This window comes from Pelobates fuscus, chromosome 9 (assembly GCF_036172605.1).
Source record: "Pelobates fuscus isolate aPelFus1 chromosome 9, aPelFus1.pri, whole genome shotgun sequence".
NCBI lineage: Eukaryota > Metazoa > Chordata > Amphibia > Anura > Pelobatidae > Pelobates > Pelobates fuscus.
The window spans coordinates 124,934,453-125,811,952 of record NC_086325.1 but is presented as its reverse complement, the minus strand read 5'-3'; the positions used below and the strand labels follow the sequence as shown (position 1 = coordinate 125,811,952).

General features: G+C 43.9%; 1 protein-coding gene across 2 annotated transcripts; it reads left to right on the top strand.

The window, feature by feature from the left end:
* The first annotated feature begins 37,755 nt into the window (after nucleotides 1-37,755).
* BRINP1 (BMP/retinoic acid inducible neural specific 1) lies at nucleotides 37,756-792,294 on the top strand. 2 transcript variants are annotated; one of them, XM_063432378.1, is made up of 9 exons: nucleotides 37,756-38,233; nucleotides 71,632-71,789; nucleotides 79,932-80,187; nucleotides 190,764-190,954; nucleotides 273,609-273,778; nucleotides 349,414-349,519; nucleotides 585,595-585,831; nucleotides 636,462-636,684; nucleotides 789,870-792,294. In XM_063432378.1, exons 3-9 carry the CDS (start codon nucleotides 79,982-79,984, stop codon nucleotides 791,008-791,010), a joined length of 2,274 nt encoding a protein of 757 aa, XP_063288448.1. In that variant the 5' UTR covers nucleotides 37,756-38,233; nucleotides 71,632-71,789; nucleotides 79,932-79,981; the 3' UTR covers nucleotides 791,011-792,294. The 2 variants fall into 2 exon arrangements, with proteins under 2 accessions (XP_063288448.1, XP_063288447.1); XM_063432377.1 differs by lacking the exon at nucleotides 71,632-71,789 and having other exon boundaries at nucleotides 37,757-38,233.
* The last annotated feature ends 85,206 nt before the right edge of the window (nucleotides 792,295-877,500 follow it).

Here is an 877,500-nt window from a genome sequence, read left to right as displayed (position 1 = left end):
AGATGACTGCCTGATTTCCCATCACAGATGCTGGCTAGGAATAACACTGTGCAAGAAAAAGAGTGGGTCTGAGTGCCCATAGTGCAGTAAAGTGTCCCTAGTGAAGTGAAAAAGAGAATAACGAACGGGCGCCCAAGAGAATAACGAGCTGGCGCCCTATCAGGGAACGTGTATATGGCATAGATTTTTAGGAACCAGGAGATGGAAAAAGATGCTTGGTCGGTCCTCCTACTTCAAATTTGGGGCACTGCGCGTGCAATCTAATGTGCCACCAGATAGGAGTGGTGTGTTAAGTAGTACTATTCCTATCCGTTTAATCCCTGTTATGTGCCTTTTTTGGGGTTTGGTTTTTGAAGCCACAGTGCAGCACCAGAGGGCCGAAAAATTAGGCATGTACACATGCCTGAAAAATTAGGTATTGTTGCAGCCGCTGCTGTAGCAGCGGCCATAAAAATTGATGTTTGTTTCCCAGGCAGAAAGTGCCCTAAAACATTGCGGCTTGAACCCTAGTTGGTGGCGGATAAGTCACGCAAGTCAACAGGCATTCAGAGCTAAAATACAGCAGCGTGTGGACCATTTTCAGCCCAAGGCAGCTCATCTCATCAGGCCTCTTTTAGTCTAATGTATCGCCCACTGTCAGTCCATTCGGGATCCATCCCTCATTCATCTTAAGAAAGGTGAGGTGGCGGGGCCTGGCAGCCAAAATGGACGGAGGTATTTTCTGTGAGCTCCTGCACTGGCAGATATAAAAACGACCCTCACAACTGCCAAAACCGTGCCAGCTATGCAGGAAGTCCATAAACAGAACCAGGACCGAACGGGGAACAGAACAATACCCGTCCAACATTTAAAAACAAAGCGAACACCTGAATCGACCATGCGGCCTACATTGGAGCAGAGCCTGAGGCCTGGGGGAAGCTACAGATACCCCGGCACAGAACCTCCTCACAAGCGGCAATCAACCACTGCCCTGCTGCCCCCCCCCTCTGGACCGGCGGGGGTTATCCCGGTCCTTGCGGGGGCCGACCACCCCCACAAAACGACTCACAAAAGCGGACACACTTGCAGCCGAGCGGGACTATGGGGGCCCGAGCAAGATGGCGGCGCAGACGCGACCGGCAACAAACAGAATCCTCACCGCACCGCCTGCTCGCACTCTGGAGTTCTTTGACCGACTCTATGCTAACCTGCGGATGAAACTCTATAACATTTCACGCTGAGAAGGACACACTCCACGGGACTCTCACATTAAGTATTGCTCAAATGTTTTGCTTGACGCAACTATTCTTAATTTCTGCTTGCTTCCAATATGCCATCTCATACTGAAGCAATTATTCATAATCTTTACATAATATCATTATGTCTCCTCACACTCACTGGTTGTGTCCCTAGACAGCCGGCTACTGGCCATCCCCATGTTAATTAGCCTGCATGTCTGGCAACCTATTATTATGTGTTCCTCTACGAATATAACGTGCAACAATTTTATAATATGTTTGATTAGTCTGGCATGCTCACTATTAACCATAAGCATACCAATGCCACGTTTAATTACCTACTAAAATCTACTGTAACTGTGATGGCAAAACTGTCTTAAACATATTTGCTGATTTATACCCAGCAGTGGAAAGTTAGACTACTATATATAGTTCTGCCTGCAACAATAACCCTAGACAAACATAACATGTAAACTTCAGATATGCCTAACCTCACACTTTTTAAGTGTTACACTCTCCTAGTCCTCGCTATGGTTATTCCTGTGTCAATAGTTAAATCGGAAATATATAATTACACTAAGCCACCCCTGTTAACCTTTAACCGCAACAGAGCTGCAGCAGACAGTGCAGGGGAAGCCCATACAGGGAATCGGATCAAGGGGGTTCATCGCTCCTCAGAGTGTCAATATCTGCAGTTAAGGCGAGGTAGTCTGCTACCTGTCGGTCGAGTCGTTCTCTGAGGGTGGATCCCGAAGGGCTGTGGCGATGCGTAGGACTTAAAAAGGTCCACATGTCCTCCATCAACAACACGTCTTTAAAGTGTCCTGTCCTTGCCGGCGTGGTCGTGGGAGGATGACTTTCACCTCTTGCCCTGTTAGATTCCTGTTGTGCTGTGACATCACCCTTATACAATGTGTAAAGCATACTTTTTAATTTATTTTGCAAATGCTGCATCCATTCTGACTTGTTGTAATTCGGTAACATTTCCGCCACTTTCTGCTTATACCAGGGGTCTAGTAGCGTGGACACCCAGTACAAGTCGTTCTCCTTCAGCCCTTTTTTACGAGGGTCCCTCAACAGGCATGACAGCATGAAAGACCCCATTTGCACAAGGTTGGATGCCGAGCTACTCATTTCCCGTCCCTCCTCCTCGGTGATCTCAATGAAGGTATGTTCTTCCCCCCCCAGCCACGTACAACACCATGGGTACCAGATAGGTGACAACGAGCACCCTGGGATGCCTGTTGTGGTTGGTCTTCCTCCTCCTCCTCAAAGCCACATTCCTCCTCTGACTCCTCTTCCTCACAATCCTCTTCCAGCGTTGCCACAGGTCCAGCAAGCGATGCTGATAAGGCTGTTTCTGGTGGTGATGGTGACCACAACTCTTCCTCTTCCTCTTCACGCTCATCTACGGCCTGATCCAGCACTCTTCGCAGGGCACGCTCCAGGAAGAAAACAAATGGTATGATGTCGCTGATGGTGCCTTCGGTGTGACTGACTAGGTTTGTCACCTCCTCAAAAGGACGCATGAGCCTACAGGCATTGCGCATGAGCGTCCAGTAACGTGGCAAAAAAATTCCCAGCTCCCCAGAGGCTGTCCTAGCACCCCGGTCATACAAATATTCATTAACGGCTTTTTGTTGGAGCAGGTGATCAAACATTAGCAGTGTTGAATTCCAACGTGTCGGGCTGTCGCAAATCAAGCGCCTCACTGGCATGTTGTTTCACCGCTGGATATCTGCAAAGTGCGCCATGGCCGTGTAGGAACACCTGAAATGGCCACACACCTTCCTGGCCTGCTTCAGGATGTCCTGTAAGCCTGTGTACTTATGCACAAAGCGTTGTACGATCAGATTACACACATGTGCCATGCACGGCACATGTGTCAACTTGCCCAACTTCAATGCCGCCAACAAATTTGTTCCGTTGTCACAAACCACTTTGCCGATATCCAGTTGCTGCGGAGTCAGCCACTTTTCCACCTGTGCGTTCAGGGCGGACAGGAGTGCTTGTCCGGTGTGACTCTCTGCTTTCAAGCAAGTCAAACCCAAGATGGCGTGACACTGACGTATCCGGGATGTGGAATAGTACCTGGGGAGCTGGGGGGGTGCCGTTGATGTGGAGCAAGACGCAGCAGCAGAAGAGGACTCAGCCAAGGAGGTTATGGAAGAGGATGAGTAGGAGGAGTAGAGGAGGTGGCAGCAGGCCTGCCTGCAAGTCGTGGCGGTGTCACCAACTCCTCTGCAGAGCCACGCATTCCATGCTTGGCAGCCGTCAGCAGGTTTACCCAATGCGAAGTGTAGGTGATATACCTGCCCTGACCATGCTTTGCAGACCAGGTATTAGTGGTCAGATGGACCCTTGCCCCAACACTGTGTGCCAGACATGCCATTACTTACTTTTGCACAATCGAGTACAGGTTGGGGGATTGCCTTTTGTGCAAAGAAATTTCGTCTGGGTACCTTCCACTGCGGTATCCCAATAGCCGAAAAAAATTTTAACGCCTCAGACTCCACCAGCTTGTATGGTAAAATCTGGCGGGCTAATAGTTCAGAGAAGCCAGCTGTCAGACGCTGGGCAAGGGGGTGACTTTCTGACATTGGCTTCTTACGCTCAAACATGTCCTTGACAGACACCTGACTGTGGGCAGATGAGCGGGAACTGCACAAGGCGAGAGACGGAGTGGCGGATGGTTGAGAGGGGGCAAGGAGGACAGCAGTGGTTGACGTGGTTGACGTGGCTGAAGATGCTGGACCAGGAGGAGGATGGCGGCTTTAAGTTTGTGTGCTGCTTGTACTCATGTGTTGATCCCATAGGCGTTTGTGATGTGCGATCATGTGCCTACGCAAAACAGTTGTACCTAGGTGGGTGTTCCCACGACTCAGTACCGGCCGGGTAAGCAGAATGGAAATGCTGACGGGTTGTCAAGACAAACTGACTTAGAGAAATGATCCGTGAGCCCCCGGACATCCCCAAGCCGATCCGTGTTGGATCAGACTGTGTATGCCGGCTTGTGGGCAAGGGGGAGCAGTGTAGCGGATTGGTACCGGGCTGTCCCACGACATGTATGAGAATAAGTGTATTTGGTCATATGGCTGGTTTAATGTGTATGTACATGTATAGAAAGCATGGTATCCGGGTATAATGACAGTTAAATGTATGTAAAGAATTGTATTCCTCTAGTTGTTCGGTAGAATCATTCAAATAAAACAAGGGAATGAAACTACCGAACAACCAGACCACCCAGGAATGAGTGTGCCTCCAATTACCGTTTGCAACAATGTTGCAAACAGGTAATTGGCAATCAGTGCAGTGTGGTCTTTGTCCTCTGGGTGGCCGCCATTCGGGAAACAAACACGTGGCGGCGGCCATCTTAAACTACCGAACAGCGGTGTTTTGCCGTCGAGTGTCTGGAACTAAAATCGGACACTTGACTAGGCAAACACCGCTGAGACCTCCATACTTCCAGAAATTCGTATGGAAACTACCGAATGACCCGCCGTTCGGTAGAAAGAGCCCCATAAACAAGGGAATTCATTCAAACCCTCTCCAGGCTCTATAACACAGGCAATTCGCCTGTTTTCATTCCCTTGTTTGTGACCGACCGCAGGGCCAAAATGCATGGAACTGTTTTCGGATACTTTACCCATGCGGTCGGTCAAATCTTTGGAACCCCATATCTCACGAACCATTCATCCGAATGGGCTAATTTTTAAGTATGTTGGTCCCCCAGAATAGAGCTATCTGGGGATGTTGGATTTGTGGATGTACCCCAAGTATTTAGGGTACATCCAAAACTCGGGGAAAACTGTGTACACAATAAGGGGATTATGATGCTAGAGGAGGGGAGGAGATCTGTGGGAGGTTACTACTTAGAGATTGGATAATGTCTTAAGTGATAGAACCTCCTCCCTTGCATGGGAGAGGGCTTTATAAGGAACTGTGGAATAAAGCTTGTCAGTCTACTCCTGAAACTGTGTGTCGTCCAGTTATTGGGATTGCGATGGGGATACTGCTGTATTACTTTACCTGCTGGAAACCTTGCCTATGGACTTAACATCACCTTGTTCCTGAGCCTCACTGGAATCTCTAGTGGAGAATAGCTGTGCAAGATCGGCTCTCCGCTACATATATGCATATTTATATATTTGAAGTCTACATGCATATTTATATAATTATTTATGTAATTTTGTATATGGACATATGTATATTTCGTATTATTTTTATTTATATATACATAGATAGATATACAATTTCATTCTAAGTGTATTTTGATATAAATATATATTTTAATATCAAAATACAGTTAGAATAAAATTTCATATAGATATGTAATTTTTTTAAAATTTTTTATTATTTTTTATTTTTTTTAATTTAATTGAATTTACTTATTATTTGTATTTTATAATATATATATACACACACAATATATATAGTTTTTATATATATTATATATAAACGTGTGTAATTTAATTATAAGTGTGTTTTTATATTAATATATGTACATATTAATATAAAATACACTTAGTATGACATATATATGATATATAGACATATATTATATAATATATGTCTATATTTACACACATATATAATTATTATTTTTTTTATTAACATTAACTTACATTTTTTTTATGATTTTACACTAGCAGGGAGACTGCCTGTCAGCACAGACAGTCCCCCTGCAGGCAGACACATGGACACCTATTGTGACCATGTGGTCGCCCCGTTGAGCGATCACATGGTCACAGGGGTCCTAATCTGCCATGGGGAGACTGTCTGGGCTGCAGGCAGTCTCCCCACAACGGGAGCACCGCCGATCGCCGCCGGGGAAACAACGGCGATCGGGTAGGTACATTGCACCGTTAGGACGGTTCAGGACCGTCATCGGTCGGCAATGCAAAAATGCCGATGACGGTCCTGAACCGTCCTTGGTCGCTAAGGGGTTAAATGTGCTATATAAATAATAACAGTTACTCCGCCCACTCCAGTTGTAGACTACTGGTGGAGGCAAGAACACTGCACACAATTTCCCCAGAAATTGTATCTTTTCTAGTTAAGTGTTCTTGCATAGCAAGACCACTTACTGTTATCTCACATATATATTATTAAGTGTTCTTGCATAGCAAGACCACTTAATGTTATCTCACATATATATTATTATTATTATTCTTATTATAGCCAAATTTGCCACCCTAACCCCTCCCACAGTTTTTACACTACATAGACAGTAATATACCGAAACGTGTGGATTGTTCCCACGTTTCGCCGAATGGTTCACGGAATATCGTTGTTCTTGTGGCGAAATTGGTCCCATAGGAATGAATGGCAAAATGTTCAAAACTAGAGTGGGAGCTGGCAAAAGCTGAAAAATCAGGACATGATTTCTAAACTGACACCACTCCCTCATTTTCAAGTCCACCTACACAAATCTTATATCAAAACGTTCAGCTATCCCTGCTGCCACTAAAAATGTCCACAGCTAAGCCATAGTCCTGATAGTTCTCACAATATGAACATTTGTTTGCAACTCATGCCGTCCGTTGACATTCATTGAAACTTCACTCTAGCCAGCTCAAATTTGAAGGGCAATTTCTAAACTGCGACTGTGCCTTTATTTTTAATACTTCAGAGACATACTGCTAGATATAGCAAAAGAAACCTGGGAACAGGAGTACAATCCGTACCGTAGTGTAATTGAGCACATAGCTCAAATGCAAGATAGGATGGTGGCTGTTATGCCAATAGTTAAAGAACATATGCAATTTCGATCAGCAAAATGGCGAACATGAAGGAAAGGGTCAGTATTGTGGGAAAATTCCTTTGACCTTCTTGGGTCAAAGCTGGTCAAGAGTAGGAAAAATACATAAAACAAAGTAGTTCCTACTTTGTATTATGTTTTAAAAAAAAAAAACACCCAAGAGGCCCAGAAAAACAGTTATAATAAAAATGCCAGACTGAGTTTTTCACCCAGGAGACAGGGTACTTGTTTTGGTCCCTACAGTAGAAAATCCATTTCTAGCATCTTGGCATGGCCCATATGAGGTTATTGAACAGGTTGGGGAAGTTAATTATAAAGTGTGACAACCCTATAGGAGAAAGCCTGAGCAAATCTATCATATACATTTACTAAAACCCTGGAAGGATAGAGAGGTCTTAAACACTTCAATTGTCACTTATAGGACTGGTAGTGAACTTGAAGTAAACATACCAGACACACTATCCCCCCACCAGAAACAGGAAGTAAGGGACTTTATTGGTAGAAACAAGGATGTATTTTCTGTAGATCCAGGCAGGACTAACGTTATCAAGCATGATATTGTTACAGAACCAGGGGTGAAGATAATTGTCATGATCGCCACCATGACATCCCGACTGCCAGACGTGGTCACCCCAGAAGCGGCCAACAGGGGATTTGAACCATGGTTCTTTTGGACTGTATCCTGCTATGTTACCTCTGAGCCATTTCAGGACTTTGGATAACTCCTGTTTATTCTTGAAGTGCCTGCAGCACTAGAGGGCTAGACTTCACAAGGCTCAGACCTGTCAGTAACTCTCCAGCTGAATCTGATACCTAATTAACAAGGTATAAGACACTGCCCCTCCCTAAGGGCAGTGTCAGATTATTGACTCTGGTTCGAGTATTGCTGTTCCGTGTTCCAGTGTTCTCCTGACCTTGGATTGTTATTTCGTTGTACCCTGACTTCTGGCATCCTCTGACCTCGGCTCTCTATTCGTTTATCCTGAATTCTGGCATCCTCTGACCACTGGCTTACCCACGACGATTCTCCTGCTCTAGTCCTTGTCTGTACTTCGACCTGGTTATCCTGAACAGCCCCCGTGCACAGACTCACAGGCCAGGTGAGTTCTTCCCTGACCACCTTGGCCTGTGTTTAATTGCAAGGGTGAGCATATCTCTGCACACTGGACTCCCACCAAGGTAAGCCGTGACAGAATGAACTGACCATAATGGAGTCTGCAGAGATGTCTCAATTGCTTACCCAGCAAGTATCCAGCCTGGCCCAGACTGTCTTGGAGCTGCAGCGAGAAGTTCGTTTTCTTAAAGGCACGGTAGGCCCAGCCCTGGAACCTGTTTATCCTGAACCGTTTACAGTTATGCCGGAGAGATTTGATGGTAACCATGCTTCCTTCCTATGCTTTAAAGTGGATTGTGAATTGGTGTTTTCCCTGAAGTCTCGGACTTATGCCAATGACTTCATAAAGGTCCGAGCAGCTATTAACCTGCTGTCTGGAAAAATTAAACAATGGGCACATGAAATGTTGCAGTCTCAGAGTCCTGTCCTTGCTGGATGGGATGCTTTCATGACTGCCATGGAAGCACAGTGCAAGACTCCTAGCAAGACCGATGTGCCTAAACCAGCACCACGTCCCAGAGGTTCCCAGAAACAAAGGGAACCTGTACCAATACCACAACCCCGTGCTGCCTCATTATGCTCCTGTTCCTAGGAAGGCCCCAGAGCAATCCTACCTTCCTCTTGACTCAGATGAACCTATGGAAATAGGATTGGTCCAGCTCAAGGTGACTAGTGAAGAAAGAGACCGGCGGAGAAATCATGGCCTTTGTTTTTATTGTGGTGAAAGAGGGCACTTTATCTCACTCTGCCCAATTCGCCCACATCGGGCAGAAACCGTTCAAGTTGGGGTTATGCATACCCATCCGGCCAAGTCTGCACCTCTGCCTGAGAAACGCTAAAGTCACTGTCAGTCTGGTCCACGATCCGTGACACATAAGAGTACTCAGACCACGGTAGTTAATACAATCTGTGTTTCTCTAGAATCAGCTACCAGTACCCCTGAAGAATCTCTACCTCCTGCTCCAGAAACATCTGTACCTCTTCTTGAAGAAACTACTGTTCAAGCAAGCACCATCACCACTTCATGCCTGGCCAAAAAAGTTCTACCACCTGACCGCACGTATGCCTCTAATGTCACAGTTGAATGCAAACAGGATCTAGATGTGTTTGAGGAAGCTGCGAACGCCTCTCCTGTGAGAACGACTAGAGCAAATGCTACAGTAGGTGCTGTGTTTCCCAATGATCTGGAAGAAGGACGAACTTATGGCATGGATGATTATGGGCATATGTACCTCCTGCCAGAGGATATCTTTGATCTCTTGGAGGAGGAAGGTATTTCCAATCTAAAAAACAATGAAGAACATCCTAGTAACGCCCAGAGTGCGTTCTTAAGGGGGAGGTATTGTCATGATCGCCACCATGACATCCCGACTGCCAGACGTGGTCACCCCAGAAGCGGCCAACAGGGGATTTGAACCGTGGTTCTTCTGGACTGTATCCTGCTATGTTACCTCTGAGCCATTTCAGGACTTTGGATAACTCCTGTTTATTCTTGAAGTGCCTGCAGCACTAGAGGGCTAGACTTCACAAGGCTCAGACCTGTCAGTAACTCTCCAGCTGAATCTGATAGCTAATTAACAAGGTATAAGACACTGCCCCTCCCCAAGGGCAGTGTCAGTTCATTGACTCTGGTTCGAGTATTGCTGTTCCGTGTTCCAGTGTTCTCCTGACCTTGGATTGTTATTTCGTTGTACCCTGACTTCTGGCATCCTCTGACCTCGGCTCTCTACTCGTTTATCCTGAATTCTGGCATCCTCTGACCACTGGCTTACCCATGACGATTCTCCTGCTCTAGTCCTTGTCTGTACTTCGACCTGGTTATCCTGAACAGCCCCCGTGCACAGACTCACAGGCCAGGTGAGTTCTTCCCTGACCACCTTGGCCTGTGTTTAATTGCAAGGGTGAGCATATCTCTGCACACTGTACTCCCACCAAGGTAAGCCGTGACAATAAGTCTTAAACCATACAGAATTCCAGAAGCACAGAAAGAGGCTCTATCTGCTTAAATTAAGAAAATGTTAGATCTTGATATTATTGAGGAATCACAAAGCGAGTGGAATAGCCTTATAGTATTGGTGCCAAAACCTGACGGCTCGTTAAGATTTTGTAATGATTTTCGTAAATTAAATAGTGTGTCCAAGTTTGATGCTTATCCAATGCCTAGGGTTGATGAACTAATAGAGAGACTGGGTAAGGCTCAGTACCTGACTACTTTAGACCTGACGAAGGGTTATTGGCAAGTACCTCTTACAGACAGAGCAAAAGAAAAGACAGCTTTTTCGACATCAGGGGGATTATTCCAATACAAGGTGCTACCATTTTGGTTACATGGGGCCCCTGCCACTTTTCAAAGACTGATTGATAGGATTTTGAAGCCTCACAGCTGTTATGCGGCCGCATACTTAGATGACACGAGTGTTGGGGATGGTGGTCAGTGGTGTATATCTGGCACACAGACTTTTGCACAGCCACTATCCTGACATGTGGGTAAGCACATGCAGCCCCAGGGAAAGTTAAGTTTAAATCTAGTTTTTTTTTCCTCTGTTGTTATTTGGGGCCCTGGGGTAGAGTATTCGGAAGAGCAGGGTGGGCCGATTCTACACGCACTGTCAGAGTGGTTGTGCAAGAGTCCAGCCCAGGTTTTCTAAGGAGTTCTGGCCCACTGCCTAACAAGGTCATTAGCCTCACCTGTAGGGGCTGTGAGCAGCTATATAACTGCAGTTAAAGCAGGGTGGAGTGAGGGAAGTGTTTTGAGGAGAAAGAAGGTTTGCTGTTTATTGTATCCTGTTACTTCTTAACAACAGAAAATAAACAAGCCAGAGGCCTTTTTGAAACTGGACCTTGTCTTGACATGGTTTTCTTACCCTAGAGGGCTGTGCAGTTGCCAAAAGATCCTGACACAAACACACAGGAAAGTAAGTTTGTCACAATATATATATATATATATATATATATATATATATATATATATATATATATATATATATATATATATGTAGATAATGATCAGCACTCTCGGACTTTGAAGATTAAAACATGAAGTTTATTGATAATCCATTAAAAATAAGATCGACTTTCCAGTCCCAGCAGGGATCCTGATGAAAGTCCCTGCTGGGACTGAAACGTCGATCTTATTTTTAATGGATTATCAATAAACTTCATGTTTTAATCTTCAAAGTCCGAGAGTGCTGATCATTATCTACACATATTTCAATTTTCCTGGATTTCAAGCACCCGGCAAACATTCAACTAAGCGTGAGTGCAAGGACATTCTATACTTTTATACACACACACACATATATATATATATATATATATATATATATATATATATATATATATGTGTGTGTATATGTATGTAAGTAAGAAAAATCTATAAACAATCCTGCATTAGTGATGTCGCGAACACCACATTTTTCGGTTGGCGAACGGGAACTTCCGCAAACGTTCGCGAACCGCCATTGACTTCAATGGGCAGGCAAATTTTAAAACCCACAGGGACTCTTTCTGGCCACAAAAGTGATGGAAAACTTGTTTCAAGGGGACTAACACCTGGACTGTGGCATGCCGGAGGGGGATCCATGGCAAAACTCCCATGGAAAATTACACAGTTGATGCAGAGTCTGGTTTTAATCCATAAAGTGCAGAAATCGCCTAACATTCCTAAGTCACAATGGATATGGATTGACACCTGACATATGACATATTGACACCTTGACATATGGATTGACACCTGTTCTCAGAGACCATGATACACACTGACACAGAGCAGAATAGAGACTGTTCCCCCTACATAGGGTCACTTGGCAGATATGGATTGACACCTGTCCTCAGAGGCCCTGATACACACTGACACAGAGCAGAATAGGGACCATTCCCCCTACATAGGGTCACTTGGCAGATATGGATTGACACCTGTCCTAAGAATCCCTGATACACACTGACACAGAGCAGAATAGGGACTGTTCCACCTACATAGGGTCACTTGGCAGATATGGATTGACACCTGTCCTCAGAGACCTAATTGTGTAATAATGGTAATACTATTACCTATATAATATTGGCATGGGCAAGGAAATTCCCTCTAAATAGATGGGTATAGGCAGGCAGAGAGTATGGAGACCGGAGTGATAACGTGTCAATAAGGTGATATAAAGTTAAATGTATCACAGACACACAGCCACCCTTTCTCTTAGCTAGTTTCCAGAAATGCTGGATAGGTAGAAGGGCTATAAAGACTCAGAGAGGTCTAAGAAGAATCCTCTAAACTAGCCCTAATCTCCTTAAACACCTTCAAGGGTGTTCTAAGCTAAAGCTCAATCTAAACGTTTAGATGACTGCCTGATTTCCCATCACAGATGCTGGCTAGGAATAACACTGTGCAAGAAAAAGAGTGGGTCTGAGTGCCCATAGTGCAGTAAAGTGTCCCTAGTGAAGTGAAAAAGAGAATAACGAACGGGCGCCCAAGAGAATAACGAGCTGGCGCCCTATCAGGGAACGTGTATATGGCATAGATTTTTAGGAACCAGGAGATGGAAAAAGATGCTTGGTCGGTCCTCCTACTTCAAATTTGGGGCACTGCGCGTGCAATCTAATGTGCCACCAGATAGGAGTGGTGTGTTAAGTAGTACTATTCCTATCCGTTTAATCCCTGTTATGTGCCTTTTTTGGGGTTTGGTTTTTGAAGCCACAGTGCAGCACCAGAGGGCCGAAAAATTAGGCATGTACACATGCCTGAAAAATTAGGTATTGTTGCAGCCGCTGCTGTAGCAGCGGCCATAAAAATTGATGTTTGTTTCCCAGGCAGAAAGTGCCCTAAAACATTGCGGCTTGAACCCTAGTTGGTGGCGGATAAGTCACGCAAGTCAACAGGCATTCAGAGCTAAAATACAGCAGCGTGTGGACCATTTTCAGCCCAAGGCAGCTCATCTCATCAGGCCTCTTTTAGTCTAATGTATCGCCCACTGTCAGTCCATTCGGGATCCATCCCTCATTCATCTTAAGAAAGGTGAGGTGGCGGGGCCTGGCAGCCAAAATGGACTGAGGTATTTTCTGTGAGCTCCTGCACTGGCAGATATAAAAACGACCCTCACAACTGCCAAAACCGTGCCAGCTATGCAGGAAGTCCATAAACAGAACCAGGACCGAACGGGGAACAGAACAATACCCGTCCAACATTTAAAAACAAAGCGAACACCTGAATCGACCATGCGGCCTACATTGGAGCAGAGCCTGAGGCCTGGGGGAAGCTACAGATACCCCGGCACAGAACCTCCTCACAAGCGGCAATCAACCACTGCCCTGCTGCCCCCCCCCTCTGGACCGGCGGGGGTTATCCCGGTCCTTGCGGGGGCCGACCACCCCCACAAAACGACTCACAAAAGCGGACACACTTGCAGCCGAGCGGGACTATGGGGGCCCGAGCAAGATGGCGGCGCAGACGCGACCGGCAACAAACAGAATCCTCACCGCACCGCCTGCTCGCACTCTGGAGTTCTTTGACCGACTCTATGCTAACCTGCGGATGAAACTCTATAACATTTCACGCTGAGAAGGACACACTCCACGGGACTCTCACATTAAGTATTGCTCAAATGTTTTGCTTGACGCAACTATTCTTAATTTCTGCTTGCTTCCAATATGCCATCTCATACTGAAGCAATTATTCATAATCTTTACATAATATCATTATGTCTCCTCACACTCACTGGTTGTGTCCCTAGACAGCCGGCTACTGGCCATCCCCATGTTAATTAGCCTGCATGTCTGGCAACCTATTATTATGTGTTCCTCTACGAATATAACGTGCAACAATTTTATAATATGTTTGATTAGTCTGGCATGCTCACTATTAACCATAAGCATACCAATGCCACGTTTAATTACCTACTAAAATCTACTGTAACTGTGATGGCAAAACTGTCTTAAACATATTTGCTGATTTATACCCAGCAGTGGAAAGTTAGACTACTATATATAGTTCTGCCTGCAACAATAACCCTAGACAAACATAACATGTAAACTTCAGATATGCCTAACCTCACACTTTTTAAGTGTTACACTCTCCTAGTCCTCGCTATGGTTATTCCTGTGTCAATAGTTAAATCGGAAATATATAATTACACTAAGCCACCCCTGTTAACCTTTAACCGCAACAGAGCTGCAGCAGACAGTGCAGGGGAAGCCCATACAGGGAATCGGATCAAGGGGGTTCATCGCTCCTCAGAGTGTCAATATCTGCAGTTAAGGCGAGGTAGTCTGCTACCTGTCGGTCGAGTCGTTCTCTGAGGGTGGATCCCGAAGGGCTGTGGCGATGCGTAGGACTTAAAAAGGTCCACATGTCCTCCATCAACAACACGTCTTTAAAGTGTCCTGTCCTTGCCGGCGTGGTCGTGGGAGGATGACTTTCACCTCTTGCCCTGTTAGATTCCTGTTGTGCTGTGACATCACCCTTATACAATGTGTAAAGCATACTTTTTAATTTATTTTGCAAATGCTGCATCCATTCTGACTTGTTGTAATTCGGTAACATTTCCGCCACTTTCTGCTTATACCAGGGGTCTAGTAGCGTGGACACCCAGTACAAGTCGTTCTCCTTCAGCCCTTTTTTACGAGGGTCCCTCAACAGGCATGACAGCATGAAAGACCCCATTTGCACAAGGTTGGATGCCGAGCTACTCATTTCCCGTCCCTCCTCCTCGGTGATCTCAATGAAGGTATGTTCTTCCCCCCCCAGCCACGTACAACACCATGGGTACCAGATAGGTGACAACGAGCACCCTGGGATGCCTGTTGTGGTTGGTCTTCCTCCTCCTCCTCAAAGCCACATTCCTCCTCTGACTCCTCTTCCTCACAATCCTCTTCCAGCGTTGCCACAGGTCCAGCAAGCGATGCTGATAAGGCTGTTTCTGGTGGTGATGGTGACCACAACTCTTCCTCTTCCTCTTCACGCTCATCTACGGCCTGATCCAGCACTCTTCGCAGGGCACGCTCCAGGAAGAAAACAAATGGTATGATGTCGCTGATGGTGCCTTCGGTGTGACTGACTAGGTTTGTCACCTCCTCAAAAGGACGCATGAGCCTACAGGCATTGCGCATGAGCGTCCAGTAACGTGGCAAAAAAATTCCCAGCTCCCCAGAGGCTGTCCTAGCACCCCGGTCATACAAATATTCATTAACGGCTTTTTGTTGGAGCAGGTGATCAAACATTAGCAGTGTTGAATTCCAACGTGTCGGGCTGTCGCAAATCAAGCGCCTCACTGGCATGTTGTTTCACCGCTGGATATCTGCAAAGTGCGCCATGGCCGTGTAGGAACACCTGAAATGGCCACACACCTTCCTGGCCTGCTTCAGGATGTCCTGTAAGCCTGTGTACTTATGCACAAAGCGTTGTACGATCAGATTACACACATGTGCCATGCACGGCACATGTGTCAACTTGCCCAACTTCAATGCCGCCAACAAATTTGTTCCGTTGTCACAAACCACTTTGCCGATATCCAGTTGCTGCGGAGTCAGCCACTTTTCCACCTGTGCGTTCAGGGCGGACAGGAGTGCTTGTCCGGTGTGACTCTCTGCTTTCAAGCAAGTCAAACCCAAGATGGCGTGACACTGACGTATCCGGGATGTGGAATAGTACCTGGGGAGCTGGGGGGGTGCCGTTGATGTGGAGCAAGACGCAGCAGCAGAAGAGGACTCAGCCAAGGAGGTTATGGAAGAGGATGAGTAGGAGGAGTAGAGGAGGTGGCAGCAGGCCTGCCTGCAAGTCGTGGCGGTGTCACCAACTCCTCTGCAGAGCCACGCATTCCATGCTTGGCAGCCGTCAGCAGGTTTACCCAATGCGAAGTGTAGGTGATATACCTGCCCTGACCATGCTTTGCAGACCAGGTATTAGTGGTCAGATGGACCCTTGCCCCAACACTGTGTGCCAGACATGCCATTACTTACTTTTGCACAATCGAGTACAGGTTGGGGGATTGCCTTTTGTGCAAAGAAATTTCGTCTGGGTACCTTCCACTGCGGTATCCCAATAGCCGAAAAAAATTTTAACGCCTCAGACTCCACCAGCTTGTATGGTAAAATCTGGCGGGCTAATAGTTCAGAGAAGCCAGCTGTCAGACGCTGGGCAAGGGGGTGACTTTCTGACATTGGCTTCTTACGCTCAAACATGTCCTTGACAGACACCTGACTGTGGGCAGATGAGCGGGAACTGCACAAGGCGAGAGACGGAGTGGCGGATGGTTGAGAGGGGGCAAGGAGGACAGCAGTGGTTGACGTGGTTGACGTGGCTGAAGATGCTGGACCAGGAGGAGGATGGCGGCTTTAAGTTTGTGTGCTGCTTGTACTCATGTGTTGATCCCATAGGCGTTTGTGATGTGCGATCATGTGCCTACGCAAAACAGTTGTACCTAGGTGGGTGTTCCCACGACTCAGTACCGGCCGGGTAAGCAGAATGGAAATGCTGACGGGTTGTCAAGACAAACTGACTTAGAGAAATGATCCGTGAGCCCCCGGACATCCCCAAGCCGATCCGTGTTGGATCAGACTGTGTATGCCGGCTTGTGGGCAAGGGGGAGCAGTGTAGCGGATTGGTACCGGGCTGTCCCACGACATGTATGAGAATAAGTGTATTTGGTCATATGGCTGGTTTAATGTGTATGTACATGTATAGAAAGCATGGTATCCGGGTATAATGACAGTTAAATGTATGTAAAGAATTGTATTCCTCTAGTTGTTCGGTAGAATCATTCAAATAAAACAAGGGAATGAAACTACCGAACAACCAGACCACCCAGGAATGAGTGTGCCTCCAATTACCGTTTGCAACAATGTTGCAAACAGGTAATTGGCAATCAGTGCAGTGTGGTCTTTGTCCTCTGGGTGGCCGCCATTCGGGAAACAAACACGTGGCGGCGGCCATCTTAAACTACCGAACAGCGGTGTTTTGCCGTCGAGTGTCTGGAACTAAAATCGGACACTTGACTAGGCAAACACCGCTGAGACCTCCATACTTCCAGAAATTCGTATGGAAACTACCGAATGACCCGCCGTTCGGTAGAAAGAGCCCCATAAACAAGGGAATTCATTCAAACCCTCTCCAGGCTCTATAACACAGGCAATTCGCCTGTTTTCATTCCCTTGTTTGTGACCGACCGCAGGGCCAAAATGCATGGAACTGTTTTCGGATACTTTACCCATGCGGTCGGTCAAATCTTTGGAACCCCATATCTCACGAACCATTCATCCGAATGGGCTAATTTTTAAGTATGTTGGTCCCCCAGAATAGAGCTATCTGGGGATGTTGGATTTGTGGATGTACCCCAAGTATTTAGGGTACATCCAAAACTCGGGGAAAACTGTGTACACAATAAGGGGATTATGATGCTAGAGGAGGGGAGGAGATCTGTGGGAGGTTACTACTTAGAGATTGGATAATGTCTTAAGTGATAGAACCTCCTCCCTTGCATGGGAGAGGGCTTTATAAGGAACTGTGGAATAAAGCTTGTCAGTCTACTCCTGAAACTGTGTGTCGTCCAGTTATTGGGATTGCGATGGGGATACTGCTGTATTACTTTACCTGCTGGAAACCTTGCCTATGGACTTAACATCACCTTGTTCCTGAGCCTCACTGGAATCTCTAGTGGAGAATAGCTGTGCAAGATCGGCTCTCCGCTACATATATGCATATTTATATATTTGAAGTCTACATGCATATTTATATAATTATTTATGTAATTTTGTATATGGACATATGTATATTTCATATTATTTTTATTTATATATACATAGATAGATATACAATTTCATTCTAAGTGTATTTTGATATAAATATATATTTTAATATCAAAATACAGTTAGAATAAAATTTCATATAGATATGTAATTTTTTTAAAATTTTTTATTATTTTTTATTTTTTTTAATTTAATTGAATTTACTTATTATTTGTATTTTATAATATATATATACACACACAATATATATAGTTTTTATATATATTATATATAAACGTGTGTAATTTAATTATAAGTGTGTTTTTATATTAATATATGTACATATTAATATAAAATACACTTAGTATGACATATATATGATATATAGACATATATTATATAATATATGTCTATATTTACACACATATATAATTATTATTTTTTTTATTAACATTAACTTACATTTTTTTTATGATTTTACACTAGCAGGGAGACTGCCTGTCAGCACAGACAGTCCCCCTGCAGGCAGACACATGGACACCTATTGTGACCATGTGGTCGCCCCGTTGAGCGATCACATGGTCACAGGGGTCCTAATCTGCCATGGGGAGACTGTCTGGGCTGCAGGCAGTCTCCCCACAACGGGAGCACCGCCGATCGCCGCCGGGGAAACAACGGCGATCGGGTAGGTACATTGCACCGTTAGGACGGTTCAGGACCGTCATCGGTCGGCAATGCAAAAATGCCGATGACGGTCCTGAACCGTCCTTGGTCGCTAAGGGGTTAAATGTGCTATATAAATAATAACAGTTACTCCGCCCACTCCAGTTGTAGACTACTGGTGGAGGCAAGAACACTGCACACAATTTCCCCAGAAATTGTATCTTTTCTAGTTAAGTGTTCTTGCATAGCAAGACCACTTACTGTTATCTCACATATATATTATTAAGTGTTCTTGCATAGCAAGACCACTTAATGTTATCTCACATATATATTATTATTATTATTCTTATTATAGCCAAATTTGCCACCCTAACCCCTCCCACAGTTTTTACACTACATAGACAGTAATATACCGAAACGTGTGGATTGTTCCCACGTTTCGCCGAATGGTTCACGGAATATCGTTGTTCTTGTGGCGAAATTGGTCCCATAGGAATGAATGGCAAAATGTTCAAAACTAGAGTGGGAGCTGGCAAAAGCTGAAAAATCAGGACATGATTTCTAAACTGACACCACTCCCTCATTTTCAAGTCCACCTACACAAATCTTATATCAAAACGTTCAGCTATCCCTGCTGCCACTAAAAATGTCCACAGCTAAGCCATAGTCCTGATAGTTCTCACAATATGAACATTTGTTTGCAACTCATGCCGTCCGTTGACATTCATTGAAACTTCACTCTAGCCAGCTCAAATTTGAAGGGCAATTTCTAAACTGCGACTGTGCCTTTATTTTTAATACTTCAGAGACATACTATGTATCATAATGTAGGTCTGAGTCTTGTGATCCTCACAATATAAAGCTCTTCACTGTAGGATTAATAGTTTTTAAAATACGACCGTTTTAAAATGGCAACCACCAAAATACTCTGACCTGTGCCAGGCTGGAGCAGCAAGTGATGTAATAGACAGGGCCTTTTGTAAACCTGCTAATGTTTTTATAAATGTATGGTTTAATGTAACTGTGAAGCACTTTGGGCAACAACGTGGCAATTAAATGCTATATAAATAAATAAATAAATAAAAACAGTTACTCCGCCCACTCCAGTTGTAGACTACTGGTGGAGGCAAGAACACTTCACACAATTTCCCCAGAAAGTGTAGCTTTTCTAGTTATTAAGTGTTCTTGCATAGCAAGACCACTTACTGTTATCTCACATATATATTATTATTATTATTATTGCCAAATTTGCCACCCTAACTCCTCCCACAGTTTTTACACTACATAGACAAAAATATACCAAAACGTGCAGATTGTTCCCGATCGGATTGCTATTACTTTGTGGAACGTTTCGGCTAATGGTTCTCGGAATATCGTCGTTCTTGTGGCGAAATTTGTCCCATAGGAATGAATGGCAAAGCTAGAGTGGGAGCTGGCAAAAGCTGAAAAATCAGGACATGATTTCTAAACTGCCACCACTCCCTCATTTTCAAGCCCACCTACACAAATCTTATATCAAAACGTTCAGCTATCCCTGCTGCCACTAAAAATGTCCACAGCTAAGCCATAGTCCTGATAGTTTTCACAATATGACCATTTGTTTGCAACTCACGGCGTCCATTGACATTCATTGAAACTCCACTCTGCAAAGTTCACATTTGAAGGGCAATTTCTAAACTGCGACTGTGCCTTCATTGTTAATATCTCAGAGACATACTATACATCAAAATGTAGGTCTGGGTCTTGTGATTCTCATAATATAAAGCTCTTCACTGTAGGATTTAAAGTTTTTAAAATACGACCGTTTGAAGATGGCAACCGCAAAAACTACTCTGACCTGTGCCAGGCTGCAGCAGCAAGTGATGTCATAGACAGGGCCTTTTGTACACCTGCTAATGTTTTTATAAATGTATGGTTTAATGTAACTGTGCAACAACGTTGCAATTAAATGTGCTATATAAATGATAACAGTTACTCCGCCCACTCCAGTTGTAGACTACTGGTGGAGGCAAGAACACTTCACACAATTTCCCCAGAAATTGTACCTTTCCTAGTTAAGTGTTCTTGCATAGCAAGACCACTTTATGTTATCTCACATATATATTATTCTTATTCTTATTATAGCCAAATTTGCCACCCTAACTCCTCCCACAGTTTTTACACTACAGAGACAAAAATTTACCAAAACGTGCAGATTGTTCCCGATCGGATTGCTATTTCTTTTTGGAATGTTTCGCCGAATGGTTCACGGAATATCGTCGTTCTTGTGGTGAAATTTGTCCCATAGGAATGAATGGCAAAGCTAGAGTGGGAGCTGGCAAAAGCTGAAAAATCAGGACATGATTTCTAAACTGCCACCACTCCCTCATTTTCAGGTCCACCTACACAAATCTTATATCAAAACATTCAGCTACCCCTGCTGCCACTAAAAATGTCCACAACTAAGTCATAGTCCTTATAGATTTCACAATATGACCATTTGTTTGCAACTCACGCAGTCCATTGACTGAAACTCCACTCTGCAAAGCTCACATTTAGAGGGCAATTTCTAAACAACGACTGTGCCTTCATTGTTAATATCTCAGAGACATACTATACATCAAAATGTAGGTCTGGGTCTTGTGATTCTCATAATATAAAGCTCTTCACTGTGGGATTTATAGTTTTTAAAATACAACCGTTTGAAGATGGCAACCGCAAAAATACTCTGACCTGTGCAAGGCTGCAGCAGCAAGTGATGTCATAGACAAAGCCTTTTACACCTGCTAATGTTTTTATAACTGTATGTTTTAATGTAACTGTGAAGCACTTTGGGCAACAACGTTGCAATTAAATGTGCTATATAAATAAATAATAACAGTTACTCCGCCCACTCCAGTTGTAGACTACTGGTGGAGGCAAGAACACTTCACACAATTTCCCCAGAAATTGTAGCTTTTCTAGTTAAGTGTTCTTGCATAGCAAGACCACTTACTGTTATCTCACATATATATTATTATTATTATAGCCAAATTTGCCACCCTAACTCCTCCCACAGTTTTTACACTACATAGACAAAAATATACCAAAACCTGCAGATTGTTCCCGATCGGATTGCTATTACTTTGTGGAACGTTTCGGCGAATGGTTCTCGGAATATCGTTGTTCTTGTGGCGAAATTTGTCCCATAGGAATGAATGGCAAAGCTAGAGTGGGAGCTGGCAAAAGCTGAAAAATCAGGACATGATTTCTAAACTGCACTAACCACTCCCTCATTTTCAGGCCCACCTACACAAATCTTATATCAAAACGTTCAGCTATCCCTGCTGCCACTAAAAATGTCCACAGATAAGCCATAGTTTTAATGTAACTGTGAAGCACTTTGGGCATTACCTCTGATCTGTACGTAAAATTTCTGGTCCAAGAAGTGTCTGGCATGTTGGAATCCATGTTCATGTGTTATCAAACTGTACAAGGTTTCAACATCAAACGTTGCAATTAAATGTGCTATATAAATAAATAATAACAGTTACTCCGCCCACTCCAGTTGTAGACTACTGGTGGAGGCAAGAACACTTCACACAATTTCCCCAGAAATTGTAGCTTTTCTAGTTTTATATTGTATTCTCAATTATTTATATATGTTAAATAGAGGATCTCTTACTATGTAAAATTATGGCTAAGATATCGGTATGGTTAGTCCTGCTAAGTTCTATGCTTTAAGACGTTATAGTGGTAAATAAGGGAACCAGCCGCAGTTACAATTGGCGCCCAACGTGGGGCTCGTACTTGGAAGCTTTAACTATAAAACTACAAATTTGTATAAAACTCAAAAAAAGGAAAGATTCAGGTAGAATAGTCACTTTCATAACCCAGGGATTCATTATACACTCAAAATAAAACAAAACAACTTTGTTGGAAACATACCTAAAAACTTGCAAAATAAACTCAACAACTAAACTCCTGCTTAAGTCTAGACTATCAGAAAACAAGTGGCTGGCTGTACTCACCTAAACATGCATAAATATGGTGCTGCTGGGAGCCAATAAGTACAATAACAATGAAAATCCAGCGCACTCCCTTATCTACTAAACAGCAACTTTAAAGCTGACAGAGTTTGCTATTTTTTTTTTTTACACACCTAATCTAGGCAAAAAATAACGAGGGTTTAGTTACATTATATGATCATACATTGCATAAGCCTGTAGTCTAGACTACACTGAAAGTAGCAAACAGAGAGTCATAAATGAGTGATCCTTATATGTCTCCATTAAGGCTTTATTAAACATTGCAAATAGAAAGTACGAGGAAAATAAAATAAAAAAATGTAATAATGAGAGATTGTCATACACCCTCCCATAAACCATTCACAACTGTCAGTCAGATTATACAGAACCTGTTACTCTTCAAGGGTATCAGGTAGGTATAATTGTAGTGGTAACTAACTGCAGTTATGGGATACCCCTATGTCTCGCAGAAACAACAATTAGCCTACCTGATAATCAATTGTACAAAATTATTCAAATGTATAGTATCGGTATCTAGATGACAAGATTACCACGCTCACCAGGAGTTTATATTATTTTAAGAATTACATTTAATTTCAAATCCAAATTTCGGGTAATCAATCAGTCGTCCGAATTCCATACTTCCAAAGCGTAATATGACAAAATTATGCAACAAACAAACGGAGAAATTAATGAACTGTTTAATGTGTTCTGTCCGTGGCACCCCCAAAATAAATTGAGTGAGAAGTGACCAACAGAAATAGAAAAGGTATAGCATAAAAAAATCTCTATTTCTATTTTATTTTTTAAATATATTTAATATAGAACTATACTATTTTTATTGAGAAATTTAAATACAATTGAAAAAAAACAAAACAGTGACACAAACAACTCTATACTATAGAATCTCAGTTAGAGTGCTCTGACAAGCAAATCTCACTTCTCTCATTAATAGGCTCTACCCACCGCCAATTGGTGGAAGCTGGGAGGTGGGGGGGGTCATTGGGTCCCCCTGGTTGCTAATATTATAACCCTCACCCACCAACCCATGGATGGGGGCTAGGAGACTACAGAAGACATTAGGTATCCCACTGGTTATTAGAATTAATAGCTCCTACCCACTGCATATTAGGTTGCCCCCCGATTATACAGGTGATACTCTAAAAATTAGAATATCGCGGAAAAGTTAATTTATTTCAGTAATGCAACGTAAAAGGGGAAACTAATATATGAGATAGACACATTACATGCAAATCAAGATGGTTCAAGCTGTGATTTGTCATAAGTGCGATGATTATGGCTTACAGCTCATGAAAACCCCAAATCCACAATCTCAGTAAATTAGAATATTGTTAAAAGGTGCAATATTCTAGGCTCACAGTGTCCCACTCTAATCAGCTAAGTAAGCCATAACACCTGCAAAGGGTTTCTGAGCCTTTATTTATTTTATTTTTTTATTTCTTTATTTATTCCAAAACAAACAGTAATGTCACATGTATTTCCAATCATTTGGTTCAGTACAAAAGCAGAGGTTAACAATTGTTTAATCCCTTATTACATTTAGATCTGACTATCCAGTTCTCAGCTCATGGTACTGCAACCTTCCTCTTGTTGGCTTCCAAATATCTCGTTGTGTTTATGCATTTGATCCGTCTGTGCGCCTTGTAGAACTGTTCGTCTTGTTTATTTATTTATTTTTTAAGATAATAACCATAACTTTATGAATACCTGTCTCATAGTATAGTTAGCATACTGAGTATAACATACAAAACTCTTATAACCTTTGTGCATTTACAATCCTTGTGTGTTTTTCACACTTTGGTTAGACCCAACTGCCTGGGGCCCCTTGCTGGTTAGGCTTGTCTCTATGGTTTGCTTCTAAACAATCTATATGGCTTCCCTGTCTATATTCCTAAGCTCCTGTCTTTGTTAGCAAGCGTTTACTTACTGTATAGTCCTAGTATATTTATGTCAGATCGGGTCCCCCATCCTGGTCCCTTTTGTGTTGTGACTCTGGGCCCGCCAGGGTCCGTCTAGGTTGCTAGAGTGTATGGGTAGAAACCTTGTTCCACCTTGCACTTGTGTTCAAGGGAGAGAGGGAAGAAGAGAAGAAAGATAAGTATAGGAAGAGAAAGAGGGAAAAGATGGGGAAGAGAAGAGGGGAGCGCGGTCTGCTATATATATATTTTTTTGTGTGATTGTATCAATCTCAGGGGGGACCGGATAGGGTGTAGCTATGACAGGGCTCCCACAGTTCGTCAAATTTGGAAGTGGTCCCTCTCAATCTTGCCGTCAGGCTGTCCATTAAGTATACCTCCTTTATGTTGCCTATCATTCTCTGTATGAGGGGCATGTCCGCCTGTAACCATGTTTGTGCCACCGTTCTCTTTGTGGCTAGTGTAATCTTATGAATCAGTTTTTGTTCCCCCCTGATCCAGTAGTCTATGGATCTATTTAAAAGGTATGTCCATGGGTTTAGGACGGGTGCTCTGTGGAAGATTTTCTTTTTAATCAGTTTGTGTATTTTTTTCCAGAAAGCTTGAACTTTGGGACACTCCCACCACATGTGTAAATATGTGCCTCTGTGTCCGCAACCCCTCCAACAGTCATCCGTAGGTGTTTGTCGCATCCGATATAGCTTGGCCGGTGTGGTGTACCACCTAAACATCGTTTTGTAGGATTGCTCCTGTAGAGCAGAGTGGTTTGCCTTCCATATGTCCCTCCATTCCTCTCCCTCAAGTACCTCACCTAAGTCTCTCCCCCATGCTTCCGTGTATGTCAGTGACCCCCACTCCTTCGTTTCTAAACACAGATGTGTGTATAGCGTGGTTATTAAATCCTTTCGAGTGTTTTCGTCAAGGCACATTTTTTCGAAAAAGGTCAAAGGACCTTTTGCCGCCTTTTGTACGAGTGTCTGCTGGACAAAGTCCCGTATCTGTACGTACATGAAAAAGTCTGTGAGAGTGAGATGTGTTGCCTGTTGGAGTTGGTCGAAGGGGACTAGTTTCTTATGTTCGTATATGTGACAAATCCTCTGTAACCCCGCTTTTTCCAAGTTTGCAAATTCCCTGGCTGCCATACCTGGTGGAAATGCCTTATTTCTCAGTATGGGAGTTAAGGGGGACAGAGTTGATGTCAATTTGTACTTCTGTGCATAAGCGTCCCAAATTCTCAGGGAATTTAATATAGTCAGGCAATTCGTCCTTAAGATTGGCCTGTCTTCCCTGCGTACCCACATATGATACTGTGGCAGGTCAGCCCCCATCATAAGGGACTCTAGGTCCACCCATCTCCTCACCTCTAGAGGTGCGTGCCACATCGCGACCTGTGCCAGCTGCGCCGCTAGGTAAGAGAAGTAGAGGTGTGGCAGGCCCAACCCTCTACTTTGTTTTTGTCTATACAATATGTTCCTGGAGATTCTATGGCGACGATTTTGCCCTATAAAATCACTTATTGCTTTTTGTAGGTGGGCCAAGTCAGATTTCATCAGTTTCGCGGGTAGTGCTTGGAAGAGGAACAGAATTCTGGGTAAAATGTTCATTTTTATAGCGTGAATACGCCCAATCCATGATAATGGTTTGTCATGCCATATTTCCATGTCTTGCATTAATGTCCGAATTAGTGGGGCATAGTTCAGTTGGTGTATTTTGGTTGGGTCGCTTGGTAGTCGTATCCCTATGTACTTAAGGTGGTCCCTTACTATAGGGATTTTGTGGTTTTCCTGTAGCGTTGCTATGTCGTTCGCATTCATGCCAATCGGGAGGGCACTAGATTTTTCTAGGTTCGCCTTATAGCCGGAGAAGGTTCCGAACTGTGTTAATAAGCCATGGATTCTGTAGGCCTCGTTAGGGTCAGCAATACGCCGTCTGCGTATGCGAGGAACTCCTGCCCCGCCACCTTTATCCCCGTGATGCGCGGGTGTTGACGCATCGCCTGCATTAGCGGCTCGAGTGATAGCAGAAAGAGGAGAGGGGGCAGCCTTGTCTTGTCCCATTCCCCGGCCATTCGATCCTGTTGAAGGCCTTTTCGGCGTCTATTGATACTAGTAACGTTGGTGTGTCGGTGGTCTTTTGGCGCCAGATGAGATCAATATTTTCAAAGAGCTGTCTGTCAGGCACAAATCACACCTGGTCTCGATGGATCAGTGTTTTTAATACAGGATTCGGTCCGCTAAGATTTTCGCCAGTATCTTGATGTCATGATTGATCAGCGAGGTGGGTCTGTAGTTATCGGCATGTAGAGGGTCCCTGGTTTTTGGAGAAGTATATGTTAGCTAGGGACATGCTGCTTTCTGTGCTTCCGCCATCCATGAGGTCGTTGAATAACCGTTCCAGACGTGGTGAAAGTTCCTCATGGAAGGCCTTGTAATATGCTCCATCAAAACCATCTGGTCCTGGTGCCTTGTTGCCCTTTAGGCCCGCTATTGCTCTATCCACTTCCTCTCTTGTTATCGCCTCGTTGAGGAGCTGTATCGCTGTGGTCGGGAGTTTTGGTAGGTCTAGGTCCTTTAGAAAGTTGTGCATATGTTCCAGTGCTTCGGTCTGCGAGGTTTGATTTCTCGGAGTGTGGTTTTAGAGCTTCGTATAATAGTCGGTGAAGACTTGGGCTATATCTGACGGGAAGTTTTTAATCATGCCATCGCTATGTTTGATCGTAGTGATGTGTGAACGCTTTTGTCGTGGTCGTAGGGTCCTGGCCAGCAGAGGGTCCATCTTATTCGACTGTTTGTAATATGTCCTCTTCGTCCAATTGAGTGCCTTTACAGTGTCCTCCATCAGTAGTTCGGAGATGGATCTTCGGGTCTCCGTCAGCTGCTCCAAATGTTGTGGGGTTGGTGATGTTTTGTGTGTTTGTTCCGTTTGCCTCAGTACTTCCAGGAGACGCGCCACCTCTTTAGTTTTATGTGCTTTCTAACGTGTTGCCAATTTGATGCCCAGATTGTGTTTGGGGCTACGTCCTCCATTTAGTTTTCGGTAAAATATTTCTGGATATCCTCGCAAATTTCTGCTTGCGTTTCCTGGTCCCGCAGCAAATGGTGGCTCAATCTCCAGTTCCATGGCGATGCAGTGCAGAGGCGGTCCAATGTTAGGGAAATGTCAGCGTGGTCTGATCACGTAATGGAGCTGATTTTTGACTCGGTCACCCTAGCCATGCTTGTGTGGGTCACAAGGAAATAGTCGATCCTTGAGTAGGTTCCGTGTGGTGTGGAATAGAATGTATAGTTCAACTCCCCGGGGTGCTGGGCCCGCCACACGTCCAACAAGCCGGTGCTCTGGATGAAGTCGCTAAGCTGGCCTACTCTAGAGTTCCTATCAACGGCCGGGCTTGGTACGGCATTGAAGTCCACCCCCATAATTAGCATGCCGTTAGGAAGGGCCTGTATTTGTTCAGTCATTTTTCCCTAGAAGTCGGGGTCTGGTGTATTGGGGGTGTATACATTGATCAAATGAACAGGATGGGAGTATAACGTCCCCGTCAGGATAATGTTTGTCCCTTCTGTGTCTAAATCTGATGACAGGATCTGGGCATCTATTGTGAATGAGTATGGCTACGCCATTGCATTTCCGGTGTGATCTGGCTTCATATGATGTGGAGTATATGTGGTCTCGTATGTGGAATGTTGTGCGTTTGGAGATATGCATGTCTTGTATAAAAGCTATGTCGGAATCTAGTCTCTTTATTTCTCTGAGCATTAGGCACCTCTTTCTAGAGGCGTTCAGTCCCTTAGTGTTTATGGACGTTAGTTTTACGGCCATTCCTGTTGCAGAGTATGTCGCGTATTGCCGTCTGACGACACCCTTCCCCGTCTCCCCCGTGCACTGTCATGACTGCTTGTTTCCATTTTTTGGGGTGGATAACCGCTGCTAATCCTTTCGTATATGTGGGGGGCAGAGGGAGAGAAGGGTAGAGATAGAATAGCATAAGGGGGAAGGGGGGATAGGATTAGGAGAGTAGAAAGAAAAAAGGAGTAGAGAGATAAACAAGTATAATGACTGGGCTTACCAGTCGCCAGTCCGGTGTGGGGTGCAGTTCCGGATCTCATCACCTGCAGTACGCAGGGGCTATGAGGGATTTGGGTTCCTGTACCATGGAACCACAATTGCGTCTAAATGCTGTGTTAAACGTTTGTCATGTGTTCTGAGATATAGCTTGAGACTGTGATCCCTATAATTCGAGGGCTATCTTATGCTGGCGTTGGTTTGTTACGACGGCCTCGGGCAGGGAGGGGTTGGGGAGGGGCATCCCTGTGTTGGTGTGGGGGGGGAGTACAACTGGTTCTCGACCTCTGAACCTATGGTCACTGTGGCGAAACCGACCTCGCCACGTGTCCTTGGAGGGGGCTGCTTGAGGGGAGGGGATGTGTGGGTTTTACTATTACTTGATTGGTTGTTTTATGCCTCCCCCTGGGTGTGTCCTGTATGTGCACAACTGTAATAAAAAGCAGGCTGCGTGTTCCAAACCTGAGATTCTGCTTGACCCTCAAACTGATGTGTCGTCTCGTTTTTGGGGGAATTGGATTGTATGCTGACTGCCAGGAGTGTAAGCGGATTATATGCTTTTCCTGTTCAGCTATTCCAGGGTTCGTGTGTTTCCAGTTCGGGAGTTGGAAGATTTGTACAGTTTGCAGTCCGGGAGATTGGTGCTTGCAGTAGCTGCTGGTCTATGGAAAAGGGGATTATCGCCTAAGCTGGGTTTTATCCTCTTGTAAGTGAAACAGTCCGTTACAGTCACACAATAAGTGGTGGTGGGGGGGGGGGGCGTGTATCCGTTTGCTAGCTGCGAGGCTCTATGGATCTCGTGCCTAAGGCCACCATGTCTGGGAAGGGAGGGTGTCCTCTACCGTCTGGGGCTTATACGTTATAACCTCTGAATGTGGGCATGGTATGCGGAGCTCCCGCGGGTTAGTCCATGTTTGATTTCAGCACATCTCACTAGCCACATGTAGCATGGGTGGTGTCTGGGCTGCGCCAACACTGTTTGTATATATCCAATTACAGATCACATCTTAAGGAACAGTAACATTGCCAAGTTTCCCCTTATTTACACTTTTACTGCTAGGAGATTAACAGTTGAATATAGAAACCCACACACAAAAGAAAAAAAGAATATAAAAAATACACAAATAGTATCATTTACAACCTGCATTCCTTATTTCCCCATGTCAATTTCACGTAAGGGGACGTCTTGTATGCCCGTAATTAGACCTTATGCATGCTGCTAATAAAGCCGTATGGGTATAGTATTTCTTGTTGAGCTGGATATACGGGGAACCCAGCAGAGGATATGGGATGGAACGTAGCATATATGTGGGATTCGGGCAACAGGGTAGTAAGGTTTGTCATTGCTGTGTAGAAATGGGGTACAGTTTTGGTCGTGTGACATACAATCTGACACATCTTAAAGTCATGCCATGGATTCCTAGTTGTGTCCTACGGTCCGTTAGCCCTTGTGTGTACAGTGTGCAAGAGATGGGACTGCTCGTCTTCTGTCCTGTACTGATACTTGTCAGTCGTGTCCCACAGGGAGTTGGGTCCCAACCGGGTTATCACTGGGGTATTTAGTGGCGGAGATTATTGTCTACTGCTGGTGAGTCTGTTATTGTGTTGTGGTGGGGGCTTCCTAACCTAGTGGGTATTATCTACAGTGGGATAGGTCAATGTGGGTTTCAAGGTGCAATGAGTGATTGTTGGTGTTGTTGTGACGGTGATGTGAGGGGCCTCCTCTGGCCTTTCATAGCTTCTCCCCAGTACCTTGTAATATGCCAGGCTATAGTTCAGTCTATGCTGTTTGTGAATGGTCTGGAGTGTTGGGCTGCTGAGACGCTCCCTGTGTCCTGTCGCCCACTATGTCTCATTCCCCTCTAGGCTCCCCACCCAGTCCACCTAAACAGTTTAATACATAGGCTATTGATACTTATACTAGTCAGGGCGGATAAATGTTCAAGGGGACCCGCTCCACGGCCCACCGACAACACCCCTCCACCCCGAGCCAAATGGAGGCTGTATCTTCAATAACGTTCGAGCGGGAGTGCATTCCCAGAGTCCCCTCACGCCAGGCCCCCATCCTCCCCAGGAACCTCCTCAACCCGTCCCCCCCCCACCCAAATCCCTGTTCTGCATCTGCTGTTGTCCGGTGCTGGGAGGATTTTCATTCCTCCACAAAGACCTTAGGAGCTTGTTCCGCAACCAGTAATTAGTCTCCTTGCGACTCCCAATGGGAGCTTGTCCCCTCGTGCCCCCTCCCAAATGCCAAGCAGCTCACCCTCCCAGTTCAGCTGTCTTGTTTACATTAAGGCAGGTCTCTGCAGACCTTTAGCGGCATACCCCCAGTACCTTACTCCCCGGCGGTCTGCCATTCTCGCAGCAAAGGTAGGAGATCTTCTGTTCCCGCCACCGTGACAGGCACTTGCACAGGAGCTTGATCTGTTCGCCAGGTCTTCTATGGCAAGCTCTGCTGCCGCCATTCTAGAAGTCAGCTGGTTCATTTGCAGTATTGCCGTGTTGTGGGCCTTGGTTGTTGTCTCCAGTCGAGCTTCCAGCTTCATGGTGGGGTCGCCGATTGCCTGAATTTCCCTGCGTAGGACCCTGGTAGAATGCTCAATTTCCCCTGCAAGATATGTTTTTACTTCTGCATGGGTGTTGAGAATTTGCGCCATGTCCGCTGTGTTCGGGACTCCCCCTGCTGTGGCTGTAGATCTTGTTGGTGATGTCCTTTCCTCCACACCCGCCATCTTGTGGGCCCGCGAGCCCTGCACGTGGAGCCGCAAAAATTTCCGCCACAGAGGCACCAGAGTCTGGACCCTTCTTTGGGTTCTTCTTAGCAGGTCTCTTATACATCCCTTTGGGGTCACTTTGGGTTCGCCAATTTAGTTTAACACGCTATAGTTTGCTATTTTGCGGTGCGGTCGGAGCTCTAAGCAGACACGTCCAGCTTGCTCCGTGTCCAGGCCACGCCCCCGGGTTTCTGAGCCTTTAAATGGTATCTCAGTCTGGTTCAGTTGAAATCACAATCATGGGGAAGACTGCTTACCTGACAGTTGTGCAGAAAACCTTCACTGACACCCTCCATAAGGAGGGAAAGCATCAAAAAGGTAATTGCGAAGGAAGTTGGATGTTCCCAAAGTGCTGTATCAAAGCACATTAATAGAAATTTATGTGGAAGGGAAAAGTGTGGAAGAAAAAGGTGCGCAAGCAGCAGGGATGACCACAGCCTGGAGAGGATTGTCAGGAAAAGGCCATTCAAAAGTGTTGGGGACTTTCACAAGGCTGGAGTCAGTGCATCAAGAGCCACCTCACATAGACGGATCCTGGACATGGGCTTCAGATGTCATATTGCTCGTCAAGCCACTCCTTAACAACAAACAACGTCAGAAGCGTCTTACCTGGGCTAAAGAAAAATAGACTTGGTCTGTTGTTCAGTGGTCCAAAGTCCTCTTTTCTGATGAGAGCAACTTTTGCATCTCATTTGGAAACCAAGGACCCAGAGTCTGGAGGAAGAATGGAGAGGCACACACTGCAAGATGCTTGAAGTCCAGTGTGAAGTTTCCACAGTCTGTGTTGATTTGGGGAGCCATGTCATCTGCTGGTGTTGGTCCACTGTGCTTCATTAAGTCCAGGGTCAACGCAGCCATCTACCAGGAGATTTTGGAGCACTTCATGCTTCCTTCCACAGACAAGCTTTATGGGGATGCTGACCTCATTTTTCAGCAGGACTTGGCACCTGCCCACACTGCCAAAAGCACCAAAGCCTGGTTCAATGACCTGGGATTACTGTGCTTGAGAATCTATGGGGCGTTGCCAAGAGAAAGATGAGAGACATGAGACCGAACAATGCAGAAGAGCTGAAGGCCGCTATTGAAGCATCCTGGTCTTCCATAACACCTCAGCAGTGCCACAGGCTGATAGCTTCCATGCCACGCCGCATTGAGGCAGTAATTGCTGCAAAAGGGGCCCAAACCAAGTACTGAGTCCATATGCATACTTATACTTTTCAGAGGTTTGATATTGTTCTATGTGCACTCCTTGTTTTATTGATTGCATGTAATATTCTAATTTACTGAGATTGTGGATTTGGGGTTTTCATGAGCTGTAAGCCATAATCATCACACTTATGACAAATCACGGCTTGAACTATCTTGCTTTGCATGTAATGCATCTATCTCATATATTAGTTTCCCGTTGCATTATTGAAATAAATTTTATATACGTTGCATTACTGAAATAAATTAACTTTTGCGCTATATTCTAATTTTTCGAGTATCACCTGTATATCTACTTGCATCCCTTTTTTTTCTATTTCTTTTTACCCAGTAGGATGTTGGGGTATATAATTGTTTAGAATATACAATCTATTACCAGCAATGAGATGTTATTGTATACTCATTATACTCATCACTATGGTTTATTACTCTTATTTCACTATGGTCTATGGATTTAAAGGTACACTATGATATGTTTTTATAATGTTTAATTTTATGCCAAAACTGACCAACTCCCTCCTATTTTTAGTTAAAATTATTTTTTACAGACTGTTTTTATAAATTCCCTCTATTACATTTATAATCACTTTTTTAACCATGATTCATACTGTGAGTATGACAGCTGATTATTACCTTTATGAAAGAATACTATAGTTTACCATACATGGAATGTATACTATTTACCTTCAGCAAAGTACCCTTATCATCTGTATTATACTAGCCTGGTGTAGTCCAATTAACTTCCCCAATAACATTATTTTGTTTATATTAAAACTGTATACTTATATTATAAGTATAGATATAACATACTGCTCAATGTTTACTTACATCTATCATATTAATGTTTATTTAGGCATATCAATAGATCAAGATTGCAAACAGCGATCCTAGAGTTAATAGAGAATTCCCCGAGTGGAACGCCCGTGTCATGCGACATACGTTCCAGTGACGTGCATCTGAATTGGCACGAGTGACGCGACCCGGAAATAGAACGCATGGCGTCTGAATTGGAACGCATGATGCGTTCCAATGTGCGACAGCCGAACCCGGAAGTACCTGCATACCAGCTGAAAAGGATGCCAAGGAGCCCCTAAACACAACAAACCGACTGAGGAAGCCCCTGTTACGGGGCGAAATGCGTTTCGGACATACTAGCCATCAGGCAAGACTTTACATTGGACTAATTTGGTCTTTATGTTATTTTTATTTCATAATTCCATCTGTATTGGATTTTATTGCATATAGTGCAATTTGTTTTTACTTTTACTTGGATCAATAAAGCTCCTTTATGGAAATCTGCTTGTGCAGGTCAGCTTTACTCCATAAACCCTGAAAGATTACAACAGGAACATCTGAAAGAAGGACGGGGACATCCTACTAAAAGTCCCACTGCACTACCCACGAGAGCCAAATGTTATTATTTGGCTCCAGGCTTGTGAGTACTTAAAGGAACACTATAGTCACCTAAATTACTTTAGCTAAATAAAGCAGTTTTAGTGTATAGATCATTCCCCTGCAATTTCACTGCTCAATTCACTGTCATTTAGGAGTTAAATCACTTTGTTTCTGTTTATGCAGCCCTAGCCACACCTCCCCTGGCTATGATTGACAGAGCTTGCATGAAAAAAAAAAACTGGTTTCACTTTCAAACAGATGTAATTTACCTTAAATAATTGTATCTCAATCTCTAAATTGAACTTTAATCACATACAGGAGGCTCTTGCAGGGTCTAGCAAGCTATTAACATAGCAGGGGATAAGAAAATCCTAATTAACCCCTTAACGCCGTTACGGCGTTCTATGCCGTCGCGGCTTTAATGGGCTTTAAAGCCGTTGCGGCGGCATAGAACGCCGTAACGGCTTAAGCCCCCAGAAGATCGCATCTACTTACCTCCGCCGCGATCCTCTTCTGGGGGGCTGCCTGACAGCCCAGGCAGCCCCCCTCCGGCAAATGAGGCCCCCGGGGGCCATGTGATCGCTCTCAAAGAGCGATCACATGGCCCCCTATAGCTGGCTATGGATCTGCCAGCAGGGGGACTGTCTAAAATATTAGACAGTCCCCCTGCTGGTAGGAAGAGTAAAAAAAAAATTATTAAACATGTGTAAAATGAAATTAAAAGTATTTATATATATATATAATATGTATATATATTATATATATAATATATATACATATTATATATATGTAACGTCATACAAAGTGTATTTTAATACTAATATAAGTATATATATTAATATTAAAATACACTTAAAATGACGTTACATATATATAATATGTATATATATTATATATATATAATAGATATATACACATATATTATATATAAATACGTCTAATTACAATAATAAATAAATAAAATAATAAAATAAATAAAATATTGAAACAAAATTTAAAATAAATTATATATGCATATGTAATTTCATTCTAACTGTATTTTGCTATTAATATATATATATTGGTAACATAATACACTTAGAATGACATTCTATATATATCTATCTATATATAAAATGCAAATAACCGCAAATATATATAGATATAAATACATATAATTACATAAAAGATTACATTAGTATGCACGTAGAATTTAAATACCTATAAATGCATATATTTTAAAATTCTACGTATATATTTAAGTCATTTTTTAACATAATTATGTCATTTGATTAATTAAAATTTGATTGACATGCCTGACAACACAGGGAGAAAGTGCAGCGAATTTAATTCGCAAGCACTATATTTGACCCTGTAACTCTCCAAGACACCATAAAACCTGTACATAGGGGGTACTGTTTTACTCGGGAGACTTCGCTGAACTCAAATATTAGTGTTTAAAACTGGTAAATTTTATTAAAACAATGATATTTTAAGTTAAAGTGAAGTTTTTTGCATTGTTTTCAAACAAATGGCACTTTTATGGACTATATTATTGTTGTAATATGTTTTACTGTTTTAAAACACTAATATTTGTGTTTAGTGAAGTCTCCCGAGAATAACAGTACCCCCCATGTACAGGTTTTATGGTGTTTTGGAAAGTTAGAGAGTCACATATAAGGCTTGCATTTCATTTTTTTGACATTGAAATTTGCCAGATTAGTTATGTTGCCTTTGAGATCGTATGGTAGCCCAGGAATAAGAATTACCCCCATGATGGCATACCATTTGCAAAAGTAGACATCCCAAGGTATTGCAAATGGGGTATGCCCAGTCATTTTTAGTAGCCACTTAGTCACAAACACTGGCCAAATATTAGTTTTTTGCTTTTTTCACACAAAAACAAATATGAACGCTAACTTTGGCCAGTGTTTGTGACTAAGTGGCTACTAAAAAAAGACTAAACATACCCCACTTGCAATACCTTGGGTTGTCTACTTTTTCAAATGGTATGCCATTATGGGGGTAATTCTCATTCCTGGGCTACCACACTGTCTCAAAGGTAACATTACTAATCTGGCAAATTTCAATTTGAAAATGGAACGTTCTATATTTGACCCTGTAACTTTCCAAAACACCATAAAACCTGTTAATAGGGGGTACTGTTGTACTCGTGAGACATCGCTGATTACAAATATGTGCTTTTTGTTGCAGTAAAACAGTATTATGACATGTACAGCTAAAATGTGAGGCGGAACTACAAATTAAAAAAAAAAAAAAAAATTCTCACAGTTTTTTACATTTTATTCATAATAAATTATGTTTCATATATAAATATTTGATATAAAATGAAAGCCCTGTTTCTCCTGAACAAAATGATATATAATAAGTGTGGGTGCATATAATATGAAAGAGGGGAACTACGGGTGAACAGACATATAGCGCAAATTCCAGTTTTTGTTTACGTTTTGTTTTGATCAGAACGTGTACTATTGACTCCGTCCTGAAGGGGTTAAACAGAACTTCTTTACAGGAAGTGTTTATGGAAGGCTGTGCAAGTCACATGCAGGGAGGTGTGACTAGGGTTCATAAACAAAGGTATTTAACTCCTAAATGGCAGAGGATTGAGGAGTGAGGCTACAGGGGCATGTTCTATACACCAAAACTGCTTCATTAAGCTAAAGTTGTTCAGGTGACTATAGTGTCCCTTTAACTTCCACTGCATTTTTATACTGTAAGTACTGGCTATATTGCACTATATTATGTTGTCTCTTTTAGATGCAACAGAACGTGTGATCCACCTATTGTATGTATTATATAAAAATATACATATAAATAATAAATTACAAAAATGAATAAAAAGTACAATTAAATTACTAATATATTTTGAATAAAAATAATTATAAATAAAGTAAATATGAAATTAATAAGAACAAACAAATACAAAGACACTGAATAGTGAAAAATATAAAAATAATAAAAGGGTACTTACTGTGACCGTGCAGTAATCAAACACACACATGAGCTTCAGGCTTCAGCCACTGGAGGTTGGAATAGCCCTGAAACAAACATTGCAGTTTTTCTGAATCTTTAGGGTGTTTTTTTTTTTTAAAACAGATTTTCGCAGTACCAGTGTCATGGAATTCTGACAATATGATTGGCTTGTGTTCGTTTTAGGCCATGTGACTTGCTAGTGTCTTATATAGGGCAGCATTTTCACACATAAGACCTTGTACCTCACCTTATACAAACAAGCATCCAACCTTCCCAATTATCTTTCGTAAGCTTTAAGTCAATCGTTAAGGCTGCATCAAATTTAGGTGGTGAAAGGAGATGCAATGGTAACAGTCTGGCTCTCAGGGTGGACTGTACGAAGTTCAACTTGGTTTTAAAGTTATTGTAAGGTTTATTTATTCAATTTGGTTCTGAATTTATTGGTGAAGGCTTGTCTGTAATGAGTCTCACACCCTTTAAATAAAAGCTATCGCCAATATATCCAGTTAGACTGTGTATTGTGTGATTTTTTTTTTTTTTGGTATTCTAAATTCTAATACGTTTGTTATATATTGTCCATGCAATGGACATAGCCACTGACCATTTTTAACTGTTACATGATCGAACATACCAATGCAGCAAAAGCTCTTTTAAGATTGAAGTAAGGAAAGCAGAACGTTAATTCAGAAGTGTAATTTGTGCTTAGTGTGAGCATTTAACGTGGAAACTATGAATGTCTCTGTCACATTTTTTTTTCAGTACACTTGAACGTAAACGTTCAGGTGCATTTACTATACGTGCGTCTGCTGTGCATGTCTCCACTATGCATCCTTTTTCCATGCAATCACCACCCCTTTCCACGGCTTGATGTGATTGCACGATTATTGTTTTCAGCCTCTGTTTTTTGAGACTGCATAAATTCTGAAATGTAACTGCATCTTTCCTAGATTATTTATCTAGAGTGATCCAGTCTTTCATCCGTTCTTTCGCTGACACGCAGATAATGTAGAAATTAGTCCAGCCTGTTAGTCTCATGACTGTTGTCCCACCTATCCTCTGGTTTCGTATTCCGAATTTCTCAGCATTTATGTACGGGCCCCAACCTTACTCATTCATCCCATCCCAATTCTCCTCCTTCTTCTCCTTCCAACCTACCTCTCTCTTTTTTCTCTATCATCACTCCCTTTTTCTGTCATCATCTCCTTGTGAAGCAGAACGAATACAATTTGATAGGATAAACTGCAAGTCTTCGATGCTTTAAATCTGGGGGAAAAAAGGAAGGTTATTTTATGTCCGATTATGTCAAGGACTGCTAATAAGCCAAGATTTGTCAGCCAGCAATTCCAGTATGCCATCTGCACACATTTTCTTCCACCTCGGGAAATGAGATCTAACGGTTATCTATGTTCCACCAGAGAAGCTCACTGATAGAAGGTATGAATCGTATGCCTACCATGAAACAATCGAACACACTACCTATATTATGTAATTCAGTAAATGCATCCATTTGCACGACATTACAGACGCCAGCAATAAATACACACAAACACCTTGAAAATATATTTCTATCTATCTATCTATCTTAGGTCAACAGTAAGGTATACTTACATACCTTAACCCAACACGTATGAAGGTGAATGTGCTTATTTTATATTTGCCTGACACCACGCAAACAAAAAGCACACGAGAAACCTACAGGGGCGGACATTTATGGAATAGGAAATAAGGCAGGCAAGAAAACCACGGACATTAACTGCATACCAATGCTACAATCACACATGCATTCATTGTATCATGCATATACAAAAAAATACCAGATTATTATGAGTACAGTTTTGTTCTAGTTAGACTACAAATGTACAGTCAAAAAATGTAATTGCAACTCATATAGACAACCTCCTCTATGCATAATAATGAGAGAAAAGTATTATGTGAAATAAACGTTGTAGTCATGTACATGTATTTTATGTATATATTAAAATAAGTTGTGCTCATTGTATAAGAATTCTGGTAATTTATAGGGGGATTTGAAAAACTAATATGTTGGGGATTATTCATTTATAAGAATTTCAACATCCCCATCCTAGTTACTAGGTTTAGAGCTTTGATATTTGTTCGAACCAGGCAGACTCCTTCTAGGAATAGATGCAAATGGATCTGACAAGGCCAACAAAGTACTAAAAGGGTTACTCCAAACGCCATTGACCACTTCAGTGATTTGAAATGGTCATGGTGGTAAGAGTCTTTCTGTTCCAGGGGCTAGTTACACCCCCAGCATATGTGACTAACTACCAAATGTCAATTCTCTGCAAATATTACGTCTGTCGCCAGCATGCACTGCGTGCTGGCGATACATGTAACCATCTTCTTCCTTGAACATAGCGGGCTCTCCATCAAATCACTTTTTTATTTGTATTTTTTTGGGTTGTTAAATTTACTTCCCTCAGAGCTTTGCCTGGTGTGGGATTACAGGAGAGTTTGAAAACTTTTTACATGTTTTAAGGGGGGCTATCAAGACTGCCAAATAGGGCAGTATATAGCAAAATTAGTTTAGTTACATATGACAACGTTTATATAGGCTGAAAAGAGACTTGCGTCTATCAAGTTCAGCCTTTATCACTTATGTTTTTGCTGTGATCCAAAAGAAGGCGAAAAACCGTTAAATCATTTTCCAATTTTGCAACAAACCAGGAAAAAAATCATTCTCAATCTTAGAATGGCCGTTAAATCTCTCCTTGGATCCAGAAGCTGTTACCTACATATTAAAAATGATCCCTGAATATTAGGTTATGTTTCTTTTACCAGTATTCATCCAGTTGCGGTTTAAACATCTGTACAGACTCTGATAAAAACACCTCTTCAGGCAGAGAATTCCACATACTTATTGTTAAGAATGTTTTCCTTTGCTGTAGACCAAATATCCTTTCTTCCAGTCTCAATGTGTGACCTCATGTTTAATGTATAGTCCTGTTTTTTAACAATTTTCCAGGCAATGGTTTATATTGGCCCCATATATACTTGTATACTGATATCATATCGCATCTGAAGCACCATTTTTCTTTTTGTAAATTCTTAATTTTTTTTTATTTTTTTTCAATTGTACTTTCAGGTAATTTGGGGTACAGAATAAAGAATGTGGGGAGGGTAGTCAACATGAGGATGGGGGGGGGTTACACATAGTTATTTATTTTGCAGTACAGTAGGGTTGAGGTATAGAGTTTGTGTATTCATTACATTTGACGATTACCCCTCTGGGTTGTGATTTTGGTGGGTCGTCTGTTTGTTTTGTCATTTGGGGCATTTGTGATGCCTTTCCTTTGGTATTATTTTGTCCTCATCCAACGGTTATGAGCTTGTGGTCTGTGTTCCCCCCTTGGGGTCTGTAGGTGTTGTATAGGGTGTTGGAGTGTGTGGGTGTCTGGTGGTGTTTAGGTCGTTTGGTGTCTTTAGGTGTGCTTTGTTGTTTGGCTTTAGGTGGCTGAAGCACCGTTTTTCTAAACTAAGCAGATTTAAATCTGTTACCTTTTCTTCACAACTAAAACGCTCCATTCCTTTTCATTAAAGGACCACTATAGTGCCAGGAAAACAAACTTGTTTTCCTGGTACAATAGTGTTAATAGGTCCCCCCCCCACCCCCACCCTCATGGCCCCCTCCCGCTGGGCTCTAGGGGGAGGAAGGGGTTAAACGCTTACCTTTCTCTAACGCCAGGCTCCCTCGGCGCTGGGGACTCTCCTCATTTCTCAATGCTTTCCTACGGATGCAAGCGTCTTCTCACTGTGAAAATCACAGTGAGAAGCGCAGAAGCGCCTCTAGCGGCTAGCAATGAGACAGCCACTAGAGGCTGGATTAACCCTGACGTAAACATAGCAGTTTCTCTAATACTGCTATGTTTACAGCTGCAGGGTTAACCCCAGATGGGCCTGGCACCCAGACCACTTCATTGAGCTGAAGTGGGCTTGGTGCCTATAGTGGTTCTTTAAGTTTGTAGCCCGCCTCAGCACTTTTTCTAGTGCCATAATTTCTTTGTTTGAATATGCTGTGTCCAAAATTACACCCATATTCAAGGTGTGGTCTTACCAGTGATTCATAAAAAGGCATGTAGCGGAGTGAAGTATTATAATCCACGATCTCCGCTGGTATTACAGGTAAATCCACAGTCAGCACTGAAAAGTAAGGCAGTATCCCAATCCTCCCAATAACCGGATGAAACACAGTCTGGGAGTCAACTGAGATCTTTATTCACAACTTCCAGTATTTATGCAAGTCCCCATGCAAGGGGTTTCCTTACTGACAAAGCAGGGGTAATACAGTAAGGGACTACATGGGGGACTTAACATTTGGAGCATTTCTCACATCAGGCACCGCTGCACGAGAGGGATACTCCCACTGAAATATACTGTTAATTGGATTATCCCCTCGTGCAGCAGAAACGGCATTTCACTTTAAAATCCATAACTCCAACAATATTCACATTAATTGCACTAACAGACGTTCGGTAGATAGCTGGGGTTGGAGTGCACATTTCGTGTGAATACCGCTCAGATCCCAGCTAAACTAACCGAACGCCGCACAAAATACATTCACTAAGTTAATTTGTTTAAAAGTACCGAACACCGATGGGGAACCACAATAGGAGAAGACCGGAGCTCCCGAACGGCCTGGAAGTACAGCGGTGTTCGTGTCGTCGAGTAGCCGTTTTTAGTTCCACGCGCTTGACGACCAAACACCGCTGGGGGGGACAAAGGATCCAAGATGGCCGACCGCTGCGTGGTCGGTAGTCGAACGACGGCCACCTAAGAACACACTTAATTACCGATTGCAACAATGTTGCAATCGGGGTAATTTGTGCCACACGACTCTCAGTGTGTAGGCTTGGGTTCGGTACCTAATTCGTTTCACGAACAGCCGGTAAAGTTGCTGTTCGTGAAACGACCATGTAAATGCCAGCGGCTTTCGGCTGCTTGCATATGAATCCTATAGGAATACAGGCAAACATACATTTCAAGGCAGAATACACATTACAGTCAAACACAATATGTCAGCAGTGTGTAGGACAACCTTTAGAGACCCAGTTCCATAGTCTGAAGTGGCTAGGTTTGCCACAAGGCAAAACTATATTTTCATCCCTAGAATTAGTACCCCTTTTTATGCATGACAATACTTAAAGGGACACTATAGTCACCAGAACAACTACAGCTTATTGGATTTGTTCTGGTGAATAGAATCATTACCTTCAGGTTTTTTGCTGTAAACACTGTATTTTTAGATTACAGTCTAGTGATAACTTCACTGGCCACTCCTCAGGTAGCTAGAGATCCTTCCTGGGTCATGGATACCTAAAATGCTTCCAAACATTCAGTATCTCCTCCCTCTGCATGCAGACACTGAACTTTCCTCATAGAGATACATTGATTCAATGAATCTCTATGAGAAGATGCTGATTGACCAGGACTGTGTTTGAATAATGCTGGCTCTGCCCCTGATCTGCCTCTTTGTCAGTCTCAGCCAATCCTATGGGGAAGCACTGTGATTGGATCAGGCCACCACATGCCAGCAGACTGCTTGTTTTTCTGAGTCTAACAGCATGCAGAGTTACAGCTTCTGGTTTGAATACAGTAAGATTCTTACTATATTTATGGAGGCATGAGCGTCTCAGGGGGGGCTAGAGGGTGGTGTTAACACTATAGGGCCAGGAATACATGTTTGTGTTCCTGACCCTATAGTGATCCTTTAACTGGCCTTAGCAACTGCTGACTGACATTACACATTGTTGCCTAGTTTGTTCTCTAGAACAATGATCAAATCCTTCTCATGTGTTATCCTTAAAGGACCACTCTAGGCACCCAGACCACTTCAGCTTAATGAAGTGGTCTGGGTGCCAGGTCCCTCTAGGATTAACCCTTTTTTTTTTATAAACATAGCAGTTTCAGAGAATGTACATTAAATGGGGTATGGTCAGTCTTTTTTGTATTGTTGCCTTCCCTGGTGCTTGTTCCTTTGTGGGTGCTGGATCCCGCCGCTGCCAACCAATGTAGCGGAGCATTAGATTCCCATAGACTTCTCCGCTGGTGTTAAACAGGAATGCAGGAACAAGAAGGTAACCCAGGATAAACAGCATCAATAATAAATAAAATAATCCAGGAATATCCCATCACGATTCCCAATAACTGGACGACACACAGTATCAGGAGCAGTTTTATTTCACACACCCTGCTTTTATGCAAGGGAGACTCCCACAGTAATTTGTACAGTAGCCAATCCTACACAAGTTACAACCCACACATCCCCTCCCCTCAGAATGACACATGATTCACTTACTCAGTATATACTTTTCTCCAGTTTCTGGATGTACCCCAAATACATAGGGTACACCTCTAAATATGGTATCCCCTGATAGCTCCGATCTGGGTAACCAACATACTCTAAAATAACCCAGATCGGACCAGGGGTTCGGGAGTTAGGTGGAGTAGTTCGTTTGACTGACCGCACACGAGGCAGTAGCCGAAAGGAGTTCCATACATTTTGGCCTTGCGGTTGGTCTCTGTTCGTGAGTTAAAATAGGTGTAAATACAGGGAGTGCAGAATTATTAGGCAAGTTGTATTTTTGAGGATTAATTTTATTATTGAACAACAACCATGTTCTCAATGAACCCAAAAAACTCATTAATATCAAAGCTGAATATTTTTGGAAGTAGTTTTTAGTTTGTTTTTAGTTATAGCTATTTTAGGGGGATATCTGTGTGTGCAGGTGACTATTACTGTGCATAATTATTAGGCAACTTAACAAAAAACAAATATATACCCATTTCAATTATTTATTTTTACCAGTGAAACCAATATAACATCTCAACATTCACAAATATACATTTCTGACATTCAAAAACATAACAAAAACGAATCAGTGACCAATATAGCCACCTTTCTTTGCAAGGACACTCAAAAGCCTGCCATCCATGGATTCTGTCAGTGTTTTGATCTGTTCACCATCAACATTGCGTGCAGCAGCAACCACAGCCTCCCAGACACTGTTCAGAGAGGTGTACTGTTTTCCCTCCTTGTAAATCTCACATTTGATGATGGACCACAGGTTCTCAATGGGGTTCAGATCAGGTGAACAAGGAGGCCATGTCATTAGATTTTCTTCTTTTATACCCTTTCTTGCCAGCTACGCTGTGGAGTACTTGGACGCGTGTGATGGAGCATTGTCCTGCATGAAAATCATGTTTTTCTTGAAGGATGCAGACTTCTTCCTGTACCACTGCTTGAAGAAGGTGTCTTCCAGAAACTGGGAGTTGAGCTTGACTCCATCCTCAACCCGAAAAGGCCCCACAAGCTCATCTTTGATGATACCAGCCCAAACCAGTACTCCACCTCCACCTTGCTGGCGTCTGAGTCGGACTGGAGCTCTCTGCCCTTTACCAATCCATCCATCTGGCCCATCAAGACTCACTCTCATTTCATCAGTCCATAAAACCTTAGAAAAATCAGTCTTGAGATATTTCTTGGCCCAGTCTTGACGTTTCAGCTTGTGTGTCTTGTTCAGTGGTGGTCGTCTTTCAGCCTTTCTTACCTTGGCCATGTCTCTGAGTATTGCACACCTTGTGCTTTCGGGCACTCCAGTGATGTTGCAGCTCTGAAATATGGGCAAACTGGTGGCAAGTGGCATCTTGGCAGCTGCACGCTTGACTTTTCTCAGTTCATGGGCAGTTATTTTGTGCCTTGGTTTCTCCACACGCTTCTTGCGACCCTGTTGACTATTTTGAATGAAACACTTGATTGTTCGATGATCACGCTTCAGAAGCTTTGCAATTTTAAGAGTGCTGCATCCCTCTGCAAGACATCTCACTATTTTTGACTTTTCTGAGCCTGTCAAGTCCTTCTTTTGACACATTTTGCCAAAGGAAAGGAAGTTGCCTAATAATTATGCACACCTGATATAGGGTGTTGATGTCATTAGACCACACCCCTTCTCATTACAGAGATGCACATCACCTAATATGCTTAATTGGTAGTAGGCTTTCGAGCCTATACAGCTTGGAGTAAGACAACATGCATAAAGAGGATGATGTGGTCAAAATACTCATTTGCCTAATAATTCTGCACACAGTGTACTGGGCTGAATGGCTTGTGTTTGCATTCGTGTGAATCCCCTTGTTCGTATGATTCTTTCTACCAAAATGCGACCCGTTCGGTTGTTTCGGCACGAATGTAAGGAAGTCTGGAGGTCTCAGCGGTGTTCGCGTGGTCGAGTGTCTGATTTGGGTTCCAGACACTCGACGACCAAACACTGCTGTGCATTTATATGGCAAGATGGCCGCCGCCACGTGTTCGTATACCGAACAGCGCCCATCCAGGGAACACACACAGAGCATTCATCTAATTGCCGATTTGACTGTTTTTTTTGTTTTTGTTTTATTCTTTATTTTTGTTTTGTGAAGAGGAGAACAATATGCTTGCAGCACCACGACAGCGCTAACAAGCAGTGCATTATCGTTCAAAAATATACAGCGACATGGTATGAGATAGTCACACACATTTTTTTTTTGAACAAGAGAGAACATGCTGATATATGGTTCGCTTGTAACTTATAGAGAGGGCTCATTAGGTAATTACTGCATACATTTTTAGGTTAGCTTGTGTAGTCACAGGCTTATTCAACGTGTTTTACGTAATAATACAACAGGCTTATCGGAACATGTCAGGAGTATATGAGGCGGTATCCTATACGATAAACTGTGACATGTGGATGGTTATAACAAAATAAATAGAAGAAATAAACATGAGAATTGCCAGGCAGGCAGGTATGTCATAGTTATGTTAATAGGTGACAAGCTTTTGTCGGGTCGCCCACCACCTCCTCCCCCCCATTCATGCCGCGCCATCACTCCGTTCTGGAGCTGTGGGTTGTTGCGCAACATCATCTGGGAGCATTGGTGTAGCCTCCTCGTAAGTGCCCCTTTGGTGATAAATTTTTGCCCAGAAGACAGCGAATAGGCGGTCAAGCCGTATCTCGAGTGAGGGTAGCAGGGGGGCTGTTTAGTTACTTACACGTGGCATCCGCCATGTTTTTCAGTGCTGGTCTGGTAGTGCAGGTCAGGCACTGTTTCTTTTGCTGTTCGGTCACAGGCTGTGGTTGCCGGGATATCCCTCACCGGCAGGGGGGGGGGGAGAGTGTACCGGGGAGACCTCCAGGTGGGTGGGCTGCAGTCAGTGCAGGGAGCGGCAGCCTCCCTTTCACCATCCGAGTAGGCCTCAGGTCTGTCCCCGGGTAGAAGCCGCTGGTTGTGGTCGAGAGACTTGTCGCTTGTTGCCGCCGTATCAAACTCTCTTTTCTAGGTCACAGAACTGTCGAGGCTTAAGGCTTTTGCCCCAATATTGACTTGTTTTGGGCGAATTACTACGGAGCTTGTACGGAGCGACCGTCCAGCATGGCTGCTCGATTAGACTGTTTTTAAACACTGATCAGGGGGGTAAACTAGAGGCACACTTCTCTCTGGGGTGGTCTGATTGTTCGGTAGTTTGTTCGTATGACGAATGGAGTGTTTTTTTTTTCAATTTGACAATTTTTATTTTTATTTGTCATGAGTAAAACCAGTGGGGGTACAGAAAGGAAGAAAGGGGGGGTTAATGGTGAGGTGAATTCTCAGCCCATACAGTAATTCACATCAACTCTATAGCGCCTATACAGTTAACACTCGAGATCATTTTACACATTCAGATTCGCATATTTCCTCGTGTATACCCTCGTGAACCTCCAGTCGTAATGTTTGCCTTTAGTACCTGCAGTCTATATTGACCCTAAATGCCTCTGCAGCCTGTGTGTAGATGCTATATGTTGTTTCTCAAGGGTGCGACTCATGTCGGGTGTTTTCGTGCCCAGTTCTCCCACACCTCATGCCTCCAGCTCGCTTGGGGCGAGATCTGCGTTATGTTGGATTCGTATTTCCCAACTTGGGAAAGGTTTCGTATTATTTCTTGCATGGACGCATTATTGGGTGATAACCAGTTTTTGGCTATGAGCTGTTGGGCTGCAACCAGTATGTGGAATATTAAGTATTTGGTTGGTTTGGGGTAGTAGGCATTATGCATGAATAAGAGTAAAGAGGCTGGGGAGTTTGGTATTGTGACTGATGTGTGGTGGTATATTAATGATATGACTGCGCTCCAGTATGGTTGGAGTTTCGAGCATTTCCACCAGATATGGAGGAATGAGCCCGTATCTTGTTTGCATCTCCAGCAAACGTTAGACAAAGATGGGTTCATAGTGGCGAGTCTTGTGGGGACCATGTACCAGCGATAGAGGAGCTTGCGGGTGGTCTCTAGGTGAGTAGCACAGGACGAAATACCCTTGGCCGCATTCACAGAGGCTAACCATTCCTGTTCTGACTTTACTTGATCCAGATCTTTCTCCCAGGACTGTACCCAGGTCATGGATTTGATAGCCTTTTTGGGCATTAGCAATATATATATGGTAGATATGGGTTTTTTTGCCGGCTTACCTGCCATGATAAGTTTTTCAAAGTGTGTTAGGTCCAATTCAGTGTGAAGGGTAGACCGCGGTATGTGGGCTTTCCACCAGGAGGCTACTTGTAAATAGGAGTGATGCATTGTGTTTGGGAGTATGTGGTCTCGTTTTAGAGTCTCAAATGTGGCCAGCTTGCCTTTATCTAAGAGAGTGTGTACATAAAGTATTCCATGCTCTATAATTAAAGTCTGGTATCATGTGTGTTAATGCTTTAATGGGCATCGAGAGAGGGGTTTGGGTGGCGTCCACACAGGAGCCCCTGGGAGACGTCCCATATCTTTAGCAATGTTAGGGTAGCTGGAAGTATTTGAGAGGTATCACCTCTTTTTTGAGGAGGCAACCACAGTGTCGTGTGCATATCTTTTGTAGGCAGCCAGTGTTGTTCTATGTGGACCCATTGGGGATGATACATTTTTTGGGTAATAGAGAATAGGCTGGCTAGTACTGCCGCTCTGTAATATAATTGCACATTGGGAAGGCCCATTCCCCCCGCTTGTTTAGGTTGGTATAGTGTGGATAAGGCTATTCTAGGCCTTTTTCCTTGCCAAATGAACGAGTTGATTTGTTTTTGGAGTGTTTTGAAGTAAGTGGGTGGTATCTGTAAAGTATGTGTCCGAAATAGATATTGTAATTTGGGTAGAATCACCATCTTAACTGCTGCGATGCGGCCTGACCAAGAGATAAATTTGTGTCTCCAGTTTAGGAGAGTGGTGGTGATCTCTCTGCTTAGTTTGACATAGTTTAGATGGTATAAGTTATTTAGAGTATATGGGAGTTTGATTCCCAAGAATGTTAGGTAGTCAGTTCGCCAATCGTATAGGAATCGGCTCCTCAAGTTAGACAAGTAGCTCTCCTCCATCCCTACCCCCATAGCCTGTGTCTTAGAGAGGTTCAGCTTGTAATATGAACAACGGCTGTATCTCTGCAGAACAGAGTGGAACGCTGGCAGGGACTCTAGTGGATCAGTGATTGTGAGTAAGATATCATCTGCGAAGAGGTTCAGTTTATGTTCCACTTCGCCTACTCGGATACCTTTGATCTGTGCTGTCGATCAGATGTATTCAGCTAGGGGTTCTAGAGCCATGATGTAGAGAAGTGGTGACAAGGGGCACCCCTGCCTAGTACCGTTAGTGATAGGGAAAGGTGTAGATTGAAACCCCGACGTGAACACTCGGGCTTCGGGGTTACTGTATAGAGATTTGACCACTGAGATAAAATGTGTGGGGATACCAAATTTAGTCATGACCGCCTGCAGGAATGGCCAATGCAGGCGGTCAAAGGCTTTCTCAGCGTCCAAGGATAATAGAAGGTGGTTGGGGGGCTGTTTGTGCATGGTATGCAATAGTGCAAGGGCCTTTCTCGTACCATCCGATCCCTGTCTTCCACGTACAAAGCCAACTTGATCGGGGTGGATAATGGTAGGTAATATATCAGTCAGTCTATTGGCGTATACTTTGGCAAGGATCTTTACGTCTGAGTTTAATAGGGAGATGGGCCTAAAGTTGGCACATTGGGTCGGCGTCTTCCCGGGTTTAGGCAGGGTGGCCACATTAGCTGCAAGCATGTCAGATGGCATAGATTCTAAGGCAGTAGTTGAGGTGAAGAGTGAGACTAGCCTGGGGGCAAGGATAGAAGAGAACCTCCTATAATACACATTGGGAAAGCCGTCTGGGCCTGGTGCTTTGTTTAGAGGTAGGTTACTTATGACATCCTCCACTTCTTTTTGTGAGATGGGGTCTGCTAGAGTGGTTTGTTGTGCGGCTGATAAGGAGGGCAATTGAACGCCAGCTAGGAAGTTAGATATTTCCTCTGTGGTGGGTTGGTGGGTTGCAGGGTCATCTTTTAAATTATAAAGTTTACCATAGAATTCTGCAAATAGGTTGCTAATTTCTTGGGGCTTAATCACTTTCCTCCCATCTCGTGTTAGGATATGTGAGATTTTAGTGTGGGCTTGTACTTCTCTGAGTCGGCTAGCTAGAAGCGAACCCGCTTTGTTACCCATATGATATTCTTTAGTTTTAAGTCTGTGAAGTGTGCGTGTCGTCTTGGTTATATTGAGATCATTGAGTTCCGATTGGAGTTGTGTGATGAGCATCTCGCCTGCAGGAGTCGGGTTGAGCATATGGGAAGCCGAGGCGTCTCTCAGCTGTCTCAGCAGGTTTAGGGATTTGGTTTGTGAGATTCGCTTGAGGAAAGAGGTACGTCTTATGAACAGACCTCTCATCACTGTTTTGTGTGCACTCCATATCGTGGCCTGTGACACATCTGGTGTTTCGTTAGTTATGAAATAGTGTCTAAGTTCAGACTCTACTTCCGAACCAAATGTCTCATCCTGCAGAATCGAATCATTCAACCTCCACGGGTTACAGCCTCTGTATGTGAAGCCGTCTTTAAGAGTTGCTAACACAGGTGCATGGTCTGACCAATTAATTTCACCCATGATGCATGACTGCAGCAAGTTAAGGGAGGGCCCAGGCATGAGTATCATGTCGATTCTAGAATAGGACTTATGCGGTCTAGAGTAATATGAGTAATTTCTGTCTGATGGATGGAGAGTTCTCCAACCATCGTATAAATTGAACTTCGTCAGAAGTTGTGTCAACGCTTTGCATGTTGGCAGAAGGGATTTTTGTCGTTTTACCTGTGGTGGCAGTGAGGTATCAAGAGTCGGATCTAGGATGTGATTCATATCGCCACATATCACAGTGGTACCCCTCTGTCTAGCTTCCACTTTTGTGAGTATACTAAGCAAAAAGTTTTTCTGATTTTCGTTTGGTGCATATAGGTTCACAAGGGTATACTGAACATTATTCAATAAACATATCACAATCAAATATCTACCCTGCGTGTCTGATACTTTCTGTAACAATTCAAAGGCAACTGATCTGTGGATATATATAGATACTCCCCTAGATTTGGAGACGTGAGCAGAGTGGAACTGGTGGGGGAAGTGTTGCACGCCAAATTGAGGGATCTTTGCTTTGGGGAAGTGGGTTTCTTGAAGGCATAATATATCCGCTCGTAGTTTGCGGGCATCGTGAAGCAACATATGCCTCTTATGGGGCATGTTTAGTCCCCTGACATTATGCGAGTAAATTATCAGTGTGAGGTACTTGTGACTCTGCTTGTAACCGCTGTAATCTCTTAAACATGGTGATGTGCCATTTTCCGTGTGTACTCAGTGATATGCAGGCTAGAGGTTGTGGATGCCATTCCCAGAGCGGAGCATCCGGAGGATCAGTGGAGGAGGGGGGGATGGGGACAAAACTAGGAGGGGTGAACATGGGGTCAGAGGGGGGACAAAAACTATAAACCAAAGTATATACAAATAGAGCCCGATCTCGGTACAAGGCACTAAAGTGTAGCGCCGTGGGGGGCATGGGATCGGAGGTGATAGATAGGAGATGACCTGAGCAGGCAATCGGTTTTGGGTGCTATATGCAGATTTCTAGAGCTATGTAATTCAAAAACAAGCTCCTAAAGGTTAATTCTGGGTTTCTTAGAGAGGTTAAAGCACCTATGATTACGTATTGTGAGATGGGATATCCCTATAGGATCGCATCTTGTGGGAGGGAGAACTAATATCTTGTAAATCAGCATGGTATCAGGTTTTTTCAGTCTAAGGGCTCCAAGTGGGCGTCTGTTAGCCTATGTTTTCAGTATATACAGTTAACTTGTGGTATCATTATTCATCCTGCTTAGTTTCTCCCCTATCAACCTTCAGTATCTGTGTGGCATAGGCCGCATCGCGGGCAATGCATCCCCCAAACCCGGCCTCCCATGATATCCAGATATTCCTGCGGAACGAACACGTTGGGGAGACGGGGCCCGGAAGGGAGGCACCCCCGCGACATCCCCCAATTTACACACTGATATATAACCTTTGTACTTAGGGAATCAGCACCCTGTGGTTGTGACTAAGGTCTAACAAGTCAGAAGCTGTGGTGCAATGTGGCGGTGCGACCGCAGCGCGGGCCCAACATCCCCCGAGCCCGGCCTCCCATTACATCCAAATGACCATGCGGAGTTGGTAAAATTGGGGAGGCGGGACTCGGATGGGAACGTCCACACAGCACCTCCGACAAACAGAAAATGTAAAACGATACCTGTTGCACTTACTGAGGTTTAGTACTCTATGAAGGCCTCACAATATTAACTCAGGGGGGACTAGAAGGACTAGAGCCGTTGGAGGTCGCAGTCCTCAGATAGTTATGTACTCGTTGTGTACAGTGTGGCCTTTACTAGGTGTATGCGCCCACCCGGACCCCCGATGTCGGTGTATATGCTAAACCCATAGCCTAGCTTAAAACTTAATAGCTGTGCACAACCCTTAAACTAAAGAGAACCACATTAGGTCAATGTGACCTATTCTAAACAAATTACATTTTGTAGTGCAGCATAACAGTAAGTTCCTGGAGGGCTATATGGGTATAGGATTTAGCAAAAGTCATTAGCCCGAAGCTGCGACTGAGTTCCCTCAACCATGCTCCGCCTGAGCGGGAATACTTGGGTTTCGAGACGTTAGCGGGCTGTGTGCCAGTCTTTGTCCACTCTGCGCGGTGGTTTAGGAGCTTGTACTAAGTTAGAGATGGGTAGATTCCATTGATTCAGAAGCGTCATCCCGTCTTCGGCTGTAGATTTAATTTGTTCAGCCGATTCGTTGTGGGCCTCGACCAGATCCTCCATTTTGGCTTCGACTTGCGTTGTGCGAGATCCGTTATCTTGTAGGTCCCGTTTGATTTCAGCTACTCTCAGCCTGCTAGTTCGCAATTAGTCGTTGGGATTGGTCATCAGCCGAGTGCTTAATACAATACAGAAATACAGATAGTACATGAAACAAAAATAACATTATAACCATAGGATTTAGAGACAGCCCAACACAACCCGCTACATGCTTCTCTGACAATAAAGCAGCTTGCAACATTATCAATAAGGGCAGATCCTCATCCCTTACCATTATGAGCCTAAGTGGACAACTGACATGGTTAGCAGCTACATTACAATTTCACATCACTTGCATTCACATTCCAGGACGCATCAATACAGCCGCTGATGCATTATCTTGTTCTAATTTTCAGGATTTATTAAAAGCCCACCCAACTGATGTTCCAAATATAATAAAAATGAGGCTTAATTATTAAGCTGTGGGTAAGTATTAATGTTTCTCTTGGATATGCTACTGGAACATAAGGGTCTACATGAAACTCATATCATTACCAAGGTACATGCCAAATGGATGAAGAGACATTCAGACTTTTTCCAAGTGTAGAACCTCACACATTGCAGAGTTTTGATTACTTCACATCCATATGGTAAAATCCTCATACCACCCCTTCTGTCATTTGACCTCTGTGGGGGTCCCAGCTTCAAAAGATGTAAACCCTGTTGACCTTAACAATACAATCTCTGCCATGTACTACACAAATTACATTAAAGGACAATATTCCATAGTGTAATAAAAAATTATGCACCCTTGCCGTGACAGTATGGGTTAGCACTTCGAATTGACTTCTATCGGATACAGGGAGCCAATGTAAGAACTGGCAGAGGGGTGAGGTGTGAGAGGACCGACTAAAGAGGAAAATCAGTCTGGCGGCAGCATTCATTACAGACTGTAGCGGGGCTACAGACTGTAGCGGGGCAATATGGAAAACCAATCAGGAGAGAGTTACAATAATCCATGCGGGAAATTACTAGAGCATATTAGGGTAATAGGCTGGTAAAAAAGGACAGGTATACTCAAACATTAAAAGAATCATAGAAAATATAATAAAGCTTTATTGAAGAGTGTATAAAAATAATATAATAACTAATCTCTGATGAGGTAAAATATTTTTTTTTTTTTTTAATTCTTTATTTTTGTCGTGCAATTGATTACAACAGGGCTTGGAGTGCCACAGCAGCAGTCTCAAGCGCGAATACAGAGACATAATATAACATGAGTATGGCATGAAGAAGAATTGCACATTTTTAAGTAACTAGTGGTTCAACGTTAAGACTCAGCTTAAGTAATTGACTTTGAAGAGTAAGTTTAAACTATGATTAGGCTTAGTCAGCATATTAGTTAGTCTGTTGATGTCACAGGTCATATAAACATTTAGCGTGAGTAATACTGGCTAGTTCTTAGCTGTTATCTCTGACATTAGAGTGAGTTGCGCTTGCTTAGTTTAGGCTGTTAACAGGAAACATATACTATGGCACAAGTTATAAGCCGTGTGTGTCAAAGTAGCAGTAAATGAAATAAATTGATTGGTGCTTGACAAGTCAGCTATGTTAACTTAATTATAATGTATGCACAGTAACTTAGCTTTAAATGCTCTAAATGATGCTAGTACAATATATACATCACATAAGTAAACTAAAGCTTTGTGAAGAGATCGCTTTGTCAGACATGGAGGTGTTTCAACAGTTGTGTTCCTAATATTCCTAGCAAGCTAGGTAACCGTGTAGTGTGTCATAAGTCACTTAGCCTACGCCAGTAGCTGGTACGATATTGTCCCCCAAAATGGTGTTGCACTGCACGGGGTCCAGAGGGTGATGCAGAAGTCCGTGTGCATCTCGTCTCACAGCATCTCGGTCTGGGAGCTCGGTCCCCACCCCAGCATGCGACAGGGTAGGCCCCTGTTCAGCCTTTCCAAAGCCGTGCCGTCGCAGTTTGTTCCACTGGGAGCGTGTCCTCCTTGTGGCTGAATTTTTAGGTCGGGCCTGGAGACGTCTGTGATACTGTGCAGGTGCTTGTCGTTCCTGGTTCTTCTGTCTGTTATGGCGTCGCGTGGTAGTGGCGGTGGCTGCCAGCAGCGGGGGATTGTGGCTCGGTATCAGGCCCCGATTTCCCGTGGAGCGTGTCTTCTCACTGGACTCTGGATGCCGGTAAGGCTGGAGGGGTGAGTCGTCGGATGGCTGTAGTGGGCTGTGGTGGGTGAGTGTTTGTGGGCGATCCGGTGCCTTGCCTAAGGGTGTTCCCCTTTTCAGCGGCTGCACGTGGCCCCTCTCACCTGCTTCCTTGGGGGGTTGCTGTCTTGCCTTTGCGGTCTGAGCTCGGAGCTGCAGTTTCTCCCAGAATTTGGCAAACAGCTCGTCAATGCGCCTTGTGAGGTTGGTGCCGCTGTCTGTGCTTTGCTTTTGGGGATGGAACCGCTGGTGTGGCGAGTACTCAGCCGCCATTGTGTGCATGCCTCGTGCGTCGCCGGCCCTGGAGCACGTCTGTTTCGTGGTAGTCAATAGAAATGTGTCTCTCCTGGCACACAGCGAGGACCGCGATATCCCCCGTCGGTCCAGGGGGGGGGGTAGGAGATCCGAGGGTTGAGATGGTTTTGTGGCAGGCAGGGGGAGAGGAGAGCGGCCGTCTCTCCCCTTCACTCTGTCCTGTAGGCCCCGGTTTTCGTAGATAGGGTTCCCGGGCAGGCAGCCTATTGATTTGGGTATCCGAAGATGTGCCCGGGTGTCCCCCACACGGCTATGCCCCTCTCGGGTGGATTTGTGCCAGGTGTTGGGGTATTTACCCCCGAAATCTAGTGTTTCATGCAGGAGCTTAGACCTGGCACGTCCGCTCAGCCTGGATGCTAGGCTCCGCCCCCCGAGGTAAAATATCTTAATAAAGTTTACAAAAATGCTCAGAAGGAAAAACTTTCATTGAGACCTTGCGGTGTAAGCATATTCAACCTGTATATCCAGAATGATTCCCTTTGTCTTAACTTTCTATCCCAATCACCCCTGCGTTGAGTTTGAGGGATGTGTTCGATGCCCATAAATCTAATTTTAGTAGATGAATTGGCATGTTGGATCTTGGGATGTCTTGATATGGGAGTCTCCAACTTCCTTCTTGAGTTGACATGCTCCCGAATAGAGAACTTAAAGGGCTGAAACGTTTTCCGATGTATTTCATCCCGCAGGAGCATGTCAGTAAATATATGACCCCCTCAGTGCAGCAATTGAAAAAGGAGTGTGTTAAGAAACATTCTTGATTTTTGCTATCTTTTGCTGTGTATGGACATGCACTACAGTGGCCACATTTATACGTTGCCTTTGGTAGGTAGCTCTGTTGAGGTCTACTGGGGGGACTGAAGTGGCTAGGTACCAGCATGTCCCTAAGGTTCCTGCCTCTCCGTGCTGTAACTGATGGAAATGAGGGGACCGCTTTTTTAATGTGTGGATCAGAAGTCAATAGGGGCTAATAGGTTTCAGGATATTAAGCATATTCTTCCACCCTGCATCATAGGTCCCTATACAGCGGATAAGATGATCAGAGGTTGGAGTGCGATCTGAGAGTAGAGATTCTCGATCAGAATTAATGGCTCTGGAGTACGCTATTTTAAGGACCCTTTTGGGGTAACCTTTTTCTTTGAATGATTTTCGAAGATCCCAAGCTTTAGTTTTGAAATCAACTAGGGTAGAACAATTTCTACGGAGCCAAAGATACTGGCCAATGGGGATACCAGCTTTGGAAGGGTATGGGTGATAGCTGGACCAATTTAGGAGAAGATAATGTTGCACATTAAATGGGTATTTAAGACTGGGACGAGTCAAGTCTCATTTCACTTGCTCATGACGATGGCGTGTAGACATGCCGAAACGCGCGTCGAGCTTTCTTTCGTTATTTTTTTCACTTTGGTAGCACATTATGCTTTTTTTGTTTGTCTAGTGATTATAGTTTTATAAGTTTTCTTTTTGGCAGGCAGGGATAGCGGTTACTAGGTAGGTATCAGTGGCATCTCCCATGAAACCAAGGTATTTTTAGGGTTTAGTTTTCTTTTTGTTTACCTACCCTTCAATAGGACTTTATTTAACTTGGGGGATTACCTATAGAGTTTCTTTGGGTACCTACCTTAAGCCTATGGGAGTTTGTGAGTTGGGTATAGGAGCTTTATTTATAGGTCTTTATGTGGTGTACACTGCTGCTGTTAGTTTGATTTTAGCTGTCAGTATCCTCTTTACCTTTTCATTGCTCCTACCAACCTGTCCCTTTATGCTTTTCCTGACTGCTGCTACTGTACAGATCCCTTTTTCCATTTTCAACTAGAGTTCATCTAGCTAGGGGTCTATCTCTGTACATTCAGAATCCCATTTAGGGACCTCCTGCTCTGGGGGTTCCCATTATTTTGTGTTCTACTGTCTAGAGCTCCTCCAATATCGATCCCCACATTGGGTAAAAACCTTGGAAAACTAGCTGGAAATCACTACACAGTGTGCTGAACAACCAGGGTGCAAGCTGACAACTCGGGGACACTCAACATTTTTACCGACGGGAGCCGGCGCAGCAGCTTTCGGCCTACGGCGTGGGAGCTGGGGAGAGGCGGACGCTCTCTCCACTCTATAATCACCGGAGTGGATTTGTTACCCTCCTTGCACCGACGGGGGTCATCCCGGTCCTCTCTGGCCTACGGAACCACTTATAAGAGCTGGAAAGGGGGGTTCCTGTGGAGCTGCCTCCCTGCGTTCAGGAAATAAAAATGGCGGCCGTGAGAGAGCCAAATGATCTTTGCGGTACTATTCTGTGGGCCTTGCGGGAAGACCAACTCTCCTGGGCCTTTGAGAAGCTATGTGAGTTTTTCTGGCAAAGGATTCAGCAACGAACTGCGAGAGCAGCACAAACACCTCAGCCCACTAGCAATACCACTCGTCTACCACCAGCTGGGCACGACACTGCCGCAAAATCGATAGCTAAGAAGCAGAGGCAGACACCTTGGAAGGCACTAAGGAGCCTAACGCGCAGACCTACTACGATCCGGTACCTCCCTTGACAACGGTCCAAACTGGAACAATACCCAAAGCACAACTCACCTCCTCAGGAGGCCAAGTCACACCACTCCAGAATGAATCAGGACAAAAAGCATTGAGATCAAGCCCTGCATGGAACCGGCAACGGGACCTGTGGGAATAGTGCTCTGGACTGTATTACGAACCGGGGCTGGTGGGGGAATAACCAATAGCACTTGTGTCGCTTTTCTTACCAGGGCAGCACCCACTTCATGAGAGTGATAGGCTGAATTACCACACTCCACTGCTGACCTCTTTAGCCTGGCTCACCACATACCTTTGGACAGATACAATCACTCACGCTCCGTCCTTTGTCTCTGTTAGACCCATAAAGGGCATTGTCAACTATATCTCTGCAATCCTGCCCTCCTAACTTAAGATAGTAGGTGTTCAATCTTAAGTGGTTCTGTTTACACGTCTTGTTTTTTTTCGGTGGGGGACACCTGTGGCATTATCCTCATGTTGTTGTTATTCTAGCAGTAATACTCGTGGACAATATAAGCATGTTTTATAATACTGTAGTTGTGGCAAACCTAGCCACTTCAGACTATGGAACTAGTTCCCTAAAGGTTGTCCTACACACTGCTAATATGTTGTACTTGAATGTCCTTTGTATTCCGCCTGTAAATGTATGGTTGCATGTTTCCCTATGGTGTTCGTATGCTGGCAGCCGAAAGCCGCTAGCATTTACATGGTCGTTTCACGAACAGCAACTTTACCGGCTGTTCGTGAAACGAATTAGGTACCGAACCCAAGCCCACACACTTAGAGGAGTGTGACACCAATTACCCGATTGCAACATTGTTGCAATCGGTAATTAAGTGGATTCTTAGGTGGCCGTCGTTCGGCTACCGACCACGCGGCGGTTGGCCATCTTGGATCCTTTCTCTCCCCTAGCGGTGTTTGGTCATCGAGCGCATGGAACTAAAAACGGCTACTCGACGGCACGAACACCGCTGTACTTCCAGGCTGTTCGGGAGCTCCGGTCTTCTCTTATTGGGAGACCCATTGGTGCTCGGTACCTTTTAAACAAATTCAATAGATGAATGTATTTTGTGCGGCGTTCGGTTAGTTTAGCTGGGATCTGAGCGGTATTCCCACAAAATGTACCCGCAGACCCCAGCTATCTCCCGAACGCCTGTTTGTGCAAATAAGACGGATATTGTCAAAGTTATAGATTTTAATGTGAAATGCCGGTTCTGCTGCATGAGGGGATAATCCACTTAACAGTATATTTCAGTGGGAGTATCCCTCTCGTGCAGCGGTGCCTGATGGGAAAAATGTACCAGATGTTAAGTCCCCCTTGTAGTCCCTTACTGTATCACCCCTGCTTTGTCAGTAAGGAAACCCCTTGCATGGGGACTTGCATAAATATTGGAAGTGCTGAATAAAGCGGCTAGTTGACTCCCAGACTGTGTTTCGTCCGGTTATTGGGAGGATTGGGGATATTGTCTTACTTTTCAGCGCTGACTGTGGATTTACCTGTAATACCAGCGGAGATCGTGGATTCTAATATTGCACTCCGCTACAGTAGTAATGTCATTTAGAGTAGCCAGACTGGTATTAAGTGACTCCATACTGAATGTCAACATTCAGTTTCTTGATTACCTTGATTGTACTTCTAAAAACTGTGCAGTTACTTCATATACGATGTCAAAGTTGAATTGCTTAATAATACTGTCGTTGTATGGCAAGTCTGTATGTAAACACATGCACAGCAAAAATAAAGAATTGAAAAAAATAAAATCAGAAAATTTAGAGTAATAGTAGGTGGAAAACCGCCCAATCCTGGCGTTTTATGGTTTGTGCTGGGTCTGAGTTCAGATTGTAATTAGTTTCATAAAAATTTCCACTTGTTGGAGTTGTTGAGTTTCAACTTCTAATCTAAGCTTTTGGAGTAGGTCCCTGTAAATAGTATTTGGTTGTAATTTATGTTGATCCTCTAATTTTTTTTTTTAATTTAGTCATCAGATTATTTATTTTATCTGTAATTTTACGCTTTAAGTTTTATTAAAGGAGCACTATAGGGTCAGGAACACAAACATGTATTCCTTACCCTATAGGGTTAAAACCACTATCTAGCCCCCTTGGCCCCCTTTGCCTCCATAAAGATAGTAAAATCTTACTTGTATTCAAGTCTAAAGCTGCTGCCTCTGCCTGTGAACTTCCTCTGATATTATCAGAAGTGGTGGCCTGATCAAATCACAATGCTTCCCCATAGGATTGACGGAGACTGACAAGGATGCAGATCAGGGGCAGAAACAGCACAATTAAAACACAGCCCTGGCCAGTCAGCATCTCGTCATAGAGATGAATTGAATCAATGGATCTCTGAGGAAAGTTCAGTGTCTGCATGCAGAGGGAGGAGATACTGAATGTTTGGATGCATTTTAGGCAGCCATGACCCAGGAAGGATCCCTAACAGACATCTAAGGAGTGGCCAGTAAAGTTATCACTAGGCTGTAATGTAAACACTGCATTTTCTCTGAAAAGACAGTGTTTACAGCAAAAATCCTGAGGTAATGATTCTACTCACCAGAACAAATTCAATAAGCTGTAGTTGTTCTGGTGACTATAGTGTCCCACATTATAACATCTGTAGGCAGATTTCAAAATGGAGTAGAGGACTGGGCAATAGGAGCATGCATGGAGCTCTTTAGCTGTGTTATATGCCTGGTTCGTTGGAGTAGGCAGGCTGTCAGTCAGCCTGGCCACACTCTTTAAGAGCAGACTAGCCCTTTTGGCAGGCAGACCAGGCAGCTTTTGTCCTAGAGCAATCTCTCTGCCTACCTGCATCCTAGGAAACGTTGGTAAGTACAGTATAGTGACATTATATCATTATATGGGCAGTGTGTGTATAGTGACATTATATCATTATGGTCAGTGTGTATTATATTGGCAGTGTGGGTATAGTGACAACATTTTTTCATTTTTTAATGTGGTGTATATAATAATTTATGACTGGCAACCTTAGCAGTATAATATGTAATATGAAAAGATCCCTAATTATTTTTATTTTTTTTATTGGCTTGAAGTTTTTCATCTTAGATTTATTAAACTCATTTAAAAAAAGTCCAATATTAATACAATTATAGAAAAAGCTATTTTAAAATAGTTAGCAGAAAAAAAAATAGTTTTCTGCTAAGGGCATCCTAAATTTTCGGTTTCAGACCAGAATTTTCATGTTGGTGCATCCCTAGTTCTAATACCAATATCTTGTACATCTTTATGAATATCTGCTACTGCGGACTTGAAATCAGCCTGCATAGAAAAATCATAGCTCTTGCAGTTTAGCCGTTAGCCTTTTCTCTGAAATAGAGACGTTCTCCACAACTAGTTGCGTGGAATGAGAATCAAAGCCTGCATTGGACATATGTGTAGGTGAAAGTACCACAGAGAAAAGTGTCAAAGCGCACACAGTGAGAATTATTCTTTACCTTTAAAATAAAAATGAAATGTAGTGGGTCTTTCTCTTGATATAACCCTAAGTCCTATAAATAAAAAGCAGAGGAAGCATTACACTATGTATACATAAATATAACCGTGTTGCAATAAAAATGGAACAGTCACACTTTACAGAGCCCTTAGAGAATGGCATGAATTGTAAAGGCATGTCATCCACAATAGGGATAGTTGTAGTGGTTTATCGCTGGAACCTTGGAGTTTCAGTGTAAAAGCTGGAACCAGGAACCAAATAAACAATATAAAAATGTATTTATTCCAAGTAGTAGTTAAAACCTAAAATACAATAGCACAATGCATTTCGACCTTAAGAGAGGTCTTTTTCAGGTGCAGTCTACCTAGCAACTGACATAATAGACTTTATATACCCTAAAACTAACTATATATAAGAAACAGGTGTAATAATGAACACGTGAAAAAAAAAACTTCCATCTATGGTCCGGACCGGATGTAATCCGCCTCCCCAACATGGCGGCTCATCCGGTTTCGGCCACATATGGAGGTTTCCAGTGTCTGTCTTGGCAGTCTTTGTTTCGTCTCCTGCGGCACTTGCTTGAATCAGATTGTCCAGATGTGTAGGTAAGCATAAGCTGCCACCATCTAGATCTGGTCTGTTTTTTTCCTTTTTCTCTTGTTTTTTGCCTTGCTTGAAAAAATCTTGAGATTTTGGCGGTGCCATCCCTTAATAGGGCAAGAGGCAAGTTAAGCAAGTCTATAACTGGATAGATCAGTCTGGAAAGGATAGAATTAGCTGGTACGAAGCTGAGGTTAGTCTTTTTTATTTTTTTCTTATAACTATGTTTTTTTTTTTTTTTTTTTATAATTTTGTTTTTATAGTCCAGCTCAAACACAGAAAAAGGAACAGAAATAGAGAGAGCAACTTCTATCTTTCAGTTATATTTCATATATATTTCAGTTCGCTATATACAGGCAGGGCCAGCGCCACCATTAGGCAAACTAGGCATTCTCCTAGGGCACCGGCCTGCTGGGGGTGCCCACGGGATGTTTCCTGGTGGGCTCCCCCCTCTGGGGCCGCAGCACTGGGAGAGTGGATATTGAGCCGCCCCCCAGCGCCAGGCCGATGCTCAAGGCCCCCGATGCAGAGCAGGCACCCACTTACCTTGATGACAGGTGCCTGCTCTGCCACTAAATGCCGGTGAGCGGGGTGAGGAGAGGACGAGAGTGGATGGAGCTGGCAGGCAGCAAGGGAGGCTGTCCTTGCAGCCTCTCACTGCTCCCTTGCGCACCCTCCGTAATGCCTGGAGCCGAAATATGATGCCATTCCAGTCCCAGCATGTGTGAGTGTGTGTGTCTGTCAGTGTGTGTGTCTGTCAGTGTGTGTGTCTGTCAGTGTGTGTTTGTCTCTCAGCAAGTGTGTTTGTCTCTCAGCAAGTGTGTGTTAGTGAGTGTGTCTGTCAGTGAGTGTCTCTCTGTCAGTGAGTGTGTGTGTATGTCTGTTAGTGAGTGGGTGCGTTTGTTAGTGAATGTGTCTGTGTGTCTGTTGGTGAGTGGATGTCTGTCAGTAAGTGTGTGTGTCAGTGAGTGTGTGTCTTTCAATGAGTGTGTGTGTTTGTGTCTGTCAGTGTGTGAGTGACATGATGGGGGCGGCAAAATGGATCTTTGCCTAGGGCGGCAGAAATCCTAGGCACTTAAGCTTTACTTTAGTGGGCACTTTTGCAGGCACTAAAAATCACAGAACAGACCAAATATTTGTTGCATCCTATATCAACTCATCAATCACTGGAACACCTGTTTTTTTTTTTTTTTCAGCAAGCTTTCAGCAGCATTCTGCCAGATATAAAGTTGGCTTGAAGCCTTTTTTTTTTTTTTACTTTCTTTACTTTATGTATTGCCTTCCACCTGTATTGTGTTTTTTTTTTCCTGCCTTTCGTATATTGTACCCCACTCCCCTACTTCTACTTGAACGATCTAACTAGCATTCTCAATGGGATATCGGGATGGTCCCCGTTTGGGAGTCGATGGAGTTCCTTCCACATGAGCGCTCCCAAACAGGGACCACCACGATATCCCATTTAGAATGCTAGTAAGATTGTTCTAGTAGAATGTTCTCACCTCTAACATAGTTGCAAAACCGCAAGAAAAGCAATTAATGAGTGCTCCCCTGGGTGTATAGACAAATGCCAGCCAGGAGGAGAAATTCGTGGATTGTTTCCCGACTCGTTCATCTCCTGAACAAGGACCAGCCCCATTAGAACACGCACACCAATTAATTAAAACATTCACACTCGCAACATAAGCGTGAAACCGCAAGGGAAGTAATTAATGAGTGCTCCCCTAGGTGGCCGCCATTTTGTATAGACGAATGCCAACTGGGGGTGCATTCAAACCCCAAAAGGAGACGCTTCCCTTGCATGTTTCAGCACAGAAAAGCCCGCCAACTTAGTCAGTGAACAGAGATTGATTGAATAATGTGCCATTGTGAGGTCACCTGAGGTTGGTGGGGACACTTTTGGGGCACTGACTAAGTTGGCGGGCTTTTCTGTGCCTGGAAGACAAAGGGGCCATCACTCTTCCCGCTCCTTTGCTTCCAAGCACAGAGGCTCATGAGCATTTTTGGGAGACAGGGACGGCGACCCCCCGTTCCCGCGCTTGGGCTCTCTGGTATAGAGGATCACGGGATACGACCCCTGTTTGTGTGAGTTGAAGACCCCTTGCATGGGGCAATGCATAAAAGCTGTGTGTGTGGCTCAATAAAATTGTGTTTGTAACGGATCGCCTGGCATCCCGACAGGGTACCTCCGTTGAAGGATGCTCCTAGCGCTTCCTGAGGACTCCAAGCACTCTGGCAGACACCACAATCACCGTATCAGAGAAGCATATGAATCCTCTCAAGCCTCTGAATGCTGTAGACAGTTGAATAGGAACCATACGAATAGGTTTGCACTCCTAGCAGTCAAACTGGAACAGCATGCAATAAATCCTCCCCCAATAATGAGACAACACTTCACTTTGAGGGTTAAACAGGAACTCCCTGTACTGGCACATACAGCCTCTTTTATTCACAATCCACAAAACCTAGTACTGCCCACAGGGTTTTGCAGAACAACCAATAAACACATTACAACACATACAATGCAAGTACAGCAGCCAATCAGACACAATGGGACAATAGAAACACACCCAGCATATTCCTCCCCTCTGCTTAGAAGATAATTGAGTCAATTACTGTATCTACTCAATTATCTCCAAGCTGAAAAGCTACACTTTTTATACATTTTTATAACATTCTGAGTTAACATCGTACATACATAAAACTTATATTATTTTAACCAGTATAACTTGGGGACAAACATATCCAAAATTCACTTGAATAGGTTCAGGGGTTTAACAGTTAGGTCGAAGTCCTTTGTTTTCACTTGCAAGCATGGCTTTTCCTGCTCAGACCAGTTCCCACTGGTCTGGCAGTGTCCCTGGGACAACACCCTGCTGGAGAACAATGGATCCGGGGGAGGGGAAGAGGAAGTGTCCAAAAAGTTTCAGTAAGTCCATTCACTGTGCTTAAAGTGCCTGTAGCCGCACAATAAAATACAATATGCCCAAATACTGTATTTAAAGGGCCAAATCTCCCAGGGGCCATAGTCAGCAGGCAGGAGGCGGGCAAGCAGCCCCCTCCAAGGACACGTGGCGAGGTCGGTTTCGCCACACTTCTCCCCTTTACCCCCCAGACTAACAGGGTATCTGACCTTCTGTCGGTCAGTGCCCTGGTTAGTCTAGCAACCCACCCACGAAGCACAAACAGTAGTACAGCCCACCCGCAATAAATGGTTACCACACCTGAGTAAGAGATAAACTTGTCCCGGTCCAGGTGCCTCACCACGGCTGTGCGGGAAACTGGTAGGCTGCCTTGGTGGGTTGCTGAGTGGGCAGAGGCCAGCTGTACTCTGCCCTGGTGCCAGCGCTACCACGGAAGTAGCCTGGTTTGAGCCTGGTTGTGGAAGGGGGAGACTGATTGTCTCCCCTCTGGATACACCGCTCTGTGGCTGGGGGACAGGACCGACCGCCCCCACCCCTTGCGCTGCAAGTGCAGAGACCACGGTCCCATCTGCACAGTTGTGGGGCCTAACATCTCCCCTTGGTGGGTTAGGCTGCCGCTGGGGAGAGGGGGTAACAAGCTCCTCTCCCTTACACACTTCCAGCCGCTGGGGAGCAGGGCTGACCATCTGTACTCCCTGTAGCTTGGGCGCAGAGACCACGGTCCCATCTGTGCTGGTGTGGGGCTTACTGTCTCCCCTTGGTGGGCTACGCTGCCGCTAGGAAGGGGGAACGCGACTCTCCCCTCCCGGTAAAATATTCTGCCGCTGGGGAGCAGGGCTGACCCTCCGTACTCCCTGTAGCTTGGGCGCAGAGACCACGGTCCCATCTGCGCAGGTGAGGGGCTTAGTGTCTCCCCTTGGTGGGCTAGGCTGCCGCTGGGGAGGGGGAACGAGACTCTCCCCTCCCGGTAAAATATTCTGCCGCTGGGGAGCAGGGCTGACCCTCCGTACTCCCTGTAGCTTGGGCGCAGAGACCACGGTCCCATCTGCGCGGGTGAGGAGCTTAGTGTCTCCCCTTGGTGGGTTATGCTTCTGAACTGTAGACTGCCGCTGGGGAGAGGGGGTAACAAGTTCCTCTCCCTGAACTGTAGACTGCCGCTGGGGAGAGGGGGTAACAAGCTCCTCTCCCTGACGCTTTCCCTCTTTCGCCCGCTGGAATTCTCGGCCAAGCCTTGTGTTTCGCTCGGCCATGACCTGGTTCCAGATCACCCGGCGTGTCTCCATGGGTACATCATCCCCATACTGGGCCACTCGCTGCCTTACTTCGGCCAGCCAATTACCTCCAAAACCTTCCATACTTGTCTGCTGGTGAAGAGGGGGACCAACTGTCTCCCCTTTCCATATATTGTCCTGCCGCTGGGGAGCACGGATGGCACCTTCAGCTCCCTGTAACATACACTGCCGCTGGGGAGGAAGGATGGCACCTTCAGCTCCCTGTAACACACACTGCCGCTTGGGCAGAAGGACGGCACCTTCAGCTCCCTGTAACACATACTGCCGCTAGGGAGCAAGGACGGCACCTTCAGCTCCCTGTAACACACACTGCCACTGGGGAGGAAGGACGGCACCTTCCGCTCCCTGGGGTACACACTGCCGCTGGGGAGGAAGGACGACACCTTCAGCTCCCTGGGATACACACTGCCGCTGGGGAGGAAGGACGACCCCTTCATCTCCCTGGGGTACACACTGCCGCTGGGGAGGAAGGATGGCACCTTCAGCTCCCTGGGGTACACACCGCTGCTGGGGAGGAAGGACGACCCCTTCAACTCCCTGTAACACACACTGCCGCTGGGGAGCAAGGACGGCACCTTCAGCTCCCTGTAACACACACTGCCGCTGGGGAGGAAGGACGACCCCTTCAGCTCCCTGGGGTATACACTGCCGCTGGGGAGGAAGGACGGCACCTTCAGCTCCCTGGGGTACACACCGCCGCTGGGGAGGAAGGACGACCCTTTCAACTCCCTGTAACATACACTGCCGCTGGGGAGCAAGGACGGCACCTTCAGCTCCCTGTAACACACACTGCCGCTGGGTAGAGAGACCAATTGGCCACAGCCCCAATCTCCGCAATCGGCACTCGCATTCCCATGCTGCTCGATTCTCCGCATCCAACTTGCGCACGGTTGCCATAAGCGCCTCTGTTGAAGGATTCTGGCCATATCTGGTTAACCGTCTCATGACCTCATCCCTGTACGCGTCGCCATCAAAGCGATAGGTCATGTTTGCTGTACGAACCAGGGGCGCTGTACGAATACTAGCGTTGCCCTCAAATTGTAACTCCAAACGAACTGTGTCTCTGAGCTGCTTTACCTCGCACTAGGACACCATCCCACCGCTTGCCACCAATGTAACGGATCGCCTGGCACCCAGACTGGGTACCTCCGTTGAAGGATGCTCCTAGCGCTTCCTGAGGACTCCAAGCACTGCAGCAGACACCACAATCACCGTATCAGAGAAGCATATGAATCCTCTCAAGCCTCTGAATGCTGTAAACAGTTGAATAGGAACCATACGAATAGGTTTGCACTCCTAGCAGTCAAACTGGAACAGCATGCAATAAATCCTCCCTCAATAATGAGACGACACTTCACTTTGAGGGTTAAACAGGAACTCCCTGTACTGGCACATACAGACTCTTTTATTCACAATCCACAAAACCTAGTACTGCCCACAGGGTTTTGCAGAACAACCAATAAACACATTACAACACATACAATGCAAGTACAGCAGCCAATCAGACACAATGGGACAATAGAAACACACCCAGCATATTCCTCCCCTCTGCTTAGAAGATAATTGAGTCAATTACTGTATCTACTCAATTATCTCCAAGCTGAAAAGTTACACTTTTTATACATTTTTATAACTTTCTGAGTTAACATCGTACATACATAAAACTTATATTATTTTAACCAGTATAACTTGGGGACAAACATATCCAAAATTCACTTGAATAGGTTCAGGGGTTTAATAGTTACAATATGCCCAAATACTGTATTTAAAGGGCCAAATCTCCCAGGGGCCATAGTCAGCAGGCAGGAGGCGGGCAAGCAGCCCCCTCCAAGGACACGTGGCGAGGTCGGTTTCGCCACAGTGTTGTACCTCTAAAACTGTATCACGTCAAGTTACTGGGGGGGAAATGGATCTCCTGATTAACTTGTGCCAATTACATGTGCAAAATTAAGTAATCTCTGATCGACGTTTCGACCCATGTAGGGTCTTTTTCAAGATCAATAATACAGTGTAAGTGATGAGTATATATAAGAAAATAACGATGATAACTTACCAAATCAGTGCGTGAGAGATCTGCTAGCCATCCGAAACCCGGAAGTGCACCGGCGGGACCAGGTGACAAACGTGATGACGTGTGAGTTGAGCGTCATTGCTAAGCAACGTGTATACAATCAACGTGCGTTCTTCCAAGGGTTGTGTGCTATCCGAAAATACTGAAATAGTGCTAGATTAAACACCATGTGAAATAGTGTGTTGTGTGGTAAAACAGAGTGAAAGTACTGTATATGGAGGATAGTATTCTTAGTACAAAGATGATGTTATACGCAACCATATCGGAGTTTACAATATTTAGATGTGGTGAAAACGAGAGTGAACATAAGTGAGTGGGTGAACATAAATGCAAGTGAGAACAAACACAGAGTGAAAAAAGTTACATCTAAATATGAACTCCTGCAAAATGGTGTGCTGTGACCTATCTATAGAGCCACATACATATAATAATAATAATAATAAAGAGTCACCACTGTGCTCATGCAATATAGGATACAAACAACCTAATTCAATGCATGTACCACAAGGGAACTAAGTAAACTATATCTTGTATGAACAAACCATGAAAATATATATTAAACAGCAATATGACCGAAAGGTGAACAAAATATATGTCAGAATCTGTTGTTGAAGAATCTGGCGCCTGGCTAGACCTAATAGCTGAATAATAAATGCAGGTCTAAATCAAAATGAACTAAAGTGGTCTAAGACCAAAGTAATATGTCGTTATTTAAGGCATCTAGCCTCAGGTTGTATGGGATTGCTAAGTTATAGATAAATGAACTAAAGTGTTTTATACAACCCAATAATAAATAAATCAGAATGATCTATGCAAACCCAAAATATGCTTACTGTATATACGTAGAGACAATAATTATATTAAACCAACATATATCCGATGTCAAATGACCATTATTTGGATATGACATGTGCTAACTAGTACAAAGGTAACAGGAGCTACAATATTTAGTGTTGGTGCTTACAGTTAAACGGATATATCCAAGAGAGCAACAAAAGACATACTAAAGAAACCTAGAATTATAGTCAATCGGACCCTTGGGTGCTACCGTGTCCAATTTGAAAATCCAATATGCTTCCCTTTGAAGCAATAGTCTAGATCTGTCACCCCCAAGGGTTAAAGGAGGGACACGATCTATCGCTATAAACCATAGTGTGGGAAGTCTATGCGAAGCTGCCAGATAGTGTTTGGCCACTGGCTTGTCAGTTTCCTGGTCCCTAAAGGCCGTCATAATACCAGACCTGTGACCTCGAATGCGATCCCATAGGGTTAGATCTGTTTTTCCTACATACGCAAGTTATAAGATATATTACATGGTCTGTCGTACATGTAATATAATGAGAAATGGGCATTCTTTTCCCACTATGGGGGTGTGCAAAGGTGTTCCCAGGATTCATGTGGCTGCAGGTGACGCATCTGCTGCATTTATAACATCCATTTCTCTTGTACTGTATACCTTTCTTGTAACTCTGTGTGGGATCGCTTCAAACCAAAATGTCTCTAAAATTTCTGTTCCTTTTTAACTGATAATTGGTCTTTTGTGGACTATAGGGTATACATTTTTGTCTGAGCATAATATGTCCCAATGCTTGTCAATAGATTTGCGGATTTGTGTGGATCCGGTATGATATGTTAATGGAACATATATGTTAGATGTGTCTGTGCCTGAATTGTGCTGTACTCCATTGTTCTCTTGTGTCCATTTCTCAATCGCCTGGGTTTTAGCTTCTTCAAGAATCTCCACGTTGTATCCCCTTTCCTGAAATCTGTTGGTCATCTCATTTAATTGGATGTCTCTATTTTTAGAATCACTGTTATAACGTAACACACGTATAACGTATATTGGGATATAGGCAACAAGTCTTTTAGTCGTTGGGGATGGCTAGTAGCTGAAAGTAAGGTATTTCTATCCATTTTCTTTTGATGAAAAGTGTATCCCAGTTGGTTGCCGTCTCTGTAGAAAGTTGCATCTAGGAATGGTATCTCCTTATCGCTGTACGTCAATGTGAGTTTGGCCGGTAGTGGAAGTTTATTAATATTGTCTCCCATTTCTTCCAATTCACTGGATGAACCATGCCATATTATAAACACGTCGTCGACAAATCAATAATATGCAACAATGTTTTTGGATGTTTGATTTAAGATGTGTTGGTTCTCGAACTGAAACATGTAGGCATTCGCGTATGAGGGTGCCATGGCCGCCCCCATCGCCCTCCCAGATAATTGTAAATAAAATAATTCCTCAAGCTTAAAATAGTTGCATGTGAGTGCAATGCGGAGAAACTCCAAAAGGTATTCAATTGGAGGTCCATGATATTTGTCAGAGGACTGGAGTATATCCCTGAGGGCTTCTATACCCTCCGTATGGGGTATGATGGTATATAAACTTTGTACGTCCAAAGTGGCCAATATTATGTTCTTGTCTTTCAAGGATATGGAATTAATTTTATTCAGTATGTCTTTGGTGTCGCGAATACATGTAGGCAATTCCATTACAGTTTCTTTGATATGAAAGACCACATAACTCGCGATGGGTTCCAATAGACTCTCTCTGGAGAGATTGGCCTCCCCGGAGGGTTATTGATATCCTTATGAATCTTAGGGATGGTAGATAATACCGGGTGTTTTGGATATTCCACAAATAGGAATTTGGAAATTTTGGTGTCAAGATACCCCATTACACCAAACGTAATGTGATTCATTATAATCTTTTGGAACTTGCTGACCGGATCGTATGTCAGTCGCTGGTATGTGGTAGTGTCCGATAATTGTCGCATAATTTCCGATTTGTATTGTTGATACGCCACGATGACAATGCCACCCCCTTTTAATGGAGTTATTGGATGTTTTAATCTCGGTTTTATGCTTCAATGTGAATGTTTTTTTTTTTTTGTGTAGTCACTTTGTCCTCTTTTCGATATTCATTGTTGTTGAGGATATGTTGTAACTTGTACAACTCATTGTCCATCTTGAAAGGGTCAGGCTTGGTCACTGGTACAAAAGTTAGTCCTTTGGACAATACAGAGTAATGATCTTTGTTAGTACTTTGTGGGAGAGGTTAAAAACATTAGTTACCTCTTCCATAGTGGTGGTTTGCCCTTGTAGTTTGTATTTCTTCCTTCCCTTTTACCCTCTGCGGGGGCTTGCATTCTTCTTGCGCCTCTGGTGTCCATTTGAGACGTACCTGGAGATTCTTATGGATATGTGTCCACCTCTAAAAAAGGTGCCGATCCGGTGCGTGATTTGTCCTCTCTGGTTTCAGCATCTGAAGCCTATTCGCCAGAACAAATGTCGACAGTTTGGAAAGATGATTCTCGATTCGAAGGCTGTGCACCACTGAGCGGAGGTTCTCGATTCGAAGGCTGTGTACCACTGAGCCATCTATACACCTGGTGATACTGGTAGTCGTGGTTGACTTTGGCTAGTTTTTGCTTTTTGAAGCAAATTAATTCGTTCTTATATTTATTAATATCATCCTGTAGCTTTAACATTTGGGTCGTTGCTGCAGCTGATTGTAGAGATAATGTGTTAGTAATTTCAAACTCTTGAATGGAGTGTTTCACTATAAACAATTCCTTACCAACTTCCTCAACCACTATTACCGTCCAGTCTAAGGAACATTTGTTTCCTATGTTCATCCACTTCTTGCAGAACTCTGGGTTCTGTCTTCCTATAGTTGGTGCATTCCTACTCTGAACACCCTGTGCATCCTTTTGGCTCTATAATAGTCAGAGATAAAAAATGCCATGGATGTCCAAATCCACCTCATGTCTTCTAAGTTTCATCAAGTCGTTGCATAGGTCTTTGGCAGTATTAGTGTGGGATAACTCATTTGTCGTGCGGGGCCAGAGTACCGCTTGTGCTTGATCGTCTGATATGCTCAATGTTTCTGCTGTATCTGCCAGGGCACCTGCTCTGGAGAAAAAAAACCTCCATACTGGACGGTCTTGAAAAAAATATACTACTAAACACACTGTTTTTGCAGGAGTTCATATTTAGATGTAACTTTTTTTCACTCTGTGTTTGTTCTCACTTGCATATATGTTCACCCACTCACTTATGTTCACTTTCGTTTTCACCACATCTAAATATTGTGAACTCTGATATGGTTGTGTATAACATCATCTTTGTACTATGAATACTATGCTCCATATACAGTACTTTCACTCTATTTTACCACACAACACACTATTTCACATGGTGTTTAATCTATAACACGCTCTATTTCAGTATTTTCGTATAGCACACAACACTGGGAAGAACGCACGTTGATTGTATACACATTGCTTAGCAACGCAGCTCAATTCACACGTCATCACATTTGTCACGTGGTCCTGCCAGTGCACTTCTGGGTTTCGGACGGCTAGCAGATCTCACACACTGATTTGGTAAGTTATCACCGTTATTTTCTTATATATACTCATCACTTACACTGTATTATTGATCTTGAAAAAAAAAACCCTATAGGGGTCGAAACGTCGATCAGAGATTACTTAATTTTGCACATGTAATTGGCACAAGTTAATAAAAGAAGCTTTGGAACAAGACCTGTGAGTGCACCTATCATCTATTTTTACTTTATATACAAACGCTGAGTTTTGCACCCAGGCAAAAAAAATGTTTTGTCATTTGAATTGGGTGAGTGCCAAGGTTACTTCCTTTATATCTATCTATCTATCTATCTATCTATCTATATATATATATATATATATATATATATATATATATATATATATATATATATATATATACAAAACAAATGAACATATAGGCTGCACTCACGGTCTTCCGTATAAAGTTTCCTTTATTCCATAGAACAAATCAACAGATCAATGTTTTGGTGCAAAGAAAATCATTTTGCTTTGTGTATATATATATATATATATATATATATATATATATATATATATATATATATATACCGTATATACTCGAGCATAAGCCGAGTTTTTCAGCACATTTTTTGTGCTGAAAAACCCCAACTCGGCTTATACTCGAGTCAATAGTCTGTATTATGGCAATTTGCATTGCCATAATACAGACTGGGGCTGTGGGGGCTGCAGAGAGCGTTACTTACCTTTCCTGCAGCTCCTGTCAGCTCCCTCCTCCTCCGCGCCATCCGTTCAGCACCTCGGTCAGCTCCCAGTGTAAGTCTCACGAGAGCCGCGGCTCTCGCGAGACTTACAGTGGGAGCTGACAGAAGAGTTGACCGGACGGCGCGGAGGAGGAGAGAGCTGACAGGAGCTGCAGGAAAGGTAAGTAACGCTCTCTGCAGCCCCCCTCTCCCCCCACTGAACTACCAATGACACTGGACCACCAGGGAGTAAGAGCCCCCCTCCCTGGCCAGCTAGCAAGCAGGGAGGGGGGGGGGGCGAAAAAATAAATGAAATAATAATAATTAAATAAAAAATAAGAAGAATAAATAATAATGAAAAAAAAATATTAAAATAATAAAAAAAAAATAATAAATAAAATAATAAAATTGCCCACCCCTACCACTGCAACACACACACACACACACACACACACTGCATACATACACACACACACTGCACTCATACACATACACACACACACTGCACACATACACACACACTGCACTCATACACACACTGCACTCATACACACACTGCACTCACACACACTGCATTCATACACACACACTGCATTCATACACACACACACTGCATTCATACACACACACACACTGCATTCATACACACACACTGCATTCATACACACGCACTGCATTCATACACACACACACTGCATTCATACACACACACACTGCATTCATACACACACACTGCATTCATACACATGCACTGCATTCATACACACGCACTGCATTCATACACACACACTGCATTCATACACACACACACACTGCATTCATACACAAACACACTGCACTCATACACACACACTGCATTCATACACACACACTGCATTCATACACACACACACTGCACTCATACACACACACTGCACTCATACACACACACACACACACACACACACACACTGCACACATACACATACACACACACTGCACTCATACACACACACTGCATTCATACACACACTGACTGCACTCATACACACACTGCATTCATATACACACGCTGCACTCATACACACACTGCATTCATACACACACTGCATTCATTATACACACACTGTAAATAAATATTCAATTAATATATTTTTTTTAGGATCTAATTTTATTTAGAAATTTACCAGTAGCTGCTGCATTTCCCACCCTAGTCTTATACTCGAGTCAATAAGTTTTCCCATTGTTGGGGGGTAAAATTAGGGGCCTCGGCTTATATTCGGGTTGGCTTATACTCGAGTATATACGGTATATATATATATATATATATATATATATATATATATATATATATATATATATATATCCATATCTCTCAAAAACCCAATAGGTTATGGCAGGGAAACATTGTGATTGAAAACCCCTTCCACCTGAAGTCTGTGGATAGTTAATACAATGTTAAACAAAAATCTGCACACCAGCCAAGCCATAAGACTTGCTTTTCCCACATATATCACAAATCTGCAGTGATGTTACTACTACAAAGGGTACTGGGTGGGCATATGCAAATTTGTTTAACAAAGAATCACGTTTTTGCCTCATTTCATTTTACATAGTTACATAGTTACATAGCTGAAAAGAGACTTGCGTCCATCAAGTTCAGCCTTCCTCACATTTGTTTTTTGCTGTTGATCCAAAAGAAGGCAAAAAAACCCAGTTTGAAGCACTTCCAATTTTGCAACAAGCTAGGAAAAAAAATCCTTCTTGACCCCAGAATGGCAGTCAGATTTCTCCTTGGATCAAGCAGTTATTACCCTACATTGAAAGATTATACCTTGAATATTCTGTTTTTAAACATGGATTACTTTGAGTCTGTTTGCTGTATACAACAGCTTTGAAACACAACTCAGGAAAAGATGCAAAGCCAGATTTCTGTGGGAAAAGCAAGTCTTATGGCTTGACTGATGTTCAGATTTTTGTTTAACATTGTATTAACATTGCAGGGAGAGGGTCTGTAAAGGGATGGAGGTGGTCTATGAGGATGCCGGGAGGGAGGGGGACTGTGGAGGGAGAGAGCAGATCTGTGAAGGGAGGGGGCTGTGCATGGAGGAAGAGAATCTATGAAGGGACAGAGGGGATTTGTGCACGGTAGTAGGGGATCTGTAAAGGTGCAGAGGCGGGAGTGGGACTGTCAGGGTGCAAAGAGGGGCGCTGTGTAGGGAGAGAGCAAACCTGGTGTATCTGCCAGGCTGCTTTTCATCTTCACTCTGCCAGCACTCAACAGGACAGCACAGAAAGTGTTTTCACTTCCCATTTCTCTGGCCCTGCCTCTTCCCCTCACTCACTTCACTGCATGGAAGAGACCTGGCAAGCAGAGCAGGATTGATGCCAGGTCTCACACAGAAGAGAGGAAAACATTTTCTGGCTGGAGCTTACCGTCCCCAAATAAGAACCGCCCGGGGCGGACACCCGTCAACCCCCCTCCACCGGCTATGCAGCTGACTTATGCCACATTATGAATGCCTTTAATATAACTTACTACTACATCACTTCTCACTTTTTCACATTAATTTTTCACCCATTCTCCCACCTCAGGAGTGCTTGGTCTTTTCCGTCTTCCAGTCAGTCACTGGAAAACCTTCCTTCTGAATCTTCTTGCATGAAACAGTTTATTAATTTTAACATCAAGATGTTGCAATTGACTTGGTAAGACTCCCAGTATAACAGCTAACTGAGTCTTCATCTTGATAACTTTATTCTTTATGGTCTCTGTCTTGTGAGCTCTGAAGGAATTGCAAACAAGCAAAGAAGGTTTTACCATTCAAAAACATTGTCACATTCTACTTAAAGATAACGTCTTGAAGGATATCATCCCCGCAAAACCAAATATTATCTTTAGCGGTGCCCCTAATTTTAAAAGCCTTCTCACTAAAAAGGACATCTAGACCAAACTTTTTCAAGCCAGGTTTGCATTCTATCCATCCATTCTTTTGCATTCACATAAACCACTCTTAGCAAAGTTTATTTCGGGATTGATTTCCTTTTCAATATTAGCATTGGTGGTAACTTTGATCCATCAGTGCAGCATGTTAATAAAACCATGAAATGTGCTTTCCCCGTTAGTCTTAAAAAGGGAATTTCTGAAGAATATACCTGTGAATTAGAGACTTTAATTTTTCCTGTTTCCCTGGTATTTTTTCTCCTATTATACATTTTATTTATTTACTTTGTTCTTGGCGCACCCTGTAATTGTTGTTTCCTGTTTTTCAGTCCTTTGAAGGGTTTTGAGGGTTACCCTTCCTTTCAGGTGTGCAGCCCCCCCCCTCCCCGTTGTGATCAGTTTGGATAGCACTGTTCCATCCCTCTTTTTTCTTTATTATTAACATTTATTTCCCTCTGGTTTTAGCAGCTTTCCGATCACAGCAGTTATGTCTATTTTTGATTATAGAAACAACTACACTATCAATATAAATTATGTTTTTGACAAAAGTGAGCACAGTCCAATCTGTCCTAGACCACCCATTTTTAGTCAACAGGAGCTTTTTATAAAATTAGAAAAAGCCTTATCACACAGAATTAAATTAAAATCACAACTTTTAAAAAATATATTGATGAAGGAATTACCCCCAGAGGTTTAAGATTGTTTAAACTTCCTTCTTCAGATCAAGAAGATGATGAATTTATGAATGAGTGGTTCAGCAAACTAGAAACTTGTACTTTTGGCCTGATGGATACATTAATTTAAAAAAAAAAAAAAGCAAAAAATTATCCATCTTAGACAAAGAAATTAATGACCTTAAAGAACAACTTGCACCATTCATAACCTCGCCAGTGTTTAAACAAAATTGATCCTTATCCAAAATAAAAAATTGAAATGGACACAAAACATATAAAGGTAAAAAAAACATGTTCGAGACAAACATGGTTACGCAAATAATCAAATCAGGACATACCACCAAAATAAGAAATACAATTCAACTCTACCAGATCACAACAATAAAAGTCCCCCACCATACTATCAATCTAAACACTTCACTCACTCTCAAAGATTCGATCCCTCACTTAAACACCACACAAAAGAATCAAAATATATATCAAATTATCCCCAGAAGTTTCACACTCACAATAACTTTGACTACGGTCAAACAGAGAAAATACATAAACCACTTCCATCAAGTAGATATCTCAGACCTTCTCACTATGCCCACACCAGAAAATTCACTAACTCACCTAATTATCATCACCACAATAAACGTTATGATCACAATTACCCCACATACTTACAAAAATGACACACACACTAACTATAAAACATATAAAGATTTTTCCCCAAGACCACAAAGGTCAAGATATTCACACAAATAGTATGACCGCACAGATCAACCACGATCTCCTATTTCTTATACTCATCCAAATAGGTACCAACTTCTATCTATGGACTCAGAGGGAGACATAGAAGAATTTTTTTTAGAAATCAGAACAAACACCAACCCTCAAATCCCCAAATCCTTCCACCAACCAAGAGCAAGAAAAAGGAGCCTAACATTAAAGGAGGGAGAGGTGGAAGAAGACCGCAAAAGAGAAAGGCTAGCAGATTAAAAAACACTAAAACTGAAAAAGAACTTGGTATTTTTAATTTTTCTTAAGACACTCACATCTACCCAAATAGCTGTGTTAAGTAAGGGATTAAAATTTGCACCAACTAACTCGTTCAAACCATTCCAAGCATTTCTGGACATTAACAGATTTGTAAGAAAAGCCACTTTAAAGAGATTTTTTAATGAAAAAGAAACCACACCCTCCCATAAGACCCAATAAACTACACCCACACACTCTAATTTAACCACAAACCCAAAAATTATTAACACAAATCTTAAAGCACAATCAACATTTTATCCTTCTAATTTTAAATCCGGTCCACTAGCAGTATTTGAAAAGCTTGTTTTAAAAGATTTTAACAATATTAAGAAAAATAAATAGAAAACTTAATCTTAACCATCAAGAAAGAATTGCCCTAAAAGAACTACAAGCAGACTAGGACATTGTCATAAAACCAGCAGATAAGGGAGGTGGTTTGGTGATACTTTCTAAACAAATGTATTTGGATGAAGTTCTGAGACAATTAAATGACACTAACATACATGAAAAATTGTCTTCAGATCCTAGTAATGACTTACTAAAAGGAAGTAATCTCAATATCCTTAATAAACAAGAGTACAACTATTTAAATAAATTATATCCAAAAATTCCAGTAATTATTTTTTTTACCTAAAATACACAAAAATTAATCCTGCCCTCCTGGTCGCCCAATCCTCTCAGGTATAAACTCTATTTTATCAAATTTGGCAGAGTATATTGATATTTTACTTCAACCATCTGTAAAATAAATTAAATCTTACCTAAAGGATTCCATGTCCCTTCTCCTATTCTTAAATGATTTTATCTGGCATCCAAATTATATTCTTGTGACTTGTGATGTACAGTCGCTCTATACTATTATACCACATCAAAAGGGATGTGAAGCAGTCAACAGAATATTAAGAGAAGAGAATAATATTTCAGAATCCCAAATTAATTTTATTATAGAGGGCATTATGATTATTTAACTAATAATTTCTTCTGGTTTTTAGATTCTTCTTATCTTCATAAAAGAGGTACGCCCCCAGCTATGCTAACTTATTTATGGCTGACTGGGAGGCAGACGCTGTATGGGGCGATCATAGCTGGCGGACAAACCCGGTCTGCTATTTTCGCTATATTGATGATTTATTTTTTATCTGGAATGGGCCAGAAAGTTATCTTATCTTGTTTTTAGAACATTTAAATCATAATGATAGTGGCGTACACACAACCAGTGGCGTACACACAACCAGTGGCGTACACACAACCAGTGGCGTACACACAACCCATGGGGCCCCGGTGCAAAAACTGATCCGTGGGCCCCCCCCACGCACGCTGAGGCCGCAACACATGTACACATGTACGCCAGTGCATGCATAAACACATACACTTAAAGGACCACTACAGACACCCAGATCACATCAGCTCAATGAACTGGTCTGGGTGCCAGGTCTCTCTAGTTTTAACCCTGCAGCTGAAAACATAGCAGTTTCAGAGAAACTGCTATGTTTCACTGAGGGTTAATCCAGCCTCTAGTGGCTGTCTCATTGACAGCCGCTAGAGGATTTTCTGTGATTCTCACTGTGAAAATCACAGTGAGAAGATGCTGAACATCCATAGGAAAGCTCATACACACTCACACACACACACACACTTACACACACTCTAACACTAACACACACACACGCTCACACACTCACACACTCACACACACACTAACACACACATGCACTTTTTTTTTTTATTTAATCCCCCCAGCCTCCTTACCCGTGGGAGAGCTGAGTTGAGTCCCTGGGGTCCAGTGGTGCTGCTGGCCCTGCTGTCACCCGGCTGGCTGGTCCTGCGGTATGTATGTCACTGGGCCAGCCTCTTCTCCTGGGGGGCCCAGGAGCCAGCCAGCCACCTCAGGGCCCCCCGAGGCTGGCCCTGCTGTCACCCGGCTGGCGGGCGCACGAGGGAGCACTCTCCCTGGCTGAGTGCTTCCTCTTCAGCTCCCTCGCGCGCCGCGTACTGATGCCAGAGCCAGTAATCACGTCAGCCGGTGGGTGAGACTGATCCCGCCCGCCGGCTGAGGAAACCTAATGCACATGCGCGGCAAAGCTGCGACCGCGCATTAGGTCTTCCCATAGGAAAGCATTGAAAAAGATTGGAAAAGATGGGGAATTGAGCGACGCTGGATGTCCTCACACAGCGTGAGAACGTCCAGCGACACTCTAGCAAAGAAAATCTTTGCTATGAATCAGGAAGTGCCCTCTAGTGGCTGTCTAGTAGACCACCACTAGAGGTGGAGTTAACCCTGCAATGTAATTATTGCAGTTTAGAAAAAAACGTCAATAATTACAGTTGCAGGGTTAAGCGTAGTGGGAGTTGGCACCCAGACCACTCCAATGGGCAGAAGTGGTCTGGGTGCCTGGAGTGTCCCTTTAACAATATATAAGTAGCCGTAGTTCCCTAGTGTTGCTTGGGGACCATATATCTGTGATTAACCTTTATATATGATGTGACTCTTGTAACTGTGAAGATCACTAATCTAGCGAGATAGTTGAAATTTTAAGTCCCCCATTTATATTAGAGACTTAAAGGTGTTGTAAAGTGAGCACTTATTGATTTGTCATAAGAAACATATTTGTAATTGTGTGTGTGTGTGTGTGTGTGTATATTTATATATATAAAGTTCTGATATAGCTGTTAAAATAATCTGAAAAGTTATTATTGTAAATATGAAATCTTTATCTGGTTGCAGATATTAAAAGTCTACCAACGAGCAAGACTGAGTCTTTACATTTAACAAATCATGATTTAAATTTACTTGATTTAAGTCAAATCCACTCTGTAACTGTATTTTTCTGTTAAATAGGACTCCAGAAAATGGAGCAAGAATGAGAGGGCAGAGGCAGAGGGAGAAGCATGAACTGGTGTCTATTCGAGTTACTTTCCTTCCTATTTATTTGGGAGCAGGTCACACTCCAGGAATCAATTCAACTTCAGCAACATGCCTCTAAAGAGTTTGACTGGCTCATTTCGGATCGAGGTCCATTCCATCACTCACGGAATTACCTGTCCTTTGTGGAGCGGCATCGGCAGGGTTATTCTACCAGATACAAGATCTACAGGTAAAGTTTTCCTCTTGTGATTGAACCTATGATAGGTAATAAGACAGTCAGTTATTTGGGATAGAATGGAGATAACACTTAAATTGATACTCCTAAAGCACTTTAGCTTTCTGAAAAGTTTTGCATGCATTGTGTGCACGCTTTATTTATATTTAACAAAACGTGCGAATTTCAATAGAGATTGTCCCATTTATAAAATAACTTGGTTACACCCCCCCCCCTGGCTTTCAAGCAGATAACTGATCCTGTACTTGCCTGGTTTGTTTAGCTCAGTGGAGCTAACCTCAAGATACATGCAATTACTCAGAGCACATGCCTTGCAAAGAGTTTTCATTGAGCTGCAATGGGAGGTCTGTGATGGACAGCCACAGAAAGTGTGTGATGAACAGCCACAGAAAGCCTGTGCTGAGATAGACGTGGAGGATGTACAAAGGCTGCAGACAAGATAACTGCACCTTTTGCAAGCTGTTTTTAATTAAACCCCTTCCCGATGAAAAACATGCATAATTAAATGTATGTATATTTTCATTGGGGGTAATAAACAGTGATGTTTATTTATTTTGTATATGGGCAGTGGCGTGTCCATTTAATGGACTTTATTAGATAGACCTTTCTAATACTGCCTGTCTCACCCCTGCACCCCATTTCCTAGGTAATCTCTAGCTCTGATTCCAGATTACCCCTGCGACACTGTCTGTCTCGCCCCTGCACCCCATTTACTAGGTACACTTACAATGCATCATCATTCCATGTATTTTACCTTTAATCTGACAAACTTGATTCATCAGACAGTCTGCTAGTTGTGCAATCCCTCTTATCTCATGTGTCAAACTTTATTGGAGGCAATTAACCCAATTTTCTATCTCATGGCAGAGTGGAATCCCTATTTATTTAAGTCACCAAGGAGCATACAACGGAAGGGATGCATGCTGCACTTAGGTTTGTTTTCTATACCTAGCCGTGTGTAGTGTAAGTACTACTCCCTTGTCACATGTTCGACCTCACCGTGTGGTGTCTGTGAGGATATTGGTGAGGTGGCATTGGTGGAGATGCTGGTCAGCGGCTCTGTGCCGTTGTATCTGGCTCCTGCGACATGCTGAAAGATGCCGGCCACTGCGGATCCATACCAATTTGTAGCCCCACGCCGCCTACACACATGCGTGTGCCGTCACGCAAAGGACACGCACGCACGTTCTGAGGTCATAGGCCGGGTACGGCCAATCGGATTTAGAGGAGACTTATTTAACCCCATAAGGACCAAACTTCTGGAATAAAAGGGAATCATGACATGTCATACATGTCATGTGTCCTTAAAGAGTTAAACTCCTTCTTGCCTTTCTTCATTGCCCTGTCGTGGTTTCCCTTAGGGGTTGTCCGAGAGTGTGTTCCTGAGCGTTTATTTCTGGTTATTGACTTTGGCTTCGTTTCACTTCCCTGTATTCTGGTATCTTTGACTTTTGGCTTTCCCTCATCGTTGTGTCTAGTTTGTGACCTGGCAAGTATTCTGACTATTCTCTGGTACGTTACGTCCGGCCATTCTAAGGTCCGGTAAGACGTTACCTTTAGTGCTAGGTGTGATACAGTTCTGCATGCTTTATCAACTAGTAATCCTGACATCCCTCACCATATATGCACTATTTTTAATTAATCATTGTTTTTGTTTGTTTTCATCTCCACCTCTTCTGTACTTACCCCTAACATGACTCCACATTTGACCATATTCATATTCTTTGTAACCCTTTTCATGCTCCAGTCTTGTTCCTACCACTGCCCCCTTAAGCACCACTCACCACAAACAGAAAACCAAGTTCTTATACATCCTGGCCTGCTCTGTTGCTCTAATTTATGGGCTGAGTGCTGGTGAAGAGTGTTAAAATCAAGCCATCCTACCTCCATCCCTCAAAATTATAAAACTTCACAATTGCAATACTACTGTAACATATTCCTCCTCACCTTGCGGTGTTTGCACCCAGCGTCCGTACGTCTGTATAACTGCCTCCTGCAACATGTTGATGGACGCCGGCCATGGTGGATCCACGCCAAATTATAGCCCCACGTCCGCTCATGTTGATGACGACGTCGGGTGCATCTGGGGTCAAAGGCCGATTTCGGGCAGTTAAAACCGTAAAAGGCTTTTTAAAATTCAATCTTACTTTCTCTCATTGCTCTGTCGTGGTTTCCCTAAGGGGTTGTCCGAGAGTGTGTTCCTAAGCGTTTATTTATGGTTATTGACTTTGGCTTCGTTTGACTTCCCTGTATTCTGGTATCACTGACTTCTGGTTTTCCCTTATCGTTGTGTCTGATTCTGTGTTCCTGACCTCCGCAAGATCCTGACTATTCTTTGATACGTTAAGGCCAGCCATTCTAAGGCCCGGTAAGACACATTTCTACGTGATGGATCAATGAGTAATCCTGACAACTACCAAATGAAGATTATGTCAAAATTCCTATTACTTATGTTGTTTGACTTTGAAAACGATGTGGAGTCTAACTTTGGTCCCGAAACAGATTTCATTCCTAGCCTCCCTGCTAAAAAAAAAAGACCTCTACTTCGTGCACTGTAACATCTGCAGCTTGCTACCCAAAATTGATGCACTGCAAGCCTAAAATCATTCTACTCTCTGAAACGTGGCTAAAAATACCCTACCTCTACCATTGCATTGCAAAGAAATTACAGAGCAAAAATAGTCAGATTGTAATTTATGTTGGCAAGTCCTTAACCCCTTAAGGACCAAACTTCTGGAATAAAAGGGAATCATGACATGTCACACATGTCATGTGTCCTTAAGGGGTTAAAGTTCACCTCTTTACAAAACTATAGCTCTCATGCCACCTTTGATTTCCCTTCTGGCACAATTGTGATCCTGTGCAGTAAACCAATCATTGTTGCTGGAATCTACCACCCACCTAGCTCTAGGTGCATTCCTTTTCTGACATTGTCTAACCATAGCTCAAAACCCAAAAAGTCAACTGTTGGAGATTTTAATATTGATTGACTGAATCCCAAAAATATTATTTAAGACTGTTTAAGACTTTGCAGCTAACACAATTCATTTTCTCCCTGACTTGCATAAGCATGAAAAGCCATAACCATAACTTTCTGGATTGGATGCTCTCCACTTCTCCTGATAGAATCCAGGAAGCAGGTGTTCTTCCGAACCGTTTCAGTGACCACTGCTTAGTGACTGCATGTGCAAAATCCTACTAAAACTCTTCCAAGGTTATAGTCACTAGGTCCTTCAAGACATTTCGTCTTGAATCCTTTTTAGGCCATGACATTTGACTGCAAAAACTCAGGCATTGGTGATCATCCGCAAACCTGGTTTTGATCATATGTATTGGATTGACCGAAACACCTGTCACAATGTTCTTTGGAACAGTACCTGAATTACACACATTAGAAAATTCCCATCTATGCACCAAAACAACATCATATAACACACTGACCACAGTCTAATCCTTTAAATACTTGGGTATGTTAAACCTCAATCTATCTTTTGACCTCCACATAGGAAAACTAAACTAAACTTCATACAAAACTAGGTGGTGCCTTGTACAGAAACACATCCTGCCCAAAGCCCACAGTAAAGGAAAAGATTGTACAGCAAATGCTAATGTCAATCATTGATTATGGGGATGTAGTATGTGCACCGGCACCACAAACCCACCTTAATAAACTTACTACATAGTATAACTCGTTCTGTCGCTTTGTGCTACGGTGTAATTACATGATCCACCATTGTGACATGTTAAAGAGCTAAACTGACTATCACTGGAATCTAGACACACCATCCTCTTTCCATCCCTGTGTTTAATAGCTTTTCTGGGGATCTCCCATTCTACCTGAGCAGAATGCTCTCCCCCAGCTGTTTCCACCTCCTATACCATCTGATCCAGTACCAGCACTTTATTTAGTCTATCTCAATACAAAATTAAAGTGGCTTGATCCTTGTTTTCCTACAGAGCACTGCAATTTTCGAACAACCTCCTGCACAGGTTATAGCAGAGTTTATAAGATAAAATTAAATGCTTGCAAATATCATTAATAGGTTAACATACCCTTTCTGAACATGTCATCATGTCAGCCTCTCAGTCATTTTAAGATGGAGCAGCGTCTGTCTCCAAGTCTCTCCTCTGTGTCTTAACATTTAAAAAGTACACCTATTTATACCTTAGGTGTCGTCATTTTAGGATCACCATAGTTCATAAATGAAAAAGTTACTTGTCTACTTTAATTCAATGTAGGACCTCCCTTAAATTGGCAAAGATACAAGGCCATAACTAAAAGCAAGTGCACACGTCATGGGGAAACTCCCGGACGTGGGGAACTTCCATCAACTTGGGACAAGATGGCTTCCCAAAGTCTGAATAGCTTATCTGTTGTTTATACTAAGACGTAAGTGCACAGTCGTGGGAGATTCCCGGATTTGGGGAAGTTCCATTAACTTGGGGTTACCACAGTATATTGTGTACTGAAAGAGTCGTAGTATAGCCTTGAAGTTTGTTTATGCATTATTGTTATTGTAATTAGTCTGGGACAAATTGGCGCAAACATATTATGCACTGAGGTTATTGCTTTAAGAAACATCTATGAGAAACAATATGTTCCATTTCTAACACCTTGTCAATTTGCAATATCTCTTAAAGACAAAGTACACAGTTTAAGAAATACAACATTTCATTCTAAAACTTGTAATATTTGCATTTGCCCATAACACCCTCTCCATTAAACTGTGGGCATTGTAGACAATTTCTTCCTTAGTGAACCAAAGTTCTCCTACAGTCTTCCGGTGTTTGTGCTCCCAGCATCTTTGATCATTGTTGTAACAGTAAAATATCCGTAGTGTGATCTTTTCCTGTAAAGGTGGTTGATTACCAGTAAGCCTTACTTCAGTAGTGGGGAAAGTGATGGAAACCATGTTAAAGGATAGGATTGTTGAACATCTAAAAACACATGGATTTCAAGATCAGAGACAACATGGGTTTACTTCAGGGAGATCATGCCAAACTAATCTTATTGATTTTTTTTGATTGGGTAACTAAAATTATAGATCAGGGTGGTGCAGTAGACATTGCTTACCTAGATTTCAGTAAGGCTGTTGACACTGTTGCACATAGAAGGCTTATCAATAAACTGTAATCTTTAAATTTGGATTCCAATATTGTTGAATGGGTAAGGCAGTGGCTGGGTGACAGGCAACAGAGGGTTGTAGTCAATGGAGTATATTCGAAGCTTGGGCTTGTCACCAGTGGGGTACCTCAGGGATCTGTACTTGGACCCATTCTCTTTAATATTTTTATTAGTGATATTGCAGAAGGTCTTGATGGTAAGGTGTGTCTTTTTGCGGATGATACTAAGATATGTAACAGGGTTGATGTTCCAGGAGGGATAAGCCAAATGGCAAATGATTTAGGTAAACTAGAAAAATGGTCAGAGTTGTGGCAACTGACATTTAATGTGGATAAGTGCAAGATAATGCATCTTGGACGTAAAAACCCAAGGGCAGAGTACAGAATATTTGATAGAGTCCTAACCTCAACATCTGAGGAAAGGGATTTAGGGGTGATTATTTCTGAGGACTTAAAGGTAGGCAGACAATGTAATAGAGCAGCAGGAAATGCTAGCAGAATGCTTGGTTGTATAGGGAGAGGTATTAGCAGTAGAAAGAGGGAAGTGCTCATGCCATTGTACAGAACACTGGTGAGACCTCACTTGGAGTATTGTACGCAGTACTGGAGACCGTATCTCCAGAAGGATATTGATACCTTAGAGAGAGTTCAAAGAAGGGCTACTAAACTGGTTCATGGATTGCAGGATAAAACTTACCAGGAAAGGTTAAAGGATCTTAACATGTATAGCTTGGAGGAAAGACGAGACAGGGGGGATATGATAGAAACATTTAAATACATAAAGGGAATCAACACAGTAAAAGAGGAGACTATATTTAAAAGAAGAAAAACTACCACAACCAGAGGGCATAGTCTTAAATTAGAGGGACAAAGGTTTAAAAATAATATCAGTTAGTATTACTTTACTGAGAGGGTAGTGGATGCATGGAATAGCCTTCCAGCTGAAGTGGTAGAGGTTAACACAGTAAAGGAGTTTAAGCATGAGCAAAGCTTTTAAAATGAGCAAAGCTTTTGTCTGGGAAAGAATTGAAAAGTACACCAGGTTCCAGAGTAAGATATCCTTGGATGGATCCGGATACGAATTGTAATTCAAAGTTAAAAGTAGTAATTGTATTTGTAATCCAAAGTCTTTAAAGTGCTGGTGGTTGTATTTTTAGAATACCTGGGTATTTGTTGTAGAGTATAGATTGTAGAGTCCAGCTTTCCAAATATTTTGCTAGAATTGGTTGCAGATATTGATTCAGCATCATCTGTTATCACCGTGGTGATGGTGTTGGTATTTGTCTTTGTCTTTTGTTTTTACACCATTTATGATGTGTATAGATTGGATACTCTCCAATATTATTTTACGGAATAACTTAATTGACAGCATTTCCAAGACATTGTCTTAAGTGACATGGATTCCATTATAGTAAATGTTATGTTGATACAGCAATCGAAGTGGATTCTCAAGAACGCCTCTTTTTGCTGTATTGGAATCTTTGTAACATCTCAGTGACAGACATCTCAATGACATCAGGTGCTGTTGTGCTAAACCTGTTAACAGATAAAATCTGTGGAAAAATCTTTACATTTGTTATACTTTGTATAATAATGATAGATGAAATAGTAACATAGTTAATCTTTCTAGTGTTTTGTTTTAGAGATAAAACCATTGTATATGATTTAGAGATATAAGGATAATTTGAAACAGTATTTACCACCTTTGTTCACAATGGTATGTAAAATTATATTCTCATTAAATGTTAAAAAATACTCTTTTATTCATAATCTCTCAATATATTTAGAATCGTTGCTAATTGAAAATATGACGTTATTCATCTTTATTTGTCCTGTTAGGGAGAAGACAACGTATTCCCTAAGTTACAATGAGTAACTATAATAACTGCAGTTATTAGTGGCTTAAGATACCAGAAACACCCACAAATTGTCTAAAAACTTTTTTTTTTTTACCAAGATCTGACATTAATTGTTTAAATATATTTTTCAGTGGCTGTTGGGTGTAGTTTAAGATGATTTGGATTTTTAATTATTTCTAAAAGTGAGTTAAGAAAGCACTCAAATACAATATTGAAGGTATTTATATTTTAACTCTACCTTTGTATAGGTGGCTTTATGTACCTTTAACCATCACAAAGCAAATAACATTTTCTTGGTATTTGAAAAAAACGATAAAATATTCGATTACGTGTATTTTAATATATGTACATAGAGTGGTATGGATGTTGAATTTATATCTTTGACATCTTTTCACCAGTTTGCAATAGGTGACCTAAATCAGTGTTCCCCAACCCCCGGGCCGCGGACCGGTACCGGTCCGTGGATCAAACGGTACCGGGCCGCCCAGGGGTGTGCGAGCCTGCCGGCTAATGCAGGGCTGGCATTGCCCAAGTGCCAGCCCTGCAATGTGCCTGCGGACCGGAGGGGAGATCAGAGATCTCCCTCCCCGGTCCGCAGGCACTGTGCGGACAGCCGGCAGGGGAGGGAGTGAGAGAAGACCCGGGAGCTCTTACCTGCAGCTCCTCCGGGTCCTCCTCTCGCGAGATTTGGAGCGTTGCCGCAGTAACCACGGCAACGCTCCAAATCTCGCGAGAGTGAACTCTAGCCCTGTAACTGGGCTAGAGTTCATCTCACCACCACCGGACCACCAGGGAATCCCCACCGGACCACCAGGGGGGACTAAGAAATGTCCCCCCTCCTCCCAGTAAAGGTAAGAGGGGGAGAGGAGGGAGGGGGGGACATGAATATATTACGTTTAATTAAATAAATAAATAAAAAAGCCTCCCTACCCTCCTTACCCCCCATACACACACTGCCCCATACACACACTACACACACTGCCCCACAAACACTGCCCCATACACACACTACACACACTGCCCCACAAACACTGCCCCACAAACACTGCCCCACAAACACTGCCCCATACACACACTACACACACTGCCCCATACACACACTACACACACTGCCCCACAAACACTGCCCCATACACACGCTGCCCCATACACACGCTGCCCCATACACACACTACACACACTGCCCCATACACACACTGCCCCATACACGCACTACAAACACTGCCCCACACACACACTGCCCCACAAACACTGCCCCATACACACACTACACACACTGCCCCACAAACACTGCCCCATACACACACTACACACACTGCCCCACAAACACTGCCCCATACACACACTACACACACTGCCCCATACACACACTGCACACACTGCCCCACAAACACTGCCCCATACACACACTACACACACTGCCCCATACACACACTGCACACACTGCCCCACAAACACTGCCCACATACACACACTACACACAATGCCCCACAAACACTGCCCACATACACACACTACACACACTGCCCCATACACACACTACACACACTGCCCCACAAACACTGCCCCATACACACACTACACACACTGCCCCACAAACACTGCCCCATACACACACTACACACACTGCCCCGCAAACACTGCCCCATACACACACTACACACACTGCCCCGCAAACACTGCCCCATACACACACTGCCCCGCAAACACTGCCCCATACACACACTACACACACTGCCCCGCAAACACTGCCCCATACACACTACACACACTGCCCCACAAACACTGCCCCATAAACACACACTACAAACACTGCCCCATACACACACACACACTACACACATTGCCCCATACACACACTACACACACTGCACACACTGCCCCACAAACACTGCCCCATAGACACACTGCCCCACAAACACTGCCCCATAGACACACTGCCCCACAAACACTGCTCCCATACACACACTACACACACTGCCCCCCATACACACACTGCAACTCTCACACACACTGCCACCCTCACATACACACTGCACCGCTCACACACACATACACACAATTTTGAGTCTATGTCTTTATGTGACTGTGTTTGTGATTTTCTGACTATGTATGTGCCTGCGTGTTTTTTTAATATATGTGACTGTGTTTTTTTTTTTTTGTCTTATTAAATCAAAACAAGCGGGCCACGGAAAAATTATCAAACGTTTACCAGTCCGCGGCGATAAAAAGGTTGGGGAGCACTGACCTAAATGATCAATTTCCAAAATCATCATGTATATCACCTGGACGGGTTAATCCATAATACTCTTTGACTTTCCATTGACTGGCCTTAGCTATGGCAGACTGAATATTTTTATCATTATAAATAAACTTTATGATAGTTGAAGTAAAGTTTCTGCCTGTCTTTCAGTTAAATTTTAACTGTTGAAGTACTTCACTTATATTAATTATACCACTCTGCAAACTTAAACGAATATCGAGTAGTTTTTGATTTAATAAGAACAGTTCACATTTTCTTCTAACGTTTAAACGTTATTGCAGTTGTTATTGTAATCATATGATCTTTAACTATCATGATTCCATTATTCATCTGGGTAATCAGCTGATATACTTTTTTTTTTTTTTTTTTTAATCATTCTTTATTTATCAGATTTTTGTGTATGTAAATAAACATATCAAAATTCGTTGGGGGACGAGGTCCTCCGGGCACCGGGTTTCCCGTCAGATTTGGGTGTGGGCCTCTGGCTGCTGGCCTTCCAATGGGTCACCTGTCTGTCGATTCCGCAGAGAAGTCGATGGCGGGTAGGCCCAGACGTTCTACGAATTCAGCGGCCTCCGAAATATTGTGCAAGGTGTGGGTTCTGTCATTCCGCCTGACCTGCAGCTTGAAGGGGTGTCCCCAGGTATACCTAATATGTCTTCTGGCCAGTTCCAGGGTGAGGGGCCTTAGTTCCCGCCTTTTGCGTAGAGTGCTCGGGGCTAGATCTTGGTAGAAGGATACCTGATGCCCTTCTATCTGCAGTGGGGTGTCTCTGGCCGCTCTCATGAGTGCTTCCTTGATGTGGAAGTAATGCATGCGGATAATAATGTCCCTGGGCTGGGTTGCATTGGGGAGGGGAGCTTTGAGGGCCCTGTGTGCCCTGTCTAGCAGGAGTTCGGCTGGTGAGGCTTCGGGTAGTAGGCCGCAGAATAGTTCTCGCAGCGTGGATGCTAGCGTATCAATTCCCACTGATTCTGGCACCCCTCTAATCCGTATGTTATTACTTCGGGAGCGGTTATTAAGGTCTTCTTGGGCCTCTTCTAATTGGTGTACCTGCTCTTGTAGTGCAGCAATGGCGGTCTCGTTCGCCTGGGTCCGCGAGGATGTGCAGTCTATTTGATCTTCAATGGCGGTGGTTCTGTGCGTCAAATCATTGAGGCTTGCAGTGATAGGTGCTAGGTGCCTGGTGAACTCAGCAGCCATATTGGTCTTGATCTCCTGTAGCAGGTGCCGGAGGTCGTCCCTTGTGAGGGGTTTTGTGGCTGCCGTGCGGCTTGTGTCACTTGCCGCGGAGTCAGAGTCCTCATCGCGGCCATCTTCCCCGCGTGGGGAGCTCTCTGCCCTGCGGGCGCGGAATATCGGCGCCACCTCCGTGCCGTGTTTCGATTTTCTTCCTCCTCCCATGTCAGGTCGGTCAGGGGCGTTGTGGGGATGTTGTGGACCGAGTGTGGAGAAATTTCGCCGGGTATACTCGCTATTAGCAGTGCTTGATAAGCCTGCCGGTACGGAGCTCTAGAAGAAAGCAGCCATCTGCACCGGAAGTCAGGCGCCGCCCCAGCTGTTATACTCTTACATGTATGTCTAATATATTTGTTTGTAGGCCATACTGCAGCTGCATATGGCATTTTAGCAATAATCTTCAATTGCGTTTCAGATATTCACAAAGTCTATCCACCTTTGTAAGTAACACATTATGTGTTTATTTGATACCATTAATTATAGTATCTGTATTATATTACACGTTGTCACTGACACATTTCTGATACAGGGAAAAAAATAGCATGATTGCTTTAGTAATTGTAGATTATGCTAGCTTTAGTGTACCTATAATCTTAATTTTATTAATGACAGGAGGCGAATATTTGCTTAAGTCTCTCTTTACTAGAACTCCACAGCAGTAAAAAACACAGAGAGTTAAACAACCAATCAGAAAATAGTAAGGAGACCATATAACTCCCTTCCCAGCAATCCATTTCCTCTTTCTAACTGTGACAACAAATAAAGTAAGGAAAAGCATAACACAATATAACAGAAGGTCCATCTTGACATAGATAACGATCCATGCAGAAACTGTTCAACTGAAACGAAGACTTGAACTTGACCTCATCTTGATAACTTTACACTGAAACGAGAGAAAGACAGTCGAAAGGGGTGATTAGCCAATGAAGTGTACGTCTAAAATCATGTAGCCACCCAACACAATATGTAAGAGCCAACCACCAAGTCTATCGGGCCCGCCCCCGGATTAGAAAATACCGAAATAACCACTATAGAAACTGATCGGTAGAGTAATTCTTTATTCAACAAACATACAATAACCAAGACAAAACCAAGGGTCGGGAAAAGGAAAAGGGTGGGAAATATTCGCCTCCTGTCATTAATAAAATTAAGATTATAGGTACACTAAAGCTAGCATAATCTACAATTTTATAACATGACAGGAGGCTTCATATTTGCTGTTTTAACGCTCCTTCAGAAGAACCAACGATGCATGTTCCGCCGGTCTGAAGTAGAATCTCCGGAAGGTGTCCTCTCGAGACCAGTCTGCTGAACGTAGAATCTCGGAAAGAGAAGCACCTGCCATCAGTGCTCCAGATGCTGCCGCACCTCTGACTGAGTGAGCACCGAACGACGAATCCACACCGGCCAAGGACAGGAGCCATCTGATCCAGCGAGCCAGGGTAACAGTCGAAACCGGTTTATGAGGGCGAACGTAGGAGATCAACAGCTGTCCTGATTGAGAGGGTCGAAGCGGCTTGGTAACAGCCAAATAACGAGACAGTATATACAAACAAAATATGTGATCACAACCCCAGTGAGAAACAGTGATAATATACAAAAAAACGGAACTTCCCTGTATAAGGTGAAGTTTCCTGGAAAAGATCCCCAAAGACTTCCTCTTGTCTTCAGCATACATACAAAATAGAGTAGGGGATTATCTGCTAAACACAGATAAAATGGAAAAACATAGCGTTTAACTGTGTGGGAAAAATAAGGATGTGTAATAAGCAATTGGCCACTCACAAATTTTCAGATGTAAAAAAGCCTTGAGTGTAATCTTTTTCCTCCAGATTTTCTATGTTCATCCTCACACTCCCATCAGTAGTTTAGAGATATTTGCTCCAAAAGAGAAAATATATACAGAAAAATAAGGTGCAAATCCAGAGTGTAGTAAAAAAGATTTAATAACTTACATGTATATTTAAAACAATCAGCATATCACCACTGGGCGTCCTACGCGTTTCGTCCTAAAATAGGACTTCCTCAGGGACTTGGTGCATCAAATGACAGCAGAAAGACAAATATAAAACATTCCCCCCCCCCCGAGTTCCTATATATCCCCTCCGGATATTCATTATTCCATCATTCTCGGCCGGTGTTCTTTCGCCGTTCAGGCGGCACTTCCGGTTTTGACGGGATGTTGTCATCACGCACGTCATCTGCGTTCCAGGCGTGCGTTCCACATACCCGGAAGTGGGTGGCGATCGGCAATTATGCAATGTTTTCTCGGAGGCATGGAAACAAATAAGAGCACATGAGGGGGAAAAAGCATTAAAAAAACTCTGGATCGCTCTACAATGTATTACTCTTATTTCTCTTGCTCTAAACCACACAAAAGTGGATGTATCTATTATACTTAAGTATATATATATACTATATGAACCCTGAAACATACATAAATCATATATATAAGTCCCATATGTACATATATGATCCCAAAATAAAATTATATACAATTTTTACAACAGGTATGTACAATAAGACAGATACATTCCAGATGGGGAAGGAGATTTATATTAAAGAACATGATACTTCATGTAAATCAATTGTTTCGTTTCCCATCCTAAGAATGTGTACAGAACATATAAATCCGACTAGCAATTTTAGTGCCTTACTTTATATAAGTGATTTAGGTGAGGTGGAAACCCTTATGTACCAAGTACTTCTCCTCTTTCATCTCACCCTCCACAATAATTCGGTTTCTTCCATCAATTGAATTCTCTTTTCGAAAATTCCTTTTAATTTATTTTAGGCTTTTTGGTACGTAAGCCCCCCAGTTTTTGATGGTAATATCAGTATTTATTTCTGTTTTAGTGGAAGGGGTTATATTAGCTTGGCTCTGTAAGAATTTTCTTATGGCCTTTCCCAATTAATACCCCCATACAAAATATGAAAAAAATGCATATAAAATGTATATACCTGAAAAATGATAATATACATAAACAAAAATGATAAAGTGGAAGGATGAAATAGAAAAGGAGAAGTGCAACTTTTATGAAAATATTGCTTATGTAATCTCAATTAATCCTCAAAAAAACTCCACAGATCAATATCTATATTCAGACCCCAAGGTTGGAGTGTTTTTAGTTTATTTATCCAGAATGTTTCTCTTTGCGAGAGTTTTTTGGTCAGGTCTCCTCCCCTCCAATAGGGATCTACACGCTCAATGCCCATAAAGGAAAAATTTTGCTCACCAAATTGGTTACAAGAGTTACAATGCAGTGGTACTACATGTTTAGTTGATTTTTTTCTTACATTGTTTTGATGTTCTAATATTCTTTCTTTAAGTTTTCTGCAAGTTCTTCCCACGTATTGTTTCCCGCATGGGCATTGAAGCATGTACACTACATTTTTAGTATTGCAGTTTATGTTAGATTTTACTTTAAATTTTTCTCCTGTTGTGAAGCTAACGAATTCTCTCTTTTGTATAAATTTTTGATTTTTGCATGCTTTGCAGGTATTGCACGGGTTAAAACCACTGATATTCAATGGTCTACCTTTTCGTTCCATTTTTAATGCATAGCTGGGTGCCAATATGTTTTTTAGATTTCTTGTTCGCCTAAAGATCATTGGTGTTTTCTTTGGTAGTATTTTGCCTAATATGGGATCCCTACATAGAATGTTCCAATGTTTATTGAATATCTTTTTTATTTTCCAATGTTGCGTGTTATATTGTGTGATGAAGGAGAAATTATAATCTTTTTTGGGAGTTCTTTTTGGTTTAGGTATCATTAGATCTTTCCTATTCTTTTTTTCTATTTCCTCAATTTCTTTATCTAACAGGGTGGATTCATATTTCTTAGCTATAAATTTGTTTTTTAGGTGCCCGGCTTGCTCCCTATAATCTGATTTCCTTGTACAATTCCTCCTCACCCGTATTAATTGGCTCTTTGGGATTGTTTCTAACCATCTCTCCTGGTGACAACTCTTTCTATGTATATAGCTGTTGCCCTCAGTTTTTTTAAAAAAGCATTTTGATTAAATTTTGTTGTTCTCCACGAAAAAGGATATGTCCAAAAAGTTAATAGTGGTCACATCCATCTCGTGTGTAAATTTTAGACCATATTCATTGTGGTGAATATAGTCCAAAAAGGATAACAGCTCCTCTCGTGAGCCTCGCCAGATCATTATGATATCATCAATAAAACGTTTCCAGAGGACCAGGTTCGCTGCCCAGCCATGCCCACTCCATATGTGGTTGGATTCCCAATCCCGCATATATATGTTTGCATAGCTGGGGGCGAACCTGGTCCCCATGGCCGTACCTGTTGTCTGTAAGTAAAATGAGTCATTGAAAAAGAAAAAATTATGTTTGAGAATGTAATGAATGCTCTTCAGGATGAAGTTTCGAAAATCTGGTGCTACATTTTCGTCTCCCTTCATAACTTGTTCTACTGCAATCAGGCCTTTATTGTGCCTGATAACAGTATACAATGAGGCAACATCAATAGTTACCCAGATGTAATCTGGTTCCCAAGTTATGTGTTCCATGATTCTTAAAATATGTGCTGTGTCTTTCAAATAGGAAGGTGCTTCCTGTGCATATTTTTGGAGGTGATGATCCACAAATTCCGACAAGTGGGCGGATATAGAATTTATGCCACTAATAATTGGCCTGCCTGGGGGTGTGACGAGACAGGGTAGAAACTACACAGAGCCTAGGGGCTTCTCGAAAAAATGGGTAGAAGACTGTAGAAGAGTCAGATTTGGTACGCCTTGTAATAGAAAAGGTCACCCCGTCTGGGGAAAAGGAGAAGGCGTTAACATCGAAAGCCCTAACGTCGGAGACCCGACGAAAAGACACCAAACATAACAGAAGCGCAAATTTGGCCGACAGTTGTCGTAGAGGAAGATCCTGATTTTCCGGCCAAGACTGAATGAAATCCAAGACCCGATGAACGTCCCAGAGCGATGTATATTTAGGAGCCGGAGGACGCGACAGTCTGATCCCTCTCAACAGCCGACAAACCAAAGGATCCTGTCCAATCGGCGTCCCTAGGAGAGGGACATGAGCCGCCGAGATGGCCGACCTGGCCACGTTCACTGAGCGATAAGATTTACCCTGGACAAACAGGTGTGAAAGGAAATTCAGAACGCTGGGGACAGGTGCTGTAAAGGGATCGACACCCCGTTCCACGCACCAGCGACACCAAACGTTCCAGGCGGACAAATAACATCTTCTCGTGCCTGGGGCCCACGAGTCCCATAGGAGGTCCCTAGCCGATTCCGATAGGTCCTCGACCCTCCAGGAGCCCCGGAAAGAGTCCAAGCCACCAAACGGAGATGGCCCTCCAGAACGAGGGGGTGATGGTTGCCTCGAGTGTCCGACAGGAGTGTCGGTAGTGCCGGGAGAAGGAGTGGATGTTGACAAGACAGCTCCAACAGTTCTGGGAACCAGGCCTGGCCCTGCCACAGAGGTGCCAGCAATACTAACGACACTCGTTGACGTCGTAGCTGAAGTAGTACCCTGGGTATCATAGTGAAGGGCGGAAAAGCATAGGCTCCCTGAGACGGCCAATCTTGAAGGAAGGCGTCCACCGCCGTGCACGTCGGGTCCGGGAGCCAGCTGAAGTACCTCGGAACCTGGAAGTTCATTCTGGATGCGAACAGGTCCACCGTGAAAGGGCCCCTCCGTCGCGCCACCTCGAGGAAGACTTGCCGATGCAGACGCCAGTCGCTGGCATCTCTCCAGTGTCTGGAGAACCAGTCTGCCGTCAGGTTCGATACTCCTGGAAGATACTCCGCCTGGAGGGTGATATTGTGCTGAAGGCAAAAGTTGTAGATCTCCTTTGTGACTTCCGTCAGAGCTTGAGAACGTGCCCCCCCCCAGGCGGTTGATATACTGCACCGCCGAGATATTGTCCATCCTCAGGAGGATGCAGCAATCCGACAGGTGGCCCGCAAGGCTGCGTATAGCAAACGACCCCGCGATCATCTCCAGGCAGTTGATGTGGTATCCTGCCTCCGTGTTCGACCAGGGGCCCCCTGTGGAGGCAGTCGCACAGGTCGCACCCCAGCCCCACAAGCTCGCGTCCGACTCTAGGACAAAGTCTGGGGTCGGCCCGAAAATCGCTTTGCCGTTCCAGGCCGACATGTGTAACAGCCACCACCGGAGCTCGGTCTTGACTTCCTGAGTGAGGGATATACGTTGGTCGTAAGAGGGCGTCCGGCGTAGGAAGCGCGCCTTCAGGCGCTGCATGGCCCTGTAGTGAAGGGGGCCCGGGTAGATGGCCTGGATAGAGGCGGACAGGAGACCCACAATTCGTGCCAGAACCCTGAGAGGAATCGTGACCTGGCGTAGAATCCTTCGAATCTCTTTCCGAATGGCCGTGATCTTCGTCTGGGGAAGTCGTAGGATGCACTGAACCGCATCGATCTCGAAACCCAGAAACTGAACCACCTGCGCTGGGGACAGGGCTGACTTCTCCCGGTTGACCACAAATCCCAGGGATTCGAACAAGGAGACCGTGAAGGCCGTCTGAGATTTCAGCCTGGAGGCGTCCTCGCAGAAGAGAAGCAAGTCGTCCAGGTATATCAGGCAACGAATGCCCCTGGAACGTAGGCATGCGGTCACCGGTTTCAGCAGCTTGGTGAAACACCACGGAGCCGAGCTGAGGCCGAAGGGAAGGCAGGTGAACTGGCAAGGCCTTCCTTCCCAAACGAAACGTAGAAAACGACGATGCTCCGTCGCCACCGGAACAGTCCTTCAGATCCAGGCGAGTGAACCAATCTCCTTGATGCAAGAGGTCCCGTAGTAGATGGATGCCTTCCATCTTGAAGTGGTGGTAAGAAACGAAGGCGTTGAGACTCCTCAGGTTTATAACCGGTCGGAATTCTCCAGACTTCTTCTTGACCAGAAAAATCGAGCTGAAGAAACCGCCGTCGTCCGGAGCCCACTGAACCGCCCCTTTGACGAAGAGAGATCGTATCTCGGCGTCCACCAAGGCCTTTGATTCCCTCGACGAAACCGGCGTCCGGGGGCGGGGTTCCTGAACAGGAGGGGAATGGAAGTCTATGACGTAACCCCGGACCGTTTGGAGGATCCATGCGTCCGAGGAGATGTCTTTCCACCTGTCGAGATAAAAACGTAAACGGCCGGCATGCAAATACCTGTGGTAAACATGTGGTGTCATGTGTCTCACCTGATGGCATCCTGCCCCGACCACGGGCGCGGTTACCTCTGCCGCGGTCCGACCTCCAGGAGGCGAAGGACCCCGGGCGGTAGCTGGGGAAGAAGGATGGAGAGCGGGATCCTCGTTGGCCCGAAGCGGCTGGAGGCACGACCCCACTGCCTACCAGCCCTGCCAAAAACACGTGTAGAGTGGGAACGAAACACCCTCTTTATCGAAGTCTGCGCCTTATTCAGGGTGGTGTAGAGGTTAACATGCCTCTGGAGCTCCTTGATGAAGGGTTCGCCAAATAAAAGGCCCTTGGCTAACGGGCCCAACTCCTTGGAACCCAGCTCCGACAACTTGCCGTCCATGCACATGAGGACTGCTCTTCTCCGTTCCGTGCACAGGGCCGAGTTGGAGTTGCCCAGCAGGCAAACAGAACACAATGCCCAATCCCTGATGGCAGTAGCGTCCAGGGGTGAGCCCTGAGTGACGGCCTCGTCCGCCATGGCCAGGATCCGTGACAGCGGTCCGAGCACGTCCAGCACTTTATCCTGTGCGAGGCGGAGGTTGCGCTCGACCCCTTTCTTGGGGTCGCAACCAGTTCGGGTCAAGTAGGTGGAGACCAGCGGATCAAATTCCGGTGTAACAGCGACCTTGTCTGGCAAGGTAGGTCTCGGGCATTCAGCCCTCAGCCTCTTTCGAACTGCCCAGTTGAGGGGTCTGCGGACCCAATAGTGAACAAACTGGGCCAGGTGATCAGGCAGAGACCACTCGGGAGACCGGGGGTGCCGGATGTTGCGCGGATCAAAGAGGGGCACGCCTGTGGCATCCAGGAACACGTCCTCCCCCAGAGGGGCGCGTAGGTTCTCCGAGGTGGTCTCGTCGGCATCCTGATGGTATGCCTCCTCTTCCGAATCTTCCCCACCCCACCCGCCCTCGTCCTCCGAGGGGGACTGGTCCGCCCGCCATTCATCCAGGACAGACAGAGGCGCGGGAAGGGCGAAATCTTCCTCCTCTTCGGGGAAGTATCTCGGGCGTGCTGGAGAGGAAGCGGACGCCCGCTTAGGTCGCTTAGCAGGAGCCTTGCCCTTCCGGGCAGTATGCTCAGGGCCTGCACCCTTCCAGTAGCAGTTAGGTGCGCGTGCCTGGCTCCTGTCTGGAGAGTCGGGCTCGGACTCGACCAGCATGCGCTGGGCCTCCGGTGCCTCCCTCTCTTGGGGTGGCTGGGGCATAGCGCGTAAGAGCGCTTTTTCTACTGACGCGGCGACGGCCGCATTGATCATAGCCTGCAAGTTTTCTTGGGTCGAAGAGTCCATCTCAGAGCAGCAGCGTGAGCCTGGAGTAAAAATGACAGGTGAGACCCGGTTAATATGAGAGCAATGTATGAGTGACAACAGTATGGCCCCAGAGGAGCGTAAATATAGTCAGGGCTGGCCGGCAAAGGCGCAGGCCCAGCAGGCAGTCTTATGGCACAGACAAGGCAGGCCAATCTTATGGGCACAGATAAAAACAGGCCAATCTTATGGGCACAGACAACGCAGGCCAATCTTATGGGCACAGACAACGCAGGCCAATCTTATGGGCACAGACAAAGCAGGCCAATCTTATGGGCACAGACAAGGCAGGCCAATCTTATGGGCACAGACAAGGCAGGCCAATCTTATGGGCACAGACTCCGCAGGCCAGTATAATGGGCACAGACACAGCAGGCCAGTATAATGGGCACAGACACAGCAGGCCAGAATATGCACGGTGTCAGCAGGCCAATATGTAAGTACAGTCACATGTGTACGTGCTCTCAAATAGTAGTGTAGGATGAAATATACCATGTAAATAAAAATTGTGCATACACCTTTAAGGGACACTGAACGCCCTTTATCTGGAGGAGTAAACGGTGCCTCAAAATAAAAGCCACCTGAGCAGGGCCAGAGAAAGGGAGCCTGCCTACACCAATGGACTAGAAATGACCAAGGGGGGGAAGAGAGGGGGTTTCCAGACCCCACACAGGCCTGCAGCCGCGGCCTGTGTGAGTGGGAGTCCCCCGCGCCGGCAGAGAAGCAGGGAGCCTGGCGCCGAGAATCAAACGGGCGGGGGAGGGGGCGAGAGCAAGAGCTCCCTTCTCCGCCCGGCAGACACACGCGGTCCGCGGATCGGGGCGGCCGCGAGGTGCGGCCACGTGGTGAAAGTTCCGGTCGGCGGGAGAGCGCTCAGAAACGAGCGCCCCGCGACCGGAGCTGAGGGGAAAAAACTCACGGACCGCTGGAGACGTACTCCGCGGTCCCGGCGCTCGGGGGGATCTGAGGAGGCAGAACGGGCCAGCCTCCAGAAACCCCCGAGCAGGGAAAAAGTGTGACAGCCAAAGGGAGGAAAAACAAGGGGGACAGAGAGAAAAATGGGGATAGAGATCCCCAGAGGGATATGACACCGTGAATGAGGGGGAGTCCCCAGATCTAGTGTACAGAAGAGTAAAACACATAAATAACATAAAATACCTCCAATACATAAACCACAATGAGAGTAAAAGAAGTATGTATAACAATAAAGCCAAAGCCACCAACTAAAAGCAGGAGGCAGTGGTACTCTGACCTGTTACTGATGCGGAGCAGTAAAGAAAGAGGAAATGGAATGCTGGGAAGGGAGTTATATGGTCTCCTTACTATTTTCTGATTGGTTGTTTAACTCTGTGTTTTTTACTGCTGTGGAGTTCTAGTAAAGAGAGACTTAAGCAAATATGAAGCCTCCTGTCATGTTATAAAATTATAATTTTTGTGTCCATGCACCACATTCCTGGAAGTCCAGAATATAGCAAAAATCCATTGTCGTTTGATTCTATGGAGCCATTTGACGTTTTGATTGGTATAGTTATACCAAAAGAGCAAGGAGTACATCGGTAGATCACATCTACAACAGAACCATTACAGGTTCCTTGTTGTATCAATGTCTCTGTGTTTATGTTTACAGGAGTTCCTTGCTTTGCAGGTATGTACATAATATGTAGAGTTTAAGAAAACTGCAAATCGTGCTTTAGTACAAGTGTCCCATGATGTCAGGTTTCTGAAAGATTTTGCTGGCCTTTTATATTCCATTCTCTTTGCAGGGCATCTGCTCTTAGTAGGCCTGTGTTGTTATTATTTATTAATTGCATCAAGGTTTCTTTCGTTAATTGATGTGTTTCTTCCGAATTCAAATTCATATGCCACCAAATGTCATTGTAAAGTTCATTGTTACAGAATATTGTTCCAGGATGGTTTTCATATTCCTCTTCTTCTGCTCCTTCCTATTAACCACTTTTTCTGAGTTGAAGTTAACAATCTGTGTCTTGTACTGTGAGGTGCTTTGATAGTCAGTCAGGTTTTCTCAGTACCATGTTCCATCTTGAGAAATAGCCGGGTGTTGACAGTTATCAGCCTTTATTTCTTTTTCCGGTCATCTTCTGTCTGGAAACATAATAGCAATGTCCAGAATTAGAATAGCACTTCTTTTCAGCATAAGAAGGCTGTTTGCGGTAGTCATTCAATGACAAACTATATGGCAAAGTCTTTTCTTAATCACCTTCATAGGTGCATCCAAAGTCTTTCACAAGCCTCTGTCCCGTCTTTTTCTGATTTCAGCATGCTTTGCCATTATTGTTGAGTAAATTATTAGGATTTGTAATAGTCCAATCACATCTTTCTCATGTATAAATCGGTTTTCGGAATGATCTCAATAGGTTCCTTGTGAAATACCAGTGTAGGTCACACTAGCAATCATTTCACTGTGAGCTGTGTCTCTCCTTTTGAGATAGTTCTTGGAGGTAGTCCTCACGATCAAAGATCTTGTGTAGTGTGCAGTCCAATTCAGCTCAGGTGCTTCCTGCTTGTTAACATAATATAAATGCAGTTTTAAAACGACAGCTAGGGTTGATGTTATGATAATGCTGCAGATTGTAAGAAGGAGAAACCATAACCAATTTTCTAGCATCCTTTTGTTTGCATCTTTGCATTTCTTTCTTACTGTATAAGATAATTCAGGTTCAGTCTGTTTTCTCCAGTCTTTCTGATAATGATGTTGATGATTCATTTTTCATACATTCCATGTTAACTGTGAATGTATCATGTCTGTCTGTTCATCCTTCTCCTTCACATTTGCAGGTTCAGATGCCAGATCATGATTCAGTCTGTTACGTGGCTATGATTCTGGTGGCTGTGTTCTAGTGGCATTTCTGTCGTCCTCTGTTTGTTTTATCTTGTCATCTTTAACAGCATCCATTGTATCAGTCAGTGGTTCTGTGAACGTTCTGGAAGTATTTAGCAGGTTGTAAAATATCAAAACTTACTGTTCTCTGTTGGCTCTGATTGTTCTCTGTAGTAAAAGTTATCGCAGTCACCCTCTCCAGGACAAGCTGGCCAACAGTAGGAAATAGGTGGTGGTGCATGGTGAGGTGGGCTGGAAAAAAAAAATCCCTAAATGTCTCTAATAGAACCAATTGTTCTAAGCTCTCCCTGGTGCAGAAATATGATTGCAGTGAAAAACGTGTAACATTTCATATGGTGTCTCACCATTTGTATCATCAGGTATGTTGTGAATGCTCATCTGTACCATAGGAATAAATAGATACCACTGTGTGGGGCAAGCAACTAGTAACTTGGTTAATAATCATTTAACCTCAGCATTTTCCCAGACCACAACCCCACTACTTTGGGGGTGGCTGGGGCACTGAAATCCCAAAGTAACCCAAATGTGGTTGCCCAGTTTTAGGTTTCCTTTGCAGTAACTGCAGGACCAAATAGATGGTCCTGGGATTATCAAATGCATACTAAGGAAGTGAGACTAGAAAACGTGGCATCAGAGGTTGCACTTCGCACAGGATTATCCAAGTAAACCTGGTACATGCATCAACACATACAAAAACATATTTATAACCATGAGATGTTGGCAAACTTCCAATATATAGTAATTCAAAAAGTACGTTGGATATTAATATTTCAATAAACCGTACATCTGTAATGTGACAATAAGCAAATGCTTATGATTACTAAACACATGAATTACAGTATTTCCCATATTGGACCACCAATATTCCTTTTCAGGAGTCAGAAGTACATTACCTCTCTCTATAAGAGCTTGTCCTAGCCGTGAAAAAGCTTTTGGGGCAAGTCTATCTTTTTTTGACAATCTTTATTTTGCGTTTTCAAAAAAAAAACAGGAAATTACAGAAAGAAGAGCACAATATCTTTGAGTTAGTGTCACGATTCCAGGGTACAGTCAAGAACCACAGAAAAATCACATCGATAATACAGTGCTATTTATAAAAGAACTGTGAAATACAGCCCATCAGACTTCTGTGTCTCCTACTATTCTCATTGTTTGTTTTTGACATTCTTCTGTTATCTGTTATTGACTAGGTTAGATGGGGATATAGGGGGGAGTAGGAGAAGGGGGAAAGTCAGGGGTATGAGAGTCACCTTGGCTATAGCGAACATCGGGGGGCACAGGGTCAGTACGTTAATTTCTGTCCCTCTTTTATCTCCCAGCGATAATCTAAATTATAACTGCATGAATTAAGTCCGCTTGCTTATCGCCCCTTTTCACGGTAGTGTTGGACGTACTTGTCGTACTTTGTGGTTCTCGTCAACGTTAGAGACGGTCGACCGCTATTGTTTGGTAACTACGCCTCTCAGGGGTGTTCTACCTGGTGAAGGGTTGTCAGTGTGTGGGTTAGACAGTTAGGAGTGCCTGTGCGGCTGGTCCTACTGCAATGTCCCGAATATGTGTAGGTATAAGTCTGTGGGCATCTAAGGTGACTTAGGCGCATGCTGTATTTTAGTCTGATTATGTAGGTCTTAGTCTGTCGGCCTCTCCATAGGCTCCGTGGGTTGTAGCGTCTGTGCGTTGATCCGTCATGGCATGCATGTCTTGGTTCATATCGAAGAGTGTGATAGTCTGGTCCAGCAATGGTTCGGGTGGGTGGGGAGCGGGGGAGGGGGAGAGGGAAAGGGTGTAGGGAGGGCGAGAGAGAGGGAGGGGATGTGTGTATCCTAATAGGAAGAGGTGTGTGTGTGGAGGAGACGGAGGGGGGGGGAGGGAAAAGGAGGGGTAAGTTAAGGATGCCCTTGTTTTAGGGTACAGTTCTGTCCGCAGCAATGTACAAGAGCCAGGGGGTCCATGTCAGATTACATTTTTCTGTGTGGCCCTGGAGGGATGCCGTCATGCTTTCCATGGTATGAATTTCTCCTACTCTATCCACCCACTGCTGGAAGGTGGGGGCCGCCGTCTGTTTCCACAGTGTGGGTATCAGGGATTTTGCAGCCATCAACAGGTGTTTCGTCAATGATTTCTTATAGGTCTTTAGCGTCATGCTCGTGTGGTGTAGTAACATGGGGAGGGGCTGGAGCGGGAGTTCCGGGTCCGATATCTCTCGAATTTTGGCGTGTACCATTTCCCAGAAGGGGGCGATGGATGAGCATGTCCACCAGACATGGAGCATAGTGCCTCTCTCTTCCCCGCACCGCCAACATGTATCCTCTACATCTGGGTTCATGCGGTGTAGTACGTCAGGTGTTCTATACCAGGTAGTTAACAGCTTGTAGCTCATTTCATGAAATTTTGAGCTAATAGAGCTTTTGTGTGTGAGTACAAATATATTTTCCCAATCCTGGGTTGTCAGGGATTCCCCGGTTTCTCTTTCCCATCTGGCGATAAACTTCGGAGGTGGTTCATTTCCCCCACCTATAAGCATAGTGTACAGGGTCGAAATCTCCCGTTCCATGTGCCTCCTACTTGCGCAGAGTGCTTCAAAGTGCGTGAGATCGCGGTGGAATTGTTGCTTGGCTACCGTGGCTGAGTAGAACGACCCGACCTGCATGTATCGGAACCGGTCGAGGACCGTGGGGATTGTGTCAGGGAGCAGTTCTGTCAGGGTCTTGAGGGTGCCATTTTTGCACCATTGGCGCATGCATATCCAGTCTGATCGTGTGAAATTTTTTAGGTCGCCTGGCATCAGTCCTCCCCCAACATCTGGGTTACAGGAGATGGGCGTTAGTGGGCTGGTGTGGGTAGTCAACTGCTGCGGATAGCGAAGAGCGCTCCATAGCTTCACGGTTGCATCAATCAGGGGGTTCCCTGTATGGAGGGCGGTGTGTGAGATTCCCGATCTCCATAGTTGCGCTGGGATTTTCCCCTCTGCCTGTGCAATCTCGGCTCGTACCCATAGTTTGTCGGTCGATTGGGTGTGCCAGTCCACAACCCGCAGCAGGTGCGTTGCTCTGTAATATCCTGTGATCGATGGGAGTCCGGCTCCTCCTCTGTGTTTGGGTTGCTCCAGTCGGTATTTACTGATTCGTGGTGTTCCCCCCTTCCACACCAATCTCCGAATCGCCGTGGCTATAGCGTGGAAGAAGTCTCGTGGTAGGGATATCGGGAGCGTCTGAAAGAGATATAGAAGACGCGGTAGGATGTTCATCTTTATCGTGTTTATGCGTCCAAACCACGAGATGTAGAGGTCTGTCCACCGATGCATATCGGCCTGGATGGTGGTCAGGATAGGCACAAAGTTTGCCTGGTAGAGGTGTGCGAGCTTTTTAGTCAACCAGATACCGAGGTATTTCAGTTTAGCCTCGCACCATTTGAACTTGAATTGGGATCGAAGGTGCCTCGCAGATTCGGCAGGGACCGAGATGTTAATGGCCTCTGACTTCTCTGTGTTGAGTTTCAAGTTCGAGACCCTCCCAAACTCTCGGAGGAGCCCCAACAGGTTTGGCACGGAGATCAGCGGCCGTTCAAGGAAGAAGAGCATATCGTCGGCATATGCCGCAACCCTGTGCTCCGTTCTTCCGATTATATGTCCCACGATTCCCCCGTTAGCTCTGACCACCTCCAAGAGTGGCTCCAAAGAGAGGGCGAACAGAAGGGGGGACAAGGGGCATCCCTGCCTCGTGCCATTCCGTATGGGAAACGGGTCTGAGAGGGCGCCATTGACACGGATTTGCGCCGTCGGATTGGTGTACAATGCTGCTATCCAGGTCCTTATATTGGGACCGAAGCCCATGTGTTGTAGTGTGGCTGCGAGGTACGCCCAATCCACTCGGTCAAAGGCCTTTTCCGCATCTGTGGAGAGGAGGATTAGTCCCTCTCCTCGCTTTCCGGCCGAGTGGATGATGTTAAGCGCCCGGATAGTATTGTCCCGGGCTTCCCTGCCCGGGACAAAACCCACCTGGTCTGGGTGCACCAGGTCAGGGAGCACCCCGGCCAGTCGGAGTGCCATGGCTTTCGCAAATAGTTTCAAGTCAGCATTTAGGAGGGAGATGGGGCGGTAACTTGCACAGCATGCTGGGTCTTTCCCTTCTTTCGGCAAGACCGTTACCACGGCACGGAGCGAGTCGGTCGGAAAATTCCGGCCCTCAAGGATCGAATTTAGGCCCGTCAGTAGGTGTGGCAGTAGTACGTCTTTAGCGGGGAGGCCGTCCGGTCCCGGCACTCTGTTGTATTTGGTCAGCTTGAGCGCCGCGTATAGTTCCTCGGGTGACAGAGGCTGTTTCATGGCTGCGGCTTGCTCTGGGGTAATTTTCCGGGAGACATGTCTGGAGAGATATTCTGTCAGGTCGCGGCCGTGTCTTGCTGGGTCATGGGTGCTAGACGAATCAGCCAGGTTATAGAGGTCCGTGTAATAGTTCCTGAACGCCTGCATAATCTCCGCCGGGAGTCGCGTTTCTTTCCGGTCTTGTGTATTGATTTTATGTATGTGGTTTTGCCTCTGCCTCTGTTGCAGGTTTCTGGCTAACATTCTACCGCATTTGTTGGAGTACTTGTAAAAATAGCGGTTAGACCTGCGGATCACGTTGAGCAGTTTCTGGGAGAGTACTGCCTTGAGTTGTCTTCTGGCATCTGTCAGTTGCAGGTATATGTCTTCTGTCAGTTCCTGTTTATGTAAGTCTTCCAGGTCTACTATCCGCTGGACTAGGTCCAGGACTAGTCTGGAGCTCTCTCTTTTACGTTGTGTGCAAAGGCTGATGTAGTGCCCTCTAATTATGCATTGATGCGCCTCCCAGGTGATCAGCGGTGGGACCTCGGGGGAGGAATTATCCTCAAAGTAGTGAGTGAGCGCTTGTGAGGTCAGAGTCGTGCATTCCGCGTCTGTTAGTACGTTATCGTTAAGTCTCCATTGGCGTTCTTTCGGCTTGAAGAGGGGCGATTTGAGTTGTATGGACACGGGGGCATGGTTGGAGTCTCCGTGGATCCCTATATCCGCGGACATGAGCAGATGGAGGTATTCCTGCGCCACGAAGATGTAGTCTATCCTGCTATACTGGTTATGGGGGGCTGAATAGCAGGTGTAATCCCTCCCGTCAGGGTGGGCCGCTCGCCAGCAGTCGACCAGGCCAAGTCTATTCAGGGTGTGTTTGGTCCTGCGCACACAGTGGTCTGGTATGGCGCTGGACCCCCGAGACGTATCCACCCGAGGGTCTAGGGGGAGATTTATGTCCCCCGCCAATATCAGGAGCCCCTCTCTAAATTTCTCCAGGCGCGATAGCGTTCGGGCCAAGAATGTGTGTTGGCCGCGGTTGGGGCAATATACATTGGCCAGGGTGTACTGGCAATCCGCTATAGTTCCCTTCACGAAAAGGTACCTCCCTTGCGGGTCTACCTCGGTATCGGTGCACCGGAATGGTACAGTTCCCGCCAAGAGGATGGCCACACCTGAACGTTTGGCATCTCGGTGGTTTGCAAAGAATCCCTGGGGAAATCGTCCGTCTCGTAGCACGGGGGCATTCCCCTCCCTGAAGTGTGTCTCCTGCAGGAATGCCATGGATACCCTGAGGGACCACAGCTTCCTTAGGAGGTGTTTGCGTTTTTCAGGAATGTTGAGGCCTCTGGCGTTGTTAGACCAGAACCTGAGTGGAGCCGGCAGGAATCCCCGTGACATTGCTGCAGATTGTGTGTGTGTAGTGGGGAGGGTGGAGGGGACAAAGACAATCAGAAAGGATAATAGGGAGGGAAGGGAGGGGAGCTGTGAGGGTGGGGATGGGTAGTGATGTGCGTCAATCAGTGAGGGTCAGTCAGTTACGTCTGTATGGGTGGGGGGGGGGTTGGAGGGTGTCTAGTACGGGTAGACAACTATGACCCTAGATCGGTCAGGTGCACCAGGGTATGCGCGCCCCTTCCGGAAATGGAGGGGTCCCTGGGCTCGATCAAATTTACAGGTGGGGTCCGTTACGTAGGGCCGTAGCGGCCGGTATGAAGTAAAAGGTGTCGGGAGTCGTGAGGCTACTGCTCACGTCCGGCTCAGTGTAAATGCTCATTGTTCCTGAGCCTAGGGGGGGGAAGTATTTACGTGTCTGAGTATCTCTTCTGTGGGCTGCACATTCATAAGACAGAGCAGATAAATAGGTGAACAATTTATAACAGTGGTGTTTTTGCATGAGACGGCTTAACTGAAGGTACATTCTAACAAATCAACAGTTTAGTTACATTAAACAGATCAGCTATACCCTGAGGGCGTTTAGTTACATTGAACTGATCAGCAATACCCTGAGGGCCAGCCAGAGGCCTCCTTGTGCCCTGTATCCCCCCTTGGGCACTCACTCATTCCCGGGCTTCCGTCTGACCCCCCCTGGATTTAAACTAAAGCAATTTCGCAGGAGGGGGTTCTACTGTAGTGACATTTAAACAGTTTGGCAGCATAGTGACAGTAAGCTGAGCAGTGTGTCCCTGTGGGCCTGTCAGAAGCCTCTCAGTGCTCTGTGTCCTCCCGTGGGCGTCCACCTACTCCCGGTCACCTGTCTCCCACCCAGGTTCCCCGTGGCAATTAGTATTATAGGAGGTAGTCTGTGGCATGGACCCGTGGGCCGCCTGGGCCATCAATGATAGGGAGCACCCGGGGCAACCGTGCGCTTACCCCGGATCCCCTTCAGGTGTCCCCCCATTGGGCCCCGCTCACCTCCCGGCCACCTCCCCCTTCCGTCACTGCAGTGTGTCCCCATTTGGGTCTGCCAGAGGCTCGTCCGTCTCCTCATGTCTTCATGTCTAGGTCTCGTGTCTGTCCTCATTCCCCCGTGTGGGCCTAGATAATGGGAACTATGGGTCTGGGGGGGGTCACAGGGTCTGTCAGAGCACATCCCATTAGTCAGGGCTTGTGGACACATTCTCTATGCCAGGAAGGCCCCCCCTCCCCGCTCCCCCCCCCCGGATCCCCCCCACTACACAATGAACATTATGTCTCAGGGGAATCAGCCAGGAGCAACCAATTTTGTGAGTCTGAGGGCGTAGCAAGATGGGCGCTACACATGAGCCCCTGCATCAAAGTTATGAACAGACTCGAGGGCCGCTTGTGTGCCCCGGGAGACGTCTGCAGCCAGATGGGTTGTGACCCAAGGTAGGAGTGTGTAGGGTTCAAAACCTAGTCCCCCTCCCAAACAAGTCCTTCCCCCCCCCTCTCCGTCATCACCACCTACCCGTGCAGCTTGGCCTTGTTAGTCCTGGGCTAGGGATCTTCAGCAGCAAAAACTTAGGGCGGGCCAAGTCCGTAACCGGGAGTGGGAAACTTGGTGCTGCAAGGTAACAGGGTCCTCAGGGTGGGAAACCCGTTGGGGGTGGGAAACTTGGTACTCAGTGCAGTGGCATGGGGTACATACCGCTATTGGCATCTGCATTGTCAAGTCCTGTGTGTTGGTGTCCGGGTGAGTGGTAGGCCAAGTCCCGTGGTTCTGCCTCCGGCTGGTTGGGTGGTCATAGTCCTCAGGGTTAGCATGATCTGGGTGCTTTAAAGCTCTATTCCTCCGGGCCATCTGGACCTCCTCTTCTCGGGGGTCGGCCCCTCCCATTGCCCGCTGGCGGCTGTCTGACGGGATCTGCGACTTGTTGCGGCGGGCCCATGAGGATCCAATTGGGAATCGCTACCGCTGGTAGATCTAGAGCCCGGAGGAAACCAGGTACGTCATTTGGCCATCGCATTGTACGCCAGGTGTTGTCTTTCCGGGCCTGCAAGCTGAATGGGTGGCCCCATTTGTAAGGGATCCGCCTGTCTTGCAGTAGACGGGTAAGTGGCCTCAAAGCCCTCCGAGCTTCCAGCGTCAGGGGGGACAAATCGTGAAATAGTGAGATCTGCGCATCCATGAAGGTGACATCTTGCATCCTAGCAGCTCGCATGATGGCTTCTTTCAGTTGAAAGGATAAGAGGCAACATATGATAACCCTGGGTAGGCCGTCGGTTCTCGGAGGGCTCTATGGGCCCTTTCAATGTGGTAGGCGTCTGGGGCTTCCTCCCCTAGTATTTGCGTGAAGAGTCGTGTTAATATTGTTACAAGATCGTCACCAGCTTGTTCAGCTAGGCCCCTCACGCGGATATTATTACGGCGTCCGCGGTTGTCAAGATCTTCAACCTGTCTCCTCAGGTCCAGAAGCACCGTTCCTTGCCTTGAGGTGGCGTTATCCGCTGCCTGGGAGTGTTGGGCTGCCTGCAAGCAGTCTGCTTCTAATTCAGTAACTCGTTGCTCCAGGGCGGTAAGATCACTCCTCACTTCCTGGATCTCTTCACGTATTGCTGACCGCATTTCTTGCACCAAAGCTGCCTTATCAGCCTTAGTCATCATGTTTGAGGCAATAGTAGCTAGCTCTGCCGAAATTTGTGACAGCGTGTCTGTGTGCAGCGTACCTGTCTGAGAGTCAGCAGTGCTGCCAGCGCCTGGTGAGTCCGGCGCCATATTGTCCGTCGGGTGCATGGGTCTTAGGCTGCCCGGGGTTGACAGGTACCCGTCCATGGGACCCGCCGGTCGCCTCGGTGATGCCGACCCTGAGGGTCCAGGGGTCGCCAGGCGCTTGGATTTCCCCATAGTGGCTGCAGGAGGGCAATTGATAAGGGGCTTTAGGAGCCGGGTTTGCAGAGCCTCGTGGATGTGCGACCTACTCCATGTCCGGTCGGCCACGCCCCCGGCAAGTCTATCTTTCCTCTATAGGAAGAACAACCAACATATTACCTTCAATGGTTATGTAATTAACCCCTCTAAACGATAGGAGTATTTATGTGGATACCAGGTGGATAAGGTCTGGATATCCTTGCAAGCATAAACTCTGCATCATGACTGAGAGATAGGGTATGCTTTTGTGATCCAGTGACCACAGACACAGTGCATCAAAGTGCCTGTTAACGGCCAACTATATGAGGAGAGGGCCATGCTTTGTTATAAGCATGTTCATACACGTATTACAATGCCAGGCTTTCAATTTGTTACCACAATGCAAAATGCAGATGCGGTTATAAACACACGACGTATCGTAAGAAAAACTGTTTGAACACCAGACTGAGACTAGAGATCAGTTTACAGTGGACCAAAATAGATAAATTAAATCCAATCAATTGATATACTTTCAATATACTTTCTTTAAATGACTTTATCCTCTGTATTAACAATAACATTTAAAAGCCAACTTTTAGTGTGCATAGGAATTACAAGGCCGTTCATAATGTGAGATAAAGAACAGCTTTTTTTTTTTTAATCCAAATAGTCTGTGAACACAGAATGACCTTGCACCAGTGGCGTACGTACCGCGGTCGCAGGGGTCGCAGCTGCGACCGGGCCCGGCACTCCAGGGGGCCCGGCCGCACTGCGGCCCCCCCGCGACCGGGTAGCTGCTGCCACGCTTTGCGGCCCCGGCCCGTGCGGCAAACCGCTGGGGCCGCATGTTAAGGGGTCCATCGGGTGGCCCATGCTGTTGAGGGGGCGAGTTAGGTGCATGCACGGTTGGGAGTGCCTCTGGTCGTGGGTATTAGCGTACCCCGGGTGTGTGGGAGTTAAGCTGCGGGGACCTGTACGGACTGTTTAGTGTCTAATAAAAACAACAACTTAGGTTAGCCAAAAATAATTGGGAGGAACTCGGAGGTCAAAATTATAAAGTTCGTGTCGGAACAGAGCGGGATCATCTTAGGTTGGAGATCAATCACTGAGGAGTGCGGTGTTAGCAGTCCCTGGGGTTGTAACTGGAACCCTCCCCGCTTTTCTGGTCCTCAGGCTATCTTTCGGTGGTGCGACGGTCGGGCGGGCGCCCCTGGGATGAAGTCAGCGACAGCGGTTGGGTCCAACCGGGCTAGATCTGAGCTCTCTCTTCCAGTGGGTAACTTGAGGTCTGCTGCGTGCAGGTGTGCGTCCAGATCTGAGTAGCTCCGGGCTCGGTATGTACTACCCTGGTGCGTGAAGGTGAGCATGTTCGGCGTCCCCCATTTGTACTGGACGTTTTGATTCCTGAGATGATGCAGAAGGGGTTGTAGGGTCTTGCGCCACTCCAAGGTGCTTTTAGTCAGAGGGATATCCCTGGAAGAGGGATATCGTGGCCCCTTCGAATGTCAGGGGAGTTTTCCCTCTTGTCGCTGCCAGCAGGAGGGCCTTATCTTGCAGGGTTTGAAAGCGGAGTATAAGGTCTGTATGTGCTGTGGTTGGTGCTGTTGCGGGCTTCGGAAGACGGAACATCCCGTCAAGGCGCACAGTTTTCGCCTGTTTGGGGGTTAATAGGTCGGCCAGCAGGCGCCTAATGAAGTGCGGCAGATCTGTCTGGCCTATAGAGTCTGGGATGCCTCTAAGCTTTATGTTATAGCGCCGTCTTTGGTCTTCTAGCATATTAATCCGATCGTTTGAAACTCTCTGCTGCTTTTGCATTGCCTCCAGCGCTTGTTCTAGGGTTGTTATCCTTGTATCATGAGTGCAAGCTGAGGCCTCCAGCTTCGTGACCCTGGTGGTAACCCCCTGCACTGCTTCTTTTATGCAGGCCATGTCGGCCGCAATGTTTGTTCTGAGCTCCGCCAGCATGCTCTTAAGTAAGGAGGCGGTGACTGGCTGCTCTGCAAGAGTGTGTGAGGGCTTCAGTTTGGGTGTTAGAGCAGGTGCCATACCTTCTGCGCAGTCTATGGAGAGATCTTCCGACGAGTATGAATACCCGTCCTCTCCCGCCGCCATCTTGTCCCATGCGGGCTTCTGCGATCGTCGGAGAAGTTCCCCGATGTCGTGGGTGTCGGGGTCCCGATCCGCCCTGGATTTTTTATTTTTCTGGCCCATTGTGGATCCCCGTGTCGGGCAAGGGTGATTGAGCCCGGGTGGCTGTGCAAAATTTCCCTTTTGGTCGGGTTTCTCCTTTTCTGGCCGGGAGCTCCTGGTGAGTGCGACCGCTCCGCTCTGTAGTTAGCTCCGCCCCCCGGTAGGAAACATTTTGTGTATTTGTGTCTCTGTATGTGTGTATGTATGTCTGTGTCAGTATCTGTGTATGTGTATATCTGTATGTATGTCTCTGTATGTATGTCCGTGTCTCTGTATGTATGTCTGTGTCTCTGTATGTGTGTATGTATGTCTGTGTCTCTGTATGTGTGTATGTATGTGTGTATGTCTGTGTATGTGTATCTGTATGTATGTCTGTGTCTCTGTGTGTGTGTGTGTATGTCTGTGTGTGTATGTGTCTTTGTCTCTGTATGTGTGTGTGTGTATTTGTATGTATGTCTGTGTATGTATGTTTGTGTCTGTGTCTCTGTATGTAAGCATGATTGTGTGTCTGTGTCTCTGTATTTGTGTATGATTGTGTGTCTGTGTCTCTGTGTGTGTGTCTGTTTCTGTATGTGTGTATCTGTATGTCTGTGTATGTATGTGTGTCTGTGTCTCTGTATGTATGTGTGTCTGCGTGTGTGTCTCTGTATGTATGTATGTGTCTGTCGGGGTTGTGTGTATGTGTTTGTGTCTCTGTATGTATGTGTCGGGGGGGAAGGGCTCACAGTCAGGGGGGAGAGGTTCACGGTAGGGGGGGCCCACGGATCAGTTTCGCACCGGGGCCCCATGGAGTGTGTGTACGCCACTGCCTTGCACTGAAAACTCACTTGCAGGGGAAAAAAACAAAACCTTTTTTTCTTTAGTAAATTAATTAATTAATTAAACGTAGTTAGAACCTCCCTCAAAGTCCCGATGACTTTGCAAGAAACATGTCGTCCTTAAATACTGGGTAAGTCTATTAAAAAGTGAAATAGTATTTTTACCCTGTATATCATGTCACAGCTATAATGTGCAGTATAACAAACTATGTTATAAGTGTTGTGCCAACTGTTCAATAAAAGCCAGTGGTCTAGCGAGCTATAGAATATTTATTTATTCTTTAAAGCTCTGACCTCAATCGGCAAAGCAATATTGTAATGGTGTCCATTGCAATCTGCTGTCTTACTTGCCGCTCTCAAAAATTCTGAATATGTTCAGAGATTTCTTGGGCAATAATAAATCCCAAAAAAACAACAACTTTGCATTTATGCTAAACCTGCCTGTTGTAAACGTATTCTGTATATTTCTTGACATAAGTACTTGTACTTAAATCTGTTTAACAAAGCTGTTTATATTGTGGTATAAATATATATATATTTTTTATTATTATTTATTTTATTTTTTAACATTGCTTAATTTTTTAAAGATACCTGCATATTTAATTAAATATCCCTTATATGTCTTTAAGGCATAAAATATCTGCAAATTTAGATTATATACAAAAATGCATGTTCTGGATGTTCCTGTGATTCCTTTTCTATTATTATAATTTTTTTTTTTTTTTAAGTGTGAAATCTGATTCCTCTTAGGATGAGCACCCCTCCTCAGCCCCTCAGTTTCAGAGGCCCCTTTGGAGGTGACCACAGAAAAGTATAGATTCTATAAAATAGATGTGAGGGGGATTTGGACAGTAAAGTCACTTTAATTATACTTTTCATATAGCAGATATGTGATATGCAATGGGATTTACTATATCCGAGCATTATCACTTTAATTGACACTGCATTTTTTATGCATTATTCTTTATGCATTATTATTTTTCTTTTTTTCTTAATTGTTAATGTCTGTTTAGAATATTGCAGGCTTTGCAATATCACATTAATTTTGCAGTATATATATATTCACAATGGTCTTACAACATATTATTATTAAAATCAGCCTCTTTCAGCATTAGCACTATCTACCACTAGAAATAGTGTAGGATACACCAATATTTGGGGTACTGTAGAATATGTGGTGGAACTGAATCCCCATATATGAGATTGGAAACTGTATTTTTATTTCTACTCTGTGCCCTAATCTGTATTTATATACATAACTGCGGCAGCATATAGCTTTTAAAGAAGCAATTATTTCACCCTTCATGTGTGGTTGACTGTGGACATTTTAAAACCTATTTTCTATTTTAATTTTTTTTTTTTAGAAATCCGTTTCTGGCTCTGAGAGAACAGGCTGCTGAATGCTCTTATTGCCTGGTCTATATACATTTATTTATAAACAACATGGATATTTAATTTTATTGTATGTTTTATGAAAACCTAGTTTATGAAATTTACTGAGATTACATGTGTCTGATCTGATTACAGTCAGTAGTACAATATCATTGTTCCTTACTGCTAGCACTACAGGTACAGTGGGATAGTACCACTGATTTAGGTGCTTTCCCTTTTAAAATTGGTGGATTTTAATCCTGCCATTGCAATAGACTAAAGACTGTACCCGAGCAAGCAAAGTCATTATGTGCAGGAATTGTGAACTTTAAATAGTAGAATACTTATGCTATTCTAGTGAATTGGGCTGGCTGCTTAACACATCATTTAGTATCTTTTGGTTACATTTAAAGCTGTAAATGTGTTTAACATTTTATTTAAATAAGCCTTTAATAATTTCAGTTTAAAAGTTATCAAAGATCCTGTATAGTTACAATTTTATTTTGCCCTGATTTCTTTTACATATATATTATTTAAAATCATTTCATAACTATTTATTTTTGCAGAGCATTTAGAGAAGCAAAGGGTGTATAACCACCTGTTGCCTTTTTTCTAGGAGGGTAGTATAATAATTCCAACTCTGTTTAGGAAAAAATATGAGCTAGTTAGCATATATTATATAACATATATGCTGCAGTGTACTGCATTGTACTGCACTGAATGTATTTAAAAGCCATGTCACCATGTCTTTCTCTTTATGGCTGTATGTAATAATGTTGTTCATAATTTGGAATATAAACCAACAACTTCTCAATTCCTTGGAATGTTTACATGTCTCCTATCTCCGCAACCTTGGCTGGAAACTCCAGACTTCAAAAATAGTTATACTGTTATAATTCCTGATTTTTTAATGAACAGCTAGCGTAACTGACAGTATGGAAATTATCACTGTTTTATAAAACTTTTCATATATAGTGGACATTAGAATCCAGAATGCAGTAATGCAATAATTAAAAAAATCCTGTCTGTCTGTTGCATGAATGTTTTCATTAAGCCATAATGCAATTTTCTATGCATTCTTGGAACTAGACTTCAAATTCATCGCTCTTATCACTTTTCTTTTGACAACATTTTGCATTAATCTTTTTCCTGCGCATGCATACTACGCAACTACAAAGAGGACATATCCCTCTGCCTGCAATCCACTGTCCTGGAACTAATGGGCCATGCTGTGTTGGAGTATTAGGCATATCAGGGAGTTTACCAAATATGTATATTTGCTCTCTTATGATATTAATTAAGATCCACAAAATGTCAGCATTGTATGCTAATTACGATGTACCTGTCACCTGAACTTAAAGTGCATTGTACAAGTTCACATTAAAATCATCTCTCCATGATGAAGATCTCTCTCTGAGTCTGGGCTACAAATAGCTCAATAGATTCTTGATTTTTCAAGATTTGTGCCATGACAAAGTATTGTGTCTTCTCTTACGTATAAGAGGTTACCTAGGTATTTATTATTTTTTTATTTAACGCTTCCAAGTACAAGTCCCTTCATGGTCGCCAATTGTAACCGCTGGCGGTTCCCTTATTTACCACTATAATGTCTTAAAGCATAGAACTTAGTAGGGCTAACCATACAGATATCTTAGCCATAATTTTATATAGTTAGTAAGAGATCCTCTATTTAACATATGTAAATAATTGAGAATACAATATAAAATAAGGATTGTCTTGGAAGCCATAGATTTTGTCTTTTAGATATTTATTATATAAAAATATAAATATAGACATATCAAATCCATTATAGCAGAGTTTATAAGATAAAATTAAATGCTTGCAAATATCACTAATAGGTTAACATACCCTTTCTGAACATGTCATCATGTCAGCCTCTCAGTCATTTTAAGATGGAGCAGCGTCTGTCTCCAAGTCTCTCCTCTGTGTCTTAACATTTAAAAAGTACACCTATTTATACCTTAGGTGTCGTCATTTTAGGATCACCATAGTTCATAAATGAAAAAGTTACTTGTCTACTTTAATTCAATGTAGGACCTCCCTTAAATTGGCAAAGATACAAGGCCATAACTAAAAGCAAGTGCACACGTCATGGGGAAACTTCCGGACCTGGGGAACTTCCATCAACTTGGGACAAGATGGCTTCCCAAAGTCTGAATAGCTTATCTGTTGTTTATACTAAGACGTAAGTGCACAGTCGTGGGAGATTCCCGGATTTGGGGAAGTTCCATTAACTTGGGGTTACCACAGTATATTGTGTACTGAAAAAGTCGTAGTATAGCCTTGAAGTTTGTTTATGCATTATTGTTATTGTAATTAGTCTGGGACAAATTGGCGCAAACATATTATGCACTGAGGTTATTGCTTAAAGAAACATCTATGAAAAACAATATGTTCCATTTCTAACACCTTGTCAATTTGCAATATCTCTTAAAGACAAAGTACACAGTTTAAGAAATACAACATTTCATTCTAAAACTTGTAATATTTGCATTTGCCCATAACAGTAGTAAGTTTATTAAGGTGGGTTTGTGGTGCCGGTGCACATACTACATCCCCATAATCTTCCCCAGGCCTTTAATCCTTTAAGAGATCCCTCTCTACATGCAAAATAGAATGCACCTGTCATGGTTGATTATATATTTCTTACCTGTTCTATGTTATGTTTTGTATATATGTTATATATTATTATAGTTTTTGTATTTTATTGTACTATATTGTAACTGTGCAATGTTTTGTGGACCCAGGGCATACTTGAAACGTGATACATTTCAATGTATCCTTCCTGGCAAAATATTTTATAAATAAATAGTGAGTATAACTCACCTTTGCCCTCAAAAACTTGAATTGTTTCTGGCATGGATTTACCTATTTGCTGGAGACAAATAAAGATTTGGTTTCATATTCACATGATACCATGTTGCATTTCTTGGAGATTTTTCAGTTGCAAATTCATGGAGGGAATCTCTGTTTCACTACAAGGTGCTCAATGTCATTAATATCTGGTGACTGTGGGGAACAATGGTGTTCACTAATGCACATGGATCCAGCTTTTGATGACATGTGCTTTTGACATGTCTCATTGTCCCGCCAGTCCAGGGCCGGCCTTAGGCAAATAGGCGCCCTGTGCGGAAAGTCTTCATGGCGCCCCCCCACCACCCACCAAGTTGCCTGAATACAGTAACACACACAGGCACCAGGGACGTGTATATCGTGAGGCAAACAAGGCATCTGCCTTAGGTGGCACTTTGCAGGGGGTGGCAAAAAAAGCCGCCCAAACCCCCAGGCAGATCCCTTGCTTGCCTCACGTCCTGGGGGGCTCAAGAGCTGGCCGGCTGGCCATGTTTGAGCCCCCCCCCACCCCCCGAGGCTGGCAGCGGGCAAGCGAAGGAGCATACTCACCTGAGCTCTTCCTGCTCAGCTCCCTCTGCGCCGTTTAATGAAGCCGGGAGCCGGAATATGACGTCAGTCCGGCTCCTGGCATCACTAAGAGCCGCCTACTCAGTCTGTGCGCCCCCTGCCTGCCCGCCCAGCAGCCACACTGGACTGCAGGCAAGAAATCCACTCCAGCTCTCCCATGGAGGCTGGGTGGATTTAAAATAAAATTAAAAAAATATTAGTTTGTGAGTGTTAGTGGAAATGTCTGTGTGTGTGTGTATGTCTAAGTGAATGTGTGTGTGTGTCTGTGAGTGAATGTGTGTGTGTGTGTCTGTAGGTGTCTGTAAGTGTGTGTGTGTGTGTGTGTGTCTGTGAGTGAATGCGTGTGTCAGTCAGTGAGTGTGTATGTGTCAGTGAGTGAGTGTGTATGTGTCGGTCAGTGGGGGCGTGCGTCTTTCAGTGAGTGCATGCGTCTGTCAGTGAGAGTGTGCATCTGTCAGTGTGTGTCCAAGTAATAGTGTGTGTGTGTGTGTGTATGGCATTGTTTGTCAGTGTATATGAGAGTGTGTGTCTGTCAGTGAGTGTGCGTCTGTCAGTGAGTGAGCGTCTGTCAGTCAAAGTGCGGCCTTGACAGGAAGGGGTGGGGGAAATTTAAACTTGGTTACAGGCATGTACACACACACACTCAGTTAAAGGCAGTCACACATACAGGCACAGGCACAGGCACACACAATGGCACAGCTACAGCGACACACACAATTAGAGTCACACACAGACAGTCACACACACACACAGACAGTCACACACACAGACAGACAGTTATACACACAGACAGACAGTTATACACACACACAGGCAGTCACACACACACACACACAGGCAGCCAATCACACACAGGCAGCCAATCACACACAGACAGTTACAGACAGACAGACACACACAGGCAGGCAGGCAGTCACACACAGGCAGTCTCACACACACACACAGACAGGTAGTCACACACAGACAGGTAGTCACACACAGGCAGGTAGTCACACACAGGCAGGTAGTCACACACAGACAGTCACACACACACACACAGGCAGTCACACACACAGACAGGCAGTAACACACACACACACACAGACAGGCAGTCACACACACACACACAGCCACATGGGACATGTGGGGGGGCTATAGGGACACATGGGGGCTATAATGAGACACATGGGGCTATAAGGACATATGAAGGGCTGGGAGGGGGTACAGGGACACATGGAGGGCTGGGGGGGCTATAGGGACACATGAAGGGCTGGAGGGGGGGTATAGGAGCATATGAAGGGCTGGGAGGGGGGAATAGTGGGACACATAGAGGGCTGGAAAAGAGGGCTAACAGGCAAACAGTCACACTTACCTCTATCCAGTGGATGCAGCTGGCTGATGGGGAAGCAGGGACTCCTTCCCTCTTCCTGTGCAGCAGGGGCTTCGGGAGGTATTAGCCCCGCCTCTGCCTCACGATAAGCCCCGCCCCCGCAGCTCGGTAAGCCCCGCCCCCTCTGCCGCGATTTTTTTTTTTTTTTTTTTTAAATAGACCCTGACACCGGCCATGTGCGGGCTGTGTCGGCTGTCAGGGCGCCCCCTGCTCCATGGCGCCCTGTGCGGCCGCACAGCTCGCACACCCCTAAGGCCGGCCCTGCGCCAGTCGCTCTGACTGTTCACACCATTGTGTGTAAACTCTAGAGCAGGGATAGGCAACCTTTGTAGACTACATCCCCCATAATGCTCTTACATCCATAATGCTGGCAAAGCATTATGGAAGGTGTAGTCTAAAACATCTGGAGTGCGGGAGGTTGCCTATGCCTGCTCTAGAGACTTTTGTGCCCCAGTAGATACACAGTTTCTGAGATAAACAGACCACACTGTCTGGCAATTATTTTGGCGTTTGATTTTAACAAGAACAGCAAACTCTTTTAAGCATAACAGAGTGTTCTTAGGCATCATGTTGCTTTCATGTGACTAGCAGATATATCACACTCGCATTGCAAACTGTTATACAGGTATAGCGTGAGAAAGGTGGAATAATATTTTTTTTTTTTTTTTTTTAAAACAGTAAAAGGAGGTTAAAGTAAGGGGTTAGAATAACATTCCTCAAGTCCTTTATAGTAATACCTTTAACCTATAGATAAGAACTACAGTAAATATACAACAGCATGTGGACTGCTCTCACTACTGTGAATACTGTAGTTTTAATAACCAACAATGAACAGCACATTCATAACACCATATATTACCGAATCGCTACTTTAACCACAAAAAAATGAAAATTATAATGTGCTAAAGGGTTATAAAAAGGAGACCAATCATAATGAATTATATAAAAGTGTATAATAGTTGTTTTATACATTAAAATGATTATTAATCAGATTGATAATAAAAACAGTTATAAAGAGAATAGCAGAATTTTTTTTTAAAAAAATAAACACAAAGAAAAGAAATACATATATAATTATAAAAAAGGAGGTTGCCACTTCCCTGTCAAAAATATGCAATATCCTCTGTACTGTATCCTGACAGTTTCTAAAATGATGATTTCAGTATGGCATTTTCATGTGCCTTTTGTTTCCAGAGAGCAGGATACTGGAGAAGTCCTATAAAAGCAACTTTGTTTAACCCCTTAAGGCTATGCCAGCTTTGGGGACCCGGCTCTAAAAGCCGGCAGGCGGCATAGTACATCCACGCCGTCCTCCTGAGCCATGTAATCACGAGGTCCTTGCAAGTAAAAATATTTGCCTTATTAGGTTAGTGATGTGGGTAAATTACTATTTAAGGTTTTACTACTATAACTTAGTATTCAGTGGGCATTGACATTTCGCTTAAGGTGCCCTGATCATACAGACGGTTGCTCTTCAAGCACAAAAAAAACGTCATCTGCCTCTGTCATATTCTCACTGCTCACCAATAGTATCTGGTAAGTTCCTTTATTTTAATTCGGGCCCACGATCTGGCCCACTAACATGTATCTATACGCACAAATACTCATTCACATCCTATCCATAGGTCGCAGCATGTCATCTACTGCCACCATCTCGTTCATATTTTCCCGCTTAGCATCAGCCTGACTCAAACTTTATCAGGAACGATGTCATAACCCTGTACCTTTTCTATTTTAGAGTGGTACTGTTTTTCTGAGATTTAGGTTGTCCAACTGGCAATACACAATGCCATTTGGGCCATTTTGGCTGCTGGTACAGGTGCATGGCTCAATTAAACGGATATTGTAAATGCTTTTAAATTACTTCCCATTCACCCTTCACTATGGCATCTGCACGGCATTAAGTGGTGAGTGTCACGAACGCACCCTACTCCAAGAGTGTGCGTGACGTAGTTGTGGTGGTGAAAGGGTTAAAGTACACTATTTGTCTTCACTAGACCGGAAATAATGACAACATCCCCCTTTTTAACACCACCCACACTTAAACATAATAATATAACTATTACTATTTTAACGCTGCCACCACCAAGACAATTTATAAATGGGGTTCCTTGGTCCCCCAGGTAAATCAACAATAAAACCCACCAAATATTACTTAGTACAATATTTAAGGAATTGCAAAAATACTAACTAGTCTCTTCAGGTAACGTGATTCTTAACCAGACAAAGGCAGAACTTAATAAATTAATGTTTATTATGAACAAAGAATAGTCACAGTGCATATAACAATATATGATAAACAAGTTATTTACACCAACAACAGATAAAAACAAAAAGGATAAAATACCGAAGTCCTATTACTCACTGTAGCGGAGTAGCAGTATAATCACAGTATCTCCGCTGGTAGTCAGGATAAAGCAGGTAAAACACAGGCAGCATAATAATAATCCCTCTTCCCCAAGGACTAGACGACACACAGTCTGGGAGCCAACTGTCAACTGTGGGGGTCCCAGCTAAAAAAAAAAAAAAAAAAAAAAAGGATCCCCTGTTGACCTCAGCAATAACATCTCTGTGATGTGTGCCATTTACTACACAAATTACGTTAAAGGATAATATTCCAAGGGTGTAATAATACATTATACACCCTTGCCGTGACACCTCCCCATAATAAGAGAAGCAATGGGAGGAGGCTCCTATGCCTCGACCTTGCACAATAGGTGGAGTCTTCCCCTGGCGGGACAAACCATCAGCATTGCCATGTGTACTTCCCTTTTTGTGCTGTATGGTAAACTCATATTGCTGGAGAACCAGAATCCACCTGAGGAGTTTCCCATTTGTCCCAGTCACCCTATGTAACCAATGTAGAAGGTTGTGATCGGTAATCACAGTAAACTGGCGCCCGTACAGGTACGGTTGCAGTTTTTGCAAGGCCCAAACTATGGCCAAACACTCTTTTTCTACAGTGGCAAAGGCCACTTCCCTAGGTAGCAGCTTCCGGCTGAGATACACAATAGGATGCTCATCCCCCTTCTCATCCACCTGACTCAGCACCGCTCCCAGGCCATAATTAGAGGCATCGGTCTGCATTGTTTTGCAGACATATCTGGTTCTGGCACAGACTGGCACACATGCTCGCTCTGCCCTCCCTCCCAGCACAATTATCTACATACCTTGTTACACGATTCCACAGACACCCTGGGGTCTGGCACTGACTCACATATATTCTCACCTCCTTCCATGCACAGTAATTTACATAAACATTTGCACCCTGTCCTTTCCACAGCAGGGCCCCTACAGGGCTTTGGTTGGTAACACATATCACTCTCAGGCACTGTGGCGGAACCCACCTCGCCACTGGACATTGGAGGGGCCTGGCTGCCTGCCTCTTACCTGCTGACTATGGCCCCTGGAAAATTGGTACACTTAAAGATTTATATTTGGGCATATTGTACTGTATATTGCTGCTACTGGCCCTTTAAAATCAGCATCTATGGACATATTGGGACTTTTGGGACTACTGTCCCTTTAAGATTGTGAAGCATATTCAAGTGTACTGCCTGTAATATTATATATGTATTTATAGATGTGTTAAGTTTATCCTGGGTGATTTGTATGCAGCATTCTGATTGTTCGGTAGAATCACTCCATTCAGTATATTGAGTGAAACTACCGAACAACCAGACCACCCAGGAATGAGTGTGCCTCCAATTACCGTTTGCAACAATGTTGCAAACAGGTAATTGGCAATCAGTGCAGTGTGGTCTTTGTCCTCTGGGTGGCCGCCATTCGGGAAACAAACACGTGGCGGCGGCCATCTTAAACTACCGAACAGCGGTGTTTTGCCGTCGAGTGTCTGGAACTAAAATCGGACACTTGACTAGGCAAACACCGCTGAGACCTCCATACTTCCAGAAATTCGTATGGAAACTACCGAATGACCCGCCGTTCGGTAGAAAGAGCCCCATAAACAAGGGAATTCATTCAAACCCTCTCCAGGCTCTATAACACAGGCAATTCGCCTGTTTTCATTCCCTTGTTTGTGACCGACCGCAGGGCCAAAATGCATGGAACTGTTTTCGGATACTTTACCCATGCGGTCGGTCAAATCTTTGGAACCCCATATCTCACGAACCATTCATCCGAATTACTTGAATTTTGAATATGTTGTCCCCCTGAATAAGGGCTATCCAGCGATGCTGGATTTAAAGGTGTACCCCCGGGTTTTGGGGTACATCCAGAACTTGGCTGAAAAAGTGTACCGGATAATTGAGTTTAATGTTATCTGAGGGGAGGGGATGTTATTTTATGCCTCCCCCTGGGTGTGGCCTGTATGTGGATTAGTGTAATAAAAGCCAGGCTGGATGAGCCAGTCCAGAGTTCCTGTTTTAACCTCAAAGTGATGTGTCGTCTCATTATTGGGGGAAGGATTTATTGTATGCTGTTCCAGTTGACTGCTAGGGGTACAAGCCTATTCGTATGGTTCCTATTCAATGGTCTACAGCATTCATACGCTTGGGAGAATTTAAAGGTTTCTTGGATTCGGTGATTATGGTGTCTGCCAGAGTGCTTGGAGCCCTCAGGAAGCACTAGGAGCATCCATTAACGGAGGTACTCAGTCGGGGTGCCAGGCGATCCGTTACATTGGTGGCAGCGGTGGGATGGCGTCCTAGTGTGAGGTAAAGCAGCTCAGAGACACTGTTTGGATTTACAAATTGAGGGCAACGCTAGCAGTCGTGCAGCGCCCCTGGGAGCAGACAAGTATGGAAGGTTCTGGCTCTGGAGATGATTGGCTGGCCGAGGTGAGGCAGCGAGTGGCCGAGTATGGGGATGATATACCCATGGAGACACGCCGGGTGATCTGGAACCAGGTCATGGCTGAGCGAAACACAAGGCTGGACCGAGAATTCCGGTTGGCGAAAGAGAGGAAGTATGCTCAGCAGCAGGAGCGTTACAGCAGCCGAGTAGAGGCTGCATCCGAGGAGGTTAGCCGTCTTTCCCTGAGGCGGCGGGAGGAACCCGAAGTGGGGGTCCTCATAGACTGGTCCTGTGAGGAACCACAACAGGCAGGTAGAGATGGGACCAAGGTCTCTCCACCGGGATGCTGGGCAACCGGCCCAGATCCCCAGCAGCAGCCAGAGTTGCCAGGTGGGGAAGCAGGTGGCCCTTACTCACAAATGTTGAGGGGCCTCACGGGTTGGTCCTGGGAAGACCCACAGATGGCAGGTGGAGATGGGACTGCGGTCTCTCTACCGGCCCTACAGGGATGCTGGGCAGTCGGCCCAGATCCCCAGCGGCAGTGTGAAGTGCAGGGAGAGGAGAGCAGCGTCCTCCCTCCCCAGCGGCAGGCTGAGTTACAGGGGGCAGAGGTAGTTGGTCCTACCCCCCAGCAGCAGCGTGATTTTTTGGGAATAGAGAGCCCAGTCTCCGTTCCCCAGCAGCAGGACACTGAATTGGGAGGAGAGACAGTCGGTCTCCCTCCACAAAGACTGAAAGTAGGCATGGGAGAGGAGATTGTTACCTCCTCTCCCCAGCGGCAGATCATCAATGGGCAGAGTGTTCTAATGGGAGAGGAGATTGTTACCACCTCTCCCCAGCGGCGGATCATCAATGGGCAGAGTGTTCTAATGGGAGAGGAGCTGGTTACCACCTCTCCCCAGCGGCAGCTTAATGTACCAGGGGGAGACTGTAAGCCCCACACCAGCACAGATGGGACCGTGGTCTCTGTGCCCAAGTTACAGGGAGCTGAAGGGGCCGTCCTCCCTCCCCAGTGGCAGTGTGATTTGTTGGGAATTGGGAGCCCAGTCTCCATTCCCCGGCAGCAGAGTGTCCAGCAGGGAAGAGAGAGCCCAGTCTCCTTTCCCCAGCAGCAGGACACTGTATTGGGAGTAGAGACAGTCAGTCTCCCTCCACAGAGTATAGAAGTATGTAGGGGAGAGGAGCTTGCTACCACCTCTCCCCAGCGGCGGATCAGTAAAGTGCAGGGAGAGGAGAGCAGCGTCCTCCCTCCCCAGCGGCAGCCTAACACACCAAGGGGAGACAGTAAGCCCCACACCAGCACAGAGGGGACCGTGGTCTCTGTGCCCAAGCTACAGGGAGCTGAAGGAGATGTCCTTGCTCCCCAGCGGCAGTCTACGGTTCAGGGAGAGGAGGTTGTTATTCCCTCTCCCCAGCGGCAGCTTAGCACACCAAGGGGAGACAGTAAACCCCACAACCGTGCAGATGGGACCGTAGTCTCTGCACCTACACCACTGGGGATAGGGACAGTCGGTCCTAGTCCACAACAGCCAGACAAAATATCGGAAGGGGAGACAGTCGTTTTTCCCCAACAACAGCTGTGTTCAACCAGGGGAGAGGACACCCTGGTTACTTTTTCCCCAAGCCTTGGACTTACAACTGGACACGAGTGGCAGGGGGCCATCTGGACAACTACCCCCTGTAAGGACAGCCAGCCGACTATCAGAGCCCCAGACCGACTGGAGGTCTGGAGTCTGGATAGTCTAAATGGGAAAGGGGAGAAATGTGGCGGAACCCACCTCGCCACTGGACATTGGAGGGGCCTGGCTGCCTGCCTCTTACCTGCTGACTATGGCCCCTGGAAAATTGGTACACTTAAAGATTTATATTTGGGCATATTGTACTGTATATTGCTGCTACTGGCCCTTTAAAATCAGCATCTATGGACATATTGGGACTTTTGGGACTACTGTCCCTTTAAGATTGTGAAGCATATTCAAGTGTACTGCCTGTAATATTATATATGTATTTATAGATGTGTTAAGTTTATCCTGGGTGATTTGTATGCAGCATTCTGATTGTTCGGTAGAATCACTCCATTCAGTATATTGAGTGAAACTACCGAACAACCAGACCACCCAGGAATGAGTGTGCCTCCAATTACCGTTTGCAACAATGTTGCAAACAGGTAATTGGCAATCAGTGCAGTGTGGTCTTTGTCCTCTGGGTGGCCGCCATTCGGGAAACAAACACGTGGCGGCGGCCATCTTAAACTACCGAACAGCGGTGTTTTGCCGTCGAGTGTCTGGAACTAAAATCGGACACTTGACTAGGCAAACACCGCTGAGACCTCCATACTTCCAGAAATTCGTATGGAAACTACCGAATGACCCGCCGTTCGGTAGAAAGAGCCCCATAAACAAGGGAATTCATTCAAACCCTCTCCAGGCTCTATAACACAGGCAATTCGCCTGTTTTCATTCCCTTGTTTGTGACCGACCGCAGGGCCAAAATGCATGGAACTGTTTTCGGATACTTTACCCATGCGGTCGGTCAAATCTTTGGAACCCCATATCTCACGAACCATTCATCCGAATTACTTGAATTTTGAATATGTTGTCCCCCTGAATAAGGGCTATCCAGCGATGCTGGATTTAAAGGTGTACCCCCGGGTTTTGGGGTACATCCAGAACTTGGCTGAAAAAGTGTACCGGATAATTGAGTTTAATGTTATCTGAGGGGAGGGGATGTTATTTTATGCCTCCCCCTGGGTGTGGCCTGTATGTGGATTAGTGTAATAAAAGCCAGGCTGGATGAGCCAGTCCAGAGTTCCTGTTTTAACCTCAAAGTGATGTGTCGTCTCATTATTGGGGGAAGGATTTATTGTATGCTGTTCCAGTTGACTGCTAGGGGTACAAGCCTATTCGTATGGTTCCTATTCAATGGTCTACAGCATTCATACGCTTGGGAGAATTTAAAGGTTTCTTGGATTCGGTGATTATGGTGTCTGCCAGAGTGCTTGGAGCCCTCAGGAAGCACTAGGAGCATCCATTAACGGAGGTACTCAGTCGGGGTGCCAGGCGATCCGTTACAGGCACATACTGGGATAACAACCTACCTAAGTCGGTACCAAGCAATACATTTGTAGGAATATTATCCGATACCCCCACATCCCTCAGAACCCTGCCCGCTCCCCAATCCAAATATACACGTGCCATTGGCACTGCAGGACATATTCCCCCAATCCCTTTTACAGCTAAAGTCCTGCCTAGAATGAAGTCCTCAGAGCGCACAATAAAAATACAGAAAATATGGGATATTCTTTATATCGTACAGAGACCGACAGGAATACCATCTTATTTTCTACGAGTTTCCATCCACAGCACTTGAAGTATTCCCTTCCGATTTCTCAATTTTTGAGGGTCCTACAATATAACAGCGATGTGAAACGAATGACACAACAATTACAGGAGATGAAGGAACGGTTCCTCCATAGAGGTTATACTCCACATGTTCTTGGCATTGCCGAACAGAGAGCCAAGGGATGTTTCAATACACAACCATTGATGAGTACTGTTAAAAACATAGAAACCAAGCTTTTTCTCCCTATGACCTTTTATAATGGAACATTGAAAATAAAGAATACCATTCATAAACATTGGGATATACTACAGGCCGATAATAGCCTTCCTTCCATTTTCCAGCATCATCCGATCATCAGCTACAAAAGAAATAGTAACTTACGAGACCTACTGGTTCGCAATGATCCTAAGCATTGCTATATGAAAAAGTCACCAACAACGAAGAAGGGATGTTTTAAATGCATTGGTTGTGTAACTTGCAGCCATATGCAATCTAGTAGCACATTTGTCCATCCTCATACTGGCAAACACATATCTATTACACATTACATCACGTGTACCACGGATCATGTAATTTATATGGTTACTTGTTCATGTGGGCTGTCATATGTCGGAAAGACAGATCTTACACTACGGGACAGAATTAGAGGTCACCGCTCCGGCATAATGACAGCTTTTCGTGATCAAGCTACTGATAAACCAGTGGCTAAACATTTTTTAGCCATGCAACACCGTTTGCCTACATTGAAATTCATTGGGATAGATCATGTCCCACCTTTAGACCGTGGAGGTGACAGATCTAAAGCCCTTTTACAGAGGGAAGCTTACTGGATCCATTTTTTGGACACAGTGGCCTCCAAAGGACTAAATGAGAATATAGTACACTCAATGTTTTTGTAAATATATGTCATCATTTGATTTACTTTTTGTGAGTTAGACGTGGGTACGGTTCTCTGAATATACTTATTTGTGAATTCATAATCCTTATAAGCGCTGGCCATATGTTATTCTTTTTGTTGTTCCTGAGGCTTTTTTCTATGTCCTAAATATTTAATGATTTATGATTTTACCATTAATAATCATCAGACTTATCATTTGTGGTCAGGTTGTTGCTATATTAATTATTACCCTATAGGTCCTTTTGCAAATAGTCAGGTTTAATTATGACATACGTCCTACCATGTATAGGCACTGGCACACTACGTTATACATATACAAGTAAATCATTTTTTCTATAGATGCAAGTCTTAATACCTGGCGATACCATTCTATATTTTTATTTAACCCCTTAACGCCGTTATGACGTGCTATGCCGTCACGGTTTAAGTGGGCTTTAAAGCCGTTGTGACGGCATAGCACGCCGTAACGGCTGAAGCCCCTGGAGCGCCCGGTATACTCACCTTCCCGGCGCTCCGCTTTGGGAAGACTGCCTCACAGCCCAGGCAGCCCTCCCACGGCAAATCAGGCCCCCAGGGGCCATGTGATCGCTCTCAAAGAGCGATCACATGGCCCCCTATAGCTGGCTGTGGATTTGCCAGCAGGGGGGCTGTCTGAAATGTTTGGAAAGTTAGAGAGTCACATATAAGGCTTGCATTTCATTTTTTTGACATTGAAATTTGCCAGATTGGTTATGTTGTCTTTGAGAGCGTATGGTAGCCCAGGAATGAGAATTACCCCATGATGGCATACCATTTGCAAAAGTAGACAACCCAAGGTATTGCAAGTGGGGTATGTCCAGTCTTTCTTAGTAGCCACTTAGTCACAAACACTGGCCAAATATTTGTTTTTTGCTTTTTTAACACAAAAACAAATATGAACGCTAACTTTGGCCAGTGTTTGTGACTAAGTGGCTACTAAAAAAGCCTAAACATACCCCACTTTCAATACCTTTGGTTGTCTACTTTTTCAAATGGTATGCCATTATGGGGGTAATTCTCATTGCTGGGCTACCACACTGTCTCAAAGGTAACATTACCAATCTGGCAAATTTCTATTTGAAAATGGAACGTTCTATATTTGACCCTGTAACTTTCCAAAACACCATAAAACCTGTTAATGGGGGATACTGTTGTACTCGTGAGACATCGCTGATTACAAATATGTATTGTAACAGTATATGTAACAGTATTATGACATTCACAGCTAAAATGTCAGACGGAAATACAAATTTAAAAAAAAAATCTTATTTTCTCACATTTTTTTTAAATTTTATTCATAATGAATTATGTTCCATATATGAATAGTTAATGATAAATTAAAGCCCTGTTTCTCCTGAACAAAATGATATATAATAAGTGTGGGTGCATATAATATGAAAGAGGGGAACTACGGGTGAACAGACATATAGCGCAAATTCTAGTTTTTGTTTACGTTTTGTTTTGATCAGAACGTGCACTATTGACTCCGCCCTGAAGGGGTTAATCTTTTTATTTAATTTTTTATCATTGTGCCAATGTGTCACTGCTCTACTTTTCAAGTATTAACACTTTCGTTTTGTACTGGTGCCGTGTCTGGTGCTATTATACCATTGTCACTTTAAGCACCATTTAATCTTATGGACAGTATACTTTGTAATATGTATATCTATGTGGACATTTTGTCTTCCACATTTTGTGCTTTCTGAGTTACGTATAATGCTTATGTACAATGAGATGATGTAAATACCTATTTTGTTTATATTCATTTATGCTATTATATTATTTAACAATTATGTGACACCCCTGGTCGAGTAATTCACGCTGTTTTGCACTTTTGTTTAGCACTAACTTAATATTAATTTATCACACATTTTTATTTCACTTTAGCACTTTTTCTTGTTAGGGGTGGCCCCACAATTATGGATTATTTATTTATAACTGGTGCCTTTAGATCGGTTCTAGTTTTACAACTCCTCCTATGCTGTGTCACAGCACCCAACATTTAACTATCACATAGCATTTTGGTTACTATGGTAACCATGCATCTTCCGCAGTGCGTCTAGACGTCTGATGTTACTTGCAGCTTCCTTTCACTTCCGGGTGGTAACGGACAGAGGCACTACACTTCACCGATTGGTAAGTTAATTATTTTACACTCTGTATATAAGCTTGATTGTTTTGCACATATAGTGATCTTAAAAAAGACCCGGTAGGGTCGAAACGTCGATTAATTCCTATATGGATTGAATTATTCAATTAAAGACTACAGGAGACCTGTGAGTGCATCCTGTTTTTTCTTCAATACACATATATATATATATATATATATATATATATATATATATATATATATATATATATATATTCTACGTATATATTTACGTCATATTTTAACATAATTAAGTCATTTTATTAATTACAATTTGCGGGACCTGTCTGATAACCCAGGCAGAAAGTCTAGAGAATTTAATTTGCTAACACTATATTTAACCCTGCAACCCTGCAAAGACACCCTAAAACCTGTACATGTGGGGTACTGTTTTACTCGGGAAACTTCGCAGAACACAAATATTAGTGTTTCAAAACAGTAAAAATTATTACAACAATGATATCAGTGAAAATGCATTTTTGTGCATTTTTTACACACAAATGGCACTTACACTGATGATGTAATTGTTGTGATACATTTTGAAACACTAAAATTTGTGTTCAGTGGAGTTTCTCTAGTATAACAGTACCCATCATATACAAGTTTTATAGTGTTTTGAAAAGTTACAGAGTCAAATATAAATATACACAATACAACAGAATGCCAGCGCTAATCTACAGACAATATATGGGCGGGCAGCAACCCTAGCGAAGGAGATTCCTCTACACCCTTCAACAAATCTTAAAGAAACAAAGAAAGGGATAGGGATGCGCCTATGTTACTGAGTACAAGTCCCAAAAAATGTTACTGGAGCAACAAAAGCAGGTCAAAGGCCCTTGGGTGGACTGTTCTTCAGGAGGGGATACGTCAGAGTGTTCATGTATATATATGGACACAAGAAGGAGAGCTAATTATGTAATAAGTAAAATCCAAAAGGTGATATATTAAAATATGCTAATTCAATATATAAGCAAAAAGAGAAGGGGATCCCAGACTCGGCAAGACTGACGGATTCCAAACGGGTAGATAATTGGGCAATACTTAATAAACAGAGCTAACCAATATATCTACAATAACTTGGTAGGATAAGCCACCATAAATCCTCCAAGGAACTCATTAAGCACAATGTATGCAAATTTATTGCTGTGCATAAAAATGAAAAAAATGATGAAAAAAATTGTCACAGGGGGAGTATTCGCTAAACAGTACACTGGGTAGTATCCACTGAGAGAGAAAAAAAAAAAAAAACTGCACAAATTGGAGTTGAAGGACGGTTAGATTAAGAGGTGGAATAAGTCTGGAGATGATGTAAAGTGAAATCTCCAAAGGGAGCAGATTGTTGGCGTCCACAACTACTGTGCCAATAGATATACATCTCTTAGTTGCTTGTAGGTAAGTCAGAGCAGGGTATAGGGTATAGCTACCTGGGTGTGGAAGCTAAAATGGTATAATTACAACAGTTTTACAATCAGTACAATAGTCTGTAGCTCCTAGGAAAACACCGATGGGTATTCAATGCTTACGTTTGTGTAGACGTCCTGCTACCTAACCACCTTGCAATTCCAAATAGGGCTACAGCTCCTAAACAACACCTTCAGGGGTGTTCTAAGTTAGAAAGCAGATCCACATTAACGCCGTTACGGCGTTCTATGCCGTCCCGCATTAAATGTGCTTTAAAGCCGTTGCGGCGGCATAGAACGCCATAACGGCTTTCAGCCCCAGGAGGTACTCACCTCTGCCGCGATCCTCTTCTGGAGGGCTGCCTGACAGCCCAGGCAGCCCTCCCCGGCAAATCATGCCCCCGGGGGCCATGTGATCGCTCTCAAATTGCGATCACATGGCCTCCTATAGCTGGCTGTGGATCTGCCAGCAGAGGGGACTGTCTGAAATGTCAGACAGTCCCCCTGCTGGTGGGAAAGTAAAAAAAAAAAAAAAGTAATTAACCCCTTAACCCCTTAAAGACCAAACTTCTGGAATAAAAGGGAATCATGACATGTTACACACGTCATGTGTCCTTAAGGGGTTAAGGACACAGCTTCAGAAGCTTGTCTTACGCGTAATGACACAAGCAATTTTTGCATTTTCTTGCTGTTTGCTTCAACTGCCGTTTGCATCTCTCTCGTTTATTGCACCAACGCATATTATATACTGTTTTTTAAAGGACAGAAAGGGCTTTAATTTGATGTAACAATATATATATATATATATATATATATATATATTTTTTTTTTTTTGCAATAATAATGTGTGCATATTTAGTGCAGGTTAACCCCTTAAGGACAGAGCTTCAGAAGCTTGTCCTTCACTTTATGACAATGGCATTTTTTGCATTTTTTGCTGTTTGCGTTCAACTGCAATTTGCATTTGACTAATTTATTGCACCAACGCATATTATATACCGTTTTTTAAAGGACAGAAAGGGCTTTAATTTGATGTAACGCATATATATATACATGCTTATTTATTATAAAAAAATACAGAAAATATGCAAAAAAAAATGAAAAATTTACAGTTTTTGCAATAATAATGTGTGCACAATTAGTGCAGGTTAAGGAAAGTAATTAAAAATACATTCATTTAATTGTTCTGATTTACAGAATATATAATGTGTCTGGGATTTTGAGTTTTTTTTTGGTAGTTACAGGTCACAAAGCACAAGGAGTAAAATAAACTTTTAATGTGGAGCGATTTTAGAATTTGGTATGTTTGTCTTGTAAGCTTAATAGCCTTAAAAGAAAACAAAATTGCCACACAAAAGTATATATTTATATAAAGTAGACACCACAGGCTATTTACCTAAGGTTGTTTTGACACTTTCTACGTAGCCATTTTACCGCCAACCTCTGCTAAATATTGGAGTAAAATTGTGTTTTTTGGGGGTTTTCGCACACAAACGTATAACAAAGAACTTCTCATGTGTATTTTGTAAAGTTGGTGTGTGCTATTCCTGTACAAAGTTTTATTATGTGTTCAGTTACTTCTGCTGAGTACAACGGTACCCCAATTGTATGTCTTTGGCACTATTTTGTGAAGCTACAGTGCCATATAGGAGACCTGTCCTTTTCAGTATTCACAGTAGAATTTTGAGAGACGGATTTAATGAGCCTATGCTTCCATTTGGGGTATTATAACAGTTTGACTGTTCAGAAAACCCCCACAAAGGCCTACCGTTTGTAAAAGTAGACACTCCAGGGTATCTCATAAGGTGCATATTGTGCCTTAACATGCCCCAATTTTTTTACCATTACATGCCAAAGTATGTGGTAAAAAATTATTTTGTGCATTTTTTACATACGGATTGCATTTTTGCTGGGCATTTTGTATATTTCATATGTGCCACTAAGTTCAAAACCCCCAAATTATGCTCAGCTAAGTCTTTTGTGTTAAAGGACACCCCCATTGTATGTCTAAGGCACTATTTCGTGAAGCTACAGTGCCATATAGGAGACCAAGCCATATCAGTTTTTACCGAACTTTGAATTTTGACGCTGGGCCTATGTGCAATTTCCAAGCATCTTCGCAGGTTTTAAATTCAAACTACCCCACAAAGGCCTACCATTTCTTAAAGTAGACACCCCAGGGTATTTCAAAAGGCATATTTTGAACCTTAGCGTGGGATCATTTTTCTGCTAGCGTGTACCAAGTGTAGTGGTAATAAGCGTTTTTTCTGCCTTTTTGACACACAAAGTGAGTTTGCACAGTATATTTTGCAAACCATATGTGTTTTTCTTTCTTATTGTTCACATTTAAATACAACACTAGTTTTAATTATAGTGCCCTTTATTGCTTGTTTTTTTATGTGATAAATTCTCATGTGTGCTATGACTGTATAATACTTAATGTGTTGCTCAGCTATGTCATCTGAGTACAGCAATACCCCCGTATGTACCTTTGCCAGGTATATGTGGATGTTGAAGGTGCACATTTGAGACGCAGCCATTCAGTTTTTTTTCTAACTTTGAAGTTTTACGCTGTGTCCATGTTCCATTTTGGAGTAGTTTAGATGGTTGGTTATTGAAACTTCTCCACAAACACATACTATTTATTAAAGAATACACCCTGGGGTAATTCAAAAGGCATATTTTGAACCTTAGCGTGGGATAACTTTTTCTCTAGTTTGTTCCAGGTGTAGTAGTAATAACCGCTAATGTGTGCTTATCATTACATTACGTGAGGCCATATACTGCTCAACTTGGCGCTCACGGTTCTTAGTGTCCAGTCCGGGTCATTCACCCTACTCCAGATGCTTTGAGGGTGTAGCTGGCGTGATGGCTCGCTTGTGGATCCCCCCTCTCGGGGCCCCTCCATCTTCCCGCCGGTATGCAGTCCGAGTGCACAGCAGTACAGGTCTCCTGTCTTGTGGTGAGTGTAACGGAATGCAGTATAATAATACACGATATCCGTCGGTATCCTCAGGAAATCCACAGTCAGAGTAGAAAGCAAGGCAATATCCCCAATCCTCCCAATAACCGGACGAAACACAGTTTGGGAGTCAACTAACTCGGTTTATTCACAAGCAGCATATTTATACAGTTCCCCATGCAAGGGGTTTCCACACAGATAATCCAGGGGATTTCTCCCAACATGCATTGTGACTTTCCCAACAGGCATTGCTGCACGAGAAGGATACTCCCACTAAAATGGACGATTAAGTGGATTATCCCCTCGTGCAGCAAAACCGACAATTGACTTTAAAATACATAATTCACACAATATTCGGTACTTTGGAATAACCGAACGTTCGGTAGATAGCTGGGGTCGGAGCGCACACTTTGTGAGAATACCGCTCTGATCCCAGCTGAATTGACCGAACGCCGCACATAATACATTTAAACATGGAAGTTGGTCTAAAAGTACCGAATAAGTACGGGACACATAATGTACCGAACGCGAAACTCCCGAACGCTCTGGAAGTCCAGCGGTGTTCGGATCATTGAGTAGCCGTTTTCAGTTCCAGGCTCTCGACGACCGAACACCGCTGCAGAGACAAAGGATCCAAGATGGCCGACCGCCGCATGGTCGGTAGTCGAACGACGGCCACCTAGGAGAGCCCTTAATTACCGATTGCAACAATGTTGCAATCGGTTAATTGGTACCACACAACTTGTGAATGTGTGGTCGACCTGGGGAGCCCGTATTCGTACGGCGAACGGCCAGGATAGCCGTGTTTCGTCGTACGAATGCTTGTATGCTGGCAACGGAACACATTATACATTCAGCCTACGGACAACCTATACTGCATATAGCTCAGAAGTGGCTAGGTTTGCCACAATGCTCCCCCAGAACCAAGCCGGCATACACAGTCTGATCCCAACGGATCGGCTTGGGGATGTCCGGGAGAGTACTCACAGATCACTTCTCGAGTTCAGTCTGTCTGGATAACCCGTCAGCGTTACCGTTTTGTTTTCCGGGCCGATAATGAATGGTAAAGTCAAAGGGCTGCAGCGCCAAACTCCAGCGCAGCAGCCGGGCATTGTCTCCAGATACACGGTTTAGCCACACTAACGGGTTGTGATCTGTGAGTAAGGAAAAAGGTTGTCCGTACAAATATGGCTGTAACTTTTTGAGGGCCCACACCACGGCCAGGCACTCTTTCTCAATGGCAGCGTAGCTCACTTCACGCGGCAGCAACTTGCGGCTTAAGTAGGCTACGGGGTGTTCTCCGCCATCGGCTCCCACTTGGCTCAGTACTGCCCCCAATCCAAACATTGAAGCGTCTGTGTGAACAAGAAATCTTTTAGTTGGATCAGGAGCAGTTAACACAGGAGCATTAGTTAGAGCCGTTTTGAGTTGCTGGAATGCCTGCTCACACTCTGGGGCCCAGACAACCTGTCGGGGTAGGTTCTTTTTAGTCAAGTCCGTTAGGGGTTTGGCCAGGGTGCTATAGTCTGGAACAAACTTCCGGTAGTAGCCGGCCGTCCCTAAAAACGCCAGCACCTGAGTCTTAGTCCTGGGGGTAGGCCACTTTGCTACGGCCTCAATTTTGGCTGGCTCGGGTCTCTGCTGCCCACACCCTACTCGGTGTCCCAGATACTGCACCTCAGCCATACCTATGTGGCACTTGCTAGGCTTTAACGTTAACCCAGCCTCCCCAATACGATCTAGGATCGCCCCTATATGGTGTAGGTGGTCTTCCCAGGTCTGGCTAAAGATAGCTATGTCATCTAGATAGGCACAGGCATACTCCTGGAACCCGTCCAGTAGCCGATCTACCATCCGCTGAAAGGTAGCCGGAGCGTTTTTCATTCCGAAAGGCATGACCTTGAACTGGTACAGGCCAAACGGAGTGACAAACGCCGACTTGGGGATGGCGTCATCGGCTAGCGGAATTTGCCAGTACCCCTTACACAAGTCAATGGTAGTGAGATACTGGCCCCGTGCCATCTTGTCTAACAGCTCGTCTATCCGGGGCATCGGGTAGGCATCAGACACCGTTTTGTCATTTAGCCTCCGGTAGTCGACACAGAACCTCGTGGTGCCATCCTTTTTAGGTACCAGGACTACCGGTGATGCCCAGGGGCTATCGGAGGGTTCGATAACCCCTAGCTGTAACATTTCATCGAGCTCGGCTTTCATATGGGTACGGACTGATTCCGGAACCCTATATGGAGCCTGCCTCATCGGTAGCTGTCCCAGGGTGTCTACTCGGTGGGTGGCTAGCGGAGTGTAACCAGGTAAATTGGAGAAGGTAGCTCCTTTGGATTCAATCAGCGCTTGTACCTGGGCACGCTCCTGGGGGCTGAGCCGCTCCCCCAGCTGAACTCCCTGGGAGGGCTCTATCGGTGCCTCGGGTTCTAGTAGGTCAGGTAAGGGTAAGTTCTCCTGATCCTCTAAGGAGGAGGCACATATTGCCGTCACATCCTCGATCCTCTCATGGTAGGGTTTGAGCATGTTCACGTGGAGCATGCGTCTCTTCCCTACCCCTGAGCAGGGGCCGATCACATAGGTAGTGTCGCATCGCTGCTCCACTACCTGGTATGGGCCTTGCCAGATGGCCTGCAGCTTGTCTGTGCGGACGGGTTTTAAAATTAAAACCTTCTGTCCCACCTGAAAGCTGCGGTCTCGGGCTCCTCTATCGTACCAGCGTCGCTGTCGTTGCTGGGCCGCCTGGAGGTTGGTGTGTACAGCCTGAGTGAGCGCCTCCAGACGGTCCCTGAACTCCAGTACGTAGGATATGATAGGGGTTTCTTTGGTAGTACTCTCTCCCTCCCAATGTTCCCTAATCAAGTTCAAGGGTCCCCGCACCCTTCTCCCAAATAGTAACTCAAACGGGGAGAATCCTGTCGACTCCTGGGGAACCTCTCTATAAGCAAAGAGTAGGTGAGGCAGAAACCTCTCCCAGTCTTTGTGGGTCTCCCCGAACGTCCGAAGCATCTGCTTCAGCGTCCCGTTGAACCTCTCACATAGCCCATTGGACTGGGGGTGGTAGGCGGAATTAACTATTGGCTTAATGCCACATACCTTCCACATATGTTGGGTAACTTCGGCCGTAAATTGGGTACCTCGGTCCGAGATTATCTCTTGGGGAAACCCTACCCGGGAAAACACTTTCATTAACGCTTCCGCTACGGTCTCAGCATGGATATTAGTGAGGGCCACAGCTTCGGGGTACCTGGTGGCATAATCCACTACAGTTAAAATGTATCTTTTGCCAGAGGGACTGGGTTTTGGCAGGGGCCCTACGATATCCACCGCTACTCTGCTGAAGGGTTCTGCGATAATGGGTAGGGGACATAGCTTGGCCTTGTGGCGATCCCCTCGTTTACCTACTCGCTGGCAGACGTCGCAAGAGGTGCAATACTGGCGCACATCCTGAGAGATCCCGGGCCAGAAGAAGGCATGCGTTAAGCGGTATCGGGTACGGGTCATCCCTAGGTGTCCTGACAAGGGGATATCATGAGCAATTCTAAGCAGCTCCTGCCTATACTTTTGCGGTACCACTAGCTGTTTGTTAGTCAGGGTGACAGACCCCCCCACATCTTTTGTCGTGACACGGTATAACAACTCTTTCTCCCAGATGTACCGCTCCCCCTCTAGCCCTGCTTGGTCTGTTTGTGCCCGGTCCCTATATTCTTGGAGGGTGGGATCGGTCTGGACTTCGGTCGCAAAGGTAGTCGGGGTATCCCAGGGCATGGGGGTCGGTTGGGGGACATGGTCTCTTACCTGAGCCTCAGAGTGTATCGGTGTAGCCGTGGTGCGAGCCTGTTGCCGGGTGGTTACGGGGTGTGCCTCCTGGTAGGGAGCCTGGGGAATAAAAGCGGAAGTCATTTGGCCTAAGTCATTCCCCAGTACAACATCTGCAGGTAAATTCTGCATAAGCCCCACTTCCACAGTCCCCTCTCCCACACCCCAATCCAAGTGTACTTTGGCAGTAGGTAGCCGGTATACTGCTCCCCCGGCCACCCGTACTGCCACTGAACCGCCAGTGTGGGTTGCGCCTGGTACCAAATGTAGTGCAACCAAAGTTAAAGTGGCTCCCGAATCCCGGAGCCCTTGTACCTCCTTCCCCTCTAGGGTTACTAGCTGCCGATGATGTTGTCGGTTGTCGGTGGCTCGGACCGACATTACTTCGTGGAGCACCCCTAGAGGCTCCTCAATTTGAGCGCTCAGCAATTCTTGGGTGGCGGGTGCTACCTGGTAATGGTGCGCAGCAGCCCTTGGTGCCAAATTTTGTCGCACCTGATTCCAAGCTTGCCGGCTCCGGTTTTGGGTGCACTCCCGAGAAATGTGTCCCCACTGCTTGCAGGTGTGACACTGAATGTTAGCCCGGCCGTTGTATCGGGAGGGGGGTGGTGGAGTATTCAGTGCTGGCCTGTGCAGGGGTACGGTGGGGCCGGTAGGAGTAAAATTATTGGGTGGCCCTGTAATCCGAGGGAGAGTCTTATTCTGTGATCCGTGATGCCTCCTGGCATCAAAATGCTGATCCGCCAACCTAGCGGCTTCGGGTAGGGTGAGTGGTTTACGGTCTCTCACCCATTCTTGTGCTTCTGGGGACAAACCATTAAAAAACTGTTCCAGTAGCATAAGCTGTCGCAACTCCTCCATATTAGTAGCGTTGCTGGCCTGTATCCAGCCTAGTGATGCTTGATCCAGCTTGTGCGCCCACTCTGCGTGAGAATCTTTCTCAGGTTTGCGCAAGCCCCTGAACTTGCGCCGGTATGCCTCTGGGGTAATAGCATACCTCTCCAAGATCGCCCTCTTTACTTTAGGGTAATCTTTGCTGTCCTCTCGAGGTACAGCACGGTAGGCTTCAGCTGCCCTACCCAATAATTTGCCTGCCAGCAGCGGCACCCATACTGCGGGTTCCAAATCGTGCAAATCGCACAGCCGCTCAAAATCCTGTAAGTACCCATCAATTTCGTCCTTTTCTTCACAAAATGCTTTAAATGCGTGATGTGGGACTTTGGGCTTTACCTGTCCGTAGGTGGAGGCAGTAACAGACTCTGCCCTAGGCGGTGTTGCTGGTGGGTTGGTTGCCATCAGATAATCCTGTACATCCGATACCATCACGGTCAATATTTCCAACGGTACTGGTTGCGGCAGAAACGCCAACCTGGTTCGTAGCTCTTTCTGGAATGGGGTCTCTTCCATGGCTGGTGGAGGTGTAGCGCTGCGGGCTCTGTCTCCCTCCATCAGTTCAGCGATCAGCACAGCCTTAGATTTGTTGCTGGCTATCTTGCCCCTGGCTTCCAGTAGCTCTTTTAAAGTCTGTCGTTTCAGTATGGTATAGTCAATCTCCATATGAATTGCCCTTGCTTTCCCTGTTCGGTAGTTCCAGTTTACACGAACGCTGCTTTTCGGCTGTAAGGTTCGGATCCCGTCGCTTGCCACCAATTGTAACGGAATGCAGTATAATAATACATGATATCCGTCGGTATCCTCAGGAAATCCACAGTCAGAGTAGAAAGCAAGGCAATATCCCCAATCCTCCCAATAACCGGACGAAACACAGTTTGGGAGTCAACTAACTCGGTTTATTCACAAGCAGCATATTTATACAGTTCCCCATGCAAGGGGTTTCCACACAGATAATCCAGGGGATTTCTCCCAACATGCATTGTGACTTTCCCAACAGGCATTGCTGCACGAGAAGGATACTCCCACTAAAATGGACGATTAAGTGGATTATCCCCTCGTGCAGCAAAACCGACAATTGACTTTAAAATACATAATTCACACAATATTCGGTACTTTGGAATAACCGAACGTTCGGTAGATAGCTGGGGTCGGAGCGCACACTTTGTGAGAATACCGCTCTGATCCCAGCTGAATTGACCGAACGCCGCACATAATACATTTAAACATGGAAGTTGGTCTAAAAGTACCGAATAAGTACGGGACACATAATGTACCGAACGCGGAACTCCCGAACGCTCTGGAAGTCCAGCGGTGTTCGGATCATTGAGTAGCCGTTTTCAGTTCCAGGCTCTCGGCGACCGAACACCGCTGCAGAGACAAAGGATCCAAGATGGCCGACCGCCGCATGGTCGGTAGTCGAACGACGGCCACCTAGGAGAGCCCTTAATTACCGATTGCAACAATGTTGCAATCGGTTAATTGGTACCACACGACTTGTGAATGTGTGGTCGACCTGGGGAGCCCGTATTCGTACGGCGAACGGCCAGGATAGCCGTGTTTCGTCGTACGAATGCTTGTATGCTGGCAGCGTACGGCTGTCAGCATGCGAACGGCCATAGCACAACACATATACATTTAACGGAACACATTATACATTCAGCCTACGGACAACCTATACTGCATATAGCTCAGAAGTGGCTAGGTTTGCCACAGTGAGCACGTCGTGTACCCATTTACAGTGGTAGGGACTGTGGTGCTTGCGTTGGTTGGAAGCCTCTGCCTTTTTTTGGGTATTGGGATGTTCCCCCTCGCACTCCTGCACCCGTGAGTAGATGTATCGGGCTGGGTTGTGCCTGGGAATCGGAAAGCCTCTGTCAAGGTGCTTTCTCCCAGGAAAGATAGTGGTCTCCGTGTGGGAAGAGGGGGTCTGGGTAGGTAGTCCCGGGGTTTGTCGCTGTTCAGTCGGTTGACTCACCGCCAGTGGTCTGTTGCCGACCCGCTGAGGCTTGTGTTGAGTCTCCCTCCTTCTCCTCCCAGCCTTCCAAATTGTAGTTTGGCTCCTTCCTGGTGCCTTGTGTTGCAGCATGGCAACCTGTGGGTTCGTTGCCGCTGGTGCCTCCGCTGGAGTGCTCCTGTGGGCTGAGAGCTGGTCACAGAAGTTGGCTAGCAGGCGGTCCAGCCATTCTGAGAGTGGCGGCAGTGGGGGACCGTGTCCTGTCTGGCATGTGGCATCCGCCATGTTGCGTATTGCCGGACCGACGGTGCAGGTATGCTTGGGCTTGTGCCGTGCACCTGAGTTGTGAGCTGTGTGCCGGGATATCCCCCTCCGGCGGGGGGGGGGGAGGGAGAGAGTGTGTTGGGGAGACCTCCAACTAGGTTGGCTGCAGTCCGCAGAGGGGTCGGCCGCTTCCCCTGTGCCGGCTGAGTAGTCCGCTTGTAGGCCTCAGATCGATCCCCGGGTTCTCGTCGCTGGTTTCAGCCGCGGTCTCGTTTAAATGTTGCTTCCGTGCTGGGCCCTTGTCTCTGGTGTGGAAAGGCAGGCTGTTTTAGGGCTCAGTGCCGGTTTTTGGCTTAATTTAGGCATTTTTTGAGAGGAGCACTCCTGATGTGCGACCGTCCGGCTTAGCTGCTAGGCTCCGCCCCAGGTGTAGTGGTAATGAGCATTTTTTTTATGTATTTTTTAACTTTTTAAAACTTTTTAACTTTTTAAAACTAGTTTTTAAACTTTTGTTTTGCTTATTATTTTTTTTAAACTTTCCTAAACTTTCTTAAAACTTTTTTTTACAGATTTAACATTTTTCTAAGCTTTTGTTTACCGTTAACCCCTAACTAGCAGTAAGCAGCACTAATCGTAAATTCCCCATTTTCCCATAACTCCCACCCACCCCAGCTAGCAAAATATATAATTATAAAATATTTAAATTAATTAATTAAATAAATTGAACCTTTGAGGGTTAATACATAAATAAAAGTGAATCCTCAGGGGTTAAAACAAATTAGATCACAGTATAATACTGTGATCTGTATTTTGATCACTGTAGGCAGTGATCGACTGGCAGGGAAGGGGTTAATTTTTTATTTGGACTGCGTAAAGGGGGGTGTTTTTTTGTTTTTTTTACTTAAACGTTATTAAAACTTTTATTTTAAACGTAATTTTTAACTTTTTAAAGCTTATTTTAAAACTTTTTTTAACGTTAACCCCTAGTTAGCCTAACTCCAAATCCCCAAACTCCCCACTAACTTCCACCCACCCCAGTTAGCTAAATACATAATTTTTAAATATTTAAATTTATTAATTCAAATAAATTTAACCCCTGAGGGTTAAAAAAATAAAAATAATTAACCCTCTGGGGTTAAAAAAAAAATAAAAAATTCAGATGACCGTAAAATGTAATCCCTGCCAATTGATCACTGTAGTCAGTGATCAATTGGCAGGGAAGGGGTTAATTTTTTATTAAAAGGGGTAAAGGGGGGTGGGGTTTTAAACTAACTTTATTTATTTTTTCTAACAGGGACAAGATCAGTGAAGATCCGTCTCCCTGCACTTCACAGTGATCCCGGAAGTGCAGGGAGGCGGAAGGTGAGTATACACAGCACATGTGCTTGCTCTGACATGCTGTCAGAGCGAGCACATGTGCTGGGACAGCCCAATCCGATGCTCCCGGTCTGCCTCTAATACAGAGGCAGTCCGGAGCACCATTAACCCCGCGATCGCCGCGATTGCGGTGATCTGGGGTTAATCTTACCACGTGAAGGACGAGGTCCGTCACCCGTCGTTAAGGGTATCCCCAGGATGACGGACCTCGTCCGTCACCCGTCCTGAAGGGGTTAAACATGTTTTAAAATAAAATGTGTGTGTGTGTGTATATATATATATATATATATATATATATATATATATAAAATACAGAATCCAGCGCACTCGCTTATTCACAAAACAACGATTTCAATTCTTAGAGATTGTAATAGTTTTATTTAAAAACACCTTACCTAGGCAAAAAATGATGGGGGGCATTAGGCTGCTACTAGGATAGGACCTGCCGAATATGGAGTACTTTGACGTAGTTGGCAGGCTTATGCAATGTATGATCATATAATGTAATTAAACCCCATCATTTTTTGCCTAGGTGAGGTGTTTTTAAATAAAACTATTAGAATTGAAATCATTGTTTAGTGAATAAGCGAGCGCGCACTTTTACTGACAATATTATTGTTGTAATATGTTTTACTGTTTTGAAACACTTATGTTTGTGTTAAGTGAAGTCTCCCAAGTATAACAGTACAGCTGAATCCCAAAAAAGTGTTTTTTTTTTGCAGTTAAAGCTAACGGTATTATGACATTTACAGCTAAAATGTCTAAAAATCTTTAAAAAAAATCTTAATTTCTCACAGTTTAAAAAAAAAAAAATTCATAATAAATTATGTTTAAAATATGAATAGTTCATGAGAAATTAAAGCCCAGTTTTTCCTGAACAAAATGATATATAATAAGTGTGGGTGCACTTAATATGAAAGAGGTGAATTACGGTTGGACATATAGCGCAAATACCTGTTTTTGTTTACATTTTGTTTTGATCAGAATGTGTACTATTGACTCCGTCCTGAAGGGGTTAACAACCCGTCCTTCCTTCCAAATCCTACCAAGACTGAAACTTAAAACTAGAATATTAAAGTGATATAGAGTGCATCGTGCTAAAAATGTGAGAAGACAAAATGCCAGTGTTTGTTACTAAGTGGCTACTAAAAAAGACTGGACATACCCCACTTGCAATACTTTGGGTTGTCTACTTTTGCAAGTGGTATGCCATCATTGGGGTAACTCTCATTCCTGGGCTACCATACGGTCTCAAGAGTAACGGCACTAATCTGGCAAATTTCAATGTGAAAAAAATGAAACACAAGCCTTATAATTGACTCTACAAGAAAGGGATAGGGCGGCGCCTATATTACTGAGTACAAGTCCCAAAAAAAATTCACTGGAGCAGCAAAAGAAGGTCAAAGGCCCTTGGGTGGACTCTTCTTCAGCAATGGATACGTCAGAGTGTTCGTGTGTGTATAATAAGTGTGTAATAAGTAAAATCCAAAAGGTGATGTATTAAAAATATGGTAACTCACTCACATTTAAAAGACCTATGACCAGCTCTAGTGTAGATGGCATACAGCGGTATAATCCCCACTTATGGGATATGCAGGAAAAATGCCCTGTCTGTAGAGTCTAGTTCTTCAATGCTTCAATGCTTCCAAAAGATAGAATTAAAGGGCACCAATAGTGCTCTCAATATAAAATAAATAAGATTATACTCAAGTCTAGAGCAGGAAACACTGTTCTATTTATAAATCGTTGGTGGTATGAACCCCACCTCGGATTGCTTGCTTGAGTACAGGAACAGTAAAATGCCAGAGAAGGTTAACAAAATAAAAAAGGTGTATATAAAATACAATAAAAAGAAGATTGGCACAACTGAGTGACCCAAAAACTTTTATTGATAAAATACACTATTTAAAATAACCATAACGCGTTTCACCATATGTGGTTTCTTCAAATAGAATAAAAGTGACAACCTTGCAGACTGTGTTTAAATAGGGATACAGGGTAATTAAAATTTGCGCCAAATAAATGAGTTGGCCAATAAGAAAATAAATAGGAAAGTGCTTATTAAACATGAATGGAAATAAAAGGTACAGATATATAAAAGTACACCATGTTATATATAGAGGCATATATTGAAAACAAGCATTATATATACAATTGTTTGAAATTGAAATAGTTCATGTGACACACAAACTTAGTGTCATGGGAAATGTAGTAAATCGACTATTAGGGACTGACCTAGGTAAGGGGCGTGTATGGAGAGCAGGCACGCATGTCTGCCCAGCAGGCGCTGTAAGAACCATGCGCGATCGTCGTAGTGGGAGGGACAGATACATCTAACTACTTCCGCATATGACGCATATACCGCATATGACGCAGGTATCAGCCGGCCGCCTACAGGGCATGCACAGTTGGCTGGTTGGCAAATACATGTAGCCATCTTATGGCTGGTGGAAATTACTTAAACACAACAGCTCAAGCAAAAAAGTGAGCCTGCAAAGTGGAAAAGCAAGGGGAGAGGGCATATAATATACATGAGAAAAGGGGAAAGGGAACATAAAATACAATAATAATAACCGTGATAATGCTGGTAAAAGGTATAAAACATGCTCAATAGAGTTGCTAATTGATGATATACAAGTAAAAAGTACAAGTAATAAAAAATTACATATTAAGAAATGTGTCATTTAAATAAAATTAAACAAATCAAATTCTGCATTGAGACCTTGCTGAATAAGGGTTTTTAGACTAAATACCCATTCCATCTCTATTTTACCAAGTATCTTTTTAATATTACGACCTCTCCAAGGGGTAGCACATTCTTTAATGCCTATACATTTAAGTTGTTTTGTATCATTATCATATATACATAAATGTTTAGAGACTGAGTGGTTTAGAAATCCCTTTAAATATGTAAACCAAGTCTGATTTTTAGGCTTTTAGTGGTCATACCTACATACTGCAGACCGCAAGGACACTCCAGCAAGTAGATAACATTTTTGGTGTCACAGCTTATGAAGTCTTTGATTGGGTAAATTTTGTTACTTACATTAGATTTAAATGAGGTAGTTTTGGATGGAGTCGAGGAAGCAGTATTTCTACAGACAATAATTTTTTTACATTTATAAAAACCAACGGCATTGTGGAAAAACAAAGTACTTTTGGGTTTGCCCTCTTTAGTAAAATTTTTAGTTAAAATGTTCTTAAAATGGGGTGGTTCCTCTAAAAACGATGTTTGGTTTGTCTGGTATAATGTTGCTCAATATTTCATCCTGTTTTAGCAGATGCCAGTGTTTTTTAATAACTTTTTTGATGTAGCCACTTTTATTGTTAAAATTAATAACGACCGGAAGAGGCATGGTGTTCATAGTCTTTTTCTGCATGTATGTTAGTTAATTTCTCTCTTTATTTTTAACGGTCTCTATGTAGTGTTGAGATTAGTAGGTGAATAGTTTTTTCTTTGAATTTATCTTTTAAAAATTCTGCTTGTGTATTAAAATCTTCTAATTGAGCAGGAACTGGCTTTAAGGAGCACTTTCCAAGCAGGGTTTATAGTGGCAACTAGATTGTTCGATTGCTGTGTTGACGCATACTTTTAAAAAAAAAAAGGTTTTAGTGTGAATTTTATTATCTTTGATAAAAATATTAAGTTATAAAATATTAAGAAATTTTACTAAATTTGTAAGATAAAATGATGCCTCTCTTGGTATTTAAATGGTTAATAAAAGATACAAGTGGTAGCTGCTCTGTGTCCACCCTTGTTTAGCCGTCGGGGGAGAAGGGGATCACTGTTTCCAGGTTCCACTGGTGTGGAGTGCGGGCTGCCTCTCCTGCCTCGGCCGGTGTCAGGGCGGCAGGGGGCAAGTTAAGGGTGGGTAGCATGGTCTTTGCTTCCTCGGGATCCTTTATCTGGAACTTGATTCCCCCATGCTGGAACATTAAGGTGCGGAATTGCCGCCACTGGTATGGAATCTGTTTCTACTGGAGGAGTGATGTAAAGCAGTGCTCCCCAACCTTTTTATCGCCGCGGACCGGTAAACGTTTGATAATTTTTCCGTGGCCCGCTTGTTTTTATTTAATAAGACAAAAAAAAAACCAGTAACATATATTAAAAAAAACACGCAGGCACATACATAGTCAGAAAATCACAAACACAGTCACATAAAGACATAGACTCAAAATTGTGTGTATGTGTGTGTGAGCGGTGCAGTGTGTATGTGAGGGTGGCAGTGTGTATGTGAGGGTGGCAGTGTGTGTGAGAGTTGCAGTGTGTGTGTGTTTGGGGCAGTGTGTGTATGGGGGGCAGTGTGTGTAGTGTGTGTATGGGAGCAGTGTTTGTGGGGCAGTGTGTCTATGGGGCAGTGTTTGTGGGGCAGTGTGTCTATGGGGCAGTGTTTGTGGGGCAGTGTGTGCAGTGTGTGTAGTGTGTGTATGGGGCAATGTGTGTAGTGTGTGTATGGGGCAGTGTTTGTAGTGTGTGTTTATGGGGCAGTGTTTGTGGGGCAGTGTGTGTAGTGTGTATGGGGCAGTGTTTGCGGGGCAGTGTGTGTAGTGTGTGTATGGGGCAGTGTTTGCGGGGCAGTGTGTGTAGTGTGTGTATGGGGCAGTGTTTGCGGGGCAGTGTGTGTAGTGTGTGTATGGGGCAGTGTTTGCGGGGCAGTGTGTGTAGTGTGTATATGGGGCAGTGTTTGCGGGGCAGTGTGTGTAGTGTGTGTATGGGGCAGTGTTTGCGGGGCAGTGTGTGTAGTGTGTGTATGGGGCAGTGTTTGTGGGGCAGTGTGTGTAGTGTGTGTATGGGGCAGTGTGTGTAGTGTGTGTGTATGGGGCAGTGTGTGTAGTGTGTGTATGGGGCAGTGTTTGTGGGGCAGTGTGTGTAGTGTGTGTATGGGGCAGTGTGTGTAGTGTGTGTGTATGGGGCAGTGTGTGTAGTGTGTGTATGGGGCAGTGTTTGTGGGGCAGTGTGTGTAGTGTGTGTATGGGGCAGTGTTTGTGGGGCAGTGTGTGTAGTGTGTGTATGGGGCAGTGTTTGTGGGGCAGTGTGTGTGTGGGGCAGTGTTTGTAGTGCGTGTATGGGGCAGTGTGTGTAGTGTGTATGGGGCAGTGTGTGTAGTGTGTGTATGGGGCAGCGTGTGCATGGGGCAGTGTTTGTGGGGCAGTGTGTGTATGGGGCAGTGTTTGTGGGGCAGTGTGTGTAGTGTGTGTATGGGGCCGTGTTTGTGGGGCAGTGTGTGTAGTGTGTGTATGGGGCAGTGTTTGTGGGGCAGTGTGTGTAGTGTGTGTATGGGGCAGTGTGTGTAGTGTGTGTATGGGGCAGTGTGTGTATGGGGGGTAAGGAGGGTAGGGAGGCTTTTTTATTTATTTATTTAATTAAACTTAATATATTCATGTCCCCCCCTCCCTCCTCTCCCCCCTCTTACCTTTACTGGGAGGAGGGGGGACATTTCTTAGTCCCCCCTGGTGGTCCGGTGGGGATTCCCTGGTGGTCCGGTGGTGGTGGTGAGATGAACTCTAGCCCAGTTACAGGGCTAGAGTTCACTCTCGCGAGATTTGGAGCGTTGCCGTGGTTACCGCGGCAACGCTCCAAATCTCGCGAGAGGAGGACCCGGAGGAGCTGCAGGTAAGAGCTCCCGGGTCTTCTCTCACTCCCTCCCCTGCCGGCTGTCCGCACAGTGCCTGCGGACCGGGGAGGGAGATCTCTGATCTCCCCTCCGGTCCGCAGGCACATTGCAGGGCTGGCACTTGGGCAATGCCAGCCCTGCATTAGCCGGCAGGCTCGCACACCCCTGGGCGGCCCGGTACCGTTTGATCCACGGACCGGTACCGGTCCGCGGCCCGGGGGTTGGGGAACACTGATGTAAAGGGTCGGAGCGATCTTCTCCAAGCCAGCGTGCTCCCTGACAGGTCCGGGAAGAAGGTAAGAGACATATCTTCAAATTTGTATGGTGCGTGGTTTCTGACCGCCGCCACCACCGCTGCTTTGTCTTTCCCGCTCATCAGCTGGAGGACCAGGTCCCTTGGTACCTTTTCCGGTGCTCGTGGGGATTTTGGCACCCGGAAGAATCCATCTATCCCCACTAGTTTGCCTTGCCGTGGGGTGAGGATAGTGCCCAATAGGCGCCTTAGGAAGTGTGGTAATTCCGCTGTCGGCACTTTGTCCAAGATGCCCCTAATTTTAATATTATTTTTCCGTCTCCAGTCTTCCAAGGCGGTGAAGCGGCATTCAGTCCGCTCGCTGTGTCGCTGGAGCCTCTTGTAGTGTGGCAATTTGTTGGGCTTGGCTATCGGACTCGGCCTCTACTACCGCTAGTCTGCCCGTAAGGCCTTGCAAGTCTGTGCAGAGTAATGCGACGTCCGTATGGATGCTCTTCTGGAGGTCCGCCAGGAGTGCCTTCAGCACTGCCGCCGTTACTGGTGCACCGTCTTGTTCGTTGTGCTTGTGTATTACCCTTGGGTTCGTAGGGGAATTCTCGTTTTCCTCATCAGGGGACATATCGTCTGAGAGGTCAGAGTACGTTACTGGGTAGTCTGCCATCTTTGGCCTTGTCGTTCCACTTGCCTGCCGCAGCATGTCTCCAATATCAAAGCCCATCCGAGGCTTATCGGGCTTCATCTTTTTAGATTTGCGACCCATTGTGTGTCCACTGTCTCGTGGGGGGTTCCCCAGTTGTGGATAGCTCGATTTTAGGGTCTTGTGTGGTATATTTGTGGATTCCTTGGCAGGAGCTCAGAGAATGTGTGGCCATTCAGCTCGGCTGCTTGGCCCTGCCCCCTTTATCGGCAGGTTTTATCACTATAGCTTTGTCTTCTTGAAGCTGTTTAAAGGGACACTCCAGGCACCCAGACCACTTCTGCCCATTGGAGTGGTCTGGGTGCCAACTCCCACTACCCTTAACTCTGCAACTCTAAATATTGCAGTTTTCATAAACTACAATATTTACCTTGCAGGGTTAACTCCTCCTCTAGTGGCTGTCTGCTAGACAGTCACTAAAGGGCACTTCCAGGTTTATAGCACATATATTCTTTTGCTATAGAAAAAAAACAGTTTGTTTTCCTGGCACTGGAGAGTCCCTTTAAGTGCATTATGTTCAGCATGAGTTAGGTTGTGTGAATCAAATTTGTTATTTATATTTTCAAAATCTTTTAAAACAAGTTTCTCGAACATAATTAAAGGAGCAGATTTAAAATGAAAGGGATAACATTTGGACTTTTTCTTCAAATTGGTATTGGTGACCAGATGATGTGCTGGTGTGATGGGGGAAGGTAAAATCACTGGTTCGTTTAGTTTATCATTAAAACAATCTCTTTAAGGTGACTTTTGCAGACAAACTTATTTACATCTAAAAATGCTTCAAAAGGTTTAAAAGAAATGGTTGGGGCAAATTTTAGGCCTTTGTTAAGAACAAAATATCTGGGTGGCGGATAAAACTTTGTCGGACAAGTTAAACATGCCACAATTTGCTTTATTAGGAGCGTTTATTGTCTTTCTAGTCTCTCTCTCTTGTGTTTGTCTGCCACTACGTTTTCCTCTGGACTTAAAGTCCTTTTTCTTGACCTTAACGAGTAGGGTGTTGGAACCAATGGGTTGGGGTTTGTGCAAATTTCTAAAAAAATGATCCTCATTTTCAATCTTAGAGTCTAATGATAACTGGTATCTGTTGGGATCATTTGGAATAGTGGGTGACTTGAGGAAGTGGTAGTATTTGTTGTGGTGATTAATATAGTGAGGTCTTTGACATTTAGGTGAATTGTATCTTTTACCATGGCTTTGTGCATTGTAGTAATTGGGTGACCTTGTGGTAGGGGCTTGGTAGGATGGTTTGCGATATCTGTGTAGTGGTGGGTGATACTGAGGTTGTTGGTAATTTGAAGATTTGTGTGTAGGGGCATGCTAGTAGTTATAATTGGTCTTGTGTGTACGTGCTTTGTACGGAGATGTATGGGATTGATATTGTGTGATATTAGGCTGGTTACATAGTTACATAGTTACATAGCTGAAAAGAGACTTGCGTCCATCAAGTTCAGCCTTCCTCACATATGCTTTTGCTGTTGATCCAAAAGAAGGTAAAAAACCCAGTCTGAAGCGCTTCCAATTTTGCAACAAACTAGGAAAAAATTCCTTCTTGACCCCAAAATAGCAGTCAGATGTCTCCTTGGATCAAGCAGCTATTAGCCCACTAATTAGAAATTGTATCCCTGTATGTTATGTTTTTGCAAGTATTTATCCAATTGCAATTTAAACATCAGTATAGACTCTGACAAAACCACCTCTTCCGGCAATGAATTCCATATCCTTTGCTCTTACTGTAAAAAAAAACTTTTCTTTGCCTTAGATGAAATCTTCTTTCTTCAAGCCTAAATGTGTGACCTTGTGTCCTATGTATAGCCCTGTTTATGAATAGATTTCCAGATAATGGTTTGTACTGGCCCCGAATATATTTGTATAATGTTATCATATCCCCTCTAAGGCGCCGTTTTTCCAAACTGAAGAGATTTAAATTTTTTTACTTTTCTTCATAACTAAAATGCTCCATTCCTTTTATCAATTTTGTAGCTTGTCTCTGCACTTTTTCTAGTGCCATGATATCCTTCTTTAGAACAGGTGCCCAAAATTGCACAGCATATTCAAGGTGTGGTCTTACCAGCGATTTATAAATCAATATTTTCATCTCGAGAATTTATGCCCCTATTTATACAAGACAAAACCTTACTGGCCTTAGCAACGGCAGATTGACATTGCATATTGCTACCTAATTTGTTGTCTATAACAATTCCCAAATCCTTCTCGTGTGTGGTTATCCCTAGTTCACTACCATTTAGGGTGTAAATTGCTTGTGCATTCTTAACCCCGAAGTGCATTACTTTGCATTTTTCTACGTTAAATTGCATCTGCCATTTTAGTGCCCAGTCCCCCAATCTATCCAAATCCCTTTGCATCAAGGCAATATCCTGCTCACATTTTATTACTTTACAAAGTTTTGTGTCATCTGCAAACACTGATACATGGCTTTCAATGCCCATTTCAAGATCATTTATAAATATGTTAAATAGAAGCGGTCCCAAAACAGAACCCTGAGGGACACCACTTACCACTTTTGTCCAGCTTGAAAATTTACCATTTATGACAACTCGCTGTACTCTATCCTTAAGTCAATGTTCTACCCAAGAACAAGAATATTCATCTAGACCAATTTCTTTTAGTTTGAAGACTAACCTATTGTGAGGAACCGTATCAAATGCCTTGGCAAAATCCAAGTAGATCACATCCACTGCAACACCCTGATCTATATTTCTACTTACTTCTTCGTAGAATGCAATTAGGTTAGTTTGACATGACCTATGTTTCATAAAACCATGCTGATTATTGCTAATAACACAGTTCTTCCCAATGAATTCCTGAATATTATCCCTTAATAGCCGTTCAAATAATTCCCCAGTCACAGAAGTTAAGCTCACAGGTCTATAATTTCCAAGCAAGGATTTTGAACCCTTTTTAAATATAGGAACAACATCTGCCTTCCTCCAATCCTCCGGTACAATACCTGAAACAAAAGAATCTTGAAAAATGAAATACAGAGGTTCACTTATTTCCCCACTTAGCTCCTTAAGTACTCGTGGGTGGATACCGTCAGGCCCCGGAGCTTTATTTACATTAATTTTCTTTAATAGCTGTAGCACCTTGTCTCGAGTTATCCAATCACAAGTTATCTGCAAGTTTGTTGCAGCAATCATATGCATATCTCTTGCCATAGGATCCTCATTAATATATACCGAAGAAAAATAGTTATTTAAAATTTCTGCCTTTTCCTGGTCTTCATTGACTAACAGACCCATCTCTGTTTTCAGTGTACCTACACTTTCATTTTATGTTTTTTTAGAATTAATGTACTTGAAAAAATGTTTGGGGTTGGTTTTGCATTCTTTGGCTATCAATTTCTCATTTTCTAGTTTAGCCACTTTAATTGCCTTTTTGCAAGTATTATTGGCTTCCTTATATCTTATATAGGATGCATCTGATTGGTCCGATTTAAATGCTTTAAAAGCCCTTTTCTTATTTTTAATCTCTTGTTTTACTTCTCTACTAAGCCACATTGGTTTTAATTTGTTTCTTTTATATTTATTACCCAATGGTACATACTGTGAAATGTACCTTTCTAATATTTGTTTGAATAGTTTCCATTTTTCCTCAGTGTTTTTTTTTTTTTTATTTTTTTTATTTTTTTTTAATTCTTTATTTTTATTGTGCAAAGATTAACAGCGAGCGTGCAAAGCCACGACAGCATCCGCATGCATTTTTCACAACATTTCAAAGTGTGGCATTTTTGACAGCACATTTTTTTATATAACATAACATAAGGATAGCAGGCAATTAGGCTTCAGTGTTTTACATTTTTCAGCATGCTAGGCTAAACAGGTGCATAACAAGGCTAGTTGCGCTGAGGCTTAAAGGTATATAGAGGTGCATCGTTATATGAGGAAGCTTTTATGTTTAAGGTGTGGTATGCTCATTGTTAACAACAGAGATATGCCAGGAGCTTTACCGCTAATTTTTAAACATACTTAAGTTGTCCCATTAGATAGGACCACTTAATACAATAATGCTTGAGCAGTTAAAGTAAACACACATAAGGAACTACAGCAAAAAGAAAAAAAAAAAAAAAAACTCTGCAAGAGGTGAAATAATGGCGTATTAAAGACTGTTACTATACGATAAACTAACGTGCAGAGAGCAGTGATATTCGAAAGTTCATACATGTGTGGGTTTTTCCTCCCCAGGTGAACCCCCCAGCAGCCAGATGAGAGTCCGCGGTTCAGTGACTTGGAATCTGCCTTTAAAGTATGGCGGCAGCACACGAGAGCCAGGGTACCGCCATGTTAGGCTCAGACCAGGTCTGTGGCAGGGTGAAAGTCCCCATGCTGTGTACTTGCGGTTTAGCCCTGTGTTTGCTTCTGGTGGACGCCAGGTCCCTGCAGCCATGTTGGTTGTCGACTTGGACTTCGCAGTTGCAGGCTGTCGGTCTGTGCAGATCGGCGTCCGTGTGGTGCTTTAAGGGGATCTGCTTGCAGGGCTTCTTCTCTTGCCGAGGGGACTTATTCTGCGAGAATGCATAAGTGGGCCCAGATGGTAGATCACTGGCTCCAGTACCCCTGCCAGTGTTGTGTTGCTGCCAGCAGTGGGTCAGCGTGGTTCCGGCTGTTCTTCCACAGTGTAGTCTCAGCAGGTATTTCTGCCAGTGTGAGGCGGTTGTGTTCTGCTTCTCTTTGACTTGGGTGGCTCGGCACGCGGCCTCCGCCATTTTAGTGCGGCCTCCGGGTGTTGGGTCTGCTCTGGCGTGCTGGTGTCTCTGTACGCTGGTGGGCCCTGGGTGGGGACCGGGATCACCCCCGCCGGCCCAGAGGGGGGGGGAACAGGGCCAGACCCCCTTAGCCCTGTGCTGTGCTCGGACCACTGGTGGGCAGGATAGCAGGGTGGCGGCCGTCCACTCTACTCACCGCCCGAGTGCCCTCCATCACGGGAGACGGAGAGCGCCCCGCCGAGGGACTAGAACCTCGCAGCAAGCCTCACCTCGGAACCAGGGTGGCTTCTGTCCCAGGGCCGCCGTTGCCAGTCGTTTGGTGGGTAAATGCTTGTTTTTTCTCATGAAAAACTGGAAAGAATTGCAGGAGCTGTTCTGTTGTGCGACCTGCCAGCATGGCGGTCCGGCCCCGCCCCCTTTCCTCAGTGTTTTTATCACTAAGGCGTTTATGCCAGTCGATATGTTGTAGAGCTGCCCTAATCTTATTAAAATTGGCTTTTTTAAAATTATAAGTTTTAATATGCCCCACATGCTTTTGCTTTTTTGAGTTTATTTCAAAAGTTACCATATTGTGATCACTATTTCCCAAATGCTCCCCTACTTGAATGTTGGTTAAAAGATTAACATTGTTTGTTATAACGAGATCCAGACAAGCATCCTTTCTAGTTGGTCCTTGTACCAGTTGTGACATAAAGGTGTCATTTAACACATTCAAAAAACGGATTCCCCTAGCTGAAGTACTAGTCCCTCTATCCCAATTTATGTCCGGGTAATTAAAATCTCCAATCATTAATGTGTTCCCCCGATTTACAGCTTCACCAATTTTCTCTAACAGCAGTTTTTCCTCATTAATATTTACATTTGGTGGTTTATAACATATCCCGACCAATAACATATTTTCATTTGTTTGCCCCAAGCAGATATCTACCCATAAAGCTTCCACATTTTCCTCGTCACACTCCACATGCCTAAGATTTGACTTGAACTCATGGCTGACATACAAACATACCCCACCACTCTTCTTGTTTTTCCTATCCCTCCTAAATAATGTGTACCCATTTAAGTTAACTGCCCAGTCATGTGTCTCATCCCACCATGTTTCTGTTATGCCTATTATATCGTATTGTTTAGTGTATGCTATTGCCTCTAGTTCCTCCATTTTGTTATATAGGCTCCTTGCATTAGTAAGCATACATTTAATATTACCATGAGTCATTTGTACTTTTTGTGAATCAATATTACATACCTCCCCTGTTCTGAGCTTCCCCTTCCCCCATCTCCACCCCCACTGTTCTGAGCTAAGGCCCATCTCATTTCTATCGTATCTCCATTTTCTAGATTGCTTTGAGCCTCCCCCCCTACTACTAGTTTAAAATCTCCTCCAACCTTCTAGCCATCCTATCCCTCAGCACAGCAGACCCTCTTCCGTTTAGGTGCAATCCATCACGACTATACAGGTTGTTCCCAAGCGCAAAATCGTCCCAGTGCTCTAAAAACCCAAAACCCTCTTTCCTGCACCAAGACTTCAGCCACGCATTGACCTCTCTAATCTCCCGCTGCCTTTCTGCTGTAGCGCGCGGCACAGGTAATATTTCTGAAAATATTACCTTGGAGGTCCTTTTCTTTAGCTTACTTCCTAGATCCCTGAACTCACTCTTTAGGACCTTCCATTTTCCTCTGACTTTGTCATTGGTACCAATATGGACCATGACAGCTGGGTCATCCCAAGCCCCTCCCAATAATCCCTCCACTCTGTCGGCAACATGCCGGACCCGAGCACCCGGGAGACAGCAAACTGTCCGGTTGAGTCGATCAGAGTGGCAGATTACCCTATCTACTCTATTAATAATAGAGTCCCCTACCACCACAACCTAGACTTCCTTACCCTCTCAACCCCACCCGTACTAGAGGGGCTGTTCCCACGGCTGTTAGAAGGAACAGCTTCCTGCAGTACAGCTACTCCTGAGCTGATGCACCCAACATCTTCACTCAAACGGGCTAATCTGTTAGGCTGCACTAGATCAGGACTAGCTAAACCTTTCCTCTTCCCTCCCCCTCTGCTTCCTCGCCCCACTGTTACCCAGCTATGTGCCTGTTCTCCATCTGTCTCATCTCCTCCCAATCCACTACCTGCACCCACTAAACTCTGCTCAGTGAGCAGCAGACTCCTCTCAAGATTATCAATCTCCCTCAGTGTTGCAATTTGCCTCTCCAGATCTCCAATCCGAGCTTCCAGAAAAGCCACTCGCTCACACCCACCACAGAGGAATGGGCCCTGGACAGATTTATCCAGGCATGCATACATGCAGCAGGATGTACACTGAGTAAAACTTGGAATCTTGCTAGCACTCATCCCCAGTTACCAAATAACACAAGTGAGCAAAAACAATATTTATCCTCTTGATTTCAAACTCCTGTTGTTTTAACTCCTACTTAAAAGAGACTACTTGAAATAGCCTACTTTCAAGCAACTCCAGTGAGCAAGCTCTGTGAGTCAGTAGTGGGTTTATATTGGCAATACAAATCCCACACAGGTGGAAATTAAGGGTCACTCCCCCCAATTAGCTCAGCAGCAGCAGCACCCACAAGGAGGGGAATAGAAACAACAAGAGAGGAAAAAAAAAAAAGGAGGGAAAACGTTTTAACCCCTTAAGTCCGGAGGACGTATATTTACGTCCTTTTAAAAGCGTCTCTAAACGCCGCAGGATGTAAATATACGCCCTCCGTTTTTTTTTTACTCCCAGGGAGCCCCCCGCGGCAGATCTTCCTCCTCCGGTCCCTCCCGGTCATGTGAGAGTGAGGTCCTTGCGAGGACCTCACAATCACATGGCCGGTATAGCTGGCTCAGGCATTGCCAGCAGGGGGACTAACTGTAATGACAGTTAGTCCCCCTGCTGGCTGAAATCAAATCAAATAAAATAAAATAAGTGTAAAAAAAAAAATATATATATATATATATATATATATATATATATATATATATATATATATATATACTTAGATCATATATATATGTTATATATATATGATCTAAGTATATATATACACATATACACACACACACATACACTATCTAGGTGTATTTTAATATTAATATATATATAATTATATATATATATATATATATATATATATATATTAATATCAAATTACACGTAGACTGATACTGATTAAATATATATATATATAATTATTGTTATATATATATTTATAAATAATATAAAAAAATATGTAAATACGTAAAAAAATAAAATAAAAAAAATAATTAAAAATAAAATATTAAATATATAGATGTGTTTTATTTCGTTCTAACTGTATTGTGATATTAATATATATATATATTTATATCAAAATACACGTAGAACGAAATAATATATATATCTATATACATAAATATATACGTATATATCACTATATGTATACCTATATATAAATGTGGCGAAACCAACCTCGCCACTGGGCATTGGAGAGGCCTGGCTGCCCGCCTCCTACCTGCTGACTATGGCCCCTGGTAAAGTTGTACTTTTGAATGCAATATTTGGGCATATTGTATTTTATTGTGCGGCTACTGGCCCTTTAAGCACAGTGAATGGACTTTTATTGTACTGTGCTGGCCTTTTAAAAACAGTGTATGGACATACTGAAACTTTTTGGACACTTCCTCTTCCCCTCCCCCGGATCCATTGTTCTCCAGCAGGGTGTTGTCCCAGGGACAAGGAAAAGCCATGCTTGCAAGTGAAAACAAAGGACTTCGACCTAACCGTTAAACCCCTGAACCTATTCAAGTGAATTTTGGATATGTTTGTCCCCAAGTTATACTGGTTAAAATAATATAAGTTTTATGTATGTACGATGTTAACTCACCAAGTTATAAAAATGTATAAAAAGTGTAACTTTTCAGCTTGGAGATAATTGAGTAGATACAGTAATTGACTCAATTATCTCCTAAGCAGAGGGGAGGAATATGCTGGGTGTGTTTCTATTGTCCCATTGTGTCTGATTGGCTGCTGTACTTGCATTGTATGTGTTGTAATGTGTTTATTGGTTGTTCTGCAAAACCCTCTGAGCAGCACTATGTTTTGTGGATTGTGAATAAAAGCCAGGCTGGATGTCCCAGTCCAGAGTTCCTGTTTTAACCTCAAAGTGATGTGTCGTCTCATTATTGGGGGAAGGATTTATTGTATGCTGTTCCAGTTGACTGCTAGGGGTACAAGCCTATTCGTATGGTTCCTATTCAATGGTCTACAGCATTCATACGCTTGGGAGAATTTAAAGGTTTTCTTGGATTCGGTGATTATGGTGTCTGCCAGAGTGCTTGGAGCCCTCAGGAAGCACTAGGAGCATCCATTAACGGAGGTACCAAGTCGGGGTGCCAGGCGATCCGTTACATTGGTGGCAAGCGGTGGGATGGCGTCCTAGTGTGAGGTAAAGCAGCTCAGAGACACTGTTTGGATTTACAAATTGAGGGCAACGCTAGCAGTCGTGCAGCGCCCCTGGGAGCAGACAAGTATGGAAGGTTCTGGCTCTGGAGATGATTGGTTGGCCGAGGTGAGGCAGCGAGTGGCCGAGTATGGGGATGATATACCCATGGAGACACGCCGGGTGATCTGGAACCAGGTCATGGCTGAGCGAAACACAAGGCTGGACCGAGAATTCCGGTTGGCAAAAGAGAGGAAGTATGTACAGCAGCCGAGTAGAGGCTGCATCCGAGGAGGTTAGCCGTCTTTCCCTGAGGCGGCGGGAGGAACCCGAAGTGGGGGTCCTCATAGACTGGTCCTGTGAGGAACCACAACAGGCAGGTAGAGATGGGACCAAGGTCTCTCCACCGGGCCCTTACTCACAAATGTTGCGGGGCCTCACGGATTGGTCCTGGGAAGACCCACAGATTGCAGGTGGAGATGGGACTGCGGTCTCTCTACCGGCCCTACAGGGATGCTGGGCAGTCGGCCCAGATCCCCAGCGGCAGTGTGCGTTACAGGGAGCTGAAGGTGCCGTTCTTGCTCCCCAGCGGCATTCTACGGTGCAGGGAGAGGAGCCTGTTATCCCCTCTCCCCAGCGGCTGAAGGTGTGTAAGGGAGAGGAGTTTGTTATTCCCTCTCCCCAGCGGCAGCGCAGCTCACCAAGGGGAGACAGTAAACCCCTCACCAGCGCAGATGGGACCGTGGTCTCTGCGCCCTGCCTACAGGGAGTACAGAGGGTCAGCCCTGCTCCCCAGCGGCTGAAAGTGTGTAAGGGAGAGGAGTTTGTTACCCCCTCTCCCCAGCGGCAGCTTAGCACACCAAGGGGAGACAGTAAGCCCCACACCAGCGCAGATGGGACCGTGGTCTCTGCGCCCAAGTTACAGGGAGCTGAAGGGGCCGTCCTCCCTCCCCAGCGGCAGTGTGATTTGTTGGGGATTGGGAGCCCAGTCTCCATTCCCCAGCGGCAGAGTATCCAGCAGGGAATGGAGAGCCCAGCCCCCTTTTCCCCACAGCAGGACTCTGTGCTGGGAGGAGAGACAGTCGGTCTCCCTCCGCAGAGACGGGAAGTATGCATGGGAGAGGAGATTGTTACCACCTCTCCCCAGCGGCGGATCATTAATGTACAGGGAATAGAGAGCCCAGTCTCCATTCCCCAGCGGCAGAGTGTTCTAATGGGAGAGGAGATTGTTACCACCTCTCCCCAGCGGCGGATCATCAATGGGCAGAGTGTTCTAATGGGAGAGGAGCTGGTTACCACCTCTCCCCAGCGGCAGCTTAATGTACCAGGGGGAGACTGTAAGCCCCACACCTGTGCAGATGGGACCGTGGTCTCTGCACTTCCAGCACAGGGGGTAGGGACAGTCGGTCCTGCCCCCCCACAACAGGGCTGTTTAGCCAAAGGGGAGACAGTCTGTCTCCAGCAGCAGAGCTGTGTAACTAAAGGGGAGACAGTCGGTCTCCAGCAGCAGAGTTGTGTAACTCAAGGGGAGACAGTCGGTCTCCAGCAGCAGAGCTGCGCAGCTAAAGGGGAGACAGTCGGTCTCCAGCAACCAGGCTCCAACCAGACTACTCCTGTAGTAGTGCTGGCACCAGGGCAGAGTACCGCTGGTCTCTGCCCACTCAGCAACCCACCAAAACAGCCTACCAGTCCCCCACACAGCCGGGGTGAGGCACCTGGACCTGGACAAGTTTTTCCATTACTCAGGTGTAGTAACCATTCATTGTGGGTGGACTGTACTGCTGTTTCTGTTTTGTGGGTGGGCTGCTGGACTAACAAGGGCACTGACCGGCAAGAGGTCAGGTACCCTGTTAGTATGTTTGGAAAAGGGGAGAAATGTGGCGAAACCAACCTCGCCACTGGGCATTGGAGAGGCCTGGCTGCCCGCCTCCTACCTGCTGACTATGGCCCCTGGTAAAGTTGTACTTTTGAATGCAATATTTGGGCATATTGTATTTTATTGTGCGGCTACTGGCCCTTTAAGCACAGTGAATGGACTTTTATTGTACTGTGCTGGCCTTTTAAAAACAGTGTATGGACATACTGAAACTTTTTGGACACTTCCTCTTCCCCTCCCCCGGATCCATTGTTCTCCAGCAGGGTGTTGTCCCAGGGACAAGGAAAAGCCATGCTTGCAAGTGAAAACAAAGGACTTCGACCTAACCGTTAAACCCCTGAACCTATTCAAGTGAATTTTGGATATGTTTGTCCCCAAGTTATACTGGTTAAAATAATATAAGTTTTATGTATGTACGATGTTAACTCACCAAGTTATAAAAATGTATAAAAAGTGTAACTTTTCAGCTTGGAGATAATTGAGTAGATACAGTAATTGACTCAATTATCTCCTAAGCAGAGGGGAGGAATATGCTGGGTGTGTTTCTATTGTCCCATTGTGTCTGATTGGCTGCTGTACTTGCATTGTATGTGTTGTAATGTGTTTATTGGTTGTTCTGCAAAACCCTCTGAGCAGCACTATGTTTTGTGGATTGTGAATAAAAGCCAGGCTGGATGTCCCAGTCCAGAGTTCCTGTTTTAACCTCAAAGTGATGTGTCGTCTCATTATTGGGGGAAGGATTTATTGTATGCTGTTCCAGTTGACTGCTAGGGGTACAAGCCTATTCGTATGGTTCCTATTCAATGGTCTACAACATTCATACGCTTGGGAGAATTTAAAGGTTTTCTTGGATTCGGTGATTATGGTGTCTGTCTGCCAGAGTGCTTGGAGCCCTCAGGAAGCACTAGGAGCATCCATTAACGGAGGTACCAAGTCGGGGTGCCAGGCGATCCGTTACAATAAATAAAACTATTTAAAAAAAAAAAAAAAAAAAAATATATATATATATATACACGTTTATATACACATATGTATATATATATATATACATATATTAATTCTACACATATATTTATGTAATAATTTTACATAATTAGGTATCCTGATTAATTACAATTAGCGGGACCTGCCTGACAACCCATGCCGAAAGTATAGGGAATTTAATTTGCTAGCACTATATTTAACCCTATAACTTTCCAAGACACCATAAAACCTGTACATGGGGGGTACTGTTTTACTCGGGAGACTTCGCTGAACACAAATATTAGTGTTTCAAAACAGTAAAATGTATTACAACGATGATATCGCCAGTAAAAGTGACGTTTTTTGCATTTTTCACGCACAAACAGCACTTACACGGACGATATTATTGCTGCAATACTTTTTACTGTTTTGAAACACAAATATTTGTGTTCAGCGAAGTCTCCCGAGTACAACAGTACCCCTCATGTACAGGTTTTATGGTGTTTTCAAAAATTACAGCGTCAGATTGCTTACGTTGCCTTTATGACCCTATGGTAGCCCAAGAATGAAAATTACCCCTATGATGGCATACTATTGCAATAGTAGACAACCCAAGGTATTGCAAATGGGGTATGTCCAGTCTTTTTTAGTAGCCACTTAGTCACAAACCACTGTTTTCCTACAGAATTAATAAAAGCCTGAGGGACCTTCTAGTTCAGACCGATCCTATCCAAAGTTACCTGCCGGCGAAGAAGAATTCGAGTAATAATGGATGTATAAAATGTTTAGGTTGCGTCACTTGTGGCCACCTTATCCCCTGCAAGAGTTTCAACCATCCACACACGGGACAAATTTTTAAGATCCAACATAGGATCAGCTGTCGGACCGACTTTGTAATTTACAAACTGTCCTGTCCCTGTGGGCTTAACTATGTCGGGAAGACAGAGACTGCCCTCTGCGAGAATATAAGAGGACATAGGTCGAGCATTAGACTGGCCTACAAGGATAATAAGACCGACAAGCCAGTCGCACGACATTTTTTGGAAAAGAGCCATCCTCTCACATCACTGAAATGCGTGGCCCTTGACCATGTTCCGATCTCAAGAAGAGGTGGTAACAGACAAGAACGTCTGTTACAAAGAGAAACGTGGTGGATCAAAAAATTGGGAACATTAGCCCCAAATGGACTAAATGAAAAATTGTCATTTGTTGCCTTCTTGTGATTGAGGCAAGGGGGCGACATGCTGTACCAGGATAGAATATGGAGCATATTGTGTGGCCTCCTATGTTGTAGTGCTAGTCCCCCTTTGCTTACTATAATTCAATTTTCTCTATATATTTTTAAGTTTTTATTAGTTGGCATATTGAGTGTTTGTTTCTGAATAGGACTTTTCAATCAGGCTATTTTGTTGTTATAGTAGAAATAGATGCGATCCTCTCCGATTGGGGATTAGTACTAGTATTTTTTACAGGTTGTCCAGCTTTCTCCTTATTCAAGCACTATAGGGTGCTTTGCACTATATGATAATAGTAACGCAAGGGTACCAGTTCACTTTGGATTTTGGCACTCATCACTTTAAATTTGATAGGAATCTATGGGCACTATTTTCCCACTAGTAATTTCTAATTACACTTCATCACTTATTTTTGGCACCTGTGTTTGGACAGGTTCACGGGTGGATTATTAGCCATTTGCACGGCTATACTATTTGGGATATACCCTGTAGGATGCCTTATTATGTACAGTTTTATAGAATTATAGATATATTGTAAATAGAGTGGGTGTTTACCTGCTGGTCACTTTATTATAGTGATGTCTGTTGTATTTTTTGTACAGACTTCTTTGTACAGCACTCAATAAGTAAGTCACTGTGACGGAACCAATCTCGCCACATTGTTTTGGAGGAGCCTGGTTGCCCGCCTGCTGCCTTTGGACTATGGCCCTGGGAGATTGGGCCCTTTAAAAACAGTATTCGGCCATACCAGAGTGTATGTCACTCATACTGGCCCTTTAAATACAGTGGGGTCATTTGGTACTTGCCCTGTGTGAGCTGTGGTAACCCAGATAGCTATGCCATGGAGCCTATTCGTGTGATTAAAGACTTTGGCTCTATGGCGATTAAACTGTATTCGGTTGGTCTGAGTGCCATTCACCTAATAATGTGCACTCAGACCTGAGGTATCTGGGGATATGTGAAATGTCTGTGTGTTATGTGTAAAATGTGACTTTATGTATTTTAAAGTGTTTTATGTCGTTTTGCAACCATGTGGTTAATGGAGTCTGCCTCTAGTCCTGGATAATTGGATTACTTCTCCAATTATCTCCAGGGCAGAAGGGAGGAAATCGGGATGCATTGTGGGGATGTTTTTTCTGCCAGCCAGGGGGAACAAAAGATACTTTTACTAACTTTTGAACCCCTGGTCTGATTCATGCCATTTTTTAATATGTTGTTCCCCCGAATGGATTGATTGAGGATATGTATTTTTATGTGAATGTGATGTATGGTTTTAAAGTTATGAAAGTTGTGTAAAAGTATATTTTGAACTGTATGCATAATGGGATTATGTGTCACACTAAGGGGAGGGGATGTGTGGGATGTAACATCTATGTCATTGGTTATTTTATGCCTCCCCCTGGGTGTGGCCTGTATGTGTACTCATGTAATAAAAACCAGGCTGGGTGCCCCAGCACCTGAGACCACTGCTTGACCTGCAACACAGAGCCTTGTCTCGTTCTTGGGGGGATTCACTGTATGCTGTTGGAGATTGATTGCTAGGAGTGTAAGCTGATGTCTGCTTTTCCTATTCATCTGCTAGCAGCTATTCGTGAGGTTCCAGCTTGGAGTGCTATCTTATTCCCTGGTATGCAGTTCGGGAGTTTGATGCATTCGCCTATAGCCAATTCGTGAGTTTTGATGTTCTGCAGTAGCTGTGCCTTTCTGAGAAAAGGGGATTATCGCCTAAACGGATTTTAACCCCTCATATGCTGAAACGGTCCGTTACAGTCACTTCATCACACTATTTCCTGATGGTTAAATTGGGATCTTACATTACACTTTATTTGTATTTAGATTTTTTGCTGGACTGTCCTGAATTAATAATCCCTGGAGTGATAATGTTCTTCCCTTCTTGCATCAAGTTTTGTCTATACATGATATATGGAAGGGCAGAGGAGTTGGATCTATCTAGATGTAATTATATGGCTATGGATCTCCCTTTAAGCAAAGCCTGCCGGTGGATTTTCCTCACGAGTAGAGGATAGATTCAAAGTTCGGGCTATTAATCATATGCGCATGCGCTTGGCGTTCCCATAGTTACGGGAAACGCGGTCAGTCAGGAAGTAACTGAGGGGGAGATCGTTAGACGCAGGCGGCGTCTCGATCCCCATAGCGACGGAAAACGTGATGATGTCATTCACATCACGTGATAGCGCGAGCGCAAGCCGGAAGGAGTAATTTCCCCGGGCTTTTTGATTAGACGCTTGAAAGAAGGGGAGATCATCTATTAACACACCTGATATGTAAGTTCAAATTGGATTGATGTCCTTATTTAAGCAATGTCAGTTTCATTTATGTTTTCTATGCTGTCCTGATGAAAGCTCCCTGTGAGGAGCTGAAACGTTGACTATGGAGTAAAGTATTTTTTTGTTTATTTACAAGTCCTGGGAGTGCTGATTACTTATTGGATTTATATTTATTGTGCAATCTAGCACTGGGTCCTAATCCTATTTTGGTCGGAGTGCAAGGCTTTTTTGGCTTATTGTGTGTATATATATATATATATATTAATATCAAATTACACGTAGACTGATACTGATTAAATATATATATATATATATATATAATTATTGTATAATATAAAACATAAATATGTAAATACGTTAAATAATACAATTAAAAATAATTAAAAATAAATAATTAAAAAAATATATAGTTGTGTTATTGCGTTCTAACTGTATTGTGATATTAATATATATATATATATATCAAAATACACGTAGAGCGAAATAATATATACGTATATATATATATATATATATCTATATACCTATATATAAATAAAAAATATTTAAAACAAATTAAATTCTACACATTTATATTTATGTAATATTTTTAATCTTAATTACAATTAGCGGGACCTGCTTGACAACCGATGCCGAAAGTAAAGGGAATTTAATTTGCTAGCACTATATTTAACCCTATAACTTTCCAAGACACCATAAAACCTGTACATGGGGTTACTGTTCTACTCGGGAGACTTCACTGAACACAAATATTAGTGTTTCAAAACAGTAAAATGTTTTACAACGATGATATAGCCAGTACAAGTGACATTTTTTGCATTTTTCAAGCACAAACAGCACTTACACGGATGATATTATTGCTGTGATACTTTTTACTGTTTTGAAACACAAATATTTGTTTTCAGCGAAGTCTCCCGAGTACAACAGTACCCCTCATGTACAGGTTTTATGGTGTTTTCAAAAGTTACAGTGTCAAATATAAATATATATTTTTTTTTTATATATTTTATTTTTCTTAGTTTTTTGGTCTTGGAGAAATTTCTCCATAGTTCAATAATCATAGTAAAACAATATCCTGTAAGTATCTTGTAACATATGCATAATGAATACATATATCAAATATAAGAGAATAGAAGAAAGGAAAAGAAAAGAATAGAAAGAGAATAGAAAAAAAAAAAAAAACAATCAAGAACTAATTGTCGCATCATCATATACAGCTAATACATTTTCAGTAACAATCGTGTTTGGCCTAGGTCACATATAACCTTCATATAAATCAAAAAGGAATAATGAGTATCCTCCTTTGGTGTCTATGTTAGTGCACTTAATCCATATCACAGGAATGACGTTCTCTTCTTTCTGAATCTCATTTAGTTTTCTCAGTCTGACTTATCTATGTTAATTACCTGCTACAGAGGGGAAAGAGAGAGCAACCCTGGTCCTCCCGTACTTATCCTTCGTTATTCCTCGGCCCCCTCCTAACTTGCCTCCCCCTTTCCGGTCGCTCCAAATAGCACTAGTTTAAGTCTGACTTCTTCCCAGGAAATCTTTCCACGGTTGCCAAATTTCTTTATACCTATAATATTTGTCTAGTGATCCCCATCTTAGTTCCTCCATCACGTGAAATTGTTCTATTCTAACATACCAATCTTTGGTATTGGGCTGAGTCGTTGACTTCCAGCGATTTACCAGTGAGCTCTTAGCTGCTGTCAGCATGAAGTACACTAGAGAGTGTTTAAGTTTACGTTGTGGTATATTAAAATGGTAGAGGAGAAGAGCCTCTGGGCCGAAGGGTAAGGATGTGTCTGTTACCAGATTGACAGTGTTCCAGACCTCTCTCCAGAACCTAGACACTGCCTTGCATGACCACCATATGTGTTGGAAAGTGCCTTTTTCTGCATTGCACCTCCAACACATAGGGGAGGAATTAGAGTCAAAGCGGTGGATTTCTACTGGGGTGGTGTACCACTTGGAGATGAATTTATAATTAATTTCCTGTAGTGGTATGCTAGAATGTGCGTGAAAGATTGTTCGGAAAATATTTTTCCAATCTCCTTCTTCTAGGTCTATGTCTATGTGTTCCCTCCACAGTCTGGTAAAATATGGTAATTGTGTACAAGTTTGGGTTTGCAGCAGCTTGTAGCAAAGGGATGTTGGCTTAGAGGGCATTTTGTCCCCCAAGCATAACAGTTCAAACTTGGTCTTTTCTCTCGGGGTCCAGGTTAGTAGACCCTGCGCGGATAGGAAATTTCGTATTTGTTCATATTGAAACCTCTGCATGAGTGTGGGATCTTTCCCATTCGTCAAGGATGTAATTGGCCTCAGTCCCCCTTCCTTCATCATGTCAGTCAGAGTTATGTGCATCTTCTTGTGTTCCCCTCCCTGTGGTGATAATATTAGTCCATGTTTCCCTGCTATGAAAGTGGGGTTATTTGTGATAGGGTAGTTCGGGGATGGTGTCGGAGCTATGTCTGGGAGATTGTTTACCTTCTTCCAGATTCGTGTGGTTGGAGTCACTGTCGGATGTGGTGGTGTCGTCCAGTCAGTGACCGATGTCATCAGCCAAGGTATTGCCTTCAAAGATTCCCCAACCTGAGTTTGTTCTAATGTGACCCATAATTTGGAGGCAGGCTGGTAGGACCAGTCTATGATTCGTCCAATGTGTATTGCCTGATAGTATAGCCACATGTCCGGCAATCCTACTCCCCCCTTCTCTTTGGGTCTAGTGAGTATGTTATATCTTATTCTAGGGCGTCTTTTGGCCCATATGAAACGTGTAAATAAGGTCTGGATTTTTTTAAAGAAGGTTCGCGGAATAGCAATGGGGAGGGCGTTCAATAAATATAGCAGTCTAGGAAGGACATTCATTTTGAGAATGTTAACTCTTCCGAACCACCGGAAATGAGGTTTATTCCAGGATTCCAGGTCGTGTCAAATATAAATAAGTGTTTTATTTTTTTCACATTAAAATTCGCCAGATTGGTTAGGTTGCCTTTGAGACCCTATGGTAGCCCAAAAATGAAAATTACCTCTATGATGGCATACCATTTGCAATAGTAGACAACCCGAGGTATTGCAAACGGGGTATGTCCAGTCTTTTTTAGTAGCCACTTAGTCACAAACACTGGCCAAATTTGGCGTTTTTTTGCATTTTTCACACACAAACAAATACTAACGCTAACTTTGGCCAGTGTTTGTGACCAAATGGCTACTAAAAAAGACCGAACATACCCCATTTGCAATACCTTGGGTTGTCTACTATTGAAAATGGTATGCCATTATGGGTGTAAATTTTATTCCTGGGCTACTATACAGTCCCAAAGGCATCGTAACCAATCTGGCGAATTTCAATTTCAAATGTAACGTGCTATATTTGACCCTGTAACTTCCCAAAACACCATAAAACCTGTACATAGGGGGTACTGTTTTACACGTGAGACTTTGCTGAATACAAATATGTGTATTTTATTGCAGTAAAAGCAAACAGTATTATGACATTGACAGTTAAAATGTCATGTAGAACTAAAAAAATAACAACATTTCTTATTTTCTCCCATTTTTTTCATATTAAATTGTGTTTCATAGCTAAATATTTGATATTAAATGAAAGCCCTGTTTCCCTGAATAAAATGATATATAATAAGAGGGGGGGGGGGTGCATTTAATATGAAAGAGGTGAATTACGGTTGGACAGCACAAATGCCAGGTTTTGTTTTGTTCACAACGTGTACATTTGGCTCAGTCCTTAAGGGGTTAAAAAATAATAATAAAAATGCCCACCCCCCACCAAGGCTCTGCATCACACACACACACACACACACACTGCACATACACACACTGCATTCATACACACACACAGACACTGCATTCATACACACACATACACACTGCATTCATACACACACTGCATTCATACACACACTGCATTTGCACATACACACACTGCATTCATACACACACTGCATTCATACACACACTGCATTCATACACACACTGCATTCATTCATACACACACTGCATTCATACACACACTGCACTCATACACACACTCACACACACATACTGCACTCATACACACACTGCATTCATACATACACACACTGCACTCATACACACACTGCACATACACACACTGCATTCATACACACACACACACACACACACACACACACTGCATTCATACACACACTGCATTCATACGCACGCGCGCACACACACTGCATTCATATACACACTGCATTCATACATACACACACTGCATTCATACATACACACACTGCATTCATACATACACACACTGCATTCATACATACACACACTGCACTCATACATACACACACTGCACTCATACATACGCACACTGCACTCATACATACACACACTGCACTCATACACACACACACTGCATTCATTATATACACACACTGTAAATAAATATTCAATTAATATAATTTTTTTGATGAGTAGTGGACGAAACGCGCGCGTCAGGGGCCAACGGTGATTCCCAGCGATATCTTGCTGTGTGGATTATTGACCATATTCGCCCACACTTTCCTCTGAATCCCGTAAGAATTGACTGTTAGTAACTGGGCAGATTCATTATAACGATTTTTTCGTCACCCCCATGCATTTAATTGTCACCCTTTGTCTATTGGGGTCGAACATGTAGCCATTTGGCAATCCGTTCCCAGCACTCCTCACAGTCTTTTCTCAGATTAGCCTCGGTATTGCATCGACGATACTTAGAGGCTTTTAATTGGTGAACGTCTATTACTTAGCAAACTCGTTTTTCTGTGACCTTGTAATCATTATATTTTATTTTATTTCATCTTTTTCAAAGCTATTCAGCACTTCTCGTTATATCACTCTGCTTAGATAGAACTAAGCACTATTGCTCTTGTCATAAGTTAAATCATAAACTGCAACATTGTATTGTTGCAGACTGAACCTACCAGAGGTACTCTGAAAACTTTTGAACAGGTCCTCTGTGTTTGCTACATGTTTCGACATTTATATCTATTCTTCATATTTAGATCAAAGTTCGTAACCATTGTGTAAAAATCTATTTTCAATTATTAATAGGTATTATCACCTAAACGTTGCAACTCTTTTATCATATTACATTGCAACTGTTCATTTCTTATTTTGATTTATTAATTTGTCTATCACCAATGTTCATCTTTTTTATATATAACGGACCATTTCTCTCACAAGAGGATAAAAAACATTTAGGCGATAATCCCCTTTCCCATAGACCAGCAGCTACTACAATCACCAACCTCCCGAACTCCAAACTGCACGTATTCACCAATTCTCGAACAGCAGACACACGAACCCTGGAAGCAGCCGAACAGGAAAAGCAATACGAACAGCTTACACTCCTGGCAATCGGCATACAGTCAAATTCCCCCCCAAGAAAGAGACAACACTTCAGCTTCAGGGTTAAACAGCAACAACACTGATTTATTCACACAACAGGCTTATATGGGATTCTCTCATGCAAGGGAGGGATTTACAGTAATTACACAATACACCAATCACACATGAGTTACCTCCCACAATGCCTCACAATCCCTCCTCTCTGCCCTGGAGATAATTGGGGAAGGAATCTAATCATCTCCAAGGACAGAGGCAAAACTCCATTACCCACATGGCAGACAAAAAGACAGATTGATGCATTTAGTACACAAAACATATACATGCAATATATCCCCAGATAGCTTAGATCTGAGTGCACATTATTACCGAATGGCGCTCAGATCACATACATATAGTTCAATCGCCATGGAGCCAAAGTCTTTCACATAGTCTTTCGTTACACGAATAGGCTCCATGGCATGGCTATCTGGGGTGAGGCTGTTCATACGGTCAAACTACTGAATGAACAGCCAGTCGGTTCCACTACCGAATGCCGAGGTAAGGAGGCTGGCGGCTCAGCGGTGTTCGCGCAATAAAGTGTCTGTTTTCAGTTCCATAGTTTGCGCGCTGAACACCGCCGGCCGTTCGGGAGTTAAAATGGCCGCTGCCACGTGTTCGGCAAACGAACAAAGGCCACCCAGCGTTCATCAATTAAGCTGCGGTTAACCGCAGCTTCTGGGCGGTCAATTGACGGCACACTCTAGCTCCCAGGTGGTCGCGCATTCGTTAGTTTGTTCGGTAGATAAAATCTACCGAACACCCTGGCAGAAAAGGCACAAATAAGCCTTTCTGTAGGGAAAATAAGCCTTTTAAAGTCTGGTCCATAGTCCAAAGGAAGCAGGCGAGCAACCAGGCTTCTCCAGTTCATAGTTGCGAGGTTGGTTTCACCACAAAATATATATATATATATATATATATATATATATATATATATATATATATATATATATATAATATAATATACACACAAAAGTACAGCAAGAAAAAAAAAAACTGATCCCATTTGCCCACTGATAAAGAAATGATCAGTCTAAAATGTTAATGGTAGGTGTATTTTAACAGTGAGACAGAATAACAAAAAAAAATCCAGAAAACCGCATGTCAAAAAAGTTCTAAATTGATTTGCATGTCAATGAGGGAAATAAGTATTTGATCCACAATCAATCACAATCAATCAGTAAGATTTCTGGCTCCCAAGTGTCTTTTATACAGGTAACGAGCTGAGATTGGAGCACTCTCTTAAAGGGAGTGCTCCTAATATCAGCTTGTTAGCTGTATAAAAGACACTGTGACAAACTGCCATTTGCCACTGGGCATTGGAGAGGACTGATCGTTAGCCTCCTGCCCTGCGACTATGGCCCTGGAATGTATTGCCCTTTAAGAACTGCATTTGGGCATAATGGATTTTTGTATACTGTTTCTGGCCCTTTAACTGTGTTGTACAAAGAAAGGGTTTGTACTTTTAAACTGGCACTTCGGATGCAGTTGAAGTGCCGAAGTAGTCGAAGTGGCCGCCATTAGACAGTCGAACACGTGGCAGCAGCCATTTTAATGCAGTCGAACGCGGTCAGCGGTGTGTGCCGTCAAATGCCTGGAACGGAAATCGGCCACACATTTGAACGAATACCGCTGACCTGTACCTTCCCCTGCCCTTCGACACGGCGGCTGTAAACTAAGTCCCGTTCGAAGATTCGAACACACGTTCCATTACACTATTGAACACTGCTAAAAAGCGCCCCCGGTTCTTCTTCGACACTTCGACAAAAGTCGAAGTGAGTTCGACGATTCAAACGCCGCCTTCGGATGGGACTTTGTTATTTTCAAGGCAGAAATAGACCGACCTCACAGCCTGAATCTGTGGAACTGTTTTGGGCATGCAAACAGGCGTGCAGTCAGTCCAAAGAGACTTTTTATTATTTCTAGAACCACTGGGCGGATTCTCACAAATTTTTAATATGTTGTTCCACAAGTTATGTTGTTCGTAAAAATGTACAAATGTAATTGTATTCATGTACTATGTAAAATGAGAAAGTTATTAAAATGCATAAAAAGTAGGATTTTTCAGCTTGGAGATAATTGAGTGGATACAGTAAGAAACTCAATTATCTCCCAAGCAGATGGGGAGGGAATTTGTGGGATTTAACCGATATCTGATTTGTTAATGCCTAATTGCCTGTGGGCGTCTCCCTTGCAGGGGAGCACTGCATAAAAGCTGAGTCCCTGTCACTAAACACCAGAGTTCTTCTTGACCCTGAATACATAGCCTTGTCTCGTTATTGGAGGGAGCTACTATATCACACTGGGGATTGCTATGCTCTGCATACTCCCTTGAGCTTTAATCACTTAGCTCTTCTGAGAGCTTGATCCGGTTACGCTCTCCTTGGAGGAGAGGTCTTTCCCACACGGTCCTGAATGCTGGAGGTTCATACAGGGTGGAAGGAAGACGGCGTGGCTCCAGTTAAAGCTACGGTGGTTGTGGTGTCGTCTGCAGTGCTGGGAGTCCTCAGGAAGCGCTGGGGGCATCCGTCAACGGAAGGTGTCCGTTACAGACACCTGTCCACATAAGCAATTAATCAGATTCCAAACTCTCCACAATGGCCAAGACCAAAGAGATGTTCAAGAATGTGAGGGAAAAGATTGTAGACCTACACAAGGCTGGAATGGGCTACAAGACCATTGCCAAGCAGCTTGGTGAGAAGGCAACAACAGTTGGTGCGATTATTCGCAAATGGAAGAAACACAAAATAACGGTCAGTCTCCCTCGTTCTGGTGCACCATGCAAGATCTTATCTCGTGGAGTTTCAATGATCATGAGAACAGTGAGGAATCACCCCAGAACTACACAAGAGGATCTTGTTAATGATCTCAAGGCAGCTGGGACCATAGTCACCAAGAAAACAATTGGTAACACACTACGCCGTGAAGGACTGAAATCCTGCAGCACCCGCAAGATCCCCCTGCTCAAGAAAGCACATGTACAGGTCTGTCTGAAGTTTTCCAATAAACATCTAAATGATTCAATGGAGAAGTAGGTGAAAGTGTTGTGGTCAGATGAGACGGAAATAGAGCTCTTTGGCATCAACTCAACTCGCCATGTTTGTAGGAGGAAGAATGCTGCCTATGACCCCAAGAACACCATCCTCTCCGTCAAACATGGAGGTGGAAACATTATGCTCTGGGGTGTTTTTATGCTAACGGGACAGGACAACTGCACTGCATCAAAGGGATGATGGATGGGAACCTCCTTCCCTCAGCCAGGGCATTGAAAATGGGTCATGGTTGTATATTCCAGCATGGCAATGACCCAAAACACACAGCCAAGGCAACAAAAGAGTGGCTCAAGAAGAAGCACATTAAGGTCCTGGAGTGGCCTAGCCAGTCCCCAGACCTTAATCCCTTAGAGAATCTGTGGAGGGAGCTGAAGGTTTGAGTTGCCAAATGTCAGCCTTGAAACCTTTATGACTTAGAGACTATCTGCAAAGAGTAGTGGGACAAAATCCCTCCTGAGATGTGTGCAAACCTGGTGGCCAACTACAATAAACACCTGGCCTCTGTGATTGCAAACAAGGGTTTTGCCACCAAGTACAAAGTCAAAGGGGTCGAATACGTATTTCACTCATTGACATGTAAATCTATTTATAACATTTTGACATGCTTTTTACTCTCTCTGTTAAAATACACCTACCATTAAAATAATATACTTTTGTTTCTTTGTCAGTGGGCAATCGTTCAACATCTCCAGGGGATCAAATACTTTTTTCCTCACTGTATGTGTACGTATATGTCCTATCTCCCAGTTTGACAGGTGCCGACCTGGGGAGTTGCGTCTCCTGGACCAGTGTAATAACTGCCCCTTTGCCTTAATATCCCTTAACATGAGTCTATGTTTATTGGGAGTGTTGAGGCCCTTAACATTGAGGGAAACTATCTTAATAGCCATTGAGATGGGAGGTTCGACCGCAGAGTATCAACTTTTCTACTGATTTGTGCTTCCTCCCGTCTAGTGAAAATGTAAATGGAGAGAATTGTATAGATTGTATATGTTTCACTTCCCATGATATTGCCAAGGTAAGCCAAAAAATAAAATGGAACAGTAAACTTCAGAAACAAAATAAAGTAAGACAAACAAACAAACACTCCAAAACTCACCTCGTATACACTACTTGTTGTCTTTACTGCCTCACCAGAGGCTGGGTAGCTGGCTAGGGGGATATGTTTTTCCTCTATTGATGCTAGACATAGCTCGTCAGTGCCCGTATTCTTTATCGGATAGGTGGAGTGGGTTGGGAAATCCTGCAGAGCACTATCAGTGAGCTTTAGTCAGGGGTATAAGCTCTCTGCCGGCTCTTGTACACCCGGGATGACCCATGTACCAGGCAAGGTTGTTTGGAAGCCCTCTTGCTTTGGGCTGGGTTTTAGTACATCAAGATGTGTAGTTAAATCAAGAATATAACAAGTTAACTACGGTATATACAAAGATAATTTATATAGAATATTACTCATGTGAATGATAGTATATAAATTTGGAGTAAGCTGGCTGTAGATGGGGACGGTTAGAGGCTTGGTGTACAAGAGGGATAAAACTCTTTGGGTCTTCCTTGTCTCCCTCTAAATGCCCCCAGTGGGGCCCCGGTATACTCTCGGCAATGGATAGCTCGGTTGGAGTATATGTACATTAAATTGGGGTATCAGAGGGCATGGGCAGTTGTCCCTAGAACTCTGTGGTGCATCCCTCATTCTAAATGCTATATACCTGTAATTATTACGTGGTGTTAGGTAGGGTGCTTCATGTCCCCTAGCATTAGGTTGCTTAAGTTTAGTGGTCATTTACAAGTATCACTCAAATAGGGAAGGGAATTCCGTTTTGGTTAGGGGTACATCTGTAGTATGTATCCTTGTAGGCTGCTCTGAGGTCCTAACCACAAGGGTACCATAAAAATGAAACCTTTGCTGCTGAATTATAAATTTCTATAGCACTTAGCTATAGTTTCTTTAGGTGTCTGACAGTCCTTTGTATTTGTTCTTCTAGCTGCGAGTAAACACAGGTCTTGTTTGGTTCTTTCAGGTGTGACGGCTTGGTGTTATATTCAAGCTGTACCAATCTCTCAGAAGTGTATTGAGTGTGGGTCGAAGTGGCTTGGGAAGTGCAAAGTCAGGTGTGGGAGTGATTCCCAGATTGGTGAAGAAATGGGTCAGATCTGCTCCCTATAGCAGTGTGGATATTTTTCCCTCCTTGAAGGCTACCAGTTTAAATGGGTGGCCCCAGGTGTACCGAATGTCTTTCTGTTGTAGCTTCTCCATTATAGGCCTCAAATTCTGGTGTCTGTGCAGGGTCGATGGGGACAAATCCTGATAAGAAGAGATGGTGGCATGTTGATAAGTCAGTTTGTGCTCTCTGCTGTATTTTAGAATTGCTTCGAAAAGAAGTGAAAGCGTATTATAATATCTCGTGGCATGGACCCCTCCACTCTCCTGGTGCGTAAAGCACTGTGTGAGCGGTCAATCACCCAATATACCCGCTAGTGTTTGAGTGTTTCGGGAAGACCTCGGATTCTGAGATTATTGCGTCAGGACCTGTTTGCTAGGTCCTCCACAAGCATTTTAAAGTCTCCAAGCTGTCTATCCATGAATTGTGAGTGGTTCCCTATTGTGTTGTGGGTCTGTACTATAGTTTCGACCCTATTCACCAGGTCTGCCGTGCGGATCCCCAAGGCCTGGATTTCAGCTCTTACTTCCTGTGAACTTCGAGTGATCTTGCTTGCCAGATAGTTTCTTACCTGCAGTAGCTTTGTAAGTATTTGGGAGGTCTCCCCTAGTTGTGTTTCTGTTGACTCGCTGTCTGCAGTGGAGGCCAAAGAGAGGGAGCCACGCGGACTTGTTCAGCAGCCATCTTGTGCGGCCTGGGCTGCAAAATGGGCAGCAACAGTTAAGTTGGTGTCTCTACCTTCACCCCTCTTTTTGCGAGGCAGCTTCGCATGGTGGACATGTTTAGTTGTGAAAAGTGAGTTTGTGTGGACCAATGCTCGGGAAGGCCTGTAAAAGAGGGCTAAAAGTTAAGTTTAATCCTTAATATGTGTTTACATTGATAAAAGGAATGGAACATTTTAGTTATGAAGAAAGGTTAAAAAATGTAAATCTCTTCAGTTTGGAAAAAACGGCGCCTTAGAGGGGATATGATAACATTATACAAATATATTCGGAGCCAGTACAAACCATTATCTGTAAATCTATTCATAAACAGGGCTATACATAGGACACGAGGTCACACATTTAGTCTTCAAGAAAGGAGATTTTATCTAAGGCAACATTTTTTTTTTTACAGTAAGAGCAATAAGGATATGGAATTCATTGCCTGAAGAGGTGGTTTTGTCAGAGTCTATACTGATGTTTAAACTGCAATGGGATAAATACTTGCAAAAACATAACATACAGGGATATAATTTCTAATTAGTGGGGTAATAGCTGCTTGATCCAAGGAGACATCTGACTGCTATTTTGGGGTCAAGAAGGAATTTTTTCCTAGTTTGTTGCAAAATTGGAAGCGCTTCAGACTGTTTGGTTTTTTTTGCCTTCTTTTGGATCAACAGCAAAAGCATATGTGAGGAAGGCTGAACTTGATGGACGCAAGTCTCTTTTCAGCTATGTAACTATGTGTGACAGATCCATCTGTATAAACTAGTATTGCTGGTTCGTCTGTTTGCCTTTATTTTCGCTGGATTTCCAGTCCGTATGCCCCTGTTCGTGTGATTCTGGAATACCGATTGAAACTACCGAACAGACGGCCACCCAGGAGAGGAGTGTGCTGCTGGCTAACCTCCTGGCCCCAATTAGAACGTTGTGGTTAACCGCAGACACCTATCCATTCCATTCGTACGGGTGGTCGTCGTCCGTATGCCGACCACGAGGCGGCGGCCATTTTGGGACACGAGGAAGATCAGCGATGTTCAGTGTCAATCCTATGGAACTAAAAACGGACACTTTATCAACCGAACACCGCTGGAAGCTGCCGCCCGCCTTCTATTTCGTCGAGGTGTACGAACACCGGTCAGTTCAGGAGTTTTATAACATTCGTATGGACTTTACCCAGATAGCCGTCCCATGGAGTCATTCCTATACCGAAGGACTTGTGAAAGACTTTGACTCCATGGCGATTGAACTAGGTACATCAGATCTGATTCGGTAGAAATATGCACTCAGATCCAGGCTATCTGTGGATACATTACACGAACCATATGTATTCGGTATTTCTTCATTTATGTATTTTACTGTATTTTTCTTACTGTATTTTAAAATGGCGATTGTCTTTGTCCTTGGAGATAATTAGGTTTCTTCCCAATTATCTCCGGGATAGAGAAGGATTTATGGGTAAGATGGGAAGGGCTTATGTTGAAGCCACTGTGATTGGCTACTGTCCAATATGTTTTACAGTCTCCCACAAGGTCCCCTAGGGGAGTGTCCACCTTGTGGAAACCCGCATAAATACCGGGCAGGGAGCCCCTATTAAACACATTCCTGTTTGACCCTCAAGACTGAGCTTGGTCTTGTTTGTGGGGGAGAATTATTATTGGGACAGCGCTTTCGTTATTTCTAGCTGTGGAAGGAGTTCGACTGATTTGCTGATCGGGAGTTGCCGCGTTCATATTCTCCGTTCGGGAGTTTGACGATCGGCTGGATGAAATCTGCATTTCTGGAAAAGGGGATTATTTACTAAACGGCGGCTTCATCTATCTGGCGGTGAGTGTCGTAACACTATGTATAACCAATACTTGAAATTCCTACCTCTGTTCCCTCTCCATTTGAGCATTTCTAGTGTATGCTGATGATTTCAGTGTCCCAGTTTAATGTGTGCTGTGATGTTACTAAAGTCTGCCGAGGCAGAGCATATTCTAAAAGAATAACCTGAAATGTTGAAGGGTCATATCAGAGTTTATGAATTGGGCAATGACATACGGGATTAATTTGATGCATTGAGTGGTTACCATGTAACTTTAAGAGCATGTGTATACCTGTGTGGTCCTGTGTGTGTCGAACAATTGGTCTAGTATGTTGACCAGGCACTATTGTAGGTAGTGTGTAGGTATATGTCTGCAGGTCGGTATGAGATAAGTTTAAGTGTTTTGTAAGCTATTTTAGTCTTGAAGTGGCAAAATGTTTTAATATCTCCATGGTATTGATGAAGTATGGATTGATGATTTGGTATTCCGAAGAGAACCTAGAAGAGAACCTAGTAGAGTTCTGGCATATAAATGGTTGATATAATCAGAGAATGCCACTTGTACCAGTAATCTACCATGGTCATGAGATATGCTAATTCGGAATGAGATCCTGGAATGTAGGAATGTTATCACGTGGTTAAGCAGACATGTGGTGTATAGAGGAATACCTGAAATGGAAATGAGACAAGGCTTCAGATGCTATGTTGTGACAGGCTGGTATGTGTATGCAGAAAAGATAAAATTGCTAGGCTGATAAAGACTCCCTTGTCAATAGCTTATGACTGGAGAAAACAAACTTAATGTGCACAGTTTTAATATGGACCGTGTAGAGTTGAGAATAGCAAATAAATTAACTGGAAACAAACCAAAATGGCAAACATTACTAAAATATATTATACTTTTTCAGTACAAATTGTGTAATATTGATGTTGGCTATGCACATACTTGAAAACTAGCCAAGACAATAATTAAAAATAAATCTGAATTATGTAATTAGGTGTACTTATGTGATGCTGGTACTAAAAAAGGACAACAACCCCTCTTTGGTTCTTGCTTGAATGGCCTACCGTGTTCAACCAAATCCTTTGATTTAATATTGTACTGTTATGGGCAAATGCAAATATTACAAGTTTTAGAATGAAATGTTGTATTTCTTAAACTGTGTACTTTGTCTTTAAGAGATATTGCAAATTGACAAGGTGTTAGAAATGGAACATATTGTTTTTCATAACTGTTTCTTTAAGCAATAACCTCAGTGCATATTATGTTTGCGCCATTTTGTCCCAGACGAATTACAATAACAATAATGCATAAACAAACTTCAAGGCTATACTACGACTCTTTCAGTACACAATATACTGTGGTAACCCCAAGTTAATGGAACGTCCCCAAATCCGGGAATCTCCCACGACTGTGCACTTACGTCTTAGTATAAACAACAGATAAGCTATTCAGACTTTAAGATGCCATCTTGAACTAAGTCAGGAAAATTTCCATGACGTATACACCCTTTAGTTATGGCCTTGTATCTTTGCCAAATTAAGGGAGGTCCTAAATTGATTTAAAGTAGACAAGTTACTTTTTCATATATGAACTATGGTGACTCTAAAATGACGACACTTAAGGTATAAATAGGTGTACTTTTAAAATGTTAAGAAACGGAGGAGAGACTTGGAGACAGACGCTGCTCCATCTTAAAATGACTGAGAGGCTGACATGATGACATGTTCAGGAGGGTATGTTAACCTATTAATGATATTTGCAAGCATTTAATTTCATCGTATAAACTCTGCTATAATGGATTTTATATGTCTATATTTATATTTTTATATAATAAATATCTAAAAGACAAAACTATTGCTTCCAAGACAATCCTTATTTTATATTGTATTCTCAATTATTTACATATGTTAAATAGAGGATCTCTTACTAACTATATAACATTATGGCTAAGATATCTGTATGGTTAGCCCTGCTAAGTTCTATGCTTTAAGACATTATAGAGGTAAATAAGGGAACCGCCAGCGGTTACAATTGGCGACCACGAAGGGACTTGTACTTGGAAGCGTTAAATAAAAAATAATAAATACCTAGGTAACCTCTTATACGTAAGAGAAGACACAATACTTTGTCATGGCACAAGTCTTGAAATATCAAGAATCTATTGAGCTATTTGTAGCCCAGACTCAGAGAGATCTTCATCATTAGAGATGATTTTAATGTGAACTTGTACAATGTGCTTTAAGTTCTGGTGACAGGTACATTGTAATTAGCATACAATGCTAAAATTGTGGATCTTAATATCATAAGAGAGCAAATATACATATTTGGTAAACTCCCTGATATGCCTAATACACCAGCACAGCATTGCCCATTAGTTCCAGGACAGTGGATTGCAGGCAGAGGGGTATGTTCTCTTTGTAGCTGCTTGGTATGCATGCGCAGGAAAAAGATTAATGCAAAATGTTGTCAAAAGAAAAGTGATAAGACAGAGAGCGATGAAATTTGAAGTCTAATTCCAAGAATGCAAAGAAAATTGCATTATGGCTTAATGAAAATATTCATGCCACATAAGCGACAGACAGACAGGATTTTTAATTATTGCATTACTGCATTCTGGATTCTAATGTCCACTATATAAGAAACGTTTTATAAAACAGTGATAATTTCCATATTGTCAGCTACGCTAGCTGTTGATTGAAAATCAGGAATTATAACCGCATAACTGTTTTTGGAGTCTGGAATTTCCAGCCAAGGTTGCGGAGATAGGAGACATGTAAACATTCCAAGGAATTGAGAGGTCGTTATTTTATATTCCAAATTAGGAACAACATTATTACATACAGCCATAAAGAGCGAGACATGGCTTTTAAATACATTCAGTGCAGTACAATGCAGTACACTGCAGCATATATTTTGATATAATATATGATAACTAGCTCATATTTGTTCCTAAACAGAGTTGAAATTATACTACCCTCCTAGAAAAAATGCAACCGGTGGTTATACATCCTTTGCTTCCCTAAATGCTCTGCAAAAATAAATATTTATAAAATGATTAAAAATAATATATATGTAAGATAAATCAGGGCAAAATAAAATTGTAACTATACAGGATCTCTGATAACTTTTAAACTGAAATTATTAAAGGCTTATTTAAATAAAATGTTATATACATTTACAGCTTTAAATGTGACCAAAAGATACTAAATGATGTGTTAAGCAGCCAGCCCAATTCACTAGAATAGCATAAGTATTCTACTATTTAAAGTGCACAATTCCTGCACATAATGACTTTGCTTGCTCGGGTACAGTCTTTAGTCTATTGCAATGGCAGGATTAAAATCCACCAATTTTAAAAGGGAAAGCTTACTTAAATAAGTGGTACTATCCCACTGTACCTGTATTGCTAGCAGTAAGGAAATTAGAACAATGATATTGTACTACTGACTGTAATCAGATCAGACACACGTAATCTCAGTGAATTTCATAAACTAGGTTTTCATAACACATAAAATAAAATAAATACACCAATGTTGTTTATAAATAAATGTATATAGACTAGGTAATAAGAGCATTTACATGCATTCAGCAGCCTGCTCTCTCAGAGCCAGAAACGGATTTTAAAAAAAATAAAAATAAAAAATAGGTTTTAAAAAAGTCCACAGTCAACCACACCTGATGGGTGAAATAATTGCTTCTTTAAAAGCTATATGCTGCCGCAATTATGTATATAAATACAGATTAGGGCACAGAGTAGAAATAAAAATACAGTTTCAAATCTCATATATGGGGATTCAGTTCCACCACATATTGGTGTATCTTACACTAATTCCAGTGGTAGATAGTGCTAATGCTGAAGGAGGCTAATTTTTATAATAATAATAATAATATTAATAATAATAATAAGTTGTAAGAGCATTGTGAATATACATAATTCAAAATTAATTTGATATTGCAAAGCCTGCCATATTTTAAACAGACATTACATTTTTTTAAAAAAATAATGATGCATAAAGAATAATGCATAAAAAATGCAGTGTCAATTAAAGTGATAATGCTCTGATATAGTAAATCACATTGCATATCACATATCTGCTATATGAAAAGTATAATTAAGTTAACTTTACTGTCCAAAGCCCCCTCACATATATTTTATAAAATCTATACTTTTCTGTGGTCACCTCCAAAGAAGCCTCTGAAACTGGGGTGCTCATCCTAAAAGGAATCAGATTTCACACTTAAAAAAAATAAATTAAATAAAATAAAAAATATAATAATAGAAGAGGTATTGTGGGAACATCCAGAACATGCATTTTTGTATATAATCTTAATTTGCAGATATTTTATGCCTTAAAGACATATAAAGGATATTTAATGAAATATGCAGGTATCTTTTTAAAAAAATTAAGCAATGTTAAAAAATAAAATAAATAATAATAATAAAAAATATATATATTTTTACCACAATATAAACAGCTTTGTTAAACAGATTTAAGTACAAGTACTTATGTCAAGAAATATACCGAATCCATTTACAACAGGCAGGTTTAGCATAAATGAGAAGTGGGGGATTTATTATTGCCCGAGAAATTTCTGAACATATTCAGAATTTTTGAGAGCAACAAGTATAGATAGCAGATTGCAATGGACACCATTACAATACTGCTTTGCCGATTGAGGTCAGAGCTTTAAAGAATAAATAAATAAATGTTCTATAGCTCGCTAGACCACTGGCTTTTATTGAACAGTTTGCACAACACTTATGAATAGTTTGTAATACTGCACATTATAGCTAAAAGGGTACAGGGTACAAATGCTATTTCACTGTTTCATAGACTTACCCAGTATTTAAGGATGACATGTTTCTTGCAAAGTCAACGGGACTTTGAGGGAGTTTCTAACTACGTTTAATTAATTAATTAATTTACTAAAGAGAAAAAGGTTTTTTTTTTTTTTCCCCCTGCAAGTGAAATTTCAGCGCAAGGTCATTTTGTGTTCACAGACTATTCGGATTTTAAAAAAGCTGTTCTTTATCTCACGCTACGAACGGCCTTGTAATTCCTATGCACACTAAAAGTTGGCTTTTAAATGTTATTGTTTTAACTTTAATATTTCATAGTTAATACAGAGGATAAAGTAATTTAGAGAAAGTATATTGAAAGTATATTAATTGATAGGATTTAATTTATCTATTTTGGTCCACTGATCTCGAGTCTCAGTCTGGTGTTCAAATAGTTTTTCTTACGCTACGTCGTGTGTTTATATCCACAACTGCATTTTGCTTTGTGGAAACAAATTGAAAGCCTGGCATTGTAATACGTGTATGGACATGCTTATAACAAAGCATGGGCCCTCTCCTCATATAGTTGGTCATTACCAGGCACTTTGATGCAATGTGTCTACCAACACTTTTCTGTGGTCACTGGATCACATCGCATACCCTATCTCTCAGTCATGATGCAGAGTTTATGCTTGCAAGGATATCCAGACCTTATCCACCTGGTATCCACGTAAATACTCCTATCGTTTATAGGGGTTAATCACATAATAATCATTGAAGGTAATATGTTGGTTGTTCTTCCTATAGAGGAAAGATAGACTTGCCCAAAAGCTTATTCATGGCTAGGACAAGCTCTTATAGAGAGAGGTAATCTACTACTAACTCCTGAAAAGGAATATTGATGGTCCAATATGGGATATACTGTAATTCATGTGTTTAGTAATCATAAGCATTTGCTTATTGCCACATTACTGATGTACTGTTTATTGAAATATTAATATCTAACGTACTTTTTGAATTACTATACATTGGAAGTTATCAACATCTCATGGTTATGAATATGCTTTTGTATGTGTTGATGCATGTACCAGGTTTACTTGGATATATCCTGTGCGAAGTGCAACCTCTGATACCACGTTTTCTAGTCTCACTTCCTTAGTATGCATTTGATAATCCCAGGACCATCCATTTGGATGGTGGTCCTGCAGTTACTGCAAAGGAAACCTAAAACTGGGCAATCACATTTGGGTTACTTTGGGATTTCAGTGCCCCAACCACCCCCAAAGTAGTGGGGTTGTGGTCTGGGAAAATGCTGAGGTTAAATGATTATTAACCAAGTTACTAGTTGCTTGCCCCACACAGTGGTATCTATTTATTCCTATGGTACATGTGAGCATTCACAACATACCTGATGATACAAATGGTGAGACACCATATGAAATGTTACATGTTTTTCACTGACAAACATATTTCTGCACCAGGGAGAGCTTAGAACCATTGGTTCTATTAGAGAAATTTAGGGATTTTTTTTTTTTTCAGCCCATCTCACCATGCACCACCAACTTTTTCTTACTGTTGGCCAGTTTGTCCTGGAGAGGGTGACTCCGAGAACTTTTACTACAGAGAACAATCAGAGCCAACAGAGAACAGGAAGTTTTGATATTTTACTAACAGGACGTTCACAGAACCACTGACTGACACAGTGAATGCTGTTAAAGATGACAAGATAAAACAAACAGAGGATGACAGAAATGCCACCAGAACACAGCCACCAGAATCATAGCCACATAACAGACTGAATCATGGTCTGACATCTGAACCTGCAAATGTGAAGGAGAAAGGATGAACAGACATGCGTGATACATTCACAGTTAACATGGAATGAATGAAAAATGAATCATCAGCATCATTATAAGAAGGACTCTGGAGAAAACAGAGACTGAACCTGAATTATCTTATACAGTAAGAAAGAAATGCAAAGATGGAAGCAAAAGGATGCTAGACAATTGGTTATGGTGTCTCCTTCTTACAATCTGCAGCATTATCATAACATCAACCCTAGCTGTCGTTTTAAAACTGCATTGGGATTATGTTAACAAGCAGGAAGCACCTGAACTGAATTGGACTGCACACTATACAAGTTCTGTGATCGTGAGGACTACCTCCAAGAACTATCTCAAAAGGAGAGACACAGCTCACCTACACTGGTATTTCACAAGGAACCTATTGAAGATCATTCCAAAAGATCATTCCAAAAAAAACGATTATACATGAGAAAGATGTGATTGGACTATTACAAATACTAATAATAATAATCCTAACGATGATTATTCAAAGCATGCTGCAATCCGAAAAAGACGAGACAGATGCTTGTGAAAGACTTTGAATGCACCTATGGAGGTGATGTAAGAAAAGACTTTGCCATATAGTTTATCATTGAGTGACTACCGCAAACAGCCTTCTTTTGCTGAAAAAAAGTGCTATGCTAACTCTGAACAGAAGATGTTTCCAAGCAGAAGATGACCGGAAAAAGAAATAAAGGCTGATAATTGTCAACACCCAGCTGTTTCTAAAGATGGAACATGGTACTGAGGAAACCTGATTGACTATCAAAACACCTCACAGTACAAGACACAGATTGTTGCCTACAACTCAGAAAAAAAGTGGTTAATAGGAAGGAGCAGAAGAAGAGGAATATAGATTTCCTACTGGAGTGAAAAACCATCCTGGAACAATATTCTGCAACAATGAACTTTACAATGACATTTGGTGGCATATGAATTTGAATTCGGAAGAAACATATCAATTAACGAAAGAAACCTTGATGCAATTAATACATAATAACAACACAGGCCTACTAAGAGCAGATGCCCTGCCAACAGAATGGAATATAAAAGGCCAGCAAAATCTTTCAGAAACCTTACATCATGGGACACTTGTACTAAAGCACGATTTGCAGCTTTTCTTAAACTCTACATATTATTTACATACTTGCAAAGCAAAGAACTCCTTGCTCCTTGCTCTTTTGGTATAACTATACCAATCAAAACGTTAAATGGCTCCATAGAATCAAACGACAAAGGATTTTTGCTATATTCTGGACTTCCAGGAATGTGGTGCATGGACAGAAAAATTATAATTACTAAAGCAATCATGCTATTTGTTTCCCTGTATCAGAAATGTGTCAGTGACAACGTGTAATATAATACAGATACTATAATTAATGGTATAAAATAAACACATGATGTGTTAATTACAAAGGTGGATAGACTTTGTGAATATCTGAAACGCAATTGAAGATTATTGCTAAAATGCCATATGCAGCTGCAGTCTGGCCTACAAACAAATATATTACACATAAAGTAACAGCTAATAATTCAGATGAATAATTGAATCATGATAGTTAAAGATCATATGATTACAATAACAACTGCAATAATGTTTAACCCCTTAAGGACCAAGCTTCTGGAATAAAAGGGAATCATGACATGTCACACATGTCATGTGTCCTTAAGGGGTTAAACTTCAGAAGAAAATGTGAACTGTTCTTATTAAATCAGAAACTACTCGATATTCGTTTAAGTTTGCAGAGTGGTATAATTAATATAAGTGAAGTACTTCAACAGTTAAAATTTAACTGAAAGAGAGGCAGAAACTTTACTTCAATTATCATAAAGTTTATTTACAATGATAAACATATTCAGTCTGCCATAGCTAAGGCCAGTCAATGGAAAGTCAAAGAGTATTATGGATTAACCCGTCCAGGTGATATACACGATGATTTTGGAAATTGATCATTTAGGTCACCTATTGCAAACAGGTGAAAAGATGTCAAAGATATAAATTCAACATCCATACCACTCTATGTATATATATATTAAAATACACGTAGAAATATTTTATCGGTTTTTCAAATACCAAGGAATTGTTATTTGGTTTGTGATGGTTAAAGGTAAATATAAATACCTTCAATATTGTATCTGAGTGCTTTCTTAACTCACTTTTAGAAATAATAAATATCCACATCATCTTAAGTTACACCCAACAGCCGCTGGTAAATATATTTAAACAATTAAGATTCTCATTGTTAAGCATCCAATCTTACGAACGTGACTTTCCACAATGGCTGTCAGATCTTGGTAAAAATAAAAATAAAATTCAATATTTGGGTGTTTTAAGCCACTAATAACTGTAGTTATTATATTATCTAACCATAACTTATGGAATAAGTTGTCTTCTCCCTAACAGGACAAAGAAAGATGAATAATGTCATATTTCCAATTATCAACTATTCTAAATATATTGAGACATTTTGAATAAAAGAGTATTTTTATCATTTAAAGAGAATGTAATTTTACATACCATTGTGAACAAAGGCGGTAAATACTGTTTCATATTATCCTTATATCTCTAAATCATATGCAATGGTTTTATCTCTAAAACAAAACACTAGAAAGATTAACTATGTTACTATTTCATCTATCATTATTATACGAAGTATAACAAATGTAAAGATTTTTCCACAGATTTTATCTGTTAACATTTTTAGCACAACAGCACCTGATGTCATTGAGATGTCTATCACTGAGATGTTACAAAGATTCCAGTACAGCAAAAAGAGGCGTTCTTGAGAATCCACTTCGATTGCTGTATCAACATAACATTTACTATAATGGGATCCATGTCACTTAAGACAATGTCTTGGAAATGCTGTCAATTAATTTATTCCGTAAAAGAATATCGGAGAGTATCCAATCTATACACATCATAATCGGTGTAAAGATATTTCATGAAAAAACAAAACAAAAAAGCAAAGACAAAGACAAATACCAACACCATCACCACGGTGATAACAGATGATGCCGATTCAATATCTGCAACCAATTCTAGCCAAATATTTGGAAAGCTGGACTCTACAACCTATACTCTACAACAAATACCCGGGTATTCTACAAACACAACCTCCAGCAATGTATCTAAGGAATGTAAAATTCTACAGGCCTTTACAGACTTTGGATTACAAATACAATTACTACTTTTAACTTTGGATTAAAATTTGTATCAGGATCCATCCGAGAATATCTTACTCTGGAACTTGGTGTTCTTTTCAATTCTTTCCTAGACAAAAGCTTTGCTCATTTTAATCAACCACCTTTACAGGCAAAGATCACACTACGGATATTTTACTGTTACAACAATGATCAAAGATGCTGGGAGCACAAAAAACCTAAAGACTGTTGGAGAACTTTGGTTCACTAATTTAAGGAAGAAATGCTCTACAATGCCCACAGTTTAATGGAGAGGGTGTTATGGGCAAATGCAAATATTACAAGTTTTAGAATGAAATGTTGTATTTCTTAAACTGTGTACTTTGTCTTTAAGAGATATTGCAAATTGACAAGGTGTTAGAAATGGAACATATTGTTTTTCATAACTGTTTCTTTAAGCAATAACCTCAGTGCATATTATGTTTGCGCCATTTTGTCCCAGACGAATTACAATAACAATAATGCATAAACAAACTTCAAGGCTATACTACGACTCTTTCAGTACACAATATACTGTGGTAACCCCAAGTTAATGGAACGTCCCCAAATCCGGGAATCTCCCACGACTGTGCACTTACGTCTTAGTATAAACAACAGATAAGCTATTCAGACTTTAAGATGCCATCTTGAACTAAGTCAGGAAAATTTCCATGACGTATACACCCTTTAGTTATGGCCTTGTATCTTTGCCAAATTAAGGGAGGTCCTAAATTGATTTAAAGTAGACAAGTTACTTTTTCATATATGAACTATGGTGACTCTAAAATGACGACACTTAAGGTATAAATAGGTGTACTTTTAAAATGTTAAGAAACGGAGGAGAGACTTGGAGACAGACGCTGCTCCATCTTAAAATGACTGAGAGGCTGACATGATGACATGTTCAGGAGGGTATGTTAACCTATTAATGATATTTGCAAGCATTTAATTTCATCGTATAAACTCTGCTATAATGGATTTTATATGTCTATATTTATATTTTTATATAATAAATATCTAAAAGACAAAACTATTGCTTCCAAGACAATCCTTATTTTATATTGTATTCTCAATTATTTACATATGTTAAATAGAGGATCTCTTACTAACTATATAACATTATGGCTAAGATATCTGTATGGTTAGCCCTGCTAAGTTCTATGCTTTAAGACATTATAGAGGTAAATAAGGGAACCGCCAGCGGTTACAGTACAAAATATTATCTCTCAAAGTAGCTATACAGAAGAGGGGGAAAGGTCACCCAAGATGGACCTAAAGGTTCTACATACCAGAGTATATCCATTAGCTCTTAGCTCAGTTTGGGAACCAGCAGTTCCCAAACTGTGTGCCACAGCACCCTTGGAGCACCACAATATGCACACAGGGGTGCCGCAGAATATTTCCCCGGTGCTATGATTATAACACTGGGGGAAACATTATTGCTCAACAGAGAACCGGTCGAGTGGCAGCATCCCAGCATCCTTCCTCTCTCCTGTTGGAGGGAGAGGAGGCAGCCGCAGCATGAGAGGAGAGGAGCATAAAGAGTTCCTGCCCACTCACTCCCACAGCAGCTGGACTCCAAGCCACCCTCTTCGCACATAACAGGAGGGTGGCTGGAGATATATATAAAAAAAAATGTTTTTTTTTGCAATTTGACACAGCTGAATTGGTGTGAGCTGCCAAAGTGGAAAGGACACAAGCTGCATACAAGTTTGTGGAATCCTGATGGCATCTTCCAGACAATAACATTTTGTATTAAACAGATATGTAAGAAACGTTTTTTTTTTATATTTTTTTTAATTCTCTGTTTGCATGTTGAGTGTTTCCTTATGCAACGATTTACAAAAAAAATATATAAATCACTCAATGATGTAGTGTTCTTCTAAATTTTTTTACATGTACATTCCAAAATCTTCAACTGTAAGAATTGTTTATCAAAGTACCATATGAAACCTGTAAAATCGTTGCAGGCTATATTTTCATTTTAGGTACAATATATTTAAGGAATATGTATAATTCTGTGATTTGAAAAGTACTGTTTTGTATTATGTATTCTAAAGAAAATATATTTATATCAAAGGGAGTTTGCTCGTTGGAAAGTGAGGAATGTGGCAGTAGATCGGAAGGAGCCTCTTCAAAGTCCCTTACCACTCATGCCTGAGTTCCAGCGCAGTTTGAGACTTCTTGGGCGGAGGCCAACCTCTCAACAGATCATAGACACTATAATTAAGAAGTATGGTACCCACCTTCTGGTCTCTGCTACACTTGGCGGTGAGAAAACACGTTTATATTTCCTTCGAGTTAAAATGTGTGTATATATATATATATATTTTTTTTTTTTTTGCATTTTAACAACCAAATACATTTGTTTGAGAATATTCCTTCACTGTTTTGGAAAGAGACTTTGTCTAGTAAGGACATTTGGTTATTGGGAGTGGGGGTAGCCTTGAATTTGAAATGTGTATGGAATCACAGACACACACAAATAAAGTACATTTTATTCCTACTTACTGTAATTTTATTTTTCTGGTCATAGGCCAGACAATGGGTAGCTCCTCCCTATCCCTAATTAGACAGGAACCTAATTAAAACAGGTATAAGTAACACCCCCTACCCCTCCCATCCTCTGTCTTGTTTCCAGCAATTTCCCAGGGCAGGATCTTTGGCCTATGACCAGGAAAAGAAAATGACAGTAAGTAGGAATACATTTTCCTTTTTCCTGGCAATTTCATGGCAGCACAATGAGTAATATCCAAGCAATAACTAATGGAGAGAAAGAAATACACAAGACTGCCAAATTATGAATGCAAAGTGAAAACATACACCACATAAGGAGATTGGAAATTAAAAACGGATTGCCCACTGTTGCCACATTACCAAATTGACCTATTCAAATGTACCAAAGAAAAATGTCTGAAAAAAAGTATTGGTTGCCGATCAAGCAGCAATTTAACCTATATGCTCCACGGAAACTTGGTCACTGATGCTCAAGAGTGAGAAATGGCTCTAGTGGAGAGGTAACAGACTTTCAGGTACTGTAACCCCTAAGGCTTAGTAGCCTAAAAATAGCCCATACTATCCATCTGCTAATGTCTTAAATAGAGGCAAATATCAGAAGAAAGCCATATAGCAAATTTGTAGTAATAGATCTTAAGGCATCTATCTAGGACAAGAGGAGAGAGTTTCATTACTGAGTCTCCCTTCCAATCAATAGACTTTTAGAACTGGAAAAAAATGTCTGCATTAATACGGAGAGAAGCAGTCACTTTATGACTAAATTCAGTAACACATTGAGGATTATTCTATATTGTGAAAGACAGTAAAGGGTTTTAGGCAAAATAGTGCGTGAAGATCTAATATCCTTCTGCCCAGTGCTAATGTCACCGATAGAGCAAACTTAATATTAAAGGACCACTATAGGCACCCAGACCACTTCAGCTTAATGAAGTGGTCTGGGTGCAAAGTCCAGCTAGGATTAACCCTTTTTTTTTATAAACATAGCAGTTTCAGAGAAACTGCTATGTTTATAAATGGGTTAATCTAGCCTCTAGTGGCTGTCTCATTGACAGCCACTAGAGGCGCTTCCGTGCTTCTCACTGTGATTTTCACAGTGAGAAGACGCCAGTGTCCATAGGAAAGCATTGTAAATGCTTTCCTATGAGACTGGCTGAATGCGCGCGCGGCTCTTGCCGCGCATGCGCATTCAGCTGAAGAGGAGGAGGAGAGCTCCTCGCCCGGCGCTTGAATAAGAGGTATGTTTAACCCCTTCCTCTCCATCCAGCCTGGCGGGAGAGGGACCCTGAGGTTGGGGGACCCCTCAGGGCACTATAGTGCCAGGAAAACAAGTTTGTTTTCCTGGCACTATAGTGGTCCTTTAAGCATTTGTGGAGGCATAGAGTCTCATGTATAAAAGGGGTGAGATGTTCACAGGAGCAATGGTTAACTGAGGGATCATATAAATACAGCCAACCAAAATTTAGATTCCTCCATATCAAAGCCCTTTCACTTAAAGAGAGATCAGAGAGTGCTGAGACATGTATCTCTGAGGTGATGTTGCCAAGTCCTAAGTGAGTCCTGGATTAAAGAACTTAGAACCTCCTTGGTAGAAGGAATTTGAATGATGACCTAATTAGAAATATACCAGAAGAAGGCGTGGCTTGGCCTTGGAAATAGATGGCAGCAAATCCTGAAAGCTCCTGACCATCCGCACTGAATCGAGCACTTGCCTGCAGCATCCAGAACCACACACACACCTTAAAACACACCTACCATGTCCAGCGCAGGTTACGGAGGAAGAAGCGTGCAGAGCGGGATGAAAACCCGTTGTCTGTAACTGACACAGTTGCAGCCGCCACGTGAGTCCACAAGGCTCGCTTTAACCCGCCTCTACCTCGGGCGACTTCACTGATACCCACATGGGAGAAACCTCTCAAATCTTGCTTAAACTGACAGATGTAAAAGCCTACCTCGCTGGGGACGCGCCTTGGGGGCGTGCACATCCGAACTTGAGCAGCGGGTGGAGTCCGTTGTGCAAGCCCACAACACGGTAGTGTCCAACACTGACTCCATGGCGCAGCAGCTAGACAACCTGGAAATGTTGGTGGAAGACCTATCTAACAGCTCCAGGTGGAATAACTTACACATTAGAGGCCTCTCTGAATCACCAAATGAAGGCCCACTTCAACAGAAAATTGAGGATTTCTTCAGACACCTGATACCTGACATCATCGTGTACTGTAAGTCAGAAGAGCAGATGGGTCTGTACCCAGAGACAGGGATTAGGAGGAGGGGGGATACCCACTTGAATGTTTAAAGGGGGTAAAAACAAAAATGAGTAACAAATAGTCTAAAAAATAATAATAATAATAATAACAAAAAGAGAAAATCACCAATGAAGTATCTTAATCCTAGTTTCCTGGTAACTTCCCCACCCTATGATATAGACTGCATTACACATAGTGGCAGATAGTCCGCCTACCTATGACACGCAGTCATGGCTCTAAAGATACTCTCATTTAACATTAAAGGCCTGAATTTGCGTACCAAACGTAAACTTCTCCTAAAGGAGTTGAAGGCGAAGAAGGCCGACATTGCCCTGATACAAGAAACTTATCTCCCCAGGTCAGCCACCTTCTGACTGCTAGATAGAATATATACCAAGACCTATGTGGCCAGAGCAATGCACAAGCGCGCAGGAGTTACTATCCTTGTACATAACCAAAGCCCGTTCCAGGTGACTGGATCCCAAGTAGACCTGGAGGGCTGATATGTAACCATCACGGCACATTGCACACCACCAGATTCCACATACTCAACATTTACGCACCAAACAAACCAGTTCTGAGACTCCTTCACTACTCTGATGGGCACAGTGGGGGGGGGGGGGAGTGGTCATGGTGGAGGAGACTTCATTGCAGTACCGTGTCCGGCAGTTAACAGGAGCTGTAGGCGGGGAGTGCTGCGGTCGCACAGTAGAGGGTCATGAGACAAACTTATGCTCACATTCTTAGGACACACCTTGACGCATGGTGTCTCGAACATCCCGACACACGTGACTTTCACATTCTACTCTGTACCCCATGACACCTATTCCAATATAGATGATATTTTATTTAATGGACCCGGAATGGCCAATGTCCTCCACTATGACATTAACAGTATTACATGGTTGGACCATGCTGACATTAGTCACCCTTGACATACTCCTCTAATTGGATTGGAAATTCAACACGAAAATATTTTGAACACAATGTTACACAAGACGTTAACCCCACAATGGTATGGGCAGCCCGCAAGATGGTTACCAGGTTATTTTATCAAAGCAACCACACACAAAATAAGACAAACAATTAAACGGTTACTAGAATTACAGACAGCCCTGAGGAAAATGGAGCTCCAACACAAGACAAATCCCACAGCAGCCAAACTGACCAAACTTAATGCCTCAGACATTCGATTAAAGAACTATCATTTCAGGGAGTGGCCCATTCCATCCTCTGGTCCAGACACACATTTTACGAGAAATCCAATAAAATAGTTACATAGCTGAAAAGAGTTCAGCCTTCCTCACATTTGTTTTTGTTGTTGATCCAAAAGAAGGCAAAACACCTAGTCTGTAGCGCTTCCAGATTTGCAACAAACTAGGGAAAATGTCCTTCTTGACCCCAAAATAGCAGTCAGATGTCTCCTTGGATCAAGCAGCTATTACCCCATTAATTAGAAATTATGTTATGTTTTTGGAAGTATTTATCCAATTGCTGTTTAAACATATGTATGGACTCTGATGAAACCTCCTCTTCAGGCAGAGAATTCCATATATAGTGATAGACTGAGTGGTGGATAAACCAACACCAGTCAATAGGTGGAGCGCTCAAAGTGAGATAACTCACCCCACTCTTGGGCTGTTTGAATAACCTAGAGATGGGGATGAAATAAATAGCGATATCGTGTAATACGTTTAAATTTATAATAGAGTGGTGATATAAAATATAGACCCACTCAAATGGTTCTGAGCCTTAGCAAGATAGGCTCAGATCGCTTGGGCTGGCGTGTTTGGGATAACATGAAACCTTACAATGGAAGAGTGTCACGCTGTTCCTTAAAGAAAAAACCCAAATATGGTGCAGTATGTAAAGATAATGCAATGGGGGGTGACAGTGTGCAAAACAACTGCTCACCTGGTTCAGAGCCTAGACCCTGGCTCTGAGTATATTGGTGTATGTGTCAGTCAGGGGACACAAAACCCTGTAAATGGATAGCAGGAACACAGGATATTTCATCAACAGGAAGAGGTTAAATAAAAATAATTTATTATAAATATATAAAAAAAACTTCAGTAAATAAAATCACTGATAAAAAACAGTAAGCTAAATATGCTGAATAAGTCCTCAATCCTGTGTGATGTCCAGACTAGTAAACTAAATATGCTAAATAAGTCCTCAATCCTGTGTGATGTCCAGACATCACACAAGATTGAGGACTTATTCAGCATATTTAGCTTACTGTTTTTTATCAGTGATTTTATTTACTGAAGTTTTTTTTTATATATTTATAATAAATTCTTTTTATTTAACCTCTTCCTGTTGATGAAATATCCTGTGTTCCTTCTGTTCCAGTATTGCGTTAATTTCCTTGTTACGTTAGTTCGAATCAGAATCTGGAGGTGTTGGGTTGGTAAGAGGGTTTCTTTCATGGGGCGGGGAGGATGGGTTTGTAAATTGCCCTTCCCAATACACTACCCATGGGGCCCAGGTGGACAAGAGTCGTGTCTTGTGTGCTGCCGTTTGAGTGGACAAGCACTCATGGGTATAGTATCGATGTATTTTGGCCAGTAGGAGTTTAAGAGGGGCATTGTGGTAGCTTCCAGTGGTTCGCAATTAGATTTCTCACTGCTAGCGCTATTAGTGCCATGATAATTTTTGCCTGCTTTGTTATATGTTTGGGGTATGTTAAAAATATACCTGTGTGTATGCCTAGGAGTGGCGTGGTAATGCCTATGGTTTGCAGTATAGTTTGCGCCTCATGCCATAGCGGACGGATACGTGGACATGACCACCAGATATGAGTCATCGTTCCACTTTCCGTTCCACATCTCCAGCAGTGTGGGGAGACCGTTGTGGCGAAACCGACCTCGCCACGTGTCCTTGGAGGGGGCTGATTGCCCGCCTCTTGCCTTTGGACTATGGACCAGACTTTATGGGAATGTGATACCCCAGATAGCCATACCATGGAGCCTATTCATATAATGAAAGACTATGGGAAAGACTTTAGCTCCATGGCAATTGTACTGTGTGAGTAGGATCTGCGCGCTATTCGATAGTTTTGTGCGTGCAGATCCCAGCTATCTGGGGATAGGTGAAATGTCTGTGTGTTATGTGTAAATGTGACTTTATGCATTTTAAAGTGTTTTATGTCGTTTTGCAACCATGTGGTTAATGGAGTCTGCCTTTAGTCCTGGGTAATTGGATTACTTCTCCAATTAACTCCAGGGCAGAAGGGAGGAAACCAGGGTGCATTGTGGGGATGTTTTTCTGCCAGCCAGAAAGGAACAAAAGATACTTTTAGTAACTTTTGAACCCCTGGTCGGATTCATGCCATTTTTTAATATGTTGTTCCCCTGAATGGATTGATTGTGGATATGTATTTTTATGTGAATGTGATGTATGGTTTTAAAGTTATGAAAGTTGTGTAAAAGTATATTTTACACTGTATGCATAATGGGATTATGTGTCACACTAAGGGGAGGGGATGTGTGGGAGGTAACATCTATGTCATTGGTTCTTTTATGCCTCCCCCTGGGTGTGGCCTGTATGTGTGAGTTGGAAATAAAAGCCAGGCTGGATGAGCCAGTCGAGAGTTCCTGTTTTACCCTCAAAGTGATGTGTCGTCTCATTATTGGGGGAAGGATTTATTGCATGCTGTTCCAGTTGACTGCTAGGAGTACAAGCCTATTCGTATGGTTCCTATTCAATGGTCTACATCATTCATATGCTTGGGAGAATTTAAAGGTTTCTCGGATTCGGTGATTGTGGTGTCTGCCAGAGTGCTTGGAGTCCTCAGGAAGCACTAGGAGCATCCATTAACGGAGGTACCAAGTCGGGGTGCCAGGCGATCCGTTACAACCGTTTTATACATTTTATGAAGCCTTTGGGGTGTTAGGTACCACCTATACACACATTTTTTTATGTGCTTCGAAGTGGAAATAACACTGTGTTATCCCTCTAAGTGCATTTAGAGACGTTTTTATTTCCATGTTGGATGTCGTTTTGCATTCTGCTAGCCACTGTGTCACAAATGTGGGGGGTGGAGGCGGTGAAGCTCGTAGAAGGGTTTTATAACAAGAGGCAAGGGATTTGGATTTGGATGGGCCCCGCCAGCATATAGAGCCTCTAGGTCCAGTAGGTCTGGATTGCGTACTGTAGTATCGTGTGAGACGTGGGTGGGTATAATGCTTTTGAGTTGCATATACAGAAACACTGAGGAATTAGGTAGGTGAAATTCCCATTGCAATTCTGAAAAGGGTTTGATGCCGTTCAAATGGAGGACTTGTTCAAGTGTAGTTATGCCTAGTTTGACCCAGGAATTCAGCGAGAGCCAGGGTGAAACCGCTTTTAGGGCTGTCAGCGGGGAAAGTGGATGATATTTGTGGGGTGCAGTTTGTTTTTGGTGTATCACATCCCAGTGATGCAGGGTTAGTGTAGTATAGTTGGGAAGATTGTTATGTTCTTGGGGCGTAGTGTCTTGGGTGTCCAGAGTGTGTCTACTATTGATGTGCCAGTGATTTGAGCAACTTCCATGTTGACCCCTTTGAAGGTGTGTAGTTTCACTACCGCTTCTAATACGGCCGCTTAATAGTATGTATGCATATCTGATAGTCCCACTCCACCATCCATCAGGTGGTTCTGGAGAAAGCGTTGGGAGATTCTGGGTTTGTGAGCGTCCCATATATAGGAGGATAGCACCTTTTGAAGTGTTTTAAAAAACATTGGTGGAGCCCGTAGGTGTAGGAGGTGGAAAACGTACAGCAGTTTGGGAAGGAGGACCATTTTTACCGTGTTGATTCTGCCCAGCCACGACAGTTTAACTGGCTTCCACCGTAGGCACTCAAATTTGCATAGGTTTAGGAGTGGTTTATAGTTATATTGGAATAGTTGTTCAGTTGTGGGCGCGATTTTGACCCCAAGATAGGTGATGTAGTCAGACCTCAAGTCAGTCATATGTATTGGTGAGTTCCCGAGCGAGATCTTTATGAAGGCCTATGGGTAGTGCTTGAGTTTTCGTTCGATTTAGTTTGTAGTATGTCAGGTTGCCGTAATGTTTTAGAAGCAACATCAAAGTGGGGAGGGACGAGGACACGCCGCTTAATGTTAAAAGAATGTCGTCTGCAAACATGGACAGTTTATATTCAGACTTGCCCACCGTCATGCCTTTAATGTCGGGTTGGCGTCTAATTATATGTGCCAGTGGTTCTAAAGATAGAACAAATAATAGTGGGGACAGAGGGCACCCTTGGCGTGTGCCATTGGTTATTTGGAATGGGGTGGAGAGGAAGCCCGCATTGGAATCCTGAGCCGTCGGGGCATTGTATAACGCCATAATGCCTAAGATTATGGGCGTAGTGAAGCCAAACACCCTTAAGACATGTTGCATGTAGTCCCAATTGAGCCTGTCAAAGGCCTTCTCTGCATCTAGTGCTTAGAGAAGGCCTTGTCCCTTGTTGTTGTGTGTGTGTAGGATAGGATGTTCAAAATCTTTCTGGTATTGTCCGAACCTTGTCTCGTTTTGACAAAGCCTGACTGATCGTTATGTATTAATGTGGGGAGAATGGTAGACAACCGGTTGGCTATGAGTTTAGCGTAAAGTTTAACGTCTACGTTCAGTAGGGATATGGGTCTAAAATTGTGGCACTGTGTTTGGGATTTGCCTGGTTTTGGGAGAGTGGATATTTGGGCTTTTAACATTTCCGAGGGCAGAGTTCCTTGTGAGTAGCAGTGGTTGAAGAGTGTGGATAAGTGTGGTTTTAGGACGGAGGCAAAGGTCTGATAATAAAAGTTGGTGTAGCCGTCTTGGCCCGATGCCTTGTGTTTAGGAAGCTGCTTGATTGTTTTGTCTAATTCTTGGGCAGTAAATGGTGTGGTGAGAGAGGATATGTCCCCTGGTGAGGGTTTGGGTAAATCGGTTTGTGCTTGAAAAGTAAGAATGTCTTGCGTAGATGGCGGTATGATCGCGGGGTCTTCCCTAAGGTTATAGAGTTTGATGTAGTAATCTGCAAATGCATCAACTATATTTTGAGGGTTCGTGAGTTTCTGTTTTGTTGCCGTGATGATATATGCTATCCTAAAGTAGGCCATACATGCTTTAAGTCTTGCGGCTAATAATGCACCCCCTTGCATCCCTTGCGAGAAAAAAATTGTATTTATAGCATTGAAGTATGTGAGTGGTTTTGGCTTGCTCCAGGCTTCTGAGTTTGGTGTGTAATATGGAGAGTTCGTGTCACAGATTTTGCGTGGGGTTTGATTTATTTTTATGTGTAAGGTCAGTTATCTAGGCCTGGTGCAAGATCAAAGACCACAATAAATGTCATCCCAAGGTTTACAAAAAAACAACTCTTAACATATCTCAAGACACATCAAACACCAACTCATGCTTTTTGGCATGACACCTCCCCCTTAAGATGGTGGACAGAAATATTCAGCCATAGGCTGATTTATCTGTTTACCATTAACCCTCTACTTCCCCCTGCAGAGACAGACCATCTGCATTCCCATGCAAGCTGCCCTTTTTGTGCTGGACAGTGAAATTATACTGTTGGAGGATAAGGCTCTGTAACGGATCAACTGGCACCCCGACTTGGTACCTCCGTTGAAGGATGCTCCTAGCGCTCCTGAGGACTTCAAGCACTGCAGCAGACACCACAACCACCGACTCTGAGAAGCATAGAAATCCTCTCTAGCATTTGAATGCTGTATACAGCCGAATAGGAAAAACCATACGATAGGTTTACACTCCTAGCAGTCAAACTGGAACAGCATCCAACTAATCCTTCCCCCCAATAACGAGACAACACATCACTTTGAGGGTAAAACAGGAACTCTGGACTGGCTCATCCAGCCTGGCTTTTATTGAGGTTACATGCAAATAGGACACTCCCAGGGGGAGGTATAAAATCACCAATCACACATCTGGTGCAGCCCACACATTTCCTCCCCTCAGATAAACAGTTAAACCAATTATTACATACAATAAAAATACAGTTTTTACACACACACTGTAACTTTAAAACCATACATTCAATTTCAATAAAAGTTGCATATTCAGACTCAGCATACATCAAGCATAAACCCTTCCAAAAATCAGCCAAATCCCCCCAGTGGATCAAAAGTTAGCTGGAAGTCCTTTATGACCGACCGCAAGCACAATTTCCTGCCCAAAACAGTTCCATAGATTTGGGCTGTGCGGTCGGTCAATTTCATGCCGAAAAAACGACTAAGTCCCATTTCGAACGGGACTTAGTCTCTGGAGCTGCAAGTTCCGTATGGGAGAAGGTAAGGGTCAGCGGTGTTCGGCAAAATGTGTAGCCGATTTCAGTTCCACAGAATCTTTAGCATACACCGCTGACCGCGTTCGACTGAACAAAGATGGCCGCCGCCACGTGCAATTAACCGGCAGTAACCTCACAGCCTGGGAGGTAAATTGCCTGCACACTTTAGCTTCTGGGTGGTCCGCCTGTGTGGTACTTGGTTCAGTAAGCCCTATTTACTGAACCAAGTGGGGGGAAAGCCAGGAACAAGTTATTTTACAGGTCTGGGGACATAGTCTTAAAGGGGCATTGTTCAGCAAAGTCACAATATGTCCCCAGACAGTTCTTAAAGGGCCATACACACCAATAAAAGTCCATACGTTTTCAGGGGCCATAGTCTTAAAGGGTATTGTTACCCAAAGTCTCAATATGTCCCCAGACAGTTCTTAAAGGGCCAGCAGCAGTACAATAAAATACCATTCACTGTACTTAAAGGGCCAGCAGTCGCACAATAAAATACAATATGCCCCAAATAATCCAGGGGCCATAGTCAGCAGGTAGGAGGCGGGCAAACAAGCTTCTCCAGGGCCCAGTGGCGAGGTTGGTTTCGTCACATTTCTCCCCTTTTCCAAACAGACTAACAGGGTACCTGACCTCTTGCCGGTCAGTGCCCTTGTTAGTCCAGCAGCCCACCCACAAAACAGGAACAGCAGTACAGCCCACCCACAATAAATGGTTATTACACCTGAGTAAGGGAAAAACTTGTCCAGGTCCAGGTGCCTCACCACGGCTGTGTGGGGGACTGGTAGGCTGTTTTGGTGGGTTGCTGAGTGGGCAGAGGCCAGCGGTACTCTGCCCTGGTGCCAGCACTACCACGGGAGTAGTCGGGTTGGAGCCTGGTTGCTGGAGACCGACTGTCTCCCCTTTAGCTGCGCAGCTCTGTTGTTGGAGACCGATTGTCTCCCCTTTGGATACATAGTTCCGCTGTTGGAGGGGGAGACCGACTGTCTCCCCTTTGGCTAAGCAGCCTTGTTGCTGGGGGACAGGACTGACTGTCCTTACACCCTGTGCTGTAGGTGCAGAGACCGTAGTCCCATCTGCACAGTTGTGGGGCTTACAGTCTCCCCCTGGTACATTAAGCTGCCGCTGGGGAGAGGTGGTAACCAGCTCCTCTCCCATTAGAACACCCTGCCGCTGGGGAGAGGAGGTAACAATCTCCTCTCCCATGCATACTTTCATACTCTGGGGAGGGAGACCGACTGTCTCTACTCCCAATACATGGTCCTGCTGCTGGGGAAAGGAGACTGGGCTCTCTCTTCCCTGCGGGACACTCTGCTGCTGGGGAATGGAGACTAGGCTCCCAATTCCCGGCACCTCCCTCGGCCGCTGGGGAATGGAGACGGAGCTCTCTATTTCCGGCACATCCCTCGGCCGCTGGGGAATGGAGACTGGGCCCCCAATTCCCAACAAATCACACTGCCGCTGGGGAGGGAGGACGGCCCCTTCCGCTCCCTGTAACTTGGGCGCAGAGACCACGGTCCCATCTGTGCTGGTGTGGGGCTTACTGTCTCCCCTTGGTGTGCTAAGCTGCCGCTGGGGAGAGGGGGTAACCAACTCCTCTCCCTTACACACTTTCAGCCGCTGGGGAGCAGGGCTGACCCTATGTACTCCCTGTAGGCAGGGCGCAGAGACCACGGTCCCATCTGCGCTGGTGAGGGGCTTACTGTCTCCCCTTGGTGAGCTGCGCTGCCGCTGGGGAGAGGGAATAACAAACTCCTCTCCCTTACACACCTTCAGCCGCTGGGGAGAGGGGATAACAGGCTCCTCTCCCTGCACCGTAGACTGCCGCTGGGGAGCAAGAACGGCACCTTCAGCTCCCTGTAACGCACACTGCCGCTGGAGAGGGAGACCGCCTGTCTCCACTCCCGTAACATTGTCCTGTTGCTGAAGAGAGGGACCAACTGTCTCTGCTCTCTGTAGGACACACTGCTGCTGGGGGGGAAGGTCGACACCTTCCGCCCCCTGACACTCACTCTGGGGTTGGGGATCTTCCCAGTAAACCTCTACGATATCCTTCCAGCTGAAGGGCTCTAGACCTGGTTCTGCTTGCAGTGTAGACTGTGGCTGAATGGCGCAGAGCAGGTGTTGGTAGGCCTGCTCCAGTTCCCACTCCCTTGTTACCAGGTGGGTCATGTCTTTGCTCACCTTGTGTTCATACCTGTCCATCCGGTAGTCGTAGATGTCCCAAAACCTAGACCCCTCCGTGCTGCCAAGATCAATATCGTCCTCCAAGGCATCCCATAATAAACCCGGGCCATCATAATCATTCCCCTCCGGTAAGTCGTGCTCGGCCGTCCAGGGGAAACGTTGAATGGTATGCCACCAGAGGGCCTGGTATGCATTGCCTAGCCAGATCTCTCGCCATACCAGGGTCTCTAGTCTTGTCACCCACTCCTCCGGGGGCTGCTCTCCCAATAGATACATCCGCATCGCCACACGCTTCTGTAGCCGCTGCTCATCACTGGGGAGACTCTCACCTCGCCGCCACTGGGCGTCTTCCAGGGCATCATACCAGAGTTCCATTCTGTCTGCCTCCCTGTAGTCCGCGGCTGCCTCCTCCTCCTCATCATGGAACGCTGTCCGAAAACTAGCTGATTCCATCCTGCTGTAGCCAGGGGCGCTGTACGGATACTAGCGTTGCCCTCAATTTGTAATTCCAAACGTTACCAGTGTCTCCGAGCTGCTTCTCCTCGCACTAGGACGCCATCCCACCGCTGCCACCACTGTAACGGATCAACTGGCACCCCGACTGGGTACCTCCGTTGAAGGATGCTCCTAGCGCTCCTGAGGACTTCAAGCACTGCAGCAGACACCACAACCACCGACTCTGAGAAGCATAGAAATCCTCTCTAGCATATGAATGCTGTATACAGCCGAATAGGAAAAACCATACGATAGGTTTACACTCCTAGCAGTCAAACTGGAACAGCATCCAACGAATCCTTCCCCCCAATAATGAGACGACACATCACTTTGAGGGTAAAACAGGAACTCTGGACTGGCTCATCCAGCCTGGCTTTTATTGAGGTTACATGCAAATAGGACACTCCCAGGGGGAGGTATAAAATCACCAATCACACATCTGGTGCAGCCCACACATTTCCTCCCCTCAGATAAACAGTTAAACCAATTATTACATACAATAAAAATACAGTTTTTACACACACACTGTAACTTTAAAACCATACATTCAATTTCAATAAAAGTTGCATATTCAGACTCAGCATACATCAAGCATAAACCCTTCCAAAAATCAGCCAAATCCCCCCAGTGGATCAAAAGTTAGCTGGAAGTCCTTTATGACCGACCGCAAGCACAATTTCCTGCCCAAAACAGTTCCATAGATTTGGGCTGTGCGGTCGGTCAATTTCATGCCGAAAAAACGACTAAGTCCCATTTCGAACGGGACTTAGTCTCTGGAGCTGCAAGTTCCGTATGGGAGAAGGTAAGGGTCAGCGGTGTTCGGCAAAATGTGTAGCCGATTTCAGTTCCACAGAATCTTTAGCATACACCGCTGACCGCGTTCGACTGAACAAAGATGGCCGCCGCCACGTGCAATTAACCGGCAGTAACCTCACAGCCTGGGAGGTAAATTGCCTGCACACTTTAGCTTCTGGGTGGTCCGCCTGTGTGGTACTTGGTTCAGTAAGCCCTATTTACTGAACCAAGTGGGGGGAAAGCCAGGAACAAGTTATTTTACAGGTCTGGGGACATAGTCTTAAAGGGGCATTGTTCAGCAAAGTCACAATATGTCCCCAGACGGTTCTTAAAGGGCCATACACACCAATAAAAGTCCATACGTTTTCAGGGGCCATAGTCTTAAAGGGTATTGTTACCCAAAGTCTCAATATGTCCCCAGACAGTTCTTAAAGGGCCAGCAGCAGTACAATAAAATACCATTCACTGTACTTAAAGGGCCAGCAGTCGCACAATAAAATACAATATGCCCCAAATAATCCAGGGGCCATAGTCAGCAGGTAGGAGGCGGGCAAACAAGCTTCTCCAGGGCCCAGTGGCGAGGTTGGTTTCGTCACAGGCTCCACCGGAGCAGTTTATTATGGTTACCTGACACCTGCAGCAGGTTCTGATCAGTCCATACCCCAGCTACATCCTCAACAAACATGCCTGAGTTGCCTGTTTCATTTTCCCATCGATCTCTGGTAACATCCCTTAAACCACACCCACTGCACTAATATAGTAGTTGTAAGGGGAAGAAACCAATGGATTTCTGCAGCACTCCGCGGTAAGCACACAAAAAAGCAGACATAGCCTCGGGGGCGGAGCTTGACCAGCGAGCAGGGCAGACGTGCTCTGCAACAGCTCCTGGAAAACCAGCTCGAAAAGCACGAAAAAAACGAGATAAAGTGCGCTCACCCTCCTGTAAGTGGGCTCACTGGACCGGGAAGGCTGACCCGAACCCTGTGGTGCTGAATACGTGGTCAGGGACAACCGGGTACCGCACCAACGGATTGAGGCGTACCGAAGGAGGAGGCGGAGAAAGGCGGCCGCTTTCCCGCCAGGCGCACATATACACAAGCAAGCTGGGAACGACACCTTCCCCCTCCCCCTTTGGACGGTTGGGGGACATCCCGGTCCCCGCCAGTCAGAGATCCCAGCACCCGGCACTCTCCGAACAAGCCTGCGGCCCTCACCAGCAACACGGGGGCAGGGGCCTCCAAAATGGCGGACGAGCACACCTCAGCCCTGCAACTCAGACAAGGGGGAGAGACACGGCCTGTGGTGAACCGCACGCTCCACCTACCGCCCGAGAACACGGAGGAGCTCTATGACAAGCTGTATGCCAACCTGTGGACACAACTTCATGCCCGAAGACAGGCCTTCAAGGTGGCGATCGAAGAAGCGGCGGCATGGATACGCCCGGCAACCCGGCGCCAAATAGGCAGGACTCTCCCTCGCGCCCCCAAAGCAACTGCAAGCAACAGAAAGCTGAGACCTACATGGAGGGTGCTATTGCCACAGTCAATAGGTGCCAATACACGCATCCGACTGACACAGACAGGGACTTACCGACCAGCACGCACAGCTTCTCCCTCAGCGGCTCCAAACACCCCTGCCAAGCAAGGCGCTACCACACGCGGGAGGAGCGGACGGAGGTCCCCCTCTCGGCTCAGGAGGAAGAGAGCATGTCCCGATGGACGAGCGGTCCTACCACTGAGACCCGCACAACTGGACTTATTGCTCTTACAGAACAACTGGTCACGACACACTGCAGAGCGATCTCCTGCTACTGGACAGCGGGCCTCGAGAACGGCGTGGGCTGAGGGCCTAAGGCGGACTGAATACGTGCCCCATGCCTATCATACACCATGACCCACACGGCACTGGGACTTAATGTACAGAAAATAACTCATCTGGTTTTCTTTTGTTTTTGGTTTTTGATTTTCAAGTGGTTGAAAAGGCAGTAACACGCCTTGTACATTTCTGATTTTTATAACACATGCCTTGACTGCTTTGATCCAGCTGTTACCTATATGTCGGTTCCACTACCATAAAATGGCAGAATGTGACACGACATACGGCCATATCTTGTTCTTAGGGTATAGTTTGTGAAGACCTGGTACCTGCTTTAGCATAGCTTAATCCTGACACACTTGGTTACCTATACGTTAACTATTATACTAGGCAGTACCTCAGCAAATGCTGACTCATATAGATATGTGTGCTTAACCTGAATGTACTGTACTTCATCACTATACCATGCCCTGTTTTGAATGCGTTACTATCTCAATACCACACACAATAGAAATAGTGCAGCATATCTTGACTACCCATGCCAAATGTCTATGACGACCTAACCTGCTGATCGAGTCTTTGTTTACGCCTATTACCTCCCTGCACTTTCCTTCTTTGTCACTCCTCTGAATATTACTACCTGAAGTGTACATCTTGTTATTATTGCACCTCATAAATATTGTGTTTGAATTCAACTTGATACACAGATGCGCTAACTGTTTTAGCATAATGTTTTAGCACAATTTTTACTACTTGTCAAAATTGTTACTAGATTGTTACCACGTACAAAAAAAAAGTGCAGTTTCTTTAGAGTACCACATTGTCAATATTGGTGCTTAATCCATGTGTGCTGTTGTGGAACTTGATATATGCTTGTAACTCCTCATGCACAAACAAAATAAAGAATTAAAAAAAAAAAAAAAAAAAAAAGCAGACATAGAACACTCCCAGGATAGATGTGCTGTATCAACACCCATCATCTCTTTCATTTTGGGGTCTGTCTGCTGGGCTTGTTGCACTATCAGACTCTGAACCTTTGGTTCACAATCAGAAAGTTGCTTAGGTTTATGTGTGAGTTGTGATAAACTGACAAGGTTCCTGGTTCCTCCAACAGTCTGTCCGTGCCCCTCACTTTCACTCCAGGTCATCACATATACAGAACTTTGGAATCTGGCTAAGTCTGGCACAGAGTAAAGCTCACACACCCTCTGCCTTCCATCATAGCCTTGCTGTCCCTTCACATTTTCACCCAGCGCATCACATGCATCTGCTTCAGGCACATATATTCATTCAGCCCCCTCTCGCTGGGAGGGTTTTCCAATACATTTTCACAGGACACATTTGACCCCCCTTTATCAGATACAGAATTTTGCACACACTCACATATTTTCTTTTCCAAGGCAGGCCATCCTCTCACAATCTCACATAGCCCCTCAGACTCTCCTGCTGCAGCCCTGACCCACTGCTGACATGTTACCACTGTGACTAGTGGTACACATCCCTGGCTCTCTCCTTCCTCCTCCCCCTTACTCGCTGACATCCTAGCCTCACAGTATTTTGATACAGGCACATCACTACTCACCCCTATCTCACATTTGGTAGACATCACTGGTTCAGTTACAGGTAGATATTTATCCACACCCAGCAATCACAGTTCACAAGGTCTCCCAAAGTTTCACACAATACCTTAGGTGGAGCAGTCAGCCCTTCTGGCTCACAAACAGTGTCCTGTGGAGCATAGTGACAGAGCATCCTGCCCAAATCATTCCTCAACAGAACATTAACAGGGATATCCTCCAAAATCCCCACTTCCCGCAAACCTTTGCCCGCACCCCAATCAAGGTACACACATGCCAGGGGTACAGCGGGGCGCACACCCTCAATTCCTTTGATGGACATGGTTCTTCCAGGGACTATGTTCTCCGTATTCACCAATTCAGGGCGCACCAGGGTGAATGCAGCTCCAGAATCTCTCAGTCCCATGGTCACTCGGTCACGCACAATTACAATCTGCAGGTTATCCTCTCATTTCCCCACGGACCCACCCACAAGCAAAACTGATGGTGCCCCTCCATGGGCTGGTGAGGGTATATTCCTAGTGGGGCAAGTCCTGCTCAGATGACCAATCTGGTTGCATCAAAAACAACTGCGGGCATCTGACTCACTTGACATAGCCCCAGCTATGCTGGCAGTCTGCGGTGAAGTTCTCACTGCAGATCTTACAGGTGGTGATAGAACTGTATCTTGTCTCCAGGTCGAAGTAGCAGCTGACACAAGTCCATGCCTGGATGTGGGTGCGTGATGTCGGCATAGTTATCTGCCAGTTCTGCAGCAGCCCTAGCATTTTTTGGCTTTCTTTCCAAAATCCACTCTCGTACAGTAGGGCTCCGGGTCTGCAAGAACTGCTCCAGGACCATTAAGTCATTAAGGGCTTCATAGGTAGTAGCTTGTACTCCTGTTACCCATTGCTGGAACGTGGTTTCTAATTGTGCAACATATAGAATGCAGGTGGATGATGGGTATTGCTGCATACTCCTAAACTTTTTCCTGTAAGACTCAGGAGTAAGGTTAAAAGTTTTTTGCAATGCAGATTTGATTGCCTCATAGTTATTATTATTATGATATTTATATAGTGCCGTCAAATTCTGCAGCACTTTACAATGGGTGGACGAACAGACATGTAGTTGTAACCAGACAAGTTGGACACACCGGAACAGAGGGGTTGAAGGCCCTGCTCAATGAGTTAACATGCTAGAGGGAGTGGGGTAAAATGACACAAAAAGGTAAGGATAGTATTAAACTAGTGACAGTTGCAGAAGAGGAATCAGTTGGGAGCTATTAACAGTTTAATTGATACGCTTTTATGGAGATTTTAACAATTTTTTGAAGGAGTGGAGACTGGGTGAGCATCTAACGGAGGAGGGAAGCGAGTTCCACAGGAACGGTGCAGCCCTCGAGAAATCTTGAAGGCGAGCATCAGAGGTGGGAGTACAAGAAGATAGATGTAAGTCTTCAGCAGATCGTAAGGGTCTAGACGGGACATACTTGTGTATAAGGGAGGATAGATAGGTGGGAGCAGCATGAAAGCAAGAACCAGAATTTTAAATTGAGCACTATATTTTATAGGAAGCCAATGTAGGGACTGACAGAAGAATGAGGCATGGGAGGTGCGGGCGGACAGGAAGATGAGTCTCACCGCCGCATTCATTATGGACTGTAATGGCGCAAGTTGGGAGCACGTAAGACCACTAAGAAGCGGATTACAGTAGTCAAGGCGAGAACGGACAGTGAAATGGACCAACACCTTAGTCGCATCTGGCGTTAAGTAGGGGCGGATGCGCGCAATGTTTTTGAGATGGAAATGACAGGATTTGGCGATAGGTTGAACATGAGGCTTGAAGGAGAGGTCGGAGTCAAAGAGAACCCCTAGGCAGCGTGCATGCGTGGTGGAGCTGATGGTAGCACCGTTGACTTGGAGGGAGACAGACACAGGAGTAACAACACTTGATGGAGGAAAGACCAGAATTTCAGTTTTGGTCAAGTTTAGTTTAAGGAAGTGGGCAGCCATCCAGTTAGAAACAGCAGAGAGGCAGTCAGAGACACTAGTCAAGAGGGACGGGAAGAGATCAGGAGAGGACAGGTAGATTTGTGTGTCATCTGCATAGAAATTATATTGGAAGCCAAATGAGCTAATGAGTTTACCAAAGGAGGCAGTATAGATGGAGAACAGTAGGTGACAAAGGACTAAACCTTGGGGAACACCAACAGAGAGGAGTTGGGGAGAAGAAGCAGAGCCAGATAAAGAAACACTGAAAGAGCGCTGGGGGAGGTAGTAGGAGCACCAGGAGAGAGCAATATCTCGTAGACCGATATTTCGGAGGAGGAGAAGAAGCTGTTGATGATCAACAGTGTCAAAAGCTGCAGACAGGTCTAGGGGTATTAGGATAGAGTAGTGAACACAAAATTTTGCATCGAGTAGATCATTGGATACTTTGGTCAGTGCTGTTTCCACAACGTTCTTAGCTCGGAAACGAGACTGAAGCGGGTCTAGCAGAGAGTTGGACTCGAGGAAGTCTGTCAATCTCACATACACAATTATTTTAAGCATCTTGGATGCAATATGAAAATGCACGTAGGACGTGCAAATTGTCCTGATCGACGTTTAGTCGATCAGGACAATTTGCACGTTGTTGTAAATTTTGCCACAATAAATACACGTTATTGAAGACCTTTTGAGTGCTCCATTCATCAATTTTTACATATTGGACGCCGGTAGCACCAAAGGCAGTTGCATTTTGAATATTGAAGGGGTGAGTGCCAAAGCACGTATAGGTACGTATATATCACTATATATGTACCTATATATAAATATAAATAATAATAAAAAAAAGAAATATATAGAAAAACAGAGAATGACCGCACTCAGGGACTTGTAAATATCACTAAAACGTAACTTTTAATGTTCAAAATAAATCAAATCAACGTTTCAGCCCCATATTTGGGCTTTCATCAGGATGGTAATTTTTATGGATCAGTGGCCCCAGAATTCCTTTTCAGTTCATTGGATAAACTTTTTAACTTTTCTATTGTCAACGTTATCTTACCATTAGGGCCTGTATTATCTGGGATATAGGTACAGCATGTCATGGTGTCTGGGAGTATTTTTACATACTCTCCCTTTTTCCTGCCAAAATCATCTATAAGGCCATTCTATTATGGAAGGTCATCTGAGAAGTAGCTTGTAACCGCCCTATCCCACCATATATCCCATAACAAGTATAGTTCCCTAGATATATAGTAATGCCGTAGTCTAGGTTTATATTTTTAGTAATGATTGGGTATTCATTTTCCATGACTCGCATGCTGACCGTTTAGGTTTAAATATAGTGTAGAGACTTAAAAAAAACATGGCATTAATATATGTGTGGGTAACACCGCCCTTTATAGGGGTGTTCCTTTTTGTCCTGGAGCATGAATGTGATGTGTCAAGAGTACCTTGGTGATTGTCATGTATTATGTGTATGGACATAATAATTTTGGCTATGGCACATTTACTTATTCTTAATCTTATAAATCTTATCCCATGCTACCCTAATACTAGCAGACTCAGGTCATTTAAAAATTCAATATTAATATCACCACAAACTCAATATAAGCAGATCATTCTGAAGAAGCTTCGACTGTGCGTAGGCACCTCAGACGTGAGGGCTGCAGAGTAAGGAGTACGTCTGTTTCTCTTTAGTTTCACAAGGTCCCCTTTTGGGGTATTCGGCTTTCCATCGATGGCAGGTGGTCAGGCATTATTATGGCCATCAAAACACCCACTTGTTGATATTTTCTTCAGCAAGTATCTTTGCTCTCTAAGAATGGAGTTTCAAAAAGGGTTGCCCTACTCAGCATGTGGTCTTGGTTATCACTTTGGTGGCTGGGTAGGCCTCTGGCCATCCTGAAAACATGTCTACTATAACTAGTGCATATTTGAACCAGCCACTCTTTGGCATTCTGGGTGTAGTCAACTTGATTCTTCAGGAAGAGATAGTGAGGTTTGGCTAGATGCTTGGGGCTTTCCTCCATTCTTCCTGAGTTGCCCTTGGCACAAATGGCACAAGATCTACAGTAACTGTTGGTCAGAGAGGCAGTTCCTGATACTTCAGAGTATTTATTGATCAAAAGAGTTCATGAGGGTTCTGGACAGATATGATGCTCCGTAGGCCCACTTGACCACTGCTGAGTATATGTTCTTGGGTAAGCAGAACTTTAAATTGTTGGGGTACAGCCCGTCTGCAAGGGTTGCTCTTTTCTGTTTCCAGCTTGTCTTTCTTCAGGGTCAGTAGCTGCTTGTGTTTCCTTCAGGAGCTTGAGGTCTGTGGGTAGGATCTTACATGGTGAATATGGGAGTTTATTCAGAAGACACTCTTCTGTCCACTTCCCTTAGTGCACTTACAACTTATTGGACAACTTGGTCAGCCAAATAGTTGCCACATGCTTCCTCTGAGTTCAGTCTTCCGTGAGCCTTTATCTTCAGTACGGCCACTTTCTCAGGAAGGTGTAGGGCATCCATCAGCTCTTTTTAGCCATGCTGTACTTAACTGGTGTGCCAGGTGCTGTAAGAAATCTTCTTAGTTCCAGATTAATTCCGGAGTCATGTGCCACACCTAGTGCATACCTTGTTGCAGAGTAGATATTGGCGTGTCTTCCTTCAGAGGTCTTGCATGCTGTGGTGAGAGCCTATAGCTCAGCTTCTTGTGCAGACATTGTTGAGGTGAGATACTTGGTCCACTGTAGTGACAGCAAATCTGGAACAGATCTGTTATGGTGAGTTGCATCTCCACCAACAGGAACAGGTCTTCTGAACCACAAGATGTAATGAGGAAAAGGCTGAAAATAATAGTCAGTGTCATCTCATTCCCCCCCCCCCCCCACCCCCTGGGAAGTGGCAGAAGAGTGGCCAGGTAATAGAATGTCATCTCTGCAGGGTGACAGTGTCCAGCACAGGAGTAGTCTTTTACAGGGAGAAGTGGGATATTGCAGGGAGAGTCTCAGGGAACCAAGGCACCATTTGACACCAGAGCCTTAACCTGTTCGGGAATAGCAAGAGCTTGGACAGGCTTCGGGGCAGAGGATAGAGAGGGGGTAGTATGGCTTAAGGGACAGGCTGGCCCCTGGGAGCAACTTCACAGGAACTTGGAGTAGGGAAAACATTGAGGTGTGCAAAATCTTCAGGGCCTGTATAATTCAGGTAAGGGTATTGGGGAAGCTAGCTAGGACCCTTGCCTCCTGGTCAGGTTTCACTATGTGGAGCAGAAGAAATAATAAGCAGAGGGCTGTTTTGTCAGCAGTAGAGATTGGTTCAGACATATGAATTTGGCCATCAGGCAGAAAGGTGTTAGAGGCCTGCAAATGGGGGAAGGATATCTGCACCTAGCAGATGGATTGGACAGGTAGAGGCAACTATAAAGCAAGACTTAGTTAACAGGCTACTCCAAGGAGAGCCATCTACATGTATGCAGGAGAGAACAATATTAGACAGGAATGAGGAGTCAGGCAAGCCTTTCTTGCTACAAATAGATTCCATGTGGCCTGCTATACAAGGCCGCATATAGCCGATGGGTATGGGCCTTATTATGTACTGAAATCTAAGTCAGAGGAAAATTTGGGACAACCTGAAGTGATACTTTCCACAGATGCTAACTCATCGTGGAGGACATTGGTAATACAGGTAGCCTAATCAGCCAATTTATCTTGGGCTTAAACAAGTCACTCCATGAAGTGGAATGGGTCATTAGGATTTGGGCAATTCTACAGTAAAAGGACATAGTAAGAGTGGAAGTGATGTTACGTTAGGAGTAGGCGTGGCTGTGGATAGTAGTAAATCTGCCTCATCCATTCTCATATACTATTCCTTTGTCTTCTGTATATCCAAAACACGTGTATGTCCAGGCGTTGCAATATACAGTAATCCATTTTGGTCATGATATTAAAATCTCATTCTCATGAATTAAATCAAAGATTTTAATTCAACCCCAGAAGTAACAAGGTTTTCCTTCCGTAAAAAGGAATGGAGTTTACTGTATAATTGCATACACACAAAATAACATACATAAAAACAATGAAAAAAAACAGTACAGACTAACAACGTAGTCAAACAAACAAACACACATAGATCACTATTCTTGTGCTGTTTTTTAACTCTGGAGTCAAATATCTGCAAGATCTTAAATAATGTTGGTTATTGCACCAAACACAAATAACTGTAGTAGTTATAGTCTGCAGTTTATAGTTGAGGCAGTTGGGAGTGGCTCAGGTTTCTGTATCGCTCTTTCACACTGAGTCCTAAAGGAAAAAAAAAAAGGAGGGGGTCGAATCTGCACTCCTCTCTCTGCCTCTTCACAAGTTAGTGTAACCCCTTCATTTCTGGATATCTAAGAATAAAACCAACTTCATCAAAGTACTTTTTTTCTCTAGCAATTACAATTCATTACTTAACTGAGCTTCAGGGAAATTAGAATCAGTCCCTGTGATTACATAAAGTTCTTAACTAGAATATTTGTCCAGCACACACATTCCTCACTGAGGCTCACAAGCATATCACCCATTCAACCCCCCTTATTAACGAAAACACAAGGGTGGGGGCCTAGATAGAGAGAGTGAGAGAGGACAAAAGCAACTCTGTCAGCATTTACAGCCAGCCAGAGAGGTTAACTATGTGAGTGCCGTACAGAAACATAAAGAATACAAAAGAACAGGAAATAACTCTACATTCATTGCAAACAAAACGCAAGGAGTTACATAACATTTACCCTTCTTCTCATTAGAATAGAGGAGTGAAGTAACAAAACAGACATAGACTTATAGTTCACAATTAACATATATGGTACCCAAAAAGACATATACGGATGTAATTAAATCACACAAATAGCTTAAAATAAATGGCGGAAAATAATAAACTCACATACATAGAAACACGCAAACACACATACAACAACTTAACTCTGTGTTCGTTGTTTTTAGAATTTCAACAAACTAAAACTAATTACGCCAGTTTTGTATTTCCCAAAACCGAAATTAAAATAAAAACCAACAAAAGAAACGCCAGGATTTAATATTAAAATATTAATATAATCCGGCCAAAAACGGCAGGTTTTTGCACCCTGAACTTAAAATAAAAACAACGCCAGGATTTAAAATTAATATAATCCGGCCACAAATGCCAGGTTTTTGCACCCTGAACTTAAAATAAAAACAACGCCAGGATTTAAAAGTAATATAATCCGGCCACAAATGCCAGGTTTTTGCACCCTGAACTTAAAATAAAAACAATGCCAGGATTTAAAATTAATATAATCCGGCCAAAAACGCCAGGGTTGTCTATGAACCCGACCTCAAATAATCAAAAGAAGTAAAACAGATTCTCAAACAGACACTTTCACACATAAAACTCACATTCAGGATTTAGGTTGTAGATAGACAATTATGACAGATTGTTCTATATAAAAAGGGGACATATGGGTATATATATATATATATATATATATACCTGTCTGATGTTATCCACAGGAAGCCGGCCGCAGACACGGAGTGAAGTCCAAAGACAGGAAAATATAGGTAATTTATTCATTTACCATATACAGAGGTGATCAGACTCTTTGTTTCTTTTCCAGTCTCTGGATATTCCCCTCCGTTCTTCACTGCAGCTTCCATAGAATCACAACCCATTAGTCCCTGTTCGGAAAGCGCCAAATTGTTTTGGATCAAAGAAAACTTTGATTATTTGTCTATCTACACCTTCCAAATTGATTAATGCATGCACATGTCTTCTGGAAGTAAAATCACACCGGACACATTGCAGGTTTGAAAGAACTCCAGAGTGGCCTTTATTGCAGGGGGTGCAATTCCCTTTTAAAGCAGAAAAACGTCATGTACAGAATCACAATTAACATACAGTATTCATTCATCAATTGGTTAACAGTCTATGGGGGGGTCTTGTCTAAACCCACCCTACTGGGCGTGACCCCAGCATCATCACATGACATTTCTTTGTATCCCAGCTCCATTTTACTACACGTGGCATGTTTCTTTAGAGCTTTTAGTTGCACAAAGGAAGTGGGGGAGGAGTTAATAAAATAAGCTGTTACACGAGGCTTGCTCAGATGGGAAGGGGGGGGGGAGGTAGCAGGGAAGGAGACAGCTGCTGCCCCGGCTAAAGAGGAATTTGCAGAGGAAACAGTTACTGAGCGCACAGAGGGGGGATGGGAAGCTTTTACTCTAGAAGCCAGTTTTTTACACAGAATAAATAGACATTAATAAATAGCCATTTTGGTTTAATTCTTCTGTCCATAACACTAGGGCATCATGTCTCACTCCATCCACTAACGTCACATTGCACCACTGTCATGGAGTAACACTTCCGGGTTCGGCACTCAGCTGTGAGGAGCCGGACCCCGCCCCCCTCTGACACAGCTCTGACGGTATTTAGGGAGACTGGGACAGAGGGAGGGTGCTTGGTGATTGATTGTGTGAGCTAACGTGTGAGCTACCTCCGCGAGACAGCGGGCTCCACAGGCTCAGCTACTGGGATCTACTTCCACCGGACTTGCCTCTCCACAAACTCAGACAAGCCGTTCCAGCCTTTGAGCAAATGCAAGGATTGCTGCATGCCATAAAGGATTACTGGAGAACGGATACTTTGCTACTTTACAAGTGGACCATATCTCTGAACTATTGGAGGACTACCCATATTAACCTTAAAGTATATCTTTCAGCTACTTGTCTACAAAATCATTTATTAATGAACTAATACTTGCTTACTCAAACCTTCATTGATACAAGTTACTAATCTCATGAAGGACAACTCCCATCATGCTTATTCACTATGAACTGTTCTTACTTTGCAAATATTCTTAGCTACTTGATTATTGTTCCTATTGAAGATTATTCTCATGAACTTAAAGAATGTTACTTAATGGATCTCTGAAGAAATACTTAATAATGAACTTTTTATTTTTGTGTTTCCTTTATTTTTTGAGCAGTGTATATAATTATGCAAAATTATTACATAAATATATACTTAGAATTATATCTATCTATATTATATATATATAGAGAGAGAGAGAGTGAGAGAGAGAATTCTAAGTATATGTTTATGTAAACATTTTGCATAATTAGGTCATTTATTAACCCCTTAACGACGAGTGACGGACAAGGTCGTTAAGGGGCACTCAGGGGAATGCGTTAATGACGAGTGACGGACCTCGTCCGTCACCCGTTAAAATTAACCCCAGATCGCCGCAATCGCGGCGATCGTGACGTTAATGGTGCTCCGGTCTGCCTCTGCATTAGAGGCAGACCGGGAGCACCGGATCCGGCTGCCCCAGTACATGTGCCCGCTCTGACAGCATGTCAGAGCGGGCACATGTGCTCTGTATACTCACCTCCGCCTCCCTGCACTTCCGGGTTCAGTGTGAAGTGCAGGGAGACGGATCAGTGTTGATCCTGCCCCCTGGTGACAAAAAAATAAAGTTTATTTAAAATCCCACCCCCCTTTAACCCCCCTTTACCCATTTTAATTAAAAATTAACCCCTTCCCTGCCAATTGATCACTGACTACAGTGATCAATTGGCAGGGATTACATTTTACTATGATCTGATTTTTTTTTTTTTTTTTAACCCCTGAGGGTTAATTATTTTTATTTTTTTATTTTTTTAATTCTTTATTTTTGGTGCGCAGAGATTACACATAATGAGCTTGCATCGCCACAATAGCGGGGCAAACCATGCATTTTCAGACAAGTTATAACAGTGGAATTGCGGTTATATGACATGCACACATTTTAGTTTTAGTTGAGTATATCTTGCTAGTCAGGTACGTCTAGAAAACTCAAGTTGTGTTTAGTCACGCTGCAGTCTTAACGATTCAAAGGTATAGAACAGAAAGGGTAACTTTAACATTTGTCGCTTTAATATGTGTCGCTTTAATATGTGTCGCTTTAACAAGTGTCGTTTTAACAAGTGTCGCTTTAACATTTGTCAAATGGAGGAGATAGGTAGGCAAAGGATGGTCAGTTAGTTAAGTAGAGTAGTAATTTTTAGCGTTTTGTGTGGAGTGAGTTGAGCTGGCGTTTAGTGTTAGGTAGGCAGGTCATGTATAGTCAGATATGTGTTGTGTAGCATTCATATTTTACAAGAAATATCGTACAAGATATAAACACTTTTACTAGTTAAGCAGCGTTTGGCTAGCCACTGATACTTATACTGCCCTGCCAAGGCTGAGGTAAGTAAAGCTAGCATGCCTAAGTGAGAGAAAAATCAAAAGCATAGACAATGAGAGAAAACCTGAGTCGGTTCGCATAACCAGGTGAGTATTGAGGTGATATGCACATCATATATTATGCTTTGGTAGGTAAGCTGTTTCACCGATTTATTTAAGTCCCACATGTGTTGCAGGCAGTTTGCAGAGTACGGCCATAGGTGTAGCAGCCAAGCCGCAGGCATTAGGTGTGGGCCTATCAGCCTATTTGAGTCGGGGAGGTCCCGTTTCTGCCCTCCTCGGCATTTCCGCCAGGTTCCCACTCCCCGGACCAGTTATTCATCTAACATCAGTACCGCATCGGGTGTTCCGTTCCGCTGTGCTTTGGTGGTGTCAGACCGTGCCACCATTTCGGGTTCGCCCGCCAAGTCCGCCATTCTGGTAGCTGGGGCTCCCCCAGACCCGGGCGCTGTAAGTCGCAAGGAGTAGCAGGCATCACAGTACCCGACCCACTTGCGAGAGTTCCATTTCCAAGCCCAGTTATATATGTGGGTAGGGGCATGCTGTCGGCCTGAGCTCGGCAGGTTGTGTGCTTCAGGCACTTTGCTTGCAGGGTAGGGTGTCAGGTCCCGTGAGTGTGCTACTGATCGGCTTCCTCGCCTTGGCGCTTGGTCGCCTCCTTGGGTCTGCAAGCGCTGCTAGTTCATTTCTCCCTGGCCCTCAGGTACTCACACGTGGCCTCCACCATTTTAGCCTTAGGGCTCCGGCCCTCGTTGCGGCCTGGTATATCGCGGCCTCCGAGTGCGGCTGTGGGGTGAGGACCGGGATCACCCCCCCGGTCCAGAGGGGGGGGAATCGGGACCGGACCCGCCTGTATTGTGCTTGTATCGGGCTCCTTCGGGCAGGATAGCGTCGCGGCGGCCGTCCGCTTCACTCACCGCCAGGCGAGGTCCCACCTGATGCAGCGGGCCCTCTCCTCCGAGGGACTAGAGCTAGCCTCTCCTCAGCTCAGGCAGCCCGGTTACTTCGAGGGTCGCAGGTATTCCTAGGTATTTTTTTCAGAATCCCGATTTACAGGTTTTATGTGTGTTTTTTTGCAGGAGCTGAGCTGTCCTGCGACCGCTCAGCTCGGCGGTCCGGCCCGCCCCCCAATTCTTTTTTTTTTTTTTTTTTTAACCATCAGGGGTTAAATTTATTTTATTAATTAATTTAAATATTTTAAAATTATAAATTTAGCTAGCTGGGGAGGGTGGAAGTTAGTGGGGAATTGGGGGATTTAGTATTAGGCTAACTAGGGGTTAACGTTAAAAAAAGTTTCAAAATAAGCTTTAAAAAGTTAAAAAATTAAGTTAAAAAAAGTTTTAATAACGTTTAAGTAAAAAATAAAAAAAAATAAACCCTTTACCCAGTCCAAATAAAAATTAACCCCTTTCCTGCCAGTCGATCACTGCCTACAGTGATCAAAATACAGATCACAGTATTATACTGTGATCTAAATTTTTTTTAACCCCTGACAATTAACTTTTATTTATTTGTTAACCCTCAGGGGTTAAATTTATTTAATTAACTAATTTAAATATTGTATAATTAAATATTTTGCTAGCTGGGGTGGGTGGGAGTTATGGGAAAATGGGGAATTTACTGTTTGTGCTGCTTACTGCTAGTTAGGGGTTAACATAAAAGAAAGCTTAGAAAAATGTTAAATCTGTAAAAAAAAGTTTTACGAAAGTTTAGGAAACTTTAAAAAAATTAATAAGCAAAACAAAAGTTTAAAAAATAGTTTTAAAAAGTAAAAAAAGTTTTAAAAAGTAAAAAAATACATTTAATAACGCTCATTACCACTACACCTGGTACAAGCTAGCGGAAAAATTATCACACGCTAAGGTTCAAAATATGCCTTTTGAAATACCCTGGGATGTCTTCTTTAAGAAATGGTATGGCTTTATTGGGTATTTGGTTTATATAGCCTGGTAAAATACTCTAAAATGGGACATGGGCACAGCGTAAAAATGTAAAGTTTGAAAAAAAATGGAATGGCTGTGTCCCAAATGTGCCCCTCCGATGTCCACATATACCTGGCAAAGGTACATACGGGGGTATTTTTGTACTCAGCAGACATAGCTGAGCAGCATATGAAGTATTATACAGTGGTAGTACACATAAGGTTTGCAAAATATACTGTGCAAACTCACTTTGTGTGTCAAAAAGGCAGAAAAAAACGCGTATTACCACTACACCTGGTACAAGCTAGCGGAAAAATGATCCCACGCTAAGGTTCAAAATATGCCTTTTGAAATACCCTGGGATGTCTTCTTTAAGAAATGGTATGGCTTTATGGGGTATTTGGATTACATAGCCTGGTAAAATACTCTAAAATGGGACATGGGCACAGTGTAAAAATTTAAAGTTTGAAAAAAAAAAATGGAATGGCTGTGTCCCAAATGTGCCCCTCCGATGTCCACATATACCTGGCAAAGGTACATACGGGGGTATTTTTGTACTCAGCAGACATAGCTGAGCAACATATGAAGTATTATACAGTGGTAGTACACATATGGTTTGCAAAATATACTGTGCAAACTCACTTTGTGTGTCAAAAAGGCAGAAAAAAACGCTTATTACCACTACACCTGGTACACGCTAGCGGGAAAATGATCCCACGCTAAGGTTCAAAATATGCCTTTTGAAATACCCTGGGGTGTCTACTTTAAGAAATGGTAGGCCTTTGTGGGGTAGTTTGAATTTAAAACCTGCGAAGATGCTTGGAAATTGCACATAGGCCCGGCGTCAAAATTCAAAGTTCGGTAAAAACTGATATGGCTTGGTCTCCTATATGGCACTGTAGCTTCACAAAATAGTGCCATAGACATACAATGGGGGTGTCCTTTTACTCAGAAGACTTAGCTGAGCATAATTTGGGGGGTTTGAACTTTGCGGCACACATGAAATATACAAAATGCCCAGCAAAAATGCAATCCGTATGTAAAAAATGCACAAAATAATTTTTTACCACATACTTTGGCATGTAATGGTAAAAAAATGGGGGCATGTTAAGGAACAATATGCACCTTATGAGATACCCTGGAGTGTCTACTTTTACAAATGGTAGGCCTTTGTGGGGTGTTTTTGAACAGTCAAACTGTTATAATACCCCAAATGGAAGCATAGGCTCATTAAATCCGTCTCTCAAAATTCTACTGTGAATACTGAAAAGGACAGGTCTCCTATATGGCACTGTAGCTTCACGAAATAGTGCCAAAGACATACAATGGGGGTACCGTTGTACTCAGCAGAAGTAACTGAACACATAATAAAACTTTGTACAGGAATAGCACACACCAACTTTACAAAATACACATGAGAAGTTCTTTGTTATAAGTTTGTGTGCGAAAACCCCCAAAAAACACAATTTTACTCCAATATTTAGCAGAGGTTGGCGGTAAAATGGTAAAATGGCTATGTAGAAAGTGTCAAAACAACCTTAGCCTGTGGTGTTTACTTTATATAAATATATACTTTTGTGTGGCAATTTTGTTTTCTTTTATGGCTATTAAGCTTACAAGACAAACATACCAAATTCTAAAATCGCTCCACATTAAAAGTTTATTTTACTCCTTGTGCTTTGTGACCTGTAACTACCAAAAAAACCTCAAAATCCCAGACACATTATATATTCTGTAAATCAGAACAACTAAATGAATTTATTTTTAATTACTTTCCTTAACCTGCACTAATTGTGCACACATTATTATTGCAAAAACTGTAAAAAAAAGCACAAACTTTTTCATTTTTTTTTGCATTTTTCTGTATTTTTTTATAATAAATAAGCATGTATATATATATATATATATATATATGTATGTTACATCAAATGAAAGCCCTTTCTGTCTTTTAAAAAACGGTATATAATATGCATCGGTGCAATAAATTAGTCAAATGCAAATTGCAGTTGAGCGCAAACATCAAAAAATGCAAAAAATGCCGTTGTCATAAAGTGAAAGACAAGCTTCCGAAGCTCTGTCCTTAAGGGGTTAATTACAATTTGCAAGACCTGCTTGACAACACAGCTCGAAAGTCTAGGGAATTTAATTTGCTAGCACTGTATTTAAACCTGTAACTTTCCAAGAAACCATGAAACCTGAACATGGGGGGTATCGTTTTACTCAGAAGACTTTGCTGAACACAAATATTAGTGTTTCAAAACAGTAAAATGTATTACAACGATGATATCGTCAGTGAAAGTGAATTTTTTTTTGCATTTTTCACACACAAATGGCACTTACACTGATATATAATTGTTGTGATATGTTTTACTGTTTTTAAGCACTAATATTTGTGTTCAGTGAAGTCTCCCGAGTATAACAGTGCCCCTCATGTACAGGTTTTATGGTGTTTTCAAAAGTTAGAGTCAAATATAAGGCTTGTGTTTCAGTTTTTTCACATTGTAATTCGCCAGATTGGTTACGTTGCATTTGAGACCATATTGTAGCTCAGAAATGAAAATTACCCCCATGATGGCATACCATTTGTAATAGTATGATACCGGAGAAACTGACGGAAGCCAAGCACAGAGAGATGGACACAGGTTTCTTCAGGAAGGAAGAGATTATTTATTGGATCACCGATCGGGACTCAGAGGGACTAATGTCACCAAAATACAGCAAGTTCTGAGCCCCGGACAATAGTGCAGGCTCCTTATATAGGCACATAACTCCTCCCATATTAAGCTCCACCCGCACATTATCTTGACCAATCAAATACAAATAAGAATTAACTTCCTGCTTGACCGCATGGCTTGTCCAGCACAATGGAGGAGGGGAATACTATATCCTGTATTCTTGCACATGCTCTGTACACTTCTGATCGTATCTTGCCTCGTGCAACCAACTGATCGATATGTCAGCATATGCACGTACACATGCCATGTGGTAATCTCGGCCTACTAAATTTATTTTTACAGAGATTCCACCACATTCCCCCCTTTGATGCCTCTTAATATTTCACAATTACTTGAGGCATCACTTAACCTTAGTTTTCATACACCGCAAGTTACCTTGAACCAGACCAGACTTATCTATGATGTGAATCTTCAACACTCATCTTCCTGCATTGGTTCTCCCTGATCTAGAGCCTTATATTTATAAATTGCCATTATCTGTGCAGCAGCCTTCCTCTCTGCTATATTTTCTATCAGGCTTTGCACAGACCTAACTACTAAGGGTATAAGACACGGCAGGAGTAGACACAACATTAAAATCAGTAGGACTCCACCTACCACTGCCTTCAGCCCTCCAAACCACTCATACCAGCTACCAAACCAACTACTTGGATTGTACCCTTTCCATACCTGAGTAGGCACATGCGCTAGTTTAACCATATGGCTAGTAAGCTCAGCTATTGCTTGCCCTTCGTCATCTATTTGAAGACAGCAATTGCTCAGGTTAAACTTCCCACATACACCTCCCTCTACTGCCAAAAGGTAATCCAAGGCTAATCTATTTTGGTATACTGCTGTCCTCATCCTGGTATTGTGCTTCGCTAGAAGATTGAGCGCTTGTGATGTCTCGTTAGTAATGATCTCAACCACTGCCTGTAATCTTATAATACGGTTGAGCATATAAATTGGGGTTCTCTAACCAAAGGTACCATCCTCTGCCCACGTGGCTGGCCCATAGTAATCTATAATACGCTGGGGAGGCCATTCATTATCTTCTCAGGCGCCTATCTCTATGGGTCCCCTTTTCTTCCTATGATTCACATCATACACTTTAACACCTAAAGTCTCACCTGTTTCGATAGGTAACAAGAAGAAGGATGGTTTGAGCATACCCAACACACATGCCCCTTCCCAGTCCTGTGGCAACTCCGAATAGGCTTTCTTACCACAGATCCAGTACAAATTTGCTGGGGCTCTCCAGTTAGATGTGATGGATAAATCAAACCACACATCCTTTAATTTGGCGTATCTAGCAAACGGGTTAGATGGTTCTGAGACATTTGAAGCCGACCACCAAGTTGTATTCTTTGTATCATCATCATAAGCTTTTTGCCCTAGACAAGTTAATTCTCCTACAGAAGTATTATACATCATTCCTTTCCTTGCTATGCAAACATAACCTATGATGGAGGTCTTTAATCTCCACTCAGATTTACCTCTAACACTCATATGATAATCGGCTTGTGTAGATATTAATTGGTCAACTGCCTCAGAACCGGACATTACCTCCTTTGCTTCCCAAGGCCATTGGTCTCCCATGTTAGTACCTCCACACACATAGCAGTTGGTAACATTAAGACTACCGGCAATACTTTCGGCTAAATCAATGAACAGGTTTTTAGCATTATGGGGGATCTTATTATCTATGCTCATCTCTTCATAAAAGGAATGGTATACTTGATGAGTCTGGGAGGATACCGTATCAGTCTCTATCCCTATAAACAATACTGTCCCAGGATCTAAACCCGTCCCATATATTTGGAACCCAAATAAATTACCATATTTATCTAAGAACTTGTCGGGGTTATTTATAAGTATATGGACTGGATTGCATTCCATAGACTTACAATATAGACTGGTAGGCAACTTAGTCACAATCATGTCCTTGTCTACTGTCTGTCCCCAAGTTGCCCACCCCACACAAGACCAATATGGGCAAAAGTTATAATCTCTATTTGGGCATCTAGGACTCACATACTTATTTTTAGTACTGGGACAAATATATTTATCGTTAGACCCATACGTCCTCTCCCATCTAAGATCCCCACATACATTCCACGGCTTTCTACCACTTGATATCGCCTTACACGCATCAAATAGCAGAACACCCGAAGAATGTACGGATTCTAATACCGTCTTATTAATTAGGGTCCCCTGAGGATCTCCATTCCTGAGAGTCAACCAAATTGTACGAGGTTGATACTCTGGACTGAAGCACCTAGGTTCTCCTACTCCTAAATGGCACACACTATATTCTATATTTAAGTATCTACATCTTGATACATCTCCTTTACACTCGTATTGTGAATGCCAAATTAGGGTTTGGGAAATATGGTTACCTGTTCTTGTAGTCTTAATGCATACCTCACAGCTAGGAGTGTCGGTACCTCTACCTTCCTGAATATAAAAATACACATATAAAAACATTATCAGAAACACATCTTTCGTCGTCATCCTCAGTCTTCGTCCGTGCGAAGGCACCTCAGCTTCCAGGATGTAAGGGCTGCAGGGAATGAAGTTGTGCTCGTCTTCACAGGGGTCCCTTCGAGACTTTTCCTGACTTATACACTCGTTGGTGAGCGGACAGGCTTTATTATGGCCTTCTCACTCACTTACCAAATCTCTGAAACAATAAAATTTGTAATCCACAAGGTTCCTCGTCACTCCGACTGAGTCGTGCGCTTTAACCGGATCTTGCAGGGATTCTCTGGATCTGCTGTAGCTTGCCAAGAATCGACTGCTGCTGGTTTAACCCTGGAGTGATGTATCCACGGAGTCACTTCGGCTACTTTTATCGCTGTAGGGGTAGACAAAAGAACAACATAAGGACCTCTCCACTTGGGCCCTAACGGTACATTATTCCACTCTTTAATCCACACTTGGTCTCCTGGGTGGTAACTATGAGCTGGGGGATAAATATTCACAGGTAATCTATCTTGTACCCATTTCTGTACCTCCTCCATAGTCTTACCCAACTCTACAACCTGCTGCCGGGTAATTCCTTCTCCCAACTGACTCAAATCCCCCCTTAATTTACCAAGTACTGGAGGTGGTCGCCCTTACATGATTTCAAAAGGAGAGAGGCCCATCCTTCTGGTAGGTGTACTGCGGATTCGCAATAGAGCTATGGGCAAGAGAACGTTCCACTTAAGTTGGGTTTCCTGACACATTTTTTTTTTTTTTTAATTCTTTATTTTTGTTGTGCAAAGGTGGTTACAGGTATAAAGAAAGTGCCACAACAGCACGCAAAAATTGGGTAACAAGATTATCACAGTGACATTGCATAAAAAGGTGCACTTTTTTTGTTTATGTGTTGAGACAAGCTAGAGATGGCAGTAATTTCAACCAAGTTAGAGATCGTGTGGCATATGCTAGGAAAAACATTATGATAATAACATGTTCTGGGAATATAACTATAACGTAGTGAGAGTTAAGCTGGCATAGCTGATATGGGGGTACCAGTTGTCTGTATGGTCTTAGGTGATCAGGGCTGGGGGTTTAAAGCCGGGTGGTTGTAGTGTATCTTCTTACGCTGGGGCCGAGCTACGTTGGGGTAGTATTTCCCATCCTCCCTGTGTGTAGCGCTAGTGAGTGGTCTGGTGTCCCCATCTACCGTCGTCGAAATGGCCCCTATTACCCTGGGGAGAGGGGGGGGGGGGTCTCAAGGGAGCTATATGTGGGTGGCCATATGGATAGTGTGTCTATGGCTATGTGTACACGTGTTCAATAGCTAAAAGCTGCAAAGAAATATGCTTAGAACAAAACAAACAATTAACGATTAAAGGTTCAACAGGTGTTCAAGTTCAGCAGATATAGCAATTAGTGTTGCTGAGGTATGTTGGCTGGTAGGCCAGATAATTTTTGGGGTCCCTCAGGTTTTGGCTGCTGCTTTGGTTGCTATCGCGGCTCTTCTGGGTACAAACGGTACCACTGTTGCGGGGTTCCAGGTGGTGCCTTGTGTCTGCGCGGAGCTGGACTCCATGGGGAGATGAGGGATCGGTGGGATTCCCAGTGTCGGCAGCAGTTCATTGGCCTCATGTACGCCTCTGATGGTGTGGGCCTTATTCCCGTGATTGATTAGTAGCGTGCGCGAACCTCTCCAGTGATAGCTGATCTGATGCTGGCGTAGGAGGGTTGTAAAGGGTTGGAGCGTGCGCCGCCATGCCAGAGTGGATCCCGATAGATCCGCGTAGAAAGATAACTGCATGCTTTCAAATGGGTATGTTGAGTGGTTACGTGTGGCCTGCATTATTGCCCTCTTGTCTCCGTGGGTTTGAAAACGCACCAGGAGATCCCGTGGAGCTGTTTGCGGGGCCTTGGCAGCTCGTGGCAGGCGGAACATGTGGTCTATAGGCACCATCTTGGCCTGCTTGGGCGGCAGAAGCGTCTGGATCAGTCTCCGCAGTGTGTGTGGGAGCTCAGACTCTGGTATCTCCTCACTGATACCTCGGATTTTAATGTTTTTACCACGGCTCTGGTCTTCTAGCGTTGCTATGCGTTGTTCAAAGGTAAGGTGCTGGTGTTTGAGGTCCTGGACCGTTTGCTGTAGGCGTTGTGTGTGATGCTTGGTGTTCTGGGAGTCTGCCTCCAGTGTGCCCAAGCGGCCCGTCAGGCCCTGCAGGTCCGTTCGCAATTGGGCCATGTCTGCCTGTATAGATAACCGGAGCTCTGCCAGGAGGTCTTTAATGACCGTTACGGTCACTGGTGAGGAGTCTGGTTTCGGGGGGGACTGGTGGGGCGGCTTCCCCGCTAGTGGATGTTCCATCTCCCCCTCTGTAGTGAAGTCATCGGACACTTCAGAGCTGTAGCCGTCGTAGGTGGCCATGTTTGGGCCTTGGGCGCTGAGCGCTCGCTTCCACATGTCCCCAATGCTTTGGTGTTGCCGTGGGTTGTCCGGCTTTGGCTTTTTGGATTTGCGGCCCATGTCGTTTGCGGGCGTCCGCGGGTCGGTTTGATGCCGGTTTTGTTGGGTTAAGGTTCCGTTAGTGGGCCCAAAAAGTTTGTTCGCTGCGGAGCTCGCTTAACGTGCGGCCATTCAGGTCGGCTGCTTGGCTCCGCCTTCTTCCTGACACATTTTAGCCACCTGATTCTTAATAGTTCTATTCATTCTCTCTACCTTACCAGAACTCTGGGGTCTATATGCCGTATGAAGCCTCCACTTTATACCAAGCATATGAGTCAGTTGTTGTAGGCACTGATGAACAAAAGCTGGACCATTGTCCAATCCTATAGAGCAGGGTAGTCCATATCGGGGTATTATTTCTCGTAGCAGGAATCTCACAACTTCCCCTGCTTTCTCTGTACGAGTAGGACATGCTTCTACCCAGCCTGAATAGGTACACACAACTACCAGTAGGTAGCGATGTCCACCAGATTTAGGCATCACTGTATAGTCAATTTGTAAATCGGACATGGGGAGTCCCCCCATAAACTGGACTCCTGGTGGCTTTACTGGTCCTTGCCTTGCATTATTTTTAGCACACGTTACACATCTTCGTACAATGGCCTGAGTCAAGTTGGACAATCATGGTATGTAGAAATGTTTTCTGAGAGATTCTTCTGTACTGTCTCTCCCAGAATGTGTCCCGTTGTGATAGTTTTGGACAATTTCTACCGCTAGTGATGCTGGAATGACTATTCTTCCATCTTCTAACTGATACCATTTATTCTCCAAATACTTTCCAGGTTCAGTTTTCAACCACTCCTCTTCTTGAGCTGTATAAACTGGAGTCCATTGAGACAGTGGAGTTGGTATAAGAGCAGCTATATGCTCCACATATTCCTGTCTTCCTGATTCAGCGGCACGCTTAGCTGCACTATCTGCCATCCGATTTCCTTTGGTTACATCACCATCTCCTCTCAGATGCGCTCGACAATGTATAATACCGACTTCTTTCGGCTCCCACACTGCTTCCAATAGTTGTAGGATTTCAGCTGCGTACTTGATTTCTTTGCCTTCTGAATTCAATAATCCTCTTTCTTTATACAAAGCTCTGTGGGCATGAGTGGTTAAAAACGCATACTTGGAGTCCGTGTAGATGTTCACTCTTAAACCTTCAGCCAATTGTAACGCTCGTGTCAGTGCTATCAATTCTGCCTTTTGTGCTGATGTTCCTTTTGCCAGTGGTCGAGCTTCTATCACCTTGTCTATCGTTGTTACTGCATATCCTGCATAGCGGATCCCTTCTTTCACATAGCTACTGCCGTCGGTGTAATATTGAACATCAGGGTTCTGGATGGGAAAATCACGAAGATCTGGTCTACTTGAAAATACTTCATCCATTACTTCCAAACAATCATGTTGACTTTCAGTAGGTTGTGGCAAAAGGGTAGCTGGATTTAAGGTATTAACAGTCTCTAAATGCACTCTTGGGTTTTCACACAACATTGCTTGATTCTTGGTCATACGGCTGTTACTAAACCAATAATTTCCTTTGTAATCCAGCAACGTCTGTACTGCATGTGGGACTCGTACATAAAGTTCTTGACCCAGAGTGAGTTTATCGGCTTCAGCTACTAGCAGGGCGGCTGCAGCTACGGCTCTTAGACAAGGTGGAAGTCCGCTGGCCACTGCATCCAGTTGCTTAGACATGTAGGCAACAGGTCTTTGCCATGATCCCAAGTACTGTGTCAATACTCCCACAGCCATTCTTCTTTGCTCATGTACATACAGGTAGAATGGTCGTGTGTGATCAGGTAGACCTAATGCTGGGGCACTCATCAAAGCCTTCTTCACATCTTCAAATGCCGTTTGCTGTTCTTGAGTCCATAAGAAGGGGTCGTGCTCTGTACCTTTGATAGCTGCATACAGAGGTTTTGCCAGTATCGCGTAGCTGGGAATCCATATCCTACAGAAGCCTGCTGCCCCCAAGAATTCTCGCACTTGTCTTCTATTCTTGGGTATCGGTATTTGACATACAGCTTCTTTTCTCTCAGGCCCCATAATTCTTTGACCTTCAGAGATATGGAATCCCAGATATTTGACAGTTGGCAAACACAACTGAGCCTTCCTTCTAGACACCTTGTATCCTGCCTTCCAGAGAATGTGTAGTAGATCGTGCGTTGCTTGCTGACATATTTCCTTTGTAACTGCTGCTATCAACAAGTCATCTACATATTGTAACAATACACACTCTCCTGGGATGGACTCGAAATCCAGTAGATCTTGACTTAGAGCTGAACCAAATAGGGTAGGTGAATTTTTAAACCCTTGGGGCAGTCTTGTCCAAGTAATTTGGCATTTTGAGACCGTTACAGCGTTTTCCCATTGGAAAGCGAAGATACATTGGCTTTCTGCGGCAATTCGGAGGCAAAATAAGGCATCTTTGAGGTCTAGGACTGTAAAGTAAGTAGCCCCGCCCGGAATTAAAGCAAGCAGGTTATATGGATTGGGCACAACTGGATGTATACTAACAACCGCATCATTGACTGCTCTCAAGTCCTGTACAGGTCGATACTCATCTGTACCGGGCTTTTGAACAGGCAGCAATGGGGTGTTCCAGGGGGAAGTACAGAATTTTAGGATACCATACCGTATGAACTTATCCAGATAAGATTGGATGTTCTTCTTAGCCTTCTGCGGGATGTGATATTGTCTTAGGCTCACTGTATAGACCCCAAGTTTTAGTTCGATTTTAATAGGTGGAATATTGCGGGCCAGTCCTGGTGGGTTGTTCTCTGCCCAAACTCCTGGTATATTGAATAAGGATTCATCACTCCTAGGGTTTTGGCTAGTCAACGCTGTATAAAGTCGCCACTCTTCTTTCTTTGGTACGGATAATGTCATAATACCTGAAGGTCCATTAAACTTTAAGGATGTTGTTCCATTTTGTAGGAACGTAATCTGCGCTTGTAACTTAGATAGCATATCACGTCCCAGCAATTGGACTGGACATTCAGGCATATAAAGGAATTGATGTTTTACTACGTGGCCTCCCAATGTACAGAGTCGACTTTTAAGAACCGGTTTTGCAGCACTTCTTCCAGTTGCTCCTATTACAGTAATAGTTCTTCCAGATGGAGGAGCAACTAGGTCAGTCACCACCGAATGTTCAGCACCAGTGTCGATCATGAATGCACTCCTTTTTCCCCCTATTGATACATCGACCATAGGCTCCGCTCGACCAAGGGGGATGGAGCCCGGTCGGTATCAATAGTCCTCCATGACCGTGTCAGCCAATCCTACAAAGTCCCTACCTTCTCTATCGCGGGACCTTTGCGCTGCTGGATAGTACCTGTCTTCCCTTACACTTCCTCTATTCCCATTACTCCCTCCGGGGCCTCCTCTACCTCTCGCTCTGCCTCTTAAGTTTCCGTAACCTGCCCTGGGTAGGTCTCTCTCGTACTGCTCTCTTTGCGGACACTCGTTTCTTCAATGCCCTTCTTCCTTGCAATACGCGCACTGATTCCTACTCAAAGGCTCCCTATTCCATCTACTATCGCCTCTATCTGGGCCCCGTCTATCTACGCCTGCGATCGCTACCGCTAGCATATCAGCCTTTTTACGCATCTTGCGCTCTTCCTCTTTCTTTGTCTCTGTTTCCCTGTTCATGTATACTTTATTTGCTACCTCCATTAGTTGGGTGATAGACATTCCTGCAAACCCTTCTAACTTTTGTAGCTTGCGCTTAATATCTCCGTAAGCTTGGCTGACAAAGGCGGAGTTTACCATTCGGGAATTATCAGCGTCTTCCGGATTAAAGGGGGTATACAAGCGGTATGCCTCCAATAATCGGTCATAAAAGACACTGGGCGCTTCATCACTTTTCTGAATCACCTCAACTGTCTTCGACATATTAATAGCTTTCTTCCCTCCGGCTTTCATGCCAGCAATTATAGCGTCTCTATAGGCTTTGAGTTGAACCATATCTGCGCCATTAACATTCCAATCGGGATCGGTATTAGGGTAATGTGTTGCGGCCCATGCTGCCGGATTGGCTTGATTTAAAGCACGGGCTCTATCCTCTAGCGCTTTAATGGCCGCTTGGTTAATCCTTGTCCTTTCCTCATTATTAAACAATGTCATTAATAACTGCTGGCAATCAGCCCATGTCGGATTATGTGTCTGAACTATCGAGGTGAACAGATCGGTCATAGCTTGTGGTTTCTCAGTGGACGAGGAATTGTGGGTCTTCCAATTCAAGAGATCGGTAGTCGTGAACGGGACATATACGAAGACTGGGTCAGCATGTGCCATTTGACCTGCGGCATCGAGATAGGCTGACCCAGGATTCAGACGAAGAGGCATCTGATAATGTTTGAGTTGTTGGGTACCGGCCAGTTGTCTGGTTAGTATAGGGCTACGTGAAGGGGCGTCAGTTATGGGTTCCAGTCGGGGGGAAATAAGGCATGAGGATGTGGGAGCTTGATTTTGGGAAAAGCTAGTAAATAGAATACTCCCAGCCGAGCTAGAAGAAGCTTGACCGGAAGTTTGAAGTGGCGCCAAATCAGGATATTCAGATCTAACGGGGGTTGGTTCTGGTTCCGGAATGGGAGGTTTAATACGAGGGGGGGTGGATTCTGTACTGGAGGAAGAAGCGGAAGTGGACGAGGGCAATGAGGGGAGGGGTATAGAACTTCCTGCACTCGTGTCACCTCTTCCTATAGGGAAGTAAGGGGGCGGCAAAGGGATCTCGGACTCAGGGGGCGTGTCCAAAATGGGCCTAACCACAGTCCTAGTGGACAAACAAGTCCTGGCCACCATAAGGCGACATTGCTCCTCGTGGCATATCTGAATCCATTTTGGCGAGTCGTTTACGGCCTGTCTCCAACAATCAATATATGGAAACTGTCCGTAAAGTTCAGGCCTACCTGACACAGCCACGTGTACACGCTGTATCAGGGTTGGATCCAAACTACCACGTGGCGGCCATGCCGCAACCAAAATAGGCCACTCCCTAGTGCACAAAGTGACCAAATGTACAGGAGACATTTTAACCCCAAAATCACATGTTTTAAATCCCTTTTTAAAATGCTTTACCATACAACCTAAGGGATCCAAAATCGTTGACTCCGACGCGCCCATACTTATCAATGGAACGTCGTTGACAACGAATACTATGCACTCGTTCTATTCAACAGTCACACCCGTTTCCTCTGGCAACAGCACCACGTGGTACGGTTACCAAGTGAAACGTACACAATAACACAATAAACACTCAGGGAATTCCCGTACACACACAGCTGTTACACCAGTCACTAAATAATCAATATTATGCCCTTTGGCGAAACTATACAGTCACCCACGCTATAATTCTCTATATACGAATTACCCGTCTATAACACACCCCAGTAACATCGTCTTTTACAAATAGCGGTTACAGTACGGTTAGCATAGGTCAAAGCACAATTTAAGGTCACAATACAATTATTAGTGGTTATGGTGTTAAACATGCAATAGACGACAATGATTAGTACTTATATACAGTGTCAGTAAATATACAGGGTTATGGTACCGTGCACTATGATACAGCAACACACTATTAACACTCTCGCTAGACGGCTGAGCTCGCGCTATCTAACAAGATATACACTTTACTAACAATCTTTAACACATATACAATCCCAACTAAACTATTGGCCAGTACCTTGAATGGACTACCTAAAACTATGTACACCCGTTTTGGTTAGCCACACTGCCCAAGCACCACATATAGCGAACTAGAGGGCGGAATTTACAACAGAACCCTCTTAGTCTATTTACTCTATCAAAAATCTAGTGGGTTCCAAATTTACACGCCTTCCCACTTAGCCAAGATAGGTTGAGATCTAGCGAACCGAATTTACACAGACGCCGCTTAGTCTCCTGGTCCCTCCGACCTAGCGAACAAAATATACACCCTAGAACGCTAGTCTAGACAAGACACCGGTGTCCGGCTAGGGCTATTTACACAGGACCCCGTCTGACTCCAAACCAAATCAAACGGTCTTACTAAAGAGCGTTCGATTGAGCGGTGCGCCTTCGCTCCTTCCCTCCGACAGAGGGGGCAGATTCCATACACAGATTTAAACCCCTTTTGGGCCTACCGCACAATCGGTATACCCCTAGTGGGTCCGCCGTCTAAAACAGCGGTCGTCTTACCTCCTCGTTCCTGAACCTGAGTTCACACTCATCGACGGGGACACCCCAGCACTTCTTACGTAGAGGCCGATGATCTCCTGGACAACAGACCAGTGGCGCCGAGACGAAGGGAGGTCCACGCAGAAGTTCAGGGGTGCAGCCGTAGAGAACGTGGACAAAGATAGACCGTCTCACGCCTCTGCCTCTCAGCTACCGTTGAACGATGAGCTTCCCGGCCAATGCACCAAATGATACCGGAGAAACTGACGGAAGCCAAGCACAGAGAGATGGATACAGGTTTCTTCAGGAAGGAAGAGATTCTTTATTGGATCACCGATCGGGACTCAGAGGGACTAATGTCACCAAAATACAGCAAGTTCTGAGCCCCGGACAATAGTTCAGGCTCCTTATATAGGCACATAACTCCTCCCATATTAAGCTCCACCCGCACATTCTCTTGACCAATCAAATACAAATAAGAATTAACTTCCTGCTTGACCGCATGGCTTGTCCAGCACAATGGAGGAGGGGAATACTATATCCTGTATTCTTGCACATGCTCCGTACACTACTGATCGTATCTTGCCTCGTGCAACCAACTGATCGATACGTCAGCATATGCACGTACACATGCCACGTGGTAATCTCGGCCAACTAAATTTATTTTTACCGAGATTCCACCACAAGTAGACAACCCAATGTATTGCAAATGGGGTATGTCCAGTCTTTTTTAGTAGCCTTTTGGTAGATAGCTCCCTGATACCGTGGGAATTAGGGAGTTATTTACTAAGTGGCTGCAAGATGCAGCCATAGCACGAATCAGATCGGAGTTTCATTCATTCAAATGAAATTTACGATCCGAACAAAGTCCCAAATTCCGTTCTAATAAGAATGGAGAAACTGTTCTCATTCTGTTAGGACGCAATTCGGTAGTTTTACCGGCAACCTCCATAAGACAAAGGGAGAGAAGAGGAATCAATTAAAGAAAGGCAAGTTCGGCATGACAGTGCCGCTTTAACTTATTGTATATAACTTTAATATATAGATATATATATATGTTTTTACACTTTATTGGTCATCCAAAATAGTACATAACAATACAAAAGCATAATATTAGGTACATTCGTCATACACGTTTTGTCAGAGGTTTTTAAAAACACTATACATACATTAGTAGACATACGTGTAAGTATACGGAAACATATGTTAAATGTCTTTGCGGGTGGTATAGAAGAACTTTTTTTTTTTTAATGACAAAATATAAAACAGTTGAAGCAAATATAATGTGTCTGTTTTGCAGATGTCATACATTGTAATATAAAAAATAATAACAAATAAAAAACAAATAACCATTATATTGCATTTGACGCTGTTAGAGATCCACCAAGTATATAATGAGAATTAGTACTGGGTTTAAGAGGAGAAAAGAAAGAATAGAAATGAAAAAAAACAGGAAGCTAACAAATTGTGATATACCATGACAAGATTTAGTTTTAGCACATTTTCTGAGCTTGAGGCCAGATGCCTCAGTTTGTCAACTTATTCGCAGTCAGGGGAGGGTATAGTGGCAGACTTGGCTGAGTCCAACATAGCGGGTTCAACTGTGTCCCCAACTCTGCATCACTAACCCCACCATATTCTTTGCCAGGGGCAGGACCGAAAAGAGCTGTGAGGGCAGAAGACAGGAAGGTCCCCCCCTTATTAGTATTTAGGGCCCCCACCAACCGCTCAGGGTCAAACCCAAGACGGCGTGACACTGCCGAATCCGGGATGTGGAATAGTACCTGGGGAGCTGGGGGGTTGCCGTTGATGTGGAGCAAGACGCAGCAGCAGAAGAGGACTCAGCCGAGGAGGTTATGGAAGAGGATGGAGTAGGAGGAGTAGAGGAGGTGGCAGCAGGCCTGCCTGCAAGTCGTGGCGGCGTCACCAACTCCTCTGCAGAGCCATGCAGCGGCAGCCGTCAACAGGTTTACCCAATGTGAAGTGTAGGTGACATACCTGCCCTGACCATGCTTTGCAGACCAGGTATCAGTGGTGAGATGGACCCTTGCCCTAACACTGTGTGCCAGACATGCCATTACTTCCTTTTGCACAATTGAGTACAGGTTGGGGATTGCCTTTTGTGAAAATAAATTTCGGCCGGGTACCTTCCACTGCGGTGTCCCAATAGCTACACATTTTTTGAACGCCTCAGACTCCACCAGCTTGTATGGTAAAAGCTGCGGGCAATTAGTTTGGACAAGCCAGCTGTCAGACGCTGGGCAAGGGGGTGACTTTCTGACATTGGCTTCTTACGCTCAAACATGTCCTTGACAGACACATGACTGTGGGCAGATGAGCGGGAACTGCTCAAGGCGAGAGACGGAGTGGCGGATGGTTGAGAAGGGGCAAGGAGGACAGCAGTGGTTGACGTGGCTGAAGATGCTGGACCAGGAGGAGGGTGGTGGCTTAGAGTTTGCGTGCTGCTTGTACTCATGTGTTGATCCCACAGGCGTTTGTGATGTGCGATCATGTGCCTATGCAAAACAGTTGTACCTAGGTGGGTGTTGGACTTCCCACGACTCAGTTTCTTTTGGCACAGGTTGCAAATGGCATCGCTGTTGTCAGAGGCAGACACACAAAAAAAATGCCACACTGCTGAGCTCTGCAATGACGGCATTCTGGTGGTGGACACAGCATGCGTTGATTGGCGTGCTGTCGGGCTGACCCCGGGTGCCGATGCATGCTGTCTGACTGTGCCACTAGCTCCTTGCGACGACCTCCCCCTGCTTCCAACTCGTCTCCTCCTCCTCCTCTCTGTCTCCCCATCTGAACTTTCACCCTGTTCTTCTTCTTGCCGAGCGGGCACCCACGTGACATCCATGGACGCATCGTCATCATCAACCGCTTCACTTGTATCTGACAACTCGGCAAAGGAAGCAGCAGCGGGTACAACATCATCATCATCATCACACCGTACGTCCATGTGTGTAATGCTGCCTGCCTGTGACATATCCCTGTTATCTACATCCTCTAGCAATAATGGTTGCGCATCACTCATTTCTTCAAACGGATGTGTGAATAACTCCTCTGACATACCAAGTAAAGCGGCTGTGGTGCTAGTTTTGGTGGTGGCGGCAGGCGGGTGAGTGGTATCTTGAAAGGTGCCCGAAGCTAAGCTGGAGGAGGATGGTGCGTCAAGGTTCCGAGCGGAAGCTGTAGAAGATTGGGTGTCCTGTGTTAGCCAGTCAACTATGTCCTCAGAACTTTTCAAGTTCAGGGTACGTGGCCTCTGAAAACTGGGCATTATTCTAGGGCCAAAGGGAATCACAGCACCACGACCACGATGGCCCCTGCGGGGTGGCCTGCCTCTGCCTGTCATTTTTTTTTTTGGATTAGGGGTACTATGCGTGCAAGCTACTGTGAGACCAGATATGAGTGGCAATGTGCACTGGCAGAGGTTGGCAGAGTACACGCTGTAGGCCTGATACACCCGCTTGAAGACAAGTAACTGCTATTCAATCTATAACAGTGAAAAAAGTTTTTTGTTTTTAAATGTCAAGATTAAGTTATTGTGACACCAGATATGAGTGGTGGCACTGGGCAAGTGGGCACAATATCCACTGTGAGCCTGACACAGAAGCTGGCAGACAACTAACTGCTATTCAATCTATTACAGTGAAACATTTTTTTAAAAAAATTTTTAAATGTCAAGCTTAACCCCTTAAGGACACATGACATGTGTGACATGTCATGATTCCCTTTTATTCCAGAAGCTTGGTCCTTAAGGGGTTAAGCTATTGTGACACCAGATATGAGTGGTGGCACTGGCCAAATGGGCACAGTATCCACTGTGAGCCTGACACAGAAGCTGGCAGGCAACTAACTGCTCTTCAATCTATTACAGTGAAAAACTTTTTTTCTTTGTAAAGGCACGCTATAGAGACACCAGATATGAGTGGCAATGTGCACTTGCAGAGGTTGGCAGAGTACATGCTGTAGGCCTGACACACCCGCTTGAAGAGAAGTAACTGCTATTCAATCTGTAACAGTGAAAAAAGTTTTTTTGGTTTTAAATGCACGCTATTGTGACACCAGATAGGAGTGGCAATGTGCACTTGCAGAGGTTGGCAGAGTACACGCTGTAGACCTGACACAACCGCTTGAAGACAAGTAACTGCTATTCAATCTATAACAGTGAAAAAAAGTTTTTGTTTTTAAATGTCAAGATTACGCTGTTGTGACACCAGATATGAGTGGTGGCACTGGGCAAGTGGGCACAGTATCCACTGTGAGCCTGACACAGAAGCTGGCAGGCAACTAACTGCTATTAGCTTACAGTGAAAAACATTTTTGTTTTTAAGGGCACGCTATAGTCACACCAGATATGAGTGGCAAAGTGAACTTGCAGAGGTTGGCAGAGTACACGCTGAAGGCCTGACACCCAGACGCTTGCAGACAACTAACTGCTATTCAATCTATTACAGTGAATTTTTTTTTTTTTCTTTTTAAATTTTAAGCTTAAGCTATTGTGACACCAGATATGAGTGGTGGCACTGGGCAAATGGGCACAGTATCCACTGTGAGCCTGACACAGAAGCTGGCAGACAACTAACTGCTATTAGCTTACAGTGAAAAACTTTTTTTGTTTTTGAAGGCACGCTATAGTCACACCAGATATGAGTGGCAAAGTGCACTTGCTGAGGTTGGCAGAGTACACGCTGAAGGCCTGACACCCAGACGCTTGCAGACAACTAACTGCTATTAGCTTACATTGAAAAACGTTTAGTTTTTAAGGGCACGCTATAGTCACACCAGATATGAGTGGCAAAGTGCACTTGCTGAGGTTGGCAGAGTACACACTGAAGGCCTGACACCCAGACGCTTGCAGACAACTAACTGCTATTCAATCTATTACAGTGAAACAATTTTTTTTCTTTTTAAATGTCAAGCTTAAGCTATTGTGACACCAGATATGAGTGGTGGCACTGGGCAAATGGGCACAGTATCCACTGTGAGCCTGACACAGAAGCTGGCAGGCAACTAACTGCTCTTCAATCTATTACAGTGAAAAAAATATTTTTAAATGTCAAGCTTAAGCTATTGTGACACCAGATATCAGTGGTGGCACTGGACAAATGGGCACAGTATCCACTGAGCCTGACACAGAAGCTGGCAGACAACTGCTATTAGCTTACAGTGAAAAACTTTTTTTGTTTTTAAGGGCATGCTATAGTCACACCAGATATGAGTGGCAAAGTGCACTTGCTGAGGTTGGCAGAGTACATGCTGAAGGCCTGACACCCAGACGCTTGCAGAAAGCTAACTGCTATTAGCTTACAGTGAATTTTTTTATTTGTAAAGGCACGCTATATAGGCACCAGATATGAGTGGCAAAGTACACTGGCAGAGATTGGCAGAGTACACGCTGAAGGCCTGACACCCAGACGCTTGCAGACAACTAACTGCTATTCAATCTATTACAGTGAAAACATTTTTTTTTTTTTTTAAATGTCAAGCTTAAGCTATTGTGACACCAGATATGAGTGGTGGCACTGGGCAAATGGGCACAGTATCCACTGTGAGCCTGACACAGAAGCTGGCAGGCAACTAACTGCTCTTCAATCTATTACAGTGAAAAAAATATTTTTAAATGTCAAGCTTAAGCTATTGTGACACCAGATATCAGTGGTGGCACTGGACAAATGGGCACAGTATCCACTGAGCCTGACACAGAAGCTGGCAGACAACTGCTATTAGCTTACAGTGAAAAACTTTTTTTGTTTTTAAGGGCATGCTATAGTCACACCAGATATGAGTGGCAAAGTGCACTTGCTGAGGTTGGCAGAGTACATGCTGAAGGCCTGACACCCAGACGCTTGCAGAAAGCTAACTGCTATTAGCTTACAGTGAATTTTTTTATTTGTAAAGGCACGCTATATAGGCACCAGATATGAGTGGCAAAGTACACTGGCAGAGATTGGCAGAGTACACGCTGAAGGCCTGACACCCAGACGCTTGCAGACAACTAACTGCTATTCAATCTATTACAGTGAAAACATTTTTTTTTTTTTTTAAATGTCAAGCTTAAGCTATTGTGACACCAGATATGAGTGGTGGCACTGGGCAAATGGGCACAGTATCCACTGTGAGCCTGACACAGAAGCTGGCAGACAACTAACTGCTATTAGCTTACAGTGAAAAACTTTTTTTGTTTTTAAAGGCACGCTATAGTAACACCAGATATGAGTGTCAAAGTGCACTTGCTGAGGTTGGCAGAGTACACAATGAAGGCCTGACACCCAGACGCTTGCAGACAACTAACTGCTATTCAATCTATTACAGTGAAAACATTTTTTTCTTTTTAAATGTCAAGCTTAAGCTATTGTGACACCAGATATGAGTGGTGGCACTGGGCAAATTGGCACAGTATCCACTGTGAGCCTGACACAGAAGCTGGCAGGCAACTAACTGCTCTTCAATCTATTACAGTGAAAAAAAAAATATTTTTAAATGTCAAGCTTAAGCAATTGTGACACCATATATGAGTGGTGGCACTGGACAAATGGGCACATTATCCACTGAGCCTGACACAGAAGCTGGCAGACAACTGCTATTAGCTTACAGTGAACAACTTTTTTTCTTTGTAAAGGCACGCTATAGAGACACCAGATATGAGTGGCAAAGTACACTGGCAGAGATTGGCAGAGTACACGATGAAGGCCTGACACCCAGACACTTGCAGACAACTAACTGCTATTCAATCTATTACAGTGAAAACATTTTTTTTTTTTTTTTTTAAATTCTTTATTTTTGCTGTGCAGAAATAACATGAGCGTGCTAGTAATGCCACATCAGCATAATCAGACAGTGGAACACACAGATTTGTTAACAGCAGCATTTAGATGAAACGCACAGATTTTTTAGTAATAAAACATGCTAGGTACAAGCTGGCTAGGTACGTTTGTCATTCTGAGTTACTTATCGCTAGGTAACGGTAGCTTAGGGTTAAGAGTTATAGTGAATGTCATCGCTTTAGTAGTTAAACAGTGGTTCGATTAGCTAGGTGATTAACTAAAAATATCTACGAACAAAGTTGGCATTAGAGGCGTATTAAACATAGTACTCTGTTAACCTGCAGGCATGGGAGACATATCATATACAGATTTGTAATGCACCTAAGGGTAAACTGCTCAGTTAAGGCAATAGTAGGTATTGAATCAGCGGAAGGTGAGCAGTGAAATTAACCAGTATGGACTATGCTAAACAATAGATAAACATGCATAAACAAGGTTTGTAAGATTTTCCCTGTGGTCTGGGGTCTTGGGTGGCATGCCGTCCTTTAAGCTGAGTAGTCCCAGTTGTGTGGCATGATTGGTGCAAAGTTCTTTCATCCTATGCCTTCCTTCAGGAGGCGGCGGTCACCCCGTTGTGGGTCTTTCAGAGATCTCTCCTCTGTGGGCCGCGGAGGGGCTTTCCACCCGTTTCGTGCACCGGCTTCCAGCCTCCCTGCCTCCCGGTTAATGTCGCGGTTGGCATCGTGCGCAGGTAAGGATGTAGTGGCGCCCTGTTTGAGGAGGGTAATTGAGGCCGCCGAGGTGTGGGCAGGTGGGACGTGTTGGTGGGACCTCCCCTGTAGTATTGGGGCACAAGAGCTGGTGCCCAAGATACCTGTTGCTGTTGCTCCCCGTGCCGGTCCCCGGCGAAGAGGCTCACTGGAGGTACGGAGGGGATATCCGCCCAGACGGCGCCTAAGTGCCGGACGAATCCAGGCCGTTACCGCTTTGATTGCCATCTGATAGGATCGCCTTTGGGAGTGAAGCGTTGTCCAGAGTTGGAAGCAGATCCGCTCGTGAAACTCCTGTGTTCGCCTAGGAGGTTGGATTGCTGTGCGGCTTGTGGTTTGCCGTGTTCGTGTCGCCATTTTTTTCGTGCCTGAACAGTCCCATGTTGCCTTGGGTGCTGGTGTTGCAGGCTTACTGTGCAGATTCGTCGCTTGTGACCTGGGCAACCAGGCTTGGGTCGGGATAACCCCCACCGATCCGGGGGGGGGGGGAGCATCATGCCCCTGGTGCTGCTATCGAGAGGATGGGGAGATAGGCCGCCTCACCCCTGTTCCCGCGCTTGTAGGCCGCGTTCATGCAGCCGTGGATTTCCTGCACCGATCCCCACAAGACGGGTATCCTCGTGTTCAGTGGGGCTCACTGAGCTCAGGCAGGGTGATCTTGTGCAGGTGAGAGCTGATTTTGCCTAATTTTTTGCCGTTTTCCGAATGTAACTGCAGGAGCTCTGCAGTTATGTGTGTGATCAGGATGCTGGTCAGGCTCCGCCCCCCCTTTTTTTCTTTTTAAATGTCAAGCTTAAGCTATTGTGACACCTGATATGAGTGGTGGCACTGGGCAAATGGGCACAGTATCCACTGAGCCTGACACAGAAGCTGGCAGCCAACTAACTGCTATTAGCTTACAGTGAAAAACTTTTTTTTGTTTTTAAGGGCACGCTATAGTCACACCAGATATGAGTGGCAAAGTGCACTTGCTGAGGTTGGCAGAGTACACGCTGAAGGCCTGACACCCAGACGCTTGCAGACAACTAACTGCTATTCAATCTATTACAGTGGGAAAAAAAATGTTTTCTTTTTATATGTCAAGCTTAAAAAAAATAAAAAAAAATAAAAGTCCTGTCATTGTAAGGTTCGGTTAGACGTTATCCTTATTCCTAAGTGTGATACTAATACTGTGTGTTGGATAAATTGTAATCCTGACACTTCCCCTGACTTCAGAACGGATTTTAACCAATCAGAGAACAGCAGAGGCCAAGTTAAGACACTTAAAAGCCGGAGGAGGGAGAGATGGGCGTTGTCTGATGAAGCCCAAAGAAAAGAGGCGGGCAAAACGTGCCACTGAAACGTCATCGTGAGGCAGAGCCTAGACCCGGCACTTGACGAAACCCAAAAGTAAACTCTAAAAGTCGGTGTTCCACTTGTATGTGGGATCACTGCTTGTGTATGCCCACCAATGCTGGATATAAGCAGTTTTTATTGTTTCACTTAAAAACAGCAACTAGATGCATAGTTGCAAAAACATACTATTCAAGGATATAGTTTTTCAATTGTAGGGTTATGGCTTCTGACTGACATTCTGGGGTCAAGAATGATTTTGTTTTCCTAGTTTGTTGCAAAATTAGAAGTGCTTCAAACTGGGCTATTTTGCCTTCTTTTGAATCAACAGCAAAACAGCAAAAATACAGATGCGAGGAAGGTTGAACTTGATGGACATATAGTAAGGGAACAATAATTTGTAGGAGATTCAGCCTACATCATTGTGCACAGGGCCGGCCTTAGGCATTTTGACGCCCTGTGCGAAAAATCTTCACAGCGCCCCCCCCTCCCCTCCGTCATCCATGTATGCTGTAATGTTTGTGTTGTCTGTGTATGTGATAGTAGGTGTGATGACTGTGTGTGATATGTATGCTATGTGTGATATTTGTAATGGGTGTATTAACAGTGTGTGATATGCGTGTATTGGTTGTATGTGACACACACACACACACACACACACACACACACAGAGTCAGACGGCCATACACACACACAGGAAGACATCCACACAGACACACAGGCAGACAGTCATACACACACACAGACACACAAAGGCAGACAGTCTCACACACACAGACACACACAGGCAGACAGTCAGTCATACACACAGACACAGACAGTAATACACACAGACACACACAGAGGCAGACAGTCATACACACAGACACACACAGTCATACACACAGACACACACAGTCATACACACACACACACACACGCAGACAGTCATACACACAGACAAACACGCAGACAGTCATACACACAGACACACACAGTCATACACACACACACACACGCAGACAGTCATACACACAGACAAACACACAGACAGTCATACACACAGACACACACACAGAGGTAGACAGTCATACACACAGAGGCAGACAGTCATACACACAGAGGCAGACAGTCATACACACAGACACACACACAGAGGCAGACAGTAATACACACAGACACACAGTGGCAGACAGTCATATACACACACAGGCAGACAGTCTCACACACACAGACACACACAGGCAGACAGTCAGTCATACACACAGACACAGACAGTAATACACACAGACACACACAGAGGCAGACAGTAATACACACAGACACACACAGAGGCAGACAGTCATACACACAGACACACACAGAGGCAGACAGTCATACACACACACACAGACACACACAGGCAGACAGTCATACACAGACACACACACACAGGCAGACAGTCATACACACAGACACACACAGGCAGACAGTCATACACACACAGACAGTAATAAACACAGGCAGAGAGTCACACTCACCTGACAATCCCACAGTTACCTGTGGAGTTCATTGTGGAGGCAGTGCAGCTCCTGGTGACTGTTTGGTGGGGAAGCAGGGACTCCTTCCTGCTTCCCCTGCAGCAGTTTTCCGGCGCTTTTAGCTCCGCCCCGCCGCACGGTAAGCTCCGCCCCCGCTGCAAATTTAAAAAAAAAAAATATATATATATATTTTTTTTTTTTAAATCCACGGCGCCCCCTGCTCCATGGCGCCCTGTGCGGCCGCACAGCTCGCACACCCCTAAGGCCGGCCCTGATTGTGCAGATCTCTTGTCCATCATGACAAACAATGCCTCTTATTTTTCCTTCCTTAAAAAAACAAAACAAAAAAAAAAATGGGGTTAGGAGCTAGCAACGGACCTGAGCAGACACACAATCCTCGAGCTTTGCGATCTCTTACTTAAAAAAATGTTTTATGCCAACGTACTCACCTGGACGAGGGAGATACATACACCCTGAGAAAAAAAGGTAAAAAACTCCAGAGTGGAAAAAGCGCCTGTGAGCCGGGATATCTGTGACCTTCTTAGGTGATCGCAGCAGGTTGCATGAGTAATATGGCACCACAGCATGATGAGCTTTCATACTCATCTGAGGATTTTACCTTGGATGCGGGGGCCAGCACCTCCAGAGACTTAATGCATGAGGCGAAGTCTGCACTTATTAATGATCACCGAGAGCCTGCAGCCCTCCTGAAGTCCATGCCAGGTGAGCTGCGTGCAAATATAGCAGCCAATATCTCCCATTACAAGGCCTCTATTGAAAGCGCTACTACACGCATTACTTTACTAGAAGCCTCAACTAGTGTCCAGGACTCTAGACTGGCCTCCATGGAGAAAGTGGAAGAAATCCAGAAGACACAGAGGCTCTGGTGGAGACGTTGAAGGAATTAATTTAAAACTCAGAGGCATCCCAGACGCCATTACTAGGGACGAACTGCCTCACTAACTTAGAAGGCTTTTCACAGTCCTAATGCCGCCCAAGCAAGCAAAACATTATGAAAACAAAGGGCATATTTTGCCTGCCGAAACCACCGGATGCCACAGCTTCCTCCACAGCTGATCTCATAGTTCGCTTCCAGTCCACTCAGGACAAAGCCTTGTTTTCTTGCTGTGGAAAATCCTGATCCAATTTGAAGGTGCATCCCTACTTATCTTCCCTGACCTAACATGGAAAACCCTAGCATGACTGTGGTCACTGAACCAAATGTTACAACTACTCAGAGCTAACAAAATCCCTTATTGCTGGGGAATCGCCAAGACACTGTTACTCCCCTACCAGGTAAGGACTCATCAGGTGCGGGCCTCCAAGATCTGGAAACCCTTCTGCGCAACTTGGGTCTCGCTGCTGGTGAAGCAACAAGGGAAAAAGTTTGTCCACCATAGACCCCTGAAGATCCCCATATTCAAACCCAGGCCTTTACTGGGTCAACCATCTACTGTGGAAGTCACTTGCGCCTGATACCCCTACAAATAGGGTATAAGCCTCACAATATCTGACTGGCTGTGTGAGGCATAAGTTAAGTGTGCTTTTCATTTACTCATTGGTTCCGTTGCTATTTAATTTTCCTATTTTTTTTTTTTTTTATATATTTTTTTACCTTCTGGACTTTCATGTATGGTTCAGATATGGATGCTCTCCAGATACCACTCTACCCACTTCTTTTCCTTGACCACTTTGCTGCCTGTCTTCCTTACTTCCTCTCCTCTAACATTGCATCTGTAATTCTCAGAGACTTCAACATTCCCATTAACCCTTGACCCTAGCAGCCTCAAAACTACTTTCTATTACTTCCTCCCTTGGGCTATCACAGTGGGCTAATTTCCTCACGCATACAGGCAATACTCTAAACCTTATTTTCACTCATGAATGTACAATCTATAACATCTGCAACACTCCATTTCCTCTCTCAGATCATCATTTCCTATTGTTTGCTCTCAATAACCCCCTCTCCCAACAACCTCAGTCTAATCCCCCTCAACTCAGAAGGAATCTGAGTTCTAAAAACCTAGAGCAGCTGTCAGCTGATATTGATTCCCAACTATTATCCATTACTGCTTACTCATGTCCTTCACTGGCTATCTCCTCATATAATTCTACCCTCACCTCTGCCTTGAACGCTGCAGCCCCGCTCCAAACAGGCACCTCGAGGAGAATATGCCCCCAACTGTGGCACACAATATCAACACGCTACCTGCAAAGATGCTCCCGTTCTGCTGAATGCTGCTGGAGGAAATCTCACACTGAGTCAGACTTTCTACACTAAAAATTCATATTGCATTCATACAGCCCTTGCCCTTGCCAAACATTCATACTTTTCTTCTCTTATTCGATCATGCTCTCACAATCCCAGGCGTCTCTTTGATACCTTTAACTCTCTTTTTTGCCCTGCTGCGGCCACCCCCCAAACTAACCTTACAGCCAAGCCAATAGTTTTACATGCTACTTTACTGACAAGATTAAACAGCTAAGGAAATAATTCTCACCACCTTGCCCCTCACTTTCTCAACCTCACCTGGATCATGCCTCTCCAACCCTTTCAACCTTCTCCCAGTCTACTGAACAAGAGGTGGCTGCGCTTATCCTTTCCTCTCACCCCACCACTTGTTCACTTGATCCTGTCCCGTTTCACCTTATCAGATCTCTCTCCTCTTATGCCCTCCTTAACACACATCTTCAACTGCTTTCTTTCTTCTGGCACTGTTCCTGCTGTTCTAAAACATGCTACTGTAGTTTCTTAAAGAAACCATGTCTCGACTCATCCTCCCTTTTTAACTATCATCCTATATCCCTGCTCTCTTTTTCCTCAAAGCTTCTTGAAAGACTAATCTTCACCCGCCTGGCCTGCTTCCTCAACTCCAACTCTCTCCTTGACCCTCTTCAGTCCGGCTTCTGCCCTCTCCTCTCTACTGAGACGGCCCTTATCAAAGTCACTAACAGCATTATCACAGCTAAATCCAATGGTCACTACTCCATACTAATTCTTCTTGACCTCTCTGCTGCCTTTGACACCATTGATCATGCTCTCCTTCTTCAAACTCTTCAATCACTCTATCTCTGTGACTCTGTCCTCTCGTGGTTTTCCTCTTATCTCTTCCAATGCTCATTCAATGTCTTATTTTCTAATTATAGCTCCACCATTCGTCCTGTCTCAGATAGAGTCTCCCAAAGCTCTGTCCTTGGTTTCTCTTTTATTTTATTTTTACACTGCCTCTCTAGGCAAACTTATTACCTCTTTTGGATTCCAATACCACCTGTATGCTGAGGACACCCAGATATATCTCTCCTCTCCGGACCTCTCCCCTGATTTCCTGCAACGTGTCACCTCTTGCCTTTCTTCTATCTCTGATTGGATGTCCTCCCACTTTCTGAAATTAAATCTTTCCAAAACAGAACTTCTTGTCTTTCCTCCTCCTAAAATGAATCCTCCTCTCTCGCTCTCCCTTCAGATTGGTGGTACCCACATCAGCCCATCCTTACAAGCATGTTGTCTTGGTGTTACTTTTGATTCTGGCCTCACCTTTGAGCCTCACATCCGGTCTGTTGTCAAATCATGCCAATTCCACCTCAAAAACATTGCCCGCATCCACCCCTTTCTTACACAAGATGCTACTAAAGAGCATGTCCATGCTCTATCTCCTGATTGGTCTTCCCAATAGACATATTACCCTGGCTACAGTCTGTAATGAATGCTGCCTCCAGACTGATTTTCCTCCTCTGTAGCCGGCCCTCTCACACCTCACCCTTCTGTCAGTCCTTACATTGGCTTCCTGTATACTATAGGAGTCAATTCAAAGTGCTAACCCAAATCTATAAAGCACTGAATGATCTTAGCCCCTCTTATATCTCCTCACAGATCCATAAGTATGCCCATTCCCGGTCTCTCCGCTCTGCCCATGACCTCCTTCTGTCCGCTGCTTGCAACCGTTTGGCCAACTCGCGCTTGCAGGACTTCTCGCCAGTTGCTCCCTGTTACGGTTACCCTCAGTCTTGCTGAAAGCTGGACCACTTAGTTAGTCTGGATTCCTGTTGCTGAGAAGAGGAGAGGCTGCTTTCCTTAGTAGTCCATAAGAATCCTGAAAATGTAGAACAATCCCACTAGCTATAGTACAGCTAGGATACCCTTCTGCCCACAAAATGAGTCAAGGCTGTGATTTGAAGGTCAAACAAGAACTGGCTTTTACTGACATGCATTCTCCTTTTATGCGGTGAGGCTCATGCAAGAGCGACACCTACATAATTAACAAAACAACCAATTACATACATGGTACAGCCCACACATCTCCTTCCCTCAGATAACATTTAACAAAATTACAGATACAAGTTTTGGATGTACCCCAAATATCTGGGGTACATTCATAAGTCCAGTGTCCTCAGATAGCCCTGATGTAGAGGAGTAAAACCTGAAAAAAATATCCGAATCGGTTGCTGGGTTCGGGAGATATGGAGTGTTAAAGTTTTAACCAAGATAGATATAGGATCAGCGCTGAGTGATCTAATAAGGATGAAAACAAATAGAAAGCTGCAACCTATGGGTATGAGGTTCCCTCTAATATCCTCAAAGGAAAAATGGCAAAAACACAGTAATAGGTCGCGCTAAAAACAGATAAATGTATAATAACAAAATAAAATAAATAAATAAAAAGATAGAATTAAATAGGATCAAAAAGACAAAAAAGAAGAAGAATAAAAATATAATCCACGGGGGGCGGAGTCTGACCGCCATGCCGAACAGACGCACGGGGCAAGAGCTCCTGGCGGGCGAGAGAAACAGAGGGCACTAGCGGCGATTATACAACCCTACGACACCCCGAGGTGTGCTACCCACGTTGGGGGCGCAGTGAGGTCTCCGGGGATACCCTTTGGGAGCCTGGCGGGGCATATTAAGCTACCAGCAAACTGAGGCCTGCAGGGGCGGGAGCCGGAGAGAGGCGGCCGCTCTCTCCGAAACCGCATACGCCAGCAACCACAGCTAATCTCCTAACCCCCCCCCCCCTGGACCGGTGGGGGTCATCCCGGTCCCCGCGAGACAAGCGGACGAACATAGCAGGCAAGCAAGCTAAACCAACCACACAAACGGGAGAAGCAGGGGGCAGTCGGAGCAAGCCCAAGATGGCCGCCCAACAGCAGCCACGGAGGGAGACTGCGAGCAGCAATCAGAAGCCTAACTCACTGGAGGCCCTCGACCGACTCTGCTCGGCTTTCTACAACCTGATGAGAGGTCGGGGTATGCCCCACCATCAAGCGGCTCGGACTGTGGCCTCATGGATCCGCCCGACGACCCGACGAAGCTACTACAATGCCCCACAGCAAATATTTAAGGCGGGCGTCCGACGGAGCAAACACGGCCAAACGTGCGGCGGGAAGCAGACAGCGCCAACCCAGGCACCTATGCCTATACAAGCAGTGACAAAAAAACAAACAACCAGTCCACCCCAAGGCCACAGCAGCATGTCCAGATGCAACACCTCAGTACAGCCAGCCACTATGCTGCAACCCAAGAACGCCACCTTCCCAAGTTCGACGATGCACACGGAAAGAGCATGGAGGGGAGGCAGAACCCGATGCCATGCTGCCTCATCAGACCTGGACTCTAAGGGGCATTGGCTAAATGTATTGTGCGGACTCCTACTGGAACTACGCTACTGGCACCGGGGACCCGGCAGAAACGGCATAGGGTGAAGAATAGCCTACAGAGGGACCTGTCCACTCGTAATGGGAGCTGCCCACTACAAGCTAAACTGTCCACCTCAAGTTATGAACAATTTACAAAGCTAAGCTTAATCGAAATACCACAGCTTTACACCATGTCTAGTTTGACAGTCCCACCACCATCACTCTCAGCCATTGGCTGTAGTGACCTAACCTGAATGACCCACATGGACTCTCCCTGCTGGACTCCCACTTGTAACCATGCTTACTATGTTGTCTACTCGTATAACTTTATGTTATTATTTTATATTATTTTTTATTTTAAATTCTTTTTAAATTTTGTATGGAAAACTACGCTACAACCCCCTAGCTTACTCTTACCACAGAGAGAATATATACATATACTTAAACATATGCATACGCCTGTCGTGTGCCCAGTGAAGTGTAAATGTAAGCTCTTAGTTAACTCACACAGTTATGTTTAGCCTTGAGCACAGCCACCACTGTATGTACGTTTAGCGTAATTACCTCCTTACAAATAGATTTGCCTACAGATGAGTATTCAGATAGTTACCTAGCTTGCAATATTCTTGAATGTTTAACCTGACGACTAATCATCTAAAGCGTGTCTACGATGTTATATAGCCTACTGACTCTCTATTTTCATAGTGTACCTAGATAGGCACTGTTTATAGTTATATTATGTTTATGCAACACCACAAGCCAACAGAAAACTGTTTTAACCAAAAAAAAAATGAGGCATCGCTACTCAGGAAATGTGGTTTCTTCAAATTAATGATGTACGAACCCTCCACTGTCAACCGTTATTGCATTTCCCTCTCTTTATTTTGTACCCCACTATAAATGCCTCAATAAAAGAAAGATTGACAAAAAAAAAAAATATAATCCACTTACACACACTAACAGTGTAAAATGGAACAATATAAAAAAATGAATATATAAAAAAAAAAGTAGTCCCAATACTTAATAGTCTGCTTTTAGATTCCAATAGATTAGTAGAGGGCTTGATGTGTAGGAATTTCCAATGAAGAAAGTAGATCTTCTAATGCTTGGGCTGTCTTGACTCCGTGGTAGACATAAAAAGACAAAGCAAAGAGACTCCAATAGTGAAAACTGAGGACCAATAAGAGCAGGATAAATATGAGGGAGGTATTGCACTCACCTATTTTTGAGCATAAACTAGCTCAAGTATAATTGGCATTCAGTGGCGTCTGCCCCCCACTGGTGGGATAAGGTGAAGATAATTCCTCGGTATAGAATAGGGAGAGAAAAAAAACAACCAAATATAGTGCTCACTGTAGATATAATAAAATAAGTATAAACAGTAGAAATGCAGGTACTCACATATGAATGAGCAGGATATACTGCTCAATCTATTCGCGTGGGTGGTATAGTCCCCACCTAGGATTCTTTAGCAGGTATCAACTTCACAATGATATATGACCAGGTAAAATAAAGGATATATGGCAAATAAATAGTGAAAAAGCCAATATTCCTTTAATTAAAATAATCAATATATAAAAACAGCCAAAACGCGTTTCGCCACACAGGGCTTTATCAACTGGCAATAGTAAAAATCAGCCTGGTACATAGATGCTTATATAAACTAAGAAAATACATGATTATTCAAATTTTGGCGCCAAAATGACGTCATCGATACACAATGTAAAATACAAAAACATTTTAAAACAGAAAAGATACAAGTCCATAATAATGATGATATAAAAATAAATAAAACCTTTAATTTTAACTTTAAAATGAGTGTTATTGAATAAGAAAGATAAAAATAAAAGAAGAGTACTCGGTCACGTGATCGCGGATAGCCGCGATCACATGGGGTTCCCTAAAGCCTCTTGGGAGATGTAGTGTATGGTACAGAGTATGAGAGGACCGGATGGGTGGGAGAAACAGATAAACACGTGATCGCGATCGTCCGCGATCACGTGATATACTGCAATGAGCATTGGGTAATGTAGTCTGGACGGAGGTCGGCACAGCAAAGCACGCATCCGTCTGGTAAACGAGCAAGCTGCATAAAGTGTCTACACTCTTGGTGGCAGTGCACAGCAAAATAAAAATGAGCATAGTGTATTAAAAAAGGAAGGGAGAAGAAAACTCTTGGACAATAAAAAAGTGGCAAAAAAAAAAAAGGAAGAAAGAGAAATGTATATATGTATAATGAGTATGGATATGTGTATATGTATAATGAAAATGTGTGTGTGTGTAATGGATATAAGGGGATGGGAAGAATATATACAGAATGGATAGGCACAGTAAGAAAGAATAGAGATAACCTCTGAATAAATGATAAAAAATAAATATGAAATAAATGAATATGAATGAAAAACTGAATAGACATAAAGGAAAAAGTGAGAATAAGAAGAAATCTACTTTCACTATAACATAAGAATATATGAAAATGATATGTGAGAAAGTATGTAATAAAAATGAAAATAAATATAAAAATGTAAAATATAAATAAGTAAAAATAAAAATAAATATAACTAAATATAAAAATAATAAAAATATATATATATAAATAAAAATAAAATTAAATTAAAATTAATTTAAATTTAAAAAAAAATGAAAAATGTAATTAAATTAAAATAAAAATAAATGTGGAAAGATATGTATGGATATGAATGAAAGGATATGAATATAGAAAGCGGGGGAAAGAAAAGTAATAATATAGTATATTATAATAAATTAAAAAGATCAAATTCTGCATTGAGTCCTTCTGGGGCAAGGGTTCTGAGTTGAAAAACCCAATACATTTCTCTTTTTTTTTTTTTTTTTTAAATTCTTTATTTTTGTTGTGCATAAGTTTATCACAGGCAGGTAAGAGGTGCCCCAAAAGCAGTCCTCAAACTTTTCCCTCGCTCAACAAGCGGGGCACAGATTAAACAGGCACATTTTTTAATGATAAGAACAAGAAGAAACAAGCGTTATGATTAAGCATGCAGAAAATATACAAGTTATACGAATTAACCTAGAAGTACAGAGCTTAGAGGTGTATGTGTTGCACATTCTTATATTGTAGCATGTTGCAGATAAGTAAGCCTAAAATACAGTAAGAGTCCTGAGGTCACTCGCTTATGTTATTAAAGCACCCTGATACCCCAGTGGCAGGCCGTCAGGCACCTGTGGTCCAAGGAGGGATGTCATGCTGGTTCTGTGCCCAATGAGTCCAGAGCTGTTTCGCTGCGTTGTTGCTGCCTTGGGTCGTAACTTGGGTGGTGATGGCTTGTGAGACCCCCTGTGGTGTGGAGCACTCTTCCGCCGCTCTCTTCTGGCTGTTTGGTGCCTCTTCTCTGTGGTCCGGTCGGTAAGTGTCGATGTGCCGTTGTGGAGACGGTGTAGGCCAGATCCTCGGTATGGAGTTTGGGTGTGCGCTGTGCTGAGTCTAGCCTCGCTGGTCAGCAGGCAACCACTCCCGCCTTTTTGTCGAGGGTGTGCTCCGGGCCTTACTAGCGCTTGTCTGGCGGTTGGTGAGGCTGTAGAGTAGCGGTTACTGGATGTTTCATGCAGGCGTTCAGTGCCTGTGTGGAATTCAGGAGGAGAACATCCCCCTGGAGGCCAGAAGTGCTCGTGAGAGCCAGTAGATTCCCGGTGCCGCCATCGTAGATGTGGTCTGGGTTGCGTTTTGGGGACCTGACTGGGCCTTGAAAGCTTCGGTCTTAGTCGGGGCCACAGGGCATATAGGGTGCAGGCCGGGATCACCCCCACCGGCCCAGAGGGGGGGGAACAGGGCCCGGTCCGCCCTGCCGAGGGAGTCTGGCTGGATCGCATCAGGCAGGATAGTGGGCGGCGGCCGTCCGCCTCACTCACCGCCCGAGTAGGCCTCATCCAGAGGGAGCAATGCGTGCCCTCCCGGGGGACTAAAACAGCAGCTGCAAGCCTCTCCCCGGGTCCAGTGTCTCCATAGGTGCCGGTCCACCGCGGTAGGTCGACAAGTGGTTCCAGTAGGTCCATATTTGGAGATTATTAAGCCAGGTTTGCTGGAGCTGTTGTGCCGTGCGACCGGCCAGCTCGGCGGCCAGGCCCCGCCCCCCAATACATTTCTCTTTTACCCAAGATATTGGTGATGTTACCACCTCTCCATGGGAGGATAACATGTTCTATCCCAATAACTTTCAGGAGTGTCGGGTCTTTATTATGTGTTATGAAGTGCTTGGAAACTGAGTGGTTGTCGTAGCCTCTTTTAATGTTACGGCAGTGTTCTGCCAATCTTACTTTAAGACATCTTTTAGTCATGCCCACGTACTGAAGTCCACATGGGCATTCCAATAGGTATATAACACCTTTAGTGTTACAACCAATGAAGTCTTTAATAGGATAAGAGGTTTTTGTAATAGTAGAAGAAAAATTAGTAATTTTGGAGTTTGTGGTACCTTTTGTGGTTCTGCATACAATACAATTATTACACTTAAAACAACCTTTAGGTCTAGATAAAAAAATATTTTTTTGTTGTACACTTTTTTTTGTATAGTTTTTAGTAAGGATTGTTCTGAAGTTCGGCGCTCCTCTAAATATAACATTGGGTCTATCTGGGATGTGGTCTTTTAAAAGGTCGTCTTGTTTCAGAATATGCCAGTGTTTGTTTATGATTTTCTTTAAAGTTTTATTCTTGTTGTTGAAATCTAAGATAATAGGCAATTGTGGGGGGTCTGCTTTTTTCACTTTATATGTTAAGAGCTCTTTTCTTTCTTTCTCTTTTACCAACTCTAGTTTTTTTCTAAAAACGTATTTTTCAATGAGGTAGATTGGGCAATAAAATCAGCTGTAGATGAACAATTTCGGTGGAGGCGAAGAAATTGACTTTTTGGGATGCCATCCAACCAAGGTTTATGATGGCAACTAGTCTGGTCTATTATTGTATTTGTACAGACTTCTTTAAAAAAATTTTTTGTTTGAATGCATCCATCTTGAATAAAAATATTTAGATCTAAAAAATTCACTGACATATTGCTGAATTCTGAAGTTAAAACAATACCCCTATCATTCACATTTAAATGGTCTAAAAACAGTTTAAGAGACATTTCTGAACCTTGCCAAATAAAAAATAGGTCATCAATATAGCGGAAATAGGAAACCAGGTTTGCGCGCCAGCAATGGTCACCCCAAATGGCTTCAGATTCCCAATCCGCCATGAAGAGGTTAGCATAGCTGGGGGCAAACCTGGTTCCCATAGCTGTACCCTTCTTTTGAATATAAAATGAATCTAAAAACCAAAAGTAATTATTGGTAAGAATTATATTAATACCTTGTATAATAAAATTGATTTGAGAATCTGGGATGGAGCTGTATTGTTTTGAAATCCTTTCTACTGCCTGGCATCCGATATTATGTGGGATTATAGTGTACAATGATTGCACATCACAAGTTACCAGTATATAATTATGACACCATTTAAAATCACTTAAAAAAGATAAAAGAGTCAGAGAATCTTTCAGATATGACCTAGTTTGTTTAACCAAGGGTTGCAATAAAATGTCTATATATTCTGAAAGATTGGATAAAACTGATCCAATACCCGACACTATAGGTCTTCCAGGGGGTTCTTTAGCATTTTTGTGTATTTTTGGAAGAAAATAAATAACTGGAATTTTAGGGTAAAGAATATTAAGATAATCTAATTCATGTTTATTTAAAATTCCCATCTCTACTCCATCTTTTAAAAACTCACTTAAAATATCTTTGATATTGGAGGTAGAGTCATAGGGTAATTTGTTATATACCTCAACTTCATTAAGCTGACGATTAGCTTCTTTTATGTACATGGACTTTGATAAAATAACTAAACCCCCACCTTTATCAGCGGGTTTTATGACGATTTCGTCATCTTTTTGAAGTTCTTTTAACGCTTTCCATTCTTTCTGAGTGAGGTTTTGATAATCATACTTATTGTGTTTAATTTTATCGAAATCCTTGAGGACCAGTTTTTCGAAAACTTCAATAGGACCTGATTTAAAATTAGCAGGATAAAATTTATAAGGATTTTTTAAAACGGTATGTGTAGTAGAGCATTCCTTAGATGTGTCAGAATTAGGATGTTGTGAGGCTGAATTTGATTCTGTGGAGATATGACTGTTATGGTTAAAAAATATTTTTATGGTAGCTTTCCTTACAAATTTATTAATGTCTAGAAAGGCTTGGGAAGGTTTAAAAGTGTTAGTAGGAGCGTATTTAAGACCTTTACTTAAAACCAAAATTTGAGTGGATGTTAAAACTTTTTGGGAGAGATTGAAAATTCCAAGTTTTTTCTCATCTATATTATTTATTATTGTCTCTCTTTCCTTTCTCTTTTGTAGTCTTCTGCCACCTCTCCCTCCTCTATACTTAAGCTTCTTTTCCTTGCTCTGGGTAGGTATGGGGTCTGTGTGTGAGGTAGATTGTGTGTGCGAATGTCTAAAAATTTTTCCTCAATCTCTGAGTCAATCGACAATAATTGGTATCTATTGTTGTGGGTGTAATTAGGTGGTGACTTGGGAACATCTGAATATTTATGGCCAAATCTAGGTCTTTGAGGTCTTGGTGTAGGTGTTGAGGGTTGAGTGTAGCTGGATTTGTTTGTGGTAGTGTGGTGAGGGAAATTTTGATAATCTGGTGATTTGTGGTATTTGTTGATGTGATGGTTGGATGTCTTGTAATTGTGTGATACTCTGTGTCTATTCGGTGAAGAGTGTTTTCTATCATAATCTTTTTGGAAATGAGTGGGAGGTCTTTGTCTATTTTGAGGGTAGTAATTGTTTTGACGGTGACAGTATGGTGGCGGTGGGGAAGAGTGATGTGAAGATTTATTATAGCGATAAGAGTTAGCGTCGTGGGTGTGCTCATAATTTTGATTTCTATTCTTAGTTGTGAATGTATCGGTGGTGTATTTTTTGTGTAGATTATATGTCCTCACTTGATTATTGCCATAGTCTTGTTTGTCTCTTACATATTTTTTTATTTTAATATGTTTTGTGTCCGTCTCTACTTTTTCAATTTTACTTTGTATTAAGACTGAATTTTGTTTGTAAGAGTGAGTTTCTGTAAAGGGTAGTAGCTTATCTTTTAGATTATTTATCTCAATATCTAGAATGGAGAGTTTATTACTTTTCTTTATGATTAAGGTTTCCATAAGGCCGAAGGTACATACCTCCAGTTTATTAAACCAATCATTCATAAACTCTTCATCGTCTTGATCTGTAGTAGGTAATTTATACAGTCTTAGACCTCTTGGGGTAATTTTCTCATCAATATACTTTTTTAGAGTTGCTATTTCCCATTTTAATTTTATCTCTGAGGTTAAGGATTTCTCTAGTTGTCTGAATAGATCTTGTTGATTATAAGTTGGATGTTCATTAAAGATTAAATCACTATTGTTTGTGTCAAAAGCATGATTGATGTCTATGGTGTAATTACGTCTATAGTCAAAAATAGACATAGTTCCTATAGGGCACTCAGCTGCTATCACCAGAGGGAAATGGATAGACAAAGATAGATATAGGATCAGCGCTGAGTGATCTAATAGGGATGAAAACAAATAGAAAGCTGCAACCTATGGGTATGAGGTTCCCTCTAATATCCTCAAAGGAAAAATGGCAAAAACACCGTAATCTATTGGAATCTAAAAGCAGACTATTAAGTATTGGGACTACTTTTTCTTTTATATATTCATTTTTTTATATTGTTCCATTTTACACTGTTAGTGTGTGTAAGTGGATTATATTTTTATTCTTCTTCTTTTTGTCTTTTTGATCCTATTTAATTCTATCTTTTTATTTATTTATTTATTTTGTTATTATACATTTATCTGTTTTTAGCGCGACCTATTACTGTGTTTTTAAAGTTTTGACCGCCCGCACAGGCAAACTAGCTGAAAATTGTTCCATGAGTTTTGGCCTTGCGGTCGGTCCTCTTTCGTGCGTAAAATTTATACGAAAAGCTTGCCATCCACGGTTATCTGTATATTCATTCTAATCCCTGTCTGTTGCATAGTCTTTCTACCGAACGGCAGATCGTTCGGTAGTTTTGGCATGAATCCTCGGGGTTATGGAGGTCTCAGCGGTGTTCGCCTACTCGAGTGTCCGATTTTGGTTCCAGACACTCGACGGCAAAACACCGCTGTTCAGTAGTTAAAATGGCCGCGGCCACGTGGAAATGTCCCGAAATGGTGGCCACCCCGGTATACGAACAAAGGATTTGTGCGTTTCCATTCATGCTGAATATGCTGATCAGTGAGAGGGATTAATACAGAATTTGTGTGTTTCAGCTCCTATTGAATATGCCGAACAGCGATATAGATTATTATAGCAATCAAACAAATGATCCACAGGTAATCCATTCGGTTTGAGTTTTGGACACAAAATCATATGCTTGAAACAAAGTCTTGGGTTGTGACAAAGGGAAAAGCAGAGGGAAAAGCAATGGGGAAATTGTCTGTAGTAAGGTCTGTAACACTCCCTTCCTATGGAATAGCCTGCCTACCGCCATCAGACTCTCCCCTAGTTTTCAATCGTTTAAGAAGTGCCTTAAAACCCATTTCTTTAGGAAAGCTTATGGCCTCCCAGACTAACCTCTACTTCACATACCTGTCTCTTGCTCTCTCCTAAAAGGCAGCACTCTTCTCTCTCCTCCAGCTCTTCTTTACTCCCACCTAATTTGACTGCAATTTCCTATAGACTGTAAGCTCGTTTGAGCAGGGCCCTCTTCAACCTATCGTTTCTGTAAGTTTTCTTGCAATTGTCCTTACTAATGCAAGGGGACTATATAACAAAATGGGGGAACTAGAGGCAATAGCATACACTAAACAATATTATATAATAGGCATAACAGAAACATGGTGGGATAAGACACATGACTGGGCGGTTAATTTAAATGGGTACACGCTATTTAGGAAGGATAGGAAAAACAATAAGGGTGGTGGGGTATGTTTATATGTCAACCATGAGTTAAAGTTAAATCTTAGGCATGTGGAGTTGACGAGGAAAATATGGAGGCTTTATGGGTAGATATCTGCTTGGGGCAAACAAAAGGAAATCAATTATTGGTTGGGAAATGTTAGAAACCACATAATGTACATATTATTGATGAAGAACAGATGTTAGAGCAAATTGAGAAAGCTGCAAATCGAGGTAACACGTTAATTATTGGAGATTTTAATTACCCAGACATAAATTGGGATAGAGGGACTAGTACTTCAGCAAGGGGAAACAGGTTTTTGAATGTGTTAAATGACACCTTTATGTCACAACTGGTACAAGCACCAACTATAAAGGATGCTTGTCTGGATCTCGTCATAACAAACAATGTTGATCTTTTAACCAATATTCAAGTAGGGGAGCATTTGGGAAATAGTGATCACAATATGGGAAATTTTGAAATAAACTCAAAAAAGCAAAAGCAAGTGGGGTATACTAAAACATATAATTTTAAAAAAGCCAATTTCAATAAGATTAGGGCAGCTATACAACATATCGACTGGCATAAACTCCTTAGTGATAAAAACACTGAGGATAAATGGAAACTATTCAAACAAATATTAGAAAGATACATTTCTCAGTATTTACCATTGGGTAATAAATATAAAAGAAACACATTAAAACCAATATGGCTTTGTAGAAAAGTAAAACAAGAGATTAAACATAAGAAAAGTGCATTTAACCCTTTAAGGACCAAACTTTTGGAATAAAATGGAATCATGACATGTCACACATGTCATGTGTCCTTAAGGGGTTAAAACATTTAAATAAGACAAAATCAGAGGCATCCTATTTAAGATATAAGGAAGCCAATAAGTACATCAATTCTAAAAACAAAACAAAAAATGAAAGTGTAGGTACACTGGAAACAGAGTTGGGTTTATTAGCTAATGAAGACCAGGAAAAAGCAGACATTTTAAATAACTATTTTTCTTCAGTGTATATTGGCAAGAGATATGCAAATGATTGCTGCAAAAAAACTTGCAAATAACTTGTGATTGGATAACTCGAGACAAGGTGCTACAGCTATTAAAGAAAATTAATGTAAATAAAGCTCCGGGGCCTGGCGGTATTCACCCACGAGTACTTAAGGAGCTAAGTGGGGAAATAAGCGAACCTCTGTATTTAATTTTTCAAGATTCTTTTGTTACAGGTGTTGTACCGGAGGATTGGAGGAAGGCAGATGTTGTTCCTATATAGTGATGTACCGAACTGTCCGCCGGCGAACAGTTCCCGGCGAACTTAGCATGTTCGCGTTCGCCACGGCGGGCGGACACATGCGCAGTTCGATCCGCCCCCTATTCGTCATCATTGGGCAAACTTTGACCCTGTTCCTCTCGGTCAGCAGACACATTCCAGCCAATCAGCAGAACTCCCTCCCTTCCTCCCAGCATCCATTTTCGATTCATTCTGAAGCTGCATGCTTAGTGAGAGGAGGGAAAGTTTAGCTGCTGCTGATTAGATAGGGAAATTGATAGCTAGGCTAGGGTATTCAGTGTCCACTACAATCCTGAAGGACTCATCTGATCTCTGCTGTAAGGACAGCACCCCAAAAAGCCCTTTTTAGGGCTAGAACATCAGGCTGCTTTTTTTTTTTTTTCCTGTGTAATGTAATTGCAGGTGCCTGCCTGACAGCTTCTGTGTGAGGTTCACATTGGATACTGTGCCCACTTGCCCAGTGCCACCACTCATATCTGTTTTTACAATAGGTTAAGCTTTAGATTTAAAATAAATAAATTTTTTTAACTGTAATAGAAGAGCAGTTGCCTGCCTGCCTGCCAGCTTCTGTGTCAGGTTGGATGCCTTGCCCATTTGCACAGTCAGTGCCACCACTCATATCTGTTTTTACAATAGGTTAAGCTTTAGATTTAAAATAAATAATTTTTTTTCACTGTAATAGAAGAGCAGTTGCCTGCCTGCCAGCTTCTGTGTCAGGTTGGATGCCTTGCCCATTTGCACAGTCAGTGCCACCACTCATATCTGTTTTTACAATAGGTTAAGCTTTAGATTTAAAAGAAATAATTTGTTTTCACTGTAATAGAAGAGCAGTTAGTTGTCTGCAAGCGTCTGGGTGTCAGGCCTCCTTCAGCGTGTGCTCTGCAGACCTGTGCCAGCGTGCTTTGACAGTTACCAATCATATCTGGTGTCTCTTTAGCGTGCTTTTACAAAGAAAAAAGGTTTCCAGTGTAAGCTAATAGCAGCCAGTCAGTGTCCTTCAAGCGGCTCTGTCAGGCCTTCCTTCAGCGTGTGCCCTGCACAACACTGCCAGCGTGCTTTGACAGTTGCCAATCATATCTGGTGTCTCTTTAGCGTGCTTTTACAAAGAAAAAAGGTTTCCAGTGTAAGCTAATAGCAGCCAGTCAGTGTCCTTCAAGCGGCTCTGTCAGGCCTTCCTTCAGCGTGTGCCCTGCACAACCCTGCCAGCGTACTTTGACAGTTGCCACTCATATCTGGTGTCTCTATAGCGTGCTTTTAAAACCAAAATTTTGTTTCCACTGTAATAGAAGAGCAGTTGCCTGCCTGCCAGCTTCTGTGTGAGGTTCATAGTGGATACTGTGCCCTCTTGCCCAGTGCCACCACTCATATCTGTTTTTACAATAGCTAAAGCTTTAGATTTAAAATAAATATTTTTTTTTTCACTGGAATAGAAGAGCAGTTAGTTGTCTGCAAGCGTCTGGGTGTCAGGCCTACTTCAGCGTGTGCTCTGCAGACCTGTGCCAGCGTGCTTTGACAGTTGCCAATCATATCTGGTGTCTCTTTAGCGTGCTTTTACAAAGAAAAAAGGTTTCCAGTGTAAGCTAATAGCAGCCAGTCAGTGTCCTTCAAGCGGCTCTGTCAGGCCTTCCTTCAGCGTGTGCCCTGTACAACCCTGCCAGCGTACTTTGACAGTTGCCACTCATATCTGGTGTCTCTATAGCGTGCTTTTAAAACCAAAATTTTGTTTCCACTGTAATAGAAGAGCAGTTGCCTGCCTGCCAGCTTCTGTGTGAGGTTCACAGTGGATACTGTGCCCTCTTGCCCAGTGCCACCACTCATATCTGTTTTTACAATAGCTAAAGCTTTAGATTTAAAATAAATAATTTTTTTTCACTGGAATAGAAGAGCAGTTAGTTGTCTGCAAGCGTCTGGGTGACAGGCCTACTTCAGCGTGTGCTCTGCAGACCTGTGCCAGCGTGCTTTGACAGTTGCCAATCATATCTGGTGTCTCTTTAGCGTGCTTTTACAAAGAAAAAAGGTTTCCAGTGTAAGCTAATAGCAGCCAGTCAGTGTCCTTCAAGCGGCTCTGTCAGGCCTTCCTTCAGTGTGTGCCCTGCACAACACTGCCAGCGTGCTTTGACAGTTGCCAATCATATCTGGTGTCTCTTTAGCGTGCTTTTAAAACCAAAATTTATTTTTCACTGTTATAGATTGAATAGCAGTTACTTGTCTTCAAGCGGGTGTGTCAGGCCTACAGTGTGTGCTCTGCAGAACTGTTCAAGTGCACATTGCCAATCATATCTGGTGTCTCTATAGCGTGCTTTTACAAAGAAAAAAGGTTTCTAGTGTAAGCTAATAGCAGCCAGTCAGTGTCCTTCAAGCGGCTCTGTCAGTCCTTCCTTCAGCGTGTGCTCTCCAGAACTGTTCCAGTGCACATTGCCAATCATATCTGGTGTCTCTATAGCGTGCTTTTAAAACCAAAATTTGTTTTTCACTGTTATAGATTGAATAGCAGTTACTTGTCTTCAAGCGGGTGTGTCAGGCCTACAGTGTGTGCTCTGCAGAACTGTTACAGTTCACATTGCCAATCATATCTGGTCTCAAAGTAGCTTGCACGCATAGTACCACTAATCCCCCCAAAAAATGACAGGCAGAGGCAGGCCACCCCGCAGGGGCCGTCGTGGTCGTGGTGCTGTGATTCCCTTTTGCCCTAGAATAATGCCCAGTTTTCAGAAGCCACGTACCCTGAACTTGAAAAGTTCTGAGGACATAGTTGACTGGCTAACACAGGACACCCAATCTTGTACAGCCTCCGCTCGGAACCTTGACGCACCATCCTCCTCCAGCTTAGCTTCAGGCACCTCTCAAGATACCACTCACCCGCCTGCCGCCACCACCAAAACTAGCACCACAGTCGCTTTACTTGGTATGTCAGAGGAGTTATTCACACACCCGTTTGAAGAAATGAGTGATGCACAACCATTATTGCTAGAGGATGTAGATAACAGGGATATGTCTCAGGCAGGCAGCATTAAACACATGGAGGTACGGTGTGATGATGATGATGATGTTGTACCCGCTGCTGCTTCCTTTTCTGAGTTGTCAGATACAAGCGAAGCGGTTGATGATGACGATGCGTCCATGGATGTCACGTGGGTGCCCGCTCGGCAAGAAGAAGAACAGGGCGAAAGTTCAGATGGGGAGACAGAGAGGAGGAGGAGACGAGTTGGAAGCATGGGGGGGTCGTCGCAAGGAGCTAGTGACACAGTCAGACAGCATGCATCGGCACCCGGAGTCAGCCCGACAGCACGCCAATCAACGCATGCTGTGTCCACCACCAGAATGCCGTCATTGCAGAGCTCAGCAGTGTGGCATTTTTTTTGTGTGTCTGCCTCTGACAACAGCGATGCCATTTGCAACCTGTGCCAAAGGAAACTGAGTAGTGGGAGGTCCAACACCCACCTAGGTACAACTGCTTTGCGTAGGCACATGATCTCACATCACAAACGCCTATGGGATCAACACATGAGTACAAGCAGCACGCCTACTCTAAGCCGCCATCCTCCTCCTGGTCCAGCATCTTCAGCCACGTCAACCATTGCTGTCCTTCTTGCCCCCTCTCAACCATCCGCCACTCCGTCTCCCGCCTTGAGCAGTTCCCGCTCATCTGCCCACAGTCATGTGTCTGTCAAGGACATGTTTGAGCGTAAGAAGCCAATGTCACCAAGTCACCCCCTTGCCCAGCGTCTGACAGCTGGCTTGTCCGAACTATTAGCCCGCCAGCTTTTACCATACAATCTGGTTGTGTCTGAGGCGTTCAAAATTTTTTTAGCTATTGGGACACCGCAGTGGAAGGTACCCGGACGGAATTTCTTTTCACAAAAGGCAATCCCCAACTTGTACTCGATTGTGCAAAAGGAAGTCATGGCATGTCTGGCACACAGTGTTGGGGCAAGGGTCCATCTGACCACTGATACCTGATCTGCAAAGCATGATCAGGGCAGGTATATCACCTACACTGCGCATTGGGTAAACCTGCTGACGGCTGACAAGCAAGGAATGCGTGGCATTGCAGAGGAGTTGGTGACACCGCCACAAATTGCAGGCAGTCCTGCTGCCACCTCCTCTACTCCTCCTACTCCATCCTCTTCCATAACCTCCTCGGCTGAGTCCTCTTGTGCTGCTGCGTCTTGCTCCACATCAACTGCACCCCCCCAGCTCCCCAGGTACTATTCCACATCCCGAATACGGCAGTGTCACGCCGTCTTGGGTTTGACTTGCTTGAAAGCAGAGAGTCACACCGGACAAGCACTCCTGTCCGCCCTGAACGCACAGGTGGAAAAGTGGCTGACTCCTCAGCAACTGGATATCGGCAAAGTGGTGTGTGACAACTGAAAAAATTTGATAGCGGCATTGAAGTTGGGCAAGTTGACACATGTGCCGTGCATGGCACATGTGTGTAATCTGAAAGTACAACGCTTTGTGCATAAGTACACAGGCTTACAGGACGTCCTGAAGCAGGCCAGGAAGGTGTGTGGCCATTTCAGGCGTTCCTACACGGCCATGGCTCACTTTGCCGATATCCAGCGGCGAAACAACATGCCAGTGAGGCGCTTGATTTGCGACAGCCCTACACGTTGGAATTCAACACTCCTAATGTTCGCCTGCTCCAACAAGAAAAAGCTGTTAATGAATATTTGTATGACCGGGGTGCTAGGACAGCCTCTGGGGAGCTGGGAATTTTTTTGTCACGTTACTGGACGCTCATGCGCAATGCCTGTAGGCTCATGCGTCCTTTTGAGGAGGTGACAAACCTAGTCAGTCGCAACGAAGGCACCATCAGCGACATCATACCATTTGTTTTCTTCCTGGAGCGTGCCCTGCGAAGAGTGCTGGATCAGGCTGTAGATGAGCGTTAAGAGGAAGAGGAAGAGTTGTGGTCACCATCACCACCAGAAACAGCCTTATCAGCATCGCTTGCTGGACCTGCGGCAACGCTGGAAGAGGATTGTGAGGAAGAGGAGTCAGAGGAGGATTGTAGCTTTGAGGAGGAGGAGGAGGAGCAAGACCAAACACAACAGGCATCCCAGGGTGCTCGTTGTCACCTATCTGGTACCCGTGGTGTTGTACGTGGCTGGGGGGAAGAACATACCTTCAATGACATCAGTGAGGAGGAGGAAATGAGTAGCTCGGCATCCAACCTTGTGCAAATGGGGTATTTCATGCTGTCCTGCCTGTTGAGGGACCCTCGTATAAAAAGGCTGAAGTAGAACGACCTGTACTGGGTGTCCACGCTACTAGACCCCCGGTATAAGCAGAAAGTGGCGGAAATGTTACCAAATTACAACAAGTCGGAAAGGATGCAGCATTTGCAAAATAAATTAAAAAGTATGCTTTACACAGCATATAAGGGTGATGTCACAGCACAACGGGAATCTAACAGGGGGAGAGGTGGAAGTCATCCTCCTCCTCCTCCCACGACCACGCCGGCAAGGACAGGATGCTTTAAAGACGTGTTGTTGATGGAGGACATGCGGACCTTTTTAAGTCCTATGCATCGCCACAGCCCTTCGGGATCCACCCTCAGAGAGCGACTCGACCGACAGGTAGCAGACTACCTCGCCTTAACTGCAGATATCGACACTCTGAGGAGCGATGAACCCCTTGACTACTGGGTGTGCAGGCTTGACCTGTGGCCTGAGCTATCCCAATTTGCGATAGAACTTCTGGCCTGCCCCGCTTCAAGTGTCCTGTCAGAAAGGACCTTCAGTGCAGCAGGAGGTATTGTCACTGAGAAGAGAAGTCGCCTAGGTCAAAAAAGTCTAGATTACCTCACCTTTATTAAGATGAATGAGGGATGGATCCCGAAGGGACTGACACTGGGCGATACATTCGATTAAAAAAAGGCCTGATGAGATGAGCTGCCTTGGGCTAAAAATGGTCCTCACGCTGCTGTATTTTAGCTCTGAATGACGGTTGACTTGCGTGACTTATCCGCCACCAACTAAGGTTCAAGCCGCCATGTTTTAGGGCACTTTCTGCCTGTGAAACAAACATCAATACCAAATTTTTCAGGCATGTGTACATGCCTAATTTTTAGGCCCACTGGTGCAGCACTGTGGCTTCAAAAACCAAACCAAAAAAAATCCTCCAAGATGGCACCAATATACCAGTGGTCTAAGCATCTTCCCACCTTGGCCTAAAAAGGGGAGGTGATTCAACAATTAAAAATCTCTGCCATTTACACGTCCACTGATAGGAGACGCGGAAGGTATTAAACTGATATGAACAATACTAAACTCACCACTCCTATCTGGTGGCACATTAGCTTGCCCGCGCAGTGCCCCAAATTTCAAGTAAGAGGACCGACCAAGCATTTTCTTCCATCTCCCTGTTACATAAATCAATGCCATATCCATAGAAATTGTAGAGAATATCCAGGATAGTTTTACAGGGCCAAATCATGTCGCCTGTTGAAAGAGGTGACCTTGCTCGGGTCCCAGGTGTGCGGTTCCTAAAATGGCTGCCATATACATGTCCTCTGATAGGAGACGCGGAAGGTATTAAACTGATATGAACAATACTAAACTCACCACTCCTATCTGGTGGCATATTAGCTTGCCCGCGCAGTGCCCCAAATTTCAAGTAAGAGGACCGACCAAGCATCTTCTTCCATCTCCCTGTTACATAAATCAATGCCATATCCATAGAAATTGTAGAGAATATCCATAATAGTTTTACAGGGCCAAATCATGTCGCCTGTTGAAAGAGGTGACCTTGCTCGGGTCCCAGGTGTGCGGTTCCTAAAATGGCTGCCATATACATGTCCACTGATAGGAGACGCGGAAGTTATTAAACTGATATGAACATTTACTAAACTCACCACTCCGAGTGCTGTTATTTATTTAATTTTTTTGTGGTGAGGCTTTACAGGACAGAGTGCTTCTCCACGGGACATGTTAACTCACAGGCAGCTGGCTCATCAAGGAACCAGAGCAGCTTGAACGAGGTGACCTTGCTCGGGTCCCAGGTGTGCGGTTCCTAAAATGGCTGCCATATACACGTCCACTGATAGGAGACGCGGAAGGTATTAAACTGATATGAACAATACTCCACTCCTATCAGTAGGTCCGTCCCATTGTGATTTATGCCCCCCACCCACTGCGCAGGGATGGGGGCCGGGGGGAGGAAAGTAGGCCCCCCCCATTGTGATTTATGGCCACCACCCACCGCGCAGGGGTGGGGGCCGAGGGGGGGAGGACAGTAGGTCCCCCCATTGTGATTTATGGCCCCCACCCACCGCGCAGGGGTTGGGGAGGACAGTAGCTCCCCCCAGTGTGTATCATGGGCTTTGAGGACAGGTGTCAATCCATACCTGCCAAGTCACCCTATGTAGGGGTAACAGTCCCTATTCTGCTCTGTGTCAGTGTGTATCATGGTCTCTGTGGACGGGGAACAGTCTCTATTCTGCTCTGTGTCAGTGTGTATCATATTCTCTGTGGACGGGGAACAGTCTCTATTCTGCTCTGTGTCAGTGTGTATCATGGACTCTGTGGACAGGGAACAGTCTCTATTCTGCTCTGTGTCAGTGTGTATCATGGTCTCTGTGGACGGGGAACAGTCTCTATTCTGCTCTGTGTCAGTGTGTATCATGGACTCTGTGGACAGGGAACAGTCTCTATTCTGCTCTGTGTCAGTGTGTATCAGGGGCTTTGAGGACAGGTGTCAATCCATACCTGCCAAGTGACCCTATGTAGGGGGAACAGTCCCTATTCTGCTCTGTGTCAGTGTGTATCATGGTCTCTGTGGACGGGGAACAGTCTCTATTTTGCTCTGTGTCAGTGTGTATCATGGTCTCTGTGGACGGGGAACAGTCTCTATTCTGCTCTGTGTCAGTGTGCATCATGGTCTCTGTGGACAGGGAACAGTCTCTATTCTGCTCTGTGTCAGTGTGTATCAGGGGCTTTGAGGACAGGTGTCAATCCATACCTGCCATGTGACCCTATGTAGGGGGAACAGTCTCTATTCAACTCTGTGTCAGTGTGTATCATGGTCTCTGTGGACGGGGAACAGTCTCTATTCTGCTCTGTGTCAGTGTGTATCATGGTCTCTGTGGACAGGGAACAGTCTCTATTCTGCTCTGTGTCAGTGTGTATCAGGGGTTTTGAGACAGGTGTCAATCCATATCTGCCAAGTGACCCTGTGTAGGAGGAACATTCCCTATTCTGCTCTGTGTCAGTGTGTATCAGGGGTTTTGAGGACAGGTGTCAATCCATATCTGCCAAGTGACCCTATGTAGGGGGAACAGTCCCTATTCTGCTCTGTGTCAGTGTGTATCAGGGGTTTTGAGGACAGGTGTCAATCCATATCTGCCAAGTGATCCTATGTAGGGGGAACAGTCTCTATTCTGCTCTGTGTCAGTGTGTATCAGGGATCATTAGGATAGGTGTCAATCCATATCTGCCAAGTGACCCTATGTAGGGGGAACAGTCCCTATTCTCCTCTGTGTCAGTGTGTATCAGGGATTTTACTATCTTTATTCAGATTCAAAAATTACAATTCCAGGAAAAATTTAACAAACATTTACAAGAACATGTTATGCACATCATAGAAACAACGTGAACCTCTTTAAAGCCACAAACTTAAGACAAAAAATACGTACACACAATGTGTAAGGGTTTGAAAGAATATTCTGAATCCTTACATGTTTACTTTATCGTTTGTTTGATTTTTGTGAACCATATATAAACTACAAGCAGCGTGAAAACTATAAAAACTCAAGTGGCCATGCTGATCAAATTAAATAGTATGCTTTACACAGCGTATAAGGGTGATGTCACAGCACAACGGGAATCTAACAGGGGAAGAGGTGAAAGTCATCCTCCCCCTCCCACGTCCCCGCCATATCTGCCAAGTGACCCTATGTAGGGGTAACAGTCTCTATTCTGCTCTGTGTCAGTGTGTATCATGGTCTCTGAGGACAGGGAACAGTCTCTATTCTGCTCTGTGTCAGTGTGTATCAGGGGCTTTGAGGACAGGTGTCAATGTTAGGTGATTTCTGCCCTTTATGGATTAAAACCAGACTGTGCATCAACTGTGTAATTTTCCATGGGAGTTTTGCCATGGATCCCCCTCCGGCATGCCACAGTCCAGGTGTTAGTCCCCTTGAAACAACTTTTCCATCACTTCTGTGGCCAGAAAGAGTCCCTGTTGTTTTTAAAATTCGCCTGCCCATTGAAGTCAATGGCGGTTTGCGCGGTTCGCGAACATTTGCGGAAGTTTGCGTTCGCCGTTCGTGAACCGAAAATTTCGGGTTCGCGACAACACTATTCCTATATTTAAAAAGGGTTCAAAGTCCTTGCCTGGAAATTATAGACCTGTGAGCTTAACTTCTGTAACTGGGAAAATATTTGAAGGGCTATTAAGGGATAATATTCAGGAATTAATTGGGGAAAAAACTTTGTTATTAGCAATAATCAGCATGGTTTTATGAAACATAGGTCATGTCAAACTAACCTAATTGCATTCTACGAAGAAGTAAGTAGAAGTATAGATCAGGGTGTTGCAGTGGATGTGATCTACTTGGATTTTGCCAAGGCATTTGATATGGTTCCTCACAATAGGTTAGTCTTCAAACTAAAATAAATTGGTCTAGATGAATATTCTTGTTCTTGGGTAAAACATTGGCTTAAGGATAGAGTACAACGAGTTGTAATTAATGGTAAATTTTCAGGCTGTACAAAAGTGATAAGTGTTGTCCCTCAGGGTTCTGTTTTGGGACCACTTCTATTTAACATACCGTATATACTCGAGTATAAGCCGAGTTTTTCAGCACATTTTTTGTGCTGAAAAAACCCAACTCGGCTTATACTCGAGTCAGTGTCTGTATTATGGCAATTTACATTGCCATAATACAGACTGGGGGCTGGCAGCGAGCGCTTACCTCTCCTGCAGCTCCTGTCGGTCAGCTCCCAGTGTAAGTCTCGCGAGAGCCGCGGGGTCATAGTGTGGCTCTCGCGAGACTTACAGTGTGAGCTGACAGAAGAGCTACACGGACCGGCGCGGAGGAGAAGGGAGTTGACAGGAGCTGCAGGAGAGGTAAGTGCTCCCTGACAGCCCCCCTCCCCCACTGAACTGCCAATGCCACTGGACCACCAGGGAAGGAGAGCCCCCCTCCCTGCCATGTATCAAGCAGGGAGGGGGGACAAAAAATATTAATAAAATAAAATAATATTTATAAAATAAAAATAATAATTAAAAAATATTAAAATAATAATTTAAAAATAATAATAGAACAAAAATGATTGAAATAATAATTAATAAAAACAATAATCAAAATGCCCACCCCCACCAACACATACACAAACACACACTGCATCACACACACTCACACTTCATTCATATACACACACTGCATTCATATACACACACTGCACTCACACACACACGCACACTGCATTCATACACACACACACACTGCACTCATACACACACACTGCATTCATACACACACACTGCACTCATACACACACACTGCATTCATACACACACACTGCACTCATACACACACTGCATTCATATACACACACTGCACTCACACACAGAGCATAACAGAGCAGTAGGGGTAAGTCTACTGTCTGTTGTGTCCCTGTCCCTCTACCAGCAATCTTTCTGCTGCCCAAACACAGCAATGTATGCATAGGCGTGCGCACGGGGTGTGCCGGGTGTGCCTGGGCACACCCTAATCCCCGCGGCACGCCTATGGATTGAGTCCTGCAGGAACAGAGTTCCTGCACTTTTTTTGTGCAGGAACGCTGTTCCTGCAGGCACTCCGCGCCCCCTTCCTCCCCCCATGTCCCCCCCGGGCGGCTCTCTCAATATCAGCCGCGGCGAGGGAGCTGTGAGCTCTCTGCTCCCTCTCGCCGCGCGCTGCTTGCTGATGCTGGGAGCCGGAATATGACGTCATATTCCGGCTCCCAGCTACAGCAGACAGCCTGCGCGGCGAGAGCAAGCAGAGAGCTCACAGCTCCCTCGCCGCGGCTGATATTGAGAGAGCCGCCCGACCCACTGGACCCCAGGGACAAGTCCACTACAGCACTCCAGGTAGGGAGGCTGGGTGGACATTTTTTTTAATTAAAAAAATAATAATGTCTGTGTGTGTGTCTGTGACTGTGTTTGTGTGTGTGTGTGTCTTTGACTGTGTATGTGTGTGTGTCTGTGTGTGTGTGTATGTGTATTTGAATGTGTGTGTGTGTGTGTGTGTGTGAATGCGTGTGTGTGTGTGTGTGTGTGTGTGTGTGAATGCATGTGTGTGTGTGTCTGTGAATGTGTGTGTGTGTGAATGTGTATGTGAATATGTGTGTGTCTGTGAATGTGTGTGTGTGTGTGTGTGTCTGTGAATGTGTGTCTGTGAATGTGTATGTGTGTCAGTGTATGTGAATATGTGTGTCTGTGAATGTATGAGTGTGTCTGTGAATGTGTGTGTCTATGAATGCATGAGTGTGTGTGTGTCTGTGAGTGTATGTGTGTGTGTTTGAGTATGCGTGTCAGTGTGTATATATATATATATATATATATATATATATATATATATATATATATATATATACACACACACACACATATATACATACACACACTGGAGTGTATATTATTTTTTTGGGGGGGTGGGAATCTTGGCTCCCACACTTTTTTCCCCAGGACTTTATTCTCCCCTGTCAGCTCACACAGAACCGGCGCTGAGTGTCGGCTCTGCTCTAAGCCTCCATGGGCCGGCGGGGAGATCAAAGATCTACCTCACCGACCCACAGCAGCATGAAGGGAGGCAGGAGAGGACCCGGGGAGCTCTAGACAGCAGCTCTGCCAGGTTCCTCTGGCGAGATCTGAGTGTTGCCGCGGCAACGCTCAGATCTCACGAGAGTTAACTCTAGCCCCGCAGGCTAGAGTTCACTCTCCACTGGACCACCAGGGATGGCACATGGCAGCAAGGATCCCCCCTCCCTACATAAGGTAAGAAGGGAGGGGGGATATTTACTAATCTGCCCCCACCTCCACAATCTGTCCAAACATACAGCACACACACACACATACAGCACCCACACACAAAAAGCACCTACAGACATACAGCACTCTCACACAAACAGCACCCTCACACACACACAGCACCCAAACAGCACCCACACACATACAGTACACATACAGCACCCTCACACACACAGTACACTAACCGCACCCTCACAAACACACACAGCACCTTTACAAACACACAACACCCTCACACACAGCACACTAACAACACCCTCGCAAACACACACACACAAACAGCACCCTCAGAAATACATGACATCCACACACATCACACAAACAGCACCCTCACACAGCACACTAACAGGACCCTAACACACACACACAAACACCCTCACACACAAACAGCACCCTCACACACACACACACAGCAGCACCCTTACACACACCACCCTCACACAGCACACTAACAGCACACACACACACACACACACAGCAGTGTATGTATATATGTGTGTGTGTGTGTGTATATATATATATATATATATATATATATATATATATATATATACATATACATGCGGCGTGTGTTTGTGCTTTAGGGTGCACACCCTAATGCAATAGGCTGCGCACGCCTATGAATGTATGCAATGTCATAAAAAACATGCAAGTGTGTATACAACATGAATAATATGTTGGAGGTTATAGGGAGAAACAAGGATAGGAGTAGATGGGGTATCAGTGGTTAAGTATTTATGGGGGAAACAGGAGACCCTGTTAGTGAATGTAGACTTCTTATTTTTTATTTATTTTTGATGCAACTGCCCTAGGGTTTTTATTTAAATGGACACTATAGTCACCCAGACCACTTCAGCTCAATGAAGTGGTCTGGCTGCCAGGTCCCTGCGGTTTTAAACTGCTATGTTTGCATCTGAAGGGTTAAAACCTCAGGGACCTGGCAGCCAGACCACTTCATTGAGCTGAAGTGGTCTGGGTGACTATAGTGTCCCTTTACATTGCAGGGTGAAGACAGCCTATAGTGTCTGTCTTCCGGACAGCCACTAGAGGCGCATCTGCGATGCTGGAGGCATATTATGCCTCCATCACGCAGAGCGTCCATAGGAAAACATTGAGAAATGCTTTCCTATTGACACTTTGAATGCCGGACGGCACAGCCACGCATGCACTTTCGGCCCTGCTGACGTCAGATAGGGGAGCTGATGTCGATGGGGGAGGAGAGATAAGCAGTGCTGGATTATGATAAACTGCTGAAGGGGTTTAAACCCCTTCAGCGCCCCAGGAGGGGGACCCTGAGGGTGGGGGCACCCTCAGGGCACTTTAGTGTCAGGAAAACCACTTTTTTTTGTTTTGCTGACACTATCGTGATCCTTTAATAATTTTATTATTACCACTATTTGTGATTAGGTGTACACTTGTGAATTCAGGAATTTGAATTATATTTATTTTAGGATTTAGATTTGTAACCTGTTTTTGGTGCCCTTACTTGTCTTAAATATGTCAAATTAATGTTTTTGCGCTCTGATTTACAGCTATATTTTATTTCATATTTTTTACTCATAGCTATAATTTTAAAATAACACCTTCCTTTGTTCATATGGTTTGTAATGTGTATAGTGAGGAACATTGACAGTGGGAATGTTCCATTACCCTGAAGAAAACAATCTATATGACACAAAATGTTTTTTTTTGCTCATCTAATTGTTTACACTTCAGTGACATGGAATTTCATATCCACCTTTTTCCTCAAATTATTTAAAATCTTCTTGGGTTTGATACCCTTGCTTTTGACTCCATATAGGTGAGGAAGCACTGACTATGTACATGGACAAAAGTCGCCTAGACAGACATTCAGGCAGTGAAAATCAAAGTATGGAGTCTCTGTATCATCTGGCATCATCTTATTTTGTGGACAGAGATGGAACAATGAGGAAACTTCATGAAATTCAGATATCAACTGGCGCCATTAAGGTAGATGGAAAAAGTGAGAAATTTATATAAATCTATATTTAAAATTGTTTTGTTTTAAAGTGTAACTGGAGTTGAGCTAGTCAGTGTTAATTAACCTTTACCTCTTTGCCATCAGCAATTGCAGACACTGACACTTTTTCATGTGCCCATCATGAAAGAGTATGAAGCTTTACTGAGATAAGTATTAGAATGTGCTTATATATATATAAAAAAAAAAAAAAAATACATTCATTTTCTTATTTTTTTTTAGTTAGGAAAATGTTGAAATTCTGTAAAAAAAATGTCATTAATTTTCAAAATTGTGGTCAACCGTTATTGTCTATGGCCCTCTGGCTGCTACCGGCAAATATTTAACAACTTTTGGCGACACGAGAGTTAACAATTTGATAGCTGTCTAGCACTTGCTTGCCAGCCAGCGCAAAAAGTATAAAAAAAAAGTCTGCTTAAAAGGTAGCAGTATAACTAAACTTATAAAAGTTACACCCCACCTCAAGTGATAAAAACAACAATGTGCTGGGGTGAAACACACACACAATGTACAGGGAGTGCAGAATTATTAGGCAAGTTGTATTTTTGAGGATTAATTTTATTATTGAACAACAACCATGTTCTCAATGAACCCCAAAAACTCATTAATATCAAAGCTGAATATTTTTGGAAGTAGTTTTTAGTTTGTTTTTAGTTTGAGCTATTTTAGGGGGATATCTGTGTGTGCAGGTGACTATTACTGTGCATAATTATTAGGCAACTTAACAAAAAACAAATATATACCCATTTCAATTATTTATTTTTACCAGTGAAACCAATATAACATCTCAACATTCACAAATATACATTTCTGACATTCAAAAACAAAACAAAAACAAATCAGTGACCACTATAGCCACCTTTCTTTGCAAGGACACTCAAAAGCCTGCCATCCATGGATTCTGTCAGTGTTTTGATCTGTTCACCATCAACATTGCGTGCAGAAGCAACCACAGCCTCCCAGACACTGTTCAGAGAGGTGTACTGTTTTCCCTCCTTGTAAATCTCACATTTGATGATGGACCACAGGTTCTCAATGGGGTTCAGATCAGGTGAACAAGGAGGCCATGTCATTAGATTTTCTTCTTTTATACCCTTTCTTGCCAGCCACGCTGTGGAGTACTTGGACGCTTGTGATGGAGCATTGTCCTGCATGAAAATCATGTTTTTCTTGAAGGATGCAGACTTCTTCCTGTACCACTGCTTGAAGAAGGTGTCTTCCAGAAACTGGCAGTAGGACTGGGAGTTGAGCTTGACTCCATCCTCAACCCGAAAAGGCCTCACAAGCTCATCTTTGATGATACCAGCCCAAACCAGTACTCCACCTCCACCTTGCTGGCGTCTGAGTCGGACTGGAGCTTTCTGCCCTTTACCAATCCAGCCACGGGCCCATCCATCTGGCCCATCAAGACTCACTCTCATTTCATCAGTCCATAAAACCTTAGAAAAATCAGTCTTGAGATATTTCTTGGCCCAGTCTTGACGTTTCAGCTTGTGTGTCTTGTTCAGTGGTGGTAGTCTTTCAGCCTTTCTTACCTTGGCCATGTCTCTGAGTATTGCACACCTTGTGCTTTTGGGCACTCCAGTGATGTTGCAGCTCTGAAATATGGCCAAACTGGTGGCAAGTGGCATCTTGGCAGCTGCACGCTTGACTTTTCTCAGTTCATGGGCAGTTATTTTGCGCCTTGGTTTTTCCACACGCTTCTTGCGACCCTGTTGACTATTTTGAATGAAACGCTTGATTGTTCGATGATCACGCTTCAGAAGCTTTGCAATTTTAAGAGTACTGCATCCCTCTGCAAGATATCTCACTATTTTTTACTTTTCTGAGCCTGTCAAGTCCTTCTTTTGACCCATTTTGCCAAAGGAAAGGAAGTTGCCTAATAATTATGCACACCTGATATAGGGTGTTGATGTCATTAGACCACACCCCTTCTCATTACAGAGATGCACATCACCTAATATGCTTAATTGGTAGTAGGCTTTCGAGCCTATACAGCTTGGAGTAAGACTACATGCATAAAGAGGATGATGTGGTCAAAATACTCATTTGCCTAATAATTCTGCACTCCCTGTATTAAAGATTTCTCCCAAATCTTCAATAAAGTATGACAATTGAAGATTATGCTAGCTTTAGTGTACAGATAATCTTAATTTTAATAATGACAGGAGGTGAGTATTTTGCATAATCTTTCTTTACTAACTCCATAGCAGCAAAGAAAAGAGTGACATAACTGAGAACCAATCACAATGCAGTATAGAGTATAAGAGGTGTAATGTATGACATTATTTCCTCTTTAAAACATGCAACACAAGGGGCGTGGCCGACAGCCAAACTTAATGGACGCACATTAAACTCGCTGCCTCAGACTCGCATACAATCCACAGCAATCGGAGACTTTAACAAACAATGGGTAACCCCAATAAACACTTGAATCCCCAAGGACAACCGGGGAAGACACCAACAGCAAAATCAAGATCCTTAACCCGATACTTTAAGGAAAATCCTGATCGATCACCCGAGGCCGCGGCTGCGGCCTCGAGTATCCTAGATATGGATTCCACCTCAGATTCACAGCCACACAGCCCTTGCTATTCAGAAAACTCACAGCATATGGATAAACGAGACGAAACAGACATACGACAAATGATTAAAAACTTACTATCCAAGACGGACATCCAACTCATGCTGAATAAAATGGAAACCTCCTTCCAATCTAAAATGGAGGAAATGGGCACAGATGTCCAGCAACTGAATTTAAGGGTCCCAGACCGAGAAGAAGAAAAATACATATTACAGGCACAAATCAGGAACATAGCGACAACATTAGATGCCCAAATCTTAAACTGGACATCATCACAGCGCCATATCGACGACCTCGACAATAGAGGCCGCAGGAATAATCTGCGGATCAGAGGCATACCGGAATCCCAAGGAGAAAATATAACTATGCTTCTTACAGAACTCTTCAACTTAATACTAGGTAACTCTACGGATAATGTTATTTTATTAGACAGAGCTCACAGATCGCTTCGACCGAGAGGCACATCGCAAGAAGCCTCAAGGGATATCATATGCAGGTTACACTATTTCAGTGTAAAAGAAAATATAGTGAAAGCCCTGAGAGAGACAAATCAGCCGCTACTCTTCCATAACAATCCAATCCAAATATTTCCAGATTTATCTTGGTACACTCTTCAAGCGAGAAGAGCTCTTAAACCCATTACAGAGTTACTAAGACAACGCAACATAAGGTACCGATGGGGTTTCCCTTTCGCCCTGATCGTTTCAATGAAAGGCACTATACATTCTATCACGACATTCTTAGATATACCTCCTTTTCTCCGGGCACTAGACCTCCCGAACCTGTCAGTTGTGGACTGGAATAATCCACCGCCTAATCAAGACTCATTACCTCAATCCCAGCGACAGAGATGGCTCACGCCTGCCAGGAAGAGACGCACTGACCAGAGATTTCAGTCTCCTGGACAGAGGCTGAGTAAACTTCCAACGGAAGGCACTCCACAACGGCAAGGCTCGCGAGACATTCGTCCGAACTAACCAACAAGCATTTTACCCGACATATTTGCTAATCCTCTGAACCAGTGGGACTTCTTCAAAATTTTACTCCAAGAATTTACTCATCACTTTTATTGAATCTTCCTAGAAGCCAGCTTCCCGCATCTAGACGTATAAACGCACCAGGATAAATATTAGGCTGTCATTGACACTATCTAGTAACTACCGTTCTTATTTACAAGTGACTTCCACGCATTGGAATTGTATTTGTATTCCTTTCAGATGACAACATGCAACGATCCGGTAAAATCTATCAGCTCAGGTCGTATATCCACATTATACAGTCGGTCATATTCTTACATTTTACTCTAAGTTAATTACTCATAAGATAGACATAGTCAACGTCACCATACTCAGTCTTCAATAACTATAATCTTGATGGGCGCTTGTTTGCCCTTCAACAATAGCTGTTTATAAGGGATATATACTTATTTCATGTTTATGCTGTAATACTCATAGGATTTTTGTTCATAAGGAAATTGAGGCACTACAACATTCTCACACATCAGACAGACGCTTATTATACTGTCACACAACACTTGTTAAGCGATAAGAGTGTAACGATATATGGTGACTATAGTACATAGATTCTTACAAAGTACTCAATTACTATGGACACTAAGATTTTGAAATAATTTCTTTCTTTTTATAACAACGCGAGTAAAGTAGAGACACTTACCTTTACACAGTTCCATGCTACTCCCTCCTGAACGGAGAATATTCCCTTAAAGGGACTCTATAGTCAACATATAAAAGCAAGAAAGACAGGTCCCCCAGCCTTCCTTCTTGCTTTTATATGTACTTTCATTTATGAAAAAAAAATTCCGGAGCGTTTTTATATTAAAAACTTACCTCCGTTCCAGCGCTGAGCTCCCAGCCATGCCGCGCCCCCTTTTTCGTCAAAATGACGAAATTGCGGGGCCGAATAGGACGCTTCTCACAGAGAAGCGTCATCGCGATGTGGTGCGCATGCGCGGCTTCGCGCTGCACCAATCGCGTTCTTCATAGAGCGCCATTGACAGCCGCCCTATGAAGACACTCAGCGCTTTACCGCACATGTGCGCGGAATGCGCGTTCGCGAGCTGAGCTGTCTGACTGACAGCTCAGCTCGCTTTCTAAAACTAACAATAAGGGGGGGGGGACCTACTGTCCCCCCCGGCCCCCACCCACCCTAAAACTAAAAATAAGGGGGGGACCTACTGTCCCCCCTGGCCCCCACCCCTGAGTGGTGGGTGGGGGCCCTAAAACTAAACATAAGGGGGGACCTACTGTCCCCCCCGGCCCCCACCCATGAGCGGTGGGTGGGGGCCCTAAAACTAAAAATAAGGGGGGGACCTACTGTCCCCCCCGGTCCCCACCCTGAGCGGTGGGTGGGGTCCCTAAAACTAACAATATGGGGGGGGACCTATTGTCCCCCCCGGCCCCCACCCCTGAGCGGTGGGTGGGAGCCCTAAATACAAAGTTAACCCTCCCCCCCCCAAAAAAAAACCTTTAACTAAAAACCTGTAAAAAAAAAAAAAAATGAGATAAAAACAACTTACCATTCGATGTTTTCTTTCTTCTAAAATCTTCTTTCTTCAGCCCCAAAAAAGGCCAAATAAAAAGCCATAATAACCGACGCAATAACAAAAAAAAAAAAAAAAACGAGCGCAAAAAACCAATCCATTTTCACCCATGGAGGGCTCCGCGCAGACTGAGCTTTGCAGGGCGGGGGAAGGCTTATAAAGCCTTGCCATGCCCTGCAATTAGGCTAAGAACACTCTGATTGGCTGGTTTTGAGTGCTCTCTGTCATTTTACACAGCGTGGGAAAGTTCTTTGGAATTGTCCCACGCTTGTAAAATGACACAGAGCACTGTGATTGGATGGCTTGAAATCCATCCAATCACAGTGCTCTGTGTCATTTTACAAGCGTGGGAAAGTTCTTTGGAATTTTCCCACGCTTGTAAAATGACACAGAGCACTGTGATTGGATGGCTTGAAATCCATCCAATCACAGTGCTCTGTGTCATTTTACAAGCGTGGGAAAGTTCTTTGGAATTTTCCCACGCTTGTAAAATGACACAGAGCACTGTGATTGGATGGCTTGAAATCCATCCAATCACAGTGCTCTGTGTCATTTTACAAGCGTGGGAAAGTTCTTTGGAATTTTCCCACGCTTGTAAAATGACACAGAACGCTGTGATTGGATGGCTTGAAATCCATCCAATCACAGTGCTCTGTGTCATTTTAAACCGTGTGGGAAAATTGAACTTTCCCACGCTGTGTAAAATGACAAAGAGCACTCTGATTGGCTTAAACCAGCCAATCAGAGTGTTCTTAGCCTAATTGCAGGGCGTGGCAAGGCTTTATAAGCCTTCCCCCGCCCTGCAAAGCTCAGTCTGCGCGGAGCCCTCTATGGGTGAACATGGATTGTTTTTTTTTTGTTGTTTTTTTTTTAATTGCGTCGGTTATTATGGCTTTTTATTTGGCATTTTTTGGGGCTGAAGAAAGAAGATTTGGGGCTGAAGAAAGAAAGGAAACATCGAATGGTAAGTTGTTTTTATCTCATTTTTTTTTTACAGGTTTTTAGTTAAAGGTCCCCCCCTCATTATTTTTAGGGTGAGGGGGGTAGGTAGGGAGATAATTTTTTTTTTGGGGGGAAGGGTTAACTAGGGTCCCCCCCTTTGTATTTAGGGCCCCCACCCACCGCTCAGGTGTGGGGGCCGGGGGGACAGTAGGTCCCCCCCTTATTTTTAATTTTAGGGCCCCCATCCGCCGCACAAGGGTGGGGGCCGGGGGGGGGACAGTAGGTCCCCCCCTTATTTTTAATTTTAGGGCCCCCACCCGCCGCACAGGGGTGGGGGCCGGGGGGGACAGTAGGTCCCCCCCTTATTTTAAATTTTAGGGCCCCCACCCGCCGCACAGGGGTGGGGGCCGGGGGGGACAGTAGGTCCCCCCCTTATTTTTAATTTTAGGGCCCCCATCCGCCGCACAGGGGTGGGGGCCGTGGGGGACAGTAGGTCCCCCCCTTATTTTTAATTTTAGGGCCCCCACCCACCGCCCAGGGTTGGGGGCCGGGGGGAAGGAGAGCAGGTCTCCCCCCCTTCAACCACTATTGTGGCCAGAAAGAGTCCCTGTGGGTTCGGGCTTCAGCTGTCAGCTGAAGCCACTCACACAGCAGTGCTGACAGCCTCAGCACACAAAGCGCGTTCACAGTGCTTTGTGTGCTGATAGCCCGTCTGAAGTATTCACCCATGCGTGTATATGTCAGACGTGAATGGGGCCTTTTTAGGGCCTCTGAACTCGGAAGTCCCTCTGGTGGCCGTCTGATTGACTGCAACAAGAGGTGTTCCAAACTTCCAATGTAAACACTGCATTTTCTCTGAAAGTACAGTGCTTACAAGAAAAAGGCTGCAGGGAGCTGTAGCACTCACCTGAACAACCTCATTAAGCTGAAGTTGTTCAGGTGACTATAGTGTCCCTTTAACACTCCACATTTCATATAGTTCCAAATTTCTCACCACATAAACGATAACGCCCGACAAATCAATAGTAATGGTGACACTGTCTCTTTGTTGTCGCTTTTTCCAAAAAAAAAAATATAATAAAATAATAAACAATTATATTCCCACGGTAGCTATGAGTAATCAATATAAAATTATATCCTACTCAACATTCTCTCATAAGACTCTAGACACACTCTACTATTCACGTCACTCTACTAAGACTACTCCCTAACTCTCACGACTAGGAAAGACATACAGAATATTAATACACCCCACCGGACGAAGAGAGAAATATTACAACTCTCGTTCTCCGCTACAACATAATAAACGTTTGGATTGTGATTTGGGTCTTCAGCCTCAGCGCCAGTTCACGATCCCCAATACTTCTAGGTTCTATCTCTTGCGTCAAGATAGAACCAAATTTCCTTAAGGGAAAATTCCGCTATATACCTAAAATACCACCCTTTCCTCCTTCCTCTTATCCCTCCTCCTCACCTACCCTTTAAACTTCCCCTGGTTACTAGGTTTCTTAGAAACCTTACTTAGCGAGACCTCTAGACTCCCCTAGACTTCAACACCAAAGCCATAGCTGCTATTCTCCAAAGGGGCGTACACACAAAGACACAAAATTATATCACCGTATCAGAAACTGTTAACTAGTTTTACCTGATTTTAATCTATATAAGTGCTATTTTGTTGTATTGTTAATTTACTAACTAATTGTGTTTTAATCTTGTATTATTTCTATCCTGGTTGATCGAGCTATATCCTGGGTATTGGAAAACCAAGACCTCACTTATTAATAGATAATTCTTATTAAAGAACCTTACAGTGCTAACTCCTCCAATCTCTCACATAGGAGCTTTCATAGCACGAATAACTTTAAATTATACTCCAAAAAGAGAGACACAATTCCAAAAGCTGATTCTCGAAAATAAGACATGCCTAACTCCATACCAGAAACTCACAAACTTTCTTATCTTAAAACTTTTATTACAATTTATAACTTTACCTAATAGGGAACTTAAACTCAATTGCATAAATTCCTCATAGGGAACCTCCTCCTCATTTCCCGATTCCCTACAAAACCCAATCACGCCACAACTATACTCACAACAGTGAATATGACTACTATACTTGTTCACACACAAAACACAAAGGGTTTGAATTCTCCCGAAAAAAGAACAATTGCTCTTAATGATTTCAAAAGATACAAAGCACACATAGTGTTTATTCAGGAAACCCACTTTAGGAAAAACTCCCCTCCCAAACTATGTAATAAAGACTACCCTCTAGGATACTTTAGCCATTTCTCGGAAGCGAAATCCAGAGGAGTGGCAATCCTCATAGGGCAACACCTACAATTCACCTTCCAGGAACAATTGGTAGATGATTCTGGGAGATTTGTATTTGTGAAAGGCAAGATAGGCAACTCCCCAGTCACCTTGGCAAACATTTACCTGCCAAATAAAAAACAATACTCTACCCTCCAAAAAATCCTACGCAAACTTTCTATATTTCAAGAGGGGATCCTAATTGTAGGAGGTGATTTCAATATAGCTTTAGATGGTATTCTAGACACTACCTCCAAGTCTAGAGACTACCAGTCTCAATCGCGATCTCTCATTAAAAATTCCTTATATGGGGGGCGGAGCCTGGGACTGATCCCGACTGGACGCACATTCTTCCAGCTCCCGCTGAAAATTAACTTTAACCGACAAAAAGGCGAAATTGCACAGAAAATACAAACTCACCGAACACACCGATCGAACCAGGGTGCCGGGAGGAACAAGCTGATGCCCTTCTTCCAGCCCCCGAGGACCAGTAAGGCCAAACGCAAAATTCAGGCCTACCGCCAGCCTACACTCCACACCCTGGAGACTTACCTTCACGGCTTCTGGGGACATAACGAGCCAAGAGCGGAAGGGGAGAACCCCGCGACATCCGCGGACACCCCAACAACAATGTCACGCCGCTCCCAGAAAGGTCGGCAGAGCTCCCAGCAGAACAACCCGGCATCGGGGAACTGCTGCAACGCAAGGCACCACCTAAGATGGCGGCGGAGGAGACTTCACTGCACTAAAGCGGCCCATGCTATCGGCCTCACCACAGGCAACCCCTGTACCCACATCGCAGCCTCAACCCACTGACCAGCCACAGAAGGAACGGAAGGGACACGACGGGTTAAACTCCCAACCCTTCAAGAATCCGCTACGGAAACTGGGGAACACACCCTGGCTACGAAACAGGATCTCCAACTATGGATGCAAGCACTCCAGGACTTCATTGCCGCGGACATAAGCACCATAAAGGCAGAGGTACGGCAAAACACAGCCAGGGTGAATACATTGGAGGAGAACATAGCACAAGTTACAGGTGACATGTCCCACCTCCAAAAAACCTTGCATGATCTACAAACGACCCAACAGGCGCTAGCAGTACAGATATCCGCCCAGGGGGACCACCTGCGCCGCACCCACATCAAACTCCGGGGGGTACCCGCTACAATCTCCCAAGCCGAAATACCTCACTACATCAGGAGGCTCCTGAACACGATCCTATCACCCCAGGCTGCCCAAAAAAGCACCCTACAGGGCACATACCGCCTGCCAACTGGGCCCAACTCACCTTCCGCAGGAGCAAGAGACGTCATCATCTGCTGCACCACGACACAAGATAAAATCACCATACTGACGGCAGTAAAAGGCAAGACACCCCTGAGTTTCGAAAATACCCAATTGCTTTTTTTCCAGGACCTGACAAGGGCAACCCTGCAATGGAGGAAAACAATGCACAACTTAACCAGCCGCCTGAGGGCAGCAGGAGTGCAGTATCAATGGGGGGCACCCAGGGTCCTGACAATCACGCACAACGACAACACCTACAAGGCCACGTCGGAGGCGGACATACCTGCTATACTAGCAACGCTAGGACTCACAGAGACACACAGGAATACGGGAGCAGGTAGCTCATCTCAGATGGGGGACCCTGCCACGGCGTCCTCTTTTGTACCTCAACCCTCGGGGAGTTCACACACAACTCCCTGACGCAAACCTGTACCCCATAGCCAGTTCAAAGAGGACTCAGCCACCTACACCAGGGACATGGTTCAATAGGTCCTAACGGACTCTCGGTTTGCAACTGTTTTATGTGCAATTTTTCCTTTGTATTTACTTTGTTTTCCCGTACACTCACTTGTTCATGTCGGTTTATACCTTTTAGAGTTTAGCCAGGCCCACCAGCCCACATATAGCCTCAGAGGGGACACGCAGAGTACAACACAACTCACCCTCCCCCCCCCCGCCACCCCCTTGGATAGGGGTACCCACCAACGCGCAACAAAACACCATAACGCACATCACATAGCAACCCATGGTAACCAGACACACTGAACTATAGCGCCTACCCCGCTCGTCACAAACTTGTAACATGCCAGACTAACCAAGCGCTGAGCTAGGGCACATAGCACAATCGAACTAAAACACAGCTAGGCAAACAACATGGGTGCACAGTCCTACACTACGGACCACATCAGTAACGTAACCTGTTTGAAAAAGTTTAAACTGCGTGCAGACTCATGTGACAAGCCACTAACCCGTCTTTCTTTCTGTATGTAACACCACCTTTGTCACTGTAATGCAAGTAATATTAACATGCACCTTTAAAATAAAGAATTAAAAAAAAAAAAAAAGTCCTTATATGAAGCCCAGCTCTATGATAGTTGGAGAGCTATTCACCCCACGAAAAATGACTTCTCCTTTTACTCACCGTCCGCAGGTACCTACTCTCGAATTGATACCATCCTTCTTCAGCACAGATATCTTCCCCTTATACAAGCTGCCAACTATGGTCCGATCACATGGTCGGACCATGCCCCTTTGTCTTTGACTCTATCCTTATCATCCGCCTCCGCCCCTTTCTCTCAATGGAAACTTAATGATCTAATCCTAAAGGATAAAGCTACTTTAACTAAGATAAAATAAGTGGCATCAAATTACTTTTCTGAAAACTCATGCCCAGAAACAACTCCTATCATGACATGGGAAGCCCATAAAGCAGTGTTACGAGGGGAATTAATAAAAGCAGCAGCTACTTTGAAAAAGGTTAGGGAACAAAAAATAGAACAACTCACCAGAGACATAACTAACCTAGAAAACAAGCATAAATCCACTCTTTCCCTAGATGAATATAAATTACTCTCCAGTAAACGAACTGAACTGACCGCTATATTACATCTTCACGCAAAAAGAAAACTATCCTTAACAAAAAACACATATTACAATCAAGGAAGCAAAGCAGGTAAACTCCTAGCAAAATCTATACAACTAGAAAGACAATCCTCTTTCATCTCTGAAATCAAGAAAAGTGATGGCTCTTCGACGTGCCATATGTCGGAAATATTGACTTCTTTCCACAAATTTTACTCTCAGCTCTATAATCTCACTAATACCTGCTAAGACACCCTCCGTGTCTGTAAGTAAAAGCGCCGTTTAGTTCACCTTCCCCTCTCACCGTATCAATTCTCCGTTCGTATAAATTGTAATCCACGAACCATAACCAGGGGAAGCGGTAATCTCCCGAACGGGATCCGTGAAGGGACTCCGGTTCCCGAACAGAACCTCACGAACTGCCCCTACTAGCCGAACCACGACATCCACCAAGCGGCATACGTTACCAATAAGCAGTCTCTAAGCGTGAATAATAAATCCCCCCAATAACGAGACAGAAGCTCCGTATTGAGGGTCAAACAGGATCTGGCTTTACTGTGGGCTACCCGCCCGTATTTATGCGGGTCTCCCACTTGGTGACACTCCCCTAGGGGACCAAATGGAAGACTGAAATTACAGAAGTACAGGAGGACATTCCAGACATACAGTCACAGACTTTTCCCACAATGCAATATTTTTTCCCTCCTTCCTGCCCTGGAGATAATTGGGAAGAAATACAATTATCTCCAGGACAAAGACCCATCACCATTTTAAATATAAAACCAGAAAATACATAAAAATACATAACTTTATAATAACTGTACATTTCACATTCACATCACATATCCCCAGATAGCCGGGATCTGAGGGCACATTATTGACGAATAGCGCTCAGATCCCATACGTATAGTTCAATCGCCATGGAGTCAAAGTTCTTACAGTCTTTCGGCAGGCGATTGACTCCATGGGAAGGCTATCTGGGTTAAGTACTTTTCGTTGACGGTAAAACAGCCGGTGTTCGTACGGGTTTGTTGAGACAGCCAGGCGACCCATGGTTTCAGCAGTGTTCGGCAGAAAGAGTGTACGCTTTTAGTTCCATGGAATCAGAGCCGAACACCGCTGGGCTTTCGTACGGTTTAAAATGGTCGCTGCCTCGTGGTCGACATACGAACGACAGCCACCCTGAAGTCGGTTTAATTGAGAAGTGTCTGCGGTTAACCACAACGTTCTAATTGGGATCAAAAGGTTAACCAGCAGCACACTTCTCTTCTGGGTGACCATCCGTTCGGTAGCTTTATTCATTGCATTCATTTGTATGGCTATGATATTGGAAACAGTCATTTACACGGACGGGAATAAAATAGACAAATCCACCAAAAATAGACAGACGGATGGTTCTGTCACAATACCAAACCCACAACTGAAGATATTCTAGAATTTCTCAGGCCAAGAATAAAACGCACTATTCCCATCAACGAAATGACATTCCATAGCCCAATTACAATAGAAGAATTTTGTTCTACAGTCAAATCTTTACCTCTAGGTAAAAGCCCAGGTCCTGATGGTTTCACAGGAAAATATTACAAAGCTGTATCCTACACTCTAGCTTAACCTTTTATCAATGCGTACAATTTTCCTTTCCTCCAAGGCATCCGTGACAACGATTTGATAAAGGGAATCCAGATCAATAACCAAAAATACAAAATTACAGCATTTGCAGACAATCTTCTTTTCACTATATCGGACCCTCTCTCGACCATCCCTATCATTATTTCTGAAAATGCAATCATATGGTAAAATCTCTTTTTTTCAGGCCAATCTTACGAAATGCGACTTGATGCCAATTTTCATGACAGAAGCTATGAGCAATGTGATCAAATCAAAATTTTCCTTTAACTGGACAACCAATTCTATTAAATATCTGGGTATACACATCCCGAAAAAACTAGACTCTATTTACTCAATTAACTTTCCTCCCTTGCTTGATTCCATTACAAAAGACCAAATTAGATGGCGCAAACCATGTTTTGGGCTGTTGTGCCGAATCAATATCATTAAAATGAACATTCTCCCACGTATTCTCTACCGTATACAGACGATACCACTAACAATCCCAACTAAATTTTTCGTTACTATCAAGTCACTATTTTTGAAATTTATATGGGCTCACAACCCTCCACGCCTAGCTTACCAAACACTAACTATGAAACGAGAACTAGGGGGATTAAATCTTCCAGATCTAGAGAACTACTACAAAGCGACCCACCTACAAAGGCTCTATGAATGGACAGCTACACCTATCACTCTCCAATGGGTTGAGATTGAAAATAGCTTCACAGATACTTCGCTTCATACAGCCCCATGGATACATATTGATACTCACCTACTGAGACAGTGGAACAAGCACCCGACGATTTCAGCTACATTACATATATGGCTCAAGATGAGAACGCAAACGACGATCTCACCATACCCATCCCCTATTTACCCTTTAACTCTTAATCCACATTTCCACAAGGGAATTACTGGGAAACAATTTGGTTTTCAATATGATGGCCTATACCTGAAATTGTGTGATGCAACGAGTGGGGATAAACTAAAATCTCTGAGTGACCTTACTTCTTCCGACTCTCATTCCGGGAATACAAACATTTTTCTATGGTCAATTGAAACACTTTATCAACACTCAATCACTTCTACCAAAGGGAAATAGACCTATCACTAAATTTGAATTTCTTTCTCCCACCCACCTACGATAAAAACTCTCTCAACCATGTATTCCATACTCAGACAAGCATACTCACATAACCTTCCAAAATTTACTCTGAAATGGACAGATGAACTACAAATCACATTAACCAACGATCAATGGAAAACCGCTTTTATCTCCATTCATAAATCTTCTATCTCATCCCATGCGCAAGAATGCAACTACAAAAGACTAACCCGCTGGCACAATACACCAGCTAAATTACACAAATTCTACCACTCGTCTCCTGATTTGTGTTGGAGATGTGGCGATCCAAATGCCCACCACGCTCACATCTGGTGGCAATGCCCAATGATACGCAAATTCTGGGAGAGGGTTCACAAGATCATACAACTAATATTTCACAAACCCTTCTCATGCATACCGGAACACTATATCTTCCTACTGCCACCTCAAGAATTCTTGACACAGGAATCGGCCCTGTTTCGTCACCTTGCCATGGCGGCTTCCCAGCTGGTCCCAAAATATTGGAAACAATCCAAACCACCTTCGGTTCGAGAGTGGGTACTGAGGATTGAGGAGATTAAATTAATGGAAGAAATCACATCAGCCAAACTAGGGAGACTAGCTAAATTCCAGTCAATATGGGGCCTATGGAACACACATACAAATTGCAAGTTCCCCTTTCCAAATTAGAAATACACCACGGTAACTTGTATTTCCAACAACACAACAACAACACAAACTCCAGTTATTATTATTATTATTATTATTATTATTATTATTGCCATTTATATAGCGCCAACAGATTCCGTAGCGCTTTACAATATTTTGAGAGGGGGGATGTAACAATAAATAAGACAATTACAAGAAAACTTACAGGAACAATAGGTTGAAGAGGACCCTGCTCAAATGAGCTTACAGTCTATAGGAGGTGGGGTATTAGAAACATTAGGATAGGAAATATCAGGTAGGAGTGAAGCAGAGCTGGAGAAGAGAGCAAAGCACTATCCCATAGGAGAGAGCAAGAGACAGGTATGTAAGGGAGAGATTACTCTGGGAGGCCATACGCTTTCCTGAAGAGATGGGTTTTAAGGCCCTTCTTAAATGATTGAAGACTAGGGGAGAGTCTGATGGCAGTAGGCAAGTTATTCCAAAGGAGAGGAGCCGCCCGTGAGAGGTCCTGCAAGCGCGAGTTGGCCGTACGGGTGCGAGCAGCGGTCAGGAGGTGGTCGCGGGCAGAGCGGAGGGTATGAGGAGGGGCATACCTCTGGATCAGTGAAGAGATATAAGAGGGGCTGGAATTGTTCAGTGCTTTAAATGTATGGGTTAGCACTTTGAATTGACTCCTATAGGATACAGGGAGCCAATGTAAGGACTGGCAGAGGGGCGAGGTGTGAGAGGACCGACTGGATAGGAAAATCAGTCTAGCTGCAGCATTCATTACAGACTGTAGCGGGGCAGTACGGCTTTTGGGGAGACCAATCAGGAGAGGGTTACAGTAATTCATGCAGGAAATTACCAGAGCATGGACAAGCTCCTTGGTAGCATCTTGCGTAAGAAAGGGGCGGATGCGGGCTATGTTTTTGAGTTGGAACCTACAGGACTTGGCAACAAACTGGATGTGAGACTCAAAGGTGAGACCAGAGTCAAGTATGACGCCAAGACAGCGCGCTTGTAGGGATGGACTTATGTGGATATCACTGACTTGAAGGGAGAGTGAGAGAGGAGGATCAGTATTAGGAGGAGGAAAGACAAGGAGTTCAGTTTTAGAGAGGTTAAGTTTGAGAAAGCGTGACGACATCCAGTCAGAGATGGAAGAGTGGCAAGCAGTGACACGTTGCAGGACGGCCGGGGAGAGGTCCGGTGAGGAGAGGTATATCTGAGTGTCATCAGCGTACAGGTGGTAGTTGAATCCAAAAGAGGCAATAAGTTTTCCAAGAGAGGCAGTATAAAGAGAAAATAGAAGGGGACCAAGGACAGAGCCTTGGGGAACTCCAACCGAGACAGGGCGAGGGGAGGAGGTATCCTTGGAAAAGGAGACACTAAATGAGCGTTGGGAGACATAGGAGGAAAACCAAGAGGGGACAGAGTCACAGAGACCGAGTGATTGAAGAGTTTGAAGGAGGAGAGCATGATCAACTGTGTCAAAGGCAGCAGAGAGGTCAAGGAGAATTAATATGGAGTAGTGACCTTTGGATTTAGCGGAGATTAGGTCATTAGTCACTTTCATAAGAGCGGTCTCAGTAGAGTGGAGAGGGCGGAAGCCAGACTGAAGAGGGTCAAGGAGAGAGTTGGAATTAAGGAAGTGAGACACACGGGTAAAGACAAGTCTTTCCAAAAGCTTTGATGAATAAGGGAGCAGGGATATGGGACGATAGTTAGAGGGGGAGGACGGGTCAAGAGATGGTTATATACCTTTGTCATTACAGCCACAACCATCTAGGCCTCTTTCCTCCTTCATCTCACTCTCCTCATCTTCTTCTCCTGAAGAGAAAATACATGCATAATAAACAGATATTAATTGAATGTCTATAGAAACAAATGAATAAACACACACATTACTGTATCAAGAAATTAATAATTTCACAACGTAAATAGATAAATAAATACTTAAGTAATTACACAAATAAAATGATAAATTTGGAAGGCAAAAGCTCGACATAACAAACTTCAGAATCATCTCTAACCGCCTTCCCATACATCTTTAAAAACATTACAACATACCCCCCCCCCGAATTACATATTACATACTCCACTTCCTTTCCCCTCAGCGAACACCCTCAGCCAAATCTTGTTTTTTCCAATCCTTAGAGTAGATTTTCTCCTCCACAAGCTTATACGTATAGGATGTACCAAATTCAACCAGGAAACAGAGTATTTGATATAAATAAATAATATTGTTATATTTCAACTATATATAGATTTAGTAATGTTATAAACAATGCTACCGCCTTTCCGAAGTTTAGCGAAGACAACACCAAATGAAAATCAAGAATACTAAAACTTCTGACGACCACAATCTACACCACAAAATTTGTGACTTTTGCTATTCTTCACTGACGATATATTCTTTCCTAGTATGTTTGAAAGAGTGAAATACCAAACCTGTTAACTCGCTATTCTAAATCTATGCTTTATTATGTATAATTTACAAAACAATAAAAAGATAAAAATAAAAAATAAAATAAAACATGCAACATCACAAGGTTACAATGCAGAATAACATTAATGATAACTCAAAAACATGAACAATCGAACATAAGCAGATAGACTCCAAAGGAAGATTGATTGCAGTAGAGAAACGATCTTCCTTGGCAAAACGATGATGACACCTTGAATGAAGTCTGTAATGTCCTGTTTCATCTGTTTAACCCCTTAAGGACACATGACATGCAGGACTCGAGTCCTGCAGGAACACATGGGAACGGCGTTCCTGCACTTTTTCCAAAGCAGGAGCGCCGTTCCCGCTAGTGATCCTGCAGGACCTGCACACAGGGACCATCACACGCTGTGTTCCCTCTCCGGCTCTAACTCTCGCGAGACCTGCGGCTGTTAGAGCGTTGCCACGGGTTACCATGGCAACGCTCCGCACAGACGAGTCTCGCGAGAGTTAGAGACGGAGAGGGAACATAGCATGTGATGGCCCCTGTGTGCAGTGACTGCCTCCCTCCACCAGGCGATCTCCCCCCTCCCTGACAAGGTAAGAAGCAGGGAGGGGGGAATAAAACAAAAATATATGTTACGACACTCACCGCCAGGGGAGTGAAGCCGCCGCTTAGTAGATAATCCCCTTTCCAGAAATGCAGATTTCATCCAGCCGATCGTCAAACTCCCGAACGGAGCATACGAACACGGCAACTCCCGATCAGCAATCCATCCGAAATCCTTTCACAGCTAGAAATAAACAAAAACGCTGTCCCAATAGTAAATCCCTCCACAAACGAGACCAAGCTCCGTCTTGAAGGTCAAACAGGAATGTGTTTAATGGGGGCTACCTGCCCGGTATTTATGCGGGTCTCCACAAGGTGGACACTCCCCTAGGGGACCTTGTGGAAGACTGTACAATATATTAGACAGTAGCCAATCTCAGTGGCCTCAATATAAGCCCTTCCCATTTTACCCATAAATCCTTCTTCTCTATCCCGGAGATAATTAGGAAGAAACCTAATTATCTCCCAGGTAAGAGACAAACGCCATTTTAAAACATAATAAGAAAAATACATTAAAATACATAAATTCAGAAATACCGATTGCATATGGTTCGTGTAACGTATCCCCAGATAGCCTGGATCTGAGGGCATATTCCTACCGAATAGCGCTCATATCCGATGTACATAGTTCAATCACCATGGAGTCAAAGTCTTTCACCAGTCCTTCGGTATACGAATGACTCCATGGGACGGCTACCTGGGTAAAGTCCATACGAATGATAGAAACTCCCAAACTGACCGGTTTTCGTACGCCTCGACGAAATAGAAGGCGGGCGGCAGCTTCCAGCGGTGTTCGTCAGATAAAGTATCCGTTTTTAGTTCCATAGGATTTGCACCGAACCCCGCTGATTCTCCTCGTGTCCCAAAATGGCCGCCGCCTCGTGGTCGGCATACGAACGACGACCACCCGTACGAATGGAATGGAGAGGTGTCTGCGGTTAACCACAACGTTCTAATTGTGGTCAATGAGTTAACAAGCAGCACACTCCTCTCCTGGGTGTTTGTTCGGTAGTTTCAATCGGTATTAGGGGAAACATACGAACAGGGGCATACGGACAGGAAATCCACAAAATCAAGGCAAACAGACGAACCAGCAATATAAGTCTATACAGATGGATTTGTCACAATATATAAACACATAAAGTTAAAAAAATGCTTCTCCCACCCATCATCCAACACACACATGCACACACACATCATCCAGCACACACACACACACTCACACACATCATCCAGCACACACATCATCCAACACACACACACACACACACATCATCCAACACACACATCATCCAACACACACACACACATCATCGAACACACACATCATCCAACACACACACACATCATCCAACACACACACACATCATCCAGCACACACACTTCATCCAACACACGCACACACACACACATCATCCAAAACACACATATTACAACACACACACACACACATCATCCAGCACACACACTAACACATAATCCAACACAAACATACATAATCCAACACACACACACACACACACCATCCAGCACACACACACCATCCAGCACACACACACACACACACATCATCCAGCATAAACACACACACACACTTCATCCAGCACACACTGCATTCATTATACACAATCTGCACTTAATACAAACACACTACATTCATTATACACACTATGCACTCATTACAAACACTACATTCACTATACACACTCTGCATTCATTATACACACTCTGCATTCATTATACACACTCTGCACTCACTACAAACACACTACATTCACTATACACACTCTGCATTCATTATACACACACTGCATTCACTATACGCACTCTGCATTCATTATACACACTCTGCACTGTGACAGACCCCTTTCTGGTGTAACAGATACCATCTCAGAGAATTGCCGTTGCATATGGATTATTGTGGATTTCGGGTACTTGTGGATCCGTACGGTATACGTCGCCACGTGGAGAGAACAATGGGTCGCGGCCATTTTGACCGCGTGGACTAATGACCGAACTTTCCACACGACGAATTCCGACTTTACCAACAACGTACGCCCATGCTAGTCGACGGATCCAAAGTACCGAACTAAAGACACCCGGTCCAACAGAGAGTTTCCGTTTATCTTGTATAGTTTTTGAGTAATTGGTGCAAACGTGTATCTGGCGAACGGCCCAACCGATCTAGGGGATTTTCACGTATATTGTTCCCCTAGATCTCCGTTCCCTAATACACGTAGCACAATGTATTTTCGTTACATATTGTGTGTGTTATATAAACTTGTAATAATGGTATAATATTCTGCTCGGTACAGTGGGAGTGACTCCCACTGTAAATGTATTATCTCCTCCGGATACGGGGAGGAGTTGTTGTACGGCATAAAAGCCCGAGTTACCGAATAAACATTATTCCTACTTTGACCCTCAACACAGAGTCTCGTCTCGTGCTTGGAGGGGATGACTATTACTTGGATATCGTAATTATGGGGAACCTGTTATGCTGTAGCTAACTTCGTGCTTGGGGGAAAGGACACCTTCTCAGCGGCGTAAACCCCTACTACACCGGGGTGCCGCTACAATTGGTGGCAGCGGTGGGATCGTTCTTTCACCCCAGAAGGACAGCTACCGAGAGCAATCAGGATGGAGGCCTACTACGGAAGGTTGAAACGATCTACCCTAAAAGACTTGTTGGAGAGCCGTGGTCGTTCGGCTAGCAACAAAAAGAAAAGAGACATTTTGGCAGAGTTGGTCGCATTGGACTTAGCTGAACAGAATGACGGACTGGATGTCGAACCAAACCCAGCACCGGAGATCGCTTTGGTCCGAACGCCAGCAGATGAACAATTCGACCACGAGGTGAGGGTAAGGCTGGCTCACTACGGACCAAACCCCTCACCTAGGATTGTAACCCAAGTCATTGCGGCAGTCGATGCCAACCGGCGCCAGACTTCCACAGGCACCAGTCCAATTGCGGGGACTTTCCAAACTCCCGAAGAAAAGAGGAAAGTACACTTTGCCGCTTTTAAAAATTTTGTGGAAACAGAGGGGGAGATTGACCAATACCTAGCGGACTTTGAACGTCAGTGTGCCCTGCATAAAGTACCCTCCGAGGAGTGGGTCAAAATTTTGTCTGGCAAATTATCCGGACGAGCCAGCGATGCTTTCCGGGCGATCCCGGACCATGAGGTGGGAAGCTACCGACTGGTAAAAGAAGCTCTATTGTCCCGATATGCGGTAACCCCCGAAGCATATCGGAGACGCTTCCGGGAATCCCGAAAGCAAACCGGTGACTCCTACACCGAATGGGCCTGCCGATTACAACGCACGGCTGGCCACTGGATGGATGGGTGCCAAGCTACCACCGCGGAGGAGGTTTTACAGTTGTTTTTGTTGGAACATTTTTTTGAAAAGGTGGACAAGGAGCTCAGAGAGTGGATTCGGGATAGGAGACCACTTACCCTACCCGAAGCCGCCCGGTTGGCCGACGAGTATGCAGACGCCCGCAAACCCGATCTCTCGGTCCAAAAGACAGCTGCCCGAGTAGAAAGCCGCCCTGTCGGCCCTACTCCAACCACCCCCACTATCCAACCTAGCTACAACACCCCCTCCCGCTTCACCCAGTCAAGTGTCCCGGACCGCCGACGATGCCATAGGTGTCAGCAAGTGGGTCACCTGAGGGACAAATGCCCACTTGATCCCGCTCGACAAACGTCCTGGAGGAAGCCTGCTGAAGGGAACCCCCGACCTTTTACCTCAGGGGCCCATTGCATTGAAGCCCAACCCCTGGGGGAAGAGCAATGGGAGATTTTACACGAGGCCAATCCCCTATATGCGGCTGCTGTAGACAACCGGCAGCATCACCGACAAACAGTCCGAGTGAATGGACAAGTTGTCAGTGGGTTACGAGACACTGGGGCCACCTTAACCTTGATTCAACACGACCTGGTCCCAGAAAAAGAACATACTGGCCAAACGGTGGCCGTTAGAGTGGCCGGGGGTGCAGTACATCGCCTCCCCACGGCCCGAGTGCATTTGGATTGGGGGGTGGGAGCTGGCCAAGTGAATGTGGGCCTGATGAAAGGGCTACCCGCGGAAGTACTTTTGGGAAATGACTTAGCCCCGCTGTTGTCCGCTTTTGCTCCTCAAGGCCCTGCTGGAGCCTGCCCTGTCACCACCCGGGCTCAGGCTCGTGCTATTGGAATCGGCCCGCCAGTCGCGGAGACCCAGGTAAGATCTGACCCTCCGACTGTGACCTTAGGACAGACCCCCTTAGACTGGGATACCCCTGAGACTTTTGGGAGGGAGACGCGGGAAGACGTCACTCTCCGGAAATATAGGGATAAGGCAGAGAAAGGGGAACCGGGGACAGATGGGGAAAGCTACGAGTGGGTGGGGGATAGACTGTATAGGATCCCCCAGGAGCCCGCAGCAGGTAAAAACCCCGTCCCACAGAAGCAACTAGTGCTACCGAAAAAATACAGGCGAGAGATCATGAGGATCGCTCACGATATACCCTTAGCTGGCCATTCAGGAGTACGTCGCACGGCCCATAGGATTACCCAGAATTTCTTCTGGCCAGGGTTTAACCGGGACGTGCGACAATATTGCAGAACCTGTGACACTTGCCAACGGGTGGGTAAGAGGGGGGATCGCCCGAAGGCCAAATTAATGTCGATGCCGATCATTGGGGAACCCTTCTATAGGGTCGCCGTCGACATTGTAGGCCCCCTAGCGCGACATAGCCCGTCCGGTAAGAAGTACATTCTTACCGTGGTGGACTATGGGACCCGGTACCCCGAGGCGGTACCCCTGCCGAATATTGAAGCGGAGACGGTAGCCGATGCCTTGGTTAAGATATTCACTCGGGTGGGGTTCCCTAAAGAAATCCTATCCGACCAGGGAACCCAGTTCACTGCCGTACTCACACAGCAATTATGGAAAGTGTGCCACATTAAACCCCTGCTCAGTTCCCCGTACCACCCCCAAACTAACGGTCTCTGTGAGCGCTTTAATGGGACTCTCAAACAAATGTTGAGGACCTTTACGGACGGTTGCAGAGACTGGGAGAGATTCTTACCCCACCTGTTATTTGCCTATAGGGAGGTCCCCCAAGAATCTACGGGTTTTTCTCCCTTTGAGTTATTGTATGGGAGGAGGGTGCGAGGACCCCTCGATCTCATTCGGGACCACTGGGAAGGGGAAACCGAACAGGCAGGGACGCCTATTGTGCCATATGTCCTGGAGCTCCGGGACCGCATGGAGCAACTCTCCCTATTGGTAAGGGAGAATCTCCAGGCGGCCCAGGGGCGACAGAAACGATGGTACGATAGGGGTGCCCGGCAACGACTGTTCCATATAGGGCAGAAGGTGTTGGTGCTAAAACCGGTGAAGGACAACAAACTGCAGGCTGCGTGGCAGGGTCCTTACAAGGTTTTAGCCCAACTCTGTGATACCACCTACCTTATTGCCAGCTGTGCAGATGAAAGGATCCAACGCTCCTTTCATGTGAACATGTTGAAAGAGTACCAAGAGCGACAGGAAGATGTTAACGCTGTTTGTGCCCCAGCTACTGATGACCCCGAAAATTTACCCCTACCTGACCTGCTGGAAAAGGAGACTCACCCCGACCCAGTTAGCCTAGTGAAGCTGGGAGAACGACTGAACCCTACGGAGCTAGAGCAGGCTAGACAGCTCCTATGGGAGAAGCAGAGTACCTTCTCCCAGGAGCCAGGATACACAACCCTGGCCATACACAAAGTAGAGACCCCAGGGCAGGCCCCCCTCCGACAACCCCCGTACCGTATTCCGGAAGCCGTCCGGGACGGAATGCTGAAGGAAATACGGGAAATGACACAGCTGGGGGTCATTGAGCCATCCGACAGCCCCTGGGCCTCTCCCGTAGTCTTAGTCCCCAAGAAAGACGGAACCACTCGGTTCTGCGTCGACTACAGGCGGCTAAATGAAAAGACTACCACTGACGCTTACCCAATGCCTCGGGTAGACGAATTATTAGATCGCATAGCCAGGGGTAACTACCTCTCTACCATAGACCTCTGCAAGGGTTATTGGCAGATCCCCCTGGCCGAGGATGCCGTCCCCAAGTCGGCCTTTGTCACCCCGTTTGGCTTATACCAATTTAAGGTCATGCCATTCGGGATGAAAAATGCCCCGGCTACGTTCCAGCGAATGGTGGATCGGCTCCTCGATGGCTTCCAGGAGTTTGCGTGTGCATACCTGGATGACATTGCGATCTACAGTGAGTCTTGGGAAGAACATTTAGTCCACGTAGGGGTAGTCCTAGATAAGATTCGGGCCGCGGGCCTGACACTAAAACCCGAGAAATGCCATCTAGGAATGGCCGAGGTCCAATACCTGGGACATCGGGTGGGGTGTGGAAACCAGAGACCGGAGCCTGCCAAGGTTGAGGCAGTAGCAAACTGGCCCACACCGAATACCAAGACCCAGGTATTGGCCTTCTTAGGGACCGCCGGGTACTATAGACGCTTTGTCCCGGATTATAGCACGGTAGCCAAACCTTTGACTGACTTGACCAAAAAGAATTTACCCAGACAGGTCCTGTGGTCTCCCGCTTGCGAAGCCGCATTTCAATCTCTCAAACATGCTCTTGTTAATGCTCCTGTCTTGGCTGCCCCAGTACCTAACAAACGTTTCCTTGTACATACAGACGCTTCCATGTATGGACTGGGGGCTGTGCTGAGCCAAATCGGGGAAGATGGAAAAGAGCATCCGGTCGCATACCTCAGCCGAAAGCTGTTACCAAGGGAAGTGAGTTATGCGGCCGTAGAGAAAGAGTGCCTGGCCCTGGTATGGGCATTGAAAAAACTAACACCTTATTTGTATGGACAGGAATTCTCTTTGGTAACAGATCACAATCCATTGGTATGGCTTAACCGGGTCGCAGGAGACAATGGCAGATTGCTAAGATGGAGCTTGGCCCTGCAAACGTACAATTTCACCATCAGCTATCGACCCGGTAAGCTAAATGGCAACGCCGATGGGTTGTCTCGACAACTGGACAATTCTCCGGACAAATGAATTCCGGTCATCCCTAAGTTAATCCGAAAGGATCAATCCAGGTCTGCCGGAGTGTACCACTAGGAGGGAGCCGTGTGACAGACCCCTTTCTGGTGTAACAGATACCATCTCAGAGAATTGCCGTTGCATATGGATTATTGTGGATTTCGGGTACTTGTGGATCCGTACGGTATACGTCGCCACGTGGAGAGAACAATGGGTCGCGGCCATTTTGACCGCGTGGACTAATGACCGAACTTTCCACACGACGAATTCCGACTTTACCAACAACGTACGCCCATGCTAGTCGACGGATCCAAAGTACCGAACTAAAGACACCCGGTCCAACAGAGAGTTTCCGTTTATCTTGTATAGTTTTTGAGTAATTGGTGCAAACGTGTATCTGGCGAACGGCCCAACCGATCTAGGGGATTTTCACGTATATTGTTCCCCTAGATCTCCGTTCCCTAATACACGTAGCACAATGTATTTTCGTTACATATTGTGTGTGTTATATAAACTTGTAATAATGGTATAATATTCTGCTCGGTACAGTGGGAGTGACTCCCACTGTAAATGTATTATCTCCTCCGGATACGGGGAGGAGTTGTTGTACGGCATAAAAGCCCGAGTTACCGAATAAACATTATTCCTACTTTGACCCTCAACACAGAGTCTCGTCTCGTGCTTGGAGGGGATGACTATTACTTGGATATCGTAATTATGGGGAACCTGTTATGCTGTAGCTAACTTCGTGCTTGGGGGAAAGGACACCTTCTCAGCGGCGTAAACCCCTACTACACCGGGGTGCCGCTACATGCACTCACTACAAACACACTACATTCATTATACACACCCTGCACTCACTACAAACACATTACATTCACTATACACACCCTGCACTCACTACACACACACTGAATTCATTATACACACTCTGCACTTACCACAAACACACTACATTCATTATACACACTCTGCACTCACGACAAACACTACATTCACTATACACACTCTGCACTCACTGCAGTCACACTACATTCACTATACACACTCTGCACTCACTACAAACATACTACATTCATTATACACACTAGACTCACTACACACTCTGCACTCACTACAAACACACTACATTCATTATACACACTCTGCACTTACTACAAACACACTACATTCATTATACACACTCTGCACATACTACAAACACACTACATTCATTATACACACACTGCACTCACTACATTCATTATACACACTGCACTCACTACAAACGCACTGCATTCATTATACACACTCTGCACTCACTACAAACACACTACATTCATTATACACACTGCACTCACTACAAACACACTACATTCATTATACACACTCTGCACTCGCTACAAACACATTACATTCACTATACACACTCTGCACTCACTACAAACACACTACATTCACTATACACACTTTGCACTCACTAAAAACACACTACATTTATTATACACACTGCACTAACTACAAATAGACTACATTCATTATACACACTCTGCACTCACTACAAACACACTACATTCATTATACACAATCTGCACTCACTACAAACACACTACATTCATTATACACACTCTGCACTCACTTCACACACTACATTCATTATACACACTGCACTCACTAAACACACTGCATTCACTATACACACTCTGCATTCATTATACACACTCTGCACTCACTATACACACCCTGCACTCACTACAAACACACTCACACTACATACACTGCATTCATTATACACACTCTGCACTCATTACAAATACACTACATTCATTATACACACTCTGCACTCACTACAAACTACATTCACTATACACACTCTGCACTCACTACAAACACACTACATTCATTATACACACCCTGCACTCACTACAAACACATTACATTCACTATACACACCCTGCATTCATTATACACACTCTGCACTCACTACAAACACACTACACTCATTATACACACACAGCACTCACTACAAACACACTGCATTCATTATACACACTCTGCACTCACTACAAACACACTGCATTCATTGTACACACTGCACTCCCTACAAACACACTACATTCATTATACACACTCTGCACTCACTAAAAACACATTACATTCACTATACACACTCTGCACTCACTAAAAACACACTACATTCACTATACACACTCTGCACTCACTACATACACACTACATTCATTGTACACACTGCACTCCCTACAAACACACTACATTCATTATACACACTCTGCACTCACTACAAATACATTACATTCACTATACACACTCTGCACTCACTAAAACACACTACATTCACTATACACACTATGCACTCACTACAAACACACTACATTCATTATACACACACTGCACTCACTACAAACACACTACATTCATTATACACACTGCACTTACTACAAACACACTGCATTCATTATACACACTCTGCACTCACTACAAACACACTACATACATTATACACACTATGCACTCATTACAAACACACTACATTCACTATACACACTCTGCATTCATTATACACACTCTGCATTCATTATACACACTCTGCACTCACTACAAACACACTACATTCACTATACACACTCTGCACTTACGACAAACACACTACATTCATTATACACACTCTGCACTCACTACAAACACACTACATTCACTATACACACTCTACACTCACTACACACACTGCATTCACTATACACACTCTGCATTCATTATACACACTCTGCCCTCACTATACACACTCTGCACTCACTACAAACACACTCACACTACATACACTGCATTCATTATACACACTCTGCACTCACTACAAATACACTGCATTCATTATACACACTCTGCACTCACTACAAACTACATTCATTATACATACTCTGCACTCACCGCAAACACACTACATTCATTATACACACCCTGCACTCACTACACACACACACTGCATTCATTATACACACTCTGCACTTACTACAAACACACTACACTCATTATACACACAGCACTCACTACAAACACACCCCACTCATTATACACACACTGCACTCACTACAAACACACCACATTCATTATACACACTGCACTCACTACAAACACACTGCATTCATTATACACACTCTGCACTCACTACAAACACACTACACTCATTATACACACACAGCACTCACTACAAACACACCACACTCATTATACACACACTGCACTCACTACAAACACACCACATTCATTATACACACTGCACTCACTACAAACACACTGCATTCATTATACACACTCTGCACTCACTACAGACACACTACATTCATTGTACACACTGCACTCCCTACAAACACACTACACTCATTATACACACACAGCACTCACTACAAACACACCACACTCATTATACACACACTGCACTCACTACAAACACACCACATTCATTATACACACTGCACTCACTACAAACACACTGCATTCATTATACACACTCTGCACTCACTACAAACACACTACACTCATTATACACACACAGCACTCACTACAAACACACCACACTCATTATACACACACTGCACTCACTACAAACACACCACATTCATTATACACACACTGCACTCACTACAAACACACCACATTCATTATACACACTGCACACACTGCATTCATTATACACACTCTGCACTCACTACAGACACACTACATTCATTGTACACACTGCACTCCCTACAAACACACTACACTCATTATACACACACAGCACTCACTACAAACACACCACACTCATTATACACACACTGCACTCACTACAAACACACCACATTCATTATACACACTGCACTCACTACAAACACACTGCATTCATTATACACACTCTGCACTCACTACAAACACACTACACTCATTATACACACACAGCACTCACTACAAACACACCACACTCATTATACACACACTGCACTCACTACAAACACACCACATTCATTATACACACTGCACTCACTACAAACACACTGCATTCATTATACACACTCTGCACTCACTACAGACACACTACATTCATTGTACACACTGCACTCCCTACAAACACACTACATTCATTATACACACTCTGCACTCACTACAAACACACTACATTCACTATACACACTGTGCACTCACTACAAACACACTACATTCATTAAACACACACTGCACTCACTACAAACACACTACATTAATTATACACACTGCACCTACTACAAACACACTGCATTCATTATACACACTCTGCACTCACTACAAACACACTACATACATTATACACACTATGCACTCATTACAAACACACTACATTCATTATACACACTCTGCACTCACTACAAACACACTACATTCACTATACACACTGTGCACTCACTACAAACACACTACATTCATTAAACACACACTGCACTCACTACAAACACACTACATTAATTATACACACTGCACCTACTACAAACACACTGCATTCATTATACACACTCTGCACTCACTACAAACACACTACATACATTATACACACTATGCACTCATTACAAACACACTACATTCACTATACACACTCTGCATTCATTATACACACTCTGCATTCATTATACACACTCTGCACTCACTACAAACACACTACATTCACTATACACACTCTGCACTTACGACAAACACACTACATTCATTATACACACTCTGCACTCACTACAAACACACTACATTCATTATACACACTTTGCACTCACCACAAACACACTACATTCATTATACACACTGCACTCACTACAAATAGACTACATTCATTATACACAATCTGCACTCACTACAAACACACTACATTCATTATACACACTGCACTCACTTCACACACTACATTTATTATACATACTGCACTCACTACACACACTGCATTCACTATACACACTCTGCATTCATTATACACACTCTGCACTCACTATACACACTGTTCACTCACTACAAACACACTCACACTACATACACTGCATTCATTATACACACTCTGCACTCACTACAAATACACTGCATTCATTATACACACTCCACACTCACTACAAATACCCTGCATTCATTATACGCACTCTGCACTCACAACAAACTACATTCATTATACACACTCTGCACTCACTACAAACACACTACATTCATTATACACACCCTGCACTCACTACAAACACACTACATTCATTATACACACCCTGCACTCACTACAAACACATTACATTCACTATACACACCCTGCACTCACTACACACACACTGCATTCATTATACACACTCTGCACTCACTAAAAACACACTACATTCACTATACACACTCTGCACTTACGACAAACACACTACATTCATTATACACACTCTGCACTCACTACAAACACTACATTCACTATACACACTCTGCACTCACTACAGTCACACTACATTCACTATACACACTCTGTACTCACTACAAACATACTACATTCATTATACACACTCTGCACTTACTACAAACACACTACATTCATTATACACACTGCACTTACTACAAACACACTGCATTCATTATACACACTCTGCACTTACTACAAACACACTACATTCATTATACACACTGCACTTACTACAAACACACTGCATTCATTATACACACTCTGCACTCACTACAGTCACACTACATTCACTATACACACTCTGCACTCACTACAAACATACTACATTCATTATACACACTACACTCACTACACACTCTGCACTCACTACAAACACACTACATTCATTATACACACTCTGCACTTACTACAAACACACTACATTCATTATACACACTGCACTTACTACAAACACACTGAATTCATTATACGCACTCTGCACTCACTACAAACACACTACATACATTATACACACTATGCACTCATTACAAACACACTACATTCACTATACACACTCTGCATTCATTATACACACTCTGCATTCATTATACACACTCTGCACTCACTACAAACACACTACATTCACTATACACACTCTACACACACTGCATTCACTATACACACTCTGCCCTCACTATACACACTCTGCACTCACTACAAACACACTCACACTACATACACTGCATTCATTATACACACTCTGCACTCACTACAGACACACTACATTCATTGTACACACTGCACTCCCTACAAACACACTACATTCATTATACACACTCTGCACTCACTACAAACACACTACATTCACTATACACACTGTGCACTCACTACAAACACACTACATTCATTAAACACACACTGCACTCACTACAAACACACTACATTAATTATACACACTGCACCTACTACAAACACACTGCATTCATTATACACACTCTGCACTCACTACAAACACACTACATACATTATACACACTATGCACTCATTACAAACACACTACATTCACTATACACACTCTGCATTCATTATACACACTCTGCATTCATTATACACACTCTGCACTCACTACAAACACACTACATTCACTATACACACTCTGCACTTACGACAAACACACTACATTCATTATACACACTCTGCACTCACTACAAACACACTACATTCATTATACACACTTTGCACTCACCACAAACACACTACATTCATTATACACACTGCACTCACTACAAATAGACTACATTCATTATACACAATCTGCACTCACTACAAACACACTACATTCATTATACACACTGCACTCACTTCACACACTACATTTATTATACATACTGCACTCACTACACACACTGCATTCACTATACACACTCTGCATTCATTATACACACTCTGCACTCACTATACACACTGTTCACTCACTACAAACACACTCACACTACATACACTGCATTCATTATACACACTCTGCACTCACTACAAATACACTGCATTCATTATACACACTCCACACTCACTACAAATACCCTGCATTCATTATACGCACTCTGCACTCACAACAAACTACATTCATTATACACACTCTGCACTCACTACAAACACACTACATTCATTATACACACCCTGCACTCACTTCACACACTACATTTATTATACATACTGCACTCACTACACACACTGCATTCACTATACACACTCTGCATTCATTATACACACTCTGCACTCACTATACACACTGTTCACTCACTACAAACACACTCACACTACATACACTGCATTCATTATACACACTCTGCACTCACTACAAATACACTGCATTCATTATACACACTCCACACTCACTACAAATACCCTGCATTCATTATACGCACTCTGCACTCACAACAAACTACATTCATTATACACACTCTGCACTCACTACAAACACACTACATTCATTATACACACCCTGCACTCACTACAAACACACTACATTCATTATACACACCCTGCACTCACTACAAACACATTACATTCACTATACACACCCTGCACTCACTACACACACACTGCATTCATTATACACACTCTGCACTCACTAAAAACACACTACATTCACTATACACACTCTGCACTTACGACAAACACACTACATTCATTATACACACTCTGCACTCACTACAAACACTACATTCACTATACACACTCTGCACTCACTACAGTCACACTACATTCACTATACACACTCTGTACTCACTACAGACATACTACATTCATTATACACACTCTGCACTTACTACAAACACACTACATTCATTATACACACTGCACTTACTACAAACACACTGCATTCATTATACACACTCTGCACTTACTACAAACACACTACATTCATTATACACACTGCACTTACTACAAACACACTGCATTCATTATACACACTCTGCACTCACTACAGTCACACTACATTCACTATACACACTCTGCACTCACTACAAACATACTACATTCATTATACACACTACACTCACTACACACTCTGCACTCACTACAAACACACTGCATTCATTATACACACTCTGCACTTACTACAAACACACTACATTCATTATACACACTGCACTTACTACAAACACACTGAATTCATTATACGCACTCTGCACTCACTACAAACACACTACATACATTATACACACTATGCACTCATTACAAACACACTACATTCACTATACACACTCTGCATTCATTATACACACTCTGCATTCATTATACACACTCTGCACTCACTACAAACACACTACATTCACTATACACACTCTACACACACTGCATTCACTATACACACTCTGCCCTCACTATACACACTCTGCACTCACTACAAACACACTCACACTACATACACTGCATTCATTATACACACTCTGCACTCACTACAAATACACTGCATTCATTATACACACTCTGCACTCACTACAAACTACATTCATTATACACACTCTGCACTCACTGAAAACACACTACATTCATTATACACACCCTGCACTCACTACACACACACACTGCATTCATTATACACACTCTGCACTCACTAAAAACACATTGCATTCACTATACACACTCTGCACTTATGACAAACACACTACATTCATTATACACACTCTGCACTCACTACAAACACTACATTCACTATACACACTCTGCACTCACTACAAACACTGCATTCACTATACACACTCTGCACTCACTACAAACATACTACATTCATTATACACACTACACTCACTACACACTCTGCACTCACTACAAACACACTACATTCATTATACACACTCTGCACTTACTACAAACACACTACATTCATTATACACACACTGCACTCACTACAAACACACTACATTCATTATACACACTACACTCACTACACACTCTGCACTCACTACAAACACACTACATTCATTATACACACCCTGCACTCACTACAAACACACTACATTCATTATACACACCCTGCACTCACTACAAACACATTACATTCACTATACACACCCTGCACTCACTACACACACACTGCATTCATTATACACACTCTGCACTCACTAAAACACACACTACATTCACTATACACACTCTGCACTTACGACAAACACACTACATTCATTATACACACTCTGCACTCACTACAAACACTACATTCACTATACACACTCTGCACTCACTACACTCACACTACATTCACTATACACACTCTGCACTCACTACAAACATACTACATTCATTATACACACTACACTCACTACACACTCTGCACTCACTACAAACACACTACATTCATTATACACACTCTGCACTTACTACAAACACACTACATTCATTATACACACTCTGCACATACTACAAACACACTACATTCATTATACACACACTGCACTCACTACAAACACACTACATTCATTATACACACTGCACTCACTACAAACACACTACATCATTATACACACTGCACTCACTGCAAACACACTGCATTCATTATACACACTCTGCACTCACTACAAACACACTACATTCATTATACACACTCTGCACTCACTACAAACACACTACATTCATTATACACACTGCACTCACTACACACACTGCATTCATTGTACACATTCTGCACTCACTACAAACACACTCCATTTATTATACACACTGCATTCACTACAAATAGACTACATTCATTATACACACTCTGTACTCACTACAAACACACTGCATTCATTATACACAATCTGCACTCACTACAAACACACTGCATCCATTATACACACTATGCACTCACTACAAACACACTACATTCATTATACACTCTGCACTCACTTCACACACTACATTCATTATACACATTCTGCACTCACTACAGACACACTACATTTATTATACACACTGCACTCACTTCAAATAGACTACATTCATTATACACACTGTGCACTCACTACAACCACACTACATTCATTATACACAATCTACACTCACTGCAAACACACTGAATTCATCATACACAGTCTGCACTCACTACAAACACACTACATTTATTATACACACTGCACTCACTACAACACACACTACATTTATTATTCATACTCTGCTTTCACTACAAACACACTACATTTATTATACACCCCCCTATTTATTTATTTTTTCTTAAGGGGGGGGAGGTTGGGGGACGGGACTTGACTTGACCCCTGATGACACATGTTACATGTCATGATTCCCTTTTATTCCAGAAGTTTGGTCCTTAAGGGGTTAAACTGAAATGAGAATGCAAATAGGTATTAGCTTCCAATATTGGTTGGGTAAAAACAATGAACTGTTTACCCCTTAAGATAAGATAAACTAGTATTAAATATAGTGAATGCATTCCTCCCATCTATCAATGCTAACTAACATCCCACCCACATGGCATATATTAAATGTGCCAAACTCATCATAGATAACATAACAATCATAAAATAAAGAAAGAGAATATGCATTAAACAGAGGGAGGGAAGAGCGAGAGAGAGCAGGGAGGGAAAATACTCGCCTCCTGTCATTATTAAAATTAAGATTATCTGTACACTAAAGCTAGCGTAATCTTCAATTTTATCACATGACAGGAGGCTTCGTATTTAGCAATTTTAACGCTGAGAAAGTAGAGCAAAAGCCAGATTAGATGCAGGACGGAAAAAGAACGTCCGAAAGGTGGATTCCCTAGTCCAGTCCACCGTTTGCAAGATATCTGAAAGGGAGGCCCCCGCCGCATAGGCGGAAGAGGCTGCGGCTCCTCGAACCGAGTGTGCTCCAAAATCCTGGTCTATCCCGGCAAGGGCCAATAGCCATCTAACCCATCTGGCCAACGTAGTGACTGAGACTGGAGCGTAGGGGCGGACGTAGGAGATAAGAAGTTGACGATTGGAAGTATTCCGCAACGTCGCGGTAGCTTCCACGTATTGACGGAGAGTAGAGACCACACAGAGTTGGGGTTCTGAGGGGAAAAAAAGAATAGAAAACGGAGGAAGAGTCCGCCTTTGTGCGCCGAGGAACCTGGAAGGTTACTCCCGCTGGACAAAAGGTAAATGCGTCGGCGTCGAAAGCGCGTACATCAGAGACCCGACGAAAGGAGACTAGACAGAGAAGAAAAGTGAATTTCGACATAAGTTGGCGAAGTGATAAATTTTCATTAGGAGGCCAGTCCCTTAAAAACTGCAGAACTATGCCAACGTCCCAGAGTCTAGAGTATTTGGGTTGTGGGAGGCGCATACCGCGGAGGAGTCTACAGATGAGCAGGTTCTGGCCTACTGGTGTTCCTTGAGTCGGCGTATGGGCCACGAGATAGTCGAACGTACCACGTTGATGGATCGGTACGATTTCCCCATTGTGAATAGGGATGTGAGGAAATTCATGATGCAGGGAATAGGTGCCATAAAGGGATTGAGATTCCGTCCCAGACACCAAGTTGTCCAACAGCGCCATGCCGATAAATAGCACCTCCTTGTTCCTGGTGCCCATGAATCCCATAGGAGATCCCTAGTTTGCTGCGATAAATCTTCGGTTCGCCAGGAACCCTTGAAAGAGTCCAGGCCACTAAAGGAAGCCAATCTTACATGACCAGTGGATGGGGATGTCCCATCGGTTTCCTGAGAATGGTCGGAGTATCTGGCAGGAGGAGGGGATCATTCTTCGACAGTTCCAGGAGCTCCAGGAACCACAGCTGGCTCTGCCACAGTGGTGTGATGGGGGTCAATGTCACCATCTTTGTCCGGATTCAGTGTAGGACCCTTGTTATCATCGAGAATGGCGGGAATGTGTGGGTCTGGGAGAAGTCTTTCGTTTGACGGTTGCTGCGGGAGGCGAATAAATCCAGGGAGAAAGGACCCCTTTGTGCGTCCAGTATCTTGAAAACCTGAGGGTCTAATTGCCAATCGCTGGCGTCCCGCCAGTGGCGTGAGTACAAGTCTGCTGTCATGTTGGATTCCCCTGGAAGATGTTCCGCCAACAATGTGATGTTGCGGGGAAGGCAGTAATCAAAGATTTCCTTCGTGAGTTAAACTAGTGCCTGAGAGCAGGTGCCTCCGAGTCGGTTGATGTATCTTACCGCTTAGACATTGTCCATCCGGAGCAGGATGCAACAGTTGGATTGTTCCTTCGCTAGGCTGTGAATGGCGAACAATCCTGCCAAGAGCTCCAGACAGTTGATGTGCATGGAGAGTTCTTGGGGATTCCACACTCCTCCCGTGGAGGAGGTGCCGTCCGTTGCTCCCCCGCCTGAATTGCTGGCGTCTGACTCCAGTATGAAGTCTGGTTGGTTGCCGAATATGGCCCGGCCGTTCCAAGCCTGCATGCAGTTCAGCCACCATTGCAATTCTTCCCGGACCTCGTCCGACATAGGGACCGGTTGGTCGTAAGTCAGATTTCTGCGAAGGAACTTCGTCTTATGGCGTTGCATGGCTCTGTAATGTAGGGGTCCGGGAAATATGGCTTGGATGGAGGAGGAGAGAAGGCCCACGATCCGTGCCAATAGTCATAAAGGTATGGACGTCAGTCAAATACTTTCCGAATTTCTCTGCGGATGGTGGCAATCTTTGCAGCCGGAAGGCGTAGAGTACACAATGTTGAGTCTATCTCAAACCCTAGGAATTTGATCACCTGAGCGGAAATCAGAGATGATTTGGGGCCGTTGATAATGAAGCCCAAAGATTCGAGTAGTTGTATAGTGTAGGTTGTGTGATTCGTTAGGATCCTAGCATCCTCGTCGAATATCAAGATGTCGTCGAGGTAGACGATGCATCTTATGCCTTGGGCTCTCAGCTTTGCCATTACCGGTTTCATAATTTTGGTAAACCCCATGGGGTCAAACTGAGACCAAACGGGAGACAAGTGAATTGCCAAGGCGTCCCGTACCAATAGAAACGGAGATATGATCGGCTCCTTTCGTGCTCGGGGATGGTAGGTATGCATCCTTGAGGTCTAGATGCGTGAACCAGTTCTTGTCTCGAAGTAGGTCTCGTAGGAGATGGATACCTTCCATCTTGAAGTGGCGATATACCACGTAGGAATTTAGCTCCCTGAGGTTGATGACGGGTCGGAATTCTCCTGTCTTTTTCCTGACCAGGAAAATATTGCTGTAAAATCCGGAGGGATCGGGAGCCGGTTGGATGGCACCCTTGGAATGTAAGTCCTGAAGTTCCGCATCTATCACGCCAGCATCTGCCTGAGATAGTTGAATCGGGCGAGGTGGAGTCTGTTGGAGCGGTGTCGTCTCGAATTCTATTTGATAGCCTCGTACCGTCCGCAGTATCCATGTGTCTGAGGATAGGTCTGCCCAATTCTGGAAAACAAGAGAAACACTTCCTGCGATACGGCAGGGGGTTAGAGATAGGATAGAATGGTGACTTACAGTTGGAGAATCTCGCTCTGGAGCGTCCTCGACCGCCACGGCCACGGTCCGATCCCCCAAACCTGTTGGAATCGATGGCGGACAGATGAGTCTATGTAGAATGGCTGTGTCCTGGTAGTGCGGGGCCCGGATGGCCAAAAACGGCTGGCGGCACGGCCCCTCTGCCGACCAGCCCTCCCAAAAACACCTCGAGTGTTGGATCCACGGAATACTTTCCGCATGGACGTTTGTGCCTTATTGAGGGATGTAAAGATATTCACCCTCTTATTGACCTCAATAAGGAAGGCCTCTCCAAACAGTTTGCCCTGTGCCAAAGGGCCTAATTCCCTATCCCCCAGTTCGACAAGCTTGTCATCACGCACCATATCTGGGGTGAAATCATCAGCCCTTTCATAGGCATCATCTGCCATATCCATTATTCTTGCCAATGGACCGATAGTATGCAATAGTTAATCTTGGGTTCCCTTGAAGCCACGTTCCACTCCCTTGCGTGGGTCCCGACCCCCGCAGGACATAAACGTGGTCATAAGCGGATCAAACTCAGGAGTATGTGCTACCTTGTCCGGTAGGCTTGGGCAAGGACATTCTGATCTCATGCGTTTTCTCACTTCCTTATCGAGAGACTTCCGGAGCCAGAAGTGCATGAATCTGGTCAAGTGTTCGGGTGGTGCCCATTCTTCCGAACGGGGATGGCAAATGTTCCTTGGGTCGAACATTCGGTGGCCAGCGTTGTTCAGAAATATTTCTGAACCCTCTTGTGGAGCATCTACAGATGTGGCCACAGAATCCTGGGGTTCACCCAGGGTCTGTTACCTTACCAGATAAGGGTCAGAATTGGCAGCGGAGTCCCAGTCGGATTCCTCCTGGTCGGAGGCAGCTGCCTGCCATTCGTCCACCACCGCTAGTGTGTGTGACGGTCCTGCATACTCTTCTTCCGAGGAGGCCTCAACAGGTTTTTGAGATGACCTGCTCGTGTCTCTACTGCGTTTAGCAGGGGCTTTTCCTTTGGACTTACAAGGTCCCATGGCTTTGCCTTTTCAATGGCGCTTAGGGGGGCGGGAGCGCTCCCTGGAGGAATTGGAGTCCTCAGAATCTGCCCCATAGTGTGGAGTGGGCTTAGGAGTGGTCTTGGAGTGCTTAGCTGTCTCTTGTTCCATTTGGAACGACTTGGCAAAGGCCTTTTCCATGGACGCAGCTACTGCTGCTGCAATCATGGCCTGGAGGTCTGAGGGATTTTGTGATTCTTCCATGATCACTTACACTCGGGGCTCACCCGGTAATTATGCGTGAGGGCACTTGTGGCATAAAAAACTTGGAGAGGCATGGGGACCAGGGGTGGTATAAATTTAGGTATGGTTAACCTGAGAGGATTAAGTGACTGGTAGGTCAAATGAGATGAAGAGGGCTGTCACTGGGGCTCACCCAGGAATTCGGAATCCTGCATAAACAGGTCCGTTCAGCAGCACATAAATGGGGGCTAACCCCGGCCAGAATAAGGATACACCAACTGGCTTAAACCGACCCCAAGTGCAAAGCACTAACCTTATACAGGTCCCACAATGAGCGGAGAGAGAAAACCTGGCTTCAGGATAATATTCCAGAGCAGAATGAGCAGGAGTCTGCAACAGAGCAGTATCAGCCATTTTAAAATGGCCGCCGGACTAAGGGCAGTTGAAATGGGAGGTTTTAGTACCTCCCCCAGGTGAAAGGCGGCAAAAAAGGATTTACACGAATTCTGTGCGTTCGTGCGCACGAATTAGTCGAACGCGCATCAATAGATGGTGTGGGCGTTCGGCTCTTGAAACAAACGCGAGCGCCTAATACAAGGCGTCCGCGGGAAATTTGCCGAACGCTAGGCATTCGGAAAAAGAAACAAATTGAAACTGAACTCGCGTCAATAGATGGCGCGAGCGTTCAGTTCTTGAAACTAACGCGAGCGCCCAATACAAGGCATTCGCGGGAAATATGCCGAACGCTAGGCGTTCGGCAAAAGAAACTAATTAAACTAATGAACAGTCAAAATGCAGTTCGAAAAACGAAAACAACAAACAAATGCAAATAAAGAGCGGGAAATACCGCAAGGACTAACTGACACTGGGAATTAGAGGTGAAGATGGTGAAAAAGCTGGTAAGACCTCTAATAAAGGGAAAGGGATATGATAGAAGTTCCCAGAGTCAGGGGAAGAACCCCAGAATAGAGGGGGAAGTCCCCAAAGGAATATAGGAGATAATCAGCAATATAGTAATAGTAACAGTAGTTTATAAAATGAAAATGAAATACAGTAATAATAAAAGGACAGAGAGGATGAACCAAATCTGTACTTATGTTGTTATGGAGCAGGAAAGAAAGAGATAATGATGTCATACGTCACACCTCTTATACTCTATACTGCATTGTGATTGGTTCTCAGTTATGTCACTTTGCTGCTATGGAGTTAGTAAAGAAAGATTGTGCAAAATACGAAGCCTCCTGTCATGTGATTAGATTTCTACAGACAAAGTCATGAAAACATACAGATAGTAACAGCATTAAACAATGTGTGAAAATCTATGGTGTTGAATGCACTCTCAAGAGCAACATGGAAAAAAAAAACAGCATTTCACCCACTCCAAGGTTAAATCCTCAGGGAACTCCACACTAATCATTCAGAATACTCTAAATCAGGGGTAGGCAACCTACGGCACTAGTGCCATGCACGGCACTCGAGGTGTCTTTGCACGGCACTCAAGGCTGCTAGAGCCAAACAGGCTCTGGCCTATCAGGAGTCCCAGTAAAACTTCAGATATCTGCTAATACGAAAAGGTGGTGAAGGACAATCCTCAATTTATGCAATGCAGCACATAGAGGTAGTGATCTCAGATCACTTCCTCCCAGCACCTGTGAATAGGAAGCCACACTGTAATAGAGCAGCTCGCAGTTGCTGTTGCAGCTCCTGTCCTTGACATGTACCTGGCCGGACTAGTCCCCACTGGAAGCCACCCACACTGCTAGATATACACAGAAATGCAGAATAACCCTTCCCACCATACAAATAATACGGACAGCCCACACACAAACATACACACAATCCCCACAAATTAAACACCACTAACAATCCACATACATGCACACAACCCCACATGCAATACCTCAAACAGCCCCCACACACTACCAAACACACACTGTGACATATCCATCCACACACACACACACACACACACAATTCCACAAGCAGCCCCCATACACAGCCCACATTCATATGTATCATACACAATACCATAAACTACTCATGAACATATACAATATAATAGCTCATATACGCAGGGCCGTCTTTAATGCTGGGCAAACTGGCCAGCTGCACCGTGAGCCCTGCTGGCCTCAACAATTTCTAACCCTCTGGCCGGTAATCCGCACACTAAGGAGGCCCACCGGGTGGCCCATGCACAAAGGACCACCTGTTGGGCTTCTGTCAGCAGGGCCCGGTCGCACGCTGAGGCGCTTTAACAGCGGGAGCGGGCCCCTTGCTTTTCGGCAGCGGCTGGGAGGAAGTGACAGCCGCGCACCACTTCTTCCCACAAAGAGAGGAGCGCGCGGGAAAGAAGAGTAGGCAGATTGGAGGGGGGCTGGCCGAGAGCGCTAGACCCCAACTCCCAACACCTATCAGCCACCAGCAGGAAAGGTAGGAAACTGGAGGGTTGGTTTTAAAGTGTATGTCTGTGTCAGTACATCTGTCAGTGTGTGTGCGTGTCATGTTTGTGTGTCAGCATGTCTGTGTGTCAGTATGTGTCAATATGTCTTTGTGTGTGTCAGTATGTGTATCAGTATGTCTGTGTGTGTATCAGTATATCTGTGTGTGTGTCAGTATATCTGTGTGTGTGTGTCAGTATATCTGTGTGTGTGTGTCAGTATATCTGTGTGTGTGTCAGTATGTTTGTATGTCAGCATGTCTGTGTGTGTGCGTGTCAGTATGTCTGTGTGTGTATCTGTGTGTGCACGCATTTCAGTGTGTATATATCTGTGTGTGTGTGTGTATATGTGCATACATCTCAGCATTCACACACTACACACAAATACACCCCTGCATTCAAATTTCAACACTACGTACAAACACATTCCTGTGTTACACACCAAAATTAAATGTAAATACACCCCTGCATTAAAAAACCAACACTATACAAATACATGCTTGCAATCACGCCAACACCACAAACAAACATATTCCATACAAAAGCCTGTTTACATTCAAACACACAAAAACTGCTTAGTGCTAAATACAGACCTGCAAACATGGGTAAATGCCAATGCATTCTGGAGTTGCACGACAGATGGGGATCTACCTTTTAATCACCCGTGCAACAGGGAGACCCCCAAAAACTCTTGCACCTCTCTACTTTAGGTCTGCCACTGCGTTGAGGTGGAGGACGTGATTGCATGCCTGGGGAGGGGGGACAGGGTCCAGGGGGCCCCTAGCAAATGCTTTTCCCAGGGTCCAGTCACTATTAAAGACGGCCCTGCATATATGCACAAATACAACAACACAAAGCAATTACAGAAAAAATAACACAAGCAGAATACGGCAGCATACACACCTCGATTAAAAAAAAAAAAAAATAGGACCGGCACGCTACGGGACATCACAATCCTATATTGGCACAGTGCTGCTAAAAGGTTGCCTACCCCTGCTCTAAATCATTATGCTTGCCAAGTTTAGTCTATGCAAGTGACAATGGAGCAACTGGGCAGAGGGCAGGGTGCTCACCCATTGCTAACAGGTGCATGAAATTAGCACAGAGCCATGAAATCTCCAAATCAGGTGAACAGTGTAGGAATTACAACACTTTTCATATGTGCCTCCCACTTTTTAAGTGACCAAAAGTAATGGGACAGATTAACAGTCATAAATCAAACTTTCACTTTTTAATACATGGTTGCAAATCCTTTGCAGTCAATTACAGCCTGAAGTCTGGAACGCATAGACATCACCAGACGCTGGGTTTCATCCCTGTTGATGCTCTGCCAGGCCTCTACTGCAACTGTCTTCAGTTCCTGCTTGTTCTTGGGGCATTTTCCCTTCAGTTTTGTCTTCATCGAGTGAAATCCATGCTCAATCTGATTCAGGTCAGGTGATTGGTTGCTTTTGCAGTATGCTTTGGGTCATTGTCCATCTGCACTGTGAAGCGCCATCCAATGAGTTCTGAAGCATTTGGCTGAATATGAGCAGATAATATTGCGCAAAACACTTTAGAATTCATCCTGCTGCTTTTGTCAGCAGTCACATCATCAATAAATACAAAAGAACCATTGGCAGCCATACATGCCCACGCCATGACACTACCACCACCATGCTTCACTGATGAAGTGGTATGCTTTGGATCATAAGCAGTTCTCTTCCCATCACTCTGGTACAAGTTGATCTTGGTCTCATCTGTCCATAGGATGTTGTTCCAGAACTGTGAAGCCTTTTTTAGATGTTGTTTGGCAAACTCTAATCTGGCCTTCCTCTTTTTGAGGCTCACCAATGGTTTACATCTTGTGGTGAACCCTCCATATTCACTCTGGTGAAGTCTTCTCTTGATTGTTGACTTTGACACACATACACCTACCTCCTGGAGAGTGTTCTTGATCTGGCCAACTATTGTGAAGGGTGTTTTCTTCACCAAGGAAATAATTATTCGGTCATCCACCAGTCCTTGACATGTACCTGGCCGGACTAGTCCCCACTGGAAGCCACCCACACTGCTAGATATACACAGAAATGCAGAATAACCCTTCCCACCATACAAATAATACGGACAGCCCACACACAAACATACACACAATCCCCACAAATTAAACACCACTAACAATCCACATACATGCACACAACCCCACATGCAATACCTCAAACAGCCCCCACACACTACCAAACACACACTGTGACATATCCATCCACACACACACACACACACACACACAATTCCACAAGCAGCCCCCATACACAGCCCACATTCATATGTATCATACACAATACCATAAACTACTCATGAACATATACAATATAATAGCTCATATACGCAGGGCCGTCTTTAATGCTGGGCAAACTGGCCAGCTGCACCGTGAGCCCTGCTGGCCTCAACAATTTCTAACCCTCTGGCCGGTAATCCGCACACTAAGGAGGCCCACCGGGTGGCCCATGCACAAAGGACCACCTGTTGGGCTTCTGTCAGCAGGGCCCGGTCGCACGCTGAGGCGCTTTAACAGCGGGAGCGGGCCCCTTGCTTTTCGGCAGCGGCTGGGAGGAAGTGACAGCCGCGCACCACTTCTTCCCACAAAGAGAGGAGCGCGCGGGAAAGAAGAGTAGGCAGATTGGAGGGGGGCTGGCCGAGAGCGCTAGACCCCAACTCCCAACACCTATCAGCCACCAGCAGGAAAGGTAGGAAACTGGAGGGTTGGTTTTAAAGTGTATGTCTGTGTCAGTACATCTGTCAGTGTGTGTGCGTGTCATGTTTGTGTGTCAGCATGTCTGTGTGTCAGTATGTGTCAATATGTCTTTGTGTGTGTCAGTATGTGTATCAGTATGTCTGTGTGTGTATCAGTATATCTGTGTGTGTGTCAGTATATCTGTGTGTGTGTGTCAGTATATCTGTGTGTGTGTGTCAGTATATCTGTGTGTGTGTCAGTATGTTTGTATGTCAGCATGTCTGTGTGTGTGCGTGTCAGTATGTCTGTGTGTGTATCTGTGTGTGCGCGCATTTCAGTGTGTATATATCTGTGTGTGTGTGTGTATATGTGCATACATCTCAGCATTCACACACTACACACAAATACACCCCTGCATTCAAATTTCAACACTACGTACAAACACATTCCTGTGTTACACACCAAAATTAAATGTAAATACACCCCTGCATTAAAAAACCAACACTATACAAATACATGCTTGCAATCACGCCAACACCACAAACAAACATATTCCATACAAAAGCCTGTTTACATTCAAACACACAAAAACTGCTTAGTGCTAAATACAGACCTGCAAACATGGGTAAATGCCAATGCATTCTGGAGTTGCACGACAGATGGGGATCTACCTTTTAATCACCCGTGCAACAGGGAGACCCCCAAAAACTCTTGCACCTCTCTACTTTAGGTCTGCCACTGCGTTGAGGTGGAGGACGTGATTGCATGCCTGGGGAGGGGGGACAGGGTCCAGGGGGCCCCTAGCAAATGCTTTTCCCAGGGTCCAGTCACTATTAAAGACGGCCCTGCATATATGCACAAATACAACAACACAAAGCAATTACAGAAAAAATAACACAAGCAGAATACGGCAGCATACACACCTCGATTAAAAAAAAAAAAAAAAATAGGACCGGCACGCTACGGGACATCACAATCCTATATTGGCACAGTGCTGCTAAAAGGTTGCCTACCCCTGCTCTAAATCATTATGCTTGCCAAGTTTAGTCTATGCAAGTGACAATGGAGCAACTGGGCAGAGGGCAGGGTGCTCACCCATTGCTAACAGGTGCATGAAATTAGCACAGAGCCATGAAATCTCCAAATCAGGTGAACAGTGTAGGAATTACAACACTTTTCATATGTGCCTCCCACTTTTTAAGTGACCAAAAGTAATGGGACAGATTAACAGTCATAAATCAAACTTTCACTTTTTAATACATGGTTGCAAATCCTTTGCAGTCAATTACAGCCTGAAGTCTGGAACGCATAGACATCACCAGACGCTGGGTTTCATCCCTGTTGATGCTCTGCCAGGCCTCTACTGCAACTGTCTTCAGTTCCTGCTTGTTCTTGGGGCATTTTCCCTTCAGTTTTGTCTTCATCGAGTGAAATCTATGCTCAATCTGATTCAGGTCAGGTGATTGGTTGCTTTTGCAGTATGCTTTGGGTCATTGTCCATCTGCACTGTGAAGCGCCATCCAATGAGTTCTGAAGCATTTGGCTGAATATGAGCAGATAATATTGCGCAAAACACTTTAGAATTCATCCTGCTGCTTTTGTCAGCAGTCACATCATCAATAAATACAAAAGAACCATTGGCAGCCATACATGCCCACGCCATGACACTACCACCACCATGCTTCACTGATGAAGTGGTATGCTTTGGATCATAAGCAGTTCTCTTCCCATCACTCGATACAAGTTGATCTTGGTCTCATCTGTCCATAGGATGTTGTTCCAGAACTGTGAAGCCTTTTTTAGATGTTGTTTGGCAAACTCTAATCTGGCCTTCCTCTTTTTGAGGCTCACCAATGGTTTACATCTTGTGGTGAACCCTCCATATTCACTCTGGTGAAGTCTTCTCTTGATTGTTGACTTTGACACACATACACCTACCTCCTGGAGAGTGTTCTTGATCTGGCCAACTATTGTGAAGGGTGTTTTCTTCACCAAGGAAATAATTATTCGGTCATCCACCAGTGGAAAACAGTTGTTTTCTGTGGTCTTCCGGGTCTTTTGGTGTTGCTGAGCTCACTGGTGCATTCTTTCTTGTTAAGGATTTTCCAAACAGTTGATTTGGCCACACCTAATGTTTTTGCTATCTCTCCGATGGGTTTGTTTTGTTTTTTCAGCCTAATAATTTCTTGCTTCACTGATAGTGACAGCTCTTTGGATCTCATATTGAGAGTTGACAGCAACATATTCCAAATGCAAATAGCACAATTGAAATGAACTCTGGACATGTTATCTGCTCCTTGTAAATGGGATAATGAGGGAAAAACACACCTGGCCATGGAACAGCTGAGCAGCCAATTGTCCCATTACTTTTGGCCCCTTGAAAAGTGGGAGGCACATATACAAACTGTTGTAATTCCTACACTGATCACCTGATTTGGATGTAAATACCCACAAATTAAAGCTGGAAGTCTGCAGTTAAAGCACATCTTCATTTCATTTCAAATCCATTGTGTTGGTGTATAGAGCCAAAAAGATTAGAATTGTGTCGATGTCCCAATATTTATGGACCTGACTGTATGTATATATATATATATATATATATATATATATGTATATGTATATATATATATATATATATATATATATATATATATATATATATATATATATATATATATATATATATATATATATATATATATATATATATGTATAAAAATAGTTTCTCTCACCCCTTCTGGGTGGTATGTTTATTCCTCATTCTCACCAGAGGCCTGGGAGTTTGAGGGTTCTGTGCAGTATCTTAGCTGTTCCTAGAACTGCACTCTTCTGGACAGCGATTTCAGATGTCCCACCTGGAATCTGTTGAAGCCACTCCCCCAACTTGGGAGTCACAACCCTGAGTACTCCTGTTACAACTGGGACTACTACTGCCTTCACTTTCCACATCTTTTCTAGTTCTTCAACCCTGAGTACTGCTATTACAACTGGGACTACTACTGCCTTAACCTTCTAATGTTCCTTCTTCCTGATGTTATAGTCACTGGGTATTGCCACATCCACCACGACTGCAGTCTTTCATTCCTTGTCTACCACCACAATGTCTGGTTGGTTGGCCAGCACTTGCTTGTCTGTCTGGATCTTGAAGTCCCACAGGATCTTAGCACTGTCATTCTCAACTACCCTTTGTGGTATCTCCCATCTGGACTTAGGCAGGTCCAATCCATATTCTGTGCAGATGTTTCGGTACACAACCCCAGCTTATTTTTCTCTGGTGATGAGTGCCTGCTCCTGTGCTGCTAGGATTAGTGCCTCAGTGCTGTCTTTCAGTCCTGCCTTTTCCAACCACTGACGGTGGTACAGCCCATTGGGAGGTTTGTCCTGCCAAGGGACCTTGTCTTTTTCTGCATCCTCGATCTGTGGTTAACTTAGGCATTCCCTTAGCAGTTCATCTTTGGGAGCCATATTTGTGATGTACTTGTGGATGCTCTGTGGTTCATCCAGAACTGTGGCTTTGACACTCAATAAGCCCTGACCTCCTTCTGCCGGTGGTAAATTCTGATGTCCCATTACAAATATAGCCACAGGTAGAACACCTATTATTCCCTTACATATAAGTTATAGTATGTGAAGTATTTCTATGTTGTGCTTTGAAAAAGCTCAATTTTGAGGGGGGCTAATTCAGTCCTGCTCCAGTTCCCACTCCAAGGTTGCTAGGTGAGCCAGGTCTCCCAGTCATGCCTAGCCTCCCTCTCGTAGAAAATGTCCTTAAGTCTGGTCTGCGCAGGGCTCCCGAAGTCAGGCTCTGCAAAGGACTCCCATAACAAGCCAGGACCATCAAACTCCCCTCCCTCTGGCTTGTCATGCTCGGCTGTCCAGGGTATATACTGTGCCATATACCACCAGAGCGCCTGGTAGGCATCCTCCAGCCATAGCTCCTGCCATACCCGGTGCTCTAGTTCCTTCACCCATTCCTCCAGGGGCTGCTCTCCCAGAAAGGGCATCCGCAGGCCACTTGCTTCTGCAACTGCTGCTCTTCACTGGGGAGACTCTCACCCCACTGGTATTGTACATTATCCAGGGCCTGGTACCAGATGCCTTTCCTTAATGCATCCCGGCCATCCAGGTCCTCCTCCTCGTATAACACTGCTTTTTCCATTCTGTTGCTTTTAGGGTCGATGTACTGGGACATGCGTTGCCCACCACTTGTAAATCCACGGAATGGTGTCTCCTGTAGCTGTCCTTCTGGCTGTGGGAGCGATCCTGCCGCTTGCCACCAATTGTAACGGCACCCCCAGGCATAAAGGGGTTAAACCGCCATTTAGTAGATCTTCCCCTTCCAGAGACACAGGCACAGCTACTGCAGAACACCAAACTCCCGAACTGGATACAATGGAATGCTCCAAACTCCCGAATTGCATACAAAATAGCACTCCAAACTCCCGAACCGGAACCTCACGAATAGCTGCTAGAAGACGAACAGGAAAAGCACCCAAGTGGCTTACACTCCTGGCAATCAGTCTCTAACAGCATACAGTAAATCCCCCCAAAGACGAGACAGAGCTCCGTGTTGAGGGTCAAGCAGTGGTCAGACAGAGCTGTGGGTTTATTGTTCTTATATACACATTAGTACCACCCACAGGGTTTTGGAAAACAACCAATAAACATGTACAATACACTCAGACACTCCCACACAAAATCCTCCCCTCTGCCTGTGATACAATTACCTTACACAATGGGTAATGTAATTATCACAAGCAGAGAAATACAGTTTTTCCACATTATTCATAACATTAAAAGTATGCATCACATTCACATAAACATTCACACTTACATTTTCAGAATCAGCATACTCCAAATACAAACATACGTCAAAATCATACAAATTGGTCCAGTGGTTCAAAAGATAGATCGTAGTCCTTTGTGACCAAATTAAGCATGGCTTTTCTGCCCAAAACCAGTTCCACAGAGTCAATTTAACACATGGCAGAAAAAGACAATAAAATACATAAAAATATATAACTGTGCAGCCATTGCATAAAACAGGTACATTCATCATATCCCCAGATAGCTCAGATCTGAGCGCACATTATTACTGAATGGCGCTCAGATCACACACATACAGTTCAATTGCCATGGAGCCAAAGTCTTTCCCATAGTCTTTCATTATACGAATGGGCCCTGTTACAAAACTGTTACCAACCAGGATTATATTGACTATTTTTTATCTTATGACTTCGGTACTTGATTGTTGCACCCTCTCCCGAACGGACTATATATACCCCAGTTCGTCAAACGAACAATCGACCACCCGGCTGAGAGCGTGTGCCACCAATTGATCACCCAGGGGGTTGCGGTTTGCGGTTAACCGCAGGCTAATTGACGGCCCCAGTATATATCAGTTCGTGCCTTATCTACCGATGGTCAAACTACCGAAAGAGGCAAAGAGGCATCTGGCGTGTTGTCTCAATTAGAATGTGGAATGTTGCGTTTAACCGCAGGTTAAGTGCCCCTTCACGGCGGGCTAAAGTCGTATATCAAACATCGACGACATCCAGCCAGAGAGCGGGGATTCGGGCACAACTCTGGCCGTTATTAGTTCCACGAGTTGACGCCGAGGTCCTGCAGCCTACTGTTGCAACTAAAAACACAAGCATTTTCAGCTTGCGACCCAAATACACGAACAGACTTTCCCTCGACGAAATACAGCAGCAGGTTTGTGAGTTGGAGTCGCTATTCGGTGAACTAGTGCACATGGACTGGAGCTATAAAATGAGTGGTGAAAGTACCGAAATAGTTATTAAACTGTTGGAGTTATGTATTTTTAATCTGTTTTCTGTATGTGAAATAAACGTGGGTTTTGTACGCTTGGAGATAATTGTATTACTGTAACCGTTGGACTCATTATCTCCAAGCTGGGCGGTAGCAAGTTCAAATGATACAATGTCTTCTGATTGGTTAACTTGTTGTACTGTACCTGTATCCCACCAGGTCCACAGGGGGCTGTCCTAGGACCTGGGGACTTGCATAAATTGCCATGCTAATGTGCCAGTAAAGTCAGTTCGTTTTACCCTCAACTTGTAACCTCGACTCGTGTTGTATTCCTTCACATCCATTAACTGGCTTAATAACTTACATTTTATTTGAATGTGCTTGTAACGGAATGCAGTATATTAGTCCACGATATCCGTTGGTATCTTCAGGTAATCCACAGTCAGAGCAGAAAGCACGGCAATATTCCCCAATCCTCCCAATAACCGGACGAAACACAGTTTGGGAGTCAACTAACTTGCTTTATTCACAGACCTCTATATTTATGCAGTTCCCCATGCAAGGGGTTTCCTTACAGATGTTACAGGGGATTTCTCCCATCAGGCATTGTAATTATCCCAACAGGCATTGCTGCACGAGAGGGATACTCCCACTAAAATGGACGATTAAGTGGATTATCCCCTCGTGTAGCAAAACCGACAATTTATATAGAAATCCATATTTTATACAATTTTACTCGCTTTTAGACGAATGACCGTTCGGTAGATAGCTGGGGTCGGCGGGCACATTTAGTGAGAATACCGCTCCGATCCCAGCTAAACTAACCGAACGCCGCACAAAATACATTAAAACATTGAGTTCGGTTTAAAAGTACCGAACATCAATGGGGAACAGGATGTGCCGAACGCGGAACTCCCGAACGCTCTGGAAGTCCAGCGGTGTTCGGATCATTGAGTAGCCGTTTTCAGTTCCAGGCTCTCGAGGACCGAACACCGCTGCAGAGACAAAGGATCCAAGATGGCCGACCGCCGCATGGTCGGTAGCCGAACGACGGCCACCTAGGAGAGCCCTTAATTACCGATTGCAACATTGTTGCAATCGGTTAATTGGTGCCACACGACTGGTGAGTGGGTGGTCTACCTGGGGAGCCCGCATTCGTATGGCGAACGGCCTGGATAGCCGTGTTTCGTCAAACGAAAGGGATTTGTATGCTGGCAGCGTACGGCTGCCAGCATGTGAACGGCCATAATACGGTACATATACAGTTTAAAATACACAGCATATATTCAGCCTACGGACAACCTTTAATACTACAGTCCAGAAGTGGCTAGGTTTGCCACAATGCTCCCCCAGAACCAAGCCGGCATACAAAGTCTGATCCCAACGGATTGGCTTGGGGATGTCCGGGGGAGTACTCACAGATCACTTCTCGAGTTCAGTCTGTCTGGATAACCCGTCGGCGTTACCGTTTTGTTTTCCTGGGCGGTAATGGATGGTGAAGTCAAAGGGCTGCAGCGCCAAACTCCAGCGCAGCAGCCTGGCATTGTCCCCAGACACACGGTTCAGCCACACCAACGGGTTGTGATCTGTGAGTAAGGAAAAAGGTTGTCCATACAAATACGGCTGTAACTTTTTAAGGGCCCACACCACGGCCAGGCATTCTTTCTCAATGGCGGCGTAGCTCACTTCACGGGGCAACAACTTTCGGCTTAAGTAGGCTACGGGATGCTCTCCGCCATCGGCTCCCACTTGGCTCAGCACTGCCCCCAATCCAAACATTGAAGCGTCTGTGTGGACAAGAAATCTTTTAGTTGGATCAGGAGCAGTTAACACAGGAGCATTAGTCAGAGCTGTCTTGAGTTGTTGGAATGCCTGCTCACACTCTGGGGCCCAGACAACCAGTCGGGGAAGGTTCTTTTTGGTCAGGTCCTTCAGGGGCTTGGCCAGGGTGCTGTAGTCGGGAACAAATTTTCTATAATACCCGGCCGTCCCTAGGAACGCTAGCACTTGAGTCTTAGTCCTTGGGGTAGGCCACTTAGCTACGGCCTCAATCTTGGCTGGCTCGGGCCTCTGCTGCCCACACCCTACTCGGTGGCCCAGATACTGCACCTCGGCCATACCTATGTGGCACTTACTGGGCTTTAACGTTAACCCCGTTTCCCCAATACGGTCTAAGATCGCCCCTATATGGCGTAGGTGGTCTACCCAGGTCTGGCTAAAGATGGCTATGTCATCTAAATAGGCACAGGCATACTCCTGGAAGCCGTCCAGTAGCCGATCTACCATCCGCTGAAAGGTAGCCGGAGCGTTTTTCATTCCGAATGGCATGACCTTGAACTGGTACAGGTACAGGCCGACGTGGGGATGGCGTCATCGGCTAGAGGAATCTGCCAGTATCCCTTACACAAGTCAATGGTAGTGAGATACTGACCCCGTGCCATCTTATCTAGCAGCTCATCTATCCGAGGCATCGGGTAGGCATCAGACACTGTTTTGTCGTTCAGCCTCCGGTAGTCAACGCAGAATCGGGTGGTGCCGTCCTTTTTAGGCACCAGAACTACCGGCGATGCCCAGGGGCTATCTGAGGGTTCGATAACCCCTAGCTGCAACATTTCATCTAACTCGGCTTTCATATGGGTCCGGACTGATTCCGGAACCCTATATGGAGCCTGTCGCATAGGTAGCTGTCCCGGGGTTTCGACTCGGTGGGTGGCTAGCGGAGTGTACCCAGGTAAATTGGAGAAGGTAGCCCCTTTAGCTACAATCAGCGCCTGTACCTGGGCATGCTCGTGAGGGCTTAGCCGCTCCCCCAGCTGAACTCCCCGGGAGGGCTCTATCGGTTCTTCCGGTTCTAGTAGGTCCGGTAGGGGCAGGTTCTCCTGATCTTCTAAGGCGGAGGCACAGATTGCCGTCACATCCTCTATCCTCTCATGGTAGGGTTTGAGCATGTTCACGTGGAGCATGCGTCTCTTCCCTACCCCTGAGCAGGGGCCAATCACATAGGTAGTGTCGCATCGCTGCTCTACTACCTGGTATGGGCCTTGCCAGATGGCCTGCAGCTTGTCTGTGCGGACGGGTTTTAAAATTAAAACCTTCTGTCCCACCTGAAAGCTGCGGTCTCTAGCTCCTCTATCGTACCAGCGTCGCTGGCGTTGCTGAGCCGCCTGGAGGTTGGTGTGTACAGCCTTAGTTAGCGCCTCCAGACGGTCTCTGAACTCTAGTACATATGATACGATAGGGGTTTCGTTAGTCGTACTCTCTCCCTCCCAGTGTTCCCTAATCAAGTTCAAGGGTCCTCGCACCCTTCTTCCAAACAATAGTTCAAATGGGAAGAATCCGGTCGACTCTTGGGGAACCTCTCTATACGCAAAGAGTAGGTGAGGCAGGAACCTCTCCCAGTCTTTGTGGGTTTCCCCAAACGTCCGAAGCATCTGCTTCAGCGTCCCGTTGAATCTCTCACATAGTCCATTGGACTGGGGGTGGTAGGCGGAATTGACTATTGGCTTAATGCCACATACCTTCCACATATGTTGGGTGACCTCGGCCGTAAATTGGGTGCCCCGGTCCGATATTATTTCTTGGGGGAACCCTACCCTGGAAAACACTTTCATTAAGGCTTCAGCTACGGTCTCAGCATGAATGTTAGTGAGGGCCACAGCCTTGGGGTACCTGGTGGTGTAGTCCACTACGGTTAAAATGTACTTTTTGCCAGAGGGACTGGGTTTTGGCAGGGGCCCTACTATGTCTACCGCTACCCTGCTGAAGGGCTCTGCAATAATGGGTAGGGGACATAACTTGGCCTTGTGGCGATCCCCTCGTTTACCTACTCGCTGGCAAACGTCGCAGGAGGTGCAATACTGTCGCACATCCTGAGAGATTCCGGGCCAGAAAAACGCATGCGTTAAGCGGTATCGGGTGCGGGTCATCCCTAAGTGTCCTGACAAGGGAATATCATGCGCAATTCTTTTTTTTTTTTTAATTCTTTATTTTTGCTGTGCACATGATAACACGAAGGCTTGCAATGCCATAACAACATAAACAAGCAATGATGTCAACGCAGGACATATACATGGCATGAAAAAAAAGTGGCACATTTTTTTTAAGTATAATAGCAAGTGACGGTAAGAACATCGCTTAATATGCGTTAGCGTAGAAACATGGTTAATAAGCTAGACTACTGAGGCATGTACAAAGCTAGGGTAAAAGATTTATGGGAGACCATAGCATTGTTGTCTACCGCACAGCGAGTAACCCAGATAGGTGTGGGCCATCAGGGGGTTCTGCGGCATAGAGGTTGCAGCCTCAGTAGGCAGATTGTGCTTAGACACATAGCGTGTAGACAAATAGTGTATGGGTAAATAGCGTAAGGGCAAATAGTGCATAGGCGACTAGTGCACATCTTAATGCCGCGTCAGAGTAAATAAGCAATGATGTCAACGTAGTATATATTCTTGGCATGAATAAGTGGAACAGTTGTAAAAAACAAAATTATAATAGCAAGTAACGTTAAGGGTGTCGCTTAATATGCATTAGCGTTAGCGTAGATACACGGTTATTAAACAAGAGTATTGAGGCATGTACAGAGCTAGGGTGCAAGATTTATGGGAGACCATAGCATTTTCGACTACTACACAGCAAGTAACTCATATAGGTGTGGGCCTAAAGGTGGTTCTGCAGCGTGGAGGCTGCAGCCTTAGTAGGTAGATTGTGCTTAGGCACATAGCATATAGACATACAGCGCATGGGCAAATAGAGTTATGGATAATGCAAATAATAGTATAAACAATAGTAATTAGGCAGCGAAATAATGCAGCACAGTGTCAGTCCTGAGAGGGCTGGTGAAAAAAAAAAGTAGAAAAACATAATAAAAAACGAGTAAGGCCCATACTCTGTGCGCCCAGTAAGTATCAGTCATCCTATGCCTCTCGGCGGCTTTGAGCTGGAGACCGGCCATTCTGCTTCCCCAGTAGTCTTGTGTGCCATCCGGTAGGTTCGCTGTGAGTGCTGGTACGTGGTGTGCGGGTGCCGCTGTTGTTGCCCCATGGCTTGCTTGCGTTGTTTCGGGAGCCGGCTCTGGCGGTACCCCGTGGGATATGTCGCCGTGCCGTTGCTTGTGTAGCATTGTTTCCTATGTAGTGTCGGACCTTGCTGCCTTGGGAGTCGGAGCGTTGGGTGGGTGAGGCTCTGGTTTGCTTTATTTGCTTCGTATCTCTCTGGCATTTGTGAGGGTGGATGTCGGTGTCTGGTAGGCTTGTTGCCGTTTCCCGCCGTTTTGAGCCCTGAGGGTGGCTCTGTCTGGAGGCCGCTCTGGGAGCTCGAGGTGGGCCTCTACTCAGGCGGCGTCGGGTAGCCGGGCGGATCCACGCCGCCACACTTTGCATCACCAGCTTGAAGTGTCGACCTCTTGCGTGGAGCGATGTCCAGAGTCTGGTTCGAAGCTGGTCAAAGAATGCTTGGGTGTGCCTGGGTGGTTCGGCGAGGGCGTTTTGTGCCGCCATCTTGCGTGGGCCCCTTGGGGCTTGTACTTTCGTGTGCCTAGTCGCTTGTTTGAGCCGCTGTGTGGGGGTAGTCGTCCCCAGCGAGGACCGGGATAACCCCCGCCGGTCCAGAGGGGGGGGAACAGGTAACAGGGCAGCATTCGAGCGAGTCTGGTGAGCAGATCCCGTGCCGGGAGATCGGCCGCTTCCCCCAGGCCTCAGAGTCCGCTCCAGTGGAGGCCGCAAAGCCGGTGTAGTTGCTCCGTCTGTTTGTCGGTACGGGACAGATATCAATCTGCTCCTTATGTGGTCCTGTTTCAGCTTTTGGGCACTTTGTGCTGCTGGCATGGGTAGATTAACCGGGATATTCGTTTTTTGTGATCGCTGGCTTGAGAGCTCTCATGGAGCACGTCTGGCCATCTTGGCTGTCAGGCCCCGCCCCCATCATGCACAATTCTAAGCAGCTCCTGCCTATATTTCTGCGGTACCACTAACTGTTTGTTGGTCAAGGTGACAGACCCCCCCACGTCCTTTGCCGTGACACGGTATAATAACCCTTTCTCCCACGTGTATCGCTCCCCCTCTAGCCCTGTCTGGTCAGCTTGTGCCCGGTCCCTATATATTTGTAAGGTGGGGTCGGTCTGTACTTCGGTCGCAAAGGTGGTCGGGGTATCCCAGGACATGGGAGTCGGATGGGGGTCATGGTCTCTTACCTGAGCCTCAGAGTGTATCGGTGTAGCCGTGGTGCGAGCCTGTTGCCGTGTAGTTACGGGATGGGCCTCCTGATAGGGAGCCTGGGGTATAAAAGCGGAAGTCATCTGGCCCAAGTCATTCCCCAGTACAACATCTGCGGGTAAATTTTGCATAAGCCCCACTTCCACAGTCCCCTCTCCCACACCCCAATCCAAATGTACCTTGGCAGTGGGTAGCCGGTATATTGCTCCCCCTGCCACCCGTACTGCCACTGATCCGCCAGTGTGGGTTGCGCCTGGTACCAAATGCGGTGCAACCAAAGTTAGAGTGGCTCCCGAATCTCGGAGCCCTTGTACCTCCTTCCCCTCCAGGGTCACTAGCTGCCGATGATGTTGTCGGTTGTCGGTGGCTCGGACCGACATCACTTCGTGGAGCACCCTTAGAGGTTCCTCGATTTGAGCGCTCAGCATTTCCTGGGCAGCTGGTGCTACCTGATAGTGATGCGCAGCAGCCCTTGGTGTTAAATTTTGTCGCACCTGGTTCCAAGCTTGTCGGCTCCGGTTCTGCGTACACTCACGAGAAATATGTCCCCACTGCTTGCAGGTGTGACACTGAATGTTAGCCCGGCCATTGTATCGGGAAGGGGGTGGTGGATTATTCAGTGCTGGCCTGGTCAGGGGTACTGTGGGGCCGGTAGGAGAAAAAGTATTGGGTGGCCCGGTAATCCGAGGGAGAGTCTTACTTTGGAGTCCGTGATGCCTCCTGGCATCAAAATGCTGATCCGCCAATCTAGCGGCTTCGGGTAGGGTGAGTGGTTTCCGATCCCTCACCCATTCTTGTGCTTCCGGGGACAAACCATTAAAAAATTGCTCCAGCAGCATTAATTGCCTCAATTCTTCCATGTTGGTCACGTTGCTGGCTTGTATCCAGCCTTGTGATGCTTGATCCAGCTTATGCGCCCACTCCGCATGAGAATCTTTCTCAGGTTTGCGCAAGCCCCTGAACTTGCGCCGGTACGCCTCTGGGGTAATGGCATACCTCTCCAAGATCGCCCTCTTTACTTTAGGGTAATCTTTGCTGTCCTCTCGGGGCACAGCGCGGTAGGCTTCAGCTGCCCTACCCGATAATTTGCCTGCCAGTAGGGGTACCCATACTGCGGGTTCCAAGTCGTGCAAATCACACAGCCTCTCGAAATCCTGTAAATACCCGTCAATGTCGTCCTTTTCTTCACAAAATGCTTTAAATGCGTGATGTGGGACTTTGGGTTTTACCTGTCCGTATATGGAGGCAGTAACAGACTCTGCCCTAGGCGGTGTCTCTGGTGTGCGGGTTGCCATCAGATAATCATGCACATCTGATATCAGCACGGTCAATATTTCCAAGGGTACTGGCTGTGGCAGAAATGCCAACCTGGTTCTTAGCTCTTTCTGGTATGGGGTCTCTTCCACGGCTGGTGGAGGTGTAGCGCTGCGGGCTCCGTCTCCCTCCATCAGTTCAGCGATCAGCACAGCTTTAGATTTGTTGCTGGCTATCTTACCCCTGGCTTCCAGTAGCTCTTTTAAAGTCTGTAGTTTCAGTATGGTATAATCAATCTCCATACGAATTGCCCTTGCTTTCCTTGTTCGGTAGTTCCAGTTTACACGAACATTGCTTTTCGGCTGTAAGGTTCGGATCCCGTCGCTTGCCACCAATTGTAACGGAATGCAGTATATTAGTCCACGATATCCGTTGGTATCTTCAGGTAATCCACAGTCAGAGCAGAAAGCACGGCAATATTCCCCAATCCTCCCAATAACCGGACGAAACACAGTTTGGGAGTCAACTAACTTGCTTTATTCACAGACCTCTATATTTATGCAGTTCCCCATGCAAGGGGTTTCCTTACAGATGTTACAGGGGATTTCTCCCATCAGGCATTGTAATTATCCCAACATGCATTTCTGCACGAGAGGGATACTCCCACTAAAATGGACGATTAAGTGGATTATCCCCTCGTGTAGCAAAACCGACAATTTATATAGAAATCCATATTTTATACAATTTTACTCGCTTTTAGACGAATGACCGTTCGGTAGATAGCTGGGGTCGGCGGGCACATTTAGTGAGAATACCGCTCCGATCCCAGCTAAACTAACCGAACGCCGCACAAAATACATTAAAACATTGAGTTCGGTTTAAAAGTACCGAACATCAATGGGGAACAGGATGTGCCGAACGCGGAACTCCCGAACGCTCTGGAAGTCCAGCGGTGTTCGGATCATTGAGTAGCCGTTTTCAGTTCCAGGCTCTCGAGGACCGAACACCGCTGCAGAGACAAAGGATCCAAGATGGCCGACCGCTGCATGGTCGGTAGCCGAACGACGGCCACCTAGGAGAGCCCTTAATTACCGATTGCAACATTGTTGCAATCGGTTAATTGGTGCCACACGACTGGTGAGTGGGTGGTCTACCTGGGGAGCCCGCATTCGTATGGCGAACGGCCTGGATAGCCGTGTTTCGTCAAACGAAAGGGATTTGTATGTGAACGGCCATAATACGGTACATATACAGTTTAAAATACACAGCATATATTCAGCCTACGGACAACCTTTAATACTACAGTCCAGAAGTGGCTAGGTTTGCCACAGTGCTACTTAATTGTTGTCACCTGGCACCTATATATTCCTGAGCCGGCTAAGGGGGGGAAAGCAAAGAGCATTCTGTAGAAGAAGGATCTGGACATTCTTGAATGGTCCAAAGACGCATTCTGTCAGAGTCATATGAGGGTATGACTCCAGGCTTGTTTTTTACTATATATTTTTTTTTTAACAATACTGTATTGCCCTATTATTGTATAATTTTATTTTCCAGAATATCTATTGAACAGCTATTCAGAAGCTCCATCGTGTACATGTATGTAGATTATCCATTTTAAAGTGGTGTAGGGGATACCACTTTTAGGTGTTAGAGCTTCTCATTCACTCTCCTCCATATTGTGCACTTATTTGTTGTATGATTGTTGTAAGTGTTGCAAATGCTTACAGCTGAATCCTGGCTATGTTTGTAAACTTTTTATTTAAACTGGTATACAGTGTAATATTCTTCATTCTTTCACTGGGTATTCGGCAATTCTGTGCTTTGACACTTCGGAACTTCTGCAATTCGGCCCAAAATTCATCCGAATTAGCATTCGGACCGAAACAAATTGCACATGTCTAACACAGATACAAGCACTAGCTCCTTCCTGGAACCGAATGGGGAATTAGCTCCCCCTTGAATCTCCTGCAAGCTGGAACAGCAGACACAGGAGCAAATCTTCTTTACCTCCAATAACTGGACGGCACACAGTTTTGGAGTGTAAGCAGGAAAGAAGATTTGCTCCTGTGTCTGCTGTACCAGCTTGCAGGAGATTCAACGGGGAAAGTCCTTGTAAGGACTAGAGCTAATTCTCCATTTGGTTCTAGAGCTCCCAGGACTGAGTGTCGTACAGTGCCTGGGGGTGTTAGAGCTAATTTCCCCTTTCGGCTCCAGGAAGGAGGTGGCGCATCAGGGCCCCAGTCAAACTGTGGTGACTGAGGGCAAGAAGTGCTGCGGTTTGTCATCTGTTCCAGCTAGGAAGTGGTGCTTTGGTGTAGGTACTCAGTCGGGGTGCCAGGCGATCTGTTACATTGGTGGCAGCGACGGGATGGCTTCCTAAAAGCACAGAAGCATCCTGGACACACCGGTATTGTATGAATTTTAATTGAGGGCAACGCTAGTATCCGTACAGCGCCCCTGACTACAGCAATATGGAATCTGCTAGTTTCCGGACAGCGTTCCATGACGAAGAGGAGGAGGCTGCAGACTACCGGGATGCAAACCGTAAGGAAGTCTGGTATGAGGCCCTGGAGGTTGCCCAGCGGCGGCGGGGTGAGAGACTTCCCAGTGATGTGCAGCGGCTACAGAAGAGTGTGGCGATGCAAATGTATCTCTTGGGAGAGTGGCCACTGGAGGAGTGGGTGACAAGACTAGAGACCCTGGTATGGCGGGAGATTTGGCTAGACAATGCATGCCAGGCCCTTTGGTTCAACATACTGCCTTAACAGCCGAGCACAACTTGCCAGAAGGTGATGATTATGATGGCCCTGGTTTCCTATGGGAAATGTAGCTGGAGCAGGACTACGAACACCTGCTCAACTCAATGCAGCCCCAATATACCCAACAGGCAGAACACGATCTGCCACCTTACAGCTGGGAAGACCTGGCTGAGGAACCCCCTGCTTCCCTACCAGCTACCGCAGGGGGGGACCGCATAGACTGGTTCTGGGGTGACCTCCAGATGACAAGTGGAGATGGGACCCTGGTTTACTATGGGACAGCACAGAGGATACATCTATGACTACAGTGTGGGTATGCATGTTTGGGCTGACAACCGCAAGGTGGGACAAGACATGACCCACCTGGTGACAAGGGAGTGGGAACTGGAGCAGGACTTCCAACACCTGCTCAACTCAATTCAGCCCCAATCTACCCGACCGGCAAAACCAGATCTGCCACCCTACAGCTGGGAAGACCTGGCTGAGGTACCCCCTGCTTCCCTACCAGCTACCACAGTGGGGGACCTCATAGACTGGTTCTGGGATGACCTCCAGATGGAAGGTGGAGATGGGACCGAGATCTCTCCACCGACCCTACAAGGGTGCTAGGCAGCTGGCCTAGATCCCCAGCAACACCCTGAGTTACCGGGAGTAGGCACAGTCGGTTCCACGCCACAGCGGCAGTGTACCATACAGGGAGAGGAGACAACCGGTGAGTTCCAGAGAGAGGAGATTGTAGGTCCCTCATCCCAGCAGCAGCAGGCGGTTCAGCACCAGGAGTCAAGACAGTCGCTCTGACTCCCCAGCGGCAGAGGGTGTTACAGGGAGAGGAGACAACCGGTCTCTCTCCCCTGAGGCAGGACAAATTCTTGGGAGTGGAGATGGTTGGTCTCCCTCTCCAGAGGCAGTGTGTATTACAGGGAGAGAAGCATCTGGTCCTATCTCCCCAGCAGCAGCAAGCAGTTCAGAACCAGTCAGCGTTACCAGGAGTCGAGACAGTCGGTCTGACTCCCCAGCGGCAGAGGGTGTTACAGGGAGAGGAGACATTCAGTCTCTCTCCCCAGCGGCAGACAGTATTACCGGGAGAGGAGATTGTCGGATCCTCATCCCAGCAGCAGCAAGCAGTTCGCTACCGGGAATCGAGACAGTTGTTCTGACTCCTCAGCAGCAGTGTGTTGTAAAGGGAGAAGAGACAACTTGTATCTCTCCCCAGCGGCAGCCAGCATCACAGGGAGAGGAGATTGTCGGTCCCTCGTTCCTGCAGCAACCAGCATCCCTAGGAGTGGAGATTGTCGCCCCCACTATGCAACACCAGGCAGCATTCCTGGGAGTCGAGATAGCCAGTCTCTCTCCCCAGCGGCAGCCAGCATCACAGGGAGAGGAGATTGTTGGTCCCTCGTCCTTGCAGCAGCAAGCATCCCTGGGAGTGCATATGGTTGGTACCCAGCACCCAGCAGTGTTACAGGGAAAGAAGACAATCGTTCTCTCTCCCCAGCGGCAGTGTACCCTCCAGGGAGTTGAGACAACCGGTCTTACTCCCCAGCAGCCGTGTACCTTACCGAGAGAGGGGACAACCGGTCCCCCTCTCCGGCAGCAGCTGCCCAACTGGGTTCTGGGGGTAGTGGAAGAGAAGGCAATACCCACTACCCCCATTCCAGCAGAAGAGCTTGCTACTGGGCAGAGCGCCGCTGGCCTCTGCCCACCAAGTTCCCACAGCTACCTACCTGGGAGCACCCGAAAGATCGGGGGTGACGGACACCCAATCAGCAACCCTGAGACATCCGGGACAGAGACTGACTACAAGAGTCCTCAGGTCCAGTAATTGTGTGTTGTGGGTGGGCTATTTGACTAACTCAGGCACCGACCGTCAGGTACCTGGTTAGTACCCCCTTGGGAGGGGAGATTTGTGACAAACTTTTTTATGTGAGTTTTACACAAGTTTTTGGAGAGGCCTGTTTGCTTGTTTCCTACCCTGTGACTATGGGCCCTCTAATATACCTTGCCCAATACACTTCAAAAGGCTTCATTCATGTAATGTAAGTACTTTTGTACTCCACAAAGAGAGACCGACCGCTGGCACTAATTCCCTGGAACTGTTTTGAGCATGAAGCCATGCTTGCATGAAGCCGGTCAAAAAGAGACTTCCATAAAACTTTTAAACCCCCGCTCCGATCCGGGTGATTTTTGGATATGTTGTTCACCCAGATCAGGGCTATCCAGATGTAACATTGTTGGGGGTATGTTATGTTTTGGGGTACTTTCTGAAATTTGGGGAAATTTGTTTTTTCTGCCTGGAGATAAGAGTTACTTACAGGATTTTCCTCAATTATCTCCCAAGCAAAGGGGAGGGATTGTGTGCTGTACATGGGCGTTTCACAGACTGTAAGTTTGTTCTGATTGGTTTGTGTCATTTGTGTTCCTGTGCCCCATCAGGTCCAGGGGGTATTCCTCTGGCCTGGAGAATTGTATAAAAGCCAACCTGAACCATTAAAGATCAGATCATTGTGCACCTTCATGAAGTCTTGGCTCATGTTTGGGGTATTGGAGACCTACACTCTAGGGATTGCTATAATCACTATACTCCCCAGAGTATAATCACTATGCTCTTGTAAGAGCTGTTCCTGTTCCTGCTCTCTGGTCTACCTACTAGAAGCTGAATCTTGGTCTTGGGTCAAGAGTGGGTGGAGGATGGCGAAACCCCAACCAAGCTGTGGCGGTTCCTGTGGTCTGCGGTGGTTATGGTGCTCCAATGCAGTGCTTATGGTACTCGTCAGTACTAGGAAGCAGCGATTGATGGAAGTATTCGGTCGGAGTGCCAGGTGGTCCGTCAAAATTGCACACTAAATTAAACGTCACAGCATGTATGCTTCTGCAGTGGTAATAAAATATTACCCAAGTACAATATGCATCACCAACAATAACAAACCACAGAGGAGTATGTTAAGATGTCATGTGAGATGTATGCAATTAGTCTGGAGAAGTACTGGTGTGTGTGCTGGGGATGTACTGTGTCTGTGTGCGTGCTGGATATGAGATGTAATGTGTCTCTGTGTGTGTGTGTGTGTGTGTGCTGGGGATGTGTAATGTGTCTCTGTGTGTGTGATGGGAGATGTAGTGTGTGTCCTAGGGATGTAGTGTATGTCTGTGCTTGAGATGTAGCATATCTGTGTGTATATGCTGGGGATGTAGTGTGTACGTGCTAGGGATGTAGTGTGTGCGCTAGGGATGCAGTGTGTCTGCATGTGCACTAGGGATGCAGTGTGTCTCTGTGTGCGCAGGAAATGTAGTGTGTCTGTGTGGATGCTCACACTCACTGGATGCTCACACTCTGTGTGGACACTCACGATACAGACATACAGATACCCACTGACACACACACAAAGATACAGACATACAGATACAAACTAACATACACACAACCTACAGATACAGACTGACATATGCACACACTGACATACAGACATACAGATACACATATTGACAGATACAGATATACAGACTGACAGATACACAGACATACAGATACACACGGACACATACACGCATACATACATATATGCACACTGACACACATGTCACACACATGCACAGACATACATATACACACATTGACACAAACACAGATACACTGACCCACACACAGATATACATACATACAAATATGCACACTGACACACACATGTGCACACTGACACACATATATACAGACATACAGACACACACGGACACACAAACATACTAATTTGCACACTGACAAACTCTCAGATTCACAGACTTACAGATATGTGGGTTTTCATGAGCTATAAGCCATAATCATTGCACTTATGACAAATCACGGCTTTAACTATCTTGCTTTGCATGTAATGTGTCTATCTCATATATTAGTTTACCCTTTTACGTTGCATTACTGAAATAAATGAACTTTTGCACAATATTCTAATTTTTCAAGTATCACCTTTATATATATATATATATATAATTTTTTTTTTTTTTGTAATTTATTTATTTTTTTCCCTCTGTTATTACATTTTATTACACATACCCCCATTTTTCTTTTAGGCTCACATAAAATACTCTTATCCCGTAAGAGTTTTTCTCTCTCTGACTCAATTTAGGGTATGTTTATACATACATATATACACTAGAATATAACCCAGTACTTCACTTATCACAAGTTAATAATTGTTCTTTTTCAGATAGGCATCTTTAAACCTACATCATCCCTCACGCTGTAAATGCTGTTCCAGCTTTCATTAGGAAAGTCATTCTTGATGGCAAGAATGTCAGTCTAGTCTCTCTGCTTATAGCTTTGCTGGATATTTTAGAGAATAGAGCTTTTAGTTTTGGAGACATGTCAGTGATCCTCAAAACAAGAGACCCACGTCTTAATAAAAAGCTCTAATAAAAATGTGTTCTCGGCTTCGGAGATGTCATCTTCTCTGTATACCCTCAGAGGCGGAAGGAATTCAACCTCTATTTATACAAGGTGGTGTACCTGGGACACAAGTACGGGGATTTTGCCTTTTATGATTATCACAGGTTGGTTTCATCTCAGGCAGCAGCAGCTCTGACCCAGTCTAACACTGGCATCGATTGAAGTCAGTTGGACACAGAGTTGGACACAGACCCCCATCTTGTGCGTTTGCTCCTCTACCTCACACTCCTCCAACGTGTGCCCCTGCAAAACAGAACACTCTACTTCTCACTCCTCCACTTCTGACCATCCTCCAACCCCTCCGTCAAGTCAGTATAGGGGACAGAGAGATAAGCTAGGCAGACCAGTAGTATCCCTGGGCAAGGCGCAGATATGCAACAACTTTAATGCTGGAACATGCAACTACAATGCCTGCAGGTTGTTGCATATTTGCTCCATCTGCTTCAGGGCACAAATAAAAGTCATGTGCCCTTCTAAGCTTTTCTCTAGGAAATGGCTGACGGAAGTCAACATCGACACGTTAGCTTACCATTTACGCACCCACCCCTTCCCTCAACTGGTGCAATATTTGATTTCTGCTTTTTCTGAGAGTTTCCATACAGGGTTAGTAGCACTCCCAACAGGCACACTGGAATGCCACAATTTACTCTCGGCTACAAACAACCCATCTGCTGTTGACGAGTTGATACGGAGAGAGATCACATCAGGCTTATGATTGGTCCTTTTCCGCACCCTCCTTTTTCTACATGGCGCACAAACCATATTGGAGTGGTTACCAAAATCAAATCTAATAAAAAATGTTTGATTATTGATTTGTCCACCCCTCATTCTTCAAAAAACCCTAGTTTACATTCACTAATGCCAAGGCATTTGATACGGTTCCTCACAATAGGTTAGTCTTCAAACTAAAATAAATTGGTCTAGATGAATATTTGTGTTCTTGGGTAGAACATTGTGGTAAGTGGTGTCCCTCAGGGTTCTGTTTTGGGACCGCTTCTATTTAACATATTTATAAATGATCTTGAAATGGGCATTGAAAGCCATGTATCAGTGTTTGCAGACGACACAAAACTTTGTAAAGTAATAAAATGTGAGCAGGATATTGCCTTGATGCAAAGGGATTTGGATAGATTGGGGGACTGGGCACTAAAATGGCAGATGAAATTTAACGTAGAGAAATGCAAAGTTATGCACTTCAGGGTTAAGAATGCACAAGCTATTTACACACTAAATGGTAGTGAACTAGGGATAACCACACACAAGAAGGATTTGGGAATTGTTATAGACAACAAATTAGGTAGCAATATGCAAAGTCAATCTGCCGTTGCTAAGGCCAGTAAGGTTTTGTCATGTATAAATAGGGGCATAAATTCTCGAGATGAAAATATAATTGTGCCTCTTTATAAATCGCTGGTAAGACCACACCTTGAATATGCTGTGCAATTTTGGGCACCTGTTCTAAAGAAAGATATCATGGCACTAGAAAAAGTCCAGAGACGAGCTACAAAATTGATAAAAGGAATCAAAACTCTTTAGTTTGGAAAAACAGTGCCTGGGAGGGGATATGATAACATTATACAAATATATTTGGGGCCAGTACAAACCATTATCTGGAAATATATCCATAAACAGGGCTATACATAGGACACAAGGTCACACATTTAGGCTTGAAGAAAGGAGATTTCATCTAAGGCAAAAAAAAGGTTTCTTTACAGTAAGAGCAATAAGGATATGTAATTCTTTGCCTAACGAGGTGGTTTTGTCAGAGTCTATACAGATGTTTAAACTGCAATTGGATAAATACTTTCAAAAATATAACATACAGTGATATAATTTCTAATTAGTGGGGTAATAGCTGCTTGATCCAAGGAGACATCTGACTGCTATTTTGGGGTCAAGAAGGAATTTTTTTCCTAGTTTGTTGCAAAATTGGAAGTGCTTCAGACTGGGTTTTTTGCCTTCTTTTGGATCAACAGCAAAAACATATGTGAGGAAGGCTGAACTTGATGGACACAAGTCTCTTTTCAGCTATGTAACTATGTATATATGTAATACCGGCTGAAGAATTATCTCTCCATTATGCCTCCGTGGATCAAGCCATACAAGCTATTCTACTCAGGGCCGGATTAACATAGGGGCTGATGGAGCTGCAGCTCCAGGCCCAGGCCCATGGAATAGGCCCATTTAAAAAAAAAATAATGTTTTTTTTTTTTACTTTTTTTTTTTTTTTTTACACACTACTCTTCGGTTTGCCTCCTGGCTGGTATTTTAATGGCACAGCCGGTATTTGAGGCTGCCTGGCACAGCCGGTATTGCAGTAATAACGGCAATACAAATGCAGGTCATTTTCTTAGTATAAACAGACATTAATCTGCAATACCAGCACCGGCCAGTAGGGGTCACTGGGGTCACTGTGTGTGGAGAGAGGCAGGGATAGGAAGTTTCAGCATATAACTACTCACTACTCACTGCTCTACTACTCACTACTCACTGCTCCGTGGGGGAGCAGCTACACAGCACAGAGAGTCCAGACAGCAGTTCTACAGCTCAGGTAAGTGAGGGATAGGGTGAAAGGCTGCAGGAAGACATGGGGACACTGAGACACTAGAGGACACATGGGGAAACACACTAGGGGACACTGGGAGACCTGGGGACACTGAGATACTTGGGGACACTGGAAAACATGGTGACACTGAGACACTAGGGGGCACTGTGAGACATGGGGACGCTGAGACACATGGGGACAGTGTGAGACATAGGGACATTGGGAGAAGCTGAGACATTGGGACACGGAGATTCTAGGGACACAGTGTCCCCATGTCCCCCAGCCAGTGTCCCCACGGCTCTCAGTTTCCCCTAGTCTCCCAGTGTCTGTGTCCCCATATCTCTGTGTCCCTATTGACTCAGAGTCCCTATGTCTCCCATTGTCCCCATGTCTCCCAGCCAGTGTCCTCAGTGTCCCCATGTCTCCCAGTGTCCACAAGTCTCCCAGTGTCTGTGTCCCCATGTCTCTCAGTGTCCACATGTCTTCCAGTGTCCCCATGTCTCCCATGTCTATGTCCACAAGTGTCCGCATGTCTCCTAGTGTCCCCAAGTGTCTGTCTCCCAGCCAGTGTCCATAGTGTCTCAGTATACCCTAGTCTCCAAGTGTCCCCTAGTCTCCCACTGTCTGTGTTCCCATGTCTCTCAGTGTCCCTAGTGTCTTAATTCCCCCAAATGTTTGTGTCCCCATGTCTCTGTGTCCCCATGTCTCTGTCCCCATGTCTGTATTCACATGTGCCCCATGTGTCCCCAGGTCTCTGTGTCCCCAGGTGACTGTGTCCCCATGTCTCACTGTGTTCCCTAGTATCCTAGTGACACACTGAGACATGGGGACAACGGGAGAAATGGGGACACAGACACTGGTGTCACAAGTGTCCGCATGTCTCCTAGTGTCCCCAAGTGTCTGTCTCCCAGCCAGTGTCCATAGTGTCTCAGTATACCCTAGTCTCCAAGTGTCCCCTAGTCTCCCACTGTCTGTGTTCCCATGTCTCTCAGTGTCCCTAGTGTCTTAATTCCCCCAAATGTTTGTGTCCCCATGTCTCTGTGTCCCCATGTCTCTGTCCCCATGTCTGTATTCACATGTGCCCCATGTGTCCCCAGGTCTCTGTGTCCCCAGGTGACTGTGTCCCCATGTCTCACTGTGTTCCCTAGTATCCTAGTGACACACTGAGACATGGGGACAACGGGAGAAATGGGGACACAGACACTGGGAGACTAGGGGACTGGGCTACATGGGGACACTGACACTGTGATACATAGGGACACTGAGACACTGGGTGACTTACGAGACTGGGAGACAGGGAGACACTGGGAGCAATTCCTCTATACAGCAGAATCAAACTGTGAGTAGTTTGTTGGTGATTTTACAGAATTTTCTCTTATTTCACTCCTTGTGATTTACATCATGTGATGTCACGCATAACTAATTAATTATACAAATTATTAAGGCTTGTATTTTTTTTCCAAGAAAGGTGGAAACCCTAACTACTCTTCACATACTCTTGCTTAAAGGAACACTATAGGGTCAGGAACACAATCATGTATTTCTGACCCTATAATGTAAAAAACACCATCTAACCCCCCTGGCCCCTTCTTGCCTCCTTAAATATAGTAAAATCTTACTTGTATTCTGTAGTCTGCAGCTGCTGGCTCTGCCTCTGAACTGACTCTGTCTGCTGACATCATCAGAAGTGGTGGTCTGAGCAAATTGCAATGCTTCCCTGTAGGATTGGCTGAGACTGTCAACTAGGCAGATCAGGGGCAGAGCCAGCACAAGTCAAACATAGCCCTGGCCAATCAGCATCTCCTCATAAAGATAAATTGAATCAATGCATCTCTATGAGGAAAGTTCAGTGTCTGCATGCAGAGGGTGGAGACACTGAATGGCAGTGCTGCACATTAGGCAGTACTGCCCCAGGAAGCACCTCTAGCCGCCATCTAAGGAGTGGCCAGTGGAGTTATTTTCTCTGAAAAGACATTGTTTACTGCAAAAAGCCTAAAGGGAATGATTCTACTTACCAGAATAAATACAATAATCTGTAGTTGTTCTGGTGAATATAGTGTCCCTTTAAGTTTGTTAAAGAGGGATATATGGCAACAAAACTTGTGTGGACTGACTGACAATAAAATTAGGTAATTACCGTATTTTTCGCTCCATAAGACGCACCTCACCATAAGACGCACCTAGTTTTTAGAGGAAGAAACCCAGAAAAAAAATATTCTGAACAAACTGTCCCATAGTGTTTCTTACTATGGGACAGTTTGTACAGAATATTTTTTTTCTTCCCTGTCCCATAGTGTCCCCCCCTCCCATAGTCTTCTCCTCTCTCCCATAGTCTTCACTCACCCCCTCCCCATAGTCTTCACCCACCCCCTCCCCATAGACTTCATCCACCCCCTCCCCATAGACTTCATCCACCCCCTCCCCATAGACTTCATCCACCCCCTCCCCATAGACTTCATCCACCCCCTCCCCATAGACTTCATCCACCCCCTCCCCATAGACTTCATCCACCCCCTCCCCATAGACTTCATCTCCCCCTCCTCCCCATAGACTTCATCTCCCCCCTCCCCATAGACTTCATCTCCCCCCTCCCCATAGACTTCATCTCCCCCCTCCCCATAGACTTCATCTCCCCCCCCTCTCCCCATAGACTTCATCTCCCCCCTCTCACCATAGACTTCCCCCCCTCTCCCCATAGACTTCATCTCCCCCCTCTCCCCATAGACTTCATCTCCCCCCCTCCCCATAGACTTCATCTCCCCCCCTCCCCATAGACTTCATCTCCCCCCCAGGGCCGGTGCAAGGATTTTTGGGTACATAGGCGAAGATGAATTTTTCCGCCCCCCCCTCTAAAATTAACATCTTCACCTATGTGCCTCCTAACCAGCCCCTCCCTCTTCCCCGTCCCTTAGTGTTCCTCTCCCCTCCCCCCTCTTTTCCCTGTCCCTTGGTTTTTCTCTCCCCTCCCCTCTCTGTCCCTTGGTGCACCCCCCACTCTCTTAGCAGTCACACTCCCCTTCCTGGTGTGCCTCCTACCTGTCTTGTAGCGTTGCGGAGCAGACCCTCTACAGGAGCTTCAGTTTTCTGTACCTGGCTGGACTGACAGGAAGTGCTCTCTCAGTGAGCACCTCCTCTCAGTCTGGCCGGGTACAGGAAACAGAAGCTCCTGTACTGCGCTCCGCTCCGCCACGCTACACTCAGTGGTGTATACACACTAACAGCCACACACACTCAATGACAAACACACAGACGTCACTGACAGACACAGACTCACTGATCTGACACACACTCATTCATTCATTGACAGACACACACTCAATCACAAACATACTCTCACTGATTTGACAGACACTTACAAACACACACACACACACACACACACAGACACACACATTCATACAATCATTCACAGACACACACAGACACATACACACACTCACATACACAGACACACACAATCACAGACAAACACAGACACACACTCACAAACACATACACAGACACACACTCACAAACACATACACAGACACACACTCACAAACACATACACACACTCACACATACATACACTCGCAGACAAACACATACAGACACACACTCACAGAAAAACATACACACACAAAGACAAACACATACACACACTGACAGCCACATACACACACACTCACAGACACATACACACACACTCACAGACACATACACACACGCACTCACAGACAAACACACACTTACACATACACTTTCAGACACACACTCACAGACAAACACATACACAGACACACACATTTAGACAAACACACACTCACACATACACTTTCAGACACATACACACACACAATCACAGACACACACACTCAGACACACACACAAACTCACACATACACTTTCAGACACACACACTTTCAGACACACACTCACAGACAAACACATACACAGACACACACACATTTAGACAAACACACACTCACACATACACTTTCAGACACAGACACACACACTCACACACACACTTTCAGAAACACACACTTTCAGACACACACACTCACAGACACACACACACACTCACACATACACTTTCAGACACAGACACTCACACATACACTTTCAGACACACACAATTAAATATTAATATCCACCCAGCCTCCCTACCTGGAGAGCTGGTGTGGATGTGTCCCTGGGGTTCAATGGGGCTTCCGTGCGGCTGGCGGCAGCGTTCTAATGAGAGGCTGCGAGGGAGCTCTAACCTGTCTGCTCTGCTCCCTCGCGGGCTGTCTGCTGATGCCGGGAGCCGGAATATGACGTCATATTCCGGCTCCCGCAGCATCAGCACACGACGCGCGAGGGAGCAGAGCAGACAGGTTAGAGCTCCCTCGCATCCTCTCATTAGAACGCTGCCGCCCGCCGGGGGTCCAGAAGGTGACCTGGCAGGAGGGAGCGCTTCCCTCCTGCCGGTCACTGAAATCTGGCGCCCCCAGAGCCGGTGCGCCCTAAGGCGGCCGCCTGTGCCGCCTTATGGACGCGCCGGCCCTGCTCCCCCCCCTCACCATAGACTTCATCTCCCCCCCCTCCCCATAGACTTCATCCCCCCATAGACTTCATCTCCCCCCCTCCCCATAGACTTCATCCCCCCCCTCCCCATAGACTTCATCTCCCCCCCTCCCCATAGACTTCATCTCCCCCCCCCCCCCCCATAGACTTCATCCCCCTCCCCATATTCTTCTCTCCCATACTGTCCCCTTGTCCCATAATTACTTACCTGTCTTGCAGCGTTGGCCGGCAGCACAGGGCGCACCGCGGTAGTGGAACTTGAATTTCATGTTCCGGTTTCCGGCGGGACTGAAAGGAAGTGCGCACTCAGCTTGTGCACACTTCCTTTCAGTCCCGCCGGAAACCGGAACATGAAATTCAAGTTCCGCTACCGCGGTGCGCCCTGTGCTGCCGGCCAACGCTGCAAGACAGGTAAGTAAAGCTTCATATTCGCTCCATAAGACGCACAGACATTTCCCCTCACTTTTGAGGGGAAAAAAAGTGCGTCTTATGGAGCGAAAAATACGGTAGGTAATGCAGACTTTGGTTTCTCTAACACTGTGACATGTCCTCTTTCTTCTACACTCACTATATACACCTTTACTCTGTCCCAGACTATATACCAGGAACGTCTGCCTGCTAGTAAGATGATAAGGAGACAAGTGGACATGTGAGTGCTAGGGGACAGTCCTTAGAAAGCGTGGGGTAGGCGCATCATTTGATGCATTTATGTCAAGCTCTGGGTGCTGCCTGCATAGTATGCCCTTAGTTGGACAGCATTCATGCCAGGCTGGCCCTCCAATTCTTTGGACAGACATGCCCCCTTTTTGGGCATGTTCACCCCGTTTGGCAGGTCTGGTCACGTGATTTGCGTCAGTGGCACACCCTTTTACCCTTCCCTTTGACTTCCTGCTTCACTGGACACTGCTGTTAGGGGTTCTGCATTTACTTGAAAATGAAAGCATAAATTAGAGAAAAATTAGCATAGAGTATGTGTTTTCATATAGCTGCATCTTTTGAGTTTCCCTCCAACGCCATCTCCATCAGATACATGACGCTTGTGAGGTATGTTTTAGTGTTTTTGGTCGATAAGATTCTGCAATTAGGCCCATCATAATTGTCAGCTCCAGGCCCTCTGGGCTCTTAATCTGGCCCTGATTCTACTGGCTGGTGAACAAGCCTGGCTCAGCAACACAGATATAACTAACGCCTTCAAATTACTACCGATCCATCCGTATCTCTGGCATATCCACGACATCAAATGGAGAGATTGTTATTACTTCACCACCAGACTCACTTTCGGCTCCAGGAGCAGCCCGAAGCTGTTCGACATATTTGCAGACACTCTTTGCTGGCTGCTCCTGAATCGTGTCAGATGCCCTACACTAGGCAGGTTCCCTCACTCCAAGTTGTATCATTAGCACCACTGCACTGTTTTTGGCACTATATGTCCCATTGTCCTCTGACAAAACAATATAGGCCCCACAACACAGTTGGTATTCCTGGGTATCTCACTAAACTCTATGCAGGCACACCTCCCCGATGTGAAATTGGTACGCATCAGACAAGAACTCTACCAGTTCCTTCAAAAAGGTACTGTGCTCAAGGGGATCTCCAGTCTTTACTGGGATACCTCAATTTTGCGATGCGTATCATTCCACAGGAGAGATCCTTCATCTCCAGGTTACTCTGCCTCCTACCCGGTGTGCCTAATGATGGCACCATAGTCCTCAACCCCCCAGCCATAGCCAATTTACTCATGTGGAAGCACTTCCTAGCAGAGTGGAACGGCATCTGCATGTTCATTCCCCCACTGACCGACCACTCCCCTTTAATTTGGACTGACGCAGCAGGGTTTTTAATTTGGACTGACACTCAGGGTTTGCTGCAATTTTTGGTAAACACTGGTTCAGGGATGTTTGGCTTCAAGAAACACTTACCTTACCGGTCTTCAGGGAAACTTCAGCCCTTTTCGAGATCTATACCATTGTAGCAGCAGCTCATACTTGGGGTCATCTGTGGGCCGGTAATGCAGTCAAGAGTTTCTCAGACAATTTGGCGGCTTGCGAGATCGTTAATAAACTACGCTCTTCCTCCTTAACTATAATGCAGTTAATACAGAGATTGATGTGGCTGGCCGCCAATTTTTTTTCTAGTGTGCGAACACATCGTCGGCATTCATAATATGGCAGCTGACACTTTGTCCCGTTATGTCGTTACACTCATCTAAAACCAATCACACAAACTACCCAACTACAATCACGGTGTTTCCTACAGAGAACCTCCGGTGTCACATTAAAATACTTGACTTATTTCTATCCATGTGCATCAGGCTCCCACGTTACTCGCCCCTGCTACTTCTTCACGGACACCCACTTACCACGTTTAAATTCATATTCCACGTTGGAACACTACTGGTAAGATTGGTACATAACCCCGCCTCATTTTCCGGCCATTCATTCAGAATTGGGGCAGCAACCTCAGCCTCCAGTACGGGTACACCAGTCCATATCATCAAAAGAATGGGCAGATGGAAATCCTCTGTCTAAAGCACCTATATTCCACATCCTGAGAAAGAACTCAGGAAAGCTTTTTCATGTCTAGCATTGTAAATTATGCAATAAAGTGTGTTTTCTGCAATAGCTGTTACCCTCTTTATTACAGGCCTACCTGTACATTGGTTTCAGCACACCACTACCAACCTTTCCATATACAAATTAAGTTCTGACCACAAGTAAAAGGCCATAGACCTGAATTTGTGGGAGGAGTTTTCCCTATATGCTGGTTCCTGTTAGAGCGACCCCTCCCACCATTTCATCTAATAACTTACTATCATCACTACATTACCACTACTTGGCCTACTCGTACGTTGGTTTTGGCACACCACTACCAACTTTCCCCCTCTTTTCTATTTTCATATACAAATTAAGTTCCGACCACAAATAAATAAATAAATAAATAAATAAATATATATATATATATATATATATATATATATATATATATATATACACACACACACATCTACATCTACCCCAGGCTGGTAACACTGTTTGCCACAGGGCTTTCATATCATTCACCTGCGTTGTGCAACATACTTTGTGCAATATATTGTTGCAATACATGCTGTGTTGTATTGGATTATAGATATTTATCCCAGACTGGCTACATTTTATCTACAGTTTTTTCAAGTTACTTGTGATCTATTCACCTACATTGTACAATATTGCATCTCTCAGTGGTTCATGGTTTGTTTACTTACATGTTGTCTATTGCACTGAGCTATCTTTATGTGTTGTTTACCTTGCTCATGCTATATTTGCACGATTTATGTGCTTTTATTTGATATATTAAACATGATAATTGCTCTAATTGCTTACTTTTTTATATGGATGTTTTGTTTCTCTTATAAACAAAAATAAAGAGTACACTGTATATCTTTTTAATATATAGTTTGTATTTTTTTTTGGTACACCTTAATTTTATTTATACAGTATAGTATTCTATTTTTTATTTACTCTTATCAGGGTGGCAGCCTTCCCTATTTAATCAATAGTTTAATTAAAAAATGTATATATTTCCTTTTTTTAAGAAATGAACTTGAATACCTCTTCAATAATATCCTTACATGTCTGTGATTATAGGCCACAGAGACACGTACAGGACCATTAGGGTGTAGCAGCTATGAAAATCTGGATTCAGTTAGTGCAGTGCTTCTTCAGAGCACAGAGAGCAAGCTGCATCTTATGGGTGAGTGAAGTGCCTAGTGCAAGTTTTATGGTACATTTGAAATACAGCATCAAAGATCTGTTTTGGTTCTTGATAATATGCATTAATTGAAAATTTGTATTTATGACTTTTAGTTCTCAGACTGGTAATTGCATGCACGCATTGAAACTTGTCTGTGCATAGTAAATATAATGTTGTCAATATAATGTCAATGATGTGGTATTTAATGCAGCCAATATTTTTATTGGTGTGATCTATACTGTTTGTGCATAATAAATATAATATAAACTCAATACAATGTCAGTTAGTGGTAAAATATCCATTACGTATAAACCGATCATGGGGCAGGCTTCTCTTATTGGTATAAAGTAGTCCTGATATATTTATATTTTCTGTTATATATTTTAGTAGGACTTATCAGTCATATAATTTGTAAAATTCCCAGAATAATGTTTTTTTAATGTATGCTAAAAAAAAATGTGGCATGTTCATGTAATTTTTAATATCTAAATTGTGTACAATTGTATATTAAGATGTTCAGCTGGTTTTACTGCAGACTGCTTTCATATTGTTCTTTTGCTACCCTTAAAGATTAAGTCCTCTTCAAAGTTCAGAAGGAAATCTGTTCAATTTACATTGCATTTCTTTTTATTTTATGTGTGTTCTGTATGTGCTCAAGCATTTTACCTTGATATTCCCTGAATAATCTTCTTTGTTTTTATAAATGCCCCCTTCCTCATTTTGGGTTTTACAGCTCCATGCAGTAAAATTTGGAACACAAATTAAAAAATGTAAGCATTCTTTTCTAAATTTAAAAGTGTAAAATACGAAGGTGCTTTAAATGTTAGCCAATGTTAGGTACAACTAGGTAAATAACTAGATAAGTGTTGGAATAGAAAAATCATGCTGCCACATGACTCTGTCATCATCTCTGCTGTTGCAGGACCAGAATTTTGCTGATTACTGTATGGCCAAACAAATGTGTTTTGGCCTTACCATTACTAACAGGTGCATGAAATCAGCACAGAGCAATGAAATCTCCATATATAGATATTAGCACTACAATCTGTTGCACTCTGTGATTGTAAACGAGGCACATAAGAGGCTACCTTTGTCAAAAGTCAGTTTAGAAATTTCCACCCTACTATATCTGTCCCAATTAACTGTACTATAAGCTATTATTGTGAAGCAGAAATCTTAGAACAACAATAACCCACACATGGGGTAATTTGTCTTTATTCTGTTGTATCACTCACAACATAATTATAAATGTTCTCCTTGAACAACATCAGCACAAGAACTGTCTGCCAGGAACTCTGTTACTCACGATACCAAGAACCAGCAGGGTGATATAAAGTACTTGCCACTATCGGGAGCCTTTAAAAATATTATTTTCTATTTAAAATATAGACATTTACTTTTGTTGAAGTTTGTTGTGTAAGGACCATGGGCAATTAGTTCACTATACTTACTTTAAATGTTAAAGGTCTAAACAGCCCTCATAAACGTAGAATGTTAGAGCATGAAATGTTGAAATCAAAAGCAGCAGTGGTTTGTGGTGATTTTAACCGTGTTCCAGACCCTTCTTTTGATATTAAAAGAGTAGAGGATAAACCACCGAAACAGCTATCTGTCCACCTTGGTCAATATTTGAAGACTTTACTGTATGATTTTGACTATTATGATATATGGCACAATCTCTACACTAGTGAGAGAGACTTTACTTATTACTCAACTGTACATAAGACTTTTACTAGAAGAGATCTATGTCTGCTGGACATTAAAATCCTGCCCTCCGCAATTAGTGCACAAATAGGCCCAAAAACGTGGTCAGACCATGTGCCTTTAACCCCTTAAGGACCAAACTTCTGGAATAAAAGGTAATCATGACATGTCACACATGTCATGTGTCCTTAAGGGGTTAAGTATTAAGATAAAGGTGTCATTTTCAGTAAGGGGGGAAAGTGCATGGTGTTTAAATGATGGCTTATTAGATGCTAATGAATACCTCTGAAAGTTGCAATCTCAGGTGGAGATGTTTTTTTTTAGAAATCATGCTAACTGCCAGCCTAATGTTATTACCCAATGGCTAGCCCATAAGGCAGTTATAAGAGGTATGTTAATACAGCTAGGAGCACGGGTAAAGAGATCACGTTTACAGGAAATGAGTAAATTAGAACAGGAGTTGACTATGGTGGAGGCAACACATAAAGCTCATCCTACCTAACGTTCACATTCACAATTGATGATGATTAGGTCAGCTTTACATGATTTACAACTTTTGGAAACAGGGAAACATATGAGACTATTAAACCAATCACATTATGTCACGGGAAATAAAGCTGGTAGACTTTTAGCTGGTAAAGTTAAACAAAAAAAATTACGAGCTGAAATCCCTTATATAGTCTCTAAAAGGAGTGATAAATTATATAATCCTCAGGATATAGCAAATTAATTGTCAACTTACTATTCAATGCTTTATCAATTAGAGAAAGATACTAATACACATCAAGAGTGATAAAGGATAATCAAACCTTGTAAACTTAAAAGATCAAAGGTAAAAGCAACTAAGATCCAAAATATAAGTAGAAAAATATAGACAAAAGTGAATAAAAAAAATCCATATATAGACAAAAACAAATGTAAAAAAAGTCCAAAGTCAGCAAAAACTCAGTAAAAGTTCTGCACAATAACAGTCCAATGATGTAGTGGATGGTGGGGGTCCAAATCTATGTGGAGATACCTTAGATAAAGGGAGACAAAACTGGATATGGTGTAACTCTGTGACACAATTTATTTCTCCAAATACAAATATAAACTCCCCCCCTACATAAATACTCTTACATAAAAAAAAAGTCTTTAATACTCATCGTGAAGCAGGGAAAAAGAAGAAGGACTCCGTGCTCGCTTGTGTAAAGTCCAGGTGGAGCTCCGGTTTTCCTCAAAAGACAGCAACTGCCCGGTGCACTCGGGAGGGCTGTCTGTGTTGGCACTCGCGGGGAAAAAACAACTTGCAATATAAACGGCTCCTATCCGGAACTTGTAGAGCAGGGTATGCTATGAATGAAACCTTCTGCTGGCACCTTATCAACGCGTTTCGCCCTTACTCCGAGGGCTTTTTCAAGATAGGTGCTTACTGCCTGGCTTGGCAGTTAAATACTTTGCCGGGCAAAATTGATTCGAATTGTTAAAGGTGTATACCTTCACATAAAATTTTAAGTAACTCTAACAAACATAAAAATACTAAAACCAAACAGTACCTTCCCAGGTCTGTTTCAGAGAACAAATAACATAAAAATGTATCCATAAAAATGCTTGTGAAACACACAAAATCCAAATCATACAATTGCAACAATACTAGGAGTTATAGTTGATACATTGATTTAACTTCCTTTAACATTGTTAAAGTGTGTATTCACTTTATAAATATGCAATAAAGACTCAAGGGTTCCACTATTTGTGGTTTGGAGCGTTTCCTTAATGTGTACACATAAAAACAATGTGAATAAAGTAAATAAAAAAATAAAATAATGAATAAATAAGCAATCTATATCTTAAGGTTGCATTAATAATAATAATAAAATGTAAAATTGGGTTATCTAATAATCTCGCATTATTTTGTAGAGACAAAAATTGGTTAATTTCTTAAAGGACTAAGTACTTCATATGAACCAAAAAACTCCCAACATAGCAAAAATATAAGGGACGTAGTAGTATTCTATATTAGGGTAAAGCCTAAAACGCCATCTTTCAGATATAGAGATTTTTAAATGCTATACTGTTTTTAATAGCTTCAATTGTTACTCTAAAGGTACATATCCCACATGGATTATAGCTACTTTCTTTTTGTCCTCCTAACTGAAAAAGAGGTATATACACTAATACTTATGTGAAAGGATAATATGTAGAAATACAAATCCAATAAAATTATAATATATTCACTAGTTCTAGTTATGCATTTAAGCCTAGGGGGGCAAGGGTCTTCAGATTATAAATCCAGAACATTTCCCGGTATGTTAAAATTTTACTCAATTCACCTCCCCTCCAGGGTACTTCTATCTTTTCAATACCACAGAATGACAGGAGAGTGGGGTCACAGTTGTGATGTGTTCTAAAATGGTTAGAGAGTGTGTGTTTATCAAATCCTCTTTTTATATTGTAGACATGTTCTCTAAGTCTAACTTTGAGCGTTTTTTGGTCTGACCCACGTACTGAAGGCCACATGGGCATTCTAGCTTATATATGACCTGTTTGCTATTACATGTGATGCAGTCCTTAATGTTAAATATTTGTTTAGTTATTGAAGATTGGAAGGTTGTACAATTTTTCCCTTCATTACTTAATTTACATATGTGGCACTTGCCACATTTGTGGTATCCCTTTAAGCCACTCAAGAAATGATTAGATTTTATAGGCTTGTTGAAACTATGTACCAATCTATTTCTTAGTGTAGGAGCCCCCCTAAAGATTATTCTGGGCTTTGTAGGTAAAAGCATGGCCAGAGCTGTGTCTTGTCGTAACAAATGCCAATGCTTCTGAATACTTTTTTTTTATGTTGTATGCTTGAGCACTGTAATTAAACACTAGAGGGCATAGGTCTTCGGTGTTTGAGTTCGACTTAACTCCTTTTTCTTTGTGCAGGATATTCTCACGTTCTATACTTGTAACTTTAGAGAGGGCTGCATCCAATGTATCTACGTCATATCTTTTTTCCATAAATTGTTGCCTTACTTTCTGGAGTTGTTGATCGCATATATCAGGGTCAGTGCAATTTTTCTTGACCCTTTGAAATTGACCAAAAGGCACCCCTGATAACCAAGAGGGATAGTGACAGCTTGAAGTTAGAATATAGCTGTTCACATCTACACTCTTAAAATAAGTCTTGGACTTGAGACTGTTGTGTTGATCTGTGTATAGGACCAAATCCAAAAAATCTATACTGGTAGGACTGTACTTGTAAGTGAAGGATAAATTATAGTCATTTTTGTTGATCTACGTAAGGAACTCCAAGAGCTCTGACTCCTTCCCCTTCCATACAAAGAAACAATCATCAATGTACCGTCTATAGATGACCAGGTTCGCCCCCCACTGGTGGCCTAGCCAGATGAAAAGATTTTCCCAGTGGGCCATAAAGATATTGGCGTAGCTTGGGGCGAACCTGGTCCCCATAGTGGTACCATTGATTTGTAGATAGACATCGTTACCGTACCAAAAGAAATTATTATTTAGTATAAAGTCTATCCATTCAATCACAAATTCCACTTGTTCCACTAGCATGGTGGGATCCTCATATAGAATTTTCCTTACTGCTTTTAGTCCCAAATCATGTTTAATAACAGTATACAGTGACGTAACGTCACATGTTACCATTAGATAATCTTGTTTCCATTGTAGACCCTCTATATTTCTCAATATGTCCCCACTATCCTTTAAATATGACCTCGCCTTTTTAACATAAGGTTGTAATATGGCATCTATATACTGGGATAGGTTGCATGTTAAGGGACCCTATCCCAGAAATAATGGGTCTGCCCGGGGGATTGGAAAGGCTTTTATGTATTTTCGGTAGTTGGTAAAATACCGTTTTTTTGGGGGTAAACAACCATGACAAAATCTAACTCTTTTTTACTCAGTATATTCAGATAACTACCTATCTCTAATATATTAAACAAGCGTTTTTTAGTATCAGGCGTGGGGTCCCCTTTAATTTGCTTATACGTTAGGGGATCATTGAGGATTCTTTTGCATTCTGTGTTATAATCCTCAGTGTTCAAGACCACAATCCCCCCTCCCTTGTCCGCTGGTTTTATGGTGATGTCTTTGTTGTCACTAAGCTCCTTAAGGGCTTTACTTTCCCATATATTTAAATTTTGTTTGTGTTTAGCTACTTTTTGGGTAATTTCTCTATATCAGCTGCTACTGCCAAATTAAAAGCTGACATAGGTCCACTTATTTGATTAGTCGGACAGAAGGATGACTTATTCCTTAGGGTTGTATGATGAAAGATGGTATGCTCTGATTTTTGTGTTACCGAAATGGGGTTATTTAGAAAATACATTTTTAGGGTTAATTTTCTAATGTACTTTTGTACATCTAAGTATGCTATGAATGGATCCGATGTGATCGTAGGGGCATACTTCAAGCCTCTATTGAGAACTTTCACTTGATGTTTAGATAAAGTGACATTAGATAAATTAAAAATTCCTGTTTGTTCTACCTTCTCATTTTCTTTTCTCCTGCGGTATCTTCCCCCCCCCCCCCCCACATCCTCTAGTAGAGGTCTTTTTCTGACATTGGATTGTGGGGGCTCTGGTTGATGCTGACTGAGATATTGGCCTCTTGGTCCTAAATAATCATTATCAATAGAGTGTGTGCGATTCTTAAGTTCAACTGCATGATTAGTTTCCTCTAAGCGGAGTGTCTCAAACCTATTGTGAGAACGCCGATTATGGGTTTGTTTGTTAACCCTTGGTGATTCTGGATATTGGTTCCTCTGCGGTCTATAGGAGTTCCTTCTTTTACTATGAGTGACCCTAGTCCACTCGTCGTTGTGTGTCCTCTGAGGTATAAAGCGTCTCTGTTTGGAATCCTCTCTTTCCATATGGTTATTACCTGGTGAGCGGTTAGGAACAATAGTTGCTTTATAATGTTTGGAATTATTTGGAGCAATGTATTTATTGCCCCTAGATATATGTTTGTGGGGTCTCTCGTTAGGAATTCTCTTATAGTTCCTCACTTTATTTTCTCTAAAGTCCTCTTGATCCCTCTCAAATTTTCGTTTCTTTAAAGATATTGTATCCTCGAACGCAGAACTTAATTTCCCTTTGATTTCATCCATTAGTTGTATGCACTCCGGCAGTACTAGATGGGGGGAGAGCATATTTTTCAAATTGTTTATCTCCTCATCCAGGACTGCCAGCATACGCTTTCTTTTGCATATAATGTGACTCATAAGTTCATATGAGCAGTGGTCTAAGATTCTGTCCTAAACAATATTGAAATCATCATCCTCTTTATCTGTAGCTGATTTAAGCATAATGTGCAAACCTCTCGGGGTGATGCGCTTCTCCCAATATTGTTCTAGGGAGGCTATTTCTAATTTTAGCTTCATTTCTTTAATAACTCATTTCTCAAGTTGGAACACTTGCTTTCTCCAGTGTGTATCTTTCATTTTAACACATTCATTGTTATCATATTTTAAGGCAAGATCAATTTTGCATTGATCCCTAAATGTAAAAAGAGGCATACCGTATATACTCGAGTATAAGCCGACCCGAATATAAGCCGAGGCCCCTAATTTTTCCCCAAAAAACTGGGAAAACTTATTGACTCGAGTATAAGACTAGGGTGGGAAATGCAGCAGCTACTGGTAAATTTCTAAATAAAATTAGATCCTAAAAAAAATATATTAATTGAATATTTATTTGCAGTGTGTGCGTATGAGTGCAGCGTGTGTGTATGAGTGCAGTGTGTGTATGAGTGCAGCGTGTGTATGAGTGCAGTGTGTGTGTACAAATGCAGTGTGTGTGTGTATGAATGCAGTGTGTGTGTGTATGAGTGCAGTGTGTGTGTGTATGAGTGCAGTGTGTGTGTGTATGAGTGCAGTGTGTGTATGAATGCAGTGTATGAATGCAGTGTGTGCAGGGCCGGTGCAAGGATATTTGCCCCCCCCATATGTCCTGACCTCCCCTCCTCCTCCCTCAGTGGTCCTTACCTCCCCACCCCTGTGTTCCTTCACCCCCCTCCCCCAGTGGTCCTGACTCACCCCTCCCCTAGTGGTCCTTACCCTCCCCTCCCCTAGTGGTCCTTACTTCCCCCTCCCCTCCCCTAGTGGTCCTTACTTCCCCCTCCCCTAGTGGTCCTTATCCCCCCTCCCTCCCATAGTGGTCCTTATCCCCTCCCTCCCATAGTGGTCCTTAACCCCCTCCCTCCCTCCCATAGTGGTCCTTATCCCCCCCTCCCTCCCATAGTGTTCCTTTTCTCCCCCCCCTCCCTCCCATAGTGGTCCTTATCCCCCTCCCTCCCATAGTGGTCCTTATCCCCCCCCCTCCCTCCCATAGTGGTCCTTATTCCCCCCTCCCTCCCATAGTGTTCCTTTTCTCCCCCCCTCCCTCCCATAGTGGTCCTTATCCCACCCCCTCCCTCCGATAGTGGTCCTTATCCCCCCTCCCTTCCATAGTGGTCCTTATCCCCCTCCTCCCATAGTGGTCCTTATCCCCCCCTCCCTCCCATAGTGGTCCTTATCCCCCCCTCCCTCCCATAGTGGTCCTTATCCCCCCCTCCCATAGCGGTCCTTATACCCCCCTCCCTCCCATAGTGGTCCTTATCCCACCCCCTCCCTCCCATAGTGGTCCTTATCCCACCCCCTCCCTCCCATAGTGGTCCTTATCCCCCCCTCCCTCCCATAGCGGTCCTTATACCCCCCTCCCATAGTGGTCCTTATCCCACCCCCTCCCTCCCATAGTGGTCCTTATCCCCCCCTCCCTCCCATAGCGGTCCTTATACCCCCCTCCCTCCCATAGTGGTCCTTATCCCACCCCCTCCCTCCCATAGTGGTCCTTATCCCACCCTCTCCCTCCCATAGTGGTCCTTATACCCCCCCCCTCCCACAGTGGTCCTTATACCCCCTTTTTTATTATTATTTTTTTTTATTATTATTATTATTATTTTTTATTATTTATTATTTTATTTATATTTTTATTTATTTTTCGTCCCCCCTCCCTGCTTGATACATGGCAGGGAGGGGGGCTCTCCTTCCCTGGTGGTCCAGTGGCAGTTCAGTGGGGGGGAGAGGGGGGCTGGCAGAGCTGTAACTTACCTGTTCTGCAGCTCCTGTCAGCTCTCTCCTCCTCTGCGCCGTCCGTGCAGCTCCTTCTATCAGCTCACACTGTAAGTCTCGCGAGAGCCGCGGCTCTCGCGAGATTTACACTGGGAGCTGACCGAGGTGCTGAACGGACGGCGCGGAGGAGGAGAGAGCTGACAGGAGCTGCAGAACAGGTAAGTTACAGCTCTGCCAGCCCCCCTCTCCCCCAGTCTGTATTATGGCAATGTAAATTGCCATAATACAGACCTTGACTAGAGTATAAGCCGAGTTGGGGTTTTTCAGCCCAAAAAATGGGCTGAAAAACTCGGCTTATACTCGAGTATATACGGTATTTTAATTTATACTTTGCTGCTACTCTTATATAGGAAAAAATACAATGCACAATATACAAAAAAGAGAGCGCTAGTATTAGATGAATTCTTAACTGTCGTGGTGACTAAAGAACAGTCTAGATAAAGTAGGTGGAAGATAGAACAAACAGGAATTTTTAATTTATCTAATGTCACTTTATCTAAACATCAAGTGAAAGTTCTCAATAGAGGCTTGAAGTATGCCCCTACGATCACATCGGATCCATTCATAGCATACTTAGATGTACAAAAGTACATTAGAAAATTAACCCTAAAAATTTATTTTCTAAATAACCCCATTTCGGTAACACAAAAATCAGAGCATACCATCTTTCATCATACAACCTTAAGGAATAAATCATCCTTCTGTCCGACTAATCAAATAAGTGGACCTATGTCAGCTTTTAATTTGGCAGTAGCAGCTGATATAGAGAAATTACCCAAAAAAGTAGCTAAACACAAACAAAATTTAAATATATGGGAAAGTAAAGCCCTTAAGGAGCTTAGTGACAACAAAGACATCACCATAAAACCAGCGGACAAGGGAGGGGGGATTGTGGTCTTGAACACTGAGGATTATAACACAGAATGCAAAAGAATCCTCAATGATCCCCTAACGTATAAGCAAATTAAAGGGGACCCCATGCCTGATACTAAAAAAATGCTTGTTTAATATATTAGAGAGAGGTAGTTATCTGAATATACTGAGTAAAAAAAGAGTTAGATTTTGTCATGGTTGTTTACCCCAAAAAAACGGCATTTTACCAACTACCGAAAATACATAAAAGCCTTTCCAATCCCCTGGGAAGACCCATTATTTCTGGGATAGGGTCCTTAACATGCAACCTATCCCAGTATATAGATGCCATATTACAACCTTATGTTAAAAAGGCGAGGTCATATTTAAAGGATAGTGGGGACTTATTGAGAAATATAGAGGGTCTACAATGGAAACAAGATTATCTAATGGTAACATGTGACGTTACGTCACTGTATACTGTTATTAAACATGATTTGGGACTAAAAGCAGTAAGGAAAATTCTATATGAGAATCCCACCATGCTAGTGGAACAAGTGGAATTTGTGATTGAATGGATAGACTTTATACTAAATAATAATTTCTTTTGGTACGGTAACGATGTCTATCTACAAATCAATGGTACCACTATGGGGACCAGGTTCGCCCCAAGCTACGCCAATATCTTCATAGCCCACTGGGAAAATCTTTTCATCTGGCTAGGCCACCAGTGGGGGGCGAACCTGGTCATCTATAGACGGTGCATTGATGATTGTTTCTTTGTATGGAAGGGGAAGGAGTCAGAGCTCTTGGAGTTCCTTACGTAGATCAACAAAAATGACTATAATGTATCCTTCACTTACAAGTACAGTCCTACCAGTATAGATTTTCTGGATTTGGTCCTATACTGTAATGATATTGATGTTACAAAGTTTTGGAGTCCAGTAGCCAGATCAGCAAAGTTTTCTGCCAGAGGTAGCCACTCGTTACCCAGGTGGTTGAGCCCCTGAGCCTTGAGTGGCCTTCTGGTCTTAAGCAGAGTTGGTAGACTGGAACAGAGAGATGATAATCGTAGTGAGGTAAGCCGAGGTCAGTAGGAAGGAGAAGCAGCAAAGTCAAAACGTTCCAAAATCAGCAACAGGTAGGAGAAACAGGAACAAGCTTGATTAGAGAGTACAGGAACCACAATAATCTGGCAAAGGTACAGAGACAGGAAGTGGCTTTTATAGGCCAAGAACCAGACACATGACCAGACACAGCTGAAGAGACTTGTCACTGATACCAATGCTTATAGAGTCAAGGTTACCAGATCTCAGGTACATTTGCAAAAGGCAGGCTGGTGTACTGGTAAGGAAGAGGTTTAGCAGCATGTAAACCAGGGTTTGAAACCCAGCAGAGTCAGTTCCTCACATATACACAGATCAACACAACAGTCTCAAGTCCAAGACTTATTTTAAGAGTGTAGATGTGAACAGCTATATTCTAACTTCAAGCTGTCACTATCCCTCTTGGTTATCAGGGGTGCCTTTTGGCCAATTTCTAAGGGTCAAGAAAAATTGCACTGACCCTGATATATGCGATCAACAACTCCAGAAAGTAAGGCAACAATTTATGGAAAAAAGATATGACGTAGATACATTGGATGCAGCCCTCTCTAAAGTTACAAGTATAGAACGTGAGAATATCCTGCACAAAGAAAAAGGAGTTAAGTCGAACTCAAACACCGAAGACCTATGACCTACTTCTTGAGTGGCTTAAAGGGATACCACAAATGTGGCAAGTGCCACATATGTAAATTAAGTAATAATTTAACATTAAGGACTGCATCACATGTAATAGCAAACAGGTCATATATAAGCTAGAATGCCCACGTGGCCTTCAGTACGTGGGTCAAACCAAAAGAGCGCTCAAAGTTAGACTTAGAGAACATGTCTACAATATAAAAAGAGGATTTGATAAACACACACTCTCTAACCATTTTAGAACACATCACAACTGTGACCCCACTCTCCTGTCATTCTGTGGTATTGAAAAGATAGAAGTACCCTGGAGGGGAGGCGAATTGAGTAAAATTTTAACATACCGGGAAATGTTCTGGATTTATAATCTGAAGACCCTTGCCCCCCTAGGCTTAAATGCATAACTAGAACTAGTGAATATATTATAATTTTATTGGATTTGTATTTCTACATATTATCCTTTCACATAAGTATTAGTGTATATACCTCTTTTTCAGTTAGGAGGACAAAAAGAAAGTAGCTATAATCCATGTGGGATATGTACCTTTAGAGTAACAATTGAAGCTATTAAAAACAGTATAGCATTTAAAAATCTCTATATCTGAAAGATGGCGTTTTAGGCTTTACCCTAATATAGAATACTACTACGTCCCTTATATTTTTGCTATGTTGGGAGTTTTTTGGTTCATATGAAGTACTTAGTCCTTTAAGAAATTAACCAATTTTTGTCTCTACAAAATAATGCGAGATTATTAGATAACCCAATTTTACATTTTATTATTATTATTAATGCAACCTTAAGATATAGATTGCTTATTTATTCATTATTTTTTTTTTTATTTACTTTATTCACATTGTTTTTATGTGTACACATTAAGGAAACGCTCCAAACCACAAATAGTGGAATCCTTGAGTCTTTATTGCATATTTATAAAGTGAATACACACTTTAACAATGTTAAAGGAAGTTAAATCAATGTATCAACTATAACTCCTAGTATTGTTGCAATTGTATGATTTGGATTTTGTGTGTTTCACAAGCATTTTTATGGATACATTTTTATGTTATTTGTTCTCTGAAACAGACCTGGGAAGGTACTGTTTGGTTTTAGTATTTTTATGTTTGTTAGAGTTACTTAAAATTTTATGTGAAGGTATACACCTTTAACAATTCGAATCAATTTTGCCCGGCAAAGTATTTAACTGCCAAGCCAGGCAGTAAGCACCTATCTTGAAAAAGCCCTTGGAGTAAGGGCGAAACGCGTTGATAAGGTGCCAGCAGGTGGTTTCATTCATAGCATACCCTGCTCTACAAGTTCCGGATAGGAGCCGTTTATATTGCAAGTTGTTTTTTCCCCGCGAGTGCCAACACAGACAGCCCTCCCGAGTGCACCGGGCAGTTGCTGTCTTTTGAGGAAAACCGGAGCTCCACCTGGACTTTACACAAGCGAGCACAGAGCCCTTCTTCTTTTTCCATGCTTCACGATGAGTATTAAAGACTATTTTTATGTAAGAGTATTTATGTAGGGGGGGAGTTTATATTTGTATTTGGAGAAATAAATTGTGTCACAGAGTTACACCATATCCAGTTTTGTCTCCCTTTATCTAAGGTATCTCCACATAGATTTGGACCCCCACCATCCACTACATCATTGGACTATTATTGTGCAGAACTTTTACTGAGTTTTTGCTGACTTTGGACTTTTTTTACATTTGTTTTTGTCTATATATGGATTTTTTTTATTCACTTTTGTCTATATTTTTCTACTTATATTTTGGATCTTAGTTGCTTTTATCTTTGATCTTTTAAGTTTACAAGGTTTGATCATCCTTTATCACTCTTTATATTTTAAGATCCCCATTACAAATAAGGGGAACATCTACTAAGCGCTGAAACCCATATATGCATACTTTTGTAGAAACTAGGAAATTTCTTTTGTTTTAGCAGCTGATCTATATCGGTATAGTTATATCTTCCACCTACTTTATCTAGACTGTTCCTTAGTCACCACGACAGTTAAGAATTCATCTAATACTAGCGCTCTCTTTTTTGTATATTGTACTAATACACATCAACCAACGGAGGAGGAGATAGAGAATTTTCTAGAGAGGGTCCCTCTACCTAGGTTAACACCATTCCAATGTACCTTCCTCGAAAAATCATTTGAGGAAGAAGAGGTAGTAATAGCAAACTCCCTTTCTAAGCATAAGGCTCCCGGGCCTGATGGGTTCTCAAATTATTATTATATAAAATTAGAAAAACAATTGACCCCAATCCTTACAAAACTTTTTAACTATAAAAAAGATACTGGTGCCATTCCCCAAGAAATGTTGGAAGCACATATTGTGGCTTTACTTAAACCTAATAAATCACCCACAGATAGTTAAAGTCTGAGACCAATATCCCTACTTAATACGGATATTAAGCTTTATGCTAAATTAATAGCTTCACGGCTTAAATACCTCCTTCCAGATATTATCAAGCAGGGTTTATACCTGGGAGACGGGATAATACCAGACATTTTGTGAATTTGGTGGAATGGGTAAACACTTCATCACAACAAGGATTAATTGTAGCATTAGATGCTGAAAAAGTGTTTGATCGCCTGCATTGGGGGTATATGTCACTTACGCTTACTAAAATGGGTTTTCCATTAGCTTTTCAAGACAGCATATCAGCCTTATATCAAAATCTGTCCACAAGAGTGCTTAACACTGGCTTTTTTTCTGATAAAATAAGAATAGGTAATGGTTCTCGACAATTTTTATTATATGTATGGAACCTGTAGTAAGAATTATTAAACATGACACTAGTATAAAAGGTTTGAGTACACCAGGGGGCATTAAAAAAATAGCGCTGTTTGCGGACGATATTCTGCTCTTTATTAAAGATCCGGAGTCTTCCCTACCATCATTGATCAAATTGCTAATAGAGTATGGGCAGGTATCGTATTATAAAAATAATGTAACTAAAACACAGGTTACCTATTAAATTACAACAAACCCTGATAGATAAATTGAAGTCACAATATAATTTTAGTGAAACTCACTAAAGCAGCTAAAACATTAACTAAAGTAAATCATTATACAATGCTTCAACAAATTAAAAATACAATAGCAAAATGGGAGGGTTTGGAGATTTCGTGACTGGGACGCATTAATCTCATTAAAATGATGATATTACCTCAGATAGTATATATTTTTAGAACACTACCTATAGCACTCTCCAACAAATTCAGAGTACCATCAATGCTCATATTTGGAAGAGGAAACCCCCTAGAGTGGCACAAGGGAGCTCAAGTCTTTCATACGTAAAAGGAGGTCTGGGGTTGCCAGACATTAAAACATATTATAGGGCATCTTTCCTAGCAGAAGGGATTAGATTACTGAGATTGAGGAAAACCTCTCAATACCCAATTTGGTTAACATTTGAAAATGCATGTTTAGATGCAAATAACATAACATATTATCTATGGACATGTTCGGTTACCCAGTCCCCTTTAAAATCTATGTTACAAAGTAGAAAACTCTTGCTAAGTTTATGGAAAAAATGCTGTCCATATGCAATAAATTTAAATCTGATGTTTAGAGCTGCACCAATAACAGCATTAGCAGCCCTCTCTTTGGACCTTCAGATGAGAAGGTGGCAAGAGAAAGGGGTAATTTAATGAATGGGCCACAAGTAAAGTGGAAAATGTATTCATACTTACCGTAATTTTCTTTTCCTGGCTATTATTCATGGCAGCATATACACATGGGTTAGCTCCTCCCATACAGCCGATAGGACAGGAAAACCACCAAGGTTTTAAAAGGAGGCTCCATCCCTAAGGTCCTCAGTCAGTTTACAAGCTCTAAAGTACATAAATAGAGACATTAATGAATGGGAAGTATATGCTGCCATGAATAATAGCCAGGAAAAGAAAATTACGGTAAGTATGAATACATTTTCCACTTTCCTGGCTAATCATGGCAGCATATACACATGGGGAATACCCAAGCTTACAAAGGGAGGGACAGAATAGCCAATCAAATAATCAAAATAATTCAACATAGATAGAAGAATGAACTGAGTTAAGTACTTGAGTACCAAATTGTGCATCATAGACTGTTTTAACGAACAGTATGAAATGCCAGACAAACGTGTCTAAAGAGGTTCAAATGCTAGCTTACAAAAAGTGTCAGCAGAAACCATTGCCATGGCAACCCATGATGCTGCAACAGCATGAGAGGAGAGTGCCCTGATACCCTCCAGCACAGGTAGAGAACGGACGTGACGTCCAAATTGTGCCTCATTAATTGCTTCAATGTCCAATATGTAATGCAGGACAAACTAGCTCAAAGAGGTCCAAATGCCAACTTTACAAAGTTTCAGCAGAGACCATTGCCATGGAAGCCCACAAGATGTAACAGTACTAGTGGAGAATGCCCCAAATCCTCTGGTACAGGTAGAGAATGGCATTGAAAGGCTCTCACTTTAGGCAGGATCTCTGGTGCTACATGCAAGACAACCATATCCTGTTGAAATTCAGTGAATGGGGGTACACAGGATCAAGCCTGGAGTTCACCCATTTTCCTTGCTGGGGTACTAGCCACCAGCACTTTCTGTGCTACCACCATGGAAGCACCTTCTAGAGGTTCGAATAATGGTTCAGTCAGGGCCCGTGAGACCAGTGGTACGTCACATATTGGCTTCACCACACTCAGTGCAGGCATGATTTCATTCAATGCCTATATGAAGCAAAGTGCAGCTAAGTGCACACATTCACCTTGCTGAGGTACCAGTCACCAGCAACAGCAACGTCTGGGCTAACATCATGGAAGCTCCTGCTAGAAGTTCAGTCAGAGTCTGTGAGACCAGTGGTACGTCACATATTGGTTTCAACAACCTCAGCGGAGGCTTGAGTTCAATTGTTGCTTACATGACCACCAGGTCATATCAACGCTCAATCGGTACCCTTCAGTACAGGTAGAGAATGACAGATAAGCATTCACCATAGGCAGGATCTTCAGGTGCCAAATGCAAGACGACCATATCTGTTGAAAAGTAGTGAAAGGGGGTTCACAGGATCAAGCCTGGAGTTCACCCATTTTCTTTGCTGGGGTACCAGCCACCAGCACTTTCTGTGCTACCACCATGGAAGCTCCTTCTAGAGGTTCGAATAATGGTTCAGTCAGGGCAAGGCCGCCATCAGGGGGTGACAACCGTGACGGTTGTCACGGGCCCGGCGGTCCTGGGGGGCCCAGACTGCTTTGGCAGTCCAGGGCCCCACAATTACTTTCTGCACATATATAGAGCGATCATCACTATATATATATGTGCAGCCGCGCCCCCCCCCCAGCTCCCTATACTTGCAGAGGGGGCCAGCGGACTGTAGCTGTACTTTACAGCATTTCCCTCGCTCTAACTCCCGCGAGACGTGCGGCCGTTAGAGCGTTGCCTTGGCAACGCTCCGCACGTCGCGAACACCACATCTCGCGGGAGTGAGAGCAGGAAATGCTGTAAAGTGCTCCTGCAGTCCGCTGGGCCCCCTCTGCAAGTATAGGGAGCCGGGGGGCCCTACAATGGCACCGGACCACCAGGGATCAAAGGATCTTCCCCCCTCCCTGAACCAGGTAAGAAACAGGGAGGGGGGGGAATAACAAAAATACATTTACATTACTAGTACTACATTTACATGCATACACTACTAAACACATACACACACTGCATTCATTACACACACACTGCATTCATTACACTCACACACACTGCATCCACTGCACTAACACACACACACTGCATTCACTACACTGACACACACTGCACTAACACACACACACACTGCATCCACTGCACTAACACACACACTGCATTAATTGCACTGACACACACACTGCATTCACTACACTGACACACACACTGCATTCACTACACTGACACACACTGCATTCACTACACTGACACACACACTGCATTCATTACACTGACACACTGAATCCACTGCACTAACACACACACTGCATTCACTACACTGGCACACACGGGGCCGGATTAAGAGCCCAGTGGGCCTGGTGCTGATAATTATGATGGGCCTAATTACAAAATCTCTTTGACCAAAAACACTAAAACAGTCCTACCTCCTAAGCGTCATGTATCTGATGGAGATGATGCTGTAGGGAAACTCATAGGATGCAACTATGATAAAACACATACCCTTTGCTAATCTCATGCTTTCATCTTTCAAGTAAACCCATACCCCCTAACAGCAGTGTCCAGTAAAGCAGGAAGTCTATGGATGCGGTAGAAGGGTGGGCTACTGACACAAATCACATAACCAGAACGGCCGAAAGGGCGAACATACACAAGAAGGGGGAATGTCTGTGTCCCTATGTCTCCCAGTCCCTAAGTGTTTGTGTCCTCATGTTTCCCAGTGTCCCCATGTCACTAGGGGACATTGAGAGACATTGGGACACTGGGAGACATGGGGACACAGATACTAGGGAGCACTAGGAGACCTGGGAAATCTGAGACTCTTGGGGACACTGGGTGACAGACACGAGGGGACACGGGGAGACATGGGGCACTGAGACACTGTGAGGCTTGATAAAAACCTGGGTACAGGTCAAAATGTTGCGGTGTCCAATAAACCTGCTTAAAGCTATCACAGTGAGTGCCTGAGATTTTTTTCTTTTATACTAGGGGACACTGAGACACTACGGGCACAGAGACACTATGGGCACTGAGAGACATGGGCACTGAAACACTGATACATAGGGGACACTGATACATAGGGGACACTGATACATAGGGGACATTGGAGACTTGATAAAGACCTGGGTACAGGTTGAAACGTTGCGGTGTCCAATAAACCTGCCTAAATCTATCACAGTGAGTGCCTGAGATTTTTTCTTTTATACTAGGGGACACTGAGACACTAGGAGACATGGGGACACAGAGACATTGGGAGACTAGGGGACTTTGGGAGTCTAGGGAACACTGAGACACTAGGGACACTGGCACACTACAGACACTGAGAGACACCAGGGACACATGGGGATACTGAGATACTAGGGACACTGGGTGGGAGACATGGGGACACTGCCATGTCTCCTATGTCTCAGTCGCCCAGTCTCCCCATGTCTTCCTGTGTCTCCATGCCTCTCAGTGTCCCCATGTCGCCCAGTGTCCCCTAGTGTTTGTATCCCCATGTCTCCCAGTGTCCCTTAGAGTCTGTGTCCTCATGTCTCCCAGTGTCCTGATGTCACTAGGACACTAGGGGATACTTAGAGACATGGAGACACTGGGAGACATGGGGCCACTGAGACACTAGGGACAGTGGCTGGGAGACATGGGGACACAGACTAGGGGCCACTGGGAGACATGGGACCACTGTGTCCCTAGTGTCTCAGGGTCATGGGCGTCCAAATGGGGGGGTAAAGGGGGATACTTGGCCTCCCCCCTCCCCCCCGGATATTTCAGCCTGTGCTGCTATTTTTCGTTTTAGTGTGAGAATACAGTGCAATACCAGCACTGGCCAGTAGGTGGCGCTGTGAATTGAGAAAGGCAGGAAGCTACAGCTTATCCCTGCCTCTCTCTCATGACTGAAACCGCAGGGGAGCAGCACAGAGGCAGCCTACAGAGCAGGTAAGTGAGGGATGGGGGGTGGGGGAGACCGCATAGAGGAAGGTAAAGTAGGAGCAGAAAGGTTCTGCAAGGGGCAGGAGGGGTCAGCAAGGAATAGAAAGGGGCAGCAAGAAGCAGGAGGGTAAAGTAGAAGGAGCAGCAAGGAGCAGGAGGGGTCAGCAAGGAGTAGAAAGGGTCTGCAAGAGGCAGGAGGGGTCAGCAAGGGGCAGCATGGAGTAGGAAGGGGCAGCATGGAGTAGGAAGAGGCAGCAAGGAGCAGGAGGGGTCAGCAAGGAGTAGAAAGGGTCTGCAAGGGGCAGGAGGGGTCTGCTAGGAGTAGTAAGGGTCTGCTAGGAGTAGGAAGGGGCAGCAAGGAGAAAGAAGGGGTAGGAAGGGTCTGCAAAAAGCAGGAAGGGTCTGCAAAAAGCAGGAAGGGTCTGCAAGGAGCAGGAAGGGTCTGCAAGGAGCAGGAAGGGGCAGCAAGGAGCAGGAAGGGACAGGAAGAATCAGAAGGAACAGAAAGAATCAGAAGGAACAGAAAGGATCAGCAAGGGGCTGCAAGAAGCTGGAAGGGGCAGAAAGAAGCAGGAAGGGCAGTAAGAAGCAGGAAGGGTCTGCAAGAAGCAGGAAGGGCCATCAAGGAGCAGGAAGATCCATCAAGGAGCAGAAAGGGATCAGAAAGAGAAAGGAGCAGAAGGGCGCAAAATAAGCAGAAAGTAGCAGAAAGGTAAAGGAGCAGAAGGAGTCTCAGAAGACAAAGAAGACTGTGTCAAATAAAGGAGAAGAAAATTAGATTGGAGCACTTCATTCTGGACACCACATCATAAGGCGTTGGTACCTGGGCCTGGCAGGGAAACTTTGGACCTTCTCATCTCCCCAGGTAAAAACAAAGAATATCAGTGTTAATGTGTTCACTTTTATTTACTGAGTGTCAGGAAACACAGAGGGCCGCTGGGTAGGGGTGCCGCTGATTGGCTAGATGGGTCAGCTAGCACTCTAAGCCAATCAGTAGCTCCCCATTCATAAAAACGTAAAACATTTTTATGAATTGGGAACTAGCGATTTGCTTAGAGTGTCAGCTGACCACTCTAGCCAATCAGAGGCACCCATGCGCAACGTCAATCTGCACTTTCTGACACTCTGTTTCAGAAGTCGAATACCACTGAGGGACCTGGAGATCTGCAGCTAAAGGAAGCCTTTGGGGGTAAACCATTTGAGAGCGGTTTCACCCCTTCAAAAGAAAGAGCACCCAGGGGCCTCCTTGCATCACAGCATTTTCATTTAGATAAAGTTGTTATGGTGACCAGAATGTTCCTGTAATTTGATGAAAGGAACACTATAGTGTCAGGAATACAAACATATATTCCTGACACCATAGTTGTGAAAACGCTATTCATCCTTGCTTTATGTGAAAATGACTATGCTCCTTCCCTTTCATGACACTGTCAAAAAGGGGCCAAGCATGGATGTCATTACAATTATGCCCCCCCGGAAAAATTCCTGCGGACGTCCATGCTCAGGGTCCCCATGTTGCCCAGTGTCCCAATGTCTCAGCGTCCCCATGTCTCGGAGCTGCTGTCTGGACTCTCTGTGCAGAGCTGCTCCCCCGTGGATCAGTGAGTAGACAGGCAGGGAGGGAGATGCCGTAACTTCTTATCACTGCCTCTCTCCACACAAACAGCGACCCCTACTGGCCGGCGCTGGTATTGCAGAATAATCTATGTTTATATTGAGACAGACATTTGTATTGCCGGTATTACTGCAATACCGGCACCGGCTAGGCAGCCTCAAATACCTGAGAAATACTTCTAAGAAATACCTGGCAACCCTAAGAAATACATGAGAAATACCTGGCAACCCTAGGAGTAGTGTGTGAAAAAAAACCAATGGGCCTATTCCATGGGCCTGGGCCTGGAGCTGCAGCTCCATCAGCCCCTATGTTAATCCGGCCCTGGGCACACACTGCACTAACACACACACACTCCATTCACTGCACTAACACACACACTGCATTCATTACACACACACTGCATTCATTACACACACACTGCATTCATTACACATACACTGCATCCACTGCACTAACACACACTGCATTCACTGCACTCACACACACACTGCATCCGCACTAACACACACACTGCATTCACTACACTGACACACACTGCACTAACACACACACTCTCCATTCACTGCACTAACACACACACTGCATTCACTGCATTCATTACACACACACTGCATTAATTACACACACACTGCATCCACTGCACTAACACACACTGCATTCACTGCACTCACACACACTGCATCCGCACTAACACACACACTGCATTCACTACACTGACACACACTGCACTAACACACACACACACTGCATCCACTGCACTAACACACACACTGCATTCACTACACTGACACACACTCTGCATTCACTGCACTGACACATACTCTGCATTCACTGCACTGACACACACACAGCATCCACTGCACTAACACACACACACTGCATCCACTGCACTAACATACACACTGCATTCACTACACTGACACACACTCTGCATTCACTACACTGACACACACTGCATTTACTACACTGATACACACACTGCATTCACTACACTGACACACACACTGCATTCACTACACTGACACACACTGCATTCACTACACTGACACACACTCAGCATTCACTGCACTAACACACACTGCATTCATTACACTGACACCCTCTGCATTCACTACACTGACACACACACTGCATTCACTGCACTGACACTCACTGCACTAACACACTGCATTCATTGCACTAACACACACTGCATTCACTACACTGACACACACACACTGCATTCACTGCACTAACACTCACTGCACTGACACACACACTGCATTCACTGCACTAACACTCACTGCACTGACACACACACACTGCATTCACTGCACTAACACACACACTGCATCCACTGCACTAACACACACTCTTCATACACTACACTAACACACACTCTTCATCCACTACACTAACACACACTCTTCATCCACTACACTAACACACATACTGCATTCATTGGGGGGGGGAGGCAGGCCGGGCAGGGTGGGGGGGGGGGCAGACCTTGTGCTTTGTCAGGGGCCCCAAAATTTCAGGTGGCGGCCCTGAGTCAGGGCCCGTGAGACCAGTGGTACGTCACATATTGGCTTCACCACAATCAGTGGAGGCATGATTTCAATCAATGCCTATATGAAGCAAAGTGCAGCTAAGTGCTCCTCTAGAGTGTTATAACACAGAACCTTTCAAGGCCTGAATGAGGAGTAATTCCAACAGACAAAAGCATGTCAAGCTTAGTAAAGCCTGTATAGGATTGTAAGAGGATCTCAATGACCGTCTCAGGGATGCCTATACTAATATGGACTCCCGCATCAACACCAGAACTTGAGGATCCTGGTGTGTCATGGGGCCTTGTAATAGGTCTGGACGTACAGGAATTTCCCTTGGAGGTTCCAGAATCATCTTATTCATATAGGAATTAGAGTCGACACGGTCTTCCACTGTCACCTTTTGCATTGCCTTTTTAGGAAAGTCGAAAACAGGAAAATATGTACATCAGACTAAAATTCTAAATTTGCGTCAGTGTATCCTGAACCTGAGCATTCTGGTCCTAGCATGTAAAAAATACTTCTGGACCTGGTAGGTCCAAGAAATGGCCATCAGATTTATGTAGGGCATCAGACAATCTGCGTCAACCCTGAGGATACGTCAGGACATGGTTGCCAATCCACCTTGTCCACAGTTATTCGGCTCCAGCAAACAGCCATTGTATTCTGAGCCACTGGTTGTTCTTCTGTGCCCTGATCATTATGGGCTGGAATTCCATCAATACGTATCTGTGAGACCCATCTTGGTAAATATAGGATACAGTTGCATTGATATTTGAGCAAATTTGGACCCACTCATTCTTCAGCAAGCCTCTGAAGTGAAGAAGAACCTTGAAAATGACTCTTAGTTCCACACAAATGAATGGAAATATTGTGCAACATGGTCCAAACACTGTGCAACCAATCTTATAAAAACTGGAATTCAAGCTAATAATAGACCAATGAGGTTCTGTTCACTGGAAACTCAGAGATCTAATCCCGCTTTCAGCTGCCAGGGTAAGGTGTAACTCCACTGATGGGGACATAGTAAGTGGCTGACTCCAATAATCTTTCTCTTGTTAGATCAAGATAGGAAGGATCTGTAAGGAATCCAGAGATGCCATTGAGCCCATCTGACAAGTCTGCTGGTGGAAGCCAGGATTCCTAGTAGTTGCATCTATTTTCTTGCTGTTACCAAGCAGAAATTAAGAAACTGGGAGAGAAAACCTTTACAATCTGTGGAACTGTTCCCGAGATAGGGAAAAGCAGAGCATAGAATTTTCCACTCGGGAATGTCAACCACTGAGCTGGTCTGTAACTGCTTTTCTTGATATTCATCAAGCAGACAAACTTTAGGAGTTATAAAAGAACTATATACTTCTGTGTGCCTGCCTTCTGAGGGTCTAAGGCTATCAGAAGTAGATCCTCCAGATAATGGAACCAGGTGGAGTTCTGGACTCTCAATAACACTATAAGCACATATAAAGATTCTTGGGGCCACATTGAGGCCAAATGGTAGGTTCTCTTCTGAGCTAATGCCGAAGATCTCTGCAGATTGGACTGAAAGTAAGCATCCTTGAGATATATAGAGGTAAGGAAATTATCCTTCCAGATTGCTTGAGATATGGATCTGATTGACTCCATCCCGAAGACTCTGACATTCAGACTCTTGTTGGCCCCTCTTATGTCCAGTATAGGCTTTCATGTGCATTTCCTCTTAGCACCAGATGAGAGGCGAAACTTGTCCCTGGAACTGCTCTTGTTCTGGGACCTAAAAAAAAAAAAAAATCACCTCTTCGTCCAGAAGGCTTCTTCCTTCAGTGCTTTACCTTTTGATTCATTGGTCTTAATACTCCAGTTGGTATAGAGACTCCTGTGCCCGTTAATAAAAAAACTCCAGTCTATATCAATCTGGACCGTGGATAACACTCAAGCCTCCAGAGTATGATGAGCCCAGGTATGTGTGATCAGAAAAATGATGCTCCTAGTACTGGAGGAGATATGTTCATTGCTGAAGAGCAAAACGACTGCGTTATAGCTCCATTAGAACCTTGAAAGGCAGGTTTACCAACTGCCATGAGTCACCTCTGGAGTATACCCTGCAGGGCCAGTAGCTCCATTTATCTCAGAAATACTGGTCACTGGAGGTTCTCCGGTCAGACTATGAGGAGCTGGGATCCTTGGAACTTCCATCCTAAGGTACCAATATCTTGCAGCCCTCATTCGCCTTTTCAATGGAATTATCCAAAGTTTCCCCAAACAGCATCACCCCTTCAAATAGAATGGTGTAGAGGTCAGACTTGGAGGATGAGTCATCATCCCAGAAATAGAATCATAGTGCTTTCTTAGCTGCTATAGATAAAGCCATTTGATCCAGAGAATATCCTAGTTACATCTAGGGAAGTTTCTGTGAAGAAGTCAGTTGTAACCTGAAGGCTTCAGACTGCCTCTTCAATCTTGACTTTTAATATCTCTCTCCATAGTAGCCTTTAGATCTTTAATCACATATTTCATGTTTGTAGAAACAGCAGCGGAAGTCACAGCTGGCTGGCCTCCAGCAATGGTAGGCGTAAAATTTTGGACAGGTCTGCGTCCACCTATGATCCATAAGTGTGCAACTTAGGTGGTGTAGTTCTGGGGTTGGAAATAACTTACTCCACAGGGTAAAGCCTGGCCTCTATTCTTACCCCTAAGGCCTCTGGAACTTACTTTGTAAGCCCTGCCCGCATGTCATGTGGCTGCACAGTGATAGGTCATGCTGAAGCGACAACCTTCTGGAGGAAGTCAGTGCATAACCGATTCCTTCCACTGTTTTCACCTCATAACCAGATCCTGGTGAAGAATCAGACACCTGACAAATAATAATAACTAAATATTACCTGCGGTAAAGTATTAAGACAAAATGTGCACTGTTAATTCTATAAGAAACCAGCGAAACAGCTTTAAAACAGGCTGAAGACAGCACTTATCCATGTCTGGAGACCCTGAAAATACTTACCAAATAAGTGTGGTATGTTTACTGTAATTTTACCTTTATTTTAGGCACTTTCTGGCAATTGCCCTTATCCAAGATGGCTGCCACAACTTGTATTCCCACAATGAAAGTCATCTGTATTAGGCCCAATAAGGCACAAACTGCACACATGTGGACCTATTCCGAGTGTGTTTGCTGTTTAGAGACCAGGGAGAGGACTCTGTTTGAAGCCTACATGGCCCCTAAACACCCAGGGTACCGGGAATAAATCACTGGGACCGAGGGGAAGCAAAACAGATAACAAAAGTGCCTGCAAGGGAGTTGAAAAGGCAACCACGTGCAAAAAGTCAAAGTTTAAAGGCACCACAGTCTAAAGGCCTCAAGATATAAAAGGTAACACAGTTTTCAAAATGTATCACAGTTTTAAAATATATCAGTCTTCAAATGCACTGCAGTTTTCCAAATGTACTGCAGTTTCATATGACTTGCGGTATTACATGCAACAGTATTAAATGCAAATTTAAATGAAACAGTTTTAAATGCCACACAGCTTAAATGCAACACAGCTTAAATGCTTCCTAGCAAAAGCACAACCGCATAATGTACCACAATCTTAAAAATAAGATACAGCTTTATAATGCACTAGTTTAAAGATATCAAAGCTTAAATTCATCACAGCATAAAAGCACAACTGCATAATGTACTACAGTAAAACAGGCAAATAAAGTAATGAAGATAAAAAAAAATACATGTCCGTAAGTAAAGGGAGCAAATTGCTCACGTCCTAAGGGCTGTAGGACAGGAAAAAGACTGAGGACCTTAGGGATGGAGCCTCCTTTTAAAACCTTGGTGGTTTTCCTGTCCTATCGGCTGTAGGGGAGGAGCTAACCCATGTGTATATGCTGCCATGATTAGCCAGGAAAGCTATTTCCTGATCTTCAAAAAGAATTACATTTGGAAGCTAAAGACTTGTTTGTGTATTTAAGGATCAAGAATATAATAAAGGCACATACTTTGGATAATCCATATATTGCATTGCTATAATGCACTGACGGAAAGTGCTGCACCCGATAAATTAAAATATATGACACAATGGAAAAATGAAATTGGGCATCGATTTTCTAGGAAAGACTGGCACTTAGCTATGCTCAGTACCAAGCAAGCCTCATGTCGTTTATCGCTATGGGAGGCATATTGTAAGGTGACAATGAGGTGGTATTTGGTACCGCAAAGATTAGCACGTATGTATGCTGATTCATTAGGGTTATGCTGGAGGTGCGAAAAAGAAGCAAGAAGGATCTATGCTGCATATTTTTTGGGAGTGTCCATATTTAAGAGAGTTTTGGAAACAAATTCAGAATTTGATTTATGACAAGACAAAGCTTTTGATTCCATTGCATGTGGATACATTTGTACTTCACATTATTCCAGGGATTAATATTCATGACCATAGAAAATTTATTTTAAATATTCTTACAGTAGCAAAAATAGCTTTAGCAAGTAATTGGAAGAAGACAGTCATCCCTTCAGATGAAGTAGTATACTCCAACGCTGGACAAGATTAGCACATATGAAAAGATGGCCAGTAAAGTTAATGTATGCCTTTACAAATATAAAAAAGAATGGCACAGCTGGATGTAATTAGGTGCTTTAGCTTTAAAAAAAAAAAAAGAGAAAGAAAAGGGGAAGGAAAAAGGAGGGAAGGGAGAAATAGAAAAGGGGAAGGAAAAAGGAGGAAAGGGAGAAATGGAAAAGGGGGAAAAAGAGAAAAAAATAGATAATATGAGGACCGACTGAGGATGTAGCTGGGGTTAAAAATATGACATATAAGGGTGGACTAGAAGCTTGGTAGGATTTAAAAGAGGAAGAGTCCCCTGGGAATATAGCTAAATAGACCCAGGTAAAGTAAGATTTCTGACTGGAGCATGCTCTACATAAGGTGGTTAGAGCCAATAAAGAGAAGTATGTAAATAGGTAATGTGGAGAACAACCAGGGTTCTGTTTTTTTTTTGGTTTTTTTTTTTTTTTTGGGGGGGGGGGGGGGGGTTGTCTGTGCTTGTTTTGGTTTTGGTTAAGGAAACTATAAATTAACCCCTTCAGGACGGAGTCAATAGTACACGTTCTGATCAAAACAAAACGTAAACAAAAACTGGAATTTGCACTATATGTCTGTTCAACCGTAATTCACCTCTTTCATATTAAATGCACCCACACTTATTATATATAATTTTGTTCAGGAGAAACAGGGCTTTCATTTCATATAAAATATTTATATATGAAACAATTTATTATGAATAAAATAAAAAAAAAAACTGTGAGGATTTTTTTTTTTTTTTTAAATTTGTAGTTCCGCCTCACATTTTAGCTGTAAATGTCATAATACTGTTAGGTTTTACTGTTAGGTTTTACGAGTACAACAGTACCCCCCATTAACAGGTTTTATGGTGTTTTGGAAAGTTACAGGGTCAAATATAGACCGTTCCATTTTCAAATTGAAATTTGCTAGATTAGTAATGTTACCTTTGAGACGTGTAGTAGCCCAGGAATGAGAATTACCCCCATAATGGCATACCATTTGAAAAAGTAGACAAGCCAAGGTATTGAAAGTGGGGTATGTTTAGTCTTTTTTAGTAGCCACTTAGTCACAAACACTGGCCAAAGTTAGCGTTCATATTTGTTTTTGTGTGAAAAAAGCAAAAAACTAATATTTGGCCAGTGTTTGTGACTAAGTGGCTACTAAAAATGACTGGACATACCCCATTTGCAATACCTTGGGTTGTCTACTTTTGCAAATGGTATGCCATCATGGGGGTAATTCTTATTCCTGGGCTACCATACGGTCTCAAAGGCAACATAACTAATCTGGCAAATTTCAATGTCAAAAAAATGAAATGCAAGCCTTATATGTGACTCTCTAACTTTCCAAAACACCATAAAACCTGTACATGGTGGGTACTGTTATTCTCAGGAGATTTCACTAAACACAAATATTAGTGTTTTAAAACCGTAAAACATATTACAACAATAATATAGTCCATAAAAGTGCAGTTTGTTTGTAAATAATGCAAAAAACTTCACTTTTACCTAAAATATCATCGTTGTAATACAATTTACCAGTTTTAAACACTAATATTTGAGTTCAGTGAAGTCTCCCGAGTAAAACAGTACCCCCTATATACAGGTTTTATGGTGTCTTAGAGAGTTACAGGGTCAAATATAGTGCTTGCAAATTACATTCTCTGCACTTTCTCCCTGTGTTGTCAGGCATGTCAATCAAATTACATATGACATAATTATGTTAAAAAATTACTTAAATATACACGTAGAATTTTAATATATATGCATTTATAGGTATTTAAATTCTACGTGTATACTAATGTAATCTTTTATGTAATTATATGTATTTATCTCTCTATATATATATATTTGCGGTTATTTGTATTTTATATATAGATAGATATATATAGAATGTCATTCTAAGTGTATTCTGTTTCCAATATATATATATATTAATAACAAAATACAGTTAGAATGAAATTACATATGAATATATAATTTATTTTAAATTTTGTTTCAATATTTTATTTGTTTAATTATTTTATTTATTTATTGTAATTATACGTATATATATACTATATAATATATATATACTAATATTAATATTAAAATACATTACGTATGACGTTACATATATATAATATGTATATATATTATATATATAATATATATGCATATATTATATATATATATATATATAAAGGCATTTAATTTATTTTATAACATGTTAATATTTTTTTTTTTTTTACTTTCCCACCAGCAGGGGGACTGTCTGATATTTCAAACAGTCCCCCTGCTGGCAGATCCATAGCCAGCTATAGGGGGCCTCATTTGCCGGAGGGGGGCTGCCTGGGCTCTCAGGCAGCCCCCCAGAAGAGGATCGCGGCGGAGGTGAGTACGCCAGACCTCCAGGGGCTGCAATCCGTTACGGCGTTCTATGCCGCCGCAACGGCTTTAAAGCCCTTTAAAGCCGCGACAGCATAGAACGCCGTAACGGCGTTAAGGGGTTAATAACGCAACGGATTAATAAAGTAGTATTCCACAATTGTAAGCTAGTTCAGTATAAGCTAAACTAGAAGTTGAATGGAATGTATTTACTAAACTGATGTATTATTAAGGCAACATGGAAATGTTTTAATATGAATGCTTATAATGATAATGAATATTATAAAGGCTGCTTTTGTAAGTGGGTTGAAGGAAAGGGAATTTTTTTTTTCTTTTCTTTTGATGAATAATGTGTAAATCAAAATGTGATGTACTGCCTGCTTTAATTCTTTGGCATTAATAAAAAAAATTTAAATAAAAAAAAAAGAAGTTTGGTGTGTAATACGCTATGATAAGCTATCTGGTTTCACAGTTGAATGTAATTTACATATCAAAGGAGGTTGTTATCAAGGTTTACAGCCATGGCTGTTCTGAAGAGAGAAATCTTTGGACGGAATTAGTGCATTTAACCCCTTAAGGACACATGACATGTGTGACATGTCATGATTCCCTTTTATTCCAGAAGTTTGGTCCTTAAGGGGTTAAGCTAGGTGTAGTGGAAGAGTGTGGACCAGAAAAATCAATTATGAGTCTCTTTTTATTATTACATTTCCCTGTAGCTATGCCTAAAGGGTTTGTTCTCCAGGAGGTGAAAGGTGGTGTTGTGAAAGGCCCTATCATGAAACCATTGTCAATTTCTTTATGTTCTTGTAGACTACTAGGGTCTGTGAGTGCTGACTGTAGGTTGGGACATTCCAAAATTCCTGTGGGGAGTGTAACAAAACCTGTGTGAAACCCATTAGAAAAACCAGATGTGAGAAATTCTACCAGCTGTAAAGAAGGATAATTAGACAGGTAACGTTGCAAATTAGGAAAGTTTATTGGTGTGGATGATCTTTTAGGGTACAATCTGTTTGGGCACATAGTTTTAGCATGTGCTCTGTGACAAATTCAGCACACGTGAAGTAGTCTGCAAGCACTGTAATTACAACCTCCAGCATTGAAATTATTATAGACTTGAGCTTTACCCAGAAAAATGATTGGCCTGCCTAATTTGTCTCTTAATTCTCTCTGTGTCATGTTGGGTTGATATTCAGGGTTTGCATTGCTGGTTAAGAGAATTGCAATGTTGTTGGGACAAAAATGAACTGGATGAGCTGCTGGAGAGCATATAGCGCAAGAAGGTGTATTGAAACCCGCAAAATGCCTTAAAAATTTTCTGGTGTCTAACTGTCCCCAGTTGGTGTTTGTATTATATTGGGCCAGTGATGTGAAAAATATGTGATAGTCATAAATGGCATAGCCTCCGAATTTATATGCCAAGTCAATAATTTTATGTAGGTATAAATCGAGTTCCTCTCTACGCAGGGGAAAAGCTGTACATATTACATCTCTATATAGACTGAAGGCCAGGACAAATTCAGGGATGTTAAGTTTCTTGTTCAGTCTTGGGTCTCTAGACTTCATAACTACTGACAAGTCATCAAACGTATATGACTTGCTCTCGATTACGCCTTGAGAAGCTATGAGTAGTGAAGCCAGATTAATGTATTTCCCCTCTATGTCACGCTTAAGATTTTGTGGTATTACGTGAATAGGGTTTATGATATTGGTATTTTTAGCGGATAAAGGGTTATTGTTACCTCCTGGGTTAGGCTCTGGCTGGGCTATAGGTACTGGAACCTCCGGAATGGTTGGTGTATTATTTGACTCCAGATTATCCAACCTATTATTTATTGTGGCTACGGAAGACACTAGGGAGGCCATCATAATGTGCAGTTCTGACAGGCTGTTTTGAGCATTAAATTCAGAACTAGGGCCAGGTCTTTCATTGTCCTCCTAAGTATCTAATAAGCAAAAAAGTTCAGCTTTCCTGGCTGTGGCCGGGAAGGGGATATTTCTCGTTTTAAGTTCTGTGGTTATTTTTGGAATTGTCCAGGATTTAAAGCTGGACGCTGGGCTGGCCAGTGCAGTTTGCCTTCTCTGCGAGCCTGATCTGGTCGGGGTGCTGGTAAGCGACAGGTCGTCTCCTTGTATGGAAGCGTTAGACATGCTATGGGTGCGAGGCAGATAGCTTGGTTAGTACGGTACTCGTGTAGATCTGCAGTAAACCAGTTTACTAGATTAGTGCCCTAAGGCGAAATTGTTTTAACGTACTATCTTAGTTGACAGGTGACGCCCTAACTACTTGCCATGTGGCTTTGAGAGGCTCTACCTATGATTTGGCCTTTGTGCAACTGAGGTGGGTGGCGGGGTGTTGGCCTCTCGGTGACATGTATAAGATTGTATTATCGATTGGCCGTGACGAGTGAGTCCCTAACTATGACTTGATGCAAGGCTATAACTATGTGTTGGGCCGATTGACCTCGTACCTCTTATGGAAGCAATGATTGTTGGCCTTGCGGGACCACTTAACTATAGGCAAAGAGGCCTATGGTTTTATACCTAATTGGCGAGGGTTATCTGGGTTTTATTTATTTTTTAAAGCATACCTGCTGTTGTCCTGTATGACATATTCAGTAGCGATAAGAATGACCCCTACTTGATCCTACAATATGTCATAATAATTGAGTTACAACATAACCCCTGGGTGTATGAACATTGAAATGACACAGCTAGGCATAAGAGTAGATACTAACCGTATGTAAATTGAAATATATTAGGAAGATTTGGGCTTGTTCTGGAAGGGCAATAACTTGAACTAATGTTGGGAAAAAGAAATATAACTTATTTAATCCCTTGATAAGCCGCAAGTCGGCGAAACGCGCGTCGGGAAGAACTGAGGGGAGGGTGGCCTTGACAGCCGGGGAGGACGCTCCTACCTTTGATTTAAAAGTTTATTTATTCTCACCCTCCTAGAGACTACTGACCGTTTTGATTTTAGACAGGATAGAATCTCTCGGTAACAGGGTATGATTTCTACGCTAAGGATAGATTGCTGCAGCATAGTTTCCAGCTTATTATTCCGACAGTGCTAAGATTTATTAACTTTGGGAAAATTGAGGAAACGTTGGGGGTCTCTTGGGATTATAGATTATTCCTTATTAACCCCTTCCCTTTTGTGCTCTATTACTATGCCACTATTTCAGTGTGATAAGCTATACTATCCTAGTTAATCTATTACCTGGTTACATATGTATGAGAGTTCTGTCCTTATTTGAGTGTCAATTATTTTTTCTTTTTTGATACATTATTATACTATTTTTTTTTTTTACTATTTATCATTAAAAGTTACATTTTAACTTAGGGACTGCTGCTATTGATACCAGGAATCTGCAGTTGTACTGTTACTATTGTGAGTGCACTTTTTCAGTTCCACTGGTATTCTCTCTCTCTTTTGAAACTTTATTTAATTTATAGTTCTGGTTACCAGAAAGGATTACATGGAAAATACTAGGAGGCAGGTAATTTAGAGGCCTACCTCTTTAAACAATGCAGTTGTATTTAACCAAGAAGGAACCGCTGCAACCAATGTCAGTAATTGTATAATCTTAACCCCTTAAGGACCGATGACGGTTTAGGACCGTCATCGGAAAAATCCCCTTGGGGACCGATGACGGTCCTGAACCGTCATAACGGTCTGGGGCTACTTACCTGATTGCCGTCGGTCCCCCGGCGGCGATCAGCGCTCCTCCCGGTCCAGGGGGACCGGGCAGTCTCCCCTCGGCAGATCAAGACCCCACGGCCACGTGATCACTCGATCACATGACCACAATAGGTGTCTGTGTATCTGCCTGTAGGGGGACTGTCTGTGCTGACAGGCAGTCTCCCTGCAAGTGGAAAATAAAAAATAAAGTTACAAAATAAAGCAATCAGTGTAAAAAATAACAATATGTATATATATATATATATATATATATATATATATATATATATATATATATATATATATATATATGCATGTATTATATCTATATATAATATATATATATATATATATATATATATATGCATGTATTATATCTATATATAATATATGTATATGTATCATATATATAATGCCATACTAAGTGTATTTTTATATTTATATATACGTATATTAATATAAAAATACACTTATATTTAAATTACACACAAATATATACAATATATATAATTACTATATATATATATATATATATATATATATATATATATATATATATATATATATATATATATATTATAAAATACAAATAATATGTTAATAAAAATAAATAACAATACAAAACAATATAATAAAATACAAATAATATGTTAATAAAAATAAATAACAAAAAGTAAAAATAATTTTTAAAAATTAAAAAATATATATATATATATATATGCAATTTTATTCTAACAGTATTTTGATATTGATATATATATATATATATGTATATATTTATATCAAAATACACTTAGAATGTAATGATATATATATATATATATATATCTATGTATAAATAAATAAATAAAAATAATACAAAATATACATATGTCCATATACATAATTACATAAATAATTTTATAAATATACACATAGATGTCAAATATATAAATATGTATACATATTAAAATTCTACGTGCGTATTTATGTAATATTTTTACCTAATTAAGTAATTTTAATGATTGCAATTTGAGGGACCTGCCTGCCAACCCAGGCCGAAAGTCCAGATGATTTAATTTGCTAGCACTGTGTTTAACCCCTTTAACTTTCTATGACACCCTAAAACCTGTACATGGGGGTACTGTTTTACTCGGGAGACTTCGCTGAACACAAATATTAGTGTTTCAAAACAGTAAAACATATCACAGCGATGATATTGTCAGTGAAAGTGAAGGTTTTTTTTGCATTTTTCACACACAAACAGCACTTTCACTGAGGATATTATTGCTGTTATACATTTTACTGTTCTGATACACTAATATTTGTGTTCAGCAAAGTCTCTTGAGTATAACGGTACCCCACATGTAGAGGTTTTATAGTGTTTGTGAAAGTTACAGGGTCAAATATAAGGCTTGATTTTACTTTTTTTTTTTTTTTTTTATTGAAATTTGTCAGATTGGTTAGGTTGCCTTTGAGAGCGTATGGTAGCCAAGGAATGAGAATTAGCCCCATGATGGCATACCATTTGCAAAAGAAGACAACCCAAGGTATTGCAAATGGGGTGTATGTTCAGCCTTTTTTAATAGCCACTTACTCACAAACACCGGCCAAAGTTAGCGTTTTTTTGCATTTTTAACACACAAACAAATATAAATGCTAACTTTGGCCAGTGTTTGTGACTAGGTGGCTACTAAAAAAGACTGGACATACCCCGCTTTAAATACCCTGGGTTGTCTACTTTAAAAAAAAATATGTACATGTTAGGTGTGTTTCGGGGATTTATGACAGATAACAGTGTTACAATGTCACTATTGACACATTTAAAATATATATATATATATTGAAACAGCAATTTCCTACTTGTATTTATAGGCCTATAACTTGCAAAAAAAGCAATAAAGCATGTAAACACTGGGAGTTTTTAAACTTGGGACAACATTTTTAATCTATTTAGCAGTTTTTTTCATTAGCTTTTGTAGATAAGTAAAATATTTTTCAAGTAAAAGTCCAAAAACATGTTTTTTTTTCAATTTTTCACCATATTTTATTATTTTTTTTAAATACGATATATGACATAATACAAATAATGATATGTAAAGAAATCCCTTCTTGTCCTGAAAAAAACAATATATAACTTGTATGGGAACCGTAAATGAGAGAGCGGAAAATTACAGCTAAACACAAACACCACAAAAGTGTTAAAACTGCTCTGGTCCTTAACGTACAACATCGCAAAAACAGGCCGGTCCTTAAGGGGTTAAACAGGAGGGAAAAATAAAATGTCATTAATTGTTATATTATTTATATACTGCATAGCATTGTAAGGATCAAAATGAAAATCATATTACATGAAATGCATTAGGGGAACATGACCATAAAATTGTAGAGACAAATAAGACAGAACTGGAGCGGAAAAAAAAGTCTCACAATTATCCTATTTAACATACTTAAATTACTATGTAAAATACATTAGCTATTGCTTTAAGGGAAATGACCTTGCAGGGTTTAGCCGAACGGGCGTATAATAAAAGTACTTAAGTGATTGTATGAACGTAACAGCCATTAACATATATACAGTATGTTAGGGATATTTGTGCCGTTCGTTTAGTTCAACGTGAATTATAATGTGAAAATGGAAGTTAAAGGACCACTCTAGTGCCAGGAAAACATACTCGTTTTCCTGTCACTAGAGTGCCCTGAGGGTGCCCCCACCCTCAGGGACCCACTCCCGCCGGGCTCTGGGGGGAGGAAGGGGTTAAACTTACCTCTTTCTCCAGCGCCAGGCGGGGAGCTTTCCTCCTCCTCCTCTTCTTCCTCGCGACGTCATCGGCTGAATGCGCATGCACGGCAGAAGCCGCGCTCGCATTCAGCCGGTCGCATAGGAAAGCATTCATAATGCTTTCCTATGGACGCTTGCGTGCTCTCACTGTGATTTTCACAGTGAGAATCACGCAAGCGCCTCTAGCGGCTGTCAATGAGACAGCCACTAGAGGCTCTGGAGGCTGGCTTAACCCTCTGTATAAACATAACAGTTTCTCTGAAACTGCTATGTTTATAAAAAAAAGGGTAAAAGCTAGCTGGACCTGGCACCCAGACCACTTCATTAAGCTGAAGTGGTCTGGGTGCCTAGAGTGGTCCTTTAAACGAAAGGCTTAGGGAACCAGACACATTTTTACATGAAATGCAGTAACAATGAATGAAATGCTTGAAGCTGTTTAAACAAATGGGACTTCAACTGATTTGTATGAGTGAAATTGTAAGCGTGGCAAACAAACAAAAGTTTACACGAAATGCAGGTTTTACATGAATGCAGCAACATACGAATGAACGGTCAAACATGACAGCTTTTTAGTCGAACAGACTTTAAATGATATTGTACGAATGGAACTGTGTGGGGAAATAGACAAAAGTTTAAATGAATGCCAGATTACATGAAGTGCAGCGGTATATGAACGAACGCTTTTTATGAGAGTTACAGCCGAATGGAATTGTTTAAATGAACGTGTGATTAACGATTAGTATAGAGGTGCGTTCAAATGATTGAGTATAACTTACAGTTAGCCGTTCATATGCTGGCTTCCTTTGTTATACTAAAGAACTCAGTAAGAAAAGAAAGTTTGAAACGGACTGCCGGCGGGTGGGAAAATGACGTCAGGGTCCTGTGAACCGGAAGTAAACAGAAGAACTTCAGAGATCGTTGACGACAGGTAAGCAGGGGCTCACTGGGTTTAAATAGGATTGATAGTCCCTCCCACAATTACAGGCCAAGCCTTCTATATATCTCAAAATACAGTTAAAATTAAATCACATTTCTATATATGATGTATATATATAGGAAACATGGGGGGATGGTTGCACTCACCAATAAGAGTAAGGGGCTCTCAAAAGGTCTCCAAATTCTTCAAAGTTTTTTTTTATTTGTGTGTGAGATCAAAATTTATCCTATCAACGTTTCGACCCAACAAAAGGGTCTTTTTCAAGACCCTTTTGTTGGGTCGAAACGTTGATAGGATAAATTTTGATCTGACACACAAATAAAAAAACTTTGAAGAATTTGGAGACCTTTTGAGTGCCCCTTACTCATATTGGTATACATTTATACGCCAAGGAAGCACCGAGGCAAGATTTGATTGTTGGATGTACCTTAGAGGGTGAGTGCCAAGATTAATTTTTGTTATTACACATATATATATATATATATATATATATATATATATATATATATATATATATAACAGTGGATATTTCAGATAGCACTCCCAGGACTTAGAAAAAGTATAAAACTTAACTTTTAATAAACTTTACAGGTGAATCAATGTTTCAGTCTGTTACTCACAGATTTTCATTATTAAAAAAAAAAAAAAAAAAAAAAATATATATATATATATATATATATATATATATATATATATATAATATATACATATACCAAACAGTTCCTTGCACTCACGCTTTGAGGGTTTCCAAAATGCCGGGTGCACTCTTCCTGGGCTCGCAATAATATAATCCAGATATAAAGTTGGCAGCACTCCGGTCTTTCTTCAGGTCAAAATATACACTATACATACATACAAAACTGCTGAAATATATACCCCTGTATTAATGAATTAATTGACTTACCCCAGCTGTCCTACATTGCTCACAGTGTCTCCCCCAATGCACTGCGCATGTGTGGACGTGTTAAACCATGTGACCGTCATAATGATGTCCGCCTGTATACTTTGTTGCCATGCCATGGTAACGTGGTATGCTGCTCAGGAACCAAGGCAACATATAAACTATGTTCAGCGTTCACTAGTCACTCCCCCTCATCGCCATAATGGCGAATCACAATGGGGTCTTATTAGTACCAAGGGTTTTCAATATTTACAGCTACACGAATTATTCTAAAAAAGTGGTAAACAAAGAATCTTATAAATGACTTGAATCCTTTGTTAGTATCAGTCATTATATATATATATATATATATATATATATATATATATATATATATACACACCCTGTTCCGAATTACTATGCAAATTATATTTTTTCTCATTTACCTAAATAATTGATGTAAATAACAGTCAGCATAATTTTCATGTTATCAACTATTAAGAGTACAATTACGGTACATGATTTTGCTATTTCATGACAAGAAGTCATGATTTTATGAAAGACACGGAGGCAAGTATTGCTTAACCCTCTTTTTACTGTCCACCAATAGCAGCAAAGAATACAACAGTAAGTATAAAAAATGCTAACCATAGTGATAGGCCACTCTCATACCAAGTCCCAGTATAATAATCGGCACCTCCCCACACATTTCCTCTTTCAGCACACACATACAGTTCAATTGCCATGGAGCCAAAGTCTTTCCCATAGTCTTTCATTATACGAATGGGCTGCATGGCATAGCTATCTGGGGTATCAACGCTCAAACAGGGCAAGCACTGAATGACCCGGCTTTTGTGTCTTTGTAGGGGAAAATCAAGCGTCTCAACATGGGGCCATAGTCTAAAGGCAGCAGGCGGGCAACCAGGCTCCTCCAATGCACAGTGGCAAGATTGGTCTCGTCACAGGCTTCAGATGTCGTATTCCTCTTGTCAAGCCACTCCTGAACAACAAACAACGTCTTACCTGGGCTAAAGAAAAACAGACCTGGCCTGTTGCTCAGTGGTCCAAATTCCTCTTTTCTGATGAGAGCAACTTTTGCATCTCATTTGGAAGCCAAAGACCCAGAGTCTGGAGGAAGAATGGAGAGGTACAAACTGCAAGATGCTTGAAGGTGCAATCCTTCCTCCCCAGCGGCCGTGTGTACCCCAGGGAGCTGAAGGTGCAATCCTTCCTCCCCAGCGGCAGTGTGTATCCCAGGGAGCTGAAGGTGCCGTCCTTCCTCCCCAGCGGCAGTGTGTATCCCAGGGAGCTGAAGGTGTCGTCCTTCCTCCCCAGCGGCAGTGTGTACCCCAGGGAGCTGAAGGTGCCGTCCTTCCTCCCCAGCGGCAGGGTGTACCCCAGGGAACTGATGGTGTCATCCGTCCTCCCCAGCGACAGTGTGTAACCCAGGGAGCCGAAGGTGTCGTCCTTCCTCCCCAGCGGCAGTGTGTACCCCAGGGAGCTGAGGGTGCAATCCTTTCTCCCCGGCAGCAGTATGTACCCCAGGGAGCTGAGGGTGCAATCCTTCCTCCCCAGCGACAGTGTGTACCCCAGGGAGCTGAAAGTGTCGTCCGTCCTCCCCAGTGGCAGTGTGTCCTGCAGGGAGCAGAGACCATCAGTCTCACACCCCAGCAGCAGGACAAAATAATGAAAGGGGGGGGGGGCGTGGCCTGACCGATGGTGTGAACGGACGCTTCCCTGTATAGCTCCCGATCAACCTTACCTTAAGAAGCCGCTAAATAGTTTTTCACCACATCATGGGTAACAAAAAAAAGCAAGCTGTCCCTCAGGAGACCCCAGGGCAACCCTCTGGCAAAAAATCGGGCGATCTGGACCGCTACTTCAGAGAGAAAGTGCGGGTCTTGACGGAAGAAGAAATGGCGGAGGCGCCATCTTCCCCACGTGCGTCGGATCCTCCTAGCCCGGCGAGCACTAGTTCGGCGCCCGAGAACGGCAGCCACTTGCTGCAAGAAATCCTGCAGAAGATCCCCTCAAAGGAAGAAATAGCTATCATGCTGGCGAAACTAGAGGCATCCGTGCAGGACAAACTCTCTGCTCTAAATACAGAGGTCCGTCAGGTAGGCCTGAGAGTGGGAGACTTGGAAGGGGACAGAGACAATATGCAAGTTAAGTTACTTGAAATAGAACAGAGACAGGACGCACAGGACATTAAAATTACACAATTACTTCGCAATAATGAGGACCTCGATAACAGGGGTAGGCGAAATAACTTGCGTATAAGAGGTATCCCAGAACCCCAGGGGGACACAGAAAATGTAAAGGTCGTTCTACAAACTCTATTTAACAAGATTCTGGACCGCCCTGCAGACACCCACATAGAACTGGACAGGGCCCACAGAGCATTGAGACCCAAGGGTCTGCCACAGGACATGCCGCGAGACATCATATGCAGGGTGCATTACTATACCCTGAAGGAAGACATTCTGCAACTGGCCCGAAACTCACCAGCTTTAGCAACCTCCTCTCCACATATACAGATCTTACCGGATTTATCCTGGCAAACACTCCAAGGCAGGAGAGCCCTCCGCCCGATCACTCAGGCCTTACAAGCTAAGGAGATTAGATACAGGTGGGGATATCCCTTCTCCCTAATGGCGTCACATCAGGGAATACACGGTATCATCTCCACTATACAAGATGTCCCTGAATTCCTTAAATTGTTCGACCTGCCCCAGGTGGACATTACGGACTGGTACAATCCCGGACCCCAGGAAGCCGCGCAGGCTCTACCACAAAGACCCCGATGGAGAGGAATAGCCGAGAAAAGGAGAACACCAGGAAAACGTCTCCCATTTACACCAACTACAAGACCTCGTTGAACAACTTAGGACGCTTGATCATCTCACCAAAACTGTAAAATTTTAAAATACCTAGATGACTCTTTCGGAGATACCCCAGCCTTGAAGATCAAGGCCCTGACTGGTCTACTAAATATTGCTTCTGTACTGAAAGAATCACCTCAACCGGTGTAAACGGACTGAACCACACAACGAGGACGAATAGACATAGAAGAAGCATGTAATGTATATAGAATACCTAATGTGCAGTGGGTTTGACCAATGTTATATGCCTTTAATTGGGGAACTTACTCGTCTTTGTCTGCTGGTTTAGTTTAGTTTAACTTCTACAAGAACAAACTCACAAAAAAAACCAAACAAAAACAAACAAAAAAAAAAAAACAGGAAAAAAAAAAAAAAGAGAATTTATGTACAGGAGCAGGGTAAAGGGAACTGAGCAGCATAGGGCCTTATTCTCTAAGAGACGAGATTGATAGTTTTGAAGTACCCTTAAACTCACCCCTGAGGGATATATATTCACACCCAGGTTCTAAGTCATGTTTAAAGTATTATTTTTGGCTAAATTCAGGATGTTCATGCATATATGTATGTCATGCTATCTGTATGTTATGCTATCTGAAACGAGGTTAAACATGGCGCCACTAGACAAGATAGAATTCGAAAACGCCTTTAATTCCTAATTAGATATCAGATATTATGCTAGACTAATCTATACCCTCATTAGCGCTTGGCGGCGCGACATTGTTAAATTTTTTCACAAGGTTGTAGGGAGCTACAACAACTTTATAAACACTGTAAGAAACTTCCACGAATAGCTACGATACTAATTATTGGTTTATTAATTGATACCATCACATACCCCCGACGTAACCGACGGCGGTTACGAGCAGTGCACTAACAAACCATATACACCATTTAATAGTATTCCCGTTTCAGCAAGTGAAGCTGACGGAGTAAGTCATAGAGCACTGACTCCTGATATACTGGTACTAGTACCAGCTCACGCTTGTGGATCCTAGACCTAGGATTTACAAAGGAGTGTAAATAAGTTCTGGTTCTTAGTTTATTTGATTATTTCTTTATTATTTTAAAAAAATTTAATTTTCTATTTGTTCCATAATTTTTCATTCTCCCACTATACCTGGTCAAGACGTTCTAATAGTGATACACTTATATAGTACCTAAAATTAGACTTTAGGATACATATAAGGTTATACCGCTTGAATCTCATTGAATGAGAAATGGAGAAACCCTCCAAGAATACGGTAGAAATAATTGATACACTGAATATACTTTCTTATAATGTCAAAGGCCTAAACTCACCAATTAAGAGACATATGGCACTTAGGGACTTTCATAGACTTCAGGCAGACATGGTGTTTGTACAGGAAACACATTTCAGGGACCCCGGAGCCCCGAAATTAAACAATAGGCACTTTCCCAAAGCATACTATAATAACTTCAGTAATAGCAAATCGCGAGGAGTGGCAATCCTAGTTGGAGCCCAAACTCCATTCATATACCAATCACATGATATTGATAGATCAGGCCGCTACATCAGTGGCGTACACACAACCCATGGGGCCCCGGTGTGAAAACTGATCCAGGGCCCCCTCCTCCCCCCCGCGCGAGCGCTTACTCTGTGCAGGCTGGGGCCGCAACACATGGCGGCGGGCACCTGGTCGCAGGGCTGCGACCCGTGCGACCGCGGTATGTATGCCAGTGCATGCATAAACACATACACTTAAAGGACCACTACAGACACCCAGATCACATCAGCTCAATGAAGTGGTCTGGGTGCCAGGTCTCTCTGCCACGCATGTGCATTCGGCGCTGAGAGGCGGATGGGGACGGAGAGATCCCCAGCGTTAAGGGAGTCCGGCGCTGGAGAAAGGTAAGTGCTTAAGACACACACTCTCATGAACAGACGCACACATTTACTGACAGACACATACTCAGTAACAGACACACACACTAACACACACACACACACTCACTAACACTAACACACACTCACTAACACTAACACACACACTCTAACACTAACACACACACACACACACACTAACACTAACACACTCACTAACACTAACACACTCACTAACACTAACACACTCACTAACACACACTCACTAACACTAACACACACACTCTAACACTAACACACACACTCACTAACACACTCAGTAACACTAACACACACACACTCACTAACACACACACTCACTAACACACACACTCACTAACACTAACACACACTCACTAACACTAACACACACACTCACTAACACACACACTCACTAACACACACTCACTAACACACACACACTCACTAACACTAACACACACACTCACTAACACTAACACACACTCACTGACACTACCACACTCACTAACACACACACTCACTAACACTAACACACTCACTAACACACACACTCACTAACACACACACTCACTAACACTAAAACATTCACTAACACTAACACACTCAAACTTTTTTTTTTTAAATCCCCCCAGCCTCCTTACCTGTGGGAGAGCTGGGGGGATTCCCTGGGGTCCAGTGGTGTTGCTGGCCCTGCTGTCACCCGGCTGGCTGGCGGGCGCGCGAGGGAGCACTGTCCCCTGGGTGCTCCCTCTTCAGCTCCCTTGCGCGCCGCATGCTGATGCCGGAGCCGGAAGATGACATCATCTTCCGGCTCCGGTTTCAGTGCGGTGCGCGAGGGAGCTGAAGAGGGAGCACCCAGGGGACAGTGACAGACGCACACAAACATACTCAGTAACAGACACACACTCACTAACACTAACACACACTCACTAACACTAACACACACACTCTAACACTAACACACACTCTAACACTAACACACACTCTAACACTAACACTAACACACTCACTAACACTAACACACTCACTAACACACTCACTAACACACACTCACTAACACTAACACACACTCTAACACTAACACACACACACTCACTAACACACTCACTAACACTAACACACTCACTAACACTAACACACACACTCACTAACACACACACTCACTAACGCACACACTCACTAACACTAACACACACTCACTAACACTCACACTCACTAACACACACACTCACTAACACACACACTCACTAACACTCACTAACACTAACACACACACTCACTAACACTAACACACACACTCACTGACACTAACACACTCACTAACACACACACTCACTAACACTAACACACTCACTAACACACACACTCAATAACACTAACACACTCACTAACACTAACACACTCAAACTTTTTTTTTAATCCCCCCAGCCTCCTTACCTGTGGGAGAGCTGGGGGGATTCCCTGGGGTCCAGTGGTGTTGCTGGCCCTGCTGTCACCCGGCTGGCTGGCGGGCACGCGAGGGAGCACTGTCCCCTGGGTGCTCCCTCTTCAGCTCCCTTGCGTGCCGCGTGCTGATGCCGGAGCCGGAAGATGACATCATCTTCCGGCTCCGGTTTCAGTGCGGTGCGCGAGGGAGCTGAAGAGGGAGCACCCAGGGGACAGTGACAGACGCACACAAACATACTCAGTAACAGACACACACACTAACACACACACTCACACTCACTAACACTAACACACACACTCTAACACTAACACACACACTCTAACACTAACACACACACTAACACTAACACACACACTAACACACACTCACTAACACTAACACACTCACTAACACACACTCACTAACACTAACACACACACTCTAACACTAACACACACACACTCCCTAACACACTCACTAACACACTCACTAACACTAACACACTCACTAACACTAACACACACACACACTCACTAACACACACACTCACTAACACACACACTCACTAACACACACACTCACTAACACTAACATACACTCACTAACACTAACACACACTCACTAACACTAACACACACACTCACTAACACACACACTCACTAACACACACTCACTAACACTAACACTCACTGTGGCAAAACTAGCCACTTCTGAACTACATGCAGTACAGGTTGTCCGTAGGCTGAAAATATAATGTATAACGTTAACTGTATGTGTATTGCTCTATGGCCGTTCGCATGCTGGCAGCCGTATGCTGCCAGCATACAAAGCATTCGTACGACGAAACACGGCTATCCTGGCCGTTCGCCGTACGAATGTGGACTCCCCAGGTAGACCACACATTCACAGGTCGTGTGGCACCAATTAACCGATTGCAACATTGTTGCAATCGGTAATTAAGGGCTCTCCTAGGTGGCCGTCGTTCGACTACCGACCATGCGGCGGTCGGCCATCTTGGATCCCTTGTCTCTGCAGCGGTGTTCGGTCGTCGAGAGCCTGGAACGGAAAACGGCTACTCGATGATTTGAACACCGCTGGACTTCCAGAGCGTTCGGGAGTCCCGCGTTCGGTACATTATATGTCCCGTACTTATTCGGTACTTTTAAACCCTCTTTAATGTTTTATTGTATTATGTGCGGCGTTCGGTCAATTCAGCTGGGATCAGAGCGGTATTCTCACAAAGTGTGCGCTCCGACCCCAGCTATCTACCGAACGTTCAATTATTATAAAATACCGAATATTGTGTGAATTGTGTATTTTAATGTCAATTGTCGGTTTTGCTGCACGAGGAGATAATCCACTTAAGCGTCCATTTTAGTGGGAGTATCTTTCTCGTGCAGCAAGGCCTGTTGGGAAAGTCACAGTGCATGTTGGGAGAAATCCCCTGGAATTACTGTCTGGAAACCCCTTGCATGGGGAACTGTATAAATATGCTGCCTGTGAATAAACCGAGTTAGTTGACTCCCAAACTGTGTTTCGTCCGGTTATTGGGAGGATTGGGAATATTGCCTTGCTTTCTACTCTGACTGTGGATTTCCTAGATGTACCAACGGATATCGTATGCTGTTACACTGCATTCCGTTACAATTGGTGGCAAGCGACGGGATCCGAATCTTACAGCCGAAAAAGCAGCGTTCGTGTAAACTGGAACTACCGAACAAGGAAAGCAAGGGCAATTCGTATGGAGATTGATTATACCATACTAAAACGACAGACCTTAAAAGAGCTACTGGAAGCCAGGGGTAAGATAGCCAGCAACAAATCTAAAGCTGTGCTGATCGCTGAACTGATGGAGGGAGACAGAGCCCGCAGCGCTACACCCCACCAGCCAAGGAAGAGACCCCATTCCAAAAAGAGCTACGAACCAGGTTGGAGTTCTTACCGCAACCAGTACCGCTGGAAATACTGACCGTGATGGTATCGGATGTACAGGATTATCTGATGGCAACCAGCACACCAGCGACCCCGCCTAGGGCAGAGTCTGTTACTGCCTCCACCTACGGACAGGTAAAGCCCAAAGTCCCACATCACGCATTTAAAGCGTTTTGTGAAGAAAAGGACGAAATCGATGGGTATTTGCAGGACTTTGAGCGGCTGTGCTATTTGCACGATTTGGAACCCGCAACATGGGTGCCGCTGCTGGCAGGCAAATTATCGGGTAGGGCGGCTGAAGCCTACCGTGCTGTACCCCGAGAGGACAGTAAGGATTACCCTAAAGTAAAGAGGGCGATCTTAGAGAGGTATGCTATTACCCCAGAGGCATACCGGCGGAAATTCCGGGGCTTGCGCAAGCCTGAGAAAGATTCTCATGCAGAATGGGCGCACAAGCTGGATCAAGCATCACTAGGCTGGATACAGGCCAGCAACGCGACTAACATGGAGGAGTTGAGGCAGTTAATGCTGCTGGAACAGTTTTTTAATGGTTTATCCCCAGAAGCACAAGAATGGGTGAGAGACCGGAAACCACTCACCCTACCTGAAGCCGCTAAATTGGCGGATCAGCATTTTGATGCCCGGAGGCATCACGGTGCCCAAAATAAGACTCTCCCTCGGATTACCGGGCCACCCAATAATTTTATCCCTACCGGCCCCACCGCACCCCCGCACAGGCCGACACTGAATACTCCACCAACCCCTTCCCGATACAACGGCCGGGCTAACATTCAGTGTCACACCTGCAAGCAGTGGGGGCACATTTCTCGAGAGTGCACCCAAAACCGGAGCCGACAAGCTTGGAACCAGGTGCGACAAAATTTGGCACCCAGGGCTGCTGCGCACCATTAACAGGTAGCACCCGCCACCCAAGAATTGCTGAGCGCTCAAATTGAGGAGCCTCTTGGGGTGCTGCACGAAGTAATGTCAGTCCGAGCCACCGACAACCGACAACATCATCGGCAGCTAGTGACCCTAGAGGGGAAGGAGGTGCAAGGGCTCCGGGATTCGGGAGCCACTTTAACTTTGGTTGCGCCCCATTTGGTACCAGGCACAACCCACACTGGCGGCTCCGTGGCAGTACGGGTGGCCGGGGGAGCAGTATACCGGCTACCTACTGCCAAAGTTCATTTGGATTGGGGTGTGGGAGAGGGGACCGTAGAAGTGGGGCTGATGCAGAATTTGCCTGCCGATGTTGTACTGGGGAATGACTTGGGCCAAATGACTTCCGCTTTTATTCCCCAGGCTCCGTACCAGGAAGCCCTTCCCGTAACCACCCGGCAACAGGCTCGCACCACGGCTACACCAATGCACTCTGAGGCTCAGGTAAGAGACCATGTTCTCCAACTGACCCCCATGTCCTGGGATACCCCGACTACCTTTGCGACTGAAGTCCAGACCGATCCCACTCTCCAAGTATATAGGGACCGGGCACAAACCGACCAAGCAGGGTTAGAGGGGGAGCGGTTCATCTGGGAAAGAGAGTTGCTATACCGTGTCACGGCAAAAGATGTGGGGGGGTCTGTCACCTTAACTAATAAACAGCTAGTGGTACCCCAGAAGTATAGACAGGAGCTGCTGCAAATTTCTCATGACATTCCCTTGTCAGGACACCTAGGGATGACCCGTACCCGATACCGTTTGACCCATGCCTTCTTCTGGCCCGGGATCTCTCAGGATGTGCGCCAATATTGCACCTCCTGCGACGTCTGCCAACGTGTAGGTAAACGAGGAGATCGTCACAAAGCCAGGCTATGCCCCCTGCCCATCATAGCAGAACCCTTCAGCCGAGTAGCAGTGGATATCGTAGGTCCCCTGCCAAAACCCAGTCCCTCTGGCAAAAGATATATCCTAACTATAGTGGACTACGCCACCCGATACCCCGAAGCCGTGGCCCTCTCTAATATCCACGCTGAGACCGTAGCAGAAGCATTAATGAAGGTATTTTCCCGAGTAGGTTTTCCCCAAGAGATAATCTCGGACCGAGGTACCCAATTTACGGCCGAAGTTACCCAACATATGTGGAAGGTGTGTGGCATTAAGCCAATAGTTAATTCCGCCTACCACCCCCAGTCCAACGGGCTATGTGAGAGGTTCAACGGGACGCTGAAGCAGATGCTTCGGACGTTCGGGGAGACCCACAAAGACTGGGAGAAGTTTCTACCTCACCTACTCTTTGCCTATAGAGAGGTCCCCCAGGAGTCGACAGGATTCTCCCCGTTTGAACTACTATTTGGGAGAAGGGTGCGAGGACCCTTGAACTTAATTAGGGAACACTGGGAGGGAGAGAGTACCACTAACAAAACCCCTATCGTGTCATACGTCCTGGAGTTCAGGGACCGTCTGGAGGCGCTGACTCAGGCTGTACACACCAACCTCCAGGCGGCCCAGCAACGCCAGCGCCGCTGGTACGATAGAGGAGCCAGGGACCGCAGCTTTCAGGTGGGACAGAAGGTTTTGATCTTAAAGCCAGTCCGCACAGATAAGCTGCAGGCCATCTGGCAAGGCCCATACCAGGTAGTGGAGCAGCGATGCGACACTACCTATGTGATCGGCCCCTGCTCAGGGGTAGGGAAGAGACGCATGCTCCACGTGAACATGCTCAAGCCCTACCATGAGAGGATAGAGGATGTGACGGCAATATGTGCCTCCTCCGTAGAGGATCAGGAAAATCTACCCTTACCCGACCTACTAGAACCCGAGGAACAGATAGAGCCCTCCCGGGGAGTTCAGCTGGGGGAGCGGCTAAACCCCCAGGAGCGTGCCCAGGTACAGGCGCTGATTGCAGCAAAGGGGACTACCTTCTCCAATTTACCTGGGTACACTCCGCTAGCCACCCACCGAGTGGAGACCCCGGGACAGCTACCTATGCGCCAGGCTCCATATAGGGTTCCGGAATCCGTCCGTACCCATATGAAAGCCGAACTAGACGAAATGTTGCAGCTAGGGGTTATCAAACCCTCCGATAGCCCCTGGGCATCGCCGGTAGTCCTGGTACCTAAAAAGGATGGCACCACCCGATTCTGTGTTGACTACCGGAGGCTAAATGACAAAACGGTGTCTGATGCCTACCCGATGCCCCGGATAGACGAGCTGTTGGATAAGATGGCACGGGGCCAGTATCTCACTACCATTGATTTGTGTAAGGGGTACTGGCAGATCCCTCTAGCCGATGACGCCATCCCCAAGTCGGCGTTTGTCACCCCGTTTGGCCTGTACCAGTTCAAGGTCATGCCTTTCGGGATGAAAAACGCCCCGGCTACCTTTCAGCGGATGGTAGATCGACTACTGGACGGTTTTCAGGAGTATGCCTGTGCCTATCTAGACGATATAGCCGTTTTTAGCCAGACCTGGGAAGACCACCTACACCACATAGGGGCGATACTAGATCGCATTGGGGAGGCCGGGTTAACGCTAAAACCTAGCAAGTGCCACATAGGTATGGCCGAGGTGCAGTATCTGGGCCACCGTGTAGGGTGTGGGCAGCAGAGGCCCGAGCCAGCCAAGATTGAGGCCGTCGCCAAGTGGCCTACCCCCAGGACTAAGACCCAGGTATTGGCGTTCTTAGGGACAGCCGGCTATTACAGAAAGTTTGTCCCTGACTATAGCACCCTGGCCAAACCCCTAACCGACCTGACGAAGAAGAACCTTCCCCGACTGGTTGTCTGGGCCCCAGAGTGTGAGCAGGCATCCCAACAACTCAAGACTGCTCTCACTAATGCTCCTGTGTTAACTGCTCCTGATCCAACTAAAAGATTTCTTGTTCACACAGACGCTTCAATGTTTGGATTGGGGGCAGTACTGAGCCAAGTGGGAGCCGATGGCGGAGAACACCCCGTAGCCTATTTAAGCCGCAAGTTGCTGCCTCGTGAAGTAAGCTACGCCGCCATCGAGAAAGAATGCCTGGCCGTGGTGTGGGCCCTTAAAAAGTTACAGCCATATTTGTACGGACAACCTTTTTCCTTACTCACAGATCACAACCCGTTAGTGTGGCTAAACCGTGTGTCTGGAGACAATGCCAGGCTGCTGCGCTGGAGCTTGGCGCTGCAGCCCTTTGACTTTACTATCCATTACCGGCCAGGAAAACAAAACGGTAACGCTGACGGGTTATCCAGACAGACTGAACTCGAGAAGTGATCTGTGAGTACTCTCCCGGACATCCCCAAGCCGATCCGTTGGGATCAGACTGTGTATGCCGGCTTGGTTCTGGGGGAGCATTGTGGCAAAACTAGCCACTTCTGAACTACATGCAGTACAGGTTGTCCGTAGGCTGAAAATATAATGTATAACGTTAACTGTATGTGTATTGCTCTATGGCCGTTCGCATGCTGGCAGCCGTATGCTGCCAGCATACAAAGCATTCGTACGATGAAACACGGCTATCCTGCCCGTTCGCCGTACGAATGTGGACTCCCCAGGTAGACCACACATTCACAGGTCGTGTGGCACCAATTAACCGATTGCAACATTGTTGCAATCGGTAATTAAGGGCTCTCCTAGGTGGCCGTCGTTCGACTACCGACCATGCGGCGGTCGGCCATCTTGGATCCCTTGTCTCTGCAGCGGTGTTCGGTCGTCGAGAGCCTGGAACGGAAAACGGCTACTCGATGATTTGAACACCGCTGGACTTCCAGAGCGTTCGGGAGTCCCGCGTTCGGTACATTATATGTCCCGTACTTATTCGGTACTTTTAAACCCTCTTTAATGTTTTATTGTATTATGTGCGGCGTTCGGTCAATTCAGCTGGGATCAGAGCGGTATTCTCACAAAGTGTGCGCTCCGACCCCAGCTATCTACCGAACGTTCAATTATTATAAAATACCGAATATTGTGTGAATTGTGTATTTTAATGTCAATTGTCGGTTTTGCTGCACGAGGAGATAATCCACTTAAGCGTCCATTTTAGTGGGAGTATCTTTCTCGTGCAGCAAGGCCTGTTGGGAAAGTCACAGTGCATGTTGGGAGAAATCCCCTGGAATTACTGTCTGGAAACCCCTTGCATGGGGAACTGTATAAATATGCTGCCTGTGAATAAACCGAGTTAGTTGACTCCCAAACTGTGTTTCGTCCGGTTATTGGGAGGATTGGGAATATTGCCTTGCTTTCTACTCTGACTGTGGATTTCCTAGATGTACCAACGGATATCGTATGCTGTTACACTGCATTCCGTTACACTCACTAACACTAACACACACACTCACTAACACTAACACACACACTCACTGACACTAACACACTCACTAACACACAAACTCACTAACACTAACACACTCACTAACACACACACACACACACACACTCACTAACACTAACACACTCACTAACACTAACACACTCGAATTTTTTTTTTAATCCCCCCAGCCTCCTTACCTGTGGGAGAGCTGGGGGGATTCCCTGGGGTCCAGTGGTGTTGCTGGCCCTGCTGTCACCCGGCTGGCTGGCGGGCGCGCGAGGGAGCACTGTCCCCTGGGTGCTCCCTCTTCAGCTCCCTCGCGCGCCGCGTGCTGGAAGATGACGTCTCAGACTCCTGGTTATGGTGGGTTTTAAAGTGCTTTGATAGACTGTGTGTCTCTAGACCCTTTTTTATGTTGCGCACATGTTCCGAAATTCTTATGTGCAGGCATCTTATGGTTCTGCCTATGTATAATAGGCCACAGGGGCATTTTATCACTTAAATGACTCCTTTTGAAAAGCATGTAAGTTGTTCCTTGATGGTAAATTGCATGATTTTGCTATTACATGACGAAAAGTCATGATTTTATTAAAGACACGGAGGCGAGTATTGCATATCCCTTTCTTTACTGTTCACAAATAGCAGCAAAGGAAACAAACAGAATGAAAAAGAATGAACATGTGATAACATAGGCCCCTCCCCACTCAGGTCCCAGTATAACAGGCAGCACTTCCCTTCCATTTCCCTCTTTCTGCAGATGCGACCAAAGAACAATGTCCATAACTAGAGTAGTGTGAGAATAAAGTCCCAAGGTAATAGCATAAAACCGAAGAAGGTAGAACATCAAAAACTGGGAAGTGTGACCGTAGAATCCATAGGACCGATGGAGAACAGCGGGAGGAGACCAATAAACCGGACCATTGCTAGATGTCTTGCCGGATTAAGCTGTGAAGATATAAAGGACAGGAGCCAACAGGTTAAAGTCGATACTTGCAACTAGTTACAAGGTTACACCAGTGAGAACAAAGACCCCCGTATGTACAGTCCCACAAAACAATTAATATTAATATATCCAGTATTATTGAAAACAACAAAGTCTAAGGACGGCCCCACTTACCGTATCAAACCATACTATGCGGCGTGTCGTGGTATGAGTAATTTGGGTGGGGAGATATATACTTACCAGCGTGTAAGAACAACAAAAAAGGGTGGGACAATACTCGCCTCCGTGTCTTTAATAAAATCATGACTTTTCGTCATGTAATAGCAAAATCATGCAATTTTATAACAAGACACGGAGGCTCATATTGCAAGTTTAAAGCTGATCCATTACCACAGCGAATGTGTGTGGGGCCGGCCGAAAGTAGAATTCTCGGAAGGTAGACTCCCTAGACCAATCAGCTGTTCTCATAATGTCTTCTAGGCGGGCGCCCGCCGACATCATAGAAGAGGCTGATGCCCCCCGTACTGAATGGGCGCCAAATACTGTAGTATCAATGCCCGCTTGGGCCAGCAGCCATTTCACCCAGCGTGACAAGGTAGTGCTGGAAACTGGATGAAAAGGAGGACAGAAAGATAAGAACAACTGATGAGAGACAGTAGAGCGGTGTGGTTCGGTGCGAGATTCATATTCGCGAAGGCAGGTCACTGGGCATAGTGAAGGAGAGGCAGGGAAACTAGGGTATGATACCGCTTTGATGGAAGTCTTAGTGCGCCTGCTGATGATAAAAGTTACCCCGTCCGGGGTGTATGACTTGGCATCGACGTCCAGTGCACTGACATCCGAGACTCTCTTGCATGAGATGAGACAGAGCAGGCAAACCAATTTGGCGGACAGCTGTTTGAGGGAGAGTCCTGCGTTAGCGGGCCAGGATGAGAGGAAAGCCAATACAACGGAAACATCCCAGGTCGTGGAGTAGCGGGGCCTGGGTGGCCTTGAAAATCTAGAACCCTTGACGAGTCGGCACACTAGTGGGTGTTGTCCCGCGGGGCGGCCCTCGAAACCTTGGTGAATCGCTGAGATAGCGGAACGGTAAAGGTTAATAGTCCTGTAAGCCTTACCGGCTTCGAAGAGAGACGTCAGGAACTGCAGGATCGTTGTTACAGGGGCCGAAACGGGATCCTCGTTCCGAGCCATGCACCAGCCAGCCCAAGCTCGCCAAACTGACCCATATGCCCGTCTAGTGCCGGGAGCCCATGCTTCTGCCAATATGTGTCTAGTTGCGTCCGAAACTCCTTGGATTTCCCAGGGTCCCCGGAGATTCGCCATGCCAGAAGTGGGAGAGAGACCTCTATCCGGAGGGGATGATAGCGTCCCGTTGGGTCTTGCAGCAGGTCGTGGTGTCCCGGCAGGAGTCGAGGGTAGTCCAACGCCATCTCGAGCATTTGGGGAAACCAAGACTGCGTTTCCCAGAATGGGGTGACCATGACTAGTTCCGCCCGGTGTTTGCGGGCCTGCAGGAGTGAGCGAGGGATCATGGAAAACGGGGGGAAGGCATAGAGGAGGCCTCCCTTCCAATCTTGTAGGAAGGCATCCATTGCCTCCGCCATTGGGTCCGGCCTCCAGCTGAAGAAGCGTGGGAGTTGGGCATTGAGCCGGGAGGCGAAAAGGTCTATGGTAAATGGTCCCCAGAGATATGATATATTGGAGAACACCTTCCTGGCTAATCTCCAGTCGCTGGTGTCTGAGAGATAACGTGAACCCCAGTCCGCCTGGACGTTGTGCAGACCAGGTAGGTACTCCGCGTAGACCATCAGGTTCCGTTCCAGGCAGAATTCCCAAAAGTCTTTCGCCAATCTGGCCAGGACCGCCGACTGTGTACCACCCAGGTGGTTGACATATCTCACCGCCGAAACATTGTCCATGCGGAGCCGAATACATGATAGGGCACGGTCCTTGGCGAAGCTGCGGATGGCGAAGGAGCCTGCCAGAAGTTCCAGGGCATTGATGTGTAGTCGGGATTCGGACTCCGACCACCGGCCCCCAGTTGAGATTCCCTCGCAATGGTCTCCCCAACCGTGTAGACTCGCATCCGAGTCGATCGTGAATTCTGGCATTGAGCCGAAGATGGCTTTGCCATTCCATGCAGACAGGTTGAGAATCCACCATCGCAACTCGTCTTTCGTCTCGTTGTCCAGAGATACCAGATCCGCGTAGGATGCCCCGGCTCTTAGGTTAGCGATCTTTAGGCGCTGTAGCGCTCGGTAATGGAGTGGGCCTGGGAAGACGGCCTGGATTGAGAAGGCCAGCAGGCCCATGAGGCGTGCCAGTTGGCGTAAGGTGAGCTGGGGCCGGATAAGGGCCCTGCGTAACTCTTTGCGGATGGATCGAATTTTGGATACCGGGAGGCTCAGCGTTGCTGCCCCCGAATCCACTTGGAATCCTAGGAATTCCAAGCGGGTGGCGGGGGTCAGGCATGACTTCTCCCAGTTGATTATGAAACCTAAACGTGACAGGAGGTTTATAGCTAGCCGTAGATGTGTGAGGAGGGTGGAACGCTCCTGAGCCATGAGGAGAATATCGTCTAGGTAGACGATTAGCCGAACTCCTCGACTGCGTAGCCAGGCCATAACAGGCCGTAGAAGCTTTGTGAAACACCACGGGGCTGAGGATAGGCCAAAGGGCAGGCAGGTGAACCGCCATGTTTCGTGCCGCCAGTAAAAGCGTAGGAGGTCCCGAGAGGCCTCCGCTATTGGCACTGTCAGGTACGCGTCTTTTAGGTCTAGTTTTGCTAGCCAGTCTCCGTGGAGGAGGAGATCCCTTAGCAGGTGAATACCCTCCATCTTGAAATGGCGGTACCTGACTACGGCATTGAGGGGGCGCAAATTTATGACTGGCCTCAATTGGCCGCCTTTCTTTTCCACTAGGAAGATATTGCTTATTACGCCCGCAGGGTTGGGGGGTGCTAGTTCGATAGCCCCTTTGAGCCGGAGGGTTGAAAGTTCTTTGTCGATCCGACCGCGATCCTGGAGGGAAAAGCGGATCGGTCGAGGAGGGGGAATGTGTATGGGGTGGCAGGTGAGTTCTATATAGAAACCCCGAATAGTGGTCAGTACCCAGGGATCTGAAGTGATTTGTGACCAGGCTGGGAAAAAAATGTTGGAGTCTGCCCCCTATGTAACCCGGAGAAGAAATGTGTGGTATGAGGCAACTCACCGTATGGTCGTCTTGAGCTTGGGTTACACCGAAGGCCTCTGGATCGCCATTGACGTCCGCGGGATGGAAAAAACATGGGGCGGGAGGTCTCTTGGTATTGGTTATGGTGTTGAAAGGAGCCTCTTCCCGTGCCACGGGATTGGGGGTAGCTGCGCCCGGACAGACGGCTCCTGAGTCTGCCGGCCCTGGTAGAGACCCGCCCCTGGAATACTCGCCTCATGGAGGCTTGGGCCTTGTCTAGAGCCGTGAATGCTCCCACAAAGCGCCCTAAATCTTTAATGAAGGAATCTCCGAAGAGGAGTCCTTGGGCGTCTTTGCCCGCTTCCGTAAGGGCGAGGTTGGCCAGTTTGGGCTCAATTTTGAATAATATGGCTTTACGCCTTTCTATAGATAGGGAGGTATTTACGCTCCCAGCAATACAAATTGCTCTCTGGACCCAACCTCTAAGGTCTTCAGGGTCGACCATGCGGTTCTCCGCTCTGGCGTCTTCCGCCAAGTCAAATAATTTGGCCAAAGGTCCGAATATGTCCAGGTGCTTGTCCTGGCAGGACTTCAAAGCGGACTCCAGTCCTTTACGGGGATTCCAGCCCATTTTAGTGAGGAACTGAGTCATTTTGGGGTCAACCTCTGGGGTGTCACACACCTTGTTGGGCACCAGAGGCCTAGGACACTCCGCCCTCAATTTGTTGCGGGCCGCCTTGCTTAAGGGTTTTCTGACCCAATTTTCTAGGTATGTGGCAACGTGGTCGGCCGGGAGCCACTCCGCCGACCTCGGATGGTGAAGGTCATCCGGGTCGAAGAGTGGGACCCCCGAAGGATCCACGAGGGAGGGCCCCGCAGCCGCGGGGTTCCTGGTCCCTGTCTCGCCTCCGGGCATCTCTGCCTGAGCAGAGGAAAGGAGGTCAAGAGCGCCATCGGCGGAATCCGCATCAGAGTCGGTATCCGACTCGTTCATAGCCTCCTCATTTGACCCGATTTCTGAGTCGGTGTCGCTCTCAATCTGTGCTCTGGCACATTTCCATAGCCGCGCCCGTTCTGCCTGGCGCGGAAAGGCTCTTTTGCGTGGATGGGACACGCTTTCTGGGGCGACCGAAGGTACGCCAGTCATGGTGTTTCTGGAGGCAGAGGAATGTTTGGACTTACGGGCAGCCTTTTTGAAACCCTCTTTAGACACCTCTCCCTGGGGTGTCAAGGGGCCCGAGAGTTGCTCGTCTGAAGGACGGGGCAAGAGGGCCTGTGAAATGGTGTGGGAGAGGGTGGAGGACATAGACCCCATAGCTGCCATAATGGCGTCTGTTACTGAGCGCTGTAGCGCTAGAAACTGTGGCCCACCGGGGTGGGTATTTCCATCCGCCATAGAAGGTGAGATATCTGAGGTGACAGGGGCCTCAGTTCTGATTAGTGGGGTATCCGACTCCCCAGAGTGAGCGGACCCAGCAGATAGTCTGGGTTTAGGCATGATGGGAAACTAGCAGGAGTAATAGGAAAATTAAAGGACGTATGGGTTAGTCACCCAAACAGCTAAGCAAGTAGCAAGGAAAAAACGCTCTCACCAGGGCCCAGACCAGTGACACACTAAGAGGTAGGGACAGGATGTCAGAAAATGGCCGCCGGGAATCTCGCGGGATTCGCGGCACCCGCGAGATACGCGGTAAAACTACCAAACAAGAAGGAGAGAGTGCGCAGAAAGGCGCCAGAGCAGAAGAAACAGACAGGAGACAAGACTACATAAGCAGGGGAGGTCTGGGCCCTGAGGCTAGTGTACAATGAGACAAATACTAACTTTAGAAATAAAAGACTAAATAAATAACCGAATAAATAAGTGGATAAATAAATACAAGTAAATAAGAGAAAAATATATCAATGAACAAATCAGTATATTAAGAGAATATGAGGAGAAAATATGGCATGTACTTATCTTTGTGTCAGAGCAGCAAAGAAAGAGGGAAATGGAAGGGAAGTGCTGCCTGTTATACTGGGACCTGAGTGGGGAGGGGCCTATGTTATCACATGTTCATTCTTTTTCATTCTGTTTGTTTCCTTTGCTGCTATTTGTGAACAGTAAAGAAAGGGATATGCAATATGAGCCTCCGTGTCTTGTTATAAAATTCCTTATTGATGAAATCTTTAATATTGGCACAATACTAGCACTTTAATATAATATGTCAGCATATGATGGTTTTTTCAGTGTGATCAATACTATCTAAGTTAAAGGCTATTATCACCTTTTGCACAATATCAGCACTTTAATGTTATGCTACTAATGCTATTTAAATTCCCATTAATTGAGCACTTTAATGTTATGCTACTAATGCTATTTAAATTCCCATTAATTCCGAAATGGAACGCACGATATGCTCGACATGCGTTCCAGTGACGTCAGTTGATAGAGACGGCGCCATCTGAAAGTGGAACGCATGCCGTCAGCGTTGGAACGCACGTTGCGTTCCATACGTGCGATAGCCGGAACCCGGAAGTGAAAGACACAAGGGGATTAAGAAGACGCCAAACAGAGAAGGAAGCCCATACACCGATTGAAAAAGCCCCTGGTACGGGGCGAAACGCGTTTCGGACATTTGGACATTTGCCAATCGGCAGGACTATATATAGTCATACTATCTTTTATTTATTTTATCTATATTTTACTTTTATCCATGTTTTACTCCACATTGGGGAGCAATAAAGTTTTCTCCTGAAAGATTCAAGTCAAGTTGTGGAACCTGGATTATTACTCAACCGGAGCATCCTATAAGTGATCTGGGAATAGGAGAGGGACATCCTAAAAAGTCCCACAGCGCTATCCATGAGAGCCATATGCAGGAATTTGGCTCTAGGCTTGTGAGTACCTGACGCTCATTTCGATTGATACAATTGTATTAGCATATTACACTATATTGCTTTTTTATATTACAGAACCATTCTAGAAGTGTGAATCATCTCCTACATTGTATGTATTTTATGTTTGTATTTTATAGAGTGGTGTAAGGGGTTTCCACTCAGGTGATCTGTGGCATTTATTGCCACCACACTTAATCCCACTTTGTTTGTATATATATACTTGTGTTTCACTGACTATTTCCCAATACTTTGAAGACAACGATACCCCGGACACTACTCCTTTCACACAATGGGAGGCACATAAATATGTAGTAAGAGGAGAATTAATTAAATGGGGCTCTTTCCTTAAAAGAGAACGTAATAAGGCACAAACAGACCTTTTAAAAGATATTGCGCAACTAGAGGAGACTCACAAAAATAATATGACAGAAGCGACTCACCGCAAACTAATATCCTTGCGGTCTGACTTAACAATATTGTTGCAACACAAATCTAAGAAATCTCTGCTATGGAACAAACAACTTTTTTACGCACAGGGTAACAGATGCGGGAAACTGCTAGCTAATGTGATTAAACGGAAAAGAGAGAAAACTTGTATCCCACAAATTAAAACAACTGCCAATAAAATAGTACAAACGAATGAAGGGATAGCAAAGGCCTTTACGGACTTTTATGACTCCCTGTATAATATCACAAAAAACTCCTTAGATAAGGAACAGATAATGACATATCTGGCAGACAAGTTTGACAGAGTACTCCCGAAAGAAGTAGCAAACTCCTTGGATGAACCTTTTTCATTCATGGAACTCGCAAATGCAATTAAATCCACGCCATCTGGCAAGAGCCCAGGCCCAGACGGTTACTCAGCATCCTATTATAAAACATACATGACAGAATTGGGTCATCACTTGCTGAAAGCCATAAACTCCATCAATACAGCCAACCCAATTCCTAAATCGAGCTTAGAGGCCAATATTACTCTACTCCACAAACCCGGGAAAAATCCAGATAACTGTGGCAGCTATAGGCCAATTTCATTGATAAATGTGGACTTTAAGATTTTCACTAAAATGCTAGCATTAAGATTAAAATCCCTTCTTCCCTCCTTGATCCACCCGGACCAAGCTGGATTTGTGCCCTCGCGTGAAGCGAAGGACAATACCACGAAAATAATAAACCTAATCCATTGCGCACAAGAGATAACCCGCCCTACACTATTGTTAGCTATAGACGCGGAGAAGGCGTTCGACAGGGTGGATTGGACTTTCCTCCTGTCGACGCTGGAGACGTTAGGATTTGGCAACAGATGGATGCAATGGATCCAAGCGATCTATTCAAATCCTTCAGCTAGGCTTAAAATCAATGGTACATTATCGGACCCATTTCAAATAACAAACGGGACGAGGCAGGGATGTCCCCTCTCACCACTACTATTTATTATAGGGCTCGAACCGCTTTTACAGGCAACCAGAGCTCAATCACAAATTGAGGGGATTAGGGTAGGGGACTCCCAATACAAAGTTTCAGCATTCGCTGATGACTTACTTTTCACATTAACTAATCCCATGTCGTCTCTCCCAGCTTTGATGGACACCCTGTCTGAATATAGCACCTTATCAAATTTTAAAATAAATGCAGATAAATGTGAAATTTTAAACCTTACAGTACCTGAGAAGGACAGGTCACACCTACAGAGGACATACCCCTTTCAATGGGCGGTAAAATCTATTAAATACCTAGGACTAAACATAACCCCGCACACTAAATCCCTGTACGGGGCCAACTTCCCGCACTTATTAGACTCAATTAGCTCAGACCTAGACAGCTGGAACAAACCCCACTTCAGGTGGTTCGGCAGGGTCAACATATTAAAAATGAACTTACTACCAAGACTACTCTATCTTTTGAACACTCTCCCAATTTATATTCCGCGCATATTTTTCAAGAAAATACAAACAATATTCACCAAATTCATATGGGCCAATAAACGACCTAGACTAAGTTATGCCATTCTCACTAGGCCTAAAGACAAGGGAGGGATAGGCCTGCCAGACATATGGTTATATTATCAGGCCATTCACATGGGGCGAATAATCGATTGGGTACGCCAATCACCATCTAAACTATGGATACCTATAGAAAGAGACCAATTAGGGATATCACTCCGGATGCTGCCCTGGCTCCTCACTGCTCCCAGTCACTGGAAAATTCCAAACATCCAACAATATCCCCCACCATTAAAATATGGGAGAAAAATCTCTCCAGCAAAGACATAGCTCCAACTCCCTCACCACATTACCCAATCACTGGGAATCCGAACTTCCCGGCTGGGATAAACGGTTTACTATTAAAACCTAGAGATAACATAGACTCAGCGGGTCATATAACACTAGCAGAGGTCATAGCTGATGGCCAACTAACTCAACTGTCCCATCTGACGGCCAGCACTCCTTCTACTCTAATGCACAACTTCCAATACGAACAACTAAGACATTTCCTAAGAGCACAGGCCCTACTGAACTGGACACCTAGGGAGAGGACGAAGTTTGAACAACTTTGCCTACAGGACAAAACTCCGCCCAAGCAAACCTCTGCGTGTTACAAATTACTACAAGATCAAACACATACCCGACTACCATACTTCACAAGAACTTGGGAAACATACTTACAAACTGAACTGGGGGAGGTAGAATGGAACACTATATTTAAGAACATTTTCCATGCACATTCTAGTGTCCCTCTACAGGAGATAAATTACAAATTTATATCAAATTGGTATACTACGCCAGTAGACGTACATAGATATGACTCGACTCAATCCCCAGAATGCTGGAGGTGTAAGCTTGAGAGGGGTACATTTCAACATTTATGGTGGTCATGCAATCTAATTACAGGATTCTTGAAGGAGGTTTGGAACGCAATTCGACTAATAACTAGCTTAAACATCCCATTTAGCATAGAAGCACTCCTATTGCTACATCTACATACACCACCAGAAAGGTTCAGGTACTCCCTTGCATATTTCATGCTGACAGCAGCCAAACACACCTTAGTAAATAACTGGAGAACCTCTATGACCCCAACTAAAAAAGAATGGTACAATAAAGTAGAACATCTCCACACAATGGAAGAACTAAGGTGGGGAGTGCTAGACAAATACCATAAATACCAAGACATCTGGCAACCTTGGAAACAGTTTTTAAAAGGTGCACTGACGTCCTAGAGAGACTTTCACGCACGACTTAAAGTGAGTTATTAGGGCTCTTATTTCTACCTATCATGGATATTAGATCTCATGAATCATATTATACTCAGGAGAATATTTTGTTATATTATGTTATTACGTGTTAATATATGCTTAAAAATTCTAAATATACTGTTTAATGTGTTAAACTCTTCTCAACATCACCATGTTATGTACTTATACTTAATGTATTGCATGTTAAATAGTGAATCACACATTTTACTCCAATGCTATACCTTGTATATGTATTATGTATGAAAGAGAGAAAGACAAAAAATAAAAAATATATAAAAAAATAAAATAATGAAAGGGGAGACAGCTGGTCCCCCTCTCCACCAGCAGAGAGAGTGTCATGGAGAGGAGCCTTTTAACCCCTCTCCCCAGCGGCAGTTGACAGTCCAGAGAGAGGAGCTTGTTACACCCTCTCTCCAGCGGCAGCCTAACCCACCAAGGGGAGATGTTGAGCCCCGCAACTGTGCAGATGGGACCGTAGTCTCTGCACTTACAGCCCAAGGGGTAGGGACGGTCAGTCCTGTCCCCCAGCCCCAGAGCTGTGTACCCAGAGGGGAGACGGTCGGTCTCCCCCTCCCACAACCAGGCTCCAATCAGGCTACATCAGTGGTAGCGCTGGCACCAGGTCAGAGTACCGCTGGTCTCTGCCCACTCAGCAACCCACCAAGGCAGTCTACCAGCTCCCCGCACAGCCGTGGTGAGGAACCTGAACCTGGACAAGCTGCTACTTTATCCAGGTGGAGTAAACATTTATTGTGGGTTGGAGGTACTGCTGTTTGTGCTTCGTGGGTGGGTTGCTGGACTAACCAGGGCACTGACCGGCAGGAGGTCAGATACCCTGTTAGTCTGGGGGGTAAAGGGGAGAAGTGTGGTGAAACCAACCTCGCCACGTGTCCTTGGAGGGGCCTGCTTGCCCGCCTCTTGCCTTTGGACTATGGCCCTGGGAGATTGGGCCCTTTTACAAAAAGTATTCGGCCCTAACAGAGTGCATGTCACTCATTCTGGCCCTTTAAACACAGTGGGGCCATTCGGTACTTGCCCTGTGTGAGCACCCCCAGATAGCTATGCCATGGAGCCTATTCATATAATGAAAGACTATGGGAAAGATGTTGGCTCCATGGCAATTAAACTGTATTTGTGTGGTCTGCGTGCCATTCACCTAATAATGTGCACGCAGACCTGAGCTATCCGGGGATATGTTACATGTCTGTGTTTAATGTATAAAAAGTAACTTTATATATTTTAAAACATAATCCTGTATTTAGGTCCCCACATGTGTAATGGAGTTTTGTCTTTGACCTATGAGATAATTGGGTTACTTCTCCAATTATCTCCAGGGCAGAAGGGAGGAAGCCAGGATGCATTGTGGGGATGTTTTACTTTTACTGTTTGAGCCAGATTAAAATACTGCCAGCCAGGGGGAACAAAAGGTACTTTTACTAACTTTTGAACCCCTGGTCTGATTCATGCCATTTTTTAATATGTTGTTCCCCTGAATGGATTGATTGTGGATATGTATTTTATGTGAATGTGATGTATGGTTTTAAAGTTACAGAGTATGTGTGGAAACTGTATTTTTACTGTATGTAATAATTATGTTAATTGCTTATCTGAGGGGAGGGGATGTGTGGGTTGTACTGTTACTTGATTGGTTGTTTTATGCCTCCCCCTGGGTGTGTCCTGTATGTGCACAACTGTAATAAAAAGCAGGCTGGGTGTTCCAGACCAGAGATTCTGCTTGACCCTCAAACTGATGTGTCGTCTCGTTTTTGGGGGAATTGGATTGTATGCTGACTGCCAGGAGTGTAAGCGGATTGTATGCTTTTCCTGTTCGGCTGATTCCAGGGTTTGTGTGTTTCCAGTTCGGGAGTTTCCAGAATTCGTACAGTTTGCAGTTAGGGAGATTGGTGATTGCTGTAGCTGCTGGTCTAAGGAAAAGGGGGATATCACCTAAACTGGGTTTTATCCTCTTGTAAGTGAAACGGTCCATAACAGGGATGCTGGGCAGTCGGCTCAGATCCCCAGCGGCAGTGTGATTTGCAGGGAATAGAGAGCAGTGTCTCCTTTCCCCAGCGGCAGTGTGGAATGCAGGGAGTGGAGAGCAGTGTCTCCCCTCCCCAGTGGCTGAAAGTCTCCCTCTCCCCAGCGTCAGCTCAGCACACCAAGGGGAGACACTAAGTTCCCCACCGGCGCAGATGGGACCATGGTCTCTGTGCCCAAGCTACAGGGAGTACGGGCAGTCGGTCCTGCTCCCAGCGGCAGAGTCTTCTACTGGGAGGGGAGAACCTTGTCCCCCCTCCCCAGCGGCAGCCTAGCCCACCAAGGTGAGATGATAAGCCCCACACCGGTGCAGATGGGACCGTAGTCTCTGTGCCCAAACCAAAGGGGGTAGGGACGGTCGGTCCTGTCCCCCAGCAACAGGGCTGTTTAGCCAAAGGGGAGACAGTTTGTCTCCCCCCACAGCAGCATGGTGCTTTGTCCAAAGGGGAGACAGTCGGTCTCCCCTTCCAGCAACCAGGCTCCCACCAGGCTTCTTCCATGGTAGTGCTGGCATCAGGGCAGAGTACAGCTGGTCTCTGCCCACCTCGCAACCCACCAATTCAGCATACCAGTCCCCCACACAGCTGTGGTGAGGCACCTGGACATGGACAACTTTTCCCCGTACTCAGGTGTAGTAACCATATATTGTGGGTGGGCTGTACAACTAATTGTGTTTTATGGGTGGGTTGCTGGACTAACCAGGGCACTGACCGGCAGGAGAGATGTGACAAGACCAATCTTGCCACTGTGCATTGGAGAAGCCTTGTTGCCCGCCTGCTGCCTTTAGACTATGGCCCCATGTTGAAACGCTTGATTTTTCCCTGCAAAGACATGAAAGCCGGGTCATTCGGTGCTTGCCCTGTTTGAGCGGTGATACCCCAGATAGCTATGCCATGGAGCCCATTCGTATAATGAAAGACTCGGAAAGACTTTGGCTCCATGGAAATTGAACTGTATGTGTGTGATCTCAGCGCCATTCAGTAATAATGTGCGCTCAGATCTGAGCTATCTGGGGATATGTTGAATGTACCTGTTTTATGCAATGGCTGCACAGTTATATATTTTTTATGTATTTTATTGTCTTTTGCTGCCATGTGTTCAATGGAGTTTTGCCTCTGTCCTTGGAGATAATTGGATTACTTCCCAATTATCTCCAGGATAGAAGACTCTGTGGAACTGGTTTTGGGCAGAAAAGCCATGCTTCCTTTGGTCACAAAGGACTACAATCTATCTTTTGAACAACTGGACCAATTTGTATGATTTTGACATATGTTTGTATTTGGAGTATGCTGATTCAGAACATTTTATGTGAATGTGATGCATACAACGTTATGAATAATGTGGAAAAACCGAATCTCTCTGCCTGTGATAATTACATTACCCACTGTGTAAGGTAATTGTATCACAGGCAGAGGGGAGGATTTTTTGTGGGAGTGTCTAAGTGTATTGTACATGTTTATTGGTTGTTTTCCAAAACCCTGTGGGTGGTACTAATGTGTATATAAGAACAATAAACCCACAGCTCTGCCTGTTTCTGCTTGACCCTCAACACGGAGCCTTGTCTCGTTCTTGGGGGGGGATTTATTGTATGCTGTTCCAGTTCGACTGCTAGGAGTGTAAACCTATTCGTATGGTTATTCCTATTCGGCTGTTTACAGCATTCGTATGTTTGAGAGCATTCATATGCTTCTCCGGTTCAGTGGATTGGTGTCTACAGTAGCTGTGTCTGTGTCTCTGGAAGGGGAAGATCTAAACGGCTGTTAACCCCATTTATGCCTGGGGGTGCCGTTACAAAGCCCATGTCCAGGATTGTCTGTGTGTGGTGGCTCTTGATGCACTGACTCCAGCCTCAGTCCACTCCTTGTGAAAGTCCCCAACACTTTTGAATGGCCTTTTCCTGACAATCCTCTCCAGGCTGTGGTCATCCCTGCTGCTTGTGCACCTTTTTCTTCCACACTTTTCCCTTCCACATAACTTTCTATTAATGTGCTTTGATACAGCACTTTGGGAACATTCAACTTCCTTCGCAATTACCTTTTGAGGCTTTCCCTCCTTATGGAGGGTGCCATTGATGGTTTTCTGCACCACTGTCAGGTCAGCAGTCTTCCTCATGATTGTGATTCCTACTGAACCAGACTGAGAGACCATTTAAAGGCTCAGAAACCCTTTGCAGGTGTTATGGCTTACTTAGCTGATTAGAGTGGGGCACTGTGACTCTAAAATATTGCACCTTTTCACAATATTCTAATTTACTGAGATTGTGGATTTGGGGTTTTCATGAGCTGTAAGCCATAATCTCGCACTTATGACAAATCACGGCTTGAACTATCTTGCTTTGCATGTAATGTGTCTATCTCATATATTGGTTTCCCCTTTTACGTTGCATTACTGAAATAAATTACATTTTGCACGGTATTCAAATTTTTCGCGTAGCACCTGTATATATGTGTATATATATATATATATATGTATATATATATATATATATATACACGCGGCGTGTGTTTGTGCTTTAGGGTGCACACCCTAATGCAATAGGCTGCGCACGCCTATGTACTTAATTTTGTTTGGAGCAGCAAAGAAAGAGGAAATGTGCTGACTATTATACTGAAACTTGATATGCGAGTGGCCTATCACTATGGTTACCATTTTTTTCTTACTGTTGTATTCTGTGTTGCTATTGGTGGGCAGTAAAGAAAGGGTTAAGCAATATGAGTCTTCATGTCTTGACATAACATTTTAATTTTATTGAACAAACCTCCTAATGATAACAGTATTTTTTTTAAACATAAAAAACGTACAATGTACTGTTCCAAATTATTACGCACAGTAAGTTTCAAAACACTTTATAGCTTGTAAAGAACTGAAAATTGTCATTTGTTGTGTTTGCAGCAAATATACTGAAATCAAAAGCTATTTCAATCAAACTTATAACACCATTTTAACTTTTTAAACATTTTAACAGGTCATGTTACATTTTAACAGAGGATCCCTTATTTGATAGCAGCTTCACAAGTCTTGCATCCAATTGAACTTGTGAGTTTTTGTACAGTTTCTGCTTGAATTTGTTTGCAAGATGTCACAATAGCCTCCCAGAGTTGCTGTTTGGATGTAAACTGCCTCCCACCCTCATAGATCATTTGCTTGAAGATGCTACAAAGTTTCTATATAGGATTGAGGTCAGGGGAGGATGGAGGCCACACCATGACTTTCTCTCCTGCTATCCCCATAGCAGCCATTGATGCAGAGGTATTATTTGCAGCATGAGATGGTGCATTGTATTTATTATGGAAAGCATAGTTCTTCCTTCTGTACCAGGGAAGAAAGTGGTCAGTCAGAAACTTCACATACTTTGCATAGGTTATCTTTACACCTTCGGGGATCCTAAAGGGGCCGACCAGCTCTCTTCCCATAATTCCGGCCCAAAACATGACTCCACCACCGCCTTGCTGACGTTGCAGCCTTGTTGGAACAAGGTGGCCGTCCACCAACCATCCACTACTCTATCCATCTGGAACATCCAGGGTTGCACGACTCTCATCAGTGAACAGGACTGTTTGAAAATTAGTCTTCATGTATTTTTCTACCCAATGCAGACGTTTCTGCTTGTGAGCATTTGTTAGTGGTGGCCGAATAGAAGGTTTATGCACAGTTGCAAGACTCTGGAGGACTCTACACCTTGATGTCCGTGGGACTCCAGAGGCACCAGCAGCTTCAAATATCTGTTTGCTGCTATGTAATGGTATTTTAGCAGCTGCTCTCTTGATCCGATGCATGGATCTGGCAGAAATCTTCTTCAATGTGCCTTTATCTGCACGAATCCGTCTGTGCTCTGAATCAGCCACAAATCTCTTAATAGTGCGATGATCATGCTTCAGTTGTCGTGAAATATCTAATGTTTTCATACCTCGTCCAAGGCATTGAACTATTTCACTCTTTTCAGCAGCAGAGAGATCCTTTTTCTTCCCCCATATTGCATGAAAATGGTGCTCTGCTTATTAATGTGGAACACCCTCCTTTAGTAGTTTTTCCTTAAATTGGGCTCACCTGGCAATCTAATTATCACAGGTGTCCGAGATTGTTTTCAGTGATCAAAAAAGCCCTGAGACACAATCCCATCCATGAGTTAAACTGAACAACTAAATATTTAATCTTTGTGACACTTAAATAGAATTTGCATAATAATTAATTATATATACATGGACTACCTATATAAAGTGAATAAGTGATTTTTGTTTGTATAGTTGCCCAAATTTTTTATAAAGTGCTTTCTAACAATCATTATATTTTTAATGAATTATATCCCCAAATTAATTACAATAATCTTAAAAAAAAAGAAAAAAAAATAGTAATTGATTGAAGAGGATTGACTGTCCACCGTCCTTAATTTTGGCTATCCATAACTTTCATTGTTCACTACCACATTATGTTCAATTTCCTATGGTTTGTTACTTTTAAGACAAGAAGTAACCAGGGAGCTGCTGAAGCATTCTTATTGTTGTACGGTAGGAACCCAATTGCCCACATGTTACATATCCCTGTCCGACAAAATAACAAACTACCGAACAACCAGACCACCACATAGGAACGTGGCTCTAATTGACCTCCCCATCGTTATTCACACTATCCTGATTGAGAATCTTACTAACGCACGGTGTATTCCCTAGGTGGGCGCCGCTCAACACGCAAACACGTGGTGGCGGCCATCTTACCATATGAACGCACCAGCGGTGTTTGGTCGTTGAGTGTCTGGAACCCAAATCGGACACTCGACCACGCGAACACCGCAGAGACCTCCATACATCCACCCATCATGGTAAAACACGAACGGCACAGCGTTTGGTAAAAAGATACCCACGAACGAGGGGGGATTCATACAAATCCAGGCAAAGCCCATTGTATTGACTATTTTTGTGTTTTTCACCTCACGAACGAAGACTGACCGCAAGGCCAAAACACATGGAACTTTCAGCTACTGCCTTGTGTGTGGTCGGTAAAACAAAGACGTCCAAGAAATTCCCGAACCCCTGATCCGATCTGGGTGATTTTTGAGTATGTTGCTCACCTAGATCAGGGCTATCAGGGGATATGTAATTTAGGGATATATGTCATGGTCTTGCGGTACATCCAGAAAACAGGGAATAATGTGTGTTTCGAATGTACAGTTGATTGTGTTATCTCTCAGGCTAAGGGGAGGAGATGTGTTGGCTGTAACCAGTTTGTGATTGGAGAATGTATAATTTTATTTGGATGTCTCCCTTGCATAGGAGAATTGCATAAAAGCAGGGTGTGTGGCATTAAACATCCGTTCTACTCCTGACACTGTGTGTCGTCCAGTTATTGGGAAAGGTGATGGGTTATTTGTGTATTATTTTATTTACTGCTATGCTGTTCTTCCTGTGATGATTTACTTGATCCTGAGCAACTCTTGGAATACCAGCGGAGAAAGTCTATGTTAAACTAGCGCTCTGCTACATTGGTTGGCAGCGGTGGGATCCAGAACTCACAAGGGAACAAGTACCAGGGAAGGCAGCAGTACCAATGGATTGTGGATGGAGATCGATTATTCTACACTTAAGCGTTAAAGGATCTCCTGGAAGCAAGGGGTAATCCGGCCAGCAACAAGAACAAGGCTATTCGTGTTACAGAAGTGATAGCGGAATACCGAACCAATGGCAGTTCGGTTCCCGAACGGATGGCAGTTCGGTTCCTGAACAGATGACAGTTCGGTTCCCGAATGGAGCGGTTCGACTAATGAACGGGAACAAGCCGAGTTCCAAAGGGAGCTACAATTTATCTTTTTATGGCGAAAGCCCACAAACGGATATCATCTCCCGAACAATGACGGAAGTTCAGGAGTTTATATTGAGACAGAGAGACCAGCAAACCCCAGAAAGAAGCCAGGCAGTGACAATGATACAAGAGGGTAAGCCAGGCAGAGGAGGATATAGATGCATTCCTCCAGGGTTTTGAGAGACTATGTACCCTACATAAAGTAGATGCTGAAGATTGGGTCACCATTCTAGCAGGTGGGCTGACAGGTAGAGCAACGGAGCCGTACTGCACCGTACCTGACGAGGAGATTCGAAACTACAGCCGTGTAAATGAAGTGATAGTCACACGGTATGCCATAACACCAGAGGCATACCGGAGACGGTTCAGGGCCCTTAAAAAGACGGAGAAGGACTCTCATGCGGAATGTGCCTGCAGGTTACGTCGAGCGGCCCTGGGAAGGGTACAAGCTCACAAAGCTTGTTCCATGGAAGACCTACTCCAGATGCTGTTGCTGGAGCAATTCTATGACTGGTTAGCAACAGATGTCCAAGAGTGGGTAAGGGACCGCAAACCCACGTTCCTCCCAGAAGCGGCCAGGAAAGCGGACGAGTACATGGATGCCCGCAGGCAACAAAAACCTGTACAAGCCAGAACACTGGTAAGACCCCTAGTGGGACCTACCTACCCCACCGGCTCAGCAGCACCACCTCGGCCGCTTCCACCACCAGCTTCCCCACAACAGCAGTTCCGGCAACCCAACACTGGACAGTGTCACCAGTGCCAAAAATGGGGGCACTACAAGAGAGATTGTCCACAGCTCCGAGACCGAACAACATGAATCCGTCCGGGTCCACCACCACCACCCCGAGCAGCTGCCCATTACTACAAGGCAGAAAACCCAGCACCATATGTCGCAGCGGTACCAGCCCCAACAGTTGAACAGTGGGAAGTACTACATGAAGCTGGAGAGCAAAAAACAAGTCGCAAGAGTACACTGAGGATGGACAGCAGCTGAAATAGCCTGCCCTTCGGTGGGTCCCCGCTGAGGACTCAAGCTGGTTTTAGCTCATCTTGTGCCATTACATAGAGAACATCTCTGAAGCATATCAGACTGATCCCACCCATACGGGCAGTCCAGATCTGAAATGCCAGCAAGTTCTCTCTGCACGAGAGACACAGCAACCCCAGACAATCGTTTCAACCTTGTTAGGCATCATCAGTGAGGCATAGCTGATATCTCTCTAGGCACTGTGAGCAAAGGGTCCACGTCTGGATTACCCTTTAAAATTGTGGAGAGCAAAAAACAAGTCACAAGAGTACACTGAGGACGGACAGCAGCTGGCATTTCGGATCTGGACTGCCCGTATGGGTGGGACCAGTCTGATATGTTTCAGAGAAGTTCTCTCTGTAATGGCACAAGATGAGCAAAAAACAGCCTGGCATTTCGGATCTGGACTGCGCGTATGGGTGGGACCAGTCTGATATGTTTCAGAGAAGTTCTCTCTGTAATGGCACAAGATGAGCAAAAAACATCTTGAGAACTGAGCGGGGACCGACCGAAGGGCAGGCTATTTCAGCTGCTGCCCGTTCTCCGTATTCTCTTGTGACCCATTTTTTACTACATGAAGCTGACCCACTCCAGGCAGATGCAGATAATCGCCAACACCATCGGTAGACAGTCTATCTGGAGGGAAAGCCAGTACAAGGGCTCCATGACTCTGGAGCCACCATAACACTGATAAAGAGCCACCTAGTAGCCAGCAATGCCAGAACCAACAACAACGTGGCCGTACGTGTAGCCGGGGGAGCAGTGTACCGGCTACCCACAACAAGGGTACATTTACATTGGGGAGCAGGGTCTGGAAAAGTGGAGGTGGGGTTAATGCCGCAGTTACAGGCAGATGTTTTGTTGGGGAATGATCTGGGGAAGCTCACATCTGCCTTTGAGCCCTAGACCACCGCCACTGGAGAAGCACACCTGGTTGTCACACGTCAACAGGCCCGCACCCAGGACAACAACTCACACCCAGAGGTTCAGGTAAGAGACCTTTTACAGTTACCCCCAGGCTGGCTGGAAGCTGGACCGCTTGGATAGAGAGAGAGAGGAGCCGCTTCGGTTAGTAGTCCATATGAATCCTGTAAATGTAGAACAATCCCACTAGCTATAGGATACCCTGTTCCCCACAAAATGAGTCGAGGCTGCAATTTGAAGGTCAAGCTGTTACAAACTGCTATTTGTAGCTGGCCCTTTAAATGGAAAATTGCCCTGCTTCCCTGGATTGTGGAGAAGCCTATTTGCCAGCCTCCTTCATTATGACTATGGCCCTGTGTGAGCGGTGATACCCCAGATAGCTATGCCATGGAGCCTATTCATATAATGTAAGACTATGGGAAAGACTTTAGCTCCATGGCAATTGAACTGTGTGAATAGGATCTGCGCGCTATTCGGTAGTTTTGTGCGCTCAGATCCCAGCTATCTGGGGATATGTGAAATGTCTGTGTGTTATGTGTAAAAGGTGACTTTATGTATTTTAAAGTGTTTTATGTCTTTTTGCAACCATGTGCTCAATGGAGTCTGCCTCCAGCCCTGGATAATTGGATTACTTTCCCCTTTGTCTCCAGGATAGAGGCCCCTGTAAAACCTGTTTGAGCCAGATTGCTATGCTGCCAGCCAGGGGAACAAAAGATACTTTTACTAACTTTTGAACCCCTGGTCTGATTCATGCCATTTTTTTAATATGTTGTTCCCCTGAATGGATTGATTGTGGATATGTATTTTTATGTGAATGTGATGTATGGTTTTAAAGTTATAAAAATGTGTACGTTTTAGCTTGGAGATAATTGAGTAGATATAGTAGGGAACTCAATTATCTCCCAAGCAGAGGGGAGGGAAACTGTGGACTGTACTATTATGTTATTGGTTGTTTTATACCTCCCCCTGGGTGTGTTCTGTTTGTACCTGACTGTAATAAAAACCAGGCTCTTCTGACCCTCTAACTTGCAGCCTTGACTCATGTTTGTAGGGGACAGCTATAATCACTACAGGGATTGCTATGCTCTTCATACTCCCTTAGCTACTGAGCTCTTGTAAGAGCTCTTGTTCCTGATCCTGCTTCGCTCTACAGAAGGAAGAGGTTCATCTACTGGAACCTGGAGCCTGGTCGTAGGTCCAGGGCGCAGAGCAGACGGCGAGATACCAGCCCAGCAGCGGTGGTTCGTAGATTCTGCAGTACTTATGGTGGCTATGCAGTAGTTATGGTGTCTACGGTGCTGATGGTCCTTTGGTGAGCGCTAGGAGCATCCTTTTCTACGGTCCAACTTCCAGCCAGCCTGGAGGCAACCGTAACACAAGCAAGAACTGGTTTTAATGGCACACAGGTATCTGCATTTATGCAAAATCTGGACCTGATGGGATACAGGGATAATACAAGTGGTTGACCAATAAGAATACATTGTATCTTTTGAATTTGTCACCGCCCAGCTTGGAGATAATGAATACAATGGTTGGGACAATGCAATTATCTCCATGCGCCCAAAATACCAAGTTTTCTTTCCACATAATAAACAGGTTAAAAATACATAACTTCAACAGTTTTATACATAATTTGTGCATTCCACCATTCATTATATGGCCCCGGTCTGGGTAAAATAGTTCACCGAAGAGCGCCCAGAACCCACAAATTGTACGCTCAGTTTCCTTGTTATAAAGTCTGTTTGTGTCTTTGGTCCCGAGCTTGAGATGGCGGCCATGTTTTTAAGTGAGTCAATGGGCAGCGGGACCTCGACCGCAAACTTGTGGAATGAGTAACGGCTAGAGGTTTGCACGAATCCCCTCTCTGTTACTGGATGTCTCAGTGGTTCGGGAGACGAACGTAGACCGCCGGGAAGGGGTACTTAACCTGTGGTTAACCGCAAAACCCAACGTTCTAATGGAGGCCACACGCCAGGCTGTAGGTGGTCCCGGTTCGTGAACCTTTCGGTAGTTCCCGTATTGGGAGATGGGGCACGAACGTAAATGCCCTGGGGCCGTCAATTAGGTTGCGGTGAACCGCAGACCGCAACTCTCTGGGCGATCAATTGGAGACACACTCCACTCGTAGGGTGGTCGCCCGTTCGGCTGTTAGAAAGGTGTTAAGAAAGGTTTCTAACAGCCGTTCGGCTGTTAGAAAGCTGTTAGAAAGGGTTAAGTGCCGGCACACACCATGGACCGGGTTGTCCGGTGTTTGTTTAATGAATGGGTTCATGTACTTAGTTTGTGAGTTGGGTACAAAATTATAGTACCGAAGCAAAACAGAGAAAAAGGAACAACATATAACTTGTATGTAGTGATTTTGTAACAGGGCTCCCTTTTTGTGGAACACTCTGGCAGACACCGTCTGACCCCTTTTCAGGGCAGACTAAGGCTGACCAGACTGGTGGTTATGCTGGGCTGAGGTCTGTTTGTCTGGACAACCCGTCGGCGTTGCCATTTTGTTTTCCAGGTCTGTAGGTAATGGTGAAGTTGAAAGGTTGCAGTGATAAGCTCCACCGTAAAAGTCTGCCATTATCCCCAGAGACCCGGTTTAGCCACACCAACGGGTTATGGTCTGTAACCAGAGTGAACTCTTGTCCATACAAATAGTGAATCTGTTTCTTTAGTGCCCACACCAGGGCCAAATACTCCTTTTCTACTGCGGCATAGCTGACTTTGCGTGGTAGGAGCTTACGGCTGATGTAGGCAATCGGGTGCTCCCCTCCGTCTTCGCCTACTTGGCTGAGTACAGCCCCCAGCCCGAACATGGAAGCATCTGTACGATATGAACGATAAAACGTTTGTTAAGGGCTGGGGCCGCCAAGACAGGAGCGTTAACAAGTGAAGTTTTAAGAGCCTGAAAAGTCGTTTCACAGTGGGCAGACCACAGGACCTGTCTGGGTAAGTTTTTCTTAGTCAGATCCGTCAATGGTTTGGTAATCGTGCTGTAGTCCGGTACGAACCGTCTGTAGTACCCTGCAGTGCCCAGGAAGACTAGGACCTTGGTCTTAGTGGTGGGGGTGGGCAAATGGGCGACAGCTTCTAGCCGGCTCCGGTCGCTGTTTCCCACACCCCACGCTGTGACCCAGGTACTGCACCTCGGCCATCCCAAAGTGGCATTTTTCTGGCTTCAGGGTCAGGCCGGCGACCCGAATCTGATCCAGGACCATTCCCACATGAGCTAAGTGTTCCTCCCAGGACTCACTGTGAATCACTATGTCGTCCAGATATGCACAAGCAAAACTCTGGAAGCCTATCCACCAAGCGCTGGAATGTGGTGGGGACATTCTTCATCCCGAACAGCATCACCTTAAAGTGGTATAAGCCGAACGGGGTGACGAATGCTGACTTGGGAATAGCCTCCTGGGCCAGGGGAATTTGCCAATAACCTTTGGTTAGATAATTTCCCCTGGCTAGTCTATTCTGGGCATAGGGTAAGCGTCCGTCACGGTTTTCTCATTGAGCTTCCGATAGTCCACACAAAACCGGGTAGTCCCATCTTTCTTGAGTACTAGGACCACTGGGAAAGCCCATGGGCTCTCGGAAGACTCAATAACCCTTAGCTGGAGCATCTCATTGATCTCCTTCTTCATTTCAGTCCGAACTGCCTCTGAACTGTCTTAGGGGGACTTGCCCGGGGTATCCACCTGGTGGGTTGTCAGGGTAGTGTATCCCAGTTTCTGAGAAAAAGTGAAGCTTTTGGCTTGGAGTAGTTGGTTAAGATGCTCCCTTTCAGTGGGGCTAAGTCGGTCCCCTATCTTGACCTGAGTTACTATTTCTGAGTGGGGGCTTTTCTCTAATAAATCTGGTAGGCTGTTTGGGTCTTTGTGGGGGGACAGCATACAGCTGTCATGTTCTCGGGTTGCTCGAAGTACTCTTTGAGCATATTCACGTTAAAGGTTTTTCTAAGATTGCTGTTGTGGCAGCTAGCTATAACGTAAGTGGTGTCTCCCCTCTTTTCTACTACTTGGTATGGGCCTGCCAGGAGGCTTGGAGTTTATCGGTCTGAACCGGTTTAAGTACTAATACCTTTTGACCTATGGTAAAAATCCTCTTCCGTGCCCCCCCGATCATACCACACTTTCTTTCTCCTCTGGGCCGACTGGAGGTTAGGAACTGCAGGTGGACCCAAGCTACTTTCATTTCGAAATTAAGGGTTATCCCCTGTCTAAGATTCTATGGACACACTATAAGACCCTGTCTTATCAGGAGTCTTATTTCCTTATAACTATAATTATTCGACTGGAGGTTAGCCAGAACGGATTTGGCTAATCGCTTCATTCAGTCCCGGAGTTCCAGCACGTATGGTACAACGGGGACAACGTCAGTCTTCATCTCTCCCTCCCAGTGCTCTCGGATAAGATTTGGTGGTCCCCGTACCTTGCGTATCCAGCTCGAAGGGAGAGAACCTGGTCGTTTCCTGGGGCACCTCCCGATAAGCAAATAGGAGGTGCGGCAGAAAGCGTTCCCAGTCCCTGTACTCCTGGGTAAACGTCTTGAGCATTTGTTTGAGGGTCCCGTTGAACCTTTCACAAAGCCCATTTGTCTGGGGGTGATAGGGAGAGCTCAGGAGGGACTTAATCTTGCAGACCTGCCATAGCTGCTGTGTTAATTTGGCTGTAAACTGTGTGCCTCAGTCAGACAGGATTTATTTTGGAAATCCTACCCGAGAGAACACCTGAACCAAGCGCATTAGCTACCGTATCCGCTTGGATGTTAGATAGGGCCACAGCTTCTGGGTACCTGGTAGCGTAGTCCACAACAGTAAGAATGTAGCGCTTACCATAGGGACTAGGGGTAGCCAGTGGCCCTACTAAGTCTATGGCAACCGTGCTGAACGGCTCCTCTACAATGGGCATATTCACCAGGTGTGCCTTAGGATGATCGCCTCTCCTCCCCACTCGCTGACACACATCGCAGGTGTTGCAATGTGTTCTAACATCAGCGTGTACCCTGGCCAGAACAAGGTGTGGTTGATGCGGTGTAGGGTGCGGGTCACAGCTAGGTGACCTGCTAACGGAATGTCGTGTCCTACTTTTAGTATCTCTTGGCGGTATTTGTGGGGCACTACCAGCTGTCGTCTACGCTGTCCCCTTTTCTCAGTCAGGCGATACAGCTTGCCTTTTTCCCATAAAAATGTTTTGTTATCCAGCCCGCCCCCTCCAGTCTTTGCCCTTTCCCGGTATTTTCGTAAGGTCGGGTCGGTCTTGGACTCTGTCTCAAAAGTAGCTGGGGTGTCCCAGGGAATGGGACCTAAAGGGTCAATCCAGGTCGGGGTAAGTCTTACCTGTGTCTCCAGCAGTCACCGGATTCGCCTCATTGTTATATGCTGGAGCATAGGCAGAAGTCATGGGGCCCAAATTGTTGCCCAGTAGTACTTCTGCAGGCAAATTATCCATTCCATTATGCCCATGTTCACGGCCCCTTTCCCTGCTCCCCAATCAAGATGCACTTTAGCAGTAGGAATTTTATATACATCACCCCCCGCCACTCTAACAGCCACAGTCTGTCCTGATCAGTTGTACTCCAGCACCAAATGGCTCTGGACCAGCGTAATAGTAGCACCATCTGCCGATGGTGTTGGCGGTTATCCGAAGCGGCATAGACAGGATTTGCATTGTGTACCCATAGGGGTATCTTGGTTGACACAGAGTGCCCTGGCAGGACGTGGTGGACCTGAAGAGGAGTTATAATTCCGGTGGGTCTGGTGGATGTTGAGAGGGCAGCTTGCCATGAGATGCCCAGGCTGTTTGCATCTAAAGCATGTTGGTCGGGGACGGTCAGAGGAGTTGTTACTGGGTGGTCTTGAGTACCATATGGGTCCAGCGGGTACCGGAGCTCGGAAGTCGGTGCGGGGAGACGTCCGGTAATCATCCTTCTGTTCGACTCGTGCTGCTGTTCGGTAGTTCGTGGGTTCGTGTAAACAGGAATCATAATGTTCGTCGGCCAACTTGGCCACTTCTTCTAGGGTAGCAGGTCGTCTGTCTCGCAGCCATTTATTTCCCTGTTGCTCTATGCCATTATAAAAGTGCTCCAACAGGAACAATTGTAAAATTTCCTCAGCGGTCACGGCTTTACTTCCGTTCATCCAGTGGTTTGCCGCCCTTCGCATTCGGTGCGCCCATTCCATATGAGTATCATTGGGTTTCTTTTTCGTGCCTCGAAATTGTGGGCGATACGTGTCAGGAGTTACAGCGTATCGCCGCAGGAGTGTGTCCTTGACCAGCGTATACTGGGTAACCTCCTCCGCACTCAAGGTTCGAAAAGCTTCTAGTGCTCGCCCTGATAGTTTTCCAGACAATATTGTGGGCCACTCTTGGTTGGGAATCTGGTGCAGTGCACATTGTCGCTCAAAGTCCGCCAAGTATCCTTCGATCCCTGTCTCGTTCTCCAGGAAAGGTCTAAAAGCTGCATAGGGTATCTTTGGCCTCCCAGTGCTCTCTGCAGGAATTACGATCGGGGATGTGTCGGTGTTGTGGTGTGTGGTCACCAGGCTGAGCTTGTGGGCTATATAACAATAAAGTGATTTGCAAACAATGCAAAAAACCCCTTGTGGCTATCAAACGGGGAAAAAATATATAACATATAAATACCCCAATTCAGGAGGTGCAAGAGACTCCTCAATGTCTCTGATATCGAAAATATAAAACACTAAAAAGCACAACCTAAAAAAGTACAAAAAGGGAGACCAATAGTGCAGACTGAAAATAAAAAAATCCGTGTATAAAAAGCTAAAAAACACACTCACAAACAAACGTAAAAAGTAGGCAGGGTATACTTGGTCCTCTTCAAATACTTCTTCGCTTCTCAGTGTAGAAACGGGTACTAGAATGGAGCACAAAGACGGACCATAGTGCAAAATGTATAATATAAAGAATACAGCTTTATTGGACACACTTACAAAATTATGGTAGTAAAAAGGCACTTCAAATCAAACATCGATGTCTTCCATCAAAGGAACAATTTTATCATCAGACAGTCCCAAAGACACCCGAGATGAAGAAATTGCACAGTAAAAACAATAAATAGTGAAATAAAGCTTGCCACCCTACGCGTTTCGTCTATTAAGACTTTGTCAGGGGCTTGTGGCATCAAAATATACATGATACATACATTACAATACTTAAATACCCTGCCTTAAAAACAAAAACAGCCAATCCTGGAGGTTTCTTCAATCGGAGCCAGCTGTAGAAAATTTCTTCCACCCGATTTCCTCATTTTCGCGCTCGAAAAGGGCGCGTGCGTTCCAAGCCTCTTTTTCGTACACCGGGAAATCTCAGTTCGTCTCTGCGTGGAACGCAAATGCGTTCCACTCTGTCGAAAAACAGGAAGTAAGATTCTTAGTTCATGCGCAGATGTCTCTACCTGGAACGCAAATGCGTTCCACTCCACTGGTGATTAACAATTTCTTCCTTCAAGCGCAAATATAACTCAGTCTCTCTACATCCAGGAAACATAAAATAAAGAATGGAACGCATATGTGTTCCAAATACCGTGATGCTCAATTCTATAACTGTAAGGTGCAAATGTGCTCCAGACAAAAAATATAATCATAAAATCCATAAGAAAAAACACATAAAGAACTAAAAACACATCAGACATATCCAATTCTCAGAAAATAATATCAAAGGAAAAAATAAAAAATAATAAATAAAAAATAAAAAAATATAGGTATAAAATTTGGAAAAAGATATTCTTTTACAGAAAACATGCCATGTCGAAATCTACATTCATACCTTCTGGTTGCATAGTTTTTAAGGTATGGATCCAAAAGCCTTCTCTTTGTCTTAATTTTAAGATTAAATCCCCACCTCTCCCATCTAGAGACACCTTTTCAATCCCAATACATGAAAAATTATTTAAATTAAAATTCTGACATCTGTTGCAGTGAACGGGGACTGAATGAGTAATCAATTTCACTGATCTGCCTGTTCGTCCAACATACTGGATACCGCAACCACATGTTAGTAGATAAACCACATGTGTGGAATTACATGTGATATAGTCTTTGATTTTAAAATTCTTTTTCGTCTGTGTACTAGAAAAATATTGGGTTTTAAAAATTCTGTGATTACAGCTCTTACATGAACCACACGTGAAAAAGCCTGCAGGTTTTTTAGCTTCTTGCTTATCTCCTTTTCTAAAAGTGCTTGGTGCCAACACGTTTTTAAAACGTTTCCCTTTTCTGAAAATAATTTGTGGGACAGGAGGGAGTTCTGTTCTCAAAAAATCATCCTCTAATAAAAGTGGCCAATGTTTTGTTAAAATTTTCTTAATTTTTTTAGCATGTGTGTTGTATTGGGTATTAAAAGAGAAGGCAAATTTGTTATTAATCGATGAGATTTGTTTCTCCTTATTTCTTAATAGATCTCCTCTTTTTTTATTATAGGAGTGCAAAATCTCCTTGTTGATAAAATTATTTGCATATCCTTTTTCTAAGAACTTGTTTTTTAAAACCGAGGCCTGATCTAAAAAAGTTTTTTCATCCGTACAATTTCTCCTAATCCTTGTAAATTGACTCCGTGGAACACCCCGGAGCCAATTTGGGTGATGATTGCTCTCTGTATTAATATAACTATTAGCATCAGTGGGCTTACAAAAAGTTTTCGTCTTTATCTTTCCTTCTTCGATAAAAATAGTCAAATCTAAAAAATGAATCTCATTTTGACTAAAAATAGGAGAAAAAATTAAATTAACTTGATTGGAATTAATGTATTCAATAAAATCCAGGAGAGTACTCTCGGAGCCATTCCATATAAAAAGAATATCATCTATGTACCTTCTCCAAAATACCAAGTTCGCGCCGAATGGGTTGTTTGTCCAAATGAAATTCCTTTCCCAATAATCTAAAAAAAATATTTGCATAACTCGGCGCGAACTTGGTACCCATGGCTGTCCCCTGTAATTGTAAATAAAACTCTTCATTAAAAGAAAAAAAGTTGTGTGTAAGAATAAAATGAATACTATCTAATAAAAATTGATTAAAATCTAGGGATATCTCTACATCTGAATACAGTGCTGCCTTAATAGCTGTAAGCCCTAAATCGTGTCTAATGATTGTATATAATGAGGTAACATCAACTGTTACCCAGAGAAAATCTTTTTCCCATTCAAGACATTCTAATTCTTGCAAGAGACTTTTTGTGTCTCTTTACGGTAGGATCTAGCCCCCTGAGCATATTTTTGAAGGTAGAAATCTATAAATTCCGATAATTTTGATGTTAAAGAATCTATTCCGCTAATAATAGGTCTACCTGGGGGGCTAGTTACTGATTTATGCACCTTAGGCAAAAAATAAAAAGTTGGAATTCTGGGGGTGTCTGAATAAAGAAATGAGAAGTTTTTTCCATCAATAATGCCTTCTTCTTTATACTTAGTAAGTAACAGCTTAAGCTCTCCATTAAAGGTTGCGTTAGGGTTAGAGGATAATTTTTTATAAGTGGCGCTGTCATCCAAAAGTCTATTCGATTCTTTTAGATAGTAATCCGTGGACATAACCACAGTACCTCCTCCCTTATCCGCACTCTTAATAGTGATATCTCTTCGATCTTTAAGGCATTTGAGGGTTCTATTCTCTTCCCTAGTTAAATTAAAATTTCTCATTTTGAAGTCCAATTTGTTCATATCTTTATTAACCATTTAAAAAAAAGCATCTATCTGGTGTCCTCTTTCATTAGGGAAAAAAATTGATTTTGGTTTAAAATTAGATTTAGGGGAACTATTTTGTTTATCATTCCTATTATAAAAGCCTTCTTGTTCTTTCTTTTTAAAAAAAACGTTTAATCGACATCTTCCGTATAAATTTATTGAGATCAATAAATAAATCAAAGGGTTTAGCAGCACTGTTAGAAGAGAATTTTAAACCTTTTTCTAAAATTACAATTTCTTTTTTTGTCAAAATGACATCTCCAATGATAAAAATCCCTTTTGATAAAGCTAATGTCTTTATTTCGAGCGGGTCGTCCCTTCGCTTATTCGCCTCCTTTTCCCTGGGGCATTCCATTCCCCCAGGGGGGCGAATCTGTTTGTAAGATCTATTTCGGGTAGTTTGGGGGAGAAAAACTGATTTATTTGTCCCTTTTTCTTTAGGTTTCGCCCCTTGTCTAAAAAATGATCAATCTCCTCAAAAATCTTTTGTGAATCAGAATGGATCCTGGAGAGATCCTTCTTTTGTTCAGGATTTTTTATTGGAAATTTCTTCTGTTTATTCATAGTACCTTGAGGTTTCACTACTTTCCAATGGCTCTCAACAGGTTTATCTTTATTTATTTTCATTGGGGATTTTTTCCTAAATGGAACTTTGGGCCCACCTGTTCTCTTGTAACTTGGACTATAATTTCCTTTTTCTCCTTTTCTATCCACCCTAAAATTGTTCCTAAAATTATTATTATTGTAGCCACCATTGCGATTAAGCCTATTCGGCTTGTTAGTAATAGAATGGAAATTTGATTCTTTATCGTTCTTATCCCTGACATATTTCCTATTTTTTGTCTCAGCTATTTTTTCATCTATTTTGTTTACTTTTTCAAGTAAAACATTTTCCTTTTTCTTAAAAGCTTCATTATCTTTATCTAGACAAAAATCTTGTTCTAATTTTTCCATGTCAGAGGATAATTTACTTAGATTATCTTTTTCGAAATCTATAATAATTTCCATTAATATTAAAGAGCATTTTTCAAGAGCTACGTCCCATCTTAGAGCGTGTGATGAAAATTCTAAACCGTTGGCGGGATCTTTTCTCAACCTTAAGCCCCTTGGGATTAGGTTTTCTTTAATATAGGCTTCTAAAAAAGAGATTTCCCACCATTTTTTAGTCTCTTTTATTGCAATGTTTTCCAATTTAAAGAAATATTCATCAGAATTTGTATTTTGAGTAATGGGAATGCCCTCTGTCTGGCTGGAAAACATAGAGTTAAACCTAGCTTCCCTGCTGGACTTAAGCTCCGAAAACATGCTCTTTTTTTGTGCCATGGTCACCAAACGGGGTTATTGTGAGGAATATACAGTATATAACAATAAAGTGATTTGCAAACAATGCAAAAAACCCCTTGTGGCTATCAAACAGGGAAAAAATATATAAAATATAAATACCCCAATTCAGCTTGTGGGCTCTAGCTTTCTGTATGTCCTCGTCCGCTTCTACCATCAGCTGCTGTACCAGTTCCATAGAGGGGTTCGGCCCATACAGTAAGAGCCTCTCCCGAACAATCCTGGTCTTTTCGTCACCAATCGTTGTCGGGGTTTCTGCCATAGTGAAGCTCTGATCCAGTTCGGTCAGTTCTGCGATCAGCTCCCTCCTCGGATGGTTGCTTGCGTTCCCACCTCGGCTTTCGAGCAAGTCCTTTAAGGTAGTGCGTTTCAATTTGTCATAAGCGCTCTCCATCCGTTCGGTATCTCTCCTAGGAAGTCCAGGACAATCCTGCCGCTGACACCAAATGTTATGGTTACCCCCAGGCTGGCTGGAAGCTGGACCGCTTGGATAGCCTGGATACCAAATGTAGAGAGAGAGAGGAGCCGCTTTGGTTAGTAGTCCATATGAATCCTGTAAATGTAGAGCAATCCCACTAGCTATAGTACAGCTATACAGCTGTTTAGCTATACAGCTGTTCCCCACAAAACGAGTCGATGCTGCAATTTGAAGGTCAAGCAAGAACTGGTTTTAATGGCACACAGGCATCGGTATTTATGCAAAATCTCAGATCCAGGGACAGCCCCCCTGGACCTGATGGGATACAGGGATAATACAAGTGGTTGACCAATAAGAATAAATTGTATCTTTTGAATTTGTCACCACCCAGCTTGGAGATAATTAATACAACGGTTGGGACAATGTAATTATCGCCAAGCGCTCAAAATACCACGTTTTCTTGCCACATAAAAAAACAGGTAAAAAATACATAACTTCAGCAGTTTTATACATAATTTGTGCATTCCACCATTCATTATATGGCCCCGGTATTGGCGAAATAGTTCACCGAAGAGCGCCCAGAACCCACGAATTGTACGCTCAGTTTCCTTGTTATAAAGTCTTTTCGTGTCTTTGGTCCCAAGCTTGAGATGGCGGCCATGTTTTTAAGTGAGTCAATGGGCAGCGGGACCTCGACCGCAAACTTGTGGAATGAGTAACGGCTAGAGGTTTGCACGAATCCCCTCTCTGTTACTGGATGTCTCAGTGGTTCGGGAGACGAACGTAGACCGCCGGGAAGGGGTACTTAACCTGCGGTTAACCGCAAAACCCAACGTTCTAATTGAGGCCACACGCCAGGCTGTAGGTGGTCCCGGTTCATGAACCTTTCGGTAGTTCCCGTATTGGGAGATGGGGCACGAACGTAAATGCCCTGGGGCCGTCAATTAGGTTGCGGTTAACCGCAGACCGCAACTCTCTGGGCGATCAATTGGAGACACACTCTACTCGTAGGGTGGTCGGCCGTTCGGCTGTTAGAAAGGTGACCGGGGAGTGTCGGCACACGCCAGGGACCGGGTGGTCTGGTGTTCGTTTAACAAATGGGTTCATGTACTTAGTTCGTGAGTTGGGTACAAAATTATAGTACCGAAGCAAAACAGAGAAAAAGGAACAACATATAACTTGTCTGTAGTGATTTTGTAACATGACCCTTCCTTAGAATGTGTTTTCTTCCAAGGTTACCTCTGACCAACCCGGGGTGGAGGGGGAGAAATTTGTATGGGACAAGAAATTGCTATACAGTGAGTCTGAGAAAAGAGTAGACCGGTCCGACCCGATTCTCATTATCCAGCTGGTGGTACCTCAGCGGTACTGACCAGAGTTACTCAGGATAGCACATGACATTCTGCTATCTGGACATTTAGGGGTCAGTCGCAGCCGGTATCAATTGACCCAGAGCTTCTTTTGGCCAGGAATCCGTCAGGAAATCAGGAGGTACTGCAATACCTGTGACACGTGCCAGAGAGTGGGAAAGAGGGGGGACCGCCGGAATGCCAAATTACACCCCTTACCCATAGTCGAAGAACTGTTCAGCTGAATAGCGGTGAATATAGTGGGTCCCTTAGCCAAGCCTAGCCCCTCTGGCAAGGGATTTATCCTGACAGTGGTGGACTACGCTACCAGATATCCAGGGGCAGTGGCTTTAACGAACATCCACGCTGAAACTATAGCAGAGGCGGATCATGCGGATTTCCTCCCGGATGGGGTTACTCAAGAAGATAATTTTGGATAGGGGTACACAGTTCACCGCGGAAGTTACCCAGCACTTCTGTAAATTTTTTGGCATTAATCCAATAGTCAGTGCCCCCTATCATCACCAGACCAATGGGCTCTGTGAACGGTTCAACGTAACGCTGAAACAGATGCTCCGAACTTACGCTGGGACCCACTGGGACTGGGAGCGATTCCTGACCCATCTCCTCTTTGCTTACCGGGAGGTGCCACAGGAATCCACAGGATTCTCCCCGCCAAGTAACCTGGACGGTAACCCCATCATACCATATGTGCTTGACTTCCGGGACCGACTAGCAAGTTAACTAGGTCGGTACGGGAAAAACTTCAGGCGGCCCAGACTCGTCAGCGCACATGGTATGATCGGGGAGCCAGGGACCGTAGCTTTCAAGTTGGGCAGAAAGTTTTAGTTTTAAAACCTGTTCGACATGATAAGCTACAGGCCACCTGGCAAAGTCAATATAAGAAAAAGAACGACTACAGAGTTAGAAAAAACTAACCCTGGAGTCAAACGGACTAAATGGGCAACAGACATGGGCATAACCCAGAGCGATATAAACTGAGAGAAAAAGAATCCCAAATATTAGGGTAATATGTGTAAAGTATATTATAGGGGGACCATGCAATAGCCTAGAGGCTAAATATAGCAAAATGGAAGTTAGCGGGGGCTAGCAATTGTATGAACAGGAAAGGATACCCATATGCGTAAATAGAGCTCCACCTAATTAGCACAGCCCAGAAGCGTGCCACAGTCACCTCTATAGATCATGGGAGGAGCAGACCCGTGGGATGAGCTGCCCTCCTAGTAGGGATAACAGTAATGGTGGAGATGTCACCTATATAGTTGTCTGGGGAAAAAAAACAGCCAGTAGGTGACCCCTACTGTAAGGTATACAAGTACAGGTGAAACTGAAAATAAATAAAATAAAAAGTACAAATATAGAGGTGCCTCTGAATGTCCCCCAAGTTTAAGTACAGGTAGAAAGGCAGGCTCCACTTGTGCAAAGGTTAGAGCCCCTCTTTTTATGTTAGAGTGTAGGGGGTAGATTACCTAAACTCCTGACTGTATCGTATTCTCAGAGTGCTTAATAGCCATATCTAGAGAGAAAGATATTAAATCCCAGGCTAGTCCAATAGGAGGTTTAGGCAGAGGAGTCCCTGAGAGACAAAATCCTAGGAGGCTAGTAAGTTAGTCAAAGCCTTACTAATGCTGTTCGGCATGCACGCCGGGCAGAGTCCAGCCCTAAATCTAGTATCCGCTGTTAGTCATTTCGATGGCTAAAGGAGAGACCCAAAGTGGTGAGTGAAAACCCCAGCGTCTAGCTAAACGCGCGTTTCGGCGCTATGTGGCGCCTTTATCAAGAGCTCTTGATAAAGGCGCCACATAGCGCCGAAACGCGCGTCGAGCTAGACGCTGGGGTTTTGGGGTTTTCACTCACCACTTTGGGTTTTATATTATTTTTTTTTTATTATTTATTATTTAATTATTATTATTATTATTTTTTATTATATTTAAAAAAAAAATCGTCCCCCCTCCCTGCTTGATACATGGCAGGGAGGGGGGCTCCTTCCCTGGTGGTCCAGTGTCATTGGTAGTTCAGTGGGGGGGAGAGGGGGGCTGGCAGAGCTGTACTTACCTTTCCTGCAGCTCCTGTCAGCTCCCTCCTCCTCCGCGCGGTCTGTGCAGCTCCCTCTGTCAGCTCCCAGTGTAAGTCTTGCGAGAGCCGCGGCTCTCGCGAGATTTACACTGGGATCTGACCGAGGTGCTGAACGGACGGCGCGGAGGAGGAGAGAGCTGACAGGAGCTGCAGGACAGGTAAGTACAGCTCTGCCAGCCCCCCTCTCCCCCCTGTCTGTATTATGGCAATATAAATTGCCATAATACAGACTATGACTCGAGTATAAGCCGAGTTGGGGTTTTTCAGCACAAAAAATGTGCTGAAAAACTCGGCTTATACTCGAGTATATACGGTAGTTATTTTTTTATATATATTTTTCCTTCCTACTGCTTATGTGGGTAATATGTATTGTACTTAGATAGATTGATTATGATTGGAATTCCTGCCTTTTGAATTTTTTGCTTCCCCTGTCTTCTTGGGGATTCCTTTCCTTTTCTGTGGTGGTTTTAGGGGAGTTTCTTGGGGATTCCTGTATGCTTTCCACCCCCTCCCCTCGCTACCCCACTCTCCTTGTCCCACCATTTCTTTCCGTGCTGTATCGGGGTTTCAGGAGACTAGCCTCGGGCTGTCTCCTGATTTCCCTGAATCCCTTTGGACTTTACCGGCAACATGGCCGCCCGCCGCGCTCAGCTTCTTTTCAGAGCCGCGGGCAGCCGACCGGGTGGACGAGAGTGCGTCTACTCGTGGCCCCTCCTCCGTCCACGGTTCGGAGCTCGGCTTTTGTCACCCTGCTGGGATTCCCCGGCGGATTGCCTAAATTTTGCCAGGTTTTCCTTCAGATATGACTATTAGTTTTCTTGCAGTGTATATCTCAGGCTCACTGTGTGTCTTCTGTTTTTTTACCTGTCAGATTTCTGGGTTTCTATGACAGGAGTTTTATTGGCATAATATACCTAAGATTGCTGTGATTTTTGCTGACGAGTATATGTGACAGATCCATCTGTATAGACTTATATTGCTGGTTCGTCTGTTTGCCTTCATTTCGCTGGATTTCCTGTCCGTATGCCCCTGTTCGTGTGTTTCCCCAAATACCGATTGAAACTACCGAACGGACGGCCACCCAGGAGAGGAGTGTGCTGCTAGTTAACCTATTGGCCTCAATTAGAACGTTGTGGTTAACCGCAGACACCTCTCCATTCCATTCGTACGGGTGGTCGTCGTTCGTATGCGAACCACGAGACGGCGGCCATTTTGGGACACGAGGAGAGTCAGCGGTGATCGGTGCAAATCCTATGGAACTAAAAACGGATACTTTATCTGACGAACACCGCTGGAAGTCGCCGCCCACCTTCTATTTCGTCGATGCGTACGAACACCGGTCAGTTCGGGAGTTTCTAACATCCGTATGGACTTTACCCAGATAGCGGTCCCATGGAGTCATTCGTACACAGAAGAACTTGTGAAAGACTTTGACTCCTTGGCGATTGAACTAGGTACATCGGATCTGAGCGCTATTCAGTAGAAATATGCACTCAGATCCAGGCTATCTGGGGATACGTTACACGAACCATATGCATTCGGTATTTCTGAAATTATGTATTTTATTGTATTTTTCTTATTGTGTTTTAAAATGGCGATTGTCTCTATCCTGGGAGATAATTAGGTTTCTTCCTAATTATCTCCGGGATAGAGAAGACGGATTTATGGGTAAGATGGGAAGGGCTTATATTGAAGCCACTGTGATTGACTACTGTCCAATATGTTTTACAGTCTTCCACAAGGTCCCCTAGGGGTGTGTCCACCTTGTGGAGACCCGCATAAATACCGGGCAGGTAGCCCCCATTAAACACATTCCTGTTTGACCTTCAAGATGGAGCTTGGTCTCGTTTGTGGAGGGATTTATTATTGGGACAGTACTTTCATTATTTCTAGCTGTGGAAGGAGTTTGACTGAATTGCTGATCGGGATTTGCCGCGTTCGTATGCTCCGTTCGGGAGTTTGGCGATCGGCTGAATTAAAACTGCATTTCTGGAGAAAGGGGATTATCTACTAAACGGCGGCTTTATCTACCTGGCGGTGAGTGTCGTAACAGTATATATCACAGATTACTGTGGGTTTTGCTAACAGTGTATTTCACGGATTGCTGTGTGTTTTTCTGACTGTGTATAGCTCAGGTTTAGTTTTACTGACTGTGTATTGCTAAGATTTAGTTTTACTGACAGTATATATCACAGATTGCTGTGAGTTTTACTGACAGTGTATATCTCAGATTTCTGTGAGTTTTACTGACAGTGTCTATCACAGTTTGCTGTGAGTTTTGCTGGCGGTGTATATCACAAATTACTGTGTGTTTTACTGATAGTGTATATCACAGTTTGCTGTGAGTTTGCTGACGGTGTATATCACAGTTTGCTGTGTGTTTTACTGACAGAGTATATCGCTGTTTGCTGTGAGTTTTACTGACAGTGTATATCACAGATTGCTGTGAGTTTTGCTGACAGTGTATATCTCAGGATACTGTGAGTTTTACTGACAGTGTATTTCACGGACTCCTGTGAGTTACAGGTATCATGAACTAGGATTCATGTGCTTCACAGTATATATTTTTTCTGATCCAGCTATGGGGTCTCAGAGGAGACTACTCTGGTATGAATTTGCTGTCCATGGTATATATATATAAAGTTAACAGACCTGGATCTGGCTCAAACTGGTATGGGAGACCAGTCTACACTGATACTATACAATATTTTCAGATATGATGATGGTATCTATATTAATGATTGAAACACCAAACAGATCTGTGTTAGCATGTGCATACCAATTCACAGTTTAAGGAGAGTATTGCTCAATGTATCTTACTTTCATGGACATGGTAATCACTGAAACAACTTCCGCTTATACCCAATACAGCTGGGATACCGCTATTTGCCTGCTGGGCATTCAGGGACTGCCAATCCCGGTTCAAGATATTCACACAGCATTATGCTGTCTAAAAGGGTTGATGTCTGGGGGCCCTCTGTCAGGGTGCTCTGAGGATCTACAATTTTTTGGGGGAACTCTACCCAAGCTCAGAGGTCCCCATTACTCATTCAAGGCCCATGGTAAAGCGCTGCGGAATTGGATGACGCTATATAAATAACATATAATCATATGATATAATATACAACCCAGGATTGGCCTGCTATGTCTGTGCCCATTGATTGGCCTGCTATGTCTGTGCCCCATTGATTGGCCTGCTATGTCTGTGCCCATTAGAACGGCCTGCTATGTCTGTGCCCATTAAAGCGGCCTGCTATGTCTGTGCCTATTAAGATGGCCTGCTAGGTCTGTGCCCATTTTAACGGCCTGCTTTGTCTGTGCCCCATTGATTTGCCTGCTATGTTGGTGCCCCATTTATTGGCCTACTATGTCGGTGCCTATTTGAATGGCCTGCTATGTCCGTGCCTATTTGCTTGGCCAACTATTCTGTGTCCATTCGTTTGGCCTGCTGGGCCTGTGCCCTTCTGACGGGCCTGCTCTATTGGTGCCGAACCCCTTTTAGGCCGCAGGCCTGGGGGAATATCACTGAGGAAAAGCCAGTGCCCACCAGTAACATGGAGATAGGCAAGTGTCCAGACAAGCACCATTGCCATACTATCCAAGGGGACACCAGTGTACGGCCATCTGAATATGGTGGGAAGGGTGAAGGCCCTAAACCTCATGCCTGAAGGGCAGGGTTTCTTATGAAGATCCCGGACACACGTCTTCAAGGAGAACTTCGCACAGGCAAGGACCGGTGCTCAGACACCTACAGGAGAATGCAGTGTTTTACTTGTCTTTAACAACTAACTCCGTATCTGCCTCCCGGTATCCATATAGGTATCGGTAGTTATTTCCTGCGTTGGGTTAGCTCCTGGCCCTGTTCAGTGGGGCTTACTTGTCTTACCTTTCCGGCCTGCTATTTGCCTTCTAGCTGAGATAGAATTTGCGTTTTTACTCTTATCTACGTTATTGTTGTTTTTTTGTTTCCGTGACTTCCTTTTCCTTTCGCTCGGGTCGTCGAGAGGCCTGACTTGACCTCCTCTGACCTCCCGGGCGCGCACGGGATCCGGACGGTCAGTTTTTCCATCGTTATTCTGAAGATTGCCCTCAGCCTTATGCTGATACTAGTATTTGGTGTACCCTGCAGTTGGTCACCCTGAGTCTGTAGGGACCCTAGTTTGGATCACAGGAGGGTGCGGCCCTCCATCACTTCGATCCGAGAATATTTTATCTTCAGGAACAGAGAGCAAACCCCTCTCAGATACGGAACCGGACCCTGATTTGTTATTAGAGGGCGCAGCCCTCCCTCAACCTCAGCCAGGGACTGAGCTGGATAGAAGGGACATGTTTGGAGGACACATTCTCATAGAGAGGACCGGTCACGGATGTAGACTCTACTGTTATTTACGGGTGCGGCCCGCTCAGGCTATCGGCCGGACGCTATCACGATATTCGATCACATTAGTAGAGAGCACGGCTCTCTCATACACTCAACGCTCTACAGTGCCGACCATTTGTTCATCACACAGGCTTGTACCTGTGCAAGACATTGATGGCTACATGGAGGGGCGTCCCTCCTGCATTCAATTAGATCTGCGTCCGTGCTACTGATTTCGTCCCTCCTGCATTCAATTAGATCTGCATCCGTGCTACTGATTTCGTTATAGAGGACTGCCTGGTCTTGCAAGATATACATATTTAGACTGGATCCCTCTATTCTATCTCCTGTAATGGATCTACTGGATCCGGACCGCTCTAACACACGCGAGACATTCTCACAGAGGTGTAACGGGGGGAAACTCCCACTTATTTACACACACTCCTGGAGATGGTACGGCTAACGGATGGACCTCAGGTATTACGTGAGTGCAGGTTTTGGTATATTCTGCACCATATAAAACAGAGGATTGCTTTCTGTTTTTGGATATCCAGACCATTGCGAACAACTGCGCAGACAGTTTCTCCCATATTTAGGTGACAGGAGATACGGAGACCTTCATGGAGCAAACGGGCACTGCCTTGCTCGAGTAACAAGATTAAGGAAGGCCTATTACCCGGTCTGAAGGTAAACCGTTCACATGGATCACATGGTAAGACAGGTAACCCCGGTCGTCCTGAGTTCCCCGGTCATTACGATCTTGGAATAAGATGGCAGGACTGTCCCATCTCCTCGGAACGCATACCTGGTGAACAGGGTTCGGGTATGGGGGTCCTCCGTCTATGCTCTATTTATCCCTCACGGGAACCGTTTTGTTCTGGATTCGCGCTAACCTACTTTTCAACTACCGTCATGGAGACCTACAAGACCTTATGGGGGTACCTGGTGTGCTCCGATTCCTACGCAGACATCTTTCACTCTTAGACGAGGACATATTTGGATGGAAATCTGCACTCCGGTTGGCACTTCCCATCCCTTTGAATATTCCTGGGATTCGCTACTCCCAGAATAGTCGACCACCGTTCCTCCACACAAGTTCAGTTCGGAACCCTGAATGGACGTCCTTTTGAAGTCTTTCCTCTACCGCGTCCGAGGATTACAGAGTTCACTTGGAATATTGGAATCACTTAGGATACGGCTAGTTTGACCGCACTCTTGCCTGCATTATAAATTTATTCTCGGAGGAGACATCTCACCGGGTAGGCCAGGAGGGAACGAAAGATCCTACTCGCTTCTATTGCGATTTGGTGGTGCACTCAGACGCATTCCTAGAGATTGAAGATCTGCTGCAAGGCCACATTGCCGGGTGACCCTGGCACGATCGGTGGAGCAAACTTATACATCAAGAGTTGAGACATGGTGGCAGTGTCTTATCGCGGCCCTAAGTCCGCAAATGACCTTCGACATTTCATAACTGCAGGGAAATGGCTAATAGCTCAGATTGCCAGCTCATGGCCCAGCTGGTAGGTAACAGGTCGCAACCCCACGTACATTGGATCTATCAGCGGAGGATGTTCTTTCCGTTTTTGGAGTACTTCATCAACTGGCATCTCCATCGGTCGGTGTATTATCATCTATTGCAGTTGGAAAGTCCATTTAGGATTGCTCGGGTAGCTCCGAGAATAGGTACCAGCGAAACAAACAGCGTTGGATTTGTTGACTGAGCGTTAAAACAGCAAATATGAATCCTCCTGTCATGTTATAACATTGTAGATTATGCTAGCTTTAGTGTACCTATAATCTTAATTTTATTAATGACAGGAGGCGAGTATTTCCCACCCATTCTTATCCCTCCCTTGTTTAATTTTATAGTTTAGATTAATCAGGTACGTATGCAACTCTGCTTGTTGTCTATGCTACCTGTCGCTTATTTCTTATGTCTGTTTTTCATAGTAGGGTTGGGATATCTACATGTTAAGATAAATTTGGTTGCTACGTTGGGTACCTACATGTTTATTCAGAGTACATTTCATTGGATAATCAACCTGTTCAATTCTGTTTTTTCTCTTGTTTCAGTTTACAGTCCATCAACGCTATCTGGTTTGACAGCTCTTTTCGGAGGGTGGACATTGTTGTATTCATCGTATCTAGGACTTCGTTTCTTCCCCATTATATTTTCTGCCTCTTGTTCTGTTTGTCGCAGCTTGAAAGAGGAGGGGAGTTTTATAGTACCTGACTTTTTTCTGATTGGTTGTTTTTCTATGCTGCTGTGGAGTTTTAGTAAAGAAAGACTTAAGCAAATACTCGCCTCCTGTCATTAATAAAATTAAGATTATAGGTACACTAAAGCTAGCATAATCTACAATTGTTCTTTACAATTGTTGCAAAACCAGGTACACAGTGTTCGCCATTATGGCGTTAATGGTGAGCAGCATACCAACTAGTGAACGCTGAACATATGTTTGTATGTTGCCTTGGTTCCCGAGTGGCATACCACGTTACCATGGCAATGAAGTATACAGACAGACGTCATTACGATGGTCACATGGTTTAACATGCCCACACATGCGTAGTACACTGGGGGAGACTCTAGGAGCAATGCAGGACAGCTGGGGTAAGTCAATCATTTAATTAATACATGGGTATATATTTAAGCAGTTTTGTATGTATGTATATTCTATGTTTTGATCATGAAGAATGTCCCAGGAGGGACTGAAACGTTGATCATTTTAAATTTTTGTTTATGGAATAAATATTGAAGTTTTAAGACCGGAGTGCTGCCAACTTTATATCTGGATTATATTATTGCGAGCCCAGGTAGAGTGCACCTGGCATTTTGGAAACCCTCAAACAGTTTTTTTAATTAAGAGATATGTGCTTTTTCCTCCTACCTATGCCCCAGCAATACGTGCACTATAGTGATTTACAGCAATTTACTTGTTATTTCGGAATATGTACGTTTACTTAGATTCCATACACCAAAACAACATGGACGGATTTTTCATGCAGGCTGGATCTTATTTGGAGCAAGCAGAAATATTTCAATTTACACCAGAGGAGGCAGACAATATTCTATGGACACAGACTAATTCTGAATTACCATATCATCTAACCCCTAAATATGTTTATTTCAAACTATTGCAATTACATAAAAAACACATTAATCTGGATTTACATGGACTGTTTTTGTCAGATTATTTTAAAGCCAAGCAAATTCCATGTGGATTCAGGATACTTAACATCCCAACTATAGGAAGAGGAAAAGCAACAGTCTGTAAGGACTGGACTGCGGTCCTTAACAGAGCATCAATGGATTTAATGTTGATTATTATCAACCAGGGGCGGACTGACAACTCACAGGGCCCTCGGGCAATAGGAGACCAAGGGCCCCCTTCTGGTGCAAAGTTTTGTTCCCCTCTGTTTGCTGGTGACATCACAAACAGCATCCCCCACATTTGTTTTCAGTCATACAAGTAGCCTGCAAACGTTTGTAGGCGACTTGTGGGGTTCAGTGTGTGGGATGCTGCTTGTGATGTGTTCCTGTATGTCAAGGTGTTGTGTAATTGTTTTTGCCTTTTACCTATTGTACTGCACTGCAGAATATGTTTGTGCTATATAGATGGTTGTAATTATGGTGTGTGTGTGTGTGTGTGAGTGTGTAAGGAGGCTGTATGCAGTATTGCAATAGTAGGAATGCTGCTTGTGATAACTGTAGGGAGGCTTTGTGTAGGGAGGCTGCATGTTGTTTTCCATGTGGGATTGTGTGCATACAGTGAGGCTTCTGGTGATTTTAAGTGTGTGAATGAGTCTGTTTGCAGTGCAGTATGTGAGTTGAGACAGCTGGTTGTGTTGCAGTGTGTGTGGTAGGGGCTGTAGTAGGCGTCTGGGGTTTACTAGGGCTGTAATGTGTGTTTGTATGGATAATAGATATTAAAGGAGCTCTCCAGTGCCAAGAAAACAAACCGATTTCCTGGCACTGCAGGTCCCCTCTCCCTCCCACCCCCCATCCCATGTTGTTGAAACCCCTTCAGTGACTTACCTGTATCCAGCGCCGATGTCCCTCGGCTCCTGGTCAGGATCTGCCCACGCTCCTATTGAGCATGCGCGGCCGGGGAGACCTAATGTGCCTGCGCGGCAATGCCACGCACGCACATTAGACCTCCCCATAGGAAAGCATTGAATGCTTTCAAATGGGGATTTCAGCAACGCTGGAGGTCCTCACATAGCGTGAGGACGTCCAGCTATGTTATAGCATACTTTTCGTGTTCTATGAACACGGAAGTGTCCTCTAGTGGCTGAGGACTTAACCCTTCAAGGTAAATATTGCAGATTATGAAAACTGCAATAATTACACTTGCAGGGTTAAGGGTAGTGGGAGTTGGCAACCAGACCACTCCAATGGGCAGAAGTGGTCTGGGTGCCTGGAGTGTCCCTTCAAGGCTGTGTGTGTGGATAGTAGCTGCAGTGTGTGCATGTGGGGATATGGGCTCTAGTAGGTGCAATGGGGCATAGGGACCGTATTAGGTGCATGGGGAGATAGTGACTGTAGAGAATGGAAGAGTGACAGGTGGTATACTGGGTGCAGGAAGGTATAGGGGCTGTAGTGGGTGCAGTGAGGGCTGTGATGGGTGTAGGGATGGATAGGGGTTGAGATGGGTGAACGGGGCATTAGGGCTGAGGTGGGTGATGGGGGAGATGGGTGCTGAGGTGGGCATGGGGCCCAGGTGGGACCTAAGGGAGATGGGTGCTGAGGTGGAGCGGGAGATGGGGCTGAGGTGGGTGCTGAGGTGGAGGGGGGCATTGGAGATGAAGTGGGTGCTGGGGTAGATGGGGCAGAGGTGAGTGAAGGTGGAGGGGGATGGGTGCTGAGGTAGAGGAGGGCATGGGAGATGAGATGAGGTGAGTGAAGCAGGAGATGGGTGCTGAAGTGGGTGGAGGGGGCATGGGGCTAAGGGAGGTGGGTGCTGAGTTGGAGAGGGGCATAGGGCTGAAGTGGGTGCTGAGGTGGAGGGGGCATGGGAGATGAAGTGGTTGCTGAGGTGGGTGGAGGGGGGCATGGGAGATGAAGTGGGCACTGATGTGAGTTAAGAGGGAGATGGGTGCTGAGGTGGAGGCGGCATGGGAGATGAGGTGGGTACTTAGGTGGGTGGAGGGGGCATGGGGGCTGAGGTGGAGGGGGCATGGGAGATGAAGTGGGTGCTGAGGTGGGTGGAGGGGGCATGGTAGATGAAGTGGCTGCTGAGGTGGGTGGAGGGGGCATGGGAGATGAAGTGGGTGCTAAGGTGGGTGGAGGGGGCATTGGGCTGATGTGGAGTGGCATGAGATATGAAGTGGGTGCTGAGGTGGGTGGAGGGGGCATGGAAGATGAAGTGGGTGCTGAGGTGGGTGGAGGGGGCATGGGGCTGAGGTGGAGGGGCATGGGAGATGAAGTGGGTGCTGAGGTGGGTGGAGGGGGAATGGGGCTGAGGTGGAGGGGGCATGGGAGATGAAGTGGGTGCTGAGGTGGGTGGACGGGGCATGGGGCTGAGGTGGAGGGGGCATGGGAGATGAAGTGGGTGCTGAGGTGGGTGGAGGGGGCATGGAAGATGAAGTGGGGGCTGAGGTGGGTGGAGGGGGCATGGAAGATGAAGTGGGTGCTGAGGTGGGTGGAGGGGGAATGGAAGATGGAGTGGGTGCTGAGGTGGGTGGAGGGGGCATGGGGCTGAGGGAGATGGGTGCTGAGGTGGAGGGGGAGATGGTTGATTTACATACCTGCTGACTCTGCCAGGCTGCTCACTCAGTATATTCTGCAGGAGGAGAGGAGAGGAGGAGGCAGGAAGTGATGTCACTTCCCCACTCCTGGGCTCCGCCTTCTCCCCTCACACGGAGCTCCGCACAGAGAGGATGGAGGAGAACTGGCAAGAGCAGGATTGCTGCCAGGTCTCAGTAGGTGACGGGACACATATCATGTTAAATTGTGCCTCTCTGGCTGGGGAGATCTCTGAACTCCCCAGCCAGAGAGAGTATGACTGTTAAGGCAGCCGGGCCCCTGACTGCCTCGGTCCATGACCGATCTGCCCGAGTGGTCAGTCCGCCCCTGGTATCAAGGATGTCAAAACAGACCTGGGAGAAGTTAACAAGAATATTATTGACTTAGAAACTGAACATGCACTCATGCTATCAACAGCAGAGGGTTTAAAATGCAATTACAGCTGAAGGAGGAGTTATTCAAGTATAACAATGAGTTGATAAAATTCAAGAAAGATAAGTATAAAAAGGTACCTCTAACTAACAAAGCCTCCATAAAGACATTTTTAACAACCACCAATAAGAATACACATACATATATGACACACCGCCAAGAAAGGTATAACAACATTACCAAAAACCAATGGAAATTACTCAGAGACGGGGGCGGAGCCTGGCAGCGTAACGGGCCGGACGCCATTGCCGCGAGCTCTGATACTCACGGGCTCAATCCAGCGAATATCTGCCAACAACCTCACCATCCACCAACGCAAATACCAGCATAGCACGGAGGGGAACCCCCGGAATCGACCGATGCCCTTCCGGTACACCCCGAAGAAGGCAAAGCCAAAATACAGAGCCCGGGTCTACCTCCCATCAGCCCACCACGGCCTGGATTACCTGTTTGATGGGGACTTCCTGGAGGACGCGTAGGACACATCCCAGCACAACTCCGATCACGGAACCTTCGGAATGGGGTGCAGATCGCAGAAACCCCAACCAGGTACAGCACAGCCTGATATAGGCATACTGTTACAGAAACAAACACCCACCAAAATGGCGGCTGTACAAGGCCCTGATCTCCCAGAAGAGTCTAACCCAGTGGAGCATAGCCCTCAAGGGGTTACACAGTCGAAACTCACACCCCAGCAAGATACCACTGAACTGGCCCTCAAACAAGACCTACAGCATATGCAAAACATGCTGCAAGAAATACAAAGCCTACTGGCTGCAGATCTACCCACCCTCAAAACCAGCATGCAACGAATCACTGAAAAAGTAGTACACACTGAGGGAGAAGTGAAAGGGATCCAAAAATAAATCACCTCGCTGCAAGAATCCCTTTCCCAAATGCAACACACTCAAAAAAACTTGGTGGTACAAATAGCAGCCCAAGAAGACAAACACAGAAGCAACAACATCAAAATACGTGGTTGTGGCGAAACCAACCTCGCCACTGGGCCCTGGAGAAGCCTGTTTGCTAGCCTGCTACCTGCTGACTATGGCCCCTGGGTTATTTGGGGCATATTGTACTTTATATTGCTGCTGCTGGCCCTTTTAAAAGCATCAGTGGACATATTGGGACTTTTGGGACTACTGTCCCTTTAAGACTGTGGAGCATATTACAATATGCTGCCTTTAATATTACATATGTTATAATGTGTTCAGTTAACCTGGGTTATATGTATGCAACATTCATCTGATTGTTCGGTAGAATCACTCCATTCATTATACTGAGTGAAACTACCGAACAACCAGACCACCCAGGAATAAGTATGCCTCCACAATGTTGCAAACGGGTAATTGGCAATCAGTGTAATGTATTCTTTGTCCTCTGGGTGGCCGCCATTCGGGAAACGAACACGTGGCGGCGGCCATCTTAAACTACCAAACAGCGGTGTTTTGCCGTCGAGTGTCTGGAACTAAAATCGGACACTCGACTAGGCAAACACCGCTGAGACCTCCATACTTCCAGAAATTCGTATAGAAACTACCGAATGACCCGCCGTTCGGTAGAAAGAACCCCTCAAACAAGGGAATTCATTCAAACCCTCTGCAGGCTCTATAACACAGGCAATTCGTCTGTTTTCATTCCCTTGTCTGTGACCGACCGCAGGGCCAAAATGCATGGAACTGTTTTCGGATACTTTACCCATGCGGTCGGTCAAATCTTTGGAACCCCATATCTCCCGAACCGTTTATCCGAATGAACTGATTTTTGGATATGTTGTCCCCCTGAATAAGGGCTATCCAGCGATGCTGGATTTAAAGGTGTACCCCCTGTTTTTGGGGTACATCCAGAACCTGGCTAAAAATGTGTGCTGTATAATTGGGTTTACTGTTATCTGAGGGGAGGGGAGGGGATGTGTGGGTGGAACCATGTATGTGATTGGTTATGTATGCCTCCCCCTGGGTGTGGCCTGTAAGTGTACAAGTGTAATAAAAGCCAGGCTGGATGAGCCAGTCCAGAGTTCCTGTTTTACCCTCAAAGTGATGTGTCGTCTCATTATTGGGGGAAGGATTTATTGCATGCTGTTCCAGTTGACTGCTAGGAGTACAAGCCTATTCGTATGGTTCCTATTCAATGGTCTACAGCATTCATATGCTTGGGAGAATTTAAAAGGTTTCTCGGATTCGGTGATTGTGGTGTCTGCCAGAGTGCTTGGAGTCCTCAGGAAGCACTAGGAGCATCCATTAACGGAGGTACCAAGTTGGGGTGCCAGGCGATCCGTTACATTGGTGGCAAGCGGTGGGATGGCATCCTAGTGTGAGCTAAAGCAGCTCGGAGACACAGTTCGTTTGGATTACAAAGTGAGGGCAACGCTAGTACCCGTACAGCGCCCCTATCCACAAAAGAAGCAACTTCAGCAGAGCAAGCATGGCGCCTGGCTACACTCAGGAGCGTTTGGAAAGACAGGTTGCCATACGGCTGGCTTTCTTTGGACCCAATCCCTCTGAGAAAATTGTGCAGTTCATAAGGGAATCAACGGCAGATTTCCTGCAGCGCCTAGCAGATTTGGACAAAAAGGGAGCTGAAGGTGTCGTCCTTCCTCCCCAGCGGCAGTCTACGGTTCAGGGAGAGGAACCTGTTATCCCCTCTCCCCAGTGGCTGAAAGTGTTTAAGGGAGAGGAGTTTGTTACCCCCTCTCCCCAGCGGCAGCTTAGCACACCAAGGGGAGACAGTAAGCCCCACACCAGCGCAGATGGGACCGTGGTCTCTGCGCCCGAGTTACAGGGGGCAGAGGTAGTGGGTCCTACCCCCCAGCAGCAGCGTGATTTATTGGGAATTGGGAGCCCAGTCTCCATTCCCCAGCGGCAGGCTGAGTTACAGGGGGCAGAGGTCGTTGGTCCCACCCCCCAGCAGCAGAGTGATATGCCGGGAAGGCAGTGTGAAGTGCAGGGAGAGGAGAGCAGCGTCCTCCCTCCCCAGCGGCGGGCTGAGTTACAGGGGGCAGAGGTAGTTGGTCCTACCCCCCAGCAGCCGCGTGATTTTTTGGGAATAGAGAGCCCAGTCTCCTTTCCCCAGCAGCAGGACACTGCATTGGGAGGAGAGACAGTCGGTCTCCCTCCACAAAGACTGAAAGTATGCATGGGAGAGGAGATTGTTACCTCCTCTCCCCAGCGGCAGAGGGTTCTAATGGGAGAGGAGCTGGTTACCACCTCTCCCCAGCAGCAGCTTAATGTACCAGGGGGAGACTGTAAGCCCCACAACTGTGCAGATGGGACTGTGGTCTCTGCACCTACAGCACAGGGTGTAAGGACAGCCAGTCCTGTCCCCCAGCAACAAGGCTGCTTAGCCAAAGGGGAGACAGTCGGTCTCCCCCTCCAACAGCGGAGCTATGTAGCCAAAGGGGAGACAGTCGGTCTCCCCCTCCAACAGCGGAGCTATGTATCCAAGAGGGAGACAGTCGGTCTCCAGCAGCAGAGCTGCGCAGCTAAAGGGGAGACAGTCAGTCCCCAGCAACCAGGCTCCAACCAGACTACTCCTGTGGTAGTGCTGGCACCAGGGCAGAGTACCGCTGGTCTCTGCCCACTCAGCAACCCACCAAAACAGCCTACCAGCCCCCCACACAGCCGTGGTGAGGCACCTGGACCTGGACAAGTTTTTCCCTTACTCAGGTGTAGTAACCATTTATTGTGGGTGGGCTGTACTGCTGTTTCTGTTCTGTGGGTGGGCTGCTGGACTAACAAGGGCACTGACCGGCAGGGGGTCAGATACCCTGTTAGTCTGTTTGGAAAAGGGAAGAAATGTGGCGAAACCAACCTCGCCACTGGGCCCTGGAGAAGCCTGTTTGCTAGCCTCCTACCTGCTGACTATGGCCCCTGGGTTATTTGGGGCATATTGTACTTTATATTGCTGCTGCTGGCCTTTTAAAAGCATCAGTGGACATATTGGGACTTTTGGGACTACTGTCCCTTTAAGACTTTGGAGCATATTACAATATACTGCCTTTAATATTACATATGTTATAATGTGTTCAGTTAACCTGGGTTATATGTATGCAACATTCATCTGATTGTTCGGTAGAATCACTCCATTCATTATACTGAGTGAAACTACCGAACAACCAGACCACCCAGGAATAAGTATGCCTCCAATTACCGTTTGCAACAATGTTGCAAACGGGTAATTGGCAATCAGTGTAATGTATTCTTTGTCCTCTGGGTGGCCGCCATTCGGGAAACGAACACGTGGCGGCGGCCATCTTAAACTACCAAACAGCGGTGTTTTGCCGTCGAGTGTCTGGAACTAAAATCGGACACTCAACTAGGCAAACACCGCTGAGACCTCCATACTTCCAGAAATTCGTATAGAAACTACCAAATGACCCGCCGTTCGGTAGAAAGAACCCCACAAACAAGGGAATTCATTCAAACCCTCTCCAGGCTCTATAACACAGGCAATTCGTCTGTTTTCATTCCCTTGTCTGTGACCGACCGCAGGGCCAAAATGCATGGAACTGTTTTCGGATACTTTACCCATGCGGTCGGTCAAATCTTTGGAACCCCATATCTCCCGAACCGTTTATCCGAATGAACTGATTTTTGGAAATGTTGTCCCCCTGAATAAGGGCTATCCAGCGATGCTGGATTTAAAGGTGTACCCCCTGTTTTTGGGGTACATCCAGAACCTGGCTAAAAATGTGTGCCGTATAATTGGGTTTACTGTTATCTGAGGGGAGGGGATGTGTGGGTGGAACCATGTATGTGATTGGTTATTTATGCCTCCCCCTGGGTGTGGCCTGTAAGTGTACAAGTGTAATAAAAGCCAGGCTGGATGAGCCAGTCCAGAGTTCCTGTTTTACCCTCAAAGTGATGTGTCGTCTCATTATTGGGGGAAGGATTCATTGCATGCTGTTCCAGTTGACTGCTAGGAGTACAAGCCTATTCGTATGGTTCCTATTCAATGGTCTACAGCATTCATATGCTTGGGAGAATTTAAAAGGTTTCTCGGATTCGGTGATTGTGGTGTCTGCCAGAGTGCTTGGAGTCCTCAGGAAGCACTAGGAGCATCCATTAACGGAGGTACCAAGTCGGGGTGCCAGGCGATCCGTTACAGTGGTATCCCTGCCTCAGTCTCTAAGGAGGATCTACCACACTACGTGCGACGTCTCATGCAGTCCATACTTCCCCCCGCGGTGGCAAGGAAACTCACCTTTGCCGGAATATACCGACTGCCCACTCCAACACGGGCATCCACACTCCTCGCTGGAGACGTAATAGTCCGCTGCGTCCTTCCCCAAGATAGGGGACACATAATGTCGGCACTCAAGGGCAAGACGCCACTCGACTTTGAAGAGTCCCAATTGACTTTTTATCAGGACTTAACTAGAGCCACTCTCCAATGGAGAAAAACCATCAACGACTTCACCAGCCAGCTACGCTCAGTGGAAATACCATATCGGTGGGGAAACCCACGCCACCTCCTGGTTACACACCAAGGAAACACGTACAAAATCACTACAGGAGCCGATGCTGCCGAGCTACTATCAAAACTGGGTCTAGCAACCAAGAACACCCAGAACGCTTCTCCCGCTTGGGACCCAGAGAAGATTGAACCATTCATCCCGAGGACACAGAGAATGGACACTCAGGCCACTTGACGGGAATGGGGGGAGAAGTCTCCTACCCCAACCTGCTCACAGACTAAATATTGCATATTGTCGTTTACCTATGGTTTTTCTCCTTTTTCTCCTATTACTTTGTACCTTCTAATACTAAAGTTTTGTTGTTATCTCCACGACTTAAGAATTGTGACTCTAATGACATCCTAAGAGCATGCCAGGGATGGCGCTGGCACGCTAGTGCACCAGAGGAATGTGTACTGCAACACAGCGCACACCTTTCCCCCCCCCCCCCCCGACAGCCCCTAGGTTAGGGCTACTATACCTCAAGAGTAGTTTAAACGGACCAAAGTATAAGCCTCCCGACAAACAACTCCCAAGACAAACTGACCGTCACCACAGACCACTTGTCAGAACCACAGATCCATATAGGGGACATTCCCTCCTTACAAAACCTCAACCCCCAGCTTAAAGCTGACTTTGCACAATCCACCCAATATGGACCATCCCTTCTTTACCAATCCAGGACCTGGGAAATGACGCTCACGAACCAAATAGAGTAACCATACCCAGTATTATACCAACCTACTTCCTAGGCCTTACAACGTTTTCTAATATATAAAAATTGTGCCAAATTACAACATATGCGTTGAAACTCAGAAGCTGATATATATATGTTAATGTTCACTATTGCATGTGGTAACTTTACCCTTTGTTAAACAGCACGCAAAAATAAAGAATTTTAAAAAAATTACTCAGAGACCTGGCTGATGATCCATCTACAGCAGGGCTTCCCAAACTTTTATGGGCCGAGACCCACTTTTCAAAACGGTAATTTTTCGAGAACCACTTGCTTTTAATGCGTATTTTTAAAAAGTGAACACCATGGCAATCCGCTTCAGAGGCATACAATTGGCACACCATGGCAAACCGCTTTAGATGCATACAATTGGCACACCGTGGAAATCCGCTTTAGATGCATACAATTAGCACACCATGGCAATCTGCTTTAGATGCATACAATTGGCATACCATGGCAATCAGCTTTAGATGCATACAATTGGTACATCATGGCAATCAGTTTTAGAGGCATACAATTGGAACATCATGGCGGCTTTAAATACATAAACTTGGCACACCATGGCAATCAGCTTTAGATGAATAAACGTGGCATATCATGGCAATCACTTTTAGATGCATAAACTTGGCACATCATGGCAATCAACTTCAGAAGCATACAATTGGCACACCATGGCCAACAGTCAGATGCATACAATTAGCACACCATGGCAATATGCTTAAGATGCACAAAATTGGCATAACATGGCTGTAACCTTCCGTTGACGGATGGTCCTAGCGCTTCCTGAGGACTCCCAGCACTGCAGGCGACACCACAATCACCGCAGACTCCACAACCGCCGTAGCTTAACTGGAGTCTTCCTTCCACCCTGAATGAACCTCCAGCATTCAGGACCGTGTGGGAAAGACCTCTCCTCCAGGAGAGGGTATCAGGAACAAGAACTAAGTGATTAAAGCTCAAGGGAGTATGCAGAGCATAGCAATCCCCAGTGTGATATAGCAGTTCCCTCCAATAATGAGACAAGGCTACGTATTGAGGGTCAAGAAGAACTCTGATGTTTAATGACAGGGACTCTGCTTTTATGCAGTGCTCCCCTGCAAGGGAGACACCCACAGGCAATTAAGCATTAACCAATCAAACAGTGGTTACAACCCACATATTCCCTCCCCTCTGCTTGGGAGATAATTGAGTTTCTTACTGTATCTACTCAATTATCTCCAAGCTAAAACTTATATTTTTTTTATGCATTTTTACAACTTCCCCATTTTACATGGTACATTTTACATTTGTATGAACAACATAAATTGTGGAACAACATATTCAAAATTCATGAGAATCCGTCCAGTGGTTCCGGAGATATTAAAAAGTCTCTTTGGACCGACTGCACGCCTGTTTGCATGCCCAAAAACAGTTCCACAGATTCAGGCTGTGCGGTCGGTCTATTTCTGCCCTGAAAGTAACAAAGTCCCATCCGAAGATGGCGTTCGAATCGTCGAACTCACTTCGACTTTCGTCGAAGTGAAACCAGGGTTGTTTCTGTGGTGTTATAGTGTCTACCAGAGGTCTGTTTTACACCCAGAAATGACAAAGTCCCGTTCGAACGTGTGTTCGAATCTTCGAACGGGACTTAGTCTCCAGCCGCAGTGTCAAAGGGTAGGGGAAGGTACAGCTCACCGCGTTCGACTGGATTAAAATGGCCGCCGCCACGTGTTTCGACTGTAATGGCGGCCACTTCGACGGCTTCTGCACTTTGACGGCTTCGGCATTTTGACTGCATTCGAAGTGCTAGTTTAAAAGTTGTAATACTGCTCCCAAGTATTTAAAGGGCCAGGAACAGAAATATACTTCTTGAAGGGTTAATACACCCCAGGGCCATAGTCACAGGGCAGGAGGCTAGTAACCAGGCTTCTCCAGTTCACAGTGGCGAGGTTGGTTCCGCCACAATGGCAATTTGATATATCATGGCAGTTTTAGAGGCAGAAACTTTACACTTCATGGCAATCAGTTTTAGAGACATACAATTGCTTGCTCACAGACTCAGAATCAGAAATGCTGTTGTCCTGCTCTTTCATCCAGGCACCTCATGTTGATTATCCTAGTGGTGGAACTAATGTAGAGAGGACCCTGGTGCAAGTATGTTTTCTGGGCCCCCGTCTAGTGAAAGTGTGACCAAAAGGTAGATCTCCATCTGTCGGAGAACTTCAACAATAATATGCCAGATGGAGATCTACCATTTGCACATCATTGAAGGGTTATATTTGTGAGCAGTGTTTAAATGTAAGCATTTTTTTGTATTAAGTATATGTGTGCATGTATGGGTGTATTTGTATGTACTGTTGCTATTGGAATTTAGTGGTGTACTTGTTTGTAATGTTTGCGTCTGAATGCAGGGGTGTTTGTATATGTAGTGTAGGACTTTAAATGCAGGTGTGCTTTTTGTGATTAGTGTTGGTGTTTGAATGAAGGGGTGTTTGTAGATAATTTTAGTGTTTTAATGCAGGGGTGTGTTTGTATGTAATGTTTGCGTTTGATTGCAGTGTGTGTGTGTGTGTGGTGGATGCAGTGTGTGTATATTGTGTTTATAAAATATACATATACACAATGTGCGTTTCAATGTAAGCATTTTTTTTTTTTATGGAGTATGTGTGCAGTGTATACACACACACACACAGACACACAAATACACACATTGACACAGCGATAAACTCAATGACACTTAGTTTCCCACACACAGATACACAGCTACTCATGTACACAGATACACACAGACACACACTGACACAAAAGGACACACAGAGACAGGAGGGGAGGATGACGGTGTGGGAGGGAGTGTGTGTACTGGTAACAGTGTGGGGGCAGTGTGAGAAAGGGTTACAGTGGGTGGGCAGGGGGAGAAAGGGTAACAGTGGGCAGGCAGGGGGAGAAAGGGTTACAGTAGGCAGGCAGGGGGAGAATGGGTTACAGTAGGCAGGCAGGCGGAGAAAGAGTTACAGTGTGCGGGGGGCAGGTGGAGAAAAGGCGACAGGGGGCAGGGGGAGAAAAGGTTACAGTGTGGGGAGAGGGGCAGGGAGAAAAGGGGTTACAGTGGGAGGTAGGCAGAGAAGGGGTTACAGTGGGGGGAGGGGGGCAGGCAGAGAAGGGGTTACAGTGGGGGTTGGCAGAGAAGGGGTTACCGTGGAGGGGAGGGTGACAGGGAGAGAAGGGGTTACAATAGGGGGGTAGCCAGAGAAGGGGTTACATTGGGGGGCAGGGAGAGAAGGGGTTACAGTGGGGGTAGGCAGAGAAGGGTAACAGTGGGGAGGGTAGGCAGAGAAGGGGTTACAGTGGGGGTGGGGGCAGGGAGAGAAGGGGTTACAGTGGGGAGGGTAGGCAGATAAGGAGTTACAGTGGGGAGGGTAGGCAGAGAAGGGGTTACAGTGGAGGGGTAGGCAGAGAAGGGGTTACAGTGGGGAGGGTATGCAGAGAAGGGGTTACAGTGGGGAGGGTAGGCAGAGAAGGGGTTAAAGTGGGGGGTATGCAGAGAAGGGGTTACAGTGGGGAGGGTAGGCAGAGAAGGGGTTACAGTGGGGAGAGTAGGCAGAGAAGGGGTTACAGTGGGGGGAGGGGGCAGGCAGAGAAGGGGTTACAGTGGGGGTAGGGGGCAGGCAGAGAAGGGGATACATTGGGGAGGGTATGCAGAGAAGGGGTTACAGTGGGGAGGGCAGGCAGAGAAGGGGTTAAAGTGGGGACGGTAGGCAGAGAAGGGGTTACAGTGGGGGGTATGCAGAGAAGGGGTTACAGTGGGGGGGAGGAGGGCAGGCAGAGAAGGGGTTACAGTAGGGGGCAGGGGGGCAGGCAGAGAAGGGGTTACATTGAGGGGGTTGGCAGAGAAGGGGTTAAATTGGGGAGGGCAGGCATAGAGGGGGTTACGGTGGGGGGAGGGGGGGCAGGCAGAGAAGGGGTTACATTGGGGTGGGGGGGCAGGCAGAGAAGGGGTTACATTGGGGTGGGGGGGCATTGTTTGGGCTCTGTGCCCTACCTTCATTAGACATCCCTGGTGGTCCAGTGTCTCCCTGGTGGTCATTTGGGATAACTCTTCGGTCTGAGCTCCGCCGGGTGCAGAGCTGCAGACCATGTAATAAAAGTCTTGCGAACACCCAGAGTGTTGCCATAGTAACACTCTGGGAGCTCACGAGACTTCTATCACACGGTCTGCAGCTCTGCACCCGGCGGAGCTGCAGACCGGAGGTGCTGGGCAGACTGAGTGGAGGGAGCCCGGCGGCATACAGGGCAAGCCTCCTGGTGTCAGTCTGCTTGCCTGACTGCCCGGCGGCTCTGGATGTGTGGGTCAGCGCGACCCACTGGGGGTCGCGACCCACACTTTGGGAACCGCTGATCTACAGCCATACACCCAGCAGACAATGGTGGAGGCATAGTTATTATGAACTATCGAAATTAGGCAGCTGACCTAAGAGAACAACTTTGAGATGCCAATACCTATCGATCCCTCCAAGAAGATCCAACAAAATGGATACAGGCTAAGATAAAAGACACGTTGGAAATGGGCCTGTTGGCAGGTTATGTTGACCCTGGCCTTAATGAATAGATGTACAAATAAATTATCTATAGCATCCCAAAAATACACAAGGACGCTGATATACCACCTGGGCGTCCAATTGTGTCAGCAATCGAAGGAGTATTGGAGCCGACTCACTGATCTGTCACACATCCATTCATTGACAGACAGACAGACAGACACACACACACTGACAGACACACACTGATTGACACTCATTGACAGACACTGATAGTCACACACAGACTCAATGACAAACATAATCTCCCTGATTTGACAGACACTCACAAACACCTGCGCTCTCTCCTTAATCCCTATGTATATTTAGACAAATGGAGGTCATTTAGTTGCTCCAATGGCCATTGGAGGGAATGCCCGCCTTCCAACGTCAAGGCAGACCCCCCTAAGCGGGTCCTAACTAGTGATGTACCGAACTGTTCGCTGGCGAATAGTTCCCGGCGAACATAGTGTGTTCGCGTTCGCCACGGCGGGCGAACACATGCGCGGTTCGATCCGCCCCCTATTCGGCATCATTGAGGAAACTTTGACCCTGTGCCTCATGGTCAGCAGACACATTCCAGCAAATTAGCAGCATACCCTCCCTTTCAGACCCTCCCACCTCCTGTACAGCATCCATTTTAGATTCATTCTGAAGCTGCATTCTTAGATAGAGGAGGGAAAGTGTAGCACTCATTTGATAGGGAAATTGATAGCTAGGCTAGGGTATTCAGTGTCCACTACAGTCCTGAAGGACTCATCTGATCTCTGCTGTAAGGACAGCACCCCAAAAAGCCCTTTTTAGGGCTAGAACATCAGTCTGCGTTTTTTTTTTGTGTGTGTAATGTAATTGCAGTTGCCTGCCTGCCAGCTTCTGTGTCAGGCTCACAGTGGATACTGTGCCCACTTGCCCAGTGCCACCACTCCTATCTGGTGTCACAATAGCTTAAGCTTGCATTTAAAAAAAAATAATAATTTTTCACTGTAATAGATTGAATAGCAGTTAGTTGTCTGCCAGCTTCAGTGTCAGGCTCACAGTGGATACTGTGCCCACTTGCCCAGTGCCACCACTCATGTCTGGTGTCACAATAGCTTAAGCTTGCATTTAAAAACAACAAAAAAAAAGTTTTTTACTCTAATAGATTGAATAGCAGTTAGTTGTCTGTAAGCATCTGGGTGTCAGGCTTTCACCGTGTACTCTGCCAACCTCTGCCAGTGTACTTTGCCACTCATATCTGGTGTCTCTATAGCGTGCCTTTAAAAAGAAAAAAAGTTTTTCACTGTAAGCTAATAGCAGTCAGTGTCCTTAAAGTGGGTGTCAGGCCTTCAGCGTGTGCTCTGCCAACCTCTGCAAGTGCACTTTGCCACTCATATCTGGTGTCTCTATAGCGTGCCTTTAAAAAGAAAAAAAAAAGTTTTTCACTGTAAGCTAATAGCAGTCAGTGTCCTCAAAGCGGGTGTTAGGCCTTCAGCGTGTGCTCTGCCAACCTCTGCAAGTGCACTTTGCCACTCATATCTGGTGTCACTATAGCGTACCTTTAAAAAGAAAAAAAAAGTTTTTCACTGTAAGCTAATAGCAGTTAGTTGTCTGCAAGCGTCTGGGTGTCAGGCCTTCAGCGTGTGCTCTGCCAACCTCTGCAAGTGTACTTTGCCACTCATATCTGGTATCTCTATAGCGTGCCTTCACAAAGAAAAAAAGTGTTTTCACTGTAAGCTAATAGCAGTCAGTGTCCTTAAAGTGGGTGTCAGGCCTTCAGCGTGTGCTCTGCCAACCTCTGCAAGTGTACTTTGCCACTCATATCTGGTGTCTCTATAGCGTGCCTTTAAAAAGAAAAATAGTTTTTTCACTGTAAGCTAATAGCAGTCAGTGTCCTTAAAGCGGGTGTCAGGCTTTCAGCGTGTGCTCTGCCAACCTCTGCAAGTGTACTTTGCCACTCATATCTGGTGTCTCTATAGCGTGCCTTTAAAAAGAAAAAAAGTTTTTCACTCTAAGCTAATAGCAGTTAGTTGTCTGCAAGCATCTGGGTGTCAGGCCTTCAGCATGTACTCTGCCAACCTCTGCCAGTGTACTTTGCCACTCATATCTGGTGTATCTTTAGTGTGCCTTTACAAAGAAAAAAAGTTTTTCACTGTAAGCTAATAGCAGTCAGTGTCCTTAAAGCGGGTGTCAGGCCTTCAGCGTGTTCTCTGCCAACCTCTGCAAGTGTACTTTGCCACTCATATCTGGTGTCTCTATAGCGTGCCTTTAAAAAGAAAAAAAGTTTTTCACTGTAAGCTAATAGCAGTTAGTTGTCTGCAAGCATCTGGGTGTCAGGCCTTCAGCATGTACTCTGCCAACCTCTGCCAGTGTACTTTGCCACTCATAGCTGGTGTATCTTTAGTGTGCCTTTACAAAGAAAAAAAGTTTTTCACTGTAAGCTTATAGCAGTTAGTTGTCTGCAAGTGTCTGGTTGTCAGGCCTTCAGCGTGTGCTCTGCCAACCTCTACAAGTGTACTTTGCCACTCATATCTGGTGTCTCTATAGCGTGCCTTTACAAAGAAAAAAGTTTTTTCACTGTAAGCTAATAGCAGTCAGTGTCCTTAAAGTGGGTGTCAGGCCTTCAGCGTGTGCTCTGCCAACCTCTGCAAGTGCACTTTGCCACTCATATCTGGTGTCTCTATAGCGTGCCTTTAAAAAGAAAAATAGTTTTTTCACTGTTAGCTAATAGCAGTCAGTGTCCTTAAAGCGGGTGTCAGGCTTTCAGCGTGTGCTCTGCCAACCTCTGCAAGTGTACTTTGCCACTCATATCTGGTGTCTCTATAGCGTGCCTTTAAAAAGAAAAATAGTTTTTTCACTGTAAGCTAATAGCAGTAAGTGTCCTTAAAGCGGGTGTCAGGCCTTCAGCGTGTTCTCTGCCAACCTCTGCAAGTGTACTTTGCCACTCATATCTGGTGTCTCTATAGCGTGCCTTTAAAAAGAAAAAAAGTTTTTCACTGTAAGCTAATAGCCGTTAGTTGTCTGCAAGCATCTGGGTGTCAGGCCTTCAGCGTGTACTCTGCCAGTGTACTTTGCCACTCACAGCTGGTGTATCTTTAGTGTGCCTTTACAAAGAAAAAACGTTTTTCACTGTAAGCTAATAGCAGTTAGTTGTCTGCAAGCGTCTGGCTGTCAGGCCTTCAGCGTGTACTCTGCCAACCTCTGCAAGTGTACTTTGCCACTCATATCTGGTGTCACTATAGCGTGCCTTTAAAAAGAAAAAAAAGTTTTTCACTGTAAGCTAATAGCAGTTAGTTGTCTGCAAGCGTCTGGTTGTCAGGCCTTCTGCGTGTGCTCTGCCAACCTCTGCAAGTGTACTTTGCCACTCATATCTGGTGTCTCTATAGTGTGCCTTTACAAAGCAAAAAAGGTTTTCACTGTAAGCTAATAGCAGTTAGTTGTCTGCAAGTGTCTGGGTGTCAGGCCTTCAGCGTGTACTCTGCCAACCTTTGCCAGTGTAATTTGCCACTCATATCTGGTGTCTCTATAGTGTGCCTTTACAAAGAAAAAAAGTTTTTCACTGTAAGCTAATAGCAGTTAGTTGTCTGCAAGCGTCTGGGTGTCAGGCCTTCAGCGTGTGCTCTGCCAACCTCTGCAAGTGCACTTTGCCACTCATATCTGGTTTCTCTATAGCGTGCCTTTAAAAAGAAAAAAAAGTTTTTCACTGTAAGCTAATAGCAGGCAGTGTCCTTAAAGCTGGTGTCAGGCCTTCATCGTGTGCTCTGCCAACCTCTGCAAGTGTACTTTGCCACTCATATCTGGTGTCTCTATAGCGTGCCTTTAAAAAGAAAAAAGTTTTTCACTGTAAGCTAATAGCAGTCAGTGTCCTTAAAGCTGGTGTCAGGCTTTCAGCGTGTGCTCTGCCAACCTCTGCAAGTGTACTTTGCCACTCATATCTGGTGTCTCTATAGCGTGCCTTTAAAAAGAAAAAAGTTTTTCACTGTAAGCTAATAGCAGTTAGTTGTCTGCAAGCGTCTGGGTGTCAGGCCTTCAGCGTGTACTCTGCCAACCTCTGCCAGTGTACTTTGCCACTCATATCTGGTGTCTCTATAGTGTGCCTTTACAAAGAAAAAGGTTTTTCACTGTAAGCTAATAGCAGTTAGTTGTCTGCAAGCGTCTGGGTGTCAGGCCTTCAGCGTGTGCTCTGCCAACCTCTGCAAGTGTACTTTGCCACTCATATCTGGTGTCTCTATGATGTGCCTTTAAAAAGAAAAAAAAAGTTTTTCACTGTAAGGTAATAGCAGTCAGTGTCCTTAAAGCGGGTGTCAGGCCTTCAGCGTGTGCTCTGCCAACCTCTGCATGTGCACTTTGCCACTCATATCTGGTGTCTCTATAGCGTGCCTTCACAAAGAAAAAAAGTTTTTCACTGTAAGCTAATAGCAGTTAGTTGTCTGCAAGCGTCTGGGTGTCAGGCCTTCAGCGTGTACTCTGCCAACCTCTGCCAGTGTACTTTGCCACTCATATCTGGTGTATCTTTAGTGTGCCTTTACAAAGGAAAAAAGTTTTTCACTGTAAGCTAATAGCAGTTAGTTGTCTGCAAGCGTCTGGTTTTCAGGCCTTCAGCGTGTGCTCTGCCAACCTCTGCAAGTGTACTTTGCCACTCATATCTGGTGTCTCTATAGCTTGCCTTTAAAAAGAAAAAAGTTTTTCACTGCAAGGTAATAGCAGTTAGTTGTCTGCAAGCGTCTGGGTGTCAGGCCTTCAGCGTGTACTCTGCCAACCTCTGCCAGTGTACTTTGCCACTCATATCTGGTGTATCTTTAGTGTGCCTTTACAAAGGAAAAAAGTTTTTCCCTGTAAGCTAATATCAGTTAGTTGTCTGCAAGCGTCTGGTTGTCAGGCCTTCAGTGTGTGCTCTGCCAACCTCTGCAAGTGTACTTTGCCACTCATATCTGGTGTCTCTATAGTGTGCCTTTACAAGCCAAAAAAGGTTTTCACTGTAAGCTAATAGCAGTTAGTTGTCTGCAAGCATCTGGGTGTCAGGCCTTCAGCGTGTGCTCTGCCAACCTCTGCAAGTGCACTTTGCCACTCATATCTGGTGTCTCTATGGCGTGCCTTTAAAAAGAAAAAAGTTTTTTCACTGTAAGCTAATAGCAGTCAGTGTCCTTAAAGCGGGTGTCAGGCCTTCAGCGTGTGCTCTGCCAACCTCTGCAAGTGTAATTTGCCACTCATATCTGGTGTCTCTATAGCGTGCCTTTAAAAAGAAAAAAACGTTTTTCACTGTAAGCTAATAGCAGTTAGTTGTCTGCAAGCATCTGGGTGTCAGGCCTTCAGCGTGTGCTTTGCCAACCTCTGCAAGTGTACTTTGCCACTCATATCTGGTGTCTCTATAGTGTGCCTTTAAAAAGAAAAAAAAGTTTTTCACTGTAAGCTAATAGCAGTTAGTTGTCTGCAAGCGTCTGGGTGTCAGGCCTTCAGCGTGTACTCTGCCAATCTCTGCCAGTGTACTTTGCCACTCATATCTGGTGTCTCTATAGTGTGCCTTTAAAAAGAAAAAAGTTTTTCACTGTAAGCTAATAGCAGTTAGTTGTCTGCAAGTGTCTGGGTGTCAGGCCTTCAGCGTTTGCTCTGCCAACCTCTGCAAGCGTACTTTGCCACACATATCTGGTGTCTCTATGGTGTGCCTTTAAAAAGAAAAAAGTTTTTTTCACTGTAAGCTAATAGCAGTCAGTGTCCTCAAAGCGGGTGTCAGGCCTTCAGCGTGTGCTCTGCCAACCTCTGCAAGTGCACTTTGCCACTCATATCTGGTATCACTATAGCGTACCTTTAAAAAGAAAAAAAAGTTTTTCACTGTAAGCTAATAGCAGTTAGTTGTCTGCAAGTGTCTGGGTGTCAGGCCTTCAGCGTGTGCTCTTCCAACCTCTGCAAGTGCACTTTGCCACTCATATCTGGTGTCACTATAGCGTACCTTTGAAAAGAAAAAAAAAAAGTTTTTCACTGTAAGCTAATAGCAGTCAGTGTCCTCAAAGCGGGTGTCAGGCCTTCAGCGTGTGCTCTGCCAACCTCTGCAAGTGCACTTTGCCACTCATATCTGGTATCAATATAGCGTACCTTTAAAAAGAAAAAAAAGTTTTTCACTGTAAGCTAATAGCAGTTAGTTGTCTGCAAGTGTCTGGGTGTCAGGCCTTCAGCGTGTGCTCTTCCAACCTCTGCAAGTGCACTTTGACACTCATATCTGGTGTATCTTTAGTGTGCCTTTACAAAGAAAAAAAAGTTTTTCACTGTAAGCTAATAGCAGTCAGTGTCCTTAAAGCGGGTGTCAGGCCTTCAGCGTGTTGTCTGCCAACCTATGCAAGTGCACTTTGCCACTCATATCTAGTGTCTCTATAGCGTGCCTTTAAAAAGAAAAAAGGTTTTTCACTGAAAGCTAATAGCAGTTAGTTGTCTGCAAGCGTCTGGGTGTCAGGCTTTCAGCGTGTACTCTGCCAACCTCTGCCAGTGTACTTTGCCACTCATATCTGGTGTATCTTTAGTGTTCCTTTACAAAGAAAAAAAGTTTTTCACTGTAAGCTAATAGCAGTCAGTGTCCTTAAAGCTGGTGTCAGGCCTTCATCGTGTGCTCTGCCAACCTCTGCAAGTGTACTTTGCCACTCATATCTGGTGTCTCTATAGCGTGCCTTTAAAAATAAAAAAAGTTTTTTCACTGTAAGCTAATAGCAGTCAGTGTCCTTAAAGCGGGTGTCAGGCTTTCAGCGTGTGCTCTGCCAACCTCTGCAAGTGTACTTTGCCACTCATATCTGGTGTCTCTATAGTGTGCCTTTAAAAAGAAAAAAAGTTTTTCACTGTAAGCTAATAGCAGTTAGTTGTCTGCAAGCGTCTGGTTGTCAGGCCTTCAGCGTGTGCTCTGCCAACCTCTGCAAGTGTACTTTGCCACTCATATCTGGTGTCTCTATAGTGTGCCTTTACAAAGCAAAAAAGGTCTTCACTGTAAGCTAATAGCAGTTAGTTGTCTGCAAGTGTCTGGGTGTCAGGCCTTCAGCGTGTACTCTGCCAACCTCTGCCAGTGTACTTTGCCACTCATATCTGGTGTCTCTATAGTGTGCCTTTACAAAGAAAAAAAGTTTTTCACTGTAAGCTAATAGCAGTTAGTTGTCTGCAAGCGTCTGGGTGTCAGGCCTTCAGCGTGTGCTCTGCCAACCTCTGCAAGTGTACTTTGCCACTCATATCTGGTGTCTCTATAGTGTGCCTTTACAAAGCAAAAAAGGTCTTCACTGTAAGCTAATAGCAGTTAGTTGTCTGCAAGTGTCTGGGTGTCAGGCCTTCAGCGTGTACTCTGCCAACCTCTGCCAGTGTACTTTGCCACTCATATCTGGTGTCTCTATAGTGTGCCTTTACAAAGAAAAAAAGTTTTTCACTGTAAGCTAATAGCAGTTAGTTCTCTGCAAGCGTCTGGGTGTCAGGCCTTCAGCGTGTGCTCTGCCAACCTCTGCAAGTGCACTTTGCCACTCATATCTGGTTTCTCTATAGCGTGCCTTTAAAAAGAAAAAAAAAAGTTTTTCACTGTAAGCTAATAGCAGTCAGTGTCCTTAAAGCGGGTGTCAGGCCTTCATCGTGTTCTCTGCCAACCTCTGCAAGTGTACTTTGCCACTCATACCAGGTGTCTCTATAGCGTGCCTTTACAAAGAAAAAAAGTTTTTCACTGTAAGCTAATAGCAGTTAGTTGTCTGCAAGCGTCTGGGTGTCAGGCCTTCAGCGTGTGCTCTGCCAACCTCTGCAAGTGTACTTTGCCACTCATATCTGGTGTCTCTATAGCGTGCCTTTAAAAAGAAAAAAAGTTTTTTCACTGTAAGCTAATAGCAGTCAGTGTCCTTAAAGCGGGTGTCAGGCTTTCAGCGTGTGCTCTGCCAACCTCTGCAAGTGTACTTTGCCACTCATATCTGGTGTCTCTATAGCGTGCCTTTAAAAAGAAAAAAAGGTTTTTCACTGTAAGCTAATAGCAGTTAGTTGTCTGCAAGCGTCTGGGTGTCAGGCCTTCAGCGTGTACTCTGCCAACCTCTGCCAGTGTACTTTGCCACTCATATCTGGTGTATCTTTAGTGTGCCTTTACAAAGGAAAAAAGTTTTTCACTGTAAGCTAATAGCAGTTAGTTGTCTGCAAGCGTCTGGGTGTCAGGCCTTCAGCGTGTACTCTGCCAACCTCTGCCAGAGTACTTTGCCACTCATATCTGGTGTCTCTATAGTGTGCCTTTACAAAGAAAAAAAGTTTTTCACTGTAAGCTTATAGCAGTTAGTTGTCTGCAAGCGTCTGGGTGTCAGGCCTTCAGCGTGTACTCTGCCAACCTCTGCCAGTGTACTTTGCCACTCATATCTGGTGTCTCTATAGTGTGCCTTTACAAAGAAAAAAAGTGTTTCACTGTAAGCTAATAGCAGTTAGTTGTCTGCAAGCGTCTGGGTGTCAGGCCTTCAGCGTGTGCTCTGCCAACCTCTGCAAGTGTACTTTGCCACTCATATCTGGTGTCTCTATAGCGTGCCTTTAAAAAGAAAAAAGTTTTTCACTGTAAGCTAATAGCAGTTAGTTGTCTGCAAGTGTCAGGGTGTCAGGCCTTCAGCGTGTACTCTGCCAACCTCTGCCAGTGTACTTTGCCACTCATATCTGGTGTCTCTATAGTGTGCCTTTACAAAGAAAAAAAGTTTTTCACTGTAAGCTAATAGCAGTTAGTTGTCTGCAAGCGTCTGGGTGTCAGGCCTTCAGCGTGTACTCTGCCAACCTCTGCCAGTGTACTTTGCCACTCATATCTGGTGTCTCTATAGTGTGCCTTTACAAAGAAAAAAAGTTTTTCACTGTAAGCTAATAGCAGTTAGTTGTCTGCAAGCGTCTGGGTGTCAGGCCTTCAGCGTGTACTCTGCCAACCTCTGCAAGTGCACTTTGCCACTCATATCTGGTGTCTCTATAGTGTGCCTTTACAAAGAAAAAAAGTTTTTCACTGTAAGCTAATAGCAGTTAGTTGTCTGCAAGCGTCTGGGTGTCAGGCCTTCAGCGTGTGCTCTGCCAACCTCTGCAAGTGTACTTTGCCACTCATATCTGGTGTCTCTATAGCGTGCCTTTAAAAAGAAAAAAAAGTTTTTTCACTGTAAGCTAATAGCAGTCAGTGTCCTTAAAGCGGGTGTCAGGCTTTCAGCGTGTGCTCTGCCAACCTCTGCAAGTGTACTTTGCCACTCATATCTGGTGTCTCTATAGCGTGCCTTTAAAAAGAAAAAAGTTTTTCACTGTAAGCTAATAGCAGTTAGTTGTCTGCAAGTGTCAGGGTGTCAGGCCTTCAGCGTGTACTCTGCCAACCTCTGCCAGTGTACTTTGCCACTCATATCTGGTGTCTCTATAGTGTGCCTTTACAAAGAAAAAAAGTTTTTCACTGTAAGCTAATAGCAGTTAGTTGTCTGCAAGCGTCTGGGTGTCAGGCCTTCAGCGTGTACTCTGCCAACCTCTGCCAGTGTACTTTGCCACTCATATCTGGTGTCTCTATAGTGTGCCTTTACAAAGAAAAAAAGTTTTTCACTGTAAGCTAATAGCAGTTAGTTGTCTGCAAGCGTCTGGGTGTCAGGCCTTCAGCGTGTGCTCTGCCAACCTCTGCAAGTGTACTTTGCCACTCATATCTGGTGTCTCTATAGCGTGCCTTTAAAAAGAAAAAAAAGTTTTTTCACTGTAAGCTAATAGCAGTCAGTGTCCTTAAAGCGGGTGTCAGGCTTTCAGCGTGTGCTCTGCCAACCTCTGCAAGTGTACTTTGCCACTCATATCTGGTGTCTCTATAGCGTGCCTTTAAAAAGAAAAAAGTTTTTCACTGTAAGCTAATAGCAGTTAGTTGTCTGCAAGCGTCTGGGTGTCAGGCCTTCAGCGTGTACTCTGCCAATCTCTGCGAGTGTACTTCGCCACTCATATCTGGTGTCTCTATAGTGTGCCTTTACAAAGAAAAAGGTTTTTCACTGTAAGCTAATAGCAGTTAGTTGTCTGCAAGCGTCTGGGTGTCAGGCCTTCAGCGTGTGCTCTGCCAACCTCTGCAAGTGTACTTTGCCACTCATATCTGGTGTCTCTATGGTGTGCCTTTAAAAAGAAAAAAAAGTTTTTCACTGTAAGGTAATAGCAGTCAGTGTCCTTAAAGCGGGTGTCAGGCCTTCAGCGTGTGCTCTGCCGACCTCTGCAAGTGCACTTTGCCACTCATATCTGGTGTCTCTATAGCATGCCTTTCCAAAGAAAAAAAGTTTTTCACTGTAAGCTAATAGCAGTTAGTTTTCTGCAAGCGTCTGGGTGTCAGGCCTTCAGCGTGTACTCTGCCAATCTCTGCCAGTGTGCTTTGTCACTCATATCTGGTGTCTCTATAGTGTGCCTTTAAAAAGAAAAAAAGTTTTTCACTGTAAGCTAATAGCAGTTAGTTGTCTGCAAGTGTCTGGGTGTCAGGCCTTCAGCGTGTACTCTGCCAACCTCTGCAAGTGCACTTTGCCACTCATATCTGGTGTCTCTATAGTGTGCCTTTACAAAGAAAAAAAGTTTTTCACTGTAAGCTAATAGCAGTTAGTTGTCTGCAAGCGTCTGGGTGTCAGGCCTTCAGCGTGTGCTCTGCCAACCTCTGCAAGTGTACTTTGCCACTCATATCTGGTGTCTCTATAGCGTGCCTTTACAAAGAAAAAAAGGTTTTCACTGTAAGCTAATAGCAGTCAGTGTCCTTAAAGCGGGTGTCAGGCCTTCAGCGTGTGCTCTGCCAACCTCTGCAAGTGTACTTTGCCACTCATATCTGGTGTCTCTATAGCGTGCCTTTACAAAGAAAAAAAGTTTTTCACTGTAAGCTAATAGCAGTCAGTGTCCTTAAAGCGGGTGTCAGGCCTTCAGCGTGTACTCTGCCAACCTCTGCAAGTGCACATTGGCACTCATATCTGGTGTCACAATAGCGTTTATTTAAAAACATTTTTTTTTTCACTGTTATAGATTGAATAGCAGGTAGTTGTCTTCAAGCGGGTGTGTCAGGCGTACAGCGTGTACTCTGCCAACCTCTGCCACTGCACAGTGCCACTCTTATCTGGTCGCACAGTAGCTTGCACGCATAGTACCACTAATCCCCCCAAAAAATGAAAGGCAGAGGCAGGCCACCCCGCAGGGGCCATCATGGTCATGGTGCTGTGATTCCCTTTGGCCCTAGAATAATGCCCAGTTTTCAGAGGCCACGTACCCTGAACTTGAAAAGTTCTGAGGACATAGTTGACTGGCTAACACAGGACACCCAATCTTCGACAGCTTCCGCTCGGAACCTTGACGCACCATCCTCCTCCAGCTTAGCTTCAAGCACCTCTCAAGATACCACTCACCCGCCTGCCGCCACCACCAACACTAGCACCACAGCCGCTTCACTTGGTATGTCAGAGGAGTTATTTACACATGCGTTTGAAGAAATGAGTGATGTGCAACCATTATTGCCAGAGGATGTAGATAACAGGGATATATCTCAGGCAGGCAGCATTACACACATGGACGTAGGGTGTGATGATGATGATGTTGTACCCGCTGCTGCTTCCTTTGCTGAGTTTTCAGATACAAGTGAAGCGGTTGATGATGATGACGATGCGTCCATGGATGTCACGTGGGTGCCCGCTCGGCAAGAAGAAGAACAGGGCGAAAGTTCAGATGGGGAGACAGAGAGGAGGAGGAGGAGACGAGTTGGAAGCAGGGGGAGGTCGCCACAAGGAGCTAGTGGCACAGTCAGGCAGCATGCATCGGCACCCGGGGTCAGCCCGACAGCACGCTAATCAACGCATGCTGTGTCCACCACCAGAATGCCGTCATTGCAGAGCTCAGCAGTGTGGAATTTTTTTTGTGTGTCTGCCTCTGACAACAGCGATGCCATTTGCAACCTGTGCCAAAAGAAACTGAGTCGTGGGAAGTCCAACACCCACCTAGGTACAACTGCTTTGCGTAGGCACATGATCGCATCACAAACGCCTATGGGATCAACACATGAGTACAAGCAGCACACAAACTCAAAGCCGCCATCCTCCTCCTGGTCCAGCATCTTCAGCCACGTCAACCACTGCTGTCCTCCTTGCCCCCTCTCAACCATCCGCCACTCCGTCTCTCGCCTTGAGCAGTTCCCGCCATCTGCCCACAGTCAGGTGTCTGTCAAGGACATGTTTGAGCATAAGAAGCAAATGTCAGAAAGTCACCCCCTTGCCCAGCGTCTGACAGCTGGCTTGTCTGAACTATTAGCCCGCCAGCTTTTACCATAGAAGCTGGTGGAATCTGAGGCGTTCAAAAAATCTGTAGCTATTGGGACACCGCAGTGGAAGGTACCCGGCCGAAATTTCTTTTCACAAAAGGCAATCCCCAACCTGTACTCGATTGTGCAAAAGGAAGTAATGGCATGTCTGGCACACAGTGTTGGGGCAAGGGTCCATCTGACCACTGATACCTGGTCTGCAAAGCATGGTCAGGGCAGGTATATCACCTACACTGCGCATTGGGTAAACCTGCTGATGGCTGCCAAGCATGGAATGTGTGGCTCTGCAGAGGAGTCGGTGACACCGCCACGACTTGCAGGCAGGCCTGCTGCCACCTCCTCTAATCCTCCTACTCCATCCTCTGCCATAACCTCCTCGGCTGAGTCCTCTTCTGCTGCTGCGTCTTGCTCCACATCAACGGCACACACCCAGCTCCCCAGGTACTATTCCACATCCCGGATACGGCAGTGTCACGCCGTCTTGGGTTTGACTTGCTTGAAAGCAGAGAGTCACACCGGACAAGCACTCCTGTCCGCCCTGAACGCACAGGTAGAAAAGTGGCTGACTCCACAGCAACTGGATATCGGCAAAGTGGTTTGTGACAACGGAACAAATTTGTTGGCGGCATTGAAGTTGGGCAAGTTGACACATGTGCCGTTCATTGCATATGTGTGTAATCTGATCGTACAACGCTTTTTGCATAAGTACACAGGCTTACAGGACGTCCTGAAGCAGGCCAGGAAGGTGTGTGGCCATTTCAGGTGTTCCTACACGGCCATGGCGCAATTTGCAGATATCCAGCAGCGAAACAACATGCCAGTGAGGCGCTTGATTTGCGACAGCCCGACACGTTGGAATTCAACACTGCTAATGTTTGACCGCCTGCTCCAACAAGAAAAAGCCGTTAATGAATATTTGTATGACCGGGGTGCTAGGACAGCCTCTGGGGAGCTGGGAATTTTTTTGCCACGTTACTGGACGCTCATGCGCAATGCCTGTAGGCTCATGCGTCCTTTTGAGGAGGTGACAAACCTAGTCAGTCGCACCGAAGGCACCATTAGCGACATCATACCATTTGTTTTCTTCCTGGAGCGTGCCCTGTGAAAAGTGCTGAATCAGGCCGTAGATGAGCGTGAAGAGGAAGAGGAAGAGTTGTGGTTACCATCACCACCAGAAACAGCCTTATTAGCATCGCTGGCTGGACCTGCGGCAACGCTGGAAGAGGATTGTGAGGAAGAGGAGTCAGAGGAGGAATGTGGCTTTGAGGAGGAGGAGGAAGACCAACCACAACAGGCATCCCAGGGTGCTTGTTGTCACCTATCTAGTACCCGTGGTGATGTACGTGGCTGGGGGGAAGAACATACCTTCATTGAGATCACTGAGGAGGAGGAACGGGAAATGAGTAGCTCGGCATCCAACCTTGTGCAAATGGGGTCTTTCATGCTGTTGTGCCTGTTGAGGGACCCTCGTATAAAAAGGCTGAAGGAGAACGACCTGTACTGGGTGTCCACGCTACTAGACCCCCGGTATAAGCAGAAAGTGGCAGAAATGTTACCAAATTACAACAAGTCGGAAAGGATGCAGCATTTGCAAAATAAATAAAAAAAGTATGCTTTACACAGTGTATAAGGGTGATGTCACAGCACAACGGGAATCTAACAGGGGAAGAGGTGAAATTCATCCTCCTCCTCCCATGACCACGCCGGCAAGAACAGGACGCTTTAAAGACGTGTTGTTGATGGAGGACATGCAGAGCTTTTTAAGTCCTACGCATCGCCACAGTCCTTCGGGTTCCACCCTCAGAGAATGACTCAACCGACAGGTAGCAGACTACCTCGCCTTAACTGACACTCTGAGGAGCGATGAACCCCTTGACTACTGGGTGTGCAGGCTTGACCTGTGGCCTGAGCTATCCCAATTTGCGATAGAACTTCTGGCCTGCCCCGCTTCAAGTGTCCTGTCAGAAAGGACCTTCAGTGCAGCAGGAGGTATTGTCACTGAGAAGAGAAGTCGCCTAGGTCAAAAAAGTCTAGATTACCTCACCTTTATTAAGATGAATAAGGGATGGATCCCAAAGGGACTGACAGTGCGACTAAAAAAGGCCTGATGAGATGAGCTCATAAAGGTAGGCAGACAATGTAATAGAGAAGCAGACCTGGTGGGTCAGAAAAAATTGGGCGCCCCCTTGTGGGGATCTATGCATATGTACAGAGGGTAAAGCGTAACCTTTAATGAATTCTGTATAAAAAGGTATAGTAACCTATGATAAAATCGCAAATGAGCGATAAACAAAAAGAAAAAAAACAAAAACAAAACAAATATCTGGGAGGTTATACTAGAGAAAAATAGCACACACACGTTAGATGGGGTGGAGTGTACCCAAATTGAGTTCCCTGGAGGACACTTCAATGATCCCCCCAACGTGAAAAAATAGTTCTCAAGTGCACTAGTAATTCAGATTCAGTAATATTATGTAGCACCCTCCAGTCAGTACCCAAAAATCGAACCCACCTGACCGAGGTCAATGTGGGTATATGGAGTAGCAAATGGCCTGCGTACTCAGGAGAGGGCTGTAGCAATAGGAGTAGCAAAACGAGATATGTATACTAAGTGATAACACACTGTCCAAAGTAGATGCAGTGTAGCTGAGACAGTGATCTGGTTGTTGGAGCCTAACCTCCAGTGGCCAGGGGAACGGGACTGTGGGAGAGAGAGAATCAAACTGTGCTGAACAGAATTCCCCACCTCAACCCCCTGCGTCCCTTCAACCTTGCTGCCTTGGGGGTGACTGTCTCACAATCCAGACTGCTAGTATATCTCGTGAAGACAAACCTTCATTGCTAACTAAAACTTTGCCTCAAGCAAAGCAATAGAGAATAACAGAATTGGGTGTTTAAATAATGTGATAACTCACTGTCCAGGATATATACAATGTTGCTGTGACAGTGATCTGGTAATCAGAGCCTATCCTCCAGTGGCTTAGGGAACAGAACTGTGGGAGAGAGAGAATCAACTGTGCTGTGCAGAGTTCCCCACCCCAACCCCATACGTCCTTTCCCTCTTGCTGCCTCTGAGGTGACTATCTCATAATCCAGCTTTCCAGTATCACTCGTGAAAAACACCCTTGATTTCTAACTGAATCTTTGCCGAGAGAAACGGCACCGGATAACGTCCCTGCCTGCCTGACACGTGTTTCGGCGCCTCTATCTGCGCCTTCTTCGGAGGCTTAACCAAAGTGGTATGCGAGCTCGGGGGGCTCCTTAAATAGCCCATAACCTGTGGGCGTGTACTATAGTGTCCGCGCCAAAATGGCCGGGCTCAGACAAGCCTCTCCCCCTCATGACGTGCTGTGATGTGATTGGGTTATGCTAATAAGGCCTGATTAACCCCTCAAGTGCCCACCCCATGTCGTGGAGAAAATGGGATCGGGATGGGGGAAACCGTAGGACCAATAGTAGTAATTCCTATGCTGGGATAAACCCAAGGTTCAGCACGGCAGTGGGTTAAGTGGCTGCTGTGACTGCTATAAGTCACAGTATTGCATCGTGAAGGGAGGGAAAGGTGGACATAACACTACCGTCTGGCCCAGTCACTTATTGGCTAGCAAGGTTGAAGGGACGCAGGGGGTTGAGGTGGGGAATTCTGTTCAGCACAGTTTGATTCTCTCTCTCCCACAGTCCCGTTCCCCTGGCCACTGGAGGTTAGGCTCCAACAACCAGATCACTGTCTCAGCTACACTGCATCTACTTTGGACAGTGTGTTATCACTTAGTATACATATCTCGTTTTGCTACTCCTATTGCTACAGCCCTCTCCTGAGTACGCAGGCCATTTGCTACTCCATATACCCACATTGACCTCAGTCAGGTGGGTTCGATTTTTGGGTACTGACTGGAGGGTGCTACATAATATTACTGAATCTGAATTACTAGTGCACTTGAGAACTATTTTTTCACGTTGGGGGGATCATTGAAGTGTCCTCCAGGGAACTCAATTTGGGTACACTCCACCCCATCTAACGTGTGTGTGCTATTTTTCTCTAGTATAACCTCCCAGATATTTGTTATTTTTTTTTTTTTTCTTTTTGTTTATCGCTCATTTGCGATTTTATCATAGGTTACTATACCTTTTTATACAGAATTCATTAAAGGTTACGCTTTACCCTCTGTACATATGCATAGATCCCCACAAGGGGGCGCCCAATTTTTTCTGACCCACCAGGTCTGCTTCTCTAATTTTTCATACAATTGTGTAAGGGTTACCCCCTATTCTGGCCGCCCCCGGACACACATGAGGTCTTTTCCCCTTGCTGGGAATCGAACTCATTCCTTTCTTACCAATGTAATAGAGCAGCAGGAAATGCTAGCAGAATGCTTGGTTGTATAGGGAGAGGTATTAGCAGTAGAAAGAGGGAAGTGCTCATGCCATTGTACAGAACACTGGTGAGACCTCACTTGGAGTACTGTACTGGAGACCATATCTTCAGAAGGATATTGATACCTTAGAGAGAGTTCAAAGAAGGGCTACTAAACTGGTTCATGGATTGCAGGATAAAACTTACCAGGAAAGGTTAAAGGATCTTAACATGTATAGCTTGGAGGAAAGACGAGACAGGGGGGATATGATAGAAACATTTAAATACATAAAGGGAATCAACACAGTAAAGGAGAAGACTATATTTAAAATAAGAAAAACTACCACAACAAGAGGACATAGTCTTAAATTAGAGGGGCAAAGGCTTAAAAATAATACCAGGAAGTATTACCTTACTGAGAGGGTAGTGGATGCATGGAATAGCCTTCCATCTGAAGTGGTAGAGGTTAACACAGTAAAGGAGTTTAAGCATGCGTGGGATAAGCATAAGGCTATCCTAACTATAAGATAAGGCCAGGCAGGGCTGCCATCAGAAATTGTGGGGCCCCTGATAAAGCACAAGGTCTGCCCCCCCCCCCCCCTCTGCCCCCTCCCGGGCCCGCCCACGCCCTACCTAGTCCGCTGACAATGATGCGGGACTGAATGTGGTGTGTATAGTGGAAGTGAATTAGAATGTGTGTAATGGATGTAGTGTTTGTGTGTATTAGATACTGTTTGTGCAGTGAATGCAGAGTGTGTGTTTGTGTAGCGGATGCAGTGTGTATAGTGAACGCAAAGTGTGTTTGAGTAGTGCATGTAGTGTGTGTACAGTGATGTAGTGTGTGTTTGTGTAGTGGATGTGATGTTTGTATGTACTAGATGAAATGTAGAAAGAAAAGTCCTGCGCTCAACTCCCATCACTACTGGGCGGCTGCAATGACTACAGTACACATCAGCCCCAATACATAGTAAAAACCAAAGAAAAACATGTTACTTGCGCTCTATCCTTTATCCCTATGTATTTTTAAAACAAATGGAGGTCTTTTAGTTACCTCCAATGGCCATGAGAGGATTGAGCCCACCTGCCACATCAGGGGGGGGTCTGCCTTGATGTGGCAGGTGGGCTCAATCCTCTCATGGCCATTGGAGGTAACTAAAAGACCTCCATTTGTTTTAAAAATACATAGGGATAAAGGATAGAGCGCAAGTAACATGTTTTTCTTTGGTTTTTACTATGTATTGGGGCTGATGTGTACTGTAGTCATTGCAGCCGCCCAGTAGTGATGGGAGTTGAGTGCAGGACTTTTCTTTCTGCATTTGTATCCAATTTTTGTATTACTCAGCCTTGTTACAATGCAGCCGCCCATCCCATGTGTTCCCTATTAAGGGTTAATAATGTATAGGGGTGTATATAAAAAAATACCCCTTTCTGTCTCATTAGAGATTTTTGCCAGAGGCTCAAGGAAGCAAGGTGAATGGTTAGAGTAAGGACCCACCTAGGGGGGGTCTGCCTTGATGTGGCAGGTGGGCTCAATCCTCTCATGGCCATTGGAGGTAACTAAAAGACCTCCATTTGTTTTAAAAATACATAGGGATAAAGGATAGAGCGCAAGTAACATGTTTTTCTTTGGTTTTTACTAGATGAAATGTGTTTAGTGGATGCAGTGTCTGTAGTGGATGCAGTGTGTGTATTAGACGCAGTGTCTGTGTATAGTGAATGCAGAGTGTTTCAATTTGTGGTGGATGTAGTGTGTGTACTGTGAATACAGGATGTTTGTGTAGTGGATGCTGTGTGTACAGTTAATGCAGAGTGTGTGTCAGTATAGTGAATCCAGAGTGTGTGTTAGTGTGTAATGAATGCAGTGTGTGTGTTAGTGTGTAGTGAATGCAGAGTGTGTCAATGTAATGAATGCAGTGTGTGTGTGTTAGTGCAGTGAATGCAGAGTGTGTGAAAATGTGTAGTGAATGCAGAGTGTGTGTTAATGTGTAGTGAATGCAGAGAGTGTGTTAGTGTGTAGCGGATGCAGAGTGTGTGTTAGTGTGTAGCGGATGCAGTGTGTTAATGTGTAGTGAATGCAGAGGGTGTGTTAGTGTGTAGCGGATGCAGAGTGTGTGTTAGTGTAGTGAATGCAGTGTGTTAATGTGTAGTGAATGCAGAGGGTGTGTTAGTGTGTAGCGGATGCAGAGTGTGTGTTAGTGTAGTGAATGCAGAGTGTTAATGTGTAGTGAATACAGAGAGTGTTTGAGTAGTGGATGTAGTGTGTGTACAGTGATGTAGTGTGTGTTTGTGTAGTGGATGTAGTGTTTGTATGTACTAGATGAAATGTGTTTAGTGGATGCAGTGTCTGTAGTGGATGTAGTGTGTATATTAGACACAGTGTCTGTGTATAGTGAATGCAGAGTGTTTTAATTTGTGGTGGATGTAGTGTGTGTACTGTGAATACAAGATGTTTGTGTAGTGGATGCTGTGTGTACAGTTGATGCAGAGTGTATGTTAGTATAGTGAATGCAGAGTGTGTGCATAGTTTAGTGAATGCAGAGTGTGTGTTAGTGTGTAATAAATGCAGAGTGTGTATTAGGGTGTAGTGAATGCAGAGTGTGTCAGTGTAATGAATGTAGTGTGTGTGTACATTTGTAGTGAATGCAGAGTGTGTTAATGTGTAGTGAATGCAGAGAGTGTGTTAGTGTAGTGAATGCAGAGAGTGTGTTAGTGTAGTGAATGCAGAAAGTGTGTTAGTGTAGTGAATGCAGAAAGTGTGTTAATGTAGTGAATGCAGAAAGTGTGTTAGTGTAGTGAATGCAGAAAGTGTGTTAGTGTAGTGAACGCAGAGAGTGTGTTAATGTGTAGTGAATGCAGAGAGTGTGTTAGTGTGTAGCGGATGCAGAGTGTGTGCTAGTGTAGTGAATGCAGAGTGTTAATGTGTAGTGAATGCAGAGAGTGTGTTAGTGTGTAGCGGATGCAGAGTGTGTGCTAGTGTAGTGAATGCAGAGTGTGCATATGTAGCGAATGCAGAGTGTGTGTCAGTATAGTGGATGCAGTGAGTGGGTTAGTGTGTAGTGTATGCAGAGTGCATGTTGTATTAGTGTATGCAGTGTGTGTGTTGTATTAGTGTATGCAGTGTGTGTGTGTGTGTGTGTGTGTGTGTTGTGTTAGTGTATGCAGTGTGTGTGTTAGTGTATGCAGTGTGTGTGTTGTATTAGTGTATGCAGTGTGTGTTGTGTCAGTATATGCAGAGTGTGTGTTGTGTTAGTATATGCAGTGTGTGTTGTGTCAGTGTATGCAGTGTGTGTGTGTTGTGTCAGTGTATGCAGAGTGTGTGTTGTGTCAATGTATGCAGAGTGTGTGTTGTGTCAGTGTATGCAAAATGTGTGTTGTGTTAGTGTATGCAGTGTGTGTGTGGTGTTAGTGTATGCAGTGTGTGTTGTGTTAGTGTATGCAGTGTGTGTGTTGTGTCAGTGTATGTAATATGTGTGTTGTGTCAGTGTATGTAGTGTGTGTGTTGTGTTAGTATATGCAGTGTGTGTTGTGTTGTGTCAGTGTATGCAGAGTGTGTGTTGTGTCAATGTATGCAGAGTGTGTGTGTTGTGTCAGTGTATGCAGAGTGTGTGTTGTGTTAGTGTATGCAGTGTGTGTGTGTGTGGTGTTAGTGTATGCAGTGTGTGTTGTGTTGGTGTATGCAGAGTGTGTGTTGTGTTAGTGTATGCCATGTGTGTGTTGTGTCAGTGTATGTAATATGTGTGTTGTGTTAGTGTATGTAGTGTGTGTGTGTGTTGTGTTAGTGTATATAGTGTGTGTGTGTTGTGTCAGTGTATGTAGTGTGTGTGTTGTGTCAGTGTATGTAGTGTGTGTGTTGTATTAGTGTATGCAGTGTGTGTTGTGTCAGTGTATGCAGAGTGTGTGTTGTGTCAGTGTATGCAGAGTGTGTGTTGTGTTAGTATATGCAGTGTGTGTTGTGTCAGTGTATGCAGTGTGTGTGTGTTGTGTCAGTGTATGCAGAGTGTGTGTTGTGTCAATGTATGCAGAGTGTGTGTTGTGTCAGTGTATGCAGAATGTGTGTTGTGTTAGTGTATGCAGTGTGTGTGTGGTGTTAGTGTATGCAGTGTGTGTTGTGTTAGTGTATGCAGTGTGTGTGTTGTGTCAGTGTATGTAATATGTGTGTTGTGTCAGTGTATGTAGTGTGTGTGTTGTGTCAGTGTATGTAGTGTGTGTGTTGTTAGTGTATGTAGTGTGTGTGTGTTGTGTTAGTGTATGCAGTGTGTGTGTTGTGTCAGTGTATGTAGTGTGTGTGTTGTGTCAGTGTATGTAGTGTGTGTGTTGTGTTAGTGTATATAGTGTGTGTGTGTGTTGTGTCAGTGTATGCAGTGTGTGTGTTGTGTCAGTGTATGTAGTGTGTGTGTTGTGTCAGTGTATGTAGTGTGTGTGTGTGTGTTGTGTTAGTGTATGTAGTGTGTGTGTTGTGTCAGTGTGTCAGTGTATGTAGTGTGTGTGTTGTGTTAGTGTATATAGTGTGTGTTGTGTTAGTGTATATAGTGTGTGTGTGTGTGTGTGTGTGTTGTGTCAGTGTATGCAGTGTGTGTGTTGTGTCAGTGTATGCAGAGTGTGTGTTGTGTCAGTGTATGCAGTGTGTGTGTTGTGTCAGTGTATGCAGTGTGTGTGTTGTGTCAGTGTATGTGTGTAAATGTGCAATCTGGGGTGAGGGTGAGGGGGTTCATTTTAACATAATAAAAAAAAAATACATTTAATTAAATTGTTTCTCCCCCCTCCCTGCTTACCTGTGTCTAGGGAGGGGAGAGATTCCATCCCTGGTGGTCCGGTGGCATGGTGGGACCCCCCGGGTTCCCGGTTACCGCAGAGGGGGCCCAGGCAGCACACTGCCTCTTCTCTTCGCTCTCCTCTAATAACTCTCGCGAGACCCGCGGAGCGTTGCCATGGCAACCCGGTCTCGCGAGAGTTATTAGAGGAGAGCGAAGAGAAGAGGCAGTGTGCTGCCTGGGCCCCCTCTGCGGTAACCGGGAAGCCGGGGGGCCCGCGGCTGCACACATAGATAGCGATATTCGCTATCTATGTGTGCAGGGAGGGAAAGTGGGGCCCAGGACTGCCAGAGCAGTCCGGGCCCCCCAGGGCCGCCGGGCCCGTGACAACCGTCATGGTTGTCACCCCCTGATGGCGGCCCTGAGGCCAGGGACTAATGAAAGTATTTAGAAAACTGGGCAGACTAGATGGGCCGAATGGTTCTTATCTGCCGTCACATTCTATGTTTCTATATTTCTATGAGCTGCCTTGGGCTAAAAATGGTACACACGCTGCTGTATTTTAGCTCTGAATGCCAGTTGACTTGCGTGACTTATCCGCCACCAACTAGGGTTCAAGCCGCAATGTTTTTGGGCACTTTCTGCCTGGGAAACAAACATCAATTTGTATGGCCGCTGCTACAGCAGCGGCTGCAACAATACCTAATTTTTCAGGCATGTGTAGATGCCTAATTTTTCGGCCCTCTGGTGCTGCACTGTGGCTTCAAAAACCAAACCAAAAAAAAAGGCACATAACAGGGATTAAACGGATAGGAATAGTACTACTTAACACACCACTCCTATCTGGTGGCACATTAGATTGCACGCGCAGTGCCCCAAATTTGAAGTAGGAGGACCGACCAAGCATCTTTTTCCATCTCCCAGTTCCTAAAATCGATGCCACATACAGGTGTCAACAGGTGCCAAAATGTCAATCCATATCTGCCAAGTGACCCTATGTAGGAGGAACAGTCTCTATTCTGCTCTGTGTCAGTGTGTATCATGGTCTCTGAGGACAGGTGTCAATCTATATCTGCCAAGTGACCCTATGTAGGGGGAACAGTCCCTATTCTGCTCTGTGTCAGTGTGTATCAGGAATCCTTAGGATAGGTGTCAATCCATATCTGCCGAGTGACCCTATGTAGGGGGAACAGTCTCTATTCTGCTCTGTGTCAGTGTGTATCATGATCTCTGAGGACATGTGTCAATCCATATCTGCCAAGTGACCCTATGTAGGAAGAACAGTCTCTATTCTGTTCTGTGTCAGTGTGTATCATGGTCTCTGAGGACAGGTGTCAATCCATATCTGCCAAGTGACCCTATGTAGGGGGAACAGTCCCTATTCTGCTCTGTGTCAGTGTGTATCAGGGGCTCTGAGGACAGGTGTCAATCCATATGTCAAGGTGTCAATATGTCATATGTCAGGTGTCAATCCATATCCATTGTGATTTAGGAATGGTAGGTGATTTCTGCCCTTTATGGATTAAAACCAGACTCTGCATCAACTGTGTAATTTTCCATGGGAGTTTTGCCATGGATCCCCCTCTGGCATGCCACAGTCCAGGTGTTAGTCCCCTTGAAACAACTTTGCCATCACTTTTGTGGCCAGAAAGAGTCCCTGTGAGTTTTAAAATTTGCCTGCCCATTGAAGTCAATGGCGGTTCGCCCGGTTCGCCGGTTTGCGAACGTTTGCGGAAGTTCCCGTTCACCGTTCGCAAACCGAAAATTTTGTGTTTGCGACATCACTAGTCCTAACACTGACCCTTCAGCCTGTTTCATTGAGCTTCTGGCAAAGATATCTCTGAGACAGAAAGGGGTATTTTTTTTTTATATACACTCCTATATACTTATTAACCCTTAATAGGGAACACATGGGATGGGCGGCAGCATTGTAACCAGGCTGTGTGATACAAAGTAAAAACAAATACAAAAAGAGAAGTCCTGCGCTCACTCTCATTACCACTGGGCCGCCAGCAAGAACTACAATACACATCAGCCCCAAAATATAGTAAAGACCAAAGAAAAGAAAAAGTTAACTGCGCTCTCTCCTTAATCCCTATGTATATTTAGATAAATGGAGGTCATTTAGTTGCTCCAATGGCCATTTGTCTAAATATACATAGGGATTAAGGAGAGAGCACAGGTAACTTTTCTTTGGTTTTTACTATATATTGGGGCTGATGTGTATTGTAGTCCTTGCTGCCGGCCCAGTGGTAATGGGAGTGAGCGCAGGACTTCTCTTTTTGTATTTGTATTTACTTTGTATCACACAGCCTGGTTACAATGCCGCCGCCCATCCCATGAGTTCCCTATTAAGGGTTAATAAGTATATAGGGGTGTATATAAAAAAATACCCCTTTCTGTCTCATTAGAGATATCTTTGCCAGAAGCTCAAGGAAGCAGGCTGAAGGGTCAGTGTTAGGACCCACTTAGGGGGGTCTGCCTTGACGTTGGCAGGCGGGCATTCCCTCCAATGGCCATTGGAGCAACTAAATTACCTCCATTTGTCTAAATATGCATAGGGATTAAGGAGAGAGCACAGGTAACTTTTTCTTTTCTTTGGTCTTTACTATATATTGGGGCTGATGTGTATTGTAGTCCTTGCTGCCGGCCCAGTGGTAATGGGAGTGAGCGCAGGACTTCTCTTTTTGTATTTGTATTTACTTTGTATCACACAGCCTGGTTACAATGCCGCCGCCCATCCCATGAGTTCCCTATTAAGGGTTAATAAGTATATAGGGGTGTATATAAAAAAATACCCCTTTCTGTCTCATTAGAGATATCTTTGCCAGAAGCTCAAGGAAGCAGGCTGAAGGGTCAGTGTTAGGACCCGCTTAGGGGGGTCTGCCTTGACGTTGGCAGGCGGGCATTCCCTCCAATGGCCATTGGAGCAACTAAATTACCTCCATTTGTCTAAATATGCATAGGGATTAAGGAGAGAGCACAGGTAACTTTTTCTTTTCTTTGGTCTTTACTATATATTGGGGCTGATGTGTATTGTAGTCCTTGCTGCCGGCCCAGTGGTAATGGGAGTGAGCGCAGGACTTCTCTTTTTGTATTTGTCTCTACCTGGTGAGCTAGCGTGCATGATGGATTTGTGATCTGTCCCTGGGGTCCAATGTGGCTGGTGGGAGGCGTGCGGCTGTTGTATAATCAGAGGCGGCAAGGGAGCTCTAATCTCTCTGCTCTGCTCCCTCGCGGGCAGTCTACTGATGCCGGGAGCTGGAATATGACATCATATTCCGGCTCCTGCGGCATCAGCAAACGTCCCGCGAGGGAGCAGAGAGATTAGAGCTCCCTCGCCACCTCTGATTATACCACAGCCACGCTGGGGGTCCAGAAGGTGGCCTGGCAGTAGGGAGCGCTTCCCTCCTGCCGGTCATTGAAATATTGTGCCCCCAGAGCCGGTGCGCCCTATGGCGGCCACCTGTGCCGCCTTATGGAGGCTTTGGCCCTGCATACAATACAATTTATGTTGAAGAGACAACATGTAATAGAAGTAGAAATTAATGGATTACAGTCTGCATAGTTTCAGATTTAGTACAGTATAAACTCTTGTCAAATCTCTCCCCCCTTGTTAAATTATTAGGGTAAATAATAAAACTTATTCTATGCTTCCTTAGACAATTTTTTTTTGTTTTGTTTTTGACAAACTTTATTTTGTTTTGTGACACCTGTAACATATGTTTAAGTAGGGAGAAAAGAAAAACAAGGACAAAATCGAGCAGTCCGTTTGGACAATTTTACAAATGGTCTCAAATGTATCATGTACAACTGGTAATTTGTGAGCATATTAACCCATTCTCGCTGTTATGGCGTTCCTCTGTAAATGGGCTTTCAGTGCCAGGATCTGCTTCAGGGGACTGCCTGACAACCCAGACAGTCCCTCTCTGCAGAGTATACCCCTTTATACCCCCATCCCGCCTGACCGCCCCCAGGAACGGTTCCAGGGAGAGGGCAAACAGGAGGGGGGGAGAGCGAGCAGCCCTGCCTCGTCCCATTTCGAATCGACACCGATTCGGAGAGAGCTCCGTTAACCCGTATTCTTGCGGTCGGGGTTGTGTAGAGGGAGAGGATCCAGGTCATCAGGTACGGTCCGAAGCCCATAGCCCGAAGTGTGGCCTCCATATACCTCCAGTCCACTCGATCAAAAGCCTTCTCCGCGTCGGTGGAGAGGAGCACGAGCTTTTGCGTGGAGCTACGGGCCGCATGAATGACGTTTAGTGCCCTTATGGTGTTGTCCCTAGCCTCACGGCCGGGTATAAAGCCAACTTGGTCAGGACCCACCAGGTCTGGGAGTGTGGTGCGGATGCGGGAGGCCAGTATCTTTGTGAAGAGCTTCAGATCTGCGTTCAGAAGTGAGATTGGTCTATAACTGGAACAACTCGCTGGATCCTTGCCCTCTTTTGGGATCACGGTGATTGTCGCTGTTAAGGAGTCCCGCGGGAGCGTTCCTCCCTCTAGCAAGGAGTTGATGCCCGTCAGGAATCTGGGCAGCAGCACATCCCCAAACTCCTTGAGGTACCTGACCGGTAGACCGTCCGGGCCTGGGGCTTTATTGAGCTTCGATCCTTTCAGCGCCGCCTGCATCTCCTCTAGCGAGATGGGCGCCTCCAATGCGTCCACCTCATCTCGGTTCAGCGTCTTAGTGACATTTTCCCGCAAAAACTCTGACATCCGCTGTTCCCGCCGTTGAATCGTGTCTGGCGTAGTCGCGGTGGGAAGGTTGTACAGGGTCTCATAAAACACCCGAAAGGACTCCACTATTTTATCCGGCATCTGGGTCGTCGTCTGGTCTTTAGTTCTAATTTTGGTGATGTGATACAAGCGTCTCTTCTTCTGGAGCATTCTAGCCAGGAGGCAGCCGCATTTATCCGAATATTCATAGAAGAAGCGGTGGGACCGGCGTATAGTATATTGCAGTTTCTGTTGTAGGATATCGCGAAGCGTCGTTCTGGCGTCCAGGAGGGCCCTATAGTCCCGGTCGGACTGCCTGGCCTTATGCGCCTCTTCCAATTCAGAGATCTGTTTACAGAGCTCCGCAATGTGCCTCCGTTGTTCTCTTTTTCTTCGGGTGCATATGTTTATTAACGTTCCCCGAATCACGCATTTATGTGCCTCCCATATGGTGAGGGCCGGTATGTCAGGGGCGTCATTTTCATCAAAGAAAGTGATACCGGAGAAACTGACGGAAGCCAAGCACAGAGAGATGGACACAGGTTTCTTCAGGAAGGAAGAGATTCTTTATTGGATCACCGATCGGGACTCAGAGGGACTAGCGTCACCAAAATACAGCAAAGTCTGAGTACTGAATACATAGAGTACATTCCTTATATAGCACTGTAGCTCCTCCCACAATTAACTACACCCACACATACCCTTAACCTATTTAATGAATAGAGTCTAAACTCATCCATCCGGTCTAACCACGTGGCTCATCTGATACAAAGGAGAGGGACGCGTAATTCCAGTTCTTACATTCCTGCACCTGGTCAGTACAGTGATGACAGTATCTTAGCTACGTGTAATTAACTAACTGATACTACAAACACATATACATACATATGCCTTGTGGCAATCTTAGCCTGCTAAACTTGTATTTTACTGGAATTACATCACATTCCCCCCTTTGATGCCTCTGATATTTCACAATTACTTGAGGCATCACTTAACCTTGGTTTGCATATACCTCAGGTTACCATGAACCAGACCAGACTTTTCTTATGATGTGAATCTTTTCAACACTCATCTTCCTGCATAGTTTCTCCCTGATCTAAAGCCTTATACTTATATATGGCCATTATCTGTGCAGCAGCCTTCCTCTCTGCTATAGTTCCTATCAGGCTTTGCACAGACCTAACTACTAAGGGTATAAGACACGGCAGGAGTAGACACAACATTAAAATTAGTAGGACTCCACCTACCACTGCCTTAAGCCCTCCAAACCACTCATACCAGCTACCAAACCAACTACTTGGATTATACCCTTTCCATACCTGAGTAGGCACATGCGCTAGTTTAACCATATGGCTAGTAAGCTCAGCTATTGCTTGCCCTTCGTCATCTATTTGAAGACAGCAATTGCTTAGGTTAAACTTCCCACATACACCTCCCTCTACTGCCAAAAGGTAATCCAAGGCTAATCTATTTTGGTATACTGCTGTCCTCATCCTGGTGTTATGCTTCGCTAGAAGATTGAGCGCTTGTGATGTTTCATTAGTGATAATCTCAACCACCGCCTGTAACCTTATAATACGGTTGAGCATATAAATAGGGGTTCTATAACCAAAGGTACCATCCTCAGCCCACGTGGCTGGCCCATAATAATCTATGATACGCTGGGGAGGCCATTCATTATCTTCCCAGGTGCCTATCTCTATGGGTCCCCTTTTCTTCCTATGATTCACATCATACACTTTAACACCTAAAGTCTCACCTGTTTCAATCGGTAACAAGAAGAAGGATGGTTTGAGCATACCTAACACACATGCCCCTTCCCAGTCCTGTGGCAACTCCGAATAGGCTTTCTTACCACAGATCCAGTACAAATTTGCTGGGGCTCTCCAGGTAGATGTGATGGATAGATCAAACCACACGTCCTTTAAATTGGCATATCTAGCAAACGGGTTAGATGGTTCTGAGACATTTGAAGCCGACCACCAAGTTGTATTCTTTGTATCATCATCATAAGCTTTTTGCCCTAGACAAGTTAATTCTCCTACAGAAGTATTATACATCATTCCTTTCCTTGCTATGCAAACATAACCTATGATGGAGGTCTTTAATCTCCACTCAGATTTACCTCTAACACTCATCTGATAATCGGCTTGTGAAGATATTAATTGTTGAACTGCCTCAGAACCGGACATTACCTCCTTTGCTTCCTAAGGCCATTGGTCTCCCATGTTAGTACCTCCACACACATAGCAGTTGGTAACATTAAGACTACCGGCAATACTTTCAGCTAGATCAATGAACAGGTTTTTAGCATTATGGGGGATCTTATTATCTATACTCATCTCTTCGTAAAAGGAATGGTATACTTGATGAGTCTGGGAGGATACCGTATCAGTCTCTATCCCTATAAATAATATTGTCCCAGGGTCTAAACCCGTCCCGTATATTTGAAACCCAAATAAATTACCATATTTATCTAAGAACTTGTCGGGGTTATTTATAAGAATATGGACTGGATTGCATTCCATAGACTTACAGTATGGATTGGTAGGCAACTTAGTAACAATCATGTCTTTGTCTACTGTCTGTCCCCAAGTCGCCCACCCCACACAAGACCAATATGGACAAAAGTTATAGTCTTTATTTGGGCATCTAGGACTCACATATTTATTTTTGCTACTGGGACAAATATATTTATCGTTAGACCCATATGTCCTCTCCCATCTAAGATCCCCACATACATTCCACGGCTTTCTACCACTCGATATCGCTTTACACGCATCAAATAGCAGAACACCCGAAGAATGTACGGATTCTAACACCGTTTTATTAATTAGGGTCCCCTGAGGATCTCCATTCCTGAGAGTCAACCAAATTGTACGAGGTTGATACTCCGGACTGAAGCACTTAGGTTCTCCTACTCCTAAATGGCACACACTATAATCTATATTTAAGTATCTACATCTCGATACATCTCCTTTACACTCGTATTGTGAATGCCAAATTAGGGTTTGGGAAATATGGTTACCTGTTCTCGTAGTCTTAATGCATACCTCACAGCTAGGAGTGTCGGTACCTCTACCTTCCTGAATATAAAAACACATGTAAATAAACACAATCAAAAGCACATCTTTCGCCGTCATCCTCAGTCTTCGTCCGTGCGATGGAACCTCAGCTTCCAGGATGTGAGGGCTGCAGGGAATGGAGTTCTGCTCGTCTTCACAGGTGTCCCTTCGAGACTTTCCTGGCTTATACACTATGTGATGGTAAGCGGACAGGCTTTATTATGGCCTTCTCACTCACACCTGTAACAATAAAATTTGTAATCCACAATAATTTCTCGTTACTCCGACTGAGTAGTACGTTTTAACCGGATCTTGCAGGGATTCTCTGGATCTGCTGTAACTTGCCAAGAATCGACTGCTGCTGGTTTAACCCTGGAGTGATGTATCCACGGAGTCACTTCTGCTACTTTTATTGCTGTAGGGGTAGACAAAAGAACAACATAAGGACCTCTCCACTTGGGCCCTAACGGTACAGTATTCCACTCTTTAATCCACACTTGGTCTCCTGGATGGTAACTATGAACAGGGGGATAAATATTCACAGGTAATCTATCTTGTACCCATTTCTGTACCTCCTCCATAGTTTTACCCAACTCTACAACCTGCTGCCGAGTAATTCCTTCTCCCAACTGACTCAAGTCCCCCCTTAAGTTACCAAGTACGGGAGGTGGTCGCCCATACATGATTTCAAAAGGAGAGAGGCCCATCCTTCTGGTAGGGGTACTGCGGATTCGCAATAAAGCTATGGGTAAGAGAACGTTCCACTTAAGTTGGGTTTCCTGACACATTTTAGCCAACTGGTTCTTTATAGTTCTATTCATTCTCTCTACCTTACCAGAACTCTGGGGTCTATATGCAGTATGAAGCCTCCACTTTATACCAAGCATATGAGTCAGTTGTTGTAGGCACTGATGAACAAAAGCTGGACCATTGTCCGATCCTATAGAACAGGGTAGTCCATATCGGGGTATTATTTCTCGTAGCAGGAATCTCACAACTTCTCCTGCTTTCTCTGTACGAGTAGGACATGCTTCTACCCAGCCTGAATAGGTGCACACAATTACCAGCAGGTAACGATGTCCACCCGACTTAGGCATCACTGTAAAGTCTATTTGTAGATCGGACATGGGGAGTCCCCCCATAAACTGGACTCCTGGTGGCTTTACTGGTCCTTGTCTTGCATTATTTTTAGCACACGTTACACATCTACGTACAATGGCCTGAGTCAAGTTGGACAATCTTGGTATGTAGAAATGTTTTCTAAGAGATTCTTCAGTACTGTCTCTCCCAGAATGTGTCCCGTTATGATAGTTTTGGACAATTTCTACTGCTAGTGATGCTGGTATAACTATTCTTCCATCTTCTAGCTGATACCACTTGTTCTCCAAATACTTTCCCGGTTCAGTCTTTAACCACTCCTCTTCTTGAGCTGTATAAACTGGAGTCCATTGGGACAGTGGAGTTGGTATAAGAGCAGCTATATGCCCCACATACTCCTGTCTTCCTGATTCAGCAGCACGCTTAGCTGCACTATCTGCCATCCGATTTCCCTTGGTTACATCACCATCACCTCTCAGATGTGCTCGACAATGAATAATACCGACTTCTTTCGGCTCCCACACTGCTTCCAATAGTTGTAGGATTTCAGCTGCGTACTTGATTTCTTTGCCCTCTGAATTCAGTAGTCCTCTTTCTTTATACAAAGCTCCGTGGGCATGAGTGGTTAAAAACGCATACTTAGAGTCCGTATAGATATTCACTCTTAAACCTTCAGCCAATTGTAACGCTCGTGTCAGTGCTATCAATTCTGCCTTTTGTGCTGATGTTCCTTTCGCCAGTGGCCGAGCTTCTATCACCTTGTCTATGGTTGTTACTGCATATCCTGCATAGCGGATCCCTTCTTTCACATAACTACTGCCGTCTGTATAATATTGAACATCGGGGTTCTGGATGGAAAAATCACGAAGATCTGGTCTACTTGAGAATACTTCATCCATTACTTCCAGACAATCATGTTGACTTTCAGTAGGTTGTGGCAAAAGGGTAGCTGGATTTAAGGTGTTTACAGTCTCTAAATGCACTCTTGGGTTTTCACACAACATTGCTTGATACTTGGTCATACGGCTGTTACTAAACCAATGATTTCCTTTGTAATCCAACAACGTCTGTACTGCATGTGGGACTCGTACATAAAGTTCTTGACCCAGAGTGAGTTTATCGGCTTCAGCTACTAGCAGGGCGGCTGCAGCTACGGCTCTTAGACAAGGTGGAAGTCCGCTGGCCACTGCATCCAATTGTTTAGACATGTAGGCAACAGGTCTTTGCCATGATCCCAAGTACTGTGTCAATACTCCCACAGCCATTCTTCTTTGCTCGTGTACATACAGGTAGAATGGTCGTGTGTGATCAGGTAGACCTAATGCTGGGGCACTCATCAAAGCCTTCTTCACATCTTCAAATGCCGTTTGCTGTTCTTGGGTCCATAGGAAGGGGTCGTGCTCTGTACCTTTGATAGCTGCGTACAGAGGTTTTGCCAGTATCGCATAGCTGGGAATCCATATCCTACAGAAGCCTGCTGCCCCCAAGAATTCTCGCACTTGTCTTCTATTCTTGGGTATTGGTATTTGGCAGACAGCCTCTTTTCTCTCTGGCCCCATAATTCTTTGACCTTCAGAGATATGGAACCCCAGATACTTGACAGTTGGCAAACACAACTGAGCCTTCTTTCTAGACACCTTGTATCCTGCCTTCCAGAGAATGTGTAGTAGATCGTGCGTTGCTTGCTGACAGATTTCTTTTGTAACTGCTGCTATCAACAAGTCATCTACATATTGTAACAATACACACTCTCCTGGGATGGACTCGAAATCCAATAGATCTTGACTTAGGGCTGAACCAAATAGGGTAGGTGAATTTTTAAACCCTTGGGGCAGTCTTGTCCAAGTCATTTGGCGTTTTGAGCCCGTTACAGCGTTCTCCCATTGGAAAGCAAAAATACATTGACTTTCTGCGGCAATTCGGAGGCAAAAGAAGGCATCTTTGAGGTCTAAAACTGTGAAGTAAGTAGCCCCGCCCGGAATTAAAGCAAGCAGGTTATATGGATTGGGTACAACTGGATGTATACTAACAACCGCATCATTGACTGCTCTTAAGTCCTGCACAGGTCGATACTCATCTGTGCCGGGCTTTTGAACAGGCAGCAATGGGGTGTTCCAGGGGGAAGTACAGAATTTTAGGATACCATACCGTATGAACTTATCCAGGTAGGATTGTATGTTCTTCTTAGCCTTCTGCGGGATGTGATATTGTCTCAGGCTCACTGGATAAACCCCATGTTTAAGTTCAATTTTTATAGGTGGAATATTGCGGGCCAGTCCTGGTGGGTTGTTCTCTGCCCAAACTCCTGGTATGTTAAATAATGTCTCATCACTCCTAGGGTTTTGGCTAGTCAACACTGTATAAAGTCGCCACTCTTCTTCCTTTGGTACGGATAAAGTCATAATACCTGAAGGTCCATTAAACTTTAAAGATGTTGTTCCATCTGGTAGGAACGTAATCTGCGCTTGTAATTTGGATAGCATATCACGTCCCAGCAATTGGACTGGACATTCAGGCATATAAAGGAATTGGTGTTTTACTACGTGGCCTCCCAATGTACAGAGTCGACTTTTAAGAACCGGTTTTTCAGCACTTCTTCCAGTTGCTCCTATCACAGTAATAGTCCTTCCAGATGGAGGAGCAACTAGATTAGTCACCACTGAATGTTCAGCACCAGTGTCGATCATGAACGCACTCCTTTTCCCCCCTATTGATACATCGACCATAGGCTCCGCTCGACCAAGGGGGATGGAGCCCGGTCGGTATCAATAGTCCTCCATGACCGTGTCAGCCAATCCTACGAAGTCCCTACCTTCTCTATCGCGGGACCTTTGCGCTGCTGGAATATATCTGTCTTCCCTAACACTTCCTCTGTTCCCATTACTCCCTCTATAACCATTACTCCCTCCGGGGCCTCCTCTACCTCTCACTCTGCCTCTAAAGTTTCCGTAGCCTGCCCTGGGTAGGACCCTCTTGTACTGCTCTCTTTGCGGACATTCGTTCCTCCAATGCCCTTCTTCCTTGCAATACGCGCACTGATCCCTACTCAAAGGCTCCCTACTCCATCTATTATTGCCTCTATCTGGGCCCCGTTTATCTACGCCTGCGATCGCTACCGCTAGCATATCAGCCTTTTTACGCATCTTGCGCTCCTCCTCTTTCTTGCTTTCTGTTTCCCTATTCATATACACCTTATTAGCTACCTCCATTAGTTGGGTGATTGACATACCTGCAAACCCTTCTAGCTTTTGTAGCTTGCGCTTAATATCTCCGTAAGCTTGGCTGACAAAGGCGGAGTTCACCATTCGGGAATTGTCTGCGTCTTCCGGATTAAAGGGGGTGTACAAGCGGTACGCCTCCAATAATCGGTCATAAAAGACACTGGGCGCTTCATCGCTTTTCTGAATCACCTCAACTGTCTTTGACATATTAATAGCCTTCTTTCCTCCGGCTTTCATGCCAGCAATTATAGCGTCTCTATAGGCTCTGAGTTGAACCATATCAGCACCATTTACGTTCCAATCGGGATCAGTGTTGGGATAATGTGTTGCGGCCCATGCTGCTGGATTAGCTTGGTTCAAAGCACGGGCTCTATCTTCTAATGCTTTAATGGCTGCTTGATTTATTCTTGTCCTTTCCTCATTGTTAAATAAAGTCATTAGTAACTGCTGGCAATCAGCCCATGTCGGATTATGCGTCTGTACTATTGAGGTGAACAGATCAGTCATGGCTTGTGGTTTCTCAGTATACGAGGAATTATGGGTCTTCCAGTTTAAAAGGTCGGTAGTGGTGAAAGGGACATATACGAAGACAGGGTCAGCGTGTGCCATTTGACCTGCGGCATCGATATAAGCTGACCCGGGATTTAAGCGAAGAGGCATCTGATAGTGCTTTAATTGTTGGGCACCAGTCAACTGTCGGGTTTGGATGGGGCTACGTAGGGAAGCGTCAGTCATGGGTTCCGGTCGGGGAGAGATAGGGTATGGGGATGTGGGAGGTTGGTTTTGGGAAAAGGTAGTGAATAGAACACTTCGGGCCGAGCTAGATGAAGCTTGACCGGAAGTCTGAAGTGGCGCCAAATCAGGATATTCATTTTTAATGGAGGTTGGTCTATCTGGTTCCGGAAGGGGGGATTTAGTACGAGGGGGGGTGGATCCTGCACTGGAGGAGGAAGCGGAAGTGGATGGGGGTAGTGAGGGAAGGGTTACAGGACTTCCTGCGTTTGCGTCACTTCTTCTTAACGGAAAGTAAGGGGGCGGCAAAGGGATCTCGGACTCAGGGGGCGTGTCCAAAATGGGCCTAACACCAGTCCTAGTGGACGAACAAGTCCTAGCTACCATGAGGCGACACTGCTCCTCGTGGCATGTCCGGAGCCATTTTGGCGAGTCATTTACGGCCTGTCTCCAACAATCAATATAAGGAAACTGGCCGTAAAGTTCAGGCCTACCTGATACAGCCACGTGTAAGCGCTGTACCAGAGTTGGATCCAAACTGCCACGTGGCGGCCATGCCGCAACCAAAGTAGGCCACTCCCTAGTGCACAAAGTGACCAAACGTACAGGAGACATCTTTACCCCAAAATCACAAACTTTGAATCCCTTTTTAAAATTCTTAACCATACATCCTAAGGGATCCGGAATCGTTGACTGCGACGCACCCATATTTAACAGTGGAACGTTGTCGACAACGATTACTATACACGCGTACTATTCAACAGTCACACCCGTTTCCTCTGGCAACAGCACCACGTGGTACGGTTATCAAGTGAAACGTACACCATAACAATAAACACTCAGGGAATTCCCGTACACACACAGCTGCTACACCAGTCACTATATAATCAATATTATGCCCTTTGGCGTAACTACACAGTCACCCACGCTATAATTCTCTATATACGAATTACCCGTCTATAACACACCCAGTAACATCGTCTTTTACAAATAGCGGTTACAGTACGGTTAGCATAGGTCAAAGCACAAGTTAAGGTCACAATACAATTATTAGTGGTTATGGTGTTAAAACATGCAATGGACGACAATGATTAGTACTTATTATACAATGTCAGTAAATATACAGGGTTATGGTACCGTGCACTATAATACAGCAACACACTATTAACACTCTCGCTAGACGGCTGAGCTCGCGCTATCTAACAAGATATACACTTTACTAAACAATCGTTAACACATTTACAATTCCCAACTAAACTATTGGCCAGTACCTTGAATGGACTACCTAAAACTATATACACCCGTTTTGGTTAGCCACACTGCCCAATCACCACATATACATAGCGAGCTAGAGATCCGAATTTACACAGGCGCCTCTTAGTCGCACTATACAACGAGCTAGAGATCCGAATTTACACAGGCGCCTCTTAGTCGTACTATCAAAAGTCTAGTGGGTTCCAAATTTACACGCCTTCCCACTTAGCCCAGATAGGATGAGAACTAGCGAACCGAATTTACACAGGCGCCGCTTAGTCTCCCGGTCCCTCCGACCTAGCGAACGTAATATACACCCTAGAACGCTAGTCTAGACAAGACACCGGTGTCCGGCTAGGGCTATCTTACACCAGGACCCCGCCTGACTAACCAAATCAAACGGTCTGACTAAAGAGCGTTCGATCGAGCGGTGCGCCTTCGCTCCTTCCCTCCGACAGAGGGTGCAGATACAGATTCAAAAACCCCTTTGGGCCTACCGCACAATCGGTATACCCCTAGCGGGTCCTGCCGTCTAAAACAGCAGTTATCTTACCTCCTCGTTCCTGAACCTGAGTTCACACTCATCGACGGGGACACCCCAGCACTTCTTACGTAGAGGCCGATGATCTCCTGGACAACAGACCAGTGGCGCCGAGACGAAGGGAGGTCCACGCAGAAGTTCAGGGGTGCAGCCGTAGAGAACGTGGGCAAAGATAGACCGTCTCACGCCTCTGCCTCTCAGCTACCGTTGAACGATGAGCTTCCCGGCCAATGCACCAAATGATACCGGAGAAACTGACGGAAGCCAAGCACAGAGAGATGGACACAGGTTTCTTCAGGAAGGAAGAGATTCTTTATTGGATCACCGATCGGGACTCAGAGGGACTAGCGTCACCAAAATACAGCAAAGTCTGAGTACTGAATACATAGAGTACATTCCTTATATAGCACTGTAGCTCCTCCCACAATTAACTACACCCACACATACCCTTAACCTATTTAATGAATAGAGTCTAAACTCATCCATCCGGTCTAACCACGTGGCTCATCTGATACAAAGGAGAGGGACGCGTAATTCCAGTTCTTACATTCCTGCACCTGGTCAGTACAGTGATGACAGTATCTTAGCTACGTGTAATTAACTAACTGATACTACAAACACATATACATACATATGCCTTGTGGCAATCTTAGCCTGCTAAACTTGTATTTTACTGGAATTACATCACAAAAGTAGTTAGCGTCGTGCGGAGTTCTGAGACGACGGCAACATCCGACAGAAGTGAGTCATTCATCCTCCATTGCCTGTTCCTGGGTCTGAACAAGGGGGGCTGGATGCACGTCAGGACCGGGTGGTGGTCGGACCAGCTCATCGAGCGTATCTCGGTCGAGACGAGTAAGTGGAGGAGCTCTTGAGCCATGAGGATATAATCTAGTCTACTGTACCGTCGGTGAACCGGGGAGTAGTAGGTGTAGTCTCTGGCACTCGGGTGAAGGGCTCTCCAGCAGTCCACGAGGCCTGCCCTGCGTAACCTGTCTCTGATGTCTCTCAGGCCGTGCGGCGGGTAGGAGCTAACGCCTCTGGAGGTGTCGAGGTTGGGTTTGAGCACAACGTTCAGATCGCCTGCTGCCACTAGTAGGCCCTCGCGGAACTGGTCAAGTTTGGACATCGTGGTTCTGAGGAATCTATGTTGCCGGGCATTAGGAGCGTAAATGCTCGCGAAGGTGTATGTGTTTTCGGCGATAGTGCCTTTGATAAAGATGAAGCGACCCATGGGGTCTGCTTGCATCTTTGTGCACTTGAACGGTATATTGCTTGCTATCAGTATTGCGACTCCAGCTTTTTTGGCTGTCAGGTGGTTCGCGAAGAAGCCTTGTGTGTACCTGGCGTCTCGCAAGGTTGGACCCCGGTCTCCCCGGAAGTGGGTTTCTTGGAGGAACGCGACAGATATCCTTTCTGTCCATAGGGTGCGTAGCAGGTGTGACCTCCTTTCGGGGGCGTTTAAACCTCTGACGTTGTTGGACCACAACCGCAGAGGCGCTGGGGCGAACTCTGAACCCATGTTGTTTCAGAGGAATACCACACAAAAAAACCTGTGGAAAGTGCTACTCTGGGTTTCTTATTTGCACATATGAATCGTGTGATTGTTTTTTGTAGGGTTATCATATATTGTCTAGGGATGGGGATCTGCAGCAATTGAAGGAGGTATTGTAGTTTTGGAAGCAATGACATTTTAAGTGCCGCTATGCGCCTGTGCCATGAATGAAAGTCACTGTCCCATTGGTGGAGAGTCTGTGTTATTTCTTGTGATAGCTTCTCATAGTTGTGTTTGAACATTTGGTGAGTCGTCTTAGCTAATTTAATCCCTAAGAAGGTTATGTAGGTCTTCTCTCCAGTCAAAGTTAAAGGATTCCGTCAGTGTTTGTAGGATTTGTCCCAGGAGGTTAAGTCCCAATGCCTGCGTTTTTTGTTAGGTTGAGTTTGTAGTAGGATACTTTATTATAGTCTTGTTTGCACTGTAGTAGATTAGGTAAAGACATTTGTGGTTGTGTCAAGGTAAGGAGTATGTCGTCCGCAAAGAGGTTGAGAGTGTAAACCCCGTCGCCCACCTGTATTCCGTGAATGGCTGGGTGTGCCCTGATCGCCGCCGCCAGCGGCTCCAGCGCCAAAACATACAGCAGCAGGGACAGAGGGCACCCCTATCTCGTCCCATTGGATATTTTGAGTTTGTCAGATATGAATCCTGAATTCAGAACCTGAGCCGTTGGCGATGAGTAGAGGGCACCGACCGCTGAGATTAGGGCCCCCAGGTGCCCATAGCGTTGTAGGGCCGCCTTCAGGAACCCCACCCCAGCCGGTCAAAGGCTTTTTCTGTGTCTAGTGACAGCAGCATACCCCCCTCCCGATTGTGATGTCCCGTGGCTATGCACGATGTTAAGGACTTTTCTAGTATTATCTGCCCCCTGTCGCCCCATCACAAACCCCACCTGGTTGTCATGTATTTTTTACTTATGAGGGTGGATACTCCTTTTGATTTAGTGTTAGACGTGGAATGAAATTGATGGGGATATGAGTTGGTCATAATGTTGGGATGGTTCGTTCCTCTAAAGTGTGTCTCCTGTAAACACACAATGTCGGCATCGTTAGTACATATGTCTCTCCCCAGGAGATATCTTTGTACTGGGAGGTTGCGTCCCCTTACATTATGGCTATAGAACCTTATGGTGTCATGTATGGGAAGTGCCTGTGTGTTCCCAGTTGGTATTGTTCTACATGAAGGTTCTGCCTTCCCCAGCTATTTCGAGCCAGGCAGACCCCTCTTGCTAAGACTCTCAATTCATATTTTGTGCGTCCCTTCCCGAAGACCGGCTTCGGTAATGGGAGCACGTTTGGTGCGGTACCGTAGATGATTGACAATGTTGATGGGCCACCCACTAGGCCCTGATGTAGGGGGTAAAGGGGTAGGCAGGGTTTCATAACAATGAAAAAACAGGTTACAGAAAAATGTACATTGCAACATTTAAACTTATATGTAAATGTGAACAAAAGTGCCGGAAATATGGCTAGGCTCCCATAAGGGGAACCATGGGGGTCGGAGCTAAAAGCTTCGATCCTGGTTGAGGGTGCTACCGTGAGGGGGGCCCTCGTTGAATTTGTTAACTGGTATGTTGCCCCATTTGGTTATGTCTTTCAGATACCTCATGTGAAGGACTTTTATGCAATTTGTCATGCCTTAATTATGGTATCCTCTTACTTCCTGGTTCCACGGAGCTTAGCCACACCTCTTTATGACATGGTCTCCCTATTTAATCTGACCGCACCAGCTGATCGACGCTGGATTAATGAACTACGTTCCGTACTCACGAACCGGCTGCAACATTGTTGTGAAAGCCTCTGTTACCGGACCGGACTGGAAGACTTCAAGTTCCCTTCACCTTTCCTCATCCTCGTCTAAAGCTGAACTCTCATCATTCAGGATAAACCGCCTCTGAGGAGATCTCGGGAACCAGTGTTCTATGTGCCGGAAGCTAAGTAAAACCTCTGTGATAAGCGTTGCATCTCAAAGCTGTTATTTCCTGTCTCCAAAGTCCTTCGTTAAAACAAACCCGTTACAGCTAACTTCAACTCATACATTGTCTCAGTTAGCTGCATCTGTCTTACTTCAGTTAAAGTCGGTACAGAGAAAAACCCATTACTTACATCTAGTACTGAGTATACCTTAGCCGTTGACATCAATCGTGACATTATATCTGGGGTTTCTGCTACCACATGTGCTGAAGGTGGTGTGTATTTATTTAATGTTCCTAAATCAATTGTTAATCTCCAGGAATTTGATTATTTTTTCAATACTGGCCAAATGTTATGATTGCATGGACTATTTGCTTTCCTAATTACTCCTCTCTGTTCCAAATCATCAATGACACTTGCAATAGAATCAATTGAATCTAGGGGTAATCAATACTGCCTCTGTGGGAGTGGATCAGGACCTTGAATGTCAATCAGCACATTTTTAAAGCCTCCACATTCATTTTTACTCTGTGCCCATAAATCTGGATAACTCTGTACAATCTCTTCAAGTTCAAGGTTATCCCTAGTATTAGGCCATTGCCTTTCTGTAGACACTACATCTACTGGACAAAAATTCCTAGCTCCCCATATTCAGCAGGATCCAATAGCACTGGTTTCCTACCCTTAGCATCTTTACAAATAGCTTTGTTTCCCAAATCAACAATCCAACCTCTTCTTTGCATAACATCTGTGCCTATGATACTATCAACATTTTTGCAGTACCAGACATCAATTTTTGTTTTTAAACACTGAGGTATTTCTAAAGTAACTTTATTTACTAATGTTGCTATAGATCCTCCACCTCTGTTAATTCCTACAATTGTACATATAGGTGCACTTGGTGATAAAGGTAGTTGTAAACTTGTTATACTTAACATGTATCAATGAGAAATTCCTTGTCATAACCTTTTTTTTTCTTTATAATCAGATATTTGGACTGCTTTACGCCATAACCAAATAGCATTATCAAGGTCCCACATCATCATATGCATCTCAACAGAACAAAAAAGAAAAAAAAAAAAAGAGAAGAGAAGAGAGAAAAAAAAAGATGATGAATATAGCTCTGCCTCTATTTCTAACATTAATGTTCTATTTTACATTAGTGTTTTATTTGCTCATCGTCAGTTTATCATTAAATAGTCTTATTATGATAGTCCTGCCCAGGAATTTATCCAAGGGTCCCGTTTCTTAACATAGTGATCTTTTTTTTCCCCTGGTTAGTCCAATGAATCTCTTCTAGTTCCCTTAATGATTCCACTCTAATAATCCATTGTTTTACAGTCGGGATGCTAGGTTTAAGCCAATACAGCGGGATCAAAGCATTTGTCTCATTCAATAAGAAACTTAACAATATCTGTTTATTGTTCTCCTTGAAAGAAGCTGGCCAGCCCAGTAAAATCTTGGATGGAGATAATTGATCTGACATTGGTAAAATCTTATAGATGACACTCAATACTTGGATCCAGTAGTTCCCAATAAGTTTACACTCCCACCAGATGTTTTCTATGTTTGTTCCCTTCTCGACACATCTCCAGCAATTATCCAATGCAGATACACCATATTTCTTAAGTCGATCTGGGGTACTATACCATCTAGTAATTTTTTTTAAAGAAAATTATTTTCCTAGCAGTGCTTACCTGGGCTTTCATCCCCATTTTGAACACAAATGACCAATCAGTGCCAGTCAATTAGATGTTCAATCCTAGCATCCATTTCAACTGAAATAAAGGTACTATCTTATCCATGGAACTGTCAGGATCGGGACAGGGATCCAACACGCAGAGTACAAACAGGTACAAGGTACGTATACCGGACCTTAGAATGGCCGGACTAACGTAAGTAGTAAGTAAAGAATGGTCTAGAGACAAGTCGAGGTCGAGGGAACGAGAGAGCAGGTAAGCGAGAGACAAGCCGAGTCAAAGGGTAATAGAGGTAAACAAGGTAGAACAGACAAGCCGGGTCAAAACCAAAGAAACTAACAGAATACAAGAGCACTGAGAGACTAGACAAGCTAGAACCACGACAGGGCAATGAACAAATGTAGAAAGCCCTATTTTATACCCTGGTTCCAAACAGGTAATCACGCCCCCGGCGAATCCTCATTCGTGCTTGGGGCTTGATTGACAGATCGGGTTGGGTTGTCGTCATGACGTCAGCTACTGAACGCCGCGTCATAAAAGGAAGTGGATCCCTCGCGGCCGGCGTGTAAACGACCGAGGGAACCGCGAGGAACGAGTGATTCAACCCTTTTGCGAGGAAGAACGTCCAAGTGTCTCACCTCCACAGAGGTAGAGACAACAGGTACCCTGACAGGAACCCCTCTGAATTATGTTATAGATACTAGACAGATGTTGTTTTTTATTTATCCCGGTACCACAGAGTAACTCAAACTCAGTTTTATCTTTTGTCTGCCAGTATGGTAACAATGTTTGGTTTAAAAAAAAAACTTTAAATAAACCATACCCATTTTATCTAGAAGTGTTGTCGTATTGTCACAGCTAGGAAACTCTCTTAATCTAGTGGGTGTATCATCTATTCTTAAACTTGTTACTGGCGGGTCTGCTTCTCCCATTAACGTTACCAGTATTTTGTGGCTCACCCCCTGGTGGAACTCAAAGTTCCTCCTTTCTCAACTGGTAAAGTCAATGTATTGTACGTGATATGTGGATGGTTATTATTCCATATAAATGAAAGCAATATAGATCGTACTTTCACAAAAAAGGCTTTCGGCAGCGAGATAGGCAATGTCCGGAATAAGTATAATACCTTAGGGAGTATTATCATTTTATGATGTTAACTCTCCCTATTAATGAGTAGAAGGGTTTCAAATCTTCTTCATTTTTTCTTAATAATTCTCCATAGTTTAGTTTAAATAAATCTTTTAAATGAGCCGTCAGATGTACTCCTAAGTTGGGGCGTGTCTGGCTTCCGGTGCGTTCAGTCGCATGGATTAGGAGCTCCGGCGTTATACCGAAGGATGTCTCCTTCCAAGCAGCCTAAGGCTCAAGAATCGACTAAATTAAAGAAAAAAGAACGCCATATACTAATCCAAGATGGCGGCGATGAGCTAGAAAATATGTCGGACGGCATTTCTGACCAAGACTCAACTTCTTCTAAGTACTCAGACTCCCCAATTACGGAGAAGAGTCTCCATAAAATGTTACAGGAGCTGAGAGCGACAATAAAAGCTGATTTCCACCGCATAGATGGCGACCTCAGAAAGGAAATAGCAAGTCTGGGGGAACGGACTAGCCATCTTGAAAACAAAACAGGTGACCTATGCAATGCACACAATGAAGTGGTGGATAAACTGCAATCCCTAACGTAAGAAAATGAGGTATTAAAACTAAAATTGGCAGACCTGGAGGACAGAACAAGGAGACAAAATATCCGATTCAGAGGTATTCCTGACGATGTCTCCCAAGACGCTCTCCCTACATATGTACTTTCAATATGCAAGGCCTTAGTCCCAGAACTACCTGATTCCGCATGGGCCTACGACCAAATGCACAGACTTCCACGTCCGTCTCGGCTGTCTATTGAAGTACCCAGAGACGTGATCGTTAAATTTCATTACTATGCACATAAAGGGGCCTCACTGTCAGCAGCAAGAAAAATGCCAACACTTCCTGACCCGCATGCCAAAATTGCTTTATTTGCAGACTCATCAGCTGCCAACATGGCAAAACTTAGAGAATTCATCACTATCACTAAAACGCTGCGGAACAATAATGTGAATTATAAGTGGGGATATCCGACGAAACAGATCATTTGGCGGCAAGGATCAACCCGAATAATAAGCGACCCTAATAAAGGTATGAAGGCACTCTCAGAATGGGGATTATGGCGTAATGCAGAAGAACGACAAGTTGAATCTGTTGAGGTCTCCCGAAGAAAATCCAAGTTGACTGGCACATGGCAGGAGCACAGTCTATAAAGAAATGAACTTTCGCAGTCACTCATGCCGTAACCTATTGGGTAGTATGGGTATGATAATTAACTGTGTACTTAAGTTGTATAGCTTGGTGTTTTAGCTACATCGTGTGCCCCCACCTGATATGTTAGTGTTGACCGGTGTTTGTTGGACTACCCTTCGGCTACATAATAGCACGAATAGGGTCAATTGTCCACGATCATACCCCTTCCATTTGGCCATAGTATTATTTTTAGTTTGTTTCACGCTCACGTGACCGTATGATTATCGTTCTCCTTTACTTAACTTGATTAATAGGCTAATCTCTTCACTAGGTTTGGTGTCCGCATGACTATGCCTTTATAAATCCTGTCTAAAGTTACCGGATCATATTTGGACATAGGTGATACTGCTTTCTCGTATATAATGATGTGGGTTGCTTGGAGACCGCAACCTTAAAAAAGCTCTCCCACGAGATGAATGCTATCCCACGAAAAACAGTCTCAGTGACTTGTTACTCTCCCCCAGATTTCCCATTTAGGGATATCGCAAGCTAACAACTTAGATAGTGGGTAACCAGTGTGGCCGAGTTTCTCTTTACCTACTTCTTGGGTGGTCATAGACATGGCTAATACGGGGTAACTCTAATTTAACTTCGCCAATAACGAGGTAACAAGCTATCAATATGTGGATTTGTTCCTAGAATGCAGATTAGTCGTTTGGGCACCAAGAGTCAAATTTAATTTTATTTATTATATGTATAAGTGTTGTCTTCCGAATATGTGCTGCTGAATTGTATATCTTGTTATGATACCTCATTTCACACGAGCTCATATTCTTTCATCTAATGCATTTGAGTTACACCCTATCAGGACGATAGGAACTCCACGTTTCCCCCTCATCCCAGGTCACCTCTTGAGTTCACCACCCGGTGTTCTCTAAATGACCTATTTCATCTCCTTCAAAGTGGAGATAACTGTACATACTTTAGTTTGTTGTCCCCCCTTAAATCTTCTCCCTTCTCCCCATTTCCCCTCAAACTCTCGATCCCTATACTAGACATCAGAGAATGTATCAGGTATTTACAGTGGATTAAATTTGTTAGGAATGCACATTGCAGTCAATATGTAAGGCAGCCTCTTTCCACATTAGTTATGGTCATACCATTAGCATTACTATAAACCCATCATTATGACTCACAACACAATGAAAATTCTGTCTCTAAATGTTAAAGGCCTGAACAGCCCCAACAAAAGACGTCAAGTGTTGAAAGATATGTATGCTTCTAACGCAGCAATAGTTTGCTTGCAAGAAACTCATTTTCATAAAGCGGATTCACCTAGGTTACATTTGCCGCGTTATCCCATAGGATTTCATGCATGTGCACCCAAAATAACTAAGGGAGTAGCCATACTTTTCCACTCAGATTGGGTTTTCACGCTACACAAACAACACGCAGACCCAGCGGGGAGGTTGCTGATTCTAGTAGGCAACCTGAATGGAATTCAACTGACACTAGTCTCCATTTATGCACCAAATGAAGCCCAATACTCATTTATAAAAAAAAGCCATCAATACAATTTCACGTCTCAAACAGGGCCATCTAATAATTTGTGGTGATTACAATTGTACGCTGGACCCACAGCTGGACACACAACGCATCCACAATAAACCTCCTAACAAGGCGTCCGAACACACAGGCAAATTGTTCTCCCACTTGCTTCACTCATATGACTTGTATGATTCTTGGAGAAATCTGTACCCCTCGGCTAGAGATTATACCTATTTCTCGCAAGTCCATACTACGTACACACGAATAGACCTTTGTATAATAGACAAATCTACACTACCACATTTAATTAGCCAAACGATAGGACAACGTACATGGTCCGACCATGCCCCGATTGAAACTATTATTGCAGTCCCTTACCCTGCCAAAGGTCGGGGTAAATGGAGACTGAACGAATCTATCTTAGATTGCCCTCTAAACCATAAAACTATAGCTACAGCATTAGACAATTACTTCAAAGCTAACTCAGATGATCATACCTCTATTGAAACACAGTGGCTCGCCCATAAGGCAGTCATCAGGGGTGAATTCATAAAAATAGTCTCCTCAAACAAAAAACGTATCCAGAATTCACTTACTGCACTAACTCAAAAATTGGCGTTATTGGAACAATCCAATAAATCCTTCCCCTCTAAATCCATATCTAAGCAAATAGCCAAAACGCAAGAGGCCCTCCACCAACTAAGCGCAAATGACTATATTAAAAATGCACGAAAGCTACAACAACAATACTACCACATGGGCAATAAAGCAGGTAAATTATTGGCGAACAAATTAAAAGCTAAATACCTCCAAACAAAAATTCCCTATATAATTTCCAAATTAAACACAAACATTTACAACCCCAATAAAATTGTAGACAAATTGTCCTATTACTATGAAGACCTATATAATCTAAAAACACACACTGATACACATACACCCAATCTAGAAGAAATTCAGAACTATTTAACACTAATAGACCTAACTCAGGTCACGCCACAGCAGAATGTAATGCTGAGCGCACCTTTTACGGAAGTTGAAGTTGAAACTACTATACGTTCCCTCCCCAAGCACAAAGCTCCAGGTCCTGACGGGCTTTCCAATTACTATTATATTAAAATGGCACCACAATTGACCCCACACATCACGAAAATATTTAACACAGTCCAAAGGTCTGGGTCATTTCCGCGAGAAATGTTGGAGGCTTTCATTATAACGCTGCCCAAACCAAACAAATCTCCAGCGATATGTAGCAATATTAGACCAATATCACTTTTAAATGCAGATGTAAAATTGTATGCAAAATTAATCGCTAACAGATTAAAACCCCTACTGACCAATTTGGTCTCCACATAACAAGCAGGCTTTGTTCCTGGTAAACAGGTGGGGGACAACACCAGATACTGTATGGATTTATTGGATTTATTGGAACAAAAAGAAAGGTATGTTAATGGCATTGGACGCTGAAAAAGCTTTTGATCGCCTAAATTGGTCTTATATGGAAAAAACTTTATCAGCGTTCCAATTTTCCAGCCCCTTCATTACAAGTATCAAAGCTCTTTACTCATCGCCCTCTGCTAAGGTCTTTAATGCAGGCTTTACTTCTCGTAGTTTCTCTATAAATAACGGGACCAGGCAAGGATGCCCCCTATCACCCCATATTTTTATTTTATGCCTGGAACCACTAATTAGATGAATCAAAAAAGACCCCTCAATCCCAGGCCTACTCACACCCGCAGGGGAAAAAAGGTTGCGCTTTTTGCGGATGATATAATGCTATTTCTCACTAACCCATCACATTCGATTCCTCATGTTTTAAACACTTTGACGTCATACGGTAAAATATCATACTACAAAAATAACATTACTAAGACACAAATTCTTCCCTTCAACCTAGACTCAAAGACGGTAAACAATCTAAAGGCCCAGTATCCATTTAAATGGCGTAAAACCTCAATCTCCTACCTGGGCATCAAAATAGCTCACTCCCTGAAACAAACTATCCTGGAAAACCATGAAGCGGTTCTATCAAAAATTTCAAAACAAATTGAGTCCTGGGATGGGGCAAATATTTCTTGGTTAGGTAGGATCAGCTCCCTTAAAATGATGGATATGCCTAATATATTATATCTGTTTAGGACATTACCTATCGCTCTACCTAATGCACTTCTAAAACGTTTCCAAATAATTTTGAACGCTCATGTATGGAAGAACCCCCCCCCCGAGGATTTATTTTCGTTCCCTGTGGTACCCCATAAAAAAGGGTGGCCTTCACATTCCTAACATTAAAAATTACTATATAGCAACAGTACTGGCTCAGGGTATTGACATTATAACGCACAAAGCTACTCCAGTGTGGCTTCAGTTAGAAGAAAAGTGTGGTAATTTGCAGCCCGTACTTTATAGTTTATGGTCTGCATCAATTCCTACATAGTCAACTATGTTATCCGCCACAACATTTTTATTTAAATCATGGTTGTCCTGGAGCTCATCGCTGAGTTCCCGTTCGGAACTGCTTTTCACAGCTCCACTACAGGCACTTACGGCCATATCTCCGGACCTGCCATTACAACGATGGATCTCCAGGGGTATATCCCATGTGTACTCACTGTATTCAAATACGGGTTTATTACCTTTCCCTATTCTCCAAGCACTCTTCAAGCTGCCCCTAAAATATATTTTCCTGTACTTAAGGGTTAAACACATTCTACAATCTAGGTCAATAGAATATGTCAACCCCTTATTGAGGAGCAAACTGGGACACATATGTTTCACAGTTCACAAAAAATCGTCCTCCATAAAATCCTTTTGCTACTCGACCCTGTCATTGAACAATGACAATGTCAAGTTGCCCTATATGCTCCGCTGGGAACATGATCTAGACTAAATATTTCCCTTACCTAACTGGGAAAGTGCTATTACGTATACTAAACAATCCTCAAAGTGTGTTACTCATTGGGAAGCATACTTCAAAATATTAATGAGGTGGTACATGACCCCGTCTAGACTAGGTAAAATATATCCTGGTTTGAATACAAATTGCTGGAGATGTGTCAATCCAAATGGTACATTGAAACACATATTCTGGGACTGCAAAGTCCTGCATACTTTTTGGTTTCAAATACAAAATTTAATCAAATCAATCAGCGACCACAATCTCCCGCTTTTACCAGCTACCTATCTCCTTCACTTAATACTGGACCTGGACTCCCTTCAAGGGCGGAGGTATTGAATATCCTTGTGGCAGCGAAAACTAGTATTGCCGCCCACTGGAAAAGCGTAACTTGTCCCACCGTTCAGGAGGTAATAAATAGAGTTACTACCACCTACACCTATGAAAAAGAATGGTTGGTTGCAAAGGGGGAACAAAACATCTTTCGTAAATCTTTGGCATAAATGGGAATCTGTTGTGGAATCCAACCAATGATTTATCTTGCTCTCTGATATATTTGCACCTCTACCTCCCTCCCCCCCCCCCTGTTAATTAAAAATCTTAAGTTTTTCTTTACGTATTCGTAATATTATTCTGGAAGACTATTTTTATTCATACTGACACGGTGTGACGAAGTGCCCTTCGCCACTTTGTCCTGGAGAGGCCTGCTTGCCTGCCTCCTCCCCTGTGACTATGGCCCTGGAAGATTTGGCCCTTTAAAAACAGTATTCGGCCCTAACAGAGTGCATGTCACTCATTCTGGCCCTTTAAATACAGTGGGGCCATTCGGTACTTGCCCTGTGTGAGCGGTGATACCCCAGATAGCTATGCCATGGAGCCTATTCATATAATGAAAGACTATGGGAAAGACTTAAGCTCCATGGCAATTGAACTGTGTGAATAGGATCTGCACGTTATTAGGTAGTTTTGTGCGCTCAGATCCAAGCTATCTGGGGATATGTGAAATGTCTGTGTGTTATGTGTAAAAGGGGACTTTATGTATTTTAAAGTGTTTTACTGTCTTTGTTTCCCCATGTGCTCAATGGAGTCTGTCTCTGTACTGGGAGGTAATTGGATTACTTCTCCATTGTGTCTCCAGGAGAGAAGACTCTGTAAAACCGGTCTCAACTGGAAAGCCATGCTGACAGGGGTTTTAAAAGATACTTTACTAACTTTTGAACCCCTGGTCTGATTCATGCCATTTTTTAATATGTTGTTCCCCTGAATGGATTGATTGTGGATATGTATTTTTATGTGAATGTGATGTATGGTTTTAAAGTTACAGAGTATGTGTCTAAACTGTATTTTTACTGTATGTAATAAATATGTTAATTGCTTATCTGAGGGGAGGGGATGTGTGGGTTATACTGTTACTTGATTGGTTGTTTTATGCCTCCCCCTGGGTGTGTCCTGTATGTGCACAACTGTAATAAAAAGCAGGCTGGGTGTTCCAGACCTCAGACCTCTTCTGACCCTCAATACGTAGCCTCGTCTCGTTATTGGAGGGAACTGCTATATCACACTGGGGATTGCTATGCTCTGCATATTCCCCTGAGCTTAATCACTTAGCTCTTTTAAGAGCCTGTTCCGGATACGCTCTCCTGGAGGAGAGGTCTTCTCCACACGGTCCTGGAGGACAGAATCCGATCCAGGGTGGAAGGAAGACGGCGAGGCTCCAGTTAAGCTACGGCAGTTGTGGAGCCTGTGGTGGTTGTGGTGTCGTCTGCAGTGCTTGGGGTCCTCTGTAAGCGCTAGGAGCATCCATCAACGGAGGGTACTCGGTCGGAGTACACGGAGCTCCGTTACACACGGTATAAGATGTTATTCACTAGCAAGACATTAGGATATATGGAAATTTCACTTTGCTACTACTCAGGAACGTACAGCTTATGAGTTGGTCATTTGTGTTAGTCAGTCTTTATTGATGATCACTTCCTTTTGCAGCCTACATATATTGGCATACAATTCACTGGTATTGCTTAGTTGATATTCCATGGTGTGCATTATCGCGCAACAAATACATATGTTACATCTTACGTTTTACAAATGGTTTAAAGTTGAGCCTGCTTACTGCTTATCAACCATGAAAGATCATGATGTATCAGACTTCCACGCATCTTGTATCATATTGACTCGCCACCCCAAAGGATGTACATGTGTAACATTTCTTGTCGTATGCTCCACGAGTTATACTATTTTTAATGTATACTATTAAAGGGAAATATGATCATTGACAGTATTATTGACTTTATCACTGTAATTACCACTGACATCAATGTAATTTGATTTCTATCATCGGGTTGTAAAGTAAAAGAAAACTGTTTACTTTCATGCACTTTGCTGTACTTATTATGTTATGTTCTATCTTATTTTATACTGTAATGATTACATCTCTCAGTGCACTACCAAATGTGAATGTTCTTCCTTTGCATACTTAAAATAAATAAAATATATATTGAAAAAAAAGATGTACTCCTAAGTATATTATGCTAGAGTCTGTCCACTCATACCTATAAAGCTTCTGTATTTTCTCCTTAATTCCTATGCTTATCCCAACTCCCAATATTTCAGATTTATCTGTATTTACCTTAAAATTAGATAGAGTACTGAATTTCTCCAATTCTTCCTGAACAGAAGGAAGTGTATATTGAGGTTCTGTAAGCGTGAATAAGACATCATCGCGAAAGCTGTTACTTTAACTTATATCCTTTAATATCGGTATTTCTATGTATAACTTCTAAAAAAAGGTTCAAATGCTAAGGCAAAAAGAAGAGGGGACAACATTAATAATGAAGGGGTTCGAAAGTAGACCATTAATCTGAACCATGGCTGAAGGGCCTTTATACAATATCTGTATACAATTATGAAATCTCGGACCAAGCACCCATGCCTCCAACATTGCAAACAGATAGGACTGATCCACCGGTCAAAGGCCTTCTCAGCATCAATTGTTAACAAAACTGTAGGCTTTTATTTATTATAGCTCCATGTAATACATTCAATATTTTGGTGGTATTGTCTCTGGCTTCATGGCCAGAGACAAAGCCAGCTTGATCAGGGTGGATCAGTCCAGGCATAAGGGGCTTGAGTCTATTTGCTAGAAGTTTTGCAAATATTTTTAAATCAAGATTAATAAGAGAAATCGGTCTATAACTGCTGCATAATTTCGGATCCTTTCCATCTTTATATATGACAGCAATTACAGCTCTCAACAATGATGGTGGGATGTCAGTAGTTGAAGACAATCCATTGAAGGCCCTGAGAAAGTGTGGGGCAAAAATGTTTTGGAATTGTTTAAAGTAGCGTGCTGATAATCCATCTGACCCAAGACTTTTATTAAGGGGTATTACCTCAATCGCCGCTGAGAGTTCCTCCGGGGAGAACAATTCCTCCATTTGCACTGCTGTTTCTTTTGAAATTTTGATTAGTATATTTTTGGATAGATATTGCACTCTATCGTAAGGGGTCTTTTCTGGGGGGTTTAAATTGTAGAGGTCTTTATAATAATTACTAAAAGTATTTGCTATTTCCTCAGTGGTATTACCAATTTCCCCCTGTTTATCTTTGATTTTAGATACATAAGTTTTTTTGCAATTTATAGAAAACAGAATTTACTAGCGCTACTATGAGAGGGTGGGTGGTTGTTATATAACACCACAAAAAACAGCCGCTGTAACACCAAAATCTTATCTTAAAACATTGAGTAGAAAGGTGAAGGTGAAGCGCTGATAATATGTATCTTGTGATATAAAGTGCGGAATATAAAGCAGTACCTCTACCTTTTGAAATCTCTTAATATAGGAATCACAATATAGGTATGTAGTACCTTAAATACATAAAACAAAATTGCCACACATAGTGTATACTGTGATATAAAGGGACAGTGTACAACAAATTTTAGCTCCTCACACTTTCAGGAGCTAAAATTATATAGCTCACTGTAGTCGCTTGTAGGGTCCGTAGAGGCGACCCTTTCCCTTCTTGGATGGTTATTCTTTTTGTTCTCTAGATTAAACACAAACATATATGGTGCAATATTGTGGGTTCCAGTAGTGATATCCAAACAGTAAAATATGTACTTACAAACCCAGAGCCCTCCACATCGGCTCTGGTCTAAAGGTGTATGTAGTTAAGGACTACAAGCCTACTTTGTAAAAATAGCAGGAAATGCCAAAGGTGGTATATAAGTAGTAAACAATTTATTAATATATAAAATAATAAAATAATATAAAATACCACTATAATGGCAAAAAAGTACAATATATCAATGTCTCGTTTCCTCACAAGGTCCCCAGGACGCGTTTCGCCGCTCTGGCTTCTTCAACTGGTGGTTTGGGAAAAATCTTTGTTTCTTCTTTGGACCGACTCCTGCTATAAATACCCCTCCATGGGTACTGTAATTGATTTCCGGCTTGTTGAATCGCGGGCGTTCACCATGGAAACGGTGACGCCCCGCGTTACACGCCTCGCTTTCAGTGCGTCTACTTATCTGTTCGTCACTTCCGGTTGCGTATATGCATATCTTCATGCGCTCGTCACTTGCGTTCTCTATGTTGCCGGTTGGCATGGCAACAGAAAATAGTGGTATATATAATACAACACAATTACATTCTCATAAATAGATACTTTTACACCATTCTTTCTCATAAAACCCAAATATAATACCTATCTTCTAAAACTCAACTCATAAACATATATATTAAGTGTACCGATATTCCAAGGGTAAAAGTTAAAACAGAGGGTAGTACCACCCATAAAATGAAGAATGATAGATAAACAAAGGAATAATATATATATTCTACTACAGAATATACTCTTATTACTTTTATATAAGAATAAGTTATTAAAAAAGATCTTCATTGTTTAAGGACTATCTAAAATAAGGCCCTAAAGATAAGAGAGGAAAAAAAAGAAAAACTGAACCCACATTTCTATTTGAAAACCTAATAATGATTTAAAATTATTACTTTAAAACTAGTTACTTTGGAAAATGGCACATTTCAAAGTCCGCATTGAGACCATAAGGGATTAAGGTGTTTAATTTAAAAATCCATTCCATTTAGTTTTTACTCATCTTGGTATCAAAGTCACTTCCTCTCCAATCTCTTTCTAATTTTTTTATACCTATAAATTTAGAGTTTTTTGTTTCGCAGTTGTGATATCTTTTATAGTGGGCCGAAACGCTTTGGTTCTCAAAACCTTTAGTGATGTTTCTGCCATGCTCCTCTATGCGGATATGCAATGCCCTTGTGGGTTTTCCAATATAGTATAATCCACAGGGGCATATCATTAAATAGATTAAAGCTTTTGATATGTCTTTTTTTATTCGATGTCCTCCTGCATGCCAAACAACTTCCACACCCGTAAAAAACGTTCTCTGTATTTAAAAGTGTTTTGTTTATCTTTTTTTCTTTTATAAAGCTAGATGTCAGGGAAGTACGGAGATTGTTGACTCCTCTATGAATGAAGCGTGGTTTTTCTGGGAGAAATTCTTTTAGTGTCGGGTCTTGTAGAAGGATAGGCCAAAACTTTTAAACTATCCCTCTAACTTTATGATTATCTGTACTATAGTTGCATATAAAAGGGATTTCTTTTAACTCGTTTTCTTCTCTCTTTTTATAGTTTAAAAGGCCCTCTCTTTCTATCCCCTCCACTTCTTTTCTTGTTCTCTCCAATTTGTATTCTTCGTATCCCTTGTCTACAAAGTCCTGTTTGATTCTATCAGATTGTGTTTCGAAGGTCGAAATGTCTGTACAATTTCGACGTATACGAAGAAATTGGCCTCTAGGGGCATTCTCCAGCCATGGGGAGAAATGGCAGCTTTCTCTCCCTATGTAACTGCTCGCCTCCACTACTTTAAAGTAGTTTCTAGTTTTAATCTCATTGCCTTCCGTATATATTTCCAAATCCAAAAATATAACATTAGACTTGCTCCAGTTACTCGTGAGCTTAATACCCCATGTATTGGTGTTGAGATGTTCCAAAAATTGAATAAGATCCTTCTCCTCTCCCTCCCAAATGAAAAAAATATCATCAATGTAACGACCATAGGTGACCAAGTTCTGCCTCCAGCTATGTGGGCCATATACGAAAACATTTTCCCAATGGGCCATAAATAGGTTAGCATAGCTGGGGGCGAACTTGGTCCCCATGGTCGTCCCATTTATCTGCAAAAACAATTCCTCACCGTACCAGAAAAAAATATTTTTAAGAATAATCTCTATACCCTCCATAATATAGTCTATTTTAGTCTCAGTAATATCAGAAAAATTCTCCAGAAAGTACTTTACTGTGTTGCATCCATACTTATGGGGAATATTACTATAGAGCGCAGAGACATCGCTCGTGACTAGAAAACACTTTTAATTCCAGATACAATTTTTTAAAATATTTAAAATAGCTATAGTATCCTTTATGTCTTTTTCACCAAAGGTTGTAAATGTATGTCTACATAGTGCGACAATCTGCTAGATATCGAGTCTATCCCTGCGACTATGGGTCTCCCGGGAGGGTTGAGAATGTCTTTATGAACTTTGGGGAGGAAATAAAAAACAGGGGGTTTGGGATATTTAATGTTAAGAAAGTTAAATTCCTTTTCATTCAGTATTTTCTGTTCTAGACCTTTATTCAAAAAGTTAAAAAAAACTTGATTCATTTCCTTGCTGGGATTCGAATCAAGTTTCTTGTACGTATGTTCGTCCCCTAAAATCCTCTCCGCTTCTTTACAGTAGAAATCTTTAGACATTAAAACTATCCCCCCCCTTTATCGGCTGGTTTTATAATCAGGTTCGTATCCGCTTTTTGATCCCTCAGTGCTTTTCTCTCTTCCATAGTTAAGTTATGATTACAATTCTTACTCTTTTCAAGTTTTTTTATTTCCGTCATAACCATAGTTTCAAAAGTTGTCATTTTCTCCGAAACCATATGTTTCGGATAAAATGAGGATTTTTCTTTTAATTTTGTATATTTCAATTCTTCCTCTTGGTTATATTGAAGTTCTATGGGGTTCTTGGCAAAAAAATCTTTAAACATATATTTCTCTTGAATTTGTTCAAGTCTACATAAAAATCAAACTGATTCAAAGGTTTGTTGGGGGCAAATTTTTATCCCTTCATCAGCACTTTTTTATGATGTTCTGTTAGTATTTTTTGTCTTAGATTGAAAATGCCTTTGAGGGGAGTCAGATCCTCTGCATTCTTTCTTGTCTTTCTTTTTTTGGCGTATTTTCCTCCTCTTGTACCTCTAGGCTTGAATTCCTTCTTCTTTTGTAGGGCGTTTCTTGGATTTCTTCTCTCTTGTACCTCTCCTTTCCCTTGTTCCTCCAAAAATCCTGTTCTTCAAAATCGTCTAGAACTTGGAATCTATTACTAGTTTGCACTGGTTCTTCCTTCTTGTGGGTAGTAGGCCTTAAACTCGAAATGTCTTTCATTTCTCTTTTAATTCTTATCCCTTCTTTGGGTCTCGCTCCTTCATAACCATTGCTACAACTACGGCGTGAACTGACCGGCCTCCTCCACAGGAAACACCACAGAGATGTGGTCAGACATAAAACCTTTTTCCTACCGGTTGACTTGCGTGACTTATCCGCCACCAACTAGGGTTCAAGCCGCCATGTTTTAGGGCACTTTCTGCCTGTGAAACAAACATCAATTTTTCTGGCCGCTGCTACAGCAGCGGCTGCAACAATACCAAATTTTTCAGGCATGTTTACATGCCTAATTTTTGTATCAGTGTGTATCAGGGGCTTTGAGGACGGGGAACAGTCTCTATTCTGCTCTTTGTCAGTGTGTATCAGGGGCTTTGAGGACAGGTGTCAATCCATATCTGCCAAGTGACCCTATGTAGGGTGAACAGTCCCTATTCTGCTCTGTGTCAGTGTGTATCAGGGTCCCTGAGGACAGGTGTCAATCCATACCTGCCAAGTGACCCTATGTAGGAGGAACAGTCCCTATTCTGCTCTGTGTCAGTGTGTATCAGGGATTTGACTATCTTTATTCAGATTCCAAAATTACAATACCAGGAAAAATTTAACAAACATTTACAAGAACATGTTATGCACATCATAGAAACAACGTGAATTCTGCTCTTTGTCGGTGTGTATCAGGGGCTTTGAGGACGGGGAACAGTCTCTATTCTGCTCTTTGTCAGTGTGTATCAGGGGCTTTGAGGACAGGTGTCAATCCATATCTGCCAAGTGACCCTATGTAGGGTGAACAGTCCCTATTCTGCTCTGTGTCAGTGTGTATCAGGGGCTTTGAGGACGGGGAACAGTCTGTATTCTGCTCTGTGTCAGTGTGTTTCAGGGATCCTTAGGATTGGTGTCAATCCATATCTGCCAAGTTACCCTATGTAGGGGGAACAGTCTCTATTCTGCTCTGTGTCAGTGTGCATCATGGTCTCTGAGGACGGGGAACAGTCTCTATTCTGCTCTTGCATTTCTATTTCTTCTTAGATAACAAAAAATTTATGAGACCACGTTGGCAGGGCTATTCACTTGTGTGATCTGTCATGAATTGACATTTGAATGTTAATTTGAACTGTGGGGCACAAGAACTTGAATCTGACAATTTTTATTTTATCAGAGAACTTGTTCGGGATACAGAAAGGAAAAAAGGAGGGTAAGCGGTTAAGGTACATCGATCTTATTCTCCTCTTATACATTCAAGAGCAAACTGGTTATTCATTCTCGTGGGAGTTTTTCCGCTGCCCTTGTGCCTTCGGTCTAGTACCATGTCATGGTTGTCTTTCTCTACTAAACCTGGGTTTGGTCCTGGGTATGGGAAGGGGGAAACCTGGGGACAGGCTACGGTAGGGGAAGAAGAACAGGGGAAATAGACGTCGGAAGCCCCTCATCTCCCTTTGTCTCCTTCTTAGTTAGCACGCTGTGTGCGGTCACCGGGTCTATTCCCTTATCTAACTACTTAACTATGTACCATGTGGGTGTTTGTTCCGTTATGCCCTGTAGATTGTTTAACCTCAGCTTGGTATACCTCAATGTTGGCTGTTGTACCATGGTGTTTGTAGTCGTTGTCTCTCTGCGTCAGAGCAGTTAGGTCTTAGGAGTGGTACTATTCATCCTTCGTGTGTATATATATATATATATATATATATATATATATATATATATATATATGTGATATGTTATTGTTCTAACACGACCCCCTCCTCCTCCTTCCTCAGATACGCCTCCCATATGTTCCTGGCTTCCGCTATGTGGTGTGGGGGGTGTAGCCGCTGGCAGGTTTTTGTTTCATATGCTAGGTTTAGGGAGATCTGTTGGAGAAGGCTAGATCTCTCCGGTGGCTGTTGTTGTTTCCACCCTCTGGCTATTAATGAGTTGGCAGCAATCAAAATATGATATGTTAGGTCGGCATGTGCTTTTGGGAATGGGTCAATCGAGATGAAGAGTAGGGCATTTTCTGGTCTCAGGTTGGTTCTCGTGACCAGTGCCCCTTGTATCAACCCCTCAACTGCCTTCCAGTATCCTCTGATGGCCGAGCAGGCCCACCAGATGTGGAGCATTGTGCCCTACTCTATTAAACATCTCCAGCAAAGTCTCGAGGTGTTGGTATATATGGTCGCTAGTCTAGTCGGTACCAAGTACCACCTATATTGTATCTTGCGCATTAGCTCTAGGTGGGATGTGCATCTGGATCTACCTGTATGGGCTATGAAGGCTTGGTTCCATTGTTCTTCTGAGAAGACTGTACTCAAATCCTTATGCCATGCCTCTCTGAATTTGTCTAGCTGCGGTGGTGGCTGTTGGGTAGGATTATTTAGAATTGCATACATGAGTGAAAGCGGTTTCTTGGGCATTGTTCTAGATTCGCATGCTTTCTCTATACAACGCGTTTGGGTCGGGGTTGTCAGGATAGTGGAGTTTGTCAGTGCTCCCTTTAGTTGTAGGTAGGAGAATATCGTTCTTTGTGGCAAATCGTAACTCTGTTGCAGGTCGGGGAATTGTCTCAGCTGTCCTTGATTATAGAGGTGTCTAACCAACATGCATCGTCGCTCGGTCCATAGTCGATGGTCAAATGTGGGATTCATCATGTGTATGCAGTATAGTGGTGTGGCCAGCGCCCATTTATATGTATAACCTAATTGTGGTTTAATCGTATCCCAGGTTTTCAGCAGGATTGCGGTAGTGGCCGGTGTGTCTGGTAGTTTAGGGCGATGTCTATGTGGGACCCAGAATAAGTACCTAAGGCCCTTGGGGCAAGCCCACGTTGATTCCATGTCCACCCATTGTGGTGTGTTGTGGGCTGTGTGTGCCTGCAGGGCGGTGGTCATCAGCGCTGCCCTATAGTAGGTTCTCATCTCTGGTAGTCCTAGCCCTCCCTGCTCTAGGGGTTTGGTGAATATGCTAGTGGCTACCCTGATTTTTTTGTGTGCCCACACGAAGCTTGTGAGAGTCCTTTGTAGACGTCGCAAGTATGCATTGGGTAATGGGATCTGTAGCGTTCTAGTCAGGTATTGGAATTTTCGGCAGCAGCAGTTTCCACTTTTTTTTAAAGAATTTGCCAGTAATCTTTTTTTTAAGTTGTTCCCCTCCTCTTGACACGATCAATGACCTGAGAGTCTCTGTAAGCAGGGTTGACCTGTTAGTCCCGTTTTCCATTCAAGTTGTGCATGATGTCCAGGCTAGGTTTCCAGGGACAAATGTTGTAGCCTGTTGAACGAGGTGACCTTGCTTGGGTCCCAGGTGTGCGGTTCCTAAAATATACACGTCCACTGATAGGAGACGCAACAGGTATTAAACTGATAAGAATAGTACTAAACACACCACTCCTATCTGGTGGCACATTAGATTGCATGCGCAGTGCCCCAAATTTGAAGTAGGAGGACCGACCAAGCATCTTTTTCCATCTCCCTGTTCTAAAAATCGCTGCCATATACATGTCCACTGATAGGAGACGCAACAGGTATTAAACTGATAAGAATAGTACTACTAAGTTAACACACCTTATAATAACGCAGAGAGAGGAGTCTGAAGAAGAGGAGTCAGAGGAGGAAGGTGGCTTTGAGGAGGTGGAAGACCAAGCACAGTAGGCGTCCCAGGGGGCTTGTTGTCATCTTTCGGGGACCCTTGGTGTTTTATGTGGCTGGGTGGAGGAAGAGACCTTCAATGACATCAGTGAGGACAAGGAACGGGACATGGCTAGCTTGGTATCCAACCTTGTGCAAATGGACTGTTTGCGGTTGTTTGCGGTGCGTTAAATGGGGAGTTTGGTCTGTCACTGTGAAGCGGGCGTAACCCTTACACTACCTGATCGATACAACATCATACAGTAGGTCCCCCCTCATTATTTTTATGGCCCCCACCCACCGCTCTCGGGTTGGGGCGGGGGGGAGGACAGTAGGTCCCCCCATTGTGATTTATGCCCCCCACCCACAGCGCAGGGATGGGGGCCGGGGGGAGGACAGTAGGTCCCCCACCTTATCCTTATTTACTGAATATTCCCCTGTATAACAATGTTTGGCATTTAGTGAATATTCCCCATTCTGCTCTGTGTCAGTGTATATCAGGGTCTCTGAGGACAGGTGTCAATCCAGATCTGCCAAGTGACCTTATGTAGGGGGAACAGTCCCTATTCTGCTCTGTGTCAGTGTGTATCAGGGGCTTTGAAGACGGGGAACAGTCTCTATTCTGCTCTGTGTCAGTGTGTATCATTGGCTTTGAGGACGGGGAACAGTCTCTATTCTGCTCTTTGTCAGTGTGTATCATGGTCTCTGAGGACGGGGAACAGTCTCTTTTACGCTCTTTGTCAGTGTGTATCAGGGGCTTTGAGGACGGGGAACAGTCTTTATTCTGCTCTGTGTCAGTGTGTATCAGGGGCTTTGAGAACGGGGAACAGTCTCTATTCTGCTCTGTGTCAGTGTGTATCATGGTCTCTGAGGACGGGGAACAGTCTCTATTCTGCTCTGTGTCAGTGTGTATCAGGGGCTTTGAGGACCGGTGTCAATCCATACCTGCCAAGTGACGCTATGTAAGGGGAATAGTCCATATTCTGCTCTGTGTCCGTGTGCATCAGGGGCTCTGTGGACAGGTGTCAATCCATATGTCAAGGTGTCAATATGTCATATGTCAGGTGTCAATCCATATTCATTGCGATTTAGGAATGTTAGGTGATTTCTGCCCTTTATGGATTAAAACCAGACTCTTCATCAACTGTGTAATTTTCCATGGGAGTTTTGCCATGGATCCCCCTCCGGCATGCCACAGTCAAGGTGTTAGTCCCCTTGAAACAACTTTTCCATCACTTTTGTGGCCAGAAAGAGTCCCAGTGGGTTTTAAAATTCGCCTGCCCATTGAAGTCAATGGCGGTTCGCCCGGTTCGCGAACGTTTGCGGAAGTTCCCGTTCGCCGTTCGCGAACCGAAAATTTCGGGTTCGCGACATCACTAGCATCTAGATGTTTTACCAATATATTGTAGCCCACAAGGACACGTGAGCAAGTAGATCACATTTTTTGAATGACAAGAAATAAATGAATCAATTTAGCAAGGGGAATCAGGTTTTTGAATGTGTTAAATGACACCTTTATGTCACAACTGGTGCAAGCACCAACTAGAAAGGATGCTTGTCTGGATCTCGTCATAACAAACAATGTTGGTCTTTTAACCAATATTCAAGTAGGGGAGCATTTGGGAAATAGTGATCACAATATGGTAAATTTTGAAATAAACTCAAAAAAGCAAAAGCAAGTGGGGTATACTAAAACATGTAATTTTTAAAAAGCCAATTTCAATAAGATTAGGGCAGCTCTACAACATATCGACTGGCATAAACTCCTTAGTGATAAAAACACTGAGGATAAATGGAAACTATTGAAACACATATTAGAAAGGTACATTTCTCAGTATATACCATTGGGTAATAAATATAAAAGAAACAAATTAAAACCAATGTGGCTTAGTAGAGAAGTAAAACAAGAGATTAAAAATAAGAAAAGGGCATTTAAATCAGACAAATCAGAGGCATGGTTTTATGAAGCATAGGTCATGTCAAACTAACCTAATTGCATTCTACAAAGAAGTAGAAGTATAGATCAGGGTGTTGCAGTGGATGTGATCTACTTGGATTTTGTCATTTGGTTCGGTTCCTCACAATAGGTTAGTCTTCAAACTAAAAGAAATTGGTCTAGATGAATATGCTTGTTCTTGGGTAGAACATCCGCTTAAGAATAGAGTACAACGAGTTGTAATTAATGGTACATTTTCAGGCTGGACAAAAGTGGTAAGTGGTGTCCCTCAGAGTTCTGTTTTGGGACCACTTATATTTAACATATTTTTAAATGATCTTGAAATAGGCATTGAAAGCCATGTATCAGTGTTTGCAGATGACACAAAACTTTGTAAAGTAATAAAATGTGAGCAGGATATTGCTTTGCTGCAGAGGGATTTGGATAGATTGGGGGACTGGGCACTAAAATAGCAGATGAAATTTAACGTAGAGTTATGCACTTCGGGGTTAAGAATGCACAAGCAACTTACACACTAAATGGTAGTGAATTAGGGATAACCACACACGAGAAGGATTTGGGAATTGTTATAGACAACAAATTAGGCAGCAATATGCAATGTCAATCTGCAGTTGCTAAAGCCAGTAAGGTTTTGTCATGTATAAAAAGGGGCATAAATTCGCAGGATGAAAATATAATTTTGCCTCTTTATAAATCGCTGGTAAGACCACACCTTGAATATGCTGTGCAATTGTGGGCACCTGTTCTAAAGAAAGATACCATGGCACTAGAAAAAGTCCAGAGACGAGCTACAAAATTGATAAAATGAATGGAGCATTTTAGTTATGAAGAAAGGTTAAAAAAAAAAAATCTGTTTAGTTTAGAAAAACTGCGCCTGAGAGGGGATATGATAACTTTATACAAATATATTCGGGGCCAGTACAAACCTTTTTCTGGAAATCTATTCATAAACAGGGCTATACATAGGACATGAGGTCACACATTTAGGCTGGAAGAAAGGAGATTTCATCTAAGGCAAAGAAAAGGTTTTTATACAGTAAGAGCAATAAGGATATGGAATCCTCTGCCTGCAGAGGTGGCTTTGTCAGAGTCATTACAGATGTTTAAACTGCAATTGGATAAATACTTACAAAAACATAACATACAGGGATATAATTTCTAATTAGTGGGGTAACAGCTGCTCGATCCAAGGAGACATCTGACTGCTATTTTGGGGTCAAGAAGGAATTTTTTCCTAGTTTGTGGCAAAATTGGAAGCGCTTCAGACTAGGTTTTTTGCCTTCTTTTAGATCAACAGCAACAACATATGTGAGGAAGGCTGAACTTGATGGACGCAAGTCTCTTTTCAGCTATGTAACTATGTACCGTATATACTCGAGTATAAGCTGACCCGAATATAAGCCGAGGCCCCTAATTTTACCCCCAAAAAATGGGAAAACTTATTGACTTGATTATAAGACTAGGGTGGGAAATGCAGCAGCTACTGGTACATTTCTAAATAAAATTATATCCAAAAAAAATTATATTAATTTATTTACAGTGTGTGTATGTGTGTATGAATGCAGTGTGTATGAGTGCAGTGTGTGTATGAATGCAGTGTGTATGAGTGCAGTGTGTGTATGAATGCAGTGTGTGTGTGTGTGTGTGTGTGTGTGTTGCAGAGCCTTGGTGGGGGGTGGGCATTTTATTATATCTTTTTTTATTATTATTTTAATAAAAAAAATTGTTAAATTATTTTTTATTTTTTTATTATTTATTTTATTATTATTATCATTATTTATATTTGTATTAATTTTTTCGTCCCCCCTCCCTGCTTGATACATGGCAGGGAGGGGGGCTATCACTCCCTGGTGGTCCAGTGGCATTGGCAGTTCAGTGGGGGGGAGGGGGCTGGCAGAGAACTGTTACTTACCTCTCCTGCAGCTCCTGTCAGCTCCCTCCTCCTCCGCGCCGGTCCGGTCAGCTCCTCTCTCAGCTCACACTGTAAGTCTCGCGAGAGCTGCACTATGACCCCGCGGCTCTCGCGAGACTTACACTGGGAGCTGACAGAGGTGCAGGAGAGGTAAGTAACAGCTTCCTGCCAGCCCCCTGTCTGTATTATGGTAATATAAATTGCCATAATACAGACATTGACTCGAGTATAAGCCGAGTTGGGGTTTTTCAGCACAAAAAATGTGCTGAAAAACTCGGCTTATACTCGAGTATATATGGTATGTTAAATTACCCACCCTAGATTTAAAATTCTCCACCTTCCTATTTTGATATTTATAGTTTTTACAGCCCATACAGTCACCACAGTGGAAACATAAATTTTTACTGTCTTTATATGATTCTAAAAAATGGTATTAGGGATTTCTATATAACTTGAAGTAAGTATATTATTCAAGTTTTTAGCTCCCCTGAATACAATGTTTGGTTTATTTTCCAAAAATGGTTGGATTTCCTGGTCCTGTTTAAGAATATGCCAGTTTTTGTTTAAAATTTGTTTCAATTGTTTCTGGTCTTTACTATAATTAAAAATGAGTGGTATAGTTGTTTCTTCTTTATCTGTCTCTACTATTTTTTGTTTATATGTAAGGAGGGTATTTTTGTCTAAGTCTCTAATTTTATATAATTCTCTATTTAAATGTTCCAACTTATATCCCCGATTTTAATTTTTTTTTTTTTAAGAATGTCAGCCTGATTGTTAAAAGAGTCTAGGTCGGTACAGTTCCGTTTAAGTCTTAGAAACTGTCCTCTTGGAATATTCTCCAACCATGGCTGATGATGACAACTTTCTGTGTGGATGTAACTGCTGACATCCACTTTTTTAAAAAAAAGAATGCCCTTATTTAGTCCTTGATTAAGATACAATTCATATTTTTTCTTTATATCATTCTGAGGATCTTTTTCAAGTTCCTTATAAGTTGTTGTATCGCTAAGTTGACGATATATCTCTTTAATATATAATTATTTATCCATAATGGCTATCCCTCCCCTTTGTCTGCCGGTTTAATAACTTTGGTAGTATTTTTTTTAAGATCTTCCATAGCATTTTTTTCTTGAATTGTGAGATTATTTATTTTATTCGATTGATTCCTTTTATATCTTTAATACAGGCCCTTTCAAATGCCTTCATACAATTTGACTTAAGGTGAATAGGATAAAATTTAGACGCTTGTTTAAGATCAGTATGTCTATATTCCGAAGTTTGAATAGTGTTAGTTCCTGTTGCATTGGTTAATTTATTGTTAAAAAATGTTTTTAAACAAAGTCTCCTCATGAATCTATTAATATCTGTATATGCCTCAAATTTATTTAGGGTACAGCTAGGTGCATAACGTATCATTACATTTTTTATATCACCATGGAGCAGACCCCTCTGGACTCTAATTTTGGGGCATACAAAAGATAGAAGCCCATTGGAGAGGGGGATGTCTGGACTCGACGTTAAGCCGCTGCGAGATGAAGTGATATTTAATTTGGACACTTTGTCTCCTGGCGGACTCAACGTCGACTTCGAGATGTCAGCACTTATTTAATTTTTTATCCTTACTCATTTTTATTTTTATATAATTTGTATTTATATTTTCAATTATGGATTTTTATCTTTTTATGTACTATTTTTCATAAGAGAATTTTTGAAATTAATTTTTCAAAAAATAATATTGTCCTGTTTCCTTGTCTCCTACAGATATACTATGTATCATTTATTGATCTTATTCTAATTTTTTTTAATTTTTATACATAGAAGTTCACAGTATAAACATTGTATTATATGTTTTATTTATATTTTAGAAAGCCTCAATTTGCAGCTATAAATTACCAATTATTCCCCATTAAAAGTGTATTTCACTTCTTCCTCCTCATATTATGGATGTTTATTATTATGAAATATTTCCCATGTGAGAGAATGTTCTTTTATAATAATTTAAACGATGTTTGTTTATTGTCTTTGTGACAGACCCCTTTCTGGTGTAACAGATACCATCTCAGAGAATTGCCGTTGCATATGGATTATTGTGGATTTCGGGTACTTGTGGATCCGTACGGTATACGTCGCCACGTGGAGAGAACAATGGGTCGCGGCCATTTTGACCGCGTGGACTAATGACCGAACTTTCCACACGACGAATTCCGACTTTACCAACAACGTACGCCCATGCTAGTCGACGGATCCAAAGTACCGAACTAAAGACACCCGGTCCAACAGAGAGTTTCCGTTTATCTTGTATAGTTTTTGAGTAATTGGTGCAAACGTGTATCTGGCGAACGGCCCAACCGATCTAGGGGATTTTCACGTATATTGTTCCCCTAGATCTCCGTTCCCTAATACACGTAGCACAATGTATTTTCGTTACATATTGTGTGTGTTATATAAACTTGTAATAATGGTATAATATTCTGCTCGGTACAGTGGGAGTGACTCCCACTGTAAATGTATTATCTCCTCCGGATACGGGGAGGAGTTGTTGTACGGCATAAAAGCCCGAGTTACCGAATAAACATTATTCCTACTTTGACCCTCAACACAGAGTCTCGTCTCGTGCTTGGAGGGGATGACTATTACTTGGATATCGTAATTATGGGGAACCTGTTATGCTGTAGCTAACTTCGTGCTTGGGGGAAAGGACACCTTCTCAGCGGCGTAAACCCCTACTACACCGGGGTGCCGCTACAATTGGTGGCAGCGGCGGGATCGTTCTTTCACCCCAGAAGGACAGCTACCGAGAGCAATCAGGATGGAGGCCTACTACGGAAGGTTGAAACGATCTACCCTAAAAGACTTGTTGGAGAGCCGTGGTCGTTCGGCTAGCAACAAAAAGAAAAGAGACATTTTGGCAGAGTTGGTCGCATTGGACTTAGCTGAACAGAATGACGGACTGGATGTCGAACCAAACCCAGCACCGGAGATCGCTTTGGTCCGAACGCCAGCAGATGAACAATTCGACCACGAGGTGAGGGTAAGGCTGGCTCACTACGGACCAAACCCCTCACCTAGGATTGTAACCCAAGTCATTGCGGCAGTCGATGCCAACCGGCGCCAGACTTCCACAGGCACCAGTCCAATTGCGGGGACTTTCCAAACTCCCGAAGAAAAGAGGAAAGTACACTTTGCCGCTTTTAAAAATTTTGTGGAAACAGAGGGGGAGATTGACCAATACCTAGCGGACTTTGAACGTCAGTGTGCCCTGCATAAAGTACCCTCCGAGGAGTGGGTCAAAATTTTGTCTGGCAAATTATCCGGACGAGCCAGCGATGCTTTCCGGGCGATCCCGGACCATGAGGTGGGAAGCTACCGACTGGTAAAAGAAGCTCTATTGTCCCGATATGCGGTAACCCCCGAAGCATATCGGAGACGCTTCCGGGAATCCCGAAAGCAAACCGGTGACTCCTACACCGAATGGGCCTGCCGATTACAACGCACGGCTGGCCACTGGATGGATGGGTGCCAAGCTACCACCGCGGAGGAGGTTTTACAGTTGTTTTTGTTGGAACATTTTTTTGAAAAGGTGGACAAGGAGCTCAGAGAGTGGATTCGGGATAGGAGACCACTTACCCTACCCGAAGCCGCCCGGTTGGCCGACGAGTATGCAGACGCCCGCAAACCCGATCTCTCGGTCCAAAAGACAGCTGCCCGAGTAGAAAGCCGCCCTGTCGGCCCTACTCCAACCACCCCCACTATCCAACCTAGCTACAACACCCCCTCCCGCTTCACCCAGTCAAGTGTCCCGGACCGCCGACGATGCCATAGGTGTCAGCAAGTGGGTCACCTGAGGGACAAATGCCCACTTGATCCCGCTCGACAAACGTCCTGGAGGAAGCCTGCTGAAGGGAACCCCCGACCTTTTACCTCAGGGGCCCATTGCATTGAAGCCCAACCCCTGGGGGAAGAGCAATGGGAGATTTTACACGAGGCCAATCCCCTATATGCGGCTGCTGTAGACAACCGGCAGCATCACCGACAAACAGTCCGAGTGAATGGACAAGTTGTCAGTGGGTTACGAGACACTGGGGCCACCTTAACCTTGATTCAACACGACCTGGTCCCAGAAAAAGAACATACTGGCCAAACGGTGGCCGTTAGAGTGGCCGGGGGTGCAGTACATCGCCTCCCCACGGCCCGAGTGCATTTGGATTGGGGGGTGGGAGCTGGCCAAGTGAATGTGGGCCTGATGAAAGGGCTACCCGCGGAAGTACTCTTGGGAAATGACTTAGCCCCGCTGTTGTCCGCTTTTGCTCCTCAAGGCCCTGCTGGAGCCTGCCCTGTCACCACCCGGGCTCAGGCTCGTGCTATTGGAATCGGCCCGCCAGTCGCGGAGACCCAGGTAAGATCTGACCCTCCGACTGTGACCTTAGGACAGACCCCCTTAGACTGGGATACCCCTGAGACTTTTGGGAGGGAGACGCGGGAAGACGTCACTCTCCGGAAATATAGGGATAAGGCAGAGAAAGGGGAACCGGGGACAGATGGGGAAAGCTACGAGTGGGTGGGGGATAGACTGTATAGGATCCCCCAGGAGCCCGCAGCAGGTAAAAACCCCGTCCCACAGAAGCAACTAGTGCTACCGAAAAAATACAGGCGAGAGATCATGAGGATCGCTCACGATATACCCTTAGCTGGCCATTCAGGAGTACGTCGCACGGCCCATAGGATTACCCAGAATTTCTTCTGGCCAGGGTTTAACCGGGACGTGCGACAATATTGCAGAACCTGTGACACTTGCCAACGGGTGGGTAAGAGGGGGGATCGCCCGAAGGCCAAATTAATGTCGATGCCGATCATTGGGGAACCCTTCTATAGGGTCGCCGTCGACATTGTAGGCCCCCTAGCGCGACATAGCCCGTCCGGTAAGAAGTACATTCTTACCGTGGTGGACTATGGGACCCGGTACCCCGAGGCGGTACCCCTGCCGAATATTGAAGCGGAGACGGTAGCCGATGCCTTGGTTAAGATATTCACTCGGGTGGGGTTCCCTAAAGAAATCCTATCCGACCAGGGAACCCAGTTCACTGCCGTACTCACACAGCAATTATGGAAAGTGTGCCACATTAAACCCCTGCTCAGTTCCCCGTACCACCCCCAAACTAACGGTCTCTGTGAGCGCTTTAATGGGACTCTCAAACAAATGTTGAGGACCTTTACGGACGGTTGCAGAGACTGGGAGAGATTCTTACCCCACCTGTTATTTGCCTATAGGGAGGTCCCCCAAGAATCTACGGGTTTTTCTCCCTTTGAGTTATTGTATGGGAGGAGGGTGCGAGGACCCCTCGATCTCATTCGGGACCACTGGGAAGGGGAAACCGAACAGGCAGGGACGCCGATTGTGCCATATGTCCTGGAGCTCCGGGACCGCATGGAGCAACTCTCCCTATTGGTAAGGGAGAATCTCCAGGCGGCCCAGGGGCGACAGAAACGATGGTACGATAGGGGTGCCCGGCAACGACTGTTCCATATAGGGCAGAAGGTGTTGGTGCTAAAACCGGTGAAGGACAACAAACTGCAGGCTGCGTGGCAGGGTCCTTACAAGGTTTTAGCCCAACTCTGTGATACCACCTACCTTATTGCCAGCTGTGCAGATGAAAGGATCCAACGCTCCTTTCATGTGAACATGTTGAAAGAGTACCAAGAGCGACAGGAAGATGTTAACGCTGTTTGTGCCCCAGCTACTGATGACCCCGAAAATTTACCCCTACCTGACCTGCTGGAAAAGGAGACTCACCCCGACCCCGTTAGCCTAGTGAAGCTGGGAGAACGACTGAACCCTACGGAGCTAGAGCAGGCTAGACAGCTCCTATGGGAGAAGCAGAATACCTTCTCCCAGGAGCCAGGATACACAACCCTGGCCATACACAAAGTAGAGACCCCAGGGCAGGCCCCCCTCCGACAACCCCCGTACCGTATTCCGGAAGCCGTCCGGGACGGAATGCTGAAGGAAATACGGGAAATGACACAGCTGGGGGTCATTGAGCCATCCGACAGCCCCTGGGCCTCTCCCGTAGTCTTAGTCCCCAAGAAAGACGGAACCACTCGGTTCTGCGTCGACTACAGGCGGCTAAATGAAAAGACTACCACTGACGCTTACCCAATGCCTCGGGTAGACGAATTATTAGATCGCATAGCCAGGGGTAACTACCTCTCTACCATAGACCTCTGCAAGGGTTATTGGCAGATCCCCCTGGCCGAGGATGCCGTCCCCAAGTCGGCCTTTGTCACCCCGTTTGGCTTATACCAATTTAAGGTCATGCCATTCGGGATGAAAAATGCCCCGGCTACGTTCCAGCGAATGGTGGATCGGCTCCTCGATGGCTTCCAGGAGTTTGCGTGTGCATACCTGGATGACATTGCGATCTACAGTGAGTCTTGGGAAGAACATTTAGTCCACGTAGGGGTAGTCCTAGATAAGATTCGGGCCGCGGGCCTGACACTAAAACCCGAGAAATGCCATCTAGGAATGGCCGAGGTCCAATACCTGGGACATCGGGTGGGGTGTGGAAACCAGAGACCGGAGCCTGCCAAGGTTGAGGCAGTAGCAAACTGGCCCACACCGAATACCAAGACCCAGGTATTGGCCTTCTTAGGGACCGCCGGGTACTATAGACGCTTTGTCCCGGATTATAGCACGGTAGCCAAACCTTTGACTGACTTGACCAAAAAGAATTTACCCAGACAGGTCCTGTGGTCTCCCGCTTGCGAAGCCGCATTTCAATCTCTCAAACATGCTCTTGTTAATGCTCCTGTCTTGGCTGCCCCAGTACCTAACAAACGTTTCCTTGTACATACAGACGCTTCCATGTATGGACTGGGGGCTGTGCTGAGCCAAATCGGGGAAGATGGAAAAGAGCATCCGGTCGCATACCTCAGCCGAAAGCTGTTACCAAGGGAAGTGAGTTATGCGGCCGTAGAGAAAGAGTGCCTGGCCCTGGTATGGGCATTGAAAAAACTAACACCTTATTTGTATGGACAGGAATTCTCTTTGGTAACAGATCACAATCCATTGGTATGGCTTAACCGGGTCGCAGGAGACAATGGCAGATTGCTAAGATGGAGCTTGGCCCTGCAAACGTACAATTTCACCATCAGCTATCGACCCGGTAAGCTAAATGGCAACGCCGATGGGTTGTCTCGACAACTGGACAATTCTCCGGACAAATGAATTCCGGTCATCCCTAAGTTAATCCGAAAGGATCAATCCAGGTCTGCCGGAGTGTACCACTAGGAGGGAGCCGTGTGACAGACCCCTTTCTGGTGTAACAGATACCATCTCAGAGAATTGCCGTTGCATATGGATTATTGTGGATTTCGGGTACTTGTGGATCCGTACGGTATACGTCGCCACGTGGAGAGAACAATGGGTCGCGGCCATTTTGACCGCGTGGACTAATGACCGAACTTTCCACACGACGAATTCCGACTTTACCAACAACGTACGCCCATGCTAGTCGACGGATCCAAAGTACCGAACTAAAGACACCCGGTCCAACAGAGAGTTTCCGTTTATCTTGTATAGTTTTTGAGTAATTGGTGCAAACGTGTATCTGGCGAACGGCCCAACCGATCTAGGGGATTTTCACGTATATTGTTCCCCTAGATCTCCGTTCCCTAATACACGTAGCACAATGTATTTTCGTTACATATTGTGTGTGTTATATAAACTTGTAATAATGGTATAATATTCTGCTCGGTACAGTGGGAGTGACTCCCACTGTAAATGTATTATCTCCTCCGGATACGGGGAGGAGTTGTTGTACGGCATAAAAGCCCGAGTTACCGAATAAACATTATTCCTACTTTGACCCTCAACACAGAGTCTCGTCTCGTGCTTGGAGGGGATGACTATTACTTGGATATCGTAATTATGGGGAACCTGTTATGCTGTAGCTAACTTCGTGCTTGGGGGAAAGGACACCTTCTCAGCGGCGTAAACCCCTACTACACCGGGGTGCCGCTACAGTCTTTTCTAATATTGAGGAAGAGCAATGTTTAAATTGGGTACTATATGTGTTATTTTATTTGGATCTTTTCTGTATGTAGTGGAGTCTTTCCCATTTTAAATATGGCGAAAGTGTCAGTATTATTGTTCAGGGAGTTTATAAAGAGAAGATCGAAAACCCGGAAGTGATGTCAATGCGCACTGCGTCAAAATCAGGTGACCAGACGGAGAATCACGTGACGCGGACCCGGAAGTAGTGACGGACGCCGGCAAACGGCGCCAAATTGGACACGAGAAACACTATTTAAAGAAAAGAAGATCAGCATTTACCACACACTTTGACAAAGACCTGGAGGTTGAAACGCGTTAGTGTTGTGGACTTTTTATTTTTATGTTATTTTAAGCTTACTTCTGTTTCCTGTGCTATTTTTTCCAGTAAAGTGTATATTTGTTTTCAACAAATTGGATACCCTGGAAATTATTGAAGGGTTGGAAAGGAGCTATCCTGTCTAGGAAATTTGAAAGCCAGAATAAGCTTATTATTCACCTGCCAGTTGCTATTCCTGTGTCTGTCTCCCTTCAAGTGTCACGTATTCATCCGCTTATAAAAATGTGATTAATGGAATTTACTGTTCAGACAGGAAAAGTTGTGCCAAGCAACATTACTGTCCTGACAGGAAAAGTTGTGCCAAGCAGCAATCAATCCACAGGAGGGTTTGTGCTGACCAGCAATCATACAAAGAGGAACCTGGTAACTGCCTTTGGGGTCAAAGGCCGGTTACAACCAATCAGATCCACAGGCGGGGTATTTAGGCCCAGTTCTCCTCTTACTCAGTGCCCTGTCGTGGTTTCCCTTGTGGTTGTCCGAGAGCGCATTTTTGATTCTGGTTATTTGACTTTGGCATTGATTTTGACTTCCCTGTTTTTTGACATCCCTGACCCCTGTTTTTTCCTTATCGCGGTGTCTCATTCTGTGTCCCTTGACCTCGGTTATTCCTGACTATTCTTTGGTACGTTAGTTCGGCCATTCTAAGGTCCGGTATACGTTCCCTATCAGTCCTCTGTGTTACACAATTCTACGTGCTGGATCATACTGTAATCCTGACATCAAGTCAATGGTGCTAACATCAGCCCCACCATGCAGGCTTGCTGCCTAGGTGTTTGCTTTGACTCTGACCTCTCCTTCATGCCTCATGTTCAGTCGCCAAATCTTGCTGCTTCCATCTCAAAAACATTGCGCGCATCCGATCCTACTTAACGCCAGATGCGACTAAGGTGCTGGTCCATTCCACTGTCCTTTCTCGCCTTGACTACTGTAATCCACTTCTCAGTGGTCTTACGTGCTCCCAAATTGCACCGTTACAGTTCATAATGAATGCGGCGGCGAGACTCATCTTCCTGTCTGCCCACGCCTCACCCTTCTGTCAGTCCCTACACAAGTTACAGGGCTCAATTTAAAATTCTGGTTCTTGCTTTCAAATCTCTACATAATGCTGCTCCCACCTATCTATCCTCCCTAATACACAAGTATGCTGAAAACTTACGTCTACCTTCTGTCTGTACTCCCACCTCTGATGCTCGCGTTCGAGACTTCTCGGCGGCTGCACCGTTTCTGTGGAACTCACTCCCCTCCTCTGTTAGATGCTCACCCAGTCTCCACTCCTTCAAAAAATCATTAAAAACCCACTTCTTCATAAAAGTGTATCAATTAATAGCTCCCGACTAATGACAGTTGCAAGAGAGGAATCAGTGTAATACTATCCTTACCTTTTGTGTCACTTTACCCCACTCCCTCTAGCATGTAAGCTTATTGAGCAGGGCCCTCAACCCATTTTTTCCTGTGTGTCCAACTTGTCTGGTTACAACTACAACATTATTAGCCCACGAACTGTAAAGCGCTGCGGAAGTTGTTGGCGCTATATAAACATAACGTTATTGTGAATATTTATTTCTGCTTTCCACACGGTCTCTCATTAATTATTGTATAAATATTTGACCTATTTTTAAAAAAAATTATGGAATGGGATCCGATGCAATTGTTATATTAATGAATGATTTGTATGTTTGTTATTAATGTACTCAATGAGCCCAGTCATTTTCCTTTTGCATTGGAACTAGGCAAATATGTTTGGGGTTGATGTTTTGAAAGTCTGAACAAATTGTTACATTTTAAATGAGCCTAATTTTAGAAAAACACACAGGGATAGTTTTTATTGTCTATTAATTGGACAGAGTTATACACCTAACAGAACATACCTTCGTTATAGATCCCATTTGCCACTGAATGAATGAAGGGTATGAAACAACAATACAGCCTTAAAACATTAATTGCGTGGCACTGTAACTGGAAAAGTGGTTGTGGATAGTTACAGTATCAGTACTGTTGCTAACCACAACCACATTTCCAGTTACAGTCCCACACAATGAATGTTTTAAGGTTGTATTGTAGTTTTTGCTTGCCACAGTATCCAAAACTGGTCTAACTTTCATATGTGTAATTAACCTAGTTTGATAATTATCATCTTCATTGCAGGTGGTAGTTATTTCCTTAGTCATGTGTTGTAAACTATGTAGCAAGATAGCTCTAAGTATATTTACAAGATTAAGCATAAGTTGTTGTTGTTTGCGAACCCCTGAATTGTGTCGCCCATATTCTCCCTAAAACATACAATTGATGTGTCACCACCCTCTCTTCCTAGGGCAGCGGGAGGAACACAGATCCTTGATGAAACAAGGGATAAAACTAAAATAAATTTAACTTAAGGGTATGAAATTAAGAAGTGGCACAATACCTTCTGCCCATTTCATTGGTTTCATATTTAACGGAATACACCCTCTTAGGTTAAAAAAAGTCTTACCATTAATATATTTCTTATTTAATGTGTTCTTTTAAATTGTGAAAGTGGACAAATATTTGTTAAAGGGGATTTGCTGAAGTTTTTATTCCTTGTGACCACAACTGTACACTCCATGTGTATTGGATCTGAGGTTTTGGTTTGTAGTCTGGATCAGAAAATCACGGACATGGTAGAATTTGCGTTTGTATAGCCCTTTGGATACTCAACGTGACCCGTCAATTCAACGGTAGCCCGACCGTTAACATGGCATAACAATAAATCTGTTGAATATCTGAGAGTCCAGAAAAACGCAGATGACACCAGTTCTGTGTCACCTGGTACAGATACTTGCTCAATGTCTATTAGGTTGATGTAGCATAATCAGATAGAAGTAGATTTATTGACAGGGTACCTTGTGTGGCCAGCGTAAATGCAATTGGTAAATAAAAATCTAAGAAAAAGTGCGCTATATACGGGGTCCCCTTCTTTCTAAAACATACTAAGGTGCCTTATGCATAATAGGTGATTAAGAAAATACAATTAAACATAGGTAGAAAATGGGAGAAAATAGAATATACAAATGGTATAGCTTAAAATAATATGTTCTATATACTACAACTGTTAAAAGTTTATTCTGTGTGGATGCAGTGACTATGTGTTAATGTGTGGTTTGGATGCCCATTGTTAAAGCAGAAGGTATGCATATATGGAGTGTGCAACTTAACGGACAATTAGAATATTTGAGTATTCCTGTTACTGTCTTGTTTATAAAATATACCTGAATCGATTTGTCCCAATTTGTGGATGTAGATAGAAATCCCTGCCTAATAGCCTATTAAATTACTGTTTTATGGGCTGTTGCATGCCATTGTTGTCGCTACAGATTAGTAGGAATTGGAGTGCAGACCTTCGTTCTATCTGTACTAATAAATGGTGTCAGGGATTTTTTTATTTTTTTTTCATTTCTCTGTCTCATACTGTACAGTATTGTCATGTTTTGGATTGAATTTGTATCTGTTTTATTTCAAAATAACGAATGTAATTAGAAGGGAAATGGCAAGTAGGAGAATATGTTTGAGACATGGTTTATAAAAGATTGAGTTTAGAAATTAAAGGGACACTATAGTCACCCAGACCACTTCAGCTCAATTAAGTGGTCTGTGTGCAATGTCCCTCAGGTTTTAACCCTTCAGATGCAAACATAGCAGTTTCAGAGTAACTGCTATGTTTACATTTGGGGTTAAGACAGCCACTAGTGGCTGTCTTCCGGACAGCCACTAGAGGCGCAGCTGCGACGCTGGAGGCATAGTATGTCTCCATCACGCAGAGCGTCCATAGGAAAGCTTTGAGAAATGCTTTCCTATGGCCACTTTGAATGAGGGTTGGGGCACCCTCAGGGCATTATAGTGTCAGGAAAACCGTTTTGTTTTCCTGACACTGTAGTGATCCTTTAACCCCGTAAGGACCAAACTTCTGGAATACAAGGGAATCATGACATGTCACACATGTCATGTGTCCTTAAGGGGTTAAACTAGATGTTTGTGAATAAAACAAAGAAAAAGTGTACCTATGAGGGAACTAGAAAAATATATATTTATTATCACTTCTAGGGTAGTCAGTCCCCTTCCAGACTAAGTACTAAACCATAATCACAAAATACTAAAAATAATTAATGCTGTTGAGATAGCACTCGTAGCAATTGAGACAAAGTGTAGGTATCACATTTGTAGCTAGATTAGCTTCGAAACTGTAGGGTTAAGGGTATGGAATTGCCAAATTCCGAAATTGCAGAAGAACTGAACAAATTTTTTTTTGCCCATGCACATCCCTAAAGAATGTGACATTTATTCACTTATTTTAGATCGGTTATGGTTTTTCTGCATATCCATGCATGTGCTTTTGTGGTGGAATCTCGGTAAAAATAAATTTAGTAGGCCGAGATTACCACGTGGTATGTGTACGTGCATATATACTGGTGTATCGGTCGGTTGGTTGCACGTGGCAAAGATACAATCAGTAGTGTACAGAGCATGTGCAAGGATACAGGATATAGTATTCCTCTCCTCCATTGTGCTGGGCAAGCCATGTGGTCAAACAGGAAGTTAGTTCTTGTTCGATTGATTGGGTAAGAGTATGTGTGGGTGGAGCTGATTATGGGTGGAGTTAAATGCCTATATAAGGAACCTACACTATTGTTCGGGGCTCAGATCTTGTTGTATTTTGGTGACATTAGTCCCTCTGAGTCCCGGTCGGTGAATCGAATAAAGAATCTCTTCCTTCCTGAAGAAACCTGTGTCCCTCTCTCTGTGCTTTGCTTCCGTCAGTTTCTCTGGTATCATTTGGTGCATTGGCCGGGAAGCTCATCGTTCAACGGTAGCTGAGAAGCAGAGGCGTGAGACGGTCTATCTTTGGCCACGCTCTCTACGGCTGCCACCCTGAACTTCTGCGTGGACCTCCCTTCGTCTCGGCGCCACTGGTCTGTTGTCCAGGAGATCATCGGCCTCTACGTAGTAAGTGCTGGGGGGTCCCCGTCGATGAGTGTGAACTCAGTTTCAGGAACGAGGAGGTAAGACGACCACTGTTTTAGACGGTGGACCCACTAGGGGTATTGGATACCGATTGTGCGGTAGGCCCATAAGGGGTTATTTGGAATCTGCCCCCTCCAGTGGAGGGAAGGAGCGAAGGCGCACCGCTCAATTAAACGCCCTGTATTCAGCCCGTTTATTTTTGGTTTGGAGTCAGGCTGGGTTCTGGTGTAAATAGCCCAAGCCGGACATCGGTGTCTTGTCTAGACTAGCGTTCTAGGGTGTATATTACGTTCGCTAGGTCGGAGGGACCGGGAGACTAAGCGGCGCCTGTGTAAATTCGGTTCGCTAAATTTGGAACCCACTAGATTTTTGATAGAGTATTTAGACTAAGAGGGTTCTGTGTAAATTCCGCCCTCTAGTTTGCTATATGTGGTGCTTGGGCAGTGTGGCTAACCAAAACGGATGTAGATAGTTTTATGTAGTCCATCAAGGTACTGGCCAATAGATTAGTTGGGAATTGTAAATGTGTTAAAGATTGTTGTAGTAGCGTGTATATCTTGCTAGATAGTGCGAGCTCTGCCGTCTAGCGAGAGTGTGAATAGTGTGTAAATGTATTATAGCGCACGGTACCATAACCATGTATAATTACTGATATTGTAAATAACTACTAATAACTGTCGTCTATGTTGTATGTTTAACACCATAACCACTACTAATTGAACTGTGACTTTAAATTGTACTCTAACCAATGCTAACCGTACTATAACTACTGTTTGTAAAGACGATGTTACTGGGGTATGTTATAGACGGGTAATTTAGATATAGGGAATTATAGCGTGGGTGACTGTATAGTTTCGCCAAAGGGCACAGTATTAGTTATTTAGTGACTGTTGTAACAGCTGTGTGTGTACGGGAATTCACTGAGTGTTTTGTTGTGTGCGTTTCGCTTAGTAACTGTACCACGTGGTGCTGTTGCCGAGGGAACGGGTGTGACCGTTGGAAGAGTGTTTGTTTAGTTTCTGTTGGAGACGACGCTTCATTGTTGGTATGGGTGCGTCAGATTCAACGGTTATGGATCCCTTAGGATGTATGTTGAAAAACTTTAAAAAGGGATACACTGTATATGATTTTGGGGTAAAGACTTCTCCAACACGCCTGACTACTTTATGTAGTAGGGAATGGCCTACTTTGGTTGCAGCATGGCCACCACGTGGCAGTTTGGATCCTAATCTGGTACAGCATGTACACGTGGCTGTATCGGGTAGGCTTGAACTTCACGGCCAGTTTCCGTACATTGACTGTTGGAAGCAGGCCGTAAATGACTCGCCAAAATGGATCCAGATATGCCACAAGGAACAATGTCGTCTCATGGTGGCCAGAACTCGCTTGTCCACTAAGGCCGTAATCACGCCCATTTTGGACACGCCTCCTGAGTCTGAGAACCTCATGTCGCCCCCTTACTCCTCCTCCACCGGAAGAGGAAGAGGAGGTGCTGTTGGTAATGCTCCTCCCCTTGCCCCGTTGTCCCCACCTACCCCCTCCTCTAGCTCAGAGCCCAGCCCTCTTGTTTTAAACCCTCCCCTTCCGATACCTACCTCCAGCAACTGCTTATGACATTGTTTAATAACGAGGAAAGGACAAGGATAAACTAAGCGGCAATTATAGCGCTGGAAGAAGTGGCCCGTACACAAAATCAGGCCAACCCAGCAGCATGGGCCGCAGCACATTATCCAAACACTGATCCAGAATGGAATATCAATGGCGCAGATATGGCTCATTTAAAAGCATATAGGGACGCTATTATTGCTGGCATGAAAGCCGGAGGGAAGAAGGCGATTAATATGTCTAAGACGGCTGAGGTATTACAGAAATGTGATGAATCGCCCATTGTCTTTTATGACCGATTATTGGAGGCATACCGTTTCTATACCCCCTTTAATCCAGAGGCTCCTGAGAATTCCCGAATGGTTAACTCTGCCTATGTCAGCCAAGCCTACGGAGATATAAAGTGCAAGCTACAGAAGTTAGAAGGGTTTGTAGGGATGTCCATAACCCAACTAATGGAAATAGCAAATAAAGTATATATGAATAGGGAGACAGAGACGAAGAAGGAGGAAGAGCGTAAGATGCGTAGGAAAGCAGATATGCTAGCGGTAGCTATCGCAGGCGTAGATAGGAGGGAAAAGGAAGTGTATAGGGGAACGGATAAAGGCGAGAGTAAATATAATGGGGAACCTTTGAGTAGGAATCAATGCGCGTACTGTAGGCAAGAAGGGCATTGGAGAAATGAGTGTCCACAAAGGGAACAGTATGAGAGAGACAGATTTAGGGCAGGATATAGTAATAATTATAGAGGCAGAGCGAGAGGTAGAGGAGGACCCAGAGGAAATAGTGGTAATAATAGAGGAAGTTAGTGGAGATAGGTACTATCCAGCAGCGCAGAGACCCCGCGATAGAGAGGATAGGGACTTTGTGGGGTTGGCTGACACAGTCATGGAGGACTATTGATACCGACCGGGCTCCATCCCCCTTGGCTGAGCGGAGCCTATGGTCGATGTAGCAATAGGGGGAAAAAGGAGTGCATTCATGATTGACACTGGTGCTGAACATTCAGTGGTGACTGACCTAGTTGCTCCTCCATCAGGAAGAACCATTACCGTAATAGAAGCAACTGGAAGGAGTGCTGCTAAACCGGTTCTTAAAAGTCGACTCTGTACATTGGGAGGCCACGTAGTGAAACATCAGTTCCTTTATATGCCTGAGTGTCCAACCCAACTGCTAGGGCGTGATTTGTTGTCGGAATTACAAGCACAGATAACATTTCTACCTAACGGAACAACATCTTTAAAGTTCAATGGACCTTCAGGTATAATGACAATATCTGTACCAAAGGAAGAAGAGTGGCGACTTTATACAGTGTTGACTAGCCAAAACCCTAAGAGTGATGAATCCTTGTTCAATATACCAGGAGTGTGGGAAGAGAACAACCCACCAGGACTTGCTCGCAATATTCCACCAATTCGAATTGAACTAAAACTTGGGGTTTATCCAGTGAGCTTAAGACAATATCACATCCCACAAAAGGCCAAGAAGAATATACAATCTTATTTGGATAAGTTCATAAGGTATGGTATCCTAAAATATGTACTTCCCCCTGGAACACCCCATTGTTGCCTGTTCAAAAGCCCGGTACAGATGAGTATCGCCCTGTGCAGGACTTGAGAGCAGTCAATGATGCGGTCATAAGTATACACCCAGTTGTGCCAAATCCATATAACCTGCTTGCTTTAATTCCAGGCGGGGCTACCTATTTTACTGTTTTGGATCTCAAAGATGCCTTCTTTTGCCTTCGAATTGCTGCGGAAAGCCAGTGTATCTTTGCATTCCAATGGGAAAATGCTGTAACAGGCTCGAAACGCTAGATGACTTGGACAAGACTGCCCCAAGGGTTTAAAAATTCACCTACCTTATTTGGATCAGCTTTAAGTCAAGACTTATACAAAAAAAAAAGAGGAGTTAGGCGCTCACTAAATAAACTAAAAATAGTCAGCAGTGCACCAAGCAGGAATTCCCAATACCTGCTGACAATAGTAAATCAAAGAGGACAGAGATGGTGAGCCGCGCCCAAAAAGTGATAGAAATAATTAAAATGTATACATACAGATAATCCTATAATAATCGATGTATAAAACCTTCAATAAAAAAATACAGAACAATAATAGTGCAATATGTCTGACAAGATAAGAGTGTATAAAGACTTATACAAGACTCACTCACAATTTGCAGAGCTACTGAGAGCTCTGCCGTATAGCGCCTAGACGGTACAATCCCCGTCTCAGGATATCAAATGATGATGGATACGATGTCCAATCCTCCACCGTAGTATATGGAAAAGATAAAAATAGACTCCAATAGTGAAGTATATCTAATAACCAGTAATATATAAAGGAAAAGGTATACTACTTACAAATTTCAGAGCAAATATCTTGCTCTGGTATATGCAGCATGTGGTGGTATAATCCCCACCAAAGGATATATATCAGGATTCAAATGGATCAGGAACAACAAAAAATAAAGTAGTAAAAAAAACTCTATCTTTATTATAATAAAAGAATAAATGAAGTGGATATAAATCTCTTACTTAACGCGTTTCGCCCGGTCTTCCCTTCCTATAAATCTTCACCTTATAGAAAGCACTCACCAAAAGTAATGAGAAGGCAACACTCACCACAAAAAGATCACATTTTTCACCAAATAAACAAAAAATAGAGACAGACAAGAATGTGCACACTGATAGACAAAAACAATCCACTAACTATGATTCTAGAAGAATGGACACACATATGAGAAATAAACCTCACAGAGAAATACAATCACGAGATCACATAAGTATGCCAACATACAAAAGTATGGATACTATTCACCACAAAGAAAATTTGGATAGAAGAGAAAGAATCCATACGCAGATTGAAATTAAAGAATCCCCAATAGCTGTGAGACCAAAAACATATAGATTAATACAAGAACATAGATCTCCTAAGGAAATCCGAAATAAAGACAATAAACACCCATGGGAAAGAGAGGAAAGGAGGACCCATAATAGATATGAGAATACCAGGAACAGTCCCCCTGACGATATACTTAAACACAACAGATATCACGCCCTCTCTTTTTCTGAGCAATTTGATGAGACATCTTTTTTAGAGATCCCATCAAATTGGGAAAGACAGTCCGATCACACCAGTCCAATGAGAGGCCGCAAAAGAAGTTTAGAGGAAGACGGTCAGGCAGACGAAAACAAAAAAGGAAAGACAGAGAGATTCTAAGTAAAGATCTAAAGGAGGATGAGAATAAAGGGATTTTTAATTTATCTGGCAAACCTTTAACAAATACACAGCTAAAAGTACTAAACAGAGGTCTTAAATATGCCCGTACAAAAACCTTTAATCCCTTTTTAGCCTATATAGATATAAATAAGTTTGTAAGAAATGCTACTATAAAAAGATTTTATGTAAGTAGAAATAATACGACAAAAATTTAAACCATAGATACTAACAATACTAATAACACTAGTGATGATAGGTATGTTAAAAGCTTTTTAAAAAATAAAAGTAAATTTTATCCGTCAAATTTTAAGTCAAGTGCAATAGATATATTTGAAAATACAATATCACATCCCACAAAAGGCCAAGAAGAATATACAATCTTATTTGGATAAGTTCATAAGGTATGGTATCCTAAAATTATGTACTTCCCCCTGGAACACCCCATTGTTGCCTGTTCAAAAGCCCGGTACAGATGAGTATCGCCCTGTGCAGGACTTGAGAGCAGTCAATGATGCGGTCATAAGTATACACCCAGTTGTGCCCAATCCATATAACCTGCTTGCTTTAATTCCAGGCGGGGCTACCTATTTTACTGTTTTGGATCTCAAAGATGCCTTCTTTTGCCTTCGAATTGCTGCGGAAAGCCAGTGTATCTTTGCATTCCAATGGGAAAATGCTGTAACAGGCTCGAAACGCCAGATGACTTGGACAAGACTGCCCCAAGGGTTTAAAAATTCACCTACCTTATTTGGATCAGCTTTAAGTCAAGACTTATACAAAAAAAAAAAAGAGGAGTTAGGCGCTCACTAAATAAACTAAAAATAGTCAGCAGTGCACCAAGCAGGAATTCCCAATACCTGCTGACAATAGTAAATCAAAGAGGACAGAGATGGTGAGCCGCGCCCAAAAAGTGCAAGAAATAATTAAAATGTATACATACAGATAATCCTATAATAATCGATGTATAAAACCTTCAATAAAAAAATACAGAACAATAATAGTGCAATATGTCTGACAAGATAAGAGTGTATAAAGACTTATACAAGACTCACTCACAATTTGCAGAGCTACTGAGAGCTCTGCCGTATAGCGCCTAGACGGTACAATCCCCGTCTCAGGATATCAAATGATGATGGATACGATGTCCAATCCTCCACCGTAGTATATGGAAAAGATAAAAATAGACTCCAATAGTGAAGTATATCTAATAACCAGTAATATATAAAGGAAAAGGTATCCTACTTACAAATTTCAGAGCAAATATCTTGCTCTGGTATATGCAGCATGTGGTGGTATAATCCCCACCAAAGGATATATATCAGGATTCAAATGGATCAGGAACAACAAAAAATAAAGTAGTAAAAAAAACTCTATCTTTATTATAATAAAAGAATAAATGAAGTGGATATAAATCTCTTACTTAACGCGTTTCGCCCGGTCTTCCCTTCCTATAAATCTTCACCTTATAGAAAGCACTCACCAAAAGTAATGAGAAGGCAACACTCACCACAAAAAGATCACATTTTTCACCAAATAAACAAAAAATAGAGACAGACAAGAATGTGCACACTGATAGACAAAAACAATCCACTAACTATGATTCTAGAAGAATGGACACACATATGAGAAATAAACCTCACAGAGAAATACAATCACGAGATCACATAAGTATGCCAACATACAAAAGTATGGATACTATTCACCACAAAGAAAATTTGGATAGAAGAGAAAGAATCCATACGCAGATTGAAATTAAAGAATCCCCAATAGCTGTGAGACCAAAAACATATAGATTAATACAAGAACATAGATCTCCTAAGGAAATCCGAAATAAAGACAATAAACACCCATGGGAAAGAGAGGAAAGGAGGACCCATAATAGATATGAGAATACCAGGAACAGTCCCCCTGACGATATACTTAAACACAACAGATATCACGCCCTCTCTTTTTCTGAGCAATTTGATGAGACATCTTTTTTAGAGATCCCATCAAATTGGGAAAGACAGTCCGATCACACCAGTCCAATGAGAGGCCGCAAAAGAAGTTTAGAGGAAGACGGTCAGGCAGACGAAAACAAAAAAGGAAAGACAGAGAGATTCTAAGTAAAGATCTAAAGGAGGATGAGAATAAAGGGATTTTTAATTTATCTGGCAAACCTTTAACAAATACAAAGCTAAAAGTACTAAACAGAGGTCTTAAATATGCCCGTACAAAAACCTTTAATCCCTTTTTAGCCTATATAGATATAAATAAGTTTGTAAGAAATGCTACTATAAAAAGATTTTATGTAAGTAGAAATAATACGACAAATAATCAAACCATAGATACTAACAATACTAATAACACTAGTGATGATAGGTATGTTAAAAGCTTTTTAAAAAATAAAAGTAAATTTTATCCGTCAAATTTTAAGTCAAGTGCAATAGATATATTTGAAAAAAAGGTATCTAAAGGTATAAGAAATTTGAGTGACAAACATATAGGAGATAAAAATAACCTATCAAAAAGGGAAAGAGAAAGCCTCAAAGAGTTACAAAATGATGATACTATCGTTATAAAACCAGCGGATAAGGGGGGAGGCTTAGTGATTTTATCTACAGAAATGTATGAAGAGGAGGCTTTTAGACAACTAAATGACAGTAAGACATATGTTAAACTTACAAGAGACCCTACCCCAGACATAAGAAACAGGTTAGAGAAATTTCTGAATCAAGGTAAGGAGAAGAATATACTAAATATGGATGAATATAATTATTTAAATAAAAAATTCCCAAAGATACCGGTTATATACTTCCTACCGAAGATACATAAAGATATTGAAAGACCACCAGGAAGGCCTATTGTCTCCGGTATAGACTCCATCCTATCAAATTTGTCAGAGTATATTGATATTATGTTACAACCTTATGTAAAATTGTCCCGATCCTACCTTAAAGACACTATGGACCTACTTAATAAATTAGAATTAATAAAGTGGGAGGACGACTATACATTCATAACGTGTGATGTGCAGTCTCTATACACTATAATTGAACACACCAGAGGCTGTAAAGCTGTAAAAACGATCCTAGAGAGACATAATAGGATGAAAGAAGAGCAGATCAACTTTATAATTGAGGGCATTTTTTTAATTTTGAACAATAACTATTTTTGGTTTAAGGACTCGTTCTACTTACAAAAAAATGGCACAGCGATGGGGACCAGGTTCGCACCCAGCTATGCCAACCTCTTCATGACCGAATGGGAAGAAAGAATGGTATGGAGCGGGCATGGCTGGGTGGGGAGCCTGGTGGCCTACTTTCGCTACATTGATGATCTCCTTTTTATATGGAAAGGCCCAATTCCTACAGCCAGACTTTTTTTTTAGAGTTTTTAAATACAAATAATGATGGTATAGCCTTAAAAGCAGATTTTAGTCAGACACAAGTGACCTTTTTAGATCTAGATATTTTTATCCAGGATAATAAAATAAATACAAAAACTCATTTTAAACCAGTTCATGTTAATAATTTTATTGGGACAGACAGCTGCCACTATAGGAGCTGGCTTGATAGTATTCCTAAAAGCCAATTCCTTAGATTGAAGAGGAACTGTTCTGATGTTAACACCTTTAAAACCCAGGCGAATATGATGAAGAATAAATTTATTGAAAAAGGCTATGATAAAGAAAAAATAGATCAAACTATAGAAAAAATCATAAATACAGACAGAAAGGACCTCTTAATTCAAAACAAGGACCCAACAAATATTAAAAATAATGGGAAAGATTTGGTATTGCCTATAGTTTTGGACTATAATAATAAAAATAAACAACTAAAAAAAATAATTAGAAATAATTGCCATTTATTGAAAGAAGACCCTATATTAGGAAAAATTATTCCAGACCAGCCAAAAATTGTATTTAGAGGAGCCCCAAACCTGAAAATGCAACTCACACAAAATTATACAAAACAAAAAAAGTCTGAAGTTATAAATAACTTTATGAAGCACAAAAATAGATTTTTTAAATGCAGTTGTTGTGTAGCTTGTAAAAAAAACTAAAAAAACTGATCGGTACATCTATAACTTTAAATCAAATAACACAGACAAAAGCTACAGTATTAAAAATACAATTACATGCATGAGTAGAAACGTGATATATTTATTAGAATGCCCATGTGGACTACAATATATAGGGAGAACTATAAGACCGTTGAAGATCAGGATTGGGGAACATTGTAGAAACATAGAAAAAGGGCTAAAAACCCATTTGGTATCTTCACATTTTGAGTTACATGGTAATGACCCACGGCACCTAAAATTTATGGGCATTTCAAAATTATCTCAGCATTGGAGAGGTGGCGATATAATTAAAAAATTGGGCAAGAAAGAAATGGAGTGGGTCTACTTTTTAGACACACTTCACCCCAAAGGTCTTAAAGGACCACTCTAGTGCCAGGAAAACATACTCGTTTTCCTGGCACTAGAGTGCCCTGAGGGTGCCCCCACCCTCAGGGACCCCCTCCCGCCCGGCTCTGGAAAGGGGAAAGGGGTTAAATCTTACCTTTTTCCAGCGCTGGGCGGGGAGCTCTCCTCCTCCGATCCGCCTCTTCTCCTCCCCGTCGGCTGAATGCGCACGCGCGGCAAGAGCTGCGCGCGCATTTAGCCGGTCACATAGGAAAGCATTCATAATGCTTTCCTATGGACGCTTGCGTGCTCTCACTGTGATTTTCACAGTGAGAATCACGCAAGCGCCTCTAGCGGCTGTCAATGAGACAGCCACTAGAGGAAATAGGGGAAGGCTTAACCCATTCATAAACATAGCAGTTTCTCTGAAACTGCTATGTTTATGAAAAAATGGGTTAACCCTAGAAGGACCTGGCACCCAGACCACCTCATTAAGCTGAAGTGGTCTGGGTGCCTAGAGTGGTCCTTTAATGCAGAGTTTGATCTTTTTAATTTTTTGTAATAAATATTGATAATATTAATATTTTTATACTAGTTTTTATACTAGGTCTTATATACTCTGCATATTTATAATCTTCTTCTTTTTTTTTATTGTTGATACACCACCTCCCCTTGTGTACCACTTTAAGATCTTTAATGTATGCACTTGGTTCACCATATGTACAACACTTTCTATAATATTGATTATTCTTTATGGACCTTTATGCATGATTACTATAAGGTATAGAATACACTACATTGCCTCTACTTTTTTGTAGATAACCTTATGATATTTGTAATGGGTTGACTATTCTTTTAAATATATATTTTATCTATTTTATTATATGCTTCACTTGCTTCTGAATACCACTATGCAATCTATTTACTTGTGTTTTTTTATTTTGGATTGTACTGCATATCGGCTATTTGCCGAACTACAATTCCCATGAATAACAGACTACGTTATGTCACTTCCGGGTGACGAAAATTTTTACTTGTAAGACTATGGACAGTGTAAACTACATGCCCCACAGATCATCAGGATATACGCTGACGTCATTTTCGGGAGCCGCATACAGCATGAATGGAGGGACACTACATATCCCAGCAGACCACGAGCAGACGAGCTGACGTCACTTCCGGGCGACCTACGCGACCCGGAAGTAGGAAGTAAAATCACATCAGGATGCCATTACAACCATCAGGAACACCTATATAAAGAAGATTATGCTAAATTTTGGACTTATTACTTCTGAAGAAGCCCCAGACCGGGCGAAACGCGTTAAGTAAGAGATTTATATCCACTTCATTTATTCTTTTATTATAATAAAGTTAGAGTTTTTTTACTACTTTATTTTTTGTTGTTCCTGATCCATTTGAATCCTGATATATATCATTTGGTGGGGATTATACCACCACATGCTGCATATACCAGAGCAAGATATTTGCTCTGAAATTTGTAAGTAGGATACCTTTTCCTTTATATATTACTGGTTATTAGATATACTTCACTATTGGAGTCTATTTTTATCTTTTCCATATACTACGGTGGAGGATTGGACATCGTATCCATCATCATTTGATATCCTGAGACGGGGATTGTATCGTCTAGGCGCTATACGGCAGAGCTCTCAGTAGCTCTGCAAATTGTGAGTGAGTCTTGTATAAGTCTTTATACACTCTTATCTTGTCAGACATATTGCACTATTATTGTTCTGTATTTTTTTATTGAAGGTTTTATACATCGATTATTATAGGATTATCTGTATGTATACATTTTAATTATTTCTTGCACTTTTTGGGCGCGGCTCACCATCTCTGTCCTCTTTGATTTACTTAAGTCAAGACTTACTGGTTTTCAAGTCCATCCCAGGAGAGTGTGCACTATTACAATACGTAGATGATTTGTTGATAGCGGCAGTTACAAGAGAAATATGTCAGCAAGCAACACATGATTTACTACACATTCTTTGGAAGGCAGGATACAAGGTGTCCAGGAAGAAAGCTCAGTTGTGTCAGCCAACTGTCAAGTATCTGGGATTCCATATCTCTGAAGGTCAAAGGATAATGGGGCCAGAGAGAAAAGAAGCTGTATGCCAAATACCAATACCCAAGAATAGAAGACAAGTGCGGGAATTGTTGGGGGCAGCAGGCTTCTGTAGGATATGGATTCCCAGGTATGCGATATTGGCGAAACCTCTTTATGCAGCTATAAAAGGTACAGAACACGATCCCTTCCTGTGGACCCCTGAACAGCAAAAGGCATTTGAAGATGTGAAGAAGGCTTTGTTGAGTGCCCCAGCATTAGGTCTACCTGATCATACACGCCCATTCTACTTATATTTACACGAGCAAAGAAGAATGGCTGTGGGAGTATTGACACTGTACTTGGGATCATGGCAACGACCTGTTGCATATATGTCCAAACAACTGGATGCAGTGGCCAGTGGTCTTCCACCTTGTCTAAGAGCTGTAGCTGCCGCCGCCCTGCTGGTAGCCGAAGCTGATAAACTCACTCTGGGTCAGGAACTCTACGTGCGAGTCCCGCACGCAGTACAAACGTTGCTAGACTATAAAGGCAAAAATTGGTTTAGTAATAGTCGCATGACTAAGTATCAAGCTATGTTATGTGAAAACCCGAGAGTGCACCTCGAGACTGTTAATACCTTGAATCCAGCTACCCTTTTGCCACAACCTACTGAGAGTCAACATGATTGCCTGGAGGTGATGGATGAAGTGTTCTCAAGTAGACCAGTCCTTCGTGATTTTCCCATCCAGAACCCTGATGTCCAGTACTATACGGACGGCAGTAGTTATGTGAAAGAAGGGATTCGCTATGCAGGATATGCAGTAACAACCATAGACAAGGTGATAGAAGCTCGGCCATTGTCAAAAGGAACATCGGCACAGAAGGCAGAACTAATCGCACTCACACGAGCGTTACAATTGGCTGAAGGTTTAAGGGTGAACATCTACACGGACTCCAAGTATGCGTTTTTAACCACTCATGCCCACGGAGCTTTGTATAAAGAAAGAGGACTACTGAACTCAGAGGGTAAAGAAATCAAGTACGCAGCTGAGATATTACAACTACTGGAAGCCGTGTGGGAACCGAAAGAAGTTGGTATCATACATTGTCGAGTGCATCTGAAAGGTGATGGTGATGTAACCAAAGGAAATCGGATGACAGATAATGCAGCTAAGCGTGCCGCTGAATCAGGAAAACAGGAGTATGTGGAACATATAGCCGCTCTTATACCGACCCCACTGTCTCAATGGACTCCAGTTTATACAGCTCAAGAAGAAGAGTGGTTAAATACCGAAGCTGGGAAGTACCTGGAGAATAATTGGTATCAGTTAGAAGATGGAAGAATAGTCATTCCAGCATCACTAGCTGTAGAAATTGTCCAGAACTATCATATCGGGACACATTCTGGAAGAGATAGTATGGAAGAATCTCTCAGGAAACATTTCTACATACCAAGATTGTCCAACTTGACTCAAGCCATTGTACGAAGATGTGTGATATGTGCCAAGAATAACGCAAGGCAAGGACCAGTGAAACCACCGGGAGTCCAGTATATGGGGGGACTCCCTATGTCCGATCTTCAAATAGACTATACGGTTATGCCTAAATCTGGCAGACATCGCTACCTACTAGTAGTTGTGTGTACCTACTCAGGGTGGGTAGAAGCATGTCCCACTCGTACAGAGAAAGCAGGAGAAGTTGTGCGATTCCTGTTGCGAGAAATAATACCCCGATATGGACTACCATGTTCTATAGGATTGGATAATGGTCCAGCCTTTGTTCACCAGTGCCTACAACAACTGACTCATATGCTTGGTATTAAGTGGAAGCTTCATACGGCATATAGACCTCAGAGCTCTGGGAAAGTGGAAAGGATGAACAGAACTATTAAGAACCAATTGGCAAAGATGTGTCAAGAGACTCAACTTAAGTGGAATGTTCTTTTGCCCATAGCTCTGTTGCGTATTCGTAGTACACCTACCAGAAGGATGGGTCTCTCACCTTTTGAAATCATGTATGGGCGTCCACCTCCCGTACTTGGTAACTTAAGGGGGGATTTGAGTCAGTTGGGAGAAGAAATTAACCAGCAGCAGGTTGTAGAGTTGGGTAAAACTATGGAGGAGGTACAGAAATGGGTACAAGATAGATTACCTGTGAATATTTATCCACCTGTTCATAGTTATCATCCAGGAGATCAAGTATGGATAAAAGAGTGGAACAGTGTACCGTTGGGGCCTATGTGGAGGGGTCCTTATGTTGTTCTTTTGTCTACCCCTACAGCTATAAAGGTGGCTGAAGTGACTCCGTGGATTCATCACTCCAGGGTTAAACCAGCAGCAGTAGATTCTTGGCAAGCTACACCAGATCCAGAGAATCCCTGCAAGATCCGGTTAAAGCGCACAACTCAGTCGGAGTGACGAGGAGATATTGGGATTTCAAGTGTGATTAAAGAGATCAGCAAGTAAGTGTTTTGACGGCCATAATAAAGCCTTACCACTTACCCACGTGACATAGCCAGAGTGTCTTGAAGGGACCTCTGTGAAGGGAAGAGAGGACCTGAAGAACTCCATTCCTTGCAGCCCTTACATCCTGGAAGCTGAGGTGCCATCGCACGGACGAAGAATGAGGATGAAGATGTCAAGAGAAATGCATTTGATAATGTATATATTTGTGTTTTTAATTATTCAGGAAGGTAGAGGTACCGACACACCTGGCTGTGAGGTTTGCATTAAGACTACTAAAACAGGTAGACATATTTCCCAGACCCTTATTTGGCATTCACAATATAATATAACACAATATAAATAAGACAGTACTAGAAACCGTACATTCTTCGGGTGTCCTGCTATTTGATGCATGTAAGGCGATATCAAGTGGTAGAAAACCGTGGAATGTATGCGGGGATCTTAAATGGGAAAGAGCGTATGGGTCTAATGATAAGTATATTTGCCCCAGTAGTAAGAACAAGTATATAGATCCAAAATGCCCAAATAAGGATTATAATTATTGTCCATATTGGTCTTGTGTAGGGTGGGCAACTTGGGGACAGAGAGTAGATAAGGATATGATTGTTACTAAGTTGCCTACCAAACCATATTGTAAGTCTATGGAGTGTAACCCAGTCCATATACTTATTAATAATCCTGAACAATTTATAGATAGGTTCGGAAACTTATTTGGGTTCCAGATATATGGGACGGGTTTGGATCCTTTGGCAATATTATTTATAGGGATAATGACCGATACCATAGCATCCCAAACTCATCAGGTTTTCCATTCTTTTTATGAAGAGATGAGTGTAGAAAATAAGATCCCCCATAATGCTAAGAACCTGTTTATTGATCTAGCTGAGAGTATTGCTGGTAGTCTTAATGTGACCAACTGCTATGTGTGTGGAGGTACTAATATGAGAGACCAATGGCCCTGGGAAGCAAAGGAGGTAATGTATTCTGGTTCTGAGACAATTGAACAAATAATATCTTCTCAAGCCGATTATCAAATGAGTGTTAGAGGTAAATCTGAGTGGCGATTAAAGACCTCCATTATAGGTTATGTTTGCATAGCAAGGAAAGGAATAATGTTTAATACATCTGTAGGAGACTTGACTTGTCTAGGGCAAAAAGCTTATGATGATAATACAAAGAATACAACTTGGTGGTCGGCTTCAAATGTCTCAGAACCACCTAACCCGTTTGCAAGTTATACCAATTTAAAGGACATGTGGTTTGATCTATCTACTACATCTAATTGGAAAGCCCCAGCAAATTTGTACTGGATCTGTGGTAAGAAAGCCTATTCGGAGTTACCACAGGACTGGGAAGGGGCATGTGTGTTAGGTATGCTCAAACCATCCTTCTTCTTGTTGCCTATTGAAACAGAGAGACTTTGGGAGTTACGGTATATGATGTGAATCATAGGAAGAAAAGAGGCCCCCATAGAGATAGGTACTTGGGAAGATAATGAATGGCCTCCCACAGCGTATTATAGATTATTATGGGCCAGCTACATGGGCAGAGGATGGTACTTTTGGATATAGAACCCCAATATATATGCTCAACCGTATTATAAGGTTACAGGCAGTGGTTGAGATAATTACCAATGATACATCGCAAGTGCTCAATCTCCTAGCGAAACATAATACTAGGATGAGGACAGACGTTTACCAAAATAGATTAGCTTTGGATTACCTATTGGCAGTAGAGGGAGGTATATGTGGGAAGTTTAACCTAAGCAATTGCTGTCTTCAAATAGATGATGAAGGGCAAGCAATAGCTGAGCTTACTAGCCATATGGTTAAACTAGCGCATGTGCCTACTCAAGTATGGAAAGGGTATAATCCAAGTAGTTGGTTTGGTAACTGGTATGAGCAGTTTGGAGGACTTAAGGCATTGGTAGGTGGAGTCATGCTAATCTTAATGCTGTGTCTTCTCCTACCATGTCTTATTCCCTTCGTAGTTAGGTCTGTGCAGAGCATTATAGAAAATATAGCAGAGAGAAAGGCTGCTGCACAGATAATGACTATATATAGGTATGAGGCTCTAAATCAGGGAGAACTAGTACAGGAAGAGGAATGTTGAGAGATTCACATCTTTAGGGAGTCGCAAAGTCTGGTCTGGTTCATGGCAACCTGAGGTATATGCAAACTATGGTTAAGTGATGCATCTGGAATTGTGAAAATATCAGAAGCATCAAAGGGGGGAATGTGGTGGAATCTCTGTAAAAATAAATTTAGTAGGCCGAGATTACCACGTGGTATGTGTACGTGCATATACTGGTGTATCGGTCGGTTGGTTGCACGTGGCAAAGATACAATCAGTAGTGTACGGAGCATGTGCAAGGATACAGGATATAGTATTCCCCTCCTCCATTGTGCTGGGCAAGCCATGTGGTCAAACAGGAAGTTAGTTCTTGTTCTATTGATTGGGTAAGAGTATGTGTGGGTGGAGCTGATTATGGGTGGAGTTACATGCCTATATAAGGAACCTACACTATTGTTCAGGGCTCAAATCTTGTTGTATTTTGGTGACATTAGTCCCTCTGAGCCCCGGTCGGTGAATCGAATAAAGAATCTCTTCCTTCCTGAAGAAACCTGTGTCCATCTCTCTGTGCTTGGCTTCCGTCAGTTTCTCCGGTATCACTTTTGCATTGGCACTTCTGCTGGTTGTTCATAGTGTGTATCTACTACATATTTTGTTTTCTGTTTTGTTGAATGATAACATGAATTGTATTGCAATATTGCAATGATTGTTGAGTATGAATTTTATGTTTTGTAAAGAATTGGTGTGTTATATGTTCATGTCCATTGTCTATAGTTTTAAATAGTACAGTGAGGAATATTCGCATGTCATTAACACAAGCCTTTAGTGTTTTTAAAACAGGTTACATGCTGTACAGCCGGCAAGAATTAAATCATTGCATGCTATCACTCCTGGAGATTTTTTGATGATATAAGACTTTGCAAGAAAAAAGGGGCCAAACAAAATGCAGCTGCTCAAATCGTGGATCCACATTTCCCATTGTAAAGTGACTAATCCTGAACGTGATTATTTCATTAGAAACAGTTTGGAAGGACAAGGAAATAGCTCTCCCTTATAAAGAAGTACTGTTAGGGGAGTATTGTCCAGCTCAGAGTTAACTCTTTTCTTATAATAATAATTTGCTTTGTTCGTGTCAAGAAGTATGTTATCCATATTGATTGTTGTAATGGCATTTTGCTACACAATTATTCTTTACATTGTGTTGATACCTTTCATCTTTGATACATGGGTGGTTGGGGTTTAGGTACTAAGCAACCTGTCATTTTAGGTGATGGATAATTACGTTATTACTCATCCACAGATTTATATATACTGTCATGGTCCTGACACCATTAAGAAAAAAAGTAAAAAAAAAAAGAGGGGGTAGTATGTGTGGCGGACCGTCTGGCACCCTGACTGGGTACCTCTGCCAAGCTCACTTACTAGCTGTCCTATGGGACACAGTAGTGCTTCAGCCACTAGCTGCCGCCACAGCTTGGCTGGGTATCATACTTGTGCATAACTTAGTTAACATAAGTGACACTTATGTTACCTCTAAGGCTAAGGGGAGGGAATGTGTGGGATGCAACGAGTTAGCGATTGGATAGTTACTGATTGTCCCTTGCATGGGAAAATTGCATTAAAGCAGAGTATGTGTCATTAAACCTCAGTTCTACTTCACCCTCAATTTAGAGTTCTGTCTCTTATTGGGGGAATCTGCTACAAGGGATTGCTGTGCTTGTCATACTCTCTTGCTATAATCACTAAGCATCCTTCAACGGAGGTACCCAGTCGGGGTGCCCGTCGATCCATTACATTCTTCTAATACAATATAATCACATCCTTTATAATAAGATGTATCCCTGTTTTTTACGATCAATTAATATCTGAACATTGTCTACTGGAGATTCAGATTGTTTTTAATGACCACCATTAAACCAAAAAAACAAGAAAAACTGACACAAAAAAAAATATTAAAATTAACATAAAAAATTCCAGAGACTCGACAATACTACAATATGCAATAGAAGATCTAAACGTCCAATCGTGGATTCACCTCAGTATAGTGAGGATTCCAGACTTATGTGATGGACTAAACCTGCGCCATTTGCACAACTACAAATAAAATTTGATCTCTCTTCTAGAGATCTCTTACAGTATTTAAGGATTAAAACATTTTTATTATCAAAACAATACTCAAAAATCACAATATAGATCCTTTTACAATGTTATATAAAAAGAAGGGAGTGATCTCTAGATCTATTACATTTTTAGAGTCAATGGAACAGGAATCCCACATAGCCCCATTTATGACATGGGAACAAGATATTGGGGTATCCTTTTCTCTCCAGGATTGGACTAAAGCTACACTTTTGGTAAAGCGATGCATACATAGCATTTTTCTTTATGAAGCACATTTAAAGATAATATATAGGTCCCTGCAAGACTCCACAAAATATCATCTATTTACCCTAGGGTCTGTTGGAGATGTTGGGTTGAGGTGGGAACTATACATCATGTTTGGTGGGAATGGCTGGGGCTAAACAATGTCAAAATCCAAATGCTTACACTTGTAAATTCCCTCTTTCCGGAAGTAAAGGATATCAGCCCCCAATTGTTTATTTTTAAATGTGATTTTTTTTTTTGCCCAGCTCTGTTGAGCAATATGATTTTAAAATATTAAGGCATTAGCAAAGTTAAATCCTGCTTGGAATTGCTTTTACAGAGATAGCATTCATTAGAAATAAACAAGTTAACTCCTTAATTGAAGATTATGTTAGCTTTAGTGTACTAATAATCTTAATTTTAGTAATGACAGGAGGCGAATATTTGCATATCTTTCTTTACTGAAAACTCCAGCAGCATAGTAACAGTAACAACCAATGAGAAAAAAGATATGCTGCCCATAAAAGGGTCTGTCTATGACATCATTTCCTCTTTCTTTGAGGCGAAAAATTAACAGTAAACATATAACAAATCAAGTTAACAATTCAATAACATGGTATTATGATAAACTTTGGAAGGTCCATGGTATGGCTGTGTTGAAAGTGTTTCATTATCCCGCAGTAGAGATTTTCACGCTGAAAGGAAAAGAAAAAAGGTGAAAGGTTTCTGGCGTGGCAATATGTCCGCATATCAAAACATTAATCTGAATATTAATGACTATTAGGTTGTCTAGTCTACAGTTAGATATAGTACTGTGTATTACAACGTGAGACAATATGACAAAACTCACCATCTAATAGATGAAATTTGATAGGTTATACAATTCATACAATTCATACATGGTAAGAAATAGCGTCTAGATCAGAAAAAATATTGACAACCGTCAGTATGCTTACCTGAGCACTAATACCTGATCCCGTCAGATCCGAAAATAACCTGGGTGGGATACTACAGGGTGGGAAATATTCGCCTCCTGTCATTACTAAAATTAAGATTATTAGTACACTAAAGCTAACATAATCTTCAATTTTACCACATGACAGGAGGCTTCATATTTGCATTTTTAAAGCTTAGAGTTGATTAGTGTGAAGGAAGCATGAGATGTATTACGGAAATAGAACGTCCTGAAAGTACTTTCTCGTGACCAGTCTGCGCAGCGCATGATGTCGGTTAGGGAGGCGCCCGCCGAGAAGGCTTGGGATGCAGCCGCCCCTCTGACCGAGTGTGCGCCAAAATGAGCATCAACTCCTGCCAGCGATAGTAGCCAGCGAATCCATCTAGCCAGTGTGGTCGAAGACACCGGTCCGTGAGGTCTTACGTAGGAAATCAACAGTTGGCCCTTTGAATTGTTTCGAAGGAGGGCTGTGCTTTCCGTATATCTCATCAGTGTCCTAACGACGCATAGTTTGGGTTCTGATCCGAAGTATGGATATGATACAGAGGTGGAGTCCGATTTTGTCCGTCTTGTAATGGAGAAGGTAACTCCTTCTGGAGTGAGGGAGAAGCCATCCACGTCGAATGCTCTAACGTCTGACACTCGTCGGAACGAGACGAGGCATAGTAACAAGGTTAGCTTGGCTGAAAGCTGCTTCAGTGATAGGTAAGGGTTGTCTGGCCAAGTCCTAAGAAAATCCAGCACCACGTTTACCTGCCATAGATTAGAGTATTTGGGTGCTGGTGGTCTCGTCAGTTTAGCGCCCCGTAGTAATCGGCATATTAGTGGGTCTTGACCCACTGGTCTGCCTTGTACCGGGACGTGTGCCGCTGATATGGCTGATCTGATCACGTTGAGGGATCGGTAGGATCGTCCTAGCGTGAATAGATGGGCTAAGTAGTTAAGGATCAGTGTGATAGGGGCATTAAAGGGATCGGAGTCCCGTTCCATACACCAATCCGTCCAGGCTGCCCATGCGGATATATAGCATTTCCTGGTGCCTGGAGCCCACGAGTCCCATAGGAGGTCTTTAGTCGACTGTGATAGGCCCTGTACCGCCCAGGAGCCCCTGAAATCGTCCAGGCCACCAGTTCTAGTTGTCCGTCCAGGATGAGGGGGTGTGGTTCTCCCCGAGGCCCTGTCAGAAGTAGTGGGAAGACAGGGAGTAATAGGGGGTGTCCGTGGGACATCTCCAGGAGATCTGGGAACCACGGTTGGCTCTGCCAAAGGGGGGTTACCAGTATGAGAGAGATCCTGTGGGTGCGTACGTATCGTATTACTCGTGGTATCATGGAGAATGGTGGGAAGGCGTAGGCTCCTAGGGTGGGCCAGTCCTGTAAGAATGCGTCTGCGGCTTCGCCTTTCGGGTCCGGAAGCCAACTGTAGTATCTCGGAAGTTGATGATTGGTCCTGAAGGCAAATAAGTCTATTGTTAGCGGGCCTGTCCCCCGTTGTAACTCTTGGAATATCTCCTTGTTGAGTTTCCAATCGCTGGTGTCTCGCCAGTGGCGTGAGAACCAATCCGCCGTCAGGTTGGAGATCCCCGGTAGGTATTCCGCCTGTAGTGTGATGTTCCGGCGCAGGCAGAAGCTGTAGATGTCCTTCGTGGCTTCTGTCAATGCTCGAGACTTCGCTCCTCCCAGGTGATTGATGTATTGTACCGCAGAGTTGTTGTCCATGCGGAGCAGGATACAGCAATTCGACTTGTCCTTGGCCAGGCTGCGGATGGCGAAGGATCCTGCAATCAGTTCCAGACAGTTGATATGAAGGTTGGTCTCTTCCATTTGCCATGGGCCTCCCGTGGAGGCATCTGCGCAGTGAGCTCCCCATCCCCACAAGCTGGCGTCCGATTCCACGATGAAATCCGGGGATGAGCCGAAGATCGCCTTTCCATTCCAGGCTTGTATGTGCAGTAACCACCACCGAAGTTCCGTTCTCACTTCCGACGACAATGGGATCCAGTGGTCGTATGAGTGACCGGTGCGGAGGTATGTCGCTTTCAGTCGTTGCATGGCCCTGTAGTGTAGCGGGCCTGGGAAAATCGCCTGTATGGAGGAGGAGAGGAGCCCTACAATCCGGGCGAGCATCCTGAGTGGTATTGTGTCCATCCTCAGAACCCTCCTGATCTCCTTCCTTATTGAGGCTATCTTTGCTGAGGGGAGGCGTAGGACACAGTCTTTCGAGTCTATGTCGAAGCCGAGGAATTGCACTGACTGGGAAGGAGAGAGCGCCGATTTTTGTCTGTTCACTATGAAACCCAAAGATTCCAGTAAGTGAACGACAAATTTCGTCTGCAATCGTAGTCTGGAGGCCGATTCGCAGAAAATTAGCAAATCGTCCAGATATACGAGACATCGTATGCCTAGGGTTCGGATGTGAGCCATCACCGGTCTCAGAAGCTTCGTGAAACACCACGGGGCCGAACTGAGGCCGAATGGCAGGCATGTGAACTGGCATGTCCGTCCTCTCCACAGGAACCGGAGGAAACGTCGGTAGTGTACGTCTACTGGCACGGACAGGTACGCGTCTTTGAGGTCCAGACGTGTAAACCAGTCGTCTTTGATGAGGAGGTCCTGTAGCAGATGGATTCCTTCCATCTTGAAGTGTCTGTATACTACAAATGAGTTTAGTTGCCGGAGATTGATAACCGGTCTGTAGTCGCCTGTCTTCTTTTTGACCAGGAAGATGTTGCTTATGAAGCCTCCTCCTTCTGGCGCGTATTGTACTGCGCCTTTCCCGAAGAGCGTGCGGATCTCCTCGTCTACTAAGTGTTCTTGTTCCTTCGACATGTGGATCGGAGGAGGGGTTCCGATCTGGATGGGATCCTTGAAGAAATCTATGACGAAGCCTCGTACTGTCTGTAGTACCCAGGGGTCCTTGGTAATCAGCTCCCAGTTCTGAAAGAAAAGGGACAGGCTGCCTGCAATAAAACGTGAAACATTTTGGGGTGTATGTGAACTCACCATTGGAGAAACGGCCGCGTCCTCGGCCTCGAAATCCTCTAGATCGTCCGGTTCCTCGGGACGCATAGGGTCTCTGCGTCGTAGATGGGAAGAAACTTTGGGTTTGTGAGAATGGTCTGGAACCTGAGGACCAAAAGCGGCTGGTGGCACGGTTCCGCTGCCGACCAGCCCTTCCAAAAACACCTCTTGTAGTTGGTGCATGAAAAACTTGCTTGAGTGAAGTTTGGGCCTTATTCAACGTGGTGAATAGGTTTACATGTTTCTTTAATTCCGTTATGAAAGCATCGCCAAACAGTTGTCCTTGGGCTTTCGGTCCAAGTTCTTTCGCTCCGAGCTCCAGGAGCTTGCTATCGATGCGGATTAACGCTGATTTTCGTCTTTCCGTGCATAAGGCGGCGTTAGCATTGCCCAACAGGCAGACCGATCTTTGAGCCCATTCCCGTATGATGTGAGGGTCTAGTTGGGAGCTCTGGCTGAGGGCTAGGTCTGCGAAGTAAAGTATTTTGGCGATGGGGCCGAGCAAGTCCAGCAATTTATCTTGTGTCGCCTTCATGCCTTTCTCTATGCCCTTACGGGGATCACGGCCCGAGCGGGACATGAATACCATCACTGTATTGTCGAACTCAGGCGTAAGTGCCACCTTATCGGGTAACAGGGGTCTGGGGCACTCGGCCCGGAGGCGTGCTCGCACTTCTCGTTCCAGCGGTCTCCGCAGCCAGAAGTGAATAAATCTTGTCAGGTGTTCTGGTAGGTTCCACTCGGAAGACCGCGGGTGTCGGATGGTACACGGGTCGAAGAGTGGATTTCCTTGGTCATCCATAAATACTCCGTCCCCGGCCATATCGGTGGGGGTATTGATATCTCTGCCTCCGTCGGCAGTGTCAAGAAAAGTCTCTTTAACATATCTCGAGGAGGTGGGAGGTAGGTCCTGCCACTCCTCCTCTTCGGAGACTGAGTCATCCCCTTGCCACTCGTCGATCACGTCCAGGGTGTGTGGCACATATGATTCCTCCTCATCGGAGGATTGAAGCGGTTGGGGCGCGGGCAGTTGTCGGCCCGTGTCCTTGCTCCGTTTGACGGGTATTCTGCTCTTGGCCTTAGTGGACGGGGGGCTAGAATTCTTGCGATGTCGTTTCATCTTGGGCATCTCCGAGCCAGCCGCTTCCGTCCATTCTGGGGGACTCATGTCGCCCTGACTTAGGGGACTAGCCTTCAAGAGGGCTTTTTCAACGGATGCCGCTACTGCAGCATTAATCATGGCCTGAAGGTCTTGACTGGTTTGTGAGTCCTCCATGATGTTTAGAGTTTTTTCTCATCCTGTTGGGCGATAATGAAAAAATCAGTGGAGGTAGTGTAGAAGAGTCAGTATCTGTAGCGACAGACTCTTGGTACAACTGGGGGCCGCCCAGTGTTTAGTGAAATTTGTTTAGAGAGGCGTATATGTAAGGGCTGTCGCCTAATATAGAGGCCGCCTTCAGTTATGAGCTCAGTAGTGGTGTATGTATGGGTTCGCCACAGTTGTACACCAGAGCTGTATGCACGTTAAGTAAATAATCAGGTTTGATGCCAGTGCAGTTAATACCATGTGCATATACTCGGGGTTCACCCCGGGTGGTGTGCCGTGGCAATCAGAGGACACCCACATAAGATAATGGTCAGTGACCTTGCATGCATATCTGGGGGGTCACCCCAGGTGGTGTGCCATGGAAAAAAGCCCAGAGGACACCCACATAATTTTGTACTTTCCGGTACAGTGATATCATGCGACCCGAGGCGGGTGCGGTAATGTGGTATGCCCTTGGAGGGTACAGTAGTGTAATATGACCCTGTAAAGGGTATGATATTAATATGCCTCTTTCCAAAAATATTTACAGTACCACAGTGATTGGTGGATTCCTGTAGATTGTAGCATGCAATAAATCATATGTATGTATATAATCCTAGTGAGGTATGACAATATTCTGCATATCCGTTTAATATCTCAGATACAAAAAAACTTTAATGTGGTGAATACAGTAGACATCCAATGTATGCAGTATAACAGTCCAAATATAATAATATTAGTATCGCTTTAAGGTTCTCGAGCGGAGATCGGGTGATTCCCGATCCGCTGAATTGAAGAGAGAGACGGCCGCCGAGGATCTCGCGGGTCGCGAGATCCAAGATGGCCGCCGGCCGCGAGTACCGTCGGCCGCGTGGAAACCAGCTCGCGGTTGCGGGGAGAAGGCGCGGCGCGCGAAAACAACCCCAACAGACTAACTACCTGGATACCCCTACCCGTCCCCACACATGGAAAAACGGATCGGTCCGCGTGGCAAGCGCGGCACGGGTAGCCGTGACGCCCGCGGACCAATCGGCAATAACGCAAGTAAAAATTTAAACAGTTAAGAGAAAAGTGTAAATACAGAGGGAAGAAGTAGGGGGCTAGGGTAGAGAGCCAGGTAAAAAGGGGATTGTTGGATAGGTACAAATATCTAGAGAAAACAAATCAAGAGAGTAAGTTAACCCAGAGAGGTAAAAAATACTCTGACCTGTTGATGGCTGGAGCAGCAAAGAAAGAGGGAATGATGTCATAGACAGACCCTTTTATGGGCAGCATATCTTTTTTCTCATTGGTTGTTACTGTTACTATGCTGCTGGAGTTTTCAGTAAAGAAAGATATGCAAATATGAAGCCTCCTGTCATGTGGTAAAATTAGGAAAATATAATGCAGTCCATTAGACATCAATTAAGGAATAGGAGAAAGGCAATTCTTCTTTTAGAAATATCAGTCTTTTAGATTCTGGCAGAAACTGAATTAAATTAGGAAAGTATAATTAGCTGAAGAGTAGCTGAATCCCAGATGGCAGACAAGTCTTCCATTTATCCTACCTAGTAACTGTAGGTATCGTCCTTTAGTAAATCTCCTTAACTGAAGAACGTAACCGTATTCCTGTGGATAATGAGAATGGAAGTCCTTTGCAACTGTTAATGAAGATTTAAGATGTGTCACGATTCGGGAACCTAACACGCTAACAGGTTACAGATAGTAAAGGGTGCAATACCGGTCCTTAGAATGGTCGGGTTAAGCTCACTAAGAATAGTCAGGAGAAAAGCCAAGTAAAGGGAGCCAGAAAACAGGAGAACGAGAAACAAGCCGAGGTCAAAGGAATAGAGAAAACAGGAGAATCGGAATAACAAGCCAAATATTTGGTAACCAGAGAGAAACACGAGCAAATTGCAATACAGGTATCATAAGACCACAACAGGGCACTGAGAGACAGGAAAGGTAAGTATTTAAATCCTGTGCTTAATTCTGATTGGATAACTTCCAATCAGAATTAACAATCACCCGTGGGGGATATCTATACCTCCCACTATGATTATTGTGCTGTTGCTTTAACGCCGGGTCACGTGAGTGACCCCGGCGTTCGGATAAATGTGCCGGCTCTCAGCGTGCAGCGTTATACATGCTGCCACTGGGAGGAGAGGAGGAGGACGCGAGCGGCGCGTCAACAGAGAGGATGCCGCTCGCCGACAGGTAGGGGAAGAGGGGACCGCGGAGCCCTGACAGGATGCCAGCAGTATACTGAGGATTTGCAGGATTTCATGGTCAAGTCTGTTCCAAGTCTGGGAGTGGAGTAGTCAGGATCAGGAACAAACAAATTGATTGAGCACCTGAGAATAGGTGCAGATTCCTTTTAACACAGGAATGGATGATATCACAAGCATAGGTGGGGCCTCATTGGTGAACCAGGAAGTACTGCATAGTGTAATATGGGGTAATCCTGACACTGGGTTCTCTCCTGGCTGTCTCCCTTACCAGTGATGCCTGCTGCCCCTGGAGAGAGAAATCTCCACTCCCTGTAACTCCTGCTGCTGCTGGGGAGGGAGACTGGTTGTTTCCATTCCCAGGGATGCCTGCTGCTGTTGACGAGAGGGACCGATCATCTCCTTTACCTTCAGCTCCGGCAGCCACTAGGGAGGGGGACCGTTCATCTCTACCTCCTCTGTAAAGTCTATTAATGTACAGTCGCCTGTACTCCTTTTCAAGCCCAAACTCTGTAATGGCCAGGTAGAAGGCTTGCCGCTTCAGGGAGATCCAGGACATCTCACCTAAGTGCCTGGATGTCCCAGAGTCGGGATACCGCAGTACTTCCAAACTCAGTCTCCTCAGTCTCCCATCATATTATAGTCCTCACCCTATGGTGGGTTATCATCGGCTTGCCATGTGTACTGCTGGACCCCATACCACCGTAAAGCCCGGTAGCCATCATCTACCACCAATTCTCTCCAAACCAGTCTTTCCAATTTAACCACCCATTCTTCCAGGGGCTGTTCTCCCAAGAAAGGTATCTGTAGATCCAATTGCTTCTGATGTCACTGTTCTGGGGTTGGAAGGGATTTACCCAGAGAACCTGATTCTCCTCCATTACCTCTTCCCAGAGTTGCCTTCGGACCTGGTCTCTAATATCCAGTTCACCCTTTCCCGAGACAGTGCCAACGTCCTGGGTCAATGCGTTCTGCAGTCTCTACTGGAACTCCTCCTTTTATGTAGACGCTGGGCTGGCTCTCTCCATGCTCCCAGGTTCCTCTCCAGACAGGGACGCTGCACAGATGCTAGCGTTATCCCCTCATGCCAGTATCCCATAAAATACTCCGGTGTCCCAAGGATGTTTCCCCACTTGCTAGAAAGCAATCCCATTTCTGCCACCAATGTGACGGACCACCTGGCACTCCGACTGGGTACCTCCGCCAAGCTTGCCTCCTAGCTCTCCTCTGGGACATGAGTACTTCAGCCCCTAGCTGCTGCAGCTTGCCTGCTTATATACATAACTCCCAGCAGGAGGTCTCCACACAATACAATGCAAGCTCCTCCCATAAATCTCTGTGCCTGTGAGATAATTGTGTTAAAGATCGGTAAGCTAATTATCTCCCAGGAACAGAGAGGAAAACAAACATACAAATCCTCCAAAACATCATATAAAATATATAATAACCCCACAAATACATACCCAAATAGCCCTAATCTGAGCACCCAAGTTCTCCAGATAACGCTCAGATCCATGCAGTGTAGGGGAAACGCCACCGTGCTAAAGTTCCTGCAGCTGCAATATGGGGTGCTCCGGCTGGCTCTTGGGTTGCGTTTGTTTCCATTAGTCTCAGTCACCTCCTCTCCAAAAAGCGCTCTCCTGGCGGAATTTAAAGTGGTTCAAAACCGCAAAGTTGTCTGTGAACCCATGAAGTCCTCATGGCGAATTTAGTTCCATAACGATCACGGCTAATTACCGCTGAAGACAATTTGTGGGTTTGGTTAATGCGAACGGCTGCCAGAGATAATTGAGATAATTAAATCAATCAAGCGTTTATGTAGAGTGAATGCTTCTCTCACCAATACGAAAGTGTTTCAAAGGGGAAATTAGGTAAAAACTTCTAATAAACAGATTGCATGAAATTTAAGCAAAGCTGAGAGAAGTACATGATACACCAGTTAAAAGGTTTTAACTTTAGGCTTTGATTTAACCTCTAGCCTAGGTAGTTGATTGATGATGATAAAAGTATCCTTTCAGGAATTGTTCATGTTGTATCGATCCTTGTGTTTATATGATTATATATTCCTGGAGTGTTTGTGCCACCAGATTCTTGGGAACTGCTCACCGATCTCTCTCCTCTGGCCGAAGAAACTGAAATGATTACTTATGAGGACATGAACTTTGCACGCAAGTACCGGGAAAGTGCTGCCTAATGCTGCAAGTTGTGTAATAACTATTTCAACAACTGCGATGTTGCACAGAGCATTGTGGTGCAAATCCAGCAACTAAAGGAAGTACTAAGAACTATGTGGAAGCGGGCATTATCTTGTTGTCAGCCATCTTGCTATGATTAGCCATTCTTATGGAACAATTTATGGTGTCCAAACTGATTTCCTTATATTCCTTGAAAGACTTGTTTTTCCTTTTAATTTTTTTTTTGTAGAGTTAGCTGAAGAGAGAGGAAGTGTTAGCTGGGCCAGGGACAGATGTATGTTTTTTTGTTTTGTTTTTTTTATGTATGTTGAGTTTGTCAAGGATGGATTCCACAAGTTTTGACTTTACTTGCATAGGGAAGTGAATTTGTATTTTTAACTCCCCTGAGTGTAGACAGACAACCTTTAGTATGCAGCCGCAGGGCACGAAGAAACAACCTGCGCATCCGAGGAATCCCGGAGGCGATATTACCGGAGAATCTGCAGGCATAAGTCAGGGGTCTACTCCAGGCACATGCCCCAGATATACCGACTGACATGTTACTTATCGACCGGGTGCACCGTCTGGCTAGACCAAGGTTTTTACCTGATACAACCCCGCGAGATGTGCTGATGAGAGCACACTATTTTAATATCAAGGAACATGTACTCAGGGCAAGCAAGAGCAGGGGCAAACTGCCGGAAAATTACTCACAAATAAAGTTATTTGCAGACCTCTCCGCCTCCACCTTATGCAGAAAAAGAGATTTTTGCAGGTAGCTGATTCTGTGAGGGCGCATGGCCTCAGATTTTGCTGGGGATTCCCCACCGAAACGTTAGTAATGAAGGATGGTAATATTCATGCAAAATCATTACCTGAAGATGGTCTTCGCAAGCTGCAATCTTGGGGATTCACAGAACGCAGAGTGGAGCCTACCACCTCACCTTCTGGTCGAATCCAGCTGGAATGGAGTAAAGCTCCGGCCGCAAAAGCAGCTAGATAAACAGCAAGTATAAAAGATCTGACATAACTTAGGAGCCCAATACGGACTATATGTGTCGGTCAGTCATCACAAAAGGTTTAATCACGTTAATATTACAAAAAATAAACTGTGAAAGGTGCGCTTAAATAACAGTAAATACTATATGGGACAGCAGCCTCACACTCTCGGGGAAGTCTCCCTCACCCACTGTGAGAAATATATATAGAGTAAAAACTTGGTATATATCAAGGTTAAGGCTATTTTCCAGCCTTGGTATAAACCTAGTGGAGCGCTCCTGCAAAATCGTGAGATGGAAAAAAATACTCACATCCAATATGTACAGTTAATAAATCAGAAAAAAGAGAATAAGAAAAAGAGAAAAATATATAGTGTAACTCTGTGGAGGGGATAAATACTACTTTTGAATAATGGAGAATTCCAACTCATATTTAACAGAGCCTATAATAGGACAGGCTCACATCACATGCGTTTCTGTGCCGTCTGGTGGCACCTGACCCTTTCAGGTTTACCGATTTCCTCAGAAAAGATAAAAACAGAGAAACTCCTATGGTGCAGATTATATTTTATCTGGAGAGGAGATGAGCTGTCCCTCATTAACTTTTTATCACATTTGAATTCGATGACTGGGGAATTACACTCAAGAGTGAGTACAGCAAGACTTCGGTAAATTTCCTCGACTTAAAATAAAAACCTGCACCTATTTCAAGCCTGTGGATGTTAATAGCTATATAGGGGAAAGGAGCTGCCATCTGTCCCCTTGGCTTCAAAACGTCCCAAAATCTCAATTACTCAGGGTTAAAAGGAACTGCACAGAAGAAGTAAAATTTGAGGAGTAGTCATGTAAGATTTTAAAAGATTTTAGATAGAAAGGCTATGGGGAAGAGACCCTAAGTAGAGCTTATGAAGATGTTAAGCAAAGGGAAAGATTGCCTCTGTTGGAATATAAGCAGAGAAGTGATGTTGTAAATGAGAACAGGGTAGCACTGTTACCTTGACGTTTTTTTTTCCTCTGTTCCATTTTTAGATTTGATTCATAATCTCAATACACCCACATGGCTCAATGGCACTCTCCCCCCCCCCCCCCCCCCCCTTCCTCTGGGGCATGTATACTAGATGCTCCAGCGGGCCACAGGGCAAGACCCCGGTACATCTTGTTCATAAATATTATGCAGAGCAATAAGATGGTATTATGGCTCTATCGATAGAGAGGAGGCAGATGATATATAAAAATAAGGGTATGCAACTGTATATGAGAAATCTGAGATGTATAGCAATATAGCTGCACACAAATGTATAGGTGACCAAAACTACTATGACAAGAAATGTGTAATGTTTTGTAATTGATGTGTATGTATGGAAATGTCTATATTTCTAGGGAAATATGTCAACGAAAGAGGTCATATAAAAGTGGGCTACATAGAACACCAGCCTTCTCCCCGCCAGCAACACACAGAAAGAATAGTCCTATATGACCAGCACGATTAGAACCCTGACAAAGGGTCACCATACCCCTATGCCCTAAGCACTCAAGTTAAATTGCCACGTACCGGAAACAGGAATGTTTCCACCCCCATGGTACTACACACCAGTACCAGGCCTCATGCATTCAATCTTTGTTAATACTTTGCTTTTGGTTTTTACCCTGTTTTCCCTTCCCTCCTTCCTACCAAAATGTCCCGATTGGTTAAAAGAAGACAAGCTAGTCATCAAGTTTACCAGAATTAGCAATAAACCTGAATTGACACTACCCACTGAACTGTTAACAAATGTCATGGGGAAATATCAGAGATTAAGGGAACAAGATATGGGCTTAAGCATGGCCACTAACTGTACAAAAACACTAAATTATGAAGATACAAACACATAATGTAAGGGGGTTAAACACCCCACACAAACGTAGAGTCCTCCTCGATGGAGCTAGGAAAGCCAAAGTAGACATTCTGTGCCTACAAGAAACTAATTTTGTTCATGGACGAGTACCTGAATTTGGGAAACAGGACTACACAACTAAATATCACACAACTTACTCATCCAAGACTAGAGGGGTGTCGCTCCTGTTCTATAAGTCACTGACGTTTGAACTGTTACAACTTAAGAAAGATACACAAGGCCATTACTTAATAATTCATTGCCAAATCAACAAGGCCATATACACATTGGTGGGTATACATAGTCCAAACTCTAACCAGCGTAATTTTTTACACAAAGTGCTAAACAAACTACCCCAACAAAACATGTCCCCTCTAATAATTTGTGGAGACTTGAGTCACACCCTACAACCGCATATGGACACGACAGTATCCCCTTCCACTCCCAGGTTTAAATCACTAATACCACAGTGTAAGGACATTACAAAATTATTGCTAGACTATGGCCTTTATGACATATGGCACACTATGCATCCCAATGAGAAAAGTTACTCCTTCTACTCCAGGGTCCATAAAACCCACTCTAGGATAGATGTCATCCTGATATCCCGGGACTTGCCCTCATCAGTTGAACAATGCCAACTAGGGGACATAGTGTGTCCCTTACGACCCATGACACCTATAGACATAGAGGGAAAGCCCCATGGAGATTAAATAACATGCTCTTACACAAAAGTGACTTCAAACTTCAACTAGAGAAGGAGATAAACACTTATTTTCAATTAAATGACCAACCTGATCTCTCACCCACCACCACTTGGCAGGCCAACAAAGCAGTAATTAGGGGGCAACTCATCAGTAGAGCAACCTTTGTTAAACGGAACACTCAGAAACTATAATTTACACAACTGACAAAACTGCGTGACCTCACCACGACCCTATTTCTGCACCCTAACCCTTCTAAGAACACAGAAATTTAACAAATTACGAAACAGCTCAATGACCTCCTACTCCAGCAGACAGCACGGAATCTCCAAACACTAAAACTAAGACACTACGCACAAGGCAACAGAGCTAGCAAAACATTGGCGTCGCTACTGAGACACCAACAGGCTCAATCAAAGATCCCATACTTAATCAATAACGCCGGATGGGAAATGTACAATGCCTTAGACATAAACGCAGAAATAGCAGCTTATTACCAAAATCTCTACCAGATACAAAACTTCTAGCTAAAATTTATGCTAACCGAGCAGCCAAACTCATTCCTTCCATGATACACCCGGATCAGGTGGGCTTCGTGAGGGGGAGACAAGGAGCAGATGGGACAAGAAAACTATATAATCTCCTTTATGGTCTTCATGTCCCTGGATGCTGAGAAGGCGTTCGTCAGATTGCATTGGATCTTCCTTAGAGAAGTTCTGCATAAATCCGGATTCCCCCAAACCTTCCTAACTCTGATATCAGCGGTTTGTCTCAAATCCATTCAGTATTACGAATGGCACAAGGCAGGGCTGTCCGCTGTCCCCAGTACTTTACATCCTTGCACTAGAGCCATTAGCACAGGCCATAAGAGATAACAAAATGATCAAAGGGGTGACATTAAAAACAAAAATGCACAAAATCACAATGTTCACGGATGATGTAATGCTTTCACTGACTGATCCGTCCACCTCCATACCAGAACTCTGTTTCCTCCTGAAACAATATAGTGATTGTTCATATTACAAACTGAACAGCTCAAAAACACAAGCAATGTGCCTAAATATTCCTACACCCCTGTACTCGGCCTTACAACAGACACACGCATACGACTGGAGACATGACAATCTGACTTTTCTAGGCATAAAATTCACAAAACAATGTAATTTATATTGGGACAATTATAGCAAAACCCTCATCTCTATAAAACAACAACTGATGAGTTGGAAAGGGAGATACATATCCTGCATGGGGAGGATTGCTGCGGTAAAAATGAAAATACTTCCGAGACTACAATATTTGTTTTGCACCCTACAAATTAGGCTTCCCAAAAAATTATTCCAAGAGGCCCAATAAAGTGTTAACACATTTATTTGGTCACCTAAGAAACCTAGCACAGCAGCGAAGATCATGTAGGTACCATATAAACAGGGGGGGTGGGTCTGCCAAACATACTTACTTACTAAAGATTGGCTATCATTGGCCCACTGATCACAGAACTAAACCAGCACAACACACCATCCTCATCGGTAACTATAGAAGCAGAATATACTGAGGGACAACTAATAATACAACTAGCCTGGATGCCTCCACAAAACAGGAAGAAACACAAACACATGTCACGACTCACAGCGACAACAATGCTGGAATGGGACAGGTACAACAAAGAGAGAAAATCGGCCACAACACTCTCCCAACACTACTGCTAACTTCCTTCAATGGGTTGATACCCTGACTGAACATAACTCCTTGGGGCAGTAATGGATTGACACACCTACACCTGTTGTTGTTCAAACAGGGAAAAGTAATCCCATTCAAACAACTACTAAGTTCATACCAACTACCTAGCTCTGCAAAACTCACAGACAGATAAGTTCCTGGCTACACAGGAATAAGAACATACTACCTAATGGGGAAGGGTGGGTAAACCTGTCAATCTCAGTATACAGAAACAAAAACCACAGAAACTAATATCTATATTATATAATCAGCATTATCAAGTGCAGGACCCACACAACCTTCAGTTCGTACAGGCATGGGAATCAGAAATAAGCAGACAATTGACGAATGAACAGTGGACACAAACAGTGGACACAAATACTGTATATATAAAAAAAAATTATACTAAATACAACACACCTGGAGCTGGCAAGGAAGATCTTGTACCGTTGGTATCTAGTGCCAACACACATGAAATACATTATACTGACACAGTCGGGGATGTGCTGGAGATGTAATAACTCCCTAGACATGCTCACCTACATATATGGTGGGCATGTCCCGCACTGGCACCGCTTTGGACTGACACGTATAATCTGACAAAGAAGTTAACGGGAACCACACTAACACAAACCCCCGAGAACCATCTCCTACAATATATGCCACCTGACCTCACAAAGTCTGCACAATACTTAATCTACCACATTGTATCTTCTGTACTATTAAATATCAGCAGACATTGGTTAAAACAGTCGATTCCGCACATTATTGCATGTATCTCACAAATTGACAGCACCAAAGGGTATGAGGTAATGGCCAGGTCCAAGAGGCCTCCACAAAAATTTTGGAGGGAGGCTTGGGACCAGTGGGACAAATGCCGGGAAGCGCATCAGCAGACCCCAAATGCTCCAGACCACATACAGGTTACATAGCATTGAGTGTAATAACTCAAGGACTAAAGCTTGTGAACACTTAGGCCAAATGAGTTGGCCAGAGATATCACATAACAAAAAGCAGCAGGGACTCCCTCCCCCCCCCTTCCCGAGTTATAATGCAGGTTACTCCTAAACATACAATGGCACTGACACAGAGACAGATAGTAATGTGGTAAAATGAGGCCATCCATACCTAACTGAAATATGAAAACTCAGATAGGGGGCACGACGGCTCTGAAGATAATAATAAAAATTTGTGTTATTAGGTAGACAACCAACTAAAAGTTTACTTTTACTGTTTCTGTTAAACAAATGTGGAGAAGAGATGATGTAACAGTTGGAATATGTCTTGATATAATGTATCTATTTAGAAGAAGTGCCTAAACAACGGTATATAAACTGTATGGAATGTCTTACAGTGTTTTGTAGCCTGTAAACCTTGGAAAATCTTGAAAAAATTTCAATAAAAAAAAAAAATGCAGCCACAATTTTGCTTTACCTCAGCTTCCATCATTTTGATAATTTGATTAGACAATTAGATTAGTAGGTTATTTGAAAGTAGTAGCAAAGAAGGAACTATGGGGAATTCTTCTTGTTATTCTACTTTGTGTCGCTGTATTCTTTTTGTACAATTAATTAAATTATAATTGTAACAGATACCCTGTTATTGCCTGGCCCTCAGACTTGTAACCTTGTAACAACTGAACTTGCAACCATTTCACTCTATTCATATGAATTTCAAAATGAACAGCCCTGTTAACTGGTTCGTATAACTGAACAAACTGTCGAACGAGACCGCCCAGACCAGTCGTGTGCCGCCAATTGACTCATTCACTCTGTGACAAACCGCAACTTCAACGTTCTAAGTGGTTCACTGGGTGGCCATCAATTTGTATGCACAAACACGTGGCGGCGGCCATCTTGTTTTGTCGAACGCGTCCAGCGGGATTTGGTCGTCGAGTGTCTGGAACTATTTTCGGCCACTCGAACTCCCGAACACTGCTGAGAGTTCCAGGACCACTTAGATTCGTACACATTCATACGAAAGAGGCGTTCGGTAAAAGCATTGCACGAATGAGGCGGCACGCGACCATCAAAAGCACGAACACTGATGGGGATGGTTGTTCAGTATTTTTAAACCTACGAAAAGGGACCGGCCGCAACAACTGAATGCATGGAACTATTTTGGGCAGGAGCCTCGTGTGCGGCAGGGCAGAAATGGGACTTCCATCTACCTCCCGATCCCCTGAACCGATTTGCATGATTTTTTTTAATATGTTGGTCCCCTAATTATGCCCGTTCATGAAAATATAGGTTTTATGGGAATTGGAAGTATAATTTTAAGGTTTTGAAAAATGTGTAAAAAGTTCATTTTTTCGCTTGGAGATAATTGAGCTGATACAGTAATTAACTCAATTATCTCCCAAGCACAGGGGAGGGATTTACAGTAATGAATGGGAGTGTTTAACTTTGTGACTAAACTATTACACAGTTACATAGTTACATAGCTGAAAAGAGACTTGTGGCCATCAAGTTCAGCCTTCCTCACATATGCTCTTGATCCAAAAGAAGGCCAATTTTTCCACAAACTAGGAAAAAATATGGGGGGCGTGGCCTACGCAGAGCAAGGTGGCTGCATAAAAATCTGCTCTGCCATATGGGCACCTAATCCGCGATAATCCTACTAACAGAAACTGCATCCAGCGACCCTCAACAAGGATGTCACAACATGAAAACTAAAGGGGTTCGTCGAAACCCGAAAAACTAAATTTTTCAGTCAGAAAACGACGTCTGCGGCTCCGGCGGAACAGGCCTCAATTGACACCGAGGATCCTGTATCCGAAGACGGCAAGCAGTGCTCAAGACTCGGCACACAAACAAACGACACACAAATCACAAAGGCAGATCTTTCAGCTGCTCTGGAAATACTATCAAACAAGCTGATAACAACATGGCAACATACCGCAGATTCAAACATGTAGGATAAATATGACAAATTCGCTACAGCGCATAATGATTTCGCTACCAATGTGGAACAACTATCCACACAATTAAAGAATATGGAAGAAAAATTAACAGACATGGAGGATCGCTCCCGCCGGAACAACCTCAGACTAAGGGGAGTCCCTGAAGAAATTACCAACGATAACTTGCCTTCCTACATTAAGGGCTGCTTGAAAGACCATGCACCCGAGATACCAACAGATATGCTGTTAATAGATAGGATGCACCGCATCCCAAAACCACGCTATCTCCCTCCTATGGTCCCAAGAGATATATTACTGAGAGCTCACTATTTCCATGTTAAAGAGCATATACTCAGAAGCTGTAAAACACGAGCCAGGCCGCCGGAGGAATATGCCGCGGTCCGGATATACGCGGATCTCTCTGCAGCCACGCTCCGGAGAAGGAAGGAGTTCTCCCAGGTAACAGGGGCACTGAGAGCGCATGGCATTCGTTATAAGTGGGGTTTCCCCACTAAACTCATCATAACAAAAGAAGGAAAAACGACAGTGATACAAACACCAGAAGATGGTGAGCAGAAATTACAAGGCTGGGACATACAACTCACACCTGACCCCCAGAACATACCAAAGACAAACGGAAAGCTTAAAGCAGAATGGACAATGAACCAAAATAAACATTGAATACCGGACGATCCTTGGTTTAACGGCAAAATCGGACAAAATACTCTATGTAGCTTACGCCCACAACGAGCACGACCCATAAGGAACTACTCTTCTTAAAACAGCCACGAACCTGCTTTGGCCTAGTCCAAGACTAGATGAGCCCGCTGAACGATGTGGACCGCCGGATCCGGGACTTCCGCCATCCCCCTGTGACGAAGCGGTGCAGAGCAGGGTTGTCGGTGCAGGAGGGTCGGTTCTGAAGCCGCATCTCCGGCTGGAAATTGCTTCTGTGCGAGTCTGGTTGGACTGTTAGATCCGGGGCTCCCATCACCCCCTGTGACGAAGCAATGCAGAGCAGTGGAACCGATGCGGGAGACCCGGGTCCAGGGCTGCGTCTCTGGTAGGAGACCATCTTGGGTAAGCAATATACACTATTTCAGGCACTCCTACATGGAAGACCAAGCACCATGACAAACCACATGGAAACCCACAAAGACATACAGACTGAGAGACTTGGCTTCATTTCTGCTTCTCTCTTAACTTTTCTCTCAAATTTTGCTTCAATTTAATTTTTATTTTATTTAATTTTTTTTAAAAAAGAAAAAAAGGGGGGGGGAGAGGGTGGCGGAAGGGAAGTAATATTGAATGGCCGGGAGGGAGGGGGAGGGACTGGGGAGATGTAATGTAATATGCCATTAGATAAGAGAATGTTCAGGTTTTAATGTAGGGATATATTCTCTATAGACATTGACACAACCTAACATGAACACGCTTCTAGTGAGGAATGTCCCCTTTGACTGACCCCTTCCCGAACAGCAACTATAGGGATGCCGTAACACACTGACTAGCTATAATTTCGCTATATACACAGTGGCCTCCAACAAGAAGATAACTCCCATGACACCCAAACTGATGACGAGCATGCCCAAATCATAGAGGTGTCCTGCTAGGGTCTGTTAGCAACAGGCCTGACGCGGCCGCCCTCCGTCCCGAGCGTAGATATCCTGCGAGGGTCCACATTTGAAATGTACATGTGGGCAGAGAACTGACTCCATAACTGTACTACTCAGTTACATACGACCAAACCAAACATAGCGCTTCATACAGTGACTTCTAAATACAGCCCATGAACCACGTTAATGGAGATAAAAACCAACTCCAACCCCCATGGTGTGGCAAATTCACACCTTGTCTCACAACGAGACATAATGTACATAGTTATCCCTCCCTCACCAAGTTTTAAATCCCTTGTAAATACCTCCATCGGATCAACAAAAAACATAGGAAACATCTATGCCAACGAAGAACTAGATGGCACACGCACAAGATATAACATGCAAAAAAAAATGGGACCCTATATCATAACATTGCAATACCACATAATTTTTACTTCACTAATGCAAGCTCCCACGACACCACATCCTGCCATAAACAATAGACCAATAAATTGTATGCTTCAATGCCTAGCAATCATCTCACATCCGCACTTAGCAGATGAAAGTACAATCAATTAATACCCGCGGGTTAAATACACCGCATAAACTACTGCTGGAAGAAGCACAAAAATACAAACCGGATATACTCTGTGTGCAGGAGACGCATTTTGTACACAACAGAGTCCCAACATTCGCCTACAGAGATTACCCAACACAATATCATTCAACATACTCCTCCAAATCTAGGGGAGTCTCCATACTCATTCATAAATCCCTAAAATTTGAACTCTTACAACTAAAAAGAGATACACAGGGCAGGTTTATCATACTGCATTGCAAAATAAACAACATACAATATCTCATAGCGAGTTTCTACGGGCCAAACAATAATCAGAAAAATTTTCTCCACAGTATCCTAGCGAAACCGCCGACTATGACCCACATTCCCCAAATTATATGTGGTGACGTCAACCACGTACTACAGCCCAAATTAGACACCACATTACCACATGCATCACCTAGATATAAAAGCATATGCAAACAAACAGCAGCATTAACATGACTACTCTCAGAATATGGACTCTATGACATCTTGAGGACACAACACCCAGATGACCGGGAATTTACATTCTACTCGCCTGTCCATCACACATACTCTAGAATTGACTACATACTAATCACAGGTGATCTACTACCACATGCAATCCATAGCGATATAGGCGATATAACCTGGTCAGACCATGCTGCTGTCTGGCTAACAATCAAAGATAAGTTTGCCTTCCGAGGAACAACGCCCTGGCGTTTGAAAGACTCTCTTTTACAAAATCCAGAATTTAGCCACACGCTAAACTCAGAAATAATATCATACTTTGAACAAAACAACACCCCTGATATCTCACCTGCCACTGTGTGGCTGGCTCATAAGGCAGTTATCCGCGGACATCTCATAAGTAGAGCATCCTATCTCAAGCGCAAGTCAAATCAGGAGTATGTACACCTACTTTGATCCCTCTGAGATGAAACTAGAGCCCAAATCTCACAGCCATCACCGGACAGACAACAGCACGTACAACGCATACAGAAACAAATCAATGAAATACATATACTAAAGACAGTGAACATCATGCATAGACTAAAACTCAACTCATATACACAAGGAAATAAGGCAGGGAAGGCACTGTCATCAACACTCCGACAAAAACAGCAGAATGCCAAAATACCTTTCCTCTTCAACGAGCAGGGAAACTAAATTTATAACCCACAGGACATAAACAATATGGTGGCGGATTATTATGAAGGATTATATAACCTAAAAAACTACGGCAACACACACCAGCCTCTCACATCTAACATAGCGGACTTCTTAAGGAAAGTAAAACTAACTAATCTAACACCGGATGACCGACTAGAACTAGAAAAAACGATCACACTTAGTGAAATACAACAGACGATAAAAATGCTTCCTAAAGGAATATCCCCAGGCCCAGATGGGTTTACGAACCTATATTATAAGACCTTTTCACACATTGACACCTCACCTAGTGAACGTATACAATCATATACTGTCCACCGGAATCCCTCCCCAAGAGATGTTGATTGCACATATAACAACTTTACCCAAACCTGGTAAACCACCACACAAATGCCAAAACCTACGCCCAATTTCATTATTGAATACAGACCTAAAAATAATGGCAAAAATATATGCAACTAGATTGTGGAATTCTTTACCATCTCTAATAAAAGACGACCAGGTGGGATTCGTCAGGGGTAGACAGGGCTCCGATGGAACCAGAAAACTGATTGACCTCATTCACACCATCCAACAAACCCGGGAACCTAGTGTAGCCCTGTCACTAGATGCTGAAAACGCATTTGACAGGCTGCACTGGGGATACTTTGAAGCCGTACTTACAAAATATAACTTCCCACAACGCTTTCTCACACTGGTCTCGGCCCTATACAACGAGTCGACTGCGAAGGTGATAAATGGAGGCTTCGCTTCCAGACAATTCCGAATATCGAACGGATCCCGACAGGGATGCCCACTGTCACCCCTGTTGTATATCCTAGCTCTGGAACCTCTAGCTCAACACATCAGGGAAAACCAAAACATACATGGGGCAATATAACGCACAAAATCACGTTGTTTGCTGATGATGTGATGCTGACCCTGACTAAACCTGAAATATCACTACCAACATTACAAACAGTAATACAGCAATTTAGCAACTACTCATATTACAAACTAAATGTCGCCAAGACCCAGGCCATGAGCCTCAACATACAAATCCCAAGGCTCCAAAATCTGCAAAGTAAATACACATATGATTGGAGACGCGACCACTTCACTTTTCTAGGCATATCACTCACGCCAACCACACGTAAATTGTACCAGGCCAACTATGAGAAGCTCCTCCGGGAGATAAAAAATCAAATGCAGGGCTGGAAGGGGAAATATGTGTCGTGGATAGGCAGAATTGCAGCGGCAAAAATGATGGTGTTGCCACGTCTGCAATACCTTTTCAGAACCCTACAGATAGCTCTCCCAAAACTATTTCTCATGGATGCCCAGCGCTCTCTAAATAAATTTATATGGGGTGGGAAAAAAGCCAGAACAGCAGCAGAGATTTTATACAAACCCTTCAAACTTGGCAGAATGGGGGTCCCAAACATCTCAAGATACTACGAGGCATGATAAGCACACTTGTAAACATACATTACCACAAAACACCACTGGCGTGGAACCAAATAGAAGCAGCATGCACCGAAGGAATGCCGCTACACATTCTAGCCTGGATACCTGTAGACAAAAGGCCACACTACAAAAACATATGCCCAACAACAATAGCTACACTCAAAATATGGGACAATCTGGTTAAAAAACTAAATAAAAAGGCGCAATTCTCCCAAAACATTCAACTCCGGGCACTAAATGTTTTGATCCCAGGATTTGAATATAAAACATGGAACTCCCTTGGAGTGTCCTACATATCACAGGTACTAACAAATGGCCATATAAGCGATTATGGTACGCTATGTAACAAATACAATCTACCTTCCACACTCTTCTTCTCATACCTGCAATTGAAATCATGGGTAACCAAGTACTATGACAACTCCCAGACACGGGGCTATGTGCTTAACAAGATAGAACACTTATGTATGGCAGACAAACCACCACCACGACTACTGTCCACTCTATATAGATTGCTTGAACACAGCATCACCACAGAAAAACTCAGCTTTATTAAAACATGGGAAAGGGAACATGACCACACACTGACGCCTGGAGAATGGCTTCAGACACAGAGAGCACATAAAACGCTCACATTAAACACAGCACACATAGAAATAAGTAGGAAGCTCCTATACCGGTGGAATATGGTGCCCTCAAAGCTGCACAAGATGGATCGTACCAAACCGGATGTCTGTTGTAGATGTGGTGCGGAGCCTGGGTCTATGACCCATATCTTGTGGGGATGTACGAAATTGACAAAATTCTGGTTAGACGTTTCAGGCCTCATAGAGGACACTACAGGCGTAAAGCTACCGCATACCCAACTATCTTATCTGTTACTCATATGGCCCAAAACACTACAGAAACTGGACGCATACCTAGCATACCATATCATTATTACAGCCTTAACTGCCATAGGTAGAAACTGGTTGAAAGACACAGCCCCCTGCATACAAAACTGTATAGAGGTGGTGGAAACTACCAAACAATATGAAACAGCAGCAATGAAAGCGCAAACAAAGAAAAACTTCTGGGTTCTGGCATGGAATAAATGGGAGTTGAAGAATAAGCACCACATAAGCATTCCCACAACCTCATAATCATAACCTAAGTGCATCGCAGTCTAGACGAAATTGATCCCCAACTCTGCGACCAAACTAAACAAATTCTTCCTTCCCTTTCGTTTTTCCCCTACCCCCTAACAGTTTTTTTTACCCTTCTCACATAATTTGTACTCCAAGCCCCTCAAATTAGAAGGAACATAATCACCGTGACATGTCGCCGGCACCACCATCACTATGTATGTACATTGAAACTTAAAATGGTATACAAGATATCTTCAGATAACAGGAACAGAATTAATATATATATAAATACAATGTCGAACTGTCTAAATGTACTATGTGCCTGTATGACTAGATCTGGTGACGTATACCGCTAATCTGGGGCCTGACAAACATGATGTTAAATGTTCCCACTCCCCCTTTTCTTCTGTATCCCTATTTTACTTATGTTTACACTTAACTACAAATGAAAAATAAAAATTTGTCAAATTAAAAAAAAAAACTAGGAAGAAATTCCTTCTTGACCCCAAAATAGCAGTCAGATGTCTCCTTGGATCAAGCAGCTATTATCCCACTTATCAGAAATTATATCCCTGTATGTTATGTTTTTGTAAGTATTTATCCAATTGCAGTTTAAACATTTGTAGTGACTCTTACTAAACCACCTCTTCAGGCAGAGAATTCCATATCCTTATTGCTCTTACTGCATAAAAACCTTTTCTTTGCCTTAGATGAAATCTCCTTTCTTCCAGCCTAAATGTGTGACCTTGTGTCCTATGTATAGCCCTGTTTATGAATAGATTTTCAGATAAGGGTTTGTACTGGCCCCAAATATATTTGTATAAAGTTATCATATCCCCTCTCAGGCGCCGTTTTTCCAAACTAAACAGATTACATTTTTTTTTTTTAACCTTTCTTTATAACTAAAATGCTCCATTCCTTTTATCAATTTTGTAGCTCGTCTCTGGAATTTTTCTAGTGCCATGATATCTTTCTTTAGAACAGGCGACCAAAATTGCACAGCATATTCAAGGTGTGGTCTTACCAGCGATTTATAAAGAGGCAAAATTATATTTTCATCTCGAGAATTTATGCCCCTATTTATACATGACAAAACCTTACTGGCTTTAGTAACTGCAGATTGACATTGCATATTGCTGCCTAATTTATTGTCTATAACAATTCCCAAATCCTTCTTGTGTGTGGTTATCCCTAATTCACTACCATTTAGTGTATAAGTTGCTTGTGCATTCTTAACCCTGAAGTGCATAACTTTGCATTTTTCTACGTTACATTTCATCTGCCATTTTAGTGCCCAGTCCCCCAATCTATCCAAATCCCTCTGCAGCAAAGCAATATCCTGCTCACATTTTATTACTTTACAAAGTTTTGTGTCATCTGCAAACACTGATACATAGCTTTCAATGCCTATTTCAAGATCATTTATAAATATGTTAAATAGAAGTGGTCCCAAAACAGAACCCTGAGGGACACCACTTACCACTTTTGTCGAGCCTGAAAATTTACCATTAATTACAACTCGTTGTACCCTATCCTCTATTGGTTGTTGAATTTATTTTTCGGTGCCCCACAAGGTCCACATGGGTGGTAACCTTGTGGGAAAAGTTGCATAAAAGGCCAGCCTGGCACATTAAACCTTCACTTCTGCTTAACCCTCAGTACGTTGCCTCGTCTCATTATTGTAGGGAAACTGTATCCAGTTAATCACTAGCTCTTGTAAGAGCTCTGCTATTCTCTCTCTCCACTGGTTCGGTTGATGGGACATCTGTAACACACTGCAGCACAGCCTCTCACCAGGAAAAAGGACGTCTCCAACGGCATACACCCCTCTGACACACAGGGTGTCCGTTACAATTATTTTTCTATTAATGAGATCCTGCAAGTAATGATATGGATAATTGACTAGGCACTAGGCAACATCGAAAGAAAATTGTTTCACGTTTTCTTCTGGCTCCCTGTTCTGCCCTGCCCTAGTTCAAGGTATGTGCATCTGGGGTGGGGTGACTGTAGCTGGAGTTTTTGCACAGGTTACCAACTTCAGGCTACAGATCACAACATCATTAAACTATACACTAGCGTTGGACGGGCATCGTCTGCACGGTCGAGGAAGTCCTTGGAATCATGTCACGTTCCTTATGTCTGGCTGTGATTGTTTCTGGCCCCAGATGTACTGGGCAGACGTACTGGGGTACCCCTGTAGTCTGTTTGTGGTATAAGTATATTTTATCTACCCATTACCCATTATCCATTAACCCATCCAGTCCCAGGTTGCACTGTGTTCTATGGCTGCTTTTGAGACAACTTGCGGAAAGAGGCCACCCAAAGAACCCTCCTAGGTGTGTTTGGCCTTCTCAGTCATATCCTGATGACCCTATTCCTGCTTACCTACCCATGATCCCGATTTTGCATACTTGCTTTTATGTTCACTCTGTGAACAATGAGAGGATTATAAGGATCAAATGGTCAATAGGCTTGATTATAATACAAGATCATTTTTCTCTGAAAGAGTTCAACTTGCATTTCATTAAACATATGAAATGTTGTTTTTTTGGTTGGAGACTTTTGATATCCAGTTTGAACTATGTCTAATGCCACTGCCATGCAGGGGCAAATTGTTATCTTGTGTTTTACTTGTGTAATGTATAAGTGTTTCTCTAAACTGTTACTATTTGTGTGAATAGTGGAAAAGTACCTAATTGCATGTTTGTGCTAAGTGCACGACCCAGACTGTCAGTATTGCAAACTCTATATGGAGATGATGCTATCACTTCTGATGTTAACAGACCCTCATAATTGGTTGATATTGCCTTTGATGTATACACCCCTAGACAAATTGTGTTTTATATATACGATGTACTGCATTAAAAAACCTTTGAATACTTATTTGATACTGCATCTGAATGGTGTGATTATTTGAGTATTCCCAGCAGCTGATTACAGAGATAAAGAAAAACAGAAATATATTCTTTGTTATTGCATTATGCCATGGCAGCGTAAGGGTTTACAGACCCTGTGGGGATTTTCAGCCTAATGCACACACTATCAGTCAACCTATAGCATCACCCCTCCCCCACACACAGCCACCATGTCCCACAACCCCACTCCCCCACATGTCACATCACACCCTCCCCCCCACACACACACTAAGTCACAATGCCACTACACCCCTTTATCCCCACACACAATCACCCTATGTCACAGTCAACCCCCTCCCCCACACAGTCAACCCCCTCCCCCAGTCACCAAGTCACATCACCCCCATCCCCACACTCAGTCACCCTGCCACATTACTCTCTCCCACACACATTACCATGTCACATCAACCCTGTATCCCTACACAGTCATGCACCCTTTAACATCATCCCTTCTCCCAAAAACACCCAGTCCAAATGTCGCATAACACACTCAGTCTAATTGTAGAATTACCTCCTTCCCCGCGCACAGTCACTATGTAATACCATCCCCCTTCCCCAATACACACTGTCATCCTGTCAGAGTACCCCTCTCCTCACCACACACACTTAGCCACCTTGTCACATTGTCACAGTCACCCCCTACCCACACACACACACTCAGTCAATCTGTAGCATAACCCCCTCCCCCACACACAGTCACTATGTAATACCACCCCCCTTCCCCAATACACACTGTCATCCTGTCATAGTACCCCTCCCATCACCACACACACTTAGCCACCTTGTCACATTGTCACAGTCTCCCCCTACCCACACACACACTGTCAATCTGTAGCATAACCCCCTCCCCCACACACAGTCACTATGTAATACCATCCCCTTCCCACTGTCATCCTGTCATAGTACCCCTCTCCTCACCACGCACACTTAGCCACCTTGTCACATTACCTCCTATCCCCCACACCAAGTGACACAACCCAACCCACACACTCAGCGACCATGTCACATTACCCCCTTTCCTCTACACACACGCAGTCACCCTGTCACAGTCACCCCCTTATACACACTTAGTCCCCCTGTCACAGTCACCTACCCCCTCACACACAGTTACTATGTTACATCACCCCCCTCTCTCCCTCACACTCTGTCACATCACCATTTCCCCCCTCTCCCTCACACACACTGTCAGTCATCCTGTCTTTTCCCTCCGTCTGGCTATCATCTCTATTTATAAACACAGGGCCGGCCTTAGGGGTGTGCGAGCTGTAGCAGGGGGCGCCGTGTAGCAGGGGGCGCCGTGCGGCCGCACAGCCGGCTGGGATTTAAAAAAAAAAAATATTTATTTTTTTCAAATTTGCAGCGGGGGCGGAGCTTACCGTGCGGCGGGGGCGGAGCTAAAAGCGCCGGAAAACTGCTGCAGGGGAAGCAGGAAGGAGTCCCTGCTTCCCCACCAAACAGTCACCAGGAGCTGCACTGCCTCCACAATGAACTCCACAAGTAACTGTGGGATTGTCAGGTGAGTGTGACTCTCTGCCTGTGTGTATTACTGTCTGTGTGTGTGTGTATATGACTGTCTGCCACTGTGTGTCTGTGTGTATTACTGTCTGCCTCTGTGTGTGTGTCTGTGTGTATGACTGTCTGCCTCTGTGTGTATGACTGTCTGCCTCTGTGTGTATGACTGTCTGCCTCTGTGTGTCTGTGTGTATGACTATCTGCATGTGTGTGTGTGTGTGTGTGTGTGTATGACTGTCTGCCACTGTGTGTCTGTGTGTATTACTGTCTGCCTATGTGTGTGTCTGTGTGTATGACTGCTTCTGTGTGTATGACTGCCTCTGTGTGTATGGCTGTCTGCCTCTGTGTGTATGGCTGTCTGCGTGTTTGTCTGTGTGTATGACTGTCTGCCTCTGTGTGTGTCTGTGTGTATGACTGTGTGTGTCTGTGTGTATGACTGTCTGCCTCTGTGTGTGTCTGTGTGTATTACTGTCTGTGTCTGTGTGTATGACTGACTGTCTGCCTGTGTGTGTCTGTGTGTGTGTGTGAGACTGTCTGCCTTTGTGTGTGTGTGTGTGTGTATGACTGTCTGCCTTTGTGTGTGTGTGTGTGTGTATGACTGTCTGCCTGTGTGTGTGTGTGTGGATGTCTTCCTGTGTGTGTGTGTATGGCCGTCTGACTCTGTGTGTGTGTGTGTGTGTGTGTGTATGACTGTCTGCCTGTGTGTGTGTGTGGATGTCTTCCTGTGTGTGTGTATGGCCGTCTGACTCTGTGTGTGTGTGTGTGTGTGTGTATGACTGTCTGCCTGTGTGTGTGTGTGTGGATGTCTTCCTGTGTGTGTGTATGGCCGTCTGACTCTGTGTGTGTGTGTGTGTGTGTGTCACATACAACCAATACACGCATATCACACACTGTTAATACACCCATTACAAATATCACACATAGCATACATATCACACACAGTCATCATACCTACTATCACATACACAGACAACACAAACATTACAGCATACATGGATGACGGGGGGGGGGGGCGCTGTGAAGATTTTTCGCACAGGGCGTCTAAATGCCTAAGGCCGGCCCTGTATAAACACAAATATAAAGCACTGCACTTGTTACAGGGGGATAACAGGAACAAACCGCAGAAGCCACACATAGAGATATGGACACAGGTCTTCAGGAAGTAAAAGGCCTTTATACACATACCGATCGGGTCTCAGATGAACTCCTGTTCCAAAAATATCTGAGAGACAAATACCTTGTTCACAGGACTTTTGTTAACAGCATATCCCCTCCCATACAGTATAACCCCTCCTATATTCCTCAGACCAATCAGCACACAGGATATTCAGGATCACCTTATATGGCAGACCACATGGCTTGTTGAAGACAAAGGAATTTTCTATCCACTTCCACACATGCTCAGTATACTGATGACTCATCCAACTGTTTGTAACCAGATACTAATTAGCATATGCCATGTGGAGATTTCGGCCTACTAAATTTTGACCATGCTGGATTCCCATCACACGCTTACAGCAGCAGTAGCTCCGTATCCAACAGCTCAAAAAAACATAGTAAAAGCAAAGAGAATGTTAACTGCGCTCTGGCCTAAATCCCTATGTACATTTAAACAAAATGCTCTTTAGTTTTATTCCAATGGCCATTTGAATATATAAGCTCACCTGCCATGTAAATGCAAGCCTCAAGAGGTGAGTCCTACTCTAGCCATTAGATTGGCTGATATCTCTATTTATACTCTATTGCTGAGCCTCTCAGGTAGAAATGTATCAAGTTTAATCCTGAAGTGCCTATCCACATGACATTTATTGCATACTGCATTGGATTTATATGACTATGACTACAACAAATGTTTTCCTGTCATAGAAATTGTCTTCCTTTTCTTACATATGTTACGTAGCAGAAGGTATCATATTATCTTATACTTGACCACAAGCTGGGCATGTTTGCATGGGCTTGTTTGAAATGCGAGTCTTTACATAATAAAGGATATATTTATATATATATATATATATATATATATATATATATATTTCTTTTTTTTTTTTAAAGCAACAAAAAAAAAGCTCATCACTTAAAAAAAATAAAACAAATGAAACACTTTAAAACTCAGTAGACGGGGCGGAGCTTGGTCGTAAGGGAGAGTGGACGCCATTTCTCGAAGCTCCAGTCAACTGCCTACAATTTCCCCAAAAAGCCTGATGCCGACCCACCTCTCGGCAATGAAACACCCGGTATCTGCCTCCTGGTGTCCTACCGATCAGACCCATGCCATTTTTTTCATACACCAAAGGTCTCCCGATAAAAACGCAGGCTTGCGGCCTACTACCCACCTCATGGGGCTGTGCTCAGTGCGCTACTCTGTGACTCCCACGGAGCAAGATCTCCCGCTAAGGAGTTCTACGACCCAGCTGAGTAGGTAGGTAACGAACCAGCAATAGGACGTCGCACCCAGAAACAGATGGCTGGGGCCACAGCAGACACCAGGGATATTGAATCCATGCTCCAATGGCCGCCCCAAGCTAAAAAGGCGACAGATGCCCACCATGACACCTCACTAAGCCCTAGAGAGCTGTCCACTCTTACCCCACAGACCCCAGAACCGGCAACATATGCCTCTCTAGATTTACCCCGGGAGGCGACTGACCTGGCCACAAAGCTGGATATTCAAAACTTCCTCCATGAAATTAAAGACATGCTGACAGCAGACATAGCTGTAGTAAAAATGGAGGTACAGGCTGTGACAGACCGAGTCCGAGCTAATGAAGAGGACATCATGGATCTGCGCAGGGACCTTGTAGCTACCCAGGATCAACTTACACAAGTCCAATCTTACCACCAGACGCTCAACAAGCAACTAACCTCCATGGAAGATAGATACCGGAGGAACCATATCAAGATCTGCGGCATACCAGACACAGTTCCCTCAGAGGAAATACCACACTATGAGATGCCTAGTAGCAGCGATATTGCCCTCAAATGTTGCCAGGAAATTCACACTAGATGGGGCACACCGCCTTTCGAAACCCCTACAGACCACGACAGCTGTACCACGGGATGTCATAGTCCGCTGTGCCTCACTACAGGATAAGGGACAATTTATGACTGCTGTTAGGGGTAAACCACTATACCCCTATGCAAACTCTCATCTCTCCTTTTTTCATGATCTCACCAGAGCCACACTCCAGTGGTGCAAGTCTCTTAGCATGGTGACTAGCCAGTTTAGAGGCGCGAGTTTGGCCTACAGATGGAGCCTCTCGAAAAATCTCCTGGTGACCCACCAAGGAACTGTATACAACCTTTCATCAGCTACAGAAGCTCCAGCATTTCTCAGTGCTCAAGGACTCCCCCCATTGACTGCAACTCAGCCATACAATCTGCAAACTTGGGATCCAGCCACAGTTGTCCCTTTAATTCCACGAAGTACCTCTGATACCCATCGGGGAACCTGAGAGAAATGTAGAGAATCCCCACCTGGGGCCCTATTTTTTAATAGTTACTTGTTAAAGGCCTTTCTCTACTTTCTTATGTTTATTCGCACCAGGTTTTTTTTTTTACATTATCAATGATTGGTCTCGGATCTGACAGGCCCTTATTAAGATGTACAACTTCAGTCCGCTGTACCCACCAAGATGAAACAGAATCCCTCTCTCTCCCCCCTCCACCCCCCCACGACGCCTCCTTGGTCAGGGGACATACACATGCTCCACTGAGCTTTGCTTGACATAACACTATAAAGCATAATCTCCTGACAAGCATCTACCTGTGTACACATAACCACTACCTTATCTAGACCAGCCTATAGTATTCTGGCATCCCTACTTCCATGCAGCACCCACTTGACATAACACCAAGGATTTTAGGCTAAGCTTACACACGCTCACGTTCTCCCCCCTCCTAAATAACCGACGGAGCAGCTGTTTGAATATATTCCTGCTAATACTGTCTTGTGACCTGATCATATATTGCACCTAATTATCTGCAACTATGTAAGCTTACCACCCAGTGGTATCTAGAGCCTTAACCCCTTAAGGACACATGACATGTGTGACATGTCATGATTCCCTTTTATTCCAAAAGTTTGGTCCTTAAGGGGTTAAACAATAAAGAAAAATTCCCAAACGTTAGGATTCCTGGAAGGGAGAGCGAAGGTCCAGCTTCTAACAAACACTAACAGAGGGTGTGCCCATACATAGGGATACATATCTCAAGTCCCATGGTTGAAATGATATAAAATAAAATAAAAAAGCTTTATTAGAAAAATGTTAAAACGAACCAATAGAATATAACCCGAATAAGAGCAAAAAAAGTGCTACACACACTGGGTCTAAATCTTAGATGAGGTCTATATTGTAAACCTCAGGTATAGTGAATACTTGATACAAAAAGACCATACATCTGCCTGGGAGCGTGAATATGGCAACATAAAAGTACTTGTAAAGGAAAAAGACTTGCATATATTGTAATTATAAAAATTATATATATATATATGGGAGTCTTGTGATATGGTAGTCTTGTGATACTAATTCTCTGAGATGACTACTAGCTAGTAAGAGATTCAGGGATTACTCTGCCTGGGTACTATACCGATCAGAATTAGGCAGGAGATACCCCTTGGTGTTGGACTTTATTTTGCATTTAACTTTAATCTTAATCTTACTAGCTAGTAAGAGATTTAGGGACCGTTTTGCCTGTGTAAACATTGACTAGAATCAGGCAGGTGATAGTCCTCGGTTTTGCACTTCGTTTGGAATTAATTTCCATAGCAACCAGTGACTGTCTCATATTATTTTGTTTTCTCCTTGCAATCAAGTATCTTTATTTTGATCTATTTAGCACTCGGACACTGTTATTAATTTTTATTACTTTCCTCTGTATCTATATACAGGAGTTGCTTTTTTATACTTTGTATAAGTGAAGACATTTGGCAGCCTGGACTCACAGTGGGGGATTCTTATAGCTACTTATTTAAGATACCTGTATCTCTTATATCTTCATCTACCCCATTGACATTTACCTACAGAATAATCTTAAATAGGAAGGCAATTTACACCATTGTTTTGCCTCTCTTTATATCTGGGTAACCTGTGACTGTTTATAAGGAGGGGACTTTGCTTTATTTATATATATATATATATATATATATATATATATATAATGATATACATCAGTATCCTGATGAAAGTCCACATGTTGGACTGAATCGTCGATTTTTTTATGGAAACCCAATAAAAGTAAAATTTTAAAGGAAACTTCCGTGAGTGCAGCCACACTATTTGAATATATATATATATATATATATATATATATATATATATATATATATATATATATATATATATATATATATATATATATATATATATATATATATATATATATATATATATATATATATATTTATTTCTTTTTATAATTACAATATACGCAAGTCTTTTTCCTTTACACATACTTTTATGTTGCCATATTCACACTCCCAGGCAGATGTATGGTCTTTTTGTATCAAGTATTCACTATACCTGAGGTTTACAATATAAACCTCATCTAAGATTTAGACCCAGTGTGTATAGCACTTTTTTTGCACTTATTTGGGTTATATTCTATTGGTTCGTTTTAACATTTTTCTAATAAAGATTTTTTATTTTATTTTATATCATTTCAACCATGGGACTTGAGTTATTTATCCCTATGAATGGGCACACCCTCTGTTAGTTTGGGAATTTTTTTTTTATTGTTTGTAGCTCTGGGTCAATGCCCACTTTTGTCGCCCATTTAGTCCCTCATTTGACTTCAGGGTCAGTTCTATCTTACTCTGCAGTCATTTTTCTTGTATCTAGAGCCTTGCATGTTATATCTAATTCCGCACGATATTGTTGTGAAATCTTAACCTGCTTTTGTCAAATGGTAGAATTGTAATACATGTATATTTACTTAAAAATTGTGCAGTCCCATCAACTGTCATGACACTGTCTAACTTAAATTGTTCTTGAAAGCTTGTACCTGTTGTTGTGGCAGTACATGCCTCTCTGTTACTCTCCGCACAGAAAAATAATTATATAAAAAAAAAAAAAAAACTCAGTAGACAGACACATGCCAATTCATGTTTTGTTTTAGAAAGACAACCAAACCTAGTCATAAATTATTTAGTTAATGTATCCTAGGTGATCTTCAGAACCACGTATTGTAGTTTGGTAATGTAAACATCTACAAAACTTTGTGGACTCCGTACTGGCCTGTGCTTCACACTAACAATTAGAAGCATTAAAAAATGAGAAGTACAACATGACTGTGACAATGGATCAAAAATATGCTTATTGGGTTAACAAATTGTGTGCTTTCTCAATGATAATACTGGAAGCATTCTACCATCAATGATTTATACACTAGAAAATGTTTATTATATAAATCCAAACAGTCAGTTATACAGATGAGATCTTCATCACATTTACCAGATATTTCATCAATAAGAAAATATACTGCTTGGTTTCAAATAAATGTTTTTGGTAATATTTTGAATAAATGTTGGTCATTAGGAACACAAACAAAATTGTATAACAAATAAGAACTCAGACCACATCTGTAACTTACTAAACTTATTTGTAAATGTAACAATTTTCTATAAATTTAGCTTTACATTATGTCCTGTCTAACTGCTCACTATCATGTCATTATCCCCAGGTCTACAGATCCTTGTTCCTCACTACTTGCAGGAGAAGTTTGTTCAGTCTGCTTTGAGTTACATCATGTGTAATGGGGAGGGGGAATACATATGCAGGAACAATCAATGCTCCTGCTTGTGCTTTGAATCCAACCCTGAGTGTAACTGTCCTATCACCGACATCCAGATCACGGAAAACGCACTGAATAACCAGGGCAAGGCCTGGGCACAGGCTTACAGAGACTTTGAGATCTCAGGTGAGGACTTACTTTTGGATATCACAGTTATACTACTTCATATAATAAAGATTATCTGCACTAGATTGTGTTTTTAATTTTAATTTTAATTTTACAGATTTTCTTTGTTCAATGTACGTTAAGTATATTTTGAGCACAACACTTATTTGTGATTTCAAGATGCTACTTAGACAACATGATTATTGCACAGGTGTGCCTTAGGCTGGCCACAATAAAAGGCCACTCTAAAATGTGCAGTTTTGGTTGGGTCCAGGGGGTCCAAAAAACAGTCAGTATCTGGTGTGACCACCATTTGCCTCACACAGTGCACCACATTTCATTTGCATAGACTTGATCAGGTTGTTGATTGTGGTCTGTGGAATGTTGGTCCACTCCTCTTCAATGGCTGTGCGAAGTTGCTGAATGTGGCGGGACCGCTGCCTAAACTGTGAATTGCCTTGTTTTATATGTGTGGATGTGCCCTCCTAGAATGTTTGTTTTCCTAATTCTTTTTCTGTAATTTTGACCATGAAATCCTGCAATACACCTTTTGACCGACCGAACCGTGCCGTACCACCTCGATACTTCCAATTAGAACGTTTAGTTAGAATGTTCACACCTCGCTAATGAGTGTGAAAACCGCAAGGGAACGAGTGCCGCATGCTTCCCCTGTGTGGCTGCTGGTTTGCATCACTGAACGCCCACCACGGGGAGCATTCGACTCCCGAACCAGCCTTCGTACACTGTCTTCCATCCCTGTGTCAGAGATCATCCTACCTGCTCCTAACGGAGCTATAAATCACTTGCAACTCTCAAACCTAGGAGCTACAAGGCTCATGGCTACCCAGACAAACGCTCTCTCCGACGGGTACATACCGGAGATGGGGACGCGCACCATCAGGGAGTACCTGGGGCTGTGAGTCGGTCTCACGGCCACAGGGTTCCCGCCGGCCGCATGGAAGTCCGTGCTGACCAATGGGAGAGGGGGCGCCCATTCAAACTTGGTTTGCGCCATTCCCCTGATTGGTCAGCACAAGTAAAGCGCTGATTGGCCACCACAGGGAGCGGGTGGCCAATCCGAGAAGAACAGGGTTTTCGCGACCTTACGTCTGATTAGGGGGCAAAACCCCTCTTGTTTTGGCGCAAATAGGTTTCCACCATGGGCCTCTCAATCCACAACGTTGACATCACCAAATCGCCCATACATGCAGTCTTCATTTGCCCTGTACAGTGAAAACCGTGACTCATCCATGAAGAGAACACCTCTCTAAACTGCCAGACGCCATCAAATTTGTGGCACATCGAAAAAGTGGCATTTGCCCTGTTACAAAATGCCTTTCGTAACTGTCTCTGTAAGTGACAAATTGCCCTGCTTCCCTGTATTATGGAGAAGCCTAATTGCCATCCTCCTTCCTCATAACTATGGACCGGAGGTGTATGGCCCTTTAAGAACCATCTGGGGACATATTGAGACTTTGTGGAACAAAGCCCCTTTAAGACTGTGTCCCCAGTCCCCTAAAATACTTTGTTTGTGCCCTTTTCCCACTTGGTTCAGTAAATGGGGCTTACCACACAGGCGGACCACCCAGAAGTGGAAGTGTGCAGACAATTTACCTCCCAGGCTGGGAGCCAGCTGTAGGTAAATTGCCCACCGCTGGGTGGCCGCAGTTTGTGAAAACGAACATGTGGCGGCGGCCATCTTTGTTCATTCGTATGAGGTCAGCGGTATGTGTAGTCAAATTCATAGAACTGAAATCGGCTACACATTTCAACGAACACCGCTGACCCTTACCTTCTCCTACACTAAGTTTGAAGCCGCAGAGACTAAGTCCCGTTCAACAGTTTGAACTCACTGCTATACTAAGCTAAATGAACGAACGGCCCCGTTCGTGCATTCGAATGGGACTTAGTCATTTTTCTGCCTGAAATAGACCGTAATTTTTATGAAGATTGGACATATATTTTTTAAAGTTACAGTGTATGTATAAAAAGTGTATTTTTCCTGCCTGTGACAATTACTTTAACCCATTGTGTTCAGTAATTATATCACAGGCAGAGGGGAGGATTTGTGTGTTATTGATGGGTGTGTTTTTACTGTATGTTACATGTTTATTGGTTGATCTGCAAAACCCTGTGGGCGATCCTGTATGTGTAAGACCTCCATAAAAGAAGGCCCTTTGGTGTCAATTAAAAAAAACTACTTGACCCTCTAACTTGCAGCTTCGACTCATGTTTGTAGGGGACAGCTATAATCACTACAGGGATTGCTATGCTCTTCATACTCCCTTAGCTACTGAGCTCTTGTAAGAGCTCTTGTTCCTGAACCTGCTTTGCTCTACAGAAGGAAGGGGTTCACCAACTGGAACCTGAAGCCTGGTCATAGGTCCAGGGTGGATAGCAGACGGCGAGATACCAGCCCAGCAGCGGTGGTTCGTGGAGTCTGCGGTGCTTATGGTGTTGGTGCAGTACTTATGGTGTCTATGATGCTGATGGTCCTTTGGTGAGCGCTAGGAGCACTCTTTCTACGGTCCAAATTCCAGCCAGCCTGGAGGCAACCGTAGCATGCCCACTCAAGTCTGTTACGACAACAAACTGCAGTCAGGTCCAGTCCCTGATGAGGACGACGAGCATGCAGATGGGCTTCCCTGAGACGGCTTCTGATAGTTTGTGCAAAAATGATTTGGTTATGCAAACTGATTGTTGCAGCAGCTGTCTAGTAGGCTGGTCTCAGACGATCTTGGAGATGAAGATGCTGGATGTGGAGGTCCTGGGCTGGTGTGGTTACAAGTGGTCTGCGGTTGTGAAGCTGGTTGGATGTACTGCCAAATTCTCTGAAATGCCTTTGGTGACGGCTTATGGTAGAGAAATGAACATTCAACTCACAGGCAACAGCTCAGGTGAACATTTCTGCAGTCAGCATGCCAATTGCATGCTCCCTCAAAACTTTGGACATCTGTGGCATTGTGCTGTGTGATAAAACTGCACATTATAGAGTGACCTTTTATTGTGGCCAGCCTAAGTCACACCTTTGCAATAATCATGCTGTCTAATAAGCATCTTGATATGCCACACCTGTGAGGTGGATGGATTATCTTGGCAAAAGAGAAATGCTCACTAACACAGATTTAGACAGATTTGTGAACAATATTTGAGAGAAATAGGCCTTTTGTGTACATAGAAACAAAAGTCTTGGGGGCGTGGCCGACCACGGAGCTGAATGGACGCACGCTGATTTAGCTCCTGAGGACCCGGGCTCCAATCCGCCTCAATCGGAGACTTTAATGCGACATGGGCAATAATAAAAAGCAGGGTTCGGCACAAGGACACCCGGGGAAAACCCCATCATCTAAATCGGGAGCCTTGACCCGATATTTCAAAGAAAACTTAGACCGAAGGGAGGAGACTGAGACTACAGCCCGTGAAATGGCGGACGCAGCTCCTCAGCCCAGCAGCCCTTCAGCCTCAGATCTCTCTCAAATATCCTCGGATATTACAAACGACTCTGACATCAAATCCATACTAAAAAACTTACCTTCCAAAACCGATCTGCACAGCATGAAAACGGATCTGCAAATTACGATGAGCAAACTGGAAGCCACGTTCCACACGAAAATGGAGGCGATAGGCACGGAAGTACGCAGCTCAATCTCAGTCGTAGATCTGGAGGAAGAAAGAGACATAATTCAGGCACAACTAACAAATATTACAACTTCTCTTCAATCTCATGCATTCAACATGGCGGACACCCAGAGACATGTGGATGACTTGGATAATCGAGGGAGGAGGAACAACCTGCGGGCTAAGAGGCCTCCCAAAATCCCAAGGTGAGAGTTTAGAATCTATACTATCCGAGTTATTTAACCTCATCCTTGGGGAACAAAGTGACAACACGATTCTAATAGACAGAGCCCACCGCTCATTACGCCCTAGAGGACTGTCGCCTGACACCCCCAGAGATACAATTTGCAGAATCCACTATTTCTCAATCAAAGAGAATATCATTAAATCGCTCAGGGATACCACCCAACCTCTCCTTTTCCACGGTCACCCGATACAGATATACCCGGACCTCTCTCGTTACACACTACAGGCCCGCAGAGCCCTAAAGCCTATCACGACACTCTTAAGAAACAGGAATATTAGATACCGATGGGGATTCCCTTTCGCCCTGATAGTTAACCACAAAGGCACTATGTTGACGATATCTTCAATTTTGGATGTCCCGCCGTTCCTCCAGGCACTTGAATTACCAAATACCAGTGTACTAGACTGGAATGGGCTGCAACCACAACAGGATAACTTAAGCCTTCCCCAGAGGCAAAGATGGATTACACCGGCTAAAAAGAGGAGGAATGACCAGAGGTTTTTCTCGCCTCAACGGATATCAAGACTACCTGCGGATACTGCAAGCCTCCGGAATCTACATTCTCCAGAATGAAAGAACTTTTTCTCATTATCCACCTGCCCATCTCAACCCTTTACTCCATAACTCATGCCCTAGAAATGTAAAACGGGGGGGGCGTGGCCGACTGCGGAGCCTAATGGACGCATGCTGAATTAGCTCCAAAGGACCCGGACACCAATCCACTATAATCGGAGACTAATACACGAAATGGGCAATCAGAAGAAGCAAGGTACCACTCAGGGGCATTCAGGGAGAACACCTTCCGCGAAATCGGGAACATTAACCCGATACTTTAAGGAAAATCCTGATCGCGGGGAGGAGGCCGCGGCGTCCCCTCTCGTAATGGCGGATACAGATCCGCAACCGAGCAGCCCTTCAGCCTCAGAAATATCACACATCTCCTCCGACACAGTACATGAGGCAGACATTCGTACATTGCTGAAAAACCTGCCCTCAAAACTGGATTTACAAAGTATGAAAAACGATCTACAAACCACAATGGGAAAATTGGAAGCCACGTTCCATACGAAAATGGAGGCGATAGGCACAGAGGTCCGCCAGCTGAACCTCAGAGTGGTGGATCTAGAAGAAGAAAGAGACATAATCCAAGCTCAATTAACCAATATTACAACTACAATAGACTCCCACTCTCTGCATTTCGCATCCACACAGAGGCACTTAGACGACCTTGATAATCGTGGGAGAAGGAACAACCTGCGAATCAGAGGCCTACCAGAATCTCAAGGTGAGAACATAGAGGCAATTTTAACAGAACTCTTTAACCTAATACTGGGAGAACAAAGTGACAATAGAATTTTATTAGATAGGGCCCACCTATCACTGCGTCCTAGGGGCCTTTCACCTGAAACCCCCAGAGACGCCATCTGCAGGATTCATTACTTCTCAATAAAGGAGAATATTTTAAAATCTCTAAGAGACACCTCTCAACCTCTCCTTTTTCATGGGCACCCAGTTCAGATATACCCGGACTTATCCCGGTACACCCTACAGGCACGAAGAGCCTTAAAACCAGTTACTGAACATCTCAGGAATAGAAATATTAAATACCGCTGGGGGTTCCCTTTTGCCCTGATAGTGAATCACAAGGGAAACCTGCTATCAATCTCATCTATACTGGATGTTCCCCCATTCCTTCAAGCACTAGACTTACCTATCACCAATGTCATGGATTGGAACGGGATACATCCGCAACAGGATACAGCAATTCTCCCTCAAAGACAACGATGGGTCACACCTGCCAAAAAAAGAAGAAATGATCAACGATTTGTCTCACCGCAACAGAGATCAAGGATTCCAACGGACAATGTCAACCTCCGTACCATGCAATCCCCTGAATAAGGGAGATTAAGCCCTCTGCACATCTCACACTATACTCCCAAGTCTCTTACTACTTACAGAAACAAGCCAGAAAATCACAAATTGACTCTCATTGCTCCGTATCCAGATATGGACGACAACTATCTACAGCAACCTCTCCTCTCATACCCGCAGATGTTCAGATGAAAACCTCAGTCACTTCTATCCAATATCCATCAGACAGCTCCTCAATCAACAATGAGGTTCGATTTAAACCACAAGCGCTTATCTACAATATCGAAGATACCAGTCTGGAACTTAAATTGGACTACCTAGCCTAATCCAAAAAAGTTTCACGTAACCAAGCCACTCAGATTTCACAAATGAGGACAGGTTGTATATAAAATACTGTATGTCGGAAAAACTGTTAATGTTAATCTCAATCTCGAAAAGTGATTTAATGCAATCCTAGCGAAATGTAAATATGTCGGATTTTGTGTATCAGCTGATGTATACGAGACAGGTTATGGTTAAGAGACATGTGAATTGTGAACAGTACACATGCCGGTTTCTTTTCCCCATACTCGCACTCATCTCCATACCTCCTCTTCCTTATCATCTCTCCACTGATACCATTAGTTAATTAACTCTTTCCTCCGTATAACTAAATTCTCTGTTAGATAGATCTAATCGCTAGTCTCCATAAGTTTACTCTATTGTCAAATACTAGAAGATTGGATGGTCCGGGATCCTTACCCTTGGTATTGGTACACCGATCCCCCATTCACAAACAGGCATCTATCGGTTGCGTCACGATAGATTGCCCCCACTCTCATCAACTGAGAGATTTCCCGCTGCCGGGAAAAGCAGACACCCCTTAATTCCAACCCCATAACTCATCACCCCTCTACCTCCCCCATACCCTTCCATCTCCTCCCCTCTCTCCTCCTCGTCCCCCCCTATCTAACTCCCACAATCTCCCCCTCCCCCCCTGTGCCAGGTTTTGACATAGTTCAAATTCGAGCAATAATTCAGTATTGCTGTAACATTCCTGAAATTTGTTTACCTACATACGTTAATTCCATAGGTTCAGGCGTCACTACAATTAATAGAGTGTAATCCTGACTTACAACAAAAGCAATATTACTGCAAGCATTTGTTAACCTAGGTTTTGTTCGTATATGTTCTTTTCATTTTACTTATTAGTCTTTTTAATTCTTAGTGCGCTGTGATATTTGTCTATGTATATTAACATTAGATAACCTGCTGATATTGAGATTAACTGTGTTTAACTGTGCTACATTTACTAGTGTATAATTACTATTATAGTTATCTGTAGAATAAGGTAGCCATACTCAGTTTCAGTGTTCACGATTTACATTCTCCGGTTATCACGACCGCACACAAGGAAGGTATATATAAAACCAATATACCTATATCCCCCAAAAAAGGTCCAAAAGGTCCAATTAGCCTCACTACCCAACTACTAAGACCAGTTCACAAACGATGGCATCACTTGTCATACTAACTCAAAATGCCAAAGGCCTTAACACTCCTGAAAAAAGGTCCATAGCACTATCTGACTTTCAAAGACAGAAAGCAGACATCGTTTTCATACAGGAAACACACTTGCGCAAGGGTACAAACACAAAAATACGCAACAAAGATTATCCTCAGGGATTCTATGGTCATTACTCAGAGTCTAAATCACGAGGAGTTGCGATACTGATAGGTAAACACACTCCGTTCACCTTTCAGGAGCAACTAACTGACGACTCGGGTAGGTTCTTGTTTGTAAAGGGGGTTATAGGCAGGGCCGGTGCTAGGATTTTTAGTTACACAGGCGAAGATGCATTTTGGCGCCCACAACCCTCATTAAAAAAAAAAAAATGCATCTTCACCTGTGTGTCTTTCCTCCCAAGCCACAGGCACACAGGCATCAATTTTCAGTCACACAGTCAAAGTCATACAGGTACACTGTCATACAGAGACAGAAATAATCATACAGAGACATACAGACACATACAGTCAGAGACATAGAAGCAGAGATATACATGCATACAGAGACATGCAGGCATATAAAGACATACATGCATACAGAGGCATACCGTCATACAGACACATACATACAGACAGGCATACAGAAACATACATAGAAAGACATTCAGGCACATACATACAGGCATAAAGAAACATACATACAGAGACATACAGGCATGCAGACACATACATACATACAGAGGCATACCGTCATACAGACACATACATACATACAGAAACATGCATACAAAGACATACAGGCATACAGAGACACACACATACGTACATACAGAGACATAAAGGCATACAGTTACATACATGCATACAGAGACATATATACAGACATTCAGAGACAAACATACATCCAGTTACATACATGCATACAGAGACATACAGAAACATACGTACAAGACATACAGACACATACATACATACAGAGGCATACCATCATACAGATACATTCATACAGACAGGCTTACAGAAAAATACATACTCACACACACACACAAACTCACAGACACATACTCGAACACACACATACTCACATGCACACACACACTGACAGACACACACACACACTGACAGACACACACACACTGACTGACAGACACACACACACACTGACAGACACACACACACACTGACAGACACACACACACACACATACACACAGTAATTAATTATCTAAATAACATTTAAATTTCCCACCCAGCCTCCCTACCTGGAGTGCTGGCGTGGGTCTTTCATTGGTGGTCCAGTGGGGCTGCTGGGAGGCGTGCGGCTGAAGTTGATTAGGAGGCGGCGAGGGAGCTCTCTGATCTCTCTGACCGGCTCCCTCGCAGGCTGTTTACTGATGCCGCGGGAGCCGGAATATGACGTCATATTCCGGCTCCCGCGGCATCAGCAAAAGGCGCGTGAGGGAGCCGGTCAGAGAGATCAGAGAGCTCCCTCGCCGCCTCCTAATCAACTTGTGCCGCACGCCGCTCCGCTCCGCTCCGCTCCGCTCCGGGGATCCAGGAGGTGACCAGGCAGGAGGGAGCACTTCCCTCCTGCCGGTCACTGGAATTTTGCGCCCCCAGCGCCGGTGCGCCCTAAGGCGGCCGCCTGTGCCGCCTTATGGACGCGCCGGCCCTGGTTATAGGTTCGGCCCCTTTTACATTAGCCAACCTTTATGCACCCAACAAAAAACAGAACCAATTTTAAAAAAAAATCCTTCACAAGCTATCAGACTTTCAAGAGGGTATCCTAATAATAGGAGGAGACATAAACGTTTCACTAGATGGGAAATTAGACTCCACGGCCAAATTACAACCCCACACGACACAAATTAGGAAACAAATAAACTCTACGCTATCAGAGGCACAGTTATTTGACTGCTGGAGGATGTTACATCCTACACGAAAAGACTACTCCTTTTACTCTCCTCCCACATGCACATATACTCGTATTGACTCTTTATTTCTTCAGCACAGATATCTGACTCTAGCTACAGCTGCTACATACGGTCCAATCACTTGGTCGGATCATGCACCGCTGACACTGTCACTAAAACTCCCACATCTACATCATCCCTCCACTCAATGGAAACTAAACGACCTCTTACTAAATGACACAGATAACATAACACATATCACAAAGGCTGCCAGTGCTTACTTCGAGGAGAACACACGGCCTGACATAACCCCACCAATCACATGGGAAGCCCATAAAGCTGTAATGAGAGGGGAACTTATCAAAATTGCATCCGCAACCAAACGTTCTAGAGAACAAAGAATTGCCCAATTGACAAGAGAACTAAAATCTTTAGAATCTACACACCAAGATAACAACTCTTCCCTCGACACATATAAATTGATCAGTTCAAAAAGATCAGAACTCACGACTACACTGCAACTACACGCTAAACGCAAATTGTCCCTAACAAAACATCTTTATTACGAAAAGGGAGGGAAAGCAGGTAAATTACTCACACAATCAATGAAACCAGCCAAACAATCTACTTTTATCCCCGAAATTAAAATGGATTCAGGGACACTGACTAAAAACATGCCAGATATAATGGGCGAATTTCAAAAATTCTACTCCAATCTTTACAACATATCCAAGGTCCAACCGTCCAGAGAGGAAATTCTTGCGTACTTAACCCCTAGAATCAAGAGAACAATCCCATCTAACGAGGTTTCCTTTCTGGACGAACCCATCACACCCGAAGAATTTACCAATGTGGTCAAATCGCTACCCATAGGCAAGAGCCCAGGCCCGGATGGGTACACAGGGAAATATTATAAAACGTTTACCTCAATACTAGCACGCCCCTTTGCAGAGGCATTTAACACCCGAAACCTATCTCATCAAATACCTAAAGCATCACTGGAAGCCACAATCACTCTCATCCCGAAACCGGGCAAAGATCCAACAGTATGTGGCAATTACAGACCAATTTCCCTAATAAACATTGATCTAAAAATACTAACTAAGATTATGGCGACCAGACTCAAAGTATTCCTTCCGACCCTGATCCACCAGGATCAAGCAGGTTTTGTCCCTGGCAGGGAAGCAAAAAATAACACAATGAAAATAATTAATTTAATTCATTGGGCCCATACCCACAATATACACAGCTCAATACTTGCAATAGACGCAGAAAAGGCCTTTGATAGGGTCAACTGGTCTTTACTTACCCACACAATGCTTGCTCTGGGTTTTGGGCCACGTTGGATGGAGTGGATAGCAGCAATATACTCCAAGCCTACGGCGCACATACGTATAAATGGTCAACTCTCACAACCGGTCCCAATAACAAATGGGACAAGACAGGGTTGCCCACTGTCACCCCTCCTTTTCATACTCATCCTTGAACCATTTCTTCAAGGAATAAGAGACAATCCAAAGATCAAAGGCCTCAAAGTAGATAATCAGGAATACAAAGTCATGGCATTTGCAGATGACCTCCTCTTCACAATCTCTAACCCACTTTCCACAATTCCAAACATCATATCCGAAATGGAGCTTTATGGGAAACTATCCAATTTCCAAGCAAATATCACAAAATGCGACCTTATGCCTCTACACTCCACTAAATTCCTAAAGAACCAACTAAAGACAAGGTTTAAATTTACCTGGCAACATACCTCAATCAAATATCTGGGGGTCCACATTCCACACAAACTAAAGCTCATATATGACTTAAACTTCCACAAACTACTTACAGAAATCAATCTTGACTTACAGAAATGGCACAAACCCTGCTTCGGATGGTTCAGTAGAATTAACATCATTAAGATGAACGTCCTCCCTCGCCTACTTTACACTCTCCAAACTCTCCCAATTCAATTGCATTCTAGTTTCTTCTCTAAACTTAGATCAACCTTCACAAACTTTATCTGGTCACATTCTCAACCGAGAATAGCCTACGAGACTCTGATCAAAAATAGAAATAATGGAGGTCTAAACTTCCCAGACCTAGATACATACCACAAAGCAATCCATCTTAGTAGAATATATGAATGGACTAAAGCTGGAGCGATCCAGCACTGGGTTCAGATAGAAAACAAATTCTCAGCTACACCCCTGATGGTTCTCCCATGGTTACCCAAACAACCTCCACACACTCCTCTCCTCTCCGATCCTCACCCGACCATCAAAACCACTATTCAGATCTGGCATAAACTAATAAACACTACTATGATTTCCCCCTGCCCCTCTCCTCTTTATCCGCTAACAAACAATCCGAAATTTCAAGGAGGTCAATCAGGGACGACTTACGCTAATTACCACAAGGGCAACATACTTCTGCTCCGTGACATGATCACAAATAATAAATTGAGAACAATACAACAAATTTTCCCTAACAGACGACCAACAGGAAACCAAATACTTCAATACACGCAACTTAAAAATTTTATAGACTCTCAAAACCTGTTACCGGATGGTAACCGCCCCTTGACAGACTTTGAAAACATATGTACAAATCATAAACCCCAAAAGAAAATTTTATCTACCTTATACCAGGTGATTAAAAATTCAAGACCTCTTGAATTCCCAAAATTCACACAAAAATGGTCGCAGGAATTACAAATAAATTTCTCACATAAACAATGGCAAGCCATATTCACATCTACACATAGAGCATCAATCTCTCTAACGGTCCAAGAAAGTAATTACAAGCGAATATCACGCTGGCACTACACTCCAGCTAAAATCCAACATATACATAATACAGAAAGCGACAAATGTTGGAGATGCAACATCAACACTGCAGATCATACCCACATTTGGTGGCAGTGCCCACTTGTCACTAAATATTGGAAAATAATTCACACGATCACCCAAATGATCCTGGGCAAAAAATTCCCTCTAGAGCCTTTACACTTTATTTTTCTAGAACCACCCAATATTCTGAAATTAAACAAAATGCATTGCACTCTCTTTCAACACTTAGCTATGGCGGCGGCTCAACTAATCCCCATATACTGGAAAACACCGCAAGTCCCCTCCACAAGAGAGTGGATCACGAGAGTGGAAAGCACTAAACAAATGGAAGCGATAACATTCGCCAAGTCAAAGGATTACACTAAGTTCACCAATATTTGGAAACCTTGGACACAATTCATGGAAACCACAACCACTCACTAAACCCTTCATTCCCCCCCCTCCCCCACTCCCATCCCTTCCTCTCCTACCATTCCAATCCCACCACTATTTTTCCACCCACACAAATTCCTCTCATTGAGGTTAGTAGAACCTTCTATTACAAGGTCGCAACAGAACCTTAAACCGTATGACTATCTTTGAAGCAGACCCACGAATTTATATTTCATGTTAAACTTTTTTTTATGATTCTTTGTATAACTAATCTACCTTTCTTGAATCAATGTACAATTGTAATGTTTTATTGTTACATTTGCTACATATGTTTTCAAATTTATTTCCAGTCACATTTTGACCTTATGTACCAATTGCATGTCGATGTTGTAAAACTATATGCACATAAAAAGAATAAAAATTTGAAATTAAAAAAAAAAAAAAAAGAAATGTAAAACGGCCGGCCAGAGGACACTTGAAACTCTCTTGCCATACATTAATTAGAAGAAGATGATGAACCCTCCACCCCGACCCACATCCCTTTACTCCTACTCCAAACGAACAATCAGCAGTAGTTAACCGCCATCTCCTAGATCTTATTTTATTCCAGCTGACTCTGTCTCACAAGCAGGACTCCGACTATCCAAATGCGACACAAGGCTAAAATTTTGCTCAGAAAACTCAACCCGGCTCGAGAAAACTCTTCTTCATCACGTTAGCTGTCCAGAATAATTCTCAAGCAGGTTGTATTGGTTGTTTCAAGTGATTTATTGGGAGACAGACTTTGACCTCAATCAGGACTCAGCTGGTATTAACACAATGGCTAATTTGGGATAATCTTTGTTTATTCTTTGTTTAATGTATAGTCTGGGAATTTTACTGGAATTAATCTGATATAACTAAATTTATTTTAATTTAATGTAATGCTACTTATTACTGTATATCTGCTAAAGGATATGATTATTACTCCCTCCCTCTCCCCTCCCACTCCTTCGTACCTCAAGTCCTATGTTGTCCACCTTCCACTCTATCTCCTCTCCCCTTTCCCTCCCTCTCTCGTCTCAGCCACACCTACTTACCCTCCCCCCATCAATCATCCGCTTAGCACAGTCACCTGGCGACAGGCCTATCTCCATGTCTCCCAAAGCGACTTCTTACGTATACATTAAAATTGGATCACCCGGGACCCTCAGATTTGCCACAAGGTTCCTCCTATACTCTAAAGGGTATCTATCAATTGCGTCAAGATAGATCACCTATGCTCTCGCTTCCTGCGAGAAACCCCCTAATCGAGGGGTTAGGATACTTTACCCTCTGAACCCTCCAACCTCCTCACCCCCTCTTCTACCATACCCTCCTCCTACTACCACTCCCCTTCCTAAATACCCTTTCCTCCTCACCATCTCCCTTCCTCCTTCTTCCCTGAGACCCTCAGTGCTCCAGCCCAAACACCATCACCAACCTGTCACTGGTGTAGGGCTCCAAGCCCAGGTCTCGCCAGAATCCTTACGGGACACCAGGCACTGGTGCCTTTGTAGAAACGGTACAGACCTGCTTTACGACTATTATAACCACCAACTGTTGCAATCTTAGGTGGTCGTCACGACCTACACCTTTACTCCGTTTACTTCTTTTATTGTTTAAATGTTTGTTTAAATGTTGTTGACTAACCTGTTTTAGAGTGACTAGATTGTAACCATAAGTGGGTACATATCAATTTTAGAGAATTGTTGACACATATGCTAATATTCTGAGCCAGAACAGCTCAAGACACACCTTTTCTACCGTACACCCCCAGCTTTGACTCCGACCTCCTCAGCCCTCCCCTTTCACGTATAACACACCTACAAACTTTCATACCCTCACAACTTCAAGTGAACTCCCCACAATGACCTCACTAATGATTTTAACGCAAAATGCCAAGGGTCTTAATACTCCAGAAAAAAGATCCCTAGCTCTGTCTGACTTCCGAAGACAGAAAGCGGATATTATTTTCATTCAAGAAACCCACCTGCGCAAAGGGACATCCACAAAAATACATAGTAAAGACTATCCATATGGCTACTATGGCCACTACTCCGAATCCAAATCAAGAGGAGTAGCAATACTGTTTAGTAGACACACACCTTTCACCGCTCAAAACCACCTTACAGACGACTCAGGTAGATTTCTATTCGTAAAAGGAACACTAGGTACAGTCCCTGTGACACTAGTCAACTTATACGCACCTAATAAAAAGCAAAACCAATTCTTGAAAAAAATTCTGACTAAGTTATCAGACTTCCAAGAAGGTATTCTGATATTAGGAGGAGATATTAACTTCTCCCTTGATGGGAAATTGGATTCCACCGCCAAGTTGCAACCACACACGATACAAACCAGAAAACAGATTAACTCCACACTCCTTGAGGCTCAACTGTTTGATGCCTGGAGGTTAATCCACCCCTCACGCCAGGATTTTTCATTCTATTCCCCACCAACGGGCACCTACTCTCGCATTGACACAATTTTTCTCCAACTCAGGCATCTATCCCTAGTGACCGCAGCCACATATGGCCCAATTACCTGGTCGGATCATGCCTCAATGACACTGACATTAAATATTCCACAACTACCCCGCCCTGCCACACAATGGAAATTAAATGACCAACTCTTAAACGACACAGCAAACACATCAAGGATAGAGGAAGCAATTAACACATATTTTAAGGAGAACTCACAACCAGAAACGTCACCACCCCTCCTGTGGGAAGCCCATAAGGCAGTCATAAGGGGGGAACTCATCAGAATTGCTTCCACTGCTAAGCGCAACAGAGAACAAAGAATTACTCAATTAACACAGGAACTGGAAAGGTTAGAAACTACACACTGCGATCATGGCTCATCCCTTACCACCTACAAATTAATCCTCTCAAAACGATCAGAACTCATGACCATTCTACAACTACAAGCTAGACGCAAAGTATCTCTGACAAATCACCTTTACTACACAAAAGGCGGTAAAGCAGGGAAACTACTTGCCCAATCTCTAAAACCAGACAAACAATCTACCTTAATTTCAGAAATTGAACTAGAAACAGGACAGACCTCTAAAAAAATGCCAGATATTCTCAACGAGTTCCATAAATTTTATACTAATCTATATAACATTTCTAAGACCCTCCCATCCTCGGAGGAAATCCTCACATATTTAAGACCAAGAATCAAACACACGATCCCACCAAATGAAGCAGCCTTCCTAGACGAACCGGTCTCGACAGAGGAATTCCATAATGTAGTCAGATCACTACCTCTAGGTAAAAGCCCAGGACCGGATGGATACACAGGGAAATATTATAAAACTTTCGACTCGATTTTAGCGCGACCTTTCACAGAGGCATATAACACCCATAAACTGTCACACCATATCCCTGTCTCCTCCCTAGAAGCCACAATTACACTCATACCGAAACCAGGCAAAGACCCAACCAGGTGCAGAAACTATAGATCAATTTCTTTAATAAACATTGACCTAAAAATCCTGACAAAGATCATGGCGAACAGACTTAAATCATTTCTCCCTAACTTAATACACCCAGACCAGGCGGGATTTGTCCCTGGTAGGGAGGCAAAAAACAACACAATGAAAATAATCAACCTGATCCACTGGGCCCGTACACACAAAATTCACAGCTCACTTTTAGCCATAGACGCCGAAAAGGCATTTGATAGGGTTACAAAAGAAAAAGGGTAATAGGCGCTCACTGTAGAAACCAGGCAGCAGTATACAGGACAAGGATTCCCCAACCTTGTGAGTGAAATAGTAGAAAAAGAGAGGGCGTATGATGAGGAGAAGGCACAGCATCAAAATTAGCATGACTCCACCTACCAATGCCTTAACTGCTCATACCAGTTACCAAACCAACTACTTGGATTATACCCTTTCCATACTTGAGTAGGCACATGCGCTAGTTTAACCATATGGCTAGTAAGCTCAGCTATTGCTTGCCCTTCATCATCTATTTGAAGACAACAATTGCTTAAAGGGACTCTATAGCCAACATATAAAAGCAAGAAAGACAGGTCCCCCAGCCTTCCTTCTTGCTTTTATATGTACTTGCAGCAAAAGAAAAATATTTTCGAGGCTTTTTTATATTAAAAACTTACCTCCGTTCCAGCGCCGAGCTCCCAGCCATGCCGCGCCCCCTTTTTCATCAAAATTACGAAATCGCGGGGCCCAACAGAACGCTTCTCTGAGAGAAGCGTCATCACGATGTGGTGCGCATGCGCGGCTTCGCGCTGCACCAATCACGTTCTTCATAGAGCGGCATTGACAGCCGACCTATAAAGAAATTCAGCGCTTTACCGCGCATGTGCGCGGAATGCGTGTTCGCGAGCTGAGCTGTCTGACAGCTCAGCTCGCTTTCTATACCCGCCCCCCTCCCACTCCAAACTTTGCATGCAAACACTATATATAGAGATTTCTCTATATATAGTGTTTGCATATACACACACACACACACACACAAATTAACAATAAGGGGGGGGACCTACTGTCCTACCCGGCCCCCACCCCTTAGCGGTGGGTGGGGGCCCTAAAATTAAAAATAAGGGGGGGACCTACTGTCCCCCCGGCCCCCACCCCTTAGTGGTGGGTGGGGGCCCTAAAATTAAAAATAAGGGGGGGACCTACTGTCCCCCCCCCGGCCCCCACCCTTGAGTGGCGGGTGGGGGCCCTAAAAATAACAATAGGGGGGGACCTACTGTCCCCCCCGGCTCCCACCCTTGAGCGGTGGGTGGGGTCCCTAAAATTAAAAATAAGGTCCCCCCGGCCCCCACCCCTGAGCGGCGGGTGGGGGCCCTAAATATAACAATAGGGGGGGGGGGGCTACTGTCACCCCCGGCCCCCACCCCTGAGCGGTGGGCGGGGGACATAAAAATAACAATAGGGGGGGACCTACTGTCCCCCCTGGCCCCCACCCCTGAGCGGTGGGTGGGGCCCTAAATACAAAGGGGGGGACCTACTGTCCCTCCCAGGCCCCCACCCCTGAGCGGTGGGTGGGGGCCCTATAAATAACAATGAGAGGGACCTACTGTCCCCCCCCCGGCCCCCACCCCTGAGCGGTGGGTGGGGGCCCTAAAAATAACAATAGGGGGGGACCTACTGCCCCCCCCGGCCCCCACCCCTGAGCGGTGGGTGGGGGCCCTAAATACAAAGGGGGGGACCCTAGTCACCCCTCCCCCCCACAAAAAATAATATCTCCCTACCTACCCCCCTCACCCTAAAAAGAATTTTACCACGCTTGTAAAATGACACAGAGCACTGTGATTGGATGGATTTCAAGCCATCCAATCACAGTGCTCTGTGTCATTTTACAAGCGTGGGAAAGTTCCTTGTGATTTTCCCATGCTGTGTAAAATGACACAAAGCACTCTGATTGGCTTAAACCAGCCAATCAGAGTGTTCTTAGCCTAATTGCAGGGCGTGGCAAGGCTTTATAAGCCTTCCCCCGCCCTGCAGAGCTCAGTCTGCGCGGAGCCCTCCATGGGTGAAGATGGATTATTTTTTTTTATTGTGTCGGTTATTATGGATTTTTATTTGGCCTTTTTGGGGGCTGAAGAAAGAAGATTTTAGAAGAAAGAAAACATCGAATGGTAAGTAGTTTTTATCTCTCCTTTTTTAACAGGGTTTTAGTTAAAGGTCCCCCCTCATTATTTTAAGGGTGAGGGGGGTAGGTAGGGAGATATTATTTTTTGTGGGGGGGGAGGGGTGACTAGGGCCCCCCCTTTGTATTTAGGGCCCCCACCCGCCGCTCAGGGGTGGGGGCCGGGGGGACGACACCTTCGGCCCCCTGTAACTCACACTGCCGCTGGGGAGGAAGGACGACACCTCCAGCTCCCTGTAACACACACTGCCGCTAGGGAGGAAGGACGACACCTTCAGCTCCCTGGGGTTCACACTGCCGCTGGGGGGGAAGGATGACACCTTCGGCCCCCTGGGGTACACACTGCCGCTGGGGAGGAAGAACGACACCTTCAGCTTCCTGTAACACATACTGCTTGAGACTGGGTGTCCATATCCTCAACTTCCACAGTAGTTGCTCAAATGCCATTGCCGCACGGTTCTCAGCACTCAACTGGCACATTACTTTGGAGACCACCTCGTTTGTAAGGTCTGGGCCATAGCAGACCAACCCGCCTCTTTACCTCCTCAATGTAATCGTCACCCTCGTAGCAACGTATCATTTTGAGGTGCTCTTCGCAGGGCTCTATCCATGCCTGCTCCATGCTGCCGCAGATAGGGACATTGCGCAATGGCTAGCGTTGCCCTCAATTGTAACTCCAAACGTTACCAGTGTCTCTGAGCTGCTTCTCCTCGCACTAGGATGCCATCCCACCGCTGCCACCAATGTAACGGAGCTCCGTGTACTCCGACCGAGTACCCTCCTTTGATGGATGCTCCAAGCACTTACAGAGGACTCCAAGCACTGCAGACGACACCACAACCACCGCAGACTCCACAACCGCCGTAGCTTAACTGGAGCCGCGCCGTCTTCCTTCCACCCTGGATCGGTTTCTGTCCTCCAGGATCGTGTGGGGAAGACCTCTCCTCCAGGAGAGCGTATCCGGAACAAGCTCTTAACAGAGCTAAGTGATTAAGCTCAGGGGAATATGCAGAGCATAGCAATCCCCAGTGTGATACAGCGATTCCCTTCAATAACGAGACGAGGCTACGTATTGAGGGTCAGAAGAAGTCTGAGGTGCTGGAACACCCAGCCTGGTTTTTATTACAAGTGTACACATACAGGCCACACCCAGGGGGAGGCATAAAATAACCAATAGTATCATGGGTGCAACCCACACATCCCCTCCCCTTAGTGTGACACATAATCCCATTATACATACAGTTAAAATATACTTTTTACACAACTTTCATAACTCTAAAACCATACATCACATTCACATAAAAATACATATCCACAATCAATCCATTCAGGGGAACAACATATTAAAAAATGGCATGAATCCGACCAGGGGTTCAAAAGTTACTAAAAGTATCTTTTGTCCCTTACTAGCCGCATGGCAAACCGGTTTAGACAGGTTTTATATAGGCCTCTATCCTGGAGACAAAGAGGAAAGTAATCCAATTATTCAGGGCTAGAAGCAGACTCCATTAACCACATGGTTACAGAAAGACATAAAACACTTTAAAATACAGAAAGTTACTTTTTATCCATAACACACAGACATTTCACATATCCCCAGATAGCTGGGATCTGAGCGCACAAAACTACCGAATAGCGCGCAGATCCTATTCACACAGTACAATTGCCATGGAGCTAAAGTCTTTCCCATAGTCTTTCATTATATGAATAGGCTCCATGGTATAGCTATCTGCAGGGGCGGACTGAGAACCCTCAGGGCAAAATAAATCAAGGGCCCCCCTTACAGGCCCCACCCATACTCCGCAGCAAGCGCTACCTATGTCCCGCCTCCATGCACCGCCTCCAGCCACACCCTACACAATCTTTAGACACAAGGAACAAAAGTGCAATAATCCCTTCAAGGCCCCAGTAGAGACTACAATTGAGGGCTAATGGGCCATGGAGGGGGGTCTTTCTAGCAGAGGCTATCTCAGTGTCCTTTAGAGAGTGTGTTAGAAAGAATCCCCTCCAGACCCTATTAGAGACTACAATGGAGTCTAATAGGCTTGGAAGGGGTTCTTTCTAACAGAGGCCATCTCAGTGTCCCTGCTGGAAACAGTCGCCTCCAGGCCCCAGTAGAGACTACAATTGAGGGCTAATGGGCCATGGAGGGGGGGGGGGGGAGTATTCTAGCAGAGGCTATCTCAGTGTCCTTTAGACAGAGAGTGTGTTAGAAAGAATTTCCTCCAGGTCCCATTAGAGACTACAATGGAGTCTAATGGGGCCTGGAGGGGGGGTCTCTCCAACACTCTGGTTCCTATTCACAATATAGCAACACAAGATAGCTCGCTGATACCTAGGCCAAGTTGGCTCCTCTTACCTTAATTACTGTTGTTGGCTGGCAGTCTGTGGGCTTGCTGGAAGGCTGTGGGCTTACTGGCTGCGGCTGGCAGGCTGTGGGCTTGCTGGCAGGCTGTGGGCTTGCTGGCTACTGCCGGCAGGCTGTGGGCTTGCTGGCTGCGGCTAGCAGGCTGTTGGCTTGCTGGCTGTGGCTTGCTGGCTGGCAGGCTGTGGTTTGCTGGCTGCGGTTGGCAGGCTGTGGGCTTGCTGGCTGTAAGCCTAACTGGTGGCCTGTGGGCTGGCTGGCTGGCTACTGGGGCACTTGTAGATTATTTAAAGAAATAATCCATGCACAATAACCACTACTGCTCTGTGTAGTCGTTATGGTGCCAGGAGGGCCGGGCCCCCCTCCCAGAGTAAGTAGTCAAACCATTTAAGAACAGTTTGACAACTTACCTGGGGTCTGCTGGGATATGAGGCTGTGGTAGGGTATAGGAGCAGTGGTGCAATGTGTAAGGGGTGCAGTGTGTGTGAAAGGTTCAGTGTGTGTGAGGGGGTGTAGTGTGTGTGAGGGGGTGTAGTGTGTGAATGTGTAGGGTGTGTGGGGCAATGTGTGTATGAGGGGGTTGTGTATGTGTGTGGCAATGTTAGTATGGGGGGCTGTGTGTGTATGGGTGGGCAGTGTATGTGTGTGTGTGTGTGTGTGTGTGTGAGGCAATGTGTGTAAATGTCTATGGTGTGTGTGGGGGCAGTGTGTGTGTATGGGGGCAGTGTGTGAATGTGTATGGTGTGTGGGGGTAGTGTGTTTATGGGGCTAGAGTTCACTCTCACCACTGCAACCACCAGGAATCCCTGGTGGTCACAGTGTTGAGAGTGAACTCTAGCCCGTAGCTCCAGGGCTAGAGTTTACTTTCGCCAGAGCCGTAACGTTGCCGTGGTAACCGCGGCAACGATCTGTGCTCGTGCAAGAAGGACCCAGAGGAGCTGCAGGCTGAGCTCCCGGGTCCTCTCTTCCTCCCTCCCCTGCCGGCTGCCCGCACGGTGCCTGCGGACAGGGGAGGGGGCAATTGCCCTCCTCTTACTCCCCCCTCCCCCTCTTCTTACTCTCCCCTTCCCCTCTTCTTACCCCCTTCTTACTCCCCCCTCCCCCTTTTCTTACCCCCTTCTTACTCCCCCCTCCTCTCTTCTTACCTCCCTCTCTCTCTTCTTACCCCCTCTCTCTCTTCTTACTCCCCCTCCCTCTCTTTTTTACCCCCTCCCTTTCTTTTTACCCCTCTCCCTTTCTTTTTACCCCCTCTCCTCTTAACCCCCTCTCTTCTTACCCCCCTCCCTCCCTCTCTCTTCTTACCCCCCTCTTCTTACCCCCTCCCTCTCTCTTCTTACCCCCCTCTCTCTTCTTACCCCCTCCCTCTTTTTACCCCCCTTTCTTTTTACTCCCTCCCCTCCCTTTCTCTTTTTGCCCCCCTCCCCTCCCTTTCTCCTTTTGCCCCCCCTCCCCTCCCTTTCTCTTTTTGCCCCCCCTCCCTTTCACTTTTTGCCCCCCCTCCCCTTCCTTTCTCTTTTGCCCCGCCTCCCCTCCCCTCCCCTCCTTTTCTCTTTTTGCCCCCCTCCCTTCCCTTTCTCTTTTTGCCCCCTCCCCTCCCTTTCTGCCCCCCTCCCCTCCCCTTCTCTTTTTGCCCCCCCTCCCTTCCCCTTCTCTTTTTGCCCCCCCTCCCTTCCCCTTCTCTTTTTGCCCCCCTCCCCTTCTCTTTTTGCCCCCCTCCCCTTCTCTTTTTGCCCCCCCTCCCCTCCTCTTTTTGCCCCCCCTCCTCTTTTTGCCCCCCCTCCCCTCCCTTTCTCTTTTTGCCCCCCTCCCCTCCCTTTCTCTTTTTGCCCCCCCTCCCCTTCTCTTTTTGCCTCCACCCCCACATGTAGCATGGCCGAGCTGCACTCCGGTCCGCGGTGCCCGGCCGGAGTGATAGGAAGATGCACACTGAGTGTGCACCTTCCTGTCAGTCCGGCCGGGTACAGGAAACAAAAACTCCTGTTCCGCGCCGCCCTGATGGCGGGCCCCCCTCCCGGCCGGGCCCTCAGACCATGTCCGAAGTGCCCGACCGGTCAGTCCGCCCCTGGCTATCTGGGGTATCACATTCCCAGGGCCATAGTCGCAGGGGAGGAGGCAGGCAAGCAGGCCTCTCCAGGACAAAGTGGCGAAGGGCACTTCGTCACAGGGCCCCCACCCGCCGCTCAGGGGTGGGGGCCGGGGGGGACAGTAGGTCCCCCCTATTGTTATTTTTAGGGCCCCTACCCGCCGCTCAGGGGACAGAAAGAGTCCCTGTGGTTTCGGGCTTCAGCTGTCAGCTCTAGCCACTCCCACAGCAGAGCTGACAGCCTCAGCACACAAAGCGCGTTACAGTGCTTTGTGTGCTGATACCCCGTCTGAAGTATTCACCCATGCGTGAATACGTCAGACGTGAGGCCTTTTTAGGGCCTCTGAACTCGGAAGTCCCTCTGGTGGCCATCTGATTGACTGCAACAAGAGGTGTTCCAAGCTTCCAATGTAAACACTGCATTTTCTCCGAAAATACAGTGCTTACAAGAAAAAGGCTCCGGGTAGCTGTAGCACTCACCTGAACAACCTCATTAAGCTGAAGTTGTTCAGGTGACTATAGTGTCCCTTTAAGTTAAACTTCCCACATACACCTCCCTCTACTGCTAATAAGTAATCCAAAGCTAGTCTATTTTGGTAAACGGCTGTCCTCATCCTAGTGTTATTCTTTGCTAGGGGATTGCTCATTGGTAATTATCTCAACCACTGCCTGTAACCTTATAATACGGTTGAGCATATATATTGGGGCTCTATATCCAAAAGTACCATCCTCTGCCCACGTAGCTGGCCCATAATAATCTATAATACGCTGGGGAGGCCACTCATTATCTTCCCAGGTACCTATCTCTAGGGGTCCCCTTTTCTTTCTATGATTCACATCATATACTTTAACTTCCAAAGTCTCTCCTGTTTCAATAGGCAACAAGAAGAAGGATGGTTTGAGCATACCTAATACACATGCTCCTTCCCAGTCCTGTGGTAACTCTGAATAGGCTTTCTTACCACAGATCCAGTACAAATTTGCTGGAGATTTCCAACTAGATGTAGCAGATAAGTCAAACCACACATCCTTTAAATTGGTATAACTTGCAAACGGATTAGGTGGTTCTGAGACATTTGAAGCTGACCACCAAGTTGTATCTTTTGTATCATCATCATAAGCTTTTTGCCCTAGACAAGTCAATTCTCCTACAGATGTATTAGACATTATTCCTTTCCTTGCTATGCAAACATAACCTATAATGGAGGTCTTTAATCGCCACTCAGATTTACCTCTAACACTCATTTGATAATCAGTTTGAGAATCTATTAACTGTTCAATTGTCTCAGAACCAGAATACATTACCTCCTTTGCTTCCCAAGGCCATTGGTCTCCCATGTTAGTACCTCCACACACATAGCAGTTGGTTACATTAAGACTACCAGCAATACTCTCGGCCAAATCAATAAATAAATTCTTAGCATTATGGGGGATCTTATTTTCCACACTCATCTCCTCATAGAAGGAATGGAAGACCTGATGAGTTTGGGTGGCCACAGTATCAGTTTCTATCCCTATAAATAATATTGTCCCAGGATCCAACCCTGTTCCATATATCTGGAACCCAAATAAATTCCCAAACCTATCTATAAATAGTTCTGGGTCATTGATAAGTATATGGACTGGGTTACACTCCATAGACTTACAATAAGGTTTGGTAGGCAACTTAGTAACAATCATATCCTTATCTACTGTCTGTCCCCAAGTTGCCCACCCTACACAGGACCAATATGGACAATAATTTTAATCTTTATTTGGGCATTTTGGATCTATGTATTTGTTCTTACTACTGGGGCAAATATATTTATCATTAGACCCATAAGTTATTTCCCATTTAAGATCCCCACATACATTCCACGGTTTTCTACCACTTGATATCGCCTTACATGCATCAAATAGCACAACACCCGAAGAATGTACGGTTTCTAATATGGTCTTATTTATCAGGGTCCCCTGTGAGTCTCCATTCCGAATAGTTAACCAAATTGTACGGGGTTGATATTCTGGGCTAAAACACTTAGGTTCTCCTGCTCCTAGATGGCATACACTATAATCTATTCCCAAGTATCTACACTTAGATACATGTCCTTTACACTCATACTGTGAATGCCAAATAAGGGTCTGAGAAATATGATTACCTGTCTTTGTAGTCTTAATGCAAACCTCACAGCCTGGTGTGTCGGTACCTCTACCTTCCTGAATAATCAAAAACACAAATATACACATTATCAAATACATTTCTCCTGACATCTTTGTCCTAATTCTTCGTCCGTGCGATGGCACCTCAGCTTCCAGGAGGTAAGTGCTGGAGGGAATGGAGTCCTTCAAGTCCTCTCTTCCCTTCACAGAGGTCCCTTCAAGACACGCTGACTATGTAATGTAGGTAGGTGGTCAGGCTTTATTATGGCCGTCAAAACACCTACTTGCTGATCTCTTTGATTACTCTAGAAGTCCCAATATCTCCTCGTCACTCTGACTGAGTTACACGCTTTAACCGGATCTTGCAGGGATTCTCAGGATCTGATGTAGCTTGCCATGAATCTACTGCTGCTGGTTTAACCCTGGAGTGATGAATCCACTGAGTCACTTCGGCCACCTTTATAGCTAGGGGTAGACAAAAGAACAACATAAGGACCTCTCCACTTTGGCCCCAACGGTACACTGTTCCACTCCTTTATCCAAACTTGATCTCCTGGATGATAAGAATGGACAGGTGGATAAATATTCACAGGTAATCTATCTTGTACCCATTTCTGTACCTCCTCCATAGTTTTACTCAACTCTACAACCTGCTGCCGGGTAATTCCTTCTCCCAACTGACTCAAATCCCCCCTTAAGTTACCAAGTACAGGAGGTGGACGCTCATACATAATTTCAAAAGGTGAGAGACCCATCCTTCTGGTAGGTGTACTACGAATGCGCAACAGAGCTATTGGCAAAAGAACATTCCATTTAAGTTGAGTTTCTTGACACATCTTTGTCAATTGGTTCTTAATAGTTTTGTTCATCCTTTCCACTTTCCCAGAGCTCTGAGGCCTATATGCCGTATGAAGCTTCCACTTAATACCGAGCATATGAGTCAGTTGTTGTAGGCACTGGTGAACAAAGGCTGGACCATTATCCGATCCTATAGAACATGGTAGTCCATATCGGGGTATTATTTCCCGCAACAGAAATCGCACAACTTCTCCTGCTTTCTCTGTACGAGTAGGACATGCTTCTACCCATCCTGAGTAGGTACACACAACTACTAGTAGGTAACGATATCCACCGGATTTAGGCATTACCGTGTAATCTATTTGGAGATCGGACATAGGGAGTCCTCCCATATACTGGACTACCGGTGGTTTTACTGGACCTTACCTTGCGTTGTTCTTGGCACATATCACACATCTCCGTAGAATGGCTTGAGTCAAGTTGGACAATCTTGGTATGTAGAAATGCTTCCTAAGAGATTCTTCCATACTATATCTCCCGGAATGTGTCCCGTTATGATAATTCTGGACAATTTCTACAGCTAGCGATGCTGGAATAACTATTCTTCCATCTTCTAACTGATACCAATTGTTCTCCAAATACTTCCCAGCTTCAGTCTTTAACCACTCTTCTTCTTGAGCTGTATAAACTGGAGTCCATTGAGACAGAGGGGTCGGTATAAGAGCAGCTATATGTTCCACATACTCCTGTTGTCCTGATTCAGCGGCACGCTTGGCTGCATTATCTGCCATCCGATTTCCTTTTACTACATCACCATCACCTTTCAGATGCGCTCGACAATGTATGATACCAACTTCTTTCGGTTCCCACACGGCTTCCAGTAGTTGTAATATCTCAGCTGCGTACTTGATTTCTTTACCCTCTGAGTTCAGTAGTCCTCTTTCTTTATACAAAGCTCCGTGGGCATGAGTGGTTAAAAACGCATACTTGGAGTCCGTGTAGATGTTCACCCTTAAACCTTCAGCCAATTGTAACGCTCGTGTAAGTGCGATTAGTTCTGCCTTCTGTGCCGATGTTCCTTTTGACAATGGCCGAGCTTCTATCACCTTGTCTATGGTTGTCACTGCATATCCTGCATAGCGAATCCCTTCTTTCACATAACTACTGCCGCCCGTATAGTACTGGACATCAGGGTTCTGGATCGGAAAATCACGAAGGTCCGGCCTACTTGAAAACACTTCATCCATCACCTCCAGGCAATCATGTTGACTCTCAGTAGGTTGTGGCAAAAGGGTAGCTGGATTCAAGGTGTTAACAGTCTCAAGATGCACTCTCGGGTTCTCACATAACATAGCTTGGTACTTAGTCATGCGGCTATTGCTAAACCAGTGATTGCCTTTATAGTCTAGCAACGTCTGTACTGCGTGCGGGACTCGCACGTAGAGGTCCTGACCCAGAGTGAGCTTATCAGCTTCGGCTACCAGCAGGGCGGCGGCAGCTACGGCTCTTAGACAAGGTGGAAGACCACTGGCCACTGCATCCAGTTGTTTGGACATATATGCAACAGGTCGTTGCCATAATCCCAAGTACTGTGTCAATACTCCCACAGCCATTCTTCTTTGCTCATGTACATATAAGTAGAATGGACGTGTATGATCAGGTAGACCTAATGCTGGGGCGCTTCAAATGCCTTTTGCTGTTCAAAGGTCCACAGGAAGGAATCGTGTTCTGTACCTTTTATAGCCGCATAAAGAGGTTTCGCCAATATCGCATAACTGGGAATCCATATCCTACAGAAGCCTGCTGCCCCCAAGAACTCTCGCACTTGCCTTCTATTCTTGGGTGTTGGTATTTGGCATACAGCTTCTTTTCTCTCTGGCCCCATTATCCTTTGACCTTCAGAGATATGGAATCCCAGATACTTGACAGTTGGTTGACACAACTGGGCTTTCTTCCTGGACACCTTGTATCCTGCCTTACAAAGAATGTGCAGTAAATCATGTGTTGCTTGCTGACACATTTCCCTTGTAACTGCCGCTATCAACAAATCATCTACGTATTGTAATAGTACACATTCTCCTGAGATGGACTTGAAATCCAGTAAGTCTTGACTTAAAGCTGATCCTAATAGGGTAGGTGAATTTTTTAAACCCTTGGGGCAGTCTTGTCCAAGTCATCTGGCGTTTCGAGCCCGTTACAGCATTTTCCCATTGGAATGCAAAGATACACTGGCTTTCCGCAGCAATTCGTAGGCAAAAGAAGGCATCTTTGAGATCCAAAACAGTGAAATAAGTAGCCCCGCCCGGAATTAAAGCAAGCAGGTTATAGGGATTGGGCACAACTGGATGTATACTTACTACCGCATCATTGACTGCTCTCAAGTCCTGCACAGGGCGATACTCATCTGTACCGGGCTTTTGAACAGGCAACAATCGGGTGTTCCAGGGGGAAGTACAGAATTTTAGGATACCATACCTTATGAACTTATCCAAATAAGACTGTATGTTCTTCTTTGCCTTTTGTGGAATATGATATTGTCTCAAGCTCACTGGATAAACCCCTAGCTTTAGTTCAATCCGAATAGGTGGGATATTGCGAGCAAGTCCTGGTGGGTTACTTTCTGCCCACACTCTTGGTACGTTAAACAGGGATTCATCACTCTTAGGGTTTTGGCTGGTCAACACTGTATAAAGTCGCCACTCTTCTTCCTTTGGTACAGATATTGTCATTATACCTGAGGGTCCATTGAACTTCAAAGATGTCGTTCCGTTAGGCAGAAATGTTATCTGTGCTTGTAATTTCGACAACAAATCACGTCCTAGCAGTTGGACTGGACATTCAGGCATATAAAGGAACTGGTGTTTTACTACGTGGCCTCCCAGTGTACAGAGTCGACTTTTAAGAACCGGTTTAGCGGCACTCCTTCCAGTTGCTCCTATTACGGTGATAGTTCTTCCTGAAGGAGGAGCGACTAGGTCAGTCACCACTGAATGTTCAGCACCAGTGTCAATCATGAAAGAACTCCTTTTTCCCCCTATTGCTACATCGACCATAGGCTCCGCTCGGCCAAGGTTGAAGGGTACCGGTCAGTTGTCGGGTTAGTATGGGGCTTCGTTGAGGGATGTCGGTTACGGGTTCCGGTCGAGGGCTAGTGAGACGAGGGGAAGGGGACGCTTTTTCTTTACTGAAGGGGAGGTCAGTAAGTAAAATATTCCGGGCCGGGCTGGGAGGAGCCTGACCAGGAACTAGAAATGAGGTCAAATCTGGATTTGATGTTTTTTTTTTTTTTTGGTGGGGTTAACAGAGGTAGGTACCGGAAGGGGAGGGTTTAAAACAAGAGGGCTGGACTCTGAGCTAGAGGAGGGGATAGGTGGGGACAACGGGGCAAGGGGAGTAGCGTTACCAACAGCACCTCCTCTTCCTGTAGAGGAGGAGTAAGGGGGCGGCATGGGGATCTCAGACTCAGGGGGCGTGTCCAAAATGGGCGTAATTACGGCCTTAGTGGACAAGCGAGTTTTGGCCACCATTATTATTATTATTATTATTGCCATTTATATAGCGCCAACAGATTCCGTAGCGCTTTACAATATTTTGAGAGGGGGGGATGTAACAATAAATAAGACAATTACAAGAAAACTTACAGGAATAATAGGTTGAAGAGGACCCTGCTCAAATGAGCTTACAGTCTATAGGAGGTGGGGTATTAGAAACATTAGGATAGGAAATATCAAGTAGGAGTGAAGCAGAGCTGGAGGAGAGAGCAAAGCACTATCCCATAGGGACAGGTATGTAAGGGAGAGATTACTCTGGGAGGCCATACGCTTTCCTGAAGAGATGGGATTTAAGGCCCTTCTTAAATGATTGAAGACTAGGGGAGAGTCTGATGGCAGTAGGCAAGTTATTCCATAGGAGAGGAGCCGCCCGTGAGAAGTCCTGCAAGCGTGAGTTGGCCGTACGGGTGCGAGCAGCGGTCAGGAGGTGGTCGCGGGCAGAGCGGAGGGTACGAGGAGGGGCATACCTCTGGATCAGTGAAGAGATATAAGAGGGGCTGGAATGAGGCGACATTGTTCCTCGTGGCATACCCGGATCCATTTTGGCAAGTCATTTACGGCCTGCTTCCAACAGTCAATATACGGAAACTGGCCGTAAAGTTCAGGCCTACCTGATACAGCCACGTGTACGCGCTACACCAGATTAGGATCCAAACTGCCACGTGGTGGCCATGCGGCCACCAAAGTAGGCCATTCCCTACTACATAAAGTAGTCAGGCGTGTTGGAGATATCTTTACCCCCAAATCATATACATTATATCCCTTCTTAAAGTTTTTTAACATACATCCTAAGGGATCCATAACCGTTGAATCTGACGCACCCATACTTAACAATGAAGCGTCGTCTCCAACAGAAACCAAACAAACACACTTCCAACGGTCACACCCGTTCCCCTTGGCAACAGCACCACGTGGTACAGTTACTAGGCCAAACGCACACAACAAAACATACAGGGAATTTCCGTACACACACAGCGGTTACACCAGTCACTAAGTAACCAATACTGTGCCCTTTGGCGAAACTATACAGTCACCCACGCTATAATTCGCAATATGTAAATTACCCGTCTATAACACACCCTAGTAACATCGTCTTTACAAACCGTAGTTATAGTACGGTTAGCATTGGTTAGAGTACAATTTAAAGTCACAGTTCAATTAGTAGTGGTTATGGTGTTAAACATACAACATAGGCGACAGTTATTAGTAGTTATTTACAGTATCAGTGGTTATTATACATGGTTATGGTACCGTGTGCTATAATACAGTTACACACTATTTACACTCTCGTTAGACGGCAGAGCTCACGCTATCTAGCAAGATATACACTGTAGTACAACAATCTTTTTTTTTTTTTTTATTCTTTATTTTTGTAGTGCGTATATTAGTCACAGGCATACATATGGTACCTCAACGGCATTCCATATGCAGGTTTCAAGACATTAGTTACAGTAGGGGGTCAATAGACAATGCACTTTTTTTTTGTTATTAAATATGCATGAAAAACAGGCGTATAAAGCAGGCTTAGAAAACAGGCTTATAAATCAGGCTTAGAAAAACAGGCTTATAAATCAGGCTTAGAAAAACAGGCTTTTAAATCAGGCTTTTAAATCAGGCTTGTAAATCAGGCTTTTAAATCAGGCCTATAGGACAGGGAATGTGTCCAGGGCCGTGAAAGGCAGCAAGGCCATGCATGTCGCGTATTAACAAGTGACTGGTCCCAGAGGGGCAGCAGGAACCTTCAGGTAGTTGCTTAGAAGTGGTTTGTTAGAGGTATTGGGCATGCAAACTTACAGCGTGCAGTAACAGTGGGTTAAAGTAGAATGAGTGAGAGACTAGTAGAGTGTGTCTGATGTGCGAGGTGTGTGGATGAGACAAGAGTGGAGTGTCAGACAGCGTTGGAGTGTGGACAGTGTGATGTTAGAAACTTAAAACAGAAGGCATATAACATAAAACGAAGTTCAAGTGTCAGCATGTGGTTGCGGGGTAACCTCGGGCAGTCTCTGATAGGCATTGAACCCACTCCCGACTTCTGGCTTTGCCGCGGCACAGCCAGCTGAGCCTCCATACCCCAGCGATTCCATCCGGCACTGTTGAGGCAGGATGACTGCAGAGACGTGAGGCTGTGAGACATGGGCATTTTGCTCGGGAGGTGATTCCGCTGGGTGCCCTGCCGAGGTGTAAATTGGTGCGTCGGGCCCCTGTTCCGGCATATGGGCACAGGCGTCGGCCTCGTGGGTTTCAAGCTTGTCCCCTGGCTCCTTGTGGGCAGATGTGGTCTCGACCGTGCTCGTTGTGGGGCAGAGTATGGAGGAGGGTGCCCGTGCAGGAGCCTGGGAGGAGTAGTGTGTTGGGCTGCTGGGTTGCATGCGGTCATCCGTTTCACCCGCTGCTTGCGTTTTATCCGCCGCCCCTCCGCTCCGGAGGCCCGTAAAGGTCGCTTCTGTTGCCGTCTTCGGTCATTTGGGCGGCCCCGGTTTGCAGTAGCTTGGTCGGCTGACCCGTGAGTGCTGGGGGTATCAAGCACGGTTAGCCTGGCCCAGAAGGCGTTGAACAGGCGGTCTAGCCGCTCCGCCAGAGGGGGAAGAGGTGCAGGGTCCCATGCTTCATCCGCCATGTTGGGTTGTCCTCGTTTTTCGCGGCAGGTAGGCCTCTGTTGGGGCTTCCCTGTGTCACACTCTATGCCGGGATATCCCTCACCGGCAGGGGGGGGGGGGGGATAGAGTGTACTGGGGAGACCTCCGGTCCTTGGTGCTGCAATCGGCAGAGGGAGCGGCCGTCTCCCCCATGTCGTTCAGATAGGCCTCGTGCAGGCCGCAGATCTATCGTCAGGTCGTGGCGGTCAGTACAGGCTTAGAGCTTGCTGGAGTTTTGCTGTGTTTGTGGTCCCCCCATCTCCAGGGTCAGTGCACTAGCTTTTGGGGCCACTTGCTATGGGTCTTGGCAGGCTTCAGGCTTATTGCAGGATTTTTGGCCCGGAGCTCGTCCGCCATGCGACCGCTCAGCTCGGCTGTTGGCTCCGCCCCCCTACTACAACAATCTTTAACACATTTACATTTACATTTACATTTACATTTACTCCCATGGAAAATTACACAGTTGATGCAGAGTCTGGTTTTAATCCATAACGGGCATAAACCACCTAACATTCCTAAATCACAATGGATATGGATTGACACCTGACATATTGACACCTCGACATATGGATTGACACCTGTCCTCAGAGACCCTGATACACACTGACACAGAGCAGAATAGGGACTGTTCCCCCTACATAGGGTCACTTGGCAGATATGGATTGACACCTGTCCTCAGGGACCCTGATACACACTGACACAGAGCAGAATAGGGACTGTTCCTCCTACATAGGGTCACTTGGCAGATATGAATTGACACCTATCCTCAGGGACCCTGATACCCACTGACACAGAGCAGAATAGGGACTGTTCCCCCTACATAGGGTCACTTGGCAGATATGGATCTACACCTATCCTAAGGATCCATTTTACACACTGACACAGAGCAGAATAGGGACTGTTCCCCCTACATAGTGTCACTTGGCAGATATGGATTGACACTGTCCACAAGGACAAGCTGCAGGCTTCCTGGCAGGGCCCATACAAGGTTTGTGATACCACCTTTGTGATCGGTGCGGTCACAGGCACAAGAGGCAAGCGCATGCTCCATGTGAACATGCTCAAGCCATACCACGAGCGCACGGAAGAGGTAACCGTGATCTGTGCACCTGCCACCGAAGATTATGATAATTTGCCACTCCCAGATCTCCTAGACCAAGAGGGCCAGAGCGGAGACCTGGGAGAAGTACAGTTAGGAGAACGGTTAGACCCCCAGGAGCGAACCCAGGTCCAAAGACTAATCCAGGACAAGGGGGCCACGTTTTCCAACCTACCTGGGTACACTCCGTTAACCACTCACAAAGTTGAAACCCTAGACCAGACCCCTCTTCGCCAAACCGCCTATCGCATACCCGAAGCAGTTAAAGAAAATATGCAGAAAGAAATTGAGGAAATTATGCAGTTAGGGGTGATAGAACACTCTGACAGCCCCTGGGCCTCCCCGGTAGTACTAGTACCGAAACGGGACAGCACGACCCATTTCTGTGTAGACTACCGGAGGCTAAACAATAAAACAACTTCAGACGCCTACCCTATGCCCCGGATAGACGAGCTCCTAGACAAAATGGGCAGAGGCCAGTACCTCACCACAATAGATCTGTGCAAGGGGTACTGGCAAATTCCATTAAACGAGGACGCCATCCACAAGTCAGCATTTGTCACCCCGTTTGGCCTGTATCAGTTTAAGTTCATGCCATTCGGGATGAAGAATGCCGTGGCTAACTTTCAGAGGATGTTAGATCGGCTACTGGATGGGTTTCAGGAGTATGCCTGTGCCTACTTGGATGATATAGCCATTTTTAGCTGCTCCTGGCCCGAACACCTGACCCACATAGGAGCCGTACTAGACCGGATTAGGGAGGGCGGACTGACCCTAAAGCCTAGTAAGTGCCATATAGGAATGGCAGAAGTTCAATACTTAGGGCACAGAGTCAGGAGCCTGCTACAGAAACCAGAACCCTCTAAAATAGAGGCAGTCGCCAAGTGGCCAACCCCCCCCGCACTAAAACCCAGGTCCTCGCATTCCTGGGTACCGCAGGGTACTACAGGAAATTCGTAGCTAATTACAGAACCCTAGCTAAACCTCTCACGGATCTAACACGTAAAAACCTCCCCAAGATAGTAGTATGGGCCCCAGAGTGTGAACAGGCCTTCCAACAGCTCAAGACGCCGCTCATTAAATCACCTGTACTTACTGCTCCTTATCCAACTAAACGCTTTCTCGTCTATACAGATGCTTCTATGTTTGGATTTGGAGCAGTACTGAGCCAAGTCAGAGCAGATGGCGGCGAGCAACCCGGGGCTTATCTAAGCCGGAAACTTTTGCCCAGGGAAGTAGATACACTGCCATTGAAAAGGAGTGCCTGGCGGTGGTGTGGGCCCTCAAAAAGCTGCAACCTTACTTGTATGGACAACCGTTTACCTTACTCACAGATCACAACCTGTTTGTGTGGCTGAACAGGGTGTCAGGAGACATTGCCAGGTTGTTGCGCTGGAGTTTGGCGCTACAGCCTTTTGACTTTATAAGTCACTATCGCCCTGGGAAGCAAAATGGCAATGCTGATGGGTTATCCAGACAAACAGACATTGACAAGTGATCTGTGAGTACTCCTCCGGACATCCCCAAGCCGATCCTGGCCTGCTTCAGGACGTCCTGTAAGCCTGGGTACTTATGCACAAAGCATTGCACGATCAGATTACACACATGTGCCATGCACGGCACATGTGTCAACTTGCCCAAATTCAATGCCGCCAACAAATTTCTTGCGTTGTCACAAACCACTTTGCCGATCTCCAGTTGGTGGGAGTCAGCCACTTTTCCACCTGTGCGTTCAGGGCGGACAGGAGTGCTGGTCCGGTGTGACTCTCTGCTTTCAAGCAAGTCAAACCCAAGACGGCGTGACACTGCTGTGTCCGGGATGTGGAATAGTACCTAGGGAGCTGGGGGGGGGGGGTGCCGTTGATGTGGAGCAAGATGCAGCAGCAGTAAAAGGACTCGGCCAAGGAGGTTATGGAAGAGGATGGAGTAGGAGGAGTAGAGGAGGTGGCAGCAGGCCTGCCTGCAAGTCGTGGCGGTGTCACCAACTCCTCTGCAGAGCCACGCATTCCATGGTTGGCAGCTGTCAGCAGGTTTACCCAATGCGCAGTGTAGGTGATATACCTGCCCTGACCATGCTTTGCAGACCAGGTATCAGTGGTCAGATGGACCCTTGCCCCAACACTGTGTGCCAGACATGCCATTACTTCCTTTTGTAAATCGAGTACAGGTTGGGGATTGCCTTTTGTGAAAAGAAATTTTGTCCGGGTACCTTCCACTGCGGTGTCCCAATAGCTACACATTTGTTGAACGCCTCAGACTCCACCAGCTTGTATGGTAAAAGCTGGTGGGCTAATAGTTCAGACAAGCCAGCTGTCAGACGCTGGGCAAGGGGGTGACTTTCTGACATTGGCTTCTTACGCTCAAACATGTCCTTGACAGACCTTGACTGTGGGCAGATGAGCGGGGACTGCTCAAGGCAGGAGACGGAGTGGCGGATGGTTGAGAGGGGTCAAGGAGGACAGCAGTAGTTGACGTGGCTGAAGATGCTGGACCAGGAGGAGGATGGCGGCTTTGAGTTTGTGTGCTGCTTATACTCATGTGTTGATCCCATAGGCGTTTGTGATGTGCGATCATGTGCCTACACAAAGCAGTTGTACCTAGGTGGGTGTTGGACTTCCCACGACTCAGTTTCTTTTGGCACAGGTTGCAAATGGCATCGCTGTTGTCAGAGGCAGACACATAAAAAAATATGCCACACTGCTGAGCTCTGCAATGACGGCATTCTGGTGGTGGACACAGCATGCGTTGATTGGCGTGCTGTCGGGCTGACCCCGGGTGCCGATACATGCTGTCTGACTGTGCCACTAGCTCCTTGCGACGACCTCCCCCTGCTTCCAACTCGTCTCCTCCTCCTCCTCTCTGTCTCCCCATCTGAACTTTCGCCCTGTTCTTCTTCTTGCCGAGCGGGCACCCACGTGACATCCATGGACGCATCGTCATCATCAACCGCTTCACTTGTATCTGACAACTCAGCAAAGGAAGCAGCAGCGGGTACAAAATCATCATCATCACAACGTACGTCCATGTGTGTATTGCTGCCTGCCTGAGATATATCCCTGTTATCTACATCATCTGGTAATAATACTCATTCCTCTGACATACCAAGTGAAACGGCTGTGGTGCTAGTGTTGGTGGTGGCGGCAGGCGGGTGAGTGGTATCTTGAGAGGTGCCCGAAGCTAAGCTGGAGGAGGATGGTGCGTCAAGGTTCCGAGCGGAAGCTGTAGAAGATTGGGTGTCCTGTGTTAGCCAGTCAACTATGTCCTCAGAACTTTTCAAGTTCAGGGTACGTGGCCTCTGAAAACTAGGCATTATTCTAGGGCCAAAGGGAATCACAGCAGCACGACCACGATGGCCCCTGCGGGGTGGCCTGCCTCTGCCTGTCATTTTTTTTTTGATTAGTGGTACTATGCGTGCAAGCTACTGTGAGTCCAGATATGAGTGGCAATGTGCACTGGCAGAGGTTGGCAGAGTACACACTGACACCCGCTTGAAGACAACTAACTGCTATTCAATCTATAACAGTGAAAAACTTTTTTTTCTTTTTAAACGCACGCTATAGTGACACCAGATATCAGTGGCAAAGTGCACTTGCAGAGGTTGACAGAGTACATGCTGAAGGCCTGACACCCACTTGAAGGACACTGACTGCTATTAGCTTACAGTGAAAAACTTTTTTGCTTTTTAAAGGCACGCTATTGTGACACCAGATATGAGTGGCAAAGTGCACTTGCAGAGGTTGGCAGAGTACACGCTGAAGGCCTGACACCCACTTGAAGTACACTCACTGCTATTAGCTTACAGTGAAAAACTGTTTTGCTTTTTAAAGGCACACTATTGTGACACCAGATATGAGTGGCAAAGTGCACGCTGAAGGCCTGACACCCGCTTGAAGGACACTGACTGCTATTAGCTTACAGTGAAAAACTTTTTAGCTTTTTAGAGGCACGCTATAGTGACACCAGATATGAGTGGCAAAGTGCACTTGCAGAGGTTGGCAGAGTACACGCTGAAGGCCTGACACCCACTTGAAGTACACTGACTGCTATTAGCTTACAGTGAAAAACGTTTTTGCTTTTTAAAGGCACGCTATTGTGACACCGGATATGAGTGGCAAAGTGCACTTGCAGAGGTTGGCAGAGTACACGCTGAAGGCCTGACACCCACTTGAAGTACACTGACTGCTATTAGCTTACAGTGAAAAACTGTTTTGCTTTTTAAAGGCACGCTATTGTGACACCAGATATGAGTGGCAAAGTGCACACTGAAGGCCTGACACCCGCTTGAAGGACACTGACTTCTATTAGCTTACAGTGAAAAACTTTTTTGCTTTTTAGAGGCACGCTATAGTAACACCAGATGTGAGTGGCAAAGTGCACTTGCAGAGGTTGGCAGAGTACACGCTGAAGGCCTGACGCCCACTTGAAGTACACTGACTGCTATTAGCTTACAGTGAAAAAAGTTTTTGCTTTTTAAAGGCACGCTATTGTGACACCAGATATGAGTGGCAAAGTGCACGCTGAAGGCCTGACACCCGCTTGAAGGACACTGACTGCTATTAGCTTACAGTGAAAACCTTTTTTGCTTTTTAAAGGCACACTATAGTGACACCAGATATCAGTGACAAAGTGCACTTGCAGAGGTTGGTAGAGTACACGCTGAAGGCCTGACACCCACTTGAAGTACACTGACTGCTATTAGCTTACAGTGAAAAACTGTTTTGCTTTTTAAAGGCACGCTATTGTGACACCAGATATGAGTGGCAAAGTGCACGCTGAAGGCCTGACACCCGCTTGAAGGACACTGACTGCTATTAGCTTACAGTGAAAAACTTTTTTGCTTTTTAAAGGCACGCTATTGTGACACCAGATATGAGTGGCAAAGTGCACTTGCAGAGGTTGGCAGAGTACATGCTGAAGGCCAGACGCTTGCAGACAACTAACTGCTATTCAATCTATCACAGTGAAAACATTTTTTTTGCTTTTAAATGCAAGCTTAAGCTATTGTGACACCAGATATGAGTGGTGGTACTGGGCAAGTGGGCACAGTATCCACTGTGAGCCTGACTCCGAAGCTGGCAGACAACTAACTGCTATTCAATCTATTACAGTGAAAAAAATTTTTGTTTTTAAATGCAAGCTTAAGCTATTGTGACACCAGATATGAGTGGTGGCACTGGGCAAGTGGGCACAGTATCCACTGTGAGCCTGACACAGAAGCTGGTAGACAACTAACTGCTATTCAATCTATTACAGTGAAACAAATGTTTTTTGTTTTTAAATGCAAGCTTAAGCTATTGTGACACCAGATATGAGTGGTGGCACTGGGCAAGTATCCACTGTGAGCCTGACACAGAAGCTGTCAGACATCTAACTGCTATTCAATCTATTACAGTGAAAAACATTTTTTTTTGTTTTTAAATGCAAGCTTAAGCTATTGTCACATCAGATATGAGTGGTGGCACTGGGCAAGTGGGCACAGTATCCACTGTGAGCCTGACACAGAAGCTGGCAGACAACTAACTGCTATTCAATCTATTACAGTGAAAACATTTTTTTTTTTTAAATGCAAGCTTAAGCTATTGTGACACCAGATACGAGTGGTGGCACTGGGCAAGTGGGCACAGTATCCATTGTGAGCCTGACACAGAAGCTGGCAGAAAACTAACTGCTATTCAATCTATTACAGTGAAAAAAATGTTTTTGTTTTTAAATGCAAGCTTAAGCTATTGTGACACCAGATATGAGTGGTGGCACTGGGCAAGTGGGCACAGTATCCACTGTGAGCCTGACACAGAAGCTGGCAGACAACTAACTGCTATTCAATCTATTACAGTGAAAAAAATGTTTTTGTTTTTAAATGCAAGCTTAAGCTATTGTGACACCAGATATGAGTGGTGGCACTGGGCAAGTGAGTACAGTATCCACTGTGAGCCTGACACAGAAGCTGGCAGACAACTAACTGCTATTCAATCTATTACAGTGAAAAATATATTTTTGTTTTTAAATGCAAGCTTAAGCTATTGTGACACCAGATATGAGTGGTGGCACTGGGCAAGTGGGCACAGTATCCACTGTGAGCCTGACACAGAAGCTGGCAGACAACTAACTGCTATTCAATCTATTACAGTGAAAACATTTTTTGTTTTTAAATGCAAGCTTAAGCTATTGTGACACCAGATATGAGTGGTGGCACTGGGCAAGTGGGCACAGTATCCACTGTGAGCCTGACACAGAAGCTGGCAGAAAACTAATTGCTATTCAATCTATTACAGTGAAAAAAATGTTTTTGTTTTTAAATGCAAGCTTAAGCTATTGTGACACCAGATATGAGTGGTGGCACTGGGCAAGTGAGTACAGTATCCACTGTGAGCCTGACACAGAAGCTGGCAGACAACTAACTGCTATTCAATCTATTACAGTGAAAAATATATTTTTGTTTTTAAATGCAAGCTTAAGCTATTGTGACACCAGATATGAGTGGTGGCACTGGGCAAGTGGACACAGTATCCACTGTGAGCCTGACAAAGAAGCTGGCAGACAACTAACTGCTATTCAATCTATTACAGTGACATTTTTTTTGTTTTTAAATGCAAGCTTAAGCTATTGTGACACCAGATATGAGTGGTTGCACTGGGCAAGTGGGCACAGTATCCACTGTGAGCCTGACACTGAAGCTGGCAGATAGCGAACTGCTATTCAATCTATTACAGTGAAAACATTTTTTGTTTTTAAATGCAAGCTTAAGCTATTTTGACACCAGATATGAGTGGTGGCACTGGGCAAGTGGGCACAGTATCCACTGTGAGCTTGACACAGAAGCTGGCAGACAACTAACTGCTATTCAATCTATTACAGTGAAAAAACATTTTTGTTTTTAAATGCAAGCTTAAGCTATTGTGACACCAGATATGAGTGGTTGCACTGGGCAAGTGGGCACAGTATCCACTGTGAGCCTGACACAGAAGCTGGCAGATAGCGAACTGCTATTCAGTCTATTACAGTGAAAAATGTTTTTGTTTTTAAATGCAAGCTTAAGCTATTTTGACACCAGATATGAGTGGTGGCACTGGGCAAGTGGGCACAGTATCCACTGTGAGCTTGACACAGAAGCTGGCAGACAACTAACTGCTATTCAATCTATTACAGTGAAAAAGCATTTTTGTTTTTAAATGCAAGCTTAAGCTATTGTGACACCAGATATGAGTGGTTGCACTGGGCAAGTGGGCACAGTATCCACTGTGAGCCTGACACAGAAGCTGGCAGATAGCGAACTGCTATTCAATCTATTACAGTGAAAAACATTTTTGTTTTGTTTTTAAATGCAAGCTTAAGCTATTGTGACACCAGATATGAGTGGTGGCACTTGGCAAGTGGGCACAGTATCCACTGTGAGCCTGACACAGAAGCTGGCAGACATCTAACTGCTATTCAATCTATTACAGTGAAACAAATGTTTTTTGTTTTTAAATGCAAGCTTAAGCTATTGTGACACCAGATATGAGTGGTGGCACTGGGCAAGTATCCACTGTGAGCCTGACACAGAAGCTGTCAGACATCTAACTGCTATTCAATCTATTACAGTGAAAAACATTTTTTTTTGTTTTTAAATGCAAGCTTAAGCTAATGTCACATCAGATATGAGTGGTGGCACTGGGCAAGTGGGCACAGTATCCACTGTGAGCCTGACACAGAAGCTGGCAGACAACTAACTGCTATTCAATCTATTATAGTGAAAAACATTTTTTTTGTTTTTAAATGCAAGCTTAAGCTATTGTGACACCAGATATGAGTGGTGGCACTGGGCAAGTGGGCACAGTATCCACTGTGAGCCTGACACAGAAGCTGGCAGGCAGGCAACTGGAATTACATTACACAGAAAAAAAAGAAAAAGATAAAAAGAAACAGCATACTGATGTTCTAGCCCTAAAAGGGGCTTTTTTGGGTGCTGTCCTTACAGCAGAGATAAGATGAGTCCTTCAGGACTGTAGTGGACACTGAATACCCTAGCCTAGCTATCAATTTCCCTATCAAATGAGCAGCAGCTACACTTTCCCTCCTCTATCTAAGAATGCAGCTTCAGAATGAATCTAAAATGGATGCTGTACAGGAGGTGGGAGGGTCTGGAAGGGAGGGTCTGCTGCTAGTTTGCTGGAATGTGTCTGCTGACTGTGTGGCACAGTTTCAAAGTTTACTCAATGATGATGAATAGGGGGCGGATCGAACCGCGCATGTGTTCGCCCACTGTGGGGAACGCGAACACGCTTTGTTCGCCAGGAACTATTCGCCGGCGAACAGTTCGGTACATCACTAGTGGAGAGTTTGGAATCTAAATTATTGCTTCTGTGGACAGGTGTCTTTTATACAGGTAACAAGCTCAGATTAGGAGCACCTTTAAGAGAGTGCTCTTAATCTCAGCTGGTCACCTGTATAAAAGACACCTGGGATACAGGAATCTTGCTGATTGATAGGGGATTAAATACTTATTTCACTCATTGACATGAAAATCAATTTGTAACTTTTTTGACATGCGTTTTTCTGGATTTTTTTTGTTTTTGTTATTCTGTCTCTCACTGTTAAAATACACCTTCCATTAAAATTATAGAGTAATCATTTATTTGTCAGTGGACACATGTTCAAAATTAACAGGGGATCAAATACTTTTTTTCTCTCACTGTATGCTGTACCCATGTTTGTGATGCTATGCTGTTGGCTGATCAATACAGATACATTTGGAAGTTTAAATTCACTGCAAATTCAGTGAGGACCTCACCAAAGAATCCAGGTGGGGATTATTCCACCTGTGCCTTATTCATTGAGCAGTCAGCCTGCTCAATAAAATGTGAGTAGGATTTATTTTCTTTTTTTACTCCTGCTTTAATTTATGCAGAGTGCACTATTTTTGTCTGTTCTGTTTTTTCTTTGGGTCCAATTACTACCCTACTATACCATGAAACTTGACTGCGCCATCTATAAATAGATTTTATAAGTGGGAACCTGCCACTATACTCCCTTTATACTAGAGCTGGTGTAAGCTCTGGTAAATCTAATTTTATCTACTATTTAGTCAAATTATTTAGAATATATACTGTACCATTGGACTCTTTTCTCTGTTTCTTTTATATGTTCACACAAATTGCCTGTTTTTCTGCAAGTTGCACGTTATATTTATTTTGGACATTTTTGTAGACTTTGTTACCATTTACTATATTAGTTTAGATTTTCACAGTACAAATATATTATTTCTCCATATACCATTCATCTATTCGTGGGGGTTGTGAGTTAGCCCCACTGATCTAGATGAGCTGCCCCTTTTTTAGGGTTTTAGAGCGCTGATCCATGTTCTTACACATGTGTGCAGTAACCGTGCATGATATGTGTGGGGAGTCAGTTTGTAATCCGTATGTGTCATGGCTTTATATGCGGTGCCTATATGTCATGTCTGTATGGTGACCATATGTGTTTTTTTTTGTTTATTTTTTAAATACTTTATTTTTTAGTGAATCACTTGACCCATGTGTATTACATAATATACAATGCAAGAGTTATGCAATTCTGGCTGAGTTTTGTTATCTGTGTTGCAATACTGTTTCTCTTATTGGTCTTGTATAGTGATGTCACAAACATAAAATTTTCCGTTCGCGTACCGCGAACGCGAATTTCCGCAAATGTTCACGAACCGGGCGAACCGCCATAGACTCCAATAGGCAGGCGAATTTTAAAACCCACAGGGACTCTTTCTGGCCACAATAGTGATTGAAGGGGGGTGGGGAGACCTACTCTCCTTCCCCCACCGGCCCCCACCCCTGGGCGGCGTGTGGGGGACATAAAGATAATGAGGGGGGATCTACTGTCCTCCCCCTCTCCGGTCCCCACCCCTGGGCGGCGGGTGGGGGCCATAATGATAATGAGTGGGGGGGGACCTACTGTCCTCCCCCCCGGCCCCCACCCCCGGGCGGCGGGTGGGGGCTATAAAGATAATGAGGTGGGACCTACTCTCCTCCCCCTCTCCTGCCCCCACCCCTGTGCAGCGGGTGGGGGCCCTAAAAAAAACAATAAGGTGGGGACCTACTGTCCCCCCCTGCCCCCACCCCTGAGCGGTGGGTGGCGGCCCTAAAAAACTGTAAGGGGGGACCTATTATTATTATTATTATTATAGCAATTTATATAGCGCCAACAGATTCCGTAGCGCTTTACAATATTATGAGAAGGGATTTAACTATAAATAGGACAATTACAAATAAACTTACAGGAACAATAGGTTGAAGAGGACCCTGCTCGATTAAGCTTACATTCTATAGGAGGTGGGTGTAAAACACATTAGGACAGGACTAGGGTCCCCCCTACTGTCCCCCCTGGCCCCCACCCCTGAGTGGTGGGTGGGGGCCCTAAATACTAATAAGGGGGGGGACCTAATGTCCTCCCCCCTGGCCCCCAACCCCTGAGCGGCGGGGGGATGGGGCCCTAAATACAAATGGGGGGACCCTAGTCACCCCCCCCAAAAAAAAAATATTTCCCTACCTACCCCCCTCACCCTAAAAATAATGAGGGGGGACCTTTAACTAAATACCTGTAAAAATAAATAAAATAAACTTACCATTCTATGTTTTCTTTCTTCTAAAATCTTCTTTTTTCAGCCCCAAAAAAGGCCAAATAAAAACCCATAATAACCGACGCAATTAAAAAAAAAAAAAAAAAAAGAGCGCAAAAAAAAAGAATCCATCTTCACCCATGGAGGGCTCCGCACAGACTGAGATCTGTAGGGCGAGGGAAGGCTTATAAAGCCTTGCCACTACCTGCAATTAGGCTAAGAACACTCTGATTGGCTGGTTTAAGCCAATCAGAGTGCTCTTTGTCATTTTACACAGCGTGGGAAAATTCCAAAGAACTTTCCCACGTTGTGTAAAATGACACAGAGCACTATGATTGGATGGCTTGAAATCCATCCAATCACAGTGCACTGTGTCATTTTACACAGCGTGGGAAAGTTCTTTGGAATTTTCGCACGCTGTGTAAAATGACACAGAGCACTGTGATTGGATGGATTTCAAGCCCACCAATCAGAGTGCTCTTTGTCATTTTACACAGCGTGGGAAAATTCCAAAGAACTTTCCCACGCTGTGTAAAATGACACAGAGCACTGTGATTGGATGGATTTAAAGCCCACCAATCTTTGTCATTTTACACAGCGTGGGAAAGTTCTTTGGAATTTTCCCACGCTGTGTAAAATGACAAAGAGCACTCTGATTGGCTTAAACTAGCCAATCAGAGTGTTCTTAGCCTAATTGCAGGGCGTGGCAAGGCTTTATAAGCCTTCCCCCGTCCTGCAGAGCTCAGTCTGCATGGAGCCCTCCATGGGTGAAGAAGGATTTTTTTTTTTTGCGCCCGTTTTTTTTTTTTTTAATTGCGTCAGTTATTATGGTTTTTTATTTGGCCTTTTTTGGGGCTGAAAAAAGATTTTAGAAGAAAGAAAACATCGAATGGTAAGTTTCATTTTTTTTTACAGGTTCTTAGTTAAAGGCCCCCCCCCCTCATTATTTTTAGGGTGAGGGGGGTAGGTAGGGGGATATTTTTTTGGGGGGGCAGGGGGTGACTAGGGCCCCCCCATTTGTATTTAGGGCCCCCACCCGCTGCTCAGGGGTGGGGGGAGGACATTAGGTCCCCCCTTATTAGTATTTATGGCCCCCACCCACCGCGCAGGTGGGCCCCCCCCTCATTTTTATGGCCCCCACCCACCGCACAGGGGTTGGGGTGGGGGGGGACAGTAGGTCCCCCCCTCATTATATTTATGGCCCCCACCCACCGCGCAGGGGTGGGGGCGGGAGGACAGTAGGTCCCCCCTCATTATTTTTATGGCCCCCACCCACCGCGCAGTAGGCCCCCCCATTGTGATTAATGTCCCCCACCCACTGCGCAGGGGTGGGGGTCGGGGGGGAGGACAGTAGGTCCCCCCCTCATTATTTTTATGGCCCCCACCCACCGTGCAGGGGTGGGGGCAAGAGAGGAGGACAGTAGGTGCCCCCCTCATTATTTTTATGACCCCCACCCACCGCGCAGGGGTGGGGGTCGGGGGGGAGGACAGTAGGTGTCCCCCCTCATTATTTTTATGGCCCCCACCCACCGCGCAGGGGTGGGGGCAAGAGGGGAGGACAGTAGGTCCCCCCCTCATTATTTTTATTCCCCTATATAACAATGTTTGGTATTTAGTGAATATTCCCCTGTATAACAATGTTTGGCATTTAGTGAATATTCCACTATATAACAATGTTTGGCATTTAGTGAATATAGGGGAATATTCACTAAATGCCAAACATTGTTATATAGGGGAATATAACAATGTTTGGCATTTAGTGAATATTCCCCTATATAACAATGTTTGGCATTTAGTGAATATTCCCCTGTATAACAATGTTTGGCATTTAGTGAATATAGGGGAATATTCACTATATGCCAAACATTGTTATATAGGGGAATATAACAATGTTTGGCATTTAGTGAATATTCCCCTATATTACAATGTTTTGCATTTAGTGAATATTCCCCTGTATAACAATGTTTGGCATTTAGTGAATATAGGGGAATATTCACTAAATGCCAAACATTGTTATATAGGGGAATATAACAATGTTTGGCATTTAGTGAATATTCCCCTGTATAACAATGTTTGGCATTTAGTGAATATTCCCCTATATAACAATGTTTGGCATTTAGTGAATATAGGGGAATATTCACTAAATAGTGAGGATAGGTGTCAATCCATATCTGCCAAGTGACCCTATGTAGGAGGAACAGTCCCTATTCTGCTCTGTGTCAGTGTGTATCAGGGTCCCTGAGGACAGGTGTCAATCCATACCTGCCAAGTGACCCTATGTAGGGGGGACAGTCCCTATTCTGCTCTGTGTCAGTGTGTATCAGGGTCCCTGAGGACAGGTGTCAATCCATATCTTCCAAGTGACTCTATGGAGAAGGAACAGTCCCTATTCTGCTCTGTGTCAGTGTGTATCAGGGTCTCTGAGGACGGGTGTCAATCCATATCTTCCAAGTGACCCTATGTAGGGGGAACAGTCCCTATTCGGCTCTGTGCCAGTGTGTATCAGGGTCCCTGAGGACAGGTGTCAATCCATATCTTCCAAGTGACTCTATGTAGAAGGAACAGTCCATATTCTGCTCTGTGTCAGTGTGTATCAGGGTCCCTGAGGACAGGTGTCAATCCATATCTGCCAAGTGACCCTATGTAGGAGGAACAGTCCCTATTCTGCTCTGTGTCAGTGTGTATCAGGGCATTTAGAATTAAAAAAATAAAATTAAAAATAAAATTAAAATATAAATAAAAAATAAATGGTTGCAGCTTCCGAATGAATCTAAACTGGATGCTGTAAAGGATCCTGCTATCCATGCAGCGCTGATCCTTGTAGCATCTCCCGAAATCCAAGCTGAAAAGAGTGAAGTAGTGATTATAGCTCCCAATTCCCCAAACATGAGTCGAGACTTCATGAAGGGGTAAAACGAATGTGTTTATTGATGGCCAAAATCAGCCCTTTTATGATGGTCTCCCAGCAAGGGAACTCCCACATGGGACCTTGTGGAAGACTGTAACAAAATATTCAGAACCAATCAGTATACAGTACAATTCTTATACACACCCACAGGAAGAGTGTAACCCCTCCTCTGTATCCTGGAGATAATTAACTTACCCCTCCTCTCTATCCTGGAGATAACTAACTTAAGTGGTTGCAGAGAGAAACGGGCAGAGAGAAACATGTGCTTTTTACCTTTTAACAAAACTGTATTAAAATCAATAACTCATGTTTCGCTGAATGAAGTCCCTATGTTTCACCTCCCCCCAGATAGCTTGGATCTGAGCGCATATTATAGGCGAATAGCGCTCAGATCCCACGAACACAGTTCTCAATAACGTCGAGTAAAGTTTAAGTTCACCAGCTGTAATGGAAGTTAAACTGCACAAACCCACATACGAGTGTAATAGGGGAAATGTACAATCCAAGCAAGTAAGGCGAATGATGTGATCCAGACACAGAGGGCTCTGTCCCAAGTGCCTTAAGACCCCATGACTTAACGGGCCAGCATCCCAGGGTAAGAGGCTAGAAATCCGGCTCCTCCAAGAGATAGGGGGGCAGGGCAGTTTGTCACATGCAGACCCAGTGACAAAAGCCATTTTGTCACAGATGCTGTCCAGTAGGTGGAAGGGTCTTCTATGGAGGGTGTGCTGCTGATTGGCTGGAATGTGTTTGCTGACTGTGAGGTACAGGGTCAAAGTTTACTCAATGATAAAGAATATCCCCTGGTAGCCCTGATCTGGGTGACTAACATATAAAAAATTCACCCAGATCGGACCAGGGGTTCAGGAGTTAGGTGGAGGGTGTAATTTGACCGACCGCACACGAGGTGGTATCCGAAAAAGGCTCCATGCGTTTTGGCCTTGCGGTCGGTCTCTGTTCGGGAGTTAAAACACATACAAATACCTGCCATCCACAGCTTATCTTCTATTCGTATTAATTCCCTTGTTCGGTACATTGCTTATACCGAACAAGGGGTTGCCTAGTCTCTCCGTTCGTGAGTTATGGAGCTCTGGAGGTCTAAGCGGTGTTCCGTTGTTTGAGCGTCTGATTTGAGTTCCAGACACTCAACGACCAAACACCGCTGAGATTTTCATGCGTAAGATGGCCGCCGCACGTGGTTCGTATGCCGAACGGCGACCACACAGGCATATACAATGAAACAATTAAGCTGCGGTTTGCAAAGTGTGAACGGTTAACAAGCAGGGCCGGCGCTTCCTATAAGGTGAACTAGGCAGCCGCCTAGGGCGCCATATAGGAGGGGGCGCCCTGCACCCCCATCGCCGGCCCTTTAAATGTTGCAGCAGCCTGAGCGCTCTATAGAGAGCGCTCAGGCGACTGCCGCACTGCCTCACCTCCCCTGTAGCGTGGCCGAGCTCCTCTCTGGTCCGTGACCCGGCTGGACTGACAGGAAGTGCACACTGAGTGTGCACTTCCTGTCAGTCCGGCCGGGTACAGGAAACATAAGCTCCTGTACCGCTGACCGGAGAGGAGCTTGGCCACGCTACAGGGGAGGTGAGGTTAGGAGGAGAACTGGGGAGGGTGAGGGTAAGTAGAACATGGGGAGGGGAGGGGGGTAAGAAGAACTAGGGGGGTAAGAAGAACGAGAGGAGGGGAGGGGGGGTAAGAAGAAGAGGGAGTAAGAAGAGGGGTGGGGGAGAGTAAGAAGAAAGGGGGAGGGGGAGTAAGAAGAAGACAAGGGGTGGGGGGAGTAAATAGAAAGGGGGAGGGGGAGTAAGAAGAAGACAAGTGGAGGGGGGAGTAAGAAGAAGAGGGGTGGGGGGAGTAAGAAGAAATGGGGGAGTAAGAAGAAGAAGGGAGGAGGGAGTAAGAAGAAGAGGGGAGGGGGGAATAAGAAGAAAGGGGGAGGGGGGAGTAAGAAGAAAGGGGGAGTAAGAAGAAGAGGGAGGGGGGAGTAAGAAGAACACGGGGGGATTAAGAAGAACACGGGGGGGAGTAAGAAGAACACAGGGAGGGGAGCGTGGGAGGTGAGAAGAACACAGGGAGGGGGGAGTGAGAAGAACACAGGGAGGGGGGGGTGAGGAGAAGTGGAGATGAGGAGAAGGGGAGGTGAGGAAAACACAGGGAGGGTGGGGGGGGTGAGAAGAGACCCCCAGGGGAGGGTGGGGGGAGAGGAGAGACCACTAAGGGGCAGGGGAGAGCTCCTTAGTGGTCTCTCCACTACACGCACACACACAATGCATCCCTATACATACACAGAAACACACAATGCATCCCTTACACACACATGCAAACACACACACACACACACTGCTTCTCTTACACAGAAACAATGCATTTCTTACACACACTCAATGCACACACTTACAGACACACACCTTGCATCCCTTATGCATACAAACACAGATTCAAACAATGGATCCCTTACAGACAACCACAAACACACACTGCTTCACCTACACAAACTGGTATGCCTATACACTACATTCCATAAGTACACACATTAGATCCTCTACAATAACACATAACACATGCCCTATACACTACACTCCCTGTGAGCGAATTTAATGGGTGGAACTTATGGGTGGGCCTTATGGGCATACTCACCGTCAGGCCCTGGGGCCCAGACCTTGAGCTGTGTAAGGGGCCTCAAAAAATGGAGCTGCTTCCTGTTCTCCCAGAACATTGAATTTTTGACCGCAGTTACAAACAGCCTCCAGAGATCCGGTTCTACACCAGACCAGTGGAGCCAGACTGCAGCTAGAGCCCATCACCATCTTCATCTGGTTGTAAGTAGGCAATCTAGTATATTATTAGTGACACTCATCTCTAATTAACCTCACATTAAAGGGACACTATAGTCCCCAGAACCACTGCAGCTTAATGAAGTGGTTCCAGTGTCTATAGCCTGTCCCTGCAGGCTTTTCTATGTAAACACAGTGTGCAGCACTGGCGTTAGTTCATATGGCAGATCATATGGGTGGGGCGGCAAATTTTTCTTTTGCCTAGGGCGGAAAAAATCCTTGCACCGGCCGTGTTAACAAGGCGCACACTTCTCACTGGGGTGGTCTGATGGTTCAGTAGCTTCATTCGTATGAAACTACCGAACCATCATACGAATACTAATACACTTTAACGATATACAGGGAAACAATTATACGAATACATTTCTTATACGAATCTCTATGGACAGCATCAATACAATCTGCTACAACTATGTAAAGGTATGATTCAATAATGCTCACATTTTGTAGCTGTTTATCTCCTATCCATTATGCTATGGCCCTGCAACAGCGTTGGGCCGTATCATATGCATTTATACTGGTTATTTTACCAAGTCCCCTTCCGGGAGATGAATAGAAAGGAAAGAGAAAGAGTTGGAAAAGGAAAGTTTATAGAGAAGTCCTCAGGTTGGTGGGTTTTGGTGTCTTTCTGTGTGTCGCTGTACGATCCCAGGCTAGATGGATCCCTTATTGGGGACAGTTCTTTGAGGAGTGGTAACTGAGTATGGGTGTTGTGTTTTTTGTTTTGTTTTCCCCCTGTCACTACTGTTGCTTGCTCAGGCTAAGTCACTAGTGGTCCATGGTTCCCACAATTTCTCAAACAGTGTCACAGACCCTCTTACCCTGGCAGTCAGGCTGTCCATAAGGTATACGCCCTTTATGTTGGATATTACTGGAGGCATGTCAACCTTCAGCCACGTCTGGGCCAGTGCTCTCCTGGCCGCTAGCGTCACTTTGTGTATCAGTTTTTTTTTTCTTTTTGTCCAGTCCTCTAGGGGCCTATTGAGTAAGTATGTCCATGGGTTTAGGTCTGGTGCTCTATGGAAGATTTGTGATATTAAATTGTGTATCTCCTTCCAGAAGGTTTGTACTTGGGGGCAGTCCCACCACATGTGGAGGTACGTGCCTCTAAGGCCGCATCCCCTCCAGCAGTCGTCAGTAGGTGTTTTTACCATATGTGTTTTAACTTCACTGTCCTGGTATTGTAGAGGGCACAACTGTAGCAATGCTACTATTCCCAAACCAGACCCATATCATTGTTCTTCCCTTCCTTTATGTGGTGTCTTTAATTCATCAGTGAGGGGCAGAGGTTGGAGCACCACAAAAATATTAAACTGAAGAAATTTTATTTTACCAACAATGTATATTTCTATAGGCAGACGGTCATGCTGTATTTGTTAAAGTACAATTATTTATATTTAAGGTATAAGAAAACATATGCCATATATATTTACGGTAGGTAGGGACTTAAATAGTTATTTAAATGTGGTTAAATCTCTTTTGCTTGACCATTTTCATTTACATAAAAAATGTTTATGTATGTATTTATTTATTTTCCTAATAATATGAATAAATAGTATTTAATTTTTTCCCTGAATAATGTTCTTTCTTCGTTGATTGATCATTCTTCATCCCTTTACAAATATCAAATGTATTCTATTGTCTCTGCAGATGAATTTAAATCTTTCATGAAACACTTACCCAGCAATCACTTTTTAAGCATTGGAGCAATTCATCAGCGGTGGGGCAATGACTGGGAATTGCAAGGACGTTACAAATTGTTACAAAACACTTTTGAAATACAGCAGCAGAAAATGCAGCGGACAGCACGAAAACTCTTTGGACTCAGCCTTCGCTGTCGGCATAATCCTAACCATCAGTTACCCAAAGAGAGGTAAAGTAGTTTTTTCTTCTAGAATATGTAGTGAGCCCTGAAATTCTATTGACTTGTTTTTAATCATAAAATATATTCACCCAAATGACATTGTACATCATGCATAAAATCAGGACCATGGTTACAGGACACAGGACATGTAAAGTAATGTCATGCTTACAAAACAATCATTAGATTCAGGTAATGCTATATCTGCATGTACTGAACACCATCATCTTAAGTAATCAAGTATTTGTTTGGGCACATGCACATTGTTACATAGTTACTGTCACGTTTCCGGGAACCAAATACGCTAACACACACACACAGAAAAGGTGCAGTACCGGACCTTAGAGTGGCCGGGCTAAGCACAGAAAGAATAGTCAGGAGACAAGCCGAGTAAGGGGAACCAGAAGACAAAATAACGAGAGACAAGCCGAGGTCAAAGGGTAGGAGAAAGTCGCAAAGTCGGATACACAAGCCAGAGAGTACGTAACCAGAGAGAAACAAAAGTTCAGTAGCAATACTAGCAAGCAAAGACCACAACAGGGCAGAGAGAGACAGGACAGGTAAGTATATAAACCCATTGATTAATTCTGATATATATATAGATATCTATACCTCCCACTGTGATTGAGGCACTGTGCCTTTAACGCCGGGTCAGGTGGCTGACCCCGGCGTTTACAAAACTGGGCGGTCTCCCAGCGTGCAGCGTCATGCATGCTGCCGCTTGGGGACAGAGAGGAAGACACGTGCGGCATCCAAGGCTGGGAGGATGCCGCCCGCCAAGCGTACGCCGGGAAGGGGACCGCGGACGGCTGGAGGGTGAGTGGCGCGAGCGGACTGCAGCCTCCCCTCGCAGCCGCCCGCGGGATCCTGACAGTTACATAGTTACATGGCTGAAAAGAGACTTGCGTCCATCAAGTTTAGCCTTCCTCACATTTGTTTTTTGCTGTTGATCCAAAAGAAGGCCAAAAAAAAAAAAACAAGCGAGGAGAAAAAATTCCTTCTTGACCCCAGAATGGCAGTCAGATTTATCCTTGGATCAAGCAGTTATTACCCTACATTGAAAGATTATATCCTTGAATATTCTGTTTTTGCAAGTATGCATCTAGTAGCTGTTTGAACATCTGTATGGACTTTGATAAAACCACTTCTTCAGGCAGAGAATTCCACATCCTTATTGTTCTTACAGTAAAAAAAAACTTTACTTTGCCTTAGATGAAATCTTCTTTCTTCCAGTCTAAACGCATGACCTCGTGTCCTATGTAAAGTCCGGTTTGTGAATGGATTTCCACACAATGGTTTGTATTGGCCCCGAATATATTTGTATAATGTTATCATATCCCCTCTCAGGCGACGTTTTTCTAAACTAAATAGGTTTAAATGTGTTAACCTTTCTTCATAGCTGATATGTTCCATTCCTTTTATTAATTTTGTAGCCCGCCTCTGCACTTTTTCTAGTGCCATAATATCCTTCTTTAGAACAGGTGCCAAAAATTGCACAGCATATTCAATATGTGGTCTTACCAGTGATTTATAAAGAGGCAAAATTATATTCACGTCCCAAGAATGATTGCCCTTTTTCATGTATGATAATACCTTACTAGCCTTGGCCACTGCTGATTGACATTGCATATTGTTGCATAGTTTGTTGTCTATAACAATTTCCAAGTCCTTTTCGTGTGTTGTTATCCCTAATTCGCTTCCATTAAGTATACGTTGCTTGTGTATTCTTTACGCCGAAGTGCATAACTTTGCATTTTTAAACATTAAATTTCATCTGCCATTTGAGTGCCCAGTCCCCCAGTCTATCTAAATCCCCCTGCAGCAAAGTAATATCTTGCTCACATTGTATTATTTTACAGAGTTTTGTGTCATCTGCAAACACTGAAACATGACTTCCAATGCTGCCTTCAAGATCATTTATAAACATGTTAAATAGAAGGGGTCCCAGAACAGACCCCTGATGGACACCACTTCCCACCTCTGTCCAGCTTGAAAATTTACCATTAATGACAACTCTTTGTACTCTGTTTTTAAGCCAATGTTCTACCCAAAAACAAGCATTTTCATCTAGACCGATTTCCTTGGGTTTAAACACTAATCTATTTTGTGGAACTGTATCAAAAGCCTTGGCAAAATCCAAATAGATCACATCCACTGCAACACCCTGATCTATACTTCTACTTACTTCTTCATAGAACGCAATCAAGTTAGTTTGACATGACCTGTGCTTTATAAAACCGTGCTGATTTTTGCTGATAACCATGTTCTTCTCAAGGAATTCTTGAATATTATCCCTTAATAACCTTTCAAATATTTTCCCAGCCACAGAAGTTAAGCTCACATGTCTATAATTTCCAGGCAAGGATTTTGAACCCTTTTTGAATATAGGAACCATAGAAACATAGAAACATAGAAACATAGAATGTGACGGCAGATAAGAACCATTCGGCCCATCTAGTCTGCCCAGTTTTCTAAATACTTTCATTAGTCCCTGGCATTATCTTATAGTTAGGATAGCCTTATGCCTATCCCACGCATGCTTAAACTCCTTTACTGTGTTAACCTCTACCACTTCAGCTGGAAGGCTATTCCATGCATCCACTACCCTCTCAGTAAAGTAATACTTCCTGATATTATTTTTAAACCTTTGTCCTTCTAATTTTAGACTATGTCCTCTGGTTGTGGTAGTTTTTCTTCTTTTAAATATAGTCTCCTCTTTTACTGTGTTGATTCCCTTTATGTATTTAAATGTTTCTATCATATCCCCCCTGTCTCGTCTTTCCACCAAGCTATACATGTTAAGATCCTTTAACCTTTCCTGGTAAGTTTTATCCTGCAATCCATGAACCAGTTTAGTAGCCCTTCTTTGAACTCTCTCTAAGGTATCAATATCCTTCTGAAGATATGGTCTCCAGTACTGTGTACAGTACTCCAAGTGAGGTCTCACCAGTGTTCTGTACAATGGCATGAGCACTTCCCTCTTTCTACTGCTAATACCTCTCCCTATACAACCAAGCATTCTGCTAGCTTTTCCTGCTGCTCTATTACATTGTCTGCCTACCTTTAAGTCCTCAGAAATAAATACCCCTAAATCCCTTTCCTCAGATGTTGAGGTTAGGACTCTATCAAATATTCTGTACTCTGCCCTTGGGTTTTTACGTCCAAGATGCATTATCTTGCACTTATCCACATTAAATGTCAGTTGCCACAACTCTGACCATTTTTCTAGTTTACCTAAATCATTTGCCATTTGGCTTATCCCTCCTGGAACATCAACCCTGTTACATATCTTAGTATCATCCGCAAAAACCTTACCATCAAGACCTTCTGCAATATCACTAATAAAAATATTAAAGAGAATGGGTCCAAGTACAGATCCCTGAGGTACCCCACTGGTGACCACCCCAAGCTTCGAATATACTCCATTGACTACAACCCTCTGTTGCCTGTCACTCAGCCACTGCCTTACCCATTCAACAATATTGGAATCCAAACTCAAAGATTGCAGTTTATTGATAAGCCTTCTATGTGCAACAGTGTCAAAAGCCTTACTGAAATCTAGGTAAGCAATGTCTACTGCACCACCCTGATCTATAATTTTAGTTACCCAATCAAAAAAATCAATAAGATTAGTTTGGCATGATCTCCCTGAAGTAAACCCATGTTGTCTCTGATCTTGAAATCCATGTGTTTTTAGATGTTCAACAATCCTATCCTTTAACATGGTTTCCATCACTTTCCCCACTACTGAAGTAAGGCTTACTGGCCTATAGTTGCCCGACTCCTCCCTATTACCTTTCTTGTGAATGGGCACAACATTCGCTAACTTCCAATCTTCTGGGACTACTCCTGTTAACAATGATTGGTTAAATAAATCTGTTAATGGTTTTGCTAGTACACCACTAAGCTCTTTTAATAGCTTTGGGTGTATTCCATCAGGTCCCATTGACTTATTTGTCTTTACTTTTGACAGTTGAAATAGAACCTCTTCCTCTGTAAACTCACGTGTAATAAATGACTCATTTATCCTTTTTTTTAACAGAGGTCCCTTTCCTTCATTTTCAGCTGTAAATACCGAACAAAAATATTCATTGAGGCAGTCAGCTAGACCTTTATCCTCATCTACATACCTTCCTTCTTTTGTTTTTAATCTAACTAATCCTTGTTTTACTTTTCTTTTCTCATTTATGTATCTAAAAAAAGTTTTGTCCCCCTTTTTTACTGACTGTGCTATTTTCTCTTCTGTGTGTGATTTGGAAGCTCTTATAACTTGCTTAGCCTCTTTCTGCCTAATCTTATAGGTCATTCTGTCTTCCTCACTCTGGGTTTTTTTATAATTACTAAATGCTAACTTTTTGTTTTTTACTATTTTGGCCACATCTGCGGAGTACCACAGTGGTTTCTTGAATTTTTTGCTTTTACTGACAAGCCTAATGCAATTTTCTGTTGCCTTCAGTAGTGTAGCTTTTAAATAATCCCATTTATTTTGGACTCCATTTAAGTTGCTCCAGTCTGATAATGACTCCTTTACACATATTCTAATTTTAGAAAAGTCTGTTTTTCTAAAGTCTAAAACTTTTGTTTTTGTGTGGTGTGACTCAGTCACTGTTCTTATATTAAACCACACTGACTGATGATCACTGGATCCTAAACTTTCACCTACAGTAATATCTGATACCAAATCTCCATTTGTTAACACTAAATCTAGTATGGCCTCTTTACGAGTTGGCTCCTCAACGACTTGTTTTAGAGACAATCCCAGTAGGGAGTTTAGAATTTGTGTGCTTCTGGCACAAGTAGCTATTTTTGTTTTCCAATTCACATCAGGAAGATTAAAGTCACCCATGGTGATAACTTCCCCCTTCATTGTCATTTTAGCTATTTCTTCAACTAGTAGATTATCTAACTCTTCAATTTGTCCTGGGGGCCTATAAGTCACACCTACACGAACTACTGTGTGATTACCAAATTCTAACGTAACCCAAATGGACTCTATGTTCGCCTCACTAACCTTTATTAGGCTAGATTTTATGCTATCCTTCACATACAGGGCCACCCCTCCCCCTTTCTTGCCTTCCCTGTCTTTTCTATATAAAGAGTACCCTGGTATTGCTATGTCCCAGTCATTTTTTTCATTATACCATGTCTCAGTAACCGCGACTAAATCTACACTATCAGTTGCCATTATTGCCACAAGTTCATGGATCTTATTCCCTAAACTGCGAGCATTTGTAGACATGACTCTAAGCTTATCATTTTTTAACACACTTGCTACAGGCACCTTCTGTCCTTGTTTTGGGGGACAATTGGATTGATGTTTTATCACCCTTTTGCCCCCCCTCCTAGTTTAAATACATCTTAGCAAAACCTCTGAACTGCTCACTGAGAACATTTGTTCCCTTTTGAGAAAGATGCAAACCATCTTTTTTGTACAGTTTATTTCCGTTCCAAACAGAGCTATCATGAGCAATAAAGCCAAATCCTTGCTCCCGACACCATTCACCAAGCCACAAGTTAAAGTCCCTAATACGCATCCACCTGTCATTCTGAGTGTTATGCACAGGCAGAACTTCAGAGAATGACAGTGTGGAAGCAACCTGCCGTATATCATTGGCAAAAACACTAAAAACTTCCTTAACCTCTGAAACCTCATTGCAAGCCAAGTCATTTGTCCCTAAATGGACAAGTACATCCAATTCCCCTTCCTGCTTTGCTTGCTTAACAATATTACAGATACGTCTCCTGTCTCTGTGAGCAGTAGCTCCGGGAAGACACCTCACAAGACCACCATTGTCCATCTCCACACCTCTTATGATGGAATCCCCCAACAACAACTGCTTTCTATTAGGCCTCATCATAGTCTTCAAGCCTCTCTGCACAACACCACTGGCCTCAATGCCTCTCTCCACAACAGCACTAGCCTCAGTGCCTCTCTCCACAACACCTCTAGCCTCAGTGCCTCTCTCCACAACACCTCTAGCCTCAGTGCCTCTCTCCACAACACCTCTAGCCTCAGTGCCTCTCTGCACAACACCACTAGCCTCAGTGCCTCTCTGCACAACACCACTAGCCTCAGTGCCTCTCTGCACAACACCACTAGCCTCAGTGCCTCTCTGCACAACACCACTAGCCTCAGTGCCTCTCTGCACAACACCACTAGCCTCAGTGCCTCTCTGCACAACACCACTAGCCTCAGTGCTTCTCTGCACAACACCACTAGCCTCAGTGCCTCTCTGCACAACACCACTAGCCTCAGTGCCTGTCTCCATGACACCATTACACTCTGAAAGTGCAGAAAATGAATTATGTAGAACAACAGACTGTGCAATATGCCTTTTATCCACAACTCTAAGTCTACCAGATCCTACAGTAATCCATCTGCCATTCCTAGTATGTCTCTGTGGCAGTGGCTTTGCAGCAGTTCCAGCCTGAGTTTGTTTACCAGATAATTTACAAATCTCAGACTTCAAAAATACAATCTCCTGCCGCAAGATAGAGAACTGTCTACAGATTAGACAGCAACTAAACCTCCAAAAAGTGGAACGCGAAACAAATGCATAGCAACTATTACACTGAACTAAGTCTGCCATTCCAATGAGATCAATTATTTATATCAAACGAATCTTAACTTTTTATTTATCCTCCTGAATACCGTATATACTTGAGTATAAGCCGAGTTTTTCAGCACATTTTTTCTGCTGAAAAACCCCAACTCGGCTTATACTCGAGTCAATAGTCTGTATTATGGCAATTTTCATTGCCATAATACAGACAGGGGGCTGCAGAGCTGTACTTACCTTTCCTGCAGCTCCTGTCAGCTCTCTCCTCCTCCGCGCCGTCCGTTCAGCACCTTGGTCAGCTCCCAGTGTAAATCTCGCGAGAGCCGCGGCTCTCGCGAGACTTACAGTGTGAGCTGACAGAGGGAGCTGAAATATGGAGAAAGATCTCAGAACACTAAAATTAAAAGAAAATACTAGAGATAACCTTACCAAACAAGAGAGAAGAGCACTTAAAACTCTTACGGAGGATGAACAAATCACAATAAGAGGAGCAGATAAGGGGGAGGTCTAGTAGTACTGAACACGATAGACTATAAAGCAGAAAATGATAGGCTTCTTCAAGATGTCCAAACATACCAGATTTTAAAAAAATAATCCTACCAAAGAATTTCAAAAAGAATTACTAATGTTATTAGAAGAAGGAAAAGAGAGAGGCATTTTAAAAAAAAAAGGAATTCGACTATCTCTATTGTAAATTCCCTAGAATGGCAATATTTTATCATGTACCCAAAATTCATAAAACTTTGACCAAACCGCCGGGACGTCCCATTATTTCAGGTATTGGTTCTCTAACTTCCAACCTATCAGAGTACGTTGATCAATTTCTTCAAAAAATGGTTCCAAAATTGCGATCCCATTTAAGGGACACTACCCATATTATTAATATCTTATCGGATATTCAATGGGATAAAGATTTTATTCTGGTCACAGCAGACGTCACATCCCTGTACACAGTAATCGAGCACTTACAGGGATGTGAGGCCATTCAATATGCATTAGCAACTCATTCGGAATTACAAAACGACCAAATAGAGTATATAGTCAAATGTGTAGCTTTTATACTCAGTCATAACTTTTTTGGGGGTAATAACCATCACTACCTCCAAATCGAAGGTACAGCCATGGGGACCAGATTTGCGCCTAGCTATGCTAACTTATTCATGGGAAAATGGGAGGACCAACATATCTGGTCCAACAACCCATATGGCGCAAATCTGGTGTCATGGCGTCGCTATATAGATGACTGCATTTTTATTTGGAAAGGAGATATTTTAATGCTTGAAAATTTTAAAGAATATTTAAATTTTAACCCTTACAATTTGAAATTTACATTTAACCAATCAATGGAAAAGCTCGAATTTTTAGACTTAGAAATCTATATTAAGAATAATAAATTAGAAACTAAGACATTCAGGAAAACGGTAGCATGTAACAATTTTATCCCACATGACAGTTTCCACAAAAAAAGCTAGTTAAACAACATTCCATTTAGCCAACTTAGGAGGATCAAGAGAAATTGCTCAGAACCTGATATCTGTGAAGAACAAACTACAAAGATGATATCCCAGTTCCAAGCAAAAGGATACTCAGCAAAAGTATTAAATGAAGCTCTATCCAAAACCTCCCTCCTAACAAGAGATCAAATTTTAACAACTAAGCCAAAATCTGGAAATATTAACTCAGAAGTCCCAGCTTTCATAACCAGATACAATAACCACACACATGCTCTCAAAAAAATCCTACAAAAGAACTGGAACATCCTAAAAGGGGATCCCCAATTAGATGCAATATTGGACGACAAACCAAGGATGATATATTCTAAAGCCCCAAATCTAAGTCTACTATTAGCTCCAACGACGAAACAAGAAAAAACTAAAGGAGGTAGTAATATTATTTAAAAAAAATACTTTAGGTTTCTGGAAGTGTGGAAGATGCCAAGCCTGTAAAAATAACCCTAACCAGCCAACTAAAACTTTACAATTTGTTCATCCTCAAACAAAAGAATGTTTTAAAATTAAATCACAATTAACATGCAATTCCATTGGTGTAATATATCTACTAAAATGTCCATGTGAAAAATTATACGTAGGGCGCACAAAAAGAGCCTTCAAAATAAGAATGGGAGAACATATAAGAAACATTAAAAAGGTCTCCATACCCATAATCTTTCAAAACATTTTGATATAAAACATGCACGAAATCCTGAAGGTCTCATTTTTATGGCAATCCAAAAAGTTAACATTCCATGGAGAGGAGGGGATTTAGAAAAAGAATTAGACAAAGCAGAAGCAGGCTGGATATTTAAACTAGAAACATTAGAACCTAAGGGACTTAACATTGATTTTGAGTTACGAGCATTTTTATAACAACTTTTTTCTACTTTCGCATATTTTTATATTCTATTTTCCAAGGATTCTCTGTATCAGATATTACATGTATATTCTTATCCAATTAACTATTGCAGTACCTTACTGATTGTCCTATTATTAACTAATAACCTTTTAAAGTTTTTATCAAAGATTTAGACTTATTGGTGCAATATGGATTATTTTCTGTATTTATAGGATTTTATTCAGCTAATATACTGTTATATTTATCTCCATTTCTATTTTAATAGATCTTTTAGAAGTATTTATGTATTGTGGTTCTTTCCCTTTAAACAATAATAATTTATGTGACTGAAGACTATTTCCCAAATGTTCTTTCAGAAGTATTCTCTATGTACTGTGGATCTAATTATATTAATATGTGTGATTGAAGATTTTAACATGAAATGTATTTAAGTATTTAAGATTTTTATCTCATTATAATCATATTAGTGCTTATATGAATTATAGTTGTACACTTTTAATTAATTTGAGCAAGTATGGATTTTAGAAATACAATTATATCATTGTGGGTGCAATGATATAGGTAAACCCAGGAGCTAATTCCACTTAAAAAGGCTTGAGTCACCAGTATGGATATGCAGTGTGAATACCAAGCAACTGTTATATATATGGTGTGTATACCTTTAAATCTGTCAGAAAACAGGATAGGGTTATAACACACCAATTGCTTATATTTAGTGAAAAGAAAAAAAGTCTTTGTATACAAAGGAACAGTATAAGGGACTGTTCCCTATATTGGTGTGAAATTAGTGCAACATAAAGCATATATCTAGTGTATATCCCTTTAAATCTGTATATGTAAGAAACAGTATGCTCATGAAGATAAAACTTCAAAGTATATGGATGACTGTATTCTATATGGAAAATTAATTACCGGAATCCAATAGGTTAAAATTGATATAGAATTTATTAGAAGAAAAATAATAATAATAGTAATAACTGTGTCAAACCATAATTGCTTATATAGAATGACAACGAGGAATTAAAAATATATAAATCGAAAAATATAAAAATATATATAAAAATATCAATTGGGGATGATTTGCAAGAATATTACCAGCAAGTCTGTGTTGGTATTTCAGAAAAAATCCTTAGGACCGATCAGGATGGCTGTGGATACGGTGTTGCTAAAAATGTATCATTTGCTGCCGGCTGCTTGTGAGGTTGGCGTGCGTCCCAGACCTCACTCTGGGTGATGCACGCTGCAAGCACAGAGCACTCCGAGATCTGAGGACCGACCGACCGGCTTGCAGCGTGCATCACCCACATTTTGGGACAGATTTTTGGTGAAATTTCTGCCTACACCCAGTTCTGAGCACTCCATTCCAAGTCAGACTCCCTCATCCCTGAGTGTTGCTTTAGGCATACCAGACCAACCTACTTTTAAGTATGGATTTTAGCCTGAAAGGGTTAATAAGAGCCAAAACATTCACTGGCTATATAAACCCGTGGGTCTCTCCTGCTCAACATCCTCTGATGAAGTGAGCAGCAGACTCACGAAACGTGTAAGGACTTTTACTTTGCACTTTCTGGCACTACCGTAAAGACGACCGGGCTGCATTTGGAACGCAGGAGGATCGGTGACACGCATGCGGCTTTCAGCATCATCTGCCGACAGGACAAGTTCCTAACAACTGCTAAACACCGGACTTTCCCGTTTCACGTACAGCACTCAGAACTTTACCAATTGTAAGTGCTTTTTCCGTTTAACTATGTGGATAATAAATTCGTTTTTTACAAGAAAGCACTATTGAATTCTTCACTAATCTTGGCAAGAACGGAGGGGTTTTTCCCATCAAACTGCAGGTCATTACTTATGACCTGTTAGTCTTTTTCTATTTATTCTTTCTCAGTACAGAGTCACATATAAATCATTACTGCTATTTATGCAGATTTATATATTATTGTACCATATTATTTTTAGCTACATCAGCTAGATACTATCCAGTTTTATCTATAGCTGGTAGAGGCTGTTATAGCTTACAACATTCACGGACTGAGTAAAACTTTTAATTTCAGTGATACAATTGTATCCATATAGAGACACTTTGTATACTATCGGACTCATTGTTATCAAACATATCGATATTGTATTTATTTTGGCAATTCAAGACAGACTATGGTATTATAGTATTGTTGCATGTCATTTTCAACATTTAAAGGTATATACCACTCCTGAAACCACATTAGATTATTCATCTAATATATCTTTTCCACTACAGCAAGAAACCGTACCAGACCATCACCCTCCTTCGAGATCCGAAACCTGTCAGGTACTTACCCCTCTTGCCGCTCCACCAACCACATCAGCCAACCCAGCGCCCCACTCTTCTTCTGGGCTGGGAGCCCGCAGGGAGGGACATCCAGACACCTGTCCATATACCCCTGTGAGAAACCGAGTCACAGAGACCCTGTGGGCTCAAGATTCAGCCTCTTGGAGAAAGCAGGACTATGGACACAAGGTACAAGCCCTCACCAGAGCTTTAGTTGTGGAGTAACCCATAAAGAAGACATACCCCACCTAATGCAGTATGATCGCAAGCAGATTCGGTACAGAAGTCTGGTGGAGGTCATATAGCAGCTCCGATGAGATTCTGGAAGGCAGAGTTTGCCCTGCTTGGGGATTAGGGTGATATACCACAGGGACACCTCGCACATGTTCTGCTCCATCTTCTATCGCTTAAGAGTTCTACTTAAAAAGTGTGCCTTATGATTTAAGTTTATTTGCCGCATGATCTCTCTCACACTGTTGTCTACCCGGTGGTACTAATACGCAGTCACATTGTCAGCTAGAGTAGCCTGTTGATGGATCTATTCTATTCTCTCTTCCCTGACAAGTCTCTGCTTTATCTTTTTGTTTTGTGCTACTATAAAATAAGTGCAGTACATGTCACTGTATGCCTGTCTGTTATACCCTGCACTTATAAAATCTTGCGACTAAACTACTACAAATGCAGACTAACCATAAAAAAATGCAAGTACTAACATACTCCTGATTATTGAAAAGGTTACAGCCTTTGGGGTACCCCATGCGTGTTGTTATCTCTTTTGCACTGCAAAAATAAAGAATATTTGTCCGATTTAAATGCTTTAAATGGCCTTTTCTTATTTTTAATCTCTTGTTTTACTTCTTTACTAAGCCACATTGATTTTAATTTGTTTCTTTTATATTTATTACCCAATGGTACATACTGAGAAATGTACCTTTCTAATATTTGTTGATGATCCATTTATCCTCAGTGTTCTTTTCACTAAAGAGTTTATGCCAGTCAATATATTGTAAAGCTGCCCTTAACTTTTTGAAATTGGCCTTTTTAAAATTATATGTTTTAGTATACCCCATGTGCTTTTGTTTTTTTGAGTTTATTTCAAAGGACACTATATTGTGATCACTATTTCCCAAATGCTCACCTACTTGAATGTTGGTCAAAAGATCAACGTTGTTTGTTAAAATCAGGTCCAGACAAGCGTCCATTCTAGTTGGTGCTTATACAAGTTGTGACATGAAGGTGTAATTTAACAAGTTTAAAAACCTAATTCCCTTTGCTGAGCTACTAGTCCCTCTGTCCCAATTTATGTCCGGGTAATTAAAATCTCCAATAATTAAAGTGTTACCCAGATTTGCAGCTTTCTCAATTTGCTCAAACAGCTGTTGTTCCTCGTCAATATTGACATTAGGTGGTTTATAACATATCCCAACCAATAGTTGGTTTCCCTTCTTTTCCCCCAAGCAGATATTTACCGATAAAGCTTCCACATTTTCCTCATTGCATTCCACTTGCTTAAGATTTGGCTTTAAATCATGGTTGACATACAAACATACCCCACCACCCTTCTTGTTTTTTTCCTATCCTTCCTAAATAACATGTACCCATTTAAGTTAACTGCCCAATCATGTGTCTCATCCCACCATGTTTCAGTAATATCATATTGTTTAGTGTATGCTACTGCCTCTAGTTCCCCCATTTTGATATTTAGGCTCCTTGCATTAGTAAGCATACATTTAATATCATGAGTTACTTGTACTTTTTGTGAATTATCAACATTACATAGCTTCTCTGTTCTGAGCTTGCCCCTCCCTCCGTCTCCACCCCCCTTATACTGTGCTAAAGCCCATCTCCTTTCTGTCCTATCTCCATTTTGTAGATTGCTATGACCCTCCCCCCTTACTACTAGTTTAAAATCTACTCCAACCTTCTAGCCATCCTATCCCCCAGCACTGCAGACCCTCTCCCGTTTAGGTGCAATCCATCACTACTATAAAGGTTGTACCCAGTCGCAAAGTCGGTCCAGTGCTCTAAAAACCCCAAACCCTCCTTCCTGCACCAAGACTTAAGCCACCGCATTGACCTCTCTAATCTCCCGCTGCCTTTCCACTGTAGCGCGTGGCACAGGTAATATCTCAGAGAATAACACCTTGGAGGTCCTTTTCTTAAGTTTGCTACCTAATTCCCTGAAATCATTCTTTAGGACCTTCCATCTTCCTCTTACTTTGTCATTGGTACCAACATGGACCATGACCGCTAGGTTATCCCCAGCCCCTCCCAATAATGCATCCACTATGTCAGCAACATGCCAGACCCGAGTAGCCGGGAGACAGCAAACTGTCCGGTTGAGCCAGTCAGAGTGGCAGATTGCCCTAATGATAGAGTTCCCTACCACCACAACCTGTCTTTCTGTCCTTACATTTTGATCCCCACCGGTACTAGAGGCGCTGTTACCTTGGCTGTTAGAAGTAACAGCTTCCTCTAATACAGCTACTCCTGAGCTGATGCTCCCAACATCTTCACTCAAACGGGCAAAACTACTAGGTTGCGCCAAATCTGGACTAGCTATCCCTTTCCTCTTCCCTCACCTCCTGCTTCCTCACCCCAATGTCACCCAGCTACATGCCTGTTCCCCATCTGTCTTATCTCCTCCTTCTCCACTACCTGTCCCCACTAAACTCTGCTCAGTGAGCAGCAGACTCCTCTCAAGATTGTCAATCTCCCTCAAAGTTTTGATTTGCTTCTCGAGATCTCCAATCTGAGCTTGCAGAGAAGCCACTCGCACACAACCGTCACAGAGGTATGGACCCTGGACAGGTACATCCAGGCATCCATACATGCAACAAGATGTGCATTGAGTCAAACCACCAATCTTGCTAACACTCATTTCCCCAGATACAGAACAATAAAACAATTACCTTATTAGCTTAAACCCCTTGTTTGTTTTAACTCCTGGTTTTCTAACTCCTACTTGAAAGAGTCTGCTTTCAAGTAATGTGAGCACGCTCAGTGAGTTAGGGGTGTGCCTTTATGGGGATACAAATCCCACACAGGTGCAATTAATGAACACTCCCCCAATCAATCAAGCAGCAGCACAAAAGAGGGGGAAAAATGTGTTGTTACAGAGCTTTGCACTATATAACATCGCCTATGATATGTAACTGTTATATATTGTATGTTTAGATTAATTATAGTATACAGATCAACTATTGATACAAGTTTATACATTAACCCTTTTACTACTCCGCTTCAATTTGCTTGTTTTGTGCTTAAGGACACAAGCACTTTTTACATTTTTGCTATATGTGTTCAACTATAATTTCCATCTCTCATTTATTACATCAACAAATATTATATACCATTTTTTTAAAGGACAAAAAAGGCTTTAGTTTGATGTGACATGTACATATATACATTTCTCACTCATAAAAAAAAAATGCATAACACATACATGTGCATAATTAGTGCAGCTTAACCCCTTAAGGACACATGACGTGTCTGACACGTCATGATTCCCTTTTATTCCAGAAGTTTGGTCCTTAAGGGGTTAAAGGGATTCTCCAGTGCCAGGAAAGCATATTAGTTTTTCTGGCACTGCAGGACCCTCTCGTAGCCCTCTCCCTCCCACCCTCCAAGAGTGTGCGTGACGTAGTTGTGGTGGTGAAAGGGTTAAAGTACATTATTTGTCTTTACTATACTGGAAATAATGACAAAATCCTGCTTTTTAACACCACCCACACTTAAACATAATAATGTAACTATTACTATTTTAACGCTGCCACCACCAAGACAATTTATAAATGAGGTGCCTTGGTCCCCCAGGTAAATCAACAACAAAACCCAACAAATATTACTTACTACAATATTTAAGGAATTACAAAAATACTAACTAGTCTCTTCAGGTAACGTGATTCTTAACCAGACAAAGGCAGAACTTAATAAATTAATGTTTATTATGAACAAAGAATAGTCACAGTGCATATAACAATATATGATAAACAAGTTATTTACACCAACAACAGATAAAAACAAAAAGGATAAAATACAGAAGTCCTAATTACTCACTGTAGCGGAGTAGCAGTATAATCACGGTATCTCCGCTGGTAGTCAGGACAAAGCAGGTAAAACACAGGCAGCGTAATAATAATCCCCCTTCCCCAAGGACTAGACGACACACAGTCTGGGAGCCAACTGTCAACTGTCAACTGTGGGGGTCCCAGCTTCAAAAGATGTAACCCCTGTTGACCTCAGCAATAACATCTCTGTAATTTGTGCCATTTACTACACAAATTACATTAAAGGACAATATTCAATTTTTTTAAAGGACAAAAAAGGCTTTAGTTTGATGTGACATGTACATATATGCATTTCTCACTTATAAAAAAATAAATGCATAACACATACATGTGCATAATTAGTGCAGCTTAAAGGGATTCTCCAGTGCCAGGAAAACATATTAGTTTTCCTGGCACTGCGGGACCCTCTCATAGCCCTCTCCCTCCCACCCCCCATCCCAAGTTGCTGAAGGGTATAAAACCCCTTCAGTGACTTACCGGAGTCCAGCGACGATGTCCCTCGACGCCAGTCAGGCTCCGCCTACGTCAGACGACGGGGGATACCTAATGCACATGAGCGACAATGTCCGCACACGCGCATTAGACCTCCCCATAGGAAAGCATTATACAATGCCTCAGTTTTGATGTACAGTGTAGATATTTGTGTTCTTGTAGTTTGTTTAGAGCGGTTTAGGGCCATCGTGTGAGCGTATGGCTCTGTGGGCAACCGGTGGCAAGTGTAACAAGATATAACAAAGTAAGAGAAAATAGTGTGTCGAAATGGGGAAGCAGGTTTGATATGTGGTTTAGAGTCAGTGTACTTCGAGAAGTACTTAGGAGTTGGAAAGCGAGGGTGGGTGGAGGCATGGGGGGCATCTTGATGTGTTGGGGTGGGGGGGTTCTGTGTCTGTTCATGTACGGTTGGAGTCTCATGTGTTTCCCATTTGGCCTCACTTCGGTGGGTAGGTGTTCCATGGGTGGCGGTTGTGATGGTATTCGGTCAGTGCGTCTGTCCTATGGCAGGTTTTGCTACAGTTTGCTGATCATGATTAGTCTCGTCCTTGGTGTGATTATGACCTTTGGTTTCTGCCTGGTAACCTAGGTTGTTTGGGAGGCATTGGTAAGTAGACAAATAGTTACCCAAAAAGCGCGCTAAACTGATCTGTAAATAGAAAATGACAACAAATAGTGCAGACCATCTAAATAGGATCCAAATATGTAAAGGGGGATGTGGGGAAAAAACTCAAATTTACCAGCGCCCTATCACCCCAGGCTCTGGGTTTGCAATGCTCCACTTGAGAGGGAAGATTCCCACACTGATTGAGCTCCAAGCTCACTGGAAACCGATAAAGCTGTGCAATATAGGACAGAGGCAGTACCTCCAATTGAATAGTATCAAAGACAATTTATTAAAAATCAATGGTTAAAAACTCTTACTTTGCGAATGGTGGGTTATGCTGACATAGCTACCCACATAAAAGCATGTAAACAGCAAATACAAAGTCACTTCCTGGTTTCGTCCGTCCCGATCACGTGATCACTTCCGGGTCCGCCTCTCTCATGACTTATGTGTGACGCGTTTCGCCCGCCTCCGCAGGCTTCCTCTGACAACGTCATTGGTATCAAGCCCTGTCTTTTAAGTGTCTCACTCCTCCCCCTCTGTTATTTCATTGGTCCGGGGGCGTGGTTTCCTCGGAAAGGCTGGTATTCTACATCTAATGGATTTTAAATCTAAAGTCCAGCCTACCCATACATGTGTATATTTCAATCAGGTAACCAACGTTAAAGGGCTAGTGTCCAACCTACTATTGCACATAATTACTGAACTAGATATACAGAGTGTCATATATAGATTTGCCCTTATATTAAGACTATATTGATACAGAAATATTAAAAAAATCATATCATAAAATACAGGATAAATAAAATATGCAGCTTATATGGGCAGGGACTTCGCCTAGAGATCTAAATGTAGGAAACTGTATAGTGATTATAAGGGATATTTCTATATTATAATAAGATAATCAATGTTGCTCAGTTACATAATTTAAAGGGGTATTCACCTCCAAACTATCACACATTATTATTACATATCAATAAGTGACCCAATGCAATATAAGGGTCTATATTTATCCCAAGTGAGTATTAGATCCAAACTCTAATCACTTCAGATCAATAGGAGAAGTCCTGCTGAGATACAAATCTTGGAGAAAAACAATAAATACAGTCACATTTCATGTTATATCTTTTCAAATAATATTTTTACTAGAGGAGTACTATAGAAATAGCAGTGGTGGATACGCTTAGATGTAATTCATCAAATTTCAAACTCTATTCCTAAGAGACATATATTATGCACACATCTAACTGTACATACACATATTAACAGCTTCTCCTCTAGAGAAAAAAGAAAAAAATGTTAGACATCATAATAGAAATACATAACAGGCTTCAAGACTTAATTGTCAATTATAGGAAATGGCAGATCTCAAAATCCCCATTTAGACCTCTAGGGAATAACGACTTCAACTTAAACACCCACCTCATCTCTTGTAGTGTCTAGTAGTGTCTAGTCTCTTGTAGTGAATTTGGATAATAAACTAGCAAAACAAGAGATGAGGTGGGTGTTTAAGTTGAAGTCGTTATTCCCTAGAGGTCTAAATGGGGATTTTGAGATCTGCCATTTCCTATAATTGACAATTAAGTCTTGAAGCCTGTTATGTATTTCTATTATGATGTCTATTTTTTTTTCTTTTTTCTCTAGAGGAGAAGCTGTTAATATTTGTATGTACAGTTAGATGTGTGCATAATATATGTCTCTTAGGAATAGAGTTTGAAATTTGATGAATTACATCTAAGTGTATCCACCACTGCTATTTCTATAGTACTCCTCTAGTAAAAATATTATTTGAAAAGATATAACATGAAATGTGACTGTATTTATTGTTTTTCTCCAAGATTTGTATCTCAGCAGGACTTCTCCTATTGATCTGAAGTGATTAGAGTTTGGATCTAATACTCACTTGGGATAAATATAGACCCTTATATTGCATTGGGTCACTTATTGATATGTAATAATAATGTGTGATAGTTTGGAGGTGAATACCCCTTTAAATTATGTAACTGAGCAACATTGATTATCTTATTATAATATAGAAATATCCCTTATAATCACTATACAGTTTCCTACATTTAGATCTCTAGGCGAAGTCCCTGCCCATATAAGCTGCATATTTTATTTATCCTGTATTTTATGATATGATTTTTTTAATATTTCTGTATCAATATAGTCTTAATATAAGGGCAAATCTATATATGACACTCTGTATATCTAGTTCAGTAATTATGTGCAATAGTAGGTTGGACACTAGCCCTTTAACGTTGGTTACCTGATTGAAATATACACATGTATGGGTAGGCTGGACTTTAGATTTAAAATCCATTAGATGTAGAATACCAGCCTTTACGAGGAAACCACGCCCCCGGACCAATGAAATAACAGAGGGGGAGGAGTGAGACAGAAGTTACTTTGTATTTGCTGTTTACATGCTTTTATGTGGGTAGCTATGTCAGCATAACCCACCATTCGCAAAGTAAGAGTTTTTAACCATTGATTTTTAATAAATTGTCTTTGATACTATTCAATTGGAGGTCCTGCCTCTCTCTGTCCTATATTGCACAGCTTTATCGGTTTCCAGTGAGCTTGGAGCTCAATCAGTGTGGGAATCTTCCCTCTCAAGTGGAGCATTGCAAACCCAGAGCCTGGGGTGATAGGGCTCTGGTAAATGTGAGTTTTTCCCCACATCCCCCTTTACATATTTGGATCCTATTTAGATGGTCTGCACTATTTGTTGTCATTTTCTATTTACAGATCAGTTTAGCGCGCTTTTTTGGTAACTATTTGTCTTTATTCTGTGTGTACTTTTGTATCACTGGTTTTGAGTGCTGCCATACTGTATGTTCTATATCCTATAGCGCTGACACACTGTTGGTTTCTTTTTTGGGCATTGGTAAGTACCTTGGAGATCTGCAACTGTTCGGCTGATGGACAGTGGGCATGATGTACAAACTATAATAACCACTTTGCTCTGTTTACCCATGGGGGAATTCACGAAAAAGCTTTCCTTGTAGTGTCGGCTCAGGAGAGGGAACGGTTTGGCCTGGGTGAAGTGCACTTCTTGTAGTTAGAGTATATGCACTTTCGATCTCTTTGCCCACCGCATGAGTTGATGCCTTTTGGATGGGTTGTTAAGCCCCTTGCAATTTATAGATAGGTAGGTCGGAGAGGCCGGCATGCTGGAGAACTGTACGGTATGCCGAGTATTACTGGGTGGGTATTGGTAAGTACACATGATTGTTGAGACGTTTATTCTGGATGGGTCATAAGAGAGGGTATAGGTTAGTGGGGGTGGGAAGAGATCGACTGGTGAGGTGGGGGTATTGGGAAGTAAATAGAGGGGGTGAAAGCGAGAAGGAGAGGGGAGAGAGACAGGAGGAAGGGGGGGAGCAAGGGGGGAGAGGAAATAGAGTGAAATGGAAAGAGAGAAGGAAGAAGGGACAGAAAATAAAAGGGGGAAGTGGGGATGAATGGGTTGTTAGGGTGGAGGCATGGCAGTACAATGTGTGTCAGGAGGGTTGGTTCTGACCTTCTTTTATTCGGTGTCAGGTTCTTTGAGTTTTAATTAATAAGCCTAAGGATGAAGGGGGGATGGGGGATTCATAGAACCAGGTGTCCCAAATTTTGTGGACGTTTTTGGTTGTGTCATGTATCATTGCAGACAGTTCATCCATTTATATGTCTGTTAATTTGTGTTTCACTGTTTCTATGGAAGGTGTGTCTGAGCTTCCCCATTTTTCGGCAATGGCGCGTCTCGTAGCCAACGCTGTTCGGGCTATAAGTTTGTTTTGTGCCCTAGGTGTGTTAGCATGTGGTTTTGATAGGAGCCAGACCCCACAGGTTAGTGGTATGTCAGAGTGTAGAAGTTTGGTTGTTAAGGAGGCGACCTGTTGCCATAGTTGTGTAATTTGGGTTCATTCCTACCCTTTGTGCCTGCATCCCTTCCAGCATCGGTCTGTGTTGACCTGCCCATTTGTTTCAATTTGAGTGGGGTGAGGTACCATCTCATTAGTGTTTTAAAGGCTTGTTCCTTGTGGTTTACACAGATAGAGATTGTGGCTGTTGCTTCCCAAATGTCGACCCAGTCGGACAGGTCTTCTGGTGGGCCCAGATCCCTCTCTCAAGCCGACATGTAAGTCAGGGATCCCTCCCTGTGGTTTTGAATGATTTGTAAGTATAGTGCCGATATCTGTCCTTTTTTGGACTGGTCTTTTAAAGGGTCTGAGGGCCATGGTACCAGCTTTTTTGGTAGTCAGCATGTCGAGGAAGCTTTTGATCTGTATATCTCAGAAGAAGTCGAAGGTCCGGAAAGGGGGTGTTTTGCGGGAGGTCTGCGAATGACCTGTTGGTTGGCAAAGAAGTGAAATAGGCGGTTAGAAATTGTTATCTTCGAAGCACACAAAGTCTTTGGGGTGCATACCCGGTGTGAATTGTGTGTTTCATAGTATTGGTGTGAGTGGCGACGGGTCTAAGACTCAGTTCGTCCTAGATTTTGATGGAGTTCAGTAGGGCAGTGGTCGTAGTGAGCAGGAGTGGTCTAGCTTGTTTAGGTAGCCAGATGTATAAGGAGGGAAAGTCTCTGCCAAAGAGGTCGCGCTCTAGGTCTACCCATTGTGTGGCGAAACCGACCTCGCCACGTGTCCTTGGAGGGGGCTGATTGCCCGCCTCTTGCCTTTGGACTATGGACCAGACTTTATGGGAATGTGATACCCCAGATAGCCATACCATGGAGCCTATTCATATAATGAAAGACTATGGGAAAGACTTTAGCTCCATGGCAATTGTACTGTGGGAGTAGGATCTGCGCGCTATTCGGTGGTTTTGTGCGTGCAGATCCTAGCTATCTGGGGATAGGTGAAATGTCTGTGTGTTATGTGTAAATGTGACTTTATGTATTTTAAAGTGTTTTATGTCGTTTTGCAACCATGTGGTTAATGGAGTCTGCCTTTAGTCCTGGGTAATTGGATTACTTCTCCAATTAACTCCAGGGCAGAAGGGAGGAAACCAGGGTGCATTGTGGGGATGTTTTTCTGCCAGCCAGAAAGGAACAAAAGATACTTTTAGTAACTTTTGAACCCCTGGTCGGATTCATGCCATTTTTTAATATGTTGTTCCCCTGAATGGATTGATTGTGGATATGTATTTTTATGTGAATGTGATGTATGGTTTTAAAGTTATGAAAGTTGTGTAAAAGTATATTTTACACTGTATGCATAATGGGATTATGTGTCACACTAAGGGGAGGGGATGTGTGGGAGGTAACATCTATGTCATTGGTTCTTTTATGCCTCCCCCTGGGTGTGGCCTGTATGTGTGAGTTGGAAATAAAAGCCAGGCTGGATGAGCCAGTCCAGAGTTCTATTTTTACCCTCAACTTGAGTCCTGTCTCTTATTGGGGGAATCTGCTACAAGGGATTGCTATGCTAGGCATATTCCCTTGCTATAATCACTGAGCTCTTGTAAGAGCTTGTTCCTGCTTCGTTCTGAAGGGAGATAGCTGCAGCCTGCGGTGCTTATGGTGTCTGGTGGAGTGCTTGGAGTCCTCTGGAAGCGCTAGGAGCATCTTTCAACGGAGGTACCCAGTCGGGGTGCCAGTGGATCCGTTACATTGGTGGCAGCGGTGGGATGGCGTCCTAGTGTGAGGTAAAGCAGCTCAGAGACACTGTTTGGATTTACAAATTGAGGGCAACGCTAGCAGTCGTGCAGCGCCCCTGGGAGCAGACAAGTATGGAAGGTTCTGGCTCTGGAGATGATTGGCTGGCCGAGGTGAGGCAGCGAGTGGCCGAGTATGGGGATGATATACCCATGGAGACACGCCGGGTGATCTGGAACCACAAGGCTGGACCGAGAATTCCGGTTGGCAAAAGAGAGGAAGTATGCTCAGCAGCAGGAGCGGTACAGCAGCCGAGTAGAGGCTGCATCCGAGGAGGTTAGCCGTCTTTCCATGAGGCGGCGGGAGGAACCCGAAGTGGGGGTCCTCATAGACTGGTCCTGTGAGGAACCACAACAGGCAGGTAGAGATGGGACCAAGGTCTCTCCACCGGGCCCTTACTCACAAATGTTGCGGGGCCTCACGGATTGGTCCTGGGAAGACCCACAGATGGCAGGTGGAGATGGGACTGCGGTCTCTCTACCGGCCCTACAGGGATGCTGGGCAGTCGGCCCAGATCCCCAGCGGCAGTGTGCGTTACAGGGAGCTGAAGGTGCCGTTCTTGCTCCCCAGCGGCAGTCTACGGTGCAGGGAGAGGAGCCTGTTATCCCCTCTCCCCCGCGGCTGAAGGTGTGTAAGGGAGAGGAGTTTGTTATTCCCTCTCCCCAGCGGCAGCGCAGCTCACCAAGGGGAGACAGTAAGCCCCTCACCAGCGCAGATGGGACCGTGGTCTCTGCGCCCTGCCTACAGGGAGTACAGAGGGTCAGCCCTGCTCCCCAGCGGCTGAAAGTGTGTAAGGGAGAGGAGTTTGTTACACCCTCTCTACAGCGGCAGCCTAACCCACCAAGGGGAGACCGTAAGCCCCACACCAGCGCAGATGTGACCGTGGTCTCTGCGCCCAAGTTACAGGGAGCTGAAGGAGCCGTCCTCCCTCCCCAGCGGCAGTGTGATTTGTTGGGAATTGGGAGCCCGGTCTCCATTCCCCAGCGGCAGAGTATCCAGCAGGGAATAGAGAGCCCAGCCCCCTTTCCCCCACAGCAGGACTCTGTGCTGGGAGGAGAGACAGTCGGTCTCCCACCGCAGAGACGGGAAGTATGCATGGGAGAGGAGATTGTTACCACCTCTCCCCAGCGGCGGATCATTAATGTACAGGGAATAGAGAGCCCAGTCTCCATTCCCCAGCGGCAGAGTGTTCTAATGGGAGAGGAGCTGGTTACCACCTCTCCCCAGCGGCAGCTTAATGTACCAGGGGGAGACTGTAAGCCCCACACCTGTGCAGATGGGACCGTGGTCTCTGCACTTCCAGCACAGGGGGTAGGGACGGTCGGTCCTGCCCCCCCACAACAGGGCTGTTTAGCCAAAGGGGAGACAGTCTGTCTCCAGCAGCAGAGCTGTGTAACTAAAGGGGAGACAGTCGGTCTCCAGCAGCAGAGTTGTGTAACTCAAGGGGAGACAGTCGGTCTCCAGCAGCAGAGCGGTGTAACTCAAGGGGAGACAGTCGGTCTCCAGCAGCAGAGCGGTGTATTTAAAGGGGAGACGGTCGGTCTCCAGCAGCAGAGCTGTGTAACTCAAGGGGAGACAGTCGGTCTCCAGCAGCAGAGCGGTGTATTTAAAGGGGAGACAGTCGGTCTCCAGCAACCAGGCTCCAACCAGACTACTCCCGTGGTAGTGCTGGCAACAGGAAAGAGTACCGCTGGTCTCTGCCCCATCAGCAACCTACCAAGGCAGCCTACCAGTCCCCCACACAGCCGTGGTGAGGCACCTGAACCTGGACAAGATTCTCCCTCACCCAGGTGTAGTAACTGTTTATTGTGGGTGGGCTGCTCTGCTGTTTCTGTCTTGTGGGTGGGCTGCTGGACTAACAAGGGCACTGACCGGCAGGAGGTCAAGTACCCTGTTAGTCTGGGGGGTAAAGGGGAGAACTTGAGTCCTGTCTCTTATTGGGGGAATCTGCTACAAGGGATTGCTATGCTAGGCATATTCCCTTGCTATAATCACTGAGCTCTTGTAAGAGCTTGTTCCTGCTTCGTTCTGAAGGGAGATAGCTGCAGCCTGCGGTGCTTATGGTGTCTGGTGGAGTGCTTGGAGTCCTCTGGAAGCGCTAGGAGCATCTTTCAACGGAGGTACCCAGTCGGGGTGCCAGTGGATCCGTTACACATTGTTTGATCCCATATGGGGCATGTTGATTTTGGGCTTTTCCCATTTGGGCAGCATTATAATAATGTATGAGGTGCGGTAAGCCCAGGCCACCTGCTTTGTTTGGTATGTATAGAGTTTGGCGTTTGACCCTGGCCCTTTTATTGGCCCAGATGAATTTTTCTATAGTCGTTTGTAGCCCCTTAATTTCAGACCCTGAGATTGGTATTGGGAGGGTCTGGAACAGATGTAAGAGCCTTGGTAATGCATTTATTTTAATAGAGGCCAGTCTTTCTAGCCATGATAATGGCATGTATTTCCATGAAAGTATGTCTTGAGTGATCTTCTGTAGGATTGGTATGTAATTCGGGGCAATAGCATCGTGATAGGTCTGCTGGTAGATGGGCGCCCAAGTAATGTATCTGCGTGGTGTGAAAGATAAAAGGATAGGCCCGTTGTAGGTTGTCGAGAGTTGGTTGGGCTAGGTGTATCGGTAGGGCTTCGGTTTTATCAATGCTAAAGTTTATAGCCCGAGACTTTGGCATAGTCTTGTAGCACGGCGAGTAGTGGGGGAAGAGAGTGTAGGGGGTCAGTAATGGTGATAAGCAGGTCGTCCGCATATGCTGCGGTTTTGTATTCTGCCGCTCGTATCTTCAGGCCTTTAATGGTCGTGTCTTGCCAAAGAGTTTGCAAGAGTGGTTCTAAAGACAAGGCTTGATATCAACATTCAATATCAAAATCGGTCAAAAATGTCCTGGGTATAAATGTGTCTTGTTGGGCTTGGGGATAAGGCAGATGTTAGCTTGGAGCATGTCCCGGGGTAGTACCTTTCCCGTTGGGATGGCATTGAAAAGGTTGCACAAGTGTGGGGTCAGAGTCGGGGCGAATGTTTTGTAATATAACCCCGTGAAACCATCGAGCCCTGGGCATTTGTTCTGTTTAAGTGTTTTTAAGATGATGGCGATTACTTCCGGTGTGATAGGTTAATTTAGCTTCTCAGCTAAGGGATGGTAGTGATATCCGATCTAAGTAGTTGTCTATTAGAGTTTCAGTTGAGGTTGGGTGCAATCACGTATGGGGATTGTGTTCGTAAAAAGTGGCAAAGTATTTCTGAAACACTTCCGCTATCTTTCTGTCTGGGTACCGTCTGGGGCAGTTATTTTATCTATTTGTTTTTGGGCAGTTTTTTAGTTTAGTTTCCGAGCTAGAAGTGTATCCGCCTTATTGGATTTCTCATAATAGAGCTGTTTTGTTCACTGGAGGGCCTTAACAGATTCTCTCGCCATTAATTCTTTGATATCTGCTTGGCATTTGGAGTTTTGTGCATTCAATTCTGGCGTGGGGTTTTGGTTTAGTTTTGTTTTGAGGGCCCTTAGGTTCTCCAGTGTAGACTCTAGTTGTGCTAGGCTGATTAGAGCACCTCTCAGGACGGGTTTAAAGGCTGCCCATAATGTGTATTTTGAGTCTACTGTATTTGTGTTCAAACTAAAGTATTTTGTCATTGTTTGTAGGATAGATTCCCAGATTTGAGGGTTGTGTATCAGGGTGGGGTTCAAGCGCCAGGACCACGGCTGTGTTGGGCAATGTGATTGTGAGTGTGATGTCTGCATGGTCTGACCATGTGATGGATCCTATGGTTGTGGTTGTGATCATGGCACCAATGTTGGGGAGGCCAGAAAGAGGTCAATGCGGGTGTGAGGAACTGACTCTGCTGGGTTTCGAACCCTGGTTTACATGCTGCTAAACCTCTTCCTTACCAGCACACCAGCCTGCCTTTTGCAAATGTACCTGAGTGCTGGTATCCTTGACTCTACAGCATTGGTATCAGTGACAAGTCTCTTCAGCTGTGTCTGGTCATGTGTCTGGTTCCTGTCTCTGTACCTTTGCCAGATTGTGGTTCCTGTACTCTCTAATCAAGCTTGTTCCTGTTTCTCATACCTGTTGCTGATTTTGGACCGTTTTGACTTTGCTGCTTCTCCTTCCCACTGACCTCGGCTTGCCTCACTACAATTATCATCTCTCTGTTCCAATCTCCCATCTCTGCTTAAGACCAGAAGGCCACTCAAGGCTCAGGGGCTCAACCACCTGGGTAACGAGTGGCTACCTCTGGCAGAAAACATTGCTGATCTGGCTACTGGACTCCAAAACTTTGTAACATCAATATCATTACAGAATAATCTGGCCCATTCATGGAGACCGTCGGATCAGATTCTGCATTGGCCCAGCAGGTTGCTTATAATGCAAGAACTATGCAGACCCAGGCACAGACCATTCAAGTGCTGCAAGATCAGGTAGCTGAACTGCAAAATGAAGTTCGATCAATGCATAGTGAGCTTACCAGCTACAGGGCACATGATGTTGCGGCTGCTGCTGCTACTACTGTTACACCTGCACAAGATGCCCGCTTGCCTCTACCAGAAAAATTTGGAGGAGACCGCAAAAAATTTAGGGGTTTCCTAAATCAATGCCGTTTGCATTTAATGATGTTACCTAACCATTTTCCATCTGAAAGAGAGAAGGTGGGATTTATTTTCTCCCTATTCAAAGATGAAGCCCTGGCTTGGGGCTCCCCTTTTCTGGAACAGGACAGTCCAGTCTTGGGAAATTTAAAATACTTTCTTGAGGCCATGTGCCTAGTTTTTGATGACCCCAATCGCTGTGCTACAGCAGAAGCCACTCTCCTTCATTTACATCAAGGGAGGCGCTCTGTGGCTGAACATGCTGCTGAATTCAGACAGTGGGTTGCTGATACTACTTGGAACCAATCAGCCCAGAGGTTCCACTTCAGAAGGGGTCTCTCAGAAGCTATAAAAGATGAGCTAGCTCGTGTTGATCTTCCTGTTGAGTTTGATGCATTTGTGCGGTTGGCTATCCGTATTGATCGGAGACTTTCAGAAAGAAGACTGGAAAGACAGGGCTCTTTTAAACCAAGTGCTACTCCTACTTTCTATTCAAGAATTTCTACTCCGACCCCACAAACACCTACAGACTCTGAACCTGAGGCTATGCAGGTAGATCTAATAAGAGGGTCATTATCCAATGAAGAAAAACAGTGGCGACGCACTCACAATTTATGCCTGTATTGTGGTAGTGCAGGGCATTATGCCATCAATTGCCCTAGCAAGTCTAAAAGAACAATAGCTATGACTGCTGAGGGTGCACAGATTCAACACCAATCCCATATTTCAGACCAACTGGATTCTGTCACACAACCCTTGTTTTCTCTGGCTCAGGGTGAAGAGGGTATGATGACTCAACATCCTCATTTGGTGGTGCCTATCACTTTGCAATATGGTGGTAATAAAATTTCAACTACAGCTATGATAGATTCTGGAGCAGGCGGAAACTTTATGGATATTAAATTTGCAGCAGGTAATAAAATTCAGTCTATCCCTAAATCTTCACCTGTGTTAATGGAAACAGTAGACGGTTCTCCACTTACGTCAGGCCCGGTTACACATGAGACTGTGCCCTCTGGAAGTGAATCACCATGAGTCTATATCTTTCCACCTAATTTCCTCAACACAGTTTCCAGTGATTTTGGGTATACCCTGGCTTGCTCTGCATAACCCACAGATTGATTGGAAGACTAGAACTTTGTCCTTTCCTTCAGAACACTGCTTAATGAATTGTCAACCCTCTAAGGCAACACCTGTTGCCACAACAATTAATGAAATGGTTGATACAAACTTAACTAAGCTTCCTCTACAATATCGGGATTTTGCAGATGTCTGTGATAAGAAGAATGCTGATCAGCTTCCACCTCACGGGCCTTATGATTGCCCCATAGAGCTGCTACCTGGAGCTGCTATCCCATTTGGCCGTATATACTCCCTTTCTGAGCCTGAATTGAAAGCACTTCGTGAATACATACAAGAAAATCTTGCCAAAGGCTTTATTCGACCATCTACTTCTCCAGCAGGAGCTCCTATATTCTTTGTAGAAAAGAAAGATGGCAGTCTACGGCCATGTGTCGATTACAGGGACATTAATAAAATCACTGTTAAAAACCGCTATTCCTTGCCTCTCATTCCTGAACTTCTGGAGAGACTTCGCTCAGCTAAAATATTTACGAAGCTTGATCTACGGGGGGCATATAATCTGGTTCGCATAAGACCAAATGATGAATGGAAAACAGCTTTCAGAACCAGGTACGGACATTACGAATATCTAGTAATGCCATTTGGGCTTTGTAATGCCCCTGCAACTTTTCAGCATCTAATCAATGATGTACTACGTGATCTCCTGGATCAGTTTGTTGTGGCATATTTGGATGATATCCTGATATTTTCTGATAATCTTGAAAATCACAGAAAACAGGTCTGCATTGTTCTTGAGCGCCTTCGTACCCACCACCTATACATTAAACTGGAAAAATGTGAGTTTGAACAAACAGAAATTCAATTCCTGGGATATGTAATAACTCCTAAAGGTTTAAGTATGGACGCAAGTAAAATTAAAGCTGTGCTGGACTGGCCCATCCCCAAGAATGAAAAAGATATTCAGAGATTTGTGGGGTTTGCCAATTTTTACAGGCGTTTCATTAAGAATTTCTCTGCCGTTATTACACCGATCACTGAACTTACACGTAAAGGGACTCCTTTTCAGTGGTCCAATAAGGCTGACACTGCATTTTCCAGATTAAAGACTCTGTTTACATCTGCCCCTATCCTGGTACATCCTCAGCCAGAATTGCCATTTACTGTAGAGGTAGATGCTTCTGATTCAGCTGTTGGGGCTATACTGTCTCAAAGGACTGGACCTAAGATGTTGTTACATCCATGTGCCTTCTATTCCCGCCAGATGTTACCAGCAGAAAGAAATTATGACATAGGGAATAAAGAACTTTTGGCTATAAAAGCTGCCTTTGCCGAATGGAGACATCTCTTGGAGGGAGCCACCCATCCAATTACTGTCCTCACAGATCACAAAAATCTGGAATGTATTCAATCAGCTAAGAGACTGTCAGCCAGACAAGCACGCTGGTCCCTATTTTTCTCAAGGTTTAATTTTTTGATTTCATACCGCCCTGGTTCCAGAAATGGCAAGGCAGATGCCTTGTCTAGGATAGCTGACCCCCTCCATACTACAGTAACCAAAGCCACCATCTTGCCTGAGAGTAGATTTTTAGGAGTTACCTTTCCTTCTGATCTAATGTCTCGCATTAAAAAGGGCTACGCTGAAGATCCAGTTTTTCGTGATCCTCCTCGTGATCTTCATATGACCATGCTTAATGGGTTTTGGATTTTTCAACAACGTCTGTTTGTTCCAGAATCAGTGCGACTGGACGTTTTACGTCTCTACCATGACTCAAAACCAGCAGGCCATCCAGGAATCCAAAAGACACAAGAACTAAGTTAACTAAGTTAACTAAGATGAGTCATTTCATACCAGCTCGTGGTCTCCCTTCAGCTAAACAGACTGCTGACCTAGTTATTCGGGAAATATTTCGCTTGCATGGAGTGCCTGATGAAGTAATTTCTGACAGGGGAGTGCAGTTTACATCTCATTTTTGGAAATATTTTTGTTCTATTCTAGGTATTAATGTAAATCTGTCGTCAGCTTTTCATCCACAAAGTAATGGACAGACTGAGCGAACCAACCAGACTTTAGAACAATATTTGCGGTGCTATATTAGTTACCTGCAGGATGACTGGCTGGATTTTCTACCCACGGCGGAATTTGCCTATAACAATGCCCAACACTGCTCCACTTCTCTGAGCCCATTTTTTGCTAATTATGGTTACCATCCAACCTTTCTAGTGAGTCTCCCAATTACTACTTCCATTCCTGCAGTCACTGACCGGCTAACCGCCTTACGAGATTCCCAAGAACTGTTGAAGAAGACTCTTTCGGAGGCTCAGGAATGTTACAAAAGAGCTGCTGATAGGCATAGAAAGGAGGCCCCAGTTTATCATGTTGGTGACAAGGTTTGGCTATCAACAAAGAATCTTAAGCTTAGGATTCCTTCTCATAAATTGGGTCAAAAGTTCATGGGACCTTTTGAGATCATCGCTCAGATCAATGCTGTCACCTTCCGTCTGCAACTTCCAGATTCCATGAAAATACATCCGGTGTTTCACGTTGCACTGCTTAAACCTTTTCATGAAAATACTTTCCCTGGTCGAGCCCTGCCTGCCCCACCATCAGTCCTCGTGGATGGTGAAGATGAATACGAGGTGGAAAAAATTCTTGACTCCAGGATATTCCGCAACAAGCTTCAATATTTGGTTCATTGGAAAGGCTATGGTGAAGAAGATAGATCGTGGGAACCAGTGGACAATATTCATGCTCCTGATCTTCTTCAGTCTTTCCATGCACAGTACCCTGCTAAACCAGGAAATAGGGCATCCAGAGGCTGCGCCTGTAGAGGTGGGAGTAATGTGAGGAACTGACTCTGCTGGGTTTCGAACCCTGGTTTACATGCTGCTAAACCTCTTCCTTACCAGCACACCAGCCTGCCTTTTGCAAATGTACCTGAGATCTGGTATCCTTGACTCTACAGCATTGGTATCAGTGACAAGTCTCTTCAGCTGTGTCTGGTCATGTGTCTGGTTCTTGTCCTATAAAAGCCACTTCCTGTCTCTGTACCTTTGCCAGATTATTGTGGTTCCTGTACTCTCTAATCAAGCTTGTTCCTGTTTCTCCTACCTGTTGCTGATTTTGGACCGTTTTGACTTTGCTGCTTCTCCTTCCCACTGACCTCGGCTTGCCTCACTACAATTATCATCTCTCTGTTCCAATCTCCCATCTCTGCTTAAGACCAGAAGGCCACTCAAGGCTCAGGGGCTCAACCACCTGGGTAACGAGTGGCTACCTCTGGCAGAAAACATTGCTGATCTGGCTACTGGACTCCAAAACTTTGTAACATCAATATCATTACAGCGGGAGTGTGAGTGGTGGGGGTTAGAGTAGACTGTGTAATCAAGGTCTATTGAGTGGTGGGATCTCCATGCGTCTTATCAGGCGAGATCTGGAGACAAACGTTTATCCGCTTTGGCTGTTGGGGGTTGGAGGTGTGTAAGAGGGGTAGTGCGGTGTTTGTCTACTGTAGGAGAAAGTGTGGTGTTGTAATCTCACTAGGTAATGTGAGGGTCAGGTGGGCCCTTAGTGAAGAATGATCTAGACGGGGTAATAAGGGCATATACTGATGTGAATGTGTATTTATGCATTCCTATCCTGCCTGCAATTGGGACGTATCTACCTTGGAGATCTGCAACTGTTCGGCTGATGGACAGTGGGCATGATGTACAAACTATAATAGCCACTTTGCTCTGTTTACCCGTGGGGAAATTCGCGAAAAAGCTTTCCTTGTAGTATCAGCTCAGGAGAAGGAACGGTTTGGCCTGGGTGAAGTGCACTTCTTGTAGTTAGAGTATATGCACTTTCGATATCTCTTTGCCCACCGCATGAGTTGATGCCTTTTGGATGGGTTGTTAAGCCCCTTGCAATTTATAGATAGGCAGGTCAGAGAGGCCGGCATGCTGAAGAACTGTATGGTATGTTGAGTATAAGATTACGTATAACCGGACCCTAGAATGGTCGCACTTAACATCTCCAAGAATAGTCAAAATACTTGCTGAGGTCAGGAACACAGAATCAGACACAACGATGAGGGAAAGCCAAAAGTCAAGGATACCAGAATTCAGGGAAGTCAAAATTAAGCCAAAGTCAAATACCATAAAATCAAGAAAAAGAACGCACTCTCGGATTACCATCAAGATGAAACCACGACAGGGCAATGAGCAAGAGGAGAATTGGGTTTAAATACCCCTCCTGTGGATCCGATGGGATGTAACCGGCCTTTGACCCCAAAAGCAATTACCAGGTTTCCATGTGCATGATTGCTGCTCAGCACAAACCCTCCTGTGAATTTGATTGACCATGACTGACCTTTGACCCCAAAAGTAATTACCAGGTTTCCATGTGTATGATTGCTGCTCGGCACAACTTTTCGTGTCAGGACGGCAATGTTGCTCGGCACAACTTTTCCTGTCAGGACAGTAAATGCCATTAACCACATTTTTATGTGCGGATGAATACGGGACATTACCCCCCACCTGAAGACCGCCCACCGGTTTGAGAGGAAACTTGGCGTGAAAAGAACACATATTATGGCCAGCATGGATATCAGAAGCCGAAACCCAAGAACGGTCAGCAGGCCCATACCCCCTCCAATCAATTAAATACTGTAAGGAACCACGAGAAAACCTGGAATCAATGATGGAGGAGACTTCATACTTCTCCTGTCCAGGAACAAATAAAGGAGGAGGGGGAACAACCGGACTTGTGTACCGATTGCAAACAAGTGGTTAGAGCAAGGACATACGTAAGGGCGCTGGAAGGGCCAGAGAATAAGAAATATGCTTGATTTTCCTAACCACACGAAAAGGACTAAGGAACCTCGGAGCTAAACTTCATGCTGGGAACCTTCAACCTGATGATGCGTGTGTAGCGGTACTTACCCTTTCCAGGGGCCGGCCCGGGGTCCTCTGTTCGAGCCGTCCGCGCGCGGCTCATCCGACGGCTGGAACCGGAAGGCGTGCAGTGACCGCGATAAGAACGTGTCCCGCCTGACTCAAAGAGTGCGCCGCGGGTCTCGGGCACGCTCTTAAAGGGACAGTGGGATCCTAAATTGGAAAAGGCCTCCCATTGGTCCCTGTCATGCCACACTACCCATACACTTACCTTTTGGGGGGGTGGATATGACAGGGACCAATCAAAATAGGTGTTTAGTTATATATACTCACCTTTTTCCCTTAGTTCCTTGCCCTATCGTGGTTTCTGTTTCAGTTTCCTTTAGTGCTTGTTGTGTTGAGTTGTGTTCCTTCGTACTTGACCTTGGCTTTGTTTTCTGACTACGTTATCTCTTTATCCTTATCTGTTCTGTTTGCCAGCTTGCTGTTTACTGTGTACCAGACCCCGGCTAGTCCTAGTTTACGCTGTCTCTTTGTGCCCATGACCTCGGATCGTTCCTGACTTTGTACTTCTCCTATATACGTCGAGTCCGGCCACTCTAAGGTCCGGTAGACATATCTCCCCTCTGTGTTGTCTTTTGTTTAGCTGAATCCTGCGTGTTGGGGTATATTTCCGTTACATTACGATAGGGCCATGGACCCCGCAGATTTAGCTCAGCAGATTGCATCCCATGAGGCTAGATTTGTAGAGCAGGATCACCGTATGGATCAGATAGCCCAGGCTCTCAAGACGCTCTTATCTAGAACTATTCCAGCAACCACACCTAGCCCTCCTACACCTCTTCTTCCTGAGGTATCTGCTTTGCCTAATACTTCGGCCCATTTAACACCTCCTCCTAGGTATGGAGGGGACTCTAAGACATGCAGAGGTTTTATTAATCAAATAGAATTCCACTTTGAGATGTATCCACGTTCCTTTCCCAGGTGGGGTTCCTTATGCACCAACTTACCGATAAAGCACTTGAGTGGGCAAATCCTATTTGGGATTTTCTTATGGCTTATGCATGATTTCAACAGTTTTCTTATGGCTTTTCGTAGAACTTTTGACACAACGAAAAGGTCAAAAAATGCCGCAAGAGCATTAATGAGAATTAAACAGGGTTCTAGGTCTGTGGCTGACTATGCTATTCAGTTTCGTACCCTTGCTTCACAGGTAGATTGGACCAACAATGGGATATCTACTGCATTCATGAAATGTTTATCTGACACTATATTGGATGAGGTAGCAGCTAAGGAGCTTCCTATTGCATTAGAGGACCTTATTGACTACCTCATTGATATAGATAATAGGATTCGTGACAGGCTCTATACTAAGAACAGGAATAGACGTTTGGTTACACCTATTAACCCCAGAGTTGATAAACCTGAGGGTGTTAAAGTACCTGAGCAGGAACCCATGCAATTAGGGGTTGCCAAACTCTCTGATACTGAAAAATTACATAGGAGAAGGGACGGACTCTGCCTATACTGTGGTAGGAGAGACCATATGGTAAAGGAATGTCCTTTGCTTCCGGAAAACTCTCGCACCTAAGACCTTATAGGGGACTGGCCTTGGGTGTGATATCTAAGTCTCCTAAATTGCCTCCTAACCGTTTGCTTCTCCCTGTTTCTTTACATATGGGAGAGAGTTGTATAGCTGAGCACATATACGCTCTGGTTGACTATGGGGCAGCTAAAAATTTAATAGACTCTGGTTTTGTTAAGAAAAACAACATTCCCATCAGAGAGAAGGAGATACCCTTGGCTGTTGAGGCCATAGATGGTAGACCATTACGTTCTCCAGTTGTTACTCATGAAACTGTACCGTTACACATGTATACAGGGGTTTTACACTTTGAAACCATTCGGTTCCAGGTCATCACCTCTCCTTCTTCACACCTCGTGTTAGGGTACCCATGGTTACGTACTCACAATCCCATTTTCGACTGGGAGTCAGGGCAAATAAAATCATGGAGCGAAGCCTGCCACGAGTCTTGTACTATTGAAGTCACCCCTTTGAATTCTATTAATGTTCCTACTACTCCCCCATTGTCTACGGTTATACCCCCTCAGTACTTATTTCTCAAGACTGTCTTCGATAAAAGGGAGGCTGACAAATTATCGCCTCACAGACCCTACGATTGTGCTATCGATTTATTGCCTGGCACTATACCTCCAAAGGGCAGGGTGTACCCTTTATCTGTTCAAGAAAACCGTGTCATGGAGGAGTATATTAAGGAATCACTAGAAAAGGGGTTTATTAGGAGATCCTCTTCTCTGGCTGGAGCAGGGTTCTTCTTTGTATTGAAGAAAGAAGGTGATTTAAGACCGTTTATCGATTATAGAGGTCTAAATAAAATCACCATCAAAAATGCATACCCTATTCCTTTAATCACGGAATTATTTGACAGGCTCAAACCTGCTACTGTATTCACTAAATTGGACTTTAGAGGTGCATACAATTTAATACGTATTAAGAAAGACCACGAATGGAAGACGGCATTCAACACTAGATCTGGCCATTACGAGTATACTGTTATGCCATTTGGTCTATGTAATGCCCCAGCATTATTTCAAGAATTTATTAATGACGTCTTAAGAGACTTTATTCACACATTTGTAATTGTGTACTTGGATGACATATTAATATATTCTACAGATTTACACACTCATCACAGACATGATACAATAGTTCTGAAGACCCTTCTTGCTAATGGTCTTTATTGTAAACTGGAAAAATGTCTATTTGACCAATCCGAAGTCTAGTTTTTGGGGTATTTGATTTCCGCTAAAGGTTTTCGTATGGATCCCCAGAAGCTTCCTGCTGTCATAGAATGGCCTCTACCACAAGGTTTGAAAGCCATTCAGCGTTTTCTTGGTTTCTCTAACTATTATAGACGTTTTATTAAAGGTTTTTCCTCTATTGTAGTGCCTATCACCCGTATGACAAAAAAGGATGGCAATACTCGTGGCTGGTCTCCCAAGGCACTTCAGGCTTTTGAATTTCTTAAGACTACGTTCGCCTCTGCACCTATTTTACAGCATCCTGTCCCCTCACTGCCCCATATTCTTGAAGTGGATGCTTCCGATATCGGGGTAGGTGCTGTCTTATCCCGAAGAGTCGCCTGATAAGCCATTGCATTCTTGTGGCTTCTTTTCCAAACAAATGTCCAAAGCAGAAAATAATTATGATGTGGGTAATCGCAAACTCCTTGCTATTATTTTAGCACTTAAAGAATGGAGACATTTGTTAGAAGGAACTAAGGATCCCATCCTCATATTTACGGATCACAAGAACCTATCCTACCTAAGTGAGGCTAAAAGATTGTCTTCTAGGCAGGCTAGGTGGTCACTGTTTTTGTCTCATTTCAATTATATTATCACCTATAGGCCAGGTGATCGCAACACTAAAGCTGATGCTTTATCCAGACAGTTCGAAACTGCTGACAAACAGGAGATTGATGTTACTCCTGTCATTCCCCCAGACAGGATAAGAGCTACTACTATTTTGTCTATTTCCTCGTCCCTCTTGCAGGCCATACAAGTGAAACAAAGCATGGCCCCTAGCGAGAGGCCTACTGATAAACTATTTGTTGATGTTCCCGAGAGACGGGAGATTCTGTCGTTGTATCATGACACTAAGACTGCTGGACATCCTGGTATTTCCAAAACGGTGTCAGCTGTTTCTCTGTATTTCTGGTGGGATTCCTTACGCAACGATGTCACCGACTATATAGGTGCTTGTACTACTTCTGCCTGTATGAAATCTTCTCGTAGAGTTCCCTGTGGGCTGTTGCATCCGTTACCCGTTCCCGAGAGACCTTGTTCTAACCTGTGCATGGATTTTATTGTTGAATTACCCCATTCGAATGGTAACACAGTTATCCTAATGATAGTAGATCGGTTTTCCAAGATGGCCCACTTTGTGTCTCTTTGCAAGCTGCCCACGTCTAGGGAACTGGCACTTATCTTCGCTAGAGTGGTGTTTCGGTTGCATGGCATTCCCGTATCTATTGTGTCCGATAGGGGTAGCCAATTTATTTCCAGGTTCTGGAAAGCCTTTTGTTTGGAAATGGGTATTACTCTCTCATTTTCTTCCGCATACCACCCCCAGTCTAATGGAGCTGCTGAACGTGCCAATCAATCTCTGGAGCAGTACCTTCGTTGTTTCGTATCCCACCATCAGAACAATTTGTCTGACCTTCTTCCTTGGGCTGAGTTTGCTCGGAATAACGCTACTCATGATTCTTCCGGCAAAAGTGCTTTTTACGTTGTCTATGGCCAGCATCCCGTTGTTCTTCCGGCTGCTTTCTCCTCACAGGGCATGCCAGTTCTGGATGAGCATTTGGCTGGTTTGCGTAATACTTGGGAGCAGGTTCAGCGTTCTTTGGTGGATTCCGCTGCTCGCCAGAAGGTGCAGGCTGACAAGCATCGCAGGGCGGCTCCTTCTTTTGTCGTGAGGGACAGGGTTTTGCTTTCCACGCGAAATATTCGCCTCCGGGTGCCTTCTATGAAATTGGCTCCCCGCTTTATTGGTCCTTATCGTGTTTTGCATAAGGTTAATCCTGTTTCGAATGCCTTGGGTCTTCCTAAGAACCTGCGTATTCCTAATGTCTTTCACACCTCATTGTTGAAGCCTTACGTACGCAACCGCTATACCCGGCATACCCCTCCTCCTCCCCCTCCTGTCTCTGTGGAGGGTCATGAGGAGTTTGAAGTTTCTGCCATTCTTGACTCTCGTTTCCTTAGAGGTCGACTTCAATACCTGGTGGATTGGAAGGGCTATGGGCCTTGAGGAGCACAGTTGGCTTTCCGCTGATGGTGTTCACGCTCCTCGCCTTGTGCGTTCCTTCCATTCTCGTTTTCCTGCCAGGCCTGGCCCTCCCTCAGGGGGGGTACTGTAGCAGTACTTACCCTTTCCAGGGGCCAGCCGGGGTCCTCTGTTCAAGCCGCGCGCGGTCCTGCTGCTGCACGAGCCGCGCCCGGCTCATCCGACGGCTGGAACAGGAAGACGGGCAGTGACCGCGAGAAGCGGTCACGTGTCCAGGCCGACTCTAAGAGCGTGCCGCGGGTCTTGGGTGCGCTCTTAAAGGGACAGTGGGAGCCTAAATTGGAAAAGGCCTCCCATTGGTCCCTGTCATGCCACACTCCCCATACACTTACCTTTTGGGGGCGTGGATATGACAGGGACCAATCAAAATAGGTGTTTAGTTATATATAGTCACCTTTTTCCCTTAGTTCTTTGCCCTATCGTGGTTTCTGTTTCAGTTCCCTTTAGCGCTTGTTGTGTTGAGTTGTGTTCCTTCGTACTTGACCTTGGCTTTGTTTTCTGACTACGTTATCTCTTTATCCTTATCTGTTCTGTTTGCCGGCTTGCTGTTTACTGTGTACCAGACCCCAGCTAGTCCTAGTTTACGCTGTCTCTTTGTGCCCTTGACCTTGGATCGTTCCTGACTCTGTACTTCTCCTATATAGGTTGAGTCCGGCCACTCTAAGGTCCGGTAGACGTATTCCCCCCTTGTTGTCTTCTGTTTAGCTGAATCCTGCGTGTTGGGGTATATTTCCGTTACAGCGTGAGGATAACCAAATCTGATCACCCACCTGGTAAACTGGATTGGCACTCTGCCGTTTATCCGAATGAAACTTAAAGCGAGCAGCTGCAGTTTGAAGAGCGGAGTAAACCTTAGTCCAGGTATCACGAATAGATGTAAGGTCATCCTCCAAAGTAGGGATAGTCGTATCAGAAAACACAGCAGGGAGAGCTGAAGGATGATGACCCATATTGACAAAAAACAGACTATGCCCAGATGAGTCATGGGTAGCGTTATTCCTTGCAAATTCGGCCCAGGGCAATAATTCAGCCCAGTTAGACTGTGTACTAGTCACAAAGCAACATAAATACAGCTCAAGGTGATTGGTTAGCTCTTTCAGCTGTACCATAAGTTTGGGGATGGTAAGCAGAGGAAAATGACAATTTAATGCCCAACTATTTATTGAATGCCCTCCAGAACCGAGATACAAATTGGGAACCCCTGTCAGACACAATATTTGAAGGAATACCATGTAGCCTGACAATATCGCGTATAAATATGTGCACCAGGTCCTGAGATGATGGCAATTTTTTAAGTGGAGTAAAGTGTGCCATTTTGGAAAAACGGTCAACTACCATGAGGATTGTAGTATAGCCATTGGAACTTGGCAGTTCAACAATGAAATCCATTGATAAATGAGACCATGGGATACTGGGTATAGGAAGTGGCTGTAACAATCCACACGGAAGTTTATGAGGAACCTTTGAAAACTGCACAGACAGAGCAGGCTTCTACATAATCTTTAATATCCCTCCTGAGTGACTCCCACCAAAATGACCTGGAAATGGCGGATACAGTTTTATTAATACCCGGATGCCCAGCAGTCACATTGTCATGGAATACCTTCAGCACCTCTTTCCTGTCAGGCAATGGAATAAACAATTTATCTTGAGGTTTGTTGCAAGGTGCCTGGGGCTGAGCCGCCATGATAGCATGGAGCAAAGGGGACGATAAATAAAGGGCAATGAATAACACACTCAGGAGAAATAATAGGGGATGTCTCTTGTTCTAGATCCGATTCAACGTCAAATTGCCTAGACAAGGCTTCAGCTTTAACGTTCTTAGAACCGGGTCTGTAGGTGATAATGAAGTTAAAGCGAGACAAAAATAATGACCATCGTTTGGCATCCCCAATATATGCCAGGTTCTTGTGATCAGTAATAATCATAATGGGATCCTTGGAACCCTCCAAAAGATGTCGCCATTCCTGAAGCGCTAGTATGATGGCTAACAGTTCTCTATTACCAATGTCATCGTTACGCTCGGCCGGAGACAACTTTCTGGAGAAGTAACCACAAGCATGCAAAGAGGCATCCTGAGTCTCTCTCCTATGCTGTTCCCACCTCCTATAACCTCTGATCCAGTACCAGCACTTTATTTAGTCTACCTCAATGTAAAAAGAAAGCAGGCCGATCCTCCTTCTCCTACAGAGAACCGCAATTGTGGAACGACCTCCCGCACACTTTAAAATCTTCCCCATGACTAAAGTCCTTTAAGAGATCTCTCTCTACATATCTCAAAACAGATATTTTTTGCTTTTGGATTTTTGGTTGACTATATATTTCCTACCTGTTACATTTTGTATATATTGTGTATTAATATTGTTTTTGTATTCTTGTTGTACTCTAATGTATCAATGCAATGTTTTGTGGACCCAGGACATACTTAAAAATGAGAGAAATATTTGATAAATATTAGGCATCAACCTCAAGTAGGAAAGATTTACTAGTATCAGGATGTCTTAATATGTCAGCAGATGCGAACATTTGTTTAAGAAGCTCAAAAGCCCCTTTAGCTTCTATAGACCATATAGTACAATTAGCCCCCTTGCGTGTCATATTGATGATGAGGGCTATTAACGAAGAGAAACCTTTGATGAATCTCCTATAATAGTTAGAGAAACCAATAAACCTTTGGATGGCTTTTAACCCATTGGGTAATGGCCAGTGTAGAACTGTCTATAGTTTATGAGGATCCATTTGGAAACTAGAGGCAGAAATATTATACCTCAAAAACTGAACTTCATGCTGACCAAATATGCATTTCTCAAGTTTACAATAAAGTCCATTATCAAGCAATGTTTGTACTGGATGTCTGGGGAATAAATAAGGATATCATCCAGGTAAACTAGAACAAATAAATAGATATAGTCCCTGAGTACATTGTTATTAAAATCCTGAAACACGGCCGGAACATTGCATAATCCGAAGGGCATAACAAGATATTTGTAGTGCCCACGCCTAGTGTTAGATGCTGTCTTCCATTCATGATCCTCCCTAATCCTCACCAAATTATAAGCACTCCTAAGGTTAAGTTAGCACCCTGGAGTCTATCAAACAATTTGGATATAAGGGGAATGGGATAGGCATTCTTTATAGTAATCTTGTTTAATGCCCTGTAGTCAATGCAAGGACGTAACTCTCCATCTTTTTTAGCTACAAAAAAGAATCCTGCCCCAGCAGGCGAGGATGAATTACGTATATGGACTTTTCTTAATGATTCTTTGATATACTCATCCATGATCTTACTTTCTTGTGGGGATAGGGCATGTACTGCCCCTTAGGAGGCAAAGCCCTGGGCAACAGATCAATAGAGGAATCACATGACCTGTGTATAGGAAGAACATCAGTCTGGCTTTTACTAAACGCCTCCCTAACCTCCCAATACTTTACGTGAATTTCGGGTGTCAGAGACGTAGCAGCAGGTAAAGCAACAATGCCCTCTTTTTTAGTATTGTGAAACATGCAGTTTTCCTGATAGTCTTTACCTCATTCCAGTATTTCCCCTTTAGTCCAGTCAATATGAGAATTATGCTTGATGAGTCAAGGGAAACCTAAGACGATGGGACAAGAAGGGGAAACGATTATCTGGAATGTGAGGTCTTCCCTTTCCTATCATAATACAAATAGGCAAGGCCTCATGGGTAATCAATGGTTGAGATAGGGGTCTCCCATCAATAGCCTCAGCCGCTAGAGGTGATGATCTCTCCTTGATGGTATAGTGTGTTTCTTAACAAAATATAAATCAATAAAGTTACCAGCTGCACCTGAGTCAACAAGGGCTTTGCATGAAAAGTTTTTCTCATTGCAAAAGGCGGAAATGTCAAGGAGAAATCTGCTTCGGGAATTGCTTGAGAACGTATCCATTACACCTAAGACCTGTCTCCTTAAGGTTCTTAGGTGCGGCTGTTTTCCGGACGTATAGGACAAGCATCTTTCATGTGTCCTTTTTTGCCACAATATAAATTTCTCCTATACTCTTTCTCTGCCTCAGACAGTCCTGTAACCCCTAACTGCATACGTTCGGATTCAGACAGCGTCAGAGACAACAGGTTTGGAGAATCGAGGTGCTAGTCACATAGTCAAACATCTAGTTTCTAGCAATTTCCCTGGTCCTGAGTCTATTACCTATCTGCATCACATAAGTAATAAAGTCAATTAACCCCTTAGGTAGGTCCTTGGCAGCAATTACATCAAGAATATTCTCGGATAATCTTTTTTTATCTGCATCACATAAGTAATAAAGTCAATTAACCCCTTAGGTAGGTCCTTGGCAGCAATTACATCAAGAATATTCTCGGATAATCCTTTTTTAAAACCAGCGATTATTCCGTTATTAGTCCAGTCTACCTCAGATGCCAAAGTACGAAATTGTATGGCATAATCTGAGATAGACCGGTTCCCTTGTTTGATATGCATAAAGGCAGTGGAGGCATCTTCCCCCCTGCCTAATGGTTCAAATGTCAGTTTGAATTCCGCAAGGAATTTCTGGTAACAATGAGCGATACTCCTATTACTTTCTCATAATGGATTAGCCCAAGTTAAGGCTTTACCTTTAACCCCTTAAGGACACATGACAGAAGTTTGGTCCTTAAGGGGTTAAGTTGGTTCAACAGATACCCAATCTTAGCTCTATTTGAAGGAAATGATCCAGGTGAGGCCTCAAAGTTGTACTCAATCTGATTGAGAAATCCTCTTCATTCCTGGATATTACCAGAAAAATGCAGGGGAGAAGATAAGGAGATCATAGGTGCTTTATATACTATAAATGGGGGTACATTAGGCAGTGGTGACATAATTGGAGAAGCCTCAGGTTGTAAATTAGCTGCCCTAGTAAGGAGGGTACTAAAAACGTGGGCAAATTAATCCATACGGTGATTATTCTCCTCTAGCTTTGATCCACACAGTGATCATTCTCCTCTAGCTTTCTCTCACAAGCTGCTATGGGCTGACACAATTCTGCAGGATCTATGGCCATGTCATAATGTCAGGATTACAAGTTGATCCAGCACGCAGAACTGTGTCACAACTAGGACTAAGGATAACGTGTAACCGGACCTTAGAATGGCCGGACTTAACGTCTCCAAGAATAGTCAAAATACTTGCCGTGGTCAGGAACACAGAATCAGACACAACGATGAGGGAAAGCCAAAAGTCAATACCAGAATTCAGGGAAGTCAAAACTAAGCCAAAGTCAAATACCATAAAATCAAGATCAGGAATGCACTCTTGGATTACCATCAAGATAAAACCACGACAGGGCAATGAGCAATTAGGTTTAAATACCCATCCTGAGGATCCGATTGGCTGTAACCAGCCAGAAGGTGTGGGAGAAGAAAAAGAAGAGGGGGAGAGAGGGGAGACGTAGTTGTTATGGTAGGGAAAGCAAGAGGGGAGGAAGAAAGAAAAGAGGGAGGGGAAATAAGAGGATGAGAGAAGGAGTGGAGAGAAGAGGGTGTGAGGTGAAGATCTGGCGGGAGGGAGAGAGGTGGCTAGGGTGGGGGTGATATGGGTGGTGGGGGTGGATCTCCTGGTTGGAGGAGGGGGGTGTCCTGGTTCTCCTGGTTGGAGGAGGGGGGTGTTACGTACGCACCCTACTTCAAGAGTGTGCATGACGGAGTTGTTATGGTGGTGAAATAATGATAAAATCCCCCTTTCACACCACCCACACTAATAATATAAATATTACTATTTTAACGCTGCCACCACCAAGGCAATTTATAAATGGGGTGCCTTGGTCCCCCAGGTAACGTATTAATAAAAACCCACCAAATGTAACTTAGCACAATATCTATGTAATTGCAAAATACTAATTAGTCTCTTCATGTAATGTGATTCTTTACCAGACAAAGGCAGAACTTAATAAAGGAATATTTATTATGAGCAAAAAAATAGTCACAGTGCATACAGAAATATAGATGACAATCAAATTATTAACACCAACAACAGATAAAAACAAAAGGGATAAAATTAACAGAAGTCCTAATCACTTACTCAGCTTTTTAAGGGAAAACAGCTGCCCCAGGGGGTCTCTGGTAAAAAAGATGGTGACTCACTTAGAATTAGATTCTGGCCCCTCAAGGAAGTACAATGCACACTTCCGTATCATTAGAGATATACCCTGTGGATTACCAAGTCTCGCCCAGAGGTGGAGGTAAAGCATATCTTTAGAGACAATAAGTGACCACCCCATTGTGACCCAGACCCACATCAATCCAAATATAAACGTTTCCTTCTAACTTTTCCTTTCTTTTGTACTTGCGACAGAAATAATAATTGCCTCTATGAATTTGTTACAATTTCTCCATTCCATAGATATGTTACACTTCTTACTTGTGACTCAAAATAGCAGACATCACAATCCCTTATGCCAATCATGTTTGGGCTTGATTAGAAGATTGTGCTAACAAATATGGTTAGTGCTGGCACTCAGTCACGTAATGGTGCAGGTATTAGAGGTTTATCCCCAATATAACCTCAAAAAAGCTACAAACTACATAAATAATAATACCGCACTCACCTGAATACAATATGCAAGTTACAAGAAAACTAATAATCGATATAGAAGTATGCAAGAAAAAATTCATAGAAACATAGAATGTGATGGCAGATAAGAACCATTCGGCCCATCTAGTCTGGACAATTTTCTAAATACTTTCATTAGTCCCTGGCCTTATCTTATAGTTAGGATGGCCTTATGCCTATCCCACACATGCTTAAACTCCTTTACTGTTGTAACGGATCACCTGGCACCCCGACTGAGTACCTCAGTTGAAGGATGCTCCTAGCACTTCCTGAGAACTCCAAGCACTGCAGCAGACACCATAAACACCGTAGACTCCTCCGGAGAGCAAGGCAGGAACAAGCTCTTACAAGAGCTTAGTAGTGATTTAGCAAGGGAGTATGACAAGCATAGCAATCCCTTGTAGTAGATTCCCCCAATAAGAGACGGCAATCCAAATTGAGGGTGAAGTAGAACTGTTTTACTTGACACCAAAGGGCCTTCTTTTATGCAGGTTTAACACATACAGGACCACCCACAGGGTTTTTCCAGAACAACCAATAAAAACATTACAACACATACAATAAACTAAACCACTCCCAGCAGAAATCCTCCCCTCTGCCTGTGATACAATTATCTCAAGACAATAGACTAACTTAATTAGCACAGGCAGAAATATACTGTTTTTACACAATTCTTATAACTTTAAAAGTATGCATGCAATATTAATATTTGAAATCAGTGTCCTTCAAATATAAATATAGTCAAAAATCATTCAAATTGGTCCAGTGGCTCAAAAGTTAGGTTGAAAGTCCTTTGTGATAACTGAAGCATGGCTTTTCCAGCCCAAACCAGTTCCACAGAGTTCTCTATCCTGGAGATAATTGGGAAGTAATCCAATTATCTCCAAGGACAGAGGCAAAACTCCATTGAACACATGGTAGCAAAAGACAATAAAATACATAAAAAATATATAACTGTGGGCGTGGCCTGACCGCGGAGCTGAATGGCTGTGCACTGATACAGCTCCCTGCAATCCGTCGGGCAATCCGCTTCAATCCACGGCACTAAACGAAAATGGGAAACCACAAAAAGAACCAAGGTACACAGCGCACTCCAGGGAGGTCTGGTGGGCACAAATTGGGCACATTGACTGGTTATTTTACCGAGTCGACGGACCGGGAGATGGAGGCCGCAAGCCACAAAATGGCGCCGGCGCCAGACGAAACTCATAGCCACAATACTTTAGACTCAATACCGCAAAGCCCAGCGATATCGGATACCTCCGATAGATCCGCTGAACACCCCAGGGACCTGGAACTAAGAGAACTTATTAAAAGCTTACCATCTAAAGCTGACATAGCCTCCATGATAAACAAAATGGAGTCTTCCTTCCAAGTTAAACTGGACGCGATTAACTCCAACCTGCAACAGATAAATCACAGAGTTACTGACCTGGAAGAAGAGAAAGATGCACAACAAGCCCAAATGGTTCACTTTTCCTCCATAATGGACTCTCAAATGCATTTTATGACTGATATGCAAAGACAAATCGATGACCTCGATAATAGAGGACGGCGCAACAATTTGAGGGTAAGAGGGCTCCCTGAATCCCAAGGGGAAGACATTATAGCCACGCTTACTGACTTATTCAATTTAATACTTGGAAAAGAGTCTGATAACATTTATATCATTGATAGAGCGCATAGATCTTTAAAGCCAAGAGGTCCTGCAACAGAGCTGCCACGTGATGTTATATGTAGATTACATTACTATACAGAGAAAGAAAGTTTATTGAAGGCATTGAGAGATACCAATCCTCCCTTGCTTTACAGAGGACACGCAGTACAAATATTCCCTGATCTGTCCTGGCTCACACTACAGGCGAGGCGGGCTCTGAAACCAGTGACAGAACACCTACGCAACCGTGACATACGATACAGGTGGGGATTCCCCTTTGCCTTAATAGTAACTCACAAAGGCACTACGCACTCAATCACGTCACACCTGGACGTCCCACCGTTCCTAAGAGCACTGGAGATTCCCGAAACGCCAGTGATGGATTGGTACGTCCCTTACCCACATCAGGACCCATTGCACCGCTCAAAGGGGATTACACCACTGAAGAAGAGGAGAACAGACCCAAGACTCACTTCCCCAATGAGGGCGCCGATGCGAGAGAAGAAATAGCTGGTCTGATGCAAAAGTGACCCAGTCGCTGTGCCCAATCACCCACATATCCTTTCCATCCCCCCCCTCTCCCCCACTTCCCCTCAACCTCCTTTTGACAGACTCTCTGTACTTACTACCATCCATAATCTCTATTGAGACACGCAACATCCTACCAATCTCATCCGAAATACCAAGACAGAAGCAAGATCAACTGCTACTCGTAGGTCATTACAGTTACTCTCTCAGAGACTGAAACTCGGTCCAAGAAACTCGGCCCCAGAGACCGACATCCTTGTCAGAGACAATGCTTCAGAGACTTTGATGACACTGCAACACAGATACAAGTCCTTACTGCAACCCACAATGTCAGGTCGTATGTTTCTATAAATTTACTTTAATCCACCATGGACTCCCACAGTTATGGAGGGGGGACGGGGGACAATTAACCAACTTTGGGGAGGAACAATAACATTACCATTGCTTAGGTTGTTATATTCAGAGGACACAATGTATAATTTCATTGGTTATTATTGTTGCTGATCCTTGTTCCACAAAACCCACACTTAAGACAAGCTCCCACTGATGTGCCCTTCTATTAACCTCTCCACTGAGTACCCGCTGGCTCCCACTCCCCCTTCCCCCTCCCCATCTCACCTCCTCCTCCATATTTAATTCTGTACTATTATAAACGGTACAGTAACATTACAGACCTGTGAAGACACTAAGTCGATTATCCAAACATATACCAGGATTTTTGTTTCATATAACGGTGTCCTCAGATATCGCCCTGTTCAATAGCAGTTGCTAGAGTACTCAACGTTCAACAATATGCTTACCAGCACTACTATTTTATCGATACCGCAGGGGAATTAACCTCAACTAGGAGTTCAACCCCTCCCTCCCCCACCCCTTCTTTTCCAAACCTCACCCCCCCCCCCTCCCACTTCCCATTACCAACAAGTCAATAAACATAGACGAGACCTTAGGTCTTGTCAGCCGTTACATTTACCTTTTCATATAGCTGATAAAGCCCATCAAGGATTGCACTCAGTCCATATACCCCTTGAAAATAGTCCCCATCTCCTGCACAGAGATTGGAGACGCAAATCACCGCATAGGTGAACGTGCGGGATCATAGCGGGGGCTTTACCCTTGAACTTCACTTAACAACTATATTGTCCTGAGCCCCTTGCCTTGACCCCTGCTTGATTCTCAGGTTTTATCCGTAAACGGGGCAGCTCTGGGCAGTGGCTATAGCCAAATCCGGCGCACGGCTGGTGGTCCTGCAGCCCCTGTCGGGAGTGGGCCCAGGAGCGGATCTACTCTCTCCTCGACGGGGCCACTTGGTCAAGGAGGGGGAGCGAGAGGCGCTCAATTGCTCAATTGTTTGAATTGTTTAAATTGTTTAATACTGTTATAATTGTTTTATTTTATTAACGACAACTGTTGTACTATAACATCTACTACTCAGATACTATTTGGTACTGTAAACCCTACCGCTTTTCATTTTAACGCCTTACTAGTCGTAATCACAAAATTGAAACAAAGTGACACAATTTACTTTGCACCTTGACTGTATTTTACTCTGTTGTTATCACTTACACATCACACATAACATGACCACCATTCGCTTTATATCTCAAAATGCTAAAGGCCTAAACACTCCGGAAAAAAGGTAACTAGCTCTGCAAGATTTTCACAGACACAGAGCGGAGATTGTATTTTTGCAAGAAACCCACTTTCGGAAAGATTCAGCCCCAAAACTCCGTAACAAACATTACCCAGTGGGTTATTTTAGCCATTTTACTGGAGCTAAAGCAAGAGGAGTAGGAATCTTGATAGGTAACCAAGTCCCCTTCACACTACATAAAAAAGAAACAGACGATGCAGGACGCTATATTTTTCTTGCAGGGACTATAGGTAATACCAAAATTACGCTTGCCAACCTTTACCTTCCAAACAAGAAACAAAACCGCACACTGACTAGAATTCTGGGGAAGCTCTCTAATTTCCAGGAAGGCCAACTCCTGGTGGGGGGAGATATGAACATCTCCTTAGACGGTTCCCTAGACTCTACAGCACCCTCCAGTACCTATCTGTCCACCACAAGAGACAAAATTAAGCAAACCCTATATGCCGCACAATTATTCGACTGCTGGCGGACACTACATCCATCCAGTAGGGATTATTCATTCTTCTCACCCCCCACTGGCACTTACACACGTATTGACATGCTATTTACACACCACAGATTCCTACCTCTGATAGTCTCGGCATCCTATGGTGGGATCACCTGGTCGGACCATGCCCCCCTGATTCTTGAGATGACTATTCCCTCACTACCCCAGACTAAAACACAATGGAAACTGAACGATCTTTTATTGAATGTGCCAGAAATTAACGAAAAGATCCTAGAGACAGCAAAATCATACTTCCTCACCAACACAGTCCCAGACACACCACACCCGGTAATTTGGGAAGCCCACAAAAGTGTATTGCGGGGGGAATTAATCAAGCTGGCTTCCATTCAAAAAAGAAAAAGGGACGCCAAGATAAAAACTTTAACCGCTGATATTAAACACTTAGAGAACCAACATACCACAGACAATAACCTAGTGACGTACAAAACCTTGATAACCAAAAGGACGGAACTAACCACCCTGTTACACTTACATGCGAAAAAGAAAATCCAACTAACCAAACACTCATACTATTCCCGAGGAGGCAAGTGTGGCAGACTACTAGCACAATCCCTTAAACCAGAAAGACAAACGACCTTTATACAAGGCATAAAGAAACAGGACGGAACAATAACTCATATCCTACCTGAAATAACTGAAGGCTTCAAAAACTTTTATACACAACTATACAATCTTCGAAACACCCCACCCTCACATGCCGAGATTCAGGCCTACCTTCAAACTAGGATTAAACAAACCCTCCCTAATAATCTCAGTTCATTCCTAGATGACCCGATCACGCACGATGAATTTTTCCAAGCTGTTAAACACACTCCACTAGGTAAAAGCCCGGGCCCGGATGGCTTCACCATCAAATACTATAAACAACTAGCCCCTGTATTAGCTTCCCCGTTCCTCAATGCCTACAATGCCATCTCCCCTAATGCGCCCTTACCCATACACACTCTAGAGGCCACAATTGCACTCATTCCAAAGCCAGGGAAGGACCCTCTTCAATGCAGTAGTTACAGACCCATATCGCTAATCAATGTTGATGTCAAGATATTCACTAAAATCCTCGCATCCAGACTCAAAAACCTTCTCCCAAACTTAATCCACTCTGATCAGGCCGGCTTTGTTCCAGGCAGAGAGGCAAAAAATAATACCACAAAAATTCTAAATCTAATACACTGGGCACAACAAGACACATACCAGAGTTCTCTCCTATCAATAGATGCCGAGAAGTGGATTGGTCCTTTATGCTGACAACACTTAGAGAATTAGGATTCGGACCTAGATGGCTAGACTGGATGTCAGCTATATACTCAACACCAACAGCAAGACTACGAATCAATGGTCAACTCTCTACCCCCTTCGCGATCACAAACGGTACAAGACAGGGATGCCCTCTCTCGCCCCTGCTCTTTATCCTAACATTAGAACCCTTTCTACAAGGCATAAGAGAAAACCCCCTCATCCAAGGAATAAGAATAGACAAATTGGAATATAAAGTATCGGCCTTTGCCGATGACATCCTTTTCTCGGTCATAAACCCCACACAATCTATCCCAAACATCCTCCAGGAAATGCAAACATATGGGGAACTCTCTAATTTCAAAGCCAACCTCACGAAATGCGAATTACTCCCAATCCAAACCACGCAAGAAGTGGAGAACCAACTCAAAAATGACTTCCACTTCTCTTGGGCAGCAATTTCCATCAAATATCTTGGAATACACATTCCCCGCCACTTATCCCAAACATATCACTTAAACTTCCCACCATTACTAACGAACATAAATAGAGACCTGTCTAAATGGCGAAATCTGCAACACGGGTGGTTCGGCAGGTTGAATGTTCTAAAAATGAATGTCCTTCCACGTATCCTTTACCTTATACAGGCCTGCCCATTCTAATCCCCAGAAAGTTATTTGTCAACCTCAAAAAAACCTTCTCTTCCTACCTCTGGAAAGACACACACCCAAGGCTAGCATATCCCCTTCTAACACATACAAGACGCGATGGGGGTATTGGCCTCCCTGATATAGAAACATATCACAAAGCCACCCATTTAGTGAGAATTTATGAATGGTCAAAACAAACTCCCACTCATCAATGGGTCTCAATAGAGGAAGCATCCATGAATGCCCCCATCTGTACAGTCCCTTGGCATGAAAGTGGGCGGTTACTCCTACTACACAAACAACATCCCACCATAACAGCCACGCTCAAAACATGGTCATCAGGACCAATCCGTCGTATAATAGCTCTTTTTCCCTCACCCCTATATCCACTAACTCACAACCCACTTCTACCGATAGATACTCCTCGTTGGTCACAACAAATACAGGGGACAACCTCATATCTATCGCTACAGGATATCACACAAAACGAATCGATCAGGCCCATACGAGACACCCTACCTGACTCCACTCTGACAAGCACACACTGCTTGTTTCATAACCAAATCTGCCACTTTGTCCGCCACCTATCTCTCCTCCCTAAGGGAGCAAGAGACCTCACACATTTTGAAAGCCTATGTCAATCACACTCACTAAAGAAGAAAACCCTGTCGACAATGTATAAATTACTCCAGTCCAAACAACCCGACACGCTTCCTTCATACATCCACAAATGGTCATCGGAGTTACCGATTTCACTGTCTAACTCCCAATGGCAACAAATTATGAATAGAATACATACCTCATCCCAAAATCTAGCAATTCAGGAAAGTAATTACAAGAGGCTGACTCGCTGGCACTACACCCCAACAAAACTTAGCCTTATGCATAAGAACTGCACAGATAAATGCTGGAGATGCACGCTTCCCAATGCCCACTCATCACACATGTGGTGGTCCTGCTCAGTCATCTCTAAATTCTGGACACGTATCCACTCACTAACTCAACTTATTACGAAAATACGGTACCCTTACGCCCCAGAACACATGCTGTTCCTGCTACCTCCTCCAAACAACACCATGGAGAAACCCAATCTAAACTTACTCACACACTTGTTGCTTGCAGCCAACCTCATGATCCCTATCCATTGGAAAAAAGCTGAGGCCCCTTCAATCAGAGAATGGATCCACAAAGTAGAATGCATTAGGCAGATGGAAGAAATTTCGGCTGCCTATCGCAGAAACATGACGACACACATGCAGATATGGGAAAAATGGGTTACTTTCTTGGCTGAGGGACCTACTTCCCAGTTGGTACTACCCTAAGGTAATCCCGAGACCCTAAACTCATATCCAAAATCTGTTAAATAACTAATACAGGATGTCTTTTACACTAGTGAAAACACTTTCTACTCTAGGCTTTGGTTAGATTAAGTTAGATTAAATTAACTTAATTGATATATTTTTATATTATTCTGCACCCTTGTAATCTATAGTCTCACAATCTAACACTAAACCACTTGCAAGCTATTGACCAATACGCAGAATCATCACGCCGACTGCAAATCTAATTTTCTATTAGAAGTCAGCACGACTTAACTGGGTTTGAGACGAATTGGTGGATATATCTTATTATTTTATTATGTTAAACTTCAACACTTCTACAATTTTATATTTTTATGTTCTCTAATACGGTCATTTATATATCTGGTCTTTTACTCCTTGTTATGCAATGTATATTTAACAACACAATGTAATTGTAAAAAATTTTTGTGACACGTCTTCACATCTTCGACTAGACTTGCCAAATGTATCTTTTTTATATGTAACCTTATAATTGGTAATGTACAACATTTATTTACTTAATAAAGAAAATTTTGAAACTTAAAAAAAAAATAAAAAAAAAATATATAACTGTGCAGCTATTGCATAAAACAGGTACATTCATATCCCCAGATAGCTTAGATCTGAGCGCACATTATTACTGAATGGCGCTCAGATCACATACATACAGTTCAATTGCCATGGAGCCAAAGTCTTTCACATAGTCTTTTGTTATACGAATGGGCACCATGGCATAGCTATCTGGGGTATCACTGTTTAAATAGGGCAAGTACCGAATGATCTGGCTTTTGTGTCTTTGCAGGGGAAAATCAAGCATTTCAACATGGGGCCATAGTCACAGGGCAGGAGGCTGGCAATCAGTCTTCTCCAATGCCCAGTGGCGAGGCTGGTTCCGCCACAACTGTGTTAACCTCTACCACTTCAGCTGGAAGGCTATTCCATGCATCCACTACCCTCTCAGTAAAGTAATACTTCCTGATATTATTTTTAAACCTTTGTCCCTCTAATTTCAGGCTATGTCCTCTTGTTGTGATAGTTTTTCTTCTTTTAAATATGGTCTCCTCCTTTACTGTGTTGATTCCCTTTATGTATTTAAATGTTTCTATCATACCCCCCCTGTCTTGTCTTTCCTCCAAGCTATGCATGTTAAGATCCTTTACCCTTTCCTGGTAAGTTTTATCCTGCAATCCATGAACCAGTTTAGTAGCCCTTTTCTGAACTCTCTCTAAAGTATTAATATCCTTCTGAAGATACGGTCTCCAGTACTGCGTACAATACTCCAAGTGAGGTCTCACCAGTGCTCTGTACAATGGCACGAGCACTTCCCTCTTTCTACTGCTAATATCTCTTCCTATACAACTAAGCATTCTGCTAGCATTTCCTGCTGCTCTATTACATTGTCTGCCTACCTTTAAGTCATCAGAAATAATCACCCCTAAATCCCTTTCCTCAGATGTACTCTGCCCTTGGGTTTTTACGTCCAAGATGCATTATCTTGCACTTATCCACATTAAATGTCAGTTGCCACAACTCTGACCATTTTTCTAGTTTACCTAAATCATTTACCATTTGGCTTATCCCTCCTGGAACATCAACCCTGTTACATATCTTAGTATCATCAGCAAAAATACATACCTTACCATCAAGACCTTCTGCAATATCACTAATAAAAATATTAAAGAGAATGGGTCCAAGTACAGATCCCTGAGGTACCCCACTGGTGACAAGCCCAAGCTTCGAATATACTCCATTGGCTACAACCCTCAATATTGGAATCCAAACTTAAAGATTGCAATTTATTGATAAGCCTTCTATGTGCAACAGTGTCAAAAGCCTTACTGAAATCTAGGTAAGCAATGTCTACTGCACCACCCTGATCTATTATTTTAGTTATCCAATCAATAAAATCCACAAGATTAGTTTAGCATGATCTCCCTGAAGTAAACCCATGTTGTCTCTGATCTTGAAATCCATGTGTTTTTAGATGTTCAACAATCCTATCCTTTAACATGGTTTCCATTACTTTCCCCACTACTGAAGTAAGGCTTACTGGCCTATAGTTGCCCAACTCCTCCCTACTACCTTTCTTGTGAATGGGCACAACATTCGCTAACTTCCAGTCTTCTGTGACTACTCCTGTTAACAATGATTGGTTAAATAAATCTGTTAATGGTTTTGCTAGTACACCACTAAGCTCTTTTAATAACTTTGGGTGTATTCCATCAGGTCCCATTGACTTATTTGTCTTTACTTTTGACAATTGAAATAGAACCTCTTCCTCTGTAAACTCACATGTAATAAATTACTAATTTGCCCTTTTTCCTAACTGAGGTCCCTTTCCTTCATTTTCATCTGTAAATACTGAACAAAAATATTCCTTGTGGAAGTCAGCTAGACCTTTATCCTCTTCTACATACCTTCTATCTTTTGTTTTTAATCTAACTAATCCTTGTTTTACTTTCCTTTTTTTCATTTATGTATCTAAAAAAATTTTTGTCCCATTTTTTTACTGACTGTGCTATTTTCTCTTCTGTGATTGATTTGGAAGCTCTTATAACTTGCTTAGCCTCTTTCTGCCTAATCTTATCACTCTGTGTTTTTTTTATAATTACTAAATGTTAACTTTTTGTTTTTTACTATTTGGCCACATCTGCGGGGTACCACAGTGGTTTCTTGAGATTTTTTGCTTTTACTGACAAGCCTAATGCAATTTTCTGTTGCCTTCAGCAATGCAACTTTTAATTAATCCTATTTCTCTTGGACTCCATTTAAATTGCTCCAGTCTTATAATGACTCCTTTACACATATTCTAATTTTAAAAAGTCTGTTTTTCTTAAGTCTAAAACTTTTGTTTTTGTGTGGTGTGATTCAGTCACTGTTCTTATATTAAACCACGCTGACTGATGATCACTGGATCCTAAACTTTCACCTACAGTAATATCTGATACCAAATCTCCATTTTTTTTTTTTTTACAAATATTCTTTATTCGTTTTTTCTTAAAAATTGACAACATGGGCTTCCGGTGCGTCTAGTCGCATGGCTTAGGAGCGTCGGCGGTAACTCGGCCTGGTAAGCTACAATCAAGCAATATTTCATAAACATTTAAGAGAAAACCTAGCCTATATACTTCAGACAAATAAGAGCTGTAAAATTTCACCTTCCAAGCAACTCAAACTACAGGAATCGATAAAATCAAAAAAGAAAGACCGCCGCAAAACAAACCAAGATGGCGACGATGAATTAGACAATATGTCAGATGGCCTCTCCGATTAAGAATTGGTGTCATCTAAATACTCAGACTCCCCTGTCACAGAAAGAAGCCTCCATAAAATGCTACAGGAGCTGAGAGCCACGATAAAAGCAGACTTCCATCGTATAGATGGCGATCTAAGGAAAGAAATAGCAAGTGTGGGTGAACGAACCAGTCATCTTGAAAACAAGACGGGAGAACTATGCACTGCCCATAATGAAGTGGTGGACAAACTTCAAACATTGGCAAAAGAAAACAATACCTTAAAACTAAAACTGGCTGATTTGGAGGACAGATCGAGGAGACAAAACATCCATTTCAGGGGGATCCCAGATGATGTCTCCCAAGATGCTCTTCCAACCTACATTTTATCCATATGTAGATCTTTGGTCCCTGACTTACCCGACTCTGCTTGGGCTTATGACAGAATGCACAGACTCCCAAGACCGGCCCGGCTGTCTAGCGAAACCCCCAGGGACGTGATCGTTAAATTTCACTATTATACCCACAAGGAGTCTTTGCTGTCAGCAGCAAGGAAAACCCCAACGCTTCCAGATCCGCACACTAAAATCGCTCTGTTCGCAGATCTTTCAGCGGCCACCATGTCAAGGCGTAAAGAATTCATCACTATCACTAAAACCCTGCAAAATAACAACTTGTCCTACAATGGGGCTATCCGACCAAACTGATAATACGGCGCCAAGGCACGACATGAGTAATAGCCGAGCCTACAGAAGGTATGAAATTATTGTCCGAATGGGGTCTTTGGAGTAACACCAGTGATCAACAAGAAGTCTCCACTGATGTCTCCCCGAGGGAAATCCAACCAGAGTGGCAAATGGCTGGCACGCAGAATAAGAAGAAATAGACTTTCACAATCATTCCTTGTCTTAACCGAGTTGGCGGTATGGGTATGAACTCTTGCAGCTGTTCTGCGATATATGTATTAGTTTTCATGTAAACCTGTGACCACCACACATAACCATGTTGTAAAGGGTGAGCTATTACTATGCTGTTAGTATAGTCGGGTCTAATTCCTCTTACAACATATATACTATTTATTACGACCGGGCGTTTCTTCCCGGCACCTTACACCGATGGTCTATAATGGTAACCGACGGTCATCATTAGTTCAGGTGATCGGCATGTTCACCTTTACGGTATACAGCCACACATGAGTACACTGCAAATTATAGTTCATGGGATAGATATATTTACATTGCGCGCTTGAACAGAAATGTTTTTTACATCCTTACCTGTATTGGACGCAATTATGGTACCACGTAAATTTATATCATATGGTATACGAAATATTCCTTACTGAAAACGACTGTTTAACAATTGGCCCTTATTGGGTCAACAGATCCCCCACATAATAGTGATAAGCAGAAATCAGATGCCATAATGATATATCCCAGCTCATAACATCACAGATAATGCGGCACAACAAATTAGTGGGTCGCTGTCTTTACTTAATTTGCCTTCTCATCACTCACCAACTAGCAGGCAGCAAATGAGTTTAACTTTAATTTAATTATAATTTTCTATTACCGTATATACTCGAGTATAAGCCGAGTTTTTCAGCACATTTTTTGTGCTGAAAAACCCCAACTCGGCTTATACTCGAGTCACTGTCTGTATTATGGCAATTTACATTGCCATAATACAGACAGGGGGCTGGCAGCGAGCGCTTACCTCTCCTGCAGCTCCTGTCAGCTCCCTTCAGCACCTCTGTCAGCTCCCAGTGTAAGTCTCGCGAGAGCCGCGGGGTCATAGTGCGGCTCTCGCGAGACTTACAGTGTGAGCTGACAGAGGAGCTGCACGAACCGGCGCGGAGGAGAAGCGAGCTGACAGGACCTGCAGGAGAGGTAAGTGCTCTCTGCCAGCCCCCCTCTCCCCCCCACTGAACTGCCAATGCCACTGGACCACCAGGGAGTGAGAGCCCCCCTCCCTGCCATGTATCAAGCAGGGAGGGGGGACGAAAAAAAAAAAAATAATAATAATAATAAAATAATAATAAAAATAATAATATTAAAAAATAAATAACAAAAATAATAATAAAAAATATAACAAAAAAATTACAATTAATATAATTAAAAAATAATAATAAAAATGCCCACCCCCCACCAAGGCTCTGCATCACACTCTGCATCTCACACACACACACACTGCACTCACACACACATACTGCACTCATACACACACACACACACACTGCACTCCTATAAACACTGCACTCATATTCACACACACTGAATTCATACACACACTGCATACACACACACACACACTGCATTCACATGCACACAAACACACTGCATTCACACACACTGCACTCATATACACACTGCATTCACACACACACACTGCACTCATATACACACTGCACTAATACACACACACACACACTGCATTCACACACACACACACACACTGCACTCATATAAACACTGCACTCATACACACACACACACACACTGCACTCATATAAACACTGCACTCATACACACACACACACACACACTGAATTCATACACACACTGCATTCACACACACACACACACACACACACACTGCATTCACACACACACACACACACACTGCATTCACACACACACACTGCATTCACACACACTGCACTCATACACACACTGCATTCACACACACACTGCACTCATATACACACTGCACTCATACACACACACACTGCACCCATACATACACACTGCCCTCATACACACACTGCATTCATATACACACACACTGCATTCATACACACACACACTGCATTCATTATATACACACACTGTAAATAAAAATTCAATTAATATAATTTTTTTTAGGATCTAATTTTATTTAGAAATTTACCAGTAGCTGCTGCATTTATCCACCATAGTCTTATACTTGAGTCAATACGTTTTCCCAGTTTCTTGGGGTTAAAATTAGGGGCCTCGGCTTATATTCGGGTTGGCTTATACTCGAGTATATATGGTACATATTGCCATGCAGCCATGATACAGATAACTAAACAGATTAAAGGCTAAATTTAGGGCCACTCTCCTAATATTAAAGGTGGTCGGATTAATCACTGGTCTTTGAATATGTAACGCCAACAGTTTACGTTCTTTTGTTTTTACTCTTATATTTTTGTTGTACTGTTTTTCTCTTTATAAGCATCCTTACAAATAACTGTATTTAGATTAACAAATGTCAGGACGATAGGAGTTTCCTCCTCCCCCATATTAGGTCACCTCTAGAGATCACTATCTAGTGGTCTCCAAATGAACGCTTTTCATCTCCTCAAAGAAGGAGTTAGATGTATATACTTTAGTTTTTTGTTCTTCCCTAATTCCTCCCCTTTTTCCCTGGATTTCGATCTGATTCCATTTACTGAACTCAACCGCACAGTAACGAAAAATGTTATTCAAGGTAGATTACTTCTAACAAAACTATACTTCAATGGCATAGCGGACAAAATCTTCGTGCAGGGCTGTAGACAACCAATCTGGTCATATCGGAGGTCACTCTCTTATATGTCCTTGCAAAACTACTTTACAAGCTTCACAACACATTGTATCCATGACACATAACGCAATGAAATTTTTTTCCCTTAATGTCAAGGGTCTAAATAGCCCTTACAAGAGACAACAAATATTGAAAGACATGTACGCATCTGATGCGGCAATAGTTTGCCTACAAGAAACTAATTTTTCAAAAATAAATCCGCCCACACTACGATCATAGAGATACCCCATAGGGTACCATGCATATGCATCTAATAAAACCAAAGGAGTTGCCATTTTTTTCCACTCAGACTGGATATTTACTCTGCACAACCAATATGTAGACCAAACTGGCAGACTGCTGATCCTTGTACGCAAATTAAATGGCATACTATTAAGCCCAATTTTCTTTTTTGAATAAAGCTATTAAAAGAATACTACGAATAAGACAAGGTCATGTGATAATATGTGGCGATTATAACTGCACATTAGATCCATTATTGGATATGCAACGCTTACACAATAAACCACCAAATAAAATCTCCATGCATACGGGTAAACTTGTTTCTCAACTCATCCATTCGCATGACCTATATGACTCTTGGAGAAATCTATATCCCACAGCAAAGGACTTTACCTATTTTTCACAAGTCCATACAACGTACACACGTATAGACCTCTGTTTAATAGATAAATCTACATGACCACACTTAATTAGTCAAACCATAGAACAAAGAACATGGTCTGATCATGCCCCAATTGTGACCATTATTGCAGTTCCATATCCTACGAAAGACCGGGGAAAATGGAGACTCAATGAATCCATTCTAGACTGCCCTAAGAACCACAAAACAATAGCTTTAGCTTTGGACGAATATTTTACTCTCAACTCGACTGATGACACTTGAATTGAAACGCAGTGGATCGCCCATAAGGCGGTTATTAGAGGGGATTTTATTAAAATAGGTTCAACCATTAAAAAACAACTTAGTAATTTTCATACTACACTAACTCAAAAATTAGCGACATTAGAAAAATTAAATAAATCATCCCCTTCTAAGTCTCTATCTAAACAAATAGCATATACCCGAGAAGCCCTTCAGCACTTAAACACGCAAGAATTTACCAAAAATGCACAAAAGCTTCAACACCGCTATTACCATATGGGTAACAAAGCAGGCAAATTATTAGCAAGCAAATAAAATCTAAATACCTTCAGACAAAAATCCCTTACATAACTTCCAAATCTAACACAAAAATCTACAACCCTAACAATATAGTAGATGAACTGTCTTATTACTATGAGGATTTATACAATCTAAACACACACACAGACGCACACACACCCACTCAGAAAGAGGTGGGGAATTATCTATAAACTATCGATCTCCCACAAGTTACGTCACAACAAAATGATCAATTAAACGCTCCGTTTACAGTAGACGAAGTTACAGAAACAATCCGGTCTCTTCCCAAACACAAAGCTCCAGGCCCAGACGGGCTATCAAATTATTATTATATCAAAATGGTAGCACAAATTACCCCACACATCACAAAACTATTCAACACAGTCAAAAAAAGCGTGAAGTTCCCAAGAGAAATGCTAGAAGCGTATATTATAACTCTGCCCAAACCAAATAAACCGCCAACAATCTGCAGCAACCTAAGGCCAATATCATTGTTGAACGCAGATGTGAAACTATATGCAAAATTAATAGCTAATAGATTAAAACCTCTCCTGACAACCCTGGTATCTGTAGAACAGGCAGGCTTTGTACCTGGTAAGCAAGTAGGAGACAACATGTATGGATTTATTGGACTGGGCATTCAAACATAAGCAAATTGGCATTTTCATGGCGTTAGATGCGGAAAAAGCATTTGACCGCCTAAATTGGAATTATATGGAAAACACATTATCAGCGTTTAAATTTTCCCACTCTTTCATAACGAGCATAAAGGCCCTTTATACATCACCATCAGCCAAAGTTTTCAACACAGGTTTTACGTCACGCAGCTTCTCTATAACAAACGGAACCAGACAAGGCTGCCCACTCTCACCTCTAATTTTTATATTATGTCTCGAACCATTAGTAAAAACGATAAAAAAGACTCCTTACTCCCGGGCCTGAAAACGCCCGCAGGCGAAAAGAAAATCGCACTATTTGCAGATGACATAATGCTATTTCTCACTAACCCAGTAAACTCTATCCCTCATCTCTTAGACACCTTGTTAATGTATGGCAAAATATCATATTATAAAAACAACATTAAGAAAACACAAATTCTTCCCATCCATCTGAATTTAGGGACAACAAACAATCTAAAAACATGATATCCTTTCGAATGGCGCAAAACCTCGATCTCCTATTTCGGCGTCAAAATAGCTTATTCTCATAAGCAAATTATTCAAATTAATCTTATCCAACATTCTGAAACAAACAGACTCATGGGATAATGCAAATGCTTCCTGGTTAGGAAGGGTTAACTCCATAAAAATGATGGTAATGCCTAACATATTGTACCTATTCAGAACATTGCCGATTGCTCTTCCAAATTCTCTTTTTAAAAGATTCCAGATGGCTATCAATGCCCATGTATGGAAGAAGAAAACCCCAAGAGTCTCGCTCCACTCCCTTTGGTACCCCATTAACAAAGGAGGTCTTAACATTCCCAATATTAGAAACTATTATAGAGCGACAGTTTTGGCTCAAGGCCTCGACATTATTACAAATAGATCCAATCCAGTATGACTCCAATTGGAATCAGAATGTGGGAACACTCGATCTTTATCTAATAATCTTTGGTCCATGACCATCCCAGCGTCATTGGCTATGCACCCACTACCAGATTTTTACTAAAATCTTGGATGTCATGGAGCTCATTATTATGCCATCAATATGAATTACTTTTTATAGCACCAATACAAGCCCTTTCAACTATTTCACCAGATCTACCAATACAACATTGGGTAACTAAAGGGCTAACTCATGTACACTCATTGTTCAAGAATACGGGTCTAATCCCTTTTCCAGATCTTCAACAAAACTTCAATTTACCTCCACGAGATCTGTTCTTATATTTAAGGGTGAAACATATATTACAATCCAGATCAATAGATCATATCAACCCTTCATAATTGAGTAATATAGGGCGTGTCTGCTACACAACAAATACAACTTCATCCTCTTCGAAATTCTTATCATTTTGTTATCTATTATTATCAGTGAACAGGGATATTGATAAATTGCCCTACATGCTTCGCTGGGAAGAGGACGTAGATACTAATTTTCGCAGCTCAGACTGGGAAACAGCCATTAAATATACCAAACAATCCTCTAAGTGTATTACTCAATGGGAAGCGTACTTTAAAATACTAATGAGATGGTATTTAACCCCAGACAGGCTTGGTAATATATATCCTGATTTAACTACGATCTGTTGTAGATGCAACAACAATAAAGGCACATTAAAACATATATTTTGGGATTGCAATACTCTTCACAATTACTGGCTACAAATTCAACACCTAATTGAATCAGTGAGCGGCTAAATAATCTCGCTTTCACCAGCAAAATACCTCCTCCACCTAATTCCAGATCTAGGAGAAATTTCCTCACGAGCGGCGGTACTAAATATCCTTTTGGCGGCTAAGACTAGCATTGCCGCCCATTGGAAAAGCACTATATGTCCCACTGTTCAGGAGGTTATTAAAAGGGTCAATACCACCTATATACACAGAAAGAATGGGCAAAAAGAGGCAACATGTCAAAATTCCTAAAACTATGGAAGAATTGGGATTCCATTGTGGACTCCAATTAATCAATCCAATCAATATCACGTTATGCCTATTGGCGGTAATGTCTAATTTCTGTTATTATTTAAGTCTTTATTTCAGCCTTTAGCTCAGTCTTCATGCTAACCTTTATTTCAGCCTACCTCAACAGAACACTAACCTACCTGAATGACAAAGTATGGTAATTAACCAATCTTTCCCCCCCTATGTTTGCCCTTCCTGCTACTTCTCCCCCCTACCCCTCTTGCACCCCCCGTTAAATAATCACTCAAGTGCTACCACTTCGAGTACATTTAAGGAAGATTATTCCCAAACCCACTTGAATATTAAACAGGTTGGTTTAATATTAGGCATCTCAGAGGTTTCAGGCACCTACATTGAGATGTATCGTAGATATATAGCATTCGAAAGTTGTACAGAAACTTTATGATGTAAATTCATTGTGTATATTGCATGGATTGTCAAAGGAACCAAGTTATGTACTAAAAAATATTAACTATTGCACTGTCATTGTCAAGGTGAATAATCTTTTATTGTTATTTTTATTGTGGACACTTTTCCTATGTTCACCTAAACTAATAAAAATATGTATTGAAAAAAAAAAATGGACAACATGAAAACATTGAAAAGACAGTGCTTACATAAATTTGACAATGCTGTTAATTGTAACCACATGTGGCAAACATTACTATTGCATCAAAAGTTAAGTTATTAGCATTAGAAACTCTATACAAGATCGACTAATATGTTAAGTTACAATCAAGTAATCCATATATAAACATGGTTCTAATACATATAGAATTAGATTATATCATAGGTCAATAAACAGTAATCATATATTTTCTAACATCTCAATCCATTTAACCCCTTAACACCGCAGCCAAATGTACAAGTTGTGAACGAAACAAAATGTAAACAAAACCTGGCATTTGCGCTATATGTCTGTCAAACCGTAATTCACCTCTTTCATATTAAATGCACCCCCCCTTATTATATATCATTTTATTCAGTGGAAACAGGGCTTTCATTTAATATCAAATATTTAGCTATGAAACATCATTTAATATGAAAAACATGGGAGAAAATAAGATTTTTTTTGATTTTTTTTAGTTCTACATGACATTTTAACTGTCAATGTCATAATACGGTTTGCTTTTACTGCAATAAAATACACATATTTGTATTCAGCAAAGTCTCACGTGTAAAACAGTACCCCCTATGTACAGGTTTTATGGTGTTTTGGGAAGTTACAGGGTCAAATATAGCGTGTTACATTTGAAATTGAAATTTGTCAGATTGGTTACGTTGCCTTTGAGACTGTATAGTAGCCCAGGAAATAAATTTACACCCATAATGGCATACCATTTGCAATAGTAGACGACCCAAGGTATTGCAAATGGGGTATGTCCAGTCTTTTTTAGTAGCCATTTGGTCACAAACACTGGCCAAAGTTAGCGTTAGTATTTGTTTGTGTGTGAAAAATGCAAAAAACGCCAATTTTGGCCAGTGTTTGTGACTAAGTGGCTACTAAAAAAGACTGGACATACCCCATTTGCAATACCTTGGGTTGTCTACTATTGCAAATAGTATGTCATCATAGGGGTAATCTTCATTATTGGGCTACCATAGGGTCATAAAGGCAACGTAAGCAATCTGGCGAATTTTAATGTGAAAAAAATGAAACACAAGCCTTATATTTGACGCTGTAATTTTTGAAAACACCATAAAACCTGTACATGAGGGGTACTGTTGTACTCGGGAGACTTCGCTGAACACAAATATTTGTGTTTCAAAACAGTAAAAAGTATTGCAGCAGTAATATCGTCCATGTAAGTGCTGTTTGTGCGTGAAAAATGCAAAAACGTCACTTTTACTGGCGATATCATCGTTGTAATACATTTTACTGTTTTGAAACACTAATATTTGTGTTCAGCGAAGTCTCCCGAGTAAAACAGTACCCCCCATGTACAGGTTTTATGGTGTCTTGGAAAGTTATAGGGTTAAATATAGTGCTAGCAAATTAAATTCCTTATACTTTCGGCATGGGTTGTCAGGCAGGTCCCGCTAACTGTAATTAATTAGGATACCTAATTATGTAAAATTATTACATAAATATATGTGTAGAATTAATATATGTATATATATACATATGTGTATATATACGTGTATATATATATATATTTTTTTGTAAATATTTTTATTTATATATAGGTATATATATAGTGATATATACGTATATATTTATGTATATAGATATATATATTATTTCGTTCTACGTGTATTTTGATATAAATATATATATATTAATATCACAATACAGTTAGAACGAAATAAAACACATCTATATATTTTTTAATATTTTATTTTTAATTATTTTTTTTATTTAATTTTTTTACGTATTTACATATTTATTTTTTTATATTATTTATAAATATATATATATAACAATAATTATCAGTCTACGTGTAATTTGATATTAATATATATATATAATTATATATATATTAATATTAAAATACACCTAGACGGTGTATGTGTATGTGTGTATATGTGTATATATATATACTTAGATCATATATATATAATATATATATATGATCTAAGTATATATGTATATATTTTTTTTTACACTTTTAACTTAATTTTATTTTATTTTCAGCCAGCAGGGGGACCAACTGTCATTACAGTTGGTCCCCCTGCTGGCAATGCCTGAGCCAGCTATACCGGCCATGTGATTGTGAGGTCCTCGCAAGGACCTCACTCTCACATGACCGGGAGGGACCGGAGGAGGCAGATCTGCCTCGGGGGGGCTCCCTGGGAGTCCCCCCAACCGCGATCGCCGGCGTGGGACCACCGGCGACCGGGTAAGTTAAAAAAAAACGGCGGGCGTATATTTACGTCCTGCGGCGTTTAGAGCTGCTTTTAAAAGGACGTAAATATACGTCCGCCGGACTTAAGGGGTTAATAAAATGTTGATGTTTATCTATGAAATGGGACGGGGAACCCATCAAATCTTTTTCCATACGTAGCTGAAATAATAATTGCTCATTAAATTGTTGTAGCGGTACTTACCCTTTCCAGGGGCCGGCCGGGGTCCTCTGTTCGAGCCGCGCTCGGTCCTGCTGCTTCCTGAGCCGCGTGCGGCTCATCCGATGGCTGTAACAGAAAGGCGGGCAGTGACCGCGAGAAGCGGTCACGTGTCCCGCCTGACTCTAAGAGCGCGCCGCGGGTCTCGGGCGCGCTCTTAAAGGAACAGTGGGAGCCTAAATTGGAAAAGGTCTCCCATTGGCCCCTGTCATGCCACATTCCCCATACACTCACCTTTTGGGGGCGTGGATATGACAGGGGCCAATCAAATTAATTGCTAAGGTATACTCACTTTTTTCCCTTAGTACCTTGCCCTATCGTGGTTTCTGTTTCAGTTCCCTTTAGCACTTGTTGTGTTCAGTTGTGTTTCTGACTCCGTTATCTCTTTATCCTTATCTGCTCTGTTTGCCGGCTTGCTGATTTTTTGTGTACCAGACCTCAGCTAGTCCAGGTTTATGCTGTCTCTTTGTGCCCTTGACCTCGGATCGTTCCTGACTCTGTATCTCTCTCCTTTACGTCGAATCCGGCCATTCTAAGGTCCGGTAGACGTATCTCTGCTCTGTGCTGTCATTTGTTAAGCTGAATCCTGCGTGTTGGGGTATATCACCGTTACAATTGTCTCCTTTGAAATAGTGAACGGGACTTCCATTGTCTTGCAATTATAATTTTAACTGCTAGAAAGCAGTGAATTATTAGACATTTAGATACAGGAGAGGAAACATTCTAATTTAGATGCAAAAGAGTAATATCAGGGCCTGTTACGCTACTAGGGGTGATTTGGATTGGAACTCAACTGCAGCTTGTAAACTCCCTAATTACAATAGTGAAGAAATGGAGAATCCTTAAGTATCAATACTAGTATCAATAGTATCAATAATGCTTTAAGAAAAGAGAGAATCTCTGGTAACTTGATTCAACCGAAGTTTTAATAAGTGATAACTTAAATGAATTGCATTTAGGCAATAATCCAATAAGAAGAGGTGCAAGTAATCAACAACACAAAGTTCATTATTAAGTATTTCTTCAGAGATCCATTAAGTAACATTCTTTAAGTTCATGAGTGTGGCGAAACCAACCTCGCCACTGGGCCCTGGAGAAGCCTGTTTGCTAGCCTCCTACCTACTGACTATGGCCCCTGGGTTATTTGGGGCATATTGTACTGTATATTGCTGCTACTGGCCCTTTTAACAGCATCTATGGACATATTGGGACTTTTGGGACTACTGTCCCTTTAAGACTGTGCTACATATTCTAGTGTACTGCCTGTAATATTATATGTGTATTTGTGTGTTAAGTTTAACCTGGGATATGTATGCAGCATTCACTGATTGTTCGGTAGAATCACTCCATTCATTATATTGAGTGAAACTACCGAACAACCAGACCACCCAGGAATAAGTGTGCCTCCAATTACAGTTTGCAACAATCAGTGTAATGTATTCTTTGTCCTCTGGGTGGCCGCCATTCGGGAAACAAACACGTGGCGGCGGCCATCTTAAACTACCGAACAGCGGTGTTTTGCCGTCGAGTGTCTGGAACTAAAATCGGACACTTGACTAGGCAAACACCGCTGAGACCTCCATACTTCCAGAAATTCGTATAGAAACTACCGAATGACCAGCCGTTCGGTAGAAAGAACCCCACAAACAAGGGAATTCATTCAAACCCTCTCCAGGCTCTATAACACAGGCAATTCGTCTGTTTTCATTCCCTTGTTTGTGACCGACCGCAGGGCCAAAATGCATGGAACTGTTTTCGGATACTTTACCCATGCGGTCGGTCAAATCTTTGGAACCCCATATCTCCCGAACTGTTCATCCGAATGACTTGAATTTTGGATATGTTTCCCCCCTGAATAAGGGCTATCCAGCAATGCTGGATTTAAAGGTGTACCCCCTGTTTTTGGGGTACAACCAGAACTTGGCTGGAAAAGTGTACCGGATAATTGGGTTTAATGTTATCTGAGGGGAGGGGGATGTGTGGGCTGAACCATGTATGCGATTGGTTATTTTATGCCTCCCCCTGGGTGTGGCCTGTATGTGGATTATTGTAATAAAAGCCAGGCTGGATGAGCCAGTCCAGAGTTCCTGTTTTACCCTCAAAGTGATGTGTCGTCTCATTATTGGGGGGAAGGATTTATTGCATGCTGTTCCAGTTGACTGCTAGGAGTACAAGCCTATTCGTATGGTTCCTATTCAATGGTCTACAGCATTCATACGCTTGGGAGAATTTAAAGGTTTCTCGGATTCGGTGATTATGGTGTCTGCCAGAGTGCTGGGAGTCCTCAGGAAGCACTAGGAGCATCCATTAACGGAGGTACCAAGTCGGGGTGCCAGGTGATCCGTTACATTGGTGGCAGCGGTGGGATGGCGTCCTAGTGTGAGGTAAAGCAGCTCGGAGACACAGGTCGTTTGGATTACAAAGGGAGGACAACGCTAGTACCCATACAGCGCCCCTATCCACAAAAGAAGCAACTGCAGCAGAGCAAGCATGGCGCCTGGCTACACTCAGGAGCGGTTGGACAGAGAGATTGCCATACGGCTGGCTTTCTTTGGACCCAACCCCTCTGAGAAAATTGTGCAGTTCATAAGGGAATCAACGGCAGATTTCCTGCAGCGCCTAGCAGATTTAGACAAAAAGAGAGCTAAAGGGGTCGTCCTTCCTCCCCAGCGGCAGTCTACGGTTCAGGGAGAGGAACCTGTTATCCCCTCTCCCCAGCGGCTGAAGGTGTGTAAGGGAGAGGAGTTTGTTACCCCCTCTCCCCACCGACAACCTAACCCACCAAGGGGAGACAGTAAACCCCTCACCAGCGCAGATGGGACCGTGGTCTCTGCGCCCTGCCTACAGGGAGTACAAAGGGTCAGCCCTGCTCCCCAGCTGCTGAAAGTGTGTAAGGGAGAGGAGTTTGTTACCCCCTCTCCCCAGCGGCAGCTTAGCACACCAAGGGGAGACAGTAAACCCCTCACCAGCGCAGATGGGACCGTGGTCTCTGCGCCCTGCCTACAGGGAGTACAGAGGGTCAGCCCTGCTCCCCAGCTGCTGAAAGTGTGTAAGGGAGAGGAGTTTGTTACCCCCTCTCCCCAGCGGCAGCTTAGCGCACCAAGGGGAGACAGTAAGCCCCACACCAGCGCAGATGGGACCGTGGTCTCTGCGCCCAAGTTACAGGGAGCTGAAGGGGCCGTCCTCCCTCCCCAGCGGCAGTGTGATTTGTTGGGAATTGGGAGCCCAGTCTCCATTCCCCAGCGGCAGTGTGAATTGCAGGGAATTGGGAGCCCAGTCTCCATTCCCCAGCGGCAGGCTGAGTTACAGGGGGCAGAGGTAGTTGGTCCTACCCCCCAGCAGCAGCGTGATTTTTGGGGAATAGAGAGCCCAGTCTCTATTCCCCAGCAGCAGGAAACTGAATTGGGAGGAGAGACAGTCGGTCTCCCTCCACAAAGACTGAAAGTAGGCATGGGAGAGGAGATTGTTACCTCCTCTCCCCAGCGGCAGATCATCAATGGGCAGAGTGTTCTAATGGGAGAGGAGATTGTTACCACCTCTCCCCAGCGGCGGATCATCAATGGGCAGAGTGTTCTAATGGGAGAGGAGCTGGTTACCACCTCTCCCCAGCGGCAGCTTAATGTACCAGGGGGAGACTGTAAGCCCCACACCTGTGCAGATGGGACCGTGGTCTCTGCACTTCCAGCACAGGGGGTAGGGACGGTCGGTCCTGCCCCCCCACAACAGGGCTGTTTAGCCAAAGGGGAGACAGTCTGTCTCCAGCAGCAGAGCTGTGTAACTAAAGGGGAGACAGTCGGTCTCCAGCAGCAGAGCTGTGTAACTCAAGGGGAGACAGTCGGTCTCCAGCAGCAGAGCGGTGTAACTCAAGGGGAGACAGTCGGTCTCCAGCAGCAGAGCTGCGCAGCTAAAGGGGAGACAGTCGGTCTCCAGCAACCAGGCTCCAACCAGACTACTCCTGTAGTAGTGCTGGCACCAGGGCAGAGTACCGCTGGTCTCTGCCCACTCAGCAACCCACCAAAACAGCCTACCAGTCCCCCACACAGCCGGGGTGAGGCACCTGGACCTGGACAAGTTTTTCCATTACTCAGGTGTAGTAACCATTCATTGTGGGTGGACTGTACTGCTGTTTCTGTTTTGTGGGTGGGCTGCTGGACTAACAAGGGCACTGACCGGCAAGAGGTCAGGTACCCTGTTAGTATGTTTGGAAAAGGGGAGAAATGTGGCGAAACCAACCTCGCCACTGGGCCCTGGAGAAGCCTGTTTGCTAGCCTCCTACCTACTGACTATGGCCCCTGGGTTATTTGGGGCATATTGTACTGTATATTGCTGCTACTGGCCCTTTTAACAGCATCTATGGACATATTGGGACTTTTGGGACTACTGTCCCTTTAAGACTGTGCTACATATTCTAGTGTACTGCCTGTAATATTTTATATGTGTATTTGTGTGTTAAGTTTAACCTGGGATATGTATGCAGCATTCACTGATTGTTCGGTAGAATCACTCCATTCATTATATTGAGTGAAACTACCGAACAACCAGACCACCCAGGAATAAGTGTGCCTCCAATTACAGTTTGCAACAATCAGTGTAATGTATTCTTTGTCCTCTGGGTGGCCGCCATTCGGGAAACAAACACGTGGCGGCGGCCATCTTAAACTACCGAACAGCGGTGTTTTGCCGTCGAGTGTCTGGAACTAAAATCGGACACTTGACTAGGCAAACACCGCTGAGACCTCCATACTTCCAGAAATTCGTATAGAAACTACCGAATGACCAGCCGTTCGGTAGAAAGAACCCCACAAACAAGGGAATTCATTCAAACCCTCTCCAGGCTCTATAACACAGGCAATTCGTCTGTTTTCATTCCCTTGTTTGTAACCGACCGCAGGGCCAAAATGCATGGAACTGTTTTCGGATACTTTACCCATGCGGTCGGTCAAATCTTTGGAACCCCATATCTCCCGAACTGTTCATCCGAATGACTTGAATTTTGGATATGTTTCCCCCCTGAATAAGGGCTATCCAGCAATGCTGGATTTAAAGGTGTACCCCCTGTTTTTGGGGTACATCCAGAACTTGGCTGGAAAAGTGTACCGGATAATTGGGTTTAATGTTATCTGAGGGGAGGGGATGTGTGGGCTGAACCATGTATGCGATTGGTTATTTTATGCCTCCCCCTGGGTGTGGCCTGTATGTGGATTATTGTAATAAAAGCCAGGCTGGATGAGCCAGTCCAGAGTTCCTGTTTTACCCTCAAAGTGATGTGTCGTCTCATTATTGGGGGGGAAGGATTTATTGCATGCTGTTCCAGTTGACTGCTAGGAGTACAAGCCTATTCGTATGGTTCCTATTCAATGGTCTACAGCATTCATACGCTTGGGAGAATTTAAAGGTTTCTCGGATTCGGTGATTATGGTGTCTGCCAGAGTGCTGGGAGTCCTCAGGAAGCACTAGGAGCATCCATTAACGGAGGTACCAAGTCGGGGTGCCAGGTGATCCGTTACAATGAGAATAATCTTCAATAGGAACAATAATCAAGTAGCTAAGAATATTTGCAAAGTAAGAACAGTTCATAGTGAATAAGCATGATGGGAGTTGTCCTTCATGTAATTAGTAGATTGAAGCACTGAATGTATTTGCAAAGCAAGAAACAGTTCATATTGAATAAGCATGATGGGAGTCATCCTTCATGAGATTAGTAACTTGTAGCAATGAAGGTTTGAGTAAGCAAGCATTAGTTCATTAATAAATGATTTTGTAGACATATAGCTGAAAGATATACTTAAGGTTAATATGGGTAGTCCTCCAATAGTTCAGAGATATGGTCCACTTGTAAAGTAGCAAAGTATCCATTTTCCAGTAATCCTTTATGGCATGCAGCAATCCTTGCATTTGCTCAAAGGCTGGAACGGCTTGTCTGAGCTTGTGGAGAGGCAAGTCCGGTGGAAGTAGATCCCAGTAGCTGAGCCTGTGGAGCCCGCGGTCTCGCGGAGGCAGCTCACACAATCAATCACCAAGCACCCTCCCTCTGGCCCAGTCTCCCTAAATACCGTCAGAGCTGTGTCAGAGGGGGGTGGGGTCCGACTCCTCACAGCTGAGTGCCAAACTCAAAAGTGTTACTCCATGACAGGGTCCTTTCCAATTGAAATATTAAACAAGGAATTGAACACATCAAAACACCAATTCCAGAGGCATTTAACTAAGTTACAATACCACCATATATGAATGAGAGACCCATCTAAACTTGCACAACGCCAGCAATGTGGTAGTTGATCAGGATACACCTTACTTAATTTATCTGGGGTCATATACCATCTATACATTATCTTATATTGGCATTCTATTATGTTCAGGCAGTGAATGTTTTTTCGAATATCTATAAGAGTAGCACACCAATCGTTATCAGTAAAATCAATCTCTAATTCCTTTTTCCATTTTGTTTGTCTTATTTAATGGAGCTTTATCTAAACTATGAATCAATTTGGTAGATTTTGATATAACTTTTTTTAACTTTTGAATAATTGAAAATCTTCTGAATAAAAAAACAACTTTCTGAGGAAGATTTCAATAATGATAAACCAAGAAAATTATTTATCCTAAGATAGGTAAAGAGTTCTTTATTAGGGACAGAGAATTTAACTTGTATCTCTTGAAAAGACATTATTGAGTCATTCTTTAAAATTTCTTTAATAAATCTACTGGACCTAGGCCAATTTTGAAGTGATATATCCAGCATTAGTGATGTCGCGAACCCGAAATTTTCGGTTTGCGAACAGCGAACGCGAACTTCCTCAAATGTTCGCGAACCGGCGAACCGTGCGAACCGCCATTAACTTCAATGGGCAGGCGAATTTTAAAACCAACAGGGACTCTTTCTGGCCACAAAAGTGATGGAAAAGTTGTTTCAAGGGGACGAACACCTGGACTGTGGCATGCCGGAGGGGGATCCATGGCAAAACTCCCATGGAAAATTACACAGTTGATGCAGAGTCTGCTTTTAATCCATAAAGGGCAGAAATCACCTAACATTCCTAAATCACAATGGATATGGATTGACACCTGACATATGACATATTGACACCTTGACATATGGATTGACACCTTGACATATGGATTGACACCTGTCCTCAGAGACCCTGATGCACACGGACACAGAGCAGAATAGAGACTGTTCCCCCTACATAGGGTCACTTGGAAGATATGGATTGACACCTGTCCTAAGGATCCATGATACACACTGACACAGAGCAGAATAGAGACTGTTCCCCCTACATAGGGTCACTTGGCAGATATGGATTGACACCTGTCCTCAAAACCCCTGATACACACTGACACAGAGCAGAATAGGTACTGTTCCCCCTACATAGGGTCACTTGGCAGATATGGATTGACACCTATCCTAAGGATCCATGATATACACTGACACAGAGCAGAATAGAGACTGTTCCCCCTACATAGGGTCACTTGGCAGATATGGCGTGGTCGTGGGAGCAGGAGGAGGAGGATCACTTTCACCTCTTCCCCTGGTAGATTCCCGTTGTGCTGTGACATCACCCTTATACGCTGTGTAAAGCATACTTTTTAATTTATTTTGCAAATGCTGCATCCTTTCCGACTTGTAATTCGGTAACATTTCCGCCACTGTCTGCTTATACCGGGGGTCTAGTAGCGTGGACACCCAGAACAGGTCGTTCTCCTTCAGCCTTTTTATACGAGGGTCCCTCAACAGGCACGACAGCATGAAAGACCCCATTTGCACAAGGTTGGATGCCGAGCTACTCATTTCCCGTCCCTCCTCCTCACACAGAGCAGAATAGAGACTGTTCCCCCTACATAGGGTCACTTGGCAGATATGAATTGACACCTGTCCTCAAAACCCCTGATACACACTGAAACAGAGCAGAATAGGGACTGTTCCCCTTACATAGGGTCACTTGGCAGGTATGGATTGACACCTATCCTAAGGATCCATGATACACACTGACACAGAGCAGAATAGAGACTGTGCCCCCTACATAGGGTCACTTGGCAAGTATGGATTGACACCTATCCTAAGGATCCATGATACACACTGACACAGAGCAGAATAGAGACTGTTCCCCCTACATAGGGTCACTTGGCAGATATGGATTGACACCTGTCCTAAGGATCCCTGATACACACTGACACAGAGCAGAATAGGGACTGTTCCCACTACATATGGTCACTTGGCAGGTATGGATTGACACCTGTCCTAAGGATCCCTGTATTGGTGAACATTGTTGCTCAAACTAATTTATATGCCCATAAATTCTGAGCTACAAATCCGGACTTTTGTTTGGCAAAGATACACACTGTGCCAGAATTTAAAAAATTCTGGGCATTGACTATGCTGATGGGCATCATAAAGAAGCCCTCCATCTGCTCCTACTGGAGAAATAGCCCCATCTGCTCTACCCCCATTTACTCCCAATGTATGTCGAGGAAGAGGTATGAAATGATTCTGCATTTCATGCACTTCAGCGACAACAGCCTGTGTCCCCCTAGGGAGCATCCCCAGTTTGACAGGCTGTATAAAATCCGCCCCCTGATTACCCACTTTGCTGCCAGGTTTGCAGAGGCTTATACACCTGGAAGGAATATATGCGTGGATGAATCCCTGATGAAGTATAAGGGAAGGCTGGGATTCAAGCAGTATGTTCCTTCCAAGCGCTCTAGGTGTGGTGTAAAGATGTATAAGCTCTGTGATAGCGAGACTGGGTATACTCAGGCCTTCCGGGTGTACGAGGGAAAGGATAGCCACCTTGACCCTCCAGGTTGCCCAGAACATATGGGAAACAGTGGCAAGATTGTCTGGGACCTGATATTCCCCCTGATGAACAAAGGGTACCACTTGTATACTGACAATTTTTATACAAGTGTCCCTTTGTTCAAGCTACTGTACTGTTTTGATACAGTAGCTTGCGGCACAATTAAAAAGAACAGCACAGGTTTCCCAGGACAACTTGCACGCACCCGGCTACGAAGGGGGGAGACCTCAGCTCGGCGCCAAGAGGAGCTGTTGGCAGTTAAGTACAGAGACAAGAAGGACGTCCTGTACGCCTGTGTACTTATGCACAAAGCGTTGTACAATCAGATTACACACATGTGCCATGCACGGCACATGTGTCAACTTGCCCAACTTAAATGCCGCCAACAAATTTGTTCTTTTGTGAAAAGAAATTTTGTCCGGGTACCTTCCACTGCGGTGTCCCAATAGCTACAAATTTTTTGAACGCCTCAGACTCCACCAGCTTGTATGGTAAAAGCTGGCGGGCTAATAGTACAGACAAGCCAGCTGTCAGACGCCGGGCAAGGGGGTGACTTTCTGACATTGGCTTCTTACACTCAAACATGTCCTTGACAGACACCTGACTGTGGGCAGATGAGCAGGCCTGACACACAGACGCTTGGAGACAACTAACTGCTATTCAATCTATAACAGTGAAAAATGTTTTTTGGTTTTTAAATGCAAGCTATTGGGACACCGTTCAAGCTGCTCGTTAAAGCTGCTCTGGTTCCTTGATGAGCCAGCTGCCCACGAGTTAACATGTCCCGTGGAGAAGCACTCTGTCTTCTAAAGCCTCACCACAAAAAATTGAAATAAATAACAGCACTCGGAGTGGTGAGTTTAGTAAATGTTCATATCAGTTTAATACCTTCCGCGTCTCCTATCAGTGGACGTGTATATGGCAGCGATTTTTAATTGTGGAATCACCTCCCCTTTTTAGGCCAAGGTGGGAAGATGCTTAGACCACTGGTATATTGGTGCCATCTTGGAGGATTTCAGTCACTTGGTTGGAGCCGGGGGTGGGCTGAACTTCACTGGTGGTAAAGTGACCCATAGTAATTTTTCCCCTTTTAGAAAATGAGGGTGGTGAATTGTATGACTTAATTTACGTTAAAATATAGAGACGGCTACAGTTCTGCGTCTGTTTATTCAGTGTTTTTTGAGTGGTGGTGCTAATGTAACCTGTGAGTTCGCATGTTTCCTCCATCTGCAGTTTTGCCTCATTGACTTGGGTCAGATTACCATACACACCAGGTTTCTAGAATCGAACAAGGTGTTTTTTTTTTGGATCTCCTTCTCTAAAACATGGTTAATCCTGAAATCCTTAGCTTTAATTAGCCATTTGTACCCTGCTTGTGATTTATTTTCTCCCTATTTTTTACTAAAGGTATTACAACATTTTGTCAAATACATCTCTTCTGGAAGGATATCCTGCTGCAAAGCAATCTGACGTTATTATAACATTTACAGGTTTTTAAATGCAAGCTATTGGGACACCGTTCAAGCTGCTCGTTAAAGCTGCTCTGGTTCCTTGATGAGCCAGCTGCCCGCGAGTTAACATGTCCCGTGGAGAAGCACTCTGTCCTGTAAAGCCTCACCCCAAAAAATTTAAATAAATAACAGCACTCGGAGTGGTGAGTTTAGTAAATGTTCATATCAGTTTAATACCTTCCGCGTCTCCTATCAGTGGACGTGTATATGGCAGCGATTTTTAATTGTGGAATCACCTCCCCTTTTTAGGCCAAGGTTGGAAGATGCTTAGACCACTGGTATATTGGTGCCATCTTGGAGGATTTTTTTTTTGGTTTGGTTTTTGAAGCCACAGTGCTGCACCAGTGGGCCTAAAAATTAGGCATGTACACATGCCTAAAAAATTTGGTATTGTTGCAGCCGCTGCTGCAGCAGCGGCCAAAAAAATTGATGTTTGTTTCACAGGCAGAAAGTGCCCTAAAACATGGCGGCTTGAACCCTAGTTGGTGGCGGATAAGTCACGCAAGTCAAACATCATTCAGAGCTAAAATACAGCAGCGTGTGGACCATTTTTAGCCCAAGGCAGCTCATCTCATCAGGCCTTTTTTAATCGAATGTATCGCCCAGTGTCAGTCCCTTCGGGATCCATCCCTCATTCATCTTAATAAAGGTGAGGTAATCTAGACTTTTTTGACCTAGGCGACTTCTCTTCTCAGTGACAATACCTCCTGCTGCACTGAAGGTCCTTTCTGACAGGACACTTGAAGCGGGGCAGGACAGAAGTTCTATCGCAAATTGGGATAGCTCAGGCCACAGGTCAAGCCTGCACACCCAGTAGTCAAGGGGTTCATCGCTCCTCAGAGTGTCGATATCTGCAGTTAAGGCGAGGTAGTCTGCTACCTGTCGGTCGAGTCGCTCTCTGAGGGTGGATCCCGAAGGGCTGTGGCGATGCGTAGGACTTAAAAAGGTCCACATGTCCTCCATCAACAACACGTCTTTAAAGCGTCCTGTCCTTGCCGGCGTGGTCGTGGGAGGAGGAGGATGACTTCCACCTCTCCCCCTGTTAGATTCCCTTATACGCTGTGTAAAGCATACTTTTTAATTTATTTTGCAAATGCTGCATCCTTTCCGACTTGTTGTAATTCGGTAACATTTCCGCCACTTTCTGCTTATACCGGGGGTCTAGTAGCGTGGACACCCAGTACAGGTCGTTCTCCTTCAGCCTTTTTATACGAGGGTCCCTCAACAGGCAGGACAGCATGAAAGACCCCATTTGCACAAGGTTGGATGCCGAGCTACTCATTTCCCGTTCCTCCTCCTCACTGATGTCATTGAAGGTATGTTCTTCCCCCCAGCCACGTACAACACCACGGGTACCAGATAGGTGACAACGAGCACCCTGGGATGCCTGTTGTGTTTGGTCTTGCTCCTCCTCCTCCTCAAAGCCACATTCCTCCTCTGACTCCTCTTCCTCACAATCCTCTTTCAGCGTTGCCGCAGGTCCAGCAAGCGATGCTGATAAGGCTGGTTCTGGTGGTGATGGTGACCACAACTCTTCCTCTTCACGCTCATCTACGGCCTGATCCAGCACTCTTCGCAGGGCACGCTCCAGGAAGAAAACAAATGGTATGATGTCGCTGATGGTGCCTGCGGTGCGACTGACTAGGTTTGTCACCTCCTCAAAAGGACGCATGAGCCTACAGGCATTGCGCATGAGCGTCCAGTAATGTGGCAAAAAAATTCCCAGCTCCCCAGAGGCTGTCCTAGCACCCCCGTCATACAAATATTCATTAACAGCTTTTTCTTGTTGGAGCAGGCGGTCGAACATTAGGAGTGTTGAATTCCAACGTGTAGGGCTGTCGAAAATCAAGCGCCTCACTGGCATGTTGTTTCGCCGCTGGATATCGGCAAAGTGAGCCATGGCCGTGTAGGAACGCCTGAAATGGCCACACACCTTCCTGGCCTGCTTCAGAACATCCTGTAAGCCTGTGTACTTATGCACAAAGCGTTGTACGATCAGATTACACACATGTGCCATGCACGGCACATGTGTCAACTTGCCCAACTTCAATGCCGCTATCAATTTTTTTCCGTTGTCACACACCACTTTGCCGATATCCAGTTGCTGCGGAGTCAGCCACTTTTCCACCTGTGCGTTCAGGGCGGACAGGAGTGCTTGTCCGGTGTGACTCTCTGCTTTCAAGCAAGTCAAACCCAAGACGGCGTGACACTGCCGTATCCGGGATGTGGAATAGTACCTGGGGAGCTGGGGGGGTGCCGTTGATGTGGAGCAAGACACAGCAGCACAAGAGGACTCAGCCGAGGAGGTTATGGAAGAGGATGGAGTAGGAGGAGTAGAGGAGGTGGCAGCAGGACTGCCTGCAAGTCGTGGCGGTGTCACCAACTCCTCTGCAATGCCACGCATTCCATGCTTGTCAGCTGTCAGCAGGTTTACCCAATGCGCAGTGTAGGTGATATACCTGCCCTGACCATGCTTTGCAGACCAGGTATCAGTGGTCAGATGGACCCTTGCCCCAACACTGTGTGCCAGACATGCCATGACTTCCTTTTGCACAATCGAGTACAAGTTGGGGATTGCCTTTTGTGAAAAGAAATTCCGGCCGGGTACCTTCCACTGCGGTGTCCCAATAGCTACAAATTTTTTGAATGCCTCAGACTCAACCAGATTGTATGGTAAAAGCTGGCGGGCTAATAGTTCGGACAAGCCAGCTGTCAGACGCTGGGCAAGGGAGTGACTTGGTGACATTGGCTTCTTACGCTCAAACATGTCCTTGACAGACACATGACTGTGGGCAGATGAGCGAGAACTGCTCAAGGCGGGAGACGGAGTGGCGGATGGTTGAGAGGGGGCAAGGAGGACAGCAGTGGTTGACGTGGCTGAAGATGCTGGACCAGGAGGAGGATGGTGGCTTAGAGTAGGCGTGCTGCTTGTACTCATGTGTTGATCCCATAGGCGTTTGTGATGTGAGATCATATGCCTACGCAAAGATGTTGTACCTAGGTGGGTGTTGGACCTCCCACGACTCAGTTTCCTTTGGCACAGGTTGCAAATGGCATCGCTGTTGTCAGAGGCAGACACACAAAAAAAATTCCACACTGCTGAGCTCTGCAATGACGGCATTCTGGTGGTGGACACAGCATGCGTTGATTGGCGTGCTGTCGGGCTGACCCCGGGTGCCGATGCATGCTGTCTGACTGTGCCACTAGCTCCTTGCGACGACCCCCCCCTGCTTCCAACTCGTCTCCTCCTCCTCTCTGTCTCCCCATCTGAACTTTCGCCCTGTTCTTCTTCTTGCCGAGCGGGCACCCACGTTACATCCATGGACGCATCGTCATCATCAACCGCTTCACTTGTATCTGACAACTCAGCAAAGGAAGCAGCAGCGGGTACAACATCATCATCATCACACCGTACCTCCATGCGTTTAATGCTGCCTGCCTGAGACATATCCCTGTTATCTACATCCTCTGGCAATAATGATTGCGCATCACTCATTTCTTCAAACGGATGTGTGAATAACTCCTCTGACATACCAAGTAAAGCGGCTGTGGTGCTAGTTTTGGTGGTGGCGGCAGGCGGGTGAGTGGTATCTTGAGAGGTGCCTGAAGCTAAGCTGGAGGAGCATGGTGCGTCAAGGTTCCGAGCAGAGGCTGTAGAAGATTGGGTGTCCTGTGTTAGCCAGTCAACTATGTCCTCAGAACTTTTCAAGTTCAGGGTACGTGGCTTCTGAAAACTGGGCATTATTCTAGGGCAAAAGGGAATCACAGCACCACGACCACTACGGCCCCTGCGGGGTGGCCTTCCTCTGCCTGTCATTTTTTTGGGGATTAGTGGTACTATGCGTGCAAGCTACTGTGAGACCAGATATGAGTGGCAATGTGCACTGGCACCGATCTGCAGAGCACACACTGTAGGCCTGACAGAGCTGCTTGAAGGACACTGACTGGCTGCTATTAGCTTACACTGGAAACCTTTTTTCTTTGTAAAAGCACGCTATAGAGACACCAGATATGAGTGGCAATGTGCACTGTAACAGTTCTGGAGAGCACACACTGTAGGCCTGACAGAGCCGCTTGAAGGACACTGACTGGCCGCTATTAGCTTACACTGGAAACCTTTTTTCTTTGTAAAAGCACACTATAGAGACACCAGATATGATTGGCAATGTGCACTGGAACAGTTCTGCAGAGCACACACTGTAGGCCTGACAGAGCCGCTTGAAGGACACTGCTGCTATTAGCTTACACTGGAAACCTTTTTTCTTTGTAAAAGCACGCTATAGAGACACCAGATATGATTGGCAATGTGCACTGGAACAGTTCTGGAGATCACACACTGTAGACCTGACAGAGCCGCTTGAAGGACACTGACTTGCTGCTATTAGCTTACACTGGAAACCTTTTTTCTTTGTAAAAGCACGCTATAGAGACACCAGATATGAGTGGCAATGTGCACTGTAACAGTTCTGGAGAGCACACACTGTAGGCCTGACAGAGCCGCTTGAAGGACACTGACTGGCTGCTATTAGCTTACACTGGAAACCTTTTTTCTTTGTAAAAGCACGCTATAGAGACACCAGATATGAGTGGCAATGTGCACTGTAACAGTTCTGGAGAGCACACACTGTAGGCCTGACAGAGCCGCTTGAAGAACACTGACTGGCTGCTATTAGCTTACACTGGAAAACTTTTTTCTTTGTAAAAGCACACTATAGAGACACCAGATATGATTGGCAATGTGCACTGGAACAGTTCTGGAGAGCACACACTGTAGGCCTGACAGAGCCGCTTGAAGGACACTGACTGGCTGCTATTAGCTTACACTGGAAACCTTTTTTCTTTGTAAAAGCACGCTATAGAGACACCAGATATGAGTGGCAATGTGCACTGTAACAGTTCTGGAGAGCACACACTGTAGGCCTGACAGAGCCGCTTGAAGGACACTGACTGGCTGCTATTAGCTTACACTGGAAACCTTTTTTCTTTGTAAAAGCACACCATAGAGACACCAGATATGAGTGTCAATGTGCACTGGAACAGTTCTGGAGAGCACACACTGTAGGCCTGACAGAGCCGCTTGAAGGACACTGACTGGCTGCTATTAGCTTACACTGGAAAACTTTTTACTTTGTAAAAGCACACTATAGAGACACCAGATATGATTGGCAATGTGCACTGGAACAGTTCTGCAGAGCACACACTGTAGGCCTGACAGAGCCGCTTGAAGGACACTGACTGGCTGCTATTAGCTTACACTGGAAACCTTTTTTCTTTGTAAAAGCACGCTACAGAGACACCAGATATGAGTGGCAACTGTCAAAGTACGCTGGCACAGGTCTGCAGAGCACACGCTGAAGGAGGCCTGACACCCAGACGCTTGCAGACAACTAACTGCTCTTCTATTACAGTGAAAAAATGTTTTAAATCTAAAGCTTAAGCTATTGTCACAACAGATATGAGTGGTGGCACTGACTGTGCAAATGGGCAAGGCATCCAACCTGACACAGAAGATGGCAGGCAGGCAACTGCTCTTCTATTACAGTGAAAAAAAAAAATTAAATCTAAAGCTTAAGCTATTGTCACAACAGATATGAGTGGTGGCACTGACTGTGCAAATGGGCACAGCATCCAGCCTGACACAGAAGATGGCAGGCAGGCAACTGCTCTTCTATTACAGTGAAAAAAAATATTTTTTTTAAATCTAAAGCTTAAGCTATTGTCACAACAGATATGAGTGGTGGCACTGGGCAAGTGGGCACAGTATCTGTGAGCCTCACACAGAAGCTGGCAGGCAGGCACCCGCAATTATATTACACAGAAAAAACAAAAAAAAGCAGCCTTATGTTCTAGCCCTAAAAAGGGCTTTTTGGGGTGCTGTCCTTACAGCAGAGATCAGATGAGTCCTTCAGGATTGTAGTGGACACTGAATACCCTAGCCTAGCTATCAATTTCCCTACCTAATTAGCAGCAGCTAAACTTTCCCTCCTCTCACTAAGCATGCAGCTTCAGAATGAATCAAAAATGGATGCTGGGAGGGAGGTTAGAGGGTGTGGAAGGGAGGGAGTGCTGCTGATTGGCTGAATGTGTCTGCTGACCGAGAGGCACAGGGTCAAAGTTTGCTCAATGATGACGAATAAGGGGCGGATCGAACCGCGCATGTGTCCGCCCGCCGCGGCGAACGCGAACACGCTAAGTTCACCGGGAACTATTCGCCGGCGAACAGTTCGGTACATCACTATCCAGCATATTATCTTCCAAATCCTCCAAATGAGAGGTATTAATAACTCTATTAGGAATTTTCAAGCGCTTCTTTACCAGATCCCAAGCCCCAACCATTTGTGAGAGAACCAATGATTTTTGATTGAGGTTGTTTAAAAAAAATTTCCCACTCTTGAGCCATAGGAAAAATTCAAGTCTATCCTTACTCGCAACCTCTGACTCAATCTTATACCAAAGTCCTCTCTAAAAGATTCAACTTGAAATTTATATATATGAGTGATAATATTTGAAAAATAGCATGTTCTAATATCTGGATAGTTCAGACCTCCTTTATTGTATTTTCTCGATAACACTTTACTACTAATTCTTGTTTTTTTTACCTTGACAGATATATAGTTGAATACTAGACTGAATCATTGTTAGCCAACTATCTGGAACAGCCAATTGTATCATTCTAAATACGTATGTCCATTTAGGAATGATATATGAATTGATTATGTTTATTCTACCAGACCAAGACATTTCTAAGTTCCGCCACTCTTTCAACTTTATATTTGTATATTTTAAAAGATTTAGGACATTTATTTCCATAATTTTGCTAACCTGAGAAGAAATTATAATGCCAAGATAGGTGAAACTATCATCAGACCATCTAAAGTCAAAACGGTCCTTTAGTTCATCCAATCTATTTTTATCGATGTTCATAGTTATAGCAGTTGACTTAGATACAATTAATTTGTAATTAGAAACTTTAGAATATTCATCAATCATTTGCATAAGAAAACTTAATGAAACTTCCACGGCTGTAAGTGTAATTAATATATCATCGGCATATGCTAATATTTTTACCTCTCGGTTTTTTATTGTAAAGCCCTGAATATTTAAGTTATTTCTAATATTAATTGCAAGCGGCTCAAGTGTAAGAATATACAGAAGGGGATAAAGGACAGCCCTGATGTGTACCATTCTTCAAACTGAACCAATCAGATATAATATTAACACCTATAGTTCTAGCTTGAGGTCTAGAATAAAGGGCCATTATGGCATCATGTATCCAGCCCGTGAAACCGAAAGAGGTTAGTACCTCGTCGAGGAATCCCCAGCTGACCCTGTCAAAGGCTTTCTCTGCATCAAGTGACAGGGCCAAAAAGGGGATCCCCCGATGCTCAATAAGATCAAGAATATCCATAATACTCCTGGTGCAGGTATCTGAAGATCTGCCTTGGACAAATCCCACTTGGTCTGAATGAACCAATTTTTTCAATATACGGCCCTAGTCTATTTGCTAGAATTGCTGCAAAGATTTTTAAATCAGTGTTTATTAAAGAAATTGGTCTATAATTTTTGACATCGGTAGGATCTTTATCCATTTTTAAAATTGGAAGAATATTAGCTTGTAGAAGTTCGTCTGGGATTGTAGTCTTTAGGGCTATTTCATTAAAGAAGGCCACAAGAGGCTTACTAATTTCTTTCTTCATAATTTTATAAAAACCATTGCTAAATCCATCCGGCCCAGGTGTCTTTAGAAGTTCTAATTTATCTATCTGTATTTCCACTTCATCTAATGTAATTTCACAATTAACTTGGTCCAGTTCCAAGTCAGTGATTCTAGCAATAATTGTATTTATTAGATATTGTTTTATTCCAGTCCTATCGGAAACAATATCAAGATTATAAAGTTTGGTATAGAATTTGTTAAATGTTTGACCAATAGTTTCTGGAGAGGAATACGTTATTCCTTTTTCAACAAGTTTATTAACTCGATTAGTAATATTTTGTTTTTTTAACCTCATAGTTAATTTCTTATTTGCCCTATTACCTTGATAATAAGAATTTAATCTTAATTTATTAATAGTTACCTTAATTTTTTCCTCTAATTTTACGTTAATACGTTTTTAAGTCCAGCTAATCTTGCACTGAGTTGGGACGTAGGGTGATCTTTATTTAATTTAGAGGTATTGAAGTATAATATATTTAAGTCCACCAGGTCCCTATTCAACAATTTTTTTGAATTTGTTTCCATTTTAATAAGATATCCTCTAATGACTACTTTATAAGCTGCCCACAAAGTGGAATCCAAAATATCAGGGTTAAGGTTTTCATTCCAATAGAATCTAGATAATTCTATTCTAAGATCTTGATTTACCTTAAGTTTGAAAAGAGAATCTTCTATTCTCCAAGAATTCATCCTATTCTGTATTGACCTTCCTAACTGAAGAATCTGAAGGGAGTGGTCAGACCATGTATTGTCTTTAATTTGAATAATTTCTATTCCTTTAAGAGTAATGGCTTGGACCAAACAAAGGTCAATTCGAGAATAGGAATGGTGGACCTTAGACAGATGTGTAAAATCAGCAGTGTCTGGATGGAACATTCACCAAGCGTCATATAAACCGTAAAGAGCAGTTAAGTTTGTCAGTGTCTTAGCTTATTTACAAACTTGCCCATCAGACTTCAGGATATTGCAATATTTTTTTATCAATATGTGGGTTGACAACACAGTTAAAATCGCCCATAATAATTAAGGTACCAGTAGCGATATGCTCTATTTTAGAAAGGATTTTGGACAAAAGTGTTGGATTAAGATTTGGTAAATACACATTTACTAAAGTAAATAGTTTATCTTCAATAGAACATATGATTATAAGAAATCTAGCACTAGGATCTAAATCTATCAATTTTATATCATGTTTTATATTTGAATCAATTACAATCGCTACGCCACGTTTCTTATCTTTGTCTAAAGATGCCTTATAAATGTATTTATATTTTTCTCCACCCCATTTTTGTGTTACTGACTTAATCCAATTAGTTTCTTGCAAAAAGAGTATCTGAATATTGTGGGAAATCATAGACTCATATAATATCTGTTTCTTCCACCTTCTATTCAAGCCCTGTACATTGATAAACATAAATCTCAACATCTAATTTTTAGAAGGAGTAATTATACTGTACCTAAAAATTACTTGTATTCTAGCCCTTAACCTATTTACCAGCCTGCTATACAATAGTAAATGTCTTTTAAAATATACATAAGCACAATGTCCAAAACAAAAAAAACAAAAAACAATACATTAGACAAGAAAACAAAGGATCTACAATTAACACACTGTCTACAATCCATGGGTTCCAACAATCTTCCAAAAACTGGAAGATTTGGAATACCTGTGTTAAAACACAGAAAGAGGGGCTGAGGCCATTACCCAAAATAGCTTTTAAACTCATATTATATACATATACCGAGGAGTGAGAAAAAAAAAACAAAAAAACAAGCCATAACAATAATATTATTAATTAAATATGATATATTATATAAAGTGTTGTATTGCTACAAATTTTTCTACATCAATCCAGTGATTACTGTAACCTTATGTGGGGTGAACATTCATTACTTCAACGTTAAAGATGGTTATGTTCTAATGTAAGTTAGATCATTTTATCAATTTAAACATTTATCTGTGATTAATTATATCGCCTTCTTCTCTCTCTCTTTTATAACATTTAATTGCCTAAAAAAATTTCCTATTTCTTATTGTGATGAATACTATCACTTCACGTATAATAATTATTAATCCCAATAGGACCTCTATTAACCTATGATATATTGTAATCAAAACATTTCATTTTGGTAATGAAATAGATAATAACTCATTCAACCTTATTACAGCTATATATAATACTAAATAAAAATGTCCAAGGAGAAAAAAAAAAGTAAAAAAAACTAAGCCGTATCAATAATATTAGTAATTGAATATAATATATCATATAGAGTATTATATTGCTCCAAATTTTACTAAGTCAATCCAGTGATTACTATAACCTTAAGTGAAGTGAGCGTTCATTATTTCAAACTTAAAGATGATTTATTCTAATGTGAGTTAGATCATTTAATCAGTTTAAACAATTATCTGTGGTTAATTATATTCCCTTCCTCTCACTCTCCTTTGTAACATTTAATTATATAAAAATTCCTGCATCTTATCACGATGATAACTATATCCTCAGATATAATAATTATTAATCTTAATAGGACCTCTAATAATCTGATATATTGTAACAAAAAATATCATTTTAGGGTTTTAGTGATAAAATTATTAATAAGTAATTCAACCTTATTACACCTATGTATAATACTAAATTAAGACATCCAAAAAAAAAAAAAATTCCCATATAATATGTTGATCAGAAGAGTCAATGGAGAGATTTATCTGTCATCCATATTTTTAACAAATCTGGGTGGTCAAAAGTCTCTGCTTGACCATCTGTATATATGACCAACTTGGTAGGGAAGAGCCATTTAAATCTTATGTTATGTCTCTTAAGAATGCTTATCTCTGGAGCAAAAATCCTTCTTTTACTTCTTGTGCCAAAAGATAAATCTGGCAGAGCAATTATCTTTGAATAAAAGCCATTCTTAATAATTTTATCTCGGCTAGCACTTAATACTTTCTCTTTAAATTCCGAAGAATAGAAGGAAGCAATTATATATCTTGGAATTTCAGAATACAGATTTGCTGGCTTATGAATACGATGGCATCTGACTATTTTTTCATCAAAACCATTTAACTGGAGACCTAAGGCTAAGAAATATTCCTTTAAGACTTCCTGCAAATTTTCTTGATTGTTAATTTCCGTAAAATTGTGAAATCTGAGATTATTTCTTCACGAGCGGTCTTCTAGTTCTTCTATTTTATTCTCTTGATTTTGAATCTTTACAGCCATAGCTTTTACTTCATCATTTAAAGTTGCCATCTGAAAATCTGTGTTTATTAATCTGTCCTCCATAGCCTGAAATGTATCTGATAGCTTATTTAATTCACTTTTAATTTCAGCACGTGTTGCTGCAGAGTTTGAGGAAATTTCCTTCTTTATTCCCTCCAATACTGCTTGAAGACTTAAGTTTAAGGTTTTAATAGTAATTTCTTTGTCATCTTTATTTAAATCTGTAACAGAAGATTCCAAAACAGATGTGGAGAAATTTAAAGATTCTCTCTTTTCTTTAGCTTGCTGAGAGAAGTACCCATCCAGGTTCTCATCCTGTTTTAAATCCCTTCTATCTCTTTTTGTTGAAACATTTAAGACCATGAGATTTGTTTAAATGTGGTTTGACATAGCCTCCTATAAGTAATATAAAACTTGGTAATATTTAAACATCTGGTACATATTAGAACCTTACACATGCTGAACCTGGACATAGGTATATCTCTACGTTTAAGTGTGTGTTAGCCTGAGTCTTCCAGACCAGGCGTCTCTGGAATGGGGTTCTTAGGGTTAGGCTGTGGCAAGTTAAGTGAGACATACACAGCCCGTGCAGAAGCAAGACAAAAACCTTGTTTAGTCGCATGTTATATACAGTATAATGTATGAGTGCTATCTAGGTAGGTCCTCTTGGCTGCTATTTAACGCACAGGCTAGTTATAATAATCATATTTTGTGTCAGCACCATGTCAAGCGACTGATCTGCAAGACATTATAGGCCACATGTACGTTTCAGTTATCGAAGGAGACTTAACTTGTCTACATTAGTTCAGCATCTAAAACACCATAAATACACACATTAAGCTAGTCAGCGTTTGTTGCCTCTAGTAGGTGGAGAGAGTCCTCACTGTGAGAGCCGGGTCAAAAGCTGTGGGCCACATAACGAGACAGTCCATGCCGTTTCAGCCAATGCCCACTCTGGAGGTCTTGTTGGCGTGCCTGGAAAGGATGACGGCGTGCCCATTCAGCTGCGCCCTGATATCCTGTGCCTCCACTTGAGCTTCACAGCGCAGTGCCGGTGAAGCACCCCTCCTGCTCGGGGACTTTCTGTGAGCCTTTACCACTAGTCCATGGACTTGCCTCTTTACTGGGGCTGAGTCCTTCCCCGGTGTGGGGCTGCGTGGGGCTGCATATTTCTGCTGGCGTCACGCACTCCTTTGCAGGTGTGGGTGGTGATTGGGGGTTGCCCTCCGGGTGGCTCTAGTCCCCGATGGGCCATCATGGTGAGAGTAGGTAGCTCCGTTGGATGCTTTGCCCGGTCGGTGCCCCTCCAGCTGCGCCTCGGTTTTTAGCCATACTGAGGACAGCTTCTTAGCTGGCTGTTGTGCCTGTGTTGCTCTGGTCATAAAGCAGACCTGTGTTGGGGCTGGTGGCTGGCGCCTGTTCTCCAAGTTTTCCCAGAATCGCTGGCATACAGCGTCAAATCGTGCTTGGAAAGCTGCTGCCCAGTCGCTGTGTGTGGATGGCATCGTGTTGGAAGTGGTGCCGTCGGCCATCTTGGTTCGGCTTCGTGGCTTCCACCTATCTGATATGTGCCCAGGAGTCGGTCGTCAGTGAGTGCTCTCCTCCAAAAGGCAGACCGGGATGAACACCACCGGTCCAAAGGGAGGGGAACGAGGGCCCAGGCGCAGAGATCCATACTGTTTTGGCAGCAGGAGAACAGCCGTCTCTCCTGCGCCTGCCCTGCTTGTAGGCCTCAGTGTCCTGTTGGGCGAGGGTTGCCCCCACTGCTGCTCTGGTGATATAATTTTATGCTGCTTGAAGTCACCCTTCATTTGATGATCTTTCTGCTTTGCTGAATTGTCATTAGTGTAGTTAAATTCTACAGTAATCATTGTACTCAGGAGGAGCTGCTGAGGTTTGCTTCCTCTCAGCTCCACAGTCAGGCCCCGCCCACAGAGCTGCTTTTTTAGTAGCCATTAGTGATGTCGCGAACATGAAATTTTCCGTTCGCGAACGGCGAACGCAAACTTCCGCAAATGTTCGCGAACGGGCGAACCGCCATGGACTTCAATAGGCAGGCGAATTTTAAAACCCACAGGGACTCTTTCTGGTCACAATAGTGATGGAAAAGTTGCTTCAAGGGTACTAACACCTGGACTGTGGCATGCCGGAGGGGGATCCATGGCAAAACTCCCATGGAAAATTACCAGTTGAGTCTGGTTTTAATCCATAAAGGGCATAAATCACCTAACATTCCTACATTGTTTGGAATAACGTGCTTTAAAACATCAGGTATGATGTTGTAACGATCAGGTAGTGTAAGGGTTACGCCCGCTTCACAGTGACAGACCAAACTCTCCGTTTAACGCACCACAAGCAACCGCAAACAGTCCATTTGCACAACCGCATAGTCCCCATTTGCACAAGGTTGGATAACAAGCTAGCCATGTCCCGTTACTTGTCCTCACTGATGTCATTGAAGGTCTCTTCCTCCACCCAGCCACGTACAACACCAAGGGTCCCCGAAAGGTGACAACAAGCTCCCTGTATTTTTTTTTTTTTAAATGTACACTACTGTTACACCAGATAATGTATAATAAACACAGGTTACTGGCTATGGGGGGATAATGTATAATAAACACAGGTTACTGGCTATGGGGAGAATAATGTATAATGAACACAGGTTACTGGCTATGAGGAGAATAATGTATAATAATATGGAAAATTTTATCATACTTACCGTAATTTTCTTTTCCTGGCTATTATTCATGGCAGCATCACTTATGGGTAGCTCCGCCCCAATCAGGAACAGGACAGGACAAAACCAATTAATCCAGACCAGGCTGGGTATAAAAGGTCCCTCCTCCTTCTATCCCACAGTCTAGTCCCAAAGCGAATTCCAAAAACAAAAAGGGAGGGATGCTGATGCTGCCATGAATAATAGCCAGGAAAAGAAAATTACGGTAAGTATGATAAAATTTTCCGTATTCCTGGCTAATCATGGCAGCATCACTTATGGGTAATACCCAAGCTTCACCATAGGGTGGGAAATAAACAGAAACTCCAAACCAGATAATGCTGAAAAAAGTTTAATTTAGATAGATTCCACCGAGGACAGAACACCTCTACCAAAGGCCGTAGAGGAAGAAGCCAAATCCAGTCTGTAGTGTTTGATGAAAGTCCACTTAGCTGCCTTACAGATGTCGTCAGATGGAACTTCTGCCCAATTAGCCCATGAAGTTGCTAAAGCCCTAGCAGAGTGAGATTTGATCTTGCTAGGAGGAACAAGGTCTTTCAACTGATAAGCCTTGACTATGGTATTGGAAATCCAACGTCTCAAGGTGGAAGTAGAGGCTGCCTCCACTCTCCTGGGGCCAATCGGAAGAACAAACAGCTGTTGAGACTTCCGAAATTGAGTAGAAACTTCTATGTACTTAAGAAGGCACTGCCTGACATCCAATTCATGTAGTTTCACTTCCTCTGGAGTAGAAGGAGATGGATAAAAGGAAGGAATCACAATTTCCTGTAATATGTGGAAATTCGAGACTACTTTAGGCAGAAACTCTTGTCTAGGTCTCAAGATCACCCTGTCGTGGAATACTTGAAAGTGATTTTCATCACAGGAAAATGCATGAATTTCAGACATGCGTTTTGCCGTAGTAACAGCCACCAGAAATAATGTCTTATATGTTAATAAGACCAGACCCAGCTCATCTAATGGAGCAAAGGGGTTTTCAGACAACGCCTCCAGTACCATAGGTAAATTCCACGGAGGAGAGTAGTTCCTATTTGGAGGCCTTATACAGATGGTAGCTTTAAAGAATCTGGCAATTAGAGGATCTGATGCCCAGGACTTGTTGCAGAGAGCAGATAAAGCCGAAGCTTGTACTTTAAGAGTGCTAAGACTCAGTCCCTTATCCATACCTGTATGAAGAAAGTGTAGAATATTGATGTTAGAAGGTTGAAGAAAATCCACACTATTAACTTGAGACCAGGAACGGAATACTTCCCATATCCTATGGTAGCAGGAAGAGGTTGATACCTTTCTGGATTTAAGGAGTGTAGACACCACAGCTTCTGAGATCCCTTGAGCTAGAAGTCTCTCCTTTTCAAGAGCCATGCCCCCAATTTTAGCTGGCTGGTCCCTGAGTCAAGATGTTTGGGCTGAGAGGAAGAGGCCAAGGAGGTTCCAAGCTCATCTTGTTTAGAAGGGGAAACCAAGGTCTGCGAGGCCAGATTGGGATTATGGCAATGACCTTGAGGCCTTCCTTCCATACTTTCCTCAGTAGTCGGTAAATCATAGGTAGGGGAGGGAACGCGTACCCCAGATCGAATTCCCATGGAAGAGACAGGGCATCCTGTCCTGCAGCTCGATGATCTGCATGAAGGGAGTAAAACCTCTTCACCTGAGTATTCTGGTATGAAGCCATCAGGTCGATCTGGGGTACACCCCACCTCAGGGTGATCAAGTGAAAAATCTTTGGGTGCAGTTTCCATTCTCCTTGGAGAATCCTTGTTCTGCTGAGGTAATCCGCCAAAAGATTTTCTGGTCCCGGAAGATAAACCGCTTTTAGGCCTTGCAAATGTAGTTGAGCAAATCTCATTATCGGGAATAATTCCATCAGTAGAGTATAGCTTCGAGTGCCTCCCTGATGATTTATGTAGGATGCCACAGCTCTGTTGTCTGTATGTATCCTTACCCAGGCATCCCTTAATAGAGGACGGAACCCTATTAATGCCTTGAGAACAGCTCTCATTTCTCTTAAATTTGAGTGAAGTTTTGACTCCTTCCATGACCAAGCTCCTTGAATCCATGAGTCGTTCAAGTGTGCTCCCCATCCCAGGAGGCTGGCATCTTTAGTTATGGTCATCCAAACCGGCTCTTCCAGGGGAAAACCATGAAGAAGGTGTTCTTCTCTTGTCCACCAGTACAGCTCTTTCGAAATCCTCGGGAGAGAATGAATCTTCTGATCCCAATTCTTGGAGTTTTTCTTGAACTGTAGGAGGAAGTGCCTTTGAATGGGTCGCATCCTCCATTGGGCCCATTTTACTAGGCCAATCATGGACGTAAGGGATCCTAACAGGCTCATGAATTCTCTTGCTGTGATGACTGATTTTTGACGCATGCTTCTGATCTTTTTTATTATACGTTCTTTCCTGTCTGAAGACAGAGATACCAGGCCATTCACCGAGTCTATGTTTGCTCCCAGGAAAATCATCTTCTAAGAAGGCACCAAAGAGCTCTTCTTGGGGTTTATCAGCCAACCATGATCTTGAAGGCATTTGATGGTCATTACCGTGTGGACATTTACTATCTGGCTGGATGGACCTACGATTAAGAAATCGTCCAGATAATGAAAAAGCTCGATGTTCTTCGTTCTTATAAAGGCCACCAGAGAAACTAGAATTTTCGTGAACGTTCTGGGCGCCAGACTTAAGCCGAAAGGAAGTCCCTTGAACTGGAAATGATTTCCCGAAATCCAAAACCTCAGAAACCGGCGATGACTGATTTGAATCGGTATCTGATAGTAGGCGTCCTTGAGATCGATAGAAGTCATCCAGGTCCCTGTCTTGATGTTGGGCAGGATCGTGGTAATGGACTCCATCTTGAACGTTCTTGGAACTAAATAAGTGTTCAGAACTTTTAGGTCCAGAATTAGACGCCATTTCCCTTGAGGTTTTGGGGCCAAGAATATCGTAGAGTAGTGGCCTCTGTAACGTTCTTCGTAAGGTACTTCCTTTATGACCTGATTCCGCAGTAGTTGTAAAATAATGTCGATCAGAGCAACTTCTTTTCTTCCTCTTGCCACTCTTGAACGGACAAAGGAGGTTAGAGACGGGAATTCTTTGAATTCTATCTTGTATCCTTCCTTGAGGATAGAAAGAACCCAAGAATCTTGAATACTTCTGGCCCAAACCGGATAAAAGAAGCGAAGTCTGCCTCCTATAACATCTGGCTGGGCCAGCAAACGTTCAGAAGCTTTTATTAGCTGGTCTAGATCCTCTTCCTCTGACCGGTTTTGATGAAGTGGACTGATAGTTTCTCCAATTAGAATTCCTGGAGTATTCTCTTCCGGGCCTGTATGCTCTGACATCTCGAAAGGATCGGTCTCTGAATTTTGTATCCTTCCCGTAGGAAGCACCATATCTTCTTTTCCCTTGAGGGAGAAAAGCCTTTCTCCCATCTGCTGCTTTATGGATAGCATCTTCCAGGACTTTGCCAAATAGAAGGTCGCCTTGAAAAGGGAGCGCACATAGAGAGGCCTTAGAGGCGTAATCTGCCCCCCAAGAGTGAAGCCATAATGCTCTCCTGGAGGCTACAGACAGCGCCATACTTTTAGCCACCATTTTAGTGAGATCCAGGGAAGCTTCAGAACAGAATTCTGTGGCCAATTTTAAATCATTAAGGCCCTCCAACAGGCGTTCTCTACGGACTCCCCCAGTGATATCTTCTTCTAGATTATTCACCCATATTTTAAGAGCTCTGGACAAGGTGGTAAGGGCAATTGCTGGGTGTAATGCTGATCCCAAGGCCAGGTATGCCTTAATCAGGTCGGCGTCCAATCGCTTTTCCATTGGCTCTCTTAATTATGCCATTGAATCTATGGGAAGAGTCGTTCTTTTTGCCATGTGAATGACCGCTGCATCAATTTTCGGAACCGACATCCATGATTTGCAATCCTCAGGAGCATACGGGTATAATCTAGGAATTTTGTTCTTTAGAGTTACCTTCCTCTCAGGTCTATTCCATTCTTCACCGATGACTTCCTTGATGGCCGAATGTACTGGAAAAGAGGGTCTGTTAGGCTTCAGATCTTCAAAGTATCTGTCGGACTCCTTCTTCTCCCTGCTCTCTTCAGGGATTCTCAACGTGTCTCTGATCAGACAAACCAATTTATCTACAGACCTGGAATCCAGCGATTTTGAGTCACACTCATCCTCCTCTTCCTCGGAATAGTCTTCCATCATATCAGATTCCTCTTCTGATTCCACATAGCATTCCACTCTGGGACGTTTAGAGATAGACATCTTATTAGAGGCTTTAACCCCGTGTGTGACATGTCATGATTCCCTTTTATTCCAGAAGTTTGGTCCTTAAGGGGTTAAACCCTTCAGCAATCGCTTCCGATATCCATTTCTTTAAGTCAGTCTGAGGGGAACTGTCTTTCGCTGCTTCCGTCAGGCAAGATCTGCACAAATTATTCCCTGGAGGAGCCACTTGGTTGAAGTTTGCACATCGGTTAGATTTCTCTCGATATTTTCTGGGAGACATTTCTTGAGATTTTTCTGGGCTGAAATAGAGGCCAATATGAAACATATTATAGGCCTGTAGTGGCACTCTTTTCCCCCCTTAATATAAAAGAATATATGCGGCTCACCTATGTCTTCTAGAGCGAGATCTTGAGGCAGAGGGAGAAGCCATCTAGGAAATAATACACTTATTGCCGAACCAATTATAAAGAAACTATGAAAAGTAAAGATAAATTAAAATAGGATTTTTACCTTAAAAAAACAGATTCTGGAGAAAAAGGGCAGCTTTCCTTGTTACCAGATGATCAGGGAAGAAGCAAGGATCAATTCTGAGTGATTTTAGAAATTTCGTTTTTTTGGCGCGATATACCTTTAAGCGCGCAACTATCCCGCGCATGCGCAGTATCGTCGGCGTCCGGCGGCCGTTCTGCGCATGCGCCGGCAATCCGAACACAGAAGAGCAGGATCGGAGGAAGACACAGTCCCTGCCAGCCAGTCTTTACCCAGAATGAAGAATGAAGTAGGTAAGGGAAAACAGACAACACACTGACCGAGGAAATAGTTAGTTGTGCAGAGAATATTTGAGAGCAAGACTCAGACCTTTACTCTCCCAGGGAAAAACTCCATAAAATTTAGAAGAAAGAGATATACAAATTAAAACTTACCCTGGCTTCTCCAAAACACTGACCTCAGATCAGGGGGGGGGGGGGGGGGGTTGGATGTCATAAGGGGAAATTTTTAAGGCAACAGCCGACCCCACATCACGATCTATAAGATTAATTTCTCCCATATAGTACAGATACTAATCTGTACTAAACTCAGTTAGTCCTGCCCGTGCAGGCTGTTTACTGAGTTCTTCAGATGAAGAGAGGCTGAACTTCATCTGGAGGCCCATGGTACACATGGGAAGGTGGCCCAAAATAAAATATCCTGTGTGTCCTGAAAGGACAGGAAAAAAGACTGTGGGATAGAAGGAGGAGGGACCTTTTATACCCAGCCTGGTCTGGATTAATTGATTTTGTCCTGTCCTGTTCCTGATTGGGGCGGAGCTACCCATAAGTGATGCTGCCATGATTAGCCAGGAAACACAGGTTACTGGCTGTAACGGACAGTTTCAGCAGACAAGGGGTTAAAAATCTGTTTAGGCGATAATCCCCTTTCTGAGACACAGGCACAGCTACTGCAGAACACCAAACTCCCAAACTGGATACAAAATAGCACTCCACCTCCCGAACTGGAACCTCACAAATAGCTGCTAGCAGATGAACAAGAAAAGCAGATAATCAGCTTACACTCCTGGCAATCAGTCTCTAACAGCATACAGTGAATCCCCCCAGTTCAACGGCAGCAGGCGAGCAACCAGGCTTCTCCAATGCAATGTGGCGAGATTGCTCTCGTCACATCTCTCCCCTTTTCCAAACAGACTAACAGGGTATCTGACCTCCTGCCGGTCAGTGCCCTTGTTAGTCCAGCAGCCCACCCACAAAACAGAAACAGCAGTACAGCCCACCCACAGTAACTGGTTACTACACCTGAGTGGGGAAGAATCTTGTCCATGTCCAGGTGCCTCACCACGGCTGTGTGGGGGACTGGTAGGCTGCCTTGGTGGGTTGCTGAGGGGGCAGAGACCAGCGGTACTCTGTCTTGATGCCAGTACTACCGCGGGAGTAGTCTGGTTGAAGCCTGGTTGCTGGAGACTGACTGTCTCCCCTTTAGTTACACCGCTCTGCTGCTGGAGACAGACTGTTTCCCCTTTTGTTGCACAGCTCCACTGCCATAGGGGGGAGACCGACTGTCTCCCCTTTGGATAATCTAAGCTGTCACTGGGGAGAGGGGGTAACAGGCTCCTCTCCCAATAGAACACTCTGCCGCTGGGGAAAGGAGACTGGGCTCTCTATTCCCTGCACATTAATGATCCGCCGCTGGGGACAGGTGGTAGCAAGCTCCTCTCCCATACATACTTCCAGCCTCCGTGCTCCCAATACAGTGTCCTGCTGCTGAGGAAAGGAGACTGGGCTCTCTATTCCCTGCTGGACACTCTGCTGCTGGGGAATGGAGACTGGGCTCCCAATTCCTGGCACATCACTCGGCCACTGGGGAATGGAGACTGGGCTCCCAATTCCCGGCACATCACTCGGCCACTGGGGAATGGAGACTGGGCTCCCAATTCCCAGCACATCACTCGGCCGCTGGGGAATGGAGACAGGGCTCCCAATTCCCCAAAAAATCACGCTGCTGCTGGGGGGCAGGAACAACTACCTCTGCCCCCTGTAACTCAGCCTGCCGCTGGGGAATGGAGACTGGGCTCCCAATTATCTGCAATTCACACTGCCGCTGGGGAATGGAGACTGGGCTCCCAATTCCCTGCAATTCACACTGCCGCTGGGGAATGGAGACTGGGCTCCCAATTCCCTGCAATTCACACTGCCGCTGGGGAATGGAGACTGGGCTCCCAATTCCCTGCAGTATCTGCCGCTGGAGTTCCTCCCAACGTGCCAACTGACCTTCTCTTTCTGCCCGGTGTTGCAGCCTCTCGAACACTAAGTTCCTCACGAACCGTACCGATCTCTCCAGTGGATTGGGTCCGAAGAAGCTTAGGTGGAACCACACCATACGGTCGTACTCTCTCATAGAGTAGCTGTACTCCACTGCTGGTTCCATGCTGGTGCTGTCAGGGTCGCTGTACTGGGACCTCAAATTGTAAAATCCACAGAAATGGTGTCTCCTGTAGCTGTCCTTCTGGCTGTAGGAACGATCCCGCCGCTTGCCCCCAATTGTAACGGACCGTTTCAGCAGAGAAGGGGTTAAAAATCCCTTTAGGCGATAATCCCCTTTCTGAGACACAGGCACAGCTACTGCAGAACATAAAACTCCCAAACTGGATACAAAATAGCACTCCACCTCCCGAACTGGAACCTCACAAATAGCTGCTAGCAGATGAACAAGAAAAGCAGATTAGTGTTGTCGCGAACCCGAAATTTTCGGTTCGCGAACGGCGAACTTCCGCAAATGTTCGCGAACCGGCGAACCGCCATTGACTTCAATGGGCAGGCGAATTTTAAAAACAACAGGGACTCTTTCTGGCCACAATAGTGATGGAAAAGTTGTTTCAAGGGGACTAACCACCTGGACTGTGGCATGCCAGAGGGGGATCCATGGCAAAACTCCCATGGAAAATTGCACAGTTGATGCAGAGTCTGCTTTTAATCCATAATGGGCAGAAATCACCTAACATTGACACCTGTCCTCAAAGCCCAGCCCTGATACACACTGACACAGAGCAGAATAGAGACTGTTCCCTGTCCACAGAGACCATGATACACACTGACACAGAGCAGAATAGGGACTGTTACCCCTACATAGGGTCACTTGGCAGATATGGATTGACACCTGTCCTCAAAACCCCTGATACACACTGACACAGAGCAGAATAGGGACTGTTCCTCCTACATAGGGTCACTTGGCAGATATGGATTGACACCTGTCCTCAAAACCCCTGATACACACTGACACAGAGCAGAATAGGGACTGTTCCCCCTACATAGGGTCACTTGGCAGATATTGATTGACACCTGTCCTCAAAACCCCTGATACACACTGACACAGAGCAGAATAGAGACTGTTCCCCCTACATAGGGTCACTTGGCAGATATGGATTGACACCTGTCCTCAAAACCCCTGATACACACTGACACAGAGCAGAATAGAGACTGTTCCCTGTCCACAGAGACCATGATACACACTGACACAGAGCAGAATAGAGACTGTTCACCGCCCACAGAGACCATGATACACACTGACACAGAGCAGAATAGGGACTGTTCCCCCTACATAGGGTCACTTGGCAGATATGGATTGACACCTATCCTAATGATCCCTGATACACACTGACACAGAGCAGAATAGAGACTGTTCCCCCTACATAGGGTCACTTGGCAGATATGGATTGACACCTGTCCTCAAAACCCCTGATACACACTGACACAGAGCAGAATAGAGACTGTTCACCGTCCACAGAGACCATGATACACACTGACACAGAGCAGAATAGAGACTGTTCACCGTCCACAGAGACCATGATACACACTGACACAGAGCAGAATAGAGACTGTTCCCTGTCCACAGACACCATGATACACACTGACACAGAGTGTCCGCGTGAAATAGGGCCGTGAGTAATGACGTCACGGGTAGCCTGCCCATAGTATCGCATAGGGTGGAAGAGCTGATAGGACATCTGAAACGTATTGGGATGGAGATGCTTAATTGTTCTCCAAAATGCTTGACACCACCCCATAGTGAATCTCTGCAAACTTTAATACCATCAGAGGAGGAAGAATGTGGCAGCCCACTGGGATTATTCGAAAAATTTCAAATTGATGATTTTCCAGACCCTGGGGTTGACATTAGTCCAGATTTACATCTTGTGACCCATGAGGATGTTCCAGGCACTACTTGTGAAATAAAGACAGATAATAAAGTGAATGATCCTTCTCCTTGGGACTTGCACCCTGTCGTTGAAGGTGGAGTAGGCAATGGCAAGAGCATGCTGTGGGTAGTCAGTGCAAACACTCTCTTCCCGGTGAATAATGAGGAGACTAACTATGATGACGTTATTTGCGTTAGAAAGTAATGATGCCAGAGATCTTTTGAAACCCCATATGGAAGGAACGAATTGGTTAAAAGAAAGGCAAGAGACCACCTGCATATAGACAAGAATACGCATAAGAGAAAGAAGAGAACAGGTGAAAAAGAGAAGCTGCAGACTGCCTATCTGCAAATAGTTGAGTTATGTCCTGAAGATGTCCGTGTTACCACAGTGCAGACTCTGTTTGATACACTACTGAGGAGAGTCAGAGAAACCCCAGATCTTCACGTATTGGATGAGTCGGTGCGTGGAGTTGCAGAGAACGTAGAACAAGAAATATTTAAACTTTTCCTGTGTACTGACAGCAGATATACATAGGGTCACTTGGCAGATATGGATTGACACCTGTCCTCAAAACCCCTGATACACACTGACACAGAGCAGAATAGAGACTGTTCCCTGTCCACAGAGACCATGATACACACTGACACAGAGCAGAATAGGGACTGTTACCCCTACATAGGGTCACTTGGCAGATATGGATTGACAAATCCCTGACAAACAGCTACCACATGCAAGGAAGGCAGCAGTGGCGCAAATGACCCACTCCCGACGCGGGAAGGTAGTGACGACAAATAACAATACAGGACTCTTTAGAGGCCCTGTAATTGTAATCAGTCCACTTGAAATCCTTTAACTTTGATCAATTGGAGGGAAGTCTGGTGCAGAGCCACTGACCCATGCGCAGGGCCAGCCTTAGGCCTTTGGGCGCCCTGTGCAAGAAATCTTCACCCTGTCACACCCATGTGCAAGAAATATTCACCCTGTCACACACACAGGCAGACAGCCATACACACGCACACACACAACTGCGACTGACTAGGTTTGTCACCTCCTCAAAAGGACGCATGAGCCTACAGGCATTGCGCATGAGCGTCCAGTAATGGGCAAAAAAATTCCCAGCTCCCCAGAGGCTGTCCTAGCACCCCGGTCATACAAATATTCATTAACAGCTTTTTCTTGTTGGAGCAGGCGGTCGAACATTAGAAGTGTTGAATTCCAACGTGTAGGGCTGTCGCAAATCAAGCGCCTCACTGGCATGTTGTTTCGCCGCTGGATATCGGCAAAGTGAGCCATGGCCGTGTAGGAACGCCTGAAATGGCCACACACCTTCCTGGCCTGCTTCAGGACGTCCTGTAAGCCTGTGTACTTATGCACAAAGCGTTGTACGATCAGATTACACACATGTGCCATGCACGGCACATGTGTCAACTTGCCCAACTTCAATGCCGCTATCAAATTTTTTCCGTTGTCACACACCACTTTGCCGATATCCAGTTGCTGCGGAGTCAGCCACTTTTCCACCTGTGCGTTCAGGGCGGACAGGAGTGCTTGTCCGGTGTGACTCTCTGCTTTCAAGCAAGTCAAACCCAAGACGGCGTGACACTGCCGTATCCGGGATGTGGAATAGTACCTGGGGAGCTGGTGGGTGCCGTTGATGTGGAGCAAGAAGCAGCGGCACAAGAGGACTCAGCAGAGGAGGTTATGGAAGAGGATGGAGTAGGAGGAGTAGAGGAGGTGGCAGCAGGACTGCCTGCAATTCGTGGCGGTGTCACCAACTCCTCTGCAATGCCACGCATTCCTTGCTTGTCAGCCGTCAGCAGGTTTACCCAATGCGCAGTGTAGGTGATATACCTGCCCTGACTATGCTTTGCAGACCAGGTATCAGTGGTCAGATGGACCCTTGCCCCAACACTGTGTGCCAGACATGCCATGACTTCCTTTTGCACAATCGAGTACAAGTTGGGGATTGCCTTTTGTGAAAAGAAATTCCGGCCGGGTACCTTCCACTGCGGTGTCCCAATAGCTACAAATTTTTTGAACGCCTCAGACTCAACCAGATTGTATGGTAAAAGCTGGCGGGCTAATAGTTCGGACAAGCCAGCTGTCAGACGCTGGGCAAGGGGGTGACTTGGTGACATTGGCTTCTTACGCGCAAACATGTCCTTGACAGAAACACATGACTGTGGGCAGATGAGCGGGAACTGCTCAAGGCGGGAGACGGAGTGGCGGATGGTTGAGAGGGGGCAAGAAGGACAGCAGTGGTTGACGTGGCTGAAGATGCTGGACCAGGAGGAGGATGGCGGCTAAGAGTAGGCGTGCTGCTTGTACTCATGTGTTGATCCCATAGGCGTTTGTGATGTGAGATCATGTGCCTACGCAAAGCAGTTGTACCTAGGTGGGTGTTGGACCTCCCACGACTCAGTTTCCTTTGGCACAGGTTGCAAATGGCATCGCTGTTGTCAGAGGCAGACACACAAAAAAAATTCCACACTGCTGAGCTCTGCAATGACGGCATTCTGGTGGTGGACACAGCATGCGTTGATTGGCGTGCTGTCGGGCTGACCCCGGGTGCCGATGCATGCTGTCTGACTGTGCCACTAGCTCCTTGCGACGACCCCCCCCTGCTTCCAACTCGTCTCCTCCTCCTCCTCCTCTCTGTCTCCCCATCTGAACTTTCGCCCTGTTCTTCTTCTTGCCGAGCGGGCACCCACGTGACATCCATGGACGCATCGTCATCATCAACCGCTTCGCTTGTATCTGACAACTCAGAAAAGGAAGCAGCAGCGGGTACAACATCATCATCATCACACCGTACCTCCATGTGTTTAATGCTGCCTGCCTGAGACATATCCCTGTTATCTACATCCTCTAGCAATAATGGTTGCGCATCACTCATTTCTTCAAACGGGTGTGTGAATAACTCCTCTGACATACCAAGTAAAGCAGCTGTGGTGCTAGTTTTGGTGGTGGCGGCAGGCGGGTGAGTGCTATCTTGAGAGGTGCCTGAAGCTAAGCTGGAGGAGGATGGTGCGTCAAGGTTCCGAGCGGAGGCTGTACAAGATTGGGTGTCCTGTGTTAGCCAGTCAACTAAGTCCTCAGAACTTTTCAAGTTCAGGGTACGTGGCTTCTGAAAACTGGGCATTATTCTAGGGCAAAAGGGAATCACAGCACCACGACCACGACGGCCCCTGTGGGGTGGCCTGCCTCTGCCTGTCATTTTTTTGGGGATTAGTGGTACTATGCGTGCAAGCTACTGTGAGACCAGATATGATTGGCAATGTGCACTGGAACAGTTCTGCAGAGCACACACTGTAGGCCTGACACACCCGCTTGAAGACAAGTAACTGCTATTCAATCTATAACAGTGAAAAACAAATTTTGGTTTTAAAAGCACGCTATAGAGACACCAAATATGATTGGCAACTGTCAAAGCACGCTGGAACAGGTCTACAGAGCACACGCTGAAGTAGGCCTGACACCCAGACGCTTGCAGACAACTAACTGATCTTCTACAGTGAAAAAAAATGATTTCTTTAAAATCTAAAGCTTAAGCTATTGTTAAAACAGATATGAGTGGTGGCACTGACTGTGCAAATGGGCAAGGCATCCAACCTGACACAGAAGCTGGCAGGCAGGCCATTGCTCTTCTTTTACAGTGAAAACTATTTTTTTTTATTTTTTTTATATTCTTTATTTATGGTGTGCACAAAAATAACAATACGCCTTGGTGAGCCACAACAGCGTCTTCAAGGTACATCAATGAACATTTGCATTACATGTCGTGGCAGTCGAATGTCAGGCACATTTTTTGTTGTTACAGATAACAAAATTGCAACGGTTTAGGTTCATGGGTAGCTTAAACACTTGATAGTTCAGTGCAATTTTAAGGTATAAACACGTTTAGCTCAGTAGCTTAAAATGAGTATATATGTTGGGTGTCATCGCTTCAGTTTCTCGACATTGGTAGAGGTATGTTTAACTATGCTCAACTATACTTAAGAGAGGGACATGCATAGCGTACATTGACTTCTGGTTTAAATAGCCATAATATACAGTAGGCGGAGCCACAGGTGTACATTTCAAGTTATGTTATAATACTGCTCGAGTGGAGAATTGCTGTTCTACATGTTTCTCCTGCGCTCTGCTAGGTGTCAATGTTGCCTGCATATGCTGGGCTATAGCACCCTTCCGTGTAGGTGTTGGGTCGCTATCTAGTTAGGCGGTTGCTCAGGTATATGCGGTTATATGGGACCAGAAGTACAATGCATGCTTCTAAGATACTAGTACTAGAAAGGAAAAGTACCACAGGTTTTGCCAGGCAGTGAGGGTAGATAGCATAAAATAAGTAGGTGATAGGCAATCTGGGAGCATGGCTGGCATGAATTGTGAGACAGTATACGATTTAGCAAAAGTATTCTGAGAATGCTAAGTCGTCAGACAGTTAAAGACCATGGATCGAATAAAGAATAATATAAGTGAAACAATGGTAACCCTGATAAAAACGTTAAGATGATACACTGTTCAAGCTGTACTATGTAACTGATATGACAGTGTTATGCATCTGATGATCAGGTAGTCATTATATGTCCACATGGTGCATGGCATAACTGGTAAGGTTCACTGAAGGCAGCGCCAAGCCCTTATCACATAGCATTAATACGGTCTTGCTTAAGGTGAGTTAAAGATAATCACTGTGCAGCGTGGTCTCGCCTAGGCTGTGTGCGTGTGTGGAAGGACTCCGCAGTCGGCGCCATCTTGTGGTCACTGTCGGGCGGGGGTCTTCGCGGCCATGACAGGTACGTGCGGAGTGCTTGCTGAGTGTGTGTACCGGTGATTTGGGCTGCAGTCCTGTCCGTACCTTTGGCAACTCCCAGCCGCTCGGCGTACTGCTGGTGTTAGGGAGCATCCTGTGGCGGCTCTGGCCCTATCGCCTGTGCATGTGGCCTCCGCCATCTTGGTGACTGTGCCTGGGGTTTTCATCTTGGCGGCCCTGTGTCTTTTCCTGTCGTGCTTGCGGCGGTTGGGTCTTGAGAGTGGGGACCGGGATCACCCCCCGGTCCAGAGGGGGGGGGGGTACGGGGCCGGTTCCCCGCGGGTCCGACTCTGAGCGCTGAACGTCGTGCGGCAGGGCAGCGGCCGTCCGCCCCGCTCGCCTCCGGAGTAGGCCTCAGACGTGTCGGGTAGGATTCCTCCTCCAGGGGACTGAAGCCTGTTGGGCCAGCCTCACCCTGGATCCAGGGCTCTCTGCCCGTTGGGGGCCGCCGTTGCCGGTCAGGTTTGTGCCTTAAGATGTAAATATATTGCTTGTTAGGCCTTAAGTTGCAGGAGCTGGCCTCCCTTGCGACCATCCAGCTCGGCGGTCCGGCCCCGCCCCCCATTTATTTTAAATGTAAAGCTTAACCAATTGTTAAAACAGATATGAGTGGTGGCACTGGGCAAGTAGGCACAGTATCCAATGTGAACCTCACACAGAAGCTGGCAGGCAGGCAACTGCTCTTCTATTACAGTGGAAACTAAATTTTGGTTGTAAAAGCACGCTATAGAGACACAAGATATGAGTGGCAACTGTCAAAGCACGCTGGCACAGGTCTGCAGAGCACACGCTGAAGTAGGCCTGAAACACAGACGCTTGCAGACAACTAACTGCTCTTCTATTACAGTGAAAAAAAAAATATTTATTTTAAATGTAAAGCTTAACCAATTGTTAAAACAGATATGAGTGGTGGCACTGGGCTAGTGGGCACAGTATCCAATGTGAACCTCACACAGAAGCTGGCAGGCAGGCACCTGCAATTACATTACACAGGGAAAAAAAAAAAAAAAGCAGCCTGATGTTCTAGCCCTAAAAAGGGCTTTTTGGGGTGCTGTCCTTACAGCAGAGATCAGATGAGTCCTTCAGGATTGTAGTGGACACTGAATACCCTAGCCTAGCTATCAATTTCCCTATCTAATCAGCAGCAGCTAAACTTTCCCTCCTCTCACTAAGCATGCATCTTCCGAATGAATCGAAAATGGATGCTGGGAGGGAGGTTGGAGTGTGTGGAAGGGAGGGAGTGCTGCTGATTGGCTGGAATGTGTCTGCTGACCGAGAGGCACAGGGTCAAAGTTTGCCCAATGATGACGAATAGGGGGCGGATCGAACTGCGCATGTGTCCGCCCGCCGCGGCGAACGCGCTAATTTCGCCGGGAACTGTTCGCCGGCGGACAGTTCGGTACATCACTAAAGCAGATAATCAGCTTACACTCCTGGCAATCAGTCTCTAACAGCATACAGTGAATCCCCCCAAGAACGAGACAGAGCTCCATGTTGAGGGTCAAGCACTTGTCTCAGGTGCTGGCACACCCAGCCTGGATTTTATTACAGTCTTTTCAAATACAGGACCGCCCACAGGGAGGTATAAAACAACCAATCACATATCAGTTACATCCCACATATTCCCTCCCCTTATCCTGAGAGGAAACTCAATTATACATACAGTTAAAACATACTTTCTACCCAACTTTCATAACTCTAAAACCATACATCACATTTACATAAAAATTACATATTAACAATCAATCCATTCAGGGGAACAACATATTAGAAAATGGCATGAATCAGTCCAGGGGTTCAAAAGTTAGTAAATTATATTTTGGGCCCTGGCTGGCACATGGCTATCTGGCTCAAACCAGTTTTACAGAGCCCTCTCTCCTGGAGACAATGGGAAAATAATCCAATTATATCCAGGGATAGAGGCAGACTCCATTGAGCACATGGCTGCAAAAAGACCTAAAATTACACAATGTTACAATTACTACATAAAACATATACATGCAACATATCCCCAGATAGCTTAGGTCTGAGCGCACATTATTGAATGGTGCTCAGACCACACACATACAGTTCAATTGCCATGGAGCTAAAGTCTTTCATTATATGAATGGGCTCCATGGCATAGCTATCTGGGGTATCACCGCTCACACAGGGCACATACCGAATGACCCCACTGTATTTAAAGGGCCAGAATGAGTGACATACACTCTGGTATGGCCGAATACTGTTTTTAAAGGGCCCAATCTCCCAGGGCCATAGTACAAAGGCTGCAGGCGAGCAACCAGGCTTCTCCAATGCAATGTGGCGAGATTGCTCTCGTCACACTGGCTATGGGAAGGATAATGTATAATAAACACAGGTTACTGGCAATGGGGGGATAGTGTATAATAAACACAGGTTACTGGCTATGGGAGGGATAATGTATAATAAACACAGGTTACTGGCTATGGGAGGGATAATGTATAATAAACACAGGTTACTGGCTATGGGGGAGATAATGTATAATAAGCACAGGTTACTGGCTATGGGGGAGATAATGTATAATAAGCACAGGTTACTGACTATGGGGGGTAATGTATAATAAACACAGGTTACTGGCAATGGGAGGATAGTGTATAATAAACACAGGTTACTGGCTATGGGGAGGATAATGTATAATAAACACAGGTTACTGGCTATGGGAGGGATAATGTATAATACACACAGGTTACTGGCTATAGGGGGAAAATGTATAATAAACACAGGTTACTGGCTATGGGGGATAATGTATAATAAACACAGGTTACTGGCCATGGACGATAATGTATAATAAACACAAAAAAAATAATACAAAAAAAAATGCAGCTTCAGAATTAATCTAAATTGAATGCTGTGATGAGACCAATCTCGCCACATTGCATTGGAGGAGCCTGGTTGCCCGCCTGCTGCCTTTGGACTATGGACCAGACTTTAAAATACTTATTTTTCCTGCAGAAAGGCTTAAAGTGCAGGGAGAGGAGAGCAGCATCCTCCCTCCCCAGCGGCAGGCTGAGTTACAGGGGGCAGAGGTAGTCCTTCCTGCCCCCCAACAGCCAAGTTAGATGCTGGGAAGGTAGTGTGATGTGCAGGGAGAGGAGAGCAGTGTCCTCCCTCCCCAGCGGCAGACTGAGTTACATGGGGCCGAGATAGTTGTTCCTGCCCCCCAGCAGCCGAGTGAGATGTCGGGAAGGCAGTGTGAAGTCCAGGGAGAGGAGAGCAGTGTCCTCCCTCCCCAGCGGTAGCGTGATTTTTTGGGAATTGGGAGCCCAGTCTTCATTCCCCAGCGGCAGTGTGATGTGCCGGGAATTGGGAGCCCAGTCTCCATTCTCCAGCGGCAGTGTGATGTGCCGGGAATTGGGAGCCCAGTCTCCATTCTCCAGCGGCAGTGTTATTTGTTGGGAATTGGGAGCCCAGTCTCCAGTCCCCAGCAGCAGGACTCTGTGTTGGGAGGAGAGACAGTCGGTCTCCCTCCGCAGAGACTGGAAGTATGTATGGGAGAGGAGATTGTTACCACCTCTCCCCAGCGGCAGATTATTCATGTACAGGGAATAGAGAGCCCAGTCTCCTTTCCCCAGCGGCAGAGTGTTCTATTGGGAGAGGAGCCTGCTACCCCCTCTCCCCACCGACAACTTAGAGTATCCAAAGGGGAGACAGTCGGTCTCCCCCTCCGGCAGTGGAGCTGTGCAACAAAAGGGGAAACAGTCTGTCTCCAGCAGCAGAGCGGTGTAACTAAAGGGGATACAGTCAGTCTCCAGCAACCAGGCTTCAACCAGACTAAAAAACTTATAGAAAACGGTACATGCAGTGATAACACCACAAATAAATCAGTAAATGAATAAAAAAGAAGAGTAGCAGCTACACACCCACTCTAGCGACTTGATGAGTTATATACTCAGAAATGGAAAATAGGGTGTGTGCGCTTAAGATTATAAAACTAGATAAATAGTATAAAAATTATCAAAAATAATTTATTAATTAAGTAAAAAATAAATCAGCAAAGGACTAATTCCGATCACCACTGTTATACCTTAACCGGACAATTAAATACAAAAATCTCATAAAACAGAATAACAAAAAAAAAATAAAAATAAATAAATAAATTAAATGACACCAAATGTATCCACAAACTAACTGCACTGAATGGCCAAAAAGATGGAATAACCTCAATATAAAGAATATATATATAGAGGTCCGATCACTAAGTGAAGGTAGGGTGGATAAAAAAAAAAAAAAAAAAAAAGCAAAAAAATTATATACCAATAAACACAATAGTAATAATAAATGGGAAAAAATATATATCTGTCCTCGGTGTGGGCCCCCACCTGAGGTAGATATAACCAGAAGATGAATAAATGAGATATATAAAAATAAAAGACAAGAGACAAGAAACAATAATACTAAGTGAAATAAAATAAAATGAAAAAAAACAGTAATTGTCCGGAAGAACTCCCAGGGTAGGCAGAATAAAGGTGATGTTGGGCGGATCAAAGAGCAACCAGATAAACCCTCGTAATGGGAACTCCAACTCTCTCACACTGCGGTCGGGATCTTCAAAAAAGACCACAGTGGAGGTGAAGCCGTGAAGATGGACAAAGTAGGTGCAGAGTGGTACAGCAACCGCCCAGACAGCAACCAGCAGATAGAAACCGCGGTCGGTATTTTCAAAAAAGACCGCGGTATTCAGCCAAAGATGAAGACAGGACGTCAAACCCAGGGGAAATGGAAAGAAAGGAACAGCCAGCAGCCCACAGATCAACGCGTTTCGTCCCAAACTGTGGGACTTTATCAAGATCAGTACTTGTGCCTAGATCACCACCCAGGGTTTAAATACCTGCTCAAGATAAAACCAGCAGGTGAACCCCGGAGTGGATAATTATCAGTAATCAAGCTACATCAGTGAAACCTGTTAAACATAGAACAGGTGCTAATGATACATACACTAAACTGACAGTTTAACACACAGGTAAACAGTTTAACAAATTAGTTCCACACAATCTGATTTAACATTAGCATATAAACAAAAAAATTTTTAGCGAATTATTTCCACACAATCTGATTTAATATTAACATATAAAGCTCCATTAAAACTATACACATAATATAAAAGAAATTTATAATAAATTCTATTAGACAGCAAAAATCTAGGTCAGGGGAAAAAAACATCTCCATACAAAGAGAATGCAGCCAGACTACTCCCGCGGTAGTACTGGCATCAGGGCAGCTGGTCTCTGCCCCCTCAGCAACCCACCAAGGCAGCCTACCAGTCCCCCACACAGCCGTGGTGAGGCACCTTGACATGGACAAGATTATCCCTTACTCAGGTGTAGTAACCAGTTATTGTGGGTGGGCTGTATTACTGGTTGTGTTTTGTGGGTGGGCTGCTGGACTTACAAGGGCACTGACCGGCAGGAGGTCAGATACCCTGTTAGTCTGTTTGGAAAAGGGGAGAGATGTGACGAGACCAATCTCGCCACATTGCATTGGAGGAGCCTGGTTGCCCGCCTGCTGCTTTTGGACTATGGACCAGACTTTAAAAGACTTATTTTCCCTGCAGAAAGGCTTATTCATGCCTTTTCTGCCGGGGTGTTCGGTAGATTTTATCTACCGAACAAACTAACGAATGCACGACCACCTGGGAGCTGGAGTGTGCCGTAAATTTTCCCCCCTGAAGCTGTGGTTAACCGCAGCTTAATTGACGAATCCAGGGTGGTCTTTGTTCGGTTGCCGACCACGAGGCGGCGGCCATTTTAATCGTGCGAAAGACCAGCGGTGTTCGGCAAAGATTCTATGGAACTAAAAACGGACACTTATTTGCATGAACACCGCTGAGCCGTCCGTCTCCTGGTTCCTATTCGTGGAGATGTAGCCGAACAGCCGTTCATTCGGTATTTTGTTCTATGTGAATATGTGTTATAGATAGCCTGCCATGGAGCCTGTTCGTGGAATTAAAGACTTTGGCTCCATGGCGATTAAACTGTATTCGTGTGGTCTGAGTGCCATTCACCTAATAATGTGCACTCAGACCTGAGCTATCTGGGGATATGTTAAATGTATATATTTACTGTACCATTTGTCCCATTATATATTTTAAAGTGATAGTCTGTCTTTGTGTCCCCACGTGCATAATGGCGATTTGCCTTTGTCCTGGGAGATAATTGAATTACTTCTCAATTATATCCAGGGCAGAGGGAGGGAAACCAGGATGCATTGTGGGGATGTGTTACTTCTGTATGTCCTAAAATGCTACTTGTCTGTCCGTTGTTACAGTCTTCCATCTGGTCCCCTAGGGGAGTGTTCACCAGGTGGGAGACCTGCATAAATACTCCTCATCCTAACGGGCTGGTTTTCGGATATGTTGCTCCCCTGAACAAGATCTATACAGCGGTGTAGGATTTAAAGGGGTACCCCCTGGTTTTGAGGTACATCCAGAACTTGGTCGAAAATGTGTACTGTATAATTGGTTTAACTGTTTATCTGAGGGGAGGAGATGTGTGGGAGGTACCAAATGTGTGATTGGTGATTTTATGCCTCCCCCTGGGAGTGTCCTGTTTTCATGTAACCACAATAAAAAGCAGGCTGGGCATCCCAGTCCTCAGTTCTTGTTTGACCCTCAAATCGCAGCCTTGACTCGTTTTGTGGGCAGAAGGGTATCCTAGCTGTGCTATAGCTAGTGGGATTATTCTACATTTACAGGACTTGTATGGAATACTATGGAAAGCAGCTTCTCCCCTCTTCGGCAATAGGAATCCAGACTACTAAGCGGTCCAGCTCTCAGCAAGACTAAGGGTAACCGTAACATTTGGTGGCAGCGGTGGGATTATCCTGGATTTCCTAGGAGAGGTGCGGAACGGATGGAGAGCGCTTATGAAAAATTGAAGCGTACAACCCTAAAGGATTTACTTGAAAGCAGAGGAGGGTACGCCAGCAACCGGCCAAGGAGAGAGCTGATCGCAGAACTGACCGAACTAGATCAGAGCTTCACAATGGCAGAAACACCGACCACAAATAGTGACGAAAAGGTTCGGGAAAGGCTCACACTATACAGGCCGAACCCACCCATAGAACTGGTGCAGCAGTTGATGGCGGAGGCGGACGAGGATATACAAAAGGCTCGAGCCCACGAACTCAACCTAGCAAACGCACACCGCAATGCTGAAGCCCCGCAGGTAATCGTTCCTGTCGAAAACGCTGGGAGGCCCAAGATACCCTATGCAGCATTTCGACCCTTCCTAGAGAGCGAGACAGGAATAGATGAATACTTGGCGGACTTCGAAAGACAATGTGCCCTGCACCAGATTCCCCACAGAGAATGGCCCATGATATTGTCCGGGAAACTATCCGGGCGAGCCCTGGACGCCTTTCGTACTCTGGGTACTGAGGAAGTGACACAGTATGCGCTAGTTAAAGAGACACTGTTAAGACGGTACGCTGTAACTCCAGACACGTATTGCCGACAGTTCCGGGGCACGAAGAAGAAGCCTAACGATACCCATATGGAATGGGCGCACCGAATGCGGAGAGCAGCAAATCACTGGATGAGCGGCAGTAAAGCTGTGACTGGTGAGGAAATTTTACAATTGTTTCTCTTAGAACATTTTTATAATGGCATGGAGCAGCAGGGGAAGGAATGGCTGCGAGACAGACGACCTTCTACCCTAGAAGAAGCAGCCAAATTGGCCGATGAGCATTATGACTCTCGTCTGCACGAACCCACGAACTACCGAGCTCCAGCACGGGTCAAGCCCAGAATTCCGAGCCCCGGTGCCCGCAGGGCCCGCCCGACATCCAGGACCACGCAATAACAGCTCTGATCGTCCCAGACCGACTTGCCACCGATGCAAGCAACCAGGGCATTTCATGGTTAGCTGCCCCCTTAATACGCACCAGACACCCAGGAATTACAATTACCCCTCTGGGTCATATCGTCCTGCCCGGGCCCTCTGTGTTAATCAAGAGGCCCCTATGGAGGAATATTTGGGGCCACTTCACGAGGCGGACCCTGTATATGCTGCTTCAGACAACCGCCAGCACCATCGGCAGAAGGTATGGCTCGAGGGGCGATCTACCGAGGGATTGAGAGACACAGGTGCTACTATCACACTGGTACAGAGCCATTTGGTGCCAGAGCACAAGCGATCAGGGCAGACTGTGGCCGTTAGAGTGGCGGGGGGGGATGTGTACAAAATTCCGACAGCTAAAGTGCATCTTGATTGGGGAGCGGGAAAGGGGGCTGTGAACGTGGGCATAATGGATAATTTACCTTCCGAAGTACTACTGGGCAACGATTTGGGCCCCATGACTTCTGCCTATGCTCCAGTATACAACAACGAGGCGAACCTGGTGACTACCCGAGCCCAAGCCCGAACAGAGCGAGAACTCTCACCAGTGCGGGAGACACAGGTAAGACCTACCCCGACCTTGCCTGACATACCCTGGGACACCCCCGATGCTTTCGAGTCAGAATCTAAGACTGACCCGACCTTACAAAAGTACCGAGAACGAGCAGAGACCGGAGGGGGCGGGGCAGATAACGAAACATGTTTGTGGGAAAAAGGAAAACTATACCGCTTGACAGAGAAAAAGGGACAACGTAGGCGACAGCTGGTAGTGCCCCACAAATACCGTCGAGAAATCCTCAAGATAGGACACGACATCCCCTTGGCAGGCCACTTAGCTGTAACCCGCACACTACACCGCATTACCCACACGTTCTTCTGGCCAGGGGTACACGCTGATGTTAGGACTTACTGTAATACTTGCGATGTGTGTCAACGAGTAGGAAGGCGAGGCGATCACCCTAAAGCCCATCTAGTCAATATGCCCATTATAGAGGAACCCTTCAGCAGGGTTGCTATTGACCTAGTAGGACCACTGGCCACCCCTTGTCCCTCCGGTAAGCGCTACATCCTTACCGTAGTGGACTACGCTACCCAATACCCAGAGGCTGTCGCCCTATCCAACATCCAAGCGGATACGGTAGCGAATGCACTAGTACAAGTGTTCTCTCGGGTAGGATTTCCAAAAGAAATCCTGTCCGACCGAGGCACCCAATTTACGGCCGAATTGACCCAACAACTCTGGCAGGTGTGCAAAATTAAGTCCCTCCTGAGCTCCCCATACCACCCCCAGACGAACGGACTTTGTGAGAGGTTCAATCGGACCCTCAAACAAATGCTCAAGATGTTCACTCAGGAATACCGAGACTGGGAACGCTTCTTGCCGCACCTCCTATTTGCGTATCGGGAGGTGCCACAGGAAACGACAGGGTTCTCTCCCTTCGAGTTGCTCTACGGAAGAAAGGTACGGGGACCCCTAAACCTGATCCGGGAACACTGGGAGGGAGAGATAGAAACTGACGGTGTCCCCATTTGCCATACGTGCTGGAACTCAGAGACCGAATGGAGCAATTAGCCAAATCAGTGCAGGCTAACCTCCAGTCGGCCCAGAGAAGACAGAGGGTATGGTACGATCGGGGGGCCCGAAGGAGAATCTTCACCATAGGACAAAAGGTGTTAGTACTCAAGCCTGTGAAGACAGACAAATTGCAGGCATCCTGGCAGGGCCCCTACCAGATCGTAGAGAAACGGGGAGACAACACTTATGTAATAGCCAGCTGCCGCGACAACAATCTTAGGAAGACATTCCATGTAAACATGCTCAAAGAATATTTGGAGCGACCCGAGAACGTGACGGCCGTATGTTGTCCCCCTCAGGAAGATCCCGACAGTCTACCCATTCCCGACCTATTGGAAAAGAGTCCCCCCACAGATATAATAGCCCAGGTTCAGATAGGAGACCGACTTAGCCCCACTGAAAGGGAGCAGCTTAACCAACTCCTACAGTCTAAAAACCTCACTTTCTCCCAGAAGCCAGGGTACACTACCTTAACCACACACCAGGTAGATACCCCCGGACAAGCTCCCTTATGCCAGGCCCCGTACCGAATCCCCGAGGCAGTTAGGACCGGAATGAAGAAGGAGATCGATGAGATGCTCCAACTCAGGGTAATTGAGCCCTCCGATAGTCCCTGGGCCTCCCCGGTTATCCTGGTACCCAAGAAAGATGGGACAACCCGATTCTGCGTAGACTATCGGAGGCTCAATGAAAAAACAGTGACGGACGCTTACCCTAGGGTAGACGAGCTATCCCCAAGTCGGCATTTGTCACCCCCTTCGGCTTATACCAGTTTAAGGTGATGCCGTTCGGGATGAAGAATGCCCCAGCTACATTCCAGCGCTTGGTGGATAGACTCCTGGATGGCTTCCAGAGTTTTGCTTGCGCATACCTGGACGACATAGCGATCCACAGTGAGTCCTGGGAGGACCACTTAGCTCACGTAGGAAGGGTTCTGGGTCAGATCAGGGCTGCTGGCCTGACTCTGAAGCCAGAAAAATGCCACTTTGGGATGGCCGAGGTACAGTACCTGGGTCACCGGGTGGGGTGTGGGAAACAGCGACCAGAGCCGGCCAAGATAGAAGCTGTCGCCAATTGGCCTAGCCCCATCACTAAGACTCAGGTCCTAGCCTTCCTGGGCATGGCAGGGTACTACAGACGGTTTGTTCCAGACTACAGCACACTCTCCAAACCCCTCGATCGTATAGCCAGGGGACCTATTGACCTCTGCAAGGGTTACTGGCACATTCCCCTGGCCCCGGAGGCTATCCCCAAGTCGGCATTTGTCACCCCCTTCGGCTTATACCAGTTTAAGGTGATGCCGTTCGGGATGAAGAATGCCCCAGCTACATTCCAGCGCTTGGTGGATAGACTCCTGGATGGCTTCCAGAGTTTTGCTTGCGCATACCTGGACGACATAGCGATCCACAGTGAGTCCTGGGAGGACCACTTAGCTCACGTAGGAATGGTTCTGGATCAGATCAGGGCTGCTGGCCTGACTCTGAAGCCAGAAAAATGCCACTTTGGGATGGCCGAGGTACAGTACCTGGGTTACCGGGTGGGGTGTGGGAAACAGCGACCAGAGCCGGCCAAGATAGAAGCTGTCGCCAATTGGCCTACCCCATCACTAAGACTCAGGTCCTAGCCTTCCTGGGCATGGCAGGGTACTACAGACGGTTTGTACCAGACTACAGCACACTCGCCAAACCCCTGACTGACCTGACAAAGAAAAACTTACCTCGACAGGTCCTGTGGTCTCCCCACTGTGAAACGGCCTTCCAGGCGCTCAAAAATGCTCTTATTAACGCTCCTGTCTTGGCGGCCCCAGCCCTTAACAAACGTTTTATCGTCCATACAGACGCTTCCATGTTCAGGCTGGGAGCCGTCCTCAGCCAAGTAGGCGAAGACGGAGGGGAGCATCCAGTTGCCTACATCAGCCGGAAGCTCCTACCCCGCGAAGTCAGTTATGCAGCGGTCGAAAAGGAGTGCTTGGCTTTGGTGTGGGCATTAAAGAAATTGACTCCCTATTTATATGGACAAGAGTTCACTCTGGTCACCGACCATAACCCGTTGGTGTGGCTGAACCGGGTCTCAGGCGATAACGGCAGGTTATTACGTTGGAGTTTATCGTTGCAACCCTTCAATTTCACCATCACCTACAGACCTGGAAAACAGAATGGCAACGCCGACGGGTTGTCCAGACAAACAGACCTCAGCCCAGCATAACCAGCGATCTGGACAGCCTTAGTCTGCCCGAAAAGGGGTCAGACAGCGTCTGCCAGAGTGTTCCACAAAAAGGGAGCACTGTTACAAAAACCTTATTTTACTGTGTGCCTTTAAGTGCTATTTTCACCTTTTTGACTTATTTGCAGCCGTTCGTATGGTTCAGCATGAATCCTTTGTGTAAACGTATAGGTGGCCGCCATTTCGGGACTTTGCACGTGTTCGCGGCCATCTTACGTACGAACAGCGGTGTTTGCCAGCAATCGTCTGGAACTGAAAACGGAGATGCAAACAGGCGAACACCGCTGAGACCTCCAGGATAGCATAACTTCGTGCTGGACCTACCGAACGGCCCACCGTTCGGTAGGACGATTACTCTTCGCATGGGGAGTACAGCGACCCCCGGAATAACTATGGATGGCAAGGGGTTCGTGGAGTTTTACCGTACGAACAGAGACCGACCGCAAGGCCTAAACGTGTGGAACTATTTTCGGCTAGAAAGTCTGTGCGGTCGGTCAAAACTTTGGAAACCCATAACTCCCGAACCGTTCATCCGAACGGGCTGGTTTTCGGATATGTTGCTCCCCTGAACAAGATCTATACAGCGGTGTAGGGTTTAAAGGGGTACCCCCTGGTTTTGGGGTACATCCAGAACTTGGTCGAAAATATGTACTGTATAATTGGTTTAACTGTTTATCTGAGGGGAGGAGATGTGTGGGAGGTACCAAATGTGTGATTGGTGATTTTATGCCTCCCCCTGGGAGTGTCCTGTTTTCATGTAACCACAATAAAAAGCAGGCTGGGCATCCCAGTCCTCAGTTCTTGTTTGACCCTCAAATCGCAGCCTTGACTCGTTTTGTGGGCAGAAGGGTATTCTATCTGTGCTATAGCTAGTGGGATTATTCTACATTTACAGGACTCGTTTGGAATACTATGGAAAGCAGCTTCTCCCCTCTTCGGCAATAGGAATCCAGACTACTAAGCGGTCCAGCTCTCAGCAAGACTAAGGGTAACCGTAACACCTTGTATGCAGTTCAGGAGTTTGGTGCATTCACTTATATCTAAGTCGTGAGTTTTGGTGATTTTACAGTAGCTGCGCCTGTCTTTGAAAAGGGGATTATCGCCTAAATGATTTTAACCCGTTGTCTGCTGAAACGGTCCGTTACATATGCTGTCTAGGAGGTGGGAGGGTCTAAGAGGGAGGGTCTGCTGCTGATTGGCTGGAATGTGTCTGCTGACTGTGAGGTACAGGGTCAAAGTATACTCAATGATGACGAATAGGGGGCGGACCGAACATCGCATATGTTCGCCATCCGTGGCGAACGCGAGCATGCGATGTTCGCCAGGAACTATTCGCCAGCGAACCGTTCGGGACATCACTATTCCTCACATTTGTTTTTTTGCTGTTGATCCAAAAGAAGGCAAAAAAAAACAGTTTGAAGCACAATTTTGCAACAAGCTAGGAAAAAAAATCCTTCTTGACCCCAGAATGGCAGTCAGATTTATCCTTGGATCAAGCAGTTATTACCCTACATTGAAAGATTATATCCTTGAATATTCTGTTTTTGCAAGTATGCATCTATTAGCTGTTTGAACATCTGTATGGATTCTGCAAAACCACTTCTTCAGGCAGAGAATTCCTTATCCTGATTGTTCTTACAGTAAAAAAACCTTTCCTTTGCCTTAGACGAAATCTTCTTTCTTCCAGTCTAAACGCATGGCCTTGTATCCTATGTAAAGTCCGGTTTGTGAATAGATTTCCACACAATGGTTTGTATTGGCCCCGAATATATTTGTATAATGTTATTGTTGCGAACCGTTTCGCTCACAAGAGGATAAAAACCGTTTAGGCGATAATCCCCTTTCCAGATAGACCAGCAGCTACTGCAATCACCAACCTCCCGAACTCCAAACTGCACGTATTCACCAACTTTCGAACAAGAGACACATGAAACCTGGAAGCAGCTGAACAGGAAAAGCAATACGAACAGCTTACACTCCTGGCAATCGGCATACAATCAAATTCCCCCCCAAGACTTCACTTTGAGGGTTAAGCAGGAACAACACTGATTTATTCACACAACTGACTTAAAAAAGGGTTCTCCCATGCAAGGGAGGGATTTACAGTACACCAATCACACATGTGTTACCTCCCACACATCTCCTCCCCTCAGCATGACACATAATCCCCTTAGCCATGTCCATTACTTCCCCACTTTCTGGATGTACCCCAAATACCTAGAGTACACTCCTAAATAGGGGATCCCCTGATAGCCCTGATCTGGGTGAGTAACATACTGAAAAATCACCCAGATCAGACTAGGGGTTCGGTAGTTATGGAGGTTTAAAGTTATGACCGACCGCACAGGCAACAGTAGCCGAAAATAGTTCCATAAGGTTTGGCCTTGCGGTCGGTCTCTGTTAATGTATTAAAAAGTCCCGAACGGCTTGCCATCCGTGGGTTTTCTTGGGTTCGTTAGATTCCCCATGTGAACATTAGTCTTTCTACCGAACGGCGGCTCATTCGGTAGTTGCGGCACAAATCCACGGAAGTCTGGAGGTGTCAGCGGTGTTTGCTTAGTCGAGTGTCCGATTTTAGTTCCAGACACTCGACGGCAAAACACCGCTGTTCGGGAGTTAAGAAGGCCACCCAGCATTTGTCAATTAAGCTGCGGTTAACTGCAGCTTCTGGGCGGTCAATTGACGGCACACTCCATCTCCTAGTTGGTCCCTCGTACGGTAGTTTGTTCGGTAGATAAAATCTACTGAACACCCTGGCAGAAAGGCACGAATAAGCCTTTCTGTAGGGAAAATAAAGCTTTTTCAAGTCTGGTCCATAGTCCAAAGGGAGCAGGCGAGCAACCAGGCTTCTCCAGTTCACAGTGGCGAAGTTGGTTTCACCACAGTTATCATATCCCCTCTCAGGCAACATTTTTCTAAACTAAATAGGTTTAAATATGTTAACCTTTCTTCATAGCGGATATGTTCCATTCCTTTTATTAATTTTGTAGCCCAACTCTCCAATTTTTCTAGTGCCATAATATCCTTCTTTATAACAGGTGCCCAAATTTGCACAGCATATTCAATATGTGGTCTTACCAGTGATTTATAAAGAGGCAAAATTAAATTCTTGTCTCGAGAATGAATGCCCTTTTTCATGCATGACAATACCTTACTGGCCTCGGCCATTGCTGGTTGACATTGCACATTGTTGCATAGTTTGTTGTCTATAACAATTCCCAAGTCCTTTTCGTGTGTTGTTATCCCTAATTCGCTTCCATTAAGGGTATACGTTGCTTGTGTATTCTTTACGCCGAAGTGCATAACTTTGCATTTTTCAACATTAAATTTCATCTGCCATTTGAGTGCCCAGTCCCTCTGCAGCAAAGTAATATCTTGCTCACATTTCGTTTGTTTCATACAATTCCATTCGGTAGATGTAACTACATAACACCGACCATCCCCCGGCTCATTAACTTCAAAGAGAACAGTCATTTAAGTGCTATCCCTGTGTGGCCACCGTTCGTATAGTCGAATGCCACGTGGTTGAGAAAATGGCGTCCATCTTGTTTACATGAAAGGAGGCAGCGGGACTTGGTCGTCGAGTGTCTGGAGCTAAAATCGGACACTCGACTTCCCGAACACCGGTCAAAACTGTACAAATGCCTGCTTCCTTTTTCCGAACAGCAGGAAGAGCGTGGTCCATAGTTTTGTTCCCACGAACAAGAGGAACAATCGCTACTATGAGCCATGGGGGGGCCATTCGTGCGTTTATTCGTTTTTTTGGACTTTACAAATTAGACCGGCCAAACCACCAAAACTTGTGGAACTGTTTTAGGCAGGAGCCTCGTGATCTGGGTGATTTTTGGATATGTTGGTCACCCAGATCAGGGCTATCAGGGGATATGTGGGGATATCCTATGTTTTAGGGTGCGTTTCAAAGTTTGGGGAAATTTAAATTTTTCTGCCTGGAGATAATTAAGTTATTACTTTGTCAGACTCAATTAGCTCCAGGTAGAGAGGAGGGGATAATTTAATTTTTAAAAAATGAAAAAATATGATGAAAAATTGAAAAAAATACATGTTTTTTGACTTTTATGTGAAAAATCTTTTACTCATCTACAAAAGCGAATGAAAAAAACTGCTAAATAGATTCAAAATGTTGTCCTGAGTTTAAAAATACCCAGTGTTTACATGATTTTTGCTACTTTTTTGCATGTTATAGGGCTATAAGTACAAGTAGGATATTGCGGTTTCAAAACATACATTTTTAAAATGTATCAATAGTGACATTGTAGCACTATTATCTGTCATAAATCGCTGAATAACACCCCACATGTACATATTTTTTTTAAAGTAGACAACCCAGGGTATTCAATATGGGGTATGTCCAGACTTTTTTAGTAGCCACTTAGTCGCAAACACTGGCCAAAGTTAGCGTTCATATTTGTTTGTGTGTGAAAAAAGTAAAAAACTAAATTGAACGCTAATTTTGGCCAGTGTTTGTGACTAAGTGGTTACTAAAAAAGACTGGACATACCCCATTTGCAATACCTTGGGTTGTCTTCTTTTGCAAATGGTATGCCATCATGGGGGTAATTCTCATTCCTGGGCTACCATACGCTCTCAAAGGCAACGTAACCAACCAGGCCATTTTCAATGTAAAAATATTTGACCCATATATTTGACCCTGTAACTTTCAAAAACGCTATAAAACCTGTACATGGGGGGTACTTTTATACTCAGGAGACTTTGCTGAACACAAATATTAGTGTTTCAAAACTGGAAAATGTATCACAACAATTATATCATCAGTAAAAGTGCTGTTTGTGTGTGAAAAATGCAAAAAAAGTCACTTTCACTGACAATATCATCGCTATGATATGTTTTACTGTTTTGAATCACTAATATTTGTGTTCAGCAAAGTCTCCCGAGTAAAACAGTACCCCCCATGTACAGGTTTTAGGGTGTCGTAGAACGTTACAGGGTAAAATACAGTGACAGCAAATTAAATTCTCTGGACTTTCGGCTTGGGTTGGCAGGCAGGTCCCTTAAATTGCAATCAATAAAATAACTTAATTATGTAAAAATATTACATAAATAAACACGTATAATTTAAATATATATGCATATTTATATATTTGAAGTCTACGTGTATATTTATATAATTATTTATGTAATTTTGTATATGGACATATGAATAGTTCGTATTCTTTTTATTTATTTATATATACATAGATATATATACAATTTCATTCTAAGTGTATTTTGATATAAATATATATATATTAATATCAAAATACAGTTAGAATAAAATTTCGTATAGATATATAATTTTTTTTAAAATTTGTATTATTATTTTTATTTTTTTAATTTAATTTAAATTACTTATTATTCGTATTTTATAATAATATATATATATACAATATATATAGTTATTATATATATTATATATATACGTGTGTAATTTAATTATAAGTGTATTTTTATATTAATATATGTACATATTAATATAAAAATACACTTAGTATGACATTATATATATGATATATAGACATATATTATATAGGTATAATATATGTCTATATATCATATATATATATACACATATATAATAATCATTTTTTTTTAATTAACTATAACTTTAATTTTTTTTTTATTTTACACTTGCAGGGAGACTGCCTGTCAGCACAGGCAGTCCCCCTGCAGGCAGACACATGGACACCTATTGTGACCATGTGGTCGCCCTGTTGGGCGATCACATGGCCACAGGGGTCCTAATCCGCCATGGGGAGACTGTCTGGGCTGCAGGCAGTCTCCCCACACCGGGAGCACCGCCAATCGCCGCCGGGGGAACGACGGCGATCGGGTAAGTACCTCTTAAATTTAGGACGGTTCAGGACCGTCGTCGGTCGGCAAGGGAAAAATGCCGATGACGGTCCTGAACCGTCTAGCGTCGTTAAGGGGTTAAGGAAGAACCCATGGCAATAGATGTGCAAATGATTGCTAATAAAAAATTGCAGAATAATTGTAATTGGTTAACTCAAGACAAGGTGCTGCAGCAACTAAAGAAAGTTAATATAAAGGACGGTCCAGGGCCTGACGGTATCCATCCACGAGTACTTAAGGAACTAAGTGTAGAAATAAGTGAACCTCTGGTTTTAATCTTTCAAGATTCTTTTCTTTCAGGAAGTGTTCCGGAGGATTGGAGGAAGGCAAATGTGGTTCCTATATTCAAAAAGGGTTCAAAATCCTTGCCTGGAAATTATAGACCTGTGAGCTTAACTTCTGTGGCTGGGAAAATATTTGAAAGGTTATTAAGGGATAATATTCAAGAATTCCTTGAGAAGAACATGGTTATCAGCAAAAATCAGCATGGTTTTATGAAGCACAGGTCATGTCAAACTAACTTGATTGCGTTCTACGAAGAAGTAAGTAGAAGTATAGATCAGGGTGTTGCAGTGGATGTGATCTATTTGGATTTTGCCAAGGCACTTGATACAGTTCCACACAATAGATTAGTGTTCCAACTCAAGGAAATTGTTCTAGATGAAAATGCTTGTTCTTGGGTAGAACATTGGCTTAAAAACAGAGTACAAAGAGTTGTGATTAATGGTAAAATTTCAAGCTGGACAGAGGTGGCAAGTGGTGTCCCTCAGGGGTCTGTTCTGGACCCCTTCTAGTTAACATGTTTATAAATGATCTTGAAGGCAGCATTAAAAGTCATGTTTCAGTGTTTGAATGTCCAAAATTAGATAAATGTCAGCGCTGTGCAATAGCCCCAAATAAGTGTTTGTGTGGAAGCTGGGTATTGAGATAAATGTGTATGATTTCCACCTCCACAGCGGTGGTTTAGGAAATTAGGAGTATTCTGTGTAAACTTTGTATCCAACAGCATTGATCACAGTAACGTATCTTCAAAGATACAAACCAAGCAAAGGAAGTGCAACACAGTTTATTAACTTTATGTAAAAATAAAACTCCAAATCCTTTAAAAAACTCATACACAGTAAAAAAGATGGTGTTTAAATCCTACTTTCCATCAAAGGATTCAAACAGAGTCCAGAATATGTAGCAGATAAGCAGTGTGCTGAAAGTATTACCACTCCGTTGGTGCAGTAGAAATCCAGAAAATGTCCAAGGATCTAGCCGAAATGCTGCAAGTTCAAATGGAGGGATGACAAAGCACTTAACTGCCAAAGGTGTCTGCCTGGAAAGATAAGATGAAAGGCTTCTAACTCATCCACACGTTCAGTCCGTACTCAGCAGGCTTTTTCAAGAGATCTGTTGGATACAAAGTTTACACAGAATACTCCTAATTTCCTAAACCACCGCTGTGGAGGTGAAAATCATACACATTTATCTCAATACCCAGCTTCCCCACAAACAATTACGTGGGGCTATTGCACAGCGCTGACATTTTTCTACTTTTGAACATTCTATCACATAGGTTTGCGGAATAACCTTCTATGTCTGGCAGCTAAAAAAAAAATATCTTTGGACTTTTAATATTTGGTGTCATACAGACGATTTAATTTTATATTGCACTTTTTTGTTCTATTTTTTATGTTTCAGTGTTTGCAGATGACACAAAACTCTGTAAAATAATACAATGTGAGCAAGATATTACTTTGCTGCAGAGGGATTTAGATAGACTGGGGGACTGGGCACTCAAATGGCAGATGAAATTTAATGTTTAAAAATGCAAAGTTATGCACTTCGGCGTAAAGAATACACAAGCAATGTATACTTAATGGAAGCGAATTAGGGATAACAACACACGAAAAGGACTTGGAAATTGTTATAGACAACAAACTATGCAACAATATGCAATGTCAATCAGCAGTGGCCAAGGCTAGTAAGGTATTATCATACATGAAAAAGGGCATTCATTCTTGGGACGTGAATATAATTTTGCCTCTTTATAAATCACTGGTAAGACCACATATTGAATATGCTGTGCAATTTTGGGCACCTGTTATAAAGAAGGATATTATGGCACTAGAAAAATTGGAGAGTTGGGCTACAAAATTAATAAAAGGAATGGAACATATCCGCTATGAAGAAAGGTTAACAAATTTAAACCTATTTAGTTTAGAAAAACGTCGCCTGAGAGGGGATATGATAACATTATACAAATATATTCGGGGCCAATACAAACCATTGTGTGGAAATCTATTCACAAACCGGACTTTACATAGGACACAAGGTCATGTGTTTAGACTGGAAGAAAGAAGATTTCGTCTAAGGCAAAGGAAAGGTTTTTTTCCTGTAAGAACAATAAGGATGTGGAATTCCTTGCCTGAAGAAGTGGTTTCATCAGAGTCCATACAGATGTTCAAACAGCTAATAGATGCATACTTGCAAAAACAGAATATTCAAGGATATAATCTTTCAATGTAGGGTAATAACTGCTTGATCCAAGGATTAATATGACTACCATTCTGGGGTCAAGAAGGATTTTTTTTCCTAGGTTGTTGCAAAATTGTGCTTCAAACTGGGTTGTTTGCCTTCTTTTGGCTCAACAGCAAAAAACAAATGTGAGGAAGGCTGAACTTGATGGACATAAGTCTCTTTTCAGATATGTAACTATGTAACTATATCATCATATGTACCTTTTAAGCACGTTTATTTGTATACTTTCCTATATGATTTTATGGTCTCTTATGTCCTATTTAGAGACTCTTCTTTTGCTAATGAACTAGGATAATAGGTGTGATTATGGCAATATTGGATCTAGCCCTGTATATTTACTCTTTTTTTATTTTTTTTATGTTTCTCTATTGTATTCTCCTAAAGAATGTTCTCATGTACCAGATTGATGATGCCCAATGTGGAGACTGTCGACTGCTATTAGGTGTATTATATTACATTACTCTATATTCATTGTATATATCTGACAATGCAGATACTTTTAGGCTCTGTTCGCATATCCGTGCGCATGCACGATGGCCTGCAGCCATGGTAGTGCACAAATTCGCTAGTTCTCAAATTTTATTCTGGGTGCATGCGGTGTGTATTGCTGCAGCCATTTGGGTGTGCGCATTTGCATTTGGTCCGTGGACAGCGCATGTCGTTATCCTACGGGGATTAAGAAGTCAGTGCATAGGCGTCTCCTCACACGCTGAACGTCATTATGTCAACGTCACAAAGTTAGCGGAAATGACCCTCTGGTGGTAATTTACCAGATATCTTCAATTCTCAATTTTACTTTATTTAATGTACCCATCTAATTATTTATTGATTGTTTTTTCCACCTTTGGCACAGCTGACAGCCTCTATCTCTGGATAAGCTACATTGAAGTATATGAACTTGATTCTTTTGTTTGTTTAATTATGTCAATTATGTTAATCACTTGTATTCCTATAAAACTGTATTTGTGTATGCATTTAATAGCTTGAAAAAGACCGTTCAGGTCGAAACGTTGTTGTGAGTGGTGGTGGATTCAATAAATTTGCCTTTTTGTATCCTGGAGTGCCTGGACCTTTTTCTATTTTGCTTCATCGGGTATCTGGTACTTGGTACACTGGGACCAGTCTGGCTGCACCCAGATACATATTATATGGGGATAGAGTGCATTTCCACACCCCTGTTTCTTAGTATTTTGTCTTTGAGTATGTCGATATCTTGATGATGTGTCGCGGTTTTTGCTTGGATATCGGAGATTTGATTTTTTAGCGTGGCTGGTGGGAGAGGTTAGGGCCTCGATGTCGTCCTTAAGGCTGGCAATTTGCTTTTCACGTGTGGCCGTGGTGTAAGCCTTGATGTTGTTGGACGTTTCCCTCAGAATCCTGCAGAGCTCACGTTTAGTGAGTAAGGGCTCCAGGGCCGTTTGACCTTGGAATAAAGATGGCCGCCCTAGATCTTTGGCGTGGAACATCGTGGCCACCTACAGTGTTTTCTCTCCATTTTTTGTTTCCTCCCATGGTAGGTATGTGGAGAGGGAGTTTGTATTGCTATATGTTGGTAAATCAGGTACGAGGTTCGCCGTTATTGTCGCTGATGGATGCGGATTAAGAGCCCGGGGTGGTAGAGCTAAAGGCTCACGCGTCTGTCTCCATTGAAGGTTAGGCTCCGCCCCCTACAGTTGGAATTTTAATAGATTGATTTTTATGGGCCTATATCTCAAATTGGGCCATTAGAGCAGTTTTGACAAATAATAGTGTAACGGATCACCTGGCACCCCAACTGGATACCTCCGTTGAAGGATGCTCCTAGCGCTTCCTGAGGACTCCAAGCACTGCAGCAGACACCACAAACACCGAACCGGAGAAGCATTTGAATGCTCTCAAGCATATGAATGCTGTAAACAGCTGAACAGGAAAAGCATACAATCAGCTTACACTCCTGGCAATCAGCATACAATCCAATTCCCCCAATAACGAGACGACACTTCGTTTTGAGGTCAAGCAGAACTGCCTGTACTGGCACATACAGTCTCTTTTATTCCCAATCCACAAACATAGTACAGCCCACACAGTTTTACAGAACAACCAATCAATCCGTACAATACACACAGACACTCCCACACAAAACCCTCCCCTCTGCCTGTGATATGATTACTGAACACAATGGGTAATCTCATTATCACACGCAGAGGAATACAATTTTTTACACAATATTCATAACTTTGAAAGTATGCATCACATTCACATAACTTACATTTTCTGAATCAGCATACTCCAAATACAAACATATGTCAAAATCATCCAAATTGGTCCATTGGTTCAAAAGATAGATCAAAGTCCTTTGTGACCAAATGAAGCATGGCTTTTCTGCCCAAAACCAGTTCCAGTTCTTCTATCCTGGAGATAATTGAGAAGTAATCCAATTATCTCCAAGGACAGAGGCAAAACTCCATTAAGCACATGGCAGTAAAAAGACAGTAAAATACAATAAAATACACAAGGTTACATTTATTACATAAAATACAGACATTCTACCTATCCCCAGATAGCTTAGATCTGAGCGCACATTATTACCGGATGGCGCTCAGATCACATACATACAGTTCAATCGCCATGGAGCCAAAGTCTTTCATACAGTCTTTCAGTATACGGCTGGGCTCCATGGCATAGCTATCTGGGGTAGCATGGCTTTAACAGTCCGCAGAAAGGCACAAACCAGCATTTCTGCAGGGAAAAATAACAGGGGCCATAGTCTAAAGGCAAGAGGCGGGCAAGCAGCCCCCTCCAAGGACACGTGGCAAGGTCGGTTTCACCACATGTACCCTCTTATTATGGACAACTTACCTGCAGACGTGTTGTTGGGCAACGATCTGGGGCCGATGACATCTGCTTATGCCTCATCCTACAATACAGAGGCACATCCCCTGACCACCAGAGCGCAAGCTAGGACACAGCAAGATCCTTCAACAGAACAGGAGACTCAGGTAAGACTACCCCAGACTGAACCCCAGACTGACTTTTCCCCAGCACCCCTGAGACCTTTGGAGAGGAAACTAAAACCGACCCGACTCTCCTGAAATATAGATAGAAAGCAGAGACTTGGACCGGAGGGTCACATTCATCTGGGAACAGAACAAACTATATAGGTTAACTGAGAAAAAGGGAAACCAAAAACGTCAGTTAGTTATCCCTGCTAAATACAGACGTGAAATCCTTACGATAGGACATGATATTCCCCATGCTGGCCATTTAGCAGTGACTCGCACACTGCATAGGATAACCCACATGTTTTTTTGGCCCAGAGTACATACTGATGTGAGGACATACTGTAGCACGTGTGATACCGATCAGCGGGTAGGGAGGAGAGGAGATCACCCCAAGGCTCACTTAGTGAACATACCCATTATTGAGGAGCCCTTCAGCTGAATAGCCATCAATCTGGTAGGACCCCTCGCCACCCCTAGTCCATCAGGGAAAAGGTATATCACGGTGGTGGACTACATGACCCGCTACCCAGAAGCGGTGGCTCTGTCTAATATCCAAGCAGACACCATGGCCAATGCACTGGTACAGATCTTTTCTCAAGTAGAATTTCCCAAAGAAATGCTATCCGACAGGGGTACTCAGTTCACAGCCAAACTAACCCAACAACTATGGCATGTGTGCAAAATAAAATCTCTCCTCAGCTCTCCCTATCACCCACAAACTAATGGCCTATGTGAGCAGGTCAATGGGACCCTCAAACAAATGCTCAAGATCTTTACTCAGAGGTATAAGGATTGGGAACGATTCCTGATGCACTTCCTGTTTGCATATCAGGAGGTACCCGAGGAAACGACAGGTTTCTCCCCGTTTGAGTTACTCTATGGGCCAAAAGGTGCGAGGGCCCCTCGACCTTATTAGAAAACACTGGGAGGGGGAGGGGGAGAAAGCTGGGGTCCCCATCATACCATATGTTCTGGAGCTTAGGGACCATATGGAGCAATTAGCTAGGTCAGTCCAAACTAACCTCTAGACGGCCCAGAGGCGACAGAAAGTATGGTATGACAGGGGAGCCAGGCGACCTTAAACCAGTCAGGCAGGAAAAGTTGCAGGCTTCTTGGCAGGGGCCATACAAAATAGTAGAAAAATAGTGTGACACTACCTATATTATTGCCAGCTGTCAGGGTGAAAGGCTGCGGAAAGCCTTTCATATCAATATGCCCAAGGAGTACCATGAGAGACCAGAGGATGTGGCCGCTGTATGTAGTCCGGCACACGAGGACCCTGACAACCTTCCCATACCAGACTTCTTAGCTAAGAGCCCTCACACTGACTTGTTAAAGGGACACTATAGTCACCTGAACAACTTTAGCTTAATGAAGCAGTTTTGGTGTATAGAACATGCCCCTGCAGCCTCACTGCTCAATCCTCTGCCATTTAGGAGTTAAATCCCTTTGTTTATGAACCCTAGTAACACCTCCCTGCATGTGACTTGCATAGCCTTCCATAAACACTTCCTGTAAAGAGAGCCCTATTTAGGCTTTCTTTATTGCAAGTTATGTTTAATTAAGATTTTCTTATCCCCTGCTATGTTAATAGCTTGCTAGACCCTGTAAGAGCCTCCTGTATGTGATTAAAGTTCAATTTAGAGATTGAGATACAATTATTTAAGGTAAATTACATCTGTTTGAAAGTGAAACCAGTTTTTTTCATGCAGGCTCTGTCAATCATAGCCAGGGGAGGTGTGGAAAAACAGAAACAGATTTAACTCCTAAATGACAGTGAATTGAGCAGTGAAATTGCAGGGGAATGATCTATACACTAAAACTGCTTCATTTAGGTGACTATAGTGTTTAGGTCCAAATAGGCGACAAGCTTAGCCTCACTGAGAGGGAGCAGCTAAAAGATTTACCTTCTCCCAAGAGCCCGGCTACACTACCCTAGACACCCACCAGGTAAATACCCCAAGACATCAACCCCTACGGCAGTCCCCTTACCGCATCCCTGAGGCTGTTAGAGAAGAGATGCGGAAGTAAATAAGCTAAATGCTCAAGCAAGGAGTCTTTTTTTTTTTATTACTGGTATTTATAAAGCGCCAACAGATTCCACAGCGCTGTACAATTAGTGGAGAAAATACCATATGCACACACAAATACAAAAGGCCCGTAAGCTGAAATCTAGCCAATTAAGCTATTTTATACAAAGTGCATAGGTAGATAGCCCGTGTGCTTACAATCTAAAGGATACCGTGGGGATTTGAGACAAGAGGTAGCAGGGGAAATTTGGAAGTGGTGGCTAAATAAGGAAACAGAAAGTTGCAGATATTGGTAGAATATAGAGGGAATGAAGAGGTAAGTGGGTGATAATTGTAAACAGCTGGAGGAGCATGCTATAAATTTAGGGGGAACCTGGGTGGGTTGAGCCGAGTAGAATTGTAGAGGCTTGCAGTAGGGATGGTGTGGAAAATGGGCCTAGGAAGGGAGTAGAGATACACAGTTATATCAAGGTATTTACTGCTAGGAGTGGCAAGCATGGGGGGAGGAGAGGGAGGGGACAAGAAACAGTTGTGATTTACAATTTAGAATTTTGCCAATCAAATACTAACAGCCAGATTATTAATTAATACATGTAGCTGCAAGTACACTATACACTATACACTATAGCAAGTACACTATACACTATAGATAACAATGAAAACATTATAAAGAAGTAATCAAAGGTGAAAGAAATCCGGTGGAGCATCTTCTGAGTTCCAAATTTGTACCTTAAAGCTGTAACGTTCAATTGTAGAGGCTTGCAATAGGGATGCTGTGGAAAATGGGCCTAGGAAGGGAGTAGAGATAAACAGTTATATCAAGGTATTTACTGCTAGGAGTGGCAAGCATGGGGAGGAGTGGGAGGGGACAAGAAACAGTTGTGATTTAATATTTAATATCATAGGCGTGCGCACGGGGTGTGCCGGGTGTGCCTGGGCACACCCTAATCCCCGCGGCACGCCTATGGATTGAGTCCTGCAGGAACCGAGTTCCTGCACTTTTTTTGTGCAGGAACGCCTTTCCTGCAGGCACTCCGCGCCCCCTTCCTCCCCCCATGTCCCCCCCGGGCGGCTCTCTCAATATCAGCCGCGGCGAGGGAGCTGTGAGCTCTCTGCTCCCTCTCGCCGCGCGCTGCTTGCTGATGCTGGGAGCCGGAATATGACGTCATATTCCGGCTCCCAGCTACAGCAGACAGCCTGCGCGGCGAGAGCAAGCAGAGAGCTCACAGCTCCCTCGCCGCGGCTGATATTGAGAGAGCCGCCCGACCCACTGGACCCCGGGGACAAGTCCACTACAGCACTCCAGGTAGGGAGGCTGGGTGGACATTTTTTTTTATTAAAAAAATAATAATGTCTGTGTGTCTGTGTGTGTGTGTCTGTGACTGTGTTTGTGTGTGTCTGTGACTGTGTTTGTGTGTGTGTGTGTCTTTGCCTGTGTATGTGTGTGTGTCTGTGTGTGTATGTGTATGTGAATGCGTGTGTGTGTGTGAATGCGTGTGTGTGTCTGTGTGTGTGAATGCGTGTGTGTGTCTGTGTGTGTGAATGCGTGTGTGTGTGTCTGTGAATGTGTGTGTGTGTGTGAATGTGTATGTGAATATGTGTGTCTGTGAATGTGTGTGTGTGTGTGTGTCTGTGAATGTGTGTGTGTGTGTGTGTCTGTGAATGTGTGTGTGTATGTGTATGTGTGTCAGTGTATGTGAATATGTGTGTCAGTGTATGTGAATATGTGTGTCTGTGAATGTATGAGTGTGCCTGTGAATGTGTGTGTCTATGAATGATGAGTGTGTGTGTGTCTGTGAGTGTATGTGTGTGTGTTTGAGTATGCGTGTCAGTGTGTGTATATATATATATATACATATATATATATATACACACACATATATACATACACACACTGGAGTGTATATTATTTTTTTGGGGGGGTGGGAATCTTGGTTCCCACACTTTTTCCCCCAGGACTTTATTCTCCCCTGTCAGCTCACGCCGAACCGGCGCTGAGTGTCGGCTCTGCTCTAAGCCCCCATGGGCCGGCGGGGAGATCAAAGATCTACCTCACCGGCCCACAGCAGCATGAAGGGAGGCAGGAGAGGACCCGGGGAGCTCTAGACAGCAGCTCCGCCAGGTTCCTCTGGCGAGATCTGAGTGTTGCCGCGGCAACGCTCAGATCTCACGAGAGTTAACTCTAGCCCCGCAGGCTAGAGTTCACTATCCACTGGACCACCAGGGATGACACATGGCAGCAAGGATCCCCCCTCCCTACATAAGGTAAGAAGGGAGGGGGGATATTTACTAATCTGCCCCCACCTCCACAATCTGTCCAAACATACAGCACACACACACACATACAGCACCCACACACAAAAAGCACCTACAGACATACAGCACTCTCACACAAACAGCACCCTCACACACACACAGCACCCAAACAGCACCCACACACATACAGTACACATACAGCACCCTCACACACACAGTACACTAACCGCACCCTCACAAACACACACAGCACCTTTACAAACACACAACACCCTCACACACAGCACACTAACAACACCCTCGCAAACACACACACACAAACAGCACCCTCAGAAATACATGACATCCACACACATCACACAAACAGCACCCTCACACACACAGCACCATCACACACACATCACACAAACAGCACCCTCACACACACAGCACCCTCACACAGCACACTAACAGGACCCTAACACACACACACAAACACCCTCACACACAAACAGCACCCTCACACACACACACACACACACACACACACACACAAACACCCTCACCCACATAGCACACTACCAGCACCCTCACACATACACACACAGCAGCACCCTTACACACACCACCCTCACACAGCACACTAACAGCACACACACACACAGCAGTGTATGTATATATGTGTGTGTGTGTGTGTATATATATATATATATATATATATATATATATACATATACATGCGGCGTGTGTTTGTGCTTTAGGGTGCACACCCTAATGCAATAGGCTGCGCACGCCTATGTTTAATATTAATATATTGCAGATATTGGTAGAATATAGAGGGAATGAAGAGGTAAGTGGGTGATAATTGTAAACAGCTGGAGGAGCATGCTATAAATTTAGGGGGAACCTGGGTGGGTTGAGCCGAGTAGAATTGTAGAGGCTTGCAGTAGGGATGGTGTGGAAAATGGGCCTAGGAAGGGAGTAGAGATAAACAGTTATATCAAGGTATTTACTGCTAGGAGTGGCAAGCATGGGGGGAGGAGTGGGAGGGGACAAGAAACAGTTGTGATTTAATATTTAATATCATAGGCGTGCGCACCGGGTGTGCCGGGTGTGCCTGGGCACACCCTAATCCCCGCGGCACGCCTATGGATTGAGTCCTGCAGGAACGGAGTTCCTGCACTTTTTTTGTGCAGGATCGCCGTTCCTGCAGGCACTCCGCGCCCCCTTCCTCCCCCCATGTCCCCCCCGGGCGGCTCTCTCAATATCAGCCGCGGCGAGGGAGCTGTGAGCTCTCTGCTCCCTCTCGCCGCGCGCTGCTTGCTGATGCTGGGAGCCAGAATATGACGTCATATTCCGGCTCCCAGCTACAGCAGACAGCCTGCGCGGCGAGAGCAAGCAGAGAGCTCACAGCTCCCTCGCCGCGGCTGATATTGAGAGAGCCGCCCGACCCACTGGACCCCAGGGACAAGTCCACTACAGCACTCCAGGTAGGGAGGCTGGGTGGACATTTTTTTTTTAATTAAAAAAATAATAATGTCTGTGTGTCTGTGACTGTGTTTGTGTGTGTGTGTGTCTTTGACTGTGTATGTGTGTGTGTCTGTGTGTGTGTATGTGTATGTGAACGCGTGTGTGTGTGTGTGAATGCGTGTGTGTGTGTGTGAATGCGTGTGTGTGTGTCTGTGAATGTGTGTGTGTGTGTGTGTGAATGTGTATGTGAATATGTGTGTGTCTGTGAATGTGTGTGTGTGTGTGTCTGTGAATGTGTGTGTGTATGTGTATCTGTGAATGTGTGTCTGTGAATGTGTATGTGTGTCAGTGTATGTGAATATGTGTGTCTGTGAATGTATGAGTGTGTCTGTGAATGTGTGTGTCTATGAATGCATGAGTGTGTGTGTGTCTGTGAGTGTATGTGTGTGTGTTTGAGTATGCGTGTCAGTGTGTGTATATATATATATATACATATATATATATATACACACACATATATACATACACACACTGGAGTGTATATTATTTTTTTGGGGGGGTGGGAATCTTGGTTCCCACACTTTTTTCCCCAGGACTTTATTCTCCCCTGTCAGCTCACGCAGAACCGGCGCTGAGTGTCGGCTCTGCTCTAAGCCTCCATGGGCCGGCGGGGAGATCAAAGATCTTCCTCACCGGCCCACAGCAGCATGAAGGGAGGCAGGAGAGGACCCGGGGAGCTCTAGACAGCAGCTCCGCCAGGTTCCTCTGGCGAGATCTGAGTGTTGCCGCGGCAACGCTCAGATCTCACGAGAGTTAACTCTAGCCCCGCAGGCTAGAGTTCACTCTCCACTGGACCACCAGGGATGGCACATGGCAGCAAGGATCCCCCCTCCCTACATAAGGTAAGAAGGGAGGAGGGATATTTACTAATCTGCCCCCACCTCCACAATCTGTCCAAACATACAGCACACACACACACATACAGCACCCACACACAAAAAGCACCTACAGACATACAGCACTCTCACACAAACAGCACCCTCACACACACACAGCACCCAAACAGCACCCACACACATACAGTACACATACAGCACCCTCACACACACAGTACACTAACCGCACCCTCACAAACACACACAGCACCTTTACAAACACACAACACCCTCACACACAGCACACTAACAACACCCTCGCAAACACACACACACACAAACAGCACCCTCAGAAATACATGAGATCCACACACATCACACAAACAGCACCCTCACACACACAGCACCATCACACACACATCACACAAACAGCACCCTCACACACACAGCACCCTCACACAGCACACTAACAGGACCCTAACACACACACACAAACACCCTCACACACAAACAGCACCCTCACACACACACACACACACACACACAAACACCCTCACCCACATAGCACACTACCAGCACCCTCACACATACACACACAGCAGCACCCTTACACACACCACCCTCACACAGCACACTAACAGCACACACACACACACACACAGCAGTGTATGTATATATGTGTGTGTGTGTGTATATATATATATATATATATATATATATATATATATATACATATACATGCGGCGTGTGTTTGTGCTTTAGGGTGCACACCCTAATGCAATAGGCTGCGCACGCCTATGTTTAATATTAATATATTGCAGATATTGGTAGAATATAGAGGGAATGAAGAGGTAAGTGGGTGATAATTGTAAACAGCTGGAGGAGCATGCTATAAATTTAGGGGGAACCTGGGTGGGTTGAGCCGAGTATAATTGTAGAGGCTTGCAGTAGGGATGGTGTGGAAAATGGGCCTAGGAAGGGAGTAGAGATAAACAGTTATATCAAGGTATTTACTGCTAGGAGTGGCAAGCATGGGGGGAGGAGTGGGAGGGGACAAGAAACAGTTGTGATTTACAATTTAGAATTTTGCCAATCAAATCCTAACAGCCAGATTATTAATTAATACATGTAGCTGCAAGTACACAATACTACAGTAATACACTATATCACAATGAAAACATTAAAAATAAGTAATCTAGTTGCAAAAATGAAAGAAATCCGGTGGAACATCTTCTGAGTTCCAACTGTGTACGTTAAAGCTGTAGCGTTCAATTGTAGAGGCTTGCAGTAGGGATGTTGTGGAAAATGGGCCTTAAAGCTATAGCGTTCAATTGTAGAGGCTTGCAGCAGGGATGGTGTGGAAAATGGGCCTAGGAAGGGAGTAGAGATAAACAGTTATATCACGGTATTTACTGCTAGGAGTGGCAAGCGTGGGAGGAGACAAGAAACAGTTGTGATTTACAATTTAGAATTTTGCCAATCAAATCCTAACAGCCAGATTATTAATTAATACATGTAGCTGCAAGTACACAATACTACAGTAATACACTATAGATAACAATGAAAACATTAAAAATAAGTAATCTAGTGGCAAAAATGAAAGAAATCCGGTGGAACATCTTCTGAGTTACAGAAGCTGTAGCGTTCAATTGTAGAGGCTTGCAGTAGGGATGTTGTGGAAAATGGTCCTTAAAGCTGTAGCGTTCAATTGTAGAGGCTTGCAGTAGGGATGTTGTGGAAAATGGGCCTTAAAGCTGTAGCGTTCAATTGTAGAGGCTTGCAGTAGGGATTGTGTGGAAAATTAGTCATTGAGTCATCCGATAGTCCATGGGCTTCCCCAGTGGTTTTGGTACCTAAAAAGGACGTCACCACTCGATTTTGTTTGGACTATCGCAAACTTAACAATAAGACTGTGACAGATGCCTACCCGATGCCCCAAGTAGATGAGCTGCTTGATCACATAGCCAGGGGACACTACCTAACTACTATTTACCTCTGTAAAGGTTATTGGCAGATTCCCTTGGCCAGGGAGGCTATCCCCAAGTCGGCCTTTGTCACCCCGTTTGGCTTGTACCAATTTAAGGTCATGCAATTCGGGATGAAAAATTACCCAGCCACATTCCAGCGCTTGGTGGATAGACTCCTTGATGGCTTCCAGGATATTGCCTGGGCATACCTGGATGACATAGCGATCTATAGTGAGCTCAAGTAGGAACGGTCCTGGCCGCCGGCCTGACTCTGAAACCAGAGAAGTGTCATTTTGAGATGGCAGAGGTTCAATACCTGTCCACAGGGTGGGGTGTGGAAAGCAACGACATGAGCCAGCCAAAATAGAGGCTGTAACGGCTACCCCAGTGGAGAGGGGGTATCAGCCGTTGGAGACGTCCTTTTTCCCGGCAAGATGCTGTGCAGTAATGGAGTAGCCTTCTTTCTATCAGCTGATCCAAGTAGAGAGAGAGAGGTAGAGCTCTTAAAAGAGCTAGTGATTAGCTGAGCAGGTTCCCTTTCAATAACGAGACAAAGCTACGTTTTGAAGGGTAAAGTAGAACTGAGGTTTAATGACAGGTATTCTCATTTTATGCAGTGCTCCCATGCAGAGGAGACGCCCACAACCAATTAGACGTTAACCAATCAAACAACGGTTACATCCCACAGATTCCCTCCCCTCTGCTTGGGAGATAATTGAGTTTCTTACTGTATCTACTCAATTATCTCCAAGCTAAAACTTATACTTTTATATACATTTTTATAACTTTCTCATTTTACATCGTACATGAATAAAAAAATTAACTTTTAAATTTTTATGAACAACACAACTTGTGGAACAACATATTCAAAATTCGTGAAAATCCGTTCAGTGGTTACCGAAATATTAAAAAGTCTCTTTGGACCGACCGCATGCCTGTTTGCATGCCCAAAACAGTTCCACAGATTCAAGCTGTGCGGTCGGTCTATTTCTGCCCTGAAAATAACAAAGTCCCATCCGAAGGCGGCGTTCGAATCGTCGAACTCACTTCGACTTCTGTCGAAGTGTCAAAGTGGAAGCGGGGTCGTGTTTTAGCAGTGTTCAATATTATAATGGAGGTCTATTTTACGACAAAATGACAAAGTCCCATTCGAACGTGTGTCGAAGGGTAGGAGAAGGTACAGGTCAGCGGTGTTCATTCAATTGTGTGGCCGATTTCCGTTCCAGGGATTTGACGGCACACACCGCTGACCGCGTTCGACTGGATTAAAATGGCTGCCGCCACGTGTTCGACTGTCTAATGGCGGCCAATTCGACTACTTCGGCAGTTCGGCTGTATCCGAAGTGCCATATCAAATGTACCAATCCTTTGTACAAAAATAGTTAAAGGGCCAGACATAGTCTTTGTTCTTTAGGTACAGGCAATGTGGATGATGATAAAAACAAAAAAAAGGTAGAGGTTCCCAGGCAACATGGTAGGGGTTTGTTACACGGCTCCCCTTTGTGGAACACCCCAGCAGACCCGGCTTAATCCTTTTCGGGTCAACTTGTCCGGGCTGCTGCTAGGGCATAAATTCGGTTTGTTTGGACAGTCCATCCGCATTGCCGTTGAGTTTGCCAGGTCGATACTGGATGGAAAAATTATATGGTTGAAGAGCCAAGCTCCATCTCAGTAGTCGCCCATTATCTCCTGCCACTCTATTCAACCAGACAAAAGGGTTGTGGTCAGTATTAAGGGTAAATTCCTGACCATACAAATATGGGGTGAGTTTCTTTAGAGCCCAGACCAGGGCTAGGCACTCCTTCTCCACTGCCGCATAGCTCACCTCCCTGGGTAACAATTTTCTACTCAGGTATGCGACAGGGTGTTCTCCTCCATCTTCCCCGATCTGGCTTAGAACTGCCCCCAGTCCATACATGGAAGCATCTGTATGGACGACAAATTGTTTGTTAGGGATGGGGGCAGATAGTACAGGAGCATTAATTAGAGCTTTCTTTAAGGCTTGTAAAGCTGTTTCGCAGGAGGGAGACCACAGAACTACTCTAGGCAGGTTCTTTTTAGTTAGGTCTGTCAGGGGTTTAGCAATGGTGCTATAGTCAGGGATGAATTTCCTGTAATACCCAGCTGTCCCTAGAAAGGTCAGTACCTGGGTCTTGGTGTGGGGGGGTGGGCCAGTTAGCAACGGCCTCTACCTTTGCTGGCTCGGGACGTTGCTTCCCACACCCCACCCGGTGTCCCAAATACTGGACTTCGGCCATGCCAAAGTGGCACTTTTCCAGCTTCAGAGTTAGGCCTGCGGCCCGAATCTGGTCCAGTATGGCCTCTACATGCTTCAAATACTCCCATGGGGGGAGCATTTAAAGCATGTAGAGGCCATACTGGACCAGATTCGGGCCGCAGGCCTAACTTTGAAGCCGAAAAGTGCCACTCACTATAGATCGCAATGTCATCCAGGTACGCACAGGCGAAGCCCCGGAAGCCATCAAGGAGCCTATCCACCAAGCATTGGAACGTGGCTGGGGCATTCTTCATCCCGAATGGCATGACCTTAAATTGGTACAGGCCAAACGGGGTGACAAACGCCGACTTGGGATTAGCCTCCTTGGCCAGGGGAATCTGCCAGTATCCCTTACATAAATCAATAGTGGTCAGATAGCGTCCCCTGGCAATGCGATCTAATAGCTCATCCACTTGGGGCATTGGGTAAGTGTCCGTCACTGTACGGTCATTGAGGCGTCTATAATCGACACAGAACCGGGTGGCTCCGTCCTTCTTGGGGACTAAAACGACTGGAGAGGCTTAGGGGCTGTCTGAGGGCTCGATAACCCCTAACTGAAGCATCTCCTGTATCTCTTTTCTCATCTCTTCCTTAACTGCCTCGGGGATTCGGTAGGGGGGTTGTCTAAGGGGTGCTTGTCCCGGGGTCTCAACGTGATGGGTCGCTAGTGTGGTGTATCCTGGGTCTCGGGAGAAAGTTGATTATTTTTCCGTTAGCAGCTGCCTAAGTTGGCCCTTTTCTGCGGGATTTAAGCGCTCCCCTAGTTCCGGCCTCTCCTGATACTCCTTCAAGAGGTTAACATGGAAGGATTTCTGAATCTTTTCATCCTTATTGAGATTTGCGCCACCACCTTGTAAGGGCCCTGCCAGGAGGCCTGAAGCTTATTCCCTTTGACTGGCCTAAGCACCAGGACCTTCTGTCCCAACTGGAACGATCGCTGTCGGGCACCCCGATCGTACCATCGCTTCTGTCGACCCTGGGCCGCATGGAGATGCTCCCGTGCCATCCGGGCCAATTGCTCCATGTGGTCCCGCATCTCCAGAACGTATGGCACAATGGGGACACCCTCATGTTCCATCTCCCCCTCCCAGTGCTCCCGAATGAAACTGCTATGTTTTCAGCTGCAGGGTTAAAACTAGAGGGACCGGGGGGGGGGGCGTGGCCAACGACCGCATGGAGTAGTCGCAAGCCGTGCGAGCTCCGTGTACCGCCGAGCCTACAGCAAAAATTAAAGAGCCTAACGAGCACGAAACTTACCCCCAACGGGGGCAACCACCGCCTTCACCCTCATGGCACCCTCCAAGCAGCTTAAACTAGCGGAATCCACCCGCTCCGGCAAAAAAGACCGCCCGCGGCAAAAACAAGATGGCGACGATACAGCCGCGCAATCCCCAGACCCGAGCAGCCTCACGGACGAGGAGACTTTGCAAATCCCACAGGGAGATGCTTTAGTAACTAACCAAAGCCTGCATACCATGCTGCAAGTCCTAAAGGAATCTCTAAGATCGGATTTCAAGCAAATAACTAAAGAACTCCGAAAAGACATACAAGATCTAGGTGAGCGCACCAGTCGTTTGGAAACTAAAACAGACGACATCTGCTTGGCCCACAACGATATGGTAGACCAATTGCAGAAATTAGAAGAGGAACAGGCTGCCCTAAAACTAAAAATGGCGGATATGGAAGATAGGTCTTCGATAGGACGATGGATAGGGTACACAGGTTGCCCAGACCAGCTAGACTCTCAGCCGACACGCCACGTGATGTGATCGTGCGCTTCCTCTACTACAAAGCTAAGGAAGCATTATTGACCGCGACAAGGAAACTGGACCAACTGCCTGACCCATACCAAAATATCAGCGTATATGCTGACCTGTCTGCAGCGACCATGGCGAGAAGGAGGGAGTTTATCAACGTAACCAAGACCCTGCGCAACCACCAAATATCCTACAGATGGGGTTACCCAACCAAACTTCTGATCTGGCACAAAGGAAAATCGATAGCAATCCTAGAACCAGAAGTGGGAATGGTGAAACTCAAAGAATGGGGTTTGCATCACAACATGGGACACAACTCCCCGCAGAAAGCACACCCTAAGAAAATGAGAGCAGACTGGACTATGGAGGGATCGCCTTCCAGACCGTTGGCGCAACATGAGGACTGATAATCGGACACTATTTTACCAGAGTGGCTCCGAGCACTTAAGTATCAATAGGGCTGTAAATGTATTGTTGTAATGTATCCTGCTAGCCAACCGTGTAATATTGAGGCGAGGCACAACCGCCACCTCATTCCCTTGATTTAGATACCAACTGAACACTTAACTTAATGTACAGGATGTGACAAGCTCTGGCAACAGAGCAGTGATGGCTGCTAAGCCACATTTGGGCAATCACTGTGATAACATAATACTCATTCAATTATTGAATTCACACGCATGTGGCCTTACTTGTATCGGCAACACTAGCTAAACCTATCAACAGTAAGTTTGGCCCACCATGGTAAACTGTTATTTGCTCAACGTTCATAGGGACATACTGTGATACTATGTGAGAGCAAGACTTAGTATCAATAGAACAAGCGGGATTCGTCCCCGGGAAGCAGGCAGGTGACAACGCCAGACACTTTATAAACTTAATTAACTGGGTGAAAACAAGCCAACAAGCAGGGATTGTTCTGGCGCTCGATGCCGAGAAGGCTTTTGACCGCCTGAACTGGACGTACATGGAAGCTACACTGACCAAAATGGGTCTCTCAACACAAACCCTAAGGGGCATTATGGCCTTGTACCAGTCCCCATCAGCGAGAACCTTTAACTCCGGTTTCATTTCAAACAAATTCCACATCAGCAACGGCACACGCCAAGGCTACCCGCTTTCCCCGCTCCTGTTTAAACTCTGTCTGGAACCACTTATATTGCACATTAAAAAACATCAGGGCATAGCTGGCTTATCCACGCCTGCAGGCACCCACAAAATAGCTCTGTTCGCGGACGACATCCTTCTCTACCTCACTAAACCTGCCTCCTCAATCCCACACCTGATGGCACTTCTCCTACAATACCGGCAAGCATCATACTATAAAAACAATCGAAAAAAAACTCAAGCACTTCCCATAAATATTACCTCAACAGAGCTACAATCACTCGCAAAGCACCACCCCTTTGATTGGAGGGAAACCTCCTTAAAATACTTAGGAATCAATCTCACCAAATCACACAATCAGTTGCCCCAAGAAAACCATATCACTTTAACCTACAAACTCCAAGCACAATTAGACGCATGGCACTACCCCATATCCTTTACTTATTTCGCACCATACCTATACCACTAGGCGACAAGATAATCCAAAGATTCCAGAACATGTTTAACGCATATATCTGGAAAAAGAAACCCCCAAGAATAGTCAGACGCCTTACGTGGTTATCTCCGAACAAGGGAGGCCTAGGTACTCCAAATGTGAAAGCTTATTACAGGGCGGCAGCTCTAGCACAAGGATTAGACGTGCTTTCCCCCCCCCCCCCCCCCATATCTGGACCCCCCTAGAAAATGCATGCATAAGGCCGTACACGGTACATTCTATGTTAAGTTCATACCATGCATGGGATCCACACGAACATAAGCCCCTGGCCAGTACGAAGTTCTTAATAGACAGCTGGAGAAAATGGGCTCACTCGCTCACAGGTGCGGACAACATTCTGTACTTTGCCCCGATACACACAATCTCAGAATTGACAGAAGATATCAATGTAGATCCATGGAAGCAACAGGGAATTAATTAGATATCCCAACTATTTTCGAAAGACGGTATCAAGCCATTCCCAGTCCTTTAGAGAGAATTTGAACTCCCCCATAGGGACGTTTTCACATACCTCAGAACCAAACATCTTCTCCAATCCCTTCACATGCGCCACAGCGACGAGTCACAACTGACGACTTTTGGGTTATATTGCATAGGGAAAAAACCCAACTAAAACCGCTATCCCTATGCTACACAGCATTAAACGATGCAGACCCTTTCCATAAACACAAATACATGGAACAATGGGAATCAGAACTAAACACCATTATCCCTACTCCACTATGGTTACAGGCGATTCAAACTACAAGAAAGGTGTCTCATAGTCTGACTCTTTGGGAAGCATACTATAAGATACTGATGAGGTGGTACTTCGTGCCTACCAAATTAGCAAACATCTACCCTTCTGTACCTGACATGTGTTGGAGGTGCCATCTCCATAAGGGAAACATGAGACACGTATTCTGGGACTGCCCCTTGTTAAGGGAAATATGGCAAGCGATAGCCCAAGCTGAATTGTTAACATCACGTAAAATACCGTTCACACCGGAATGTTATTTGCTCCATCTTTCACCTGAATTGCTTGTAGATAACAATAGATGGGTGATTATACACCTACTGACAGCAACTGTCTACAAGACCAGCATAGCCAGTCACTGTAAAAGTACACAGGTTCCTTCCCTTCTAGAAGTGTGGAACAGAATTGACGCTATCGCTGACTATGAAGGCATGGCATACAGGTTGAAAGGCCAAACAGAGTTACATGCTAAAAGGTGGGCAAACTGGCAGCTGCACCGAACACAAGTAAAAAATCTCAAATACACAGCGTTACATTAGATCCATCCACACGACCATAGGATAACTACGACACACCAAATTACTAGATGATATATTTACCTCAGTAAACACTCTCGAGCAACACCATTATATATGCCGGGATACGACTGAGATATTAGTATTCAGGGACGTAGCCTAAGTATACCATCCCCCCTTCCTCCCGTATTCTTCACTCCCACCCCCTGTGTCACCCCCTTTCCTGTTACCGTGGTACATTTGTTTTCCATCTGAAATATAGCAATAAGCGTGTATAACGACTAGGGAAGACGTCAATATTCTAGACATCACCAGCTACACCACTGTTAGCATTTCAGATGCTCACCCTATCATAGAACACGAATGTTAGATCTGCCAATTGCATAAATTAAGCGTTTATATTGTTTATTATGATTGTATAAAACCATTGCTCTGGTTGAACATGTAATGCTATTACACTGAACTGTACCTTTTACCCTCCCCACAGTGGCGTACACATGACCCATGGGGCCCCGGTGCGAAAATTGATCCGTGGGCCCCCCCCCCTCGCGCTTACTCTGTGCGGGCCGGGGCAGCAACACATGGCGGCGGGCACCTGGTCGCAGGGGTTGCAGGGCTGTGATCGCGGTATGTACGCCAGTGCATGCAGATGCACACACACTTAAAGGACCACTACAGACACCCAGATCACATCAGCTCAATGAAGTGGTCTGGGTGTCAGGTCCCTCTAGTTTTAACCCTGCAGCTGAAAGCATAGCAGTTTCAGAGAAACTGTTATGTTTCACTGAGGGTTAATCCAGCATCTAGTGGCTGTCTCACTGACAGCCGCTAGAGGCACTTCCGCCATTTTAAGACACTGAACGTCCATAGGAAAGCATTGAGTAATGCTTTCCTATGGGCGGTTTGAATGAGTGCGCGGCTCTTGCCGTGCATGCGCATTCGGAGCTGAGAGGCGGAGGGATCCCCAGCGCCATGGGAGTCCGGCGCTGGAGAAAGGTAAGTGCTGAAGACACACACACACACACTCTCACGAACAAATGCATACACACTAGCTAACAGACACACACATTTACTGACAGAGACACACTCAGCGGCAGACATACATACACACTCACTTACGAAACATACACTCTCACTGACAAACACACACTCACTAACAGACATCAAACAGACTCACTAACACACACACACAAACACACTCAGTAACAGCAGGGTCCTCTTCAACCTATTGTTCCTGTAAGTTTATTTGTAATTGTCCTATTTATAGTTAAATCCCCCTCTCATAATATTGTAAAGCGCTACGGAATCTGTTGGCGCTATATAAATGGCAATAATAAATAAATAAACAGACACACACAGTAACACACTCACTGACACTCACTAGCAGACACACACACTCTAACACAAACACTAACACACACACACACACACTAACACTCACACACACACTCACTATCACTCACACACACACACTAACACTCACTCACACACACTAACACTCACTCACACACTAACACTCACACACACTCACTAACACTCACACACACTAACACTCACACACACTCACTAACACTCACTCACACACACTAACACTCACTCACACACACTAACACTCACACACACTAACACTCACACACACTAACACTCACACACACACACACTAACACTCACACTAACTCACACACACTAACACTCACACACTCACTCACACACACTAACACTCACACTAACTCACACACACACTCACTCACACACACTAACACTCACACTCACTCACACACACTAACACTCACTCACTAACGCTCACACACACTAACACTCACACTCACTCACTAACACTCACTCACACACACTAACACTCACACTAACTCACACACACTAACACTCACTAACACTCACACACACACACTAACACTCACTCACACACACTAACACTCACACTAACTCACACACACACTCACTCACACACACTAACACTCACACACTCAATCACTCACACACACTAACACTCACACACACACTAACTCACATACACACACACTAACACTCACACTAACTCGCACACACTCACACACACTAACACTCACACACACTAACACTCACACTAACTCACAAACACTCACACACACTAACACTCACACACACTTACACATGTTTTTTTTTAAAATGTAATCCCCCCAGCCTCCCTACCTTTTGGAGTGCTGAGGGGATTCCCTGGGGTCCAGTGGTGCTGCTGGGCTCCTGGGGGGCGGTCACCCGGCGGGCAGTCAGGCTGGCCGGTTCGCGAGGGAGCACTCTCCCCTGAGTGCTTCCTCTTCAGCTCCCTCGCGCGCCGCGTAGGGATGCCGGCGCCGGAAGATGACGTCATCTTCCGGCTCCGGTATCAGTGCGGTGTGCGAGGGAGCTGAAGAGGAAGCACTCAGGGGAGAGTGCTCCCTCACGCACCGGCCAGCCTGACTGCCCGCCGGGTGTAAGCAGGGCCAGCCTCGGGGGGCCCGGAGGTGGCCGGCTTCAGGGCCCCCCAGGAGAAGAGGCTGGCCCAGAGCGTACATACAGGGTCGCAGGGGCGGCCGGGCCCCCTGGTGGGCCGGGCCGGTCGCAGCCGCGACCCCTGCGACCCTGGTATGTACGCCACTGCCTCCCCATTTTCCTTTCTGTACCCCATGCTACTACTTTTTTCGTTGTGAAAACAATAAACACAAACATTGAAAAAAAAACTAGAGTGACCTGGCACCCAGACCACTTCATTGAGCTGATGTGATCTGGGTGTCTGTAGTGGTCCTTTAAGTGTGTGTGCATCTGCATGCACTGGCGTACATACCGCGGTCGCAGGGGTCGCAGTCCTGCAACCCCTGCGACCAGGTGCCCGCCGCCATGTGTTGCGGCCCCGGCCCGCGCAGAGTAAGCATGGGGGGGGGGCACGGATCAATTTTCGCACCGGGGCCCCATGGGTCGTGTGTACGCCACTAATTGCATCATTCGCTGCAGTCTACGTCAGACTACACACAAAGTGACTCGCTTTTATGTTTCTCATCACTGTTAATAACAACTGCACTATACCACGTTTGCAGCCCAGGTTTAAATAAGTTGGTTGACTCTGCTTACTCAGGCCATGTAGTACATAATACAAATATATGCTGTTCATCATCATAATTTTCTCAACATGCGTTAGCAGTTAGGCCAGAGGGCAAATATGAGCCAAGTTTGAACATATTGCTGCAAACTTTATTTGAATCTCTAGATTAAGCGAAATGCTTGCAGATAATTTGTATTATTGGTACTGCTAAGCATACGCAACTTATGTTCACATACTTTAACCTCTCCGCCTTACCAGGCACTAAATATTTGAATTGATCAATTATACGCTTTGTGGCACATGCCTCTGATGTATGTTTACTATGCAAATGAGCTGTTTCACTTTGCCTACTCAGAATATGTTTTACATGATACAAATTTATGCTATCCAACACCATAATTCTCTCAACATGTGCTAAGCTGTTAGGCCAGAGGGCAAATGTAATCCAAGTTCAGCATACTGCTGCAAACTTTATTTGAATTTCTAGATTAAGCTTAATGCGTGCAGATAATTCGTATTACCAGTAACGTTAATTATACGCAACATATGTTCACAACTTTTTTGCCTTACCAGGCATCGACTGTTTTAATCTGATTTATAATACACTTTGTGGTAAATGCCTCTGACATATGTTTATTATGATTCGCATACCTCCCCTGCGTGGGATGACCGCTCATTTAACAAACCAATAAAACAGATCTAAAACAAATTTATTCGCTGTTGTACCTTCATATAACAGTGTGTGGGATCCGTTTTAACTAAAAGATCACGGACATTCTTGTCGTGCCGATAGCTCATCATGGGTGGTCGTCGAAATTTTGCTAGCAGTGTCGGATCATTAGCTAAGATGCGCCAATAGGTGTCCACTGTTTCTTTCAGTTTTGATTACATCTTTCCTTGAATTAATTCCACATTTCGATAATTTGTGGTTGTGCTGTCTGAGGTTCCGAGTTGTTTCTAAGTACCCTTAGAAATTGTGAGTATGGTAATGAGGCTTTGAGATGTTTCGAATGAAAGCTAGCCGAGTGCTATATTGTATTTCTATCAGTAGGCTTTGTATACAGTCTATACGCCAGTTGGTTGTTTTGTCTGTATATGTGGACATCAAGGAAATCAACACCCTCTGTACTTGCTGTTAGTGTTAATTTCACTGGTTCATTCATGTCATTAATCTCCTGGACCATTGTCGACATTGATTGAGGATCACCTTTATATATATATATATATATATATATATATATATATATATATATATATATATATATATATATATATATGTATGTATATACAGATGAAAAGAGTGCACTCGAAAGGTCTTCTTAAAGATATAAACAATTTATTGTGCCAAACTTCAAAGACATACAAGTCGACGTTTCAGTCCTCGTGGGACTTTTTTCAAGACTTGAAAAAAGTCCCACGAGGACTGAAACGTCAACTTGTATGTCTTTGAAGTTTGGCACAATAAATTGTTTATATCTTTAAGAAGACCTTTCGAGTGCACTCTTTTCATCTGTATATATTGAAGGCTGAGGCAGCACCGAGGCAAGCACAAGACCGGTACATTGAGTGCGGGACATTTGCAGTTTATATGTGTGTATATATATATATATGTGTGTGTGTGTATATATATATATATATATGTGTGTGTGTGTGTATATACATATATATATATATATATATATATATATATGTATATATATATATATATATACACACATACATATACACACTCACACGTATTATATATAACATAAATTGGAAAAAATTGGCCAGCGTTTGTGACTTAGTGGCTAATACAAAAGACTTGATATACCCCATTCTGAATACCCTGGGTTGTCTACATTTGAAAATGGTATACCATGATGGGATTATTTCACATTCCTGGACTACCATATGGTCTCAAAAGGCAAGACAGACCCAGCAAACCAATCTGGCAAACTGAATCGGGCAAGCCCTATATTGACCCTGTAACTTTCCAAAACATCATAAAACCTGTACATGGGGGGTATTGTTATACTCGGGAGACTTTGCTGAACACAAATATGAGTGTTTAAAGCAGTAAAACATATCACAACAATGAAATCACCAGTAAAAGTGCAGTTTTTGTGTAAGAAAATGCAAAAAACAAATATGAACATTAACTTGGCCTGCGTTTGTGGGTAAGTGGCTACTACAAAAGACTGTACATACCCCATTTTGAATACCGTGGGTTGTCTACATTTGCAAATGTTATGCCATGGTAGGGTTAATTTTCATTCCATATGCTTTCAAAGGCAACATAGGCCCAGCAAACCAATCTGGCAAATTTCAATGTGCAAACATGGAAAAGGGGAAAGCCCTATATTTAACTCCTGTAAGTTTGTATAAACCCTATACATTGGGGGCACTGTTGTACTCGGGAGATGTTACAGAACACATATTTTTTTGTCAGTAACACATAACAGGAACTAACACATAACATGAACTGAGAATCCATGCCTAAAGTACAATGTGAGAGAAAAATAACACACAAAAACGACTACCCAAAGGTTTGACAAAGACTGGTGGTAGAATTAGTGCATGGAAAGTGTCAAAATACCACCATTTGAAATACCCTAGGCTGTCTACTTTTCCAAAATATATGGTTTGACGAGAGTAAATTACATTGTCCGGCTTCAAAATGGTCCCAAATAGGACATGGGTGCATGATGCCCAGCTGCGAAAATTCCAAGTTGGAAAACTGGAATGCCCACTCTCAAAATAAGGTATTTTAGCCCCCAGAGAACCCGACACACCTAGACACTGGTATCACTGTACTCAGGAGATGTTGCTGAACACATGTTGGGGTGTTCTTTGGCAGTAACCCTTAAAGTTCTCTGTACATGTATTCCTAAATTGCTATGTGTGTCAAAAAAATCAGCAATCATGTATTATCTTTTTTGAATTTGGCATAGATTGGTGGTAAAATGGTTGCATGAAAAGAGTCAAAATACCCCAATTTTAATAGATTGTCTTCTTTTAAAAATATATATACATGTGAAGGGTTATTCAGGGATTCATGACAGATATCAGTGTTACAATGTAACTTGCGTTAATTTAGAAAAAAAAAGTGGTTTGGAAATAGCAAAGTGTTACTTGTACTTATATCCCTATAACTTTCCAAAAAAAGCTAATAACATTGGGAATTTTTAAACTCTGGACAAAATTTAGAAACTATTTAGCATGGGTGTTTTTTGACAGTTACAGATGCGTAAAAGATTTGGGGGGTAAAAATTAGAAAAGGTGTTTTTTTTTACATTTTGTCATCAGATTTTATAATTTTTTTTATTGTAAATTATATGATGTAAATAGAATAATATTGTTCCTTTTTGTTGTGAATCTTTGAAAAACACACATGGAATGTGATGGCAGATAAGAACCATTCGGCCCATCTAGTCTGCCCAATATTTCAAAATACTTTTAATTAGTCCCTGGCCTTATCTTAAAGGAACACTATAGTCACCTACATTACTTTAGCTAAATAAAGCAGTTTTAGTGTATAGATCATTCCCCTGCAATTTCACTGCTCAATTCACTGCCATTTAGGAGTTAAATCACTTTGTTTCTGTTTATGCAGCCCTAGCCACACCTCCTCTGGCTATGATTGACAGAGCCTGCATGGAAAAAAAAACTGGTTTCACTTTCAAACAGATGTAATTTACCTTAAATAATTGTATCTCAATCTCTAAATTGAACTTTAATCACATACAGGAGGCTCTTGCAGGGTCTAACAAGCTATTAACATAGCAGGGGATAAGAAAATCTTAAACAGAACTTGCAATAAAGAAAGCCTAAATAGGGCTCTCTTTACAGGAAGTGTTTATGGAAGGCTGTAAGGTGTGACTAGGGTTCATAAACAAAGGGATTTAACTCCTAAATGGCAGAGGATTGAGCAGTGAGGCTGCAGGCGCATGTTCTATACACCAAAAAAGCTTAATTAAGCTAAAGTTGTTCAGGTGACTATAGTGTCCCTTTAGGTCTAGGATATCCCCCGCATGCTTAAACTCCTTTACTGTGTTAACCTTGACTATAGTGTCCCTTTAGGTCTAGGATATCCCCCGCATGCTTAAACTCCTTTACTGTGTTAACCTCTACCACTTCAGCTGGAAGGCTATTCCATGCATCCACTACCTTCTCAGTAAAGTAATACTTCCTGAAATTATTTTTAAACCTTTGCCCCTCTAATTTAAGACAATGTCCTCTTGTTGTGGTAGTTCTCCTTCTTTTAAATATAGTCCCCTCCTTTACTGTGTTGATTTTCTTTATGTATTTATATGTTTCTATCATATTCCCCCTGTCTCGTCTTTCCTCCAAGCTATACATGTTAAGTTCCTTTAACCTTTCCTGGTAAGTTTTATCCTGCAATCCATGAACCAGTTTTGTAGCCCTTCTTTGAACTCTTTCTAAAGTATCAATATCCTTCTGAAGATACGGTCTCTAGTACTGCGTACAATACTCCAAGTGAGGGCTCACCAGTGTTCTGTACAATGGCATGAGCACTTGTCTCTTTCTACTGCTAATACCTCTCCCTATACAACCAAGCATTCTGCCAGCATTTCCTGCTGCTCTATTACATTGTCTTCCTACCTTTAAGTCATCTGAAATAATTACTCCTAAATCCCTTTCCTTAGATGTTGAGGTTAGTAGGGTATCAAATATCCTATACTCTGCCCTTGGGTTTTACGTCCAAGGTGCATTATCTTGCACTTATCCACATTAAATGTCAGTTGCCACAGCTCTGACCATTTTTCAATTTTTTCTAAATCTTTTGCCATTTGGCTTATTCCTCCTGGAACATCAACCCTGTTGCAAATTTTAGCATCATCAGCAAAAATACATACCTTACCATCAAGACCTTCTGCAATATCACTAATAAAAATATTAACCCCTTAAGTCCGGCGGACGTATATTTACGTCCTTTTAAAAGCGGCTCTAAACGCCGCAGGACGTAAATATACGCCGCCGTTTTTTTTTTACTTACCCGGTCGCCGGTGGTCCCACGCCGGCGATCGCGGTTGGGGGGACTCCCAGGGAGCCCCCCCGCGGCAGATCTGCCTCCTCCGGTCCCTCCCGGTCATGTGAGAGTGAGGTCCTTGCGAGGACCTCACAATCACATGGCCGGTATAGCTGGCTTCTGTATTGCCAGCAGGGGGACCAACTGTAATGACAGTTGGTCCCCCTGCTGGCTGAAAATAAAATAAAATAAAGTTAAAAGTGTAAAAAAAATATATATATATATATATACTTAGATCATATATATATATTATATATATATGATCTAAGTATATATATACACATATACACACATACACATACACCGTCTAGGTGTATTTTAATATTAATATATATATAATTATATATATATATTAATATCAAATTACACGTAGACTGATACTGATTAAATATATATATAATTATTGTTATATATATATTTATAAATAATATAAAAAAAAATATGTAAATACGTAAAAAAATTAAATAAAAAAATAATTAAAAATAAAATATTAAAAAATATATAGATGTTTTATTTCGTTCTAACTGTATTGTGATATTAATATATATATATTTATATCAAAATACACGTAGAACGAAATAATATATATCTATATACATACCGTATATACTCGAGTATAAGCCGAGTTTTTTAGCACATTTTTTGTGCTAAAAAACCCCAACTCGGCTTATACTCGAGTCAATTGTCTGTATTATGGCAATTTGCATTGCCATAATACAGACTGGGGGAGAGGGGTGCTGGCAGAGCTGTACTTACCTCTCCTGCAGCTCCTGTCAGCTCTCTCCTCCTCCGCGCCGTCCGTTCAGCACCTCGGTCAGCTCCCAGTGTAAGTCTCGCGAGAGCCGCGGCTCTCTCGAGACTTACACTGTGAGCTGACAGAGGGAGCTGCACGGACGGCGCGGAGGAGGAGGGAGCTGACAGGAGCTGCAGGAGAGGTAAGTACAGCTCTGCCAGCACCCCTCTCCCCCCACTGAACTACCAATGCTGGACCACCAGGGAAGGAGCCCCCCTCCCTGCCATATATCAAGCAGGGAGGGGGGACGAAAAAAAAATAATGAATAATAAAAAAAAATAATAATTAAATAATAAAAAAATAATACAATAATAATAATAATAATAATAATTCAATAAATAAAAATAATAATTAAAAATAATAACAAATTTTTTTAAATAATACAAATTTAAATAATAAAAAAAAAACATCCACCTCCACCAAGGCTCTGCAACTCTCACACTCTCACACTCTCACACACTCACACACTCACACTCACACACTCACTCACACTCACACACTCATACACACTCACACTCATACACTCACGCTGCACTCATACACTCACGCTGCACTCATACACTCACGCTGCACTCATACACACGCTGCACTCATACACTCACACTGCATTCACACACACACACACACACACACACACTGCATTCATTATACACACACTGTAAATAAATATTCAATTAATATATTTTTTTTAGGATCTAATTTTATTTAGAAATTTACCAGTAGCTGCTGCATTTCTCACCCTAGTCTTATACTCGAGTCAATACGTTTTCCCAGTTTTTTGGGGTAAAATTAGGGGCCTCGGCTTATATTCGGGTCGGCTTATGCTCGAGTATATACGGTAAATATATACGTATATATCACTATATATACCTATATTTAAAAAAAATAATATATATATATATATATACGTATATATACACATATGTATATATATACATATATTAATTCTACACATATATTTATGTAATAATTTTGCATAATTAGGTATCCTAATTAATTACAATTAGCGGGACCTGCCTGACAACCCATGCCAAAAGTATAAGGAATTTAATTTGCTAGCACTATATTTAACCCTATAACTTTCCAAGACACCATAAAACCTGTACATGGGGGGTACTGTTTTACTCGGGAGACTTCGCTGAACACAAATATTAGTGTTTCAAAACAGTAAAATGTATTACAACGATGATATCGCCAGTAAAAGTGACGTTTTTTGCATTTTTCACGCACAAACAGCACTTACACGGACGATATTACTGCTGCAATACTTTTTACTGTTTTGAAACACAAATATTTGTGTTCAGCGAAGTCTCCCGAGTACAACAGTACCCCTCATGTACAGGTTTTATGGTGTTTTCAAAAATTACAGCGTCAAATATAAGGCTTGTGTTTCATTTTTTTCACATTAAAATTCGCCAGATTGCTTACGTTGCCTTTATGACCCTATGGTAGCCCAAGAATGAAGATTACCCCTATGATGACATACTATTTGCAATAGTAGACAACCCAAGGTATTGCAAATGGGGTATGTCCAGTCTTTTTTAGTAGCCACTTAGTCACAAACACTGGCCAAAATTGGTGTTTTTTGAATTTTTCACACACAAACAAATACTAACGCTAACTTTGGCCAGTGTTTGTGACCAAATGGCTACTAAAAAAGACTGGACATACCCCATTTGCAATACCTTGGGTCGTCTACTATTGCAAATGGTATGCCATTATGGGTGTAAATTTATTTCCTGGGCTACTATACAGTCTCAAAGGTAACGTAACCAATCTGACAAATTTCAATTTCAAATGTAACACGCTATATTTGACCCTGTAACTTCCCATTAAACCCTGTAACTTCCCATTAAACATGTACATAGGGGGTACTGTTTTACACGTGAGACTTTGCTGAATACAAATATGTGTATTTTATTGCAGTTAAAGCAAACAGTATTATGACATTGACAGTTAAAAAGTCATGTAGAACTAAAAAAATAAAAAGAAATCTTATTTTCTCCCATGTTTTTCATATTAAATTATGTTTCATTGCTAAATATTTGATATTAAATGAAAGCCCTGTTTCCCCTGAATAAAATGATATATAATAAGGGGGGGTGCATTTAATATGAAAGAGGTGAATTACGGTTTGACAGACATATAGCGCAAATGCCAGGTTTTGTTTACATTTTGTTTCGTTCACAACTTGTACATTTGGCTGCGGTGTTAAGGGGTTAAAGAGAATGGGTCCAAGTACAGATCCCTGAGTACCCCACTGGTAACTAGTCCTTGCTTCGAATTCACTCCATTGACTACAACCCTCTGTTGCCTGTCATTTGGCTACTGCCTAACCCATTCAACATTGGATATTGGAATCCAACCTTAAAGATTGCAGTTTATTGACAAATGTCTATAGTTAAAGCGTTTCTTCAATCAACAAACATTGTTTTTAATAAGTCACTGTTTATGGCTAGAGTAACCCTTACTGACAGTCTCCACCTCTGGTGGTGTCAATCCCCTTTACTGCAGGGAGAGGGATGTAAGGGATGATGGGCTGAGGATAGGATATGGGAGGCATATTAGAGTTTGGCTATGCCACTATTGGTTGTATGTTACCAGCATGCTATATGTGCGCAAAGATGTACAAATTTAACATTAGCCAGCCCAGATCTATTTCAAATCTGTGAACTGCTTATGTTGTTTGAAGTAACCCTTTAAGTTGCTAATGATTTTTATTTTTGGCAAAGTAGTAGTCAGTAGTAGTATAAGCTCAAAAATGAAAATCCATTGAAGACTGGAAGCAATGCTTTAGTGAATTAAATTATGTATTTATTTTAATGTCTTTCTCTATGTCTTTTTTTAGGTCAATTCAACAGTGGCTCTCTCATGTGCAGTCGCTTCTTTATTGTAATGAAAATGGCTTTTGGGGCACCTTCTTGGAAAGTCAACGTTGTTGTGTATGCCATGGAGGCAACACTCTTTGTCAGAGGCCCATCCCTTGCATCATCGGAGGAAATCAGAGCTGTGCTATGTGCAGCATGACTAATATCTCCCTGTGTGGTTCATGTAACAAAGGCTTTAAGCTGTACAGGGGTCGCTGTGAGGCACAAAATGTGGACTCTGAGCGTAGTGAGCAATTCATGAGCCTTGAAACAGAGCTTGATTTCCAAGATCAAGAGCTTCATTATTTACTGCAAAAAATGGATTCCCGGCTTCATGTTCATACCACCTTCATCAGTAATGAAATTCGGTTAGATACATTTTTTGACCCACGTTGGAGAAAAAGGATGTCCCTCACCTTAAAGAGCAACAAAAACAGGGTGGAGTTCATTCACATGGTCATTGGAATGTCCATGCGCATCTGCCAAGCCCGAAACACAACTCTTGACCCCAGCTTTTTTGTCTATGTCAATCCATTCAGTGGGAGTCACTCAGAAGGTTGGAGTATGCCTTTTGGAGAATATGGCTATCCAAAATGGGAAAAGATACGACTGCAGAACAGCCAGTGTTTCAACTGGACCCTGATGTTAGGCAACCGCTGGAAAACATTTTTTGAGACTGTGCACATATATCTAAGGAGCCGCACACGTCTGCCCTCAATCATGCGAAATGAGACCGGCCATGGGCCTATTGATCTCTCTGACCCTTCAAAACGTCAGTTCTATATAAAAATTTCTGAGGTCCAATTGTATGGATATAGCCTAAGATTTAATCCAGACCTTCTACGTAGTGCAGTTCAGCAAGTCAATCAGTCATATTCCCAAAGTGGTCAGTTTTATTCCTCCTCCTCTGTTATGCTGCTTATGCTGGATATCCGGGAGCGCATCAATCGCCTTGCCCCACCAGCTGGGCCTGGGAAGCCACAGCTGGACCTCTTTACCTGTATGCTGAAGCACCGTTTGAAGTTGACCAACAGTGAGATCATTCGAATTAACCATGCTCTGGACATGTATAACACTGAAGTTCTAAAGCAGACCGATCATATGAAACTTAAATTATGTTAACTTCTACTCTAAATACTTCTAGAGACCATTCTTGTAATGTTTATTTTGAAACTATACTTGACCAATTTCCTTAGGAATTTCTAGAATTTACCAACTGAATCAATGTGGTAACTACTATTAATCCTGACTTTAATTTATGCTGCATTATATAAAACATATTTACTATTCCAAAAATCTTTAGATTTTAGTAACTTTCAAGTAAAATGACAAGCCATGGCCTTTTGTGTTGTAATTACAATGGCCCCTTAAATTGCCTAGTATGAATGCATCTTAAACTCCTAAACTTCTGTGATAAAGAGTATGCCCACACTGCTAATTTGACTTTTTGTTATGCTCGACAGACCACTGGTTTACTCTATTGTTGTTTATGTATTATTGTAGCTAGTCTTGTGGAGTGTGGTGCTGCAGGATTAGTTATAGATATGAAATTACGGTATCTTAAAGTGTGTTATTTTTTTATTTTGACTTACATTTTGGCTTCCACTTGCGCTTTCCTGTTTTGTAAAGTAGATATTTAAAAGTATGCAAATGTAAACAAATTGTTATAATAAGATGTAGTTATTAGAGATACCATTTCTTTGCTAAGGAATTATTCATCAACTTATGCAATTTTGAGTATCACATGGAGTGACAGGTCATCAAACTATAGTCATCTGTCCTTGATACAGTGGCAGGATTATTTAGTAAAGTTGGAATTCATGATGAATAAAGTGATTCTGAAATTTAAGGCCAGAGTAGCTGAACTGAAAGCATAGCTGACGTATAGAATCTTTCCATTTCGCTCTTCTAACCTTAAATTTGAAATTTGCTTTGAATTCTCACTTTAGTAAATAACTCTGAAAGTGATATTTGACTATACAATTGCACACAGTTGTGGCTATGTCATCCTTGTTGTAACCAACATTTTCACTGTATATAGCACCTTATGATAGATCTTGGGTCTGATGGTTCTTGGCAGTAGGATACATTAAATAAATAGAAAAATGCACTTGATTTCTACATGATAAATATAAAGTGAAAAGTGGTTGAATTTCAAATTATAACATATTTTTTATTTTTTAACTACATAATACTTTTTTATAAATATATCAACTTCCCTCAACATTTCATGAAAATATTCTGTTTGCTTTCTTTGCTGGTTTTATCTGATGTAATGTGCAATTTACTGCACACAAAAATCACTTGTTTTAATTATAACATGTCTCAAAGTTCGTCCCATTTTACCTTACTGTATTTTGATGTATTTGATGCACATAACCATTCCAAATTATAGGATAATTTATTATATTATAATATTATAATATGAGAGGATGCTCACATTGCCTTTATTATTTATTTTTTGTTTTATTTCTGCAGCTATAACCGATAAATATCAACCATTATTTTCACAAATGTCTTCTTCTATATCAACCTAGCTTTAATTTCAACTTTCTGCTAGCGTTAATACCATAAACATCAATTTGGCATTATTTCTTACTTTTTCTAGTATAGTAAGATAATCACTTAAATTAGGTTAATGTGCGCACATGCATGTCTCCTGGTAATATCCTACTCCTGTCAATAACAGTAACCTAACTCTCTGTGATACACAAAATAAACAGAATAGCTGAATAATATTATCTGACTTTCTATTTTCCTGTTTTGCTTCAAAAACAACAAATAAAATCACCAATTTCACGTTGAAACATTTTTACACTCTGCTTTTGAAGATAATGAATTTTGTTTGTCATTTTTTAAAAATATTCTTTCCTAGTGGTCAATAGTTTGGGGACTTTTTTAACTTTAATTTGGTGTTCCAACTTTATAACTATCAGAATGAGCTTAAAGATGTCAACTTCTTGTATTTATATATTTGTTAATTTTTATTCTTTTTTTTTTCAGGCATCTTGAACTATGTAACATACACAAAACCAGCCTAAATCTGCTCTTTTTGCTCAATTGTGTATTTTGTAGATATCCGATTCCAATAATGTGTTTACCTATAAGTGGCAATGCAGATTTACTCAAATGAAAGGGACATGCAAAGCTTTAGCTCTGAATGAGACAGTTGGTTTACTCTGCAGGCTGAAAAAATATTTCCCTACTTCTTCTTTCTTATACTTTCCACACCCACTCTAGGGAGTACAGTAACCAATCAGTGTCCTATAACCTAGAAATGTTGGAGAAGTGCATTGGGCATGCCTAAGAGAGCAGATTCTCTCTCTTGCTGCTAAATAATGATGTCCTGTTTACATGATGTGAACTGGTGTGAAACTGAGAATTGTGGGTTATGGGTTGGGGAAGGCTGTAGAAACTCCCCTAGCAAAGAGCTGCACCCAACAATGGAATCTGACCAGGCTTAAAGTAAGTTTATAAACATGTATAGCATACTTAAAATAAAATCCCAAATCCCTATGCATATTTAAGAAACTGGAGGTTGTTTAGTATCAATACCATGGCCATTAAAGTGTAAGCTCACCTGCCACATCAAGGCAAACTTCTTAAGTCAGGGGTAGGCAACCTTCGGCTCTACAGATGTTGTGGACTACATCTCCCTTGATGCTTTGCCAGCAATATGGCTGTAAAAGCATTATGGGAGATGTAGTCCAAAACATCTGTAGAGCCGAAGGTTGCCTACCCCTGTCTTAAGTGAATCTTAAACTAACAATTCATGATACTTTGAGCTAAAAGGCAAAATCTCTAATGAGAAAGAAAATGTGCCTTGAAAACAAATTGTGTCTTGCTTTATTTTGTTTTGTAGATTTGTTTAAACATATTTGTATGTCCCTTTAAATTGGAAATATTCTGTAATACTTTTAGCATGAACTAAAGATTATGTTAAGCTTTGGAAAATACCCATCTCCAATTCTAACCTATCTTCTATTCTAATTCTAACATCCAAGACACAGTGTGATACTGATAATCACAGGTCATGGGTACCTTTGTGATTTGAGCAAAAATCTTGATTCGAGAATTTAGTACTTATTCATAAGTTCCATTGTGAAAAGAATGAGCCTTGGAATAGGAAGTTACAGCCCATGTTTAGGGCAATTCAAGTTGGAATAATCCTTAAAGGAACACTATAAGTTCAAAAACACAAACATGGATTTCTGACCCTATAGTGGCCCCCTTGATTCCCCCCTTCCTCTCTTTCTTACCTTTACTCCAGTCTGCTGCTGACTCTGGCCCTGATCTGCATGCTTGGCTAACATAATCAGAAGTGGTGTTCAACACCAATCACAATCAATTCTCATAAGATTGGCTGAACTTGCCAAGGAGGTAGGTCAGGGGCAGAGACAGCACAAGTGAAACAAAGCCCTGGCCAATCAGCATCTCCTCATGTTAGGGGTATTCACATCAGTCCATCCTTGCAAGTGCGCTGTCTTGGCATTATACTTCTGGCTTCTCCAGGATTCATATTTAGGGGGGGCACATGAGAGGCCAGGGACAAAAGTAGGGGGCAGTTAAATATAAAACATGTACAGGGAGTGCAGAATTATTAGGCAAGTTGTATTTTTGAGGATTAATTTTATTATTGAACAACAACCATGTTCTCAATGAACCCAAAAAACTAAAAAAAAAAGAATATCAAAGCTGAATATTTTTGGAAGTAGTTTTTAGTTTGTTTTTAGTTTTAGCTATTTTAGGGGGATATCTGTGTGTGCATGTGACTATTACTGTGCATAATTATTAGGCAACTTAACAAAAAACAAATATATACCCATTTCAATTATTTATTTTTACCAGTGAAACCAATATAACATCTCAACATTCACAAATATACATTTCTGACATTCAAAAACAAAACAAAAACAAATCAGTGACCAATATAGCCACCTTTCTTTGCAAGGACACTCAAAAGCCATGGATTCTGTCAGTGTTTTGATCTGTTTACCATCAACATTGTGTGCAGAAGCAACCACAGCCTCCCAGACACTGTTCAGAGAGGTGTACTGTTTTCCCTCCTTGTAAATCTCACATTTGATGATGGACCACAGGTTCTCAATGGGGTTCAGATCAGGTGAACAAGGAGGCCATGTCATTAGATTTTCTTCTTTTATACCCTTTCTTGCCAGCCACGCTGTGGAGTACTTGGACGCGTGTGATGGAGCATTGTCCTGCATGAAAATCATGTTTTTCTTGAAGGATGCAGACTTCTTCCTGTACCACTGCTTGAAGAAGGTGTCTTCCAGAAACTGGCAGTAGGACTGGGAGTTGAGCTTGACTCCATCCTCAACCCGAAAAGGCCCCACAAGCTCATCTTTGATGATACCAGCCCAAACCAGTACTCCACCTCCACCTTGCTGGCGTCTGAGTCGGACTGGAGCTCTCTGCCCTTTACCAATCCAGCCACGGGCCCATCCATCTGGCCCATCAAGACTCACTCTCATTTCATCAGTCCATAAAACCTTAGAAAAATCAGTCTTGAGATATTTCTTGGCCCAGTCTTGACGTTTCAGCTTGTGTGTCTTGTTCAGTGGTGGTCGTCTTTCAGCCTTTCTTACCTTGGCCATGTCTCTGAGTATTGCACACCTTGTGCTTTTGGGCACTCCAGTGATGTTGCAGCTCTGAAATATGGCCAAACTGGTGGCAAGTGGCATCTTGGCAGCTGCACGCTTGGTTTTTCCACACGCTTCTTGCGACCCTGTTGACTATTTTGAATGAAACGCTTGATTGTTCGATGATCACGCTTCAGAAGCTTTGCAATTTTAAGAGTGCTGCATCCCTCTGCAAGATATCTCACTATTTTTGACTTTTCTGAGCCTGTCAAGTCCTTCTTTTGACCCATTTTGCCAAAGGAAAGGAAGTTGCCTAATAATTATGCACACCTGATGTAGGGTGTTGATGTCATTAGACCACACCCCTTCTCATTACAGAGATGCACATCACCTAATATGCTTAATTGGTAGTAGGCTTTCGAGCCTATACAGCTTGGAGTAAGACAACATGCATAAAGAGGATGATGTGGTCAAAATACTCATTTGCCTAATAATTCTGCACTCCCTGTATATATGTGTGTGTACACACACAAACAAACCTATACAGGGCTTGACAAATCCTAGGTGCAAGGTCGCCATGGCGACTAGAAATTTCACCCTGGCACCTGGAATTTGTCAGCCCTTTGCTAAGTTGTGCAGGAAACATTAAAGCTGGCTACTGTGGGGAGCTGGATGCCGCGGGGAGCATGGAGGCAACGCGCAAGGGAGCATTAACCTTCCTGCAGTTCCTCTCTGCTCAGGCCCCAGCATCACTACACGGAGCAGATAGAAACTGCGGAAAGATTAGAGAGGAGCCCCACTGGACACCAGGAAAAGATCCACTCAGCTCTCCCAAAGGTAGGGAGGCTGGACGATTTAAATCAAAATAAAAATTGCAATGTTTGAGTGTGTGAGAAAATGTGTGTCTGTCAGTGTGTGTGTGTGTATGTCTCAGTCAGTGTGTGTCTCAGTCAGAGATTGTGTGCCTGTCAGTGAGTGTCTGCTTAGGTACCTGCCTCCTCTGAATGCATAAGAAAGGTGTTTTTGCAAACCTTTTTTTCCAAAGCCGTGTCGATTTCGTTGCGGCTTGACCCACCTCCATGGCTGAAATTATCAATGACAAGATAAGCTCAGTGACACATACACAAGCTCACTTAGACAATCTCGCTACAGACAAGCTCACTAATACACACAAGCTCACTAAGGACAAGCTCACTGACAAACACGCTGTTAGGCTGCTGAAAATTCACCACAGGGTCTCATAAACCCTTATGCTGCCATGGACTTATGCACTAACACGTTTCTGCTTTCCTTGTCTCTGTGTAAACTCAGCTGCTGGGAATACTTAAAGAAGTCACACCAGTTCAGATAGAATATCAAAAAGCATTCAAAGGTTTAATGGTCGTACAGCATATATATAAAACACAATTTTTCTAGGGGTGTATACAGCTTACGGAAAAAGTAACCAATCATAGGAGACTCAGAATTAAAGGTATAATTATATTCTAACCTCTATTCTCTCTGCTGAATGAAGGATTGCAACAGGGCATGATCTGTAGACTATCCTCAGATACAGCAGAAATAACCCAGATAAGATTTTTTTTTCCTTGTCTTTTTTTTTGTGTGTGGTTATTTTGGTTTATCTGCTTGGTTGCTTATTTAATCAATTAATTAACATTTATGAGCTTCTGTTCTTATTCTGGAGCAAAAATGTATGGTAACTGTAACAGCACCCCCAGGCATAAAAGGGTTAAAATGCCGTTTAGTAGATCTTCCCTTCCAGAGACACAGGCACAGCTACTGCAGAACACCAAACTCCCGAATTGAATACAAGTGAATGCACCAAACTCCTGAATTGAATACAAGTGAATGCACCAAACTCCCGAACTGCATACAAGGGAATAAGGTAGCACTCCAAACTCCCGAACCGGAACCTCACGAATAGCTGCTAGCAGACGAACAGGAAAAGCTCCCAAGCGGCTTACACTCCTGGCAATCAGTCTCTAACAGCATACAGTGAATCCCCCCAAGAACGAGACAAGGCTCCGTGTTGTGGTCAGGTTTATTATGGGCTACCCGCCCAGTATTTATGCAGGTCTCCCACTTGGTGGACACTCCCCTAGGGGACCAAATGGGAGACTGTAACAAAAGACAGACAGGTATCAGTTTAGGACACACAGTCACAATACTTTCCCACAATGCATCCTGGCTTCCTCCCTTCTGCCCTGGAGATAATTGAGAAGTATTTCAGTTATCTCCCAGGACAGAGGCAAGACTCCATTATTCACGTGGTGAGCACAAAGCATTAAAACACTTTAAAATACACAAAGTCACATTTTATACACTAAACACAGACATGTCACATATCCCCAGATAGCTGGGATCTGAGCGCACAAAACTACCGAATAGCGCTCAGATCCTATTCACACAGTTCAATTGCCATGGAGCCAAAGTCTTAAACTACACGAATGGGCTCCATGGCATAGCTATCTGGGTTAACAAATTCACATAGCATAAAATATCGAATGGACATGTATTCGTTAGATCTGTACGAATAAGAACCAGGCGGCGGACGGCTCAGCGGTGTTTGTGCAATTAAGTGTCCGTTTTTAGTTCCATAGTTTAAGCGTCGAACACCGCTGGCCGTACGGGACTTTTAAAATGGCCGCCACCACGTGTTTGGTAAACGAACAAAGACCACCCTGTATTCGTCAATTAAGCTGCGGTTAACCACAGCTTCAGGGAGGTAAATTGGCGGCACACTCCAACTCCCAGGTGGTCGCTCCTTCGGCAGTTTGTTCGGTAGATAAAATCTACCGAACACTCCAGCAGAAAGGCACGAATAAGCCTTTCTGCAGGGAAAATAAAGTCTTTTAAAGTCTGGTCCATAGTCCAAAGGCAGCAGGCGGGCAACCAGGCTTCTCCAATGCAATGTGGCGAGATTGCTCTCGTCACAGTAACATCTATAGGATTTTCAACTAATGGGAACAATATTTATCTGGCTCTAAGTGAATTACTGTATTGTTTAAAAATTCAAATCAGAGAGTAGGAGGAGGGATAGGCAGAGGGGGGAAAATTGAATGGAGGAGGAAGGAGGCAAGGAGTCTTAAAATGAATTTTGTATAGCTTAAGAGATAATAATTCTTGATTGGGATTTTCTCTTTTTTTATTATCTCCTTATTATAATTGAAAGAAATACTTAGAGCCAAAGGAAGAAGGGAAAAAAAAAAAAGGAATATTGAAAAACGGGCAGTGTTCTAGTCAAGGGCGGTGAAGTGAAGATTGGAGATAACAGGGAAGGTGATTAGATCCAAATTTAGCTAAATAAGGGGAACTTGGGGACCAGGCCGGGCAGCCATGCCAGCAGACTGCAAGTCACTATGGCTCCTGGGGAACTCAACTAAAAATAAGTAAAAACCCACTATAATTAGCTTAGAACTTGAAGTGCGTGGTACCTGGCCCTGGAGTGTCCAACTGCAGCCGGGTCCTGGAGAGATGCTCCGGGGCTGGAGAGACCGAGGCCTACCCGGGAGGAGTGGGGCGGACGGCCGCTGCCTCGATTTCTGCCCCGGCACCTACCGAGATTCACGACGAATCCGGGGTCCCCAGCCCCGCTTACCCCCCCCTTTGGGTTGGTGGGGGTTATCCTGGCCTCCACCGGGCAGGCAACATCTTGGCAGTTCTCCCAAGCGACTCAACGCCATCAACTACCATGTGGCCGTTACAAAATGGCGACAGCGATGCACCTAACCTGTAAACCGCTAAAGAGGGCGCATTGAGGTAGAGCTCCCACAATACAAGGCCAGAGCGATGACCACACAAGGTATTTCAATGTAACAATGACGGGGCAGCGACAGAGATCTGCGGTTCTGCTGGCTACCCACACCGTAAGCAGACCTACTCACCAGCAGAGGACCCAGCGCTAGAGGAGAAACTTGTCCATGTCCAGGTGCCTCACCACGGCTGGGTGGGGCACTGGTAGGCTGCCTTGGTGGGTTGCTGAGTGGGCAGAGACCAGCGGTACTCTGCCCTGATGCCAGCACTACCACGGGAGTAGTTTGGTTGAAGCCTGGTTGCTGGAGACCGACTGTCTTCCCTTTAGCTGCACAGCTCTGCTGCTGGAGACCGAGTGTCTCCCCTTTAGATGCACAGCTCTGCTGCTGGAGACCGACTGTCTCCCGTTTAGATGCACAGCTCTCCTGCCGGAGGGGAAGACCGACTGTCTCCCTTTGGCTAAACAGCCCGGTCATTGGGGGGCAGGACCGACCGTCCCTACCCCCTGTGTGGTAAGTGCAGAGACCACGGTCCCATCTGCACAGTTGTGGGGCTTACTGTCTGCCCCTTGTATGTTAAGCTGCTGCTGGGGAGAGGGTGTAACAAGCTCCTCTCCCATATATACTTCCAGCCTCTGTGGAGGGAGACCGACTGTCTCTACTCCCAATACAGAGTCCTGCTGCTGGGGAAAGGAGACTGGGCTCTCTATTCCCTGCTGGACACTCTGCCACTGGGGAATGGAGACTGGGCTCCCAATTCCCAAAAAATAACGCTGCCGCTGGGGAGGGAGGACGCTGCTCTCCTCTCCCTGTACTTCACACTGCCTTCCCGGCATATCACTCTGCTGCTGGAGGGCAGGAACAACTACCTCTGCCCCCTGTAACTCAGCCTGCCGCTGGGGAGGGAGGACGCTGATCTCCTCTCCCTGCACTTCACACTGCCTTCCCAGCATATCACTCTGCTGCTAGAGGGCAGGAACAACTACCTCTGCCCCCTGTAACTCAGCCTGCCACTGGCGAGGGAGGATGCTGCTCTCCTCTCCCTGCACTTCACACTGCCGCTGGGGAATGGAGACTGGGCTCCCAATTCCCGGCACATCACACTGCCGCTGGGGAATGGAGACTGGGCTCCCAATTCCCGGCAGTACCTGCCGCTAGAGTTCCTCCCAACTTGCCAGCTGACCTTCTCTTTCTGCCCGGTATTGCAGATTATTGAACACTCGGTCCCTAATGGACTGCACATATTTCTCAGCTGGATTGGGTCCAAAGAACTTCAGCCGCAATTCCATCATATTGTCAAACTCTCTCATAGAGTAACTGTACACCACTGCTGGTTCCATCCTGGTGCTGTCAGGGTCGCTGTACTGGGACATGCGTTGCCCTCAAATTGTAAAATCCAAAGAAATGGTGTCTCCTGTAGCTGTCCTTCTGGCTGTAGGAACGATCCCGCTGCTTGCCACCAATTGTAACTGCACAACTAGGCATAAAAGGGTTAAACCGCCGTTTAGTAGATCTTCCCTTCCAGAGACACAGGCACAGCTACTGCAGAACACCAAACTCCCGAATTGAATACAAGTGAATGCACCAAACTCCCGAACTGCATACAAGGGAATAAGGTAGCACTCCAAACTCCCGAACCGGAACCTCACGAATAGCTGCTAGCAGACGAACAGGAAAAGCTCCCAAGCGGCTTATACTCCTGGCAATCAGTCTCTAACAGCATACAGTGAATCCCCCCAAGAACGAGACAAGGCTCCGTGTTGAAGGTCAAGCAGTGGTCAGGTTTATTATGGGCTACCCGCCCAGTATTTATGCAGGTCTCCCACTTGGTGGACACTCCCCTAGGGGACCAAATGAGAGACTGTAACAAAAGACAGACATGTATCAGTTTAGGACACACAGTCACAATATTTTCCCACAATGCATCCTGGCTTGCTCCCTTTTGCCCTGGAGATAATTGAGAAGTATTTCAGTTATCTCCCAGGACAGAGGCAAGACTCCATTATGCACGTGGTGAGCACAAAGCATTAAAACACTGTAAAATACACAAAGTCACATTTTATACACTAAACACAGACATGTCACATATCCCCAGATAGCTGGGATCTGAGCGCACAAAACTACCGAATAGCGCTCACATCCTATTCACACAGTTCAATTGCCATGGAGCCAAAGTCTTTAACTACATGAATGGGCTCCATGGCATAGCTATCTGGGTTAACACATTCACATAACATAAAATACCGAATGGACATGTATTCGTTAGATCTGTACGAATAATAACCAGGCGGCGGACGGCTCAGCGGTGTTCGTGCAATTAAGTGTCTGTTTTTAGTTCCATAGTTTAAGCGCCGAACACCGCTAGCCGTACGGGACTTTTAAAATGGCCGCCGCCACATGTTCGGTAAACGAACAAAGACCACCCTGTATTCGTCAATTAAGCTGTGGTTAACCACAGCTTCAGGGAGGAAAATTGGCGGCACACTCCAGCTCCCAGGTGGTCGCTCCTTCGGCAGTTTGTTCGGTAGATAAAATCTGCCGAACACCCCAGCAGAAAGGCACGAATAAGCCTTTCTGCAGGGAAAATAAAGTCTTTTAAAGTCTGGTCCATAGTCCAAAGGCAGCAGGCGGGCAACCAGGCTTCTCCAATGCAATGTGCTCTCGTCACAGTAACATCTATAGGATTTTCGACTAATGGGAACAATATTTATCTGGCTCTAAGTGAAATACTGTATTGTTTAAAAATTCATATCAGAGAGTAGGAGGAGGGATAGGCAGAGGGGGGAAAATTGAATGGAGGAGGAAGGATGCAAGGAGTCTTAAAATGAATTTTCTATAGCTTAAGAGATAATAATTCTTGATTGGGATTCTCTCTTTTTTTATTATCTCCTTATTATAATTGAAAGAAATACTTAGAGCCAAAGGAAGAAAAAAAAAAAAGGAATATTGAAAAACGGGCAGTGTTCTAGTCAAGGGCGGTGAAGTGAAGATTGGAGATAACAGGGAAGGTGATTAGATCCAAATTTAGCTAAATAAGGGGAACTTGGGGACCAGGCCGGGCAGCCATGCCAGCAGGCTGCAAGTCACTATGGCTCCTGGGGAACTCAACTAAAAATAAGTAAAAACGCACTGTAATTAGCTTAGAACTTGAAGTGCGTGGTACCTGGCCCTGGAGTGTCCCAGTGCAGCCGGGTCCTGGAGAGAGGGCTGGAGAGACCGAGGCCTACCCGGGAGGAGTGGGGCGGACGGCCGCTGCCTCGATTTCTGCCCCGGCAACTACCGAGATTCACGACGAATCCGGGATCCCCAGCCCCGCTTACCCCCCCCCTTTGGGTCGGCGGGGGTTATCCTGGCCTCCACCGGGCATGCAACATCTTGGCAGTTCTCCCAAGCGACTCAACGCCATCAACTACCATGTGGCCGTTACAAAATGTCCGACAGCGATGCACCTAACCTGTAAACCGCTAAAGAGGGCGCATTGAGGTAGAGCTCCCACAATACAAGGCCAGAGCGATGACCACACAAGGCATTTCAATGTAACAATGACGGGGCAGCGACAGAGATCTGCGGTTCTGCTGGCTACCCACACCGTAAGCAGACCTACTCACCAGCAGAGGACCCAGGGCTTACCTTAACTGAACACACCTCACCGGAGCTTCTCATAATCCACACCGCTGACCTACACTGTGGGAGAGCCCGGAAATGTCGCCCTAAATGACTATCCCACTCCAGCGGTGCCCACACCTGGTTACTGCGACCCGCAAAGCTGCATACCCGCACTCACAAACCGGCTGGGTAAAAGATCACGGAGTAGCAAACAAAATATACACAAGGTGTATAGTTGTGTAGGCGCTTCCAACTTAAAATAGACAATAAAAGTAAGTGTGACAGAAAGGTGTAATCCCTTAACACCTAAAGGTAAAGTGAAACAATTAAAATAATTCACACCCACTTAGAAAAATATACAGAGTAAAAAGAATATACCACCAAATTATCAAAAGCCTGAATAGGCACCCGAGAGCGAAGTACATAGAGCCTAAGAGGCTCCATCCTTGTGAGTTCAATCCTCATATGATATAATTGTTTGTTTTTACCTATATGGAAAACACTATGTATGTCTCATTTGTTTTACAGATGTAACCACCATATCTATATCTGCAATAGGTGGTATATCCTTTTTACTCTGTATATTTTTCTAAGTGGGTGTGAATTATTTTAATTGTTTCAAAAGATCTGCAGACACTTCGACCTGCGGTGGGTTCCAGGTACGCAATGCAATTAGAGGTACCCTATAAGGACTATGTGCCGGAGAAGAGGACACAGATCGACAGCACGCCTAATGCCAAAGCGACAGGTACCCAGCTCCTTACGACAGCCAGCAATTAAAGCAAGAGTCGCTGAACCCGTTACTGACAGCCTTAATAACAGAAACCGTGGCTGTGGGTACCTCCAAACGGACATATCTGCAACTGACACCATAATTGAGGCAACAGTATTTGATGGTCTTAATGCCGTGTTTAGTGCAGATACCAACCCAATGTGCCACAACCTGCCTGGTGGCACAACATTTGATTGCCTGAGTAATCATCTGTAAATAAGCTGTTGTTTTGATATGAACATGTGTCTATACTCTTATACTATATTCACTTGCCCAATTAACCCTAGGTCTTAAGCAACTTCGTTCTGAAATGTAAAATCATCTGTATGGATGTATGTGTAAAGAAGCCCGCGCAGTGGCGTACATACCAGGGTCGCAGGGGTCGCGGCTGCGACCGGGCCCGGCCCACCAGGGGGCCCGGCCGCCCTGCGACCCAGGTATGTACCCACAGGGCCAGCCTCTTCTGCTGGGGGGCCCAGGAGCCGGCCACCTCCGGGCCCCCCGAGGCTGGCCCTGCTGTCACCCGGCTGGCTGACGGGCGCGAGAGGGAGCACTGTCCCCTGGGTGCTCCCTCTTCAGCTCCCTCGCGCACCGCACTGAAACCGGAGCCGGAAGATGACGTCATCTTCCGGCTCCGGTATCAGTATGCGGCGCGCGAGGGAGCTGAAGAGGGAGCACTCAGGGGACAGTGCTCCCTCGCGCGCCCGCCAGCCAGCCGGGTGACAGCAGGGCCAGCAACACCACTGGACCCCAAGGAATCCCCCCAGCTCTCCCACAGGTAAGGAGGCTGGGGGGATTAAATAAAAAAAAAAACGTTTGAGTGTGTGTGTTAGTGTGAGTGTGTGTGTGTGTGTGTTAGTGAGTGTTGTAGTGTTAGTGAGTGTGTTAGTGTTAGTGAGTGTGTGTTAGTGTTAGTGAGTGTGTGTGTTAGTGAGTGTGTTAGTGTTAGTGAGTGTGTTAGTGTTAGTGAGTGTGTTAGTGTTAGTGTGTGTGTTAGTGAGTGTGTGTGTGTTAGTGAGTGTGTGTGTGTGTTAGTGAGTGTGTGTGTGTGTGTGTGTGTGTGTTAGTGTGTGTGTGTTAGTGTGTGTGTGTGTGTGTGTTAGTGTTAGTGAGTGTGTTATTGAGTGTGTGTGTTAGTGTTAGTGTTAGTGAGTGTGTGTTAGTAGTTGAGTGTGTGTGTTAGTGTTAGTGAGTGTGTGTGTTAGTGTTAGTGAGTGTGTGTGTTGGTGTTAGTGAGTGTGTGTGTTAGTGTTAGAGTGTGTGTGTTAGTGTTAGAGTGTGTGTGTTAGTGTTAGTGAGTGTGTTAGTGTTAGTGTGTGTGTTAGTGAGTGTGTGTGTTAGTGAGTGTGTGTGTGTGTTAGTGAGTGTGTGTGTGTGTGTTAGTGTGTGTGTGTTAGTGTGTGTGTGTGTTAGTGAGTGTGTTAGTGTTAGCGAGTGTGTTAGTGTTAGTGAGTGTGTTAGTGAGTGTGTGTGTTAGTGTTAGTGTTAGTGAGTGTGTGTGTTAGTAGTTGAGTGTGTGTGTTAGTGTTAGTGAGTGTGTGTGTTAGTGTTAGTGAGTGTGTGTTAGTGTTAGTGAGTGTGTGTGTTAGTGAGTGTGTTAGTGTTAGTGAGTGTGTTAGTGTTAGTGAGTGTGTTAGTGTTAGTGTGTGTGTTAGTGAGTGTGTGTGTGTTAGTGAGTGTGTGTGTGTGTGTGTGTGTGTGTTAGTGTGTGTGTGTGTGTGTGTTAGTGTTAGTGAGTGTGTTAGTGTTAGTGAGTGTGTTATTGAGTGTATGTGTTAGTGTTAGTGTTAGTGAGTGTGTGTGTTAGTAGTTGAGTGTGTGTGTTAGTGTTAGTGAGTGTGTGTGTTAGTGTTAGTGAGTGTGTGTGTTGGTGTTAGTGAGTGTGTGTGTTAGTGTTAGTGAGTGTGTGTGTTGGTGTTAGTGAGTGTGTGTGTTAGTGTTAGTGAGTGTGTTAGTGTTAGTGTGTGTGTTAGTGAGTGTGTGTGTGTTAGTGTGTGTGTGTTAGTGTGTGTGTGTTAGTGTGTGTGTGTGTGTGTGTGTTAGTGAGTGTGTTAGTGTTAGCGAGTGTGTTAGTGTTAGTGAGTGTGTTAGTGAGTGTGTGTGTTAGTGTTAGTGTTAGTGAGTGTGTGTGTTAGTAGTTGAGTGTGTGTGTTAGTGTTAGTGAGTGTGTGTGTTAGTGTTAGTGTGTGTGTGTGTGTGTGTGTGTGTGTGTGTGTGTGTGTGTGTGTGTGTGTGTGTGTGTGTGTGTGTGTTAGTGAGTGTGTGTGTTAGTGAGTGTGTGTGTTAGTGAGTGTGTGTGTTAGTGAGTGTGTGTGTTAGTGTTAGTGAGTGTGTGTGTGTTAGTGTGTGTGTTAGTGTTAGTGAGTGTGTGTGTGTTAGTGTTAGAGAGTGTGTGTGTTAGTGTTAGAGAGTGTGTGTGTTAGTGTTAGAGAGTGTGTGTGTTAGAGTGTGTGTGTTAGTGTTAGTGAGTGTGTGTGTTAGTGAGTGTGTGTGTTGGTGTTAGTGAGTGTGTGTGTTAGTGAGTGTGTTAGTGTTAGTGAGTGTGTTAGTGTTAGTGAGTGTGTTAGTGTTAGTGTGTGTTAGTGAGTGTGTGTGTTAGTGAGTGTGTGTGTGTGTGTTAGTGAGTGCGTGTGTGTGTGTTAGTGTGTGTGTGCGTTAATGTTAGTGAGTGTGTTAGTGTTAGTGAGTGTGTTATTGAGAGTGTGTGTTAGTGTTAGTGAGTGTGTGTGTTAGTAGTTGAGTGTGTGTGTTAGTGTTAGTGAGTGTGTGTGTTAGTGAGTGTGTGTGTTAGTGTTAGTGAGTGTGTGTGTTAGTGTTAGAGTGTGTGTTAGTGAGTGTGTGTGTTAGTGAGTGTGTGTGTGTTAGTGAGTGTGTGTTAGTTAGTGTGTTAGTGTGTGTGTGTGTGTTAGTGAGTGTGTTAGTGTTAGCGAGTGTGTTAGTGAGTGTGTTAGTGAGTGTGTGTGTTAGTGTTAGTGTTAGTGAGTGTGTGTGTTAGTAGTTGAGTGTGTGTGTTAGTGTTAGTGAGTGTGTGTGTTAGTGTTAGTGAGTGTGTGTGTGTGTGTGTGTGTTAGTGAGTGTGTGTGTTAGTGAGTGTGTGTTAGTGAGTGTGTGTGTTAGTGTTAGTGAGTGTGTGTGTTAGTGTGTGTGTTAGTGTTAGTGAGTGTGTGTGTTAGTGAGTGTTTGTGTTAGTGTTAGAGAGTGTGTGTGTTAGTGTTAGAGAGTGTGTGTGTTAGTGTTAGAGAGTGTGTGTGTTAGAGTGTGTGTGTTAGTGTTAGTGAGTGTGTGTGTTAGTGAGTGTGTGTGTTGGTGTTAGTGAGTGTGTGTTAGTGTTAGTGAGTGTGTGTTAGTGTTAGTGAGTGTGTGTGTGTTAGTGAGTGTGTGTGTGTTAGTGAGTGTGTTAGTGTTAGTGAGTGTGTGTGTTAGTGTTAGTGAGTGTGTGTGTTAGTGTTAGTGAGTGTGTTAGTGAGTGTGTGTGTTAGTGAGTGTGTGTGTTAGTGAGTGTGTGTGTTAGTGAGTGTGTTAGTGTTAGTGAGTGTGTGTGTTAGTGAGTGTGTGTGTTAGTGTTAGAGTGTGTGTTAGTGTGTGTGTTAGTGTTAGAGTGTGTGTGTTAGTGTGTGTGTCTGTTACTGAGTATGTTTGTGTGCGTCTGTCACTGAGTGTGTGTCTGTCAGTAAATGTGTGCGTCTGTTCATGAGAGTGTGTGTGTGTGTGTCTTAAGCACTTACCTTTCTCCAGCGCCGGACTCCCTTAACGCTGGGGATCTCTCCGTCCCCATCCGCCTCTCAGCTCCGAATACACATGCGTGGCAAGAGCCACGCGCGCACTCAAACTGCCCATAGGAAAGCATTACTCAATGCTTTCCTATGGACGTTCAGCGTCTTCTCACTGTGATTTTCACAGTGAGAATCGCAGAAAATCCTCTAGCGGCTGTCAATGAGACAGCCACTAGAGGCTGGATTAACCCTCAGTGAAACATAGCAGTTTCTCTGAAACTGCTATGTTTTCAGCTGCAGGGTTAAAACTAGAGAGACCTGGCACCCAGACCACTTCATTGAGCTGATGTGATCTGGGTGTCTGTAGTGGTCCTTTAAGTGTATGTGTTTATGCATGCACTGGCATACATACCGCGGTCGCACGGGTCGCAGCCCTGCGACCAGGTGCCCGCCGCCATGTGTTGCGGCCCCAGCCTGCGCAGAGTAAGCGCTCGCACGGGGGGAGGGGGGGGGCCCCGGATCAGTTTTCGCACCGGGGCCCCATGGGTTGTGTGTACGCCACTGAGCCCGCGATTTGTTTGTTAGTATCAATTTAATTAAGCTTGTTCTATTCATAAATTTAAAAAAATGTGCGTATTCTCATGCCACTGTCTAACCTTTTGTCACTCTCAAATCACGCTGTTGTGGCGTTTCTTTAATGCCCTGTAACCACCTGCACAACTAAAAATAAAGAAATGAAAATAATTTTAAAATAAAAAATAAGGTGAACTTTATAAATTATTTAAAATCTATTAAATTAAAGAGGAGAAGTAATTCCCCCCTGATTAAAAATAAGGAATTTAAGCATCTATTCAAAAAGGGAAAGATCACGGCCTAAAATTGAACTTGATACAATTTTGAGACTGGATAACAATTCCATAAAGGAATTTTAGAGAGTCTTTCTCCCCACCCTATGGGCAGATCTTTTAAATGGCAACCAAAAAAACGAATGATCCAAAGAACACAACAAAGAGGGATAAGAAACAGGAGAATAAACCAGAGAAGCGACTCTCCTTTTTTTCCCCACAAACCAACAAATCTAACCTAGAAGGAACAGATCTAGAAGGATGTCTTATTAACACCCAAGATCTAACTAAAAAAGAAACTTCAAAAAAGAAAAATAGTGTACCTACACAGTCTGAAATAGAAATCAGAAATTTTGACTGATTGTCAAATCTCAGAGATACTAGACTAGTTGCTACCAGAGAGAGTACTAGATCAATAAAATAAAAAAAAAATTTTTTAATTATAACAAATCTTAACATGTGGTGAATATGATTGTGTACAAACAGTGAACATATAAAAGGTATTAGAAATCCATACCCTGTTAAAAATGCCTACTAGTATTATGAATTGATACAGCAATGTAGACAATAAAGCAGGACTGATTGAGACTGCACAGGAAGATTGGTAAGTATGGAGTCCTCACAGTGGAGTCAATCAGTAATAAAAATAAGTTGCTGAGTGGAGATGATAGCAAGATGGTACAAAATAGTATAGAAACACTATCTAATCTGCCTAAAGATAACAGTTCAGCAGGACTGATTAAGACCACAAAAGAAAATTGACAAATACTAAGTCCCAGCAGTTGGTGATTTAGATAAGCTGCTGAATGAAGGTAATGACAGGATAATACTAACGGTAAAAAATTAGCTGCTGACTTAATCTCCATGGCTCAATGAATGGTTTTTAATTTCATAAGCATAATTTTTACATCCTGCATTGAATAATGTGACAGTTTCATGTTAGAATTACTCGTGTAAAATTGAATTCTCCTTCCTTCAGTGAATAGTTTATGCATACACTTTCTGTTGAAACTGCTTTAACAGAGTTTGTTGCAATCTACATAATTTGCAAGTAGTTTAGTTGAATATTAGGTCCATATGTACATCAAGGTGGACCATCTCCAGTTATTCAGCAAGGGGTTAATTGAATTCACTAAGGTAATTCCTCCCCTCCCTCCCTTCCCCCCAATGTCATTCACTATGCTGTTCAGGACTTACCAATGAGAAGTTCAACATCGCACCAATAGGAGTACTTCTCTGCATATTTAAATTGAATGCTGTGTACTGACCGGTTCCCTTCTGATGAGCCAGGTCAGGTGAAACGTGCGCGTCAGGGGTTCCTAGCGTGCTGTTTCTATAATTCAGTAACCAGCACTTGAATTTGCGACCGAGCTATTTGATTTATTAGTTTATTTATTTTCTTTCATTAATTCATCTTTATTTATTTTTTTCTACTATCATATCAGCACTTGCTTAGTGGGAATAGTTGCAGGTGCCCTTGAAGGCACATGGGGAGTGCTAGTTGTAGGATTTATTTGTAGGGGAAGTATAGCTAGTTGATTGTGCAGCTATCAGAATCCTGACACGTCTCCGTTTATATCTTGAAGAGTTAGACTTAGCACTAACAGATATTCTATACACTGAGTACATAGAGATCCAGCTATAGGACCCATTAGCAACTTCAAACCTCCCCCCCCCCCCCCCCCCCCCCCCCCCCCCGCCTCTCTCATGAGTCTTCAGACTGCCTTCTCTACCTGCCAAACGATCTAGATGTCTTCTCTGCCTGTTACAGATTGATATGTATATGGTATTCTGTGAGTAATAAGTGGAACACTAATAGACATCTATACCTAGTGACGAATAGACAGTTTTGACTATAGGACTTCTATAACTTTATCTAGGTTTCTAATATAAGTGTAATTCTCCTTGATAAATTAAGCTCCTTTTTTACCATTAGTATTATCCTGTAATTACCTTCATTCAGCAGCTTATCTAAATCACCGACTGCTGGGACTTAGTATTTGTCCATTTTCTTTTGCGGTCTTAATCAGTCCTGCTGAACTGTTTTCTTTAGGCAGATCAGGTAGTGTTTCTATACTATTTAGTACCATCTTGCTATCATCTCCACTCAGCAACTTTATTTTTATTACTGATTGACTCCACTGTGAGGACTCCATACTTACCAATCTTCCTGTGCAGTCTCAGTCAGTCCTGCTTTGTCTACATTGCTGTATTAATTCATAATACTAGTAGGCATTTTTAACAGGGTATGGATTTCTAATACCTTTTATATGTTCACTGTTTGTACACAATCATATTCACCACATGTTAAGATTTGTTATAATTAAAATGTATTTTTTATTTTATTGATCTAGTACTATCTCTGGTAGCAACTGGTCTAGTATCTCTGAGATTTGACAGTCAGTCAAAATTTCTGATTTCTATTTCAGACTGTGTAGGTACACTATTTTTATTTTTGATAATTTCTACCTGGGGTTACCCCCCATTCTCTTAGTGTACCTAATTGTTGGCTCTACCTCTGCTCTTTTTCTTATAAAAAAATCTTCCACTCAATGCAGAAAGAGAGGATCAAACCATTCCCAAGGCTTTTCTAGAACGAGCATTTGATTCTCAATTTGAAAAACTCAAATTGGAAATGAATAATAAGATGAAAGAAATATTAAAGAACAATACTTAATCAGGATGTAATTTCAAGAAAATGAACTGCACATGACACAGCTGAAAGAAAATTCTCAACTCCAGGATGCTCTAATTAAAAAAAACAAGATGACAATCTACAATATGGATAAAAAGAGAGCCATGTGGGGATATTTATGGGATGATAATATTAAACCGTCGAGAATTGCCCACTATTTCAATTCTCTTAGATCTTAGAGATCGTTATCATGTAAGTGAAATGTATTTCATACAAATAAAATCACAATTTGTTATAAAAATAGATATAATTTATTGACAAATAAAATATTAGGCAGCATGCATGATATTAATCAGTGAATATTTAATATAACATAAGTATGCAATACAGTGGAATGGCTATACACATTCCAATGGCTAACAGCATCAACTGTCAAGACTTTAGATTTATGAGGGTACTTCACAGACAGAAAGTAACTTCACACAGCGAAAAGCCATAAAACCTTGGCTAACAGATCAACTGAGTAACCCTTTTAATGCTGGCTAGATCCTCCTAGGCATTTAAAATCCTATTCTCATGTAATTTTCAATTAAAATAATATTCAAACCAACTCATTAATCATTTCCTGGAACCATCCAATAAGAATAATCTACCAGATTCTATAAGCCGAATTTTAATTTGCCTAAAAAGATATCTTATCTTATTTAGAGCAAATCAATACACCTGGATAAAAACATTGGTATGCTAACACGTGATAATATCACATTAATATATAATTATTCTTAATTCCACCTGCAGAATGGAATGTTTATAACTATATATTCTTAAGTTAACTAAGATTTCAAAATATTGAAATCTGACCGTGATATATCCAGTCATATATCATGCTGTTAGATTTTAATTAATTTAGATTAATTAAATCCAGCATGATTACCAGTTAAGTAGATATTCTCATCAGATGAGTAGGTAGTCCCAGGAACTTGAATGCGTGTATGATTGGTTGTATGGAGGTATGTAAGTAATAATAAATAAGTGTTAAGGAGTGTTTTTTGAGTTGGGTCCAAGAGAATTTGAATGTTAGTCCCAGAGTGAATATCTGTCATAGATCTCTCTGCATGTCCGAATCTGAAAGCCCAAACTAACTAACCCGTCTCTTCCCTTTGTCCTAACTTTTAAAGGGAAAGATTATCTGTACGTTATCAGTTGATAAGGCCAATAGGAAACTGAAGGTGTGGTCAACCTGCAGATTGCAATTTAGGTATTTGGTCCATAGAGGGCACTCTCGCCTCACTAAACCTTCCTATCCAGGAAAGAGTTAACTTTTCCTGATGACGATTTTGACGTCATTTGGCTTATCTAAAATTACAACCATAACTTAAATTTGCTGTCAGTTCAAAGCGTTTGCCTGAGTCTTTGTGGCAACGACTTTGATCGTAATTTCTAAAACTGACAGTTGTAAACTCCATTTCACCCTTACTTACAATGGGACCTTGTAAAATTAATTACTTGTCTTCTCTGTCACTAGTGTCTGTGTTTAAAATTATTTCTATTCTATTAACATTTAAACAGAGCATTCCATCCCCCTGCTTCATTGCTTATACCATTGGCTTGTTTATATAATGCATTCCTTAACTCAGGCTCAGTGGTTAGTTACAGAAAGGATAGAAATTATGTATCTTCGTTAGCCTGAAGATGGCAAAATTGAGTCTGCTCTGTTCTGAGTGACTGACAATATACACTTTTAATTTCTATTTTAGCACAAAATGTCTGCCGATATAAATATCCTGACAGCCAGAAGGAACAATCTAAGACTCGGAAATATACCAGAAGCGATTACCCATGAACAACTGGAAACATATATATTGGAACTCATAAAAGCTCTTGATATAGATATATCAAAATCCAATCATGGTTTGGAGAGATCCCATAGGACTTACAAACCTCCAGAAATACATACTTCAAAACCACGCAATGTTATTATATGCTGCGCATCATCAAGACTTAAAGATCATATTTTAAAAGCAGCAAGAAACATTCATCTAATCCCTTCATTTGCACAAATAAAGATTTATCCATATCTTTCTTACTATATTAGATCTGAAAGAAGACGCTATGCTGAATTAACAGAAGTTCTGCGAAATAAGGATATAAAGTACAAATGGGGTCTCCCCACAAAAATAATTATATCCTATGAATACAGCACAGTGATATGCGACTCCCATGAAAAACTAGCTTCATGGTTCAAAGGAAATATGAGATTTCTGGCGGTGTCTTTTATATGTTAAATACTCCCTCTATTCCCTCTCCTCCTTCCTCCCCATTAGACAGGTCTGATATACCAAATGACAGAAAAATAATGACACGATAAATCCTTTTATCGAGCATGATCAAATCTTTACATAAATCAAGATTTACCCTTATTTGAAGAAAGTCGCTATACTCTATGAATAAAAGTCCTGCTATAAAAAAAAAGATAAATTATAAATGGAGTTTCCCCATAAAAAGGAGAAAGGGAAAGAAATTTGTCATGCCCTGTGGATCCAGTATACTAATCTGTGATGCCTCAAAAAATTGATTACATGCTTTAAGAGAAAATGGAAATGAAATAAATAAAAGAAAAGAAGTCTAAAAGATAGAAGTGGTATATTATTGAAAGGAAAAGAGAGGTTGTTTTTTTTTGTTTTTTTTGGGGGGAAGAGAAGGAAGGGACAAGAAAGGAAAGAGAAAATGGATGAGCGAAAGGGGAAAGAATTAGTGTGACACTAGATTTGACACTTTTATTACACATAATTAGAATTTATTGATATACTTTTGTTTATTTTTGGTCTTTTTCTACTCAAAAAGATATAAATAAGGAATAAGACGTGCAACAAAAAGCTAAGAAATATACCGTATATACTCGAGTATAAGCCGAGTTTTTCAGCACATTTTTTGTGCTGAAAACCCCAACTCTGCTTATACTCGAGTCATAGTCTGTATTATGGCAATTTGCATTGCCATAATACAGACCGGGGGAGAGGGGGGCTGGCAGAGCTGTACTTACCTTTCCTGCAGCTCCTGTCAGCTCTCTCCTCCTCCGCGCCGTCCGTTCAGCACCTCGGTCAGCTCCCAGTGTAAGTCTCGCGAGAACCGCGGCTCTCGCAAGACTTACACTGGGAGCTGTACAGACCGCGCGGAGGAGGAGGGAGCTGCAGGAAAGGTAAGTACAGCTCTGCCAGCCCCCTTATCCCCCCCACTGAACTACCAATGACACTGGACCACCAGGGAAGGAGCCCCCCTCCCTGCCATGTATCAAGCAGGGAGGGGGGACGAAAAAAAATATAATTAAAAAAAATAATTAATAATAATTAAATAATAAATAATACAAAATAATAATAATATAACAAAAAATAAATTAATAATATATTAAATGCCCACCCCACCAACACATACACAAACACACACTGCATCACACACACACACTCTCACACTTTATTCATATACACACACTGCACTCATACACACACTGCACTCATACACACACTGCACTCATACACACACTGCACTCATACACACACTGCACTCACACACACTGCACTCACACACACACTGCACTCACACACACACTGCACTCACACACACACTGCACTCACACACACACTGCACTCACACACACACTGCACTCACACACACACTGCATTCATTATATACACACACTGGAAATAAATATTCAATTAATATATACGCACACACTGCACTCATACACTGCACTCATACACGCACTGCACTCATACACGCACTGCACTCATACACGCACTGCACTCATACGCACACACTGCATTCATTATATACACACACTGTAAATAAATATTCAATTAATATAATTTTTTTAGGATCTTATTTTATTTAGAAATTTACCAGTAGCTGCTGCATTTCCCACCCTAGTCTTATACTCGAGTCAATATGTTTTCCCAGTTTTTTGGGGTAAAATTAGGGGCCTCGGCTTATATTCGGGTCGGCTTATACTCGAGTATATACGGTAATAAGGGAACAGATTAATATGATAGGATGCACTTTCACATATTTATGATAGCAAAAGGAATTATAATATGGAATAACACGACACTAAAAATCATATATTTAAAAATGTTTTTACATATTAAGACTATGATATAATCACTAAACTATAAGGAATGATAAAGGAAAGGAAAAAAGTTAAGAATTACAACAGGGGAATAAATCAATATGACTTTGCATTCTGAAATGACAATATGAGTAAGACTTTGCATTCTGAAAAACTATAAGTAAAGGAGAAGGGGAAGGAAAAAAAAAAGATCATGGCAACTAAGTCATCAGGAAAAGCTGCCATTAAGAAAGCAGCAAAGCAAGATCAACAAGTAGAAAAAAAAAATCCCTCAAGTTTCTTTTCACCAGGACACAAATCTATTGTAGAAAAAAATTTAGACAGCTCAATAATGTACTCATCAAAAAGCGAAGAATCAATTCAAAGTCCATCCAGCCAAACAGAAAATTATATTACAGCAGATTTTCTAAAACAATGTTTAGAAGAGCAGCTGGTGGCAATAACTGCAGAATTCAATAAAAACACAGCTGAAACAAAAAAAACAGTTTCAGGAAATAATGGAAAAGCTAAAGCAAAGTAAAAAAAAAATCTCAGCTTTGGAATTTGAAAGCAGAGCATATAAAGAACAAAATGAGCAGCTTAACAATCAAATGAGACAAATAGAAGGAACATTCGGAGATCTAGAAGACCGCTCAAGAAGAAACAATCTGAGATTAAGAAATGTGTCAGAGGCAGTTACACAAGACAAAATACCAGAGTACCTTGATACCTTATGGGCAACATTTAATCTAGATTTGTCGACCCTAAATACTAAAATGGAGAGATACCATAGTTTAAGCAAACCTAGATCGGTCCCCCAGCAACTGCCAAGAGATATAATAATCAATTTTCAGTCCTTTCAATTTAAGGAAGCTGTATTACACGCAGCTCGAACAAAACAGATTAATACAGAAAAATTTGGAGATATCAAGATATTTCAAGATTTATCTTTCTATACGAGATAACAAAGAAAGAAATTCATGACGGCTACAAGCTCACTAAGAAGTTTAAACATAAAATACTCGTGGATCTATCCCAGTAAAATAAAGATCATTACAGAAGGAATACCTGAGACATTCACGACTCCATCTCAGATTGAAGAATGGTTAAGGAAGAAAAAGAAATAATTTTATAAAATGAATAAGGAAGAGAAAAGCGAGGGAGAAGAAAGGAAGAAAAAAAAGAAGAGAAAGCAAAGTCACTGAAGACTTAAAGCATAAGTAGAAATTAACTGATCCAAAGAAAGCCAGAAAGTTACAAAGGATGCTGATACATCTAGGTTGAAATCATAGAGAATAGACTGTAAACAAAGGAGAAATTAATATAGAGAAGAATCCCCAAGTTAAAAAATAATCACGTATAGATTAGTAAAGTGTTTTTTTTGTAAGGAAATAGAAATGATACTATAGAAGATACACAAAATTTTTGTGGAGAAAATGGTACACTTATAAATATAAAATGCACATTAGTAATTAAAGAATGGAAAGTTGGAGGGAAAGAAAGAAAAGGGAAAAATTATGTATTATATTAATGTAGGGAAGTAAAGTTTAATTTTTTTTTTTCCCTCTAAATAAAGTAGGGGAAAGTTGTAAATTTAACTGTGGCACTAAAGAAACACAAAAGGTTTATATAAAATTAAAATAGTTGAAGTGCAGCACAAGGTAAAAATAGTAAAGGAAGAAAATCAATGGTGTGAAAAATTTAAATATATATTAAACACAAAAGAAAATAGAAACACAGAAGTGTTAAGAAATAACTTACAGCTAAGAATGTTAATAGAAAAAATATATATACACGAATATAAAAAAAATAGCCACGTAAAAAGTTATTTATTTTTTTTTTTGTTCATCAATGGTTTAAGGGGTAATATAGATAAACTAAAAAGGGATTAAATGATCAAAGAAATTAAGGGAAGAGACCAGAAAGATGTATAAAGGGAAAAAAAGAGTAAAGAAAATAAGATAATAGAATATATTTAATATAATTGCCAGGGCTTTGCTTCTGCTTTTTTTTTTTTTTTTTTTCTATTAGATTTGGTTCCTCCATGTTCGAGAGAGCCTCCCCTGCCGTAACCTGTAAAAGTTTAATAGTGGGCATTAAGACCCACCAAGTAAATTGTTTTTCGACTCTCTTTAGAGTCTTTGGAAAGAGTGGAAATATACTCCAAGTACTAAATATACTTGTAGTTGTTTCATTTATGTATTGTGATGTCTATTTTTTGTATTGTTCACGAGAGCTCAGTAGATTAACCAAAAAAAAACAAATTTACGAAAATGGTTAAAATAATAACGCTAAATATTCAAGGTTTAAATATCCCTCAAAAAAGACAAGCCTTTCAAGAGTATTTTAAAAAGGAACAGGTTCAAATTGCTATGATCCAAGAGACACACTGGTGTAAACAAGATGAAAAAAGATGGACTAGTAGATCCTTTCCCCCAAAAATTTGTTCTTCTAGAGAGGAGGGAAAAAAGGAAGGAGTTGCAATATTTTTTGCAAAAGATTTAAAAATAAACATAAAATTTATGGAAACAGATTTAGAGGGGAGATTCATCATTCTAGTAGCTACCATTAATGATGAACTCTTCACTCTAATTAATGTTTATCTGCCCAACAAAAACCCCATGTGTCTACTGAGAAAAGTATTAAATAGGGTTGAGAAAGTAGGAGTAGGAATAAAGATATACGCAGGGGACTTTAATAGCATACAAGATCCCTTGCTAGACAAGTTCTCTGAAAAACAAATCATTTGGGATAAACAAGTTTTTAAAAACGCAAGGATTTTTAACAACTTGATGAAAAGAGAAGGTCTATTTGACATATGGAGACTTAAAAATCCTGCAGTGAAAGAATTCACGTTTTACTCCTGGCCTCATAATTCGCATTCGCGAATAGATCTTGTTTTTGGAGATTCTAAACTGATACAAAGAACCAAAAAAATAGAAATCATACCAGTAATATGGTCAGACCATGATAGTGTGTGCCTGGAACTAAATAGTAATAGATTAAAGTGCAGTAAGAACACAACCTGGAGTCTAGATGAATCATTATTCTCAAATAAAGAATATAAAACCTATATAGATAAAATGACCATTTGTTATTTTGAAGAAAATAATAATGGACAAGTGGAGAACGATACTCTATGGTGCTCATTTAAAGCAGTAATAAGGGGACACTGTATAATGCTTAACAAATTAAAGAAAAAAGAAAAAGGCGCAAATGTTCAAGATCTCTACATCGAACTGTATAATCTAAATAAGAAAAATAATACAAACCCAACCAAGGAAAATCAGCTAAAAATAGATAACAGCAAATCTGAAATACAGGAAAAAAACTATGAAAAAATTAGAATAAATATGCATAAACTTAAAATCAAATATTATCAAAAATCTTATAGAGCTGATAAAATAATGTCGAATATGCTGAAAAAAAGAAATACACTTAATAGGGTTGATCAAATAATAACTAATGATACCATTTCCCTTTCCCCAGAACAGATAGGGAAAGCATTTAATGAGTATTATGCTAACCTATATAGTCATTCAGTAACTACTCCTTTAGAAATAATAAAAGAATATATTCAATCAGCAAAATTGAATAAAATAACAGAAACACAAGTAAATAATTTAAACAAAGAAATCACGGAAGAAGAGAGCAATATAATAATAGATAAATTAGAAAATCATAAAACACCAGGTCCGGACGGTTTTGGGAACAAATTCTATAAAACAATGAAACTCCAATTGACAGGTTATCTAAAAAATACTTTTAATACTGCAGTAAAAAAGGGCAGATTCCCAGAAGAAATGCTTAAAGCAAATATTCTACCTATATTGAAACCAGGGAAAGATCCAACTAAAGTCCATAGCTACCGCCCAATATCATTAATAAATGTAGATATTAAGATATTTTCTGCGATTATAGCTAGCAGACTAAAAGAAGTTATGAAACAACTAATACATCCTGATCAAACAGGTTTTGTTTTAGATAGAATGTCAAGCAATAATATCAGACGTTTGATAGATGCACTAGATATATCACAACGTAGAGAAAGTCCCATGCTGATCCTGTCTTTAGATGCTGAGAAAGCCTTTGACAGGGTCAGCTGGGACTTTATGAAGATTACTTTAGAAGAACTAGGTATACAGGGATGGTTGCTTGATGCAATTTTAGCTTTATACAAAGACCCTACAGCGAGAACAATTGGCCCTGGCATATGCTCAGACTGGTTCAAATTGAACAACGGGACCAGACAAGGCTGCCCGTTGTCCCCTTTACTGTTTATATCAACTATAGAGGTGTTGGCTAACAGAATTAGAAATAACGAAAATATTAAGGGATTCACAGCAAGCCAGAAAGAACTGAAAATATCTCTTTATGCAGATGATACTATTCTATTTTTAAGTAATACGTCAACATCAATATCAAATGCAATGACAGAAATTGAAATGTACAGTGCAGTATCAAATTATAAATTAAATAAAACAAAATCAATGGCTATATATATCAATATGTCGAAGCAAGAAATAGATTCTTATCAAGAAACATATAATTTTATTAAAGCTAAAACGTTCCCGTATTTAGGAATCAAAATTAGCAGAAAAGTAGAAAACATTTTGAGAATAAACTTCATGGATCTTCTAAAAGAAACTAATAAGAATCTGAAAGAATTGAGAAAATTAGAAGTATCTTGGGGAGGAAGAATAAATATTTTGAAATCATATGTTTTTACCAAAATGGATCTATATGTTTAGAATGCTCCCATTAGAAATCCCGAGTGCATGGTTAACAATGATTAACAACTCTTTCTCTAATTTTGTATGGCGAGGGAAAAAACACAGAATTAAAAATGAAGTACTATCAAGAGGAATAAAGAAGGGAGGCTTGGGATATCCAAACATAAGAAAATATTATGAGGCTGGGATTATAATGCATGTTATGGCTGGACAGATAAAACAAAATAAAGAGGAAGTATGGTGGTGGGCAGAAGTAGAATCTAGTCAATTAAGAGATCCTCTAGACTTACTCTGGATAACAAAAAAATGCAATTTATCCAGATCATACATCCTAGGACAGATAATTCCAATATGGAAAAAAATAAGGAAAAAAATCGATGTAGTAAATAAAATATTTGATTTTCAAAATTTAGATATAATCGAATTAAACATGGAGAATATTTCCCTAAAATCATGGAAGGAAAAAGGAATAAGTACTTTAAAAGATCTGACTAAAGAGGGTAAAATTAAACCTTATAAAACGTTGATAGAGGAGTTTAAGTTCTCTGCTAAAGATGTATATACTTACCTTAGAGTAAAATATTTTTTGGAGAAAGTTGAGTTAGTAAAAGAGGGTAAGACGTAAGACGTTTTAAAATCAATTTTATACCAGAATAAAATAAAGCAGTTGTTCTCTAGATGTGTTAGAATGTTATTCCCAATGAATGATTCAGTCCTAACAAGCGCTATTAAAAAATGGAACATCGAATTAAAAATAAATATAGAATTAGATGAATGGATAGCTATTCTACAAAAAATCAATAAATATGTCCATTCCTTTATATTGATAGAAACACACTTCAAGTTGGCTTATCAATGGTATATGACTCCAACTAAAATAGCTAAATTTGATACATCCATGGACACAAAGTGTTGGAAGTGTAGAGAGGAAAAAGGAAATTATATCCACATGTGGTGGTCATGTAAAAAAGTGATTGTTGTATGGCAGTGGGCTCAATTTATCATCCATACACTGTGTTGTGTAAAAATATTTCTAAAACCTGAAACAATGCTATTACACTATCAATGGCCAAAATTAAATAAAATAAATCAATTTTTAATTATTCATTGTTTAACAGCCTGTAAAATAATAATAGCAAGGAACTGGAAGGGAGATACCGCATTTAACATTAAATTAATAACAATACAGTTGATTTACCAAATCAAAATGGAGAAGGATCACTGCAAGTTTCTGAATGATAATTTGAGCCTATGGGCAAATTGGGAAAAAAAATTACTACAAATGTAATATCGATACCATTTGAAAAAAGAAGTATAATTTGAAAGTATGTGGAGCTCTCGTGGGGGGGTGGGCTGTGTTGTGTTTTGTCTAAGTCCTTATGTGTATGAATATGAATTTTTAAACATTTTTTGTATAATGAAATTATGGTGATAAAATCAAAATAAAAGGGGAATGAAAAAAAAAAAAAAAAGCTGCTCCACATATAAAATATGAACACTAATCACATATCCCAAAACAAAGATACAAACAATTGAGCCACTAGGACATCACCTTCACATGCCCCCTCCCTCCCCCCCCCCCCCCCCCCACCTAGACGTAATGAGAGGAGATTAGGAAATTCAACAAACGAAAGGAAGAGAGAGAGAGGATAGTTGATTAGATAAGAAATATGTTAATTATTAAAGAAAGCAAGACGAATTTTAAATATCATTTCTACAGTTATTACAAAGAAAAAGTGGAGAGGAGGAGAGTAAGAATATTGAGTGGATGATGAGGATTAGAGGGGGAATAAGAGGAAGGAATTATCAACGTGGGTAGAAAGAGAGCAACCTGCTCCCCAAAGCAGACCTCCGCTCGGGTTTGCCATTGGTAATGGCAACTATTTGGATGCCCCTGGTTTGGGTAAGGTAACCACAGGGACATCTTGGTACCCCAATATTTAAAGGGTTTTATATGTGTTTTTGTTGTTTTGGTTTTTGGTGGAACCGGAATTTTTTTGCCTAGATTCGTGGCGGGGGCTCCCGGCGATCAGTAGAAGAAAATGTTTAGGGATTATGGTTAGACTTGCTTCGATAAATGCTCAGGGATTTAATTCTCCTTTTAAGAGATCCATTCTATTGGAATATTTGAGGAAACAGAAAATTGATATTTGTGGAATTCAAGAAACGCATTGGAGAAAGATTGATAATATTAATTTTAAACTCTAAGATTTATACGACGATTCTCTCTGCATCTCTTGAACACACAAAAAAAGTGTTGCTATATTGATATCACAGAATCTAAATTTCAGAAATATATATATACAGAATTAGACACCGATGGAAGATTTATTATAGTAGTATGTGAGATTGATAATATCACATATACATTAACTAATCTTTATGCTCCAAACCATTCCTCATTATCATTTGTATCAAAGGTTTTAAACAAGGAATTTTGGTAAGCTTGGGGGACCTCAATTTAGTATTTGATCCATCTTTAGACAATCTATTACAGGTCAGATAACAGACAGAGGAATCTTTAAACGCTCTGAAAGATTTAGACAGTTAATTCAAAACCACTCTCTACTAGATATTTGGCTATTTTTTTCACCCAATAGATCTAGATTTCACTTGCTTTTCAAAATCCTATTATGCATACTCCCGCATTGATTTTGTGCTGGGAGATATTAAACTAGCCCAACAAACAAAAGCCATTAAAATAAATGAGATTACATGGTCAGATCACAATGCAGTTATTCTGGATGTCAAAGATACTTTTGAAATCCCAAAGCTGGAATGGAGATTAACCCCTTAAGACCGCAGCCAAATGTACAAGTTGTGAACAGAACAAAACGTAAACAAAACCTGGCATTTGCGCTATATGTCTGTCCAACTGTAATTCACCTCTTTCATATTAAATGCATCCCCCCTTATTATATATCATTTTATTCAGGGGAAACAGGGCTTTCATTTAACATCAAATATTTAGGTATGGAACATAACTTAATATAAAAAAATGGGAGAAAAAAATAATTTTTAATTTTTTTTTAGTTCTACGTGACATTTTAACTGTGGATGTCAAAATACTGTTTGCTTTTACTGCAATACAATACACATATTTGTATTCAGCGATGTCTCACGTGTAAAACAGTACCCCCTATGTACAGGTTTTATGGTGTTTTGGGAAGGTACAGGGTCAAATATAGCGTGTTACATTTGAAATTGAAATTCGCCAGATTGGTTACGTTGCCTTTGAGACTGTATAGTAGACCAGGAATTAAATTTACACCCATAATGGCATACCATTTGCAATAGTAGACAACCCAAGGTATTGCAAATGGGGTATGTCCAGTCTTTTTTAGTAGCCATTTGGTCACAAACACTGGCCAAAGTTAGCGTTCGTATTTGTTTGTGTGTGAAAAATGCAAAAAATGCCAATTTTGGCCAGTGTTTGTGACTAAGTGGCTACTAAAAAAGTCTGGACATACCACATTTGCAATACCTTGGGTTGTCTACTATTGCAAATGGTATGCCATCATAGGGGTCATTTTCATTCTTGGGCTACCATAGGGTCACAAAGGCAATGTAAGAAATCTGGCGAATTTTAATATGAAAAAAATGAAACACAAGCCTTATATTTGACGCTGTAACTTTTGAAAACACCATAAAACCTGTACATGTGGGGTACTGCTGTACTCGGGAGACTTCGCTGAACACAAATATTTGTGTTTCAAAACAGTAAAAAGTATTGCATTAATAATATCGTCCGTGTAAGTGCTGTTTGTGCGTGAAAAATGCAGAAAACGTCACTTTTACTGGCGATATCATCGTTGTAATACATTTTACTGTTTTGAAACACTAATATTTGTGTTCAGCGAAGTCTCCCGAGTAAAACAGTACCCCCCCATGTACAGGTTTTATGGTGTCTTGGAAAGTTATAGGGTTAAATATAGTGCTAGCAAATTAAATTCCCTATACTTTCGGCATGGGTTGTCAGGCAGGTCCCGCTAATTGTAATTAATTAGGATACCTAATTATGTAAAATTATTACATAAATATATGTGTAGAATTAATATGTGTGTGTATATATATATATATATATATATATATATATATATATATATATACATATGTGTGTGTGTGTGTATATATATATATATATATATATATATAATTTTTTAAAAATATTTTTATTTATATATAGGTATATATATATATATATATATATATATATATATATATAGTGATATATATATATATATATATATAGTGATATATACGTATATATTTATGTGTGTGTATATATATATATATATATATTTCGTTCTACGTGTATTTTGATATAAATATATATATATATATATATTAATATCACAATACAGTTAGAACGAAATAACACACATCTATATATTTTTTAATTATTTAAAAATATTTTTTAAATTTTATTTTTTTACGTATTTACATATTTTTTAAATATATATATATATATATATATATATATATATATAACAATAATTATATATATATATATATTTAATCAGTATCAGTCTACGTGTAATTTGATATATATATATATATATATATATATATGTATATATTAATATTTAAATACACTTCGTGTAAGTGTGTGTGTGTGTGTATATATATATATACTTAGATCATATATATATATATATATATATATATATGATCTAAGTATATTTTATTTGTAACTGTAATTTTTTTAATTTATTTTTTAACTAATATTTTATTATTTTCACAGGAGAGGGGCAGAGACAGTGTCAGCCAGTGATTTCACATCACTGGCTGACACACAGGATCAGTGATCACAGTGACTGCCTGTCACTGTGATCACCTCCTGCAGATTGGGTAATTGACCACAGGGGGGAGTGCCTGGGTGGTACAAGCACTCCCCCCTCCAATCTGCAGGGGGATCATTGTGCCAGTTACATGTGTCAGCCTATAGGCTGACACATGTAACACTGATCGCAGTGACAGGCTGTCACTGCGATCAGAGCGCTCTGAGATCACAGTGACAGCTTGTCACTGTGATCTCAGACTTAGCAGATCGTGGTCACTGACCCCAGGGGGACAGCCAGGGGGGCCAGGTAAGTCCCCCGACCGCGATCTGCACAAGGGGAAATCCGCCGGCCACGTGTGTCAGACGATTTGAAATCGGCTGACACGCTGAATACTGATCGCAGTGACAGCCTGTCACTGCAATCAGAGACTGCAGATCGCGGTCACCGGCCACAGGGGGGGTTGCCTGGGGGGCCAGGCATCCAACCCGACTGCGATCTGCAGCGGGTGATTAGCGACGGCCACGTGGGCGGCCATTATAGCGAGGACGTACAATAACGCCCGCCGGCGTTTAGAGCCGGCTCCTGCAGGGCGTAATAGTACGTCCTCCGGATTTAAGGGGTTAAATAATTATATTCTGTCAAACACAAACAATTTAGAATTCATTAAAAAAACGGACGGAATACTATTTTAAAGAGAACCAAACTGAGCAGATCTCCCCTTCAGGAGTATGGTGTTCATATAAAGCGGTAATAAGGGGAATATTAATCAAACTAGCTTCCGAAAATAAGGAATATAGAGAAAGATCTAACAAATCTACAAATTCAACTATATAATCTTTCAGGAGATAATACAATATCTCCAACTGAGCAGTTATCCAATAGAATTTCTAATCTACAAGATAGGATTAATGATTTGCTAATAAAAGTCTCCAAAACACTAGAAAGATTAAAAGCAACATTCTATTATAGAGGAAACAATAGATTGTGGAAAAAATTACCTAAGGCTGTCCTACTAGGGATATAAAATTACTTTCTCTAAACACTAATATAACATCAATGGCAACTAAAAAAAACTGGAGATAATAAAGGTGAGAATAAATATCAAAAGAAAAAGGAAGAGGAACCTTTGGAAAAAAGGAAAGATAAAGATAAAAAACTGGCCTCCATATTCTCTCCAACTATTACCAGAACCACTTCAAGCGACGCCTCACATAGCCTAATTGATGAATCTATGGCAATGGGTGACACAGGCTCAGATAAATCTCATTTAGATTCCTTTGGGGAATCAAAATCACAGGTTTCCACCCTTGACTCCCTAAAAATATACTTGAACAAACAATTTGCTCAGTTACAAAATGATATGGTCAAGAGCACAAAAGAAATAACGTCAGAAGTTAAGACTGGAATAAAAAATTGAAAAAAATGAAATCCAACTATCAGAATGTAAGACTAAACTGAATACTGCTGAAGAAACAATGGCTAACTTACATGATAAAATCAAATCACTGGAGTTTAATGTTCAGAACCTGGAAGACAGACATAGAAGAAAAAACCTGCGAATACGAGGAGTCACAGAGGATATACAATCCTGGAAGGACCTGGAAGAATACTTCACAGAATTTATATCTATTCTAAAAATTGGAGATCAATATAAAGAAATATTACTCGAGAGAATACACAGAATATCTAAGCCAAAAGGCATTCCAGAGTCTGCTCCAAGGGATATAATTATAAGATTCCATACTTACCAACACAGAGAACTACTCTCACAAGATTTCAGAGATGTATCAGCATTTCCAAAGAAATTCCAACACTGAAGATGTTTCGCAGACTTGTCCAGATCCACTAGAATATTCAGAATATCTTTCTATGAGACTACCACCACTCTAAGAAATAACAACATAAAATATAGTTGGGGTTTCCCAGCAAAATTGGTTGTTCACTATGAGAACTCCTCCATAATGTTTGACTCTGCCCAAAAAGCCACTTCTTGGCAGAAGTAAAACCTTTTTCCTAAATGATAATGTTAACATGTAAAGTCTCAATAGTTAAACTAATTTATTGCTTTACTCATGTTTTTCTTTCCACCCTACTATAAAGTATAGTCAATTTACCTTTATACCTATCCCCTCCTATGCAAAAATAAATGTTCTTCACAGAATTACTATTGATAATGGTTTCACAAATATGTACAAATATGAATTAGACAAAATGATTACAGTTGGCACTCTTATAAACTTGATAAAATTTGAAGCAGAGTTGGTGGGATAAGATAAGGACGAGAGGGGTAAGAGAAGATGGAGGGATAGGAAGTAGACATATGACGGGAGGGATGGGGTATGGATGTGTAAAGGATCCTATTAGCTCTGTAGTACCGATCCTTGCAGCTTCTCCCAAATTCCCAGCAGAATAATAACGAAGTAGTGATTATAACTCCCAATTCCCCCAAACATGAGTCGAGACTTCATGAAGGGGTAAAACGATCTGGTTTATTGATGGCTAAACTCAGCCCTTTTATGATGGTCTCCCAGCAAGGGAACTCCCACATGGACCTTGTGGAAGACTGTGACAAAATATACAGAACCAATCAGTTTACAGTACAATTATTAAACACACCCACAGTAACAGTGCAACCCCTCCTCTCTATCCTGGAGATAATTGACTTAAGGGGTTGAAGAGAACCTGATTATCTCCAGGTAGAGAAAAACATGTCCTTTTTATATTTTAACAAAACTGTATTAAAATCCATAACTTATATTTCGTCGAACGTAGTCTCCATGTTCCACATACCCCCAGATAGCTTGGATCTAAGCGCACAATATAGACGAATAGCGTTCAGATCCCACAAACACAGTTCTCAATACCGTCTAGTAACGTTTTTAGTTCACCGGTGGTTTCGGGAAATTGAATCCAAAAAGAGTTCCATAACTGCAGCTACCTGGGGTCGGTCTACCTTGCATAGTAGGAAAGTCCCGAACGGTAAAGTGTTTAAAGTGTTTGTGAGTTATTAGCCGTATGAACTGGAACTTGGTACGCATCAGTGGTGTGCGGCTAAATAAGTGTCCAAAAATAGTTCCAGAGGATCGATGCCCATCTACCGCTGAGCGTTCGACTTTAAAATGGCGACCACCACATGTTCGGCAAATGAACACGGACCACCAAGCCTTTCATCAATTACCTTGTGGTTAACCGCAAGGTCTGGGTGGTAAATGAGCTGCACACGACCTCAGTGGGAGGTCGGGTGGTTCGGTAGTTTGTTCGGTTCTTTGAAACTGCACGAAATAGCCATACATACGAATAATTAGATGAAATGCTGTTTCTCTGAGTCTGTTCAAACAAGGATTTTGTTTCAGATAGGGAGTGGAGATAATGGAATAAAATAATTTAGATATTTACAATAATGGGTAAAAATAATGAAATAAAACTCACATGGGATTTTTTTAGTTTAATTATGGATATGGAAAGTTTGACTAAGTTTGCTAGAATGGATAGATAATTTATTAAACATCATAGTTTAAATATAATCACACAATTTAAATGTTGGGATATACTCACGAGTACGTTTAACTAATTTTGATATTTACTTATGCTTAACAATGGATGAATGTGTATTAATATTGTAGAATAAATAACGTAACTATTCACTAGGGGGATAGAATAAAATAAGGGAAACAAGAAGGTTGCAATTAGATAAGGTGGAGAGAGAAAGACAAGAGTATTATTCTACAGCTTTGGGGCCCTCATGATTAACTATATCAAGGAAAGATATAAAAATAATTAAGTGTATATGTTCAAATTGGTTGAGACTAAGGACAAGGAAAGGGGGAAAAAAGAGAAAAATGTCATAGGTAACATTAAATTTAATTGCAAATCGTACTATGTATGTGACCACGCTCATTTTAAAGAAAGGAAAAGGAAAGAGGAAGAAAAGTAGAAAGGAAAGAGGGAAAAAAAGGGGAAAAAAAAGGGGTGGTTTAAATATCTGCTAATATGAAAACGTAATGAGGAAATATTTGAATTGCACATAAATTGACGAGGAGAATATATAGAGAATATATTATTAGTGATGTACCGAACTGTCCGCCGGCGAAAAGTTCCCGGCGAACTTAGCGTGTTCGCGTTCGCCACGGCGGGCGGACACATGCGCAGTTCGATCCGCCCCCTATTCGTCATCATTGGGCAAACTTTGACCCTGTGCCTCTCGGTCAGCAGACACATTCCAGCCAATCAGCAGCACTCCCTCCCTTCCACACCCTCCAACCTCCCTCCCAGCATCCATTTTCGATTCATTCTGAAGCTGCATGCTTAGTGAGAGGAGGGAAAGTTTAGCTGCTGCTGATTAGATAGGGAAATTGATAGCTAGGCTAGGGTATTCAGTGTCCACTACAATCCTGAAGGACTCATCTGATCTCTGCTGTAAGGACAGCACCCCAAAAAGCCCTTTTTAGGGCTAGAACATCAGGCTGCTTTTTTTTTTTTCCCCTGTGTAATGTAATTGCAGGTGCCTGCCTGCCAGCTTCTGTGTGAGGTTCACATTGGATACTGTGCCTATTTGCCCAGTGCCACCACTCATATCTGTTTTAACAATAGGTTAAGCTTTACATTTAAAATAAATATTTTTTTTTCACTGTAATAGAAGAGCAGTTGCCTGCCTGCCAGCTTCTGTGTGAGGTTCACATTGGATACTGTGCCCACTAGCCCAGTGCCACCACTCATATCTGTTTTAACAATTGGTTAAGCTTTAGATTTAAAAGAAATAATTTTTTTTCACTGTAATAGAAGAGCAGTTGCCTGCCTGCCAGCTTCTGTTGTCAGGTTGGATGCCTTGCCCATTTGCACAGTCAGTGCCACCACTCATATCTGTTTTTACAATAGGTTAAGCTTTAGATTTAAAAGAAATAATTTTGTTTCACTGTAATAGAAGAGCAGTTGCCTGTCTGCCAGCTTCTGTGTCAGGCTGGATGCCTTGCCCATTTGCACAGTCAGTGCCACCACTCATATCTGTTTTTACAATAGCTTAAGCTTTAGATTTAAAATAAATATTTTTTTTTCACTGTAATAGAAGAGCAGTTGCCTGCCTGCCAGCTTCTGTGTGAGTTTCACAGTGGATACTGTGCCCTCTTGCCCAGTGCCACCACTCATATCTGTTTTTACAATAGCTTAAGCTTTAGATTTAAAATAAATATTTTTTTTCACTGTAATAGAAGAGCAGTTAGTTGTCTGCAAGCGTCTGGGTGTCAGGCCTACTTCAGCGTGTGCTCTGCAGACCTGTGCCAGCGTGCTTTGACAGTTGCCAATCATATCTGGTGTCTCTTTAGCGTGCTTTTACAAAGAAAAAAGGTTTCCAGTGTAAGCTAATAGCAGCCAGTCAGTGTCCTTCAAGCGGCTCTGTCAGGCCTTCCTTCAGCGTGTGCCCTGCACAACCCTGCCAGCGTACTTTGACAGTTGCCACTCATATCTGGTGTCTCTATAGCGTGCTTTTAAAACCAAAATTTTGTTTCCACTGTAATAGAAGAGCAGTTGCCTGCCAGCTTCTGTTTGAGGTTCACAGTGGATACTGTGCCCTCTTGCCCAGTGCCACCACTCATATCTGTTTTTACAATAGCTTAAGCTTTAGATTTGAAAGAAATATATATTTTTTAACTGTAATAGAAGAGCAGTTGCCTGCCTGCCAGCTTCTGTGTCAGGCTGGATGCCTTGTCCATTTGCACAGTCAGTGCCACCACTCATATCTGTTTTTACAATAGCTTAAGCTTTAGATTTAAAATAAATAATTTTTTTTCACTGTAATAGAAGAGCAGTTAGTTGTCTGCAAGCGTCTGGGTGTCAGGCCTACTTCAGCGTGTGCTCTGCAGACCTGTGCCAGCGTGCTTTGACAGTTGCCAATCATATCTGGTGTCTCTTTAGCGTGCTTTTACAAAGAAAAAAGGTTTCCAGTGTAAGCTAATAGCAGCCAGTCAGTGTCCTTCAAGCGGCTCTGTCAGGCCTTCCTTCAGCGTGTGCTCTCCAGAACTGTTCCAGTGCACATTGACAGTTGCCAATCATATCTGGTGTCTCTATAGTGTGCTTTTACAAAGAAAAAAGGTTTCCAGTGTAAGCTAATAGCAGCCAGTCAGTGTCCTTCAAGCCGCTCTGTCAGGCCTTCCTTCAGCGGGTGCCCTGCACAACCCTGCCAGCGTACTTTGACAGTTGCCACTCATATCTGGTGTCTCTATAGCGTGCTTTTAAAACCAAAATTTTGTTTCCACTGTAATAGAAGAGCAGTTGCCTGCCTGCCAGCTTCTGTTTGAGGTTCACAGTGGATACTGTGCCCTCTTGCCCAGTGCCACCACTCATATCTGTTTTTACAATAGCTTAAGCTTTAGATTTAAAATAAAAATTTTTTTTTCACTGTAATAGAAGAGCAGTTAGTTGTCTGCAAGCGTCTGGGTGTCAGGCCTACTTCAGCGTGTGCTCTGCAGACCTGTGCCAGCGTGCTTTGACAGTTGCCAATCATATCTGGTGTCTCTTTAGCTTGCTTTTACAAAGAAAAAAGGTTTCCAGTGTAAGCTAATAGCAGCCAGTCAGTGTCCTTCAAGCGGCTCTGTCAGGCCTTCCTTCAGCGTGTGCTCTCCAGAACTGTTCCAGTGCACATTGCCAATCATATCTGGTGTCTCTATAGCGTGCTTTTAAAACCAAAATTAGTTTTTCACTGTTATAGATTGAATAGCAGTTACTTGTCTTCAAGCGGGTTTGTCAGGCCTACAGTGTGTGCTCTGCAGAACTGTTACAGTTCACATTACCAATCATATCTGGTCTCACAGTAGCTTGCACGCATAGTACCACTAATCCCCCCAAAAAATGACAGGCAGAGGCAGGCCACCCCACAGGGGCCGTCGTGGTCGTGGTGCTGTGATTCCCTTTTGCCCTAGAATAATGCCCAGTTTTCAGAAGCCACGTACCCTGAACTTGAAAAGTTCTGAGGACATAGTTGACTGGCTAACACAGGACACCCAATCTTGTACAGCCTCCGCTCGGAACCTTGACGCACCATCCTCCTCCAGCTTAGCTTCAGGCACCTCTCAAGATACCACTCACCCGCCTGCCGCCCCCACCAAAACTAGCACCACATCCGCTTTACTTGGTATGTCAGAGGAGTTATTCACACACCCGTTTGAAGAGATGAGTGATGCGCAACCATTATTGCTAGAGGATGTAGATAACAGGGATATGTCTCAGGCAGGCAGCATTAAACACATGGAGGTACGGTGTGATGATGATGATGTTGTACCCGCTGCTGCTTCCTTTTCTGAGTTGTCAGATACAAGCGAAGCGCTTGATGATGACGATGCGTCCATGGATGTCACGTGGGTGCCCGCTCGGCAAGAAGAACAGGGCGAAAGTTCAGATGGGGAGACAGAGAGGAGGAGGAGACGAGTTGGAAGCAGGGGGGGGTCGTCGCAAGGAGCTAGTGGCACAGTCAGACAGCATGCATCGGCACCTGGGGTCAGCCCGACAGCACGCCAATCAACGCATGCTGTGTCCACCACCAGAATGCCGTCATTGCAGAGCTCAGCAGTGTGGCATTTTTTTTGTGTGTCTGCCTCTGACAACAGCGATGCCATTTGCAACCTGTGCCAAAGGAAACTGAGTCGTGGGAGGTCCAACAGCCACCTAGGTACAACTGCTTTGCGTAGGCACATGATCTCACATCACAAACGCCTATGGGATCAACACATGAGTACAAGCAGCACGCCTACTCTAAGCCGCCATCCTCCTCTTGGTCCAGCATCTTCAGCCACGTCAACCACTGCTGTCCTCCTTGCCCCCTCTCAACCATCCGCCACTCCGTCTCCCGCCTTGAGCAGTTCCCGCTCATCTGCCCACAGTCATGTGTCTGTTAAGGACATGTTTGAGCGTAAGAAGCCAATGTCACCAAGTCACCCCCTTGCCCAGCGTCTGACAGCTGGCTTGTCTGAACTATTAGCCCGCCAGCTTTTACCATACAATCTGGTTGAGTCTGAGGTGTTCAAAAAATTTGTAGCTATTGGGACACCGCAGTGGAAGGTACCCGGACGGAATTTCTTTTCACAAAAGGCAATCCCCAACTTGTACTCGATTGTGCAAAAGGAAGTCATGGCATGTCTGGCACACAGTGTTGGGGCAAGGGTCCATCTGACCACTGATACCTGGTCTGCAAAGCATGGTCAGGGCAGGTATATCACCTACACTGCGCATTGGGTAAACCTGCTGACGGCTGACAATCAAGGAATGCGTGGCATTGCAGAGGAGTTGGTGACACCGCCACGAATTGCCACCTCCTCTACTCCTCCTACTCCATCCTCTTCCATAACCTCCTCGGCTGAGTCCTCTTGTGCTGCTGCGTCTTGCTCCACATCAACGGCACCCCCCCCAGCTCCCCAGGTACTATTCCACATCCCGGATACGGCAGTGTCACGCCGTCTTGGGTTTGACTTGCTTGAAAGCAGAGAGTCACAACGGACAAGCACTCCTGTCCGCCCTGAACGCACAGGTGGAAAAGTGGCTGACTCCGCAGCAACTGGATATCGGCAAAGTGGTGTGTGACAACGGAAAAAATTTGATAGCGGCATTGAAGTTGGGCAAGTTGACACATGTGCCGTGCATGGCACATGTGTGTAATCTGATCGTACAACGCTTTGTGCATAAGTACACAGGCTTACAGGACGTCCTGAAGCAGGCCAGGAAGGTGTGTGGCCATTTCAGGCGTTCCTACACGGCCATGGCTCACTTTGCCGATATCCAGCGGCGAAACAACATGCCATTGAGGCGCTTGATTTGCGACAGCCCTACACGTTGGAATTCAACACTCCTAATGTTCGACCGCCTGCTCCAACAAGAAAAAGCTGTTAATGAATATTTGTATGACCGGGGTGCTAGGACAGCCTCTGGGGAGCTGGGAATTTTTTTGCCACATTACTGGACGCTCATGCGCAATGCCTGTAGGCTCATGCGTCCTTTTGAGGAGGTGACAAACCTAGTCAGTCGCAACGAAGGCACCATCAGCGACATCATACCATTTGTTTTCTTCATGGAGCGTGCCCTGCGAAAAGAGTGCTGGATCAGGCTGTAGATGAGCGTGAAGAGGAAGAGGAAGAGTTGTGGTCACCATCACCACCAGAAACAGCCTTATTAGCATCGCCTGCTGGACCTGCGGCAACGCTGGAAGAGGATTGTGAGGAAGAGGAGTCAGAGGAGGATTGTAGCTTTGAGGAGGAGGAGGAGGAGCAAGACCAAACACAACAGGCATCCCAGGGTGCTCGTTGTCACCTATCTGGTACCCGTGGTGTTGTACGTGGCTGGGGGGAAGAACATACCTTCAATGACATCAGTGAGGAGGAGGAACGGGAAATGAGTAGCTCGGCATCCAACCTTGTGCAAATGGGGTCTTTCATGCTGTCCTGCCTGTTGAGGGACCCTCGTATAAAAAGGCTGAAGGAGAACGACCTGTACTGGGTGTCCACGCTACTAGACCCCCGGTATAAGCAGAAAGTGGCAGAAATGTTACCGAATTACAACAAGTCGGAAAGGATGCAGCATTTGCAAAATAAATTAAAAAGTATGCTTTACACAGCGTATAAGGGTGATGTCACAGCACAACGGGAATCTAACAGGGGGAGAGGTGGAAGTCATCCTCCTCCTCCCACGACCACGCCGGCAAGGACAGGACGCTTTAAAGACGTGTTGTTGATGGAGGACATGCGGACCTTTTTAAGTCCTACGCATCGCCACAGCCCTTCGGGATCCACCCTTAGAGAGCGACTCGACCGACAGGTAGTGGACTACCTCGCCTTAACTGCAGATATCGACACTCTGAGGAGCGATGAACTACTGGGTGTGCAGGATTGACCTGTGGCCTGAGCTATCCCAATTTGCGATAGAACTTCTGGCCTGCCCCGCTTCAAGTGTCCTGTCAGAAAGGACCTTCAGTGCAGCAGGAGGTATTGTCACTGAGAAAAGAAGTCGCCTAGGTCAAAAAAGTCTAGATTACCTCACCTTTATTAAGATGAATGAGGGATGGTTCCCGAAGGGACTGACACTGGGCGATACATTCGATTAAAAAAGGCCTGATGAGATGAGCTGCCTTGGGCTAAAAATGGTCCACACGCTGCTGTATTTTTTTTTTTAAATTCTTTATTTTTGCGGTGCTTTGCATGACAGTAAAACAGTACATTGCAAGTCAGAATGGTATCCGCGTTCCGTGTGTGAAGTAGTTATGGAGTATGTGGTGCCTCCATGGTTATGACACTTGGGTGTGCCTGTATGTGTCGGTATGGTGTCCCGTGGGCATATTGATGGGTGTGTACTAGTGAGTGACTTCTGAAGCGTGTGGGCTGTCCAGTGCAGCCTCCTGCCGTGAGTGTGGTCTCTGCCTCACGTGATCGAAACTCCTAACCTAGGGAGTCGCGGGGGGGGGGGAGTGGTTGTCGTAAGAGTGTAGCAGTCACTCCATTAAGCGTTTGTGGTATGTCCCCGTCTTAGGTGTACCAGTCGTGCGAGAGTGGGTCCCGTTGAGCCTGTGGTGTCAGTCAAGTATGGTCCATGTCAGGGTTAGGCCTGTCGATTGTTGTACGTGTGTCAGTCTTCTAGTAGGGATCGCAACAACATAAACAATAAACCGTTTAAACGTCCTTTTGTAACTCAGGTATGGTGTGACGTTGGGTTTCTCCTGACCTATGCTTTTGTATGCAATTCTTGACTCGTTTTAGACTTCACAAACCCTCGAGCTTAAAGCTCTACACCCACTAAGAGTGCAGGACAAACCCTAATCTTTGCAGAATAATGTACGTTGCCATATGGACACTTTGACGGTAGGTAATGGGTCGTATACCTTTACTATTCTGCCCTCTTAAAGGCCGTCTACTGTTCAGTATTCTAGATTAGTCATCTATATAAGGTCAGCATTTAATGGGCTTTAGCAATATATACATTTTGTCAGACCATTTAATCTTGCTTTTGTAGCTTGAAAGTAGAGAGGTGTGTTCATTAAATTTTAGTGCCCCTATTTAGCCTTAGGAGGGTAATGTCCCCTAGTCATGGGACACTGAGCTTGGCTTTAACCTCTATCAGATGTTTGGAGACCTTACAAACTGACAGCCACCGTCTCAAAAACAGGGTTCAGGAGAAAGAATAAGGTAATAAACAATTGTGATTTTCGCATTGAGTGTACGAACTGTAGGAATTATGGTAACGTTTCCAAAACGGCACTTGGTTACCAAAATTGGACTCACAAAAAAAAAATAAATATATATATATATTGTTGCCCCCAAGAACAATGGGGTACTATAAGAAATGTTAAACGTTCAATGAAAATAACTTTGCAGTCTTTAGACCTGAGGTAAAGGTGAGCGCTGGGAAGGTGTCCCTACTGTGCCTCATTGTCAGCCAGTCCCTTGAGGCTGCCTTGGGTCCGAGGGCTTCTGTTCTGCGGTACAAACGTTGCGGTGCGCTCTGGGTCCCAATTGGTAGTAGAGGGTCTTGAGGGTGAGTTGGCGGTCAGTGGGTCCAGTCCCAAGGCCTGTATTATTGTGGGTGCCTCTTCCATGGAGGCAAGTGTGAGTTGGGATCCGTTCTGTGGTATCACCAGGGATCCGTGTGCCCCCCATCGATAGGTGATGTCTGCTGCCCTCAGTCTGTTGGTGAGGGAGCTGAAGGTTTTGCGCCACATGAGTGTAGACTTTGTAAGATCCTGGAAAAAGGTTAGGCTAGCTCCCTCAAATATCAGGGGTGTTTTACCATTTAATGCAGACATGACCTGAATCTTGTCGTGTACATTTGGGCACCTGAGTATCACATCTCTGGGTGTGTTTGAGCGTACCTTTGAGGACGTAGGCAGGCGGTAGATCTCCTCAGTGACCATCTTCTTGACCGTGGTGTGAGGCAGAATAGTGGCCAGAAGGCGCCTTGTGTAGTGCGGTAGTTCATCTGGCAAGATGGCTGCCGGGATGCCTCTAATTTTTATATTAGTGCGCCGATGGCGTTCCTCCATGGTTGTCTGCTGTGCCATTATGGCTCTTTGTTGCGCCTGAAGGTGGTGCATTGATTCTTGCAGCTCAGCTAGGTGAGTTTGCATGTCTGTAATGTGTTTTTCATTAGTGTGTACCCTGTTTATAGTGACAGTGATGTCCTTTTTGATGGGGGCCAGTTCTGCCGCAAGGATTTTATGGAAGTCCGAAAATAGGATTTTTAAATCATGCCTGGATGTTGGGGTCATGTCTGCTGGAGGGTCTAGTTGGTGTTGTGGCCCTATGTGGGCTTCTGAGGTTGTTTCTGCCTCCGGTTGATCCGTGTGTTGGTAGTGGGGCGCCGTACGCGGCGTGTCCGCGGGAGTAGTTTTAGCCGGAGCAGGCCTTTGAAGCATGGTCCCTATGTCCCGGTTTTGTTCTATGGCTTGTGGGCGCTGTGAGCGGCGGCCCATGGCTGGTGTGTGTGCCGGATGGTCTGACCTTTGGAGGGAGGCTTCGTCCCGCACTTGTCGCGCTCCGTAGCCGCCGAGTAGTTTCTCCAGGTCTGGGATTGTGAGCGTGGGGTAGGCCCCAACCTTCCGTCTCCGCTTCTGCTGGGTGGAAGCCGCAAAGAAGGGCATCGATCGGCTCGGGAGTAGGTAGGGAGTCCAGCTGGGGGCTGGAGGAGGTTGGATCGCTGAGGGTGTTGGGATTTTTAATAGATTGTGCCCGTTTACTGGGGAGCTTGTCGAGATGGCGTCCGTTTAGCTCGCTGGTTAAGCTCCGCCCCCCACGCTGCTGTATTTTAGCTCTGAATGACGTTTGACTTGCGTGACTTATCCGCCACCAACTAGGGTTCAAGCCGCCATGTTTTAGGGCACTTTCTGCCTGTGAAACAAACATCAATTTTTCTGGCCGCTGCAACAATACCAAATTTTTCAGGCATGTGTACATGCCTAATTTTTAGGACCACTGGTGCAGCACTGTGGCTTCAAAAACCAAACCAAAAAAAAATCCTCCAAGATGGCACCAATATACCAGTGGTCTAAGCATCTTCCCACCTTGGCCTAAAAAGGGGAGGTGATTCAACAATTAAAAATCGCTGCCATATACACGTCCACTGATAGGAGACGCAGAAGGTATTAAACTGATATGAACAATACTAAACTCACCACTCCTATCTGGTGGCACATTAGCTTGCCCGCGCAGTGCCCCAAATTTCAAGTAAGAGGACCGACCAAGCATCTTCTTCCATCTCCCTGTTACATAAATCAATGCCATATCCATAGAAATTGTAGAGAATATCCAGGATAGTTTTACAGGGCCAAATCATGTCGCCTGTTGAAAGAGGTGACCTTGCTCGGGTCCCAGGTGTGCGGTTCCTAAAATGGCTGCCATATACACGTCCACTGATAGGAGACGCGGAAGGTATTAAACTGATATGAACAATACTAAACTCACCACTCCTATCTGGTGGCACATTAGCTTGCCCGCGCAGTGCCCCAAATTTCAAGTAAGAGGACCGACCAAGCATCTTCTTCCATCTCCCTGTTACATAAATCAATGCCATATCCATAGAAATTGTAGAGAATATCCAGGATAGTTTTACAGGGCCAAATCATGTCGCCTGTTGAAGAGGTGACCTTGCTCGGGTCCCAGGTGTGCGGTTCCTAAAATGGCTGCCATATACATGTCCACTGATAGGAGACGCGGAAGGTATTAAACTGATATGAACATTTACTAAACTCACCACTCCGAGTGCTGTTATTTATTTAATTTTTTTGTGGTGAGGCTTTACAGGACAGAGTGCTTTTCCACGGGACATGTTAACTCACGGGCAGCTGGCTCATCAAGGAACCAGAGCAGCTTGAACGAGGTGACCTTGCTCGGGTCCCAGGTGTGCGGTTCCTAAAATGGCTGCCATATACACGTCCACTGATAGGAGACGCGGAAGGTATTAAACTGATATGAACAATACTCCACTCCTATCAGTAGGTCCGTCCCATTGTGATTTATGCCCCCCACCAACCGCGCATGGATGGGGGCCAGGGGGAAGGAAAGTAGGCCCCCCCATTGTGATTTATGGCCCCGACCCACCGCGCAGGGGTGGGGGCCGAGGGGGAGGACAGTAGGTCCCCCCATTGTGATTTATGGCCCCCACCCACCGCGCAGGGGTTGGGGAGGACAGTAGCTCCCCCCAGTGTGTATCATGGGCTTTGAGGACAGGTGTCAATCCATACCTGCCAAGTGACCCTATGTAGGGGGAACAGTCCCTATTCTGCTCTGTGTCAGTGTGTATCATGGTCTCTGTGGATGGGGAACAGTCTCTATTCTGCTCTGTGTCAGTGTGTATCATGGTCTCTGTGGACAGGGAACAGTCTCTATTCTGCTCTGTGTCAGTGTGTATCAGGGGTTTTGAGGACAGGTGTCAATCCATATCTGTAAAGTGACCCTATGTAAGGGGAACAGTCTCTATTCTGCTCTGTGTCAGTGTGTATCATGGTCTCTGTGGACGGGGAACAGTCTCTATTCTGCTCTGTGTCAGTGTGTATCATGGACTCTGTGGACAGGGAACAGTCTCTATTCTGCTCTGTGTCAGTGTGTATCAGGGGCTTTGAGGACAGGTGTCAATCCATACCTGCCAAGTGACCCTATGTAGGGGGAACAGTCTCTATTCTGCTCTGTGTCAGTGTGTATCATGGTCTCTGTGGACGGGGAACAGTCTCTATTCTGCTCTGTGTCAGTGTGTATCATGGTCTCTGTGGACAGGGAACAGTCTCTATTCTGCTCTGTGTCAGTGTGTATCAGGGGCTTTGAGGACAGGTGTCAATCCATATCTGCCAAGTGACCCTATGTAGGGGGAACAGTCCCTATTCTGCTCTGTGTCAGTGTGTATCAGGGGTTTTGAGGACAGGTGTCAATCCATATCTGCCAAGTGACCCTATGTAGGGGGAACAGTCCCTATTCTGCTCTGTGTCAGTGTGTATCAGGGGCTTTGAGGACAGGTGTCAATCCATATCTGCCAAGTGACCCTATGTAGGAGGAACAGTCCCTATTCTGCTCTGTGTCAGTGTGTATCAGGGGTTTTGAGGACAGGTGTCAATCCATATCTGCCAAGTGACCCTATGTAGGGGGAACAGTCCCTATTCTGCTCTGTGTCAGTGTGTATCAGGGGCTTTGAGGACAGATGTCAATCCATATCTGCCAAGTGACCCTATGTAGGGGGAACAGTCCCTATTCTGCTCTGTGTGAGGAGGAGGAACTGGAAATGAGTAGCTCGGCATCCAACCTTGTGCAAATGGGGTCTTTCATGCTGTCGTGCCTGTTGAGGGACCCTCGTATAAAAAGGCTGAAGGAGAACAACCTGTGCTGGGTGTCCACGCTACTAGACCCCCGGTCTCTATTCTGCTCTGTGTCAGTGTGTATCAGGGGCTTTGAGGACAGGTGTCAATCCATATCTGCCAAGTGACCCTAAGTAGGAGGAACATTCCCTATTCTGCTCTGTGTCAGTGTGTATCAGGGGTTTTGAGGACAGGTGTCAATCCATATCTGCCAAGTGACACTATGTAGGGGGAACAGTCCCTATTCTGCTCTGTGTCAGTGTGTATCAGGGGTTTTGAGGACAGGTGTCAATCCATATCTGCCAAGTGACCCTATGTAGGGGGAACAGTCTCTATTCTGCTCTGTGTCAGTGTGTATCAGGGATCATTAGGATAGGTGTCAATCCATATCTGCCAAGTGACCCTATGTAGGGGGAACAGTCCCTATTCTGCTCTGTGTCAGTGTGTATCAGGGGTTTTGAGGACAGGTGTCAATCCATATCTGCCAAGTGACACTATGTAGGGGGAACAGTCCCTATTCTGCTCTGTGTCAGTGTGTATCAGGGGTTTTGAGGACAGGTGTCAATCCATATCTGCCAAGTGACCCTATGTAGGGGGAACAGTCCCTATTCTGCTCTGTGTCAGTGTGTATCAGGGATTTGACTATCTTTATTCAGATTCAAAAATTACAATTCCAGGAAAAAATTAACAAACATTTACAAGAACATGTTATGCACATCATAGAAACAACGTGAACCTCTTTAAAGCCACAAACTTAAGACAAAAAATACGTACACACAATGTGTAAGGGTTTGAAAGAATATTCTGAATTCTTACATGTTTACTTTATCGTTTGTTTGATTTTTGTGAACCATATATAAACTACAAGCAGCGTGAAAACTATAAAAACTCAAGTGGCCATGCTGATCAAATTAAATAGTATGCTTTACACAGCGTATAAGGGTGATGTCACAGCACAATGAGAATCTAACAGGGGAAGAGGTGAAAGTCATCCTCCCCCTCCCACGACCCCGCCATATCTGCCAAGTGACCCTATGTAGGGGGAACAGTCTCTATTTTGCTCTGTGTCAGTGTGTATCAGGGATCAATAGGATATGTGTCAATCCATATCTGCCAAGTGACCCTATGTAGGGGTAACAGTCTCTATTCTGCTCTGTGTCAGTGTGTATCATGGTCTCTGAGGACGGGGAACAGTCTCTATTCTGCTCTGTGTCAGTGTGTATCAGGGGCTTTGAGGACAGGTGTCAATGTTAGGTGATTTCTGCCCTTTATGGATTAAAAGCAGACTCTGCATCAACTGTGTAATTTTCCTTGGGATCCCCCTCCGGCATGCCACAGTCCAGGTGTTAGTCCCCTTGAAACAACTTTTCCATCACTTTTGTGGCCAGAAAGAGTCCCTGTTGGTTTTAAAATTCGCCTGCCCATTGAAGTCAATGGCGGTTCACGCGGTTTGCGAACATTTGCGGAAGTTCGCGTTCGCCGTTCGCGAACCGAAAATTTCGGGTTCGCGACAACACTATATATTATCTTAAATAAAGTAAATGCACATGAAATAAAATTAGGAAAGTCTAGAAAAAGTTTATTAAAGTAAGAAAAGAATTAATGCGTACAAGAAAATGTTTTCTTTATAAAAAATTTTTTTTTAAATCTACTTTCCGTTGCCCTACTGTACAGCTCTTGATACAAGAGCTAACGGAAAAAGTGTCTAGCAAGGGGAAGGGGGTAAGACACACTATTTGGGCCAATGACGCTTGTAAGGGTTTTTCGAGAGTCTTTTTTCTTTTTTAAAACCCTTTGAGGTTTTTTTTTTGTTATATGGTTGTATTTGTCTTATATTGAGCGGATTTTGCGTGGCCAACCTGAGGAATTATGTAGCATAGGGAGGATTAATGTTAGAGGGGAATAAGATTAGGATTATAACTTTGAATGTTAAGGGTTTGAATACTCCACAGAAACGTAAGCTTTTATCATTTATGGAAAAAGAAAATTAGTCGGATTTATACAAGAAACACGCTGGAAACTCAAAAATGAAAAGTTTCTATTATCCAACTCTTGTTTTCTCAGATTATAGCTCTAAAAACAGGAGTTGCAATTTTTATTTCAAAGAATGTAACTTATAAAGAACTATATAGAGAAGTGGATAAGAATATTAGTGATGTCCCGAACGGTTCGCCAGTGACTAGTTCCCAGCGAACATATCATGTTCGCGTTTGCCACGGAGGGCGAACATATGCGATGTTCTACCGCCCCCCTATTCATCATCATTGAGTAAACTTTGACCCTGTACCTCACAGTCAGCAGACACATTCCAGCCAATCAGCAGCAGACCCTCCCTCCCAGACCCTCCCACCTCCTAGACAGCATACAATTTAGATTAATTCTGAAGCTGCATTTTTTTTTCTTTTGTATTTTATTTTTGTGTTTGCGTTTATTATACATTATCCCCCCATAGCCAGTAACCTGTGTTTATTATACACTATCCCCCATAGCCAGTAATCTGTGCTTATTATACATTATCCCCCCATAGCCAGTAACCTGTGTTTATTATACATTATCCCCCATAGCCAGTAACCTGTGTTTATTATACATTATCCCCCATAGCCAGTAACCTGTGTTTATTATACATTATCCCCCCCATAGCCAGTAACCTGTGTTTATTATACATTACCCTCCCCATAGCCAGTAACCTGTGTTTATTATACATTATCCCCCCATAGCCAGTAACCTGTGTTTATTATACATTATCCCCCCATAGCCAGTAACCTGTGTTTATTATACACTATCCCCCATAGCCAGTAACCTGTGTTTATTATACATTATCCCCCCATAGCCAGTAACCTGTGTTTATTATACATTATCCTCCCCATATCCAGTAACCTGTGTTTATTATACATTATCCCCCCATAGCCAGTAACCTGTGTTTATTATACATTATCCCCCCATAGCCAGTAACCTGTGTTTATTATACATTATCCCCCCCATAGCCAGTAACCTGTGTTTATTATACATTATCCCCCCCATAGCCAGTAACCTGTGCTTATTATACATTATCCCCCCCATAGCCAGTAACCTGTGTTTATTATACATTATCCCCCCCATAGCCAGTAACCTGTGCTTATTATACATTATCCCCCATAGTCATTTATCGTTGGACCTAGGCAGCATGATGTCTTAGGCCGGCCCAGAGAGTGAGTGAGTGATTGAATAATATAATATATATGTTCAGAAACATATTAGTAATATATGTAAATCGGGTTCATGCAAAGAGGGTGAAAAGGTATTAAAGAAAAACACACTTATTGCATCAAATTTACAAAGCCAAACTTTTAAAAGCTTTCCTCATTTCTTTCTCGGGATGAGGAATATATCGGTTGTAGACTGAGGATTTCCATCTGCCCAATCTTTTAATAATATGCACTGGAGTGTCAGTGTTGAAGGAGACCGAAGCTGCCCCTCTTCTAAATGAAAGACCCGAGACATGGATACAACCAATCTTAGGAGTAGTGTTCTGATGTAGAAGATGAATTTAGCCTTAGTCATAGGGATTCAGTGAGAGTAGTGGTGAAATGTGTGTGGCATGACTGAGTGTGGGTAAGTAAGAGTCAAGTATTTTAACTGGGCACTAGTTCTAGGTGGGATAAAGTGGTATAGCGGATAGATGAGTAGTTTGGTTCGTTTTAGAGGTTTGTAGAGAAAGTATATAGTCATCATGATTTTTAGCTATATCCAATATTTTTAAGGTGGTCTCAAACAAACATAAAATGCTATATAAAATTTGTGGGAATATCGAATAGTCGTGTACAGTAAATCAGAGAGGGCTCAGAATATCGAACCATCGATCGGTATCCAACCTTGTGCAAATAGGGAGTTTGCGGTTGTGCAAATGGACTGTTTGCGGTTGTTTGCGGTGCGTTAAACGGGGAGTTTGGTCTGTCACTGTGAAGCGGGCGTAACCCTTACACTACCTGATCGATACAACATCATACCTGATGTTTTAAAGCACGTTATTCCAAACAATTTAGGAATGTTAGGTGATTTATGCCCTTTATGGATTAAAACCAGACTCTGCATCAACTATGTAATTTTCCATGGGAGTTTTGCCATGGATCCCCCTCCGGCATGGCACAGTGCAGGTGTTAGTACCCTTGAAACAACTTTTCCATCCCTATTGTGGCCAGAAAGAGTCCCTGTGGGTTTTAAAATTTGCCTGCCTATTGAAGTCTATGGCGGTTCGCCCGTTCGCGAACATTTGCGGAAGTTTGCGTTCGCTGTTCGCGAACGGAGAATTTCATGTTCGCGACATCACTATAGCAGATATGTGTTTTTGATCTGTGAATTGCAGGGGAAAATCTACTCACTACTTAATATATATGCTCCAAATATGGATAATGGATAAAAAGGTTCCACAAGAAAGGAAACAACAAAATATCATAAAAAAATTGGTACTGCAGAATGTCATATCTAAATTTAATCTATATGACATGTGGAGAGTAAAATATCCTGATGAAAAGGAGTTCACTTTCTACTCTAAACCTCACTTGTCATATTCTAGAATAGATTATTTTTTTGGTTAAAATACAGTTAATTCAACAATGTTTAATTAAAATTGAGGATTTTACCTGGTCGGACCATTCGGCTGTGATTTTGGAAATAGGACTAGATGCTAATGAACCACGATCACAATGGAGGCTGAATGAGAGATTATTTACTGATTCTAAAACTATTGATTATATGTCGGAGAGGATTAAATTATACTATAAAGAAAATACGACACAAGAAATCTCAAAGCCAATCTTATGGTGTGCCTTTAAGAGTGTAATAAGGGGTTATATAATTAAACTGGGGTCTGAAAAAAAGGGAACAAGGCCTATATTTAAATCAACTATATCTTGAATTCTATAATTTAAATTAAAAAAAAAATCTCCCCTACAAAGGAGTTTGATCAACAAATATCAGAAATTTTCTAGAAGATCAATACTACTTTATTGGCAAAGTGAATTTCGCTTTAAAAAAGCTAAATCAGAATTGGTACCATAAAAGCAACAAAGCTAATAAAATGCTTTCCAATAGACTAAAAAAATAGAAAAGCTAGACCTAGAGTCGAAAAGATCATAGTAGATGATCATAGTTATAATGACCCAAAATCAATAGGTAATGCCCTTAATAAATTTTATGCACAACTTTATAATCTCTCCTCTGACTGCCCTGATTGATTATGTAACAAGGAGCAAGATCCCTACGCTGGCCCTGTCACTGGATGCCGGGAAGGCGTTTGACAGGGTCAGTTGGAGTTTTATGAACCAGACTCTGGACAAATTGGGATTTGTTGGCTCCATTAAAACTGCAATAATGGCTCTTTATTCTAGTCCGATGGCTAAATCCGTGGGCCCTGGCATCTCCGCAGATTGGTTTATAATTTCTAACGGGACCAGGCAGGGGTGTCCACTGGCCCCGCTTTTATATATTTTGACTCTTGAACCGCTCGCAGTGAGTATAAGAAACAACTATCAAATTAAAGGAGTTATTCTAAACCATTCTGAATTTATGATCAGCCTATATGCTGATGACATAATATTAACATTGTCTGATCCGGATATATCACTAGGGGCTTTGTTTCAGGAGTTGGAAGACTACAGTAGAGTTTCAAACTATAAATTAAATATTGGTAAATCCCAAGTTATACCCATCAATTTATATTTTTGACAATTAATAGATTATCAGTTAAATATCCCTTCACATGGTCATCACAAGGTTTTAAATATCTTGGGATTTATTTATCTTATAACTTAAAAGAAATGATCGATAAAAACGTTGATAATCTTATAAACGATACCAGTGATATATTACTCAGAGTGGAGAAACATAGGAATTTCCTGGTTGGGAAGAATAAATATCATCAAATCTTATATTCTACCTCATTGGTCCTACCTGTTTAGAATGATCCCTTTATCTATAACAATAACTAAACTTAGGCAGATTCATAAATTATTTCTGAATTACATATGGGATCATAAGAGGTCAAGGATCTCGATCTTACATGTAATGGAAAAGTCCAGTAAGGCTGGCCTGGCTGTCCCAAATCTTATCAAATATCACGAAGCTTCTAGGCTTATCAACCTCAGATTATTTTCACCAGGACATCCAATCTGCAACTCATGTTGGCACCCACTATTAAAACTGTGAATGCCAATTCGGACCAAGGTACATCTCATGGTTTTACAAGATGCAAAAAATGTTTAGCATGCAGGAACAATCCGTCTTTAGAAGACTCCATTACCAAATTTAAATATTTTACCACCCAAGAAGAATATGACATCAAGACTGTGGCGAAACCGACCTCGCCATGTGTCCTTGGAGGGGGCTGCTTGCCCGCCTCTTGCCTTTGGACTATGGCCCTGGGAGATTGGGCCCTTTTACAAAATGTATTCAGGCCTAACAGAGTGCATGTCACTCATTCTGGCCCTTTAAACAAAGTGGGGCCATTCGGTACTTGCCCTGTGTGAGCAGTGATACCCCCAGATAGTTATGCCATGGAGCCTATTCATATAATGAAAGACTATGGGAAAGACTTTGGCTCCATGGCAATTAAACTGTATTTGTGTGGTCTGCGTGCCATTCACCTAATAATGTGCGCGCAGACCTGAGCTATCTGGGGATATGTTACATGTCTGTGTTTAATGTATAAAAAAGTAACTTTATATCTTAAAACATAATCCTGTATTTAGGTCCCCACATGTGTAATGGAGTTTTGTCTTTGACCTGGGAGATAATTGGATTACTTCTCCAATTATCTCCAGGGCAGAAGGGAGGAAGCCATGATGCATTGTGGGGATGTTTTACTTTTACTGTTTGAGCCAGATTAAAATACTGCCAGCCAGGGGGAACAAAATATACTTTTACTAACTTTTACTAACTTTTGAACCCCTGGTCTGATTCATGCCATTTTTTTAATATGTTGTTCCCCTGAATGGATTGATTGTGGATATGTATTTTTATGTGAATGTGATGTATGGTTTTAAAGTTACAGAGTATGTGTGGAAACTGTATTTTTACTGTATGTAATAATTATGTTAATTGCTTATCTGAGGGGAGGGGATGTGTGGGTTGTACTGTTACTTGATTGGTTGTTTTATGCCTCCCCCTGGGTGTGTCCTGTATGTGCACAACTGTAATAAAAAGCAGGCTGGGTGTTCCAGACCTCTAATTCTGCTTGACCCTCAAACCGATGTGTCGTCTCGTTTTTGGGGGAATTGGATTGTATGCTGACTGCCAGGAGTGTAAGCGGATTGTATGCTTTTCCAGTTCGGCTGATTTCAGGGTTCGTGTGATTCCAGTTCGGGAGTTTCCAGAATTCGTACAGTTTGCAGTTCGGGAGATTGGTGATTGCTGTAGCTCCTGGTCTATGGAAAAGGGGGATATCGCCTAAACTGGGTTTTATCCTCTTGTAAGTGAAACGGTCCGTTACAATTGGTGGCAAGCGGCGGGATCGTTCCTACAGCCAGAAGGACAGCTACAGACAACACCAATTCCTTGGAGTTACAAATTGAGGGCAACGTTAGCACTCGTGCAGCGCCCCTGGCAGCAGAGGTATCCAGCGACTTGGAGCAGACAAGTATGGAAGGCTCTGACGCTGAAGATTATGGGCTGGCCGAGGTGAGGCAGCGAGTGGCCCAGTATGGGGGTTATGTATCCATGGAGATATTCCAGGGGATCTGGAACCAGGTCATGGCTAAGCGAAAATCAAGGATGGACGGAGAGTATGCTCAGCGGAAAGAGTGTTACAGCAGCAGAGTAGAGGCTGCATCCGAGGAGGTTAGCCGTCTTCCCCTGAGGCGGCAGTGTGTAAACCAGGGAGCTAAAGGTGCCGTCCTTCCTCCCCAGCGGCAGAGTAAGTCCGAGGGAGCTAAAGGTGCCGTCCTTCCTCCCCAGCGGCAGATTGTATCACAGGGAGCTAAAGGTTCCGTCCTTCCTCCCCAGCGGCAGATTGTATCTCAGGGAGCTGAAGGTGCCATCCTTCCTCCCCAGCGGCAGTGTGTACCCCAGGGAGCTGAAGGTGCCATCCTTCCTCCCCAGCGGCAGTGTGTACCCCAGGGAGCTGAAGGTGCAATCCGTCCTCCCCAGCGGCAGTGTGTACCCCAGGGAGCTGAAGGTGCAATCCGTCCTCCCCAGCGGCAGTGTGTATCCCAGGGAGCTGAAGGTGCCGTCCTTCCTCCCCAGCGGCAGTGTGTACCCCAGGGAGCTGATGGTGTCGTCCTTCCTCCCCAGCGGCAGTGTGTACCCCAGGGAGCTGAAGGTGCCGTCCTTCCTCCCCAGCGGCAGTGTGTACCCCAGGGAGCTGAAGGTGCAATCCTTCCTCCCCAGCAGCAGTGTGTATCCCAGGGAACTGAAGGTGCCGTCCTTCCTCCCCAGCGGCAGTGTGTACCCCAGGGAGCTGAAGGTGCTGTCCTTCCTCCCCAGCGGCAGTGTGTATCCCAGGGAGCTGAAGGTGCCGTCCTTCCTCCCCAGCGGCAGTGTGTACCCCAGGGAGCTGATGGTGTCGTCCGTCCTCCCCAGCGGCATTGTGTAACCCAGGGAGCCGAAGGTGTCGTCCTTCCTCCCCAGCGGCAGTGTGTACCCCAGGGAGCTGAGGGTGCAATCCTTCCTCCCCAGGAGCAGTATGTACCCCAGGGAGCTGAGGGTGCACTCCTTCCTCCCCAGCGACGGTGTGTACCCCAGGGAGCTGAAGGTGTCGTCCTTCCTCCCCAGCGGCAGTGTGTCCTGCAGGGAGCAGAGACCGTCAGTCTCACACCCCAGCAGCAGGACAAAATAATGAAAGGGGAGACAGCTGGTCCCCCTCTCCACCAGCAGAGAGAGTGTCAGGGAGAGGAGCCTGTTAACCCCTCTCCCCAGCGGCAGTTGACAGTCCAGAGAGAGGAGCTTGTTACACCCTCTCTCCAGCAGCAGCCTAACCCACCAAGGGGAGATGTTGAGCCCCGCAACTGTGCAGATGGGACTGTAGTCTCTGCACTTACAGCCCAAGGGGTAGGGACGGTCAGTCCTGTCCCCCAGCCCCAGAGCTGTGTACCCAGAGGGGAGACGGTCGGTCTCCCCCTCCCACAACCAGGCTCCAATCAGGCTACTTCAGTGGTAGCGCTGGCACCAGGGCAGAGTACCGCTGGTCTCTGCCCACTCAGCAACCCACCAAGGCAGTCTACCAGCTCCCCGCACAGCCGTGGTGAGGAACCTGAACCTGGACAAGCTGCTACTTTATCCAGGTGGAGTAAACATTTACTGTGGGTGGGAGGTACTGCTGTTTGTGCTTCGTGGGTGGGTTGCTGGACTAACCAGGGCACTGACCGGCAGGAGGTCAGATACCCTGGGGGGTAAAGGGGAGAAGTGTGGCAAAACCGACCTCGCCACGTGTCCTTGGAGGGGGCTGCTTGCCCGCCTCTTGCATTTGGACTATGGCCCTGGGAGATTGGGCCCTTTTACAAAACATATTCGGCCCTAACAGAGTGCATGTCACTCATTCTGGCCCTTTAAACACAGTGGGGCCATTCGGTACTTGTCCTGTGTGAGTAGTGATACCCCCAGATAGCTATGCCATGGAGCCTATTCATATAATGAAAGACTATGGGAAAGACTTTGGCTCCATGGCAATTAAACTGTATTTGTGTGGTCTGCGTGCCATTCACCTAATAATGTGCACGCAGACCTGAGCTATCTGGGGATATGTTACATGTCTGTGCTTAATGTATAAAAAGTAACTTTATATATTTTAAAACATAATCCTGTATTTAGGTCCCCACATGTGTAATGGAGTTTTGTCTTTGACCTGGGAGATAATTGGATTACTTCTCCAATTATCTCCAGGGCAGAAGGGAAGAAGCCATTGTGGGGATGTTTTACTTTTACTGTTTGAGCCAGATTAAAATACTGCCAGCCAGGGGGAACAAAAGATACTTTTACTAACTTTTGAACCCCTGGTCTGATTCATGCCATTTTTTAATATGTTGTTCCCCTGAATGGATTGATTGTGGATCTGTATTTTTATGTGAATGTGATGTATGGTTTTAAAGTTACAGAGTATGTGTGGAAACTGTATTTTTACTGTATGTAATAATTATGTTAATTGCTTATCTGAGGGGAGGGGATGTGTGGGTTGTACTGTTACTTGATTGGTTGTTTTATGCCTCCCCCTGGGTGTGTCCTGTATGTGCACAACCGTAATAAAAAGCAGGTTGGGTGTTCCAGACCTCTAATTCTGCTTGACCCTCAAACCGATGTGTCGTCTTGTTTTTGGGGGAATTGGATTGTATGCTGACTGCCAGGAGTGTAAGCGGATTGTATGCTTTTCCTGTTCGGCTGATTCCAGGGTTCGTGTGTTTCCAGTTCGGGAGTTTCCAGAATTCGTACAGTTTGCAGTTCGGGAGATTGGTGATTGCTGTAGCTGCTGGTCTATGGAAAAGGGGGATATCGCCTAAACTGGGTTTTATCCTCTTGTAAGTGAAACGGTCCGTTACAAAGACTAATATGGACTGTACCACGTCGGGAGTCATATATCTAATAACATGTCCATGCTCTCAACAGTATGTTGGAAGTACAAAGAGATCACTTAAAATTCGCATTGCAGAGCATATTAGAAATATCAAGAAGGGACTCCCAACACATAACCTCTCCAAGCATTTTAAAGAAATTCATGGGGGAGACCCCACAGGACTTGAATTTATGTCTATTGAGAAAGTAAAGATAAATTGGAGAGGAGGAAGTATTGATAAGGTTTTAGATCAAACAGAAGCCAAATGGATTTTTAAGTTAGAGACCCTAGTCCCTAAGGGACTAAATGTAGATTTCGAGCTCAATGCCTTTTTATGAACATATATTCACGATCAGTTGTCCCTTGGTTATTCCCTAGGTTTCAGTCTTCCAGTTTCTAGTTACCCAATCCCTCTGTTATGAACATATATTTAGGATCAGTTGTCCCTTTGTTATTCCCTAAGTTTTTTTTTATTAAAATACTTTTTTTTTTCATACAAGACACTATCTTCCTTATCACCTGTTACGGTTACCCTTTGTCTTGCTGAGAGCTGGACCGCTTAGTAGTCTGGATTCCTATTGCTGAAGAGGGGAGAAGCTGCTTTCCATAGTATTCCATACGAGTCCTGTAAATGTAGAATAATCCCACTAGCTATAGCACAGCTAGGATACCCTTCTGCCCACAAAACGAGTCAAGGCTGCGATTTAAGGGTCAAACAAGAACTGAGGACTGGGATGCCCAGCCTGCTTTTTATTGTGATTACATGCAAACAGTACACTCCCAGGGGGAGGCATAAAATCACCAATCACACATTTGGTACCTCCCACACATCTCCTCCCCTCAGATAAACCGTTAAAACAATTATACAGTACATATTTTCAACCAAGTTCTGGATGTACCCCAAAACCAGGGGGTACCCCTTTAAATCCTACACCGCTGTATAGATCTTGTTCAGGGGAGCAACATATCCGAAAACCAGCCCGTTCGGATGAAAGGTTCGGGAGTTATGGGTTTCCAAAGTTTTGACCGACCGCACAGACTTTCTAGCCGAAAATAGTTCCACATGTTTAGGCCTTGCGGTCGGTCTCTGTTCGTATGGTAAAACTCCACGAACCCATTGCCATCCATAGTTATCCCGGGAGTCGCTGTACTCCCCATGCGAAGAGTAATCGTCCTACCGAACGGTGGGCCGTTCGGTAGGTCCAGCACGAAGTTATGCTATCCTGGAGGTCTCAGCGGTGTTCGCCTGTTTGCGTCTCCGTTTTTAGTTCCAGACGATTGCTGGCAAACACCGCTGTTCGTACGTAAGATGGCCGCGAACACGTGCAAAGTCCCGAAATGGCGGCCACCTATACGTTTACACAAAGGATTCGTGCTGAACCATACGAACGGCTGCAAATAAGTCATAAAGGTGAAAATAGCATTTAAAGGCACACAGTGAAATAAGGTTTTTGTAACATCACCTTATTCTCGTATTCTATAAAGAGAGTCATTCTCTTCATACACATTTATGGTCACATTTCTTTCACTAATAGTGCACTATATCTCAGATTAGCACACCTAACATTCTGCACATAAGTAGCACTTTAAAAGAATAATCTCTTTCACAACACTCATTGCAGATTAAACTACATGAATTAATTTGAGTACTAATCTTTCCTCTGCTTTATTTCAGAATGGACGTAACTAATTAAATGATGTACACCCACTATTTAAAATTATGCATTATCATTTTGTTATTCTGTTATCTTCTATTCATTATTCTTCCTTGACCTTCTTATACATCCTATCTATCTCTTCTTTATACAGATATCATCTTTTCTATCTACACATTTGTGATTCTCCTATTGTGGTTCTACATTGATAGCCATCTATATAATGGATTAATTAATCCTGAAGATCTTTTTTTTTTTTTTTTAATTTTTCTTGTGCAGTGGTAATAACACAGGTATGCAGTGACATATAGTATATCCATGAACAGTAGGAACACAAAAGTAATTTAAATGTCAAGGTAATCTGCACAATTTTTTTGTAAAAGGAAAAGGAAAAATAAACATTGTAAGAAATCACAATAATGCATCAGGAAGCAGAGGTTTAGGTTGGATATGCATGAGTAGTCATCTGATGATTAACGAGATATATCGTACCTAGATGTGTTATAAAGTTTAAACACGTCAGACCAATTATGCATAGGACATGAAGAGTAACCACTAGTTGTAACATTTGATAACCAGAAAACACCCTTAGCTAGGCTGATTAAGTATGGTACAGATAATGCATATAGGTAGACAGTAACTTGCCTGCAAGATTGATAAAACACGTTGCCTAATGAGACGCATATTCTAGTTTTGCGTTATATGGCGTTCTTAATGGTTCTGCACTATTTTATTATGGACATTCGTCTCAAGCTAGGTATACTGTCTGCACTAAGTAAGTTATGAGTGTACAAAAGGTGATATGTTCTAGTAATAGGGTGATAGTCTGCGAGATATATATTAAAAGGTTTGTAGACATATGTTTATTGCTCGCTGGTGAATACGTTAATTAACCGCTGGGATACAGGCTAACTAAGACGGTATGGTATCGTATTATAAGAAGATGGTGTCCATCAATAGTATAGGGGACTCAGGGATTAGTTGCTTAGTCCTCTGTCCTCGAGGAAACTCCGGCTCAGCCAATCCCCAGGTTTGGGAAACTCCCAGGGCACACCGTGGGGCAAGTGGTACCTATGAGGGGTCTCGATGCTGGATGATTGTTCCGTTTGATGGAGTGGCTGTTTGGGGCACTCCGCTTGGTCTTTGCTTGTTCTGGAGGGTCAGAGGTAGGTCGGTAGCTGGAGCTCTTGTACTGAAGGAGTCTGACCTCCCTCCGCCGCTTCTCCGTTTTCCTCTGCTTTGTGGTACGTCGCTTGGTGGGTGGTAATGTGGCAGTGCCTTGCCCAACGTCTGCTTGGGTTTTGGGGCTCTGTAGCTTGTGCGGTGCCCTCTGGATGGTTGGGCGGCAGGGCGGGTGCACCTCCGTATGGATCCCGTGCCCGAAGTGAGTCTGGCAGGCAGCCTCTGGTGCATGCTCTTGCTTTTCATGTGGGGTTTGGGATGAAGATTTGTGCTGCAGTCGCCTCCAGAAGGCCCTGCAGATTTGATCAAACCGGGCTTCAAATCGCTGTCTCCAATGTTGGAGCCCCGGGTCCTCTGTAGCGTGTTCAGGATATAGCGTGGCGGCCATCTTAGGTGCCTCGTGCGGCTTGCCGTTGGATTGTAGTTTACCCTGTGGCAGGTAAGTGTGAGTCTCCAGCGGGGACCGGGATATCCCCCACCGGTCCATAAGGGGGAACAGCAGAGCTGCAGTGCGTTGCTGACCCTCCGTCGGGAGATCGGCCGCCTCTCCCGGCACTCAGGTTGCTGACCCTGTTAGGCCTCAAATGCTGATCCCGGTAAGCTGGTGTAAATTGCTTTGTGTGTGGTATCAAACTGTTCAGGTTAGCTTAATTTACCCGCCGGTAGCTCATTTTATCGCCTTTTTGGGCTAATTTGTGCCTTTTAATCGAGTGAAAGGTTGTGCTGAGCAGGAGCTGTGCTTGCATGCGTCTGCTCAGCTCTGCATTCAGGCCCCGCCCCCCCTGAAGATCTCTTTAATTTAATTTAATGTAATTTAATTTATTAATTTATTATTTTCTAATTTATACCCAGCATTACACAACTCATTCCTCCATGAAGTATCTCTATACCCAGTATATTTACTAAAATTCATACATTGTGTTTTTATGTATCTTTTCATATTGTTTTATTCATTTATCAAGAATTCATGTAATCATGTGAACATTGTTTTAGAACACTGTTTTTTAATATTGTTTTTTATCTTGTTTATTTAATCATGTTTATTTAATCCTGTTTGTAATGTATCCCCATATTATACATGTCTGAATAATTCAAGGATTATGTTTTATCGATATCTCTATCAACTTAATATTACACAATCATTGACATTTGACACGTTTGGTAACTATCGCAACCGGAGCGGTCTGCCTTGCACGTCCCCTGAAGTGAGGCTCCAGCTCGGTACGTGCTTGCAGACGAACGCCGTCCTCACCGGCAGTCAGAATACGGATCATTCCAATCCATATCCATCTGAACTCATCCGAAGGTCCTTGCAATAATTTTTGGCACAATAGTCTGGTAATGCATCTCTTAATAATTTTTTACCTGTATTTTGTATATTTTCACTATTTTTATATATGGAATAAACTGGTACTTTTTTACAATCAGTTTTTTGCTTCAGTTTATTAGCGAAATACTGTAATATTGCCTAAAGCCTGCAGTTCCTTATACTGTAGTGCTTAAAGGACCACTCTAGGCACCAAGACAACTTCATTTCAATGAAGTTGTCTTGGTGCCAGGTACCTCCTAGTTTTTTGTTTTTTTTAAATACACTGCCGTTTCAGAGAAAAAGCAGTGTATTTTTTTTCCCTAATCCCACCTACAGTGGCTGTCTCTGAGACCGCCACTAGATGGTGCTTCCTCAATCCTCACTGTTAAAATCACAGTGAGCTGACGTCAGACGTCCTCTTGGACGTCTAACGTCATCCCCTCTAATGCAGGCAGCTCAGATGTGAGCGCGCCTGCATTAGAGACTATGCTGAGATGTGAACGCGCCGAGCGCGTTCACATCTCAGTGATATTCCTCGGAGGCCAGTGCGTGAGAGAGAATCTGTAACCGCTGGCGGGTTCCCTTATTTACCACTATAATGTCTTAAAGCATAGAACTTAGTAGGGCTAACCATACAGATATCTTAGCCATAATTTTATATAGTTAGTAAGAGATCCTCTATTTAACATATGTAAATAATTGAGAATACAATATAAAATAAGGATTGTCTTGGAAGCAATAGTTTTTGTCTTTTAGATATTTATTATATAAAAATATAAATATAGACATATCAAATCCATTATAGCAGAGTTTATAAGATGAAATTAAATGCTTGCAAATATCATTAATAGGTTAACATACCCTTTCTGAACATGTCATCATGTCAGCCTCTCAGTCATTTTAAGATGGAGCAGCGTCTGTCTCCAAGTCTCTCCTCTGTGTGTTAACATTTAAAAGTACACTTATTTATACCTTAAGTGTCGTCATTTTAGAGTCACCATAGTTCATATATAAAAAAGTAACTTGTCTACTTTAAATCAATTTAGGACCTCCCTTAATTTGGCAAAGATACAAGGCCATAACTAAAGGGTGTATACGTCATGGAAATTTTCCTGACTTAGTTCAAGATGGCATCTTAAAGTCTGAATAGCTTATCTGTTGTTTATACTAAGACGTAAGTGCACAGTCGTGGGAGATTCCCGGATTTGGGGAAGTTCCATTAACTTGGGGTTACCACAGTATATTGTGTACTGAAAGAGTCGTAGTATAGCCTTGAAGCTTGTTTATGCATTATTGTCATTGTAATTCGTCTGGGACAAAATGGCGCAAACATATTATGCACTGAGGTTATTGCTTAAAGAAACATCTATGAAAAACAATATGTTCCATTTCTAACACCTTGTCAATTTGCAATATCTCTTAAAGACAAAGTACACAGTTTAAGAAATACAACATTTCATTCTAAAACTTGTAATATTTGCATTTGCCCATAACACCCTCTCCATTAAACTGTGGACATTGTAGACCATTTCTTCCTTAAATTAGTGAACCAAAGTTCTCCAACAGTCTAGATTTTTTTTGTGCTCCCAGCATCTTTGATCATTGTTGTAACAGTAAAACATCCATAGTGTGATCTTTGCCTGTAAAGGTGGTTGATTAAAATGAGCAAAGCTTTTGTCTAGGAAAGAATTGAAAAGAACAGAGTAAGATATTCTTGGATGGATCCAGATACGAATTGTAATCCAAAGTTAAAAGTAGTAATTGTATTTGTAATCCAAAGTCTTTAAAGGCCTGTAGAAGTTTACATTCCTTAGATACATTGCTGGAGGTTGTGTTTGTAGAATACCCGGGTATTTGTTGTAGAGTATAGGTTGTAGAGTCCAGCTTTCCAAATATTTGGCTAGAATTGGTTGCAGATTTTGAATCAGCATGATCTGTTATCACTGTGGTGATGGTGTTGGTATTTGTCTTTGTCTTTTGTTTTTTATTTTGTTTTTTTCATGAAACATTTTTACACCGTTTATGATGTGTATAGATTGGATACTCTCCAATATTCTTTTACGGAATAAATTAATTGACAGCATTTCCAAGACATTGTCTTAAGTGACATGGATCCCATTATAGTAAACGTTATGTTTACACAGCAATCGAAGTGGATTCTCAAGAACGCCTCTTTTTGCTGTATTGGAATCTTGGAAACATCTCAGTGATAGACATCTCAATGACATCAGGTGCTGTTGTGCTAAAAATGTTAACAGATAAAATCTGTGGAAAAATCTTTACATTTGTTATACTTTGTATAATAATGATAGATGGAATAGTAACAGTTAATCTTTCTAGTGTTTTGTTTTAGAGATAAAACCATTGTATATGATTTAGAGATATAAGGATAATATGAAACAGTATTTACCGCCTTTGTTCACAATGGTATGTAAAATTACATTCTCTTTAAATGATAAAAAATACTCTTTTGTTCAAAATGTCTCAATATATTTAGAATAGTTGATAATTGGAAATATGACATTATTCATCTTTCTTTGTCCTGTTAGGGAGAAGACAACTTATTCCTTAAGTTATGGTTAGATAATATAATAACTACAGTTATTAGTGGCTTAAAATACCAGAAACACCCAAATATTGAATTTTATTTTTATTTTTTACCAAGATCTGACAGCCATTGTGGAAAGTCACGTTCGTAAGATTGGATGCTTAACAATGAGAATCTTAATTGTTTAAATATATTTACCAGTGGCTGTTGGGTGTAACTTAAGATGATTTGGATATTTATTATTTCTAAAAGTGAGTTAAGAAAGCACTCAGATACAATATTGAAGGTATTTATATTTTATCTCTACCTTTGTATAGGTGGTTTTATTTACCTTTAACCATCACAAACCACATAACAATTCCTTGGTATTTGAAAAACCGATAAAATATTTCTACGTGTATTTTAATATATATACATAGAGTGGTATGCATGTTGAATTTATATCTTTGACATCTTTTCACCTGTTTGCAATAGGTGACCTAAATGATCAATTTCCAAAATCATCATGTATATCACCTGGACGGGTTAATCCATAATACTCTTTGACTTTCCATTGACTGGCCTTAGCTATGGCAGACTGAATATGTTTATCATTGTAAATATAGGTTTGTGATAAATGAAGTAAAGTTTCTGCCTGTCTTTCAGTTAAATTTTAGCTGTTGAAGTACTTCACTTATTTAATTAGATTATTTTAATTATACCACTCTGCAAACTTAAACAAATTTCAAGTAGTTTCTGATTTAATAAGAACAGTTCACATTTTCTTCTAAAGTTTAAACGTTATTGCAGTTGTTATTGTAATCATATGATCTTTAACTATCATGATTCAACTATTCATCTGGGTAATCAGTTGTTATGCTCTTATACTTTATGTCTAATATATTTGTTTGTAGGCCAGACTGCAGCTGCATATGGCATTTTAGCAATAATCTTCAATTGCGTTTCAGATATTCACAAAGTCTATCCACCTTTGTAATTAACACATCATGTGTTTATTTTATACCATTAATTATTGTATCTGTATTATATTACACATTGTCACTGACACATTTCTGATACAGGGAAAAAAATAGCATGATTGCTTTAGTAATTATAATGTTTCTGTCCATGCACCACATTCCTGGAAGTCAAGAATATAGCAAGAATCCTTTGATTCTATGGAGCCATTTAACATTTTGATCGGTATAGTTATACCAAAAGAACAAGGAGTACATCGGTAGATCACATCTGCAACAGAACCATTACAGATTCCTTGTTGTATCAATGTCTCTGTGTTTATGTTTACAGGAGTTCTTTGCTTTGCAAGTATGTAAATAATATGTAGAGCTTAAGAAAAGCTGCAAATCGTGCTTTAGTACAAGTGTCCCATGATGTCAGGTTTCTGATAGATTTTGCTGGCCTTTTATATTCCATTCTTTTGGCAGGGCATCTGCTCTTAGTAGGCTGGTCTTTTTATTTATTAATTGCATCGAGGTTTCTTTCGTTAATTGATATGTTTCTGCCGAATTCAAATTCATATGCCACCAAATGTCATTGTAAAGTTCATTGTTGCAGAATATTGTTCCAGGATGGTTTTTCACTCCAGTAGGAAATCTATATTCCTCTTCTTCTGCTCTTTCCTATTAACCAAGTTTTCTGAGTTGTAGGCAACAATCTGTGTCTTGTACTGTGAGGCGCTTTGATAGTCAGTCAGGTTTTCTCAATACCATGTTCCATCTTGAGAAACAGCTGGGTGTTGACAGTTATCAGCCTTTATTTCTTTTTCTGGTCATCTTCTGTCTGGAAACATAATAGCAATGTCCAGAATTAGCACAGCATAAGAAGGCTGTTTGCGGTAGTCATTCAATGATAAACTATATGGCAAAGTCTTTTCTTGCATCACCTTCATAGGTGCATCCAAAGTCTTTCACAAGCATCTGTCCCATCTTTTTCTGATTTCAGCATGCTTTTCCATCATCGTTGAGTAAATTATTAGGATTTGAAATAGTCCAATCACATCTTTCTCATGTATAATCGGTTTTTGGAATGATCTTCAATAGGTTCCTTGTGAAATACCAGTGTAGGTGAGCTGTGTCTCTCCTTTTGAGATAGTTCTTGGAGGTAGTCCTCACGATCACAGAACTTATATAGTGTGCAGTCCAATTCAGTTCAGGTGTTTCCTGTTTGTTAACATAATCCCAATGCAGTTTTAAAACAACAGCTAGGGTTGATGTTATGATAATGCTGCAGATTGTAAGAAGGAGACACCATAACCAATTTTCTAGCATCCTTTTGCTTCCATCTTTGCATTTCTTTCTTACTGTATAAGATAATTCAGGTTCAGTCTGTTTTCTCCAGAGTCTTTCTGATAATGATGTTGATGATTCATTTTTCATACATTCCATGTTAACTGTGAATGTATCATGTCTGTCGGTTCATCCTTCTCCTTCACATTTTCAGGATCAGATGTCAGATCATGATTCCGTCTGTTACGTGGCTATGATTCTGGTGGCTGTTTTCTAGTGGCATTTCTGTCGTCCTCTGTTTGTTTTATCTTGTCATCTTTAACAGCATCCATTGTATCAGTCAGTGGTTCTGTAACCTCAGCATTTTCCCAGACCACAACCCCACTACTTTGGGGGTGGTTGGGGCACTGAAATCCCAAAGTAACCCAAATGTGGTTGCCCAGTTTTAGGTTTCCTTTGCAGTAACTGCAGGACCACCATCCAAATGGATGGTCCTGGGATTATCAAATGCATACTAAGGAAGTGAGAGTAGAAAACGTGGTATCAGAGGTTGCACTTCGCACAGGATATATCCAAGTAAACATAGTACATGCATCAACACATACACAAACATATTTATAACCATAAGATGTTGGCAAACTTCCAATGTATAGTAATTCAAAAAGTACGTTAGATATTAATATTTCAATAAACAGTACATCAGTAATGTGGCAATAAGCAAATGCTTATGATTACTAAACACATGCATTACAGTATTTCCCATATTGGACCACCAATATTCCTTTTCAGGAGTCAGAAGTACATTACCTCTCTCTATAAGAGCTTGTCCTAGCCATGAAAAAGCTTTTAGGGCAAGTCTATCTTTCCTCTATAGGAAGAACAACCAACATATTGCCTTCAATGGTTTAACAAAGCTGTTTATATTGTGTTAAATATATATATATATATATATATATATATATATATATATATATATATATTTTTTTTTTTTTTATTATTATTTATTTATTTTTAACATTGCTTAATTTTTTTTAACCCCTTAAGGACACATGACATGTGTGACATGTCATGATTCCCTTTTATTACAGAAGTTTGGTCCTTAAGGGGTTAAAGATACCTGAATATTTCATTAAATATCCTTTATATGTCTTTAAGGTATAAAATATCTGCAAATTAAGATTATATACAAAAATGCATGTTCTGGATGTTCCCACAATAGCTCTTCTATTATTATAATTTTTTTTATTATTTATTTATTTTTAAAGTGTGAAATCTGATTCCTTTTGGGATGAGCACCCCTCTCAGCCCCCCAGTTTCAGAGGCTTCTTTGGAGGTGACCACAGAAAAGTATTGATTCTATAAAATAGATGTGAGGGGGCTTTGGACAGTAATGTCACCTTAATTATACTTTTCATATAGCAGATATGTGATATGCAATGTGATTTAATATATCAGAGTATTATCACTTTAATTGACACTGCATTTTTTTTATGCATTATTCTTTATGCATTATTCTTTTTTTAAATTTTAATGTCTGTTTAAAATATGGCAGGCTTTGCAATATCAAATTAATTTTGAATTATGTATATTCACAATGCTCTTACAACTTATTATTATTATTATTATTATTATAATTAGCCTCCTTCAGCATTAGCACTATCTACCATTGGAATTAGTGTAAGATACACCAATATGTCATGGAACTGATTCCCCATATATGAGATTTGAAACTGTATTTTTATTTCTACACTGTACCCTAATCTGTTTTTATATACATAATTGCGGCAGCATATAGCTTTTAAAGAAGCAATTATTTCACCCATCATGTGTGGTTGACTGCGGACTTTTTTAAAACCTATTCTTTATTTTTTTATAAATCCATTTCTGGCTCTGAGAGAGCAGGCTGCTGAATGCATGGAAATGCTCTTATTGCCTAGTCTATATCCATTTATATATAAACAACATTGGTGTATTTATTTTATTTTATGAAAACCTAGTTCATGAAATTTACTGAGATTACATGTGTCTGATCTGATTACAGTCAGTAGCACAATATCATTGTTCTAATTTCCTTACTGCTAGCAATACAGGTACAGTGGGATAGTACCACGTATTTAAGTAAGCTTTCCCTATTAAAATTGGTGGACTTTAATCCTGCCATTGCAATAGACTAAAGACTGTAAATGCAGGAATTGTGCACTTTAAATAGTAGAATAGTAAGTGTGTCTATTGAATAATCAATAGTAATAGCAGGACTCTGTGGAGATAGTTATTAAGGCAATATGAGTTCACAAAATAGCAATATTGTGTAACAAATGTATCAGCTTTTTGTATCTTTTCTTCCCATATGTGGGCAAGAAAAATGAAACAATAGCTGAATAAAATTAATCTAGTAAAGGTTTAACCACATATGTTTAACCAGTACACTGAAAAAATAAATGAATTTTGGGAAAGATATGTATTATCCCACTGTAGTAGAAAAACTGTGTCAATTATATGTGCAGCCGACAGCTCCTCTGATGAAGTGATACTACGATCACGAAACGCGTAAGGCGGCATTCTATTCCGATTCCCAAGAGAGTGAGCAGGAGAGTGAGCTGGAACACAAATCTGAGCTGCAGTGGAACACACACGGCTGTCAGCAAGTCTGTCTGCAACACGAAGAGGTCCAGATCTGATTTCATCCGGCCGGTGAGAGATTTTTAACATCTTTTGGACACTCAAAACTTTAATTTGACAGAAGCTGCTCTCCAAACTTGGGAACTTTTATTGTCTTTTATATTTTATGTGTTAGTTATTGACAGTGATTTATTGCTAATAAATTTTTTTTTTTTTACTTGAAGCAATCTGTCGGCTGCACATATAATTGACACAGTTTTTCTACTACAGTGGGATAATACATATCTTTCCCAAAATTCATTTATTTTTTCAGTGTACTGGTTAAACATATGTGGTTAAACCTTTACTAGATTAATTTTATTCAGCTATTGTTTCATTTTTCTTGCCCACATATGGGAAGAAAAGATACAAAAAGCTGATACATTTGTTACACAATATTGCTATTTTGTGAACTCATATTGCCTTAAAGCGGCACTGTCATGCCGAACTTACCTTTCCTCAATCTCTTCCTCTTCTCCCCCTCTCTCGGGATCTGTTATTCTTTTCTTCCTGTCTTCTTTAGTTTTCTTTAAAATCATAAGACAAAGTAGGGACTCTGTCTTATGGAGGATTCCTCCGCTTGACCAGCTCTGACCAGCGGAGGAGCAAAGTGTGCTTCATTTCCGCTGGTCAGAGCAATTTTCCCATGATCCCTACTTTCCTCCCAGTTCCCACAATGCTTCCTGTCAGTATTGCCGAACGTCCTGTCACTTAGACAGAACGCCGGCAAAACTGCCGAATTGCATCCTAACAGAATGAGAAGAGTTTCTCCATTGGTGTTAGGATGCAATTCGGTACTTTGTTCGGATCGGAATTTCATTCTAATGAATGAAACTCCGATCCTATTCATTGCTGTGGCTGCATCTTGCAGCCGCTTAGTAGATAACTCCCTAATTCCCACGGTATCAGGGAGCTATCTACTAAAAGGCTGAAAGACCTGACTTGGTCTTTAAGCCAAATTTACTAACACTAAGTAAAAATGACTTTGTATTAGTAAATAATATGCCCCTACTCGCTATACCGCGAGTAGGGGCATGTCTAGTAAGCAGTGAGCAGCCTGTGGCTGCTCACTGTAAAAAATAAAATAAAATAAAAAAATATATGGCCCCCACCCCTGAGCGGTGGGTGGGGGCCATAAAGATAATGAGGGGGGGGGACCTACTGTCCTCCCCCCCCGGCCCCCACCCCAGGGCAGCGGGTGGGGGCCATAATGGTAATAAGGGGGGGGGACCTACTGTCCTCCCCCCCGGCCCCCACCCCTGGCCGGCGGGTGGGGGCCATAATGGTAATAAGAGGGGGGGGGGACCTACTGTCCTCCCCCCCCTGGCCCCCACCCCTGGCCGGCGGGTGGGGGCCATAATGGAAATAAGAGGGGGGGACCTACTGTCCTCCCCCCCGGCCCCCACCCCTGGGCGGCGGGTAGGGGCCATAATAGTAGTAGGGGGGGACCTACTGTCCTCCCCCCCGGCCCCCACCCCTGGCCGGCAGGTGGGGGCCATAATGGTAATAAGAGGGGGGGGACCTACTGTCCTCCCCCCCCGCCCCCACCCCTGGGCGGCGGGTGGGGGCCATCATAGTAATAAGGGGGGGGACCTACTGTCCTCCCCCCCCGGCCCCCACTCCTGGGCGGCGGGTGGGGGCCATCATAGTAATAAGGGGAGGGACCTACCGTCCTCCCCCTGGCCCCCACCCCTGGGCGGCGGGTGGGGGCCATAATAGTAATAAGCGGGGGGGACCTACTGTCCTCCCCCCCCGACCCCCACCCCTGGGCGGCGGGTGGGGGCCATCATAGTAATAAGGGAGGGACCTACCGTCCTCCCCCTGGCCCCCACCCCTGGGCGGCGGGTGGGGGCCATAATAGTAATAAGGGGGGGGACCTACTGTCCTCCCCTCCCCCGGCCCCCACCCCTGGGTGGCGGGTGGGGGCACTAAGTAAATTCCCCCCCCCCCCCATCAAGGTGACTAGGGGTCCCCAAGCCCCTAGTCACCCACCCCCCACCCAAATAAAAAATGCCCCTACCTACCCCCCTCACCCTAAAAAATAGTGAGGGGGGAATAAAATTGCTAACCTGTAAAGTAAAATTAAACTTGCCATTCGACGTCTTTTTCTAAAATCTTCATTTTTCAGCCCCCAAAAAGGGCAAATAAAAAACCATGATAGCCGTCGAACTAAAAATAAAATAAAAAACCCGAGCGCAAAAAAAAACCAGACGAAAAAGAAAAAACCCGAGCGCACAAAAAAATAATCCATCTTCACCCATGGAGGGCTCCGCGCAGACTGAGCTCCGCAGGGCGGGGCAAGGCTTATAAAGCCTTGCCCCGCCCTGCAATTAGCCTAAGAACACTCTGATTGGTGGGTTTAAGCCAATCAGAGTGCTCTTTGTCATTTTACAAGCGTGGGAAAGTTCTTTGGAATTTTCCCACGCTTGTAAAATGACACAGAGCACTGTGATTGGATGGCTTGAAATCCATCCAATCACAGTGCTCTGTGTCATTTTACAAGCGTGGGAAAGTTCTTTGGAATTTTCCCACGCTTGTAAAATGACACAGAGCACTGCGATTGGACGGCTTGAAATCCATCCAATCACAGTGCTCTGTGTCATTTTACAAGCGTGGGAAAGTTCTTTGGAATTTTCCCACACTTGTAAAATGACACAGAGCACTGTGATTGGATGGATTTCAAGCCATCCAATCACAGTGCTCTGTGTCATTTTACAAGCGTGGGAAAGTTCTTTGGAATTTTTCAACGCTTGTAAAATGACACAGAGCACTGTGATTGGACGGCTTGAAATCCATCCAATCACAGTGCTCTGTGTCATTTTACAAGTGTGGGAAAATTCCAAAGAACTTTCCCACGCTTGTAAAATGACACAGAGCACTCTGATTGGCTTAAACCCACCAATCAGAGTGTTCTTAGGCTAATTGCAGGGCGGGGCAAGGCTTTATAAGCCTTGCCCCGCCCTGCGGAGCTCAGTCTGCGCGGAGCCCTCCATGGGTGAAGATGGATTATTTTTTTGTGCGCTTGGGTTTTTTCTTTTTCGTCAGGTTTTTTTTTTGCGCTCGGTTTTTTATTTTATTTTTAGTTCAACGGCTATCATAGTTTTTTATTTGGCCTTTTTGGGGGCTGAAAAATGAAGATTTTAGAAAAAAGAAGACGTCGAATGGTAAGTTTAATTTTACTTTACAGGTTAGCAATTTTATTCCCCCCCTCACTATTTTTTAGGGTGAGGGGGGTAGGTAGGGGCATTTTTATTTGGGTGGGGGGTGGGTGACTAGGGGCTTGGGCACCCCTAGTCACCTTGATGGGGGGGGGATTTACTTAGTGCCCCCACCCGCCGCCCAGGGGTGGGGGCGGGGGGAGGACAGTAGGTCCCCCCCATTATCGTTATGGCCCCCACCCGCCGCCCAGGGGTGGGGGCCGGGGGGGGAGAGGACAGTAGACCCCCCCTTATTACTATTATGGCCCCCACCCGCCGGCCCCACCCTGGGCGGCGGGTGGGGGCCGGGGGGGGACAGTAGGTCCCCCCCCCTTTTACCATTATGGCCCCCACCCGCCGGCCAGGGGTGGGGGCCGGAGGACAGTAGGTCCCCCTCCCCCCTTTTACCATTATGGCCCCCACCCGCCAGGACAGGGGTGGGGGCCGGGGGCTGGAGGACAGTAGGTCCCCCCCCCCTTATTATTATTATGGCCGCCGCCCAGGGGTGGGGGCCGGGGGGGAGGACAGTAGGTCCCTCCCCCCCCCTATTACTATTAGGCCCCCACCCGCCGCTCAGGGGTGGGGGCCTGAGGGGAGGACAGTAGGTCCCCCCTCATTCCCATTATGGCCCCCACCTGCCGTCCAGGGGTGGGGGCCGGCGGGGGAGGACAGTAGGTCCCCCGTCCCCCCCCCCCTTATTACCCTGTTTTGTTTTTTTTTACAGTGAGCAGCCACAGGCTGCTCACTGTTTAGTGGACATGCCCCTACTCGCGATATAGCGAGTAGAGGCATTGGGGAGATTTTAATCTCCCTTGTGCTATTATGGGGGTCATATTGACCCCCATAGAGTGAGGGGGGGACCTGGGGGGCTTATGAAGTGGTGGGGAGCACTGCTCCCTGCCGCTTCTATAGTTACATATTACAAGGAGGGAGCTGCACGCCGGTAGCTCCCTCCTTGTAATAAACCGAACAAACAAACTAACACTGATAATCAGTGTTAGTTTGTTCATCTGATTTTTTTTCTATTCATTCATTCGTCTGTCTGATGAATGAATGAATAGGTGAAATTCCCGTTCGCATGTCCAGGTGTTTCACTGGGCATGTGCGGGAATCTTACAGTCTGTGTAGTGTGGGTAGATGACGTGTCCCACAGGGACTTCACCTACCCACACAAAGATGGCGGCGCCCTGAATATAGATCGGGCAGAAAATAAAGAATAAAAAATAGGTAATGTGGGGGGCTTAGGGGCATTTGGTGGTAACGTGGGGGTCGATTGGATGTAGTTGAGGCGGGAGGGCTGTTAAAAATAAAACGGAATTCGGCATGACAGTGCCGCTTTAATAACTATCTCCACAGAGTCCTGCTATTACTATTGATTATTCAATAGACACACTTACTATTTACACTTTTAACCTCAGGTGGCGGTTATTCTCGCAGTGATTCAGTGGTTATGGTACACATATCCGGTCTCATCGTTTAAAATTTGAGAGTTATTCACCAGTGTAAGCTGGAGTTTATCTATTAAGTTACTTTTAAATAGTAGAATACTTATGCTATTCTAGTGAATTGGGATGGCTGCTTAACACATCATTTAATATCTTTTGGTCACATTATTTAACATTTGATTTAAATACGCCTTTAATAATTTCAGTTTAAAAGTTATCAGAGATCCTGTATAGTTACAATTTAATTTTGCCCTGATTTATCTTACATATATATTATTTTTTATTATTTTATAAATATTTATTTCTGCAGGGCATTTAGAGAGGCAACGGATGTATAACCACATGTTGCCCTTTTTTCTAGGAGGGTAGTATAATTTCAACTCTGTTAAGGAAAAAATATGAGCTAGTTATCATATATTATAAAATATATGCTGCAGTGTACTGCATTGTACTGCACTGAATGTATTTAAAAGCCATGTCTTTCTCTTTATGGCTGTAAGTAATAATGTTGTTCATAATTTGGAATATAAACCAACGACTTCTCAATTCCTTGGAATGTTTACATGTCTCCTATCTCCGCAACCTTGGCTGGAAATTCCAGACTCCAAAAACAGTTATGCTGTTATAATTCCTGATTTTTAATGAACAGCTAGCGTAACTGACAATATGGAAATTATCACTGTTTTATAAAACTTTTCATATATAGTGGACATTAGAATCCAGAACGCAGTAATGCAATAATTAAAAGTCCTGTCTGTCTGTTGCATGAATGTTTTCATTAAGCTACAATGCAATTTTCTTTGCATTCTTGGAATTTGACTTCAAATTTCATCGCTCTGTCTTATCAATTTTCTTTTGACAACATTTTGCATTAATCTTTTTCCTGCGCATGCATACTACGCAGCTACAAAGAGAACATACCCCTCTGCCTGCAATCCACTATCCTGGAACTAATGGGCAATGCTGTGCTGGTATATTAGGCATATCAGGGAGTTTACCAAATATGTATATTTGCTCTCTTATGATATTAATTAAGATCCACAAAATGTCAGCATTGTATGCTAATTACAATGTACCTGGCACCTGAACTCAAAGTGCCTTGTACAAGTTCACATTAAAATCCTCTCTCCATGATGAAGATCTCTCTCTGAGTCTGGGCTACAAATAGCTCAATAGATTCTTGATATTTCAAGACTTGTGCCATGACAAAGTATTGTGTCTTCTCTTACGTATAAGAGGTTACCTAGGTATTTGTTATTTTATAGTTAAAGCTTCCAAGTACAAGTCCCTTCATGATCGCCAATTGTAACCGCTGGCGGGTTCCCTTATTTACCACTATAATGTCTTAAAGCATAGAACTTAGTAGGGCTAACCATACAGATATCTTAGCCATAATTTTATATAGTTAGTAAGAGATCCTCTATTTAACATATGTAAATAATTGAGAATACAATATAAAATAAGGATTGTCTTGGAAGCAATAGTTTTTGTCTTTTAGATATTTATTATAAAAATATAAATATAGACATATCAAATCCATTATAGCAGAGTTTATAAGATGAAATTAAATGCTTGCAAATATCATTAATAGGTTAACATACCCTTTCTGAACATGTCATCATGTCAGCCTCTCAGTCATTTTAAGATGGAGCAGCGTCTGTCTCCAAGTCTCTCCTCTGTGTGTTAACATTTAAAAGTACACTTATTTATACCTTAAGTGTCGTCATTTGAGAGTCACCATAGTTCATATATGAAAAAGTAACTTGTCTACTTTAAATCAATTTAGGACCTCCCTTAATTTGGCAAAGATACAAGGCCATAACTAAAGGGTGCATACGTCATGGAAATTTTCCTGACTTAGTTCAAGATGGCATCTTAAAGTCTGAATAGCTTATCTGTTGTGTATACTAAGACATAAGTGCACAGTCGTGGGAGATTCCCGGATTTGGGGAAGTTCCATTAACTTGGGGTTACCACAGTATATTGTGTACTGGAAGAGTCGTAGTATAGCCTTGAAGCTTGTTTATGCATTATTGTTATTGTAATTCGTCTGGGACAAAATGGCGCAAACATATTATGCACTGAGGTTATTGCTTAAAGAAACATCTATGAAAAACAATATGTTCCATTTCTAACACCTTGTCAATTTGCAATATCTCTTAAAGACAAAGTACACAGTTTAAGAAATACAACATTTCATTCTAAAACTTGTAATATTTGCATTTGCCCATAACACCCTCTCCATTAAACTGTGGACATTGTAGACTAGTTCTTCCTTAAGTTAGTGAAACAAAGTTCTCCAACAGTATAGATTTTTTTTGTGCTCCCAGCATCTTTGATCATTGTTGTAACAGTAAAACATCCATAGTGTGATCTTTGCCTGTAAAGGTGGTTGATTAAAATGAGCAAAGCTTTTGTCTAGGAAAGAATTGAAAAGAACAGAGTAAGATATTCTTGGATGGATCCAGATACGAATTGTAATCCAAAGTTAAAAGTAGTAATTGTATTTGTAATCCAAAGTCTTTAAAGGCCTGTAGAAGTTTACATTCCTTAGATACATTGCTGGAGGTTGTGTTTGTAGAATACCCGGGTATTTGTTGTAGAGTATAGGTTGTAGAGTCCAGCTTTCCAAATATTTGGCTAGAATTGGTTGCAGATTTTGAATCAGCATTATCTGTTATCACTGTGGTGATGGTGTTGGTATTTGTCTTTGTCTTTTGTTTTTTATTTTGTTTTTTTCATGAAACATTTTTACACCGTTTATGATGTGTATAGATTGGATACTCTCCAATATTCTTTTACGGAATAAATTAATTGACAGCATTTCCAAGACATTGTCTTAAGTGACATGGATCCCATTATAGTAAATGTTATAGTTTAACCCCTTAAGGACACATGACGTGTGTGACACGTCATGATTCCCTTTTATTCCAGAAGTTTAGTCCTTAAGGGGTTAAGAAATACAACATTTCATTCTAAAACTTGTAATATTTGCATTTGCCCATAACAAATCTCTCACAGAAGAAAGGGTGCCGAAAGAAGAATCTTCCCTAACGGAATCTGACTGCACATTGACAGTAAGTACACTTTTCTAATGTTTTTATTTGCTTATTAATTAATGTAATGTTTTATTAATGTTTTTAATTTTAGTTAGTGATTTATATAATGTTTAATTAATTTATTTGCCTTATTTATTTAGATAAAAAAGTAGATTTTGTATATATGACCTATGTAATAGATTTACGATTTTAACTGTTATTTTATTTTTTTAATTTTAGTTAGTGATTTATATAATATTTAATTCATTTATTTGCCTTATTTAGAGAAAAAAATGTAGATTTTGTATATATATGACCTATGTAATAGATTTACTATTTTAACTGTTATATTTTTTTTTAATATTTTGCTATTTCAATTCATATTTACGGTATATATATTTGCTTTTATGTGTGTGTACATATGTATTTTTGTTATATATGTATTTTTAAAAATATTTTTAGAGATATTTTCAATGTATTCATTATTTATAATAGTATATGTAGTTGTATGTCTGCATACATTGTTGTAATTTATTATTTTACATATGTAGCACCAAAACCACTACATTACATACATACATACATACAGTCGTATATATATAATATTTATAAATATCCATATCCTTTTGTAATTGTTTAGTAATATATAAAAACATTATAACATAAATTAATTTTTAAAATAATATTTATCTTCTTTTCAATTTCAGAACGCAGATTTCAGATTCATTCAAAGCGCAATAGGATTTTGCACAAATTCAAAGTGGTTAAGGTAAGTTTTAATTTGTCTATATTTTGGGGTAAAGTTTACCTGGCTCTCTTTGTCTTATTGTATGCTTATACATATAGGATAAAGAGATATCTATGCAAAAAAAGGTTCTGGTGCTGAACTCCATTTCTGTATATTCACACAGTTTCACTGTTGCTTGGCACGTGAAAAGTGCTGCCCTGAACATTACCTTTTCCTTTCTTGGGGCTGCATTTTTCGCCTGCTGGTACACAGTCAAACTCATGTTTACGTATCCAACTAATCTTAAACTTGAATTTAAATTTCTTTTTATTTTTTTTTTTTTTTTTTTTGTCAATCACTTTTTATTGAAGAACAGAATCTTATGGGGTACAGAAAGAAAATCGGGGTACAGTACAGATGTTACATAGCAGGTCTAATTGAGTACATTGCATATCAACCCCAGTCTCTGCTAGATCATTTAACGCAATAAACACTTGGAACTAAAACACAATATCCTGTCTTAACGGTGAGTACGGCCGATCGTTCTGGTGAGGGAACATTTGCCAGCTCGTTAACCTTCGACCTTTTCCTTTCTTTATAATTCTCTTTTTTTTTGTATCAAACACATATTATTGAAGCGTCAGGTTTATCACATGTAACAACAGGAATAAAGTATGTGTAGCAGTAATACAACCGGTAATTCTACATTTTTCGGTTCAAGATACATGCTTATCGATGTTGCTTGCTATCTCGGGCTGTGTTAGGATATGTTATAGGTTTAGACATGTATCTAGCAAGTGCCCAAGAACCTGGCTATATATGACAGTTTCGGTTAAGGGGAACAGACCAACATGCGAAGAGAACCTTAGGTTGGTAAATGTGAGTGTCTGGGTGCGTGTATGTTGGAGTGTTGCGTTGCAGTGTGTGTCGTTTTCTATCTTGTGCCATGCCTTGCGTGTGAGAGGCGTTTCATCAGGTTACTGACCCGTGCCAACTATAATTTCTTACTTCACCCCTCTGTAGTTGGTAGTCCCTGATAGCAGCGTCTGTGTTTTAGTAGTCAGTTATCTGGATGGGGGTGTTGCCTGGGGGAGCTGTTGGCTGTCGCTGTCTGACCTTGTCCTGTTCAGTGTTCACAACCGCTGCGGGTTCAGTTTCCTTCGGGGGTACAGCATGCTTACCGTGGCTGTCCTCCATCCCTTCTTGTCCCCTGTTCCCCTGTCTAATTCTCACGTCACTTGGACTAGTCTGCCCCCGAGGTTGATGTCTCTGTCGGTTCTGATAGGGTATTCGTATCGTCACTGTATCGTCTGTCGGTTATGACTGTCTGTGTCGTTGTTTTGAGTTGGGGTGCGTGTGTTGTGGATGACGTGTATCATCGTTATCGTGTGTATTCAGTGTTTCTCCCCAGTCCCCACTCACTGTCGGTGTCTTGAGAGTTCAGAAGGAAATGTCCCCATAGTGGAATCAACTCGCCCGTCAGTAGAGCGGACCTAGGTAGTCTACTGTCTTACGTAGAGGGGGATAGGGTAGGAGGGTTAGGGGAAGAGGTGGAGGGTTCGCCTGGGTCGTCATAGCTGTGGGCATCGATTGGGGCGACGTGCCCCCCATCGAGACCGGTCCCCCCGCCCCGGGTATCGGCTCTAGCCGTCCTCTTGGCCATGTAGTCCATCCACGGGAACCATGTCGTAGCACATTTATCCGAGCGGCCCTGTAGGGATGCTGTCATCCTTTCCATCTCGTAAATGTGTTCCACTCTGTCGATCCATTGTTGGAAAGAGGGTACTGTTGTACTTTTCCAGTGTGTCGGGATGAGCGTTTTTGCTGCCGTAAGCAAGTGTATAACGAGTCCCCTTTTGTACTTTGTCACTGGTATTTGCGTGTGGTTGAGCAGCATCGGTAAGGGTTGCAGTGGGAGGTCTGTGTCGGTAATGTCTTTGATTGTTTGGTGGATCATCTGCCAGTATGGTGTGATGAGTGAACATGACCACCATATGTGTAGACTCGTGCCCAACTCAGTGCCGCATCTCCAGCATTCCCCAGGTACGGTTTCGTGTATGTGCTGGAGTACATCTGGGGTCCTATACCAGTGTGTCAGTATTTTGTAATTACACTCCTGGTATTTAGAACTGATACTCCCTCCATGAGTCAGCTGGAAGATCTTGTCCCATTCAGGTGAGTGTCGTTCCGGTCTCCCTCTCCCAGCGGCCGGTGAAGCCTAATGGTTTCCCATCTCCGCCTTGCTGTAGTAGGGCGTATAATGTCGATACCCCTCGCGTGAGATGTCGTCGTTCTGTGCATAGTCGTTCCAGTGGTAGCAACGATCGGTGGATGTGATCTTTTCCTGCCAGAGTCGAGTAGTAGGTTCTCGTCAGGTGATAATGGTATTCGTCCAGACCCGTCGGCCTGCGTTCTGGGATTAGTTCTGCCAGGGTTTTAAGGTGCGAGTTAGAGCACCATTGGCGTAGATAGGTCCAGTCCGACGCCTGGAAGTTCTTAAGGGCTGCCGGGTTGAGTCCATCCGCCAGTCTTGGGTTGTTGGTGATTGGGGTGAGGGGGTTAGGTGATGTGGTGAGTCGTTTGGTATACCTTATCCTGCACCAGACCCTCAGTGTGGAGTCGATCATTGGGTTACCAGTGCTCATGTCTCCCAGGGTGGCTCCTCCTAGCCACAATAGGGATGGGATCTTACCTCGTGCCTGCAGCGTCTCCATTCCGACCCATTGCTTGGCGGACGGGTCAGCGTGCCATTCAACCAGTCGGCGCAGGTGGGTCGCCTGGTAGTATGCGAGTGCCCATGGCAGTCCCGTACCTCCTGCTCTCTTTGGTCTTTCCAGTATTGTTCTGCGGACGCGCGTGGGTTGCTGGTTCCAGACGAACTGTCGTATGATGGTTGTTAGTGTCTGGAAGAATAGTTGCGGGATAGTCGTGGGCAGAGTCTGGAACAGGTATAAGATCCGAGGCATTACGTTCATCTTTATCGCGTTGATCCGTCCAAACCACGAGATGTACAATGCAGTCCATTTTTTAAGGTCCCGCTGCAGGGTCGTGAGGAGAGGTGTGAAGTTTAAGTGGTATATAAGCTTCAGGTCTGTCGGTAGCCAGATGCCCAGGTACCCGAGTTTCGTTGTGCAGATCTTGAACGGGAAGTGCGTCCGGAGGTGTTGTGCTAGGGTGGTATCCCGCGTCAGTGGCATGGCTTCTGATTTATCCAGGTTGAGTTTGAGATTGGAGACTGCCTTGTATTCGTCAAAAGCTTTCAGAAGGTTCGGTAGTGAGATCTTAGGTTGGTCTAAGAAGAAGAGCATATCATCCGCGTAGGCCGCTACTCTATGTTCTCCCCGGCCCACACGGAACCCCGTGATGCCCCCGTCCTGTCTGACCGCCTCTAGAAAGGGCTCCAGGGTGAGGGCGAACAGGAGGGGGGACAGGGGGCATCCCTGCCGTGTGCCATTGCGGATGTTAAATGGTCTAGTGAGTGCGCCATTGACCCGTATACGCGCTGTTGGTATTGTGTACAGTGCTGCCACCCAGGTGCGTAGATGTGGTCCAAAGCCCATGTGCCGTAGGGATTCGGTGAGGAACGTCCAGTCAACGCGGTCGAACGCCTTCTCGGCGTCAGTGGATAAAAGCACTAATTCGCGTTTGTTGACTGTGGCCACATGGATCACATTGAGGGCCTGGATTGTGTTGTCTCACGCCTCTCTCCCGGGTATAAACCCAACCTGGTCCGGGTGTATGAGTTCCGGTAACACCTGGGCGACTCTAAGCGCCAGAGCCTTGGCGAAGATCTTCAGGTCAGCATTCAGGAGCGAAATTGGTCTGTAGCTGGCACAGTTTGTGGGATCTTTTCCTTCTTTCGGGATGATTGTGACCGTTGCTCTCAGTGTGTCAGCTGGGAACTGACCACCCTCCCTGATCGAGTTGAATCCTTCCAGAAGTCTCGGTAGCAGGACCTCTTTGAAAGTGCGCAGATACGAAACGGGTAACCCGTCTGGACCGGGGGCTCTGTGTGACTTAGCGGTTTTAAGTGCGCTAGCTAGCTCTTCGATTGTCAGGGGTTGGTCCAGGTCAGCTTCCTGTTCTTGGGTTAGCTTACGGGAGATGTGGTTCCTCAGATAGGTGGTGATGCGCTCTTGGTGGTGTCGCGCCGCTTCATCCGTCCGGGATTGCGTCTGGTCATAAAGTGCCGCATAGTAGGAGTGAAATGCGTTCAGAATACCTTCAGGGAGATGTGTGATTTTTGTGTCCCTTCGGGCATATCTTATGTATGTGCTGCATCCTCCGTTTGTCTTGCAGCATCTTTGCGAGTAATTTGCCACATTTATTGGAGTGTTCATAGAAGAACCTAGCAGATTTTCGCGCGGTGTTCAGTAGGCCCTGGGATAGTATGGTTCGCAATTCTCTACGGGCTTCAGTGAGGAGAGTATAAGTTCCGTCATCTAGGGTGCGTTTGTGTTCTTGCTCCAGTTCGGCGACCCGTGTGGTTAGTTGGAGTGTGCGTGCAGTCCGATCTTTCTTGCGTTGAGTACTGACTGCTATGAGGTGTCCCCGAATAACGCATTTATGTGCCTCCCATAGCGTGAGTGGTGCGATGTCTGGGGTGGCATTCGTTGTGAAATATTGGGTCAGTGTTTGGGCTGTTGCGGTGGTGAGTTCGAGGTCATCCAGTAGGGTCTCATTTAGCTTCCATTGTCGTTCTATGGGTTTGAAAAGTGGGGAGCTCGTGTGCGCCAGCATCGGTGCGTGGTCTGATTGTTCCATCATGCCTATCTCTGCACCGTGCAGCAGTGTCAGATATTCCTGTGCAAGGAATATGTAATCTATTCGGCTGTAGTGTGCATGTACTGCAGAGTAGTAAGTGTAGTCTCGCCCCTCGGGATGGCTCGCTCTCCAACAGTCCACCAACCCCAGCTTGTGTATGGCTCGTGTTGCCGCCCGTAGGCAGTGTGTGGGAACCGTGCTGTGGCCCCTGGAGGTATCTGTGCGGGGATCGAGCGGTAAGTTCAGGTCACCAGCGACCACTAATAGACCCTCTCTGAAGCGCTCCAATTTGGCCAGCGTTTGGTTAAGAAAGATATGCTGCTTTCTGTTTGGGCCGTACAAGCAAGCGAAGGTATAGGTGCGGTCCGCGATGACGCCCTTGAGGAACAGGTACCGGCCATTCGGGTCTGCTTGTGTCGCCGTGCATTGGAACTGCGTTGTTTGAGCAAACAGGATCGCCACCCCTGCTCGTTTGGCTTCTGGGTGGTTGGCGTAGAACCCTACCGGGAAGCGGCGGTTTTCTAGTTTCGGTGCGTCTCTATTCCTGAAGTGCGTCTCTTGTAGAGAAGCCATGGATGCTCTTATTGACCAGAGCCTCTTCATTAGTTGTGTTCGCCGTTCTGGAATGTTAAGGCCTCGGACATTGTTGGACCAGTATGTTAGCCGTGCCGGGGCAAAGCTCCGTCCAATAGCCCTCGTCCCGGGTGGGGGGTCCCGGCTCGACATGGCCCAGGCGCTGGATGAGATAGTAAGAGCAAAGTAGGTGGGGGGGGGAGAGGTAAGTTTGGGTGGGTATAAGTCTCGAAGAATGTGTCCGTCAAGCTAGTAATACGGGTATGAAGTAGCGTCAGTTAGTGGTGTAACTGTGACCCTGTACCGAGTTTTGTCGTTCAAGGGTCACGTCACCTGTCCGTCCCTATGAACCCCGGTAATATCTACAATGTGGGTCTGTTACAGTGAGGTACGTAACGTCACCGTGTGAGTGCAATCGTTTGGTTGGTTTGTGGTATGTGACCTGTCCCGTCCGTCAGCACTCAACCTGCAGTGGGCGTTTGAAGTCTTGGTCTAGTCTTCTTGGGGGGGTAGTGTTCCTGGGAGAGTGCAGTTAGTGAGTCACCTCTAGTCCCCCCGGCCTCCGCTGACCTAATACAGTCCGTGGTGGCCCGTCTCCCGCCTCCATGCCCAGTCCCCGTAACCGTGGTGTTCCTGCTCTACTCTTCTGGGTTCCCTGTGAATAACGTAGTTGTATCTGTCACATTCTTATCCCAGAGTTATTCCTTTCTGAGCTACATGTGCCACGGTGCGGTCTCTCCCTAGTTTCCACAGGAAGGGGTGCGTCTGACCGCCGCCGGCATCAAGTATATTCGAGTTTCTGTGAGGTGGTCGTCGTGTGTCCCGCTTAAGCAGCCAAGAGTCCCTTAGCATGCGTGTTAGTCTTCCCCTCCGCCCAGGGCCCCGTCTGTTAGCGGTGTGGCAGCCGACACCAGAGGGGGGGGAGGGAGGGGGGGAGGGGGAGGGGGGGGCTTCTACAGGGGCAACGGCCTTCTCAGGCCAGGCGTCGGTTCCGTGGGAGTCCCTGGGTGCGGTCTGTGACGCAGTCGTGTGTGCCAGCTCTTGTGCCCAACTTGTAAACCTTGTGGGGTCTCTATTGCCTATGGTGTCATGAGCTTGGGTGTCTTGGGGTGCAGATAGCTAGTGTGGGTCGTTGGGTGCTCAATGTTTGTGGGGCCACAATAAGGGTATGAACTGTGAACAGTGCCTACTTGCCTGGCATTCCACTACTCTCTTGCCCACGAGCCCTACCGCCAGTCATAGCGTTTAAGAGTGTCACCCCCCACCCAGCGTACCCTGTTCTGGTGAGCATTCATTAGGGGTTGTGGGACCAGGAACTAAGAGAAGCCATGAACTTTGTACATTACCCACCGCCTCCCGCCTGACATATCTCGGTACCCCCACCCACCACCCCCCTCCACCCCCCCAGCGGGCACAGCTTTAGATTCCCAACCTCTGTCTGGAATTGCCTACTCCGTGGAGCGTATGTTAGAAGCTGTGGTGCCGCGACAGAGTCATAAACTATGTACATTTCTCCCCTCCTCCCGTCCAGCATGTCCCGTCCCCCACACCGTACATCCCTCATCACCCCCCTCTCGCATGAGCGGTCATAGAGTTCTGAACCCAGTCCAGTATACCCAGTACTGCAAAGCGTTCGTTAGGGCAATGTTCGGGGGTTCCCAACACGTAGTCTCCCGCAAAGAACCATGGCATCCCAATGCCTGATACCAATCCAATTACCCGCCTCCCAACCTCTCTGGATCCCGGTGTGATTTCCCTTCTTTAGCACATTATCCCGGGACTAGTGTAACCGCAATAGGGTTCCCCCAGTTCCCCCCCAACCTGTTAATACCCCGCGGGAACCCCACTAGCTATGTGACCCCCAAAATTGTCCGCCAAAGTACATACCGCAACTCAGTGGTTCGACATTCCGGGTCTAGGAGCAGAGTC

What these genes read in the sequence shown, in the direction of transcription:
- BRINP1 (XM_063432378.1), top strand. Translation starts at nt 79,982, where the DNA reads ATGAACTGGTGTCTATTCGAGTTACTTTCCTTCCTATTTATTTGGGAG. An exon ending in ACCAGATACAAGATCTACAG is followed by an intron (nt 80,188 to 190,763) that starts GTAAAGTTTTCC and finishes TTTATATCAAAG; the next exon opens with GGAGTTTGCTCGTTGGAAAG. An exon ending in GGTCTCTGCTACACTTGGCG is followed by an intron (nt 190,955 to 273,608) that starts GTGAGAAAACAC and finishes GACTCCATATAG; the next exon opens with GTGAGGAAGCACTGACTATG.